Source organism: Thermobia domestica, chromosome 16, assembly GCF_964235325.1.
Source record: "Thermobia domestica chromosome 16, izTheDome1.hap1.1, whole genome shotgun sequence".
Taxonomy (NCBI): Eukaryota; Metazoa; Arthropoda; class Insecta; order Zygentoma; family Lepismatidae; genus Thermobia; species Thermobia domestica.
In genome coordinates, this window is record NC_137469.1 from 11,574,433 (window position 1) to 12,727,865 (window position 1,153,433).

The window sequence follows — 1,153,433 nt, forward strand, 5'->3', positions numbered from 1 at the left end:
ATTACGTTATAGTTACCTGTTTCGTCCCTTTTGACATGAGCATTGTGATTTAAAAAAAAAAGTATTTAAGTCACCTTTTCCTCCGAAAAAAAAAAAGAAAACCTTAGTAATCGTAGGCAATATTTTACACACAAACATTTTAAGGGGTCAAGTCCGTAACTAAATTGTAAAGTTCAGAGGAGAATCTTAGTGTTTTGGATCATTATTTGACATAATTTACAGTGTGTTCGGGCTAAATTTGATATTTGCTAGTGAAAGTAGACAATAGGGAATATTTGAGTCAAAACTCTAAAGCCACATTGCCACGTTAGGAGAACTTGTAGCTGTCATAAAAAAAAAAAAAATCTTGAAACCCTACCATATTTCACCATGTACACATAGTCTTGAAAGGGTCATAAAACATTTTTTTCCATCTTGCAAGGAGTTGAACGATGCACAACTTTCTGGGATGTCTTGCTTGCTACCTGCTATCGCCCTCCCGCTGACATAAAAGAAAAAAACAGTTTCGCCCCTTCCGAAACAACGGATTCTTTTGGACAGGGAGGGGAAGTGCGCCAAACTACACGTTTTTAATGAGGAGGTTCACTGTTTGTCCACTAGAGTGCAGTGTTGCATAGGTGGAAATACCTTTCTTGCTTTCAAGAAGTTGTAACATGTAAAGAGTAAATGGAAAGATCAGATTGCAAGTTTTTTTTTTTTTATGACAACTGCAAGATTCATTTAACGTGGCAATGTGGCTTAAGAAACATGGAAAAATGACATGAAGGTGACAACAATGAAAAAAGAAATCGCTCAAAAAGCCCACTCTCAGTATCCACAACTGTCTTGAGGTGGCTCCGGAATCTTGTATATGTAGCACCTATGGAGTACCAAGGAAGAAACAGCCTCAAATGCCACCCAAATCCTGTCGACCAGCTGGGCCTACTTGTTACTGGCAATACGGTTATTTATTTGCTCAACCACGCCCTATACATAATAGTTCATAATATAGCAATTTGTGAGTCTTCTTAGTGGTACGACAAGGAGATTAATCTTGCTGTTAAAAGCAGTGTCTTTCAACAGCTCGCCGCTACACTTAAGGCTTGAACGCGGTTTCGGGAACTCCACAAAGCCATCCGAATTCTGATTTTAGTAAAGAGATAAGCATGAGACGATGAATTGATAAATAAAAAAATAAAAAATCTTCTCGCTATCTACATATGACCATTTTTACTAATAAAACTCCAACTGACCAAAGCAGTATATATATTTTAAGATTATATATTTGGGTTTCACAGTGTTCGAAGTGGAAAATAAGCAGAGGTGGTATGTTTTATTGTGATTTTGACTCAACATACCGGCTATTTAAATATTGTCTTGATCACTGAAAAACCAGAGACGGTATGTTCTCACTACTGAAAAACCAAAGGTGGTATGGCATACCACCGCATACCGTTTCACTTCGACCACTTGTGTTACAGTTTCGGCTATGTAACCTAACCTTCCTCAGAAACATTATCCATTTTTGTGCGAAGATGACCAATGTTGAAACCGGAAATGGTTGATTTTTTACCACTTCTAGTTTGAATAGAACCAGATATGGCGTGGGTCAATAAAAATATGACCCACTGACCCACGACTCACCATGACCAACTATCCGCCGTCACCCACTGACCCACGACCAACCAACCACCGTGGCCCACTCTGACTCACTGTGATCCACTTAGACCCACCCACCAAAATCCATTGTCATCTACTCTGACCCACGCTCTCCTCTCAACTGAATAGTTTACATTTCTAGTAAAACAAGACTGTGAAACGATCACTAATCCGAGTTTGAATTTCTATGGTCAATCAGTCAAGCACCGCTCTGTTAGATTACCGGTGGATGTGACCTTTACGATATAAAATGGTAAAAGCGTTTGTTATGGGCCATATTACGATGAATTTCAATTTAATTATCATATATAATTATTTCCTTGTTTTGAATTACAGATACTTTTCAGTGGAAAATAGGACGAAATTTGAAAGTCTCAAATCAAGACAAAGTAGGCCATGGTTAAGGAAATAAAAGTGTAAAACTCGACTCTATATTTTCAAAGACAAAGACAAAGTCGAAGACAAAGTCCTATTGTTATTATTACAATTACTAATCCTGTACCAATATCCAAGAGCCTGAAGTTTTTTTTTTTTTTTTTAAGCTTAGATATACGGTAAGTAAATAGAAACAAACCGTGTAACGTGGGTTCCTGTCACCACGGCATGGCGCGTCCTCAGGTTGCGGATCGAGGAGAAGGCCTCTAGATATAGAGGTTAGCTGCGAATATACTGAATAAGCAGTCGCGGACAGACGACTAGGAGTGGTCCTCCAGTTTGGGGGTTTGGGTAAGGCTAACACCCTCATCCTGTATAAAAAGGTACTTGTTCAGAAACATTCACAAAAGCCTCGGACAAGGACTGATAACTTGGCACGACCTCAGCAAAAGAAAATGGACATGAGATTTGGAACATGGAATATTAGAAGTCTTTATAGGGCAGGCGCGTTAAAATCTGTAACGAGTGAGTTAGAGAAATACAGGATGGACTTAGTAGGAGTTCAGGAAGTTAGGTGGGAAGGAAATGGATCTGAGAATTCCGGAAACTTTACGTTCTTTTACGCGGAAGGAAATGAAAATCACCAGTTAGGAACAGGGTTTTTCGTTCACAAACGAATATTACCAGCAATTAAACGGGTTGAATTTGTTACTGACAGACTTTCTTTTATTACTCTTAAGGGACGGTGGTGTGATATTATTGTTTTAAATATACATGCTCCAACTGAAGATAAGGGTGACGATATAAAAGACAGTTTTTACGAAGAAGTGGAACGGATATTTGACCAACTCCCGCGATACCATATGAAGATTCTATTAGGGGATTTCAATCCGAAGGTAGGACGAGAGGATATTTTCAAACTGATTATAGGGAACGAAAGTTTGCATAAGGAAAGTAATGACAACGGTGTTAGACTCGTGAACTTTGCAACATCCAAAAACCTAATCGTGAAGAGTACAAAATTACCACATCGCGACGTTCATAAATACAGTTGGACATCACCAGACGGAAAAACACATAATCAAATTGATCACGTTTTAGTTGATAGAAGAAGACAATCTAGCATAATTGACGTCCGGTCGTTTAGAGGGGCTGATTGTGACACTGATCACTACCTGGTAGCAGCGATAATACGGGAGAGATTATCGTTGAATAAAGGTAATAAAACTCAATGTCCGAAAACGGAGAGATTTAATTTAAAGAAATTAGAAGAGAGCCAGGTAAGAGAGGAATACCAGATTGAAGTTTCGAATAGATTCTCGGTTTTAGAAGACTCGGAGTGCACTAGTGTTGAGGATACTTGGATTGAAATTAGAGATAGCATTAAAAGTTCAGCAATAGAAAAATTGGGACACGCGGAATACGTAGGAACAAACCATGGTTCGATCAAGAATGCATTAAACTAGCAGAGAAGAGAAAACAGGCAAAATTACGGTGGCTACAAAATCCGAATGAAATAACTACACAAAGGCTTACGACTCGGTTAGGAGAGAAACATTATACAACGTTCTTACAGAACTTGGAATACCGAGAAAGCTAATTAGATTAATTAAGATATGTTTAAGTGAATCCCAAAGTAAAGTCCGGGTAGGAACATTTTTGTCCACGAGCTTCCACGTCGAAAATGGCCTGAAACAAGGAGATGCGTTGTCGCCATTATTATTTAACTTTGTGCTGGAATACGCCATAAGGAAAATCAAAGATAGCAACCAGGGCCTAGAGTTGAACGGCATTCACCAGGTTATGGCATATGCTGATGATGTAAATTTAATAGGGGATGATAGGAGAACAGTAGACATAAATGCAGAGATCTTATTAAACGCTTGCAGGGACATGGGTTTAGAAGTAAATGCAGAGAAGACTAAATACATGGAAGTGCGTCGGGACCGTAATACGGCAAATTGTGGAGGCGTTAAAATATTAAATAATACTTTTGATAAAGTTGATACTTTCAAATATTTAGGATCAATATTAACAGACGAAAATCATATTCACGAAGAAATTAAATGTCGACTAAAAGCAGGGAATTCGTGTTACTATTCGGTTCAAAATCTCTTGTCGTCGCGAATTCTGTCGAGGAATTTGAAGCTTAAAATATATAAAACGATAATCATGCCTGTTGTTCTGTATGGTTGCGAAACATGGTCGCTTACTCTGAGGGAAGAACATAGACTGAAAGTATTTGAGAACAGGATCCTGAGAAGAATATTCGGACCCAAGAGGAACGAGAATGGGGAATGGCGGAAGCTTCATAACGAGGAACTATATAGTTTATACGGTTTACCCAACATTGTTAGGGTCGTCAAGTCTAGGAGGCTTAGGTGGGCAGGTCATGTAGCTAGAATGGAAGAAAGTAGAAACGCTTTCAAAATCTTGACTGGTAGACCCATAGGAAAACGACCATTAGGAAGACCTAGGCGCAGATGAGAGGATAATATTAAGATGGATCTCGCAGAGATAGGAATACAAAGTAGAAACTGGATGCAATTAGCTAAGGATAGAAGTCAGTGGAGAGCTTTTGTGAACGCGGCACTGAACCTCCGGGTTCCATAGGCCATAGAGTTAGTTAGTTAGTTAGTTAAATAGAAACAAATGAAAAAGCAAGAAAAATGGAGGCCTTGAAAGTAAATCGTCGACAAATTCACCGGTGTTCAAAAGATACTGTTTACCTAGGTGCAATGCACTGAACAGAGTGGGTCGGCGGGTCACAATGGGTCATGTCCTGTTGACCCATGACCCAATAACTCGCTTCATCTCTGAATAGTAGGGATGACCAGAAAATTCCGGAACCGGTTCCAGACCTGGATCCGAAAACCCGGTTCCAGAACCGGATCTTAGGAACCGGTTCCAGACCTGGATCAAAAAGCAACCAAAGACCCATAAAGGAGGCATAAAGTTCACCTTCAAAACACTGCAAAGAGGGCCACGAGCTTGTACCCTCCCCGTCCAGACTTGCCTGTGTCCTCCAGAAAAAAAAATTGGGCCATCACTGGGTGTTTAGCCAAATAAGTTTGCCAGATACCCAGTTTGTTTAGCCAAATGAGCCCAATGGCCACCGCCTGGGGGCCTACCTGTCGCTTCCCCCATTTCATCTAGCACACTGGTCACAGCCTGCCAGCAGCTCAGGTTTAGCGTAGGGATGGCCACAAAGTTCTGGTTCCGGTTCTTGTAGATCCGGTTTACAGAACCGGTTCCAGACCTGGATCTGAAAATCTGGTTCCGGAACTGGTTCCAGGCCTGGATCCGAAAAACCGGTTCCAGACCTGGATCCTGAAAAAAACTGTTCCAGAACCAGATTTTCTAGAACCGGATCTATTCAGAGCAGAAAAATGGTTCAACCGGGAACCGGTTCTGGCCATCCCTACTGAATAGAGGGTTAATGAAGATGGAACCACTTCCTGGATGCTGAATCGATTAAAAAACAAAAGCTTTTCGCTATCACTTTCCAATTTTATTCAGTCTGTCTCCAGCTGTTCCAGCTCCAGCTGAGGAACATAGCTGTTCTATAAGACTTCCGATGCTTATACATAGGATACCGTAGTTTGGAAGTTCGTAGAGGAAAAGATGAACATGAGATTACTTATTTTTTCTGTGTGGAAAACGTAACTTTGCGCCCGATAACTTTGATTATCGTATGTAGAACGAAAACTGAGCTTGAATTGATTTAATGATACAGGATTAGTAGAGTAACCATTGTTTCTGTTTTCATTCTATTTCTTTTATCTTATCTTTAAAGAGGATTATCTAAAAAATCTTATCTTTAAACGACTGACAGCATGCGTTCCGCGTGAATTTGCTGTGCACTACATATTCCACGTTACTGAACTCAATTTGGCGATTTTCTTATCACGGATAGGCCGTTATTCATTCAAGAAGCCTTATCACATAATGCTATTACTGATGTAAATGTTGATTCGAAAGACATAGTTGTCCATAACAAAGGAACGTTTATTTTCCCTTCTCGATTCGGGTTTAAGCATTTATTTTTAAAATGCCAGGGATGGTTCAGCACAGTTTCCGTTGTGAGCAAAAAATAAAGTAGATCGTTATTATTGAATCTATAAGGTAATAAGAAGAATCACGCGATTCCGTATCCTTTTCGTATAGGCAGCCAACATTTCTTTGGTACTGTGCAGGTTGCATAGAAGCTAGGAAACACTATAGATTTTAAACGGAAAATGGATAGCCACCGTTACCCGTGAAAGATGTTAACGGATTGAATCCATTAACGAACTTGCTCGAGATAATTGCAATAAGAAAAGCTCCTTATCCTTGTATTATAGGCAACCAAGATTTCTTTGCTACTGTGCAGGTTGCATAGAAGCTAGGGAAAGTGGATTTTAAATGGCATTAGGATATTCAGCGTTGCCCCTGAAGGTATTAACGGATTGACTACATTAACTAACTCGGCCGAAATAATCGTTCTAGCTATCTATTGCAAAATACAGAATTCAAAATACTCGCTTTCGTTCAAGTGTTATTGTGTGGAGTAACGAACGGACATACCAACAGTACAATCTTACAAGCCCCACTGCGAGGCAATGTCTTCTGATTACTAAGATTTTTAGGGGAGGAATTTTGCACAGATGTAAGAAAGGTATTTCGTTTTTCATTAGTTACTTTATTATTGGTTATATATATAAAACTTAGGGATGTTATTGCCTCCTGTATCCCTAAATGACACTCGTGGAATGTTAGTCATTTCTATAATACAAACTTTTAAGGTGGCTGGATGTTGTTCCAAAACCTTTTTTTTTCTTTGTTGTGTAGCTTGAGACGCGCTGTGCTTCTGTCATTCCGAGAATAGTTACGCTAAGACTACCACGACCCTCGTCTTGGCTACGTAACAATAAAAGCACTGTATGAACTCAAATTGGTAAATGGAACACCTGTGTAACCTGTTTCAGATTTTTTGCTAAGCAAGTGGAGTCTACAGACACACATTGTCGAGTTCGTTGAACACTAAATACAACAGTGGCGGCTCTTGAGAGAAATCACATCGATAGAAAATTAAAAAAAAAAAAATCACTATAAGAAAGCAAAGAAAGCTTCATACAGCTTCAGAAAAATAAGTATACAAGAATTAGTACATTAAGTAAATCTTCTTTTGTTCGCACTAATGATAACATTTAATTTTTTGTTGATCTGACTTGTTAGGTAAACCTAGGCACAATATAGATGTACAGCGTACGATAGGTTATAAAGTGAACCAATATACAGGGTGTTACAAAGATGCGTCACAATATTTGGGAACACATCAAAAGAAGAAAAAAGTTCTTTTCCGCTTTACATACATGATAGGACCACGTGAGTCATACCGTCTGAAAGGCAGTTCCATTCTGAAGAGAACGACGGTCGAATTATTATTCTAGGGTAATTAGGGATGTCTCAGGGAATTTTTAAAAAATATACTTCTATATAGGGAAAAATGGGGCATTGTCGGTATATATATTTTTTGGCGGGCTTATTTTTGAACGTAGAAGATTGAAATTTTGCACAAACATTCAGCCACCGGGTAGTATTTACCAGAAATTTTGTTCCGATGTCAGTGCTAAAACAGGGGGGGGGGGGCAGAGGGGCAAAGGGGTAAAAAAAGGAATTTTTTACCCCCAAAATCCCGTTTTTCGTAATTTTCCCGCCTTACATACATGATAGGACCACGTGAGTCATACCGTCTGAAAGGCAGTTCCATTCTGAAGAGAACGACGGTCGAATCATTATTCTAGGGTAATTAGGACCGTCTCAGTGAATTTTTATCCAAATATACTTCTGTATAGGGTAAAAGTGGGGCATGGTAGGGAAATTTTTTCTGGCGGGCCTATTTTTTCACGTAGAAGATTGAAATTTTGCACAAACATTCAGTCCACCGGGTAGTATTTACCAGAAGTTTTTTTCCGATTTCTGCGCAAAAACAGGGGGGTCCAGAGGAGCAAAAGTTGAAAAAAGGGAAATTTTGCCCCAAAAAATCCCTTTTTCAGGAATTTCCCGCCTTAGATACATGATGGAGACATGTGAATGGTACCGCCTGAAAGACAGTTCTATTCTGAAGAGAATGATTGGCGAATTATAGTCCTAGGTAATTAGGGATGTCTCAGGAATTTTTTTTTCCCTGAGATCATAGTGTTTTATGGTAATTTGGGGCATTGTGGGAATTTTTGGTACAAATTCTCTCGCCCTTACTATTCAAGATAGAAACTTGAAATTTGGCACACACATTCAGTATACCAAGTACTATTTATCAGATTATTTTTAGATGGCTACGATCACACAGGGGGGGCCAAAGTTCGAGAAAAAAAATTTCCCTCCGAAATTTTCACTTTGACATTTTTTCCCGCTTCTGGTATATGGTATGGGCATGCAAGTGATACCATTTGAAAGCCAGCTCTATTCTGAAGAGAACGAGGTATGGACCATGATCCTAGGATAAATAGTGACGATGCAGTAGCTGTTTGACTGAAAGTCTAAAAAATAGCCCAAAAAGCCGGGATACCAAAAGGGTTCAGAATGCTCCAATACTTGCACACCAATTTTTAGAGAGGTAGGTGGAGAGTAATCAAGTACTTTCAAACAGCTTCTAAAAATAATTATGCAAGTACCGGAGGTTCTGAAAGATGGATATTTGGATAGTTCACATACTAGTTTCTCAGGGATGTCTTGATCTGACTACGATAGGTCCCATAATAGTGGAACCAAGGACCTTTAAATTTCTTTTTTTTTTTTAACGTTTTCGGCATTCTATAACTAGGAAACTATGCGCTTCCGACCACAACTCCGTATGAACTTTTTTTTTCTTACTTTGATGTGACAAAGAGAAGACTAAACTAAATAGAACAGGAGTTTGCTACTGTTCGATAATTGAACATTGAACATTGTTTAAGTTTAGCGTCCCGTTCAGTAGCGAGGCTATATGAGACGTGGGCCTACACTTTAACGTGGGATCCGAACCACATGAGCTCCCGCCGGGAATCGTACCCGGGTCTCCCACGCCAAAGGCGCGTACACTAGCCGCTAAGCCACCTTGTATTTGAGAACAATCAAGCAGTTCATGTTGGAATTTCTTTGACCATTTGATTTATTAGCACTGTCCATGTGACCTTAAACCATTGCGACCTAAATATGATTTACGAATGTTGTTGAGTTGGATTGGTTTTAAGGTCCCTTTCAGCAGCGAGGCTATTTGAGACGAAAACCTATCCGAACCACATGAGTTTATGAATGTAGTATTCAAATAGAAGGTCAGCTTGATAAATTTAACTACCATCATCATCAAGTCTGTTTCCAACAAGAAATATTTATTTTAAATAATATCGTTATGGTAGATTTTACCGCCCCTCAAAACTTCCCATCCTGTGCAAATGCATGTGTTGCACGTATGGTAGAGCCGGTTCTGGCTCTAATTGTATGAATTTCTAGTCCGAAGAAATTATCTATGGATCTTGATTAAATTTAGTTCATTCTTAATTAACTAAACTAAAAAAAAAAATGTTGTTGACAGAAATATAAATAGAAAGAAATGCATAACTGTATGTGTCGTTACGAAAATACTTCCGGTATTCGGACAAACAACTTTGTAGTTTTTGATGTAGGTGGAAGTTGGGACAGGAAATTGTGTCAACCCAGTATTCTGGAAAGCTGAATGGAGTTACGTCGCAGCATAGAGGACCCTTTTGAAGTAAGAAGGTCAATTATAGTAACAAATATATATATATATATATAACGACGTAAGTACGCGCGCCGAGCGTTCGCAGGTATTGTTGTGTGATTGCATGTATAGGATTCACTTCGAGGAGAAGAGGTGCAGGGTAAGCATGTACACTCATGTCCAAAATTATTGTCGCATGTCTATAAATAAGTTGTTGAAGGAATATAATTTGATAACGAATTCGCCCGGTATTTCTTATAATGTTAGTATGTGTATAATCGGCAAAGACATGTATTGGCAAATTTCATGTCAAAAGAGCAGTAAATAAGAACAATAAAACGAAAATAAAATTTTCTTGTCCATTTAGCAACATTTTGTTTTACTCACTCTAATTTTCGTATTTGTAATTTTTTTCCTATGAAATTTACCACAAATATGCGTTTCCCAATTATAAACATAGTATCAGTACTAAAAGTACCTGCAAAATCATTATCAAATTCTATTCTTACAAGAAGACAGATATAGATATGCGACAATCATTTTGGACATGAGTGTACCTGTCTTAACTTAGTAGGGCAGTACACTAAGAGAACTTACCGGAATTCGAGATTCTCCCCTTCGGCCAGCCATAGACTTAGGAGCCGCTGAGATTCTTTCGCCCCATCTGGGTAACCGACTCTAGCGAGGCGTCTACATGAACGAAAGCAGTATACGACGCGACGGTGATAACATTGGCTGGCGAACATTTTCTTGGTCCAGTCGGAGTTACAAACGTACTTCAGTTTAGCTTAAACCTAATGAATTTACGGATAATTTAGTCCAAAGGAACACTACTATCAATCCGCCACTGTTTAAATTGAAATTTGAATTGTTTTTAAGTTTTCCACATTTAGTGGATTTCGTATTTCGTTGTGAATTGCCATTTCACATAGTATAGTGAGTAGTAACTTTGAGTTATCCAAAATGTTGATAATATTTTATGATTTTAGGCGAAGTGTTTCTTTATGTTGGGGTTTCTTTATTGAATGTTTAATCAACTATTGTATGAACAGTCTAAGTCCACGAGTTAAAATTTTCCGATTTATTTTATATAACCAGGCGGAAACAACATAATGCTAGAACAAGAGACATAAAATTAAATGTCTAAGAATCAATCGGCGTTATATAACTAAAAGTAAAAATATCAAAGAACGTAATAAAATTGTTCAAACTCTAAATCCCGTAGTCGCATTCTCTTATGAACACATATATACACCTTTCCCGGTTTCCGCATGTAATTGCATCTAGGTTTGTCTCGACTTCCGAGATGTCCTAGGTTACCGAGAGTGGAAGCTCTAGAATCTTCATCTAGTGAAAAGGACGCAATCTGTGACACAATCTTGTACCGATTCCCGGTCACAATATTCTCAGTGTTCTGAGAATTGGCCAATGACTCGATTTTAAAAACGATAGGCTGTGAAATCTAATGAACCAGGCTTGGTTCGTAATTAGTTCCGAACAATCTCAGAACGTAATACGAGGAAGCATTGTACTCACGACGTCTTTCAAAGAGAGAGAGGCAACAGCCTTTTGTAGGACCATGTTTCTCTCATAATCAGCAACTAGTGGGGGACACTCCTAGCCCCTACAAATCTCTCTCTATCAATGGTGGAGGAAGCCTTAGTAGTTCTTCCCCACCATATATTTAAACTTCTCTGTATGAGACTTGCCTCAAGGACCGCCACTGGCACTAAAAGATTAAAATTTTAATGAAAATACTATACGTTCTCATAATACGTGTAAACAAAGCAACGCCGTAACTTGGATATTTTCCTAGGTGGGCATGCATTAATATTTACTCCTCTAAAATCATGAAGTGCCCCCCCCCCCTTTATTAAAATATGAAATATAAGATTTTTGCCGTCTGGAATTTAAAACATTAATAATCCTGTTTATTATCTTTTACTGAAGTAAGGCCAGATTACATTCACGCTTCTCAGGTTACCTATAGGGTAATTTTCTTCAAGTGATGAAGCAATAGCAGGATTTAAAATTATTTCCAGTTCTTTTTGAAAATGGTATCAGGAAATTTGGAAAAAAATAAATTACTTTAAAATTATTTAAGGGAATTAGATGGCAACACTGATTCCTAAATTTCCCTCAATAACTTGCCTTTCAAAGAAATCACTGCCACTTGGTGCATACCGTACCATTGAAAAGGTCATCTCATCACCACTTAAATGTGCTATATCTCACCTCTAAAAATTACTTATAGCGTGAGCAATGAGCAATATAGGGTCAAAAATAGAATACAACGTGTACAGCTCTCAAACCATTAACAATAAGAACACACATGGTCATATGAACTTTTTTTTAAAAAATACATAGAAGCATTTTACCAAAGCACCAAGGGCACCGATCCTGGGGGGCCCGAGCCCACCCAAAGCTCATGTGGGCCCCCTATTGCATTAATGAATATACAATATTTGGCATAATTCGAATGCAATTTGTCTTAAAATCCTCATATATATATATATATATACCTTCTGCATCTGAATGCCCCGCCCCCCAAATTTACGGAAAAATCGGCGCCCTTGCAAAGCACTGCCACTTTCTCCAGGGATACCCTGTATAAAGTAGATATAATACAGTAGACTACCTGCTATCTAACCACCTGGGACCGGGCCCAGGTGGTATAACAAAAAAGTCGCTATTGAAGTCACCATTTAACAGCTCTTAAATTGTATAACATCTCTGTAACGGTTAAAAAAAAAATAGTATTTTAGCTTCACAAAAGCAAACGTTTCGACCACAAGCTGTTCCAGTGATTCTCAGTTGAACGAAATACTTTATATTGAATAAGACACACTTATCCACAGTGTTTGAGTGTGTGTGTGTGTTTGTGTGTGTGTGTAGAGGGAAAGAAAACATTAAAAAAAAAAGGCTTAAGATTACAATACTGAAAGAAGTAGAGCATTATTTTTATTTTTATGGAGCATTTAGCATGGCTGATAACGAAAATAGCTTATTTCTTGGAAACAGTGAACTGAACTGAAATATTTCAGTTTTACGTCCCACGATTATGCCGACTAGGCTAAAGGAGACTGTGATTATGAGAATTGAATGCAATGGTGGAATGAAGAAAGTGGGACGAAACGTGAGAACCCCGAGAAAACGCATGCACACGGTGTTTGTCCACCACAAAGTCCACTTGGCACGAGCTGGGATCAAACCAGAGACCCCATGCACCAGAGGTGAATGCTTTACCACTGAACCACCGCGGCTTCTTATTTTTTGGAGGATAGGAGGTTAAACAAAGGGCAGTTAAGAGATAGTCCATCGTATATATTTTCAGCACCTCGTATAACAAATTATATAGTATGTCATTTGTTACAGTATGGTATGCTTTAATATAGGTATTGTAATGTGATGCTAAATATATAGACATACTAATAGCTGAACTTAGAAAAGACGTCCCCTACATCCGCCACTGGTATAACATAGTTTGAAGGTCTAAAAATAATTTAGCATAAATACACTATTGTTTCCCTTTTTGTTATATAAGAGAATAGTTAATGACGGAAATTCCAAGTACATTTATATCTGTTATGATTCAACAACGATTCTAATAAGAAACAAAAACCCAAACAATGAGAGATAAATAGAATAGCAAATGAATGATGTAGCTTTACCATCAATTCTTCCACCTGCCGCCGCCCGCCCCGTCCCGCGTTCGTAGAACGGAAATCAGCAAGCACTTGTGGCACCCAGGTAAGTTGCATTGTAATAGTGATAAAAAACGGAATCAACAATCGGTTGCAATCTTACAAAGTGATTATCACATACACACGTCAGCTGAATCAACACATGACACTTGAAGAGAAAAGAAAAAAAGAAGTATTTGTGTATGTTCGCGATGCTGATGAGATAACATTTCTTTGACCGTAGTCAGCCTGAATTGTAGTTTGTTTGAATCGTGCAATAAGGTGGATGAGCCGGGTAGCTCTTGCATCAGATTCTAGTTTGCTGTCTGAACAGTATTAAAAGAAAACAGGTGGAAAAAAGGTGTTAGTGGTTGTAGTGCGAATCTGCTGATAGTTCGTGCACTGAAGCTGTCTCTGCCTGGCGGGAGGAAACGTGTCTGATCGCTGCCAAAGGATTATTTGCCGGTAAAACTATGACATTTCTTTTCTTAAGGCTTCCTTTTACTTTGTAACATGCATGGTTGTATATTTTTAGATAGCCACGCTCAAAGTGTGTAGTAAAATCTCGTAACTTCTGAAAGTGTTAACACTTACGCATAGGGATAACTAAAGAGGAAACAGGGAGGGCTTCTTCTCCTCCAAAATGAGATTGGACCCCGAAATTTTCTATTGGATTATAAACTGTGATAAGTTTATCGCAATTTACGCAAAGTAATTTTGTGTTGCGTTTTCACATTTTATGTTTAATGCCGGTTCTACTTCCTCCTTGTTGGCTTTTGTTTGGTTATATTTCCTGCATGCGGCATTGAAATATGGATGCCATTGCCAATTATAGTTTCTGATTCGCCCCGGGAGATTTTCAATCAGTGTTTCTTCCAGAGATGTTTTTGGAGGGGCACTACCCCCCTGAGCTCTGAGAGTGCCCCCGGAGGAAATCAAAATAATATATCTATAATATAATAATAAATAGAATAGTACCGTGTGGCCTCCGGAACATTTTTTTCGGAAAGAAACAGTGGCTGTTACAATATAGAATGTTTGCTTGCTGAAGTTTAGCTTTGCTTTTCACCATCAAGGCCAATTGAAATGTAGACCTACAGTTTAAGAGTCTTCATCCCGGCGAAAATAAAATACCGCTAATTTTACAGTAATTATGTGATATCTTCAAATAGATTAACGATAATTGAAATATGGAACAACAGCACCCTAGACAATATTATTTTGCGTGAGGTACCGTTATCACAAGTTACTTAGTGGCTTTCGTTTTCTGCTGTTTAGAAACGCGAAAATAAATGCCGATTTTCAAAATGGCTCGAAATCGAAAGCAGATAAGTCAGTCGTGATAACGGTTTCTCATGTAAAATAATATTGTCTAGGGCGGTCTTGTTCCACATTTCGATTATCTTTTATCTATTCGAAGATATCACATAATTACTGTAAAATTAGCGGTATTTTAATTTCGCCGGGATGAAGACTCTTAAGGTGGTGGAATCCGAATGCGTTCAAATGCTATCAAACCTGAGATCCGCACGCTAGCCACTAGACCAGCAAGGAAGTTGTGCTGCTACACTGCCTTATTGGATGTAAACTTCCAAATTGCACTTTTCAAATCTGGAGATGAAATCTAAAATAGGCGAAGAAGCAACAGTTATTAAGTTGTCAAGCATAGTGCAAAACCGGGAAGGGGGGTTCAGAAATTGTGGTGCTAAGGGACGAGACCTCTTAGAAACAGTTACATACACCTTTCAAGGAGACAGTATTCTTACGACTTTTTTCGCGACGAGGGAACCTTAAATCTCGTGACGTGGGCAATGTTATCCGCAGAATGTATCTAAAAACAAGAATAAACATTATTAACAAGATCTGAGACGTACACCTAGTAAAATCTTCTAGTCACAAATTATTTAGTAGCCGCGCTAATAATGTTGCCAGGTGGCAAACTTCGATAGAAATTTAAATAAATATTGGTGAGTACGGCGGCTGAAGTGCGATTCATCGTCTTTCAAACGCCACGAAGAAATTTTTCGGCTGAAAAAGAACAGTTCGGGTGGATTAAAAAAAAATGCTATGAAAAAAAAAACTAAGAATGTTTTAAACAAAGGTATTGCACCTCTTTTATACAACATTCATATACTAGCAGGGACGGATCCAGGAGGACAATCTCCCCCCCCCCCCAGAAGAGGAAACTTTCTTATTTTATATATAAATAAAACCCATCCCAGAGTTTGGAGCTCTTAAAAGTAGCTCTAAGTAGCAGTATTATAATCCACCGCCCCCAAGAAGTCCGTCCTGGATCCGCCTCTGTATACTTGTTTCAATGTATATTTCGAAATGGCCGGTAGCATTATAAGGGCCATACAGAAACGGCTAATTTGCAATATGGGCTCTCGCAGGCTCAGGCCCACTATCTGAATGGGCTTCCACCAAGCTTAGACTTGCACTTAATGGAGCTCGGGCTGCAGTGGAAATCTCAATATAGGATAAAACGGGAAAAAAATCTCAAAATTAGGAGTCTGTTGGTCAGTCCTGTCCGCAAGATTTTTCCCCAACGTAAGGGTGGGGGAAACACCGAAACACAAGCACACTTACAACTACATGCATATTTGTTTTTTTTTTCTTTCTTTTTTGCACGCGTGCACATAATACTTCATGTTAAACAAAAAATATTACATAATCGTATTAACTACAGCAAATATATTATAGTCTTAACCATAATATTTAATTTAATTAAATACTATAGTGTGTCAGTAACAGGCCCGAAATCAGCCACAGAGGTTTGGGAGGGCCATGAATATGTTAGGAGGGGCCAAGTCATTAAAAATTCTCTACAAGAATTCTGTTTTTTGTATTAATAATAGCATTTCGTATTGCGGTTTGGATGAGCCACGAAAAGTTTAGGGGGGACCCTCCTAGACCCCTCCGGTTATGGGCCTGGTCAGTAGACAAATTAATGTTTTAATATGTATTTCGAGTATATGAACCCCTTCGAAAATCGAAAGATAAGCAATTGGCTCCCCTTGCCCCATCCTTGGTACTAGCAGTAGCGTAACGGAAAAAATGTCGGCCCCCTCAGGATTAAATTTGGGGCCCCTTCCCATGCCCATTAACTTCCCACTGTATTATGTCCCTGTAGAACACAATGGTTAATAAATCCATGGAATATAATAAAATTACCATCAAAATTAATACTCACCGAAAAAAGCAAAAAATATTTTCCCTTACTCTTCGAGTGTTAAGATGATTTTTTAAACTGATGTTGCTAGAATGGATTAATTTTCACCCAGAACATATTTTTCTTTCTAAAGTAAATAATGTTGTTCAGGGAAATGGATATTCCGTATTCAGCTCACTTTTTGTAGCCTATAGTTCTTGGAATTTGCTTAAGCAGTGGGTCCCGAAACCCTGTGGGCCTCCCAGCACTGCAGGCCCTGTGGGCCCCTCAGTTACGCACTGGGTATTAGCCTGTAGCCTGTTTTATTGAAATCTGATTGAATCTACTTATCCTTTAGATATTCAGTTCTCTTGCTTATTTACCTACACCTGTCTGATTTCTCTTCATTTTTTAAAACAATTGATAATGCCATGTAACTTTCTTTACCAATAAAGATTCTAAATGATTTTATTTATGATTCGGTGTTCAATTTTATAGTCACATACAAAGTATGACTTTTTTTATTCATTTATATTTTTAACTTCTTAAGAGGATAACGCCTTACTTCTTGCAACTGTCGCTATGCGATGCTAATTTGTTTCGGTGAATATCGCTCAAGGGTATTGTAGTCTGTAGCAATGCTGCCAACCTAAGAATAATAGCACTAAGCCTAACAGGTAAACTAGAATACTTATAAAAAAAAGTTGGGCCAATTTTAGGATCTGGGCTGAGGTGGGCTCCATTCCATAAATTTTGCGTCATTGTCTAGTTATGGGCGCAGATGTCCTCGGTGTTATCTTAGAATCGTAAGTGATAGCCTGGTCCGAAATGTTGATCACACATCACATCATTGAGATTTAGAACTAACAGTCACTATAGCAATATTAGTTTTACGATTTGTATGAACATTTATCTTTATAGACAATCAAAAACGTAGATGGTTTCGTGATACAAAGTGGTATGTTGAAATAAGAATCACTACGGAGTAGTACTGAAAAAAGCCTGAGAGAGATGGTTGTGGAAAAGAGAAGAGGACACCGAGGGCCTTATGCGGAGTTGTTTTGACGTATGATTAGCGTCATACTAAAGGACTGACTACTGCAGGAAACATTATATGTTAGTCGATCTCTTTAGTATTGCACTAATCACGCTTCAGAACAGGGGCGGATCCAGGGGGAGGCGATCGTTCCCCCATGGAGGGGAAACTTTATTGTTTTTTATATATAAATAAAAAACATCTCAGAGTTTGGAGCCCTTAAAAGTAGCATTATGACAACCCACCTCCCCCCCAGAAGTCGGTCCTGGATCCGCCCCTGCTTCAGAACGACTCTGCGCAAGGCCCTCGAAGAGACCTTTATCCGCCAAAGGGTTGACAATTGTTACATTGACAACATTCAGCTTGTTTTGGTTAGGAATGGACATCAGGGAAAATTTTTCAGAATATTCTTTTCTTTAGGGGAAGAGGACTGATGGTTCAGTGCTCACCTCTAATTGATTTGATTTGTTTTTGATTTGATCTAACTAACGTGAGCTTTTCGTAGATAAAGGAATATCTTGAGTTTTTTCAAGTTTCTCCGTTTATTATTGCCATAACATTTGAATTACAAAATCATCTACATTCATAATCCGTCGTTGTTGGCGCATAATCGTAGGTTAAACTAAATATTTTATTTCAATATTTTATTCATTGAGCATCGGCATCTTGATTCCAGACTGTTGACTGCTCACAAATAACTATTTGAATAGCAGCTTCAAAATTTTTGTCTTAAAAATCAAGTGTGTGTGTGTGTGAAATTGTGACTAGTTCAGTTACTACTATTGTATTTGTTTTTCAAATTAGTAAATATTAAGAAAAGTTATAGTAATTAAAATTCAGAACCTCCAATAGTAAAAAAAACTGCTCATGCTTAGTTGGCAACAGTGAGCAGCAATTTGCGCAGCGCAGCGCATTCCAGTTCAGTCCGCGGTAGAAGCAAGTGTTTTGATGGGTGGTGTGTTGTGTACATCGGATCGTGTAATTAGGTAGTGATGGAGACCTAAGTGAGAAATTTTAATTTACTTCCTACACAGACGTGTCACCTGTGTCTACATACCAAAGATATTTATAAAATGCCATGGAGAAAAACACTGTCAAATCGAAGGGTTCTTCTAACATGTAAGTATGGATGAACTTGCCTGTCAAAATGTGTGAAGTATTGTACACACAATGTTTGTATTTTAATATGAAACATTATTTTAAAACCATACTAGTAAGCTAGTTGCTGTTTCCTAGCAGTTCCTAGTGACAGACTGTAGGACATAGGTTAGTACAGTTACTAATAGAATATTCAATTTGGATGATGTCACATTTCTTGATATTGCATTCTCGATCGAAATGGTTGTGAATATGAATGAAAACTATGTTTTTTCGAAACTAATTTGATACGGATTTTATAGTTTTATTGATGCATATTTACTTCTGTAAGGCAATGGACAAGACTGCAATTCTATATTTTTCCACAAAGACTGCATATAAATATATCGTTAGCTTAATAAACAATTTACACAAGGCATGAACAAGATCCTTCAGTTGAGTCTAGGTTCTTAATATAGTTGTATTTCTTGTTGTGAAAGAAGCAGAGTTTATAATGTGTATCATAAATTACTCAAGTATACATATTCTCCTTAAAGCTACTATTATTTACAACGACTTTGGGAAGAGCATTAAGTCATATCCGACCCAACGTACCGTCTATGACCTCACGGTGAAAGAAATGTTGACATGTGAGACGATTTCGGGTTAAGCCTAAGAAGGGTGTTGTACGAAAATCCTTTCAACTCGTTGTCTCAAGGTTGAGTCCCGATGGGGATTTTTGGATAGAAACACGAGTATTAGTTTAAATCCTATTTTGATGAGTTCGTTCCATCTCATGCAACCTCGGTGGGGGGCCATTTTTTTTCTAGAAAAAAATATACTTTTTTGTTAAATAAAGCATGGTTTTGTTTAGGTTAGGTGTTTCACGGAAGTTGAACTTTATACTTGCCTTCACGGTTTGTATACATTGGCAATTACTTCTTTTTTTTTTTTCTTTCTATTTTTAGCCCTTCCCCGGAATATTTCGTGTTCCTCAATTACACATACTGTATTTCTGTTCTATTCACTTTACATATTACTCGCACATTAATTACCCTTCCGTAACAACAACTCGTTTCTCCTGTAAACATTCTGTTTTTGCATCTAGTTTTAGCCCAACGAATGCAGAAAACCCTTGGGGAAAACCATTTCCTCACCCAGTATGAAAATTCTGTTAAAATATTAATTGGTTATAGTCTCAGTAAAACGCGTACGTAGTGTAAATTGTATGTTGGAAACACGGTAACCCAGTGGTAGAGCGCTGAGCTATGGTGCTAAGGGGCTGCTAGATTCTAGAACACAGGTCTCCCTCCAAGTCCACCGCCCCGAGACCAGGTTAGGTGAATTACAACGAAGTAAACTATTTCAAACTATTAACTAAGCAAATACCACTTACAGAAATTTTATTTCACTTCATAGATAAATGTAGTACCCTTAACATTCATACGCATACGTACTTGGTTTATACCATTAGAAGTATTTTCCAGGCTACAGCAAATTGCCGTCAAAACGCTGTATGGACTAGATATTAAGCGTTGCGTGTAATAAGGGCCAACTCTACGTAAGTTTTTTTTTTTTTTTTAAATAATAATAATTTTCCCTGAAGGAATAATAATAACTAATTGATCCAGTAAACGTTTTGTTGATTTCGCTCTTTACTACCCGGAACGCCTCGAAGGGGGGGGGGGAGGTTGTAATGGACAGAGGTTGAAAAATCAATGTGTAAGAGTGCTTGACATCGGAAAATGTGGGATCTAGATTAAACTATTTGAAGACATAAAGTATTATAAGGTTTATTTGAGAATTCTGCAGTGTCAGCTCATAAATTTTATATGCATGATTTAAGTAATTGCGGAAATTCGTCTGATATAAAATCTTAATTTTCAAATTTCGTTAGTTTACCTAGCTTCAGCTGTTTTCGAGCTATGATTTTTTTTTTTGTTCCACTCTCAGCCCCACACATTTCAGGACCTTGTAGCTCTGAAAGGACGCGTTTTCTTCACGAGTTTTTTTCCTTTTTTTAGTTGGATATGGATCCTGACTCGTGTATGTGTATTTTCTTTGTGTGTGTCTGGTTTGAATACATGCCATCAGAGGGCAAAGTACATTTGATTTGTTGCTGGAACTAACCATTCAATGGTTATTTTCGTCGGGTAATTACGTCATTAAGCTTTTTACTAGACTGCTTTTCCTACATGCATGTGTGATCTATGTACTTCTGTGTGTAATATATTACTCATTTCTTATTGTCTGCTCGAATTAATAGGTTCTTTGTGTGTGTGTGTGTGTTTGTTTGTTTACGAAGTTCATATGTAAATTTTGAGCTCAAAATGAGAATTGCGCCGGAAAACTGTGCTGGCCAAAAAAGGAAAGTAAACAACAAGGTTCTATGATTAGGCCCTTTAGGTTAATAGAGATACTTGGTTAATGAAGATGAATTAATTTTAGGATTTAGATTTCTGGGCTTTCGGCATCTATGACCATTTACAGGGTATCTATCGGTCACGAAATCAGAAAACGGTAATGAAAGTCAAGAAAAAGTCATAAAATTTAGCTTTTAGGTCACGATTTTTTTTATTTTTATTTTTTTTAAATCTGTACAAATGTAAGTACAGATTGGAAAATTTTGTTCTATAAAACGTCAAAATTCACCACCAGAAATGTGTATGGTCGACTTTAGACGCTATGAAATCGTAAGCAAAACACGTTTCTGTCGCATGGATGAAAATTCGGCCTAATTCGCACCCAAATTATGAAATTTTGTGATTTGAAATTTGGTAAAAAAAAAAAAAAAAGTTACGAAATTCAATTTTGGAATTTTAGTAGACACCCTGATTTAGCCCGTCACATACGAGGGATGATTGTCCCTCGGCGAGAACGCTATCTGGGGAAAGGGAAGGAAGGAAGCGGCCTGGATCTCTATGTTGGATACCATCCTTGCCTTGTGTGAATGAGGAAAACCTGATCCAGGATGGCTAACCTGAAAAAGCTTTTTACACTTTTTTGGGCGAGTGCCCCCACCGGGATTTGAACTCGGGACCGCTCGCACCAAAGCCGAGAGCGTTAGCGAGTACGCTACGCGGGGCCACGAAGATGAATTAATACGAGAATGTAGGTGTAAACGACAGAAACTAGAGAAAACCGACGAACACGGTGTTGTCCACCACAAAATCGCTTGGCTGGGGGATTGAACTAGGTACCCCTATCACCAGACGTGAGGACACTCGACACTAAGCCAGCCCTTCCCTCTGGTGTGGTCCAGGGGCTAGCGCCTATGCCTATGGTAGACGATGCCGGGTTCGATTCCCAGTGGGGAGAGCACAGAAATAAATAATTTCACAATCATTCACTTACATTAGCCATCCATCTGCTTTAGCCTAAAGGGCGTAAGTGTGGGACGTTAAACTAAAAAAAAAAGTAATGCACTCAAATCTTGCGCTGCTTAAAGCTTAGGCAGCATTTTGTAGTCACTACCTTCGTTTTTTAGATTCATAGTCTTGTCTTTCCGACTCCCTGTCGGAGATCAGCCTCTGTTAATTTTAATTTGATTAACTATACCAGCGTGTAATCAGAAGTTGTAAGATTTTCTTGTGGTAAAAATTTTTCTTTAAGAAAATACCTTATATTGTTTAGATAAGATATCCCAAAATAGACTGTTTTTTTTTTTTTTTAAATTCCCATTCTAAACCATTTATTGTCAAAAGCCTTTTCTTCTGTAATGTAATGAGTACATGAAGATTAGTATCCAAGTGTGGTTTTGCTTAGTTGTTCGCGTTCTTTTTTCTTTCTTCATACGTTTAAATGAAATGAAATCTTTAAGTTTTACGTCCCACGGTTATGCCGGTTAGGCTAAAGGAGACGGTGATCGGTGATGATGAGAGATGAGTGAAATGGTGGAATGAAGAAAGTGGGAGGAAACGGGAGAATCCCGAGAAAACCCACTAGCAGGATGTGTGTCCACCACAAAGTCCACACGGCGCGAGCTGGGATCGAACCAGGGACCCCAAGCACCGGAGGTGAACGCTTTCATACATTTAAGTATGTATAATGTTTAAAAGTCGACTTTTAGTTTTAATTGTTCTTATGTAATGCCTAGATTTTGAATGGCGGATGTTGCTATTAATATGGGCTGGTGAGCTTGAATTCGGTGTACAACCATCATGCAAAATCAACCTTCAAAGTATATGCCGTTCCTCACTAAATTATTTCACCTCCAAGAGAGATGGATAACATACCACGTCACTGGCTCTGTAACCTAGAAACTTGCTACTACGAATGAAAAATGAAAATTAAATTTTAAAATTTTACGTGCCGGGCGGACTAAAGGAGACTGTGATGATGAAAAATGAATGAAGAAAGTGGGAGGAAACGGAAGAACCCAAAGAGAACCCGCACACGGTGTTTATTCACCACAAAACCCACTTGTCGCGAGCTGGGATCGAACCAGGAACCCTACGCACCTGAGGTGAATGGTCTACCACTGACTACAAATGAACATTATTTATTTTTTAGAAAGCTATAATTAACATTTAATGCATGGAGTCGAATGGTAATCGAATACTGCAACTAGCTTATGTAATTTTTCCTTTGTAGCTTGCCACAGTGTTAGCTACTTCTTTGTCACATCCACTTTACTTATTTATTTATTTTTTTCAATACATTTTTGCTGAACCAGTTTTTTGGATGATTTATCTCAATAAAACGCTCTTAGAATACATCATCACGTAAGACTAGTTCTTGTGCAGTTTGTTGAGTGTATGTCGCTGGAAGGTTATGTTATATTATTTTCTCAAAACGAGAAGCGATAAACAACATTGTATTTCGTGTTTTTTTATGCTATACGGAACAGTTGAAGTAGAAAGTGTTGTGGTAGAATTTGAAAAAAAGTGATTAATGTTGCCTCTGCATTATACCTGCAAGGTTATTTGCAAGCGCAGGAGTCGTATTTATATAAATGATTGCAACATATGTTTCGTAGTCAGTACTTAACATTTAATCTTGTTCGCAGCTATTTTAACTTTACGTGTACTGTTACGAAAGGCGATGTGTGATATTAATCGAATGAATATTTACTTCAATCCAACGTAGATTTGTATTGAAACAGAAGTAGTGGTTAAAGCAGTTTGGTAATTGGAAGTTCAAATTACTGTTGCTTAAACTTCAGTCTGAATCATTACTTGCGCTTATATCGGAAGTAGATACACACTTGGCCTCTTAGCCACGAACCAGGCTTCTTCGGTGTGAAGCGGAGTATTTGAAGTCACTTGTTAGCTAGAATTACTAGTATTATAATGTATTATTATTATTATTATTTTATTGTATCTCGGTTTAAACCGGTTTCAGCTTAGTAATTTGATGGCCGTCTGGCAAGTGTAGATTATTTGAAGAGTTCTTCTCCAAAGAACTTTCTGAACATGTGACAGGTGTCTAGTATGATTGAGTTTTGTAGATTTGTTAGGAGTTGTTTTGCATGTAGTATCCGTTCAAACTGTGTGACAGTACTTTTAGGGACAATTGCTGTAGTTGAGATAATGATTGGTCTTACTGTAACTTTCTGATATTTCCATAACTTTTTGATTTCGTCATCCAGGTCTTCATATTTGCTTATTTTCGTACTGTTATTATTATTATTATTATTATTATTATTGATGTGTTACATTTTAAAGAAAATGTTTGCAACTTCCTAAATGTACTTATGCTCTTGGAACACTGTTGGTACCTATCACTTTATGCTTGAAAAGTCATCCATGTAATTTTTTCCCGTATAAAGTTAAGATTTTGCGCAATTAAACCGTTATTAATCCACTCTTTGACCTTGTAGCTTGTTGTATTAAAATTTTTAAAACAGTATACAGTATTACACACGGCTCGACAAATCCTGAGCGTTAGATTTCCGTGGCAACTGGAAATACCAATCGGGCACTTGGTATCACTTTTCCCAGTTTTTATCTGTTACTGATTTGATTTTTGTGTGCTTGGATGGATTAAAAACAAATTAGACTTTTGAGCCTCAAATATATTTAATAAATAGCGTTGAATTTCGAGTATTGCCTACTATTTCACTATTCTTTGGTGTGTGTATCTGTGTTTTTGCTTCTGAGTTATTTTGCTTGTATATTAATCATGAAACATGCGGCCTCACAATATTCAAACACGGAATTTTTGAAGGAATCTCGATTGACGAATTCTTTTAGCGTGCTGGAGGGAAAGAAAGACTCGGGTTCAACTGTTGAAATCATGTGAAATTACAGAATCGCATAACGTTACTGTTCTTAAAACAAAAATGTTCCCGTTCCGATCATGGTTTTTAGACCAGTGACTATAATTTAAAGCTAAAACATGTAGGACTTAAAGTATCAGATTGGATTTGTATTGGGGCTTTTTTAATATAAATATATATATATATATATATATATATATATATATATGTTCCTGGATTACAACAAAATTTTTGGAGTCCCTGCGTTACATTTCGATATTATCTTAATGAAACACAACTGTGTCTGATGAAGGTACGTCTTCAGTATCGAAATGTTACGCTGTATAATGTTACGCACTTTTGGTGCAGGTTGTCGCAGGTTCAATTCCCGGAAGGAGGATTGTGTTTGGGATTCCACGTTAACTGTAGGTCCTCGTCTTGTGTAGCCTCCATACAATTAACGTTACACTGTACACCAGGGATGGGCAGTCTTTTAAGGATTGATAGCTACTTGTCACTTTAGAGATTACTGGCAGTCTTCTTATGATCTCTTCCAGCAGGCTAGACAGCACACAAAACAGCAAACAATATAGACAATATTACACAGATCACCGCGTACTACCTCGCACCCCCCTCCGGACCCCCAGCCCGAAATTTCGACTTCTGTGTAAATGTAGCCTAATTTTAGGGGCAATTTTAGGAATTTTAATATAAAATACCGTCATATTGAGTTTGGACCCTCCCGAAATAAATTCCTGCGTACGCTACTGCTACCTCGACTTCCCAGTCAACAAGTAGACAGCGGTACTCACGTTGGCCACATCTGTGATACACTATGTACTGTGTTTCGTGAAGGTACTTCTGTAATATCGAAACGTTATATTATACACTTCGTTGAGTGTAGGCCTATGTTATTTATGTTCAGTAAAAAGTTGGGATAGCTTTTTTTAATGATCTTTGTATAAGGATTCTGTTGAATCAAGTAGCAATTTGTATATAGCCTGTTCAAAAGTACGTATGTCAATCTAACTGAAAGTTATTTTTATGGATACGTTAAAAATGAAAAATATAGGCACGTAAAATTCCTTTAATTGCTGATAAAGTTCCGCGGTTTTAAATGTTTACTACTGCTCATAATCGTTGTCATAATTGCCAAATTATTATAGTTCGTAGAAACACTTCGAAATCATTTCAAACGTCGTACACAGCACTCGACTTAGTAATGTATTGTAGTTGATAGTGTCGTAAAATCGTGTGAAAAAGGAATTAAAAGTGTGACGGAAAATGGCGGTGAAATATTTTTCAAGGTAGCAAGAATCATCGGAATAGTGTTACGCTTTGGATCTAGTCAGAAGTCACAGTGAATCTAGTTTTTTATACGCCAGAGTATTCTGGTAAAAGAAAGTGGATATTAGTAATTTTATTACGTAATTTTAACTGGATACTATAGTTTCAAATTGAACAGATGATTCAAGAAATATTTTGTCGGTAATAATTGTTTAGTCAATTAAAATTTCGTTTTTTGCTTTATTTCAGGGTCGTCAGTATTACGAAGAGTGGTTGAAAAATCTTATTTTTATTTTTGGAGGTAGCCCCTCGTTACAGAAGATACACAGCAGTATTACCTCTCAGCATTTTAGTAGCCATGACGTTACAAGCTGTCTCTTTTATAGGAAACTTTATTTTAGGTAAGTCTTGTAATTGTGGTGCACGTATTTAGTTTACTTACATTATGCCATGATTAAAAGAGTCTGTAGCAGCATCAGGGTGGATTGATTTAAATCAAATTCTGAAATAAATTAATTTAAAGTGAAAATAAGTAAAATCCCGTTTCTGTTCTGTTATTTCGATTATGGAAGATAATAATCATAATACAATAAGACTCAAATGTATGTACAGCACAGTATGAAAACGAGTATCATGCAGAGGATGATTAGGGAAAATCCTGTTTGAACGGGTAACGGGAAAATCCTGCTTTCTTCTCTTCGTAACATAGGGTTTTTAAATCGTTAATTATTCCAACGGAGAAATCACCATCGACATTTAAGACAAAAATTTTTTTATGTCCACTCTGTTTGTTTGTTTCCAGATAATAGGGGCGTATTTAGAGGGGCCCGATCCCCTTTCCAAATAATAATAATAATAATAATAAAACTTTAGGCGAAATTTATGTACTAAATACATAGCATAGAAGTTCCTCGGGATCGTAATAGGGCAAATTTTGGATGCGTTAAAATATCCAATAATACTTTTGATAAAGTGGATTCTTTCAAATATCTAGGATCAATATCAACAGACGAAAACGATATTTACGAAGAAATTAAATGTCGACTAAAAGCAGGAAATTCGTGTTATTATTCAGTTCAAAATCTCTTGTCACGAATTCTGTCCAGGAATTTGAAGATTAAAATATATATGCCTGTTGTTCTCAGGGTGTCTAGCAAGCAAGCATAATCAAATTCCCTGACTTTCCCTGACAAAATTATAATTTTCCCTGACTCTGTCATTCTTTTTTCTTAGTAACTCAAGAAAAGTAACTTATATTGAAATCATGAAAATGAAATCTTTCAGTTTTACGTCCCACGGTTATGCCGGTTAGGCTAAAGGAGACGGTGATGGGTGAGTGATGAATGAAATGAAGAAAGTGGGAGGAAATGGGAGAACCCCGAGAAAACCCATGATCACGGTGTTTGTACACCACAAAGTCACACGGCGCGAGCTGGAATTGAACCAGGGTACCCAAGCACCGGAAGTGAACGCTCTACCAGTGAGCCACCGCGCCCCCAACGTATATTTAAAGTGAACTGTAAGTTTTCACTATTGTTTATGTGCTTATACAATATTCTACGAACGTACAAACGAACCCATTCATTTACCTGTAATTTATGACTATTTTAGTGGCATCCCTTCACCCGTCACAGCCTGGAAAAGATTTTTCCCTGACACACAATGAAATTCCCTGACCCTGCAAATTCCCTGACTTTCCCTGATTGGTAAACACCCTGCTTCTATATGGTTGCGAAACATGGTCGCTTACTATGAGGGAAGAACGTAGACTGAAAGTATTTGAGAACAAGATCCTGAGACGAATATTCAGACCCAAGAGGAGCGGGAATGGGGGAAACTTCATAACGAGGAACTACATAATTTATACGGTTTACCAAACATTGCTAGGGTCATCAAGTCTCAGGTGGGCAGGTCATGTAGTCAGGATGGAAGAAAATAGGAACACTTTCATATTCTTAACTGGAAGACCAATCGGAAAACGACCATTAGGAAGATCTAGGCGCAGATGGGATGACAATATTAAGATGAATCTCGCAGAAATAGGAATACAAAATAGAAACTGGATCCAGTTGGCTAAGGATAGAAGTCAGTGGAGAGTTTCCGTGAACGCGGCATTGAACCTCCGGGTTCCATAGGCCATAGAGTTAATTAGTTAATTTTGGTCGAAATTTATGTACTTTACATGTACTTCGTGCCGCTGGCTAGTTTCGATTTTTTAAAAATATACTCCTGCCAAATATCAGGAACTTTCGTGAAAAGAAAAGTGTCATGTTGATAAACGTTGCTGTACGTTTTTTCCTTAATGCTTAAGAAATATTGTTTCGGATTGAAATAGCTTAACGATTGAGGATTAATTCGAAATTAAACCAAAATACTTTCACTTAAATGGCATAATTGTCATTTAATATTAATTCCTAATGTTTTTTCTCCAGTTCGCGACTTGTATTATACGAGGAGAAAGATTTGATTTAAATCAAAAAAATCGATTTAAATCAAAAAAATCAACAAAAATGATTTTTATTAAAAAAATCATGATTTTTTTCCACCCTGAGCAGCATTTGTCAAACTTATTCGTTCACAGAAACCCGTTTGTAATATCAAGTCAGAAACAAAACCCTGGAAGTAAGTTAAGTTGGTTGTATTAACAGTCATTAGCCCTAATCAGTTACTGATACGACGGGATGCACATCTATTAACCCTCGCACTACTAACGGGGAAAGGGGGTACTTTGTGCCCACCACAGTTTTTTTTTTTTTTTTTTAATTCTAATCTTTTTTTTGAAATTGTAAAAAAATAATATGTTATATGCTCAACATGTTTAGCCAGAGCATATACCTTACGATGGTGCAAATTGAACGTTAGTGTGTGTCATAAATTTACTATTTTAAGTTGATCGGCACAAAGTACCCCCGTTTGTGGTAGATATGACTTGACATTTAGAAATGTCACTCCTAGACGGGGTATAATAAATATTTAATTTTAACAGGAGGGTACAAGATGATTCACCCCTGGTAGTACGCGTTACAAAAAATACTTAGGTAGTGCGAGAGTTAAACGATGTTAATAAAAAGTAGAATTCTGCTGGACAGTAACAACTTGGTTCGTAAAGAATAGAATTACTTATCTTGTAGTGCTTCTTCTAATTTTTCTTCTTGATATTTCGAATTAATTACTTGTCCATACTTCTTCGGGGACACACACAAGCTTAAGTCTATCTTACAACGAGTTTTTACTTTGTATTCTTGTGTTTGACCGGTGGTCATAAATTTTTAAAACTTATAGAAACCTTTCTTTCCCAATGGTGTAGCTATTTCTTATTTTTGACATACAATATTTTACGTAAGTACCCTAAAGTTAGTGCAGTAACAGAATTTTACTAGAGCTTCTTCGTGGTTTAGCAGTTAGCATCCGCGCCTTTGGCGGGGGAGTCCAGGGTTCTACTCCCGGCGGGAGCTCATCTGGTTCGGAGTCCACGTTAATCAGTAGCTCCACGTTTCACATAGCCTCGTTGTTGAAAGGGACGTTAAATTCACAGCCACAGAATTTTACTAATACAGTCTTACTTTTGTTTATTTTTCAGGTGTTCTTTCATGTTATTTGTTCTCGTAAAAGCAGGGTTAGCTAGTTTAAACCAAACAAAAAAAGAACGAAAAATGCTTTAGATCGTGTGAACTTCATGATGAGTCTCCACATATGAAACTATCTGCATTACGTTTATGTACTTTTCACCTTTTAATCAAGGGGTTCCATGTTCAATTTTCGGTCGAACCACAACCCATCTTTCAAGTGTAAACCAAGTAGCGATTCGAGGTGTCCCTTTAAGCGAAAGTCTTCTCCGTGATAACCTTGGTATTTCATAACGATGTTAAGCCTAAACATACGAAACGGAACCAAATTATATATTTCTACTTGCCGGAATGCCTGTTGTTTTATAAAGAAGCCAAGGTTGCTTAAATATATTGATAGAAATTGGCAAAATTTAGCAACTGCCTACGCAGCTTCCAACATCAGCTTGGACTTGACTTTGTTTTAATTTTATTGAATGATATCTACATACCAAAATTGTAATTTAATACCTCAGTTTTAGCGTAGTGATTATGATACGTTGACCTTAAAATTTTATATACAAATACGTTTAAGATAATAACAGGATTTTCCCAATCACTAAGGCGGGAGTTTCCCAATTTATATATAATTGTATAATGTTTTTACTTGTGTAACTGTTTATCTTTTTGTCCTACTAAAATGACTCTTGACAATTATATTAACAACTAGGCCTATGTAAAGATCAGTACAACGTATTTTTATCAGGAGTCCTTAGTGAGTGAGTCGGCAGTCGCATTTGTGACCAATTAGTCCCGGTTTCATTTCGGAATGGACAATTTTTATTGGATGAAGCCGAGAAGCGATTTAGGTTCCGCTTAAAATGTGACCCCTTCCAGCATAACCTTGTTGTTGCATAATAACACTAAGGCGAAACAAACTAATTTCTGTCCATATCGAATATAAATACATAGAGTAAATAAACTTGTTTTTTGTTTTTTTCAATAAAAACCATGATTTTTGCCAACCCTGCTTAAAAGTATATCTCCATAATCGCGACACAGTCACTTATTTAAGTCACTGTACACATTGTAGCCAGATCAAACTATTTTTCCAGTTGGTACCCAAAACTAAACCTCAAATTGTTGTTCGTATAAATCGGAGCGTTTTTTAATTAAAAACTGAGGTTTACTATTGTGCTTCGAAGTTAAGAAATAGCTCTACAAGTAGGAAAGGTAGGCAACTATAAGTTTCAAAAATGTGTGACCACTATTGAGAGACAGGAATACAATGTAAGAACTCGTTGCAAGGAGGACTTTTAGTTTCAGTGTGTCCCTGAAGAAGAAGGACCAAAGGACTTATCCGAAATATTGGAAAGAAGAAACACTAGTAGGCGATGTATTTAATGTGGTGTGTTCCATATGCTCGACAAATATGTTGGTTCAATAGCTTTTGTTCACAAATCTAATTATGCAATATGCGCTTCTAGATTGTGTGTAGTTAGCATAGTGGCTTACCTCTGGTGCGTAGGGTCCCTGGTTCGATCTCCGGCTAAGTTATTTGTGGTGGACACCACATGCCAGTGAGTTTTGTCGGAGTACTCCCGTTTCCTTGAACATTTTCATTTTACCAGTTCTTCCGTCGTCATTCAGTTGCGTTAATCATCCATCTCCCTTATTGTAAGGCACACAATCGTTGGACGTTAAACTGAACGATTTCTTTTTTTTTCTTTTCTTTTCTTTTTTTTTTTTTTATTATGTATAAATAAAAAATTCTGTCGGCTCTCTTTACATCACTATCAGTCTACAGAGTGGTTTGCAGATTAAGGCTGTTTAGTAAATGCTAGGTTTCAGTTTTGAATGATGATTGTTTGTGAATTTGCGTAGAAGTACATACCAAGATTTTTTTTTTTTTTTACTGTCAATCTGCAAACTTACCCAATCACTAGTTAAATGACAAGCACTCACCTTTTATCTAACAATGATTGTTTCTTATATAATTTCAACCCTTCTTGGATCCTTCGTTAGCAGCTTTATTTGCTTCTCGTTCCTTATTTCTCGAGGAGATTTTTCCTAAAATATTTAAAGAGTATAGTGTGATCTGAAGAACGTTTAAATTTTCTTTATAGCATCACTTGTAGAGCCTCACACAGAGGTAGTTCCTTAAATCAAAGAAAGTAAAACAATTCTAATAAGCATGGGTCAGAAAATGCCATCTCTCTGAGTTACAAACGCCACAAATACGACAGATCATGTTTTAAAACGCTCCTGAAAACTATGGGACTTCTCGGAAGCGGTTCAAAGAATTACACTGGGACTATTATGCACTATCATGTTTCACAATCCTCTGGTACTCAGGACATAGGTACTCTCATTTAGTACTTAAAATGTGTATCCTCTTGCCTCAACTTACATCATACAATTCGATACGCCGGTACCAGAGGATTGTGAAACATGGATATTTAGATAGAGCGCATACTAATTCTTGTGTAATTCCTTCAAACGCTTGCGAGAAGTCCCATAATTTGTAAGCCAAGAGGACGTGTAGAAGCTAGGGAATGTCATGGATTTTAATCGATACAGTCCATTAAAGTAACCCTTACCTATGCAAATAATAACAGATTGACTCCATTAAGAAGCTTGGCCGAGATAATCATTCATGTTATCGTGTGGAGTAACGGACGAACGGATGTATAGTAGAATCACAATCTAAACCAACTTTTATCGTCAACAGTAAGTCTGTTGGACTCAGAAGGGCATTAAGGTCACACGTGGACTGCTAATGAGTCAGATGTTGCCATCATTACAAAGAGTGTGCCATTGTTACTAGGAGGCACAAGAATATTGACATGTTCTTTCCTCCCATCATTCTATCCATAGATTTTGACCTTCGAGGAAAAAGGTTGGTTTTGTTTGTGCATACACTATTAAGTCCCTCTACGTGATCGTAATAACATACTGTCTGTTTACACATTATAGCTGTATACAATGTTGTGTAAACTTAAACTTTTGATATCGTAGTGTGATCTAGTTCGACGAGTTGTGAAATAAATTTAATATCATCTTTCCGTATGCATCTGTTGTGAGGTGCATTTTCTGAAGCAATGAGATAAAAAAAGCGTAAGTAATCTACATCCAAAAATGCATGGACTTTCATCAGTTGGGCGTTAGGGAAATCTAATATACTCGGATTGCAAGAGCTGTCTTTAATCGAACATGTGCTTTGAATTAACTTATATCTAATCTGAGACAATTCAATATAATTAATTAACAAATAGTGTTGCACAAAGTGTGCTGATAGACTCGTGGTTTAATTTCCGTTTGCGCTCATAGCTTGTTGCATGGATTTGGCTTACATAAAATCAATTTAACGACGATGACCAAGCATTTTCTGACTATAAAAACGTTGCCGAGGTTATCAGGTGACCTACAGAATCAGCTGGTAGATGTTTTTTTTTTTTTCTTTCTTTCTTTCAGTAAAATAAAATTAGGCTGCAGAATTGGCCAGTACTTTGATTCATGTAATTGTCTGGATGACATAAGCATTTGATAGTCTGCATCTGTATACCTCCCTCCTTGGAAGATGCGGTCATTGAGAATAAAGAAATGTGTTGAACTTAGGTGACCCAAAGATGAGTATTAGATTTTCCACAAATAAATGCTATTTCATAGTTGCCAATAAGAATGATCCGTCAGACTCTTTGGTATTCAAAGTGTAGTGGTAAAGCGGGCACGTGGATTTAGTTGACGGATTTCTTTCTTTCTGAGTGTGTGTGTATGTAAGGTGCTGTAAATTTTGCCTTGTGACAAATTCAGCAGAATAATGTATTTACCAGTGTAAGTAGTTGTTGATTGCATAGCTGTTGTACTTCTGTTTTAAGTTCAAGTAAGTTATAATTTTCAGAAATACATTGACATGTTGATTTTTTTTTTCAATTGTCGTGACTTAATTGCGAAGATAGTATTACCACTGCCTTAATACATATAAACCGAGTAGTTCAGCACGTGTACTTTCTATGGTAATGATACTACGCTCAATTGTCATCAGGTATTGTTCCTTCGTGGCCAAATGGCTAACTTACATGCTTTCTGTGAGCGTAGTGTTTCGGTCCTGCGTCTCAGCAAGGATAGTCGCCTTGGGTATATTACCAAATAATGGTTTGGATCCTATACCTTTGGTTCTGAATAAGGACCCAACCAGTCGAATGATGATTTAAATTGTATTTTTTCACCTAACATGTATCTTATTATGCTTTTTTCCCTCAGTCTGTGGCGTGGGAGACCCGGGTTCAATTCCGGTGGGAACGCATGTGGTTTGAAACTGTTAAGCTGTAAGTCCACGTCTCACATAGCCTCGTGGCTGAAAGAGACGATATAATTGAAAATCAAATCAAAGCTTTCTCTCCTTCAGTAGCATTGTGACACTTGAGTGAATATTAATGGGAAAATAGTAGTTTTAATAATATTTCAGGGTTTCTTTATATTATTTATACTATACTAGATAGGCTGATGCATAGATTGTCTGTCGGCAAGCTTAAAAGTGGGATTTGTACATTGGCATCTCGATTCACAGATGTTAATATACATCTTTTGGAACAGTTAGATGCAAGTAAATACCATTAATGACGCTGAAACGGTATGACCACTCATTTCAATACGGTATGTTCACTCATGTTAATTTTTGCTTAATAATATCCCAGTCTTTTGGGATGATACATATTTCCCAAATTTTAAGACAGTTATATATGCCGTGGTTCCCGAGATGGGGAAAAGGGGAATGGGGATATTGTTAACGGGTACTAAAAAAAATTTGTCCAGGCTAAAGATAGTAATGGTGAAATTGAATCCAGAATTTGATGCAACATAATGTGATCGATTTTGTTTTATCAGTCTGCTATTTAGGTGGCCTGCCGTTTACGGAAAACATTGAACGAGTGCAGTTGTCAACATACATTTGATTAATTTAACGTCCCCTTTGTCGCACCGAGGATGTATGAGACGGGACCGCTAGTGCCTAGCGTGAGATTCGAAACATTCTTCAAGATTGTATTGGAAGCAAATACGACTACTAGGAACCGAATCCGAAGCATTCACTTGGCTGCAAAGAGGCACCATGTCGCATATAAAAGATTTTTGTCCATTACATTCTCTCACCTACCGAAGAGCTGGATTACTCGACCAGGCGTAGGTTCCTGCGAAGAATTATAGTTTCCAAGGGTTAGAAGTTGGGCTAAAAGAAAGAAAGAAAAAAAAGAAACTATAATAAAAAGCCAAGTAACAATTCATCATTACTGTTATTGGCAGTCCATTTGCCGCAACTGAGAAGCTTCCTTCCTGCTCCACGGTCTTTCGCAAACCTCTAATCCAGTACCGTGCCATGAAGTGGGCGAGCGGGACAACGGTCCCGGGCGCCGAATTAAAGGGGGTGCAAAATTCGGGGAGGGGGGGAAGAAGGAAAGGAGAGGGAAAGTTATGTATGGGGGCGCCACCGTATACTATCACCCCACCCCGGGCGCTGATTTTCCACGGAATTGCTCTCATCTTCACGTACGATTTTTCTGTTTTGATATAGTTCATTAATTGAAGTCTTCTTCGCCCCCTTCCTCTTTCGTGCCACCATACCCTATAGCATGTCCCTCATAATACAGTTCTTTCTTAGTCAATGTCCCAACCAGTTTCTTTTCCCCTTTTTAATAATATCTAAAATGATTCTTCCCCCCCCCCCCGCCATTTCTGAGACGCTTTCATTTGTTTTCCGCTCGACCCAGCTAAGTCTCCCTATTCTTCTCCACACCCACCTTTCGAAAGCTTCGAGTCGTCTTACATCATTTTTGTGTAATGTCATATTTCTGGTCCATACAGTACAGTGCTCCATAATGAACGTTAAAATGTGTCAAGAAAACTGACAATAAAGAAACCATTTTCGGTATATTCTTAAGAATCTGGGCAACTTAGTTCATTTTGATCCGGTTGTAAATTGTGGTGTTTATTCAGGGTATAGAAGCAAACCCTGCTGAATTCATTTTTCAATTTTGTCAGGAAACGGACAAAAGTGACGACCTTATGTTTCAGAATTGTTTAACTTTTTTTTTTTTAAGTGGTCACTACTTAATGCAGATGAGTGAAATCTACCACTAAACAATTCTGAAACATAAGGGCGTCACTTTTCCTTCGTTCCCTGCCAAAATTTAAAAATAGATTTAGCAAGTTTTGCTTCTATATCCCTGATGTATATATTCTTTTTGATTGGTCAAGTTCAGACAAGAAGTATACAACATGTCAGTGTATTTTTGTATTAAGGATTGACAATTAAATTCCAGGATTATAAGCCTATAAGTTTTCAGATTTCGAAACACAAAAATCCTTCTTTTAAAGAGAAGGCGGGAGAGGGGGAGTGAGGAACAGCAAATATAAGATGAAGAAAAAATCAGATTGTGTGGTGTCTCGTTTCACTGAAATCGGCCCTATTTAAATATTTGATGGCAGATGATACAATTAAATAAACCCTTATTCACGTATTTTTGTTTTGGATGTTTTTGTAGCTCATAACGTGTCGGAATACACTGGTTACAAGATAGTGGGACAAATATAGAGTTATTGTATACATACTTCGTTTGTTAGGAATAATACAGAAGAAAATTATTGTAGTCGCTGGCTTGACAGGGATTCAGACTTTGATCTCTCACTTGATTGGTTAATAAGATTGGGGTTTACCTGGCCACAGATTGACAGGATTCAGGGTGTCTATCGGTCACGAAATCAGAAAATGGTCATGAAAGTCAAGAAAAAGTCACGAAATTTGGCTTTTGGGTCACGAATCTGAACAAATGTAAGAACAAATTGGAAACTTTTGTTATATAAAACGTCAAAATTCACCACCAAAAATGTCTATGGTCGACTTTAGGCGCTATCAAATCGCAAGCAAACCACACACCTCTATCGCATGGATGAATATTTGGCCTAATTCGCACCCAAATTCGCTCTTGAGTGTGTTACGAAATTTTATGATTTGGTAAAGAAAAGGTCACGAAAAGCCACGAGATTTCATTTTGGAATTTTAGTAGACACCCTGAGATTGGACAGGCGAGTCGAGGTACAACACTGCAGGCAATACAACAAAGCCTCGTACCACGTATTTTTACTTGAACACGTGCTATACAAAGGGCATCTCAAACATTATCATCGAGGCACGGTCAATGCACTCAGGTTTCCCCGCATTCTCTCTCGCTTCACTCTGTCTCAGCTTGGCTGTCTGGTCTGTGGTCAGTGTGCGGTCGGTCTTAAGGTCCATTTTAACACCAAGGCTATATGAGACATGGGCCTCTGCTTAGCTTAGAATCAAATCACATGGTCTTTCGGGCATCAAACCTGAATCTCTCGCATCGAAGAAATTTCACGTTAGAGCTTCTTTAAAATATCTACTGTAATGGTCGGTTGTTGTAGTGAGAGAAGTTAACTATGAAAATCCACAAATCTGGTTGTGTTACTGATAGATTATCTAGTTCAGCATATGCCCTGCAAGTGGGAGTCCAGAATTCAAGTTCACTATAGTCTCAAGATCTTTTTTTTTTTTTTTTCCTCGCCGCTCCAGCAGAAATGGCATGTCGTTTTACTTGGCGTGATTGAAACGTTTTCATTCAGTAACTTACAAAGAGTGAAAAAGTGATTTGACTAGAGCGGGACTCGAACCCGGGATCTCCGGCATATCGTGCTGATCCGTTAATCACTACACCACCCATTCCGCTTCCCAGAACAGCCAAACACTCTCTCACTCCTGCGGTCAGTGTTCTCTACTCAGACCACATGGCTTGTACCACAGCCTAGCTACTGTGATCGGACAATCCAGTGTCCATATATTGAGAACACCTTTTGACGGTTGTGATTTCATATATTAACGAAAGGATTAAAAAAAACGATTTAAACTTGATTTTACACGCCACAATCCATTGTAGGTGCGAATTCAATAACTTGGAAAGAGTGGAAAAGTGATTTGACTGTATTGGGACTCAATCCCGGGTTCGACCCGGTCAAGTCAAATCACTTTTTCACTCTTTCTAAGTTATTGAATTCGCAGCTACAAAGGATTGTGACGTGTAAAAATAAATTTAAATCGGTTGTTTCCGCTTTCATTAATATATGTACTCATTCACTGTTTACATTTTGCTACGTAAAGCAAGACTTACTTTTTCATTCAGATATAGCGAATAGCGCAAGTGAGTGAAATGCATACCCTTATTATCTGTTGGATAATTATGCGTGGGAGTTGTAACAGGGTAAATCAAATAATAATTTTGTAACATGTTCTGTAGGACATGTTTTCCGTAGTTTTCTCAGACGATGCATTTGATTACTCAGAGGACGGCGTTTGGAAACTTAGGAATAAGTATCGTGTGAGTAATATCACTTATAACTTAGACCTCGATCAGGGTGTCTATCGGTCATGAATGTCACGAAATCAGAAAACGGTTATGAAAGTCACGAAATTTAGCTTTTTTTTTTTTTTTTTTTTTTTTTAACTGCAAAAGTAAGTACAGATTAGAAAATGTTCTATAAAACGTCAAAATTCACCACCAAAAATGTCTATGGTCGGCTTTAGACGCTACCAAATCGCAAGCAAAGTACGTTTCTATCGCATGAATGGAAATTCGGCCAAATTCGCTCTTGAAAATGTTAGGAAATTTTGTCATTTGGTAAAAAAAAAAAAAAAAAAAAAAAAATTACGAAATTTCATTGTGGAATTTTAGTGGACCCCCTGTCGATGCTCTTTTATCAAAGTGGTCTTTCCTCTTGAGTATACGCAAATCCATCACAGATATTCTATCTACAAAGTGACAGACTAGATGTACAATGAATTTGACATTTTGTGTCGTTTAGGCCAGGGTTTCTCAACCGAGGCTCGCGACAGAGTTTTCAGGAGGTCGCGAGCCCCGGAAGATAAGCAGGAGAGATCAATATAATTAGAATCTAATACCGGAAAACATTTTTAAACATTATTTTAAATTTTGTACGGATTGGATTCGATATTTGTAATATGAATGAACTGACTAAATTTGGTTTTTAATCCATTCGCGTTTAGAATCCTTTCTTTCTTCCCTTTCCCCGGATAATGTGCTCGCCGAGGGACGTCATCCCTCAAACGTGACGGGCTAAATGTCCTTAGATGCCGAAAATCCAGAACTCTAAATCCTAAATCCATTTGCATTTAGGAGAGTTACTGTATCCACTATATACAACACATGGATTTTACTATTATAGAAATAGATGGATATCGTGAGATCTCCGCAATTAGTATATTAAAAATTCCGCACAACTTATTAAAAACCAGAAATTATATGGGAGTCGCTGGCAAGAGGATGTGATAAAATGGGAGTCGTGATAGGATTTAGGTTGCAAACCATTTTATAACAAGTAATATACTGGTTATATTTCTGGAATGTAATTGTCAATGGTATGTATAATCTGGTATTTATGGTTTGACGGGAACTATGTTTTTCTTCTTCGTATAGCTACATTGATTTTAATGACTCCAAGCATAGCTGCGTATAAATTACGGGGTTCATACGAAGATCTAGCACTACTAGTTGGCGAGTCAGCTATTTGGAGAGTGACGTAAGTATATTTAATAGATGCCATTGGGTACTTTATACAAAGAAGGTAACGTAGAATATGGTTTTAGTAAATTTCATGTTAACCTCTATTTTAACTAGAGCAAGATAGAATCTTATAGAAGATTTTACCTGAGTAGTGACTAACTAACAATGGCTTAAGAACTTTGAAAGTTCATCGCAGCAGAAACAAAAGGATCTCCCGCAAATCGTGATAATTTGTTCTCACATTACTAGCCAACCAAAAGTCAGAGCTCCCTCGTGGCTAAGCTGTTAGCATACACGTGGGAGACTCGGATTCGATTCCCGGCGGGACCTCATGTGGTTTGGACTCCACGTTAATCAATAGGTCCACGTCTTATACAGCCTCGCTTCTGAAAAGGACGCTAAACTGAAAATCAAATCAACCAACCCAATGGTCGTTTCATGAAGCTGTTCAACCAGAGCTCTGTACCTATTTCTAGCGCTTCTCGTTCTTTTCATTGCCTATATGATATCTCCCTACCTGGAGTCTAAGTTTCTGACACCGTGGTTGGAATCTCGTATAGTGGGTTTGTAGAGAAACCTGAAAGCCGAACTTAGGGTTTTTACGGTAATCGTTTTCGGTTTTGTTCGATTTTTCGGCGAAACCATTTTCTCCAAAAGAGTTTTTGGCTTTTGTTGATACCAGTATGACTTTCGTCGAAGCCGGCAAATTCTGTCTGTTCTTGTTTTTGTGGAACTAATTCTCATAGCAAAAATTTTTGATAGAAAACCGAAAGAAACCGGTTTTCTGAAAGTTCTGAAAAGCCGGTTTTTGTGTCTACCGGTACCTCAAGTTGGTCTCTGCCGAGTAGTGATCATGCCAAGGGATTCCATGCCTAGTGGCATCTGAGAAATACGAGCTTGCTTTAACGTGCTGGCGCCGACGCCAGAAATGTCGGTAGATTCATACTCGTGGGTTCCTCCACCAGTAGGTATAACTGAGAGGTAGACTTTGATTCGTCGCTCATTGGACTACCCCGTTACCCTTTGCTAATGATCTGGGTGTTAGCGACTGTCCTAGAAGTGGAACATCTGCTACAGAGGTTTTGGGAGAGAGGTGACTGTGAATCAGTACAACCATATACCATACGAATACAAGGCTATATTTAACATTTTTGCCATCCAAGCCATTAAATAAGTACCGCCTTCTCAATATCAATAAAAACAATAAAATAATATATAGCATTCAGCTTCACTTAATAGAATTACAATTGATTTAATTTGATTAAAGAAAAAACTAGTCTGAGAAAATTTGCTGCCCCAGGCCATGCGTAAATACGACCGTGCCGACCTGTCTTCCGCGTATTCTTATTTACTCTGCCAGTAGAATTGGCCAGAGCATTGAAAATCAATGTGAAGAAATTCAAATATGCTTAGGTAATGACGGCGCGTAGGTTGCGGTGCTTCAAGCTCTTTCAAAGTAACTACCGCAGTAAATCCTGAGATCAACCCAAGGGAGGTGCGGTTGAGTTCGCTTATTACTTCAAACTCATATCTATATATGTCCGTGTGACGTAGGAGAAGAAGAAAGGTTCATCGCATTCCAAAATGGCCGGCTTGCACGAGTTACTGGTACCTCACCCGTGATTTAAGGTATGCAGGGCTGGTATTTGATCCCCATTCTGGGTTCCAGGAAGCTTCCAGATTTGGATTGGAGTGCAGGGTTGGGGTCATACTGTGGGATTCCGTACTTCGCTATGCCAGGACGCTTTCTGACACCAAAGAGAGGATCGACATTTGCCTTAATACACATGCCTGCTGAAGCATACCAGGTAAAATCTTTTCATAAAATTGCAGAAGAGTTCTTTAAGTTTGTGAATTAGGGTTGTGTGTACTTTTTTTCTTATAATTTGATCAAGATTCAATTAGCATGCAAGCAAATATTTATTAAAGATGGCTATCAATTGGGATTATTAGCTATATTAAGTTCGCATTTGATGTTTTTACAAAGGAATACTAGTTGTTTTCACCCATATCCAAAAATCTTCCAATTGATTTTGTGGTTTAGAAGTGCAGTATGTACCGAACGTTGAATTTTAAAATTAAGCTACTTCTGTACTACCAATAGACATGTATGAACTGTCTGTTAGCATAAAATAATTTGGCAGAAACTCATTATTTGCTAGTTGCATAGAAAAAGATAAAATACGTACAAGTTCGGTAATTTATATATTTATGAGAAATACAACAAAAGATTTTTCGTAACACAAAATTTTTACTAAAGACAAAATGACTTTAATTTCAAAGAGAGAAAATATGCGATCGAGCCTAGGGTCACACTCGAATCTTAAGCTAACCGTTCCGATAGTTCCACCATTAAACTGCCTTACTCTTCTCAGCTTAGCTACATACTTTCACTCGTCAGGACTGAACCTCTCGTAAGAGAAAAAACAATAGTTTAGCGGTTAACGCGTCGGCTATGTTGGCGGGAAATTCAAATTTGATCTTCGGATTGATCACACATTTTCCGTCTTTGAAGTTATTTATTTGAGATATCGTTTGGTTTAAAATTAGTTTCATAAAGCAGCTAAAGTCGACATATAGAGCTTGTAATTTTTTTGTGTGTGATCTGTGCCGTTCTCTAAAATTTTATCTTTTAAAAAGCACTTTTTAAACGTATAATTTTCTTTTTAGAAATCCAACGGGTAAATCATATTACGCCAAGTTTGGGCCTGAGTATGAACACCGAGATCTCGTCTCAGTAGATCCTGGAAATTATAGTTTCAGTGCAGGAGTAGGAGAGGTATTGAATGTAACCATACACGGATTGAAAGCTGGGCGTGCAACAGTTGGTTCAAATGTTTCTTCGATAAATGATGCCAGGTGAGAAGTTCTTTTTAGGTTTCATAGCATATAATAAATATATATAAAATTTGTATTTTCTTCGCCTTCACTGTGTTTTAATTTTCTTTACTGCACCTCATTTCAACTTTCTCCTTTTGGTCCCTATTGTTTAATCTGCTTTACTTTTATGATAAATTTTGTGTTGTTTTTACTGTTTTTATTTTAACTATCCTTCCAATTGTTTCTACAAATTCCGTTATAGTGTAATTATTTTCTGGGACCTATTCTCCACTCTTTTCTCTACCATCCGAATGTTTTGTGATTGCCTCAAAAGCACATTTGCTTTTCTTTTCTTCTTCGTACTTTATTCGTAGCTGGAAAGCGATATGTTTCGATGTTACAGAAAGAGTGGAAGAATGCGTGACTGGATCGAGGATCGAATCCGGGTCTCCTGTTTTCCGTGCCAGTGGGTTAACTATTACGCTATCTATTCCCATTCAAGAGTGGTAGAATGTATAGCTGTTCAGGGAGCTGAAGGGTAGTGTAATGGTTAACTCATTGGCATGATGGACCGAAGACCTCGATTCGATTCCCAGTCCACTTGTGCATTTTTGTCGTTATTTGTGTACCACTGAGTTCGCATTTGTAGAAGAATAGATGTGATATAAAATCGGTTATTTCTTGCACTTATCATATATAGGTATTTTATTTATTGTCTTAAATACACGATATTCAGTTTAAAGAGAAACGGTGACTTGCTTCGTGTGGTAGTGTTTGCTTTCGTAGATTTACTATGGATATTCATAAGTGAGAATGGAGGATTAGGGAAAGTGGGGAACTAATTGTCGTCTTTAGGGCGTTTAATGTAAAAGATCGTCATTACTATATATATATATAAGCAGCGAGCGAAGTCTTTATATGCCTAAGAGGTATGTTCGTCCTTAGTAATAAAAACTTCGGGATACGAGTTTTCCAACGTTCTTAAGTACTAACAAGGAACGAACATCCGGTCATCCGAATCAAATCTAGTCCATTCGATAAACATAACAAATATATGTTCAAGGACAACGGAGTAAGTCCCTGGGGCTCATTAACCCTGTTAATATAAAGAAAATCGTAGGGACTCGCAGTGAAATAGCTATTGCATCAACACTGTTCATTGGAAAGTCATGGTTTATAGTTCATTCTCTTCAATATAAAACAAGCTTTCCAGAGGTGCTGTGTATTGGAGCTTATAACGTACTTAAACAAGGAAAATTGGGAGATTGTCGGGAAAATACCCTCCAGAAATATCTCCCATCAACTTTGGATCCCTCATATCTATTCCGTCTATCAATACAAAACTTGGTACAGTCATTTCTATTATTTTTCGAATTATATTTGGATTGTATGCTTTTACACGGGGCCACTCCAGAGGGGTCCAAAGTTGATGGGAGAGGCTTCTGGAGGGAATTTTCCCGACATTCTCCCAATTTTCCCTGTTCAAGTACGTTATGAGTCCCAATGTATAGCATCTCTGGAAAGCTTGTTTCATACTGAAGAGAATGAACTATAAACCATGACTTTCCAATGAACAGTGTTAATGCAATAGCTATTTCACTGCGAGTCTACGATTTTCTTTATGCTAACGGGTTTAATGGGCCCCAGGAATTTACTCCGTTGTCCATGGCACCTAATTGTTTGTGCATGAACATATCTTTGTTACGTTTATCGAATGGACGAGGTTTGATTCGGATGTCCGGCGTACATGTTCATGTCCGTTCCTTGTAAGTTTCCAGTAAAATTATTCCTAAGTTTCCAAATATATCATGTGATTGTATTAAATACTTTTATTTTCTTCCAGTGTATTCACCGAAGATGTATTTGTGAGAGTAACTGTGGAACATTCAAGAGAACTGTATTATATCAGTTTAGTAGTAGGATGGGTATACTTCGTAGCCTGGTCAATTTCCTTCTACCCACAAATCTACGAGAATTGGCGACGGAGAAGGTAAGCATCGGTTCTCTCTGTAATAAATCATGTATTTGGAAACGAAATGGATCATATTAATGGTATAGATTGATTGATTTTTTTTTTAACATCCCTTTCAGCAGCGAGGCTATATGACACGAGACCTGCTGATTAACGTGGAATCCGAACCACATGAGCTCCCGCTGGGAATTAAACCCGAGTCTCCCACGTCAAAGGCGCGTACGCTAACCACTTAGCCACGAAGGAGCTCTGTAATGATATACAGGGTGTTCAGAAAGTAACTATGCAGTTCATAATTTGCCGTATTTTATTTTCCATAAACTACTTTAAACAATTTGGTGATGAGGTTCCGTACAGCATTGCAGTTAGGCATCTTCACTCCTGGGAACTTTGCTGCAAATGCAGCTTCTACTGCTGAGGTAAACTTGTCTCCATTGCGGAATACATGCTCCACAAGAAACACTCTCTGTTCAAGCGTCAGCATGATGACCTGGATCACAATGATGTCACACAAGACGTTCGCCTTCAATCAAACCGGACCTGTGAACAAATACAAATACCTGGTCAAATAGGGTTCAAATATGTTAAACAATGAAAAATGTTACTAATTGATAATCATATCAGTCATCACTTAGCACACCACAACATGGCACTGCATAGTTACTTTCTGAACACCCGGTAGAAGCTAAAAATATAATAATTGCAGCAAGTTTTGAGAGATGATTACTTTCACGAAACAATGCAGACTTTAGAGGATTCACTTTTGATAACTGATCCTTTATGGGGCGTTTACACTTGGTCGATTTAGTCGCACGACTAAATCGACTCGCTGCATTTGCCACTAAATCGAAGCAACTAGGCCGAATCAGATCGATGGATGTGTTCAATTATTTCAACCACAGAAAATAGAACGTCTTTCAATTCAGTTGCCAGCGATTAGTCGCCTTCGATCAACAAGCGATTAAGTTGAAGTCCCGTTTACACGGTCGATTAAGTTGAAAGTGACGTCAATTCAACTGAATCGAACGCAAATCGACTAATGGGGCGTTTACACTTGGTCGATTTAGTCGCACGACTAAATCGACTCGCTGCATTTGCCACTAAATCGAAGCAACTAGGCCGAATCAGATTGATGGACGTGTTCAATTATTTCAACCACAGAAAATAGAACGTCTTTTAATTCAGTTGCCAGTCGATTAGTCGCCTTCGATCAACAAGCGATTAAATTGAAGTCCCGTTTACACGGTCGATTAAGTTGAAAGTGACGTCAATTCAACTGAAGCGAACGCAAATCGACTAAGTGTAAACGCCCCATAAGTGTAAACGCCCCATTAGAGTGCAGCGTTCCTTTCAGCAGCAAGTCTATATGAGACGAAGACCTTTTAACTTCACTTGGGATTCGAACTACATGAACTTCCGCCGGAAATCGAATTCGGGTTTCCCACGCCAGGAATGATAACTATCTCAGATTTGATTCCCGAAAAAAATTTATATTTCGGCGTTGACCCAATATCGTGAGGCAATTCGGGAGGTCCTTGAATTAAGGAGTAGCAGCTGCGGGTCAAAAAATGCCCGAAAAAAGGCATTGATGCATTAATCACGTATCATTCGGTTGAATCTAGGTTAGTGGTTCTCAACCTTTTCTGACGGACGACACACTTTACGAAACGTCCTAGGACATCGCGTCTCACATGTTTGGTATTTTTATAATAATAATAATAATAATAATAATATTGAAACCAATTAGTTTTATAATTACTGTAAATAGCACTAAGCATTATTGCTACTGCTGGAAGTGTTGATTGGTACAGTCTTTCTGGATTTTAACTAATTATTATTAAATTCTTCATGATTTTTAAATTCTACAATTTCGCGACACACCTTAGGGACTGCGTGACACACCAATGTGTCGCGACACATCGGTTGAGAACCACCTATCTAGAACCACTGGTCTAGACACCTGTTGGCCAGAGTCTTTCACGGGCAGAGAGCACTAAAAGTACATTCAGTAGACTCACGAGTATCCGGGCTAATGTGGCAGAAGGGCAGACCGGATAACAGAAAAAGCCGGATAGGCTGAAATTCTCTAAACTCATTTCTTTGCCCCACCAATACCAGAAGACAAAGTTTTTATACCAAAAGTCACTGTTATAATACGGTAGGTGTTTTCTCACTGTGCTGGTAGTTTATAAATGTTATGTATTGCACTGCGCGTTTGAAGAATTTATTAGAGAAAAAGTAAGTTAAAGAATACCTACAGTATATGTAAACACATTTCACATTTTAACATAAATTCTGTAATGCCCAACTTAAATGCAGGAAACATAAACAAAACATTAACGTAAATTGTAGGCCTAATTCTTAAGGAAATTGACTCAAACTGATTTTACAGTACACAGATATGAAAAGGTAGCTCTAAGATAAGAGTCAAAACTTGACGAAACAATGAACAAGGAGCAGAGAACGCTGCTCTTTTTCTGTCACAACTTGTATTTTGTACACGACACGTAGGAGGATCGTGGTAGAAACCTGCTTCCAATGCCTTGGTAATGTTGCCAATGCAACGCCTTGCCTTCCTCATTTAATCACTCACTCACTCACTCACTCTCTCTCTCTCTCTTTCTCTCTCTCTCTCTCTCTCTCTCTCTCTCACACACACACACAAAGGCCAAATACTCGGGAGTCTAGTGTATTTGTATACGGCTAGGTATATTTAAGAGGGCGTACCGGTACTCAAATAATACTAAAAATGTATATAATATTCAAGTAAAATTGAGAGACAAATTAATAAAAATATTTCACCTGGTAAGTGAGAAAGTACTGTGTTGTAGAAGAATTACAAGAGTAGGTACCGAATGAAACAGATATCTGATTTATTTGCGTTGAATGAGGTAAAAATGAAATGAAATCTGTGAATATTACGTCCCACTCTTACGCCATATGGACTAATGGACACGGTGATGATGAGAAATTAATGAAATGGTGGAATGAACAAAGTGGGAGGAAACGGGAGAACCCCGATTTCATTCAATAATATTGCCAATGTTTGTTCATATATATATCAGTGGACTAAAAGAAAGAAATATGGCAGAGATATAGAATGATCTCAAAATTATATGCTGTAATTAAATTGTGATATAAATTAAATTTACGTTCTCGTGCGTTCTAATTGATTTTCTTTTCTTTTTTTCAGCGTTGTTGGACTCAATTTTGATTTTGTGGCTTTGAACATTGTTGGATTCGTTCTCTATTCCGTTTTCAACTGTGGCCTTTATTGGATACCGGAAGTCCAGGTAAAGAAATATTTATTCGTTTTTTTTTTCCATTCAGTCCTGTGATGCTTTCTTTAAATAATAATAAAACTCCATTGACTTCGTAATGCAATAGATCGAAACAAAGTTTTTAAGCATTCTAATAAATTAACACTTCAGATGTAGTAGTAGTCCAGTAAAACTAGTGAAAAATAGAGCTTAACCTAGCACTAATTGCAAAAGAAACGAAACCAACGCCAGTTGTTTTATTTTATGTTCTTATTGAACATACAAAAAGTACAGAAGAATCTAAGTAGGGGAATACCCCTAAAATGGCTACTTTCAATATGGCGGCCAGTACACCTTCAAATAAATTATATATATTACTTTTTCGGTTTATTTTGCAAACTTATTGACTTTATAGTGAACGTTCTCTCCTTATTTTTGTTTTGTCTTTCTCTAACCTTTATTTTGATACCTAGTTCATTAAAATCGGGCTTATACTTCCAAAGTTACAGAAAATTATCTGTTGGTAAATGTTCTTTTATATTGGCTATTAACAATAACTGAACAGTACTTGCTTATAAAATATAAAGTTACGGATAATAAATATTTTCACTTAGCCACTATACAGGCACAACCACATATGATTATTATTCTGAATACAGCTTATAAAACATAAAATAACGGGAAATAATTATTTTCACATATCCACTATACAAACATAATCACATATGATTATTATTCTCAATTTACGGCAACTGAATGTTCATTTTAGCTTCACCTCAGCGCAAAGAAATAAAAAGTGTGACTTCAAAATAAGTCTGAATAGTCATCCTGAAAACACTCATTTCTTTCATTTCTTTTGCAATTAGTCCTAGGTTAAATCGTATTTTTTACCGGCCTATAGTCATATTGAAGCAGTTATAGATAAACTAAATTCGAGGTTATATGCTCTAAGAGTTCTAAAAGACACATTAACTTACAAATCTACTATGGATCCATATACCCTGTCATAAAGTATGGCATTCTATTCTGGGGTAATGCAACTGAAAGCAAATCTATATTTATTAAACAAAAACAGGGTATCCATACCATTGCAAACTTACATTACACAACAAGCTGCAATTCGTATTTGAAAAAAATCAATAATATTAACAGTTTCATCTATTTACATATATGAAGCGTCCGTTTTCAGTCTAACCCAAAATGAAGGTGAGGTGGAAAATCGTCATTATAACACTAGAGATCAAAACAAAAGGTCGTACTTTACTAGATTATCACTAGTACAACAGGGCCCCAGACATATGGCAAATAAAATATTCAGTTCTTTGTCCAATTACATAAAAGTGGAACAAAACTTAAATGAATTTAAACAGAACTTAAAAATGTATCTAATAGAGAAATAATTTTATGGTGTAAAAGAATATCTAGAAATATATGTGTAACAATTTAAAGTATTTTACCCATGTATACTTCTGTAAATGATATTATGTTTTTCTTTTTTTTTTTTTCTTTTTTTTTTTATAATCTTACACAAATACTATGCACATGTCAACTGAACCCACCAAATGCCATGTGCTGGTTAGATGGAGTAAATAAGTGAAATCCTGTGCAGTTCCTAATTATGAAACCGTAATGGTAATTATTTATACTTCGTATCTATGTGTATTTCGAAAAATCTTTTAAATAAATATTTGTTGAATTTAATAGCATTTTGTAAATACAAAAAATAGGGCTAGTAAGTTTCCTCTTGGGGATAAGCGAATCCCTGATTGGACGAGAAGTGAAGGCCCTTGATCTGTAACAAGAGTAAAAATGTCTTCGAATCAATCGACCCTTTACTTACATTTAATTTAGCATAGGAGTATGATTTCTTTAACTGTTTTAACGATTTTGATATTTTATCTTTTCTTTTTAGGCGGAATATTTTAGGTTGCACCCCAGAGGCTTAAACCCTGTACAGAAGAATGACATAGTATTTTCTCTACATGCTTCGTTTGCTACATTAATTACAATCATACAATGCTCTTTATACGAGGTAAGTTATTGCGTTTCATAATTTGCTTCCTGTTATCATAGTTTGTACAGAGGCTGATCCATTTACATCCGAACAACTAGCAAACACGACAACCTGTCAGAGCGGATTTTACAGAGCAGCAGAACTGCGCACACACGTGTATCAGTCTCTCAGCTGTTGTGTAGCAGAGTGAAAGTGCTGAAGCGGCCAAAATGCTGCCGAAAAAGATTGCTTTTGAGAAGAGAACGTCATAGCTCGCTGTTATGTAGCAGAGTGAAAGTGCTGAAGCGGCCAAAATGCTGCCGAAAAAGATTGCTTTTGAGAAGAGAACGTCATAGCTCGCTGTTATGTAGCAGAGTGAAAGTGCTGAAGCGGCCAAAATGCTGCCGAAAAAGATTGCTTTTGAGAAGAGAACGTCATAGCTCGCTGTTATGTAGCAGAGTGAAAGTGCTGAAGCGGCCAAAATGCTGCCGAAAAAGATTGCTTTTGAGAAGAGAACGTCATAGCTCGCTGTTATGTAGCAGAGTGAAAGTGCTGAAGCGGCCAAAATGCTGCCGAAAAAGATTGCTTTTGAGAAGAGAACGTCATAGCTCGCTGTTATGTAGCAGAGTGAAAGTGCTGAAGCGGCCAAAATGCTGCCGAAAAAGATTGCTTTTGAGAAGAGAACGTCATAGCTCGCTGTTATGTAGCAGAGTGAAAGTGCTGAAGCGGCCAAAATGCTGCCGAAAAAGATTGCTTTTGAGAAGAGAACGTCATAGCTCGCTGTTATGTAGCAGAGTGAAAGTGCTGAAGCGGCCAAAATGCTGCCGAAAAAGATTGCTTTTGAGTAAAGAACGTCATAGCCATACAAACTTTAGCATTTCCCTCATAGACGAACTGTGTTGGAATAATGACCTTGTTGTAGAGCGGGCCACTGTTAGTATTATAGTGAAACGTTTTGCACAGCAACCTCCTTCGCAACCCCCATCCCCAACGAAATCGTGTCCAAAGAAGGCGTCAATGAAACTCAATTTTAAGACCCGTTCTGAAGAAGATAACGTTATACGGCAGCTAGTGAGAATCCATTACCACAGCATGTGATGGCGCGAGACAATTACATGTAGCTCAATCAACAATAAATCGCACAATTTACACAAACGAAAAACCAGCATTGTAATGCGACGACAGCTATCATGTGAAACTTCACCAGGACATAGCTTCAAGTCACATGGATAGAACGTTTTGGCTGTTCTTTTCCGTTCGACGATATTCCCGTGAAGAATCCAGATGGTAGCTATGCTTTTAGACTTCTCAACGCCTTTCATCGCATTTGCATACTAAATGACATCTGGAAAACGTAGAAGCAGGAGTGGGACATTACACCCCTAGTATAACTGCAACGAAGTCTCCTGAAGTGGAAAGTGCGGTGTTGTGCAGTGGTCATATTATCAAGCATAATCAATGATGGTGGGGTGGTATATTATAGATAAGCACCAACTTCTGTTTGTTCGGATGAAAACGAATCAGCCTTTGTATTTGAGACTGAGTTTTTGCTTGTTTCAACCACACAGATGTATATACGAGGAAAAGCCAAATAGTAAAGGTACTTTTGAGGAAAGGTACGCTCATGTCCAAAATGATTGTCGCATATCTATAACTGTCTTCTTGTAAGAATATAATTTGATAATGATTTTGCAGGGTACTTTTAATACTATTACTATGTGTATAATAGGGAAATGTATATTTGCGGTAAATTTCATAGGAAAAGAATTGTAAGTACGAAAATTAGAATAAGTAAAACAAAATGTTGCTAAATTGACAAGAAAGTTTTATTTTCGTTTTATTGTTCTTATTTACTGCCCTTTTGAGATGAAATTCGCCACATACATGTCTTTGCCAATTGGGGCCGCGGTGGCTCAGTGGTAGAGCGTTCACCTCTGGTGCTAGGGGTCTCGGGTTCAAACCCTGCTCCCGCCAAGTGAACTTTGTGGTGGACAAACACCGTGTGCGTGGGTTTTCTCGGGGTTCTCCCGTTTCCTCCCACTTTCTTCATTCCACCATTTCATTCATTACTCATTATCACCGTCTCCTTTAGCCTAGCCGGCATAACCGTGGGACGTAAAACTCAAAATTTCATTTTTTTTTCTTTGCCAATTATACACATACCAACATTATAAGAAATATCGGGCGAATTCGTTATCAAATTATATTCCTACAATAACATATTTATAGACATGCGACAATAATTTTGGACATGAGTGTACATTGATAATAGAAAACTCTAACTCCAGCGACTAACGCGGGAATAAAAGTGACATGTTGCATAGACGTGTTGCGGACGACACTAATTCAGCGCTGGATACTAGCAGTGTTACCAAATCCTAGTGCGAGAAATTACAAAAGGCCCTTTATCTTTTGACTTTTCGTCATATATAAAACAAATAGTAGCAAACGTGTAAATTATACGTTGGAATATTAAGACATTAGCGTGCGACTAAAGATTCATGTAACTAAATCCAAATGAAAACCTTTCATTTCGAACTAGTACTAGTTCTTTATGAAAGCAATAAAAGTAATAAATTGATAAAAAAAATAAATAAATAAAATAACAATTATAAGGTGTTCGTGACGAAGAATCACATAGCTTTAATGAAGTTGTCACTGTTGTCAAAAACCTTCCTGTTCATCATTTTAAATTATCATTTATTTTTATTATATTGCACATGTGTTGTTTCTTGAGTCATCAAATATACAGGATGTTTCAAAACAATACCGACAACGTTTGGGGGGTGATTCCTGACAGCAAGATAAGGCAAAAAATATAGACCAACCTGGGTGCATAAATGCTTCCTTTCGCAGTTATAGGCTGCCGAAAACATGAAAAAAAAAATTGAACTTTAAAGGTCCATCACTCCAATACTATGGGATCTACCGTAGTCGGGATTCTGAAACATGCATATTTGGATTCTTGGATATTTGGATTTGAAACATGCATATTTAGATTTTTTTTTTTTGATAGCCTATAACTGCGAAAGGAAGCATTTGTGCACCAAAGTTGGTCCATACTTTTTATCTTGCCTTGGAGTCAGGAATCGCCTCCCAAACATTGGTGGTGTTTTGGAACACCCTATAGAATTATTATTGTACTTACTGCTCGTATATATATCTGCAAATAACAACGTTTCGTGTGTACACGGAATGGTCTTCAAATGTTCGAAGAAACAGGGGAAGGAAAAAAAGAATTAAAATTAATTCCTCTAATGAATATTTGGAAACACAAGGATATCTTTCCTCAACATCTTGTGTTAATTCTTAAGGATTCTCTTCCCTTTTTTCAGTGAATAGATTTCTGCAGCGCTGCTGAACCTACGACATGATGGATTATTTATTTATTTATTTATTTATTTTTAACTCCCGAACTCTGCTGACTTGAATATAAATGATGTCACAGTGTACACACCAAGAAAATTGAAGTTTGAATTTCTTTTAACTGCTTAACTATGGAGGTTCCTTTGTCTGTGAACAGTTCTTGGTATTCTATGGGTAGGCATCACCTCGCACCCATAGGATCAGTTCTTCCATTTATCAAATATAATATGGTTTAGAAACTATTACACTTACATCTAAAAGATTCTTAAATGTGTTCCGGATAGTAGTTTCGGCTCTTCGAATTTTGGTATAATACAGCCGATAGTTCTTGTCTCAAATTTGATTCTCGATTGAAACACAGTTTTTGTTGTTGATTCAAGATTGTAATGTAGTTCGAAAATTATTTGTATCAAAAAGTAGTGAACTCTATCTGTGAAGCCAGAGATAATGGTGTAGTAGCCCATGTGCTGACTGTACATCTCCTAGCTTTGTAAAAGCCTCTTGGCGACCAGAATATTTCATGAGTTATAGCACAGGGTGTTGTGAGCGTTTAGTTGAGAAATTACGACATAATCTCCTTGACAAAGAGGTAACAACGGTATGTGTTCTGTACGTGTCAAGTATATGTATTAATTAATATATGTTTTAAAATTACTAACTTTTTTTTTTTTTAATTTTTCCCCAGCGTGCAGACCAAAGAGTTTCACTTACGGCCAAACTGATTCTAGGAGTTTTCGCCTTATTTTTGGGGATAAGTGTGATCTTATCCATAACTCTTGTGATTACGTGGCTGGATTTCTTATATTTCTGCTCATATGTCAAGCTCTGTATCACATTGATTAAATATATACCTCAGGTGAGTTGAAAACTACAATTATTTAAATTATTTCATATTAAGTATCTGTAGGAACAGAATAATGATGGATTAACCCAGTAAAGTCTGTACCTTGGAGCACTGTTGGACTTAAAGAATACAAATATCTTCTTCCCTAACAGAAAGACAGGTATTTATTTGGACAAAGTACAGACAGCCCTGGAGTTACATAAATTCGACGTTTGTTAGTTCACACTTATGTAAGACATGTCCAACATACGTATTATTTACGAACGATATTTAATTTTGAAGTGAGTTAATTTTTGAGAGTCATCTAGTAAGTGAGATATGAAGCAGTTAGGTAGTAACTATTGTCAAACTCTTATTATTATTTTTTCGTAAAAATATTTAACTTGTAAGAATATTAGGTTCTTTAACCCGTTTATAAATTATATTATGTAATTGAATTTTTGCATTGTAGTAGTAGTACACTTTTTTTTTTTTTTTTTTTTTAAATTCGAATTTTTTCGTTTGCGACAAGTCTTGCATTATGGTAAAAGTTGGACGTACACAAAGAACCTTGGGTCGGTCTATTTACGAAAGTCAAGGACTATGTAACTGACACACTTTAAACTATTTAAAATTTTTAGTATGGATCTATTTGTTTATTTCGTTTGCAGCAGCATTCGTGAACGGTTTCAGTCACCTATATTATGACTTTTCCCAGCAGGTGAAGTCAAGTTTCCAGAATTCAGCTTGAACTGACAACAAAGCAGTACCTCGCTGCTGAACGGGACGTTAAATTCAAAATCAACTCAGCGGGCCGCGGTGGCTCAGTGGTAGAGCGTTCACCTCTGGTGCTAGGGGTCCTGGTTTCGATCCCAGCCCCCGCCAAGTGAACTTTGGTGGACAAACACCGTGTGCGTGGGTTTTCTCTTTGTTCTCCCGTTTCCTCCTACTTTCTTCATTCCACCATTTCATTCATTACTCATCATCACCGTCTCCTTTAGTCTAGCCGGTATAACCGTGGGACGTAAAACTCAAAGATTTCATTTCATTTTTTTTTTTCAAAATCAACTCAATCAACAAAACAGTATAATAAAGATTATGTCATAGAAGTTCAAATAATATACGCATAATCGTTAATATTAAAAGAAAATTGGCATGTATTTTAATGTATAAAAGTACAAAATGTCCTGTAATACTGTCAATTACGGAGAATTATTAATTTCTTCCCTAATTTGTGTTACATATAAAATTATTTTCAAGAAAAGAAGTGAGATTCACACGTAGTTTCTTTCACTAAAAGATTTTTTCACCAAGGGACCCCTGTGACAAGATTATTTTATTTATTTATTTATTTATTTATTTATTTTTTACAAAAAACAAGTTTATCAGGTCAGTTATTCAATTTTCAGTTTTTTTTTCGAGAGGGGGGTGCACAGTGGCTCAGTGGTAGGGCGCTTACCTCTGCTATGTGGGGTCCCTGGTTCGATCCCTGGCCAAGTAAATTTCTGGGAGTTTCTCCGGTTCTCCTACATTTTCATTCCACCAATTTTTCCATCATTATTCACTTACCATAATCAACCGTCTCCGTTAGCCTCAAGGGACGTTTAAACTCAGATTTCATTTCATTTCATTTTCGATCTTCGTTTGCTACTGTTTTATGATTCCTTTTAGCGAGCTAGTGAACAAATAAGTAGACTTGTCAGTCAGGTTTTTGTTTATAAGTTTGGGATGCACATAGGATAATTGTGCTGAAGCTAAATGTTCGCAGAACATATAAGGTCATGCTCCAAGTAAAAGGAATTTTGAATAATATGTGTTTATTTATTGATGATATTTATGCGTGATATGTCTTTTTATTTGTCTCATATGTTTTATTTTTATTTACAGGCGTATATGAACTATAGAAGAAAAAGTACAGTCGGCTGGAGCATAGGAAATATTTTTCTTGATTTCACCGGTGGAATTCTCAGTATGCTTCAAATGATACTCAACGCTTATAACTACAGTGAGTCGTTTTTCTTTTCTTTTTTTTTTTCTTTTTTATTTCATATATATCGTGAAGTACAATTTCATGATTTATTAGTTGACGCTGTTTCTGTAGTTCCACGTTTTTGAATGAGTACTTTTGGTTTCCATGATCTCGGGTTTGATTCTTGGTGAGGCCCAGCATTGTCTGTATTGTGAAGCAGTTGTGGAGTTGCTTGTATTTAGAGATAACAAACTCCAGTGCAGAAAACCAGTTGGGAATTACTTCAATGTACAGCGAGTGAACTTCACTGTTAAAATCTATAAAGACGTGGAGAAAGGATGTAATGATTACATATATTCTTTTTCTAAGCGTTTTTCCCAGTTAGCTGGAATCCTTTTTTCGGATCACTATCATTCACTTGTTTCTATCTTGTGTCATATCCGCTGTGATACCCTTTGTTCTTAATGTAATCGTTATTAACACCCATCATATCATTCTTAACACGCTGCACCATATCATTCTTAACACGCTGCACCATATCATTCTTAACACGCTACACCATATCGTTCTTAACACGCTGCACCATATCGTTCTTAACACGCTGCACCATATCGTTCCTAACACACTCTTTGGCCGGTCTCGGTCTCGTCTCGTTCTGTAAAGCATTTACTCGGTGAGGTCGGGATTCCATAAAGGTCTTCTTATATGCCTAAACCATCTCAGTCTAAATTCATGCAGTTTTTCTACTACTGGGTTCATCTTTACTGTTTTCCGGATCACTTCGTTCATAAGTTTGCCCTTCTGCGTCACTTCAAAAATACACCGCGGCATCTTCATGTCTACAATATGCAACTTCAGTTCCTCTTCTCTTCTTCGTTGTCCAGCATTCTGCTTCATATAATAAGGCAAGCCGCAGTACTGTTTTGTAAACTTTTCCTTTAAAGCGTGTTGTTACCTACGATCAAACAGCACTCCTTCTGCTTCCCTTCATTTCGTCCAACGGCTGCTAATTCTGCTGTTTACATCATCTATTTCTACATTTTCCTGCAGAACTGCTCCCAAGTACTTGAATTTCTTCGTCATTACCGTCTCTTTTTCGTCCAGTCATATTGTTGTATTGTCGATTATATTTTTCCTAAAAGGGCAGTGTACATATTCTGTGTTAGTTCCAGTAATTCTAAGCGCCCTTTGCTCTCCAATGCTCCTCTCCAGGCATCTTAATTTCCCTTGCAGAGCTGCCTTGCTCTCACTCACCAGTATTATGTTTCAGTAACATAGGTGATGATGGACACCAAACGTTGTGGTTCAAGCGTTCACTAACTGTTCGGAAGACGAACTATGATTGAATGAACGTTGAATGATGATAATCGCTCAAAATTGCCAGTTTTTATACTAATTTATTTTGAAGTACGCCAAAGGATTTTTTTTTAAAGTTAAAATAGACACTTAGAAAGTGTTTATGTAATGTTTTGGTTGTTTTCGGAAATTTCACTTGCGTACTTGATTTTGTTTACAAGGTCATAGGACTTGTTTTTCGTTTTAATTTTGTGCTTGGATCACTTTTGATGCTACTTTCGTGGAGTGAACATAGAATTCACGTGAGTATAGCAATTATTAATTTTGTTTTTCATCACGTATGTTACTGGAACATAATACCAGCACGACGTCATTCGCAAATAGCATATTCCATTGTGCTAATTCTTGGATATCCTTTGTAAGTTTGTCTATCACAATTAGCAAAAGGTATTGACTAAGACTAGATCCCTGATTAAGTCCTACATTTAACTGCGAACTCTTTTGTTATTCCGCATGCGCTCTTCACTGCTGTTTTACATCCATTATCTTGAATTATACAGGTGTATGTGTTCGGAACGCACTTCTTCAGTGCCCACTAAATATGATCCTGTGGCACTCTTATCATACGCTTTCTCTAGGTCAATGAAAACCATGTATTACATATCTGGTCAATGAAAACCATATATTACATACTTATTTTTCAGAGATAAGGAAATTCATTTTTAACGGTAAAAATACAGGGCAATGGTATAAGAAAGTTTTATGAAAGTAATAGACGAAAGGAGACGAAGAATAGAAAGCATGTAGGAAAGATTGAAAGTGAGAAACGAAGAATAGAAAGCATGAAGGAAAGATTGAAAGTGAGAGACTGAGAATAGAAAGCATGAAGGAAGGATTGAAAGTGAGAGACGAAGAATAGAGAGCATGAAGGAAAGATTGAAAGTGAGAGACGAAGAATAGAGAGCATGAAGGAAAGATTGAAAGTGAGAGACGGAAGAATAGAAAGCATGAAAGAAAGATTGAAAGTGAGAGACTGAGAATAGAAAGCATGAAGGAAGGATTGAAAGTGAGAGACGAAGAATAGAGAGCATGAAGGAAAGATTGAAAGTGAGAGACGAAGAATAGAGAGCATGAAGGAAAGATTGAAAGTGAGAGACGGAAGAATAGAAAGCATGAAGGAAAGATTGAAAGTGAGAGACGAAGAATAGAAAGCATGAAGGAAAGATTGAAAGTGAGAGACGAAGAATAGAAAGCATGAAGGAAAGATTGAAAGTGAGAGACGAAGAATAGAAAGCATGAAGGAAAGATTGAAAGTGAGAGACGAAGAATAGAGAGCATGAAGAAAAGATTGAAAGTGAGAAGGATGCTCAGTTCTGTAACAACATTAGTGACCGCCATATATCCGATTATGTTCTCAAGAAAGTAGTTGGGCGAGGGAGTTTTCACCTCTGGGGCGAGGAATGCTTAATCCGATCCCAATCCAGAGAATATATGGTGGACAGTATCAAGTTAGTGAACTTTTTCCTTGTTCTTCCGTCCCTCAAACATTTCTGTTCCACCATTTCTTTCATAATTGGATATTTCCATTATAATCATCCGTCTTTCCTTTAGCGTACAGCGCATAATTATGGTACGTTTATCTAAAGATTTTAATTCATTTCAAGTTTAAAAAAAATACATGAGAATATTAGGATTTGTTAAAACACGAAAATCATTCGCGCATATATATATATTGTAAAAGTATTTTCACAAAATACTATACAAATTGATCTCTCTAGAATCAAGGTGAGTTATAGGTGGTCTTTGACCGTAAGGTCGCAGACAGGATCTCCAACAGAGCCCCGTAGCAGGCTAAGAGGAGTGGATTTAAGGAACCAATGCTCCGTAGCAAGCAGAGGCGGGTTAAGTGGCCAACAGAGCCCCGTAGCTGGCTAAGCCAGGAGATAGGATAGGCGTAGTCCCGTAGCAGACTAGAGGCCTGAGGTTAGGTTACTCCAAGAGTCCCGTAGCAGACTAAAGGAGGGTCACCAGAAAACTGGTCTCGAGTTACCTTCGTCCATCCAATTTATAGGGTCCTTTGGGTGGCGGTGGCGCTGCTGCTCCGATGTCGTCTTCTGCTCCGTGGGAGGGGCCAGAAGCCGTCGTCTGCATGTGATTATAGGTCCCTCTGGTGGGAGATCCTCTTGCCGAACCATGTGGTGGTGTTTGTAAACATTGATGCGTGGAATTGCTTGTTTACGACATCACATAGGATATTACAATATATATATGGACGCCTCTCACCAGGTTAGTCTTGTTTTCTGTTAGCTGTGAAAATGGTGCTTGCAATAGTAGCAGTACTTTTTTTGTGATACAATGTTCTGTATTTTCGGATTCTTTATAATGTCTGTGTAATACTTGTATTTCTTTTTCATCGTTTTACAGATGACTGGGAGTCAATATTTGGAGATCCAACAAAATTTGGTCTAGGTTTGTTCTCAGTAGTATTCGACATTTTCTTCATGGTTCAACATTACGTGCTTTATCGGTATGTATCTTTTATACCTTCTATTTCAAGTAAACATTTTGCGTATGGTGTTAAATTTAAAATAGTGTGTTGTATTTGGATTTGCTAATAGCAACTAGTTTAAACTAGAATTGTTAACATTTTTCGAATAATTATTCTCATCCGAACTTTAACAGCATTAGTCTGAACTAATTGACATCCGGAAAATTATTATTAAATACAGCTAAAAAATTGTTATTAGAGAAAGAGGAAAAAAAATGTCCCATTGTGCTCGTTTTTCTTCTGGGAAACTAATCTCTGATACGAAGGTCTCGTACCTTTGATACTAGACCACGTAAGCTTGCGTGAAGCACAGATCTCCCATTTTGTCATTCCACTGATTCGTTTGGATTTTCCAACATTCGTTTGAGTTTCTGTGTGTTTTTGGATCAAAAGATCCAGATATATGGAGAACTAAATACAGTGTAGCCAAACTCAAACTATCACGTAACTCTGTATGATGTGCTTATTCCGTAGAAAATACGTAAACTCGATATAGGAGCCGTTTAAAAATTTTGTGGCAATGTTTATTTTTTGAACTTGATAGAATTATTTTGAATATTGTTACTTCCTACAAAATACAATGGGAAGATTAAGGAGCACGTGCTGCCATTTGTTGGTGAAAGTCGAGCCTTTATGATTGCCTTAAGCACTACATGATTTCTTTCCTCTTGTTGTCTCCAGTTACTCGTTTGAGTTCCAGATCTGTCCCTCTGGCTTCTTTAATTAATTTTAAGGTTTTGTAATTTCATCACATCCATATTTCGTGTGCATATCATATTTGATAGATAAAATATATTTACTTTAACGAGAGCACAGGCAGATACGCGATATCTTACCAGAAGATAGATTATATAGTTAATTACTTAACGTAGCAGATCGAAGCCAGTGTTAAGCAAAAGTAGGATATAGCTCGTTTCTTTTCCTGAGTTCAAAAGAGTACAGTAAACCTTCGAATCAACGGACCTCATATTTGATGGACAGAGTTTCAAAAGACTACGACCATATTTGTAGAAGATGCGGCGGCAGTTCAGATTTTTAGTTATTAAGATAACAGCTTTTAACGTCAAGGTAATTGAAGCTTACATATTAACGAAAGGAGGAAATAATTGATTTTTTTTTTCACACCAGATCATCTGTAGGTGCGAATTCAATAACACACACAGGGTGAAAAAGTGAATGACTGAACCGTGACTCGAATCCGGGATCTCTGGCATACGGTGCCGATGCGTTAACCAATATGCCACCCAGTCCACTCCCCCAGAACAGCCACTCACTCTCCACTCTCCTACTTCTGAAGTCGATGCTCTCCACTCAGACCACATGACTTGTACCACAGCCTAGCTGCTGTGCGTGGATAATCCAGTGTCCATATGTTGAGAATACCTTTTGACAGTTGTAATTTCATATACAGTGTGTTTCAAAAACGACAGCGACAACGTTTAGGAGCTGATTCGTGACACCAAGATAAGACGAAAAGTATAGACCGACCTGGGTGCACAAATGTTTCATTTCGTAGTTGTAAGCTGACGAAACCATGAAAAAATTAACTTCAAAGGTCTATAGCTCCAAAACTATGAGACTTACCGCAATCGGGCCAAGACTTCACTTAGAAACTAGTATGTGCCCTGTTTAAATATTCATGTTTCAGAATCCTGTGGTACTTCCGCAACAATTTTTGTAGAGGTAGTTGGTGAGTACTTCAAATTATATCCTCATATCCGAACTCCCTCTATAAAATTGTTTGCGTGAGTACCTTCGTTAGTACCAGACACGAAATCACTGAGTCCGTGTTTGCAAACTGCAGCACATAAAACGTCTTCTGTTGAGCGAACGCCATCTTACTTCTGACTGACAGCAAACTGAGAAGACGCATTGGCTGACATCTAACGGCGATTTTCTGAAATTCTAGACAACACCCATTCAAACAACACTCATTTCCGTGTTGGCACGTCCCATGTTCCGTAATTATTACCGTCCAAAGCCAGGTCATTCTTTTTTTGAAACACGGTGTAGTATTGATCCATCCTAAAACCGTTTATTATGATCCGAATGGAAGGTAGTCTCGGTCATATGAGAACAAAGTTGCTATTTAAGACGGGAATGGTGTGTAGAAGATTTTCAACATTCTGATTCATTTAAGAAATTGTGTCTGTACTCTCGTTATTGTAGATACTTTTTGTTTTCCTTGTTGTACCTCAAAATAATTTATTTAGATACATTGAATTAAATTTATTCAAACCAGGCATGGTGCCTCTAAATTTAACTCAGATTTAAAACTACATTTTAAAGTTTATTTTTCTTATAACTATACAAGGAATTGTTTTAATTTTAAATTACTAGTTTAAATATTTTTCAGTATTAAATTTTTTTTTGGTAATTAATTGATAAGATGTGTGTAGTTTATGTTTGTATTGTGATGATAACCGCATGAAATAGTTAGAAATTTTGATGTATGCTTTCAGTAATAGTGCCAGAAATGCTGTGTAAGTATATTAATAATACTAATGCTTTTGTTCAAACTAATATTGGTAATATCTGAATAATTTACAACACCATGGATTATTAATTACGTCATAGTTTGTGTGTTTTTAACTATCTTTATTTTTATTTTAAAAATAAACCTCTTATAGTCACAGCAGAATAATATGAAGTTCTTTTAATACTAATTGGAAAGAAGAGATAGTATTGTAGTCAATTTTCTTCAAAGTTAAATATTTTTTGAGCGTAGTTCACCGAAAGATTTCGAAAACTGAGCCCAAACTTGATCTTTCATTCTGAAAATATGACAAAAGAACATCACGGGATAGGTGTATTCTGCTAGTCATTTTGTGTGTGTGTAGAGGAAGGGGGGGGGGGAAGCGGGCACACAATGGTAGAGCGTTCACCTCTGGTGCATGAGGTCCCTGGCTCGATCCCAGCTCGCGCCAAGTGAATTTTGTGATGGACAAACACCGTATGCATGGGTTTTCTTGGACTTTTCCTGTTTCCTCTCACTTTCTTCATTCCACCATTCTGTTCATTTCTCATCATCACCGTCTCCTTTAGCTTAGCCGGCATAACTGTGGGACGTAAAACTGAAAGTTTTTTTTTTTTTTGAAAGAAGGCGGGGAGGAATAAACTTAAGAATTCACTTTAAAAATTGTACTAGTATGCAGTAAATACTGGAAAATTCGTGTAATAATATTCGTAACTTATACAGCGTACAGGTCTGACCCCCCCCCCCCCCAAAAAAAAAAAAAGGCATCAATCGAGTAAGAATTTTTCCATCTAAATAGTCAATTTTGGAAGTTGACTCCATACTATGAAATAAACAGTTCAATTACTCAGAAATTAACCTTTGTTGTTCGCACGGAATTCATGTTCGTAAATGAAACAAACAAAATACCACTATTCAACTAGCTTTTAAAAATTTGAAGGATTTGAATTGTTACATTGTTATCCCGTTTTAAGATATAACATGCGATTAGTTACAATTAAATATTATGAAAAGCAGAATACTTGCTATCGCTTTCGACAGCAGTAATTTTGTACTCCATTTATGTATTATTTGAGAGAGATTATAACCTGAAAAGTGATAAAGTAATTTTCATTACAGAAACTTTTACAAATGGAAGAAATGTCAATTTATATTTAAGAACTTCAGAGGTAATTTATAATCCTCAGTATCCGTCTCCGTAAGTACCGCCTTGGGTAGTTCACAGTATGTTGGAAAAAGTAACGGAACTTCTTTTACTCATTAGCTCCACCTTATGAAGCAAAATATAATCGGGAAACTGGATATCTACTCAACAAAACTAGACCCCAATCATGAGAACCGATTAACGGAGTGTCAAGTCAGAGCAAGAAAAGTGAATGTATCTGGTATCACCTCGTCACAAAAACACGCTGGAGCAAAGAGTCAATATTAAATTTTGTTTCAAGCTAGGTAAAATATTTACACAAACATTGGAAATGATGAAACAGATGTATGGTGATGAGTGCTTATCTCGTACACGTGTGTTCGAGTGGTATACGCGATTTCGGAACGGTCGTGAATTCTTCGAAGACGACCGTAAGCCAGGCAGACCGAAAAACAAAAATCAGGATGAGTTGGTAGAACAAGTGCGTGAAATGATGGCCACGATGCAAATTCGACTGTGAGATGGATGGCAGAGGAATTGAATACGACGAAAGACATGATTCACGAAATTTTGACAAAGGAAACGGAAAATCTGTGCCCGCACATCTTAACTGACGAGAGCAAACTTGTTCGCGTTGAACATTGCAAGGACCTGATTAAAATAGCCAGACGGAACAGAACATTCTTGGAATCGATTGTAACTAGTAATGAGATTTGATGCTTCAAGTACGACCTGCAAAGGCTATACTAGGAACATTTTATGACAATGTTATACACGTCCAGTTTGCCGTGACGAGGGTCATTGAGGCGGTTCCGAAAAAAGGACATTAAAAACTTTATACTAATATTGCTTGAACGTGCCCAGCGGTGTATTGACGCAGAAAGTATGTATTTTGAGTAAAAATAACTACAGTTGGTAAAATGCCTAATTCGTTTTGTTTAATTTAAAAAGTTCCGTTATTTTTCCGACATACTGTGTATTACCAAAGTAATGACCAAAAAGATATGTTCGGTTGAATTATATATTCATGACAGTAGCATTGAAAAGGGCTGTTCTGTGTTTCTGGATAAATTATAAGCATTGTCTTGTTTGCGAGCGACCAGAGTTCCTCAGGTGAGAGTACCTGTGTTTCGGTGATGATGTGCTAAGGGGACCGTATGTCTCCGATATGATTAAGCTATTTTAACAGTGTCTCTTAAAGCCTCGAATATCTCTTCTCGGTCAAGTGGCTTGCGCGCGTTCCGTCTAGTTTAGCCTCGGTGTCGAAAAGGGGCGGTAAACTCAAATCAAATCAACGAGTAGAATTTCTTAAACTTTAGTAACCGGTTCAATAAATTGTTACTAAATCATTTCAACATACGCTGATGTCTTCTTCAGTAATTCATAACCTAGTTACATACCAGATTCATTACAAAGGTCTTTTATATGTTAGCCTGTCCTAGAGAAGTTAATGAGACATAAGTTATCGGATACAAATTTACACAAAGATACCAGATAAACTGATGACCCCTTTCTTTTAAGACACTTTTTTAAAATAATATTTACACTTGAGCGTTAGTGATTTAAATCGTTTAAAATAATTGGTTAAACCGGATAATAAAGAGAAGAAATTCTACTCATTTATTTAGTAGAGTAGAAACCAGTAGTATGAAATACCTGTTTTTCGCACGGAGAGAATAATGCTTATGCAACAGCAGAAAAGAAATTTTGGGAAGGTAAGGGTTATCTTTCCTTACCTAAGTCTTGTTAATGGTGAGTTCGGACGTTCAAACTAAGTAAGCTTTTGAGTTTTTTTGATAAGACTCCATTTCAAGCGGTTTACATTTTAGTGGAGCTTCAGTTATATTTTTAAAATATTTATTTGTTTCTCTGAAAAATAAATTAATTTTTCTCTGTGTATAAATATGGGATAACAGGAAAGAAAGGGCTTAAGAAAAATAGTTTGTCACATGATCCATTATTCTGCTTGACACTGCATGATAGTTTGCTAGAGCTTCCTTGTGGCTAAGCATTTAGCATACGCGCCTTTGGCGTGGAAGACCCGGGTTCGATTCCCGGTGGGAGCTCACGTGGTTCGGATCGTACGTTAAACAGTAGGCCGACGTGGGGGCCGCGGTGGCTCAGTGGTAGAGTGTTCACCTCTGGCATGGGATCCTTGGTTCGGTCACAGCTCGCGCCAAGTGAACTTTGTGGTGGACAAACACCGTGTGCGTGGGTTTCCTCGGAGTTCTCCTGTTTTCTCCCACTTTCTTCATTCATTTCTCATCATCACGGTCTCCTTTAGCCTAGCCGGCATAACCGTGGGACGTAAAACTTAAAGATTTCATTTCATTTTTTGTAGGTCCACGTCTCATGTAGCCTCGCTGCTGAACGGGACGCTAAACTTAAAATCAAATCAAATGATATGTTGCTGACAATAAACATCTTATGTTGCTCTCTATTTTGCCCTCTTATCTGAAAGTAATGTGTGGTCAGTCCATAAACTTGTTCTTATTTTGATCGATTTCAAGAAAATATGAATTACCTAAAGTATGGCCGAAACTGATCCGTGTTGTTGTGAGTTATTCTTGGTATATTTTAATAAGAGCATGGTATAGTGGGTTGTAATAAATGGTTAGTATGTTATCAGCTTTCTTAACAGCAGACGTTTTATTTTTATTTTTTTTATTTCAGTGGTCCCTCAAGCATGTATCTACTTAACAAATGATAATAGTAACCCCGCTACTAACTCTTTGTATCAATGGTTTTACGGCAAACTAGTGATAGGTTCCGCTGGCTTTCGCCTGTTCTAAGAGTCTTCATTCTGCTTTCTTCTTACCCGTCTTATTTTACAACATTTATTTTGAAAAACATTTCTTCTACCTCTCTATGCAGCAGTAGTAGGTTCATGATTATTTGTAAGTAGAAACTGTTGTGTAGTGTGGAAGATAATGGAATTACCAACTAAATATTAGCAGAGAGTGTGTGTATTGATGTATGTGTACTACCAGAGAATAGGAGTGGCGGCTTGTTTCTGTAGATTAACCGTGTGTAATTCTTTTTAAAAAAAATATCCCTTATAGAAAGAAAATTAAATTAGGTTTGTTAAATTTACTTTCCTCACAAAATAGGGATACCGGCTGTGAACCTGCTCCAAGGCATGTTATATTTCGAGTGTTTAAGACGTTGTTGTACGGTCGAGTGAGTTACGATTTCAACTAGCAACTTAAGTTACAGGTTCAGCGAAAAAGAATTGTGCAGTATCAAGTGTTTATAAGTATATTTACATTAAACTGTAAGATACAAGTTTATTCAAGAATTTGCAATGGTAATAGGCTTATTCAGAGTATGAGTTATACACTAAATCGTTTCTTAAGTATTTTTTTTAATCACATGTGATAGTATTATGTGAAGGAATTATTTTCAAAAATTATAATTGGAGAAGTGATTTTTTAATCATTTTATAATCTTTATAGCTGATTAATTTTTCAGTATTTTTTTGTTGTAATTGTAAAGAAATGGTTGAGTCGTTTTCTCTAAAGCAGGTTACATTACCTTGGAGTTTAGTCTTCAAAACAGGTGGTCTTGAGATAATTGTTATGTAATTAGTCTGTAAAAGTGAGTAAGATCTCAAAACTGTTCCGGATTTGAAAAAGACACGTCATCCTAGATTCAATACAATATTCAGGAAAACTTAGTCATGGGACCAAGGAAATAGTGGTAATTTAAGTACACATCAAAATACTGAATTCTTAACACATTTGACGAGTGAACACTTATTTCGTAAGTTTTTGCAATGTAGTTTTGCTGATTAAGAAAGGTGTAAGTTTCACATATGTGGTAACAACCAAAGATCTGGAAATTAGTGTCAATGTCTTGCTGTACGCAGCTAGTCGAAAGTTAGTTGTATGATACGTTTCAACGCGATATAATAGGCCTGATCATTGTTGTTTCAAATGGAAGTTAAGTTCTCATGTGATATTGAACTGTTATAGTACAGAAGACTGAATAGGCATTAACAGGGTGGAGAATTGTAAGGATTGTTGTGTTTCGTAAAAATGGTCTCCTTATGAATAGTTCCTAGTGTACAACTGTACAACTATAGTACTATTTATGTCTTAAGTTAAGAAAAGAAAAAAAGTAGGACAACTAAGTATCGTCGATTCGGAGCTTATCAAAAAATTGTAATTGGAATCTAAAATAATGTTATTTTTATTCAAGTAATCATGTGGTCTATGATTCAAGTATCGAAAACTAATATAAACGGTTGAAATCTTGCAATAAACAGACCTCGAAAATGGTGGATTTCGTCTGGAGAATTTACACATCATGAGTGTGCTCTGGTTAAGATTTTGAAAACGTAAGTTACTTTGTATAGCTCTTCATGCGAGTCTTTCTTTTACAACGTAATTATTTATTTTATATACATATGTAGAAATATAGGCTTTAGATTGGCACTTGGTATGTTCCATATCTGAGATTGAATATCTTACAATGATAGTGTCAGCGTTTGGCCATAACGTTTTCTTAGACACGGAAAGACAGTTGGCATATTTTTGTTCTCGTTGCGTCGTTATTATAGCTTTCTCAATAAAACACCGCTTGTAAAATTTTTTTAAAAAGGTTTTCCACAAAGAGATACTTACTTTCCTCGATATAAATCGTGGAAACTCTATTTAAAATCGTTGGACGAGATCCTCGGTAGCATAGGAGTAATCCGCTGATGTGACCTTGTCGACAGTAATTTACTGTAACATTCTTGTAAATCAAGAAAACGATCATTTTAATTCGTGTGTTTTTTAAGCAGAATTGCGTAATATGGTAATCATAAATCCACTAATATGTAAGCGCAGGATATTAAGGCAATTGCACTTAGCAGAGTTTCGGAATATGATTATCATAAATGCAGTAATATGTAGGCGCAGGATATTAAAACAGTTTTAAACCTAATATTGGTTTGAATTTCATTTTTGGTTGAGTACTGTCCCTACTTTTAAAATATAATTAATGAGTTCTTATGGTGCAGAAGGTTCAAAGTTCGTCAGAAATTACAGAGTTGTTTCCATTTCACTTGAACTATTTATGTGAACCTTCAGGGGTATATATTTGTTTTAATACTTCATTTTCTATAAATGAATTTCAAGAAAAATAGTTATTAAAAATAGCGTGTATAGATAAGTTCAGTTACAATTCTTTTGATAAGAACTCTGAAACTGAAAGAGAACGCATGGAGTATAAATGTATTTCCTTTAAGTTGTCCAATACTTAGTTGCGTCGATTCACATTGTATCTAACGTGAAACCTAATAGTAAAGTATTGTAAATCATACACATGAGAAAGCTGTTAACTAATTTTGGATCTCAAAAATGTGGAGGAAATTCATAGGTAACTTACAAATAATGAGGAGAGTTGATATTAGTATTTGTTTGCCAGAGCTGATAATATTTATTATATATTTATACATTTATTTATTTATTTTGTTTGCGTGATAATATGCCATGTAAAACTGGGAGAAGTAGCTTTCTTTAGATGTCCAGAGTATATCGATTCATTTTACGTAAAAATACTCGCGATGTTCATACGTAAAAGCACACAACTTTCAGGCAACCGGAGAACACTTCTTTTGGAAACCATTAATTCCCGAAATTCTCACCAGTAGCTTTCGTATGTCTTTAGCTTGAAAGTTTTTCACGTGTGTTTCTTAGGATGTTACTTGTAGTCCATTTAGTGTAAAGAATTCCGAAGCTTATTACTTTCATTGTAATATATATATATATTTTCTATAGTTCTCGAAGTGTTTCATTATAAAATAACGTCTACGTTTTTAGGAATACCATTGTAAGTACTTTCTTCAGCACTATGTTTTTTATATATAGTCAATAATGGCATTTATTTATTTATTTTTCTTCACACCTACATTTATCCGCCCATTCTGTTTAATTCGGTATAGAGTATACGAAGCTCAGTATGCCTTTTAAGAAAGTATACGCAGTTATATTTTTTATGAGTAGTATTATCGTATTAAAAATTTTCAAGTCAGCTCTGGTAAGTAATCCTCATAATGATGTCTTTGTATACTTGGAATTAAAAGTTAGTTTCCTATCAAATTACGTTGCAAGTTCAATCTGTATGTTACATGTTTCAGCTGTATTCGATAGTTATTGACAATAGTTTCAGTATAAACACTCGTTATTTTTATTTATTTATTTTTTTTAAAGCCTGACATACCAAAAATAATACAAAATTTACCGTTTTTCTTTTGCGTGTTTTTCATAAGTAAAAGGAGATAATGAAATGCAACTTACCATAATCATAGATAATGTTATTCTACAACAGAAAATATAAACCTGAAGAATTTTCAGTGTTGCCATCCTTAGAAATTACAGTGTTGCCAGAATAACATTTCCCTCAAAGGCAGCGACTATAGGAACGAACTCAATTGCATTTGATTACGCATCATGTTGTTTTGGTAACCTGTCAACTGCTTTTTAAATAACATTATTATTTAATTTTTTAGTAACTATATGTTAAAACTATTTTGTTTATTACAAATTAAATACAACTGTTATTTAAAAAGTAGTTCACAGGGTTCCAAGACAACATGATACGTAATCAAATGCAGTTGAGTTCGTTCCTCTGGTCACTGCCTTAACTTAGATTTGTCTGGCAACACTGTAATTTCTATGGATGGCAACACTGAAAGTTCGTCAGGTTCATATTTTCTATTGTAGAATAACATTGTTTATGCTTGTGGTAAGTTTAATTTCATTATCTCCTTTCACTTATGAATAAACAAGCAAAAGAAAAATGGTAAATTTTGTATTATTTTTAGTAAGTCAGGCTCAACGAAGGTCCATTGTAATTATTATTTATTTTTAAATGAAGCAGTGAATAATTTTAATGATTGGGAACTTATAGCTGTCATTGTTGATGATGAGCTGTTCTTACTATTTTTTTAGAGCTACAATTGTTTTGCTTATTTAGAAAACGTGTAGTTCATTAAATGCTTTCTACAGTTTCTCAGTTTTGTGATTTCCCTATTTGTTAAGTATGGCAAATATAATATAATATTCGAAATGTAGAAAGTATTAGAATATACGACAAATACCCAGAACTTGAAAGATGATCGAGCTAAGCCAAAGCTAAAACTTCAAAAGATTTTGTATTTTTTTACAAGAAAACAGTTTTACCATTTTGTAGTTTCTTAATCAAAATTAGTTCTGGTGTCTTATTTTATTAAGTAATCCTACGTAGTCTCACTTCCTGAAACACAAAGTGGCCATTTTTATTATTGTTGTTTTTTCGGAAAATACATACGTGTATTAAATTATAATGCTTGTCCCACATTTTTGTATTTTATTTTTAGTCAAATACTGGAGTTCCTTAAAAATATTTATACACCAATAGAACGGAATTTTTAATACTAGCTATACAAACTTTTAATGCTTTTTTTTTTTTTTTTTTTTTGTAAAAATGGATTTCATTGTTGTCGTGATAGATTTTATGGTAAAAAAAAAAAAAAAAAAAACGACATGTAAAGATTTGTTGATATTTGGATTGTGGAAACTAACTAAACTATGCATTTAAGACGTAATATAGTTGTGTGTTGGTTATTATTAAGTTAACAGAAACGTATTTCCTGTATTTCGTTTTGTTATTGTTAATTTTTGATTATTTAAAACCTAAAATTCATTTCTTTTTACAAGTATTAGTTGGTGATTTCGTTAGCTAATAAGACTGCCAAGAAATAATTATAGTTATTTTAAGACGACGTGATGTTCCTTTTTTTATTAAGAGCTTAAAAAAAAGAAAAGAAAAATGTTGTGAATGGTTGTGGCGTAGACTTGCTAGAAATCAGAAAGTTGAGAAACAACAGTATTAGTTGTATTACTACAGAACGTTTGAAATAAATAAATTAACTTTAGAGAAAGCAGTTTGTATTAGTTCTTTGAAAAAAAAAAATGATTTTCACACATCTTTTTAAATGTGAAATCTTGTGATCAAGAGTTAAGTATACTTTGGAGAAATTTGGAAAAGAGAAACGCCATTTTTCATCATGGAATCTAGCTATTTTTTTAGAGTTTATTTTTAACAGCAAAAGGTGAACGATATCCAAAATAAATTAGACATGCAAATTTAATATACGGAGTGATAAAAAAAATATCGTAGTATTAACTTCAAGGGCTTGTAGGAGGTATGGAGTAAAGTACATCTTAAATAGTAACGCATGTCTTGAAACACCGTATTCATGATACACGACAACAGCGAAGCAAGTGTGAAAAAACACAGTGTCTACTGAAAGAAAAACCTACGTACTGCCTGGGGCCGCGGTGGCTCATCTCTCGTGCGTTTGGTCCCGGTTCGATCCCAGCTCGCGCCAAGTGAACTTTGTGATAGACAAACACCGTGTGCGTGCATTTTCTTGGGGTTCTTCCGTTTCTTGTCACTTCCTTCGTTCTACCATTTCATTCATTTCTCATCATCAGCGCCTCCTTTAGTCTAGCCGGCATAATTGAAAGAGTTCATTTTATTTTCATTTTGCGACTACCAATTATATCTGCGTCGCATGCTCCGTGATACACTCTCGAACATCCATGGTCTTTATTAAATATTATCCTGCATTTATGATACATAAAAAGAGATCTTCCTCTGATTGGATGCAAGTTTCGAAAATTTGCCACTTCTTATGGAACCTGCAGGAAAAAGAAAAATAGAGTTAAATTCGGGTGAGCGAGCAGGGTACAAAATCAGATAACCTCAGCCTATCTATCTGCTCCGAAATGTTGATTGAGATTGCCTCGGACGGTACGTTCAAAGTATTGTTCAGCACCGAACGGATATTCAATTTTGACACACACACACACACACATACAGACAAAAAAAAAAAAAAAAGCGCAGCGGAACCCAGGATTGATAGAAGACATGTAACAGAAATGCATACGATCCTCCGATACACATACACAACATGTATTTTTCAGGCTTGCTTTGCTTTTGTTTGTAGCAGTCAAAAGTTATATTTTCCTGACATGGTTTCCTGTTCAAAATGTACTCTGATCCGTACCCACTACAAGCCCTCGCAGTCTCTAATAAATTTTGTGTCATTCTGAATATCTAATAGAGGCATAATTAACTCATTATTTTACATTTTTCTCAACAAAGTTTGCAAGAAGAAATGAAATAAACGTTTTGTAGACAATATTCTATGCTTTATTGTAATAATAAAGCTCAGATCCATGGTGAAAATTCTGCTATAATTGTCTCCGAAGTCGTCTTGACTCTTAAAAGAAGTATTTTTGAAGAAACAGGGAAGAGGGATGAGGGGTTTGGGCTCAAAATTGAAGTTTTGAGGCAGCAGACGACACGTTCTGTGGAAGCTTAGCAGCTAAAATATGTGGAAAAGCTTGGAACTGAGGAGTGAGTAGGAGCCAATGGCGATGCAAGGAAAGGATTTTTCGGGTTGCAACAAAATTACAAGACAGAAAAATCTAGGTCGATGTTACAAATAATAACATGTAACATAAAGATATTAATACATCTAGGAGCCACACGTCATCTTTTCACGTCGTACACTAACCCCACAATGACCTATAATCTCTTCCTAAATACTATTGTGTATACCATATTACAATCATGTATAACGTAGTTCTTGGTTATTGTAAACCCCAGCGCCTCTGTATCTTAGGCGAAATTCCAACGTGAGTATATGAAAATGAAAGTGAAAAAGTACTTAAAAAATTGTATACAAGGTAACACTCATGACACTGAATAGAAACAGCATTCAAGCCATGAACACGTAATCGTCGAAGAAAAAGAAGAAAAAAAAACCTAGAGAGCTTTCATTTATGTGTTACAGTCAAAAATAATTATAATTAAAGTCTAAGTTCCTGCATGGCTGAAGTCTAAGTTCCTGCATCCGTAACATACATGGGTTGCATACGTACCTTCAGTTTGAGAGGCCAGGTTCGATTCGTGACGGGAGCTCATGTGCTTCAGATCACATGTTAAACTACGTCCGTCTACATTTTGTATAGTCTCCACACTTAAAACGTTAAACTCCGTAGCTGAAATGAATACTGTGACGCACGATCGGACTCTCTAGTATGTTTTTCTTTTTTTGTATACTTTGACGACGAACTGTTTGGCTTGAAAGCTAATTGTTTCAGTGTGTACAGTTAACAATTATATCTTCCCTAAAAATGCCGGTACCCTTGGCATTTCCATCCTACTAAAGAAGTTTAAGTGCTCATATTTTACATTATACTTTTAAGTGCATTTATTTTAGATATCACAGAATCAAAACTGTTTTTGTTTTTATTTATTCATTTTTTAAATGCGATTAAAATTGGTAGTTTTAAAATGATTAGTTTTGTTTGTGATGTATAAATACTCGTTATGGTAAAAATGCATTTTGAAGAGTAGGTACTCGAAATTTCTTGCTATGAACAATAGATGATAAAGCTATTGAAGTGAGGAGTTAATCACCTTAATTAGATGATATTTATAATATTTCATTTTGTGTCTTTCCCGTGCGAGTGCGACGTTCCAATATTTAAGTGTAGTGTGCGCATATCCACTTGTTGATGCGTGCGCATTTTGTTGAGAATCTGTATGCTGCATAGTTTTTTAAACAAGTTACACAAACGTGTGGTAGTGTTAGTGTAGTGAGAGTACCTTTCAAATTTTTAAAGTAGAAATGACATTGTATTGTACTGTGATGTGTATAGTAGTTTCTGAGTAGTAATACCGGTTTATTTATGATAGTTTGATGTGTAGTACGTAATTTTATTTGTGATAGTTCGATGTGATACGTCCAGGTGCTGCTTGTGCATAGAGCGTTGCAGAGCGACAGGCTTTTAAATGTTTCGTAATAAAGATTATTTTCGCAGCGCCTGTGCACAAGTCGTACTTAAGTACATTGCCGTGCCGTGCCGTGCCGTGGAGGGGAAGGGGAAGGGGCGACGGACCCGGGCGCCGAAGTAAGGGGCAAAAAATTCGGGAGGAAAAACTAAAAGATATATATAAAATGGAAGGAAAAAGTAATTAAAAAAAAGCTTAAAATCAAGGAAAAGCAGGGTTTATTTTTGAAAATTTTCTTATGCTTCGTGCCAACCATGATGGCGCTTCGGGGCTAGTCTGTTGACCTCTCATATGTACGGGGGCGCCGTCGTATACTCTCGCCCCGGGCGCTGATTTTCCACAGCACGGCACGGCTTAAATAATCCCTAACTCACAGTTGAGTTGACAAAATCAGAATGTTGTGAACACATGTTTTTATTGCTTTTAACTGCATGTAAGTAGCATTTTGCGTAAAAGCATGATTGTGTTGGGATTACGTTAGTAATTTTGTTATTTATAATATGTTTGTATTTGAGAGTTTGTTTTTAGTTATGGATGTGTATTAATTAATTAATAACGGCAATGAATTAATTTTAATTCATTAGATTATTGTTGAACTATTTTTAACTAACCAAACCTTGTACGAATTTGTGTGTGGATATGAACTCGTGTACTTTTAAATGAACATAATAGATCTTCCACTATGTTAATAAAGTAGTTATTTTTTTTAAATATATTGTGTAGCTTCTTCATTGGAAATCTAACATAACCTGCTTACTTTTCCTGTTTTTGCATTCGCTTCGTACTACTAACTTGTCTGTTAGAATAGAAGCAGTGCATGCTATTGTTAAGGTACAATACAAATGGAATGAACAAGAAACTACTGAGTATTGCATAGAATTGTGCACTGTAGAGTAGTAACAATACTCTAATGCAAAAATTGATCACAGGATAGATAAGAAATAAAATTTCAAGTTTAAGACGTGTTAATAAGAATACTTACCAAAATACCCACATTACTAATTCGACGTATACGTTTCAGCGACTAATTGTCATCATCCTCAGTGCACGTCTCTTAGGAAATCACACTGCTTGAACTATATATCCTGATTGGTCTCCTCCAGTGTTAATGGGTCCTGAATTAGTGACTTAAGTATGGAGGCTCGGTGGCTCAGTGGTAGAGTGTTCACGACTGATGCATGGGGTCCTTAGTTCGATCCAAGCTCGCGCTTTGTGGTGTATGAACACCGTGTGCTTGGGTTTTGTCGGGGTTTTCCCGTTTCCTCTCACTTTCTTCATTCCACTATTTCATTCATTTATCATCATCACCGTCCCCTTTAGCCTAGCCGGCACAACCGTAGGACGTAAAACTTAAAGGTTTCATTTTATTTCATAATTAGTTCGACGTATACGTTTCAGCGACCAATTGTCATCGTCCTCAGTGCGCGTCTCTTAGGAAACCACACTGCTTGTAGAACTACATATCGTGGTTGGTCTCTTCCAGTGTTAATGGATCGTGAATTCTTGCCTTTAAGTATCCTTGTCAAGTTAACCCTTTGCAGTCGTCCTGTTTACTTTTTCCGAGTTTGAATTAATTTGCTACAAATTAGAGCATATGGTATTTCAGTTTCGTGCAAGTTTCAAGCTCCAAATTGTAGATTCTTACCATGTTGTAAAAAGCATGTCGAGTGTGGCTCAATATCGGACTGGAATGACTGAAACTAAAATGTCGAGTTTCACTCGACAAAGGACCGTAAAGGATTACAGATACCTGTTTTATATATATATCTGTGTAATTTCACCTTGTTAATATAATTTCATTTGATATGGAGAACCATGACGGGTATCTCAGAATCGTTGGTACCTGTGTTGCTTTCCCACCTTTCCTTTGATCAACATTTCATGTCAGTTTAATGAAAATTCGTAACACATATTTTGTGACCAACACATTTCTATATAAAAGAAGATATCCTCAGTGACCGATCAACGCCTAGGGCAAACCGCTTAAGCTAGAAACTTCAAATCTTGATAGTGCATAGGATTTCTGACGTAAAATACCACTAAGGAAGGATTTTCGGAAATTCAACGGGGAAGAGATGAGTGGCAATTATTATACTAAAATGTTACTATAATAGCATTTCCTTATCTCTAAACGTTAAAGACATGACATTTGCTCTATGGACTTATAATTAGATACGTGTTTTTAAATAATAATAATAATAATAATAATAATAATAATAATAATAATAATAATAATAAAAGTAACAATGAACAAACCAAATTGTATTATATACATTTAAAAATTCACTCTTAAGTTATTTTTTCACATAACCGCCGTGCAAATTAAAGCATTTATCATACCATGGCACAAGTTTTTCAATACCGTCGCGGTAGAAATCTGTTGCTTGCGATTCCAACCATTGGCTTACACCAGCATATAGTTCGGCGTTAGTATCAAAGCGTTGCGTAGCGAGCCATGTTTTCATCGCTGGGAAGAGGTGGCAGTCGCTCGGTGCCAAATCCGGGCTGTATAGTGGGTGATCGAACACCTCCCATCCAAAACCATCCAGGAGTTCCCAGGTACGCATGGTCGTGTCTGGATGTGCAGTCTCGTGAAAAAACAACCCCTTCGCGCTAAGTTTTCGAAAGATTTCAATTGGCTTGTAGTTTTTTTTGCCAACAAAAACCTAATCACAGAACATACCTCACAAGAAGTGGGATTTTTTGTTGCAGCACATTGTAACACGTCATAGAAAACACACTAAGAACGTGAGTCCTCACGCTACAACAGCTGGATGCGTACTGAGTGGCAACGTTCTGACACCAAGATGGCTACGCTAGCCAGTGCCGCGACAGGCCCAAATGGTCTTGTACTTTCTGGATAGCCCTCGTATTATAACAGGATGACCATTTCTCGAAATTCTATAAGATTAGAAACATGAAATTCAGTATTTAGACTTTCCATTTAAAATAATTCTAGACTACGCGGGAGAAATAGTATAAGTTAACCTCTTTATTGCACAAGTTAATTTTGGAGTCGTGTTGAAATTATTTTTCTTCTTTCTTTATGCATTACGTAGATAAATGTAAATAATATCCAATAATATGATTTTTTATGTTTTTACTTCTGGCGTATCAAGTTACAGGATAGATGTCACGGTTGTATTACACTAGTGAAAACAGAGTTTAGAGTCAATATCAGCACAAACCTTGGGGTATGGCAGATTGTGAAAAAATGATTTTTTCTTTTAATGTTAAGAGAACAAAAAACGGTTTTGTGAAAAAGTTTACAAGTAAGAAACGTGCACGTTTTGTGGTTTCTATATGCTTTCGGACGCTCTCTGACACTATCTGTTCGACCTATGCCACTAGATGAAAATTGTGTGGTAGGAAGCTTAACTCCATTGGTGCCACATCGGCGTGCGCTATTCGCTAATGTACACATTTTAAGAATATCATTGTTATTGTTATTGATTCACTATGATGCAAATTGACATCAAAATGCATTTTAAGGTTAAAAAACACAGGTTTTCAGGCAATTTTTTATGTTACCAACCATAAGTATGGATCACTTATACTAACAGAATCCAAGACGCGATTATTCAATTCACGTTCACAATTGACTTATATCAAAATCTTTTGAGTTTTACGTCCCACGGTTATGCCGGTTAGGCTAAAGGAGACGGTGATGATGAGTAATGAATGAAATGGTGGAATGAAGAAAGTGGGAGGAAACGGGAGAACCCCGATGAAAAGACCCACGCACACGGTGTTTGTCCACCACAAAGTTCACTTGGCGGGGGCTGGGATCGAACCCGGGACCCCAAGCACCAGAGGTGAACGCTCTACCACTGAGCCACCGCGGCCCTTGACTTATATCAAGTTAACCGGAGGTGGAGTATGACATATAGATCTCCAATTTTGACTTATCTTATTTTGGCCAATCTCTGACTTACACTGTTTCTCTCGCGCAGTCTAGAATTAAAGACGTATTTCTGCGTCTTTTGATATTTCTCTTACAAGGAAAGAAAAAAGAAAAAAAAAAAGGAGAGAAGGTTGCAGGTCTTAAAATAAGTTGACCCTATCTCGAAATCCCTTAAGGTTTAGACATATAAAATTTGGTATTTAAACCTTTTTTATTTAAAATAATTAAGAAGCGTTTCAACGTTTTTAATTTTTTTTTTCAGAAGGGAAGAAAAAGAATGGGGTTGCAATTGATATAAGATAGTCATATTTCGAGGTTATCAATTTCATCATCAGGGCGAAACGAATGAACCATTTGAAACACTTAAGCCAACATGAATTTTTATCATTTCACTGTGAAATGCGCATTCTAAGGGGGGAAAGGGTTTAAATTTTTGCCAAGAATAATGCATAAACGTACTCTTGCTGTGCGAAGAATGGAAGCAAATGTTGTAATAGGTGCGAGGCCGTACGCCAGCAAATGCGGGAGTATAGGAGCAAAGTCCCAGCTAGCCGAAGTTTAGTCAGTAAATATTACTTCACTTGATTATGAAGGAACCGGTACGAATACCTTACTGAATCACTTTGACGAAGCTTTGTGAACCTGTATGTTTTCAACGTACCGGTACTGAACTAAAATTGAGGCAGTATCGACAGGAACTAGCATTAAAGACGGTGACAATTTGTCGTTGAAATGTATGCATCGAATTGTTATATGTGTGCTTTAGTGATTTTTTTTCCTGATTGACACGCATCCTACCACATCATTAAGTAATCTTGCTACATTATTTTTCCAAGACAAAACTTGGTCACCCGTACGACACGAAAACATGAAGAAAATAGCATCACAGTATAAAGGTGGGACATTCCATGTGAAATCAACCAACGGAATGGCAAAATCTGACCTGACGAGCTTAGATTTTTGTAAAAATTGGTGCACAGCTTGATTACAGCGGGAGATGAAAAAATCCCAAATATTACCTCTCTCCTGAAAGTGTCTCCATACAGGGTGTTCAAAAATGCTGAAAAACGGCATTTTTTCAGTTACAGTGATTATTAAGAATTGTCATAAAATGGTTAATATGTGCACTAGAGACGTGAAACAAACACCATTGGAAAGCTTAAAGATTGCTCTAGAAGTTGTACTATATTGAAAAAATCCTGTAAAATAAAAAAAATAACACTTCAGAAATTCAAATTAAGATTTGAATTTTGAATTTCGCATAGAAATGTCCCTCTGAATTTGTTCAAAATTGTTCAGATTGTAGTCTCATATGTGTACTAAAACACCACAAAGTTGCATTTTGGGCACTCAATGGGATCCGATTCAAAATTCAACATAAACCAAGCATTGCACGATATTGACCATGTGAATATCTGGGTTCAGATCGATAACCATTTGCCTGGAGCTATTTACCTGCAGCATCAAAGGAATTTATATTCAATTTCATTTATATCTTGATGTATTCATTTGAATTTAGACAATTATCCACCTTTTGAGTTACTTAGAGAGGTATTACGTTTCCAAACATCACTTAATACAGGTCATTATTCTTGTTAGTCAGTATGGATGTTTGTAAATTTATGTTTTCTACATTGATACATGTTATTTTCATTTCTTTGTTTCAGGATTGCTATTACAGAACATATTATGAAAGGGAGGGATATATTTTCCTCCTTTTCACAATAATTGTATGAAATGTGTTATGAAACACAGTGACACTGCTCAGTCACTTCACACACTTTCAGCACAAACAATTAGTCAATAAATTCTTTTTCCTATTTCAATTATCCACTTTCACATATCTGTGACAGCAATCCTGAAACAAAGGAATGAAAATAACATGTATCAATGTAGCCAATATAAATTTAGAAACATTCATACTGACTAACAAGAATAATTACTTGTATTAAGTACTGTTCGGAAACGTAATACCTCTCTAAATAACTCGAAAGGTGGATAATTGTGTAAATTCAAATGAATACAATAAATGAAACAAATGAAATTGAATATAAATTCCTTTGATGCTGCAGGTAAATAAGTCCAGGCAAATGGTTATCGATCGTCAATATTGTGCAATGCTTGGTTTATGTTGAATTTTGAATCGGATCCCATTGAGTGTCCAAAATGCAACTTTGTGGTGTTTTGGTACACATATGAAACTACAATCTGAACAATTTCAGAGGGACATTTCTATGCGAAATTCAAAATTCAAATCTTAATTTGAATTTTTGAAGTGCTATTTTTTTTATTTTACAGGTTTTTTTCAATATAGTACAACTTGTAGTGCAATCTTCAACCCTTAAGAGATCCGGGGTTTTTGGGGTATTTTTTAGACTTCCAGTCAAGCAGCTACTGCGTCATCACTATTTATCCTAGGATCATGGTTCATACCTCATTCTCTTCAGAATGAAACTGGCTTTCAAATGGTACCACTTGCATGCTCATACCATATACCAGGAGAGGGAAAAATGATGTCAAAGGGAAAATTTCGGGGGGGGGGGGGTTTCACACTTTGGGCCCCTCTGGAGCGGCCCTGTGTGAACGTAGAGATCTAAAAAAAATCTGATAAAAATAGTACAAATTTCAAGTTTCTATCTTGAATACTAAGGGCGGGAGAAATTTTATCAAGAATTCCTACAATGCCCCAAATTACCGCAAAAGACATGATCTCAGGTAAAAAAAAAAATCCTGAGACATCTCTATTTACCCTAGGACTCTAATCCGCCAATCATTCTCTTCAGAATAGAACTGCCTTTCAGGCGGTGCCATTCACATGTCTCCATCATGTATCTAAGGCGGGAAAATCCCGAAAAAAGGAATTTTTGGGGTAAAAATATTCCTTTGCCCCTCTGGACCCCCCTCCCCCCTGTTTTAACGCAGAAATCTGAAACAAAAAATTCTGGTAAATACTACTCGGTGGACTGAATGTTTATGCAAAATTTCAATCTTCTACGTGCAAAAATAAGCCCGCCAAAAAATAATGAACATAGGCTTAATAAAAAAAAATATACATTTTAGAATTATGACGTCATCACCTCTTATGTCTCGACGCAGGAAGGTGTGAAACCATACGTAAGGTCTTCTACAATGCCTCTGGACTTGGGGGGAAAAAAAGGGGACGAAAAAGCTCAAATAGGAGAGTTATAACGCAATGTACCATGAAACACCCGTATGGTACAAATTGTACCATAGGATCCCCAAAGGATTAAGCTTTCCAATGGTGTTTTGTTTCACGTCTCTAGTGCACATATTAACCATTTTATGGCAATTCTTAATAATCACTGTAACTGAAAAAATTCATTTTTTTTTTTTTTTTTTACATTTTTGAACACCCTGTATGGGGACACTTTCAGGAAGGGAGAGGTAATATTTGGAATTTTTCATCTCTCACTGTAATAAACCTGTACACCAATTTTTACAAAAATCTGAGATGGTCAAGTCTGATGACTTGTTGATTTGACATGGAATGTCCCAGGTATAAACAAGAATTATCTAAACTTTGTGGGAGGACACAGTGGCTTAGTGATATAGTGCTGCCAAAATGTCTTGAACCGTGGCAAAAATGCGAACTAAACTCACATCCTCGACACACTCACGCATTGAGCCAATAAGGGTTCAGCTGTTGGTAAGCGAGGGAGCCTTGCAGCCGTGGGAGTGGAATTCCTTCAGCCGATAGCAGCGCTCAGAACGGAATACTAGGTGTCAATATCTATAGAATATCAGATGCTAATGATCTCTGTACTATGCAGGTATTAGGAGCTTGTGTTGGATACCATCGTTTGCGTTCTTTCGTTTCCGTATGTTTTCATTTCACCAGTTCTTTGAGTTGTTTTGCTTTGATCATCGATCTCACGTACCCTAAAAAAAATTAACTACAGGATGTTGTAAATAATTTCATTTCGAAACTTCATACAATCATTGTCAAAAGCTTCTGGGAAAAGAACATGAAACTTTCGTATGTAACCGCCAATAACTTTTGACCATGACTATGAATCATGACAACTTGCCATAATTCCTTGTGGGTCAATATACATACAAAATTTGGAAGTTCCGTCGTGTCATGTGTATCCGATATCTTCAAGGTTCTAATATCTGGTTGATCTACTAATATATATACATATTTGGGAAATTTTGAGAGTGACTTCATAGAAGATGTGGCTGTAGTATGCAGAGAATGCTTGAGTATCGGACTCCTAGGTGTAATAAAAATTTCTATTAACTTAAGGTTGATTGTAAGGAAACAACTGAGATACCAATCTACTTCTAAGCTGTATAGAATTAATACTTGCTGTGGGCAGCTCCGAACAATTATGCGAATTTAAAATTATATATATATATATCGGGTATTCTAAAAATGGCGCCCACGGACCACAAAGCATTATTCTACAACTCAAAATATAACAAAACTATATATCTGTACACCTTTTGAGTCCTCGTCTGGAGATAAAAATTGCATTATGTGGCAACGTCGCAAATAGTGAACCCTAGATTAGATCTACCAATCTATCAAATAGTTATATCGATTCTTTGCAGATGGCAGCTAAAGTCGATATTGACACTAGCATCACTTATTAATGTAGTAATCGATTCAACTGCTTGTTGTATTCGTAGAGTAATGGTAATGGCTCCAAGTTAATCTGCGACGTTGCCACATTGTGAAATTTTGATTCCTCGTAGCGGCTGAAGGAGACCCCGGAGGGCATACCATCATATATCATTTTCGCTTTGTTTTGGCCTGTAGAATACTGCTCTGTGGTTCGTGGGCGCCATTTTTAGAACACCTGATATATATATATATACATTAATTCGCGTAACTGTTCGAGGCTGCCTCCAGCAAGTGAGTCCTGTAATGAGATTCTCCTGTGGCCGATAAATGTCTACAGCGTATGCCATTCATTACTTTCTGAGCTCGTATTGCGAGTTGCATAAATATTACACTTATTGCAGTATGTTTTAACTCACATTATATATACTGTTTTAAAATACAGTTATGATGATGATACAATGGCTTTATATTGGTAACATTATGATGCGTTTCTTTACTGTTACACAATATCATGAAAAATAATATTTTTAACTCCAAATTGCAATATTTCAACCATAAAGAAAAATTTATTTAAGACTATAAAAATATTCTATTTCTGAAATTCTTGTGGCTCAATATATATAAAGATTGAGTCATAGAACTTCCAGGGAATAGAATAGTTTTATGATCTTATTTTTTTTTTTTTCATTATAGTTGAAATGTCCACACACAAATCTATGAGTAACTTATTAGAAGAAGGATTTACAATAAGTCTTTAACAAGTGTTAAATCTCAATTGCTTGCAGGAGAGAGGAGCAATTCGAAACCGATGAAAGTACCTCATTAATTGAGAGAGAATTTTCAAGCAGTTACGTGTTACGAAAATTTTTATTTATTTTTATCGTATTCCTCATTGTATGCATATATGTAATAATAAACCTGATTTGATAGGTCTTTTCGATCATTCATGATTTGTAGACGTTTTAGTAGATCATTGTAGTTTATGATATAGAAGCAAGATTTATCAATTTAGTCATCGATTTTCAGTAACACAGCCACAAAAAAAAAAAAAAAAAAAAAAAAAAAAAAAAAAAAAAAAAAAAAAAAGTTCTGAGCACCGGACCTCAGGATATGGATTCGATGTATTTTGTTATACAGAATCCAAATTTCGAAACCCCAGGAAGATGGATCGTGTCAATTTCCTGTTATGGGCGAAAAACTGGAGCGATTTTGGATAAGAAAGATACACGTAATACAGCTATGCAGAAAACGGAAGTTCTGTTCAGCGTACCCCAGGGTATAGATTCGATGTATTTTGTTATACAGAATCCAAATTTCGAAACCCTAGGATGATTGACCCCAGGATATGGATTCGATGTATTTTGTTACACAGAATCCAAATTTCGAAACCCCAGGATATGGATTCGATGTATTTTGTTACACAGAATCCAAATTTCGAAACCCCAGGACGATTGACCCCAGGATATGGATTCGATGTATTTTGTTACACAGAATCCAAATTTCGAAACTCCAGGAAGATGGATCGTGTCAATTTCCTGTTATGGGCGAAAAAACTGGAGCGATTTTGGATAAGAAAGTTACACGTAATACAGCTATGCAGAAAACGGAGTTCTGTTCAGCGTACCCCAGGGTATAGATTCGATGTATTTTGTTATACAGAATCCAAATTTCGAAACCCTGAGACGATTGATCTTGTCAATTTTCTGTTGTGGACGAGAAACAAGGGCTTTTGGATAGGAAGGACACATGTTTTTCGTCCATAAAACAAAATCGACACGGTCAATCGTCCTAGGGTTTCGAAATTTGGATTCTGTATAACAAAATATATCGAATCCATACCCGGGGTCCGGTGCACAGAACTTTGTGTGTGTGAGGGGGGGGGAGGCTGTGTAATCGTTACTTTAAATAAGGTGTAATTAATTTTCCGATTTCGTTCTTAACGCTATTCTGAAATCGTAACAATAGGATTTACTTATCTTCTCTCTCTCGTTATTCTCGGCAAGCTAGAACGCTTGATTTAAACAAAGTAATCCAGCACATACGCTCGAAAAACAAATATTATTTAAGTTCCGCATTACACATGTATAAAATACATTGTATATGTCGGATGTACAAGAAATACATCGACAAACTTCTAAGAGAGACTTACACCGAATGGAGACAAAAAGTAATATCGGTGTCGGAAAGCGTGTTCATACACGTAAAAGAAATCATGAAGTATATATCTACCCCAGACATTTTTGATCTGGGATCTTTTTTTTTATCAAAAGATCCAATATATTTCAATCAAAAATGTTCTTGTAGGCCTTATATCTGGAGAACTACATACAGTGTAATCCAAACTATCACTTAACTCAGTATGATGTGCTTATCCCGTAGAAAATACGAAAACTCGATTTAGGGGCCGTTCAAAAATTTTGTGGCCCCTGATTCAAAAACTAATTATTGGCCAAGATCGCAATCTTTTTATATTTATTTCCCCTAAAATTCTTGTTTAGAGAGTTGGGTGGTGACTTTTTTTTTTTTTTTTTTTTTTTTTACAATAATGTTTTTTCTTCTTTTTAAACCTCCAAATGGGTTTTAAGTTTCGGAATAGACATTAATTATTCTTTATTGTAGTTGTTACAAGTGCATGATAGTATCAAAATTGATCGATAATATATCGAAAGCTCTGAATGCTAATGTAATTTCTTCAATATTTTCCTTTGTCATATTGCGGATTGTTGCAATTTTATATCTTCATTAAATTAATGACTTCGTTATAATGCAAGAGGCTTCAATTAGGCAATTAATATTTTTCATATTAAGATTTTAACATCACTGTTAAAAGAATTGAAACCTTCATAGTAGATTGCTACTGGAAATATTCTTCAGTTTGAAATCTTTGTTGTAAGTGCAGGATGATATAAATTTGAATTATACTATATCATCAACCATTTTATTTGAACATTCACATTTTCATTTCTAATGTATATTGCTTCTTCAAATCATGACAGTTATAATTTTTTTTTTTTTTTTTTTTTTTATTATGAGCTATTGTTGAAATAAGTCAGTCATCATTGTTGAGGATTTGTTTTAATAATTTTCTAATTTTTGTTAGGCTTTCTGCGTTGACTGAAACCTATATTTCCGTTCCCAAGTAGTCAGTAACCATAACTACTCTTGCAGTGTCCGTATTTGTCATCCTCTGTTTCTGTAAGTGTGCCATTCCCAGTAGCGTACGCAGGAATTTATTTCGGGAGGGGTCCAAACTCAATATGAGGGGATTTTATATTAAAATTCCTAAAATTGCCCCTAAAATTAGGCTAAATTTACACAAAAGTAGAAATTTCGGGGAGGGGTCCAGATCCCCAGGACCCACCCCCGGCGTACGTCCCTGGCCATTCCCATATTTTCACTAGTCATAATCAAAGTCATTCAACATGAAACGAAATACGAGGGGATATCGTAAAGTTTTAATTATCACCAGGAAATCATTAAAATATAATTATGAAATTTTGTCAGTTATGCTTGGTTCTTATGTGCATGATGTTAAGTAAATTAGCTCTTAATGATTGTTTATTATTTACAGGGTGTACCAGAAGTGACCAAAGTGCAAGATGGATAAGATTAAGTCCCGCAGTGTGATCAAATTCCTGAATTTGAAAGGTAATAATGCCAAACAGTTTCATAACGAGATGAAGGCGATGATTGTCCATCTTATGACACCATTGTAAAGTGGAAAGAGAAATTCCAAACTGGTCATAATGTCCGTCACAGACGACCCTTGGCTGACGATGCGACCACTGTGAAGAAAATGGAGTGTTTAATCCTCGAAGACAGACACGTAAGCATCCAAACGATTATGAATGAGAGAGGTCTCAGTTACGGTAGTGTGTGTAGAAAATTATCCATGACGAACTTCACATGTCTAAGATATCTACACACTGGGTTTCTCGTTTCCTGACACCTTTTCAGAAGCAAGCACGGCGTGATCGTTCCCAACAGATGTTGACGCCGTGAGAAGAGGATGAAGATGATTTTTTTTTTGGGGGGGGGGGCGTCTGTTAATCGTGGATGAAACGTGGATATATCGTTATAGGCTAAAGTGAATTTGTCTGGCATGCAGGAATTTGATCACACTACGAGTCTCAATCTTATCCATCTTGCATTTTGGTCACTTTTGGCACACCCTGTAAAAATATAAACAATCATGAGAAGCTAATTTCCTTAACGTCATGCATATAAGCATCAAACACAACACTGACAAAATTTCATCACCATATCTTAATAACTTCCTAGTGATAATTAAAACTTTACGATACCCCCTCGTATTTTAAAGAGAAAATACATTCTTTACATTTTCCACAACTGTTCAACTCTATTAGAGACAAACGGTTTGCCGCTATCGCTAAATATTCTGAGTACACATATCCTGAAATGTCCTGAAATCAAAGAAGAATTATTTACAGAATTTTAAATCAAACTTAAATAAAAAAAAAAAAAAAAAAAAAAAAAAAAAAAAAAAAAAATTAGTTAATTACAAAACTTGATATTAGAAACCGATGTTATATTCCAGGATCAAAATTCGTTCTCAAAAATCTGCACGTAACTTGGATATTTCAAGAAGTCGAAGGTGTAAGTATAAAAAGTTATATAAAAAAAATTCTTTATGTATTCGTGGGGGAAAACAAAAAGTAATTGCACCAACGACGCAAGCAGTGATTTTAATTAGTCACTTGCGTTCGTATTTTTTTTTTCCTTAAGCACAGTATAGCACCGTGTGCTGTGTTTTGTGTTCTTTCAAACATCACTGGAATGTGAAATCACTTTGTCCTTTTCTTTTGTGTGTGTGAATTATCGTTCTTCTGATGCGTAGCACGTAATAGGAATATAGCTAATTCAAGATCTGTATACGCAGTATGTTCGAAAATGGCACATCTGACAAGGAGATTTACGGAAGTGTAACTCACCGATTTGAATGAAACTTGGTTCTTTATTTCATGAAAATTGATCAAATATTAAAAAAGTTATAAACAATTTTTAATAGGGAGTTAACTTCCGCCCTCCCTATATATATATATATATATATATATATATATATATATATAAAATATTTTGTCGACATTTTGCTTCAGTAGGAAATGAGTGTCTTTACATCAGAGAAATGCAAGTTGACGTGTGCATTAATGTGTTTTTGTATCCAGTGGTGGCCCTTGAAGGAAGTCATGTAAAAATTTAAATTCTATTGCTCCAGGCTAAAAGAACAAAGCCTGCCTAATGTATTAATTCTTGATGAAGCTCTCTGAAGTAGCATGAAGCTTTCTTCCCAGAGCTTGTGGCTATAGAAAACTTCATTCAACTTCAGAGATCTATATGCAGATTTAATACGTTCAATAAATTTCTTCTCTTACTTGCAAAATTTCTATTGATGTGATTTCCCTCAGAACCGCTACTGGTGGTATTCTTAAACATCTCCAGCGTTGCAATTCCCAGATCTTCATTACCTTTTTTTTTTTTTTTTTTTTTTAAACTGCAAGAGAAAGGAATTTACCACCATACGCCTGCTGTGTAGGCTTGATGACCCCTTGTCTATCTTAAGGTGGGCGCCTATTGCCTAGGGCTGTATATAATATAGCGTATTTATTTATTTATATTTTCGAATGGTTGAAACTAGGACACTTAGAAAATGAAAATTTAACCTTTTTCAACCTGGCGAAGATTTCATATAAGGAGAATCCTGAAATCTTAAAAATCTCGAAACGTATGAAGTAAAATCGATGCGTTGATCTGATGTAGAATGACATAAGGTACAGAAATACAAATGACAAAACTTATGCATGTTATTTAATGCAAGAAAATCTTAATTGCGGACCATTGTCCCAACTGTAACAATAGCATACGTATGAATAATAGTTTGTCAGTAAGATAACCCAAACATATGAAGAAAATGCCTGGAATGTTACAAGATTTCTATAGTACAATATGGCGAAGAGGCTGTAATTTGATCGACTGTAATGTCTGGTAGAGAGCATGCGCACTGGAGGAGGTACGGGCTGCTTGAAGTCTGCAGCGCCTTAGTTCTTCACATGGAGTGAAGATAGTGTGATGTTCGGGTGAACGCTCCTGATTTTTTTTCCTGTCTCTCTTAAAAAAAGTGTTGTACCGGGACTGGTAAGTGCAAAATACATATTATAAAGTTACTATTGAAATAAAACAACTTTTAAGTTCTCTGTCATGTATAAAAATACGTATATATTTATAAAAAAAGTCACCTCATAACTTTGACATGCGGACCCATCAGCTTCATTAGACATCTGTTGTAAATCATTTGTCCTGATTTATGGACAACGTGTGAGCTTGTTAATTTCCCAACAATATCATTGTTAAAGTTACAAATTCTCAATTTAACAATGAAATAACTATTGTTGAAAAATTAAAATTGAACTTAACGTTATGATTTAAATCAACAATAACAGTTCGTTACACAATGTTGATAAAGGTGGCTGGCGAGTCAACGAAACAATCATTTGTTTTTGTATTATTATTCATGACATAGAATATAGAGGGCCTTATGCAGTGGTTCTGACGCGTGATTAGTGCCATACTAAAGAGTTCGACTAACATGTTTCCTGAAGTAGTCAGGCCTTTAGTATGGCGCTAATCATATGTGAAAATGACTCTGCATAAGGCCCAGAATGTTTTGTTTCAATACTCAACCTTTGTAAAAGCTTAAATAAACGCGAAAATAAGATATTCGTACAAATGAGTGTACGACATCAAGTTTATATGTGGATGAATTGTGTGCATGATGATCGACGATAAATTGACGAGTTGTCGACGATAAATAAATATTCTACGAAAAATATAATTGTAAGTAGGGAACGTAGCAGCGATGCTAGGAACTCTTTTCTCGGGGAAAGCTTTGGACGAAATCTTCCTTTTGTAATCACTCTCCTCTCACCAAACTCTCGCAATTGCTACTAGACGAAGAATCAACCATTTTCATATATTTAAAATATTTAAAATGTAATTGGCCCTAGGACCGTTCCTTGTAGCATTCACTTCGAAAGTTTCCAATTTTGGACAGTATATTTTATGTGTTGATATGAACAAAATGTTTGTAGTTTATTTCAGTTTTGTAAATTTCAACTCAGTTGTGATGTATAAATTAAATAAAAATTGTAAGTAGCATTATTAAGCATATCGTGAGTAGTCCCAGAAGTACGCTAACTGACTTGGCAGTTGTTGTTTGAAAAACATTACTATGGTCGAAAGTACCAACCTTTCAAAGCTTAAGTTTGAAGTTCGAAGACGCTACATTCTTTAGTCTATGCTTGATAGCCATCAATAGTGAATGCTCTCATGTCAATGGATTTGTAAACATGAAGAAAAAAAAAAAAAAAAAAAAAAGAAAGAAAAAAAAAAAAAGGTCATCATTATGTGATACAATAGTTTCATTTGAAAGGTCTCAGTCCAACCAATATCAAAGCCGAGCTAGATTCTACTCTGGGAGAGTCTGCTTCTTCTTCATTTACAACAGTAAAATATTGGTTGCTAGTGTAAATGAGACCGTAAGAGCTGCAAAGACGAACATCACAGTGGTCAACCAAATGAGATGACGACGCTAAATATGATGAAGAAAATCCACAAAATGGTATTGGATGACCGTCGACTGAAAGTGCACAAGCTAGCAAACATGGTAGGGATTTCAAAAAGTACTGCACATCGCATATTTGACTGAAAATTTGGACATGAGAAAGGCGCGCGCGGAGATGCGTGCCTCGTTTGCTCACTATGGAACAAAAACTCTTCTGCAGAGAAACGTAATTCGACATAAGCGACCTGGTTTCCTGTCAACTGGTGATGAAGCAGTGAAGCGAAATGGGAGAAGGGTGCTAAATAGCCAGAGCCCTAAGTTTTTGGAAAGGGTTTGGACAAATTGGTGCACCGGTGAAACATGCCTGAATCTCAATGGGAATTATCTGGAGGGGTGAAGAAGGCCCCACCTACACATGCATGTGTAATTTACAAATGTATCATAAAAAAATAAATATTTTACGGCTTAGGAAAACTTATATATTGAACGACCCACATACCTAAAGAAATCGTTTTTTTCTCGAAAACTACACATGAGGATTTACAATGACCTATATCATTTTGTATAGCTCAATGAAATTATTGACTGGTATATGTCTTATTTTTGGACATTCTTTTCATTGTGCACTAATAGATAGTACTAAAGAATTTACATAGACAAGTTTTTTTTTTTTTTTTTTTTTTAAATAATTATCGGATGATTCTTCGTGCAAGTCAATTTAACTGTCTCTTGCTTAAATAACAATACATTTGAATTATGTGTAGATTTAATATTCTGTAAATTGAATTTTAATTTATCAATAAGATATTACAATCACATATAATGCATTTGTCGAATGGCTCACAAAGGAAGGAATACTGTTAAGTAGATTTCAAAAAAAGACTGGTGAAACAGGGCTCACACTGACCTTGAAAGTCAGGGAAATTAAGAAGACTCAGGGAAGTGCTTCAAAATATATTCAAAATCAGGGAAATTGCTACATTTCTCAGAAGAATCAGGGATTTTTTTTCAGCAGAAAATAAGAAGGCGGCCAAAGAATCAAGATAGATTCAAAAAGAAAATGGTAGAAAGCTGAAAAAAATCTTTATAGGTAAAGAAGTTTAAGGACAGCTGAAAGGTGTTAAAACTTCAAGCTTTGAAAGAAAAAGAATGAGTTAAATAAGAAATTTAAAGACTACAGAAGGAAAAAAATTCTTGGTTGTAGATAATCAGAGATAGACCTATATATATATATATATATATATATATATATACAGGGTGTTTCAAAACAACAATGAGAACGTTTGAGAGGAGATTCCTGACAAAGATTAGACAAAAAGTATAGACCAACTGGGTACAAATGCTTCCTTTCGGAGTAACAGGCTGCCGAAAACATGAGAAAATGAACTTTAAAGTTCCGTAACTCCAGAACTATGGGATCTACCGTAGTCTGGTCAAGACTTCACTTAGGTACTAATATGAGCGCTATCCAAAAATATATGTTTCAGAATCCTAAGGTACTCACGCAACATTTTTTATAGAGACGAGTTTGGCTACGGGCATATCATTTGAAGTACTCACCAACTACCTTTTTAAAAATTGTTGCGGAAGTAGCGCAGGGTTCTGAAACATGAGTATTTGGATACGACACATACCAGTTCCTAAATGAAGTCTTGGCCCGACTACGATATGGGTCTTTAAAGTTGTGGAGCTATGGATCTTTCAAGTTCATTTTTTCATGTTTTCTGCAGCCTATAACTCCGAAAGGAAACATTAGTGCACCTAGGTTGGTCTGTGGTGTCAGGAATCACCTCTCAAACTTTGTCGGTGTTGTTTTGAAACAGACTATATATATAATTTATGTCTGATTGTATTCAGAATGCCGAGATATGATGTTAGTGTATAGTTATTGCTTCTGTTGTATTCTAAATACAGGAAGTTTGAGTTAATAAATATTTACAGTAAGAAAGTGATCTTATACTGTTTAAAAAACTAACAAGGAGAGCGTTGGACGTCTATAAGGATGGTGGAGACCAATTAAAAAAAAAAAAAAATCAACCTAACCATATAAATATGATAGTGTACTTGGCTTAGGAAAAATTCACTTACTAAATACTGGAAATAAGGGAAAGCCAGGGAAGTCAGCATCAAAATTTTAGTGTGAACCCTGTAAAATCAATAAGTGAAAATTCCCGCTCATTTCAAGAAACAAAATAATATTTCCACACATAAAAATGAATAGCTGAAGGGCTAGGTGGTGTATTATTGAACAATTATAATGTATTGATTTAATAAGTGGTAGCTCTTAAGGAAAATTCACCCGTTTTTTTTTTTTTTTTTTTTTTTTTTTTTTTTTTTTTTTTAACGCTACAACCTACGGGAAGAAAGGTTACCTAATGTAGCTTCCTGAAGCATTCTTCCATTAACTTGTTGTGATATTTTTTTTTTTTTTTTTTTTTTTTGAGGACTCCCCTGAAGAGCCGTAACTGGCTTTAACCATTAGAATGATATAACGTATAATATATACGAACAAGCAAATAGAAGTAGCACAACAGTATCCTTCATTTTCTGGGATTAGCATTTTTCTCGCTGAAAACGTGTTTTTCTAAGGCAACCGTTTGTGTGATGGAAAGTTCTGGTTACAGGAACGGAAGCGAACAGTGTTGTCGCGTTGACCGTTGTACTATATTCGAAGTAGACAGCGTAAGAAGGAATGCAAAATGACTCATCTACCGATAAAATAGGCAACAAGGTTTTGCCCACGTGAAGTTGATGAAGAGTTCGACAAACATTGAAATCTTACTGGCTAAAAAATGAAAGAAGATTCTACCGGATGAGTGTTATGTTTTTTGATACGTGATGGTTTGCAAAGGTCACTTCCAGCTAATGTACTGAGCTTCGTTGCTGACAGCTAGACAGCTCATGATCTTGTGAACTGTACGTGTTTACTGTGTTGTTAACCTGCGATTTTTTCTGTGATTTCCAACTACTACTAGTAAAAATGTTTTTTAAACACCCATGGCTTTGGTTTCTAATTAGAAGTAGTATGTGTGTCACTCAGTGGCGTACCAAGAATTTCGTCAAGGGGTGCGATTTCAAAGAGCTTCCAAGAAGTTCATATCATTTCAGATGTTTGTGGACATAGTATCTTAATATGTAAATGCAGGGTGTATCAAAAAAGACTTTACAAATTTGAAAATCATATTGGTTTATTTATTTAGCTTACAAATATGGTTTTGGTGTCATTTTGTAGCAAAATCTGTCTTTTTTTTTTTTTTTTTTTTTTTAACATTATACCTAAAAGGGTTCAATGTGACTTCAATTTGTGATATGGTACACATCGCATCTTAAGTCGACTTCTTGAAACATCCGCTGTAGCATGTCAAGTGTGACTTGTTTAATTGCGAGGTCTCACCGAACATCCAGTTTCAATAAAAATACTTATGCCACTGATAAATAGTAGGCCTACTGGAGGATCTTTACCACACTTTGTACGAAAATTACGTTGCACAGTTGTCTCAGACTTGGATTCTTCAAACCAAAACACACAGCTAGCCCGCTCGGAACCAGTAAAAGCAACCATATTTACTCCAACTGCCGCTAGCGCTTGCAGTGGCTCGTTACTGAACTAGTGTACTATGTGAGTCAAAACGTGATGTATTTTGCTACAAAATGACACTAAAACCACGTCTGTAAGATAAGTGAATAAATCAATATGAGTTTTCAAAGTTGTAAAGACCTTTTTGGTACACCCTGTAGTTATTTTTGCATATCATCCTGCTTAAGGAGTTTAAAACCACTGTCCCTTGCGTACGCCACTGTCGTTACTGTTACGTTTATGTGCGTCACTAACAGAAGTGTGTGTATCACTTTAAGTGTTTATGCTCACTGTGGGGGAGTATTGTGTTCTGCTAGAAGAAGTCAAACAATAGATGTAAACTACTACTTAAGAGATTGTTTATTTTTTTTTACTGTATATAAACTTCTTAACAAAATTATATTTTTCATATAGAGTCAATAAACTAATAAAGTATTCTAGCAGAATAATAACTATTGACTGCATTAGATTAGCTACAAACAACTTACATTTTAACGCCGTAAACTTACTTTCTTTTCTTTTTTTTTTTTGCTTTTCAAAAACTACGCATGAGAATATACCCTCAAACACTATTTTGTTCAGCTCGATCTCCTCTATTGATATATATATATATATATATATATATATATATATATATACACAGGGTGAATCTGAACGATATGCACAAACTCCGGGAGGTGATTCGGACATCAAAAGAAGAAGAACGTCCTCGTGCATGTTGTCGAATTCCGTGTCGTGTACGAGTGACAGGAGTGCCAACTTGAAATCGAAACTCTAATTCTGACAATTGGAACGAAATAGAAAGATTACACAACGTACGAATTCAACAACATGTAAGAGGAGTTTTTGTCTTCTTTTGATGTCACGAATCACTCCCGGAGTTTCTGCATACCTTTCAGGTTCATTATATATATATATATATATATATATATATATATATATATATATATATATATATATATATATATAAAATGTGGCCCAAAAGTAGGTATACACCCCTGCACTGATGAAGCATAACATTCTACTTTATGGGTTTATTTGCTTCGGCTCTTCCAAGCTTAAGATGTAAGTAGAAACACATTAAAAACAAATAATAAAGAAACTAAGGCTACCTAATGGATAATAATGAGAAATGATTTAAAATGCAATGAGCTCATCAGTACGGTACTGTATACCTACTTTTGGGTCACTCTGTATATATATATATATATATATATATACAGAATTTTATGTCTAAAAATAGAGTTGCCGGTACGCTGGACCTCATTCATAATGGTTAAAAAGTTGCGTACGTTTCAGAGTAGCATTATTGTTATTATTATTATTATTAACAATAATAATAATAATGTCCAGTAGCATATCACTGCAGTCTTGTAACTACAAACTTACGTAATCAAGAAACTTTAAAATGTTTGATTCGTATATCTTTTTTTTATATAACAATGAACGTAATGATAATTAATATTTTTAGTTATTTTGTTTCTTGCTTTTGTCTCTTTTTATAAACGGGCAAAAATAAGCTACTATTGTTTGTTTTCAAAAGGCATTAAGAGTTCCACAAATTCCGAATTTCAATAACAACACACACACAGTACATTGTTCATATAATGTACTGTTCTACAAACCTCTACTAAATTAATATATAAACTTTGCAAAAAACAATCAAGGAGATGCTTTCACTTGAGTCGTCTAATTTCAAAACGTCTTTTGTCTACTTTTCTGGAATGTATTTCTTTTTCGTGTTTTTTGCTTTATTAATACTTAATTTCAGCTGATTTATTCCATTTAATGGGTCTGTATTTATTTTAGAGTGTACAAAACTTATTTTACTCGTTCTCAGATGTACTAATTAAGATGATAACCCGGGGAAAGAGAGAGAGAGAAAAAAAAGATTCCCCGAAAGATGTGTAAAATGGACAAGAGACGTTATGGAAACGGCCAACACACTTAATCCTTTTCCTAATAATGAATGAAAACAATTAATTGGATACATTAAAATAAGAACTGAACAAAGGCTCCTCTGTGCGGAAAGTACAGAAGTGGAGTCCAAACAGAACTTTTGTGCTGGTTTTCAGTTTAGCCTAACTTCAACGACAGACAAATTTGTTGGAATTATTTCGTTGTGGGAGGTCAGTCTTTTCAGAAAAAAAAAAGAAAGATGTTGGTTCAGAGCCTTTTTGTTTATATTAATATGAGAAAAAGGAATGTAAAAAAAAAAAAGGGAGGTGCGAGGACGTACCAGCGAGCGAGAAACAGAAGTGTCTAAATGTTCCTAGTCCCTAAATAGATTCACAGCTCTTTCTCTACAGAGAGAAATAAAAGGAAAAGAATAAAAAGTGGTTTTCAATAAAACTATGTATTTACTATTTAATATTTCTGAAGATTCTTGTGAACCCCATTCTCATTAAAAAGCTGCCGGTATGACGTACCGTTGCGTACCGTCAGAAATAAAACATATACCGGTGCGAATCCAAGGGGGGGCTATAGGAACTGAAGCCCTCCCTCTTGACGCTCAGGTATACACTAAATAAAATGGACTTCAATCCTGTTTTACACTGGATAAAGCGGCAAACTATGGTTAACCCCTCCCTTGATCATATCCTGGATCCGCCAATATATATAAAATTATAATTTAAGAGTTAATCATACCTCATCAACTATACTGCATAATTCGTGTATATCTCAGAGTCAGTTTCGTACATGGTCTTAAGATCCGAAATCAATACTCTTAGTGTCGTCAATGTCAGGACCTGTCTGTCCTAAAGAAAATAATGCCTTTGCAGTAAGAGTTGAACTCGGTAGATATCTCCTGAATAGCATAGGGAACCGCGTGAAGTTCTGCCTTTGTTTTGTTTCTGTGAACTCCAAATAAATGTACAGTCCGCAGCAAAAAACTTGCAACATGAGCATGTATTTTTATTGAGAAACGATGAAGTCTTTTGCTCCAAAATAAGTGTGCAGGGGAGAACGCCGAGGTTTCTCCTAGCGTGATTTGTGCCACTTAGACGTTATGTTGATTCCCTGGGCTGTTAGCCGTAGTTTCACAATAAACTTACATGCTCATGTTGCAGTTTTTTTTTCTTTTTTTTCTGCGGACTGTACAACAAAGAAATTAGAATTGTATATTGTATGGTTCAAGTACCGGAACGTATCTACATGTAAAACGTAAAACATAACTAGAATATAACATTTTATTGTCATTGGGCATTAAAGACAACTGACAACGTTTAATTAAGATCCATAATTAAAGAATTAATGTAAATAAATATAATACAATGTATCCGATTCAAGTAGAGATATATTACTGGAAACTGTAACACAGATTATAATAATACGTGTTTGTTTTGCTAAGAATTTATTTTTCTTTAGTTATACGTAATTCCAAAGCTAGAATAAAGAGCATTAACGGAATAATCTATGCCGTTATCTAAAAGAGTAAAACTGACACAGTCATCAACGCCAAGCCATACTACTGTAGCTAGAAACGTAGTATTTGGTTTAAAAAAAAAAAAATGCCTTTGTCACAATCAAGGAATAAGAAAAGACTTTTTCAAATACGTATCCTAAGGAGAGTTTCTTCTTCTTGTCCTTCTTCGAGAGTAAGGCAGTGTTTGTAGGTTTCCTTAAGAAAATTTCCTTTAACAAACACAAAATTTTCCTTTTTCTTATCAAACTTTTCCTAGTTCGTTGAATGTCCAATTCCTACGGCGGAAGTTCTTATAAAATTAATTTAGCTATATTAAATTAAGTGCTAGCCACATTCGTTTCATTCATTCATTTTTTTTTTTTCCTTTGTAAACATTTTTAAACTTTACTTTTTCTTAACAGAAAATACTTACAAATACACTTAGCCAACAATGGGTGCAAATCATGTTTCTTTGAACACACACGCACAAATTAGTGCCATTGACTGAAGAGCAAAGAAAAATTTAGGCGAGTATTTCTCTGGGTTTTCACGTTTTATAGAAACATTCCCTTTTTCCCACTTTCTTAAATTTACCTATGAAATTTCCCGAGATCAGGGGGATTTCCCTCAAACTACGAACACTTGAGTAGGGCATCTCAGGAATCCCTTAAATTAGAGAGCTGAAAGTTAACATATAAACTCGTCATTAAAAATAACGGTAAATGTTTACTAGTGGGGAGCCAACACTAATGAAGACACAAAACAACGTGCCCTGCGGAGCTCTAACCCGCCTTCACTCGCTATCGCTCGTTCGCCAATACTGTCTGAATTAAATGTTATTAACCTAACCTAACCGAATGTGAATAGAATATCGCAAAGAAGTAGGTTAAAACCCTGCCCCCCTAAAGCAATAGTCAAAATAACATATATCAACATTTTTCGAAAATTTCGCTCCTAAATGGGGTAAGGGTGTAGTTTCAATAATATTTTTAAAAAAATCTTGTCTTTATTCAGGAAATCCCAAATATGAGGATTCTCCGAAGTTAGCAGTGTAAAATTCGGTATTTAAACCCTTAATTAAGAATAAAGAAGTCCAGTTTCAGCGTTTTCGAACATTTCAGTCCTAAATTGGGAGGATAACGGACAATTTTTGCAGTATATAAGTTTCCAGTTTTATATTTTTGAAGCCCCTATTTTTTCGTGAGACTTTTGCTAGTCAATAGTAGAGTAATAATAATCAACCATAATGTACAAACTCAAGTGGTGTTTATAATACAGTGATTAAGATAGTGATGGAGGCACTCGGTTGAAAAGTGTAAAAAACTTTTTCAGGCCAGCTACCTTGAATGAGGTTTTCCTCATTCCCACCAGGCAAATGCCGGGGTGGTACCTAACTTATAGGTTCCAGGCCGCTTCCTTCCTTCCCCAATCATTTCTTCCTTCCCTTTCCCCGAATTGTGTGCTCGCCGAGAGACGTCATCCCTCGTATGTGATGGGCTACCGTGGCCATAGATGCCGAAAGCCCAGAAATCTAAATCCTAAATCCTAAGGTATAGTGAACACTATAATAATTATTTAAATGAAAGTAGCATACTATAGGTTACGACACAGTTCGTTATATTCAGTGAACTCTTTTATCGAATAAAATGGAATCGTAATTATTTAGTTATACAACTTCTTTTTTATAAACCTTTAACGCTAGCTGCTATATGGAGGCTGATAGTTTTATTAAACAGCTACCTCCGTTTTCTTACGCTATCTGTAGGTAATATTATATGTATGTACCTCTTCTCTCTGAGTCATATTTGTAAGATTTTGCAAAGTGTAAACATATACAGAATTACGCGTGCTTTTGCTGACAAAAGTTGTTAGGATCTGTGAAGACCTCTTGATACCGGAAATGACGTCATGACTTTGACTTCCTTTGCAATATTCCTTTGTGCCTTCAGTTGCTGTAGGCCAAGGACTCACAGATGATCGGTCACTTATGTCAGTGATTCTTAGTTTTGTTTTTTGTTCGCTTGTTTATGGCATAATATATTTTATATTGAGTCATTGCAGCATAATAACGTAGGGTAAGTTATGCTCAACTATCTCCTGCAGTAAATCCTCTGTAAAGTAAATCTGTTTGTCTTTGAAATGTTTATTCTTTTACTTTCTTTAAAGTTAATACTGAATGACACCTTTAACAAGAATATCACAAAGTCTTGGAAGTTTCGCAACATACTTACCCGCTTAATTTTTAACTCCTAATATACTGAATATATAGAAAACACAGGAAATCTAAAGCACAAACATAGAGAAACAAAATCCAATATACGAGGAGGTACCCAAAAGAAACCAGACTTTTGCTTTAAAAAAAATAAGTTTTTACGGAATTCTTTCAGTCCCCTGCAAAGTACTCTCCATTAGGTGAGATGCTCTTCTTCAATCTTCTTTCCCACAGTTTGAAGCGCCTCTGGAACTCTCAACTTTGATATCATCCAGTGCCCCTTTGCGAAGCTCTTTTTACAGCCTGTACATCATCAAAACGCTTCCCTTTTAGATTTTTTCATTCTCGGGAACAGAAAAGAGTCGCACGGGGCTAGATCTGGCGAATACATAGGATAGTCCACCCCTGAGAGCTCAAATAGCTGTTCATCTGGTGCTTGGGGTCCTGGGTTCGATCCCAACCCCCGCAAAGTGAACTTTGTGGTGGACGAACACCGTGTGCGTAAATTTCCTCTGGGTTCTCCCGTTTCCTCCCACTTTCTTCATTCCACCATTTCATTCATTACTCATCATCACCGTCTCCTTTAGCCTAACCGGCATAACCGTGGGACGTAAAACTCAAAGATTTCATTCCTTTTTTTTCAAATAGCGGTTCACAGACAAATAGGTGTTAAGATGGTGAAAAAAGCAGTCACCTGATCGCCAAAGTTCCAAGCGTTTCCTTCGCATATCCTCCTTCCGAGCGTTTTGTCTTGTTCTCTTCCTTCCATTTGCAACCTTATAAGAGTCGAGTGGTTAAAAAAAATAAATAAATAAAATAAAATAAAAATAATAGTCGCGTCCCGTAGAACCGGTAAAAAATTTCCAAAATCTTATTTATTGCTAATATCTTTTGAGTGCCTAAGAACACTAAATTAAGTTCTATAGAGCAATATATAGTTTATAGAAATAGAATGTGAAAATATTAAATCAGTAAGGTGCCTCCTAACAGTGTCTTGAAATGTCTGACGTCAACACTTACAATGTTGGGTCGACCATAACCATTTGACCTTGTTGTTATTTAACTTGGTAGAACTTTCCCTTAGGTTCATTTATAAATGATCTTATACGCATAGAAAAAGATACAGTTTTCTCACTGAAAATAATCTTTCAAAATGGATAGTTTTTTTGCTATAAATCCTGTTTAAGTTTGGTATCGGGCTCTTCATTGCACCACTGTTATCACGCGTGCTTTTGCTGCTCGTAATTCTGACAAAGGAAGAGAGGGAAATTATATATTGAAGTGGAAGATGGTTTATACACCAATCTAAAGCACTAATAATGCCTATTACGAAACTGTAATAAAAATTTTCCGAATGCATATACTGTGCGAGTTATATGAATATACAGGGTGTTCAAAAAATCCGTTCCACCCCTAGAAATCGCAAACGGTGAGACAAATGTCAAAACAGGAAAACACGTGTTTGATTATTTTAAAAGTACAACGTATCAAAGCAATAAATGTTGTCTCAGGGCCACCCGCAGAGTCCCAGGCGGGGTCCAACTCAAAAATTGCAAATGGTAAGGGTGTCAATAGCATATCGTTGGAAACCTGTTGGGAAATGAAAGAACATGAAACAAGTCTTGACTCTCAAAAATTACCCTGTGTAAAATGGCTTTCATGTTCTTTCATTTCCCAACAGGTTTCCAAAGATATGCGATTGACACCCTTACCATTTGCAGTTTTTGAGTTGGACCCGCCTGGAACCCTGCGGGTGGCCCTGGAACAACATTTATTACTTTGATACGTTGTACATTTAAAATTATAAAACACTTGTTTTCCTGTTCTGGCATCTGTCTCACCGTTTGTGATTTCTAGGAGTGGAAACGGATTTTCTGAACACCCTGTATATTCCTATAACTCGCATGGTATATGCATTCGGGAAATATTTATTACAGTTTCGTAATAGGCGTCATTAGTAGTGCTTTCGATGGGTGTATAAACCATCTTCCACTTCGATATATAATCTCCCTCTCTTCCCTTGTGAGTTCATTTCTTTGTGGGAACAGATTTTCCGATGTTGATGAGCCCGCATTGTAAGGTAGTTGAGATACTCAGACTAAGTAATAGCTCACTTCGGTTTAGAAATTAAGAAATAATGGCGCAGTGGATCATTTCGCTCATCATGCATCATCCAATCGAATGGTGCGACATCTGGCTGACCAGAGCCCTTAAAAATACACCAGTTATCTCGTTTCAATCTTGGCCTACCCATCCTTCTACATAAGGAAGAAATAATATTAGTAAAAGTTACTGAAGCTCTTACACGATGAATTTGTGTGTTCAGTATTTGAAACTAACTGAATTTGATTTATGTTGTCTCTAGAGGGATAAGCGGGGCGGACCTCAATTTTTAATTGACATATATCATTTAAGTGATATATTGTTTGAAAACGAAAACATTTTGGTACAGGTAAGATGTTTCTGTTTCAAGTAAGATATTTCTGTGGGGCTTCTATTCAAAATGGCGAATTCGTGGGTCAATTTCTGAAATTTGCTTTTCCGTCATTTTGAATACAAAGCCACACAGAGACATCGTACCAAAATGTTTATTCAGACAATCTGACTTAATCCTGTTTTGCCATGGCTTTTCAAACGGTATAGTAGTTGAGTTTCTCTACAACATAAATCTTTTGAATTATCCTCTGGTGATGCCAGGGATCGAATTTTATTAACCGAAATTAATAAAATATGGATTTCAACCTTCTTTACTAATAGTTTCTGAGGTAAAAGAGTGGACCTAGGTTTATGGAAGACGGTATAGTGTACACTAAAACAACTGTTAACCCTATTTTGAATACAATATAGAATTTATTACATGAATGAAATAAATAAATACTATAAGATTCTATTATACTATGTGGCTAGTATAGATTACTATATGTAACCTTTCATTTTGGCAAATAGATTAATAAGTACGATAAACTATCACATATATCAAAACAACATTTCCTTGATTCAAGCTTGAACTTTGATAAAAATGAGTTCCACTTTCTGAAACATTTGAGAAGGGTGTTCTGACCATTTTAAGGCTGGGAATACTAATTCCAGAGTCGATAAAAGTAGTAAATAAATAACAAATACACAGTAAGTACAATCTTGAAGATTATGACTTAAATAATTTCTTCGGCATCTTGGACAAATCTTTAAAGCTTACATATTTCAGAATATGGTTAATCTATGTTGATTGTTTTCGCTTTGATTCGTTTCAGGCGTAGGATACCCTACGAGAAGATTGAAGGAATTAACGATTCTTCTTACACTGTTGAGCATGGGGTTCCTGCTCCCATTTATTCGTAACAATCACGCATCTGTGTACAAAACACAATAATATACTCCATGGTATTTATTTTATGCTAATTTTACGGTACGTAATGCATCATAGTGATGCGTAATCTTATCAAATTTAAAAAGAGTGTGGATATTCCTTTTTTTTTTCTCTAAAGGAGAAAAGTGGTATTGTTTTTTTATGCGAGATGACAGTGTAATGGATATTAAACCATAGTCTTACGACATAAAACTATGATACATGTTTATAATCTGATATTATAAACATATTTATCAAGTAATTTATATGATTTTTTTTCTTCAAGATTCTGCCGGAAGCTTGTATGCAAGCTCTAGGCTAGAGTTTTTGATGATAAGCACAGAAAGTGTATTTATTTTTAAATATTCCATATTTTGCACTACTATATATAATTATATAGATTATATATGTAACAAAAATACATGGTTTTCTTGCAAAGTACACGTAAATGCAAGTAAAGTTAAAATGTATATAGCTATATGATTACATATGCATCATAATTTATCGTGTTAGAAGACATGATTCCTGTTAATGAAAACTCACGATGCTATTCTTATGGTAAGCCGCTGGGTTTCTCAGTGAGCATTTAAACTCGCTTATCACCAGGATTACAACAAGTAGAATCACTCTAAAATGCCCTTCCGAAAAGGTTAAGTGTGAGAAGACTTTGAAGCATCGTTGTAACTTCAAACTCAATCGAGTCATGGACTTACACTTAATTCAGTGTGGTTCTGTCTCATGTTAAAACTCTAGTTTCATGTCCCATGTAGTCTTGGTAATGAAATAACGTTAGAGAGAGAGAAGAAGGCGTGACTGTAGTAAGATATTTTTCCAACAGTTCATTACACCCTGAAATGAACATAAACATGAAAGGCAATGTGGAATGCCTTTTGGAAAAGAAAATCAGTCGAAAGGAAAAAAAAAAAGTGACGCTACCAAGATTGTTATTGCATAATGAGATACTGATAACATTTTTTTAATTATACGTAACTGTCATTTAACTAATAAAATATTAGAATTTCGAAGACTATTTATGTTGAACGACCATAGCTTTACAGCAATGATTTAAGAGGCCTTATCACGGCGAAATTAAAATACCGCTATTTTTTCATTAATTATGTGATATCTTCAAATAAATAAAAGATAATCGAAAAGTGGAACAAGAGCTCGCTAGACAATATTATTTTATATGAGTTAGCGGTATCATGACTCACTTATCTGCTTTCGATTTCCAGCCATTTAGAAAATAGGCATTTATTTTCGTGTTTATAAATTGCTGCAAACAGAAAGCTACTAGGTGACTCGTGATAACGGTACCTCATGAAAAATAATATTGTCTAGCGCACTGTTGTTCCACATTTCGCTGTTCTTTTAGCTATTTGAAGATATCACATAATTACTGTAAAATTAGCGGTATTTTAACTTTGCAGTAATTAGGCCTCTTAATGTCCTAGAACAAATGCTCTGTTGACATCTATTTATGATAATTGATCAAGAACGAATCATGTCTAGCTATTGGTCGCCTTATTTGGGCATCTAATGTTTTCTTATGGTAGATTTACCAATAATTCTACTTGACCCAGAGATCAAGCCACTCTGATCCTGCTGTAACTTTAGTTGTTAAAACAGTTATTCATATTTAAGATGCTAATATGTAACTATTTGTTAAATTTAACGATTTGTTTGTAAAGTTTGTGTTGGTATAAAGCTGTATCTGGTTCCAGAATACTAGCAAATTATCAGAAAAGTACCTAAGTGTAGGTACACTGAAAGTATTTTTATTACAGTACTTTTCTAGGTATTGTCAGGTACGGCCATGACTAATTTTTTTTATTATTGAAAAGAATAATTGTCAGTATTCTTTAAAATATTTCCGAAAGAATTTAATTTTATTTATTTTATGTAGGTATACACCTTAAGAAAAGAAAAAAAAAAGTTTGCAAATATTTTTTTATGAATAATAAAGGTGTGGACAGTATGATTTTAGTTGAAAGATCTTTTTCATCTCAATAATTCTAGTAATTTCAGACAAGCTGACTGTAATCTTCTTATTATTGTGTGCACAAAGTCATTCCAGTGCTACGAATCACTTATACATTGAAACAAACAGAGTATTATAATGTGTTTCTTAACACAAAGCTATTCTTTACCAGCTGTCAGTCACTGCAATAGTACCAACTTAACAAAATGCTTGTCTACTGCACCAGCGAAAGAATACTAGATAGAAGAAGTTTCGCTTTCAATGTAACATACACGGAAGCAGTTCTTCCTGTCTCTAAGTTAGCGGTCCTTCCGTGAAATCTTCAATTTTTAGAAGAAAAAAGCTATTATGCTTTTAAACAGAGAAAAAAAAAAGAATACATGACGTAGCGTTTAAAAAAAAAAAAAACTAGAAATGTGTGTAGGTAGGTACACACAAATCACCAACACACACCATATATATACTACATATATGAGAGAGAGTGTGTGTGTGTGTGTGTGATTCAAAACAACACCGACAACGTTTGGGAGGTAATTCCTGACACCAAGATAAGACAAAAAGTATAGACCAACCTGAGTGCACAAATGCTTCCTTTCGGAATTATAGGCTGCTGAAATCATATATATATATATATATATATATATATATATATATATATATATATATATATATATATATATATATATGTGTGTGTGTGTGTGTGTGTGTGTGTGTGTGTGTGTGTGTGTGTGTGTGTGTGTGTGTGTGTGTGTGTGTGTGTGTGTGTGTGTGTGTGTGTGTGTGTGTGTGTGTGTGTGTGTGTGTGTGTGTGTGTGTGTGTGATTTGTGTGAACCTATTTACATACACTTCTAAAGTTTTTTTTTTTCTTTTTTATACGATGGCATGGCTGTACAATGTACCTAAATGTACACAAACAGTAATCTAAAATGCTCTCTGAATACACATATTCATATTGCTACTATAAAATCTAACAGTCCAAATGTGCCAATGTATTTCATTTAATATAATTATTTATATCAATTGTTTGATAAGTGTGACATTTTTCTACACAACACCGATAATCTTTTGTATAGTATAAAGCTAATCAAACACATTGCAAGATTAAAATAATATTCTTTCGTATCATGTTTTTGTCTTTACTTTTTGTCAGAAAATGTCTGTTGTTTCATATTGTATGCATTTGGTTTATAATATGAAACAATACAGGGTTAGCATAAATGATTCATGCGTTTTGAAACGGCTATATTTTCAAAAGTATTACACGCACACACACTTGAAAGATATATGAAAAGAACCATAAACTCACTAAGTTTGTACTGTGTGGCAGCACGAGTCCAATATCTTTCCGATTGGGTGTGGCAATGTGCAGTGTGGCAGTATGAGATTAGTACCTGTGGAAAATGGAGGGAAAGCAAGAAAAAAAGTTTTTGTGTGCTTGAACATGTCAGATGTTCGTCTGTTACAGCTGTGCAACGCGCTTTCAGAAGAGAGTATGGAAAAGAACCGCCAGGAAAACATAGCATTTTGCGGTGGTATCGGCAATTCAAGGACACTGGTTGCTTGTGTAAAGGAAATAGCACCTGGCCTCCCAGATCTCCTGATTTAACACCCTGCGACTTCTTCCTGTAGGGGGTAAGGATTTTGTTTACGTACTCCCACTACCGTAATCCTTAGTAAATGAGCTCGAGTATTGTCTGGACGTGTGTCGTGTTACCAAAGGGACACATATTGAACAGTTGTAGAGGGTGTATAAACTTAATGAGTTTGTGGTTCTTTTTCATATATATTTCATGTATAATACTTTTGAAAATATTGGATTCCCGGCGGGAGCTCATGTGGTTCGGATTCCACGTTAATCAGTAGGTCCCATCTCATATAGCCTCGCTGCTGAAAAGGACGTTAAACTCAAGATCAATTCAACTTTTGAAAATACAGTCTTTTCAAAATGAATGATTAATTTATGCTAATCCTGTGATTGATTCCGTCCTGATTGTTTATTATAAAGTAGGTATCTTGTTCTATTCAAACTTTTTGTAAAAAATCAACTTATGTAGCAAGAAATCAGTAGCGAAGTGAAGAGATGGATTAACGGGTCCTGTTACCCCGTTAGCAAAAGCCAAACAATGAAAAATATAATTTTATTTATGTCCTTGTGCAAGAACAATGTTTACGTGGGTTCTGAACTATCTATAACTTGAATCTGGTGTGGTTGGCCAGTCTAGGTCGTCTAGTAAAGAACAAGCCCTTATACACAACAATTTATCTCGTCTCTAGAATTACAGAACCTCATCACAGGTTCGCTACGTAAACAAGTACTGTAGTTCAGTCCAAATGTGTATTGTGTAATAATAAATATTTCTTGCTTAAAATATTTCGTAAATCGGAGATTGTTTCTAATACTAAAACATTTTCTGACAAATTTATGTAAATTGACAGAATTTAATTGTAAATTATCGATTGCTCTTCATTCTCCCGAAAAAAAAAAAATAGTTTACCACTGTTCTTTACTCCATTTTCCGATTTAAAAAAAAACTTGTCCAATTAAAAGTACTAGTAAATTTACATGTTCTTGAAAAATTAATTAATTTTACGTTGTCACGTACTTTGTGTGCTCTACCACTCATAGGCGAATATTTGTCGACGTCTAGATTTAGTCATATAAGCGGGTAAAATTATCAAGGCATTGAAAAGTCTTACACATGAGACTAAATGGATAACTTCAGGCAGTCTTTGTTTTCGTAATTCTATCGTACTGTAGCAGAATGCCCGTCCTACGCATGGAGAGAATACACTTCAATTTGGATATAAAGGACTGAATTTTGATTTAAACGGCATCGGAAGTGTCACTGTTCGTCCAAGTGACCCTCAAAAGCATGGATTCGACATTAATATCGCTCAGTTTGGATCATTTTAAAATATCTTCCCCCTCCCCTAAGTTGCATCGTCAAAGCGAACTGATAAAATCCATTCCAGACTTAAATCTCATTTATGTTGAAAATTTGATCGAGAACGATCGTGTGGTTCAAGAATTATTAAGTCACAAACGTAGTTAGTTACATTTTTATGTATTTTTATGTATCTCCTCCCTCCCCCTCCCCGAAATTGTATCATCAAAGTGAAATAATAAAAACTATTCCAGACCTGAATCTCATTTATGTTGAAAATTTGATCGAGATCAGTCGTCTGGTTTAAGAGGTACAAAGTCTCACACATAGTGACTTTCATGTTTATCTATATTGATTACATGTTCTATCGTCTTGTGATAACGCCATCGGATACAGAATGATAACACGACATTAATGTAAATTTGTCTATGAGTGGTATATATAAAGTTAATTAATTTTACTCTAGTCACATTCCAATGTAATAGTTTTAGTGTGTGTTTTAATATACTGATTACATTTTTATGTATATTCTGTTGTGTATGAAATTGTGGTATTGTTCTTTTAATGATTATTACATCATGATTATCAAAATTGTTCAGAAAGTTGTTAAAACCAGAAGTGTTAGTATGCAATGGCTAATATTAACAGACAGTAAAATAATAATAATAATAAAAAAACGTTAATATATATATGATTATTTTGACAGTATTGCCACATTTTGTGTGGTTCAGTACGTATAGAAATATTCATAATGAAGTTTGTACTATACTTTTTTTTAATGTTTGTGTTTATCTTTCTTTGCATGAAAAATATCAATGAAAAGAAAGAAACTATTGTATATAATTTTATGTATATATAATTTGTATTTATTTCCCCAAACATTTTTATACTAAATAAATAATAAATTTCTACCAGTCAATGGCAAAATTGCATCATTATTTCATATGATTCATAGAATCATCTCTCCGTTCAAAAATAGTTAAGTACTGCTTTCAAAAGACAACATTTCCAAGTGTAGAAATTTTGCAGAAGATACGTATGAATTTACGAGGGGCAGTCAAAATATTCCCGGAATTGAGTATTCAGCACATTCTTGTTGAATGTTCTGAATACTCAGATCTCAGAGAGTGAGCTTCTACGTGGCTAAGCGGTTAGCGTACGCGCCTTGCGCGTGGAAGACCCGGGTTTGATTCCCGGCGGGAGCTCATGTGGTTCGGATTCCACGTTAATCAGTAGGTCCACGTCTGATATAGCCTCGGTGCTGAACGGGACGTTAAACTCAAAATCAACTCAACTCAACTCAAATCTCAGAGAGCGTTACGGTCTGCCTTCTCAACTTACCCGTGTATTGGGGGATACTAGTGTTATTGTTGACCGGGTACTTCAGTTGATTCGTGCACTGGGGTTGCTCACGTTCTCTGAACTTTTTTTTAGTTTGTTGTTACTGTTTTATGATTGCTAAAGTTTATATATATATTCTGTGCTTTTATTGTTTTTTTTCTATATATTGTTATTGTTATTATATATGTTTATCTTATTTATTCTTTTATCCTCTTCTTTGCATTTTTTTCTTTTCATTTAGCAGCTCTTTTGTTTCTTCGGATTCTATTCGTTTTAGCCTGTTCCTTTTTTTAATCTTGTCGTCCTGAGCAACCGTGTTTATCGTGATGGGGACATATAACCTTGATGCTGACGTCCGCATTAAACCCCCCCACCCATTCCATTCCATTGTTCCCGGAATTTTGTTGTATTTCTCTATTCTCACAATACAAGTACACATTTGCTTTATCACCTTGAAAGGAGGTACCTTCGGAACACACACACACACACACATACACACATACACACACACACACACTTACTTACTTGCTCAACTGTTCCTGCAAATTGCTGGAAACACTGACGAAACGCCTTATTTGATATCGTCCGAAGTTCATCCGTTGCGTTGGTTTTGATCTCTTCTACGTTGGCGAAACGGAAAAGGTCCATTTTTAGCTTTGGGAAGTCAAACATCCGATGGTGTTAGACAGATTTTAAGGCTATCAAACTCTTTGAATCAGATTTTCTCCAATTTACACATGAATTCAATGTTTGCGCGTTGCTCGATCTCTGAAATTACGCCAACTGATCACTACACACTTTTTTGTGTAGCTACACTACTCGTACACTGCCTGCTAAGACTAGGGATGGCCAGAACCGGTTCCTGTTGGAGCCGGTTTTCGGGTCTGAACGGTTCCGGTTCTAGAAGATCCGGTTCCGGAACCGGTTTTTCGCATCCAGGTCTGGAACCGGGTATTCGGATCCAGATCTGGAACCGGTTCCTAGGATCCGGTTCTGGAACCGGGTTTTCGGATTCAGGTCCGGAACCGGAACTTTGTGGCCATCATTAGTTAAGACGTGTTTACACTTGTCAAATTCATAATTAGGCAACCCAAGGACTGTATTGCACAAGATTCATTGTGGTTGCATCACAAATGCCAAAACTACAAGATTCCGGGAACATTTCGACCGCTCCTCGTACAGTATCATTAGTGCGTGACGAGAAGAAGAAAATGTCCAAAGGCAACTGATAGATCTCGTTGAGCTGAATAAAGTGTTATGGGTTAATGTAAGTATATCCTCATGCGTAGATTTCGAAAAAATAGAAACTTTGTTTTTGTAAACTTAAGGATTGATGCTGTACAAGAAGCACCTTTTGAAGTAAAACTTGTACTGAGGTATACCCCCTCAGTAAGCTCTTCATTATGACGCAAGTAAGACTACAGTACATAGTAAAGGTAATGAGATATAGCCATCAAAATTAAAGTTAACTCTGTTAAAACTTTAATTTTTGTTTAACTAAAGTAGTCTCTAATGTTAAGACATATACAGGGTGTAACAAAAAGGTACGGCAAAATTTCAAGGGTGGATTCCTTATGATGTGAAATAGTAACATTCTGGTCGCTCCTTAATGTGACTCAATTTAAACCTAAATAACTCAGACCCTAATTAAGCTAGGAAGAAATTTTAGTAGCAATGTGTCCTGAAGGATGAAGCTTTCCGCCGATATGCATTTTATGAATGTACCCCCAAGGGGGAAGGAATGCCATCTCCAAAATCCTGTTAAAAAAAAAAAAAAAAACGTAATTATTCTCCCCTGTCCGCCGTGGTACCCCCCACATACATAAAATGCATATCGGCGGAAAGCGTCGTCCTTCAGAAAGACATAGATACCAAAATTATCTTTCTAGCTAAATTAGGGTCTGAGTTATTGAGGTTTAAATTGAATTACATTAAGGAGCGACCAGAATGTAATTATTTCCCACCATTAGGCGGCTTAATGGCCGTAACTCTGTAACGATGCATTTCCCGACATATGGTCATATGAACTTTTTTGTTTGTCTACCCATAAGGAATCCACCCCTGAAATTTTGCCGTACCTTTTTGTTACACAATGTATACATCAGGTGATAGATCACATGGAACTGAACTAAACGACGTGCTTGAAGGTAAACTCTCATGTGCAGTTTTTGAGAAAAACTAATTTTCATGGCGTTAAAAAGTACGTCGTTCGTTGTCAATGTGATGCAGTTGATTTTTTTTTTTTTTAATTTTGAGAGAAAGATTATTTATTTATTTATGGACTGTCTATGTTAGAAGAAAACAAACAACAATAGATATCATCTGGTAGTTAGCAGCGTATTTTTCTAACAGTGATACATGTACTCTCTAACAGTGATACACATACCGTTAACAGTGATACAGGGCCGGATTTTGGGGATCTAAAATGCGAAACTAGCAGTGAAAATAGCCACACTTTCCTGAACTTTTGTAGTCGTTTTTCCGTTTGGGGTTTAAAAGAAAGCAGAGTTTTGCAAAAGCAATAGTTTAAGTCGATTTTCTGAAGGTTGAAGGAAAAGGATTCACAACGTAAACAGTATTCCTCATTCACATCACAAGTCCCTAAAGGCATTAAAGCAATTCAAATGTACCGGTAGTTCTTGGTGCATCCCCTATCAGAAAATCCTGGATCCGACCCTGCAGTGACATATATATTCAACAGTGACACGTATACTCCAAACGTTTTAATTAAGGTAAAACGATATTGAGAGATGAAGTACACAGATGATTGTACAGCAGGCGACACTTCTAAATGGTACAGCCATATGGAGATTTACGGCTAAGGTGTACCATTTAGAAGTGTCCCCCGCTGTACAAAAATAAGGACAAAATATGTCTAGACGAGCGTGTTTAGGATTTGTGTAGGAGCTATGGCCATCAAATAGTTGATTTTATCCATTGTTTTAAAAAATGTATTTAAAAAATCTAAAAGTAAGATTTTAAAAAAATGTACAAATGTTGATACAATAAGAAAAGCAGGAAACCTTACATACAGAACCAAACCTTTGTGGATCTTTGTAAGGGAATTAAATAGTAGCAATTTAACTGCTGAATGTAGTATAGAATTCTAGGGTAGAAAGTTATCTTACTCAAAAATCATCACGTTATGGAAGTTTTTAAATGAATTCGCTTGATTCCATACGTGCCGAAGAAATCTCATGTACACTCATGTCCAAAATGATTCTCGTATATCTATAATTGTCTTCTTGTAAAAATATAATTTAATAATGAGTTCGTAGGGTACTTTTAATACTGATACTATGTGTATAATCAGGAAATGAAAGTTTGTGGTAAATTTCATTGAAAAAGAATTATAAATACGAAAATTAGAATGAGTAAAACAAAATGTTGGTAAATGGACAAGAAAGTTTTATTTTCGTTTTATTGTTCTTATTTACTGCTCTTTTGACATGAAATTTGCCACATACATGGCCTTACCGATATACACATGCTAACATTATAGGAAATACCGGACGAATTCATTATCAAATTATATTCCTACAACAACATATTTATAGACGTGCGACAATAATTTTGGACATGAGTGTATCTATCAAGATGCTTAAATATCTTGACAAAATTGAACATACCGGACCTTTCGAAACACCTAAGAGAGACAAAAACATAACTTTGATAAAGTAAAATTGATAAAGTCGTCATCATTCATAGAAAAACAAGTATACTAGTTTTCTTGCATTCGCGAGAGGAGATCAAAATTAAATGGAGATGTGGGATTCCTGGACAAAAGTTGGAATATCATCAACAACTTTACCTTCGTCACAAAATTACTGAAGAAAACCGATAACAATGTATTCTGCTGAGTAGCGAGCTTCTTTTACTTGTGAATGTTTATTATATGTTAAATTCAATACATCCTCCTCAGTAAATATGTTTCCTAACTTAAATCTTGACAGTGCCACGTGAATTGGGAATTGTTGTTGGAAGTTCTAAAGAAGGTTGGGTTAGAACGGAAAGATCGAAGACTCATAACGAACTTATATATGAACCAACAAGTAAGTGTTAGAATAGGAGAGGAAATGACGAAGGGGAGTGCAATTGGACGGGGAGTTCGAGAAGGATGCTGTTTCTCGCCAACAATATTTAATATCTATCTAGAACAGATAGTGAAAAAGAGCCTACATAAGAAGATGGCATTTTGATAGGAGATATACGGTTTGCAGATGATATGGCGCTTGTTGCAGAATCTAAAGAAAATCAATAAGACGTTAGAAAACTTGAAGAAGAGCTGTGAGAAATATAGGATGAAAATAAATGTTAGAAAGACAAAAGCCATGGTGATTGGAACGAAGAGGTCTGTATCAAATATAAAAGTAGGAGGGGAGAAAATAGAATAGGTGACTAGTTTTCGATACCTGAGTAGTATTATTAGTAATGATATGAAGTGTGAACGTGAAATAAAAGCAAGGATAGGAATGGCGAAAGAAGCCTTTAGGAGGAAGAAAGTAATATTTTGTGGGACTTTGAATAAAGAGTTGAAAAAGGTTCATAAAATGTTTCGTGTGGACTATTGTACTCTATGAAACAGAAACTTGGATATTACGCAAAAATGACGAAAAACGACTAGAAGCATTCGAAATGTGTGTGTGGAGAAGAATGAAGAGAATTAGCTGGATCAAGCGGAAACGAATGAGAAGAAAAGAACAATTTTAGATATTATTAAGAAGAGGAAGAGAAACTGGTAGGGACATTGGCTAAGAAGAAACTGTATCATGAGGGGCGTGCTAGAGGGTATGGTGGCAGGAAAGAGAGGAAGGGGCGAAGGAGATTGCAATTTATCAAAATAGGAAAATCGTATGTGAAGACGAAGAAGTTATGGGAAGACTGTGAAGCATGGAAGCTCTAAGTTGCGGCAAATGACCTGCCAATTATGACAGAGAATATCTATGATGATGAATAGTTTGGAGCAGCAAAGTGAGTTCGTTTGGAGCTTATTAACACTCAGGAATGGTTTCTGATTCTGTTAATTTTATGGTTATTTTTGTTTATCGTTGAACCGAATATTTTCAGAGCGATGCATTGTTTGAACAAGATGTGAACAATTTTTGAGAGGTTATAGTTCTTGAACATCTCTCTGAAGTAGCGCTCCTCAACCATTTTTCCTTTGAGGCACACTAAAGTACGTTTCAAACTTTCGCGACATCTTTGCATGTTATTCTCTCCTAGACACAAAAAAGCAAACATAAAAATACCTATATATATATAACATGTTTTTAATTGTGAAACGACTACGAGATACAAATCTCACAAGCAAATCATGTAAGACTCTGATAGAAACATATTAACATTAAAGAAACTTATGACCAAGGGCGCCATGTTGTGGTTTCCAAGTGGGGGCCAGTATAAGCGACGTTTCAAATATAGTTTCAAATTTTGCTGTAACTAATGTAAAAATTCTATTGGGTTTTCAATATTCCTAAGTATAATTTCCTCTTGGGGGAGGGGGGGCGAGCGCCCCACCTTGCCCCCCTGATGGGCGCCCTTGCTTATGACTCTTAAGCAGAAATATGAGAAAGAAATATTACCATCAGAAATATAGGAAGACATCAAACTTAAAGCGTGAGATATTTGTTTCTGGCGATTTTTGCAAAGCATATTTATGCGTGGACGAACTCTTGACACACACACACACACACACACACACACACACACACACACACACACACACACATATATATATATATATATATCCAATGTTTCTTTCCAAAGAAAAATGAACACTGTTAAAAGCACGCTTTCCAGCTTTAAACTTGGATGACAAATGTGAAATCAAGTCGATTGGCGATATATTTTAATTTTCTTCTAAAGATAATTTCTTTGCGGAAGATCTTAGAAGACATTAAAATTCTCGAGACACACCTGACATGTATTCGCGACACAACGGTTGAGGAACGTTTTTCTAAAGACCCGTATTAATTGAGATTTCTTCCTTACTTTTGTACGTACTGTACTATCGAATAATGTATCCAGTGTCTGTCATTTGATATCTATCCTGAATATTTTGATATCGTCTGATTTGTAAATAGCCCTGGAAACAGGATAATACAGAAACAGACAGAACAATGGAAGAATTATAGGAAAGAAAATATGAGAACATAGGAAAGTATGAGGAAATCTATGGCAGTGGCGGATCCAGGGAGGGGGCAATTGCCCCCCTCCAGAAGAGAAAACTTTCGCATTTTAGTATATAAAAATAAAACCCATAACAGAGTTTGGAGTTCTTAAAAGTAACTCTAAGTAGCAGTATTACAACCCCCCCCAGAAGTCCGTCCTGGATCCGCCCCTGATCTATGGAGAGATGAAATTATGAGAAAAGGAAGGAGGGGGGGGCATTATTGCTGACAGTAGAAAATAAGAATGGGAATATAATTAGCGAGCAGAACAAAGTTTTACGATATATTAAAAACTTGTATAAGAGTAAGGATATACCACCTAGTCTAGATTTCTTAAAAGAAGACGCAGTATACGAAGATGACCAGTGATTTACTATACTTCGGGACAAATTTCCTAAAGAGATATCCTAGATGAGAAATTGTTTATTAACGGGGAAAATAATATGCCAGTTGAATTCATTAACAATTTGATGAGAAGAGAGAAAAATATGTACACCTCTGCAATTAAATATATGAAACTTTAGGTTACGAGGGGCAAGGGTATAAGAGATGCTATCAACTTATTAAAAGTAATGAGTGGATTTGTAATAAAAAATACCCTAGTAAACGTAAAAGTTGAGACAAGGTTGGGTTGGAACGAAAAGACCGAAAATTTATATATGAACCAACAAATAAGAAACAGAATAACAAATAAAACACAGTTCTGACCAGAGCAGAATGAAATATATTAAAAACTATACTTACAATGTTACAGTTTCAAGGACCTAACGTCCTCTTCATCAGACACAAACACTCTGATGTGTTTGTGTCTGATGAAGAGGACGTTAGGTCCTTGAAACTGTAACATTGTAAGTATAGTTTTTAATATATTTCATTCTGCTCTGGTCAGAACTGTGTTTTATTTGTTACTCTACTTATCCAGAGCCATGGAGTTTGTTCATTAAGAAACAGAATAAGGAGGAATAAAAATTGATAGAAGAGAATGCAATTGGAAGATGTTGCCCTTTCTCAACATTATTTAATACTTATCTAGAAGAGACAGTGAAGAAGGTTCTAGCTATATATTTCGGTAAGAGGCAGAAGGATTACATGCATACTGTTTCCGGATGGTATGGGTCTTGTTGCAGAATCTTGAAAGAAAATTAATCAGGTACACTACCTTGATAAGCAAGCATTCAATAGGAAAAGAGGACTGCTAACATCAAGACATGTGTCGTAGGACTTTCGAAAACGATTTATTAAGACTCTGGTATGGAGCGTGGCACTATATGGATCAGAGGTATGGACATTGAGAAAAGCTGAACTATCCAGGCTGGAAACATTTGAAATATGGTGTTGGCGCAGAATGATGCGATCCATATCATGGATCGAAAGGACAAGGAATGAAGACGCACTAAAAGAAGCTAACGAAGGACGACAGATCATGAAGGTAATAGGAAAAAGAAGAAACAGCATGCTTGGCCATCTTATTCAGCACTCCAACTGGATCATCATGTTCATAGAGGGAAAGGCAGAAGGAAAACCAGGAAGAGGAAGACCAAGGATAGAATATCTAGATGTAGTCGCGAAGACGAAACCTTATCAGAGTATAAAACATTTCTCCCAATGCAGAGAAAAGTTTTAAAATTTCTATGTTGCCCACCAACCTATGGTTGAGGTGAGAAAGAAGACGACCTTGATAGAAATAGAAACCCGAAAAATAAAAGGATAGGTATTGCTCTGCACCAGTGCATAGAAGGAACTAGTTCTGATGCTGAAGTGCCCTTTGGGGGCATGTAAGGCTTCAGTTGTACGTGGTATGGTATGCAGTAAGTCGTCAATGTCATGTGACAATTGGTATCATAGGCTACCTTAAATAACTGTTGTATATTTGTGGATCTGTATCGGCCGTTTTGCAATTTTAGTTGTAGAAGTTGCCAAACATTTTCTATAGGACTAATATCTGGCGGTTATCTGAGCCATAATAAAATTTGCTCTTCCCAGCGGATAGTCAGTCTTTTTTTCCTTTACCTCAGTGAAGAGTAGAAATCCACCAATCTTGAAATAACTTGTTGCATTTTGCAGCGTTGATGTGCCTCTATCAAGAAATGAGAATACTACGACCCGCTGTCCAAATTACACCCCACACTATGTCACTTACACCGCCACATAAGATGGTGGAATTGTGGTTTGTCAGTCGATTCCATACCCACTTTCAACAGCTGCCTAGAATTAGCGAAATCGCCTTTCATCGGACAATGCTGCATGACACTTCTTTTCGCCGCTTTCGACAAAAATATCTTATGACAATAAAAGCTTTCGAAATGTGAAGAATAATGGAGAAAATTAACTGGGTCGAATAGAAGATCCACGGAGAATGGCTGGGAATATTGAGGAAGGAAATAACAATTTTTGATATGTTTTTATTTATTATTTATTTAAGAAAGAGAAACGGGAACATCCTAAGGAAAATGGTTAAAGGAATGGTAGAACGAAAAAGATGAAGAGGTCAAAAGAGGCTACGATTGATGAACGATATTTAAACATATAATTGCTGCGTCGAAACGAGGTGGTTAGCTGAGGAGAAACTTCTCATTGCAGAATATCTCTGACTATGCGGTACTAGGTTTACAGTATTAGTTACTATTATTACTATTCATATACAAGGTACCCGAGATCACCTTCTGGGCCTTCTAAAATAAAAGAAAATGAGTTCTAACAAAAGTAAAAATATTTCTGATGATGGGTATGATATAATAAGAAGATTCGTTTAGTTCCAACATGGTTCTTATCTATTTACAGAAAATGAAAATAAATAAATAAAAAAAAACTTGGAAAAAATGTAGGATCTGCAAGTTTTGTGGAACTGGGAATATTTCAGTGTGTTCGTGTAAAAAAAAAAAAAAAAAAAAAAAAAAAAAAAACTGGAACACACTCAAATATTTCCAGTTCTACAAAACGCATCGTTCCTAGAGTTTTTCTCGGCTGTCTGGAATTTTCTATAAATGGACAAGAGCCGTTTTGGAACTGGACGACTCGATATGATGAAAAATTGGTAACTTAAGTTTTTATTCAAACACTTGCGATAAAAAAAAAATACCCACCTGATAGCTGGTATAAAAACTAAGCTTATCAATTATGTGCAAATTCTCATTGCTTATCATTAATTAACCTAAAACATACCTGTTGCAGTTATTTTACGACAACAGTGTTGCCAGGTGCTGCGTTTCTGCCAAAAATCACTCATTTTACGGACTTGGATTAAATAGTCTTTTTGCATAGCAACACTGCATCAACTTTGTCACATTTTCGCACCAATGGATAAATGTTGATGCATACTGCACATATACAAAGGGATTCACCCACAGGAAATAAGTTTTCTGCAACTTAATGTTGATTTTCTTCATTTTGTACTTTTTTTTTTTTTTTTTTTTTTATTTTACACTTTCGGTACTTTCTTTCGTCACTACACATAAACGTTACAAATTCCAACATTGGTCATGATCTCGAAAATATCTTCATAGAACACACACACATTTGTTTCAAGTCTCAGGTCTTTCTCGTTCTTGGTTCCAAAGATATACTCTATCAAACTTTGGGTTGCGCAACTTTATGGACACGCTGTAGTAAAAAGCAAATGATACCGAAGAAAGAATTTAGATTAAAAAGTTGAACCAAATGATGATAAAAGAACAATGATAGGACAATTGTAGATGATTTAAAGACTAAAGCAGAAAATAGAGAAGTCTATTGGCGAAATGTAGAATATTACAGTAGTGAAGATAAAGAGGAAGAAGAAGAAATTGAAGAATAGATTGAAGGTTAAAAAGCAGATGAAGATAATGAACGAAATGCAGAATAATGTAGTGAAAACTCAGAAGAAAATGATGAAGAAGAGTACAGAATCAATGCCTGAAAACAGAGGATATGAGCAATAAAGAAATGATCGTGGTGTTATAAATATTAAGGTATTGGCCACCAATAGCTTGAATACATTCGAATATACTCCAGAATTAAATAACCGGAAACTTTATTCATACCAGAAACGAATTTTCAAAGTAAACTAAGAAAAGAAAACAAAATTATATATATTTCAATTACATATATATAATCCTTAAAATTATACTGGAAGATGTTCTATGTAGTCCTGTGAAATCATATATTTTTTCTTCATACTTTTAATAGCTTTCAGCAGAATTGTTTGTAACAATATGCTCTTTTCTTTTTTTTCTATTTTTTTTTAAATATAACCCAGCATTTTAATATTACACTGTAAAAATTATCAGCTCCCAATTCAAAAAAATAATTTCATTTAGAGTTGAATATTACACCATTCAATAAAATATCCCTGATTTCGTTCTCAAAGTTATCCGATATTTTGACTCAGCTCCAGTTTCTTAAATTTTGGAAGAAGCGATCGAGTGCTATTCTATATATAAAACTTTATTTTATTATTATTTTTATTATTACACTTTTAATAAAAATATGAAAAAATGTTTGAAACAAAAGTTTTTTTATTATTATTATTTATTAATTTGCTTATGCGAGTAGTCAGATTCTAAATAAATAAATTTTAAAAAAAATCACGTTTAAAAACATACTTTCAGTGTGATTTGGAAGTTATAATTATTGTTCAAATAAACAATTAATTTATTTTGGTATAATTAACAGAAAACTCAAGACGACTAGTTATTTATCGAACAGGTCCGGTAAATTCCTCTTTCGAGACGAATTATTTAGTCCGAATAGTAAAATATAGAAAGGTGAGACAGATCATTCTCCTGTAATAATAATAATAATAATAATAATAATAATAATAATAATAATAATAATAATAATAATAATAATAATAATAATAATAATAATAATAATAGTAATAAAAGCTTGCCTGTGGTCTTATTTGATTGCTTTGTTTCCTCCCTTCTATCTTTATGTTTTGTTTGACTATATGACTAAAGATACACAATTTGGATTAACAACTTATCGCTACAAAGAATCTGGAATAATTAGGTGAGAAAGTATGGTATTCATTGATCAATTTAAATGAAGTTGTTCGTTGTTCGTATAAATAACAACTTTAATGGTGGTAGTACGAATCTATTTGGTCTAGGAATTAATTCGTGCGGGTGGACAAGAGATGGCGCAACGAACGGAGCGTCCCACAGTTCCGTGTATCCACACATGTGTTGCAAACCCCTGTCATCGCGTATCGTTCGTAGTATAGGGCAGTGGATTAAAGCGTCAACAACACCAGTTTGTAGTTAAGTGAACATGGCGCAATTTGTGCCTGATAAAGTGTTTTTGCGGGGTGTCCTGCTGCATTACTTTAACATGCAGAAAAGTGCGACTGAAAGTCATCGTATTTTGGTGGAAGTGTATGGTGACCATGCTCTAGCTGAGCGAACGTGTCAGAAGTGGTTTGCACGGTTTAGAAGTGGTGATTTCGGCTTGGCAGACCAAGAGCGAGCTGGACAGCCAAAAAAATTTCAAGACGAAGAATTGACAGCATTGCTCGAGCAGGATTCGTGTCAAACGCAGGAACAACTTGCAGCAGCATTAGGCGTTGATCAAACAACAGTCTCCAAACGCTTGAAAGCCATGGGAATGATTCAAAAGATGTCACATTGGGTTCCACATGAATTGAAAGACAGAGACGTTGAAAGACGAAAAACCATTTGCGAATTGCTGCTTCAACGACAGAGCAGAAAGGGGTTTCTGCATCGAATTATTACGGGTGATGAGAAGTGGATCCATTACGAGAACCCTAAACGAAAAAACGCCTGGGTGAAACCAGGTGAACCAGGTCCATCACAACCAAAACGAGATATTCACTGTGCAAAGGTTATGCTGTGCATATGGTGGGATATGAAAGGTGTGGTGTACTATGAGCTGCTGCAACCGGGTGAAACTATGAATGGAGAACGTTATCGACGACAATTAATGCGTTTGAAGCAAGCTCTGGCCAGAACACGACCAGAATGGGAGAACAGACATGATAAACTTATTGTTCAACATGATAACGCTCGCCCACATGTCGCAAAACCGGTCAAAACCTATTTAGAAAATGTCGGATGGGAAGTTTTACCCACCCGCCGTATTCACCAGACGTTGCTCCTTCGGACTACTACTTGTTCGATTGCATGAACAACGATTTGATTGGACAGCGGTTTACTTCTTCAGATGAAACATGGGTCTCTGACTGGATCGCTTCCAAGGATGAGGACTTCTTTCGCCACGGAATCCGTACATTGCCTGACAGATGGGCGAAAGTGGTGGCTAGCGATGGACAATATTTTTCTTAAGGTATTTATGTATTTTGTGTTTGTACTACAGCTTCAATGTGTGCGTACCAACCGCACCAATTAATTCCTAGACCAAATACATAACAAAATAATTAGAAAATCGGCGTTGCTTCTTATCTAATTCTCTATTTTACAATTGAGGGAGTGAGCGCAACAGTGGTCTAACCCGCATTTTTTAAAAATGGAGAAAGATCAAGTTAAACTTAAACATGTGTGATTTTTGTACAATATATATACGTACAATGTATGACACATTCAACCACTTGTGGTTGCTTTAGGTATATTGTACAAAAAGCACGTGTTTAACTTTAACTTGATTTTTTCCATTTTAAAAAAAAATGTGGGTTAGAGCACTGTTGTGCTCACCCCCTCAATTGGAGTTATTTCATGTTCTAAAACGAAGACAATAATACTAAAACGACGACAATAATAATAATAATAATAATAATAATAATAATAATAATAATAATAATAATAATAATAATAATAATAATAATAATAATTAAATTAGTGAATGAGTGGGTGGGTGGTGGTGAAGAAGAAGATTATTATTATTGATTTTGATGATTTCAATTCACACTTGTGTTATTTGTATTTCACAACTTTTTACGTAAGAAAAGGCGGACTGTGGATGTAGTTTAAAGTGTTATAACTACAGTTATGATTTTGATAACAATCATTTAATGAGCCAAGCAGTATAAACAGTAAATAAATGAACAAAATATTGGTTACTTATCAGTAAATCCTCCCGTGGGAGAACTAAATAATCTTCTAGTGTATCGAAACAATAAGCTAATTCCGTCTTCAGTAGTAAGGTAAGAAGAAACTAAAAGAATATTTTAATAAATATAGGAGTATTCTTAAAGGTGTAATAAAAGAAGCAAAGAAAATGCACACATCAAATAGGATATCTAAATCTGATAACAAGAACAAAACACTATGGCAAGTAGTAAATGAACAATCAACCGCATCAAAAACGCAAAAAATAGAAATTAAAAAAATAATTCAGCATGGCCGGGAAATAACAAATAAACAACATATTGCAAACCTACTTAATGATTTTTTTGCCAACGTTGCGAAAAAATACTCAAATTCTGAGTCTGAAAAGACTAACAACATAAAATTATCTAGTAATTCTGTATCTATATACTTAATACCTACCACAGAGTTAGAAATAAGATCGATTATTAAAAAAATGAAGACGAAAAAATCTTCTGGGCCCGACGATATTCCTTATTACTTGCTTAAAATGTGTGCCGAATATTTTCTTATACCGTTGACTGATATATGCAATTCCTCTCTTGAAATGGGAACATTTCCAGAAGATCTTAAACTTGCAAAAATAAGACCTATACACAAAAAAGGATCAACTACTGACCCAGGAAATTATCGTCCTATCTCTATTCTATCTGTTTTCTCCAAAATTTTAGAAAAAGTTATGTATAACAGATTGGTGCCCTTTTTGGAAAAGAATAATATCTTCACGAAGAGCCAATTCGGGTTTAGAAAGTGCAAATCAATTAACAATGCTGTAGTTGCTTTTCTAAGTGATATATATAAAGCGAGAGAGAGAAGAAATAAAATATATGGAATTTTTCTGGATCTCACAAAAGCCTTTGACCTTGTTAATCACAAAATTTTATTGAATAAATTGCGTAATTATGGTATTAGAGGTCATGCTAATTTATGGTTCCACTCCTATTTGACTAACCGCATGCAATATGTAGAAATAGGTCCAACCAAGTCAGAGGTAAGACACATTAGGCACGGAGTTCCACAAGGATCAATATTAGGTCCTATACTTTTCCTTATCTACATTAACGATCTTCCTGATTATATAGTTCCAAACAAAAGCGTACTTTTTGCGGATGATACAAATATTTTAGTTGAAATTCCAAATAACATTTGCTCCGAGGAAATCATATTTAAGAACACGACAGATAAAATTACAGAATGGATAAAAGCAAACCAACTTAACTTAAATGCAGCGAAAACAACTATAATGAGTTTCAATGAAGGAAAACTGAACTCTCTAAATATACATCAAATACGTATAGACGGGGAACTCATACAGGTATCTGACTCTTGTAAATTTTTAGGGATAAAATTGGACTCTAAGTTAACATGGGACGATCACGTGAATGATTTGTTGAGGAAACTAAGCGCGAAAATATATCTTATACGTAAAGTTAGTAAGATTCTAACTACAGAAACATTGAAAACAATTTATTTCGGATTGATTCAGTCAATTCTATCGTATGGAATCATTTTTTGGGGTAATACCTGTTATGCAAAGAAAGTGTTTACTATGCAGAAGAAAATGTTACGAATAATGTTATCAGTCCCGTTTCATACACCAAGTAGACCACTGTTTCAGAAACTTAAAATATTACCATTGCCGTGTATATACATTCTAGAAACAACATCATTTATACATATGAATAAAAGAAACTTTCAACTCAACTCGGACCTACACGAATACAACACAAGAACAACCAATCATATTCATATCCAAAATTTCCGTCTAACAAGAACTCAAAATTCGTTACACCACATAGGAATAAAACTTTATAATAAATTACCAGATCGTGTCAAACGAATGCCAAACTTGCAGTTTAAAAGACACCTCAAGTTACTGTTACTCAAACATCTTTTCTATGGTTTAGATGAATATCTTCACTGTGATCTTTCTTTATAATGTAAATATCAAAATTTATTTGAATTTTAAAATATATAAAACAAGGTAAATTTATATTTTCTCTAAAAGTACACTTAGTTTGTTTTATTGTTACGTATATATTTTATATTATTACTTTATATATTGTATTATTATATATTATTTTTTAATAATTGTAATACTAATTGTAGCGTATCTCTTGCAATTATTATTATTATAACTTGTAATAGTAACTGTATCTCTTGACGAAGCCATGAACGCTAAGTTCTTACGGCGGAAAATGAAATAAATAAATAAATAAATAAAAGAATAAAACGGATTAGAGAAGTACGGTATGGGAAAAGGAATACATAGCACCAAATAAATATAACACGAGAGATGGATACTAAAATCACAAGTAGAGCACAATGAGCGGAAGAAAGAACTAAGTTGAAGGAAACGCAGTGTCTAGGTTACCTCACTATTGCCAGATCCAAAATATACATCAAAGATAGGTAACCACATTTTATCAATGTTGCCAAAATCCAGATTTAAAGCTGGTTTATATTTATGAATAAAGAATAATTCTTTTATCTTCTTTGCTGAACCTATCACATTAACTTGCTTTATGTTGTGTGTTGTGTTGTTTTAGGTCAAGTAACAATCCTGAGAAACCTTTTCTTGTAATTTTTTTTTTTTTTTTTTTTTTTTTGTCTAATCAAACACGCAGATCGGTCCAAGCTCCTGAAACAGTTATTCCCAAAGAAGTAAAAACTTGGATAGGAATTCCTTACTTTCCGAAATTATCGACAAAAATTCATCGCATTCTTGCAAAGCATAACATATCTGCTTTCAGTATACCATCAAAAAGTTTAGAAAAACATCTTACCGGCTTTAAAAGTTATTTTGTTGATCCACTAAATAGGTCAGGTATTTATCGTGCTCAGTGTAAATGTGACTCCTTATATATAGGTCAAACCAAACGCAATATTAACACCCGAATTAAAAGACACATTAAACAATTAAAAAAAGGTATGTCGGGGTTATCACTTCACCTAAAACAACATACACACAATATAAAGCAGGTTAAAGTGATAGGTTTAAAAAAAATTAAAAATCATTCTTTATTTGTAAATAACTTACAAGCCAGCTTTAAATCTGGATTTTGGCAACATGGATAAAATGTGGTTATCTATCTTTGATGTATATTTTGGATCTGGCAATAGTGAGGTAACATAGACACCACGTGTCCTTCAACTTAGTTCTTTCTTCCGCTCATTGTGCTCTACTTGTGATTTTAGTATCCATCTCTCGTGTTATATTTATTTGGTGCTATGTATTCCCTTTTCCATGCCATATTTCTCATCCGTTTTTATCTTTATTACCTTACTACTGAAGATGGAACTTGGAACTTTATTGGAAGATGGAACTTTATTACCTTACTACTACTTGTTGTTCCGATACACTTGGAGAATATTTAATTGTTCCACTCGAAGATTTATTGGTAAGTAACCAAGTTTTTGTTAATTTGAATCATCCTCTCATGCACCTATATAATTTTTTATAAATCAGTTAATTGTTTTTGAACGTTTGTCATAAGAGCAAGAACAACTCTGAACCTTATGATGTATAGGATCTATCTAACAATTAAAGTACAACTTAGCACTAGTAAAATTAAACAATATTTTCTAATCAAGAAGACATTCGAATTAGATAGAAATAGATTCTTGTACAATTCATTCTTAAACACAAATTTTCCGAAATCGTTGTTTCACGAATTAAAAAAAAAATAAATATAGGTTAAACAACTGGATAATCGAAATGAAATTTAAAAGGATATAGAAACACATTCAGTCATGAAGAAAGAGTTGAATTTTTTCGTGGCGACATCATTTTAGTAAGTTTTCTCGGGCTATCATCCAGTTGAAGGTATTGACATCTGACGTTTCGAATGCAGACATCGCATTCATCTTCAGGGATTGTAATATAGAGACCAGAGACGTGAGCATATATATACAGGGTGTTAATGAACTATACCGACAAAATTTAACAGGTGATTCCCCACATCAAAATAAGAGAAAAAGTTCATATGTACACTCATGTCCAAAATTATTATCGCATATCTATAACTGTCTTGTTGTAAGAATATAATTTGATAATTACTTTGCATGGTACTTTTAATACTGATACGATGTGTATAATTAGGAAATGTATATTTGTGGTAAATTTCATAGCAAAAGAATTATAAATACGAAAATTAGAATGAGTAAAATAAAATATTGCTAAATGAACAAAAAAAAAAAAAAAAAAATCGTTTTATTGTTCTTATTTACTGCTCTTTTGACATGAAATTTGCCACATATATGTTTTTGCCTATTATCCAGATACTAACATTATAAGAAATACCGGGGGAATTCGTTACCAAATTATATTTCTACAACAACATATTTATAGACGTGCGATAATAATTTTGGACATGAGTGTACCTATGTCGAAAAGTGCATACTTTTAGAGCTAGGGCTGTCCAAAATCTCGAAAAAGCCAAATTTCAAGAGGCACTATTACGAATTCGAGAGACTGTGGATGGTGGTCCTTATTAGCGTAAAGGGAGTCACGCATACGCAATCCAAAAATGCATATTTCATTAATGTTCAATGGGTGTACAGATTATTCGCTGCAAGGTGAAATTCCCAGATGTGCCATCAACCGAATTTTGAGATATGCTCTGACTTTATGATTGGTACAAAGTAGGCAAACGATACACCTTGTTAGCAGTAAACACGGAATCCTGTGGGGCGACGTTAGAAGTGTTAAGGATCGTCAGCAGCACTATCTCTCGTACTCGAGAAAACGCATGGTGCGATGTTTTCTTTCATGCTTATAAGTGAAAAAAACGTGAAGTATACCGTGACGTTATTCCGAACACAAAGAAACATGCAGCTGCCGGTTCCTAACACTTCTGCCTTCCCTCCGAAGCATTAGATGTCCACAGTTGTGAAGGCTTACCTCCTGCCTACTTTGGACCCTTCTTGAAATCAGGGTATATCTGAAAACTCTATTGAAAACATATCTGAGAATTACACCCTATAGGGAATACCCTCTACACCTATTGACAATTGATGAAATGTGCACTTTTGGATTGTGCATGCATGGTTTCCTTTACGCTGGTAAGAACTACTATCTACAGTTTCTGGAATTCGAAATAGGGCCTATTGAAGTTTAGCTTTTTCGCGACTTTGGACAGCTCTAGCTCTAATACTATGCACTTTTCGCCATAGGTCCATATGAACTTTTTCTCTTATTTTGATGTGAGGAATCACCTCTTAAAGTTTGTCGGTATAGTTCATTAACACCCTGTATAATTATTTAGAGGCAGAACTATGAATAGGGGCTTGTGATTGAATGAGGGAAATGCTGGCTACTGATTGGCTGAGGGATGCTGACTCCTGATTGACTGTTGTGGCTACGAGAAGTGGCTTTGTTGGATGTCTGTTTTTTGATTCTCAAAAAGGGTTGACGAGATAGAGCTGAGTTGAAACCCACTGTTTCTATTGAGACTGTACCTCTCCCGTGAGATAGCTCTGGCTTCCTTTATTGTTCTGTCCCAACAATTGCTGCACTTGGCTACTGCGGTGGTATTTGTAAAATCAATTTTGTGTCCAAGCTCTAGGCTATGCTCTGCTAGTCCTGATTTTTCGGGTTGTTGAAGTCTTATGTAACAGTTGTGTTCTTTGCATCGTTATTCTATCGTACGTCCAGTCAGCCCTATGTATGCTCTGCCACATTCAGTCATGGAAACAATCCAGCATGTTACATGCGGTTCAGCTACCCTCTGCATCCTTTTAAATTATTATCTCTTTTTTTTTTTTTTTCTTACTCTTCCCTTTGTATTAATCCCGTTATTTTACCATTTTAACATGTGTAGCGTGCATGTAATCCTGGAAGGAGATAGAAAATTTGTGTGTATAGAAAATTACGAGAGGTGAACATGGTGAAGAACGTGAAGGTGTCTTGTAGCACAATTACCCTTTATGTAGTACTTGGAAATCATAAGTAGATTAAGGTTTAGTAGATCAACTCCGAATCAACTCTTCTGTATCAAGCAGATGTTAGAGGAAAAGTAAAAATATGATGATATGGTTGACCCAATGTTCATGAACTTTAAGAAAACCTATGATTCTGTGAATAGAGATAGACTGTGTAATATCTTGGAAGAATTCGGAGTTTCTAAGAAGAAACATAAGGCTATTGAAAACGTATCTTACTAGGGATGACTCTAAAGTTGAACTTTGAATCTGGGGATAACCTATATAGTTTCTAAAAGGGTTTTGTCGAGCAAGTTCCAAAACAAGTTTTAATTCCTTGCGCGGAAGTGAACACCCTTCGGGGTTGGAAATATATAGAACAACTTGACCTACAGTATATACCCTATATATCAAAGTACTCCGCATGACTAGTAGATTAACAAATATGCACTACCCAATTATATCCTATGTCAGGGCTATAAACCCAAAAAATGATTATTTCAATATAAATTATCCTACATTAGTGAATCTCATTGAGGTTAAATTTGGACAATGTGGGGAAAAAATGAAATAACTTTTATGTATTTAGAAAAGATCACAGTGAGAATGGGAGGCACATTTCAATATTTGTAATGCTTAGATTAAGACTGAGCAATTATGCTTCAGAATAGATGTTCCCTTCTTCTTCTTTCCGTGTGTAGTGAAGCAGGGTTCACTGTTTAGGTAATGAAATGCAAATTACCGTAGTCTTGACTAATGAAAGTGTTTAGCATTCTGAAAGAGGAATATACAATATATATACATTTTGTAAGCAGGGGCGTCATTTCAGACTTCGCTTGAGGGGGACATGAACATCACCGACATAAAGCATTCACGTTTTGTACTAGTATATTAGTATAGACAATCGATTAAAGTATATGTATTCTTCAAACTTGGGGGGAGGGGGGCAATTGCCCCCTCCTGCTCCCCCTAAATGACGCCCCTGTTTGTAAGTAAATATACACCTTCATTTGTAAACCCTTCTCTTTATTGAACTGTACCTACTTGGCAGAGGAACCAAATGATAACCAAACGTTACAGATTATCTTGATGATCAACCTTCCGTTTGAAGCAGTCTTAACCCGTTTGGGATGTGGCTTTAATCTATTCCTTGACTTTCCAATCTTTACACAAACATTGAAATTCTCCATGGAAAGTGGATTTTGGGGCATAATCTAGAATAACCCAGATATGCTCAATTGAGTTCACATCTGGAGATTGACAAACTCATGGCAGTTTTTGGATGCCAATTTGTGTCTGCCAGGTTTGGGTGTTTCTGATAGTATGGCAAGTGAAGTTATCTTCCATAAACAAAGTTATTATTTTTGGAAGCAAACCAGTGGAAAATATCGATAAAAATGTCAATTTATTTAGCGCTATTGAGAGTGCCAACATATTCCAGCAATTCGGAACGTCCAGAGCTTCAGATGGTTCCCCACACCATCAGTGAAAACCCTGTATGTTTGACCGCTGGTTGTAAGCCGTCCTAGTGGAATTCTTGAAGAAGTTGTCCCCAGACCTTATGCGTCCACTGGATGAAAATTGGAAAATATAGACTCATCAGAGAAAATTATCTGGCGCCACAAGTTAACATCGCGCTTAATGTTTGCCGCCTAGCAATGTTGGCCGTGGAAAGTAAGGACAGTTCTTCCATGATAGCTTAGTGGATGCACTGGCCGGCTGCAATCCAGTTGGCTCATATTCAGATATTCTGTCAGGTCTGCACTCTTGCACATAGAATAGAGTTCGACACACCTTTTGGTAGCCCTTAAAGAACGAAAATGTGATATTGTAAGTCTTAGTTTTACATGTAAATTTGAAATTTGTAATAACCTATATATATATATATCGGGTGTTCTAAAAATGGCGCCCACTGACCACAGAGCATTACCCTACAAGTCAACATAAAGATATATATTTAGATCTACAAATCTACCCAATAGTTATATCAGGGGGCCGCGGTGGCTCAGTGGTGGAGCGTTCACCTCTGGTGCTTGGGGTCCCGGGTTCGATCCCAGCCCCCGCCAAGTGAACTTTGTGGTGGACAAACACCGTGTTTTCTCGGGGTTCTCCCGTTTCCTCCCACTTTCTTCATTCCACCATTTCATTCATTTCCCATTATCACCGTCTCCTTTAGCCTAACCGGCATAACCGTGGGACGTAAAACTCAAAGATTTCATTTCATTTTTCCAATAGTTATATCGATTCTTTGCAGATGGCAGCTGAAGTCGATATTGCTTAACATTAGCATCACTTATAAGTGTAGCGATAGATTCAACTGCTTGTTGTATTCGTAGAGTAATGCTAATGGCTCCAAGTTAATATGCGACGTTGCCACATTGTGAAATTTTGATTCCTTATAGCGGCTGAAGGAGGCCCCGGAGGGCATACCATGGTATAACATTTTCTCTTTATTTTGGCCTGTTGAATAGTGCTCTGTGGTCCGTGGGGGCCATTTTTAGAACACCTGACATATATATATACTTTATACTTTGTTATAAAATGAGTTGGTAACACTGTTAATCTAGTGGTAGTGAAACAATATATCCCTGCTAATTTTTGAAAAGAGATGAGTTGTTTTTAATAAGGAATGATATTAATAGTATATGTACAATCAGTGACAAAAATTATTTCTATTTGATGAAATTTGTTCCGAAAATAACTTCAGAATGGAAGGATAATTTGAGTATACTTTTTAGTAAGTTAAAAAGAATATAATTTTCTGTACGTTCCTGCCATACCACCGTTATTCTCAAAATAAATTTTACTAAACAGAAAGAACTTTTGTCGCTGACTGTACAACCATTAAATATTATTTTATCTGTCATTTATTTATTTATTTATTTGAATACCAAGCTTAAGACTTCTCTGTTCTAATCGTATATATTATTTTTATTTCCTTAGAATGGTGAAGAAATCCTTGCTCCTGTGGAAAAACTTCAGATGGTGTACTAACAAATTGTTCACCTGAACTTTTATTTTCGAATCTGAAGAATTCAACGATCCCCCTTTCTTTTCAGTTGTAAGTATTATTTTATTTGTGAATTTGCTATTCAGGTGCAGTTCACAGTAAAGTCTTATGTTTGTTCTAATTTAAAATATCAAATACTAGTTTTACAATACCGAACAAATTAATTCAAAAGAAGAAATCACACAGTAAGATTTAATGTTTTCTACAAGCTAAGTATCGGATCGAAATTTAGTCCTTAATTACTAATTACACGATACAAAATAATTTCCTTCTGGTATTCTAAATAGTACCTATGCGCTTCGGCCTGGTCTTCACAGTATAAATACATAATTTTTCGTCGTTCATGTTGAAAGCATTTCCAAATTGGTTATGTGGAAACATCTTTTGTATTGTATATATATTATTTTTATAAATTTATTTTATTTTATTTTATTTATTTTTATTATTATTATTTTTTTTTTTTTTTTTGGATCGAAAGATCCAGTATATTTCAGTCAAAAATTTTCTTGTACGACTTATATCTGGAGAACTACATACAGTGTAGCCAAACACAATCACTTGACTCGGTATGATGTGCTTATTCCGTAGAAAATACGAAAACTGGACTTAGGGACCGTTCAAAAAAATTGTGATCCCTGTTCCAAAAACTAATTATTTGTCAAGATTGCAATCTTTTGATGCATTTTTGTGGATTATTCCTAAAATTCTTGGCCAAGATCGTAATGTTTTGATTCATTTTTTTTGGGGGGGGGGGGGAGAATCATTCCTAAAATTCTTGTTTTTGTAAAATTATTTTTTAATGTCGTTCTTTCTAATGAGAATTACATCAGGAAATTTTTTGGTTATTTTAGTGCTTAGATATTACGATGTGCTTATTTTTTAATTTTATTTATTTATTTTTTAATTTTCGAAATCATTATTTCCATCAGTATTTTTATATTCTATTTCATTATAATATTCCATATCCTCATTAGACATAAATATAAACAGCCCTTGGCTTTGTATTTAGAACCAAACTTACCAAATAATTTGCGAATTAAGGTATAAATAAAGGTTTTGCCATATCTCAACAGACATTGTGCCACATTGCTATTATTTTAGCATACCGATCAGTTTGTACGGGCCTCCATCTGTGAGAGGAAGGTGTTCCGAAAGTAGGTTAACACCAGAATTAATTTGTTCGGTACTCTAATCTTCAATACTAGTGATTTAGATATTTCGAGGTCAACAATGCAAAGTTTAAACAGTATGTTATTTTTTATTTATTATTTTTATTTAAACAAAGAACAACAAAAATCAACCGTATCTGTGACAATAGTGCACTGAGTAGTCAAAGATAACTCCTCAGACTCTAATTAAACCAGATTGTTTGATTAACATAAAATAATGTAAGTGAATATGGATTTTATTTGGTTAACATACAAAGTCTTACTAAATTCATAAGTAAAAATTATCTATCATCTGTTACAAACAATATAACTATAATAGGTGTGAAAATATAACTAATGATGGTAAATAGTGGTGTCTAGGATTTTTTTGTTGTTGTTTTAAATAGCAATATCCTTCTCAGAGTTTCTACCATATTAGTCTTGGTTTTAAACATAACTTATGATTTGAGACGAAACTTTTTTGCAACAATTTTGATATTTTGTAGCATCAATTATCATAATTTTCGCATTTATGTCACATTTATTTTTATTTATTTATTTATTTATTTATTTATTTATTGATTTATTATTATTATTATTATTATTATTATTATTATTATTATTATTATTATTATTATTATTATTATTATTATTATTATTATTATTATTATTATTATTATTTTAGTTATGGAACTTGTAAACGGTATATTTTTGGTAGTAAGGTGTATATCCAATACAAAAATGAGGATATACTTTCATTAGATGCACATTCTAACTAATGTATTCACTGAAATATAGAAATTAATGCAAAAAATTTAAACACTTCCTCTAGCTTCATCCTTAGTTAAAGAATAACATGCAGCAAAACATTACCAATTCTTCTTTTAAGTTTGTTCTCCTGTCAATAACAATCATATTATACTTGGAAAAGAATCTCTCGGCATCAACACTCGAGACTGGCAACCATATTGAACGTAACGAGCTGACAGCAAAAGACCCGTCGTTAACTTTTAAACTATTTAACAATGATACAATGTCAACTTCCTTATACTCACTGATGAGAACTCAATAACCTTCCTTTAACCTCTTCACGGATATGGCATCAAATGATGCCACATATTTATCGGGAAAATAATCCGAATTTTTTTCACGAAGAAGAGTGCGAACTGAAGGTAAGTAAAAACAAGTGCTTCAGAATATTATTTTTACTTATCTTCAGTTCGCACTCTTCTTCGTGAAAAAAATTCGGATTATATTTTCCGATAAATGTGTGGCATCATTTGATGCCATATCCGTGAAGAGAAATTCACGGTAAGCAACCAACAAATCATGAACGTTTTCACCACAAAACACAGTCAAGGATATAAATAACAGTTCAGTTTTGTTGATATTTACATCTTTATGAAGTGAAACAGTTTCTGGATCAAATAATTCCCAGAGTTTTTTCTAATGCAACGTTTTTTAAGTTAAATAATATTGGAAATGTGCTTTTTAGTTATTATTATCAATAATTAACAAGAATTCCACTTTTTCGTTTTCATGTGCATTTATCGCAAGTAATTCGCCATAATATAAACGTGATTTCTGGCTCTGAAACGAACGTTTGAGGTTTCCTGAAACATATACGATTTTTTTTTTTTTTATTTCGCACATATCGCATTAACGAAAAAGTTTCATCTCCACTTATGATCAGTGTCTTACGGGGCGGAATAAAATACTTTTAAGAACCAAAACCATATTTTCGCTTATATATGTTCAGTTCATGTAGCACCAAATGTGTTGTTTTCTTTTCTGTGGTATATGGTGATTCAAAGAAACGAGAAATTTTGAAAATTGTGTTGACAACAGCGGGCGTTTGGTAACACTGAATAACGTACAAACACCCTGCCATTTAGTTATCATTTAGTTTAGTTTGCAGTAGTGTGCAATGTGCTTTTGCAATCATAGTGTTTTACAAGAACAATGACAGTGTGTGTATGTGGGGAGGGGAGTGGGGGCACGTACAGAATTCCGCTGTCATTTTAATTTAGAACGCCACGATCGTGTTTCATTAACACATGCAGTTGTAACATTGATACGCAATTCCGAGCAAACTGGTCCGGCATTGAAAAAGAAACCTCAAGGCCGTGTGCGAACCGTTCGTACACCAGACAATATCCGAGCTGTTCGATTATGCTGTCATAAGAAGTCCCACGTCAGTCAATACCCGTCGTCACTCAGCATCCTTACCGTTGCATAGTTCAAGTGTTCGAAGAATATTAGTACAGGACTTGCAATGCCATCCATAAAAGTTACAGATCGTCCAGGAACTAAAACCCAACGATCATGTTATGCGACGACAATTTTGTGAATTAATACTTCAAAAGATTATCTTAATCTAAAAAAAAATAAAAAAATAAAAAAAATATATATACTGATCAGTCTGAAATATCAATGTAAGAAGTTCAAAAAAGCTGTCGTTCATTGCTTCATGGTATTCATTCTATTAAGAAAGGAGAAAAAAGTCTTGCGTAAGGATGAAATCATTAGTTGCGTAATTGGTCAATTCACAAAATATTAAACAAATAAAATGCAGTCAGTCAGACTTTCAGAACTTTGCCATACATGAAATAAATTGGAAGTGTGCCATAAAAGATAAATATGTAGTCAAACGTATTTGTATTTCTTTTTTTCTTCTCCTTTAGCCTAATCGGCATAACCGTGGGACGTAAAACTTAAAGATTTCATTTTCATTTCATTTTCTTTTTTTCTTCTGTTTCTTTTTCTTTTTTTTAATAATTGCGAGAATGTTATTATATCATACGCTTTACAACAAAACGGATTCAGAAGAGGCAAGGGCACAAGAGATGCAATTGGATTATTAAGGGCGATCGATGAAAGATTTATAGAAAAAGGGAAAGAGGTGTATGTTATATTTATTGATCTTGAAAAGGCTTTTGACCGCGTGAATTGGGAATTGTTGTTGGGAGTTCTAAGGAAGATAGGTTTGGAATGGAAAGATAGAAGACTTATAAGAAACTTATACATGAACCAACAAGTAAGTGTTAGGATAGGGGAAGAACTGACGGAAGAGAGTGCAATTGGAAGGGGAGTTCGACAAGGATGCTGCCTCTCGCCAACACTATTTAATGTCTATCTAGAAGAGATAGTGAAAAACAGTTTACATGATGATGATGGTATTTCGGTAGGAGGTAGAATGATTAGATGCATAAGATTTGCAGATGATATGGCGCTTGTTGCAGAATCTGAAAAGAAAATCAATAAAATGTTAGAAAAAATGAGAAAGGGCTTTGAAGAATATGGGATGAAAATAAATGTTAAAAAGACAAAAGCTATGGTGATTGGAACGAAGGGTTCTGTGTCAAATATAAAAGTAGGAGGGGAGAAAATAGAACAATAGTTTTCGATATCAGGGTAGTATTCTTAGTAATAACATGAAGTGCGAACGTGAAATAAAAGCAAGGATAGGAATGGCGAAAGAAGCCTTTAGGAGGAAGAAAAGTCTGTTTTGTGGGACCTTGAAGAAAGAATTGAGAAAAAGACTCATAAAATGCTTCGTGTGGAGTGTTGTACTGTATGGGGCGGAAACGTGGACATTACGTAAAGGTGATGAAAATCAACTGGAAGCCTTCGAAATGTGGGTGTGGAGAAGAATGGAAAGAATTAGTTGGGTCGAGCGCAAAACGAATGAGAGAGTGTTAGAAATGGTGGGTGAGAAAAGAACACTTTTAGATATTATTAGGAAGAGGAAGAGAAACTGGTTGGGACATTGCCTAAGAAGAGATTGTATCATAAGGGACGTCCTAGAGCGTATGGTGTCGGGAAAGAGGGAGGGGGCGAAGGAGACTACAATTAATGGATGATATAAAAACAGAAAGATCATACGCGAAGACGAAGAAGTTAGCGGAGGACCGAGGAGCATGGAAGCTTCTCAGCTGCGGCAAGTGACCTGCCAATAAAGGCAGAATACCTATGATAATGATGATACAACAAAAAATTACAGTGATGATTTTTGTTGTTTTTTTTATTTTATTTTACGTTTTGGTGAATTGGTCGAAGTTCTTGGCCCTTTTATTTTTTATTTGCCCTTTTCTTAAAAAAAAGTGAAAATCTTCTAAATGTTTTCTTATAATACAGTTAAGCCATGATTATCCGGGGAATTGAATAATAAGGGCACTGCGGATAGCGAAAATCGCAGATAACTCGAAAAAAGACTAAATATCGGGTGTAATTTACTACCACGCAAATCAATCTTCCTAATTCCCGTCTCCATACTTTACAACAATCGGCTTCTGCTTATCAGACTATTGTTGGAAATTTATTGATTTTTTTACAATTATTTATTTACAATTCATTTTTATATTTTAGAACATAGAACACTTATTTGTGTGAAGAGTGTCAGTCTGCAGCTACTACTTATGAAAAGTAATTCAACGCGATTGCAGCAGGGTTACATTTTTTTTTCGCGGTATTTGCAGATAGTCCACACCTCAGGTCATCCGTTCGCAGATAATTGTGGCTTTACTGTACAAAAAATTCAGACTCGTCTTAATCCGTAAGTAAGTAAGTAAGTTTAAAAAAAAAAAAAAAAAATATGGCGCTGATAGATTTTTCACAAGTTATGAGCATTTTTCAAGCAGAAATGGTCTGAAATTTTGTTTAAATGTCTGAATGTTAACCCTTTGTTAGACAGAGATGCAAAAGAAAGCCAACCCTTTGTTAGACAGAGATGCATAAAAGCCAGTATATTTCTTGGGGATGGAGGGAGCAAAGTTCTTTAATTTTTTTTTTTTCATTTTTAAGAAGTTCTTCAGATTTTTTTTTCTTTACCTTTCTTGTCTTTTTATCGTGTTCGTATGCAAGTTTTGCCTTCCCGTAGTGGATTCTACAATTGAAAAAGTGTCCCTACAACATACAATACTTATTAGTCTTACATTCAGTTCAGGACTGGCTTGTCTTGATTGGTTTTCAAACTGACATTACATTGGTAGCAAGTGAATTGTGTAACCCAACATATCATAATTGCCATTTTAGCTGACAAATTACTTTACCAAGTGCCTGAAAGTTACACTTCTTGTCAATAGGTTGCTTAGATTTCAAACTACCTGAAATTAGGAAACAAATTCGAAATTATTCTGTTGTAATATAAAATTTCGCTTACACCTCCTGCCCCCAAGAAAAAGAAGTTTTATTTTTTCAACTCTTGCATCTCCAATATTAGATAATTATTTTTGGAATATATGACAAAGGTTTACAATGGTATTGAAAATCTAAGGAAAGATTTTTGTGTTTAAGCGGGTAATTGTTAGGCTTTCAAACTATGCTATACATAAATGTTGGAACTCTTACAGAATTAGGAATTAGCTTTCTGGGATTTTGGCAGCTTGACCATCTTAGCCCGTCATAACAATGAGGGATGACGTTCTTCGCCGATCACACTGCCCGAGGAATTGAAGAAGAGAGAAATAAGGAAGAAAGGAAGCGGCTTGGGGCTGTTATGTTAGGTACCATCCCGGCATTTGCCTGGTATGAATGAGGAAAATCCACGAAAACTTCACTCAGGATTGCTAACCTGAAAAAAAATACTGTTACACTGTTTCGATCGGGTGTTCCCACGGGGAATCGAATGTGGTGCCGCTCGGGAAGTCTCATAGTACGGCTGAGTCCGTCTGTCTCTCTGTCGACGGGTATCTGAGCAAAAACGGTAAGAGATATCGTGAAGCGATTTTTCATAATTGATTAAGCGTCCCAAGAATAGGTTGCATATCTCCGCTAACACTACATTCAAACCGAAAGTGTTAGAAATCAACCGTTCCGGTTTCAGCTTTATCGCAATGGAACAAAAGTGATAATAGGTAGCGACGAGCGGCATTCTGGAACCATAAACACTACTGAAACCGGAAGTGGTGTAAATTTACTAGTACTTGCGGTTTCAGTATTGATTTCCACACAACAAGAACGGTAAGAGATATCAAAAAAGTTGTTCTTGAAATCGATTCAGGTTTCTCAGAGTAGTTTCTGTCTCCTTAGTTAACTCTCTATTCGAACCGGAAGTGGTAAGAATAGTCTATTTCCGGTTTAAATCTTTATCTCCATAGAATGAGAACAACAACAGATAACGACAAACGCTTTCTTTTATTCAATCGATTCCGCATCTTTAAAAAAACCCTACTGTACCGGTATCTCTTTATTAAGACCGGAAATGGTTGAAATTTACTACTTAACAAGTTTCATTTCTTACTATCTCTCCATTGCAGTCGGGACTTATAGATCTGTTTGAATTGAATTTACGTAGTTTGAAAGTCTACTGTAGTTCTACAGCTGTGAAGCGAAACTCACTTGGTAATATTAGTTTTTTCTTGTTTTTTTTTTTTTAATTTATTTATATAGTGAAAATAAGGAGGGACATTTGAGGTTCTTAATAATTATATTGTTCCTTACACTAATATGTAGTCATAATTCTTTCAGGGTTGCCTATCAAAGGTTGAAGAATTGTAAACAATCTCGTGGCAAAAGTCGTCCTGCTGATACTAGGCGAACAAGACCTGAACCAGGAGCGCCACGAAGGGTTGGTTCGTACAACAATAGTGAGAACGAGCCTTCAGAAGAATTAAACGCTGCTGATAATTCGCAGTATAGTAAAGGGAAGCTACCCATCTATGATTGGAATAATTATGGTAACGAAAGAACCAAAGTGACACCTGGGAAAGACGAGAAACTGACTCGTACTTTCAGTTGTTTGAATCTTAGTAACACCACCAACAACAAGAAAACTCACCATAGGCCGTCTCGTTCTTATGGTGGTTCCTGCCGACCTCACGATGACGATCAAACACTTCACGTAGATATGACGAAAACCATAAACCAACAGACCAAACGCAGGAAACAATACAAACAGGCTGAGCCAAAAAAGGAGTATTTCTGGCCATCGTGTGACTCTAACCAACCGTCCAAAATGGAAGGTAATAACTTTGATCCAGATCAGCCGGGCTGTTCGTCGTGGGGAACACCGACAGTAGAGTCCAAGACGCAGAATACGGAAGAAACTCCCATGGATGACGAAGATAGCAGTGATTTTTCTGATAGTGAAAACAAGGATGCAAAACAAAAATCGGCAAGTATTTTACCAATGGTTTATTCGGCATTACCTTCTCCGGCATTACCTCTATTCGACATTCCAATGGTTTATTCGGGATTACCAATGGTTTATTCGATATTACATGTCCAGTACATTTCTATTCAGAAATGTTCTGCGTTATTCTTTGTTTCCTTTCGGCAGATAAGATTAGCTCGTAAGAGTATCTTATAGTATACAGCACCTGATCTACCGTATGACCTTCAGCACTGCTCTCTCATCGTCCAACCCGGTTGCGGCCACGTTATCAGTGCAATAAAGTGGTAAACTATTTCGGCCCAAAACTAAGATAGAAATGTGACGTTTCTGATCCAAAACAGTAAGTAACCAAGAGTTGTATAATATATTTTTTCTGAGGATATTGGTGAAACAATCATGTTGCTAGCTCAAATGTTTTCGTGTTTTACGTCTAGTTTATTTTCCTGTGATTCCTTATTGTAGTTTTGCTTCATTATCAAAGTTCATTCATTATAAAATCTAATCTAATCTAATTTGATTTTATCAATGAGAATTAGCGTAAAAAGATTAAATTTTATCAATCCCTTCTAATTTTAAATTTCTGTTGTGCAGAGCACTAGAGCAGTTCTCAATGGAATTTACAACTGTACCTGTGTAGTGTGCCCCTCTAATACTCCTGTGCAGAATGTTCGAGGACACTTTAGCTAAAATCACATTATTACTGTTAATACGTATAGCTTATAATAGCTGTTCCTAAACTTTGTTTCGCGAAGTCCTGGATCACCGCAAATTATTCAATAATGTAATAAGATTAATAATTTTCAGGTACGTTGTAATTTTAAATATTATTTCAGTTGTATATTTTTTAAAGTCAAATCTACCTAACCATATTAGCTAAGGTGTCTAGCATAGACAACACTTCTTGGTGGCTCATGAAACGCAGATAGTCACTTGGAGCCACTGTTACTTAGGTTAATTAATTTTTAAATGAGTGTCAATAGCCTAGCTGCACTGGAGTACCGTTTCTAATGACATCAGTGAAACCAAGCAGTGCTGGATCTGGTCAGAGAAAAGATAGGTGACCATTCATGTTTGGTAGATGGTATTGGCAGTATGGCATCCATCTAGTCCAGCGTTTCCCAACCGGTGTGCCGCGGCACACTGGTGTGCCGCGAATGGATCGCTGGTGTGCCGCGAGGAAATCGAAACAAAATTATTAATTCTATAGCAGTCAAATTGCAAGACATTAAAAAAATGTATATTTTTGTATTTTACATTACTATGAATTTCTACCATGGAAAAAATTACTGTGATTGTAATATATTATTCTACCTCTATTACTGTGTAGCAGACAGTATTTCGGCTCGTACACGTTTCCACGGTTAGCTGCTACGTTACGTTTCAATTGAGAGCCATACTAACATCTGAAATGGAAGCACTTGTACGGTACGCGTCAAGTGAACGTTCGTAGAACACTCATTCGCACGTGAATGACAAAACAACTCTTTGTTCAACAGTTGTGTTTTGACTTCGACGCATCGCAAGCTGTATGATTGCAATAATATGCACCGGTTTTGGTTAAAACAGCAAAGTTAAAAGTACAAGACATTTGTTTGTTCGTTTGTTATTTAGTGATCTTCGTTCTTAGTGAAAGGTTGGATACAGTTTTCGAAAAAGAAAGCGCATTTTTAACAATCTGAGTCCTATATTTCATTGCAATTGTTCTCTATTTTAAAATTAGAATAAAAAAATAAGCATAATGAATTAGTATAGGGGAAAACCAGTGATCAAGCTTTCATCTCTGTGAGGAGATCAGTAATCAGAGAAAGAAAATTACCATGGTATTTTATATTTGCAAATAATAATAATAACAGTAATATCTATGAGTGTGCCGCGAGAATTCAAGTTACACCCGTAGTGTGCCGCAAGTTGAAAAAGGTTGGGAAACGCTGATCTAGTCCGTTGTGAGGACAATTAGGGAAGCAAAAGACTTAAAATAACTACCTTATTTGAAAGTTAATTAATGTACTTAATAAAATACAGTAATTTTTGAAACGAATCATTTTATACTCATCCAGCCGTCTTTCAGAAAGCTTTTTTTTTTTTTTTTTTTTGTATATTTGTTTGTGCGTATACACCATGAATTGACTCCAAGCCCTTTAAGAGCTCGACATATTTTTTTTCGTAGCAACAAAAATTTCGCTTTTTTTAAAATCAATACTTGAAAGTACCGGTAAAAGTGAGCAAAACAGAGAATCTTATTTCAATTAGTGTAATATACGAGATATGTTCAAAAAGTATCGAACCTTATTTTTTTTTCCCGCGTAAATCAATGACGCGCGGGAGACTTTCTTCAGTGTAGATGTAGAGGGGGACACTTATGTGCAGTCGTGAATTTTTTCCCGCTCACAGAAAACGTCAGTCGCTTGTAGTCGGCCAACGAGTGAAGACGTGTAGTAAGCGGTCGTCGGATTTCAATAATTTTGTAAAATGACAGAAAAACTTGAGCAGCAATATTGCATCAAATCTTGCCAAAAAGTTTGTCGATACCAAGCGGAAACCATTTATTCGGATCGGTACATTCAATTTTGAATAAGAATTTGGTCGTGAGGAGAATATCCGTGAAATTTGATTCAGGCTTTCATCGCCAAACATAACATTCCTGTGTGTCGTCACGCTCTCTACTCATCCGACATGGCTCCGTGTGACTTTTGCTTATTTCCGAAGCTGAAAATGTCACTAAAAGGGACCCGATTTGAGTCAAGAGAAGACATCATATGGAATGCGATGGCACGGTTGCCCATTCCAAAAACTGCGTTTCAGAAGTGTTTGCAACAATGGTGGGAGCACTGGGAGAAGTATGTGCTTACCAAGGAGACTATTTTGAAGGGGGTTAATGTTTCGAATTTTCAAGTCAATAAATGTATTTTTGCCAAACAAAGGTTCGATACTTTTTGAACACACCTCGTATGTAATAAAATATAGTGTTTGGTGTTCTCTTTTAACTCCTTTTCCATCCAATACATTGATTTCGCATCCCACCAACAAGAAATACCCTTAGTGGAGCCATGACCCATAGGTTGAGAATCACTAGTATACAGGGTGGTAGGTAACTCCACCAACAAACTTTGGGAGGTGATTCCTTATATGAAATGAAAGAAAGAAGTTTTAATAAACATGGGACGAAAAACGTCTCCTTTCAGAGTTATGAGCCGCCGAAAATTCACGTTTCGAAACGCTCTGCCTTAGAAACTACAGGACCGATCCCAAGCGGTTTAAGGAATTACAAAGGAACTAGTATGTGCTCTATCTAAATATCCATGTTCTACCGTGGTCCGTTATCGGCGAAACGAACTGTAAAAAGGAAGTTGAAGTATAGGGACACTCCTTTAAGCACTAATGGCGCGTTCGTTTCGCCGATAACGGAGGATGTTAAAACATGGATATTTAGATAGATCGCATACTAGTTCCTGTGTAATTCCTTAAACCGCTTGGGATAGGTCCTATATTTTCTAAGGCAGGGCGTTTCGAAACATGATTTTTCGAATTTTCGGCGGTTCATAACTCTGAAAGGAGACGTTTTTCGACCTATGTTTATCAGAACTTTTTTCTTTCGTTTCATATAAGGAATCACCTCCCAAAGTTTGTCGGTGGAGTTACCTACCACCCTGTATACAACCTGCTAGTATTCATCACCTGGACGCTGTGACTCGGCCATCTTAATCATTTTTACTAACACTATTCCAGTTATTCGAGTACTCGTTTTATTGAAGGAACTGGGTACACTAACCATTACATTACACAGTCCACTTTCCGATCAGCCATACGCTCCACTGTTCCGAGCACGCTTTCTCACTCTTGATTTCGATGCTCAGTTACTCAGATCACAAGGATCGCTGTTACGGACGGGCAACCCAGTGTCTATATTACAGAACACCTCTGACGGTTAAAACAGCCTTTAAAAATAGCTTGTTTCAATCGTTAGAGATGTGCTATAATATTGTAAAAGTTTGCTTGGGCAGGTGTTGGTAGAGCATAGATAGAGCAAATTATAATTAGGGATTGTTTTTCTACTATCGGGTTTTATTATAAAATTTTACTATGATACAAAATAGGTATAATTTTTTTTTAATGTTTTGGTTTAAGTAAGTGTTTCTTCAACGTGACGATTTTGGGAAAGAATCCTCACGGAGCAAGCTACGTGAGAAGGTGTAGGACATTTGCTGCTCCACTGCAAGCAGAGAGGAGTTAGGGCTCCGTCAAAGCTCCATTGCAAGCTAGGTGGGGTTGTAATTAAGAATCTTCCGCTGCTCCACTGCAAGTAAAAAAAAAAAAGTTTCCCACAAGGCTCCACTGCAATTTAGATAAAAAGAATCAATAGCTCCACTGCAAGCCAAAGGCTTTCGATTTAGGTGAGGTACTTCTTAGGCTCCATTGGAAGCCAAGAAAGGGGATTTAACCAGCCAAGACTGATAGCTGTTGTTAAAATCCTATCGGTTATATAGGTGGTCCAAGTGAAGCGGTAGCGCTGCTCCGTCGTCATGTGACCAGTTGTGTTGCTGTTGTGTCTGTCGTGTGCAGCTATAATGCATGTGGTAAAAGCATATGTTAGATATTTGTAAACAAAAGCACATGTTGAATGTTTGTAAACACAACCATGCGGGACATTACAATATAGACACTGGGTTGTCTGATCATAACAAGGGTTGCGATACAATTCCTGTGGTCGAAGTAGCTGAGCAACGAACTCAAGAGTGTGGCAACAAATAAAGCTGATCGGGAAGCGTCTAGTAATATAGTGTTAGTTGTTATGTCATCGGCACGACAAGCCGGAAACCCAGATTGGATTTTCAGTCCAGTAATATTTCTTTACCCTTTAAATATCACGGAATTCACATCTTAAAGGAGTTTGTGTGAAAGGAAAAATAGGTTATTTCCTTCTGTGGCGTACGCAGAAGTTCGTCATGGGCTGTTTCAAGTTCCCAAGTTCATATAATTTCATCTTAATATGGTAAATGTTGATTTTGTATATCATTTTATTAAGGAAGAAGGGGGAGGATAAAACTCCGAAACCCTGCGCCACTGATTTCCTTCATTTATCATATGATTTTCTCTTATTATACAATATAAACAAATAATATACAATTTCTGAATTTAATAATGTGTTCTGCTTTGTAAATGCTACCATCATTTTAACGCATTACAATTTGCTAGGTGTACAACTTTGCTTCCGCCGTTTCTTTCGACGTTTGAGGCTTTATTGTACAGAAAGCTGGTCATACATTTACGATTCAGAATATTGTCTATCCCTGGTTACAACTTTCTCCCATCTTTCGGGCAGCGTACGAATCTCGCGTTGAAAAATAACTGTTCATCCTTTGAGGATACCCACGTATCTATTCAATGTTTGACATCTTCATAAGTACGTAAATGCTGGTCAGCCAGGCCGTGTGCCATTGATCGAAAAACGTGATAGCCAGAGGGAGCAATGTCTGGGGAATACGGTGGGTGGGGCAGGACTTACCATTTCAACGTTTCCAAGTATGTTTTGGCCAACTTTGCGACATGGGTCGAGCATTGTCATTCTGCACAATCACTTTATCATGTCTCTCGTTGTATTGCGGTCTTTCTTTTTTTTCAATACTCGGCTTAAACACATTAATTGCTTTTGATACACATCGCCTGTAATAAAGTCGGTTTTAGCAGCTCATAATTCATTACGCCAAGCTGGTACCAAATACAGAGCATGACCTTGGAGCATGGGCGGAGTTATGTGGAACATTTTGACAAAAAATAAAAATGCCACCTATAAGATGGCCACCTACCAAGACCTCCAAGACCGAGCGAAAAGTCTGCCTCCCACTGCTCCCCTAGCAGACAATTTCTAGCTCCGCCTATGCCTTGGAGCTGTGAATATTCGGTTTGACCGTCACATGGAAGCATGGCCGGAAAGTCTCCATGATTTTCTGCGCTTGGGGTTATCGTAATGAACACATTTTTCGTCCCTAGTCACAATGCGATGCAGAAATCCTTTCTGTCTTTACCTTTCAGACAGCTGTTCACAAACAAACAAATGCCGTTCAACATCTCTCGGCTTCAACTCGTATGGCATCCAATTTCCTTGTTTAGAAGTTGCTTGTTGAGTCACTCCTAATGATCCAGCCAATTCCTCTTGCGTTTGACACGAGTCTTCAAGAAGTAATGCCACCAATTCTACATCTCTGAAAACGTTCTCTCTTCCACCGCCATGCCGGTCTTCGATGTCAAAACCATCGTTCTTGAAGCGTTAAAACCACTCACGACACGTTCTTTCACTAATAGGGGTCTCGTCATGAGTATTCGAGAGCATTCAATGAGCCTTTGCCGCAAATTTCTTCATATTGAAGCAGAAAATTAAAACCTCCCGGAAATGACTAGAATTTGTGTCGTAAACTGACATTTTTACGAATAATACGATGCGGACACAAATCGACTAATATTTCGATGGAGTTATATTCACAAATGCCCAAGCTTCTTGGATGACGTCTATATTTCTTTATTTCCACCACCATTTACCGCTAGAGCCATCTATTGGAAAACGGAGAAGCGAAGTTGTACACCAGATATTTACACACATACATAAAAGTTTGATTAGATAGCCTCATATAGGCGTATTAAGGGCCAATAGACACAGAACTACAATTTAACAAAATGGATAAATGCATAGATTTTATTTCAGTATCCTTAAAAAGTAGTATGATAAACTAATAATGATTATTATATTTGTAGCAACCTGCACCTGTAGAATTGCCACCACCGGACCGTTCATGGCTAAAATACCAGATAGAGATCCTGAGTCGTGAAGAAGTCATTTTGTTCTACGTTTTTATGTGTGTAAGTAGAGCACCCTTTCTGGTAACATTTCTATAAAGGTAACCAAGAAAGTTCTGTCGTTTTTTGTGGAGATCTGTGTTCAATTGGCCCTCACACCCTGGTTTGAATGCGAATGGAGATAAGGCAAAGGTCAGTTGTTGGTTTGGGTATATCCAACATACTATCTAGTTGTGGCAGTTCGGTTACACCGTGAACTTGCGTAAGAACATAGTGAACATGGGACCTCCACAGAGCATCATAGTGAACATGGGACGTGTAAGCTGCACGAGTTCAAACTGGTGTCAAACGCCGCTGCAGCGAGGCGGAAGATATGCCAATCCTTTGGTGAGGGTGTCTTGACTACACGGACAGTGCAGCGGTGGTTTAACAAGCTTAAGGACGGTGACGAAACACTCGAAGACGCAGCACGCGCCGGAAGACCAACACATGCACAAGATGAAGATCTGTAGGCAACAATTAAGGCAAACAGTGGCCAGACATGTGAGGAACTGGAACTACAATTCAGTGTGAGTGGAAAAACCATTCGGCAGCACCTCAATCAACTTGGGAAGCAACACATGTTGGGTCGATGGGTCCCACATGATTTGACTCCGGGTCAGAAGGTAACGCAAGCAGACACCTGTGTTTCTTTGCTGTCTCTTCTGAGAAAGGAACCAGTTCTGGACAGGGTGTTGACATGTGATGAGAAGTGGTTTCTATATGAAGCTCCATAGCACCGTCATCATTGGTTAGCATCCCATGAAACCGTTCCACAACAGCCGAAACCAGCACTGCACCAGAAGAAGGTCTACCTGTGTGTTTGGTGGACTGCTTGTGTATCGGGCACCGTGCATCATGTATTTGGCATCATGTATCGTGCATCGGGAACTGCTACCAGCTGGTCAGAGGATCGATGCAACTGTGTACTGTCAGCAGTTGAGCCGTATTCAAGAAAAACTCAAAACTTTGGAGCCAGCACTTCTGAATCGCAAATGGGTCCTCCTCTTACAGGTCAACGCTAAGCCGCACGTAGCTAAGATTACCCGGGACACCATTCTACGCCTTAGATGAGAAACACTTGCATCCGCCATACTCTCCGGACATTGCACCGTCCGATTATCACCTGTTCCATTCCTTGGACAATCATCTTAGAGGACGCCAGTTCAAATCCCTAGTAGAGGTGCAAAATGCTCTTGATACCTTCTTCGCTTCACGGCTCATCAAGTTGTACCGCGATTAAATCCATGGCCTTCCAGAACGTTCGCAGACGGTCATCGATGCTGATGGGGACTATTTTTGATCTTCCCGATACGTCTTAGGTGACATATCGATGTTTGAAGGTGGTGGGTGAAAAAGCAACAGAACTTTCTTGGTTACCTTTATAGTTTAATTCTTGGTTACCTTTATAGTTTAATACTATATTACTGAGTGTTCACCTCTGACGCAAGAGCTGCCTGGTTCGGTCTCAGGACATGTGAGTTTGTGCTGATGTAATAACGATGTCTATCTTACCGTTGTTTTATCACGTTTGGGTTGTCTATTTGTTGAATTAAGCTTTGGTTCGTGTGGTGTGTGTTTTCTGTTTCTCCTCAAACCAATCCCCTCTTGCCGTTTTGTGTGTTTGAGTTTTACTTCTAGACTGCTGTGAAAAAAGAGGAGAGCAAAAGTAAGGATGAGCTGAGAACAATGTTCCTAGTAGTAGTAGTAGTTAATTCTTGCTAAACATTCTGACTTTTTAATTTTTTCTCGGTGTACGAGCGTAACGAAAGTCGCGAGTGTGTTGGGTGTGTCGCGAGGGACAATGTTCAAAGTAATGATAACCAACGAAACTCACAGGAAAAGAAAAAAAAAAGAAAAAAAAAAAACATATCGGCAAAGAGGAACAGTAGTCGGAGATCCTTAGGCCTCTCGGTGTTCATATGAGTGCAGTAACTGGTAGTCGTTTCATCTCTATGAACGATAATGCCAGACCTCACTAAGCACGTGTGGCAGATATGATGCAGCAGGCAAAGAGTATCAAGTGGATTGTATAGGCACCGTCCTCCTCAGACCTAAATCCCATTAGACACTTGTGAGACCCACTTGGAAGACATATTACTGCTAGGCCAGCAGTACCTGCAACTCTTCCTACTGGAGGCGTGGGGAAATGTCCCACAGGCTAACAATAACAACCTAATCAAATGTGATGACAAGTCGTTCATAACCTGAAAGCTCATTTTTATTTAGTTCTTTCAACGTTGTGTTCTAAGTAATCAAGTTAAGGGTCCATATTGTGTTTCTCATATGCTTATTGTTTTCTTTCGTATGTAAATTTATTACAAGTTATGGTATTTGGCGATCTAAATCAAAATTCTTCTCAGATCCAAGTACTCATTATCTATGTTCTTCTATGTTCTCGAATTTCCTTTTGTAAAACTCTTCCCTTGCTCTGTCTGTTTCACTTTGTAACTCGTTGCTTAACTTCTTGTACATCTTTCTACCCTCGTCTGTATCAAGCTGTTTCCATGTCTTCTTTTCCTTCATTTTCTGCAACATCTGTTCTGAGCATTTTAGTTGTTTTCTGTTCGGGGTAACCTGCTACTTCTTCTACAGCCTGCTGTATACAAAGTTTTATATGTTCATACCGACTGTTACTACCTGCAGCTATTCTTTCCTTAATGTGAGTATTTTTCATCGAATTCTTCAACGTAAAGATTTCTTACTTTCTTCGTTTTTCAACTTTTCAGTATTCAAAACTTTGTTACCTACTTTTCTTCTGCTTACATCTTTCAGTTGAATGTCCACTTCGGCAAGCACGAGGTTATAATCAGAGAAAATGTCAGCCCCGGGAAGGGTTTTCGCGTTTTTGAAGTTATTCCGATACCTATCCTGAAAATTTTTACCTAATATTGCATCTTTCTTTGTTTTCTATATACTCTTTATATAAAAAAATGGTTTGGAATAGAAAGCCCAGGCAAAGAAACAGAGAAGATAAAGAGAATGCTTCGGAAAGCATGAATTAGGACGTACAGGAAAAGAGGAAGCAGAATAATTGAACTAGTAAGAAGAACCAAGAGAAAAGCAGTAGCGGACAAAGATCAAAGGGAAGTAATATATAGAGTAGGATGCGCGGAGTGTAACAAAATTTACATAGGAGAAACAAAAAAGAAAATGCAAGAAAGGATTAAACAGCACCAGGATGATGTAAGATTGAAAAGGGACAACAATGCGATATACAAGCATCACAGAGACAAACCACAGGATAGGGTGGGAAGGAGCAGAGGTCATAGAAGTAGAGAACAGAACTTTGGTGAGAAAATGGAAGGTAGCTAGGGAGATTATGAGGGCAGGAGACAAGGTGATGAATTGGAATGCAGGATTCTCGAAAATAAAGAGTGGGAGAAGATTCTGCTTAAAGAAGAAGAAATGAAAAGGAAGAAGAAAGAAAGAGGAAAAATTAATATGGAAAATAAGGATAATTAGAGGACAGAATATATCCAACGAAAAAAGTAAACTTTTAATTGGACACGTGTGCAGCTAAAAAGTGAAAGTGAAAGCCACACAAGTGTTACTTTTTAATGAAGGGGCGGAGCCTAATTAAAAGTTGATCTCCGGAGATTATATAAGTGATGACCAACTCCCAAGCAGCCAGAAGGAGTGGAAGTCTGATGAAGACACAGTTATTGTGTTGAAACTGTTACGTGATTGTTTTTTACATATTATCACATAGCCTTGCTCAGTGTGTTATTGTGTATTAGTACAAAATGGAAACAAGGCCTGATAGAATAGTAATAAAAAACTTCTTCAAAGATAAATTCAATAAAAATTTAGCTTTATGCAGTTTTGAAAAAGGAATAATTATATACAATATGCAACTTTAGCTTTATGCTGCTGATTCTAGTTGAAGTACGGAATCATACTGTAAACATTTCTTCAATCACTTCGATCCTTTGAAATATGCTTTTAAAAAAAAGGCTGACATACTTTTCTTCTTAGTAGTTAGAAAATATTTGACGTACTATGTCTTGAATGGTTGTATAAATGCAAAAACACTTTGTGTAAGTTTTTTATCTTGCTGGTAATTGAAACTTAACCACATTTTAGTTACTTCAACTGTCTTAATTCCATGAATATTTCTTCGCATGACATAAAATATCATGTGACAAAAATCGCAATTATTATAAGTTTTATAAATTAGTATAAATTGTTGGTAAAATTTCTGGTAGCAATTACATAAATTATTTATATGTTCCATAATTCTTATATATTTTAACGATTATTGTTCAGTAATACAATGTTATGATAAATGATATTCCCAACTAAAAACGCGAACAAATCTCGCCCGTTTAACAACGCTCAGAAACCTAAAAGGGATATTAATGGAAGTGGAAAGTCAAAATTAGTTTTGCATTTGGTTCATAACATCACATCTCGTATGCTTAAACTAAACTAAACTAAACTAAACTTAAGTGAGCTCCTTTTGTCACGACATATACATCTAACCTGTAATCCATTTCTTATTGTATAGTACACGTTGTAACGTTGGACAGTCAGTTAATGCAATGGAATCTGCGGTGCGAATACGAAGTTTCTGGATGGTAGTTGGTAAAAGTAGCCACTACACGTGTTGTCCACCAAGTGAACTTTGTGGTGGACAAACACCGTGTGCGTGGGTTTCCTCGGGGTTCTCCCGTTTTCTCCCACTTTCTTCATTCCACTATTTCATTCATTTCTCATCATCACCGTCTAGTTTAGCCTATCTGGCATAACCGTGGGACGTAAAACTCAAAGATTTCATTTGATTTTACACGTGTTGTTTGACAAAAACCCGAGAGAAAAATGTCATAAGGTGTAAGATGGGGGAACGTGGAGTTCAATACAGCGTTCAATATTGTTTCTACCAGCACACCCAATCCATCTTGTGGTGGAAATCGCCAGTTGAGTTTTGCTTTCAGACAACAGTCATATGCTTTAAATCCAAAATACCATTTACGGATACTATGCCGACTGGGTACATATTTTTAAAATTACTTGCAAAAAAAATGACAAGCTATCAGACGTGAAAATCCAACACACAAAATACCTTCCTATCTTGACTGACAGCCATTTTCTCTCCTATTGTTCTAGCGGCGAAAGCGATAACTGCGCGACAGCTTTACCAGCTGTTGTAAATTTTTGAAATGAAATGAAATGAAATCTCTGAGTTTTACGTCCCACGTTAATGCCGGCTAGGTTAAAGAGAAAGATGATGTTGGGAAATGAATGCAATGGTGGAATGAAGAAAGTGGGAGAAAACGGGAGAACCCCGAGAAAACCCACTCACACGGTGTTTGTCCACCACAAAGCTCACTTGGTGCGAGCTAGGATTGAACCAAGGACCACGTGCACCAAAGATGAATGCTCTACCACTGAGCCACCGCGGTCCGCTGTCAATTTTTTAGTTCCCATTTCCATTGGTACTACATTTCACGTGTCTGATTGTTGTCAGGCGAGATTTGTTCTTGTTTGTAATCGGGAAGATTATTTGTGATAACACTGTATTTGTATAATGATTTGAAGGTTAATACCACACGTGCCTCCTAGTTGTTATACACTAGCGTCAATTACCCGATTCTCTGGTAAAATAAATAAATAAATAAATAAATAAATAAATAAATAAATAGATAGAAACAAATGCAATATAATGACAAATTACAAAATAAGTAATCTATATAAATAAAAATTAATTATTACTATTGTGGGCTGAATTTGGATTTAAACGGCATCGGAAGTGTCATTGTTCATCTAAGCGACACCGATAACTATGGATTCGACACTAATATCGGACATTTCTCGATCATTTATATATATATATAATCCGCTTCCCCAAGTTGCATGGCTGAATTTGGATTTAAATGGCATCGGAAGTGTCATTGTTCATCTCAGCAACCCCGAAACCTATGGATTCGATACTAACATCGGTCATTTTCGATCATTTATATATATCACCCCTAAGTTGTCAAAGAGAAATGCTAAAAACCATCCCAGACCCGAACCTCATCTATATTGAAAATTTGATCGAGATCGGTCGCGTGGTTCAAGAGTTATTAAGTCACAAACATAGCCACTTTCATTTTTATATGTATAGATCTCTTTAAGGTATTGGTTTATATTGATCTTCCACCCTCTTGGTTTTCCCAAAGATATCTTTGACAGATATTTGCTCACTAAAACTGTATCTCACAATGTTTCTTATGTAAGCGATGTGATGTGACCAGCTTGGAGGTTTGAATTTACTATAAACAATAAATTTTGCTTAACGAGTATATATGGTGAATTTTTGCGCTATATAATCCATTTTTATCCATGTTTGTGCTTCCTTTTTTCAGTTAGTCACTATATCTCTGATTGCAGCTGAGATTAGATTTGCCGACATTCCGGACATCCAGCGCGCCGCGAGAAACTGTGCATAACGTTACTTGAAGAAAGTATGGAACACTTTATTTATATTTTAACTCTCACACCTTTGTGTTCTCTGTGGACAGATATTTGTGAATAATCATCTTCTATTTATTTCAAACACTAAATTGCCATCTTTTCCTAGGATTGTGCATTTTAGATGTTCCTATTTCTTCTAACATTTTAGATTCTTTGACAATCCTTAGAAGCATGGAACTTCTTTCAAACTTAATGAAAATAAGACTTATAAACTTAGATTTCTTTAAGTTTGTAAGTTTTTTTTCGTAAGAAATAACAGTAGAATACAAGACTTCATAATAAAATTAGTGTGTACGCATTTCTAAAATTCCTTTGCATACTTATTTGTTTAAAACCCGTATAATTGAGGTGTAATTCATGTTTTTCGTGTATGCTTCTTGGAAATTTTCTGATATTCAACACCTGAACCAGTCTAAATCTGTTGCACAGTTTTGGAATTTTTGAGTTCTTTTCTATATTTACTCATGATAATTCCATAAGGTCATACCCATGAAGCACGTTTACAATGATCACAGTAGTGATATATATCATACTACATTAATAAACTTCTGCCGTTATACAGAGACACCATTTGTCTCCCGTACTATTACAATGAATTTCTTCATGTTATATATATTAATGAAAAGAGGAAACAGCCGGATTTTTAACACACCGAATCCTGTTTGGTGTCATTGAATTCTTCTATGTTATACTTCATCATTTACTACATTCCTAATTTTAGCGCAAGGCTTTGTAAAGTTGATCATCAACAAATCGCTGCTTTCGTGAAGAATTCTTCCGAAATCCTTGTGTGTACTATCCCCAAAACTAATTATTGACCTTGCACGTTAAAATGATCTTTCGAGGTGTTTGTTTTGTCCCAAAAAATAATTGTCAACTAGATTACTATTTCTAGAATGTGCTGTATTTTTGGTATTAATTCCAATATTATATGTAAAAAGTGGAATATACCCTCTAAAACACCGTGCATAATAGGTGTAGTGTACGCACGCAGAATTTCCTCACCGAGGGAGGGATCAAGCTTCCAAGTTCATACCATTTCAGATATTTGTATGGATCAAGCTTCCAAGTTTATATCGTTTCAGATATTTGTATAGATCAAGCTTCCAAGTTCATATCATTTCATATATTTGTATGGATCAAGCTTCCAAGTTCATATCGTTTCAGATATTTGTATAGATCAAGCTTCCAAGTTCATATCATTTCACATATTTTTATGGATCAAGCTTCCAAGTTCATATCGTTTCAGATATTTGTATAGACCAAGCTTCCAAGTTCATATCGTTTTAGATACTTGTATGGATCAAGCTTCCAAGTTCATATCATTTCACATATTTTTATGGATCAAGCTTCCAAGCTCGTATCGTTTCAGATATTTGTATAGATCAAGCTTCCAAGTTCGTATCGTTTCAGATATTTGTATAGATCAAGCTTCCAAGTTCGTATCGTTTCAGATATTTGTATAGATCAAGCTTCCAAGTTCATATCATTTCAGATGTTTGTATACATATCTTAATGTGGTAAATTTTTATTTTTCCTTATATTGCTCAAAGGGAAGAGGATTAAAACCCGGAATCCTTCCTTCTCTTCCTTACGTTACTGTGTGTATATATACAGATGTACAGAACTATTTTTGGAACTGTTGATCATTAAGGCTTCGGGAAGGTAACGGGGAAAAATACTTATACCAGATCAAAGTTAAATACATACTTTTTTTTTTTTTTTCAGTTAAGTCACCCAAATTGTGTTCCTCAAATGAATGAGATTCTTAGTCCGGACGATCCAAGGCAGGCTCTTTTGTGTGCGGTGACCTTGGGAGAATGGCGGTCCTTGGAAGTACTGGAGCTAGCTCTGCAAAATATGAATGTCATAACGGCAAGTATCTTTTGTCTTTACAATTTATTTTTCAGATTTATTTTACAACGCCTATCAATGAAAGAAATTGCTTTTTTTTTTTTTTAATTTATATTACGTAAATTTACATTAACATATGTATCATTGATGATTATATTTAATCCATACTATACAAGGTGTATCAAAAAGAACTTTACAACTTCTTGAAAAAAATGAAATGAAATTTTTGAGTTTTACGTCCCACGCTTATGCCGGTTAGGCTAACGGAGACGGTGATGATGAGACATGAATGAAATTTTGGAATGAAGAAAGTGGGAGGAAACGGGAGAACCCCGAGAAAACCCACGCTCACGGTGTTTGTCCACCACAAAGTTCACTTGGTGGGAGCAGGGTTTGAACCCAGAACCCCAAGCACCAGAGGTGTACAACTTCTTGAAAACTCATATTGATTTCTTTATTTAGCTTACAGACATGGTTTTGGTGTCATTTTGTACCAAAATAGATCAAGTTTTTTTTTTCTTTCTTCTGTATACCTAAGGAGGTTCAATGTGGCTCCCATTGTTATGCAGCACACATCTCATCTGAAGTCTCACTTGCTTTACAACGTTTTCAGGCTTAGGGGACGACCTGAAGATGTGTTGTGTCTTACTAAACATCCAGTTTCAATAAAACACTTTCGCCACTGATAAATAGTAGGGCTACTGGGAGGATCTTTACCATACTTTGTACGAAAATTACGTTGCACAGTTGTCACAGACTTGGATTCTTCAAACGAAAACACGCAGCTAGCACGCTCGGGACTAGTAAAGAAAGCCATCTTTGCTTCAACTGTCGCTAGCGCTTGCAGTGACTCATTTCTGAACTAGTGTACTACATGAGTCAAAACTTGATATATTTTGCTATCAAAATATCACCAAAACCTGTCTGTAAGATAATTGAATAAAATAATATGAGTTTTCAAAGTTATAAAGTCCTTTTCGATACATCCCGCAGGGCGTAAAATTTCAGGGCGCCAGGTCGCCATTGGCGACTGGAAATTTAGAGCTGGTGGTCAGTGTTCAGTCTGCCTAAACTCTCAGGGCTGCGCAGTTTCTGTTCCGCACGAAAATAATTGTCACTGATTGAGATAAAAACACGGGATGTGAAGTCTTCACAACGAACATGGAAACTGGTCTTCACAGCGTTGTAATTCGCCCCTCCTTTTCCACCCTCCTGAATCTAATTGTTTTGATTTTGAAATTTTGTGCCTTGATGTAATCTCTTTCTTTGTCAAGTCAAAGGCCGTTTGGGGGGGAAGGGGGGACCTCTCATAATTTGTACGTGTGAGATACTAGCGACCATCATTTTTGGATTGGCGAGTGTGTCTGACTTTGAAATTTTGCGCCCTGCATCCCGTATTTATATTTGGTATAATATAAAATGAATGGAGGAAAAAATACAAAATGCTTCCTATTTTAACTCAGAAATTTCTTCTTGAAATTCTATAATACTACATATACACTTGTCTGTTTGGCTTGTTTTTTAAAGTATATATATATATATATATATATATATATATATATATATATATATATATATATATATATATATATATTTCTCTCATTGTGGGTAGCAATGGGTTTCATATATTTTCATTTCAATATACTTGTAATTATTTTGCGTTTCGCTCAGTCTGCTATAAGGAATATCTATTATCTCATTTTTCCTCTTGTGTTGTGTGAAGAAACAATACTACGAGAAACATAAATTACGAATTTTTTGTTTAACAAATAAGGCAATGGCCATTGTCTAAAACTTTTTTATTAAAATGTCATCAGAACTCTATGGAATTCCTAGTACAGTGAAACCTCCATTAACGGACACCTCTATAGAACGAACTGATTTTTTTGTCCCGGCAAAAATATATGTTCCCTTACGGAATATAACCCTCCCTTTTACGGACACTCTCAGATACGGATGCGGACAATCTTTTTTTTCCCCCAACTTTCAATAATCTCTTCATAACTGACAGGAATTATTCTCAGTTCTGCGATATATTACAGTAGACAGAAAAGACTTTCCCCATGTGTATCTATCATGAGTCTAGACCTGGTGAACCATCAAATAGAACAGCTTCAAGCTGAAATTGAAATTCTTCTCTTTTTCTGCCCGCAATAAATTGGTGGAAATCCTAGAAAACCGTCAATAAGCGATAACACTCATGCAGGGTCAGTCGTATGGCCAAGAATTCTATGCGAAAAATCTTCCCTTCCTTAACAAATTTAGTCCTTTTACCTCTGGGCCTTGCATCTCTCCCGACAATTTCATAGATAACAAAACAAAAATTGTTTGTTTTACAATAACATTTTCAACTAGCAATGTTTCTTCTCTTACTTTTTTTTTTTTTTTTTTTTTGTTTTGTTTGGAAAAGCAACATTTTTGTTTTACTTATGACACTGGAACAAGTCTGGGTTGGAGTTTTCCCGGCTTCCTTTTTCACTTTCTCAAAGAGGATATTTTTTGTGATTGGGGCTGGGTCAATAAACATATACACTCCTAATAACTTGCTTTTTCATCCATTCCACCAACGAAGATACCGCGCTAGTACATAAACACACACACTCACACAGACACACATGTTTCTTCCGCAACTGTATTGAGGATTTTCAGAGGACACTTGCTAATGAGTTTTATTACCCCTGTAGAGGAAAAACCATGCCTTTTCCATTAAACAAAAGAGTTTAGCCGGTTAGTGGTTCCTAACGCATCTTTTGAGAATGTTCTGAGAATTTGAAACAAATGAAAAACCCTTTCCCTCCCGCTCAGCAATAATATTACATCATTTAATAAAAATGAATTTCTCTTTCATCTCTCCCAGTAATTCAAGTACGTACTAAATAGAGTATTTTCATATTGAATTTTACGTACTTAAGTTCATACACAATGTATTTACTGTATATTACAGCACACAGTTACCGTTGTGAGAAATTAAATTTCTGTAACCTCTCTGTAACGGACACCTCTCAGTAACGGACAAAAATTCATGTCCCATTGGTGTCCGTTATTCAGAGGTTTCACTGTATTATTCTTATTGCTTTTTGTTTCATTCAAATACTGTATGTGCTCTGAAATAGTGACTCCATAACATGATAACATATGACAAATGAGAGAAGAAGCATGCATGATATGTAATGATTAAAAGATTTTTATGTACAGACATAGAATATTACACAGTTGATTATTATACACATTTCAGTTTAATTTCGAATCTAAATCAACCGAGAAACATTCTTCCCTGCCAATTATGAAACTGACTAACTAACTCTGTGTCCTATGGAACAAGGAGTTTCAATGCCGCGTTCACAAAAGCTCTCCATTGACTTCTGTCCTTAGCAAGTTGGATCCAGTTTTTATTTGTATTCCTATTTCTGCGAGATCTATCTTAATATTGTCCTCCCATCTATGCCTAAGTCTTCCTCATGGTCTTGTGATTGGATTATCCAGGTAAAACCTTGGAAACGTTACTACTTTCTTCCATTCTAGCTACATGACTTGCCCACTTAAACCTCCTAGATTTGATGAGTCTAACAATGCTTGGTAAACAGTAAAAACGGTAAACTTACATCGCTATCAAGTCAATAACGTAAATCATTTATTGTAACTAAAAAGGGAACCCAGTTTCGTATTATTCAAATTTAATATTTATTCTTTCGAATACAAGTATTAGAAAGAAATATATATAGAATGTATTTCTTTCTAATACTTCTTTCACATTTAAATTGAACTTCCTAGTATTTTAATACATTCTTATACAAAAGTCATCCATTCAAGAATTGTCATGCGAAATGATGGATGGACGGACAACAGAATTTTATGTTTTACTGCGTGTTCCTTAGAAATATTCGGCAGCTATAAAGCCATAAATATTCGGCAGTTATAATGTCATAAATTTTCGGCAGCTATAAAGCCACAAATATCCGGCAACTATAAATTCATAAATATTCGGCAGCTATAAAGCCATAAATATTCGGCAGTTATAATGCCATAAATGTGCTTCAGCTATAAAGCCATAAACATTCGGCAACTATAAAGCCATAAATATTCGGCAACTATAAAGCCATGAGTATTCGGCAACTATAATGCTAAGACCGCTATAAATGTAGCATTGATTGTAAGTTGTATTGTTTTTAATTAAATTGAAATAAGATAGCACACACGTAAGTTTGCTTTACCAGTTTTAATATAATAATTGTAATTAAGTAATTAGTCTTTATGTGAAAAACAATTGAGTTCGTAGTGTATGGGAAGTTCCAGAATGTTTGCGATATATAGTCGTGATATATATTATACAGTCATCTCCGATGTAGTTATGGGTTGTTATAAGTGGTTTGTTTTAATTGAATGTTTGTCACAAAGCCGTAAATGTAATATTTTAGTTTTGATATACAGGATGGTAAAGTTCCTTTGGGGAATCCCTCGCACACATCTTGCGGAGGTTTGAAACATACATTTTTCAATCGAGCAGGTATGACTTCGAGTGTCATGTTCTAAACCGCACTCTCTACGTTGCATTGTTTTTGAATTACAGCCCTCTGAAGTTCATTTTCTCACGCTTTCGGCACCTTATGTCGCCGAAACTATCCTTCACTGACCAAAGTTCCACAGGACTTTTTTGCTGGTTTCGGTGTCGGGAATCAGCTTCCGAACTTTGTTCGAATAGTTTCTTACCATTCTGTATATATGATTGATTGTTTTAAATCAGGATATGTCATTAACACTTTAGATTGGTTGTCAATTGTTTTCCAATTCATATTTGCTGGTGTGGAAATATATTTTTTGAAATTCACTGTCTTAGTTACTTTCCTACTTTATATTAATTTAGATATAGTGTTATTCTAAATAGATAATTAAATAATCAGGAAACATATGTAAATATCAAAAACATTCACTATTCAAAATCACTCTATGTCACATCGACGCAGCTTCGACACACACTCATTAAAACCTAGGTTTTTCTATTTTCTTCTTTTCATTTACCTTAATTCTTTCTTCCTGACCTCTTTCGCCAGATATTTCATCAGACGCAGACACTGGAGTCTTTTGTCGTATATAGCTTGGAAAATAATGTTTTCCAATCATTTGATTCATTGTTTCCCTTTTTCCTGAAGAAAGGTTATATTTTTAACCGACTTTTAAAGAAAGGAGTTTCTCAGTTTGACCTGTATGTGTGTATGTTTATATGCATTGTATGATATTTATGGTTGTACGTGATTATTTCGAGAACTATTGGCCATATTTTGATGCGGTTGTCACTAATTGAACAAGGTATTTCCAAATAAGGTTTATACGTATATTTTTTTTTTAAAAAAAAAAGTAGTAAATAATTTATTAATTTGAAAAAAAAAAATCAAATAATTTCTGCAACCTCTGAGAAAACATATCTTAAACATACTGCAACCAGAAATTCAATAAAGTAAGGCGGGTTGCGTACAGTCAAGGGGCAAGAATCTTTTCAGTCAGCTTTATCCGAATGATCGAACACTATAGTGATGGATCTTCATGTCATTGGCTATGTCAGGACTGTTTACATGCCAGTCTTCCACAACTTTTACTAGAATATAATGCACTTTTTTCTGTGGTTGGCCGCCCACTGCGAGAAGCATCTTGGAAATCGAAATTCCCAAAACGACAGCGACGCTTGTACTGACTTTTGTGTCTATGTTTCCTGTTTGAAGTGCCTAAATATCCGCAGCCTACTAAAAACAAATCTCTAGGGAGTCACGATGGCCATTAGTAGAGGCTTACATCTGGTACCAAAAGTCGGAGATTTGATCCCAGGCCATGGAAGTTCGTGGCGAACAACATTGAGGCACAGAGAGAAGGGAGAGAGATTCAAATGTGGGGCCAGAGACGGATACATTGACATATGCAGGGTTAGAACTGGAGGAACAAATTATCGGACAACATTCACATTTTGAGGAAAATTTTCTTGTGACATAATCATAATTTATACTTCCCATGATTATTCCGTATATGCCAATATTTAATAAGAATGAATAATTGTGAAATTAAAATTTTGTACCCTTCCACCGGACATCGAATCCGGGACTACGTGCACCAAAGACACACGGTAGCCAGTAGACCAGCAATGAAATCTTGTAGAGGGTCGAGAATAACGTGCAAATAAGATTTTCCATAGATTACAATGTTAACCTCTCTCTCTCGCAACAATTTTTATAGAGATGGTTGGAGAGTACTTCAAATTATATACTCGCAGCCTCATTCCGTGTATAAAAATTGCTTCCTGATTTCCTTAGGATTCTGAAACATGTATTCTTAGATAGGGCACATATTAGTTCCTATGTGAAGTCTTGATCCGACTACGGTAAATCCCATAGTTTTGAAGCTATGAAACTTTTAAATTCATTTTTTCATGTTTTCGGCAGCCTATAACTTCAAAAGAAAGCATTTGTGCACCCACGATGGTTTATACTTTTTGCCTTATCTTGGTGTCAGGAGTCAGTGTAGTTTTGAAACACCCTGTATAAATACCACGTCTAGATCCCGATTGTTGGGTGAGAACGTCTTTCTTGAGAGACCTTTTAGTACTTCAGTCGCTGAACTTTCTCGCCTACCATGTACCTTAAACTTTTTTGGTGGCTCAGTGGTAGAGCGTTCACCTCCGGTGCTTGGGGTCCCTGGTTCGATCCCAGCTCGCGCCGTGTGGACTTTGTGGTGGACAAACACCGTGCTCGTGGGTTTTCTCGGGGTTTTCCTCTTTCCTCCCACATTCTTCATTCCACCATTTCATTCATATCTCATAATCACCGTCTCCTTTAGCCTAACCGGCATAACCGTGTGACGTAAAACTCAAAGATTTCATTTCATTTTTTTTTTTTTTTTTAATATTTGCAAGGCCTGTTTGAGCAATTATAACGAATAACTATTTGTAATGGAAATAAGGGTGTATTTGCAATTTTCATGCCTCAAATGTGTTGAAATTTTCGAGATATGCAAGAAGAACATGGCTTATCTAGTAGCCTTCTCTGTGAGTGAGTAATTAACGTCATGGCTTCATAGATGATAAATCCTTGGTTCGAAACCAGTCTTTCAAAGCTGTCAATGTTTTAATTCTTCATTCCTCATATGTTAAGATCTTTCTCACACTGCGCTATGATGGTTTCAAAAAAATAGTTCTCGGCCTTAATTCGACAACTGCGAGTCTTATCCTCACAGGTTTTACTGAGAACCCATCATTCTTATTATGCTTCTGAAAATTACAATTTTCCTCAGAATTTGGATACTGTCCTATCATTTGTTTCTCCAGTTCTAAACTTGAATACGTGAACGAATTCCTCTCTGTCCTCATATTTGAATCTCTCTCCCTCCTCTTTCTATCAATGTCATTCGTCACGAACTCACATGGCCCCAAATCAAATGTCAGACTCTTGATACCAGATGTAAGTCTTTACCAATGGTCTCAGATCAAATATCAGACTCTTGATACCAGATGTAAGCCTTTACCAATGGCGTCAGATCAAATGTCCGACTCTTGATACCAGATGTAAGTCTTTACCAATGGTCTCAGATCAAATATCAGACTCTTGATACCAGATGTAAGCCTTTACCAATGGCGTCAGATCAAATGTCCGACTCTTGATACGAGATGTAAGTCTTTACCAATGGTCTCAGATCAAATATCAGACTCTTGATACCAGATGTAATCCTTTACCAATGGCATCAGATCAAATGTCAGACTCTTGATACCAGATGTAAGCCTTTGCCAATGGCGTCAGATCAGATGTCCGACTCTTGATACCAGATGTAAGCCTTTGCCAATGACGTCAGATCAAATATCAGACTCTTGATACCAGATGTAAGCCTTTACCAATGGCGTCAGATCAAATGTCCGACTCTTGATACCAGATGTAAGTCTTTACCAATGGTCTCAGATCAAATATCAGACTCTTGATACCAGATGTAAGCCTTTACCAATGGCGTCAGATCAAATGTCAGACTCTTGATACCAGATGTAAGTCTTTACCAATGGTCTCAGATCAAATATCAGACTCTTGATACCAGATGTAAGCCTTTACCAATGGCGTCAGATCAAATGTCCGACTCTTGATACGAGATGTAAGTCTTTACCAATGGTCTCAGATCAAATATCAGACTCTTGATACCAGATGTAAGCCTTTACCAATGGCGTCAGATCAAATGTCAGACTCTTGATACCAGATGTAAGTCTTTACCAATGGTCTCAGATCAAATATCAGACTCTTGATACCAGATGTAAGCCTTTACCAATGGCGTCAGATCAAATGTCCGACTCTTGATACGAGATGTAAGTCTTTACCAATGGTCTCAGATCAAATATCAGACTCTTGATGCCAGATGTAAGCCTTTACCAATGGCATCAGATCAAATGTCAGACTCTTGATACCAGATGTAAGCCTTTGCCAATGGCGTCAGATCAGATGTCCGACTCTTGATACCAGATGTAAGCCTTTGCCAATGACGTCAGATCAAATATCAGACTCTTGATACCAGATGTAAGCCTTTACCAATGGCGTCAGATCAAATGTCCGACTCTTGATACCAGATGTAAGTCTTTACCAATGGTCTCAGATCAAATATCAGACTCTTGATACCAGATGTAAGCCTTTACCAATGGCGTCAGATCAAATGTCAGACTCTTGATACCAGATGTAAGTCTTTACCAATGGTCTCAGATCAAATATCAGACTCTTGATACCAGATGTAAGCCTTTACCAATGGCGTCAGATCAAATGTCAGACTCTTGATACCAGATGTAAGCCTTTACCAATGGCGTCAGATCAAATGTCAGACTCTTGATACCAGATGTAAGCCTTTACCAATGGCGTCAGATCAAATGTCCGACTCTTGATACAAGATGTAAGTCTTTACCAATGGTCTCAGATCAAATATAAGACTCTTGATACCAGATATAAGCCTTTACCAATGGCGTCAGATCAAATGTCCGACTCTTAATACCAGATGTAAGCCTTTACCAATTGCGTCAGATCAGATGTCCGACTCTTGATACCAAATGTAAGCCTTTACCAATGGCGTCAGATCAAATGTCCGACTCTTGATACCAGATGGAAGCCTCTACCAATGGCCATCGTGACTCCCTATAGGTTTGTTTTTAGTAGACTTCGAATATTTAGTCGCATTAATGATTCATAAAATTGCTATCGAAATAATTTCATATTAGGCAATAAAATTTTTCGGCTTGGTGCAATTTAATAAATTCTTTATAGCTAATAGTAATAAACTATTTACTGCTTCCAACCGCTTTATTTTTATTGTTATGGTCTCCTTGTTAGCGTTTTTATTATTTTTGCCTTTTTCGAAGTCGGTTCATACTTTAAAAAGTTTTCTTTTATTTAAGATAGTACTTCTTTCTATTGTCCATAGAATTTAATTCTTCCTTCTAATGTGACCTTTTCTTTTATTCATGGTTTTAGTTGGAGGTTGATTTCTCGGTTCTCTAGACTTCCGAACTATGCTATGCATAATTCTCGGAAGTCTTATAGTTGTCCGGTTGGCCATCTGGCGACAGGTATCAGAGCAAGAACGGTCAGATATATCGAGATGCGGTTTCTTGCAATCGATTCAGCGTCCCACGAATAGGTTCCATCTCCGTTAACTCTCTACCCAAACCGGAAGTGGCTCAAATTAGTCGTTTACGATTTCAACGTGTATCGCCATAGAACAAAAATGGTAATAGATAGCGTCAAGAGGTTTTCTGCAGTCGATTTAGCGTCTCTAGAGAGCACATCGTTGCAATCCGCAATACTGTACCAAACTCAGAAGTGGTTGAAATTTACTACAACTTCCGGTTTCAAGACTAATTTCCATAGAGCAAAAACTAAGATACGTCGAGATTAGGTTTCTATGAATTTAGTGTGCTTCGTAAGAATAGGTTCCGCTTTCTCCATTAGCCCTTTATTTAAACCGGAAGTGGTTTAAATTAACGATTTCCGGTTCCAACATGTATTGCCATAGAACGAAAGTGGTCATATATAGCTACAAGCGGTTTTCTGTAATCGATTCAGGGTGTCAAGGGAATATACCATCACAACCCACAACACTACCGAAACCGGAACTGTTTGAAATTCACTACTTCCGGATTCGGTATTCATTTCCATAGAGAGTAAAAGAAAAAAACGTTAAGAGACATTGAGCTACAGTTTTTTTGAATTGATTCAGTTTCCCAAGAGAGTTGATTCAGTAGGTTCTGAAGAACATTATGCCATTTTAGTATTTGGATAAGAACGACAGTAGTATGTTGATAGTATAGATTGATTATCTAATATAGGTACTAGAAATCTAATTGTGTATTTTACTGATGCTAGTTTAGTACAGAGAACTTTTATATGTTCATGCCATTTGATTTTGTTGTCAATAGTTGTACCTAAAAATTTTGCTGTTGATTGCACATATTCACAACTTGCATTATATATTGTGCTGCAAAGAGAGTGATGTATACGTATAACCTGACTACCAGAACTAAAAACAGACATTTAGTTTTATCAGAGTTCAGCATTAATTTATTTTCATAGAGACAGTTTTGTAATTGCGCATTTTCTTTGAAGGTCTTCTTTTCATGTCTCTGACACTATATTCTTAGTATTATCTTCATAAAGTTTAATGTCCCTTTTGTAATGCCAGAGGGAAGATAATTTATATACAGAAGAAACAGTAGGGCCTAGCACTGATCGTTGAGGGACACGCTTTTCGTTAGATTGTGACCTAGACATAATTTTTTGGATATGTGATGAGAGGGGGAGTTGAGTATTTTATTTTAACAACCTGTTGTCTTCGTGACAAATGGATAACAATAAGACAGACTAGACCAGATAGCATTTTCAACACCAAAGTAGACCAGACTCTACTACGGCACGTGAGAAAACAGGTAAATGAATATGGCAAACTATATTACATGTACCACCTTTCGTATTATTCATTGCCTAACTAATCTACGTTGCCAGGACAAACTTTAGCATATTGCACGTACTTTGGCATAGGTAACTCAATGTCGGTAAAAATGGTACGTGTTCTAGTCTGCCATGTTGCTATCCAAATATCATTTGAACTACAAGTTGGCTACGCCTCTTATGCCATGCTTGTTCAACTTTTCTAGAAGTATATTATTGTACACACAATCAAATGCCTTGCTTAGGTCGTGTAGTATGCTTACAGGCGATATCCTGTAATGAGAAGAATGAGTTCCTTGAAAATATATTAAGATATTTCATCAAGATCTTACGACTTTTTATATGTAACTAGGGTCAGTTACTCGCTTCGCTGGCTTAAAATAAGAAAAATCGATAAATGCTTCGTTAGTCAGTTACTTTTTACTATTAGTGAAGCGCTCTCTGATATGGGTCATTTTTCGATCATTTATATATATCGGGTGTTCTAAAAATGGCGCCCACGGACCAAAGAGCACTATGCTACAAGTCACAATAAAGCAATATATATACTTTTCGGGTCCATGTCTGGAGACACGAATTGCACTATGTGACAACGTCGCAAATAAAGAACCATAGAGTAGATCTACTAATCTATCAAATAGTTGCATCGATTCTTTCTAGATGGCAGCTAAAGTCGATGTAGATTGATACTAGCATCACTTATTAGTATAGCAATCGATTTAACTTCCTGATGTATTTGTAGAGTGATGTTAATGGTCCCAAGTTAATCTGCGACGTTGCCACATTGTGAAATTTTGAGGCCCCGGAGGGCAAATCATCATCATAAAATTTTCGCTTTATTTTGGCCTGTAGAATAGTGCTCTGTGGTCCGTGGGAGCCATTTTTAGAACACCTGATATATCTATCTATCTCGATCAAGTTTTCAACATAGATGAGGTTCGGGCCCGGGATTGTTTTTATCATTTCACTTTTAAGGTGCAACTTAGAGGAGGAGTATATATATACCCCTCCCCAAAGTTGCGGGGCTGAATTTGGATTTAAACGGCATCGGAAGTGTCACTGTTCATTTTAGTGACCCCGAAAAGTGCGTATTCGGCACTAATATAACCCCTCCTCCAAGTTGCACCTTAAAAGTGAAATGATAAAAAACATCCCAGGCCCGAACCTCATCTATGTTGAAAGTTTGATCGAAATAGATCATGTGGTTCAAGAGTTAAGTCACAAACTTATATTAGACTTTCATTTATATATCTATCTGTATTACATCAGGGCCGTGCCGTGGAAAATCAGCGCCCGGGGCGAGACTATACGACGGTGCCCCCATACATATATTCCAAGCAATTTTTCCTATTTTTTTCCTTTTTTCTCCCGAATTTTTTGTCTCCCTGACTTCGGCGCCCGGAGGCGTCGCCCCGCTCGCCCTCCCCTACGGCACGGCCCTGTATTACATAACTATCTATATTATATAGATAGATTTGTTCTACCAAGGATATAATTTTCTGACAATTAGTTGGAGGCATAAAAAATGTATCCAGTATATTAGTAAGAGGATCTACAGGAATACATGTATTATTATTATTATTATTATTATTATTATTATTATTATTATTATTATTATTATTATTATTAATAATAATAATAATAATAATAATAATAATAATAATAATAATAATAATAATAATAATAATAATAATAATAATAATAATAATAGTAATTTACTAAATTTCTTTAAAACAGCGAAATTCGATGTCGGTGAATAATAAGCTCAAACACTAAGCATTTCCAGATTTATGTCTACATAACGTACTTTTATTTACTAAATTTTGTAAAATATTTTTTTTAAATATAATTTTAGGAAATGGCAATATCGCTCGACAGACTTGGATACACCTACCACAGGATTGGAGAATACGTAATGTGTGCAATAAAACGATTTTATCAAAGATGGTGAAGAAAGAAAGAAAAAAAAGTGAAACGTAAAATTGATATCTTGTAATAATGTACAAGCTTTCATACCAAAGAAAATTTTAAGTCATTTTGATATGTGTGATTTTTTTTGTACAAGAAACGATTTATTTTGGAACAAATGTTACACGCTTTTGATAAAATAAATAAAGAATTAATTTGTTCCTTAGTTCTGTAATTTTTATTTCACAATTAATAAGATTTGTTTATTAATTTGAAACTTATGGTATATAGAAGACTTTCATTTCATTTTATGAGAGTTCAACATAGCAAAATTAATGATCAAAATGAGTAAAAAACCGCAACGTCTTCAGATTTCAATGATCAGTACACAGTGGCGTATTTAGGATTTAGTTTCGGGGGGGGTATGCATAACACGTGAGTAAGCACTTGTATTTTTCCTTTTGGGTACCGACAAATTTTAATGAAGTTGTGCATATAACAACTTTATTTCCGGGGCGGGGGGGGGGGCTTGAGCCTGATAGCCACACCTCTAAATACGCCACTCTTAGTACATAATACTATAAGCAGTATATTTCGAACAAAACTCAGTGAGTGCTCATCTTCAGCACAATAAAGTTGAGGGTGAGAGTAAAATCAATATAATTATATTACAAGTTGTAGACAAGGATAGAACGAAATAATAAAACTTATACGAAGGAGCTGGATTTTAAGTTTTGGGGGGCGCGGTGGCTCAGTGGTAGAGCGTTCACCTCTGGTGCTTGGGGTCCCGGGTTCGATCCCAGCCCCCGCCAAGTGAACTTTGTGGTGGACAAACACCGTGCTCGTGGGTTTTCTCGGGGTTCTCCCGTTTCCTCCCACTTTCTTCATTCCACCATTTCACTCATCTCTCATAATCACCGTCTCCTTTAGCCTAACCGGCATAACCGTGGGACGTAAAACTTAAAGATTTCATTTTTGGATTTTAAGTTTGTATAAGTTTTAGTAAGTATTCTTTTCTATTCTTGCGTACAACTGATAAGATAGTTATATGTGTTCTTTGATACGAGGATAAGTCAAAAATTATCCGCAATTTTGACATAATTCTAATTACATTGTTAATATTGACCTCCGTCCTCTTTTCTTTTATTGTTATGCTACAAAAATTTGATCATCGCATAACCACATCAGGAACCATGACTTAATTTCAAGAACGATGTGCCACTTCATCAGTAGTCACTCGTTTGTCTAATAGAACCATGTCACGTGTACGCTCAATGTTAATCAGCATGAAATATGATGTCTCTAGTATTATCGATGTTGAAAAGGTTAGGAAAGCTCTGTGAATCTTCCGTAGAACTGGAGAGCTTGTTGTGCTATTAACTTAGATTGTTTAGCTTCTTGTGTTTCTTTTAACCTTGAGTCTACCAGCAGCGCCATAATATGATTCAGTAATATGTCTTATATACTTTAATACTGTTTTCTAGAGACATATAGACTATAAATAAAATTTGGTACACATAGACATTAGGAAACAAGATAAATCTTAAAACGTTTCAACATATAATTGAAGGCTTTTGTGTGCGTCCACTGAAACAATATTTGTGAAGGAACCACTTCATCTTTGTGTTATAACTATTCAAAATACTCGATCTGTGAGTATTAACTCTAATTTCAGGTTATATAGGTAATGTTTCAGTTAGCATTTTATCAAACCCCATTTGAAATAGTGTTACTACAATAAGCAGAATAAAAAAAAAAATAATAAGATGATGAAACTTAGTATACTTTGTGAGGCTTTTCATGCTACATGGGAAGGGAAGATGGGGACCTCCAAGTGAGGCTTCTACCGGGGCCCTATAACCCCCCAGTCTGAGTCTGTCTGTCTGTTCACAGAAGTAATTTTCTTCGTCCGCTAGCGGTCATAACATCAATCATCTTCTCAACATTACGTGACAGGTAGGAATGGATTGGTAGGAGTGCAAGTCTTGTAAGTCGCTCCCTATACATTCTGTTTTTGACGTAGAATTTTATTCTTTTCATTGAAGTAAACGATATCTCCACCGACATAGTTGAAACAGGGGAGCAAGCTAAAGTATTGAGTAGCTTGCCAATTGTTGGAAAGAAGGCTCGATTACAGATATCGAGCACATCCATCATTTCGACAGGTTTATTTGGTTCGTGATGCCATATTTTATATACTATACCCAGCCTTGAGAACGGATTCTGAAACAAAATAAGTCCCATAGCAGGGTGTCTATCGGTCACGGAAGTCATGAAAAAGTCACGAAATCAGAACACGGTCATGAAAGTCAAGAAATTTAACTTTTGGGTCACATTTTTTTTTCTTTTTTTAATCTGAGCAAATATAAGTATAAACTGGAAAATTTTGTTTTATAAAACGACAAAATTCACCACCAAAAATGTCTCTGGTTGGCTTTAGATACTACCAAATAGCAAACAAACCACACTTCTATCGCATGCATGAAACTTTGGCCCAATTCGCTCTTGAGAATATTACTAAATCTTATGATTTGGGAAGGAAAAGGTCACGAAATTTCATTTTGCAATTTTAGTAGACACCCTGAATAGTCAGGGGCGGATTAAAGTTTCTGGTGCCCATAGGCACTCTGACGTAAGGCATCCCTACCTCTTTAAAGAACAAAGTGTAAGTGCAATATTAGATTAGGGCTTCTTTCTAAAATTAAGCCCAGCAACTTGTTTTTGAAAATAAAGAGCGATGTTCTCGATAACTAATTTTCTATTAAATATATTTTTTTAGGGGCGCTCCTAGGCACGTGCCTACTTCGCCTGTGCGTTAATCCGCCACTGCCAATAGTTCTGCATTTTTTGCGTGGTCTTTTAGTTTTCCTTCTTCAACATGTCTTGACAAAAAATATTTGTAGAGAACATAACACTTCCTTGTCATAAAACGTTGGTTTAAGACCGCAAATTAAATAATTTAAGCACGGCACAAAGACTGCTCTTTTCAGATATTCTTCCAGGGAATTGCTTGGTGGATTTGATCTTTTCGTTTGTTTATTCATCACTCAAGGGGCATGAATTTCACTCTAAAGAACTTTATTTTGTTGATTTAGAGTAAATTTTGAAAATGTCACCAAAAATGATTCAGATAGAGGAAAGCTAGTACTTGAAAACTAGGCCCTCCTATCGTTTGAACTATCGAAGCTAATAACGTACAAAATTCGTTTCTGAATACATTTATAAATAATAAGGTATTTGCCACTCCAGTGTTTAATCCTTTATTTGGCACTGTTGCTCTCTAGCAACATCGCATTCTATTGCGTTATCAGCACGAATTATAACTTCAGTGATCACTTAGTTGGCATTATTACTTTCATGCAATATTCATATTCATGATTTGCGCTTCTTTAAATACTTCTAATCTTCGTCAACAGGGAACAGTCAAATTTAGTATTGTAGAAGCTTTATCTCTAGAAAGTTCTTTATTTTATTTTATTTATTTATTTATTTATTTATTGTGGTTTCTTGCTCTGTAGAAAAATATTTCAACGAAACTGTTGCTAATTTCTGAGAGTATTCTTATGATATTTGACCATAATAGGGCAATGCTGCTCAGTAGCTACACGTAAGACCTATATTATGGCAATGCTGCTTTGAAATAAACATCCTGTATTTTGTAACCAAAGTACAAAAATACTTTAAAAATTACGAAATTATAATCGGGAAGACATGGTTCAACCATAAAAGCAAACTAAATATTTTAATGGTAATGCTATCAAGGCTTGCCACGTAAAGGGTTAAAACTCAAATATGCACACATATCGTTTAAAGCATTCAACATTAAGTACATCTTCATCTTGTGGTTTTTAAAAATTTAGTTAGTGTGTTTTTAATGTGAAGTATTTTTCTAAGCACTCCTTCTCCATAAGTATTATGATATCTAATATTTGGAAGTGAATAACTTATTATCTAATATAAATCAAAGATCATATACTCACATAACGTAACTCTAAACTTTACTTTAAACAGGGTTGATAAAGAAAACAAATGTGTTTGATTTTGGCAATTACTTTTTATTTCCGTATAATTCACTACAAATTTTATTCTTACCTGTTCCGAAGTTCGATTTTTTTTTTTTTTTCTATATTGTTACCAATTGTCAGAGACCCTGGCAAAATTGAAAGTAATCGATTGTCGATTTCAGTTTGCCCATTCATGGATATCGAATTCATGTGCATTGGTTTCTCCAATTTTAAAGATAACTTTCACGAACGGTATGGTTACATTCCAATCTTCGAATAGTTATTTTCTACATTATAATAAGCTTGCTAATAAACCTCCAACTGACCAAAGCAGTATATATAGATTTCAAGATTATATATTTGTATCTAAATAATGTAACGTTTTAGATTATATTTTTAACTTACCGTTAAAATTCTTTTACCTTTCTGTTACGATTATTGCCCACAGTTCGATTAAGTCAACACGATCCACTACCTTAACTTTTACTCATGATTACAAGAGAAATTAGGCACATCAAATGCATATCACAATTAACTTTTATTCTCAAAATTCCATGAATATTTTTTCTGTTGTTATAGCAACGCGAAACAAATAACTATATCTTGTTACAGCAACTCTCATTACATGATTATTTTATCTATATCAACCTATATTCTCAAGGATATTATAAATAGAGGATCTGCCCATTTGTATCTTCATCCTATTAAATCGATGAAGCCAAAAAACAACTGAGCATCGGCACATCTGATTGGCTACTCTCGTTTCCGCCATCGTCTGATTGGCTACTTTCGTTTCCGCCATGATTGTTGGCTCAAAACATTGCGATCCTATTGGGCGGAGTGGGCAGAGTAGGGGTGGTGAAATTGTGACGTATGGCTTCAAAATTTTGTTGTAAGGGCAGATCCTCTATTTTATAAGATCCTTGTATATTCTACATTTTTCTTCTTCTTCACAACAAATTGTGCACTTTTAGACACAGTTGCCCAAAATAGCTACAATTAGAAATGGAAGTAATTCACAGGTGTCAGATATACAATATCGTTATAGACACGCTGTGTATATATATATTGATAATGTGTCTGAGGAAGGCTATGTTACATAGCCGAAACTGTAACACAAATATATAATCTTAAAATATATATACTGCTTTGGTCAGCTGGAGGTTTATTAGTAATCTTGAATTTTACAAAGTTGAAATGAATAATTTATAATAAGCTGTTTATCAAGAAGAGATTTCATAAAGTAATCATGTGTCGAAATATATAACTTATCTATTCTCTTCCATAAAAACAGATCCAGTATTATTCAGGGATTCATCATCTTGAGCCCTCTTTTAAAAAACATTATGCATGTGCATATGATGTGGCGTAAGCTTTTAATTACTTTCATTTTTTTTTTTTTTAATAGCTCATCACACTGATGGATAGTTATTTTCCTTCAAAGTTATGGTTATGGTTACCATTTTTCATACCTGAACGTTAAAGTGTAATTCTGGGAGACGTAATATCTTGATTCCTTGTTAAGGACACACTATTTGTGAATACTGTATATGAAGTCATTAACCTTCACATAATGAAAATATCTAAAACCGTTTCTTTTCTAAAAATAAAGGTGCCGGTAGCTGGACTTCAGGTTCATAGTGATTAAGAAGTTGCATACCTTTTAGGGTAATATAATAATAATAATAATAATAATAATAATAATAATAATAATAATAATAATAATAATAATAATAATAATAATAGAAGCTTTAAAAATGTCTGATTCTTACATCTTAATTTTGTAATATAATAAACGCAATGATAATCAATATTTCTTAGTGATTTGTTTTTTTCTGTAAACAGGTGAAAGTAAGGTGCTATTGTTTGTTTTCAAAAGGCATCAAGAGTTCCACAAATACTGAATTTCAATAACAACAAGCAAACACTACATTGTTCACATAATGTTCTTCAGAGTACTTAGTCATGCTACCAAAATGTTCTACAAACATCTACTAAATTAATGGATAAACTTTGCGAAGAAAAATCTAGGGAACATTTTCACTTCATCCTCTTCCTAATAATGAATAAAAACAATTAATTGGACATATTTAAAGAGGAAGTGAGCAAAGGCTCTTCTGCGGAGAAAATACAGAGTTGGAGTCCCAACAGAATTTTTGTACGGGCTTTCAGTTTAGTCGATTAGAAGTTGTAGAACCAGTGTTCGTAATTTCATGTTAATATCAAGCTTAAATTGTCAACAGAACTTTGTGATGGACAAACATCGTGTGTGTGGGTTTTCTCGGGGTTCTCCCATTTCCTCCCTTTTTCTTCATTCCACCGTCTCCTTTGGCCTAGCCGACATAAACGTGGGACGTAAAACTTAAGGATTTCATTTCATTTCATTAAATTATCAACAAAAATAAGTGCAATCGGGAGAGTTTGATTCAAGATGAAATGAATTTTCAATGCTTCTAGTCCCTGAATACAATTAACTGACTTCAAAAAGGAACGAAGATTCGCAATTCTTTCTCTAGGAAGAAAAAAAGGAAATGAAAAACAATAAAAACTATGATTTTCAATAAAACTATATATTTCCTATTTGGTATTTTCCAAGTTTCTCGTCAACTCCTTTTTAAGACAGAAGAGGAAATATTCCGTTCTTATCAAAAAGGTTCCAATACGTCATACCGTCGCATACCGCCAGAAATATATATATAATGCTTCTTCTATGATTATTTCTCATATTAAACAAGGCATCAATTATTTTACGCTCCTGAATGTTACTGGTGAAAATTTTTCAGGAAAAGTTACGGTTAACATCACAAAGTGTGAAGCAATTAGGAGTTGAAGTTTCTGTATACTTGCTAATGGTGATACAGGAAACTACCGAAACCGTAAAGTAATTGAATATTACGAAATAGTCTAAGAAAATACCAATATTATATTAACTCATTGTGTCAGAAACGCTAAACTCTTTCGCTCTGTGTTGCTTTCTTGACTAGGAGTATCCAAAAGTCGGAATTGGCATAAATGTTCCCACTCAAAACTTCGCAATTTTCAGTGGTCTATTTCTATACACTTGTATAGCAAATTTATAAGTGTATCTCGTGAAGGCCTGTGTGACACCAAGCAACAATGGCCTTTGATGATTGTGCTTTCAGCATTATTACTAGGGGCTATAAAAATGATCCCATAATCTTGAACCCACATTCTGTCGGTAATACTTCAACACGAAGAGACAAGGGGCCGCGGTAGCGTAATGGTAGAGCGTTCACCTCTGATGCATGGGGTCCTTGGTTCGATTCCAGCTCGCTCCAACTGAGCTTTGTGGTGGATAAATACCGTGTGCGTGGCTTTTCTTTGGGTTCTCCCGTTTCGTCCTACCTTCTTCATTCCACGGTTTCATTCATTTCTCATCATCGCTTCCTTTAATCTAGCCGGCATAACCATGGGACTTAAAACAAAGATTTCATTTCTTGAAAAGACAAATTGTTTAAATACAGAAGTTTTAAAGAAAATTTAACCGAAGTTGTATTAATAGGCGTGTATGAGTATTGACTAAAAGCAGCTGTTATTATAATTTATATGAAAAAGATTATTAGAACTATATATATATATATATATATATATATATATATATATATATATATATATATATATATATATATATATATATAAAATTGGGAAGTGAAAAAGTAAAGGGACTTTTGAGAAAAGGTACATTTATTCTAATGATAGTAAACTGAAACCTGCGTTAGTTTTCTACAAAATATCCCTGCACTTCAACGCACTTTTCCCAACGTTTCACAAGTTTTTTGATTCCGTAGAAGAAAAAAAAAAAGTTTTCCAGTTGCATCTGTAACCAATTTTGCACCTCATCAATGACTAGCTGATTTTGGTTGACATTTAAATTTCTTAACTTCTGGTGATTATGGGGCGTTTTTAAACCATACTCGCAGCCTTACTTTCCGATTCGTAATGATTAGAGACACGATTTTGTGGTAAATAAAAATTCGCAATTTCGTTATAAAAAAAATACGTGTAAAGCGGGATAAAATTGTGAATAAAAATTCAATGTAAGAACACTATTTTTCTTGGCAATTACAATTAGTTACCTCTTATTTCACCTTAATTTCCACTCATCAATCAACATGATATGAGCTTATGCATGACTATATCAAACAATATTTGATTTTTTTAAAAAATAACACTAAGCATCCTCACTAAATAAAAGTATCATTTAAAGGAAAAACACACACAGAGAGAACATTAATAAAAAAAAAAAAAAAAAAAACTTTAGTGTTCACAGTTTACTTATACAAATAACACTTAAGCATTGTTTCAATGATTTCTGGTCATAAATTTGTTCTTTTGTCGGTAAGTATGTCATTGTAAGAAGAGAGAGCCCTCTCCACATCAACATTCAAAACTGATATGTACCCTCATGTCCAAAATGATTGTCGCATATCTATAACTGTCTTTTCGTAAGACATAATTTGATAATGCTTTTGTAGGATACTTTTAATACTGATACTGTGTGTATAATCGGGTAATGAATATTTGTCGTAAATTTCATTGTGGGAAAGAATTATAAATACGAAAATTAGTATGAGTGAAACAAAATGTTGCTAAGTGAACAAGAAAGTTTTATTTTCGTTTTATTGTTCTTATTTACTACTCTTTTGACATGAAATGTGTCACATACATGTTTTGCCGATTATACACATACTAAAAATGTAAGAAATACGGGGCAAATTCGTTATCAAATTATATTCCTACAACAACATATTTATAGACATGCGACAATAAGTTTGGACAGGAGTGTACATTAGTTGGAAACACTTTCCAGCCATTTCTGAAAGCTCATTTAATATACGGCGCAATATTCTTTCCACACTATCCACTTCACCCGTAGATACCGTTTGGAGCTCGCATGTATAATTTAAAAAAATTCATGGTGGTCTGTTTTCTCAAAAATGAGAATTTTCAGCACATTCCGTTGAAAAATTGTCACTTTTGAGTAAATTTCGTGGAATATCGGAACTTGTTGCAAATTTCGCTAATTCGACAGAATTTCGCGTTTAATCGCAAGCGTTATATGGCCTAACAAATGGGGATAAAGTATATATTTTAGGTACACAACGTTTTCGCACAAAACTGATACATTTCGCGATTTCGCGTGTCACCAAAAAATCGTGTCTCTAGTGATGATGTACCCAAGTTTCATCTACAGTAACGAGTTGTTGTAAAAATCCACCTCCCTCGCGACGATAAAGGGCCAAATGTTTACGAGAGATGTCCAGTCTTGCTTCGCGATAAACAGCTGTCACCATACTGCGCTTGCATTCGACGAATAATTTCCCCAGGTTTAACACCTTCCGCAAACAAAAAGCGGACCATTGCCCTCATTTCCTTCTTGGTGCAGATTGACAATGGAGCTGCCATGCATAATATTATGCTACACTCCAACGACTAACGCGGAAATAAGAGTGACTCGCTGCATAGAAGTGTTGTAGACGACACTAATTCAGCGCTGGATACTAGCAGTGTTACCAAACCCTAGTGCGAGAAATTGCAAGTCCCTTTACTTTCTGACTTCTCCTCGTATTTTGAGCCATTATGCTTCATGTTGGAAAAAGAGAAATTATTTTCGGGCATTACTGTATGTTATGCTTGATCCTGGTTAAAAAAAAAAAAAAAAAAAAAAAAAAAAAAAAAAAAAAAAAAAAAAAAAATCAGAAAGGATAATTTCTTTGTTGATTTCTACGCATTATTTGGAGGTAGGGAAGCGTATTTGAAATAATGTAAGACCAACTGATTTACATTTATTATATTACTTAAAAATTACAGACTATGAAAGCAACAAAACAGAACAAAAAAAGAAAATGTTTGTAAACTTCAAGAAACATCACCTGAATATATTTTTTTTTCTAGAAATAGAATTTTCTTTGTCTATTAGTGAAAACACACAATTCAAAATGAAGACTATTTTTTCTTTTTACATGTTAGGACTGTTAACTGTTAACTGACAAAATAAAAGTATTTACATCTCAAAAAATACCATGCTCCAATATGGGGCATGAACTTTACGGCCTTGGTTCAGCCGTTGCACGCTTTATTTATTTATTTATTTAAATACACACGCACACACAATTAAAGCAATTATGTGTATATATTCTTATTATTTTTTTTCTTTTAAAAGATTTAATTGGAATAAAGATCCTTGATTTTATTTTTATACAAAAACTGAAACAAATGTGCTACGAAAGTATATGTGTATTTTTTTTTATCTGTTTCACAGTGGCAAAATAGTGGTTTATTCTTGTCCCATTGTTCGTTTGTATTTATTTATTTTTTTTATATATTTATAAAGACACAATTAGCAGACTAAAGTATATAATATGTCGCTTTAAGATCCCATTCACTGTGAAAGTTGTTGTACAGTGTCGTGGAGAAAAAAAAGATACTTCACTAAGTCCATTAAATTTTTTTTGAAGTATCAAGTTTTTTTTTTTCCACATCACTGTACAATGGAGGTCACAAGTCTTGCACTGGTTATCAATATATATGGTCATATATATATATTTTTCGTTATATCACGGGAACAAGACTTTTGACCATATCTGTACATTAAAGTAATACCACTATATTCATATATTATATATAAGTGACACAAAAATATGGCAAAAATTACACTGAGAGCAAAAAATTAATATTTTTTTCTTAAATTTTAGTATTTTGAACAACTTACAAATACTGGCTGAGCAAGAAAATTAAAATTAAATTATTATTTTTCTGATTATTTTAAATATAAGACCATAATACTCCTTTTTCTGTTTTGTTTTGTTTTGTTTTCTCAAACCAGTTTCCGAAATAATCTTTTGATCACCTTCTTCAATAATGAATGCTATCACACTGAGACTTTACGTTGTTTTTTTTTTTTTTTTTTTTTTTAATCTAAATTTCTTTTCCCGTCCTGTCCCTTGAAAAAACGTTATGTACTGTGAACAAACAATTGGATATACATTATTATTATCATAAAATATTTTGTTTACAAGAAAGATTAAAAAACAACACTTCACTGCATAACGATACCGGTCCTTCTTTTCTTTTGGATCTTTTGTTTTCTGTGTGTGTAAACTTCAACATTCCATTAATATTATTGGTTTTATGTATACATATATATACTACAAAAATTTTCATCAGAACAGGAATTGCAAAATAGCTTTCTTTCATATCTGCACACATCTTTTTTACTTTTACATAAAAAAACTAGTATTAAACATAATTAATCAGAAAGTTTAGTAACAAAAACTGTCAGATTATGTGCATGAAACTTATACATAAGCAGATTCAACACCGGAGAACAAAAATTTATTAAAATAAGTTTTTTAAGTGTGCATTTTTAAGTTCAATCAGTCTTAATAATTTACACTCTATACATCTTAATTCTTTTCTATCATATCCTCCATTAGAAAAAACAAGTTTAATAAAACATTCCTCATTTATTTCACTGTAGGAAGAAACAAAATAAAACAAAACAAACAAACAAACAAAAAGTACTCTTCCAAATTTTTGTTCCAATTCTCATTACGTTTTTTTTTCCTCTTAAGCAAAAAAATATACACGTTACGTTTTAAACAGAACAATTGTTTCTTACTTTCTTTATATTTTGTTTGTAAAAGTATTGTTTCTTTTCTATATCTGATTTTCTGCTTTTAATTTACCCAATTTACATAATATTTTTTTTTTTCAATTATTAGCATTTAAGTTCTGAAATGTCATATGTATATATTGAATACCATCACACTGGCGAGAACAAATAAAAAATGTTTATCCGCCTCCACAGTTTTTCATTTTAGAAATCTAACATTATAAGTTTTTTTTTTTTTTCAAATTAAATTTTCTTGAAAATATCTTCATTATGTTCAGCACTATCGAGATAATAGCAACAACATCTTCAATATTGGTTTATGTTCCCATAATTCTCTGTCAGTGACGCAAACCAACAAACACCTCTGAGCCAGCTCTTTTTCTCTCATGTTCCTCTTTGCGTCCTATTTATTTATATATATATATATACAGTACATACACACTCACATTTGTTTCTCACTCTTGTAACAACAACTCTGTGGTTCATCACCTGATAGTGGACAAGGCCAAAGAAATAGCCGTTACCAGGCTGTAGGCCAATACTGACGGCGGCGCTGAGGCTACTTGCGAGGCCATGTTATCAGCTGTAGCACACTGACCTACAAGAAACAGGTACGAAAAATTAAAAAAAAGAGGAATAAAAATTATACGTACTTAGCACAAGCAATACATGCATAAATAGTATGTACGAAGTGTGATCAAAAAATACGGTGAATAATTTTATTAAAACCTTATGTTGAATTTGATTTAATCTCCTTCAAAGTACTGTCCTTGGCTGGTAATGCACTTGTCCCAACGTTGATACAATGACTGGAAGCATTTCTGGAAGGCTTCTTTTGGAAGGGCGTTCAGCTGCTCTGTCCTGACCCTCTTAATGTCAGGAATGGTGTCAAAACATTTTCCTTTAAGCACGGTTTTAATTTTTGGAAAGAGAGAGAAGTTGTATGAGACTATATTTGCAGAGCACAGCGAAAATGGAAAGATATGGATATTTTTTTCGGCTAAAAACTCGCGGATCAAAGGAAGATGTGGCACGGTGCGTTTTCGTGTTGAAGAAGGAAGCTATTTGTCTATTTAATCGCTTTTCACAAACCCACACGAGATGTTTAGTTCTTCGGAAAGCTCTCTTTAATTGTCATTCGCCTGTTTCAGCAAATTGTCTGTGCCAATTTTTGCACGTTTTCATCTGTTTTTGACGATCGAAGGACGTTCTGATCGTTGCTCGTTTTCAACCGGTTCCTTGCTGAATTTGAATTGCTCATACCACTTGTAAACTGTCTTCAATGCTACCGCTTCATCGCCATACACTGACTTTGACATTTCGTGAACTTCTTTGGTACTTTGTTTTGCAGCTTAGAACAAAACTTAATATTGGCACACGATAGACACTCACTCTTCTCCCTCTAGAGGCCAATTAACATGTAACAATGGGTTCAAACTCGACACTGACTGTACCACATCAAAGGCTTAGGCTACGGACTTACTAGTTGAAATAGATACAACTTCGATGGATAGTACTGTCCGACTCCATTCATTTTACTTTTTGATCACACTTTGTATGTCACAGTTAGGAAAACAGATATAACAATCTGCTAGTTTAAAACGTATTGTGCTACATAAACAGGACATAAATCAAGGATGTTATAAATAGAGGATCTGCCCATATGTATCTTCATCCTATTAAATCGATGAAGCCAGAAAACAACCGAACATCGGCAAATCTGATTGGCTACTCTCGTATCTGCCATCGTCCGATTGGCTACTTTCGTTTCTGCCATGATTGTTGGCTCAAAACATTACGATCTTATTGGGCGGAGTGGGCAGAGTAGGGGTGGTGAAACTGTGACGTATAGCTTCAAGATTTTGTTGTAAGGGCAAATCCTCTATTTTATAAGATCCTTGACATAAATAAATAATTTCTTTCGCGAAAATAAAAACTGTCAGGTATTATTATTGACAACAACCAACACACTTTTCAGCTCCACAAAAGTTCTTTTTTTCAATTTTCTCAAAAACTACACATGAGAATTCATTCTCAAGCACGTTATTTTGATTTAGCTCAATGTGCTATATCAACTTATATATGTCTTATCTCTCGACACTGTTTTTTAATTAAGCAAAAATTAAAATTTAAGTGTTTCTGATAAGTTTGGTCTATTTCTCATTAACCATACTATGTACTATTAACATATTCACGGGTAACTTTCACAGTGGCTATCCATATCCCATTTAAAATCTATAGTAAGACTATTCATTGCTTTGGATTGATTATTTTAACAAAAGAGACATTAACCAAAGCTTAAAACCCACTTTATTTTAAATTATAATTTGTAACTGTAAATTAAATAAATATTTAAATTATAATAATGACTATATATATGACGGTTAAATAATCTAAACTTTGTCATAACAATATTTATATATATATGTCTGTATTTTCATTTATTTACGATAGTGTCTGAAGAAGGATATGTTAGATATCCGAAACAGTTACAAATTATAATTTAAAATAAAGTGGGTTTTAAGCTTTGGTCAGTGTCTCTTTTGATAAAATCTATAATATATTCTAGCTGCTATGCAACCTGCACAGTAGCAAAGGAATATTGGTTGCCTATCACAAAAGGATATGTAACTTTTCTTACTGTTAATATTCCATATCCTACCCATCATGGAAATACGTGCTGAGGTTAGAATTTGTCTAGGTTAAACGATAAAATTATTTTCTGACATTAAAAGTTTTTGAGGTTAACAATTTTTTCCCCCGTTAAACCTCAAAAACCTTGAATAAACAGTTGAGAAAAACTTATAAAGTGCTTTGTGTAAAGTATCGTACTGTATAGGGTAAAAAAACAGGGACATTACTCAAAAATGATATTAAAAAACGACTGGAAGCTTTCAAAATGCGGGTGTGGAGAAGAATGGAGAAAATTAGCTGGGTCGGGCGGAAAATGAATGAGAGTGTCTTAGAAATGGTGGGGGGGAGAAAAGAACAAGTTTAGATATTATTAAGAAGAGGAAGAGAAAATGATCAGGACATTGGCTAAGAAGGAAATGTATCATGAGGGACCTGCTAAAAAGTATGGTAGCAGGAAAGAGAGGGAGAGGGCGAAGAAGAGTACACTTGGTGGACGGTATCAAAACAGAAAATTCGTAAGTGATTATGAAGAGGTTAGCGGAAGACCGTGGAGCATAGAAGCTTCTTAATTGCGGCAAGTGACCTGCCCATGATGGCAGAATACCTATATTGATAATGATGAAACCTCAAAAAAATAGTAGTGACATTAAAACTTCAGATACTTTACAGAATGAGAAAGAATATAAATCCTAGAATATTCTGGTTGTTTAGACTGATACCAAGCAAATGGGCTTCCCAGAGGTTAAAAGATTTTTGGGGGGTTAAAAACCAGAAAATATTGGTAAGGGTAAAACCTCATGTACTTAGGATAAGAAAGGTTATATGATACTGACTGCTTCAACTACCAGAATAGATTCATTCATAGATAAAAGTTTCAGAGTTTAATTCTAGTTAATTTCTCACCAAGAAAGGCTTCTCGGAAAGAACAGAGCAGGAAAGCCATGTCTTACCTTAAATTGGAAGGTGCCAAATATTTCCAAGTTAATGCTGATCACCTGAGAGAATTACAGACAACTTTTTATTTTGGTTTGGGGAACCACTTTTGAAAATAATAATAATAATAATAATAATAATAATAATAATAATAATAATAATAATAATAATAATAATAATAATAATAATAATAATAATAATAATAATAATTTTACTGAACAAATAATGGGCTTTTCCCCAAAGATCATCTCTGATATATAGGACAAATAAATTTAATGACTTTGAAATTTGCAAATAAATTAAAGCGTCTAGCAATATGTTCTACTGGATGTGTTAAGAAACATGCACATATATCCCTTTTAAGTTCTAGTACCTATATATTATGCACTAAAGTGCCTTCATTATTCGATTTAAAAAAGTACCAATAAAAATCTTTACTTCATTTTTTTTTTCAAGTTTAGAGGCATTGTAAAATACGTTAGGTATGGTTTCACGCCTTTTTGCGTCGAGACATAGGGGTGATGATGTCATAACTTTAAAAAGCATATTTTTGTTTATGCCCACTTTATTATTTTTGGCGGGCTTACTTTTGCACCTAGAAGATTGAAATTTTGGACACACATTCAGTGCACCCCTTAGAATCTTTCAGATCTCTCCGTTAAATCAAGGGGTCCAGAGGGGCAAAAAGGTATAAAAGGGATATTTTTAACAAAAAATCTTTTTCGCCATTTTTTCTCCTCAGATACATGATGGAGACATGTGAATGGTACTGTTAGAAAGTCTGTTCTATTCTGAAGAGAATGATGTATGAACCATGACCCTAGGATAGTTAGGGATGTCTCAGGAAATTTTTATATTCCATCCGGGTCTTTTGGAATAATCTTGCGCATTGTGGGGCTCATTGGTAAATATTTTTCCCGTCCTTACTATTCAAGATAGAAGCCTGAAATATTGAACACACATTTAGTACACCCCTTACTATTTTTCAGTTGATTTTGAGGTCTGTGCGTTAACACGGGGCGTCCAGAGGGGCTCAATTTAAAAAAAAAAAAATCAGAAAAAAAGCCCGATTTCTTTCAAACTTTCCCGCCTGAGGGACACAATAGGGAAATGTGAATGGTACCGTTTAAAAGGCTGTTCTATTCTGAAGAAAATGAGGTACGAACCATGATCCTAGGATATATAGAGATGATGCTGTAGCTACTTGATTAAAAGTCTATAATTTACCTAAAAAAAAAAAAAAAAACTTAAAAGGGATATTAATCTCATCCCCTTAAATGGAAAATAAATACTCGACAAAAAAGAGAAAAATATATACTGCATATTACAAAACATGCTGAGATAGTGGAAAAATAAGGACGTCGAAAACTAAAACTACTACTTACCGTTATTAGTAACGTTAAATGCCCATGTTCCAGTGATCCCCGGATTGACATTTCGTAGACATGATCCTGTGATACTCAAGAACTGCATCATCTTGTCATTCTCTGTCGAGATAAAACAATATCTGTGGGCACCTTTCGAACTGCGACTCACTGGAGAGGCGATCAGGTAATTGGTGCCGTTGTCTTCCCAGCTGCCGTGACAGGAATACGCTGTAAAATATTACCAAAAGAAAAAAATGTTTGTTAAATTTCTTACATTATGACAATACCGTGAAATAATTATACAGTTTTGTCAATTTAAATAAAAGCACACATTTATTTGTACAACACAGTCTCTATAAAAGTATACATAATGTAAATTTAAGGTGTTTTTATATCTACATATTAAAATATAAAAGAATAATTAATGATCTCGATGCTATATCTCTTCTTATGTGGTTAATACAGGGCTAACATAAATGATTCATTCACTTTGAAAAAGGCTATATATTCAAAAGTATTAACGTACACACATGAAAGAGATATGAAAAGAACCATAAACTCACCAAGTTTATACACCCTCTACAAATGTTCACCAATATGTGCATTTTTGGTGACACGACACATGTCTAGACAACGTCTTTTTTTCTTGCTTTCACTCCATTTTCGACAGGTGTTAACCTCCTACTGCCACACCCGATCGGAAAGATAATGGACTCGTGCTGTTACACAGTACAAATTTGGTGAGTTTATGGTTCTTTTCATATATCTTTATGTGTACGTGTAATATTTTTGAAAATAAAGACTTTTCAAAGTAAATGAATTATTTATGCTTACCCCGTATTTTCTCTTCTAAATATTATCAAGAAAATAATACCTTAACAATTCTAATAAAAACAGTACACAATTCTACCCTTTAAATGTTGATATCTTGTAGCTTTATTTATTAATTATCGTAAATAACTACATTTTTAACACTTGGAGGTTACAATTGGTGATTTAACATCAATTTCATAAAGATTTTCATTATTACACTCAGTGACGGCGATTGGACGTTAAAAGTGTGTGTGTGTGTGGAAGGGGGGGGGGGGGCGTCAAGACAGGATCTGAATATTTGTATATCAATGTTAGTTTTCCTGGTTGTTTATAACACTTTGTTTGACGAAAGGATCGTATTCCATATTTTATTAAGTAAATTGACGAGAGCACTGGAAGTTGGTACTAGCCCTTTGTACTCTTAAATAATGAAGGTGTAAGAACAGACTTGATTCCTAGCTCATGAACATCTAAAAATTCTGTCTGAAAAACTGTGACTGATCAGATTATTAAATAACAAATTTGCAAAAGAAGTAAATATAAAGGATAATATTAATCAGAATAATGAATAATGAGGCTTGTTATGTAAAAAAAAAAAAAAAAAAAAAAAAAAAAAACTAGTGATTAATGAACAAGTTATATTTTTAATTGCACACATGCCATTAGATGTATGTTGTTACTCTTAGAAAAAGAAAGACAGTAAATACTACAAGCATATGGTATGACATTTAAAGAAATACGCAATTACAATATTAATTGCTTTGAATTGTAATTAAAACGCAATTCCTTTAGCTTTCTTAACTCCACGGGAAGACAAATAACCAATACGTACTCATACAACGACAAATATTATATGGCACCATTTTTTTTTCTATGAACCAGTAATATATAAACAAACTTTACATTTCCAAATGAAACTATATACATTAAGGGGTCATTCCAAAAAGTCGGGGGGGGGGGGGCAACTGTCCTTGCTGCCCCTGATTACATCATACTTAATTTTATTAACATTTATTTTCTTCTAAATACTACCAATAATAATAATGGAATAAAATTATATAATAATAATGTGGTGGATACATTAATAATTGGCAGATCAGACAGTATAAAAGTATACGGAAATTAACTTAAGAATCTCTTGCATTGTTTAAAGCCAAACTTCCGTGTAAAGAAATCTGTATATGCATTACTCCATAGACTTCACAATTAAGGAAATATGTAAAAACATTTGTAAAAATCTAGAGTCAGGTATAAGGAAGTCTTACTACAAGGAAGACAACTGAGTCATCTGCGAAGTAATTGTAACGGTAGGAATTTAAAGTATTGCAAGAAATACGGAAGGTAGTTTTCAACCTGCATGTAGAACTCAAGGAGAGCAGTCTCATTTAAATCTTCGTTTTGGAAAGATCTCGTAACTCGGCAGCCAAGTTTTTATATCTTAGTGATTATATCCTCAACACTTCAATACCAGGACTGGAATATATCAGCACCCACCAGGTCAGTGGTTTCTCTTGAGATGTTTAATTTAAGTTAAGCAATTATTAACAAAACCAAACGATCATTAGCTTCAACTAAAACCAACTAAACTAACTTGCGTTCAAACTGCAAAATTTAAGACTTTATGAAAGAAATAGGAAAGCAGCTAGTAGCCACACTGCCCATGCATGGCCCTAAGTCATTATTAATTTAATTGTTATGAGAATTAAGAATAAACTATTTAATAACATATGTCAAGTGTAGTTATTTAGTTGGTTGTCTGGTTTGCTATCATCGAACCCAGATTGACCAGATTATGATGATATTAGCGGCCATTGATTAACCTTGATTATAAATTATCAACACCTAACTAGACACCACAATAATATTGGGAGAATATTATGCAAGTCCATACGATTAAATGATTCATGAAAGAAGATGGTTTAAAAAAGGAAAAAAAAATATGTGTGATTAGAAAGTGTTTCCGTAAATTTTTAGTACAAAGAGGAGGAACACTGAAGCTGTACCGTCAAATATAATTCCCTCGAACTGTCATCTGGTCACGAACTTTATAAATTAGTTATTGAAAATCATTTTACATCAAATAAAGGTATCACAGCAACTGCAGAGAGAGAGAGAGAGAGAGATTAACCTTACCTACCTTCCGAAAAGTCACTACAAGGAAATAATAATGGCATTGGAACGATATTGACTCTCAAGAGAGACTATTACGAAAATTTAAATTGATTAATCTAAAAAAAGCCTACATTTTCGTTGTCTCGTCGAAACTTATTGGGATACCCTTGCAATGCTGATATGACAATATTAATAAAATGAACCTAATATTGATTCTACTATTATTAGAACTACTACAATTATATATATATGTGTAGTTTCACATTTAGAATTCCTACTGAGTGCACGGAATTCGTGTTGTTATTCAGTCCACACTCCTTTGACTTCGTGAATTCTATATAAGAATTTGAAGTTAAAACACATGTATATGTTCGTTCGCCTGTCTCTCCGTGCCCAGATGTTATAGTGATCTTTATTATGAAATAACTTGGAGGATATTCATTTTATTTTATGCATTGGACTTAAAGAAGTGCATTTCGCTTCATTTCTGCATTTTCTTTTAGTTTGTTATAATGCATTCTTTGTTCACGTTTGAACCTCATTCGTGGGAACTATTGTGATAACGTTCTCTCACAGATTCTGTTAATACGTCATGAAAATGCTCCAGCCAATAAGAGTACATGTGCAGACGAAATGAATAAAAATTCGTATGTTATGAGGGGTCCGAGAATTCATTTTGCGTTTGAGTTCTAGACTCATGGATGGGGCTTCGTCAGGGAAGCAGGAAGAAAGAGAAACCATTCGCAAAGATGGCGGAGTAATGATTAGACCTGCGTGTGATAGCTGTCCAATTTTCTGTTAGTTAATTCTTATTTTTCATTCATTTTTTAAAACCTTTGTGTAAGTATGTAGAAGCTAAGAGTATGAAAAATACAAGTATAATAAGTTAGACCATGTGTGTATTTGATTCAGGATTTTTCTTCTATGCTTGTTATGTGCACGGTTCATCGTAGTATGTTTTATTTATCTATCACTGATTAATTTATAACTTTAAATATAGTGGTTTATTGCCATTGTTTGTGGTGAGGTTGGAACACGACTTTGAATCGCATCACAGCTTGAAGGAAAACAGCATTTGTGTCCAGATAGCCTTGTATGCATTCAGGCTGACATTAGCGATGCGGCCAATGCACGGGTACTGAACGTATTCCAAGTTCGATTCCCATGTTTGGTTATCACGTTGGTTTCTTTTGTCAGCCGCAGTAATCATTATAATGTCAGAGCAAAAGTGATCAAAGGTAGAAAGAGGTTGGACCCTCTCTGAAAACCTTTGGTTTCCCCGAAACAAATTCCTGCGTTCCTCCCTGCCAAAATGTACAAGGAGATGAAATTTATGGAACTTTGTAGAAAATAAGGGGTTATTACGATAGCAGTAGACAATAAGAATGGAAAGGTAGCGAATGTGAGGAAGATGCAAAATGGAAAGCATATGTTGAGGACTTGTATGAGAGTAGGGATAGACCGCGTGACCTAGATGTTAAAGTATGAAATGAAGTACGTGAGGATGATAAAAGGATTAATTCTTTTTTTTTGGGGGGGGGGGGGCTAAACGTTTTGCATCATACGTTGGAGGAGAGACAGTAGAACAGATGAGTAATTTTCCATTATACTTAGATAATATTATTAGTGATGACACGAAGTACGAACGTAGAATAAAAGCATAAAGAGGAATGGTAAGAGGCATTTAGAAGGAAGAAAAGTTTATTTTGTGGAGCTTTGAATAAAGAACTTAGGAAAAAAGCACTCATAAAATGCTTCGTGTGAAGTATCGTACTGTATTATATAGGAAAGAAGCATGGGCATTACGTAAACGCGATCAAAAAACACTGGAAGCTTTCGAAATGGGAGAATGGAGAGTTAACTCGGTTGAACAGACAATGAATGAGGTGTTAGAAATTGTGTGGGAGAGAAGAACAATTTTAGATATACTTGAAAAGAGGAAGCGACTGTGTTGGGACATGAGCTGAGAAGAAACTGTATCACCAGGGTGTCTATCGGTCACGAAAGTCACGGAAATCATGAAAAAGTTACGACATCAGCAATCGGTCACGAAAATCACGAAAGTCATGAAAAAGTCACGAAATCAGAAATCAGTCATGAAAGTCCATAAAAAGTCACGAAATTTAACTTTTGGGTCACGATTTTTTTTAAATCTGTACAAATATACGTACAGACTGGAAAATTTTGTTCTACAAAACATCAAAATTCACCACCGAAGATGCCTATGGTCGGCTTTACACGCTACAAAATCGCTACCAAATCGCATGCATGAAAATCTGGTCTAATTCGCATCCAACTTCGCTCTTGAGAATGTTCCGAGATTTTATGGTTTGACAAAGAAAAAGTCACGAAATTTCATTTTGGAATTTTAGTAGACACCCTGATCACGAGAAACGTGGCAAAGGGTATGGTTGCAGGAAAAAGAGGGAGGGGAAAAAGAAGCGACATTTGATGGGAGTATTAAAACAAAACAATATATATATATATATAGATATAGATATATATACGTGAAGCTGAAGAGATTAGCCGAAGACCGTGAAGCATGGAAGCGTCTCAGTTGCGCCAAATAACGTGCCAATAATGGCAGAATACCTATGATAATGATTGATGTCTTCCCGTTCTATTGAAACCACGAGTGGCAAAAATCTAACACAATTCAGGTTTCATTATTGATTCCCGCAAAACAAAAACCGTAAGAGATTGCAACAAACGGTTTCTGATATGGATTCAGTACCGTGGACTCTTATAACGAATCCCTTTATTAAAACCGGAACTAACTGATTTAGCACATCTGGTTTCAATAGTCTCCATAGTTGGGAAGTCTGCCAAAATTCTTAGCCATGATTATCTTCTGCTGTATTTCTCTCTGAAGAATTTGTGATTTAAGAAAAATATGACGAGTCAGTTTTGAATGTAAATAATATTGGTCAACATCCTGCTAAGCACGTCACTACTTTTCATTCAAAATTCTGTTATGGTTCCTACAATTACTTCAAATTTAAAACTTTCGTAATCCACAGTTCACGTACAGTTATGAGTAAATGGGTGCTTCATAATACATGGATTGTCACCAGTGGCGTTTTTAGAATTTTGTTTCTAGGGGACTATGAACACGAGGAAGCAGGGGGCAATTGCCCACCTGAGTTTGAGAATTTATGGAATATTTTAATTTATGCATAAATTGAGGTTTTAATGACAAGACTTGTAGACTGGTGAATCTGATGTGATATGACACACACACACATACAAATAGCAATGAATACAACCTTTTATTCTATTCATAGTAGAAAAAGGAAGCATCTTCTTGTCCTACCCAACTTCCCGAGCTACTTATCCCCACCCTCTTCTTGATTTTGTTTAATTCAAACATTTGTCTTTCTTTATAACTAAACGATGTAAATATTCCTTTGCTATAATAACTCAAATGAAATGAAATGAAATCTTTGTTTTACGTCCCACGGTTATGCCGGTTAGGCTAAAGAAGACGGTGATGATGAGAGATGAGTGAAATGGTGGAATGAAGAAAAAGGGAGGAAACGGGAGAACCCCGAGAAAACCCACGAGCACGGTGCTTGTCCACCACAAAGTCCACACGGCGCGAGCTGGGATCCAATCAGGAACCCCAAGCACCGGAGGTGAACGCTATAATAACTCAAGTTCCGTTATTTTGATATGCGTAGAAGTTGGTGTAGAACACCAGTTTCGCTTATTAGCTTCGCTTAATTTTGGTGTTACTGCCAACCGCCGACTTGAATCAAAATTAATCACGGTCGAAAGTATGATAGGAGAAGCGAAAGAAAGTAACAACCAAGAAAAAGAAACAGAAGAGTAGAATGGACAAAAGAAAGAAAGTTCTTACATGGAATGAAATTCAACAAATACACTATTATTTCTGAACAAAGAGCATAAGAAAATGGAAAGTCAATGAAATTCTTAGAAATGGTAAGAAGGATTATTGTTGTACGTGGAATGCGAAAACTAACAAATTTATTTCGGGCGGGGGAAGGGCGAGCCTGGTAGCCCATGTTAAATACGCCACTGATTACCACTATTTAATTTTTGATCGTGATTACAAAGCAGTTCGTTAACAAAAAAAAAAAAAAAAAAAAGTCACCTTGTGCCACTACGTAAAGGCATATTGTAAAGTTATGAAAATTATATTTTACGGAATATTTGTTCATTCGTGATTATGTAAAGATATTTCTAAAAATTTTCAGATTTTTTTTTTTTTTTTTTTTCGTTCTTATATTCTCCTTCCGCTATATTTACAGACATTAATTTCGTTTCCCAGCTCTCGGAACAAGTTCTATTTGGCACACTACTAAAAATTCTAGTCAAAACTATACAAACTAAAGACCCATACACACACAATACTTCTTGCCCAGTTACTCGAATACTATACAATCATCAAACACAGGATAGGAGGAGTGTATTTAATATTTCATAAAGCATTACGCTTAGTATAATTTTAAGCGGACTGAAAAAAAAAAAAAAAAAAAAAAGCTGCTTTATTTCAACATTATAGGTTTATTCTAGAAAAGTACAGCTCCAACATCAAGTTAACCTGTGTTATATATATAAAATTAAATGCCTTGGAGCCTCTTTTTTTCTTCAATGCATTTATCTTGCTTTCAGCTGTATTTTCAGTTTTTTGTTTTCTTTCTACAGGCCACTCGAGTAAATGCTGATTCCTAGATTTTTTTTTTAAATCTAATTGTTCATTCCCTTCTGCTATACTTCAGACTCTAATCATGTATTTTTACACGAGTCTAAAAGTGGATGCGTAACTTTTGAAACTAACAAGGAACTATGATGCATTTAATTTTTTTTTTCCTACTTACTACTGTCTAACAGAGATTTTAAAATACAACGTGCCCATAAAACTCATAAAAATTAACACAAGAGGAAACTTCCCATTTCAAATTAGTTCACACACTTTTATTCCCTTACTTTTATAAAATAAAACTACGGTGTATACAGATATATATATCGTTTTAATATATATATTCTCTCTCTGATAACACAATGATGTATGAGTAGGTCAAAAATACGAGAAAATACTTTCTGCATTCACAATTGCCTTCTTCCGTCTGATATATATATATACTAGCTGAACCTGCACAGTTTTAATATGAGCGTGAATCTCCTTCCCACTTCTCATTATATGTGTGCAAGTCCCTTTACGGACACAAGTAAAGGACAGAAAGACTCTCAAAGGGAGTGAATTAGTATAGACAAACATATAAATGTAGTATTTTAATATATAGAATGTTGGCGGGAGTGACACCAAATGCATTTTTTTTTCTTTCTTATAATACCATATCCGAGTACGCCTCACTGTGAGTCCACAAGCCTTCGAAGTTGCCAGCTTGCAATAGGTTTTGTCACTCAGAATACGTTTTGAATGAGAGCTGGCAAATCTACACAAAATTTGGAATCGATCAGCGAAAACGGCACTTGTGGTTTTCGAGATCTCATTGTCGAAAGGATTGGCTATAAACATATAAACTTTTCTAGCATTTTCATATATATTTAAAGGATTATACCTAATGATCTGAACAGAACTGATAGGTTTTGGAGGAGAAGTAAGAGGCAGTGCTCCCCTTTTAAAAAATTCCATTGAGATATTAAAGTGTATCCAGTTACATATCCTAAATAATCCTTGGAGCCGCTAGCTTAGGTACTCATCTCTGATGCATGGGGTCCTGGGTTGAATCCCAGCTTGCGTCAATTGGACTTTCTGGTAGACAAATACTGCGTGCATGGGTTTACTTTGGGTACTTCCATTCCCTCTCACTTTTTTCATTCCACTATCTTACGAATTCTGGCCATCACCATTTCCTCTAGCCTTGGTGTATAATCGTGCGACATTACACTAGAAACTTCATTTCTAGCAAATTATTCGTTAAGAAACCAGACTTCCTCACCTTTACACTGGACTGAAGCGAGACTCGTGAGTGTTGACAGTTTTCGACGAATTGAAATTAACAAAAGGTAAGAGGATTTTTACGTATTTTCGTTAGAATTAATAGTAGAGACCGGATGTTAGGTAAAATGCCTATTCTTTAATATTAAAGATATGATCAAAAATAACGTTCTAAAGTTTATATGGAGAGTAATAGTTTCAATTTAAGCCAATTTTACTTTGCCTATTTCGCCCATCCTGCCTAAATAACTGCTTTAGTGCCTAATGTTGCCTATTCTATGCATTTTCTTCAAAATAAAAGCTTATTGGCGGAAATATATAATTTAGTATTTCAAGAAAGGATTCTGCTTCTCGAGAAATGTAAGTGTTGTTTGTAGTGATAAGATCTCGTAAAACTTTGGACTGCAATGTGTGCTGATAAAGTGCTATAAAAATTTGGACTATTGTGTGCATTGATAAAGTGCTATGAAACTTTGGACTGTTGTGTGTACTGATAAGGTGCTATAAAACTTTGGACTGTTGTGTGTACTGATAAAGTGCTATAAAACTTTGGACTGTTGTATGTACTGATAAAGTGTATAAAATTTGGACTGTTATGTGTAGTAATAAAGTGCTTAGAGAATGCATTTACCAAATATACATGGAACACATGTCAAGCTTCGTTTTTATATATACAATAAAAGAAGATAACGAACATGTAGCTATGTTTGTATATTCTTTGAACATTATCTACGACTTAAATTCGTTTTTAATTGTATTGAGTATTTATCTTCATTATTCCAAATTACATTGTACTGCCTATTTTTTAAATTTTAAGTGCCTATTTGCCATCCAGTTTCTTAATGCCCGAACATCCGGTCACTAATTGTTAGAAATATTTAAAAAAAAAAATTAACAGCTATTAAATACGATGAAATAATGAAAGAAATACAGAAGCCAAGGGCCAGAAAAGTACTAACTAAAATAAAAGAAAACCTTATCTTAATAAATGTTCAACAACGGCATATAAAACTACAAGTTAATATATATATTTAGAGCAACTCTCATCTTCAGGAAAAGAAAATAGATAAAAACATAAAAGGATGAATTACGAGAACTTGGTAAATTCACGATTTATATACATACAGGGTTCCTACTGATTTGCAGAAATCTATTGCCCTGACTTCTCTCTGACTTTCCCTGACCTTTGGCAGGAAGTTCCCTGACTTTTATGACAGATGTCTGATAACGTTGAAATATAAAGAACGGTGGATATTTATATAATATGAGAACATTTATTCTATAGAGACAAATAGCTGATACGTACATTCCACTTACCTCCCATAAAAATCTCAGCAACGTTCCATACTGTGATCATTAATATCTACCCACAAACGTCTGACAAACAATCACTCTGAAGATACGATACTTCTTATACATTCATTTAATAATGACAAGGCTCTTTTTTTTTTTTTTTTTTTTTTTAAATCCATATCCAGTTTCAATAAAGATATGCTACTTATTCAATACAGTAATTATTAGATTACCTATGAACATCTGACACTAAAACAAACACTACATATGAGACATCTTACACATTCATTAATAAAGTGACAAGGCTAGAATAAAATATCCACATTTTGTTTCAATTAAGATTGTGATTTGTGCAGTATTGCTTATTTTGTTTTTTAAAGTCATCAATTTGAGTTGTAACCTGCCTTTGCTTTGCGTCTGTCTCTACTATAATGGTTGGCTAAGCTGAAATTGGTGTACAATTCATGCTAGGAAAAATATATTTTATAAAATTTCCCTGACTTTCCCTGATTTCTGGTCTTTTTTCCCTGACCTGCACCGTTTTCCCTGACTTCCTTGACCAGTAGGAACCCTGATATAATAAACTTATACCTGCAAAGCAAATGACTTGAGAAGTCGCCATGGTGAAGGGAAAACAATTTAATCAGAACATGAAAATTTCTCATCTTCCTATTTCGAAGAAAGAAAACAAAGGAAATTATTTCCTCTTGGATTTAAAATGAATGATCTAAGGTTTGCTAATAAACAAAGCCAAATTATGCTCTGACACATTGGATATTTTATTAATAAATGCAAAAATTGTTTTAGAAGGTTACAACGCCTTGTGTACGTCACATTTCTTTTCTGTTGTAAAACAGAGATATGTTATTGGGGGTAATAGAGGGTTTTGAGAGTTTAATAATAGCTTGAGTGTGAAAGAGAACCTTACCTGTTGGACTTTCTGAACTGCAACTTGAGTGAAATTCCATCGTTTCCGTAGAGCTACAACCAACAACCAGAACTCCCAAATCATCACATGCATCCCTGGCCACACGATCCGGCCGGCTTTCTCCAGTGACCAAATATCGGCCAACATAAGGACATCGTCTATTCTTCAACGTAGCAGCTGGAAAATAAAGAAGCATTTCTTACTTTGTGTGATTGTACCAATACTAACTAATGTATACTTTTCTCCATAACGTATATCAATGTATATAAAATAACAGGTAGCTCCAGTTCTTGTTTAGTGTTCTGATTGGTTCCCTGTCCGTGACGTCATGTGGAGGGACTTTTTCCCATCTTGAAACAGTATTTACCAACTACCGTAATTGCGTATGCAGTATATCACTTGTTCTCTTGAACGATACCTCGTGATACCCATGGATGTTATAAAATACAGGATCTGACCACACATATCTTCATCCTATTAACTGAATGAAGCCAAAAAAACACCCTAGCATTGGCATGTTTGATTAGCTACTTTCGTTTTCGCCATATATGTTGGCTCAAAACATTGCGATTTCCACATGTAGACATGTAGTGTATCTGTCGTTTATTTTTATTTAAGTTGTTGCTTCAGATTTACATTATACAATGGTTACATGCTGCAAGTATGGGTGTACAAATAGGGGTGAGAACAAATTAACCTTTCACAGGTAAGAAAATTACCAATCATAGGATACGTATGGCTTCAAGATTATGTGGTGAATTCAAGATTCTCTATTTTATAACATCCTTGGCGATACCTCCACGTGACGTCATCGACCGCAAAGTATCCTGGGAAAAATGAGAGCAGAAAGGCTGAATCGACAGCCACTTGTAACGATATCATCCTTATCCTAAAAATGTATGAAAATACCGTATACAGGAAAATGGGACAAAATTATAGTTTGTAACAACCACTATTCAATGTTCCGATTCACTGCTCTGATTACAAGTGATTTGGGTACGTGAAGAATCACGTAAACAAGTCACAGTATTCAATCAGTGAATCGGAACAACTTGATCCAATAGACAATGAAGCATTAGCTAGTGAAAGTACAGTAAACCTAATCTAACCGTAAGAATGAAATTAAAAGACCATATCTAAGAAATCAGTAGATTCTCTACAGAGTATGCCTTATTATAATCTACATTTTAGTAACCATTACTTTAAAACAAATAAACTCAGTCCAGCAAATACAATAACAATATTTCCTGAGTAAATACACAACTTAAAAAAGATATCTTAACGGAAAAAAAAATGAAAAATCATCATTCCATACATATCTAATATTTTCACAAATTTTTATACAATATTTTCTTCTTTATTTTTGCATTTTTTTTTTTTTGATGTAATATGTTAAAGTAATTATTACAATTAAAATTTTTCTTAAGAGTACCAATATCGAAACAGAACCCGCACTACACAAATCTCTATTTGTTGACAGTATTGCACAAAATACTGCATGAGTAGACTAAGATCTCCAATTTCACTAATAAATTTATTCTTGCTGCGAAAGTATTTAGTACTTAATAAAGAGCGCCAAATGGATACATTTAAAACCGCTCTGACCTTAGACAATATATAGAATGGCATTGTTAGTACTTGTTCTCTAGTTTGCTTTTCATTATCATAGTTCTTTGTAATTCATACAAAATATTTATTTTTATTATTATTTTATATTTATTTTTATTTACATAAAATGAGTCCACATGAATAACATACACACTAATATACGCTGGAAATGCTACACAAAACTTAAATATTGCTTTGCACATGTAAATGTGATCAATAGTTTGGTACATAACAATTGGAAATCTTTAAAAGGAAAACGCTGATAGGTACGTAGAATGGTTTCAGAGATGCGAGTTTTCAAAATTCAGAAAGAAGAAATACAAAGAACTTTTTTTTCTTTCTTTGAGGCGGCAGCACCTAAACTCACAAGGACCTTTTTTTTTATTATTATTTTCGTACGCGCTAGTTTGTTATGAGGAAGAGAAGAGTTTGTTATGAGGAAGAGAAGAAAGAGGAAAATGAATGTGAAATTTATGAATAAGATCGAAATGAGAGATAATACAGAACAAAAAGAATTTACGAAAAATGATACCAAAAATAAAAAAAGACAGAAATTAGAAAAGATTTCTTTATTATTTTTTATTTCGTTTTCTTTTAGTTTTACTATCATCTGTAAACCTGCATTTTGTTGTACTATCTCCCATTATTTATCTTTTATTTAAAAAAAAAAAAAAAATCAAGTGTCGGCGAGTAGATCCAAAAATATGAAACCTAATCTATCCTAAACATTTTGGACCTACTCTGCAGCAGAAACATCACATTTTTATCATAAACATTTGTTTCTTATTAATTTTATTAATTTATTTATGACTTCTTTTACATGGCGAAGTTAAGCTCTGAAATCTTCTCCGAGCGCTTAACCACGTGCACACATTTTTTTAAAAAGCATAAATACACATAAATATAAATAATTACAAAAGGAAAGAATATTAACCTTATAAAAATGAATACGATACTTAAAAAAAGAAAATAGTTAAAACATAAAATGAAATAAAATAGAAGAAGCAAAAACAAAACAAAAAAGTCTACATTTGAAGAATACAATCCATAATAAAAATAACATAGAGATGAATTAAATATTGTATATAGCAGTACTAGTAGTACATACATATGTATATACGCTGTAGAAATTAACCAAGGTTACTAATTAAGTGGATGTGTGTACATTTATAGGTAAATAATCTGGTAATACAGAGATGCCTCATGGGCCACTAATATCTTTATCCTTACTTAAGAGAAAGGAATTCACAGATTTTTAAAATTTGGCAACTGTTGAATCATTATGTTTAAAATTGAGGTAAAGTGTTGTAGAGGCGTATAGTATTTACTGTGAAGGATTTGGAGTATGAACCGGAATTATGACTGGGTATGGAAAGCAAGAAATTCTTTCGTGATCTAGTGATCCTATTGCGAAAATCTGATAAATATAAGAATATAGTGCTACAACGGTTCTGGCGTAGTAAGTACTTTGTACAAGAGGGTAAGGTTATGTAAATTTAAATTGAAAATAAATCTAATGCAAGCATTTTGTACTCTTTGCAAGCGCTTTGTTTGTTACCTTGAAGATTAGAATAGGCAGAGTCGTAGTAGTCAAGATATGGAAGCACGAGTACTTTGATAAGTTTGATCTTCAGAGATATTGATTGGTAAGAAATTTCTTAGTCGATTTAATGAATGCAAGGCACTAAATGCTTTCGTTTCTTTTCTAATTCTTCAACAGACTTATTATACATATATAAATTCCCTTTTACATTTATCAGTCTTTCTTTTCAATACTCTTATCGACCAACCAACTTATTAAAATCTACTTACTTACAAGGTTTATACCAAAATCTACTTACTTATAAGGGTTGTATATCAAAATCTACTTACTTATGAAGGTTGTATATCAAAACCTAGTTACTTATGAGGGTTGTATATCAAAATCTACTTACTTATGAGGGTTGTATATCAAAATCTACTTATAAGGCTTGTATATCAAAATCAACTTACTTATAAGGGTTGTATAACAAAACCTACTTACTTATAAGGGTTGTATATCAAAATCTACTTACTTATAAGGCTTGTATATCAAAATCTACTTACTTATAAGGGTTGTATATCAAAATCCACTTACTTATAAGGATTGCATATCAAAATCTACTTACTTATAAGGGTTGTATATCAAAATCTACTTACTTATAAGGATTGTATATCAAAATCTACTTACTTACGAGGGTTGTATATCAAAAGCTACTTATAAGGCTTGTATATCAAAATCCACTTACTTATAAGGCTTGTATATCAAAATCTACTTACTTATAAGGGTTGTATATCAAAATCTCCTTACTTATAAGGGTTGTATAACAAAACCTACTTACTTATAAGGGTTGTATATCAAAATCTACTTACTTATGAGGGTTGTATATCAAAATCTACTTACTTATGAAGGTTGTATATCAAAATCTACTTACTTATGAGGGTTGTATATCAAAATCTACTTACTTATGAGGGTTGTATATCAAAATCTACTTACTTATCAGGGTTGTATAAGGTAATGATGAATTGAAGTACATAGAATGGCAAGCATCTTCTGGGTTCGGAGACAGGGAACCTGGAAGAAAAAGAAAATGAAATTTTACTGGATGTGAATAACTTACAAAATTACTTTAAATAACACCCGTACTGTGAAATATTGATATATAATAAATATATCTAAAACTATATTAAATCAGACCTAATAATCAGCATAATTATACGTGCTTTTCTTTTCTAAATGATGTAAATAATCTTAACTTTTATACTGGGCAGGGATTTGAAGGAAAATCGTAGATTCTCACGTTAGGGGCTTTGGCAACCCTCTTAATTATCAGAGGGGAATGATTCATACTTCATTGAAAAGTTTATGAAACACTAATTCCAAACACACGCACACTTGAGAAATTCCGCCCTATTCGTAGAAGAAGAAGAAGAAACAAAAATCCTAAAAAATATGAAAAAATAGAATTTGGAGACCCTGGCAACGCTTACAGTTACTCTACGCTGACAAAATGAAGCTAATAAACTTGTCACAATAATATTTCAAAATGGTAGATATTCCTGCAATACAAAGTGAGACAAAAGTTCAGAAAGAAATTTCTATTAAAACTTTATCATTTTCGAAGGGCTGTTGCAGACCTTCACGCTGGCGGACCTGGTGACCTTAATTATCACAGCGTCATGATTGATAAATTATGGAAAACTTATAGAATACAGATTTCAACGACATAACAGGCTTCTAGACCAATCAGTGAAAATATATCATCTGTTACATGGAACCGTCCTAAAATTAATGTAATTTACGTTAAAAAAAAAGACAAAAAATTTGGCCAACTTGCCCCCTCCTTCCCCATATAAGCAACAAGTACACATACAGGGTAGTACCATGTAGTGGACTACTTCATTGCTTCGCATACCAGTTTTTATGACTGTACTCCCCAAGGGGAAATGCCCCCCCCCAAAAAAAACCTGATGAATAAAACAAAAACAAAAAAAAACACGAATTGTACCCTCCCCCACTCCACCGTGGAACCCCCGACATACTTAAGATGCATATTGGCGGCAAGCTTCATCCTTCACGAACACACTGATTTCAAAGTTATATTCCTACCTTAATTAGAGACTGAGATATTAAGGTTTAAAACCCTGGCGGTGCAGTTACGTTCTTCGGAGTTTAAAGATTAAAGCAGGGCCGTTTTTCCGCTTAGGCATGCTAAGCACGTCTAAAAATCCTAGGGCGCTAAAGATTTGGGGGCGCAAAAATTCGAGGGCGAAAAACAGAAACACTGGTGCTGAAAATGTAATTTCCGTTCCCGTTGAGCTACGTGGTTACAAACGAACTAGATCTCGGCGGCTAATGTAAATGTGATACGTATAATTTTACTTTTGTTAATTGAAAATAGAGATTTATATTATTTGATAAATAAGAATGCTTAAGGACAGTTGTCTGAGGATAACTGGGGGTGACAACAAACTATTAATTGTACTAACATTAGGAAAAATACGTGTTTTCTGCTATTAGAAGACAAAAGCCAAAACTGTGGAAATGATTCCTTTTGCACTTTTTAATTGTAATAATTTACGAGGAACCTACTACTGCAAGCCCCGTCCATTTAAAACTACTAGCTTGTCACTCAATATGATAAACTGAACATCAGCATGATAATAATAATAATAATAAAAACAATTATAACAAAAACAAAGAAAGAGAATAGAGTAAGAGAGTTAAGGGAACATCCCTCCCGAACCAAAACTGGCAAGGTAATAACTGAAGGAGGGAGTACTCTGAAAATAGTGAGGGGCGTAACAATTTGATGTGCCTAGGGCGCCGGGGAGGATTAAAACGGCCCTGGATTAAAGTAACGATCTATTTATTCTGGCGATATGATTTCGAGGTCCTACTCTCATGTTTGATCTCACAATGTATGAGGAACAATGAAATTACAGACTTATTCGTCTATAACATTTACAGTGCAAAAGTTTCGATCTGAAGATAGACCATATATTTAATATCTGCAGTCGTGTCTTATATACTGGTATGCTGTAATGTATTATTTGAACAATATATCAATATGGATTTTCCACGTTTATGTACGTTGCTACGGTAAACGATACTTTATGTCATGGTTTATTTGCCATTATCAAGTAGTTATCTTCATACAAATGACCTGCAAACTGTTCACAATAATAAACTTCTAGTACAAAAACCAATCCTTTGCCAACTATTCTTTCCATCCGAAAGAACAAATAGAAATTCGCCATGTTGTTACTATAAACATTCCACTGAATCTGGAATCTTTTTATTTCTCTGTAATTCTTATCGAATAGCAAAGGCAACTTATTTTACAGTAAGAGAATATTGAAATATCTAGCAAAATTCATGGATACGGTGTTTGTCTACCACTGTTGTCGGTGTACATACTTGTAGTTACAATTTTCATTGGACTTTCCTTTAACACTAACCAAACTTTTGGCGCAATAGCCAGTAGGGGATCAGGTCTTTACCAGCCGGCTTTTGGCCATTCACTCCGTCAGCACATCGGCTTACTTCACTGTTGATGTTGGCATTCTAGACTGAAGTTTGCTACGTCCCTTTCTAGTAGCTCCTCAATTGTCATCACGATGCTGGATGAACGCCGTAATGTTAATGGCTCTGTTGAGTATGAACGGTCACTTATCTTTCTTCGGAGCAGACACGGTACCGCTTGACTTAGCTACCTCACGAGAAGCGATATTTCAGTGTGACTAGACTATTGGCACCGCGTTTCCCTTAGATACACGAAAACTAAGTAATTATCATGCTGAAACAACTTTCATATCATAGAAACAGATAATTAACCCTTTAGAGACATAAAAAATGGGCATCCTAATAGCTATTAAAGCCTATAACTAGGTACTGAATGACTTATATGGCAAATTTAACGCAAACGAAGCTTATAACAACATTCAACCTCTATCCAGATGTTTATATACCACAGCCATTCTCAAAGAAACGATCATGTGTTTATATGCCACGCCCATCTTAGTGTTTCTACACCAACACCGTTTTGAAAGAAATAATCGTGTTTATATGCCACACCTGTCTTTAGTGTTTATATACCACAGCCGTTTTACAAAGAAACGATCATGTGTTTATATGCCATGCTCGTCTTTAGTGTTTATATACCTCAGCCGTTCTCAACGAAACGATCATGTGTTTATGTATCACATCCGCCTCTAAAGGGTTAAAATAACAGTGAACAATTTATTCTCCAATGAGCTATTTATACAATAAAATCAAGAAAGAGAATGTTATTTCACTCCAAGAATACTTAAAGTCCTGAAATTTTCCTGCTGAAGCTTCTAGAAATCGCGTCATGAGGAAAGATGCCTAAAATGATACGGAAATGAAGGTCATTATGATTATAGAAGTACTTGCTACCAACTTGGCCTGTGAGAAAGGAAATAACAACTACAGACGAGAGAGAAAGATTGTCGTCTGAATCCCTTTTTAACCAAAATAACAAGATTCTCCTTTCCGTTCTCTCTCTCATCTTGGGGAGTTAGATAAGAAACAAGCTCTCTCGTTTCGACGGATGCCCGCATCATCTTCTCCCAACGAGCGATCAGCTTAATCTTCTGGTTTCTCTCTCTCTTTGTTAAAGAGTCTACAAGGGCAAGTTTTTTTAAAGAGACTACACGAGAAAACTTGTTTGAATTTCCCACATAAGGAACTCTTGATTACGTCATTGTGACGTCAAACATTTCAGCTTTCAAGTTCTAGTTACAGCGTTATAGTCTCGGGACTACTCCGTAACGTCAATGAAATATACGTTTTAATGATACTTCTGACTGACCTGCTAAGAGTGAAAAGACGTAAGTAAACAAAAAAGAATGATTCATGCTACTCATGTTTCAGACATACAGTACTTACACAGGTTAGTATTTTATTTGTTTATTTATTTATTTATTTATTTATTTGTAAAAGAAATCCACATAAATTTTTATTTTGATATCAAAGTAAGATTATTTATTCAGACCGTAACCTAAGAATACTTTCACCGTTTCAATTGCATATACTGTATCTTTGGTGAACGAGAGAACGAGATCCTTAGTTGTATTCCCGATGGGGTATTATCAAACTCATTACAGAGGTTCAGATTCTAATTTAGCAGCAGATATATATGCTGAAAATGTACATAAATACGAGGGTAAGTCAATAACTATCTGCAATCAATTTTTATTATTTATTATCACAAGAGTACAATGTTTCTATTCATATCATTTTTTAACGTAATCACCCTGCTTTTCATTGCACCTGGTCCACCGGTCTACAAGCTTTCCAATACCCTCTGCAAAAAAGATTTTTGTTTACGCAGCAAGTCACGAATACATCGCTTCTTTTACCTGTTGATCGGAGCTGAATTGACAACATCTGAGAGCATATTTAAGGGGACGAAACAAATGGTAATCCGACGGGGCGAGATCGGGACTGATATGCAGGATGCTCCAACACCGCTAAACGTAGCGTCTGAAAAGATTGAGCGGTGTGGGTGGCGGTTTCGGTTTTGCTCTCCAGCGAGTTTTTTTTCGGAACCCATCTCGCACAGATTTTGTGAAAGCTGAGCCTGTTATGCATGATGCCATATGCAGAGGCATGCCTAATCTGCACACGGGTTACTACTTCATCAACAGCCACTTGTCTGCTGTTCAGAATCAAGGCACGGGCTCATTCAATAAAACGAGCATCATCAGTTGTTGCTGTAGCTGAACGCCCTGCTCCTTCCTCATACTTGACGCCCGTTCGACCACTTTTGAGCTGTTCGATCCACTGGTAAACACTTCGTTGTGGCAACACATTGTCCTCGTAGTGTGCTGAAAAGTCTTCTATGAATTTTCCCTCCGGGTACGCCTTCACACCACAAAAAAAAAAAAAAAAAAAAAAAAAAAAAACGCTGTTCTTCTTTGGTGCACACAAAGAGTAGCGCAGCCGTTTTTACTTTGCAACAGCGCAATGCGGATTGATGTGATAACGCTGCAACTTACCACAGGCGAAGCCAACTCGGAAAGAAACCGAAAAATATTGCAGATACTTATTGACTTGCCCTCGTACAAATTCGTCTATTAATTTCTAAGAAGTTTTGTTTACCCTTTCTGTCCATTTGTTCGGGACACAAAAAATTCCAAGAGCTACTTGACGGATCATCATAAATTTTGACCGGGATCTAGAGAAATTGAGTTCGTTAATAAAAGTGATTTAGCTACCAGGAGTAAACCATTTCCAGTTTTAACAATGATCACTGTAGAGTCAAACGGTAATAGATAGCGAAAGTGATTTTCCTGCAATCAATTAACCGTTCAAAGAATATCTTTCTTCTTCATTCTCAGCTCCACTAAAAACCGGAAGAGGTAAAATCCACTACACCTTCCGGTTTCAATATTGATCTTTTCTTCTTCCACTCCCCTCCCAATAAATCCAATATCTCTAACATTTTTTTCTACATAAATGGTGTCTTAGGCACTGCAACTTAGAGTACCAGATGATCCCATTCTTATACATAGTTTCCTCATTATGTACACAGAGCCGAAACTTGTGGGGAGAGGAGCAAGGAGAGCAACTGCTTCATCCAGGGAAGCACCCCGCCGTTTGAAGGGAGCCCACTTTAAGACAAAATATACTTTCTTACTCCATATCCGATACGAACATGAAATTATAAATGAAGTATCAAACAGGTTCACTACAATACATGAACAACCAGCACACAAGAGGCAAATAAAACAAAAATTAGTCGTGGGCCCATTTCAGTAAAAAAAAATGTCTACTATTAGGGGCCCTAGAAATAATATTTATTCGTATAGATTTGTGATTTGTCAATATTGTTCCCTTAATTAATTTTTCATGCAGGGCTCAGGAGCTAACGGGCTCAGGGGCGCATGGGAAAGCTCACAGGCTCCGGGAGGCCCACAAAGAATAAGAGAAAGATGGAAAGAAGGGGCATATTTTCGAATTTTGCGGGAGGACCCAAAACAACTTTTTCCAGAGGGCCAAAATATTAATGCTTCCTCCCCCAGAAAAAAAATAAGTTACGGCGCTGTATGTGTAACATACATATACCGGTAACATCTTACAAAGGTAAGGAAGAACAAAACTTTAATTCTGCAGTAGCTACAACATAAGAAGAGAAGGTAGAGGTAGTTGTGGCCTGCGAACAAGCGGTTGAGAACACTGCGTACCACTTTACGAGGTAGGAGATACAACGAAGCTACACAGAAAGCAAGCGAGGCGAGTGGGGGTAGAGAAGGAGAAAAAGGACGCCATCTTGTAAGAGCGGGAAGGAAGCCTCACTTCACTTGGCTTTTATGAATATTTATGATGCGGTTTGAAGCCGACGAGCAACCGCGAACTGACAGCGAAATGGTAGTGGCGGAGAACATGACTTGACATGGGCCGCGGAAAGTTCCCTCCATGCACTGCGCTGAAGGCGGCATAGAAAGAAAAGAAGACAAGGTTTTGCCGAGGAAAATGAAAAATATGATGAAATGGAAGGAAACAGATGCTAAGAAATGGTACAAGATATTCGTTTCAGTGCAAAATACAGTATGTACCGAACGCAGGTTTCGCTGAAACTTCTCTTATTGGAAAGGTAATGAATACATCCTTTTGACACTTTACACCTTCTTACATGGGTGTACCTGCAATGAAAGTATTACGATCAGTGGCAGAGATTAGATGCTAAAACTGGAAGAGTAATGATTCATCATTTCCAGTGGCGTATTTACGATTTTGTTTCGGGGGGGGGGGGCTTTGCTAATTTTCGGGGGGGATTTTCCTGAAAATGTGAAAATTCTGCAAGATATTTCATATATTTTATTATAGTAAGTAAGATTTCGGGGGGGCTTAAGCCCGGAAGCCCCCTAAATACGCCACTGATCATTTCTAAGTAAGAGACTTGTGGTCAAATACCTGAAAGTCTCATATCTTCTGCTCTAGCGAGATAGCAATGAAAGTTTATAACGTCTTGTATTTTTAGACCTTACGTAACCGCATATAAATTGTTACGAAACAAATTCAAAAGAATTTAAGTAATAACATATTACTTTTAATTTTCTGCAAGTACTGAATAGCCCAGTATACATATTACGACTACAAAATGTTGTTTTATTGACAAAATAATTCTCTTAATAACTTAAATAGACTAAAGCGGATTACCATTTTACTAGGTATACTTGTAAGAGATTCACCTCTCAATCTACCAGGGAGTGCAGGGGCCTGAGAAGGAGAAGGCAGACAAGCACAATAGATGGTTAGAGCACCGAAGATGGAGGAGCGGGCGCTATTTGAAGTCGATAAACTTCAAAATACCATGGATTTCATTTTGGTTTTATTTTACTTTGTAAGTACGATACTTTCCAAACTAAGGCTGCTGTAGTAATAAAGCAAACATCTGTTGCATTCAATTATGATGGCAAGTTAACGTTTGACAAAGTAAACTATTCTATATCAACCTATTTCTGAAGGTCTTCGCTTCGATTCCATCTTGGATCGTTTTGAACATTAAATAGAACAGTCCCTCAGATCCAGTTATGGTCAGCACATGCTATTTCGGTTATATGCCTGGCGGCACATGCCTTGCCAAGTTTTCGTATATTGTTCACAGGAAAGTGTAGACTTCTTACTAAACAGCTGCAGAGCAATAGGAAAATAAATACATCCTTCGTCCTTCATTCAGTCTTTGATTGCAAAACTCAAGTACAGCAGGGGTTAAAGTGGATCTTGAAAGGTAGAGGGATGCATGACGTCACGCCATCCCCTTGCATACCTTTGCCCATTGTGATTTTATCAGAACGTGGGGGGACGCTAAATATATTTTCTGGAAATGGGAGGACGGCGTCCCCCGCACTTTTACCTGTGAAATACGGTGTTTCTCAAAACACTGTTACGAACCAGAGATGGAGTGGGTCAGTGGGTCAAGTTTCTGAGTGGGTCAGTGGGTCGTGGGTCAACAACATGTGACCCACCGTGACCCACTGCAACCCACCACCCACCATGACCCACTGCGACCCACCGACTCTGTATGATCTATCGACCCACTCTGCTCACTGCATTGTAGACAGTATCTTCTGAGGACTGGTAAATTTGTCTTCGTTTTACTTTCAAGACCTTCATTTCCCTTCCTTTTCCATTTGTTTCTGTCTGCTTACCTGAGGTGAGTAAGTAACTAACCAAGTGAAAAAAAAAATTCAGGCACTTTTGGATATTGATATTTTTAATTGTAATAATAGCAATAGGACTTATATTACTACTTGGCTTTCGAGACCTGTGAGTTTTTAGAGGAGCTAACTACTGAAAAAAATACATTTTTGAATCACTGTAATATATAAATTATTATATAAAAAATTGAATGTAGATAACTATGTGTACCTGATCATCACAGTCAAATTGCAAAGTCAAATGAAATTACTTTTGGTATATAGTTAGGCATCAATCCAAATTGGGATGTTATATTGCTTTCATTATAATGCATAATATCCTAAGGAGGTAGTGAGGATCCGAATTTTTGCGAAAAAAAATAGTATCTCGCACACCGCTAAACATACGGAGCTGAAATTCAGTGTATTAACTCTTTATTGAAAATAAACAGAATGTGTCCTAGCATTTTAAAAAATTTTCTTTTATGGGGGGGGGGGGGTGCACTTTCTATATATGGAAAATTTTTAGTGAATTGGTTTGTAAAAATGATCGAAAACGATCGATGTTATTTCGAAAAAAATTCTATGGAGCGCTTACAGCACAGGGCAATCAACCCATAAAGTTGTGAGAAAAATAGGCATAAAATTTGTACTGTAAGCTTAATTACACGGAAATTTTAAGTTTGGATTGTACGCATAATTATATGGAAAATGTTACACCTTTTCCCCTTTATGTTGGTCTACTTACCTTTATTTGGAACTTTCAAATTTCATCCTTTTTTCCACTGAAAAGTATCGCTAATTCAACAAGGAAGTAATTATGCTATGATAATTTAATTGAAATTCATCGTAATTTGGGACATGGCAAACATCAGTGTTTTAATTGAAGGGGAAGAAGGAGGGAAATTCCCATTCCCCTCTGAACACTTTCCAGGAACCTCGTTCCCTTTCGTTTTCTAGACGGGGGAGGGAACTTGGTAATGGCACCAAACCTTCATGTGAAATTACACAGATTAAATTTATAAACAAATAAGAAATCATCAGTTTATCAGGCTTTAATTGATAATTTATTCACGAGATTCCCTATCGAAGGCGTAGTAGATGAAGTTTCTGTTCTCCATGAATCGACATTGTTAACTGACATGGTCGATATGGAAAAGATATTGTATGGTGATAGAGAGATGATACTTCTTGCTAAGTATTTCAAAACTGACCAAGAAAAATCGTTATCAGACTTAAGTCTAACAAGCAGATTGTCGATGAGGAGTTGCAGAAATCGGATAGAAGTATTATAAATTTCCACGACAGAGTGCGACCGGGGATTTCCCCTTATGAATTTACAGATGACTGATATTAGAAATAGACTAAGTGCTCGAACATTGTCTAACTTGTTGTTCATCAATGTTAATGGCCCACCGCTAGACAAGCTCAAAGTAGACGAGCTAGTTATTTCTTGGCTGAAGGATGGACATCATTCCGCTGCGGATGATTTACCACGAAAAAGTTCTGGAGGCCAACAGGAAATAAACCCGATTTCAGCTTTGTTTTAAGGTGGAAAATTACGAGTTATGGAAAATGTATACTTGTATTAATAATTGCTTATTTGCGCTATTCAAATTCGTACCTAATTTTTAGTAAGTCTCTTCTTTGTTTTAGGTAAACTACTTTGAATAAATATTCATAATAATTGCAATTATGCATATTTGTAACTTAAATTTAACTGGGTGTTTTTAGTGATTACACAAATTACAATTATGAGCATAATTTATGGAAATGCTTTCACAAAGGGTACCCGAGTACCTTTATATACTATGAAAAACTTATTTTTCAAGTCTTTTGGAGAAAAATACTGTGAACTGAGAAACCATAACTTTTTCCATATTGTACAGGGATATTTTCCTGCAAATAGAAGTTTCTTTTGGAATGCGTTCAGAAATTAACACTTGCAAGAATACTCTCTTAGTACAAGTATATTTTAGGCACACACTAATTTCCCCCCACCTCGAACTATTTCAATTTCCTCACTAACAAACACTTTATCATTTTATATCGTAAAGGTCAGATTCACCGTTATTGTAACAGAGTGGTGCTTGAGCGATTGACTAGAAATTCAAACTCCAATTAGTGACAATTTCACAGTCTTGTTTTATTACAATTGTAAACTCTTTAGTCAGTAAAGAAAAGGCCGTGGATCGTGTTCAGAGTTGATGACGATGGATTTTGGTGAGTCAGAGTAGGTCTCAGTGGATGACAGTGGTTCATGGTGGGTGGTGGGTCAGTGGGTCGTGGGTCAAGTTTTCATTGACCCACGCCAATTCTGTTACGAGCTACTGCTTTATTTACTTACGACGTGACGTGGACTTATAACCGTTTAATGCAGTAAACAGTTACTTCTTTTACTTATGACATCAACTTATACTCTCGTATAACGTTATCAAACAACTGCGTTCTTTACTAACGTTAACTTTCACTCTTTGACGCAGTAAACAGCTGCTTTATTTCCGTCATCAAGTTATACCTGCTTCACGTAGCAAATAGCTGTTTTCTTTACTTATGACGTCAAGTCATATCTATTTAAACAGTAAGAGCTACTTTTATTCTTACTTGCATGACGATGTACCCAATTGACGGTAAATAGTTATTTTCTTTACTTATGACGTCAACTTACATCTGTTTGACATAAGTGAAAGTTGCTTCTTTCAGTTACGATATAAAGCTACAGTTTGACGTAATATAGAGATGCTTTCTTCAAGTAACACCCGTTTCACAATAAACAGCTGATCTCTTTACTTACGACATCAAGTTACATCCGTTTGACAATAATCAACCGTTCTCTTTACTTGAAACATTCAAGTTATACCCGTTTGACGTAGCAAACAGCTGTTCTCTTTACTTGTGATGTCAAGTTACAACGGTTTAACGTAATAAACAGCTGTTTTCTTTACTTACAACAAGTTACAACTGTTTGACGTAACGGAGAACTGTTTCTTTCAGTTACATTATAAAAATACAGTATGACATAATACACAGATGCTTTCTTCAAGTTACACCTGTTTGATAGTAAACAGCTCTTGTCTGTACGTACGAAATTAAATTACATCTGTTGGAGTCGTGAGCAGCTGTTTTCTTTATTTATGACGTCAAATTATATTCATTTGAGTAGTAAACATCTGACTTAATCGCTTACGACATCAAGCTACACCCATGTGACGTAATAAATAGCTGTTTTATTCATTTATGAAGCCTTCTCTCGTTATTTTATGTATGTACTGTACGTGATGAATAACCAAAATAAAGTATTTCTCTACCTTTGTTCATAATTTGCTATAAAACAGAAAGAAAACCCGGAAAATATACAACTAAATTTCTGAAACAACATTTTTTAAAAGTATTTTGTGACTGTAGTGGTAGTAGTTCCATAAATATTCTTTTTCCAGTTTTTCTGATCTTTTCCCTCCCCTGTACAGTTCTGTTGTTAATTACCGCACTGGTCCCTTCAGCCAAGCTTAGAAAATGAAACTTAATGGAATTGGTCGTTAAGCTTCATACTAAATGGGACGCGGACTGTCTAGGAGTAATAGTCAAGCGTTCAGCAGACACAAGGAAAAAAACGACAGATCGGCGAGCCAGCGATGAGAAGTAGTGGGAAAGAAACTATGAGAAGAAAGAAGAAAAAAACTAAGACATTAACATTTGCATATAAGTTATTACACCCTCCAACGATAAGAAAAAGAAACTATAAATATTTTTAAAAAATAGTGAAAGGGAAATAAAGACAGACGGAAAATAATTTTAAAAATTAAGTTAATGAAGAGAAAATTAAAATTGATTCGAATTGTGGAATTTATTAAAAAAAAAAAAACAAATAACTACATAGTTTATCTATGCACACTCATGTCCAAAATTATTGTCGCGTATCTATAACTGTTTTCTTGTAAGAATATAATTTGATAACGATTTTGCAGAGTACTTTTAATACTGATACTATGTGTATAATCGGGAAATGTATATTTGTGGTAAATTTCATAGGAAAAGAATTATAAGTACAAAAATTATAATGAGTAAAATAAAATGTTGCTAAATGGACAAGAAAGTTTTATTTTCATTTTATTGTTCTTATTTACTGCTCTTTTGACATGAAATTTGCCACATACATGTCTTTGCCGATGATACACTTACTAACATTATAAGAAATACCGGGCAAATTTGTTATCAAATTATATTCCTACAACAACATATTTATACACATGCGACAATAATTTTGGACATGAGTATACATAAAAATGAAACTGACTACGTTTGCGACTTAATAACTCTTGAACCACCCGACCGATCTCCATCAAATTTGTCCCATAGATGAGTTCGGGCCTGGGGTGGTTTTTATCATTTCACTTTGACAGTGAAATTTAAGAGAGGGGGAGATATATAAAAATAAATAAAAATGAAAGCGACTACATTTTTGACTTGATAACTCTCGAACCACCCGACCGATTTCGATTAAATTTTCAACATAGATGAGGTTCAGGCCTGGGATGATTTTTATCATTTCAGTTTGACGGTTCAACTTGGAGGGGGATATTTAAAAATAATCAAAAATGACCGACATTAGTGTCGAATCCATAGTTTCGGGGTCGTTCAGATGAACAGACACTTACGATGCTGTTTAAATCCAAATTCAACCTGTAAAAGGGAAAGTCGTCGTTGCCATAGAAACCACCGTTTCTTAATTTTGAACATACTAGATTCGATTGAAACGACAAAACTTTTTATCGGACTTCTAAAGAGAATGAAATAAAATAACTAAATACATGACCGTGTTTATTACATCTAGGATTCCCAGTCACGACCCCCTTTTCAGTTTTATTAAAAAATAGAAGAAGAAGATGAAGAAAGGAAAAGGAAAATAGAAGAGGAAAGAGGTAAAGTAAGAAGGTAATAAAGAGGAAACTGTTACTGAATATTTTGAAAAAATATGGTAAAGAAAGTGAATAATTATCGAATTCCAATAGCTATTGGGTTAATATTTGGTATTAAGGTGATCAAGGGTAGACACATGTTAACCCATACATCCCCGATCTAGATCCATTTAACCCCAACTACCGAATTATCCCAATCTAGATCTGAGATAGACGAGAAAGTTTAAGTTTACAGTTTATTCAATATTTCCAGAAGTTCTAGACTAATATCCAATATTTGAAAAATAAAAGACGAAGTTGATGGCATGTTAGAATCGACCACAAAGGAAAAAAAAAAAAATCAGAGTATTACATATTCGTAGAAAATTTTGACTCTCACAGTTCTCCCATGCTGATCATTCGTTCAGGCTACTTCAGTCCTTTTTACTTCCTTCATAGAGCCAACTTAAGTTAGTATTAACATTCAATGAGTTTAATTGATAACTACCATTAATTATAATAAGTCACACATATATGTCAAAATAATGGATGCACTTAATAATGAACCTACATTTCACTCACACACACATTCATACAGGACAATGTATACTTCGGGTTGTATTTAGTTAAATTAAACTAACCTAACTACATTACTATATACATTTATTACATTTCAATAAAAGAAAAATTAGTTGGACATAACAGGGAAAAAATTTAATACATGGAAAGAATGTTTCATTAACATGCATAGAAATTCGCTAATTTTATCAAGACCAAATAACACATTTATCTTCCTATATATATATTAAAAGTTGCATTACATAAAAGAGAATTTGACAAAGGAAAAGGAAAAAAATGAAAGACAAAAAATAAAAAAAAATTCAAAGATCAATACATTTAGGATTCAGTGTAATGAATCTATATATATATCGTTGCGGAAAAGAAAGAAAAAAAAATATAATTGGTTAATCATCCTTAAAAAAAAAAAACACTTTAGTAACATTTTATTAGGTCTCTGTCCCAAGAGGAGACATTTCGACGATTTTATGAGTCTTTGTTCTCACATCGATAATAGCTCCTTTTTCCAACTCTCTTTTCGCACTGTGGCTGTGGTTTGTGTCCATGAGAGTGTTTAATTGTTTTTGTTTTAGCTATAGACAAATAGTCGCTTCATATCACATATATATTTATATTTCTCATTTCGTCACTCGACGCACTCAATATAAAATTTCAAAGTTTATCAAGGTTAAAAAAAATTTTGAATCCAGTCACAGATATTGAGAACATATTTCCATATTCCGGTATTCACATTAAGTTATCAACTAAATTTCTCTTCATTAAATTTAAGACCAGTAATTTTCTTTATAGTATAGATCTTGTAGTCAGAAGATTCTAGTCACTGAATAGTTAAATTTCCGATCGTAGGGGAAGGATTTGTTTCAGAGTTTACTGATAGAAGATTCGTTGGTGGGGCACACTGTTTCGTAGGTTATTAATTTCACTTTGATCTTGCAAATAAATTTGGATGAGGATTAGGGTTATTTTACTTATCTTACGACCTGCTACTCGTTTTACTTACATGCGGTATTTAACATTATATTCAACTTTAATAGTTACAGACATCAGTAACCACTCAACAAAATGTAATTTATTACAATATACGCGGTAACACTATATGTCACAAATAGTTGGTAAAGGTCGGGTGTCAAAAACCTTTGGCAACCTAAATAAAACCAGGGTAAATACCGAGCCCATTACATACATACTCGTATATATATATATTCATATTACTCAATACAATAAATTTTACTTTAATATCCATCGTAGTATTTTGTCGACGTTTAAATTTTACATAACCGTTCATATTCGACAAGTATTCATATTTTATAAATATTTATATTTTATTGGCTCAAAGACAAAACAAAAACCCTGACTATCAAAATTCACTTTTTTCTCTCATAAGGTTGCAACATTGTACTTTCTATGTATAAACCCGATAATCAATAATCATTTTCAATTTACTAAAGATCCGCATATATATATATAAAAAATAGTTGGTGTTATTTAGTGACATAAGAGGTGGAAATGTAACAAATTGAGCAGGCACGTAACTTTTAAAACTATGTAAGCACATATATAGATGTATATAAAAAAAAAATCAATGTTATTGGAAACTAGTGGGCCCAGACTACTAATACATACACACTATATGACCAATCAATAGAAATAAAAACCAGAAATCAGTAATCAATTGATATAAGTTGTATGATCAATGAATAACGAAGGTTTCTAGGAATCCGAAAGCATAGTGTACCTTCCCATCAATTTCTCCAGTGGTGGATTGAATATCGCGAAAATGGTCCCGAGATGTGCTGCAATACCTCCACGAATTGCATCCCTCGATGTCTCAGTTAGTACATACGATCGAAATAAGTGATATGGAATATTGTACATTTTCATGAGTTTCAGAAATCAGGGGGGGGGGGAAGGTTGAAAAAGTAAAAAAAAAAAATCTCGAAGTAATGAAGACAGAGAGAGATAGAGAAGAAGGAAGACGAAGAATAGTGGCGCCAAAGACTTAAGTGAGAAGTAACTAACGCTACAAAGACGAAAGTCGAATTTCTATCTCAACAAATCCATAGCCAAAATATTCTTAACATGCCAAAAGGGTGGTCTACTCAAATACGTAGACTCAAGGAACGCCCTGCTGCCAAGGATGCAAGTTCTGTGTCCATCAGATCCCAATCCCACAAGAATTCGGTTGTAAGATTGAAATCCGATCCCCGTATCCGGCCCAAACCAGCAGGTTCCCGGAAATCGTCCGGAAGGTTAGAGAAGGCGCTAATTTAGAATTTCAAGAAAAAAAAAATCATCCGACCTCTTGGAAACTAGAAGATTCCAGAATAGGGATGAAATTAGAGTAATAGCTAAGGTATCCCTAATTAGTAATTCGCCAAAATTAAAAAAAAAATTAAATAAATAAACTGAATTTTGGATCGGTGATTTCAATTACCGAAACATCACCGATGGCTACCCAGCGCAGACATGCCACCGTCTGGGACGTCGTTAATTTCCCTCATCTAATTAAACTAAGAAAAGACATGAAAAATACTCAAGGGGACTAGGGGTCGACGTCCGGGTACGCTACATTTAGTAGCAGTTAATTTAATCGGATAGTCCGAACTGAGTTATATGAACACTGCACAATAAATAAATAAGGTAAGCAACAAAAACAAAAAAAATCTCTGAGAGGCAATGAATGTTAAAGGTATAAATGACCGAAACCTGTACTTTTCGATGATCACAGAATATAGCAGTTGGTTTTCTTAATTATCATTTCTGTCATCCTTTAGAAGTAATTCCCACATGATACTACTCTATCTATTGAAAGGCTTAAGATCTGGGGCTGTTATTATGAGGTACATAAATGCAAAGTAACACACAATTCCCAACTATAATTTACATTCAAGTAGCAAACTCGGTTGGATGAATGCACTGGTGTGGAAGTCAAAACGCGAGAGATTTTTTTTTTTTTCGTAAACATATTCATATTTTCACTATAAAACATACACTAGGCCTATCCATTTAAATATAGGGGTCGTCATCTCGTTCATATTATATATCATATTATTAACATATCATTACGTTCATTCATTATCTACTAATTTTCGCACGAAGTAATATTTTATAAACACCCTATTTCGTACATTTTACACGCAGGCCATACACATATCTACATTACGCAGTAATAAATATATATATATATATATAACTATCACAATCTATCACGCTCAAACCACCACACGATCACATTCATCGAACCACGTACTCTTTATTTCGAAGCACCCAAATTGTATTTACCTTGCAGGTTTAAAAAAAAAAAAAATCATACATGTATTTACGGAAAGTTAAATTGTCAATGATTAATCTATTTCTGATTTGTTGATAAAACTGAAGCAACAATGGAATTTTCGACAGCCACGGGAAAAAAGAATTTAATACTACATTTTTAAACAAACAGTAACAGCATATGGGCTTTACTTCTATTAAGAAAATAGGTGTTCTTTATTTCAGCGGATTATTCATTAACTACTGGACCTAGCAAGCTGAAATTTTCAGTACAGTAAGATCTCATGCTATTTTATACGAAGGTATACTCATCTGAACCGAAAACCATGTCCAATGAAAGTAATTTTTGAATAAATGACTAAAATCCAACAACCTAGATCACTAAGTTATGCGATGTCGTATTGTCAACAAACAATTGAGTACCGAAACCGGACGCTGTGGCGCTGTAGTGGAGGCATAATTTACCGTGTACTGAAATCTATACTTGTACTCATTAATCAGAAATTTAATATTTACTCTGGTTTATTTCTGTTAGGAAAATGGTACTAAATTAACACATATTTATACACTGTCCAAATCGAAAATTCACACACTCACACAAAACTACTAACTACATACACCACTGCTAATACTATACATAAAACAACTAACTAAACCAAACATGCACCATTTAGTTACATGCATGTTGACAAAATAAATACTCCCTTCTGATATATACCGTCGGCTCTATTTAATTTAGAGGGGGCAAAATGAGAAAGGTAAACACTAGGTCCAATTGACCTGACCAATTGTTTACATAATGACTACCAAAAGTTGATGCCCGGGGGGCACCTTAACGAAGTTTATGGAGGGTCCCTTCCCCTAAAAGGGGAAAAGGCCCTAAAACGAACAATAACTAACCCATTCCCCCGCTAGAACCGGTTCAATTTAGAAAAGGGGATAGGAGCCCTTTTGAGCTAACTTAAGCTGCCATTATGATTATTTACAGTACTATCAAACCTACTACATACATGCAATTACGAAATAAATAATAATAAATCACATTTACTTAATACACGACCAACATGCACTAATCAGGTCGTAATTTCCCTAATCCCTAATTGAATTTGGAATAACAAGAAAAAAAAGTAAAGTCACTCTTTCACTTTTGCTGTTATAGCTGGGCAGCAAACATGGCTTCCTGCAAACCGAAATCCTGAATCAGATATTTTCCCCTGGTTTTGCAGTTCTTTCAACAAAAATATGGGTTTCCTGGCTCCCGATTAATCACACGACGTTTACGATGACATTTAGTCTAAATTTTACCTGTTTTACACTCGAAATCCACGTCTTTACCAGCCAGTATCGCGTAGTTGATTTCCACGGCTGTGCTCGTAGAGTCGTTCTTGATTATTCTCATAACATTGCGCCGAAAAAGCCAGAGGTAGGAGAATTCCTCCAATCAGAACGAAAACTTTAGCCGCGGAAATTACAAAGCGAATGGAAATTTGGTAAATCCAGATATAACCGGATCTGAAAGTGACTATGGACTACTGAGAGGGGGTGAGGGAAAAGGTTAGGTACCTGACTAAATTCTACATTGGTCTGAAATTAAGAAAATTTATATCCAATGACAAAACTATGTTTCGGTATGACGTCAGAATGGTAAACCTTGAAACTTTTCAACTTATATATCAGAAAATGGGATTTACACTTAATCAAAATGTAAATAAATATATTATACAGTGGGAATATGGTTATTAATGAAACCTTTCGATTCATTGTATTTAATTCGAAGTAAAGGGAGTAAATAAATTGTGTAGCTAAACCGAAATTGAATAAAAAAAAAATTACTAGGTACAGGGTGCGTAAAAAAAAATTGCCATTACTTTCAACTGTAATGGTACATTACAAACCCTTTATGTCCATAATGAAACGTATTCTCCCCATGAGAAGAACAGGTATTCTGCTAGTTCGTTATAAAGAAAGCAAATTACACATACTTGGAAGAATCGAAATTCATATGTTCCGAAGTGAAGGAGGTCAAATATATTTTCGTAGCACTTTATTTTGGTTAATTACAATTAGTGTGTGCGTGTGTTACTGTTACAAGAAATTAAACAACAAAAGATACACAATTTCATACGTTTAACAGCTGTATGAATTGTATATGCAACACAATAAAGATGGATAACCAGGATATGGAACAGTAATCGGATATTAAAGTTAGAAGTCTGACGAATTTTGCTTTGAAATCTCTTCACTTCATTACCCTTGTACAGATATTTGTTTGAGGATGGTAGGGTAAAAAAGTCGATATGCTGCAGACGACTCCCTTCCTAGTGAATTTTTCTGTTATTTTCGTCGCTCATTGTTCACTTTAGTGTCCTACTGACAGAGAAACGTGGTTCCTGAAATCAGTTTCTTTCCATTAACTTATTATTATTATTATTATTATTATTATTATTATTATTATTATTATTATTATTATTATTATTATTATTATTATTATTATTATTATTATTATTATTAAAGTGTTCTGATTTCGGCAGGTCCTGGTAATAATGAGTTTTTTTTCAACTTTACATTTAGGCCTGGAACTGTTTCTTTCAAGTTTTTCCATCTTCAGCTTCCTCTTTTAACTCCCAATATTCTTCTATTATTCAAATCATCGATCTGTTCTGTTCTTCTTTCTATTTATCACTTCCCTTCCATCTTTCCTTCTATGGCGGTATGAAAAAGACAATTTCTTTGCAAGATGTGTCTAATCCAATTGGCCTTCCTATGAAGGATGGTGGCTAGAAGTGTCCTCTTCTCTCCTATCCGTTTTAAAACATTTTCGCTTGTTAGACTCTCCACCCATTTTATTTTCTCCATCTTCCTCCACCACCACATTTCGAAGCTCTTTAAATATTTCTTCTCTAACTTCCGTAATGTCCAAGTCTCTGAACTATACAGTCCGATTCTCCATATATAGCACTTGATCAATTTCTTCTTAAGTCCAATATTGAGCCTGCTAGTGAAGAGTGATCTTTTTTGTTGAATCAGTTAGAAATAAAATGTTGAGGTTTCTTTAAATTTTGATTACTTCACCTGCAAAATGAATTTTCTGTCAATTTTATATGATTAATGATCTATATATTAAAATGCTAAGTTTATATGTTTGTCTCCAATGTTTTTGACAATGAGATCTTGAAAACCCACAAGTGCTAGAAACGTGCCGTTTTCGTTAGTCGATTCCAAATTTTGTGTAGATTGTCCAGTTCTAATTGAATATTTGAAAAAAAAGTCACCGTTAGTTTTTATTACATTTTTAGGGGTACACTGGAAGTGTTGAAATTTTAAAAAGTAAAGCATCATATCCTATGAGTTATACATTCCAACACAACACTGTTGTATACATGAGTTGTGTACCTGTCAGGCGTTTGTTTCACGGCCAAATGATAATGAAAAACCAAGGATTACCATTTCTCTAGTCTAAGACGAATCTTTATTGTTTGGGGTGTTTTGCTCAATGAAGACCATGTATCACTGACATTATAATTAATTGTGTATGTAATGTATTTGTTTATTACATACAGCATACAAAAACAAAGAAAACAATGATCATACATGAATTAGAAACTCCAACCGGAAGTAGGCTCAAAATCATGCAAACGGTGCGAGATATTGAAAAAAAAAAACGAAAAATCTCCTCTTTATGATACCCCTTGTGGATTTTTATCAAGACGTCTTTCACTTGTGTCTGTAAAGGGACATGTACAAATGTTGTGAGAAATGACAAAGAGATTCATGCTCATATGTGAATGATGCGCTGTGTAGAGAGCGCAAGTTTAGCTAGTTGGTTTTTTTTAAATCTTTGTTTAAGTTTTCGCAATCTCCTACCTCCTTGACAGGCGCATACGAATTAAATCAAAGAGTCTCTTTATCTGCTCCAATGACAAATAACACACTAGCAACAACAGTTTGTGGGTAAAATGTAAACTCTATAGGGAAGCAGACTCACGATCATGTAAGAATACAAAGTTTTTTTCTCTCTTTTCCTCAAAGCTTTTACACGAATTATAAAAATAAAAAAAAGAGTTAAAATTCTAAAGTTCATGTTTCTCTCTCTTTTCTTTCTTTCTTTCTTTTCTCTTTCTAAGAAAGACATTTTCTTTGAAGTTTTGTGTGTTCAGTATGTTGGCGCTGGGAGAAAATTCTGGCTGTTAAGAACATCTCTAAGAAAGGAGGTGCAACGACTAGAAGTTGTACGCGGTGCAGCGGACGTATTCATGGTTCTCCGGAGACCAATTCATAGGAGCCCGCATCCACTCCAAGACAACCCTCCCGAGGCAGACCCAAATGAATAACGAGCACATTAAGTGTATGCTCTTATACTTTCTACTGTCCGGAATCTCTTAACTTCTCTCGATCTGCGTGTTATACACACTAACATCTTGAGAAATACAATATTGAAAAAAAAAAAAAAAAAAGCACGCGAAATAATATTAACAAGTTGACAAAGAGTATGGGTTTCAGTCCTGCTTTGTTTGTCCCTTTTTTACTCTGCCCATCACCACGAAATTAAAATACCGCTAATTTTACAGTTATTATGTGATATCTTCAAATAGATAAAATATAATCGAAAAGTGGAACAAGAGCTCGCTAGAGACAATATTATTTTACATGAGATACCGTTATCACGATTCACTTATCTGCTTTCAATTTCAAGCCAATTTAGAAAATCGGCATTTATTTTCGCGTTTTTAAAATGGCTACAAACCGAAAGCTACTACGTGACTCGTGATAACGGTACCTCATGCAAAATAATATTGCCTAGCGCGCTATTGTTCCACATTTCGATTATCTGTGTATCTATTTGAAGATATCACATGATTACGAGAAATTAGGTTCTTGTTTCATCTCAATTTTCGAAGTCTCGTCTCGAAAAATATTTTCTCATCTGATCTTGAAATTTTTCACGTCTAAGTTTTGAAAATGTATGTACGAAATTTGTGCTCTGATTTCTTTCTTAATTACATCTAGAAGTTATCAAAATCCTTTCGCGTTTCGAGAAGTTTACGAAGGATATGATACATATAACAATGTTTGAATCATATTTTGTGTAATAACTTACATATGTTTAAATGTTCTTCATAATAATCACTTTATAAATTCATAGGTTTTATACTATGAAACATGTAAACTGGAACAATACCTGGGATCTAAGATTTGGCTGAACTAGTGTTGCCTACTAGACTCGTCTAATTTATCGTATTGTTTCGAAAAAGAGACGAGAATTATCTCTTCGTCTCAAATTTAAAAGCGTACTTCGAAGTCTTATAGGCTACACTCAGTGGCGTATTTAGGGGGGAGGGGCTTTCGGGCTTAAGCCCCCCTCCCGAAATCTTACTTACTATAGTAAAGTATATAAAATACCTTGCTGAATTTTCACATTTTCAGTCAAAGCCCCCTGAAACAAAATCGTAAATACGCCACTGGCTACACTAATTAAAGAAAGAGGCGACTTTTTTGTTTTTTTACAATAATTTCCAATATGTTCTATTGCCCTATCTATACACGAAGCCGTAAGGAAAACCATAAAAACAGTAGAACAGGGATATCTTTTTTCTGTTGGACAAATATCTTACTAATCCTTAAACCGTGTCCTGAAGTATACAATAATTATAGCTTATTCAAACATCTGTTTATTTAATTAAATAGGCATTCACAAATATATGCATTTACTTAAACAATTTTTCGAACAACCTTCGTTTATTCAAATAGTTGTTAGAACAATTATTAGTTAATTTTAATAGTTGCACAAAAATTACTGTACATAAAAGTAATTATTTTGACAATTATGGTTTTGAAATTATTATTTAAACCATTATTATTTCATTCAATTAGTTAGTCAAGTATTTGTTTACTCAAATAGTCATTGTAAAATTATTTTTTAAACTTAAATATTTATTCGAACTACTATTAGTGTATTCAAATTGTTATTAAAACAATTACTAATTAAATCAAATAATTAATTAAACAATTGTCTATTCAAATAACTATTAGTTCATTAGTTCATTAAAGTAGTCAGTGAACTTTTAGTTATTCAAATAGTTATTCGGAGAACATTTGTTTATTTAAATATTTATTTGTAAGATTATCACTTTATTCAATTAGCTGATAAATTTATCTAAAATCAAATAGTTTATTCAAATACTTACTTGAACAATTATCAATTTATTCAAAACAGTTATTACAGCAATTATCTTTTATTCATGTATTTATTCGTACAATTATAAGCTTCTTCAAATAGTTAAAAAAATATTTGTTTATTCAAATAGTCATTTAAAAATATTTTTTATTCAAATAGTTATTAAAACTTTAAGTAATTTGTTCAAATAGTTACTGAAGCGGTTATCGTTTATTTACAGAATTATTCGACCCATTACAATTTAATTCCATAATTATTAGTTAAAGTGGTTAATGAAGTATTTGCTATTCAAATAATTATTCACAAAATATTAGTTTATTTAAACAGTTAATTAATTTTTATTTATTTATTTAAATAATTATTAGAAAAGTATCGTTTATTCAAATAATTATTATCCAATTCAAATAGTTATTAAATAATTACCATACATTGTTTTATTTGTCAATTATTTGTTGTTTATTCAAATTCTTATTCGTACAATAATTAGTTTATTGAAATAAGTAATCAATAATTTCTTTACTCAAATAGTTAGACGAGCAATTATTGTTTCATTCAAATATTAACACAGTTATATCGCAGTATTGACAAAGTTTATATTCTGCCTTCTTACGCATTGACAAGTTAACCCTAGAAAGTATGCGAAGGTCCAAAGAAACAACATAGTATACGTCAGGTCTGGGAGATTTTTACTTATTGCAATGCTTTCCAGTTGTTCTGAACTGAAATTACTTCGTTTTCTTCACATTTTTTATATTTATAACATTTATTTTTAACATTACTGAACGTTTTTTTTTTTTTACATCAAGCAACACACATTGTTCTCTGATAATTGTCTGTACAAATATGATTATTTGACTCCAAATATTATCCTGTGGTTAAACAGAGGTTTAAATTAACACGTCCGCCACTCGCAATAAATCAAAATGGAAAGAAAAAGTCAAGAGTGCATAATGTCTTACCTCCACGGAAGGCATGCGCTGTCTGTGTAAATCTTTGCTGGAGTCTTTTATAGGTTCCACGTATCTTGTTTAGGGTTAAGTGATACACAGGAAAATGAGGGCAGCAAGAATGAATTTAGCAAAAGAATTAAAAGTAGAGTGATGACTTGAAATGCGTGTTATTAGTCGATAAAAAAAAAATTAATAAATCAAACTCAAACTGTCGCTAGTAGTACCGAAGAAGCTAAAATTCAAAAATCTGTAAACGTATTGTCCGTAGTAGTACACAATATGGATACCAAAGTTGGTCATTAACACAAGGGAATGAACGTAAGCTAATAATTTAGCAAAACAAAGCGTTAAAAAAAAGACTGGAGTCTAGTGAATCGAACAAATGGGTAAATGGGTAAAATACAAAACATGGAGGTTAACTATAAGTATATGTATGTCTATGTCTCCAGATATTATACAAGTTGTTAGATAATTGAGTAAGACTTCTTGGTAGGCAAAGAATATTTAAACCATATATATTTATTCCAACAGTTATTTGTTTATTCAAATAGTTATTCGAATAATCGAACATTTATTCAAATAATTATTAGCTTATTCAAATGGTTAGTCAATTATTTATTTATTGAAATAGAAATTAGTATAATTATGGTTTGTTCAAATAGTTATTCAAAAAATTATTAATTTATTTAAATAGTTAATTAGACAATTAGGAACACAGTAGTTTAGTGGTTAGAGCATTGGACTCACGTCCACGTGGTCCTGGGTAAGATTCCCGGCCCGGCCAAAGCTTCCCAATTTTTGGCTTCCGCCAGTGCCAGTGACGTGAGGCAAACTGGGGAGTCACGTGGAAACAAGACGTGACGGCCACTTGGTCTAGAAAGCTCCTGATGCGCCTGTTAGTGATATTGCGTCGTAGCGCACTGACACTAGGCTCGCCGCTAGACTAGATATAATTCAGGCGGTCGATAGCAGATGGCGCTGGAGTGGTCTTAAGGCTCACAGATGAGCCGTTACGCAAGTGGTTTGATTTTTTGATTTGGTTTAGTTATTAAACAATTATAGTTAATTAAAAATATTTGTTCGTACAATTATTGGTTTATTCGAATAATTAATATATTTGTTTATTCAACTGTAGATAAATGTAAAAAAAAAAAAAAAGACCTAGTTAGTTTGACACGGAATAGGATGCACTTTTTCCTAAGACAATGAACCTAAGTTCCTTAAATTAAGAGTTAGTTTATTGGGAAATTAGGATTTTTGTTAATTACTAACCAAAACTACAATAATACTTAACAAAGAATGTATGAATTACTTACCAGTCTGAATCTCAATTACATGCCCATCCCTTCGGTAGAACATCATACATACATAGCCCGATTGACTGAAAAGAAAAATAAAACCATGTCAGAAAATATCTTCCTTACATTAGAAATTTCAAGTTCATGAAAGAAAAGAAAAAAATATATTACTGTTCAGGCGAGGGGACAATAATTGTCCCTCAAAGTTTCAATGTTTTATAATTATTTATTAAACTATATAATAATAGAAGAGAACATTGCCTAAGAATGTTTGTTTCACTCAGCCTCTTCCAATAGTGGTCTTGCTACCGACCTGAAAAACCTGGAAAAGTCAGGAAATTCAGTTTACTCGTAAAACGTCCTGAAAAAGTCAGGAAATTCAGTTTACTCGCAAAAGTCCTGGAAAAGTCAGGGAATTCAGTTTACTCGTAACAAGTCCTGGAAGAGTCAAAGAATTCAGTGTACCTATAAAAAGTCCTGGAAAAGTCAGGAAATTCAGTTTACTCGTAAGAAGTCCTGGAAAAGTCAGAAAATTCAGTTTACTCGTAAAAAGTCCTGTAAAAGTCAGGGAATTTCTTTTACTCGTAAAAAGTCGTGGAAAGTCAGGAAATTTATTTTACTCGTAAAAAGTCCTGGAAAAATCAGGAAATTCAGTTTACTCGTAAAATGCCCTGGAAAAGTCAGGAAATTCAGTTTACTCGTAAAAGTCCTGGAAAAGTCAAGGAATTCAGTTTACTCGTAACGAGTCCTGGAAGAGTCAAAGAATCAGTTTACCTATAAAAAGTCCTGGTAAAGTCAGGAAATTCAGTTTACTCGTAAAAACTCCTGGTAAATTTAGAGAATTTCACGAAAAGGTGAAAAAACCTGAAAGAATAAGGGAATTGAAGCACGAATTTTTACTTCTCAGAACTGACTTCTCTTTTGTCTTACCCGGCTACTTGGTAAGGGATATTTTATAAAATAGAGTAGTTTGTTTTCTAAAAATTCTCTACCTACCTACCTACCTACACACACACACTATATATATAATGTACAGTCAGAGACAAAAGTTCTTTCCGTTTGATGAAATTAATTTCGTAAATAACTTGTGAATGGAAGTATAATTTGTGTACAGTTTTCAATAAATTAAAAAGAATGTAATTTTCTGTACATTACCACTACTGTCATTCACAAAATATCAGCCATACCACCGTTATTCCCAAAATAAATTTTACCAAGCGGAAATAACTTTTGTCGTTGACTGTACAGACATAGTGAATGACGAATCTCTTGAGAGAAGAAATATAGTTGTGTTTTACATTATATATAGACCTAGAAATTTAGAAATCGTTGGCTTGAAAAGTCAGGGAATTCGTGCTCAACAAATAAGTAGAAACCCTGATATATATCTAGGTATAGGTTGGGCAAATTACAGTTGTGGAAAGAATCCTATCTCAAAGCAACACATAGAAAAAACTTATTGTTACCAATTTTGATATTTAAAAGAAATATATCTAACATTGAACGAATTGAACAATGAAATTAACATTTCACACACAAATTCAATTGCTTGAAATACATGATCACGGATATACAAATGAGGGTAATTTCAGATTTTTGCTTGTAGAAGGGGAGGTGTAAGTTTTGCACCGATATATGTAGGGAGTCACTTGTTGGATATTTTACATAAAATGCTCACACGTGTCAGTACTTATAAATTGTAAGCGATGAAACAAAACGTGTGATAGAAAATTGTCAGATGGTACATCGAACGGAGTGCTGTGCTTGCCTCACAGTGCATCTATCATTGAGCCAGGGGACACTTCCAAAAGTTTTAAATGGCAAGGTAATTATTTGATAGATCATTAGAAAGTTGGAAAAACATACAATTTTTGCAGTAAAAAAAATGTTTGGGGCATCGTGTACGAAATGGCTACCATCTAACCATTTCACTATGCAAGAATTCACAAACAGGGGCAGGTAGAACATCGTGATCTCAAATTATCATGAAATGTACCGTTTTTAGCAACTTCTACCTGGCTACTTACGATGGCGTTGAGTTTATATTAATACTTTAACATACAATGGACATACTGTATTCATAGGCATATTTGTTGTAGCTCCCGTTAATTTTATCTGTGCCTAATACAAAGAATATCATATAGCTGTATGGCAAATCTTTAGTAAATGGGGTGGACAGATAATTAGGGACAGAATTTGTTTTTGTACAATGATATTTACGCGCTTTTAAACTTAGCCTACATTATTCACTTTCATTTGTAACAAGTTTACTACAGGTATGAGCAAATAGAAGTAAAATCGCTATTTTATTCGTTCTGCTACACGTTTTGACAGGTGAAACAATATTCACTGTGTAATTTTTTGATATCTATGAAATATTAGCTACCTTCTGGCCTACAATTAGGTAAAAATTTAACTTGTCTGACTTGAGCAACATATAATGTATCCTTGATGATTTATTTTATTGCATGACAAGTAACTTCGTCAATTAGAAAAAGAAAAGTATCTCTTAACAACAGCTTTTAGTATGTCAGAAAGGGGAACAATTGTCAAACAAATATGGCGAGCTAAGAACTGACAAACACTTGACTACTGTATTATTATAAGTCTTTTATCTTCTTTTGAATACGACAGTCTGTTGTTATCTTTTAATGACAGCATGTTACGAACAAAAAAAAAAAAAAAAAAGTTGCCAAGCTTGTGAGTCATTCAAGGCAAAAAAAAAAAAGAAAATATAAAACAAATACTACTGGTCATTTCAAAACATTGCATCATGCGAGTCGACTGATTATTATTGCTATCACTCCACACACGCACACACATTTCTTTTGAGATGAAATAAATGACTGACCAAAGCATTACCTATTTTTTTTTTATTGAATGAATATCATTCAGTTCTAAAGCATGTTGTTTAAAATTTCAACAGCAAGCTTTCCTTAAATCGAATCAACCATTAATAATTTAGCGACAAATGAAGAAATTCAAATTATGAATGATTAAAAAGTGACATAGCAATACTCTACAATTTGTTTCTTCATGAATTCAACAATAACATAACGAGAATCCTGAATGACAGACTTCGCATGGTACACATACGTATAACGGGTTGCATAAGCTTCAAACTGAAGAGGAAAATACTGTTATTTTAGAAAGAACCATGAATTATTTTCTGCTATCTAGAAGTTTAAACATCCATCATTAATAACCAATACGTATTCAAACAAACTTAATACATAACAGGAATGACCAACCTTTTGAAGTTTGAGGGCTACTTTTCCTCTTAGAATTCAGATAATATAAAAGATAAGCAGTCAATATTAGTCTGCATGCTTTCCTAACGCCCTCTCCGAAGTAAGTACTTGTGGCACGGATTATTTACACGCCACTTTCCGCCAGCATTTATAGCCACAGCGAGCGAGTCCGGACTTTTTTTACGATCAAGAACTTTCGAGATGCGGCAATGTTGATATCTGAAAGCCATTCTAAAGCATTTCAATTTGTGAGTTTGCAAAATGAAGGATAACTGCCAATTGCATATATTTTAATCAAGCTCAAACCTAGCCATAGGAGCTAAAAACACGGTTCTGATTGGTTGAAGTTATTCGTTTCTCGCACGTAGCATACGTATAGCACAAGTCAAACGCCAACTGCTGTCGGTCCTCGTGGCTGAGCATGATAGCCCACGGGCTAGTAATGAAAATCGCTTTCGGCGTGGGTTCAAACCCAATCCAAGGAAAGTTTTTTTTTTAATTTTTGAATTTTAATAACATTTTTATCATTAAAATAAGATAAAAATAATACTAATTTGCCCTTGTACGTAATATATAATGCATAAAAAGTGATTTACTTACGGTATGAAACAGCTGAGCGAGAGTCAGCGAGCGAAGGGGGTTAGAAACCCTGCATGGCTTGTTTTGTTCCACCTTGACCCCCAGAATAATATGACGTGACATTACGTCACACTCGGGTGGTGCAACTTCGATGTACATCTACCCTCATCCGCTTCTTTGTGACCAACTTAAAACAATTGGCTACGGTTGCGCGTGAAAAAATATGTCTGCCAATTAGTCCGCTACAGGCAAGGATGTTATAAAATAGAGGATCTGCCCTTACAACAAAATCTTGAAGCCATACGTCACAGTTTCGCCACCCCCTACTCTACCCACTCCGCCCAATAAGATTGCAATATTTTGAGCCAACAATCATGGCGGAAACGAAAGTAGCCAATCAGACGTGCCGATGCTCAGTTGTTTCTTGGCTTCATTGATTTAATAGGATGAAGATACATATGGACAGATCCTCTATTTTATAACATACTTGGTTACAGGTCACTTGTTTGTTTATTAACCCGCTAGAGGGAATCATAGGATAGTCACAGAATAAGTGGAAGTTGTGCGAGTAATATCAACCAATTCTCCTATCGAGAATGGAATGGACAGCGAAGCACGCTTAAAGAGCCGATTAGCCACTTACGATGTCCGAAACAATCTCCAGAGATTTCCAATATGGTTGCTATGCCGCATAACTTCCATTTACTCTGATAACAATGATCGATACAGAGTACCACGGGTTATCTTTCATAATTTGTCGGTCGATCTAGTAGACCGCGGTCTTCTGACTTACAGTTCAGCTGTTTTTACACTGGAAACATTAATTGATTGATAGAATGTTAGCTTCCTTTCAACATTGTAATTATATAAGATGGTATCTATTACCTAAAATGGGACCGGAGCAATTACTTGGGATTTCATCAAAAGGCTAGTACCAACATCGGGCATCGAACCAGGAACCAAGTGCATGGAAAGCCTACACATTAACCACTTAGCTACAAAGTACAACAAGACTAAGAATGAGAAAGAGAATAGAGAAAGAAATTTATGGGGTCATTCACCTGGTAGGACTGAAGAAAAACTTGCAGAAATGTTGCAGGCTACTTATCAATATTTACGACTTAGGAACTAGTATGTGCCCTATCCAAATATCCATCTTTCAGATTCCCACTGTACTTCCGTAACAATTTTTATAGAGGCAGTTGGAGAGTACTTTAAATTATATGACCGTAACCAAACTCCCTCTGAAAAAAATTGCTTCGTGAGTGCCTTAGGATTCTGAAACACGTATTTTTGGATAGCTCACATATTAGTTCCTAAGTGAAGTCTTGACCCGACTATGGTAGGTCCCATAGTTTTGGAGCTACGGACCTTTAAAGTTCAATTTTTCATATTCTCGGCAGCCTATAACTCCGAAAGGAAGCATTTGTGCACCCATTATGGTCTATACTTTTTGTCTTATCTTGGTATCAGAAATCACCTTCCAAACGTTGTCGGTGTTGTTTTGAAACATCCTATATATATCGCCTGTTATTCCAAGAATAATATAACTCAAAATTCCTAACTTTTCAGCAGAAGTGTTTGGAAGTTTCGGAACGCAACGAAGACAAATGGGCACAAGAACGACACAAAGTGCTCTACCAATCAATCTCTAGCGCCCAGTTTTGAAAGCACATCTGCGAAATGTTTTTTAACCAGAGACAGACATCAAGATTAGCTTTCATTTTCTGCCCATAAGTCGATAATGGTGATTTTTGAGTTATGTCACTCTTGAAACAAATAGGCGATATATATCCTTGGACTTGGAACCGAAAATACGTGAGATGTCTGAGAGGCAACGTTCAGGCAGTGAACACAGTTCCGTGTTGTTAGCAGTAGTGTGTTAGGGCAAATTCCATCCTACGTGAGGAGCAGTAGGGCCACAGTATGCAGTGGACTGAGCAGACGGTGATAGTATAAAATGAGCGACCTTTCTGATTTCACAGGAGATATATGTTTGCCTAAGTTAGTTTTGTGGGCTGTAAGCCACACTTTACAAAGTTTACGCCACTGCTTCGCCACGCCTACTCTGCCCACTCTGCGCCAGTAAGATCGCAATGTTTCGAGCCAACAATCATGGCGGAAACGAGAGTAGCAGGCCCGTATCCACGGGGGAGGGGAGGGGAGAGGAGGCTCTCCCTAAATTTTGGCTGGCCCCAATAAAATTTCACGGTAGGCTTGCAAATGAACTATAATATGGTGATGAAGTATAATATGATTGGGTCGGGCCCAACTAACTTCTACCGGGCCCCCCTAAATTTTTGGGCTGGTTACGGGCCTGGAGAGTAGCCAATCAGACCTGCCGGCTCAGACGATGCTCGATTGTTTTTTGGCTTCATTGAGTTCATGTGATGAAGATACGTATGGCCACATTCTCTATTTTATAACATCCTTGGATATAATTAAATTTGCAATGTTTACGTTTACACAACACCGTTCAACTACCAGGCTAGCCATTAATTGAAATAGCAACACGTTTAGTAATGCTGCAACAGCGCAAACTAAACAGAATCTCTATTGTTGTAAGATATGAAGATTAAAAGACACTAAAACAAGAATTAAACTAGTAACGAACATTTTAATTTTAGTAAAACTATTATTCTTTGCGAATAGAGTTATTCGACAAATAAAATATTTATTGTGTTATAGAAAACAAATAATATTTTGTGAATTTACGTACAGTATGTATGAAAATAAAGTAGCACATTCTTAAGAGTTGTAGCCCACAGATAATTAAAGGCAGCCCCAAAAGTAGCGCGTCGTCCAATTTGAAACTTTTGTAGCGAGGTCACTTAAAGAATCGAGGAATCCGCTATTTGTAGCCCAATCTGGCACCACTGGTCTGTAAAAGTAAAGACTGAATCCGTGAGAATTGAATCCGTGTAAGCGTTTAGCCTCGAGAGAGCTCGATCAACTCATTCGGATGTTTTAACAAAGGGAATATGTAGCATTTTTACTAGTTAATGGCTACACCCATAAGACATTGTATTTCCTATTCCAAATTGTAACATAATAAATTGAATATCGTATTGCATTTTGTAGTAACTTTAATAGAACACACAATTTGCGTTACACGAGAACGAACAATTGAAATATTTAGCACAGTAAGAAGTTTTCAGCTTATTGGATACAAAAGCTAGTGCGAAATGTAATAATTTCTTCTTTCATAAAAATGCAGTGAATCTTCGAATTGTTTGCCCATAAAGATTTCAAAATGGCAGTTATTAATAGCCAACTGCAGGAACCATTACTTTCTTTTTTTTTTCCTCCTTCAGTTCTCATTTGTCTTTTGTTTGATCTTTGAACTCTTGGGCCGTGTATATAAGACATCGTTTTATCCTCAAGAAGTTGATTGTTTTCTGACCCAGGGCACGTCTCCCCTTTACGAGGGAGTTGAGGACATCGGTATATATATATATTTTCCCCCCTTTGCCGTCAAGAATCTAGGAAGGCTAAAAGAACAGAATAGCTTCCAGAAATCATGCCGTAGGAAATAAATATAGTCCACATGACAGAGTTACGAAAACGAACGAAAAACTCTTTCTTTTCGGGTTTTCCATTTTTCATTTTCAGAAAGTTTGTCACATATATACATATATAATGTCGTTAAGAAAATTTAAAATACTTTAAAAAAAATACTGTTTTGTTTGGAGGAAAAAAAAACACTATGAAGACAAGTTTATTTTTTTAAAAACGCTGCTGCTCTTTACACTAACTCTTTAGGAACTGGTTTATTGATCGTTTCATTGTAGCACACATGAAATCAACTAACTGCTTTCAGTTATAAACCGCCGAAAATGCGAAATATCACGTTTTAACGCATCCAAGCTTGAAAAATATTGGATCTTTCGCAAGCGGTACAACGCACGTGTAACCAGGGTGTGCGAAATCATGGAACGAGGAGGAAGAGAATCGGGCCAAGAAATTCCCTCATTATTTTTGAATTAAAATCTCCAAACAATTTACTAGGAGTTGAATAAATTAAAGCTACAGGGTGTACCAGAAGTGACTCACCTTTTGAGTGATCAATACATTTTTTATTATAAACAAGCATGGTATGAAACAAAATAATAGGTACAAAGGAATGGTGTAAAAATCACGTGCTTTATCAAATTCCTATTCTCCGTTTGGAGGTCTCCCCAGTCACCGAACCATCAAAGAAAGACGGCCTCAGCACACCGTCAAGCGTTACTCTACCCCAAACCATCACATCAGGACTCTGGTAATGATGTTCAATCACCATATTTGGATTTTCAGGACACCAGTACACACAGTTGTGATGGTTCACTGACCCTGACACATGAAAATGCCTCGTCCGTCCAGGCTATGTGGTTTTCGAAGTCGTCCGCAAAAAACAGCAAAGTCGGTACGGCGGTCAAGATCATCCTCATTGAGTGCGTGCAACAGGCGAGGATGATACGGGCGCAGTTTCATATCTTTGAGTACCCTGGCAACCGATGACTTCCGGATATTCAGAGTGCGGCACAACCTAACACACCGCACCTAATAACAAGTGAGTCAGTCTTCTGGGACACCCTGTATTGTCAGAAGTTCGCAAATTAATGACAATAATTTAATGCAATTAGCATGTACAAGTATTTCATATGTAGTTAATGGATGAACTTAGTGATCAGAATCAGGACCGGATTAACACATTCTGAAGCCCTAGGCCATACTTCTAAACCGCCTCCTGGCACGGAAGTAATGTAATTTCAAATATATTTATAGGTATCAAATTTGAAGGTGCTGTTGTTAATCTTGTTTTAGGACATGAAGAAAATATTATACACAAAAACTCTTTTTTAGAACACGCGTTTATACAACAGAATAAATCAAACGGGGAAAAATGTAATACGTAACGAAGAAACCATCATATGGGTAATTTCTAGTACCATAAACAGTGGTGGATCTAACCCGAAGCCGGGGAGGCTAGGACCCCAGTTCTTTGAATGACAAAAATAATTTAAGCTATTATTTATATATTTTTGAAAGTTTATAGTAGTGTCATGATATACCTATCATAATCTGGGTTCTGGCTGCCCCCCCCAGTTTTTACCTTCTAGATTCGCCACTGACAATAAATTAATTTATTTGCTTATACTGAATGTCTGCGAAGTCCCAATGCCCCTAGATATGGTGTTATAGTAAGCAAATCGTATTTTAAAGTGGTTCCGTATTGTTGAATGCATTCAATTCAACTGGTCTTTTCTGAAGCGTTTTGGTTCGGAGACATGACAAATGGTCGAACGAGGACAACACACGTTTCCTCGCGCGAGTCTTACTATGTTCATTATGAGCTCTGTCTTTGACACATCCTGAAGAAAATGCAAGTTTCTCCCAATCAAGCAGAGTTACTCCATCCATTATGACTCTGGAACTTGTATTACATAAATAACTACCCTTTGTAACAAGAGCTATTATTATTATTATTATTATTATTATTATTATTATTATTATTATTATTATTATTATTATTATTATTATTATTATTATTATTATTATTAAGTATTATAGGTCCTGAGACTAATGAGGTTTTTTTTTCTTCTTCTTAATTTTCAGTTTGGGCCTGAAAATGTTTCTTCCACGTTTCTCGATTTTCAGCTTCCTGTTTTAACTCCCAATATTTTGTTCTATTTTTCAAATCATCGATGACTTTGTTTTTCTTCTTCCTATTCCTCGCTTCCCTTCTATGGCGGTGGGAAGAAAACAATTTCTTTGCAAGAAGTGTCCAATCCAATTGGTCTTCCTACGAAGGGTGGTGGATAGAAGTGTCCTCTTCTCTCCTATCCGTTTTAAAAAAATCTTCGTTTGTTAATCTTTCTGTCCATTTTATCTTTTCCATCTTTCTCCAATACCACATTTCGAAGCTCTATAAATATTTCCTCTCTAACTTTCGTAATGTCCAAGTCTCTGAACCATACAGTCGACTACTCCATTGATCAACTTCTTCCTAAGTTCAATAATAAGCTTGCTAATTAAGAGTGATCTTTTCTTGTTGAATGTTTCTTTGGCTATGGTAATTCTTGACCTCATCTCGTTGGTGCAGTAAGCGTCTTTTGTTAAAAAAAAAAAAAATCCAGATATTTGAAATGATCGACCTCCTCTTAAGTGTGTGAGAGCTTAATACACTTCTTTATTAAAAGTATAATAAAATGTTACAGTTTCAACGACTTAACGTTTTCTTCATCATTCCTTCCTTACAGTCAATTCTAATCATTTTCAACCGCTATTGTACAATAAGTACTGGTCCATAATAGCCTTAACGGTTTTATTATTTTCTCTTCCTTCCAATCTCTTATTTTCCTCTCTTTCATTTCTTCTATGATCTTCGCTAAATAGTTCCTCTTAATACTGGGAAACATCACTTTTACATCAACTCTAAACACAATTATCTTCTCTCTCCTATCCTATTTGTTATATCATTCTTTTCGTTTCTTCTGTATGCTCATTCTGTGACTCTTCTGGGCGAGCTGTATCTGTTCTGCTATTTTCCTTAATCTTTCTTCTAACGGTTCCAGACAGTTTCTCCTATAGTCCAATACTTGCCTTAACTTTATCTGCTCTTTATCAATCTTCGGAAAGCCCTTCATCTTCCTGGGTATCCTGCCTTCTTCCTTCACCCACTTCTTATATCCTTGTCTTCTTTCATTTTCAACCACTTCCTTGAGTACTTCACATTTCATTTTATCTTCTATGACCTCAATGTGTCCCGTCAAATACATCATCATCCATTTTTTTTTCATACTACCCTTTTCCATTACAACCACTGCACTTTTCTTATCTGCTTGTTCAATCATCACGTCTTTTCTCTTCCTCAGCCTCTTTCATCTCTCTTTTTCTTCTTTTTAAGGTTCCCCTTCTTACAACAAGACAACGCTAAGTTGTTGAAACTGTCACATACTATTTAGTTTTAACTAGCAGAATACCCATTCTTCGCAAGAGGAGAATATGTTTCAGTTTGGACATAAAAGGGTTGAATTTGGATTTAAATGGCATTGGAAGTGTCACTGTTCGTTTCGGCGACCCCGAAAACTATGGATTTGGCACTAATATAGGCCATTTTCTATCATTTTTATATACTTCCCTAAGCTGCACCGACAAAGCGAAATGAAAAAAAAAAAAAAAAAAAAAAAACATTCCAGGCGCGAACGTCATCTATGTTGAAAATTTGATCGAGATCGGTCGTGTGGTTCAAGAGTTATTAAATCACAAACATAGTCACTTTCATTTTCACACATACGTAGATAAATACATGTATTAAACTCTGGTCAGAAAGGGTAGTTATGTATATCTGCTAAGGATTGTTTTACGAAGCGATCTCTAAACACAGTCATTACCTGTGTCACTGTTTGCCCTGTGTATAGTAAATCGTGTGCCCACACAAAGGAACACCTACAGTATTTTTTTTTCTAGGGAGGTAAAGCAAAAGATCGATTCAAAGGGAGCAAAGGGCCAACACACAAACACGGTTGCGAATACACATAAGATACAGTTTTTGATACACATGTGCATCTAATACATAATATAAACAATTATTTACGCACGTATTCTTATTAAATAAACTATGGTATCTGATATGAATATATTAAATACTACAGTATGTGAGAGCAAATCAATACGTTTTGATACGTATTTCGATGTACTGAACACTCTTCGAAAATCCAGGGGACAACTACCCCCTTGTCTCTGCAGCGGGCAGCCATGCCCAGACACTTGACATTAACCATTCCTTAACTGTGTAACTGCAACCATTCACATCAGCCATGGTTTTATAACTGAAAGAAATGCTTCATGCGACATGCAGGGATACCAGATAATGCTGTCTGTGAACACGAAAACAATGTTGCCAATATTACAAATAAAATTACACTGACATTGTTGTGTGAGATACTCAAACCTAAAAGTGCAGGAATATTTTCTGAAACCTAGATGCAAGAATATTCCGAGATATTGAAACCGACAGGTGCAGGAATATTCTGAGATACTCAAACCTACGGATGCAGGAATATTCTCTGACATACCCAAATATATGGATTCATGAATATTTTCGAACATACTCAAACCTATGAGTGCAGGAATATTCTCTGAGATACTCAAATCTACGGGTGCAGGAATATTCTTTGAGATACTGAAACCTACGGCTGCAGGAATATTCTCTAAAATACTTAAACCTATAAGTACAAAAATATTTTCTGAGATACTCAAACCAAAGGTGCAGGAATATTCTCTGATATACTTAAACTTGCGGGCGCAGAAATATTCTCTGAGATATTCAAACCTACTGGTGCAGGAGTATTCTCTGAGATATTCAAACCTACGGGTGCAGGAATACTCTGAGATACTGAAACCTACGGGTGCAGGAATATTCTATGAGATACTGAAACCTACGGGTGCAGGAATATTCTATGAGATACTGAAACCTACGGGTGCAGGAATATTCTATGAGATACTGAAACCTACGGGTGAAGAAATATTCTCTGAGATACTCAAACTTATAGGTGCAGGAATATTTTCTGAGATACTCAAACCTACGAGTGCAGGAACTTCTCGGACACTCTGTATAAGGAAGAGAGGGATCTAAATGTACCGTTCCAGATTCTAGTATGCTTAGTCTACACACTAATCCGAGCACGTATTAGTGGTGGGAAGTTTAATAATTATGGATGTTGTAATATGTGAACTCTCTATGTTAAAGCATTCTAGTATGAAGTTCTTTTCTTCTGTGTCTGATTTGGAGTTTTCGACTGTGATAATTTCGCACCCTGAGTGTAAATCGAAGTTAAAATATCTCATAGACTAATACGATTAAGATATTTTTCTTTTTCTAAAAGAAAGGAAAAAGAAAGACATATTTACGAATTAAACCTTGTACAAATATTTAAGACTGCTCGAAGATATTGAAGGTCAAATGAAACTACATACCAATAAAAAAAAAAAATACTTTACAAGAGACAGACGCTTTTAAAGCTTTTAACAGAAACGTAAGCTGGTAATAACTTCCAGACTGAAGTTTCAAGTTACAGAAAAAAGCCTCTAAGAAGCAGAAAGTTTGTTTTTTCTCCTTTCTCTCTGTATCTCTGTGTATGTGATGTTCCTTCGATATAGGCAACACGCACAACCAACCTACAAGAGCAGATCAAAACCCCGAAAATGGTCCGACCGAAAGAGCCTTGATTGCAAGAGCGGCCCACAGATGGCAGTAATTTCCGGCTACCAACCAATCGCTGGACACTGTCACCGGATGCTCTCCTTAACCCCACTTACAGGGTTGTGAGGGGGTGGGGGTGGATTTAGTCTACCCTAACAGCGAATGAAGGGCAGCGGCAGAGAAAGGAAAATACATTTGAAGATGTGATCCCACCCAACAACAGCCGAAAACACGCGGCGAAACTCGAGTTTGATGACGAAGCACTTAAGAGCAGGTTCTAATTACGAGCCAATAGTGGCAAAAGAACGTGAAGAGTGAGTAGTTTCTTCTTCTGTCGCAAGAGGTCTCTACACCAACAGCCGGAACTCAATCTTCACACAAGTGATTTTCTCTCCCTTGACATGGCCACCCCCTGTGATAAAAAAAAAAATCTATTGAAGAGACCCTTAAAGGTAGCTATCAAGCCCCCACTTCTAATTCAACTGAATTTTAGAAAAGCGCTAATCAAGCATGGCTAAAGTTTCGAAAGCGAAGTTAATTCGCACAGAAACAAGCTCAATTTTGTTTTAACCACATGAAGTCAACAAGTTATGCAGGTTGAGTTTTCGTTAATTCTTCTATTCATATATATTTTTAAAAATGTATAAAATAAAACAGTAACATTTTTTAAAAACTTAAGTATCATTCAACTGTCTTTAATTTCGTATGACCATAGCAGAAGAGGGTTTCTCGACGAAAGAAAAATTAAATTCAGGATTTCATAATTGTCGATTTTACACATTGCATACAGCATATTTTTTAATCACTCTCGACCATAGGAGCTAAATACAAATGATTCTGATTGGTTGAAGTTATACGTTTCTCGCCACGTAGCGTACGTATAGCAGAAGTCAAACATCTACGACCCGCTCGGGAGAGTAATATGCCCGGAAGTGCTTTTCTCATGCGATACCCTAGCCAGCTGTTTAAGTTGGTCACAAAATTTATATCATGGGGATCAAGGTGAAACAAAATGAGCCCTGTGGGGCTTCTAACCCGTTCCTGCTACTATCCCTGCTCCTACTGCTCCTCCTCCTACTACTACTAATATGGATAACCACGGCAAGAGTGAACGCTGGGGCAAAAGTGAAAATTCTATTGACAAAGAAGTGGCAACGTCGGTAAACAAACGAATGTTGAAAATTAGTTCGGCATGACACATGTAGGAACGGAAAAGGAGGGGAGCGGTATGCGTGCAGTGTGAAGAGCAACAGAGTAGAAAGTTTGTTACAAAAGGAAAGAAGTAAAAGATTCGTAGGTAAGTGTCACAGTTTATAACGTAGTTTCAGCTGAAGGTGCAGGATTGGAAATATTTCCTGGAAAAGCTGTATAAGTTCGTATTTCTTATCAGTGGTACGCAAAAGAAAAAAAATTCTCTGGCGGGAGATGGCAGGCAATTATTGGAAGAAACCTGAAGCGGGGCAAGAGTGTACAGGGCAAGTGTGAACATTCACGCTTGCCACTTGTTTTAAAGTTGGGTAAAGAAAATGTAGACGAGCGAACATGTAACATTGATTTAAAAAAAAAAAAAATGCAGAGGTAAGACAGAAGTTGGCGGCTGTAGACTACTAACAAAATGTTTGCATTATCGTTTAGAATTTCGCAGCCCGAGTAGTTGACCATATGTCATGTCACACGGGAACACAAAAGAAGCTAGAAATTCGCATCAAAGTCATCCACACTCATCGGTACGCCCACCCAATTCACTGGGAAATTGTTTTCGGATACACCAAACGGTGAAATGAGGATTTATTGTATCATATGCGAGTGGTTTCACGAATAATGTTCCAATCTTAATCAAAGGAAGTCTGTGTACGTGTGTGACCACTGTGTGCACCAAGTAACATTTTTGTGCTTCCTGATGAATGTTGAACCGATTTCTCCTATTTTCATATTTTGAAATTATAACATGTATGATATACAGTACTGTAACATTTGTTGGCAGTTCCATTTGACACTAATCTGTTTGGTATTTTATAACTTCCTTAGTTCCATGTATATATACGTATATCTATGATTCAATGTATTCTTTTGTGTTTATGCCTACGTTTCTATGTTTTGATTCGACTGTACATCGTTGCCCCAAACATTGTTCACTCTTACCCCACCATATGGGGCAAGAGTACAAAATTTTTCATTCGTCAAAACTATGTTATTCCTCGGTATCCTCTGCTTGATTTGCCGCAATTTAACTGTGTATGTTATTAGAGATAACAGGCTTTCACATAGAGAACATATTGCCTTTTTTAAATCACCAGTCCACCGCAATTCTTTGATTTACAAAAAGTGTTCACTCTTGTCCTGGTTGCCCATTCTACTACTACTACTACTACTACTACTACTACTACTACTACTACTACTACTACTACTACTACTACTACTACTACTACTACTTATCTGTACTAAAGTAAGTAAATAACTTTTTTGGGTATCTTTTCATCTTATTTTAATGAAAAAAGTATTATGAAAATTAAAAAAAAAAACTTTCCTTGAGCTGGGCTCGAACCTACGCCAAAAGCGATAGCCGTTACTATCCCGTAGCGCTAGCACGCTTGGCCACGAGAACCAACAGCAGCAAGCGATTTTTTTTATTTTCATAAAACTTTTATCATTAAAGTAAGCTAAAAAAAATCATCATTTTCCCTTGTACGTAATATATAATGCATAAAAAGTGATTTCCTTACGTTACGAAACAGCTGAGCGAGCGGCAGCAAGTGAAGGGGGTTAGAACCCCGCAGGGCACGTTTTGTTCCCACGATAATACCACGTGACATTACGTCACACTCGGGTGGTCCAACTTCGAACCTCACTAGCTTCTTCGTGACCAAAATGCATATTTTTTTAAAGGGTAGCGTTTGCCTCATGTTCTTACGAAATGTAATCCAAACATAATTATATTTTTATTTTTGACAACACACAAAGTGACAGTTTTTTTTCTATTACTGTAATACACAATATATGCACTAGAAAGTTTGGACAATCGCAAATTGCAACCAATCAGAAACGTGTATTTAGTTCCTATTGCTAGGGTCGAGCGTGAAAATATGCTTTCTTACCTCCCTCTCTTCCCGCTCCCAATGATATATTTATTTAACGATCACCACATACAGCTCAGAGGCCATTTTATACTAGATAACTAACAGCAACAACAACAACAATGAAAGGATTTTGGGAAGGTATCGGCCAGGGCCTGTTTAGTAGGTATCATCCCGACATTTGCCTGGTAGGACTGAGGAAAACCCCAGTCAGGATGGTCGGCAGCGGTAATCGAACCCACGACCTCCCGAATGCGGAGCCAACGCTCTACCACTTGAACTACTTCGCTCAGTGAATAATATAAGAACTACTAACCCACCACGCTACCCACCTAACCACAGAAACTATGAAACTAACTTTTCGGTGAATGCATTTGTTTGATGAAATTTAGTGTCACTTTTCAGCTCCGAGACTATATGAGACGTGAATCTAAAGTTTTACGTGGAATTTGAACCACTGTAATGCGTTTTAATTTCAATAATATCCCACCGGAAGTCGAACATGAGACCCTGTGCACCAAAGACGCACGCAAACTAGTACACCAGTAGGGAGGGCCGTGCAAGTTAATTTCTGGCGCACTACTCGAAATAATTGTTGAAAAAATATCATCTTTCATTAATTTCCTGCCTATTTTCCCTAAAAGATTTGCACTGGGCGACTTGCAAATATCTTATTTGGTATAAATAAAATTCAAGGGGACCACAAGAAGTATTGGTTGAAAAATTACAATTCTTTAACAATGTGCGTATAAATTCGGGTACCGAATGTGTGACATAAAAACGGCAGTGCAAAAACAAACCAACTTGTGCTAGGAGACCACTAAAAAAGCGCGAATGCTAACTGAATCAGCGCAGGGCGAACCTGTGAGGCCCGAACGGCAGCGAAGGGGTACGTCCGAAGGGAGCATGTGCTTCAGCGAGGGTGTATATACGCATAAGCGTAGGCAGTGAAAACAAGCGAGTTTTGGCAATGATACAAATTTCAATAGCACTTGTCGTGGTTTTTATATTAGTAGCACTCCACTTGTAAATATAAAACATAGCTTCTGTATACTGTGCAGAAATAAATTACTGGTGGAAAATAATATCTAATACAGTCATCTTTCAAATGCATTGTAATTTGATTCACGTAAAGCACTTGTAATAATTTTACATTAGTAATCCTACATCTGTAAACCTGTATAGGCGTATTACCGTACTCTGTATTTAATTGTCACCTGAAGAAAATTGTTCCTTACAAATACAGGGGTTGGACAAAAAAAAAAAAAAAAAAAATCTAAAACGTTTGCAAAAGTGTGAAAATTATACCCAGTATGGTGTGGGACCTCTTTTGCGTCCAAAACAGCTTGGATCCGACGTGGAATGGACGTATACAACTCCTGAATCGTGGTGTGTGGAATTTTGCACCATTGTTCTTCCAAAACATGCTCCAGTTCCTTAAGGGATGCTGGTGGAAGGTAATGAGACCGAACACGCCTTTCTAACTCAGACCACAATGGCTCAATGATGTTTAGATCTGGTGATTGTGGGACCCAGAGAAGGTGTGATAGCTCCTGGTCATGCTGCTCAAACCACGATTTCACCGTGACAGGGTGCCAAGTCATCTTGGTAGATGCCATCACCATCAGGGAACAATATTTGGGCCATGGGTAGAATCTGGTCCCCCAAAATGGCCTCATACGCCTTAGCATTCATCATTCCATGCAGGACTATGATGGGACCTGCAGAAAACCACGAAATCACTGCCCATACTGTAACAGAACCACCCCTATGGTTTACAGTTATGAGCAGACAGTCTGTATCATAGGCCTGCGACGGTGTTCTTCATACGTAAACACGATCGGTTGTCTGAAACAAGGTGAAGATCGATTCATCGAAATACATTACGTGTTTCCATTGCGCATGAGTCCACGCATTGTGGTCCTTGATCCACTGGATACGCCTCGTCGCATTTACTGCTGTGACCAGGGGTTTTGCGATAGCGGCCCTGACATCAATGTTCATTTTATGAAGTTCCTGTCGCACTATTTTCGATGAAACTGGGTTCTGTAGGCCGGAATTGAGTTTAGACGTAATTTTCATTGCAGTGGTCTTCTTTTTAACTGCTACAATCCGTTTTAATGCCCTCCGGTACCTATCTGACAGGATTGTCTTTCGACCACTATTGTGCTTTGCAGACGTCGTTTCCCCATCAATTGTATATGCCCTCGTGACACTGGAAACAGTGCCTTTCGATACCCCCACAATGTTTGCCACTGTTGCCACTGAAGCTTCAACCAGACGGGCACGAACGATCATGCGTCTTTGGAAGTCTGTCAGGTCGCCCATTTTACCGCACCACTTTCAAACCACGACACACATAGGTGAACTCGTTACTGCTGACGAAGGAGGAAGGTCCACATGACACATTGAAAACAAAAAAAGGTCGGCAACCGCAACACGTGTTGTACAGTGGAGGGCCAAACATACGTGTCCTGTATGAAGTGTTTTTAGATTTTTTCTTGTCCTCCCCTGTATGTCTTTTCATGCAAAGTATTCAATTTTACCCGTAATTCTTCGAAAATGTAGTGCGCCAAACTACACCAGCACCGTCTCGCTGATGAAAGGAGCGCTAAATTCTAATTAACTAAAAACCACGACCTTTTCAAATACCTCTTTTTTTTTATTTTTTCAAAAGTGCTACTTTCAGGATGATAGGTTTTCGAAAAGAAAATGCTTTTAATCATGTATACTAAACAAGAAAATCTCTATTACTTGACTAATAAACAAACCCTTTAGAACAATGCCTGCCATTATCAAATGTAGTTGCCACTTTATTTATCAATACATTTCCCACACACATACACACACACCTACCTCAATCCCTTCATGTTGTTTTCGTTTCATAACATAGTTTTTATTGGTAACACTGGAAGCAGAAGAAGAGAAGAAGAAGAAGAAACACTCATTTGAGTGTTTTCAAAGATATTTTCCTTGTTGTTTGGTTCACAGAACAATGACGAGTGAATGGTGGTGGCGTTCTGTTTGCCAGACAACGTCCCTTTCATTCTTCTTCAGTGAAGAAGGAGGTTTTTATTCTACATTACCTGAGCACACTGTTTTCCTTATATGCCAAAGAAAAGAAGAGAACGATGCATTTTCTCTTCCAGTCTAGGATGAAATATCACCTCCATTTTTGCTACTAAGGTAAAATATCTTCCACGAAATAAGACGTCTTCCCAACAAAATAACTTCTTTGCAAGAAGGTAGACAAACGGGGAGAGACGCGGTCGGTTCTTGTATGTACGTACAGGTAAACATAGAGATATTTTTCTTGAAAAAAGAAGTTATTTTTTATGTTGGTTTCCAGAGGTAGTATATACATTGCTTAGGCGCATAAGAGGAAATATGTATGTCTAGATTCGATGCTTTTTTTTTTTTTTGTTTTTTAGTTCTGGGAAACAGACTACAATATTAAAATTTTACTCCTCCTTATAATATGGGAAGCTGGAAAACATGAAATCTTTGTCTTACGTCCCAGGGTCATGCCAGCTAGGCTGAGGAAAACGGTGATGATGAGAAATTAAGAAAGTGGGAGGAAACGGGAGAACCTCAAGCAAACCCACGCAAACGGTGTTTGTCCACCACAAAGCTCACTTGGCGTGGGCTGGGATAGGACCAAGGACCCCATGTACCAGAGGTGAACGCTCTACCACTGAGCCATTGAGGAAGGCAGGCCCGTATCCGGGAGGGGGCTAGGGTGGGCCGCCCCCCTAAATTTTCACGGTAGGCTTGCAAATGAACTATAATATGGTGACGAACTATAATATGGTTGGGTCGCCCCCCATAACTTCTACCGCCCCCCCCCTACATTTTTGGGCTGGCTACGGCCCTGGAAGCTGCAGTAAACAGATATACTATAGAAGTCTTTCCCGATATATATGGTGTTTTGCAGTCCCGTTGAGTGTATCAGGAAATTTTAGAATTAAAAAAAATCATGGAGCATTTAACCCTCGCACTATCTAGGTATTTATTGTAATGCGGACTGTCAAGGAGGTATTTTGTACTCACCTGTTAAAATTAAACATATCTCGCAAAAGAAACAAATTAGAAATTTTCACAAAAATCTACAATGACTGAAGTCAGGGGCGGGTCCAGGACGGACTTCTAAGGGGGGAGGGTTAATACTACTACCGAGAGCTATTTTTAAGAGTTCCAAACTCTGGGATGGGTGTTTTATTTATATATAAAATAAGAAAGTGTCCTCTTCTGGGGGGCGACCATCGCCCCGATCGCCCCCTCCTGGATCCGCCCCTGACATTCCCATATTTTGAAAGTGTGCAGTCTTTTTTCATTGCGTAATGTTCATGTTTCTCGGCCACAAAATACAACATTCCATACGAAACATTTTTTTTTTTTTTTTACATCTCGTGACGAAAGCAGATTTACAATCGTTGATGTTTATACACTGAGAAAAAAAGGACTAGGATTTCCGTGTGGATACATCGTATTTACGCGGGTGCGCTCCTTAAGTAATGTAATTTCATGTATAAAAGTACAGCAAGTGGGAACACCATGCCAAGTCTGGAGTTCGGCGTCGAACTAAACTCGCTGTGATTGGATAATTTTATTCACATGATTGGTTTCGCGTTAAAAGCTATTACTCTCGTAAGGTAGGGAGTCACAGATTTAGAAAGAAGCAGGAGGGAACAATCGTAGGAAGGTGGTAACAACATTATATACGTAAGTTACCACCGTCGGAATGGGTATGGCGTTAATTCTAGATTTGAAATGGTGGTCCTACAATACAAAATTTTCGCTGGACGGTGGTGTAGACAGTACTACGGATGAAACAACATTACTTAATGTGGTGACGCGCGTAACCTGGTAAAAACAGCATTTACATGCCGACTGGAGTATGCATTTCTCTCAGTGTACATAAATTCAAGTTATCCCCCTCCCCTTCAGCAGCTAAAGACGTCCAGTTCAGATGTTTTCCTGGCGTTTTTCGCACTGTTCAATCGATAGACGGCCCATCATTCGTCTTTAGTGAATACAATACCAGAGCTGATAAACTATGTAGGAAAATTTGTGTCCCTTCGTGAGTTCTGTCAATTCTCCGATAAATCAATTGAAAACTACTTTGTGGATATTTCATTTTGTCATGGTTTTGAACCCAGCTGTATTTGTTCCTTATGCAAATTATATACAATAAGAAAGAACATGAACGCAATAGGGTCTGAAAATAATTTATGAACAGCCCAAGCGTTCTCAATATTGAAAGAAAAATGAAACATATATGTATATTTAAGTATCCTGCCACTTATACCGCAAAATTACACCATTTCAGTTTGTTAAGGAGATTAGTCTTGTGCAGTTTGACATCCACTGCTACAAATGGTATGGCATTCCATTTTCTTTCGTTTGTCACATAGACACGGGAGATTTTTCTTTTTTTCCTCTTTTCGTCCATTCCTTTTAACTGCACACGCGCCAAAGGCTCTTACGAGTAACAATTTTCCTTTCAAGTTATACTCCGGCAGTAGTCCGCGTAATTAATCATTCAGGGAGAAAGACAATGGAAATCAATAACAAAGTCCTCGAGTGGAGGAAGCAGAGCTGTTATGGGGGGAAGGGGTGTCTGTCTCTTTCCCGTAAAGTCTTATTGGTAAATCTACTTTCTCTCGACCTTTATTTCTTTTTTTTTATCCATTTGAATTTCTCTTCTTTCATTGGCTCTATACTTTCCCGCTTCTTCTGGAAAAATGTTCCCGCTTATTCATGCTAGAAACATAGCCGTTCTTCTGATGTTTCTTTAAAACAAAAGGGGTTTTTAACTTTTGTTTATGGGGTTGATACGGAGTAACTATAAATGTTTACACTTGCGGAGATGTAGTAGGTAAATCGTCTATTTACTAAGTGGGCGGTCTGAGTAGGATCCTCGGTGGGGAGTCCATCGGGTTCGGACTTTCTCCCCAAAAAAAAACTTCCTAACCCAACATACATTTGTACGCTTCTAATATAAATAAAATAAAGAGTTTGTCTGTCTGTTTGTGTGCGGCTTGGGGCCCAGACGAGTGGACCGAGAGTTACCAAATTTGGGTCACGGGTACCTTGGTCTAGCCTCCAAACCAAGACGAAGCGTTTTCTTCAAATTTCGAACCAGGGAGATTTCAGGGGGGGGGGCGTTTACCGGGACATGTAAAACTAGTAGCAAATGACCGACATTACTGTCAAATCCATAGTTTTCGCGGTCCCTGAGATGAATGGTGATACCCCACAGGCGTTGACTTCACATTTAAAGAATGGGTATTTCAGCTAGTTCTTAATAAAACTATACTTGTCTACCAGGGAAATGATTCATGTAGCATGAACATTTGATCTTACACATCACCTGCTTCTCTAATTAGCCAGTCCTTCATGGGCTAAATCATCACACTACATATTTATTCATTTTACTACGAAAATTGGACAGTCCTGTTTTACACCAAATCCATTCAGATGAAGAGATACCACTGCATTCGTTGTTAGGGGGAATGGGCAAGGCTGTAATCGAGGGTACACGGTGGTACACGCTGTATACCTCTGCTTACTCCTAGTCATTAGAGTGTACCTTCTGCTTCAAAGCGTATAGTACTTTCTACTTTTGCTTTATTTATATTTATTTATGTATTTAATCGGGCCATGACTTCAGTGATAAAGTGACTATATCACTTTTTTCTTCTTATATTGTTAGCAGGTGTTTAAATATTCCTGTATGATAGTTCAGGGGTTTCCATGAGAAAAAAATCCATTTTTTTCTAAGTAAACTGTCTTTTTAATGTTTTTTTCTAAACTAAAATAGAGTTAAATTGGGGAGCAATTTTCTTATTTCTGGCAACATAGGGCGCGAGTTTTTCTGTTTCTTCTCGAAGTGAGTTGTTCCTTCTTCATTCCTACACCCATATGTTATTAATGGTATGATTTAAGTAAAGAGTGTCATCAAGAAAATAGCATAAAATGCTTTTAGAATTGTGGTAGTCCCCTCCCACAGAACCATGCAGGTGACGTCACCCAAAGGGTTAGCAACACTGCTGTCCAGTCGGCGAGCCTACGAAGCGGACATACTCGGAAGGCAGCGAGAGAGGCTCGTCCACTTGGAACTCGACGGTTGCTGGAGCAGGCAGGAGCAAGTAGTGAGCTCCTAATCAAGAAGGAAGAACAGGACGTGCTACATGGCAGAATAAACTTCATAAGTATCTTAGTATATCTGAACAGTGGACAAATATTTAGTTAAATACTTCGAAATATAAACTATTTTAAATTTTGTACTTAAATATTGAGGCCCTCAGCCTAATAAAAAATTGTTGTTTATATTCAATTATTTTCGTTCATCCACCTGCTTGAATCGCATGCCTTTAGCTGTAGCTTTTCTTACATGTGTTTTACCTGCGTTTTAAGTAAGTAATTAGGAAGCGTATTCCTGCTGTTAGCTGCCTTGGCCGACAACGGTGAAATTTTCACTTGTTGTGAGGGTTTGTGGGTCCCCGGATCATTTAATGTGAATATCTCTTCAAAATTATTTTAATTAAACGAGCCGGCGACCACAGAATATAAAACAGTAGTGTATCTTTTATATTTTAATTGAATTAATTAATACATGCGTTTTACATTGTTCATTAAAAATGTCTTCTATGTCTTTTATGACAATCATAGATGATCACAAAACAGGGTATACCCTCTGAAAATTTTAGGACTACAGCACTGGGAATGGGTTGCATATTCTTTTTTTCCTTTGGTGAGTTTGTCTGCAGGAGATGAACGTCTTACTTTGGGGCTTGAAGGGGGAAAAAAATATAGGGAGCTAAAAGCTAATTCATCAGACCGAATTTCTCCTTAGTACATATCCCTTTTTTATTTCATTTCTTTTAACTCACCCCTTTCTTCTACGAAAATGGGGAGATTGTTCTATTCTTTTTCCACCCTTCTTAGTAAGCCGTAATTCCGGTCTTTAAGATTACTTAGCTCTCCTCCAGGGAGGAAAAAAAAGTGCCAGCACCATTTTCTACTATCCTAATACTTTTTTTTTTTTTTTGCAATGAAGGGTGCTCTTTGGTAAGCGGGGAAGAACTAAGAATAAAAAGGTTGTGATATTGCTAAAAGAAGCATCTTAAGCGAAGCTTGGGATTATTACAACTTCCTTGCGATTTTTCTTTTCTTTTCGGTACCGTCTACAAGAGAAACAAAGAAAGAAAAAAAAAACTACGGTCCTCTTGTATTATTTTGCACTCTCAAATTAATAGTATTTAAGATTTTTCTCAATATTTTCCAGATTAAACTGCTAACCTTTTCGCATATTCTGACACACACACACCAGGATTTTGGAATACGGGGGTCCGAGACATGAAATACTGTGGTTATCCACACCAGAGTTCGATTATTCTAAACTATTTTACTGGTAACATATATTGGTTCGTTTAGTCAGGATTTCGTAATTGTGGGGGGGGGGGGGTAGTGTGATATGAAATATTGTGGTTATCACACAAGGGGCTTGATCACTATTTTACTAGCAACACGTATTGGTTTGTTAGGACCTTGGCTACGTGTCTGTGCACACACATACACAAACATACAATTCACACGTAATGTTGTCTTGCTTGTATTCTTGGCTGTATACACGCTAAAACAGTGGTTCCCAATTTTGATTATCTGGCGCTCCCCTTTGTGAACCTTTGCATACTCACGCCCTCAGCTTCGCTATTCGTTACTCTGTCCTCTTCTTCCTTATGAGTCTGGGCTAATGTGAGCTTTATTAGGACTAGTAAAGGAGAGCCCGATTGAGGATAGAGCCTTAGCCCGTTATCCTCAACTTCAACAAGGTCATTTGTGACTTGAAGGAAATTGCAGAACTTTAACTTCGCCACGTAAAGGAAGTCATAAATATCCAGAAAGGAAATCCACAAGTCTCATAGAGGATAGCGAGTCCAAAGTCCAAGATCAACCTTATGAGTCTGGGCTAATGTGAGTTTTATTAGGATTAGTAAGCGCGAGTCGATTGTTGATAGAGCCTTAGCTCAAGTTAGTCCCAACTCCAAAATGGTCACTTGTAACTTGGAGAAGGTTGTAGAGCCTTAATTTCGCCATATAACGGACATCATAAATACATGAGAAGAATACGAGCCTGGGCTAATGTGAGCTTTATTAGGATTAGTAAAGGAGAGCCCGATTGACGATAGAGCCTCAGCCCAAGTTATCCTCAACTTCAACAAGGTCATTTGTGACTTGAAGGAGGTTGCAGAACCTTAACTTCGCCACGTAAAGGAAGTCATAAATACCCAGAAAAGAAATCCACAAGTCTCATAGAGGATAGCGAGTCCAAAGTCCAAGATCAACCTTATGAGTCTGGGCTAATGTGAGCTTTATTAGGATTAGTAAGCGCGAGGCGATTGTGGATAGAGCCTCAGCTCAAGTTAGTCCCAACTCCAAAATGGTCACTTGTAACTTGGAGAAGGTTGTAGAGCCTTAATTTCGCCAAATAACGGACATCATAAATACATCAGAAGAATACGAGCCTGGACTAATGTGAGCTTTATTAGGATTAGTAAAGGAGAGCCCGATTGACGATAGAGCCTCAGCCCAAGTTATCCTCAACTTCAACAAGGTCATTTGTGACTTGAAGGAGGTTGCAGAACCTTAACTTCACCACGTAAAGGAAGTCATAAATACCCAGAAAGGAAATCCACAAGTCTCATAGAGGATAGCGAGTCCATAAGATCAACCTTATGAGTCTGGGCTAATGTGAGCTTTATTAGGATTAGTAAGCGCGAGGCGATTGTGGATAGAGCCTCAGCTCAAGTTAGTCCCAACTCCAAAATGGTCACTTGTAACTTGGAGAAGGTTGTAGAGCCTTAATTTCGCCAAATAACGGACATCATAAATACATCAGAAGAATACGAGCCTGGACTAATGTGAGCTTTATTAGGATTAGTAAAGGAGAGCCCGATTGACGATAGAGCCTCAGCCCAAGTTATCCTCAACTTCAACAAGGTCATTTGTGACTTGAAGGAGGTTGCAGAACCTTAACTTCACCACGTAAAGGAAGTCATAAATACCCAGAAAAGAAATCCACAAGTCTCATAGAGGATAGCGAGTCCAAAGTCCAAGATCAACCTTATGAGTCTGGGCTAATGTGAGCTTTATTAGGATTAGTAAGCGCGAGGGGATTGTGGATAGAGCCTCAGCCAAAATGGTCACTTGTAACTTGGAGAAGGTTGTAGAGCCTTAATTTCGCCAAATAAAGGAAATCATAAATACATGAGAAGAATACGAGTCTGGGCTAATGTGAGCTTTATTAGGATTAGTAAAGGAGAGCCCGATTGACGATAGAGCCTCAGTCCAAGTTAGCCCCAACTTTAATATGGAAATTTGTGACTTGAAGAAGATTACAGAGCCTTATGAAGAAGATTACATAGCCTTAACTTTGTCACTAAAACAAAATTATCAATCATCAAAATCCCGTCTTTTTAGCATTGGTGGTGAAAAAGCACATCAATCAATCAATCAATCAATCAACTCTTAATTCGGGTACTCACCATCCTTTCGTCACGTGCGTAATAAACTTGATCTGTTTGTCGCTGCGCTCTTCCGATGAATGGCAGACAACTTTCTTGAAGCTGTGGTCCAAATTGTTCGTGATTTTGAAGGTCGCATTCTTATGGAACGTATACGCCATCGTCAAGTCCAAAGTGTGCCAATTGTGGTGTTCTGTCACCCAGTGTGGATATCGACATCTGGAAGTATGGTTTTCCACTGAAAATACAAGAAGGAAAATAAATAATGAATACTACAATAGAATAAACATATTTTAAAAACATTTTTTCCTAAATACTAATTTTGCTCCGACATCTTTACACGATCCAATAAAACCTCAACAAAAACTTTGAGAATGTAAAAAAAAAAGTACTCAATCCAATAAAACTTGAGCAAGAGCTTCAAGGATGTGAAAAAAGTATACGATCCAATAAAACTTGAGCAAGAATTTTAAGGATGTGAAAAAGAGTTCACGATCCAATAAAACTGGAACAAGAGCTTCAAGGATGTGGAAAAGAGTTCACGATCCAATAAAACTTGAACAAGAGCTTCAAGGATGTGGAAAAGAGTTCACGATCCAATAAAACTTGAGCAAGAGTTTTAAGGATGTGAAAAAGAGTTCACGATCCAATAAAACTTGAACAAGAGCTTCAAGGATGTGGAAAAGAGTTCACGATCCAATAAAACTTGAGCAAGAGTTTAAGGATGTGAAAAAGAGTTCACGATCCAATAAAACTTGAACAAGAGCTTCAAGGATGTGGAAAAGAGTTCACGATCCAATAAAAATTGAGCAAGAGTTTTAAGGATGTGAAAAAGAGTAAACGATTCAATAAAACTAGAACAAAAGCTTAAAGGACGTAAAAAGTACACGGTTCAATAAAATTTGAGCAAGACCTTCAAGTACGTAAACAGTACATGATCCACTATACCTTGAAGAACTTCTAGAACGTGAAAAAGTACACGATCCAATAAAACTTGAACAAGAGCTGTATGAACGTAAAAGAGTACACGATCCAACAAAACTTGAACAGAAGCTTCAAAGATGAAATTATACTTAAGAATAAAAATGAAAGGAACCATTGATAAAGGAGGACTTATTTCTTTTTTTAATCAGGATTGTGCTAAGTTTTAATGTCTATCTAGTTAGATTATGGTAGGATTTAATTTTTATTAAGTAGACCTGTGATAGGTTTTAATCTTTATTTAGTGGGATTATGAAAAGCTTTAATTTTTATCTAGTGGAATTATAGTAGGATTTAATCTTTACCTAGTGGGATTATGAAAGGCATTAATCTTTATCTAGTGGAATTATGAAAGGCTTTGGTTTTTATCTAGTGGAATTATGAAAGGCTTTGGTTCTTATCTAGTGGAATTATGGTACGATTTAATCTTTATCTGGCAGGATTATGGTAGGATTTAATCTTTATCTAGTAGGATAATGGTAGGATTTAATCTTTATCGAGTAGGATTATGGTAGGTTTTATTGTGTATCTAGTGGGATTATAGTAGATTTTACTCTTTATCTAGTGAGATGATTAATTTTTACCTTTATCTAGCGGGATTTCAGTGTGTTTTGAGTGTGACTTGATGGGAAATAATCATGAACCACTGGCAACTCTCATTCTTATCATTGTTAACCATACTTTTTCTTCTCAGTTTGATCAAACGACCACATTTGTCTCTCTCTCTGTTCTCTGAAATCATGCTTAGTGTACAACATATTACTGCTTTCTGGTGCTTGCATGGAAAATTATTTGCAACGTAGCTTTCACAAGGGTGAAAGCCCTTATTGATGCATCGCTAGCGTCCGGTAAATGTTTCTTCCTAGCGTGTTCATTAGTGCATGCCTGTGCAACTTTGAATGCAGTTGGCTATTTGAGAAATGGAGCAGATACTACTACCAACTTCTGATGTTACAGGTCACAGATCATACAGAGACAACACACGCTGCAAATATGAGCGGGAATGAGAGAATCTGTATTGTTCCACGCATATGCATCTAGGCCGTCGCATTTACGTAACTTTGGTGACTTTGTTGTTTGTCTGAGAATCTGAGGTTTCTTTTCAGCACTGGGACAGTATAAAACGTGGACTTAGGGACGGAGAAACCGACTCCCGGGCCCAAGCAGAAATAATAATAATAATAATAATAATAATAATAATAATAATAATAATAATAATAATAATAATAATGATAATAATCTAGAAAGAAAAATAAGCTGGCTGTCTGAGGTGTCGTCATCGCTGCTAATACGTAAACTTATAGATTCATAAGTAGTCCGAAACAATGAACTTCCATGAGGAATTGAACACGAATCTCTTACGCCTTTTTGCTGACCTAGTATACGGGAAAATAGCCAGATGGTCTTGGGCTTTAGATTTCGGATTAAGAGGCGTAATAAATCGTGGATTCAAATCCCACCGAAGGGCATGAGACAATCTAACTGTCCTCGAAGTTTCTGTGCTCTGTTCCTATCGTATTGGACTAAAGTAGAATACTGAATGAGATTCATTACGTGACCGTGGAGAAGACAAGTGTCCCAGTTGGGACGATTTATTAGTTAAGTGGTTACTGTGTGAGCTTTTCGTGTATGAGGTAACGCGTTTGATTCTCGGTAAGAGGGCATGGAACATACTACAATTGTCCAAAAAAATGTAAATATAGTTCTATATATCCTCGCTGCTGACAAAGCATGTGAATACAACCAATCAAAATGTATCTTTCTCTTTCAGTTTAACGTCCCTCGATTATGCCTTTTAGGCTAAAGGGAAACGGATCATTAAGGCAAGCAAATGATGATGGAATGAAAAACTGGTGGAATGAAAAAGTGGGAGAAAACGGGAGTACCTCGAGGAAACCCACGGAAACGATGTTGTCCACCTCAAACTTACTTGGATGGGGATCGAACCAGGAAACACACGCATCATAGATAAGCGCTCTACCACTGAGTCACCGTGCGCCTACTAGTGCTCTCAAACGGGTCGGGTCGGGTCAGGTCAACTCAGGTCGGGTTGTCGGGTCGGGTCAGTCGAATCAGTTCGGGTCGGGTTGTCGGGTCGGGTCAGTCGAATCAGCTCGGGTCGGGTTGTCGGGTCAGACTACTCGGGTCGGATCAGTCGGGTCAGGTCGGGTCGGGTTGTCGGGTCGGGTCAATCGGGTCAGCTCGGGTCGTATGTGGGGTCGGGTGAGTCGGGTCAGCTCGAGTCGGGTTGTCGGGCCGGGTCAACCGGGTCAGCTCGGGTCGGGTCAGGTCAATCAGGTCGGATCACGGTTCGGGTCAGTCGGGTCAGGTCACGGGTCGGGTCGGGTCGGGTCGGTCTTGAACCCGACCCGATGAGAGCACTACTTCCTACAACCATCAGGAGATGATGAATGAATACATATACTGACTATATATGTGAATTGAAATAAGATGGAATGAAATACAGAGATTGTTAGGTTTGTCTTTTCTTCTCGGAAACTACGCATGAGGATTTAGTCACCACATCATTTTATTCAGCCCAATTAGATCTATCCATTGGTAGATCTCTCATTTTCGGATTTTTTTCTTTAAACGCTACGAATACAGTAATTTTTTTGAAGTTCTCAATACCAAAACAAATCAAACTGTTTTAATGACCACCTACTGTTTTTGCAGCTTTTACATATATCTCTTTAACCACTACGCATTTGATATCCCTATCTTCCCCCACGCCAGAAGACATATACAAATATTACTAAGACAAGCTGACAGATGCCCAGCGAGGACCCCCCGCGTGGGGACTCTTAAACGGATTCTCAGATAGCCCCAGGTTGTCCCTTTTCGCTAACAGTCATGTTTTATTAATGAATTTTGGTTCGTCAAGAGACGCCCGCTGTGAGCGCCAAACAGGAGGTAATGACAATGGGAATAAAAACACATACATACAAAGTCACATACGCCACACACGGATATACGTACGCACCCCCGCAACACACACAGAGACAAAGAAATAAGATTTGCTGGTTGTTACGTCAAGCTGCACATGTGGCGGTGTTGTACGGCTGACAAATTGTTTAATTAGAACTCTCCTGAGAATACTGCTGAGAACTGAATTTCTATCTGTGATTTCTTGGTGACAACTGCCCCTTTTCCGGGACAAAAACTATTATCCACGTAGGGTAAGGCTTTAGAAGATATTAAACTCCTGCTGTTCTTCGTACAATATTGTTACAAACACACAGCGAAAAGATAAATACTTTTGTGAACAGTACACTGTATACAAAATAAGTGCGGGGCGTCTACGCGTGAAACTAATAGCGTAATTTTGCACGCAAACAACGCATATTAAAAAATGTGGATCATGTACTCTCACGTCCAAAATTATTGTCGCATGTCTATAAATATGTTGTTGTACGAAATATAATTTGATAAGAAATTTGCCAGTATTTCTTACAATGTTAGCATGTGTATAATTGACAAAGACATGTATGTGGCAAAATTTCATGTCAAAAGAGCAGTTAATAACAACAATATGAACGAAAACAAAACTTTCTTTTCCATTTAGCAACATTTTGTTTTACTCATTCTAATTTTCGTATTTATAATTCTTTTCCTATGAAATTTACCAGAAATATACATTTCCCGATTATACACATAGTATCAGTATTAAAAGTACCCTGAAAAAATCATTTTCAAATTATATTCTTACAAGAAAACAGTTATAGATATGTGACAATTATTTTGGACATTGAGTGCACCTTTAAGTAATTGTAACGTACAGTATTTACGCCTCTAGAATATTTTAACAATGAAACCTAAGGCCAACACGAGCCTTAGAGGGGTATATCGTGACAGCAAAGAAAATAGTATCAAATAGTATATATATAATTTTTTTTTTAAACATAAGAATAAGTTTAAACAAATATCCTTTCTACTTACAAGTTAATAGCGAAATAGAACAGAGTCCTTTTGTCAGTAATAAATTTAAATACTGTATTTACATCTTTGATTTCCTTTAGACTATAGATACCAAATATTAGTAAAATTTAAGAATTTTTCTACATTTACATTGGAGCACTCTTATTTAGAAAGCATGTTGGGTCTAATGGTAAATTATTTTTGCAAGATTAAGATTTTTCATTTCAAACACCAGTGGCGTATTTAGGGGGGCTTCCGGGCTTAAGCCCCCCCCGAAATCTTACTTGCTATAGGAAAGTATATGAAATATCTTGCAGAATTTTCACATTTTCAGGCAAAGCCCCCCCCCCCCGAAAGTTAACAAAGCCCTCCCCGAAACAAAATCGTAAATACGCCACTGTCAAACACCAATTATTTTATTTAATAAAATGGCCCTTTTTATGCTGAGATGGTACCATAGATCTTCCTTCCCAATTTTACAATTTATTAAGGCCCTTATGAAAGGAAATTAATACAGGGTGGCCCAAAAATAGGTATACAGTACCGTACTGATCAGCTCATTGCATTTTATATAATTTCTTATTGTTATCCTTCAGACAGACTTAGTTTCTTTATTATATGTTCTTAATGTGTTTTTACTTACATCTTGACTCGGAAGAGCCGAAGCAAATAAACCCATAAACTAGAATGTTATAGTAGATCAGGGGTGTACATTACAGATCCTTATAGGGTGTTTTCTGTTAACCTACTTCTTACCTTACAAATTTTAAAGTGATTCATATTCGGAACTGTTCGGTCAATATTGGGCCTAGTTCCTTCTATAGCCACTAAGGAGCAGCACCATCCAGACCAGGTAATCACATTATACCTCTCTCTTGTCGCATGTGTATATAATCGTGCTCGTACAAATACACTACTTTGAAATATGACCTTCTTCCATTTATTGGTGCTATTCGTTATATAATGGTAGCAATAGTATAATATAATAGTATAGCACTATAATAGTAGCCCCCACGTGTTATTACTACGGTTAATATCTAGCGTTCCTCCTTTTGATCCTTTCAAATAGAATTCGTCTCAATTCAAAATCTCGCACGAAATTCGAACACCTCGTACGGGGATCTTAGTGGACTGCCCACCCTTTTTACTTCCATTCTAAGTCGAGTATTAAAAAAAGGCGAAAAACAAGTATTTAATTATTTTAAATGAAAAAATCTAAATTTCGAATTTCATGTTTCTAAACTTAAAGAATTCCGAGAAATGGACATCTTATATATTATAATAAATGTAATCCCATCCCCCTTTTTTTAGTTATCCCACCCCTTTTCTTCTCTAACTCTATGGGGGAAGGGGGCACGATGGCCCAGTGGTAGAAAGCTTACCTCTGATGGGTAGCATCTCTGGTTCATTTCCTCCCAAGTAAGTTTGTGCTGGGTAACATCGTGATGATCGGTTTCCTCGGGGCGCTTCCGTTTCCTCCTAAATTCTCATTCCAACAAATCTTCCGTTTATCATTCACAAAAATTGCCTTAATCAACGTCTTCTTTAGCCTAAAGAGCATAATCATTGAAAGTTAAACTGAAAGGTTCAATAAGTAACTCCATGGTCAACAGAACCCCCAGGTTCAATGCTGCGTTCATAAAAGCTCTTCATTGACTTCTGTCCTTAGCCAACTGGATCCTAGTTTCTATTTTCTATTCCTAATTCTGCGAGATCCATCTTAATATTGTCCTCCCATCTGCTACTAGGTCTTCCTAATGGTCGTTTTCCAATTGGATTTCCAGTAAAAACTTTGAAGGCGTTCCTACTTTTTTTTTCATTTCCAATTGGATTTCCAGTAAAAACTTTGAAGGCGTTCCTACTTTCTTCAATTTCCAATTGGATTTCCAGTAAAAACTTTGAAGGTGTTCCTACTTTCTTCCATTTCCAATTGGATTTCCAGTAAAAACTTTGAAGGTGTTCCTACTTTCTTCCATTTCCAATTGGATTTCCAGTAAAAACTTTGAAGGTGTTCCTACTTTCTTCCATTTCCAATTGGATTTCCAGAAAAAACTTTGAAGGCGTTCTACTTTCTTCCATTTCCAATTGAATTTCCAGAAAAAACTTTGAAGGCGTTCTACTTTCTTCCATTTCCAATTGGATTTCCAGTAAAAACTTTGAAGGCGTTCCTACTTTCTTCCATTTCCAATTGGATTTCCAGTAAAAACTTTGAAGGCGTTCCTACTTTCTTCCATTTCCAATTGGATTTCCAGTAAAAACTTTGAAGGCGTTCCTACTTTCTTCCATTTCCAATTGGATTTCCAGTAGAAACTTTGAAGGCGTTCCTACCTTCTTCCATTTCCAATTGGATTTCCAGTAAACACTTTGAAGGCGTTCCTACTTTCTTCCATTTCCAATTGGATTTCCAGTAGAAACTTTGAAGGCGTTCCTACTTTCTTCCATTTCCAATTGGATTTCCAGTAAACACTTTGAAGGCGTTCCTACTTTCTTCCATTTCCAATTGGATTTCCAGTAAACACTTTGAAGGCGTTCCTACTTTCTTCCATTTCCAATTGGATTTCCAGTAGAAACTTTGAAGGCGTTCCTACTTTCTTCCATTTCCAATTGGATTTCCAGTAAAAACTTTGAAGGCGTTCCTACTTTCTTCCATTTCCAATTGGATTTCCAGTAAAAACTTTGAAGGCGTTCCTACTTTCTTCCATTTCCAATTGGATTTCCAGTAAAAACTTTGAAGGCGTTCCTACTTTCTTCCATTTCCAATTGGATTTCCAGTAGAAACTTTGAAGGCGTTCCTACCTTCTTCCATTTCCAATTGGATTTCCAGTAAACACTTTGAAGGCGTTCCTACTTTCTTCCATTTCCAATTGAATTTCCAGTAGAAACTTTGAAGGCGTTCCTACTTTCTTCCATTTCCAATTGGATTTCCAGTAAACACTTTGAAGGCGTTCCTACTTTCTTCCATTTCCAATTGGATTTCCAGTAAACACTTTGAAGGCGTTCCTACTTTCTTCCATTTCCAATTGGATTTCCAGTAGAAACTTTGAAGGCGTTCCTACTTTCTTCCATTTCCAATTGGATTTCCAGTAAACACTTTGAAGGTGTTCCTACTTTCTTCCATTTCCAATTGAATTTCCAGCTAAAATGTGTCCACTGGATACATAAATCTATACCTTTTAATATCCTAAAAAAATGTAATGTGGATTTATTTGTCATTTTCCAGTGTAAGATTGAGAATATTAAATATTAGCATGAAATAAACTCTCATATGGTTGTTTTTCTGTTGATACTTGTAGAAAGTATATTGTCAGCATGTGTATTCTTACAGCATAACCAACGAACAATAAATTAATGATTACCTTCATTAAAAAAAAAAAACCTCGTTTCGTAGTTATTTTGAGAAGTACAGTATATACGTACACTCAGCCCCCAAAGGAAGCTCCACCGTTCGAGGGGGGCCCATGGTAAGACAAAAGTTTCTTACTCCATATACGATACGAACATAAAATTATAAATGAAACATCAAACAGATTCACTATATTACATAAACAAAACAGCACACAAAAGGTAAATAAAACAAAAATGAGTTGTCGGCCCATTTCAGTAAAAAAAAAAAAAAAAAAAAAAAAACCTACTATTAGGGTCCCCAGAAATAATATTTATTCGTATGGGTTTGAGATTTGTCAATATTGTCCCCTTAATTAATTTGTCATGTATGGAACGGGCCCAGGGACGTAACTAACGGCTCCACAGACCTTGGCGTGCGGGAGGGCCCACAGACTATGGGGGGCCATAAAGAATAATGGAAAGACGGAAAGAGCGGGCCGAAGAATTAGAAAAACAACTTTTTCTAGGGGCCCAAATACGTGTATTAATGCTTGCCCCCCAGAACAAAATCTATGTTACGGCGCTGTATACACTGCATAAAATGGGAGAATTATTATTAAACCAAGTCGAGTTTTCAAGTTGCTGGACTTACAAGCAGAAGCTCAATACTAAAACAAATCAGTTTCGAAATTCGATTTATTACTCAGACTTGGTCTTACTTTGTACCTTAATCAAACACGATAATTACTGTTCCTTCTAAACTCTTCAGCTGGCTGCGGATTCTTGAAGAAAGTAATACGAAGACCAGAAAGATAAATCAAGTTTTTACTTTCCATATTTCTTGTCCAATAATAGCTTTGATTGCAGATGTCTTTATTCGAGTTTCCTTCTTTTGTTTTATTTTTTTTTTTAAAGAATTTTATTTGTATCATAATATACTTTATGCTCTGATATAGTCGTAGAACTTTTATACATCTGCAACTCAATGATAAAAGATAGGCGTCCCCCAAGGTTCTGTGCTGGGGCCTTTGTTACTCGAAATTTACGGTAATGGTAAAGTAGCATCAATTCTTAAGCATATTACTCGAATACATCTCGGCAAACAAGAAGAGACGGGGGAAAGATGCAAAAATTCAAAAGAATAAAGAAGAGAATATGATTCTTATTCTTTATGTGCTGGAAGAGGGAGACGATATGCAACATTTCTCTGGAAATTCTCCAAAGATTCACAACACGAAGGAAAGCATTTTCTTCCATTGTCTTCTTTTTCTTCTTTTCTTTTATCCAGGCTCTGGAGAAGGGTCCTTTTCTCCTTTTTTTCTAAGTGAGTCCTGTGTGTTCTCATATCCTTGAGGGTCACGCAACCAGAAACGCTCAAAGAGATGGATAGGAAACACGACACATGATGAAATGAGAGCAGGCACAGAGAAGAAAGCGAACTCCTTCTTCTTTTTCTTAGGAGTTGTGAAAGCAGAAGAGACAGGATCACGAACTCTAAGAAACGAAAGATAAAAAGAGAGAGAGAGAGAGGAGGGAAAAGCTCATTCAAATTTAGAGAGTCTGTCTTAGTATATTTGGGAGCAGATCCTGTTTGTATGTTCTTCGCTCTCTGGGACATAGAGGGCTTCCTTCGTTTCGTTTGTTTTCATGTCATCGTCGTTGTTACGTTTCATTTTTTCTCCTCTTCCTGTACGTTTGTTGAAACCCCGGGTGGTGCATTATCCATTTCGCTTAGTGTCTTATTGCCTAAGCAAAAGTGAAGTGAAACAGGAGTACAAATATATATTTCACTTCATATTCTAATATTACAAAGTGAAAATCACTATCCACCTATGCAGAATGTATCAAGAACGTGAACCAAGTTCTGAGCGTAACATACGAGAGCAATTGATGGCGATTTTCTTCGAAACGAAAGTGTAACGAAGACAAATAGATTGCTTATTTTAAAACCTTTCACTTTAATGAATGGACATGTGGGGACTCTATAGTCTACTGGTGAGAATGACCTCGTGTTCCCGGGTTCGATTCTAGGCCGGGGTACCCCAATTTTCAGCGTCGTGAGATAAACTGGGCAGTCACACGAATAAGAGACGTGACGGTTACTACATCCAGAAAACTCCAGGTACACCTGTTAGAGATAACTAAGTTGGACATGGTTCCACAAGTCGCTAACAGATGACGTTGGAGCAGGCTAAAGTTCGCGAAGGACTGTTATGCCGGTGGTTAGTTACTTTTTAGAATGGACAACATATTGACAGATCACGTTCGGCAATACAACAAACAGTAAGCTTTTAAGATTCAATATGCAAGACGAAAATATGCTTTGTATTTTCGCCTGCTGACAACTACTTCCAATTTTGATTAAACATGCCGTGAAGTTCCTTTGAAGCTAACAAATTAGTCTTATTATTTGGAGTTGAAATCGGTCAAGGATAACACGAACTCGCTCCATTAAAAAAGTACTTTTTTCGTATTTATAATACTATATTTCGGTGTGATTTTAGGAAATGCTAAACGATACATTTCCATTAATAAAGGTCCCAAATCCATAGGGAACACCACTTTTATTATAACAGGTGTTCCCGAAGATATAATACTGGGTCATTTTTCATTTACATTATTAAAACAACATGAGTTCCCCAAGGTAGAATACAAGCGTTCTTGTTAACGAAAGTTTATACGGTGTTTGTATTTCATAAGAAAGTCGAGAACATCAGGTAATTTATTAAACCTCAACAATTAAGGACGAAATACTGTTAATATTCCCTGTTGTATGATACCAACAAATAAACGTTCACTTGTCTAATAACAGGACATACACAACAATTATCTGTCTTTTAGAACAAGAAAACGTTGTTAGATGTTGAAAGATTGGGCTTGAAAGAAAGAAAAAAAAACGCCTATATAACTGTTACGATATCCTGGAACAACTTTTTTTTTTTTTTTTTTTTTTTAGGCATTATTTATAGAGTGACATTATGACCAAGTCACAACGAAATAGTAGTTTCTGTAGCAATCTCAGAAATTAAGGGCCGTTGTCGATGGCATCCCTTTCTCCACGAATATCCGCAGCTCTTATAAGCTTTTCTTTTTTTCCTTCCATCTAATACGTATTGCAACAGATGTTAGGTTCATTTTCCTCAATTGCACAAATGCGAAGATTTATTTGTGTGGACCCCCGCAGGCATCAATCAGCACAGAATGCCCCCAGAATGAAAGGGCGAGAAAGAGAGAGAGATATAACGTCTGTGCCACCTGGTGCCAATGTCAACTTTTAACTAAGTGACAATCATCGTAGGAGACATCTTCAGACATCAGAACTTCTTCCAGGCTGATTTATAAAACAAGATCAAGGTAATAAAACTAAGCTTTATGTTTGAGACTTCCAAACAGAAGAAAAAAATAACAATAAGAATAAATGATAATAGTAAAAGTGGATCTGAAAAGGTAGGGGGACGTATGACGTCACGCCATCCCCCGTACCTATCTTTGCTCATTGTAATTTTGTTAGAAAGTGGGGGGGACGCCAAGGATATTTCTTGGAAGCGGGGGGACGGCGTCTCCCCGCATTCCCCTGCACTTTTACCCCTGATAGTAAATCAAAAATAAAAGTACCATTTCTGCTCTGATAAAATTAATTGAACTCCCAATTTTAAGAACTCTATTCTTTGGTCCCAGATTTCCAGCTGGCCTACTGGTGCGGGAGCACTGCCCGTAGTTTGAGGGAAATTTCCCTCATGAACTCCCTAAATATCCATGTTTAAGAATACTCCAGTACTTCCACACCATTTTTAAAAAGAGGTAAATGGATGGTGATCAAGTACTTCCAAACAGCCTCTTTAAAAATGATTATGCAAGTACTGAAAGATGAATATTTGGATAGTTCTCATACCAGTTCCTCAATGATATCTTGACCCAACTATGATCGGTCCATAGTAGTCGAGCTAGTAACTTATAAAGTTCAATAGTTTCAAGTTTTCGGCACCCTATAACTCCGAAACTACCCACTTTTGAGCACAAGTTCATTTAAACTTTTCTTCTTGTTTTGATCTGAGAAATCTGTTCCCAAAATATCGTGACATATTTTTGTAATATATTGTGGCAATATTCGTTTTTCAAGTCAATAATTATGTATAATTTTAATTTTATTTTTAATCAATGTTTATGTTGCAAGGATCGCGTTTTATAAAATATTAAGGTTAAGGTGATTAAGTGTTACGAATTAACTATAATGCAAGCTGCGGAATATTATTATTCAATAGTCAGCGAAATGATGTAAATAGAATGTAAATAAAATGTTTCGTTGAGAGTCTGGCAATGCAGGAAGGTAATGCAGACAATGCGCCAATTCTTGCATAGCCCAAATACTGTACATTATGAAAAGAGAGATTGTAAGCTTTTGTGAACATTTCAAACATTCACGGATATGAGGAAATTGCTTAGAATCGAGAAATCAGAGTGTGTCGAGAGTTGCAGTTTTTGGGTCTTGACACATGGAAAGAATTTGTTTTTCCAAGTGAAAGGGGGTCGCACGTGCCATCCAGCAGACGACAGGAGTAGGACCAGGTTGAACAAAACTGGGAGACGAGAGGTCTTCCGGACAGTCAGTCTGGGACAGTTGTTGAGAGAGTCAGTTTGGGACAGCAGTGGACAGTCAGTTCGACACAGTCTTCGAGAGTCTTGAAACAGCTTTTAGAATAAGCGAGAATTAGTCCTTAGTAGTCTACATGATCAAGTCTTTGAGAGTTTAGTCAAAGACAGCGGGACAGTCAAATGACAGTCAACGGACAGTCATCATAGAATACATTATTCTATCCACGGAGAACATCGAGTCATCGTTAGCATTTGGGAGGATTCCATAACTCAATGCTCGTCTACATCAACCACTAATTGGGAGTATCAACTTGGAGGAACTACATCCATCACCTAGGTCATCATTGGAGCAGCATCAGAACCATCAGGTATGTGTTACTCCTATTCAGGGCTCAAAGGCTCAATACTCGATCAAAGCGATACTCGTCTGGCAAATATTCCGATTATCCGTAATTAACACATCACAACACTTACAGTCATAAATTTTATCTATGAGAAATATAATTGTTGTTAATCGAATGAAGTTAATGTTTTCTTATTTGTATTAATCCCCAGTTGGTATATGAAAGATTAAATAAACCTCTCGCACGTGAAAATAAGATCATTCCCACTCATTCTAGATGGTGAGTGGAAGGCGCTCAGTATCACTCAAATTGCATCCCCAATTAGGCACAGAGTGACTGGGTTGTCAATATATAAAGAAGTTTTTCTATGAGTCGTAATATTTATGGGATCCAATTGTTTCTGATGAATTTCGCCCTCAACCAGATTTGAAAGAAAGGTCGGCATCAGGAGAAAAAAATACCCTCGACCAAATATCCAGAGGAAGAAATATTACCAAGGGAAAAAAAAGTGAATTACTTAACATTTGAGAATATATGAGAGTAAAGGTCGACATATTTTGACCTTTACACTTTCACTTGTCTTCCACTGTTATCATTGTTACACGTCCATTATTTCTCTCGGCTTTCCTTCATTCTTCTGATTCATTGTTTTTCTTGCATTCATTCCTCCACCGTTACTTCATCCCATTGTTCCCTAAAAGTTCTTTTTCTATTTATTCACGCGCATCTATAGCTGTTATGCATCTCACAAATAACAATTTTGTTTTTGTTTTTTGTGTGCTAGTGAATTTTAATGTAAGAAGAGAATACTATCCGTATCCAAAAAGGCTAAAGTCAAATTAGAGAATAAAACTGATCTTCCACACGGACTGCACCATACATACATACACACACACACACACACACACACACACACACATATATATATATATATATATATATATATATATATATATATATATATATATATATATATATATATATATATATATACATATATATATATACAACAAAAATAGCAGATTGTATCTATCTTGATAGGTCTGGAGAATCATGTTTCGCGATATGAGTACTAAAGATTAAAGTAATTTACCTAATTTATCTACATTATTATATCACTATTATATATCTATTTACTTATATAGCCACATACAAACACACGCACCCAAACACACACACAAATAAAATAGTTCTGTGTACCGTACCCCAAGGTATGGATTCGATTTATTTTGTTACACAAAATCCAAATTTAGAAACCCCAGATCATCGACCGTGTCAATTTATTTCTCTTAAGAGGCCTCATCCCGGCGAAATTAAAATACCGCCAATTTTACAGTAATTATGTGATATCTTCAAATAGATAAAAGATAACTGAAATGCGAAACAAGATCGCCCTAGACAATATTATTTTGCGTGATGTACCGTTATCACAAGTCACCTAGTCGCTTTCCGTTTTCAGCCGTTTAGAAACCCGAAAACAAATGCCGATTTTCAAAATGGCTCAAAATTGAAAGCAGATAAGTGTGTCGTGATAACTTTATCTCATGTAACATGATATTGTCTATGGCGCTGTTGTTCCACATTTCGATTATCTTTTATCTATTTGAAGATATCACATAATTACTGTAAAATTAGCGGTATTTTAATTTCACCGGGATGAGGTCTCTTAAGGGCGAAAACCTTGAGCGATTTTGGATAGGGAGAGCATACATTTTCGCCCATAAAACATAATTGCCACGGTCAATAGTCCCGGGGTTTCGAAATTTGGATTCTGTGTAACAAAATACAGCGAATCTGTACCCTTGGGTACACTACGCAAAACTTTTATTTTTATGTGTGGTTGTGTTATTATTATTATTCATCTAATTAATTTTTGTTTTCATTAGTTTAACGTAAGCCTAAGGATACACTGATGGTACTAAATAAAATGGTGGAATGAATAAAGTAGGAGGAAACCGGAGAAGCCCGAGAAAAATCACTTACAGGGTGTTTATCCACCAACTGACCTGGCGTGAGCTAGCATCGAACCAGAGACTCCGCGCACCAGGGATGAACGCTCCGACACTGAGCCACCGTGGCCCCCTCCATTATTATTATTATTATTATTATTATTATTATTATTATTATTATTATTATTAATATTATCTTAATGTAGCGGATAAGACCTCGTAATAAATAAAATTCAATTTACATAAAGAGAAAAGAAGGCACAATGTTAAAGTACCCTGTATTCCTGTCCAACGTGTTTCATTATACAAAAAGATAAAATTCATACACAAAAGAACTACGGGTAATTTGGTCTACAATTAAAAACATCCCGCGCAACAGCGTTTTTTTTTCTTAAAAAAAAAACGTACAGCATAACGAATTAGTGATGATGGTCTACGATTCAAACGAGCTTGAATTATGCATCAAGAGAATAATTTTGGTTACATTTCAAGCTGAAAACGAATACACAAGAGTGAAGAAAATGAAACAACTACAAATATAAATAATGTATTCCAAGGATTTTTTTTTTTTAAATTTCAAAAAGAAGGTAGCACCACCACCACCCACCATCATACAATATGTAAGTTCCTTCATCTTTTCTCATCTAAGGGTGGAAGAACCCTTTTATACACAGTAGAATATCTTTTTTTGTGTGTGTTAACAAGATGAAAATAAAATGAAATTTATTCAGGAAGGTGTTGTTTTACGATGGTGTGATTACGTCGGAAAGCGAGAGTTAAAGTTTTTTAATGTAGCCAACAAGAGAAAATGATTTGCAGACCAGAAAACAGATCTTCTGAGATCAGCACCCTCGGAACTAATATTTAACAAAGAGTTAGATATTGCTATTTTTAGATACTGCTCTTTTGCTATTTTTATGCCAATTGTTCTGTGTACTTTATTATTATACTCATTAAACAATTCTTGTAATACATCTATCCATTTATGTTTTCCTTGAGTACTAAATTTTTTCCATGTGTTTTGTTTAAGAATTCTGTTAAAACGTTCTACGATTTGTTGTTTTACGAAGAGACATGCTCAAAATTGAAAAATTCGCAAAATATCATCTCTCTATGACTTACGGTTCCCGAGATATGGCTCCTTAAAACTCCCAAAATCGGAACTTTTTCTTTTTGGCCAATATCTCGGGAACGGTAAGAGTGACGCGAAAAATTTCATCACTTGTTCCAGACAGTTTTTGATGCTCTATGGAATGTAGGCAGTGCCGTAATTTTTTCTGAAGGGGGGGGAAGCATTAATATTTGGGCCCCTTAGAAAAAAGTTGTTTTTCTAACTCTAATATCGCGAAAGCCACACGAATTAGTTTTTTTTTTTTTTTTTTTTACTGAAGTGGGCCCACGACTCATTTTTGTTTCATTTACCTTTTGTGTGTTGTTTTGTTTATGTAGTGTAGTGAACCTGTGTGATGCTTCATTTATAATTTCATGTTCCGTGCCCTGTATGGAGTAAGAAAATTTTGTCTTAAAGTGGGCCCCCCTCGAACGGCCGAGAGCTTTCCTGGGCGGGGGGGCAGTTGCCCCTCCTGCCTCCCACAAGTTACGGCCCTGAATGTAGGGTTCAAAATTGAAAAATTCGCAAACAAAACACACATACACACAAAGATATAGAGAATTTAATAACGAACTTTTAAAGTTCATTGAAAAGTCTGAAGAGACACTTGATGGATCACCATTAATGTAGCTCCGGATGTAGGGGGTCAAAATTTAGGAATAGTGGTTATTTATGAAGGTGATCCATCCACCAAAAGTAGTGGCGGATTTAGCCCGGTCAAAAATAATTGAAACTATTATTTATTGATTTCTGAAAGTTTATAGTAAGCATTCCCGTTTATTCTTTATTGGAAAATTTTTAAAACATTAGATATAGTTTCAGTTGTAGTTTTTCTGTTATGCAATGTGTAAAAAAATACTTGAGGTCCACAATGTCAATGTCCAATCTAGCCATAATATCCAATCTAACCATAATATCCAATCTAGCCATAATATCCAATCTAGCCGTAATGTCAATGTCCAATCTAGCCATAATGTCCATTTCCAATCTAGCCATAATGTCAATGTCCAATCTAGCCATAATGTCCATGTCCAATCTAGCCACAATGTCCATGTCCAATCTAGCCGTAATGTCAATGTCCAATCTAGCCATAATGTCCATTTCCAATCTAGCCATAATATCCAATCTAGCCATAATGTCCATGTCCAATCTAGCCATAATGTCAATGTCCAATCTAGCCATAATATCTACTGGGAGAGAGTTGGAAACTTCAGCAGGACCCATGAAAAAGGGTAAACTCATAACATATCTATCATAGTCTGAGTTCTCGCTCCCCCCAGCTTTTAGTTTCTAGATCCACCTCTTTCCAGCTGGCTTTAACGTTGATTACTAAAGAGCGAAAACGGTAATAGATAGCGAGAAGCGGTTTCATGCAATGGACTTAAGTGTCCCAAGAATACATTACATTTCCATCCTTGACTGTGTACTAAAAAAACGGAAGTGCTAGAGATCCACTACAATTTCCGGTTTCAATATTGATCTACATAGAGCAAAAATGATGAGAGATGTCGAGAAGATTTTTTTGAGGGGGTGAGAATATCGATTTAGCGTTTTAAGAATAGATATCATACTGTCTCTTAACCCTTTATTCAAACCGGAAGTAGGAGAAATCAACCAATGCCGAATTTAACATTGATCGCTATAGAGTAAAAAACGGAACTATAGCAAGAATGGTTTTCTGCGATCTGTGTATTAAACGTCCTAAGAATATGTTTCATCTTGACTCTAATCTCTCCACTAAAACAGGAAATGGTGGAGGTCTACTGCTATTTCCGGTTTCAATATTAACTGAGAAAATCTCACGCCATTAGTAAATCTTAATTATAATAAAGATTAGTTGTCGTGGCAACACGAAAGTTTTTGAGTGAACAATGAAGGTGGATGGACATGCATTGTTGAGAGGTAACTGGAGGCAGAACATTAAAGTTTTCGAGTGGGGAGTGGAGGTCGAAGGGAAATGCATTGTTGAAAGAGGTAACTGAAGATGGAACACTAAAATTTTTGAGTGGGGAATGGAGGTTGAAGGGAAATGCATTGTTGAGAGAGGTAACTGAAGGTGGAATACTAAAGTTTTTAGGTGGGGAATGGAGGTTGAGCGGAAATGCATTGTTGAGAGAGGTAACTGAAGGTGTAACACTAAAGTTTTTGAGTGGGGAATGGAGGTTGAGGGAAATGCATTGTTGAGAGAGGTAACTGAAGGAAGAACACTAAAGTTTTTGGGTGGGGAATGGAGGTTGAGGGAAATGCATTGTTGAGAGAGGTAACTGAAGGAAGAACACTAAAGTTTTTGGGTGGGGAATGGAGGTTGAGCGGAAATGCATTGTTGAGAGAGATAACTAAAGGTGAAACACTAAAATTTTTGAGTGGGGAATGGAGGTTGAGCGGAAATGCATTGTTGAGAAGTAACTGGAGGTTGAACATTAAAGTTTTTGAGTGGGAAACGGAGGGTAAAAAGAAATAAACTAACAGGAAATTAGAGACGACGTGGATTCTTTCTTAAGTACATCACAGTTCTAGCGTGGGGAGTAATGGAGAAGGAAAAATTCGAATTGTTGACGTGTAAATAGCGGCAAGGCATTCTCCAGTGTTGTGCCATTAAAAAAAAGGACTTGAATTTGACGTTATGTACACTGTCATCATCATCATTACAAATATTCTGCCATTATTGGCAAGTGACTTGCCGCAACTTCCATGCTCCACTGTCTTCGATAATCTTTGCGTCTTCACGTACGATTTTCCTTTTTTCATGTCATCCATTAATTAGTCTTCTCTCCCTGTCTTTCCAGCCTCGATACACTCTAACATGTTCCTCATACTGTGACAAACCAAACTAACTTCTTTACGTTATGTAGGTCTACTCTCTGTCACAGATATTTTAAAGTATATTGAAAACCACTATCATTGTTCTTAAAATCAATGCTACACAATATTGACACAGAAAAGTGCTGTGATTCAACTGTATTTACTAATACTTAATTACATTCTAAATACGAGCTGTATAATCCTTCTTGCATTTAAGATTGGGGATGTCTTATTTTTACAAACACACACCCTCTCTCGCGCGCCCTTGATCTCAAAAGCCATATTTACTCTGTCTTCGGTTCATAAAACCTTTAATATCGTCATACCTACTAAGCGCACGTCAACGAGGTTGGCAAACATGCGGGTTAAGACAGGGGCGTACGCAGGGGTTGCGGTCTGGATGTTCGAAACCCCCGTCCCGAAATCCTGATTTTTCTCTAAATTTAGTCTAACTTTAGGGGCAATTTTACAAATTTTAATATAATTTATCCTCATATTGGATTTAGAGGCCCCCCTAAAAAAAACTTTTACGAGAAATTTCTTAGATTTTTTTAAAACATAATTTTTTTGCAGGATTTCGCGGTCGTGAGACGTGTGTGTGTGGTATCATTCAAAGGCCTGTTTCAATCTAAAGACGATGAAATACAAACATTGAATCAAGGGGGGAGGGGACGGTAAATATAGCAACTGTCTAAGTACAGTCTAAAATTTCATTTAAAAGTCCATAATTTTACAAGGGTTAAAACATTTTTTTTTCTCTCTCTCTCAAAATGAGAAGATAATTCTGTGAAAACCGAGCTCGGTTCGAAGAGGAGAAAAAAGTATTTGGAGCTGATCGTATAAATTATGAACGACAAGTGTTAATAGTGAAATGTGTCACACATGCCCATCCAGACTTATTTGTTTTTAAAAAGTGTAATTACACATACGGTATTAAAGAACGGAAGTAAATGTCTGTATATATATGTATCATATTATTTATGACAGAACCATGTACTGTGCTCTGCAAATGTTACAAAAAAAGGTAATTTTTAAACAAAGAGATGACACATACTTAATAAGTGGCTTGTTTTTTCTTGTTTATTGTTTTTTATCAATACATGTGTCTCCCTCCGTTTGCGCTTATTATGAGTTATCTCCACAAGAAGCATAATTTAATACTGTTGACATATTATCACATCCCATTTGTTCGACATACACATTACGAAGATTCATTTATCGGTCTAACATGGGTAATACCACCACAAACCATGTGTGCTGCTCATAAAGATAGATCCGGATTATCAGTCCCTAGTCCCCCCCCACTCTTCTCTCTATCTCACACTCATACTCCTGAACACACATACACACAAACACATAGACTCCGCATTGGTAAACATCCATATTTCGACATTAAGTTGCGTGGTGGCGAAAAAGCAGACCCCTGTGGTACTCTTCTATCTATGCAGACCAGCTTTCACACCACACACAGTGTAGTGTCGAGTCTGGAATCTATTGCATTGTGCTTTTGCTTTACTGTACGTTCTACTAGCTATTTATAGACAGGGATTGAAGCTACTGTAACACCCTTTCTCTACCCCCTTTTAATGCTTTAATTCTTTTGTTCTCCCCTTCAAAACAACCCTTTTGCTCCGATTCTCTCTCTCTCCTGAAAATCCCCGACAAAAGCACCACTTTTTTTTTTTCGGGTTGGGCACTACATTTTCTGGTTTCCACCCTTTTCAACGCTTCCCAATTCACAGTTGCCATATTTAAAACAGAAAAAGACAACTTTAATGACTTACCGACAGCTAATGTGTTTTCAGTAAATTGTTCTCAAATTAGATGAAGATTTCAAAGCAATGCTCGTATGTTAAATCGAGGTGATAACTGTTTCCACATCTTTCAACATGTTTTAAATTACTAGTAAGATTTTGACGAGTAAAAGATGAGATTCATAGCGTACTAATCTCGTATTAGAAAACAATGTAGAAATGCAGTCTCTTACTGATGAACTGATGAATACATACATACATACACTACACACACACATACATACATACATACACACACACACACACACACACACACACACATATATATATATATATATATATATATATATATATATATATATATATATATATATATATATATATATATATATATATATATACAGTGGCGGATCCAGGATATGATCAAGGAAGGGGCTAAACCATAGTTTGCCGCTTTATCCAGTGTAAAACTGGATTGAAGTCCGTTCTATCCAGTGTATACCTGAGGGTCAAGGGGGGCTATAGCCTCTATAGCCCCCTGGATCCGCCCTTGTATATATATATATATATATATATATATATATATATATATATATATATATATATATATATATATATATATATATATATATATATAATGTCCCAAAAGTAATGGCAAAAAATGAAACCTCTGATTTCTGGCACCAAAACAAGGAAAAAAGTTTATATGACATGTAGCCCGAAAGTGGACAGGGGCGGACATAGCTCCGAATGTGGGGGTAAAAAGAACTTCACACTTAGGGAAAGGAACTTGCCGAATTATAAAACCCCATTGAAGATACGTGTGAACAGGTACGGAGCAAACTGGAAGTGATGGAATGCATTCGAAACTCACAATCAGAACGTTGCATAGATGTGGGAGGACAGCACTTTGAACATCTTTTGTAGGTACGTTTATTTATAGCATCTATGACATAGTAGTTTGTAGTGCTACTTTGTGTAAGATGTTACGTTTCAAATATAGTACGTCGTTGTGCATTCTGGCTGTTATTTCACTACATGACACTTGTTCTTATTTATACCCTCTATCTGCAAGTTTCTACCTGGCATCCTACTTTCCACTGTCCCTGAGATTATGCAGCCATGCTAAATGATCATTGCTTTGACTCCCATTGTACATATGCGTGCAATCGTGCCATGGATAACACTTTTTCTGTATCGTTTCCATCCTTACTGCATCGTTTCATTACACCTCCCGTACAGACATTCGGCGAATCCGTAAATGACGTATGGAGAATCTCTGATGCAGTTCTGTAACATGCATGTAACATGTGAAGTCGATATGATTTTTATGTATTTTTGAACCCCTTTCTTATCTCCTATCATTATTCCGGCAAGCAGGTGTGAAGTTCCTCTCCCCCACGTTCGAAGCTGTCTATCTCCGCCCCTGTCCACTTCGAGACTATATATCATATACGAGTAAACTTTCTTTCTTGTTTTGGTGCCATTTTCTGCCCGTTGGTGCCATTTCTGTGGTTTCATTTTCCGCCATTACTTTTGAGACAACCTGTAAAAGGGCAATGAATCAAAAGATTGAAATATATATTTTTTTTTTAAATTTTATTTAAGTTTAGTTTCGCGTCCCTTCAGTAGCGAGGCAATATGAGACATGAACTTGCAGTATAACGTGCGATCCGATCCACATAAGCTTCCGCCAACCATCGAACCCGTGTTTCCCACGCCAAAGGCGCGTTCGTTAACCGCATAGCCACGAAGGAGCTCCATTGATATGTTAGACAAGAGTTTATCAGTAATGGTGACTTTTCTTAAAAAATAATTTTCCCTGGTAACTTTAATTTTATTTTTCATTTTTACTAATGAAATTGTCATTTCACACACACATACACTAATACAATTTACTACAAGGTGGCATGGAGCCGACTGACACGTTTCAAAGCTGAACATTGCGCAGGTGCGATAGCTTGGAGTGGGTTACGGGCAGGGGCAGATCCAGGACCGACTTCTGGGGGGGGGGGGCGGTGGGTTGTCATACTGCTACTTTTAAGGGCTCCAAACTTTGGGATGGGTTTCATTTATATATATAAAATAAGAAAGTTTCCTCTTCTGGAGGAAGGGGGGGCGATTGCCCCGATCGACTCCCTGGATCCGCCCCTGGTTACGGGTTAGGAGGTTGGAAGAGAATAAGATGTCATTTTATAGGAATACCATGACAAGTTATCATGGACATCGTTGGAGCGTTGAACAATGTGTTTTCTGTGTTCGTATTTATTACGAAATGAAGTCAGTCATTAAAGTGCAACGATTGTACACACATTTCATTGTTATCTGACATTATCTTGTACTAGGGGGGTCTATTTTAACTGTTATAGTATACTTATGAAATGGTATCCTATCCACTTTCTATACTCCGGCCGCAACCTACTCCAAGCTATCGACCACGTGTAATATTCAACTTTGAAATGTGTCGATGGGCCCCGCGCCATACGTTCGATCCGCGGCGAAGTAAGTGTGTGGTGGACATCTTCTCCGAAGGGGTTTCTCGTGGTACTCCCGTTTCCTCCTACTTTCTCATTCCACCAATTCGTCCATCGTCATTCACTTGTCTTCATCATCGTCTCCCGTAGCTTAAATGAACATAACCGTGGGGCGTTAAATTAAAAAAAAAATCATTTTTCATTTTTTTTTAAAATTGACAAGCACCGTACATTACAACTGGAAAGTGGTTATCACTTGGCAACCCTTTCTTTCACAAAGCCAATCCTGAAAACAAACTGCGGAGGGTATGAAACGGGGATGATCCCCGTTGGTAGCAGTTGGACGTTTCATTAACGTTAATGGTTGTCTGAGAGGAGAAACTGAAGGAAAGGGTTACAGAGAGATACTTTTTTTTTTTTTTTAATTTTCAGTTGTCTCAAAAAGAACTAAAATAATAATAATAACAAAAAAAAAGAGACTTGTGAGAGCCACTTTACGTCATTCTGTCATTCTACCACCAACACCTCTACTTTCTCGATATTACTACCCCTCCCTATCAGACTTTAAGCTGTAATCCTCGTTTTCAGAAGGTTCCACGTTTGCTCGCGAGACTTCTGTAATGAATTTAGCCGCAGTCGGTAAACTACTTCACACAAATTGTTTGAAACAACTCAAGCGGGTAAAAAAACAAACAAAACAACAAACAAAAAAAAACAACAACAAAAACTTTTTTATTTCATTTATTATTTCATGTAAGTTAGTACGGTTTTTTTTTGGAAATGTTATCTGTGCGACACCACAAGGCGTATAAACAGTACGTGCCACATGAAGCGTCTATATATAGTATACAAAAAAAAAAAAAAAACTATTACAACATGTGTTACCTCCCACATATTTTATTACTTTTTATGGAGGCAACGGTTGACGTTATGAAATAAAAAAAATATATATTGAAATGAACGTGACAATGTTTGTGCTTTCGAGTTAAGACCCATTACACGTTAGAAGAATGATTTTTTTGCCCCCCCCAAAAAAAAGTCACTTTACTCTTCAATTAGTTTCAATGAAAATGACCTATATATGACCTAACAAGTAAACGAATTATTTTTGACCTTTATATACATGGTGTGTGTGTGCTTGTCTGTTTCTAATGTAGATATATGGATACTAAACAGTGATATAAAAATGAAAAAAAAACTGAAATCTTTAAGTGTTACGTCCTACACTTATGCCGGCTAGGCTAAAGGAGACTGTGATGATGATGAGAAATAAATAAAATGATGGAATGAAGAAAGTAGGAGGAAACGGGAGAACCCTGAGGAAACCACACATACGGGTTTGTCCATCACAAAGCTCACTTAGCGCGAGCTGGATCGAACTAAGAGCCCCATGCACCAGAGGTGAACGCTCTACCACTGAGCCACTGTTGCCCCAGCGATATATATTTAAAAAAAAAAAAACACTTTATTCTTAAAAGCTGAAATGATATCAAATATTTCAATTTAACGTCTCATGATTATGCTAAAGGAGACAATGATTATCGTATATTCACCTATTATCGCACTGGGATAAAACCCTAATAGTAACCCATATTTCACTTTCAGCAATACTTTGTCTCACATAGCTTCAGTACTGCCTACACAATTAAACTCTATTAAATTAACGCCAGTACTATACAGTAGTATATTTCCTTCCTTTGAATCAGATTAGTTCAATACCTCCTAACGAATAACGCAACACATAGCAGCACGAATGTATTTAATCGTACCGAAATTGAAATTTTACAATTTCTCATTTATTATCCAATACATTCTGCTTTGACTGTCATTTTAAAAACAAAATATAACGTTCATTATCGTAACAAATAGGGTAAATTATCATTACAATATATTTTGTTTCAAGTTGTTCAAATACTTCATTACCGTTTCACATCTCCGTGTTTAATTGACACCTTATAACACGAACTTCTTGAGCATTGTGGTGGGAGGTATTACACTCATCTTTCCTCTGTGTGGTCTCGGGTTGAATCACCAAACAAGTTAGATTCAAAGTCCAATGTTTCGCATAGTTCGCGTCTCATTTTAAGTACATTCTGTTTCTTATACAAGTTCATAAGGCCGTAATGCATTACACAGGCATATATCCAGTGCCGTAACATAGATTAAGCTTATTTCTGAACTCTCAGCGGTGAATGTTATCTTTATTCGTTGAAAACTAATCGCGCGTTCATTACATTGAAATTTTATATTGATTAAAAATTAATTTCGAAATATGGACATACATATTTCACTAGTACTATTCAGCCAGTTCGCACTGGTTCGCTAGAACTGGTTGTTAAAATATTTCGAGATCGCAGAACCGTTTGTTATACCCAGACATAACAGTAAATTTTAGCCAGTTATACCCAAGAACAGGTAAATTTTAGTTTAACTCTCTTTGTTTTAGACATTCTTACAGCTACAGGGTTAAACATAAGATTTCTCAGAACAAGATATAAGCATTTATTTCTTAATCTCAAATGCTCAGATATCAAGAACGAAAACTGGGTTCACATGATTGTAGTGGAGAGGGTTATTTATATTTGAAACGCATAGAAACCATTATGAAGAACTGTCGATCCACTGCTGGATGAAGGTCTTTCCAATATTTTTTGACCTTTTTTTTTTTTTTTTGGGACAATTCGTTTCCAAGATATTGACAGTGCTACATAATTTCGTCACACCATCTTATATAAGGATGTTTAGTTCTTTACTTTTGCTTGTGGTATCCCGTAAAAATTTGCTTTTGTCTACCTTGTGTGGTTTGTTTCCTAAAAGAGATTTGTTCCTATCTATCTACCTATCCATATATTATCTCTCTCTGTTCTTTCTCACTCTCTTTATATATATATATATATATATATATATATATATATATATATATATATATATATATATATATATATATATATATATATATATATAGAAAGAGAGATAGAGAGAGAGAACCGGTTGTTAAAACATTAGAATAACACCACTGTAGAAAAGCATATAGGTACTTCGAACTATCTGTACCTATTTTCTCTCTCGCGCGCCAAAACGAATTATTCTTACTCGCAAAAACAATACGTGCAGACCTCTAGTTTGATGCCCGTAACATTTCATGTAAAACAGTTATTATTGATGCAAATGGCTTAACTTTATTAACTACAGTACAGAAGTAAAAGTGGATCTGAAAAGATAAGGGGACGCATGACGTCATGCCGTCCCCATGCCTATCTTTGGCCGTTGCAATTTCTTATGAAGTGGAGGGATGCCATAGATATTTTTAGGAAGCAGGGGAACGGCGTCTACCCGCTATCCCCCTTACTTTTACCTCTGCTACAGTAAATGTATTAAATACTGACATGTATGTCAGAGAACTGAACCCCTTTCGAAAATTCAAGGGAGCAACTGCCTCCTCTTGCCCCTCTCTGCGGGTGACCGTGGTATTCGTTTTATCCTCAAGGTTGCACTGTTATCTACCCACCTACGATATGTTTAGAGGACAGCTCTTATAACGAGCATAACCCTACTGTACACTCCCAGCCAATGATGCCGATTTCTGTATACTTTTATGGGGGTGGGGGCAGGAGTAAAAGTGGATCTGAAAAGGTGGGATGACGGTGTCCAACGCGTTCCCCTGCACTTTTACCCCCTGGGTGGGGAGCAATCTGATACGTATGTTTCATGGCCATATATCCAAGAAAACATCCAAGTAAAGATACCTAGATTCTAGAGAACCCAAACAAACTTTGCAACTCCCCCAGGATTGGCGCCAGTGCTTCCAGCAAGTTTATACTTGCAGATGCGCGGGGAATTCAAGAGCAGAGCATTATTAGCAAAATAAAATGGTGTGCAAAAGTGACGTAACGCGTAATAGGTGGGGAGGTATTTGTTATGAGAAAAATATTTCTAAAAACTGAGAACACAGGCTAATTGCTTAGCAAATATTCGATTCAGTCTGTATTGAAGTGTCCGTATGTTGGTTTGAGTTTGTTGTTAGTTTACAAGGCTAAATAAAAGACAGAAAGAAACATCATTCACTTCTGTTACTTCTGGACTCATTTTGTGTTCCTTTCGCCTTTCATGTGCTTTTGTACAAATGCTTTTCTCTTTGTGTTGGCAGTGGTTTTTCTTTTCCGAATCCGATACACAAAGTGTGTCCTCTCTCTCTCTCTCCCCAATTTCGAATTCCAATCAAGACTCTCTTTTGTGAGTTGTGTGCCCGGTGAAAAGGTGGCACTTTGTCCGCACAGAGCTCAATACAATGCGATTGTTGAAGATGAAAGCGTGACCATGATCACAATGGTACGCTCCCCCCCCCCGAAAAAAGACAATTTTGTATTTGTATTCGCTTGATGCACACGAGGAAAATCAGTAGGTGTCCTTCCCTTTGTACGAGGTGCTGTTGCAGTTAGATCTTTTTATTACGTGTATGTTTACCTCAATAACTTAGAGGTTTCGTTTTTTTGTTTTTGTTTTAAATCTCGTACTTCGTATGTTTTGTGCAGTGTCGGCTAGAGGTCTGCACGGGCCGGAATTTTTAGTTCGGGCCCGGCCCATTTCGTGAATTTGTAATGTGAAGCCCCGACCCAAGTTCGAAATATGTTTTAGCATTTAGGCCCGAGCCCGGCAGGAGCTCGTGTGATAATCAAATGATCCCGAGAAATAAGCCCGAATTACAGAAACTTAATAAATAACGCAAAATTGCATTTTTATTTACAGCAATAAGAGTTTTAATTTTGCAGTTGCGCTTTAAAAGTTCTCCAGAAAGAACTGTGTAATATATATCGTTGGACAGTATATTTACAAAGTTAGGCCCGAGAAATATGGTTGTATATTTAAATATTTACGGCCCGAGCCCGGCGTGGCCCTAAGTGATGTATGTTTTGTAGGCCCAAGTCCGGCCCAGGGGCTCGGCCCGAGCCAGTGCCGATCTCTAGCGTAGACACAGTGGCTTAGTAATAGCCTGCTTACCTCTGGTGCGTGAAGGCCCTGGTTTGATTCCCGGCTAAGCAAGTTTTGCTGGCAAACACCGTGTCCATGAGTTTTCTCGGAGCACTCTCGTTTCCTCCCACAGTCTCATTCTACCAATTCTTCTATTCACATTCATTTGCGTTCAGGGGCGGATCCAGGGGGGAGGCGATCGGGGCGATCGCCCCCCTAAAAGAGAAAGCTTTCTTATTTTATATATATATATAATCCATCCCAAAGTTTGGAGCCCTTAAAAGTAGCAGTATGACAACCCACCGCCCCCCCAGAAGTCGGTCCTGGATCCGCCCCTGCTTGCGTTAATCATAGTCTTCTTTAGCCTAAAGGTTATAATCGTTGGACAAACAACTGAAATATTTCATTTCATTTGGACTTAGTGAGCAGTATTATTAACGGGACGAAAATATCTTAAGGCAAGACATGTAATCAACCACTTGCTTTTAAGCTAATAAAAAAAATGATATAGGGAAATCCTTGTGCTTAGTTTTCGAGATCAAGAAAAAACTGATTTTTTTTTTAAAAAAAAAGAAAACTATAAACTGACGCTGTACGTTAACCACGCCGCCAATTAAAATGAAACTAAGAGTGGTGTACACACTAATTAATCTTTTAATTGCTACACTACTATCCACGTTATGGTTAATGAGATACAGCTCATAAATCATGAATAACTCTTACACTTCAGTTTTTACTTGTTATCTTGTTCGAAGACAGGACACATGTCAATTGATAGACCAAATCAAGCTGAACAAAATGAGATATTTACGGGCAGTGGCGTATTTACGATTTTGTTTCGGGAGGGGCTTTGCTCATTTTCGGGGGGGGGGCTTTGCCTGAAGATGTGAAAATTCTGCAAGATATTTCATATAATTTACTATAGTAAGTAAGATTTCTGGGGGGAAGCTTAAGCTCGGAAGCCCCTTCCCCCCTAAATACGCCACTGTTTACGGGTAATGTTTGCCCATTCGGCTGAGACCTCTAGTTCGCAGTGTGCCAAGGAGAGTCTATCTTAATGAAAGGAAAGAAGTGTAAAAAGACAGAAGAGGAAAGAAGGTGTTGGTTATTCGCGTCCGCGGTAAAAAACATCGTTACCAACACGGCACAGTAAATCTATACCTGATAAGATTTTATAAATAATAATATGAGAATGAAATCAAGGTGGGCCTACATCACTGAAAGCACGATAATTAGTGATTATTGTCCGTATGGCATGACTGGGAATCTACGGTACTAGATGAAAAAACAAACAAACAAACAAACAAACAAACCAAAAAACAAGGAACTCAAAATTTGGAGGAGAGGATAAGCACAATATTTTGTTTAAGATTTTACTATCACTGGTTGACGGTATTGGGTCTATCATAATAAAATGTACACAAAACGATGCACGTACACATACACACACACGCGCGCTCACGCAAGCATAAACACGAAACAGGTAAGAGAAAGAACTAGAAAAATACAGTAAAATGCACAAGGACAAACGTATGTGTACTGTAGAGAGAGACAATAACTTAAGTCCTCCCGCGAGTTGCTGGCGCAATCAACCGAATATCGAAACCTCTAAAACACAATGCTAGATTCTATTTAAAGTGCGCGGGCTCTGTTCACTGCGTGACATCATCGCCTGTGCTGCTGGCCTGGAACCAATTTACGTAGGCTGGCAACTATGTTTAAACTTCCAACCTGCTTTATCTCGCTCCCAGACCAGAAAACAAACACTTGTTGTCCATACCCATTTTTTTTTTTTTTTTTTTGTAATGGACTCTTCTACTTCTGTCATGCGCAGAAGTGTCGAGGGATCTAATGTCCGAGGGTAAACAGTAAATTCTGATGTGCAGTTTTCGAGAAAATAAGGGCAAATGATTCTTTTATGCCGTTGACTGACATTCTTATTTTGCTGGTTTTATTTATTTATTTATTTACTGCCTGTGAAAACTGTGCATTGTTAAGCAGAAATTTCTATTTATTATTCAGTAATTGCTCCTAACTGTGACACGCACCTAATAGCGATGCACATATTCACCTGTAAGTAATATGTGCGCTTGAATGAAGTTTAAAATATGCGTGGAAAGAAATCAAGAGTTCACCGTTTCTTTTTTTCCTGAACAATCTAAACTTCACCCTATTTACACAAATTGTTTGTGTTCTACAAAGAACATTATCGGATATTCACTTTATTTATTACACCCACATATTACTGATTATTACCGGCATGTATGGTCTTAAAGTCCATCATGTATGAGGGATGACGTCCTTTGGCGAGCACACTGTCCAGGGAGAACAGGGCAAAGGGAAGGAAAGAAGTGGCCTGGGATCTGTATGTTACGTACCATACCGGCATTTACTTAGTGTAATTGAGGAAAATCCAGAAAAACCTCACTCAGGATCGCTAGTCTGAAAAAAACTGTTAGATTTTCCGAACGAATGTCTTCACTGTAAATTAAACTCCAGACGGATCGTACTAAGGCGACAGCGTCAGCGACTATATGTCTCAAAAGTCTCCTGACATAGGGTAACTCCGTTATGATCAGAGTTACAGTAAAATGTAAGAGGGGAAACCGTCTCCAAATATGATGTTTAAAATCTAAAGTTAAGATTTTTTTTTTTTAATCGGACGAGTCGTTTGGACTGTACTCTCTTTACGCGCCCGATCTTAAATGAAAACGCAACGTTGCTATTTACCGGAGGCTGAGGGAGGGAAGGACGGGACGAGAGATGGATAAATTTTGTAAGAGTATGGTGACATGCCCTCATTCACAATAGGGGCTGGCCATCGACACGTTAGCATAACAGACAGTTACTTCATTCATTTATGTTGTGGACCCAGGTCTTGGAGACGGTTTCCCTCTCACATTTTGTTGTAGCTCTGATAGTAACAGAGTTACCCTATGTCAGGGAACTTTTCAGACACTCTGTATATACGAGATGTTTCAAATGTATCGAATCTTTGGTTGGCAAAACCATATTTATTGATTTGGAAATCCGGCGGGTGCTCATGTGGTTCGGATTCCACGTTAATCAGTAGGTCTCTGTCTCATATAGCCTCTCTGCTGAAAAGGATACTAAACTCAAAATCCAATCCAATCCGAAACACTAATTCCCTTCAAAGTGGTCTCCTTGGTAATGCACACACTGGTTTGGATACAAAACCTCGCGGACCAAAATCTCGTCTGGCCAAAACCTCGCCTCCCAAAACCTCGTGGCCCAAAATCTCGCCGGGCCGAAACCTCGCCTGGCCAAAACCTCGCCGCCCAAAACCTCGCGGGACAAAATCTCGCCTGGGCAAAATCTCGTCTTCCAAAACCTCGCGCCCCAAAATATCGCCATACCCAAAATCTCTCCTGACCATAATGTAAATGTTCCAACAGATGATAAGGATGACGGTATAAAAGACGCTGTTTCAGAAGAAGTATCACGGGTATTTGACCAAGTCCCGCGATACCATATGAAAATTCTATTTCTGTATTAGAGGATTTCAATGTGAAGGTAGGGCGACAGGATGTTTTTAAACTGGTTATAGGGAAAGAAAGTCTGCATAAGGAAAGTAATGACAACTAACGGGGTTAGTTTCGTGAACTTTGGAACATCCACAAACTTAAAATTTTAACAAAAATCTAATAATATTTATGAAAGTATGATATAATATATGAGTTTTTTACGACGTCCCTGGATTATGTCCTGTAGGTTAAAGGAGACGTAGATGACCAGAATGAAGGTAATGATCGAATAAAGAAAGGGGAATAACCCGAGAAAGCCCACGCACACGATGTTTTGTATCTTATTATTATTATTATTATTATTATTATTATTATTATTATTATTATTATTATTATTATTATTATTATTATTATTATTATTTGTAATGTGGAATTGCATATTAAGAAACTCATTGGGTAATTTTAAAGAAAAGTTTCATTCGCGGCGAGGTTTTGGCCACGCGATGTTTTGGGTGGCGAGATTTTGGGTTGCGAGGTTTTGGCCCGGCGAGATTTTGGCCCGCGAGGTTTTAGGCGGCGAGATTTTGGCCACGCGAGGTTTTGGCCCAGCGAGATTTTGTCCCGCGAGGTTTTGGCCACGCGAGGTTTTGGCCCGGCGAGATTTTGTCCCGCGAGGTTCTGGCCAGCGAGATTTTGGGCGGCGATGTTTCAGCCGCGAGATTTTGTCCGTATCCAGCACACACTTCTTCCAGCGCTCCCGCTATTGTTGGGAACACTTCTGGAACGCAGTTTTTTTTGGGGGGGGGGGGCGAGCAACCGTACCGTCGTATTCCGAATGGTGACTTGTCTAGACTCAAATCGGGTCCCTTTTAGTAGCATTTTCGTCTTGAGAAATAACCAAAAGCCACACGGAGCTATGTCAGGTGAGTAGGCAGCCTGACGACACACAAGAATGTTGTGATTGGCGATGAAAGCCTAAATCAAATTTCGCGGACACTCTTCTCATGCTCAAATTCTCGTTCAAATTTCAATGTACTGATCCGATTAAATGGTTTCCGCTTGAGAAGTTTTGGCAAAATTTGATGGAATATCGCTGCTCAAGTGTTTCTGTCATAAAAAAAAAACTGAAATCCGACGACGGCTAACTACACGTCTTCTCATTGGTCGACTGCCCGCGACTGACGCTCTTTGCGAGCGGGAAAAAAATCGCGACTGCGCATGAGTGTGCCCTCTACATTTACACTGAATAAAGTTTCCCGCGTTTCATTGGTTTATATGAGTGGCTCGGGAGAACGCAATGGTAAGCGCCACTTCTAGCGAAATTCAGTAGAACGTGTTGGATGTAATCACAAAACAGTATGTAGGTAGTTTAGGTTCGGAATTCTACCTGCATACGGCTGGGGAAGTTTGTTTAGTATGTACCATTGCAATGCATTACATGAGAGTATGTTGATATTTCCTAAAGTCTTTCCAGCCTTAGAACAAAGTAGACGTAAACAAAGCGAAATGAATTACTACGCGGCTCACATGTGCTTCGGCAGCGAGAGACGTGAACAGCAAGATCGTCTGCTTACTTACTGTCGTTGCATAATTTCCAGACTATAAGGCTACAGTTTGTTGGTAAATAATTAATGCACTGAGACTGACTACTGCTATGTTGGAGATATATATTTTCTTAAATCCTTATATAAAGGAGATTGTCTCTATTCCTGTTGTCCTCTTTTGTGTTTTATAACACGAGACAAACATGGATTATTGTCACACATTCTCGCCATAAAATTCTGCATTCTACAATGATTTTAAATGAGTGGGGAAGGCGCGTGAACGCATACGCATGCGCAGTAAATACTATATGTCCAGATACGGGTGAGGTTGAAATAAAGCTACATCTGTTGTTAAATATTTCATATATTGCGCTTATTATCACAAAATGTAGGATAAATTCAGTTATTTTTATTTGAAATTATTATTTTAGTAGGGATTATATTGCGGTAGGATACTTATGCACTGAGACCAACAACCAATCACTGGTCATCAGCAAACTGGTAGTCAGGTGGGTTTGTTTACATCTACTTTTTTCTAAGGCTGGAAAGAGAATAGTTCTGAAAAGGGACAAGCTACTATAAAAGTTGCTGGGGATTGAACCAGGCGCTTTTTGGAGAAGAGGTGAGGCCTTTGTCACTGAGGTATTTTGTTCCTTAGAACTGGTAACTTTTATCGATTCTTTGGGAAGAATCCGGCAGAATCATTATAAAATCAATCAAAAGAAAGAAGTGATAAAAAAAAGAAAACTTTTTGTAAGAATTTTACTTCATTACTATTTCTTACATCAAGTTCCTTTCGAAGCAGATTGATACAAGAGGGAGAGTAAGAAAAGGTGATAATAAAGCCTCCTCGTTTCACTCACGACACACCAAGAAGCTTTGAAATAGGAAAAAAAAAAAAAAAACGAAAGAACAAACTTCTAGCTATATTATGTTCGTTCTAATTTTTTTTTCCTTTTCTGTCGGAAATAAAAGAGAGAAAAGAAGCAAAGAATCCTAATTCTGTGGCGCTGATGGGTTAGGACCCGATTTCATTACCTAGTGTCTGCGGTCGCTGAATGAAAATGACGATTCACCAAAGGAAACCCTGACATAATGAGATTACTAACCTTTTCGTTCCATCATTCGATGCAGAGGTTGGATGGATAGGCTGAGCTGCAAGGTTGGTTACAAAGAAACCGTTAGTTGCTTCTCTCCCCTCCTCTTCTAGCACGTGTTTAGTCATTGTGTATTCCGCACAAGAGTTCAAATTCAACAAAACCAAAAAAAAAAAAGACCGTATTTTTTTTATTTGTTCTCTGTTAAAGCTTTGATTCAAACACCTCTCATGCATTCTTCTCTCCAGACCTTATCTTTAGATCTACTTATCTCATATTTATATATAGAGTTCACAATGGCTTCTTTATACATTTAAATATCTACCCTTCTTGTACGACCAACTTTAGAACAATAAAAATGGTTTAACCCTTTGTGTTCCACTATTTTACGCCATGAAACCACCTTTGCACATGTTCCGTCCCTATTTTCCGCTGATAACACGGTGAAAACATGTTGCAGCATGATTACTGCTGCCATCTGATGTACGGACTTGTCAACAAAGTCCTACCTAGATCACTTCTCATTGATACATCAACCAATCAATCAGCAATGCTATTTTTGAAACACCTCAGGATTTCATATAATTAATGAGTTGAGTGGATTTTGAGTTTAACGTCCCTTTCAGCAGCTAGGCTATATGAGAGGGGACCTACTGATTAACGTGGGGTCCGAAACACATGGGCTCCCGCCGGGAATCGAACCTGGGTCTCCCACGCCAAAAGCGCGTACAGTAACCGCTTAGCCACCAAGGAGCTCTAAAGTATAATTAAGTCAACCGTGTGAGTTTTGTTGCAAGTACAGTATGGCCCAAAAGTATTCCAAACAAAATATGAATAGTACAGTAAATGTGATATTAAAGCCTGAGAGTATAACATATGAAAGGAGAGAAGGTACACAAGGATATCGGAGGCCACTTCGGAAACCGCTATGTTGGATATGAGTGAAAATTCGTAAATGGGAACAATTGGGTGCAATGCAATACTATTTTCCGTTTGGTTTCTTCGTTCACTTCATATATCCTGCCATGTTTATCTCTTCTCCGATGTAACAGATACAGGCTTTGATTTCAAAATTCTACGCCGTTGCACACTTTTGAACCAACCTTTATATTCTCTTTCCCTCTCTGCAATATTTGGTTTTAAGTTCCAGATAGGTGCTACTTTCCGACTTAGTCCCTTATTTAAATATTACCAATACACTATCAGTTGTGCTCAAGAAATATTTAACGCTAATTATACATGTTTGGAGGTGTATATATAACACCACCATATAACAAACTATATCCAAAAGCATCTGAGAAAACAATTCTTAAGGAGTTTAAGTTATCAAAATTTCTTTATATATAGTTATCATGTGATCGTCTGTTCCCTTCCCACGTCCATGAGACAAAAATCTTAAGCACTACTTGATGATGGATCACCATCAGTTTTGGCCAGGATGTAATGGATCAAAGGTCAGGAATCGTGTTCGTAGATGGAGGTGAACGGTCCATCGCAAATGGTAGAAATCGACCATTTTTTGTTTTATACCGTTGACCATTATAGACCAAAAATTGTAATAAATGGCGAAAAGCGGTCTCCTGCAATCGATTACACGACCCAAGAATACACTTCGTCTCTAACTCTCAACTTAAAATGGTACTGGATTCACTATTAATTGAGAAAATATCCCAAACCACTCTAACTCTCAACTTAAAATGGTACTGGATTCACTATTAATTGAGAAAATATCCCAAACCACTCTAACTCTCAACTTAAAATGGTACTGGATTCACTATTAATTGAGAAAATATCCCAAACCACTCTAACTCTCAACTTAAAATGGTACTGGATTCACTGTTAATTGAGAAAATATCCCAAACCACTCTAACTCTCAACTTAAAATGGTACTGGATTCACTATTAATTGAGAAAATATCCCAAACCACTCTAACTCTCAACTTAAAATGGTACTGGATTCACTATTAATTGAGAAAATATCCCAAACCACTCTAACTCTCAACTTAAAATGGTACTGGATTCACTATTAATTGAGAAAATATCCCAAACCACTCTAACTCTCAACTTAAAATGGTACTGGATTCACTGTTAATTGAGAAAATATCCCAAACCACTCTAACTCTTAACTTAAAATGGTACTGGATTCACTATTAATTGAGAAAATATCCCAAACCACTCTAACTCTCAACTTAAAATGGTACTGGATTCACTATTAATTTAGAAAATATCCCAAACCACTCTAACTCTCAACTTAAAATGGTACTGGATTCACTATTAATTGAGAAAATATCCCAAACTACTATAACTCTCAACTTAAAATGGTACTGGATTCACTATTAATTGAGAAAATATCCCAAACCACTCTAACTCTCAACTTAAAATGGTACTGGATTCACTATTAATTTAGAAAATATCCCAAACCACTCTAACTCTCAACTTAAAATGGTACTGGATTCACTATTAATTGAGAAAATATCCCAAACTACTATAACTCTCAACTTAAAATGGTACTGGATTCACTATTAATTGAGAAAATATCCCAAACCACTCTAACTCTCAACTTAAAATGGTACTGGATTCACTATTAATTGAGAAAATATCCCAAACCACTCTAACTCTCAACTTAAAATGGTACTGGATTCACTATTAATTGAGAAAATATCCCAAACCACTCTAACTCTCAACTTAAATGGTACTGGATTCACTATTAATTGAGAAAATATCCCAAACCACTCTAACTCTCAACTTAAAATGGTACTGGATTCACTATTAATTGAGAAAATATCCCAAACCACTCTAACTCTCAACTTAAAATGGTACTGGATTCACTATTAATTGAGAAAATATCCCAAACCACTTTAACTCTCAACTTAAAATGGTACTGGATTCACTATTAATTGAGAAAATATCCCAAACCACTCTAACTCTCAACTTAAAATGGTACTGGATTCACTATTAATTGAGAAAATATCCCAAACCACTCTAACTCTCAACTTAAAATGGTACTGGATTCACTATTAATTGAGAAAATATCCCAAACCACTCTAACTCTCAACTTAAAATGGTACTGGATTCACTATTAATTGAGAAAATACCCCAAACCACTCTAACTCTCAACTTAAAATGGTACTGGATTCACTATTAATTGAGAAAATATCCCAAACCACTCTAACTCTCAACTTAAAATGGTACTGGATTCACTATTAATTGAGAAAATACCCCAAACCACTCTAACTCTCAACTTAAAATGGTACTGGATTCACTATTAATTGAGAAAATATCCCAAACCACTCTAACTCTCAACTTAAAATGGTACTGGATTCACTATTAATTGAGAAAATATCCCAAACCACTCTAACTCTCAACTTAAAATGGTACTGGATTCACTATTAATTGAGAAAATATCCCAAACCAAACGAAACCACTTGGCGTAACGATCCGATTCGTGGTCCTGAGCCCATCCACGCCATCTGTTAGCGATTGGTTGGAACTATGTTCAACCTAGCAATGAAGAGCGTGGTGAGCACACCAAGTCACCCGGCGTATAAGGGAGCTTTCTAGTCCTAGTACCTGTCACGTCTTTTATTCACGTGACTCCCCAGTTTGCCACACGACGATGGGTGGATGTGGACGCCGAAAATTAGGGAAACACCGACCGGAAATCGAACCAGGGACCACGCGGACATTAATCCAACGCTCTCATCACTAGACTACAGTGTCGCCATTAAGTGAAAATATCATGCAATATAAACCAAACTTCTTCCCCTGGTATACACGCTGCTACTTGTTTTCGCTCCAATGCATATTTTAAGCTACTTATATTCAAATCCAGTTCTTGATGTGAATATTACCAATACTTTACCAGTCTTGTTCAAAACTGGGGGCGCGAGGGCTCAGTGGTAGAGCGTTCACCTCCAGTGATTGGGGTCCTTGGTTCGATCCCAACTAGTGTCGTGTGGACTTTGTGGTGGACAAACACCGTGCTCGTGGGTTTTCTAGGGGTTTTTCCCGTTTCCTCCCACTTTCTTCATTCCACCATTTTCATTCATTTCTCATAATCACCCGTCTCTTTTAGCCTAACCGGCATAACTGTGGGACGTAAAACTGAAAAATTTCATTTCATTTTTTGTTCAAAAGCGCGTAACATAAATACTAATTGTAAGTTTATTTAGACAAAAACCACCACATAACAAACTTTACTCGAAAGTACCTTAGAAAACAAATTTTATCCATTATCTTCTTTAGAAGAAAATGATGCGTTACCTAAGATGATACTTCGGAAGAGTGGCATCCAGCAGAGAATGAAAAGAGACATTTTTGCGTATTAGACAATATACTGCTTGCTAACATTTTCCTTGTTTTGTTATCGGAGTGACAATCAGGGAGAAACAAGATATGCTATCTACACGGAAGGGATATTATGTGATTCCATTAAGAAATGTCCTTCATATTTGCTTTACGAAAAGAAAAGCCTCATTGTTACAGGTAACGTCACAATTGACACGTTACACGTGGAGAAAACATCTTTGAAAAAAGAAACGGAAGTGGAGAATGAAACTCAGCAACAGCAGTGACATCTCGCGGTATCAGAAAACACTAAATGGAAAACGACAAGAAGTGACAATGAATAAAGGTAGTAGGTAGGTGGGTATAAGGAACCGAGAAAGAGAAACAAGTTTCTGTTTTTCTATTATTATTTTCCGTTGAAAAAGACGGAAAAGAAGCTTAGCTTGTATGTAAAAGATAACGAGAGATGGCGCCACGTGATATTTGATACCTGGAAAACAGAAGAAAAGCTCTTCTCGAAAGTTGTAAAAGAAAAATAAAATAATAACAAAAAAAAAAAACTTTTTGAGAGAAGATATAGAAACAAAAACTGACTTGCACAGGACAAAAAAGCACTTTTCTTTCTTTTTATTTAAAGATATAAAGTTAGAAGGTAAAGATGGTGACAAATAAAGAAGTTTCCGAAATATATATTTTTCTAGTGTTTTCTTCCTTTTCTGACTTCAAATGCCAAGAAATAGACTCCCCTCCCCTCCACAATGAAAGGGCGTTACCTTTTAAACGATAAAAAGTCCTAAACCGATATATTTAACTTCAATTTCTCCGTGTCGACACCGAGAAAGGAAGTAGGGCTAAAGGTATTTTCTACCATTTCATTAGAAGGATTTTGGAACCGAAATAAGGAGAAACTGCTGCACAGACAAGAGTATGGAGACGAGATGAATAGAAACTCTGTAATAATCTGTACAGAAAGAGAGAGAGAGAGAGAGAGAGAGAGAGAGAGAAAAGAGTTTTGATTTCGAAGTTACAAAAGGAAGATTTTCTTCTCGTTTGTTTGTGCTTTTCGACAAAAGGAGCACATGAGAGAAAATCTTTATAACCACACAGCAGCACACACAAAAACGTCTTCAAAATGGTAACAGTCCTGCACATAAAAAGAGCTTCGTTAACCTCTTTATACTCTCTCGTTTAAAATCTTATTCCCGCCCCCCGCCCCTTTCTTTCGTCGAGATACGTCTCTCCGAACAACAAAATTCTCACTAATTACACACGAAAACGAAGACTCAAGAATCGGAGAAAATATATCTATATCATTTTCTTTGGTATCTGTTTTCTATGGATTCTGAACACGAGACGAAATTTTAACAAGGGTTCTTAACCTCATTTAATCAACTACAAAAAGGGACTTTTAAGAAAAGCTTAATATTATTAAGTACAAAAGCGTATTTATTTGTTTAATGAAATGAAATGAAATCTTGCAGTTTTACGTCCCACGATCTTGTCGCCTACGCTAAAGGAGACGGTTATGATGAGAAATCAATCAAATGATGGAATTAATAAAGTGCGAAAGAACGGGAAAACCCCTAGAAAAACCCACGCACACGGCGTTTGTCCACTTGCCGCAAGCTGGGATCGAACCAGGGACCCTATGCACCAGAGGTGAACGCTCTACCATTGAGCCAGCTCGGCTCCACTACCTATTTATTTCCTTGGACAACAAGAAACAATGTATTTTTTTTTAAATAATGAGGAAACAAAAAAAATATTAAGTCTAAATTTCAAATTGAAATCCACACTATCGGTTTGTTTATTCAAGAAATTTTCAGTTAACAACTTGAGAGGGCAATTTATTCTAGAATTATTAACTATTTGCAACAATAACCACAATTCGAAGATGGGACCTGTATTTAAGGAAACCATCCTACAAACCATCCTACACTGAGAAAAATCCGTTATCCGGACAGCGGTATATTGTACAAATCTACGGGATCCTTATGTTTACTACGGAAATCTGTACGGAACATACGTTATGCATATCCTACATACATACTGCCTTTTTTGCCGCTTGGATGTTACATCATGCAGATGCAGGATGTTTGACATCTAACAGTCTCCCGTATATTACATACGTATACGTATGTTACATAGGTATGTAAGCTGTATGTTATATACGTCGATCTGTGTGTGAGATCTGTACCGCCTACATACAGTTCTTTCTTTCATACGGAAAGTACGTTTATTCGGGACACTTATACGGAAAGTACGTTTATTCGGGACACTTATACGGAAAGTACGTTTATTCGGGACACTTATACGGAAAGTACGTTTATTCGGGACACTTATACGGAAAGTACGTTTATTCGGGACACTTATACGGAAAGTACGCTTATTCGGGACACTTATACGGAAAGTACGTATAAAACATACGTTTTCAGTTCTACGTTTGCTACAGGATATTACATTGGATTGTACGTTAAATCCAAAAACTACAGGATTTGCGCATTGTAATGAGTTACTTTAATTTAGGATTCCAAAAAAAAAAAAAAAAGGAAACTTGTCAGCTGTTAAGCACTAGTGGCGCCATTAGCGGCGACCGGTAGAATTATTTTGCACTTATAGCGTTTTACATGCGATAGCGTCATAATCATTCTGAAAGCCAAACTGGGAAAAAGTTTACTGAAAACTATAGGAATAGTTCATGTAATACGTCAATTTTCCAAGTTATTATCGAATGTACGTCGTTATAATTCCGATTGTTACGAATGGTTTAGTCTGGAATATATGAACAATTGAATATTATATTGAAATATTAACAAAAGTTGGAAAAGATAAGTGTATTTTTCAAATAGTTTTGTTTTTTTAAAAAAGTGAAGTGGTTTAAATTTTCGGAGATAAATAGTTAAAGTAGTCTGAAAGGTCTAATTGATAGTGGCATATATAGGGAAAAGTGAGTTGTTAATGTGCTATCAGTATATTGGTGAGATATATTATATATTGTCGTATCCAGCTATATTTGATGTCTAGGATTCGGAATCTTCAAACTGATTAGTTGGAATTAATTATTTATTTTGGTTATTGGACCATTTGCTTATGATTAATCAATGTAGTCTAAACCCCTTAAGGCAGTATGTAAGGTCCAATACAGATATTCAGTTGGTTAATTGTTTCTTGTTCATAATTTTGATGCAGTTAAGATTTTCATAAATCCTTATTTCATTATAATCATGGAGTTTCACTTCTGTATCCTAGAATATACCTATATTTTACGGATAGATGAATGCGAAGATAAGAGCCATCCTAATTGCTTATTGTAGAAAATTGTGTTCGATTCCACTACTAAAGTAATATAGGGATTTTTATGCGCTACCTTCCCAATAAAACCTGCCATTTATTATAGTAAATAAAATGGAGGGAGAATTTTATACCCCCTCTCCCAGTAACAATAGCGAAGACTAAGTAGTGAGGTAGTAGGTACGTTACAGCATGTTTCTAGAAAACGAAGTTTTATCATTTCCATGTACTTCACGTTTATCCACATTGTTTTTACTAGTCTGTTATACTACTATATTTATCCTGTACGTACCGAGACTAATGTCTTAAGGGTCTTCACTACAGCGAAATTAAACTACCGCTAATTTTACAGTTTTTCTTTAATATCTTGAAAACAAATAATATTCGAAAAGCAGAAACGTAGTGAATTAGACAATACGATTTTTGCATGTGATACTGTTATCACAACTCATCTATCTACTATCAATTTGCAACTGTAGATAGATTTAGCCGTTTTGGCGGGTTCTGTACATAGCGGTATACCAAATGCAGTAGGTGAATTGTGGTAGAGGTATCACATACAAAATCGTATTGTCTAGTTCACTACGTTTCCGATTTTTGAATATTTTTATTTGTTTTGAAGATATTACAGAAAAACTCTAAAATTAGCGGTAGTTTAATTTTGGTGTAGTGAAGTTGGAAGACGGTTATTAGAAAAAATATACAGACTCTTATTAATGAAGACAGCAGAGTACCAAACAACTACATTAAAGTCAATTCAATATTACTTCAACGCAACAATGACAATTTTAATTTGTTCTCTTGATATTCGCACGCTTACGTAAGCATGCTAAGTAATTTACGTAAATTCGATGCTCTTCACAATATGAAATCTTAACGCCATTGCTTTCTCTTATCAATACTACTTGCTCTTTCTTAGTACGATGGGGCATCCAAAAGTCTGTGCAATCTCCTAGAAAATGGATAAACTATGAACCCTTTCAGACATGCATTTTAGATTTAGATCCTTGTATGTTAACCATGCTAACGATCCCCATACTCACCGTACCTAGCACCGAGTGATTTCTTTCTTGCTCTTTCTAGAAATGAAGCGTCTACTGAGAGGACACCATTTTGACACTAGGCATGAATTCATTTCTGAAGTTGAACTGTGGTTTCAAAGCCAAACTGCAGACATTTACACAACAGGTTTACGGAAGACCCGCAGCAAAAATGTGTCGCCAGGGATGGTGACTACGTAGAGAAGGACAATGCCATCACAGTGTTAGAGTTCTCCAGATGTATGTTTATGTAAATTTCTTCTAAGTGATTGCACGAAGTTTTTGATACCCCCTCGTATATTTCAGATAACGAAATCCAGACGATTTTTAAGGTGCCAATCATACTGCACTTGTAACATTTAGAAATAAACTAGTATACATCTCAATATGGTATACAAAACGTTTTTAAAAATTTCCACCAACTTGAAATATAATTGAAATATCTCTTAAAGTACACGATGTTGCATTTAAATTATTTATTAAATTATTATTTAGTAAGTTATTTATTAAATTAAATTATTATTTATTACTACTGGCTGAAATACCCCTTTTCCCACAGGAAGAATATATTATTAATGTTTATATAAAATCTTTGAAAGTAAAGACATGCGTGAAACATAGAACGACAAGCAAGACCGATCGGGTCAACTGACATGTCTCTTAATGTACGAGAAGTCCAAAGTCTGAAAGGTATGTAACCTGGAACATTGAAAAAAAAAAAAAAACAGTTAGATTCCTTACCTCATAGGTACTATTATTAGGGATGCGCACGAGACGAGTCGAGACAGGATTTTCCTGAGAAAATTCGAGTCGAGACACGGCTGTTCCAATAGAGAAATATACATTTTTCGAGTCGAGGCATCACTTTTACAGCACATTTTCGAGACGAGACAGCGACAAATCTTGTCTCGTGCGTATCCATAACTATTATTTATTATGTATTTATTTATAATCATTTTTGTATAAATTTTGAACGGCGCAATTCTTCCTTGAGTCGAGAATTAAAAAAAACTGCTTCGTACGCGATTAGATTTGATGACGATCTGTCTGTGTACAAAAATTGGTGACTCCTTTCTATGGAAAATCTGATAACAGACAGAAAGACATACACACACACACACACCACACACACACACACACACACACACACATATATATATATATATATATATATATATATATATATATATATATATATATATATATGTGTGTGTGTGTGTGTGTGTGTTCCTTTATATATTAGTGAGAAAGCATATAAAACACATGTTTCAATAAAAAGAAATAAATTATTGACCTACCTTTACTTAGCACCATAGTTCTGGAGCCTTCTCTTGCCGAAAGCAGTCCGTTGCACGTCGCATCTCCAGATTGAGCCACTTCGAAGATTGTTACATTGTTTTCATGCCTTTTGTCAAAAACAAAACAACGGTACTGTTCTTCACTTGTGGTCGCCATTTTGTGTTTTAATTTTCCTACTAAATAGCGGGTGGAACCTTCTTTCCAGGCTGCAAGGCATACTAACGTCTCCACTGGAATGATAAAAAAAAGAGATACAAATTATAAATGAAGAATTAAAACAAAATCACGAACTGTCATGAAAAGACCTGATACAATACGAACTGTCATGAAAAGACCTAAAACAAAATCACGAACTGTCATGAAAAGACCTGATACAATAAACAGCATGGCATGTCTAGATATTAGAGCAGTAATTTCCAACTGGTCGATCTGTGACGTAGGAGGTATCTTTTCAATCTGAGAAAAGCAGAGGAAAACACAAAGAGGAAAGAAGGGGAGAGATAACGTAGAACACCAAGTGTTGCAAGTGTACGCAAAGTTATGGACCTACGAGGAATATGTCTGCGAAACCAACAATTACGCTACCGCTGTTCTTATTTGCTTGCCACCACTGTCTCTTTTCAACCTCAGCATACCTGCCAGCTCCTTCTCATCTCGATGAGAAGGCAAAAAGTAAACTGTGACGTCACAGATCACTCAATTGAAAATGACTGTGATAACACACTGAATAACGAGTAATACTTGAGTAAAAGCTTCAAAGAACATGGGATGAAAATAATCATTAGAAATACAAAAGCAATGCTGATTGGAACGAAGCGGTCGGTATCAAATAAGAAAGGAGGAAGGAAGAAAATAGAACCAGGTGACTACTTTTCGAAACAGGGGTAGTATTATTAGTGATGAAATGAAACGCAAAAGTGAAATAAAAGCACGGATATGAATGTCGAGAGAAGCATTTAGAAGTAAGAAACGTCTAGTGTGTGTCTTTGAATAACGAGTTAAGGAAAGAAGACTCAAAAAGTGCTTTGTAAAATGAAATGAAAGCTTTGTAAGTCTTACGTCCCATGCTTATGCCGGCTAGGATGAAGGAGACGTAGATGATAAGAAATGAATAACATGGTGGAATGAAGAAAATGGGAGGAAACAGGAGAACTCCGAGAAAACCCACCCTCACAGTGTTTGTCTATCTCAAAGCTCACTTGGCGCGAGCTCAATTGAACCAAGAACTCCAAGCATCAGAGGTTAACGCTCTACCACCGAGCCACCGCGGCCCAAAATGTTTCGTGTGAGAAAAAATATGAATATCACGGAAAAACTACGAAAACAAGACTGGAGGCCTTTGAAATGTGGGTACGGAGAAGACAGGATAAAATTAGCTGGGCCGGACAAAAAATATACGAGGAAGAATTAGGATATTCGGTACGTTTGAAGCGATCAAATTTTAACTTTTATTGATGTATTTTCCCTCAAGAGCCGTCACTATTTGGAAGGAATGATATCGTGGAATATTCTCCTTTAGTTTAAAGTCCCAGGATTGGGGCCTCGGTGGCTCAGTGGCAGACTGTACACCTCAGGTGCATAGGGTCCTTGGTTCGATTCCAGATCGCGCGAAGTGAGCTTTGTGGTGGGCAAATATGTGTGTGGTTTTTTTCGGGGTTCTTCCGTTTCCTTCTACTTTCTTCATTACACCATTTTATTCATTTCTCATCACATCATCACCGTTTCCTTGAGCCTATCCGGCATAAAAGTGGGACGTAAAATTGAAAGATTTCATTTCATTTCATTTACATTCCACGATTATGCCTGATGGCAGTCAATGATAGTGAAATTAATGTCTTGCGCTCTCTCACTCGGAATCGAACTCCTGAGCATATGCACTAAAGACTCACGCGCTAGCCATTAGACCAACATCAAGAGATCCTGGATTATCTTTAGTATACGATAACAGTAGAGCAAAATTGTGGACTTGATTTTCATTCTACTTTTATGACAACTTATTTCATTCTGTTCATTAGCCTATTGAGCATACGTACTGTGTGGATCACCCTACTAATCAGAAGAACCCAGGACTACCCGTAAAAAAGACCAACCACTCACAAGAAGCTCATTGGAAACTAATAAAAACTCATTAACTAACTTTGTCCTGATTTATAATTCCAGCAAAAAACTAAAATTCGCAGAAAACTAATTAAAATTAGCTTTGTAAAAGGCGAAGGATGCGTAGGTGCATATGAAAAAGAAAGAGAGATCTAACATTATTATGATACAGTTTAAAATTAGATGCCCGTTCCAGTTTTTTTCTGATGAAAAATTTTCGCCTTCTTATAATATATTATACGACAAAGTACGAGAGAGAAAAGAAGAAGAGAAGCGATGCCAATCGCAGAAAGAGAATAAAGCAAAAAGATGGAAGTATAAAGAGAAAGAGAGAGGATAAGAAGGTAAAAGAAAAAAAGAATCGGGATGGAAAAAAATAGAAAAGAAAAAGTGGAAGACGAGACAGAAAAAAAATTGACTTTAATATAAGCATGAGAACAGATCACTTATAACTTTCTTCATAAAACCGAAAAGAGCTCCTTGATTGAGATTAGGGGAAGTGGATACTGGAGTAAAGATGGAACAGAAGAGAAAAAGAGAAGAAAGGAGATACCAAAAACGATAGAGAGATGGAAGGAAAAGGAAGAATATTGAAAGTACGAAAGGAATATCTGATCTGTAAGAATTAAAAAAAAAAAATGAAACTCAAGAAAGTCTGTAGCTGACTGGCTGATATATTCTTTGCTAAACTTCTATTTTCGTACAGTATTCTCTGATTTATTCAAAACATACCAGTAAGAAAATCCATGTAATTAGGTGAGGCGAGTATAATAAAATGTATGTAAGACAAGTAAACAAGTGTAGTAACGTAAGACATGTAAAAGAGTGTTGCATGTAACGTAAGACATGTAAACAAGTAGAACATGTACGTAAAACATAAAAAAGGGTAATATGTACGTAAGACATGTAAACAAGTGTAATATGAAAAAAAATTAAATGAAATGAAATCTTTAAGTTTTACGTCCCACAGTTATGCCGGTTGGGCTAAATAAGACAGTGATAATGAGGAATGAATGAAGTGAAGAAAGTGGGAGGAAACGGGAGAACCCCAAGAAAACCCACGATCACGGTGTTTGTCCACCCCAAAGTCCACACGGTGCAAGCTGGGATCGAACCAGGGACCCCAAGCACCAGAGGTTAACGCTCTATCAGTGAGCCACCGCGCCCTCAAGTGTAATAAGTACGTAAGACATGTAAACAAATGTAATATGTACGTAAGACATGTAAACAATTGTTATATGTACGTAAGATATGTAAACAAGTGTAATAGGTAACACATGTAAGACACGTAAACAAGTGTAATATGAACATGAGATGCACAAACTATCTCTGTCTGTGCAACTGCCTAATGTACCATTTTGCTGATGTTTATAGCCACATTTAACTAGTTTTGATGTCACAAATTTCTTCCCGCAGTTTGTGCATATCTTTCTGTTCCGTTTCAGTTGTCAGGATTCGATTGTCAATTCAAAATTGTCACCTCTGTCGCTCGTACACGACGCGGAATTCGACAACATGCAAGAGGACTATTTGTCTTCTTTTAATGTCACCAATCACCTCCCGGAGTTTGTACACATCTTTCAGGGTCATCCCGTATATTACAAACAGTATATGTAAAACTGTTAGAACTATGTGTGTCCCTGTTAGGACAATGTGCATCACTGTTACGACTATGTATACACTGAAAAAAATGTATATGGCGTACGTAAAATCGTGTGTTACATTTGTAAATCCAGTAGTTTTTGGACTTAACGTACAGCAAACGTAGAACTGAAAACGCAAGTTTTATAACACTTTAAGCATAAGTGTTCCATCTATACGTATTTTCCGTACGAAACAATATAGGCGGTCAGGATCACACATACAAATGGACGTATATAACATATAGCTCACGAAGGTAACATACATATATGTATGTAATATAAGGAAGACCGTTAGATATCAGACATCCTGCAACGGCATGATGTAACATATAAGGGAAGTGCCTATGTAACGAATAAAGTATGTTCCGTACTGATTTCTGTAGTAAGCAAGAGGATTCGGTATACTTGTACACTATACCGCTGTCCGGAGAACAGATTTTTCTCAGTGTATCAGGTAGAGGTATGCGTGTCACTGTTAGAGCAATGAGTATCACTGTTATGGGCACATGTGTCACTGTCAGGGGTATATATATATATATATATATATATATATATATATATATATATATATATATATATATATATATATATATATATATATATATATGTGTGTGTGTGTGTGTGTGTGTGTATGTATGTATAATATTGAGCAACACTGAAGCTAAAAGAACTGAAAGTTTTGCGAGTTAATCATATAAATCACGCTAGAAAAATCAGTTCTCCGGACAGCGATATATTGTACAAATATATCCTCTTTCTTACTACAAAAATCAGTACAGAGCATACGTTATCCGTATGCTACTTACGCACTTCCCTTATATGTTACATCATGCCGTTGCAGGATGTCTGACATCTAACAGTCTTCCTTATATTACATACATATATGTATGTTACCTTCATAAGCTATATGTTATATGCGCCCGTTTTGAATGTGAGATCCTGACTGCCTATATTGTTTCATACGGAAAGTACGTATAGATGGAACACTTATACAGAAAATATTATAAAACATACGTTTTCAGTTCTACGTTTGCTGTACGTTAAGTCCAAAAACTACAGGATTTACAAATGTAACATACGATTTCAAGGGTCTTCACTACCGCTAATTTTAGAGTTTTTTTTAGTAATATCTTCAAAACAAATAAAAATATTGGAAAAACAGAAACGTAGTGAACTAGACAATACAATTTTGTATGTGATACCTTTACAAGAATTCACCTATCTGCTTTTGATATGCCGCTAATTACAGAACCCGCAAAAAACTCCGCTAAATCTTTCTACAGTTGCAAATCGAAAGCAGATAGATGAGTTGTAATAACGGTATCACATGCAAAATCGCATTGTCTAGTTCACTACGTTTCTGCTTTTCGAATATTTTTATTTGATTTGAAGATATTACAGAAAAAGTCTAAAATTAGCGATAGTTTAATTTCGCCGTAGTGAAGACCCTTAAGTAAGCCACATGCAAATTTTTTTCTCAGTGCATACTATATATTCTGTTGTCTCGCTACAGCGTCATATGATGAAAAAAAAATGATTGGTGTACAATTCAGAATTAGTTCCACCTTAAAGGATGGTGGTGTTAGCGTACATCAATTATTTGGTTAATCAGAAAAATGAATTTACTCGAAAACTACGCGTAAGATTGTACACTCACCTTTTGTTCAGCCCAAACAGATCTATCTATTGATATGTTTCTCCAGTAGCGTACGCAAGAATTTAGTTCGGGGGGTCCAAACTCAATATGAGAGTATTTTATACTAAAATTCCTAAAATTGCCCCTAAATTAGGCTAAATTTACACAAAAGTCGAAATTTCGGAGGAGGTCCGGACCCCCAGAACCCACCCCCTGCGTACGTCTCTGTGTCTCTCAATTTTTTTCAAAAATTCTCTGAAATTTTAATAATATTGTAGACCTTTGCAAGTGTAATGTAGCAGGTACTTTTAAGAAAATGCTTACATTACTTCCTTATTACAGTCAATTTTAAGCTTTATATGTAGAGCGGTTACATAACAGGAAACAATATCCGAACCAACGATAATAAGGTTACTGGCTTGAAAAATGCGCAATAAAATAGCACAAAAATGAGTCTTATTCACACCTACTAAAGCTTGGACAACGACACCAAGATTATGGAGTCTCCCCGGAGGACACACCTTAGGGCGTGTTCCATTGTCAAGCCTCCCTTGTTCCATCCTACAGGTCCCGAGAGTAATGAAAACCGATGACGTCAGCAGGAACTACTTGGCTCAACCTTCCTCCAGGGTCATCAACGTAACAACCTCTACAACTAAAGGTTACTGTCATGGGTCACCAATTAATAATATCAATTCGAACCCTCCTCCGTTGTAGCAGCGGAAATTCTCCTACTGAGAGAAGGGACGAGTGTCTCTTGTAAGTGTGAGGTTCAGGTTTGATTCTGGCGAACTTAAGAGTCGCGAAAACGTAAAATGAAATTACGTTAATTTTACATGTTTTAAATAAAAGGATGGGGGCACGGTGGATCAGTGGTACAGCGTTCACCTCTGGTGTCAGGTATCTTTATTCGATCCTTGACCATGTGAATTTGAGGTGGATAACATATGTCTGTGGGTTTTCTCTGAGTTCTCGCGTTTCCTACCAATATTCTTATTTAATGATTTTTTTTTTTATTAAGACCAGTCTCGTTTAGCCTAAAACGTTCAACTCTCGAACTTTAAGACTAAAAAAAAAAAATGATTTTCTTTTACCAAACATATAATAGTTCTAGAAATAAGAAAGTTGACAGTTTATTTTTCCTCTTCCCAGTGGTTTAGTGGTTAGTGCGTCTTTGTTGCAAAGGATCCCGGGTCCATGGCGGACCACTTCCCTGTTTATGAGCGAGCTTCCTGGACACTGGCTTGAACGTTGTCACGTCAGAAAGACCAAGACAAAAGAGCAAGAACAGAAAGGCGTGTGTGTGTGTGTGCCTTTGTGAATCTTTTCAATTTTTAAAAAAAAGGAAATAAAAAATAAGAAAAAAGAAAGAAAAAGATAAAGAATAGGGCATAATTTAAATTTTGTTTTAGGTATCATGCCAATAAAACGTAAGCCTCACCTCACCATAACTGAGGCCAATCATAAAAAAAAAGGAGATAAATCATACGAAAAAATAAATTTAAAAAGTAGTAGAGAGAGAATTAGGGGTAAGAGGCAGTAGCGTCTGCCATTTAATAAGACCATATGAAATGGCAAAGGCAGGGGAAAGTAGAGGCTTGAAAAAAAAGAAAGATCAGAGTCAAAAGGGCTCCGCAACGAAAGAGCCTCACATCAAGAAACCTAAGATGTACTCCGAAGAGCCGACTAGATGAAAAATATTCTGTGGACAGTACCTGATTTATTTGTGTTGAAACAACATACATGTGGATCTGTATTAAAGGTTAGTCAAAAGTATTATGACAGACAAAAGTATTATTACCCAGACTTTTTTGACCAGGGTCCCCTTTCAACCGAGCATTTTCAACGCGGGGCCCTTTTTGACCAGTGTCCTTTTGTCAGGGCCCTTCTAACATGGTATTGGCTTGGATGACATGTACCCCACGAATGGTCAGCAAGCAATCCAAATCTCACTCCGTGTGATTTGTTTTTCGTGTAGTGTTACACTAAGGAGGAGATGTATAAGTCCAAATCTCACATACTGAAGGAATGGGAGGCGCATATTCAAGAGCTTATTGCCAACATTTTAACTGACTTCTTTCAGAAAAATGTAGATTGTATTCCTGGCTGTTTGAGGAAGATGATTAACAACACAAGCGCCAATGTCGAGATTTAATAGCTGTATTCTTTTGTTTTATTTATGTAACGAAGGATATGTACACTCATGTCTAAAATTATTGTCGCATGTCTATAAATATGTTGTTGTAGGAATATAATTTGATAACGAATTCGCCCGGTATTTCTTATAATGTTAGTATGTGTATAATCCGCAAAGGCATGTATGTGGAAAATTTCATGTCAAAAGAGCAGTAAATAAGAACAATAAAACGAAAATAAAACCTTCTTGTCCATTTAGCAATATTTTGTTTTACTCATTCTAATTTTCGTATTTATAATTCCTTTTCTATGAAATTTACCAGAAATATACCCGATTATACACATAGTATCAGTATTAAAAGTACCCTGCAAAATCATTGTCAAATTATATCCTTACAAGAAGACAGTTATAGATATGCGACAATCATTTTGGACATGAGTGTACATGTTTTCTAATAAATAAAAATTAATATCACAAAATTTTTATCAGTTTTTAGTGCCTAATTGTTTCTCAACCATTCTGTAGATTGCACTAGTACATAGTGAACACAGAGTACAGACGGCTGCAGATATTCCCACATTTTACTGATGTCAATTTTAAACTACTTAGTACACGATAATAGTCCCGATTAGTCAATATAGTCAGGCATAAATCTTCAAGAACACTACACGTATGGCGAACTCAATGTTTAACAATGTAACACGGAAGGAAAAAACTGGCATTTATGATTCGAAAAATGGCAGAGAGTTTAGATCTGAAAGTGGAGTGGAGACAAACAAGAAATGAAGAATTATCAACAAGGGAACGTAACGTAGAAAAAAAAAAAACAAAGCAATATCGCAATCCGCTACACACGCTACACATGACATGATGAAGAACGAAATGACAGCATGCAAGCTGCAATTTTCACTTTTTTTTTCATGTATTATCATTTAGATCGCATTGTTTTCTAACCCCTTTTTGTGCTCAAAAGAAACGAGGTACAATATAATATGTGAATGAGAAAGAGGGTTGATACATACAACAATTCACCCCGTATTTTAGTTTTTATCTACAAAAAGCATCATTCCACTTCTTTCCGGCTCTCATTGACAGGGGAAAACAAGTCAAATACACGAAGAAAAAAGGGGGATAGGGTTTACAAAATAGACACTAGGAGAGGGAGGAGATGATAAACATTAGTTTTCTTCATGACACCCAAACATGATTTTGTTGTGTTCCCATTTGGTTTTACACACACACACACACACACACACACACACACACATATATATATATATATATATATATATATATATATATATATATATATATATATATATATATATATATATATATATAGGGTTTACATAAGGATACTCTACACGCTAGGGAAGGGTGAGGGAAAAATGTAATGGACAAAAAGTGACGTCAATATCATGGTGGATCCATAAGGATCATAAATCGTCTGCCGTCCATGAAAAATGGGAAAAAAGGTGTGCGAACCTTTGCGGGAGGGGACTTGTAGTACGAAACATGCAAACCATCACTTATGGCTTCTTCTGACCTGCCCTGGTTGAGTCATTTTATAATATCAGCTATCTTCCCTGTAGGAAACATTATTGTAGGTTTTGTGCCAGATATGGGGAAGTGAGGGAGCGAGTACTGCATTCTAGGAAGTATAATAATCAGGATATGTTTGCTTCAGAATACACTACAGATCCCGTGTTATTAGAGCCCTCTTATGGGTACATGGGTTAGCGTACGCATCTTTGGGCTCGGCTTCGATTCCCGGTAGTAGCTTATGTGATTCGGTTTCCACTTTAAGTTGATCGATGTTTAAATGTTCGTGAATCTGTCCACACCCACACCGGCATTAATTTTAAAACTTATGCCAAAGATTAGTGTCCAATTAGTGCTGACGACCTGTAACGTTAAAATAATTTGTATTGTTTCACAAACGTAAAAAAAATCTGGGTAGGGCTAGGTTCACGCTAGTCCAATCTACTTAACCGATTGAGATGAAACCTATACACGAAGTTAGTGTTAAATTAGTGTTGTCCATGTCGCATAAAAAATTAGTGATGCTATCAGAAAGCCAAAACGTATTCCAAAATTTTTAATGGCGGCATTATCAAACAAAACAATCGATCAATCATTTTTTTATCATAAGATAAATAGCACTAATTTTCTTTCTATGCAGTATCGTCAACACTAACTTTGTAGTATAGATTTCATCTTAAGTGGGTGGGGTTAGCATGAACCTAGCCCCACCCAGTTTTTTTTCTGTTTTTTGACGTCTATGTAACGCACAAAAATTTTCAACATTAGAGGTCATCAGCACTAACTGGACACTAACTTTTGGCATAGGTTTTAAAATTAGTGCCGACGTGGGTGGGGGCCAGATTCACGGAAGTGACGTCTAAAATAACCTCGCTTATGAAAGGGACGATAAGCTTGAATCCAACTAATTTACGTACATTCGTTCAGATATTTATGGGCACATTTATGCGATTTTTTGACTTTATGCTGCAGAGCAGGGGCGTACCTACGAAGGGGGCCCCCAAAACTTCCTAACTCAACATACATTTTCATACTTCCTCAATAAAACTATAGTTGTTTAACAGGAAAATGATTGATGTAGCACGAAAATTTGATCTTACTGCTCATCTGTACTCTTTCTCTTATAAAAACAATCTAGTTTTACCATTTTTATTCTGAAAATATAGGTGGAAGTATTTTTACAATTACTTATCGTTCTTTCGGGTGCAAAATAATTTCCGTTCAATACTACAATGACGTAGTGGCTTGTAGGATTAGATATCCCCCAAATCCTTGGACCCCTCCCAACAAACGTTTTTGGATGCGCTCCTGGTTAAGAGTCTTCATAACGGCGAAATTAAAATACCGCTAATTTTACAGGTAATTATGTGATATCTTCAAATAGATAAAAGATAATCGAAATGTGGAACAAGAGCGCCCTAGACAATATTATTTTACATGAGAAACCGTTATCACGACTCACTTATCTGCTTTCGATTTCGAGCCATTTAAAAAAAAATCAGCATTTATTTTCGCGTTTCTAAACAGCTGAAAACGAAAAGCCACTAGGTGACTTGTGATAACGGTACCTCACGCAAAATAATATTGTCTAGGGCGCTCTTGTTCCATATTTCAATTATCTTTTATCTATTTGAAGATATCACATAATTACTGTAAAATTAGCGGTATTTTAATTTGGCCGGAATGAAGACTCTTAAGAGAAAAAAAAATGCTACTTTTCCTTACAACGCTAAATCGATTTAAAATAAATGCTTCTCACTATCTCGTATCGATCGAGCTTTAAATAGATGAATATTGAAACCGGAAGTCATAGTGGATTTGTATCAGTTCTGTTTTAGCAGAGAGAGGCGAAATTTATTTTTGGGACGCTTAATCGATTGCAGGAACCCAATTCTAGTTATCAATTACTGTTTTAGCTCTATATTAAAACCGGAAATGGTTTTATTTGCACCATTTCCGGTTGGAATATCACGTTTACTAATCAACTCTATTTCTAACTTTTTGACACTCTACACCCTAATAAAAACTAATAGTGATACAATGTAGTATTTTTTTTTAAAAAAAAGATTTTTGTCTCACGGCCAGACAGACAGAGTAGATATATAAAGTTGTTATGGACTCCTTTGTTATAGTCTCTGATAACTCTTTGTTATCTTCATTATATTCCACCTCAACTCTAACTTTTCTACTAAAACCGAAAAGAGTAGAAATATACTTACATTTCCGGTTTTTAATATTGAGAAAATATAACGGCATACATCACCGGTATTCAGCCATTATTGGCAAGTCACTTGCTCACAGTGAGAAGCTTCCATGCTCCACAGTCTTCCGCTAACCTCTTCTTCTTCACGTACGATTTCTCTGTTTTGATATAGTTCATTAATTGTAGTCTTCCTCTCCCCCTCCCTCTTTTTCCTGTCACCGTACCCTCTAGCACATCCCTCATGATACAGTTCCTTTTTAGCCAATATCCCAACTAGTTTCTCTTCCTCTTCTTAATAATATTTAAAATTGTTTTTCCTCCCCCACAATTTGTAACTTTCTCTCATTCATTTTATGCTCGAACTAGCTAATTCTTTCCATTCTTCTCCATACCCACATTTCAAAAGCTTTCAGTAAATGTTTCAGCATTTTTGTGTAATGTCCATGTTTCTGACCTATACAGTACAATGCTACACACGAAGCATTTTATGTGTTGTTTACTCAACTCTTTATTATTCAAGATCTCACAAAATAATGCCTTTCTTCCTCCTAAAGGCTTCTTTTGCAATTCCTATCCTTGGTTTTTATTTCACGTTCTATTTGTTCTACCAGTAACGGCGTACAATTCAAATTTATTCGCGTGGTGTACACAAGATACCGTCAACTTGTTATAAAAATTGAATTTCTATTGCCAATATTAAACTCCAAGTCTCTACAATAAAATGACGTCAGTGGTAGAGCGTTCACCTCTGGTGCTAGGGGTCTCGGGTTCAAACCCTGCTCCCGCCAAGTGAACTATGTGGTGGACAAACACCGTGTGCGTTGGTTTTCTCGGGGTTCTCCCGTTTCCTCCCACTTTCTTCATTCCACCATTTCATTCACCTCTCATCATCACCGTCTCCTTTAGCCTAACCGGCATAACCGTGGGACGTAAAACTCAAAAATTTCATTTTCATTTCAATAAAATGACGGTTGTCACAATCATATAAAGTGCAATAATGACCAGACTATTTGACACATAACACATTTGAAAATACATGGATGACCAGGAACAAAAGCAACTGAATTAGAAAAATGAAAAGTTAAAAAAAAAGAAGAAGCAAAGGATGGACTCTAAAATAAAGAAGGATGCCTAAGGTTATCTACTCAGCTCCGTGTGGAGATATTTAATGAAGGAAAACAGTAATATTGATGAAACCATTGTATTAAATGTGAAAAGAAAGAGGGTTTTATAAAAAAAAAACAGAAAGAATAGTCACGCTAACTTGTAGTTTCCGGAATGGAAAAGAAAGAGAGAGGGAAAAAACCAGAAAGGAGAAGATGGTTTTGAAGCGAACACAGGAGAAAGAGAGAGAAACGAAAAGTGGAAAAGATGAAGAAAAAAATAGAAAAAAGAATTAATAGCGACATGAATATTCTCTGGAGCTTAAACGTAGGTAATTTACCATTTCCTCATTTTTTTTCGTTTCTCCAGGCTCTCCTGTTTTTTTCTTTATTATCATTTTTTTCTCTTGAATATAGTGAAAAGAAGTAGAGAGACCTCTGATGTATTGACCTTTTCTTTCTTTCTTTCTCTTTTATTATTCTTCCAACACGAAGAAAGAACTATATATATAAAAGGGTGAACAAAAATAGTTCAGTGACCCAGAATGAGGAAAGAAATTACTAAAAACCCAAAGAAGCCTTTTTAAACTTAAAAAAAAGAAGAAGAACAAATCTAAGGACGGAAAGAACATAACAACAACAAAAACAAGGCAATAAACAGTTTATAATAGAGAGTAAATAATAATAAGTGTAAGAAAAAAATATTACAAATACAAAAAAATGAAACCCTAAAAGTCAGTGTATATCCTTAGAACTTGCAAAAAAAAAAAAAAAAAAAAAATGTTGTAGATGTTACATCTTTGGTCATACAACGCTGTAATGATATTAATTTCAAACGTTTGCCACTTTTAAAGTATCTGTGCCTTAAATATTTTTTGATCGAAGTTCAAGAGAACAAAGGCCGCGGTGGCTCAGTAGTAGAGCGTTCACCCTGGTGCATGGGGGGTCCTTGGTTCGATGCCAGCTCGCGCCAAGTGAACTTTGTGTCGGACAAACACCGTGTGCGTGGGTTTTCTCGGGGTTTCCTCCCACTTTCTTCATTCCACCGTTTCCTTAATTTCTCATAATCATCGACTCCATTAGCGGAGCCAGCGTAATCGTAGGACGTAAAACTTATCATTTAATTTCGAAGAGAACATTTATACTTTCTTATATTTTGTCTTGCATTAAAACACTCATTCACATTCTGCTCTCCCCGTTGGTCTAGTGACTTAACGGCTGCGTGTCTTTGGTGCAGTTCCCGTGGAAGAGCGTACAAAAAAAAAAAAAAAAAAAAAACTATAATTTCACACTCATTTGCTTTCATTTTACATCATCCATCACATTTAGCCTACAGAGTAGGCATCCCATCATTGCTTTAATGTTAATTGGGTTGTCTACACAGCAAGGCGCACAAAAATAATCATGTATAGCAGTGTTTTTTGAAATGGAGTATTTCATATTAGGGAAAATCTATTTCAGTACATATTCACATTGCAATAAATGTGTCACTGTTAGGAGGTAAATAATAGACACAATCTGCTACTACAGAGTACACAGTAGATAAATAAATAAATACATTTATAAATAAGTAGATATATAAATAAATTTATAAATAGCCTGTTTCAGCAGAATAAAAATTACCACTTGCAAGAAATATGTGTCTAATTGTTAGAAGTATTTGTGTCATTATTAGCAGTATGGATGTCACCATTAGGGCAACAACAACAACCGATATACAAAATCTGGTTTCTTTCTTTTTTTTCTTTTCTTTTTTTTTTTTACATATACCACACAGAAATAAATAACCAATAATTTCTAACAGGATATTTCAGTTTAACAGGTCCTCCCGTTTCTTCCCACTTTCCCATTCCACCGATTCTTCTATCATCATTCACTTGCTTTAATCATCGTCTCCTTTCGCCGTGAGACGTTAAACTGAAATACTTCATTTTATTTCCTATGGCCAGTTCAGAATGGACGGAGGGGAACTTTACTTTCACCCTCTTATCGTGATGTCCATATCATAATAGCAAATACCCCGGAATGGTAGACAACCCACATTACATTATGGTAAGGTGGGTTGCCTATATTAACATAAGCATAGAATAATCTTGATTTTATTTATTCATTTATAGATATTGCTGAGCATTATTGGCATCTATGACATTAAGCCGGTTACGTATGATGTCAGATTAGAACTCTCGGTGAACATTATCGAGGACATTGGGGAAGGAAGGAAGCGGTCTGGGACCTGTTTGAAAAGTACCACCCCGGCCGGCATTTGCCTGGTATGAATGAGGAAAAAACTCACAATGGCTGGCCTGAGAAAGCTTACACCTTTTCGACCGAATATCCCCACCGGGGGTCGGATCCGGAACCGCTCACACCGAAGGCGACAGCGTTAGCGACTATGCTACGCTGAGCCACATAGATTAATCTCGAGCTTCGTTTGATTTGATTAGCGTCCCTTTCAACAGCGAGACTATAGAAGACGCGGACCTATGGCCTAACGTGGGATCCAATCTTCACCAAACTTCGCAAGGAAATAGACTTTCATTTGCTTTGTAGTCATGCGAAATATTTTCCTATTCAGACTTTTGGTTCCCGGGTTATAACCATCAAAGTTTTAGTTTAAATTTAGTCAAATTTTCGCAGAAGAAATTCAATTATTGCTATTTAGAACAACAATTCGAGGAAAAAACATGAAACAACATAAACAAACGTTGGTTTGAGACATAACGAAGTATATGATGCACAAGTTGATTAACTACGTTGCAAACGCAGCACGTACTCGTATTGACAACGAATATTTGTTAAAATTAATAAAGGACAAAGTTTTCCGTAAAATACTGCTTTTTTGTTTAGTTCAACATCCCACGTTTATATTTCGAGGGTAATGATGACATGGATAATAATGGTAGAATGACAAGTGGGAGGAAACAGAAAAGGCCAAGCATACGGTGTTTGTTCACCACAAGGCCAACTTTGTAGGAATTGAGATAAAACCAGGGATCCCTCGGATCAGGAGGTGATCGCTCTACCACTGAGCCACGGCCGCGCAAAACTTACTAAGTAAAGTACTCAATGTTGAAATGATCTTCTTGCTCACTTTGCTATCCAAGCGTATGGCGTCAGAATTATAATCATATATTATATAGCATCGCATTCTGGTAGCCAACTACTTGAATTTCAATGATTTTGTGTAGCAAACTGTGACACCACGCTACTTAAAGAATATATATACATATGGTGTTACAAAAATGTCACAATATTTTGAAAACAGACTCCTCACATCAAAAAAAAAAAAAAAAAAAAAAAAGTTCATATAGACCTGTGCTCAAAAGTGGATAGTTTCTGAGTTATAGGGTGCCGAAAACGCGAAACAAGTAAACTTTCAAAGTTCACAGCTCCACTACTATGAGACCTATCGTAGTTGGATCACAAAATCACTGAGGAACTGGTATGTGAACTATCCAAATATCTATATTTAAAAATGCACCAGTACTTGCACACCAATTTTTAGAGAGGTAGGTGGAGAGTGATCAAGTACTCCCAAATAGCGTCTCAAAGGTGGTTTTGCAAGTACCGGAGGTTCTGAAAGATGAATACGATCGGTCCTATTAGTAGTGGAAGTATGGACCTTTAAAGTTCATTTTTTCACGTTTTTGCATCCTATAACAACGAAACTATATTCTTCTGACTACAGGTCCATATTGTAATATCCCATGTGAAGTTGTTTACAAACAAATCCACGCATCAAGTGTTTATAAACACCACCTCGTGCTTCGTCAAGAGGAACTTCCACCAGGGGGACCTGCAATCACCTGCAGACGACGTTTAGCCCCTCCCACGGAGCAGAAGACGAAAATTGAAGCAGCAGCGCCACCGCCACCCAAGGGACGCTATAAATTGGACAGAAGAATCCAGCTCAGTACCAGATTTCTGGTGACCCTCCTCTAGTCTGCTTCGGGACTTTAGGAGTAACCTACCCCAGGGCCTCTAGTCTGCTTCGGGACTACGCCTTTCCTTTCTCCTGGCTTTGCCTGCTTCGGGGCTCTGACTGGGAATCCTAATCACAGCCACTTAGCCTGCTTCGGGGCTCTGTTGGTCAACTAACCAGCCCGCTGCTTGCACGGAGCTTTGGGTCCCTTACTCCACTCCTCTTAGTCTGCTTCGGGACTTTGCGGGGATCCTGTCTGCGACCACTCGGTCAAAGACTACCTTTTACTTACCTTTTGAATTAGAGATCAGGTTGTATAGTATTTTTGTACAAATACTTTATAGTGGATTTTATTATAACAAAACTGGTAGTGGGAGTTCGATTCCGGACGCTCTTTTTATTAACAGCTCTACCTCTTCCTTATATGAGACAAAACTACACAAAAGATTATAATATTCTTCTGACTACAGGTCCAGATGAACTTTTTTTCTTGTTTTAATGTGAGAAATCTATTCTCAAAATATTGTGACAAATTTTTCTAACACCCTGTATATATATATTTTTGTGTGTGTGTGTGTGTGTGTGTGTGTGTGTGTGTATTTAACTTACAGATATAGAAGAATATAGAGACGATAGATACAGAGATACAATTACAGTGAAAATAAAAAAAGAGAAAGTATTCTGAGAAAATTCAACTGGAGAACATCGTCAGAGATATCCTTCCTTCCGCAAAAGCGCCACAGAACCACCAAACGAAATGGGATAGCAAATCCAATAACTATTTTTTTTAAAAAAAGTTGTCTTCGTTCTTCTCAAGTTGAAAACGTTTTCAGCCGCTACCATTGAAGAGGACAGTTTTTTTATATATATATAAGAGAAAGAAAGAAAGGATAAAAAAAATAAGTTGATGTTGAGAAAGAGTTGATGGTGGTGGCAGATGAGTATAATGACAGGAAAACGAAAGAAACGGGGTCTGCAATTGAGACCAGAAAACACGAAAAAGGACAAAAGAAAGGTGGAAGGAATTGTCATCTTGTTCGACTTTCGATATCCACTCAAATTTTTTCCTCGCAACACCTACTTCTAAAAAGGTGCTTTATATATACGTATTGTCTGAGTGTTTCTCCGAGGGTCAACTAAGTCGGTAGAACAGAATTAGGGTGGCCAGCTTCTTTGCTATATATAGTCTAGAGCAGAGTTTCTCAACTTATGGTACGCGAGCCGTTGCTGGTGGTACGTACGACTTACGGTGGTAATGCTTTGGTGGTACGCCAGTGTAAAAGATTGCGAACCCTTGGTCTAGACGAAACGCACTGGAAATTATGGAATTATAGTGTACAGTTCTCAATCACAGTCGCAACATTAAGTATATAGCGCAGGGACCGGGCATCATCAGATGCAAAGGGATAATATATAGTTCAACCGATATAGGTATCCATTGATATAGACAATGGTTTGCTTAAGCACAGTAGAAGTTGTGCTACAACTCATGTAATTAGAATGGGTGAATACTGACCTCAAGAGTAGATAATCTGATCTAACTATATCTTTTCGTTACGGGAACAAATAGCCTGGTTGCTGACGCTATCAATTAAATTTTAATCAATCAATCAATCAATATCTGATACATGCATCATGCACCATATATCAAATATATAGTATTTCATATGGAATGAAATAATTTATCGAAATTTTAGGAATCAATATTTCAAAAAAAGGCTTAACCGATCTTCCACACGTAACGCATTGGTTTAAAATGGTACAAACAACAGAGACAGTATAATGTATTATGAAAGTATTCCGAAACTTTACAGTACAACCCCTGTGCTGTTATACAACCATAATCACATTTACGAACGTATGGTTGCCTATAAGTATGTTACTTTGTCGTTATTAACCCAGCATCTGCTCAGGTATTTGATAGTCTAGCTCCAAAGATGTGGAACAAGAGCGCCCTAGATAATATTATTTTGCATGATGTACCGATATCACGAGCCATTTAGTAGCTTTCCGTTTGCAGCCATTTAGAAACGCGAAAATAAATGCCGATCTTCTAAATGGCTGGAAATCGAAAGCAGGTAATTGAGTCGTGATAACAGTATCTCATATAATATAAATAAAATATTGTCTAGGACGCTCTTGTTCAACATTTCGATTTGATATTCCATCAAATACTAAAGATATTTATATGGGAAGGTATACAGTTCCTAACAAAAGGAGAACAGAATATTCAAAATAGGTACGACTATGTCGAAGTTATGTGTGAATATACTCGGATCATATATTGCATATATACAGGTTGAACTTGGAACCTCCTCTTGTTCTTGAAGTTGGTTAAAAACGAATAAAGGAGGCTAAAAGTACTTTCAAAATGCTTAAATTTTGCATTAATTTTTTTTTGAGTAGACAGCAACATATTTGAACAAACGCAAGTACCTAGAGATCAAACAATATTGTCCATTGTTTTGTAATACTCCGTATTCAACTTCAGAAAATTTATCACCTAACCTAACACGCCACATGAGCAAATGCTACAACATATTGTAAGGATCCATACATCATCACATACTATAAGCCAACATATTCTCACTATAAATATGTGCTTTTATGACTATAAACGAACAGTGGTAGACTACAGGAGGGAACTGCATCTTTCAAGAAGAAACAAAGAGGACACGGAAAGACACGAAGAAATCCGACTATCCCTCCACACGTCCTCCCCTCAAAAGGACAGCTATAAAAGCGGACGATACGACCAAGAAGTTGTCAGTGTCAGTGCTGATCGCTCACCTACAAATACCTATTCCCGAGGCCGCCATGGGCTACAAAGATTTATCGTATACCTTCTCTCCAGGCTGCTATGGGCTACGGAGGTTTATCCTAATAACAAATCCCGAAATCACTATGGCCTACGGAGTGTAAACATGTAATATTTACTCCCGAGACCGCCATGGATTACGGAGTGTAAACCTATCCTGTCTGAGGTTGCTATGGGCTAAGACAATATCCTAACCAAGACAGCAGTGTGTACTCAGAGGAATTATCTTACACTAAGAAAATTTACTTAGTGCATTTAAAGACTTACAGACAACTAAATAGAAACTTTGTACAAAACATTATCTATTTCTTATAATAAAACAGTGAAGGTTCACAAACTCCCGTGCACACCAGAGCTCCTTTGTGGTTAAGCGGTTACCGTACACGCCTTTGGCGTAGGAGAGCACGGTTCGATTCCCGGAGAAAGCTCATGTAGATCGGATTCCACGTTAATCAGTAGGTCCACGTCTCATATAGCCTCGCTGCTGAAAGGGACCTTAAATTCAAAATCAACCCAACTCAACTCCCGTGTAAATCATTGACTCCGATACACATCCCGTATAGAACATTGCAATATTTAATAAGATAATTACAGCATTTACGATAAAGGATTTTATGTCAATTAAGAAACTGTTACTAACAAAACTTACAATTTATCACCGTAAGAGGTCCCATAAAGGCGAAATTAAAATACCGTTAATTTTACAGTAATTAAGTGATATCTTCAAATAGATAGAAGATAATCGAAATGACGAACAAGACTGCGCTAGAAAACATTATATCACATGAGATACCGTTATCACGACTCAATTATCTGCTTTCGATTTCCAGCCATTTAGATAATCGGCATTTATTTTCGCGTTTATAAATGGCTGCAAACGGAAAGCAAATAAGTGGCCCGTGATAACAGTACATCATGCAAAATAATATTGTCTAGGGCGCTCTTGTTCCAAATTTCGACTATCTTTTATCTATTTGAAGATACCACATCATTACTGTAAAAATTAGTGGTATTTTAATTGCGCAGTGATTAGTCCTCTTAAAGTGTATTTACTGAATTCTACATATGAGACTCAATGGTGCTATGTTCTTGTACCAACTTCCTGTTTTACCTACCTTATAGATTTATCTTAAAAAATAAATAAATATTTTGTTTATAAATAAATAAAAGATACACATGTATTTTTTTGGGAATATATTGTCTGCTATTCACGTGACTTTTATCTTCCTTGTTAATTATGGTTCCATCCAGTTCAATATTTGCGACTGTTCTTCTTTTCATCTGACGTTCGTACTGCCCCTCTTTCTAAACACACACACTCATACACACACGCACACACACACACACACACAGAGTGTGTGAGAGAGAGAGAGAGAGATCATTCATCCACACACACCCACAAGCGGAGAGAAGGACCAAAGAGAGTCATATATAGAGATATAATGAGTTGATTTCTGCTCCGATACTAGAAGGACATAATTAACATGGAGGCTCTTTTGCTGTATTGGTCCCGCACTCTCTTTGCATGTCATCTCATATAGCGCCTCTCCCTCTCCTCCACAACCGTCTGTTGTTGCTGTTTTTTTCAATCCGTCTGTATGCCTCGTTCTGGTAATTATGATGTGGCTTGATAGCAAGCTAAAAAAACGGTGCTCCATGTTACAATACAAAGATACCGAGCGAATTCACTGGGTACAGTTTTACAATGACACTGTCTGTAGAACAATTAAAGCTCAAGCTTCGTTATTTGACAAAGTCTTTGTCTAAAGATAATTTATTTCGCTTACTTCATTTCTACTTGACATAAAGAAAAAAGTGATGACCATTGCATAAGACGAAGTAAAAATGTTTACAAGTATGTACAAATGACGTTTCGGCAGCCTAAGCTATTATCAGCTATTGCCCGAAGATGTAACATACATTAGCAGAAATATGAACAAGTAACAGTGTCACGTGTACACCACGTGAAAGAGTTTGGTTTTCATAATGTAATATTTTATCAATATTGAAACCGGAAGTAATATGTTTCTAGCACTTCCGGTTTTAGTAGAAGACGCTAAAGTGATTATAGGAACCGTATACTCGCTATTACCGTTGTTTTCTCTATAGCGATCAATGCAAAACCAGAACTAGTTGATTTCTGCAACTTCCGGTTTGAACTGAGAGTTAGGATAAAAGATGGAACCGCTCCCTCTACCCTTGATTTGACTGAAACCGGAAATGATAGAAAGCAACTACAACTTCCGGTTTCAATATTGATCTACATAGAGTAAGATCAACAAGAGCTAGTAAGAAACTTGCTTTTGGAATTGATTTAATGTTCTAAAAAATAGAAATCATCTTCCATCTTAACCCTCTTCAAACCGGAAGTGGCATAAGTCAACCACTTTCAGTTTTAACCTTGACCGTAAAAACGTTAATAGATAACAAGGAGCTGTTTCTGCAACCAATTAAGCGTTTAAGAACATATTTCATCTCCACTCTAATCTCTCTACTAAAACCGGAAGTGGTAGACTTAGTACTTCCGGTATGAATATTACTTGAGAAAATATCACGTGAAATAAACAAAACTCATCCACGTGCTGTACACATGACATTGGTACTTGTTAATCTTTATGTGAACAGCCATAGATACAAAAACCTTATGAGAAGGAGAGACCGTCAACGTTGTCAAGAGAAAAAAAAAGATGCTTACGAAAAACACAATATATCTAAAGAGTATGGTATGTTAAAGTTGGCCCATTCGAAACACGCCGACGTAAGATTACAGAAGTTGTGTTCAGTAGCATGCACCGGTCGCCTTCATGCCCAGTTTCGTTTCAAACAGACTTGACAGAGGCTCGGTAAGCCGCATTTGGAGGAGGGTAGAACGAAAAAAAAAATCCTACCTTCAGCAGAGGTAATACGCTTGTAGAGAGAAATCATGTCTGAAAGCTTTACTAGATTGTCCTCTGAAAGAAGAAAGTAAAACAAAACCAAGAACAAGTTGAAGCCTTTAGTTTAACGTCACACGCATAAACCATTTCTAAAGTAAACGAACAATAACTAAAATCGAATGATGATAGAAGAGTGGTAAAAAGAAAACAGTGGTAAGAAATAGGTAAACCTCAAGAAGATCCGTGAAGAAGGTCATTTTTACTACTGGCCTGGGAACGAACCAGGTCTTTTACATCAAATATAAATGTTTTACCACTGAGTCAAACTTGGCTTTAAAAAAAAAGTTGGAGCCTTTCCGTTGTGTTTGACCTTATGTTTTTTTTAATCTACTTATTCAATACCGAAGTTATGAAGGACGAGGCGAACGTGTACTCCGAACCATAATCGGGGCAGATCACTTGGGAAATAGACAAACCATCAGGCTACGTCAACTATTAGAGTACAGTCCATTCCTCATCACACAATATCTCTAGCCAGTTTCTCACCACACAATCTCGACTTAAAAAAGTTGGATTGGGAGATCAAGATTATAGAACCAATAGAGTCTTAATTGTTTGCTATTAGCTTTGTCCTTGAGACGAGAAGTACATTTTCAAAATTGAGACGAGACAAGCTTCTCGAGTTTCGTAAGCAATACTAGTTCAACCAAGTCTTAGATTTCAAACACGTGTTTTAGTGTCACATGAATCATAGAATAAAATCCATAAATTTATTACATAAACACAATGAAGAGCATTTATCAACATTTATAAGATTAGGGATCAGGATTAGATTTCTGGGCTTTCGGTATATATGACCATGTTAGCCCGTCACATATCGGGATATTTCCTACATGGCTAAGCAGTTAGCGTATGCGCCTTTGGCGTGGGAGACTCAGGTTCGACTCCCGGTAGGAGCTCATGTGGTTCGGATTCTATGTTAATCAGTAAGTCATAGAGCCTCGCTGCTGAAAGAGACGTTAAACTCAAAATCAACTCAACGTATGAGGGATGACGTCCATCCACGATCACACTACCCGAAAAAAAGGGAAGGAAGAAAGGATTGGGGAAGTAAGGAAGCGGCCTAGAACCTATTTGATAGATACCATCCCGGCAATTAGCTGGTGCGAATGAGGAAAACGCAGGAAAACCTCACAAAGAATGGCTGGTCTGAAAGATTTTACACTTTTCGAACCGTGTGTCCCCATCGGGAATCGAACCCAGGACCGCTTGCACCAAAGACGAGAGCATTAGCGAATCAACGTTTATATATATATATGCAAGTCATTACATAATATACTCCACTAAAAAAATAGTTTAGATGCAGATGTATAAGATTTACAGATGATAGGGCGCCTGTTGCAGAATCTGAAGAAAAAAATCAATAAGATGTTAGAAAACTTGAAGGAGGGCTGTGAAGAATGTGGGATGAAAATAAATGTTGAGAAAGACAAAAGGCATGATGATTGGAACAAAGCGGTCGGTGTCAAATATAAAAATATGAGGGAGAAAATAGAACAGGTGAGTAGATTCTGATACGTTAGTGGTATTTTTTACGGTTTGGGTACAAAACCTCGCGGCGACAACCTCGCGGACCAAAACCTCGCCTGGCCAAAATCTCGCCTCCCAAAATCTCGCGGCCCAAAATCTCGCCGGGCCGAAACCTCGCCTGGCCAAAACCTTGCCGCCCAAAACCTCGCCGGGCCAAAACCCCGCCTGGCCAAAACCCCGCCGCCCAAAACCTCGCGGGCCAAAATCTCGCCGGGCCAAAACCTCGCCTTGCCAAAACCTCGCGCCCCAAAATATCGCCATACCCAAAATCTCGCCTGACCAAAATGTAAATGTTCCAACAGATGATAAGGATGACGGTATAAAAGATTCTGTTTCAGAAAAAGTATCACGGGTATTTGACCAAGTCTCGCGATACCATATGAAAATTCTATTTCTGTATTAGAGGATTTCAATGTGAAGATAGGGAGACAGGATGTTTTTAAACTGGTTATAGGGAAAGAAAGTCTGCATAAGGAAAGCAATGACAACTAACGGGGTTAGTTTCGTGAACTTTGGAGCATCCAAAAACTTAAAATTTCAACAAAAATCTAATAATATTTATGAAAGTATGAAATAATATATGATTTTTTACGAAGTCCCTTGATTATGTCCTGTAGGTTAAAGGAGACGTAGATGACCAGGATGAAGGAAATGATCGAATAAAGAAAGTGGGAGGAAATGAGAATAACCCGAGAAAGCCCATGCACACGATGTTTTTGTATCTTCTTCTTCTTCTTCTTCTTCTTCTTCTTCTTCTTATTATTATTATTATTATTATTATTATTATTATTATTATTATTATTATTTGTAATGTGGAATTGCATATTAAGAAACTCATTGGATAAATTTTAAAGAAAAGTTTCATTCGCGGCGAGGTTTTGGCCACGCGAGGTTTTGGGTGGCGAGGTTTTGGCCCGGCGAAATTTTGGGCGGCGAGGTTTTGGCAACGCGAGGTTTTGGCCCGGCGAGATTTTGTCCCGCGAGGTTTTGGGCGGCGAGGTTTTGGGCGGCGAGGTTTTGGCCACGCGAGGTTTTGGCCACGCGAGGTTTTGGCCCTGCGAGATTTTGTCCCGCGAGGTTTTGGGCGGCGAGGTTTTGGCCACGCGAGGTTTTGGCCCGGCGAGATTTTGTCCCGCGAGGTTTTGGCCGGCGAGATTTTGGGCGGCGATGTTTCGGCCGCGAGATTTTGTCCGTATCCCATTTTTTACTAATGACAGGAAATGTGAACGTGAAATAAAAGCAAGGATAGGAATGGCGAAAGAGCCTTTAGAAAGAAGAAAAGTATGTTTTATGGGACCTTGAATAAAGAGTTGAGAAGAATACTTATAAAATGCGTTGTGTGGATTGTTATACTGTATGGGGCCGAAACGTGGACATTGCACAAAAGTGATGAAAAACGACTGGAAGCTTTCCAAATGTGAGTGTGGAGAAGAATAGAAAGAATTCGTTGGGTCGAGCAGAAAACGAATGAGAGGGTGTTAGAAATGGTGAAGGAGAAAAGAACATTTTTCGATATTATTGAGAAGAGGAAGAGAAACTGGTTGGAATATTCCCTAAAAAAAGAAATTGTATCATGAGGGACGTGCTAGGCGCTGTGGTGGCAGGAAAGAAAGGGAAAGGGCGAAGAAGGCTAGAATGAATGGACTATATATAAGCTGAAAGATCATACGTGGAGAACTGTGGACTTCTCAGCTGCGGCAAGTGACCTGCCAATAAGGGCAGAATATCTATGAAGATGGTGACGTCGTTACATCACACACTCTTCATGTACCTCTTGTGAAACAGAAGGATTAAAGTAATTTCTAAATGATATTAAGAAAAAGTCAAAGCAAAAATTTTGTACAAAAATTTACAAGCCATAAAAAGCGTTTGCAAGAATCGAGACGAGCTGAAAAAGAATTATTCTAGGATCGAGACGAGACGAAAAAGATTTTTTTCTAGGATCGAGGCGAGACGAAAAAGAATTTTTCTAGGATCGAGACGAGACGAAAAAGATTTTTTCTAGGATCGAGACGAGACGAAAAATAATTTTTCTAGGATCGAGGCGAGACGAAAAAAGAATTTTTCTAGGATAGAGACGAGACGAAAAAGAATTTTTTCTAGGATCGAGATGAGACGAAAAAAGAATTTTTCTAGGATCGAGGCGAGACGACAGTTCTAGAAATACTTACGAGATGAAAATACCTTTTTGCTTGTCTCGTCACCTGTGCAACATTATCAGTTACCATTTATTCTTATGACTGAAAGTATATGAGAACAAGATCCTGAGACAAATATTCGGCCCCAAGAAAAAGGAGAATGAAGAATGGAGAAACGAAGAACTACATAATTTACACGTTTACAAACATTATTAGGGTCTTCAAGTCTAGGAGGCTCAGGTGGGTGGTCATGTAGCTAGAATGGAAGAAAGTAGTAACGCTTTCAAAGGTTTAACGGGAAGTCCAATAGGAAAACGACCATTAGGAAGACCTAGGCGCAGATGGGAGGACAACATTAAGATGGATCTCGCAGAAATAGGAATACAAAGTAGAAACTGGATCAAGTTGCCTAAAGACAGAAAGAAGTCAATGAAAAGCTTTTGTAAACGCGCCATTGATCCTTCGGGTTCCATAGGTTGTAGAGTTAGTAAGTTGTTTTGATGCTTGAATATAGTCTGTTGGATTTTGCAACTGAAGTAAAACTGGTCCTAAGTTTACGTATTTCTGTACACAGCAACAACAATTACAAGAACCCAGGTACATTTACATTAACTGACAAACAACAATCCACACTGCTAGATTCTGTGAAAGTATTTTAATCACTTTTGTACTACAAGACTCTCTAATACACTCTTCGCAACAATAACGACGTCGCCACTTCGGAATTTCTTCTGTTCGACCAGCGGAAGAACACACATTCCAACAATCGCACTTAGAGAAAGACAGAGAGAAAGAGATGGACAGACAGACAGACACAAGCGTGAAAAAGAAGAAGAAGAATGAAAGGACGAAGAAAAAGAAGCAAAAGCCACTGAACTATAAAGTTAAGAGGATCCCAAAATGGCAGATCTTAGTGTAAGAGATAGAGAGAGAGAAAGAGGATGTCCAACTTCGTGAAACAATTACGGCTCGCGGTTACTAAGACAACGGACCAAGTTCTTCTAACACTGCAAAGAGCAAATGGTTCTTCTTCCAACCCCAAGTGAAGTAGCCCTAATTGAAGATAAAAGGGTTTCAGAACAGATGCTTGTAATTTCATTATACACGGCTTCGAGATGGAGACCTTCCATTAAAAAAAAAAGAAAAGAAAAAATATAAGAGGCTCATGCGGAGGCACGAAAGAATGAAAAAGAAATAAAAAAGGACATTCCAAAAGAAAGGAAGCAAGGAAGAGAGAAATATAATGTAACTGAAGAAATATAAAAGAAATGCTGAAGATATACTAACCTCTAGTGGTGCTCAGACAACTTGATCTACAAACATTTTTGACAATGTAATGGCATGAGAAGTCCAGGACCTCACAATAGCGTAAAGAGGCCTAATCACTGTGAAATTAAAATACCGCTAATTTTACAGTAATTATGTGATATCTTCAAATAGATAAAAGATAATCGAAATGTGGAACAAGTGCGCCCTAGACAATATTATTTTGCATGAGGTATCATTAGTACGAGTCAGCTATTAGTTTTCCGTTTGCAGTCATTTAGAAACGCGAAAATAAATGCCGATTTTCTAAATGGCTGGAAATCGAAAGCAGATAAGTGAGTCGTGATAACGGTATCTTATTTAAAATAATATTGTCCAGGGCGCTGTTGTTCCACATTTGGATTATCTTTTATCTATTTGAAGATATCACATAATTACTGTAAAATTAGCGGTATTTTAATTTCGCCGTGATGTGGACTCTTAAGAGCAGCGTCGTCTTCTAACTAATACCAGTGTCTCTTTTACATACGTGAAGGAGTTGGATTACTATGACGTGATATTTTCTCATTAGTAAAAGAGAAATAGGCAGTAAACTTCAACCACTTGTGGTTCTAGTTGAGAGATAAGAATGGAGATGGGAATAATTTTCTGAGTCCCTTAATGGTTTGCTGAAAACTAATTCCCGCTTTCTATAACCGTTTTAACTCGATCAAAGCCGGAAGAGGTTGGTTTCTGTCAGTTCCGATCTGAACAGAGGGTTAAGAAAAAAGTTATTTATTCTTAGAACGCTAATAGACTCCAAAAACACCGTTTCTCGTATCTATTACTGTTTTTGCTCTATAGCGACCAATACTGAGACCGCAAAGGTTTACTTTTACCACTCCCAGTTTGAACATTACTTCCGTAAACAAATGCAATTCTTCACTTCTTACCTTTTACATAATACTGCTGAAATCTGATGGTGATCCAATAAAGTTATTTTGTTAACAGACGAAGGCTAAAATCCTAAAACAACGATCGATTAAAACTGCGATATGATCAAGATGGTGTTGGCAGACGAAGGCTAAGATGCTAAAACCACGATCGGGTAAAACTTCGATATGATTGAGATGGTGTTGACAGACGAAGGCTAAGATGCTAACACAACGACCGATTAAAACTTCGATATGATCGAGACGGTATCGACATACGAAGGCTAAGATCTTAAAATCACGATCGATTAAAACTGCGATATGATCGAGATGGTGCTGGCAGACGAAGGCTAAGATGCTAAAACCACGATCGGGTAAAATCTCGATATGATTGAGATGGTGTTGACAGACGAAGGCTAAGATGCTAACACAACGACCGATTAAAACTTCGATATGATCGAGACGGTATCGACATACGAAGGCTAAGATCTTAAAATCACGATCGATTAAAACTGCGATATGATCGAGATGGTGCTGTCAGATGAAGGATAAGATGCTAAAACCACGATCGAGTAAAACTGCGATATGATCGAGATGGTGCTGACAGACGAAGGCTAAGATGCTAACACAACGACCGATTAAAACTGCAATATGATCGAGACGGTATTGACATACGAAGGCTAAGATCTTAAAACCACGATCGATCAAACCTGCGATATGATCGAGATGGTGCTGACAGATGAAGGCTAAGATGCTAAAACCACGATCGAGTAAAACTGCAATATGATCGAGATGGTGCTGACAGACGAAGGCTAAGATGCTAACACAACGACCGATTAAAACTTCGATATGATCGAGACGGTATTGACATACGAAGGCCAAGATCTTGAAACTACGATCGATCAAACCTGCGATATGATCGAGATGGCGCTAACAGACGAAGGCTGAGATGCTAAAACCACGATCGAGTAAAACTTCGATATGATTGAGACGGTGTTGACAGACGAAGGCTAAGATGCTAGAACAACGAACGATTAAGCTTCGATATGAGCGAGAGGACGTTGAGAGACGAAGGCTAATGTGCCACGATCGATCAAAACTGCGATATGATCGAGACGGCGTTAACAGACAAAGGCTAAGAGGTTAAAACCAAATTAGTCCTATATATAAGGATCGGGTATCGGCTAAAACGGAGATAAAAATATAACCTATTACATTCTCTCACTGAATACCAAATTACATCGTTTGATTGTATGAACAATGAGTGAGAAATAAGTCCCTCTAATTAACTTGCTTTTCGCACTGGCTTTTAAAAGTATCGAGGGTTACCTTATTTATTTATTTACAGGTATTTATAGAAAACCAAAGAAATCATTTCACTATTAAAATGAAAACGTATAACGTTTCAGAAAAAAATTAAACTTGTGATAAAGCGTAAGAAACGACAACTCGATTCGGACTTAACCTTAAACTGTAGAGCTACATCTTAAATATCCTCGGTGCTGAAAAGAAACGGTAAACTTCAACAAGGAATAAACAACAAAAAAAAAAATTACAAAATCAAGGCTCACCTGTGCTCTCTGTTCCACTAACATCCGGACAAGCTTGGTACCGCAACAGGAGATGAGACTGCTCTGTGCAGGGGTCTATTCGTGACACAGGGTACCTACATTCTCCCGAGCCTCTGCTGTAGGTAAAGGTGAACGATCCTTTAAATGGACATCCCACTGGATCTGCATCGGCACGAAACATGGAAAACAAGATGGCGTCGCCCGTGATCTGGGCGCAGGCTTTGTCCAAAGTGTCCTCCGAATCGCAGAACGCTGGAAAGAGAAGAAAATTATATCATTAGTCAGTTGCAGGGAAAAGAATGAGAAACTACAAACACAACAAATTCGTTAAGTGGTTACCAAACCACACATATAAATCAACTAAAGTGTCTGCTATTGATGCAAAGAGACAGGAATTATTATAAATCAATATTTTAAAAATATCATCACAGTAGTAAATTAGTTCACAGTACTAAAATACTGACGATGTAGTGAAAGTCAGTACTACACAATTTTGCTCAGAACCTTCCGATTTAGCGATAAATACTATTAGTTTTATTTTCAACATATTTCATTGCCCAAAAATGTATCCTGAAGCTTCATTACATCAAATATTGATTCACAAATTTGAAGGTAACTTCGGCAATGTCAATTCATACTGGAATCATTAATCCTATTTAACTCATGTCGGATGCTGCCCGACCCATCCATTTTCCTGTTCCGTTATGTCGGAAAACGCCCGACACGTTTTGTTTTTACGTTTGTTCGCTTGTTACGAATGTCGAAGCCAGTTCGAAACGCATTTCCTCATGTAGTACATATTCTAGCCAACAGATAACGCAGATTACGCTATATCTAAGAAGGTCACGTATTATTTTGATGTGAACCAGGAATCGTGTATTGCACTCTTGTGGTTGTGTTTGTACAAAAATTGCATGGTGAGGAAAGGGTATAAGCGACAAGGATATTGAAACGTGTACAAGTACTTTGAGCCCGATAGTATTTAAACGCGATGCTACCACTGTGTAGACAGATTTGAATGTTATTTGTTTTTTAAAAAACGCAAATTTGCTGTTTTACAAATTATAAACATAAAAATTTCATTAAGCTCCAAAACACTACACACGTGAATATAGATAAATTTTGAGCAAGTACATCATTTTGAAAACCCATAAATATATCTGGAAAAATATCCTGAATTTTGTGACATTGTGGGAAAGCATACAAGTATGTAATGCAAATGAAAAATGTTTCACTTAATATTCCACTTTCGTTTTTATACACTTCTGTATTTAATTACTATACACTATTCTACATATTTAGTCCAATTTACACAAAAAAATTTACTATTTTTTTTTTAAAGTTTCGGCCTTATGATGATTGCAGCATGAAGTGAATTTAGTTATAGTGACTAGTACTAGTGGTTTCTTTGAGATATCACTATGTCACAGTGCATTGAAGAAGAATCATCTGTCTTATACATAAGAAACGTGAAACTAGGAGCCATCGAATGACGGAAAATTCATACGATAGAGCAGATGGTTGCTTCATATATATATATATATATATATATATATATATATATATATATATATATATATATATTGTTTCGCTCCGGATATCATGGTACCATTAGCATTGCCGGCATAAGGACAGTTTAAATACAAGTATACCAGTACTACGCTCACGTTTAGGATGTTGAAGGACAGTGTAATATGCCAACTGCAATTTAAATATTTTATGTAGCCTAAAATACACAACAGAATCATCAGGTAAGTTAATGTTTATACTTTGCTCAACATACTATGATTATAAACAATCCTCCAGCAACCTTTTTCCCGCCAGGAATAAGAACAGCTAGGGATTATAAGAGTCACAGAAATATTGAATTGAAATGGGTTAACCAATTAATAACAATAACAGGAATACGACAGAAGATGCAAAGAAGTCGCCTTAGGAAAAAGACGCTTTGTTGATTGGATTTCAGTTTAGCATCTTTTTCAGCTGCGCGGTTATATGAGATATTGACTTATAGCTTAATGTGGGATCCGAACCACTTAAGATCCCACCATAAATCCAACCCTGTTATCACGCGCCAAAGGCTTCTACACCAATCATATAGCCCGAGAAGGCTCTTAGAAAAATACTGCAAAATACTTTACTCGAAATGGGATTAGAATCCAGATCCTTCTGACAGTAACGCAAGAATGCTAATTTCTTTTCAAAATTAAACTACTGAACATATTTTCATTTCTTATTTGACACTCTTGCTTTCTGAATTACTGCTAGATTCAATAGGGACAGGAATGCAGAAACATTAATTAAGACGTCCATGTTCTTCGATGGAAGTTGAACCCAAGACTGCGCTATTGCCTCATGATCACCAGTCTAATACCTGAGACCATTCGACTATAGCACATCAGCTTACCACCGGAGATTACACACTTAAAAAAATTCTAGGTATAGATAATATCGGTAATAATACACAAGTACACAGCTTACCACTGAGATTATGTACTTAATAAAATTCTAGGTATATATAATATCCAGTAAGAATACACAAGCACACAGCTTACCACTGAGATTATGTACTTAATAAAATTCTAGGTATATATAATATCCAGTAAGAATACACAAGCACACAGCTTACCACTGAGATTATGTACTTAATAAAATTCTAGGTATATATAATATCCAGTAAGAATACACAAGCACACAGCTTACCACTGAGATTATGTACTTAATAAAATTCTAGGTATATATAATACCCAGTAATAATACACAAGCACACAGCTTACCACTGAGATTATGTACTTAATAAAATTCTAGGTATATATAATATCCAGTAATAATACACAAGCACACAGCTTACCACTGAGATTATGTACTTAATAAAATTCTAGGTATATATAATATCCAGTAATAATACACAAGCACACAGCTTACCACTGAGATTTTGTACTTAATAAAATTCTAGGTATAGATAATGTCCGGTAATAATACACAATGAATGAAACAATAAAACGGAAACAAAGTTTGCAAGTTTGGTCAGGATTTTTAAATTTAACGTTCTTTTCGGTACTTGGGCTATACGATGGTGTCGACATGAAGTTCGCAACACACATGTCCTCATCACGGATCGAATTCAGAACCGTTCACGTTCCAAGCTGCCCCAAATCATTGTTAACACTATACGTCTTATATAAGTCTATCAGTAAGGGAGAAAAATTATGTTCTAGTGTTCTACTATAAAATCAGTTCTTTACCAGCTTCTCTCACCGCCACATTTTCTTCTCTCCCCCTTTTCCTGTTATTCGTTTTTCCTTTTTCTTTCTCTTTCACGTGTATGACTTCTCTACGTTCAAAAAAAAAAAAAAAATCCGTTTCAATCTGGTTTCTTCCTAGCGCCTTTGTCTATTGTACGTTTTTCACGGAACTATCTGACACCGTTTTCCATTATGCTCAATAACTCGCGAATAGGAAAGAAGAAGAATGAAGAAAAGGGACTGACTTTTAAGGAGACATGGAGAGAAGAAAAAGAAACGAGGCTAAGAACGAAGAAGAAGAAGAAGAAAAAGAAATGCGAAGAATAAGGATTTAAGAGTGTGTAAGAACAGGCATAAAAGATGGGTAGTAACGGACGGTTATATAGAGAAGGATTTATAGAAACTAGGAAGAACTTTTACGAGAAAGAAACATACAAATACTACTAGTAGTAATATATTATTGGTAGTAGTAAAAGTAGTAGTAGTAGTAGTAGTAATAGTTGTAGATAAAGCGGCAACGAAAAGAATAGAGCGAACTCATTGTAGACTGCCAATAAAAGAAGTAGAGACAGATATCAAGAAGGTAATTCGATCACTTCCCGTTTCAGAGCTCTTACGAAGAAGGTCTCCCTTACTCTCCCCTCACCCCCACCCAATACGTCAAAGAGAGAGAGAGAGAGAGAGTATGGGGTTGTATGAAGAAAACATCGCACTAGTTTCCTTTTCCAGGTAGCAATGTAATAGATATCTCTCCGTATAAACCACCAGACACGTTATTGGATCGAAAACGGCGAAACACAATGCTTTTCTGTGACAGATACAAATATAAAAAAAGAAATAAGTTCTGTTAAGAAATTGGAACATTCCACACATTCACTTTCACTGTTCTTCTTTTAATATCTTATTCTATAACAAGGTAAAGAAAACAAGAATAGGTAGAGGGAGTGGAAGAAAGTCAATATACCGTTCACAAGTATCACGTGAGGAGTTAGAAAAACGCTGAGTCATGAATCTACTTGCTAGAAAATAAATACAACCTTTTTTCATGCTATTTTGGTACAACGTTGTACAGTAGATTCAGAAAGGTCTTAAACGTTTGTAATGAATGGTCATACAGAAATATATAGTGAGTCTGCTTTAAAAAGTGACTTCTAACATAACAGACAACCCGTTAACAATGCGATGCTAGTGATAATATTCGAACAAATGTTCAGGGAACAGGTAGGTACTAATCAGCGCCCGGGAAAAGACAGGCGACTAATTAGTGTCCAGTTAAGAGATAAGTGACAATCAGTATCCAGAGAAAAGATTGACCAGTAGGAGATAACTGGAAGTTTGTGTCTGGGAAAAGATAGGCGACTAATTTGAGTCCAGGTAAGAGATAAATGACAATCAGTGTCCAAACTGAAAGATAGGTAACTAGTGTCCAGCTAACAGATAAATGACAATCAATGTCAGAGAAAAAATAGGCAACTAATTAGTGTCCAGGTAACAGATAAATGACAATCAGTGTCTAGGGAAAAGATAGGCAACTGACTAGTGCCCAGGTAAGAGATGAATGATTCAGGGTACAGAGAAAAGATAAGAGACTAATTAGTGTCTAAATATGAGATAAATGACAATCAATGTCCAGGGAAAAGATAGATAACTAATTAGAATCCAAGTAAGAGGCAAATGACAACTAGTGACCAGAGAAAATATAGACGATTAATTAGTGTCCAGATAAGAGATAAATAACAGTGTCCAGAGAAAAGATAAGTGACCAATCAGTACACAGCCACGAGATTGATTGAATTGCTCTGATTTTAACATCCCTTGTCAATAAAGAGGCTATTTTAAACTGGAGTAGTGGCTCAATGGTAGAGCGCTCACTTCTGACGAGCGGGATTCCAGGTTAGATCCCTGGTCCTGCTAAGTGGTCTTTGGGTGGACAAACACCATGCACGTGGTTTTCTCGAAGTTCTTAAGTTTTCTCCCGCTTTCGTGATTCTATCATTACCTCCTATCTTGTCACCCGATTTCCCTAGCCTCGGTGCATATTGAAGGACGTTAAATTAAAAAAAAAAAGAACAGAAAATGAGACGGGACGTACAGTTGAAAGTGGAACTCGAGTAACTTTTGGATCTGTATTCCAGGCACGTACTCCTATAAACAATCAAATCCAAAACCATGCGCATAGCAACCAGCGAGCTGACCACGTGGTAGCATCACAAAGAAGATAAGTTTAGAAAAAAATATCAGACGAATATAAGAATGAAAAGAAGTATAGAACAGTTGAGGAAACCTGCAGAAGATAGAGTTTTGTGCCCATTGTTATGTAACCCGCAAGAAAGCAGGTTGCATAAATACTCAGGCATATATTCAACTTCCCATATCTATGCTTATTATTTCATTAAAAATGTTAACCCTTTAGTAATGATTACTTTAAATCTGGCTTTCTTCAGAGGCACAAAATGAATAAATAAAATAATAATAAACAATTTTCGAAGTGAATATTTGTTATATTGCAATACATTGAACGACTTGTTTGGCAATTAAAACGCAAGTGCGGCTCATAAACCACACTTGTTTTCTCCGACTATATGTTGTGTTTATATACCACACCCATTTTTCAACGGAACGATCGGCTGTGTACTTATATGCTATGTCCGTTTGTAAAGGGTTAACATCCACAGTACAACAACTCTCTAATTCTGTCCCAGATTTGTAACCAGGTTATTGGACAGCGTCAGTTTTTGTGTTTGGTCTCGATTTTCTCGAAAACTGCACACGAGCATTTACGCTCACGTATATCATTTTGTTAAGTTTGATCAGATGTCTCGATTGGTAGGTATATGTCTCGTCTTTAGACAATTTTCCTTCCATTAAACGCTAATAACAGTAACTCTGTCTAATTTTCCCCCGTTAACGCTACTAACATTAACTCTGTCTAATTTTTCTCCCCGACAAACGCTATTAATATTAACTGTGTCTAATTTCCCCCGTTAAACGCTACTAACATTAACTCTGTCTAACTTTCCCCCGTTAAATGCTAATAACATTATCTCTATTCCCCCGTTAAACACTACTAACATTAACTCTGTCTAATTTCTCCCCGTCAACCGCTATTAACATTAACTGTGTCTAATTTCCCTCGTTAAACGCTACTAACATTAACTCTGTCTAACTTTCCCCCGTTAAATGCTAATAACATTATCTCTATTCCCCCGTTAAACACTACTAACATTACTCTGTCTAATTTCTCCCCGTCAACCGCTATTAACATTAACTGTGTCTAATTTCCCCCGTTAAACGCTACTAACATTAACTCTGTCGAATTCCCCCCTGTTAAACGCTAATAACATTAACTTTCGATATAAGTATTCGACGAACATATCCATGAAATCTGAACTTAATGGAACTTTACCGTGTGGAGCAACTGGACCATTTCTTCATACTCTTCAATTTACCGTCGAATTTGAATATGTTCAGCTATAATGAGGAAAGAGATCAAAAGATCTCTCTGTGGTATTAATTTTATTATAGAAGAAAGCATGAAATAACACAAATATCGCAAGTGGATGTTGATTCTAGACATTATCACACATGGTACTTCCTTTAATTCTCATATCTGTATTTATACTAATCAAACGAAACAGGGGGAAGAATAAAATGTAGGAGACAGAAGACTCATGATTTTCGTCGCTGAATAAAGTTTTCTGATAAAGGAAGAACGACAGGCTAACCCTAAAACAGAAAACTGAAAGGATAGGCAATACCCTCAGGATAAATCGAAGCTACGCAATCCAATACATACGGTGTACACACCCTCCAACTCCTTCCTTCGAAGAGAAAAGACGATTCGTACTTCCCTTTCTGGCTACGAAAACGTATTGGCGTAGTGGTAGAGCAACCACTTCCAAAAGAGAATCTGTAGGTGGTAGGAGGAGGGGTGCTAGAGTCAATATACACCCTAAAGGTACATACGTCACCAAAGACGACGACGACGGTGAAGATACCAGTAAGTAATCAACGCTTCCCTCCCTTATACACCCTCTTCATCCGCAAAGAACCTACCCCCTTAACCATCTTTAGAAGTACAGCAACCGCCTGCAGGCAATACAATATATTGATGAGCCCCTTTATATATATATATATATATATATATATATATATATATATATATATATATATATATATATATATATATATATACACTCCATGTGGCTGATGTTATTAGCAATTTCACTCTGAGAGAGAACACACACACACAGTATGGATGACTTAACTTTCTCTTCTTACTTCCCTTCCTCTTTCATGCAACATCAGCATCCTTATCATAGATCTCTATCTTCTTTCACTCTTCAACACCTAATTCTATCTTAGATTCTCTCCTCCATCCGCATTATTTAATACTCAGGATATAAAATAAACTGAACCATGATTTAGCCTCACCCTCGATTTATTTAAGTAATTGATGAATAAATTGATTGACTTATTTTAGGGTGATTTTTTTTTCTTGCTTCATGTAATGGAGCATAATCATAGGTGTAGGATGGATAAAACTAGCTGCTAAGCTTTTTCACACACTCACTGTCAATGAAGTAAAAAAAAAAAAAAATAACTATTACTGTCAATCCACAGAGAATAATAAACTTTTGCAGTAAATTTTAGCATAAAACTTTTTCCTGCCTATTATAACCGTATGTCTATCATTAAACCGATAGGTTAAACCAGCGTTTCCCAACCTTTTTCAACTTGCGGCACACTACGGGTGTTACTTGGATTCTCGCGGCACACTTATTGATATTATTATTTGTAAATATGAAACACAGTAGTATTTTTTCTGTGATTATTGATCTCCTTCTCACAGAGAAGAAAGCTATATCACTGGTTTTTCCCCGTGGTAAATCATTATGCTTATTTTTTATTCTAATTTAAAAATAGAAAACAATTGCAATGAAATATTGGATTCAGGTTTTTAAAAATACCCTTTCTTTTTTAAAAATGTATCCTACCTTTTACTAAGAAGAAAGATCATTAAATAACGAACGAAGAAACAAATTTCTTTTACTTTTAAAACACAACTATAGGTAATTTGTCGAAAGGATTGAATGATATTTTAAATTTTAAAGTTACGAAATAGTCTGCAACAATAAAGAAGCAATAATGGTCATAACAATGATAGCAAATACTTTTTTCAACATTAGAAATGTACAGAACAGTACCACGGTATGAAACTTAAAATTGTAGAATGTAGATTCATAGTAATGTGTAACACAAATATACAATTTTCAATACGTTTTGCAATTTCATCGCTATAAAATTAATAATTTTGTTTCGATCCTCGCGGCACACCAGTGTCCCATTCACGGCACACCAGTGTGCCGCGGCACACCGGTTGGGAAACGCTGGGTTAAACCATTAGGAGATCTGAAAACTCAAAGGGTACTCTGAGAATGAAACGAAGCTATGCAACCCACGTTACAAACTAACAGAAGGACGAAATAAAAGTTATTCCAATAAATTTTATAATAAATTTGACAGGATAAGTTTACGAGGAACGCTTTCAAAGTTTTAATTGGAAATCCAATAGAAAAACGTCCATTAGGAAGACTTAGACGTAGATGGGAGGACAATATTAAGACGGATCTAACAGAAATAAGAATACAGATTAGAAAAATGAAATAGAATTTTTAAGTTTTACGTCCAACGGTTATACCGGCTAGGCTAAAGGATGAATAAAGTGGAAGGAAACGGGAGAAACCCGAGATAACACACCTACACTGTGTTTGTCCACCACAAAGCTCACTTGGTGCAAGCTACGATCGAACCAAGGGCCCCATGCACCAAAGATGAACGCTTAACCTCTGAGTCACCGTGACCCCGAATACAAACTAGAATGTGGATCCAGTTGGCTAATGACAGAAGCACAGGCGTCGTTAGCGAGGGATCGCGTCCCCCCAGATTTTAGTCAAATATATTTAAAGAAACTATAACTATACTACTTTGGGGTATATAACTTTTGTCTGAAAGAGGATTTTGAGTTTGATTCATCCGCCCCCCCCCCCCCCGATTTAAAAAGCTAACACCGCCAGTGACAGACGCCGTTGGAGAGTTTTCGTGAATGCGGCGTTGAACTTCCGCGTTATATAGGCCATATTGTTACTTTTGTCCCTTTCCAACTACTCGAGTTTGTATCCGATCAAATGCCTCTACCGGGATTTGAACCCGGTTGGTTGATTGATATTTACATAATATGTCAGCAGTGACGCTATACAGGAAAAGACTACAACTTTAAAGAAGTGTCTGCTTCACTTCTTATAATGTTTCGGGATAAGGTTCGTTACCCTTAAAGGTTAGTATCTTATATTTTAACCTGATCTGTGCTTACAAGGTTTGCAGTGACATGTTCGTTTGATTATGCCCATGAGACAAAAATAATTCTTCCAAAGAAGGGAATTGGGATATGGCCAACAGTGCTGTACAGCAAAGCCCATTTCCCATTTATATGTACTGGTGGAGGAAGTTTTCCTTGCAAGTAGGAATATACCGACATTTCCAATGTAGGTACCGGAGCGTTAAGGCAAGCTTCCTTCCCCATTTTAATGTCAGAAGATGTCTCAATACTGCAAGGTACCGAATCAAACGGTATCACCACAGCCAAGCAGAGTCCAATCCATTTTCGGAAACCCCTGGAAAGAAGGGGGAGGGACTACAATCCCAGTCCTCCGTAACTTAAATTACCGCTAAGGCAGCACGTGCAGTACTGAACCCAATGGCTCGTACTGGCCGCCTGTTTAGGAGTGGGACGAAGCTATTCTTTCCCGGCACAATGTATTTCCTTACTTCGACACGTTCCTTACTTACAGAAAAGAACAAGGTATCATATAAGGAAGTTCTGTTCTATAGGCAGTTTCCATCAAAAATGGCGAGGACCCATAGGGGTGTGAAAGGATAACATCTACAGTCAGCGTCTCATGCATACGAGACATGGGCGTTAGCCACCCGGTCACGACGCGGCACTTTAACGTCTCACTCTGACACAGAGGACCTTTTGCAGAGTCGTTTTGACGTATGATTAGCGTCATACTAAAGGCCTGACTACTGCAGGAAATACTCGTATATGTTAGTCGAACTCTGTAGTATGACACTAATCACGCGTCATAACGACTCTGCATAAGGCCCAGAGTTTCCAGTGCTTTCTTTTAACATCAAAGAAAATTGTACTAAAAGAGACCGACTCGTTCTGAAGTTATCGACAAAAAGAAAACGTTAGATATTTCTAGACTTTTCTTGCCGATAACTGTTCAACAACGTTTGCTACAGTTATCAGCAATCATTCTTTGTTAGTAAGAGCGACAGACTTCTGTTTTAATAACACTCCACGATTCTCACTCTTTACATAAAGAAGCAACTCTTGCTAAAAGTATGTGTGTTTGAGAAAGCTTGAACTTTACAACATCAAAGACAACCAAATTGGGAATCCAGGAATGCTGCGTATTCTAACATCTCAGTTGCCTTTAACCAAATGATTTACGTTTTCCCTCGCACATACTCTCTCTCTATTTTTCTCTCTCTCTCTCTCTCTGTGTGTGTGTCTGTGTATGTGAAATACTACAAATAATTCTTTCCTTTTTTTTATGATTCATAAGTTAATTTATTGTATTGAAAAGAAAGCAAAAAAAAAAAAAAAGAAATCGTAAATCTATCTGTTTTGGCAATCTTTCAACATCCGGAAGTCGGAAGAGAAAAGCTGTTTTAAGGAAATAGAATCTTTCTTTGTTTCCGAATGATAAAAGAATAATATTAACATATCAGCTCCAATGATTATACAGATTACATATGCTTTTTTTTTTTTTTTGTATTTCCATACCAAACCTATGGATCAATTTTGTTGCAGCGCAGTTCAGAAAGATTAGTTCATACGAACTAAAGATCTAAGTATTTACTAGAACATAACTTAAAGAAGAAGTAGAGTCAAGAAGACAATTTTTGACGAACTTCTTCTTGGCTATATTGTTAGCTTACGCACCTTTGATCCATGTGCAATTCCCAGTGCGAGCTCATGTGATTCGGATTTCATATTAACCTGTAGGCCCACGACTCATATAGCTTAGGTGCTGAAAACGACGCTACGCTGGAATCCAATAAACCAAGCAAGATAATACTGACATTCATGTAGAGTACATCATTTCTTAAATATTTTCACAGTATATTCTAAACGTTTTCGAAACACAGAATTGATTATTCCTAATACATTCAAAAACTATGAACATTTTAACATAAAATACTGGACATTTTTGATGGCACTAAACGGCATTTTATATATATATATAGCGTGTTCTACAAATGGCGCTCACGGACTACAAAGCACTATCCTAGAAGTCAAGATAAAGCGAAAAATATATAATTGTATACCTTTGGTGTCCTCGTCTGGAGATGCGAATTTCAATATGTGGCAACATGGCAGATAAAGAACCAGAGAGAATATGTATTTGAAATTATATTTGAAATATTCAAAAACATGGTATTTAGATTAAGAAATGTCACACTGAGAATGAAACAAATGAATATTTAAGCTCGAATAGTGGATACCATTAATTAACTATAAAATTCTCCAGTAAGACTGGAGAGCTGATATTTCGGCCGCTTTCAGGTAGATAGATCACAAGGTTTGTTCGTGCCAGACCAGATCTGAGTTGAGTTGAGTTGATTTTGAGTTTAACGACCCGTTCAGCAGCGAGGTTATATGAGACGTGGACCTAGTGATCAACGTGGAATCCGAACCACATGAGCTCCCGCCGGGAATCGAACCCGGACCTCCCACGCCAAAGGACAGACCAGATCTGAAATGCGACGATCAGACCTGGATGATCCCAGCAAATAGTCATGACCCAATTGATTTGCTGACCCTTTCTATCACTGCAAGTGAAAGTGATCTCAGCACAATGCTTACTTTTGGTATGTGAGGTCGCTGGTTCGATCCTTAGCCTAAGTTAGTTTGAGGTGGACAACATCGTGTCCGTGGGGTTTACATGGGTTACTCCCGCTTCCTCCCACATTTTTATTCCATTGATTTTGCCGTCATCATTCACTTGACTTAATTATCCGTCTGCTTTTTTTTAAACGTAAAAACAAAAAAATATATTTCATTACACACTTCTACACCTAGCACTCCATTTTCGACAACGACAAACACATTCAGTGTTACCAGAACACAGAACAGGAACTGGAAAGGCAAGTCTTTTCAGAATTGAAATAAGAATATAATGCCAGCGAAGAAATATAAAGGGAAATAGAACGGATTTACTAAATAAACTTAGAAAAACAAATCGCTATCCATCACCATGTTTATACTACTTATTTTAAGTAAAAAATTTCATCCAGCTCTTGTGCTGATGGGAAGGATTTTAAAATGCTGACTGCATTTCCTCTCTGTATTGCTAGGCTTATTCGTTGTATTAAATAGTGTTTGCTTTAGTTTAAAAAGTATAACTGCATGACGTTAAACTGAAATATTTCATTTCCCAACCACGCCATGACACTCTTCATTGATGCAAACTTTGGAGAGATAGATTCTGCAACTTTCTATACAAATGTATTTACTCTCCCCGTCACGGGTGCTTCAATATTATTGTTCGAAATTCCGGAGAGAATTACTTATTATCCTGCATCAGTTTCATGTTAATAGTAGGCGGCATGGTTATAATACAACGTCAACTTTTAGATTTCCAAAAAAACATTTTTTTCTCTATTTTTTCCGAAATTTACGCATGAGAATTTTCGTGGGTCGTTCAATATATAAGTTACCCTAATCTGTACAAAAATATTTTAAAGATATATATTTGTAAACTAAACATACATATGTAGGTGTGTTCTTTCTCACTTCTCCACATAATCCCCATTGAGATCCACGCATTTGTTTCACCGTTGTAGCAATATGTTGCAACGCTTTGCAAAAACTCAAGACTCTGGTTATTCAGCACCCTCCTTACATTCCGCCTCGCTTTTTCATCACCAGTTGACAGGAGATCAGATCGTTTATGTCGAACCTGAACTCTTCTTCAGAGAAACGCAATTCAACCATAAGCGACCTGATTTCTTCTTTTTTAATGATAACGCGCACCCTCACTCAGCACTCAAACAACACACAAAATTGAAGAATCTGGGTGCGAACGGCTGCCTCACTCCCCATACAGCCTTAATTTAGCGCCAAGTTACTTCCATCTTTTGCTGGTGTTAAAGTTTGCATTGCGAGGTGAACGTTTCGAAACAGATGAGGAAGTGAAGCGGAATAGTGCTTAATAGCCACAGCCAAGGGCGCCGATCCTGGGGGGCGGGGGACCAGCTCCCCAAAAGCTCATGTGGGCCCCCCTATTGTATTTATGAATGTAAAATATTTGGCATAATTTGCATGCATTTTGTCTTAAAATCCCCATATATATATATTATATATATATGAATTCTTGATGTAATATTTTAGTACTCTTACTTAACAATTTTTTTCTGATATACTAGCTAACTACAGTATCTTTGTTGCATGGTAGAAAGCATGAATGTAGATAGAATTGTTTACCATGGCTTAGTTTCGGGGGTCTTGCATCTGCAGCCACCTTGATGAATTTCACTCGAATTGACTGCTGTTTCCCAAAGAGTGCGCGTTAGTGAGTTACCAAAGAGCACGCGCGTACTCCTTGAGATAATTTCATTAAGAGTGTGTGTAGGTAACGGCATTCGTCATACAGACTATAAGGTTATTCTCTGTAGTTAGTTAGTTTAAGAAAGCGGAGTGTAACAGAATATTTGAATGGATTGTAGAATTATTTGCAATTGTTTGTCTTCGATTCAAGCAACAACTGTAAATCTTCTATAAGAAGTATTTTCAATTTACAGAATTTCTTAAATTACAATGATAATGATGATGATCTTCTGTTCTGCCCGAAGATCCCCAGGCATGGTGAATCCATGGTAGTTTGGTATTGCCTTTCATGGTATGGCAATACCATAGAAAAAGGGAAACGTCATACACTTACAAAAGCCGTAACTTCAAACACGTCTGTTCATCCGACACACATAATTTCAATTCCGAAATAAAAGAAATACCAAACTTCGATCTGAAATTTTTACTAGTGCTCCATTTCACAAGGTCCTTCAGAGCAAACGAATTAAAGGAAATGTTAAGTCAAAAAGAAAACTTTTTCATCATCTCAATGAACCATCCACTTCAACAGAGAAAACTGCAGCTGAGATCAACCAAATTTCAAGCCCAATGTGTCACGAATTGTATGAAGAACCAATTAACGAGGACTGGATTCAGTGCATTAATTGTGAACGATGGTGACGTGTTCAGTGTTCGTCTTACGAAGGGGATTTGGATTTCAAGTATGATAGGTGTTGAGTGCGCCCTCTTAGGGATCACGAAACGCACTCTTTGGGACAGTGGTCCTTAAGAGTACGCATTTGGATTTTTTAACTTTTTAACGTATATCTCCATATCTACATTTAGTAGTAAAGTTTTCCATTTCTTACAATGTAGCTTAACCTTCAATTAAAATTATATTCAATTTATATAATTTTTACTTAATTATTTTTGGAGCTTTTCCAAAATGAATATTAAGTGCGTGCTCTTTGGTAACCTTTCTCTCTCTCTCTCTCTCTCTCTCTCTCTCTCTCTATATATATATATATATATATATATATATATATATATATATATATATATATATATATAGAGAGAGAGAGAGAGAGAGAGAGAGAGGAAGGTTACCAAACAGCACGCACTTAATACCTTCTGCATCTGAGTGGGCCCCCCCAAATTTACAGAGAAATCGGCGCCCTTGGCCAGAGCCCTCATTTTTTTTGCAAAGGGTTTGGACAAATTGATGCAACGGTGAGGCTGATGTCTGAATCTCAATCGAGATTATGTGGAGAGATGACGAAGGATCCACCTACAAATGTAAATATGGTTTACATATATATCTTAAAAAATAAAATATTTTACAGCTTAGAGAAACTTATATTTTGAACGACCCATGTACATTCACTGATATAATTTTGTTCAGCTGAACGAGATCACTCCATTGGTACATGACTCCCTTTTGGGCGTTATTTTTTGTTCGTAAAGAGCTAATAAATTGTAGAATTTATTTCTTTATTTTATGGCTGACGTATGTAATGTAGCCTTTTCGGGCAGAAATTCTTCCCACACCCGCGCTCTTGTAACGTAATTTAAAGAAAATCTGAATAAAACAGTAACCCTTGTTCTTCCATACACATTAAGCAGTGATAATGCTTACTGTTCATTTAACTAAGAGAATTTGCAGGCTTTCGACTCATTCCTAAAATTCCTCGCCCATTACTACATTTTGTACTTTGTCTCTCATCTTGTGCTACTTCTCTTCCCCCTTCTATGATATTACACAGGTTCTTCCAACTAGTAGTCCTTGGGGAACCTATTAGATTGCATCCCGGGTCCTCCGTTACAGGAAGCCTTCGCTATTTAAGACCTCTCCCAGATTCCCGAAGGTCGAATCAAAACCACGGATGACAAATAAAGACATTACGCTAGCCGCGTCGTCAGCACTTCTCTGCTCAAACACATACTGTTTTCCCCTCCCCCCCATTCTCCTTCTAAAACCCGTCTTTTTGGACCCCCTCTGGGGTGACCCCAACACCTTCCAACACGATAGCAACCCTTCTCCAGAGCTCGCCCATTTAGCTCCACCCTACAGAAAACCCTCATCTCGCAAATAAAGCACCTCGACGGTGCTGCCACCGCGGCGATTGTTAGAACTTTTGTTTGAACCATCCATCTTTCTACTCCATTTACTTGGAACCCCTCTTCTCGCGGTGTAAGGTTACGTGAAATTCAGTTTTTCTTCTTTTCTTTTCTTTTTTTTAGCGGGTGACGAAGGGGGGAGAAACTGGACACCACCGAAGTCTTGATAGGGTAGATATTAATGGGGCTGAATTAAATTCGTGATTTGCGAACAAAATTTAACAAAAGCGTCATCTTTATCATCGTGACACTGTAGATTAGCGGAAGTTCATCTACCTGGAAATTTCTCCAAGAGAATCCAGCTCCAACTAACAAAAGCGTTGGGTGCCATCCTGATTTTGGAACTTTGTTAATTTTATTCGTAACAGCAATCTAACGTATGAGCGTACAGATAATCAAGAAGAAAAATTTCATTCAACATTTTAGGAACAACTTTTTGTAAATTTAGAAAAGTATAGGAAGCCTTGTACAGCGTCTCTGCCCGTTTGTCTGTCTGTTAATAAGTATCAAAGCATAAACAATAGAATAATGACAGAAAACATTCTTTAACTTACATGACCAAGAATAAGTTCTACTTTTATTTTTATCGCTGTAATGAAACCGGAAGCAGTAGGAGCAGAAATGATATAAGATATCCGGAAATGTTATTTGATACGCGTTCAAAGTTTCAACTAGTGTTGAAAAATTTCATGAAAAGTTTAAACATGAAAAGTTCGCGCGAAAGTTCGCCGAAAGTTCGGCTATTTTTTTTAAATTGTCCATTAAAAAATCCCTGTAAAATTACAAACATTTTGGTATATAACATGGCTATATTAAAAATTTATTAAATTTATTTTAGTTTCTTTTTTCTCTTTCTAATAGTACATAATCTTCACATTTTTTCAAAAGACGTTACGGAGCGTTACAAGCATGTATTTCAAATTCCAAGCCTGTATCATAAAACAGTATGTTTTCAGCAGAAATCTTCAATTTTACATGATGCTGACAATCGAAAACTTAAATTTGACTTGCACAAACAAGTTTATATCATAAGCTCACGCATTACCAACACAAAATTAATAATTTTATTTAATATTTTTTCTTTGTGGAAAGCACTGATTCGGTTACAATAATGTGTTTTACGTGTTTATCCATATCATGTATAATGTCAATGTGTGTCAGTCCATCTTGTATCATTATGGTGCAAATAACTATACTGTATAACACATAAGTAGCTCACAGTCATCACACAATGTTCAGAATAAGTTATTATAAAAATGAGTGTCGCTAATTAGTAAATAAAGGAAAGCGAAAGTTCGGGAAAAGTTGCTTATGAAAAGTTCGGAAACGAACTTTCGAAAATGAAAGTTCGCCTGAAAAGTTCGCTCATTTACATCTCTAGTTTCAACAATAAGTCCCATTTTCTATTTTAATTCATGTATAAACTGGAATCGGTAAGAGCAATAAGACCAATGAATAAGCCCAATTTCTATTTTTTATCCCTGTATAAACTGACGGTAAGATAGCGAGAAGTAGTTTCTGATTTGGATTCAGAGACCCAAGAATGAATCCTATTTTATTTTTTATCCTTGTATAAATCGACAGTACAAGATAGTGAGAAATATTTTTTATATGGATTTAAAATCCAAGAATAAGCCATATTTTATTTTCTTATATAAATCAATAAGAATATATATATATATATATATATATATATATATATATATATATATATATATATATATATATATATATATATATATATATATATATATATATATATATATATATATATATATATATATATATATATATATTTGGATATGGACAGAAACCCAAGACTGAGACCTATTTATTATTATTTTTTAAAATTGTAAACCAACGGTAAAATAGCGACGTACGGCAAGATAGCCCCCCGACTTTAGAAAATTGAAACAATGACTAGGTCATTCGTTTGTATTACGTTTGTACCGTTTGTACCATTTTCCTTATAGGGTTACTTGAGAGGTCAATTGGGGGGGGGGTATCTTGGCGCTAAGATAGCCCCCCGTATCGCAGCACAAAGAAAATTGAAATACACCATTCGAAAGGAAATTGTTTGTACCGTTTGTACCGAAAAGACTTTTGTTTGTACCCTGATAGTTTTCGAGAAAGAGGAAATGACATTTGGGGGGCTATCTTGTACGCAAGATAGGCCCCCAAATGTCATCCCCCTCTTTCTCGAAAACTATCAGGGTACAAACAAAACTTTTTTTTCGGTACAAACGGTACAAACAATTTCCTTTCGAATGGTGTATTTCAATTTTTTGTGCTGTGATACGGGGGGGGGGCTATCTTGGCGCCAAGATAGACCCCCCCTAATTGGCCTCTCAAGTAACCCTATAAGGAAAATGGTACAAACGAAAAAATTTTCGGTACAAAGGGTACAAACGTTGTACAAACGAGTGATCTGGTTTTTGTTTCAATTTTCTAAAGTCGGGGGGCTATCTTGCCATACGTAAAATATCAAGAAGTGTTTTATATATGTATATACATGGATTCCGAGACCCAAGAACATATTTCATTTCAGCTCTAATCTTCTTATCAAAGCTAAAAGTGATGGAAATTGAACTAATAAAGCATATTGCTGAGGTAATAAAACCAAAGTGTTTTCAACAACAAACGAAACAAAACACGTTACTGATGATCCTCTGATTAATGATTCAATTGGCCTATAGATAAAGTTTCAATATCTCATTGACTTATTGTTATAGATAGGCAACATGTGGCGCCATCTTTTGAGAATTGATTTGTTTTAAACTAATCTTAAGAACTAAAACTTCGATGTAGCAACAAGTAAGTTAGCTATTGACTCAGAGCATGTTCTTCGGCCAATCTGACAGGACGAAAATCTCATGTTAAAAACAGCACAACAACAGAAAGATAAATATTAAGTTATTATTAAGATTGAAGTAAATTCAACGCATTAAAATAACAAATTATATTATTGGTTTCAAATTGGCTTCGAGAACATTCAACATAAGGAAGAGCAGCTAAATAAACACATTTAACAATGTTTGAACAACGTTTTTCATTCCATTATAAGTGCTCCATTTACACACTAAAAAAAAAAAAAAAAAAAAAAAAAAAAAAAAAAAAAAAAAAAAAAGAAAAAGAAAAAAAACACATGCAAAAGACGAGTAAGGTCTAAAGTGATAGAAAGTCAATGAGCGATGAGGGTATGAAAGAGAGAGAGATGATAAAAGAGGAAGAAGAGGAGAGGAAGAAGAACTTCAAGTAAGACACAACGTGATTGGCACCTAGCTGGCTGGTTCACTGGAAAACATATCCGAAAGAAAGAGCGGAAGAAAAGAAACGCTGCCAAATTGATTAAATTTCCAAATCCTTCCTTTTAGAGGAGATCCCACTGCAGTCAATACGGAGATGAAGACTTAGGTGAACCCTTAAAGAGGCAGTGTTGCTATCTACTGCTTTATAATAACCACCGAAACACCACGGAGGTATGTGAAGAAATTGTAGTTACGTATTAAGTATTTATAAAACACACTGAAGAGATAGTCTGTACACAAAGATTGAAGACAGAGTAATGGCGGAAAAGATCGTGAAATTACTCTGTACAACTGATTTAAGAGATCTAACCACTGCGAAATTAAAATACAACTAATTTTACAGTAATTATGTGATATCTTCAAATAGATAAAAGATAATCGAAATGTGGAACAAGTGCGCCCTAGACAATATTATTTTGCATGACGTACCGTTATTATCACGAGTCACCTAGTAGCTTTCCGTTTGCAGCCATTTATAAACGTGAAAATAAATGCCGATTATCTAAATGGCTGGTAAAAATCGAAAGCAGATAAGTGAGTGGTGATACCGGTACCTCATGTAAAATAATATTGTCTAGCGAGCTCTTGTTCCACTTTTCGATTATCTTTTATCTATTTGTAGATATCACATAATTACTGTAAAATTAGCGGTATTTTAATTTCGCTGTAATGAGTCTCCTTAAAAGAAGAGTATAATATTGGCTGTTGTACTATGTTGAAATGGAAACTCTAATCGCTGGCCTGGTGGCTAGGGTGCGTGGTCTAGGGTTGCTCAAGCGACAGCCCAAGACGAAACTTAATTTTCAGCACGAGATATGGAACGAGACAAGGCTCTTCCAATAGCAATAGATAATTTGTTTTCTGCCACTTCTGGTTTGAATGAAAGAAGAAGTAGAACCTATTCCTGCTACACTGAATTCAATCAAAACAATGCTTCTCCTTATATGTTACCATTATGTCCTGTGATTAGTTGGAATACAAAACGGTTGATTTCTACCGACATTACCATTCTGTCCTGTGATTATTTGGAACACAAAATGGTTGATTTCTACCGACGTTGCCATTATGTCCTGTGATTAGTTGGAATACAAAATGGTTGATTTCTACCGACGTTACCATTATGTACTGTGATTAGTTGGAATATAAAATAGTTGATTTCTACCGACCACTTCCAGCTTGAATAGAGGGTAACGAAGAAGAGATCAGTCCTGTTCTTCGAACACTGAATCCATACCAATTAATCACTTCTTACTAGGCTTTTAGCATTTTTGCTCTACGGAGACCAATAGTGAAATCTCCAGTTGGAGTGGATTTGTAACACTTTTGTTTTCAGAAGAAAAAATGAAAGGAAACCTTTTAAGTTTTACGTCCCACGATTATGCCGGCTAGGCTAAAGGAGATGGTGATGATGAGAAATGAATCAAATGGTGGAATGAAGAAAGTAAGAGGAAATGGAAGAACTTCGAGAAAACCCACGCACACGATGTTTGTCCACCACAAAGCTCACTTGGCGCGAGCTGGGATCGAAAAAATGACCCCATGTAACAGAGGTGAAAGCTCTACTACTGAGCCACCGGGGCCCTGGTTTCAGAAGAGACATATATATATATATATATATATATATATATATATATATATATATATAAGGGAGGAATGGAGGAACACTGAATCTATTTTGAAAAATTCATCGTTTTTGACCGGAAGTGATTGATTTATACTACTTCCGGTTTGAATAAAGAGTTAAGGGAGAAGAAAGGGGCTGTTTCTGAGATACTGAAACAAAACTGATTCTCGCCACAATTCTGAGTCATCGCTGACAAGGGCGGATCTAAGGGGCTATAACCCCTCCCTTGACGCTCATGTTTACACTGGATAAAATGGGCTTCAATTCAGTTTTACACTGGATAAAACGGCAAATTATGGTTTAGCCCCTCCCTTGATCATATCCTGGATCCGCCACTGTTCGCTGATATCTGTTGACAGATGGACGCCCGTAGCTTGTCTATGAGACATCCTATTCTGATACATAGCATACGTTAGAAGTTTAAAAAGTAGCCGTCCATTATAGGGTTAAAAATGTATTACAAAGATACGAGACACTAGTGCCATCTATTGACCATTAGTACTGTTTCACATTCACCTTAATATTAGTTGTGCAATTTCAATACCAGCGTCTTTTCCCTGCACATATTCATTCTAACGAAACAACTGACCTGACAACCCCATTTGACAAACCTGCCATACTACGTCTCTGACTAATATAACGGCACACAAACTCCGAATACAGATAAAAAATGATATACTGTATATATATATATATATATATATATATATATATATATATATATATATATATATATATATATATATATATATATATATAACGACGAGCTAGGTTTCGTATTCTTCCCAGGCAACCGTCGTTAGCAGTAATTGGCGCTTCCAGTTAAAGTAGGAAATACAACAATCTTTTTAACAGACAGAACACATGCGCCCTCTACACGCTACAAAATATATAAACAGTTGAATGTCGCTTGGCAGGAAGCATAAAACACTCCCGTTCTCGCATTTTCCTTCCCTTCTTTCCATTTCTTTTTATAAAATATTCCTTTCCCAGTTCTTTCACTAAGAAAAGTGGAACTTAACACCTTTGCATAATTGGCGCCATTTTTCTTCTTTCCACTTACATCTCTCGTCGTATTTTTTTGTTTTCTTTTTCGTTCAAAGGGATTGGTTGACAGCTTTTGGGTTGCTTGTTGATTAAAGATGGGAGCTAGTGACATCTGTCGTAAAGAGCATCAGTTAACTCTTCACGAACGAGAAACGCAATAACCGATCCTATTGCCTTGTCTTCTCTTCTACAGTGACGAAGTAAGAATACAACATAGAATACTACACACACAAACACACATAAACAATATACTGTATATAGGTATAAATATATTTCAATATGATAGACGTTCCGTGACTGGAGCAATCACTGGTATCTTAGGAAATGGTGACAATTTCACTAAACATACTGTTTATTACGGTAGAATAGAAGGATAGCTATGCAGGGTGGACGAGAAGTCCTGCACTGTAAGAAAACTAATAAAAATAATTATTTCCTTGTTCTTTTGTTGTTGCAAGGAACGATGCTGTCGCAGGAGAATTTGTAGAAATAAAACTTCTGTAGAGGCAGGCCGGTAGCCAGCCCAAAAATATAGGAGGGCCCGGTAGAAGTTTTGGGGGGCCCGACCCAACCATATTATAGTTTATCACCATATAGTTCATTTGCAAGCCTACCGTAAAAATTTTAGGGGGGCAGTGAAAATTTATGGGGGGCATGGCCCACCCTAGCCTCCCGTAGATATGGGCCTGTGTAGAGGCACAAAAGTTCTGACATTGAGTTTAATCGACTCCGTTATGAATGATAAACAGTATTCACGTCCACTTAGACAGCCTCTCCCGCCCACATCTTCCGAATTTAACCGAAATTGCCTCAACCGTTTGTGCACGTAAAACTGGCACTTGTGCACAAAGCCATTTTAAGGTATTTAAAAAATAATTTGGAGGAGAAGGCTGTCTAAATGGCAGCTCCCCTCCTCCGCTGATTGGCGCCAAAATGGTCTCAATAGGTTGTGCACGCAAAATTTTCGTTTGTGCACAACAGAAAGTGTGAAAAAATTGGCGTTCCTAGTTTAGACAAAGCCCCAATCTTCCCTAATGTCGATTGGCGCCTAAATGGCTTCAATCGTTAGTGCATCGTTTGCGCACAAAAGCTCGTTTGTGTACGAAATGAAATATGCGATTTGTGCTTATATCTATTTGGGCACAAGCTTCCCCAAACCTACCGACTGGCGCCAAAATGACTTATCGGTAAGGGTTTTTGCTCTTGGTGTAGTCTAGAAGAACTGACACTATTGAAACCAAAGTTGCAGTATCCATAGCTCTCTGGCATACGATTAAAAACTAAAGAAAATAAAGTTTTTTATATATACAAAATGAGGACAGGGGATTTATTCCATAAAATTTGTCATAATGAAACAAACCTTGAAGAAACTTAAAAAATAACATATTTCAATTTTTCTTTTTCTATTTGGCAGAACAGAAAGGGCATACTTCCCCATGTAATGCTATGATTCAGCTCTTGGGTCTAGCACAGAATCAGTGGGATGACTGGATCCAACTTACAGCATCCATAGTTTTACGTTCTACGATTGCATAATAATAATAATAATAATAATAATAATAATAATAATAATAATAATAATAATAATAATAATAATAATAATAATAATAATAATAATAATAAAGCTATCTATAGGGGAGCGTAATGCTTGAAATTTATCCCATTGGAACAATGATAGTATTACATTGTGGAATATACTCCCCTGTTCCCGCCAAATAGGAAAAGAAAAGAATATCTATTTAGAAGAAGAAGAAAAATACATGACTATTACAAATTATCTACATTGGATCTCCAATATATGTAACTGATTTTAAATATTATTAAAAGTTAATTCCACTAAATGGGAAAGTATACGTGGATATAGAAATATACAAGTATTGTAATCTCCATTTCCAGGGGTGAAGAAGCTCTTCGGAACTCCAGAAAATATTCCAGCCCGGTAATTTTAGACGCAGTACCCCCAATATAATTAAACAAGGCGCATGTCAAAAAAAAAAAAGATATATATATTTCCAAAAAATAAGGAAATGATAGGATTATGAATGATATGCAAGCATATACCTTGGCTATTTCTTGACGTAAATCACTAGGCAGACATTTCGGGTAGCGTGGCACAACCTTTCATACTCTATGTGTAAAAATCTGTTACCTGAAGGTACAGCAAGTCCGGTGAGGAAAGATGCTCAAGATTTTCCCATTATGTCTACAAACATATGTGAAAAACAACAGAGAGAACATTGAGCAAATATTATGATTTTACTTATTGTGCGGGAGTCTTCGGGCACCACAGGCTAAAGAAAGTGAATAACAATGGCAGAACTGGAAGAATGAAGTGAATGCAAGGAAACAACATAACATTCACACATATAAAATGGACAACATGTGTGGGATCTTCACGAAAGCAATGGTTGGCACCCAATCGATGGAATTGTTCCACTTTCAAAGAACTCTGTTCCATGTATTGAAATACAAGAAATTGTGTAACTTATTCTCTATCTCCTCGGGACTAATGATCCTACTGCAAAAAAATCTTCTCATACATGAACTATGAGGAACAAGTGAGTGTACGGACAAGTGAGGAAACACAGATTAGTTTTCAAACCTTGAAAGCAATGGTGATCACGAAATACATATAACTGAGAATTCCAGGACAAAGAACCTGGATTAAAATCTATAACCAATCCTACTAGTTCACATAAAAATAATTTACACTAATATACAGGGTGTTTCAAAACAACACCGACAACGTTTGGGAGATGATTCCTGACACCAAGATAAGACAAAAAGTATAGACCAACCTGGGTACACAGATGCTTCCTTTCGGAGGTATAGGCTGCCGCATACATCAAAAAATGAAATTTAAAAGTCCATAGCTCCAAAACTATGGGACCTACCGTAGTGGTCAAGACTTCACTTAGGAACTAACATGTGCCCTATCCAAAAAATACATGTTTCAGAATCCTAAGGTACTCACGCAACAATTTTTAATAAGGGAGTTTGACTAAGGGCATATAATTTGAAGTGCTCACCAAATACCTCTGTAAAAGCTGTTGCAGACGTCCCGCAGGATTCTGAAATATAGATATTTGGATAGGGCACATACTAGATCTTAACTGAAGTCTTGATCCGACTAGGATAGGTCCCATAGTATTGGAGATATGGACCTTTAAAGTTCATTTTTTCATGTTTTCGGCATAACTCCGAAAGGAGGCATTTCTGCACCCAGGTTTGTCTTATTTTGGTGTCAGAAATCACCTCCCAAACGTTGTCGGTGTTCTTTTGAAACACCCTGTATATAATCATGTAGATTTTAATACGCAAAGGTACTGTACATAGACTAAAACATCTATGTCAGTGAGGCAAATTTAATTGCGCGAAACAGGCGATTACGAAAACCGCCTTGCTTTGGCTCGCGAAAAATATGGCCACCTTAATAATAATAATAATAATAATAATAATAATAATATCAGAACAAAGAATGTCACAATGAGTCATGGAATCACCGACAGAAATGAGAAGGAATAGTGTCTCTTAGCGACAGTAGTGACATCTGGCAGCCATGATCTGAAGATATTGCAGCATCAGCCTTTGAACTCGTAAAAAAAGGAAGCGTGAATTTTCTTGGTCCAACTTCATTCCCTTAAAAAGAAAGGACAAAAGGAAACATACGGAACAGAGAAACATCCATGGGTCCTTATTTGTTTCTGGAACATTCCATTTTCACATCTGCTCCTCGCGTATTAGTGTTTTCTAAAGTTTTTTTTTTTTTTTTTTTGTGAAGAATGTGATCTCGAGTTCGTCTGTTTCTTCACCGAAATGTCCATAAAAGTTACGAACTTAACCTCATTTCTGTTCAGTTGAAAAAAAAAGCAATAGCTGTTATACCCACCGTCTGTCTACGAGGCGAAGAATTGATGTCTGAAAATTTTTGGACCATTTTGTTTTTAAACAGTAAAAACGATCACTTACAGAGACCAAACACATTCTTTTATCCTTTGCTTGTTAGATTAAAATTGTAAAGTAATAATACGAGAATGAACTAAAAGTGTCTAAAGGAATACTTTCTAATAACCTTTTCCTTAAGAGGCCCCATCACAGCGAAATTAAAATACCGCTAATTTTACAGTAATTTTGTGATATCTTCAAATAGATAAAAGATAATCGAAAAGTGAAACAAGAGCTCGCTAGACAATATTATTTTACATGAGATACTCTTATCACGAGTCACTTATCTGCTTTCGATTTTCAGCCATTTAGAAAATCGGCTTTTATTATCGCATTTATAAACGGCTGCAAACGGAAAACTACTAGGTGACTCGTGATAACGGTACCTCATGCAAAATAATATTGTCTAACGCGCTTTTATTTCACATTTCGATTATGTTTTATCCATTTGAAGATCTCACAAATTACTGTAAAATTAGCTGTATTTTAATTTCACGGTGATTAGACCTCTTAAGTAGACATCAAATTAGTCTACACAGTTTTACACGACGCTCATTCATTGATATTAATTATAATCCATAAATTCTAGTGTCCAAAGGTGATTTATTTTAAGTGTTAATTTTTATACGAGATTTCTCATGTATAATACAGTAAACGCCTTTTTCACACATACAAAATTTAATACTTTTACACATTCAGAATAAGGTTAAAATATTATCTTCACATGACAGTCCATATTCAGTGTTGCCCACAGACAGCTTAAAAAATAGCTAAATGACGCACAGAATGTAGCCAAAAATGGCTGAACTCATATAAAACTGTAGCTAAATTCATAGTTAACATAATTTAACAATTAGCCAAGGAAACTATGTCAAATTTTTACTCTGTAGCTATTGAAATATATTCGTGGTAATCTCAAGTCAAATATAATGGTATTCATATTAGGAATTAGGAATTAGATTTGTAGGCTTCGACGTCTATGGCCATGTTAGACCGTCACGTTTGTGGGATAAAGTCCCTCAGCGATCAAATGGCCCCAGGAATTGGGGAGGCGGAAGTGACATGGGACCATCATGTGATGAGCCATCACGACATCCTAATGTGAGTGAGGAAAACCCAAGGAAAACCTCATTCAGGATGGCTGTTGTGAAAAACCTGCTACATCTTTCCGAACAAGTGTCTCCACCGTGAATCGAACCCGGGAAATCTCGCTCTAAAGGTGAGAGTGATAGCGACTACGCTACGTGGGACCACGACACTGTTATTCGTAACCCATACTTAAGAATAAAAGTATGCACTGCACGATTTGCTTGCTTCGTTGGCAAGATGCTAGTACTTATATATATACTTGAATTCTTTTCTTAGTCTAAGCAATTCTGGACCAATTATATGTAACAACTAGATGTATCGTTTACAAATTTAAAATAACTTGAAACAACTATGAGAAGATAGATGGGCAGAACTACTACTAAAGTCCCGTGTTTCTGTTAGTGATCTTGTTTACGAAAATCTGATAAAGGCGCTTTATCTCCAAATGTAATACAACATCGAAATACACAAGTTATCTTTATCATTATTCCTATGACAAGTCTCCAGTAATATGGTGTGTAGTTCATAATGAATTAGCTTCCATTATTAAGAACCTAAAATACAGAAAAAGGGGAAGCGTTGAGTTTTTGAGCGATGGAGGGAGATATTTATCATTGGATGTTTACTAGTAGAATATATGTGACACCGAAAGAAAATCACTGAACACTTAGTACCCAAGACACGAACGTTGACCATTTAAGTACAAAAACTAAACAGTGGCTATGGCTCGGCGTTGATGAATGAGGTCACGAGTTTCACTCCCAGTGAGGTTGAGCCTTGACAAATTTGAACGCATTACAGTGGTTCAATTTCCAAATGTAACTGTAGGTCGTCTCATAATAGCCTCGGCACTGAAAAGGGACGCCAAAGTCCGTCAATCCCACCAACCATCCATTTAACTAATAATGGATCTAGAAAAAAAACTGGGGGCCTAGGCCCTCCCGGCACCCGTTTTGGATCCGCCACTACACTTAACTACAAAGTGAGTCTATGCAGAAATTTTGGAATGACTCCTATATAAACATCCTACTTTTAATCTTTCCGGAGTGAATAATTATGCGGTAGAAGGGACAAATTTTGGTAATTTGTTTCATAACGCACAGCTGACCTCTCTTCTCGCACAGATACGCTTTTGTGAATAATGAAAACAGGAATCAGTTGTGGTTACCTCCATTTAATAGCCACTGAAATGTCCGGACTTTATACTAAACTCACGCAAAAAAGTTAAAAAAAAAAACACACATCTAGCTTGCTATCATATTAGTATATTATTAATATATCTCAACTACACACACGCACATATCTGTAATAACCTCTCTCTCTCAGCTGCAAAACGCACACACACACACTCGCACACACATATATAGCTATTTAACCCTCCCCTCTCCCCCAACACACGCCTCTCCCGAAACAAAACCCAGAAATTATACACATACAATTTCTCTTTCAGAGGAACTCGAAAGCATTCCAGACAGAATTCAAAATATAAAAAACATCCCCATGCAGATACAAATACTGAACTCTGTATTTATACAAACAAATACTCATACAACTATATATATATATATATATATATATATATATATATATATATATATATATATATATATATATATATATATATATATATATATATATATATATATATATATAAAGAAACTTTAACAGTAGCCAGAAATATAACACTTTCATAGAATAGCATCACAATAAATGAATAAATAAAAACAGGATGAAATGAGATTGAAATAATAAAAAAAAAAGAATCCCAACACAAAAACTGTAGCAATAAAAGGATAAAAAAATAATCAGGGCACGTTTAATGAAATAGTTTTCAAACGAGAGGTATTCATTTAATTAACAATTGTTTTTTGGTATACATATACAAAATGAAACACATGATGTCCCCTAACCTCAGCGGATACATAGCACGATTATATTGTTATTCAAAAGTTCATTTGGTACGTTATTTAAAAAAAAAAATAAATGCGCGTTATCCAAAACACGTAGTTACAAATGTCTTTTTCCCTTGAATGTATATTGTATAGGATGTCATTAAACAAATACGTATTTATATACTAGTGTATATATACAGGGCGAACCTGAAAGATGTGCATAAACTCCGGGAGGTGATTCGTGACATCAAAAGAAGACTAAAATCGTCTTGCATGTTGTCGAATTTCGCGTCGTCTACGAGGGGCAGGGGTGCCAACTTGGAATCGCAACTCGAATTCTGAGAATAAAGTGTGCACATAATTCGACAACATGCAAGTGGACATTTGTCTTCTTTTGATGTGACGAATCACCTCCCGAAGTATGTGCACATTGTTCTGTTCCGTTCCAATTGCCAGAATTTGGGTTTCGATTCCAAGTTGGCATCCCTGTCACTCGTAGACGATGGAATTCGACATAATAGAAGAGGATTTTTTGTCTTCTTTTGATGTCACGAATCACCTCCTTGAGTTTGCGCACATTTTTTTAGGTTCGCCCTGTATATACATACAGAGTACTCATATAAAGAATGATGAAGTAAGTGAATGAAGCAATTGTTTACTACCACAAATGGATGATATCTGAGCTGTTCAAGTTCCTTTACGCTCACAGCAACACCAAGTACTGTGGTTTTTACAAAAGATGACTTATTTGTCCGTTTGTAAAGTGACGAGCCAGCAGGACACGAAATCCCCGTCCCTAAAATGGTGCAGCAGCCATAAAACAAGTCGCAGTGTCTAAAATAACTACCCAACAAGACAAGTTATTTGTGTGTTGCCAAATGAGTTGAGTTGATTTTGAGTTTAAAGTCCCGTTCAGCAGCGAGACTATATGAGGCGTGAACCTACTGATTAACGTGAAATCCAAAATCACATGAGCTCACCCGGGTCACCCGCTAAAGCAACGAATGTTAACCGCTTAGTCACTAGGAAGTTCGTGTTGCCAAATGACAAAGGGAGTAAGAAAAGACATTAGTTTCTAAAATGGCCATCCAGTGGGGCATCGGGGAATTACTAAAACAACGAGCAAAAACAAAGCACGAGGCCGTTTCTAAAATAGTAAGCATAAACATAAAGCATTTGGCCATTTCTAACATCAGAAGCCTGCACGAGAATACATTTAGTCGTTTCTGATCTATCATAGGAAGGCATTTGACCGTTTCTGAACGGCGACCCATCAGGAACAAACATTTAAGCGTTTCTAAAATGGTGAACTAACGTTTTAAAAAGTTATTTGGCTGATTCTAAACGGTGAGCCAACAGAAGAAAACATTTGCCGTTTCTAAAATGACGATAAGTCCAAAAACTACAGGATTTACGCATGTAACCTACGATCTTATGTACACCATATACGTTTTTCTTTGTATATTCTTCAAATATACGGAATCCACAAGTTTACTACGGAAATATGTACGGTGCATACGTTATCCATATGCTACATACGCAATGCCCTTTTCCCGCTTACATATTACATCATACCGCTGCAGGATGTCTGACATTTAACAGTCTTCCGTATATTACATATGTATACGTATGTTACATACGTCAGCTATATGTTATATACGTCCATCTGTATGTAAGATCCTGATTGCCTATATATTGCCTTTCTTTCCTACGGAAATCATGTCTATTCGAAAAATTATACGAAAAGTATTATAAAACACACGTTTTCAGTTATATGTTTGTTACAGAATGTTATATAGAGTTGTACATTTAAATCCAAAAACTACAGGATTTACACATGTAACCTACGTTTGTACGTACGGCACGTACCGTTTTTTCCTCAGTGATGGATTAAAATTTTGTTAAAGCGCGCAACAGAAAGCAACGGATAGGGATGTACTAAACAGTCTTCAGAAAGTGACTAGTTAAGAAAGTGAATAGTTATATGTAAATATATACAGTACAAACGATAGCAGCATAAGCAAATGCAACGTAAATTTGTGATGCAAATTTTTCTATTACAAGAAGAAATGGAACTTGTAAAGTAGACTAGCTCTAGAAGTATGATAAGGCATCTAAACAAAACAAAACAAATAAGAAGAAATGTGTGGTTTTCCAGCCACAGAGAAAAAGTTATATCTCTCAGAGAAGAGGAGAGAGAGAGAGAGAGAAAAAAAGGCATGAAAATATGCAGAGTGTAGAAACACAGTATAATGGAACAGAGCACGTTCTCTTGGTTTAATGTTACCTAAAAATAATTTCAATGTCTGCCCTTTCTTAAATAGACAAATGTCTTAAAGAAAAAAAAAAGAAGCGAAAATTCTCTACATCACCATTGTCCCAAGAGATAGCCTTTTTTCTTCTTACTTTTTTTCCGATGCGTTATGCAGTGTTGCCAACTTAACAATTTTATGGCTAAATCTAACCATTTTTACACGGTGTTTTTTTATCCAGTGCATGAAACGGCTTGTATGGTTTTACGTCTCACGATTATGTCCTTTAGGCTAAAGGAGACAAATGAATAATGGGTAATGAGAATGTGAGAGGAAATTCATGGACAAAATGTTGTCCACCACAAATTCACTTCGTCCGAGATCGAACCAGGCGCTGCCAACCCTGAGTTTGAAACGTACATACATTTCAATGAAGAATGCAGTTAACATATTTTAAGAAAAACTATATTTGTGTCAGTGCTTCCGACGAAAACTTGAAACGACGCTACTGGATCGAATAAGGGTTGAGTCGATTTTGAGTTTAACGTCCCGTTCAGCAGCGAGGCTATATGAGACGTGGACCTACTGATTAACGTGGAATCCGAACCACATGAGCTCCCGCCGGGAATCGAACCCGGGTCTTCCACGCCAAAGGCGCGTATGCTAACCGCTTAGCCACGGAGGAGCTCTGGATCGAATAAGGGATCCCTAGCAACAGAAATAGGTGCTTTACCACCAAGCTACCATGCTCCTTTGTTTAGTGGTCAAACTATATTTTAGCTACAATGTTATTCTATTCTGCATTCAAAGTTGCCGATTGCTAACAATTTATAATTAGATATAGTTGAATACATTTTCCATTCTTTTCTAAAATTGTGAATAAAGTAATCCTAGCGATGCTTAACCGTACAGTGGGAGGAACACAAAATATTTACATGTTGACTAAGTGCATTTAGTAACTTAAGCTATAATTTTAGCGAAGTTTAACCGTGCAGAAGAAGAAACGCAAAATATTTATATGATACCAAGTGCATTTACTAGATTAAGTATAATTTTAGCGAATATTAACCGTGCAGAAGGAGCAACACGAAATATTTATATGATACCAAGTGCATTTACTAGATTAGGTATGATTTTAGCGAATCTTAACCGTGTAGAAGGTGGAGCATAAAGTATTTACATGTTTACCAAGTACATTTGCTAGATGAGTTATAATTTTAGCGAATATTAACCATGCAGAAGGAGGAGCGCGAAATATTTACATGTTTAGAAAATACATTTACTAGTTTACTAATAATTTTAGTGAAGTTTAACCGTACAGAATGGGGAACGCGAAATACTTACATGTTTAGTAAGTGCATTTGATACACTAGCAACAATTTTAGCGAAGCTTAAACGTGCAGAAGGAGGAACGCGAGATATTTACATGTTTAGCAAGTCCATTTACTAATTTATCTGTATTTTAAGCGAAGCTTAAACGTGCAGAAGGAGGAACGCGAAATCTTTACATGTTTAGCAAGTGTATTTGCTAGTTTAGCTACAATATTAGCAAAGCTTAAACCACTTTCAGTCACATTCTGTGCATCATTTAGCTGTTCTCTGAAGACACATGTTAGCAACACTGATTTCGTGTTTCTTACAGTAATGGGACACGAGCAAGACACAGTCTCAAAACAGAAAAAAGAGAAAAGACATTCAAAGAGAAAAGAAACGAAAGAAATGGAGATGGTAAACGGGTGGTGACTGTCTATTGTTTTCTCGAAAGAGAGAGAGAGAAAGGGAGAGAAAGAAGACAACAAGGCATGGTAAGTAGATGCAAAACATAAGCTCTAGCGTCAGGTGGTACATCATAACACACGTGGCGGTGTTTGGTGCTTTTTGACGCATACTCAATCTTATTCGCTTGTGCGCCTTTGCAGACTGTTTTCGCGTAGGCATCTCCATTCTTTCTTCTATTCTTCTTGGACAAACGAAACCCTACATATTCATAAAAACACACAAACAAACAAATTATCAGAAGCCATTATTGGTGCCATTTCTTAAGATATTCCTACAACAAACAGTGTCATTTTAAGTTTTCATTGTTATCTTTTTGTCTGTTTTTTTAGAACAAGTAGCAGTGTCACGTGTACACCACGTGAAGGAGTTTGGTTCGTCTGGCATAATATTTTCTCAATATTGAAACCGGAAGTGTTAGCAGATTTCTACCACTTCCGGTTTAAGAAGAGATATGACAGTGGAGATGAAATTCTTGGGGCAATAAATTGAATGCAGAAAACTGCTTCTTGTTGCCTATTGTCATATTACTTTATAGAGATTAACGTTAAAGCTAAAGCCTGAAGTGGTTGATTTCTGATTTTAAAATCTTGCAATCTTTCAGTTTAACGTCCCACGCTTATGTCCTTTAGGCTAAGGGAGACGGATGATTAAGGCAAATTAATGATGGAATAGTTGTGTTGATTTTGCGTTTAACGTCCCGTTAAGCAACAAGGCTATATGAGATGTGGACCTACTGATGAGCGTGGAATCCGAACCGCATGAGCTCCCGCCGAGAATCGAACCTGGGTCTCCCACGCCAAAGACGCGTACCCTAATCGGTTAACCACAAACGAGCTCGTGAATGAATTATGGAATAATTGATAGAATGAAAATGTGGGAGGAAACCGGAGTACCCCGAGAAAACCCACGGACACGATGTTGTCCACCACAAACTTACTAGCTCGGGAATCGAACCAGGGACCCTATGCATCAGAGGTAAGCGCTCTACCACGGAACACTGTGCCTGTTGACTTCTGGTTCGAAATGAAAATGAAATTTTTGAGTTTTACGTCCCACGATTATACCGGCTAGGCTAAAGGACACTGTAATGATGAGGACTGAATGAAATGGTGGAATGAAGAAAAAGGGAGGAAACGGGAGAACCCCGAAGAAACTCACGCACACGTTGTCTGCCCACCACAAAGTTCACGTGGTGGGAGCAGGGTTTGAATCCGGGAACCCTTACTCCAGAGTTGAAAGCTCTACCACTACGCCACCACGGCCCCCTATTTCTGGTTTGGGTAGACGGTTAAGATTGAAGATGGTATATTTTTAGAATGCTAAATCGATTTAAAAACGCTTCTCGCTATATTATCATTTTTGCTCTACGTAAATCAATATTTAAACTAGACGTTATAATGGATTTCCATGACTTCCGGTTTTAGTACAGACTTCCGGTTTTAGTACAGACTTAACGATGGGAAAGAAATTTATTCTGAAATGTATTCTAGGGACGCCTAATCGATTGCAGCAAACCTGTTCTCGCTAGCTTTTACAATTTTTGCACTAGATTGATCAAAAGTGAAAAACCGGAAATGGTGAATTTCTACTACTTCCGGTTCAAATCCATCAAAGAACTTGATTCGGAACTTTTCACCACTACATCCTGGCAAATTGATGGTGATTCATCAAGTAGTTATTTGGGAGATTTTTACATCTCCCGGACGAATGAACAGAGGGTGTTCTAAAAATGGCGCCCATGGAAAACAGAGTGCTATTCTTCAGGTTAGAATGCTATATAATGGTATAGTCTCTGCAGCCTTCTTCAGCTGCTACAGAGAATCAAAAGTTTCACTATGTGGCAACATCGTAGATTTATTTGAAACCATTAGGATTGCTCTACAAATCCGTAAAGCATTCATATCGATTGTTACGTGGTGCTAGTGTCAACGTCTATCGACTTTAATTGTCATCTGGAAAGAATCGTTGTACCTATTTGATTGATTGGTAGTTGTATCTTGTGTATCTTTGAATGCGGGATCAGCGAACAATCCGCTGATCCCCTTATATATATAACGTGTGTATGTATGTATTTAATCTTTTGTTTTGACTTACAGAATAATGTTCTGTAGGCCGTGGGCACCATTTTTAGAATACTAAATATAAAACAATTCCTTAAAAGTCATAATGATATTAAAAATTGTACGTGATGTACAAAACTCGTCCCATCCTGACCACACTTTTAGATGTATGCACTAGTATATATCTAAAATATTTTCCTCTATAGTCCTTGGATTCCTAAGTTATTAGTCAGTAAAGTTGGGTTTATACCGAATATATTCTGGACAAGTGTGGACTCAGCCCTTCGTGAAACCAACGTCAAGTAACACTGTCAACGAACACAGCCTTCCATTTTCTTTGTATTTTTTTAGAGCAAACTTTGTAGAGGGGAGCGTGGTAGCTCAATGGTAGAGCACTTAACTTTGGTGCGCGGTGTCCCTAGTTCGATCCCCGGACAAGTGAGTTTGTGGTGGACAACGTCATTCCGTTATATTTCTTGGGGTACTACCACAGTTTCATTCCACCTATTCTTCCATCATCATTCGCTTGCCTTGATCAGCCGTGTCCCTTAGCCTAAAAGGCATAATCATCCGTTTCCCTTAGTCTAAAAGCCATAATCATCCGTCTCCCCTAGCCTAAAAGGCATAGTCAACCGTCTCCTTTAGCCTAAAAGGCATAATCATCCGTCTCCTTTAGCCTAAAAGGCATAATCATCCGTCTCCCTTAGTCTCAAAGGCATAATCATCCGTCTCCCTTAGCCTAAAAGGCATAATCATCCGTTTCCCTTAGTCTAAAAGCCATAATCATCCGTCTCCCTAGCCTAAAAGGCATAGTCAACCGTCTCCTTTAGCCTAAAAGGCATAATCATCCGTCTTCTTTAGCCTAAAAGGCATAATCATCCATCTCCCTTAGCCTAAAAGGCATAATCATCCGTCTCCCTTAGCCTAAAAGGCATAATCATCCGTCTCCCTTAGTCTAAAAGCCATAATCATCCGTCTCCTTTAGCCTAAAAGGCATAATCATCCGGCTCCCTTAGCCTAAAAGGCATAATCATCCGGCTCCCTTAGCCTAAAAGGCATAATCATGAAACGTTAAACTGAAAGCTTTTCCCGTTATATTAAAAATTGAAAGAGAAATGGTCAAAATTTCACTTTCAGTTTCTCTTCAGAGCTTAAAAAGAATACCAGAAACAACTAACCCGTCTGTCCTGCAACAATATTTGAGGACGAAAGAAAAGAAACAGAAATGAAAATGAATGTACATTCTCTAATAGAAGTGACAAAGCTACCCTTGTTTATTGAATAGCTCAAAATAAAAAAAAATCATACAATTCATAAAGGTATTGGCATATTCAAGAATATGATGAATTTCTCTATATAGACGATATCACAAGTGCAGATTTGAATAGCAGCAACAACAGAATGCCAGTTTCTGACGTTTCGACGAAAGTAGTCATCGAACACTAGAATTTTCGACAGAGAGAGCAAACATATATATAATTCCATCTCACTACTCCTACTACTACAACAACCAAAGTCGAAAGGAAAGGAAAGGTTTTTTATCATTATTATTATTAGTATTATTATTTGAAACTGAGAATCTGCCAAGTTGTGAGATCCGGCAACGGGGAGTCCCCTTCATGAACAACCAATAAGAGCAGCATGAAAAGAAGAGATTGCGTTTTATTGTCGCAGTTACTGTCATCTGCAGACGCCCCAGTCTTCCAACGAAACAAGCAGCACAAGAGAGAAACTGAGAAATACTATAAAAGAGAGGGAAAGAAAGAAAGAAGATATTATTACCGAAAAAGAGAAATGAGTAGGAAGGCACAACAGGATAGAACAGGGTGTAGCTAAAAGGGTTGAAAATACGAGAAGAATAAAACTTTATATATATAAAAAACTACACTACTTCTTTAAAGCTGGGAGTGTATTGGGTGATGGGATATCTTCATGAGAATCGATAGCAACCAACTGATGAGACAGGAGACAAATGGAGAAAGCAAAGCCAGATAAAAGACGATGAAATTGTGGTCAATATTGGTTGAGTTGTGCTGGAATTGACGTTAATAGCTTTGACTTCGTAACAACAGAATAGGAGACAGAACTTCTTTTTAATTGAAAGGTATAATTACAATCTACAGTTCACTTAAATCCAGTGGAGAAATTAGGATTTTGTTTCGGGGGGCTATGCACAACAGATGATTAAGCACTTATATTTTTCCTTTTGGGTGCCGTCAAATTTTAATGAAGTTATCCATATAACAAATTTATTTCGGAGGGTTTAAGCTCTACCCCTAAATACGCCACTGTTTAAATTTATAGACTTCCTAACTTGAAACTAACTTTTTTACTATCCCAATATTTCGTCCAGATCTGTAGGCTACATTAACTTGCATACCGTAGAAATGTTGCAATCGGTTTAGATCTGGGACTTCACCAATTGAACCCAGACTTCAATCTGCATATTTCGCCCGGAATTAAAGGTTGTATTAACTATATATTAAAAATAAAAAGTGTTGCCGCACCGACTTGAAAGGTGGGCGAAATAATTCACTAATGTTGGTATTAAATGTCTGTGAGGCGATTAACGTTGGTTTCTCGTTGTTTGCGACTAAGGTCAAATAAAGCATTATTTAAGCATTCTGCGTTTTGATAGGTTCTGGGACTAGTGATTTTTTTTTTAATTCTAATTTTAGGTTTGGACCTGGAAATGTCTCTTCCACGTTTCTCGATCTTCAGATTCCTCTTTTAGCTCCCGATATTTTCTATTTTTCAAATTTTCAATCACCTGTGTTCTTCTTATTATTATTCCTCGCTTTCCTTCCATGTCGGTATGAAGAAGACCCTTTCTTCGCAAGATGTGTCTAATCTAATTGCCCTTTCTACGAAGGATGATGGTTAACAGTGTACTCTTCTCTCCTATCCGTTTCTAAACAGCCTCATTTGTTACTTTCTCTGTGAATTTTATCTTCTCCATCTTTTTCCAATACCATATTTCGAAGCTCTCTGAATATTTCTTCTCTAGCTTCCGTAATGTCCACGTCCCTCAACCATAAAGGCCAATACTCCATCTAGTATAGCACCTGACAACTTCTTCCTTAATCCAATATTAAGCCTGCTAGTTAAGAGTGATCTTTTCTTGTTGAACACTTCTTTGGCTATGGTAATTCTTGACCTGTTAATTACTATAAAGTATTATAGCCGAATATTTTCTTCTGTCATTCAAGGTTTCCAATGTAGTTATGTGATTAGCCTCACTCCGTCAACTGAATTGAATAACATCTCAAGTTCTTTGACTTGCGCATGTTATTCTACAGAAGTCAGCTGGTTATGTTCTGTTAAAAAGAAGATTTTGAAAGTGAAATGAAGGGAAATCTTTCTGTTTAACGTCCCACGATTATGCCCTTTAGGCTAAGGGAGACGGATGATTATGGCTTTTAGACTAAGGGAAACGGATGATTATGCCTTTTAGGCTAAGGGAGCCGGATGATTATGCCCTTTAGGCTAAGGGAGACGGATGATTATGGCTTTTAGACTAAGGGAAACGGATGATTATGCCTTTTAGGCTAAGGGAGACGGATGATTATGCCTTTTAGGCTAAGGGAGACGGATGATTATGCCTTTTAGGCTAGGGGAGACGAATGATTATGGCTTTTAGACTAAGGGAAACGGATGATTATGCCTTTTAGGCTAAGGGAGCCGGATGATTATGCCCTTTAGGCTAAGGAAGACGGATGATTAAGGTAAGTGAATGATGATAGAAAAATTGGTGGAATGGGAATGTGAAAGGAAACGGGAGTACCCTGAGAAAACCCACGGGCACGCTGTTGTCCACCACAAACTTACATGGCTGAGGATCAAACCAGGAACCCCTACGCACTAGAGGCAAGGGCTTTACCACTGAGCAATCGTGCCCCCCCCCCTAAGAAGATTTTGAGTTGGATATAGGTTGTGATATATAGGGATACAAGTGGTTAGTGAATAGCCCTTGGAACATAAATGCCGACGAATAAAAGAAAGAAAAAGGAACTTGGAATGTTTTTTTCAATTGAAGTCCTAATTTCATTAAAGGGAAGTTACAGTCCTATTAGATCTATAGGCTTCATCAGATGCCGTCGTAGTATTTCACCCAGATCTATTACCTTAAGGTTGCTGTAAAGGGACAAGTATTGCCGCTAGATGTCACTACAGTCTTCGTATCTCCCACATGTATTTTTTACCTTTCACGAAAATTTACAATTTCTCTTACAAATTTCAACCTAGAGACTTCAAATTTTTAGAGAAGGAACTCCATAATCTATGCAAGGGAACAATCCGTTCCGATTTTTTATTTAGAATTTTCTTCATTGTTGAAACAGTTACATTGTTAAAGGTTTGGATATCCATTTCAACAATAAAGAAAATGCTAAATAAAAAATCGGCACGGATTCTTCCCTTGGATAAATTATGAAGTTCCTTCTCTAAAAAATTTGAAGTCTCTAGGTTGAAATTTATAAAAGAAATCGTGAATTTTCGTGAGAGTAAAAAATACATGAGAGAGATACGAAGACTGTAGTGACATCTAGCGGCGAAACTTGTCTCTTTAAACTAGCCTTAATCCGATTTTATTATAGAAAAGTTACAGTCCACCTAACTTTTGTTATAGGCACCATCAGTTGAACAAACCTCACTGTAACAAAACAGTATTTCGCCCATGTTTGAAAGCTTTTACAAATACATCATATAGAAGTAGCAATCCACTTACATCTCAGACTTCACTATAGCAGCATTTCACCCAGATCTAAAGACTCCATCAACTGTATCTTAGGAATATTACAGTCCATTTAAGCTTCATCAATAGATCTCAGATTTCATTGTGACAATATTTTGCCCAGATCTATGGGCATCACCTGTACCTTACAGGAAAATTATAGCCCACTTAAGTGTATAGGCTATATCAGTTGAACCCATACTTCATTGTGGAAATATTTAGGCCAGATGTACAGCTTTCATCAATTGTATCATAGGAATATTACAATCCACTTAATATGCGTCACCAGCTGTAACAGCCAAAACCTACAATCAAATTTCTAGGCTTGATCAGTTGAACCCACATTTCACTGTGGCAATATTTAGGCCACATCTACAGGTTTAATCAATTGTATCATAGGAATATTACAATCAACTTAATAGGCGTCACCAGCTGTAACAGCAAAAAGATACAGTCCAATCAAATTTCTAGGCTTGATCAGTTGAACCCAGATTTCACAGTGGCAATATTTCGCCAAAACCTATAGGTCACAAACACCGTGACGGGACCATCGATGATTGCAAAGAGGGTACCATCGATTGACGAGCCTCTATTCCAACTGCATAATACTGATGGTGATCTATGAATATGGTGCCATGGATCCAGCATCTGCATAAAGCCATGGATCCAGCGTGCCACGCTAGACCTGTACAACGTCTTCTTCTGGCGTCTTCTTGATGATGCACGGCGTGTTTTTGTTTGGCAATGTTTAGTATTTACGGTGCATGTATCAGACAATCTAACTGCATTGAAGTCATACATGTCCGATCGATCATTTACATCCCTTCATGTCTTTTGCCATCTGCAGGACAACTTTTCCTGTCACAAATCCCGGTTAAATTCATCTGGTTGGAGAAGCATTCCACTTACTCCTCCCTGATGAAATGGCCATCTAGAAGCACAGATCTAAGTCTCATTAAACCTCTTTGGAATACTCTGGAGAAAAGTATGCAAGCATATTGTCTATCACCGGCATTCTTAACTAATTTATGGGAAATTTTGGAAGATGTTAGCAGATATACGTACATCCGGACCACTTCCATAGACTTGAATTTCTGTCTCGTTGCGTGGTAGTTGTTATCACGGCAAAAAGAACAGCAACTCTTTACTACTCACGCATTCCTAATTTAGATACACTTCAGTTTATAATGTGTTCAGCACAATAAAACTACCAATTGTTAAATAACTCGTCTTCCTCTCACCCCGTTAAACTAAACTACTAGTAGGGGCCGCGGTGGCTCAGTGGTAGAGCGTTCACCTCTGGTGTTTGGGGTCCCGGGTCCGATCCCAGCCCCCGCCAAGTGAACTTTGTGGTGGACAAACACCGTGTGCGTGGGTTTTCTCGGGGTTCTCCCGTTTCCTCCCACTTTCTTCATTCTACCATTTCATTCATTACTCATCATCACCGTCTCCTTTAGCCTAACCGGCATAACCGTGGGACGTAAAACAAAGATTTCATTTCATTTCACTCAACTACGAGTAATATTGAAGAATTTATTCGTTTTATCACGGATGTGTTTCGAACCAAGCTGTGGATAACGTAACTTCCAATGTAAAGGTAGTAAGACATATATCCTTAATAACGGGTAATGTGTAAGGAGTAGGAGTTACGACGGCTTATCTCCATCCCCTGCCGAGCTCTATATCTTGAAAAAAAATTTTGGTGTTTTAGTCTTCTTTTTAAGCCTTCCGTTCCTTAAAATGAGCCTTTTGTAGGGGACTGGTCTCAAATCCTGTGTACTCGTATAATCAAATTACACCGTCTTTTTCTGAATATTACTTGCATGACCCCATTAAATCACAGCAGATACTATATTTGTCGTTCCAAAGGTGGCAATATTGCAAGCCTTATGCTGCTTCTCGGATAATAATCCAAATGTGCTCAACAAAACGTGTTTATCAAAAGCAACTTGAAAGAGAAGGAGAGAGAGAGAGAGAGAGAGAAAGAAGCTCCAAGATGAGATGCATTTACTTTCACCAAGTGCTAAGAGCACTCACCAGGAGGCGCTGTTGTTCCCATGTGACGTATGGCTTCAATTTCCTCAGAGTCTTCGAGTAGCATAATCAATCTGAAGCACTGTAAGGTGGGGAAGTATAAGTACCAGGATGAGACGTGAAGTATAACAATATGCGTCCGGGCCAAAGAGAATAACACAGACGAAGTGAGGTGGGAGGTATAAGGAGGTACATTTTAATCGTAGGCTTTCGCCTGAGTTATTTATGCAAGGCAGCAAAACGGCAAAGACAAACCACATCAGAGCATGAAAGTGTAGCTGTAGGAACTTCCCTTGTTCTATAAGTAGAAAGGTCCTGTATCTCTTACCTTACAGTTATTATACTAACCAGCGAGTATTAAGGCAGAAAGAGATAGTTTACTACGTGGAACAATATACCTCGAGAATCAATATTACCGTAAAGGAAACACTGAATGATAATACCGCATAGATTTATGCTCCTCATTTTTTAAAGTTAAAAATCTAAGTAGATAAATTAACGATATAATCATGAGGGAAAAAAAACATACCTTCTCTCCATGGGGTATATTTAAATAACACCGTGATTTCCTATAAAGTATACAGTACATTTACAGGCCGATACTCATCATCGTAAGCATTCTCTCATTATTGGCAGGTCATTTGCTGTAACTGAGAAGTCTTCCATGTATCACAGTCTTCAGTAGGGCTGGATTAACCCATCTGGAAGCCCGAGAAAAAAAAATGGCCTTTGCTGACTTCGCCTAATACACTTCTGTGAAAATACAGAAGGAAAGTTAAGGGAATATGTTTCGTATTTTTAGTCAGATTTTATTTTATGATGATGATTGTATCTTCTTGATTCTTTATAGATAGCCACTTGAGATTTTGATCAGAGTGGAGGCAACTGTCCACCTAAAGGACCAAGGCTATAGTCCCGCTAAGCCCACCTTAATTTGGCCCTGGTCTTCAGCTAACTTCTTCATCTTCATATATAATTTTTCTGTTTTATTATTGTTCACCAACTGTAGCCTCTTTCGTTTCCTTCCTGTTTTTACTTCCTCCAGATCTTCTAGCACGTCCCTCATGACAAAAAAGTTCCTTCTAATCCAATGTCCCAAACAGTTTTTCTTCCTCTTTTGAATTATATCTAAAATTGTTCTTTTATCCACCCACTAAAACCTTATTCGTTTTCCGTTCGACGCAACTTTCTCCATTGTTCTCCATATCCACATTTCCGAGGCTTCCAGTTTTTTTCCCCTCTCTTCCACAATGCACATCTTTCTGCCTCATACAGTACAATATTCCACACAAAGTATTTTGAAAGTCTTTTTTTTTTTTAAACTCTTAATTCAAGAACTCACAAAATAAACTTTTCTTCCTCCTAAATGTTTTTTTCAGGGATTCCTATCTTTGCTTTTATTTCACGTTTGCACTTCATGTCCTGATTAATAATAGTACTCAGGCACCGAAAACTAGTCATCTGTTCTATTTCCCCCCTTTCTACTTCTATATTTGAGACTATTCTCTTCATTCCAAACACTATGGCTTTTGACTTCCTAACGCATACCTATATATATATATATATATATATATATATATATATATATATATATATATATATATATATATATATATATATATATATATATATATATATATATATATATTTAGAAAATCCTATAGATATTCGAAAGTTTTCCTTGTTGTTCAAAGAAATTATTCCTAGTGTATTCTCGAGAGAATAATGGCTCAGTGGTAGAGCGTCCATTTCTGATGCGAGAGCCCCTGGTTCGAATCTCTACCATGTAGCTTTGTGGTAAACAACACCATGCCCCTGAGTCGCCCCGTTTCCTCCCACATTCGCATTCCACCATTAATTTCATTAAAGAAAAACACTTTCATTTCTCATTCTTCTTCTTTACACAAACGGTAATGTTAGCCATTGAGCCGAGACGAGACGAGACGAGAAATAAAATTTTATCGTCTTATTTCGTCTCGCTTTGTAAATATATATATACAAAATTTATGGTCTATTTCTTTCTCAAGTTCATCTAAAAATTATTAGAATCCTTCGGCGTCATGAGAGGTCTACGAACGCTGTACTTTACCAGTATTTAAACCATATCTCTTGTTGGACTATATTGTGTAATGACTTGCATTATCTTTAAAGGTTGATGAATCCTCTTCATTGCGTCTGCACAATCGCTTTATCAGTTTATAGTTGTTATACTATGATCCACTTAACATTAAAACAGTGCTTTAGATCTAAGACTTGATTGCCAACGACACTCGTGAAATTACTTTTCTCGTCTTGTTTCTCAGAAGAGAAAATTCTTGTTTTTACCTAACTCCACTAAAAAGCTAGAAACTAACTCCATAGCGCATGGAACCCGGAAGTTCAATGTCGCATTCACAAAAGCTCTTCGTTGACTTTCGTCCTTAGCCAGTTGGATTCAGTTTCTACTTTGTATTCCTATCTCTGCGAGATCCATCTTAATATTGTCCTCCCATCTGCGCCTAGATCTTCCTAATGGTCGTTTTCCGATTGGTCTTCCAGTCAAGACTTTGAAAGCGTTTCTACTTTCTTCCATTCTAGCTACATGACCCGCCCATCTAAGCCTCCTAGACTTCACGACCCTAACAATGTTGGGTAAACCATATAAATTATGTAGTTCCCTGTTATGAAGTTTCCGCCATTCCCCATTCCGTTACTCTTGGGTCCAAATATTCGTCTCAGGATCTTGTTCTCAAATACCTTCACTCTATATTCTTCCCTCAGACTAAGCGATCATATTTCGCAACCATACAGAACAACAGATATGATTATCTTTTTATATATATTTCAAGCTTCAAATTTCTCGACAGAATTCGCGACAACAAGAGATTTTGAACTGAATAGTAAGACGAATTCCCTGTTATTAGTCGACATTTAATTTCTTCGTGAATATAGTTTTGGTCTTAATATTGATCTTAGATATTTTAAAATAACACTTTATCAAAAGTGTTACTTTAACACATCCATTATTTGCCGTATTACGATCATGACGAAATTCCATGTATTTAGTTTTCTCTACATTTACTTCTAAACCCATGTCCCTCCAAGCATATAATAAGACCTCTGCATTTCTTTTTATTGTTCTCCTATTATCCCCTATTAAATCTATATCATTAGCATACACCATAACCTGGTGAATACCATTCAACTCTAAGCCCTGGTTGCTATGTTTGATTTTTCTTTTAGCGTATTCCAGGACAAAGTTGAATGATAATGGTGACAACGCATCTTCTTGTTTTAGACCGTTCTCGACGTGAAAGCTCGTGGACAAGAATTTTCCTACTCAGACTTTTACTTTGGGATTCATTTAAACATACTTTAATTAACCTAATTAGCTTTCTCGGTGTTCCGAATTCTGTAAGCAAGTTGTACAATATTTCTCTCCTAACCGAGTTGTAAGCCTTTCTAAAATCAATAAATAACCTGATAAAAAAAAATGCTTAACTTCGTCCTGAATTAAACAAAATCAGCAATTAACGATTCAGAAATAAAATAATTAACTAAAAATAAACAATTGCTCTCCTCGAGGCTTTATAATGGAGAATTTACTTTTTACTTTTAAAGTTCCGGAAACCAGTCCCTTAACGTAGGTTCCAACTAAAAGCTTCCTATCAGAAGACTGTCCATAGTTTTTTCCCTCTCTATAACAATAAAAACCAAACAAACAAACAAACAAAAAAAACAAAGCTGTCAAAATATTTCTTCTGGTTTCCTTCATGTAATATTTCTTGAAAGCAGTTAGGGAAATAAAAACAGAGGAAAAGGAGAAAAGAAAGAAGATAAAAAAAGGTTAAAAACATTAGCAACAAAATGTTCCAAAAATAAGATTCAATTTCCAAATCACTTCCGCCACGGAATGTACGAGGTGAATTCCTCTCTTTGGCGAGGAGCGAGTTTTCTCTGTTGTTTGGTACACCAGGAATCATTTTTCATTCGTTTCGGAAGCCATCGACAGGGTTGCCGCGTTTTAAAGATTATTGTAAAAAGAAAAACAAATAACATACCATTAACACGACCAACCCACAAGAGAAAAAGAAGGAAAAAAGAAAGACACTAAACGAAAAGAAATATGTTCCTGTTTACGAAGTTATTTGTTCAATTTTTTTCATTATACCACAAAATCAGTTCAATTTACATGTTACCAAAAAAAAAAAAAAAAAAAAAAAGTGAGAATCCTCCAAGAGCATCACCAGAACGAACTTAAGAGGTCGCATCACGGCGAAATTAAAATACCGCTAATTTTACAGAAATTATGTGATATCTTCAAATAGGTAAAAGATAATCGAAATGTAGAACAAGAGTGCCCTAGACAATATTATTTTATATGAGATACCGTTATCACGACTCACCTGCTTTCGATTTTCAGCCGTTTTGAAAATCGTAATTTATTTTCGCGTTTCTCAATGGCTGCAAACGGGAATCTACTAGGTGACTCGTAATAACGGTACCACATGCAAAATAATATTGTCTAGGGCATTCTTGTTTCACATTTCGCTTATCTTTTATCTATTTGAAAATATCAAATAATTACTGTAAAATTAGCGGTATTTTAATTTCACAGTGATAAGGCCTCTTAAAATGAATAGAGAGATAGAGCGGGAAGGATAACTGAGATTGTTCTTACATGTAAAAGTAAATTCTTTTATCCGCACCTCTTGTTTCTCGCAAAATCTCAAAAAATATAATCTGTCTATGACTTACGGTTCCCGAAATATGGCTCCTTATACTCCCGAAATTCGAATTTCTTTGGCCAATATCTAGGAAATGGAGGGCAGTTGGCCAGTGGCTACTGGTTACTATTTGCTACCAAAATGTTCATCATCCTCTTAGGTATTGATCAACACCAATATGATTTCTCCCTGACTTACGGTTCCCGAGATATATGGCTTATTAAATCTCCCGAAATCGGAAAGGTTTTGGCCAATATCTCGAGAATGGTACGTCATAGAGAGATTATCTTAATCTATACCTAACAGGATGGTAAATGGTGGCTACTGGCCAAACCAGTGGCCACCGGTTACTAATAAGTACCAAAATATTCACCATCCTCTAAGGAGTTGATCAACACCAATATCATCTCTATATACCTTATGGTTCCCGAAATATGGCTCCTTAAATCTCCAAAAAATTGGCCACTTTTTGGTCAATATCTCGGGAACGGTAAGAATGACGCGAAAAATTACTTCACTTTTTCAGGTAATTTTTGATGCTCTATCGAATGAAGGACTCAAAATTGAAAATAAATAGCAAATAACAGACAGACGGACACGGACACACACACAGAGAGAGACATAGAGAATTCAGTAACGAACTTTTGAAGTTCGTTGCAAATCTGGATACATTTACAGTCATACTACTCGCAACAGATGGAATTCCTATGCTACTTCCGGTTTGGCATTTTACTGGTTGCTGATATCTTACTGATATCTTCCACAGAGCTACTTAAAATATCCCTTACTTTGTGAAGAATTAACTTTGTTATACACAGTTTTATTAAGGAATTTTGGTTCATCAAAAATTCTTTATATATTTATTCTATTGTCCGTCTGTGCGGGAGACAAAACAAATCTCATGAACTATTTGAATAAATGATCCAGCAAAACTTGATCAGAAAGTAGAGGGCGTAAGTTAGGAATCGAGGCCGTAGATGGAGGTGGTATCAAAACCGGAAGTGAGATACATAAACCATTTCCGGTTTTTACCTTAATTACTATAGAGCGGAGAGGTCATAGATAGCGAAAAGCAGTTTTCTGCAATTGATTAAGCATCTCAGAAATAACTTTCATCTCTATCGTTACCTCTCTGCTGAAACCGGAAGTAGAAGAAATCGACAACTTCCGGTTTCACTGTTGATCGTTATAGAGTAAAAACGATAACAGATAGCGAGAAGTGGTCTTTTGCAATCAATTAAGCGTCCCCAGAGTACATTCCATATTCATTCTAACCTGCCGAAAATAGAAGAAACCTACCACCACTTCCGGTTTCAATATTAATTAAAAAACATAACGACACTCGGACCAAACTCCTTCACGTGGTGTACCCGTGACACTGCTACTTATCTCTTCCAGATATAACCTTCCTCTTAAGTAAGGAAAAGTGATAGTCTGCCTCTTGAGAACTAACGCTAAAATAAAATCCCTTAAAGTTTTGGTACATATTTCGTACGTCATTATATACAGGGTGTCTCAAAAGTTCCCTGACATAGGGTAATTCTGTTATTATTAGGGTTACAACTAAATGTAAGAGGAAAAAATCATCTCCAAATATGACGATTTCAATCTAAAGTGAAAGTTTTTTTTTCAATCGGACGAGCCGTTTGGGCTGTATACTCTTGATGTGCCGAGGGCGCAGTGGCTCAGTGGCAGAGCGTTCACCTCCGTTGTTTGGGGTCCCTTGTTCGATCCCAGCTCACGCCATGTGGACTTTGTGGTGGACAAACACCGATCTCGTGGGTTTCCTCGGGGTTGTCCCGTTTCCTCCCACTCTGTTCATTCCACCATTTCTTTCAGTTCTCATCATTACAGTTTCCTTGAGCCTAACCGGTATAATCGAGGGACGTAAAACTGAAAGATTTCATTTTCTTTATGTGCCCAATGTTAAATCGAAATCCAACGTTGCTATTTACCTGGACCACAACATAAGTGAATGAATTTACTGTTTGAAATGGGGGCTCGCCATCGACATGTTAGCGTGAAAGGAAGTAACTTTATTCACTAATGTTGTGGGTTCAGGTAAATGGCAACGTTTCATTTTTTTTTTTTTTTTAACATTGGGCGCATATAAAGTGTATAGCCCAAACGGCTTGTCTGATTTAAAATATTCCTTCAATTTAGATTGAAAACATCTTATTTGGAGACGGATTCCCCTCTTACATTTTGTTGTAACTGTGATAATAACAGAGTTACCCTATGTCATGAACTTTTGAGACATCCTCTCTCTCTCTCTCTCTCTCTCTCTCTATATATATATATATATATATATATATATATATATATATATATATATACGAGGGGCATAAAAGAAGTTATGTAACTAAAAGAGGGAAGGGAGGGGCGGGGCATAATGACGCCAGACATACTCGCCAAGGCCACTGTAAAAGTTTGGTCCAAGTGCATCCAGGCTGTAGGGAACCCCGCTGCGGAATTTGAAGTCAGTCGCAGAAACACAGCTACCGTAAGCAGAGTGTTTTTATTACGCTGCGTAGCGAATATTTGTGTGACGCCGCAAACAATGGGTTTGCAGAAGTTGGAGCGCTGCTCAGTCATTAAGAGGCTTCATCCCGGCGAAATTTAAACACAGCTAATTTTACAGTAATTATGTGATATCTTCAAATAGATAAAAGATAATCGAAATGTGGAACAAGAGCGCCCTTGACAATATCATTTTACATGAGATATCCTTATCACAACCCAGTTATCTGCTTTCGATTTCTGGCCATTTTGAAAATCGGCATTTATTTTCACGTTTCTAAACGGCTGGAAACGGAAAGCCACTAGGTGACTTGTGATAACGGTACCTCACGCAAAATAATATTGTCTAGGGCGCTCTTGTTCCGCATTTCAATTATCTTTTATCTATTTGAAGATATCACATAATTACTGTAAAATTAGCGGTATTTTAATTTCGCCGGGATGAGGCCTCTTAAGTTTCTCACTAAAGGAGGAAAGGGACCAAAGAAGATCCATGAGCGACTGGTGAAAGCGACCTGATGAAACATCTGCAGGCAGAACTTTTTTTGTCATTCAACAAGGTCCAACAGGTTGTTTCCCAGTGGTTTACACGCCATGATAAAAAATATTTTTTTCTCTCTGGGATTTCTTTACTGCCCACAGGTAGCGACGGTGCATAGACCTCCATGAGGACTATATAAAAATTAGTGATGACCAGGTAAGCCTATCTGCATTCCTTCTTGTCTAGGTAGATAACTTATTGGCCGCCCCTCGTATATATATATATATATATATATATATATATATATATATATATATATATATATATATATATATATATATATATACATATATATATATATATACTACGAAGCATCCTTTCCTTCTCCTCGTTCACTTGTCTCAAAGCACAGGAGCACTGGTGTTTGTTTGTTCGAGAATATCGTGAGAGGTCTCGTGGGGGCGCCTCTGATGTAATGGTAAATAATTAATTAATTAATGAAATAATTGCATAGATGTAATTGATCAGGTAATTAACTTGATTACCAGTCTCAACCTAATTAAGTCATTGTCTTATAAAGTTAATATGGCAAATTAATATTCTGCAGTACAACAACTTTTAACTAAAAACAAGAGAAATCCGAAGTACGCGTTTCGGTAATTATATGTCAAGAACTTTCCTTAACTTAGTGCAATTTTCTTAATAAAGCTATCTGCTCTTACAAGAACGGAGTCTTGAGTAAGTGGTGGGAGAACAAAAGTTTATCAACGGATCTTTCTATTTTTTGTTCCCTTTAACTTCTAAACAGCAATAAACAAAACTTTATCAACGCATCTTTCTACACTCCGTCCCCTTTTACTTCTAAACAGCAATAGACAAATTTTTATCAACGCATCTTTCTACATTCTGTCCCCTTTTACTTCTAAACAGCAATAAACAAAACTTTATTAACGTATCTTTCTACACTCCATTCCCTTTTACTTCTAAACAGCAATAAACAAATCTTTATCAACGCATCTTTCTACACTCTGTCCCCTTTTACTTCTAAACAGCAATAAACAAAACTTTATCAACGCATCTTTCTACACTCCGTCCCCTTTTACTTCTAAACAGCAATAAACAAAAGATTTCAATCCTTTCGCTATTCAAGAACCTGACTGGCTAGTAATGCTTACAGGAAGACGGAGCAACTTTTTGTTTTCTCTTCTAAAGGGCAATAAACTAAACTATCTGTAACTTTCTGCAATCCAAAAATCTCATTGGTTAGATGGTTACGGGAAGACGTAGCTACTTTTTGTTCTTCATACATCTAAAGCGCATAAAACTATTTGTATCCTTCCGCCATTTGAAAACCTGATTGGCTAGTACTGCTTAAAGAAGACGCAGTTTTAAGAGATAGCGAGGAACTACTTTTATTTTTATGGATTTAGCGTTTTAAGAGATAGTGACGAACTATTTTTACATTTATGAATTCAGCGTTTCGAGAACAAAACTATCATCATTATTGCTATTCTGAGACCAGAACTGCTAAGTGTAGCAATTCGCTACATCTTCTGGTTTCAAATATTGATCTCCAGAAAAGAGAAATCGCAATACACAACGAGGAACTGTTTTCTTCGATACACGACTAAATTTTATCTCAATTCTAAGCCTGGTAATCAATCCGGAAGTTTCTTAAGTGTGTCGTTTCCGGTTTTATTATTGGATTTTCAAAGAAGTATTTCTGATAATAGATTCTGCGTCCCAAGACAAAGCTTCATCCACCCTTCTTACCCATCTATTCAACTGTTAATGATAGATCATTTCTCATAAGGAGTCCAGTTTTGACTCCAGTTGCGACTACTATAACTAAGGAACTAACTCTATGGCCTATGGAAACCGGAGGTTCAATGCTACGTTCATAAAAGCTGTCTATTGACTTCTATCCTTAGCCAACTGGATTCAGTATCTACTTTGTATTCCTATTTCAGCGAGATCCATCTTAATAGCGTCCTCTCAACTGGAGCCGTCTTGTTAATGGTCATTTTTCAATTGGATTTTCAGTTAAAACTTTCAAAGTGTTCCTACTTTCTTCCATTCTGGCTACATGATCTGCCCACCTGAACCTCCTAGATTTGATGAATCTAACAATGTTTGGTAAACAGTATAAATTATGTAATACCTAATTATGAAGTTCCCGCCGTTCCCCATTCCCGTTCCTCTTGGGCCCAAACATTCGTCTTAGGATCTTGTTTTCAAATACTTTCAATCTTCGTTTTCTCCTCAGAGTAAGCGTCCACGTTTCACAACCATACAGAACAACAGGCATGATTATCGTTTTATATATTTTAAACTTCAAATTCGTAAATTAGTATATTCTAACTATAGCCTTCCACATTTGGTTATATGATGGCTTGTTATGGCATATTTAGCTGTAATTCTAATTTACCCGTCGATCAGATCATTCTTGTTGAGATATACAAAGATATGAGTTCTTATATTAATTACATAGAACGCATGTACGAGTTGCTGTAACTGATTTTTGAATTAAAATATATTGTATTAAAACTAAGCGTCGTGATTCGATACTTTCAAGCGGTATCTTGGAGAACTCGTGTCATTTATAGCTGAACCCACTTTTCCTCACATTGGCGATACAGCTACAGCACTGACAACGTTCTTTCGAAGGCCACATGGCAACACTGTTAACAACACTTACAAAATTCTTTCCAGTTTATCTCTTTCGTAACCCCTCAGCCCACCCCTACACCAAGTTCTATAGCCTCAAATCAATCTGAGTAGATCATGACGTAAAAGCTCCTGGACCAATCCTCCGAACGTGACATTTTGAATGGCGATCTGTCGTCCCAGAGGAGATGCCAGGCAAGGATAGAAAAGAAACAGGGGGGAGAGAAAATATGCTGATTCAAATTCCAATGGCTTCTAACACTCCACCTAAGATTGTAAATAAGACCAATTTTAGAGCCACTAGATCAAGACGGGGAGGAGGAGTGAAGGGAAGGGGAGACACTTCTCAATAGTAGCAGCTGCATAATGTTCTGTTCACGACACAATTATCTTTCCTCTTTCCTTCCTAATTGACTGTCTTTATTTGTTTGGTTTACTTCATTGCTTTTTTTTTTTGTTATTTAAATCAATTATTTATGGACAAAAGAGTAATGTTTTGCGCATGCGGGTATTCAAACCTTCCTTTCCGTATAAGAATACAGAAATCCCACACGCTCGTGCGCTTTCGGTAAGTTAGCGTATATTCAGATACATTTCAAATTTTATTATTTTCATATTCAACACCTTTTTCTGTTTTTTTAAATGTAAGAGTACAAATGGCATGTGCGTCACCTTTAGGATATAATCTTTTATGTGTATAGTAGATAAATAAATAATCAAAGAATATATAATCTTTTATGCGTAAAGTAGATAAATATATAATCAAAGATTATATAATCTTTTATGAGTATAGTACATAAATAAATAAAGAATATATTATCTTTTATGTGTATAGTAGATAAATAAATAATCAAAGAATATATAAACTTTTAAATGTATTGTAGATAAATAAATAATCAAAGAATATATTATCTTTTATGCGTAAAGTAGATAAATATATAATCAAAGATTATATAATCTCTTATGAGTATAGTAGATAAATAAATAATCAAAGAATATATAAACTTTTAAGTGTATAGTAGATAAATAAATAATCAAAGAATATATAATCTTTTATGCGTAAAGTAGATAAATAAATAATCAAAGAATATGTAATCTTCTATGTGTACAGAGATAAATAAATAATCAATCAGTTTGAACAGAATATAGAGCACGGTGGCTCAGTGGTAGCGCGCTTACCTCTGGTGCGTGGGGTCCTTGGTTCGATCCCGGTCAAATAAATTTGTGGTGGACAACATCGTGTCCGTGGGTATTCTCGTGGTACTCCCGTTTCCTTCCACTTTCTCATTCCACCAATTCTTCCATCATCATTCACTGGACGTTAAATTGTTTTCTAGATTGTTTCGTTATCTTTGGATATTCTTGCTCAACACCTTTAAGTAATTGAAAGTAGCTGCTGTTGTATAACTGAAAATACTATCAAACATATTCATACTGGTTTTCACCAGACTTGGTTCGCCTTTGTTAGATATTCTCTCAAACGTGTATTAGGAAGATTTTGTCCTTGTGTAATTTATAACGCTAGGAAGCATGTTTCATATTGCTTGCAATTAGTTTTTACTTCATGTATTTTTACAGTTTTATTTCGCCTTTGTTGGAACGTCTCTCGATACTTGTAAACAACTGAAAATTACACCGAATTTCAAACAATAATCTGTTATGAAAAAATTTACAATTATCGTATTATTATTATTATGACCTATGCTTTTCCGTAATCGAGATTTGAGCTACTTGGGCCGCCAGTTTACTGGAAGATTCGAACCAGACAAGCTTTCACGGAGAAACAAATCACGGTCTTCAGCAAAAGATGCCATGCAAGAACACTAATAATTGATAACCCACTAGGGCAGTGATTCTCAATCGATGTGTCGCGACACACTGGTGTGTCAAGGAAGATGTGTCCCAAAATTTTAGAATTTAAATATCATGAAGAGTTTAATAATAATTAGTTAAAATCGACACAAACTGTACCAGTCAACACCTACAGCAACAGCAATAATGCTCAGTGCTATATAGAGTTATTATAAAAAACTAATTGGTTTCACTATTATAACAGATATTATTATTATTATTATTATTATTATTATTATTATTATTATTATTATTATTATTATTATTATTATTATTATTATTTAGGATTTAGATTTCTGGGCTTTGCAACATCTATGGCCATGTTAGCCCATAACGTATGAGGGATGACGTCCTTCGGCGAGCAGACTATCCGAGGAAAGGGAAGGAAGGAAGGATTGGGGGAGGAAGGAAGCGGCCTGAGACATATAAATTAGGTACCACCCCGCCATTTGCCTGGTGTGAATGAGAAAAACCCAGGAAAACCTCATTTAGGATGGCTGCTCTGAAATAGCTTTTCACACTTTTTCGACCGAGTGGCCCCAGCGTGAATCGAACCAGTAATAATAATAATAATAATAATAATAATAATAATAATAATAATAATAATAATAATAATAATAATAATAATAATAATAATAATAATAATATATCAAACAAATGTGTCGCGATATCGCGGAGAACAGAGAAGAATATCGTCATTCAAAAAAGGTTGAGAATCACTGCACTAGATAGTCGTTTATGAAAAAAAGGTCACAATTATTTATTAAATGATTGACGTTACACTTTCACTGAAGATTATTGATATTTAAAGACATTCATCTAATAAATAACTCTAAAACACATTAATGTGAAAAATAAAACGTTATAATGCCTTAAAAGGAGTTTGTAGTTAGTCAGATAACACTTAAAATGTTATTTATTACGTGATTGACATAAGGCATTCACTTAATAAAATTACGAAGTTTAACACAATAAAACCAAGAACTTCGTCGTATTTTGAAGTTATTGACATAATCAATACGCATTTTGGGAAGCTCATTCACCCAATAAATAACGTAAGCAGATTAATGCTTTTGCCCTAGCATATACGGGTTGTTGATAACGCTATCAAACGTGTTTCAAATTGCTGACAATGAGCACTTAATTTACGCAGTTTTTCAATTCTTGTTTGGAAATCTTCGTTGGAAATTCTCTTTTTAGCAAAGAACCTTCTTTGTTGTTCGTCGTTTTCGTCTCTTTCGGAGGCAATTCTTGCCGACATCTCCGTCTTTAATGATTACTTCTAAAGGTAATAAACTTGCTACGGAGGAACCCGGGGGGCGGGGATAATGTTCCCACGGCTTTCCTTAAACCATTTCACATCGCCGATTATAATCTGACACTTTCCATTCAAACTATGCGTATATAACACTTGCTGATGTTCTCACAAGTGTGTCGGGGGCAGAGGAGGGTAAGTGAAGAGTGGGAAGGCATATCATGGGTTACGATATTGGTTTTTGAGGAATACATACTCTCTTCAGTTCCTTCTCCCTTAGACACAGGAAGACGGGGGAGGGATAAGGGAACAAATAATGACAAAAGGAACAGGTGGCGAGAATGAACACGATGAGAAGGAAGGAAGAACGGACGAAATGTGATAGGAAAGACAATTTGATTAAAAGCAATCATTGAAGGAAGAAAATGGTATTTGGAGAGAAACCAAACACGCGCTTAGAGTGGCGTTTAGGAAATTATACTTGGGCCTTTACAAGTCCTCCCCCCTCTCTTGACAAGGGTAGATGCGTCTTGGGGTTCTTTAATCAGCCTTATGTCACAAAATTAATCTTAACGTCTGTCACAAGTTTTTTTTTCTCATATGCTTCACATGCTTATCTACGTTTATGTAGTTGTTTATTATTATTTTTTATTATTACGCTCGGTTCCCCGCTTGAGATATGCATTTAATCAAAGTGACAAGGTAAAAAAAGTTATTTCAAATTGTTTAGCTATTTTCTCGTGATTTTACCATTCACAAGATCGCTTTCTCTTTTATATATTAGATTAGCAGATTAGCCATTCTTCGCACCGGGAAAGTACGTTTTATGTTGGACATAAAGGACTAAATTTGGATTTAATTTGCATCGGAAGTATCACTGTTCATCTCAGCGACCCCGAAAACGATGGATTCGACACTAATATCGGCCATTTTCGATAATTTCCATCTGGCGTAGCAGAGACAATTTGCAAACTGCTTGCTGTAAGCTTGCATTGTATGTCAGAAGGCTTGAATCCGGCTTGATCGTAAAGCATGTAATCATGTCGCAAGCTGGATTGCAGTAACGAAGTTACATGGGAGCAACCTTGCATTCAGTGTTCCATTCAAACTTGACGCAAGCGTTTTACGATGGCTGCAAGTCAATAGCCAATGAACGGTCAGTGTTGCTATGATGGTATGCGAAAAATCTTCGGGTAAGCGTACAAAGCCGAAAGCATAGCACGCGCCAACTGGCCGGATGCTTTCTTGCTACTTGGGAGATATCTCCCTCTTCCCCTCTCCCAAGTTGCGGGGCTGAATTTGGGTTTAAACGGCGTCGGAATTGTCACTGTTCATGTCATCGACCCCGAAAAACTATGAATTCGACACTAATATCGGTCATTTTCGATTACTTTAAAAATATTTCCCTCTCCCTAAGTTACAATGTCAAAATGAGCCATCCTAGGACCGAGCCTCATGTATATTGAAAATTTGATTGAGATCGGCCGGGTGGTCCATGAGTTATTTAGTCACAAATATAACCACTTACATTTCTAGTTATATAAGAATAGAACACATGCAAGGGCGCCCATCAGCGGGGGGCAAGGTGGGGCGCTCGCCCCCTAGAGGAAATTGTACTTTAGAATATCGAAAATACAATAGAATTTTTACATTAGTTACAGCAAAATTTGAAACTATATTTGAAACGTCACTTATACTTGCCCCCCCCCCTTGGAAACCACAACATGGTCGCCCTTGATGTTAGTAGAAACTCTATATACGCTATATAGGTATATATCAAGTACTGGGAGTCAAAAATATGACACACTTAATCTAACATTATTAATATTCATAAGGGAGTATTAGTTTGTTTAAAAACTATTGAGCCTTTTGCGTAGGAGATGGTGTTAGTGTCCCAAATCTTAGGGTGTATTAGTGGCAGCCGATCAAACTTAACGGTATTGGACATTTGACAGTCGGAGCTAGTAACTGTCCCAAAAAAAAAAAAAAAGTTTGATTTTTTATAATCAGACGTAAGATATTACGCGTTGAAGATGAATGAACATTCCGCAAAATTGCGCTAGGGTTAAGTTCTGATAAGTTCCACCGGACCAAACCTATGTACTAAGTAAGTGAAAGAAACCTAATTTAACCTAACTTAAGAGTCTTCATCCCGGCGAAATTAAAATACCGCTAATTTTACATTAATTATGTGATATCTTCAAATAGATAAAAGAAAATCGAAATGTGGAACAAGAGCGCCCTAGACAATATCAATTTAAATAAGAAACCATTATTACGACTCACTTATCTGCTTTTGATTTCGAGCCATTTTGAAAATCGGCATTTATTTTCGCGTTTCTAAACAGCTGAAAACGGAAAGCCACTAGGTGACTTGTGATAACGGTACCTCACGCAAAATAATATTATCTAGGGCGCTCTTGTTCCATATTTCAATTATCTTTTATCTATTTGAAGATATCACATAATTACTGTAAAATTAGCGGTATTTTAATTTAGCCGGGATGAAGACTCTTAACCAATTCATAAGTAATTATTGTCATGTTGAAAAGTTGGTGGAGCTTGACGGAATAAATGCCCTCCGCTACATTATGAAAGATAATTTTGGTAAAGACGCAAATACTGGTTATTGGATCATTCATATTTTGAAACGTATTGAGAAAACGAAAAAAAGAAGCCAATTGAGAATGCTCCAAGAGCATTGCCAGAACGAACTTAACAGGAATTTATAGATGGAGCGGGAACTATAACTGTGATTGTTCCTACATGTAAATCTTTTTTTTCCTACATCTTTTGTTTCTTGCAAAATATCGTCTCTCTATGACTTACGTTTTCCAAAGTATGACTCCTTAAATCTCCCGAAATTCGAACTTTTCTTTGGCCAATATCTGGGGAACGGTGGCCAGTTGGCCAGTGACCACCAGTTACTATTTGGTATCAACGGTTTCCGAGATATGGCTCCTTAAATTTCCCGAAATCTGAACTATTTTTTGGCCAATATCTTTTGAACGATAAGTCATAGAGAGAGACGATATTGGTGTTAATCAGATGGTAAGCATTGGTGGCCACTGGTTAAACCAGTGGCAAGTTGTACAGTAGCCACCTGCTACTATTTGGTACCAAAATATTTACTGTTCTCTTAGGTATTGATTAAACCCATATTACCCCTCTATATCTTATGGTTCCCAAGGTATGGCTCCTTAAATCTCCCGAAATCGGCCATTTTTTGGCCAATATATTGGGAATGGCAAGAGTGACGCGAAAAATTCCATTAATTTCTCAGATAGGTTTCGATGCTCTATCTACTGGAAGGCTCAAAATTTAAAAAAATCGCAAATAACAAACAGACGTACAGACAGACAGACAGACCACACACACACACACAGAGAGAAACTTCAGTAACGAACTCTTTAAGTTCATTGAACAGTGATACCATATGGAGCCATTGTACTTTAATAATGTTGAAGAATCAATAAAACTTTGTTGAATGATTCTGTACAACAACAGGAAATGAATTTTGTACCAAACACGTGGTATGGAAACTCCTGTCTTACTCACACAATAATGTTGATAGAACCCAGGAAAGTTAGACCCCTTGAAATGCGAGAAAGGCAACAACAACCATTATAACCGAAAACACACACACACACACCTCTTTCACTTTCTGTGTTTTCTCCAGACGCCCACTAAACACGAGAATGTACTCGAGAGGTACCAATACATAAATCTTCGCTAGCTTTTGCAGACTTGCACCAGAGGCCAGCAGCGTAGAAGGAAGGAAGGAAGAAAGACATGAAAGATGATAAATGGGCGAGAAAGGAGAAGAAGACGAAGAAGAAGATTTTCCTCTGACCATTTCTTCCTTGTTCCTCCCCTTTTCGCTATATCTCTTCCGTTGCTACATTCTCAAAAACATTCTTGCTAAGATGCAAAGTTTCCTTTGTGTCGTGTGGAAATGGTATCCTGTTGCTTGCTATACATGCTGAATAGAATTTGTGTTGTTGTCTTTTTTTCTCGGCGAAGACAAGCGGCCACGATTTATTAGATTCTTCAGTAGCTATCGGTTTACCTATAAACACGGTAAAACGTTCTGTATGATTGAAACTGCTGCTGAGGGACTATATGTCTTTTCAATAGGATTTCTCCTTTTAAAAAATGACAGTTTTGCACGTCGTAAGAAGAGATGTAACAATTTTGTAGAGAATTCTTTGGATATTTATTATCATTACGGCCCTCTGCACACTATACGTTAAAATCATGTTTAACTAAAACGTCCCATCTACAAACATTGCTAAACAAATATTAATGCCGAAATCTATAAATAATTACGGCACTTGTTCCAATGTATTTTGGAATAATTAAATTGAATCTATTGTAGGTAAGTTGGAAGTATATCGTCACAATAGTTTTGCATGCACGCTAGTAACATCTTTTGGCGTCAGACAACGACATTTGTAAGCGTGACCGTTTACTATTAGAAATTAGAGGGATGCACTATTAAAAACATTTCCTTTTTATTAAAAGGAAGTCTCATTGAAACCCATGACTTTCTACAACCAACATTACATATCTCTTAAAAGGATTGTATAACATTCTAGGATATTAGCGTGACGGACTATTAAAATATTCGCCTTTTATTAGAAGTCTCTCATTGTACGCCTTGACTTTCTACAACCAACATTACACATATCTTGAAAGGGCTGTATAACATTCTAGGATATTAACATTACTATTAGGAATTAAACTGATGACTTTTATTAAAAGGAAGTTTCATTGTATATCTTGTCTTTCTGCAACCAGCAGTACAAATATCTTAACCAAGGTTGAATAACATTAAATGATATACTTACATGTTTTCCTTTTACAATTAAGACATGAAGAGAGAAAAAATTTTCTGCGTATGAAAGATCAGATTTATTCCTTAATAATTTTAAAAATTGTATGGATACTATGGAAGAAAGAAATTTGTGGAAGTTTCGTAATTTTGCGCCAAAGTTCACCTACCAGGAATACTGACGTTATGATGACAATGATTATGTCAACCCCTTTTTAAGGTTAAAGACAATATCAAATAAAGATACATATTCCTTTTAGTACACAAACTTCCTCGTGAAAAAATGGTTAGAGGTATGATGGCCTGCAATGTGGAGAGCTGGGCTCTATTTCAGGTGGGTGTGGCTTGGATTTCACATGAAACTTAAGCCCATTTTTGACCACATCATCGAAAACTGAGAACTAAAGATTTTTTAAAAGTGAGTTTGATTCACAATATGAGCCTACGGTATAAAGCATGACCACAATTCGTTTGATATTAGCAGTTATTCACTTTTTAATTGACTAGAATAGCAGTAGCTGGTTGACGTAAGTAACACGCCATGGTGTGGTGCGTTATTAATACGTTGTAAAAAGTGATTTTATAAAAAAGAATCCTTCTTATATTTGTAATTAAATAAGTGAACAATAAGTTGAGCGTGTGTTCATATTTGTAAACAGTTATCAAAGGATGAACGTGTGTACATGCTTTTAAAAAGTTATCAAAGAATGAATGTGTGTTCGTATTTCTAAAAAGTTATCAAAGGATGAACGTGCTTTCGTTTTAAAAATTATCAAAAGATGTACGTGTATTCGTACTTCTAAAAGTTGTCACAGGCTGAACGTGTGTTCGTACTCCTAAAAATTATCAAAGGATGAACGTGTGTTTGTACTTCAAGAAAGTTATCAAAGGATTAACGTGTGTTAGTACTACTAAAAGTTATCAATAAATGAACGTGTGTGTTCGTATTTCTAAAGAGTTATCAAAGGATTAACGTATATTCGTACTTCTAAAAAAGTTATCAAAGGATAAAAATGTAAATTCGTACTTCTAAAATGAACGAGTGTTCGCACTTTTAAATATTATCAAAAAATGAACGCGTGTTGATATTTCTAAAGAGTTACCGAAGAATGAACATGTGTTTGCCTTTTAAGGAGGTGGTTACATGACTATAATTATCAAGATTGACTGAATTATTTATACAGCGTTTTCCGTGAGAAATGAAAAATTTGATATTTTGAATTATTAATATGTTCTTTTTTCCTTTAAAAAATGTAATTTTGTGCATTCAAAGTGATTGAGAATATTTTGATCATTTGATCTACGTAACCTAACTTAATGTTAACCTAACTTAATGTTATGGGAGAAGTTCACAGTTTCGTAGTTGATAAATAATTAATTTGAAATGCATTATTGTGAAGTGACTTATGTTCTAACCTGTAGAGAGATCCAATACTCAAACCGGAAACGGGATTTAAAAAAATACGTTCTAAAAAATTATCTTACCTTTATAGCTATTTACGGTATATTTTGGGCTGCATTGAGAGCTTAATTTTCAATTTAAACTAGAACTTCAACTAAATGAGGTGGTGATATGCTGAAGAAACAAGCGGAACCACGATATGAAACCAGATATAATACATTTCTTCCACTTGGTTATTTCCAACAAACTCTTGATCAAAGTTTTGGTATATTTAACCAAATATTTTGGTTTATTTTAACCAAACACGTATTTCCATTTAACTTTATCTTTTTCTCATTATCTGTGAGTATATTGCCTTTCATGTTCAAGAACCTAAAACACGACAGCCTGAATAACTCAAAGTTTGACAGCAAAGCAGGATGTTATGTGCACTTCTTCACAGCTGTAAATCGATTATATACGAGAATATACGTAAAACCGAATATTAATAAAAATCTAATAAGAATACTACTTTTATTATTAATTCTTTGAAATGCAGGTCCCGGGTTCAATTCCCGGTGAGGAAAGTTGGTCGGAAACATGTAAAAGCTTCTTCAGGCCAGCCTTTCTCATTGAGATTTTCATGCGCTTTCCTCATTTACAGCAGGTAAATGCCGCGATCGTACCTACTATAAAGGTCCCAGACTGCTTCCTTAATTCCCTTTCCTCAGGTAGTGTGATCGCTGAGGGACGTGATCCCTCATACGTGACGGGCTAAATGGCCATAGAAGCTGAAAGCCCAGAAATCTAATTCCTAATCCTAATCCTACTGACGGGCTAACATTGTCATAGATAATGAAAGCCCAGAAATCTAATTCCTAATCCTAATCCTAGTGACGGGCTAACATGGCCATAGATGCCGAAAGCCAAGAAATCTAATTCCTAATCCTAATCCTAGTGACGGGCTAACATGGCCATAGATGCCGAAAGCCAAGAAATCTAATTTCTAATCCTAATCCTAGTGACGGGTTAACATGGCCATAGATACCGAAAGCCAAGAAATCTAATTTCTAATCCTAATCCTAGTGACGGGTTAACATGGCCATAGATACCGAAAGCCCAGAAATCTAATTCCTAATTCTAATCCTAATCTTTGAAATGGAATGTGAAATGGTACGTGATATCTAGTTACGTAGCGCACTATTTTCGTAACTTTTCATACGTAAGTGAACGTAAGTCATACCAAAGTAAATTGCTGACATACACCTGCAAAGAATCCGATAGAATAAAGCAAATTTCTAACCAAAGAGATAGGCCAAATTTATGGTAATAAATACTAATGAAGCCAGAGATAGCATATTGAAAGAAGAAAAATATAGATGGCAATTTCATATACTGTAGATATATTCTGCAAAACTTTACTTTCTTGTGAAAAAAAAAAAAAACTCATCTAAGACGTTTAATGTGAACTTGAACGGTCTGACACCTGACGACAAGTCGAACTACTTCTCAGATCCCTAGACACCACAAAAATCCTTCTTGCAGCCCACCCTCCGTTATCCTTAACGACTCTGAAAATGAGGTGGAAAAGAGGATCTGATGGCCAGGTTTCTTTTTGTCTTCTTCCTGCATATTTCCTACCTCCTACGGAAGAAGCTATAACAGAGATGTCATCAGTACCGTAAAAATATCAGCGTTGCCAACTGCACATTAATTTTTTTTAAAAAAAAATCTACAAGCAAAAATAATATCAGATTTTTATTATTACATATACATTCAATTTGATGTATGTATATGATGTGGATGCAATAACGTGCAGACTAGTCATTGTTGCGTCGTTCCGGGTTTGAATTCCGAAGAAGGTTCTGGATTTTTGTTGTTTCCTTCACATTCTCATTCCACCAAATATTTCGTAATCATTCAGTTCCCATAATCACCAGTCTATGTGTATAACTTCTACCTATGTGTATAATTAAAAATAAAAGTGAGCATATTTTAAAAAATGGAAGTCATAAACTCTGGAGTTGGAATCAGTCACAAATAAGGGAGGGGGTAAACTTTTTCACGAAACTTTTTTTTTAAAAAACATTTCGCTCGCTTCTATTTTGCATGTCCTTTACTATTAGTTAGTTTCAAATACGATTTTACAGTTAGCAACACTTCACATTAATATCACGTGGAAGGGGATATAAGGAAAGCTATTTTGATGTTGGAAAAATACCATACGACATGTTACAGTGTTACTTTTTAACCTGGTCTGTGTGGAGTCACTTTACAAAAAATTCAAATAGAAAAGCGAGAGAGAGAGAGAGAGAGAGAGAGAGAGAGAGAGAGAGAGAGAGAGAGTAAAAGAGAGAAAGTCAGAGCGATAAAGGAAAAGAGATTCGGAAAGAGAGATAGAGAGAACACGAAAGAAAGAGATTGAGAGAGAGAGAGAACACGAAAGAAAGAGCGAAAGAGAGAAAGAAAGAGATTGGGAAAGAGAGAGAGCGAAAGAGATTGAGAAAGAGAAAGAGAGCGAAAGAGAGAGAGAAAGAGAGAGAGAAAGAGAGCGAACGAAAGAGAGAGCAAAAGAAAAAGAGAGGCAGCGAGGAAAGAGAGAGAAAGAAACAGTGAGAAAGAGAGCGAATGAGAGACTCAGAAAGAGAGACAGAGAGAGAGCGCGCGTGAAATAGAGAGAAAGAGAGGGAAAGAGAGAGAGAGAGCGCGAAATAGAGAGAAAGAGAGAATACGAAATAGAGAGAAAGAGAGAGCGAAAGAAAATGAGAAAGAAACAGAAAAAGACAGCGAAAGAGAGAGAATATGTTATTCCGGAAAGAAGGATACAAAATTTAAGATATCTCTCAGGTATTTCCCTCTCTATATATTCAAAATCTATTTTTTTTCCTTTTCCGTCATCAGAATATGTTACCATTTTTTCCAAACCTTCATTTCGGTTCCGTTTTACTACCACAATAGTTCAATGAAGTAACGATAACAGTAAATTTGAGGTGAGGATAAAATTTCCTTATTTTTTTTTTTACCCCGAAACATTATCCCGCTCGGTTGATCTATTTTCAAATATTTATTTCCTTTTTTCTCTTTTTTTTCATTTATTAAATATTCACACTTAAAAAAAACAAGATGTGAACTAAAAAAAACAACTTTCTTGCTTTTATTTCAACCTTTAAACTTCATTAAAAGAAATATTCAGGTAATATCCTGTCTACGCGGTAATAACATACCTTTTAATGACCAAATAGAATCTAGGTTATGACCTTTGACCTAACTTTCATTGGACTATATTTTCACTTTTTTATATTTACGTGCAACAAACTGGAGAAAACTTCAAGGATGTTGTTTTCCTACATCCAAAGATTACGTGAGAATGTTCTAGAGATATACAGTAGATGTAACAGGATAGTAGAGTAATACAAGTTCTAAAGACGGATTTGTGCATTTTGATTAAACCTTGGTACGACTAATGTTAATACAGGGTGTATCAAGAGTCCAGGCTCATATGCCAACTCTGTTATGAGTCAAGATACGAGGGGAAAAAATGGAAACAAAGAAAAGTTGTTGGAGACAGATGGTTGTCAATCTAAAATGGAGGACACTTTCCAATCGTGTCAGTTCGTTTTAACTTCATAGTAATAAGACGTCTTATATTAATAAAGAAATCACGTTTCTAATTTCAGTAGGCTGTAAGATCGTAATGGCATGCAAAAGTGTCCCGGGGAACATGTACATTGTTATGGGAGAAAACCTTGAAAGCCTATACTATTCGAGCTTAAAGACACGCAAAAATGACCCGAAGAACATGAAGGGAACGCAAAAGTGAACGGGGAAACACGCACGTTAGTATGTAGGGAAACCTTCAACACCTAGGCTATTCGAGCACAAGAGCATGCAAAAATGACCTTAGGAACATGCACATTGTTACGTGCGGAAACTTTGAATACCTAGGCTATTCGAACTTAAGGTCACGCTAAAATGATCTAAGAAACCTGCACATTGTTATGCGGGGAAATATTGAACACCTAAGATATTCAAGTGTAAGAGCACGCAAAAATGACCCGGGGAATATGCACACTATTATGTGCGAAAAACTTGAATACCTAAGCTATTCAAGCGTAAGGTCATGCAAAAATGACCCGAAGAACATACACCTTGTTACGAGGGGAAATTTTGAACACCTAGGCCATTCGAGTGTAAAGACACTCAAAAATGACTCGGGGGGAAATGCACATTATTATTTGGGTAAACATTGAACACCCTTCGTATCCCAGAGATGAAATTTCTTCGACAATGTTTATGACAATTCAACGACGTGTATGTGTACTTTACTATATGTGTGTCATCTCTTGAACCAAGACACGAAGTTTTATAAGGAAATGCTTATGAGAACATGACGTATATACATATGTTCCTTGCAATATGTAGGAAAGAATTTGTTCACGTACTGTACGTCATCTCTTGACCTAGAGATGAAATTCCTTTAGTAAACGTTTTTCCCGATACAGCGTACGTGCAACTCTACCCATCACGACTCTGGAACTCACTAAAGAAATAATAAACACTTCTGACCAGAGTATATATACACCTGTTTATTAAAAACTATATTACAGATCTTTTTCGGTTAGTCTCTCTTTCAGTCGAAACCGTTACACCGTAATTTAGTTTTTAATAAACAAGTGTGTGTATATACTCTGGTCAGAAGTGTTTATTATTTCTACAACGTACGTATATACACGTACCTATGTGCTTGCACCAGGCCCGCAACCAGAAATTTTGGTTCGGAGGGGTTCCAATACAACAAGCCACTATGTTTATGTAGTACTGAACGGGAATATTGCATCTGATTACACGATAAGTAATTGTAAAATACTTCCACCTACACAGAGAAAAAACCGTTCTTCGGACAGCGGTATACTGTAGGGTCTACAAATATACGGTATCCTCTTGCTTACTATAGAAATCAGTCCGGAGCATACGTTATCCGTATACTACATAGGCACTGCCCTTAGATGTTACATCATGCCGTTGCAGGATGTCTGGCATCTAACAGTTTTCCGTATAACACATGCATATACTTAAGTTACCTTCGTCAGCTATATGTTATTATACGTCCATTTGTATGTGAGATCCTGACCGCCTACATTGTTTCATACAGAAAGTACGTATAGATGGAACACTTATACAGAAAGTATTATAAAACATGCGTTTTCAGTTATACGTCTGCTGTACGTTAAGTCCAAAAACTACAGGAATTACGCATGTAACCTATCTTTTAACTACGCCACCTACAATTTTTTTCTCAGTGTATATATATATATATATATATATATATAATTAGATTGTTTTCGTAAGAAAACGAGTGCAGATGAAGTGTAAAATCAAATTTTCATGCAACATTAATTATTTTTATGTTAAACAAGGATAGTTTTATTGAGAAATTGTACAAATGTAGTTGGGTTAGGAAGTTTTTCCGGGGGTCAGGCAAGGGCGCCGATTTCTCTGTAAATTTAGGGGGATATTCAGAAGCAGAAGGTATATATATTAAGATTTTAAGACAAATTACACTCAAATTATGCCAAATATTGTACACTTATAAATACAATAGGGGACCCACATGAGCTTTAGGGGGGCGGTCCCCCTGCATCGGCGCCCTTGAGGTCAGGACTCGTTAGACTTCTCTCGTGGGTGCGTTCTTAGCTTGTAGTTTGTACGAAAGAATCTGTTCACATTTGCCATCCCTTGACTCTTGATTCTTCAGCAATACTTATAACACGATACTACGTATATACGTGTTGCTTGGCGTGTGAGAAAGAAACTGTAAATCCTATCATATTCTCAAAATTTTACGAAAATAATTTTTCAGGAACATAGTCTATATTATCTCATCAATATTTCATAAATATTTTCATTATAGGGAAACTCCAGGGGGAAAAAAGTTAGGTGATATACGGTCATAATCTCGGCTACTATCTGGAATTTAAGGTTGGAAATCACAACCTCTTAAGTCACGCAGCTACCTCAAAATACTTGATCAGCGTAGAAAATTTCACGCTTCCACAGGAAATCGAAATCAGGACAATATACATCCAAGCACCCACACTAACTATTCGACAATATATAGAATTAACTTATTGTCATTAGTACTATTACTATGTCATTACTACTGTTACTATTAAATAATAAAAAAAAAACGAAAATTTTACTATTAACTTCGAAAACTTACTGACATATGTTCTGGAATTACGGTTCATTTCCCAAACCTCTGAAATGAATCTGACACCAAATATTATGGAATCGCAGAGGATTCTGGGAGGAAAACAAAATACGCGAACGGTTTACATGAAAAGCAACAGTTCGTCCCCCTTCCCTTCCTTCGTCCTGTCTCACACCCCTAACAATGGTGGGCTTGTCATTTGTGTGGGAGCGTAACACACTGCCTGCTGTTGTCATGGAAACGTGTGATCACTGTTTGTAAATGTTTCCAAAACTTTCTCCCCTGTACGAGAGGTTCTACTGTACCTCCCCCCACATGCCTTACACTTATATATATATATATAGAGAGAGAGGTGTGTTTATCCTGGGCTTTGGACAACATTAGCTAAAATTATGGGAATACACAGACGTGACATATCAGGCCAATCAAATATGAAGGATGTTTGGGTTCTTGGGTTTGATTACGATCTACAGAACAACTTGATACAACACAATATAGTCACAAGCACGTTTGTAACATCGTCTGGAGCTTGATCGCCAGCATAAAGCGACGACAAGCTATACTGACGCATAACTTCTTGTATACTCACGCTCGAAACTGGATTTCCTCTTCTATGTCTTTTATAAGTAACTAGCATCAATTACTAGCTTCACTGGGTTAAAATTTAAAAAAAAATAGTCACATCCGTTAGTAAGTCATTTTTTACTGTAACTGAAGCGCTCTCAGATAGACGATGTCTTTTATCTTAAAACTTAAACATTACTATTATGCGCTGAATTTAGATTAAACGGCATCGGAAGTGTCACTATTCATCTCAGTGACCCCGAAAACTACTGATTGGACACCAATATCGGTCATTTTCGATAACATATATAATATATATATATGCTACAACGATACGTGTATTTTTACTTGTATTTATATACTTGTATTTTAATATCTTTGGGGCAGAATGTACTTCAAATTGATGCACAAGCTATTTAAGAAAAGGAAGAAGAAATATATATATAAAAAGGAGCGGTTTGGCTGCGTACAATATAGTTGGAATAAAAGGGAAATATTAGAATGCAATAAGAAGTGTTTAATGGAGGTTTTAGTAGCCTTAGTTGTTATATAGATTTATATGAATCTATAAATCTACATGAACTTTGAGTTTCATCGTTATATAAATTTGGTGGTCCTCGCCGCAGGATTGTCGTTATAATGCATCCTCCTCCCCTAAGTTGCACGGTCAAAGTGAAATGACAAAAAAACATTCCAGACCCGAACCTCATCTATGTTGAAATTTTGATCGAGTTGGGTCGGAAGATTCAAGAGTAATGAAATCACAAACATAGTCCCTTTCACTTTTATTTATATACATTTGAAATAAGATTAAATTACATATTTCGTAAACATGCCACCCATGTTGTGCAGGTAGCCTAAGAGATACAAGTGAATAAGGTAAGAAAATTTTTAAGGTAATTTTAATTGAGCTCAACATCCCTTTTTTGTACCGAGATTACATGACATGAAACAAACTGTTCAACTCTTCCCCTAGCGTAGCCATGTTAACAGTCCAAGATTATATTGCGAGTTCATTCACTTTGGCCTCTTTTTGACACATACTTCTAATCCTATACAAGCTGGAAGCGTGTGCAAAATCCATAAAACACGGTCAAAACACAGAAATCGTGGAACAGTGTACACGGATTAACCCCTTACGTTCCAGGTGTTTTTTCCCAATGTGCATGCTGTAATACCGGTCTTATTTACTGTTAAATGACTGTCTACACCGTTATATAGGGCATAGTTGCTGTGCGCGTGTGAGGGGAGCATTCACATTACTGATAGAAAACAATTATTTGTATTGTGGAAATATTTGGACTGTAAAAGGGAAATTCTGATGTTCTGAAGGGATTTTATGCTGCTTGAAGTTGGCAACACTGACCGGAGATTAAAGACAAAGTTTTTCCTTTTCCGATTTCGAAGTCGCTAATTGTTTATTGGCAAAACGTTTATGTGTTTTGTAATTGAATGCACCCTTAGGCCTGCCATTTACTGAGACAAAACTTTGTTTTCTTTCTTTTCTGTCAGGAAGGTGCTGCCACCTAAGAAGAAATAGTAGAACTAAGTCTTGCTTTGCATCCACTAACAAATTTCAGCACCTCCAGGATTTTTACGCACTTTAATAAGGGATATATTTTCATGACATCCGCATGGATGTCATTGGTACGCAATGGCTTAAGATGCTCATGCCAGGAGAAAAAGTAGAATCCAAACAACTATTTACATTTGTACCCAAGACTTAAGTAACCCCACTGCAAATCAAACCCAGCGTCACACGCATTATCAGAAATTAGTGGAATTCCCATAGTGATGCCAGCCTAAAGTATAAAGAACGTTGTATAATTGATAGTCTGGGTGTTGCATATGTTAGTAACGTAAGAATTACAAGTAAGGCGAGAAGGTACATGAAAATTAAGAACAGAAGCCAATAATTGGAAGTCCAATTTTTCCATTGATAACTTTATGGAGAAGCAACAAGTTTGTCACTATGCGTCGAGTATGTGGAGTCTGTATGTTAAATTTGTTTAGGAACTGTATTTTATTAAGACTACGCACTGAAGGAACTCTTTGTTTAACAATGGCAAGAAAAAAATTAAGAATAGCCCCAGGAAAACCTAGAGACACGAGCTGTCCGCTATATATTCATCTAGCATAGAACTGGCCCATTTATCCTTATAACAGGATGTGGATTCTCTACCACACAACCATTGTACTCTCAACTACTAATAATTTATGAACGAACTGCTCAGTAAACTGTTTCAGTTTTGAGCTCCTTCATGGCTAAGCGGTTAGCGTATGCGCCTTTGGCGCCGGGAGACCCGGGTTCGATTCCCGTCGGGAACTCATGTAGTTCTGATCCCACGTTAATCAGTAGGTCGCGTTTCATATAGCCTCGCTGCTGAAAGGGACGTTAAACTCAAGATCAACGTAACTGCTTCAATTCTTAAGTATTCCCATTAAGCACAGATACTGTATTAATAACAGTTCTGTTGAAAGAGTTGCGACATATAAAGGCCTTGGAGTAGTATTCGATGAGAAACTTACATTCGCTGATCACATTGCTGTTACTCTGAAGAGTGCTATAAGAACACCGGATACATTTTACAGATTTACTGAAATTCGTGATCACAAATCATTCAATATTTTCTTCAAAAGATTTTGTATTTCCTAAAATTGAATATTGCTCACAGATATGGAATATGCCCTGTACTTCACACTTTCCCGTTTTGATTCTGTCCTTAACTTTTTCCTTGCCATTGTGAACCAAAGAGTTCATTCAGTGTGTAGTCTTAATAAAACAGAGCTTCTAAAGAAACTTAATACACAGACTTCATATTCTCGATGCATGGTGGCAGACTTGCTGCTTCTCCATAAAATTATCAATGGAAGAATTGACTCCCAATTATTGGTTTTTATTCTTAATTTTCGTGTACCTTCTCGCCTTACTCGCAACCATACGTTACTAACATATGTAACACCCAGACTATCAGTTATACAACGTTCTTTATACTTCAGGCTGACATCATTGCATAATGCTTTACCGTCAGATGTTAATATTTTTGTCACATACGATGGTTGGATTTGAAGGAAGAGCTCTCTATTGCTAGGCGAAAATATAATAATTAATTTTACGTCAGTTTTATTTTTTTTTTTTTTACAATACACCTTTATGATTTGGAGTACCCTGCCGTGGAAAATCAGCGCCCGGGGCGAAAGTATACGACGGCGCACCCGTACACATGAATATATCTTTTTTCTTTCCTTCTTTCTTTTCTTTTCTTTTTTCTCTCCTGAATTTTGCGCCCCCTTACTTCGGCGCCCGGAGCCGTCGCCCCGGTCGCCTATCCCCCACCGCACGGCACTAATGATTTGATTCCATGCGCAGAATAACAAGACAATGTCTTAAAATTTAGCACGCCATAAACAAACAAGGGTAGACATCACATAAAGATTATCTTATGGTAATATCTTAACAAGTACTCAACACAGCGGGAAAGGAAGCTTCCCATTCGAACACAATCATTGTTAACAAGTTAGCGCTGAACTTTACATCAGAACTGAGCTCTAAGAAAGAGAGAGAGAGGTTATAAGGAATCCTGGAGAAGGGGTAGGAGAAAAGAACGCCTTTTGACACACCCCTTATTCCTTCAGTTTTCTCTCTTCTCCCCTTCCACCCCTTTACATATATATCAATCTTTCCATCCTACGTATGGTATCCTGATTATTATGCATACCGCTTCGCGCAAACTTGGAATATTGTCAAACATAACGGCATCTCGGAGCATATCTTGTTCTGAACAGCAGACAGGAGAGCATACTAAGAGGGAGGGACAGGAGGGGGTCATGGTGGTTTAGGACTACCAAAAGAGCTGATGAATTCTTGTAGATGCAGAGCAGCCATACAAGACAAGATGAGAATGTGATGATGATGCAACTGCCACTGGGGACATAGATGCGAGGAGTAAGATGGATAAGGTGGGGCAAAAACAGAAAACAACACCCCCCCCTATCTCCATCTTTCGGAAAGAAAATAACACGAAATGAAAAAGGAAACTAAAAAGCATGACAAGCAAGTAATATGTATTCCTATTTCGTTGCAGGAAAATATTAGACTTTGAGAACGTAGTAAATTAAATTTAGAATACATGATAAGCAATCTAATTCCAAATGTTTATCTAATCTATTTTTTTTTTTTTAGTTTTTATTCTAGATATTTTCATTCTAATAAGTATGTCGTTATAAGACTTTCGGAAATAGTAACTATCTTAAAAGATGATAATATTGATTATATACAGTCAAAAATTGGGGATACAGTACTATAGGTCCCTGGTTCGATCCCCGGGCATGCGACTTTGTGGTGGACAGCATCGTGTCTGTAGATCTTGAGTTCCCTCGTATCCTCCCACATTCCCATTCTATTACTACTTTAATTAATCATTTATATCCTTTTAGCCTAAATAATGCAAAAAATTTAGTACGCCTATATCATGAGACATTAAAGTTAAGGTGAAAATCTCTCACTATATTGTTTCCATTTATCTCGAAAAACTTCCATAAATTGAATTTTATTTCATTAAAATCCTTCCTTCGCCCGAAAATATGATCATCATTATCATTTTCATAGAAATTCTGCCATTATTGGCAGGTCATTTGCCACAGCTGGGAAGTTGCTATGCTCCAATGTCTTTTGCTAATCTCTTAGGTCTTCACGTACGATTTTTCTGTTTTGATATCGTCCATTAACTGTAGTCTTCTTCGCCCTCTCCCTCTTTTTCCTGCCACCGTACCATGTAGCAATCCCTCATGATTCAGTTCATTCTTAGCCAATATACCAACAAGTTTCTCTTTCTCTTTTAGTGTCCAAAATTGTTCATTTCTCCCCCAACATTTCTAACACCTTCTCATTCGTTTTCCACTCGACTCAGCTAATTCTCTCCATTCTTCTCCACATCCACATTTTGAGAGCTTCCAACCGTTTTTTAAATCATTTTTACGTAGTGTCCATGTTTCCTATCCATACAGTATAATACTCCAGTGCACATAATTTATGCCATCAAAAATTAAGTGACCCAAACTAAATCATATTTTGAAAATTGAGAATTTATTTTTTGTTTTTTTAAAAAAATGCATTTCTAATCTTAATTTATTTTCGTGTTTCCTCCTTGGCTTCATTCTTTGTTTGTAGTATATACAGAAAAATACCCTTAAGATGCCTAATCATTGCGAAATTAAAATACCGCTAATTTTACAGTAATTTTGATATCTTCAAACAGTTAACAGATAATCGAAATGTGGAACAAAAACGCGCGCTAGACAATATCATTTTGAATGAGATACTGTTATCAGAAGTCACCTAGTAGCTTTCCGTTTGCAGCCATTTATAAACGCGAAAATAAATGCCGATTTTCTACATAGATGGAAATCGAAAGCAGATAAGTGAGCCGTGTTAACGGTATCTCATGTATAAAATAATATTGTCTAGCTATCTCTTGTTCCACTTTTAGATTATCTTTTATCTATTTGAAGATATCAGATAATTATTATAAAATTAGCAGTATTTTAATTTCGCCGTAATGGAGTCTCTTAATGAGAAAATCAAAAGAGTGCATCCTTTCTTCCGATGAAATTTGTGATTGCTGCTTTAGGGAGTTTGGATCGACTACAGATGAATACATAGAACCCGGCACTACATATGGTTTCTATGTATGTAAGTAATATAAACTGTTGCTATTTCCCTCTTGCATGCAGTTGATCTGCCGTTAACAAGACTGTGATGTCCCCTGTTAACTTGGTCCATGATACATTAATATAACACAACTGAATCGGCAGACAACACGGCCATTATGTATGATGAACGCGTGTTCATCAAACTTGATACAGTAATCAAGGCAACCCAGTAACTAACGTTACAATTCGCGAACAACAACAACAACAACAACAACAAACACTGGCAAATCCTGATAGTTTCTGAGTTGGTTCGCCACTGCTGTTGTGTTGTATTGTAACTAGCACATACACACACATACACATACAATATTCTTCCCATCTGAGAATACAACAGCCACCTTCATTCAATGTGCACGGTTTGTGTTATAATATTCATGTAATAGGACAACTATATGGCACGCTTACGGGTCAATTATTATTGTGGTTTGTGTGAATATGCGTCCTATATATATATATATATATATATATATATATATATATATATATATATATATATATATATATATATATATATATATATATATATCTGCACATACACACACATGGAAAACCCTTATTTAATGTTAGGCCAATTCAATAGCATTTTGACGTCATCTTTCCTTTGTAAAATGCAATTGAATTCTACCAGTTGCTCTTGTTATATATGTTGATTGAATATTCCCAAATGCATTGCGTTTTTTTCTGTAATATATGGTCTACGTATGTACATAATAGAGTCCATATGTGAAACTGACATTCTGACTGTTTAATATACATACGGACACGCATAGGATCAAGCAAAATGAATAATGTTACAGTTCGGAAACAGAAAATATAACAAATTACATTACTAGATTTTTCTTTTGTTTAAAACAAAAAAAACATCAATGTTAGGCTTGTTTACATTAAATCAAGGAGAAAACAATGCACGGCTTAACCTATGCTTTTGAAGGCTTTATCAATTCTGAAAATTAAAAAAAAAAAAAAAAAAAATCACATACACACTAATCTCGAATTATTTACACCTGTAACCAATCTTTTCCTTATGGGGACACCGCATTATACACACAATTTGACGCTACACCCATTCACATTTTTTTCCTCTCCACACACACACACACACATATCAAACACTCCTAACATAGGATATCCTTCTTCGTTGCACATGTGAAACCCACTTTTAAATATTCCTCACTACATGGTTTCACTTTCGTGTTCTTACAACATTAACAACAAAGATATCCAGCGTGATCATTGAATGTTATTCGCAGAAAATTACCGATATACCTAGAAATAAACATCTCGATCGCATACTTAATACCCTAAAAAAAAAAAAAAAAGCATGATTTTATCATAAGTTCCTCATTTCTTTAGGAGTCTGAATTTATAACAAACTATTTCGCGATACAGTTTATCCTGACACCCAAGTTGAAAAGCTCTGATATATACACGTATCAATTGCTAACGGTACAAACTCGGTACGGGAGACCTGAGTTCGATTTCCAGTTAGCCCTTCCCACTCATCTAGTAGCAACTTCGCACGCCTTTGGGTCGTGGTGGCTCAGAGGTAGAGCTTTCACCTCTTGTGCATGGGGTATTTTGTTCGATCCCAGCTCGAGCCAAAATTGAACTTTGCCATGGACAAACGCCGTGCGCGTGGTTTTTCTCGGGGTTCTCCCGTTTCCTTCCACTTTCCTCATTTCACCATTTCCTTTATTTCTCATCATTACTGTTTCCTTTAGCTTCGTCAGCATAACTGTGGTACGTAATACTTAAAATATTTAGTTTCATTTCGCAAGCCTCTGGGTTACGTAGTCCGGGTTCGATTCCCGGCTTGACATTTCAATGTATTACAATAGTTCGAATTCCACCTTAAGTTGTATATCCATGTCTCATATGGCCTCGGTGCTGAGAAAGGACTTTGAACTGTAATCCAGTCATGGTATTCGGAATACGGGGTCACTTCCTGATACCGCACCCTGTTGTGATATATAGGGAGAACTCACATAGCAAAAGTCAGCTTGTAGAAATACATGTAGCGAAGTAACTTATTTCAAAACATTATTTTGCTCTGAATCCCCCCAAAATGGATTCGACACTGATATCGGTGGTGTTCAGCTATTTTTACACGTCACCCCATCCACCTCTAGGGTCACTAAGAGAGACTTGCCCTCACAGTACAGCGTCGAGAGTTTCATCATTCATCTCAATGACCCCAAAGAACTTCGTATTCGACACTAATGGTGGTCGTTTTTGTTTATTTTTACATGCTATTCCTTCACAAATCCATACCACAACGTATACCGTCTTACCACATTGTATTTGATTCTACGTTGTAAGCTATATGTATCAAGTTTGGGAAATTTCTCCAGACGTTACATAAGTGAAGACTACAGGGGGAAAAGGGCGTGGTAAGTCAAGAAATAGTCGAAAATGAATTAACAGCAAAATGTAGCCTGAAAGGTGTAGTTTGCATGAAGTAAATGCCACACTTAAGAAGGAGGTTAGTCACTAAGAAATGTAATGCTAAAGAGTTTGCCTACAGAGGAAGAAGGGTAGGTAAGTCAGTGGAAAACAGGACAATTATGTAAAATTATTTAAAAAAAAACTGCCTTGCCTCGTTTTTCCTCTGTAGTCTTCAATTATGCTGGAACTTCCACTCACATATACGTGCATACGGGAAGACAGAGTGGCTCAACGGTAGAGCGCTTACCTCTGGTGCGTTAGGGTCCTGATTCGATCCCCGGCCAAGTAAGTTTGTGGTGGACAATATCGTGTCCGTGGGTTTTCTTGGGTACTCCAATTTCCTTCCACATTCTCATTCTATCAATTCGTCCATCAGCATTCAGTTCCCGTAATCATCATCTCTCTAGCGGGCATAATCATTGGACGTTTAACTAAAAGATCTGAAGATTTCATGCAGGCATATATATGTATATATTGCGACTTATTAGCCACCCCATTAACCTATACAGGGTGGCCCAAAAGTAGGTATACAGTCCCGTACTGATCGGCTCATGATATTTTTTTATTATTTACTTATTATTATTCATACAGGTATTGACTTATTTTCTTCATTATTTGTTCTTAATTTGTTTTCATTTATGCCTTAAACTCAGAACGGGCCGAAGCAAACAAATTCGTTATCTTACTAAATTAAAATGTCATATTTGATCGAAACTGGTCTGTAAACCTACTTTTGGGCCACCCCGTATTCAGTAGCGTCCTTTCAGACCTGACACTTTTAGTCTCCACCTGTGTAATAAATTTCAACTCGATGCACTGAGTACTTTTTGCTTCAGCGAAGTGTAATTGATAACTTCGTCATTCAATGCGAAGATTCTCCTTGTAGTCGAATCAAGCACATAAAAATGCTATATACGAAAATAATAACAGACTTCTTTTGTCAACCTCTGCGCAAACTAAGCATACCTAAAACAACCGACTACCTTTCACCAATCAGCTTCATCTCAATACAGCCTTACAATTTAAATGCAGTACGGTGGTTCGGGTTCCATTTTAAATCCGATTCCCACGTCTCATATAGTCTTTGTGCTGATCGAGACGCTAAATTCAGATTCAACCAACCAATTGACAGTGGCGCATGTAGAAGGTAAAAACTGGGGGGAGGGCAGCCAGAACCCAGATTATGATAGGTTTATATCATGAGTTTACTATAAATTTTCAAATATATATATAAAAAAAAAACTGGGAGGCTAGGACCCTCGTCCCCGGGGCTGGAACTCCAATGCCAATCACCTTAAAGAAGTTAATGTGATTCTGAGCCAATATTTATTTACTTAAGGGTCAATTAAAAGGCAGGAGATTATTGTGACAATGGTAAAATTATTATGATAAAGGTAAAATTTAATTAATATTTGTACAACTTACCTTCTGAAATTAGTGATGTTATTGTTAAAAGTGTCTCTATAACGGGAAATTAGTAAGAAGATATTTTTTTTATCCTAAAATATATGAGGTTTTCAATTGATGCAATACATTTAGGGACTAGATAAAATTTCGTAAGCCTATCAGCGAAAATATAACTATTGGTTGAATGATACAACTTAAGAGGCTCCACCATGACGAAAATTAAAATACCGCTAATTTTACAATAAGTATGTGATATCTTCAGATAGATAAAATATATTCGAAATGTGGAACAAGAGCGCGCTAAACAATATTATTTTGCATGACGTACCGTTATCATGAGTCACCTAGAAGCTTTCCGTTAGCAACCATTTGGAAACGCGAAAATAAATGCCGATTTTATAAATGGGTGGAAATCGAAAGCAGATAAGTGAGCCGTGATAACGGTATCTCATGTAAAATAATATTGTCTAGCGAGCTCTTGTTCCACTTTTCGATTATATTTTATCTATTTGAAGATATCACATAATTATTGTAAAATTAGCATTATTTTAATTTTGCATTAATTAGATCTCTTAATATATCGGGTATTCGCGAGTCTGTAATATCCCTATGTAGTTACACGTAATGAGCATAGTTTCGGGGAGAGTAAGGGAAGGAAAAACGGATGAGGTACAGATAGAGAACGGGGGAGGGGAGGATGGTCGGGTAAGCTAATTATAGAAATAAAACTCCACGCTGTAATATTATAAATGTCGCAAATTCCAGATTTCTCCCATCTGGAATGTAATAATACATTCCAGTGGACATTACGTCACAGAGGTTCAAGTGATGACATGGCACAAAAAGAGAATAGCGGTGGGGTAAAACGCGGCGGGGTGCATGGGAGGGAGTCGTGGAACAAGAGAGACTGACAAAGTTCTTCCCGCAACAATGGATCAATGAAATTGTTCGGTCTTCCGCATCAGAACTAGACAGTTGTTTAACTGAAAAATACATTTAAAAAAAAAAGTTTTTGTGGGAAACATAGCGATCGCTCTCTACACGCTCACTCGGTTATGCTTTATAATTCGCTTTTGTAGTCGAAAAACAGGATGCAGTAGTACGTATTTATAAAATAGATATGACGGCTATAAACAAAGGCATTGTCACAATGATGTGAGTGCAGAAAATGGTTCAACGCGAAAGCACTATTTTCTGGTGCGGCATATTCTTGGTTCGATTACAAGGCAACGAAGTTAGTTACTGTGTCTGTGATTATCTCGAGTACCTCCATATTTAGCCTATTCTTGTTTCATCTACAGCCCTGCTATCAAGTTATATCATTATCTCTGTCTTATCTTAGGTGTAGGTGAAAACAGGAATTTCTGATTAGCCTATTTTTGTTTCGGCTACAGTTCTCCTACCAAGTTATATCATTATCTCTGTCTTATCTTAGATGTAGCCGAAAACAGGAATTTCTGTTTAGTCTATTTTTGTTTCTGCTACAACCCTCCTTGCAAATTATATCATTATCCCTGTCTCATCTTAGGTGTAGGTGAAACAAGAATTTCTGATTAGCCTATTTTTGTTTCGGCTACAGCTCTGCTAGCAAGTCAAGAATTTCTGATTAGCCTATTTTTGTTTCGGCTACAAATCTCCTAGCAAGTTATATCATTATCTTGTCTCATCTTAGATGTGGGAGAGAACAGAATTCCTGTTTGCTTTATTCTTATTTCACCAACAGTTCTACTACCAAGTTATATAATTATTTCTGTCTCATCTGAGACGAAAGCAGAAGAGAAATTTCTTTTTAGTGTATTCTTGTTTCGCCTACAGTCATGCTAGCAAGTCACATCATTATCTCTATTGAATATTAGATGTAGGCGAAACATGTACTCCTGTTTGGCTTATTCTTGTTTCACCTGCAGTTCTAGTTTGGATCTAAGGAAAATATATTCAGCGTTTTAAAGGCACTTCACTTGCGTTTCGCAGATTTGGGAATGTGAAGAAGGTCTATTTCTCCGGCATGAACGATCAACTTATTTGAAAGTTTTCCCTAAGTTTCACAGGAGAAATGCAGGGATGTTTCGCAAGTCAGCCCTATCCAAGTTTTTCCCACTTCCTTTGATACTGTTGTTGACGTTGATTGTTAATCATTTTAGTATAATTTGCTTCACACTCTGTACTTGAATTTTAATAAGCAAACAAGTAAATAAATAAAACGTTAAGATGTTTCTCTGAAATGATTGATTTGGAGTTCTGTAACGTCTGGTTCAGGATAGAGGCTATACGAGAAATGGAGCTACAGTTAACGGGGTTTGCAAATTTGACATGAGCTCCAAGAGGGAATCGAACTTGGATTTCCTGCCCTGAAGGTGTGCATACTAACGATAGAGCCACAAAGGAGCCTTGAGTTTTTGTGTTTTGTCTGCTTATCCAACACCAAGGTTACAGGACTCACCATTAACATAGACTCCGAACTACAAGCGGGGGCCACGGTGGTTCTGTGGTTGAGCGCTTGCCTCTGGTGTGTGAAATCCCTGCTTTGATCTACGGCCAAGTAAGTTTGTGGTGGACAACATCATGTCTGCGGGCTCACGTCTCAGGGTCATCATTTATTTGCTTTAATCATCGTCTTCCTTAGTCTAAAGGCGTAAGCATGGGACGTTATACTAAAAGATTTCATTTCATGTTCTCCGATCTACGAGCGAGATTTGTATCCGGTGCAGCTTTCGTGTGCATAGGCTAACACACATGAAGAACCGTTACAGGATAGGCCGTTTCCCTCCACACAATGACGCCTACAAGGAAGATGGATTACAGACTCACGTCACCGGTTCCGGAACACTATATGTCGTGTCCTCCTAATACTACTCACTTTTGACATACCTATTGTTGAATTTGAGCCCTATCAGATCCAACTTCACTTCTGGGAATACTTTCCCATAGGAATTTAGGCGCCGAAAATAGATCTATTTATTATAGTAAAGGACAGCGATAATTACTTCGGAATGTTCTTCGATTGATCTGACCATATATACATAAATCTTCTTTTATATCCTGGCTTGAAAACCGAGGACAATAATGATAATAAAAGCAATAATAGTAAGAGTGTAATTCTAGTTCGCCCGCGTGAACAACAGCTCCCACCGTTTGAATAGTACTTATGTGTGGAGGAAGCATTATACGCATGCCAGTGGTAAGAATAAATGGCGAACGCCATGGAACAGTCGCCTCTTCTTGTAGAACCCGAGAAGACAAATGGCTCCTCCTTTGGCAACACACCAATGAAATTCATTACCCGAGGCGGCAATATGCCGCCGCGACGACTACAAACACAAATATCATGACAGCCTACTTTTGTATATACAAACGCCAGAAGGTTCAGAGCACAATTGGAAGTCGTTGGGAAAAACAACATATGAGAACAAGGCGTGAAGTGTCCACTGCGCAGGTAAACAAAGAATGGTATATACTAACAGAAAAAAAATATTTTAAATAAACAATTTGCACTGTTTATGTATGTAGGAAAAGAAAACAAGAAGGAAATATTAAAATTTTGAGAAATAAAAAAGCTCTGAATGTCCATGTTTCTCCCCGTAGAGCATAGGAATTGTTCTAGAAAACAGGTTATCAGGTTCCCATTGTAGTAAATTCCAAGGAGGCGCTCTGACTTCTTGGTATCATCTCAAACCTTCACTCAAACATTCGACTAGAGTAATAATTCGCATTACTGAGAAGTCTCAAAAATGAACTATCACATATGAAACTTCACATTAGAATATAAATTAACCACATTGTTTACTTACTGTAGTTCATTCATTGTACTCAACACTGCATTTTTAATTGTTTTCCCCCAGCAAAAGGTCAGCTCCCTTATGAGAAAAAATGGAACGAAATATCTCAGTTTTACGTCCCACAATTAGACCCGCTAGGCTAAAGGGAGACGGTGATGATGAGAAATGAGTGAAATGGTGGAAGGAAGTAAGTGGGAGGAGATGAGAGAACTTCGAGAAAACCCACGCACACGGTGTTTGTCAACCACAAAGTTTACTTGGAGTGAGCGGGAATCGAACCAGGGGTCCCACGCACCAGAGGTGAACGTTCCACCACTGATCCACTGCGGCCCCCTCCTTTATGAGAGTCTGACCTTCTATCTGAGATGCGGTTCTAGGCAGAAGCGGAGCGGGGGGTAGACCTCAGCTTTTTGAATGTCAAAAATAATTTAAGCTATTATTCATATATTCTTGAAAGTTTGAAGTAAACTCATGATATACCTATCATAGTCTGGATTCTGGCTGCTCCCCCCGTTTTTACCTTCTAGATCCGCCACTGGTTCTAGGCCATGCTTCGTTTTTAGGTATTGTAGTTGGGGCTTAAGTTAATTACATACATCAGGGATAGATATAGGTAGGGTTACTACTTCTCAACATCACCTCTTTTCTTTTACTAAGATTAAGCAGAAGTGGATACAGCCATAATGCGTTAGCAGCTTCGGTTTAGCACAGGCCACAAAAACTTTTCATTAAATTATATAATGTACCTCCGGTCTATTATTATTATTATTATTATTATTATTATTATTATTATTATTATTATTATTATTATTATTATTATTATTATTATTATTATTATTTGAAAAAAGGGACATTTCAATATTGCAAGGATTCATACATCCTCACATACTGTAAGCCACATTTTTTTTTTACTATGAACACGTGTTTTTTACTATTTATAAACAAACGTGGAAGATGACAAGGAAACTGCACACTTCAGGAAGAAACGAAGAGAACACGAAAAGCCACGGAAAAATCCGACTACCCCTCCACAGGTCTTCCCTCCAAAGAGACAGCTATAAAAGCGAACGACAGGACCAAGAAATTGTCAGTGTCAGTGCTGATCGCTCACCTGCAATACCTTTTTCCCGAGCCCGCTATGGCCTACGGAGATCTATCGAACTCTTCATCACTTGCAAAACGTTTACCACCCAGAAACTCTTTCAGCTCAAGAAAAAGGTTAAAAGAGCAGTGAACGGCGCGTCCGCGAGCGGTCTTTTGTTTGCATGCAGTAACCATTTGGCTTAATAAACTCACGGCAGAACAGCAAAACATGAGAATTCTGAAGCTTGTGAACAGATGCGACAAATGTTTAAATGAAGATGGTGATTAAATAGAGAAGTGAAGGAAGCATCAGGTAGATAAGTAATCGGTCTTTATTTGCTGGATGACCCTCGTAGTTCTGGAGATTATTTTTGTCTCCCAGACGGCCGGACACACGGACAAAAAAGAGATATACAGTTTTAACATGCCCATGAAGGTTTCATTGGTATAGCTGCATTTTAAAGCATCTGTTGGTTACATTGAACTACCGAATCAAAGTGTGTTTGTGTTTGTGTGCTTTTTAAGTTTATAGGCTAGAAGAATAGCGATATCATGAAAAGACTTGTTATTTATGTTAAATCAAAACAATGCATACAAGCTGTATTCACTCATACTAATCCCTCTTAAGGCCACAAAATAACATTTATTTTCCATCTACTCATAAAATTACACAAGACAGTTTAGTGTATTTGTTTATTATTCTGATAAAATAGTTCAAACTGCCAGCAAACGTATTACCTATTGAGGAAAAAAAAACGATATCGTTATGAATACAAGAAAATTTAACAGCTGGAATAAAAAGGTTTTGAAAAGAGAGTCATCTCGCGGGAATTAAAATAAAACACGTAGGAAAAAGGATGATAGATGTATATCATCAGAGGTGACACTTTCATTCCATTTTCTATTTAAATTGATTAAATCTATCTGCATGGTCTTGTGTCCCACTTATCGGTTTAACGATCCAGACACGTAATATCTCATGTGTCATTTTCTGGACGAAATCCTTGTCTCTGAAATGGGGTCAATTTCTCCGCTACTTTTCTCAGCAAGGAAATGTCTACTTCAGTTTTTTTTTTAATTTTAGAAAAAAAAGATCTTGTTAAATTTGGATTTGGCTTACTTCCTTGAATCACAAGAAAGGTTTTTGTTCTAAAGACAGATAATTAAGACAAAAATGATCGTTAGTGTATAATTTACGTTGTCTTGTCTTACTTATAAAGACTCTTTAACTCGTGAAAAGGAATTTGAGACGAGCTGTTACTGTCTAGAAAGAAATATGCTGGCCACATACCACATTTAGCAATGATGTGTAGTCAGCACATGGTTACCAACAAAATTATTTCGGTTTTTTTTTTTTTGAAAATACACACTGTTAAAAATACTTTCTTAAATCTAAGAAACTGTTTCTTATCTGTGCACCGAGAATATCTTTTCTTAGAAACAAGAGTTTGAAATTCTCATTAATGAGAAATGAAAAAAAGTAGATGAGGTTGTGTAAGGCGGAACGAGAAAATAAACTATTACTTTCCTTATGAATGAAAATAGCCAAATCTGATTTCTAAGAAAATATTATCTCGGTGCACAGATAAGAAACGGTTTCTCAAATTTAAGAAATTATTTTTTAACAGTGCATTTCGCTATTTCTTAATTCAAATATCTTGCAATGGGGACACGGTGGTTCAGTGGTAGAACGCTTATCTCTGATGCGTTAGGTCCCTAGTTCGATCCCCGGCAAGTAAGTTTATGGTAGACAACACCGTGTATGTGAGTTTTCTCGGGGTATTCCCGTCCCCTCCAACATTATTATTCCACAATTTTTTCCATAATCATGTACCTGCCTTAATCATCGTCTCCATTAGCCTAAAGGGCATAACGCGGGACGTTGAACTGAAAGAAAGAAATATTTTCAAGTTACTTTAGAGTACTGAGTTATCATCCCAAGGTCGATAATTATTTACTCCCATCCGAACTCGAATCCGGAACCATGATTATTAATCATTAGGACATAGGAAGTTGAATATCTTTCTTCAGTAACGTACACGTCTTGGCTTGGTAGACCATAACGCAATCAACAGTACGGGCTTACGTGGCTTACATCCTACGCTAAAGGTCTATGTCTGATATAGACTCAGTGTAAAAGGAATGCTACACTCCAATCCAACCTACGTTTCTTCAGTAAACTTATAAAAATCACTTTCTCGTAAATAATTTTAGGTCCGAGTGTAATGTGGGAAGGTGGAGAATAAATAACTTACATGTAATGAGCGACGGTTCATAACGAGAAACAGCAAACAATATTGTGATGTAGGGTAGTGAAGCGGTACATGTGTTTATCCCTCACCTTTCATTATAAAAGTCTTTACATAGTTTATACACGAAATTACAAATAAGTAATGTCTCTAGTAATCCTTTATCTATAAGTTGGACATCTTGCCCAGAGTAGCGCGGTCTAGTGGTTGTTGGTTACAAATCAGTTGCTCTGTAGGAGCGCAGAGGTGGGTTAATATCTCCTGCCCAGTGTAGCGTGGAGATTGGTAAGGAACCTCTTGCCCGTAGCAACCCAGAAATAAGATTAGCGAGTCTCTCTCACCCAGAGCTGTTTGGAAAGAAAGGTAGGACGTGATCAGTTGGAGAGTGATGTCTTCTGTCCTTATGCGTCGTCTTTTATAGAGAGTTTTGGAGGCGGAGTCTATGAAGGGGTTAAAGGGGTCTTCTTCGTGACTCTTCGTGTCCTTGTCGTATTTCTTCGGAGATTGCATCCGTCGGCTGCTTGGTGGACCTTGTGCTTTACCCCTTGGGATTTACAATATCCCAGTTTGTAAATATGAGGGGATATTGTAATATGATGAAATGTCAAAAAGGCGTTTTCTTTTAAGGGCCCAAAGTTAAGACGCGCATTACCTTTTCAGAGTTAAATTTTGGATTAAAAAAAAAGAGCGCTTATTTTCGGGCTGGTACTGTATTGTCGACATTTTCGCTTATTGAAACACAATGCTCATCTTTGACTTAAAAATAAAAATGTTCTACTTAAGAGTTTCTACTTATAAGGTATTACCTTTTCAAATTATGATATACTTAGAAACTATGAAATTGAATATTGAAAACGGAAATAGCGCATATTTCACTTCCAGTTAAATTAGAAGAACAAGGTACGAGTGAAATTTGTTCTAGGAACACTGATTCATACCAGAAAAACATTTTCCGCTTCTTTTTTTTTCTTACCATTTTTGCTGTGTAAAAGTCAATTCTGGAACATGGAATTGTAATAAATTTCTACCGTTTCCAGTTTCAGTAAAGAGTTCAGAGCGTAGACACTTTGAGACATTGAATCCAAATCAAAGGACCACTTCTCGCTATTTATTAACCGCTTAGTTCCACTTTCATTCATACTAAAACCGGAAATAATACATTTCTACCACTTCCGTTTTCAATCAAGAAATAACGGTTGAGATGAAGCCTATCTTTGGGACGCTGAATCAACCTGAAAAGTGGTTTCGCGTGGCGTAGTCGCTAACGCTCTTGCATTTGTAGTGAGCGATCCCGGGTTCGATTCCTTGTGGGGACACTCGGTCGAAAAGATGTAATAGCTTTTCAAGCCAGTCATTCTGAGTAAGGTTTTTTCCTAGGTTTTCCTTATTCACACCAGGTAAACGCCGGGATGGTATCTGACATAACAGTCCCAGGACGCTTCCTTCCTTCCCCATTTCTTTCTTCTTCTCCAATTAGCCTGGAAACTTAATCGCAGAGGGACGTCATCCCTGTCACGTGACGGGCTAACATGGCCAAAAATGCCGAAAACACAGAAATCTAATTCCTAATCCTAGTGACGGACTAACATGGCCATAGATGCCGAAAGCCCAGAAATCTAATTCCTAATCCTAATCCTAGTGACGGGCTAACATGGCCATAGATGCCGAAAGCCCAGAAATCTAATTCCTAATCCTAATTCTAGTGATGGGCTAACATGGCTATAGATGCCGAAAGCCCAGAAATCTAATTACTAATCCTAATCCTAGTGACGGGCTAACATGGCAATAGATGTCGAAAAGCCTAGAAATCTTATACCTAATTCTATTTCTAATCAACATGAAAAAACTATTTCCAGTCATTTCTTAACGTTGTTGTTGTAAGGAAACAAATATTGAATTAGCAGTTGTAATAGATTTCTACTACTTCCGGTTTTAGTAAGGAAATAAGAAGGCAGAATCTATTCTGGACCTCTCTCGTTGCAAAGTGTTCAGCGTACGCGCCTTTGGCGTCGGAGACCCGGGTTCAATTCCCGACGGGAGCTCATATGGTTGGGATTCCACGTGAAGCTGTAGGTCCACGTCTCATATAGCCTTGCTGCTGAAAGGAATGCTAAACTAAAAATCAAAATCAATCTATTCCGTACAATGCTAAATCTACATAAAAAGATTGTTAATGTCTACCTATTACCATTTTTAAGGCATATTTTGATCAAATATTAAAAGTAGAAAGTACATATTTTACTACTTCCAGTTTGGATGGTCGGTTATGAGAACAGATGGAATCTAATCTTGGTCAATTAAATCTATATATAAAGAAATCGCTTCTCATTATCTCTTACCGTGTAGAGACTGATATCTGTCGGGAGACGGACATGGCAGTTCTATAAGTCTTCCGATACTTTCGCCAATATATATATAGCAGTTTGGGAGTCTAAAAAGTGAAACTTTTATCATGAGAAAGGTGAAGAAAAAAACGACCAACTCTGTAAAAAAATGTAAAAAGTGCTAAAGAAGAAATGTTAGCGGCTCGTGTCTTACATCCTTGACTATTAGAAAACCTATCAGTCTTCATTGTGTTGCGGGATGTCTACACACAAGGGGATGTGAGAAACTCCACAAGACTTTTTGGAAGGAAGGGTGACGTTCATTTTTCTTCCCTCACGAGACGATGATGCTACAAGAGAATGGGTAGGATGGGGAAACAAAGAGACAAAGAAGGAGAGAAAATGGAGACAAGGCATAATAAAAAAAGCGATGGATGTACTTCGCGACAATATTGTTAATGAAAGATTTCTGTCGCACCTCTATTGTTGACTTTGGTAAAAAAAAAAAAAAAAAAAAAAAAAATCTACGAAACTCTCCATCAGCACGTCAAAATAGCTTCTTCATTTTTTTTTTAAAGTTTTATCACCGTTGCTCATTAAATGGCAGAGCAAATTATTTAGAAAGCCACTATGGCGAACTCCATTCTAGAACAACTAATTAGTGTAGTGGTAGGTTATTAAAAGCAAATTGTTTAAACGAGTGATGCCCAAGAAAGTTAAAATAAAAGCAAAACGAATATTATACAAGGAATGTGTTATTATGCTATTTTGTGCTTTGTGTCATCCTATAATCCCAACTAGCATTCCACGACATGCACAAGGGATGTCTTTTAAATATACCACGAGTTATATATCTGATCCGAGACATTCACGTTCACAGTACGAACTAAAAAGATAATGGAAATATTCACAGAATTTCACGTGGATTTCAATGGGATGTGCCTGTTACAGCAGAAACTTTAAGGATAATGGAAATATCTACACTATTTCCATTAGATTTCAATGGGATGTGCCTCTTTCAGCAGAAACTTTAAGGGTAATGGAAATATCCACACTATTTCCATTAGATTTCAATGGAACGTGTCTGTTACAGCAGAAACTTTAAGGATAATGGAAATATCCACACTATTTCCATTAGATTTCAATTGAATGTACCTATCAAAGTAGAAACTTTACGGAGAATAGAAATATTCACGAGATTTCCCTTAGATTTCAAAGGGATGTGCTTGTCACAGTAGAAACTTTTATGGGGTTTCCCTTATTTGCGCCTGTCACAGTAGAAACTTTACGAATACTAATATAAATATACACGGATTTCCTTTAGGTTTCAATGTGATGTGTATGTCACAGAAGAAACTTTAAGGACAATAGAAATATCTACGGCATTTCCCTTGGATTTCAATGTGATGTGCCTATCATTGGTCAATATTTGGATGTGGTAAAGCTGTCTTGTGATTATCCCGCAAAGAGCCCACAAATGTCCCACACGAATCACACAGGAAATCTGTTGAGGCCAAATGATATCTTATTAATTTTTTTGTTAATTTTTTTGTATAGTCAGTGTTTAAAACCACTGCATGATTTTTGAGTATGGAAAACATGAAACTATATTTAAAATAGCCTTGATGAGTGACATTTCTTGATTAAGAAATGTTACGAAGGGAATTACATACTACGTGAATATTCACCTTGAGGAATGCTCATTGTCAATCCACTATACAATTCTGTAATAGTGTTGCTATCGGGTCTGTTCGGGTACTTGAATCGAGTCTCAGATCGGAGTCACCAAGACAAAACGTGTAGCCTAAGTGACCCAGGTTACCGGGTGACTCGTGATATCAACAATATGTAGAATGATGAAGAATCGAAGTGAGGTCTCCTACTTGATTGACCAGGTTTGAATTAGGCTATTAGTACCCAGAATGAATATCCGCAGTTAGCCCAGGAAATTCGTATTCCTGATTTTTTAAAATATAATTTTCTATAAAGAAAATAGAATTTAGTTATTAACATATTTCATAGAAGACCTAACAAGGTTCCAGATTTTAGGAGCACTATCCTTACATTCATAATCTGCATTTAATGCTAGTCATGAAGAGTAAATGCGGATGATTTTCCGATTTTGGAGTTACAAAACAGATCCGCTCATCCACACCACCTTTGGTACACTTCCTTTTAATTAATATGACTTTACCTTCACATTCTGAATGTTATACTATTTACAGAAAAGAATTTATTGTTGGTTTTGAGACACTGCAATGTTTGTGAAACAGAGTGGTGCAAGGATACTACCCTAGGGAACACTAACCCCTACACGCTTTGGAAGCACAAGAAAGGTCTGGCCGACTGCAACGGCTGGAAAACACGTGAGAGGAATATACATTACTCTTCCCTCTCTTCACTCCCTCTAAAAACGACACACGAAGACTAATTAAACGCCTCCTTCAGCGTGAATGTGTCTATGGGAGAAGCAGGGGTAATATTTCATCACAGTTTCCAAACACTACATTACTACTACAACACACACAGCGTACACGAAGTCGCCCCGTCACCACCTCGTAGGAAAAAAAAGTTCCTGAATTTTGTTCTAACCGTACAGAGAGGAGGTAAAGAAAGAGATACCGATAATTTCGAAGCGAAAGAAAAAGATGAAAAGTGCGTGCCTAGAAAGATCATCACAAGGGCGTAATGGAGAATAATAGATGATGATGACGATATTGATAAACTAACACGGTGACAGTTGTGGCACAAGGTTGTTCAAACTAATAATAACTTTTCTCTCTCATAGAACAAAAGAACTCTTTCTCAAAGGAACTTTGTGACACATTATTTTTAACAGTTACTCCGTAGACAATTAATTTTCTCAAAGTTTTTCGGAACCAAAGTTCCTTACACTATTATTATGTTATGTCTCCTGAGTTATGAACATTGAACACGTTACGTATGTCGCTTGAATATGGAATCTCCTCTGTCTAGGATCTAGTCTCTTGATACTCAAGGATGGAAAATCTTTTCTGTCTAGGATCTAGTCTCTTGATACTCAAGGTGAGGAATCTCCTCTGTCTAGGATCTAATCTCTTGATACTCAAGGTGGGGAATCTCCTCTGTCTAGGATCTAGTCTCTTGATACTCAAGGGTGGAAAATCTTCTTTGTCTAGGATCTAGTCTCTTGATACTCAAGGTGAGGAATCTCCTCTGTCTAGGATCTAATCTCTTGATACTCAAGGATGGAAAATCTTTTCTGTCTAGGATCTAGTCTCTTGATACTCAAGGTGAGGAATCTCCTCTGTCTAGGATCTAATCTCTTGATACTCAAGGTGGGGAATCTCCTCTGTCTAGGATCTAGTCTCTTGATACTCAAGGGTGGAAAATCTTCTTTGTCTAGGATCTAGTCTCTTGATACTCAAGGTGAGGAATCTCCTCTGTCTAGGATCTAATCTCTTAATACTCAAGGATGGAAAATCTTTTCTGTCTAGGATCTAGTCTCTTAATACTCAAGGTGAGGAATCTCCTCTGTCTAGGATCTAGTCTCTTGATACTCAGGGTGGGAAATCTCCTCTGTCTAGGATCTAATCTCTTGATACCCAGAGTGGGGAATCTCCTCTGTTTAGAGTCTAGTCTCTTGATTTTCAGGGTGGGTCTTGGATATTCTCAACATTTCCACTGCATCGACTGATGCTTACTTTCAGAATAATGGGTAAAAATCCATGTTTCATCACACATTACAACGGATTACAACAAATTTGGCTAGTTTCTAATGCGCTCTTGCATGCTGATACATAAATCTTTACGGCACCGTTTTTGGTTATCGGACAGAACTTTTGCCACACCCTTCGCACAAATCTTCTTCATGTGTAATTTCTCATTTAAAATGCATCGAACAGCTTCCCTATTCAAGTTAGCCAACTTTGCCACTGCAAGAACACTTAATCTTCCGTCACCTTGGATCATCTCACGACCGTTGGCAAAGTTTTCGTCCGTAATCGCTGATTTTGGGCGCCTAGGACGTTCATCATCTTCCACACTGTCCCTTTCTCAGAAAATCGTTTTTGCCATTCAAACACACGAGCCCGAGACAAAGCTTCGTCTCCATAAGCCTCGGTTAACATTTGAAATATTTCTGTAGTTGATTTCTTATTTTGTAAGAAACTTGATGTTGATTCGCCGTTCAGTTTTTTTACGTGTACATGAGACATTTTCCTGGCAAAATGCAAGTTGCACGTGTTAACTCATCGATGCAGTATTCCCAATTGTTATGACTAGTAAAGTCGAAACTGGCAGCAAGGATAGAGGAACGGTATAGGATTACGTCACCAAAACAGTTGTTGCCAACTCCAATCTTTTTTCAAGTTATGCATTTAGGCCTCTTTTTCGTTCTCACCTCGTATATGCAGTATATATATATGACCCTTAATTATGTATATATGATGTTTCAAAGACTGTGGTAAAGAAAATTGCAACACATCTTCAACATAAAATTGAACACACTACTCTTATACCTTTTCTCACAAGAATTTTAATTTCTGTTCTCCATGGCATGCTCCACAAATCACAAATGCACCATCCAAATCGATATATGCCTGCAGACGAAGAGTAACCATCCAAATCGATACATGCCTGGAGACGAAGAGTAACCATCCAAATCGATACATGCCTGGAGACGAAGAGTAACCATCCAAATCGATACATGCCTGGAGACGAAGAGTAACCATCCAAATCGATACATGCCTGGAGACGAAGAGTAACTATTCAAATCGATACATGCCTGGAGACGAAGAGTAACCATCCAAATCGATACATGCCTGGAGACGAAGAGTAACTATTCAAATCGATACATGCCTGGAGACGAAGAGTAACCATCCAAATCGATACATGCCTGGAGACGAAGAGCAACCATCCAAATCGATACATGCCTGGAGACGAAGAGTATCCATCCAAATCGATACATGCCTGGAGACGAAGAGCAACCATCCAAATCGATACATGCCTGGAGACGAAGAGTAACTATTCAAATCGATACATGCCTGGAGACGAAGAGTAACCATCCAAATCGATACATGCCTGGAGACGAAGAGTAACCAACCAAATCGATATATGCCTGGAGACGAAGAGTAACCATCCAAATCGATATATGCCTGCAGACGACGAGAAACGTTGTTACAAATAGCTTGACAGACCCGTACTGCTATCCTGTGGAACTCTTCTGTGATACCTTACTGTAGTTCTGTCAAATTGTGAATGTGATGTTGATACACTTTGTCCTTTAAAACATATCATAAGAAAAAAAAATCTGGTGGTTCAAATCGGGAAATCGAGGTGGCCACTCCACAGACCCACGTCAAGCGATCCAGTGGTTCGGGAATGTTTCGTTTAGCTCCACCGTCGTGTCTGGCATACACTAAATATTCTAAGTCTAGTGACCGTTATTCTCACTCCCGGGCTACACAGTGTTGCCACATCAAAACTTTTTGTCCAGAATTACAAATACTACAGTTAGTTAAATATCATATTCATAATTATTTGCGACATATATTTACTGTGATATGCTAAAGAGTTTTAGTTTTTGTGTTACACGACACCGAGTTTATATATATACATATATATTTACGTATGTATATAATCAAAATCTCAAGGTCGTAACATTGCCATAAATCATGTTTTATAATGTCATTATTTCAATCGCTTTACATCAAAACACGCCAATGTCATAAAAACTTTACGTCAATGTTTTTAGTGTAAAATCGACTTAAGTTCATATTCAGAATGTTCTCGTTGGTATAATTGCTAGCCTGCGCGCCTTTGGCAGAGAGGGCTCTGGGTTCGATTCCCGATGGGAGATACTTGAAATTTGAATGTATTATGGTTATTCAGATTCCATTCTAACTTGTAGATCCATGTCTCACATAGCCTCAGTACTGAAGGAAACGCAAAACTCCAATCAAAAAAAGAAAAGAAAAATGTACTAAGAATTCATAATCGAATTGAACATTTAACATGTCTGCGTGGACAGTAACTGTTACCATGTTTGCTGTGATCATGATGAAATAACACCTTCTGAACATAATCACCAAGAAAACCAAGAAAGAGAAGACAACAGAATCGATTCACCTTACGCAGAAAGTGATTCTAGATCCGGAATCATTAAGAATTCACACAGTATCAGCTCCAACTAAAAAAAAAAAAAAAAAGAATCATTCCAAATTTTTTTAAAAGATCTTATATCCATATTACATACATTACATCTCTCACGTATATTATGTGAAAGTGAGAGAAAATGAAGACACATATCCGTGATCCTCGTGGCGTCACTAATATTTAACGCTAAGCCAAAGGACAAAAGCCAGAGAAGGAACTAGCTTAAGAACATGAATTGTTAATTTGTTTTTCAAGGGATTTCTCTTGGACTGCACAGTCACCGTCAGAGAAGAGTAATTAGCTGCGAAAGGCAAGAAGTTACAATTAATTATTACCAAAACTTCATCCTTTAATATTTCACATCTAATCCTTGTAGCTCGCATTCTCTTCTCTCTATATACATATATATACGCCTACGATATTCTATTCTGTTCTCCATGGCTCGAGTTGGTCTTTATTTTTTTTTTAACCCTCTTCTCAGAGTCGCGGATACCTGTACACGTGCGCAAAATGCATGGCCTATAGGATTTTCCTCGTTGTTAAACTATTCAGTAACTACACGTATATGCTTTCGGTATAAAAATAAGTTCATAGTTGGCGCTAGTAAGTGGCAATCTTCTATTCTCTGTTCGTTAAATCAATTATATACAAAATAGGAAATTTAGCTGTAGTAAGTTTTCATAAACCAATGAACTCTGACCTGACCTAGTATAATACTTTAAATTCATAATAAACAAACACACGATAACACACACACACACACACACAATTTTTAAAGTTTCGAATTGATTATTGATATAGGCATAGCGACTTTCTGTATAGTATACAGAAAAAGTTCAGAAAGGGCACCGAGACATTTCCTTGTGGTACTCCGATTATAACATTCACAAAATAATACAAGTTTTTAATCGATTTCCCGTATATACATAGCGAATTCGTCAATAAGAATTCTTGTATATAGAAAACGATAGAAGAAAGGTCCCAAAGTATTTCCTTGTGGTACTCTAGTCATGTCAACCTGTTCAAATGCTACTTTTTTTTTTTTTTGAAGTAATAAGTTAAAATTCTAATCTCAGGTCTTTTTAACAGTGAAATTTAAGGGTATCACGAAATCACACAACATAAGTTTAAATGTATATCTATTACGAGATATTCTTATACAAGACATTCCTAATACCAATGTGAAAGAACTTCTGTTATACACTACTTTTCTCTGAATATGATAAACTCCCGTCTGGATAGGCTTTATGACAATCTCTTCAGCCGAAATGAAGCCTTCGACATGATAAGATATTTGGCTTTTTGTACTCATTTTCAACAAACAACTGATACAAACAGTGGCGTATTTACGATTTTGTTTCGGGGAGGGCTTTGTTAACTTTCGGGGGGGCTTTGCCTGAAAATGTGAAAATTCTGCAAGATATTTCATATACTTTACTATAGCAAGTAAGATTTCAGGGGGGGGATCTTAAGCCCGGAAACCTCCCTAAATACGCCACTGGATACAAATATTGTTAATTTAACCAAAGACGAGTGAGTATCGTTTCACAATTTGAAACTACGATAGCCTTCCAAACTATGCTAATTCAATGTTGAAACCAAAAGTAGCAATAAATTTCTACTACTTTCTGTGGGCAGATCACCTCCATCCAGGTCCACAACTAACCACAGAAGTTTGGGGGGCATAAATATGCTAGGGGGCCAAAGCCGTAGCAAATCTAAATTTCTATATCAATAATTATTAATATCTCTTATCTGTAATTCTTATCATTCCCTTACGCTCTAGTTCCCTAATATCTCTCTAATTTCTCCAAGGCATATTCCGATCCATATATTTATCAGTCTCTGCAAATTTTGCGTACAGCAACGCAACGAAAAAAAGAGGCAAAAATCAATTATAATTGCTATGCTGATTACTGCAAACAAATACGCAAATTTCACGTTGCGTCAGTGCAAATGACTAGTCAAGTGGATGGGAATTATACTGTAAATGACTTTATTATAACGGATGACATAGAATATCTAAATTTTTAATTTTTGTATTAAAGGAACGCATATTGATGAATTGTGGTTGGGGGGGTCAAAAAACTTTTATAGGCGGGACCAACCCCCTAGCCTTCTCTATTTGCGGGCCTGCCTCTATCAATGTATTTATTTCCTAAAGTTTGTCCCTCAGAATGAAAGAAACGATGAAATGTTGGAGAAAACGGTAAAAATCCGAGAAAACCCACGCATAGCGCATTATTGCGCTTGTCCACAACAATAAAGTTTCCTTCGCAACAGCTGGGAACAAACCAGGGATCCTCTTCCCTAGAGGTGAACGCTCTACCACTGAGCCACAGCGGTGGCAGGATGGGAAGAAGACTACAATTGATATTAAAACAGAACTCCCCTAACATCAAGACGACAAGTTACCCGAGGACCGTAGAATATGGAAGCTCAATTCTTGGCAAGTCTCCTGCCAGAAATGACAAACCGTCTAAAATGATGATGAAGATGTGGCTAACACCACGTTCTGGCATGCCTTTATTCCTCAAGTTGTCCAAAGATATTCATTTAACACACACTTGAGTCAAAATATAGATGAGAAGGAAACGAGTAAAAAATCCCGCATTCCTTACCAACAATATCTAAAGAGAGAACCACGTAGATATACCAGAAGTGAGAAAGCGCCTTGTTTTCCTCGTACGTAATACAAAACAGACGAAAATAACACACATTTGAATGCATTATAGACAAGTAGATCTCTATCTTATTGCTTTACAGGAATCTTTAGTTCCAGGCCGAAAAGAGGAGTTTATGCTCACGCATATCCGAAAATAGGATTACAAACATTCATATATGAGGTAATAACATACTTAAAAAATCCACTACACTCTGGCTCTCAAAGGAATTTCTATGATCATATTACGAAGCGTGGATGAAAGGGGCAAACGAATGATAGTAGTATTCATAGAAAGGTATAAATAAGGTGAGAAAAATGTTAATATAAATAAGTGCGTTTCGCTTAACAGTGTGAAGGTACGGTCGACTTCAAAACTTAGCCACAATTGAGAGCCGTCCGTACAATACGAATGAATTATAGTTAACTTCTTTTGGTTCCAGAATTAAAGCCGTCCTTACAATACGAATTAATTGTACGTAAGTTCTTTTGGTTCCAGAGTTAAACCGTCAATAAAATACGAATGAATTGAAGGTAAGTTCTTTTGGTTCCAGAATGAATGCCGTCCGAACAATACGAATGAATTATAGTTAACTTCTTTTGGTTCCAGAATTAAAGCCGTCCTTACAATACGAATTAGTTGTACGTAAATTCTTTTGGTTCCAGAGTTCAACCGTTCATAAAATACGAATGAATTATACGTAAGTTCTTTTGGTTCCAGAATGAAAGCCGTCCGTACAATACGAATGAACTATAGGTAAATTCTTTTGATTCCAGAATTAAAGCTTTCTGTACAATATGAATGAATTGTACGTAAGTTCTTTTGGTTCCAGAGTTAAACCGTTCATAAAATACGAATGCATTATAGGTAAGTTCTTTTGGTTCCAGAATTATTGCAGTTTGTATAATACATGTGAAATATACTGTAGGTGTCTCATTGGTCTAAAATCGTCAGTGATCGGTACAATATGAATGAAATATAGGTAAGTCATACTGGACATAGAATATATGGAGACAGATAACAAACTTAAGTAAGGGGGAGAAAAAAGGGTAATCCTGACAAAATCCACAGATATGGTGCTACGCACAACACGTTCTCATGACTCGAGATCGAACCCGAAATCCTTTGCATGAGATATGAGTACTCTTTTATTAAGCCTTTACATAGTAGTTACATTATTCATATAACGTGGAACTTTAAAATAAACAACACTATTTAGCAGTGGAGACAGTTCATCTGCGGGTTACGTATTTTAACTACTAAGAATTCACCCTTTCTAACAATTTTTTCAGCATAAGACAAGAGCTGCTGCTTTTCGGAGACCCTTCCTGTGGAAACTGGTAATTAAAAGTGTTGAAAGTACATTAGATTAGAAGTTTGCAACACTTGGGCGTCGCAATTCTTTTCATTTTGAATTCTGGTAGCAGACATAGTTTCTCCTCTCCTCCCTTTACCCTACAGTTTCTAGGACATCACCTCTCTCTTTCCTCAGTTTCCCTTCTCAATCCCTCTTTTATCATCATTCCAGACATTCCACCTTTCTCCAGAACCCTACGATGGCCCTTCCCTTGTCCTTTGAGTCTGTGTGTGTGTGTGTGTGTGTGTGTGAGTATGTGCTTTACCACAAAAACTCATGTGAAACTCCCCTGTGCAACAATGCATGGCCAGGAACCTTTATAACCCTCCCATAAACCACGTCTGATGCATAACAACGGCCGCATTACTTACTATATACATATATATGGCTGCACACGGATATGTATTTGTAGTAACTACACACCTGCACAGTCATGGCATGTATTTGTAGGAGAACTAGACTGATTTGTGGTTATATGGTCGAATTACATCTGTAAGACTGAACAGTGGGAAGGGTTATCTTCACAGCTTGGTGGCTACAGGCTTCCGTGTTTCTTAGGTTGAAATCGCGATAAGCAATTTCACGAAGCTTAACACCAAACTTATCCATCACCAAGTTCTCTCGGGGTTAAATGGTTAGCTTACAAGCCTTCCGCGCGGGAGAGCCGAGTTACATTCCTGATGGGAGCTCATATGGCTCAGATATCCCGTTAAGCAATAGATCCACGTCTCATACAGAGTAGGTGTTGAAAGCGACGCTAATCTGGAGACAAACCAAAATACACATCATCACTGTCAAATAACTGAGGTTGAATGAGGACAATTGAGGACTCATTGTGAGTTTAAGCAAAATTAAAATGAATTTAGTAACAACTAGTTACGAACTAATTTGAGAATCGTCATACATTGTCTAACTTACAGGATGAAAAGTAAATATTTATGAGAAAAGTTCTTGCACTAAGATACTGCCTAACTTACAGGATAAGCCTCATCTCTGAATACTTTTTAACATTAATAACACTGTAAAGTTATTAAATTGAAGAATAGTTTCCAATCAATGGTTAACACTCGAACGCTCGGATGAACGGAATTTACATTGCCTTCTCAAAAAATCAGAAAATATACGAAATGTATTTAATTCCAATGTGTGGGTTAGATTTGCAGGACTGTCAGATTTCTCTGGATAACTACTAACACAACAGATAGCGTTGGTCCCATCATTTTTATCATATTAAGTTGCAATCTATCTTATATATATATATATATATATATATATATATATATATATATATATATATATATATATATATATATATATATATATATATATATATACCGGTGTATATATACAAATGAAAGTGACTGTGTTTGTGACTTAAGAACTCTTGAACCACCCGTCCGATCTCAATTAAATTTTCAACATAGACGAGGTTCGGACGTAGAGTAGTTTTTATCATTTCACTTTGACGGTGCAACTTCGGGGAGGATATATATATATATATATATGATCGAAAGGACCGATATTAGTGTCGAATTCACAGTGTTTTAGTGTTCCTAAGTTGATCGGTGACAGTTTTGGTGCCCTTTATGTCCAAAATAAAACGTATTTTCCCCATAAGAAGGACGAGTATTCTGTTAGTAATTACTACAAACAGAAGGACGGTGAAAATGTCGCCACGACAGCGATGCTGTAACGACACTATACAAGCGCCCGAAGGTTAAATGGATATTATAATATGGGAATATGGATGTTAACAGTTTATATTTCCTCAAGATAAAATTGTAATTTTCACAACAGCTCAATATTTCATTAAATAAATTTGCAATTTTCACAATAGCACAATATTTCATTAAATAAATTTTTAAAGTGTTAAAAAAATACTGCGAAATAGAACGCATAAGGAAAACCACACACAGAATAATGGAATGATTATTGTTTGTTGTTCTTTGTGAAAAATAAAACTCCTATCCACCGTATTGTAATTTCCTGCTATTTATTTAATTGAAAAAGATTTTTTTATCGTGTTTTACGTGTTTTAATATACACGTGTTTTTTTTTTATCTCACTTGTGACAAGAGGACATCCTGTCTTCTCTCTCTGCAACCCTTGTGTAAAACACTTGTCACCAGTTTCTCCTGGTATTGTTGCTACGGAAACAATGAAACTGAAACCGTTTGTGATAAAACTCTCCAAACATTGCCACACCATGTCGAGTTTGTGCTGTGTCAAGTATCTGGTTTAACTTACAAACCAATATATACCAACGGGTCAATTTACAACCATCCCCAAACCAGTAACATAACGCCATAGGTATTCATTTTAAGCATATATTACACACACACACACATACACAGACACACATACACATTCATAGTACATCCCTCCCTTGTTAATGGTAAAATTACCATACGTTCCGTTTCAACAGGGACAGTTGTGATTTGGAAGGTACCACGGTTTATATTTTGTCCCGATTTTTAATTGTGACACTCTTTTCACCCGTTTCTTGTGGTCTCTTATCCTCATTCCAGTATTCTAAATATTATTTTTTGATATTGCATTCTTTTATATTAAAATATATACAGTTGACCGTCGAGTTACGAACGTTTCGGTTTGGTAAAAAGTCATTTTACGAACAAGTAGTAGTATGTCTGTAAATTATTTCCGGCCGAACTGTTAAACCATTTCAGAAAGCTATGAAGAATACTGTAACTGGCCAATAAAAACCTGTTATATTCTTAATCAATCAATAAATAAAGTTTGCCTCCTCCCCACACACATGTACTCACAATTGCAAGAGCTCAAGCACTGCTTTTGCGCGTTTGCCGTCAACATTGTGTCAGATGCTGTGATTAAAAACTACTTTTTGTTATCAGCCCTCACACTGTTTTGAATTGGTTTATTGTTACTTATTTGTCCTTGGAAAGCATACTATAGGGTGTTTCAAAAAGAATATCAGGATTTCAAGGCTTTACAGCTTTTATTACAAATAACTTACAATTATAAACAATATATCAAATGAAAGAGTAACTCAAACCAGTTTTGTACACACGCATGTCCATCCACTATTTTCTCTGTCTGCCGTTAGAAAGCGCTAGTAGAAAGGATAGGGACTAGTGAGCCGAAAGCTTTTTGTGTTTTACATTTTGCGAAGACTGGATCTGTAGTTACAGTGTAACCGTTTGTGTGAAGCATTTTAAGGAGACGCTTACAACTACGTCCTTATCGTTTGCAGTTGCTACAAACTCTAAAGCCTACAGATTACATGCCAACTCTTTGCAAATGAAATGTTGCTGCATGACGATGAAGATTTCCTGGATCGTGTCGTCTTCACTGATGAATCGACATTTCATTCAAGCAAGGGCGCCCATGTTGTGGTTTCCAAGGGAAGAGGGGCAAGTATAAGCGACGTTTCAAAAATAGTTTCAAATTTTGCTGTAACTAATGTAAAAAGTCTATTGGATTTTCGATATTCTGAAGTACCGTAAAACAGGGCTACGTTGACAGGTTTTGGACTAGTTTAGATGTGTACACGGGACACTTTCTGCAACCAATGAATGATACTATTCTCATCATAACAATAGGTATCTGGGCTATCACATCCACTACTAAACCTAAGTCTCTACAAGTAAGTTTTGGCGGGAAGAAATTAAGAAATACCGGTCAAAGTAGCCCCGGGGGTGGGGTTACTTTGACATCTTATGTATTTGCAGCATAAGGTCAAAGTTATTCAACGTATGGAGTTATTTTGACATGGAATTTATGTAAAGTGTATAAAACACTGTTTTGGTCCTGTGTAAGGTACAGTATACTGTATACTTGATAAGCACGAAATCTTTATTTTGTAGTGGTACATCATTATACACCACTATACAAGTTTTTCTAAAGCTTTATTTTTAACATCTTTTACTTGAACATACACGGTGCTTTACCTTACATTGTTACTTTATTTTTTACTCTACTTTATTTTTTTTACTTTACTTTACTGTTAACATAATTACATATGTACCGGTATGTTATCTTTACATATAACAATGGAAAGAAAAACTTTAGTCGTAAACATCACAGTCGTAATAAGCATATTGAGGATTTTTTGATCCACCATTACAAAACCCATACATCCATTTTTTGCACAGGACACATTGAATCCACTCTCTATATCGTCAGAGTGCGAATTAGATTATTCATTTTTGGGGGGAATAAACAGTGGCGGATCTAGAAGTCCTTATATTATATATTGGGGGACAGGAAGGATATTGAGAGGGGGTAGAAATACAATGGGAGAAATCCCTCAACCCCTCCAGCAATTCGCACCGTGGACACCATATCAGCCTTTATCTATGAAAGTATATGCAACAATTCTCACAGGAAGCACGAATTGCTCATCTGTCAAAGTAGCCCCGCTCTATGTCAAAGTAACCCTAAATGTCAAAGTAGCCCCGTTTTATGGTACAATTTCCTTTAGGGGGGCGAGCGCCCCACCTTGTCCCCCCCTGATGGGCGCCATTGCATCCAAGTAGTGATGTGAACACTCATAATGTTCGCATCTGGGGGACGAGCAAATCCCCACGAGATGAGTTACAGTTGCAACGAGACTCCCCTAAATTGAATGTGTTTTGTGCCAAATCCCGGCGGAAGTTTATGGGCCTTTCTCGCCTATCGACTCGATGTGTGCCGTATGACGAATAGTGCTTCACAGGGAACACTTGCAGCAAAAACCGTTTGAGTTGCTCTTTCATCTGATGTCTTATTTATAACTGTACATTAAATGTAATAAATACTACAAAACCTTAAATCTCCGAATTTCATTTTTAAAAAAACTGTATTATTTTCATTCTATAATATGTATCACAGAAAACAATTAAAACTTTAAAAAGTACATACAGCATCATGCTTCTATGGCTAGAACGAAATAACTATTTTTTTTTAAACATTAACTTCATTGGGACGGATTAAGTTTGTAATCCCTGGCCCACTGCATACGTAGTTTTAATTTATAGCATACTTGAATATCTGTACAGCGCTGAATACCAAGGCGTACATTTCTGTGCTAGTTTCCTGGTCATCATTACTGATACATTTAACAGAAACAGAGCTACCAACCTCAGAGAACAAAATTATCGATTTTCGTCCTTAAAATTATCGTATATTAAAAAAAAAGATATCGTATATTCGTTATACACGTAATAATTGTAGAAATAATAATACTACTAATAATAGTATTAATACATAATAAGCTTATATAGTAATGTTCAATTTGAAACTCCAAATCGGCATCACTGTCCTCATCATTTTTTTTTTACATCCTTATTAACACTATTCTGAACAACAACAATATTTTCATCTCCTCGTAAAAGTAATTGAATTTAAAGAATGAATACAGGGTTGCCATTTGTCAATTCTCAAATTGTTATTGATTTAATTTAGCGGGAATTACTGTTAAAAGTCCATGTATGTGTTCTATAATTATCTGATGCACATCTACAATTTATTTGCACACTCAAAAACTGCCAAAAAAATGTGCATTCTAAAATTATCATATCATCGCAAGGGCATTACCGTATATAGCATTAAACGTTTAAATTATCGTATGGTTGGCAAGCCAGAACAGGAATGCAATAAAAATGGCTCTTGTTTTGGTTCGGTATCATCTAGCGATGAAAGGAATGAAAAAAGTCCCGCCGAAATGTCCTCATTTGCAAAATATATCTTCCATCAGGGATACAGGAGGGAGGTGAATCTGAGGAGACCGGACTCTTCCGGAATCCCGTCATAAGTTTCGGGGTAATTTTGCTAATTTTGTGAGGGATAATAAAAATGTTACAAAACACAAAACTTTTATATTATTAACTGTAAGTTAACGAAAATTTATTTATAAATTAATAACATTTCTGCAGGTTTGAAGACTTCAGGTTCTGATCACGTATACCCAGGGGCGGATCCAGAGGGGGGCGATCGGGGCGATCGCCCCCCCCAGAAGAGGAAACTTTCTTATTTTTTATATATAAATAAAATCCATCCCAAAGTTTGGAGCCCTTAAAAGTAGCAGTATGACAACCACCGCCCCCCCCCCAGAAGTCGGTCCTGGATCCGCCCCTGCGTATACCCGAGAAGCAGACATTTCTGGAAAATTGGTCAACAGTAAAAGTGAGGTCAACGATGCAGTTCCTGCGAGCCAAAGAAACTGTACCTGCTGGCATTCATAGGCAGATCGTAGAGGTGTTTGGGGAGGGCTATGGGAAGTGAGTCCCTTCCAGCAGCGAGTCTATATATGAGACGGGACCTACTGATTAATATGGAATCCGAACCACATGAGCTCCCGCAGGGAATGGAACCCGGGTCTCCCACGTCACAAGCGCGTACGCTAACCGCTTAGTCACGAAGAAGCTCTGGTCCATTGTTGTTAATGACAACCCTGAACACAGGGGTGGGTCTAGTACTTCAACCACTAACGTTACACCTTGAACAACTAGAACACCCCTTCTACAGACCTGACCTAGCCCCGGTTAGTTTAAACTTTTTCCTGTTCTAAAGCAAAAAAGTGGCTGGCTACCATTAACTGGCGTGTGATTGTGTCAAAACCGCCTGCCTCATGGTGGCTACAACACCTTGACGCGTCTTTTTAAAATGCAAATAGTATAGAAAACTTTATCTGCTGTTGTGATAAGCGGTGGAACAAGAACTTTGATTACATCAAAGACTATTGTTGAGTGTCTTCTATCATCTGGTGTGTTGATCTTCCAGCTATGTCTCACACATAACCTATGTCTAGGCTTTGCTATGTCAGCTATGTCTAGGCTTTGTAACCTTCTTCTTCTTCTTCTTTTTGAATTATCCTTCATAATATAATTTATCTTCAAATTTAAATTTGGACTCCTCGAAAAGCTTTGTGTCTTCCCTGAAATAAATTGCTGCATACGTGCCTGTGTCTCATCGAAGTGTCCTGGTTTGAAATAGCAGAAGGATGGTAATTCTACTTTATGACCATCTCTATAACACGAATCCTCTTTTTCATCTTGGCAGAAACACACGTATTATGTCTTACAAGGCAGAATTCTTTCCTTCAAATGCGCATTGTCAATTTACATATTCTAGAGAAAATTAAACAAGTATTTCAGGAATGATCCAAACAAATGGATCAAAAGATTTCGATGTTCTCCAATAATTAGTTTTTGGATCAGAGGCCACACAATTTTTGAACGGGCCCTAAATCGAGTTTTCGTATTTTCTACGGAATAAATACATCATACTGAGTTAAGAGCTTGCATTACTAAAAATAATACAAAATTTACCATTTTTCTTTTGCTTGTTCATTCATCAGTGAAAGAAGATAATGAGATGTAAGTTACCACAATCATAGATAATGCTATTCTACAACAGAAAATATGAACCTGAAGAATGTTCAGTGTTGCAATCCATAGAAATTACAGTGTTGCCAGAAAAACAATTTCTCTAAAATCTAAGTTAAGATAGCTAGTAGAGGAATGAACTCAACTGCATTTAATTACGTATCATGTTGTTTTGGTTTCTTGTGAACCACTTTCTAATTAACATTATTATTTAGCTTTAATAACTGTATGTTAAAACTATTTTGCTTATTACAAACTAAATATAACTATTATCTAAAAAGTACTTCACAGGAAACCAAAACAACATGATACGTAATCAAATGCAGTTGAGTTCATTCCTCTACTCGCTGTCTTAACTTAGATTTTAGGGAAATTGTTTTTCTGGCAACACTGTAATTTCTATGGATTGCAACACTGAACATTCTTTAGGTTCATATTTTCTGTTGTAGGATAGCATTATCTATGATTGTGGTAACTTGCATTTTATTATCTCCTTTCACTGATGAATAATCAGGCAAAAGAAAATGGTAAATTTCCTATTACTTTTAGTAAGGCAGGCTCTTAAGTGATAGTTTGGGTTTGGCTACACTATACGTAGTTCTCTAGATATAAGGTGTACAAGAAAATTTTGATTGAAATATGTTGGAAAAAAGAAAAAATAATGAAAGAATTATACAACTACTCTTCAAAAACAATATCGTTCTATTTACACACTGTTTTAAATTATTGCTTTATTTAAAAGTTTTCACACGTGGACGTTTTGTCTCAACGAATATATGAATTGGAAAAGAGAAAAATACAATTATTACATTAATACCAAACTCAGGATAATTAAAAATGATAAATCAATACAGAACGGAAACATACGATAAATCTATATTTAATCAGTTCACCATTAAAAATTAGATTTTAAATTAAAAAATAATATTTGCTCACACGTATTGTTACGAATATTGCTCTACTGTATAAACAATTCTTTTGTAAACGAATTTCTTATGAAACCTGCTTTTAATTAACTAAAATAAAACCTATTCTGTTACTTTATTTTGTGTGTTCAACAAACACTATTTTTTTTCTTCCCATCTCCTCCATATTGAATCACTCTGGAGTAAAACATAAGCTCAACTTTAGTTTCCCAACTTTGCGTTAAATATTAATGGATAAAATTCCCCGACCGACAGAGGTCTCGAGTGTCGGAGGAAGTCCAAAAGGTCAAGGTGGAATAATATTAACATCCTCTGCTAGAAAACTTTTTTTTCTCTCTCCTTCCGTGGATGAGTTAAACGTGTTCAGAAAACTCTCTCCTGACAGTTTTGTCTGAGAACCAGAGCTAAATAAAATTGCAGGATTATTTTTCAGAAAAGGCTCACGACAGTTGAATCGAGTTTAGGAATTATATATATTCAGAACCTAAAATATTTAAAAGTTGTAATAATCCGGTAATAATCCTTTTATCTCGAATAGCTAGATAAGCTGAATCCCCTCCCACAAAAACTTTAGGTAATAAAATTCTGTTAACCCTTTATTTGGCACTGTTGTTCTCAAGCAATACCGCATTCTATTGCGTTATCCGCACGAATTAAAACTTCAGTGATCATTTAGTTGACATTATTGCTTTCATACAATATTCATATACACGATTTGGGGGTCGCTTGTTTAGATACTTCTTATCTTCGTCAACAGGGTACAGTCAGATTTAGTATTGTAGAAGCTTTATCTCCTATATTCCGCGAAAGTTCTTTTGTTTTATTCTCAAAATTCGGTTGATTGCATGTCTGGGAATTTCACCCTGCAGAGAATAATCCGTACACCCATTGAACATTAATGAAATATGCATTTTTGGATTGCGTATTTGCGATTTCCTTTATGCTGATAAGGACCACAATCCACAGTCTCCCGAATTCGAAATAGGTAATCTTGAAATTTGGGTTTTTCGTGATTTTGAATAACCCTAGCTCTGAAACTATGCACTTTTCGCCATATGTCCATATGAACTTTTTCTCTTATTTTGATGTGAGGAATCATCCCTTAAAGTTTGTCGGTATAGTTCATTAACACCCTACATATATGATGATTCATGTGGTTTAAAAAGACTGTATTAAAATATGTAACACATACAATAACGAATGGTACATGAAAATATACAGAATTTGTCCAAGTTTCATACATACTGGTACAAATGTTCGAGTGGCTCCTTTCGTCACACCAAACATATCTATGTGGTAGTCCAAGTCGCCCCACTCGCACTCAAGTATATTCCTACTAATCGTAGTAACTGCTCCTGTATATAACCCTGGAGCTCAACTAAATTTGTTGTTGGTAATGGAGGTTCATACACTGTGTCTTTAACATACCCTCAACGAAAATTCAGATCGGGTGACCTAGGAGGAAATGGTAGAAGCGCTATGTAATTTTCAGAAACTAAGGGACATCCTGCGCTTTTATTTTTACACAGCAGCCGGTATCCTTAAACTGTCCTTAACATTTCAGAATGTTTTGGTGACCTGATGATGCAGTTGCAAACTGTCTACAGAAACCGCGTTGTACGGTAACAATGGAATAAATGTTTTCATATTCCAGAGATAACACTTAACTGAACGAGATGACATTGGGTGGACGAATTCTCATAGCATTAAAAAGTATATCGATTGTTGCCAACAAGAAATTTATAGTTTTTATTCCGTTAGAATAATTTATATATTTATATACTGTGTGTGTAAACAAAATCTCTTGTTGTCACGAATTCTGTTGAGGAACTTGAAACTTAAAATATATAAAACGATAATCATGCCTGTTTTTCTGTATAGTTGCAAAACATGGTCGCTTACTCTGAGGGAAGAACATAGACTGAAAGTATTCGAGAACAAGATCCTGAGACGAATATTCGGACCCAAGAGGAACGGGAATGGGGAATGGCAGAAACTTCATACGAGAAACTACATAATTTATACGGTTTACCGAACATTGTTAAGGTCATCAAATCTAGGAGGCTCAGGTGAGCAGGTCATGTAGCTAGAATGGAAGAAAGTAGAAACGCTTTCAAAGTCTTAACTGAGAGACCAATCGGAAAACGAAAATTAGGAAGACCTACGCGTAGATGGGAGGACAATATTAAGATGGATCTCGCTGAAATAGGAATACAAAGTAGAAATTGTATCTTGTTTGCTAAAGACAGAAGTCAACGGAGAGCTTTTGTGAACGCGGCATTGAACCTCCGTGTTCCATAGGCCATAGAGTTAGTTAGTTATGTATAAACAAAACGTTGTTACGTAGTAGATTATATTTACTGTTTTTCATCTTCTCTTAACAGTGATATAAAATACTTCTAACAGTGACACAATGCCCCAAAAAGTGATGCTTACGCTGCCTGTAATTTAAGATCTCAAATATAATACGTTTACGTCATATCATCCGAACGGCCTTCATTCTTCGACCAATCAACCATCCACCACCAATCAAAGAATCGTATGCCATTTGAATGTTTCGACCAATATCAGTTTCACCATAATTTATTAACAATGCTAAGTTTCACCAATATAGACGTAAGAAAACTATATATGAATTACAAGACCATACGGTTAGATCTTAAATCTCATTCACGTCATCTTTATGATCTCAAAAGTGAATAGAATTTATGCACTTTATTTTATGAATTCCACTCGTATTTTGTCCCCGATTAATCGACTAAGTGGATATAAATAAGTAAAGTATTCTTAGTGAGTTTTAATATGTTTCTTCGTCGTTGTAAACTTGCTCCACCCAATTATGAGCTACGGTAGCTAAAATTAAAATGTCCAACTTATATACACATGAAATTGGAATGCTAATACGATATCAAAATTCTTATCCATTGGCTTCAAACACCTACATGTTATGCAACCCATTTCATAAAGATGCCAATTGGGTTGCAGAACATTCCAGGCGTGAAGGGAGCTAAAAGTGTGGTTTTATTTTCGTCAAGTTTGAATGTTCCGCTTGTAGGTAGTTACTAGTAGTTTACAATCAATTTTAAAACTTTAAATGCTTAACTCTGTAGGTACTTTTTAATCAAGTATTTCACAGCCTTTTGAAGTTTGAATTGCTGAACTCATATGAAAACCATCGATTATGCCACTAGTAAAAAAGTACGCATGGTTGAATAAATTTCTAATTGCTATATTTATAGTAATTTACGGACACTGAATCCAATAAAATTACTGGATTGGATATCTTAAAACATATCTGTCCATTACGTTACGAGATAAATTACCTCAAAGTTTAGATCTTTGAAGTACTGTTTATTGTAATAGTAAAAATGCCTTTCTTAATATAAATACCATTTTTCATTGACAGGAGAGAAATATAAAATAAACAAATACATAAATTTTAGCAATGTATTAATTTGTAACGGTGGAAACTATTTAAGGCTGTAACGGAACATGAACAAAACGGTCCGTTACACAACAACATACGCAAACTTCGTTGCCAGCCCTCGTATCTACGAAAACAAAACGAAACTAAAGGTATATCTGTATTGGTTTCCGAAAACAAGATTCTTTCTGTATATATATATATATATAGAAAACGAGACACAACAAAAGTATTTAGCACTTTCATTTTGTTTCTTGTTTCGCTACCTTCAATAAAGAGAAAAATAAACAAAAAACAGGAAGAGAGAGAGAGAGAGAGAGAGAAGACGTAAGGAAACAAAATATAAACGGGCAAACATGGCAGACAGTGTTCTTAAGACAGCCTGTAATTACCAGAAGTGATCTCAAGGGAATCCCGAAGCCATTGTAGCTTACCTGAAGAGAAAATGGAAGCGCACAAAAGGCAATAAGGTAAACTTGTCCCCAGACATTAAGTTTCACAGGAGAGAGAGAGAGAGAGAGAGAGAGAGAGAGAGAGAGAGAGAGAGAGAGAGCAGAATAAAATTATCCGTTCTCAACTAAAAGAAACAAAAGAAAAGGTACATAGCCTTTAATTGGTAATACTACTACCAATAATAACCTTCCATTTTTTTTACCCAGAATTCTTTCTCGTTTTTTCATCTTAGCTTCTTCTCATCAAGAAAATGAAGGTAACGGGGAAAAGTATCTGAAGGACACAGGTGACGTACAGTTATTACATGTAATCAACCCGTAAAGTTTCACTACTATTCAGCCATCAAGGTCATTCGAAAGAGAAAACTCAATTTGATCATTTTTATTAAGGATAAGAGGGGGGGGGGAAGGTTGTTGTAAGTTCCGTAACTACGAGCCCACACTGAATTTTATCTCCGATCAAATACTATAGACATTATTATTGGATTTTACGTGAGTGTGGAAGACACGTTTTGCCCCTTACTCACGAGTTTAGATTCAAACACGCGAGATTAGATTTTGTACTGACATATGTCTCTCAGAAATATATATACACATGTGTATATATACGACGAAAGTGACAATGTTTGTGACTTACTAGCTCTTGGACCACCCGACCGATTTCGATCAAATTTTCAACATAGATGAGGTTCGAGTCTGTAATGTTTTTTATCATTTCACTTTCACAGCGTAGCTTAGGGAAGGAGTAGGAAGAAATATTTAAAACTGATCAAAAATGACCGGTATTAGTGTCGAATCCATAGTTTTCGAGGTCGCTGAGATGAACAGTTACATTTCCGATGTCGTTTAAATGCAAATTCAGCCATGCAGGTTGGGGAAAAGGAAGGGAGAAGATATATAAAAACGATCCAAAATGACTAATATTACTGTTAAGTCCATAGGTTTCAGCGTCCCTGAAATGAACAGCGACACTTCTGATGCTGTTTAAATCCAAATTGAGCCCCGCAACTTTGGGAAGGGGGGAGAACCCGTTCCTTCTCACATGGAGAACTTTATGTGGCAATGTCTCGAGTTGGGAATCCCGAAAATTAACATGTTCTGGTTGAAGAATGAAAGGCAGAGTACCTCGTCTACCACAGAACGCTTCAGTAATAGTAAAAAGTGACTAACGGAATATTTTATTATTTTTTCTTATTTTAACACAGCGAAATAGATAAATTGAGGCTAGTTCATTCTAAAATTTGTTTCACATGGGACTTTTTAAGTCAAAAAGTTATAGCCTTTTACATTACAACACCCAACATTATTATTACCGCTTGGTTCCTACCCCACGAAAGTACCAGACACAATAAATTCCTTGCTAGCACATCTGGATTTAAAAGAAATAAGCCAGAAAATAACGAAGTTTTAAGAGTCCCTATCACTGCGAAATTAAAATACCGCTAATTTTACAGTAATTATGTGATATCTTCAAATAGATAAAAGATAATCGAAAAGTGGATCAAGACCTCCCTAGATGATGTTATTTTGCAATACGTACCGTTATCACGAGTCACCTAGTAGCTTTCCGTTTGCAGTTATTTAGAAACGCGAAAATAAATGCCGATTTTCTAAATGTCTGCAAGTCGAAAGCAGATAAATGAGTCATGATAACGGTATCTCAACTAGATTAATATTGTCTAGGGAGGTCTTTTTCCACTTTTCGATTATCTTTTATCTATTTGAAGATATCACATAATTACTGTAAAATTAGCGGTATTTTAATTTCGCAGTGATGAGGCCTCTTAATGCGTTTTTCTTTATATGGTTCGTTTCTTTAATCGAAATGCAGTTCGTATATAAAGAATGCCGCCTTATAGATGTGGCTCGTACCATAAATAAGTCATAGTCCAAGGGATCTTGCGGAAAGCACTCCCGATAACTAAATAGCCATCAGTACCCTCATTTCAAACAATTGACAGTCGTTTGTCAACTCCACGTGGAGTCTTAGTTGCCAAAGTTCCAAATGCTGCCCTTTAAAAAGTTAGTGCTCGATTCCCTGGTCCGAAGACCAGTTTCCTTGTTCTTACATTGCCTGACATCTGTTTTATATTAGCCATAGACACAGTGGGGTGTTAAGACGTTGCAACCCCGCGAATGTGGTCAAAAGAGGGATGGAGAGAGGAAGGTATGCTGTCATAAAAATAAGCATTGGATTGGAACTTGAAAGAAATTAGCCGAACTGCACTCCTATTGAGTGAACGGACTTTATATATATATATAAATAGTGTATGTACTATGTGCATTCCTGGTTTTGCGTTCTTGCCTCGTGATCTCGAATACCACACCATGATTCTTGCTGAAGTAGCCACAGCATCAGCAAGCAAATATCAGTACGGATCTTGTTAGAGTATTAGAAGAAAAAAAGATGAACTGCATGTGATGTAAACGATTTCGGTTAACCCCTTTACCCTTATCCACGCCAAATATGATGTGTTAATGAAATGGTTCTACAGACCAGCCAGATCACTTTTGATATTTTCTTGTATTTTGTTTTATCCGTGAAAAATACGGTCTTGTTTGAGTCTGGGAGAAAGGAAATACTATCTGGGATAGCATTGAACATATTCTGTAAGAATCAACCGTTGCGTGAAGTGATAAGGCCACCTATGACCACATTTGGAAACAAGAAACATTTGTTGCTGGGCGTTGAAGAACGTTGTGTTACTTTTGGCCCTGAAAATGGAATCCTTTAGTGATTCTGAATATATTCCAAACAATTCTGAACGCTGTACATCAAATGACAAATTTCAGACGGTGAATAAAGCAGTATATCATTTTCAATTGACCGAGTGGAAAGTTATAAGAGAGCCTTGTGAAGATATGCGTCAGTGTAACATGAAGATATTTCAAAGTGAAAAGCATCAATTTTCACCTGCTATTAATAAGAATGCTTTTCAATCTCCTTTGCAGTCCTTTGATGCGCTTGTAGACAACAAAGTCATATCAAGTTTACGCGAGTGGGCAAATGAGCGTGGGATGAAGCTGGCTATACAGTTTTTCTCTACTGTGAAGGAGTTTAATAGCAATGTAGGAAACCAGAAGCCAAGATACACTGTTGTTTACAAGATATTAGACATTGTAGTTGAGAGAATAATATATGGCGGCCAGAAGCTTCTTGTTTTAGACATAATTGCAAATAGTGTATATACTGAAGTTCTATCACAAGAAGTATGAAATGTTCAGTTGTGATCAAAGTTTAAAATAAGAATGCATTTACAATAGAGTTTTTTTTTTACCTTTTGCCATTCTTGAGTAACTTTCCACGAATGGTATGGAGAATTAAAACAACGAAATGAAACTTTTTAGAAGTAATCAAAATAATCCCATACCGGGTGTCCGAGAAGTAGTGCTTACTTGTTAGGTGCGGTAGGTTAGGCTGTATGGTTGATGTTGTTTTTTGTTTCTGTTGTGGTGTAATGGTTCTGTTTTCCGTTTTTCTTCAGTTGGCAACACTACAAGATGGCAGTTCGCCTCCTAACGCCTGAGAAACGTGTCGAATGCGTTCGCCTATTTTCTGAGACACACACACAACGTTACGGAAGTTCAGAGACAAATGAAGGAACTGTCCGGTGATCCAGCACCACAGCGGAAGACAATAACAAGGGTAAACAACCCATAAACAGATTTGGGGAATTGACAACGCGAATCGCCGAGGAATTCAACAATATTCCCGTTCAATTGTGCCAAGATGTGTGCAGAAATATGTGTCTCCGGATGCAGGCATGCATCGATGTTAACGGCCGCCAGGTGGACCTTCAAATGGGGAATAGGGATTAGACACTGTAAAACACTTGATTTTTACATCATCCCTCTGTACCTACAATTTTGTTTCATTCCATTTTTGTTTATAAAAAAAACGGACTGATCACTCAAAAGGTAAGTCATTACTTCTGGAGCTCTTTAATGGTTTACTCAAAACTCTTTTCAAGTTCACAATGATTACATTACTGTAATTAATGAACAAGTGGTAACTTCCATAACTGACTAAATTTATCAGCAGTATGTCAAAGGCGCAAACAGTAACTTATTTTCGATATTCGTCAACAACATTAAGTGTAGTGTAACATATCAATTTATTTCGAACTTCTTATGGTTTGGTTTGAATACTAAAGAATACTGCATTCTTCGCGACATATTATCCAGTGGTTTCCGTTGCTAAAACTGACTTAGTTTGGAAGATATATGAACTATATCAAGCTAGAACAGAACAGAGGTTTCTAACCAGTGCGACGCCAGGTTCTTTTTCTTGGGGGGGGGGGTGAAAAGGGCAGGCAGAGATATTCTTGGGAAGCTATTTGTGTGTGGGTGGGTGGGTGTGCTCCGAAAAGAATAGTTTATATTACTTGAACTTCATGTCTGTGATACGAGCGATCCCGGATTCGATTCCCAGTGGGGACACGGTCGGAAAAGTGTAAAAGCTTTTCAGGCAAGTCATTCTGAATGAGGTTTTCCTCATTCATACCAGGCAAATGCTGGGATAATACCTAATATGCAGGTTCCAGGCTGTTTCCTTCCTTCCCCAATCCTTTCTTTCTTCCCTTTCATCGGATAGTGTGATCGCCAAGGGACGTCAATGGCCATAGATGCCGAAAGCCCAGAAATCTAATTACTAATCCTAAAACATGTCTGGCGGGAATCTGGAGGAGAAAAGGGTTAGCCTCCGAAGAGTGCCTACCCCTTGCTCCTTCTGGCGTCGTCACTGTTTCTAACTTCGTTCAGCTGGCACCCCCATTAGTAAACCCTGTATACTTCAGACACGCCCTGCCTTCCAATCCTTGGTCAAATGCTTTTTGTCTCACTTCTTCTGCTATTGTAGATGCAGCATTGAATTCCCAAATCTTGAGTAATAATAATAATAATAATAATAATAATATGCTCATACTTGGTAAGATTTTTGGAAGTGTATATATATACCATATGTGATATGTGTGGATTGTTTTAAAACGCTCATATAACTCTATTACTGAAGGATGTTTTTTATTGTGTAGTCTTACATGCATTGCGAAACAGGTTACATGTGTTTTGAGAAGGAGCTCGTCAAGTTGGGAGAGGGGTTACAGCGTTATCTACTTGGCCTTCAAGAATACAACGCAAAAGACTTATTTTGTTCTCTCGAAAATGCTGTCTAAAAATTTTATTGGATCCAAGAAAATATATATACATATATCGTCGACATGATAAATTGCGTACACCACTTAGTACTTTTCAAAAGATTTTGAGATATTTACGTTAACACAAGGCCGGTTTAGAGGAGCCTATACTTATGAAAAAGGCATTTTTTCAGGAAAAAATCCATTTTCCTCGAATTCCCCTTTTCAAAGATGCGAGTGGTACCTTTTGGAAGGTTGTTTTGTTCTGAAGAGATTGAGGTACGAAGCATGATCCTAGGATAAACAGTGATGATGCAGTAGCTACTTGACTGAAAGTCTAAAATTTACCTTTAAAATCAAAAAAGGGTTAAACACTGAGATATCATTTTATATTCGTTTTTGATAATTTTGTAAAAAAAAAAGAAAATAATTCGCATAATTATTTAGTTTTAAATAACCTAGAAAGTTTGAATAAGAATAGGAAAGGTTGGCAAAATGTCAGATATATAACGTCTTGAAGTTTGATAGAGCTAAATTCTGAATGGTTCTTTTAAGTGACGCTATATTCTTAATGACATAGTTTTCTTTTCTACCAGTAGCTTGCGCCCCCTTTGCTAGCTCTTCATATCCCCAGGTTGAGAATCATTAAATTACAAGATCAATTGAGTAATGTGGAATCCGAGTCACAGGAGCTCTGCCGGGAATCGAACCCGCGTCTTACACCCCAAAGGCGCGTACGCTAACCGCTTAGCCACGAAGCTGGTCAATATAACTTAGAAGATCAATATAACTTTGGAACGAAATCGGCCGGGGTAAAATGAGAAGTATTTTTGAATAGGCCATAAAGAGTTCTATCGGATGGCAATTAGAATGTTTCATTTCGTTATCCAAAGTCCCCTTACCATTCCTGATTAGCCCTCTGTTCCTTTCCAGACAATGTCCTAAATAGTTTCTTCTTTTTTTAATCACGTTAAGTTCATAGTTTTTTTTCATCACATTTGTATCTGGGTTTATAGTTCCGAAGCTCGGGAAAAGAATTTTGAACTTGACATCAGTTCTGCACGCATATATTTTTTTCGCGCTCGAACCTAGCCATAGGACAAAAAGAAACACGTTTCTGATTAGTTGGAGTTATCTGTTATCCCGCCCACATAGTATATATAGTATATTTATCGAAGTTGCTCCACCCGAATGTGACGTAATGTCACGTGGTATTATCGTGGGGGGCAAAAGTGGAATAAAACGAGTCCTGCGGGCCTTCTAACCTCTTCGCGTGCTGACGCTCGCTCAGCTGTGTTTCGTAACGTAAGTAAATAAGTTTTTCTTTATCAATAAAGTTGTGTGTGCAAAGTGGACTAATTACCACATGACATTACATAACGACTGGATAGTGCAACTTCAATGTAACTTTGACTACTCTCTTGTTGGTCTATAATATAACGTCATTGTTTATAAGGTCTATCAAGAATCTGAAGGTAAATGATGGTAAAAGCACAATTTATGCATTATATATTACGTACAAGGGAGTATTACTTTCATCTTATTTAATGATGAAAGTATTAAGAAAATTAAAAAAAAACTTTCCTTGGGTCGGGTTTGAACCCACACCAAAAGCAATTTTTATTACTAGTCCGCTCGCAAGCATGCTCAGCTACAAGGACCGACAGCATCTGGCCTTTGATTTGTGGTATATGTATGCTACGTGGTGAGAAACGGAAACTCGAACCAATCAGAACCGCGTATTTAGCTCCTATGGCTAAAGTCGAGCGTGATTAAAATATATGTGTTCTGCATATGAAGATTATCTTACTTTACGTGCACGTGTGCGTTCGTTGCTGAAGCAAAGAAAAGTTTTTAAATGAAAACTCTCCTTTTTTTTCTAAGACCTATCACTACCAATATTTAACATCTATATACGTATATATAAATACAAAAATGCAAGAAAGAGGTTGGAAAGTTAAGGATGTAGGAGAGAAGAAGGAACGGTCCTGGGGTGAAACAGCACCAACAGAGAAAATAGAAACTAGCCGTAAGCCTCATCAATGTCTACAAAAGAAAAAGTTGTGAAGTGGTGCCCGCAGGCGTTCAGGAAGTAATTTTCTCTTGCGAAATAACTCTTCCCACACTAACAAAGGGATTAAGAGCAGCACAAGATGGAAGCCAGTCACAGAGATGCCACCATCTTCTTGCTTACTTCATTTTCCTCCTCATTTTTTCAACTTTCTCGTTTACCTCTTCATTCTGTTTCATAAATTGTTTGTTATTACATTTTCTTCATTTTATGACGCTTTATTCTTCTTTTGATATGTGTGCACACATCAAGTATTTTGGATCTGACATATCTCATTGCCGCAAATTTCGATATTTTAATAGCTTACGTTACGTTTTCAAACAAGATTTGAAAGATCTGGTGGTAGGTGAGAATGTGTCATATTTTACAACTTGGTAACACAAAAACAGTCGTAGTTTTCAAGAAAAGTAACAATGCATGATTTTTCAAATAACATTCCCTTATGGTCTAGTGGTAAGCGCGCGCGCCTTTGATCCGCGCGGTCCTGGGTTCGATTCCTGGAGGAAGAGCCCTCAAATTTATTTTTTTAAATGTAGCTTAGACTGTGAGTTAAAGTCTCAAATAGCCAGGCCTCAAACCAATGCACTCTGGATTGTGATCAATATTTGACTTATAGATTCTCCTATTAAGGCCTTTTCCTCTAGGGTCTCCGTTTAGATATGCCCATATGATCTGAACATTTTAGACATCTCGACTTCATTATCCGTACAATATATAGTGACGTTTATAATCCGTGTAATATTTGACGAGGTGTTATTATCCGTATGATATTCGGTAATCTGGCACTATCCGTATAACGTTCAGGGATCTTTCTATTCTTATGATATTCAGTGGTCTGTTATTATCCGTATGATATTCGGTAGCCTGTTATTATCCGCATAATACTCAATGATCAGTTAATACCCATATCATACTCGGTGATCTGATATTAGCTATATGATATTCAGTAACCTTAATTATCCATATGATATTCAGTGATCTGTTATTATCCGATTGATATTCGGTAATATGATACTATCTGTATGATATCCGTGACTTTATTTATTATCCGTATGATATTCCGCAACCCGTTATTATCCGTATGATAATTGGTGATCTGCTAATACCCGTATGATGTACAATAACTTTTATTATCCGTATAATATTCAGTTACCTGTTATTATCCGTATAGTATTCGGTATTCGGTAAGCTGTTAAGGATAGAAGTCAGTGGAGAGCTTTTGTGAACGCGGGACTGAACCTCCGGGTTCCATAGGCCATAGAGTTAGTTAGTTAGTTAGTTAGTTAGTTAAGCTGTAGCCATTTTGTAAAATTACACAGTAGCTACAGAAGCGTTGTGTAGATATAATAATTTCGTAATAATAATTATAAGAATGTACTTACTCTCTTTATACTGGAGGACATTTTCATGTTTCTGATGAATCACAACACAGCGATAACATTTGTCGTAACTGCAAAGAAAAAAATACAGATAACCATTAGAAATATGTTATATTTTATTAATACTACATCATATGTAATAATAATCATAATAATTAAGAAAAACTAAAGTAAAGAAAATAATTTAACAAGAACTATACTCCTCCTCCTCCTCCTCCTCCTCCTACTACTACTACTACTACTACTATGTTGAATGAGAAAAATGAAATGAAATCTTTGAGTTTTACATCCCACGCTTATGCCGGTTAGGCTAAGGGAGACGGTGATGATGAGTAATGAATGAAATGGTGGAATGAAGAAAGTGGGAGGAAACGGGAGAACCCCGAGAAAACCCACGCACACGGTGTTTGTCCACCACAAAGGTCACTTGGCGGGAGCTGAGACCCCAAGCACCAGAGGTGAACGCTCTACCACTGAGCCACCGCGGCCCCCATGTTGAATGAGGGTCGCGTTTACTAATCTCAATGAATCTTATGCTTTCATAGGCTCGTTACCCTCAATCAGTTTCAAGCTCGTTCCACCTCGCTCTCGCAAAGGGCTCGGACGAACTTATTTATGCACAATGGGGATGGCTCTGGCTTGGACTTAAAACTCTGGAATGGCTTGGTACTCTCAGAGGCCTATAAGACTCGCAACTATGAGCATCGTAATACAGAGTAGCGACAACAAAGTTTTTTTTCTGGGCCCCCGAAGAACTCAACTGGGGTATAACTTCTCATTTTACGAGGTATGATCAAAAAGTACGATGAATAATTTTATTAGAAACAAAGTAATAAGCCTACATGAAATTTTATTAGCAACAAAGCAATAAGCTTACATGGAATCTTATTAGAAACAAAGTAATAAGCTTACATGGAATTTTATTAGCAACAAAGTAATAAGCTTACATGGAATTTTACTAGAAACAAAGCAATAAGCTTACATGGAATTTTATTAGAAACAAAGCAATAAGCTTACATGAAATTTTATTAGCAACAAAGCAATAAGCTTACATGAAATTTTATTAGAAACAAAGTAATAAGCTTACATGAAATTTTATTAGAAACAAAGCAATAAGCTTACATGGAATTTTATTAGCAACAAAGCAATAAGCTTACATGGAATTTTATTAGCAACAAAGCAATAAGCTTACATGAAATTTTATTAGCAACAAAGCAATAAGCTTACATGAAATTTTATTAGAAACAAAGTAATAAGCTTACATGGAATTTTATTAGCAACAAAGCAATAAGCTTACATGAAATTTTATTAGCAACAAAGCAATAAGCTTACATGAAATTTTATTAGCAACAAAGCAATAAGCTTACATGAAATTTTATTAGAAACAAAGCAATAAGCTTACATGGAATTTTATTAGAAACAAAGCAATAAGCTTACATGGAATTTTATTAGAAACAAAGCAATAAGCTTACATGGAATTTTATTAGCAACAAAGCAATAAGCTTACATGGAATTTTATTAGCAACAAAGCAATAAGCTTACATGAAATTTTATTAGAAACAAAGCAATAAGCTTACATGGAATTTTATTAGAAACAAAGCAATAAGCTTACATGGAATTTTATTAGAAACAAAGTAATAAGCTTACATGAAATTTTATTAGAAACAAAGTAATAAGCTTACATGAAATTTTATTAGCAACAAAGCAATAAGCTTGCATGGAATTTTATTAGCAACAAAGCAATAAGCTTACATGGAATTTTATTAGAAACAAAGCAATAAGCTTACATGAAATTTTATTAGAAACAAAGTAATAAGCTTACATGAAATTTTATTAGCAACAAAGCAATAAGCTTACATGAAATTTTATTAGAAACAAAGCAATAAGCTTACATGAAATTTTATTAGCAACAAAGCAATAAGCTTACATGGAATTTTATTAGCAACAAATCAATAAGCTTACATGGAATCTTATTAGAAACAAAGTAATAAGCTTACATGGAATTTTATTAGAAACAAAGTAATAAGCTTACATGAAATTTTATTAGCAACAAAGCAATAAGCTTGCATGGAATTTGATTTAATCTCCTTCAAAGTACTGTCCTTGGCTACGTATACACTTATCCCAACGTTGAATCCATGACTGGAAGCATTTCTGGAAGGCTTCTTTTGGAAGGACATTCACTTGCTCTATCGTGGCTCTCTCAATGTCAGGAATGGTGTCAAAACTTTTTCGTTTAAGCGCAATTTTAATTTTTGGAAAGAACCAGAAGTCGAATGGTGCTATATCTGGAGAGCACAGTGAGTATGGACAGACAGGAATATTTTTTTTCAGCCAAAATCTCGCAGACCAAAAGCAAGGTGTGGTACGGCACGTTTTCTTAGTGAAAAAAAGAAGCAATTTGCCCATCTAATCGGTGGTTAAAATGCTTTTCACGGTCCCATACAAGATGTTTAGCTCTTCAGAAAGCTCTCGAATATTCATTCGCCTGTCTGAACAAATCATTTGTGCCACTTTTCGCATGTTTTCATCTGTTTTTGACGTGGAAGGACGCCTCGATCGTTGCTCGTTTTCAACCGACTCGTTGCCGTTTTTGGGTCACTCGTACCACTTGTCTACAGTCTTCAATACCACCGCTTTATCGCCATGCACTGATTCTGACATTTCGTGAGCTTCTTTGGTGCTTTATTGCAGTTTAGAACAAAACAATGTTGGCGCGCGACAGACACTCTTAACATGTCCTCACTCTTCTGCCTCTGGAAACCAACTAACGTGTTACAAATCGTTCAAACTCGACACTGGCTGTACCAAGACTTTAGGTTACCGATGGATGAAACATCGATAGATGGCACTGAGCAACTACATTTAGCGTACTTTTTATCACACATTGTATGTGATACTAACGAAAATGCCCTTTTCTCGCATAGAGTGAATAGTATGTACCCTGCAATACAACAGAGTAGTTTGGGTTGTCTAATTTCAGGGATGCTATAATACTCGACTTTAGGAACACCCAGAACGTATCAACCTACGAATTCCCACCCTGGTCGAAAATTAAAAAAAAAAAATGATTTCGTGTGCAATTAGATCTGCCGAACATATATCTATGATGTGATCTATCTTGGGAGCTCTAGATCACCCCCTCCTATACGAAAATGTGATGACAGACGGACAGACACATTATTTTATCTACATATATAAAAATGAAATGATCACATTTGTGACTTAATAACTCTTAAATCACCCAATCGATCTCGATCAAAGTTTCCACATAGGTGCGGTTCGGGCCGGGGATGCTTTTTATCATTTCACTTTGACGGTACAATTAGGGGAGGGGAAGGGAGGGATATATATATATATATATATAAATGATCGAAAATGACCGATACTAGTATCGAATCCATAGTTTTCGTGCTCGCTGAGATGAAGAGTGACACTTCCGATGCAGTTTAAATCCAAATTCAGCTCCCATTAGTAGTTCTAAGGGGAGATGGTGACATGTAAAAATAATTCAAAATGACCGATATTAGTATCGAATTCATAGCTGTAAGAGTCCCTAAGTTGATTGTTTTTGGACATAAAGGGCACCAAATTTTTGTATAGAATTTATACCTTATTTTTTTCTTAATTACATCTAGAAGTTACCAGGATCTTCTCCGTCATGAGGGGTCCACGAAACATATGACGTAACAACATTTAAAGCATATTAATTATTGGAATATGTTGTGTAATGTTTCGAGTATCTTAAACAGTTAAAAAATTGTTTTCATTGTGTTTGTACGATCACTTTATCAATTAATAGCTTTATACAATGATACTACGAATCATTTAACACTAAAACAGTTTGAGATATAAGTTTTGAGTTAACTAGTGTTGCTCAGGAGACTTTTAAAGTGTTTCGTCTCAATTCTTGTCTCAAAAACGAGACAGGAATTATAATATTTTTGTCTCGTCTCAAATTTGAAAGTACACTTTTTATCTCTTTTTTTTGAGACGAGATATTTTTCGTCTCGTGGGGGAATGCTAGTTGAGATAGAATTAAATTGTTCACTTGCAACGTTGTTGTTGATTTTAGTTTAGCGTCCCTTTCAGCAGCGAGGCTATATGAGACGTGGACCTACTGATTAACGTGCAATCCGAACCACATGAGTTCCCGCCGGGAATCGAACCCGGGTCTCCCACACCAAAGGCGCGTACGCTAACCGCTTAGCCACGAGGGAGCTCTCACTTGCAACCTGTTTGTTCGTTAGAGGGTAAAGTGTTGTAAATCTGAAGAGGTATAGTCCTGTCGGGATGGGAGCACTCGGTCAAAAAGTGTAAAAAGCTTTTTTCAGGCTAGCCATCCTGAATGAGGTTTCCCTTATCACACCAGCCAAACGCTGGAGTGATAGCTCACTTATAGGTCTCAGGCCGCTTCTTTCCTTTTCCAATCCTTTCTTCCTTCCCTTTCCCCGGATAGTGTGCTCGCCGAGGGATTTCATAGCTCATACGTAATGGGCTATAGATGCCGAAAGTCCAGAAGTCTAAAATCCTAAAATCCTGAATCCATCCTGTCAGGAGAGGAGAAGATTGTTTCGTTCTCAAATGGGCGGATTTCACGAGTTACTGATTGTGGAAGTCCACATAGTGTTTTGGTCGTAATCTGAGATCCAGAACTTGAGTCCATCCAGCTTTGGAGGGTGATCCCGATTCTTAAGTTACCCCAATTTCTTTTATACAATTACACAGAGAAAAAAAACTTCTATGGTGTACGTAAAGACGTAGGTTATATGCGCAAATCCTATAGTTTTTGAACTTAAAGTGCGACTGCTGCAAACGTATAACTGAAAACGTATGTTTTATAATACTGTCCGTATAAGTGTTTCATCGATACGTGCTTCCTATATGACCACATATAGGGAATAAGGATCTCATATACAGATGGACGTATGTAACCTATACCTGGCGTATGAACGTATGTATACGTATGTAATATAGGAAGACATTAGATGTCAGAGATCCTGCAGCTGAATGATGTAACATCTAAGCGGGGGGAAAAAACAGTACGTATATAGCATATGAATAATGTACGCTGCGTAGAGATTTTCGTAGTAAACATGTGGATACCGTATATTTGTACCACATACCTTTGTTCGGATAACGGATTTTTTCTCACTGATATCGAAGAATTTTAAAAATATGAATATTTATGTAAAGGGCATACTATTCTGCGTTATTTCCAAGCCACGAAGGGCGTTTTTATTAAATTGTGATATTTGAAATTTTCGGTGGTATATAACTCTAAAATGAAGTGTTTCTCAATCTACGTTTATTAGAACTTTTTGTCTTTCACTGGGTATAAAATCACCTTCCGGAGTTTAGCCACAGAGTTTCTAAGCGAGAGTCCTAAATGTAGTTGTCATGCTGTGTTTTCCATTATGTCTCAAATGCACTGCAAAATATGTCATAACGTTGTTTTCAAAATGTTTGACAAGAAGAAATGTTTGAAATATGTCCTACTGGAACTGTCTTTTGAAAAATAACGCTTTTCAGATAGGAGCAGAACAATTTCTTAACAGTTTTCGGCCCACTTTCACCACATATCTGTCATAAAAATGTTTAAGCACTGCTTTATTTTTTACAATGTACGTAGGTTAATGGAATTAATTAAATGTCGTTATGGTTCCGCGAATATTATGCCTCCAAAACCATCACTACGCTATTCGTGTTCTTGCCAACATTGTCTTTTATCAATGTCTGGTTACTTAGTGGCTCCTTCACCTGACTGTATAGTTTACAGAAAAGGGGAGTAGAAGACTGTGATGTGACAGATCATGTAGTTGGAAATTACTGGCCTGTGTGCTGAAAGGGGAAAAAATAAAACCCAAATCAATTAAATTAATCCTTACGTAGTAGAATTGAAAAGCATGCTAGGTTTACGCTGAGGTGCCTCAACTAGGATTCTATCTCTTCGTACCAGCAAATACCCATTCCGGAAGTATAAAGTAATCTGTTAGCTTAATGGAGAGAAAATCTCACCGCACATTTGTTGATTCTTTCGCGCCTCTTTCCTGCGAGATGGATGCGTCTTGAACGGATCACTGGCTACTCAGCATCTCTCTTTCTTTCTCCCTCTTCTTAAGCTATGGATGCTGACGACTCCAGAAGAGGAGGAAAAGATAGAAAAATTTCGTAAAGAGCGAACAAGTCCAAGAGATCCGAGATTTACTGCTGTCCTCCGCACGGCGAGCATCATTCTCCAGAATTTACTGCCAGGGTGGATGCAGATAAGAACACTCCCGATTGATATACCGCTGCCGGGGCGCCGCCAACGGCACCTTTCGAGACTACCGCTGAAAGATGCAGCCAGTCCGTCGGTGGGATGGTGTATTCGGGCCGATGGCGGGTCACTTTTCTCAAACGAAGAGGCCAAAGCTATGCAGAGCTTTCTTCTTAGCGGTGTTCGCCGCTATAAATCGACTTTAGTCATTCCAGTTTTTTTCTTTTTCTTTTTCTTTTCTAGTAGTTTTTCACGTCTTCGTCCCTCCTCGCGTCTATTAAGCTTCTTCTCTATTTTCCTTTCGTTTTTTTCTATATGCCTATTTTTCGCGCCAACCAACCTATTTTTCTACTTCTATTTGAAGAAATTGCTTTCTCTCGAGATTTTTTTTCCTGTTCATTATTCATCTCTATGTCGAACAATAATTTGTTTTCAATAGCCTGATCAGCTCGTACTAAAAGTTTCTTTTTTAAAACTTATTTTAAAAATGTTTGATGTCAGGGTTGAGCTATATATACAGTCAGGGGTGGCAGTAAAGGTCCAGAAGTGTCCGCGATGTGAGAGGCTCTAAAAACCCATAAGCAATAGTGATTTCAGATTTTCTCCAGAGATACTTTCTTCGCACGGGCAAAATAGGTTTCATTTTGGACATAAAGGGCAACAAAAAGTTTAAGGAACGAGACGAGACGAGAAAACCTTATTTCTGGTATCATATCGTGGACAACACTAATATCAACTTATTTATGAGAAGCTCAAAGAGATCTTGTCTTAGCGATTTAAAACGTCAGCGTTACTTTAAAGTGGAATTTAAGTCTCTGTAATGTGTTCATGCTCTCCCACCGAGAATCGAACCCGGGACCTCTTGTACCAAAGGCACACTCAATAGCCGTTTAACTAGGGACGGAGGATAGGTAATTAGATTCTAGAATCTCATTTTGCGTTGTCATCAGACAGAAGCATGCCCAAAATACCTGAAACCAGTGGCGCCTATTTCTGAATAACTTTGGGGGGCGGGGGGGGGGACATTTAGGTACGTTCGTGTTTATGAAATGGAAATCGTATTTTTAAGCTATACGTCCCGCGTTTATGCCGGCTGGGCGAAAGAAGATGGTGATGATGAGAAACGAATGAAATAATGGAATGAAGAAAGTGGGAGGAAACGGGAGAACCCAGAGGAAACCCACGCACACGGTGTTTGCCCAGCACAAAGTTCACTTGGCACGAGCTGGGATCGAAGCAAGGACCCTATCCACCAGAGGTGAACGCTCTACCATTGAACGTAAATGTGTAATTGTCATGGTACATAAAACCAATCACAATTCGAAAACAAATACAGAAACCCAAGCGAACTTTGGGGAGAGGACATCGCCTCCTCGGATTGGTGCCTTTGAATTAAAATCGGGTCAGTAGTGATGGATGAAAACAATCTTGCAAAATTAGACCCAAATAAACAGAAACCAAACTGAAGGGGGGAAAAAAGCAAATAAAAACGGAGAGAAATGCAATAATACGCGACTGCGGAAACTAAAACCCATTAATTAAGTTGCATTTTCCCGCCGAAACAAATGTGTTACATGAAGCGATATTAGAATTAGTGATTATCAGGTTCAAGGTTAAAAGAAACGAGCTGGTAACACAATTATATTTAGGAGTTTCTAGATTAAAACATCCTGATTTGAAAAGGACATTCCTACATAAAGAGTAACATGTGACGAAAGAAAGAAAAAAAAAAGAAAAAAATAGACCTTTGAGTCTGTGTGGTAAAAGCGGGCACATAACTACTTTTTTCATACTAGTACCACTAGTAACAGAGTAGTATTAGTATTGATATTAGTAGAAAACAGACTGTAGAGCTTTACCGATGTTGATTCACGAATATGGGATCTCCAGTTTAACCAGCCGTGAAACATCCAGTTATTCGACCACATTCAGACTACATGTTGTAACGCCCCATTCCCCAGGAGTCAGAGGTTGAAAACAAAAAAAAAAAATCCTAAACCAACCCCGGACTCCACCGAAGAAGGGACTACGGCAGGTGGATTCGCGCGGCTCAAGCTCACCTGATTAACTTGTGGCTAAACTGTGATTATCCAGTATTCACTCTAGTATAAGGTTAAACAACAATAATAACAAAAAATAACCAACCAAAATTCAGTTTTCAAATAACAAATTTTATTTCAATAAGTATAGGTGAATATTTGCTCAAGCGTTTGAAGAACAGATATTCACCAACATGATTAAAAATATCCAAAAAAATTTAAACAATGTAATTAAACTCCGGAGCAATTAACCTATTTTTCTTTATACTAAAATCTAGAACCTTCAAATTGAACTCTGAATTTATAGATTTCTCTCAATATTTTTTAGCTAAGAGCAATTCGTATTACTAGCAAAGACTCTAGAAAAAAGAATATTCAATATTTCGCACCTGTTCAGAGAAAATATTTTTCTTGAGCAAAATATCTTAATTGATCAATATTACTAATTAAAGAAATTCAAACCATTCAAATGTTTTCAAATGCATGAAAATGCAAGAAAATATATTCAAAAAAATATTTGTTCTTTACTGATTTTTTTTTCGGCAGTATTCAGAACTCTACCTCTTAATTTTTTCCGCGAGGCAATTTTTTTTATACAATTTCTTATTGTGCAAAACGATGTCCTTATCACAGATTATACTAATATAACCACAAATTAAAGAAATCAATTCCAGCTTAGTACGATTTAGGACCCAAAATTTCAATCCAATTCAATCAATCTGTCCCATTCAATTTCTTGAATTCAAATATACGAATTTACAATTTCAACCCTCTTAATAGCCTCTTCAATTCTGTCTATTCAAACTTTGCAAACAGCATTTCTGAAAACCAGTTTCATTATACCCAAAACAACTGTGACTCCGAGTCTAATAATGACGTGAGAATAATGACGTGAGAGAGAGTTTGCATTAAACGCTAAGCTCTGATCAAACAAATTAACATTAGAAAAGGTAATTCAATGAATACTGGACAATCATACCAAGAATTTCCACTCAAAACAGCATTTAAGCATTACTAGTGAGGTGAGTCTAAAAATTTGGGGGGGGGGGGGAATTTTCAATTTTTCGCAAAAAATCTGAAAAAATCACTCTTATTCTCTGGAAAATACCCGAATACATGTCAGCGATTGAATGCAAGTTATATTAACCCATTTCCAGCTCATTAATGATACTACGTAACCAACTAAACCCATATGTAAACTACTAGTTAACTGCGAACTTACCAGGATTAAACGAAACGCAATTTAGCTCCAGCAATATTTTACCTTTGTAGATAATTTTACTTCCCTCTGGTTGGAACAGCTTATGTCCTATGGTCTAGTACTGACTTTCTGTTAACTTGGGCCCGAGACGAAGTGAGTATAATTGATTTTTTCTTTTTGAGAAAAAGGCGGAAAAATAGCTTTAAGAAATTACAACACATTGAAATCCAAACAATATAATCAAAAATTGGAGCAGATTGGAGTCACTTTAATGGGCACTTTTGTCTGACCACCAAGGCTCACTCATGCACCGTCTCCTCGATGCCGGTTTAACTCCATTAAATTTCAAGAAAAATACTTTCCACAAGGGAACAAAATTCTCCAAGATCGCAATTACTAACAAAACACTCAGCTATGATCACTGAAAGCATTTCAATAAACTCACTTCACCTTTGGCCACTTTTATTCTTTTCACTTTTAACTCTGCATTCAACTACAACACGCGCCATGCAAGCTATGAAACAACACACGGTGAACAAGCATACGCGAGCCCAACTCCACCAGCGGAGGACAAAACAGCAAATCCTCCTCAGGAGGCAGCTGCTTCGAAAGCAAGACGCCATGCAGGATTGGAAAGTCTCTCTCACGTTATTATCGCTCGTTACATCTTTTTTCTCTCTTTCATTTTTTTTAAAAAAAGAAACATTTTCTTTCAAAACGTCTGATACCACATAAACGTTAAATAAACGTTACTGTAGGCCCATATATAACGCAGATACTTCATAATTGAATATAATTATCTTAAATATCAATAATATTTGACTAGATATTATTAATACAATTTTTGCATTTAATCAGGATTCCTTTTTTTTTAAATTTCAGTCAATACAAATCTCTATTTCCATGTAGCTGGAATGCTACATCCTCCACCGTCCAACAAAAAAAAATCCAGAGCAAGGATTTTTTTGCCTAAAAACACAAAGAATCACAATTAGTTAAACAATACAATTTTAGAACAATAATATAGATAAACCAAACATAGTAAATAAGATCTGTAATCTAAAGTATTCAATTTTAACTTTATAAATATTTTTACAATAATATTTCCATTTAATTACCCAAGTTTAACAATTAAAAGAGAATTTGGATTACCATGGCCATAGCAATCGTTAAAATGAATGAATCTTAATAAATATAGAATTTTCAATAATCTAATTCAATTTTTAGAACCAACACAAATTTAATTAGAAATATTAATTTATAAATTCTCTAATATAGTACTTATTTTTAATTTTGATGTTTCGATTGGATTATCAATTTTTACAGAGAGAAATTTTTAATTTCTACGCTCCCGGAACAACTTAACCTCAGAAACGTGAGACTTACGATAAGAATCTTGAGTATCCTCTTCGTTAGAAACCAGCAACGTATTTGGGGTTAAAAATCTTCTAATTACGAAAGGACCATTCCACTTCAGACTCAGGGATTTGGTGATTTTATCTCTCAGAGATGACTTAATATGGGTCTTTATCAATACCTTGTCACCAACCTTCAAAGTAACTTCTCGTCTTCGTTGCATCATTAGCTTCCGTCTTCTCTCCCAGCTTTTCTCCATGTTGCTTATGGCTGCAGTCCACAAGTCAACCGAAGATTTACCACCATAATCTGTTTCTGCGATGTTCCATCGTATTTCAAGAGGTGTATAATTAGGACGTCCATAAAAAGCTCGATGGGACACATCTTCAAACCAGCATGTTCACTGATGTTAAGAGTATATTGCAGATCCGGGACCAAGGATGACCAAAGATGTTGTTTACTCGAAAAATAACAACGAAGCGACGATTTTAGGGTTTTTATGAATCTCTCAGCCGGATTCCCTTCTGGGTGATATGGACTTAATCGGATGTGCTTAATCCCGAGCCCAAACAAAACTTACTAAAGTACTCCGATACGAATACTGATCCGTTATCGGTAGAAATTGCTTCTGGGAAACCAAATCTGGTGAAAACATCTTGCAACTTATTGGCTATGATCCTGGAACTAATTGTCCTCAATTTCTCAAGAATGACGAAACGACTAGCGTTATCGACTCCAATTAATATAAATTTATATCCTCTTGAAGTTGGCAAGGCCCCAATGATATCGAACATCCAATGTGAATTAACACGCTTGCTGAATTCTGACATTAGATGACCCATTTTCTTCCTGTTATCCTCCTTCGATAATTGACAATTCTGACACGATCTCACGTATTCATTCACATCTCTTACCATATTATTCCAAGTAAATCTTTTCATCAACTTCTTCAATGTTTTGTAAGATCCCGAATGTCCACCGACCAACTGATCGTCATGATGATATTCAATCAGGAGTCTTCTCAAATCTCTAGGAATAACAATCTTAAAAGGATTTATGGCTGAATTTGTCCGCTTCATTAAGATCTTCTTATTTAAAACATATCCTGGGCAAGCTTCACCTTTCTCCAACTTGTCAATTATTTCATTTAACTCTGGATCTTCTCTCTGAAGAGCTTCTATAGGTTCTTTCACCAAAGGTAACCGCCACAGGTTGGCAAGCTTTATATTGTTGGAAAATGTAGCCAAACCAACTGGACTATCCATGATGTTAAATTCGTAAGGATCATAGACCCGTGTAAGTATGTCTGCAACAAAATTTTCCCCTGATCTAATGTGCTTGATCTTAAAATCAAATTGACATAATGTTTCAACAAACGGTCCATATTTCATGAGACGCTTTGAATTATTTAAGATCCATGTCAAGGCTTTATTGTCAGTAAGAATATCAAATTCCTTGACTAAATAATGCCTAAACCTGGATATAGTTTTTACCAAGCTTATAAACTCGATCTCATAAATAGATCTGTGTTTATCGGCTTCTGAGAGTTTCTTACTATAAAACGCGATCGGTTGGATTTCCCCGTTGCTGTTTTCTTGTGAAATGCATCCCGCGATGCTCTTCCCAGACCCATCGATGTTAACAATAAAACGCTTATTCAAGTCTGGTATTTTCAAAACTACATTTTCAATAAGTGTATTTTTCAATTTCTCCAAAATACACTGATGTTCGGTTGTCCAAACAAATTTGTTATTTACAGATTTAAGAGAACTCAAGGGTCCCATAATCTCTTGCATCTCAGGAGCGAACTTCGAATAATAACTAAAAAGTCCTAGGATTTTCATCAGCCCTCTTCTATTTCTCGGAGGTGGAATATTACGAATAGCAGAAACCCTTGCAGGATCTATCTCCATTTGATCACCACTTATAACATATCCAAGGTAATTAATTTTGTTATAAAACAATAAGCATTTATCAGGAGATATCGTTATATTATATTTTCTAAATCTTTCAAAGACCTTTTCCAAGACCCTCCTATGTTCTTCAAGTGACCTTGAAGAAATTAGGACGTCATCAAAAAAAACTCTTACTCCTTCTGACTCTAGATCTCCCAATACTTTATTCATTGCCCTAGCCAGAATGTTACTACCAGTCTTTATTCCGACTGGAACTCGAGTATACTGGTAACACCCTTTGGGGGTAACGATGGTTGTTATTTCACGTGATTTTTCATCCAAATATATTTGGTTATAAGCTTTACGGAGGTCCAGTTTGCTGTGAATTGCTTTATCGGCAAGGCCTGCTAAACAAGATTCTAAATGTGGAGACGGATAACCATCATTCACAATTAACTCGTTGGCCCTTACATAATTCCCCACAATTCTAAACGTATTATTCTTGTTTTTTACTAAAAAACAACTACTAGCATAATTGCTGTGGTCAACTTCCACCAATATGCCTTGTTGGATCAAAGTTTGAATTTGCTGATCAAATTCTTTTTCTTTATTTCGTGGGATGGGAAATGGTGTTTGCTTAAATGGCTTATTTTCACTTAAATATAGCCTACCTACAAAATCCTTAATACAGCCAATTCGATCCGATATTACATCGGAGTATTTCTCCTTTAACGAATCAATAAAAGCTAAGGTCTCCGAATCCCGACATCTCCAGGACTCATTAGGAATCACCGGTTTTTCCACCTGTGTGTTATCAAGGTTTTTCACCTGTATTGCCGATTTCAATTTTTTATTAAAACATGAGCTATCCGGAGGCAAATATTTCCTATTCTGGCTTATTAATTTTTTAAAGTTCTCTGACTGTTCCATATCCACATCTGATGCTTCTGAATCGGTAATCTGAAGTTTTCTATCCATTTCCCCTTTTGATGACAATACATGCATTTCAGCATCTGAAGAGTTTCCAACAGTCTTCATGGATCCATCTTTAACAGGAATTTCAACAGCTGGCTTGCAATTATCTTCATGTGTCATAGTTTCTACTCTGGAATCACTCTGTTTCTTCTTTCGCTTTCTTCTTCGTTGTCCTTTGGGAACACCAGGAAAACCAGAATCCGCTCGACACTCTTCCACCGATATTTCATTCTGCAAATTAGCCGTTGCCACCAAAGAACTACTATTTCCTCCAACAGGACATTCCACATGACTTTCAGGAACTGCCATTTCATCCGAATTTAAAACAAAATTTTTAGTGTCAATTTTGTCTGTGATAAATGCCAAATCAACAGGAATCTTTCCAGAACCACTTTGTTCCCTATTTCTGTTTAAATTTTCTATCAAAGTCCAAGGTAGTTCTTGATGCGACGAAATATCTCCGAAACCAATATCCTTAAACCCAGTATCCACTGACCGAGGTAACAAATCAGGACCCTGAACACCTCTTCTACCAAGTTCACACTCAACCACTGTCCTCAAATTCAACAACTGAGAGGCTGAAGGATGTTCAATTTTTAATAACTCAGTTTCTAGTTGTTCACATTCCAATTCACACTGTATTCCCTTGCTAGCAATTCCCAAATAATTTACATCCTCCTTAATAAATATCGAAGCCATACCGGAGTTTTGCCCAGAAAACCAGACTAAGTTCGAAGCACTATCGTTTCGAGTTTCGAACTGGTCACCTTGATCAACTGATCGCAACCACTTTCTTTTATCGTTTAACATACGCCGATAGTTCAAGCGAATTACCTTCTTTCCATTATTCAACATTATTCGATTGTTCACATAATCGATAACTGATTTGGTTTCACGCAGGAAAGGAGTGCCCAACAAACAGTCACATGGGAGTTGTTTCACTACATGAAAATTAACTCGCTCGAAATGACCGGACAGGTTGATATTAAGTAACACTTCCCTATTAGTTGAAAAAGTCAACCCAGACGGAGCATTCACCGTTCTTTCATCCACTTCCTTCACAAAATGTTCAGCCCCACAACGACGCACAAGATCTTCAGTCACCAAATTGAAACTTGATCCGCCGTCTACGCAAATATCAGTCAATTGACTATTAACTTTCCCAACAACAAAGGATGCTATAGTGCCATTTAGTTCTGATGGAATATTTCCCCTGGGACTGGGTTTCTCTCCTGTGAAATAATTCGGCTTATTCGAATGAGTCTCTGAAGATATCGAATTTCGAGACCCGAACCCCTTTTGATTCGATTTCGAATTATTTTTATTAGGATGTTCCTTAAAATTATCTTTCCCATTACCATACAATCGATTAGTTCTAGCATTACTACTAGAAAGAACAACATTTGATTTATTTTTGATATAACCCGATTGTTTATTATAATCAATTTGATTTTTATTAATCAGGACGAACTGGTCAGCTATTTCCAAAAGTTCTCTTCTATCAACAGGAATATACGCATTTAACATTCTATGTCTCTGATTCGGATTCATTCCGCTCAGGATTATATTAACTAATTCAATCTCAGGTGCCCTCATTCCTAACACATTCATAGCAACCATGACTGATCGAACATAATTATTAATTAATTCATTCAATTTCTGCCTCCTATAAACACGTTCAGATATTAGCGTATGAATACATACTGGTGTCACAAACTTTGTCAACAAAGAATATCGTAACTCTTCCCAACCAATGTTATCATGTAAGGCAGACAAAATTATTTTCAAAACTGTACCTTCACATCGCGAAATCAAAGCTGTCAGTATCATTCCCAAAGAATAACTAGTATCTAATAAGATTTCTTCGATGCTAACCATAACCTCAAACATCTGAATACTATCATTTCCATCTAATTTCTTAAAATTTCTAAATTTATTCACTAAATATTCAGAGGTTTTACTAAAAGTATGTTTAATCATGAGCTTATTCTCTACCTGAGAAACAAAATTTGCTGATGCATTTCCTGAATCACGATTATAACATTCGGGGTAATTCAAATTAGCATAGTTCACATAAGGTTGTTGCTCATTCCTAGTATTAACTACCCTAGGAGTTGAATTCCTGATCCTTGAAACTCTTTGATAGTATTGACCCAAATTCAAATACCTATTACTAGGTTCAGGATTCTGAGCCTCGATATTACTTTCTGGACACCCTATATGATTTCCTAAAGGTGGTCCATTCAAACTTTCCGAAAAGGTTACCTGCCGACAATCCCGTCCATCATTACTTAAACTGGGATTCACTTGCCTACTAAATCCAAAAGTCGAATCATTTGTACTAGGCATTCCCTCATTATTCTGAACTAGTGAAGGCCTATGACGAATATAAAAGCTTCCTTGAGTCGGAGGTGTAAAAGACATATTAGCATAACCAAGACTCGAATGCTGATCTAAATCTACCTGGCCAGTCCTATCCATGGTTACAAATCCTGAGATATCAATAGGCATATCAATACTAACGTATTCTCTTTCATAATTTCGATTATCCATCCTTGAGATACAATGCTGATAAGATAATATCAATACCAAAATAAACAAAATGATTTCGCTTATAATTAACATACAACCAAATTACCACTAAAATCTACAAGCTACCAGTGACCAAATGGAAACAACCCATACAAGAACTACTAATCCAATCGAAATTTCAAAATTTAATTCAAGAAACTTTTTTTTTAATATAAATAATGATTAATACTGTTCAAATTTCAAATAATATTACTACAAAACACAACCATCAATTATTTAACCGGAGGTGGAGGTCACAAATATTTATAAAAACACAGTATATATATAATTAACAAGTGAAAATTTTCTAAATTTTAACGTAATCAGGAAAATAACAAATTAAAAATTATTTGGGATTTGCTGTTTTGTCATTGTAACGCCCCATTCCCCAGGAGTCAGAGGTTGAAAACAAAAAAAAAAAAAAATCCTAAACCAACCCCGGACTCCACCGAAGAAGGGACTACGGCAGGTGGATTCGCGCGGCTCAAGCTCACCTGATTAACTTGTGGCTAAACTGTGATTATCCAGTATTCACTCTAGTATAAGGTTAAACAACAATAATAACAAAAAATAACCAACCAAAATTCAGTTTTCAAATAACAAATTTTATTTCAATAAGTATAGGTGAATATTTGCTCAAGCGTTTGAAGAACAGATATTCACCAACATGATTAAAAATATCCAAAAAAATTTAAACAATGTAATTAAACTCCGGAGCAATTAACCTATTTTTCTTTATACTAAAATCTAGAACCTTCAAATTGAACTCTGAATTTATAGATTTCTCTCAATATTTTTTAGCTAAGAGCAATTCGTATTACTAGCAAAGACTCTAGAAAAAAGAATATTCAATATTTCGCACCTGTTCAGAGAAAATATTTTTCTTGAGCAAAATATCTTAATTGATCAATATTACTAATTAAAGAAATTCAAACCATTCAAATGTTTTCAAATGCATGAAAATGCAAGAAAATATATTCAAAAAAATATTTGTTCTTTACTGATTTTTTTTTCGGCAGTATTCAGAACTCTACCTCTTAATTTTTTCCGCGAGGCAATTTTTTTTTATACAATTTCTTATTGTGCAAAACGATGTCCTTATCACAGATTATACTAATATAACCACAAATTAAAGAAATCAATTCCAGCTTAGTACGATTTAGGACCCAAAATTTCAATCCAATTCAATCAATCTGTCCCATTCAATTTCTTGAATTCAAATATACGAATTTACAATTTCAACCCTCTTAATAGCCTCTTCAATTCTGTCTATTCAAACTTTGCAAACAGCATTTCTGAAAACCAGTTTCATTATACCCAAAACAACTGTGACTCCGAGTCTAATAATGACGTGAGAATAATGACGTGAGAGAGAGTTTGCATTAAACGCTAAGCTCTGATCAAACAAATTAACATTAGAAAAGGTAATTCAATGAATACTGGACAATCATACCAAGAATTTCCACTCAAAACAGCATTTAAGCATTACTAGTGAGGTGAGTCTAAAAATTTGGGGGGGGGGAATTTTCAATTTTTCGCAAAAAATCTGAAAATATCACTCTTATTCTCTGGAAAATACCCGAATACATGTCAGCGATTGAATGCAAGTTATATTAACCCATTTCCAGCTCATTAATGATACTACGTAACCAACTAAACCCATATGTAAACTACTAGTTAACTGCGAACTTACCAGGATTAAACGAAACGCAATTTAGCTCCAGCAATATTTTACCTTTGTAGATAATTTTACTTCCCTCTGGTTGGAACAGCTTATGTCCTATGGTCTAGTACTGACTTTCTGTTAACTTGGGCCCGAGACGAAGTGAGTATAATTGATTTTTTCTTTTTGAGAAAAAGGCGGAAAAATAGCTTTAAGAAATTACAACACATTGAAATCCAAACAATATAATCAAAAATTGGAGCAGATTGGAGTCACTTTAATGGGCACTTTTGTCTGACCACCAAGGCTCACTCATGCACCGTCTCCTCGATGCCGGTTTAACTCCATTAAATTTCAAGAAAAATACTTTCCACAAGGGAACAAAATTCTCCAAGATCGCAATTACTAACAAAACACTCAGCTATGATCACTGAAAGCATTTCAATAAACTCACTTCACCTTTGGCCACTTTTATTCTTTTCACTTTTAACTCTGCATTCAACTACAACACGCGCCATGCAAGCTATGAAACAACACACGGTGAACAAGCATACGCGAGCCCAACTCCACCAGCGGAGGACAAAACAGCAAATCCTCCTCAGGAGGCAGCTGCTTCGAAAGCAAGACGCCATGCAGGATTGGAAAGTCTCTCTCACGTTATTATCGCTCGTTACATCTTTTTTCTCTCTTTCATTTTTTTTAAAAAAAAGAAACATTTTCTTTCAAAACGTCTGATACCACATAAACGTTAAATAAACGTTACTGTAGGCCCATATATAACGCAGATACTTCATAATTGAATATAATTATCTTAAATATCAATAATATTTGACTAGATATTATTAATACAATTTTTGCATTTAATCAGGATTCCTTTTTTTTTAATTTCAGTCAATACAAATCTCTATTTCCATGTAGCTGGAATGCTACAATGTGACTCAGAGAATCATGTGGTGTAATTTCCAGTCCGCAATATAGCCACTTCATGGTTTTGATATTTGGATTAATTAATCACCCTTTTTAATTAATGATTTTGAAACAAAAAATACGTAGAAAGGACTATTAATGTTTTTTAACAAAAGGAAAAAAACAAAAGTCATGAACATAAAGTCATTGAAAAATGTAATCATCACTAAGATCATCATCTCATCATAGATATTCTGCCATTATTGGCAAGTCACGTGCCGCAACTGAGAAGCTTCCACATTCCACGGTCTTCCGCTAACCTCTTCGTTTTCACGTACGATTTTTCTGTTTCCATATCGTACATTAACTGTAGTCTACTTCGCCCTCTCCCTCTCTTTCCTTCCACCATACCCTCTAGCACGTCGATCACGATACCGTTCTTTTTAATCAATGTCTCAACCAGTTATCTAAATTTTTCTTCCCCGCCATTTCTAACACTCACCGTTTGATCCAGCTAGTTCTCTCCATTCTTCTCCACACCCATATTTCGAAAGCTTCCAGTCGTTTTTCATCATTTTTGCGTAACGTCCATGTTTCTGACCCATACAGTATAATACTCCACACGAAGCATTTTATAAGTCTTTTTCTCAACTCTTTGTTCAAGGTCTCATAAAATAATACTTTCTTCCTCCTAAAGGCTTCTTCCGCCATTCCTATCCTTGCTTTTATTTCACGTTCACACTTTATATAATCACTAATAATACTACCCAGGTACCGAAAACTAGTCACCTGTTCTATATTTTACTTCTATCATATCATATACATTTAAATTTATCACATTTGGTTTCGGTGTCTAACATTGTATTTTATTGTGCTATTGTTATTGTATGTTATAGTGTAAATTTGTTCAGTATTTAGTACCATTTCATCCGTTATTATATTTTGCTCTTAGTTTCTCATGTATAATTTAAGTACCAATGAGAGGCACCTGCTCATCAGGCAGACTTAGTTTCTTTATTATTTGTCTTAATGTGTTTTTACTTACATCTTAAGCTCGGAAGAGCCGAAGCAAATAAACCCATAAACTAGAATGTTATACTCGATCAATGTAGCTAGGTGTATACCTATTTTTGGGCCACCCTGTATATTACACATATATTTTGTTAAATATGGGCAATTGTAGTTAAATAGTATTTTTAATTTTCTCGACAAGCATTCAAATATCTTTGAAAGCAAACTCTATGAGAGTAAACACAAGGTATCAGTCTACATTGCTGTAATATTTATTGTCAAATTATATTTTAATATATATGAGAAATTTTAACATTTTCCTTTTTTTTTTTTTGCCCATATTACCCAAAATTACCCTTCCTGAGTTAAGCAAGGGCACTCCGAATTCTTTCCATTTTATCCTTTACAATCGTTTTCTTGTTTTGTGATTAAATGTACTACCAAAATTCTTGTAAAAGTGTGCATGAAGAAGATTGAAGAAAATTAAGTGCATGAAAACGAAAACAAATATAAAGCCTTTGATAAAACTTTAAAAAGTTGGAGGAAACTAAACTGTAGAAACACATTTCGAGAAAAAAAAAACTGAAACACACAATTTTGATGGCATGAAAAATACAGGAAAAGGAAAGGAGACCATAATTGAGGAACAATATTAAAGAATTTAACTATCGCATCAAAAGTAGAACTTAGGGAAATAACGCAGTGCCTATAAGATTCTGAGCTCGCAACAAGTAATCTGCCAATGATAGTATACCTAATATACAATAATGTATTGCAACGCCTTTATTAGGCAACAAAACATAGGTGTAAATGGTATTTTTAAGAAATAGCATATAGTATATGACAATAAAACATTTTCATCCTGTTTCAATACCTCACACACAACATGAACGTATTTCGGGTGCATACATAGCAGGATATATTTAATGTAAATTATTGTGCTTTCTAATGGTAACTTAAAAATATTTATGCGTGAAATAATAATACTTAAGTAATCAAGTTTAGCTTTGTATAAAGAAAGAAAATAACGGTAAATAAAATCGGAGACAATTTAGTGTGTGGAACTGTTTGCAATTTGGAATTGAACAAGCAATCATGGACCACGAACATCGCTGTGTTGAGGGGCTTTCGTGTCAACCTTTATCAGCGTTGAAACGAGGCTATAAAAGCCAACTTAACTCGTCAATAAGCGATGATCCGCTCTGCTTATCCCTGTCAACTAGATTAAAGCCAGATCGCATCACGTATAAACCGCTGGAGAGTTAGTGACAACTCTCTAAGCTCGTGAACTGAAACAAAGCTGTCTATCTACCTGAATGGTGGATATACAGTATACAGTCATATATATATATATATATATTAGTATGTTCATGACCACCTAACAAAATGAACTTGCATTTTCAGTGAGATCAGGATATGTTAGGTAGGAGAAAGAAAATAAATAGGTATATATATCTCATTTTCTAACATTGAGACAATAATTACAAACTTCGTTAATCTAATGGAGTAACTAATAGTCATGAGCGCCCGAAGGGGAGTGCAGGGTGGCGCCGGGCCCTCCTTCGCTCACGAAAATGTATACGTAATATAGCAAACCACGTATATTAAATAGCAGAAATACCAGACGTAACATAACAACCATGGTGATGCTCCCCTAGAAAATTTTCTTTGGGCGCCCCTGCTAACAGTAGTTATTAGCAGTTGGTTCTATGTGTAGTACTTGTTGGGTATACACTCTATAAAATCTGGAAGCCGTATAATGACTGGTAAACAACATATTTACCTTACTACAAAACGAGCTCTACGTCTTTCAATCTCATTCTCAGCGTCTCATCTATATATATATATATATATATATATATATATATATATATATATATATATATATATATATATATATATATATATATATATATAAAACTGCTCATTGCAAAACGATCGTGTTTTATGAGTATTTTGTAGCAATTTTCAACATGGCTATGAACTTAGTCACTGTTCGCTACAAGAATTAATTAACTACTGTGGCATAAAGATCTCGAAAATCTATCGCCGCTGAAACGAAGCTTTTACATTTGATTCTTCTCTGGTTAGAGACGACCATTTGGCAAGCAAAGCTCAGTCGGGTCCGGGATCACTATATTTTCTAAATCGGGAAATTTAAACAAAATAAGATGCCACATGTGGCACACTTCTTTCGAGACTCACAGTTTGGGGGCACAGTGGCTCAGTGGCAGATCGCTTATCTCCGAGGCGTGGGGTTCGAGGTTCGATCCCTGTCCAAGTAATTGTGGTGGACAATATCGTGTCCGTGAATTTTCTCAAGGTGCTCCCGTTTCCTTGCACACATCCATCCCATTCACTTTCCTTGATCTTCCGTTTTCCTCAGCCTAAAGAACATAATCGAGGGATGTTAAACGGAGGATTGCATTTCACGTTTTCGAATCCACAGTAAACAAACAAGTATCCCATCCATGCTTTTATTTATTTATTTTTTATTATTATTTTTTTTTACATCGGACATTACAAAACTTTTGCATGTTGGATGTGCAATTTTAAGAACGGTTGACTCATTCTTTTAAGTGGTAGTTGAATGAAGCTTTAATTTCCATAGTTTTGTTACTGATATATCATGAAATTGACTATCTTTTAAAAAAAGTAATAATAATAATAATAATCTTGTTTTGTAAATCAGCTGGAATCTTGTAATTTAAATATACTAACCTGACAAAGGTCTTAATCTGCTTTAATATTCATTCTATATTTTAAATTTTCTGGTCTGTTTAAAATTATACTACGGCTTTGACATACAAAGTAGTGCTGTATTTTAGCCTATGAGCTATTCATAGCGCTTAAAGATATTATTATTATTATTATTATTATTATTATTATTATTATTATTATTATTATTATTATTATTATTATTATTATTACTTGTTAGCAACAAAGTGGCCGGCGTGGTGTAGTCGCTAGCGCTCTCGCCTTCGGTGCGAGCGGTTCCAGGTTTGATTCCCGGTGGGGGCACTCGGTCGAAAAAGTGTCTTTCTTCAGGTCAAACATCTTGAGTGAGGTTTTTCCTGGGTTTCCCTCCTTCACACCGGACAAATGCCGGGATGATACCTAACATATAGGTTCCAGGTCGCTACCTTCCTTCCTCAATCCTTTCTTTCTTCCCTTTCATCGGATAGTGTGCTCGCCGAGGGACGTCTTCCCACATATACGTGACGGGCTAAATGGCCTTAGATGCTGAGAGCCCAGAAATCTAATCCCTTGTTAGCAACAATATAAGCTACAAGCATTTCAGGACTAGTTACAGTTTTGAACCTACAGTACATTTATCCAAAGATACAACTTAAAAGTTTCAAGGAGGACTGACAAGGTACATTCGCGAAGTGTCCCCTCGGGATTCATGTAAAACTGATTTAAATGCAAAGTTCTCAAGGCTCAATGTGTATTGTACTAATTTTAGTAGCCCATATGGGTAATTTGCATATTTATGAGCCTTCATATACCCGGAATTCAATCATACACTACTATAACGCTCAGTCACAAAATTGCTTTTAGTTTCTTTAGATGTAACTGAACATAAATGTGGCATATGGAAAACAAACTGGATCAAGTACTGCTTCTCTGACACATGTTATCAACACTGGCCGCCATCTTGAATCCGCCATATTGAATTCAACTTTCGTTTTTTTTAAATGGGAATAGATGCATATTAAATTCATATAAAATTTTCTCCGAAATTCATTGGTGTAGTGAGTTTTACTGTAGCTTGTACCATTTACGAGATATTACATGTTAAATCCCTCTAGCCACTTCGCGAATAAACATTGCAGAGTAATATCAGTTACGCTTACATTTTTGATGTTGACAAATCAAAACAATTTCTAACTGGAAAAATACTGTAGGTATAAACAAACTCTGTACAATATCGATGTCATAATCTTACAACATTTCTGTGAGTGATTGTTATTATTATATCCATGTTATACTATAAGAAGGAAGTATTGTATTACGAACAAAATGCCTAATGCAAATCTAGATACGGCCAGATTTTGGTGAAGATCTACCATATCCTATTTACCTCTGTGTGTATGTACGTTCAGAAAACATTTCGTCAACAATAAATCACGTAAAAGATCGCATATACATACGGGGCCCTGCACAACTTTTTAATGGTTGAATTTGTGAAGTGCCTCTCATTTAAGACGCGATATCTTGCAAATGGTACAAGATACCGTAAAACTCACTACACCAATGGATTTCCGAGAAACTTTTGTATGAATTTGATGTATCACATGTACCTATTCCCTTTGAAAAACCGAAAGTTAAATCCAATATGGCGAATTCAAGATGGCGGCTGGTGTGGATAATATGTGTCAGAGAAGCAGTACTTGGTTAAATTTGTTTTGCATATGCCCACATTAATATTCAGTTACATCTAAAGAAACTAAAAGCAATTTTGTGACCAAGCGTTATAGTAGTGTATGAATTCCGGATATACGAAGACCCATAAATATGCAAATTACCCGTATGGGCCATTAAAATTAGTACAATACACTTTGGGCCGCGGAGAACTTTGCATTTAAATAAATTTTAGACGAATCCCGAGGGGACACTTCGCGAATGCGCCTTCTGAGACAACTGTCCTCTTCCTAGCTTTGGCTCTGCCACGAATTAAACATTTTTGTATATCTAAAGCGTTCCGTTGTTAGTCTCAAACATAGTTCCTTACTACGCTGCTAATGTCTCTCTACTATGGAATGTTATGTTCCCAATTATAGCCAGGATTATATAGACTCGTCTAAATATTAAAAAAATAATAATAATAAATTTATAAAACTTAAAAAAGGTACGGAGCAACAGGTGTGGTTACATTTATAAAACCTTTCCCCTTCCTCCACGAACAAATTTATTTGTACATTTAACTTTGCTAATTGGTGTGTATAATTAGACTTTTAATTAACGATTTTTTCAATTTTTTTTTCATAAAACGTTATTTTCTCTCTTCTAATTGGCTAAGTTCAAAATGACGAAAACGTTCATTAGAAATCATGATCACCCATTAGTGAAACTTCATAGCTTTTCCTCCTCCCTCGCCTCCCCCTCCCACACATTAATATACGGTTCATATGTATATGCACACACATACACATTAATAAGCACAAGCACATGTCGGTAGAGATCAAACAATATGTAGGTAATTTGTGATACATGAAGATTTTATAATTACTACTACTTGCCGTGTTGCCTGGATTTTATATGCTTGTCAAATGAACAGAGGTCCTATACATATAAAAATCGTAAAAGTCATTTCGGCATTTTAATAACACGGTGTACAGTAGTGATAAAAAAATAGTCACCCGAGCACTATTCAGAGATAATTTTTTAATCAAACGTTAGTCACGTGACTAGTTAATATCGTATTAGCTCGGCACTAAGGAGAGTACTTTTTGGTATTCAGAGCCTGCTTGGAGTTTGGCTAATAAGTTGATTTGGATATGATTAACTAATATAACCCCAATATATCGGGTGAGAAAAATAAATGTGGCAAGTACGGAAATTTAGATGTAGTCTGTAAAAATGAAAATATACGTATGAAATACGAAATTTGATTATTATTATTATTATTATTATTATTATTATTATTATTATTATTATTATTATTATTATTATTATTATTATTTGGATTTCACATTGCAACAACTTAAAAACAGTCACGAAGTTGAATTATAATTAACGTATTGATTTCTGAGGGATGTATTTATGGCATGAATAAGTAGACGTCAATCAACATTAGCGACAATAGAGGGATTGTGTTGTTGTATGAAGGAAAGATAATTTGTCGAGCAGCTGTATGTATCGTTCTGAAAACTGGAAATTTTCTACTCATCTCTCACTGTTTACTTTAAGAAACACTTCTGCTATTGTAGAGGACTTAGCTTAATGGTCTTCACTACAGCGAAATTAAACTACTGCTAATTTTAGAGTTTTTCTGTAATATCTTCAAAACAAATTAAAATATTCGAAAAGCAGAAACGTAGTGAACGAGATAATACAATTTTGCATGTGATACCTTTACCACAATTCACCTATCTGCTTTTGGTATCCCGCTATTTACAGAACCCGCAAAAAATGCTAAATCTTTCTACAGTTGCAAATCGAAAGCAGATAGATGAGTTGTGCTAACGATATCACATTCAAAATCGTGTTATCTAGTTCACTACGTTTCTACTTTTCGAGTATTTTTTATTTGTTTTGAAGATATTACAGAAAAACTCTAAAATTAGCGGTAGTTTAATTTCGCTATAGTGAAGACCCTTAATAGCTACTTCATAGTTAACTCACCCGATGAGGTGAAAAGAAAGAAAGAAAGACACAGTTGTTCTCATAATGTAAATTTACTGTAGCTAAACCAGGTATCCTCTGCTCTAAATTAATTAGTCACATGTGATTAACTTAGTCAACTACTACGCGCTGAGCAGAGATTCAGAATACACTTCTGATAACCATGCGTTAGACAAACCCTTAGTATGGTGTTAATCATACGTCAAAACGACTGTGCATAAGGCCCGCATTGTTTTTTGAATCAGAATCTTCGGAAAACAATCCGTTTTACTGTTGGAAAAATGTTACTTTTTTTTCATAGACTGAAGATACTTTTAGTGTTTGATTTTACTTCAGTGTGGAGTAGAGATGCCCAAGCTTTCGGGAACAGTTGACCTCAAGCTCATTTGAGAGCAAGCACAAGCGACTGTAAGACCTACTAAGAATAGTATGTTAAACCTTAAATGAGTATGAGCTCAATGAGGTAAATGGGCGAGAGATTGAGATACCGCGAACCTCACTGAGGATAGCGAGCCTTAACTCGAACGTATGCGAGCCTGAGCCTAATTTAGGTTAGTGAGCGTGGGTCTCTTTGAGGATGATGATCCTGAGTTTGCGCAGCATAATTGAGCTGCGATTATTCAATTGCGGCCATCTCTGGCTATCGAGTGCATTTTGTATGATAACGAAATTTAACGATTCGTTAAACTCTCAGACAAATATTTACAGAGGCTTCTGTGGATTAGGTTTTTGTGGTGAGGAAATTAAATGATTGTTAAACTTCCAGACAAATGTTTACAGAGGCTCATGTAGAGTGGATTTTTATGGAGAATAAATTCAACAATTGGCGGAACTTTCAAATAGGTTTACACAGGTTTCTGTGGAGTGGATTTTTATGACGAGAAAATTCGTGGTCCCAGATTCCTGTGGGATCGATTTATATGATAATGAAATTTGACGATTGGCTATACTTTCAAACAAGTGTTTACAGAGGTTTCTGTGGAGTGGATTTTTATAGTAAGGAAATTCAACGATTGGTTGAACTTTAAAATAAATTTAAAGACAAGTTTTTTTTTTTTTTACAAAGACTGGGACAATATGTCGAAAAGTAGTCTGGCGTACCTGTATCATATTGTTTTGTAGTGTGTTCCTCAACAAAATGGTTTTGGCCTGTAGTAATTAAGAGAAAATTACTTTTTCAATTACCCTCGTATTTATCCCAAACTCACTCAACTTTGACCTCCTGGACTTTAAGCAGTCTCTTAATCTCAAATCATCTATTAAACTGTAAAAATCATATGATCATTTGGAATCCTTATTCTTTTGTAATGGGAGATTTAATTCTATTGAAATTATTATACATTAAATATATACATTAACTGTTTAAATAAACAAATAAAACATTTCAAAACGTGAAATTTACCTTATAAAAAGTCACTTCAGTTACATTTTACTGTAGTGGTGAACTAATTACCGAAACGCTTTATAATTTGTTAAGTGTAGCCTTTTATATGCAAACAAACAACCATCAATTTTCTGTTTTCTTCTCATGATCGAAGCCATTAGTTGGATTTGCACTTAAGGGTCTTCCAATCCTTTCAAATTAGAAGTAACATTCTAGAGGTCAGAGTACACCATAGATTCTCGGGATCGCCAGACTTTCTTAAGACGTAGAAAGATTTTGCTTTAATACTAGATCAACCCCGTCGCCAGAACAGGGAGAAAACATGAAATTGGGACTGGAAATGGTTAATGTTCTAAGGGTTATATGTCATAATTCAAAACGGTTTGGATCAAGCATGTCTACATTGAAAAAAAAAAAAAAAAAAGTGTTTTTGCAATATTAAAATAACGGAAACAAATAGATAGAGGTAGAATGAACTTTGAGGCCGCTTCGGCAAGAACATCCCTATATTAGCAATGATTATACCTAATCAGTCGTTCTTTCAGAAAAATTGTTCCGGGGGAACACACTTAGTTCCGGGGGGGGGCACTGCTGGCATTATTCTATTTATTATAATATTATAAACATATTCTTTTGGTATCCTCCGAGGGAGCATTTTCAGAGCTCCGGGAGGGGGCAGTGCCCCCCCCAAAAAAAAACAGGTCTGGAAGAAACACTGTACCCAATATTCCAATAAAACCTCCAAGGAATCGATGAAGGGTGCTACCATCTATTGACAGCTAGGACATTTTTACCTTCGCGTGAATGGAATAAAGTTATGCTTTTTCTTTTTTTTATTTGTAGCAAAAGGCCAGTACCCTTCCAGAGAATCCCGTTTTCTATCAAGAGTGAGATTTCAGGCACACTTATGAACGAAAGTTCCAATTAACTGTTTCCAGCTCAGTGCGTGCTCAGTGCCGTGCCGTAGAGGGAATTGCGAGAGCAAGTAGGGCTACGGCTCCACGCGCTGATGAAAGGAGGGCGCAAAATTTGGAAGGAATAAAGAAAAGAAAAGAAGGAAAGAAAAAGAGAGATGAAAAATTATTTGGAATATTTTAGATCAACAACAGTATTTTTCAATCAATCTCGTCAGTAAAAACTATCCTCTTCCTGCTTTAGGAAATGGTCCTATAATGTTACTAATGTTAGGATTATGCATGCACTGAGAAAAAAATGTAGGTGGCGTACTTAAAAAGGTAGGTTACATGCGTTAGTTCCTGTAGTTTTTGGACTTAACGTACCTCAGACATATAACTAAAAATGCATGTTTTATAATACTTTATGTATAAGTGTTCCATCTATACTATTTTCCGTATGAAACAATATAAGAGGTCAGGATCTCACATACAAATGGACGTATAGACCTATAAACCTATAACATATAGCTGAGGAATGTAACAGAAGTATATGCATGTGATATACGGAAAAATGTTAGATGTCAGACATCCTGCAACGGCATGATGTAACATCTAAGGGCAGTGCGTATGTAGCATATGGACTGATTTCTGTAGTAAGCATGAGGATTCCGTATATTTATATAATATACTGCTGTCCGGAGAACGGATGTTTCTTAGTGTGTGCACATATATAAAATGGAAGGAAAAAAGTAATAAAAAGTGCTCAAAACCAGGGAAAAGCACGGTTTATTTTTGAGAATTTTCTTACGCTTCGCACCAACCGTGGTGGCGCTTTGCGGCTTGTCTGTCGACCTCACGCATACATGCGGGATGCAGCTATATACTCTGGCCCTGGGTGCCGATTTTCTACGGCACGGCACTGTTCCAGTTCCTCTGGGATACATTCAGGTCACTTTTGTTCAGTAAAGTGATTTGTTACTTCATTTTAGACATAACTGTATTTCATACATGAGGTGACGTCACAGTGAGCAAATATATACTTAGAATATGCATGTGTACACGAGAATTAAACGCTTACATGCTGAACTGTGCTATCTAGGTAACTCCGTATTAATTCGGGTTCAAGCAGCAAAACTCCCATTTGTCATACACATTACGTGCTCAACTGAAAACCTGGCAGCAGTGCCTCAATCATAGAGCCCGCTTCTGGTTCAAGAGTTCCTGCTTCGATCCCAGACCGTGTGGGTTCACGGTGGATCCATGATCGTGTTCGCAGGTTTATCCATTTCCTACTCACACATTCTGATTCTAACAAATTTTTCACGATTGTTCTAACTAAATGAATGGCTTATGGAAGCTAAAGGTTCAATGCTATTCAGAAAAAAAATCAATTGATTTCTTTCCTTAGCCAATTTGATCTATTTTCCGGTTAATATTACTATTTCTGCGAGATCCATCTAAATATTGTCTTCCCATCTACGCCCCGACCTTCCTAATGGACTTTCTCTGATTGTGTTTCCAATCAAAATTTTGAAAGCATTTTTACTTTCTTCCAATTTGGTTATACGACCATAGCATTAATGACCGTAACTTGGAACTTTTTTTTTTGAAGGACAAGCATTAATATTTGGGTCCCCGTAGAAACATATGAAAAGTTTACTGCGGAGATCACAAAGCAAACATGTCCACATTTCGTAATGTTTGCAGGAGAGGCAAGAAACTGAAGAAAACTATCTTTACGATATTTCCACCATAACATGAAAATTGGAGGTGTCGCGAGATCCGTTGTTATTGAGCGGACAAGTGTCATTTCGGTCCTAAACGATCCATTGACCCAGTGGCGTATTTACGATTTTGTTTCGGGGAGGGCTTTTCTAACTTTCGGGGGGTTGCCTGAAAATGTGAAAATTCTGCAAGATATTTCATATACTTTAATATAGTAAGTAAGATTTCGGGGGGGCTTAAGCCCGGAAGGCCCCCCTAAATACGCCACTGCATTGACCTATTACAAACCATTATTGTCACAAAAAGGAAATGTGTAAGTGTTGGACATGTTTGCTTTCTGCAGTAAGTGGTTCATGTGAAGTTGGTTTCCTTAAAAAAAAAAAAAAAAAAAAGGTAAAATTAGGGCCGGCTCACATGTGGTAGAGCCGGCCCTGACTTCCCATCCTCATACATAGCATAGTTTGGAAGTGAAAAAGGGAAAAGGATAATGTCATATCATTTACATATTCACTCTTTTAATTCTGACAGGAAACAACCTGCTCACAAGGATATGAATGATTAGGACTATGTGTACAAAATCAACGAAGACATTCATCAAAGTAAATCACACACACACACACACACACAAAAGAAAAGAAAGAACAAAACTAAATTTGTATAATTTTTCCATTCCATCATGTTATTTGTTATCTTCCTTGAGTATTCTCTTTAATTTCACATTCCTTCAACATTTCATCTCCTTATTATTCTTCTCCACCCATTAATCGTTTCTCTTTTGAACCACTTATTTTTAGCCTCGTTACAGAAAATAAAAGGTAAAAGAAAACTTCTTTCTTAAAAAGTCTAAATCATCGATAACTTTGTGTCAGATTGTGGGTAAACTTTTCCCTTCCTTTGTGTTCTTTCCAGCAAAAAGAAAATAAGAAAAAAAAGGAAGAAGAAGACGAATAATTTGCATTTATTTGCCTAATCAGCAAATTAGGTACATGTCGTTGACTGAAGCTAGTGGCGAAGTCGTCTGTCTTGTGAAAATTGTGCTCGACAGATGGCAGTGCTGTTGTGACATTTTTCTTTTCTCGCTGACGGGGAGGAAGAAAAGTCAACCGAAGAACCGACACAGAAATAAAAGAAGGTTGCAATTAGTCGCGCCACCAGTGGCACAAGTCTGAACTAAATGGTCTTTCTTTTGTGCTTTCAACTTGAAAGATGTTGATATTTATTATTTCTCGCTGACTTTTGTTTATTTGGTTTATTTACTTTATCATTGACTTTTGGGCTCAGATTAAGAATATGGGACTACTTACTTCAAAATTTACAGGGAAAGAGAAATATTTGAAGAACTTATTTATGTAGGTACCAAACCAGTGAGTCATGTATCAACAGAGAAATAATATTAAGAACTGCTTTGATTTGTTTATTGTGTGTAAGAAAAAAAAACGAACGGTGAAAATTATGCCTGTGTGTGTACTGTGCAAATTTATACCCACGGAGCCCCCTTCAAATCTCATGTGGGCCCCTATTGCATTCATGAATATACAATATTTGGCATAATTTGAATGCAATTTGTCTTAAAATCCTCATATATATACATATACCTTCTGCATCTGAATGGGGCCCCCCAAATTTACAGAGAAATCGGCGCCCTTGATAGTATGTCGTGTTATTTCTCATTCTTATAATGAAATGCTTTAGTTCAGGACATTTGATACCTTAGACAGATACCAGATTATACTCTTAAAATATAACCTGCCATCAAGCAATTCCCGTTTTAATTCTTTGAAAGGGTTAAGTTGAAGACCTGAATTGCAGAACATCCCAAGTCCCCCGGAGTACTTTTGTGACTTTAGAAGAAAGAAAAGAAGGTTATACTTGGCACGCTATTCTGTTTAGCTGAGCAAGTAAATAGCCCTTAAAACATAGATGTTAACATAAAAAAAACGCAAAATACGAAAAAACAGAGTTGACTTGGGATATTATACAATTCAGGTCTTCACTTATTTACAGTTCTTTTGTAGATGATATGATGAGCTCATTTCACATTAAGTTAAATTAAGGGGACAATATTTGACACAAACTAACGCCTTAACAAATACATACTCTATCTGGGGACCCTAATATGATAGTTAAGTTTTTGCTTAAATGGGGCCAGGTCACATTTGCGCTTCATTTAAGATTTTTTTATGTCATAAACCTAATTCGTATTTCATTTATACATTATCTTATCACGTGGAGAGAGAAAGAAATATCTTGAAGTTGGTCCCCCTCGGATGACAGGGAGATTAAATGGAGGGGGCAGTTGTCCCCATCTGCGTCACATAAGTTACGACTCTGCTTCTGGGTCACTCGTATAAGCATACCTTAGTGCAGTTAAAGAGTATATATGACAATTGTTTTTATACGATTTTGCAGGCATATTATTAATCTGTATACAGTTAGTTGGTGGGCAGGCATTTAAAAAAAAAACTAAGAAAATATAAGGTATTAGAATACTTTAAGGAGAATTGTGATGTTAAAGAGTTGTATCGATATGCCCTATGCTCTTAATCTGGGCTGACCTTTCTCCACCCATATATAACGGGTGTAATAAAAATGACGCCCACAGACAATAGAACGACTTTCTTCAGGTCAAAATAAAAAAAATGACCTCCGGGGCCTCCTTCAGCCGCTTTGGGGAATCAAAAAATTCATTATGTGGCAACGTCGTAGAATGATTTGGAATCATTAGAGTTGCTCTACGAATTCATCAAGCAGTTACATCAATTGTCACGATAGTATGTGATGCTAGCGTTAGCGTCTATCGGCTTTAACTGCCATCTGGAAAGAATCGATGTAACTATTTGATGGATTTGTAGTTCTACTTATATTTTATTTACCTGCAATGTTGCCACATAGTGCAATTCGCATCTCCAGACGAGGTCCACGACCGAAACTAACCACAGAGGTTCGAGGGGACCATGAACAAGTTAAGGGGGAGCCAAGTCATTAGAAATTCTCTTACAAATACCTACATTGTGTTTCTTTTTCTATTAATAGTAACATTTTATATTGAGATCTACAGGGTCCACGAAAAGTTTAGGAGACCAGGAGCCCCCTCTAGTTGCGGGCCTGACGACGTCTAGAAAGGTCTCTTACAATAGTGCTCTTAACTCATGGGCAAGCCAGTATCCTTACAGCCCCTTGCAATATGTTATGACAATTTATTACCCCTCACATAACGGTCATCCTGATCATTACATGTATCAAACTCATCAACCGTATATATTATTAATCCTTTAACTTATACATGGGTTTAGAAGTAAATGCAGAGAAAACTAAATACATGGAAGTACGCCGGGAATTATAGATGCGTTAAAATATTAAATAATACTTTTGATAAAGTGGATAGTTTCAAATATCTAGGATCAATATTAACAGAGGAAAATCATATCCACGAAGAAATTAAATGTCGACTAAAAGCAGGGAATTCGTGTTACTATTCGGTTCAAAATCTCTTGTCGAGGATTCTGTCGAGGAATTTGAAGCTTAAAATATATAAATCGATAATCATGTCTGTTCTTCTATATGGGTGGGAAACATGGTCGCTTATACTGAGGGAAGAACATAAACTGAAAGTGTTTGAAAACAAAATGCTGAGACGAATATTCGGACCCAAGAGAAACAGGAATGGATAATTGCGGAAAACTTCATAACGAGAAAGTACATAATTTATACGGTTTACCCAACATTGCTAGGGTCGTCAAGTCTAGGAGGCTTAGGTGGGCGGGTCATGTAGCTAGAATGGAAGAAAGTAGAAACGCTTTCAAAGTCTTGACTGGAAGACCAATCGGAAAACGACCATCAGGAAGACCTAGGCGCAGATGGGAGGACAATATTAAGATGGATCTCGCAGAGGTTGGAATACAAAGTAGAAACTGGATGCAGTTAGCTAAGGATAGAAGTCAGTGGAGAGCTTTTGTGAACGCGGTATTGAACCTCCGGGTTCCATAGGCCATACAGTTAGTTAGTTAGTTAGTTAGTTAGTTAACTTATACATGTTTTCTATCGTGATCATGGCTTACAGGGACGTTGCGAAGTTTAACGTAAGTATGAAAGCTCGATTATGCCAATAGATGGCGACACAAGATGTCCCTATCTTTTTAATGTATTTAGGAGCCAGTGATAATATTCAAAATAAATTAATTAATTGAAAAGGTCATTACTTCATCTTTGTCGAAAAAAAAAGTTGAATAAGTAATCACGGTACAAATCCGTGCAGTTCTTTGATATTTTGTTTCTTTCATTGTTCATTATTGCAATGAAATGAAATTGTTCAGTTTAACGTCCCACGATTATGATATTTTAGGCTAAGGGAGACGGATGATTAAAACAAGTGAATTATGATGGAATTGGTGGAATGAGAGTGTGGGAGGAAAAGGGAGTACCGTGAGAAAACACACGGACACGATGTTGTCCATCACAAACTTACTTGGCCGGGGGACGAACCAGGGACCACACGCACCAGAGGTACTTGCTCTATCACTGAGCCACCGTACCCCGTTGCTGATTTCAACAATCTAAACGAAAATTTCTGAAATGATCAAACAAATATTACTGCCTGCAGGCGCGCACTCAGAAATTTTTGTTCGGAGGAGGTCTAAGCTTTGGGGAGGAGGCTCTAATACTACAAGCCACTATGTCTATGTAGTATTGAACGGGTATTATTCTGCACCCGAAAAGACGATAAGTAATTGTAAAATACTTCCACCTATATTTTTGTTAGGAGAGGTCTAAGCTTTGGGGAGGAGGGTCTAATACTACAAGCCACTATGTCTATGTAGTATTGAACGGGTATTATTCTGCACCCGAAAACACGATAAGTAATTGTAAAATACTTCCACCTATATTTTTGTTAGGAGAGGTCTAAGCTTTGGGGAGGAGGGTCTAATACTACAAGCCACTATGTCTATGTAGTATTGAACGGGTATTATTCTGCACCCGAAAACACGATAAGTAATTGTAAAATACTTCCACCTATTTTTTTGTTAGGAGAGGTCAAGGCTTTGGGGAGGAGGCTCTAATACTACAAGCCACTACGTCTATGTAGTATTGAACGGGTATTATTCTGCACCCGAAAACACGATAAGTAATTGTAAAATACTTCCACCTATATTTTTGTTAGGAGAGGTCTAAGCTTTGGGGAGGAGGGTCTAATACTACAAGCCACTATGTCTATGTAGTATTGAACGGGTATTATTCTGCACCCGAAAACACGATAAGTAATTGTAAAATACTTCCACCTATATTTTTGTTAGGAGAGGTCTAAGCTTTGGGGAGGAGGGTCTAATACTACAAGCCACTATGTCTATGTAGTATTGAACGGGTATTATTCTGCACCCGAAAACACGATAAGTAATTGTAAAATACTTCCACCTATATTTTTGTTAGGAGAGGTCTAAGCTTTGGGGAGGAGGCTCTAATACTACAAGCCACTATGTCTATGTAGTATTGAACGGATATTATTCTCCACCCGAAAACACGATAAGTAATTGTAAAATACTTCCACCTATATTTTTGTTAGGAGAGGTCTAAGCTTTGGGGAGGAGGGTCTAATACTACAAGCCACTATGTCTATGTAGTATTGAACGGGTATTATTCTGCACCCGAAAACACGATAAGTAATTGTAAAATACTTCCACCTATATTTTTGTTAGGAGAGGTCTAAGCTTTGGGGAGGAGGCTCTAATACTACAAGCCACTATGTCTATGTAGTATTGAACGGGCATTATTCTCCACCCGAAAACACGATAAGTAATTGTAAAATACTTCCACCTATATTTTTGTTAGGAGAGGTCTAAGCTTTGGGGAGGAGGGTCTAATACTACAAGCCACTATGTCTATGTAGTATTGAACGGGTATTATTCTGCACCCGAAAACACGATAAGTAATTGTAAAATACTTCCACCTATATTTTTGTTAGGAGAGGTCTAAGCTTTGGGGAGGAGGGTCTAATACTACAAGCCACTATGTCTATGTAGTATTGAACGGATATTATTCTCCACCCGAAAACACGATAAGTAATTGTAAAATACTTCCACCTATATTTTTGTTAGGAGAGGTCTAAGCTTTGGGGAGGAGGCTCTAATACTACAAGCCACTATGTCTATGTAGTATTGAACGGATATTATTCTCCACCCGAAAACACGATAAGTAATTGTAAAATACTTCCACCTATATTTTTGTTAGGAGAGGTCTAAGCTTTGGGGAGGAGGCTCTAATACTACAAGCCACTATGTCTATGTAGTATTGAACGGATATTATTCTCCACCCGAAAACACGATAAGTAATTGTAAAATACTTCCACCTATATTTTCAGAGGAAAAATGATAGAACTAGATTGTTTTTATAAGAGAAAGAGTACAGGTGAAGTGTCAGATAAAATTTTTTCCTACATCAATCATTTCCCTATTAAACAAATATAGTTTTATTGAGAAAGTGTACAGTCCGCAGCAAAAAAAAAAAAAAAAAAAAAAAAAAAAAAAAAGCAACAGGAGCATGTAAATTTATTGTGAAACGACGAAGTCTTTTGCTCCAAAATAAGTGTGCAGGGCAGAACGCCGAGATTTCTCCTGGCGTCATTCGTACCACTTGGACCTTATGTTGATTCTCTGCCCTGTTAGGCGTAGTTTCACAATAAACTTACATGTTCATGTTGCAGGTTTTTTTTGCTGCGGACTGTACAAATGTATGTTAAGAAGTTTTGGGTCAGGTTCGACTCGATGAACCCCCCCGTGGGTAAGCTTCTGTCTGCATGTAATTTTTTTAATAGTGCGATAGATTTGATACTTTTCAATGAATGGTTCAAACACCTTCCTACCAATCATAAATTTTGTCGGAGCACAAGATATCTTTTTTTAAAAAAAATCGCTAGAACGAAGAAAAAGAAGCTCTTGGAATCTTGGTTCCAAAAGATGGTTGTAATTTCTGCAGCTGTTTGCGGAGATGGCAGTCGCCTTATTCCTGCTGATTGATGGTTATGAATCACTTGTGTGACGTCTAGCTCTTTTATCCGCCGGGAAGACTTTTCTAATTGCTCGGCCAAAACACGCGATTCTCTTACTAATTCCCTGTCTTGTTGAGGAAAAAAGAAAGCTTAACACTTGTATTCTGCTGTACGGACATAAAAAAAATCGAGGACGAGATGCTTGGAAACTTACTACAGAGGATCATAGGATTATTATCTAAAGATAGTTATAAAATTCTCTGGTTACTATAAAATTCATACAGAGAAAACAGCCAAACAATCTACACATAATCTTTTACTGATAATTTAACCCTTTGCACTCCGTTTTTTAGCCGTAGAAGTAGCTTTTAACTATTTTTTTTAATTCGACTTTAGAAAGTCAGAAATGGTCTTCAACTATTTTTTTTAAATTTCGACTTTAAAAAAATGAAATATTATTGTTTACTCCCACGGTTATGCCGGATAGGCTAAAGGAGACGGTGATGATGAGAAATGAAGGAATGAAGAAAGTGAGGGAAAACGGGAGAATCTCGAGGAAACCTACGCACACGGTGTTGTCCACCACAAAATTCACTTGGCGCGAGCTGGGATCGAAACCAAGGACCGTATGCACCAGAGATGAACGCGTTATCAGTGAGCGACCATGGTACAGCTTTAAAAAGTTACAAGTGAACAATGTATTGATAAGAAGGGAACTATAAAACCAAAACTTATATTTCAGCTCATTTTAGTATATTATTTACACCTATTTAAAATCCTGGCTTTGAAACACTAAAGAGAAATTTGGAAATTTCACGATCTAATGTCTAAAATCGGTAATCTAACGGCTAAGAATCACTTCAAATCACTGATTTCTGACTGTATATCACCACCACTACCATTTCTTATTTCCTCTTTTTGGTTCACTTTCTTCATCTGTATTCTTCTTGCATGCACGTTTTACTTTCCAAATCATTTCCAGTAATTTGCTGATCATTGTTCCCACTGAAATAATTTTCAGAATTACTTAGAGCTAAAAGATCTGCTAACTCATCCCCTTACACCACTTTTGTCTGATTGGAACATATAAAAGAAGAAGAAGAAAAATTCAACTATTGAGGTAGTTGCTTCGGTTTCCTTGTGTTTTGGTTTATTTTTCATTAGTCCTCAATATCGGCAAGTAGTTATTTTTTAAAACAATTGTTAACGAATGGAGTGGGCGTGTTGTGGCGTGTCTCTTGTAAGGAAACATAAAAGCAAACAGCAAATATGTGATTCTATTCACAATATAGTTCTATTTTTTATTCTAGGGATTGTCTTTGACTAGAGTACGTTTGTTTTATCTTAGCATGCTTCCTGCCTAAAGAATGGATTTGTCTGCAACGTGTTCTTGTCACACCGCAGTTAAGTTGTGAGTTACAATACGCTAGGAAACAGCAAAACGCCATACTACTCAAAATCATTATAACACAGTTCTTCGCATGTGGCAACTAAGAATTTCAAATACCCGCCAAATAGCAATGACTTCATTTGATGGGTTGGCTGACAACTAACGTCACCTACACGACAAAGCCAATAAGACGTCTATTGGATTAAAACGTCCACGTGAGTGCTAGCAGAAAGTACTTTAAAAGCCAACGAAGTGAACTGGCGGGAAGCGTACCAAGATAAAACAAACGTACTCTAGACCAGAGACAGGGAAGAATGGGGCGAGTATGTTGCTTGGCTGCCTTCGGACAAACACATTCAAAACAAACAATTATGTTTTAAAGGTTAAAAAATTTAGCTTCCATCTCAATCTTTTACCTGCTCATTATTTTTTGATAATGACAATTTGTTTCTATTTGACTAAAAATCTTGTGGGTGCATCTTATCAACAAGATTAATTGTGTGGGTATTGGAGCCTCAGAGCACCCACGTAGTCGGCGCATATGAATTCAACAAAACAAGGACACGAACACAGAAACTTTGAGGATTGTTAGAAGATTCCCATAGTCTTCAGAGACTGTCGAACTTCCAACGGGTTTCGCCTCACGATCGCTAGAATACAATTCATAAGCGTCACTGAGTCCCCCTTTTCCAATATAGAGAATACGTGATAAAGCAGACCTAAAATTTAACATGAAATCTGAACACTAGGCTATGCACTCCGAATGTAATTCAAACCCAAATTTTACACACCAAAGTCAAGAACCCTACTCATTTTTTCAGTTTTTATTATGATTGGTTACTTTGAATATTATCGCCTCTCTTTAGCATAGACGCTGGACGCTCATGTAGGATTCGAACCACACGAGATCCCACTACAAATTAGACTCGGTACTCGAGCGGTGACACGCCCATATTATCCACATACACTAGTGCAGGGGTTCTCAACCTTTTTTTAACTGAAGAGACACTTCGCTGTACGCGTACGACATCGCGACACACTTCTTTGATTTTTTAAAATAAAAGTATATAAATTATACGTCAATGGAATACGCAGAGTTTCATCAAGCGGATCCAAGCTTTCAATTTCATTTTTTCAGGACACACACACACACACACACACACACACACACACATATATATATATATATATATATATATATATATATATATATATATATATACATACATATATATATATATATATATATAAATTATATATATGGTAAATACTATTTTCCCATAATATCTTGCTCAAGGGGGTTAAAATCCCGAAACCCTCCTTGTGGTGTACGCCACTGATAATAGTGTAAAACAAAAGTTTCAAAAAGGTAGTGACTTTATCTATTCCCTGTTCGGCGTAAGCTCTAAACTCCCATAAACAAAATATTTGTATCCTTTCAATCGTTACATATACGATTGGCTAGTGATGTATCACTCCCACTCCCCACGGGAAGGAGCAAATTATACATGTGCATTTTGACAATACTGTCTCGTGTTGTCCAGATACTTATAGCAGCAGCAGAAAAGAAAGAAAAAACTCTAAAAATAAAAGAAAAAAATGAATTTTGCTGGTAAACAACTGTTGTTAGTGAGTAAAGGTTTATCTTGTTGGTGTTTCACTACAACACTCGCGGAACGGGGATCCACGCCAGGCGTATTTCAGGCTTGAAAGCAGAACACGCCTTCACAGTTGAATTGGCGCCATAATTACTGCGCATGCTTAGTGTTTATTTCTATTGTTTCATTAACTACATTCGATTGCAGTTTTATTAGATAATCCGTATTATATTTTTGTCATTTATAATAATGTAGCAGTTTTATATGGAGCTTCATAGTAAAAGTAATAATCCAATCATATGAACTATTTTGCGGAGGAGTACAAGCGTCGATAGGCCAACAGCAAATCAGCGAGATTTAGTTTCACGTGGCTTTGTTTATCGCAGTTTAGAGCTTAGGCCGAACAGGGTTTAGTACTGAGCACTGTTCCTGCCGTAGGAGACGTTGACTGTTACAGTTTGCCTCTAAATTAATTCTGACTAATTGGCTCATTACATTCCAAATAAATTTCACTACACACTTTATGGGATTGCGCGACACAACGGTTGAGAACCAATGCACTAGTGTTTATCTGACAAATCTGATAGCAACACTTGCACACGACGTGCAAATTATAACGGGCCTGAGGTACACTCATGATGTCTGCAGTTACGAGATTACACCGTTACTAAAACTCTCCGATTCATTTCAAAAAGCAAATTTGGACCAGTATAAGAAATAAACAAAACAAAAAATATAAAAAAATATGGAGAATATTCCTCTGAAACTGGCTACACTGAAAAGGCGGACAATTTTAGTGCATACACAACGATAGTTACGACTTTCATCCGTTACGAGGCGCTGTAGTAGCATTGGAAACTAGCGTGGCGAGATTGTGTGTGTGTCTGTGTATGTAAGCGCGGGAAAGGGCCCAAAAGAGGGAATTTCCAAGGAATTCGAGCGTTGGCCATCAGTCTTGAAACGGAAACCAATAAGCACACCCTCCGTCTCCCTCTCAGCACTTGGAGCTCCGCTATAATTCGTGTCTCTAAAGGCCACGGACGAAGAGGGGAAAAGGACATCGAAAGCTGGCGAAGACCGTTGAAAGAAACGCAACTTTCTCCAAGAAATATTGGCGATTGCTTCCAGTCACAACTATGCTTCCAGTCGTTCTTTTTCACTCTGTTACGGAACACTTTTGTAAAATTTTATTTTTATATAAACACATACACGGAGAGAATGAATCCCCATGTTACTTCCTGAAAAAATTGACGTTTATTGGTTCAAGACGATCGCGAAGTTGTATGTTAGAAGATATTCTTTTTATTTACTTATTTTCCTTTCTTTTTCGTCTTAATAAGATGTTCAAAAATATTTTGGGAACTGAACCAAAAATTAACATATTTTTCAAAACTTTTATAGGATGGCGCTGAGCCGACTGACACATTTCTAAGTTAAATATTGCGATAGCTTGGAGTGGGTTGCGGCTTGGGGAAGGAAAGTGGATAAGATGTCTATTATCATACTATGTCATGTCATAAGAACACTGCAACAGTTACAGTGGACCTTTAGAGTAATGTCGGGTAATAATGAAATATCTGAACAATCTGTGCACTTTAATAACTAACTTCGTTTCGTAATAAGTACGAACACAGAAAAAACAGTTCAACGCTCCAACGATGTCCATGGTAACCGTTATGGTATACCTATAAAAAGGCATCCTGTTCTCTTCCAATCTGGATGAGGTTAGATTTACATAGAAGTTGCACTACCCGAGCGTGACGTAATGTCACCTGGTATTATCACGGGACAAAATGGGAATAAAACGAGCCCTGTAGGGCTTCTTACCCCTTCGCTCGCTGACGTTCGTTCAGGTATGTTTCATAACGTAAGTAAATCACTTTTTTTTAATCTATAAAGTTGTATGTGCAAAGTGGACTAATTACCACGTAACATTACGTTAGGACCGGACGGTGCAAGTTCAATGTAAATTTAACGACACCCTTCCAAATCTTTCAACCGTAACCCACTCTACGCTATAGCGCCTGCGCAATACTTAACTTTTAAATGTATCAGTCGGCTCCGCACTGCCCTGTACGAACTGAGGTAACACGATGGATGGTCTGTGCTCCAACGCTTTGTTGCGACTGTCCATATAACGAGGTGTTTTTTTCCTCTTTCGGTTCCCAACCCGTCAACTAATAAAAGTTATTGCACCTGCAAAATATTCAAGTTTGAAATGTGTCAGACGGCTCGGTGCCATCCTATATATACAGGGACGGCTAGTGCATGTGGGCCAAAATAATTCCACTGCGTTCTAGTAACGAATCTATTTTTATAGTTTGTTCACAATTACAATCTACTTTTTGGGGCCGCGGTGGCTCAGTGGTAGAGCGTTCACCTCTGGTGTTTGGGGTCCCGGGTTCGATCCCAGCCCCCGCCAAGTGAGCTTTGTGGTGGACAAACACCGTGTGCGTGGGTTTCCTCGGGGTTCTCCCATTTACTCCTACTTTATTCATTCCACCATTTCATTCATTACTCACCATCACCGTCTCCTTTAGCCTAACCGGCATAAGCGTGGGACGCAAAACTCAAAGATTTCATTTCATTTTACAATCAACTTTTTTTTTCCTCGAAGGTGAAGGTGAAGAACTAGTGTTGTTAAAATTCGACGGATTTAGATTTAAAACAACATTTACGAATAAGATAATTAGTTTCATTAGCAAATGATAACACTATCCATACAGACTTCTTAAAAACACTAGAAATGATAGTTGTTAAATTTTAATGACTGGCGTTGTTTTAACAAAATATCGATGCAAGTATAGTGCTCGACTATCGGCAACAAATGACAGCAAGTATTCCCTATCGTACCAATGTATTTTGTAGGAGGGAAAACAGGGGTGTATCCACGGGGGTCCACCGAGCTCAAAACTCCCCAAGATACATCCTAAATCAACATACATTTGTATACCTTCTCAATAAAACTATAGTTATTTAACAGGGAAGTGATTGATGTAACATGAAAACTTGATCTTACGCTTCATCTGTACTCTTTCTTTTATAAAAACAATCTAATTCTATCATTTTTTCTGAAAATACAGGTAGAATTAGTTTACAATTACTTATAGCCTTTTTCGGGTGCAGAATAATGTCCTCCAATACTACATAGACAAGCGCGCCCATGTTATGGTTTCCAAGGGGGGGGGGCAAGTATAAGCGACATTTCAAATATAGTTTCTAATTTTGCTGTAACTAATGCAAAAATTCTATTGTGTTTTCGATATTCCCAAGTATAATTTCCTCTTAGGGGGGCAAGCGCCCCACCTTGCCCTCCCCTTGATGGGTGCCCTTGTACATAGACGTAGTGGTTTCCAATATTGAGCTCTCCCTCAAAGCTTGGACCCTCAAAACAAAAATATTTCTGCGCCTGATATATTCGCAAGACTTTGGTACATACAGGAATAATAGACGTTAAGAGCACCATCTCTGCCCGTCTTTAGCCCAGTGGTTCCCATTCTACATAGAATGAGTGCTTTATATATATATATATATATATATATATATATATATATATATATATATATATATATATATATATATATATATATATATATACATTTTGGAAGGACATTGTAACTCCGTGGTAGAATGTCTACTTTTGGTGCATAGGGTCCTTGGTTCCATCCACTGCCAAGTAAGTTTGTGGTGGACAACATCGTGTCCGTGGGTTTTCTCGTGGTACTCCCGCTTCCCCCCACTTTCTCATTCCACCAATTCTTCCATCATCATTCACTTGCTTTAATCATCGTCTTCCTTAGCCTAAAGGGTATAACTGAAATATTTAATTTCATTATCATAAAAAAATGACGTCTCAGGATTATGGCCCGAGGCTAACGGAGACGGTGATGATGGTACTGAACAAATAAGATGGGATGAAGAAAGTGGGAGAAAACGGGAGAATCCCGAGAAAATCCACGCACTTCATGTTTGTTCACTACAGAGCCTAATTAACACGAGCTAGTAAAGAACCAGGGACCTCAAGCACCAGAGAAGCGCGCTGTATCACTTTTTTTCTTAATAATCCGCTTAGATCCAAAATACTACATTAATACATATAGATACAGGAAGATAAGTATAATGCAGAGACTAGCACAAGGTATCGCCACCCCGATGGATGAATATCTGGGTCCCATTGGAAGTAAGGTAGGACGAGAGAATAATTTCCACCATCATCGGGGATAGAATCCGGGCTAATGAGTTGAAATGAAATGAAATGAAATCTTTAAGTTTTACGTCCCACGGTTATGCCGGTTAGGCTAAAGGAGACGGTGATGATGAGATGAGTAAAACGGTGGAATGAAGAAAGTGGGAGGAAACGGGAGAACCCCGAGAAAACCCACGACCACGGTGTTTGTCCACCACAAAGTCCATACGGCGCGAGCTGGGATCGAACCAGGGACCCCAAGCATCGGAGGTGAACACTCTACCACTGAGCCCCCGCGCTCCCCGCAGTCAAGGATTGAATGCTGCCCAAAGTATTCGGAATTCCAACGTCTCGTAAATCCACTTCTCTACCAAAAAACGTGTCCTTAAGACAGAATCTAACCATAACCGACTATATAAACCATTCTCTGCTTTAAAACAAAACATTATAATAAACTGTTTTGTTGGCAAAAACCGTGAGAAAAGCGGCAACTCAGAAATGGCTTTCCTATCATCATTTTTAGATATATATACGTATATATGATACGTGTTATATCGCCTTTTTCGCTCCCCCCTTTTCAAGAAAGAGACATATTACCACTTTCTGCTTCCCATGTGTACAAAAGCGCTTCGTATAAGGGGATGGAGGGAGAGCGAAGGGTAGAAGAGACGGAAGTAAACTCTTGTAAAAGAATAGGAGCTAAAAGAAGCCGCGATAAATGTGAAAGGAAAGCGAGGGCGAAGAATGAGCCCCACATGACAAGAGGAGCTAAAAAAAAAAAAAAACAGGGTAAGAAAAAGAAAAGTTCGCCGTTAAGACTTGGGACGGGAACAGAATAACAGGCTCGATGTTGTTTCCCCGCGGGGTTCGAAATCTCATCAGTCGATTTCCAACCCCTTATTTCTTTCCCTTCTCGGCTCTTCAGAGAGCGCCTCACTTAAAGAAAGGGGAAGAAAAAGATAAAGACACAGAGAGAGAGAGAGAGAGAGACATGAAATACTGATATGAAAATAACACGTAAAAGGCATCAAGGTTGCGACTCGGTATTAACAATCGCTAGAAATATCTTCGCAAATAACAAAACGAAATCGAAAACTTGATTCCGTAACTAAAACCAATCATATTGTTGTATGTATATGGGCTGCTAACTCGTCACGGATGAAGGAATTACCGGGGAGATGCCATGTTCTATTTTAATTTAAATTAAACATCGAAGTCAACTACGATAAATTTGAAATAGAGGATGATATAGGATTTTGTGTGTGTTTTGTTAACTTTCCCCATATACGTTTTTGCTGTCTCTTAGCTACGGTTGACGTAAATTGTTTTGAAACGGAATCAGTCGAAAACAAGTTATTTTTATAATTTACGCAGTTAGGAAAGCCTGAAGATACCGTAGTTAATTTTCATTCAATACTGTATTATATGACAACAACCTAGTATTGTTTACATTTGTCTTAACCCCTCAAGGACAGTGACTATGTTATTAACCTCTTTAGTTTCTTAGGGGAGGGGAAAAGCGGAGGAGCAAAGAATTTTTATTTAGTTGAGGGCAGCTATTTTATTTGTATATTGAAAACACTTGATCAATATTACAATTCTATACGTCTGGGCACTGGCAAAGTCACCTTGAAGCGTGCCCGGTCTCCTTGTACTTCTCCTAGTGTCGCCACTGGTTCAGAACCATAAGAATTGTAGGCAAGGAGAAAAAATACTTCTGATATACTTAGGCCAAGTTAACATGTAGAATCCAAAGATTATCGCTGCAAAAGATCATTTAAAGATTACTTAATTATGATCTGGTACAAATATGTCCCTATAGTCAATAAGACATTTTAAAAAGCATAACCAGTTCTACCTACGATATAAGTTTTTTTAAAAACTTTTCTATTCTTCTGCACCGTGTTAGCAATTATTTTTGTTTATGTTTATGTTTAGTATTTTTGTTTATGCCTATGTACATATAAATCAAAATGCAGAAGCCGCGGGGGCTCAGAGGTAGAGAGTTCACCTCTGATGCATAGGAACCTGCGTTCGATCCCAGCTCCTCTCTTCACACTGGAAGTAGTTTAAAATTGTTGTTTCCAGTTTTAATATTACACAGAGCAAAAACCGTAATGATCTTTATCATAGGTGTTCAGCCACTATTGGTAGGTCACGTGCCGCAACTGAGAAGCCTCCATGTTCTATAGTCTTTCATTAATCTCTTCGTCTACATGTACGAATATTCTCTTTTGATACTCTCCATCAATTGTAGCGTCCTTAGTCCCCTCCCTGTCTTTCCTACCACCATATCCTCTAGTACATCTTTTACGATACAGTTCCTTCTTAGCCAATGTTCTAAACAGTTTCCCTTGCTCTTTTCAATAATACCTAAAATCTTTCTTTTCTTCCTCACCATTTCTAACACATTCTAATTCGTTTCCCACTACACCAAACTAATCCTCTCTATTTTTCTCCACACCGACATTCCGAAAGTTTCCAGTCTTTTTAAGTCACGTTTGCGTAATGTTCATGTTTCTGTCTCATACATGCATATACTCCACATGAAGCATTTTATGAGTATTCTACTCAATTCTTTATTCAACGTCCCACAAAATAGGTTTTTCTTCCTTCTGAAGGCGCCATTCCTATCATTATTTTTATTCCACGTTCATATTTCATATCATCATTAATAATACTACCCAAGTATCGAAAGCTAGTCATCTGTTCTATTTTCTCCTATCTGTTTTTATATTTTGCACAGATCCTTTCGTTCCAATCAGCGTGCCTTTTGTTTTTCTAATATTTATTTTCATCCCATATTCTTTACAGTCCTTCCTGAAGTTTTCTTACATTTTATTGATTTTCTCTTCAGATTCTGTAACAACCACTATGACATCTGCAAATCGTATACACCTAATCATTCTACCTCCTACGCAAATGTCGTCTTCATTATGCAGGCTCTTATTCACTATTTCTTCTAGATATATAATAAATAAAGTTAGTGAGAGACAACAACTGCACTCTCCTCGGTTATTTCCTTCCCTGTTCTAACACTTATGTTGGTTCCTATGTAAGTTTCTTATATGAGTTTTCGTTCTTTGCATTCCAACCCAACCTTCATTATAACATAATATGTCTGGGGGGCAGTCGAAGGAGGGGGCGTAGAGACGATATTAATGAAGAAAATTTTAGTATTTAGATTTCTGGGTTTTCGGTGTCTATGGCCATTTAGCCCGTGGCGTATGAGAGATGACGTCCCTCGGCGAGCGCAGTACCCGGGGAAAGGGAACGAAAGAAGCGGCCAGATACCTATAAGTTAGGTACTACCCCGGCATTTGCCATGTATGAATGAGGAAAACCCAGGAAAACCTCATTCAGGGTGGCTGGCCTGAAAAAGCGTTTTATACTTTTTCGACCAAGTGTTCTCCCATTGGGAATCGAACCCGGGACCGCTCGCATCGAAGGCGATAGCGTTAGCGACTACACTACGCGGAGACCATCGAGGGAGACGGCCGCCCCTTTGTCCCCTCTAGCGTCATCACTGATTTGAAAACTCACCGTAGGTTCACAATGTTAAACATAACTCACTTGTTGGTCCATACTAATTGTGGTGTGTTCTAATACGACACTTGTAGGTCATTTACACTTGTATTCCATGAAGCAAGAAATGCAACAGAATTAGACAGTATCGAGAGAAAAGATTGTCGTACAATGAACATCAAATCAAGTGATTGTATACGGCTTTTTATTTTTATTTTTTTAGCACGCAAGTTGTCCAACTACTGTAGCAAACTGATAAAAGAATTAGCTAGAGCTAGAGAATAAACATTGCTTTATTACAAACTTTATACATTGCAAACTTAACTAGCTGCTTAAGTTAGAGCAGTGGTTATCAACCTTTCCTGATTGACGACACACCTGGTTGAACACCCACAACATAACAATACACTTGTTAGATTTATTATTATTATTATTATTATTATTATTATTATTATTATTATTATTATTATTATTATTATTATTAATTATCATCATTATTATTATTATTAATTATTATTATTATTATTATTATTCGTGTAAGACTACATGTTTTCAAAAAAAGTGACTAAGAAGCAATGGCGGATCTAGAAGCTAAAAACTGGGGGGGGGAGGACAGTCAGAACCCAGACTATGATAGGTATACATTACTATCAACTTTCAAGAATATATAAATAACTTCAAATATTTTTGTCACTCAAAAAACTGGAGAGCTTAGCCCTCCGACCCTGTACTGAGGAAAACCCGTTATTCGGACAGTGATATATTGTACAAATATACGGGATCCATACGTTTACTATGGAAATCTGTAGGGAGCATACGCTATCCACATGCTACATACGTACTGCTCTTTTTCCCGCTTAGATATTACATCATGTTGCTGCATGATGTCTGACATCTGTCTTCCGTATATTACATACGTATACGTGTTACATACGTCAACTACATGTTATATACGTCAATCTTTATGTAAGATCCTGACCGACGTTTTCAGTTATGCTTTTGCTGTAGAGTGTTACTGTATAGTCGAACGTAAGTCCAAAAACTACACGATTTACGCATGTAACGTACGTTTTTACTTACGTCACATATGATTTTTTTTTCTCTGCGTGTACTAGATTTCCCACTGCTATGTAGTACTGAACATTCTTGCTGCCGTTAGAGGCGTCGATTGGTACAGTCTAGTCTCAAAATTGATCTTAATTAATCATTAAATAATTCATAATATTTAACTTCTGAAATTTAACGACACGCTCTATAGGACGGCGCGACACACCGATTGAGAATCACAGAGTTAGCGAATCAATAATCCGCAACAAATAAAAAGAAAGTACGAAGGTCTGTCAGGGCTATATGGATAACATAAGTGCCTGAGCGCAGGAGACCCGGGTTCGGTTCAAGGTGGGAAATAATCTTCAAATCTCAGGTGAATCTGTACATCCACGTCTCTTAGAGCCTCGATGCTGAAATTGACGCTTAAACTGCAAACAATCCAATACGAATAACGGAAACGAAAACAGGGATGCAGTAGACACTTTGATCTGATTTGGGTTGGAAACATTTTAAGGAGAGTTTTATTTAACCCCTCTAAGCTCGCCACTGCTCTTCTTACGCATTTCTTCTATTTTCTCTTTCTTACATTCTCCTATTTTACCCACGTATATTCCTCGACAGTTACCAGCGAAAGTAAGCCAAAAGGAATTTATTAAAAATGAAGAAGCAACACATATAAAGAGGACGATAAAGAAAAAAAATGTTTTTTTAAAAAAAAGTTTGAAGAAGAAATAAGGGGTGAAAACATGGAAGGGAAAGAAAGCACAAGAAGAAAAGGATATATAGAAGAAAAAAGAACTAGAAAAGAGGAGGGTAAGTTTGATAAAAATGGATGAAAAGAGATTTACAAGGGAAGAAAATTATGACAGAAAGATAGAAGTGAGTTGAGGAGGGAAAGAGGGGAAATATGAGATGCAAAAGGATGGATGATGAAAGAAAAAAGAGAAAGAATAAAAAAGAAAAATATGAAATATTTAATGCAGTGATTTTCCTTCTTCTCCCCCCTCTCTATCTGTAGGGGAAATTGAACTGGGGTGCTTAACGAGATAAACTACAAATCATCACCATGCGTATATTTAAAGAACAAACACTGGCTTACAATATGAAAATTGGCAGAATTAAAATATTTTATACCTGTAAAGGATATCTCAGAAAGCGAAGTTCAGACACTATAGCACAGTAGTATAAGGTAACCAAGAAAGTTCTGTCGCTTTTTCACCCACCACCTTCGAACAGCAACATGACACCTAACATGTACCTGGAAAATCAAAAATAGTCCCCATCAGCATCGACGATCTTCTTTCTGCCAACGTTCTGGAAAGCCATGTATTCCATCTCGGTAGAACTTGGTGGGCCGTGAAGCGAAGATATCAAGTGCATTTTCCACCTCTAATAGGGATCTAAACTGACGTCCTCTAAGATGATTGTCCAAGGAATGGAACAGGTGATAATCGGAAGGAGGAATGACAGGGAAGTATGACGGATGCAATAGTGTTTCCCATCCAAGGAGTAAAATGATGTCCCGGGCTAAGCCTAGCCACGTGAGGCTTAGCGTTGACCTGTAACAGGAAGACTCCTTTGCGATTCAGAAGTGCTTGCTCCAGAGTTCTCAGTTTTTCTTGAACACGCCTCAACTGCTGACAGTACATAGTTGCATTGATGCTCTGACCAGATGTTAGCAGTTCCCGATGCATGATGCCGCGAGCAGTCTACTGTTCTTCCTCTGTCCACTGTTCGCCTTAATTCCTGCCTGAAGATCTACATTTTGTACATGTGTTGGTCTTCCGGCACGTGGTGTGTCTTCGAGTGTTTCGTCACCGTCCTTAAACTTGTATGTGCACTGTCCGCGTAGTTACGACACCCTCACCAAAGGTTTGGCATATCTTCCGCCCCGTTGCAGCGGCGTTTGACCCCAGTTTGAATTTGTACAGCATCCACGCCCTTATGACGCTCTGTGGAGGTTCCATGTTCACTCTGTCCTTACGCAAGTTTACGGTGTAGCTGAACTGCCATAACCAGGCAGTAGGTTGAATATGCCCACACCAACAACTGGCCTTTACCTTATCTCCATTCGCATTCAAGTCACGGTGTGAGGGCCAATGGAACATAGACCTCTACAAAAAAAAAAAAAAAAAAATTTCTTAGTTACCTTTATAAAACAAGATCTGTATGCATCGGAGTATCTGACACTAAATAAAATACGGGAACGAAGGGACGATCTACTGAAGAAGAAATCGTTGAAATTAAACCAATCATCTACAATAAAAGTAATACTTTTCACATAATACTTCACACTTAGTTACTAGAATGTTCTTTCTTTTTTCTTTTTAAGAATCTCCAACATAGGTACTTTGGAGATAGTTACAATAGAATTTACTTCTTTAAATACATGTTTAGTTACTGTAACCAATCACTTAGAATGATGATATCAACGGAATTCTGTTATTACTTTGCTACATACACGAGAGCTCGTTTAGTTCACTGTATGTCCTAATGTGTAAGCAGTTCATGAGAGAATTTATATTCTATCGCGACTATTGTAGTAATTGTATTGCTAGACTAGTGAAGTACACACGAGCGGATGATATTGATGCTCGTCGTATGAACTTCAATTATATGGTTATGTTCTTAATGCTAGCTATTGAATGGACGAACCATATTCTCTTACTTTGAACCCTGCCAGCAGTGAGATCATTTGTTGTAACATGATAATCCAGTCTGTAACTTATAAGCTGTCTTGGTCTTACAAATAAATATTGACGAACCAAAGCTATTTTGCTTCCTTGTCTTAATTTGATAAGCCGGTAACTTATACAGACATTTCTGCTGACAGCCACAGTCTAACTGAACTTGGAAGTTCCGATGTTAACTGTAAACGTCCTGGATAAAATAAAGGTTTCGTCATTTTCCTGACCGTGTTACAATGCTCAATAAAAAATATAAATTTGTCAGCTCGACTGTTGATAGTTGATTGATCTCTATTGAGTCGAAACCGAACGAAGAGAACGTCGACCCAGCTAGGTTGTTGGTTGATGATATCCTAGCTGCTAGTTGGCATTCTGGTTGTGATTTAGTCCAGGTCCATAGAATGTATTTTATTACCTGTATCACATATCCTATATAACGGAGAATTTTTAGCTAAATTCGTTTTGTTATCACGCATATAAATCATTTGTCTGGATCTCAGATTTTGTCGAGGGCAATACAATCGCAATCTATCTAAGAAAAACATGTTATCCTCTTTGTTATCAATAAGTTTTTTTCAAGTACAACACACAATGAATGAACCTTTTATCTTTCAATGACAAGAGCTGAAATCTCCTGAGAAGTATATTGTAAGATACATAACAATTTAGTATATTATCAATTTTATAACTAATGTATTTTAACATTTCTTTTGTACCTTTTTTATTAGTTGTTTTGCTGTTTGGTAGAGTGGTTCCCAAATTATAGAAGCATTCTCTAATTTTGTTCTAAGAAAAGAGTTACATAATGGTAATACTTTTTTTTATCTTTTTAAACGGCAACACCATCTTTTTAAACGGCAATACTTTTTTAATAAATCCAAGCATTTTAAACGACTCATTTTTTTTAACGTTCCGTTCAGCAGCGAGGCTATATGAGACGTGGACCTACTGATTAACGTGGAATCCGAACCACATGAGCTCCCGTCGGGTCCCGGGTTCGATTTCGGCGGGAGCTCATGTGGTTCGGATTCCACGTTAATCAGTGGGTCCATGTCTCATATAGCCTTCATATGATATGTAAACTTCAAGTAAACGTTGCTCGAAATCGCGTCAAGAGTCTTCATCCCGGCAAAATTAAAATACCGCTAATTTTACAGTAATTATGTGATATCTTCAAATAGATAAAAGATAATTGAAATATGGAACAAGAGCGCCCTAGACAATATTATTTTGCGTGAGGTACCGTTATCACAAGTCACCTAATGGCTTTCCGTTTTCAGCTGTTTAGAAACGCGAAAATAAATGTCGATTTTCAAAATGGCTCGAAATCGAAAGCAGATAAGTGAGTCGTGATAACGGTATCTCATGTAAAATGATATTGTCTAGGGCGCTCTTGTTCCACATTTCGATTATCTTTTATCTATTTGAAGATATCACATAATTACTGTAAAATTAGCGGTATTTTAATTTCGCCGGGATGAAGACTCTTAAGTAAAGCTATTGTCGTGTGTATGACTGTAATATAACACTTTTAACATAATTTTCATTGTTTTCTTGTCATAAGAAAATATTAGTTGATCAGTTTACCCTTTCTTTCCAAGACTTTGCTCGCTATTAAGAAAATTCCTTGATTAAAATCAATCAATCTAGTGCAATAAGCCTAGTTTAGAATTGTTAACAACACAAGATGAGGCAGATTTTTCATGAGGAAGAAAAAGGAGACGAGACAGTCTCATCAACTGTCTCACAGGCGCACCTAGACTTATTTTCAATAAGGTTTCCTATAATTATTCTTTTTAATTATCATAAGAACTAATGCATCTTCTACACCACTAAAATATGTTTGAAATCCCATATGATCAATCAAATCGCCATTTTTAATGATCACTGGAAACTGCGTTAAGAGAATTCTAGATTAGTCCGTGGACAGCAGTATCGCAAACCCTTAAACCCCACAACTATTAGGACACAAGAAAATCTTTACGAAAATACCAACTGAAGAAAAACGGAGACCTTCAAGTGTCTTAAGAGATGACAGTGAGGGTAGATGGGAAGAAAATGGGATCGATTATTTGAAGTTGCAAAGCCCTCTCGAAGAAAACGAAAGAAGAAGATAAAACGTTATTTTCGCATGTGAATCAAGTTGGTTTTCCTTAAAAGACACTTTCGCTAACGCTTCATTCGGACATTCTAAACTGCTTAAAGACACGAAAAAAAGAAGAGAACGGAAGATTCTTAGGGAACATACATTGTAATCGGAACTAGAAGAAAACCGTATAACTGCCACCATTACAGGTCGCCAACGGCTCATAAAGATCCATCAAGCATTACCCGCTCGGGATTTTTTTTTTTGCCTTAGTATTCCCTCTAGTTCTGTCCCTGCTCCTATCTGCAACCCCTCACGACAGTGCTACTTTCATACGGGATGAAGCACAAATGGCTCTACCCGATTTCACAGGATATAATATGGAGAAGGCTGAGGGATGTTTATATTCTTGGTTCGTCACTATCCTCACATTTCCAGCACACGAAATCCTTCTCTCAATTTTAGCTTACAAAACGAGCTAGCGAAAATGATTTTCTTTTTGGGAATCCTCCTACTTCAAATACGGGTTGTGATGTCAAATTCCTAATACTTCTATGTATGCATGTCCCATGATGTTCTTTTTTTTTATCCATTTGAAGTAGAGGGCAAAGTATAGATAAAAAACAGTGGCGTTGCGTTCATGACCGCTGGATAAGCTTCAAAGATGATTCGTCATTTCTTTTTTTTCTTTTTTTTATTCTACTGAGGATGCATAACAAAATGAATACCGTAGCCTAGTGGTTAAAGCTTTGGATTCATATCCGCGTGGTCCGGGATTCGATTCCCGTCCGATGCTTCCCCACTTTTCGGCGTCCACCCAGCGTCATGAGGCAAACTGGGAACTCCCGTGAATGAAAGACGTGATGGCTACTAGGTCTAGAAATCTCCCGATACGTCGGTTAGCGATAAGACGCCGCGGTGCGATTACCACACTTTCGTCGCTAGCCTGGACGTAGTTCTACCAATCGCTAACAGATGGCGGCGTGGAGCGGCTCAGGCCCACAAATCGGGCCGTTACGCCCAGTTCTTTGGTACTAATGCAGTCGTACAGTGTAGAAGAAAGTTTTTTTTTTTTTAATTACATTTGACAGACTTCACCACCAACCTGTAGAGTCAATTCTTAAGTGTCCACGGAAATGTACGCGACGTTTTATGAAAATCACTGGAGCTATCTAACTCATCCGTCCCTAAATAACTTGTCACAACTTCAAGACCGAGTCCAATCGTTTTCTCACACTCAAACCGTCAAATTCACCCAATTCATGCAAATCGTTAGGCAAAATTTTTATGACTAAAAGATGAGATGAAATCTTTCAATTTAACGTCCCACGATAATATCCGTTAGGCTAAAGGAGACGGTGATTAAGGGAAATGAACGAGTGCGGAAGAATTAGTGGAATGAGAAGATGGGAGGAAACGGGAGTACCCCTCAAAAAAACCCACGGACACGATGTTGTCCACCACAAACTTACTTGGTAGGAGATCACACGAGAGACTCCTCAGAACTCGTCAGAGGTTGACTACAAAATCGGAAGTTAGAATGTTAAAGAAATCAGCCCCTTTTTCTCGCTTTGCAAGTGGAATTTCCGAAAATGCTGAAACATGTGCTCATTTAATTTTAATGAGAAATTTGCAGGCCGAAGGTCATCTCTTTAACTACAGAGGCTTGTCAGATACACTATTCTTGGAAACAACAATTTAAAAAAAAAACTGTTCTTGCCTTAGGGCATGTATTTCGAAGTTAGGGAGCATGCTGGTTCAGTGGTAGAGCGTTTATCTCTGGTGGCGTAGGGTCCCTGGTTCGATTCACGGCTAAGTATATTTGCGGGTGGATAACATCGTGTTTATGAATTTTCTCAGAGTACTCCTACTTTCTCATTCCACCAAAGCTTCCACTATCATTCCCTTGCCTTAATCATTGTCTTAGCCTAGCGAGCATTTATAGTCGTGGGACGTTAAACTTAAATACTTTCCCATCAAAGTTAAATGATAAAGTTGACTCAAGTGAAAACTTTATTTTAAATGGTTCATTCTTTTTGTCATGAGTAGACGATACAAAAAGTCAATTTCATTTATATATGTAAATATTAATTTTCTTAAACAAAATATTTTATAATAAATGCATGTTATTAACGAAAATAAACTACAAACCAGCATTAAATTTTATTGCAGGATACGTACTAATTACAGTATTAGAGACGCAGATTCTAGTACAGGAATATAAGCAATCATATTTCACATTTAATTTAATAACATAAACAAGCTTAATTTTTTTTCTAAAAGTAACAGAATACCGTTTTCCTAGCAATTAGCAATATTGATGTTTATTACTAGTGGAAGGAAGACATATGTATGCAGGTACTGTTGCTAGAATATAATGAAGCTTGATGTTTAGTGTTGCTTCAGGAATCTCACCCTTCACAACATCACGTACAACTCATTAGTGAGATGGACTCTGTCTATACACATGTCACAGCGGAAATTGGTCCGATAGGTCAAATCGAGATTGAAGAGCACACGTAATAGACAGTGAATATACGTATGCAGACAAGAGAACAAAACTACTTTTGATAACAAATGTGCTCTCTGCAAAACGTGGGTACACGAAATGTGTAAACATTTATTTTCCCTCTGTGTTAGATATAATTTATTATCATGAGCCAGTATTACAAATTTCACAACGCTCTGAATTAAAAAAAAATGAACAGTATAAATTCTCCTAAAAATAAAATACGAAAATATTTGTGATTTCAAATACTGTTTATGATTTGTGCTGTTTTGTCAATCTACTGTTGGATTAAGGTTCCTCCAGCTCCATTTGTTTTAAAGATATAGAGGAAACTTACTGCCATACAGTGGCGGCGTAAGTGGGGTTTCAGTTGTGCCTCAGTCCCAGACTCCGTTGACATCTGATGCAAATTACCAATTGCTCGTTAATACATGGAACATTTCAATGGTGGTTGGTGTTTCAATAATCTCGTTTTGTTTCAGAACTAACTTGTGCGCTTGGCTGTACTTTGTGAAAGAAAGAAAAAAAAAACTCCACAAACTCAATAGCTATGATCATGCATAGACAGCAGCGACAGAGCGAAAAGTTGTCCAGTTTGTATAAGGAGTCACTAGTGGCAGCCCCGAACAATCTCCAACCCGTAAAGTTCTAGAATCCCAGAAAATTTTGACGATACCTAGGTATGGGTTGGATTTGGGTTTAGCGTCCCATTCAACAGCGAGGCTATATAAGGCGTAGATTTAAGAGCTTCACATGGGATCCGAACCACATGTGCCCTAGCCTGAAATCGAATTCGGGTTTCCCATACCAACCTACTTAGCACAGATTGAAGATATAAATGATGAATATGATCTCCTCCCTAGAGTTTTAGACTTCCCTTCGAAATCGAGAAGACTGTCTTGTCATATTCTTTCCCTACAACAATCATTAATTGACTTTTGTTGGCGTTCATTCTAGTTATCATTTTCTTTGGAAGAATGCAACAATTGTTTGTGTTCTTGTCTATATCCACTCATTGGTGGAGTGTTCTTCAAAAGTACGTCAGGATTGATCTGAAATGTAAACGTGATACTTGATGGAGTTCAAAAGCAGAAACTGTGAAGGTACTTTCTAGTCAACTGGTTCAGGTTTAGAAAGAACTGCAAATGAAACGAATGAAATAAAATCATTGAGTTTTACATCCCTCGTTTATGCCGATTAGGATAAAGAAGACGGTGATTATGAGAAGTGAATTAAATGGTGGAATGAAGAAAGTGGGACAAAAACCCGGGAGAACCCCGAGAACGGTGTTTGTCCACCACAAAGTTCACTTAGCACGAGTTGGGGTAGAACCAGGGAACCCATGCTTCAGATGTGAACGCTGTACCACTGAGCCCACCACGGCCCTTTGAAATAACTGCGTGACACCTCGAATAAAACACCGGAGACCCTAGATCTAGAAGATGCAGGTGTTCTTCTTGTTTCAAACATTCAGTCTTTAGCTTCATTGCATTGCTTACTTCTGGTTTGAAGTTCTCCAATATATTAATCGGGTTGCAAAATATCTTCAAGTTAAAAAAAATAGTTATTCATCACATTCTTTTGCAATTGGCGAGCACAATGAGGAGACTTAAACTGCTGCAGCACATCATATGCAAGTGAAGAAAAGTGCATAGAATGGAAAGTGACAATCGGGGCAAGGTGTAGAAGAAGAAGATTCAAACTTGGAGAAGAATCAAGCGAAGAAATTAGCACTACTTTCTTTATTTTATAAGAGTCATTTATAATATCTGAACATGATTTTTTTTAAGCTTTAACAGGAGCTTCAGATATAAATATTAATAAAATATATGCAAAATGACAAGTAGGCTTGGTTTCCTTGTGCACTGAAAATCGTCATATGTCTCGCCTCTGAAGTTCTTTTCAGTTAAACGCTATTAACACTGTGTACCTTACACTTACCTTTACACTTATAAACTGTTTTGTGGAGGCACCCAGTAAAATAAGTATTAAATATATTCTAATTTATAAATGATGAAAAACAACAACTGGAAGCTTTCGAAATGTGGGTGTGAAGAAGAATGGAGATAATTAGCTAGATCGAGCAAAAAACGAATGAGAGGGTGTTAGAAATGGTGGGAGAGAAAAAACTTTTTTTTTTTAGATATTGGAAGAGAAACTGGTTGGGACATTGGCTAAGAAGGAAGTATATCATGAGGGCGTGCTAGAGGGTAAGGTGGCAGGAAAGAGAGGAAGGGGGCGAAGAAGGCTACAATTAATGGATGATATCAAAACAGAAATTATCATATGTGGAAACGAATATGTCACTGGATGTCCGTGGAGTATCAAAGCCTTTCAGTTGCATCAAATGACCTGCCAATAACGGCAGAATATCTATGAAGATGAAATTGGTTTAACAATGTTACAAAATGCAATTATAAAATGCAACTTAGTTCCATTTCGACTTAAACCATAAGAAGTTCTGTAATTCGAGAACATATTTTCCAGCTTTCATTTTTTCTAAACAATGAACCATTGTTTATATATAATATTTGGTAAACTTCTGTACAGTTAACTTAAAAAAAAAAAAAAAAAAACTTTTGTACGGAAAACTAAATACTCTATATATTTTGTTCAAAGTTAGCAAATTTCCTTAATTTGGAAGGTGTTTCTGTTTCTTCTGTGAATGTCATCTTAAATAATTATTCTACAACTCCAGAAAACCCTTTCACGATATTACTAATGTATATACGTATAAGACTAAAGTAAATGCTACAATTAAAACTATGAGTTGAAAATTTGTATTTAAGCTATTTTGGAATGGATGTGTAAACATTATTTTGTGCTAGAGAACGAGAGAGAGAGACCATGCTAGAGCGGAAAATGTGAAACTTTATGAAGTTAACGAAGTAAATTTGTCTAAAGTTTTTGGTGTTAAAACATCTCAAGTTTAAACATGAAATGTATAAACGAAGAGACGAAACTCTGAAATGCATTAAGCTGTTGAACTAGGAACTGGAATTATTTGTTGTCACAGTTCCGAAATATACACTATAGAGTCTGTTCGTGATCATTCTTTACCATACTAAAGAAATGTTACCGCACGGTGCTGTTTACTTGTTACTATATCAGCTGTAGATTTTATAGCCCAATGCATTATTTTTCAGAACATTTTAAAAGGGATATTTTCTTTTTGATCTACATAAAAATATATGCATAAAATACAGGGTGTTTCAAAACACCGACAACGTTTGGGAGGCCATTCCTGACACCAAGATAAGACAAAAAGTATAGACCAACCTGGGTGCACAAATGCTTCCTTTCGGAGTTATAGGATGCCCCATTCAAAACTCTATGTTTCAGAATCCTAAGATACTCACGCAACAATTTTTGTAGAGGGACTTCGGAAAATTAAATGAAATCTTACGTCCCACGGTTATGCTGGTTAGGCTAAAGGAGACGGTGATGATGAAAGATGAGTGAAAATGGTGGAATGAAGAAAGTAGGAGGAAACGGAAGAACCCCGAGAAAACCCACGAGCACGGTGTTTGTACACCACAAAGTTCACTTGGCGGGGCTGGGATCAAACCCGGGACCCCAAGCACCAGTGGTGAACGCTCTACGACTGAGCCACCGCGCACACCGTACGTATTACTACAGTAACAGACGACATGGACACCAGTGACACCGTTACACTGAAGAAGCAATAAAACCAGGAAGATCTCTGTAACCATTATCAGTCCTCCGCTGGTCACCTCCTCTCCTTTAACTTGCTTGGAGCTCTGGAAGCTTCCTAACCCAAAGGCTTTAGTTTGCACGGAGTTTTAGGCCTCCTAATCTGCCCACTTAGCCTAATCGGAGCTCTGTAGGGCTCTTAACCTCAGTCACTCAGCTTGCATGAAGTTTTGTGGCTTTCAACCCCCCTTCCAACCCGCTGCTTGCATCTAATATTGAGGATCTTAAATTCACCCCATCTAGCTTGCTCGGAGCTCTGTGGGGATCTTAACCTCAGTCACTCAGCTTGCATGGAGTTCTGTGGCTTTGAAACCCCGCAGCCCTCTGACATTGAGGATCTTAAATGCATCCCATCTAGCTTGCTCGGAGGTATGTGGGGATTCTAACCTCAGTCACTCAGCTTGCATGGAGTTCTGTGGCTTTCAAACCCCGCAGCCCTCTGCTTGCATCTAACATTGAGGATCTTAAATGCACCCCATCTAGCTTGCTCGGAGCTCTGTGGAGATCCTTCCCTAGGCTACTCGGGCTTTGGGATATCTCTCTTTACCCAATATTAGTAAATTATTTGTAGTAGAGTGATTTAGTATTATACCATTTATAATAAAATTTGGTAGTGAGAGAAAAGTTCCTGTATATAATTTATCTCCACTTATACCACCATACGCAGAACTTTACAACATAAAACTCCATATGTATGATTCTGCCCTATACGTGTGATCCACAACGTATAACAGTTTGAACTGAATTTTAGAACATAGTGAATACCTTGAAGTGTTTTTTTTTTTTTATCATGTCACTTTCATTAAAAAGCGTCTTCCAAGGGGGACGGATGTTCAAAATTCATGTCAAAACTACAGTATTTCTAGTGTCCCACAAATCAGGAACACGAAAGTCGGTATGTAAACTCCACATTAGAAATAATTACAAACGTCCCAGGAATTTCGAAATTCTACTTCCAATCGAGGGGGAACAGATACTATTTTTTGTATTCTAATTTCTGATTTTATATTTATAAAATACCAAGTGTATGAGGAAATGGCTGATTCGTTTGAAATTGGTTTTTGAAAATGAAAATGAAATATTTCTGTTTAACGTCCCACGTATACGCCCTTTAGGCTAAGGGAAACGATGATTAAAGCAAGTGAGTAATGATAGAAGGATTAATGGAATGAGAAAGTGGGAGGAAACGGAAGAAACCCGAGAAAACCCACAGACATGATGTTCTCCATCACACACTTAGTTAGCAGGGGATCGAACCAAGGACCACACGCACCAGAGGTGGACACTCTACCACTGAGCCTCCGTGCCCTATTCCAATCTGCTTGAAGTGCGCATTTAGAGAAAACGCTGATAATGGAAAGTTTTTTTTTTTTTTTTTAACCAAGAATAGTGCACCTTACGAGCCTCTCAAAAGTTAGGGAGATGAAATTCCCGTATATAAATTCCCCATTTAAAAATATCCTTTTCCAAAAGTTCACTTTTAAGGGGTGAGAGAGAAGAAGCAATTACAAGAATATTCAAAATTTCCGGTTTTATAATTTTTAAAACCTTAATCTTTCCGCACAAAGTCCCAAGACCAGACAATTCAGCTGCTATTTAGTAAATTTAGAGATAAGCTGTTGAAAACTATCACCTAAGAGCTCATTAGAGAGAGATCTAACTAACGGTAAGGTTTTACGTAAGCCTTACAGTTGCTTCATACTAAAAAAAAAAAAAAAAAAAAAAAAAAAAAAAGTTTCACACACACACACAAAATTGTACCATACAACTCAAGTTACTGCCTCAATATTTCATTTAATGTAGTTCGTTGCTGGAAGAGGACAAGACAGAAATAGTTAGAGAAGTTGGTTCGTCCCTTCTGAAAACGCTTCCACTTCCATCATTATAAGCAAAACGTTTTCCAGACCATACTGAAACACTCCCTAAGACTAAGACCTTTTCCACGTGCACACTACAAAGACCAGACGACGAAAGCGGCTGCTACTTAAGTGTGTGGAAACGTTAATTAGAGAACTCACAAGTCCTTAAGTACGCAAGGGTGGTGGTTACAGACACCAAAACAGGGTTGGGAGCTTTTTTTAAAGAATAATAATAATAAAAAAAAAACATTCCCGGAGAGAGCTAGAAATACTGAGAAAAGGGTGCGGAGTCTGATAAGGAATAAGCATTAGTGATGGTGTAAAATGGTTCTCCAAAGAGGAAATCCTCCTTTTGATTACAGCAAGAGATTCCACGAGACTTACAAGTGTGTAGGGAATCGGCCACGAAGAATACGAAGGTGAATTTGAGGATTAAAACAGAAGAGAAGTAAGAGCCAATTACAACATGGATACCTTTTTCGTTTATGAATGTTTTCTTAATCCACAATTGGTAGAAAGGAAACATAGATTGTTACACAAACTTCACCGGTTAACTTTTAGCTTAAAAAAAAAACAAAAAAAACGAATAATACTCTCGTCTCAATTGTATAGAAACTTTTCCCTGATACGAAACGAGAAATAAAATCAATGTTTTTATAAAATACAATAGAAAGAAAAAATAATTCTTTTCGTGGGATAAAATAAAGAATTAAAATTAATCTTAAAAGCATTGCGGACGATTTAATGTTTTATCCAAAAATAATAATAATAATAATAATAATAATAATAATAATAATAATAATAATAATAATAATAATAATAATAATAATAATAATAATAATAATAATAATAATAATAATTCTCAACCTTTAAAAGCAATGATACTATAAAATTCACTGAAAAAAATCATTCTTTTAATGGGATCAAATGATGAAATGGGACTAAGACTAAAAGCATTGGGTACGCCTTACTAACAAAAGCTTTAATTCTCAACCTTTAAAAACAATGCTTTTACAAAATACCACAAAAAGCAGAAAATATTTCTTTTCATGAGTTAAAATGAAGAATTGGGACTAAGACTAAAAGCATTGGGTATGCCTTAATGTTTTACCCATAAAAACTTGAAATCTTAACCTTTAAAAATAATGCTTTTATGAAATGCAATAGAAAGGAGAAAATCTGTTTTTTTTTCTTTTTTTGTGAAGTGAAATAAAACTAACAATAAGACTAAAAGCATTGGAAGTGATTGAATGTTTTATCCATAAAAATCAACTTAATTCTCAACCTTTAAAGGCAATGATCGTCTAAAATTCACTGGAACAAAGAAAATAATTCTTTTGGTGGAGTCAAATGATCAAATGGAGCTAAGATTTAAAGCACTGGAGACCGTTTTAATATTTTACTGTTTTACCCATGAAACCTTAAATTTTTAACTTTTAAAAACAATGCTTTCAGGCACAGAATTCCAAAGTAGATAATAAATAAAATCGTTTACGTAGGTTCTTCTAAAAATACTTCACACCTTAATTACGAGAGTTTTAACACTGTAGGTTCTTCTAAAAATACTTCACACTTTAGCTACGAGAGTTTTAACACTGTAGGTTCTTCTAAAAATACTTCACACTTTAACTATGAGAGTTTTAACACTGTAGGTTCTTCTAAAAATACTTCACACTTTAGCTACGAGAGTTTTAACACTGTAGGTTCTTCTAAAATACTTCACACTTTAACTACGAGAGAAATGAAATGAAATCTTTGAGTTTTACGTCCCACGGTTATGCCGGGTAGGCTAAAGGAGACGGCTTAACTACGAGAGTTTTAACACTGTAGGTTCTTCTAAAAATACTTCACACTTTAACTACGAGAGTTTTAACACTGTAGGTTCTTCTAAAATACTTCACACTTTAACTACGAGAGTTTTAACACTGTAGATTCTTCTAAAAATACTTCACATTTTAACTACGAGAGTTTTAACACTATCTCAAGAGGTCAGTAAAAGAAAGCAAATATTTCCGTTTATTATGCCCTTACCCCACGACTGCGCCCTCTAGGCTAAGGGAGACGGATGATTAAGGAAAGTGAATGATGGAAGAATTGGTGGAATGAGAAAGTGGGAGGAAACGGGAATACCCCGAGAAAATCCCACGGACATGATGTTGTCCACCACAAATTTGGACGGGGATCAAACCAGGGACCCTACACACCAGAGGTACTAAGAGTTCTACCACTGAGCCAAGAAAAAAATAAAGAAAGTAATATATATATATATATATATATATATATATATATATATATATAATAAAAATCTGTACAAAGAAATTGTTTGGCAAAATGAACAACTAGTACTTTTGTGTGCTATATCGTACAAAGAAAATAACATTTTATATGCATGTGACAAAACAGAACATATCTAATTGTAGAAGAGGAAAAGAGGGGGGAAAAAGCACTGCGTACAAGTCGTCAAAACATGTTACGAGAAAGTAAAACATACTTTGGATCCAGTTAACAACGTAAATGCACAACACGTATTTCTTGTAAACATGATAACACACACACACACACAAAAAGAAGTAACTTATGCTTAAAGACTGCTTCCTTTTTTTTTTTTTTTTTTTTTTAGCTTTTAGGAATCGTAACTAGCCTGTTTCTGACAGTTTATGCAATCCGCAAAACACACTTTTATACGCTGTTCATATTTTTCTTCTCTTAGTTTTTTCAACATGATGATAGGTTGATCTTGTTAAGGAAATACTAGTGATCATTTAGTTAGTCCTGACAGAAAGATAAAATCGCTCTTCGGCACTCCTCTCTCTTTACATTTATAAATATGAATGTGTTTATGTGTGTAGATGTGTGTGAGTAACAGGGTTGCCAATTCTGAAAGCCTAAGTATCAGTTTTAGATATGAAAAATCTCCTACATTTAGGGAATAAACTACAGTAAGTTTTAAACGCCGAAGTCACCTGCTGCGTCATGGCTTTAAACCTTAATAGCTCATTTCCTAATTAAGCTAGAAAGATAATTTTGGTATAAATATGTTCCTGAAGGGTGAAGCTTGCCGCCGATATGCATTTTATGTATGTGGAGGGTGCCACGGCAGAGAGGGGGAGGGTAAATTTTTGATTTTTGTTTTTATATCAGGTTTTTTGGGGGGTCATTTTCCCCATGGGGGTACAAACATAAAAATTGGTATGTGAACCAATGAGGTAATCCGCTATATGGTAATACTCTGTATGGGTACTTGTTGCTTATATGGAGGAGAAGGAGAGGGCAAAGGTGGCCAATTTTTTAAAAAAGAAAACGAAATGAAATTTTTGAGTTTTACGTCCCACGGTTATGCCGGTTAGGCTAAAGGAGACGGTGATGATGAGTAATGCATGAAATGGTGGAATGAAGAAAGTGGGAGGAAACGGGAGAACCCCGAGAAAACCCACGCACACGGTGTTTGTCCACCACAAAGTTCACGTGGACCAATTTTTTGAGTCTCAGTTTTTTTGACGTAAATTACATTTATTTTCAGCACGTTCCGTATAACACTTCTTTTACGAATAACGCAAGAATTGCATACATATTACGTAGTTGGAACCTGTGTTCTATAATTTTTCCAACGATGTATCAATCATTACCCTGTGATAATTAGGTTCGTCACCAGGGTCGCCAACGCGAAGGTCTGCAGCAGCCCTTCGAAAATGATAAATAGGATGTTTTTATAGGAATTTCGTTCTGTGTTTTTATTTCACTTTGTATTGCAGCAATGGCCACCATTTCTTTTATATTATTATCCCAGTGTATTGCCTACACATTAGCTTCATTTTGTCAGCCAAGAGTGACTGTAAGGGTTGCCAGGGCCCTCCAAATTCTTTTTTTTTCATATTTTGCAGGACTTTTTGTTACTTCTTTTTCTTCTTCTTCTTCTACGAATAGAGATGGAATTTCGCAAGTGTTACCTCATTGTAATCAGTGTTCCATAATCTTCCTAACGAGGTACAAATCATTACCCTGTGGTAATTAGAGGGGTCACCAGGGCCCCCAACGTGAGAGTCTACGATTTCCTTCAAATCCGTTAATAAATGTAGTAAAGTTAACAAAAGAAGAAGAAAAAGTCAAAAAACATAAAACGAAATAAAATGAAATTGTAGCTTTATATTCTCATGGTGATTTCGACGGTGACATATTTTCACTAAATCCTGATAGTACCATTACAAATATTGTATACATGAGAAGTTTCCACTACAAGAACCGCGTAGTTATGGCTTCAATCAACAGACATTCATTGCCACACGTTAAGTTAATACTTCTCCGATATAAGGCTACAGTGTTAAGAGGACAGACCCTTGAACAGACTTAAGATATATAAATAAGTATTTTATATCTCCTAAATTCTTTCTATTTGTAACGAAAGTCCTGAGGAAGCTTTCTGGATTCAACAGAGACAAACAGACACGTGAATAAGAAAAAAGTTAAGTGTTCATCAGAAGACGAGAGGAGACGAGATTAGAAATTAAGATCTCGTCTCGTAAAGTTTGTAGAAGTCTCGTCTCGATTTTCGAATATTTTTTCCCTTCTCGTCTCAAAACTCGAACAGCTTGTCTCGTCTCTTCTGTAAATTTATGTACGAGTATTATGTGTCCTGATTTTATTTCTTAATTTCATCAAGAAGTTATTAGAATCCTTCTGCGTCAGAGAGGAGATCCAAGTAGAGTGTGATATAATAACATTTAAACTGTATTTATTTTTGTAGTATATTGTGAAAATAACTTGTGTATCTTTAATCGTTGATGAATGCATTTCATTGTGTTTGTACAGTCACTTTATCAATTCCTAGTTTTTATTTTATAAACCATGCAATACTAAAATAGTGTTTGAGATCTAACTTTGGTGAACTAGTGTTGTTCACACTTATGAAGCGTCTCGTCTTATTTCGAATTTAAAAATATACTTCGTATCTTGAAGGCAACACTAAAAATAATATAGAACTCCATGATATTTACACGCCACTGTATACTACAGAGTTGCTAGACCAAAAAGGAGTCATGTGGACGAAATACGTCACTCGTATGAAAAACTCAAGCGGGGCGTATAGAGTTCTAGTTGAACTTTGTAAGAAAACTTTAGCAAGGTGTGGAACAAGATAGGAACAAAATGTAAAAGAATATTTTTGCGCAGTAGGGTACTGTTAGTCTTTGAGTAAGAGACCTTTGGGAAGGCCTAAACGAAGATAGAACGATAATGGAACACAGGATCTTTGGGAAGTAGTTATAGGTGATCAAAGTTGTAGTTGCCCTTTGTGTAAGATATCTCTGGGAAGGCCTAAACGAAGATAGTGTAAAATAAAGTCTGTGGGGGGGAAAGACCTCTGTATAGGCTTACAAAATTACGGTAACATTATGTAAAGCAAAACATCTGGAAAGAGCAGGGTGTAGCAAAATCCCAACCTGATTGGTTTTGCACGGTCACATGGAATATGCGTGGGACGTAAAACTGAAAGATTTCATAGAAAGTCAGTATTAACTGTGAGGGAAGCTGATGTGCTTATCACACATTACTCCAAGGGCAGGAGCCACAAACTTGCCGAAAGTCGGAAAGCTGTTGCGACTTTTTTTTTGTTTCATACTGAAAGCTACCAGTACTTGGCAATCTTGACATGTATGTGCGTGTATATATATATATATATATATATATATATATATATATATATATATATATATATATATATATATATATATATATATATATATATATATATGTGTGTGTGTGTGTGTGTGTGTGTCTAAAGGGTGGAACGGAGGCCGAGGCTCCTTCTATGTATACGATTCAAATAGCACCGTGCGAATGCGTTGCCTAAAGGGATTTTACTTGTTAGATGGGATCTCGGCATCACTGCCAGATGATAAAGTGTACATATATAGACGGTTTATGGAAAGAGAGTGTTACAAAATAAAACGACTGAGAGAGGGAAAAACCACGCAATAAAATTTAGTTTCTAAACCTGAACACATAAAAAAATGTTACTATATGAATCTTTCTATACACACATTCGTATATATATATATATATATATATATATATATATATATATATGGTCTACATATAGTATATATTGTGTGTGTTTGCGAAACAAGACAGGAAGACAGTTTTTTTCTTCTCCAATTCCCAGTGTTTCGCACTTTTTTTTAATGTTCGATATTTTTGTTCCAAAGAAATACGATCATTGCCTAATCTCATCAAACATGCACTTACTTATCCAAATACGTTCAGAGATAAATTGTTCGTGATGGGCGATTCTCACGACACAAAAGTACTGCAAACATGGTGATTTAATTTATTATAGATCTTATAAGCAGAGGCCCATCCACGGGGGATCCATCGGGGCCGGACCCCCCCTGAACTTCCAACCTCAACATATACTTGTACATTTTCTCAATAAAACTACACTAGTTTAACACGGAAATGAATTAATGTAGCAATGAATGTTTGATCTTACACTTCATCTGTACTCTTTCTCTTATAAAAACAATCTAGTTCTATCATTTTTCTTCTGAAAATATAGATGGAAGTATTTTAAAATTACTTATTGTATTTTCGGGTACAGAATAATACCGGTTCAGTACTACATAGACGTAGTGGTTTTTAGTGTTTAACCCCCCTCCTCAAAAGCACCGACACTCCCAACAAAAATTTGTAAGTGCGCACCTGCTAATAAGATACAATATTTAAAGGACCATGTGCAAATAAAAGTCAAAAAACGTTGCCATATCGTCACAACGATAATTTTGCCAACGGAGGAGAATGATACGTGGGTAAGCTTCCAAACACTTGCCCTAAGCTGACCGTGGGTACATTATAACTTACGATCTCAACGCCATCTATATGAAGAAAGAAGAGATAACCAGGACATGCCTGACTCGAGGAAGATCAAGATTTGTTTACACGACACTCACTGTTTGGACCGCGTTGATGGGACTAACAAATATTGTCCTCATATAATTCTCCCACCTGTTCCAGGGTGGTCGCTAACACCCGTCCGAAGAAGGCCCATTGTGCGATTGGCCGAAGCTTATCTCAAGGTACGTGTATTGGTGGAGGGAACTCCTCTAGTAAATAGAGATGGTCATTTTACAATGGTGGACTTACTCGCGCTCGCGCGGGCTCACGCATGCTAATTTCAATGACTGACGCTATCTCTTACTCTTAGTAAAAGAGTAAATCTTAGAGAAGAGTTGTGTGTACTTAATAAAGTTAAACTGAAACAACACACTCACACACACCGCTTCCTGGAGAAATAAACATTGTTTTCCGTCGGCTGGACCCCCTATTGTGCGTCAAGCTTCGCGCTGGCCATATAGGTTGTACAGCCTTTGGCGACAGTCGGCTGACGGGAACGCAATATTATCTCTCTGGGATAGCATAGAGAGGCACTAAACACAAAATTAGAATAACATATCCTGTTGACCCAAGCTAGTGCGGCCCTTATCAGAGCCATGCCTCGCCCGCCCAAGAAGACGCCCGTGAGAAGAACGCCGTCAGAGGGAGATCCAGTTCTCTGGAGCGCCAGGGAAGGAGCAGACAAAACAAGAAGACACCCAAACACCAAAGAAGAGGACCACAACGATAGAGCGCAGAAGCTGCTAGACCGTCACAAGGGAAAGAACTTCGAGGCGTTCCTGCACACCTCACCAGTATTTATGAAGGGTGTATCCCACCGATACACAGATGAAGATATCACTGCTATCATCGAAGAGAAGATAGATGAAAATTCTTTTTTGGTAGTGGACGATGGAACCCAAATGAAAGTATTCTTCACGAACAAGACAGCGCGGGAAATATTTCTGAAGTCCTTCCAACCAGAAGATTTTGGTCGACATGTAGAGTTAGATACATCGTTTAAATGGCCAAATATGATCCAAGACGAAGAAGAGCCCGAGGGAGCCAAACAAGGGGAGACAACCAGAGATGACCATAAACCCGTGACTGCAGAAGAAACAAAAACAGAAGAAGCCCTAACTCGCAAAGAAGAAGGGAGGAAATTCCAAAATAACCAAGACGACGATTTTCATGTAGTCCAGAGAAGAAGCAGGAGGAAGAGAGCAACAGAAACGAGAGAACCGAATCAAGTAGCATCCTTGAAACCATCACAAGAAGTGACTAAACTCACACAGGAAGAGACCACACACACACTGGTGGAACCTAACACACAGGTGAAAACCACACACATTCAGAAGAAAGCCCCAAACTCCGGCCCTTCTCAGGACCACAAGGAACAAGGAACCAACAGAGAGGAAGACGGCAACACCCAATCAGAGAACAAGAAGCAATCACCAATTAACCAATCAGAAGCCAGAAAACAATCAACAAGGAACCTAGCAAAGAAAGGACCAGAAAACAAGAGTACAGCTGCCACTACAACAGCTACAAATTCTAACCAATCAGTAGCAAGCACCAGAGCAAATGCCAGCCAATCAAGCACTTCCAGGGGGAAACAGAAGACGAAGACGAAGAAGGAGACTCCCATATTTACATGCGTAATTAAAGGCTATCCCATAAACAATGAAATAAAGGATCTTGATGCTGAACTACACAATCAGAACATCACTTTCAGTAACCTCATCAGAATCCGGTCAGAGACTGGACCCACAAAATTAGTGAGGCTTTTCTCAACTAGTCCAGACGATGTGAATAAACTAATCACATATGGCTTAAAAACCGGAGGAAGAACATACAAAGTGGAGCAATCAAGAAGCCAGCCGCGTCCCACACCCTGCTGGAATTGCTACGAATACGGTCTCATGAAATACCAATGCCCCAACAAGAGAAGATGCCATAGATGTGGAAACACACATGAAACCAGCTGCAACCTCCCAATAAACAACAACTTTTGTGCCACTTGCAGAATACAAGGACATCGAACCGGAAGTAGCAACTGTCCCGAAAGGCCAAAAACTTCTCAAACTACAAGAATGAAGCTCATGTTTGAAGACAGACCCACAAAGACCGGCTCTTTTCAGGGACAGAACAAAATTCAAGAAGAATCAGACAACGCAATAGAACAAGAAAAAAACGAAAAAACGCTAACCAAAAATGAAGAAGAAGCTATAGTCCAGGCCACACACAAAATAATAACATGGGTCACATCCATCCTGACAATAACAACACCTCCAGAACAGAGGCCCAAACTAACAGAAACAATAACCATAGCCACCAAGAAGATATTCAACCTGTCAATAAACGCACTATCCACGACCACAGGACAGCTGTACGTCACGAATCCAAAAACAGTTGCAAAGAAGATACATAGCAGGGGGACCGGCAGAAGAGCAAACGAAAAACCAGAGGAGAGATAGCCAGCCGTCACCCGCAGACCGATGATGACTCACAGCACCGACAATGGACAACGACATTGGCAAATTGCATGTTGAAAAAATAACAGTTGTCCCCACTAACAATACACTTCCCCTTACAGACAACACAGATTTGTATTAACACTTAACAGATTTTAAGATAGGTTGTAATTAAACAGATAAATTATTAATTTATTACTACAGACAAGTTTACATGGAGTTTTGCCACCCCTTCAAGTGTGGTTTTGCCATGTAAATAAACTATTGCATGCAGCATGACCGACTGGGTTTTTTTTCCTGGTTTCCAGGTTTTTTATCCCTCTATCAAATCTCAGAATGTGAAAAAACTTCTCGCGCTTTCCTATCTTCTTTTTCTTACCCTTCTTTCTTCCTATTTATACAACTCAGACTCGCGTGTAAATGTCTCGTAAAGATAGAAACCGCGGAACACACCTACCGACACATGCTTTAGGTTTACTAACGCATGCAGGAGAAGCACGTAGATATAGGTTGGTGCTTCACTCACGGGGCGAGCTTTCTTGCTAAGGCGCCCTATGTATTCTAGCTTTTCTGTTTCTGTTTCACGTCCCTGTTTGATCGAGTTCGGGATCATAATCTTCAATAAAAGTTCGCGCTTACTGTATCTCGAGCGTACTACTCTGATTAGGATAGCGCTCGTTAAAGATACGGAGTCAATGGGTGATTTAAGGGTGAGATTTAGCTCATTACTCTATCACAAACTGAATGATCGGTTAACAAAATTTCATTGGTCTGAGATTCGTTTATCCCTCAAAGGGACTCGTAGTCGTTCGTGCTCATTCCGATTACAGCTATGACTCGCTATCTACCTACAGATTGGGGTCTTACGGTTAACTCATTTACCCCAGTGACATCAGCAGGCGTCACAACTAGTATTACCAGTGGCGTACCGTATTTAGGGGACTTCTGGGCTTAAGCATCTCCCCCGAAATATTAATTAGTATAGTAAAGTATATTAAATATCTTGCAGAATTTTCACATTTTCAGGCAAAGCCCCCCGCCCCGAAATAAAATCGTAAATACGCCACTGAGTATTACCAACGAGGAGAGAAGTAAGTTTTTTTTTTTTTTAATTTGTGAGGAGAAATTTCACGACTATCCTGAACAAAAATAATTGACATAAACCTCATATTTCAGACAGCGGCGCAAATCTGTCTTCAACATTGGAGGGGACGGGCAAGACCGTTCGCATAATCTTTTTTTTTTTTTTTTTTTTAAAGAGATGTTCAAAATATTCATGAAATTGAAAAACAATGCTGTGGAGGACAATAGGAGCAGAGTTGTCTTCAACATTTGGAGGAGGGCAGATTTGAGGCTTATTCTGGGGGGGGGGGGCATCAATTTCATCTTACTTTCCTTTTTGGCAATCGGACACAAATTATCACATTTCTCGCTAAAAGAGCCATTTCAAATTGGAGTATTCGGGAGAGGGGGGGCAGTTAATCTTAGTTCCAATATTGGAGGGGACATGTCCCCTTCATCCCCCCGGGATTCGCACCAGTGGTTTCACACACTGTGTTACTGATACATGATTCAACGTTTAAGGACTATAAATAGAGAAAATGATCATAGGAACACAATTAAAAGCATTTATCAATATTTAAAGATAAGCAAGTTTAAATTTCAAATTGCTAAAAGAAAAAAAAATGAAATTGTGTCGAGACCCCGCCACGAAATCTCGACTTTTCTATAAATTTAGTCTAATTGTAAGCGTGATTTTACAAATTTTAATCTAACTTACCCTCATATTGAATTTAGATACCCCCCCCCCCCGAAATAAGAAACCATTTAAAGTTACAAATGCACACAAAATTGGTATGAAATTCGATAGTCATCGTTGACTAACTGCAAAATAAAATGAAATGAAATCTTTAAGTTTAACGTCCCACGGTTATGCCGGTTAGGCTAAAGGAGACGGTGATAATGAGAAATGAGTGAAATGGTGGAATGAAGAAAGTGGGAGAACCCCGAGGAAACCCACGAGCACGGTGTTTGTCCACCACAAAAGTCCACACGGCGCGAGCTGGGATCGAACCAGGGACCCCAAGCACCGGAGGTGAACGCTCTACCACTGAGCCCCCGCGCCCCCTGACTAACTGCAAGTATATCAGAAAGATATACTTGTAAATGCATGTAATTTTCAATACTGTTCATTGTAAGTAAAGCAATATAGTATTCACGTATATTGGGTACATATTAGACACTAGTAACATAGTGATGAGAAGATTGAGGACATGAGGTCGAACCTCATTTGTAGCGACGCAACTACGCTAGTTGTCGCCCGGGGCAAGAGCTCGCCTTAGTCCTCCCCCCCCCTCACCAACCAAACCAAAACCCTCTCCGACTACACCTCATATTAGCGTCACATAGTAATTCTCCTATTTCATTTTTTCTTGAAGTGGTAAAGCTTCGTTTCAAAATTGCAGGACATAATTTAATTTTTAGTAGAAGACAAAACACCAAACTAATTAGTAATCTGAGAGTAGTATGCTTGACATATTCTTATAGTCTTATCATAATAAGTGCAAAACACAATGTTTCTGGAATTATATCGGGATGTACGTATGTGTAGAATGAGTCAATACTCTATTGCTTTGGAATAGAATATTTAATTATGACAAACAGTCAAGCTGTTGTCTCGAGTATTATATTCAGACATTTTACAAATCTCTTAAATCGATGTAAGTTAAATGAAAACACAAGAAGCTGGAACTAAAATTTTACTTTGCGGGCTCTTTTCGCTGCAAAGGTTTCTACAATGTCCTCGAAAGATAGCTTTGAAGCTAACTTGTGCTCTATGGATATGATCCTAAGGTTGGTGACTTATTGTTGTCCTGTTAAGTTTTTGAGGTAATTTTTTATTATCTTTAGTTTGCTAAAACTTTTTACCTTGCCTTATAGTGAAAATAAATATTTATCCAGTTTTGCGCCCACCCAATCCAGCGCCCAGGGCACAAGCTCCGTTTGCTCCTCCCACCCCGATAGTTACGTCACTGCTCATTTGTCAGAATCCTTATATCCGATATATTTCTATGGTTTTAAAAAGAAACATCCCCTTTATCGACTTGCCTTGTATATTCGTAGGTTCTGTATATTCACTCTTCTAAAGTGTATACTCTCCATACTAAACTACACTTCTTTTATCATCCGAGGGCATATTCATGGAGATTCCGTTTTGTGTGCAAGCTATGTCTATTTATGAGTAATTATATGAACTTTTCGGTTAAGGTCTAGGGCCATTTTGTTCCCATTTCGCAGTCTTCCTTTCCCGCTATGCCTTCTGGGTTCTCCAGAGACATCTAGCGGTGAGCGTACTAAATGAAGTGCCAAGTCTGCGTGGCTGTGCTGTGTAATAAACCGATAAGGGCTCGTGATAGTACGAGAAGTAGACTCTTTTGCGATTACAACACCGCAAAGTAAAAAAATGTTGATGGAATGGGGAGGGGGTTGAAAGGGGGAGGGAATTGGAGACATTACGCACTCCTCACCCACAAATTGTGTCCTTAAAAAAAAAAGAACAATTCTACAAGATACACTACCGCCACCTAGATTCGGAAGAGGAAAATTAAAGTTATAAGCAGTTAAATGAGATTATGGACTCTTTCTCGGAGGGGGGGAGGGGTTGTTGCCCCCTTTCTTCCGCCCGAAGACCTTTCCGCAGTTATAAAATCTCCCTGCTTAATTCTGCTCTCTTCACCATCACCTCTATTAACGGTTTAAGGCAAAATTCAAACGTGTTTCTTCCAAGCAAGTCCGACCTGGAATGGAAAATAAGAGGCAAGATGTGTGTTGTGGTGTTCTCAAGAACGCCGTAGTTTGGCATGTCAACGCAAGGTGGCACAATTATCGCTAAGAGATAATGAACATCTTTAACCACTTGCAGAGGGGAGAAAATTACGGTTTAAAAAAAATGATACTACAAAGCAACCTGGAGGGAAAGTACCAGGCCTTTGTCACGTGTTTCACGACAGCAATTTTGTTTTTTTCTTTAAAAAAACAGAAAAGAAAAAAAACTTGAAACTGTTCTTCAGTGCAGAGAGCACCATCTAGTGAACCCTTAGAGAACCTAAAAGCCATCAACGAGAAATGGTTTACGCTAGCTGAAGCCTTACGTAATTATCACATCGCAATCAGAATACACACGGAGAAGGGTCGCGCGGGGGGATAGGGGTGGGGGTGGCGAACAGCATGTCGTTCAATCAGCTGAATTAAAGTCTCTAAAACACAGAACATACAACTCCTTGTTTCACAGAGAAGCTGAAAAGTTCTGATCTGGTGCGTCATAAAAAGAAAACGAAACAAGAGAGAACGGAACGACCACTAGGTTTGATTATGATAATAACTATGCAAATTCTGGTGTCTGTTTCTTACTTGCCCCGGCCACAGTTTCTGCTCTTTCGTTTAACGGTAACAGCGTCGTATTTCGAGCTTCATTATTGAGTATAGAATATGGAGAAGGACTTTTACCTAAATGATAACGGCGAGGCTTTATTATCTTGCAGGTTATTAGGATGTCCATCTTTTCATATTACTGCGAACATAAACTGAAATACTAAAACTCCTTAAGACTACAACTCATGGAAGACTATAACCAACTAGAGGGTGAATATTTAACGAAGTGATGTGTGGTCAGCGTATTAGTTCTCAACGTTTTTGTCTTTCTACATATCGACTACATGATTTATTGACCCATGATGTACTGTAATACTATATTTTTTGGCGAGTACCGGTATACGCAAGACCATTTTCAACAATATAACGTATACACCAGTAATGTTATTTCGGATTTTTCCGGAGGGGAGGGGACAAGTTGTCCACTGACATAAGAGTCTCACGTTTTTTATTAGTGTATTAGTATAAACTAGCTGGATACCCGTTTTTCGCACGGAGAAAATATTTTTCACTTTGTACATAAAGCAGGAGCGTCATTTCATATTTTGCTTGGGGGGGGGGGGGGGCAAGACCCCTTGATATAAGTAAAATTTCACGTTTTTCACTGATTTACTAATATTCTATTTTAAAATCTATATACATCTCAAACTCAGGGGGGGCAAATGCCCCTCCCTGCCCCCTCTAAATGACGCCCCTGACATAAAGGGCCGGATCTGGATTTAAACGACATCGGAAGTGTCACTGTTTATCTTAGCGACTCAGAAAACTATATATATATATATATATATATATATATTTTTATCGGGGGCGCGGTGGCTCAGTGGCAGAGCGTTCACCTTCCGGTGCTTGGGGTCCCTGATTCAATCCCAGCTTGCGCCGTGTGGACTTTGTGGTGGGTGGATAAACACCGTGCTTGTGGGTTTTCTCGGAGTTCTCCCGTTTCCTCCCACTTTCTTCATTCCACCATTTCATTCACCTCTCATCATCACCGTCTCCTTTAGCCTAAACGGCATAACCATGGGACGTAAAACTTAAAGATTTCATTTCATTATATACAGGGGTGGGACAAAAAAATAAAAGGACACGGACACGTAAGTTTGGCCCTCCACTGTACAACACATGATGCGGTTGCCGATCGTTTTTTGTTTTCAATGTGTCATGTGGACCTTCCTCTTCCGTCAGCTGTAATCAGTTCACCTGTGAGTGTCGTGGTGTGAAAGTGGTGCGGTAAAATGGGCGACCTGACAGACTTCCAAAGAGGCATGATCGTTGGTGCCCGTCTGGTTGGAGCTTCAGTGGCAACAGTGACGAACACTGTGGAGGTATCGAAAGGCACTGTATCCAATGTCACGAGGGAATACACAATTCACGAGCAAACGACGTCTGCAAAACACAACAGTGGTCGAAAGACAATCCTGTCAGATAGGGACTGGAGGGCATTAAAACGGATTGTAGCAGCTAAAAAGAAGACCACTGCAATGAAAATTACGTCTGAGCTCAATTCCGACCTACAGAACCCGGTTGCATTGAAAACAGTGCAACGGGAACTTCATAAAATGAAAATTCATGGCAGGGCCGCTATCGCAAAACCCCTGGTCACAGCAGTAAATGCAAAGAGGCGTATCCAGTGGTGCAAGGACCACAAGGCGAGGATTCATGAGCAGTGGAAGCACGTAAAGTGTTCCGATACATCGACCTTCACCTTGTTTCCAACAACCGGTCGTGTTTACATATGGAGAAGACCTCGCAGGCCTATGATACAGACTGTCTGCTCCCAACTGTAAAGCATGGGGGTGGTTCTGTTACAGTATTGGCAGTGATATCGTGGTTTTCTGCAAGTTCCATCATAGCCCTGCATGGAATGATGAATGCTAAGGCGTATGAGGCCATTTTGGGGGACCAGGTTCTACCCATGGCCCAAATATTGTTCCCTGATGGTGATTACATTTATCAAGATATTTTGGCACCCTGTCACACTGCAAAAACGGTGAAATCATGGTTTGAGGAGCATGACCAGGAGCTATCACACCTCCACTGGGTCCCACAATCACCAGATCTGAACATCATTGAGCCACTGTGGTATGAGTTAGAAAGGCGTGTTCGGTCTCATTACCCTCCACCAGCATCCCTCAAGGAACTGGAGCATGTTTTGGAGGAACAATGGTACAAAATTCCACACACCACGATTTAGGAGCTGTATACGTCCATTCCACGTCTGATTCTAACTGTTTTGGACGCAAAAGCAGGCCCCACACCATGCTAGGTATGATTTTCACACTTTTGCAAACGTTTTAGTTTTTTTGTCCAAACCCTATATATATATATATATATATATATATATATATATATATATATATATATATATATATATATATATATATATATATAGGGGTAAAAGTGCGAGGGAATGCGGGGGGACGCCGTCCCCTCACTTCCCCAAAATATTTGTGGCGCCCCCCACTTTCTAAAAAAAGTACATTGGGCAAATATATGCACGTAGGACAGCGTGACGTCAAGCGTCTCCTTAAACCTTTTCAAAACCACTTAAGCGTACCTTAAGCGTACTTTAAGCGTACCTTTTCAAAACCACTTTTACCGCTGTATATATATATATATATATATATATATATATATATATATATATATATATATCACTGTGAAATTGTTACCTTACTTTCCGATCATTCATCGTATCTTTAGGTCATATTTTGGCTCACAGCGATATAAAGGCATATTTTTTTGACGTGTTTTAGACGACTTTTGCTTATTTCTCATTTGCCAATATGATCAATGAAGGTATTTGGAACATCTTTCTTAGAAATATTTGGTCTTGTGTACAGGATTTGAAGGAATGCTCTACAGTATGAGAGAGTTAAAGTGGGTTAACTGGCGATAGCATCAGTCCCTTTGGAAAGAGAAGATTCTTTCTGTTTCACTCTCTTCCTCCTCTCCTACAAAAATACCCGAAGATCAGTTTTTTAATTGCATATTTTGGTAGAAAATACTTTGTCCACATCCGGTGAGACTTTAAACACACACGCGAAATAAAAGTACTGCGAAAATTCTGATACGACTGGAGGTATGGCACTGGAAGAATTCCTCCTGTATTACCTAATATCCGATTCTGTTTCTTTCTTTTTCTATTTCATTAAGTGCACGGATGTTTCTCGAATATGAGGGATATTTGACAAACGTTGGTGGGATTTTTTTGGTCAAAGAACCTGACGTCACTGAGTATAGTTTTACTGCCTAAGTCATTTCAGAATTTTGGAGGCACAGTGGCTCAGTGGTAGAGGGCTTACTTCAGGTGTGTGGTGTCCCTGGTTCGATCCCCGAGTAAGTAAGTTTGTGGTGGACAACATCGTGTCCGTGGGTTTTCTTGGGATACTCCAGTTTCCTCCCACTTTCTCATTCCGCCGATTCTTCCATCATCATTCACTTGCCTAAATCATTGTCACCCTTAACCTCAAGGACACAATCGTGCCTTGCTAGGGAAGAAGGGGAGGAAAAGACCCTTCGATATCAGTAGATTTTCACCTTTTTCACCATCATTATATTATTGATTAAGATATATATGCCCCCCACTTCTGCACACCCTAAAAAGCGTTTGTTTCTTAGGATAAATTTTTAGGCCCTAAATATGCATGTATATCTTTCAAAGTTGTTAGTTCATAAAAATCCGAGCCTTATTAATAAGAAATTAAAGTACGTACTTACGTTGCTCTATGGTAATATTTTAAAGCTAAAATCCAATTACCAACTTTGAACAAGCATAACTTACCTGAAAATAAAGATAAAAACAATGAATTAATAAATGAGAGAAAGAAACAACTTTATTACTAATTAATAGTATAAATTTTAAGTTAGTTGAATAAGCGAAGATACTAAGGAAATAATAATTTAAATTTCATACTATTATTAGCTTTTTTTTAAAGGGGAAAAATTGTCAAAAGATGACAGATATAATTATCAATCGATTTATCTTATTGAAAGATACACGTAAGTGTGAAACCTCATGCGGCGTTTTTGAGAAAAACGGAGAAAAATGAATTTTATTTGCAAGCCCAAAAAACTCATGCGGTATGAGAAGCATGCCACTTACTGAGATCAAACTGATTCTGAAATCTTTCAATTTAACGTCCCAGGCTAAGGAAGACGGATGATTAACGCAAGTATTATGAATGATGATTGTAAAAGTATTGCTGGAATGAGAAAGTAGGAGGAAATAGGAATACCCCGAGCAAACCTACGGAAACTATGTTGTATACTACAAAATTATTTGGCCGGGGATTGAACCAAGGGATCCCAAGCAGCAGAGGTAAGCGCTTTACCACTAAGCCATCGTGTCTCCAAAACTGATTATGAAATATAACCTCATCAAACTCTTCACTATCTCTCATTAGCGAGATATATATAGTGTGTGTTAAAAAAATACACCCTAAAAATTATCACTAACTCTTTAAATTTTAATTTCTGCTGTGACTACAATATTACCCAAATAGGATACATGTTTCAGTCGATATATTACACTACACTGAATAAAATAACATTTTTAAAGGGAAAATTCTCGTGCATAGTTTTTGAGAAAATAAAAAATAATTAATTAACTCTATGCTCTATAGAACCCTAAGGTTTAATGTTGTATACACAAGACCTCTCCGTTAACGTATGTCCTTAGCCAACTAGCTACTGTTTCTATTCCGTATTCTGCTTGTACGAGATTCATCTTTTCCTAATGGTCGTTTTCCCATTGATCTTCCAGTTAACACTTTGAAAGCGTTCCTATATTGTTCCATTCTAGCTATATGACCTGCCCACCTGAGCCTCTTAGACTTGATGATACTAACAATGTTTGGTAAACGGTATAAATTATTCAGTCCCTCGTTATGAAGTTTACGCCATTGACCGATTCCCGTTCCTCTTGGGTCCGAATATTCGCCTCAGAATCTTGTCCTCAAACATTTGCGTTCTTCCCTCAGAGTAGTAAGCGACCATGTTTCTCAACCATACAGCAGAACAGGCATGATTGTAATAAATAAATAAATCGTACTTTGCTAGCGCTGAAAAGTATATAGTTTGTCGCCGATTAGAATTGATTCAGATTTTATTTTCGTCAAACAAAAAAGTTCATGCATGTCCAAAAAAATAATAAAATAAAAATAAAAAAATAAAAATAAAAATAATAAAAACATGCGCTGTTAAATACTAGATTGTATCTAATGTTCCGTGTACTTCTGTAACGATGACACACACTTTTTACAATATACTTTTTACTTTATATATATTACCTTGTGATATTGCCATAGATATAATACAAGACGCATTGAAGGGTTAAGTCTGTCTACAAAGGATATTTTTCTCAAAGGTTAAATTAAGTATACTAAACGCAATGTTAACTTGAGAGCCGGATCACAAGCGCATTAACCCTTTTAAGATATGTTTTTTTAGGTGTTTTTGTTGATTTTCAATCAAGATGATACAGCATCATCCCTAATTATCGTAGGATTATGGTTCATACGTCGTTTTGTTCAGAATAGAGTAGGCTTTTAGACAGTATCACTCACATGTCCCTATCATGTACCCGAGGGGATTTGTTAGAAGGAAAATTTGGATTTTTTGACCAGAAAAACCTTCTTCAAAGTTTGGGGCCCCCTGATCCCCCCGGGTCTGCGCACAAACCTGAAAAAAATCTTGAAAAATACTACGTAGTGTACTAATTACTTGTGAGAAATTAGAATTTCCTGTTTTTAATAGTAAGGGCGGGAAAATTTTTACCCATGGTGGGAGAGAATCAAAAAACGCCCAAAATTTCCCTAAAATGCACCCTACAAAATTTAAAAATTTCCTGACACGTCCCTAACTAGCGTAGGATTACAAATCCTACGCCGTTCTCTTCAGAATAGAGTAGGCTTTCAGATAGTACCCCTCACATGTTCCTCAGACGTCCCTAAGGAGGAAAAATTGAGGAAAATAGGGATCAAGAAATATTCCTTTTTTACCCTTTAGCCCCTCTGACGAAGAGATCCGAAAAAATTCAGATAAAAACTAAAGGGTCTACTGATTGTTTGTGTAAAACTTTAGAATTCTCGGGTTAAAGAGAAGCTTCCCAAAATTGTTGAAGTTAGACCTCACAAAAAAGAGAATTTGTAAAGTGATGACGTCCTACCCGCCTATGTCCCGACGCTCGGAAGCGTATAGACATTTTCAAGGCTTTCTTCAATGCCTCCTCTCTTGTAAAATATATATATAAAAAAACGAAACTAAATAGCTTTCTTAGTTCTCTTTTAATCGAATCTTGAAGACACTATTATTTCGTAGTAAAAACTACGATATATCTACATGTTGGCGCGTGATAGAAGTAGATAGAAAAGTACTTCTGCTCTCTTTCTAATAACCATATTACATCTTGGTTATACGGGATTACATAACAGCAGAGGATAGATATACGGGCAAGTAGATATATAGATACCAACTAGATACATATTTTCTCTAACAACTCTGACATATATGCAATCCACATTACATATTGGTTATTCGGGCTTACATAATATCAGGAGATAGATACCCTGGCAAGTAGATAGATAGATACGTTTTCTCTCTTTCTAATAACTCTAACATGTATGCAACCCATATTACATCTTGGTTATGCAGGCTAACATAACAGCAGAGGGCAGATACCCGGGCAAATAGATAGATATATAATAACTAGATAAATATTTTATATCTTTCTAATAACTGACATGTATGCAACCCAAATTGCATCTTGGTATTGCGAGTTAACATAACAGCAGAGGATAAATATACGGGCAAGTAGATATGTACCAACTAGATGTATATTTATTCTCTTTTTCTATCCAGGATTTGAATTAGAACCTGAAAACGTTGGGTACTTCCTTTTCTATCCATGTTTTGAGTTAAGACTAGGCAACGACGAATGCTAACTGCCACTTGAACTATTTGGATGAATCCAATAACAGAACGTTACGATGAGAGTCATCTCTCGCCAAGAAACACATTTTGTTTAGAAATAGTTAAATGTGACTCTCGGCCGTAGACTACGATGTGCTGTCACCAATGTTGGCTTGGTTCCAATCCCGAAATGATATGTTAAATTTGCTCATTAGTAATGCCTTAACCCCCCACCCAACCACTTTCCCCGCCCCTACACCTCTGTCAATCTTCACTCCTCACGCCGTTTGTAGTTCCGCACATAGTCTTGGTGGAAATGTCAGTCGAAAATGTCACAAGGAGGAAAATACAAAAGGAACGATAGGGTTGGATGGTAGTTTGTGGACTTTGTATCTATCTAAATTCCCTTTTTTTTTATTCTCCCGCCGTATCCCTTGATCCTTTAACTGGAAGGAGCTGGAAGGGATGTTTGATACAAAAGGCGTGGGAAGGCTCTTTCTCCTTCTCGTATCCTCTTGGGAGAGACAAGGGTTGGTTAGAGAAGATCTCAGAGGATCAGATACGCGCCAATGAACATAGATAATGTCACATCAAACCCCGACGGCCTCCGAAGACGACGACGAAAAGCGATGTATCGGGTCATTGCAGCTCATTACATACGCTTCCGCCATGAGTAATACCACCATTCACTACTCGATGATAGAGTGGGAAACCCGTGTTATTCATTTGTCTCCTATTCACTAGCACATAATAATATATCGTGTTATAATAAGACTCAATTGATATAAATAACATATAAAAGCGCACAGTTAAAACATAAACTTCCGTTCATATTGATTTGTATCAAAGATTACACCTTGAGTCCTTAATCAAGTACTATTTCTTTTAGAAAAGTTGGTTTTATGAAAGACTATATCTTTAGTATTTAATCAAGTACTATTTCTTTCAGAAAAGTTGATTTTATTAAAGACTATCCGCCTTATGCAGAGTCGTTTTGACGTATGATTAGGATCATATTAAAGGTCTGACTACTGCAGGAAACAAATATTAGTCGAACTCTTTAGTATGGTACTAATCACGCGCCAGAAAGACTCTGCATAAGGCCCTATATCTTTAATATTTAATCAAGTACTATTTCTTTTAGTTAAGATCATTTTTACAAAAGATTATACTTTGGGTACTCAATCAAGTACTATTTCTTTTAGAAAAATTGATTTGATTAAAGATTAATCAAGTACTATTTCTTTTAGAAGAATTGACTTTATCAAAGACTATTCCTTTAGTACTTAGTCAAGAACTTTTTTTTTTTTTTTTTTTTTAGAAAAGTTGATTTTTATCAAAGATTATACTTTGAGCCCTCAATCATGTATGCCTATTTATTTTAGAAAATTATTGATTCTTATCAAAGACTAAGAGTACTAAATCAAGTTCTATTTGATTTAGAAAAAAATGATTTTTAAATCAAAAATCACACTTTGAGTATTGAATCAAGTACTATTTGAGCTTGAGACTCAATCAAGTACTAGTTTTTTTTTTTAAAAAAAAGAAAGAAAATGGTTGATTAATATCAAAGTTTACATTTTGAGTACTCAATCAAGTACTATTTCTCTTACAAAATGATTTGTGTCAGTATACTTTGAGTACTCAATCAAATACTATAACTTTTAGAAAATGATTGATTTTTATAAAAATATTATACCTTGAATACTCAATGAAGTATTAATTCTTATAGAAAATGGTTGATTTGTGTCAAAGATTATACTTTTAGTACTCAATCAAATACTATTTCTTTTAGAAAATGTTTGACTTTCATAAAAGATTATACCATGAATACTGAATAAAGTACTGTTTCTTTTTGTATAGATTTGAGGTATATAGATACCTTTAGTGAAGTCAGATTTGTGAAGACATTAACATATCAACTTGATAAAACAAAAGGCATGAAACAATGTAAAAGTGGTGAATTCGACGTGATCGTAATAGTGCATGTTGGTTCCAGTACTATTATTGAGGAGTGTCAACTTTTTAAAAATGAGCTATTGTCACAATTTAAACTGCATTAAAGAAAGTATGGGATTGAAGACTGAAGAAGACGGCTAATTAATAATAGTGAATAATTATGGGTGGGATGATAGTGTTGGAGAAAACGGGAGAACCCCGAGAAAACCAACAGAAACGATATTGTCAATCACAAACTCACACGATCAGGGATTCAACGCACCAAAGGCAAGCACTCTACAGCGTAATAGCTAGAGCGGAGCCGGGTTTGAATCCCAGTAGGGACACTACGTCAAAAAAAAGTGTGACAGCTTTTTCAGGGCAGCCATTTCCGAATGAGGTTTTCCTAAGTTTCCCTCATTCACACCAGGCAAATGCCGGGGTGGTACCTAACATATAGGTCCCAATCCGCTTCCTTCCGTCACTTACCCTGGATAGTGTGCTCGGCCGAGGGATGCTATCCCTCAAAACGTGACGGGCTAAATGGCCAGATGCCGACAGCCCAGAAATCTAATTTCTAATCCTAATCCTAGTGACGGGCTAACATGGACATAGATGCCAAAAGTCCAGAAATCAAATTCCTAATCCTAATCCTAGTGACGGGCTAACATGGCCATAGATGCCGAAAGCCCAGAAATCTAATTCCTAATTCTAATCCTAGTGACGGGCTAACATGGCCATAGATGCCGAAAGCCCAGAAATCTAATTCCTAAATCCTAATCCTAGTGACGGGCTAGCATGGCCATAGATGCCGAAAGCCCAGAAATATAATTCCTAAATCTTAATCCTAGTGACGGGCTAGCATGGCCATAGATGCCGAAAGCCCAGAAATATAATTTCTAATCCTAATCCTAGTGACGGGCTAACATGGCCATAGATGCCGAAAGCCCAGAAATCTAATTCCTAATTCTAATCCTAGTGACGGGCTAACATGGCCATAGATGCCGAAAGCCCAGAAATCAAATTCCTAATCCTAATCCTAGTGACGGACTAACATGGCCATAGATGCCGAAAGCCCAGAAATCTAATTCCTAATCCTAATCCTAGTGACGGACTAACATGGCCATAGATGACGAAAGCCCACAGCCATAGATGCCAAAAGCCCAGAAATCTAATTCCTAATCCTAATCCTAGTGACGGGCTTATATGGCCATCGATGCCGAAAGCCCAGAAATCTAATTCATAATCCTAATCCTAGTGACGGGCTAACATGGCCATAGATACCAAAAGCCCAGAAATCTAATTCCTAATCCTAATCCTAGTGACGGGCTAATATGGTCATCAATGCCAAAAGCCCAGAAATCTAAATCCTAATCCTAATCCCTAAAATCAGCACGTTTAGTTTATATGGAACTGTCTTTTTTTCTTTTTGTCTTTGTAATTTAATGAAAGGTCACCGTAATTTAAAATACATTGAAAGAATTTTAAAATTTAGTGGAAGTGTCGACAGTTGTAGGGAATTCACAGTGTAGATGGCTCAGTCGCTCAAGTTGGGATTTCTGATTGTGAACCACGAACTTTAACCGTTCATCTATATCCACTTGGTAATGTGCAATTGTAATACCTAGGCATTTAAAAAAAAAAAACAAATGAGTATCGTTTCATAGTGTGAAACTTATATTTCCAAACTACGCGAATTCAATCCTCAAACATGAAGTAATGCATATATGCACAGGTTCTATAAGATCAAAGATAGAACCTGTTCCTCAGAAGCTGAATCTATATCAAAAAGCCTCTCACTGTTTTTGTTCTATGACGATAAAAGTTGAAAAAAACGTTTATTTAAACCAACTCTAGTTTGAATATTGAGCTATATAGGAGATTAAATCCTACTCTTTGAACGCTGAATCGTTTGCAAAAACCTGGTACTTGTTATCCGTTACCGATTTCGTTATGGAAACCGGAAACAGCTAATTTTGACCTTAACCGATTTGAATAGATGGTTAACGGAGCAGATATAATCCATTCTTGGAACGCTGAATCGATTGCTCGTTTTTACTCTGATAAACAATGTCGGCAGACGGACAGACGGACAAAGTATTTTTTGCAAGACTTTCCACACTTATACAAAGCATGCTTTGGAAGTCTAATAAATAGTGAGAACGATGCACTAGTAAGTAGAGAAACATTATCCTGCAAGTTAGAGCACACTAGCAACAAAGAAGTGCGTGGAAACATAATTTTTAGGATAGACGGAAAGTTTATTTCTTTTTTTACTTCTTTGTTTTCCTTTAAAAAAAAAGACCAGAAAGAGGGAGCAGAATAAGATTTTCCTCCGCTGTGCTTGTCTTCCCTCTGGTCTATTGCTCTTTCCAAACATAGAAAATTGATTGTGCCTACTGCGCGTACGTTTCTTTCTTTCCTTTTCTCAATGCCGTAAGAAATTCCCTCTGGTTCAACGCACAAGAATGGGTAGAGTCAGAGCATTTGTTGAGGTTACTTTTCGGTGGAGAAAATCAGCAAAATAAGGAGAAGAAAATTCTTCCTCTTTCTCCGTAGGTGGTATTTAGTGATTTAAGGCAGCAATCGATACCAGTCTGGGTAACAAAAATATCCATACTTTCGTTCCTTGCACAGTGCAGAGCAGAGTTTCTTAAACTTCTTTCAACTAGGGACCACTTTCATTAGTCATAATTCTCTACAGACCATACTTCTATCCTTCGAATCAAATCTATTTACTTATCCTTATTACAAAAGGAAAATTTATTACTCTGTGAGTAACGTTAGTTTATAACACTTCACACTTGCCGCTCCACTATGTGCGGTACCTGCCTGCCGATGTAGCGGAGCAGCAAGTGTTAACAATTAGGAATTAGCGACAATTTCATTGCAAATTAAAAAACTGTATTGCTTCAATTTAATTATCTTGAAAACAGGACAAGGTCGTAACCATATTTAGATTTGACCACTAATATCTGTGTCATTGTATAGTAAGATGTAATTGCAGATAATGTGAAAATTTAATTGCAAATATACGAAAACTTCAAATTTATTATCTAGTGTTGCAAACTAACAACACAACATCATCATAAACATCAGTAAAAATTATGCAAGTGAAATGGACGGCGCATACATATCCAAAGTACTTTAGCGTCAAATGCTAGGGTCATTTTAAGACGTATTTCACATAAATATAAAAAAAATAGAAGAGATTGAAAAATTTATCTTGTTTCAAAAGATTTTATTTTAAGAAATTGCTTAGATATTGTAATGTAATCTAATCTTTGAGTGTAACGTCTCACAATTATGCCCTTTCAGGCAAAGGGATACGAATGACTAAGGCAAATGAATGATGATGAAATAATTAGTGGAATGATAATGTGAGAGGAAACAGAAGACCCCAAGGAAGGCCACGGACACGACGTTGTCCACCACAAACTTATTTGGCCGAGTATCGAACCAAGGACCCCATGCACCAGAGGCAAGCATCTACCACCGAACCACCGTGCCCCCAACTGCTTAGAATAGATGTTAGATCCACTTACATAAAACATTTCGAATAGTCGTAAAGATCATAATAATACCGTTTACCGCGTATTTAATACTTAAATCGTTCAGGAGATATGAAAAACATGGATGCTTAAAATGATGCATTTGTGCGATTTTTTTTAATGACGGTTCCTTTTCTTTTCTTCAAAAACATTACAGTTATATAGGTTTTGGTACAGAAAGGTCTCGATATTTCACAATTTTACATTCAATTTATATATATTTACACTAGAGTAATACCTATCACCAGAATTCCGAAACTATTGGGTCGATGCATAAGTTCGTGCTGTTCTTATATTTTATATTTTATTTTTATTCTGTTGTTCTGTTAATTCCAATATAAATACAACATAGACATAATATTAACACTCACTCACATTAAGTCACAATCACTCAGTGATGTATTCACCTTCACTATCTATGACCTTCTGCCAACGTTCAGGTAGCAGTTCAATGCCTCGCCTGTAAAACTGTTTTGGTTTTGACTGGAAGAAATCTGTTAGCTATTAGTCAACAGAAGCTTTTCTGTGCTGTTCTTTAAGCAATTGCTTCATTCCCGTACACGGCACAAATTGTTCTCACAATTTTTGCTGCATTGGATCCTCCGTTAAACTCGAAGAATAAAATGTGACAGAAATGATCAGTTTTCTCGACTTGACATTCTATATTAGTTTGTCTGAAATATATATATATATATATACAATAATACGTTCTCAATCAAGAAAACCTGTGTTTCACAACATACAAACTCCAAACTATGGTAAAAACAACGGAATAACGACAAACAATCGCTTCGCGCCGCATTGTTGCCAACCCAAAAGAAAACCGCACGAACTTATGCATCGACCCAATATTAGGCATAGAAACTTGAAATTTTGTAGGAATATTGTTCTTGTACCCTAAGCTGTAGATAAGGCGTTATTTTATAATACGCCATCCCTAAGGGATAAAAGGGAGATTATTTTTGAACAGCATATATCTAAAACTGTTAGGAGAACACCTTCAAACTTTGTATGAACTTGTACTTTACACTGTAGATAAGATGGAATTTTGCGAAATTCCACCTTATGGGGAAAAAGCAAAGCGTAATTTCCCCCTCCTGATTTACAGATATCTGAAAGCATTAATCGTAGAACTTTGAAAGTGTAGTGATAGTATCCTTGTACCCTAAGCTGCAACTAAGATGTGACACCTAAATGAGATAAAAATGAGATCTTGAAAAGTTTTTTTTTTTTTCGTTCATCCAAATCTTTGAAATTAGGTGTAGAACTATGAAATTTTCTATAAATATTCCCCAAATACCCTAGGTTGTCGATAGGATGGACTTTTACGAAATGGGATCCCGAAAAAAAAATAATCGTTGCACAAGACCAGAGATACTGTAAGGTTCCATATCCCCCCCCCCCCACACACACACACAGCAACCACTTGTTTTATATTTATAACACAAGCAATAGCAGACGACGGAAAGAGGACACGAAGAGGATTCGAAAAAACACGAAGAAGGCCGACAACCCCTCATGGTTCCTGCCTCCAAGAAGATGCCTATAAAACAAGACCTCAAGAACAGGAAACTATCAGTTTATCGCTGATCATTCAGTTATCAGCACCTTCTCCTAGTGCCGCCATGGGCTGTGGAGAATTCCTTTAAGAGGCCCCATCACAACGAAATTAAAATACCGCTAATTCTACAGTACTTACGTGATATCTTCAAAAAGATAAAAGATAATCGAAAAGTGGAAAAAGAGCTCCCTACAGAATATTATTTTATATGAGATAACGTTATCACGACTCACTTATCTGATTTTGATTTCCAACAATTTAGAAAATTGGCACTTATTTGCACGTTTCTAAATGAATACAAACAGAAAGCTACTAGGTGACTCGTGATAACAATACCTCATACAAAATAATATTGTCTAGGGCGCTCTTGTTTCACATTTCGATTATCTTTTTTTTATCTATTTGAAGATATTACATAATTACAGTAAAATTAGCGGTATTTTAATTTCGCAGTGAATAGGCCTCTTAAGAACCATCTCCTAAGGCTGCTATGAGCAAAGAAGTTATTCTCAATACTTGTCTACGAGTTAAAAACAATTGAACCTTTATTCCGAGACCACTTTCGTGTGTTATTGATCTCTGAAAACATTTAGAGATTTACAAGAACTCTGTATGTGCGAATTGCAAGTGTGTGTTCATCTTTAGTTGGTAATTGAATGATAAGCTACGAACTCCACCATTTGTTTTGCTACATATTAAGCTCTAGGTATAACTCTTTGTTAGCTGTAGCGTGAATGAAATTCCTTTATTTCATCTCATAAAAAACAAACAAACAAAAAAACTAAAATCAATTAGAAACAAACTCCGTACTTTTTTTAATTGTTGTTGTTGCTAATTGAGGTACCTGAGACAAGGAAACATAAAAAGGCACAAGCATACATAACCGTAACGACCAGAGGGTCATGGATAATCAAAGGCAACGAGGAAAAGGTACAAAATACTGGAAATACCTACACATAGTATTTTAGCTACAGACCACTGATATATTTAAAAAAAAGTTTCCCCGAAAGCAAAAATAAATATTTCCCCCTTTTACAAGAAGGTTTTATATATATATAAAAAAAAAGTCCACCTTGCTTGTTAGTAACAGAAAACCTAGACATAGGGGGGAGAGGATACATTTAATACAGTAACATGAGATGTTATTATCTATTGCCTTTGGGGAGGGAGGGAGAGAGATTCTTTTTTCTGTTTATTTGTTCCTTCTTTTATCTTATTTCTCCTTTGTTCTCTCATTCTACGCCAAAATGGCAAATAAGAAAAATAAATACCAAAACAAAAAAAAGTACAGCTTCTGTAATACTTGGAATTCCTTCAGGAAAAAATCAGTCTTTGACAGAAAAGTACGGGAAAATATCATCAAAGGGAGGGGTTGTTAAATAAATAATAAAAAAAAACTAGAAATAAAAAATGAAGTTTCTTGTTAGCACCAAGAGAAAACAATCGACATTGTTTACTTTGCAATCTATTTTCTATTAAAACAAATTAATATTTCCTTGCCTCATTTTTATATTTTTGAAATATATTTTTTTCTCTTGTACGGTAGATAAAACATAATTGATTATTAGTTTTAAGTATATAGATAGTATTGAGAAGCGTACTCATGGTGGGGAGGAGTCCACTGTGTCTGGACCCCCCTCCAAAAAAAATTTCGTCACTCGACTAACATTTGTAGACCTTATTAACAGAACTACATTTGTTTAACAGAGAAAAGATTGATGTAGACTAGTGGTTCTCAACCTAATTTCTATCACGACCCCCATTTTATCACATCCTCTTGCCAGCGACCCCCTTATAATTTCTAGTTTGTAGTAAGCTTGTGTGACATGTTTAATATATCTATTGCGGAGATCTCACAACAGGGCTGCCCATCCTCCCCCAAAGCTGATGGCGCACTCCCCCCCAAAACTAATAATCTCTTCCCTCCTCAAAACTCAAGTCCTCTAAAAACAATTGCCCAGTGTAGCAGTAGTTTTTATAGTACTAGTAATTGCTATTTTTGTTGTTGTTTTTATTTCCTGTAGTAGTATTATAGAATGATTGTAGTAGTAGTAGGGGCAGTAGTAATTATAAAAATGACATTACTTTTATTAGTAGTCTTGGTAGTGTACAATACTAAAAATGTTCTATAAGGATATTGAAGGGTGTAAAAACTTCTACACACTGTGTATGGCACAGGTATTCTTTTTTTAAAATTAGTAGTATTATTTTTTTCTTTACAAAATATTGATATAATTCCCTTGTACATGAAAAGTAAGACGCAAGTTACAAGTTATTGAGTTTGATACCAAAAGAAAATGTTATCCTCGAAATTAGCCTACAAAAAGAAGTGATATCCAACAAAAAACATCCCTGTAAAAGAGCCAAGTACGAGTGGCCTTAAAAAGAATTGAAATCACAAAAATAGGCGCCAAGTTCTGGTGGACAACAGTTACAAACACTCACTGGCTCACTTCAATTTTAAATTTGAAACTTGGCTGTTGTCTGTATAGTTACCACAAGCTCAAAATTATGTCAAACTACTTTATAATTTTCAACAGACAACATAGGCAAGTTTCAAATCTAAATTTGAAAGTGATTCCTTGAGTGTTTGTAACTGTTGTTCACCAGAACTTGGCGCCATCCTTTCATATAGCAACTTGTGCGGTACTTCATTCATGGGAGTTTCTAAGCAGGGGGTAGGGGGATTCATTCTCGAGATTAAAAAAAAAAAATCGCATCGTGTCCAATGTTATTCTGACGACAGTAAAATTACTTATTCGACATTAGAGTAAAATTCTTCCCCATTTTTTTTTATTCCCCCCAATTTTTTCTCGATGGCACAACTTGCGCCATTCATCCCTCCTGTGGGCGGCCCTTCTGTCTTAAAACGAACCAACCTTTCCTTTCATACGGCTACTTGCGCGGTACTTCATTCATCGAGTATCGAAGCAGGGGGTACGGGGGTTCACCCCGGAAAATTTTTGAAAATTAGCTTCTCAAAATCGTGTTTTAATGCTATTCCGACAATAAAATTGCTAGTTCGAAAGTAGAGTAAAATCCCCCCCAAAATTTTTCTCAATGGCGCAGCTTGCGCCATAGATTTTCCCTGTGGGCGGCCCTGTCTCACAATATCTATCTATTTCTATAATAGTACAATCCATTTTTTGTATGTAGTGGATACAGTAACTTCCCTAAAAGCGAATGGAGTAGAAGAAAATTTGGTCAGTTCATTCATATTACAAATATCGAATCCAATCCGTCATACTGCTTCAAAATGGAGGCCATTTAAAAATTTTAAAACTTCATAACTTCCTTGATTTGGGTCATATGATAAAAAAAATAAAATAAAATGATTTCTAATTTTGGTTTTAAAATTGGACAGCCGTTAAAATGTTATTGAGTATTTTAAATGACTTGATGATGTGCGTCACGAGAATGGAACCAGATATTGCTGCACTAGTGAAATCACACACCATGCACAAGTATCTCATCATTAGCTTTCAGTTTTAACTGTAATTCAATATGCAGGTTTCGTTGCATCTGTATTTTTCTAGTATTTCACAATGCAGTTCTCATTAGTTTCACATCGTACCTCTTTCATTTAAATTGATTTTTAAACAACTCTGTACGTGTTGAAAATGCATAGTAGATCTATTTTTCTGTTTTTCTTAACAGTATAAATAAAAATAAAAATATCTCTATCAGAACAAAATTCAAAATAATATTTAAAAATATTTTCCAGTATTGGATTCTAATTATATTTATCTCTTCTGTTTATCTAGTTCTGTCGTTTTTGTCTAAAATATATAGGTGGCAGTAGTTGACAATTACTTATTGTCTTTTCGAGTGCAGAATAATACCCGTTCAATATTACATAGACAAATTGGACCTCTCACCCCAAAATACTTTGTACCTCTCCCAGGAAACATTTCTAGGTTCACACCTGGTAGTACAGTGAAATCTCTGAATAACAGACACCAATGGGACATGAATTTTTGTAAGTTACTGAGAGGTGTCTGTTACAGAGAGGTTAGAGAAAATTAATTTCTCACAAAGGTAAATGTATGCAGTAATATACAGTAAATACGTTATATATGAGCATAAATACGTAAGCTTCAATATCAAAATACTCTATTTAGTACGTATTTCAATTACTGGGAGGGATGAAGGAATTAATTTCTGTTAAATAATATTATTGCTGGAGGATGTAAGGGTGTTTCATTTATTTCAAATTCTCAGAACCTTCTCAAAATATGCGTTAGGAACCAACTTACCGGCTAAACTCTTGTTTAGCGAAAAAGGCATGCTTTTTCCTCTACAAAGATAATAAAACCCATTAGTAAGTGTCCTCTGAAAATTCTCAGTGCGATTGCGGAAGAAACATTTTGTGTACTTGTGCGGTATCTTCATTGGCGGAATGGATGAAAAGTCAGGTTAAGTTATTGGAAGTGCATATGTTTATTGACCCAGCCCCAATCACAAAGAACATCCTCTTAGAGAAAGTGAAAAGGGAGCCCGGAAAAAAAAAACTTTTCCCAGACTTGTTTCACTATCATAAGTAAAAGAAAAACGTTGCTTTTCCAAAAGAGTAAGAGACGAAATATTGCTCGTTGAAAATGATATTGTAAAACAAACAATATATGTTTTGTTATCTATGAAATTGCCGGGAAAGATGAAGGTCCAAAGGGACAAGTATTACATTTGTTAGGGAAGGAAAGACGTTCCGCGTAAAATTCTTGGCCATACGACTGACCCTGCACATGCAAGAGCGCTATTGCGTATTGAAGGTTTTCTAGGATTTCCACCAGAAAGCAGTTTATTGCGGGCAGAAAAAAATAATTTCAAGTTTAGCTTAAAGCTGTTCTGTTTCATGGTTCACCAGGTCTATTCTATAGACTCATGATAGATACACTTGTGGGGAAAAGACTTTTCAGTCTACTGTTATATATTGCAGAACCGAGAATAATTCCTGTCCGTTATGAAGAAGTTGTTGAAAACTTTGGGGGGAGAAAGAACTATCCCTATCTGGCAGTGTCCGTAAAAGGGAGGGTTTCGATCCGTAAGAGAACATATATTTTGCCGGAACAAAAAGAACTGTCCGTATTATAGAGGTGTCGGTTGTTGAGAGGTGTTCGTTAACGGGGGTTTCACTGTATTAGTAGTGAATACCTAAAAACAAGGATGGTAATAACGAAAGAAATATTAAGGGAGAAAAGGAGAGCAATAATCAATAGACGTCAGAATCACTAAATGTAACCGTCACGTTCTATAAATCTTATTTTGATCTTTATTTACTAGCATCAATTACCTGCTTCGCTCGGTTAAATCAAGAAAAAATAATAATATGTTTCGTTAATCAGTCACTTTTTCCTATTAATAAAGCTCTCTCTGATATCAGTCATTTTCAATCATTTTTATATATATCTCCTTCCTCTAACTATGGATTCGACACGAATATCGGTCATTTTCGATCATATTTAAATATCTCCCCCCTCCTCTAAATAATTGCATCGTGAAAGTAAAATGAAAAAACCGAACCTCATCTATGTGGCAGATTTAATAGAGATCGGTATTGCGATTCAAGAGTTAAGTTTTATTCTCGTGGTTCAATACTTTAGTATTATATCTATATCTATATCTATCTATCTATCTATCTATCTATCTATCTATCTATCTATCTATCTATCTATCTATCTATCTATCTATCTATATATATATATATATATATATATATATATATATATATATATATATATATCTATATCTATATATATCTATATCTATATATATATATATATATATCTATATATATATATATATATATATATATATATATATATATATCCCACCACCTAAGTTGTACCGTCAAAATTAAGTGATAAACTACCCCAGGACCGAACTATCTGTTTCTATTGGAAGAGCTATCTCGTCATGAAAACTATATCTGTTTCTATTGGGAGAACTGTTTCGCCATGAAAACTATATCTGTTTCTATTGGAAGAGCTGTCTCATCATGAGAACTATATCTGTTTCTATTGGGAGAGCTGTTTCGTCATGAAAACTATATCTGTTTCTATTGGGAGAGCTGTTACGTCATGAAAACTATATCTGTTTCTATTGGGAGAGCTGTTACGTCATGAAAACTATATCTGTTTCTATTGGAAGAGCTGTTTCGTCATGAAATCTATATCTGTTTCTATTGGAAGAGCTGTCTCGTCATGAAAACTATATGTGTTTCCATTGGGAGAGCTGTTTCGTCAGGAAATCTTCCATTGGAAGAGCTGTCTCGTCATGAAAACTATATCTGTTTTTATTGGGATAGTTGTTTCGTCATGAAAACTATATCTGTTTTTATTGGAAGAGCTGTTTCGTCATGAAATCTATATCTGTTTCTATTGAAAGAGCTGTTACGTCATGAAAACTATATCTGTTTCTATTGGAAGAGCTGTCTCATCATGAAAACTATATCTGTTTCTATTGGGAGAGCTGTTACGTCATGAAAACTATATCTGTTTCTATTGGAAGAGCTGTTACGTCATGAAAACTATATCTGTTTCTATTGGAAGAGCTGTCTCATCATGAAAACTATATCTGTTTCTATTGGGAGAGCTGTTTCGTCATGAAAACTATATCTGTTTCTATTGGAAGAGCTGTTACGTCATGAAAACTATATCTGTTTCTATTGGGAGAGCTGTTACGTCATGAAAACTATATCTGTTTCTATTGGGAGAGCTGTTACGTCATGAAAACTATATCTGTTTCTATTGGAAGAGCTGTTACGTCATGAAAACTATATCTGTTTCTATTGGAAGAGCTGTCTCATCATGAAAACTATATCTGTTTCTATTGGAAGAGCTGTTACGTCATGAAAACTATATCTGTTTCTATTGGAAGAGCTGTTACGTCATGAAACCTATATCTGTTTCTATTGGAAGAGCTGTCTCATCATGAGAACTATATCTGTTTCTATTGGAAGAGCTGTTTCGTCATGAAAACTATATCTGTTTCTATTGGAAGAGCTGTTACGTCATGAAAACTATATCTGTTTCTATTGGAAGAGCTGTCTCGTCATGAAAACTATATCTGTTTCTATTGGAAGAGCTGTTATGTCATGAAAACTATATCTGTTTCTATTGGGAGAGCTGTTACGTCATGAAAACTATATCTGTTTCTATTGGAAGAGCTGTCTCATCATGAAAACTATATCTGTTTCTATTGGAAGAGCTGTTACGTCATGAAAACTATATCTGTTTCTATTGGAAGAGCTGTTACGTCATGAAAACTATATATGTTTCTATTGGAAGAGCTGTCTCATCATGAGAACTATATCTGTTTCTATTGGAAGAGCTGTTACGTCATGAAAACTATATCTGTTTCTATTGGAAGAGCTGTTACGTCATGAAAACTATATCTGTTTCTATTGGGAGAGCTGTTACGTCATGAAAACTATATCTGTTTCTATTGGAAGAGCTGTCTCGTCATGAAAACTATATCTGTTTCTATTGGAAGAGCTGTCTCATCATGAAAACTATATCTGTTTCTATTGGGAGAGCTGTTTCGTCATGAAAACTATATCTGTTTCTATTGGAAGAGCTGTTACGTCATGAAAACTATATCTGTTTCTATTGGGAGAGCTGTTACGTCATGAAAACTATATCTGTTTCTATTGGGAGAGCTGTTACGTCATGAAAACTATATCTGTTTCTATTGGAAGAGCTGTTACGTCATGAAAACTATATCTGTTTCTATTGGAAGAGCTGTCTCATCATGAAAACTATATCTGTTTCTATTGGAAGAGCTGTTACGTCATGAAAACTATATCTGTTTCTATTGGAAGAGCTGTTACGTCATGAAAACTATATCTGTTTCTATTGGAAGAGCTGTCTCATCATGAGAACTATATCTGTTTCTATTGGAAGAGCTGTTTCGTCATGAAAACTATATCTGTTTCTATTGGAAGAGCTGTTACGTCATGAAAACTATATCTGTTTCTATTGGGAGAGCTGTTACGTCATGAAAACTATATCTGTTTCTATTGGAAGAGCTGTCTCGTCATGAAAACTATATCTGTTTCTATTGGAAGAGCTGTTATGTCATGAAAACTATATCTGTTTCTATTGGGAGAGCTGTTACGTCATGAAAACTATATCTGTTTCTATTGGAAGAGCTGTCTCATCATGAAAACTATATCTGTTTCTATTGGAAGAGCTGTTACGTCATGAAAACTATATCTGTTTCTATTGGAAGAGCTGTTACGTCATGAAAACTACATCTGTTTCTATTGGAAGAGCTGTCTCATCATGAGAACTATATCTGTTTCTATTGGAAGAGCTGTTTCGTCATGAAAACTATATCTGTTTCTATTGGAAGAGCTGTTACGTCATGAAAACTATATCTGTTTCTATTGGGAGAGCTGTTACGTCATGAAAACTATATCTGTTTCTATTGGAAGAGCTGTCTCGTCATGAAAACTATATCTGTTTCTATTGGAAGAGCTGTTACGTCATGAAAACTATATCTGTTTTTATTGGGAGAGCTGTTTCGTCATGAAAACTATATCTGTTTCTATTGGAAGAGCTGTCTCGTCAGGAAAACTATATCTGTTTCTATTGGAAGAGCTGTCTCATCATGAAAACTATATCTGTTTCTATTGGAAGAGCTGTTACGTCATGAAAACTATATCTGTTTTTATTGGAAGAGCTGTTACGTCATGAAAACTATATCTGTTTCTATTGGAAGAGCTGTCTCATCATGAAAAATATATCTGTTTCTATTGGAAGAGCTGCCTCGTCATGAAAACTATATCTGTTTCTATTGGAAGAGCTGTTACGTCATGAAAACTATATCTGTTTCTATTGGAAGAGCTGTCTCGTCATGAAATCTATATCTGTTTCTATTGGAAGAGCTGTCTCATCATGAAAACTATATCTGTTTCTATTGGAAGAGCTGTTACGTCATGAAAACTATATCTGTTTCTATTGGAAGAGCTGTCTCGTCATGAAAACTATATCTGTTTCTATTGGAAGAACTGTCTCATCATGAAAACTATATCTGTTTCTATTGGAAGAGCTGTTACGTCATGAAAACTATATCTGTTTCTATTGGAAGAGCTGTTACGTCATGAAAACTATATCTGTTTTTATTGGGATAGTTGTTTCGTCATAAAATCTATATCTGTTTTTATTGGGAGAGCTGTTTCGTCATGAAATCTATATCTGTTTCTATTGGAAGAGCTGTTACGTCATGAAAACTATATCTGTTTCTATTGGAAGAGCTGTTACGTCATGAAAACTATATCTGTTTCTATTGGGATAGTTGTTTCGTCATAAAATCTATATCTGTTTTTATTGGGAGAGCTGTTACGTCATGAAAACTATATCTGTTTCTATTGGAAGAGCTGTTACGTCATGAAAACTATATCTGTTTCTATTGGAAGAGCTGTTACGTCATAAAATCTATATCTGTTTCTATTGGAAGAGCTGTTACGTCGTGAAAACTATATCTGTTTCTATTGGAAGAGCTGTTACGTCATGAAAACTATATCTGTTTCTATTGGAAGAGCTGTTACGTCATGAAAACTATATCTGTTTCTATTGGAAGAGCTGTCTCATCATGAAAACTATATCTGTTTCTATTGGAAGAGCTGTCTCATCATGAAAACTATATCTGTTTCTATTGGAAGAGCTGTTACGTCATGAAAACTATATCTGTTTTTATTGGAAGAGCTGTTACGTCATAAAATCTATATCTGTTTCTATTGGAAGAGCTGTTTCGTCATGAAAACTATATCTGTTTCTATTGGAAGAGCTGTCTCATCATGAAAACTATATCTGTTTCTATTGGAAGAGCTGTTACGTCATGAAAACTATATCTGTTTCTATTGGAAGAGCTGTCTCATCATGAAAACTATATCTGTTTCTATTGGGAGAGCTGTTACGTCATGAAAACTATATCTGTTTCTATTGGAAGAGCTGTCTCATCATGAAAACTATATCTGTTTCTATTGGAAGAGCTGTCTCATCATGAAAACTATATCTGTTTCTATTGGAAGAGCTGTCTCATCATGAAAACTATATCTGTTTCTATTGGAAGAGCTGTTACGTCATGAAAACTATATCTGTTTCTATTGGAAGAGCTGTCTCGTCATGAAAACTATATCTGTTTCTATTGGAAGAGCTGTCTCATCATGAAAACTATATCTGTTTCTATTGGAAGAGCTGTCTCGTCATGAAAACTATATCTGTTTCTATTGGAAGAGCTGTCTCATCATGAAAACTATATCTGTTTCTATTGGAAGAGCTGTCTCATCAAGAAAACTATATCTGTTTCTATTGGAAGAGCTGTTACGTCATGAAAACTATATCTGTTTCTATTGGAAGAGCTGTTACGTCATGAAACCTATATCTGTTTCTATTGGAAGAGCTGTCTCATCATGAGAACTATATCTGTTTCTATTGGAAGAGCTGTTTCGTCATGAAAACTATATCTGTTTCTATTGGAAGAGCTGTTACGTCATGAAAACTATATCTGTTTCTATTGGAAGAGCTGTCTCATCATGAGAACTATATCTGTTTCTATTGGGAGAGCTGTCTCATCATGAAAACTATATCTGTTTCTATTGGAAGAGCTGTCTCATCATGAAAACTATATCTGTTTCTATTGGAAGAGCTGTCTCATCATGAAAACTATATCTGTTTCTATTGGAAGAGCTGTTACGTCATGAAAACTATATCTGTTTCTATTGGAAGAGCTGTTACGTCATGAAAACTATATCTGTTTCTATTGGAAGAGCTGTTACGTCATGAAAACTATATCTGTTTCTATTGGAAGAGCTGTCTCGTCATGAAAACTATATCTGTTTCTATTGGAAGAGCTGTCTCATCATGAAAACTATATCTGTTTCTATTGGGAGAGCTGTTACGTCATGAAAACTATATCTGTTTCTATTGGAAGAGCTGTCTCATCATGAAAACTATATCTGTTTCTATTGGGAGAGCTGTTTCGTCATGAAAACTATATCTGTTTCTATTGGAAGAGCTGTTACGTCATGAAAACTATATCTGTTTCTATTGGGAGAGCTGTTACGTCATGAAAACTATATCTGTTTCTATTGGAAGAGCTGTCTCGTCATGAAAACTATATCTGTTTCTATTGGAAGAGCTGTCTCATCATGAAAACTATATCTGTTTCTATTGGAAGAGCTGTTACGTCATGAAAACTATATCTGTTTCTACTGGAAGAGCTGTTACGTCATGAAAACTATATCTGTTTCTATTGGAAGAGCTGTCTCGTCATGAAAACTATATCTGTTTCTATTGGAAGAGCTGTCTCATCATGAAAACTATATCTGTTTCTATTGGAAGAGCTGTCTCGTCATGAAAACTATATCTGTTTCTATTGGAAGAGCTGTCTCATCATGAAAACTATATCTGTTTCTATTGGAAGAGCTGTCTCGTCATGAAAACTATATCTGTTTCTATTGGAAGAGCTGTCTCATCATGAAAACTATATCTGTTTCTATTGGAAGAGCTGTTACGTCATGAAAACTATATCTGTTTCTATTGGAAGAGCTGTTACGTCATGAAAACTATATCTGTTTCTATTGGGAGAGCTGTGTCATCATGAGAGCTATATCTGTTTCTATTGGAAGAGCTGTTTCGTCATGAAAACTATATCTGTTTCTATTGGAAGAGCTGTTACGTCATGAAAACTATATCTGTTTCTATTGGGAGAGCTGTTACGTCATGAAAACTATATCTGTTTCTATTGGAAGAGCTGTTACGTCATGAAAACTATATCTGTTTCTATTGGGAGAGCTGTTACGTCATGAAAACTATATCTGTTTCTATTGGGAGAGGTGTTACGTCTCACTTCGCGGAGCGCGATAAGATGTGGGTGTGGGAAAAAATAAGAGCGGAGAAAATTTGCTAATATTACGCAGCAGGAGAATTGATTATTAGCGCAAACTAATGAACCCGGAACGCACTATTGATAAAATTCCTGATGGAAAATTAATGGAATGTATTATTAACAAATCTTCAGCTCAGAAATGAACTTCTAGCGGGCAAATAATTGCAATATGTGGATGAAGTTATTATCACATGGGACCACAGTGTTGGCAACTAATCAGACTCCGACGTCACAATGACTTTGTCAATGTTGCTTTAAGCGGGTTGTTTGACGTGAGAGCAGCGCTCAAGGTCACAATGTCAATTAGGCTGCCGCGCACGATAGTTCTAATTACAATCTAGCTTTCCTCTTGTTGGGCCTAAGTTGAGGATGTCCTAGCACTATAAAATGTTCTGTTTCTTGGCCTATATCCCCAAAACTAGCATGAGAGTTTCTAACAATTATTAGGAGACTTCTGATCTTGTCATATTCGTAAGATCGATGTTAAAAAGTTAATAGGGTTTCTTCGAAGAAATATGTGACAATAGTTTTTCAATTTATCTTTCTCTTAAATATAGTACTTTATAAAAAAAATTGAAAACTCACCGACGGGTTCTGAGATCAATATCTCTTTTGTTGTAGAAACGGTTTGTTGTTAACAAAAAAGGAACGAAAAAAACACACTTCCTATTCCCCTTCGCTTTTGATTTTGTACTTCCGCCTGTTCCGTCTTGTGTGCTTTAACTTCAACGAATTCTCTCTGTCTGTCGGGCAAAGTAAGTGGGGGTAAAAAGGGTGGGGAGTGTTGATCTCTCTTTGACTTTTTAAAGACGTACGAGTCGTGTCGCCTCCTTTGTTCTCAATGTAACCCTCCTCCCATACTTATTTTCTCTTTTTTTTTTTGTATTATTTTGCTTTTAACATTTCTCTCTTTTTTCCACTTTCTTCTTTTTTCGTAGCTTAAAAGTACATAGATTTTTAATATATATTCTTCTTTCGAATGTCCCCGCACCTTTAAGTAAGAATCAATAATGCTTCTGACGATTCTCAATAGATTCCTAAAATATAGAGGGATTATTCTATTCTAGTAGAGTTGAAAAATCTTTTCTAACAGAAGACGAGACTTGATTCTTTAAAACTCTATAAATATATCATTAAAACAAGTAGCTAAGGGCCACGCTGAGTCAGTGGTAGAACGCTTACCTCTGGTACGTGGGTCTCTGGTTCGATTCCCAGCAAGGTAAGTTTGTAGTGGACAGCATCGTTTCTCGAAGTACTACTATTTCCTCTCAGTTCCTTATTACACCAGTTCATTCACTATTATTCACTTGCCTTAATCACCCTTTCCCTTAGCCCAGTGGTTCTCAACCTTTTTTGCCAGTGGCCACATATATAACAAAACGAGGGGGAACTAACTTCGCCGATTGCATACTACCTCATAGGATTACATGATTAACTTATATATCTTGGGATCAACTAGATGGATCATCTCGATACGAACAGAAGGACGTTGATCCCTTTTGACTGGTTCATAGGCAACTACATTAACAGCTAAGATGTGGGTGTTGCATAACAAACGGATGATATAACTTATCCGATTGTATACTACCTCATAGAATTGCATGTTAAACAGACATATCTTGGGATCAACTAAACGGACAATCTCCATACGGACAGGGCAAATACATAAAAGAGACTTTGGGAACAGCAAACCCCTTAAAAATGTTTACCAAAATCAAGAAAGGACATTTATTTCTGCAAATTTTTATGAGTAAATTACGTAATGACTTTAATATGGCTTTGTGTTATTATCGTGTTAGCTATTAAGCTCACATCTCTTGAGGAAATGGTACCTACATGTTGTCCCTCGTGGCGCCACCTATCATTGGACATCAGCACATTTCCATTTGGAAATTGCCAACAAACGCTCGTTGAGGTCACTATCACCTACGACGCCTCTAGTTTCTTCAGTCATCCCACCCCTCACTTTTTACACGAAACCGCACGGTTTCTGGAAAATACTCCGGAAGGACCTACAATTTTTTGCTCAAAAGAATGAAAGCAAGAGGGCGAATTCCTTACTCTAAGGGACTCCAGGAGCAGAAGTAGGAAGCACGTAACGCGAGGAGATGTTCATTTGTCACCGGCTCCCAGAAGGACCACCCTTCTTCCTTCAGAGCGGAGAAACGGCGATGAGAAACCGTGAGGGGGATGCGTGCGCTCCCAAACTACTTCGTAGGGAATTGTGGTCCACACAAAAGACTCCTTCTTTTCCTTTTCGTTTGCCCTGTCATAGTTTAGCAGATAGAACGGTGCAATACTGGAAAGGTAGACCTCGCGACTCTACGTTTTCTGACTTTATTTTCGTATATTACAATGCACTGTAGGTTTAAGGTGGCGTTTCTCAATCTGTGGTCCACGGACCATAAGTAATTCTCCATTGAATAGTTCTAGCGTACGGGTACGTCAGACGTGAACCTACAGTTTAAAACGGAATCCAAATTAATACATTCAAATTTTAAGGTTGAGGACGTCGTGCATCAAAGGCACGTGTTGTAGCCACTCGACCACCAGGGAGAGTTGCGTGATCTTCTTAAGAATCCCCATCACGGCGAAAATAAAATACCGCTAATTTTACACTAATTATTTGATATCTTGAAATAGATAAAAGATAATCGAAAAGTGAAACAAGAGCTCGCTAGACAATATTATTTTACATGAAATATCGTTATCACGACTCACTTATCTGCTTCCGATTTCCAGTCATGTAGAAAAATCGTCATTCATTTTTACCTTTCTAAATGAGTGCAAACGGAAAGAACTAGGTGACTCGTGAAAAGGATACTTCATGCAATTCAAGGTTCATAGTGGTCTGGTCTCTTGTAAATAGTTGAAAAGTGACCAAAAGCATACGAAAAAGTGATCAAAATCTCATCATGTCCCGTTTTTCCTTTGTCAATTTCTCCATCACCTCTCTCTTTGTTTGTTGTTTTGTTTCATCTTTTCTTCTTTACTTCTTTTTGAGGTTCCTCCTTTCTTAGGTTTTCTAAGTATGCTTTGTAGTTACGGTAAGCAGAATTAGCAGATGCAAGAAGCTTCTGAGTAAATGGAACCAGTTCTGGACTATTTCCGAATTTCTTCATCCCAGACATTATATTTAACTTAGCATTGAGAGTTCTCAAAGCCATGAAATATTCAAATTCATCACCAACTCTTAAGAAGAACACACAAGGAGCATGACACAAGACGAACATGATGAATTCCCCCCCCCCCCGACACACACACACAACGTTGAGCGGAGCGTTAACTATTACGAGAGAAAACTAAAAGACTATTATGATAGAAGAAAGAATAGACACAGAATATTTCTCAACCCCACCTTGAGAGCTTAAGCATTCACCAACCATCCACTGTGCTTTAGAAGAATAAAAGCTGAATTGAGAATAAAGCTGACTGTTTCACATGTGGCAGCAAGTACTGAAGCTTTCAGAAGAGTAACGAGTAACAAGTTTCTGCCTTCTTCCATTTACTTTTATTATTTTCTTAGAAAACTGCCAATGCAAAACATAAATCACACGAAAAAGTCACTTTACCTCCCAAAAAAGTAACTTTTAGTGACTTTTTTTTTTTAAAAAAAAGTAACTTTTAGTGAACAACTTGAAAAAAAAGTAACTTTTAGTGAACAACTTGAAAAAAAAGTAACTTTTAGTTAAAATAGTGACTCGCTATGAGCCCTGGCGATACAATATTGTCTAGAGCGCTCTTGTTCCACATTTCGATTATCTTTTATCTATTTAAAGATACCACATAATTACTGAAAAATTAGCTGTATTTTAATTTCTCAGTGAATAGGCTTCTTAACTTAAAAATTAATGCAATAATGACAGGCAAAAATAAAATTCAAATGAATTGCGTATCACATACTATAACCCTTTTGGCACTTCTAATGGCTAACGGGCACACCTTTGGTCCATGGAGATCCGAATTCGATTCTCGGTAGGAATGCATTGAACGCATTATGGTGGTTCGGATCCAACCTTAATTGTAGGTCTACGTCTTATATAGCCTCGATGCTAAAGCAATTACACAGTTTAATTCATTGAGGTATAAGTTATACAAATAATATATTACACATGGCAACAACTTACATATGCGTTATTATCATAAAATATTTTTGATTATCTTCAGTTTTCTTAATAAAAAACACTAATATATATTTTCCTTTATTAATATGAATATAAAATTAATAGAATATCAATTAATACTACAAGTATACGTAATGTCTTGCAATATTTCTGCAACTCAAACAATAGGCGTGAGTATACGTCGCGATTGAATTGGCCCAAGATATAGTGTGGCAAGCGGACTATTTAATATGTAGGCAGCCACTTCGTCAGGCATCTTCAGTCATTCAGTTTTCAGTTTTTAGTATAGGGGAAAGCGTGTATTTGTATACCAGGTTTTCCCTCATATCTATTCCGTCTATCAACAAAAAACTTGGTACACATATTTCTAATCCCCTATTTTTTTTTTTTTTTTTACATACATTTGGATTGTGTACTTTTACCCGGGGTTACTCCAGAGGGGTTCAAAGTTGATGGGATGCATTTCTGGAAGGAATTTTCCGGACATTCTCTCAATTTTCCCTGTACAAGTACGTTATGAGTTCCAATACATAGCACCTCTGAAAAGCTTGTTTCATGCTGAACCATGACTTTGCAATGAACAGTGTTGATGCAATAGCTATTTCACTGCGAGTCAACGATTTTCTTCATACTAATAGAGTTAATGGGCCCCAGGGACTTACTCCGTTGTCCATGGCACCTAATTTTTTGTCCATGATCATATCTTTGTTATGTTTATCGAATGGACTAGGTTTGATTAGAAAGTCCCATTGACAGGTTTATGTTCTTTCCTTGTGAGTAAATTAAGTCATACTTTAGTATTCTATTTCTCACTTTTGATACAAAAACAGATGTAATCCATTCTGGCTCTCAAATATTTATTTATTTATTTATTTATTTGTTTATTTATTGAGTTTAGAGTCTCATGACTACGCTCCAAGGCTAGGAGTGATGAGATAGATGATGATAGGGGAATGAAAAATAGGAGGAAACGAGAGAACCTCGAGAAACACGATAGAAACCCACGCATTTGGTCTTTGTTCACCACAAAGTCCACTGGCTCGAGCTGGAACTGAAACAGGAATTCCACTCACTATACAGGTAAGCGCTCTGCCACTGAGCCACTGCACTCAACCTTTCACGTCTATATGCGGTTGGAATCACTGAATGAAAAAAAAAATCCACATCCAATATTCCCGTGGGGAAAAGGTTGCAGAATTGTACGTGATTTCAAAAATGTCATAGTTCTTTCCTCTTGGCATCCACCGTTCCTCCCTCTTCTGATCGGGTTAACAGAAACACAACTCGATTCCTTCAACTACCCTATCCACAACGAAGGGTGTGTTTCCTTTCCACTTTCCTTTACCCTTCTTTTTTTATTTTACCAAAGGGGAGGGGAGAAAAGATTCAGTTCCACCCTCACCTCACATCTATTTTCCTTCCTATTTCGCTTCTTTTTCCATGCGTTTGACGCTCCTTGCCTTTTCCCTCCCGTGCACCACTGTATTTTTTTTACATCTTAAAAGACCAGTCGGCCGGCCTTTTGGATATTTTTTCAGAACCTCCTGTTTTTCGTTTGCCGCCTTTCTTATGTCAACAAAAATTTCCTGTCAGCGCCCTGCTTTCAAAGAAATATATGTAGATCCTGCTAACGACAGTGGATTTTTCCCCTTATTCAAGAATGCCACCGAAAACCTCTGGGACACTATTCTGTCCAAAGAGGTTGCTATTGAATTTCGGACTTGAGAGAGGTTGACTGTTTTCATTTTTGTCAATTATTTACAGTTGAGATTGCTCTCAAGTGAAGGATGCCTTACGTAATAACAATTTGCTTAATTTGTGCGCCTACCTGCTATATATATTGTATACATAAAAAACATTATATTGTCTGTTATACTGTATGGATGATAAAGTTGGTCGTTCAATTGCAAAAACAAAGTTAAAAAGAAAATATTTTATGCAGAAAATATTTGATAGACAAAGACACAGACTAAGTTCCCAGAAAACAAAGTTTTAGGAAAAATATTTAGTGAAAAAGGAGACAAAATAGATATAGAATGCATGTTTACAAAAAACAAAGTTCAAAGTTCAAGAAAACATTTAGACGAAAAAGAAACGAAAGCACAGGAAGATTTACAGAAAACAAATCTTTTAAAGAAATGTTTAGAAAAAAAACGAGAGAAGAACAATTTGAAGGTTTTCAGAAACAAAGTTTGAAGAAAAATATTTGATACAGGAAGATGTTATAGAGAAATACACTGGAGGTTTCCAAAAAAAACAAAGCTTTAGAGAAAAAATATTTAGTGAGAAAAGAGAAAAATAGACATAGAATGCATATTTCCAGAAAATAAAAATTAAGAAAAACATTTACATGAAAAAGAAACGAAAGCACAGGAAGGTTTACAGAAAACAAATTTTTAAAGAAATATTTTTAAAAAACGAGACAAGTACAACCTGAAGCTTTTCAGAAACATAGTTTTAAGGAAAATATTTGATGCAGACAGATGTGATAGAGAAAGACACAGTGCATTATTTCAGAAAACAAAGTTTTAAAGAAATATTTAGGATAAAAGACGAGACACGAACAATTTCAACGTTTTCAGAAACAAAGTTTTAAGACAAATATTTGATACAGGAAGAGGTGATAGAGAAAGACAGTGAAGGTTTCCAAAAAACAAAGTTTTAGAGAAAAATATTTAGTGAGAAAAGAGACAAAATAGATATAGAATGCATGTTTCCAGAAAACAACGTTTAAGGGAAACATTTAGAGGAAACAGAAACGGAAGTAGAGAAAGATTTACAGCAAACAAAGTTTTAAAGAAATATGTACTGAGAGAAGGGACAACTACTAGGTGACTCGTGATAACGATACCTCATGCAAAATAATATTGTCTAGCGCGCTCTTTTTCCACATTTCAATTATCTTTTATCTATTTGAAGATATCACATAATTTCTGTAAATTTAGCAGTATTTTAATTTCGCAGTGATTAGGCCTCTTAAAAACACTGGTAGTGTAAAGAAGATTGTCCATGTCCTTAAATAGGTAGGTTATATCCCGTAATGATCCATATATTTTTGCCGGGACATGAAAATGTGTCCGTATTAAGGAAGTGTCCGTTAAGGAAAGAAATGAGAGAGAGAGACACAGCAACACACAGAGAGAATAAACTGAAGGAAAAAAACGGAGATCTTTTTTCGATCCTTGGGTAATGTGAGTCAGCCTCGATTTCCTTACATATTCATTACTGGGAGGAACACTCATGTATGCCACATCCTATTTTATACGTAGCCATTTTTTTTTTCAAATAGGACAGGAAAAGACACCCTTAAAAAGAAAGCTATTATCGTAAATTATTTCGAGAGGACAAATAAAATACAAAAGAACGAAATCGAGGAGAGAGAGAGAGAGTGCGACAGTCAGATTGTGCAAGACTAGTATTACCTTTGGCAGTTAAACAAAATGGCTTCATTTGAATAATTTGACACTTATCAGCTTTTCCACTCACGTAGACAACGTCTGAAAAGAAAGAGAATGGGAAGTACGACCGCAAAGAGCAAATCACGTTAGATTAATGTTTAGACAGTAGGCTGAGTTCTTTTAACGTTATGTCTCCACCCTTTTTCAATAGATTCAATCCAAATACTATTTAATTTGGAAAGTCAACAAATAAAATGAGACGAAGAATGCTTAACATACAGCAAGGTCCCGATTTCCCTAATACAGTAACAAATCTAAAAGAAAACAGGATAAGATGAGTTGAGTTGGGGTTGAGTTTAGTGTCCCGTTCAGCAGCGAGGACTATATGAGACGTGGACCTACTGATGAACGTGGAATCCGAACCACATAAGCTCCCACCGGGAATCGAACACGAGTCTCCCACGCCAAAGGTGCGTACGCTAAACGCTTAGCCACGAAGGAGCTCAGTATAAGATGAAAACAAGCGCTGTTAATATTTGAGAAATACACTTTTACTAGCTGAAATATCCTATCCTATCCTCGCACGAGAAGAATAGGTTTCTGGAAAACACATTATTTAAAAAGTACATTTAAATAATGTACTCCCTCCTAGGATACGTATTTCATCGAAATGAAGTTATAAAACTCCAGCTCCAGAAGCAAGAAGTACACAGAGAAAAAACTATGTGGTGTATGTAAAAACGTAGGTTATATGCGTAAATCCTGTAGTTTTTGGACTTAACGTACAACTATATATAACATAACAGCAACTACATAACTGAAATCATATGCTTTATAATACTTCCGCATAAGTGTTCCATCTATACGTACTTTCCGTATGAAAGAAAGAACTGTATATAGTAAGGCGTATATAGGCTCTCAGAATCTCACATACAGATGGGCGTATATAACATATAAAAATCCCATTGTTTAATAAGAAAGCTTTTCAATAAATATTCGAATAACGAAATACTTAATAATATAGTCAACGAAAAAGTTGTTCCAATATTTAATAACAATAAACTGTTCCAAGAAACAGCCGAGGAAAGTTCAATATATAATAAAGAAAACTTGTTCCAATAAAACTTGTTCCACTTGTTTCAAAATTTAATAACAACAAAAAAAAACAGCTTTCAGTAACTGCCTGGGTATTAAAATAAAGAAATACTGTTTTAATATTTAATAATGCGTTAATTAACATTTTCAAAGGTAGTGAAAGAAACAGGAAGACCCTCCTCACGGGAACTGCCTTGCTCCGACTGACCTCAAATTGCGGGATTATGGTCCACCCCCTTCCTTCCTGTCTAGGTAGATAACTTATTGTGCGTCCATCGCAACTGTTTAAATCACCCATATTTTCATCCAAGCAACATGTCCCATGCACATAATATGTCTTGCTCCTATTATCAGTATGATATTTGGTGACGACTTCATGTTATGAAGCACTATTACCTTCATCGTCTCCAACAAAAAGTAGAATGGATGCAAATCCTGTTTAAAAACTGGGTGTGGATCCCTCGTCCAAAAAAAAAAAAAAATCATATTTAGAGTTTCCCAGTTTTTATGGGAAAAAGCAGAAATGAATATAACTGAGTGAATGAGGACTCAAAAAGAGTGAGACAGAGAATTGGGGTGAGCAAAGTAGAAGAAGAAGAAGAGCTTTCGATGCGCATGGGGTTGAAATGGGAATGAGGGTAAATTCCTGTTCAGAAAGAGAGAGAGAGAGAGAGAGAGAATGAGGAAGTAGGAAAGTGCGGAAGACTAATTAATATAATTAAGGAAAAGCTTTAGGCATAGATATCTTATGTGATATCACCAAAGATGGAAAGGGTGAAGAAAATGCCCGAATAAAGGGGAATAAAAGGGAGATACGAGGAAAAGAAAATTAGAAATAGAGAAAGAAGAGACGAACAAAAAGGTTCTTTTGTGTACATTTGCCCAAAATTCACATTTTCTTTTTATTCACTCGCATTCTTGAAACTTTCAGTATCTCAGCTCTATCAGTTCTTCCTTTTTAAAAATACACTGAGAAAAATCCGTTATCCGTATATTGTGCAAATATACGGGATTCATATGTTTACTAAGGAAATCCATACAAAACATATATCTATTTGCTACATACAAGCTCATGTAGAGACGTTTTCTTAGTTAGATGTTGTATCATGCAGCAGCAGGATGTATGACTTTCAACAATCTTCCATATGTTACATACTTATACTATATTACATACGCCAGCTATATGTCATATACGTCCATCAGTATATGAGATCATTACCGCCTATATACAGTTTTTTGTTTCAATACGGAAAATGCGTATAGGTAGAGCACTTATACGGACAATATTATAAAACATACGTTTCAGTTATATGTTTGATGCAAGTTGTTATATATAGCCGTACTTGAAGTCCAAAAACTACAGGATTTACGCATGTAACCTACGCTTTGACGTACGCCACAAACGTTTTTTCCCTCTGTGTACAGTTTACAGCTATATTATAATACTCACGTATTACATGTCGCTATAATATACATATAAATAATCTAACAATAATAAACATGAAGAATGTTACTTCATTACTGGCAGAATGCCCGGGCTTCATACGGGAAAAATAATATGATTTCAAACTCTGACACATATACAGGGTGTTTCTCAGTCGCGCACCCAGAAAATTTTGTTGAGAGGAGTCCAAGCTTTTGGTGGAGGGGCGATCCAATCCTACAAGCCATTACATCTACATAGTATTGAACGGGTTAAAATTCTGCACCCGTATAAGTAATTGTAAAATACTTCCACTTATATTTTCAGGAAAAAAAATGATAGAATTAGATTGTTTTTTATAAGAGAAAGAGTTCAGAGGAAGTGTAAGATCAAATTTTCATGGTACATCAATCATTTCGGGGTATGTTTAGTACAAGGGGTCCAAAAGCACGTAAAAACACAACATTTACAGGAGAAATGAGTGATACAAGTACTTAGATGTAACATAACGTAACCAAATCTAACCTAACCTAACATAAACTAACGTAAGCTAACCTGAACTAACCTAAACTAACGTAATATTAGTAGAAATAAGCGAAATTCTATCATTTTCTGGAAAATTATGCGGGACTCCTCCTACACTAATATAACATAAACTAAACTAACCTAACGTAACCTAAACTAGACTAACCTAACTTAAACTAACCAACCCTAGCCTAAACTAACCGAATGTGAACAGAAATTGCCAAAATTGTAACATTTTTTAGAGAAAAGAGCTGGACCCCTTCTGCTAAACATAGGCCATCATTTTCCTGTTAAGCAAGTATAGTTTTATTGAGAATGTGTATACATGCACATTGAGTTAGGAAGTCTTAGGGGAGTCTGTACCTGGTGGACCTCCCGTGGGTACACCACTGGTGTTTTTTTTTTTTTTTTTAGCTTGAGGTCATACGAATAATATAATTTATTGATTGATTTATGAAATTTTCTGTTACAGCCTAAATTACGTGCAAATTATACTATTTATTTCGCATATCACAGTTACATCCTAAAAAGATAAAATACATGAGAATCATATTATTTATTTACTTAACAAATTTTTAGTTACAGTTTGCAAGGCTAAATAACACGGTGTTTTGGTTAAATTAAAATTAATGTGGAGATATTTGGAGATGTTTTGATGTATATTTAATTTATCTAATAGTTGTATTTAAACATAAACTGTTACTGAAGGTAGCATAGTGAAATATTAGAATTCTCATAAGTGTTTACGGATTCTTAATAAAGAAAACAAAAGGATAAAATATAACTTACACAAATAGATTTAATGACATCTTACAATTGCAAAAGTAATACATAAATAATAACAAACATGAGCTAGTTGAATTCTGAAATTAAACTAAGCAAATTGTACTGTTTGCGGAAGACCTCTGCATTTCTAGTTTTAAATTTGAACATTACAGCATTAAGCAAACTTACAACTTACAGAGCTAAGGTTGTCACTTCCTAGTTACTGAATACCATCCTGCTCGTTCCAAGCCAGAAGGCCCTACTGACTATTGCCAGAAGAGGAAAGACCGAATGACTGAAGAAGAAGCCCCCTTTCCTCATGTCAGCAACAGCTTATATACACACCTCGGTTTTTGGTTTCCACTGGTTTATTTTTCTTATTTTCATACATTATTTTGAGGCTTTCACTTTTGTTTATAGTTTCTGTTTTTCTGGCTTTCAAGGAAACGAGTTTGGCAACTTTCTTTCGGAATACAAAAAAAAAAAAAAAAAATGCATTTACAGCAGAAAAATATAAAATTTAATATACACAAGGTTAATTTATATCACGACGGGGATCATTAAAAATCATGAAGAAAATTACAACAATGAGAAAAAAGTGAAAGGAAGTCAACCAAGGTCGAAAATTAAAAGTTTCATCCCGCCATTCACCTGATGGAACGAAGAAAACTTTTAGGATATCTAGTGACCGGATTCGAACTCAGAACCTCCCAAATACGATAAAAGACCACTAATCACTATCCTAAGCCCACGAATATTCAAGCATTCATTGTGCAATGTATTCCTTAATTTTCAAAGATATCGAATTCATCAGTTTCCCTAACAGTTTGGAATCACATAAACTAGTTAACGCTAAATCCACAAGAATTTAAACCATGTCGCATATTGCATCTAAGAGTAACAAAACGCTAATTTTTGGCTTCGAATAAGACAAAAGAAAAAAAAGAATGTTCTCATAACGAGGGAGTATTTCCCTTCCATTAAGAGAGTTGCAGTGAAGCGAATACAAGGGTCCGTCGCCAATATATGCAAGAGAGATGTAACACAGACTCTGCCCGGAAGCACGAAACACACGGAGACTTCATTACATTAATTAAAATTTGTGCGAGTTGTCTGCGTGGACCATTCACAAGGAGGACAATTATAGAACATCCCCTTTCTTGCCTTCCCCCTGCAGCCACAATTATCGAAGAAGCCGCCACTTGGGAAACAACTGATCACGGTTCACTCACAAGACAGTGTTACAAGCTACACATATTTCGTACTAAACATGGTGTCATTTTTTGCGAAACTATGGTATTACTTGTAGCAAATATGGATCTGCATTAACCGAGAGGTTTCTGTCTGTACTTCTGGGTTCGACAAATATTCGGAATACAATAGTTTGATTACATGTGAATATGTATGTCCATTTCTCATTTTCCTTTACGTCTTTATACATGTAGTCAAAATATGAATGTATATAGAATGTCCTTAGTCAAAATATGAATGTATATAGAATGTCAGAACCTTTTGTAGCTGAAGATTTATATCACCCAGATCTGTTAATTCAAGAATCGATAATTGTTAGACCATCTCATGCTAGATGTAACTCGATTACAGTTTATAACTATTCTAAAGCAGATTTTTTGAGTTTGTATCATGATTTACGGGAAGTTAGTTGGGATGGAATATATAATTCGAAAGACCCGAATGAAGCATTGGATCACTTTTATAGGGTCTTTAACAGCATTATGGAGAAAAATACCCCTAAAAGAAAATTATATAAGAAAAGATCATTTCCCAATTGGTTTTCCTCAGACATAATTAAGACTTTGAAACAAAAGGAATATTATAGAAAGAGAAAACAACATTCTGAGTTTAATGAAACTATGTTTATTGAATTGCGTAAGAAGTTGAAGAAAATGATAAAAATGGAATATAATCTGTATTTACACAATCTTGAAAATAATCTTGATAACAACCCTAGTTATTTTTGGAATTACATTAAAAGTAAAAAACTTAACAATCGAAACATCAACGCTATGACATATCATGGTACGCTTTTACTGTCTACACGGGAAATAGCAGATAGTTTTGCACAATACTTTAAAACTGTGTATGCTGCAGAACCTCCATCATACGAAATTCCAAGCACACATCAGTTGACAGTACCTAATTGCTTAAATATTGATATCATACATGAAGATGAATGCAAGGAATCAATAAAGAAATTAAAATCAAGTAAATCTAGTGGACCTGACCAAATACCTCAGTATATATATAAAGGATGTCGCGATCTAATAGTGAAGCCTCTGTGTTATATATATAATATCATTCTGAAAACTCAAATATTTCCTGATAAGTGGAAACTTAGTAAAGTTTGTCCCATTCACAAATCGGGTAATCCTGATGTAATTGAGAACTATAGGCCAATATCATTAATTTCAACACCCTCTAAAATATTTGAACAGATTTTGTACAAAAGAATATATAATCATGTAAAATCATATATTTCTGAATTCCAGCATGGCTTTTGTCCTAAAAGATCTACAGTGACAAATTTAGTAACGTTTACTCAATTTATATCTAATGCAATTAACAATGGTAACTCAGTTGATGTAATTTATACAGATTTTGCTAAAGCGTTTGACAAACTAGATCACTCTATCTTGATCAAAAAATTGGCTATGTATGGTTTCTCCAATAGTTTGTTGAAATTGATCATATCCTATGTATCAAGTCGAAAACAGTACGTTTCCTATTATCAAACTAATTCAGTACAGTATGAAGTTCTATCAGGTGTCCCACAAGGTTCCAACTTAGGACCATTATTTTTTATGTTATTTATAAATGATCTACCGCAAACAATTAAGTCATCTCATTGTTTGCTGTTTGCAGATGACCTTAAAATATATAAAGTAGTTAATAAAATAAATGACGCTTTAGATTTGCAGGCTGACTTAAATAAATGTTACAAGTGGAGCATAGAAAACAGATTGTTTTTTAATGTAAGAAAATGTCTAGTTATATCATTTTCTAGAAAGTTAGTAACATATAAATATGAGTATAAGATGAATGACGAAATACTACGAAGAGAGGATAAAGTGAAAGATTTAGGTGTGACAATTAGTTGCCGTCTTACATATGAAAACCATATTGAATCTGTTATTAATGATGCATACAGAACATTGGGTTTTATAAACAGAAATACTGTTGATTTCAGAAATATAAATGCAATTTGCAGACTATACAATAGCTTTGTAAGAACTAAATTAGAATATGGATGTATAATTTGGGCTCCCTGCTATCAATATTATATAAAAAGGATTGAACGGGTACAAAATAAATTTTTAAGATGTCTCTTTTATAAAAAACATAGAAGGTCATCGTATCAAGAGAGAATATCGTATAAAACCCTTTTAACAGAATTTCATTATGATAGCTTGTGTGATAGGAGGGAATTAATTGATCAAATGTTCTTGTACAAAATAGTTAATGGTTTGGTCGATAGTCAGGAACTATTACATTCATTAAATTTTAATATTAGGAAGCACAGTCTACGATTTCGATTACCTTTTCACTGTTGTAAGTCTAATACACTCGTACATCAAAACTCGCCAATAGCAAGGATAACTAGAAAGCATAATCTATTAGTGAAAAAATGTTGTGATGTCGACTTTGCAATGAATATTGAATATTATATTAGCATAATAAAAGAATACATTAATAAGTAAAACAGTACTTTTGTAGCTAATGAGGACCTACTGATTTGCAATGCGATTTGGACCATGTATATTTAGAAACTACAAAACAAATATCAAATACATATGAAATTATATATAGGAATATCTACGGTTTGCACTTTGTTCATGTATTCATTTATTACACATTTATAACAAAAAATGTATTTACTCTTTTACTATGTAATGTATTGAATGTATATACTATTTTCTTTCATTATTCTGTATACGTTTGTTACTTTTCTTTTCACTTTGTTTATTCTTTTCTTTTCTCTTTTTTCCTTTTTGTAATGTCCGTCTTTATCAGCTTTACTGTATAATTTTATAAGAAAAATACCTGTAATACCTATTGTAAAGGGAGCAATAGCTCTGTAATAGGTAATAACGATAAATAACTAAATAAATAAATATAATGTAATGAAATCTTTCAGTTTAACGTCGTACGATTGTGCTCTTTAAGCTAAAGGAGACGATGATAACTCCCCCCCACGTCCTTATACAGAACTTGTTAAGGTTATAAAGGGGTGGAACTTTAAAAATAGGATACAAATCGGGTATTTGTACTATCAGAAGAGTTTGAGCATCTGACCGTGGGCAGAGATGGTAAACACCTAGATCGATGTTTTCCAACTGAATGCTCTGAGACGTCACAGTTGGATGTTCTCCTCAATATACCATACAAAGAGCAAGGAGAAGGCAGGAAACTTGGCGTTGAAACGTGGTCACGGTGGCTCAGTGGTAAGCATTTACCTCTGGTATCTGCGATCTCTAGTTCGATCCCAGCTTGCGCCAAGTGAGCTTTGTGGTGGGCAAACAACGTGTGTGTGGGTTTTCTCGGAGTTTCTTACTTCATGACATCATTTCATTCATTTCTCATCATCACCGTCTTTTTTTACCCGCGATGCATAATCCTGGGACGTTAAACTAAATTTCATTTCATTTTTCCAAACCAATCAATTAATCAAGCCTTTAGGTTATAGGACCAAGAACTCTTACCTCAATTGTGGGTTGCATAAACCAAGGATAAACAATAATGAATGTTTTAAAAAAACTTTTGGAGGCACTTAGCAACAAACAGATATTTTTTTTAAAGGCATAAAGGTTAACTTTCCTCGATTTCTCGAAAACCACGCACAAGGGTTAACACTCATCCATACGCAGACCTCTTAATTGGTACACCACACATACACACACACACACACACACACACACACATATATTTATATATATATATGGTGTTTCAAAACAACACTGACAACGTTTAGGAGGTTATTCCTGACACCAAAATAAGACAAAAAGTATAGACCAACCTGGATGCACAAATGCTTCCTTTCGTAGTTATAGGCTGCCGAAAACACAAAAAAATGAACTTTAAAGGTCGTAGCTCCAAATTTATGTTGTTTTCGAACACCCTATATATATATCAGATTTTTATTTAAGCGATATCGCATCACAGTTTGCTACACAAAATCCTAGGAATGCGATGCAAACGAAAAATTGTATCGCAAAATGCGATGCGTCTATGGTCATAATTTATTCCGAAAGTTGGCGATTTTTGCAACAGAAAACAGTTTAGTATTATCTTTCCTTTATGGCTGAATGGTTCTATTTCGATCTTACATATAGTTAAAGCTTAGTGACTAGTCTTCTTGCAAACCCCACGTTTACCTTTAATCTTTAAATGTCTGTTGGCTCTCAAGAATACAATCTACTTCTGATTACAAACCAAAATAAATAAATAAATAAAAATAGAAACAGACCACAGAACTGATGACGGAGACCATATCCTCTTCGACACTTCACTCCATATGTGAAGAAAGTGCCTCAATTGACTCTCCAAATCCAAGACTCGAGCTTACTTTTCAAAAACTAGATTATTAGCTAAAATACGGGACCTTAGCGGTACTCTTATCTGCCCTCCTATTTTTTATGTATATTTGTTTCATAGTGTTGGCCTAGAGATATGTATCTATTTTCCTATGCTCCCTTATTTTACATTGAGGTTACGAAAAAAATACTGTTCGCTTTAAAATGTATACAATACGGAAAACTAATTAGATAAGAGTAATTTGTCTCTTTCAGTTCGTATCTCGTATCTGTAGTGTAATAGTTGGCTACAATTAGAAAAAAGAAATCTTTGAGTTTTACGTCCCACGGTTATGCCGGTTAGGCTAAAGGAGACGGTGATTATGAGTAATGAATGAAATGGTGGAATGAAGAAAGTGGGAGAACCCCGAGAAAACCCGCGCACTCGGTGTTTGTCCACCACAAAGTTCACTTGGAGGGGGCTGGGATCGAACCCGGAACCCCAAGCACCAGAGGTGAACGCTCTACTACTGAGCCACCGCGGCCCCAGGCTACAATTAGAAACTGGACTTTTTATGAAATAAGTAATTTTGTTTTATCGTAAAAAATTAAGTTGATTTTGTGGGGCGTAATTTCAATTGTCCGTTTGTTTCAAGTCATTACGGATTCAAAACTTAATTTTAAAAAAAAACTTTATATGGACACATTCGAAAACAGCTATCAACTTAAATTATCTGTAGAATGTCAAAGTTAAAAATTTTTAAAAATATAATTGGTGTTACTTTTTCCTTACTTTGCTTTTCATTATCATAGTTCTTTGTCATACATAGAAAATATTTACTATTTCGCTGTATGAAGTAATAATACTTTACTAAATTACTCATACAAAACCCAGAGAAGGAAGCCCTTACGCCGTCTTTATTAAAAACAAACAAATAGATTTTAAAAAAACGCTAAGCATAAAAGTTGTGACGTCACTATACTCACAAACACATATTTCAGTTACCCTTTCTCACCGTTGCATTCCGTCCGGGTCGTGTGGACGGAATATCCAGCGTTTTCCACACTCCCCTTTTCCTTCTGCAGTCCACGCTTTCTACCATAAACGTTCTCTATTGATTTATTGAGAAATTCGAAGTATGTAAGTTGCAGACAACGATGCTGTGCTGGGAACAGTGGTGGATGTAGTTACTGGAGTTTCAGGGCTGGAGGGGGGTGGTGCGGAGGGAGATAACGGAAGGTTTTTAGTCGAGAGCATCAGACAAAGTTGGTATTCAACTTTGTTGCTCACCTCTTCCAATAAAGCCATAACAAAACCAAATGTTTGGTAGCAAAACAACACTTGACCACCAGGGGGCAAACACAATTTTACAAGGCTCAGGGGTAGGCAACATTTTTGCGTTTTACCCGTCCTCTACATCACTCAACCCTAAATAATTATACATCACCCTTCCCCTGAGCTTTAATAATTTAAAACAGAAATTTGCTATGAGAAGTATTCAGGTGCAACGCGGTGGTTTGATCTCAATTAAATCAGCTCTGCGATGCGGTGCCGGTTTTTTTTCTTTTTAAGTCAATATCACAGGTTAGTTATCCAAACTCAGTAAAATCGGAGAATGTTGAATGGTTTGATGTATAGGTTAGATATTTGCCACCCTGCTCAGGTGGTTTCAGTTCGTTTCTATAGCTTTATCCTGCAAATATCAGGATAGTATTGTGATGAAATTAATATATACTCATCGATAGTGAGTTTCCTACCTTTTTAACAAAATAGTCTGAAACATGATAACAATAGTTTTAGGAACAAAATAAAATATATCAAAGGATTGCGATTTTGGCTAATAATTATTTTTACACCATCTCTATAACGACTGCTTCCAGGAAACTATATGTGACCTATGGACATGTCAGAGAGTTAACTAATAGTTTTGGTTTGGCTACACTATATGTAGTTCTCCAGATATAAGGCCTACAAGAAAATTTTTGATTGAAACATATTGGAGTTTTTGGATCAGGGGTCACAAAATGTTTGAATGGCCCCTAAATCGAGTTTTTGTAATATCTACGAAATAAGTACATTATACTGAGTTAACTTGGGTTTGGTTATACTATATGTAGTTCTCCAGATATAAAGCCTACAAGAAAAATTTTAATTGAAATATATTGAATCTTATAATCCAAAATAAAACACGAAAATATTGCTAGAAAAGAGAAAAATCTTAACAAAAATAGTCACAAGGAAGAATATGTAATTTTCAATAGAATATATAGTCAAATACAGCGTTTTGTTTCTCTGCCATCTCAATTTCCTACAACCATGATGCATACCTGAGTTGAAGCAACCCACAACACCGTAAAGAGTTCGTGGTCCTATAACCTAAAGGCGTATATAAACTAATGAGCAGTTTAATAAGAGTCCGGCTCAAACCCTCTGATGTTTAAGGTGTGACTTCTTTCTCACAATACCCAATGAAAGTTACGCGACGTTGTCTAGTACAACTTATTTCAACGAAAAACAGAAAAATGATTCCTAATAGAAATCAGTAGGCTAAAAAAAAAAAAAAAGTAAGGATGTGTTGGTACTCAGTTCCGTTAACGGTCAGAATGGATTTTCTGGCATGTTTGATTATTTGAGTTTAGCGATACTTTTGAGCATCAAGCTTATATATATAAAAAAATGAAACGTTTCAATTTTACGTCCCACGATTATGGCGGCTAGGCTAAAGGAGACGTGAAGATGATAAATGAAATGGAATGGTGAAATGAAGAAGTAGGAAAAAACGGGAAAACCCCGAGAAAACCCACGAACACGGTGTTTGTCCATCACGAAATTCACTTAGCGTGAGCGCGAGCTGGGATCGAACAAGGGACCCCATGCGCCAGAGATGCGCTCTACCAATGATCCACCGCGGCTCTGGTTATATAAAACGTGGACGTACAGTTTAAGATGGAATATTAAAGACATCGTGACGCAATCCATGGTCTCCAACCGGGAATCGAACCCAGGACCTTGTATACCAGACGAGCGCGAGAAGGTCACTAGACCAGCGGGTAGGACAATCTCCATTCCAAATCGAAAAAAAAAAATTCAATACTTTCTGTTATGGAGTTCTGACATAACTATCACATACGTGATGCTTTAAAAAAATGTGCACAAATTTAGGAATCGCTGTATACATTGAAATATGCATGTTTTTACCTCATATTACCTAATTTTCTCATACGATAAACATACTTGATTTCTCTTTCTGTGATTTATTTGGTGTGGTTTGACATCAACTGTGCACTTAAATTCATTTTGTTTATTTGATTACGTCACGTCAAATGGGCCTTGCGAAAGAGATCAACATATTTTCTTCTCGCTGCTATGTAACGTATAACTAATTTAAGTCGTTTCGCCTCTTTTTATTCTTTCTAAACTTTTTTTTTAACGCAAGAACTAACATGTTTCTCAAATAGTAAAAGATATTTTACGTTTCCCTTGCTTATTTACTTAATTCTTTTCCTGTAAATTTACAGCTATCTTGGCAGCAGTAATTCTCAACCTAAACTGTTAAAAAGACGAAAATATATTTTTTTAAAAAAAGATAAAAGAAGGTAGTGTTGGTTAAAAGCCACTATTGCAGTATTCCTTTTCTAAATAAACAAATAGTGCATAGTTCGGCTGACGGACAAATTGGAAAGATTATTCTTACAACGCTTAATTTGGGATTTGCGACTTTTCACTCTTATCCTTAATAGATTTGACGAGATAATGAGTTTTCTACTAGTTTTTCCCTCGTTCTAGCGATTTAGAACGCAGGATTCAAAACATTCCTTACACACACTCACACACACACACACACACACACACACACACATATATATATATATATATATATAACGAACACACGTGTAAACATACTTACTGGTACGAGGAGCTTGGAGCCTGGAAATCGATAGGTTCGTTTCACGGGTGATTGGAAAGTTGCCTACTCATTTAGCTCAAAATCTCAGAGATTCCTTGCTGTGTCTCGGTTCTACGTTTAGAATCTATCTTATCTATTAGCCCGAGACCCAAATTTCTCTATTTTTAAAGTATAGCAGAGTATTCCACACTATGTTAATTCTTTAAACAACTCAAAAATATATTTATAAGAATGCCAAAAACATAATATTTCGAAAAAAATAACAAAGTTTGTATTAATTCGGCTTTACTGTCCCGTGAACATGTCCTTTTCTTTTTTTTTAACCTTCTCTCCACTTATCTTCTGGATTGTTTTGAGATTCACTTTTCGTCAATCACGTCCTTTTCTTTAAAAAAATCTTCACTTACCTTCTTAAGGATTGATTTGAGATTACCTTTACATTGATTATGTTCCTTTTAAACATCTGTGCACTTATCTTCTACTAGATAGAATTGAGTTTAACGTCTCGTCAATCATGTTCTTTTTAAAGCTTCTCTCAACTTATCTTTTTCTGGACTGATTCAAGTTTAATGTCTCGTCAATTATATTCTTTTTAAAGCTTCTCTTGTCTTAACTTTTTTCTGGATTGATTTAACGTCTAGTCAATCATGTTCTTTTCTAAGCTTTCAACTTATCTTTTTCTGGACTGATTCAAATTTAATGTCTCGTCAATCATGTTCTTTTTAAAGCTTCTCTCATCTTATCTTTTTCTGAATTGACTTGAGTTTAATGTCTCGTCAATCATGTTCTCTTTTAAGCTTCTCTCGACTTATCTGCTTCTGGATTGATTTAAGTTTAATGTGTTGTCAATCATGTTCTTGTTTAATTTTCTTCCGTCAAATCATGTCCTTCCTTAACCTTCTCTTGACTTAGCTTATGGATTGATTCAAGTTTAAAGTTCCGTTATATCTGTGCTTCCTTAACCTTCCCTCGACTTATCTTCTTCTGAATTAAAAGTCCGGTAATTTACGTTTTCCCTTAACTTTCTAACAAAATATCTTTATTATCTAGATTGGCTTAAAATTTGAGTTAATCGTCCCTTTTCAACACCAAAGCTACATAAGAGGGGATCTACAGTTTAAAGTAAAATCAGAACCACTACATGATTTAGTATTATCCGAGCCAAATACTCCCATCGAGAATCAAACCAGGGATCATATGTACAGGAAGCACATATGTTTGCCACTCGGCCATGAATGGGGACATAAAGTTTGGGAAGTTGAATTCCTTAGAAATTAAAGAGGTACCATTCCTCAATTGTAGACCGATTACCTGTGTTGTAAGGGGTTCCTAGTTTGATCCAAGTCGAGATAAGTTTGTAGTGGATAATACAGGGTGTTGGTGTCATTTTGTAGTGAAGTACATCGAGTTCAGAAACAAACCACCGCAAGCGCTACCGGCAGTTGCAGCAAAGATGGCAGCCTTTACTGGTCCCGAGCAATCCAAGTCTGCAACAACTGTGCAACGTAATTTTCGTACAAAGTACGGTATAGGTACTCCCACTAGGCCTGCTATTCATCAGTGACTGAAAACTGTATGTTCGGTAAGACATAAAAAATCTTCAGGTCGTCCCCGTATGTCTGAAGACGTTGTTGAGCAAGTGAGACAAAGCTTTGTGGACAGTGCTACAAAATCAACCCGACGTGCTTCTCGACAGCCGGGCGTCCAACTCATGATACTGGTGTGTGTTGAGAAAACGGTTGCATCTCAAAACCATCTATCTCGCAATTGAACCACAGCTAGGATCTACCTCGCAATTGAACGAGTCACACCTGACAACGCTGCAGCAAGAAATCGACTTCAAATGAGATGTGTGTGATGCATCACCAATTGAAGCTACATTGAACCAGTTTAGGTATAAGGTAAAAAAAAATCTTGATGTATTTTGCTACAAAATGACAACAAAACCATGTCTGTAAGTTAAATTAAAAAAATTAATATGAGTTTCAAAGTTGTAAAGTACTTTTCGATACATCCTGTATATTTTCCATGGATTTTCCCGGAGTTCTCCCGTCTTCCCCTCGAGTATTTTTCAGCTAATCCTTCCATAATCATTGGTTTTCATTAAGAGGCCTCATCACTGCGAAATTAAAATACCGCTAAGTTTACAATAATTATGTGATATCTTCAAATAGATGAAAGATAATCGAAAAGTGGAACAAGACCTCCATAGACAGTAAATATTATTTTGCGTGAGATACCGTTATCATGACTCATTTATCTACTTTCGATTTCCAGCCATTTAGAAAATCGGCATTTATTTTCGCGTTTCTAAATAACTGCAAGCGAAAAGCTACTAGGTGACCCGTGATAACGGTATGTCATGCAAAATAACATCGTCTAGGGAGGTCTTGATCCACTTTTCGATTATCTTTTGTCTACTTGAAGATAACTCATAATTACTGTAAAATTAGCAGTATTTTAATTTCGCAATGATAAGGACTCTTTAACTTTCCATTGCCTTTAGCCTAAAGTGGATAGTGTTGAGACGCGAAGCTTATATATATATATATATATATATATATACTTCTTAATTTATTACACAAATCTCTTGACCCAAAAGCATTTATACCCAACCAGAACAAAATGACGAAAACAGAAGAAAGATAAAAAATATTAAGCTTCAATAGTTCAGAATTCTTTTTTTTCTTTTTTTTTTTTTACAAAAAATCATTGTTTTTTTATTCAAATGTAGAATTTTTTAACGCATGCGCAAGTACCTTTCTCACCGAAAAAAATTTCAATCTCTTTTTCTTTTCATTGTTTTCTCTACGAAGGAAAAAAAAGAAGTTTGCTGACAGTAGGAATAGAGGGAGCACTCGTTTAGTATAGACAATTTCCTGATTAGAATTGAAGATGAGACTAAAAAGAGGTTCTCATCGGAAACCAAGAGAAACGTTCTCCGCCCTCAAGAAGGAAAGTGGGAAAACGAAACGATCTTACAAAAAAGACACGCCCCCCAATCATCAGTATTATCATCATCGTTGTCGTCTTCTTCTTTTCAACATTTGCTGAAACAGTTCCTTTAGGAGTGTCGGTTAGAAATAGAGGAGGATAAAGAAAGAATCTTCTACTGTCTTACACATACAAACGGATTTTACTGTCGTTGAATGCATGATAAGGTTTGATTATCTTACAAAATTCCATCGGGTATTTTTCTGGTTAATTTCTTTCTTTAAAAACCGGGCACAACATTCAAGCTATCGTGAACTCTTCTTATGCTAAGATGCCTTCACTAAAAAACCGGGCATACAGTCAAGGTATCGTCAACTCTTCTTATGCTAAGGTGCCTTCCCTAGAAAAAAACCGGGCATACAGTCAAGGTATCGTCAACTCTTCTTATGCTAAGGTGCCTTCCCTAGAAAAAAACCGGGCATACAGTCAAGCTATCGTTAACTATTCTTATGCTAAGGTGCCTTCCATAAAAAATAAAATGGGCATACAGTCAAGCTATCGTGGACTCTTCTTATGCTAAGGTGCCTTCCCTAAACACCGAGCATACAGTCAAGCTACCATGAACTCTTCTTATGGTAAAGTGCCTTCCATACAAAAATAGGCATACAGTCAAGCTATCGTGGATTCTTCTTATGCTAAGGTGCCTTCCCTACAAAAACAGTCAAGCTATCGTGGACTCTTCTGATGCTAAGGTGCCTTCCATAAAAAATAAAATGGGCATACAATCAAGCTATCGTGGACTCTTCTTTTGGTAGTGTCTTCCCTACAAAAGCAGGCATACAGTCACGCTATCGTGGACTCTTCTTATGCTAAGGTGCCTTCCATAAAAATAAATAAATAAATAAATAAATTGGCACACAGTCAAGCTATCATGGACTCTTCTTATGCTAAGGTACATTCCTTAAAAACTGGGCATACAATCAAGCTATCGTGGACTCTTCTTATGCTAAGGTGCCTTCCCTAAACACCGAGCATACAGTCAAGCTACCATGGACTCTTCTTATGGCAAAGTGCCTTCCCTACAAAAAATTGGCATACAGTCAAGCTATCGTGGACTCTTCTTAGGCTAAGGTGCCTTCCCTACAAAAACAGTCAAGCTATCGTGGACACTTCTTATGCTAAGGTGCCTTCCATAAAAAATAAAATGGGCATACAGTCAAGCTATCGTGGACTCTTCTGATGCTAAGGTGCCTTCCATAAAAAATAAAATGGGCATACAGTCAAGCTATCGTGGACTCTTCTTTTGGTAAAGTGTCTTCCCTACAAAAGCAGCATACAGTAAAGCTATCGTGGACTCTTCTTATGCTAAGGTGCCTTCCATAAAAAATAGGCATACAGTCAAGCTATCATGGACTCTTCTTATGCTAAGGTGCCTTCCATAAAAACTGGGCATACAATCAAGCTATCGTGGACTCTTCTTATGCTAACAACGAACGGACATGAACCTGTTAGCCGGACATCCGCATCAAACCTAGTCCATTCGATAAACATAACAAAAATATGTTCATGTACAAATATTAGGAACCATGGACAATGGACTAAGTCCCTGGGACCCATTAACCCTATTAGTACAAAGAAAATCGTAAACTCTCAGTGAAATAGCTATTGCTATTGCATCAACACTGTTCATTGGGAAGTCATGATTTAGATCATTCTCTTCAGCATAAAATAAACTTTCCAGAGGTGCTATGTATTGGGGCCCATAACGTACTTCAACAGGGAAAATTAGAAGAATGTCGGAAAAATTCCCTCCAGAAATCCCTCCCCATCAACTTTGGATCCCTTAGAAGTGTCCCCGGGTAAAAGCACACAATCCAAATGTATCTCAAAAAATACTACAGGGAATAAGAAATATGTGTACCAAGTTTTGTATTGATACACGGAATAGATATGAGGGAAAAGCTTGTATACCAATAAATGCATTCCCCTCATACGTATTCTGTCTATCAATGGCAAGAACATAAATTTGATTCTATGCATGTTAAGAAGTTACTGCATCAAATCAAAACGAAATACTGATAGGTTAGACGATAAAATTCTCATTAATGTGATTATCACTTCCTTAAATATATATATATATATATATATATATATATATATATATATATATATATATATATATATATATATATATATATATATATATATATATGTATAAACAGTATCTCGCTATCTCTGATTGTTCTTGCCTATGGAAATCAATATTGCGACCGGAAGTTGTAGTAGATTTATTCCGGTTTTAATAAAAGAAAAAGAGCTGAAATGTAATCTATTCTAGGGATCCTGACTTCATATTAAAAGCCATTCTTCGTTACCTATCACTGTCTTTACTTTTTAACGATCAATACTCAAATTAAAAGTTGCAATATATTTCTACCACTTCCAATTTTACCGGAGTGATAACAGTCGTGATGGAACTTATCCAGTTTTACCAAAGTGATAGCGGTGGTGATGGAACTTACCCTATTTTACCAGAGTGATAACGGTAGTGACGTTACTTACCAGGTTTTATCAAAGTGATAACGGCGGTGATGGAACTTACCCGGTTTTACTAGAGTGATAAAAGGGGTCATGGAATTTACCCAGTTTTACCAGAGTGATAACGGTGGTGATGGAACTTACCTGGTTCTATCAGAGAGATCACGCTGGTGATGAAACTTCCTCGGTTTTACCAGAGTAATAACAGTGGTGATGGCACTTACCCGGTTTTACTACTGATAAAAGTGGTCGTGGAATTTACCCAGTTTTACCAGAATGATAACGCTAGTGATGGAACTTACTCTAAAAACGCTGAATCCACATCGGAAAACCGGTTGTCGCGTTTTTGACTTACGCGATCAATGCTGTAAACCGGAAATGGTAGATTTATAACACTTCCGGTTTGAATAAAGAGTTAAGAGAGTAGATGAAACAAATTGTTAAAGCGCTGAATACATATAAAAATGATTTCTAGCTATGTTTTAATATTTATGTCTTGATATTTTTTGATAGATGAAAACTGCCACTCTACTGTATACACCTCTCTATAGTTATGTATAGCATATATATAAGTCTAACACAAGACAGCAGTAATTTTACAGCTAAAGAAAAAAATATATAGCAAGAAAAAAAAGTAGGGAACGCCGGGCGTTGGAGGTTGGATACAGAGAAAGGTGGTCCATTTTTCCTTGCATGAAAAGAACCTGTCGTTGTTGGTAACAGATTTAACGCATGCAGGTCGACCACCGCCTCTTGTTGCCTTTTGCATCCATTAGAGAAATTGGAGCGGACCCGAGGGGCTGAACAACAACAGAAACACGGGTACAGCACCCAAGAGAGAGAGAAAAAGAGAGAAATAGAGAGAGAGAGAGAGAGAGACAGAAGGAAAAAAAAACAGATGAGAATAGCATCCCGTAAGGAAACGAAAGGCCACAATGGGTGGGGAATCCTAGGAAAAGCCGGGAATCAGACACACATAAAAAACCATCTGGAGGATGGGATAAGTATATATACATAGACGATATATATGTATAAGTAACGCATCACCGAGGTGGTGGGAAAAGACACAATATCAGAATAACAATAAAAAAATGAAACTTAAGAGAACGGAGAGGGAGGAGGAAGTATTAGAAAGGTGGTGTTAGAAGTTTAGGTTCGCGTGTGTGTATAAGCCAAGAAGGAATAATGAAGAACTGTGGGAGGAGCAGAGGTCTACTGGAGAAGATACGAAGTTTACAACCTCAGAGACTCACAGTGGATATACAGGCTCATATTCACTTCAATATACAGTCGAAAGCAAGCACGATGTGTCGATATTTTTCTGTGTGTGTGAGAGAGCAGAGTTGCCAAATCAAAGCTTAAAAAAATATGTTGTTAAATCAGCGAAAAATCTGCGAATTTAGATTTTGTTGATTGGATTGGTGTTTTGTGTCCCTTTCACCTTTCAGTGCAAAGGCTATAAGACATGTGGATCTACAACGTAATATGAGATTCGAACCATATAACCCCTTTGTCAGAAATTAAATCTTGGTTTCCTACATTGTAAGCACGTATACTATCTGGATTTCCCTCATCGTAGACACATATGCTATCTGGGTTTTCCACATCATAGGCACGTACACTACATAGGTTCCCCCCATCGTAGGCACGTATGCCATCTGGATTTCCCTAATCGTAGGCACGTATGCTATCTGGGATTCCTTCATCGTAGGCACATATGCTATCTGGACTTTCCTAATCGTAGGCACGTATGCTATCTGGGTTTCCCTCATCGTAGTCACGTATGCTATCTGGATTTCCCTAATAGTAAGCAAGTATGCTATTTGGTTTTCCCACATCGTAGACACGTATGCTATCCGGGTCTCCCTCATCGTAGTCACTATTCCGTCTGGGTTTCCATAATCGTAGACACGTATGCTATCCGAGTTTTCCACATCGTAGGCAAGTATGCTATCTGGGTTCCGTACCTTGTAAGCACGTATGTTATCTGTGTTTCCCTCATCGTAGGCATGTATGCTATCTGGGTTTCCCTCAGCATAGGCACGTATGCTATCTAGATTTCCCTCATCGTAGACACGTACGCCACCTGGGTTTCCCATATCGTAGGCACATACCTATCTATATAACCGTGAGAGACCCATAATCTGTGAATTTAGGGAACAAATTGATTAGCATCTTTTCAGATTTGAAAATTATTGTAGGTAGTTTAACTGAACTAAACTCGTCGCGCTACAGATCCCAATGGGCTATGGAGGACCAGATGGCGTACGTTTGAATGGTGGCCAAGCTTAAACCTAACATTGGCCTGTAAACCTAACATTGGCTCACCAAGACATTTCGAATTTGGTCACAAGCACAAGCACAAGCACTAACATTTTTAATTTGGCCAAGTCTGTTTTGAGTTTGACGACTTGTGAATCTCTAAGAGAGAAAGTAAAGAACTAAAAATGTTTTCAGCTCCTAGGTGATTTTAATATTATTTACTGTCTATTGATATCTTCAATGCATATATTTTCTCTGGTTCGAAATATAAAACTGTGAGTTTGTTGAATTAAAAGCAAAAGTTTAAATATTAAGAAAAAAATCACCGCTATTACTGTTGAAATAATCTTACGTTTACGATTATAGAAAGCTGTCGACGTAAAAGTTTTCTATGATGGTTCTTCTTGCAACATCAAACAATAATTTGGCCTCAGCTAAAAACCGCTTCTGAACTAAATGATGCACTGTTAGCGAAGGGGTATTCTAATGAATTTTTTTGGGGACTCTTTAGATCGAAATTCGTTTAGCTTCAAAATTATCTAAAGATAGCTTTAATACCGAAATTCTGTAGATCTATTGAAAAGTAAATATCCTGGACAAGTGCACAAAAGGCTCAAGTGCTAAACATTCGGTTAATTAGTGGGAATTTATATTCGATTGCATTGAAATATATTTTTGGTGGCTCCACTGAAAATTTGTCTACATACAGAGGTAAGTTTAAGCACGCACAATTTGAATATAAAAATAAAATAATAGTAATTGTTAGTGTATTTCTAGTAAATGTTACTGAATCATCATTATAGGTAGATCACTTGGAGCCATTATAGGTGGATCACTTGGAGCAACTGAGAAGCTTCCATACTCCACGGGCTTCCACTAACTTCTTCGTCTTCAAGTATAACTTTTCTGTTTTGATATCGTTCATTAATTGTAGTCTCCTTCGCCCTCTCCCTCTCTTTCCTGAAACCATATCCTCTAGCGCGTCCCTCATAATAAAGTTCCTTCTTAGCTAATGTCCCAACCAGTTTCTCTTCCTCTTCTTAATAATATCTAAGATTGTCATGTTCTTCCCCACCATTTCTAAGACTCCTCTCATTCGTTTCCCGCTCGACACAGCTAATTATCTCCATTCTTCTTCACACCCACATTTCGAAAGTTTCCAGTCGTTCTCCATCATTTATGTGTAATGACCATGTTTCTGATCCATACAATACAATACTGGATAATTAAATAAAAATATACAAAGAATACATAATAGTTAATGTAGTGATCATTACAATGTATAAGTTCTGAAGCAGGCAACAAGGAGGGACTTTTAAGGCTTACACAGGGAGTAAAAAAGAAAATTCAGAGTTTCTGTATTTCTAGACTAAAAAAAAACAGGATATTCTATGCAAAATTACAGTATATTTATTGTTATGCACTTGCTGACATGTCAAATTGATTAAATAAAAGGTCAACACTCACCCACAGTCAGTCATAGGTAGTAGATTACTCTACCAGTAGAATATCATTGGCTAATAACAGCGGGTTTATTCCATTCGCATAAATGATATTAGCTTGGAGGAAGATGAAGACATTTAGAGTTCCAAACAATTCCTGGGAGAACATATTATGTAAACGCCTGGGGACCACAGTTACGGGGCAGGCTACAGGCAAAGGATTTTAGGGTTGTACAAAGGGAAAGACACAGAACTTACAGGGTAGATACCCGTACAGCTATTTTCTGTATTGTTACAGTTGTAAGGCAGACAAGTTATAAGGCAGGTGCCAGGAACAATATTTTACGGTTGACTGAAAAGTTATGGTACAAACATCAAGAAAGGAATTTGTCTTGTAACCCGCACAAGACAGAAAAGTTACTGGATAGGCTCCACGAAAGATGTCTTAGGATTTCAACATAGGGATAAATTTGAAAAGTTCTAAATAAAAATCTTGATTTAATTAGCACAAATGCACGCTCGAATTCAGAAGGAAAAACCTTGTCAAAACAGAATTCTACGAGGAAGGTAAATCTATTGTGTCACTCCCCATTAGTCTTCAATATTGTCGGGGAAGGGCTCGGTGGCTTAGTGGTACAGTGCTTACCTCTGTTGCGTGGGTTCTTACGTTCGATCCCCGACCAAGTAAGTTTGTGGTGGACAACATTGTGTCAAGGGTTTTCTCGGGGTACTCCCATTTCCTCCCAGATTTTCATTCCACCAATTCTTCCATCATCATTCTCTTGACTTAATCATCCGTCTCTCTTAGCCTAAAGAGCATAACGTGGGACGTTAAATTGAAAGATTTCATTTCAAAAGATTTTCTAATAATGTCCTCAATCCAATGGCGAGTAATACCTACACGTTTTATTACAATCTACAATTTAACCCTGAATTCAAACTACAATTGAACTCAATCCTTTCGTATCAAAGGCCAGAAGAAGACTAATTGCGACAGAGATTAACAATCATAGTTTTTCTCCGATGTAATAATCGTATCGCAATTTAGATAATAAAAAATATATATCCTAAATGAACGCAACCAACATAGCACCGCAATATGCATGAAGTATGAAAATAAGATAATGTAACACACAATGCAACGAAAAACACTATAATTGCTGACTGTGATACATCTTAGAATCATTGTTATATCCTAAATGAACGCAACCAACACAGTACCATGTTATGAGTGAAGTATGAAAACAGGATAATGTAATACAATACAACGACAAAGGCTACAATTGCTGACTGTGATACATCTTAGAATCATTGTTATATCCTAAATGAACGCAACCAACACAGCACCATGTTATGAGTGAAGTATGAAAACAGGATAATGTAATACAATACAACGACAAAGGCTACAATTGCTGACTGTGATACATCTTAGAATCATTGTTATATCCTAAATGAACGCAACCAACACAGCACCATGTTATGAGTGAAGTCTGAAAACAGGATAATGTAATACAACAGAACGGCAAAGGTTGTGATACGTCTTAGAATCATCAAACTACATTGAATATTACATATATGTAACGGGAAAAAGCCGATGATGGCAACATTGTGTTTTTCCCTGTTAATGTGTGTGTATGTGTAAAAGCTACTGAGCAAACGAGAGAGAGAGAGAGAAATACTAAAAGAAAAGCTGAGGTGCTGTTATGGGCTTCATGGAGCACGTAAGGATGAATTGCTACACTTTGGGGAATAGAATCAGCACTACCACCACAGTTTTACTATTACTACTACTACCTAACTGCTTTTAGTGGCTATTACAGAAATGAACAGCTACGTTTTATTCTCGTTCTCCATGTTATACGAATATACACGTACATACACACACACATACAATTAATAATAGCTCATTAGTACTCCAAATTAATTGGCTATTTTATTTTTATTGTGATTATTATTATTATTATTATTATTATTATTATTATTATTATTATTATTATTATTATTATTATTATTATTATTATTATTAAGTCTAAATGTAATATAATGACGCGAAACATGAGGAAAAGCAAAGATTTTACTTCTGTTTACAACATAGAAACGCAAATCTCTTTAATAGTAGCACAGGAACGTAAATGTAATGTATCGTAATACAAAGGGGGAAACAGCAGAAGCAGTCACAGTTTTAAGTTTTTTTTTTGTGTGTGTGTGTGTGTACATTCTCATGCACCTCCAAGGTTATGAAGGACAAGACCCTACTAGGAGAGGCGCGGGCAATGGGGATGAATTAAGAAAAAAAATGATTGTCTTTCACTGGTACATGCAAAGTTTATAGAACTAAAAAATGGTAACATAGTCATCGATCTATTTGTTTTAAGGTTAGTGTAAAGGGACAAGTTTTGCTGATAGATGTCACTACAATCTTCGTATCTCTCCCATGTATTTTTTTTTACCTTTCACGAAAATTTACAATTTATCTTACAAATTTCAAACTAGAGACTTCAAATTTTTAGAGAAGGAACTTCATAACCTATCAAAGGGAACAATCCGTATCGATTTTTTATTTAGAATTTTCTTTATTGTTGAAACAATACAACGATAAAGATTTAGATAACCATTTCAACAATCAAGCCATTTCAACAGTGAAGAAAATTCTAAATAAAAAATCGGCACGGATTATTGCCTTCGATTGATTATAAAGTTCCTTTCCTAAAAATTTGGAAATTCTAGGTTGAAATTTGTAAGAGAAATCGTGAATTTTCGTGAAAAGTGAAAAATACATGGGAGAGATACGAAGACTGTAGTGCCATCTATCGGCAAAACTTGTCCCTTTAAACCAACCTTAAGAACGCAAACGGCAGCAAAGATACAGTCTTTTAGATATTATATGGAAACCAAACATACTGCTTTGATCGGCATTCCCAAGAGGTATTCTCTTGGTAATGGCGATCACGATAAATTTGCTTGTTATTACATTATATTCAACAAACTTAAAAAAAGTTCGTTACTGAATTCTCTATATCTATGTATGTGTGTGTTTATCTGTTATTTGCGAATTTTCCAATTTTGAGCCCTCCATTCGATAGAGTATCAAAAACTATCTGAGAAAGTGATGGATTTTTTCACGTCACTCTTACCGTTCCGAGATATTGGCCAAAAAAAATGGCTCATTGAGCTGAGCGAAGCGAAGCTCTTATACTCGGGTTAGCCGTTTGGTTGTCCGCGAACTCCTCCTAGACCGTTTGGCCGATCTCAACCAAACTTAGCACGCTGATAGAGTATGTCGTGCTGAGTGACAACATAGGTCGAAATCAAAAATCCGATGTACCATCGAGGAATAATCACCGAAAAACGCTTCCTCCTAGACCGTTTGGCCGATCTCAACCAAACTTAGCACGCTGATAGAGTATGTCGTGCTGAGTGAGAACATAAGTCGAAATAAAAAATCCGATGTACCATCGAGGAATAATCACCGAAAAACGCTTACTCCTAGACCGTTTGGCCGATCTCAACCAAACTTAGCACACTGATAGAGTATGTCGTGCTGAGTGACAACATAGGTCGAAATCAAAAATCGATGTACCATCGAGGAATAATCACCGAAAAACGCTTCCTGATTACGTAGCTTAAGCTCGCTCAGCTCATTTCATTGCAATCGGGTATATCCATTGCATTCCTAGTTTTTAAGGATCCATATCTCGGGAACCGTAAGTCATAGAGAGATGATATCTTGCGAAAAACAGAAGAAGGCGCGGATAAAAAGATTTACTTTTACATGTAGAAACAATCACATTTATCCTTCATGCTCCATCTTTCCATTCTTTTTACGGTCGTTCTGGCAATACTCTTGGAGCATTCTCAACTTGTTTGATATTGTCCTAATATATTGATATTTTCATAACATTTTGATACTTTCACTTTCTAAAGCAGTTTGTCTTTAATGTTAATAGAACTACTTAAGATTTCGAAAATAAAACTCAGATGTGTATCCACTTGAAGAATCATAACTAATACACTCAGCGTGAACCCACATTGCACATATGGTACAATGGTACTACAAGTCATTATCTCGTCCATAATTATCACACAAGAGATACTTTTCATTTTGGCATCTTACTTTTGAGAATTGAAGTATTTTTCTATGGCCTCAAGCTATCACTTTCTTCACAATTGTTTTCCATGGGTTACGTTGATCGCCATTCTCTCTACAAGAAGCAATTTTGAAAACAATTGAAGTTAGGTCCTCAAACGCAATTAGTTTGAAATACAATCATAGCCAATATATAAGACATAAATCACACTTCGTATGTGACTATGTACATACGAGATAGTAATACAGAATATATGCATACCTTACTTCGAAATCATCCGTTTCTTATAAGGATTTTTTTTTAAATCGTTGTTGTCGACTTAGCTTGCACTTCTAAACTCTGCTAATAAGAATGAAAAAACTTTCCTTAGTTGCTATCGCGTCTACAAGGATAGGAAAAGGGGGGTGATCGGTATTTTAAACTGATAAGCAATACCTACGCCTTTTCTAATAATGTGGGCTCCGAACCATGACTGAGTTTGAATCCCACGAAGTTTGTGGGTGCACAGACCATAATCCAAGATCAACCCTCACGGTACAGGTTACTTTTCACCTTTCTTCTAAGAGAGTTGTAAATGGGAGTAGTGGTGCTAAACATGGACGCTCTCGTTTGCAAAGGACGCACTCGAACAAAAAGGGGCAATTAGGGGAGGTGATACACTGTTACCTGGGCGTTTGTGATTTCATGACCTATTAGACTTTGTTTCTTAAAATTACTGGACTGTAATATGCATTTTACAAATTATCCAAAGTTCAGACTTTTTTTGTACAAATAATAACGTAGCTTCTTCAAGCCTGATTTTTTAAAAAAATAAATGAATTCTTGGAGTTTAACGTCCCACAATTATGCCCTTTAGGCTAAGAGAGACGGATGATTACGGCAAGTGAATGATGATGATGATAATGATGGAAGAATTTATGGAATGAGAATGTTGGAGGAAACGGGAGTACTTCCAAGAAAAACACATTGACACGGTGTTGTAGATCACAAACTTACTTAGCCGGGGATCGAACCAGTGGCCCCAACCACCAGACGCAAGCGCTCTACCACTGAGCTACCGTTCTCCCCATTCTCATTCCACCAATTCTTCCATCATCATTCACTTAACTTAATCATCGTCTCCCTTCTCCCTTCGCTTAAAGGGCATAACGTGAGACGTGATTTCATTTCATTTTCACTATGTATCTGTTCTGCAACACCCTGTATATATATACTGTATATACAATAGAACTATGCGTAAGAGAAAAAAGTGTTTTTTTTTTTGTAATATCCTCAGTGGCGCCTTCAGTGGTCCTAAAGAAAATAAGGGTAACAGCTGTTGTCATTTTCAATATTGGAAAGTGTTTTCCTTTTAAAATTTCTGATACAAAGATGCTCTCGCAGAGAAAGAAAGAAGTCTCGAGAAGTATTAACTATATATATATATATACTTCTGTTTTTAGCAATATTGACGAATAGTCGCGTTCCATTAAATATGAAATTGCGTCGTTATGAAAAGAGCCAATAGAGGACGCTCGTGCCTCTCTCTTCTGCAGAATTGGGTCCCCGAAAAAAAAAGACTGTCGCCTTATATCGTTTATTGCCCATCATTTTGCTTGAAAGAATAAAACTTTTTTTTTCTTTCTTTACGTTGTTGTTAGCTAAAATGGCCATATGCGACATGGATATGTAGGCCAAGTCTAGAGGACACGATGTAAGAAATATTTACTAAAGATCCGCTGAAAGAGAACGGGTGGTAAAAGTAAAGCAAATGATATAATGGTCGATAAAGTAAAGAAGGTAATGTGTCCTAATATGAAAGATATCGATAGATATACACAGGGTGTTCCAAAATACTTGTCCCATATTGCCAAAGCATATCGAGGGAATGTGTTTGTAGAACTTTCTAACAGCAACACAACATTTGAGTTGGGCAGGGAATCACGTAAAGGAGAAACAACCTCGTCCTTGAATAGACAATTATATAGATACAGGATGTTCATAAACAACTTAGACAAACTTTGGAAAATGACTCCTCATAGGAGTACAGTCACTTCTACAAAACATAAACTAAGTTTCCATTATTTTATTTTTCTTTTCTACAAAGGATGCGTATGTGAGGGTTAAGTTGAATAATCTGTCAAATACGTTGTACTTTGTTTAATACTTTTTAAGCACAGGGGATATAATAAAAATTTCGGTGTCTTACCAGAATCGTGAGGCAAACTGGGGAGTCAAGTGAATAAAAGACGTAACGGCCACTAGATCTAGAAAGTTGCTGACACGCAGCGAGCTGATCATGTGTTCGTCATTAAGGTGGGCGTTGTTCAGCCTGTCGCTAACAGATGGCGTTGAAGCAGCTCAGGCCGACAAAAAGGGTGTTACGACAACTGGTTTGGGTATAGTATACTTTCAGTGCAGTCTATGAAAGACTTACCGGGTAAAGGCTACATGAAACCTTCAGTGCAGAGATTATATGAGATTACATAATATTATAAGAGATTATTTATTACAAGGTAGAGGGTAAATATAATAAATACTTTTAGAGCAAACATTAGTATACGTATGTTAGTTTAAATTTTGCATAATGAGGGGCGCTTACATACCAATTGACATTTAAGATTATTATGTGAGAGGATGGCCACCTAATTTCTAATAAACCATAGGAAAATATCCCTTAAAAGGCCTAATCACTGCGAAACTAAAGTACCGCTAATTTTGCAGTAATTATGTGATATCTTCAAATAGATAAAAGATAATAGAAATATGGAACAAGAGCGCGCTAGACAATATTATTTTACATGAGGCATCGTTTCATCACGAGTCACCTAGTAGCTTTCCGTTTGCAGCCATTTATAAACGCGAAAAATAAATGCCAGTTTTCTAAATGGCTAGAAATCGAAACCAGATAAGTGAGTCGTGATAACGGTATCTCATGTAAATTGTTCCACATTTCGATTATCTTTGATCTATTTGAAGATATCAGATAATTAGTGCAAAATTAACGGTATTTTAATTTCGCCGTGATGGGGTCTCTTAAACTGTCGACAGAGGTAACTCTTCACCTATTACGCTAAGATATATAAAGAAATGGCACTTCTGACTTTAATATAGTTTGACTAACTAACCTTGAACATATATTACTGTACAGATCCACCGATCTTGCTTACAAATGATAGTATTCTAACCAAGGATCTTATAAAATAGAGCATCTGCCCTTACAACAAAATCTTGAAGCCATACGTCACAGTTTTGCCACCCCTACTTTGCCCACTCCGCCCAATAGTATCGCAATGTTTTGAGCCAACAACCATGGCGGAAACGAAAGTAGCCAATCAGACGATGGCGGAAACGAGAGTAGCCAATCAGACGTGCCGATGCTCGGTTGTTTTTTTAGCTTCATTTATTTTATAGGATGAAGATACATGTGGGCAGATCCTCTATTTTATAAGATCCTTGGTTCTAACCTTTCAATCTATTTAAACAAGCATATTTTTTCTTTTTCTTTTTCAACACCTTTATTGGTGATAATAATTGTTGCACGGAACAAGTAATATTCCTATGTGCTACAAATGCAAAATGATTTCATACTTTATAATGGTTTTATGTATATAACTGTTATGGAGTATGATAGTATGACGGCAGTGCCGGATTAACTCATCTGGAGGACTGGGGCTAGAAAAAAATATGTGGAACCTGCTGACCTCGCCTAATACATTTCTGCGAAAGTACAATAGGAAAATTAAGGGAATACATGTAGTTCTATGACATCAACCATGCTATGTATTAGATGGTATACCAAATGGAACTTTCCAAATAGATAAAAAAACACACACAAAGTTACCCTATTGTATAAATGTAATAGACAAAAAATTATAATAATTGTATCTTGTATGATTGTTTTTAGACAGCCAGTTGAGGTTTTGATTAGATTGGAGGCCCCGGAGCTACAGCGCCAAACTCCCTTTAATCCGGCCCTGTATGACGGCACTATTGATATTTTTCTAAAATTGTCCACAATCTAAATTTGCTTTGATCTATAATATTTTTAATCTCAAAGCAGAGGTGTCATTTGCGTCTCTAGGGAGGGGCAATTGCCTTCCTCGAATTTGACATTTGTATTCATTTTAATCCATATATGAATGAAAGATCTGAAAATGTACTGACATCTAGAGTTTTGCCCCCTCCCCAAGCAAAATCTGAAATGACGATGATGTCGCATAGTCTTCTTTATGATATACAATCAGGACCGGATCCAGGATTTTCTGAGGGGGGGGGTGCACCAAAAACTATCAGTACATTTGAATCAAATTTAATTTTTTTTAAATGCCTTTAGGCATCTGTGATGTGTATGAGGGACTGACTTAAACTAATGTGTTTAGTAAAACCGCTTTCTTTTAAGCCCGAAACGGAAACATGACATGAATTTTTAGGAAAGTATTGCTATTTCCACTGCCAGTTTCTCAATTTAGATAGTGTATATTCAGAACGGAGGGGGGGGGGTATGCACGTGCTCTGCTGCACCCCCCTAAATCCGGCCCTGTATACAATACAGCCCACTGCGATTTGCATTAAACATTCTGAGTTAAGTTTCAGCAAAAGTAAAGTTACATATAGTTTCAGTAAATTGTATTATAATTTGGTACAAACAAAATGCCGAATTGTCTTGTATTATTATCTAATGTGTTAATGATAATAATTAACAGTTTTAATTATGCACTATACGTGGGTTAACTAACAGATTGTTATTTGTTTTTCTTAACGGCTACTGAATTGCTGTTATCAACAAACTCTCATGTATGTCTTTTTAGGTTGCTCTTCGTGCCAGGCGATGCCCTTTGGACGATCGAACGTAACAGAGAAAGGCGAACGAGTAACAGAAGATGAGAAGTTCCACACAAGGCGAGCGAGTATAGCCTACCAAAGACAGGGCGTTGTCCGGGCGACTGAAATGGAATTACACGGGTTCACGGACTCCAGGAAACTTCGCTTGTTTGAACTCGACGCGCTGGAAACGGCGCTTCCTTCCTTAGAATCTACAAGTTCCAGCAACGCGGCCAATGGCAAGCTGCTTACGTATACATACATATATATACACTTACTTGAAGCCTTACACTGTGGTGATATTTTCAAATGCCTGCCAGGAGGAAACATTTCAAAACAAAGAATAAAAAGGTACGGATCCTCTTCACTAACTTTGTCTCTTGGCTGAGTTTAGTTGGATTCTGGAGCAGAAAAGAGAAAGTTGTTACCATTATAAGTAAACTATCATTTCTAAAACTTCTCAAAGAAAAATAATTGTCATAATATACGATGAAATGTTTATTTGTAAAATATGAACAAAATACGAGACATGCACAGAGAAAAACAATGTATTCAGCGTACGTAAAACGTAGGTTACATGCATAAATCCTGTAGTTTTTGGACTGCAGCAAACGTATAACTGAAAGAAGTGAGCTTCTAAAAATATTGAGTTGCGCTATGCTCCTAAACAACATACGCAGCTTGTGAAGCTCAGACAAATGACTCTCTGCCAGTTATGCCGTCCAGGTCCCATCTGCCACGCGAAGAAAAATCTTTGGTTTTTTTTTTCATATGAAAAGAAAAGAAAAAGCAAATGGGCCTACATAAAAATTAACAGAACATGCTATATAACTCATTGTCCCACAGCCAGTGGCGTAGTGTAACCCCTCAAAATGGAAGACCCATAATCTAAAATAGGTCATAAGTTCAAAATACGTTTGACTATTTTGCGAGAGAAGTTGAGAAGGAACATATCTCCTTATGCCTCCGACGCGAGTTTTTCAAGCAAAGCACTCTACGTTTACTCCCTCAACAAGACGCCACTGGTAACACTTTTGTCACACACTTGGCCTCAAATACTATCTCGTTCCTCAACCTCAAGCCCTAGAAATGAGTGCAGCGAGGTTGAAGGCAAAATGGCCTCACAATATTGCCCCTGTAATGCAATAATAGAGAGTTTATCCTCAGAAGCCAACCGTCGAACAACTGCTAAACCCACTGTGACCGCGTTGGCAGAGTCTTAAGAGTCACCAATCTGTTTACATAATTCACATCTTCCTGTTTCCGCAGTCACTAAACTCCCCAATCCTGTTTTATCCATCTTCCAATGATGAAATTGTATTTTCCGCGTCGCCCGTTTCCATCCTTCGCCAAGAGAGCGTCATCCTCAGGCTCTAATTATTTCTCAGGCAACCGAAAGAGAGAAAGAGCAAGTAAAGAGCGGGATAAGTGAGAACAGTCTCTCCTAGCGGTGAAAAACAAGACTAAGAACCGGTAGAGGAGCCTTTGAGATTTTTTTTTTTAAAAAAAGTATTGGAATCATTAAAGAAGAAATACAACAAAAAGTCTGAACGCTTTTACCAGCTAGATATAAAGTGGCAAAATTATGAGACTTTGTTTTATTTATTTATTTATTTATTGTGCAAGTAGTATGTGTATCACCATGAGGAGTACAGCGTTATTGTTAGGAATATATGTGTCTTCATTTCACCTTTAAACGCCCAACGACGTAACTGCTGCGTCAAGGCTTTAAACCTCAATAGCTCAGCCTCTAATTAAGTTAGGAAGGTAATTTTGGTACCAATGTATTTCAAACGGAAGAAGCTTTCCGCCAATATGTATTTTATGTATATGAGGGGTGACACAATGGAGAAAGGGAAAGGTAAAATTCGTGCCTTTTTTTGGTTTTTTGCTTAAATTTTTTGGAGGCCACATTTACAAAAATTGGTATGTGAAGCAATGAAGTAGTTAACTACACAAAAATGAAATGAAATGAAATCTCTGAGTTTTACGTCCCACGGTTATGCCGGTTACGCTAAAGGAGACGGTGATGATGAGAGATGAGTGAAATGGTGGAATGAAGAAAGTGGGAGGAAACGGGAGAACCCCGAGAAAAACCACGAGCACGGTGTTTGTCCACCACAAAGTTCACTTGGCGGGGGCTGGGATCGAACCCAGGATCCCAAGCACCAGAGGTGAACGCTCTACCACTGAGCCACCGCGCCCCCCTAGTTAACTACACAGTAATACCCTGTATGCGTACTTGTTGCTTATATGAGGGGAAGAGGGGAGCAAAGTTGGTCAATTTTTTGAAGTCTCAGTTTTTTTGACGTAAATTACATTTACTTTCAGGGCGGTTCCACATAAGACACGACATCTTTTCACTGAATTGTTCTAGACGAATAATTCTTATTGCTGCACATGTGTACAGCAAAAATGATGAGTGTATAATGTGGTAATATGGAGGGGGCGGGCGAGGTGAGGCGCATGTCAAATTCAATGATTTTTGCTTCTACGTACAACGTTTTTTCAGAATACTTCCCGCGTGAAACGAATTCATTACGCTTTTTCTTTTTAGTAAAACAAAAATTGAATTTTCTCTGACACAAACACACTCACAATAATTTCTTGTAGGAATAATAGAGAAACTAACATCATTTTCACACCTACATTCTTGCCTACAAGCTAAGCTAAAAATAATAACTTTTTGACTCTTCTCTTTCTTCTCTTACGAATAGGGCGGGAATTGCACAAATGTTACATCGTTGGAATCTGTGTTTCATAAGCTTTCCAACGATGTATCAATCATTACTCTGTGATAATTAGGGGGGCCACCAGGACCCTCAACGTGATAATCTACGATTTCGTTCAAATCCGTGGCGGGCGTTAAACAAGACGAAATCAAATGAAATTGCTAGTTTCTATGTTTTACGGTTACGCCCTGCAGGTTAAAGAAGACAGGTACTTAACAAAATGCATAACTATGAAGGATTTGATAGAATGAGAATGTGGGAGCAAAGGAGAGAACGTCTGAGAAAACCTATGGCCACGATGTATATCACAAACTCATATGACGTGGGATCGAATCACTAGCCTCCCGCACCCATAGAGGTGACCGCTCTACCACTGAGCACCGAGATCCCTAGAAGCAAATACATACACCGTTAAGTTCTAAATTTCTAGTTTAGTGAAGGTTATGTGTTGATTCAAAATAAAGTGCGTGCACTGAGAAAAATCAGTTATCCGGACAGCGAAATACTGTACAAATATACGGAATCGTCTTGCTTACTACAGAAATCAGTACGGAGCATGCGTTATCCGTATTTTACATAGGTACTGCTCTTAGATGTTACATTATGCCGTTGCAGGATGTCTAATATCTATCAGTCTTCCATATATTACATACATATACGTATGTTACCTTCGTCAGCTATATGTTATATACGTCCATTTGTATGTGAGATCCTGGCCGCCTATATTGCTTCAACGGAAAGTACGTACACATGGAACACTTATACAGAAAGTATTATAAAACATGCGTTTTCAGTTATACATACGTTTGCTGTATGTTCAGTCCAAAAACTACAGGATTTACAAATGTAACATACGATTTTACATATGCCATATACGATTTTTTTTCAGTGTGAAAATAAAAAAAAATAATAACAATAGGATCAACCACGTAGGCTTTTAAGAGTAATATTGATATAATAAAACATAAAATAACTTGAAATACTTTTTGTTTTTTGTTTTTTCCCATTTCATGTTAGAGAAATCGCTCATGATTAATCGGTAGTGTACGCGTGTTTGGTGCAGAGGAACCCCGTTCGATTCCTAGCTAGAGTTCACTTGATTCGGATCCCATATTAAGCTGTAGGTCCTCGTCTCATACAGCCCCACTGCTGAAAGGGACGCTAAACTCAAAATCAAATCAAACACTTCAAGTTTGGTTGTCTAATACGTTTGTCAAGTTTGGTTTACGTTAATAAAATAAGAAATGTTTTATTCTTCTCTTTATATATAAAATACGAGGCTCGTTCGAAAAGTATTCGACTTATATTCATGTAATAAAAAATGTGTATTTAGATGTTACAATCTTGCATTGATCTTCTATTCTTCAAAATAGTCCCCTTCGGATTTGGCACACTTCTTTAATCGGTTCTTTCACAATTGGAAGCAGCGCTGTTACGCCTCTTTTGAGACTGTTCGCAACTACTCCGTAGTTTTTACACCATATCTACTCTGGGCTAAAATCTGCTTCCTTTCAGAAACCAACCACTTCCGGTTTTAACATTGATCGCCATAGAATAAAAACTGTAATAGACAGCAAGAAGCGGTTTTCTGTAATCAATTCAGCGTTTCAAAAATACATTCCAACTCCACTTTAATCTCTCTGCTATAACTGCAAGTGGCAGAAATGAACTATTTCCGGCTTTTAACATTGATCGCCATAGAACCAAAACTGTAACAGACAGCAAGAAGCGGTTTTCTGTAATCAATTCAGCGTTTCAAAAACATATTCCAGCTCCACTTTAATCTCTGTGCTAAAACTGCAAGTGGCACAAATCAATTACTTTCGGTTTAAATGTTAATCGTTATGTAGCGTAGAAAGAGTAACAGATACCGAGAAGGCAACGTTACAGGGCCGAAACTTACACAAGTGCTATTAATATACATTTAGAGCTTTGGTGAGTTTTAATTCGTATCCTTTTGTTTTTCTCCTACGCTTTTAATTATACAGAACATAGTAATATACGAGGAGAAGTCAAAAAGTAAAGGAACTTGAGAAAACATACATTTATTCTAATGATAGTAAACTAAAACATACATTGTTTCTCTACATAATCTCCCTGCACTTCAACGCACTTTCCTCAACGTTTCACAAGCTTTTTGATTCCGTCGGAAAAAGTCTTTCGGTTGCACCTGTAACCAATTTTGCAATGCATCAATGACTAGCTGATGCTTGACATTTAAATATCTTAACTTCTGGTGATGATGGGGTGTTTCCAAACCATGTTCGCAGCCTTACTTTCCCGTTCGTGATAATGTACCTAAGTTTCATCTACAGTAACGATTTGTTGTAAAAATCCACCTCCCTCGCGACGATAACGGGCCAAATGTTTACGAGAGATATCCAATCTTGCTTCGCGATAAACAACTGTCACCATACTGCGCTTGCATTCGACGAATAATTTCCCCAGGTTTAACACCTTCCGCAAACAAAAAGTGAATCACTGGCCTCGCTTCCTCCTTGGTGCAGATTGACAATAGAGCTGCCATGTTTAACGGCCTGCTACACTCCAACGACCAACGCGGGAATACGAGTGACACGCTGCATAGAAGTGTTGCAGACGACATTAATTCAACGCTAGATGCTAGCAGCGTTACCAAACCCTAGTGCGAGAAATCTGAAAGTCCCTTTAGTTTTTTACTCCCCCTCGTATAACACATCTGTACGATACAGGTGTTCTTGTTTTTCCCAGTAAGAACTTGTTTTTCTGATGATGACAAATGACATAAGGCAATAAGGGAAGCTGTTTCAATTAAGAAAAGCGGATGTCACAAACAATGTCATTACGAATTTGATGTTCTGACCACACATTACTTAAACATAAGCCATTTGCCGAATCATTCGGAGTTTCCTAGCAAATAAATAATTTCCTGACTGAGCACCCCCTTACATGTATTACAAATTATTTATGCTTAATTATGTTTACGTAGTGTGTGTGTTATAACCTGAAATGTAGGATAATTTTCCTGTTATTCTTTTAAACACTGCATGGGTAGAGAAAAACAGAAAGCTGATCAGACAGTGATCCTAAATGATCGTTCTGTAAACGAAAAAAAAAAGAAAGAAAGTCCTTGAATATTTTATCAGTATCATTACACACTATATAACATGTTTACAACAAGACTGTCTTCTCGCTAAGTAGCATATTGCTATATACAATTTGCAGTTTACTGTGATCCATCTTTTACCTTCTATCATACTATTAAACCTCCTTAACATTAAATTTTTTATATCTTAATTGGTTGTTCTTTTTTCTTTCTTTTAGGATACAGCACGAAGTCAACATTTCATAATACACAAAGGCTTAAAGAAAACTAGAAAGAGACAAAAAAATGTTCATGATATAACAAAGAAAAGAAAAGGAGTCCAGGAGACAGAGCGGTCTCTTGAGGGGTGATCAGAAAAGTCGATCGTGACGACTCAAATGAATGATTGAACCGAAACCGCCAGCCCTCAGTGCACGGTAATTGTTTTAAAGTGTACTATTAAAGTTCGTAGGCAAAAAGTAATGTGTGTGTGTGTGGGAGGGGAATTCTCCTCTCCGTTAGAAGACGGTGAAGGAAATACCAGGGATGGGTGCACATCTGGAGAGGCAAGGAGAGAGGAGGGGGATAAAGTAGTGCATGTGAGATTGCGAATGGGGAAACAGGGATTATAAGAACGGAAATTAAGGAGTGGAAGAGGAAGAGAGAGAGAGAAACGTTGGTTATTCTTTGGAACGAAGCTCGCTCTGCCCCATTACCTTTGAGAGTACCTAGGGATCAGATAAATTATGCATCTTCATCGGGAGAAACGCTATTTGAAATGCGTGCGCATATTTTTCTCTTCTCTTCCTCTGCTTGTGTGTATTTATAATAACAGTAATTACTTCTGTTTGCCAGAATTAGTTATATCTTTTAATTCCACAGAAACAACTGGAACATATATGTGTGTGTGTTTACAGTACATATAAGCTAACTCTAAAATGATGTTTCTATTTTATATTATTATTATTATTATTATTATTATTATTATTATTATTATTATTACTATTATTATTATTATTATTATTATTTTGTGAGAAGAAATTTCCTTCGAAATATAATCTCTTAAAGTTTATTTCCCCAATATCAGTTTTGTGTTAGTTACGTTGGTTTCTGTCACGGGATAGCTTAAACGAAGTAAGTAAAATGGCAATAATGGACAGCAGAAAGCATTGTGTGTTGATACTTTTCCAATCAAAAACACTGTACTGCATTTCGCACAAAATTTGAAGTGTGTCTTCACCATTCCACCACATCCACCATTTTAGATTGAAAAATATAATCTACTTCCACTATCTTAGATCGAAAACCAACTATTTCTACCATTTTAGATTAGAAACCAACTATTTCCACCATTTTAGATTGAAAACCACCTATTTCCAACATTTTAGACGAAAACAACTATTTAATCATTTTAGATTGAAAACCAACTATTTCCACCATTTTAGATGAAAACACCTATTTAACCATTTTAGATTGAAAACCAACTATTTCCACCATTTTAATTTAGAAACAACCTATAATCACTATTTTAGACTGAAAACTCCTATTTCCCATTTTAGGTTGAAAACTACTTATTTCCACCATTTTAGATTGAAAACTACCTATTTCCACCATTTTAGATAAAAACACCTATTTCCACCATTTTACATTGAAAACCAACTATTTCCACCATTTTAGATTGAAAACCAACTATTTCCACCATTTTAAATCGAAAACCACCTATTTCCATTATTTTACATTGAATATTACTTATTTTCAACATATTACATTGAAAACCACCCATTTCCATCATTTTAGGTTGAAAACTACTTGTTCCCAACATTTTAGATTGAGAACCACATATCTACACCAGTTTAGATTGAAAACCACTTATAACCACCATTTTAGATTGAAAACTACCTATTTCCACCATCTTAGATTGAACACCACCTATTTCCACTATTTTAGATTAAAAACCATTTTAGATTAGATTAAAATGATATCTCGGAAACCACAAGTTCTACAAAGATGCCGTTTTCACTGATCGATTGCAAATTTTGTGTAGATTGTTCAGTTCTAATTGAATATTTAAAAAAACATGGCCGTTATTTCTTTATTACATTTTTAGGGGTACATTGAAAGTGTTGAAATTTTAAAAAATTAAAACATCATATGCTACGAGTTATACATTCTAAGACCACATAATTGTATACAGGGGTTGCATGTCTCTCAGTCGTTTGTTTTGTTGTCAAATGATAATGAAAAACGAAGGATAACCATTTCTTCAGTCTAGGACGAATCTTTATTGTTTGAAGTGTTTTGTCCAATAAACACCATATATAACTCACATTATAATTAATTGTCTATGTAATGTATTTATTAATTACATACTGCATGCACGAAGAAAGAAAACACTGATCATACATGAATTAGAAACTCCAACCGGAAGTAGGCTCAAATCTTGCAAACGGTGCGAGATATTTAAAAAAATCTCCGCTTTATGATACCCCTTGCAGATTTCTTTTAAAAATCAAGATGTCTTTCCCTTATGTCTGTAAAGGGACATGAAGAGATGTTATGAGGAATGACAAGGAGATTCATGCTCATATATGAATGATGCGCTGTGTAGAGAGCACAGGTTCAGCTAGTTCGTTATCAAACGATGACCTCAAGTTATTTTAAAATGTACTTTAGTTAATTATTTTTGGTTATATGGGTAGAAAAAAAATCTCTTCGTAGAAACAATGAAACGCTTCGAACGAGAACGAAAAAAAAAAACAACTGAATGCTACTAATTACATCATTTTGAACTTGAATACAAATGATGTTGGAGGTATTAAATGCTTAACCGTGCATGACTCAAATACGAAAATTGGGGGGTCGCTCACGTATTATATATACGCAATGATTGTAGCTGCAAAGTCGACCCGAAAGCAAAACGAAGTCGGGCCGAGCAGCTACATGATTTGTCCATTTGAACTAGGAAAACTGGAAAAGTTAGAGAGAAAAAACTCTGCTTCCCCCATGACTAACACACACACACACACACACAGAGAGAGAGAGAGAGAGAGAGATGTGCAGAGATACAGTGGAAGGGTCTATTAGGAAGAATCTGTGCTGCTTGTTAGACGCTGACCGCCGGGCAAACGCTACTCATCAGAGTGGTTGGCGCATCCTAACCATCCTAAAAACCACCACCAATCTCTCTCTCTCTCTCTACCATTACCCTCAGGCTCAATTGATGAGAGAGAGAGAGAGAGAGGGAGAACCGATCTCTCATATGTTGTCATAATCCAGCTCTTCTGCCTCCTACTATCTCAACACACGCTCACATGCATGTTATTTAGGTGCCTATTCGCCTTCACGTGTCTCATCTATTCGTATGTTCTTTTCTTTAAAAGAACATACCCCGCTAAGTACAAACTTTATTGTATTTTACGGGGGCCGTGGTGACTCAGTGGTAGAGCGTTCACCTTTGGTGCTTGGGGTCCCTCGTTCGATATCAGCTCGTGCCAAGTGAACTTTGTGGTGGACAAAACACCGTGTGCGCGGGTTTTCTCGGGATTCTCCCGTTTTTTCCCATTTCCTTCATTTCACCATTTCATTGATTATTTCATCATCACCGTCTCCTTTAGCCCAGCCGGCATAAACGTGGGGAGTAAAACTCAAAGATATTTTTTATTTTTCAAACTATACTATGCATGAGTAACGAAAGTATTGATTAGAACGGGAATGTTATTCCGTACTTGTTTGTCTGTCAAAAAGTAACAGACGAAAACCGATAAGAGATATCGAGAAGCCGGTTTTTGGAATTTAAGACACGAAGCGAGAAACAATTCTTCGAGAATCGAGACAAGAAAACCTTATTTCTCATCTCGTGGGCAACACTGAAAGTGATGAAAGATTATTTTTTGAACACGATTATACTTAAATTCATTGATGTTGTATTGCCAAAGATTGTTCCGTTCTCTTTTACTGTTCCCAACACTTTTCCATTGGTTCTGTATTCTACGAAGTCAGTTTTCTTTATTCTTCTCTACGCCATATTTAGCAGGCGTTCATTCATGTTTCGCCTCTTGTATTCTGATATCCACATTTTCACTTTGTATAGAGCACTGAGCTCTGATGTCCGGGGTCTCTTGTTTGATCCCAGACCATGTGAGTTTATGGTAGACAAAATACATGTAGTGTCCGTGGGTTTTCCTGGTCTTCGTTCTTACATAATTATCCATTATTATAAACCATCCGCCTCTTTTAGCCTAAAGAACATAACCGTGCAACCCGAAATATTTCATTTTGTTTCGTTTCTGTCTTCCACAATATATCCCACAAAAACCCAAACATTGTTCAATTAAGAATTTTTGAACAAAACTTTCATGGTTCACTAAATGAGGGTCTTAGATAACAGAAATGTCCAAAAAAGTGTTTTTGAACGAATTGGAAACCCAATGCGACACCTGTGACTCAGTGAGGAACAGACGTAGATTTACAACTTTAATTTAGTACATGAACAACTACTATTTTAAAAGAGTATTAATTATTGACCCTTTTAGATACAGGAAAAATAAATTTTTAGGAAGTTAAATACTCACTTATCATAGGAATAAATAAAATATATCCGGAAACTGAAAGGCGCTCAAGAACTCCACGAGCCACACACAGCTACTGACAAGAAAAGTTTTATAAAATTGCTAAAACCTGAAGAAAAGGAACGAAACAAAGCTTGCTACAAAGGTTTATGTGTGGCTTATAAAGTACACTGGGTATTTGTGTAAAACCTTTAAAACTAACTTTATAAGGTCAACAGGAAATCAATGTGACACCTGCGATACACCGGGGATTAGTGGGATATTACTTCATATAACGTATTTGCTAAGTTTTTTTTTTTTTTTTTTTTTGTATCTTTTCATTCAATTGAGGGGCTTAGTGGAAAAGGGGCGTATCCCACATTTTAATGTTTTCGAGAAACAGAAAGTTTTGCGTTGCAACTGACAAAAGTTTTACTATGAAAGAAAGGTACATAATTACAACCACATTTATTAGAGGAAGGTCTGATATGTTGCAGAAAAAATCATCATGCATTTTTAAGAAGAAATAAACATAAGATATGCACATGATCATGGTTGCCAAACCAATACAACCTTTCTATGTTAACGGATCAAAATGAAAGTTCCAATACGCACATATGTATGTAACGTACAGAATAACACAACAGAGTAGACCATGTTCGTCTCTGCAAATAACGTTTACGTACTCTACTCAGTGAGAAAGAAATCCACACATTAATCCAATGTTCTCGGGATTGCTGCCAGAGTAGGTGTTGCTGTGCTGAGCTTTCGTTACCATACAGCGGTAACATCTTCAGAGCTCTGAAGATGTTGCCGCTGTGTGGTAACGAAAGCTCAGCACAGCAACACCTACTCTGGCAGCAATCCCGAGAACATTGGATTAATAGTAGACGCCAGCAAAGCTTCAAGATCATAACTCACACACATGTTCGTTTAGCCACGCAAATAACATGTTTTAGAGAACAAAAATATTTCCTTTGTACGGCAGCACCCTAATATGCTACAACTGTACACACTATAAACACAATACTGCAGACGAGTATCATACACATTATACTGCACAATAAATCATTACCCAGGGCACAGTACTCACGTTCCTGAAGAGACACTTCACACTAACACTTGAGATCGCTACTGTCAATATCCTCTACCCATACGTAGTTTCTGTCGCCATTATTGCATTTTAGAGATATGTAACATTCGTGGTGGATTGGTAGAATGTAGTTTAACATGCTCATTAGATTATCATACTTAGGCTTCTGAATAGGTCTTCCTTCAGGAAAACTATATCTTGCAGAGAGCGCGGTTGTCCTCTTCCTAGCTGCAAACGTAGAGTACTCAAAGGCTCACATGTGGAGTATGTATATTTTACCTGGAATAGTTGGCTGCCTTTCATAAATTTCATGCCAGCCGCTGCCCTCATATTGAAGACTTTCCCATCTTCTGTTTTCTTGCTAAAATCAGAACATACCGCAACGCTGATACAACCTTCATGACTCCTGTTGTCATTTGGATGACTTGAAATGGATTCTTTTTAAGCGCTGTCTTTATCAGAGTGACTTGTACGGGGGTGTACATAGATTGTTTTCCTCTTCGCTCTCTCAATGATACCGAAATCAGCATCGCAGGGGAGGAATATATGATCAAGAACCAAAACTATGTTCTATTGTCTGGAGGTCGGTGACATTTAACAAATACAGTCAGAGACCTATAATGAGCAAATATTCATTTTGTCCAACGCACGAATCACTGTACACTAGTACGTCTGTTGCGAATATCTCTGGTAGGTGCCTCATCACTCGAAGAATAGAGCTTGCTATTTCTTCACTATCACGAGAAGCAACAGATTCTGACCAGACACACATAACAGCAGAATCATCATGACAGAAATGGAACCCGAAACGATATGTCCACAACTGCCGCAAATAGAAAACAGTTCGCGTGCTTATCATCGCGTTGGAAGTGCTTGATTCAGATCCATAGCAGCAACTATGGTGCTACTGTTGCATTCCTATTTTGCATTTTTCAAAGACTGGTAGGCTGCTTCGGCTTTATGAATATGTATATGATATTCAGGTGGTCTAGATTCTATGTGTAGCATGGAATCACAGGTTTTACAAGTGTCGGTGCTTGACATTTTAAATGTGATGTTAAATCCGTTATTGAACACATATCGATATGTATGTAATTTCGCTGGATCGACTTCCCTTTGTTGACATTGTTCTACATATAAATCGTACATTTGTTGTAAAGAATGCACCGAAACTATAGCATGTATATATGAGCGTTCAGGGTTTGCAGCTCTGCTGTAATGAGAACAGTATCTTGGAAACGACCTAAAGTTATTCCTGACAATATCTAGTTTTTCTTCAGAAATAGCATGGCGGCGGTGTTGATGTTTACCTGGATGGTCCTCTTTGGGAGAAAGCAACGGTTTCGCAGGTATATCTTTCGTATGTGATCTCTAATCACCACGGGCGGTACGCAATCTACGTTCAGTGATACCATGGGTATTGCAAAATGCTTGCTTGGCATACATTAACTTTCATTAAAGATGACAGACAAAGAACATAATAAAAAGTATTGGCGCACCCAAAGACATTCACATTTTTCCTGTCTTTAATGTACACATGTTCACATTCTGACCTCTTCATTAGCCCAAATAGATAGGCATTTTGCGTGTTGAAATCTTGCATGTTGTAAAACGAAATTAAAACATTATCTTTGGTTTCAGAATCGATATCCTTCAAATAGCCTAACTACACCACTCAGTTTTACAATACCTAACATCACTTCGTATTTTATCCGGTACTTCCTTACCTATGGGGCCAATGTAAATCTTCCCTGTGTTGCTATTAAGCTTACATTCATTATCCTTCCATTTGTCTTCGTTTCGTGGTTTAACAGGCGAATTTCCCAGACTGGAATTACTTTCAACATCCTGCTTAGCGGCCATTATTACTTTCAACAGCAATGTGTATCAGCGGTCACGCTTGGCCGATTTCTAGACTGATAACCAATGATATATACTGTTATTTCACCACAAACTCACAATATTATAGATGGAAGCGGGATACGTCATTTTTCTACTCACGAGTTGCAGCTGAAAGGGGATACGTCATTTTTCCACTAACATTTTTGATACAAAATTTTCTTAATTTTCTTCCTACGCTTATGGGATCCATAGTATACGAAGTTGAATTCTAACATTTCTGCTCAATATACCGGATAGTTCCCTGTATCCAAATTTGTAGATATCTCGATTTTCCAAATTTTGTGGGATACGCCCCTTTTCCACTAAGCCCCTCAATTACAAAATAAGTTTTTTTTTCTTTCTAAACCCATTTTCCGCTTTTCTATCTTTGCTTCTACTTTTCGTTCACATTTTTTTTTAATATTCTCTTAAACAATTCTGTTTTGGTACCGAAAACTACAGCAATATTCACAACTTCGTACCAAAGTTTCCTTATCAATTTTATTAGCGAGCTTTCCATGATACATGTAACAGTATATTGGTGTTGCAAGTAAAAGAATGTGAGATATGGAACATAGCGATAAATAAATAAATAAATAATAAAAACATTTAGATATGAATTAACCATGTCGGTTCCTGCGTTCCCCACAGGGGACATAAAATATGACGACATTATTATTTCTTTACAACTTTAAAATCAGAATGGCAACATTCAAAACTGTTTACAGGGGATGATCATACATGGATCATCCCTTGTAAACAGTTTTCGATGTTGCCAGTCTAATTCTAAAGTTGTAAAGAAATAATAATGTCATCATATTTAATGTATCCTGTGGGGGACGCCGGGACCGACATGGTTAAGAAAAGGTCTTGCTCCCCGTCAAGATTCTCTGTTATATCGTTCTCAATTATCATGTAAAATATATAAGCACTAATATTACTACTTGGGGATACTGTAGTATAGTGGTTAAAACGTTGGATTCATGTCCGCGTGGCCCTGGGTTCGATTCCAGGCAAATGCGTCCCAATTTTGGGCGTCATGAGGCAAACTGAGTACCATGAAAACAAGACAGGGTATCTACTAAAATTCCAAAATGAAATTTCGTGACTTTTTCTGTACCGAATCATAAAATTTCCTAATATTTTCAAGAGCTAATTTGCGTGCGAATTAGGCCGAATTTTCATCCATGCGATAGAAACGATACTTTGCTTGCGGTTTCGTAGCGTCTAAAGCCAACCATAGACATTTTTTGGTGGTGAATTTTGACGTTTTATAGAAAAAAAATTTCCAATCTGTACTTACATTTGTACAGCTTAAAAAAAATCGTGACCCAAAAGTTAAATTTCGTGACTTTTTCGTGACTTTCATGGCCGTTTTCTGATTTCGTGACTTTTTCGTGACTTCCATGAACGTTTTCTGATTTCGTGACTTTTTCGTGACTTCCATGAACGTTTTCTGATTTCGTGACTTTTTCGTGACTTCCATGAACGTTTTCTGATTTCGTGACTTTTTCGTGACTTCCATGAACGTTTTCTGATTTCGTGACTTTTTCGTGACTTCCATGAACATTTTCTGATTTCGTGACTTTTTCGTGACTTCCATGAACTTTTCTGATTTCGTGACTTTTTCGTGACTTCCATGACCGTTTTCTGATTTCGTGACTTTTTCGTGACATTCGTGACTTCCATGACCGTTTTCTGATTTCGTGACTTCCATGACCATTTACTGATTTCGTGACTTTTCGTGACTTCCATGACCGTTTTCTGATTTTGTGACTTCCATGACCATTTACTGATTTCGTGACTTTTCGTGACTTCCATGACCGTTTTCTGATTTCGTTACTTTTTCGTGACTTCCATGACCGTTTTCTGATTTCGTGACTCTCGTGACCGATAGACACCCTGCAAGACCTGACGGCCATTAGGTTTAGAAAGCTCCTAATGCGCCTGTTAGGAACAGATCGTCGGAGCGCGAGCTCTGACCATGAGCTCGCCGCTAGGCTCAACGTACTTCAGCCAGTTGCTAGCAGATGGCGCTGGAGCTGGCTTAGGTTCATAAATAGACCGTTAAGCCAAGTGGTTTTGGTTCGTTTGTTACTACGTATATGTAACTTTTAACCCCATTCATTAGTTTGCAACTCTAGCATCCAATATGCTTTTAATATTCCCGAAATCATATTTTATTTTCAGTTGAACTAACCACAATTTTCACTTTAAAGCGCAAATAGGAGAACCAGTCAACACTTTCTCAATATATTCATCTCCACATACGCACACATGTATGGCTCTCGTCGACCATAAGCCAAAGGGAAACTTAAGCCAAAAAGACAAAAGCAGCTTCGTTACTACATCACATGCATATTTACAATTTTTTGAAGTTAGTTAACGAACTATATATATGTATAAGCCATGTAGATTTTCCTTTGTTCAGATTAAATGGACAATTAGCTACAGACTTTCCAGCAGTCTGGAAACACCAACTATAGCATTTACCATAACAACGAAAAATCCTTCCTTATTTCCAGACTAAAACCTTTGACCACATCAACGAAGCTCTCCCATTTTCCATTACTCTTCTACTTTCGCAGTAATTAAGTAAAATAAATATCCGAGCGGTGTTATAAATAGTACAGAGAACATAAATGGCTTGTAAGCCTGTTGATCATAAGGGGAAAGAGAAAACCCTCCTTTCATCTGGCGTTTGTCTTAACTACCATTCCTGCACGTTTTTGTTCTCTGTATCTGCCTCTTAGTCCTCAACCTCTCAAAACCGCAAATGTGAACCTCAATGGAATCCGAAAAAGGTTTTATAACTTAATGCGCTTTTTATATATACTACATTAATAGATCACTGATCTAAAAGAATTATTTTTAACTAACCGATAATAACATTTTCACTCACAATTTTAATGTATTTTCATATGGTTCCTACATCTAAAACATGACTTGACTTGATTTTAACGTCCCGTTCAGCAGCGAGGCTATATGAGAAGTGGAGATACTGATTAACGTGGAATCCGAGCCATTTCAACTCCCGCCGGGAATCGAACCCAGGTTTCCCGCGCCAAAGGCGCGTACGCTAATCGCTTAGCCACGAAGGAGCTAATCTAAAACAGGAAACATGCAACAAACGTAATAGCGCGCACACAGAGATGAAAACTTGATCCATGACCCACTGACAGGAGCCACCGTGACCCACTACGACCCACTCTAATCCACCACGATCTAGTGCCCATCACGTTACACCGAAACCGATCGTCATCAACTCTGACCCATGATTCACATCCTCATCTCAACTGGATAAAGAGTTTACTCTTATAATAAAACAAGGCTGTGAAATTATTATCACTTATCGGAGTTTGAATTTCTACGGTCAATCGCTCAAACACCGTTCCGTTGAACTACCGGTGGATCTGACCTTCTCGATATAAAATGGTGAAGTGTTTGTCATGGGTCATATATTACGATGAATTTCAATTTAATTACCATATATAATTGTTTATTTGTTGAATTACAGATGATTTTCAGTGGAAAATAGGATGAAATTTGAAAGTCTCAAAAAAGGTAAAGTAGACCAACGTAAAAGGGAAAAAAATACTGTAAAATTCGACTCTGTCTCGAAAGTCAAATGGTAAGTCCTATTGCTATTTTTGCAATTACAAATATCAATATAAAAAAATGCCTGGAGTTCTTTTTTCACTTAAACATACTTATCTCAGGTAAGTAAAGAAACTAATGAAAAACGAAGAAAAATGGAGACCTTAAAAGTAAATTGTAGACAAAATTCACCAGCGTTCAGAAGAAGCTGTCTACAAAGCACTGAGCAAGGCGGGTCGATGGATAAGAGTGGATCACGTCATATTAAGCCACGATCCACTGCCCTACTCACAAATCTTGACCTACTTGAACCATGACTAATTGGCCCACATCAACTCTATTGCACACATGGTGTCTCAGTGGTAGAGCGCTCACCTCTGGTGCTTGGAGTCCTGGGTTCGATTCCAGTCCCCGCCAAGTGAACTTTTTTGTGGACAAACACCGTGTGCGTGGGTTTCCTCGGGGCTCTCCCGTTTCCTCTCACTTTCTTCATTCCACCATTTCATTCATTGCTCATCATCACCGTCTCCTTTAGCATAGCCGGCATAACCGTGGGACGTAAAACTCAAAAATTTCATTTCATTTCACTTTTTCGCTTCCCGTAAATAATAAATACTCAGAAGTAAATGAGGGGGCACGGTGGCTCAGTGGTAGAGCGTTCACCTCCGGTGCTTGGGGTTCCTGGTTCGATCCCAGCTCGCTCCGTGTGGACTTTGTGGTGGACAAACACCGTGCTCGTGGGTTTTCTCGGGGTTCTCCCGTTTCCTCCCACTTTCTTCATTCCACCATTTCACTCATCTTTCATTATCACCGTCTCCTTTAGCCTAACCGGCATAATCGTGGGACGTAAAACTTAAAGATTTCATTTCATTTTCAGAAGTAAATGAATGAATTAATTAATTAACCCTTAGAGTTTATCGTGCAAATGTGCGATAGACTGAGTTTAGAACTGCCTTTAAAGAAACCTTTACTAACTCTTTAAGAAAAAACGCTTTTATTTTCTTTATTTTTTTTTAAAAAAAAGAAAAGAATGCTTCCAGGCGTTCAACAGCGGAAATGCACGCCCTCTTGCGCCTCGGACACCCTCTGACCTACCTTTAAATGGAAGCAGAAGGAAACAATAGATTTGTGCATATGCATCTGACATCTCTATTTTATCCAAAATGCCTTAAAACATACATTTTAAAAAAAGTATAACAACAACAAAAAAGAATGAATATTCTCAAAAGCAACTATACAACAAAACAACTTATTTTTCAACACAAAAGACACAAAACTAACAACAAATAGGAAAACAAACTTGCAAAATTTGTTGGATTTTCGTACCTATAAGCGGTGTCATTTGGAGAGGGCCAGGGACAAATGCCTCCTCCTTCCAAAATTTGAGGAACACGTACTTTGTAATAAATTGTATACTAATATACTAATAAAAAAGAAATGTTTATGCTGGTAGACAATCTTGTGCCCAACTGCCAAAATCTAAAATGATGTAACTGGTACCAAAACATTTTCATTTATAACTAGCAGAATGTCCGTTCTTCGCACGGGGAATATACGTTTCATTTTGGACATAAAGGTCACCAAAAATGTCACCAACCAACTTAGGGACCCCCAAAAACTATGAATTCGACACTGATATTGGTCATTTTCAATTAATTTCACATGTCACTATCCTCCTAAGAGTACGAATGGGGGCTAAATTTGGATTTAAAGGGCATTGGAAATGTCACTGTTCGTGTCAGCGACCCCGAAAATTATGGATTCGATATTAATATCGGTAATTTTCGATCATTTTATGTTATCTTCCCCCTCTCCCTCCTACAAGCGGCACCTTCAAACTGAAATAATGAAAAAAACATCCCAAACCCGAACCTCATCTATATTGAAAATTTGATCAAAATCGGTCACGTGGTTTAAGAGTTATTAATTCACAGACATAGTCACTTTCGTTTTTATATATATAGATAGATAGACTAGATCGATATATGGGGGGGGGGGGGGGATCATTTTAAATATTGAAAGTGATAACACGCCTTTTACAGGAGTTAGGCACCATTCCTTTGTAATACAGGGTCATCATGTGTTTCTGTTTATCTTTCATTCTGGTAGAAAATCAATTTCCCCATAATTATAGTTTCTAATTACACACACACACACACACACACACACACACACACACACACACACACACACACACACACACACACACACACACACACACACACACAAACACACAGAAGTGAGTATGCAACATACTATGATTCAGGCTTCGTTCTTTACTATGTACTGACAGTTCAAATAAAACGTCCAGTGATTAAAAATCACAAACAGCTCGAATACTGCGAGAAAACCAAAAGTGAGATATTAAAATGTAAAGAGGTGGTGTAAGAAACATTCTGTTTGCCCCATAGAACCCTTCTATCATGGGTTTCTTGGAGGGTTCACCCGAAAATTTTAAATGCTAACGTATACCATCTGATAAACATCACTGCTAATACTATGGGATACTATTGAAGAGAAAAAGTTCTCGTGTGAGACACCATTTTATGAAAATATCTCCACTTAAGACTCTGCCTTACTAAGAATACTACAAAATTTACCATTTTTCTTTTGCTTGTTTTTCATAAGTGAAAGGAGATAATCAAATGTAACTTACCACAGTCATAGATAATGCTATTTTACAACAGAAAATATGAACATCAGAAATTTTCAGTGTTACCATCCACAAAAATTACAATGTTACCTGAATAACATTTCTCCCAAAATCTAAGTTCAAGCAGCAACTAGAGGAACGAACTCAACTGCATTTGATTACGTATCATGTTGTGTTGGAATCCCGTGAAATAACTATTTAAATAATTGTTGAATTTAATTTGTAATAAACAGAATAGTTTTACCATACAGTTATTAAAATTAAATTATAATGTTATTTTAAAAAGTAGTTCACAGGATACCGAAACAACATGATACGTAATCTTGAATGAAGCAGTCAGAGTAGATCATAGTGAGACGTGAGTCACAGTAGGTGGTGAGTAATGGGTCAAGTTTTCATTGACTCACGTCATTTTGAATGAATCAGTCGGAGTGGATCATAGTGAGTCGGGAGTCACGGTAGGTGATAAAGTTTTCATTGACTCACGTCATTTTGAATGAAACAGGTTTGAAAAATTGTTTATTACCTTGTTTATTTTTCCTGCGAGTTTTTATATATTTTCTTATCTTTATTTTTCCGCTTTAAATATTAACAATTTTATTTCTATTTTCTTCTGTTAGTCTCCCTACACAACAGATTCAAGAATCAAATAACCGTTTCGTAGATATATGTACTAGCAAGAGAGAGCGCGAAGCATATGGTACTGGTAGGTAATATTATAAACACTCAGTAATGTGACACTAACAGATGTCAGAACGGTCGAGTTAAGGCATAAACTACTTTTTCTTTCTACATCATACGTAGAAACAAACAGATATGCAGCCATAGATGATATTTTTCGAACATATACCACGCAATAGCAATTTCTAACAAGCCGATATCAAAATACAGGGTGTTTCAAAATGAAATTCGGGGTTTTAAGTCTTTGCAGTATTTATTATATTTAACGTACAATTATAAATAGCACATTAAATGAAAGAGCAACTCAAACAGTTTTTGCTACAAGTGTTCAATGTGAAGCACTATTCGTCACACGGCACACATCGAGTCGATAGGCAAGAAAGACCCATAAACTTCCGCCGGGATATGGCACAATTCACATTCAATTTAGGGAAGTCACGTTCAACTGTGCCATCTCGTGGGGAAAGATGCGAACATTATAGGTGTTCACATCTCCACTTAGGTGAAATGTCGATTCATCATCCATCGTCCTGCAGCAACATTTCATTTGCAAAGTTAGCACGTAAACCTAGTCCAGGGGCGGATCCAGGGGGGGGGGGGTAATCGAGGCGATCCCCCCAGAAAAGGAAACTTTCTTATTTTACATATAAATAAAACCCATCCCAGAGTTTGGAAAGCTTAAAAGTAGTTCTAAGTAGCAGTATTACAACCCACCGCCCCCCCTAAAAGCCCGTCCTGGATCCGCCCCTGCCGTAGTCTGTAGAGGTTGTAGCAACTGCAAACGATTAGGACGTAGTTAAGCGTTTCCCTCAAATTCTCCACTCAGACGGTTGCACTGTAACTACACATTCAGTTTTTTTCAAAAACTAAAACAAAAACAATTTCTGCTCATTAGTCGCCATCTTTGTTATTAGCGCTTTATAAAGGTAGATAGAGTAAACAGTGCATGCGCATGCATGAGTACAAAACTGTTTGAGTTGCTCTTTCATTTGATGCTATTTGATCCTAAATTAAGTTTTACTCATCATATTGAAACAATTGTTAATAATTCATACAGAAATCTTGGCTTTGTTATGAGAATAGGTAAGGAGTTTCAAAACGATGCTACGTTAATGAAACTCTACTTTTGTTTTGTGAGATCGCAATTAGAATATGCGACTCTGTCTCGGTCACCAAAAGGAGAAAAACACATAGATATGATTGAAAGAATACAATCAAAATTCTTGAGATTACTTGCTTATAGAAAAACTGGCATGTATCCAAAATACGAGTCGTATTCAGAAATAGTACAAAACTTCAATATGAACAAGTTGAAACAAAGGAGAGAACATACGGATCTTTTATTTTTACACAAATTACTACATGGTAAAATTGAGTGTCCCAATCTTACTTCGAAGGTTCAATTGTATGTCCCATCAGATAAAACCCGCGTAGGAAATAGCAGTACATTTTACTGCAGAAAGGCAAGAACAAATATCCTCGTTAAGTCTCCTATATGGAGAATGAGTGCTTCCTACAATGCAATTGAAAGAATATATGTTTTAGATGTTTTTGGAATGTCGGAGATAGTATACAAGAATAGGATTAAAAATATATGTAATAATGAAAATATATAAATGTATAACCTTGCTAATATATGTAACTAAATGTAAATGTATTTGCAAGGAACAACACTGTAACTGGGCCTAGAGCCTGTTGTGTTGAATAAATAAATAAATAAAATAAATAAATGTATTATTTATAATTGTAAGTTATTTGTAATAAATACTACAAAGATTCAAAATTCCGATATTTATTTTGAAACACCACGCATTACCGGCAGACATGATTTTATAACCACAATTACTGTGAGTTTAATTTATGTAAATTACTTCACACGACGGGCATCTGCTAATATCTTCATTTTCACTTAAGAATTACATTTGTCCATCAATTCCAATCATCTTTTCTTCCCTGGTTTTCTTTCCACCATATATTCTATCGTATCGCTTATAAACCAATTGCTTCCCATATTATTTTCTAATCAGCTTGCTTTTCTTAAAACAAAAAAAAAAAAAAAGAAAAAAAAACTACAATACGGAATTTGATTCAATTATATTGAGCCAAATTTAATGTGTAGCTACACTGCGCATGCGCAACTCATCGCCGTGAGATTGCTACAAGACAAGCAATGACGTAGCAGCAGGGGCGGATCCAGGGGGGGGCGATCGGGGCAATCGCCCCTCCCAGAAGAGGAAACTTTCTTATTTTATATATATAAATAAAACCCATCCCAAAGTTTGGAGCCCTTAAAAGTAGCAGAATGACAACCCACCGCCGCCCCCCCCAGAAGTCGGTCCTGATTCCGCCCCTGCGTAGCAGAGCACAGGGGCGGATCCAGGACCGACTTCTGGGGGGGGCGGTGGGTTGTCATACTGCTACTTTTAAGGGCTCCAAACTTTGGGATGGGTTTTATTTATATATATAAAATAAGAAAGTTTCCTCTTCGGGGCGATCGCCCCCCCCCCCGGATCCGCCTCTGGTAGAGCAGTGTAGTCGAGCGTACTCTGATGCCGCCAAAACAGAACAGATTCTGAGACGGGTTCATTGCGCCCGTAAGTACGTAATTTTCACTTAGGTCATGCCACTGTGAATCGTATTACAAGGGAAATATGCGACATTGAGTCCTGAGCCTACCACACCGACGCGAGCAGCTAAAATAGTTTCCCAAAAGAGATTGTGACTGGTTTCTAATACAGGAGCAAAGTACGTCTCCAAAAGGTGTAGTGGAACGTCAAAATCAATGCTGTGTACTAACAGGCTCATGTCCTGACTGAAATGTATAGTCCGCAGAAAAAAAAAAAAAAAAAAAAAAACTGCAATATGACCATGTAAGTTTATTGTGAAACGACCAAGTCTTTTGCTCCAAAATAAGTGTGCAGGGGAGGACGCCGAGGTTTCTCCTGGCGTGATTCGTGCCACTTACACGTTATGTTGATTCCCTGGGCTGTTAGGCGTAGTTTCACAATTTTTTGCTGCGAACTGTACCAACATGAAATTCCAGCATTGTACGGAGAAGACTTAACCCAGGTTGAACTGGACGAAGTCAAGATATCCAACCATAAGGCGAAAACATCGCTGGAATTCTGTCGCCGTATGGAACAGGAAACTGAAATTGTGGTAATTTCCTTCTCACACACCGTTGTCAATAGTCACCCCTATGCTCATGTTTTATCAAATATTTTCATTGTAAATTCATAAAAGAGCTGGATTTTCATAATTACCCTAAAAGAAAGTTGTACTGTAATCAAATTTTACAACTTCTTCAACCTCATTTTCCACCCAAAAGGTTCACATTTCTCGAAAAAAAAAAATGAAATGATTGTTTTAAAGTTTAGTGTCCCATAATTAGACTTTTAGCGCTAAAAGAGACATAATTTATGAAAGTGAAGGGTTGTAAATTATTTTTTATGCTTTTTCATCGGGAATCGAACCCCGGACCCAAATGCACCAAAGAAGCACGCACTGGCCATTAGACTAACAGAAAGGATTTTTACAATCCTCACATAAAAACGTATCTAAATTCTTTCCTGGCTGAAACTCGGGGAAAATAATTTATGTGTCAACCAATAAACATACAATTAAAACACAAACGCAAGTATCACGAAGTTTGTTGAGCCTTAACTTTTAACTTGATTTAAACTTTCATTTACAAGATAGCATGCAGTTCTCTAAATTGTCAATCTCACGTCCTATTAATCACTGATATTGTCATTCGTACCTTTTCCAGGCTGCTCTTACTATAGAATGAAATCGAATAAAAAGTAACTAATTTTTATACAATCTACTTAATGCATGGTAGTAGTTCACTAGATTGTCGATTATGCTATATTTGTTCTTGCATTGGAAATTTCCATGCACATATTGTTATCGACAATACAGCAGGAAATGTGAGTCATTTCCACACAGGGGTGGATCTAGGGGGGCGGTCGGGGCGATTAACCCCCCCAGAAGATGAAACTTTCTTATTTTATATATATAAATAAAACCCATCCCAAAGTTTGGAGCCCTTAAAACTAGCAGTATGACAACCCACCGCCCCCCCCCTCCAGAAGTCGGTCCTGGATCCGCCCCTGTTTCCACATTCAATAACTAGGTCTATATAATTGATAGCATTCATATTAACCGCAAACACATTAAGCTACGGAAAACATCTAAACTCCTACATTCAATAACAACTATACTGTGTATATAATGGCGTTCCTTATTAAACGTAGATTAGACTCCTCATAACATTTAAACTGCAACTTCGAAAAATCGTTGGATATACTGCAGCAGTGACATTCTCCGCTTCCCTATTCCGCTGCTCTCGTCCAGTAACTTGAGATAAGAACAAAACAAGCTCCCCCAGCTGAAACCAACACTGCTATCGTGCTCAGGTAATACCCATGTGCAACTTATCTACACGGTCAATTTAAGCAGTAAAATTGTACATGACCATATCTCAGTTTATTGAAGTTTAGTGTCCCTCTTCAGTGCAGAGACTATGCGAGACATGGATCTAGTTTAAGGTGTAATCCGAACCACGTTATGTTTTCAACGATCTCCAGTCGATGATCGAAACCTGAACTCCACGCACCAAAAAACGCGCCATTAGACCATTGGATAGGGAATGAATCCATCTTCATTGTTCCATGGACAGGTTTCGAAATCAACGAAATCAACAAGTTAAAAAGAGAGAGAGAGAGAAAGAGAAAGAGAGAGAAAGATAGACAGAGAAAGAGAGAGAGAAAGAAGAGAGAGAGAAAAAAAGAGAGAGAAAGAAAGAGAGTGAGAAAGAGAAAGAGAGAGAGGAGAGTGAGAAAGAGAGAGAGAGAAAGATAAAGAGAGAGAAAGAGAGTGAGAAAGAAAAAGAGAGATAAAGAGAAAGAGAGAGAGAAAGAGAAAGAGAGAGAGAAGGAGAGTGAGAAAGAGAGAAAGAGAAAGAGAGAGAGAGAAAGAGAGTGAGAAAGAAAGAGAGAGAGATAAAGAGAAAGAGAGAAAGAAAGAGAGAGAGAGAAAGAGATTCAGCCATCCAAACAAGTTTAATTGTAATATATTTATCATATTATTAGTAACACTTCGAGGTCTGACTTAATCAATTTTGTTCTTGCATTATTTCTTATGGAATGTGTCCCCCTCTATGGATGAATTGACAAAATAAAAGGAATAAGGGGTCACGACCTCTATACTGAAAGAATATATATATATATATATATATAAAGAAAAAGAAAAAGGAAATCTCAGAGTGCTTTTACCTTTCGCTTCCAGTTTCGACAAAAACAAAAACAACTGAAATATGAATGGTGAAAAAGCATGAAATTTTTAGTTGCTGCCCTGCCATGGTCTTCGTTTACTTTGCGCTGTTCGGTTTTCGGCACACAGAAATGAAGAAAGGAGGGAGAGAGAGAAAGATAGAAAGAAAGAAAGAAAAAAGAGACAGCAGAATCTCTGTAACCTTTGCAATAAATATTAGAACGATTCCTGGAAGAAAGAAATGCTACGAAAGCTAACATCAAAAGTGATGACGAAAAGTAGCAACTACAGAGATAGAATAGAATATTCGGGTGGGGAGGAGAGAGAGAGAGAGAGAGAGAGAGAGAGGAAGGAGGGTTGTCCTCAAGGAAACGCACGCAGATGATTATTCATAATTTTTAAACAAAAAATCGAATAAAATTACGTAAAGATACATGAAAGTTTACTTACAAGTGTGTTACAAGATACATAAACGTTTACTTACAGGTGTGCACCAGCAGTAGAATCAGATCTTACTGTTTAAAGTATGTAGTTGGTGTCATTACTATGTTTGTCAATTAAAGTACATAAATAAACTCTACTAAAGACTGTACATAGGATGACGCGAAAAGTGAATTTTATTAACCTTTCGTAAGTGCGGTGAATTTCTGTAACATCTTTAGTGTGGCTGGTCTAAGAAACTGATTTATTCTTTCGTTCTCCTATGACTTGTTTTTCGTTACTAAAGCTAAATCTAGTTGTACAGGATATCCGGAATGGGACTGACGGTTTTTAAAAGTGTATAGTTTTAATATGGTCAGAGATACAGAAGAAACAAAAAAATATTCATATAGAAGAAAAACTCAAAAAAGTTTTGTCCAGCAAATTTTCATACTTGAACAACTACCGGTGACGGCGCTAGTATCGCTGATAAACAAAAAAAGGCATCGGCAGTGGAAAAGGCGAAAAATGAAATGAAATGAAATCTTTAAGTTTTACGTCCCACGGTTATGCCGGTTAGGCTAAAGGAGACGGTGATGATGAGAGATGAGTGAAAATGGTGAAATGAAGAAAGTGGGAGGAAACGGGAGAACCCCGAGAAAACCCACGAGGACGGTGTTTGTCCACCACAAAGTCCACACGGAGCGAGCTGGGATCGAACCAGGGACCCCAAGCACCGGAGGTGAACGCTCTACCACTGAACCACCGCGCCCCCCTCGAAAAGACGAATTAGGTGGCCTCCACGCTCTCCAGATAATACCCCCTGGCCTTCTTCCTGTGGAGGTATATAAAAGACCTTGTGTATTCTGGTGAAAAGGTGCGTAAGCTTGATGAACTGAAAAGCCGCATTAGGAATGCGATTGCTTCAGTAACACCTCAGATGTTACAGAATACGTTAAGAAAGATTGAGTTCAGACTAGATATTATAAGAGTTACAAATGGAGCTCACGTGGAGTTACACTGAGTTAGAATGACTTGTAAGTAAGACCAAATAAACTTTTTGAGTTCTCCTTTAAAATGCATGTTTCTTTTTCTTCTGTATCTCTGACCATATTAAAACTATACAGTTTTAAAAACCATCAGCCCCATTCCGGACACCTTGTATTATAGTATTATCATCACCTTTATCAATATACAACTGTGATCATTTTCATTAATGGAAATAAAAACACTTTTTGACCCGTAAATGTAATATACACCAAAAAACTTCAAATTTTGAATAATGCTAGGAGACAGAAAATAATTACAATGAAACTAATATTTTTTAAAATTATTTTCTCACATTCCTCTTATGAACTACATTCTTATGAACATTATATAAAAGTATTTTTAATTTTTGTTCCACAGACCCTGTGAATATTTCAACTAGAAATATAACCAAATAGACTGAATATGAGCAAATAGAGACCGTATACTGACTTCCAGAATTAACGATAATGAGGAACTAACTGGCAAACACATGCCATTGAAGAATATTGCGGGAAGAAACTGAGATTTTCAACTCTTACCACCTGTTACGAAAAAACAAATAAACAACAAATGAACATCAACCGTCATCTGAGACCGTGCCTCACTAACGAAGTGTTAAACTTAATCTAATGTTATTTTTTTTTTACAGTTTTGTCCAATTATTATGCCGGTTAGGCTAAAGGAGACGGTGATGATGAGAAATGAATGAAATGGTGGAATGAAGAAAGTGGGAGGAAACGGGAGAATACCGAGAAAACCCACGAGCACGGTGTTTGTTCACCACAAAGTACACACGGCGCGAGGTGGAATCGAACCAAGGGACCCCAAGCACCGGAGGTGAATGCTCTACTACTGAGGACAAATGAATGGAATAGTAGAATAAAGGAAGTGGGAGGAAATGGAAGAACCCCGAAAAAACCCACGCACACCGTGTTTATTCACTACAAAGCTCACTTGGCGCGAGCTATGATCGGATCAGGGACCTCGTGCAACAGAGCTGAACACTCTACCACTGAACCACCGCGGCCTTTTAAGTTTATGTCAGTTTCATGTTAAGAAGTAAAATGTGGATTTGTTTGAAGTGGGAAGATGTTCAAGAAATGTGTTTTATCTGGCTTTGACAATCAGAGACGTAGAGACGAGAAAAAATAGACATCACCGTGTATAAAGTATACCGCAAAGATTTGAGTTATCTACGCTAGGAACTACCAGCGAAAATAGAAAAGGAATTTCATACATTAAAGATATGACGGTAATTATGAATACTACAATGAAAATAAACTATGGCTAAATACAATAAAGGAGATCACGCGAATGCGATATAGATATCCACCGTTTAATTCACCGTTACTCTCAAGTTGTTAACGGATTGACTTCGTTAATACAAACTTGGCTGAGATAATCGCTCTAGCTGTCAACTGCAGAAAACAGAATTCAAAAATTCGCTTTCGTTCATAAGTTATCGCATGGAGTAACGGACGTACAGGGGTATAAGGTGCACTAGTATGATCCTAATACAGACACTGAAGTGGCTGTGATCAAGATAGATTGCAAGAATATCTGATAATGAACAAAAGCAATCCTTGAATGCATACCAGGATACAAGAAGAAAGCAGGAAACGTCCTTATACAAGACGATGTCACAAAAACAAGAAATACTACGGAGCAACATAAAAAAAGAATTGGTGAAGACAGATTGCTGTAAAGCCAAATAGGGTCCAGCAGTGATATTGAACCCCAACAGACAAGAAGTGATCTAAGGAACATCCTCATGTAAGTTGGTGTGACAAAATCATCAAGCAGCACAGTAGAGTAACGGGAAAACAATTTTCCAAGAAAAATGATTGTGAAGAAGTGTTGGAGAAATCTTCATCCAGCAGTGTATTGACAATGACTGCTGATAATTGTAATTCGAATTTTCGCCGACAATAAATTAGACTATTTATTCTTCCTAAACGAAACGCTGACCGACTCATGAATATTAAAATTTTAATTTTACTTCATTTAGCAAAGAAATTACTGACACAAAATTATTATCTTTTCACTTTTGCCAATCTCGCATATAATCCATTATATTAATCAAGCTGGTGTGCCACAAGGCACAATGTTCTCTCCGCTGTTTCAAAAGCAGTTAAACAATATACATACACACTTTTGTATTCATATACAAACAAATAAAACAGTGCAGTTACATGTGTTAAATTCAATTACGAGAAACCAGGTGCACTTAATTAAATAGGTAAATGATAGGTGAGGTTAATCAACATTATGATATTTACTCTCCAAAAACATAACAGATGTTGTGGTATTGAAAATTAGAATGTAATATCGGATACGGAAACATAATCCTAGGCAAATAGACTGCAAATGTATAGTCAACATTTGACACGTACATACATTTATGGATATACAGGGCGTTAAATCAGGTTTAATTTCTCTGCAAACAATTGACGTGTTAATGATCAAATAACTTTTCTGAAAATCTTATATGCGAATTGCAATTGCAAAATTCTTTATAGAATCTGGTAGATTCTACTGGGTTTCAATCTTTCTGTTTAATCTTCAAAAAATAAATTAAAAAAAAAATAGATGGGAGAGAACAAATCAATGCATTCAGAGTAAGATTTCTCAGTTACACGAGGCGAATACTGAGATGTTATCTTCACATATAAGCGCTGGTTTCTTTCTTTCAAAATTTCTTTCCAAACTTCGTGTTTTACAATGGTAGAATGGCTTTACCTAACAGCAGAACACAACATATCGAGGATACGTCCTTTGTGTGTCCTACACGTTTCATACCTGTCTCGGGACATTCGAGCTTGGAATAGAAACTTTAGGGATAATTAATATATCTATCCCTTCGGATAATTTACAGATAATGCAAACATCTGCGAGGTTTCTCTTGAATTGCAATGGGCTGTCTCTATCACAGTAAAAAAAAATTAAGCATATTGAAAATACTCAGGAGATTTCCCTTAAATTTCAATGAAATATGTCTGTCACAGTAAAAACTTTAAGGATAATATAAATATTCACGGAATTTTCCTTGGATTTCAATGGGATATACCTGTCACAGTAGAATCTTTAAGGATAATGGAAAAATTCACGAGATTTCCATTGGATTTCAATGGAATATATCTGTCATAGTAAAAACTTCAAGGATAATGAAGCTTCCACGGGATTTCTCTTGGATTCCGATGGGATGTACAATATCACAGTAGAAAATTATGAATAAAGAAAACATTCATGGGATTCTCCTTGGATTTCAATGGGATGTACATGTCAAAGTAGAAAGTTTAAGGATAATGGAAACATCAACGGGATTTCTCTTGCATTTCAATGGGATATACCTGTCACAATAGAAATTTTAAGAACAATGGAAATATACACCGGTTTTCCCTTGGATTTAAGTTGGATGTACCTGTCACAGTAGAAACTAAGGATAATGAAAACATTTACGGGATTTCCCTTGGATTTCAATTAAATATATCTGTCACAGCAGAAACTTTAAGGATAGAAATATTCACGGGATTTTCCTTGGATTTCATTGGGATGTACCTGTCACAGTAGAATCTTTAAGGATAATGTAAACATTTACGGGATTTCCCTTGTATTTCAATTAAATATATCTGTCACAGCAGAAACTTTAAGGATAGAAATATTCACGGGATTTTCCTTGGATTTCATTGGGATGTACCTGTCACAGTAGAATCTTTAAGGATAATGTAAACATTTACGGGATTTCCCTTGTATTTCAATTAAATATATCTGTCACAACAGAAACTTTAAGGATAGAAATATTCACGGGATTTTCCTTGGATTTCAATGGGATATACCTGTCACAGTAGAATCTTTAAGGATAATGGAAAAATTCACGAGATTTCCATTGGATTTCAATGGAATATATCTGTCATAGTAAAAACTTCAAGGATAATGAAGCTTCCACGGGATTTCTCTTGGATTCCGATGGGATGTACAATATCACAGTAGAAAATTATGAATAAAGAAAACATTCATGGGATTCTCCTTGGATTTCAATGGGATGTACATGTCAAAGTAGAAAGTTTAAGGATAATGGAAACATCAACGGGATTTCTCTTGCATTTCAATGGGATATACCTGTCACAATAGAAATTTTAAGAACAATGGAAATATACACCGGTTTTCCCTTGGATTTAAGTTGGATGTACCTGTCACAGTAGAAACTAAGGATAATGAAAACATTTACGGGATTTCCCTTGGATTTCAATTAAATATATCTGTCACAGCAGAAACTTTAAGGATAGAAATATTCACGGGATTTTCCTTGGATTTCATTGGGATGTACCTGTCACAGTAGAATCTTTAAGGATAATGTAAACATTTACGGGATTTCCCTTGTATTTCAATTAAATATATCTGTCACAGCAGAAACTTTAAGGATAGAAATATTCACGGGATTTTCCTTGGATTTCATTGGGATGTACCTGTCACAGTAGAATCTTTAAGGATAATGTAAACATTTACGGGATTTCCCTTGTATTTCAATTAAATATATCTGTCACAGCAGAAACTTTAAGGATAGAAATATTCACGGGATTTTCCTTGGATTTCATTGGGATGTACCTGTCACAGTAGAATCTTTAAGGATAATGTAAACATTTACGGGATTTCCCTTGTATTTCAATTAAATATATCTGTCACAGCAGAAACTTTAAGGATAGAAATATTCACGGGATTTTCCTTGGATTTCATTGGGATGTACCTGTCACAGTAGAATCTTTAAGGATAATGTAAACATTTACGGGATTTCCCTTGTATTTCAATTAAATATATCTGTCACAGCAGAAACTTTAAGGATAGAAATATTCACGGGATTTTCCTTGGATTTCATTGGGATGTACCTGTCACAGTAGAATCTTTAAGGATAATGAAAACATCCACTGGTTTTCCATTGGATTTGAATTGGATGTACCGTTTATGGTAGAGGCTTCAAGGATAATGGAAACATTCATAGGATTCCCTTTGATTTCAATGAAATATATCTTTCACGGTAGAAACTTTAAGAATATTGAAAACATCCAAGGACTTTCCCTTGGATTTTAAGGAAATGTGCCTGTCATGAAACAATAATCAGATATCTAAAATTCGTCCTATGATTAGCCTGCTAAGGCCTTAGAAATGTCTTAGCAGATAAAATGTCTTAGCAGGAAGAGGATATACCATTGGTATGACATAAGCGGATATATGGATTTTCAGAGAATATCTACGCAACTTCCATTAAAAACAACGAGATTCCAGCGGGGATCGCTTGAGATTTAAGAAGTGTTCATACGCAGTACGTCCGTACACGTGAAAAATCTGTTTCTGAGCTTCGCCGCAAATGGGTAGCAACGACATATGCTGAAACTGGACCGTGGATTATGTTAAAAAAAAAAAAAAAAAAAAAAAAAAAAAAAAAAAAAAAAAAAAAAAAAAACAGAAAATAGGACATAACAATATTATAGCCGGGTTCGTTTACCGCTATGATCTCACGTAGTTCGTATCCCATGTTAAACTGTAGGTCGATGCCTCGTATACAATCGCTACTAAAAGGGACGCTAAAATCTAAATCAAGAGCAATAGTAGTGTAACCACGGTGGGCAATTAAATATTCGGACCTCTCAAGAACGATTTCCTGGCTTCCCAAATGAAGTTTTCTCTTATATGTTTATTAAAGGTACTTAACATTTACAGCAAAATGTAAATATATGTTTTTGTTTCCATTAATAATAATAACTAGGTATACAAATTTGGAGCGAAGCAATCGATCTTTATTGATTGTTGATATATATTTTTTTAGTACATCGATTTTCTTGAAGGAACACCACATGGAAATAGTTGAATTTGGCAATCAGGAAAAAGCATATTGGCTTCGAAAAATTGTGTTCGCAGAACAAAACGAAAAGAGCTTCGCACTATTTCTAAAGCATAAAATTTTAATTTCTATTGTTTACAATGAGAATTCGCACGACAAAGGTTTTTCCAAGGTTAAGTCTATGGGTATCATGTTTTACGGTGATTATTCCCCAATGATACATCCGAACGGAACATTCGACCCCTTACGACAATTAGCGCGCGCTCTCGTATCACCATGTCAAATGTAGTTAAGAACGGTGTTCAGGCATCTCCAAAGAGTATTCGAACAAACGCAAGCCTAATTCGAGCAAAGAAGAGTTTCGCTCCAATAATACTAATTCTACAATAGTTTATAATTTTTTTTAAAAAAATGTATAAAGATAATCCATCGACAGATATAATTGGACTAAACAAAATAATACATTTGAGAGTAAATCTTCACACAAAGTTTCCAAGAAAATCGACAAAAAACGAGTTGCTATGGCGTTTTCGTGGCCAACAAAAATGGACTCAAAAATGAAATATTCACTATAACACTATCAAGCGGCAATACACACTAAGGTTAACTAGATGTAATAACCTAAAATTATCATTAACTTTCTTTCTAAGTTTTAATTTGAAACACATTTTAATCAATGTCTGTGGAGAACCTTGTCCTCATCCTGTCCCGAAGCAAAATCTGAAATGACACTACTCATTTAGAATTGGAGCATTTCTTGTAATAATATGTATGTATGTATGAATACTTTCATATTCCGAAACAAAGAGTTCTAATTTCCATATGGTAAGTAAAACCCCGCTCCTCTAAAAAAAAAAAATAAAAAAAAAATCATAATCTCTCCTAGCCGTGGGAGACATGATGACTCAGTGGTAGAGCGTTTACTTCTGGTGCAGGGGTATTTGGTTCGATTACGGGCCAGGTAAGTTTGTGGTGAACAACATCATATCCGTGAGTTTTCTCGGGATACTCCCACATTGTAATTCCACCAGTTCATCCAACATCATTTATTTCCTTTAATCACCTGTCTCCCTTAGCCTAACGGAACGTTAAACTGAAAGATTAAATTAAAAAAAAAAAAACTTTCTACCTATACAGTTGGGACACTCAGAATGTTTATCACTAACAAAATAAGTATACCACGCTGAATATGAGGTCCCGATTTACAGGGACATACGCAGGAATTTATTTCGGGAGGGTCTAAAGCGTTTCGGGGGGGGGTCAAAATACAATTTGAGGCTAAATTATATGAAAATTTCTAAAATTGCCCCTAAAAGTAGACTACATTTACAAAAAAGTCGTGATTTCGGGGGGGTCCGGACCCCCAGGACCGCACCCCTTGCGTACGCCTCTGCCAGGTTAGACTCCAAAATGAATCCTGTGATCGTTAGCCTACAGGCAAAGATGTCAGATAACATATGAATGTTCCATTTCATTTGAGCTTCACCACTACACAATTCTCCACAAGAGCTTATTAATAAGTAATTAGCACTACTAAGAAATGAATTAATGAAACGCTATATCAAGACAAGATAAGAGAAGGAGGTAGGGTTTCGTTAAAAATCTTTCCCTAACATCTAACCGACCTCCTAGGAACGTTAGTACTTATTCAAACTATATACCATTCTATCCTTAGTAACCAACGCTCTCAGTTCCTCACACCAAAGTACACCCCCTCGTAGTACATATATATACTGTGTCCCCCTCCCAAGTGTAACGTGAAGACAACGAAGAAAGCTTGTACTAATATGTTTAATATTCACGTTGTTAGCAAAACGACGTTTTTGGTTCTGAAGAACAACGCACGAGGTACGTTAACAGTTAAGTTCATTTCATGCCCCCCTCTTCCAACCACTATATAGTTTTTTCCCCTCTAACCCACAGTTATTTTTTTCTTTTACCCTTACCAAATTCTCCTTCACAGCTTTAGGGTATAACATCGGTTAATAGACTGTTAGGTAAACAGGGATCTCTCCCTTACATTTTACACTGAATCATATATATATATATATATATATATATATATATATATATATATATATATATATATATATATATATATATATATATATATATATATATATATATATATATATATATACGAAGATGGGGATAGTAAACGAAGACTATACCCTCCATCTCTCACTCTCCCCTTCACTCTGAGATGCGTGATGAAAATGTCAACATAAGCGGGGAAAAATTAAAAGTGATATGTAAACAATTTTGTGGACACCCCTCGGAGCCAGTATTTTATACAATTCTGTCGGAAGAAAGAAACCAAAAGAAAGGAAAAAAGAGAAATATACAGAGAGAGAGAGAGATATAGAGAGAGACAAATACGCTGAAAAAAATCTAATTCTTTTATGCAACGAAATTGCATGTGGTGGGGCAATATCCTGCAGGTATGTATGCGACAGCGCAACGTTCACTTAAAAATAAAATAAAAATTAAAAATCGAAATACAAATGGAAATAGAACACAAACTTTATATTTGGTTTAATCTTTAATGTGTTTTCTGTAATAGTGTAGAGATGTAGTAGCCAAAAAGGTTTCTAAACTTCAGTTAGGTACAGGGTGGCCCACGAAATGTCATATCATTTGTTTTCTTCGTTATGCATGTAATATTACAGATGGAATGTTGAAAACTCGTATTCACATACTTTGGTTTATGGAAAATCCGGTAGATGTCACGAGAAGTTAGTATACAATATTTATTTGGCGCCAAACAGCAGTTTCAAGATGGCGCATAGGAGCAGATTGAGTGTTGAACAGAAGGTGAAAGTTGTACTTTTTTTTTTTTCAGAAACGAGGAGTTTTGTAAGGACACAAAAACATTTTTGTGCACACTTTCGTACAAAACGGGCTCCATATAAACAGACTATTCAAAGATTGTTGTATCGTCAATTTGAAACAACTGGCTCTGTGGTGGAGAAGAATCGATGGCGCGAACCAAGTGTCCACATCCCTGAAAACATTGAAGCACTTCGCATTACTTTGACACGAAGTCCTAGCAAATCAACACGGAGGACGGCTGCTGAGTTAGGAATATCTCGTCGGTACACATAAAGGATTCTGCATTCTGATCTTCACATGTTCCCTTGCAGTTGTCCATAAATTAACAGCAGAGGACAAGCAACGAAGACATCAGTTCGCATCATGGTTAGTGAAAGAGGATCACGTTCTGCACAACATGGTTTACTAACTAGGCGTATTGACTGACGAGGCTGCTTGAAAGATAATGTCTTCGCAAGGAAGCCTGCAAGTGCAGCTCAACTCAGGGCTCTCATCATGCAATTGTACTGTCTAATTCTGGAAGATTTGTGCAGGAAGGTTGGGCCAAATGTAAAGGTTCGCTTGCAAGAGGTTGTGAAACAAAATGGTGATCACGTTGAACATATACTACACTGAACTACATTTCCATGCTGATACAATTAATTCTGCACTAATTTTGTAATATTTTGATGATAAATACATGTCTAATGAACAAAAAAAAAAATCGTATGACATTTCGTGCGCCTATCTATGCATAAAAACTTAATCTGTATACGTAATATTTTTGCCATCCAAATGGACCAAAGCGTATATTGTTGAACTGAAAAGAATTTTGAGATCGAAGTTTTCAATATCCCCCATCGATGTAACCCGGGTCTCTATACTTTGAAGTACTCTATACACACAATTAGATACTGATTTATTGTATTGATTTCAATGCTGTCAACAGGATAGACAAACCAAAATTATGGTAAGGGACACCGTTTATGGCGATCGAAAGGCGAGGCTACAAGCTCCCTTTAAAAAGCAAATGACAAGGCTGCGGTGTTGCCACGTCTTTGTCTACCTCGTTACGGCAAAGAACGAGATATATCTGTTATCGGCTCACTTGCTAACGTTGTAATGTGTCTTCTGAGCCACACATTTTTAAGACGCTACAACGTCGCGTCACAGTCCTAGTTTCATACGTCTAATCCGCATTCCATCGACTGTGCCCCCTACTTTAGTATGTTACATTGTTATTTTCTAAGATTAGTGATCTCTAGTGATACATTACCACTTTTCAGGCTCTCTTCTTAAAAGAAATATGAAAGTACTCACCTGGAAAAGATAGAAAAAGTAACATTAGAAAAACTCTCAAATAATATGATCAATAAATCAATAAATTTGCAAAAATCATTAAAGAAAGAAACGTGATACTAATTATTTGAGAAAAGTTTAGGGCGTTAGTAAAGGGTCTTCAAAAATATGTAGAAATCAGTTTAGGAAGAAACAACAAAATATGTTTTGGGAAAATTTCCAACAAATACCACAGAAGAAATGCAGAAGACTCGAAGGTATTTTAATTTGGTGTTAACGATGCAATTATTCTAGTAAACGGACAAGAGACAAATTCTGTCCAGGCTGCTTTTTATAGATTTTTTGTTTTAATTCTTGGGATCATCGCAAAAGTACTAAAAATATACATAATTACTATCTCAAGTTGATAGTATGACCATGTGTTTTTGCCATGTGAGGCAGAGAGGGGAGGATATTGTAAAGGTTTTTCCTGAAAAGAAACCATATAGAAAAGAGGCTTGACTGTGATTATCGTACATATATATACCACAAAAGAGGGAACGAGGTCGTGTGCCAACCAGTCTACGAAAAGAAGGATTAAATCCTAAAGAATAGAATGGAGTTGAGCGGATATCTGTCGGCCTACGCAGAATTAATGTCCGGCGTGTTTCATTCAATCGAAGAACCAAAAACCAGAGCCAAGTGCTCCTTCCTTCTGGTTCCTTTTTTTTTCATTTCCTACTTTCCAAGCTTCCTTTTTATTTGTCTTCCTTTTCTTCCAACTCTTTTCATCCAACTGAAATCCTTTTCTTTCTCTGTCTTTCGTTCTTTCGTTTTTTATTCGAATTTCTCTCTTTTTTTTTCAGCTCAGAATCATCTTCTTCCATCACCCTTAGTGAAAAATTCCGTTCGCGAAATCTCCGTTCTCGCATGCTTCTTCCAGTAGTATATCTTCCTGCCGAATACAAGAGTAGAGAAACAGATTTTTTTTTTTTTTTTTTTTTGCGAAGAAAGGAAAAATAAAGGAATTGTTGAATTTAGATTTTGAATTTTAAAGAATTTCTTTTCATCGTAAGATTAAAGATATTCCAAAAGAACATAAATGAAGCAGGTTCCCCAAGCATCAAGCTCACTCACAGAATCTTGTTTCCTCAATCCAGACTTGCTCATCTCTCTCTTGGTTTTCACAACGACAGTTTCACAGTTCTTCTTCGTGATTGTCCACCACCCATAAAGCAACTTCAACTTTTCAACTTATTCAGTACTTGGGGTTCTGATCTATAAATCCCCTTTTCCTTAGGTGCTAGCAGTCCAGAGTTCGATTCCTTGTAGGGACGCTCGGTCGAAGAAGTGTAAAACCTTTTTCAATCCAGTGTAAGATTCCTAATTCTAATCCTAGTGACGGGCTAACATGGCTATAGATGCCGAAAACCCAGAAATCTAATTCCTAATTCTAATCCTAGTGAGGGGCTGACATGGCCATAGATGCCGAAAGCCCGGAAATCTTAATTCCTAATCCTAATTCTAGTGACAGGCTAACATGGCCATAGATGCCGAAAGCCCGGAAATCTTAATTCCTAATCCTAATCCTAGTGACGGGCTAACATGGCCATAGATGCCGAAAGCCCAGAAATCTAAACCCTAATCCTAGTGACGGGCTAACATGGTCATCGATGCCGAAAACCCAAAAATCTAATTCCTAATCCTAATCCTAGTGATGGGCTAACATGGTCATAGATGCCGAAAGCCCAGAAATCTAATTCCTAATCCTAATCCTAGTGACGGGCTAACATGGCCATAGATGCCGAAAGCCCAGAAATCTAATTCCTAATCCTAAACCTAGTAACGGGCTAACATGGCCATAGATGCCGAAAACCCAGAAATCTAATTCCTAATTCTAATCCTAGTGACGGGCTAAGATGGCCATAGATGCCGAAAGCCCTGAAATCTAATTCCTAATCCTAGTGACGGGCTAACATGGTCATAGATGCCGAAGGCCCAGAAATCTAATTCCTAATCCTAATCTCCCTTTTCCTTAGGTATAATCTTGATCAAAAGAGTTGTTGTGGTATTGATTTTCACTTTTTATACAGTTTTTATTTGATTTAAACGTTGCAAATACTACAGTTTCTTCTTCAGTCTCTCGAGAGTCCAAATTTGGAAGACAGCTTGCGTCATCATAATCGCCATTATCTGGGCACTCGTGTGTCAACCTCCATAGCAATCCTGGAACTGAGGGGATATCAAAGTGTGGGCTTTAAAGAGTACAGTCAGCGACAAAAGTTCTATTCGTTTGATGAAACTATTTATGTAAATAACTTCAGTATGAAAGGAAAATTTTAGTACAGTTTTCAGTAAATTAATCATCATAGGTATTCTGCCCGTACTGGCAGGTCACTTGCAGTAGCTGAGAAGCTTCCATGCTCCACAGTCCGCTAACTTCTTCGTCTTCACGTATGATCTTTCTGTTTTTATATCATTCATTAATTGTAGTCTCCTTCGTCCCCTCCCTCTCTTTCCCGCCACCATACCCTCTAGGACGTCCCTCATGATACAATTTCTTCTTAGGCAATGTCCCAACCAGTTTCTCTTCCTCTTCTTAACAATATCTAAAGGTGTTCATTTCTCCCCACAATTTCTAACACTCTCTCATTTGTTATCCACCCGACCCAACTAATTCTTTTCATTCTTTTCCACACCCACATTTCGAAGCCTTCCAGTCGTTTTTCATCACTTTTACGTAATGTCCACGTTTCCGCCCTGTACAGTACAACACTCCACACGAAGCATTTTATGAGTCTTTTTCTCAGCTCTCTATTCAAGGTCCCACAAAACAGACTTTTCTTGCTCCTAAAGGCTTCTTTCGCCATTCCTATACTTGCTTTTATTTCACGTTCACACTTCATGTTATTACTAAGAATACTACCCAGATGTCGAAAGCTATTCACTTGTTCTATTTGCTCCCCTCCCACTTTTATATTTCACACAGACCTCTTCGTTCCAATCACCATGGTTTTTGTCTTTCTAACATTTATTTTCATCCCATATTCTTCAAAGCCCATCCTCAGGTTTTCTAACATTTTATTGATTTCCTTTTCAGATTCTGCAACAAGCGCCATATCGTCTGCAAATCTTATGCATCTAATCATTCTATCTCCTACCGAAATGCCATCATCATCATGTAGGTTCTTTTTCACTATCTCTTCTAGATTGACATTAAATAGTGTTGGCGAGAGGCAGCATCCTTGTTGAACTCCCCTTCCAATTGCACTCTCTTCCGTCAGTAAATTAAAAGGAACGTAATTTTCTGTACGTTCCAGCTATATCACCATTATTCCCAAAATAAATTTTACCAAATGAAAAGAACTTTTGTCGCTGGCAAGTATTTTGATCTGCAGGGATTGAAATGACGTGATATTGAAGGTTGTTCGTAACGGAAACAAATACCCTTACTGCTGGCATTCTTATTAAACACTGAAGTCAATCATTCAATCAATTGTGTTTTAAACGTTGAATGGCTGTGGTTGGATTAATTTGATTAGTAGATATTTTGAATTTTGGAGTCAGTACTTAAGAATTGGGTCTTCTGTATTGCTAAAAAGAAAACTGTCCAAAGCATTAAATACATGTCAATCTAACATTTGTATAATAGTTTCGGAAATGTAACCACCTTCCTTAGATACGTTACAAAAGATCAATCTATGAATAATAACTAGTGATGGGCTCAAAAACCGTTTTTACGGTTTTCGGATTTTAGGAAAACCGAAACCGGGTTTTGAGAGTTTTCACCAAAACTGTTTTCGGTTTTTCACCGAATCCGGTTTCGGTTTTCTTCAAAAACGGTTCCGCTTTTTTCCAAAATTGGTTCTATTTCTGACCAGAATAGTGATTCGTTGTTCTCCGGAAACCGATTCCGTTTCCACAGAAATGTTTCTGTGTTTTCCAATGGGAGGGGGCGGGGGAACAAAACGATATTAGAGAGAATCCTTCAAAAACTGAGACAAGGCAAGTGTTCTTCTAAAGTTTACGAGACGAGACAGATTCCTTATTTCTCATTTTGCCTGATCTCGTGAGCAACACTATTCGATGGTTTTCCAGGCATACTGTTGTTAGACCCGTGGGTATACGTGCTCTACCAACACTCGTTTTAATCCGTTCTATTAATTCGTTCCCTCCCTTCTTTTGCTCCACCTATTTCTTCCTGCCATTTCTCTGATTGTAAAATCATGCTCTTACGGCATAAATCGACAGATGAAAACTACAAATTTAGCATATACTGTATGTGAACTTGAGTTTCATGACCAATTAAGGGGCTATACAGAAACACTGCAAGCTCTATACCTATTGTAATGTACCATGTGTTTGTGTTTAAAAACACCCAATATGTGTTTACATTTACAAACGTTCTACACGTGCGACTATTTATTAACAACAACCACGTGAACTTTACTATGGAGTACTACCATTGCAGACGACGCAGATAACAGCGACCCCACCAGTCACATGACGATAAGGGAACAGCAGCGCCATAACTCATCTGGAGCACCGATATATATATATATATATATATATATATATATATATATATATATATATATATATATATATATATATATATATATATATAAAGAGGACAGCTATGAGTCGCGGCTGGTCAACCCCTCCTTTAGCTTGCTTGCAGCTCTAGGAGAAACCCAACCTAAAAGTCTCTAGTTTGCTTCGGAAATCTAGGCTTTCCTTTTCTTCCGCTTAGCTTGTTTCGGAGCTCTGTCGGGATTCCCAACCTCAGTCACTTAACTTGGGGTTCGGAGTTCTGTGGGTTTCTAAGCTCTCTCTCTGCTTGCATCGGAGCATTGGGAATCCACCTAGTTTGCTGCGGAGATCTTGTGGAAATCCTGCTCTAGGCTGCTCGGGTCTTGGATCACCTTTCTCTACCTTATATTAGAGAAATTACAATATTGTGCTATTCTAGTAGAATACTGTTTATAGTGGTTTTTATAATAAAACCGATAATGGCAGACAATCCCGGACTATAATTTACACTATCAAACCTATATCTATTCCTCCATAACCAGAAATTTTACACTATACAATTACTTAAGCCGGTGTACATTTCTTTTCTCAAAGGTTAAAGTTGCGAAAAATAGATATAATATGAGACAAAAAAAGCTAAAATCATAGAAGATGAATATCATGTGGTTTCTTCTTTATATATATATATATATATATATATATATATATATATATATATATATATATATATGCAATTTTTCATCCACTTTGTACCTGTCTGTGCGTCGGCGTCAGATTCTGGAATCGAAGAATCGCGTGCTTCGAACTTATTTCAAGTAAAAAGTCACTATTCATCATAATATACAGATAGCTATATACCAGTCTTGACAGCACTAACTGCTATTGCTGTTTCAATATTTCTTTATATATATTTTGTTCCTTTTTTGCCTCTATTTGTAGGAAAAGAGAAATAAAACGCAATAATTTTCCTTTTTTAAAAATTAGTTAACGCCAGGTGCAAGGTACGATATCATTAAAAACTCTCGAAGAAAAATAATTTTGAATTAATTTTAGATGTAATTTAAAAGGTCAAACATTATCTCTTCAGTAAAGCTTATCTTTTAAAAAAACACACATACAAAAGAATAGAAAATGAGAAAGAACTTTCGAGTAGCGATAGGAGTACAGAGCAAGTGTTGTAATCATGAACAAATCAAATTAGTATGGCTTTTTACGATTTCATGACCCTTAATGTTTATTTTTTAAGAAGATTGTTCGGCTGTCTCTCTCTTCGCCAGTTTAATGGCTAATGGACGTATCTTTGATGCATATTGCAATGTTCTGTAGGTAGAGTCAAAATAATGTATTCGGGAATTTACCCCTTTAAATTTTAATTATAAAAGATGTCTTACTTAAACTACTGTACAAAGATTTTATGAATTTTCTCTAAATCTTTGATCCTTTAAAATGCTCTTAGTGCGGGTTATGAACATTCCTCATCGGCATACTATCTTGCCTTCGGGTAGAAAGGATATTTATCTTTGCCACAGCGGTTTCACACAGGATTAGTTATACTCCGTAGCTCACAGCAGCCTCGGGAGCTGGTATTAAAGAATATCTCCGTAGCCCATGACGGCCTCGGGGAGAAGGTATTGTAGGTGAATGATCGGCACTGACAATGATGACTTCTTGGTCCCGTAGTCCTCTTTTATAGCCGCCCTTTTGGAGGGAGGACCTGTGGAGGGGTTGTCGGATGTGTGCGTGCGTTTCCGTGTCCTCTTCGTTTCTTCTGTATAGTCTCTTTCTGTCGTCTGCCATTCATTTGTTTGTTTGTAATCGTAAAAACCCGTGTTTATAGCGAAAACATGTGGCTTACAATACGTGTTGGTATATAGATCTTTGCAATATGATCTCGGATTCGGTTTCCAATTAGAACAGCTTCGAACTCAATATGATGGGTCGGATTCCACTTGAAACTGCAGGTCCACGACTCACTGAAACTTAGTGATCAGAAGGGACACTGAAGTTCCACGAACACAAAAAGGCACCGTTTAACGTTAAGACGAAATTTTAAACAAGTAACAATCAAAACTGTTTTCTTTTCTTTCTTTGATCCCCGGTTAGGATGGGTGGGTGGGTGATCGGAAATGTCAAACGTTATGTACGTTTATTCATTGGTTATTTCAAAGAAACGTCATTCCTTTATGGAACCCACATTACGTATGTGTTATGTTGGTTCACATAGCAACGGACAAGTACCCGGGCAGTGAAATAGTTGCAGAGAATTTTTAAAGGAAATTCTGCTCTTTTTATCCAGGTTCTGAATTAAGATCGGGCAAAAGTGTGTGTTTACAGCTAATATTAGGTTTTAGGATTTAGATTTCTGGGCTTCCGGAATCTATAGCCATTTAGTCCGTCACGTTTGATAGATGACGTCCCTCGGCGAGCACACTATCCGATGAAAGGGAAGAATGGAAGCGACCTGGGACCACGTTGGGTACCACCCCGGCATTTGCCTGGTGTGAATGAGAAAAAACCAGGAAAACTTCATTAAGGATGGCTGGCCTGAGAAGGCTTTTTACACAATCTCGATCAAGTGCCCCCACTGGGAATAGAACCCGGAACTGCTCGCACCTAAGGCGGGAGAGTTAGCGACTACGCTATCGGATCCAATAATTCCGGTTGGAGTTTCTAATTCATGTATGACTAGTGTTTTCTTTCTTCTTGCATGCAGTATGTAATAAGCAAATACATTACATATACAATTAATTATGTCAGTTATATATGGTGTTCACTGGGCAAAACACTCAAAAAATAAAGATTTATCTTAGACTCGAGAAATGGTTATCCTTCCTTTTTCATTATTATTTGGCCATGAAACAAACACCTGAGACACACACAACCCCAATATACAAAAATGTGATGTTGAAATGTATAACGCATATGATATGATACTTTAGTTTTTTTTTTTTATTTATTTATTTCGACGCTTCCAGTGTACCCTAAAAATGTAATAGAGAAATAATGGCACTGTTTATAAAATATTCAATTAGAACTGGACAATCTACGCAAAATTTCCAATCGATCAGTGAAAACGTCATCTTTCTAGATCCTGTAGTTTCCAAGATCTCATTGTCGAAAGGATTGACCACAAACATATATACGTCCTCAACATATAGTTTAAAAGAACTCGAAAGATGGAAGCACAATTCACATGCATTGATTTTAGAGAAGGCTTATTAAAATATAAAGGCTTTGAACAATAATTTTATATCATAAACTTTATGAAAAAGATATAGTTAACTAATTTAGACTATTTAAAGTACAAATACTCAAAATGTTTGTCTCTGTTTAACGTGAAATCACACATAACCGTAAATGAAAGATTTGAAAGCTAAAGTTATAGGTTGGAGCTCAGGCGCTTTTAGTTGCTTTTGTAGCATTTTAATAGATAGATTCTTCTCTTTCTATCCAGCTTCTGAATCAATATGCGGCAACGATGTGTGCTTACAGCTAATATATAATAAATTTATTATAAAATACCGTTTTTGATTTATGGGAGTGATGTAGTAAGTACCGCGAACTTCCCGTTTTACTTTTCCAGGTATCCTTTTAAATAGGCCCAGAGCCGTTATGCAACGAGGAAAAATCCTGCCTCTACCGAGGACTCAACCTGAGCCTTACCGGCTACGCTACCAAGGTTATTGAAAGTCTGAAATAGGTAGGGAAATGTTAATGTAATGCATGCTTTATATGTTTAATACTAATACGGTATTTGTTTCTTGTAGCAGCATATAGCTATACAATGCCAGCTAAAAGTAATTTGTTTTTATAAAGATCCGACCGTTATTACTAAGATACCAATTCCGAACCATTACCTTACTTTAAAAACAACAGAAGCGTAAAAGCTTTTCTATGTAGTACATATTTATCCTACATGTTAGGCAACACACATATCAGCCATGGTATGCAGAACCAAACACTGCAGGATAAAGATTCACTGAATGCGACAGAAAAGACGAAAACGCGAGAAAGGTCCATTCCTTAAACGTGTAAGGACTAGATAGGGGAGTAAAGGGACTAGATAGGGGAGTAAAGGAACAAAAGAAAGGCGAAGTGTTAACTTACTATCTTTTAGCTTAAGTAACCGTACAAACTATCAAAAACTCTCGTTCCATGTACAGATAATATCTGCCATTTGTTCGCGTTCTCGTAGACACAAAAGAGAGCCTTTTAAAAACAACTGAAGGAGAAGAAGAAGACTGCGAGAAGATAAAAAGAGGAAAGACTGTAAAGCGGGATAGTCTAGGTAGAAGGATACGAGAGCGAGCAAGTACAAGTGGTTTTCCCTATTCTTTCATCCTGGTGAAACACAGTCCAGATAGCTTGCTTTTCTTTCTCTTTTTCCTGAGAAGTGAAATCAACTGGAAAAAACGGGGCAACAGTATTATACGGGAAGAAACAGACACACACACACACACACAGATGCTGGAACTAGGCTACGACCAACTACCTCCCTTTATCTCACAATGGAAAACTAGGCAGTCCCGTGAGTATCATTTTCTTTTATGATGGCTGCAGAAGCTGTAACACCAAATGGGGGTACACTGGGGAGGGTAAAGGGAAGGGTAAGAAGCGACATAGGTAGAGGCATTCGTTTTTTTTTTTTTTTTTTCAGTAGAACAGATAACGCCTTCAGGAAATCCGCTTGAGTCTACAGTATGCATATATAAACATATAACCTATATGTATATTTCCTCAACTCCGAAGTTACTGTTATTGGTGCATAGACATTCTGAAAAATTCATTCTTTTTCTCTAAGGGATATCAGATACTGACTTACTTACCTGTTTCAGATACAGTGTTTATAACTTTTTAATTTTATGCAGATCTCATAAAGATATGGCAATGCAAGCAAAAGAACAACAACAACAAAAATAGTCATAACAAATAAAAGCTTCAGTTCATCGTACCACGGTTATCTCAAGTAAACTAAGAGAAACGCCATAAAGCGAGTAGGGGGATGTACTTTTTCTCAGTGCTAGAGGGATTCCTGGTTTGATTCAAAGCCATGTGAGTTTGTTTCGGAAAACACCGTGTACTTGGGTTTTGTCCGTTTCCTCCTACACTGTCATTCCACAAATTCTTTATAACCATTAACTTTCAGTAATTATTTGTCTTCTTTATCTTACAGGGCATAATAGTGGGACGCAATCAGTGGCGTATTTACGATTTTGTTTCGGGAGGGGCTTTGCTAACTTTGGGGGGGGGGCTTTGCCTGGAAATGTGAAAATTCTGCAAGATATTTCATTAACTTTACTATACTAAGTAAGATTTCGGGGGGGCTTAAGCCCGGAAGCCACCCCCCTAAATACGCCACTGGACGCAATACTACAAATTCCATTTCACAGAGTAAGTAAGTAACATTGAAATAACAGACAGAAATATGATACGAGGTATAATCGAAAAATACGATTAATAATTTTATTAGACACAAAGTAATAAGCTTACACGAAATTTGATTTAATCTCCTTCAAAGTAATGTCCTTGGCTAAGGGCCTAAGATTGCAAATTCTTTGCGGTATTTGATAGATTCATCTAATTGTTTTAAAGGTGCGGAGTAATCCCACTCTAGAAATAACCCAGAGAAAGGTTATTGGTTAATTTGATGTTTAACACTTTCAGCACCGAGGCTTAATATGGAATCCACACCAAGTGGACACCCACTGAAAATCGAATCGGGTTTCGGATTCCAAACACGCGTATACTAACAGTATAGCCACAAGGAACCCAGAAAATGGACCTTGTATACTACGTACAACTATGCACTGCACAGAAGATAGCAAATATGAATTTCAACTCTTTTTTTTTTTTTTTTTTTGTATTGTTCACAGGAATGATCGATGTGAGCTAAAAACCTGGGAGCTATCACGGCAGGATTGTCACTTACTGATATACGGACTTAATTGAAACGTTTACACCACTCAAATGACCTTTGCAGCAGAGAGCAACAGAGTACTGGAGCACGTGTTGCTTGAAGTCTTCTGCAGATCTTCACGGGTTCTACGCCTTCGTTCATGAGAAGCTTCGTCATCACACGCTGTTCTATTCAAAGATTAACACTGCTGCCTACTATCTTGATTATCTTGGACTAACCTGTGACGTGTGATCGCCTATCAGAAATGAAACACATCTGTGACTCACTACTTCGTTAGATTGCCACAATGACACTAACAGGTATATATGTAAAATTAGAAGTCCCAATTTTATTTGAACACCCCTCGATCAACTGTTATCATTATATTTTTATCATTTTCTAGCCTATTATAAAGAGCTCCACAAAATAAGTATTTCAGCAAGTAGAGGGCCCGTGTTCCTGGGAAATTTGAAAACTACAAATTTGAACTACAGGGTGGCCCAAAAGTCACTTTCACTTGGAACAGAACAAAATAATGATATTTGTAGCAAGGAAATATGTATTTGTTGCTGTAGAAAGATAAAAGAAAGGGGGAGTACGGTGGCTCAGTGGTAGAGGGCTTACCTCTGGTGTTTGGGGTGCCTGGTTAGATCTACGGTTAAGTAAGTTTGTGGTGGACAACATCGTGTTCGTGGGTTTTCTCGGGCTACTCCTGTTTCCTCCCACTTTCTCATTCCACCAATTCTTCCATCATCATTCACTTGCTTTAATCACCGTCTCCCTTAGCCTAAAGAGCATAATCGTGAGACGTAAAACTGAAAGATTTCATTTCAGGAAGATTTAATTTAATTTAATTTCTCAAATATAAGAGGAACACAATCTGCCGTACATGCTCGATATTTTTTACATTTGCAATATTTTCTAGGTAGCAGCGGTGATATATAGATTCACATATCTTTCATAACCAACTTTTAAGTTCGTCACAATTATTTTCAATATTTTGTCGCAAATCATTCAAACTATGTGGCTTCGCAACGTACAAAACATTCTTAATTATACCTCACAACACAAAGTACAATCACAAGATGCACGATTGCACAAGCAAGGACGTCTGTCCCGCGTGGTTTAACCCATTTCAGAGAAGTTTTCATTCAAAACCAATGAGAAAATGAACCACGTAGTGCGCTGAGACACACTCTAGATTTTCAGGTAATAGGAAGAAAGTTGTGGTACACAGGGTTGTCATCAAACTCTGGCATCACGTCATCCTATAGCATTTCTCCTGTTACAGTTTCTGAGAACTACGTAGGCAGTTTCTCTGAGGGGAAACTGATTTCTGGAACACCCTGTATTTTCCACAAAAGGTGAATAAACTCTTGAAAGTTTTTATTCGTTGTTTTCTTTTAAAGAGAAAACTCGAGAGTACACGAGAGTATGTAAAACACGAAATGGGAAACGCATAACAGCAACAGGAGAAATAAAATCTTCCCACCAGATAGTAAAAATAAAATGCTATTATCTCTAGTTTACCATGATTACAACATGTGCATTTAAAAAAGACGAAATGTAACAGAAATCACAATTTTAAGACCTTTCGAGCCCTTTAAAATTTAACGGTTTGGCAAAACATTGACGAGAATGCTTTTTTTTTTTCGATCCAGCGAATGACGTAAAGAATTGCCTTTTTGACAAGAAAATACGGAGGGAGGCGAGACGAAAATGCCAGGTAAACACGTAATTTATTCCATATTTTCTCCTCCGCCCTTCCCATGGAGGCGTCTTTCCCTCAGAAAGCACATAAATTGCATTGGTAATGCAAACACGGACGACGAAATATTGCCATATTAGAGTCTGCGAGCACCATCACTACGCGACGACAAACAACTACCATTTGGATCTCAAACTGAATGAGAAAGTTCAATGTTGCTATATTGGAGAAATTGTTTAATAAATTGCCATGTTTCAACCGGAGAAAATTTCACAATGAATGTTCATAATAAAAAAAGCTAATGAGACGGAGATATCAGTGTTGCAAACCTTAATAAAAAATAAAAACTTTTTTTACTAAATGATATGAAATGAAATATTTCAGTTTAACGTCACACGATTATGCCTTTTAGGTTAAACTAAACGGATGTTGATGGAAGAATTGGTGGAATGAGAAAGTGAAAATAAACGGAAGTAGCCCGAGAAGACCCACTGTCACGATGTTGACTACCACGTTTACTTGGACGGAGATCGAACAAGGAACCTCGCGAGGTAAGCGCTCCACCACTGAGCCACCGCGCACCGAATCCAAAACATCCTTTGATTGAAATTCAAATGATTAACTTCTTAAGAGTCTTCATCCCGGCGAAATTAAAATACCGCTAAGTTTACAGTAATTATGTGATATCTTCAAATAGATAAAAGATAATCGAAATGTGGAACAAGAGCGCACTAGACAATATTATTTTACATAAGAAACCGTTATCACGACTCACTTATCTGCTTTCGATTTCGAGCCATTTTGAAAATCGGCATTTATTTTCGCGTTTCTAAACAGCTGAAAACGGAAAATCACTAGGTGACTTGTGATAACAGTATCTCACGCAAAATAATATTGTCTAGGGCGCTCTTGTTCCATATTTCAATTATCTTTTATCTAGTTGAATATATCACATTTACTGTAAAATTAGCGGTATTTAATTTCGCCGGGATGAAGACTCTTAAGGTTTCAAACGCTCGATTATTACGAGGGCAGATTACTAAATATTTTTCAAAAGCTAACAATTTTTCTTTTGCCCGTTTTCCGTAAGTGAAAAGAGATAATGAAGTGTAACTTACGACAATCTTATTCTATACCAGAAAATACAAATCGAAAGAATTTTCAGTGTTGGCATTCATAGAAATTACGGTGTGACCAGAATTTGAATTACCCAAAGATCTATGTTAAGGCAGCGACTAGAGAAATGAACTCAATAGTAATTGACGACTTACGTTGTCTTTGCACCTTGTTAACTACATTTTAAATAACATTTGGATTTTAATTTGTAATAACTTATTTACTTAAAAAGTATTTAACAAGGAACCAAAATAACATAGTAAGTCATCATTTGCCGCTGAGTTCATTTTTCTAGTTTCTGCCTTAACCTAGATTTTTGGGTAATTCAAATTCTGGTCACACTGTAATTTCTATGGATGGCAACACTGAAAATTCTTCCGACTCGTATTTTCTGGTGTAGAATAACATTATCTATTAATGTGGTAAGTTGCATTTCCTTATCTCTTTTCACTTAACGAAAAACAGGCAAAAGAAAAATTGTTAGCTTTTGAAAAATATTTAGTAGCCTATCCTCTTAACATTTCATAAATTAAAAGTTTACAGTATATAGTAAACATTTAGCTAATTAAATTTACCGCAAAATACGTAGCTAATTAAACAATCTACAAAACGTTTACTAGAAACAGCTAGAAAATATTTAACTAACTAAACATTTCACGAAACATTTCTCAAAGTGATTAGCTGATGAAATGTATTTTTTTTTTTTCAAAACGTTTACTTAAACATATAGAGAACCTTTAGCAAATTAAACGTTTCGCAAAAAATTGGCTGAAACATTTAGAGAAAAATATTTTCCTAATTAAACGTTTCACACAACGTTTCTCAAAATATTTAGTTAATTAATTGTATCATCAAACGTTTAATCAAAATTAAAAGAGATAATTAAACGGTTCACAAACTAATTAAACTTTTAATAAAACGTTCGGTTAAACATTTAGAAGAATGATAAGCTAATTACATCCAGTGTATCCCAGACTTCTTTAGTTAATTAAATATTCCGCAAAATGTTATCTAATTTTCGCAAAACGTTTAGCTAATTAAGTTCTCCGCAAAATGTTTAAGTTCTGTAATCAAGCGTTCCAGAAAAGTAATTAAGTTCTTGCCAAACGTTTAGATAATAAATATTTCACGAAATGTATAACTAATCAAGCGTTCCTGCAGAAAAAAAAATGTTATCGAATTTCTGCCAAACGTTTAACCAATTTAATAGCTCGCAAACTGTTTAATAAATTATACATTCTGAAAAGTTATCGGGATTTCTTTTGCCAAACGTTCAGCGAACCAAGCGCTCCGAGGAAAGTTTTTGATTTTTTTGTGAAAAGTTGGCTAATTAAGCATTTCAAAAATATTTTCCGTTAAAATAGATAATTTTTCAACAATTAAATTTATGACACTGACCACTAATTAGAACAGAAAGAACGTATTAGACCCCTTACTTAAGAAAGCCATATGGGATCACTAAACTAGTTGTTTAAGGGTAGGGTGCTCAGCTCCTTTTCCTTGTGGATGGAAATAGGTTATGGCAAATTAGTAATTACGAGCTGATGTAGAGAAATAGATTAAGAGACCCCATCGCGGCGAAATTAAAATACCGCTAATTTTACAGTAACTATGTGATATCTTGAAATAGATAGCCGAAAAGTGGATAAAGAGCCGATAAAAGACAGCCGAAAAGTGGATAAAGAACTCGCTAGACAATATTATTTTACATGAGATACCATTATCACGAATCACTTATATGTTTTCGATTTCCAGCCATTTGGAAAATCGGCATTTATTTTCGCGTTTATAAATGGCTGCAAACGGAAAGCTACTAGGTGACTCGTGATAACGGTACCTTTAAGCAAAATAATATCGTCTAGGGCGCTCTTGTTCCACATTTCAATTATCTTTTATCTATTTGAAGATATCACATAACTACTGTAAAATCAGCGGTATTTTTATTTCGCAGTGATTAGGCCTTTTCATTAGGACTAGGAATATTACGTACGTGTGCAATTATGGATTCATTACATATATATAATCGCTTGTGTACGTTAGACTAAGTCAAAATCTTCACTGAGATTATTTCCTTATTTGGAGTAGTTAAAAAAAAAAATCCTCTTAAATGCAAATCTGTAGACATTTACATTAACATATTCTTCTTGTATTTTATAACCACGACAGAGAATGTACAACATTTTATGGACATTTACATTAACATATTCTTCTTGCATTTTATAACCACGACAGAGAATGTACAACAATTTATGGCACTTTTCATCCCGTACAAACACACTTCATCTCATCTAGTTTCCCCATCTTGCCATGAGTATTGTGGTATCTCGTTGACTCATGCACAAGGCATTGGTCCTTGATTTGAGGAGCCACACCTGGTTAATTTAAGCAGTGACTCTTACCCTAATTAGCAAGTGATTCACAGTTCGAGAAACGATATTTCTTTCTTTAAAGCACTCTGAGATTAAGCTTCTAATATTGACTTCTTGGCACAGACACAGGCAGACATTTTCTTTATAGTAAAATACCTCTCTCTCTCAAGGCATCTGTGATTAGTAGTTAACAGACAGGGCCAAAGGGGAATAAAAGAAATAATAAAACACATTGTAAGGACAGAAGGTAATTTGTTCTAAACCAATTAAACTTCTTTTTGTTTTAGGTTTCAAAATAACATTATTTTTTCTCCCTTCATGAATGGGCAAATACATGTACACACAGAGCATTTGTCTTTTGTGTTTTTTTAAGACTCTGAAATTATCGGACTTGGCTACAACTTGGACACTTGGCATTACTAAAGAATGTTATAGCAAAGAAACAGTGGTAGCGCGATTGCCCGATATAATCCATAGATGAAGGTCTGTGCGGATATAGAAAATAGGATTCACATCCGTATTTCAACTGCATGCAGATCTGTAATACCTTTATTTACATCCGAGCATGCACAGAGGAGAAAAAAACGTATCTGGCTTACGTAAACACGTAGGTTACATACGTAAATCCCATAAGTTTTGGACTTAACGTACGACTAAATACAGTATAATATCATATAGAAAACGTATAACTGAAAACGCATGTTTTATAATACTGTAGAGATGATCCATCTATATGTTCTTTCCGTATGACTACATACAGAGAGGAGATAAGGATCCCATGTAAAGCTGGACGTATATAACATAGCTGACGTATGTAACATACGTATACGTATGTAATATATGGAAGACTGTTAGATGTCAGACATCCTGCAGCGTTATGATGTAACATGTAAGCGGGAGAAGGGCAGTACCGTACGTATGTAGCATATGGATAACGTATGCTCCGTACAGATTTCCATAGTAAACATGTGGATTCTGTATATTTGTGCAATATATCGCTGTCCGGATAACGGATTTTTCTCAGTGTGCACCTAAAAGATAATGAGATAAGAAAATACACTACCGAACAAAAGTTTTTGAACACCCGGGGTTTTTGTGACTAACCTATTATTTTGGCACGAGAAATTTAGCCGCCGTGTGTCACGAGGTATTCTTGCCTGAAGTATAAAATTTTACGATAACTGAATCAAGATCTGACAGATAATAACAATAATTCTTGAAATGTAAAACGAAGAAAGACAATTTGATATAGGTATTATATACAACACACAGAAATTGTTTGGAAGATGTTGCAATATATTAATCTTGTTAGAAAGATATAGGGGACTAGTGCTGTAATGTAAGTTTGGAAATATTAAAATCTTTGAGTTTAACGTCCCACGATTATGCCCTTTAGGCTCAAAAGACTGATGATTAAGGCAAATGAATGATGATGGAAGAATTGGTGGAATGAAAAAGTGGGAGGAAACGGGAGTACCCCGAAATAGCCCCAGACATGATGTTGTCCACCACAAACTTACTTAGTCGAAGATCGAACCAGGTACCTCATGGAAGTTTGAAAGTAAAGCAAGTTTTACATATTGTGTAATTCATAAACACCTTGTTGATATTGTAAATTACTTAAAAGGCCAAAAGTACCATATTTTGAAAAGTGTTTACGACGGCTATAAGCTGTATTCTGTGCTCATTTGTGTCTAACTTTATTGATTTAACAATTTTTTGTTTATTATTGTCGTCAGATAATTATATTTGTGTGTGTGTCTGGTGCAGATGGCGTCACTGCCTTATTTTTTTTTTATTTATTTACTGCACCATCCGATCTGTGTGTCCTGTTGGGTCTCATTTTATCCCGTCTTTCTCAATGTCAAAAGCCTAATTCGGACACGGAGTTCTAGTATCCGGTGTACTTGGAGGATGTGATCATGAACATGCAACATCAACTTTCACGCTATACGTCATTTCCAACCTCACTTTAAGAAGAAGAAGAAGAAGATGATGAAGAAGAAAAGAAAGAAATCAACCGACGAATCAAGAGATGATAAATACACTGTCGTTTATGAAAATTGCAACACCCAGAACGAATGGCTCGAATGAATTCAAACCTTGCAAATATCTGTAAGGATGTTGTAGGAGGAAGCGATTAAAATTTCAAACAGATGGCGTCCACGTAAGGCCGGCATCGCCCATTGGTTATAATACGCGATCATAACTCATCCACATCTAGGGCAATCTGAACGAAATGAAATTGTTCAGTTTTACGTCCCACGATTATGCCGGTTAGGCTAAATGAGACGGTGATGATGAAAGATGAATGAAATGGTGGGATGAAGAAAGTGGGAGGAAACGGGAAAAACCTGAGAAAACCCACGCACACGGTGTTTGTCCACCACAAATTTCACTTGGCGGGAGCAGGGTTTGAACCCGGGACCCCAAACACCAGAGATGAACGCTCTACCACTGAGCCACCGCGGCCCCAATCTGAACGACAACCGGTATATTAGTGAGGTTTCAGAGCCCGGGTTGATGCCCTACTTACAGGCAACTCCAGACGCCATATTTCAGCATAACAATGCCAAGCCACATGTAGCGAGGAATGTGCAAGCTTTCTTCTTTGCACAACGCCAGATATCACTACTTCCCTGGCCCGCCCGGTTGCTTGATATATCGCCCACCGAGCATGTCTGGGATATGGTTGGGCGCAAACTTCTTAGTCACGATCCGCCACTGGTAAATGTGGATGCCTTGTGCACTCGCGTAAAACCGCGTGGCAGAATATCCCCCAGAAACACATTCAGCACCTTCCTGATTCCATGCCAGGATATAAAGAGGCGCAGATCTCAGCACGTGGTGGATTCACACGATACTGATTATTCAAGGTCACAGTGATGTACAGTTCTGTAATTTTAATCATTTGAGTCCTGGCATGTGCTTAATCTCTGGAATAAATTTCATTGGCTTAGCACATGTCTTTCTCCGTGCTGCAATTTTCATAAACAGAAGGATAACATGTAAGCATAAACATTATTATTCATACCTGAAAATTTTGCGTATAATAAGAAAGAATGCAACGTGAATCCAAAATAATAATATAAATATGTAAATTCAAATAGTTTTGGACTGACAATTTTATTCTACATATTTCGGCAAAAACAGTGAACATAATCATCAGGAAGTTTCTTATAGCATCGGTGCTCATCGGGACGATGAATCTCCAAACCACGCAAACAAATTCGCGAGACGTTCGTAAAAATTCGAATCAATGTGCCTTGCTGTTGGATTCCAGTCCGAAGAGCCCCTATTATACATTAATAATATTTACCTATATCCTGAAATTACTTCTTTTGACAATATGTTTTGCACTCCGGCTTTACCATACATTTCATTAGTCAGTAGTGTATCATTTCATATTTTGTTTTGGAGGGAGGAGTGTAAGACTCTCAGACAGGGACGCACTCACGGGGGTGGGGTCCATGAAGTCTGAACCTCCCCCCAAAACTTAGTAACTTAACATACATTTGCATACTTTCTCAATAAAACTGTACTTGTTTAACAGGGAAATTTTACACTTAATCTACATTCTTTCTGTTATAAAAGCAACCTAATTCTATCATATTTTTCTGAAAATATAGGTGGAAGTATTTTACAATTACTTATTGTCTTTTCGGGTGCAGAATAATACCCGTTCAATACTACATAGACATAGTGGCTTGTAGTATTAGAGCCCCCTCCCCAAAGCTTAGAACTCTCCCAACAAAAATATAGGTGGAAGTATTTTACAATTACTTATCGTCTTTTCGGGTGCAGAATAATACCCGTTCAATACTACATAGAAATAGTAGCTTGTAGTATTAGAGCCTCCTCCCCAAAGCTTAGATCTCTCCTAACAAAAATATAGGTGGAAGTATTTTACAATTACTTATCGTCTTTTCAGGTGCAGAATAATATCCGTTCAATACTACATAGACATAGTGGCTTGTAGTATTAGAGCCTCCTCCCCAAAGCTTAGATCTCTCCTAACAAAAATATAGGTGGAAGTATTTTACAATTACTTATTGTCTTTTCGGGTGCAGAATAATATCCGTTCAATACTACATAGACATAGTGGCTTGTAGTATTAGAGCCCCCTCCCCAAAGCTTAGAACTCTCCTAACAAAAATATAGGTGGAAGTATTTTACAATTACTTATTGTCTTTTCGGGTGCAGAATAATATCCGTTCAATACTACATAGACATAGTGGCTTGTAGTATTAGAGCCCCCTCCCCAAAGCTTAGAACTCTCCTAACAAAAATATAGGTGGAAGTATTTTACAATTACTTATCGTCTTTTCAGGTGCAGAATAATATCCGTTCAATACTACATAGACATAGTGGCTTGTAGTATTAGAGCCTCCTCCCCAAAGCTTAGAACTCTCCTAACAAAAATATAGGTGGAAGTATTTTACAATTACTTATTGTCTTTTCGGGTGCAGAATAATATCCGTTCAATACTACATAGACATAGTGGCTTGTAGTATTAGAGCCCCCTCCCCAAAGCTTAGAACTCTCCTAACAAAAATATAGGTGGAAGTATTTTACAATTACTTATTGTCTTTTCGGGTGCAGAATAATATCCGTTCAATACTACATAGACATAGTGGCTTGTAGTATTAGAGCCCCCTCCCCAAAGCTTAGAACTCTCCTAACAAAAATATAGGTGGAAGTATTTTACAATTACTTATCGTCTTTTCGGGTGCAGAATAATACCCGTTCAATACTACATAGACATAGTGGCTTGTAGTATTAGAGCCCCCTCCCCAAAGCTTAGAACTCTCCTAACAAAAATATAGGTGGAAGTATTTTACAATTACTTATCGTCTTTTCAGGTGCAGAATAATATCCGTTCAATACTACATAGACATAGTGGCTTGTAGTATTAGAGCCTCCTCCCCAAAGCTTAGATCTCTCCTAACAAAAATATAGGTGGAAGTATTTTACAATTACTTATTGTCTTTTCGGGTGCAGAATAATATCCGTTCAATACTACATAGACATAGTGGCTTGTAGTATTAGAGCCCCCTCCCCAAAGCTTAGAACTCTCCTAACAAAAATATAGGTGGAAGTATTTTACAATTACTTATCGTCTTTTCAGGTGCAGAATAATATCCGTTCAATACTACATAGACATAGTGGCTTGTAGTATTAGAGCCTCCTCCCCAAAGCTTAGATCTCTCCTAACAAAAATATAGGTGGAAGTATTTTACAATTACTTATTGTCTTTTCGGGTGCAGAATAATACCCGTTCAATACTACATAGACATAGTGGCTTGTAGTATTAGAGCCTCCTCCCCAAAGCTTAGACTTCTCCTAACAAAAATATAGGTGGAAGTATTTTACAATTACTTATTGTCTTTTCGGGTGCAGAATAATACCCGTTCAATACTACATAGACATAGTGGCTTGTAGTATTAGAGCCTCCTCCCCAAAGCTTAGACTTCTCCTAACAAAAATATAGGTGGAAGTATTTTACAATTACTTATTGTCTTTTCGGGTGCAGAATAATACCCGTTCAATACTACATAGACATAGTGGCTTGTAGTATTAGAGCCTCCTCCCCAAAGCTTAGATCTCTCCTAACAAAAATATAGGTGGAAGTATTTTACAATTACTTATTGTCTTTTCGGGTGCAGAATAATACCCGTTCAATACTACATAGACATAGTGGCTTGTAGTATTAGAGCCTCCTCCCCAAAGCTTAGATCTCTCCTAACAAAAATATAGGTGGAAGTATTTTACAATTACTTATTGTCTTTTCGGGTGCAGAATAACACCCGTTCAATACTACATAGACATAGTGGCTCGTAGTATTGGACCCCCCAGGGACGTACGCAGGGGGAGGGTCCTGGGGGTCCGGACCCCTCCCCCGAAATTTCGACTTTTGTGTAAATTTAGTCTAATTTTAGGGGCAATTTTAGGAATTTTAATATAAAATACCCTCTTATTGAGTTTGGACCCCCTCCGAAATAAATTTCTGCGTACGCTACTGCCCCCCCTCCAAAGTTTGGATCAATCCCAACAAAAATTTCTGGGTGCGTGCATGCTTTCCGATAGCACTAGTTTCACGTTTTCATTAGTATAACTCAGAGAGGCAATTGCCTGCCCCCAAAGTCCCAATGGACGCCCCTGTAACAAATCTTTCCAGGTTTTAGCTAGATGAGTTAAAAATAACAGTATCGGCACATACTAAGGGGGAAAAAGTAATGTTTCTTTAAATAAACAGAATCGAAGGGAATAAGGTATTACAAAATGCAACGGAAATCTCTTTACATTATAATAGCCAACCAACCCTCTTTGTTTTTGTATTTTTTTTTTTTTTTTTTTTTTACTTTTATGCCTATGAGCAAAGAGGAAAAAAATCCTTAAAAGGGGTTCCCAGTTTTATTATTTACGAAAACATCCGGTAGATGTCAGCATTCATAAAATGTGAATTGAGGTCAAAAGAGGACGAAACAACAAGCGGAGATCGTTCTGTAGTAAAGAATTCATGCAGAAGGCAATTAGCCTGCACGCAAAAAGCTCCTCTCTGCGATCTATCGGAGAGGCTAAACGAGGAATACAATGGACAAAAGGCTATTATTTCTTTTAACTATTTATATATGAACCGTTCAAGAAATGGCTACCCTTGTCACGAGCACAGTAGTTTCATAAGCAGCAATCTATATATACGTTATACATAATAACAAGCAATTGATGTCTGTCTTGCTCTGTAGAAAATATATATAAAATGGGCCTCAAAAATTACATGGAGTGTGACTTACTGTTAGAAGTACAGTAGAGTTTCGTTTAACCGAATCTCGATTGACCGAATGACTTCTATTATTAAAAGCACCAACAATATTTGTATTAGTCTAACAATTATTTACCAAAGGGTAAATTCTTTGATCAATACCAAGTGACGCCGGAACTATACCCTGGATGGGGCCGGTATCTAGGGAGTCTAGGGGGCGGACCCCTAAATATTCGCTGCCCCCCACCAAAATTTTCACGGTAGGCTTGCAAATGAACTATAATATGGTGATGAACTATAATATAGTTAGATCGGCCCCCCCTAACTTCGGCCAGCCCCCTACATTTATGGGCTGGCTACCGGCCTGGTCCAAGATCACTTCCTTCCTTCTCCACTCTTTCTTCCGATCCAATTCCTTCTCATCCTCTCAGAGCAACAGAATGATAAGTGATTTTTCAATTCACCACGTACAACCATCACAGATAGTTAGTTTTCCTCTTTTTTTTTTTTTAATGTTGTGAATTGGAAATCGGGGATTAATTTCTCGCAATTAGTACAGCGCGCCACTTACACAATTGGAGTGGTATTTGATACACTTCACAATTTAATGAATGATACTTGGTTGTTTACGCAGCGTTCTCTCTGAGGAAAACTTATTCGTAATTCAAGCAAGAATTGTTGAGTTGAGTAAGGGTTTTCTTTTTTTCCATTTTTGGGGGGATACAGAAATACACTAAACGTGCAGTTTTATTTTACCTGGAATTTTCAAGTTTAATTTAAAATAGACCATACTTGGGTGTCATAAGCCAAAACGGACTAACTACATTTTTTTATGAAATTAAAATAGAGTGGCATTTTTGTTGAGAACTGAAAAATTCGTCACTTGCCATAGAATCTACTCATCACAACAACTTGCTCCATCTCTTGACAAACTAAAGAAGCTACAAAATTTGATTCATTCTTTCATGATAAAACTCTTCAATTTCATCAAAAGTGTAGTTAGTCTGTTTCAGCATGGGAGCACCCAATTTATCTTTTATTTTTCAGTATTTACTTCATATACTATCAGGGAAAGGCCATTAGAAAGACGTTAAGTACAGATGGCAGGACAATAGTAAGATGGATCTCACAGAAATAGGAATTCAACGTAGAAAATGGATCCAGTTGGCTAAAGACAAGCCAATTGAGAGCTTGAATAAGACACTGAACCTCCGGGTTCCATATGCCATAAACTTAGTTCGGTCGCCGAGATGAATGGTGATACTCCAGCAGACGTCGACTTCGCAATACAGACCTCATACGAAAAATGGGTATTTCAGCTAGTTTATAAACGAAATTAAATGAAGATGATAAGAATAAATAATCAAATGGGTTAAGTGCCGTATCGCCGGACCAATTTTAGGAAATTTACCGGGTCAATTGGAGAATTTCTCTAAGTTTGTGAGAACGAATGAGTACAAGGGAGGTAAGGGGAATAGTAAAAGTTAAGAAAGTGGTTGTATTTGTTAATTGTTTTTGATGTTGTTAGCGGTACTTTGTGTGGAGGCGGATGGACTATTTCGCGGAGAGACACACTTGTTTTACTATACGGGTCCAGAAATTGTAAAATGTACAGAAAAAAAAATGGCAAGTCTTTAATTTGCCCATTTCATGTTGAGAACAGAACCCAACCAAACCCTCCTGGGCTTCTAACCCGTTCCTACTACTACTATTACTTCTTTTACTCCTGCTTCTACTACTACTAATACTTATACTATGGATCCGTATTAAAGTAATACTGCATGTCTAATGTAACGTAATCTAGCGTAACTTAATGTAATCCAACAAAATATAACCAAATGCAATACACTTTGATGCTTTTTTTTTTTTCAGTTTTCAAAGTGGTCCGGTGATACGGCACAAATGCCGATTAAATATTATCAGTTTAAAAGACCATATCATCACCATCATCAAAAGCATTTTCATTCCCATCCGAAGATGGGCGGGCCACAGAAGGTGACGCCTTCTCTTTGGCCAGAGTAAGTATTAAACTAGAGAATCCAGAAAAGATAGATGGGCAAATGGATATAATGAAAGTTATTGAAAAAGACTATATTATTTAAAGATAAATATAGCAGAAAACCGGTAAGCCTTCTTGTATTGTTTCACTGAAAGTAACGAGTGTTCACAAATAAATACGTCAGCGAAACGTCTACGTAATTAGCACAGAAAGAAAAACAAAACTTCTTTAACCGACGACGCTAATGAAAAGAAAATTCAAGATTTCCGTATTACATTTCGAAATCTCTTCTTCCCTATCTTCATCTGCCATCTGTTCATAGATAAGTTTACAATTTGCTTTGCACACGCAAATAAGAACGTTAAAACAAGATAAAAGAAAAGAAAAAAAGAACACACCGGCAGTGCCATCTTGTGGCTGCGAAGAAAGACACAACTCTTGAAAAGTACGGCAAAGCGAAGGAAAAAACCTGAAAGTCAACATCGACCAATCTCAGTGAATTTTAAGGCGCTGTTCATTAAGTCAACGATTCTCACAGAGTGGGAAAAGAGAGAGAGAGAGAAAGAGGGGGGGAAGGATATCTCTAAGTAAAACTCGTTAACTATTTAATTGTCAATCTTGTTAATTAGTTGATTTCTCTCCTTTTTTCTTTCTTTCGTTTCCGCTAAGCATCGTTGTAAGTTTTAAGTACGAAAAAGGCATCTCAAGATTTTTCCTTAAAAAGTCACGAGATTCAAACAGCACCAAAAATGTGAAGGAAATAACTAGTACAAATATTAACCTTGGAGGCAAGATAAACTGGTGGGGAATGACCAATAATGTGAGTATTTGTTGGTTTGTTTGTTGAACATTTTAGAGATAGCACTGAGTAGACTCGCAGCCAGAAATTTTTGATGGGAGGAATCCAAGCTCTGACGGGAAGTCGAACACTATAAGCTACATGTCTATGTAGTTTTGAACGGATGTTATTCTGCACTAAAAATAAATAAATAAATAAATAAAATAAAAATAAAAAATAAATAAATAATTGTAAAATACTTCCACCAATCTTATCAGAAAAAATCATAAAATAAGATCGTTTTTATAAAAGAAAGAAAAAAATGAAATTTTCAAGTTTTACGTCCTATGGTTATGCCTGTTAGACTAAAGGCCTTGCCGTGCCGTGCCGTGCAAAATCAATACCGGGGCGAGACCACACGACGGCGCCCCCATACCTATGAGTGAGGTCGTCAGACCAACCATCATGGCTGACGCAAAGCGTAAGAAAATTTTCAAAAATAAACTCTGCTTTTCCTTGATTTTGTGTACCTTTTACTATTTTTTTCCTTCCATTTTCTATATGGTCACATGCATTTTCCTTCCGGATTTTGTGTCCCCTTTACTTTTGCGCCCGGGACCGTTGCCCCGTTGGCCCCCCTTCAAGGCACGGCACTGGCTAAACGAGACAATGATGATGAGTAGAGAGCAAATGTTAGGCAAAATGCCTATTCTTTAATATTAAAGATATGATCAAAAATAACATTTTAAAGTTTATATGGGGGTTTATAGTTTCGATTTAAGCTAATTTTATTTTGCCTATTTTGCCTATTTCGTCCCTTACTGCCTAAATAATTGCTTTAGTGCCTAATGTTGCCTATTCTATGCATTTTCTTCAAAATAAGCCTTCATTGGGAAAATATATAATTTATGTAATATAAATAACAGAGACATTTATTAGGTGTTTGTAAACACAAGCACGTGGTACATTACTACACACACACACACACGATAGACATATACAGTGGCCGGATTTAGGGGGTGCACCGAAGCATATGCACTATCGCTTCGTTGTAAATATGCACTATCTAAAATGAGAAGCTAGCAATGAAAATAGTAACACTTTCTGTAACGTTCTGCCGTCATGTTTCCGTTCGGGGCTTAAAACAAAACAAAGTTTTGCAAAACCAATAGTTTATCGATTTTCTGAATTTCAAGGAAAATGATTTACCAAGCAAGATAATATTCCTCATTCACACGACAGATGCCTAAAAGCATTCCAAATTTCAAATTCAAATGTAGCGGCATTTATTGGTGCACTCCGCGTCAAAAATCCTCAATCCAGCCCCTGTACATATATATAATGAATATCAAGCTTTGTTTTTAAGTATAAAGTAAAAACAGATATTAACAGACAGGTATATTTCTATATTCTTTGAATATTGATTTGAATATTTGTTTTAAAAAATGTATCGAGTATTTATCTTCATTACTTCAGTTACATTTTAGTGCCTATTTTACTGCCTATTTTTTAAATTTTAAGTGCCTATTTGCCTGTCTATTTTCCAGGTTTTTAATGCCTAAACATCCGGTCTCTAATGATGAGAAATAAAGGAAATGGTAGAATGACGAAAGTGAGAGGGAATGGGAGAATCCCGAGAAAACCCACGCACACGTGTCTGTCTATTACAAAGTTCACTTGGCGCAAACTGGGATCGAACCAATGACCTCATGCACCAGAGGCGAACTCTCTACCACTGAGCCACCACGGCCCCTTTATAAGAGAAAGAGTACAGATGAAGTGTAAGATCTATTTTTCATGCTACATCAATCATTTCCCAGTGAAACAAGTAGAGTTGTATTGAGAAAGTGTACATATATATGTTGCGTTATGAAGTTCTTTGTGGGGTGGGGTCCGGACCAGATGGACCCCCCGTGGGTACACCTTTGGCACTGAGCCTATATGAGGTGTAAACCTACAAATTAAGGTAGATCCGAATAACAATATTAAGTTCAATGTTCTCCCATCAGGAATTGAACTTGGTACCCAATGGATAGGGGCGCTTCCGCTAGCTCTTAGACCAGTAGGGAAAACCACTGGGGAGGTTGATTTTCCACCCTCTCACTTCACTGAAGCCAAGCCTCGTTTGAGCTTTGGAGACCATGTTAAGCCTAGCCGCACATTGAGCGCAGAATAGTAGAATCGAACAGAGCAGGAGTAAAGCCAAACATAGCCTCATGCCACTTGTATGACAAAGGTGTCATACTGACAAAGGTGTCATACTACATATATATAGTTTATTCAATAAATAACCGGAAAAGTTGTATAAAAATACAAAACTTCGATTAAGTTGTGCTTCTTTGTTAGCTTTGGTAGTGTCTTTAGAACTATCACACGCATATCAGATGGCCCTGGTACGCCTACCTCGCGAATGGAATGCTGGGAATCAGTGGAACAAGATGGCAGCACCCTTGCAAATTTGCGCCAACGTTAAGCAGCTTGGTGTCGTTGGATTTATGTCAGCTGAAGGGTTGAAACTAATCGAAACTCTCATTATCTTTTATTGTATTTTCGATGACAATTAATGACACATAGACGGACAGACGTAACTGTTCTGTAAGACATACGCACAGCATAGTATGGAAGTCTTAACACAGAGACATCTACCGAAAATATTTTCTACATTCATAGTACGTTCTACATTTTCTACATCCTGAATTGCAAATATGCCTACACTTTGGTGAATATTAATAAACGGTTTCCTTTGACTGATTTTTTATCTATAGCAAATTGGTCCTTTTGCTTTCAGACAAGTATACAAATAAACGTGAGCCGAGCTAGTATCTAGGTAACACGTAACATTATGTGCGGGAAGTACGGAAGCGCGAAAATAACACATAACGCTGATACCAAAGACACACAAAACTAATCCACGTTAAAGGACACAGACATAGCGACTAATGGACGCGTTAATGCCAAAGCATACAAGCTTTTCTCTCTCTCTTTGTACCTAATTCTCAAATCTCTTCCATCCCATATTTCGCTTTACGCACAGAGGTAAAAAACATATATATAGTATATATATAAAAGCATAACCATTAACATTAGGAACGACGCATACCCATAGTATGCGCAGAAGATGCGGTTGTTATAGAACTTACTACAGAGATACGAATGTGATCACATTAGAACACAGACTGAACGCTTTTGTTATGTTTACGGTTGTGCTATTTGCAGCAGTATCTGGTGGTACTTTCTACACTCTGAATTCTTTTAAACCGAACACAGAGTTGCCAACTACAATGGGCTAAATTATTCCTTCCCCATTAGAAAAAATCCAATTATCTGCTTTTGTATTGTGAATAAAAATTAATGGTGACTATGTTTGTGATTTAATAACTCTTGAACTACCAAACCGATCTCGATCAATTTTTTAACGTAGATGAGGCTCAAACCTGGGAAGGTTTTTATCGTTTCACTTTGACAGTACAACGTAGGGGGTGGGGGAAGGGGAGGGAAGGGACATATAATAATTACTTATATTACTGTCAAATCCATAGTTTTCGGGGTCTCTGAGATGAACAATGACGCTTCCAATGCCGTTTAAATCCAAATTCAATCCACAATGGTAATATTTAATTTTTATTTAACAGATTATTTATTATTTTCTGATTTTTTCATTATATTTTCTTTGTTTCTATTGACTTGAGAGCGCTTCAGTCACAGTCAAAATGTGACTAACTGAACATATTACTATTTTTTCTTATTTTAACCCAGTGAAGCGGGTAATTAACGCTAATATTTTTATTTATTTATTTATTTATTTTAAATTAATTGTTCCATTAAGGCGCAGATTTACCTCAGGTCTGCCCAAAATTTGTAATTTTAAAGTAAAACTTATTACTCTGAAACGAAAAGAGGACTATAGGGCGCCGATCCGTGTCCGTGAGCAAGGGCGCCGATCCTGGGGGACCGAGGGGGCCCAGGCCCCCCCAAAGCTCATGTGGGTCCCCGTATTGTATTTATGAATATACAATATTTTGCATAATTTGAATGCAATTTGTCTTAAAATTCTCATATATATGCCTTGTGCATCTAAATGCCCCCCCAAATTTACAGAGAAATCGGCGCCCTTGTCCGTGAGGTTTTTTTGGGGGGGTACTCCCGTTTCCTTCAACAATCTCATTCCACCAACTCTTCCATCAACATTCACTTGCTTTCATCATCCGTCTCTCTTAGCCTAAAAGGCATAATCGTAGGACGTTAAATTGAAAGATATCATTTCATTTTCATGTCTTTTGAGAAAAAAAATTTAAAAAAAGAAGATAGCTTAAGTTACAAAGAAAAATCACGGCTAATCTAAGTGAAGGTAAGCTAAGCTACATTTGCCAAACTTAATTAGGCCACTTGGTACTTAGATTAGTTGTGATTAAACTACCCTTACTGAACTTAAACTAAGCAAAGCTACACTTATCAAACTTAACTAACGAAAGATAAACTAAAGGAAACTCACATACGCTACAATTACCAAGTTTAATTAAGCAGAACTACTCTAAGTGAAGATGATCTAAGCTACACTTATCACAACTAATTAAACAATGTTATCCGAAGTGAAACTGACATAAGCTACATTCGTCAAACTTAATTGCCAAACTAACCTATCTGAAGGTGACCCCAAGTTACATTTAACTTAATTAACCGAATCTTATCCAAGATTAAACCAAACTAATCTAAGATGGTTTTACAAAATTTAATTAAGCAAAACTCATATAAGCAACAAAGTAAAGGTGATCTACGCTACAATTACCAAACTACTTAACCAAAGCTAACCTAAATGAAGATGACCTGAGCTTTACTTACTAATCTAAGTAAAGTTGGTCCAAACTATATGTACGAAACTTAATTACCAAGACTAATCTAGGCTACATTTTCCAAACTTAACTGGCCAAAGATAAACTAAGTGGAACTCACATAAGCTATACTTACTAAATTTAATCAAGTAAGGCTATAGTAAATAAAAGTAATCCAAGTTACAATTATCGAACTAACTAACCACAGTTAAGACAAGTAAAGCCTATCTAAGCTTCACTTAACAAACTTAATTAACCGAAGCTTATCCAATATTAACCCGAAACTAATCTAAGTTACATTTACAAAATTTAATTAAGTGAAACTCACACAAGCGACAGTTACTAAACTTAATTAAATAAAACTAACCTAAGTGAAGGTGACCTACGCTACAATTACCAAACTAATTAACCAAAGCTAACCTAAATGAAGCTGACCTGAACTTCACTTACTAATCTAAGTGAAGTTGGTCCAAACTATACGTACGAAATTTAATTACCAAGATTAATCTAGGCTACATTTTCCAAACTTAACTGGTCAAAGATAAACTAAGTGGAACTCACATAAGCTATACTTACCAAATTTAATCAAGTAAGGCAATGATAAGTAAAAGTGATCCAAGTTACAATTATCAAACTAACTAACCACAGTTAAGACAAGTGAAGCTGATCTAAGCTTCACTTAACAAACTTACTTCGGTTAAGCTTCACTTAACCGAAGCTTATCCAACATTAACCGAAACTAATCTAAGTTACATTTACAAAATTTAATTAAGTGAAACTCACACAAGCGACAGTTACTAAACTTATTTAAATAAAGCTAACCTAAGTGAAGGTGGCCTACGCTACAATTGCCAAAATAGTTAACCAAAGAAAAACTAAGTGAAGCTGACTTAAGCTACATTTACGAATTTAATCTAAGTGAAGTTGCTTCAAGCCATACTTACGAAACTTAATTAATCAAAGCTAATTTAAGTTATATTTACCAATGTTCATTAACTCCATTTAACCTAAGTCACTTACTGAACTAACTAAACCCAACCTAACTTAAGGGAAAGTGACATAACCAATATAAATCATATCGAACTTAGTTAACCAAAACTAATATAAGCTACATTTACAAAATTTAATTAAACGAAACTCATGCAAGCTACAATTAAGAAACGTAATTATCAAACTAACCTAAATGAAGGTGAGCCAAGCTACAATTGCAAACTAATTAATCACAGCTAACTTAAGCAAATCTGATTTAAGCTACACTTATCAAACTTAACAAACCTAAGCTAATATAATAAGCTCTCCTTATTAAACTTAATTAACTAAAGCTAACCTAAGTGCAAGTTGCCTAAGCTACTCTTATCGAATTTAATTAACCGAAGTTAAACTAAGTAAAGCTGACTTGCTACACCTATCAAACTTAATTAACAACACCTAACTTAAGGTACATTTATTAAACTTAAGATTAACCGACGCTATCCTAAGCTAGTTACCAAACTTAACCACACCTAACCTTACTGGTCTTCCTCGTCATAGTGGTCCTTCAAATTCGGTGCAGTCTTAAACTGTTCTGTGTTGGTCAAAAGCGTAAAGCTATTTTGGAACTCAGCGTGCATTCACTTTTTGGAACAGCAAATGGTCATGAATTATTGTGTTTATAATTCCTAACGAAAGACTACACACCGTTGCAATTTCACAAGTTATGCGACGATTGGAAATGACAAACTGTTCAACGTACTGATCCCAGGAGTAACTTCTCTGGACTGGGGTCCACTACTACCGGGATCATCTGTGCCAGCCTTACCGTGATCTTTCAAACTCCTGGGCCTTTCAAAGTCTAAGTGAGGGTCAGTGTCATTTAAACACATAATGACTAAAGTAGAGGTCTGTACGGGCTCGGACCTACAAAGCAAATATTACTTCGGGCCCGGGCCGAGCTCGGGCAGTAAATTTTTAAATATACAATCATATTTCTCGGGCATTTTCGGGCCTAACTTTGTAAACATACTATACAACGACATTTATTGAAGGTTTGGACCGTTCTTTCTGGAGAACTTTTAAAGCACAGCTGCAAAAATAAACTTTTAATTGGTGTGAATAAAAACACAATTTTGCGAAAATTATAGTTTCTGTAATTCGGGCTTATTTCGGGTTCATTTGATTATTACATGAGCTCGGGCGGGGCTTGGACCTAAATACTAAAACATATTTCGGACTCGGGTCGGGCCTCACATCATAAATTCATGGGCCGGGCTTGGCCCGGGCCAAAAATTCCAGCCCGTGCAGACCTCTAGACTAAAGTCTTCCGTAAATTTTAGCTGTCCTCTATAACTCTTGAAAGAAATTGGGAATTTCGTTTGAGTAAGCCCTTTAAGAGACCTTGAACTAAACTCTATGAGTTTACGAAACGATCTAACACACCCCTGACAAGGACGCAAGCTTCTTTGTGAAGTACATAAATTACTAGTTCCTCTTTAAAAAAAAAAAAATAAATAAATAAATAAAATAAAATAAAATAAAATAAAATAAAACTTTATAAATTTCTAAAATGATAAGGACGCATATACTGAAAAATTCAACTGGCTAAGGGGAATCCCTACACCGATTATTATGTCCTAACATTTGGTCTCCTCTGGGTAGTTCAGATATATTTTTTTTACTCTTGGTTACTAAGTTATAAACCTTTCAGCAGTTGGAATTAAGATCAATGACCGTGTTTTAACAAAAATGTAGGGTGAATTTCTATGAAAATATTACCTATATATATTTATTTCTGATTAAAAAGTAGGACTTATGACATTTTCTACCAAAAAAAAAAAAAAAACCGAAAAGTAGGACAACTTGAACCTGTAAGAATACCACAGATTACTTTTCTCAAATAATAATGTTAGTGATATTCTATATAGTTGGCAACCCTGTTTAGAGCTATACTGAGAGGGGGTTGTGTTAATCCCCAACTGCTCACACAGAAGTAAAGCTCTCGTGCAAATGACTGTGGTGGCGAAGTGTCACTTCGAAATATTAGTACGATTCTGGCAAACGTCCAGACAGTCAACTATTTGCCACCCCCAACTCACGCCCCAAATCTAGCACCACCCCTCAAACACAATCCCTCCATCTCGTCTGCTACATCTGTGGAATGCAAAATTCCTCTGGTTCGAAAGCCCGGAAAAAAACACATTCAGGGCAGATTTTCCCTTTTAGTCGCTATTCCTTCATCCACTGTGCGCTCACAGTATATATATATATATATATATAGTTTGAGCTGAAGATCAAACAGAAAAAGGGGAAGCGCTTTATTTAAAATAATTTTAATCTGCTGCTTTCGTGCTTCTAGTGGTGCTCGCTAGATGGTGCTATTCTACCTCTTTCTATATAACCTCATTTTTCCCATCTAGTGGAAACAGAATAAAACGAATTCCTTAAGCGTTATTGAATTTTAAAGTAAACATAAGCGAACTTGCTGTGAAAAATATAACATTTCAGTATATGAAAAGGCAAAACGGTTGGAAATCTCGTTTTTCCCCCTTTATTTATAAATCGTATTTAAATATATAAATGGAACTTTATTACGAACTTTATCAAGAAAAATAAAATATATATCCAAACGTAATATTTAATTGCAGTGTTGCTAACCAACAGCAACAAAAAATTAAACTTTTTCTTTTTTAGTTCAACGTCCTACAATCATCGATAAAAGCTAATGTAATCAGTGGTGATGAGATGGATGATAATGATGAAAAGATGAATATGGGAGAATCCCGCGAAAACCCACGCACACAGTGTTTGTTCACCACAGAGCTCTCTTGGCGTAACCTCGGATTGTGCGCCAGAGGTAAGGCTATGCCACTGATCAGTGGCGTATTTAGGGGGGCTTCCGGGCTTAAGCCCCCCGAAATGTTACTTAGTATAGTAAAGTAAATGAAATATCTTGCAGAATTTTCAGATTTCCAGGCAAAGCCTCTCCCGAAACAAAATCGTAAATACGCCACTGCCACTGATCTACCGCAGCCTTTTTAATAAAAAGTTGTAAGCGAAGTTAAACAATGGCGGATCTGGAAGGTAAAACTGTGAGGGTCAGATAGAACCCAGACTATGATAGATATACCATGAGTTAACTTTAAATTATATTTGTCACCTAAAAACCTGGGGTCTAGGCCCCCCGGCCTAGATCCGCCACTGAAGTTAAAGAAGATAAGAACGACCGAGGTGAGGGGTTAGAGTTCTCCTTTTGTTCTACATTCAAATCACCTTTCCAAGGGGACAGGGAAGCTGAAGGGAGCACTTTGACTCACTCATCATACGACTTCCATATTGAATATATCAATCAAATGATGAAATAATACATGGCGCTGGGCGCCGTGGAGCTTCGTACAGGACCTTTCTCATCACATGTCAACACCCTGTCCAGAAATGGCTCCTTTCTCAGACGAGACAGCAAAGAAACACATATGTCTGCTCGTGTTGCCTTGTGGCCCGGAGTCAAATCATGTGTGACCCATCGACCCAACTTGTAGTGCTTCCCACGTTGATGGAGCTGCTGGCGAGTGGTTTCTCCACTCACACTGAATTGTAGTCCCACTGTTCCTCACATGTCTGGCCACTGTTCGCCTCAGTTGTTGCATGAAGATCTTCATTTTGTACATGTGTTGGTCTTCCGGCACGTAGTGCGTCTTCGAGTGTTTTGTCACCGTCCTTAAACTTGTTGAACCAGCGCTGCACTGTCCGCGTGGTCACGAGTAAGCGTCTCTCGTCATTTATGGACATATCAGGTCATACTTCTGTCAGGAAGTAGTTAACTTGTCTTCTTAGCAACTGAGCAACAGGTGTCCATTTTGAAAACGTATCTTCATCTCTGAGCACCACCACGCTTTTTGTTTGAGCACTAAGCTTCAATACTGAGCTTTCCTGAGTACCAGGTTCCACTTTCAACCACATATTTCCATCTCTGAGCACAAAGACATTTCTCTGAGCACCATATTTCTTCTTAAGACATTAAGATTCAAATCTTAGCACCAAGCTTTTCTTTTAAGTTGAAACTCTTCTTTTGAATGCCAAGCATCTCTTCTGAGGACCACACTACTCCTCTGAGTACCAGCACGGATCTCTATCTATGGGGACCAAGCTTCTTGTTAAAGCTCTGAAATTCAACAATATGCACCATGGTCTTCTTTTGAGGACATATCTCCATTTCTCTGAGGACTATGGTTCTTTCCTTAACAACAACCTACCTTATTGTTCTAGCACTAAGCTTCAATAATGCGCACTAAACTTCTTTTGGGCACGAAATACGTCTACTGAGTACCAAACTTCACTTCTGAGCACTAGACCCCGCTTTTAATAATGGATCTCTATCTCTGAACACTAAACTCCTTTTCTGAGCAACGAGATTCTTGTTCTAGCACTAAGCTTTAACATGAAATACCTAACTACTATTGTGAGCATCAATCTCTTTCCCTAAGCACTAGGCTCCAACATGAACACAGGATTTCTAGGAATTCGGAATTAGATTTCTGAGCTGTCGGCATCTAAGGCCAGTTAGCCCGTCATGTATTTGAGGGATGATGTCCCTCGGCGAGCACACTATCCGATAAAAGGAAAGTAAAAAAAAGGAGTGGGGAAGGAAGGAAGCGGCCTGGGACCATTGTTAGCTACCATCTCGGCATTTGCCTGGTGTGAATGAGAGAAACCCACGAAAAACCTCACTTAAGATGGCGGACCTGGAAAAGCTGTTACACTTTTTCGACCGAGTGTGCCCAGCGGAAATCGAACCCGGTACCGCTCGACAGGATTTCTCTGTGAACACTAGTTTATACTTACAAACTTGACAATTCGGACTTCCACTGGTTGCATAGATTGTTTTAAACGCTGCACAATTTATTAGAACGTAAAGTGCTAAAGGATCCTTAGATTAACTACACAATCAGTCAAATGGAATATTATATTGTATTGTACTGCGCGAATTCTCTATCGTAACATTACATTTTAAAAATGATCTCCATTCTATCGCTATAAATAAAAATTAATTGAATACCATATTAAAAGAGCCCATTTCGAAGGTAATTCTTCCCGAATATTGCTGGTTCTAACGACAGTTTTCATTGTATCACGATAGCATTAAATAATGTCTTCCACACATACATGAATACAAGCAAATAGCGACCATAAAATGCATATATGGTAATATACAGAGTAAATGCGTAATGTAAAATCAACCCCCAAAAAAAGAGTAATATATGTATTTATTATCCGTTTTAGATAAATATTTCCAAATAGCTTTCGATGAGGAAATCAACAGCAATATACGAAGCCTATATATTGCAGATGAAGACCCCCCCCCCCCCGCCAACAGGCTGATTTCTGTTGTGGAAAGCGCGCTCCGATCAATATAATTAAACTGACACTAGCTGGGTATCAGGTAATGCACGAACACACAATCAATATCTCGTTTCGACTTGTTTTCCTTGGTTGTTACCCATACATTTAAACATATATTGCTCACACACTTACAAAGTCTCCTCCCACCGTAACATATATATATGTTTCCATAAACACGCCCACGATATACAATACAGGCTGTTTGAAAAACTTCAACCTGCATACATTTATAACAACTTTTCGCCTTTTGTTTGTTTCGAGTCAAGTTTCCAAGTAAGAATTTGTTTGTATGTGCCGTTAAAGGGGGGGGGGTAACACGGTTCAGTGGTAGAGCGATTACCTCTGGTGTGGAGGGTTCTTGGTTCGATCTCCGGCCAAGTAAATTTGTGGTGGACAACATCGTGTCTGTGGGTTTTCTCCCGTTTCCTCCCACTTTCTCGTTCCACCACTTCTTCCATTATCATTCACTTGCTTTAATCAGTTTCCTTCCATTAGCTTAAAGGGCATAAACGTGGGACGTTAAACTGAAATATTTCGTTTCAAAGTGCTGTTAAAATTCGAATAATTCGTTATTCGAGTAATTGGTCGAATTTTGAAAATGAATAACCAAATATTCAAATAATTTTAACAGTACTAATTTGTACGATATTGTGGCAGTGGCCTATTTAAGGGGGAGGGGGATCCGGGATTAAGCCACCTTCGAAACTGTATTTACTATTTTAAAGTAAATTATATATCTTGCAGAATTTTCACATTTCCAGGAATAAAGTTAGCAATTCCCGCCCCGAAATAAAATCGTAAATACGCCACTGGATTGTAAGTTCAACATACAGAATTTTCGCTGTAAACCCAAGTATCCTGAAACAAATTGGCGAACAACGTGAACTAAGATGTAGTGAATTTGTGTATAAAGTCAGAGGTTTGATAACGAGGTTATTGCCCAATTAAGTATTTCATCTGATTTGTCATCCAATGAAAGATGTTTCTGCGGTGACGGACCTTTGAGTTTCTTAATCCATAGTTGTGATATCCCTTTTCAATATGATAATATGAAACATCTACCTACAGTTTAAGGGGAATTTACATCGCATGCAACTTCATCTGGAATCAAATCCGAGTCTATCACATGTACTGTACCATCTGAGATTGAATCTGGATCTATCACATATACCCTCGTCTGGCACCGAATCAGTATGTATCTCATGAATGATCACTTCGGATCCAATACGGTGTATGACGTGTAACTTCACCCGGGATTAAATCAGGTTCAATCACATGTAAACTCACCTGGAATCAAATCCGAGTCTATCACATGTATCGTAATCTGGTACCGAATCCGGGTCTATCACATGTACCCTTACCTGAATCGAATACGCATGTATCATATGTATCATCACTTGGGATCGAATCCGGATCTATCACACGTAAAATAACCTGGAATCGAATTCAGTGTATGACGCGTAACTTCATTTGGGATCAAATCAGAATCTATTACATGTAACCCCAACTGTTATTAAATCTGAGTCTATTACATGTACCATCATCTGAAATCGAAGCCGGATCTATCACTTGTACCCTCACCTGGAATCTAATCTGTATGTATTACAGTATCATCACTTGGGACGAATCCAGTTCTATCACACGTAAGGTCACCTAGGATAGAATTCAGTGTATGTCACGTATCTTCACCCGAGATGAAATCAGGATCTATCACATGTAACCTCAACTGGAATCAAATCTGAGTATATCGCATGTACCATCATCTGGAATCGACTCTGAATCTATCACATGTACCCTCACCTGGGATCAAATCCGGATCTATCACAAGTAAAGTAACCTGGGATTGAATTAAATATATGACACGTACTTTCATCTGGGATCAAATCAGGATGTATCACATGTAATCTCACCTGGAATCAAATCCGAGTCTATCACATGCACCATTATCTGGGATCGAATCGCGATCTATCACATGTACTCTCATTTGGAATCTAATCTGTATGTATCACATGTATCATTACTTTTGATCGAATCCGGATCTATCGCACGTGAGGTCACCTAGGATAGAATTCAGTGTATGTCACGTACCTTCACCGGAGATTAAATCAGGATCTATCACATGTAATCTCAACTGGAATCAAATCTGAGTATATCGCATGCACCATAATCTGGAATCGACTCTCAATCTATCACATGTACCCTCACCTGGAATCGAATCCGGATCTATCACAAGTAAAGTAACCTGGGATTGAATTCAATATATGACACGTAACTTCATCTGGGATCAAATCAGGATGTATCACATGTAAATCTCACCTTGGATTGAATTAAAATCTACCACATAGATTCTCAATGGAATCGAACCAGGGTCTTAGACGACAAGGACAAGAAGCTTAACTACAGTTACGAGGAATATATTGTCTATCACTCAAACAATGGATGGATAGCTAAGCTGAATATATCTAAATGAAATATATCGATCATTTCAACTTTCTTTTTTGGCACTTACGCCTTTCCGTCATCTCAGCAAAAATATCGTTGGTGTCCTAATAGACAGTAAACTTAACAGTCAATACCACACTAATAGATATAGAAGCCTGAGCTATTGCTTGCATTCCTGACTCTAATAGACGTCGATGCCTGAGCTATTGCTTGCATTCCTGACTCTAATAGACGTCGATGCCTGAGCTATTACTTGCATTCCTGACTCTAATAGACGTCGATGCCTGAGCTATTGCTTGCATTCCTGACTCTAATAGACGTCGATGCCTGAGCTATTACTTGCATTCCTGACTCTAATAGACGTCGATGCCTGAGCTATTGCTTGCATTCCTGACTCTAATAGACGTCGATGCCTGAGCTATTGCTTGCATTCCTGACTCTAATAGACGTCGATGCCTGAGCTATTGCTTGCATTCCTGACTCTAATAGACGTCGATGCCTGAGCTATTGAATGCATTCCTGACTCTAATAGACGTCGATGCCTGAGCTATTGCTTGCATTCCTGACGCTAACAGATGTTGATATCCTGACCTATTGCTTACACTCCTAGCGCTAATAGGTGTTGATGTCTGAACTATTGCTTCCATTTGTGACACTAATAGGTATCGATGCCTGGGCTATTGCTTGTATTTCTGACGTTAATTGATGTCGATGCCTGAGCTATTATTTGCATTTCTGACGCTAATAGATATCGATGCCTGAGCTATTGCTTGCATTCTTGACGCTAATAGATGTCCAATTTGTCGATTTAAAATTGCCATATTTAGTTATATACCAAGACAACTGAATGAAATAAGATTTTGAGATTTATCGCCTTCAAAATGGTACTTCGTATTCCAAAACTACTCAACGAGAAAATTTATCAATTATATTCAATTAAGAAATGAACTAGGAAGAGTAACTATTTTAAGGAAATATAAAGAAAATATAAGTGTCGAATACAAAAGAAAAACTGAAAATAGCATATAAGATATCCCACTATCGTCATTCTGAGATGACGAAAACGTAATTGCTACTCCCACGGAAAAATCCATATTAAATGTGGAGGACTCGTGTGTACAGAAACCGATATCAATATTTAGGTACGATCATTAACTTGTGAGGAATGAAGAAGGAAGGGAACTCCTTATGTTTACTTTCATATGAGAAACTTCAACACAAGTGACGGGGACTCAGAACACAAAAATAAATAGAAATGTCAAACGAGACAGGAAGAAAGAAAAAAATGTTTTCTCGTTTTATCCACATCCAGTCTCTAAGATACCCAACACACGGTGCATAAAATAAGCAATGAAAACTCACATGGACTGTTTTCCTTAAACTTTCCACGCATATACTTTGGTTTCACAAGTAGTATATGCGTCACCAGTGGCGTATTTAGGGGGCACTCAATACCCCCAAAATAAATTTGCTAGTTTTTCGCATTCCACGTACAACAATAATCCTTCTTACCATTTCTAAGAATTTCATTCACTTTCCATTTTCTAATGCTCTTTGTTCAGAAATAATACTGTATTTGTCCAATTTCCTTCTATGTAAGAAGTGCGCTCTTTTTTCTTTCTTTCGTCCATTCTACTCTTCTGTTTCTTTTTCTTAGTTGTTACATTCTTTCGTTTCTCCTATCATAGTTTCGACCGTTGTTACTTGTGATCCAAGTCGACCGTTGTCAGTAACACCAAAACTAACAATAGGAGGAGCTGATAAGCGAAACTGGTGTTCCACATCAACTTGTACGGATATCAACGGAACAGGACTTTAGTTATTATAGTAAAGGAATATTTACATCGTGTAGTTATATATATAAAAAAGTAAATGTTTGAATTAAAGAAAATCAAGAGAGGGGAATAGGTAGCCCGGGAAATTACGTAGGCCAAGAATATGCTAACTTTTTCTTCTAGGGGGAGCCGCGGTGGCTCAGTGGTAGAGCGTTCACCTCTGGTGCATGGGGTCCCGAGTTCAAACTCTGCTCCCGCCAAGTGAACTTTGTGGTGGACAAAAACACCGTGTGCGTGGCTTTTCTCGGGATTCTACCGTTTCCTCCCACTTTCTTCATTTCACCATTTCATTCACTTCTCATAATCACCGTCTCCTTTAGCCTAACCGGCATAATCGTGGGACGTAAAACTCAGATTTCATTTCATTTTTTTTTCTTGTACGATAGAATAAAAGCTTAGATTCACTGCTAAATGTTTGTGTGTATCATATCACTCACTAGTCTGCAATTCTTGCCATTAAAACTGCAATTAGTATATTTCAGTTTCAACTTGTCTCAACATTTTCTTTCAGGTAAAAACGTACACAGATAAAACTGAACATTTCCATTTTATTTTTTCTAAAATGAAGTCCGTTAAGTTAAATGAGATAACAAATATTCAACGTGTGTTTGCAGGGGCATCATTTCAGATTTGCCTGGGGGAGGGGAGGGGGAAGATCCTCCACCGACATACGAGTTTCACGTTTTTCCCTAGTATATTAGTAGACAATCGATTAAAATACATTTAATTCTCAAACTCCTGCTTCCCCGTGTTGTACATAGTCCCCCCGAAACAAAATCCTAAATACGCCACTGTGCGTTGCTATTAGAACGAACTGTATCACTCTTAGAATATATGTGTCACCGTTAATACTATGTGTGTCACTCTGAAGAAGTACAGTCATTGTCAAAAGTCTGTATCTCATATAGTGTGACCAAGTCCACCCACATCTTACATCTCTAACAGTGCTTTAATGTTGCATGATTCAATAAAATTTATAAATTGATACAGTGATTGTGCGAACACAATGAGAAGGATTTGTGAAACTTTTAATGATACGTAAGTCATTACACAACATGCTCCAATGCAAATATGATTTAAATGGTGTTGTGTCACACCCTTCGTAAATCGAAACTATTCTGATAAGTTCTACATGAAATAAAGAAATCAGAGCATAAATTTTGAACATAAATTTACAAATCGAGACGAGACAAGGAAACCTTATTTCTCGTCTCGTCTCGGAGATAACACTATTAAGGAAAGATAGGGAAAATCAGTTCTTCGGGGAGTAAACCATACACAGCATATCCCGCAATCTCTCACCATTTTTTGCTCTAATAAATGTAAAGAGACAGACAGACGGATCCGTGGAAATAGCCGTCCTATGGGATTTTCCATACTTATAGCATAGTTTGAAAGTCTACAAAAAGAAAATGGTGCGCAGATCAGTGAAGAACCTTACTCTTTCACCGAATAATGTTGTTTTTTTTTCCTGTTTTTGCGCCTATCTTTTCAATCTCTTGTTTTCTCCAATGAGCCGTACGCTGGAAAGAGTGTGTCTCCTAGCAACACATCCTGTCTAATATAGAAACTTGCAACTCTGCCAGTCGTCTTTGGAGCGACAATTGAAAAGAGCTGCGTTCCGCTTCTTTTCAGCACCCTTAGCACTCAAACCTAGTGATCATGGCCGATCATACATAATAAAAATAATAATAAAAGAGAGAGAAGAAAGAAAAGAAAAAAAGAAAGAAGAGGGCAGCAGAAGAAACTAGAAAGAAGGAATTAAAGACTAGTAAATATAGCTGCAGCGGAAAAAAAAAGTCCTTCAATGATTTTTAGTAAATCTTGATTATGAATACACACTGCACTTACTGACCGTAACCGCTTTGTTAAGTTCAAGCCCGAAATTAAGTGGCCAATAACTCGGGAATTAAACGCCTTTACTTGACCAACTTTCAAATGTTGGTAGGTCTTAACAAGCTTAATATGCATGTGAAACATAATAGTATGCACAAACATTTCGTTCTTCAGTTATTGGCTATCGAACTTGGGGTTTGGGGTCAAATAAGTCCAAACCCCAACTTTGATGGCAAATAATTTGAGCTCAAAGAATCTGCGGAACATATTATTTAGTAAGCAGGGCATTCTTCCATCTCTTTTAGCCTACAGGGAATTCTTTCACCTCTTTTAGCCTACAGAGCATTCATCCATGTCTTTTAGCCTACACGGCATTTATCCATCTCTTTCAACCTACAGGACATTCATCCATCTCTTTTAGCCTACAGGGCACTTATACATCTCTATTAGCCTACAAGGTATTCATTCATCCATCTCTTTTAGTCTACAGGGCGTTCAATCATCTCCTTTAGCCTAGAGGTCACTCATCCATTTCTTTTAGCCTACAGGGCATTTATCCATCTCTTTTAGCGTACAAGGTATTCATTCATCTTTTTTAGCCTACAGGACATTTATCTATCTCTTTTAGCCTGCAAGGTATTCATTCATCTCTTTTAACCTATAGGGATTTCATCCATCTCTTTTAGCCTAAGGGCACTCATTCATATCTTTTAGTTTATAGGGTATTCATCCACCTCTTTTAGCCTACAGGTCATTCATTCATCTCTTTTAACCTATAGGGATTTCATCCATCTCTTTTAGCCTAAGGGCATTCATCCGTCTCTTTTAGTCTACAGGGTATTCATCCATCTGTTTTAGTCTACAGGGTATTCATTCATCTCTTTTAACCTATAGGGATTTCATCCATCTCTTTTAGCCTAAAGGCGTTCATCCATTTCTTTTAGTATACAGGGTATTCATCCATCTGTTTTAGTCTATAGGGTATTCATCCATCTCTTTTAGTCTACAGGGTATTCATTCATCTTTTAACCTATAGGGCATTCATTCATCTCTTTTAGTTTATAGGGTATTCATCCACCTCTTTTAGCCTACAGGTCATTCATTCATCTCTTTTAACCTATAGGGATTTCATCCATCTCTTTTAGCCTAAGGGCATTCATCCGTCTCTTTTAGTCTACAGGGTATTCATCCATCTGTTTTAGTCTACAGGGTATTCATTCATCTCTTTTAACCTATAGGGATTTCATCCATCTCTTTTAGCCTAAGGGCACTCATTCATATCTTTTAGTTTATAGGGTATTCATCCACCTCTTTTAGCCTACAGGTCATTCATTCATCTCTTTTAACCTATAGGGATTTCATCCATCTCTTTTAGCCTAAGGGCACTCATTCATATCATTTAGTTTATAGGGTATTCATCCACCTCTTTTAGCCTACAGGTCATTCATTCATCTCTTTTAACCTATAGGGATTTCATCCATCTCTTTTAGCCTAAGGGCATTCATCCATCTCTTTTAGTCTACAGGGTATTCATCCGTTTTAGTCTATAGGGTATTTATCCATCTCTTTTAGTCTACAGGGTATTCATTCATCTTTTAACCTATAGGGCATTCATTCATCTCTTTTAACCTATAGGGCTTTCATCTCTGTCTTTTAGCCTATAGGGCATTCATCCATCTCTTTTAGACTACAAGGCATTCATCCAACTCTTTTAGCCTACAGGGCATCAGCGTGGGGCGTAAAACTAAAAGACTTCATTTTATTTTTTCAGTATCAGTAGATATTACCTGTAAATTTTACTGTTTTTTGCCATTGACATATCCAGGGGCGTCATTTGCATACGATAGAAAGGCACTTACCTCCATCAGCTTGAGAACTACATATTTTTAATCAATTTTATACTCATAAACTCATTTTTAAAAAACCCAGGTTCGATTCCCGGCGGAGCTCGTATAGTTCGGATTCCACGTTAATCAGTAGGTCCACGTCTCATATAGCCTCGCTGCTGAACGGGACGTTAAACTCAAAATTAACTTAAGTCTTATGTCGGTGGGGAAGCTTCCCCCTTCCCATCCCCAAGCAAAGCAAAGTCTAAAATGACGCTGATAGAATTAATTAATACGAGCGTATGCAAGCTATGTTGTCTCCAATAAGAAAAAATGATAGTCTTATGTAACAACTAACTACGAGGAAAATCCCTGTTGCGGAAATCGAATATAAAATCTTCCCAAACAGGGGCAAGCGTGCAACTTAAAAATTCAATTTCCTTGTATCTCCTTGATAAATAGTGTAAACAGTAGTGGAAGACTAGCATTAATAAAAACCAATTAAAATTCAGTTAAGTATTTACTTTTCGAACCTTCGAATATTGTCTGAAAAATATATCTACAATCTTGCTTTGCTCATTTCTTCCTCGTGTTGTTCTATGATTTAAATTTTCATGTTGTTACTCTTTTTCTTGCAAGTTGAGTTTTTCTTTTATTTTTCTTCTTGTGTGAGAGAGCGTATGTTTGTAATCCTTGTACGTGATTTCGCGTGAGTTTTGAGCATTAGGTTATCACAAGGGAACATTGAGTCTTTTAATTAAATCGAACCTACTCCAACATAAGTTCTTTTCTTTTTTTTTGTAGTCTCCGCTACGCTGCGCTCACAACAAAGAACTAGTATTCCCTCCTTTTTTTTCGCGCTCCGCTCTAAGTGCAACACGCCCTCTCTTGGTTCTGAACAAAAAAACGCGGCAACGAAACAAAAGAGTAGCGATAATAAAAGAAATGAGGAATGGTTCTAATGAAAGAGGTTTTTTATGTATGATTTAGATTTTTTTTTCAGGACTAAATGTTAGTTGCAATAACGATCGTTAGCTATAACATTTAGTTAAATCTAATTTAACGCTTTGTTAAAAATAATTATTTCACTAAGTTTGATATCTCTAGGTCGTTAGACTAGCTTTTGGCAAGCTGGGAGCTTCGCCCAGGGGCGGATCCAGTGGGGGGCGATCGTCCCCCTCCCAGAAAATGAAATTTATTTTATACATAAATAAAACCCATCCTAGAGTTTGGAGCTCTTAAAAGTAGCTCTAAGTAGCAGCATTACAACCCATCGCCCCCCCCGCAATCCGTCCTTGATCCGCTGCTGGCTTCGCCCCCAGACCCCCGCGTTTGCTCGTCCTACGGTCTTGCACCTTTTAAGAACACAAATCTAACTAATTTCAAGCTTCTTTTCGTATTTCAACTACCTAAAAGATAAGATTTTGTAGACCCCTAAAAACTAAAAATATTCAGTTTTGGCAATTTTTCTGTGGGTCACTTCCGGAAGGACACAATCATGTTAAATTTCATCGTTGTAGCCTTACAGGAAGTGTCCAAATACTTCGGAGTGAAGAAGATATCTCATATAAATAATATGGGAAAAAATTTCAGTTTCCCATAAAACAACTTTAAAGTTGGAAATTTTTATTTTTAGTGATTTACTTAGGTACGATAATGTAAAACGTACAAGCATATAGAATTTCAAGTTTATATTCCAATTGCAGGTACCCAAAATATGAGACTATAGGTAAGAAAAACCCATATTTATAGAACATAGGGATTTTCTTCATCCCCCCTTAGACTACCTAAAAATTAAAAATATTCACTTTTGGCAATTTTCCTGTGGGTTAGTCCCGAAAAGCTACAACTATGCCAAATTTCAATTTTCCACGTCAACCGGAAGTACCCGTTATTTTATGTCAGTTCATGTAATTTTATATATATGTAGGAAAGGGGATCGCCGGTTCAGTAATGGAACACTCATTTCTGGAACGAGGGGACTCTGGTTCGATCGCACGTCTTGTGAGCTTGTGAGGGACAATAAAGTATCCAGGAACTTTTTCAGGTTTTCCTGTTTGCTTTCACATTTCCATTCTACCAATTGTTTCATTATCATTTAATTACAGTAGCCGTCTATCTGTTTTATCATGCGCTTTATTATTATTATTATTATTATTATTATTATTATTATTATTATTATTATTATTATTAGTGTTCAGTTTGATTTTGTTCTCATTGTTACCAAGCAAGAAAGTATAAGGTAACTTCACTTTCAGCTGAAAATTTTATGGAATATTATCAAATTCTTTCTGTTTATTATTATTATTATTATTATTATTATTATTTTAGTTTAACGTTCCACTGAAAAAATATCCCTTTAGGCTAGTGGTTCTCAACTTAATTCCTACCACGATCCCCATTCTATCACATCCTTTTGCTAGCGACCCCCTTATAATTTCTGGTGTGTAATAAGGCTTGTGAGGGACTTTTAATATACCCATTGCGGAGATCTCACGATATCCATCTATTTCTATAACAGTAGAATCCATTTCCTGTATATAGTGGATACAGTAACAGTAATATATTCCATACGATGAAACTGCTGGTTCAAGATAGATATTAAAACACTTAATTGAAGAAGTCATCGAAGTAGTTGATCTAAGTCCACACACTGAGAAAAAAAATTGTAGGTGGCGTACTTAAAAAGATAGGTTACATGCGTAATTCCTGTAGTTTTTGGACTTAACGTACAGCAGCCGTATAACTGAAAACGCATGTTTTATAATACTTTCTGTATAAGTGTTCCATCTATACGTACTTTCTGTATGAAACAATATAGGCGGTCAGAATCTCACATACAAATGGACGTATATAACATATAGCCGACGAAGGTAACATAAGTATATGCATGTGATATACGGAAAACTGTTAGATGTCAGACATCCTGCAACGGTATGATGTAACATCTAAGGGCAGTGCCTATGTAGCATACTGATAACGTATGCTCCGGACTGATTTATATAGATACCGTATATTTGTACAATATACCGCAGTCCGAAGAACGGATTTTTCTCTGTGCAATTTCTTTGCCAACTAATAGAATTATCATGCTACAAGTCCTTGCTACTGGTTTTCTGTAACGAAGACTTGGATAAGTTCAGGCTGAAGAGGAGAGAAGAATATCCTGATCTGGTATCTTCTGCTTTAAAAGTAATAATTCCATTTGCTACATCGTATCTGTGCGAAAGTGTTTTCCTTCCATGGTAACCATTAAAACAAAGAAAACAAATTGCTTATCAGTTGAAAATGACTTGATAATGTGCGTCACGAAGATTGAACCGGGGGTATTGCCGCACTAGTGAAATCACGCCAAGCTCAGGTATCTCATTACCTTTCAATTTTCATTGTATTTCAATATGCAGGTTTTGTTGCATTTGTATTTTTCTGGTGTTTCAATATGCAGTTCTCATTAGTTTCATATCGTACCTCTTTCATTTAAATTGATTTTTAAGCAACTATGAACCTGTTGAAAATGCTTAGTAGACCTATTTTTTGTTGTTTTTAACAGTGTGTATAAAAATAAAAATATGCCTATCAGAACAAAATTCAAAGTAATATTTAAAAATATCTTCCTGTATTAGATTCTAATTATATTTATCTTCTCCGCTTATCTTCGCGACCCCCATGAAACCCTCTCACGACCCCCAGATTGAGAAACCCTGCTTTAGGCTAAACGGGTTTTTATTATTCCAGTCTCAATATGGAGTGTTCACGTTAAATGAACTAGCTTTATGGGCACTGACATGAAAATAATGAACAAGGGAGGATCAAAAACTAAGCTTACAAAGCCGATATTTCTGGAGTTTCGTCTGTTATAGAGGAATGGAGTGTGCGGTAATTTTTCTACTTGGAGATGGCAAATTTTGCAGTTTCAGCCACTTGCAACATACAGCGCTAGTTGTAAGTAAACACAAATGGCGATTCGTTTGGAAAACTAGTCTCGCGAAGAAGTCCGCCCAGTTATACGATTTCTGTGCGCGAAATATGTAATCGCAACTAAGATTCACCGGCAGTTAATAGGGCAGGACTTCTTACCGAGGGTCAGCTTGCTTCACGACGAGGCGCGCCCGCATACAGCCCAGAAGAACACCACGCTGTTGAAGTAGTTTCGCTGGGATATCTTCGACCATCCTCCATACAGCCTAGACCTCGATCCAAGACACTTTCACCTGTTTCCGCACTTGAAGGAGCACCTAGAAGGCCGTTGTTTCGCTTCAGACGAGGAGGTGAAACACTTTATGACAGCACGGCTGAACATACAACGACAGGATTTTCTACCAGAAGGAAATCTTCAAATTCATCCCGCGATGCAATAAGTGCGTCAACCGATATGGAGACTATGTCGAAACATAAACTAATGTATATACTATTTGTTGGCTGTATTGGTTGTATGAAATAATATACACAGGTTTCTCTGCAGGCTTTGTAACCTTACTCTCCGATCACCCCTCGTATTACAAGACTACAAAACAATATAAAGGATGAAACCTAAAAAATGCATTTTAACATCGTAGCATCATAAAATTAATTTTCGAAACTTAAATACCCCCCACATTGTTTACGCCACTAATTGTATCTATTGTTGGATTCCCTCCAACGGTGACGCACATACTATTAATAACAATTTTAAGTACGAAAAGAAAAAAAAAAGTAATTTTTGTCTTGGGATAAATATTTTTTCCGAATATAGGAGCATTCACATGCATGAGAATTGATAGCCTCAAAAGTTTGTAGAAATCATCCCATTACATTAATTCGTTTTATAACATGATACCTGTTACATGACACCAAGCACGAATTGAACTCATGACCAGGAAGAAAAAAACTATACATATAAGTTTTTTAAAAAAACAGAAACATTGCAAATAAAAATGCTTAAAAAGAAACACAGCAACACACTACTAAAACAAAACGCTAAAGAAGAAAAAGAAAAAAAATATTACTGCAAACTTGCAGAGTATCTGCGTGTATAGGTTCTGTTGACTGTATACAATAACCGTGATAATGGAAATCAATGATCCTGTGTTAGAATTTCAAATTCCAACACACACACACACTGATCCAGGGAAGGGAGGAAACTTCCTAGCAAAGCTAGACTGAGTTTATTCCTGCATACATTGATCGATCTCTTCCCACTCCCACCCCCCACACCTACATACAAAGGTATATCATCACAACCACTGTCAATCCACTGTTGGACAAAGATTTCTCCAACTCACAACCACGTATGTTCGTCAATACTTTTCTCTTCATGTTAGTAAACACTGCTTCTTGATTCTACTTTACTGTCAGTGGCGGATCTAAAGATAGAAACTAGGGAGGGGGGAGCAGTCAGAACCCAGACTATGATAGGTATATCATGAGTTTACAATTTTTCAAGGGTCCTGCAGAAGTTTCTAACTTAACTCTCTCCCGATAAACATTGAAATTGTGGACCTCAAATATTATGTTATACATTACACAAACAGAAATATTGCAACTCAAACTACAGTAGACTCCCGAGTGTCCAACCTACTGTGACAGGCCGGATAACAAAAAAGCCGGAAAGGCCAAAAGTTCAATGAACTCATTTCTTTATGAACATTAAGCATACCCCAAGAACAATGTACAAATACAGTACTGTACGTGCTGTACAGTTATAATCAGGAAGAGCAGCAAGCGTACTGTATTGAGGTCCGTTACACACTGACCGAAACAATGAACAAGGAGCAGAACGCTGCTCTTTTCGTGTCAAAACTTGTATTTTGCACACGATACGTAGGAGGATCGTAGCAGACGCCCACTTTCAATGCCTTGTCTTCCTTATTTAATTACGATAAAAACAAAACTAGGCCGGATAGTCGAGAGCTGGATACTCGGGAGTCTACTGTATACCTAATTTTTAAAAATGTTCCAATAATGAATAAAAAGACAACGGTTACTATAAACTTTCAAAACCATATAGATAATAGCTTCAAATTTTTTGTCGCTCAAAAAACTGTGGGGGGGGGGGGGGATAGGACCCCCGGCCTCAGGCTAGTCCGCCACTGCATAATGCCTTATGTAAAGACATTTTTTTAATTCTCATGTCGTAATATTTACTAGACTTCCAAACTATGCTACGCATAAGTAGAACAAAATGCCATGATATATCTTTCTGTTGACATGCATCAGTGACTAAAGGTAGTAGATAGTGAAAAATAATCTTCTGATATTGTTTGAGCACCACAAGAAGAGATACAACATTTTTCCTTGAGCTCTGTATTTCAACCGGAAGTAGTAAAAATATACCGTTTTCGGTTCAATATTCATCGTCATAGAGCAAAAACGCTAATAACAAGAAACTGTTCTTTTATTAGTTTTTTTTTTTAATATAGGATCCCATAAATAGTCTATGTTTCTGCCGTTATCCTTGTATTGGAACCGGAAGTGACAGAAATCTACTTCAACTTCCGGTTTCAATATTGAAATTCTATTCTAAAATCTATTTTATATATATATATATATATATATATATATATATATAAATGAAATTGACTATCTTTGTGACTTGATAACTCTTGAACCACTCTTGACCGATGACCCTCAAATTTTCGTCATAGATGAGGTTGGGACCTGAGATGGTTTATATCATTTCACTTTGACGGTGCCGCTTAGAGGAGGGGAGGGGGAGATATTTAAAAATTATCGAAAATGACCGATATTAGTGTGGAATACACAGTTTACAGGATCGCTGAGATGAACACTTTCGATGCCGTTTCAATCAAATTCAGCCTCACAACTTTGGTGAGGAAGAGGGGGCATAAAAATGATCGAAAAGTACCGATATCAGACAGCGCGTTAGTAATAGTAAAATAAAAAGTAATGACTAACGGAACGTATTACTAACTTTTCTTACTTTAACCCAGTGAAGCAGATAATTGACGCTAACTTTAAAATAAATAAAAGATTTGATCAGCAGTATCGTACTCAGAAGTTCGATAAAGGGGCTTCAAGCTGCCAACTTCGTATAATTTCAGTTGTTTGTATGCATATCTTATTACGATGAATATTTATTTTTCAAAGTACCTTGCCACGAAACCCAACCACATGTACCAGGTGTGTTAGTTGAAGTTTGCCGGTTTTACCATTAGATCTCTCTAGCAATATGTATACATTTTTATGATGCGGCATGTACGTCATTTGTTTCTGTAAACATTAACCTTCAAAAATACACAAGTCACATTCGGCCAACAGAATAGCGTCAGAGTTGTTTACCTCAGTGAATATGGCGAGTTTCGTTCCAGGTAAATCGCATTTGCGGCATGCATTGCTGTTCCTATTTCATCAAAAGAAAAAAACAGCTGAGCTCATCGGTTGCTGGTAGAAACCTACGATGAACATGCTCCAGTGATTAGAACATGCGAGACATGGTTTCATCAATTTAAAAGTGGAGATTTCGATTTGACAGACAAGGAACATCCCGGTGCAGCGAAAAAGTTCAAAGACGAGGAATTGCAGGCGTTATTAGATGAAGACCCAACCCAATCGCAAGCAACATTAGCACAAACACTAAATGTGACTCGAGGAGCAATTTCCCAACGTTTAAAAGCCATGGGAAAGATCCAGAAGTATGGAAAATGGGTGCCACACCAACTGACGGATAGACAAATGGCAAAGCGAAAAACCTTGTGAAATCCTGCTTCAACGGTTCGAAAGGAAATCATTTTTGCATCGAATTGTCACGGGGGACGAAAAATGGATTTATTTTGAGAACCCGAAGCGAAAAAAAATCATGGCTTGCACCTGGTGAAGCCGGCCCATCGACGGCAAGGCTAAATCGCTTTGGCCGTAAGACAATGCTCTGTGTTTAATGGGACCAGTGTGGTGTGGTGTACTACGAGTTATTAAGACCTGGTGAGACACTGAATACGGATCGCTACAGACAACAAATTATTAATTTGAATCATGCGTTGATCGAAAAACGGCCGGAATGGGCCCGAAGACATGGCAAGGTTATCATGCAACATGACAACGCACCGTCTCATACCGCTAAACTGGTGCAGGACACATTAAAAACACTTAATTGGAAAATATTACCGCACCCGCCGTACTCTCCAGACCTCGCCCCGTCGGACTATCACCTTTTCGCCTCGATGGGACACTCACTTGCAGAGCAGCGCTTCGCTAATTTTGAAGACGTCGAAAAATGGCTCGTCGAATGGTTTGGCTCGAAAGAGAAAAAGTTTTTTTTGGAATGGTATCCATGATTTGCCTAAAAGATGGGCAAAGTGTGTAGAATCCAATCGACATTATTTTGAATAAAGAAATTGTGAGATTCCCTGAATATTAAGTGTTTTCTTTCTCGAAAAAACCGGCAAATTTCAACTAACACACCTGGTATACTACCATAGTGTCATAGTTGTACTTTATTTACTGTGTACTTAGTGTCCTTACCTAATTTTCGTTGTATATTCACCTTCATTCCAAATTACAGGGAATAAAATGAATTTTTTTCGTTTAACGTCCCACGATTATGTACCGAGGCTTAAAGAGACAGCGATGATGGCCCGAGCTGGAATTGAACCAGGTACCCCACGTACCAAAAGTGACCGCTCTACCACTGAGCCAAAACGCGGTCTCTCTCAAAACTTCTTAAGTATCGAGAAAAAAGTAACTGGTCAGTCTATCCTTGGGTGTAGGCTGTGCTAGGCGAATGGCTACAATGTGCCTTCATACAATCATATACATATAATAATAAAGAGAATCGAATACTCTTGTGTTAAAATTTCAGATTCCAACACACAGTGATTCTGATTAATATTCTAGCAAAGCTTCACTGAGGGAATACCACGGATCGATTTATACACTATATATATATATATATATATATATATATATATATATATATATATATATATATATATATATATATATATATATATATATATATATATATATATATATATATATATATATATATATGTACGTATTTCCACGTGTAAGGATGTTTGTGGTAGGATTGGGGTGAGTTTAAACATAGAAAAGCAACGAGAGCTTTTTTGTTAGGGAACTATCAGGGAGAACGAAAGTATAGTATCTCTCAGAGATAGACCGGAATGGGATAGTTAAGGGGTTGGGAGATCGACTCTCCACTGCATCAATGGCAATCATGCGTATCTTCCTCTCACTGTGCGTGTGTATGTGTATCTGTACGCTCGCTCTTCCAGACTTCACACACGCATTCTGTTGCCCCGCTGCATATGAGAAACAAAAAAAGGAAGCAGTGGTGATAGGGCGAAATAGAAGGAGAGAGAAACAGAGAGAAGAGGTGGGGGCGGTATGTGTGATGCATACAACAGACGAGAATTTAATATACAAAAGCAGGCAGTGAGGCTAAAGAGAGGAGTTGTGTGGCCACTGTATTTCGTCAGTAGCCCGTAACTATGCGTGACGGACTTCACACTCTATTTGAGTGGAAAACAATACCAGATTTTAAAAAGAGAGGGAGAGAGAGAAAAAGGAAAAGTAGGAGAAAAAAGTAGCACATAAAATTTTAACAAGAGAAGGTTATGAACGAAAGTGAACTACAAGGTTTTTGCACAAAGTTCGCATTTATTAATGTTATTTCTCGAAACAAAATTTGATATAAATTACAAAGTTTTCCTGGGGGGGGAGGGAGCGACGGAGACTCAGTGGTAGAGCGCTTACCTCTTGTGCGTCGAGTCTCTTGTTTGATCCCCGGCCCAGTAAGTTTGTGGTGGACAACATCGTGCTCGTGGGTTTTCTCGAGTACTCCTGTTACCGTGCGTATTCCATCAATTCTTCCATCAATATTTAGTTGCTTTAATCATCGTTTTCCTTAGCCTAAAGTGGGCCATAGACGCACACACTTACATGACCAACATGCATGAAAGATTTGTTTCATCATGTATGCTGGAAGAATGTTTGTTCCACACACATACCAAGTTGCTGTCCAGCTTAGTAAAAGAATGAATTGGAGGAGACCACGTGATTTCTTCTGCTGTCGTGACTGGCAGACCTAAATATAAAACAACCAACATGCATGAACGTGTACATACACGTTAAAAACATGCATGAAGAATGGTAAAACCATCATGCATGTTTACAGAAGATTTTGAAAACCTTCAACATGCATGAACGAGGCCATACACAATAAACTTGCCTTTTTGTTTGTTTGTTTGTTTGTTAATCATTTTTCATGTATGTTGGAAGGTTTCTTCATGCATTTGTCTGCGTGTATGGGCTCCTTAACAGGCATAACGTGGGATGTTAAACTCAAAGATTTTATTTTTACAGTAGTTTCCCAACTAGTGAGGGTTGCCAACCGTCCCGATTCTGTCGGGACTGTACCGATTTCTGACTTATTTGTCCCACGTCCCGGCCGCATAGTTGTCGGGACGCATATTGTCCCGATTTATCGTTTATCAAAGTTAATTATTATTTTACTGGGTCATTCTTTACAAAGGAATAACTCATTCTTTTACACGCACAGTTTTACACTGAGAAAAAATGTAGGTAGCGTACTTAAAAAGATAGGTTACATGCGTAATTCCTGTAGTTTTTGGACTTAACGTACAGCAGACCAACACCTGCATAAGCAGAACTTTATAATATTGACCCTGAGTTCAATGACTCTGTCTGAGCTTAGAGCAACGTAACAGTAATAAAAGGTAGTCTTTGGTGTACTTGGTCTGGGCCCAATTGCCAGTGCATTAAAAAAATATATGAACGCATTACAGGGTTTAGGTTCCATATTAAACTGTAGGTCCACATCTCATACAGTCTCGATGCTGAGATGGGAAGTTAAAACTTCAACCAAAACTACGAAAAGATATTTCGGAATTTTGTGTCCAAGACTGAAGAAAAACTAAAACAAACATATACGGAGTCGAATCTCTGTTTAGATAGCCAATAAAAATTTGAGCGTTCAATACAAGATGTCCCAAAAGTAAATGTACAGATACGACTTTCCGGACCCCCTTAGAGGCGCCCAAAGACAATTTTCTACGTGGGGGGGGGGGCATCACCATGCTTGCTATATTACGTCTGGTATCTCAGGTATTTAATATAAGTAATTTGCTATATTACGTATACATTTTCGTGAGCTAGGGGGTCCCGGGTCCCCTCTGCCCCCACCTTTAGGAGCCCATGGACACCCTTCATTACCAGAATAAGAATTAAGAATTATAATACAGCCAGTTTACTAGAGATGCACAAGAGGAATTAGTAATGCTAATCTTACGGGAAATTCAAGCTCAAGGGAAAGTTGGAAATTACCAGGTTTTTATAATGCTGTGAGTGTTCGCAAAAATTCTGAGAAACGTTAATGGTTTAATATTTATCACGGAGATTTTTTTTTTCAAAAGGTTAGTCTCGCATTTTTCTATGACGTCATGCAAATATATAACATGTAAATAGAAGCGTTTTGCAGCGTTGAACAGGTAATCTGTCAAGACGATTAAACATACGTTTTTTTTTTTTCAACCCTAACCTCTGCCATAGTTCGGGAAACTGCTTTCATAACGTTAGAGCCGTGACGTGTTTAGTCGAGTTGAAAGCACCAAATCCGCTTAGCTAATTTGCCAACGCATTGCCTGATCTGCTTAGGGTACGGGGGGGAGGGGGGAGGACCAAGAGAGGAAATACCTCTCAGTCAACCTCTGCACTCTACAATTTCTCCCCCCCTCGCCCGTCTCTACTCCCTCCCCCCCAATGTACTTTGATATCTCTCTCGCTCATTCTCTTGTCCTGTTTTGCAGCAGCAGCAGCTCAGTTTAAGCGCTGTTATGTTGAGAAAATAATACGCTGTATGGAATCAAGAGATCTTAATGTTGAAAGCAATTTATTGAAATAAACGTTATCTATCGCTTTTGTGTACTGATCCACTCAGGGAAGGAAGATTATTCAACCTTTTTTTCAGAGTAATATTAAAATTACCCCCGAAAAAGTTCTAAAAAAAAAAGCGGAAAATCGAAATTAATGTAAAATACCTATATGACGAGATAATCTAATAAAAGCAACTGCTAAATGTTGAGCGTTTACATTATTTTTAACAGATTTTTCTTTTTACAATGAAATAAAGTGGGTAAATTAAAAATACTATTTAAATTAACTGAAATGCCATGGAAAGTAGTGATGATTACAAGATTCAATTAAGTTAGTTTAAATATTTCTTTTTCAGTTTTCTGTTTCCCGCCTTTTTCTTTTGTCTTGTTTTCTCTAAGTAGGAGTTATCATCATCATCATCATACGTACTCTGCTGTTATTGGCAGGTCACTTGCTGGAACTGGCAAGCCTTTCATGCTCGACAGTCTTCCGCTAACCTCTTCGTCTTCACGTACGATTTTTCTGTTTTAATATCCTCCATTAATTGTAGTCTTCCTCGACCTCTCCCTCTCTTTCCTGCCACCGTACCCTCTAGCACGTCCCTCGTGATATACTTTCCTTCTTAGCCAATGTCTCAACCAGTTTCTCTTCCTCTTCTTAATAATATCAAAAATTGTTCTTTTGTCCCCCACCATTTCTAACACCCTCTCATTCATTTTCCGTTCAACCAAGCTAATTCTCTTCATTCTTCTCTACATCCACATTTCGAAATCTTCTAGCCGTTTTCCATCATTTTTGCGTAATGTCCATGTTTCTGATTCATACAGCACAATATTCCACGCGAAGCATTTTATTGAGCTTTCTTCTCAACTCTTTCTTCAAGGTTCCACAAAATAGAATTTTATTCCTCCTAAAGGCGTCTTTCGACGTTCCTATCCTTGCTTTTATTTCACGTTCGCACTTGACACAAAATAATACTTCCCAGGTATCGAAATAGGAGTAAGCAGGAATAGAAGTTTAATAGTTTCATTTTAGATTTCTAGCAACCAAATGCCGTAATTGCACCTTTACACATATGGTGGTGCAAAGGAGGTTGACCTGTTTTGTGTACCTTTCATTATTATTATTATTATTATTGTGGTGGATACATTAATAATTGGATCCGATTTATTTTCTAAAGGGCAGGCAGTGTGGTGGATACATTAATAATTGGCAGGTTAGACAGTATAAGTGTATAAGGATATTAACTTAAGAATCTCTTGCATTGTTTAAAGCCAGATTTCCGAGTAAAGAATTCTGTATATGCACATTACTTCATAGACTTCACAACCAGGTGAGTAGTTTCTCTTGAGATGTCTAAGTTAAGCAAGTGTTAACAAAACCAAACGATCTTTAGCTTCAACTAAAGTCAATTAAAGCAACTTGAGTTGGAACTGTAAATTAATTACTTTATGAATGAAATAGAAAGATAGCTAGTAGCCACACTGCCCATGCAAAACCCTAAGCCATTTATTAATTTAATTGTTATGAGAATTAAGAATAAATTATTTAATGACATATGATAAGTTGGTTGTCAGGTTCGCTATCATCGAACCCAGATTGACAGTATTACGGTAATGTTAGCATCAAATGATTAACCATGATTATAAATCATTAACACCGAACCAGACACCACATTATTATTATTATTATTATTATTATTATTATTATTATTATTATTATTATTATTATTATTATTATTGACTTGAGTTTAAGCTCGGGCGATTAAACTGACAGACTAAAGAAGATGGGTGTGCAGTGTTCTTTACGAGACAAGAAAATTTTCGTCTCTTTGTCGAAAATGATGTCAAGAGAGTAAATCAAGAAAAAAAATTCCAAATTTTGGAATGAGATGAGAAATATGACACATACTCCTCTCATTTTGGAGATGAGAATTGAGAAGAGAGTCCAGAAATTTATCGAGTTTCGTGGACAACACTAGTTCACCCAAGTCTTAGACGATTCATAGTATAAAAACTATAAACTGATAAACTGATTATACGAACACAATCAAGAACATTAGCGTTAGAGATACGCAAGTCATCACACAATATATTATAATAATAAGTATGCTTTAAATGTTGATATATATCCCTAGTAGCAAGAAAGCTTTCGGCCAGTTGGCGCATGGTTGGCTTTTGCCTTTCTACGATTGCATTTCGAACGCATGCTTTTACACAATCTGCCTTTTGTTGTACTTGCAAGCGATGTTTTAGACTCTTCGCAGAGCGTCATAGCATCACTGGCCGTTCATTGGCTATTGACTTGACCTAACTTATAAAACGCTTGCGTCAAGCTTGAATGGAACACTGAAATGCAAGGTTGCCCCCATGTAACTTCGTTACTGGAATCCAGCTTGCGGCATGCTTGCATGTTTTTCAATCAAGCGGGATGCAAGCTTGCCGACTTACAATTCAAGCTTACAGCAAAGCAGTTAACAAGGTATCTCTGCTACTAGGGATATATATATCACACCTTTTATATATCTTTCATGATACGGAAGAATTTTGATCACTTCTGGGTGAAATTAAGACAAAAGAATATCGGGGCATAAATTTTGTATATAAATTTACAAAACGAGTCGAGAAAAAAATTTGAGACGAGATCAGGAAAGCTTCAGAAAAATCAAGATGAGACGAGAAAAAATCTTCGAGAATTAAAACGAGTCTAGACCAAAAAAACCTTATTTCTTGTCTCGTCTTGTCTCAACTCATGGGAACACTAGACAGATATGATTTTTAAATTGCTAATGCGTAATAATTGACAATCTGACAGAATGAAAGCATATAATTGAGTAGGGACATCATTTATAGAAGAAAAGGAAGAGGCTTTTGAATACCTTGATTGATTAGTATTTATGACTGAGGCTCTTGAATACTTTGATTGATTCGTATTTATGAATAAGGCTCTTGAATACCTTGATTGATTAGTGTTTATGACTGAGACTCATGAATACCTTGATTGATTAGTGTTTCTGAATGAGGCTTTCGAATACCTTGATTCGTTAGTGTTTATGACTGAGACTCATGAATACCTTGATTAATTAGTGTTCATGAATGAGGCTTTTGAATACCTTGATTCATTAATGTTTATAAATGAGACTCTTAAATACCTTGATTGATTCCTATTTATGAATGAGACTCTTAAATACCTTGATTGATTCCTATTTATGAATGAGACTCTTAAATACCTTGATTGATTCCTATTTATGAATGAGGCTCTTGAATACCTTGATTGATTAGTGCTTATGAATGAGGCTTTTTTATGCTTTGCATGCATATAAATCAACATTATGGTCGATGGCGACCCTTGAAGGAAGTGACATCAGTAAAAATTTAAAATTTATTTATACGAACAAAAGACTGGAAGTTTACCTAATGTGCTGTTCTTCTATAAAAGAATTAGTATATGAGATAATCTTTCTACCACAGCTTATATTCGTAGCAATAAGATTTTTTTTTTACCGATGCGACTTACCTAAAGAACGCTAGTGATTATAGTAATACACTAATGTAAAAAGGATAAAACATTGCTTATACCAGTGGAGAATTTTGTTCCCTTCTCGTTTGCCAAACAAAATCGGTAACGAAGCTCAAAGAATTACTGAAAATTTGAAAACATAGTAATGCTGCTGCAACAATGGTAAAAACCTTTAAAAGTAAGCAAATGCCAAAACCAAACCATTTCGCATGACAGTAGGCCGGAGCCACTCCAATTCTATGTGTTAGCGACGGACTAAACTACGTTCAACCTAGCGACTAACATGTGGTCACTGGTCAGCGCACTGCGTCACTCTAAGAGGCGTATTATGAGCTTTCTAGCCTGGTGGCCATCATGTCTTTTAGTCACGTGACTCCTCAATTTGCCTCACGGCGTTGGTTGGAAGCCGACAATTGGGAAGCACCGGCCGAGAATCGAACCTGAGACCACGCGGACGTGAGTCCAACGCTATACACAATTGACTACTGTGTTCCCTTCCGAAATAAGCACCCGTTCCAATATACGGCAGTCCACTTACCGTATGCATAGTAATTCAATGAAATATGTTAAATGAACAACGCTCCGAAATCCAGCAGTCCACGAACTATATTGCCATTATGGGAAATAAGATGCGAGTAGCGTTGATTTTTGTGAAGAGACCACTAAAGTTCACCAGACGGGCATCGACTGAACTAAGCTTTGTTATGAGAAAATTGAACTTCAAAATATACCATCCCAATCTTCTTCAACGGCTAATATAGGAAGCCTAGATTGTAGTCTCCAGCTTGCAGAGATGTTAAACATGATTCAAGTAAACGAACAATTCCTCGACCAGATTATTAGGTCATATGATGATTCTTTCCAAATTGTCAGTTCACGTCAACAGATCTAGGTGCAACTGCAGAATCTATGCAACCAGCATTATTTAGGTGTGAGATGGGTTGCATAATGATGTATGATGCAACCTGAATGAGATACCTTGATTGATTTGTGTTTATGAATGAAGCTTTTGAATGTCTTTATTGATTAGCGTTTGATGTTCGAAGACTGAGTACTTTGTTTAGAGCAGGGGTAAAAGTGGATTTGAAAAGGTAGGGGGACGCATGACGTGACGTCGTCCCCCGTCCCTATCTTTGTCCATGGTAATTTTTAGGAACGCCATAGATATTTTTGGGAAGTGTGGTAACGGGTTCCCCCTCACTTTTACCCCTGAATTAGAGTACCATCCGAGATCTTTGTGTATCTAGTTTAGTTAAAGAATAAGATTCGAGATCTTTGATTCTGCTGACTGATTAGAATATATCGTTCGAGTATTTTGATTGATTAGATTGTAACGTTCCAGTATCTTAAATGATTAGAATATAACGTTCGTGTTTCTTGATTATACGAACACAATCAGTATAAGTGATCGAGTATAAGTTCAAGTATCTTGATTCAATACAGTATAACGTTCCAATATCTCAATTGATTAGAATACAACGTTCCAGTATCTTGATTGAATTGAGTATAACGTTCGAGTGTTTTGATTTATTAATGTATAACGTTCGTGTTTCTTGATTGTATCGAGTATAAGTTCAAGTATTTTAATTAATTCGATTAGAGCAATTGAGTCCCTTAAAGTATCTTTATTGATTGTGTTTTAACTTTCGTTTTCAGTAAAGGATTATGAAATGGTACCGACTACTTGAATTAAGTTTATTTTGAGTCTAACACCCCTTTCAGCAGCGAGGCTATATGAGACAGGACCTACTGATTAACGTGGAATCCAAGCTCCCGCCGGGAATCGAACCCAGGTCTCCCACGTCAAAGGCGCATATTGCTTGAATTGAGTTGAGTTGATTTGATTTTAGTTTAGCGTCCATTTTAGCAGCGAGGCTATATGAGAGGTGGACCTACTGATTAACGTAGAATCCGAACCATAGGAGCTCCCGCCGGGAATCAAACCTGGGTCTCCCACGCCAAAGGCGGGTACGCTAACTGCTTAGTTGCTTGAATTGAGATAAAACTGTAAATATTTCTTTATCTGGGAGAAAAGAACTAGGGACCAACTCGATAGAATTCACAAACATTACCTATTACGCCTTAGAGTAGTGTAACAAAAATTACTCATGTAATCTAGGTTTGTGTCATACCTAGAACTAAGTTCATGATCTCCAGAAATTTTGAACGTTATTTTTAGCTTCGTTCTCTTTCAGCACTAAGACTCTATAGCGGCCAGGACACAAACTTGCGTTGAATCTGAACTACATGAATTCCCATCGGGAATTGAATTTGGGTCACAGACAAGAAAGACAAGAATGCTAACAATTTAACTGGGAATAATAAACTCAAGTAATAAAGTTAAACGTATTAAGTGTCCCTCAAGGTTCGACTCTAGGACCACTACAAAATTTTACAAATTTATTTATTATTTATCAAAATACGTTTGAAAAAAGAGTGATATTTTGTCTGTGATATGAAATACTCTTAAATTATTAAAATATTAAGAAACAATAATTAACCGGTAATGGGGAAAAATAGCGAAGAGATGCTAGAATATGCTGTAAAAGTAGACTCTTAAGAAATGTCGGAAGAAGAAAACGATCCCGTTTTCTCGCAATCTCTCCCACGCAGAAGATGCTGTTCTCCATGGTTTCTCACTATCTCAAACTACCCTGTGCCTCCCCCCGGCCCCGCAACGCCACTCCATTTCTTTTGGCTATTTCCTTTCCCCCTCCACTTCTTTCCACTCCTCTTAATTCCGGGGGTCTCATTCATCCATCAGACCCCTGTCAGAAAGGCACGGTGCTCGTAAAATGTACGTCGTCCTGCCTTTCCTTCTCTTCCGCCCCCCTTCCACCCCCTTTTCTACTCAACTACCAACCACTTCGTGTTCCGGCAGTTATGCAAACTACTTTCGCTAAATTATTACCCGTAAAGGGTTTAGTTTGTTTGGAACCCGTTGAACATTCATCCGTCTTTTTCTTCTCTCCGACCCCTCCTCTTCTTTATACTTTTCTCCTCTCTTTTTTCATCTCTTACCACGCATTTCTATTACCAATGAAGTACTCTTTTACTTCCTTCCGTTCAGTTAATTTACACAAACACACACACACATAGACGTTATCACTCACTCTCAGTTTTTTTATTACCGTTTCGTAGACTATATACCTATGCTATTTAAATTATGTCCAATCTTCTCGCAAAACGTTGGTATTGCATACTAAACTAACCTAAGGGCAGGGACGCTATTAATAGGTAGACGGTATAACGTATATTTCATTGGTAACAAAATAAGTACATTTTTATCCCATTAGCAACAAAAGGAGTATATTGTTACCTTATCAGTAACAAAAGAAGTATATTGTCAGCCCATTAATAATAAGAAGTATATTTTACCCTATCAGTGACAAATGAAGTACATTTTACCCCATTAGAAACAAAAGAAATATGTTTTACCACATTAGTAACAAATGAAATGCATTTTACTCTATTACTAACAAAAGAAGTACAATTTTACCCCATTAGCAACAAAAGAACTACATTTTTACTCCTTTGGTAACAAAAGAAGTAAATTTCACCCCATTAGTAGCAAAAGAAATATATTTTACCCTATTAGCAACAAAAGAAGTACAATTTTACCCTATTAGCAACAAAAGAACTACATTTTTACTCCTTTGGTAACAGAATAAGTATATTTCATCCCATTAGTAGCAAAAGAAATATATTTTACCCTATTAGTAACAAAAGAAGTACAATTTTACCCCATTAGCAACAAAAGAACTACATTTTTACTCCTTTGGTAACAAAAGAAGTATATTTTACCCTATTAGTAGCTAAAGAAATATATTTTACCCTATTAGTAACAAATAAAGTACATTTTTACTCTATAAGTAACAAGTACAATTTTACCTCATTAGTAACAAAAAAGTGTATTTTTATCCCATTAGTAACAAAAGAAGTACATTTTCATCTCAAACTATCTATGGTCGTGCTTCATCGTGAGAATACTTTCAACTATGCAAGGTGAAATGAAATGAAGCAGATGGTTTTGGTTTTCAAATGAAATGAAATCTTTCCGTTTAACGTCCCATGATTATGCCCTTTAGGCTAAGGAAGACAATGATTAAGGCAAGTTTATGATGATGGGAGAATTGGCGGAATGAGAAAGTGGGAAGAAAAATGGGACTACCCCGAGAAAATGGGAGAATTGGTGGAATGAGAAAGTGGAAAGAAAAACGGGACTACTCCGAGAAAATGGGAGAATTGGTGGAATGAGAAAGTGGGAAGAAAAACGGGACTACCCCGAGAAAATGGGAGAATTGGTGGAATGAGAAAGTGGGAAGAAAACGGGACTACTCCGAGAAAATGGGAGAATTGGTGGAATGAGAAAGTGGAAAGAAAAACGGGACTACCACAAGAAAATGGGAGAATTGGTGGAATGAGAAAGTGGGAAGAAAATCGGGACTACCCCGAGAAAATGGGAGAATTGGTGGAATGAGAAAGTGGGAAGAAAAACGGGACTACCCCGAGAAAATGGGAGTATTGGTGGAATGAGAAAGTGGGAAGAAAAACGGGACTACCCCGAGAAAATAAGAGAATTGGTGGAATGAGAAAGTGGGAAGAAAAACGGGACTACCCCGAGAAAATGGGAGAATTGGTGGAATGAGAAAGTGGGAAGAAAAACGGGACTACCCCGAGAAAATGGGAGAATTGGTGGAATGAGAAAGTGGGAAGAAAAACGGGACTACCCCGAGAAAATGGGAGAATTGGTGGAATGAGAAAGTGGGAAGAAAAACGGGACTACCCCGAGAAAATGGGAGAATTGGTGGAATGAGAAAGTGGGAAGAAAAACGGGACTACCCTGAGAAAATGGGAGAATTGGTGGAATGAGAAAGTGGGAAGTAAAACGGGACTACCCCGAGAAAATGGGAGAATTGGTGGAATAAGAAAGTGGGAAGAAAAACGGGACTACCCCGAGAAAATGGGAGAATAGGTGTAATGAGAAAGTGGAAAGAAAAACGGGACTACCCCGAAAAATGGGAGAATTGGTGAAATGATAAAGTGGGAAGAAAAACGGGACTACCCCGAAAAAATGGGAGAATTGGTGAAATGAGAAAGTGGGAAGAAAAACGGGACTACCCAGAGAAAATGGGGGAATTGGTGGAATGAGAAAGTGGAAAGAAAAACGGGACTACCCCGAGAAAATGGGACAATTGGTGAAATGAGAAAGTGGGAAGAAAAACGGGACTACCCCGAGAAAATCCAAGTACACGATATTGTCTACCACAAATTTACTTGGCCGGGATCGTATCAGGAACCCCACGCACCTGATGTAAGGGCGCTACCACTGAGTCACCGTGACCCCCCGGCTCGTTGAAGGATTGGGGAGATCATACTTTATGCAAAGTACGTACTGTATATGCACATGAACGATAGTGCCTGTAAAGTAGCAACCCACACAAGCTTCTGTCGTGTGGGTTACATACCTCACAGGCGCTTAACCTTACTCTTGACATGCGAAGAACTGGTATATCAGCAGGCTCGTGAATAACCAGGAAAATGCCAGAGGCCAGGGACGTACGCAGGGGGTGGGTCTTGGGGGTCCCGACGCCCCCGAAATTTCGACTTTTATGTAAATTTAGCCTAATTTTAGGAGCAACTTTAGGAGTTTTAATATAAAATACCCTCATATTGAGTTTGGACCCCGCCCAAAATAAATTCCTGCGTACGCTACTGCCAGAGGCATTGCTCTAGTTATATACATCATAGATTTCATAAGTTTTAAAAATTTTGCATAAACATTATTCTTTCTGTGCGATGAAAGGGTATCTCAGCCAGTATTCAATATAACAATTAAGGTTTGATATAGGGGCGCACACATGCAGAGGATCAGTGATCCGGACCCCCCCCCCCCCCCCCGTAGAACTTCGCAATGCGACATGCATTTGTCCACTTTCTTAATAAAACTATACTTGTTTAGCAGAGAAATGTTTGATGTAGCCTTACAGATTGTTTGATGTAGCCTTACAGATTTGTTTGATGTAGCCTTACAGATTTGTTTGATGTAGCCTTACAGATTTGATCTAACACTTCATCTGTACTTTTCTTTCTTTCTTTCTTTCTTTTTTACAAAAGCAATTTATATTTCGCGTCACTCGAATTGGCGTATGGCGTCAGCTTACTAAACCTTCCGGGAGGAATCTAATCATTCATAATTGATTTTGTTCGTATTTGTGAACACTTATGAATGCTTAGATTCGTCATTGAAGGTTCGGTAATAGCGCACTGCGAGCTTATTGGCTAACGCCATACGCCAATTCAAGTGACGCGGAGTATAGTTCTATCATTTTTTTTTCTGAGAACATAGATTATCGTCTTTCCAAATGTGGAATAACACAAATTTAATACTACATAAATTAGAAGTAGTGTCTTGCAGTATTGGATTCCACACCCCAACAACCTTCGATTCTTACCAGCAAAAACTTCTAGATGGCTGCTTTGTGATATGTTGTATCCTACGTTATTAGACAACCCATCTTACTTTCAAATTATACAGGTGGCATACACTTCAGGTTCTTTTTTCTTTATTAAAATATCGTAAAAAGAAAGAAACCTTGATAAAGTTCATTTCATTTACTGCAAAACACTACCGTTGTTGAGTTTACTTTCTGCTGCATACAAGTATCTCTAACAAAGAAAGTACAACTGCAAATAGACAAAACATTCTAGACAAGTCTGTGGTGTTGCTTCTATTCAACAATATTAAAACAAAAACAAAATGTCTAGTTGGAGAATCTCTACGGAGGCCAAATCTTTTGTTACAATAACGTCGATCTACTTAGCAAGACAAAAGGCGTTATCTGCTTAACTTTTAACAAGAGGTCGAAACATACAAGCCACAAGACAAAAGAGTGAAAAAAGAGATATAGTGATGAAAGGAAACTGTCGCTTCCAAACTTCTCTTTGCTAATATTATTATTATTCTAATTTCTATAAAGAAAAAAAGAAGACCAGAAAAAGCAAATAAACAGAAACAACGGATGCGGCGCTCGAATATTTAGGTTCCATTTCGTCCTTTATATGGATTTTTACTCCTGAAAAAATCAAGGATACTTTATATTATACAAGCTCAACCAAAACTCATAGGATCTAGATTAAACTTGGCATGGTAATGAACTTTAACCTGCTACACAAGCGTGTCTAGGGATGCGTTCGAATCGAGTCGAGACAGAATTTTCCTGACAAAATTCGAGTTGAGACATCACTTTTACAGCATATTTTCGAGTCGAGACAGTCTCAAATCTTGTCTCGTGCGCATCCCTAAGCGTGTCAAATATTACGGTGTGTATAATTTTGGATCTCGGGTTCCGGGCCGTCAAGTTTGGAATTTACATTCGGTGTCAATTTCTCAAAACAATTTTAATAAAAATTTCATATACTCTTGACCAATTTCAACCTCGCCCAAAACGTGTAATTTTAAAGTGAACTTACCCGTTACCTTTGATTAATTTAAGCAACACTGAGTAAGTGTAATTCAAAGTGAATTCACTGTTTTCCCTTGACCAATTTCAACCTCTCCCCATAGGTAGAGGCTGGAGCAGAGGAAACGCATGTTTTTTTAAGCCGCTAGTACTCGGAAACGAGTAAGAGTATTAATTTTGAGCGACCGTTGGCAAACAGCTCAGACAAATGCAGTTTCAGTCGCTATGAAACGTTGAAGTGCAGATCATCGTGTATTCGTGGTCGAGCAGTTCTTTAGAAATAATGATTCTGTGGTCACAGTTCAACGTCTTTTCCGTCCACACTTTAATGTCGAACGTCAAGATACAGTCTCAGATCGAAACACTATAATCTGATTGGTTGTAGCGTTCAGAATTACTGGTTCTGTGATGAAAAAGAAACCACCTGGTCTTCCCCGTTCCGTTCAGTTCGAACTCCAGAAAACGTAGACAGAGTAAAAAGAGCCGTTCTTGCTAGTCCGAAACGAACAGCTAGGCGACAGGCTGTATCGCTGGGCATGTCATGCCGTTCGCTTCATCGCATCTTACATGATGATCTTAAATTTCACCCGTACAAACTAATGATTGTCCAGCACGGATTTTGTGCAGCGCGGAGAATTTTGGGGCATAATGGACGCTATTCTTACGGAAGATGCAGAGTCTCAGTATTTATCAGTGAAGAAGGTTATTTTCATTTGGATGGTTATGTTAATGTAGAAAATTGCTCTACGCCCCAATGCTCCATAGCGACTGAAACTACTTTGTCCGAGCTGTCCACCAACGGTCGCTCAAAATCAATACCCCAACTCGTCGCCGAGTATTAGCGGTTTAAAAAAACATGCGTTTCGTCTGGTCCACCCTGTATAATTCTTAAGTAATCCTTCCCAATAAGTGTCATTCTTAAAGTAAATTTACCCGTTATCTTTGTTCAAATCACACTCAATAAATGTAATTTTTCAGTAAATGCACTCTATCCTTGACCAATTTCAACCCTACTCAATACGTAGAACAGCGTTCAGTGTTGCAAAATTTCCATTTCTTTACCTTATACACGCCAGGAAGAGCATTTACAGAAGAGAAACGCCGGATAACGTGAAAAGGGGCTCAGGAACTTTCTCGAAGCAATTCTCACCATAAACAGCCCTAAAGTGCCCTCATTCCCCCAACTAAACGTCCGTCCATTATCTTCGTCATAGCCGTTTAGAGAAGAATATGTTTGTAGATGCCAAGAGTTGTCTATAGGCGTTCAGTACGTGAATATTCGTAGTAGGAGAAAGGACAGGGTTGGGGGAGAATAGCACGTACTAAGAAGGGACGAATCATCATATTCATATGCTTGTCAGCAAATATCTTTCTGTCAAACTGATGTTTTCCCTTCATATTCTTCACCCTCTGGTTAACAGGCGGGGAATGATAATCTCAAGTTTTCTACTCACCCTATTTTCTTTCCGTTTTGTATCCTGCGTTTTGTGAAAAGAATGAGTGGAAGATAAAAATAAAGAAAGAAAAATACGAAACTAAAACAGTTCTGACTAAACGAGACAAAAAAAAATCATTTAAAGAGTGCCAAGAATCACAGGCAAAGATATAATAACTTTTCTTCCCTTCCCTAAGACAAAAGAAGTAATGAATTTTATTTTCGAGATTCTTATCTAGGACTTACAAGAAGGGTAGATCAAAAGAAAGATATGAGAAGAGTTTCACTGAGATGAAGCTCATTTTAGCTGAAATAAACAGAAATATTTAATTTTTCATTTACAAATGAAGTCCCCCCCCCCTTTTTTTTACAACGTTCATATGTTTAACAAAAATTTCGGTTCATAACAAAGAGTAGTGTTACAGTGTACTGCCCGTGAAGAAGTTTGGTTTCTTACAGTGTATACAACGTGAAAACTGAAGTTAAATTTTTAACCCTCCACTTGCCACTCAAAAACTTTAGTAAGATGAATGAAGATTTGAAAATAGAAAATATTTAAAACTCCCTAGATTTGTCGAGTTATAATTTTCGCGTTGAATTCGACGAACAGTTTTTTCATGTGCAATATACTATTCCGCTAATCTCAACACCAATGCGGATAGTGTGCCAAGTAAAGATGATATTCATAACTACTCCCGAAAAATATATGAAGAATCCATCTGTGATTGTCCATATTTTGGGGTCAACTGAATGGTGATCCATCAAGTGTTCTTTACACTTTTTGTTTCCCGAATGGACGAACACACGGACAGATGGAGCTTTTGGTAGCCCAAAGTTTTTTAAAAATGAAAAAAGAATATTTTTCTTATTGAAGTAGTTTTATTACCCTATATTTTTGTGACGAAGCATACTGAGAACATTTTTTGAAAACATTTACTTCGTAATGTAAAGTATCTCTGTACTTAATTTCCAGCTTTTTTTATTCTGCTGAAGCTTTGGGGGAAAGAAACAGGCCACTATAGCTTTATTCTAGTGCAGTGTTAGTCCAACTAATGGTTCTCGGATCCCTAGGGGTCCGTGGCATTATTTACATCGTATAATTTATGAAATATATAAATAATGTCATGGATTCCCTCTATGTATGTGCTCCATATTGTATGTTATAACACAAATAAATTTAATTGTTTGTAATTTAATTGTTTTTAATACTGCTGGTTACATTTGTGCTACTACTAACCGCGCAGATACTAAAATTTAAAAGTGTAGGGTCCGTACCTTTCATTAAAAATTAAAAAAAAAAAAAAAAAAAGGCTGTCAGCAGCTCTGAACTAAATGGAACCACTGTTCTAGTAATTTAGTAGTCCCTAAGCTACGCTAGGTAAATGGAGTTGAACCTGACTTCAAGCAGAAAATTCAGACAATACAATATTCACATTAAATAACATTATCATTTCAACTAAGAAAAAAAAATAATCCATACTTTTGTGTTAGTAAAATCAAGCCACATTTTCGATGTGACGGAGATATTTTCTTTCATCTTTATCCAAGTTGGACACTTTGTGGGAATAAAACGTTTTTTTTTTTAACTCTTGTTTATTTTTCGGCGCGTTTTACCGTGGATTTTCCTTCTTTTTTCCCTTGCTTTATTTTAATCTTTCTCAGCCTGAAAGTACCCCCCCTTTTACTAAAGCTTTATGCCACGTGAAAGTGATGGTAAGCAGGCCATACTAAAGAAATCGGATTATAGTCATCAAAGGTCTATAAAATACAAGAGAAAAAGGCGAAAAAATAAACTTTTGCCCTGGCTAAAGTTCCCTTCTCCGTGTTCGTCCGCTGAAGTTCGGTTTGAGTTATATAGAATAATCTTTTTTTTTCTTTTTTTTTTAGGTCTGCATGCTTACGACTGCCCTCTACCGACAAAAATAAGTGAAGCAAAACGTAAGAAGATGAGAGAAAATCAGGGAGTTCCAGCCAAACCAAAAGCAGAAGACACTCGCGGTGACAGATTTTGGGATTTTCAGGGGGAGGGTGACGAAAAAAAAAAACCTCTCGTCTGCCTTTATACGCTAAGAACAGATTTTCCTATTTTCGTCTTTGTCGACGACGACGGCGACGTCGGTGGATCAAGCAAGAAGAGGAACGGGGTGGGTAAAAGCTCACAGAGTATCGGAAGGGGGAAGAAGAGAGGAGAGAGAAATAAAAAGAAAATCTACCTGAAAGAAATGAAAACTAAAAGAAGTAGTAATAATCCGTCTGGTCAGTAAAAGTTTTTTTTTTTTTAAGTGGTCAACACATACAAGCCGTATTCTTAAAAAGAGTTTGCTTCCCAATTCTTAAGAACGCCATTCCACTCCTAATGGAACTACACTGGGAATTCCCGTAAAAAATAAACTAATAACCTAGTGTAAAAAAACAATATTTATTACTTATTAATTTATGTTAATTTCCCACATATTCATTTATTATCAGCCTGAAAAACATAATTTTCATTAAAATTTGGCATCAGTGTTATGAAGCTATTCTTTTTGTTCTCTAATTACATAAAACTATTTTGTATACATCAAAAACGCTAAACATTCAAAAAAAAAAAAAACTTAGCTAATAAAATTCATTTACGTCTGAAAATTCGGTTAATGTTTTCTTCCGTAATTCTGTGTCTTCTTTGCTGAATCGTGAAAGTGTTTGTTTACGTTTATGTAAATGCATTATGCCAATATGTATTTTATGTAATAAAGCTAAAGAAGTTTCTTTCCCGTAACTAACCATTCTAACGTCAAAAGTACCTGTTGAAACGAAATCATCTCATCGACACGTGTCTAAAGTCAGCAAAATCACCAGCAAATTTGGGTTCTTAAATACTCCGTTCAACTCAAAAACAGGGAGTTAGTCTCTGGAGTTAGTCGAGAGTTAGTCTCTGGAGTTAGTCGAGAGTTAGTGTCTGGAGTTAGTCGAGAGTTAGTCTCTGGAGTTAGTCGAGAGTTAGTCTCTGGAGTTAGTTGGGAGGCTGTGCGGAGTCAGTCCGGGGAGTTCACGGGAGTCAGTCGGCAACAATCTTTAAAGTGCGTTGGAGTCAGTCTTTAGAGTTGGCTAAAAAAAAAAACCATCAAAGTCGGTTACTTAAAAAACTAGCCCGTTCTATCTTTAATCCGGTCAACGGAAAAATCTAGCTCAGTGGCTAGAGAGTCAGTTCACGTTATAACCAGAACGGCAAATCACCGGTCAATCAACGAAAGAACGTCAAAAAGCCTAGCAAAGACAATAAAACAACAGGTACTGTAATATCAAAATTAATCCCTTCCTTCCCTCATACCTCACCTAACACACTCTCTCTCTTCAAAGATCTTGAAACACACTATTATTTCTCTTATATTAAAACAAATGTCATCCGGTCCCAAAACTCAATTTACCTGTAAAAAAAAAACATCCCAAAAAATTCTCATTAACGACACAGCTTTCTTCGAAAATTCTTTTCAAATTAAGCACCCGTAAAATGGCGGGGATGTTGATTTCTGTCTTTTTCTACCCCAGTAAAATGCTAAAAATATTATTCCAGCTAGGCTAAAAGAGACTGTAATATGGAAAAATGAATGAAATGGTGGAATGCAGAAAGTGGGAGGAAACGGGAGAACCCCGAGAAAACCCACGCAAACAATGTTTGTCCACCAAAAAGTTCACTTGGCTCGAACTGGGACCCCATGCAGCAGAAGTGAACGTTCTACCACTGAGTCACCGCGACGCCAGTAGTTGTACTAGTAATAGTAGTAGCAGTAATAATAATAATAATAATAATAATAATAATAATAATAATAATAATAATAATAATAATAATAATAGTAAAAGTAGTAGTAGTAGTAGTAGTAGTCCCCAAAGCCATTGGCTCGTCTCCGAATTGTCTGCATGCTAGCGAAATATCATGGCGTCGAATATGAGCCGGTGCAGCAAGCGACAACTGTTGGCCAAATTGTGAACTACACTAGGAATTAGCGTGACTGACAGATTGAAACATCTTGGTTTCATGACACGGATTAAGAATATCTTAAATACTTTCGCCCAGACGTTTATGCAACCCGTAAAATTTTCATATTAGGATTTTAAACGAAATACTCTTCTGTCTTCGCTTCCTGCCATCTTGATTTTACTGTGATCCTAGCGGCGGAATGCGTAACTAAACATCAGATTTTCCAGTCACTGCAACATTTTTTATTTTTTTCTGTCATTGCATGTCAATAAAAATAAACAAACAAACATGATTTAATAGACATTGAAATAGAGATCATTTACAAAAGTACTGTTTTATTGAATGAAATAGAAAACCTTGAGGGATATGCAACATACTATACATTTTGGACATTTGGGTTGTCTAACATTCCAGGATAATGATTGTTCATTTCCTATAATGTAAATTACGTGTAGCAAAGATAATTTTTCTTCTTATTTTCTAAGCAGCAGACACTATTAGAATTGCATTGACACGCTCCGTAAGGCGCCTATATCTCTTAACTGGGCGTCCTGAGTTTGACTCCTGGTGATAGCCTGAAAAGTTTCTCGTTCTACCTTCGTTTCAATTTGCCTCAGAGGCTCTATAAAATGAGTGCCTGAGTGATACTAACTACATCACCTTGTCTACTGCTGAAGTCGCCAAAGTGGAGAGTCTTTACTTCCACTCCAGCTCCACCAACCAAAAATAGGAAAAGAATCGCATGGGTGAAAAGGGGGACAGGAATATGACGGATATTAACATGAAAATAAACTAATTGAAGTAGCAGTGTGCTGGACAAGAAATAATGATTGATGGACATAAGCAATTCTTGACTGGATACCAAGAGAAACGAAATAGTCTAGATAGAGGTCTGTACGGGCTGGAATTTTTAGCCTGGGCCCGGTCCCGTGAATTTAAAATGTGAGGCCCGACCCGAGTCCGAAATATGTTTTAGCACTTATCCTCGAGTCCAGACCGAGCTCTTGTAATAATCAAACAAGCCCGAAATTAGCCCAAATTACAGAAACTTAATAATTAACGCAAAATTGTGTTTTTATTTACAGCAATTAGAATTTTAATTTTGTAGTTGTACCTTAAACGTTCTCCAGAAAGAATGGTCCAAGGCCCGAGAAATATGGTTGTACCGAAGTGATATATCCTTTGTAGGCCCGAGTCCGGCCCGCACTCCGGTTCGGGCTTGAGCTCGGGGGTTTAACCCGAGCCCGTACAGACCTCTAAGTCTAGGGGACGTCCCCATTCAATGCAATATGACGAAATCAAGAAGTGCTTAGGAGTAACATGGAAAAGACTTGTCAAAGATCGAGCTGTGGAGGAGAGTTTGAAAGACCTTCATCTAGCAATGGATTGACAATGACTGAGATATTATATATATACTGTATATATTATCCATGATCTCCCAGACATAAAGCTTTCTCTACGAGTTAAAAGAATTCAACAAAAGATTTTTCCTTGTCTTTTTTCCCTTTTTAAGGATATTATAAAAATAAAAAATGGGTGGGCATGTTTATAAAGATGAACAAAAGATGTATAGATATTGAATGAATCACAGGAGGGGAGGACCAGCTATATTTTTCTTTATGGATTGGAAAAGAAACTTGTCTCTCAAGCAGACAGAATATATACCAAAATAGGAGCTCGGGATGAAAAAAAAAAAAGAAACATTCGTACTTACAATATATGAAGTACGCACATGGTAATCCTCTTTTGTTATTGGTTCTTATTGCTCCTCCCCCCTAATCGGCCCTTAGTTTCTTTCATACATTATTTTGACAAGACTATTCAATCGTGTAACATACGGTGCTTCTTTATCTTCCCTAATACAAGACAAGCACTGATAATATAAGACATAGCGTGGGGATTGAACGGAAAGCAGAAGAAGAAGAAGAAGAAAAATAAGCCACCATCTTTAATCCCAAGTACGGATTTGTCCGAAGAATACTTTTCCTTTCTCCTTCGTCAAAGAAGAGAAACCAAAGGAGACGACGGATACAAGGGAGATGAAATCACAGAAGGATAAACACTTAACAGACTGAAGCATTGCCTATGTAAGTAGAATGAGAGATTAATGTGTGTATTTAACAGTGTTTCCAACTGACTTGTCACCATCTGAAATGTAATGAGATCTTTGAGTTTTACGTCCCACGTTTATGCCGGTTAGGCTAAAGGAGAAGGTGATGATAAGAAATGAATGAAATGGTGGAAGAAAGGGGAGGAAATGGGAGAACCCCGAGGAAACCCACGCACACGGTGTTTGTCCACCACAAAGTTCATTTTGCGCGAGCTGGGATTGACCCAAGGACCCTATCTACCAAAGGTGGACGCTCTACCACTGAACCACCGTGGTATTTGTCACCATATTGTAGCATATAGGAGGTCTGTACGGATATATATAATATCGCATCCGCATTCGCACCCGCATATGGAGATAATGAGTATAACAAATACGCATATACAATTTGTTTGTTCTATGACAATTAAGATTTCAAAAATAGTATCTAACATAATAACTTTAAACCACTTCTTTGTAATTTTGTCAATCCTATGATATAATGTGAATAAACTTCAAGCTAAACATTATATATAGTTTGCATACTAACAAAACCAACCTTTTCATCGAAGGTCAAGATTTAAGGGTAACATTATTCTAGAGACAATGTTTCAGTCTGGTGGTAATGGTGACTAGTTCTGTAATGGTTGTACCACTCGAACTCATTGACAGCTCGGACGTGACCGCTAATTCCCTTTCCATATTTTTACTTCTGACAAGGAAAGTTGGTTTAGTTTGTAATTCTACTATACTATCTCTCCTTATCGTGAATTAACATCTCTAAATAAAATTGAATAAAAACCACACAGATAAATAAAATGGAACGGAAAGTTTCCATAAATACATATTTTTGACCAAAAAAAATGAAATAAAGGGGCTTGGTAACACCATGTCTGTCAAATAGTTACTAACCAAATCACTATTTTTTTCTAAATCTCATTACTCATAAGCATCTTCATTCAGAGTACAAAAGTCAAATAACATTAACAAATAATGTTAATTTCATTGCGATGAATAAAGTTCGTTTTCTAATCAATTGATAGTTCTGGGTGATCAATACAATCAATAAATGATAAGCACTTATATCCCTACACTTTTATAGAGTATTCTTCGAAGTACAATAATCCAGTTCAAAATGAAATCAGGAAAAAATATCCAATACATTTAAGAGGTTTGCAGTTCAAATTACACCTAGAGATAGAGATATTACAATACAATTTCATTGCAAAATAATATTTCTAGCGACAGTGACAAATCTTGTAATGGTTTGTAGAAATATTGAATCCGCTACAATGTTCTCAATGAAAGAAAAATGTCACACAGTTGCTAATTTTAGAGCTCGAGTAGATAAATGGTTTCAGATACACAGTACGAGATTCGATTTTGAACCTGCCTAATCAAAGAGTAGATGCTATAGAAACATTCATGAGATGCTACGAACGATTACATTTCCCAGTATCATCTGACGAGGTTCTCTCGGATTTATCAGTTTATTCACACCTAAGAGCCCAAGATGTGCTGGGCATGTGCCATTTAGGTGTCCCAGCTACTTTTTAGGTACCTATCAATTGGCACATATGATATTCATGTGCTAAGTATGTACTTTAGCTACCTACAGTTTTAGGTACTTGTTACACCTAATTGATATTTGCAACTATGTACCACAAATATAGCATTTATATACATGGCTCGGTTTCGCACTCAAACAGTCATTTGTTTTTATGTCGCCACTTGGAACATATATCTGTCATGTTCTAGATACGTTCTTTAGGTACATACTGTTTCAGATTCCCTAACAGCACAAGAGGTGCTAGGCATGCTACATTTAGGTGTTCTAAATTCACCTCCCACATTTGATGCATTTGTTGCTTCTTTTTCTAAGCGACTCTGTACTAGAAGCAACAAACGCATCAACTTTATTAGATGACAACTGTCGCCGATCATTTGAAAGTGAATATGGAAGAACCATGAAATAAAGTACATAGACACTCGTCATTTTATTATAAAATTACATAGCGAACAGATTTTATCTGATCCCAAACGGTTATCGTCGAATATACGCGATTAAAGGAGCATTCTGATTAGCCAAATTCAGGGCGAGAAACTTGGTGAGATTCCACTAAAGGAATTAAAAGCACCCACAAGGAATTAAAAAGCATCCTTTCGATGGTTTGTAAAGCATGTGGCTTTTTTTTATTATTCATTTAATACCATGATTTCTATCGAATTAGCCAGCATGTTTGGAAATGCGAAATTAATTATTCCTCAAAGCATTAGTATAAAATATTAAGTTATTTTACTATCACAATAATTTCACTATTTCGTAATGTAATAAATAGATATGAATTTTCAGCAGGTACTTACGTACTGCAGACATTTATATATTAAAAGTTCAAGAATGAATCCTAGACGCAGAAAAGTACTTACCTGAAAAAAGGAGAAAAATGATTACAAGATTAAACAAGAACAAGCAACGGATCTTACATATAACTTACAACTTAAGGTATTTATTCCTATAAGTGTATGATAATCAATGCAATAATATACAAGGGCACGATCATAAAGATATATGCATGAAGATACGAAAATATGAAAAGACTAAATATTGAATATAAGTGTGCATCCAATTTTGATCTGCTGAATATAATGATTGCACACATGGTAATAAACTTAGACATCTAAGCAAGAATCAAGACTACTCAAAGAAAGTCGTAGTTATGCGTCGGTAAATAAATAAGTAAATAAATAAATAAATAAGAGAGAGTATTGGGGGGGGGGGGGCAGAGAAAGCAATTCTAAAAATTGTATGGTATTTCCAAATTGTCGCACAAGTATTTAAAATATAATTTTTTATTATAGTCTAGCGCAAAGCACCGACTCAGGATATATCGTTGGTTGATTTTAATAATATTGTAATAACCAGTACATGGCTCTATTTGCAAACATTAACATATCCTTTTATTTGTGTCCAATACCACGTGTATTTGCTACAAGCAGTGGCGTATTTACGATTTTGTTTCGGGGGGGCTTTGTTAACTTTCGGGAGGGCTTTGCCTGAAAATGTGAAAATTCTGCAAGATACTTCATATACTTTACTATAGTAAGCAAGATTTCGGGTGGCTGAAGCCCGGAAGCCCCTCTAAATACGCCACTGGCTGCAAGCCACTGTGAGAAGCAGACAAAAGGAACCAGCGCCACGTGATAGAAGAATTACAGCACCACCGCTCTACAGGAGCAATCATATAAATAAGAGGATGACGACAACTGGTATCAGTGTTTGGCTGATTAAGAGGCCTCATCATTGCGAATTTAAAATACCGCTAATTTTACAGTAATTATGTGATATCTTCAAATAGATAAAATATAATCGAGAAGTGGAACAAGACCTCCCGAGACAATATTATTCTGCGTGAGATACCGTTATCACGACTCACTTATCTGCTTTCGGTTTCCAGACATTTAGAAAATCGTCATTTATTTTCGCGTTTCTAAATAACTGCAAACGGAAAGCTACTAGGTGACTCGTGATAACGGTACCCCATGCAAAATAACATCGTCTAGGGAGGTCTTGATCCACTTTTCGGTTATCTTTTATCTATTTGAAGATATCACATAATTACTGTAAAATTAGCGGTATTTTAATTTCGAAGTAATAGGGACCCTTAAGTTCCCTCTCTTAGCTTGCAGTGGAGCTTCGAGCAAACCTTAACCTAACCCAAGGTCCCTAGCTTGCAGCAGAGCTTTGAGGATCCTTCCTACTTAGCTTTCAGCGGAGCTCTATTGGAAATTTGGAAACGCAGTACTATACTCTGCGTTTACCAGAATTCGATTTAAATTACAGCAGAAAGAGCTTCATATTTCTATGCGTGAAATAGTATTCATTTCAAATTTAACACCGCTGATGATATTCGACATAGTTGTTATAAGACAAGTAAAGGATTACAAATAATTATTACGTAGTCTCTGAAATAATAATCAGCCACCAATCAAGTCTATATTAGGATTGGAGGTGAACGACAACAGAAGCACGGAATTGGAATATTCATCAGCAGCAGCATCTATCAGGTATGCGTCAGAGAAATATGTTTGTACTCGCTTTTCTCAGTGTATAAGACAATTCACTAACAGACGCTTAAATTCACACTGTAAACTAAATTCTATTAAAACTATTTTAAGTTTGAATTATGAGATTTAAGTATTATACCTGTTACAAAATATCTCAAACCTAGAACCTAGAATTAGTAGAAATCTCATAATGTAAACAATATATACGAATTGGCAAAGAATTTAGCAATTCAATTTTTGTAAATGTCACAATAAAGGCGATAGATAGCACTATGCACATAGAAGAAATCCTTATTATACAAGTCCAGTCGAATTTTCGATTACGGTATGACGATATTTACTACTATTGAAGGACTATGGCTCGCTGGGTCAGTGCTGACATTTCAGTGGTTTCGTGGTCAGCGGTTTCGTCAACTACGAGACGAAAAACCGCATCACCTCCACTGGCCTCCCCAAACCCCAGACATCAATATCATTGAACACTTATAGTCAGCTCCGAAGCTCCGACTCCTTAGCAAGATTATCCTAGATCATCGCTGACGGAGCTGAGTGCCGCAGTGTGCGAAGGAAGGTACGATACTCCACCGGATACTTTCTATGACTTTCAAGTTTGATCATAAAGTATGTAGACTTATTTTTAATTTATTTATTTCACGTAAACAAACGTAATTAGGGAGATGTGGTTTGACGCACTACACAAATGATCCTAGTACGCATTCTTGTTTTCTTTTCAGTCTGTAGAAGCAGTCAGTGCCAGCAGACTGCCGATAAATGAGGAGTTGTAAGTGAACGGGGTCAGAATTTCGTTTTTGACAAAATGACTCAAAAACTTGAACAAAACAACGCCACTGCGTTAAAAATGTTGTGTGAAGCTTGGAGAATCTCAACGATTCACAAGATTCGATAGGCCTTCGGAGACACCGCACAGATAAAGGAGCGGTATAAGAAAAAAACTTTCCTTGCCAAACAGTTAGAACAGTTTCCCTACTCTCCCGAAATGGCTCATGCAATTTCTGGCTTTTTCCTAAGCTGAAAGTGATTCTACAAGGAACCAGAATTCAGTCCAGAGAAGATATCATGCTGAATGCAACATGCTAATTGCTTGCAATCCAGAAAAGCTGTTCTAGTGCTGCTTCTAATAGTAGGGACCCGTTGGAAGAAGCTTGTCCAAGGGGGACTACTTTGAAGCAGATTTCTTTAAGACTGTGGTATATGAACACACATTTTTGAAGCAGATTTCTGTAAGACTATGGTATATGAACACACATTTTATGAAGCAGATTTATTAAGACTGTGGTATATGAACACACATTTTATAAAGCAGATTTCTGTAAAACTGTTGTATATGAACACATTTTTATGAAGCAGATTTCTGTAAGAATGTGGTATATGAACACACATTTTATGAAGCAGATTTCTTAAGACTGTGGTATATGAACACACATTTTTATGAAGAATATATCTGTAAGACTGTGGTAAATGAACACTCATTTTTTATGAACCCAAATCAAATACTTTTTGAACAAACCCCGTATGTGCGTCCACTAAATGATAAATGAGAGCTAAGGTAGTCCAACGCAGCATTAAGCAGACAAGTTCCATTTTCTTCATTGGTTTCCAGTATTTTGATAACGATCTGTATATTTGCAAAGGTAGTGTGCGGATGTGGATAGGACGATGTGTGCAGTAAGGTGGGAGGAGTGTTAGAGCGAAACAAAAATATGATTTCTTGACATGAATAATCAAAAGTAACTTTATGTGACTTTCGGTGACTGCATAGTTAGTAAAAAGACGAAGGTTGAACAAACATCATACAAAATTTTCATGCATTTAATTTTTTTAAATCTTTTTTCCTTTCATAGAAGATTTTTATCAGTCACTACACTGTGACTTGTAGATCGTAAAACTTCTTTCATAAAAGAAACAAAAAGGAAAACGTAAAAAGATTTTTTAACGAAAAGAAAACCTTATTCTACCAGGCGTTCATATAAACCACGATTTTACTTTTTAAATTCTTTTTTTCTTAAACTTTCTTCTGATTCGTAAGTGCAGAGTATCACAAGAGACTCGTAAATGGTTATTTAGTGTGATTTATCATGCGATACTACTTTTTTAAAAAAATATTTTTGCATTCTTTTGGAAAACTATGATTCATTCGTTTTCTCTTCTTTTGTTTGTTTCTATTTCCTTGTTGATTTTTTGTTTGCTTTGCTGGTCCCTAGTTCGAGTCTTTTATCTGTCCTAGTTTCAACGCAGTACTGGAAACTTCGAAAAATCATGCTTTTCCTTTTATAAATATTATAACTAACTTGTAAGTTCCAAAATTCTGATAACAATTTGGCTTCTTAGAATACAAGAAGTCAAAATATTCTCATATCGGAAGAATACTAATTGGCAGGAATATCAGTTAAGTGAAGTCATGATTAATGAAATTTGTTCTTTTGGAAGCAGTGGCGTAACTACGGGAGGCAAACGGGGCTTCCGCCCCGGGCGCTGGATTGGGAGGCCGCTAAATTTAGCAAATATTTGGAGGAAGCGTTTTGGTTTGGTTGGTGAGGAAGCGCTAAGGCGAGACCTTGTCCCGGGCGACTACTAGTGTAGTTGCCTCGCTGTTTGGAAGTCTTTACGAGGTTAAAAAAAGGAATTTTGTTGCTCATTTAATAATGAACAAACCAAAAAAGAAAAAGAAACGCTAGGTGTAACGGTCCATTAGTGAGCCTAAGTCTGCTCCAGCGCCATCTTCGAGCGACCGGCTGAACTATTTCCAACCTAACAGCGATCACGTGGTTAGCGCGCTTCGACGTCGTATCTCAAACAGCGCATCAGAAGCTTTCTAGACCAAGTGGCCGTCACGTCTTGCTTTCACGTCTCCCCAATTTGCCTCACAACGCTCGTGGGTGCCAAAAATTGGAAAGCACCGACTGGGAATCGAACCCAGGACCACGCAAACATGAATCCAATACTCTAACGTCTAACTTACGGTGTCCCTCGTTTAATAATAAGTCGTGTGAAATATGTACTAAAAGACCTAACGCTTATGCCACTAGAAAATAGTTCCTACCGTTGGATAAATTTTAATTGTGCTTTTCAAATTAATTTGAGGTACTATTTTACAAACATATTCGTCCATGAAATCACGAGAAAAAATCACCTCAAAATTAGGATCTTTGAGATACCGCTTATGCCGATAGTAAAGTTGTCCACATTTCGACACGTTTTTAATCGCGAAGAACTTTAAACTTTTTTTTTTAAAAAAAAAAAAAGAAACGATAATTATGTATGTTGTACTGTACGGTTGCGAAACGTGATCGCTTACTTTGAGAGAGAATGCAGACTGAGAAAATTTGAAGATGAAACCTAAGGCGAATATTCGTATCGAAGGGGGACAGAAATGGTGAATGGCGGAAACTTCATAATGAGAAACTGAATAATTTATATCGTTTACCTAACAATGTTAGAGTCATCTACTCTAGTCAGGTGGGCAGGTTATGTAGCCAGAATGAAAGAAAGTAGAAACGCTTTGAAAGTTTTCAACTGGAAATCCAATCGGAAAACGAATATTAGAAAGATTTAGGCTAGGATGGGAGGGTAATATTAAGATAGATCTCGCAGAAATAAGAATACAAAGTGGAAACTGGATGCAGTTGGCTAAGGGCAGAAGTCAATTGAGAGCTTTTGCTAATGCGGCATTCTTCGGGTTCCTTAGACCATTGACAGTAAAATTTTCATACTAATTTGAAGAATCTGAATCCAATGGAACGAGGAAAGTGTCCTCAAACTTTGAATATGTATATTTATTTATTTAAATTCCGAATTTGAGTTGATTTTCCCAGGCTGGGCACTCCATGGATATGTATGTTTGAACGTGAACAACCTTCCTATTGGTACAATTGTTACCTCAAAGATTCAAATTTTGAAGTCTTTGTTTTCGTAGCTATATATATACGGATATAATTAAATATAGTTCCAATGGAACAAGAATTTTAAAATTAATATAAAAAAAAACGTAATTAGAAATTTAGCATGGACACTTTTTACTAGTGGTATGATTATTAGTTCCATTTTGATATGAGGTTTATTTTTTATGGAGGGTGGAAATTTGATAATTACGAAGGAAGCAGTAAAAGTACCTGGAAGTGAAAATATGAGTATGGAGAATAATGAAAAAATTAAATGAAACCTTTAACTTAATGTTCCACCGTTATGCATTGTACCCTAATAGGACACGAACAATAATTAATGTAAGTGAATGATGATGAAAGAATTGCGAAGTGAAAGGTGGGAGGAAACGGAAGAATCACGAAAATACTCATGCACACGATATTGTCCATCACAAATTCACTTGGGCTGGGAATGAAAAAGGAACCCGTTGCGCCAGAGTGCTGAGTTCCACAGAGAATTCTTAGGTGCTGCAAAAGAGCAAACTCCTCGCTTTGGAAAGGTCATAGCTTCGGGTGCGGAGTATGTTGTCGAACAACGGTGTACGTGCCATTGTCATTATACCAGGGCCGGATTAAGGGGAGGCTGTAGACCCGGGCCTCCACTCTGATCAAAATCTCAACTGCCTCTTTAAAAAGAATCATAAAAGTTACAATCATCATCATAAAATGCAACAAGAACAGATTTCCTTATTATCAATTAAACATGAGGTGACCAGTTCTCTTGACTTTCAGGCTATGATAGAGAACTTCGCTAGGACGAACGCTAGGAAGCGAAATTTTTGATATACTCATTTTTTTATTTATTACATTTATATAATAGAATAACTTTGTGTATCTATGGGTTTTCTTATGCATTTGGAAAGCTCTATTAGGTATAATATCTAATACATGGCAACTACGTGTGTTTCCTTAACTTCGGCAGAATAAAACCTGAGGAGTTTTAAAAACGGCAGGTTGCGGCTCCAATGCAGCGTGCATTTCGTTTCAGCTTCACGTTCTGTATCAATAATGGAGGCCACTATTTGAGTGGTGTTTTGTTTAAATGGGAAAAGAAATAAAACGAAAATTTTCAGTTCAACATTCCACGATTATGCTCTATAGACTAAGGGAGACGGATGATTTGGGCAAGTGAATAATGATGGAAGATTCGGTGGAATGAACATGTGGCAGGAAACGGAATCACCCAGAGAAAACAGACGCACAAGATGTTCTTCAACACAATCTTACTTGGGCCGGGATCGACTCAGAGACTGCACTGCACTAGGGATGCGCACGAGTCGAGACAAGTCTCGAATCTCGACTCGACTCGACTCGAATTCGAGTCGAGATTCGAGTCGAGACACACTTTGTAAAATTCGAGACGAGTCGAGACAAACGTATTTCTCGACTCGAATTTTCGAGTCGAGACACGAGTCGAGTCGAGACTGCTCGTAAAAATCTCGACTCGACTCGAATGTCTCGAAAGTCTTTTTATAATTTTTAATATTATTTTGAAGAAAGTATTTACTCACAAACAGCCTTGAAACTAATTCAAGTGAGCATCCATGCATAGATGTAACTTAGGGGGACAGGGGGGCAACAACTACCGCCCACATTTCTTAGATTTATTTGGATAGTCATCCAGTGTTATCTATGAACTGAGCTGTAGCGTATACAACACCATTTTGCTTAATTTTATGTTTTTGTTTCACAACATTAAGGTTATTAGGCGACTAACGAGACCAAGAGAAAGGAGGGGAAGGAAGTGAAAAGACAGCGACCCTGGCCTGACAAAAGGTACCAGGTAAAACCTCAGTCACTCAGTCAGGATGGCCGATCGGAACAGAGTTCGTGGCCATGCTCCACATTTAAAATGCTGCTTGTTAGGTATACAAACTGCCCAGGGCTTCAAGTGGCTTCAGTGAATAGCCACCTCGCCAGAATGCTTATCCACAGCGATTTGCGAGAACACAGTCAACAACGAAAGTAAATAATCCCTGATCCATGTTCCTGATCTGGTTTGATAAAACATATTAATAGTCGTTTCATGGACGGAACCAAATTTTTAATTAAAAATTAATACACAATGTTTGTGAAGTGACAAGTGTTTCACACGAACTAAATTCCCTAACACTGCCTCTCCACTACTAGCTGGGAAATTGTCACTCACTTCTGATGCATGTGATCTGAATTGGTTCACACCTCACATTATTGCTTTTTTCGTTTTTAGACATTTCATGTTCCTCTACGGCGGTAATAATAATTTATAAACTGTATTGTCAAATTCAGGATTTCTTTATTTTTCTGTTACATCAGAAATGCTTGTAATTTGAATAGATAGGACTTATTCTGAGCATGTTTTTTTTTGGGGGGGGAGGGGCAGAGATCACAGAGGCAGTGTAAAATTGTGATTGAACTATATCTTTAAAAAAAATGCTCATGTTCAGAGATGTTCATATACCTTCTCCCTTACTGATTCTGGCTGTTTCTTGGACAATGGACAGTTATTAAAAATTTTGCCTTATTTATGCTGATATTATTACAAAATGTTCAATTGTAAACTGTCTTTAAGTCTGTAGAAAGTTCTAGAATAACAACGGGAACGGAACTCTGATTTTAACCATATCTGGTAATGTCTTGCAATAAATGTTTTGCTACATCCATCTTAATAAAGGTCAGTGAACTTTGGGCGTGCTGGAGAAAAGGATAAGCAGAGACATACAGAACTCGGCTCTTTGTCGGAAATCTTGTGATCCTAAATACAAAAGATATTTTATTGCTTTCCCTGCAAGTCACAAAAATAGCAACATCTGGTTTTGTAAAGTGGAAAGGGAGAATTGTAAGGTTCAAACAACGAGTCATTTTTACTAATAGCCTCCCTGGCACCCAAACCAAAAATAATACACTTGATTTATTCTGAAGTTTTTGTTTGCAGTGAGCAAGGGCGCCAATCCTGGAGGGCCGTGGGGGCTGAGCCCCGAAAGTTCATATGGGCCCCATGTATTTTTCTGAATATGTATTTTGTATTGTTCTATGTATTGTTTTATGAATATACAAACCCACATCTGAATGCACCCCCCCCCAAAGTTACAGAGAAATCGGTGCCCTTGGCAGTGAGCAGTACGTTTGAAGTTCTTTTATATATATATATATATATATATATATATATATATATATATATATATATATATATATAGCCTTCACGTGTATCGGTGTACAGTGGTTTCATTTTTTATATTTTATCTGTGGTACTTGAATATTTCTCAGGTTTCACAGGAAGTTGTTGTGACTAACATGCAGTGCTCAAAATAAAATAAAATAAAATAAAATAAATAAAAATAAAATAAAATAAAAGAAAAGAAAGAAAGAAAACTTTGTTGGAATATTTTAGTAAGAAGCCGAAACTTTACAATATTGACAGTGCCAGCGGAGATAATGAAATAGTGACTAAACAATTTACTTCTTGCGTTTCAGAAGATAAGAATTCAAGTACTAGTGTGAAAACAGTGTCAAAATATGAAGTCTGAAAATATAAGAATTCAAATGCCGGTACTACTGTGGAAACAGTCTCACAAGATGAAGTTTCAGAAGATCGTGATCCAGTCAAAGGTTGTGAAACAGGGGCGGATCCAGGGGGCGATCGGAGCGATCGCCCCCCCTCCCCCAGAAGAGGAAAATTTATTTTATATATAGAAAATATATAAATAAAACCCATCCCAAAGTTTGGAGCCCTTAAAAGTAGCAGTATGACAACCCACCGCCCCCCCAGAAGTCGGTCCTGGATCCGCCCCTGGTGAAAAGGCAAAGACATTTCTGGCAGTAGGTCAAGGACCCTTTCAACCACAATTGAAAACATGCCCCAATAAAATGGCCGCCGGTTCCGATCTGAGTGGTATAGGCAATTTAGTTGGTTAGAATATAGCATTTCTCGAGATAGTGCTTTTTGCTTTTATTGTTGCGCATTCTCCGAAAATATTCCGAAATCTGAAGACACCTTTACTAAGGAGGGTATCCGTAACTGGAAGAGGGTCGTAGATAAATTCGGTACTCATGAAGCAAGTAACGCTCATAAGACTTGTATTTCTAAGACTGCGGAAGTCCGAAACGCGCTATTGCACGGATCAGTTGCGCGTAAATTAGATTTGCAGACGAACCAAATATGTAGTTAATGGCAATAGAATATATTTAGAAGCACTTCTAAATAGTATTTTGTATTGTGCTCACCAATGTGTTCCCCTTAGAGGCCATAGGAAAAATAACGAAAGTGAAAATAAAGGTAATTTACTAGAACTCTTATTGCCAAGATTCAAAGATAATGACATCATTTTTCGGTATTATATTAACAAAGAGAAAACATTTAGATACGTTAGTCCCGAATACCAAAATCAATTTCTAGATTTAATGTGTGAGTATGTGCTGGGAAAAATAATTGATCGTGTGAAGACTAGGTATATATAGTGTCACCATGGATGAAACTCAAGATTTGAAGCGACATGAACAGATATCAATTGTTTTACGATACTGTGATGAAACATTAAACGTTCACGAAAGTGTTATCGGGTTTTACAACACAGAAAAAACACGGCGAAAGTTTGTCCAAACTGTTAACAAATGTGTTAATATCACCGGGTCTGAGCATAGATAACATCCGAGGACAATGTTACGATGGTGCAGCCGCTATGCGTGACAGTACTCTGGCGTTGCAAAGAGGACCAGGGACGTGAACGATTTAGCCATTTATATTCATTGTTACGCTCACATTTTGAACTTATGCATTGTTGATGTGTGCCGAGAAGTGTCTGCAATTCGAAACATGTTTGGTGTTTTGAGTAGTTTCCATTCCTTCATAGAAGCGTAGTCAAAAAAGCACGCTATTTTTGAAAATATTCAACGTCAAGGAGAAAACTTAAAACATTTGGTAACATTAAAATCTTTGAGCGACATTAGATGGAACTGTAAATTGGAAGCTATCTGCAGTTTTAGAACATTTTGGATCTGTAGTTTAAACTTTAGAGGAAATAGCAGATCACTATCAAATTTACGGCCCAGATGCGCATTCCCTGTTAAGAAATGTTCATGACTTTTTATTTTTGTTTCGTCTTAAACTGATGAGACGTGTTCTTGAATACACGAATCAACTGTCCATACACATACAGAATACACCTGCCAATTTTTCTACTGTGTAAAATTTGTCGCAAGCCAATATCTGCAGCCTTCAGTCCTTACGGAGTGAGAAAAGTTTCAATACGCTGTGGACAGAAACAGAAGAAATTGCAGAAACCATGGGGTGCAGTACACCGAATGTTCCACGAAGAAGACGAATCCCACGAGCATTGGATGGTGGTGATACTTATTCGAGTGTGAGACAGCAGCTGAATATTACAGACGCGAAGTGTATTATTCCGTTATTGACATTCTTGTGGCAGATATTAGCAATAAAAGATCAAAGAAAATGATATGCAGGTTCTTCATTCCTTCCACGACGTGATGAATCAACACAAGCCATCAGCAGAAAGTATCACAATTGTCAGCAATACCTACAAAATCCCCAAAGTTAAGCTGACATCAGAGTTAACAGTTTTCTCCAATTTGTGTGCAGAGAGACAGACTGAAAATGATTTTTCATCGCTTCTAAATTTGTTTTAAGAATTGAATCTTTGCGAATGTCTCCCAAACTTGAACCAACTTATTTTTCTAACCGTGCCTGTCAGTTCCGCAACCAGTGAACGTTCCTTTTCGTGCCTGAGACGGCTAAAAACATACGTTCGCAGCACTATGGGTTAAGAAAAATTTCGTAGTTTAGCTGTGTTGTGCATAGAAAGGTCTTACGACATGAACGTTTCTCAGATTATCGTCAAATTTGATTCAGAAGCAACACTTCGAGGAAGGCGGCTCCAGCCCCATTAACAGTTCAAGTCCAGTTTCCATATCATTACACGGAGAAAAATTCGTTCTCCGGAAAGCGGTATATTGTACAAATATACGGTATCCTCTTGCTTACTATAGAAATCAGTACGGAGCATACGTTATCCGTATGCTACATAGGCACTGCCCTTAGATATTACATCATGCCGTTGCAGGATATCTGACATCTAACAGTTTTCCGTATATCACATGCATATACTTATGTTACCTTCGTCAGCTATATGTTATATACGTCCATTTGTATGTGAGATCCTGACCGCCTACGTTGTTTCATACAGAAAGTATATATAGATGGAAAACTTATACAGAAAGTATTATAAAACATGCGTTTTCAGTTATACGCCTGCTGTACGTTAAGTCCAAAAACTACAGGAATTACGCATGTAACCTATCTTTTTAAGTACACCACCTACATTTTTTTCTCAGTGTACATTTACCGGTAAGTGAAATATTAACTTATTAAATCAAAATTATAAATGCGATATTTACTGGCTACTGTTTGGATTTCATAATATTGTGATTTCCTTGTGTTATTGATAAGCAGTATTTCTTTCAGAGGGTGAGCCGGGGCTTTTCCCTCCATACACACACAGTCAAGTGCAAAATACCCTTCAGGCAAATTTTCAGAGAAAATCAGGATATCAAGAAACATATGTTTAACTATAATTCCCCTTGTTACTTTTAAAATACCCTCTTTGGGGATTTTTTTCTGAAAGAAACACTATTAATGAGCTGGGGTAAACGAATATGTGGATATTGTGCTGATAGGTTGTTCCAGGTAATTCCTTAACAACATTTAAGGCTCAGGTCAATATGAGGGATTGGGCAAAGATCAGGGAAAGATTGGCTAAGCGGGGCTTGAAATGGGCCGGAACGCACCAGTTCTGCGTTCTAGTAAGTCAGTGTGGTGTCCGAATTCGGTTACTGTGCTGTACTTGTCTCGCTTCAAATTTGTATCTTTTCAGTTTATTATTGTCATATTTTAAGCAGATTAATATCCTATTAAAGCACGATAAAGAACTAATCTAGAACTTTTCGTTCTGCATCATTGTGTTCCGCGAAATTATTCTAGGGAAAGGCATTCCGGCTATTGACTAAAACAATTTTTAGGACAGAGACAAAGGTTTAATTTTAGGTTTCATCCGCAAAAACTGACGTAAAGTTAGGCTGGAGTAGTATTTATATCATTCCCACACTCCAACTACACAATGATGATCCAAAATCAGAGAGGGTTTCTCGAAACTACGATGCTAAATATTTGGTTAAAACATTAGAAGCAAATGTATGGTTGGTTTCAAAAAGTGACAATTTAAGGCCGAAGACTACCTGCCCAAGTGGAAATTTGTGAATATATTTTTGTCGAAACAAGTTTACACGTGCACAAGTGAGCAATGTATATTATATACTTCTAATTGCAGTTTGTGAATCTTACAGTCAAAAAATAAAACTTGCTGTCTTTTAATAATGAAAGAAAAGAAGAATCGCAGTTCACGCTCATGCCATGTAGCTTGCCACCGCAAATTCAAAATTTATAATCGATTTTTTATACCAAAGGCAATAATTTGAAATATGTTGCTGCTTCCAATCTAAAGTAGGAAATAAAATCTACGCCTGCAGGAATCCACAACTTTTTGTGATTAGTTGTTCATGTATAAATGCTCTTTCTTAAACTTCCATAGGGAGAGACCGTATACAACTCAAATAAGCATGGAGAGATGTATGCTTGGAATAACCCGGAGAGATAGAAAAAGAAATACATGGATCAGGAATATGACAGGAGCGACCGATATCATCTCGAAAATAAAAGGACTCAAGTGTCAGGGAGCTGGTCATATTGCAAGAAGAACTGACGATAGGTGGATAAAAGCAATCTTTGACTGGAAGGGAACAAAAACGATCCAGAAAACGTTGTAATACGTTATGGTGTGACGAAATTAGGAAGCAGTGTGGAGTAACGTGGAAACGGACTGCCGAAAATAGATAGTGTGAAAAAGAATTGGAGAGAACTTCATTCATTAGTGGGTCGACGACTTACTAATGAATGAAGTTCTCTCCAATTATTTTTATGCATCCATGCATCCATGTGTCTAGTGGAGCTCGAGTAAAGCACCATGACGACTAAGCACACTGCTTGCAGACTACGTACACTCCTTCATGACGACCATGTTTCCCAACATTAGTGGCATTTTTCGACAAGATAATGCACCATGTCACAAGAACAGGAGTGTGATAGAGTGGTTTGAGGAACACAGGGGCGAGTTCCAAGTGATGTGTTGGCCCCCAACTCGCCGGATCTGAACCCAATCGAACACATCTGGGATGTGATTGAACGTGACGTCAGAGCGCATCGCCCCCTCCCCGGAATGTGTACACATGTGGTGGCAACTCTCTCCAACGACCTAGCAAGGATCATTGCGTCCATGCCAAGACGCGTCACCGTTGTTATCCGTGCCAAAGGTGGACATAGTGACAATTAGGTAGGTAGTCATAATGTTCTGGCTGATGTGTGCGTATATTTTAACTCGTATATTTTGTCTCGACTCGAATTCGAGTCGAGTCGAGACAGAAACTGTCGAGTCGAGACACGAGTCGAGACAGAAACATATTTTCGAGTCGAGACACGAGTCGAGACAACATTTTCTCGAGTCGAGTCGAGACAGGCTTAAATCTCGACTCGACTCGACTCGTGCGCATCCCTACACTGCACCACCGAGTCACCGTGGTCCTGTATTTTGTTTAAAACACACTGGTTTAGAAGGACATTCTGTGTATTTTTTTTATAATTAAATACATTTTTCAAAAAAACAATTGCCGTATCTTCTTTGGTTTTGAATTTTTCAGTTTCCATAGTAAAGGAGATCTTTCTGACGCCCCCTTTATACAACTGCAATATAAAACATTCATGTAATACACAAATATAATACCTACATGTAATTCTACGTAATAACATTTAATTTTGAGGAAGTTAGGAACATTTAAATAGTTTTTTAAAACAAAAATGCAGTACAATTAGATCAATAAAAACAATAAATGTTTCCCATATAAATCTATGAGAATAAAGATGTCGCAGGTGTTCCACATTGCTAAGGTGCTTCCATTACTTAGATACTATCTATATATAGGTGATAATCTTTATTTGTAGTAAGAAATACAAATATGAAACTTTGTAACTCAAGTAATCAAATGTTTCGTGGTATTTAAAAAAAAATAGGTGGAACCGATTTGGGAGAAAGAGACAGTAGTTCCTTGACTTGCAATTTGTCTACGTAGGCGAATACGAATGTAGGCGGTGTTTCTCTCACTAATCAGTAGAATGAGAGGGAAAAAAAGAAACAATGATGATGATGATGATGATGCTAACACCGCCTGATTCGCCGATTGTTACTCTCTTAACGATTGTTTCGCGTGCGCGACGCCTTATTTTCTCTCTCTCTCTCTGATCAAATGGAACGACACGGGACGCCTATCAGCACTCAGTATCACTGTCACAACACACACTATACCTACATTGTTACAAGGTTATACAGGACCTAGGCTTTGAATCATTTCAAGCTTTTTATTTCTTTCTTTTAGGCCGTGTTTGTTGATAAGCCCATGTCAAATGTAGAAAAGAGAGACGCATAAATATTAGTGCTCTATAACATTATCTCGCCTTTTGTTTGTTTCCTACTCACTTCATCGCTACAATCTTTATATTTCAGATACAAAAACACACTCTCTGTTATGTTCATATTTAATAATTGAAGAATAAATTAAGTGTTCCATTACTTTATCTAAGAGCTAGTACTTTCTTTGACAAAGCCGAAATATGATTATCTTATACATTAATAGTACATTCTACTATCATTTCTCTACATATGTTAATGAATACACAGTTTTTCCTCATCACCAAACACATGCAGTATCAATTCTAGTCACTATTTACATACAATAACAACAGATTATCCTAGGCATCAATTCTTTAGCGCTCGCAAATGTGCGTGCGTTTATTTTTGAACACTTACACTTATCTTTGATTCTCAGTAAGTGCAAAGTACGATGGAATTGAATCATCATTGTGAGGCAAAAAAAATGCTAGAAACTTCAACAAGCAAAACAATACATTTTGCCACGTGAAGTTCTTCTAACTGCCATGTTTATCTTTGCTTGTATTTCCCATTCACAATCCAGAGCTTTGCTAATACAACCTAAAAAACGAGTTCTACTTCCTCCCCTTCAGCTATTGCCGTTCTATCTAATACTGTTTTTTGTCTTTTAAGTATTTTTATCCAAGAATCCGTTTCTCAAGTTCTCTAGAATGATATTAATTTTTACGATTCCGCAGTATAAGTTCATTTCAAAACAGCACCAGAAGACATTCATAGAACTCACGTGTCGGCATTTCCTTAATATTGAATCAAGTACGAAAAGTAGAAAGGAGACCCTTAATTGATGCAGATTTACATACATCTTACTGCTATATTCCCAACAGGAATATAGATTCCTTCAGAAGAAGGTATATAAAGAAAACATTATAAACTCTGTGAGTTTAACATCCCGCATTGATGCCTTTTCGACTAACGGACACGATGATTAAGGCAAGTGAATGATGACGGAAGTATTGGTGGAATGAAAATGTGGGAGGAAACAGAACCCTGACAAAACCCACCGACACGATGTTGTCCACTACAAACTTACTTGTCCGGGGATCGAATTAGAGACCCTACGCACTAGAGGTAAGTGCTCTACTATCGAGCCACCTTGTCCCCCACGAGGACTTAATGTTTTGATATGGACTAGAACTGTCATAGAGCTCCCTCGTGGCTAAGCGGTTAGCGTACACGCCTTTGGCGTGGGAGACCCGGGTTCGATTCCCGGTGGGAGCTCATGTGGTTCGGATTCCACGTTAATCAGTAGGTTCACGTCTCATATAGCCTCGCTGCTGAAAGGGACGCTAAACTAAAATCAACTCAACTCAACTAGAACTGTCATATGTCCTGTAAAGCAAATATACTTACAAATACTCTTCTTCTTCTTACTGAAATATTTCTGTCCATAGTTCACAGGTTCCTAACTTTTTTTTTTTTTACATAGTACAATATTCATCAATCCCGCACCCTCCTTCCCGTTCGGGGCTGATTATACATAGGTTTTGTCCAATTCCTGCAATCTCAGATGCACCAATGCATTCTCAATGTAAAAATCTGTCGAGTTTCCTTAAAAGCTAAAGTTAAACAGTCATTACAACTGGTTCTTTCTTGGCAATTTCACTCTTTATTTTTGTCAGTAGCTTGTGGCCCCTTGCTTGCTCTTCACGCTTCCCAGGTTGGCAATCACAGCTGTAGTCGAATCCGTGGAAGTTTCAACTTTCCTTTAGATCGTACGACCCCTACTTCTTAGACAACCAACACAACAAATGAGACATGTGGGTTGCATGACACAAAGGCGTTCCAAGTTGACAGTGACAAAATGTCATATACCTAACTAAACCAAGTTCTCTGGCATTAGCCATGACATCGTCAATGACCTAAACATGACCTGATTCAAAATAATAAATAAAACATTTACTCGATTGACTTTCTATCTGCGTATCTCTACTGAAACATTACAAGCTCGAGCCATTTCTGATGCAGTTGATCATGAGAGATGAAGAGTGGATAATCTACGACAGCCATGTGTGAAAAAAATCGTGGTAGAAGCGAGGGAAAGTTCCACAGTCTGTGCCAATACCGATACTGACGTCTAAGAAGGTTATGCTGTGCGTTTGGTGGAATTGGAAGGTCGTCATGCATCACAAGTTGCTGTCGCCAGGCAGAACGATAGACCTCAACCTGTACTGTCAATAATTAGCGCCAGTGTACCTAGGAAAGAAGCTGCTAAAATTAGTCAACAGAAAGGGGTGTCGTATACAACACTGACAACACCAAACTGTATACACTTTTTTCGACTCCTCAAAAATTGAAAGAATTTGGCTGGGAGGTTTTAAAGCATCCACCGTATAGTATGGACATGACATAGTCAGGTTATCATTTGTTTTGCTCTGTGCAGAACTTCCTGAACGGTATTAACTTAGTTTCAAAAGAGTCATGAGAAAACAACGTGATCTCAAAAAGTATTGAGCCTTTGGATCTCAATTTTGATCTCAAAAAGTTTGGATCTCAATTTTGATCTTAAAAGGTATTGAACTTTGGATCTCAATTTTGATCTCAAAAGGTATTGAGCCTCAATTTTGATCTAACATATCATTGAGCTTTGTATCTCAATTTTGATCTCAAAAAGTTTGGATCTCAATTTTGATCTCAAAAGGTATTGAGCTTTGGATCTCAATTTTGATCTCAAAAATACTGACCGTTTGGATCTCAATTTTGGTCTCAAAAGGTATTGAGCCATTGAACCTCAATTTTGATCTAACATATCATTGAGCTTTGGATCTCAATTTTGATCTCAAAAGGTATTGAGCTCTGGATCTCAATTTTGATCTCAAAAAGTATTGAGCCTTTGGATCTCAATTTTGATCTCAAAAGGTATTGAGCCTTTGAACCTCAATTTTGATCTAACATATCATTGAGCTTTGGATCTCAATTTTGATCTCAAAAAGTTTGGATCTCAATTTTGATCTCAAAAAGTTTGGATCTCAAAAATACTGACCGTTTGGATCTCAATTTTGGTCTCAAAAGGTATTGAGCCATTGAACCTCAATTTTGATCTAACATATCATTGAGCTTTGGATCTCAATTTTGATCTCAAAAAATATTGAGCCTTTGGATCTCAATTTTGATCTCAAAAGGTATTGAGCCTTTGAACCTCAATTTTGATCTAACATATCATTGTGCTTTGGATCTCAATTTTGATCTCAAAAAGTTTGGATCTCAATTTTGATCTCAAAAAGTTTGGATCTCAATTTTGATCTCAAAAGGTATTGAGCCTTTGAACCTCAATTTTGATCTAACATATCATTGAGCTTTGGATCTCAATTTTGATCTCAAATAGATTGGAACTCAATTTTGATCTCAAAAGGTATTGAGCTTTGGATCTCAATTTTGATCTCAAAAGGTATTGAGCTCTGGATCTCAATTTTGATCTCAAAAGGTATTGAGCCTTTGAACCTCAATTTTGATCTAACATATCATTGAGCTTTGGATATCAATTTTAATCTCAAAAAGTATTGAGCATTAGGATCTTAATTTTGATCTCAAAAGGTATTGACCCTTTAGAGCTCAATTTTGATCTTAAAATGTATTGAGCCTTTGTATCTCAATTTAAATCTCATAAAGCATTGAGGCTTTGGATCTCAATTTTGATCTCCAAAGGTTCACTTTTAAGACAATTTGCTAGGAAATGTGTGGTCATAGTACAGCACAAATGTTAGTTACAGAAACGTTAGTTTTCTCGAAAACTGCGCATGACGATTTGCACTCACCAATGTAATTTTGTTCAGTTCAGTAATACTTATCTATTGGTAAATGACTTATTTTTGGTCATTTTTGATGGGATTAAACACTGATAAACTCTAACTCATTTTTTTAATATGGTGATACGAGTTACACACGAATACTGTAAGTAGCAAACTGACACGAAAGTAAGACGAAAAGACCGCAGAACCATCTACAGACATTGAATCTCCTTTTTTTTTTAATTAACCTTATAGACGGTAGTAAAAACGAGGTAGAGACGACATGTAAATGCCCGAAAATAAAAACTAGAATTCAAATAGAACAGGAAGTAATGATGACGCTATTTACTTTCTCCACCATTTCTTTTTTTAAAAAAGTTATCTGCATTAAAATGCGAGAAGATAGTGAGCAAGCGAGACTTAGAAGACTAGAAGCGGGGGAGTAAGTAAGAAAAATCCTGGAAAATGGTTCTCTATATATATCAAGAGGCAAGCTGGGGGATAAAAATGGCCATTAAAAGTATCGAACCATCGATCAGCGATTTTGAAGGAACGGACGAAAAGGGTTTATCGCGAAGACGGATAGGTAACAGGAACGAGTCTTTTTTTTAATTTTTTAAAGAGTGGCTGTTGAAGGCGAAAGGGAGGTCGGGTGAAAGTAAAAGTGGACGAACTGAAGGGCTTTGAAGAGGTAAATACAGGGGTGTTAACTGTATAGCAAAGACGCGTAAACTGAAACACACAAAATAAGAGACGACGAAATGTGCAAGGATTTTTTAAAAATATATCACTAATATTGTAAATCGTCGCATATCCATCAAAATAACGCTGATCTAAATATTGGAAAGTATTTATTATACAAGTAACGCTAAAAAAAAAAAAAAAAAATCAGTGGTTTTTAGAATAAATCGATTCAGAACAGAAAAGGTACAAGTGCTTAAACTTCTCCTCCTCCTCTTCATCATCATTATCATCATAACCATTATAAGGGGTGCACTGAAATTGCGCGAACTTTCACTCCCTCATCTGTTGACACTGATAAAAACTTAGTGAGCAGGCAACAGAACTGGAAATTGCGCAAGAAATGTTGTGCAATGTTGCCGTCATTACCAAAAGCACTTCAACTAATAAAAACAATCATCAAAACGCAAGTCGTTTTAGGGGAAAATACAAGGTAATGGATGACAATAGCATTTTCAGTTATCGCTATTATATGTGTGTGCATGAGCGTCGTTAGAGAGAAGGGCGGGGGAACATGTCCCAGTCAATAATTTTCTGTATCATATTTAACTGTATCATATTTAACTGTAAGATTGCATGTAAGATTGAAACTGTAAGAAAACAGTCATTGGAAGCAAATAGTTATTGGGAAACTTTTAAAAAACTTAATAAAATAAACAAAAAATATACGTAGATGTTCCCTTTAAACATCGTGGACAGGCGTTCGACCAATCAGAGATAAGAATTTGTTTATATTTTACTGTTTTGGCCAATCACAAACAAGCATTTCATTATATATTTCATGTGTGTCTACTAAGTATCTTAATAACGGTCATTTCGCCTTTCTATAAAAGATCCTTATATTTGCATTTGCATCTTAGTTACTGTTCTTAGGTACTGTGAGAAAGATTTGTTATATATTGTTATCGTGTGTAAGATTTCACACAATTTCCTAAATTCTGTTGTTGGCAACGTCGCAGTGGAAATTTGCGCAATTTCAGCACTTTCTGCATTTCGTTAATAAGTCATAGATTATAGAGATTATCAATTATCTAATCCTTAGGAAAAAATGCGGAATGTCGTTGCACCGATTATAAGTACTATGTCTGCCCTGCCCATCAGTGCCAGGTTACCTGAACTACAGGGTGTCCAAAATATCCAACACCATAGACAAAATCGCAGTATTTGTTTAATGTGCTCTACGTTGAGTTCCACACATATTTGTAGGCGGGATCAGAAGCTTTTAACACCACATGGCACAAAGTTCTACGTCAATTTCTTCGTATTCCTTCATTGTTTGAATTTCACCATGAATGGTTCAACGACGACAAGGGATACTGGTACTCATTCGGGATGGTATCAATTGAATTCTCTGATAAGATCTTAGTGTAAATAAACTTCACAATCTCATAGTCAGGGACGGCGATTGGACGTTAAAAGTGGGGGAGCAAGACATGAATATTTGTATACCAATGTTGGTTTTCCTGGTTGTTTTCTAACGATTTGTTTGACGAAGGGTTGTATAACTAACCTTTTTCAGTTAAAATACCGTATATCGTATTTTATATTTTATTAAGTAAGTTGACAAGAGCAACGCAAGTATGTACTAGTGCTTTGTACTCTTAAGCAACTAAAGTGTAAGAAGAGATTTGATTCCTTGCTCATGAGCATCTTAAAATTCTGCTTGGATAATTGTGTGATTAGATTATTTAATAACAAATTTGCAAAACAAATAAATAGAAAAGGTAATATTAATCAAAGTAATGAATAATGAGGCTTGTTTTGTAGAAGTTATATTGAAACTGGGGATTAATAAACATCTTATATTTTTAATTCCACACATGCCATTAAATGTATGTTATTACTCTTAGAAAGTGAAAGACATTAAATACTATAAGCATATGCTACAACATTTAAAGAAATACGCAATTGCAATATTAATTGCTTGGAATTGCAGTTAAAACCCAATTCCTGTTTCTGTCTTACCTCCAAGGAAAGGTAAATAACCAATACATACTCACGCAAAGGCAAAAATTATACGGCACCATTTTTTCTATGAACCAGTAATACATACAAATATTTTACATTTCCAAATGAAACTATATACATGAAGGGGTCACTTCAAAAAAGTGGGGGCAACTGCCTTTCTTGTTCCACCTAATCGCCGCCCCTGCTCATAAGTCACGTTTCTACTGAGTACAATAGAATACTATGAACGAAATATCTTAGATTTTTTTAAACTCCAAAGTCCCAGATTACGCTTTTGTTCCATTCCTATTCTTGTGTTTATAAGCTCTTCACACTTCGGATCTTTATCTAACGTATTAAAAACTGGAGATGAGGTGATATTGGAAGTCAGAAAATACTTCACCGGCAAGATTTCTATTATTACTTGAAAGTTCCAAAGATAGTAACAAGATTTAACAAATGTTAGGATACAAAGCGGGAAAGAAGTTGTGTACAAGTATTTTTTTAGAATATTTGAGGTTATTGTAAGAATTTAATCTTAACAAAGTGCTTTCAGCTTGCAATGTTATATTACATGAAATAACGCAAATGCGGAAACAAACAGAAAAAAATATAATCATAATGAATGAATTAATATAATAAATCAATAAATAAACATATTAGCAAGTACAGCAAGTACGGAAAAGCCAATCTATAAAAACAAAAGCCCTTTTTTAATTGGTTAGGTATTAAATGTCGAAAAAAGATTTAGGATTTAGGACTTAGATTTCTGAGCTTTAAGCATCTATGGCCATGTTAGCCCGTCACTAGGATTAGGATTTAGATTTCTGGGCTTTCGACATTGATAGCTATGTTAGCCCGTCACTAGGATTAGGATTAGGAATTAGATTTCTGGGCTTTGCGGCATCTATGGCCATGTTAGCCCGTCACTAGGATTAGGATTAGGAATTAGATTTCTGGACTTTCAGCAACTATGGCCATGTTAGCCCGTCACTAGGATTAGGATTAGGAATTAGATTTCTGGACTTTCAGCAACTATGGCCATGTTAGCCCGTCACTAGGATTAGGATTAGGAATTAAATTTCTGGGCTTTCGACATTGATAGCTATGTTAGCCCGTCACTAGGATTAGGATTAGGAATTAGATTTCTGGGCTTTCGGCATCTATGGCCATGTTAGCCCGTCACTAGGATTAGGATTAGGAATTAGATTTCTGGGCTTTCAGCATCTATGGCCATGTTAGCCCGTCACTAGGATTAGGATTAGGAATTAGATTTCTGGGCTTTCAGCATCTATGGCCATGTTAGCCCGTCACTAGGATTAGGATTAGGAATTAGATTTCTGGGCTTTCAGCATCTATGGCTATGTTAGCCCGTCACTAGGATTATGATTAGGAATTAGATTTCTGGGCTTTCGGCATCTATGGCCATGTTAGCCCGTCACTAGGATTAGGATTAGGAATTAGATTTCTGGGCTTTGCGGCATCTATGGCCATGTTAGCCCGTCACTAGGATTAGGATTAGGAATTAGATTTCTGGGCTTTCAGCATCTATGGCCATGTTAGCCCGTCACTAGGATTAGGATTAGGAATTAGATTTCTGGGCTTTCGACATTGATAGCTATGTTAGCCCGTCACTAGGATTAGGATTAGGAATTAGATTTCTGGGCTTTGCGGCATCTATGGACATGTTAGCCCGTCACGTATGAGGGATGACGTTCCTCGGGGATTACACTATCCGAAGAAGAGAATGACCTGTATGTTAGGTACTATCCCGGCATTTGCTTGGTGTGAATGAGGAAAACCCAGGAGAAACCTCACTTAGGGTGGCTAACCTGAAAAAGCATTTACACTTATTTTTCGACCGAGTGTCCTCACTGGGAATCAAACTCGGGACCACTCGCACCAAAAAGCAGCAGCATTTTCGACTATACTACGCGGATCACATGCCGAAAAAAGAAAAAAGAAAAGAAAGAAGAGATTATTAATAGAGACCGAGATAAAAGCAACTGTTGGAAGAGCGCAAATGTGTTTCAACGACAGGGGACAGTAAGGATACGTGACGTTACGTTATTGTCAGGCATAACTCTGTGAATTAAGCGCAGTACTATATATACATTTACGGTCTTTGTAAACTTACTTTCCGAGCACGCCTCGAGTACCTTATTATAATAACACGACATCTCAGTCTGTCAGTCACGCTTCTAATAGTTCACAGTTCAGAATAACAGTTGTCACTAGCTGCACTGTCTCCTATCTGACACCAAGAGATGTCGTTAGCATGCAGGAAATTCGCAGACAAAGTGAAGAAAAAACAATGGATACCTCGATAATAATAGTAAGTCTTTTATTAGAGACAAGTGAACTTGATATGAGAGAGTATTTTACTGAATTGTCATTGTATTATTTTTGTCTCCCTTTGCCTTAGAATTAAATTCTACCTTTTAAAACCTATTGTAAAGCAAAGTTCTCAAAGCTACAAATTTTAAACATTTGAGGTGCATAAAAAAGAATAGGGAGATCTGAAACTTTTAATAAGAAAAAAATCTAGACACAGTTCATTTTCGAAACTTATCCATTTCTCAAACAAGAAATTTCTTATTGAAATAATGTATAGTATTAATAGTAAAAATGTGAAGGTAAGGGTAGATTTTTATTGTACAAAGTTTTCACCCGGCAAACAGCTTTAAGCGTATCTCGCTGAAAACTATTGTTCCAAAACCCTCTGTTTCTTATATTTTTAACTAGGTATTTTTCTGAATGTAATCACTTGATTTTTTGTGTCTTTCCTTTCCTCCCCTCACGCCTTCTTATATTTATTTGTTCTTATCTCTTCTTTTTTCAAGAAAACTACAAAAAAATCAGAAAATAAGGAAGAAGAAGAAGACATTCAGAGATTCATCAAACTTAATTTCCTCTCTTGTGGAAAAAACATGAAATTTCAATCAAAAACTGTCAGTTCTGTCTCTTTTTTTCTTTTACTTTTCTTTTCTACAGTTTCTTTTTTCGTTCTCTTATACCAATCCTTCATCAGAACTCTATTCTTCTCTCCTTTCATTCTACTTTATCTTTGTGTCTTTTTTCTTAAGCCTTCTCTTCCACTCTTTTCCATTCTTTCATTTTTGCTTTCTGCTGTTGCACTACCTCCATCTACCGACCCTTTTTACTTTATTCTCTTTCTATCTCTCTCTCCTTCTTTCTCTCTCTCTTTCTGATTCATTCAGTCATTTAAATTTCAACCCTGACATCAAAAAATTTAACTCTTTTCTTTTCTTTTTTCCACTTTTTTTAGGTGTTTCATTTTTTTAAAAAAAAAATCTCTGTCCTCTTCCGCCTTTTTAGTTCAACTTTTGAAGTAATGATAGCCGATACAATAGTTATCTTTTTCCTTTCTGTTAATCTTAAAATGAGTATGAAGAGGATCCAATTGCAAATGCACAGCAGCCACGCATTTCTCTTACTTTTCAAAAACGTATTTCTTAGAAAGTCAAATTATTAACAATATTTCAGCTCTTGTTTAGTGAGCAGTGCGCGCGTCTATTTGTTAACTGTTAGTTTGCAGCAAACTATTAGGACAAACGAAGACAATGCAGTTTTGTTACCTAATTTAGTCTTTTCAGCTACATCCAAGATCTGACTGTTTCCTGGAAGGAATTATTAAAAATATATATTAAAACTGATGTAAAAATAAATAAAAGCAATATGACCATTCCGATATGGATACTGAACGAGAAAAATGAGTTGTAGTTGATTTTAAGTTTAATATTCCTTTCAGCAGCGAGGCTATATGAGACGGGACCTAGTGATTAACGTGGAATCCGAATCACATGAGATCCCGCCAGGAAACGAAAACGGGTCTCCCACGCTAAAGTTGTGTACGTTAACAGCTTAATCACTAAGGAGCTCCGAAGGAGAAATATGATCATTTGTACAGCACCCAGAGCGAATGTCCCCTCTTTCCATTGAAATCCGTCTTTGAAATCTATCAATATCATCCTGAATTCACATCAAGCAACTGTTCCTTGAAATCTATCACAGTGTTTGCTAAACAGCGATAAAGTCCAAACCGGAACAAATACTTTCTTAGTTACTTATCAGACAAGATTTGAAGCTGTCTCGTCTCGAAAAGGTGTCTTGAAAATGATGTATCGTCTCGATAAGGTGTCTTGATAATGTCTCGTCTCGAAAAGGTGTCTTGGTAATGTATCCTCTCGAAAAGGTGTATTGAAAATGATATCTCATCTCGGAACGTGTGTTTGTTTTTATGTCTCGTCTGACATTTTGTTATGAAAATTTTGTCTTGTGGCAACAATAGTTTTTTAAAGTCTAACGTCCCACGATTATGTACCGAGGTATCAAAGATGTATTTATAGGTTCAGATGTAAATATATCTTCTTGTAACTCGATTTGAAAAAAAAAATCCTTTAAATTTGAGTCTGCCATTTACTTACCGCCCTCTCAGGGAAAGAAAAATACACGCAAATACATAGATCCAACAAAACATAATTTATTACAAAGCCCCTCTCCCTCGTCTCCCCACCTGTACCACAGATAATTTAAAGTTTCATAAATTTTTAGCCTATCGGTTGACTGCATAGTGGGGGCAAGGGGGAGAGAAAATGGAGCGTTAAAGTAAAAAAAAAAAAAAAAAAACAAGATATATTTTTATTGCGAAGATTCGTAAGAGTGGGGGACAGTTTGAGCAGAGAGGGATGTAAGAAATTCCCCTAAATTCCCTTTTGGCCGACAATTTCCCTATAAAGCAAACTTAAAAACTACAGTCAAAGTTTCTTTAAAAAAAAAAAAAAAACTCGTACAGTTTACCCTCATTGAGGCAAGCTTGTTAAACCAGATAATAAATGTTCTCTGCCTATTATATTTATATATATGTATAAAACCTTAATGATTTTTTTCGCACGCAAGATCGTCCCTTTTTTTTTTCCTGTTCCGTGTGCGTGCAAACTTAAGAATATAACCATATTTATTATATCTTACGGTTTGCCAACAAAGAAGAAATATACCAAAGAAAAATAAATAAAAAAAAAGAAACAGTTATCTTCGACTACAACCCCCTCTTCTCTCGTTTTTCTACTTTCCCGTTCTCGTTTTCCAACTTTTCTTCTCATTAAATTTCTTTTTTCTCTTCTCAAAAAAAAAAGAAAAGAAAATAGAAGCTTCTTTTGCGTATGGAAAAGTGCAAGATTAAATATAAATCTGACAAAAAATTATGGCTGAGCTTAACAGTGTTTGTAGAGAGATATATGAGTCTTGAAAAGAGTTTTTTTTTTTTGTATGTGGAGGCATGTATGTTATACGTTTTCATTCTGTGTTAGAAAAAAAGAAAACATAGTACGAAAAAAAGAAACACTTTCATTCTAAGTTATTATACAAGAACTAAGAATTAAAAAAGAGGGATTTCTTGGAGGAAAATAAAAATGTAATATTGTCACAGAAAGCTATTTTTCTTTTTCCCAGCAGCAAGCATTGCAGCACAGGAAACTAATAGGAAAACCGCAATTATTAGAATTCCAAATTATACTATGCACAAGCATAGAAGACCCTACAGAAGGGCTACGTCCACATTGAGAAAAATCCGTTATCCGGACATAGAGGTCTGCACGGGCCGGAATTCTTAACCAGGGCCCGGATCGGCACGTGAATTTATAATATGTGGACCGACCCGAGTACGAAATATGTCCTAGCATTTAAGCTCGAGTCCGGCCCGAGTTTGTGTGATACAAATGAGCTTGAAATAGGATCGAATTACAGAAACGTTATAATTATCGCAAAATTGTATTTTTATTTACAGCAATTAGAGGTTTAATTTTGCAGTTGTGCTTTAAAAGTTCTCCAGAAAGAACGATCCAATATCATTGTACAGTATATTTATAAAGTTAGGTCCGAAAAGGCCCGAGAAATATGGTTGTATATTTAAAAATTTAAGGCCCGAGCCCGAAGTGATATATGCTTTGTAGGCCCGAGTCCGGTACGTGGGCTCGGCCCAAGCCCGCACAGACCTCTATCCGGACAGCGGTATATTGTACAAATATACGTAATCCATATGTTTACTGCGTAAATCTGTACGGAGGATCCTTATCCCGCTTCGATGTTACATCATGCCGCTGCTGGATATCTGACATCTAATAGACTTCCGTATATTACATACGTATACGTGTGTTTCACACGTCAGCTATATGTTATATACGTTCATCTGTATATGAGATCCTTACCTTCTTTATATTGTCATACGGAAAGAACGTATAGATAGAATACTATACGGACAATATTATAAAATATACGTTTTCAGTTATATGTTTGCTGCAGCATGTTATATATAATAGTACTTTAAATCCAAAAACTACACGATTTACGCATATAAACTACGTTTTTACGTACGCCGCATAGTTCTTTATCTCTGTACGCCGCATAGTTCTCTCTGCATCATTTCGTGCATTCTGTGTTGTTAGCTATCAGAGCAAAAACTAAAAGAAAAAAACAGCGCGAAGCATTTTTTTTTTTTCTGGAATCGATTCAGCGTCCCAAAAATGTGTTCCACCTTTTCCACTAACCCGCTATTCAAACTGGAAGTAGTAAAAAAAAAAAAATAGAATTTCCAGTTTCAATACTGATCGCCATAATATAACGAAACGGTAACGAATAGCGCCAGTCAGTTTTCAGATATTGACTCAGTACCGCGGGAATAGGTTCCATGTTGCATTTTATTATTTTACTACAACCGCAAATGCTATCAATCTACTATCATTTCTGCTCCTAATATAAAATTAATTTCTACAGGGAGACAAAGAAAACCTATGTAGTGTACGTAAAAACGTAGGTTACATGCGTAAATCCTGTAGTTTTTGGACGGAACGTACAATCCTATGTAACACCCTGCAAAAAATGTATAACTGAAAACGTATGTTTTATACGGACTTTCCGATAACTGTTCCGAATAAACGTACTTTCCGTACGAAAGAAAGAACTGTATGTATGCGGTCAAAATCTCACATACAGGTTGACGTATATAGCTAACGTATGTAACATATGTATACATATATGTAATGTACGGAAGACTGTTAGATACAAGACACTCTGCAGCGGCATGATATAATATATAAGCAGGAAAAGGCCAATACATACGTAGTGCATGAATAAAGTATCCTTCGTACAGATTTCCGTAGTAAACATAATGGATTCCGTATATTTATACAATATACGGCTCTCCGGATAACAGAATTTTCTGATTTCTGACTCCAAAAGCGTACAGGTGACTAGAAGTCTGCAGGGGCCGGAATTTTTAGCCCGGGCCCGGCTCGGCCCGTGAATTTATAATGTTAGGCCCGACCCGAGTCCGAAATATGTTTTAGCATTTAGGCCAGAGCTCGGGTGATAATCAAATAAGCCCGAATTACAGAAACTTAATTATTAATGCAAAATTGTATTTTTGTTTACAGTACTTAGCGGTTTAACTTTGCAGTTGTGCTCTAAAAGTTCTCCAGAAAGAACGGTGACGTATCGCTGCACAGTATATTTACAAAGTTAGGCCCGAAAATTTGCTTGTATATTTAAAAATTTACGGCCCGAGCCCGGCCCGGGCCCGAAGTGATATATGCTTTGTAGGCCCTAGCCCGTACAGACCTCTACAGGTGACACTTTCAAGTTATAGGGTTTTTATGCTTTCAGACTATATTCAGTCCTTTCAAATCGATCGACAAATGCTATTAAAAAAGATGTTCAACAGGAAAAAAAAAAACATGTTTACGTTATTACATATCAATAAAGATAGGCAGAAAGATTCAAAATTATTCAGTGCCTGAAAACAGTTCGTAGAATTATTCTTTTAGTATCTGAGTGCTAGAACCAGATATGAATTCAGAGGGAGTCCATCGCGAATTTGTGTCCTCATAAATAAAAGTTGTGAATTTATTATATGCTGAGGCAATGATACGCTTACACTACTAATGTGCTCATATTTTATCGAATATTTTTAATCTAATTCTACGAAAGGGCTGGATTCCGATAATGATCCTAAAAGAAAGATGCACTCAGATGACAAATTTTACAAGTCAATCCGAAAGGCATGTTTACAAATCTCATAATATTTTAACATGTGCAGGGTGTCTTTTTACCTCCCTCCCCTCCCAAAAGGGTTCACATTCTTGCAGAAAAATTAAATATTTATGTTTCACGTCTCCTGTAGGCTAAAGGAGACCGATGATAATTTTGTTCCGTGTAATAAGACCTATCAAATTTGTATATATAAATCTCTGAACTATTTTGTATTTATTAAACTCTGGACATTACTTTATTCCTTGTAGAACTTGATATTTTCGACGAAAACATGAAATCCGTTTTCTAATCGCCAATTCACTTTGAGCCTAGATAAGATTCACAAATTGAAAACACACACACACACATACACATAAATATTATTACCATATTCAAATGATAGTGAATACATCAAGTCAACACTATAACTAAGATCAATCACTATAGTGAGTGCTTTCCAGTACTCTGCCACTCAATAGCATTACACGCTTTCCAAAAACTGTTGTTCAGTTTGATCAGAACATGATGATCAATGGTACAATTCGTCATCGTACGGCGACACGTCCATTAGTTCTCCAACTCCATTAATTTTCTGGTATCGCTTTATCTTACTCATACCAACACGTCAATTCTTTTTTTTAAAGTTTCTTTTCCAACGAAGGACAAAGTGTCTTTTTTTTAAAAAAAAAAATTGACTCACCCTATGGTGTATAAATCCCAAAGTTTCAATGTCACTTTAAAACAAAAAAAAAAAATGTTCTTCATTGACTTCTGTCCGTGGCTAACTGAATCCAATTTCTATTTTGTATTCCTATTTCTGCGAGGTCAATCTTAATATCATCTTCCCATCTGCGCCTAGGACTCTCTAATAGTCCTTCTCCAATTAGATTTCCAGTTTAAATTTTAAAACCGTTCCTACTTTCTCCCAATCTGGTGATGTGACCTGTTCACCTGAACTTCTTAAACTCAATTGCCCTAATAATGTTAGGTAAACGGTGACAAATTAACATTTGATCTTAACAAAGTTTCACCCATTTCCCATTCCAATTCGTCTTGGGTCCGAATATTCGCCTTAGGATTTTATTTTCAAATACTTTCAGTCTGCGTTCTTTCCTTAAAGTAAGTGATCATGTTTTGCAACCATACAGAACAAGAGGCATAATTATCGTTTTATACATTTTATGCTTCAAATTCTTCGACAGAATTCAGGTTGAACTGAACAAAAACACGAATTTTGTGTTATCAGTCGACATTTAATTTCTTAGTAAATATAGTTTATGTCAGTTGATCTGGACTCTTGATATTTGAAAGTGTCCACTTTATTTAAAAAAACAAAAACAAACATCACTTCATATTTTAGCGTATCCATGATTTGAAGTAATACGATCACGACCATTTACATAATGTATATATATATATAGTAGCGGATCCAGGATACGATCAAGGGAGGGGCTAAACCATAGTTTGCCGTTTTATCCAGTGTAAAGCAGAATTGAAACCCATTTTATCCAGTGTATACCTGAGCGTCAAGGGAGGCTATAGCCCCCCTTGGATCCGCCCCTATGTATATATATATATATATATATATATATATATATATATATATATATATATATATAGATAGATAGATAGATAGATAGATAGATAGATAGATAGATAGGTACATATATATATGTGTGTGTGTATTGTGTGGCTAGAGCACCTGCCTTCAGCGCAAGGGGTTTCGGATTCGATTCCTGTGGGATAGATGGAACATACTACAGTAGTTCGATTTCCACTTTAAACCGTACGGTATCGTTCTATAACTTTTCTGCTGACAATAGTCAGAAATCATTCAACTAGACAAACTAGTTAAAGTAACTGACTAAAGTAGCTAAACTAAGTAACTAAATAAACTAGCTAAAGTAAGTAACTAAATAAAGTAAAATCATAGAACTAAGTAATTAAACTAAGTAAATAAAGTAACTAAATCAAATAAGCTGACTTAACTAAGTAACTAAATATAAGACTAATTGAAATAACTAAACTAAGTAACTAAATAAATTAAGTAACTAAATCAAATAAGCTAACTGAACAAAATAATTAAACTAAATAAGTAACTAAAGTAAACTAAATAAACCGACCAGCTGAACTAAGTAACCAATTAGCTAACTAAACTGCCCAAACTCCCTAAGTAAACTAACTAATTAAAATGTTTTATTAGTGCCGAAGTGGATAGGCTTGCATTTTGGAAGAGAGCAAAATTCAGAATACACATGACTCAACCTTTTCCTCTATCCCTTATGAATTAGAAAGTCAGGCCCACAGGTCACGGTGTTTTAAAAAAAATCACCTTTCATCCCTCTTCTATTTTTGATCATTGAATTGACATAGAATGACTCCATTAAGAATTACTCTCGATTTCGTCATCAGAGACAGAATTTAACTTTCGCTTTTCTACTGCATGAAGACAAAATTGAACGTAAGTGATTCAATTTCAGAGGGCGGGGGGTGGGGGCTTGTACTATATAACGTGATGTGTTCATCAAACATAATGTCACAATGAATAGAAAAATATGTCACATACTAAGCATTACATCCTAAAACACCAGACTACAGTAGCCAATTGGACAAGAGCTTTTTTTTTTTGTTCTTCCACCCCTTTCATAAACTCCTAATCGTACGCCTTTACTTTTTATTATTAGTTTTTTTCCCCTTTGGTCCCACCCTTTCTAATCAAACAGCTTTAACCCTTCATCAATCTGTTAAGTATCTTGGACACAACTGCTGTGGTTGATCAAGTGTGATGGATGTTGAAGGACTCTAAACCCCTCAACCCCTCCGGTTCAAAACTCTTCTCAGCGCTTGAAAAAAAAAATAAAAGAAGGGGTAGCTTCATTTACAAACCATCACTTGTCCATGTCACTCTAAAAAAAAAAAAAGGAGAGGAAGGAAGGAAAAACTGAACGGAATACATGCATTGATTCAGACTGTCTTCCCCTCTGTCCATTTCTACTTTATGAGATGTGTTTTAACCACATACACATACGCATACATAAGAGGTACATCGAAAGCAGAGTTAACAAAATGACCGATGATAATGACAATGAGTCTCGTGGAAATTGTGAAATATTTTAAAGCACCTTTGCCGCACAATCTATTATGAAGTAAACTTAGGCGTACTATACTACCACTTAAAATCACAATACAAACCGTAAGACGAAATCAAAAGTATTTTCTTTTACAAATGGGTGGATGTTATTTCTTTTAGGTTAAGTTCCCATTCAGCATTGGGAAGATGGTTCTTGTGAGATACGAACTCCAAGATCCTCCTCGCTGACAGAACAGTCACCTTTGACGGAATATATCAAATGTAAATGAGAGAGTATTCCTTAGCAGAGGCACACCCACAGCGGAGCACCGTGTTCGGACTCCCCCTCCCCTCCAAACAAAACTTCCTAACTCAACATACATTTATACATTTTCACAAACTTCATCTGTACTCTTTCTCTTATAATTACAATCTAGTTTTTTTCTGAAAATATACCTGGACATTTTTACAATTACTTATCGTCTTTTCGGGTGCGGAATAGTGTTCGTTTAGTATTACATAGCCGTATTGGACCCATTCCCCCCCCCCCAAAAAAAGACGGATCATTCCCAAAAAAAATTTCTGGATGTGCGACCGTTTCTGAGAAATAATTTACAGTTACAAGATGGCTGAAAGTGGCCTTTTTCCTTCTGGAGACACAATTTTACTGTTTGCTCTTAAGCCGAAATTAAAATGACCTATCGACACCATTGGTAAATAAAAATTAGTTTGTAGATTTTCAATTAATGTCCCTTGTAGTACGAAAGCTACATGGAGACGTGGACGTCAAGGTGGGATTAGAAGAAGAGCTCCGACTGGGAATCGAATCCGAGTCTCCCACACCCATGCCAAGTATTAGACCACGAAGAAACTCTAAAATGTAGAACGAAGTACTGATATTACCCCGAATTACCCCGGTGAAGTTGACTGTACCCTCAAATTTGAAGGAGCGGAACAAAACAACCTCACTGCTGAAAGGGATTCTAAACTAACATCAGCTCAACTCAACTCAACGAATATAAGCCGAAGGAAGAAAATAAATTATCATTAATCTTTTGCCACAGATTCAGGGAAATATAAATAGATAGATGTATTAAATATATTATTTTTTATCCCAGTCAAGTCGAGGGAAGAAAAGAAATCACCAATAATCATTTGCCGCCAGATTCAGGGAAATATAAGTAGGAACATGTACGTTATATTTTATCCCAGTCAAGCCGAGGGAAGAAAAGAAATCACCAGCAATCATTCCGCCAGATTCAGGGAAATATAAATAAGTAGGGTATAATAACGTTATATTTTATCCCAGCCAGGCCGAGGGAAGAAAAGAAATCACCAATAATCATTTGCCGCCAGATTCAGGGAAATATAAATAAGTAGATGTATATTATATTTTATCCCAGCCAAGCCGAGAGAAGAAAAGAAATCACCAGTAATCATTTGCCGGCAGATTCATGGAAATATAAGTAGGTAAATGCATATTTTATTGTATTTTAATCTTGATCATGCTTTCTTCTCTGCATGATCATTCGCACGGAATACCTTGCAAAACAATATACACAATCTTTATGGTAAAATCAAAAAAATATTTTTACGCAACAAAGAACGCTGACACTTTTGACAATGCTATTTTTGGATAACATTAAGAGATCTACAATGCGGCTAGTTTCTATAATGTTATTGTCCCACTACCGGTATCGTTATTTCAAGATGAAAAATCAGTACATTTTAAACATCATTCGATATGACGAAATATAATTTTTGTATGATCCCTAATATGAAAAGAATCCTAAGTTTTCGTAATTGAAATTTGGACAGAATGTGCGGCTTATATTCGGGCCAATACGGTACTTACATAATGTTTTCATCTCTAATATAGGGAAGTAGAACAGGGGAAGGGGAAGGTAAAGTGTCGTATCTCACACGTGATAGTCCACAACCGCTCCTCATCTCTTTAGCTTCCGTGCTTTGTGTTTTGAGAGAAAAGAGACTGGGCGTTGCTTCAGTCCAGTCGTGAGCGCACCGTACGGTTGACAAGGTCTTTTGGTTGATTAGCACTGGCCTGTGAAAACACCCTTGACGAAAGTATAGAGTTCGAAAGTATACGATACAAGAGGGCTGGGGGCGACAGGAACTGTGAAGTGAGGACAGGGAGTTGGGGTCAAAATTAAAGAAAGAAAAAAAAAGAGAACAGACAACATATCCCGTTAGTTACAAGAGCTGATACGCGTCGATTGTAGAGAGAGAAAGGGGGCGTGTGTGATAAAGGGTTGAGACACAGAGCTGAAGGATACAAGAGAGAAATGAGGCCAGCGGCAATGATGAGGATGCTGATGAGTTTGGGAAGAAACAAGAGGGAACTGAGGAAGTGCCTGGTGGACAGAAAGGCGACAAGGGTTAGAAAGGAGGGATGCCATTCTCACCCCATTTCTTTTCTTTTCTTTATTTTGTAGGGCGGGGTCGACGACAAAACGAGATGAACTGTAAACTGACAGCTAAAAAAGGGTTGCCAACTCTGTACGCTAAGGGTGCTTTTATATTGTAAAATTGTGTTCCTCACGGTTTATAGGTAGAGATAGATTGAAATAATTGAGCGTCCGGAATCGATTCCCAGTACCCGTTTATTTACAAATTCTCAAAATAGGTTACAACAATATTCACAAATGCTAATATACAATTCTCTAATATAAGGTTCTGGGTAAATACAGGTGTCCCTTTAACTGGTGGTCTCAGGAAGAAGTCCTCAGTAGTGAGCTACGTAATGGGTTCTAGAACACACTCTACTCCACTGCAAGTAGAGGGGGTTAAAGTTTCCCGTCAGGGCTCCGCTGCAAGTCACAGGCCGAGTTGTGGTTACGATTCTCCCGCTACACCACTGCAAGCAGCAAAGAGAGGTGAAGTCACGGAACTATTAGCTCCACTGCAAGCTAAGGCTTTGGGATAGGGTAGATGCCTCTTAGACTCAACTGCAAGTCTGTAGAGAGGAGACCAGAACACTGGTGAAGATCTGCCGGCTGCGTTCCATTATATAGGCGTTCTGGCGGGGGATGGCGCTGCTGCTGTCCTGTCGTCATGTGTTTCGTAGGACGAGCCAGCAGTCCGTCGTCTCCTTCTTATAGTAAATCCACGCAGTGTGCAATACTCTGTCATAAATCCATGTGATGGTGTTTACAAACAACAGCGCAAAGTATTGTTTGTATACAGTAGCACGTGGGATATTACAACTATCCCAAAACGGTGCTTTGTACAGTCCCCAGGGTACAGATTTCGCTAAAGGGATTTTGTATAATTGGAGAGCTCCAACACGAAAATACTCAGGCTTCTAATTAAAGAAGTAAACATAGATATGGCTAATTGAATGCATAATTACATACGGCAGACACTTTATGCAACTTGCAATTCATAATTGAATTTTGGTTGCATAACCTCTTGAATATCGACATATAAAATAGCATATATAATATTACATATGGAATATATATAAATGAATATACGCCTGAGATTTTATACAACCCGTTATTCACAATTATATTTCAGGTTGCATAACTTCTTGATAACAAAGAAAATAGAGAATATTAATTTCATATGAGCCTGGAATTTTATACGAGCCACACTATTCGTAATATTCTTTTGGGTAACGTTACTTCTTGATCGCAGACAAACAAAATAGAAAATTATATATAGAATATGGATAATTTAATACAAGTGTCAGGCTTTATACAAATTGATGTTCATAGTTTTCTTTCGGGTTGCATAACCTCCTGAACACAAATAAAACAGAAACGTTTCGAGTCTCGAACCTACTTTCAGAATGTTTAAGCCGTAGGTTTCGAGACTAGAACCCACTTTAGGAATATTAAATCCAAACGAGATGGTATTCAAATGTTTCGAGACCTAGAACCCACTTTCAGGACGCTAAATCTATACGAGGTGGTATTAAAATATTTCGAGATTAGTATCTACTTTCATGATGTTAAATTCATTCGCGGTAGTATCAAAAACGTTTCAAGACTAGGATCTACTTTCAGGATGTTAAATTCATACGAGGTGGTGTCAAAATGTTTCGAGATTAGAACCAACTTTCAGGATGTTACATCAATACAAGACGGTATCAAAACGTTACAAGCCTAGAGCCTACAGGATGTTAAATCCATACGAAGTAGTGTCGAAATGTTTTGAGACTTGCTTTGTAACTCTGTAACACATCGCAGCATAGGCTGCACGCTCAGTCACAGAGAGCAAGGAACATCATACATCTGTGTGCTAAGAGCCATCGTCCTATACACATCACAAGTTCTGTAACTAGTGGTATTCTGAACACGTACATTATCATTTCTCCCCCACTTTTGAATACTGATTAATTTATAACCTGGAGTTTATTCACCTTTTCTCAGCACCGCGACAATACGAGACATGGTTCACTGCTTAAATTGAGATCCGAGTTACTATCCTTTCTTCTACTTAAATCAATTATGTCACTGGGATCGAACCCGAAACCACCCTCCCGGGAACTTTCACGCCCAGATTTTAGCATCTTGAAAACATCTTCGATTTCAAACATCAGCACACGGCAAACGGTTGAAGTTACGATCGTAGTGGCCAACTCACAAATACTTTTATCCAATCCAGCGTCTGGAAAAATTCCTTCAAAGAATGGACAAACACAAATATCTTAGGAGATTCAACATCCTTTCTCAGCACAAAGAGTACAAATGCAGCGTCTTGCAGGCACTAGGGGCGCAACTAAGGGGTGTCCACTGGGTTCGGACCTCCCCAAAACTTGTTTCACGCGGTAATGATTGATACATCATGAAAATCTGATCTTACATTTCATCTGTACTCTTTCGCGTATAAAAACAACGTACTTCTATCATTTTTTTTCTTCTGAAACATCGTCGCATGAGAACTAGAGGAACGTAACTCTTAAAATGTGGTTTTCGTTTTCTTCATGTTTGGACATAATTTTGAAAGCCCCACTTGGTGTAAATGGAACGCAACGCCATCTGTTCTCCTTGTCGATCATCCGTTATAATGTAGCTCAATTACTATCTCATTAAACACGCATCTTCCTACGAAAATAATGGTTTTGTCCTCTCGCCTGTAAACCTGCAAAAATGGAGTTACGTCCCTCTGGTTCTCATGCGACGATATATAGGTGGAAGTATTTTACAATTACTTATCGTCTTTTCGGATGCAGAATAATACCCATTCAATAGTACATAGAAGTAGTGACTTTTAGTATTGGAGCCCTCCCAACAAATATTTTTGGGTGCGCGACTGGCAGGCATCCTGTAATTCCTGAAAATGTGTCACTACATAAAGAAAAAAGACTACTATGTATGATGAAATAGAAAAATAAATTTATAGAACGTAATGGATTTTTTTTTAAAAAAAAGAAAAGCAGTTAGATACATATAATCGTTGAAAGGTCCCCCATATACACACAGCCTAGCGAAAAACCAACTAACATATACAACATGCTAGCATACCACTTTATAAAGATCAATATTCGATTTTCAAGCGAGGAGGGGTGTGGGTGGAGAATTTATGCGGAAGGGGGAGGTACAGAGAGAAGTCATGAGTGAAATAAGCGTATTAATCAGGTTGGGGTGACGGGGGAAGGGGGACATCATACAATTCATATAAGGACCTCAAATGAAGTAATAACAGTTCGAATTTGAATTGGGATAAAGCTGGATTGGACAAATACACAATTATATATATATATATATATATATATATATATATATATATATATATATATATATATATATATATATATATATATATATATATATATATGTGTGTGTGTGTGTGTGTGTGTGTGTGTGTGTTTGTGTGTGATGTCGAAATAGCACTATTGCTTTAACTAGTTAGTTCACACTTTGCATTTAGCGTCTCATTATCATATGTACAGCAATGATTCTGTGTCCTATTCAAGTTAATATTGAGAGCTTACGATGTAATGACTACGCACATACATGCATTCTATACAAACACACATATATGACCGCATACATAGTCAGACGTGCATAACTGGACATTATAATTATAAACGATACAAGCTGGAAACGGATGAGTCACTGTCACAAACACAAAGGGCCCATACATGCTTCGTATAATTAGTAGATAAATGTATTTGGAACAGGCCTAAAGGTATCATCTACTGAGCTATCTATGAATGTACAATACGTCGTAGTTGAATGCACTGGATAAGTGGTTTGTTGGAAAATTGGCAGATTTAAGAGCAAACTTGTTGAATGCTGACAATACAGATACGAATTCATGTCAGCTGTTAAGAAATTATCTTTGTTTAAAAAAAAAAATCCGTGTAGCTCTAACGTTTTCATTGTAACTCAAGAGTGGGTTTACAATAATTGCAGTATTTGTGCGTAAAGCAGCAACTGAATCGGGGTATACCACTTTTTTTTTTTTTTTTAATGAAATCAGTTTCCAATGAAATTAAACCAAGATAGACCGTTGTTATTACTAATAGCCGTCAAATCCTAACAAAAAACACACAGAGGTGAGTTATCTCCGGAATCCGAACGGCCCAGAACTCCAACAATTAGAAATCCGAAAGAAAACAAGATTTTATTCTGGGATCTGAATGGCCCGCAACTCGAACAATTAGGAATCCGAAAGAAAACAAGATTTTATTTTGGGATCTGAATGGCCCGGAACTCGAACAATTAGGAATCCGAAAAAAATAAAATTTTACTTCGTTATCTGAACGGTCCAGATCTCGAACAGTTAGAAATTAGAAAGAAAAATTCTGGCCCGAAATCTGAACAACGCTGTTTTGGAATCCAAACGCTTTACACATTGTTTGTGCATATTTTTGTGTACGTTTCCTTAACTCTTGGGCCGTTCATATTTTTCGTCGTTCAGTTCTCTGACGGAAGCTGCAGTGAAAGTATCTCGTGTGATTTTCGCTAATATTTTTTTTTCCACATTTTAAATTTTAAGTTATACTATTATTGAAATATTATTACATTATTTGTTAATACGACGGCCGTTTGGCAATATCGAAATAAAGCGCGAGTGTTCGAAATTTTGCACATGTGCGCTGTGCCCCGATGTCTTTTGAGACCCCATTTGAATACCGTCAGTAGGATGTGAGTTTTTTGGTGTACGATGGGAAAGTGCAAGAAGATCAATCGGCCTGTGAAATAAGATCTGTAATTCGATTCCTGACTGCAAGAACTGTAACACCGGCAAATCTGTGAGGTGTATAGTCCAAACGCCATGAGTGATAGCAAAGTTGGCAAGTGAGTGAGACTGTTTAAGAAAGGGTGGGAGAATGTTCATGGTGAACCACGTTTACACAGCTCCGTATAACTACTAGACTTAGGTACTATTTTCTTATTTTCATCACAAATTGTTAGTTTTATATACAATTCACAACGAACAACAGTTTTAGCAAAACTAACATGTTCGATAATAGTTTAATTTTGTTTTAGTACTTTTTAATCTCTAGATCTGGCTACACTGGCTACAGTTGAGTTTGCGCTGTTGCAGTATCATTGACTGTGCTACTGTCTCAGTTAAGGGTCTTCACTGCAGCGAAATTAAACTACCGCTAATTTTAGTTTTTTTTCTGTAATATCTTCAAAACAAATAAAAAATATTCGAAAAGCAGAAACGTAGTGAACTAGACAATACGATTTTGCATGTGATACTGTTATCACAACTCATCTATCTGCTTTCGATTTGCAACTGTAGATAGATTTAGCATTTTTTTGCGGGTTCTGTAAATAGCAGCATACCAAAAGCAGATAGGTGAATTGTGGTAAAGGTATTACATGCAAAATCGTATTGTCTAGTTCACTACGTTTCTGCTTTTCGAATATTTGTATTTGTTTTGAAGATATTACAGAAAAACTCTAAAATTAGCAGTAGTTTAATTTCGCTGTAGTGAAGACCCTTAACTGAGACAGTAGCACAGTCAATGATACTGCAACAGCGCAAACTCAACTGTAGCCAGTGTAGCCAGATCTAGAGATTAAAAAGTACTAAAACAAAATTAAACTATTATCGAACATGTTAGTTTTGCTAAAACTGTTGTTCGTTGTGAATTGTATATAAAACTAACAATTTGTGATGAAAATAAGAAAATAGTGCATTCTTAAGAGTTACAGCCTGCAGATAATTAAAAGTAGCCCAAAAGTAGCGTGTCACCCAATTTGAAATTTTGGTAGCGAGGACACTAAAAACCGTCCAATTCGTTACTTATAGCCCAATCTGGCAAAACTGGTGGACAGACGTATGGACGTAGACTTTCTATGTATAAGATTTTTTTTTACACGTATGCACAACATAGTTTAGCTTCTCTCTAACCACCGAAGTACAAGTATTAGGAGATTCAGTGGCGTACACAATATTTCGTGAAGAAGGGAATCAAACATTGAAGTTCATATTCTTTCAGAACACATCCGATTTCAGTATACGAATCTTACTTACGTTAGGTAAATATCATTTTTTCATAATATCTTGTTAAAGAGAAGGGAAATTAAAATCCGGAAACCTCCGTTTGCGTACGTAACTGACGAGATTCTGTAGGATTATGAGACGTCTCGATCAACAGTAGAGTTCGAATACATTAATTATATTTATCTTAGCTTAACCTCTTCAGGTTCTGTATGTCGTATGAGACACATAAATATAACATATTTCACTAAGCTGAAATGTATGACTGAAGTGTATGCTTGCAGAGGCAATGTGTCACATACGACACACGCAATTCTTGAGTTCCCAATTTTCAAAATTTCAACTTTAGTGAATTTTTAGTAATGATAATAATTAACTATATATAGAAGATTCGTCATAAGAAACACACAAGCTTCTGGGAGTGGACGTGAATAGGTTAAGTAGCGAGTAGAGTAGGGGTTACATAACTAGCTGTATTATTTTTGAAAGTATCTCTATATAATTTCAACACTTTAATATACTGTAAAATTGCGTTTAAGATTGAAACGTTTCAAGGACGTCTTTTCTCTCTAAAAGTCACTAAACTGCACAGTACTCAAGTTGCCATTTATTTTCTATTATCACAAACAGTTTTATGTATACACCACTGAAAGATCTTAATGCAAGTGCTGATTTTGGGTTGAAGATGCGCCGAAAATTGGTCTCGTGGTTGTGTTTATATATATACATATATATAAAGATACAGAGAAGAAGAAAGCAGGATGTGTGGAACAGGAGGAGAGAGGGTATTGCATGTGGAACCACCACCGAAGCTTGGGGGATACTTGCCACGCCCTCAGTTCACAAAGAGCGAGAGAGACACAGAAGGAGATCACAGACTCCCGTTGCCAAGGAAACGGGGGTGCCGCGCTGTTGCCAGACCTCAGTCCAAAATTTTCACTTTCTATCTCTCTTGCCCTCTCGCTTGCTCTCTACCAAACGTAGATTAAAAAATAAAAAGTGTTCTTATTATTCTTTAAATTACGCGTTTGAAAACAAGAAACAAATGGGATAGAATGCGTTCTCATATGTTCAGAATGGTTCTATTTGACCTAGTTTGTGAGATACTGTTCTAAACTTTAAAATCAATTTTCCAGAAAACGCGCCAATAAAAAGTTTAGTTTTGTGAGTATGATAGTCAGTATGATGAGGGCAATCTAACGAACTAATTGGCTCTACGGTCTCTTGTGAGGTTGCACGTCAACGCAAAAAAAAAAAAAAAGTTCCCTCAACCGGGAATCAAACCCAAGACCACTACCTAAATTCAGCTACACGGAAATCAATATTGACCTGACCTGCTTAATCCTTTTAAATTATATATAGTACTTAAAGTTTTTTGGGGGGTAATGCCTTCATTATTCGATTAAAAAAAGACCAACAAACCTTTTTACTTCCGTTTTTTGGTTTTTTCAAGTATTGAGGCATTGTAGAACACGTTACGTTTGCTTTCACGCCTTTCTACGTCGAGACATACACAGTGAGGACGTCATAACTTTCAGAAAATAATATTTTGTTAGGTCTATTTTTACAGTTTTTTGGTGGACTTACTTTAGTGCCAGAAGATTGAAATTTTGTACACACATTCTGCACCCCGTAGTATTTTTTTTTTTTTTTTTACATTTGTTTCAGATCTCTGCGTTAACACAGGGGGTCCAGAAGGGGAAAAGGTTAAAAAATGGGATATTTTTTAACAAAAAATCTTTTTTTTTTAATTTTCCCGCCTCAGATACAAGATGGAGACATGTGTGTGGTACCGTTTTGAAAGTCTGTTCTATTATAAAGAAAATGATGTAGGAACTATAATCCTAAGATAAACAGGGATGTCTAAGGAAATTTTTACCTGAGATCCTGTTTTATACCAGAATCTGAGGTATTGTGGGGATATTATTTTTTTTGGCGGGTTTGTTATTTTACTTATAAGATTGAAATTTTGCATACACATTCAATGCACCTCGTAGTGTTTTCCAATTTTTTTTTTTTAGATTTCTGCCTTAATATGGGAGGTCCAGAGGGGCAAAAATCTAAAAGATGTATTTTTTTAAACAAAAATCCCTATTTTCGCGATTTTCCCGCCTGAGATACACGATGGAGACATGTGAATGGTACCGTTTGAAAGCCTGTTTTATTCTTAAGAGGATGAGGTACGAACCATGAAGCTAGGATAAACAGGGATTATGCTGTAGCTGCTTGAATGAAAGTCTGTAATTTTCCCTAAAAAGACCAAAATTTAAAAGGGTTATGCCGATAGTGCATGTAAACCGAAAAATCGGATCCCGTGTTTATTACTTTTAAATTCATTATAACCACACACACACACACATCCTCAAGTTTTGCCGACAATATTGTTTTGCAATTCTATATAACAGTATTGTTCTTGAAAAGCTAGCAACTTTGGGGTATTGTTTCAAAGCCCCAAATAGCCTATTGTTTCAAAGAACACCGCTGCTATTAGAAGATCAAAAGTGTTTCAAATACAAAACTGGTAAAGAAATATCAATTAGTAGTCAGCAAATAAAACTGTTAAGCAAAGAAACTAAGCGTTAATTTTGTATAAAGAATAAATTATTTTTATTACAAAAATATTGGTAAAATATAGTACTTCAAAGTTTTTTTCTGTGCATGTGACTTTTCGGATGGCGTCTCCAATCCATTACAATCCAACTTCCAGGTAGAATCCATTACAAATGCTTAAAAAGTTTTAAACATAGCAGTATAAAACAAAGAAAGAAAGAAACGAAAAAAAACTATACACAAATATTACCTCTTGAAAACTTCATGCACTAATGGGTTAATGCTACTTCTCATGGTAAAACTTATAACTTCACAGTTTGAAAGTATATGATTGTGGATAAACAATCACGTGCTATGGACAGTTAAATAATTTGTCAATACTAGTGTGAAATTCAGAAATTCCAGTTCCAAATAACAGGGCTACATCCTGAAGAATCCACAGGTTCCTACAGATTTTACATTTATTTATGCAGGTGTGTCGTTCATCTGCTTATTGTCCTTCGAAAAACTAAAACAAATTAATTTCGTTTCACATTTTGAAACTACGACAGACATCCCAAACTAAGCGGATATAATATTGAAACCGGAAGCTTGGATTTAGCACTTCCGGTTTCAACAAAGAAGATGAGGACACAGTCGGATCTTACTCTCCGGATGTTAATCCATACAAGGTATGTGCCAAAAAGTTTCGACACTAGTTCCGTAACTTGGCAGCATATCGCATCACAAGATTTGCGCGATTTTGGAAGATCTTCAATAGAAGTACTTTGGTTGTGCATTGCCCCGTTCGTTTCTGTTGCTTTATTACAGTTTATACAGTAGAGAGGCTTCCAAAACTGGAATATTTGTGATACTGTAAAGATCTCAGTTTTAGCTCAGGATATATAATAGATAGGGTATTCTAAGTTCTCGTTGAAATATATAATAATCTTTCGTAGTGCCATTTGAAAAAGGAAATACAATTGTATGTTAGGAAAATGAAATGAAATCTTACGAGCTTAACGTGCAAACATCCAATAACGTTCCATGATTATGCCCGTTAGGCTAAATGATGGTGATTAAAGCAGGTGAATGATGGTGAAAGAATTGGTGGAATGAGAAAGAGGGAGGAAACGGGAGTACCCCGAGAAAACCCGCGAGCACGATGTTGTCCACCACAAACTTACTTAGCCCGGGCTCGAACCAGGAACCCCACGCACCTGTAGTAAGCACTCTACTACTGAGCCACCGGTCTCCCAAGGATGGCAACATTGTTAATCTGGCGGTATTGCAGGGTATCGTCAAACAATTTTACAATGTCATGTATCATACAAAATTTCATTTCTTTTTACTTATTAGTTTTAAAACTTTCACAAGGGCGTTTCAAAATAACTGGTCCACCCTGTATATGTTGTTACTTCACATTACATTGCATATCAAATCTTCCACACATATACCACTCTTTACATATATGTTTTGTATAAGTACACAAATGTTAAAATACATCATGGTATTGCACAGTCAGCGACAAAAGTTATTTCTGTTCGGTGAAATTTATTTTCGGAATAACCGTGGTATGGATGAAACATACAACTGCGATATAGTTGAATCGTACAGAAAATTCTATTCTTTTTAATTTACTGAAAACTGTACTCAAAGTGTCCTTCCATTCTGAAGTTATTTACAAAATTAATTTTGTCAAACTGAAAGAACTTTTTCCGTTGACTGTACATATTTTAATAAATAAAACAATAATAATAATAGTAACACGAAAAACAAATTAGTTTTGGTATTTTTTGGTACAACAAGTATTTTATAATTCTCCAGTATTCTTCTCACTCTCTCTTTCTGTATCTTATTTTTATTATTATTTCGCTTTTTTCGCTCTGTTTTATTTGTTAGTTTAGCAATAACAAAGTTTTTTCTCTCCCCGTTATAGAGCACATCTTTAACCACAAAAGTAAAAAAAAAGTAACAAAACCAAAAACAAAACTGTACTAATACAAAAGCATATTACACACACACGAATTACACAATCGCTACAAAAAGTATTTCTTTTTTATTTCACTCAAAAAAAACGCATACACAAAACAAGCAAACAAAAAAACAAAAAAGGTGTTTTAAATAATTGTTTACTACATAGTTTTACGACCCAAAAAAGCAACTTTTATTTGCGGCATTACATTTATTTGCTGTACTGTGTAGCCAAACTTTTTAAAAGTTCATTTGTCCTATTTATATACATTCTTAAAAATAAAAACATTCAAATATTTTTTTCTTTCATTACGAAAATTTCAGAGCATTTTTTTTTCTTATTTTAATCTTAAATTACAATAGTAAGTCTGACACTGTTAGGAATATGTGTGTGTCATCGTTAAGAACAGAACATGTGTGAGCGATAGAAAAACAAAAACAAGAATATATATAACCTGTTTTCTAACAATGTGTTTTGTTTACATATACGAGGGTGATTCAGTAAGTAATGCTTCTAAGCTCACTATTTGGCCAATAACACTGCAAACATTCTGAACTGTTTATCATTAATGCACTTATGTTTAAGCTTTAGAATGCCACTTGTTTCATGTTCCTATCTCTTCTCGTTCCAGAGTAATGAAGCAATCCATAATATCCAGTGGTGACGTCCGGTCCAAACAGTGGGCTGTCATTGAATTTCTGACTGCGGAAGGTTGTATGCCCAGGAACATTCATTGTTGGCGACGAGTCGTGGATACACCATTGCGACCCAGAAACGAAGCGTCAGTCGATGGAGTACCGCTACACGTTCTCTCCTCCACCAAAAAAAAAAGAAAAATCAAAGTTGTCCCATCTGCTGGCAAAGTGTTGTTGACATTCTACCTCACCCTGCCTATGGTGCGGATCTTGCGCCCTGTGAATTTTGGCTCTTCTCCAAATTAAAGGATCATCTTAAGGGCCAACGCTACAGTTCTGACGTGGAGGTGGAAGCAGCAGTTCGGCAGTGGTTGTTTCCAGCAGAAATCACAATTCTTCGCAGACGGCATGAAAAACCTTGTTTCACGTTGGAGCAAGAGTGTTGTCCGTAATGGGGACTATGTTGAAAAATGATGCTACCATTTCTAGCTGGCATTGCAAGCTTTCCACTGATACCTGTATCGGTGCTATCTTCAAACATAAATAAATAACAAACATAACAAACCTAACAAACATAACATCACCTTGGAGTCATCACTTTCTGAATCATCCTCGTAGAATACACACAATCTAGAATATTATTAACGTTCAACGAATATTTTTAACCAAAAATGAGATATATATATGGAGTGTTCAGAGCCCAAGGGGTTCAAGCTCTGCTGCCAAAGTTGTGCGAAAAAGAGACAATATTTTTGCACTCCGTTTAAATACAGTGAAAAATGAAGACTTTCTTTTTTCTTTTCTTTAATCAAGAGAGCTATTTTACAATATATGGTCATGAATCTTGCAACCACGGAAAGGAGCTACAAATAGAAAATTTTTTCAGTTTAACGTCACACGATTATGCCCGTTAGGCCAAGGGAGACGATGATGAAAGAAAATGAATGATGATGGAAGAAGTGGTGGAATGAGAAAGTGGAAGGAAACACAAGTATCTCGAGAAAACCACGAATGTGATGTTGTCCACCAACAGCGAAGCACAAATTCCTAATCGGGACACACACAAGCCTTACAGTGACCACATGCTACTTGCAGAATAATTTTAAAAAACTGGAAACAAATTATATGCAGTGTAGACAGAATGTCCCTTTATACCCGAACTATATGCGTGTACAATGTAAGATGTTAAGAAATTTAAGATTTGAACCTATGGCGACAGTGCTTCTCACGTGAATTGTCACGTGATTGCAGCGTAACTGCCACGTGACCAGGGCCGGATTAACCCACCTAGAGGCCCGGGGCTAGAAAAAATATATGGTCCCTGCTGACTTCACTTAATACATTTCTGTGAAAGTACAGAAGGAAAGTTAAGGGAATATGTTTCATATTTTTGTTCATATTTTATGATGTTGATTGTATCTCCATGATTCTTTTTAGATAGCCAGTTGAGATTTTGATCAAAGTGGAGGCCCTTGTGCACCTGGAGACTTTGGGCTATAGTCCCCCTAAGCCCCTTCTTTAATCCGGCCCTGTTGTGACTACCTGCAGAGGGAGGAGAATAAAGTTTGTGCATTCACCAGTTCTCTTGTCTAAATGCCTGAATGCACTTTTCCCTGGCCGGTGGACGGGATGTAAGTCTCCAAACTCACCAGCCCCTTAACATTGGCCACCGCGAACTCCTGACTTTATGACACCAGATTTTGCTCTGTGAAGTATCATTAAATCATACGCCAGGAAGAAACAGTACGTGGACAGCGACGCTCTGTGGTCAAGTATGCTAAAAAAGCCATCCAGCTTGTGACGCCGAAGCTGCTAAACGAGATGAGTAAGAAGACATGAAGTATTCTAACATCACTGTCATCATCCTAGATCAAACGTGTACTTTAAATTTAAGATGCACTTAACGAAATGAGCTAGATCTTCGCTTAAAAGTAAACTTATTTTCTCTTTTTTTTTTCTCCAAACAACATAAAAGCAAAGTACATTAATTAACACACAAATATATATTCTATTTTGTCGCACTAAGACTCATTTGCTCTAATTCAATCATCTTATGTACGTAGAACAAACAAGAAACTTAATGGTTAAAAAAATAATAGAAAATAAAATAAAAAAGAAGAGGCATTTAACTTTTGCAAACAGAAAAGCCATAACGTGTAAACATAAATGTTCCTCGTGGCACAAGAGAAGAAAAGAAATATAGTAGACGGATTGGGATAGGGGGTAGGGTACTGTGTTGGAGATGGAAGGATATAGTATAGTGGACGTAGGGAGGGGGCAAGCGGGGGAGGAGGGAAGAGAACAGAAAATAAGAGGAAATATGAAACTTTTGAGACAGTATTAGGAATTAGGGGGAAAAAATAAGGGAAAAGAAAAAAACTCTTTTGGAGAACTTTCTCCTCGGCGTCTCTATGAGAGTTTTCTGGACGCTCCAGTTACACTCTCTTACTCCTCCCCCGCCCCTACCAAAAAAAAAACTTCCTCTCTACTTAATCCGTAGACTAGACGAGAAAGGTTGTGCAAGAGATTTCAACCAAATCCTAGCAGTTTGCCCGACAAGCATGGTTGCCACCCATAAATGTTACTTCCTGGAACTAGTTTTGGGTGTGCTCTTTGAACACGTAGTCCTAACAACACAAAACGGCACACACAACTCTCCACGCTGGTCTAGTGGCCAATGCGCGCATCTTTGTTGCACGGGATCCCGGGATCGATTCTCGGTGAGAGAGTCCGTGAAATTTGAACGAATTATCGTGGTTCGAAAATGAAATGAAATCTTTAAGTTTTACGTCCCGCGGTTAGGCTAAAGGAGACGGTGATGATGAGAAATGGATGAAATGGTGGAATGAAGAAAGTGGGAGGAAACGGGAGAACCCCAAGAAAACCCATGCACACGGTGTTTGTCCACCACAAAGTTTACTTGGCGGGGCCTGGAATCGAACCCGGGACCCCACGCACCAGAGGTGAACGCTCTACCACTGAGCCACTGCGGCCACCTATCGTGGTTCGGATTCCACCTTACATTGTAGATCCACGTAGCACATAGTCTCGGTGCTAAAAGGGAGGATAAGTTCTAATCCAACTAACGAAGTAACAACATGACAATTTTATTGCAAAAACTCGTATGTTCAAAAGTGCGTACTGCGTTACATCGTTAACGTCGCCGCCGTCGGCGGGACACTTGTGTTCGACTCCCGGTAGGAGTCCAGTGATTTGACTGTGACATAAAGGCTAGGTTCAAGTCTCACATAGCTTTGGTGGTGAAAAAAGACACTAAAACAACAACTATCTTCCCTCCAGGCAGAAACTGTATCGCGTTTATCATGTGCATCACCATTCAGGGCAATCAAAAACAAGTGTGAAAGCACACAAATAAAATGGAAAGAAAATGTGAAATCAAACGCTATGAGTGATAAAGGAGAAGAGGCAAATGCGACAGGACTCATAATGATCACGGCGGCCATCTTGGAAGCCGCCATATTTGATCTGCGTCAAAATTCGAACTGTTTTCCTGGAGAATCTTACAAAACAGCTAAGTTTAAAAATATTGTCCAGTTACGTTGAACGGTATGGCCTCGAAGCGAGTTTAAAAATACTGGGATAAACAAAATGACACCTAGAATTAAACTTTAGGAATGTTGGGACCACGAAACGTGTAAACAGGGTAAAATCTCAAATTCGATTTTTTCCACGATCACCGTCTCGTATTGTCGCCCGGAAGCATCATCATCATAGGTATTCTGCCACTATTGGCAGGTCATTTGCCGCAAGTGAGAAGTTCCTATGCTCCGTGGTCTTCCGTTAACCTCTTCGTCTTCACGTACAATTTTTCTGTTTAGATATCGCCCATTAATTGTAGTCTTCTTCGACCCCTCCCTCTCTTTCCTGCCATCATATCCTCTACCACATCTCTCATGAGAAGTTCCTTCCTAGCCAATGTTCCAATTAGTTTCTCTTCCTGATCTTAATAAGACCTAGAATTGTTCTTTTCCCCCATACCATTTCTAAGACCCTCTCATTCGTTTTCCACCCGACCCAGCTGATTTTCTCCGTTCTTCTCCACATCCACATTTATAATAAAGAAAAAGGGAAAGAAAGTAATAGGAAGCATTAAAAAATCTAAATGTTACTACAAGAAATAAACTCTTGATCAAAGATACTAGGTTAAACAGTTAATATTCAAAATGCATGAATCATTCGGAAGTCACTTTTAGGAATCTAAGATGGGAGTACATCTTAAATATTCAGTAGCAGTAGCGACATCTATGGTTCTCCTAGAAAAACTGCTAATAATAGCATACCCTGTATTATTCATAATCTCAGTTACGACCTTATCATTGTAAAAAAAAATAGAGAGAACAAATACTCGTCGTAGGTTTCATGTTTAAAGCAATCAACAAAGAATTCTCTGTTCTCTTTTCTTAGAATCCACCAAAAGGACTTTGAGAAATAAAATTAAAAAAGAAAAAAACTCCTACCACTCTATGTACTTCAGGATTGAATAAGTCTTAAGGAGAATTAAGGAACAATTGTGTCTAGAAGAGAGGGATTTCCCCCTTCCACTCTTCTATCTAAAAAGAATAGTTTTTTATATCACCACCAGAGGCGCTATCGTCCTTGAGTTTAAAATGAGTTCATGGATGTGTGTTTGTGTATATGTGTACATGTGTGTGTGTGTGTGTATATATCGTGTTAAGAAGTCCTGAGACGGGTCCTTTTAAGAAATAAAATCCTGAATAATCCTTAAGACGATCCTAGACATGATGTTTACTTCGAAAATAAACCGTTAGATGTCGCAATCTTTCATTTTATTGCAACCCCAAAAAGAGAAAAGACTGTCGCTTCACTTCTTTCTGCTACATACGTATACGCGGATACTTTTTCACAAAAGAACAGGTTAAAAAGCTATCCGATCAGGAAAGAGGATAATCGGATTCAAGTCAGTAGAATAAGAAGGCCATTTTATATCTTTTGATTCCTTTCTGATCACGGCTATAAACAGAGAAGAATAAAAACAACGTAAAAGAAAGCGAGTGATTGTTGTATCAGCTAGAAGTTAAGATAAAGAGTAGCGAATGCAAAATAAAAAGAAAAACAAGGACACGGAAACTTTGGTGCTTATCGAAACCTTGTTTACCATTTTTGTTTTATTTAAAAAAAAAAAGAAATGCAGAAACGATCTTCTCACAAGAATGAAATGTCAGAGTAATAAAATTCAACTGTGATTGATGTTCTAATGGTTGGATAAGAATTCTAGACTTTTACGAACACTTTTTTTCTTTTCCTTTTAAAGGAATATATTAAAATATACATATTTCATATTGTTTCTTTTTTCAAAAAATATTCAGTCCAAGCCAACAGATAAAAATTTACGATGTTATACACATTCTTCTTCTGTTACTACATTAAAGCTATCACACGCAAATCAAATGCGAAACTTTGTCCAAACGGTTACATGGGTAGAGGTTCGACTCCTGCTCGGATTACCCATGTTATGCTGTTAAGTCCATATGTCATATAATTTTGTTGCGGAGAGTCGGTAAGCCCAGTGGCAGAGTGCTAATCACTGGTGGTTGGGGCACTTGGTTCGATCGCAGCTAGCAGGAAGTAGGCTTTGTGAAAGTCGAACACAAGAGCTTTCCCAGAGTTACGATGTTTCCTCGCATTTTCTTCATTTTACCATTGTCACCTCTATTATCATTAACGTTTCCCTTGGCGTCGGAGCATAAATGTGAGACATTAACTTAAAAAAAAAAAAAACGGATCTGAAAAAGGATTCTGGATAACAAATAAACAAATGTAATCTTGTACTGTAAGTTTTTTTTAATATGTTGTGCGCGGATCCTTCCAAAATGCGCAATACGCACCAAAAATTGCCAGCAACAGTGCTTGAATTCTTCTTGTCATTAAATACTTTGTTTGAGCTTCACAATTATTAGCATTCTCTCTTCTGTTGCGTGATTATGAGTCGAACAGTTGCTTGTAATTGATTAATGAATCGAACAGTTGCTCGTTTTTTAAATAATGAATCGAACAATAATTACTTACTTGAATAATGACTCAAACAATAACACCTTATTTCAATAATAACGCGAACAATAACTCGTTATTTTAATTCTCGTTATTTGAATAATGAATCGAATAATTACGTATTATTTGAATAACGAATCGAACAGTTATCGTTATTTTAATAATGAATCGAACAATAACTCCTTACTTGAATAATGGCTCGAACAATAACTCGTTATTTGAATAATTTTCGTTATTTGAATAATGAATCGAACAGTTATCATTATTTAAATAATGAATCAAACAATAACTTCTTACTTGAATAACGATTAGAACAATAACTCGTTACTTTAATAATATTCGTTATTTGAATAATGAATCGAACAATTATGCGTAATTTAAATAATAAATCGAACAAATAGGTGTTACTTGAATATCCAATCGAACAATTACGCGTAATTTGAATATTGAATCGAACACTTACGCGTAATATGAATAATAAATCGAACAATTATGCGTTATTTGAATAACGAATCGAACAATGATGTTTTATTTACATAATGAATTTAACAATCAGATCTTATTTAAACCGTTATTTGAAAAAAACATATTTTTAGAAGATTGCGTTAAGTTAAATACACATGAATTGAAACGAGGTACTTACATGTCTTCAATCAGGAATTTGTCTCCTTCGTTTTCCACGCATCTTCCTTTCGAAGAAATATTTGACGATGTAATGTTAATCAGGTTGCTCACCCCGGATTGGAACCACTTTCCCTGCCAGGGTTTTGGAAACTCACACGTCCTTGGAACATAGGCTAGAGAAAAGAAAAAGAAAATAATTGATATATTAATTTGTATGAAGTAATTGTACATTAATGTAAAAATTAAAATACCTATGACTGTTAATATATATATATATATATATATATATATATATATAAAGTGTTTAAGTTTACTAGAGAAGCATATTCTCCACAACAATAATCAATTATGTACTTCTACAAAGAAAAATTCTACTCATATCCTCTATTTTCTCGAAATTAGTCCTATTTTTAAGGAGTTTTCTTTATCAAAACTCCTTTATATGCAGTGTGGGCCAAAAGTCACGAAGGGGTTATAACTTTGAACAACTTTTCCATTTATCATTAGATGCCATTGATATTTTACAGACTTAAAGGCCAAGAATGGGAGACTGTTTACACTTACGTGTGGAATATAATTTGTGGTAGATTTTCACCATTATGAACCTGATGGATATGGGCTGTGTGTAGCACATCATTCACAACAAGAGCTAACACTTCTGGTCCGACTGTCTGTATTTCTGCACAACGAGCAATCGCTACCACTTTAACGTCAAGACCAGACCATCGGAATCCATGATTCAACGCTTTAGCAACAGAGTTCAGTGAGCGACTTACCACGATGTGGGAGACCAAGGCCTGCCCGTTCAGACGGCAGCAACCAACGAGTGCAAGGCAATGTTGATGATGCAGGAACTTCAACACTCGTAAGTGTAAACAATATCCCATCCTTGATCTTTAAGTCTGTGAAATGTCAATGGAAACTAATGATAAATAATTTTAAAAAGGGTTATTAACAGTTATAACTTTTTTTGTGACTTTTGGCCAACCCTGTGCTGTCTATATGTTCGTCCGTTCAGGAGACAAAAAACTCAACATCTATTGATCGAACAGCAATAATGCTGACCAGGATGTAGACGGCCAAAAATCAAGGGTAAAGTTCGTTGATAGAGGTGATATAGGCGAAAGTGATTGTGAAAGAAAATCGATCCCTGGTGATATGCAACCCAAATGTACGCTGGTGTAATGTTGGTTGCATACCACACAGTTACTTTTACAACTTGACTGTGACAAGCAACTTCACATGGTAGAAATGTAACATTTCTAGTTCAACTTACTCAATGAGTCCGACCTCCTACTATTCCATGACTGGCAGGGTGGCGCACGAGACGAGACGATGCAATTTTCACGATGAGATTTGAAACAATATAGAGTTCTCCTAACAGAAAATGATTCTTTTTTTTTTTTTTTTCGAGATAAGACCACTTTTACAAAACATTTTTGAGACAAGAAAGTCTGAACGCTTGTCTCATGCGAATAACTACTCACTAGTAGGGAGCTGATTGTAATTTGCTTTCCTTGTATAAATTATTTACGTTTTGTAAGTTGTTTTTTTTTTTTAAAAAAAAAAAAAAAAAGCTTGTAACTCAGTTTGACATTTGCATTCGGGCTGTCTACGAGACGAAGTATTGAGGCTGTCTCACCTCGAAAATCTTTCGTTAAGATAATTTCTCGTCAGGGACAATGTACACTCATGTCCAAAATTATTGTCGCATGTCTATAAATATGTTGTTGTAGGAATATAATTTGATAACGAATTCGCCCGGTATTTCTTATAATGTTAGCACCTGAATAATCAGCAAAGAAATGTATATGGAAAATTTCATGTCAAAAGAGGAATAAATAAGAACAATGAAAACGGAAATAAAACTTTTTTGTCCATTAAGCAAAATTTTGCTTCACTCATTCTAATTTTCGTGTTTATAATTCTTTTCCTGTGAAATTTACCATAAATATACATTTCCCGATTATACACATAGTATCAGTATTAAAAGTACCCTGCAAAATCATTATCAAATTACATTCTTACAAGAAGACAGTTATGGATATGTGACAATCATTTTGGACATGAGTGTACCTACAGTATTTCTATTGAAAGATTCAGTCTCATCTCTCTAGCGCTGGGCACAATGGTAGAGAACTCATCTCTGGTGCAAGGAGTCCCTGGTTCGATACCAGAACACATGAGTCCATAGTAAACAACACAATATCCATGGAATTTCTCGGAGTTCTCCTGTTTTCTCCCACATTCTCATCCAACCTATCCTTTTACAATCATTCACTTTCACTACTCATTCATTTCCTTTATCTTAACCCTTTAAAAACTACGTTAAATTTGAAATTTCAATTCATTTTTATTAGCCTGACACAAACATGGAAGGCTAGCCGATAACACGCGGTTAAGTCTCCCAGATACAGGACCAATCATTATTTAATGAATAGCATGACGATCGATCGGTGTCCAAGGAACAGAGAGTCTATCAACATCCAGGCAACAGATTGGCAACCAATCAATGTCCAAGAATCAGGTGGGCGAAAAGTCAGTATCTAGGAAACAACTAACTAACTCTATGGTCTATGGAACCCGGAGGTTCAATGCCGCGTTCACAAAAGCTCTCCACTGACTTCTACCCTTAGCTAATTGGATCCAGTTTCTACTTTGTATTCCAATCTCTGCGAGATCCATCTTAATATTGTCCTCCCATCTGCGCCTAGGTCTTCCTAATGGTCGTTTTCCGATGGGTCTTCCAGTCAAGACTTTGAAAGCGTTTCTACTTTCTTCCACTCTAGCTACATGACCCGCCCACCTAAGCCTCCTAGACTTGACGACCCTAACAATGTTGGGTAAACCATATAAATTATGTAGTTCCTCGTTATGAAGTTTCCGACATTCCCCATTCCCGTTCCTCTTGGGTCCGAATATTCTTCTCAGGATCTTGTTCTCAAATACTTTCAGTCTATGTTCTTCCCTCAGAGTAAGCGACCATGTTTCGCAACCATAGAGAACAACAGGCATGATTATCGTTTTGTATATTTTAAGCTTCACATTCCTTGACAGAAATCGCGACGACAAGAGATTTTGAACCGAATAGTAACACGAATTCCCTGCTTTTAGTCGACATTTAATTTCTTCATGAATATGATTTTCGTCTGTTAATATCGATCCTAAATATTTGAAAGTATCCACTTTATCAAAAGTATTATTTAATATTTTAACGCATCCACAGTTTGCCGTAAGCGAAAATTCAGTATCCAGGGAACAGAGTGTCTATCAGCACCCAGGGAACAGATAGGTGACGAATCAATGACCAAGAATCAGGTAGACGAACAGTTAGTGTCTAGGAAACAAACAGCTAGGCAATCAATCAGTATTCAGGGAACAGAGAGTCTATCAGCATGCAGGGAACAAACAGGCGAGGCGACAAATCAATGTCCACGAATCAGGTAGGCGACCAGTCAGTGTCCAGGGAGGAAACAGGTAGGCGGCCAACAAGTGTCCGGGGAGCAAACAGCCAAGCGACCAATAAGTGTGCAAGGAACAGGTGAATGACACACCATGTACGAGGGACAGGTAAGCGAACTCTCGGTGTCCAAGAACAAGAGATGCAGAACCCATCAGTCCGGGTATAGGTACGTGACTAATCAGTGTCCAAGGCGATAAATCAAACTGCTTATGTTGCTACGCTTTGGCATAGGTAGTATGAAGTCAAGTTCCATGATCACTGTGCGGTGAATGCTGACGCAAAGAGACGAGGCAATGACATTATCTACTATTTCTATTACAACACGAGCTTGTGGGTAATGCTAAAAACGGACTGACTATACAATTACGCCCCTCTACCAGTTTGCGCATTACATCTAAAGACTAAAATTCCATTCCCAATGTCAATCAGAGCTATTTTGTACTAACGACAGACAATAAGTATCCCTTTCTTTTGTCTTCACAACACTACTATTCCTCCAACAATGTTCTACTAGCACCACTATCACTACCAGTTCTAGTGGAACTCTGTTTGTGTCCTATTGCACCGGAAGTAGCACAGACAACTCTCAATTTTCCAGTAAAAGGAAGGTTCGATCAAGTTACTCCTCTTTCTCTAGAGACTGCCACCGGAAGAGGATCGGGGGGGAGTGAGGAGGAGAGAGGAAGAGGTTTCAGGTCTTTGAAATACCTTGAAAGAGCGAACGAGGAAGACAAGAAAGAAAGCGATAAGAGAATAAGTTTGTGATCAAAGATAAACTCACACATTTGTGGTGCGGTTGCCACACAGAAAAAAAAAAAAAAAAGAATAAAGGAAAGACGAGGGGAAAAAATCTAGCAATGCGGAGGCTGCATTTTGGGACAAAACTACATCAGCATACATTGAAAATAGGGCAAATACACAAGAAAAATGAAAATACGTATTTCTTTTATTACATGAAAAAGGATCCGTGGGAGAGTTACAATTGGCTAGAAGAGCAATTTGTAAAGAATTTACGGTTGTATTTTATTCTAGTAAAAATAATTCTCAATATTCAACTAAGAAATTTCATAATTCATAAAAAGAAATTTCATAAATTCATAAATTGGTATTGCGAAGCGCAGTATGAGTCTTACAAGTGTCAAGTCGTTCTTTGTAGCCCTATATATATATATATATATATATATATATATATATATATATATATATATATATATATATTTATATCTATATATCTATATCTATCTATCTATCTATCTATCTATCTATCTATCTATATATATATATATATATATATATATATATATATATATATATATATATATATCTATATATATATATATATATATATATATATATATATATATATACAGTGAAACCTCTACTAACGGACACCTCTATAAAGCGGAGGACACCTCCCATAACGGACATATTTTGTAATCCCCAAACACTGTAATAGGAAAATGCACATTGGCAAACCTCTCTAAAGCGGACACTCTCTAGTACGGACACGGACAGTCTTTCCTGTCTTTTATAGGTATTATTTATCCGTATTACGGACACTTTCTCTAGAAACAAGTTGAAAAGAACAGTAAAAAATAATCCTTTTTTTTGTGATTCATACGTGTGTCAGCAAGGAGGCACATGAGGGTGTGACAACATTTTGCCCCCTCAACTGTCTGTTCAAGAGGAAAGGTGTCCGTTTAACAACATCCTCATGCTCTTTGCTTGCATTCTACTCTCACCCAACCTGTTTTAGATACAAAAGTAATTGACAGTTGCCCGCCTTTGGGATGATAAGTCATTTTACTGTCCGCTGGAATTTCTAACTAAGCAAAAGATTAGTTTGGTATTTTTTTTGCCCACGGGTACGCATATTGTATCAAAAGTCATTACTGGACTGGACTGGAATTAACTCACAAATTAAAGCAATACACCGAAAACGTAGTAAGTAGCGATAAATGTAAAGTGCAGAGAACTATAACATCTTATTTTCATGTTGTGCCTCGAACATAGAGTATTAAATGGCGCAATATAATGCAGGTACAGTAACATTTTGGTAATATTCATAAATACATGATTCATGCAAAAATATTTTTCTAATTGCACAATACCTTCTACTAATTTACGTAAGAAGATATTGAAACCTCTCTAAGGCGGACACCTCTCTATAGCGGACAATTTTTGATTTCCCACGGCTGTCCGCTTTAGAGAGGTTTCACTGTATATATATATATATATATATATATTACCGATGCCAGATAATTGGCTTGAAACATTTACTAATGATAGAACATAATAATGATAGAGAATCATCTTTGATGTGAGAGATCCTTGGTTCGACTCCAGACTATGTCCGTTTCTGGTGAATAACATTGTGTCCGTGGGCTTTCTCGGAATTCTACCACTTCCTTCAACATTCTTTCGGGTCGAGGTGGCTCAGTGGAAGAGAGTTCACCTCTGGTGCATGGGATCCCAGCTTGCGCCAAGTGGATTTTGTGGTGGACAAACACCGTGTGTGAAGGGGGGGGTTGCTCTGCGTTCTCCCATTTCCTCATACTTCATTCATTCCATTATTTTATTCCTTTCTCATCATTATCGTTTCCTTTGGCATAGCCGGCTTAAGCGTGGGACGCTAAACTCAAAGATTTAGTTTCACTTTCAACATTCTCTCATAATCATTTGCTTTCTGGTTTCATTCGCTGTTGGATATAGTTTTCTTCTTCTCCATATACATGCTTCGAATCTTATATGATAAATACTTGTATTCCATATCTTTAATTTTAGAATTATACAGAACTGTCAGTATAATTCACAGACAAAAAAAAAATACAACGAACATTGACAATAAATTCACATTTATTCTATTGTTTTCCACTGCCCAAGCTTTGCTTTTTATAGACTTAAATTTGATTTAAATAACTCGCTGAGCAAAACAATGAGTTTATTGAAAAAAAAAAAACGATACACGTTAATAATTTTTACATGAAACGTATTGTTCCGCTCAACGAGAAATCAAACTTAACTCACATTTAAACGTATATATTAGTCACTGCTTGGAGAGAAGAAAAACCAACAGCTTCACCTGTGAAATACAAGTTTAATAAGGGAAACTGTTCAATCCAGTGCATTATTTGTATTGGAATCAATGGTCTCCTTATTCCAGCTCTCTCGAAGGCGAAATAGTGTGGTGGGGAAATGACTAAGAGAGTTGATCAATGCATCTACTAGCTCAGCCAGGTGCAAAAGCCACGTTAATAGCAAGTCCAGTCCTTCATAGTATTGGTACTACATAATATTGTATGGTGTGAGATGAGAACCATAGTGGTTATGTGTTCGATTCCCGATATCATCGTCATGGATTTTGTCCCCTTTATTTTTAACGAAAACTTTTTTTTTTTAAAAAAAACAGATATCGATGTTGCCTTGAGCTTCGTTTGAAAAAAGCAACCATAATTTGAAACTGTTGATCATTGTAATGTGTTTTAAAATGAAATTATTTCTTACGTTTTTGACTTCGTACCCTTCGTTGATTATATTAATAAGCGACGACGTTTTTATAATAAAAGATAAATATTAATGAAATAGAAGACTTGTTATAAATGTATTTATATGAAGGAACTTTAATGAAGTTATATACGAGGGGCGATCAAAATGTAAAGGACACAATTAATAGAATACCATTATTGTAAACGGACCAGTGGTTCTTAAATATAAAAGTCAAGCTACCTTGTAACTTTTATATTCAGTCCCATCATCGGGCGACATTTTATACAACGAGATACTTTGTATCGATCGATAATTACCTGTATCTTGGGCAGAAAGTGCTTCTACACAAGCACTAGACCTGATATAATGTTACTTAAAAATAACAAAAGAAGGATGTTTTTAAGATATAAGAAATATACATTATTATTGTATATTTGGTTGCTATGTAGTTGTTTATGGATATAATTAACATGTATGATTGCAAGACAGTCTGCGTGAATATACGTTAATTATATCCATAAACAACTACATAGCAACCAAATATACAATAATAATGTATATTTCTTATATCTTAAAAACATCCTTCTTTTGTTATTTTTAAGTAACATTATATCAGGTCTAGTGCTTGTGTAGAAGCACTTTCTGCCCAAGATACAGGTAATTATCGATCGATACAAAGTACCTCGTTGTAAATTTGAACTCACCCTTGTCTATAACATCTAACCCCTACATTCATAAAATACCACATTTTTCGTTCCCTACACATTGAATTCCACCGACACACGCTGATCGTATGCACAAAAAAGAAAAAAACAAATGAGGATCAAGAAATAATGCAAAAGCAGTGGCGGATTTAGCCAGGATCCAGGAAGCCTAGCCCTTCAGTTTTTTGAGTAATAAAAATAAATGAAGCTCTTACTTATACATTTTTGAACGTTTATAATTAATTATATATCTATCATAGTTTAAGTTCTGGCTGCCTTTCACCCCCAGTTTTTACCCTCTAAATGCGCGGAGGATCAGGTGTGTCACTCTCATTTTATTATAACGTTATATTTAATGGGCGCCAAAGTACTTTTAACACAAGGGTGAAGAATCATCTATAAATTCGTTGATCATTAAACTCAGTGCAATAACAGAGTTCCTTCCTCCACAATAATTGTCGAGTCCGAAATCCTTATTTTCCCAATTCCCGCTGTTTCACTTAACGCTACGCGTGTCTCTTTGTATTTTCCTTATGTACCAGCCATTTCAATCGGCTATCATTGAGTCATTCATTATCTTATTGACAATGCCAATCCCAGCTTGTGATTTCACCAGGGAGAAGTTCTGTTCTGATGCCGTCTACCTAAACATTTCCTCACGCCAACTTCGATTCTGCTGAAATGAGAACTCCACGTCTTATGATTCCATCTCAAGTGAGGTCGTTTTCTGGCCAACAATTTTGAGGTCTACGTTCCTACGTATCGTAGATGACATATGCCTTGTAGAACATTCGATTGACGTCACGACAATGTGGTTGTAGGTGTAGGATGGAAATGAGACAGAGGAAAGATGGGTCTCTTTGAACCCGCTCTAAACAAAACTACCATCCCCGAGATCGAAGAGGACCTAAAATTGAGACTTAAGCAGACGTAAAGTGGGGAGAACGCAGGGATGTCGTACCCCCACTTACAGAAAATACCTGTGGTGTTCCCCCGCTCTCTAAAAAATACAATGGGCAAAGATAGGCACGGGAGACGGCTTGACGTCGTGCATTCCCCTACGTTTTCAGATCCACTTTTACCCCTGGACTTAAGTAAGAGATAGTTCGTGCTAGATCGAGATAGTCCTGAACCCTCAATTTAACACCGAGGTATTGTGCTACAGACTGACATATTATTAGGAAAACTTTCGAGTCAAAATATTTATTAGTTAAAAACCATATTCAATCCGTACCTTTTGTTTTTAATTTGCTGCATCATCCTAGAGCTACATGCGTTGTTTAAATTCTCATGTATATGTTTGCAGCTATATATGTTTATCGTTCATATTGCCACTATACAATTACTGGTGGAGGAGAAACATCCACTACGTTCTTGAGCAACTGATTATCTATATTTTTAGGTTGCCTAATGCGAACGTGAAATAAAACCAAGGATAACAATGGCGGAAGAAACCTTTACAAGGAAAAAAGTCGGTTTTGTGGGACCTGGTATAGAGTTGAGAAAAAGACTCATAAAATGCTTCGTGTAGAATATTGTACTGTATGGGTCAGAAACATGGACATTACGCAAAAAAGCTTAAAAACGAATGGAAGCTTTTGAAATATGGGTATGGAGAAGAATGGAGAGAATCAGCTGGGTCGAGCGGAAAACGAATGAAGGGTGTTAGAAATTGTAGGGGAGGAAAGACCAATTTTAGATATTATTAGGAAGAGGAAGAGAAACTGACTGGGACTTTGGCTAGGAAGGAACTGCATCATAAGGGATGTGCTAGAAGGTATGGTGGCAGGAAAGTGAAGAAGGGGGCCAAGGAGACTGCAACTGATGGACGATACGAAACCAGGGATTGATCCAGGGGGGCGCGATCGCCCCCCCCCCCTCCAGAAGAGGAAACTTTTTATTTTATATATAAATAAAATATATAGTTTATTTTTGACGCTCTTAAAAGTAGCTCTAACAAGTAGCAGTATTACAACCCACCGCCCCTCCCCCAGAAATCCGTCCTGGATCCGCCCCTGTATGAAACCAGAGCATGGAAGCTTCTCAGTTGCGCCAAGTGACCTGCCAATAATGGCAGAATACCTATGATGATGATAACATGGTATTAATCAACATTACTAAAAAATAACGCCGTTAGAATAAGGATGTAAAATACAAAATCTCCAAGTTATTCGCACAAAATGGTGGAAATTCAGAAGAAAATTAACCACTAACTATTTTCTCGAAGAATTCATACTCTTAAGAGGTCTAATCACTGCGAAATTAAAATACTGCTAATTTTACAGTAATTATGTGATATCTTCAAATAGATAAAAGATAACTGAAATGTGGAACAAGAGCGCGCTAGACCGTTATATGAGTCACCTAGTAGCTTTCCATTCACAGCCATTTAGAAACGCGAAAATAAATGCCAATTTTCTAAATGGCTGGGAATAGAAAGCAGATAACTGAGTCATGATAACGGTATCTCATGTAAAATAATATTCTAGGGCGAGATCTTGTTCAACTTTCCGATAACCTTTTATCTGTTTCAAGATATCACCTAATTACTGTAAAATTAGCGGTATTTTAATTTCGCCGTGATAAGACCTCTTCAGGTCGTACGTTAAAAGGGAGACCTAACATTCAGCTCCTCCCTTACCAGAACAATAACTTTAAAATTATGACAAATAACAGCATAGATATCATAACACAAAGAATAATGTCTCAACATCAAAGGAGCCCTTAACGAAACCATCTTAAAAATTCCTGTGTGAGGTGCTCTTCACTTTTCAAATAAAAACTGTTTAAATCTTTTAGAAGAAGAAAAGCAACATTTTCAGAGCAACCCCCGAAACCCTAGCTCATCAAATAAAGCAAACAGGTCGTATAGATTATTAGAGGCTACTCTTAAAAAATCATGAGCTGAAATTCAAAATAGGATGTGAAAACCAACGTATATTTAGTAGGAAAAAAACTACCCTCATTTGAACTCACCCTTGTCTATAACATCTAACCCCCATATTCATAAAATACCACATTTTTTAGCTCCCTACATGTTCAGTTCCACCGATATATGCTGATCGTATTACCCTATATGTATATATATAACAAAAATGACGATCAAGGAATAACGCGGAGGATCAGGTGTGTCACTCTCATTTTATTGTGACGTTATGATATTTGATGGGCGACGAAGTACCTTCAACACAAGGGTAGTTTTTATTTTCGGAAGAATGATAGATCATAAGGGAGTCACGAGACAGGTGTACCTGAAGGGGAATGTCGTTTTACTGACATTTACTAATGTAAAATGCACGATGTTTGAACATATACATATTCCGCCCTCTCCCAGCGCTGTCTGGTTCTTTTTTTCATCATTATTATTATATATATGTTGTTTCATCTTTGCATGCCTTGACATGACTTCACCCCTCTTGTCTACATATGAATATGTGATATAATATAAGGAAACCAGACACAAGCAGACAACTTTCATCTAAAGTTCCCTGTTTTCAAGTCTTACAGTATCTAGATGTATGGTTAGAGTCATCAGCTTTAGTACGTGTAAGTCTGAACGGTAGCTCAGGGGTAGAGCCCTTACCTCTGGCTGCGTAGGGTCCCTGGTTCGATCCTCCCTGGATTTCTTAGTGTACTCTCGTTTCCTCACACGTTTTTATTGCACCGATCTTCCATTATCATTCACTTGCCTTAATCTTTAGCCTCCCTTAGCCTAAAAGACATAATCGTGAGACGTTAAACTAAAATATTTTGTACGTGAATCCGGATCGCTTCTGGGCTTGGGTCACGACAGTTTTTCCAGATGAGACAGTTTGAACTCTCATTTCGTAAGTAACCCATTTGGTGTTCCTAATAATGATAGTGACCCTAGCAGAAGAAGCAACTTGTAAATCGCTTGTAAACCTTGCATTGGAAGTCGGCAAGCTTGCATCCGGCTTGATTGGAAAGCGTGCAAGCATGCCGCAAGTTGGGATTCCAGTAACAAAGTTACATGGAGGCAATCTTGCATTCAGTGTTCCATTCAAGCTTGACGCAAGTGTTTTAAGCTGGCGGCAAATCTATAGCGAATAAACAGCCAGTGATGTTATGACACTTTGCGAAGGATCTAAAGTATCGCTTGCAAGTACAACAAAAGGCAAACTGTACGAAAGCACACGTTGATAGGGCAAGCGCAGAAAGCCAAAAGCAAGCACGCGCCAACTAGGAGAAAGCTTTTTTACTACTTAGGGAGTTTTCTTTTTCCAATTCAACATATCTGCTAAAATTAAAGCCAGTTTTATTGTGCATCTGATACTAACTCCTTAACCACGATTGCTATAATGTATTATAGAAAATACCACCACATATAAATAAGCGATACTATAAGATTTTTTAAGACGCACCACAACGAATAACTAACAAACATTCTGCCATCCCAGTGTTATTAAACTAATAACAAAATAATAATATTAATAATAATAACGAAGTTGTTTAATGAAGGAAAGTATGCAACTGCAACAGTCGCTCCACGTAAAGTGCATTTCGGTTTTGCATCTTCTTCTTCTGAGCAGACTAAATTTTGAAGGACTATCAGAACCATCGATAGCTAGATTAAAGAAAGAAAAAAATTATCTTGAAATGCATGTGCCATAGAGAAATAATTACCTAAAAACTACTTCTCCTATAGGACATTGAGCATAACAACACCTAAAGATATGCAACCGTTTATGCATGCGGATATGTCTGTGTAGCATAACTTCTAGGAATAGCGCAAATAATTCGCTTTTAGCCACTTCGCTCGAATTTCGGCTTTTTCATAGTTTAGCAAGTTTCACCCGTCTCCTGTTACAGCACTGTTCTTTAACAACGTTTCAATGACAGAACATTTCTCAGTCATCTATTGCAATTTTAGTCAAACATTTTAAGAAAAAAGTTTCCAAGTAGAGTTGTCATCAATTTAACTGAAAATACTATATCTTGATTTGAATAAGGTGTTTTTCGTTCATTTTTTTTTTTTTCAAAAGGAGGTGTTAGAATACGGGAGGAACTGACAGAGGAGAGTGTAATTGGAAGGGGAATTTGACAGGGATTATTTAATATCTATCTAGAAGAGATAGTAAAAAAGAGTCTACAAAATGAAGACGGCACAACGAGAATGATTAGATGTACAAGATTTGCAGCTGATATGGCGCTTGTTGCAAAATCCGTAGAAAAAATCAATAAGATGTGAGGACATTTGAGGAAGGGCTGTGAAGAATATGGGATGAAAATTAATGTTAGAAAGACAAAAGCCATCGTGATTGGAACAAATCGGTCGGTGTTAAATATAGAAGTAGGAAGGGGGAAACATAACAGGTGATTAGTTTTCCATACCTGGGTAGTATACGTATTATATGAAATAAAATGTGATGATATGAAATGTGAAGGTTAAATAAAACAAGGATAGGAGTGGCGAAAGAACCCTTTAGGAGAAAGAAAACACTCTTTTGTGGGACCTTGAATAAAGAGTTGAGAAAAAACTCATTAAAAGCTTCGTGTGAAATATTGTACTGTATGGGGTAGAAACATGGACATTACGGAAAAAGGGTGAAGAACGACTGGAAGCTTTCGAAATATGAGTGTGGAGAAGAATGGAAAGAATTAGCTAGGTCGAGTGGAAAACGAAAGAGAGGGTCTTAGAAATGGTACGGAGGAAAGAACAATTTTAAATATTATTTAGAAGAAGAAGAGAAGTTGTTTGGGACATTGGGTGAAAAGAAACTGTACCGTGAGGGATGTACTAGAGGATATGGTGGCAGGAAAGAGATGGAAAGGGCGAAGAAGACCAATTACTGGATGATATCAAAAGAGAGGAATCGTACGTGAAGAAGAAGAGGTTAGCGGAAGACTATGTAGCATGGAAGCTTCTCAGTAGCAGCAAGTAACCTGCCAATAATGGCAAAATACCTATGACGATGATGAAGATGATGATTTCCAGAAGACACATTCATACTTCACTTCTTTTTTGAGAGTGAGAGAAAAACTGCAGTTTTATTTTTCTTTCTAATTTATTTCTACCACAAGTTAAATGAAAACATGTATCCCTGTCCAGTATCCAACAGCCACCTTGTTTGCTCCTCTTTCATTTCTCTGATGTGGATTCTATTACTCACGTCCCCCCCCCTTTCCCCATTTTCAGTTCCAACATATCCACTCCTTTGCTACGTACACGTCTTTCGTGAACTCATTCGAGCCCTCTCGGTCGAAAGACAACCCGTCTCTAGTGAACGGGTAATGAATTGTGGGAACTTCGTGGATCCGATCGAAGGAACTGCTCAGTGTTGCCAATGTTTTGTGTCTTGATTGTCTCCAAAAAAGAAGAAACAATTAAATGAAATCTTTGGGTTAACAAATTACGATTTCTGTGTTAAAGTCTAACGGACGGATGAAAAATCCACGGACGTCAATTATGAAATAATTAGCAGTGCGAATAAATTTATTAATTTATTAATTTATCAAAAACCCGACTGCATAAAGCACAGAGCACACTTTAAAAAAAAAAAGTATAGTTGGAACAACCAGAAATACGACTGAATACATTAGATTGTTAATACGACGCTAGCAATACTTACAGCTGGGTCACCAAAATGTATTGTTGTCCCAGTCATTTTTATTATGATAACAACAATGTCAATTACGGCACTTGTAACTATAAACCTGCCACATGGTTGGAAATACCATATGAAATAATTCTCCACACCATCACAAGATTTATTGTGGCTCTTCCAACGATACAAGATATGTTATTGTAACTACATTGTGGTTTTAGTTTTACATATAATTGTAATTCTAAATAGAATACGGTCTCTTCACCACAGTTACCTAAAAGTAGGCCACGCCAACGTTGTAGCTTCAAATTTACATATAACTCTAATTCTAAGTAGTCTACGGTCTCTTCTCTACAGTTACTTAAAAGTATGCCAAGACAACAGTTTGGCTTCAGCTTTACATATAATTTGGACAGAATATTTTATGTTACAGAAATAGCTACATTCCTCATCAAATAATAAGTATATTTGATTGTTAAATTTTAAATGTAAAATAACTAGGCAAAAATCGCTTTATTTGTGATTAACGATTTATAATATATGGAGCATGTGCAATTAAAATTGAAAACTAAGTAAAAAAAATGTATCAAAAAATATAGAAAAATCAGATATCAAATAAAAATAATTTTAGTGCTAACTAGCCTATGTTCTTTTCTCTGCAGTTACCTAAAAGTATGCATGGACAACAGTGTGGCTTCAGCTTTACATACATAATTCTAATTCCAAGCACTCTACGGTCTCTTCCGTTCAGTTACCTAAATGTAGGCCATGCCAACGGTGTGGATTCAACTTTACATATAATTCTAATTCTAACGACAGTCTATTTCTTATTTTGAAAAAAATTAAGTAGTCTACATTCACTTTCTTACAGTTACCTGGAAGTATACAAAACCAACAATGTGGTTTCAGCTTTGCATATAATTTTAATTCTAAATAGCCTACGGTCCGGCCCCTTCCCTACAGTTACCAGAAGTGTAGCACGGCAACCGTATGGTTTCAGCTTTACGTATAACTCTAATTCTAAATAGCCTACATCCTCTTTCCTATAGTTACCTAGAAGTATGATGTGCCAACAGTGTGTCTTCAGCTTTACACATAATTCTAGTTCTAAATAGTCTATGGTCTCTTCCCTCCTGTTGCCTAGTTACCTACAAGTATGCCAACACAACGGTGTGGCTTTCAACTTAACATATAGTTGTAGTTCTGATTCTAAGTAGCCTACAGTGACGCTAAAAGTACTAAATAGTCTACAGTCTCTCCTCTGCAGTTACCTACAATTGTAATGCTAATTCTAAATACCCTACAGTGATACTAAAATTTCTAAATGATCTACGGTTTCTTCCTTACTGATACGTAAAAGTAGTTTTAAACAAGATGAGAAATTTTTAGTGTTGTTCGAAAACGAGAAAAATAATGTGAATTCTCATCTCGTTTTCGAGCTGAAAAATCTCTCGAGTTTTGTGTGCAACACTTGCCCACATTAGCCTAAGACCTTAAACACTTTTTTTTTTTGTGTTACATGATTCATAACATAAAAACTATAAATTGATAAAGTGATTGTATGAACACAGTGAGGAACATTATCAACGTTTAAAGATTATCAATATACTCCAATAAAAGAAAAAAAAACAAGGTTTATCTTTCAGTTCAACATCCCACGATTATACTCTGTAGGCCAAGGAAGACGGATGATCAAGGTAAGTGGATGTTGACAGCATTCATGAAATGAGAATGAGGAAGGAAACGGGAGTACCCCGAGAAAACCCACGGACAAGATGTTGTCCACCATGAACTTAGGTGGTCAGAGATCGAATAAACACGGTTTAAATGATGTTATATCACCTTCGTCGACCTTTCGTGACGCGGACGCATTCTGATAACTTCTGGATGAAATTAAGAAACAAATCAGGGGCCATAAATTTTGCAAATGAATTTACAAAAAGAAACAAGACGAGAAAATCATTTGGAGAATCAAGACGAGACAGACAATCTCGTCTCGTGTAGCACTATCTGATGCTACGTCAATGATGTAGATTTGTCTAATGCAGACATACATTCAACAATATACATATATAAAACACCGTATGCAGAGTCAATGCATGAACACCATACATATTCAGTAGATTCAGAAGTAAAGTTAGCAAATACCAAAGCAACAACGATTTTATGGTTTTTATAAAAGCTTTAAACATATCCAGTTTTCTAGGAAACCATTGAGAATTTATCTAATTGCTAAAGCATGCTAAAGCATTTAAAGCAATTATCCACGTTTCCTTATCGTACATAAAATGTCAGCTGTTACCTGTAATTTGCATTATGCTGCTTGTAACTCATTGATATGTGGGATCAGTGCCTATACGAAAAGACTACCATTGATAGAAATTTCTTGTTAAATCCAGAAATTGAATAAAACCACGTTTGTTTACTAATGACAACAGAGAGAGAGAGAGAGAGGGATCGAACAGTGATGGAATATTGCATTTAGTTCACTTGCAGAGTGCTTCGAGAATGTATGCAAAAAGTTATGAATACCTTCTCTTCTGTAAAAAGGGGGAAAATATACCCATATTTTTTCTGCTCCATACGGGTACCAAGTGTCTATAACAGTGACACAACTTGCCCTATGAAGTTCGTGACCCTTCATGGCTCTAGGCAGTCAAACCCATGATCCACCAAACCCGCCGAATCGCATAGACCCATGGCCCGAAGTGATTTGCATAGAACCATGACTCGGGGTGACCTGAACAGACCTATGACCCGGTCTGACTCGAACAGAACTATGATTACGATGACCTGGAGAGACCTATGGTCCAGCCGGAACCATGATCCGGTCTGACCTAGACAGAACCATGATTCCGGAGTTACTTGGACAGACCTATGGCTCGGACCCAACCATGATTCGGGATGACCCAGGCAAACTTATGGCCCGGTCTGACCCGGACAGAACCATGGTGCGGTCTAACCCGGAGACGAAACATCATCGTACAAATGGGAATATGCTAAAGAGTGCTCACATAATTCCAACATACATTATCTCCTCTGTATCTGTCAAAGTATTGCACTGGAAGATAACTGTACAGTCTATCTAAGCATAAGCGTGTAAAAATTGCAAAAAAGAAAACTATATATTTTTCTTACAAAAAAACACAAATTTTAATCGAGTGAACCTGTAAACCTGTTTAGAATATAAAAGATACCGCTGAGCCCAAAAACTTACTTGTTAAATATTTTAGTGTAGTCTATGTTGAAAACCCACTCTATCATTTTTCATTATGAGAAGATAAATAAATATGAAATTGCATTAGAAATATTCAAGACATGATACCTTGATTAATAAATTAGGATTAGAACTAGGAATTAGATTTCTGAGCGTTCTGTAACTATGGCCATGGTAGTTCGTCATGGATGAGGGATGGCATATCATATGTTATGATAAACCTTGTAGTTATATTTCAGTGTAGTGCTTTGTCACACACACAAATATAACTAGAGAGAAAGCAAATGATAGCTTTAGTGAGAGAGGAGAGGGGAGACAATCATGTTTGTTATAATTACATTAGCAGCCTCAATACGTACTTTCCATATGTAAAACAATATTTCATTGCCCTCGTGTCGCAACGAGTCAAAGGTTTTTCCAACTCAACGGGTATGGCGGTTGTGACCCGTTTCATGACTAAATGTAGCCGACAGTAGACGGGGGATTAAAGGAAGTGAATAATAATGAAAGAACCGATGCAGTTACAAGAGTGAGAAGAAACTCACGATATGTTTTTCCATCTCCTGCTCACATGACTAAGAATCGAACTAAGGAATACCATAGATAGACGCTGTTTCGGTGACTGCCATGAATTATCTTCGAGAGAGAAAAAGTGTCCTTATTTTTTATTTGGTGTATATACTTTGTATTACCTCTTTCCTGTGTTTTCAACAAGCGTAAACACGTATTTGAGTTCATAACAACAAACACAAGACCTTAATCACGGCGAAATTAAAATACCGCTAATTTTACAGTAATTATGTTATATCTTCAAATAATGAAATCTTTGAGTTTTAAGTTCCACGTTTATGACGGTCGAAAAATGGGAAAAGGGTTCGCTAGACAATATTATTTTACATGAGATACCGTTATCACGACTCGCTTATCTGCTTTCGATTTCTAGCCATTTAGAAAATCGGCATTTATTTTTGCGTTTATAAATGGCTGCAAAAGGAAAGCTACTAAGGTGACTCATGATAACGGTGCCTCATGCAAAATAATATTGTCTAGCGCGCTCCTGTTCCACATTACGATTATCTTTTTTCTATTCGAAGATATCACATAATTACTGTAAAATTAACGGTATTTTAATTTTTCAGTGATTAGGTCTGTTAAAGTGTTAATATGGTATTTAGTAGTCAAGCTAATTTCTCTTACTCAGTCAAAGTATTTGCATTAACATTGAAATAAAGTCTCTCGAAAATTGTCCATAGGTTAAATACACAAAAGCACTTTCTTTCCTTTCCTGTAAGTTCCTCTCCTCGTTCCTTTCCATTCAATTCGGCTATAGCCGCCTACAGTCCTATTTATGCCAACATCATTCACAATTATTTACCAAACATTCAATACGTCTACATAGTACAGTATAACACAAATCCACAATCGGAACGGTTGAAAAGAACCAGCCTACGGGGGCTATTGAATCGCATTCATCGGATCACAAACTGCTTATGAGAATGGTTACAAAAGAAAATGGAACCGTAATGAGGTGGCAGATGGGCAAGAAGAAAATAAAACGGAAATTGAGAACCTTATTTAAAAAAAAAAAAAGGAGGGGAGAATACAATAGTATGAAAAATGGTATATTTTTGTCATTTTAAAACTTGAAGAAACCTGTAGTGTACCTGTAGTTTCTTTATGTAAAATCACACACACATACGAAACGCAGCTTTTTTATTCTATCTATCTTTTGTTTCTGAAAGGAAAGGATGCCATTTTCTCTTCCTTTTGATGTTGGTTATACTGCGAAAAAAAGAAGAAAAAAGAGAAAGAAGGAAAGAAAAAAAAGAAAGCAACGAAAGACGGAAGGTGAGACAAATACCTGAGGTAAACCGCGCTACCTACCCGAAAACCACAATCACTTATCTCTTTGTTCCTCTCCCTCTTTTTTTCCTCATGTTTCTGTAAAGTTTATTCAAGAACAAGAAAAGAAATCCACAACAGTGAACATATGGTCTACATCTTCTTCCTTCTATTTGAACAAAGTAGGCTTTACGAGAAAATAAAGTAATATGTTTAACGTATATATATATATATATATATATATATATATATATATATATATATATATATATATATATATATATATATATTGGATAGCTGGCGGATCAACGGGGAGGGAGATAGGGGCAACAGCCCGACGCAAAGGCTATCTTTTTATAGGTCTATTATGCAGGGTGTTTTAAAACAACACTGACAGTGTTTGGAAGGTGATTCCTGACACCAAGATAAGGCAAAAAGTATAGACCAACCTGTGTGCACAAATGCTTCCTTTCGGAATTATAGGCTGCCAAAAACGTGGAAAAATGAAGTTTAAAGACCCATAGCTCCGAAACTATGGTACCTACGATAGTCAGGTCAAGACCTCACGTAGGTCACGTGCCTATCCAAATATCCATGTTTCAGAATCCTAAGGTACTTATGAAATTTTTATAGAGGAAATTTGGCTACGGGCATGTAATTGCAAGTACTCACCAACTCCCTCTATAAAAATTGTTGCGGAAGTGCCCCAAGATTCTGAAACATAAATATTTGGATAGGGCAAATAATAGTTCTTAGGTGAAGTCTTCACCCGACTTCAGTAGATTCCATAGTTGCGGAGCTATGGGTCTTTAAACTTCATTTTTTCATGTTTTTGGCAGCCTATAACTCCAAAAGGAAGCATTTGTGCACCCAGGTTGGTCAATACTTTTTGTCGTATCTTCGTGTCGGGGATCCCCTTCCAAATGTTGTCGGTGTTGTTTTGAAAAACCCTGTATAGTGTACCCAAACCAAATATCAGTTAACTCAGTATGATGTACTTATTCCGTAGAAAATACGAAAACTCGATTTAGGGACCGTTCAAAAATTTTGTAGCCCCTGATACAAAAATGCATCGAAAGATCCATATATTTCAATCATTTTTTTTTTTGTACACCTTATATCTGGAGACCTACATACAATGTAGCCAAACCCAAACTATCACTTAACTCAGTATAGTGTGCTTACTTCGTAGAAAATACGAAAACTCGATTTAGGGGCCGTTCAAAAACTTTGTGATCCCTGATCCCATTGGCCCAAAAGATCCAATATATTTCAAACAAAAATTTTCTTGTAGGCCTTATATCTTGAGAACTACATACAGTGTAGCCGAAACCAAACTATCAGTTAACTCAGTATGATATGCTTATTCAAAACAAAATACGAAAACTCGATTTAGGGGCCATTCAAAAACTTTGTGGCCCCTGATTCAAAAATGCATCAAAAGATCCATAATATTTCAATCAAAAATTTTCTTGTAGATCTTATATCTGGAGAACTTCATAGTGTAGCTAAACCAAAACTATGAGTGAACTTAGTATGTTGTGCTTGTTCCATAGAAAACTAGAAAATTCGATTTAGGGGCCGTTCAAAAATTTTGTGTTTCCTAATCTAAAAACTAATTATTGGTCAAGATTGCAATCATTTGATCCATTTTTTCTAAAATTCTTGTTTTTCATTTTTGTTTAACTATAAAATACTTCATGTGGAGTATTGTGCTGTATGGGTCAGAAACTTGGACATTACGCAAAAATGACGAAGAACGACTGGAAGCCTTCGAAATGTGGGTGTGAAGAACAATGAAAAGAATTAGCTGAGTCGAGTGGAAAACGAGTGAGAGAGTGTTAGAAAAAATGGGGAGAAAAGAAGAATTTTAGATATTATTAAGAAGAGGAAGAGAAACTGGTCGGGACATTGGCTAAGAAGGAACTGTATCATGAGGACTGTGATAGAGGGTATGGTAGCAGGAAAAAGGGGGAGAGGGCGAAGGAGACTAGAATTAATGAACGATATCGAAACAGACAATTCGTACATAAAAACGAAGATGTTAGTGGAAGACGGTGGAACATTGAAGCTTCTTAGTAGCAGCAAGTGACCCGCGATTAATGACAGAATACCTATGACGATGATGATGATATGCTCCAAAGAGAAGAAATATTAATCAATAGACGTCTTTAGACTGAGAAAAATGCTTGAGGATACATTCTCATGGAGAATTTTTGAAAACTGATGAAGACCAGATTTGTTATGGCGTTAAAATATATCTAATTCGTTGCCAACCTGATGCAGTTGCTAGTTTTTAGAATAAATTATATTAAAATATATATAATTATCCTTAAAGCTACACTAAATTTACAGAAAAGTCAGGGTTTCAGGGAGGAGGTCCGGGCCCCCAGAATCCACCTCGTGTGCACGTCCCTGATGATGACCATACAAGTTGAAAGAAATATTCAATTTTAGAAACTGAGTGTTCTCTTGTCCGATCTGTATAGATATTAAACACATACATCTACTTTGAATGGAGAAAAAAAAAACTAACAGACACAGATCGTACATAACAAACACAACAACACACTACAGTAGATCAAATCAATTCGTATCGCGACTTCAAAACAGTTGTCATTCAAGTGACATTAAATCGCGAAAACAATCACTAGGGGACATCGTTAACCACCTCCAATGATCAACAAGTGGTCAGCGCTTTTTAATACGTCCATTAAATTTATGTTAATCGTGGACGTCTACGGGATTTGATGGCTAAAACATTAACCAACCGTACGTGCTTGAATATTCAGCGGCAAAATAGGTAGCACCCTGGGGTACTTGGTATGAGACAAACTCTGAATATACATATACATATATATATATATATATATATATATATATATATATATATATATATATATATATATATATATATATATATACATGTTCCTCCCTTGTCAGGAGATGATGTGCACCATACAATACCTACACTGACGCGACCCCCTTACGATATGTGACAGGCGGTGTGTATTTTATGTGGTAATAAAAAAAGGTAGGGGTGAGCTTCAAGCAATTTAGACAGGGCACACGCTTTAACAACTAACGTATATCGCAGCACTTTTCAATTTGATCCTACTTTTAAAATCATTGTCACTATAGGACCAAAAAGAGAAAAAGAAAAAGAAAAAAGAGGCAGTACACACATAACAACAGAGAATGGGTTAAAATCGTAAATGTTGTTTCAAAAAAAATATCATAGATAAAAGTCGTGTCTCAAATATTTTTTTATATGTTTATTTGACAGAATTTTAATTGTGTTTGCATTTCATACTTTTATTTTTTTCTTTCTTTTTTAAAAATAAAAATCAATATTTAAAATTGAATTTAGGTTTCCGTAGTACGATAACTTCGTTTTTATTATTTTTTTTTTAATTTTTAAAAAAACACACTCGTTAATCATCTTCCAATTTTCCTGTCCTCAATTATTTTGAAACAATGACTTCAATTACGGCACTAAAAAATATGTAATTACCACATCAATCAATTCGATTACTGACACAGTTTTGTTCCAATCGTTTTGTTCGATTGTTCTAAGACAAAAGGCGTGTATCTCTCTGTTGCAGAGAGTGGTGGATCTGGAGGGAAGTCACATGGATTAACAATGAAAATTTTAATCATTACAAGCTACGCGAAGACATGTCAACGAATGTATTAAATCTGGCGTACACTTAGTGTTGTCTTCGAGACGAGAGGAAAAGTTACAAGAATCCCGTGGGCAACACCAATTCACCCAAGTCTTAGAACTGAAACGCTGGCTGGTATGGTTTACAATATAAGTACTATAAGTTGATAAAATTATTGTTAACACAATGAAGGATTGTGTGAACACAATGTCAAGTATTTACAAACGTTTAAACATATGCAAGCCATCAATGGCGCATCTAGTCCAGGGCCGGAGACATCTAGCTTCCTCCAGTTTTTTCAGTGACATATATAATTAAAACTATTATTTATATTTTTAAAAGAAGTTTATAGTAAACGTTGCTTTCTATTCTTTATTGGAAAATATTTGAAACATTAGATATAGTTTCAGTTGCAGTTTTTTCTGTTATGCAATGTGTTAAACAATACTTGAAGTCCGCAATGTCAACACGTCCAACTTACCCATAATACAGGGTGGCCCAAAAGTAGGTATACACCCCTGCATTAATCAAGAATAACATTCTAGTTTATGGGTTTATTTGCTTCGGCTCTTCTGAGCTTAAGATGTAAGTAAAAACACATTAAGAACAAATAATAAACTAAGTCTATCTGATGGATAGCAATTAGAAATGATATAAAATGCAGTACGGTACTATATACCTATTTTTGGGCTACCCTGTATATATCAGGAGAGACTTAAGTAGGAAACTTCTGCAGGATCCATGAAAAATTGTAGTAAACTCACGATATACCTATCATAGTCTGGGTTCTGGCTACCCCCCGGTTTTTACCTTCTAGATTCGCCACTGCAAGTCATTACACAATACTCCACCCGCGTAGCGTAGTTGCTAACCCTCTCGACTTTAATGCAAATAGTCCCGGGTTCGATTGTCGGTGGTTACACTCGGTCGAAAAAGTGTAAAAAGATTTTTGAGGACAGTCATCCTCAGTAAAGTTTTCCCGCGTTTTCCTTATTCACATCCAGACAAATGCCGGAATGGAACCTACCCTCAGGCCGCTTCCTTCCTTTCTTTTGCTTGGATAGTGTGACCGCCGAGGGACGTCATCTCTCATAAGTGATGGGCTAACGTGGATATAAATGCTGGAAATGCAAAATCTTAATACTCCAACAACAAATTTAGTTTAAATGTTGCTATATCATACCGTTCATAGACCTCTTGTGACGCGCAAGTATTCTGATATTTTCTAGATGAAATTAGGAAAAAAAACATCTGGCCATACATTTTGTTCATAAATTTACAAAAGGAGAAAGAATTGTTCCAGAATCGAGACCAGAAGAGATAACCTTAGTTAGATAGACTATATTAATTCCCTCCATTTTTTCTTATATTTTTCAAGAACCAAAACAAAGGCATATTAAGAACCTTTAGTTATTGAGACGAATTACATTAATTACTCATCTGTACACTTTCTCTTACAAAAACAATCTACTTCTATCATTATTTTTCTGAAAATATGAGTGGAAGTATTTTACAATTGAATTTTTCTCTCTTTTTTGTAAAAGGACACACGTCAAAAAAAAAAAAAAAAAAAAACAAGTTTTGAGAAAAATTAGAAAAACTATACTAAACACCAAAAACGTCTATTTATTTATAATGTACCAAGTGTACAGGTTTAGATATCTCACCAAATGTGTATCTATGCGTAGCAAACACAATATTATCGTTAACTTCGTGTCTGACAAAACTTGTCATGTGTCGTTTTACCATATTATATATTATATATATATATATATATATATATATATATATATATATATATATATATATATATATATATATATATATATATATATATATATCCGGTTGCAGAATGATACCCGTTCAATACTACACAGATATAGTTGCTTGTAGCATTGGATCCCCCCCTTAAAGGTTGGACTCCTCCCAACAAACATTTCAGGGTATGTATCTGTTCTAAGCATTTGTATCTTTTCAACGAAATAAAGATTTTTTAAAGCAGCACCACCACCCCCAACAAAAAATTCTCTGTGCGCGTCTGTTCTAAGCATTTGTATCTTTTCCACAAAATGAAGAACTTTTAAAAGCAATGTTTTATTAAATTATTTTTTTTTTTCTTGTTATCCAAACAGTTCTCCACAGGATGGACGTATATACAAACCTGCACTTGGTTCTCTAAATTTTTCAACACATCATCATCATCAACATTCGTAGTTTTGATTCAGAGCAAATATCTTCGTTGAGTGTTTTCCTATATCCTCTGTCTCTGTTTGCCTCATCCTAATGTTCATCCGTGAGTTTGGTCAAGGGATCAACTGGACGTAATACCGAGAAGCCACTGCGTAGATTTCCTTTGGGAGATGGCGCTTGAGCCCTCCAGCTTCCCGACCTGGATTTCCTCCTTAAAACTCTTCCGTCTACAAGAGGCAATTTTGGAACAAACACTAACACAGACGAAGAGAGAGAGAGAGAGAAAGGGACATTATAAAACACGAGCCCAGGAGATTCCAGTATGTAAAAGCCAACAGTGTCTGGTGTTTCCGTAAAGACAGCGTCTAGGAAAGTCCGTTCTTGTCTTGGACCGTAACCGACAATAAAGATGAAATTTTCTATTGAAACAATTTTCGTTACTTCTTCCTACATTTTTCCTAGGCTTATTTTTTAAACCTTCGAGCTAGAGTAGTAGTAAAAAGTCTCATAATTGTTTTAAAAAAATGACTTTCAGTGTAATTTGAATTTCATGACTCCTACACGTCAGGAAAAATGGTCTGTCCGTCTGTTCATTTTTTTTTCTTGTATATGCAGAGGTCTTAGTGAACTAACATGTAGGAAATAGAAAGACATTGAGAGAAGATGACAAATGGCCAATATTTAAAATGAAGATTTTGAATATTAAAGTAGTTTAATATTGCCCTATAATATGCTTCTGTGATTATTTTATAGTGAGGAGGAGATGGAACCTTTTTGTGGAATCCATATCATGAAACCATTTCGGGATATTTCTTACCATTTTTGCTCTATGAATACAATCTAAAGTGTTAGTAGGTAATTACCACTATACATATAAATATACACACTTCGACAAAGTGGATAATTTCAAATATCTTGGACCAATATTAACATATCAAAATCATATCCACAGAAGAAATTAAATGTCGACTGAAGGCAGGGAATTCGTATTATTATTCAGTTCAAAATCTTTTGTTGTCGCGAATTCTTTCAAGGAATGTGAGGCAGCTTAAAAAATATAAAACGATAACAAGAGAACAGGCATCTTCCTCACATATGAAAATAGTACTTCTCTTAATGAAAATTTTAACACAATGTTTCTCAATCACAGAAGAGTGTTAAAGGATATGATATTCTTGTACAAAATATTAAATAACAAATTAAATATCAAGGATTTGGTCTCTGTCTTTCATCTCAGGGTACCCAATGGAAACATACGTGTGGGCAATGGAAACTTCTTTTATTGTAAGAAATCTCGAACAAATGCAACAAAACAGTCACCAACGTGGAGGATGGGTGCAGTCTACAGTAAACTGAGTAAATGTAAAAAAGTTCTGGATATACACGGTATGAGCCAGAATAGATTTCGCAAATATATTATAGATATTCTATGTAACTCTGATATGAACACTGTAATTGGGTAGAATAACCTGTTGTGTTCTTCTTTCAATAAATAAATAATCATGCCTATTGTGCTGTATGGATGTAAAACATGGTCGCTTACTCTGAGGGAAGAACGTAGACTGAAAGCATCTGAGAATAAAATCCTTAGACAAATATTCGGACCCAAGAGGAACGGGAATGACGGAAACTTCATAACGAAGAACTACATAATTTATACCGTTTACGAAACATTATTATGGTCATCAAGTCTAGGAGGCTCAGGTGGGCAGGTTACCCTATCAGGAAATTGAGGTCGGAAAGAGGGATTGCCGCCGTCGACGGCAGCCGATATCCATCCCCAGCGGCACGTCGATCTACTTGTTCAAAGTTGCCGACCTTTTGTCGAGGCGGTAAGCGGTCGAAAATCGTAAAATAAAATGCCCTTTGCCGACTGTTGCCGACCTTCAGAGTCGGCAAAACAGTCGGAAAGGCCTCTTTCCGACCCTCTGTCGGACTCCTTATTCCAGCCTCTTTTCGACGGCGTCGCCGGAATGCTCATTTCTGGCTGTTTGTCGACTGCTCGGCAAGGCAACTATTCGTCGCAGTCGAAAATCGGGCGGAAAGGCGCCAGCAATCCGACCGCGGCATCTGGTCGGCATGGACAAATGCCCGACTGTAGGCGGCAGGATCCCGATGGGGCATGTAGCCAGAATGAAAGGAAGTAGGAACGCTTTCAAAGTTTTGATTGGAAATCCAATCGTAAAACATCCTTTAGGAAGATTTAGGCACAGATAGGAGGACAATATTAAGATGGATCTGGCAGAAATAAGAACACAAAGTAGAAACCGGGTATAGGTGGCTAAGGACAGAAGTCAATGGAGAGCTTTTATGACCCCGGCATTGAAACTCCCGGTTCCATAGGCCATAGAGTTACTTAGTTATAGGTAGATAGATAGAAACACTTCTCAGTTTGTGTTCACTGTGTTTTCTCTGATATATATCAAAAGACGGACATAGAAGTTCAATAAGGCTTCTGATATTCATGCATAGTATTGATTGCAAGTCTCATCCGCGCTTAAATTAAGTTAGTTGTTTCTCCCTCCAAGTCTTACACTAGCGATATCTCTTGGCGTGAAATACGAAGCAGTGTAGCTACAGGCAACTATCAGCCTGAATATGAACTGCGTGACTGACTGACAGAGGTTGTTATCTCATGTAAAACTGTAGTAACTGTAGTATCGTAACAATGTGGAATTGAAAAATTATTTCACTTATTTGAAAAGGGCTGGTGCGCTCAAAGTTATCCTGAACCGTACCATAATACAAATACCTCAACCAGTGGCGTATTTACTATTTTGTTTCGGGGGGCTTTGCTAACTTTATTCTTCGAAATGTGAAAATTATGCAAGATATTTCATTTATTTTATATAGTAAATAAACTTTCGGGTGGGCTTAAGCTCGGAAGCCTCCGTTAAATACGCCAATGACCTCAACATATTTATAATAATCTATTTCTCTAACTCCAAACTAAATACAAACTAATAACAAACACGGAACTAAGAACTAAATCTATTTTATAAATCCAAATGAACGCAACAACATTGTATTCACAAGTTTAACCAATCTACTGCCAATCAATTCTTGCAACATTCTTTGCCATAAACATATATCTACAGAGATGTCTTTGCGTTTAATAAGAATTAAGAGCATATATATAGGTAAATATTCTCGCCTGGATATTTATGCAACCCATATTAACATTACTCACTGACTGACATGTCTTTGCATTATAAAAACAGAATTCTGAGAAGAAAACAAAAAAATCAACTTTAGAGCTGTAAGTCCGTAAGAATATACTTTGCGCAGTGGAAAAATACTGAATTGCTGCTACGAGCACAAATTCATATGCATACAGAAACCAACAAAATTGTCAAAAAAAAAAAAAATCCTGAATACGCATAATGCAAATAACACTATATTATCCGCGTGCAAGGCCACGCTATCAACATATTACAGAGCGAGATAATTTTGTCTTTCCATATCTCTCCATATACAGGACATACACTTTCTTTTTTTATATATATACGCGCCTGCGCAACTTTACTTTTGTTTAATTAAAAACATACATTCTTTTTACACTTCTCATTGTGTAGCGTTTACTGCTGGAGAAATGACTGCATGAAAGAATGGGAGGCCGCAAAATGAAAATGCTTTAAAAGTAAAGCGAAAAATAAACGGGACAACGCACTTAAAAAGGATAAAAAAAAAAATATGAAGAACGAAAAAAAAAGGAACGCATTCTCTGACATCTCATCTCCGGCATTGTCTAGATGTCAGCACTGTTTTCGCACAAGTCTCGTCGCGTCGGCCATGACAGACGAAAAGTTCATTATTCAGAAAGACTGATGATGTTTTATATTACTTTTCCCTTGCTCGTTGCTTGGTGGAACGGCACTAGCAGACGCATGTTAAAATCCTCGTTGATGTGACTTTACTGTAAATACGACTGACTTTTGAAACATTTTTCTTATTTTTTGTATTTCTAATTTTTTTCTAAGTTTATCTCTGTTCTCTGTTCTATATTGGATTTTATGATAATACTATGCATTTAACATTAAGAAAGGCGCGTGCAAGAAGAAACAGTAAAGTTTTCAGTATATGAGACTTAATCATCTCTCCAATTTAAGAAGTCAATATACGCCGAAGAATCAGTTCGTTGCGCGGTGTACAATGAAGCGGGACTGGGACTGGGCACACGTAAAAAGTATTTGTTCGTCCTGCTCTTACTCATGGACATATCGCCTGTTTATCAGCTCCTCCGAAGTTCTATGACAGATAACAGCCCTTCAACGGCATGTCTTGCGCCTTGTCTACTCACTGCCTGCACGAACTCCATCACAAGAAGTCTATCGCCGTACAATTATGCCTATTCACTACTTGAACGAACTCCAACACAAGAAGTATATTGCCGTACAATTATGCCAACTCACTACCTGCACGAACTCCAACACAAGAAGTCTATCGCCGTACAATTATGCCTACTCACTACCTGCACGAACTCCAACACAAGAAGTCTATCGCCGTACAATTATGCCTACTCACTACCTGCACGAACTCCAACACAAGAAGTCTATCGCCGTACAATTATGCCTACTCACTACCCGCACGAACTCCAACACAAGAAGTCTATCGCAGTACAACTATCTGTAATCTTTTACAGCATCTCTATCGTCCTCACTGTCACTATGTTCAACACCGTATCAACGCTGCTCACCAGATCCTTCATGAGCTGTTAGACCATACTCCACCTGTGCCACCCTACGCATATTCATCAGTCCAGGCGGATCCAAGATATGATCAAGGGAGGGGCTAAACCATAGTTTGCCGCTTTATCCAGTGTAAAACAGGATTGAAGTCCATTTTAACCAGTGTATACCTGAGCGTCAAGGGGTGGGCTATAGCCCTCTTGGATCCGCGCCTATATATACTCTCCGCTTTCTCTCTTTTTCCTCTACATTATTTTGTTATGGTGTGCGGTTTTGTTTCACCTGAAGATGAAGGAAAAGCACTTTCAAAACCTTTTTCGAGTTCGTTCATCTTTTTCCACTTTGTTTTGTTCGCGATCTATATATTTATGTGTGTGTGTCATTAATCATATTGCGTACTGTCATGGGGACTACTTCACAACAAGAAGCTTGATGAAGCTCTTCTTTAGTATCAGTTTGATCTTTATAAGTTGCGTCGTTAAAGTACACTAATCAATTTTTAGATTTATAAAACAATTAGTTTTTTTTATTAACTTTGTTGAAAACTACGTATGAGGATCTTGACTCGTCCATTAGCATCTTGTTCGATTCGATAAGTAATATCATTTGGTATGTGTCTCATATTTTAACATTTGTTTTCGTTAAACGTAAAAAAAAAAAATTGCAAAATTCTAATCAATTACTAAAAAAGAACGGGGAGGTGGAAACCATATACACAGTATAATTCATAATTAATTTCATACGTAACGTAACTTCACATTAAGTCCATATTCTGCATTTCATTCATTCAATATTTTTTCTTCTTTTTCTTTTTTTACTATTATTTCCATGGAGAGGGGCAGTCAGAGAAAGAGAGAGCAATTAAAACCACGGGCCTGTCGCTTCCCACGGGTTGTCCACCCACAAAGCCACGCCCATTTCTTCGTAATTGTCGAATCGCGTGAGCTCATTAAGCTTCAGTGCACACTTCTCCTTTCCTTTCCCTCTCCCTACAAACCGCAATATTGCCAAGTCCCCTTCTCTTCTATCTTAACTCATTTCGACAACTTAACCAACCCACTTTTTCCTGTACACCTCACCTGCTCATTGCTTTCTTTTTCTTCCCCATTACACTATTTGCCCACAAACTAACTAATGTAAGTCCTAGAAAAGAAAAGAACATTCGCATATATACTATCTACAGTAGGTATATCACGCAAGGGCATAAGAGTCCACGATTCATCTAATAAAGGTATAAACTTTCTCTTTCAGTTCTTCAGAGTGTTTCTCATGATTCAATTTTTAAAATATTTTCTTTTCCTAAAACTAGAAAATTAAATATGGGGCTTGAATTTTTTTTTTTTAAGAAAAGGACAATATGATTTTGACCCATCTTTACACTATCCTTTTAAAAAAAATCTGTGCCTTTCTAATAATTTTCTGAAATACGAGTATTATCAGAACTAGCTCTCTATACTATCAAAACTAGATTCTCTGTACTATCCAAGTGTTATAACAACTTGATTATCTATACTGTAATAGTGCTATCAGAATCAGATTTTATATAAATTATTATCAAACCATTACCTAAATTATATTCTCTATATTATCAACGCGTTATCAGAACTAGATTTTCTATATTATCAAAGTAATATCAAAACTAAATTCTCTATACTATCAAAGCGTTATCAGAACTAGCTTCTCCATATTATCAAAACTAGGTTCTCTATGCTATCAAAATGTAGTAAGAACTATATTATTTATACTATAAACGTGCTATTAGAACCAGATTTTCTATATTATCAAAGTATTATCAAAACTACGTTCTCTATATTATCAAACCGGTATCAGAACTAGATTCTCTATACTAGCAAAATGTTATCAGAACTAGATTAGCAAAGCGGTTAGCGTACGAGACTTTCACGTGGGAGACCCGAGTTCGATTACTGCGGAGAGCTCATGTGGTTCAGATGCCACTTAAAGCTGTAGGCCCACGTGTCATATAATCTTGCTGTTGAAAGGAATGAGAATCAAATGAAGTTAGAAGTAGATTACTATAGTATCAAAGCATTATCAAAACTATATTCTCTATACGATAAAAGCGTTATCAAAACTAGGTTTCTATACTATCAAAATATTATCAAACTAGATTTTTCTATATTACATAGTATTATCAAAACTCAATTCTATATGTGGGGTCCCGGGTTCGATCCCAGCCCCCGCCAAGTGAACTTTGTGGTGGACAAACACCGTGCTCGTGGGTTTTCTCGGGGTTCTTCCGTTTCCTCCCACTTTCTTCATTCCACCATTTCACTCATCTCCCATCAGCACCGTCTCCTTTAGCCTAACCGGCAAAACCATGGGACGTAAAACTTAAAGATTTCATTTTTTTAAAAAATTCTATATGCTGCCAAAATGTTATCAGAACTCGAGGATAAATGGATTTTCTACATCAGTCATTTCAAACTGGTGGTTGTGTAACGTCACAGTTTGTTGCTCCCATTCTCAGCAACTTACAGAAAGAGAGAACAAGAAGCAGACAATTGGTATGGTGGCAAGCAAACAAAAAATTCGATAGTTTTGTAGATTCACTACTCGTAGATTCATGTTTACAATTCCATTTCTTGTCTTATTCAGTTCCCCTACATCGAATTCTCTCCTCTTTTGCTTCCTCTGATCACGAAACCCAGCTTCTACGTCATACATCGACCAGTTAGCTCTATACTATTGAAATATAATCAAAACTAGGGTCTTTTTACTATCAAAAGGAATTATCAGAACGAGATTCTCTACACTGTCAAAGCATTATATCGGAACTAGATTCTCTGTTCTATCAAGACATTATCAGAACAAGTTTCTCTATGCTATCAAAGTATTATCAGAACTAGATACTCTGTTCTATCAAGACATTATCAGAACAAGTTTCTCTATGCAATCTGAGTATTATCAGCACTTGGCTATCTATACTTTCATAATTAGATTTTGTATATCAACAAGGTATTAACTCTATATTATGAAGTATTATCAGAAATAGGTCCCCTTATTTTCCTTATTTTCCGATACAATCGAAGGCTTAAGGTCGTTCTTCCGGATTCTTATATTTCCTTTAATGGGGAATGAGAAATAACTGGCAAAGCCGCAACTAGAAGGTTGCCAGATTTTTACTCCAAAATGGATATTACCTGCTAATATGACTTTTTTCTGGTAGCCTACCTATTGGCCTAATTTGCATGCAAAACTTTGTAAATAATTTGGCAGATAATAATGAAGAATATTATATGCTGATCCAGAGTTAAAGGAAGGGCAGGTGGGGATTTCCTTTCAACTACGTCACTTAAACCATTTTATGTCCTAGTAGGCACAGAACAATGACGCAACAAACGGGAAAAAAACGATAGCTGTTATGCCACACTACAGTACGCCTGTGCAATGCAGAGTTGCCTATAAGTAAGGAAAAAACGAAATCTTTGAGTTTTACGTCCCATAGTTATGCCGGTTAGGCTAAAGGAGATGGTGATTATGAGAAGTGAATGAAATGGTGGAATGAAGAAAGTGGGAGGAAACGAGAGAACCCCAAGAAAATCCACGCACACGGTGTTTGTCCACCACAAAGTTCACTTGGCGGGAGCTGGGATCGAACCCGGGACCCCAAGCACCAGATATAAGTAAGGAATACAAAGTAATCAATAAAAATCAAACCAAGAAGTTTTGTGATTACTATTTCTCAAAGACTCGACATCAGTCATAAACCTTTTCTTCAATGTTCACAAACACTGTGCAAAATTTGAATGTATAAATTTTAGACTTGCAAACTCGTGAGTCATATGGAATGGCCCTGTCGCAAGTATCAGGGCAAAAACGATAAGAGGTTGTAAAACGTAGCCACAAATGACTTTTAGAAATAGATTTCAAGTTCCAAAAATGCGTTTCATCTATTCCCATATCTAAAATAACAAAACTCCTACCGCAACAGCACTTAAGGAACCCAAGGCCTATCAGCCAACTTATGGTACTATTGATGTGTAGTCAGCATATCAGGTCCCCCTCTCACTGTTAATTATGGCTTTGAGTTGAGTTGATTTTGAGTTTAACGTCCCGTTTAGCAGAGAGGCTATATGAGACGTGGATCTACTGATTAACGTGGAATCCGAACCACATGAGCCCCCGCCGGGAATCGAACCCGGGTCTCCCACGTCAAAGGCGCGTACGCTAACCGCTTAGAATTCTGGCTTTCTAGACCGCTTCATCTTTCTTTCAAGTATCTCCTACCAATTGTCCTCACGACACTAACTGGATGCTGCAATGACAACCCAACTGTTCAGTACAAACATTGAACCATCTCTTCTCTGACCAGACCTTTACTTCTCTGATTTTATAATATAACGAAATACTTTAGTTTGTATAATATTTACCTGTACCTTTCGTACCTTGGGCAGAAAGTGTTTATACATATGCAATATACTTAGTGCAATGTTCATTTTAAATTAACAAAAAAAGAAGAATGTCTTTATGATATGTAAGAGATTATTATGGGATAGTTGTGGCCATGTACTTGTTCTATTGTATGCCTAGCAAGTGATTTTATGTACCTAATGGTATAAAGGAAAAGATATTTAAGTTATATCCAGTAATAAAGGTGAGATTAATGATATTTAAATGTGTGAGTTAATTTTTACACGAAGAAAAGGTATTATCGCTTCGTAACTTATATTTTAACTAGTGAACCAGGTTTATGACTCCTTTCAATAGAGTCGTTGTAAAACTTTTTGGTGCCTATCACGCCGGGAATTTTGTAAATTCAGTTCTCGAAGAAAGGAAAGTAGGGGTGAATTTACTTGGATACTGTACTTTATGAATACGAACTTAACCGTATTACGAAGCGGTAGGGTAATCATCAGAAAAATGGATAGCGTAATAGTGCAGCAGGAATCAGATACTAGTAATCAAGGTGAAAGTAGTGCAACACCAAGTGTATCATCAGAGGATCGACTTCTGTTAGCTCTTCAGCGACAAATAGTGCAGATGACTACTGAGATAAAACAAACCATGGAACAGAAGCTTAGTGAATCTAACACAACCATGGAACAGAAATTTAATGAAGCTAATCAGACTATGGAACGGAAGATAGAACTGAAATTTAATGAAGCTAACCAGACCATGGAACAGAAGCTTAGTGAATCTAACACAACCATGGAACAGAAATTTAATGAAGCTAATCAGACTATGGAACGGAAGATAGAACTGAAATTTAATGAAGCTAACCAGACCATGGAACAGAAGATAGAGCTAAAATTTAACGAAGCTAACAAGTTATATGAAGAATTAAGTAGACGAATAGAACTAAAATCAGACGATACGAAACAAACAATCGTCCAGGTGATGAACGACATATCCGCACAGTTTGAAGAAAAGTTACAAAGGATATCTGATGAGTGTCATGAAAAGCACAACCAACAAGATCAAGAAATCTGTACCGTAAAGAAAGATTTAGCAGTAATAGAATCTTCCATTAAGCAGCAAAAGATCCAGGTCAGCAACAACACCAATAACATACGTGTCAATACACAGTTGTTAGCTACTCTCCAAGAAGAAATTAAAACGTTACAGGCTGGAGACAACGTTCACCATAATAACCTAGGTAGTGAACACTTTGAGTTTCCCTACGCACCGGAGAGGAATTCGCCTTCGTCGAGATCTGAGGAGGACATCATACTAGAAGAAAATTGTCCGAAGAACACTGAGGAAAGAAATATAGATAGTATCATGACACAGCACATCACGGACCGGAATTACCATACAACAAGATCAAGGCATGAGAAAAGGAAGGTAAAATTAGGTGTTAAAATGAGTGAAATTAAAGCCATGAGTAAATTTAGTGGCAAGTGTAATGAAAATGCTACTTCTTTCTTAGAAAAATTCCAAGACGAATGCAATATAATGTCCATTGACCGATCACAGTATATGAAATTAATACCCCATGTATTACTCCCACCTTGCTCCTTATGGTTTAAGGCAATACGTGATCACATTAGTACATATGAGGAATTTAAAGCGGCATTGATTGCAAATTATGAAAACGACTTTTTGCTGGCAAATAGAGATGCCACCCTTAGAAATCAACACTTCAATCCTCGATTGCACAAATCTATTGTAGAGTTTGTTGTAAATGTCTATAACGAATTAAAAGTTGTTAATCCTTTGCAATCGGAGTCAAGAATAATAGCATCGATTCGCAATTTGCTTCCATTCAAATTACAACAGATCTTATTTTCCACACAGTGTATGAGTTTCAGTCATTTATTAATGCTCGTTCAATGTTACGAAACCCAATACCATGCTATGAATCTAACACAATCAGGAATGGGTAAAAATAAGAATAATTCTGATCATTTGGTCCCTGTTCGGAATTTAAATATCCGAAATATGAATAATAACGAACCGAATCTAAGACGAGTATACTCTAGTAATCGAAATGAGCAAAATAGACAGAATTATGCAGGGAATCCGCCCAACCTAACTAATGGCAGTAATTCTTATGTTAGACCATATAGTCAAAACAGGTTTAAAAATAGACGAAATGTATGGAGAAATTCCAGAAACACAACGAACTACGGGGATAGAAATAATGGAAGGGCAAGAGATGGCAATTCTCATCAAGATCCAGGTATTGAAGTAATTTCTGTACAGAACAATAATACAGGACATAATCATGACTGTGCTGTACAGTGTACGTTATTAGAACCATACACGAGTATGAATTTAAACTAATCGCGGCTGATGTGGTAGGGGTTAAACCCATGTCAGCTGTAGATTCTCATGAACATTTATCTAAAAATTTTAGTGATAATTCTTATGAACATTTATCTTCTAATTTATATGTTCATGTTAATAATGAAAATGATCTTTCACATGATGTCACGGAAAATAATTATTCTGAAATAGCAATTAATAGGTGTCAGTACCAATTTATACCGGTTGTAAATCGTTGTTGGCTTGAAGATGATACTGTCAGTGATGGTTTTAATATTGAAGAAAATTTTGTATTTTTAAAATCCTATAGTACCGCTAAAATACCTATTAAAGTCAATGGATTGAGTACCGAAGCTTTGCTCGATACGGGAGCAAATGCCTCTCTATTATCATATTCTTTGTGGAAAACAATCACTAATAATTATTCGAATCCCAAGCTACAAAAGGTTGAGAACCTTATTATAGTTGATTTTACCGGTAAACATAAAAAGAGAGTAGCAGGAATTACCCGTGTGTCAATATCTATTCAAGATTTCGAAATATCAATCCCAATTTTAGTGATAAAGGATCTCAACGAGAAATTAATCATGGGCTTAGATTTACTATCCCAATTACGAGTCATGCTTGATTTTAAAAACCAAACGTTAACGATACCGGGTATACCTCAGAAGATTGTCCAGAAATTGCTTCCAAAATTAGACAATATTGCTTGTCAATGTAACAATCTGTTTCCTATAGTGAATAATGTTTCTATTGGTGCTAAAGGTGATAAATTAAATGATCAACTATTGGAAAATACACAAAATTTGATGAATGTAAAGGATGATATATTATTTTCTGATCATGTTAAATCTCTTAAAAGCAGCCTTGATTTTGCTGATAATACCGTAATAGCAGACTTTAAGAACATTTTGTATAAACATAGAAAGGTCTTTTCGGAACGTCCTGGATGCTGCAAAGATTTTGTTTATTCTTTTAAAGTTAAGACTGATAAACCTATAGTAACCAAGCCCTATATAATTCCATATAGATACAGAGAGAATGTACGTCAACAAATCGCAGATATGTTAAGAGATGGAATCATTAGGCCTTCGAGGAGCGTTCACCTTAATCCATTACACGTTGTTCCAAAGAAAAATGGTTCTCTACGTGTGGTATTAGATTTGAGACGCACTAATAGTCACATTGATCTGGAACAAGTGAGGTATCCTCCAGTAGAAGAAATACTAGCTTCTTTACAAGGGAACACTGTATTCGGAAATTTAGATTTAGTAATGGCGTATAATCAGGTCGAGTTACATGAAGATTCAAAACCATATACAGCATTTAGTTTTGAAGGTCACTTGTATGAATACAATCGTGTAGTCTTTGGGCTTATCAATGGTAGTGCAGCATTAGCATCCTGCTTGAACAAAGTTCTAGGTCAAGACTTGCGTAGCAACGTGATAACGTACGCTGATGATATCTTAATCATGGGGAAAAATCCACATGAATACCTGAAGTACTTAGATATAGTTTTAGACAGATTGGAAAGTTCAGGCCTTACTATCAATTTACAGAAATCCAAATTTTTGCAGAATTCTATAGAATTTCTTGGATATCAAATTGATGCCTCTGGTTTACAATTCAGTCAATCTAAAGTTCAAGCCATAGAAGATCTGCCGGCTCCAGTAAATGTGAAACAGACACGACAAATATTAGGACTCTTCAATTGGTTTCGCAAAGCCATCCCGCGATTCGCTGAGATAGCCCAGCCTTTATTTATGATCATAAAGAAAGGTATACCATGGCAATGGGGTCCAATTCAAGAACACAGTTTTAATAAGTTGAAGGAGTGCGTAAAACGAAACATCCATTTGAACCATCCCAAATACGACGTTCCTTTCTATGTACAATGTGACGGTTCTCAACTTGGAATCTCTGCAGTACTCTGGCAGCCTAACCCGACTATTCAGGAACCAGCTGTTATTCATTGCGCTAGCCGTACTTTAAAGAAAACTGAAAAGGGATACACCACGACAGAAATTGAACTTTTAGCTGTACGTTTTGCTATACAAAAATTCGCTCCTTATCTTAGCGGATGTCATTTCATAGTACTTACTGACCATAATTCATTGCGATATCTTAATAGCGTACAAGGGTATAATAACAGATTACTTCGCTGGTCGTTAGATCTGCAAGCTTATGATTTCGAAGTTCAACACATTAAAGGAGTCGATAATGGACCCGTAGATACCTTATCACGTTTGTTTCCTGGGGAAGAACAACATATTTTGTCTATTAATGAATTTAAGATTTTACAGGATGAAATAGCTACCATTTCAATAGAAGATTTAAGAGAACATCAATTGAAGTATCATGAATATAAACCAATCATAGAACATTTAGCTTCATGTAGCGAAGGATGTAGTTGTCCCAAACACTGGAATTCCAGATTTAAATTAAATAACGGAATTTTACTCATTAAGGATTTTAAGTTCAAGTCCAGGAACAAAATTTGTATTCCACCTACGTTAACAGCACGCATATTAAAGGCCTACCATGACGATTTCGGACATTTTGGGTATGTAAAGGTATGTGCCTTGATTAATAAATCTTTTTACTGGAAAGGAATGCGAGCTCAGATCAAAAATTATATAAATGACTGTATTGAGTGTATGCAAATTAAGCATAATTATCAAGCTATACAGAAACCAATGCTCTCAATAACACCGGAGAGACCACATTCATTTATATCGATTGATTTATATGGACCGTTACCCAGAGCAGCTACCGGAGAAGTTTATTTGTTAACGATTATGGATATCTTTTCAAGATATGTGGTAGCCTACCCCTTGCGCAAAGCAACCTCCGCTGCTATAGTGAATAAAATTCTGAATGTCTATATTCCACATTGTGGCCCTATCGAGCATATATTATGCGATAACGGCTCGCAATTCAAAAGTGATGTGTTTCTCAAAGCCATGAATAAGGCCAATATTAAAGTTCATTTTGTGACTCCGTACCACCCAAGTAGCTCCGTGGTAGAAAACGTACATCGTAATTTCGGTATGTTGTTCCGGCACTTTTGTAAGGATAAACATGCTGAATGGATTAAGCATGTTAACCAAATTACGTACCTTTTGAACCATTCTATATCAGACACTTTAGGTGTGTCTCCTGCTAAGGTGCATAATGGCTCCGATTTAATTTTTCCTGTGGAACAACATTTTGATGTCAAATTAGAAGATCCGACGATTATGGATTCATCTAATTTAGTGAACATGGTAAAGATCCGAAGACATAACAAGTTTTTGAAACGTAATTCTCAAGTAGAGACTTCGCAAGAAGGAAAATATCGGATCAAGGTCAACGATTTAGTTTTTGTTAAACAACATCCACAGAGTAATATGTTGTTAAAGAAAATTTATAAATTTTGTGACATTTTCGCAGGTCCTTATTTATGTTTTAAGGAAATAAGTCCTAAAGTTTTCGAGTTATTAAACGCTAAAACGGGGATGTCCATTGGACTCCGCAATATAGATGAGTTAAAAGTTTGGAAACCTACACCGTATACAAAGGAAAAATGGATGCATCTAGTTAAAGAGTTAGTAGCACCCAACATTCTTGATCAAATAAATAAGAATGAAACAGAATATTAATAATGAAAAATGTGTTTATATGATAACAAAAGGGTGTCTTTTGTTTCTGTAAAATAGATTTATTTACTTACATTTGATTATTCAAACGTAAGGTTACGTTTAATTTTTGATCTTTGTTCAATTATGTTTTCTTGGATTTTTATTCATCAATGATAAGTTTTCAATGATTTGAATTTCTTCCCATTTGTCTTCTTATTAATGTGATGGATTATAATATAATTCATGATTAATCTTGCACAAAAGTTGTTTTCATTATATTAATTTGTGTTAAAATTTTATTGTTGAAGATAAATATTTGATGAAATGAAAGATTTGTTATAAATTTATATATATACGAAGGTTAAACAAAATGTAATGAAGATATATACGAGATATGATCCAAATATCAAGAACATATGTAATGTTACGAACATTAATGTAACCGGACCAGTGGTTCTTGAATATAAAAGCCAAGTCTACTCATGACTTTTATATTCAGTCCCTTTGTCGAGCGACATTTTCTATAACGAAATACTTTAGTTTGTATAATATTTACCTGTACCTTTCGTACCTTGGGCAGAAAGTGTTTATACATATGCAATATACTTAGTGCAATGTTCATTTTAAATTAACAAAAAAAGAAGAATGTCTTTATGATATGTAAGAGATTATTATGGGATAGTTGTGGCCATGTACTTGTTCTATTGTATGCCTAGCAAGTGATTTTATGTACCTAATGGTATAAAGGAAAAGATATTTAAGTTATATCCAGTAATAAAGGTGAGATTAATGATATTTAAATGTGTGAGTTAATTTTTACACGAAGAAAAGGTATTATCGCTTCGTAACTTATATTTTAACTAGTGAACCAGGTTTATGACTCCTTTCAATAGAGTCGTTGTAATAAGAAGCGGTATTTCAATGTGGTTGCCTAAATTCCTATCAATTTATTGAAATCGGAAGTGCTACGCTTATTACTTTACAGTGCTAGATCGATTTTACTATAAGGTCCTTATAGTTTGGACGTGCACTGTAGTTTTACAATGCAAACAAAATTTGCTTCTTTTAATTCTCGAGTATGAGCGCCACATGAAATATAAACTGAAAACTGAACATATAAAAGCGAAGCGAAGCGAAACTCAACGAGTTTTTATTTCCGGACTTTTGTTCCCATACTGCCGTTTCCTTGCTACCCTTTTTTAAAAAAATCGTTCCGCCACTGCCTTGGTAGCGCGTGAGGATTTTTTTGTTTTGTTAAGATTTTTCTCTTACACAATATTTTCTATTTCTTTTATAATATTTTCTTTCCCAAGCTGCAGATCCACACCATAATCACCAATGATCTTTTTCTTTTCACCACCAACGAATCAGCACCATGGTAACACACAAAATATAACGATTGATATATATATATACCAACGGGAGAAAGAGAAAATAGTAAACAAAAAAAAATCTTTATCCGTCGAATCCCAATTAAAACTTTGGCCACTGTTGGCAAAAGTTAGCAACGAAGATAATAAAGTATCAATTCTGAAACAGAATCGGAAAGTTTCATATGAAATAAAGATTATTTTTAACTCTTGGGATATGGTTTTTATTACAACAAAGGGGGGGAGGAATACTAGTTAAGTAAACTTAAAGGATTTCTTAGAAACAAATAACATTCATTTGTTCGTATTAGGTAGCATATGAGAAAAACAGAAACTATGTAGTTTCAAAAAAGAAAGAAAGAAAAGAAAAGAAAGCAACAGGATACGTTCTAGAAATTCACTAGAGATGACCTTGAAACTGCAATGATAGCTTTACATTTTCCAGAGTAGGTATCATCAGGAGGATTATAACTTGTAGGAGATACGGTAAAAAATACTCCCCCATTTAAACTGCAAACCATTTGAGAGGGCCAACTTCAAAATTAAAGTTTCTTACTCTATAATACGGTACGAATATGAATATTTAAGTGAAGTATGCAATGAGTTCACCATATCCAAAGAGAAAAAAAAATCTCTTAAATGAAATGAAAGAGTGATTTGGGCTCATTTCACTAAAGCAGGGCTTCTCAATCTGCGGGTCACGAGAGAATTTCATGGGAGGGCGCGAAGATAAGCGCAAGAGATAAATATAATTAGAATCTAATACCAGAAAATATTTTGAATTTTGTTCTGATAGGCATATTTTTTTATTTTTATATATAATGTTAAGAACAACAAAAAATAGGTCTACTAAACATTTTCAACAGATGCAGAGTAGTTTAAAAATCAATTTAAATGAAAGAGGTACACTATGAAACTAATGAGAATTGCGTATTGAAATACCAGAAAAATACAAATGCAACAAAACCTGCATATGCAACGCAATTAAAATTGAAAGCTAAGAGATACTTAAGCACGATGTGATTTCACTAGTGCGACAATATCCGGTTCAAGCTTCGTGATGCAAATTATCAAGTCATTTTCAACTGACAAGCGATTTCTTGTCTTTGTTCTAATACTTACCGTGGAAGAAAAACCAATTTTCACACAGGTACGATATAGCAAATGGAATTATTACTTTTGAAGCAGCAGATCCAGACCAGAATATTCTCTCCTCTTCAGCCAGAACTTGTCCAAGTCTCCGTTACAGAAAACCAGTTAGAAGGACTTGATAGTATTAAATCCATTCGCTTTTAGAGTGAAGTTACTGTATCCACTATATATACAAGAAATGGATTCTACTATTATAGAAATAGATGGATATCGTGAGATCTCCGCAACAGCTATATTCAAAATCCTACATAAGCTTCTTACAAACCAGAAATTATAGGGGGTCGCTGGCAAGAGGATGTGATAAAATGGGGCTCTGATAGAAATTAGGTTGAGAACCTCTGCACTAAAATGTCTATTAATAGGGCGCCGGAAAATGGAAACAAAGGAAAGCTTTGGAAATACGTGGTTGTCAATCTAAAATGAAGGAACTTTTCGAATCGCACAAGTCGTTTGGGCTTCACACTCGGCACCCTATTCTAAATAAATAAATAAATAAATAAAGTTTCCACTTCTGCAAACTGTTCGAACGTAGTGTTAGATGCTTGCAGAAACAACACGGGGAACGTGGACATTGTTAATTGAGGGAATGATATACAGTATTATTGGAATGATGATAGTCCAAGGAAACATAGGGCGCCTTGCCAGTGTGAACCCCAAATAAGCTGGTGTGATTTGAAAACTTTTGTGTCATTTTATTTCCATATTTCGTACCTTTATTCATAACAAAGTTGGCTTATGATCCCGGACTTTTGAAATACCCTATATATAATGCATAATCTGAAGACAAACGAGTCAAAATGTGCGCTCATGATTAACCTGCGACCAGACAAGTGAGCATAACTTCAGAGTGTCACTGAGAACTATCAAAGAAATTTATTTCCCTAAGCACGTCCATCATTTTTAAGAAACTTTATAATGCACACATAGATAATATCAATAATAGAAAAAAACTTTCGGAGAGAAAAAGTACGAAAACATTTCCAAGAACTTAGCAGAAAAGATACGAGATGACAAAAAAAAAAAAAAAAAACTAGTAAAGTAAGTTCAAAAATTACGACTTAAATCTAGTGAGAGATAGAATTGTGTAAAGAATGGGAGGCGTTGAATAGCAGAGAGACAGATTAAAAAAAAAAAAAAAAAAAAGGGAAGAGGTAGTGATGAGAAGATACAACACATTTCGTCGGCTGCTGGAGTAACACCAGTCAAGCAAATACATTAATTACATCGAAGACGCATTTTGTCATTTTAAAAAGTGAATAACGACGTATCTCTTTACAAGTACATAAATATATATACTTAAGTAGCTAGCGAGCCGAGCCAAGAAGCAGGAAACGTATAGACTTCGCACTGAACACACCCTTCCCATTAGCTTGCCCCATTATATATTCAGTCAGAAATTAAAAAAGTATAAATATTTTTCCTTTTCTATTGTAGAATCTAATAATGTACGGATCCCTAAGCTTTCTTAGTAAATTGATGATTTTTTCTTCATAAAAAGTTGAAATATATGTTGTATGCACAGAAAGGAGACAAACTTTTCTTTCTTACACTAAAAGTTGAAAAATTATTTTTTCAATAACACACCGTACATTTTACTTCTCACGTCAGAGAAAGAATTTCCGTATCTATTCAACAGAGAAATTTATACGACATAAGTTGGACAGGTCTTCCTTACACTCAAACTTTAAATGCGTCTAACTTCTGTCCTCTTTACTCACCCGTCATATCAATTAAAATTAATTTCTTTAGCAAAAGTTTAGCAAAAGTTAATTTCTTTTCTATCCTTAGTGCTCATGCTATTTTTGGTCAGGAAGATTTAGTCCTACATTTGAAGATAGTAGCGAACTTATTTGAATATATATTAGGGGTGCGGTGGCTTAGTGGTAGAGCGTTCATCTCCGGTGCTTGTGGTCCCTAGTTCGATCCCAGTTCGGAGGGTTTTCTCGGGGTTCTCCCGTTTCCTCCCACTTTCTTCATTCCACCATTTCATTCATTTCTCATCATCACCGTCTCCTTTAGCCTAACCGGAATAACCGTGGGACGTAAAACTCAAAGATTTCATTTCATTTTTATTTGAATATATCGCAAATTCTCACTATGATCCATAGAGAAGTACGCGTTGTTTATTCTACGTTGGTCGTTCAATATATAGGTTTCCTTAAGCTGTAAAATAATTGTTTTTTTAACATACATTTGTAAACTATATATGCATGTGTAGGTGGGTCCTTCCCCACCCCTCCACATAATCTCTATTGAGACTCAGGCATTTGTCTCACCGTTCCACCAATTTGTTCAAACCCTTTGCAAAAAATCAGGATTCTTTTCGCATTCCGCTTCACTTCATCATCAGTTGACAAGAGACCAGGTTGCTTATGTCGAATCTGAACTCTTCTTCATGAAAGCTCAGTTCGACATAAGCAACCTTGTCTCTTCTATTTGGCAATAACGCCCACCCCAACTCACCACTCAAACAAGACTCAAAATTGAAGAATTAGGGTGGAAACAGCTATCTCACTCTTCGTACAATAGAGATACCGAGCCCTTATTGAGTGCGAGTCAATGAGATTAATGAGCACAAATCTAACTGACAAGGAAGGGTCACGCAGTGGCTCCGCTGAGATCGGAACGAGACCATTGTGTTTGCATTTTATATGTTATAACTAGATGGATCCCAAAGTTATAAGTGCCACCGGGCGGAATATCGTGAGTTACAACATATTTTGTAATGTAAGAACTACAAAAAATTACTATGCAGAATAGTTTGAACCGTCATTTGTTCGGAAATGGTTGAGTAAGTGAAAAACTCTGCCAACACATATCGCACCATTTTCAACGAGAAACTTTTTGTGGTAAGAAAAAATGCCCCAGTTTCCCCCGCGGGGTCCCAGATGGGGTCCAACTCAAAATTTTCAAATGGCAAGGGGGGTTAAGTGGCACATCATTTGAAATCTGTTGTAAAATGAAAGAAAATGCAGTAAGTCTCGACTCTCTACAACAACCTTGTGCAAAAGGGCGACGGGTCAAAGTGTAAACAAAAACTTAATTGGAAAGTCCATGACGACCCCTATAAATCGGAAGCGGTAAGACAAATGTGGAAACAGGAAAGAAAGCGTGGCATTATTTTCAAAGCACAACGTGAAAATGTCTTGTTCCAGAGTCCCCACATGGTCCCAGGTGGAGTCCAACTAAAAAGTTTCAAATGGCAAGAGAGTAGGACATCGTTTGAAAGCTCTTGTTAAGTGAAAGAAGAAGGAGCACGTCTCGACTTTCTACGACAACCCTGTCCAAAATTGCGTCGGGTCAAAATGTAAGCAAAAGCTTAATTGAAAATCTATGGCCACCTTAAATCCAAGAGACAGCTTAAAACCTATATAAAAAAGATACGCATACCAAACTGCTGAAGCTAGGAAAACCAAATTTGGCATGAATGTTGATCAGTGGTTAACGAAAAGATGCGAAATGTTCAAAAACGAAACGTCTTGAGTTCAAAATGCCGTAGTATGTATCGAATGCATGTCCAGCTCAAACCACTGGTGTTGGAGGTAATCCAATATGGCTGCCAGCGTGAAAAATAAGTTTGTATATAAATATGTTATTTCTTGGAATACTGTAATTAAACCAACAAAGTTTCGCGCAACTCGAAGTACTGAAATGACTTACACATGGTTTGGTACTACTCGCCAATCTTGCAAATGATTTTTTTTGTATATTTGGTATTGCTTGGAGTATTGCGATCAAACCAACGAATGGCATACAAATGTAACCGCCACGAATACGCAGTTACGAATTACAATAGAGCCACCCACCTACTTGTGCAGCAAGTTCTTTATGCATGAACTACGTATGACAAAATTAGAGGAAGTCAGAGTTGTGTGTTCATCGCATATTAAAGTAAATGATGGCGAGGGAACCAAACCAAACATATATGTGTTGTTACCGAATGAAATTATAGTTGAGGTGAATCGAAATTCAATTGTTCTTTAATCTTCCTATTGTTTCTAAATATATAATAGAGAAAAATAGAGATTTAAATTTGTACTGTTATGAACGACATAAGTTTTAACTGGCCATCTTGGATTCGAGGTGGCCATAGTTCATCAAATAAGCTTTTGATTACTTTTTGACCCGCCGCAATTTTGGACAGAGTTGTCGTAGAGAGTAGAGACTTGATCCATCTACTTTCATTTAGCAAGATCTTGCAAACGATGAGCTACTTAACCCCTCTTGCCATTTGAAACTTTTTAGTTGGACCCCACCTGGGACCATGTGGGGACCATGGGACAAGACGTTTACCTTAAATTGTTGTACTTTGAAAATAATGCCACACTTCCTTTCCTATTTTCACATTTCTCACCGTTTCCGATTTATAGGGGTGACCATTGACTTATCAATTAAGTTTTTGTTTACATTTTGACCCTCCGCCATTTTGCACAGGGTTGTCGTAGAGAGTCGAGACTTGCTGCATCTTCTTTCATTTTGCAACAGTTTTCAAACGATGTGCTACTTAATCCCTCTTGTCATTTGAAAATTTTGAGTTGGACCGCATGTGGGACCCTGGGAGGATCCTGAGCAAACTTTTTTATCCTAAAAAGTGTGTTCTTGAAAATGACGGGATACATATTATCCGAGTTTTCCATTTACCCAACCGTTTCCGAACAAATGATTCGGTCAAAATATTCTGCCAGCTTTGTAGTTCTTACATTACAAAATATGTTGTAACTCACGATATTCCGCTCGGTGGCACGTAAAACTTTGGGATCCATCTACTTATAACATATCAAATGAAAACACATTTGTCTCGTTCGGATCTCAGCGGAGCCTCTGCGTGACCCTTCCTTGTGAGAATAGAGAGCCCGAGCCATTAGTGAGCGCGAGCTCAATGAGATTAATGAGCACAAGTTTCATTGATAATAGAGAGCCAGAGTCCTTAGTGGGTGTGAGTCCAATGAGGTTAATCAGCGCAAGTTTCATTAAGAACAGAGAGCCCGTGCTTTAGTGAGAGTCAGCGCAATGAGATTAATGAACACAAGTCTCATTGATCAAATATCTCGAGCCCATAATAAGCGCGAGCTCAATGTGAGAATAGAGAGCCTGAGCCCTTAGTGAGCGTTAACCCAATGAGGTTAGTGAGCAAGAGTCCGATTGAGAGCAAAGAGTACGTGCCTTTAGTGAGTGCGAGCCCAATGAGGGAATAAGAACCCGAGCTCTTAGTGAATACGAGCCCAATGAGGGACTAGAGAGCCCGAGCTCTTAGTGACCGCGAGTCTCAATGAGGATAGCTAGCACAAGCTCGAATGAGTGCGAAGCTGAGCTGGTATGAGCCTCACTTATATTAGCGAGTACACGCTCCATTGAGGATAGTGAGGCTGCCTGAGCTCGTACCGTATGAGCACAACTGAACTTCAATTGTAAGATGGTCCAAGATCAAACCCAGAATCCTTCACATATTATTGAGTGCTTTACCTCTCACAAAACATGCCCCTCCCATTCTCCCATAACAATTTGAATGAGATCTGGACAAAATAGGAGGAAATTTGAGCAAATAAAACATCAGCTAGAAGCTCTTCTTTTTAAAGAAGTAATTTAGAAGATGAAAACTTCTCCCTGTGTGCCGTCCTTAAAGTGAATAACGTTCCCAAGCTGATTCGGAAGCCATGTACGTGTAAATTGGGCTGATTCTGTAGGCACGGGGTAAGTTACTGACAGTTTAAGCCAAAACTTGGAGGGACTAGATGAAGAATCAGACACAAGACGTAGGCGAAAAAACGAAAGGAAGGGTAGATAAAGAATGAAAAGCAAAGGAGGAAGAGAGAAGTACAAAGTCAAGAATGTCAGAGAACCAGAAAAGGAGAGCGTAGCTTCAGTACAAGATGAGGGTGGAACCTAATCTGCATACCATCTGACTACCAAATCGGGTGAAAGACTTGATTTTCCCTCCCTCTTTTGCAAAGGGAGGGCAGAGACACAAGTAACTACGAAATGTGTGCGGGCGAGCATCGTTCTGCTGTAACGACAAGTATACGGCCCTTTTGCAGTTCGGCAGATGTCACTAGCAACCTCTCAATGGGTGGGATTCTTCCTTCTTAATGCTAATGAAAGGAAACTCACAAGATGACTCGACACAGAGAACAACATCTCAAATGGGAACGCATCACTTTCAACTGCAGCTTGTCCACAACTTAACATGCAGAAGAACAGCATAACAATATTCTCTCGTAGACGCTAGGGTTGAAATTACACCTCTTTGGGCCTTGGTTTGGGTTATTAAGAACGGGCAGAAATCTCTTGCAGTTCCTCTGCTGAAAACATTAATATAAAGAAAAACATGTTCTGGTATATATCTGCTGGTGTGTCCACTCTTCCCACAGAGTGATAAAGGAACCCTGACAAAAATTGACTACAGAAACGTATAGAAACAAGTATTACAAGTAGTATGTGTGATACCGTTAGAACTCTGGGAGACAGTAAAAAGGATCATGCACTAGAAGTTTAATTTCTCCCAATAGATGTCAAGCGGGTGAGGAAATTTGCTGACATCTAACGGCGAGATGTGTAACTTCGAGTACCTTTGCGCAAAAAAAAGCTAAAAATTCACTTTTGTTCAAACGTTATCTTGTGCACTAACGGGAAAACATAAGTCGTCGTTACCAGTTAAGATGTTAGTTGATTGATTTCGTTGGCCACTACAAACTTACTTGCCCGGAAATTGAACCAGGAACCAGGCCCGTAGCCAGCCCCAAAATGTAGGGGGGGGTAGAAGTTAGGGGGGTGGTCCAACCATATAATAGATCATCACCATATTACAGTTCATTTGCAAGCCTAAAATGAAAATTTTAGGGGCTTGTAAAAATTAAGTGGGGCTGGGCCCCTAGCCCCCATGGATACGGGTCTACCATGGTCCTCACGCAACAGAGGTAAGCGCTCTATCACTGAACGACGGTGCCATTCTGATGCACACCAGAGGTAAGAGTTCTACTGAGTCACGTTACCCTCTTATACGCACGTGACGGAAGTGCTCTACTACTGAGCCACTGTGCGCCCTGATGCGCATCAGAAGTAAGGATTATACCAATGAGCTATAGTGATTGACGAGCAGGACTTATATAAGACTGTTCGTTACTCCACACGATAACTCTTGAACGAAAGTTTTTTTTTTTTCAAATTCTGGTTTATACAACAGATAAATAGAAGAGTGACTTCGTTTGACGTAGTTAATGGAGTCAATCAGCTAACATGTTCACAGGTAACTGTACCTATCCATTTTCCGTTTAAATCCATATTCCCTAGCTTTTATACAACCTGCACAATAGCAAAGAAATGTTGGTTGCCTATAATACAAGGATAAGTAGGTTTTCTTATTGAAATTATCTAGGCAGAGCTCGTTAATGGAGTCAATCCGTTAACATCTTTACGGGTAACGGTAGCTATCCATTTTCCATTTAAAATCCATATTTCTTAGCTTCTATACGACCTGCACAGTAGCAAAGAAATGTTGGTTGCCTATAATGCAAGGCTGCATTATATACTTTAGGCATGTCGTTCACTTATAACATTAGGCTTACTAGTTAGGCCTAACGACATATAAATTTTGCTATATATATAACCTATATAAATTTTGCTCTATACTATATAACCTCTTACCAAAAATAATTAGTCCCAAAATGTAAACACGAATATATACTTTAATATAATTTATAGTTTCAACTAAAAGACGATATAAACAAAAACATATTTATAAAATATATAACCATTAAAAAAGCACTCAATACATCATAGCAAAAACTATATAATCTGAATCTAAACAATCCACATAATACAGTCTCTTTTTTACCTTCTATTAAACATTTTCACATTGACATGTGTGTACTTATTGCAACACTTATTTCCCAACATCAGTAAACGATACGGCTAAAGTGTATAATGCAGCCTCCATCACAAACAAATTTTAAGGTTGTAACACATACGCCACTCATTTTTTTTTTTTTTTTTTTTTTTTTTTTTTGTCTGTGTATAAGGCTGAATTCAAACAATTACTAGTATTTGTATCCGATACAAGTAGCCCCCACTCGGAATCGAGCACGGAATAACGTGCACAGGTTGCTTATGGATGAACCAAAGCGATTAATCTCTATCCATGTAGTTCCCCTTATCCACATTAAAGTATTTACAGGAATTTTCCATACAGGAAATTCTACATATACAACAAGGAAATAACTTTAACCCAAAATACAAAGAGTATTCAAATATATGTTGTGTGCTGAAAGTAAATTTATTTTTTTCCTTGTTTCTGAACGAAAAATAAACATAAAATATTACATAAAAGACACTACCAGTTTTATTATGAACAATATATATATATATTTGGTCTAGGAATTAATTCGTGCGGGTGTACGAGAGATGGCGCAACGAACGGAGCGTCCCACAGTTCCGTGTATCCACACATGTGTTGCAAACCCCTGTCATCGCGTATCGTTCGTAGTATAGGGCAGTGGATTAAAGCGTCAACAACACCAGTTTGTAGTTAAGTGAACATGGCGCAATTTGTGCCTGATAAAGTGTTTTTGCGGGGTGTCCTGCTGCATTACTTTAACATGCAGAAAAGTGCGACTGAAAGTCATCGTATTTTGGTGGAAGTGTATGGTGACCATGCTCTAGCTGAGCGAACGTGTCAGAAGTGGTTTGCACGGTTTAGAAGTGGTGATTTCGGCTTGGCAGACCAAGAGCGAGCTGGACAGCCAAAAAAATTTCAAGACGAAGAATTGACAGCATTGCTCGAGCAGGATTCGTGTCAAACGCAGGAACAACTTGCAGCAGCATTAGGCGTTGATCAAACAACAGTCTCCAAACGCTTGAAAGCCATGGGAATGATTCAAAAGATGTCACATTGGGTTCCACATGAATTGAAAGACAGAGACGTTGAAAGACGAAAAACCATTTGCGAATTGCTGCTTCAACGACAGAGCAGAAAGGGGTTTCTGCATCGAATTGTTACGGGTGATGAGAAGTGGATCCATTACGAGAACCCTAAACGAAAAAAGGCCTGGGTGAAACCAGCTGAACCAGGTCCATCACAACCAAAACGAGATATTCACTGTGCAAAGGTTATGCTGTGCATATGGTGGGATATGAAAGGTGTGGTGTACTATGAGCTGCTGCAACCGGGTGAAACTATGAATGGAGAACGTTATCGACGACAATTAATGCTTTTGAAGCAAGCTCTGGCCAGAACACGACCAGAATGGGAGAACAGACATGATAAACTTATTGTTCAACATGATAACGCTCGCCCACATGTCGCAAAACCGGTCAAAACCTATTTAGAAAATGTCGGATGGGAAGTTTTACCCCACCCGCCGTATTCACCAGACGTTGCTCCTTCGGACTACTACTTGTTCGATTGCATGAACAACGATTTGATTGGACAGCGGTTTACTTCTTCAGAAGATACCGAAACATGGGTCTCTGACTGGATCGCTTCTAAGGATGAGGACTTCTTTCGCCACGGAATCCGTACATTGTCTGACAGATGGGCGAAAGTGGTGGCTAGCGATGGACAATATTTTTCTTAAGGCATTTATGTATTTTGTGTTTGTACTACAGCTTCAATGTGTGCGTACCAACCGCACGAATTAATTCCTAGACCAAATATATATATATATATATATATATATATATATATATATATATATATATATATATATATATAATTTTCTTGTCACCATTATATGCGCTTCGTTTCTCAAATATAAACATTACATATGCATAAAAAACATATATAACCACTTACATAAAGATAAAGGAATATACATATTTGTTCCTTTTTTCGTTTTTCCTTAAAAAAATTAAACAGTATAGCTTTAAATAGAGAGAGAGAGAGAGAGAATATCACAGCGTATAAATGCTTGAAAAATCCTTGTCTCGAGAGCTATTCTCTGTATTTTTAGTCGTACACGTGTCTGAACAGCATTCTTTCTTCAGAACGACCAAAAAAAAAAGGAATATATTTTCACGCTGAATATGAAATCCTACAGCCATTTTCATAGTTGCATATATAATTGAAGTAGCATCTCTCTCTCTCTCTCTATTCTTCTTGGAGCTTACGAAAGCACAAAACTGTTTTCTTTTAGCAGATAATAAATCACCCGTTATGGAGTAATTATCGTGAATTTTCGCGCCTACCCATTTTCTGCTGACCCTATTGCATAAGCAATAGGATAGAGATACTGGAGTGGGCGGTACGCGGCGTAGCAAAAGGATAAATGGGATAGAAATCTTGTTGAGAGGCAGTTTCAGTTTCCTTTTTTCCTATTATTATCATTTGCTTTAACTACTATTTTCTGCCTCCTGCTGATACACAATAACGCCGCCAACTTCTAATAAAAGGTGTCTACGTTTGTACGATTTAAAAAAAAAAATAAAACTTACAACTAACCACCGACATTTGTCATGTCAAAATATCATTGTTCGAACGAAGCTCCATTCATCCCCGAGAATAGCATCTCTTCGTTTTCTTTTAAACGGGTTCAATAATCTTTAAACCATTTTTTATGACCAATAGGACCATCGGTGATTATGTTTAATGAAAAAAAATATCAAGCAACACGTGTCATGGAAGAATAATTACCGAAAATTACTTTTCCATGGGCAAAAACTACGCCTACATATATGCAACCATTCGTACACATAAGTACGTTAGTGTTGTATAACTCAGTAGAAGCTTTCACAAGATTGGCTAATTTTCTTGAAGTACTTAACAATAGGGCACCGAAAAATATGTAGTCGCCTTTCAGGAGTTCGACCGTGACCAAAGAATCTTTAAGTAATAAAGTTTCGGCATTCAAAAAATTAGAGTAACTGCAAAAAAATTTTTGCAACTATGTTGCGTCAAGTGTAGGCAATTTAACAAATGAAAGGAGCTTAAATATTTTTTTCTTAAAAATCTGACCTACTAAAAATAATACAAAATTACCATTTTTCTTTTGCTTGTTATTCATAAGTGAAAGGAGATAATGAAATGCAATTTACCACAATTATAGATAATGTTATTCTACAACAAAAAATATGAACCTTAAGAATTTTCAGTGTTGCCATCCATAAAAATCAGTGTTGCCAGAATAACAATTTCCCAAAAAATTAAGTTAAGCCAGCGAGGAACTAAACCATAGTTGTATTTAGTTTGTAATAAACAAAATAGTTTCAACATACAGTTATTAAAATTAAATAATAATGTTATTTAAAAAGTAGTTCATAGGATACCAAAACAACATGATACGTAATGAAATGCAGTTGAGTACGTTCGTCTAGTCGGTGCCTTAACTTAGATTTTGGTAGTGTTGTTATTCTGACAACACTGTAATTTCTATGCATGACAACACTGAAAATTATTCACGTTCATATTTTCTGTTGTTAAATAACATTATCTATGATTGTAGTAAATTGCATTTCATTATCTCCTTTCACTTATAAATAAACAAGCGAAAGAAAAATGGTAATTTTGTATTATTTTTAGTATGGCAGACTTTTAAGTAACAACATTGGATCAGATTTACACAATTTAATAAGTGAGATTAAAGAAGTGTAAAATGATTTTAGTAACTACATACATTGCAGAAATTTTAGAAAATTGAATGAATAACAAAGTAATTTTAGTTAAGTACGTTGCATCATGTTTATTGTAGGACTTTAATAAATGAGAGAGACAAAAATAAATTTTTAGCAAATTTCAAGTCTTAACTATTTAAACGCATAAACGAGTGCAGCTAAAAGTAACCCTCAGCAAGTTTTTTCTCCAGAGTTAGATACTTTAATAAATTAGAGTAACTGAAAAAGCTTTAAGTAACTACGTTTGATCAAGGACAGATAGTTTAAAAATTTAATTAGACAAGCTTAAAGTAATTTTTAGTAACTACGTTGGATCAGGTTTTGCTATTTTAATACATTACAAGAGAGCAACTGAAAGTAATATTCAGCAAATGTCTGATTAGATTTGGGAACTTAAACAAATGGGACTTTTTTTACCAAATACGTTTGAGCATGGTCAAGTATTTTAACAAATAAATTATATAAGTTTGAAGTAACTTTTAGTAAGTACGTTGCATCAAGTTTAGATTTTTTGATCAGCTAGGGTAACTGAAAGTTATATTAATAACTATCTGAGTCAAGTTTAGTTATTTAAGAAAAAACTAGTGTTACTGAAAGTAATTTTAGTAACTGCTTTCATTCAAGTTTAGATATTTTTATAGAATTAGTGTCACTGAAAGAAATTTTAATAATTATGTTGAATCAAATTTAGATTTTTTAAACGAAGGAGAGTAACTGAAAGTAATTTTAGTAACTATCTAAGTCAAGTTTAATTATTTAAAAAAAAAACTTTTTTTTATTGAAAGTAATTTTAGTAACTACGTTCAATCAAGTTTAGATTTTTAATCACCAAGAGTAACTGAAAGTAATTTTAATAACTATTTGAGTCAAATTTAGTTATTTAAAAGAAAACTAATGTCACTGAAAGTAATTTTAGTAACTATTGAAATAAGTTTAGATATTTTAACAAATAACAGTAACTGAAAGTAATTTTAATAACTACGTTGAATCAAGTTTAGATATTTAAATAATAACGATAACTGGAAGAACCTTTTGATAACTACGTGGGCACCATGGTTGGGTATTTCAATAAATAAATGCAAGTAGCTCAAAAGCATTTTTAATAACCACATTGGATCAAGTTTAAGTACCTCGATAAATAAAAGTAAACTAAACTAACATTTATAGCTACGTTGAGTCAAGTTTCCGTATATTAATAAATGAGAGTAACTGAAAATATTTTATATAACTAGCATGGATGAAGTGGGTACTTTAATAAATAAAAGTAACTGAAAATAATGTTTACTAACTACACTGAACCTAAGTTTAGGTACTGTAATAAATGGTACTAACTGAAGTTAGTTTTTCGTAACTACGTTGGATCAAAGTTTAGATATTTTACTAAATGGTAGTAACTGAAATTAGTTTTTAGTAACTACGTTGAATCAAAGTTTAGGTATTTTAAAAAATGGTAGTAACTGAAATTAATTTTTAGTAATTACGTTGGATCAGTTTAAGAAACTCAATAAATGTGAGGAACTTCAAGTAAGTTTTAGAATTAACATTAAATCAAGTGTGATACTGAAAAAGTTATGCATTACTGTGTAAAACCTAGTTCTCATAGAATATAAATCCATATTTTGTGAACAAAAAAATAAATAAATAAATAAATAAATAAAAAGTTTATTTATTGACTTACGATCCTTAAGCAGTTCCAGAATTACCTCGATCTGTTGAATCATTTTTAAGCCTTGTTTTCGAAAACTGACATAAATACAGAGTGATGTTTCATAATGGCAAAATACACGTCGTTCATTTGCAGAACATTAACAAAAAAAGTAAGTGAAGAGCAATTTTTTTCTGGATGTTCTAGTAAAAATTTCCACCACGCTATTAATATTATTACCATCTCTTTATGTGAGCACATGAAGAGGCAAAATCAAGAACAGCTCATTCAAAAACAAACAAACAAACAAAAAAAAAAAACTAATCGTAATGTGTATGCATCAAGCCATGTTTTCACTATGAGGGAATACGTCGTCATCATAAGGAAAACAAGAAGAGAAAATGCCATAAATTTTCCCTCCTTTTTGAGGAAAGATGATTTTTTTTGTTTATTAATTATCCTCTCTCTCTCTCTCTCTCTTTTATGTTTCTATCTTCTTCTTCTCTCTTTCATTTCACCTATTTATCTCCTCTTAATTTTGTTTTCTTTTCCTCTTTTTTTTTTTTTTTTTTTTTTTTTTTTTTTTTTTTTTTTTTTGCTTATCATGATTTGAATAGGTTGGTTGCCAAATATCTAATAAGATGAAGGAGAGAAAAAGATAAAAATTTAAAAAATACAAATTGTAGATATTTGGTTCTGCTAATTGGATGCTTAATGAATTCTAATGCGGTAACAATATAAAGAGGGAAATCAATAGTACTAAAAAAGCTTATAAAAATCTCTTTATATCAGGGATTATTTTACTTTTGTCTTTCTCTCTCTGTTTTCCTGTTTATTCTGAAAGGGTATATAAAATAAATGTAAAAATCTAACCATCATGCTACTAATAAAAAATAGCCCACACTTGAATACAATTCTAATTGTTCTTTTTATACTTAAGAGGTTCCATCACGGCGAAATTAAAATACTGCTAATTTTACAGTAATTATGTGATATCTTCAAATAGATAAAATATAGTCGAAAAGTGGAACAAGAGCTCGCTAGATACAATATTGTTTTACATGAGATACCGTTATCACAACTCACTTACCTGCTTCCGATTTCCAGCCATTTAGTAAATCGGCATTTATTTTAGCGTTTATAAATGGGTGCCAACAGAAAGCTACTAAGTAACTCGTTTTAACAGTATCTCATGCAAAATAATATTGTCTAGTGCGCTCTTGTTCCACATTTCGATTTTTTTTTTTTTTTTTTTTTTTTACCTATTTGAAGATATCACATAATTACTGTAAAATTAGCGGTATTTTATTTTCCCAGTGATTAAGCCTGTTAATTGAGGAATTCTGAATCCAACGAAACTTATTTTTTAACACCTTGACTGACACCCTATCTGTTGAACATTGTTATCCTGTGCGCCATTAACAATACTTCATCACTAATACTTTGTTTATGTCTTTGTTCTAGACGCATATATATGTTCTAGACGCATATATATAAGGCGTATCCGAAAAGTAAACAACGTTTAAAAAAAGCAAATACTAAAATAGTTTTGTTCAAGCCAAATATATTTTTTTTTACATGAAAGAGTACACCTTAAACTATTTTTCGAGATAGTTTCCATCGATATTCAAACACTTGTCAGAGCAGATGACCAACTTATCCAAATCTTCCTCAACGAAACTTCCCGTTAGTACCCACGGGTAAAATCATCAATGTGAAACGATACTGTTAGAAAACTTCGACGTGCAATCCAAAACGAAAAAGAGAAGAATGCTCAGTAAAGGAGTTGTGCTGCTTCATGACAATGATCGTCCCCATACTGCTGGTGCCACAAAAAGGTTAATCCAACATTTCGGGGGGACGATCATTGTCATGAAGCAGCACAACTCCCTTTACTGAGCATTCTTCTCTTTTTCGTTTTGGATTGCACGTCGAAGTTTCTAACAGTATCGTTTCACATTGATGATTTTACCCGTGGGTACTAACGGGAAGTTTCGTTGAGGAAGATTTGGAAAAGTTGATCATCTGCTCTGATAAGTGTTGAATATCGATGGAAACTATCTCGAAAAATAGTTTAAGGTGTACTCTTTCATGTAAAAAAAATATATTTGGCTTGAACAAAACTATTTTAGTATTTTTTTTTTTCAAAACGGGATTTACTTTCCGGACAGGAGTCGTATATTTTTCTCTGTGTATGGTTTCACATATACGTGGCGTAAACATTAAATTTGGACTTCTACGCCATATTTATGTAATTGCATACACCCCTATAAATCAAACGCTACAAAAGTGCAATTGTGTATTGTTTGTGTATAGAAAAATCATACACGCGGCGCTACACGGGAGAGTTGTGTGTATGAAATTCCATACAGATGGCAGTCTATGTGACACCTTGACTGCCACCATATATATATGTTGAACTTGATCAACTGTGCACCACCACCAACAGTTCGTCAGTAATATAATTCCATCATTCACAAACGGGATTACATTAAAAAAAAGTTCTGCGCAAACAACGTATATGATAATACACGTAATACATGAAAAATAAAAGAACCAAAAATGTCCAGGCAACTCTCATTGGATCACTTCATATGGTTTGACTCATACCGTTTTCATTGTCTCTAAGATATTGCAAAACTCAAAAAACACCATCCCCACTATTTTCAAGGTATTGCGGAAATCAAAGAGTATCAGTTCCATTTCTTTTTTCATGATATTGCAGAAATCAAAGAATATTAAAGATATTGCTGAAACTAAAGAATTCCATCTCTACTATTTTCAAAATATTCCAGTAAACAAAAATGACCATTTCCACTGTTTTCAAGATATTGTAGAAATCAAAGAATATCATTCCGACAGTTTTCAAGATATTGCAGAAACCAAAGAACACCATTTCCATTGTTTTTACGATATTACAGAAAACAAAGAATATGAAAGATATTGTAGAAATCAAAGATATTGCTAAAACCAAAGAATGGCATCCCTACTGTTCTTAAGATATTCCAGTAAATAAAGATGACCATTTCCGCTGTTTTCAAGATGTTGTAGAAATCAAAGAATATCATTCCGACGGTTTTCAAGATATTGCAAAAACTAAAGAACACCATTCCCATTGTTTTCACTCTATTGCAGGAAACAAAGAATACCATATCCATTGTTTTCAAGATACTTCAGTGAACAAAGATTACCATTTCCACAGTTTTCAAAATATTGCAAAAACCAAAGAACACCATCTCCATTGTTTTCTCGATATTGCACAAAACAAAGAATACCATTTCCAGTTTTAATTAAGAGATTGGTCATTATATATTGCTCTCATGAGCAATAATGTTCTAGAAAGACTTTTAGGAAGACCAAACCGATGACGAAATAACATTGAAAATATATTGACTCAGCATAGGATATACATGAAGTTCCTTTGCAGCAATGAACTAAAAAGACAGAGTGCGTGATGGTGTGTTTTTGATTTCATTTGCCTCTGAAAGACAACCACAACAATGCACACAACGAATCATTAAATTTAAGTGTGAGGATGGAGACAAAATGAGAAATAGTGCAAGAAGATGGGACCAAAAGAGGGCATACAGGATAGAATCTGGTTGGGCTAACAGGATAAATAAGAGCAAAAGAAACACAACATCAACGTATTCACAGATCGACGGGGAGAAGAGAAAAGGGGGCTTTGGGATAAAAGAAAGTCAACAAGGGGTCATAGCATGTCAAACTCTTCTCATCTGCCACCCGCTGATTCGGGAATTAATGATCCATCCAAAATAGCACTATTTCCTGGAAAGCGTCACGTCGCGTCGCGTCGCATACAGAGTTGGAAAGGCAAAATAAATGTGAAGAAAAAAGGAAAGATATGATTCCTCTTTCTTCTGTTCACAAAATGTTGAATATACAGGAAGAGTTGATTACAAGCACACCCTCTTCTTTCCAATACATACTCTCTCTCCCCTTTCCTGTTCCTTAAAAGAGCTTAAAGAATACCGATTATCACACTCAAGTAGAGTCGATTATTCATTACCTACTTGCCTGTCTTCTACCCATTCCCTCTCTCTCTTTCTTACCCCCCCCCCCCACAAATACACACTGAAATGTAAACTTATTTCTATGACACTGCAGATCACGAAAGGTTCTGACCTGAAAGATGATTTTTAGTTAGGTCATATGAAGTCAGCAAATCGGCTCCGATCTCCCGTTTTCTCTGGCTTTGTAACCTAAAATCGCAACCTCTTAATTTAGGTATCAATACGAGGGAGGACCCAAAGCGCACAGCTGTTCCTAGGTGTAGTAGAGAGTTCTTCCACTAGGTGAGTCTAGTAGAGATCAAGACCTTCTCAAATCGGTTGCCCAAGTAGCGACTGCGTAGGAGGTTGATGTTTGATTGTACTGTAGTGTTGTTTTTCGTAATTGTTCTCGTTTGTCGTCTGCGAAATCGTTATGAGAGATTTAAAGGAACAAAAACTATGTTAGAAAATTTGCTTCTTTCTTGCAACGGAAGCTAACCAAATGCTTTAAGAGTCCCTATCACTGCGAAATTAAAATAGCGCTAATTTTACATTAATTGTGTGAAATCTTCAAATAGATAAACGATGATCGAAAAGTGGATCAAGACCTCCCTAGACGATGTTATTTTGCATGAGGTACCGTTATCACGAGTCACCTAGTAGCTTTCCGTTTGCAGTTATTTAGAAACGCGAAAATAAATGCCGATTTTCAATATGGCTGGAAATCAAAAGCAGATAAATGAGTCATGATAACGGTATCTCACGCAAAATAATATTGTCTACGGAAGTCTTGTTCCACTTTTCGATTATATTTTATCTATTTGAAGATATCACATAATTACTGTAAAATATGCAGTATTTTAATTTCGCAGTGATGAGGCCTCTTAACAGGCTTTCAAGAAAGGTGCTATGAACGCACACAAGTTTTCGAGTAGTTTGAATAGTTTAAACATGATGTGATCAATGTTGAAGTTCATGTTCGTTCTGGGCGCTCTTCATCATCTCAAGACGACGAAAACTGAAAAAAATCCGCCAAAAAATCAACAAGGATCGTTGTTTCACAATCGACGAAATTTCAGAACACACAGAAGTGAGTTGGAGCTTGTGTCAGCGGACTTTCAATTGAGCTCGTGCCAACGGATTTGCAAAAGAGACGAATTGTCGCTAAGTCTGTCCCTCGTCTGCTCACATATGGCCTGGATATTTGGGCTCTTACGAGTAGCCTATCGTTCCCTACCCTACATATTTACCAAGCTTTTTCCCATGAGACTTTTTTTTTTCTATTCCCGAGAATGAAAAAAAAAAATCTGAAAGGGAAGCGTTTTGATGTTGTGGAGGGTGTTAAAAGAGCCTAGCAAAGGGCACTGGACGATATCAAAGTTGAAGAGTTCCGGAAATACTTCACACAGTGAGAAAGAAGACTGGAGAATTGCATCTCATCTAATGGAGATTACTTGAAGGCAGGGGTGCCCACAAGGGGGGGCTATGACGCAAACTGCGTCATTGAAATATTTGGGGGGGTTAAAAATCTATATAAATATGTTTGAGAGGGTTGATCGAAAAGATTTTTTTTTTCATGTAAGAACACCTACAGATAGGCAATTGAGGGGGGGTGCGTCATGAACATGAGGGGGGCTGGGCACCACTGCTTGAAGGAGACCGAAAGTATTTTGTAAAATAATAATAATAATAATAATAATAATAATAATAATAATAATAATAATAATAATAATAATAATAATAATAATAATAATAATAATAATAATAATAATAATAAATTATCTTTTTTTAGAACAAAAGTCCGGATTCTTTTGGAACCTTCCTTGTATATGTAATAAATCTAGGAATGAACTTTTCTGTAGCTACATGGTTGCATACGTACTTTCATCGTTGAAGACCCGGGCTCAATTCCTGGTGAAAACTCATTTGGTTCGGATTCAACGTTAAGCTATAGGTTCACGTCTCATATAGTCTCGGTACTGAAAAGGACCCTAGACTTCGACCACCCAATAAATCTGGTTATAAATGTAAATCTTTAAAGAACCCTGATTTGTTAGTTGCATGCAGTTTAATGTTCCATCTTATCTGCTGCCCAAAGTGAAATATTATATTACAAACCATTACTAGGGTTTGTTTCCGTGGCGAACATCACTCCGGGAATTGAACCCGGTACGATACATATAGAAAGTACCAATATTAACTACTCAGCTACGAAAGGAAACTTAGTCCTACCAACTAAGGATGTGGATAACCACTGAAAATGAATGATTATGGAAGGACTGTGGAATAAGAATGTGGAAGGAAAAGGAAGAAGTTACCATACTAACACCAGAATAATTGTTTCCTTTTTCTTGCAAAATAGAAAGCACTTTTCATCAAACGCAATTAAGTTATCCTTGTACAACTCTTAAGCAATGGCGCATTGTAAGGAACCTATTGCAATCGATAAACGTTATAATTTTACCGCTGACATTAAAAGCTAACAGAAGAAAACTCCCCTGAGGCCCTAATTCTTGCATTAGAATATTATCACTACAAATTAAGGGAAGAAAACTTGCCTGATGTTCTAATTCTTGTATTAGAATGTTATCACTACAAGCTAAGGGAAGAAAACTTGAATGATGTCCTAATGCTTGTATTAGAAGTATCACTACATATTAAAGGAAGAAAAGTTGCCCGAGTATTAATTTTTGTATTAGAATGTTAACACTACAAGCTACGGGAAGAAAATTTACCTGATGTTCTAATTATTGTGTTAGAATGTTATCATTACAAGTAAAGGGAAGAAAACTTTCTTGATGTCCTAATTCTTGTATTAGAATGTTATCACTAGAAGCTAAGGGAAGAAAACTTACCTAATGTACTAATTCTTCAATTACAATTTTATCAGTACAAGCTAAGGGAAGAAAACTTGCTAATGTCCTAATTCTTGTATTACAATGTTATCGCCACAAGCTAAAGGAAGAAAACTTCCTAATGTGCTAATTCTTGTATTAGAATGTTATTAATACAAGCTAAGAGAAGAAAACTAGCCTAATGTTTTAATTGTTGTATTAGAAAGTTATCAGTACAAGCTAAAGGAAGAAAACTTATGTAATGTCCTAATTAATGTATTGCAATTTGTTATCGACACAAGTTAAGGGAAAAACTTGCCTAATGTTCTAATTCTTGCATTAGAATTTTATCACTACAAGCTAAGGGAAGAAAACTTGCCTGATGTCTTAATTATTGTATAAGAATGTTATCAATACAAACCAAAGGAAGAAAACTAGCTTGATGTTCTAATTCTTGTATTAGAATGTTATCACTACAAGCTCAGGGAATAAAACTTGCCTGATATCCGAATTCTTGTATTAGAATATTACCGCCACAAGCTAATGGAAGAAAACTAGCCTTATGTTCTAATTCTTGTATTAGAATGTTACCGCTACAAGCTAAGGGAAGAAAACTTACCTGATATCCTAATTCTTGTAATAGAATATTATTGCCACAAGCTAATGAAAGAAAACTAGCCTCATGTTCTAATTCTTGTATTAGAATGTTATCACTACAAGCTAAGGGAAGAAAAACTTGCCTGATGTCCTAATTCTTGTATTAGAATGTTATGAATACAAGCTAAGGGAAGAAAACTATCCTTATGTTCTAAGTCTTGTATTAGAATGTTATCACTACAAGCTAAGGAAAGAAATCTTGCCTGATATCCGAATTCTTGTATTAGAATGTTATCGTCACAAACTAAGGGAAGAAAACTTACTTAATACCCTAATTCTTGTATTAGAATGTTATCACTACAAGCTAAGGGAAGAAAACTTGACTGATGTTTTAATTCTTGTAATAGAATGTTATCGCCACAAGCTAATGGAAGAAAACTAGCCTCATGTTCTAATTCTTGTATTAGAATGTTATCGCTACAAGCTAAGGGAAGAAAACTTGCCTGATGTCCTAATTCTTGTACTAGAATGTTATGAATACAAGCTAAAGGAAGAAAACTATCCTGATGTTCTAATTCTTGTATTAGAATGTTATCACTACAAGCTAAGCAAAGAAATCTTGCCTGATATCCGAATTCTTGTATTAGAATGTTATCGTCACAAACTAAGGGAAGAAAACTTACTTAATACCCTAATTCTTGTATTAGAATGTTATCACTACAAGCTAAGGGAAGAAAACTTACCTGATATCCTAATTCTTGTAATAGAATATTACCGCCACAAGCTAATGGAAGAAAACTAGCCTCATGTTCTAATTCTTGTATTAGAATGTTATCGCTACAAGCTAAGGGAAGAAAACTTGCCTGATGTTCTAATTCTTGTATTAGAATGTTATGAATACAAGCTAAGGGAAGAAAACTATCCTGATGTTCTAAGTCTTGTATTAGAATGTTATCAATACAAGCTAAGGGAAGAAAACTTGACTGATGTTTTAATTCTTGTATTAGAATGTTATTGTCACAAACTAAGGGAAGAAAACTTACTTAATGGCCTAATTGTTGTATTAGAATGTTATTACTACGAGCTAAGGGGAAAAACTTATCCAAGATATTAATTCTTAGCTACACGAATTAGGAGATCAGTTTAAGATTTTCCTTAACTTGCAGAGATAAAATTATAATTTTTATCGTTTTGACTTCCCTCACGAGTCGCCACTGACTATGAAAATGTCTTCAGATATTTCTGAAGTTGGCTACCCTTTCTGCTTTTTTAGAAGTAAAAGTAATGACAACAACACAGGCGGCATCTCAGTAGGAAGCAAAGTAACATTTTATCATCTGCTGTTTCTTTTCCCCTCTTTCTTTCTGTCTGTCTGTTCTCTCTCTCTCTAGCGAGCACACCATCTTCAGTTTTTTTTACGAACCTTTTCCTCGTGATGTAGCCTGCACAGCATGCAATGGTTATAGGTAATATCTCATCCACCAGATAGCACAATATATCGTCCAAGCTGTCGTTAAGCCTGAAAAGATTTAATGTGTTGGTTGCCAATTTATGGATCATCGTCAAGTCCAAGAGCGACAGCCAATGGGGAAGCTGCAGGGAGTCTTTCTTTGTGTCCTTTCACACTGAGGATTCCCCTTCAACAACAAAAAGCATAGCGTGAATCCTGTGATTCCTCACTGCTCGTCACCGTGACAGGAGAGATGGAGTGACATAAGGTATACTCTTGAACTAAAAAAAAAAATATATTTATCCTAGGAATATAGTAGTCATGGGAAGAGATCAATTAAAGGTCGGACTTTCCTCAAATGAACTCATTAGTTGGTCTCACAAATATGTAGACTTAAATCCCATGTGTCGCCAAGTGAACTTTGTGGTGGACAAACACCGTGTGCGTGGATTTTCTCGGGGTTCTCCCGTTTCCTCCCACTTTCTTCATTCCACAGTTTCATTCATTACTCATCATCACCGTCTTCTTTAGCCTAACCGGCATAACCGTGGGACGTAAAACTCAAAGATTTCATTTCATTTTCATTTTCAAATCCCATGTGCGTGGTTTCGGGTTCGACCCACGCTAAGCAGTAGGTCTCGTCTATATGAGTGATGTCAAAACTCACGAAACTGTTTCTCGGGTCATATGGGCCTTTAAACTCAATAAATGAGCGCAAGCCCGTAAAAGTACGAGTCCTATAATTAATACAAGCCAGAGCCTTTAGTGAGCGCGAGTCTAAAGAGGTTAATGAGCGAGAATCTTTTTGAATGTAGTAAGTCACCCCCAGCGCGATTCCAATAATGAGTGAGGATCTCTGTGAATATAGTGAATCACCTTTACTGAACGCGATGTCGAGTTCTTAATGAGCGCGCGTAATGCGGTTAATAAGCGTGAGATCAAGATAGCGCAAGTCTCATTGAGAACAGCGAGTCCAAACCTTTAGTGAGCGCGGGTTCAATTAGGTCACTGAGCGCGAAACTCATAGAAGATAGTGGGCCCAAGCCTTCAGTGAGCGCCAGTCCAAAAAGATTAATGAGCGAGAATCTCATTTAATATAGTGAGCCCGAGCCTTTACTGAACGAGATGCGAAATCCTTAATGAACACAAATCTAAGTGGTTAATGAGTGGGAGTTCAAGCTAGCGCCAATCCCATTGAGCACAGCAAGTCTGAGCCTTTAGTAAGCGCGAGTTCGACAAAATTAATAACCGAGAATCTCGTTAAATATAGTGAGCCTGACGAGTGTGATGCCGAGCCCTTAATGAGCACGAGTGTAATGTGGTTAATGAGTGGGAGTTCAAGCTGGTGCGATTGAGTCTTATTGAGAACAGATAGTCCGAAGCTTTAGTGAGCGCAAGTTCAAAGAGGTTAATGAGTGAGAATCTCTGTGAATATAGTGAACCTAAGCCTTTAGTGAGAGCGAGCCCAAAGACGTTAATGAGTGCGATATTCATTGAAGATAGCGAATCTAAACCATTAGTGAGCACGAGTCCAATAAGATTATTGAGCGCGAAACTCAAAGAAGATAGCGAAATCAGTCTTTAGTGAGCGTGAGTCCAAAGAGGTTAATGAGTGAGAATCTCTGTGAATGTAGTGAGTTTAAGCCTTTACTCAACGCGTTGCCAAGCCCTTAATGAGTGCGAGCCTAACAGCAAACCAAAACAACATGATACGTAATCAAATGCAGTTGAGTTTGTTCTTCCTAATGGCTGCCTTAACTTAGATTTTTAGGGGAATTGTTATTCTGGCAACACTGTAATTTCTATAGATGGCAACACTGAACATTCTGAAGATTCATATTTTCTGTTGTAGAATAACATTATCTTTGATTGTAGTAAGTTGCATTTTATGATCTTCTTCCACTTATGAATAAACAAGGAAAAGAAAAATGGTAAATTTCTATTATTTTTAGTAAGGCAGGCTCTTAATGCTTGTTAGACCCTCGTATTTGCTCTGTTTGTCCGGGAGACACAGAATCTCAAGATCTATTTGATGGATCAGCATCAATTTTAGCCAGTATGTAGAAGGTCAAACGTTAGGAATAGAGTTCGTTGATGGAGGTGATGCTCAAACCGGAAGTGGTAGAAATCGACTACTTCCGGTCTTATTGTCGACCACTAGATGCAAAAAGAATGATAGACATCGAGAAGCGCATGAAGATGAACATTAAGTTGTTTGATTGTTGGTATGACATTTGTTGATCAAGATTGTTAAATATTTCAAATACGGCATAATTTCATTTATTTGTCTTTCCATACGTGGTTTCTTAACATAGCCAATACAAAAAGAATTAACAAAACACTGTTTGGACTCAGAGGTATCTTCTATATATCTCGTATATTCAAACGACAAGTTTTACAAGTCGACTAAACTTTGACGATCCCTCGTAAGTGAAATATGTAGCTCACCTTTTCTATCATAATGACCCGTTTGAAATCTCATAAATATTGTACTTATCTTTCAGTGCAGTACTTGACACACAGAGAAGCAACCAATAAACGAGAAAGAAAATTATTTTTAATCAAATGGCAATGAGAGACGAGGGAATCATGTTTATTAAAATTGCATTAGTAGCCTTGCACATACTTTTCATCCGTATAACGACGTTTTGTCCCCGGGTTCACTCTGGGTCATGGATCTGTCCGAGTCAGACTGGGTCAATTCAGATCATCAGTCTATCCGGGTCACTCCAGGTAATAAATCTTTCCGGATCACATCGGGTGTGTCCAGGTTACGGGGTCATTTCGGGTTATGGGTCTGTCCGAACCAGATCAGGCCATTTCGGGTTATGAGCCTGTCCGAACCATACCGAATCATGAGTTTGCCCGGTCACTTCGACCGACTTATCAATCTGTCCGCGTCACCGGGTCTGGTGGTAGGTCATGGGTCTGACTGACTGGATCTTCCGGGTCACTAGTCACGAACTTCGTAACTGATTCCATCACTGATAAGCACTATATCGAGGAACCTGTGTGGAGTTAGATCCTCTTGTGTTTGTCTGTTTCATAATATTGATCTAATATACAGTCTAAGTTGACTTTTTTTTTTTTAATTAACTAATTGTACCGCGAATCCCACCGCACCCTACTCACATCCTTTCATTGCATTTTGAAAAACGATAGCGTTTTTCAATACATTGCTCCCTTTTCCGGCTAACTTAACAGCGTTTGTGCAATTCAAAATTTAAATGGAGTAACCTCAGTTCAAAATTAAACCTTTATACACAGAATAACACTGTATATCTTAAGTTATCTTTACCCCAAAATATTTACTTAACAATCACAGTGACTTTCGCCTTTTAAAAATCAGAGAATGAATAGTAAAAATAGTAATAACAGTAACAACGGAACTTGTGATTTCACTTTCGGAATCAGTTTAAGAATCGATTCTAAGTCTTGATTCCAAACGCACCAAAAAAAAAAATAAATAAATAAGAAACAGCGATACATAAAGTCACACAAGCATATATACGCAACAACTAAACGGCAACAGCAAAGAGCCCATAAAGATTGTTATGCACTAAAGGGAGACCCTTTTGATGTTTATCCCTTGGCCCTGTTCGCCCTTTTGTTTGTTAGCAATATTGACGTTTCGGGAAAGAATATTGTTTTTCGGGAAGTGACAACACTGTTTCTTATTTTTATGTGCAGTGATCCTAGAAGTGACAAAAGGGAGAGACAACTTGTGAGTGAGTTTGTTACGAGAGGGTAGTGACCATTCGAGAACCAAAGGGCGCAGAGCTAAAATGAAGGGGGGGGGGAGAGAAAGAAAACTACCCTGCAGAGACTTGAAAGCGACATTCAGAAGTCGCCCCTTGAAAGTGGTATGGTTTTGTAGCAAAATAAGGGTGAAATCAGTGCCGGTACGAGTAATTTGTCAACGGGGAGGACGTGATTCTTCCAGGTTTTTCAAATGAACGTAAAACAGAACTTGTTTCCTTCAATTACAAATTACCTTCTCACAAAAGCTTGATACTTCTATAAATACTACTTATAAATGATATTGAAATGTATAATGAACTTATGTTACGTAGTTTGTATCTTTATATATATACACTGAAAAAATGAAATCAACACTTAAGAGTCTTCATCCCGGCGAAATTAAAATACCGCTAATTTTACATCAATTACGTGATATCTTCAAATAGATAAAAGATAATCGAAATCTGGAACAAGAGCGCCCTAGACAATATCATTTTACATGAGAAACCGTTATCACGACTCACTTATCTGCTTTCGATTTCGAGCCATTTTGAAAATCGGCATTTATTTTCGCGTTTCTAAACAGCTGAAAACATAAAGCTATTAGATGACTTGTGATAACGGTACCTCACGCAAAATAATATTGTCTAGGGCGCTCTTGTTCCATATTTCAATTATATTTTATCTATTGGAAGATATCACATAATTACTGTAAAATTGGCGGTATTTTAATTTCGCTGGGATGAAGACTCTTAAGGATAAAACGCGGATAATATGCTTTCTGTTGGAAACACCATGACAAGACGATGGTGTCAATCGTAATACTGGATGAAACATCCTTATTTCGTGGGGCGACGTACGTCAGTAAGTGAGAGCACCAATTATTCCTGTGAAAACAGCAAGAATCGCTCTCACTTGCTGACGTACATCGCCACAGGAAATAAGGATGTTTCATCCAGTACTACGACTGACACCATCGCCTTGTCATGGTGTTTCCAACAGAAAGTATATTATTCTCGTTTTATCCTTAAATGTGGACTTTTTTTTTTAAAAAAAAAAAAAAAAAAAGTTATACAAGGTATATATACATTACAGGGTATAACAAAAAGGTGCGGCAAAATTTCAGGGGCAGATTCCTTATAGATAGACAAGCAAAAAAGTTCCTATGACCATATGTCGGGAAATTCGTCGTTACAGAGTTACGGCCATTGAGCCGCCTGACGGTGTAAAATACTCACATTCTGGTCGCTCCTTAATGTGACTCAATTTAAACTTCAATAACTCACCCTTTAATTAAGCTAGAAACATAATTTTGGTTATCTATATATTCCTGAAGGACAACGCTTTCCGCCGGTATGTATTTTATACATGTGGGGAATACCACGGCGGACAAGGGAGGGTAATTACGTTTTTTTTTTTTTTTTTTTTTTTTTTTTTTTTTTTTTTTTTTTTGCATCAGCATTTTAAGGATGACATTCTTTCCTCCTTTGGGGTACACTCATAAAATGTATATCGGCGGAAAGCGTCATCCTTCAGGAACACAGTGCTACCTAAATTATTTTATTAGATTAATTAGGGGCAGAATTATTGAGGTTTGAATTGAGTCACATTAATGAGCGACCAGAATGTAACTGTTTCACACCATCAGGCGGCTTTGTAACGATGCATTTCCCTACATATGGTCATATGAACTTCTTTGCTTGTCTACCCATAAGGAATACGCCCCTGAAATTTTGTCGTATCTTTTGTTACACCCTGTATATATAGTTGGACATCAATAAGTCGAGTTCCTTGATAACTCGAACTTTTTCACACTTCCTTGAATACTAAATAACACTCAATGTTAAAATAACCTGTGTAAGTAGAAGATTTCAAAATGGCAACCTCGAAAAGTCGAATTTTAAGGGTTTCATAATCATGTTTAAAAATGTTGGTAACTCGATCTTTCGCATCTGCGATTCTCTACAAGTAGTTTACTTTTATACGTTTTATTCTTAAAAATCCCTTTTTCCTTTTTTTTCTACATTTACCTTCGGAATTTCATTAGATTAGGGGAAATTTCCCTCAAAATATGGACACTGCTGGCGGATTTGTGACGTAGGAGCAGCTTTTACGATCAGGGAATCGACAGAGAAAAATATGAAGAGCAACAGAGAGGAGTGGACAAGGCAGAAGAACGAATAAACAAGTGTTGCCAGTAAGCAAGTGGTCTTCAATTCACAAGCAGCACGCCTGCAAAAACCATCGAAAATGCTATCAAATTTTCTTGTGTGCCTGTCACCACTCTCTTTATCACCTTCTGGCAGCTGCTTGTTCTCTCTGCGTTGTTCACTAAGAATAGGAGATGGACATTGTGACGTCACAGAGCACTCAGCTGAAAATGAGATAAGTTGATTTTGAGTTTTATGTGCGTTTCAGCAGCGAGGTTACATGAAACGGGACCTATTGATTAACCTGTAATCCAAACCAGATGAACTACCGCCGGGAATCGAACCCGGGTCTCCCACGCTAAAGGCGCGTACGCTGACAGCTTAGCTACGAAGGAGCACCAGCTGAAAATGAGTGGCAAAGACACGAGAAGGGGGTAACAAAATCAAATCAAACTTAGCATTACACCCAGATAGCAAAAGTATTTATTCCTTTGAGATTATTAAAAAAAAAATACTCTGACTCAGACATGAGACATGGATATTGTCAACGCTTGCTTCATGATAGATAGAAATGTCAATTTCCTGATTGAAGTCTGTACTCACTCCAGAACATGAGAAGGGGATACATACATATATATAATCATGCAGATTGGATAGAGACTGGAGCAAACAAAAAAAATAATAAAACAAGAAAGAAACAGAAATGAAAAAAAAAGACAGAAAAAGAATGAGAAGAGACAAAAATTGGATGGACAGTTTGATCCAGACCGACTGCAAAAGCCAAGCATTAGAAAGAGCTGTCATGAAAATATGACGTGCATTACCTCAGCATCCCTCAACACCAATATCCCCTACAACACATACTTACAAATATCCATACGCTACCATATACCATATATATAATTATATGTATGGATATTGTACATCAACAAATGTGAAAGCACACAGAATAATAAAGATTAGTTCTCTGCTCCCTTCCCTTAAAAAAAAAAAAAAAAAAAAAAATCCAAGCCTATATTTTTCTCTCACTGGAATCGCTTTCACCCCTCAATGCATCAAAAACTCAGTTGCAGTAGATGAGCAGAGATTCCGTGAGTATAAGGTTAGTCACACGGCAGCCATCATCATTACAGCATCAGTATTAATGCTACTAATACCAATAGCAAAAAGGAGGGAATGGAGATACGAGACAACTTGCTGAAGTGATAATTAACTCTAGATTACTGAGGCGGAGTGATTCGTCGATAACAACCATCAATTCATATCTTCTTTATATATATATATATATATATATATATATATATATATATATATATATATATATATATATATATATATATATATGTATGTATGTATATTCCCATAGCCAATGACGAGAAGAGATAGATCACATCACTGACAGTTGAAATCAGCCTTATGACAGATGAACATAGGAAAATTTCGTCTTTACTTCGCAACATACACAATTTTGTTTAGCTACGATGGAAGTAATCTAAAACGCAGAACATCAAAAACTTCAGGCTTAATACGAGAGCTTGTTTATATCTTGTCTGAAGAGTTTCTGGTTCGAACTCAGATCATAAAAGTTTATCGTGGTTTTCCTTCGAGTTTTCAATCTTAATTTTTTTTTTACACTACATCACGGAATTGGGTTTTCTTGGGAATTCAAATATTAAATTTCCTTACACTACATCTGTATAGGTCAGAAACATGGACATTATGCAAAAATGATGGAAAACGACTGAATACTTTCGAAATGTGGGTATGGAGAAGAATGGAGAGAACTAACAGGGTCGAGCGTGAAAGGAATGAGAGGGTGTTAGAAATGGTAGGGAAGAAAAAAAAGAATTTTAGATATTATTAAGAAGAGGGAGAGAAACTGGTTGGGACATTGGCTAAGAAGGAACTGTATCATGAGGGACATGCTAGAGGGTACGGTGGCAGGAAAGAGAGGGAGGGGACGAAGAAGACTACAATTAATGGATGATATCAAAACAGAAAAATCGTACCTGAAGACAAAGAGGTTAGCGGAAGTCCGTGGAACATGGAAGCTTCTCAGTTGCAGCAAGTGACCTGCCAATAATGGCAGAATACCTATGATGATGATAATACTGCATCGCGGCAATTTTTTTTTCTGGGTTTACAATAGTAATTTTTGTATAAAATATTGCGATAAAGTGACTTTTGTTGGGTTGACTAGTTGGTTGAAATGTAGTTTAGCGTTCCTTTTCAGCTATAAGCTATATAATACGCAGACCCAGGCCCGCAACCAGCCACAGAAGTTTGGGGGGCATGAATATGTTAGGGGGGGCAAGTTGCCAAAAATTATCTTACAAATATCTAAATTGTGCTCTTTGAATTAATAATAAAAAATTGTATTGAGGACTGTGGGAGCCACTGAAAGTTTAGGGGGGCCAGGCCCCCCTAGCCACCCTCTAGTTGCGGGCCTGCGTAGATGAGAGGTAAAACTTAACGTGAGATCAACATGAAATTCCACTGGAAATTATGCCCGGGTTCGCCAGACTTTTGGGGGTGTACAATTGTAATCTCCTTACAATATAACATGGAAATGGCTTTCCCAGAGTACCAGAGTACAAGTAATACCAAAGTGCAATTACCTTTCTTGGCATTTGTTTTCTGAGATTCAAAAGTCACTGCCTGAATTACTTTAACATGAAGAAGAATTCTCTAGTAACGAAATTTAACAATTAGCATTACTTTCAAATTTTTGAAGACTCATTTGTCGACTCCTCGCCCAGAGAAAGTTTTGGTTGCATCAATGTAATAGATAATGTAAAAATATCCCATAAATCCCTGCCAATTTTTATGAAAATTGCCTTTATTTATTTATTTATTTATTTATTTATTTATTTATTTATTTAACAATCACCAGATACAGCTCAGAGACCATTTTATACTGTATATCTAACAACAACAATGGAAAGGATTTGGGAAGGTATCGGACAGGGTCTGTTTTAGTAGCTACCATCCCGGCATTTGCCTGGTAGGATTGAGGGAAACCCTGGAAAACCCCAATCAGGATGGTCGGCAGCGGGAATCGAACCCGTGACCTCCCGAATACGAAGCCAGCGCTCTACCCACTTGAGCTACTTATCCCATTTCGTAAGTGACAATTGAATCAAATTTAAGTTTTACCTTTCACGGTTATGCTGCGTAGGATAAAGGAGACAGTGGTGATGAGAAATGAATAAAATGGTGTAATGAAGAAAGTGGAAGGCAGAACCAACAGAAAATCCACACACACGCTGTATGTCCACCACAAAGCTTATTTGGCGCGAGCTGAGATCGAATCAAGGATCCCATGCACCACAGGTGAACGCTCTACTACTGAGCCACCACGGGCCACATTATCCCATTTCGAGAAATCAATGTCAAAAACTCCCACAACATGGATTTTTTTCTCATGGGTTGGCATCACTGAAAATACAGCATAAATACATAAAGTATCAAATGCGACAACCTGTATCAGTTAAGATACGAAGTGCAAACATAGCGAGAAAGCAATATCACGAATGGCAAACTTTTAACACTTATTTGCTTTCATATACAAGTAAGGGCGCCCATGTTGTAGTTTCCAAGGGGGGGGGGCAAGTATAAGAGACGTTTCAAATATAGTTTCAAATTTTGTTGTAACTAATGTAAAAATTTTATTGGGTTTTCGATATTCTGAAGTACAATTTCTTCTAGAGACGGGCGAGCGCCCCCCCCCCTTGATGGGCGCCCTTCTATACAAGTTTCTTATGAGTCTTTGATCCATCCCTTCTAACAATACTTTCTTAAGAAGTTCCATCAACAATTTTCAGGCTCGAAAGCCTTCCACTAATATTACTAATAATACGTGTGCGTTTTCCCATATCTCGCAGCTAGATACTCATATAAGTATGTGTAAAAGCACGTGGAACACAACTTATTGCAATGTAAAGTTCAATAGATACACTTGACAATGGAATATTCACAGTTGAAGTAACATAAACAAATATTTAGCAGTTCTATGTTCTCTTTTATTGTAATATAGACAAACCACTGGTTTAGGAGATGATGAAAAAAAGAATTTATAAACAGAGAACAAAAAATGTTTTAGAGAGAAGATAACAAATACGGTGTTCATTATTAACGCTTTCAAAATAGTTGATAATTTTTTGAAGTTCTGTCTACATTAAAGCATGCTTTTATTCAATCAATTGAAGATAATCTGATAGATACCAACGCGTCTGTAAAATCCACAAAGGAATAAATTGAGACTATTTTATTGAATCCTATCCACCTTTTTTTTTTTTTTTTATTCAACCCATGAAATAATTCCACTGGCAAAATGACACATTTAACTGAGAAATGAATGGTCAGGACGCTTTCTTGGTCCAGCCTCTGGTGTGTAGACTCCCTGGTTCGATTCCCGGCCACGTAAGTTTGTGATGAACAACATCGTTCTCACGGGTTTTCTCCGGGTACTCCCGTTTCCTCCCACTTTCTCATTCTATCAATTATTCTATCATCATTCACTTACCTAAATCATGCGATCCTTTAACCAAACAGACATAATCGTGGGACGTTAGACTCAAAGATTTTTCTTGGTCCACACCTTCCGCTTCTCAAACCAAGCACCATCTGAATTGCCTTAAGAGTCTTCATCCCGGCGAAATTAAAATACCGCTAATTTTACAGTAGTTATGTGATATCTTCAAATAGATAAAAGATAATCGAAATGTGGAACAAGAGCGCCCTAGACAATATTATTTTACATGAGAAACCGTTATCACGACTTACTTATCTGCTTTCGATTTCCAGCCATTTTGAAAATCGGCATTTATTTTCGCGTTTCTAAACAGCTGAAAACGGAAAGCCGCTATGTGACTTGTGATAACGGTACCACACGCAAAATAATATTGTCTAGGGTGCTCTTGTTCCACATTTCAATTATATTTTATCTATTTGAAGATATCACATAATTACTGTAAAATTAGAGTATTTTAATTTCGCCGGGATGAAGACTCTTAAGGTACAGTAAATAAAATTTACCAATAAGGTTCCAGGACTGATAGTGATACTCTGTAATTGCTAATGACAGAAAATTGTTTATTATGTGAGATTAATAGTGCTTTAATATATTTTCTTTTGCAGGACATGTAAAGATTTGTAAAAGAAGAGCGTTCGTACCCTTTTAAGCATCGGTAAAACCACGCGCCCTAACCGCAAGGCTACAAATGAGTATTATAATAATGATTTAAAAAAAAAATAATAACACCATGAATTATCTTAGACGTTCATGGAGGTCGAACCGAACCTGCCCACCATCAGGAACCGCGGTGGTTCAATGGTAGAGCGTTCACCTCTGGTGCTTGCGGTCTCTGCTTCAATCCCAGCTTGAGCCAAGTGAACCTTGTGGTAGACAAACACCGTGTGCGGGTTTTGCTCGGAAGTTCTCCCGTTTCTTCCCACTTTGTTCGTTCCACCATTTCATTCATTTCTCATCATAACTGTCTTCTTTAGCCTAACTGGCATAAGCGTGGAACGTGAAACTTAAAGATTTCATTTCATTTCCAACCTCCCCACCACATGGTTCTACCACCGTTCTTTCAAACTGACCGATGAATGCGTTTCTATAGGTTTGGAACAGCTGATAAGAGAAACAGACAGAGCAAAGAACACTACGTTCGTAACGGTTTGCCTCAACACTATGCAAAATTTATAATAAGCTGCATAGCAGTTATAATGATATTTTTGCGCTGCCTTACATTGAATGGCTGTACATAGAATTTTGCAAAGACAGGTATACTAAGTGGCTAGAAAACAGAGAACACATATGTGACCAACTAGGGCCACTGCTATTCTCATTATGGAAGGACCCAGTATTGATCCTAAAACCGAACAGACTATAAATATTTGGCATTAAAGGCCAAATTGGTTCAACACGAAGAGGATGCAATGAACAAGCTTTGTTTCTCCATCGATGAAATTTAGGATTGCTTCCATAACCAATACTATAAATTAATTATTTATTTAAGACAATATAATTATTCAACCTTGAATGGAGCAAATTAATAAAACTGACTTTATTTAAGAGGTCTAATCACTGCGAAATTAAAATACCGCTAACTTTTACAGTAATTATGTGATATCTTCAAATAGATAAAAGATAATCGAAAAGTGGAACAAGAGCGCCCTAGACAATATTATTTTGCATGAGGTACCTTTATCACGAGTCACCCAGTAGTTTTCCGTTTACAGCCATTTTAAAACGCGAAAATAAATGCCGATTTTCTAAATGGCTGGAAATTGAAAGCAGATAAGCAAGTCACGATAACGGTATCTTATGTAAAATAATATTGTCTAATCTGATTTTCACGAAGCTTTGCACCCCTTGTAAACAATGCAGACTACAGTGCAGAAATGTTGCCAACTAATTAAACAAAAAATGTTATATGCAAATTTGTGCTAAGAAATGAATAAACAAACTGAAGGGGGAAAACAATGAGATTAAAAATAAAATGGCATGGGCTTGTGATAAGAGAATCAGGAACCATTTTCTCTCGTTTGCAATGGCGTACGCACTGCTCTCCTGAATCTTTGAACTACTATGTAAACGCATACAAGCATCCGGAGGAAGAAGGGCAGAACGTTGAATTTCTTCTACCAGTGTCAATTACAACTAAAACTTATTATCCCCACTCCTAAAGTTTCCTCTAGCTGAGAATATGCCTAAAATGTTAGAATTCAAAGCCACTATTACATGATGACTTAGTGTTCCTACTAACAGATCTATGGTTGGATGGATGGATTAAAGTTTATAGTCCCCTTCAACAACAAGGCTCTATAAGATTTGGACCTACAGCCGAACGAGTGATCCGAACTATATGAACTTCCTCCGGAAATCAAACGTGGGTCTCCCGCCCGACGACGAGTACGCGGATCATATATCCACAAAGGAGTTAATTATCAGGTCTAGAAACATGTGCAGTTGTACTCACGACTTCTATTCAAAATTGAGCTCTTGGGAGGCCGCGGTGGCACAATGGGAGAGCTTTCACCTCTGGCACATGGGGTTCCTGGTTCGATCCCAGTTCGCCCCAAGTGAACCTTGTGGTAGACAAACACCGTGTGCGTGGGTTTCCTCTGGGTCCTTCAGTTTCCTCCCACTTTCTTCATTCCAACATTTCATTCATGTTTTCATCATCACCGCCTCCTTTAGCCTAACCTGCATAACGTGGGACGTAAAACTCGAAAAATGTTATTTCATTTCATTTCAAAATTGAGCTCCTTGTACGTTTCCACTATAGTCGAGCGAGTGATTGGAACAAGCAATTGTTCATTCTGCAAGAACTTCAAAACTACTGAGTTTACTTATTTATTGAATAGAGAATTTATTATTTTATTTCCTTTGTTATATATAATAAAATACCTATAAAATATATTTTGAATCCTCGTGACTTATCCTTTCATTTACCTCAGTTACGCCATAAACTAATATCAGTCATGAGAGTATGAAGACTCTATAGACATCTTATTCAACAAATTCCAAGAAACTTTTTAGATTCTACATAGGAATAAAGACACATTATTTAACATGTACATAGTACCTCCTTTTAATTTCACTGCAGCCAGAAAAAAATAAGACTCAAAAGTTATGAACATTCCGATCCAATATTATAAAAATTCTTAAATGTTGAAGATTCCTTTGTACATTATTTCATTTCTGGCACCGAATATTCGGTCTTTTAAATGGTCATTTATTCTTATCGTATTTTAAAAGCGCGATATACAAATTATAACTGATAAAATTAGCCTCATATTACTTCGTAATGAATCACTAAAACAGGTTTTATCCTCTTTAACTTCTCTCTATCCCCCCCCCCCACCTCTCTCTCTTTTTTTTTAAATGACTATTTCCTCCTCTCTAATGAAAGGTCAAGCAAAGATCTGAAATAATATAAGGAACTTATTATCTTCAATAAGAACAGCGAGTTCACTTGATTTCTCTTTTTCATTTTCTTAGCCTATTTTCATGAAATGACAGAACTGTTTGACAACCATTCTTTGTGAAAAACTGAAAAATAACTATGAGTTAGCACCATTTAAAATGAGACTAATAACAGTTTATTCTTCCATGAGCAAATAGTACACAACAAATGCAATGTATTATGGTAATTAATGTATTGTTAAGGCACAGTAAGAACATTTAGGTTTCGACTCAAAGTATGTATCATATGGGATCGAAATCTTGATCCAAAATCGAATTTGTAAGAGAAAACTGTTACAACAAATGACAAAACACACGAAGTGCGCGCCACAATTTAAAGATGTCGCCCAAGGAAGCCAGCAGGTTACCTGCTGCTCCGAGTTATTCTATTAAACATAAACAAGGCAAACCTGTAAGTGCAGAAGAAAAGCAAATACTTTATCAAACGATATCAACGTTGTTCAATTCACTTGAAGAAAATTAAGACCCATAATAGCTAATTTTCATGTTCTCATAGAATATTTATTTACTTACTTTGTAGTACTGAAGTTAGTATTTGTACATTCGCATGTTATACAATGTAAGAAAGCACATCAATAAATTGAACTTAAGGGGGAAAAGTACCATCTGTTTTTCATGGATATGCTTAATGATTTAGGTAATAGATGAAAAAGAAATAATCTCCCATTATGATAAATATGCTTGCTGTTACATACCAGCGCCATTTCTTTATCGTTCAGTTGATAATTTGACATAAATCATTGTAATTTCATTTATAATTACAGTTTGGAGAAAAATAACAATGTTCAGTTGCTCTTAAAGGAGGGGGATTATATAGTATTGGGTATTTTGCCTTATATCACGGCAATGGTGTGAGAGTGAGACGAGTAATGCACACCACAGTAGCAGAAATTCATGCACGTGCTGCAGCAGAAATATTGCGGGAAACAGACGAAACAATTTCCTCTTCACCAATCAGCAAATAGTCGTGCGCGCAGTGATACAACATCAAGTAACGCGGTTTGTTTTTGAAAAGTGCAAAGGACTGTGAAAAACGCTTTAGCGACCTCTTGTTCCATTTTTTCGATTATCCTTTATTTATTTGAAGATATCACACAATTACTGTAAAATTAGCGATATTTAAATTTCGCCGTGATTGGGCTTCTTAAAAGCTGTTTTTGGAGGGTAAAATAATGAAATAAAAAACAGTAACACGGAAGATATTGAATCCCTTGTTGTTTCCCCTGCATAGTCTGTAAAGTGTCTCTTCTTCTTAAGATCTTTAAAATTAAGACAATTAAAAATTTCCGATCATTTTTGCTCTGAGCCTTTATTAGAAGGAAACCTGAGCCCTATGCGCATTTGCTCAGTATGTTTGTCTGTATGAGAGAGAGAGAGAGAGAAGTATAATAGTGTATAACTGGCATGTCGCCGACCTTCCTTGCCCTTTTCTGTGTCTTCTCGTCTTCGACGTAATCTCATATTCAGGTCATGTGTTTAGCAGTCAACTATATGGACCGCCGACACCCGAGCAAAGTTGCACTGATATGCATCTGCAGACATGGTTTAATGACTCATGTGACACGCTTTCATGTGAGGTCGAAAAGCTCCGAAAATTGCTATTTAGGCCCATAGTCTTCTCTCCTTCAAGCTTTTATATAAAAATATTATGAGCTCTTCCTTTCTTTTTCTTTTCTTTCATCGTTATATCTTCTCACTTTTTCTTCACCCTATGGTACGTGATTCTGGTGTTTTGTTATGCAAAGATACGAACATAATTGTATTACTTGAAACCAACAAAAAAAAAAAGTAAAGTAAAAAAGAAACGCCATATTCTTGGCGGTTTGTTGAGGATAAGCAGAGCTACTTCTGTTACAGTAGCAGCGCTCAAAATATTTCCAGTTCCTTTCAAAGGAATTTAGTCTTGGTCCCCTCACAACGTTTCCAGTTAATTTCAAAGGAATTTAGTATTGGTTCCCTCATTATGTTTCCAATTCCTGTCAAGGAAGCACGGTGGCTCAGTGGTAGAGCGTTCACCTCTTGTGCTTGGGGTCCCTGGTTCGATCCCAGCCCGTGCCGTGTGGACCTTGTGGTGGACACGCACCGTGGGTTTTCTCGGGGTTCATCCGTTTCCTCCCACCTTCTTAATTCCACCTTTTCACTCCTTATCACCGTCTCCTTTAGCCTAACCGACATAACCGTGGGACGTTAAACTTAAAGATTTCACTTTTTTTTCAATTCCTTTTAAAGGAATTTAGTCTTGGCCCCCTCATAATATTTTCAGTTTCTTTCAAAGGAATTTAGCCTTGGTCCCCTCATAACGTTTCCAGTTCCTTTCAAAGGAATTTAGCCTTGACCCCTCATAACGTTTCCAATTGGATATCTTCGACTCCAGCTAAAGAAACAGTATTGAGGGTTGCCGTAACTATTGCGTACGACACCAAGAGTAACAGTTCAGCTTCAAAGGTGACAAGCATTGAAAGGAAATTGTCCAACTTTGGCCTTCAGAAAGAACAGTTCAGGTTTAATTTGAAATAATCTAGTGAATAGGGCATTCCTTTGAAACAAACTGCAAACGTTTTGAAGGAGACTACTATGCCAGTGTTACATTCCTTTGAAAGAAACCTGAAATATCTTGACCAAAGATACTGACCAAGACTGTATTCCTTTACGAAATCAAAGTGGAAACATTTTTAACGAAGCAACGTACTACATCACAGTTACACTGCTTTGAAAGGACATGGAAACATTTTGAGCGATGCTACTATATTAAGACTGCATTCTTTCGAAAGAAAAATGGAAACGTTTTGAACGAGGCTACTATACTAAGACTGCATCCTTTCGAAAGAAAAATGGAAACATTTTGAGCGAAGCTACGGTACTACATCACAGTTACACTGCTTTGAAAGGACAAGGAAACATTTTGAGCGAGGCTACTATACTAAGACTGCATTCTTTCGAAAGAAAAATGGAAACGTTTTGAACGAGGCTACTTTACTAAGACTGCACCCTTTCGAAAGAAAAATGGAAACATTTTGAGCGAAGCTACGGTACTACATCACAGTTACACTGCTTTGAAAGGACATGGAAACATTTTGAGCGAGGCTACTATACTAAGACTGCATTCTTTCGAAAGAAAAATGGAAACGTTTTGAACGAGGCTACTATACTAAGACTGCACCCTTTCGAAAGAAAAATGGAAACATTTTGAGCGAAGCTACGGTACTACATCACAGTTACACTGCTTTGAAAGGACATGGAAACATTTTGAGCGAGGCTACTATACTAAGACTGCATTCTTTCGAAAGAAAAATGGAAACGTTTTGAACGAGGCTACTATACTAAGACTGCATCCTTTTGAAAGAAAAATGGAAACGTTTTGAGCGAAGCTATCATACTGCTGTTGCATTGCTTTGAAAAAAAGTGAAAATCTATTGAGTCAGACTACTACATTAAGACTATGTCTTTGAAAAGAAGTGGAAATGTTTTGAGCGAAGCTTCTACACGAAAATTGTATTTCTTTGAAAGAAAGCGAAAATCTTTTGAGGGAGGCTGCAATAACTTTCCTTTTCAATACAGTGATTAGAATGTCCGGTGAAGAAATCCAGCAATAAAGGCGCTGGAAGCGGATGTACTTACCACACAACACTTACATAAAAAGTCATTTGGCCGGCCGTAGACCTTCATAGATAGTGACGCCAGAAAGTTGCTTCATTCATAGGATTTATGCTAACTACAAGCTTCTAAGGAACATAGTATTTTTTCTCTTTCTTTCAGAAACGAAAATACTATAAAGAAGAATTAAAAATAAAGCACGTGAGAGGTAAAAAAAAATGGCGGAAGAATTTAAGGATATTAAACGATGAAGGTAAAGTAAGACAAATGACTTCCTTTCGAAACGAAGATTCGACAAAAAAAACTGACAGGCTGAAAAATCCTTCAACCCGAAACTAGAAAAAGAGCGGAACAGGAAAAAAGGTTAAGCCCTCTCTGCGGGCGAGATGGAAACAGAAAAAAACGATCTAACATATTATTTATTGCTTTTGTTGGTTTCATTTTGAGCCGATAGTTATCATAAATCAAACAGTTACATTCCACAGAAAAATCCCTACGTTTTCTGAAAGAAAAAAATTCGCATTGCAATAAAACATTGTCATTTCTGTAGCTTCACATAGTTATAATTTATGCCCCTTATCAAGCACTCTTCGTATTACAGTTGACTCTCGACTACCCGGCTTGCGACTATCCGCCCTCCGCACTAAGTCAAATAAAAAAGGAAGGAAAAATAAAGAAAACTATGTATTGAAATGAGCAATAACTTTATTGAATGACCTATTAGACTTCTAACGCCTTCATTAAGGACGCGATTTTGTCAAGGAAAAGTAGTCATCTATCTACGATTTTTTTTCAAAAACTTTAAAAAATCTGACATTTGTTTGGCCTACCTTTTCAAATTTTTGTAGTCTAATATAAATAACATAAAAGAGTTGGTTTATATGTCTGTCTGTTTGTCTGTGTGTCTCTGTGCGGCCTGGAGACCAGAGGAATGGACCGAGAATTACCAAATTTTGGTCATGGGTACCTTGGTCCAGGCCCCAGGCTACCAAGACGAACCATTCTTTTTAAAATTCGAACCAGGGGGCTTCAAGGAGGGCATTTACCAGGATATGTAAAAGTATTAGAAAATGACCGATATTAGTGTGAAATTCATAGTTTTCGCCGTCGCTGAGATCAATGGTGAACCTCCGTTCGCATTAACTTACAAATTCACCCCATTCGGCTGCGGACCGGGGGTCACCAAGGAGGGAAATAACGAGATATGTGAAAATAATTCAAAATGACCGATATTAATATCAAATCCATAGTTTTCGCGATCGATGAGATCAGTGGTAATGGTCCCACAGGCGTTGACTTCCAATACAGCACCATTGGCTGGGGGCCAGAGGCGTTTTCTTTTTTATAAATTCGAATCAGGGGGTCTCAGGGGTCGTTTACCGGGATATGTAAAAGTAGCAGAAAATGACCGATATTTGTTTCCTTTCGTTGTTCAGTTTGTTTACATATATATTTTATCTGGCCCATGCCAAGAATGGGTATTTTAGTTACTTATAAATAAACAGTAAAACATTTTTAAATCATTTAAGAAAGTTTAGAACTTTACGTTAATTTTTGTTTAAAATTGTATGTAAGTGTAGCCCTGTATAATTTTGTTTTCTGCAGTTAAGTTGATACAGGGTGTTTATAAATAATTGACCCGATTTCATAAATTCACTCTAGCTTTCTTATTGGACGTAATGTCACAAAACTTTGGACATGTATTGAAAAACTTTTTTTAAAAAAATTAGTGACATTCACAAAAAAGTATTTCTTCACTACTGAAGAATATTTCTTAACCACCAAAAAAATATTTCTTTTCACAAAGCAGAAGCTGTTGCAACTGCATAGGCACCGACTTGAAGAAAATATTGGGGGGGGGGTTACAATGAATAAATATCATAATCATATTCAGTTGTTTATCAACTGCTTGTTGAAGCCCCTCCTCCCGGAAACTTTTTTTTTTTTTTTTTTTTTTTGTTCATTGATCTTGACTTGTCATATCAGTGCTGCCCGAGTGTTGATTGACGCTTTAGTGCTCTTCTAAACACCGTTTTGATAAATGGCGTTTTGTATTGAATAAGAAGGCTGTTCGTAATGTTAAATTAAAGGCACGTCGAAGTTTACGACAGAAATTCTTGCTCCTCTTTGTTCCTCGACTGGATTATATTGGGGGGACGAGGACCTCACCTTTAAATATTGGGAGAGGCGGCAAAAGTGTCCTGCCTCCCCAAAGTCGGTGCCTATGTGCAACTGTACTGAAAATTCAAAGCGTCTGACTTTGTCGTCAAGAGTCAGGGCTTGTAGCAATTGCAAGTGGTAAGGCTTCAGTCGTTTCCGTAAGCTATTCCAAACGGTAGGTTGTGTGGAATGTTTAATTCTGCTTGCTCTGTTCGTCGACTTCTGTTGGCTTCGTGCAAAACTCGCTCGCACGCGTTTAACTGTTTCTCACTTTAGGCCGACCAATTGATTTCTCCTTAAAAAGGCATCTTGAAGTTGTAAACTGTGCATACCAATGCCGAATGAACTTGGCAGTTGATAGATCTTTGTTGAACTTCTTTCGGAAGTATCGTTGCGCTGTTAGGACAGACTGGTGTGAATGAAACTCGAGCACATCATAAACTTTATCTGCGCCTGTCGCCATCTTGAATAAATGCTCACTGCCGCACTCTCGTGGCAGAAATCAGAAGTGAACCTGCAACACACATACAAAACTTCTTGAGTTTTTTCAATACGTCTGCAAAGTTTTGTGACAATGTCTAATAATAAAGCTACAGTGAATTTATGAAATCGGGTCAAACATTTCTAATAATCCGGTATTATAATTTTTTTTCTAAAATGCCCACAATATTTTCAGTCTTGGACTTCTTTTCTGTGATATTTTTTTTTTAAAAATGTACAATATAGTGCAGTACATGACACGTATGAAGTACTGGCCTGTACTAAAACATCAGAAAATATGAATAATAGCGGGTTTTGGTACATACTCTATGTTCTTATTGATATGAATGAGATAAGAAACGAATAATTATAGAACTTGAGCTGCTTCTTTTTTTTTTTTTATCCGGACTCCTCTTCCGCCACACTAGCCCGGATAATTTATAATTTGTAGTCTACTGTATAAGGAAAACATATCATCATCATAAGTATTTTGTTAGTATTGGCAGGTGGGTGGTTAAGGTGTTAGCATAGCCTTTGGCGTGGGAGACTCGGTTTCGATTCCGGGTGGGAGCTCAAGTTGGTCGGATCCCACGTTAAAATTTCCAAAAGTTCGCTTCTCGGTACCTTTTACTATGTTGGCTCTGACACTTTGCGCCTGACAGACAGACGAACATAGCAGTTTAATAAGACTTCCGTTACTTATGTGGTCTAAAATACAATTTTCACATTTTTGGTAGTTTACAATTCTGGAAGAATGGATTTTAAGACTCATATTTCGTAATCTTCAATTTACTACTATTACTATTATTACCATTATTTTTTTATTATATTATTATTATTATTTTGGTGTGAGCAGCCGCAGGTTTGATTCCCGGTAAGGGCACTCGGTCGAAAAAGTATAAAAGCTTTTTTCAGGCCAGCTTTTCTCAGTGAGGTTTTCCTCATTTACACCAGGCAAATGCTGGCATGGTACCTATTTTATGAGCCCCAAGCCGTTTCCTTTCTTCTCCAATCCTTCCTTCCTTCTCTTTCCTCGGACAGTGTGATCGCCAAGGGGCTAACGGACTATACAACGACTCACCAAGGGTAGTCGTCAACCTGGTTCGATCGATGATATCCAGATCTTGAGTGGTAGTAATTGCTTTCATGTAAAAATATCTTTAATAATTATACATAATATTATTCTCACCTTATCTATCAGAATTATAAAGTCGATGAACGGTTTTGCATGGGTTATTAGTTGATATACTTTTAATGTATTTTTCTTTCAAACTGTCATGCACACATACATGAAGATTAGGTATCCATCAAACATTACATAGCAACGAACTATCCCATAATATATTTTTCTTACATATATCAAAAACATTCTTCTTTTGTTATTATTAAATTAACATTCTATAAGGTATAGTGCTTATGTATTAGCACTTTCTACCCAAGGTACAGGTAATTATTAACTTATCCAATATTTCGTTATATAAAAATGTCGCCCGACAATGGGACTGAATATAAAAGTCATAAACGAGCTTGGCTTTTATCTTCAAGAATCACTGGTCCGTTTACAATAGTGATTTTACATTACATATGTCCATCACATTTTGATTGCACCTTAAATATCTCTTCATTATATTTCACATATACATTAAACAAATCTTTCATTTTATCAATATTTATCTTTAATTACATTAATTATATTTTATTTTATTATTATCCACTATATTATATTATATTTCCTTATTAAAAATATCGTCGCTTATTTAATTAATCGTCGACGGGTGCGATTTCGAAAAAAATGTAAAGGACAAACGTGTGTTACAAATAATATTAATCTTTACGGGCGCATAAAATAACAAATAAGTCGGATGTTGCATTTAAAGGTATACATAGTAGCACTAAGATGTTATAATAAAGAAGAATTTCTTTCAAGGTAGTCGTTGGATAATTGATTTTATAGAATGGATCTTATTTATAACATAATCTTTGATAATTAAATACAAATCAATCTAATATGAAATAATTTTTGTCTTTAACTAATTATAAATTGAATTATGATTCTTCATATTAATAAGAAAGAATAAAAATTAAACATAACCTACGTTTAAATAATCAAATGGAAGTAAATAAATTTATTTTACAAGAAACAAAAGACACCCTTTTGTTATTAAATGAACACATTTTTCATTATTATTGTTATTTTTCATTCTTATTTATTTGATCAAGAATGTTGGGTGATACTAACTCTTTAACTAGATGCATTTCAAATATTTATAACCATCGTTTTCATTATTAATATTAACACAAACTTTAAAACGAAAATTCACAAGAATTTATAATCAACATGGATATAACCTAATTTCTTTAACGGTAATCAAGTTACATTCGCACTGGCATATGAATCTAATAAAGTGCATTGTACCGCACAATCGTGGTTAGGTTCTACATTAGGTTGTACAGGTCTTTCATCGTGATTTGAATTTGGATACGAAGTACCATCTCGTGAACAATGATTATATCTATACATAGGATTGGTAGCATCTCTAGGATTTCGATATGTATTTCTATTAATTTTGTGTCTACTTCGGTTGCTTAGGTTAGGCGGATTCCCTACATAACCTTGTCTATTTTGTTCATTTTGATTGCTAGAGTATATTCGTCTTAGGTTCGGTTCATTATTATTCACACTTCGGATATTCAAATTCCGAACAGGGACCAAATGATCTGAATTATTCTTATTTTTACCCATTCCTGGTTGTGTTAAATTCATAGCATGATATTGAGTTTCGTAGCATTGTACAAGCATTAATAAATGACTGAAACTCATACACTGTGTGGAAAATAAGATCTGCTGTAATTTAAATGGAAGCAAATTGCGAATCGATGCAATTATTCTTGATTCCGATTGCAATGGATTTACGACTTTTAATTCGTTGTAGGTATTTACAACAAACTCGACAACAGATTTGTGTAAACGAGGATTGAAATGTTGATTTCTAATCGTGGCATCTCTATTTGCAAGCAAAAAGTCATTTTCATAATTTGCAATCAGTGCTGCTTTAAACTCCTCATACGTACTAACGTGATCTCGTACTGCCTTAAACCATAAAGAACATGGTGGGAGTAATAAATGTGGGATTAATTTCATATATTGTGATCTATCTATACACATTATATTGCATTCATCTTGGAACTTCTCTAGGAAAGAACTAGCATTTTCATTGCACTTACCACTAAATTTACTCATGGCTTTGATTTCGCTCATCTTAACGCTTAACTTTACCTTCCTTTTACTACTCCGTGTACTTATTGGGTGACAATTCCTATCCATGATGTGATGCGTCGTTACACCATCTCTTTTCCGCCCATCAGTACTCTTCGGATGAATTTCTTCCAAAATAATGTCCTCATCAGATGTGGGTGGAGGCGAGGTCATCTCCTGTGAATGGGGAAACTCCAAATGATCACTAACCGTATTATTGTGGTATATGTTGTCCTTAACCTGTAGCTTCCTCATTTCTTCCTGTAGAGTAGCTATCAGTTGCGTATTTGTACGTATGTTGTTAGTATTATTGTTGACCTGACCCTTTTGCTGACGAACAGAAGATTCCATTACTTCTAAATCCTTTTTTACACCACTGATTTCTTGGATAAGGCGGTCATGATTATCCTGACAATCCTCAGATATTCTTTTTAACTTTTCCTCGAACTGCGAGGTGATGTCATTCATAGCCTGGATAATTGATTGTTTCGTTTCATCTGACTTCTGTTCCATTCGTCTACTTAATTCCTCATATTGCTTGTTAGATTCTTCGGACTTATGCTCTATCGTCTGCTTTAACTCCTCGTATTGCCTGTGGGATTCTTCGGACTTCTGTTCTATCTTCTGTTCTATCGTCTGTTTCAATTCAATCAAATTTTGTTTCATGGCTTCAGAATCGTTCTTTCGACCTTGTTCTTGCTGCTGTAAGGCTAGCAAGATTCGTTCTTCTAATGTCATTCCGGTTGTTACTCTACGTTCAACGTTATCACAGTCATTGGATTGTTTCTCCATTGAGTCACCGTTCATTTTTCTTATGATTATTTTACCACTTCTCAGTCTGGTGAAATTTGTATTCATTAACTTTATTACAAAAGTAAATTCACCCTTACTTTGCTTCGGGTAGCGAATTTACAAGATGTCCCGGGTGAGGTAAACCAAAATTTTTACAACGACTCACCAAGGGTAGTCGTCAACCTGGTTCGATCGATGATATCCAGATCTTGAGTGGTAGTAATTGCTTTCATGTAAAAATATCTTTAATAATTATACATAATATTATTCTCACCTTATCTATCAGAATTATAAAGTCGATGAACGGTTTTGCATGGGTTATTAGTTGATATACTTTTAATGTATTTTTCTTTCAAACTGTCATGCACACATACATGAAGATTAGGTATCCATCAAACATTACATAGCAACGAACTATCCCATAATATATTTTTCTTACATATATCAAAAACATTCTTCTTTTGTTATTATTAAATTAACATTCTATAAGGTATAGTGCTTATGTATTAGCACTTTCTACCCAAGGTACAGGTAATTATTAACTTATCCAATATTTCGTTATAACTAGCATGGCCTTAGATGCCGAAAGCCCAGAAATCTAATTCCTAAACTTTATTATTATTATTAATATTATTATTATTATTATTATTATTATTATTATTATTATTATTATTATTATTATTATTATTATTTTGATGATAAGATCATCATTATTATTATTACTACCAAGAAATAGGTCTACTCTGTACATGGACTAATTCATGTGGTAGGGGAGCACTTTGACTCTGTGGTAGAGTGCTTGTATATATATACGGGGCCGCGGTGGCTCAGTGGTAGAGCGTTCACCTCTGGTGCATGGGGTCTTGGGTTCAAACCCTGCTCCCGCAAAGTGAACTTTGTGGTGGACAAACACCGTGTGCGTGGGTTTTCTCGGGGTTCTCCCGTTTCCTCCCACTTTCTTTATTCCACCATTTCATTCATTTCTCACAATCACCGTCTCCTTTAGCCTAACCGGCATAACCGTGGGAGGTAAAACTCAAAGATTCCATTCCATGCTTGTATATATATTATGCTAGAGATTCTTGGTTCGATCCTAGGCTGCATGAGTTTCTCGAGGACGACATCATGTCCGTGGGGTTTTACTGGGTTTCTCCCGTTTCCTCCCCCCAATTCTTTCATAATTATCCACTTTCATTAATCATCTGTATCCTTCAGCCAAAAGGGCACAATCGTTGAATGTTAAATTAAATATGTCGTTTCATTTTATTAATTCATGTAGTGAATGCTATTATTATGAGTACAGTAGTATGCTGTAACTGATACTACCAAGGCAATCATCTAAAATGTATATACAACCCCCCCCCCCCCACCTTATCTCAGCTTGTATCAAAGCATATAATACATTGACTCGAGTCATAGTAAACATGTAAGAAAGGAAAAATAATCTGATTACACATAGTGTTCCGTTGGTAGTATCGTAACAAGAAAGGGTGTGGAGTAGAAACCCAAGACAGATACAAAGCACTGTGGCGTGATCTTGTGCGTGCGTTGCTAAGAACGTTCTCCGGAGCCTCATGCTAAATGGACATTAATTTAGACAGAAAAGCCCGCCAGATATGGAAGCGAAAGGTGCGATTGTATCAATCCTTCTGCCTGCTTTTTGTTACTCTCGTTTGGCTGTTTATCGAAGTCGGATTCTCGTGTCCTAAGAGAGACGAAAATGGGAACGCGTTTGTTAGCTAATATGTCAAGTGTAGCGTACTACTACTCCTTCTGAAAACGCCTTGATGATTTTCGCCGGAGCTCCAGTCTAGTTGAATTATTAGACCAAGTGGTATTAGTAAGAATGCGCACGAGATGAGTCGAGACAGGATTTTTCTGACAGAATTCGAGTCGAGACACGGCTCTTTCAATAGTAAAAATATACATTTTTTGAGTCGAGACATCACTTTTACAGCACATTTTCGAGACGAGACAGCCACAAATTTTGTCTCGTGCGCATACCTAGGTATTAGATTCGATTCCAGGTGATGGCACTGAATTTTGTGTTCACTCCACGTGAGGTAATAGTGAAAAATTAATAAATCTTTCAGTTTTACGTCCCACAGTTACACCGCGTAGGCTAAAGGATGAGATGGGACATGAATGAAATGGTGGAATGAAGAAAGTGAGAGGAAACAGGGGAATCCCGAGAAAACCCACGCACACGGTGTTTGTTCACCACAAAGTTCACTTGACTTGAGCGGGATTCGAACCCACGCACCAGAGGTGAACGCTCTATCACTGACCCATCGGCACAGGTAATACTTAACAGGGTTGGCAAAAACCATGGTTTTTATTTTTTTAAAAAAACAAAAAACCTGTTTCTTTGGTTTAAACCAGTTTTCTTTTTGTTTAAATAATTTGCGGTGTCTTCCCACTTGCGACAGTCCTATTAGCGACAGGAACTGTTAACTGTCCTATGAGCGACCGATTCGATCTGTTAACTGCCCTATGAGTCACCAATTCGTTCATACTAAGATAATGGAAGAAGATGAGGTTCTCTCTTCTTTAACTTGTTTTACGCTAATGTGATTTACAACCTAACAAAATGTATTATGAAAAATTTCGCTCTACCTGAATGTAATACGTGAGAATGCTCTCATTACATTAACAATCTTTTATACGTTTTTCCTAATATTATATTTTTGAATTAATTTCTGTGAATAGATTGACTCTATCAAGGGGAAAACTAACAAAATTTTAGAGTAGTTCCGCCTTTGTCTATGATTCTAATATGATTAAAAATTTCATGTTAAAATGATACGGTTCATAAGTTTAGATTGAATATGTTTATGGCATAAGATAGAAATCAGAAAGAGGTAGGGGCGCCCGAAGAAAATTTTCTAGGAAAGACCATCTACATGGTTGCTGTATCACGTCTTGTATATATGATATTTAGTATATGTGTTTGCTATATTACGTATACATTTTTGTGAGCCAAGGGAGCAATCCCTGCCTTCCTATCGGGCGCCATAGAAAGAGGGTGTTCACCACTTGAGGATATCAAAGAAATCTAAAAACACGGTGTATTCGAAGAAATTATTACACAAGTTACAAATCTCTCGCAGGACTTAAAAGCTCGTCTAGTTATAAGGTACTATTTCAGATTGCTACACGACAAGCTTTTATGTATAAGTCAAAACAAGGGAGGAAGGCAAATTAAGCATTTAGTTTACATTTTAGTAGCTTACAATAGGGAAGAAGGTAGTTTAAAGAGTTTGTTTACCTTTTGGATTGTTTAGAGTGAACTGCATTGTAATTGGTGGGATTGGCTGAGAATAGCCAATCAGATGTAAGGGATCTCAAAAGCTGTCTTTTGTCATTGACATTTTTTATTATATTTTATTCACGGCGAAACTGTTACACGTTTAAGTTTTTCAAAATAAAATATATTACTGGGCTTAGTGAGTAATTAGATTTGAATCAAATTAAGTACAGAAAACAGAGCTTTTGAAGAAAGGAGATATTACAACTGTTTTTTTTTTTTCAATAATTACATAGGAATATACTTTTCATGGAAATACCCCTGTTGTCTCGTTAAGTTGTTTGATATGTTTTATGTCAAATCTAACTCAAAATTAAAATAAGTTTTATTTGCACTCACAGTAGAGGAAAAATAGATTTGACGAACAGTATCACTGGCACGTACATATTTCATACCAAGGTTGTTCGGGCGCTAATAACGCCAGAGGCAAAAATATTTTACGAGATGGAATCATATCATCTTCCATCATCTCAATGTAAATGAACCGGTCGCTCATAGGACAGATAACAGTTCCTGTCGCTAATAGGACTGTCTCTTCTGAGACTAATTCATAATTTGCTCTATGTATTCATATCATATATGGACAGAAATTAGTTTGTTTCGCCTTGGTGTTATTATGCAACAACCGGGCTATGCTGGAAGGGGTCACACAAGCTTAAAGCGGAATCCAAACCGCTTCTCGACTTACAACCGAGAGAAATTGTCCTCCATTTGAACTCGGAACCAGGACTAATTGGCCACAAATGCGATACGTCTGCCGACTCAGTCACGAAGGAATCCTGATTAAAATATATATATATATATATATATATATATATATATATATATATATATATATATATATGTTGTACTGATCTTTGCATACTTGTTAATATACAGAGTACTTTCAGAAGGACAAAAAGATAAACAGTTGCACAAGTGAAACCATTATACAGAATTACATATGGACAATTTCAAAGTACTACAGAGTACAGAAGAACTAATTTAGTCCAAGTCAGTTCACTACGACTTTTATTAGTCCAAGTTAAAGAAATACAAGGACTTAATTTGCATATCAGTAAGAAAAGTGAAGAAAGATACGAATTATTTGAGTCCACTTTGGCTCAGACTCATTTATACATAAATAGATACCAAAGATACTTCTCATTTCACTAAATGCCTCTCGTGGGATTTGTATGACCCCCCTCCCCTCACATACACACAAAAGTACGGCATTTTGACGTATTTTATCAATAGTAAACATTATTGAAACGAAACAATATTTAGAATTTTTTCTTTGATTGCAATTACATAACAATAATAACAAACTATTTTAAAAATCACAAAACAAACATTCATAACCTTATAAAAAACCAAAAGTTGTTTTGTAGTATAATTTTTTTGAGTAATAAATTGGGAATTTAGGTCTGAATGTGTTACGAATAATATGCGGGAGTGAAACGTGATAACCCACAAATGTGTGTTCATCAAGATTTTACAAACACTTACACTTTTACGAACGTTTTTCGTTTTTTCGTTTAAACCAGTTGTTTTTTTTTTTTTTTTTTTTAAAAAACAGCTGGTTGTTTTGAAAAAAACAGCTGGTTTAAACCAAGGTTTAAACCAGCCAACCCTGATACTGAAACTATAGTATTACCCGGCTCAATAATGCCCTTTCCCGAGAACAAGGGTGCAGCTTCAATCCCCTCCAATTTACCTTTGCCTTTTCCCCAAATGTATAATCCCCCCAGAATTTACCAGCCACTAGTTTTTTTTTTTATTGTACCATTTTGAATGAAAAATTATGTCCCTCCCATATACTCTTATAGGCCCAACCTGCGTCCTAAACCCCATCTGTGGGCACCTCTGACCCTGCGTTTATATTTATCAAGAGGACCAAAGAAAAATTGTATAAATCTGAATAAAGTGTAAACGTCCGAGAAATGAGTTTTTCTTTTTTGTTGCCGTTGTTGTTGAAATTCAAGTCTCCCTTTTTCTATTTAGTACGAAGCTATAATTTAGTGTAAACTCCAAATCACAGTAACACATTCAATATGCTCTCCGACCAGGAATGAAAGCCGGGACTCCGTGCACCAAAGACTCCCTCACTAGCCACTAGGGAAATCAGTAAGAGTTCTAAAATGTTGTACAGTAATATCTGGAGGATACCAAGAACGGATGATGATACAAGAACTCTGGTAAAAAGAGTATCTAGAGGAGTAAAAAAGAGTATCTAGAGGACACCAGAAGTGGACAATGATATAGGAACATAAAAAACAGAGTATCTGAAGAACACTACAAAGACGATATTAGCGTGTCAGAAACTATCAATAGACAGAAAATTGAGTCTTTCCGCATTACTGCCGAATCATGGGTTGAAAAAAGGGCAACGCATTGAAACGCTTGACGAAGAGTTCGAGAATTGTCCCAGACATGTGGAGCAAGTTTTGCATTACGTTCTCACTAATTCCATACGACATAGCTCCACTGTAATACATAAATGGGAGTTGAAGTCAGAATACCACGGATAGGGAATAAGGAAATAATTTGCTAACTACTCTGATATTGAAAAAGCTTTTCATCTTTCGCGAAATTCATTTAGCAGAGAGAGGGCTGAACATGAATCAAAGTCATAAACTCTTACACATTATCATCGGCATTTAACGAAAGACTAATATTAAAAACTTTAATTAAACAATATATGGTATTTTTATTGCCTTTCATACCAGGCGGATGCTATTAAAAATATGAAAAACTTACGTGCTTTGAAGTTCTTTATGCTCCAACGAAAGTAAAGAGCAGGTGATTATCATAAATGAAGGAAAAACTCCATCTTCCGCTTTGAGAAAGATTCTTCCGGTTATATTTTCAAATTCGTTATTACGTTACTCTTGCTGTAAAGTTGTCTGATGTCTTGATTTACAATGTACATCGTCATATAGTAGTGCAAAAATTCCTGCGGTCGTTGCAAGGAGTTTTCGAGAGAGGGTTGGTGTGCCTATCTCTTGGTGCGTCCATTTTCACCCAATGCCATGCTCAGGGAACATTAATTTACTTGTATAATGAGCCGGGAACAGCATCGTATTCAGCTGTTAATCACGTCCGTCATCTGCCTCAATTCCTACTCCCCACCCCAACCCCTCCCACACACAGTTACAATTTACCCATACCTCCTCCTCACGGTCGCTCAGAGAAACTCCTGGTCTTACAATCTCCAAGGCTACCAATAACTTTAATATGCTTTATTACGCCGTCTAATATACACTGCAATCTCCTGCAAGTAAATTCAACGGGGTTCATAATTTTTAACCTGAATCTGAAATCTTGAATTGCCTCCCATGAATTATTACACGAGAATATTATTTCTTCATCCATCTTCTAATTTTTTTCTTTTTTTTTCTTTCAAAAAGAAAATAGCTCTTGTTGGCAGGACTACTAACACAAAGAATAAAGTTTTTTTTTAATTATTACCATATTTTTTCTTGTTCTCAGTTATTAGATACTTTCTCACACACAATACATACAAAAATAGCTCAAAGATTAATATGTTGCAACGAAATCAACAACAAGAGACGGCGATAATTACTTATGCATCCTTCTGTTGGTATCAAGTATCACATATTTAACTAAAATTTCCACGTGATCGTTAGTATTTTTTCAACAATATTAGTATTCCAAAACAATATTAGTATATTACAACAATATTAGTATTGCACAACAATATTAGTATTCCAAAACAATATTAGTATTCCACAACAATATTAGTGTTCCACAACAATATTAGTATTCCACAAGAATATTAGTGTTTCCCAACAATATTAGTATTCCACAACAATATTAGTATTCCACAACAATATTAGTATTCCACAACAATATTAGTATTCCACAACAATATTAGTATTCCAAAACAATATTAGTATTCCACAACAATATTAGTGTTCCACAAAATATTAGTATTCCACAACAATATTAGTATTCCACAACAATATTAGTATTCCACAACAATATTAGTATTCCAGAGGCCCGGGGTGTCTCAATGATAGAGCACTCACTTCTGGTGCACGATCAGTGAATTTTGTGGTGTGGACAAACAACGTATGCATGGATTTTCTTGCGGTTTTCTCCATTTCCTCAAACTTTGATCAGCCCACCATTTCACTCATTATCATCATCATCACCGTCTTTCATAACTTCAATGCATAATGGTGGGACGTTAAACTAAAATAAGAATTCTGCTAACCCTAGCATTATATTGAAACACTTACATACAGTATTAATTTTTTCGTTTTGGCTTTCGTTCGTTAGTTGCAAACTTTTTGCAAACCCTTTTCTATATTTTGTATAAATTCTCAGTAATACAATTTCTTCTCAAATATAAAGGTAACCAAGAAACTTCTGTCGCTTTTCAATTGGCCCTGACACCGTGAATTGAATGCGAATAGAGATAATTGGAAGGTCAGTTGTTGGTGTGGGTATACCCAACATACTAACTGGTTGTGGCAGTTCAATTACACCGTGACCTTGCCTAAGGACAGACTAACATGAGACCTCCACAGAGCGTCATAGGGCGTGTATGCTGTACGAGTTCAAACTGGGATCAAACGCCGGTGCAGCGGTGGGAAGATAGGAAGGCCTTTGCTGAGGATGTCGTGAGTACGCGAAGAGTGCAGGGGGTGGTTTAAGAGGTTTAAGGACGGTGACGAAACACTCGAAGACGCACCACGTGCCGGAAGGCCAACATATGTACAAAATGAAGATCTTCCGGTAGCAATTGAGGCGAACAGTGTCCAGACATGTGAGGAACTGGGACTACAATTCGGTGTGAGTCGAGAAACAAGTTGTTCCGATGGATCCCACATGATTTGACTTCGGACCAGAAGGTAACGCGAGCAGACACCTATGTTTCTTTGCTGCCTCGTCTGAAGAAGGAGCCATTTCTGGACAGGGTGTTGACATGTGATAAGAAGTGGGTCCTATATGAAGCTCCATGGTGCTGTCACCATTGGTTAGCATCCCGTGAATCGGTTCCAAAACAGCCAAAACCAGCTCTGCACCAGAAGGTCGTCCTGTGTGTTTGTTGGACTGCTCGCGGCATCGTGCATCGGGAACTGCTACCAACTGGTCACAGCATCAACGAAACTGTGTGCAGTCAGTAGTTGGGTCGTGTTCAAGAAAAACTCAAAACTCTGGAGCCAGCACTTCTGAATCGCAAAGGGGTCCTCCTGTTACAGGACAACGTTAAGCCCCACGTGGCTAGGATGATTCGGGACACCATTCTACGCCTTGGACGGGAAACACTATTGTATCTAACATACATCCCGGACATTGCACCTGTTAATCACCTGTTCCATTCCTTGGACAATCACCTTAGAGGACGCCAGTTAAAATCCCTAGTAGAGGTGCAAAATGCACTTGATACCTCCTTCGCTTCACGGCCTATCAAATTCTACAGCGATGGAATCCATGGCCTTCCAGAACGTTGGTAGAAGGTCGTCGATGCTGCTCGGGAGTATTTTTCATCTTCCATGTAACTCTTAGATGACATATCGATGTTCGAAGGTGGTGGGTGAAAAAGCGAAAGAACATTCTTGGTTACCTTTATAGTTTCTTTTCTTCTTTTTAACTATATCCAGAAGGCTACAGCCAGTTTGAAAGAGGAAATTGAATTTAAAAAAAAACTCCAGATTTTGTTTAATCTTGATCAGAAGGAAGAGAGTGTGTTTGCAGTACACAAGTAACCTCTTTCCTCCGTGGCCATAAGTCCAGTTTGGTCCCGCACAGAAGATATTCCAAGGTCTCTTTGGTTTTGATTAATCTCGATTTACATACGGCATCCTATTTGACAACCGTAGCTTTACCACCTCCCGTCATGCTCTATTTCTATTTTTTGTAATTGGTTGCTTTTTATTTCGGTTTCTTTTTAACACTAAAATTACTCTGGGATTTGATATGCTCTCTGTAAGATTGAATTAGGGTACAATAACGGCATTCGTTTCGACTTTGGTTATTTCTATTTCAGACATTAAAACCCAAAGTTCCACTTTCTTATTAATCTTCAACAGTCATTTAAAGCAGTTAATTAAGAGTCTTCATCCCGGCGAAATTAAAATACCGCTAATTTTACAGTAATTATGTGATATCTTCAAATAGATAAAAGATAATCGAAATGTGGAACAAGAGCGCCCTAGACAATATTATTTTACATCAGAAACCGTTATCACGACTCACTTATCTGCTTTCGATTTCGAGCCATTTTGAAAATCGGCATTTATTTTCGCGTTTCTAAACAGCTGAAAATGGAAAGCCACTAGGTGACTTGTGATAACGGTACATCACGCAAAATAATATTGTCTAGGGCGCTCTTGTTCCATATTTCAATTATATTTTATCTATTTGAAGATATCACATAATTACCGTAAAATTAGCGGTATTTTAATTTCGACGGGATGAAGGCTCTTAAGACAGCCATTCTGTTCAATGTTCGCCAAATACGTAAAACATCAACATGCACGGAAGTGCATGGCAGCCAAGTTCCACGAAGCAAATGAAAACTGGCCTGCACTGCCGTAAGCATATTATACACGAACAAGAGTTTTGGGTAAAATCGCCGATTTCGAGACTTCGTAAAAACGATTCTATTAAGAGTAGAAACATGAAATTTAGAATGTTAGGAGATATCTCACAGATGTACCCATATGCCAAATCTCACATTCCTACCTTCAACCATATTCGAGTATTGGACCCCCAAAATATGCAGTTTTCAGGCTCACTGACTCACTGACTCACTCATCAAATTGATTAGGTACTTCCCAATTAGATAGAAACGTGAAACTTTGTATAAAGGTACCCTATAACAATTCGAGTATGGAAAAAGTCCAAAATCTGAGGAATATCCAATGGGAAATTTTTTATGGTCAAAAAACTGTCCTTAGCCAGGAAAAAAAATCGTTTCACTCACTCACTCATCAAATTGATTAGGTACTTCCCTATGAGATAGAAACTTGAAACTTTGCATAAAGGTACCCTATAACGACCTAAGTATGGAAAAAGTCCGAAATCTGAGGAATGTCTTATAGGAAATCTTTTATGGGCAAAAAACTGTACTTAACCAGGAAAAAAATGTTTCACTCACTTACTCATCATATTGATTAGGTACTTCCCAATTAGATAGAAACTTGACACTTTGTATAAAGGTACCCTATAACAATTTGAGTATGGAAAAAGTCCAAAATCTGAGGAATATCTAATGGGAAATTTTTTATGGTCAAAAAACTGTCCTTAGCCAGGAAAAAAATAGTTTCACTCACTCACTCTTCAAATTGATTAGGTACTTCCCAATGAGATAGAAACTTGAAACTTTGCATAAAGGTACCCTATAACGACCTAAGTATGGAAAAAGTCCAAAATCTGAGGAATGTCCTATGGGAAATTTTTTATGGTCAAAAAACTGTCCTTAGCCAGGAAAAAAATCGTTTCACTCACTCACTCATCAAATTGATTAGGTACTTCCTATGAGATAGAAACTTGAAACTTTGCATAAAGGTACCCTATAACGACCTAAGTATGGAAAAAGTCCGAAATCTGAGGAATGTCTTATGGGAAATCTTTTATGGGCAAAAAACTGTCCTTAACCAGGAAAAAAATCGTTTCACTCACTTACTCATCAAATTGATTAGGTACTTCCCAATTAGATAGAAACTTTGCATAAAGGTACCCTATAACAATTTGAGTATGGAAAAAGTCTAAAATCTGAGGAATGTCCTATGGGAAATTTTTTATGGTCAAAAAACTGTCCTTAGCCAGGAAAAAAATCGTTTCACTCACTCACTCATCAAATTGATTAGGTACTTCCCAATGAGATAGAAACTTGAAACTTTGCGTAAAGGTACCCTATTACGACCTAAGTATGGAAAAAGTCCGTAATTTGAGGAATGTGCTATGGGAAATCTTTTATAGGCAAAAACTGTCCTTAGCCAGGAAAAAAATCGTTTCACTCACTCACTCATCAAATTGATTAGGTACTTTCCAATGAGATAGAAACTTGAAACTTTGCATAAAGGTACCCTACAATAACTTGAGTATGGAAAAAGTCCGAAATCTGAGGAATGTCCTATGGGAAATTTTTTATGGGCAAAAAACTGTCCTTAGCCAGGAAAAAAAAACGTTTCACTCACTCACTCATCAAATTGATTAGGTACTTCCTAATTAGATAGAAATGTGAAACTTTGCATAAAGGTACCCTATAACAATTTGAGTATGGAAAAAGTCCCAAATCTGAGGAATGTCCTATGGGAAATTTTTTATGGTCAAAAAACTGTCCTTAGCCAGGAAAAAAATCGTTTCACTCACTCACTCATCAAATTGATTAGGTACTTCCCTATGAGATAGAAACGTGAAACTTTGTATAAAGGTACCCTATAACAATTTGAGTATGGAAAAAGTCCAAAATCTGAGGAATATCCAATGGGAAATTTTTTATGGTCAAAAAACTGTCCTTAGCCAGGAAAAAAATCGTTTCACTCACTCACTCATCAAATTGATTAGGTACTTTCCAATGAGATAGAAACTTGAAACTTTGCATAAAGGTACCCTATAACGACCTAAGTATGGAAAAAGTCCGAAATCTGAGGAATGTCTTATAGGAAATCTTTTATGGGCAAAAAACTGTCCTTAACCAGGAAAAAAATCGTTTCACTCACTTACTCATCATATTGATTAGGTACTTCCCAATTAGATAGAAACTTGACACTTTGTATAAAGGTACCCTATAACAATTTGAATATGGAAAAAGTCCAAAATCTGAGGAATATCTAATGGGAAATTTTTTATGGTCAAAAAACTGTCCTTAGCCAGGAAAAAAATAGTTTCACTCACTCACTCTTCAAATTGATTAGGTACTTCCCAATGAGATAGAAACTTGAAACTTTGCATAAAGGTACCCTATAACGACCTAAGTATGGAAAAAGTCCAAAATCTGAGGAATGTCCTATGGGAAATTTTTTATGGTCAAAAAACTGTCCTTAGCCAGGAAAAAAATCGTTTCACTCACTCACTCATCAAATTGATTAGGTACTTCCTATGAGATAGAAACTTGAAACTTTGCATAAAGGTACCCTATAACGACCTAAGTATGGAAAAAGTCCGAAATCTGAGGAATGTCTTATGGGAAATCTTTTATGAGCAAAAAACTGTCCTTAACCAGGAAAAAAATCGTTTCACTCACTTACTCATCAAATTGATTAGGTACTTCCCAATTAGATAGAAACTTTGCATAAAGGTACCCTATAACAATTTGAGTATGGAAAAAGTCTAAAATCTGAGGAATGTCCTATAGGAAATTTTTTATGGTCAAAAAACTGTCCTTAGCCAGGAAAAAAATCGTTTCACTCACTCACTCATCAAATTGATTAGGTACTTCCCAATGAGATAGAAACTTGAAACTTTGCGTAAAGGTACCCTATTACGACCTAAGTATGGAAAAAGTCCGTAATTTGAGGAATGTGCTATGGGAAATCTTTTATAGGCAAAAACTGTCCTTAGCCAGGAAAAAAATCGTTTCACTCACTCACTCATCAGATTGATTAGGTACTTTCCAATGAGATAGAAACTTGAAACTTTGCATAAAGGTACCCTACAATAACTTGAGTATGGAAAAAGTCCGAAATCTGAGGAATGTGCTATGGGAAATTTTTATGGGCAAAAAACTGTCCTAATGAAGTTTTCGAAGAAATGAGAAATCCAATTGTTCGAATTTATGTGAGACTAGCAACAAAATGTAACCGATTTAGTAAATATATTGGTATCTGAGTTATATTATAGTTACCACAGTCGTTATGTAAAAATGTTCTTGATAGTTCGTGTCTCTATCTGTGAACAGTGAAAATCTCTTACGTATCATCCTTTTCATCAACAGTGAATTTCGTGCCTTTTGCTCTTCATATTTTCTGAATTTGCTCTTCGGGGGTTCGCCCCCACACCCTCGCCTTTGCTCGTCCTACTTCCTCACACCTTTTAAGCTTACAATTCCCGGTTTTTGAAGTTTCTTTTCCTATTTCAACTATCTAAAAGATTAGATTTTGTATTCCAGGTAAACGCCTATTTAAATAACATGATGATTTCTTCATCTTCCTTTAGACTCCTCAAAAATTAAAAATATTCAATTTTAGCAATTTTCCTGTTGGTTAGTCCCGGGAGGATACAATTGTGCCAAATTTCATCATCTAACCCTGCCGGAAGTGCCTAAACATTTTGGGGTGTAGAAGACGTCCAATATAAATAACATGGAAAAGGTTTTTCTGTTCCCCATAAAACCACTCTAAATTTGGATATTTTCATTTTTACTGACTTACGTAGGTAATACTAACGAAAACGTTGAAGCATACCGAATTTCACGTTTGTATTCCAATTTCAAGTACCTAAAATATGAGATTGTTTGTCCAAAAAAAAGGTCTATTTAAATAGCATGGGGAATTTCTTCATCTCCCCTTTAGACTCCCTAAAAATTAAAAATATTCACTTTTGGCAATTTTTCTGTCGGTTAGTTCCGAAAATCTACAATCACGTCAAATTTAATCATTGTTGCTCTACAGGAAGTGCTGTATAATTTTGGGGTGTAAAAGGTGCCGCATATAAATACGTACCATGGGAAAGATTTTTCAGTTCCCCAGAAAACCACTCTAAAGTTGGAATTGTCTATTTTTACTGATTTACTTAGGTAATACTAATGAAAATGTACAAGCATACCGAATTTCAATTTTTTATTCCAATTCCAAGTTCCTAAAACATGAGATTATATTAAAAAAAAAGACCCATTTAAATAACGTGGGAAAATTCTTCATCTCCCTTCATCATTTCAACTTTCCACGTCAACCGGAAGCACCCCTTTAATTTATGCCAGTTCATGTAGCTTTACATACAGTTAGGATATGTTGGTGGCAAATATTATTAAGTTTACAAGCTTTTTGAAAGGTGTATATCATTGGAAGGAAAACCCGAGGCAGTATGAAACTGCGCAACATGCGCGTCATGTAATGAACTCCGTAATTTCGCTATGTGAAAAAGTAGAGAACAACTAGGTATATTGAAACACCAGCTATGCCTAGTGATGTAGCAGCGAGGATTCAGCATCAAGGGTTTTGGGCCCTGTTGATACTCTTTGTATTTAGGCAATGAAAAATGAGATGTTAGCGATCGTGATTTTGTAGTTCGGGTAAATGAATTGGAATCTCGTTTGGACATAACGCTCTGACAGGTATTTGATAGAATAAATCCTCCCCGCTGTTCTAGTGGCAGCATGTGCGCCTTTCTTGTACAGGTCTTGGGTTCGATTCCCAGTGGGAGAGCCCTTGGGAACTAATGTTGTATGTGACACATTATGACTCCTTTAAAAATGTACAATTTTAAATTTAAATCCAGCAATATGCCACAATTGAGAATTCCAATATACGATATTGACATGGTGAACTATAAAAAGAAGTGAAATATGAACAAAAACCCCAGAGGTGCAAAAAGTGCAGCCAAGTTCGTCAGCCTCAAAAAGTGTTGAGATGAGGATGGATGAGCCAAGTTCCTTGGCCACTGCATCTGAAAGGAACACTGGAACTTGGCGCGAGGTGTCAAGGAAAATTATGTTAAGGAACCTTAGGGATAGTGGTGGTGGGCGTGGTGGGTTTGGGACCACCATCAACCTTAGGAATATCAACTTTGCTAATGAGTTAAGGCACATATACAGAATACTGCAGTAAGATTGGTGGTTCGAAACCCAGACAAGGAAAACTTATATTCCTCCACGAAGTGTCAAAGTAAATGATGTTAACGAACCTTAGGGGTGATGTTTGTGAGCGTGGTGGATTTGGGGGTCACCACTAGCCTTAGGGCTGAAATGTCCCGGCCGTGAAACTAGGAACAGACATCTTAATGTATTCGAATGTTAGACACCTCGCGCCAAGTTCCAGTGTTCCTTTCAGATGCAGTGGCCAAGGAACTTGGCTCATCCATCCTCATCTCAACACTTTTTGAGGCTGACGAACTTGGCTGCACTTTTTGCACCTCTGGTGTTTTTGTTCATATAAATAATTTTACGTTTTTCACTTGGTAAAGTAACCACAAAGTGTGTATAAGCTGCTTATTGTCTTAATTAGGAAATAGAGATAAAAATATATAAAACTCACCGTCTGGCAGATATCTTACTAGTTTAATAGATACGAGGACCTGGACTCACCTGAAAAAAAGGAAAATAGTAAAACGCAATTAGAATAATAAATTGTTTGAAACGTTACATGATTACAAGTTATCTACATAAATTGGATATTGAATAAAACTATTTTACTCATTAGAATAACGAGAGATGATCAAAAACTAAGGTTACAAAGCCTGTATTTCTGGAGTTATAGAGAAATGAGAAGTGTGTGGTAATTTTAATACATGGAGTCGGCAACTGTGCAGAGTTTTCAGCCACCTATGAAGGTAAACATAAATGGGGACTCGTTTGGAAATATGATTTCGCGAAGAAATCCGCTCAAGTTATTCGAGTTCTGTGGGCGAAATATGTAACCGCGGCTGAAATTCACAGGCAGCTGGTAGAGGTTTATGGAGAGACTGCAATGTCTCGTCAGGACGTTGCAGAATGGTGTTGAAAACTTTGCGGCTGAAAGAGAAAACGTCACCACACTGTTGGAGCAGTTTCGCTAGGAGATCATCGACTACCTCCGTACAGCGTGGACCTCATTCCAAGTGTAATGAAACCATGAACTAAGAATTTAAAGAAATCATCATTTTTATTCATAAAAATTATAATGACAATTTGGTGGGTGAAAATGCAACTTTTTTTTTTTTTTTTTTTTTTTTGTAATATCTTAACTGTTGAATACGTGCATAACATTATTTTTAAAAATCACAAGGACAGTATTTGTAATCAAGAAATCGTTGAAAGCAGAAGCAAAATAGTCAAGAATTGCCTCTGACCAGTGCTACTGCAGCTTGACTTCGCTGATCTTACTAGAAGCGGTCTTCCAGTGCCACTAAAGAAGGCATTGCCATTTTGTATATAATTAACTAAATTCATTACCTCCTATCTATGACGTTATTTTAATGTTATAATCATAATCAAATAATTATAATTTTCTTGGGAGAAAAGTCTTCTACAGACAGTAATGGACTAATATTGCAAACATCTGGATTACAACAGATTATAGGGGAGGCTGAGATAGTATCTAGATCTACCCCAGGTCGCAGGTTACAGATTGCGTTAGTACAAAGCAGAATTCACCGGTAAGTTTGTTTCTGCCACAATGAGCTTCACAATAAAAAAGGAACAACAAATAAATAAATTTTACCCAACAGAAATACTAGTAGAATAAAGATATTCGTGACTTAAGGCACAGATTTTAATAATTTTGAACTTGTATTCGTAATTTTCTCTCGTGTTATTTTTAAATACAAATACGAAATACACGCACGCGTTATGTACTGGCGAAAATATAAACATAGCAGTTCAAAGAACTCGATAAGTTACCTATATATACGTACCTTAACACATAATTATGAGCTAGATATAGTTTATGTTGAAGCCATTTTAACAGGGGAAAAAATTACCAATTGTGGACATAAGATATACAATTCTCCGTACCCTGCACCGTCGTAATTTTTTTTAGCTCTCGCTGTTTTGCAATGAAAAATATGGCCATATAATATGTATGCGTATCCACATTATACGTCATGATACACAGTCATTGAGGTGCGAAGTTTTGATAACATTTGGCGCTGGTCTTTTTTTTTTTTTTCATTTTTCAAACATTTACTTATGAATACATTCATGAGTCATATATATATATATATATATATATATATATATATATATATATATGTGTGTGTGTGTGTGTGTGTGTGTGTGTGTGTGAATATGTAAGTAAAAGCTATAAGCTCGCAGGTTTTATTAGTAGGCGTGAACGATCAAGGTGCTAATTTGTAGCGAGACATGTAAAGTAACCCTTGATAACACCAGAAAATTCTCTTTACTGTATGCTAGACAGGACAAACAAACAAAAAAAAAAAGCTTTAATTCCATATTCATTATCATATTATCAGAAACATGAACAGTAACACCAAAACATTCAAACGATGTAAGTTATATATAATACACGAAGAAGAGTTGCTAGTATCACATAATTTATCGAATTTCCGTAGGTGATAACACAGCATTACTCGAAAATCACTAGGCATGTGTACGTATAGTCTTGTCCAAAAGCAATGATCACCCATCTCTCTTTGAAACGCTCTGTATTCAAAAAAAAAGAAAAAAAAAGAAAGAAAGAAAGAAATTGAATCTTTGTTTTACGTTCCACGGTTATGCCGGTTAGACTAAAAGAGATAGTGATGATGAGAAATGAATTAAATGGTGGAATGAAGAAAGAGGGAGGGAACGGGAGAACCCCAAGAAAACCCACGGGCACGATGTTTGTCCACACGGCGCGAGCTGGGATCGAACCAGTGACCCCAAGCACCGAAGGTGAACGCTCTACCACTGAGTCCCCGCTCGCTCTGTATTCATATGTATAGATGGAATTAGAAACGAGGAAATGTGTTTCTTCTTCTTGGTCAATTCTTAGTCAAATCTATATATGTATATAAAAATGAAAGCGACTCTGTGACTTGACAACTCTTGAACCACCCGACCGATTTCGATCAAATTTTCTCAATATAGATACGTACCCTCGTAAAGTTTGGTCTTGGGATGTTTTTTATCATTTCACTTTGATGGTGCAATTTCGGAAAGGGGGAGGGGATATAACTAACTAACTAACTAACTAACTCTATGGCCTATGGAACCCGCAGATTCAATGCCGCGTTCACAAAAGCTCTCCACTGACTTCTATCCTTAGCTGACTGCATCCAGTTTCTACTTTGTATTCCAATCTCTGCGAGATCGATCCTAATATTGTCCCCCCATCTGCGCCTAGGTCTTCCTAATGGTCATTTTCCGATTGGTCTTCCAGACAAGACTTTGAAAGCGTTTCTACATTCTTCCATTATAGCTACATGACCCGCCCACCTAAGCCTCCAAGACTTGACGACCCTAACAATGTTGGGTAAACCATATAAATTATGTAGTTCCTCGTTATGAAGTTTCCGCCATTCCCCATTCACGTTCCTCTTGGGTCCGAATATTCGTCTCAGGATCTTGTTCTCAAATACTTTCAGTTTATGTTCTTCCCTCACAGTAAGTGACCATGTTTCGCAGCCATACAGAACAACAGGCATGGTTATCGTTTTGTATATTTTAAGCTTCAAATTCCTCGACAGAATTCGCGACAAGAGATTTTGAACCGAATAGTAACACGAATTCCCTGCTTTTAGTCGACATTTAATTTCTCCGTGAATATGATTTTCCTCTGTTAATATTGATCCTAGATATTTGAAAGTATCCACTTTATCAAAAGTATTATTTAATATTTTAACATATTTATAATTTGCTGTATTCCGGTCCCGATGCACTTCCATGTATTTAGTTTTCTCTGCATTTACTTCTAAACCCATGTCCCTGCAAGCGTTTAATAAGATCTCTGCATTTCTTCCTATTGTTCTCCTATCATCACCTATTAAATTTACCTCATCAGCATACGCCATAACCTGGTGAATAATGATCGAAAATGATCGATACCAGAGAGTGCTTGAGTAACGGTAAAAAGTGAATGACCTAACGGAACATACTACTAATTTTTATTATTTCAATCCAGCGAAGCGGGTAATTGACGATCATGTATTATAATTTTCTACGTACAACTGTGAGATTATGGCCTTTAAAAGAATAGTGCACATTTTAAAAAAATAGCACTGTATGTAGGTAGCCCTACATGTCTCCAATTATGGCATGAGTTCACTTGTACGAGTTTCAGAAATTCCATCCGAAGAAGGTCGAGAATCCATTACTACATGCTTGTAGCATTCGTAGCTTCTAGCCGCTTCTCATTTACTTACACGAATTCTGGCAAAAAAAAAAAAAAAAAAAAAAAAAAAAAAAAATTGAAATCGTTCAATTTTACATCCGACGCTTATGGTGTCTTAGGCTAAAGGAAACTGTGATAATGGGAAATGAATGCAATGATGAAATGAATAAAGTGGGAATGAACGCGATAACTCCGAAAAATCTCAAACAGGTGGTATTTGTCCACCACAAAGTTCACTTGGCGCGAGCGAGGATTGAACCAGGGACTCCATGCACTAGAGATGAAGGCTCTACTACTGACCCACGGCGGCCCCGAAAGTATGGGAGAACAACGAAAGGATTTTCTCTTATTGCATACTTGTTTGTTTTGAACTGTTGAATTTAAATAACCTGCACGATTTTTTTCGGGAATTCCACTTCGAAAATGTGGAAGAAGTGTAAAGTATCGTAGTACTCCAAAACTAAATTAGCACTTTCGTGGCTAAACGGTTAGCGTACGTGACTTTGGCATGAAAGAAACGGGTTCGATTACCGGCGGGACCTCATGTAGTTCGGATTCCAGGTAGGAAAGGTTGTACAGACCAGGAAAGACTGTGGCAGATCAAACAGCCATTAGCTGTGTGCGTATCGTTTATCACACCCGCTTACAGCATTATTCTTGGTTCCTAAACGAAGAAAAACTTATTTATTTATTTAAAGAAAGAAGTAAATTTAATATATTGAGTGTATTAAAGCATATTAAAGCATATACATAAAAATACATAATCATACAAAATTATATAATAACATTCTTCAAAATATTAATATAATAAAATAAAAGAATAAGGAAAAATTAAGTGCTACAGTTAACAAGTCAAATTACAGTACAATTACAGTATAATTAACAAGTCAAATTTCCTACTTGTAAGTGCTATTACTTCTCCAAAGGAAATCAGACTTCCTAGATTCCCTTTATTAATAGAGTTTAACGTGCCCGGTATTCAGAGATGACAGGACTTCTGATGTCGGGCAGATCAATTCAATGCACTTATTTCTATATTTGTGAAAATTTTTGTATTTCTGGTTTAGCGAACTAGGAGCTACCAGCCGGCTTGTAGCACTAATCCTTTTGGGTTGATGTGTGGTCAGTCCATTGGCTCCCCTTGTCGTTAATGCTTTCTTTACCGGGTTGATGTGCGGTCAGTATATCGGTTGCTGGCTTCCTTTACCGGAATCTGCTACTTATGTCTTTCAAATAGCTTCCTTATTATCCTCATGACGCTGGGTGGACGCCGCAATGTCTACACCAGTGCTATTCAATCTTTTTTTCTCTCGCGTACCCCTAGACACAGTTTGCCATCCAATTATGTACCCCTGAAGCTGTTTAAAAGAAATTAAATCGAAATTAACTTATTAAACTTAATACACATGTTCTGTTGATTAAAATGGGGGGGGGGGAATAGAGACCCAACAAAAGGATAGTGTGTCAGTCAAAAGACTATTTATAAGTGGATAAAGTGCACATCCGGAAAAATTAACATGGAAAATTTCAAAACATATGGGAGACACAGGGGCGTACGCAGGGGGTGGGTCCTGGAGGTCCGGACCCCCCGAAATCCCGACTTTTTTGTAAATGTAGTCTACTTTTAGGAGCAATTTTAGAAATTTTCATATAATTTAGCCTCAAAATGTATTTGAACCCCCCAAAACGCTTTAGACCCCTCCCGAAATAAATTCCTGCGTACGTTCCTGAGGAGACATTTAGTTCTACTGAGGGGAATTTCTCCTTATCCTACGTGATAATTCGCACACTGAGGACAATATTCAAATTCAAAAACTAAAAGTAACTTTAGAACTTGCTACATGTACGAGGGTCGGCTGATAAGTTCTCTTCACGACCCCCTTCCGAATGTACTACCTTGATGTAATTGATGTCATCTGAAATGATGATCTTTTATATGTTTAAGTACTAAATTTCACGATTCTACCATGAACGGTTTTTATTTTACAGGTAATTGAATGAACCATGGCGCTATTAAAGAAAAGGGCCGGGGAAAGTTGACACGAGGTGTCTTGTTCTTGCAGGTCAATGCTCTCGTTCACAAGGCTGGCAGAACAATGGATTTTCTGAGGGACCTAGGGTTTCAGTACATTGACCACCCACTTTATTCGCCAGATCTTGCCCCTTCTGATTATTATCTGTTTCCAAAATTCAAAACAGCACTGAAAGGACGGGAATTTCACAGTCAATTTTTTGCAGACCTTTAGATTTTTTTTTTTTTTTTTTTTTTTTTGAGGGGTTGGAGAAGTTGCAGCATCGAAGTGCCAAGTGTATTGACCTTCGAGGGGACTATGTTGAATAGCCTCACATTTTCATGCCTGCAGCTCAAGTCCTTTTGGGTCGGGCCGAGAACTTATCAGCCCACCCTCGTATTTTCTCCAACTATGATGATCTTTCAATAAGTATTGGAAACATGCCTATTTTAGGATCACGTATCCCCAGCAAACATCTTCGCGTCTCCAGGGATACGCGTACAGGCGGTTGAATAGCACTGGTCTACACTGTGTGGTGAGTACGAACGGTCCACCCATCTTTCCATTAGACCCGGTATTGCTTGACTTAGCTGATGCTACAAGCGGTATTGCATTGCGACGACTAGAGTGTAGGCAACTCATACGTAATAATGAAAAAAAAAAGTTAGAACTAAACAAACAGAAGCACCATACGACGTAATGTCAACACATAATTCTTATTACATACTTTTCCTCATATACAGTGTTAACTTCTCGAATTAACCAAAAAAAAGAACCAAGTTTCTGCTTTAATGATTAAGAAATACTGGACATGTTGTGTGAGTAAAATAGTGTTTAAATACTAGATTTCCTTCAGCAAACATTAACTATGCTACATAAATTCTTTCGCTTCTACAGTGCTCGTAATATAAATCCAAACACGACACCTTCTCTCGGAAATTTAAAAAAAAATGGTCAAAAAAATAGTCTTGTGTAGATATAGTTCTATATAATCAGTGTATATATACAAGGACAGGCAAACAATACAATTTAATCCACCCCCTTGTTCTTTCCCTTGGAATGGAAAATCAACACTATCCGAGGCTCGAAACACCTGTCACATGCAAAAGAATCTTTGTGTTGAGCACACAAGAACCACGAATTATGGAAGGATTAACAGATTATGTATGAACCTCTTGCGACCAGACATTTTGTAATGGTGAAAAAGAAAGGGGTAAAAAAAAAAAAAAAAAAAAAACCGGAATATACACATAGAGCACACGAAATGGAAAGACTTAGGTATATATATCCGAGAATTACCACTCCCACAGTTCTCTCTCTCTCTCTCTCTCTCTCTCTCTCTCTCTCTCTCTCTCTCTCTCTATATATATATATATATATATATATATATATATATATATATATATATATATATATATATGTGACAAATTATGCTATGCATAAGTATCGGGAATATTATACAGGCTGTTTCAAAACAACACAGACAACGTCATTCCTGACACCAAGATAAGACAAAAAGTATAGACCAACTGGGTGCACAAATGTTTCTTTTCGCAGTTATAGGCTGCCGAGGTCATGGAAAATTTAACTTTAAAGGTCCATAACTCCAAAACTAAGGTATCTACCGAAGTCGGGTCCAGACTTCCCTTAGGAAGTAATATGTGCGCTATCCAAAAATCCACATTTCAAAATCCTGCGGTACTTCCGCAAAAGCTTTTATAGAGGGGGTTTGGCTGCGGGCACATAATTTGAAGTACTCACCAACTACCTCTATTAAAAAATTGCGGAAGTACCAAAAACTTCTAACAGTGGCACAAATACTCCTAACAGTGACAAAACTTCTAACAGTCACACAAAAACTTGCAACAGTAACACAAAACTTCTTAACAGTGACACAATTACTCTTAATAGTTACGCACATACTCCCAACAGTGACAAATACTCTAAACAGTGACATAATACTCCTAAGAGTGACACGAAAGCTCCTAACAGTGTTATATATACTTTTAACAGTGACACAAATACCTCTAACAATGACACATACACTCCTAACAGTGACACATATAATCCTAACAGTGACACAAATACTGCTAACAGTGATACAAAACTTCTAACAGTGTCACAAACACTCCTAACAGTGACACAAATACTCATAACAGTGATTGCTAGCAGTGACTCATGTACTACTAAAAGTGACACATATACTTCTAACAGTGATACATATAATTCTAACAGTGACACATCTACTCCTAACAGTGAAACATGTTCTCCTAACAGTGATGCATATAACCCTAAAGTAAAACATATACTCCTAATAGTGACTCATAATGCCCTAACAATGACACAAATACTTCCAACAGTGACACAAATACTCCTAACAGTGAGTCACATTACTCCCAACAATGAAGCACATAATACTTGTAAAGTATACTAAAATATTCGACAATATAACCGCTTATATAAAAGAAGTGCGATCTACAAAAGAGTGAAAAATACCACGTGATGTGGAAGCGAAAAAAATTCATTTATTTATTTTTTTTTTTTAACGGGAGCGAAACGGCGACAAGAAGGAAACATATTTTTAAGGGGTGAATGTCCGGGAGATTATCGCAGGGAGTACACACACACACACACACAGCCGGTGCAATAGCTTTAGTAGCGCCGTCTGGATTTTCAGATTGTTAAATATTTGACTACGAAATTGGACACTGAATTAGATTTGAATTCTAACATCCCAGCGGTGGGTTGGTTGCGTTAGTAGATTGAGATGAGAGGGGAACAGAGACGGGAAGAGTTAAGAGCTAAAAGGGAGGGGGAAGATGGGGATATAAAAGTACAAAAAAGGAGCTTGAAATTACGTTGAGACGCTAAGGATGATCGTTTCAAATTTACAGTGGATTTTAACATTTAAAAAAAATGAAAGATAACGTTATACGTTTATAATGTAACATGTCAGTAATTTACTTTTATAAAATTAAACGAAAGCTGTAGCCTGACTTCTCACAATTATTCTCTTTAGTAATGTTTTATCCAAACCATTCGATTTTTTTCGGCCTTTGGCGTGGGAGACCCGAGTTCGATTCCCGGCGGGAGCTCATGTGGTTCGGATTCCACGTTAATCAGTAGGTCCACGTCTCATATAGCCTCGCTGCTGAAAGGGACGCTAAACTAAAAGCAACTCAACAACTCAACTCGATTTTTTCGGGGGAAAGGGAGGATTTAAAGGTCTAGGAGCAGACTATACACATACCAACATAATACATCTGCCGCAGTGGCTCAGTGGTAGAGCGTAGACCTGGGTTCGATCCCAGCCCCCGTCAAGTGAAATTTGTGGTGGACAAACACCGTGTGCGTGGGTTTTCTCGGGGTTCTCCCGTTTCCTCCCATCATTCCATTCATTCCATCATTCCATTCATTACTCATCATCATTCCATTCATTACTCATCATCACCGCTTCCTTTAGCCAAACCGGCATAAGCGTGGGACGTAAAACTCAAAAAATTCATTTCATTTCATAATACACCTGTATCTTCAAAAAGTACGAGGAGATTCTTAAATTTGAGGTGGATTCCCCCCCTAACATGTCTGGGTAAAACGTTGTCCTTATTGTACAGTACATGCTTGATTGATGGATGAATTACTATAAAAGAATTCGAGGAATGAGAATGCGGGAAAAAATGGAAGAAATCCTTAAAAAACTGACAAACACGATGTTATCCACAGGAAGTAAGATTGCCGGCAAAATCTCTTATTACAATATTAACATTATTTGCCAAAACGTCTTACAAACATGTTTCTGGCGTACATTCTATTATATCCTAAAATGTAGGCAATTCAAAAACGACGAGAGCAAAGCGGGTTGCGTTCTACCAAGGCTATCTCACATATGTTAGCAATTATGAAAATTTCTTATACGTTCTAAAGTTTTTGGACTACATTACAGTATTCTAATTTTATTATTTTAAAATTCTTATTCTTTTTTTGGCTCTTTACTTTTTTTTTACAGCTCTTCGTTCCTTTTTTTCTTTTTTAATTCTTTTATTTTTATTTTTTATTTTATTTTATTTTTTTTTTTGCCAGTTATAGCTACTTTTCCCTTTAGAAGACGTGCTTCAGCGATTTAACTCCCCATCCCCCTAGGTTTTTACTACCTTATACACTTATTGCATTTTATCCTCTGTTAATTCGAAGAGTTGGCACAGTTTCGCATCCCTTAAACTTCTTTATATCTCCTCACACAAACCTTTAAAAACAGGACATTTTCTCTTTCTCTTTTCTTCTTCTTCTTCTTCTTCTTCTTTTTCCTTTAGTCTTTTCCCATCCCTTTCTCTCCTTCTTTGTCCTTATATTCGTCTCCTACAATTTGGGGACGTTATACTTAGCGAAGTTACTAAAGGTTGCCAGTAATAGATAAATTTTAGCGACCAGGAAAAAAAAAATAATATTTACTGATAGATCAATGCCCCCATTTATTACCGTAATGGTTTGTGCTAGAGTCTGGATCTATAGATGGTAGCAAATTAGAAGTCCTTACAAAGGCCTAAGGTTCGGATCCTGGTTGCCACCACACAGTGAGAAGAACATGTTACGATCTTCTCGTATTTGGTATGGCATCATATTTAATGGGCAAGAATTCGTGTGTTTGATCTTACAGGAATATTCAGTATCAGATGAAGTTGGTATTCATTTATGTTTGGTGGTCAAGGGATCGAATCCAGACGGAATCTATCGTCTTGTAGTACAGTGTTGTAAACACGGGAACGAACCGAGGATATTATAAAGTTCTGCTTGTGCAAGTGTTGGTAGAGCATAGGTAGAGGAAATTAGTCTGGAATCCTTTTTCACCCAATTTATTACAAAATTCTAGTAGAATACAAAATAGACATACATTCTCTAATGTTTGGGTTTAAAGTAGGTATCTTTTCGACCTGACGTTCTCGGAAAGAATATTCACTAAGCGATCTACGTGAAGAGAGGTAGGACACTCAATGCTCTTTGGACTCAATGGACTTTGTGGTGGAACAACACCGTGCTCGGGGGTTTTGTCGGGGTTCTCCTGTTTCCTCCCACTTTATTCATTCCATCATTTCATTCATTTCTCATCATCACCGCCTTTCTTTAGCCTAACCGACATAATCGTGGGACGTAAAACTTAAATATTTAATTTCATTTTTTTCTTCTTTAGCCGGCCTCGCGCTCTTTTCTCACTTAGTTCTATGCAATCTACTCGGTGAGCTACCTATTGCAAAGGACTTCTTCTTACATACCCACACCATCTCAGTTTTTTTTTTTTTTTTTTTCGTTTTTCTACTACTGGTCTCACCTTTACCGTTCTCCGGATCATTCCATTCTTAATTTTGTCGTTCCCCCATCAGGAAGTCGCGGCCGGAAAGAGGGATTGCGCCGTCGACGGTGGCTTGCCGCCGGAGGCAGCCGACACCCATCCGCGGCGGCACGACGATCTACTTGTTCAAAGTTGCCGACCTTTTGCCGAGGCGGCAAGCGGTCGAAAATCGTAAAATAAAATGCCCTTTGCTGACTCTTTGCCGTCTGTTGCCAACCGTGAGAGTCGTTAAAATAGTTCGAAAGGCCCCTTTCCGACCGTGTGCCGACACCTTATGCCGGTCTCTTTCCGACGGCGGCGCAGACGCATTTAAGGCTCATTTGCGACTGTTTGCCGACTGCTCGGCAAGGCAACTATTCGTCACGGTCGAAAATCGCGCGGAAAGACGCCGGTGTCCGGCGCCGGCAATCCGACCGCGGCATCTGGTCGCCACGGACAAATTGTCCGACTGTAGGCGGCAGGATCCTGATGGGGTCCGCGTCACTCCACACATTCTGTACAGCATTTTCATCTCTGTAACGTGCATCTTCTGTTCCTCTCTGTCTTCTTCGTCGTCCAACATTCCGCTCCATATAATATGGAAGGTCTCTCTATTGTTTTTGTAATTTCTTCGTTTAAGGCGTATTGGTATCCTGCAGTCATACAATACTCTTGCTCAGTCGTTCTTTCAGAAAAAATGTTCCGAGGGGGCACACTTAGTATTCCCGGGGGGCACTGCTGATACTATTCTATTTATTATTATATTATAGACGTATTATTTTGTCTCCTCCGTGGGGCATTCTCAGAGCTCCGGGGAGGCAGTGCCCCCCCTACCAAAAAAAAAAAAACATGTCTGGAAGAAACACTGCTCCTGTCGTTTCTCTCCATTTTGTCCAACCGCTGCTAATTCAGCTGTTTGGGTCTTCTATTCCTACAGTACTAATCCCAAGTGCTTGAATTTCCTTGTAATTACCACCTTTGCTTCGTTTACCCAATGTAATCTTGTGATTGATACATGTCTTATCTTTGGACAATATTTTTTTTTAATTACACAGAAATTTAAACTTACTAGTAAATGGAAAATTTTAGATTGTATTTTAAACCATACTGTGTACTAGTGCTATCCTTCCTCAGTCCAATCTAAAACCCTCAACGTTAGTTTTATCTTAACCTTTATACACCAGGCAAGAGACTCTCACGTTGGGGGCCCTAATACCTTCTCCTAATTATCACAGTGTAATGGTTAACACCATATTAGAAAGCTTATTTAACACTAATTTCAATGAGACATCGTTTGCGGAATTCCCGTCCTATTCGTAGAAGAAACAGAAGAAACAAACAAATCCTAAGAAAAATATGAGGAAAATTTAATTTGTGGAGCACTGGCAACTCTTACAGTCACCCTGCGCTCACAAAATAAACCTAGTGTTTAGAAAATACACGTGTGACAGTAATATATATTTAAAAAAATGGTAGCCATTGCTAGAATACAAAGGAAGATAAAAATTCAGAACGAAATTCCTATAAAAACGCCCTGTATATCATTTTCAAAGGGCTGTTGCAGACTTGTCGGCCCTGGTAACCTCCTTAATTATTACAGAGTCATGATTGATATATCGTTGGAAAGCTTATGGAACACAGATTCCAACGAGTTTGCAGCAAGAATTATGGTTGTAGATCAATTCACTGAAAAGATATTTTGCCTTATACGGAACCGTCCTGAAAATAAATGTAATTTACGTCAAAAAACAGAATAAAAAAATGGTCAAATTTGCCCGTCTCCTACTCACAACGATATAAGGAACAAGTACTTTTGCATGATTTTAGCGTGTAGTGGACTACTTCAATGCTTCACATACTAATTTTCATGATTGTCCCCCCCCCCCCAAGGAGGGGGAATGGCCTCCAAAAACAACGTGATGCAAAAAAAAGTACGAAACTTACCCTTCCCCCTCTCCGCCGTGGTACCCCCACATACATAAAATACATATCAGTGGCAAGCTTTATCTTTCAGGAATACATTATATCAAAATTACCTTTCTAGCTTAATTAGGAGCTGAGCTATTAAGATTTAAAGCCTTGACGCAGCAGTTGCGTCAATGGGCGTTTAAAGATTACCGTCCAGAATCAATTTTTAGTTTCACAAAAAAGTTTTCTCGATTTTTCTCGAAAATTACGCGTGAAGATTTACACTTACCCGTATCCTATTGTTCAATTTAATGACATCCATCGATTTATAGTAGTAGTATAATCTTTAGGTTATTTTGTTAAATGCCTATAATATCGTTAAAAAAATATTTATAAATGGCATATTGGAACAGGCAGTAATCCATTTGTTGTATATACATTTTAGTTTGTGCAACACTCAATAGGAGTTTTAGCTCCCTTATCATAGAGGTCTGCACGGGCCGGAATTTTGAGCCCGAGAACGGCCCGGCCCATGAATTTATAGTGTGAAGCCCGACTCTATGTTTTAGCATTTAGGCCCGAACCCGGCCCGAGCTCGTGTTATAATCAAATGAGCCCGAATTACAGAAACTTAATAATTTACGCAAAATTGTATTTTTACTTACAGCAAATAGAGATTTAATTTTGCATTTGTGTTTTAAAAGTTCTCCAGAAAGAACGGTGCAATAAATTTCGTTGTAGAGTATATTTACATAGGTCCGAAAAGGCTCGAGAAATATGCTTGTATATTTAAAATTTTACGGCCCGAGCCAGGCCCAGGCCCGAAGCAATATACGCTTTGTATGCCCGAGTCCCGCCCGCGGGCTTGGCCCGAATCCGTGTAGACCTCTACCTTATGACTGTGTATGGTTAACATACTATATATGGGCACTCAGGTTTGACTCCTGGCGGGAATTCGTGTGGTTTCCGGATCCTACGTTAAAAGCTGTAGGGCACGTCTCGCTGCTGAATGAGACGCTAAACTCAAAATGCAATCAACCATCTCATTGCGAGTTGAGAATTCATTCCGTCTTCTCTGATGAATTTCAGCTTCAAACAATAGAGATGATTGCTAAGCTTCAAAGAGAATAAATGCCATATTTAATGAAAATCGGATAAAAAACAATAAAAAATACTAATATTGTTATTAGTAAGAGGTATCGTGGAATAAACAGATTCACACACACAACCATTTTCGCATTTATTACTATATATAAACTGAATTATAGACTCGGATCATTCGGTAAATACAAGTAAAATATAGTTACTTGACTTCGTTGCCTCATTATGCAACCACCTTGACATCGTAGTCAGTTGGGTTGCATACACCCCAACGAATCGCAACAAGATGTTTCAATCAGGGTTGAATGATTTTAAATCAGCTTGATTTAACCCTTTCGGGATTTTGGGATTTTAAAGGTAAATAAATTTTAGACTTTCAGTCAAGCAGCTACTGCATCGTCACTATTTATCCTAGGATCATGGTCTGTACCTCATTCTCTTAAGAATAAAGCAAGCTTCCAAACGATACCATTCACTTGTCCGCAACATACACTTGAAAAGGGGAATTCGAGGAAAATGGAATTTTTTCTTAAAAAAAAAAAAAAAAAAAAAAACTTTTCAACAGTTTAGGTTCCTCTGAACCGGGTTAACAACATATCTCAAAATCCCTTGAAAAATACTAAGGGGTGTAGAATACGCAATGCGTATGCAAAATATTGGTATCTTGAAAGCTAAAGAGGAGGAAAATAATTAGCAATGTGCAATGAATACAACAAAAATAACCCTCAAGTCTCCAAAAAAGGACGTAATGCAAATAATAATAATAATAATAATAATAATAATAATAATAATAATAATAATAATAATAATAATAATAATAATTCGTACTGAAAATTAATCACCTTTCTTCGCATCTAACTTGTATACTAATTGAACTATGAAATATAAACATTACCTCCCTTAAATCCATTAACTTCCGGGACAGAATAATTACATGCACACTGCAAATTTAAAATGTTTTTACAATGAATGTTTCTTAGGTTCGTATAAAACAAAACTATTTTCGCAGTCATATTAGGCAGAGTTGATCACTATATTTCGTTTGAAGAATGAATGAAAACATATTTATTGTTCCTTTGATGGACATTTTTTGTTAATTTTCTATGCTACTATTCATTCAAAGTATAACAGTGTAAATTACAGTTTATAGGCAATTTTCACGAATAATAATAATAATAATAATAATAATAATAATAATAATAATAATAATAATAATAATAATAATAATAATAATAATTCGTACTGAAAATTAATCACCTTTCTTCGCATCTAACTTGTATACTAATTGAACTATGAAATATAAACATTACCTCCCTTAAATCCATTAACTTCCGGGACAGAATAATTACATGCACACTGCAAATTTAAAATGTTTTTACAATGAATGTTTCTTAGGTTCGTATAAAACAAAACTATTTTCGCAGTCATATTAGGCAGAGTTGATCACTATATTTCGTTTGAAGAATGAATGAAAACATATTTATTGTTCCTTTGATGGACATTTTTTGTTAATTTTCTATGCTACTATTCATTCAAAGTATAACAGTGTAAATTACAGTTTATAGGCAATTTTCACGAATAATAATAATAATAATAATAATAATAATAATAATAATAATAATAATAATAATAATAATAATAATAATAATAATAATAATAATAATAATAATAATATCTTAACATTTAGATACAAATAATAGAATGTGTAGGTTTATGTAGCAACTACACAACTACTAATTATATTTACGATACACAAACAGAAGAAAACTCTCAAAACGCATCAAGAACGTAGTAACTCAAGAAAATTAACAATTCTCCAAAGTATTGAGTGTATTGAGTAAACAAGCTAATTCATATGGGAGAGCTGAAACCCATAAATATTATGGAAGTTTCTCTGTGGAATTTAGCTGTAGAGTAATAAAATAAATGTTCCAGAATTTGTAATAAACCCTTTTTAAATGTAAATAGTCACACTGTTCCCAACTTGGTAGTTTTGCTACGAAATTTAGGACTAAAAACTGTCTGAGAACGAAGTTTGGAGAAAACTAAATTATTTGGCGGATTTTCTGCAACGAAATTTCTATTTTTTTTTAATGTTAAATTCCTTTTACTTTACCCATCTCCTTGAGATTATGGGTTCACTATACTTAAAAGTCGAGTTTATATATATATATATATAGTTTGTCCGCAAAGTAATGAGACTTCCGAGCGGAGGGATTTATGGTTGGGGGGTTTAACTAATCCCAACGCATCTGGCGGCAATCGTGTCCGAAGTCTGACGCAGGGAGAATCACGCTTGTCGCAACAGCTTTTTTTTTTTTTTTTTTTTTTTTTTTTTTTTTTTTTTTTTTTGGTCACGGCAGAGAACGTGAGAAGCGGAGTGTCCGCTGGAGCAGTGCTACGCGATTACAGCAGTCGGAGTCCAGGAGATTTTTCACTTTGGCCAAATTTTTGTCCAAATCACTCGTTGGAGGGCGCCGAGATCGCTCCATGTCTTCAACGTTTTCCCGTTCGTTCTTGAACTCACTGAATCACTGGAAAACCTGGGCCCTTAACAGGGCATTGTCTTTGTAAGCCTCCTTCCTCAAGACAAGCATCTCGGAAGCGATTTTGCCCAGGTGAAAGCAAAATTTAATCGCATTGTACGACTGCTCCAGTGAACGCTCCCCTTCTCAAGTTCTCTAACGTGACAAAAACTTAAAAACAGCTTTTGCGTCACGCGTGATCCTTACTACGTCAGAGTTTGGATGCAACTGCCACTCGGTGCGATGCTTAGCTTATACCCCACCACCACAAATCCTCCGCCGGGGAGCGCGCTGCTGGAGGCTGGAGCTCCGCGCAGCGACCAGTGTCATTAGACAGTAAAACATGAGGTGTTGAAACAACACAAAATGACAAACCACTTTAGAGTGTTACTTTTGTGTCAATTCAACACCAAGCACATCGCCTTCAGAGCATATCAGAAATACGTCGTTAGTGGCTGTGAGTATTTGCATTGGTTTTTATTGTTTGGTATGAGCAAAGCTTTGCGCAATATATTTTGCACTTACGGCAAGAAACTAATAACATTCTATGTTTTCTGTAATAGGTCACAATAATATTGTTGTAAACCTGTGAATCGTCTAACAATCATTACACGGATAGCAGTCCTTCCCTCTTTTCTTTATCTGTTATTATTGTGTCTTATCACGTAAGAACAGAAGATGGCAGAACTGTTACCCATATAATTGTTGTCAAACGATTCACAGGTTTACAACAATATTATTGTGACTAAATTACAGAAAACATTATATTATTCGTTACTTGGCATAAATGCCAAATATATTTCGCAAAGCTTTGCTCATACGAAATAATAAATACCAATGCAAATTCTCTCAGATAGTAACGAGTTATTTCTGATATCCTCGGAAGGTGATGTGCTTGGTGCTGAATTACCACACAAGTAACACGCTAAAGAGGTTGTCATTTTGTGTTGTTTCAACACTTCTTTTGATGCGTTCTTTATGGACTAACCCTGTATATATTTTTAAAAAATCGTCTCATGATTAAGTATTTTATGCTAAAGGACACGGTACTAAAGGAATTAATGGAATGATAATACGGGAGGAAATTCGAGAAAAACCCATAGACACGATGTTGTCTACCACAAACTCAAATGATCTGGGATTGAACTAGATACTCCTTGAACGAGAGGTAAGTATTCTACCAGCCACAGTGTCCTCTGAGAGTGGATTTTGAGATTTTATGTTTTGCACTTTTACAGGTACAATATCAAAGTTATGTAGGATAGGATTTACTATTAACATTGGCTCGAAACAACGACCGCGCCTTGAATACAATGCACAGACTATCATGAATAATGCTCCCATAATTCTAGACTTAAAAAAAAAAAAAGTGGGATACCCTATGAAAATTTACAGAATATTCATGTTTAAGCGGTGAAATATTAGAAATTAATTAAATAATGGGGCAACGCTAATCACAAGTGAATTAAATAGAGTAGATTATTTCTATAATATTGGTTGAGTATTGTGACTAATAAAGCTGTAGATTATTACTATAATATTAGTTCAGTATCGTGACTAATAAGCTGGATTTTTTTTTTTTAATACTGCAGGAATAATGTTAACTTATATTTTGGAGAAAATCCGGAAGATTTGGAGTTCCGAACAATTCTTACGGGGTCACACAATGTAAATCCAGAATTGTCCTGGCTAAGTCTGGAAGCACTTGTACACAAGCAACGCTCACAATATAGCCACGTTTCTCACCATACCACTTTGTTACTCCTTACTATTGGACCACGTCACAGTGCTTCGGCACCCACGAATCCAATTTTTATTTGTCTTTTCCTTGTTTTCCTGTCACTTATATTCACATTCTTCTAATTCTCAGTTTTGTAACTCATTTGCCTTTTCCTTGTTTCTCTGTTACTTATATTTACTTTCTTATAATTTTTAGTTATGTAATTGATTTACATTTTCCTTGTTTTCCTGTCACTTATATTCATATTAACTTTCTTATAATTCTCTGTTATGTAACTGATTTGACTTTTCCTTATTTCCGTTACTCATATTTACTTTCTTATAATTCTTAGTTATGTAATTGATTTACCTTTTTCTTGTTTTCCTGTCACTTATATTCACATTAACTTTCTTATAATTCTCTGTTATGTAATTGATTTGTCTTTTCTTTGTTTCCCTGTTACTCATATTTACTTTCTTACAATTCTTAGTTATGTAATTGATTTGCCTTTTTCTTATTTTCCTGTCACTTATACTCATATTTACTTTCTTACCAATATGAAATATATTAGACATAAGGAGTCTAAATTTGATTAGGAACGAATATATCTTTCGCAACTACAGGCACTGAGAAAAATAAAATTTCATCATCTGGCAACATTGCAAATAAGAATAATTCCTTTTTACCCATTCTTCTTTCTCTGCGTAATTAGAGGCGAAGCGAAGAAATGAGTAGCTCCTTGATGACAGTGATGTTGTGGAGTGGGCCGAGAGGAATTATGGGTAAAAGATGAGGAAGATTCAACTGTACACCCTCCCCTTTGCCCCTTTCTTCCTTACTTTGCCCTTCCCAACTAGAGTCTTTTCAGTTTAAATCAAGGGGCTGTAAAACGGAACCCTTTCCTCTCCAACATCATCAAATGCCTGCAATTTTTTTTCTTTTTCATCAAAGACTTGAGAAAGAGAAAAAAAAATCAATTTGAAAGACGACAACGTGAGCGCGCGCGTGCGACACAACCACAAGAATGCTTTTTTACGCTTGCTTGAGTTTTAATATGGTTCTTTACCAATTTCGCAATTTCTACTACCTTCTTCAACATTCCATATATATATATATATATATATATATCGTTTAGCAGTTTATTTCTTTGTTTGTAAAACATCCCTTCTATCTGCATTTAACTTCAACTTCTTTCATTCATTCCTTTTGTTTCTCTCCATATTCAAAGCAAAAAGTGCATTCTCGTCTCCTCACTAGCAAAATTTCTTTTTTAACATTTCTTTTGTCGAAAAGAATATATAAAAAAGAAAAAAACTTGAAATGCAAGTAATTGCCCTCACAAGTGCAAGTCAAGAATTATCACTACCCTCTTCAATGATATTCAACCTTTTATGTTTTTGGTTTCTCTTTACTTCACTAGGTCCTTTTTTTCTATCATTGTTAAGTTTATCTTCTTTTTTTTCTTTTCTCTTTAAAAAAGAGCGTTTAAGTGGTTACTTGTGTGCATTCCTTAAATTTAAACAGAGTTACTTACTTTTAAAAACAAAGACAAAGGTTTGTCTTCATCAGAACTGATTCTAGCACTATAACTGTATTCACTTTATAATCGTTCCAAATCAGAAATGTAAGTTAAAAAAAAAAAAAAAAAACGTGTAGAAGTAGATTTTCTTTGGTAGATTGTAGAATTTTGTGATCCATTTGTGCACAATTTTTAAATTCAAACTATGCTAGACCCGTTCCATTAATGGTTAACTTTCTACTGCTTTCAAAAAATAAGTCTTAAATTATCTTCTTGCACTGGCTTTCTTATTTCTATTTCTTTTGGACGTATTTTGTCTTTCCTATCATGCGAGCGAAACGGTAGTTCAGTGGTAGAGAGTTCACCCTTGGTGCGTAGGGTACCTGGTTCGATCCCATCTCATGCCAAGTGGATTTTGTGGTGGACAAACACCATGTTCGTGGGTTTTCTCACGGTTCTCCCGTTTCCTTAACCTTCATTCATTCCTCCATTGCCTTCATTTCTCATTATCCCCGTCTGCTTTAGCCTGGCCGACATAACCGTGGGACGTAAAACTGAAAGATTGTATTTCAATTTTTCTTTCCTATCACGCATTTTAGAAATTTCATATCTGCACATTGTATCTTGTTCTCTTCTTTCGCCTTCGTTACATACACTTAGGCATACAGTAGGTGCTGGATAGAACAGTGAAGAATCTAGTGCAAAGGGTTCCCAGTTCGGTTCCGTCCTACATTAGTATTCCATACGTTACTGCTAAATATCCCTGTGCATAATTGCAAGGCACGCTTCTTGGGAACCTATGCACCGCTTTCAGTGCTTAGTTCACCCTTAAAATCAACTTTACTACCCATTTTCTGGATTAGCCTTCAGCAGCCATTCCCAACTGGCAGATGTGTGACGTATGTGCACACTTTTACGATCGGGGAAATGACAGAGAGAAAAATTCGGAAGGGTAAAGTAGGGAGGGGATGAGGTAAGACATTGATTCATGTAAAGAAATGTTGCCAGTGTACAAGGAGAGACGGATTCATGAGTAGGGCAATTACCTGTCATCATAGCCTTTATCAGAGATAAGATTTCTTGTCTGCTCCTTGTTCTCTCATGAGCAGCTCTCATGAGCCATCACAGAGCATTCAGTTCTAAATTTCTGAGCTTGAGAGTTACCGTCGTATTACTCCTGGTTATCTGTAATGTAATCAAATGTATTACATTCAATATTGCAATGCATTTTAAAGAAACGGTACACATGTTTTCCTTCACACTTTCATTACAAAAGTTTCTATCCAGTTTAAACACTGGATTACAAGTAAGTAATGTCTCTAATAATCTTTTCCTCTATGAGTTGGACCTCTTGCCCAAAACAGCGCGAAGGTTTTAGGGTTGTAAGTTAGGTACGACCCTGCCCGATGCAACTAGGTCTGAAAGAACATCTTGCCCGAAGCAACGCAGAGGTGAGATAGTATCTCATGCCCAGTGCCGGACGGAGATGAGTAAGAAACATCATGCCCGAAGCAACGCAGAAGTGAGGTTAGGGGAATCTCTCTCGCCCAGAGCAGCTTGGAGAGAACGGTAGGATGTGATCAGTTGGTGATTGATGCCTTCTACCTCTATGCGTCCTCTTTTATAGCAAGCCTTTGGAGAAAGAGTCCGTAGATGAAGTTCTCTTCGTGTCCTTCTCGTATTCCTTCGTGCCCTCTTGGTACTTAATCGGAGACAGCATTCGTCGGCTGCTTGGTGGTGCTTGTGCTGAAACAGGTGTTGTTGTTTGTTAATATGAGGAGATATTGCAATATTTCCTTATCTTCAAGAAGACACGTCATCGAAATATATCACATGAATACAGAACTTTCTTGTCCGATATTTGTTCATGACTCTGATTCAGACTCCAATATTCTCGTGATAATACAGTAGACTCCCGAGTATCCGGCCTAATGTGACGAAAGGGTAGACCGAATAACGAAAACACCGAATAGGCCGAAGTTCTATGAACTCATTTCTTTATGAACATTAAGTCAACCCAAGAACTATTTACTAATACAGTATTGTACGTACTGTACAGTTATAATCAGGAACAGCAGTCAGCGTTCTATATTGAGGTCACTTACACACTGACGAAACAATGAACAAGAAGCAGAACGCTGCTCTTTTCCTGTCACAACTACTTTTTAACACACGACACGTAGAAGGATCGTAGCAGGCGCCGGCTTCCAATGCCTTGACAATGTTGCCAATGCAACGCCCTGCTTACATGATTTAATTACAATAAGAGAAAACTAGGCCGGATAGTCGCGAGCCGGATACCCGAGAGTCTACTGTACACCAAACACGTGCGCGCACACACACACACACAAAAGACTCCACACACACACAGTAACACAGCTGCGAAAAGTTGATATCCCAACTGTATTGAATCATACCAACGTTTCTGTACAGAGTTACTACAAGAAACACACAGTGACGAATTCCCTGACTTTACTGTGGGCCCTCGTATAAGGATTTTTTTTTTTTTTTTTTTGTGGGGCACCCAAAGCACTGTTTCAGATTTTAGGGCAAAAAAGAAACTAATGTTTCAAGTGACAAGTGTGAGAAAACATAATGGTTAGAACACAGAAGATCTAGTGCACTTCGTCCAGAACGTACTGTATATTTGTAAAATGTACATACAAAGGGAATTAGAACTTTGTATGACCTTTCCTTTGTTCGTCCAACACACTGGGTTTCAAATTCTAGTAGTTTAGACAAAAAAGGTACATATTCACGGTAGTTTAACGTTTCGAGTGGCAAGTGTGAAAAAGGAGAGGTTTTTGGAAAGGAGGAGAGAATCCAGTGTTGTGCAAATACAAAGAGCGAACGAAAAGTTTTTTCGAGAGAAGAGCAGGTGACAATAGTGCGGGTGAGATTCTCTTGAGGTTCACCAATGCATTTGACAAGGTTTTACACACGACAGACACGAATTCTTCTCTAAAATTAGTGCAACTGTTGTAGCAGAGAAGCTCTTGTCTGTCCGTTTTCCTGGAGAGTTTTTTTTTTATGTTTTCGTTAGTGAGACACGAGAACAGGGAACACGGATTTTTTTTTATTTCTTTTTTAAGTTTTGTGAAGAGTTCATGCATAAACAGAAAATAATATTACCCCCAAACGCTATTTTTAACAACAAAAGCTCTTTGTACTGTGATTTCACTTTTAAAAATATTAAAATACTAGATTTTGTAATTCTACAATTTTATAAGCGTTTTACGGAGACAAACGTCTGAGGACAAAATATACACCAAAGAATAGATCTTACCAGGTTGAACAAAATAATATGCCTGCTTTTTAAACCTGATGCGTAATTTTTGACAAACTAGAAAAAGTAGTTCAAGTCAAGGATCGACCAAATAACACCCGAGATGCGTTTTGGAACCGGATGGTCAACTTGGCGGCGTCAAGTGAGGGCGGAGGGGCGTGATATTTTTTTTTCTTTCTTAGGGTAAATTTCAAAAAATTTTCAAGCTTCTAGTTTTCAAGATACCAGATTGAAACTTTGCATAGGGATTGTGTTTCTCCCAGGGCTGAAGCAAGGGGTGCAAGTGTTCCGAGGAGGTGAATTTAAAAAAATTAGGGTTTTCCCGATTTTTCCGGTTCAAGTGTACGATACGGACATGTGCGTGGTACCGTGGAAAGAAATCGTTATACTAAAGAAAATGGCGTTTGAACCATGACTCTAGGTCAAGTAGTGACGCAGTACAGTATATATATATATATATATATATATATATATATATATATATATATATATATATATATATATATATATATAGAGAGAGAGAGAGAGAGAGAGAGAGAGAGAGAGAGAGAGAGAGAGAGAGAGAGAGATGAAAAATGGACCTTCAGACTTTCAGAAATTTATCCCGACCTTAGTTTTCAAGATGCAAGATTGAGCTTCTGCGCACGCATTATGTACATAACATTGTTTTTTCTTTTCTTTTTTTATATAAAAAACAGATCTCTACGTGAAACCGGGCCCAGGTTAGAAGGGCGCAAAAATTTCGATTTTTTTTTTTCGAAAAATCTCTCGGTTTTTTTCAATTTTCCCCTTTGTGATATATAATACGGACAAGCAAGTAGTACCATTGGAAAGTACGCTCTATTCTGAAAGAAACGAGGTATGCATCATGATCCTACGATAAATAGTAAGGAAGCAGTAGCTATTTGAGTGAAAGTCTAAAATTTACCACAAAAAGTGCAAATCCTAAAAGGGTTAAGGTGAACAGAGCTCCTTCGTGGCTAAGCGTTTAGCGTACTCGTCTTTGGCGTGGGAGACCCGGGTTCGATTTCCGACGGGAGCTCATGTGGTTCGGATTCCTAATCAGTAGGTCCATTCTCATATAGCCTCACTGCTGTAAAGGACGTGAAACTCAACTCAGCTCAACAATTATTAAAGTATATTATCATATCCCCATTAAGCTCATTTTTTTCACTAGACAGGACGACAATACATAAATTTATTTAGGTCTAAAGAACCTAACTGCAAAAAATTTTTTGTAGATAAATATACTTTTTTGTTGAATTATGGTGGGGGCCCGGCAAGGGTGCCGATTTCTCTTTAAATTTGGGGAGGGTGCTCATTCAGATGCAGAAGGCATATGTACACCATATGACAAATTGCATTCAAATTATACCAAATATTGTATATTCATAAATACAACGTGGGGGTTTGGGACCCGGTGTCTCAGTGGTTGAGAACTTATCTCTGATGAGTGGAGCCCGTGGGTTTGATCCCCGCCCAAGTAAGTGTGTAGAGGACAACATCGTGTCAGTAAGTTTTTGTTGTCGGTGTACTCCCGTTTCCTCCTACATTCTCATTCCACTAATTCTTCCATTATCATTAACTTGCCTTAAGAGTCTTCATCTCGGTAAAATTAAAATACCGCTAGTTTTACAGTAATTATGTGATCTCTTCAAATAGATAAAAGATAATCGAAATGTGGAACAAGAGCGCCCTAGACAATATTATTTTACATGAGAAACCATTATCACGACTCACTTATCTGCTTTCGATTTCAAGCCATTTTGAAAATCGGCATTTATTTTCGCGTTTCTAAACAGCTGAAAACGGATAGCCGCTAGGTGACTTGTGATAACAGTACCTCACGCAAAATTAATATTGTCTAGGGCGCTCTTGTTCCATATTTCAATTATCTTTTATCTATTTGAAGATATCACATAATTACTGTAAAATTAGCGGTATTTTAATTTCGCCAGGATGAAGACTCTTAATTATCCGTCTCCTTTGGCCTAAAGAGCACTGGACGTTAGACTGACAGATTTCATTTCATTTCGTTCTTGTTGGATTATGGGTGTATATACCAACGGGATCCGTACCTAAAGAATGTAAGTACCAGCCAATTTGTTTCCTTGTAGTTCATAGCAACGCTCAAAAAAATGGCGTTTGTTGTATAATAATCTGTAGAATATAAGTAGCTGCTTTATTAACATCTGACATTTTGACATTTGGCACTTAGCTCCTTTTGAACTAAATACATTCACATAATATGATTAAGAGTCTTCATCCCGGCGAAATTAGAATACCGCTAATTTTACAGAAATTATATGATATCTTCAAATAGATAAAAGATAATCGAAATGTGGAACAAGAGCGCTCTAGACAATATTATTTTACATGAGAAACCGTTATCACGACTCACTTATCTGCTTTCGATTTCGAGCCATTTTGAATATCGGCATTTATTTTCGCGTTTCTAAACAGCTGAAAATGGAAAGCCACTAGGTGACTTGTGATAACGGTACCTCACGCAAAATAATATTGTCTAGGGCGCTCTTGTTCCATATTTCAATTATCTTTTATCTATTTGAAAATATCACATAATTACTGTAAAATTAGCGGTATTTTAATTTCGCCGGATGAAGACTCTTAATGAGATATGGCCTGAAAGTGATAACTAAATTTTAATCTGTTTCACTAAAATATTGTCCAAAGATAAGACATACAAGTATATCAGTTGATAGAGCATTGGGCTAAACTTTGGCGTGGGAGATCCGAATTCGATTCCTGCAGGGAGACCATATTGTTCGCAACACAAGGTAAGTCAAGGATGTTATAAAATAGAGGATCTGCCCTTACAACAAAATCTTGAAGCCATACGTCACAGTTTCGCCACCCGTATTCTGCCCACTCCACCCAATAAGATCGCAATGTTTTGATCCAACATTCATGGCGGAAACGAAAGTGGCCAATCAGACGATGGCGGGAACGAAAGTATCCAATAAGACGTGCCGATGTTCGGTTTTTTTTCGGCTTCATTGATTTTATAGGATGAAGATACATATGGGAAGATCCTCTATTTTATAGTATCCTTGAATTAAGCTCTAGATCCATGTCCCATACAGCCTCACAACTGAAAGGTACGATAAACTAAAATCAAACCACATCCAGTTGAACAAAATAGCAAGCATCTCGGTAAACTGTCATTTGTAGTTTCTAAGAAGATCGAAAAAGAAAAAATACGAATCTGGGTGCTGAATGGGACGCTAAACTCGAATAACCACAAGAACGACAAGAACTCGCTCTAAATCGCCCACCATTGGTGCGAGGGGAGCATGATGTGACCCTGCAACCGCGATTCTCCACAATTCTTGTACGTATTGACCAGAATGGGTATGATTAAACCATACCGTAAAAGACAGGTGCAAATTATCAAATCGAGGAATCGGATGTGCACCGGTGGACACTTCTTCCAAACTACACTCAACCTTAACCTCAAGTCAGAAACTTGCCCTCACCCTCACCACCCCTGAACTCCCTCACACTAATCCTCACGGACCTCAGTTTCCTTTAACATCATGCCATCTCAAATCCCTCATACTTGATCATCATCCCCACCCTCACGCCACCTCAAACTCCTTAACCTCACAGCAACTCACTACCTCTCAATCTTAATCGTCCTCAGTCTCATGGATCCTCCCTATCACTCAGCCTCAGACACTGACTTCGAAAGTAAGTGATGTTGAAGATGCCCACCTACGCTGATGTGTGTAATATTTGAGTTGGAAAGCTTGTGTGGGGAAAGATTTTTCGGATAATATTTGCCTCTCTCTTTCCCCATCTATAGTGAGCAAGTTAATAAGAGAAACAGGATATTAGGACAGTAGGAAAGTGCATCCTGGTTGGATTGCCTGGGCACTGGCGGGCTTTTAATTCTGCGGCTACAAAGTTTCGCGTTTTTCTCAAACCACAAAGCGAATCAACGAAATTATACTGATTCCGTGAAGTGTAAAAGTGTAATCCTTTAAGACACAACTTTTGCACCGCACAAAATCGTTACAGAAAAATATCTGACACACTTTACGTAGGATTTTTTAAAAAAATGTATGTATTTTCAACTTGTTGACACGTTTTCTGGAGTCTAGATATACTACAGAACTGAGTGAAGAAGATATATTTTTTCACCTCTTATTTTTAACCAACTTCTTGACAACCGAACCCTCCTATTGTAAGGCGTCAACTGTTTTGCTTATCGATTTATTGAAATTCGATGTCAAATACGTAACTTGAAGCACATAGCGTTCATGTTTAAGCCTTTTTTATAAATTATTTATTCATTTTATGTACACAGGAGTAGTATACAATAATAATGTCCATCTTAAAAAAATATTTATTTCGCATTTTCTATACTTCATTGTATACTAGTCCTTAACGGTGCTAAATAAAAACTCCATCTTTGATTTTAAGGCCATTGATATTTATATGTGGGAACTATTTTACTATCTTTTTTTTTAATAGACTAGAATTGTAATGGTTTGCTTTTACAAACTTCTACAAATCTATTTAAATCTCGTTTGCTTTTCTAAAATGAGTTTATGATACAGTAAAGCTCCGATTACCAGTGATTCAGTAACCAGTTTGAAACCAAGTCTCACAGTTTCTTTCAATTCATTAATCGATGGAGCACCTCCTTATTTCGCCACGTCGTCGGTTCAAGAATCCCTGAATGAGGTGTTTCCAGGATGCTGGATTCGCCGTGGATCGCCTTAATTTCCCACTCTACTTGACTGGCCACCTCAAAGCCCGGACTTAACGACCTGTGACAATTCGCTCTTGGGATTCATCTTGAATATTGTTGCAGCACAACGTTATGCTACGGTCGATAAATTGAAAAAGAAGTTGTGTGACTTGCTTTCACACGGGTTACATCAGAAATACTGAGAATGTCCCACAGAACTTGAAGACGTATTATTTTGTGAGCTTCTTCGTGGCTAAGCGGTTAACGTACGCGCCTGTAGCGTGGGAGACCCAGGTTCGTTTTCCACCTGGAACTCATGTGGTTCTGATTCCACGTTAATCAGTAGGTTCCGTCTCATATAGCCTCGCTGCTGAAAGGGACGTTAAACTCACAATCAACTCAACTTAGTATTATTTTGTGTCCGTAGTACGATGAAGCCCATACTGAAGCGTTAGACATTTACACACTAAACCAAGAGGTGTCTATTATACACAAAATTCAATCAAAACTAAAACAAAATGAAATGAAATTTTTAAGTTTTATGTCCCACGATTATGTCGGCTAGGCTAAAGAAGACCGTGAAGATGAGAAATTAATGAAATGATAGAATGAAGAAAGTGGGAGGAAACGGCAGAACACCGAGACAACCCACGCACGCGGTGTTTGTCTACCACAAAACTCACTTGATGCGAGCTGGGATCGAACCAAGGATCCCATGCACCAGAAGTGAATGCTCCACCATTGAGCCACCGCGGCCCCTCAATCAATAGTGTGTACATCTATAGCTATAATTAAACTTTGCATAGTTTTAATATTTAGTACTTCAAAGTAGGGATGACGAGAATCTGTACACACCCTGTACATAGAAAACTGACGTGATAATGAAATTTTCTGGTAATTAGTTAAGTATTTTACTTAGAAGTAGTATAAGAACTTATTGAACACACTGTGTATGTTTCAGTAAAAATGTTTTATAAGTTAACGAATACTAAGAATGATTTGAATTTAAGAAAAGGATTACATTTTTGCTTGAATGGGAATAGAAATAGTGGAAGGGAGCTAATCCTTATAGTTTGTATTCGACCTATCTCGATATGGATTACGAGAAATAAGGGAAACTGACACCTATCCGAGATATATCGACTACAAAAAAAAAAAAAAAAAAAAAAAAAACTCTCTACCTACGCCATTGATATCGTAGTTGACGTTCTTTGTTAACGTTTAGGGCACCTTTCTACCACCTAGAGCGTAGACCAATAGTTTAAAATGGAATCCAAATCACAGTAATATCTTCACATTGCTATGTTCTACAAACGGGAATTGAACCTGGAACGCCTTGGTCCAAAGACACGCGCTCATTACCCACCAGAAAGCGGGCGCGGGAGAAAAGCTCCATGCCACTGATCTGCGCAAATGTAATATAGAAATGTTAAAGAAATACTAAACTAATATTAATATTTAAAAGAAATTTAACATTTTATTAAAAAAAACAAAGGATACAGAACAGTGCCCTGTGGAACACCAGAATGTATAAGAACCTACGTATTAAAACATTTTTCTCAGAAATTTTGATAAAGATACCCGAAATATCCTTGCTATTTCTTGAACGTTGTGGATACAGTACGAGGTCTTTCGTTTAGTTTATTTAAACATAAACTTGATACTATTTCGGTCAACCACTCTTTTTTTTTTTAAAAAAAAAAGGAAAACATGGTAGAGTGGGCCTTGTGATGCAAAGCGGGGAAAGGGGAGGGGGATACAACGATGGCTCTTTGGCAGATTTCACCCTCGGAAAACTCTGTTCGGGCTTCCAATCCCTGATGTCGTACAATCCCTATCGTCCCCACACACGTTAAGGTTTAATAATGCACATAAAGGGAACGCGTTTGTGGTCCTAGCAGGCGCGTGCTTGGAAAGAAGATGTGATATACAGTGCAGGCAGGATATGGGAGAACGCAAAGCGACAAAAAAAAAAAAAAAAAAAAAAAAAAAAATAGTAGTGCACAAGAAGATCAGACTTGCTGAAACCGGAGGGAAAACATTAGTTTGTGTAATGGTAGTGGTGGTGGGTTTGTTCTCGTGAACACAACCATGTTTCGAAGTTAGTCCATGAGCTAAACTTCTCTATATGCAAGTTAGATACGTTTGCAATACATTTATACACAAACACATACACAAAACTTGAAAACACTAGCAGAGGCTCTTACTTGTTAATACTCTGCTGAACTACTGAAAAGCCTCTCCAAATCCAACCTCGAAGCATGGAATAAGGTTACACATGTCATTGAGTTTCCTTACACGTACGCTATTTTAAAGCAAGATACGAAGCCCGTACCAAAGCCAGCTGCAAATATTGCTATTCTATTCAGAAAAGAACTAAGTATTTTTTAAAAAGACAGGGAGCAAGATGAAACAAAGCGAACAAAATTCCACATATCTGGCTATTATCTAAACTTTATATCTCGCTTCAAAGCAGTGTGAGTTGAATTTCAAACTAACAATATAAGCTGAGAGGAAAAAAGTAATGCTGTGTTAAGTACAAGACAGATTAATATGTTCACTTTTTTTTTCTTTAAACAGGGAAGTAATTACTGATGTGTTTAATGACTATACTCGATTTACCAGATTAATTCGTTCCAAAAAGATATTTGTATCATAGAAATATTATATGCATACATGGATACTTTTCCAAATCTCACTCAACCTTAACCTCACGGCCCCTCAGCAGCCAGTAGCGGCGCTAGGCTCGTAATAGTAGGGGGCAAAAGGGTGGTGAGAAAAAATTTGGAGAGGCGAGGCAACCACACTGTTTTACTTTAAATATTATTATTATCGGTTGTACATATTTTGATTATTATTATTATTTCCCATTTGTACGTAGAAAAGTGGGGGAAAAGAAGGGGCGAGAAAAAATATTGGGGTGGCGATCGCCCCTCCTCGCCCCCTGTAGCGCCGGCACTGTCAGCAGCTCTCAAATTCACAGCCCCTCAGTACCCCTTAAATTCAATCGCTCTCAACCCAACGATCCCTTAACCTCACTCGCCTTCAGCTTCAGAACCACTCATCACCTCTCAACCTCACGGCCACTCACCACCCCAAAACCTCACTCGTTCTTAACCTCACGCCACTTGAAACCCCTCAACCTCATTAGGGTACCCACCTATGCTTATATATTAGCTGGAAGTATCCGACATTGCTTGGCACATTATAAATTATAATAAGTTTTAACTCTTTCACACAGTTTTTATACTTACTAGTAGTTTGATTCGTTTGTGTCGTTCCAGAAATAATTGTAGACTTAAAATAAAATCAGTGTTAAGTGCCAAAAATGAAAAAGTTCAGTTAAGGTTGGTCTAAAGGAACAAGTTTTGCCGATAGATATCACTACAGTCTTCGTATCTCCCTCATGTATTTTTTTACCTTTCACGAAAATTCACGATTTCTCTTGCAAATTTCAAACTACACATTTCAAATTTTTAGAGAAGGAACTTCATAACCTATCAAAGGCAACTATCCGTGCCGATTTTTTACTTAGAATTTTTCATTGTTGAAACGGCTTAATTGTTGAAACTGGATACCCAAATCTTTAACAATATACTGTTTCAACAATTAGGAAAATTTTAAATAAAAAATTCGCACGGATTGTTGCCTTCGATAGGTTATGAAGTTCCTTCTCTAAAACTTTGAAGTCTGTAGTTTGAAATTTGTAAGAGAAATCGTGAATTTTCGTGAAAGGTAAAATATAAATGAGAGAGATACGAGGATTGCAGTGACATCGATCGGCAAAACTTGTCCCTTTAAACTAACCTTAAATGTCAAGATGTGGGCTATATGCCAAACACTGCTCCTCAGTTAAAATCGAACTATCTAGTATTCACTATGGGAATACTTCAAATAATCGTCAGAAGAATGCGTGTGGGCCTATATGTCACCAGTTCTGAAGTAAAATCTGGGTTTTTTACTCAAGATTTTTATTTTGCCAAATATAACCGATTTTATAGTCAGTCTACAATTGCTAAAACTAAACACCGGAAATAGTAATTGTCCTTTCTGGTCTAATCACTAGGTGCGCGCATTTGGTACATGGGTCCCCGATGGAAAAACGTTGACATTTGAAAGAATAGTGGTAGTTCGGACTCCACCTTCAACTGTAGGCCCGCTTCGGTGCTAACAAAAGACTTCAAATACGGTGACAACCGGATTGTCAAATTGTTTTTTATAAGGAGTTTATGTATCGAGGGACTGCTGAGATACTCTACGAGGGAGGACCCAAAAGAAATCGGAATTTCGTTCTGAAAAAAATAATTTATTATATATTTTACAAAATTCTTTCAGTCTCCTCCAAAGTACTCTCCATTAAATGCGATTCATTTCTCCCATCTTCTTTCCCACTGTTTGAAGCACCTCTGGAACTCTAGAACTTTTATATCATCCAATGCGCTCTGCGAAGTTCTTTTTACAGCATCTACACCATCAAAACATTTTCCTTTTAGATTTTGTTTAATTCTTGGAAAATGTCATCATGTTGGTCAAAAAGTTTGGACCGCTTTCAAACTGATTTTTTAAGTCCTGGCTCAAATTCAGACGAATGATATGATCCTGTGTGAGCAGGCGAGAACTAAACTTAGTGGCAACATGTCTCATTTGCAAAACCTTATGCTGGCACAAGCTCCAACTCACTCCTGCCTGTTTTGAAATATCATCGATCATGAAACGACGATGTTCGCTAATTTTGGGGCAGATTTGTTCGGTGTTTTCGTCGTTTCGAAATGATGAAGAGCACCCAGAACGAGCATCATCTTCAACACTTATCTTACCACACTTAAAGCGCCCAAACCACTCAAAAAATTGTATGCGGTTCATAGTATCCTTCTTGAAAGCCTGTTGAAGCATTTGGTAAGTTTTCGTTTCCGATTTTCCAAATAGGAAGCAAACACACTCCTTGTTCCTTTGAATCTGCTATAACGATTTCGCAGGCGGCAAACGAGAACAGTTGAGAAAAACAATAATACGATTAAACGTTAACCTCCTACACAGACGCTGCTTGGCCAACTGATCTGGGAAAGTCTCTACTAGACCCACCTAGCAGTAAAACTCTCTACTACGCCTAGGAACGGCAGCGCTCTTTCAATCCGGTTTCTTTTGGGTCCCCCCTCGTATTTCCGTATAAATATTGAATTCCCGTTCCCCCTTAGGACACGCATTTTTTTTATTAATGCAAGTGATATGACAAAAACCTAGTTGGAAGTAGGTACCAACTATGATCAAAGATTCACTTCAAAGGCTAGATGTGTATAATGAACAAACAAATATTCAGCTTTATACATGTGAATGCTATTTATAATACAAAATACATAGGCCAGCGTGTAACGTTAATTTCTAATAGTACACAGTCGAGCTGATAGGTGTCACTACCTATGCTATGTGTCTGCTGGATATGACAGTCAGTATGATGAGGAGTATCTAAGGAGCTAACCGGCTCTCCGGTACTTCATTGGCATCTAGTAAAATGGTCGTGTTAGTTCCGACATACTTCTATCCACAATAAAATTGTTTTTTTTTTCAAGTGAATACCAATGTTTGGTTCAATCTGAACAACATTTCATAAGTCTTTTTTTTTTTTTTGGTGATTTCAAAAAGAAAATCAAAAACAGTATAAGAGAGAAAAAATTTAGACGCACTATATATATATATATATATATATATATATATATATATATATATATATATATATATATATATATATATATATATATATAACTACAGACCACGTAGAGACAGATCCGTTACCAGTAAGTTTTTTTTAAAAAAAAAACAATCGTTGTATCTTCCTCATATGAACGAACACAAAGGTCAAAGTTAGCAATTAATCATGGAACTGTGTAAATATTTAAAAAAAAAAAAATGGAGGGAAACTGAAATGTTTATTCATCATTTTTTTTTTTTTTTTTTTTTTTTTTTTTTTTTTTTGCTAAAATTATCTTTCTGACGTCTCGATTGATCTTCTTTCTCCAATTCCCAGTTTACACAAACCAAACCAAAACTTTTAAAAAAAAAAAAATCGCATTGGAATTTTAAATTACGTCGAAAAGGAACAAAGATAACAAGCGATGGAGCAATGCGTTGTACGGTCTTCGGCAAGTTGCTTTTCATTTTTTTTTCAGGACACACACACAAAAAAATACATTTACGAAGATACTTGAAGTGTGGCTTTCTCGTGAATTCCCCTCTCTTTATGAGAAACGTGTATTGTATACGTTTTTCGAGAACTGTCATGAAACATTATAGATATTTTTAAACATCAAAGGAACGGATTTTTTTTTTTTTTTTTTTTTTTTTTTTTTTGTGGCTATGCGAACTGTTGAAAAGGAAATACAAATAAGATTCTTTTTAATGAACAATTTACTTTTCGCAATAACTTGTCGAAGTTAAGTACATAAGCGGATGAGGGAAACTAGCATAAGAAAGAAAAAAAAACAAATAATTCAACATTGAAATACGCATAGATATGTATTGTATAAAAAAAAACACATTTTTGTGTTATATATATATATATACACACATGAGAAACACACATGAGAAAAATACACATGCAACGACTATACTCAAGTAAGTTAGATGTAAAGGACGTTTACCAATCAGAACGTCAGTAGTTTAAAATAAAAACTACAAAGCATAATAAACATTATTATTATTATTATTATTATTATTATTATTATTATTATTATTATTATTATTTAATGTATACATTGAAATCCTATTATCTTTCCTAAGCTCCTTCGTGTCTAAGCGGTTAGCGTACGCGTCTTTGGCGTGGGAGACCCGGGTTCGATTCCCGACAGGAGCTCATGTGGTTCGGATTACACGTTAATCAGTAGATCCGCGTTTCACATAGCCTTGTTGCTGAACGGGACGTCAAACTCAACTCAACCTATGATCTTTCCATTTTATTTATTGCTTGGTTAGCACTATATTTGTCTCAAAGAAAGTTTGCTGTTAAGTATAAAAATAGTTTTTTTTTTCCTGATGTATACAACATTTAGTCCGGTGTTCCACAAGGATCAAACCCGGGACCACTTCTATTCCTTAGGTTTATTAATGATATAACTGAAAAACTAGGCTGTAAATGTTTAATGGATGCAGATGACATGAACATTTATAAAACCATTATTACATTGGTCTAAAAATAATACATTACTTTCAAATTTTAAGAAAACTTATTCAATGAGTTTCACGAACAAAACAAATCCATCTCTCCTTTATCTATATATAAGAACAATAATGTTAAAGAGGCGTATATGAAATAACAATTTAAAAAAAAAAAAGAAAGAAAGTGAACCTGAAATTCAAAATTACGGTTTTTATATATGTATCTTTAATATTTTTTTCTAAAATACTAAATTTATAAAGTAATATTGCTATGTATTATATTTTTAAATGTCTAAGGCAATTAGGCTAGCTGTCACCCGGAGCAAGAACTCGCCTTAGCGTCCCCCACCCTGACCAACGAAAACAAATCGCTTTCCGACTACACCTGATATTGGCATCCCACATTAATGCTCCTATTCCATTTTTTTTTCTTCAAGTGGTAAAGCTTGATTTCAAAATTGCAGTATATATTTTAATTTTCAGTACAAGATAAAATACCAAACTAATTAGTATCTGATTGCCAAATAATCTGAGAGTAGCATGCTTCACATATTCTTATAGTCTTATCATAATAACTGAAAATCACAACGTTTTTTGGAATTATATCGGGATGTGCATATGTGTACAATGAATCAACAGTCTGATCCTTTAGAAGAATATATAATTATGACAAACAGACAAGCTGTTGTCTCGAGTATTATACTCGGATATTTTGCAAATCTCTTAAATCGATGTAAATTAAATGAAAACACAAAAAGCTGGAACTAAAATTTAACTTTGCGGGCTCTTTTGGCTGCAAAGATTTTTAGAATGTCCCCAAAAGATAGCTTTGAAGCTAAGTTATGCTCTATGGATATTATCCTAAAGTTGGTGAGTCCTTGTTGTCCTGTTAAGTTTCTGAGGTAATTTTTTTTAGGATCTTTAGTTTGCCAAAGCTCCTTTCGTTGCCTTATAGTGAAAATAAATATTTGCTCAATTTTGCGCCCTCCCAATCTGGGGCCCGGAGCACAAGCCCCGTTTGCCGTTTTTTAGTTACGTCATTGTATGACTGCCTACTTCTGATGAAAACGTTTCGTATCCAACAAGAAAATCATGCATATTACATTTTGTCGCAGTTATTGGAAAAGGAGTAAACGCTTAGAAGATCCAGATAGTTTGTCGCTAAATTGCAATTACATTAACTAATGATCAATTTTGTTAAATGGAAGGAAGCAAACAGACATAAGCCAATATAAGCCTAATTGAAATTACATTAGGACGAGGTTAATGTGTTAGCAATCAAGAACATTATTGATAATTAGCATAAGGCTTTGAAATGTCTTATTGAGTAAAATGTAATAAAATAACTATATAGACATTTCGCACACGATATATATATATATTGGACATAACATCTATATATTGGACCTAAGTTCGTTACAATTTCTGAAACTAATTAAAACGTAGTTTACTCATTAAATGTTAAGGTAGATCATTAGGTGTCCTCGGTGCTATGCTAAACGATGCTTGGATAGTGCCGCGTTGTCAAATAGTGTCGAGTGTTACTGACGCCAGATAATAAAAAAAAAAAAAAAAAAGTAATGATAGAATTTTGCTTGGATAATTACTAGAGAAATTAGTTTTCGACCTTTCCCGCACTTCACAGCTAAGTTCCGCTTCTCAAACTGCAACGCTAGAATCCAGGAATTTTCCTATTATAACTACCACAGTAAACGTTCAAATTTGACAACAACGCATTATGGCGTTCAGCGCAAGTTTCTTATCAAAATGTGTTTCCTTAAATGTAAATTAATATTTAAATAAAATGTGAAACATAACACGCAAAACGGTCAAACAATATATCTATTTCGTAATAAGATCGTTACTTTAAAATACTTTATACATAGACAGTGGTGCCCACCCCCCCTTATGTCCATGACGCACCCCCCCCAATTGTCTATCCGTAGGTGTTCTTCCATGAAAAAATCTTCTTTTCGATTAATTTTACCCCCCCCCCCCATCAAACATATTTATATAGATTTTTAACCCCCCCCTAATATTTCAATGACGCAGTTTGCGTCATAGCCCCCCCTTGTGGGCACCCCTGCATAGAAATAAACATTTCATAAAACTGAGCACTTCTACTAAGATCTAACAGCGAGTGCCATCTTGTGTGCTCATTGAAAAACTAATCAAATATATTATTTTATTTGTTATCTTTTTCGATATCAGAAGACACAACCAAATGAATCAGTATCTTGTGTTGTAACTGAAACATAACTCTATCTTACAATACAATATTTATAATATGTAACGTTTCATTGCGCAGTATTTAAGTGAATGAGCTAAAAATACGTATTGACTTCCGGGTGGTGATCCACCTTAAATAAAATATATTTAAACTGATGTATTTTCCGAAGATTTTCTTTATTTACCTTTTTATTTTTCACAAAATTTCTTCTTTATATTTGAGAATACGTCCACTATTAATGGCTTCTTTTTGTATTATATTAGAACTGTCTAGAAAAAACATGTTTATACATGTCTGGCCCTAAAACTTAAGTTAAATGTTCAGATATAGCCATAGAAGAAATTGGTATCATACGATACAGAATGTTGTCCACACATCAACATATACATATTTATAAATCTCAAGAGATCTCAACGTTATGGTTATGTGGATTGTTAAAATTGGAGAGGATAAATCAACTATCTGACAGGGTCTAAATGGGTTGAAACATGCCAAGAACGGGTAGCAGAAATGGAGTGGATCAGTGGCTCGTGGGTCAAGTGGATCAAGATTTGTGAGCGGGTCGTGGGTCAACAGGACCGTGATCACTGCAACCTTCCACCCAACATGATCCACTCTGACCCATCGGCCTACTATAACTCACCGATTCATTCTGCTCAGTGCATTATAGACAGCATCTTCTGAACACTGGTGAATTTGTCTCCGTTTTACTTTCAAGGCCTCCGTTTTCATTTCCTTTATCATTTGTTTAGATTTACTTACCTGAGATAAGTGTATCTGAATGAAAAAAGAACTTCAGACACTTTTGGATACTGATATTTGTAATTTTAATAGTAGTTGTAGGACTTACTACTTGGCTTTCAAGACATAGTCGAATTTTACCCTGGTTTTTTTTTCTTTCTTTCTTTAGGTTGGCCTACTTTACTTTAATGTCATCCTATTTTCCACTGAAAAGTATCTGTAATTTACCAACGAAATAATTATATATGATAATTATAAATTGAAATTCATTGTAATATGACGCATGACAAACACTTTACCATTTTATATCGTAAAGGTCAGATCCACCGGTACTGTAACAGAGCAGTGTTTGAGCGATTATAACCATAGAAATTCAAACTCTGATTACTGATAATTTCACAGTCTTGTTTTATTACAAGTTGAAACTCTTTGTTTAGTTGAGAAGAGTGCGTCGATCATGGATCAGAGTTGATAACGATCGATTTCGTTGAGTACTGGGTCAGAGAGTCATGGGGTCATGGGGGGTCGTGGGTCAGAGATCGTCACTGTGGGTGGTGAATCAGTGGGTCCTGGGTCAAGTTTTCATTGACCCGCGCCATCTCTGGCTAATGTAACTTTTGTCAGACATTTCATACGCTCACAAAACTTTTTATAGACAATATAACATACAGTTTTCTTTACTTGGTATAAATGTCAAATATGCTGTGAAGTTTTATTTAAAGTTTCGATTTCCGACGGAAGAGCATTGAATGAATTGCGTTGGTTCGGATTCCTACCTGAAACTGTAGGTGTATCTCATGTAGTCCTATAACTGAAAATGGATGCTAATCTTCAAATAAACAAAATACTAATTGTAGAAAATGTTCTTTGTCATAAAACCCTTTATAAGCTCTGCTACTACTGTTGAAAGTGTCCTTCAATTTCTTTCGATCTATAAGCAGAATGAACTTTTAAGTTTTTTTTTTTTTTTTTATCTTTTAGTGTGCTATTGGTAAAACTAGCATCAATTAAACTAAACAGCATGACAAACATCTTGACATTTGAAGGCGGCGCTCCAAGTTCCCTTTAAATACTGCTAGCAAATTGTCACGTTTAGTTTATACATATCCACGTCCATCCCCTGCCATCTGATCCCAGTGTAGTTCGTCTGCTTAGCCGTAGCCACACCCCCTTTAACACTCGGCAACGTCGCGTCACAGCTTGCGTTTTATTCGTTTAGCTGAAATGCCAAGATGTTTGTCACAGGCCTTAGTATCATAAGAAAAATCAGTAATATGTTCCGTTACACAGTCACTTCTTAACTATTACTAAAGCACCCTCTAATATTAGTCATTTTCGATCATTTTATATATATATTTCCCCTCCCTCTCTCCTAAGTTACACCGTCAAAGTGAAATGATAAAAATCATCCTAAAGCCCAAACCTCATCTATGTTGAAAATTTGATCGAGATTGGTCAGGTGGTTCAAGGGTTCTTAAGTCAAAAACATAGTCACTTTCATATATATATATATATATATATATATATATATATATATATATATATATATATATATATATATATATATATATATATATATATATATATATATATATATAGATAGATAGATAGATAGATAGATAGATAGATAGACAGATAGATATAGATTCCAAACCTTTTCTGTTTCACTGAAAAAATATTTTTTAAAATATGATAAAATCTGATCTTTTTCCCAATACAATTAACCCGTACACATTATTGGTATATCCTTCTTCCTAATCGTTCATCTGTACAAAAGATGTATCTTTCTATGGGTACAATGTGTATGATTCTAACTTAAAAAAAACAGCAAGATTTTTAGTTTCCTTTTTGGGAAAGCGGAAAAATGAATCGCTGCAATCCATAGTTAAGTATGGATGAGTACGAGGAAGGCCAGATTGCTCATGTGTGGAAGCAAACGATAGCTGCTACGAAGGAAAAGAAAGAATCATAATAATAATAGTAATAAAAAATAACGATAATAACAATAAAGAAAGACTGTGACGTCAATGGAACGCAGTCCCAGTAATAAGTAGTCTTGAATTTTAATCTTGGAACATATCCAGGACTCTTGAGTTTCTTTTTTTACTACTATTATTATTCGAGTAAAGGATTCTTAACGTAACAAGTATTCTCCTGGAAACGAGATGCAGTCCATTTTCCTGGATCCATAATAATTTTCTATGTACTATATACTGTTCTTCTTTTTAATATGTTTTATGCAAAGATGAATAAAGAAGAGACGATATGTATAAACTCTTTTAAGTATACGAGGAAGTTTAAAAAAATATGTTCAGATTATACTGTTTCTTATTAAGAAGATGAAAAGTCTTGCTGTTCTCTTTAATGCTGGTTATATATATCAGTTATATAAAAGATGTATGACCAAGCTAAATACGTATGTATCTAGACTAACATACATCATATTACGTGTATATATATATATATATATATATATATATATATATATATATATATATATATATATATATATATATATATATATGTGTGTGTGTGTGTGTGTGTGTGTGTGTGTATGTTAGTAGAATTCCGCCACAGAAAAAAGTATTTACTGAAAAGATTTTTAAAAAACTAAAAATTACGGAAGTACGACTTAAATTTAACACAAAAAATGTGTCCTGCATCTACTTTCTTTTAAGAATAAATTCAAATGGTATAGCACAATTTAAATTAAATTCCACTCGTATGCGACAACGTCGTGGTATAATAATTCATATATGAAAAAGACGATGTAACATGTGACTTGTTTTTTTTCTCTTCTTACTTCTTCTCGTGTATATCTTCCAAGAAAATAATTGTTATTTTTAATGGTGTATGTGGGTTTCCCATCTTTTGCGTGTATATTAAGATTTAAATTAAACATCTTTGCACAAAGAATTAAATTAAATATCTTTGCAGAAAGAACATGTTGCACGAAACAAAGATACCATCATAAATTAAGAAGTTACAATTATTAATTCAAAATAACAGCGACGTACCGAGAAAAGTACACCATAAAGAAAGTAAGTACAACATAAGTTTTTGTCTTTTCTCCTTAAGGACTACGGAATATAGTGAATAGCTCGTTTATTATTATTATTATTATTATTATTACTCACGAGACAAAACCTTTGTGGTCTCGTCTCGATTTTCATCTCGAAAACGAGACGCAAAATACATTTTTAAATTCTAGACGAGACAAGAATTCTTGTCTCGCTTTCGAGATCAGACCAGAAACTTCGTGACTAACACTAGTTCACCGAAATCTTAGACTTCAAACATTGTTTTAGTGTAATATGATTCATTGTAGAGGAGAGTTTCTCCACATCGCACTAGTTCTTAAATCTATTGAACGTAGGTGATATTTCCTGTTAATTTTTGGCGTCTATAAATTTGATACCGGTTGTTTATAGTAAAGTCTAATGGAATCTACTTATCTGTTTGAACAAAACAAAGTTCGACGGACTACGTGTCTGTTTGAAGGAAACAAGAATGTCTATTGTTATTCTTTTTTCTTTCTTTTTTTGCCGTGTTTAACAAGGTTATTTACAAAAAATGAAATCTTTAAGTTTTACGTCCCATGGTTATGTCATATGTGCTAAAGGAGACGGTGATGATGAGTAATGAATGAAATGGTGAAATGAAGAAAGTGGGAGGAAACGGGAGAACCCCGAGGAAACCCACGCACACAGTGTTTGTCCACAACAAAGTTCACTTGGCGGGGGCTGGAATCGAACCCGGAGCCCCAAACATCAGAGGTGAACGCTCTACCACTGAGCCACCGCGGCCAAGGCTATTTACATATGAATTGCCTATTGTACTTGTGTGTAACTAAACATAACAATGAATTGCAATTGTACAGTGTCGCACACTGTTGGAGCTACTTGTGATGAAAATGTACAATGGAGAAGTCTGATATGTAGAAACAGAAGGTAATAAAGGAATCTGTGTCTCATATTATGAATTTAATTCAAATGCATAATAACACAGATAGTATAAGATAGCAAAATGTCAACAGTGTCACAATATATTGATGCATTTGAAAAACGAAATTGAGTGATTCCTTTATTACCTTCTATTGCCGCATAACAGACCTCTCCATTGTACACTTTCCGCATACGTAGCTCCAACGGTGTGCAACACTGTACCACCGTTATGTTTAGTAATGATAGTGCATTTTAAATCTGTGCATATTTCTATAAGGTGGTATTTCAAACAAAATACTATTGTGCTGAGTTGGCAAGACTGCCACATCTATGGCAACACTGTTTGTATTTTTCGATACAGCATTTTGTTCTCATTATATTGGGCACATTTTGTTTTGATTGCTTTAACGGTTTTCAAGATATTTACTTAAAACGCATATATTTCCATGATTTAATTTTTTGGGATATTCAAATTTTGAAGCTTCGTAGGTCCTATCCTTTGGGTCCATAACACCTTAAATTTTGCTCATTTTCATTTCTCATGATGCTCTTTCAGATGTGCTATCTGGCAATTAGATTTGAGTGACAACTTGTGGGACCTTCCCTTGTAAGTGAAATATATTCATTACTAGTCTTTGTTTGTTTGTTTGTTTGTTCGTTCGTGAAATGCTAATAATGTTGAAGAATTTACAGTTCACTATGTTTAAATCAATAAACAAAAAAAAAATGCTAAATCAAAATTTCCTTTCCTTTACTAAGCTGAATAAGGAACGTATTAAATTAATCAGTCTCGAATATCTCATTATAAATCTGTCATCAGCACGTTTTTCTTTGTTGCTGTTATTTATTAAAATTGTCGCCATCTGTAGTCGTGTTTCTGTTTGAAAGTAAATTACGCTTTACCCTCTTTTTTACCACAAAGATTTCTTTTTTAAGCTGTGGAAACGACACTTTCTGAAAATTTTCGTCTCATTTATTTCTTATGGAATATACGTTCTACTAATTTCCGTACAACAATTCTCTTCTGTACGGAGAAACGAGAACACCACAAAGATATGATAGACTTTGTCAAGGAAAAGATTAATTTTTGTAAAAAGAAAAAAGAAAACAGAAAGGAAAAGAAAGAAAAATAAACGTTGCAAATCTACGCTGTAAGATTTTCTCATTAACATTACAACAAACACAATAACTAAATTATGATCACTTATCGTTATGGTGCAACAAGCATAAAAGTAGTAGAAATTGACAATATTGAAATCAAAATATAATCTTACCATCATTGTGATATTTTAATCAAGTGTAACGCTACGAAAATTGGTTGGTATTCAAATAAACATGGAAAATGTATTACCATGACATGACTCTTATATTACAATCAAACACAAGAATCATTGATTTATATTCAAACAAACACGGAAAATATATTACTATGATATCATTCTTACATTACAATCAAACATAACACATGAGTTATTGGTTGATACTCAAATAAACATGGAAAATGTATTACCACGATATCAGTCTATATTACAATCAAACATAATGCGAGGATTATTGGTTGATATTCAAATAAACATGAATAAGTATTACCATGATATGATTCCTATTTTACAATGAAACCTAATACTAGGATTATTAGTTGATACTGAAATAAACATGGAAAATGTATTACCATGATATCAATCTTATATTACAATCAAACATAACACGAGGATTATTGGTTGATATTCAAATAAATAAGAGAAACGCATTACCATGATATCATTCTTATATTACAATCAAACACAGCACGAGGATTATTGGTTAATATTCAAAGAAACATGGAAAATGTATTACCATAATATCAATTTTATATTACAATCAAACATAACACGAGAATTGTTGGTTGATACTCAAATAAACATGGGAAATGTATTACCATGATATGATTTCTATTTTACAATCAAACCTAATACGAGGATTATTAGTTGATACTGAAATAAACATGGGAAATGTATTACCATGATATCAATCTTATATTACAATCAAACATAACACGAGGATTATTGGTTGATATTCAAATAAATAAGAGAAACGCATTACCATGATATCATTCTTATATTACAATCAAACACAGCACGAGGATTATTGGTTAATATTCAAAGAAACATGGAAAATGTATTACCATGATATCAATCTATATTACAATCAAACATAACACGAGGATTATTGGTTGATATTCAAATAAACATGAAGATGTATTACCATCATATGATTCTTATATTACAATCAAACATAATACGAAGATCATTGCTTGATACTGAAATAAACATAAAAATGCATTATCATCATTCGTATATTAGAATCAAGTATAACACGAAGAATATCAATTGACATCTGAATGAAGACAGAAATTGTATTACCATGACATCGTTGTTGTATTACAATCGGGCATAATGCGAAAAATGATGATTGACACTGAATACATGTCAAAAGTGGATTACTTTCATAATGTTGTAATATTTCTACCAAGTGTAACATGAGTATTATTGGCTGATATTTAAATAAACATCAAAAATGTATTTATTACCCTGATAATTATTATATTACAACTAAATATAACATTAGTATAATTGTTTGACATTGGGATAAATATGGAAAATATATTACCATGATCACATTGTTATATTACACTCAAGTGTATACATTTCACTAAGTTTTTGGCATCAACTGCCAGGTTTTTTATACTTGCTGATGTTTATTTTTAAATAAATGTTGTGAGCAAGTGACGACGTAACATCTACGAGAGTTACTTTCATACTTAATTTATTGGTCAGTAATGTCAGATCTGTTGATTATGATTTATTGCATAACCACTATAGTTTGCATTTATTGTTTTCAAATACTGGATTTCGACTATATTTGAACTCTTCGAAGTCAGATTGAACGATGTTTTTGTCCTGTGAGACATTTACCTTTATAGAAACAGTGACTACCTAACACAAATTGCTGTCATTGGGAGATGGATATCACGTGACTGTTGAGTCAATTTCTCCAATTATTTTGGTATGGTATAAGGTTCAGTGTGAAGTACGCGAGACGCAATTAATTTTATCCTTAAAACTCAGAAATCGGCGAAAATGTAGATAGTGCACTCTGGTTTCAGACACCTTAAATATTAATAGTATCATTAATTGTAATTACATATAAGCATTATTTGTTTTCTTGTTGTACGTATGTGGATGTAAATTCCAAAAGTCAACCATTTTTATATGTAATATATTTTTTTAGCAGCACTCTACTGTCACTGCCACCACTTTCATAAGGGCTAATTTCTCTCAACATGAAAATGTAGTTAGTTCTGTCTGGCTTCAGACAACTCATTTGTTCCATGACATAGTATCAGTGATTAGATCCGTTCCATGTGCTGGGCTCTCGGCATTTATGGCCATGTTAGCCCGTCACATATGAGGGATGACATAACTCGGCGATCACACTATCCGGGGAAAGGGAAAGAAGAAAGGATCGGGGAAGAAAGGAAGTTGCCTGGAACCTATATGTTAGGTACTATCCCGGCATTCGCCTGGTGTGAATTAGGAAAACCCACGGAAAACTTATTCAGGATGACTGGCCTGGAAAAGCTTTTTCCACTTTTTCGACCAAGTGCTCTCAGCCATCATAAGCCATGAGCCTGTGATATGTTCAATTGTTTCTGGTGTGTCTCCATATTTGCAGTACTTTTAATCGCGTATTTCTTGCCTTAATATGAATTTTCGGTGTCCTTATTTTATTAATAATTATTATAAATTTAAGTTAAGTACGTCACTCGATTTTTTTAAACAAAAACTGTACTAAATAACATCTGTTTTGTAATAATAATATTTTTAGCCTTGTAAATAAATCAGTTTCAACCACTCATGTTACATTAAAATATAAACGCAACAAACACATGGTTGTATGTATATTTACATGTAAATGTATTCTATGTTACATGCATATACAAACGGTACAATTACATACATTAAAATATAACATGTTTCGTGAATGAATACCATTTATTACGCTCTGTATGCTAATGCTGGGTGTATACGACAGCAATACAGTTACGTGTTGCCTATCTCACAGGATAAAGGTTGAACAATCCATTTTTAAATTACAAAATGTATGTGATACTCAGCATTGTTGTAATCAGTTTGTCTTACTAATTCACTCAAGTTATACATAGAGACGTATGTATATATACCATATATATAAACATCGTATAAGTATATAAAGTTTTCGTGTGTGTTATTTGTCAAATAATTTGATGTAGACGGATATCGTTAGCGGATAATGTTATAAAGAATTTGGGACAATAAAAATAATATAAAACAAATTGTACGAAAATCTGCATGCGATCAAAACTACATAATGGTTATATTTTTAACCTAAAGAGAGTTTTTTTTTTCATTGCCCAAGACAGTGTGTTTAGGTATATCTTTTGCCTCTCAACTAAGTTGAAACTGTTTCCCTTTTCTCATGGATTTCAACACAAAGGAGTTAAAGGTAGAGTTCAAATTTACTGTCTAGCTTTTGCAAACTTAGTATATAAACATGGTTACCAAATTGCATGTAACCAAAAAGAACACCTTATTATTTAAAGTATTGGTAGCTGAATCGAAACCCCGTACGAAAGAATTTGTACAAGATATCCCATTCGTAAGATGTCCCGGGAAAAAGTGTTACAAAACCTTAACCAAAGAAGACATGATATCAAATTTGAACATGACATACCTTTATAGTTGAGAAATGAAAGTACGTTACAAGAGGTGCCGGAAATGATCCCTCCAGTTCAACATGGCGCTGCATGTTCGTGAATGTTGTTGCGAGAATATTGAGGGTAACTGTCTGGATTTCATAGTCGATGTTTTTACGCAACTCGTCGATGGTGCATGGTTTTGATCTTGTACACATTACCTTTAAAGTGACCCTACAGAAAAAGGTCCAAGGTCAAGTCAGGTGATCTTGGGGCCATAATTTTTTTGGAAACCACTTTGTCAGAAAAAAATATATTCCACTGCAACCATAGTCGCTTTAGATGTGTGGTATGTTTCTCCATCTTGCTGCCACCAGCCAAGTGTCAGTTTTTCGTCATGCAACTGGTTTACAAATTCATGAAACATTATCTGGTACACTTCACTGGTGAAAGTAGTATCAAAAGAAAATAGTCCGATGATTCATCGCTGTGATAATGCACAGAACCCACTCATCTTCTGTAAATGAAGGGGGTTCCTCAACGACTGCATGCTGGTTGTCACTACTCCATACACGTGTGTTTTGTGAGTTCACGTACCCTGACAAGACGAATAACGCTTCATCACTGTACCACGTATACTGCAATATTTCTGGAAATCGCTGAACGCAATAGCAGTATGTTAGGCGTTTATCATGGACAGTTTCTACCAGTTCATGAACGACTGTAAACTTGTAGGGATACAAGCATGATTTTTTTTAGCAGCTCTGTGACACGTGCTACACGATAGTCCAGATTCCTTCGATAAAAGGCGAAGAGAGTTTGTGGCGACGCCAATAATCGTGTCTTTACCTCATCCACACTTTCTTCCGATAACTGCCGGTAATAAATTACCACACTGTGGAATCATTTTTACCTGACAGAGTGATTTCCAAAGAATTATGGGCCCAAGGTCACTTGACTTCACTCCTGATTCTTTTTCTGTGAAGTCACCTTAAAGGTAATGTGTACAAAAAAACAATTCATGCACCACCAATGAGATATGTGAGAACATCCGACGTGAAATTCAGGCAGTACCCCCAACACAGGCAGCAACATTCACCAACATGCTGCACTGTATTGAACTGTGTATACAGGTGAGGGAAGCTCACTTCCAGTACGTCTTGTAAAGTACCTTCTTTTCTTAACCCTAAAGATATGTCATATACAAATTTGGTTTCATATTCTTTTTAGTAAGATTTTTAAATACTTATCCCGGGCCCATTACGAGTGGGATGTGCTACATAACACGAAAATAATGAAAAATTAGGGGAATCAATGTTTTTTTAATTGTTACTTTGCTTATGTAGTGAATATACTATTAAAAGTGAATTATAATGGACTGAGTCGTGTAATAGTGACTTAGGTTCTAAATAGGGTCAAAATCCATAACTATAAAATCTTTTAATGTATAATAAAGTAAGAAAAGTATATCGGTTTATTTATATTAATACGGTGTGCGTTTTTTTTTTTTTTTTCATAGATTCTTGTTCAAGTAGTGTTTAATCCCGGAAAACGCTTCTTGTGTACGCCACTGATCAGAACAAAATTAGACTACGCATCAACGATATGGAATTCGCACTCACAAACATTGTCAACAACTTGAACGAATTTGTTACGCATCACTTGTAAGCGTGTCACAACAAGTGTGAATAATATTACAAGTTGTCTGTTTTCATTTTATATTTAATTACATTTTACTATTTTGTTTTTCGTTATACATTTTTTTTTATTTTCTTTGTTTACCATTTTGCCTTCATTTATATATGTTCTAATTTTGCCATTGTTAATGGTACCATTGTGTCTTCGTTCACATATAGTGGACTTTATTATCATTAATCAATTTTATAGAAAAAGCACATACAATTGGAAAAATTGTTCCACATCTCAATACCAATTTTAATTTAAAACTAGTTGAATATACCCTTGCTTCGCGCGGGGGCTGTATTTGGAAGTCAACGCCTGTGGCAGTATCACCATTGATCTTAGCGACCGCGAAAACTATGGACTTGATACAAATATCGGTCATTTTGGGCTATTTCTTACATGTCTCGGATCCCCCCCCTCCCCCGCTGACTACCGGCTCGCATACAATTGTAACTAAGTTTGCAAGTCATCGCTAATGGAAGTGTCCCCATTGATTCCAGCGACCGCGAAAACTATGAATTCGACACTAATATCGGTCATTTTCTAGTACTTTTACATGTCCCAGTAAACGCGCCCCTGAGACCCCCCTGGTTCGAATTTTGACAAAAACGTTTAACTCTGGTCTGGAGCCTGGACCAACGTATTCGTGACTAAAATTTGGTAACTCTTGGTCAATTTGTCTGGTTTCCAAGCCGGTACCGGTAAACGCCCCCCTGAGACCCCCTGGTTCTTGAAACTTAAAAAAAGGGCTTCGTCTTCATCTGGGGCGTGAGCCAAGGTACCCCTGACCAAAATTTGGTAACTCTCGGTCCACTCGTCTGGTCCCCAGCCCACACAGACAGACAAACACACAAACTCTTTATTTTATTTATATTAGATAGATTATACACATAAAAATATATTGTTCAAAACATGAAAATCTGAAATAAACACGAAGTTGAATCGGAAATCAATATAAATGTTATAAAGTTTTATTTTTGAAAGTTTCAGTGGATATTTACTAAAAAAGCCAAAACGTAGAACGAATCTATTTTCACTGTTTTAGGGAATTCCAAGATTTCAATACTTCACAAAACTTCAGCCATCGTACTACCAAAGAACCTGCATGGCTACTAATTGGAAAATTATGTTTTTCTACTGCTCGTTACTTTCTCGGTGGGCTGCGAACCAACCACTCTTTTTTTCATCCTATTTCTGGTATACGACAACTACATCCATAATTTCAAACTGGTACTCGATGTAAATCGACTTCTTACGGCTGACCATAAAATTTGAGTTCTTTAATCTCCTAACGCCCAGCAAAATAGGTGAAACGGAATAAAGCAGATTGTTTCGATGATAAACATTAATATTCAATCGCTTCTAATATAGTGCCTTACATCATTATGGTCCAACATTTTTACGAAGTCCAAAATCTTTTTGTAATATAAACCATTTTCAAGATCCCCACATCGTGTAAACGGAATAATTTTCAAGCTACTAACTTGAAGAATAATGAGCATTAATTTTCAGTCCATAAATGCTTCAAATGCGGGAATAAACATAATTTTTGGCTTTAACGTGGGGTACGGTTTTTTCCGACTATTTTACAGGCACCGAACTAGTACCAATGCTTCATTTAAGTGCATTGTGGGAGTTCAAAAGTGAACCAATGCGATTCAATTTTGATGTACAAGATACTATACCAATTAAAACGTAATATCTAAATAAATTCCTGTACGAAATGATCATGATTGGCTGACACGATTTATTCAAAAAAATTTTATTGAACATCTTTCCCACTAATGTTTCCGAAATGGTAATTTTGATTATATTGTAAAAGACGAAATACAACCATTTTCTAACCTTTCCTCCTGAGAGACTATACTCTTTCGAAGACTCTAAACTAACAATATATAAAATTGTTTTATATAAAGAACACTTCAAACAAAAATATTTTACCATATAATAAAATAATTAAACTACTAATTTACCGAAACCTAAATTTCACTACTTTTCCTATCTATACTACATACACTAACATAAACAACTACAAAATAATATTGAAAAAAAAAAACTCACAAATTATTCTCGTTACATCTATTTCTTACATCTAAGATAAGTCTTTCTATGTACACTCATGTCCAAAATTATTGTCGCATATCTATAACTGTCTTCTTGTAACAATATAATTGGATAATGATTTTGCAGGATACTTTTAATACTGATACTATGTGTATAATCGGGAAATGTATATTTGTGGTAAATATCATAAGAAAAGAATTATAAATACGAAAATTAGAATGAGTAAAACAAAATGTTGCTAAATGGACAAGAAAGTTTTATTTTCGTTTTATTGTTTTCATTTACTGCTCTTTTGACATGAAATTTTCCACATACATGTCTTTGCCGATTATACACATACTAACATTATAATAAATACCGGGCGAATTCCTTATCAAATTATATTCCTACAACAACATATACTGTATATAGACATGAGACAATAATTTTGGACATGAGTGTACATTCCTTCCCAATGTTCCTCGTGTAGAAAATATTTTAAAGAAACTACTTCCAATACCGTGAACCTCAATTTGGTACGTCCAAAGTGGGATGTAAGAATAATAAGTTCTTATTTATTTATTTTTTCCGTAAGATATCCCAGAAGTTTTCACTTGCAAGGCTCAGATTAATAAAACCCAGAACATCTCCTCAAGCATATTGAACGAATATTACACGACATGTATTTTTCAATAGAAAATAATATTTTTATTATAATAGAATCATTATTATAATAGAAATATTTATTATATTAGATAATATAATTATAATTATGATATAATTATAATTATATTAGAAATAATTATTATAATAGAAAACTAATTACATTATTTGTTAAAATATTCTTCTGATATATGTACACTCATGTCCAAAATTATTGTCGCATGTCTATAAATATGTTTTTGTAGGAATATAATTTGATAACGAATTCGCCCGGTATTTCTTATAATGTTAGTATCTGTATAATCGGCAAAGACATGCATGTGGAAAACTTCATGTCAAAAGAGCAGCAAATAAGAACAATAAAACGAAAATAAAACTTTCTTGTCCATTTAGCAACATTTTGTTTCACTCATTCTAATTTTCTTATTTATAATTCTTTTCCTATGAAATTTACCAGAAATATACGTTTCCCGATTATACACATAGTATCAGTGTTAAAAGTACCCTGCAAAATCATTATCAAATTATATTCTTACAAGAAGACAATTCTAGATATGCGACAATCATATTGGACATGAGTGTACATATGATTTCTATTGATTGTAATTAATATTTTAAGTAAGTATAAATAAAATACAATTATGAACAATAAAAAATTATTATAATAGAATATTTTTTATTTCTAGAAAAAAAAAACATGTCCTTATAGGCCTGTTGTCAATGCATGCCCTAGAGACCCAGTGCTCCAAGGCAATTGACATAATAGTTGGAGCCCCATTTTATGGTTATTTAGCAAAAAAATAATAAGTTCTTATTTATTAAACATACTTTGATTTTAGAAGATAAGAACCATGTTTACAAATGCAATAGACAAGTACTAATTATACTTTTTTTTGCACACTTTATAATTTTATAACACACATTTATAAAATACACACATTTTAATATATACACACATTTATAATTACAAGATTACATTACCACGCAACGAACTTTCTTCTCTGCAAAGGAATAGACAATCTCACTGAAGTTCACAAACTACATTAATTTCTGCATCTTACGCCTTCAATGTGTACCTTAGCTCGGGCCCCCTCTGAGATTGGGGGGCCCTAAGAAGCTTTCTATTTTGCCTATGCAGAAAATGAAAACTTTCAGTTTAACGTCCCACGATTATGTCTTTTGGGTTAAGGAAGACGATGATTAAAGCAAGTGAATTATGACGGAAGAATTGGTGGAATGAGCATGTGAGAGAGCCCCGAGAAAAACCACAGACACGATGTTGTACACTACAAATTTACTTGGGCGGGGATCGAACCAGGAACCCCATGTACGAGAGGTATGCGCTCTACCACTGACCCACAGTGAACTCCGACTTTGTACAGAAGTTCACACCTGTCCGGATCAGAGATGGAGTGGGTCAAGTTTTCTGAGTGGGTCAGCGGATCGTGGATCAACAGCATGTGACCCATTGCGTCCCACCACCCACCGTGACCCACTGCGACCCACCACCCACCATGACTCACTGTGACCCACCGACTCACTCTGACCTACCGACCCACTCTGCTCACTGCATTGTGGACAGTATCTTCTGAAGACTGGTGAATTTATCTGCGTTTTACTTTCAAGACCTCAACTGCCTTTCCTTTTCCATTTGTTTCTGTTTACTTTCCAGAAGTGAGTAAATCTAAGTGAAAAACAACTTCAAGCACTTTTAGATATTGATATTTGTAATTGTAATAATAGCAATAGGGCTTATACTACTACTTGGCTTTCGACCCCTGTGAATTTTTAGAGGAGCTAACTACTGGAAAAAATACATTTTGAATCACTGTACTGTATATAAATTATTATATAAAAATTGAATGTAACTATGTGTGCCTGATCATCACGGTCAAATTGCAAAGTTAAATGAAATTACTTTTGGTATATAGTTAGGCCTTAATCCAAATTGGGATGTTATATCGCTTTCATTATAGTGCATACCCTAAGGTGGTAGTGGGTATTCGAATTTTTGCGGGAAAAAAATGAGTGTCTCGCAAGCCGTTAAACTTAAGGAGCTGAAATTCAGTGTATTAACTCTTTATTGACAATGAACAGAACGTCTCATAGCATTTTTAAAAATTATTTATGGGGGGAGGGGGGAGCGACACCTTCTATATATGCAAAATTGGTAGTGGGTTGGTTTGTAAAAATAATCGAAAACGATCGAGAAACAAAAAATACAGTGCTTCGCGTCATATATCCATTGCTTGCTACTGTAATAAATGCTGAAGTTTATATGTTTATTATGAGGAATGCTTAGAGCACAAGGCAATCAAGCCATAAAGTTGTGAGAAAAATAAACATAAAATTTGTACTGTAACCTTAATTACGCGGAAATTTAAATTTTGGACTGTACGCATAATTATATGGAAAAATTTTACACTTCGTTTTTTCTTTACGTTGGCCTACTTACCTTGATTTGGGACTTCCAAATTTCATTCTTTTTTCCACTCAAAAGTATCGATAATTCAACAAGGAAATAATTATACTATGATAATTTAATTGAAATTCATCGTAATTTGGCCCATGAGAAACAGTAGTGCAGTGACTGAAGGGTAAGAAGGGGGAAATGCCAGGCACCTCTGAACACTTCCCCGGAACCTCATTCCCTTTTGCTTTCTAGGGGGGGGGAGGGAACTTGATAATGACATCAATTACAAAAATTAAATTTATAAACAAATAAGAAATCATCAGTTTATCAGACTTTAATTGATAATTTATTCACAAGATCGAAGGTGTGGTAGATGAAGTTTCTCTTCTCCATGAGTCGACATTGTCAACTGACATGGTCGATATAAAAAATATGTTGGTGATAGAAAGGTGGTACTTCTTGCTGAATATTTCAAAACTGACCGAGAAAAATCGTTAACAGACTCAAGTCTAACAAGCAGGTTGTCGATGAGGAATTGCAGAAATTTCTACGTCGGGTAGAAGTATTACCAATTTTCACGACAGAGTGCGAATGGGGATTTCCCCTTATGAATTTACAGATGACTGATATTAGAAATAGACTAACGCTAAGTGCTCAAACATTGTCTAACTTTTGTTCATCAATGTATTTGCCCACCGCTAGACAAGCACAAAGTAGATGAGCTAGTTATTTCTTGGCTGAAGGATGGACTTCATTCCGCTGCAGATGATTTACCACGAAAAAGTTCTGAAGGCCAACAGGAAAAAAAACCGATTTCAGATTTGATTTAAGGTGGCAAATGGCGAGTTACAGAAAATGTATACTTGTATTACTAATGGCTTATTTGTGTTATTCAACTTTGTACCTAATTTTTAATAAGTCTCTTCTTTGCTTTTTATAAACTAGAGGTAAACTACTTTGAATAAATATTCATAATAACTGCAATTATGCTTATTTGTAACTTAAATTTAACGCTGTGTTTTAGTGATTACACAAATTACAATTACGAGCATACTTTGTGGAGATGCTCTCACAGAGGATACCCGAGCACATTTATAGGCTATGAAAAATTGATTTTTCAAGTCTTTTGTGAGAAAAATACTGTGAACTGAGAAATCATAACCTTTTCCATATTGTACAGGGGTATTTTCCTACGAATAGAAGTTTCTTTTGGAATGCGTTGAGAAATTAATACTTGCAAGAATACTCTCTTAGTACAAGTATATTTTAGGCACACACTAATCCCCCCCCCCACCTCGAAGTGCTTCAATTTCCACACTGACAAACACTTTACCATTTTATATTGTAAAGATCAGATCCACCGTTATTGCAACAGAGTGGTGCTTGATCGATTGCAAGTAGAAATTCAAACACCGATTACTAACAATTTCACAGCCTTGCTTTATTACAAGTCTAAACTCTTTAGTCAGTAGAGGAGAGGCCGTGGATCATATGTTACAGTTGATGACGATGGATTTTGGTGAGTCAAAGTAAGTCACAGTGAATGAGAGTCGTTCATGGTGGGTGGTGGTTCATGGTGGGTCGTGGGTTAGGATGGGTGGTGGTTCAGTGGGTCGTGAGTCAAGTTTTCATTCACCCACGCCAACTCTGATCCGAATATGTATCTTCATGGTCTCACATAGATCCATATTGTTTCTAGTATTACACATAGGGATATCTTCAAAAATAAAACTGGCTAGCTAGTTGCATCAAATTCTACCCAAGACCAAATATTAATTTACTCTTTTGTTGTTGCCATTACATAGCAGCATTGCTGAAGTACCCATTAAATACTAAAAGTAACAAAAAAGAACAAAAACACATAGTTTTACAAGTTACTTTGTCTATATACAGTTTACTCGCTGTAACGCATTTTAATTGAAAGCATTTTCCGGTCTGTTTTCGTGCGTAGGCTAAGGGACCCTGTGATGGACTGCAGGACTCTGCATTAACAAAAAACAAAGTCAATTATCAGGAAAGTTTAATGATTTGGGAGGGGAATACAAGAAATAAAAAAAACACCAAGATAAACTTTTGGGTTTTATCACACATTACTTTTAGTGCAACTCGTAGGTAAGTTCATTAAAAAAAAAAGAAAAAAGAAAACACAAAACAGGAGAAAATAGAAAAATAAAAGACACGAAATGAGAGTTCAACAAAAATGTACCGGACGTAAAGAAGATTAAAAAAACAGAAGTTTCACGAATGAAAAAAATACACTACCCAATTCCATTGATGAAATGTGATGAATGATAAATTAAGTTTGCCTAACAAACTTGATTGAGCCATCAAACACACACGCCTAAACACACAAGACCACTCAAAAAGAGAGAGACAAAAAAAAAAAAAAATCCTTTGAATATTTTAACAATCGTCCCATACCGTGTTCTCCTGTTGAAAGTTTCAAATTATTCCTTCCTATAATGCAGGAAGTGTATCACATTTCCGCGTTTCAAAACTAAACGAGTGAGTTTTGTTTCACATTGGAAAAGTACGGTAGATTTCAGGCGGATTCAGAAGCGGGAGGGGGGAGAAGAATCATTCTCCTCCTCCTCCTAGCGGTACAGCCACCACTGCTGCAAAAGCCCGGTTAAAGAGAAAACCGATTTCAACGTTCTTCCGAAACGCCCCTTCCAGAAATTCGCCCTGCATATATATTAAACATGCTCGACCCTAGCCATAGGAACTAAATGCACGGTTCTGATTGGTTGGAGCTATCCGTTTCTCATTATGCAGCATACATATAGTAGAATGCAAACACCAGCTGTTGACAGTCCTCGTAGCCGAGGAGGTTAGTAATGAAAATCGCTTTTGGTGTGGGTTCAAACCCAGCTCAAGGAAAGTATTTTTTTTAAAATTTTCATTAAAAATATAACTTTCATAATTATTTTCATAATTCACTTTTTCATTAAAATAAGATGAAAATAGTACTCATTTTCGCTTGTACGTATTCTATAATGCGTAAATTTTGCACACACAACTTTATTGATAAAAAAAAAGTGATTTGCTTACGAAACAGCTGAGCGAGCGTCAGCGAACGAAGCAGGTTAGAAGCCTCGCAGGACTCGTTTTGTTCCACCTTGACCCCCATGATAATACGTCACACTTGGATTGTCCAACATCGATGTAAATCTAACCTCACCTGCTTCCTTGTGACCAACTTGAAACAGGTAGCTAGACTCGAGCGCGAAAGAAAAAAGTAATGCCTCGATGCTCCCCTATTTCAAACTACGAATTCGCCACTGAAACCGGATGCAGAAGATCTATTACTTCCGTTTGAAATAGGGGATAAAATTCGAAATTAAATTTGTATTCCTGGGACGCTGAAATCATATCGAAGAACAGCTTCTCGCTATCGCTTACAGTCTATGGTCTACGAAAATTGGAGAGTACAGTGGCACAGTGGTAGAACACTTAACTCCGATGCATGAAGTATCTGGTTCGATCCCCGGCGAAATAACTTTGTGATTTGTTGTAACTGAATAACGCCAAATCAAACTCTGCACGAAAGACGCAACCACCTTAACATTTACACCAGTCAATTCGTGGTATGGTACATTTTGATACCATATAGGTCCTAACTGATTTTTCACTCTAAATGTTCTAGGAACAGTTAAAGTTGTTCGTGTAAAATGGCCAAGCAGAACTTAACATCGATATTTAAAACAACTGAGTTTCATTGCACTTCATTGGTTCCTTGATTGATTTGCAATATAGAGTCTTGTTCAGTACAGAGCCTATATGAGAAGTGAACCTACAGCTTAACATGCAATCCAAACCACATGTGCTCTCACCGAAAATCGAACCAGGACCCCCCACGCCGAAGAAGCGTATACTTACCATATGGGTACGAGGGTTTCCCACATAACCATCACTGTGCTTTGTGAAGGAACTGTAAACTTCTGAATTTGAGTAGTCCAACATTAAAACCGGGAGTGATGAATCTAATTTCAATACAGGGATCAGGTCAGAGGTGGATCCTATTCTGGTGAGGTTGTGGAACATATGCCAGAAAACGTATCTTAATATCAGTTAATGTTTCTGCTGTATAGCAGGGGTGCCCACAAGGGGGGGGCTATGACGCAAACTGCGTCATTGAAATATTTGGGGGGGGGGGTAAAAATCTATATAAATATGTTTGAGAAGGTGTAAAAAATAATCGAAAAGATTTTTTTTTTTTTATGGAAGAACACCTACGGATAGCCAATTGAGGGGGGTATGCGTCATCGACATGAGGGGGGTGGGCACCACTGTGTATAGAAAAATTACACTTCCGGTTTCAATATGGAGATAAGTGAAAAGATGGAACATGGAATATGCATTTGAAGTTCCCATATCTCTTACTATTTTTATTCAATGTTAATCCAATAACCAAACAGGAAATTGTATATTTAAGACTTCCGAATTCAACAAAGGTGTACTGAAATACAGTGAAGATATTCTTTTGACTTTGAATAGCTCAAATAATAGCTGAATAACCTTAAAAACCACCTCTTACTGTCTCTTCTGACTTTTGTTATAAGGAAGTAAATTATCGAAACCGGAATTAGTTTAACTTACTAATCGCCGTTACAATGGAGAACAAGAACAAAGACGAAATCTATTATTGGAATACTGAACTTAAAAAAAAACTGCAAGGACAAAGCTGAAGCATAAAACTTCCCACACTTTTGCATATAATAGTTTGGGAGCTAAAAAGACGAAACTAGTCGTGACGTAATATTACGTCAACGGACACCAAAGGGTTAAATATCTCAAAACTCTTACTATATAGAAACAACAATTAATGCCACATAATGCACAAGGATATTAGTACATCTGATGCAATGAGTAGTGATAGTTGAATGCATCTGATTGGGAAGCAGTAATTATTTCACTACCTTGAAAACTCAAAGCTGGGTGACTTTGATGAATCAATTAGAGGCAACTTCTAACAGAAGTAACGTATTCTGCTAATTGTACTTCATTAGATGCAGTGTGCCATGCACTGGCTCTCACTCTCTCTCTCTCTCTGTGTGTATCTCTGAACCCTTTTAGGACTATAATGGAATTAGATTGGCTTCCGTTATTAATAAGCACTTAGGGCTTTTACGCTAATTGAGAAATTCAACCACTGGGAAACGAACCGGATAATAGTAATACACTAGGCGTGAAACAACTTATTATCTATGTCAACAGTTCGATGATAATATTATTGATGTGATGATTTGATGCATTATTTACAGAACATTATTTTGTTTATCATACAGCAAGCTTTTTCACCAACATAATTTATCGGCAAATGTGCATTCGTTTATAAATATACAATATGTTCACGTGTGACGGACGTGATTGGTAATGGAGTATTTGCGGACAGATTAACATCGTCACAATCAAGCTGGGAGGGTGAAAAGGACTTGAAAACAAGGAACTACATTTCAAATTTTGAGAATGAAAGTATCCACAGAGCAGGTTTGCAACCAGACACAGAAGTTTGAGGGGGGAGGCATGAATTACATAGGTAGGGCAAGTCATTAAAAATTCTCTTACAGATATCTAAATTGTGATTTTTGTATTAATAACAGCATTTTGTATTGAGGTCTGGAGGGGCCATGAAAAGTTTAGGGGGTGCCAGGCCCCCTGGCCCCCCTTTAGTTGCGGGCCTGCCACAGAGGCGATCCAAGGGGAGCTTGAGGCTTTATTCTCCCTCTTTCAGTGCGTTCCAAATTTGCACTATGATAAAAAAAAAAAAAAAATGCTTCTACAATTACTCATACTCTACAATGGACAAATTCAAACACAGACATTTCAGGATTATTTGAACAAATTATGGATCTGCGGCTGGTACTGGCAGTGTGTATATGTCTTGTCTTGGCGTTCCTATAGTCGAAACAGGTAAGATCACGTCATCATCATCATCATCATAGGTATTCAGTCATTATTGGCAGGTCACCTGACGCAACTGAGGAGCTTCAATGTTCCACCGTCTTCCGCTAACCTCTTCATTTTCAGTACGATTTTTCTGTTTTGATATCGTCCCTTATAAGTAGTCTCCTTCACCCCTCCTTCTCTTTCTTGCCACCACGCAATCTAGTACGTCCCACATGACACAGTTCCTTCTTACCCAATGTCCCAACCATTTCTCTTCCTCTTCTTAATAATATCTAAAATTGTCCTTTTCTCCTCCACCATTTCTAACACCCTTCTCATTCGTTTTCCGCTCGACCTGGCTAATTCTCTCCGTTCTTCTCCACATCCACATTTCTAATGCTACAGAACACGTTAAGTGCTCTGAAAATACTTTGAGGATAGGAAGAAGTACAGAAGTGGTCTTAAACCAAAATAAATCCTAAGGTATGGCTTTACTCCTCTGCCTCCAAATTTTGTCGAACATAATTATAATAATAATTATTATTATTTTGAGCTTAATGTTCCACGATTATGCTCCGAGAGATGCCGATAATGACAATGATAACCAGCGAACTGGTGGAATAAAGAAAGTGGTAAAAAAAAAAGGGAAAACCAGAGAAAATGGCTTTTGTCCACCAGAAAGCCTATTTGGCAAGAATGGAATCGAATGAGGGACTCCCATGCACCAGAGATGAGCGCCTTACCCCGGACTCCCGCCTAGCAAATTAAGTTTGACGAATGATCCCGAAATGAAATTCCTTTTCCTGTTGTACAGTTAAATCATAAGCAAAGGAGGAAGGGCCCATTTGGGAAAGAACAGCGCCTTCTATCAAGTTATTCAATTTGTTCTGTCGAGCGTGTAGCTGAAACGTAATCGTTCTCACTTCGTTACAAAGAAACCATTATTTTGAATCCCGGCGTCGCCCTTCCTGGCTGTTTCGTCAAAGTTTCCTTCAGTCACCCTAGGCAAACGAAACGCCGTTTCTCTAAATACAATAGTCTACCATCCTTCAAAAAACAATAATTTTAGGAATGATGCAAAAAATGAATCAATAAATTGCGACCTTGGCCAATAATTAGTTTTTGGATCAGGGGCCACAAAATTTTTGAACGGGCCCTAAATTGAGTTTTCTGCCGAATAAGCACATGATACTGAGTTAAGTGATAGTTTGGGTTTGGCTACATTATATGTAGTTCTTCAGATATAAGGCCTAGAAGAAAATTTTTGATTGAAAGATCTTTTGATCCAAAACAAAAATGTTTTGCTGTGTTAAATATGAGTTATATCTGTAAGATCTAAGTGAATGAGTTATATCTCTGAGATCTAAGTGAATGAGTGACATCTGTGAGATCTAAGTGAATATGTTATATCTGTGAGATCTAAGGGAATGAGTTGTATATGTGAGATCTAAGTGAATGAGTTTTATCTGTGAGATCTAAGTGAATGAGTTATATCTGTGAGATCGAAGTGAATGAGTTTTATCTGTGAGATCTAAGTGAATGAGTTTTATCTGTGAGATCTAAGTGAATGAGTTATATCTGTGAGATCCAAGTGAATGAGTTTTATCTGTGAGATCTAAGTGAATGAGTTATATCTGTGAGATCTAAGTGAATGAGTTATATCTGTGAGATCTAAGTGAATGAGTTATATCTGTGAGATCTAAGTGAATGAGTTATATCTGTGAGATCTAAGTGAATGAGTTATATCTGTGAGATCTAAGTGAATGAGTTTTATCTGTGAGATCCAAGTGAATGAGTTTTATCTGTGAGATCTAAGTGAATGAGTTTTATCTGTGAGATCTAAGTGAATGAGTTATATCTGTGAGATCCAAGTGAATGAGTTTTATCTGTGAGATCTAAGTGAATGAGTTATATCTGTGAGATCTAAGTGAATGAGTTATATCTGTGAGATCTAAGGTTCTCTTAAGAGTTATATCTGTAAAATTCCTTAATAAAGAATTGCTGGGTTTATTTATTTATTTTTTTTCATGTCCTTCTTCATGTGGTGTAGTTATGCTCTTTGTTGAATACACGTTTATAAAGAATACAGTCCATAACATACCTCTCTAATAATTTTATTTCACTACTTACCAAATCTTTCTTTTATAAAGAATTCATCAAGATTTGTTGCTTGTTTTCATCTCCAAAGGAAAAGTTTATTTTTTTCTTACCTATAAGAGAAAAGAGAAAATACGTGTTAGAAAACAACTCTTTTATTTTTTTTATTTACTACAACATAATGAAAAAAAAATGTGTAATTTCATTAAAATTTATACACAAACAACACATAAGACACTATAGAATTAAATTGTTCCTTTGTCTGTTTGTATGTTGACCTTTAGTGTCCCTTCTCAACGTCCAGGCTGTATAAGACGTGGAAACCTACAACTTAAGGTGGAATCCATACCAACATAATGTGTTCAATGTTCTTTCACCGGGGATCGAATTCGAGACCACGCGCACGCTAGATACTAGACCAGCGGAGAGGACAGAATTATTTCCTTGCTGCATTTCAATGTATCATATGGAAGGTTCAGTTCAATTCCTGGTAGTAATCTTATGAAATCTTTCAGTTTAACGTCCCACGATTATACCCTTAAGGCTAAGGGAGACGATGAGTAAGGCAAGTGAATGATGATGGAAGAATTCGTGGAATGAGAATGCGGGAAGAAACGGGAGTACCCCAAGAAAACCCACGAACACGGTGCTGTCCACCACAAACTTAGTTCAGTCCAGTTGGTAACAGATGGCGTTGGAGCCATAACAGAGCCAAAACGGCATGTTCTCCATGCATGCAATTAAGCGTGGATTAGTAGACCACTAGCATCAACGTGTACAAGGCTCAATCAACAAACATTTATCCTGGAATGGGTTAAACATAGTTGGGAACCATATAAAAGAGAAGCAGTACACTTTGACGTCCGAGAGCATTTAGCTGGAAATGTTTGATCTCAGGCTATAGCTTACAAATTCCAGTTAAAAGTTGTGGAAGGTGTCGAGAAACTCCTGATTGAAGTCGATCAACTAAAGGAAAAATAAATAAACACAGTTGTTAGAGCTTTGCGTGAATGCGGATATCCACGCTTATCTGCATCAATATAGCTTTGTTTATGAATAAATTTTTATTCTCTTTATAGGATATCAAATGGATGTGAATTCCATGCATCCTATATTAACCATAGTGTAATTAAGTTTTTGGGACAAATAACCGTCAATATTAAATGTGTTGCATTGGATTTTTCTTAATTGCTTTTTTTTTTAAATCTTAACAACTAGTGTGATTTTATGAGATGCAATACTGATTCTCGTGAGATCAGCGAAGTTAAGCAGTAATGAATTTGGTCAGAGGAAAGATTGGTGATTTTTTGTACTCACCAGATGATACTGATATTGTGATATCTACCCAGGGTCGTGAAGACAATCGGGAAGCTATTTGAACAAGTCTCGAGCTCCGATCTAGAGAGCCATCATTAATAAGCCACATGAACCGATCACCTACAAGCCGGCTGGTAGGATCTGGATTACAGAAGTTGGGTCTCGTTTCGTTTCGTTAGACTTCTAACAATAGGTAACGAAATATATCATTTGAAAATACTGCTTCGTATCTCCTCTGCTTTAATACCGACAATTTATCACCCAAATGCAGTACAAGTGCAAATAATTAGTCTAAGCAAATTCATTCCCTTCCCTGCCGTCATTTAAATAAATAAATGAATTCTGCTTCACCATTCTCTGCCTAAATCGATATACGGACTTTACTTCTAACTCAAAACAAACAAACAAACAGACAAACAACAGTTGCACAGTTGCGAAATGTAGTGCGCAAAATCTCTGCAAACTGAGAAATCTCTCTTCTCAAAATTCCTTTCACGCTCAGGTGAATCGAATCCGTTTCGCAACTTGGTCCGAGTTGGAAGCTCGGAAGAACAGCTCAGAGCAGCAACAGGCAGTTGGGAAACTCAGCCTTCGATCAACTAAACCGACGTTTCAAACATCAATATAAGTCAAACAATTCACTTCACTGCCACAGCGACTAAGAAAAACTCTAACTGCCGCCGAGTGAAATGAATACTTTGTTGTTAGGCAGAGCAGAATCCCTGAGGATGGCTTAAAAATTTTCTTTTGCAGTAATTGGAGTGTGAATAGGTTTTACATACAGCAAATGCCATCGCGAGTGAGATTTGAAGAAGAAGAAGAAGAAAAAAAGAGATGATAGTAAGAGAACTGATCGAAAGGTCAAACGAATACGAATTAAACTTTTCTGTTGTGCTGCTGTGTGCATTGATATTTTTTTTTTTTTTTTTTTTTTTTTTTTAAGTATTCAATTCGATGAAGACTTCGGCGAATATTAACGTTCTTAAATCAATCAAGTGGCGTCAACGAAGCCTTATACAACAGTTATCAGTAACATCCAATTGTTTTGTAGTTGTACAGTCAGTGACAAAAGTACTTTCCGTTTAATGAAATTAGTTTCGTAAGTAAGTTCAGAATGGAAGGACAATTTGAGTACAGTTTTCAGTAAATTAAAAAGAATGTAATTTTCTGTACATTTTTGCCATACCACCGTTACTTCCAAAATAAATTTTACCAAACGGAAATAACTTTTGTCGCTGACTTACAAATACTGCAAAAGTAGACAGGGAAGCACAGATCTTAATATGATACAGTGATACTATTTCACCTCTTTTTAGAAATGTATAAGAATTTGTGTTTTGTTCGTTCGTTTATTTAAGTTTAGCGAATCTATTCAGCACCGAGGCTATGAGAGACGTGGAACTATGGTTTTAACGTAGCATCCGAATTACTTTAATATGCGTTTGATGCTTCACCATCAAACCCACAACCGCATACAGGCTAGCCATTGGATGAACGGGAAGGGCTAAAGTGTGTGTTGGTTTCATAATAAAGGAAAATGAAATCTTTCAGTTTAACGTAATACAAGTATTCCCTTTAGGCTAATGGAGACGGATATTAAGGTGAGTACCGGTATATGATGATGGATGAATTGGTGGTATGAGAATGTGGAAGGAAACAAGAGTGAGAAACGTGGAGGAACTAGGAGCCCCACGCACCAGAGATAAGCGCTCCACCATTGAGTCACTGCGCCACCCTTCATAATAAAGAGATAAAAGAGATGTATCTACACGGGAAATATCTGACACATCTTTATTTCACTGATGGATTGTCTTCTTCCCAAACTACATCACTTAATAGCGATATACGATAGAAGGGCTTAATTTGAAAAGCAAGGAAGTCGGATTGGAAATTACTATGAAGAAGCTATGTTCTCAACAACCTCTCACGAAGTCAAGGATATAAGTCACTAATACGGAATTGGAATAAATTAATATCTACACCTACCTGAAATAGAAGTTATCCAAGAATGCCAACCAGGAATCAAGTTGTAATGTCATGACTCAATGGATAGCGAGGACTCGTTACTTTGACATGAGATGGTAGCTCAAATCATGTAGTCGGATCTTAATATGATACGTTCAGTGCACAAGGGAATCAAGTCCATTATTTAGGTCATTTCAGACATATTCCATCTTTAAGATCTCTATATGACGTTCCTTTCAGAGCTTATCTCTATCTGAAACTCCTTTCAAAGCTTATCTCTATCTAAAGCTCCTTTTAGACCTTATCTCTATCTGAAACTCCTTTTACAGCTTATCTCTATCTGAAGGTCCTTTCATGGCTTATCTCTATTTGAAATTCCTTCCAGAGCTTATCTCTATCTGCAAATTCTTTCAGAGCTAATCTCTATATGAAATTCGTTTCAGAGCTTATCTCTACCCGAAACTCCTTTCAGAGTTTATTTTGAAGCCACTTTTAGAGCTTAACAGATTAATATCAGGACATTGTAAATAACTCTTATAAGGTAAAAATAGTGTTTAACTTTTCATTTACTTAGAACGTGCCGTATAAAAAATGAAGCTCATTTCCCATTGGCTATGTCTCCAGCAGACAATCTAATGAAATTCATATACTGTATGTTAAAATACTACGTGAGTTAATACGAAAAGCCATATTAGTCTGGGCAAAGGGCAAACAGAGGCGTGAAAATTGGAATAAATATTATCGTCTATGAGAAAAGAACAAAAATAGACATAATGTTTTTCTTTTCTAAACCACAATGTTTGGGTTTTTATTATATATTTCAATAGTACTTAGTTAGACCTTTAAAATTATTCTACACTTGCCTTGAGAAAATGTATCATTGGTGAGATATGGAAAATCAAAATATAATGTTTGGACTTTTAAACTCTTTTCAATATGGCATTCCCTTCTCCTCGCCTTTGATTATAATAAATAGACCTAATTGCTGTATCAAGACGAACAGATATTCTAAGTAGTGAGGCTTTCAGGAGGGACGTGGGGGCGAGGCGGAGAAATTCACAAAGAGCTAAGGAAAAATTACCCTCCTCCTCGCCCATATCTACGTTCATGCTCAACATGTTATCACTATTTTTGTCGCCCTCTAAGTTGGCCTAGGGGCTAATTCTCACGCCTTGTGTGCTTGATTGCCCCCTACCCTCTACATCACTCTGTTTACGTCACTGAGCGGTATTAAAACAGGTAATTGATACATCTAGATAAAGAGCTTTGCCCGGATTGCTAACTATAGATAATTAATCGTGATATATGATAATTTAAGCCTTAATACTATATACGATAATGCCTTTCCGATAATAGGTGAATATACGATAATTTTAGGACGCATGTTTTTTCTTGGGGGGGGGAGAAGGGATTTTGAATGTGTAAATAAATTGTGGAAATGCATTAAATAATTATAAAACAAACATACACTGAAGTTTTTAACAGTAATTTCCGCTAAAATAAATCAATAACGATTTGAGAATTCACAAACGGTTCCCCCTATATCCATTCTTTAAATTCAATTACGTTTAAGAGAGGGTGGAAATATTTGTTGTTCAGAGGATTTAATAAGGATTTAAAAAATGACGAGAACAGTCCCTAACAGCACAATCATATACCAGGCATATGCTTATCATGTTCCCTCAGGTACATGGGAATGTGTCCAGCATGTGCCTTATGCAACTCTGAGAGAGAAATCACATGGTTGGCAAGTGATAGTCACAGTCTATGTCCGCCCCTAGGCACATACCTGATATGTACCTGGGGAATGTGCCTAGTATGCTGTAGGTATGTTCCCCATACCGTAAGCGTCAATGAAACACAAAATTACTCCCCCAAAATATGTTAAATCGCCTATATGTGTAATGTGTTTACATTAAGGTGAGTCTAAACAACACTTTAAACAAGTAAAAAAAAATGTAGGGCTACCCTAGGGTGGGCGCGAACCACCAACCTTTGGATTACTAGCCGCGTGCTCTTCCAAATTGCCCAGAGGCGATGAAGAGAAGATCGCTTGTAGAGGGATAAACTCTTGAGGTCTTTTGCATTCGGCTAATCAGAGTGCTCCTTTAACCGCATATATTCGACTATAACCGTTTGGGATCAGATAAAATCTGCTCTCCATGTAATTTTATAAGAAATTGATGAGTGTCTATTTATTTCCTGGTTCTTCCATATTCACTTTCAAATGATCGGCGACAGTTGCCATCTAATAAAGTTGATGCGTTTATTGCTACTAGTACACAATCGCTTAGAAAAAGAAGCAACAAATGCATCAAATGCGGGAGATGGATTTAGAACACCTAAATGGCGCATCCCTAGCACATCTTGTGCTGTTAGAATATCTGAAACAGTATGTACCTAAAGGACATACCTAGAACATGACAGATATATGTTCCAAGTGATGACATAAAAACAAATGACTGTTAGAGTGCGAAACTGAGCCAGGTATATAAATGCTATATTTGTGCTACATAGTTGCAAATATCAATTAGGTGTAACAAGTACCTAAAAGTGTAGATAGCTGAAGTACACACTTAGCACATGCCTATCATATGTGCCAAGTGTCGGGTACCTAAAAAGTAGCTGGGACACCTAAATGGCACATGTCTAGCACATCTCGTGCTGTTAGGGTTGACGTCGAAACTGATAATTACTAGACAAGATTATTATATATTATTGCTACTATTAATAGTATTATACTCGTTTCTACAATTATCACGTGCATAAAGAATATACGATAATTTTTTTGTAATACACGATAATTTTAAAGATGACATCTGATAATTTTGTTCTCTGAAGTTGGCAAGTTGGAAATTTACTGAGGGGTGATGCTTCCAGAAGTTAGACTGAGGCACGGGCCCCAATTCTTGTGAGCTAGATTCTCAAAGTTTTCTGAGAGGGCGTATTTGTATTTAAATTCTCAGTAATTTCTTGTGGATGACATTTCACAATGAAACACACATACTTCCTGGCCGGTATCCAGCCCAAAAATACAGGGAGGGCGGTAGAAGTTAGGGAGGGCCGATCCAACCATATTATAGTTCATTTGCAAGCCTACCGTGAAAATTTTAGAGGGGGGTCAGCAAAAATTTATGGGGCGTCCACCCCCTAGACCTCCGTGGATACGGTCTGCATACTTCAACATTTGAAAATCAGTGTCAGTATGGTGATAACTAATCGTTCATGCTCAATGTCCGTTCTCAGTATTTTTGCAGTACTGCTTTCCACTTTGTGTATTTAAAATCGCCCTCCCCCCTGAAAGAGAAAGCTGAAATCATCAGTTCTTAAAACTCATTAAGCACTGCAGAAAATTTACAATCACACCGCAACATCGCAAAAAGTAACAACCCAACACCAAGACGAAAAGTAAATGAAAGATGGCTGCCTTCTTTATATACGCTTTTAAAAAAATTAGAAAGAGAGAATCAAGAACACAAACAGGTAGCGCCAATTCATGCGAGGAGGGAAACAAGTTGTCCGACTGGATTATTACATAATAACTTGTCCTATCAGCCCAGCCGTTCACCCGAGCGCTCCACCCACCTGAAGAAAAACAAGTGAAACACGTCTTCAGGTGGTTTGTCTCGTCCAGCACCCATATCAAGCAATCAAAAGCCTGTCTCATGGTAAATTTGTAACAATAAAAAAGTGCATTGCAAGATGTAACAAGGAGATAGCTTTAATTAGAGTTCTTACGTATCTAGATACAAAGGCAAAAAGTGAATTATGAAGTTTTCTTTACGCAGTTACTAGTACTGTCTAACCATTGTTTCATAATTTTGACTATATAAGGTGTTCGGAAACAACACCAAAAAAACTTGGAGAAATGAATCGTGACACGAAAACATTATACTCGGTTGTCTAAAAAGTATTGATCCTTTAAAGATCCAAATGAGAACAAATGAATCCGAAACAAATGATACTCGGACGGTGCCACGTTCGTGCTATACGATGTATACATTGAAAACTCCCAGCCAAGTTCTCTGAATTTCTGACAGGTCGTTAAAGATGTATGCGATCTGGTGTTGTCAGCATGGCATACGACACTTTCTCTATTGAACCAGTTCCCTCTGTTTCTTTTCAGTTCGAAAATCACGAAACACGTGCCCAATCCTTTAAAAAGATCTATTCGGCTAATATAAAACGACGTTTCCTCGTCCTCCGTAAGGAGAGGAGGAGAGGCAACTTAAAAATTACAAAAGAAACAATCCTATTTTTATTGTAAATTCGAATTCTGCGACCGAAAATACGCAACTTTTACTTGAAGTATTCTCCGTTATCCTTCTAGATGACGCTGTAATCGCAAGAAACTGAATACCATCATATGTCACCTGAGGTTCATAATAAACTAAATATCTCGAGAAATACACTTGCAATTTAAAAACACACACACACAAACACGAAACACGTGTAAAAATGTTTTAAAAGATTTTCGAGTTTTAAAAGAAATTATGAGACAAAATGAAAAAAACTTATTTCTCGTCTCGTCTCGTAGGGAATATCAGTCAGCACCTTTCTCGTCTCGTCTCGTAGGGAACATCAGTCAGCACATTTATCGTCTCGTCTCGTAGAGAACATCAGTCAGCACCTTTCTCGTCTCGTCTCGTCTCGTAGGGAACATCAGTCAGTACATTTCTCGTCTCGTCTCGTAGGGAACATCAGTCAGCACATTTCTCGTCTCGTCTCGTAGAGAACATCAGTCAGCACCTTTCTCGTCTCGTCTCGCAGGGAACATCAGTCAGCACCATTTGCTAGCCGACTCCGCTTCTCCCCTCACCCCAGGTAGCTTTCGATACCCAGTTTAGAGAGGTTGACTGATCCCTTCAGCACTAAGGCTATACAAGACATAGACCTACAGTTTATCCTAGAATCCGAACCAGATAAGCTCCCACCGACCGACAATAAAACTAGCTCTCTCACGCCCAAGGCTTCTACCAAGGATCGAATTCGGGTCGCCCTGTTGGAAAATAAAACACCTTACTTTCACTTGTAAGGATAATGATAATTTTGATATTCAACAGACGGGAAATTACTCGTTATTCTAATTAATTACTCATAAAGCTACTTAAGAGCCTCTATCACTGCGAAATTAAAATACCGCTAATTTTACAGTAATTATGTGATATCTTCAAATAGATAAAAGATAATCGAAAAGTGGATCAAGACCTCCCTAGACGATGTTATTTTGCATGAGGTACCGTTATCACGAGTCACCTAATAGCTTTCCGTTTGCAGTTATTTAGAAACGCGAAAATAAATGCCAATTCTCTAAATGACTGGAAATCGAAAGCAGATAAATGAGTCATGATAACGGTATCTCACGCAGAATAATATTCTCTAGGGAGGTCTTATTCCACTTTTCGATTATCTTTTATCTATTTGAAGATATCACATAATTACTGTAAAATTAGCGGTATTTTAATTTCGCAGTGATGAGGCCTCTTAAATATAATCATTGAGTAATTTGTGACAAGAAAATTTAGCATGACATTTAATAGTTTCAAAACTATTTTTCTTTATTAATGTGTAAAACGCTTTTTTTTAAAAAAAAAAAAAAAAAAAAGACTTAGAAAAGTGAATAAAAGTGCGGTCGTCGGTCGTGATGAAAAGGAGACAACTTGTCTCTCTCCTTCGCCCTTCCAAAGTCTGTTAGCAAGCCGAAAAGCACCGCTGTTTGACTGATAACCCGCGTGCTAGTTTGTAACTACACAAAACGTTCTGTCGGCATTGCTGATAGAGGAGTTAAAGGGGTTTTCCTCAAGAGGATTTAGGAAGGGGGCTGGTTCTCCCAAGACTCCCTCCCGCCCTGTTCTCCCACGGGATTGAATGCAGGAACAGCTCTAGTATTGATTGCTATGCGCTGTTTGAACTGATATCAATCTGGGAAGGACTCCTTCAGAAGCACAAGAAAGTTCCTCTGCCAGGCTTTGATTGCTAGTCCAGTGCGGATGAGTGATCAAAGGAGAACCAGAAAGACAGACATTAAGGTTCTCTCTCTCTCTCTTTGGCTCTACATCTTTCTTCTCGTCTCTTCTCTTTCTCTGCTTTTCCATGTTTGTCGTCGAAGACCACTGAATTCTTTCTTTCAACAGTTTTTTTTTCCGCCTTTCATAAAGAAATTGCTTATTGTGGTGGGATCAGACGATAATAGATAATAGACGTCTAAACGCCAGTTTTGTTGCTGATGTCACGAATTAAATTATTTTGTGTAGCGCTGATTCCCATTTAAAAAAAAAAAAGTTGATATCAATGGCGGCTCTTGAGTAAAGTCATATAGGTATTAAAATTTAAATTACAACGTCATGCTAGATAAAGAAAGCTTTATACAGCTTCTGCATAGAATAATTTGTAACTTTACTTTGTAGTGACGATATTCTTTTACCTACATTCACTAGTTAACGTACAGTTACTTACATAAGCTCCTTTGTGGTTAACGTTCCATATGGTTAACCCACGCACCTCCAGTGTCCAAGATCCGGGTTCGATTCCGGTGGGAGGTTATGTATTTCGGATCCCACGTTTAGCTGTAGGTCTGGTGCTAAAAGTGCGATGAACTTGAAACGCAGTTAAAAAATCATTTATAAAACGTTTAAAGTTATGCAAGTTATTACACAATAACTCCAATAATATACGTGTTTTAAATAGTGTTATATCACACCATTCATGGACACAGAAAGATTTTGGTAACTTCGATAAATTATAATGCCTCGAATACTTGAATTAAAATAATAGTTTCTTGAAACTTTTTTTTTTTTTTTTTTTTTTTACAAAATACTCAGTATTACTCCTTCGAACGACTTTTCAGAACTATTAAATATATTTACATCTATATAATCCTTACTGATTTTATTGTATGTAGCACAAATTCTCCATGTAGGTGACATATGTAGTACATTTGTAACTGCTTTCTTGCAGTAGAACAGGCCACTATTTCCTTTGAGTGTTTTGGGAGATGGAACCTGTATCATTATCTTTGTAATTATGCCTGTACAATCTATTTTGTTGTGCAAAAGTCTGGGTAGAAAATGAGTTTGTTCAATGTCCGTCTTTGTTCAAGTGTCTGAAGTGTAGTTACCAAGTAAAATATCATATGGTTCATACTTTCATAAAATTCTGTTCTTTTGTATGTGAGAAAACGTATTAATTTGCTCTGTATGTGCTCAATTTTTTTGACTACGTGTTTTCACGAAAGTGTTCCAAATAAGTGAGGCATATTCAAGTTTGGACCTTACGTAAGAAAAGTAAAGCGTTTACAAAGAGTTAACATTCGCAAATCCTTCCACGAGTTCTATTATATGCATCCTTGGTAATATTTGCCACATGATGAGAAAAGGTTATTTTATTTTATTATTTTTTTTAAATCAAATATCACACCTAGATCTTTAATTGTATCTAATTTTTCTAAACTTACTCCATTGATCGACTAACTAAAGTCGTACGTTTTTTTAAGTCTACTGTATGTCATAGTTTTACACTTACTTAAATCAAGGGCGTAAATTTTGAACATAAAAGTGCAAATCGCGATTAGACGACATTTATACAAAAGTTATGATTTGTAACGAAAAAAGACTTATTTTCAATTTCGTCTCATCTTATAAGGAACAAAAGTATATAACAGCCGAAGAAATCAATCAATTCTCTCCATTATAGTACTTTAAAAAAAAAAAAAAATCTTCTGTTCACTAATAGATTTGTAATGAAACAGCAACTGAACTTAACGTAAATTCCCAGTCATTCATTTCACCATTTGCCTTTTCGCATAGACTATGCATGTGTCTACATATACACTGTACTAGGTTTGTTGATACATTCACAGTGCAATAGATTCCAGGCCCCGCAAATCGGATTGTGGGCTGTTCGGAGATTGGATTTTGGTGGAGTTCAACTGCGTTGTCGGAGACAGAAGAGAAAGAGCAAAAATGAGATTGACCTAGAGATGGTCACACAGCGTACCCACAATAGTAGTCGCCTGCTTCATAAATACACACACACACACATACATACACATATATACACACACACAAACACACAGCGTACCTTTCGTCTTTCCTTCTCTCACATCACCTGCGTTCTTCCACGTTTTGTGATCTCTGAAATTTATCTGATAATTTGTTTAATTTGTTTTTCTACATCCTTATTTCCTATAGATAGATCTGTACAGCGATATATATATATAAACACAGATATCCATATACTACCTATAAAGGTCTTGCTATCTTTGCCTGCATTGAAGAGATTATGCAACCCGAAAGAGAACTATCAATTACAGGTTGCATAAACTCTCAGGCGCATTTTCAATTGTCCATGTCTATATGCGTTTGATACAATTCTCTATTTTATTTATGGTCAATAGTTTATGCAACCCGAAGGAAACCTATGAATTATAGGTTGTATAAAGTCTCAGGCGCATTTTCAATTGTCCATTAAATGTGCTTGTGCTTGTGCGATTCCTTACTTTCTCTGTGGTCAAGAGGTTATGCAATCCGAACGAAAAATATGAATAACTGGTTGCATAAAGCCTTGTGTACATATTCAATTCTCCTTATACATATGATTTATATAATTCTCTACTTTGTCTGTGGTTATAAGATTATGTAAGCTGAAAGTAAATTATAAATTACATCAATAGCATATTGTGATTAATATAATTTTCTATTTTGATTATCTGCGGTCAAGAACCGAAACAAAATTATAAACAACTGGTTGTACAGGCTCAAGTACATATTGAATTCTTCTTATACATATGCTTGATATGTTTTGCTTGTCTTTCTGTCGTCACGGGAGTATGCAACCCTAAAGAACATTATGAATAACTGGTTGCATAAAATGCCAGGTGTATATTCAATTACTAATATCCATTATTTATTTTTATTTTTTAATAAAAAGTTGAATGCACAATTTATTTAACAAGAAATCGATAATTCCATGTGTGAACTATCAGACGAAGGAAATGTCTTTTCCCAGACTTGTAATCTGGAGACAGGACAAACGTATTATTTACCAAACACTCAACGAAATTTATGATGCTTTGATTTGTCTTATATGCTTGTAGTGCTTGAAGTATACCTCACAGGATATTAGCTTATTATCTTAAAAATCTACCACCGTTGGTTATCACCATACACACACACAGAGAGAGAGAGAGAGAGAGAGAGAGAGAGAAGGAAAGAGATGGTGAGAAACATTTATTAATATTAATAGGTTTTATATCCACCCTTTATCCTTTATTCAAACCGGAAATGGCAGAAATCTGCCATTCCAATTTTCACGTTGATTCTTATAGAGTGAAAATGATAATAGATAACATGAAGCGGTTTTCTGCAATAATCAATTAAGCGCCCTCTACAAATAAATTTCATTTATACTCTAATCTCTCTGCTAAAACCAGAGATCTAGTACGACTTCCAGTTTCGGTATTTCTCTCCATAGAGCAAAAATTAAAAGAGAGATAGCAAGAAATGTTTTTGATATGGGTTTATTGTTCCTAGAATTAGGTTCCACGTTGGACATCATCCCATTATTGCAACCCAAACAGATAAATCCACCATTTTCGGTTTGAATATTGAATTCCATATTTTCCAAGTTCACAATCTTATACGAAACGCTCTCTTTTAATATTGCAAGGATCCGTTCACCCACACGTACTATAAGCCACTTGTCACTATAAACACGTGGTTTTACGATTTAAAAACAAACACTGGCAGACAACGAAAGGAAAATGCACTTTTCAGGAAGAAACGAATAGGACACGGAAAGACACGAAGAAATCCGACTATCCCTCCACAGGTCCTCCCCTCAAAAGAGCAGCTATAAAAGAGGATGACAGGACCAAGAAATCATCAATGTCAATGCTGATTGTTCATCTACAATACCTTCTGCCGAGCCTGCCATGTGCTACGGAGTGTACACCTTTAAGAGGCCCCATAACGACGAAATTAAGATACCGCTAATTTTACAGCAATTATGTGATATCTTCAAATAGATAAAAGATAATCGAAAAGTGGAACAATAACTCGCTAGACAATAATATTTTACATGAGATACCGCTATCATAACTCACTTATCTCTTTCCAATTTCCAGCCATTTAGAAAATCGGGATTTATTTTCGCGTTTCTAAATGGCTGCAAACGGAAAATTACTACTAGGTGACTCGTCATAAAACGGTACCTCATGCAAAATATTATTGCCTAGCGCGCTCTTGTTCCACATTTCGATTATCTTTTATCTACTTGAAGATATCACATAATTATTATAAAATTAGCGGCATTTTAATTTGGCAGTGATTAGGCCTCTTATAAAGACTTTGAGAGACACTTATAGAAATTTTGTACTGAAGATTATATGACATTTTTGTACTAAAAGGGTAAAGGGTTTTTACAAAAAAGTTCCCGTGTACGTCATTTGACTCTATCTTCAGAATATTACAATATTAAATCTTCACTCGTAACCAGTGGCGTATTTACGATTTTGTTTCGGGAGGTGCTTTGCTAACTTTCGGGGGGGCTTTGCCTGGAAATGTGAAAATTCTGCAAGATATTTCATTTACTTTACTATACTAAGTAAAATTTCGGGGGGGGGGGCTTAAGCCCGGAAGCCACCCCCTAAATACGCCACTGCTCGTAACTAAGAATTGTAAATGATATTTAAAAAATACATTTCCCTGTAGAATATTTAAAAATAGACAAAAATTTTCCCTTTCATGTGACAGGAAAAACTTTTCTTATCCATTGCTTTCTTTTCAGAACACTTACACTGTGAAGGGGATATTTTCCAACCATATTCTTAAGAAAAGTTTTTCATTTCTTCCCAGAATAATGGGTCAAAATTTGTACTTTAAAGAAAGAACTATACCTCCTTCTCCTCCTTCCCCATTTTCTCTATGATAGTAGTGTTTCTCTACCACTCTCGTATCGTGACAAACCCTCATATAATCTTCTGGCAAGGACCACCCAGTTTCCCAACATATTTCGTCCCAAGGAACGGACTCTCTCCGATGCCCGAAGATGGAGCTTGGAAAATCTAACATCTGCTGTTCTCTTCTCTAGTAATGAATTTGTTTGGTGCATGCTTTTCGTTTTTCCCTTTTTTCTTCTTCCTCTGCTTTTGATTCATTTCTTCGTCTTTTTCTTCTCATTCCTTATTTTTTTATTTTACTTCCTTCCATAGATAATCTTCTATTTCTTCTTTGTTTTTTTCCGCCTGGTCTCCTCTTGAAATTCTCGAATTCACTATCTTTTTTTTCTTATTATTAATAAGGGAAGTTTATAAGAAAACTTCTTATGAGTTAATTTTGCTTGTTAGCTGGGATCGTATAATCGATTATTTAGCGTGAGTAGTTTCGGGTTCTAGTCCCTTTAGTGGATGAACCTTTTCGAAGTTAAATTAGCATCCAAATAATTACTGACCTACCAGAATCAAGAGATGGAGACTTATGGTTTGCAAAGCCAGAAACAACGGTGATGAGCTGACTCACCTACTCAGCCTACTACAGCCTACTACTGAGACTGCGAAGAACAGACTCAACTATTAACGTAGCTCAGGATCATAACAGGATACGCCTACCTTTGGATATGATTAAGGGTACAGGATCTTATTAAGGGTATAAGAATCTGATTACAGGTACTGGATCTGATTAAGGATACACCTGGCTTTGGATGTGATTAAGGGTACAGGATATGATTAATGCTGTAAGGTTCTGATTACAGGCACTGGATCTGATTAAGGATACACCTGGCTTTGGATGTGATTAAGGGTACAGGATATGATTAATGCTGTAAGGTTCTGATTACAGGTACTGGATCTGATTAAGGATACACCTGGCTTTGGATGTGATTAAGGGTACAGGGTATGATTAATGGTGTAAGGTTCTGATTACAGGTACTGGATCTGATTAAGGATACACCTAGCATTGGATCTGATTATATGTACTGGATCTGAATAATGGTAGACCTGGTTTTGAATCTGATTAAGGGTAGAAGATCTGGTTAAGGTTATAAGGATCTTATTAAGGGTATAAGGATCTGATTATGGGTACACCTGGCTTTGGACATAACACTCAGATATAGATAGAGTATTTATTCAGTAGCGGTGATTGGGTGTGAGCAGTGGGGGTGCAGGTGGCAAAAATGAGAAAAATTTTCATTAGTAAGGGAGCACACAAAATCATCAGAAAAATATGCGGACTGATACAAGAAAACATCGTATGAAGGATACGAAATAACACGGAAATAAACAACTTATGACAAGGGCAAGACATAGAGAAATATATAAAAGCGGAAAGAGTAGAAAGAATGGAACGAGATAGGATGCCAAAGAGAATACAATATGAGAGAATGTACGGAAGGATAAGAACAGGAAGACCGAGAAGAATATGGATAGATGATATAACAACGGATATGGCAGCAATGAGACTGAAAGAATGGAAATGGAAAATTAATGATAGTAAGGAGTGAAAGCGCACTGTTGAGGAAGCCAAGTCCCATCTAATGCTATAGAGCTGCATGGTAAGGTAAGATATGGGGCAGATGATTAGATAATGGTGTAGAGGCAAAAAGCGGGGCAATTGTCCGAATGTTTCTCTAATCGCCGCCATTGCGTTTATCTGTTTTAAGGGAACATCTAGCTTTGGACAGAACATTCCGATTTAGGGATAGTGTTTATCTGTTTTAAGGGAACATCTAGCTTTGGACAGAACATTCCGATTTAGAGATAGTCTTTATCTGTTTTAAGGGTACACCTGGCTTTGGACAGAACATTCCGATTTAGGGATAGTGTTTATCTGTTTTAAGGGAACATCTAGCTTTGGACAGAACATTCCGATTTAGGGATAGTGTTTATCTGTTTTAAAGGAACATCTAGCTTTTGCACAAAACACTCAGATATAGACTAGTATTTATCTGTTTTAAGGGAACATCTGACTTTGAACAGAGCACTCAGATATAGTGTTTCTCTGTGTTAAGAGAACACATGGCTTTGGACAGAACATTCCAATTTTATCTGTTTTAAGGGAACACCTAGCTTTGAACAAAACATTCAGGTACACACACAAAGTTTATCTATTTTAAGGGGATACCTGGGTTTGGACAGAGCGATCTTACGTATATAAACGTAAAGCGTTTTTCACAGTCCTTTGCATCCTTCAAAAACAAACCGTGTAACTTGATGTTGTATCACTGCGCGCACGACTATTTGCTGATTCGTGAAGAGGAAATTGTTTCGTCTGTTTCCTGCAATATATCTGCTGCAGCACGTGCATGTATTTCTGCTACTGCGATGTGCATTACTCGTCTTACTCTCACGCCATTGCCGTGATATAGGGCAAATTATCCAATACTATATAATCCCCCCAGCTTTAAGAGCAACTGAACATTGTTATTTTTTCTCCAAACTGTAATTATAGATGAAATTACAATGAGTTATGTCAAATTATCAACTGAACGATAAAGAGATGGCGCTAGTATGTAACAGCAAGCATATTTATCATTATGGGAGATTATTTCTTTTTCATCTATTACCTAAATCATTATGCATATCCATGAAAAACAGATGGTACTTTTCCCACTTAAGTTCAATTTATTGATGTGCTTTCTTACATTGTATAGCATGCGAATGTACAAATACTAACTTCAGTACTACAAAGTAAGTAAATAAATATTCTATGAGAACATGAAAATTAGCTATTATACGCAGGCACGTAGCCAAGGGGTGGGTCCGGACCCCCCATTCGAGACCAAAAATAAAAAAATAAGGAAGGACTAAACAAAAAGAACAAGAAATAGGAAGAATCAGCGTTAAAAATAAAGATAAAATATAAAGATAAAAATAAAGCTAAAAATAAAAATAATTTTTTATCATAGCTTCCCTGTAGTATCAAACACGTTATTTCAGAAACGGTTTTCTACTGCTCCTTTAACTTGTCATTTGGAACAGACAGTAGTTGACGGAATAATAAAACAAAAAAGTTATGTGGAAACCAAGTCCTGTTAACATTTGATTCAAAAGAGAAAGGAACTCAGATATAAAATATTTTACAAGACATTGTTGGATACGTACTTTTTTAAATAATTGAGGTCATAATGAAAGGAAAATTATTATATTTAGATGAACAGAAGAAGGAATGTAGATATTGTAAATTTGAAAAAAATACTTTTATAAATATTCTTTTATTCGAGATTTCTTCATAGTTTGTCACTAAAATACTTACTAACATGCATGGGCGCCGATCCTGGGGGGCCGAGGGAGCCCGGCCCCCAAAGGTCATGTGGGCCTCTTTGTTGTATTTGTGAATATACAACATATTGGCATAATTTGAATGCAATTTGTCTTAAAATCCTCATATATGCCTTCTGCATCTGAATGGACCCCCCCAAATTTACTGAGAAATCGACGCCCTTGCTAACATGACCTAATTTTAAAGTCTTAACAAACCAATATATGTTGCTAGTAAAATAGTTTAAATTGAGCAAGCCCCTGGTGTGATAAACACAATATTTCATATCAAACTCTCCCCTCCCCCCCATCACGAAATCCTGACTAAACGAACCAATATATGTTACCAGTAAAATAGTTTAGAATAATCGAACTCTGGCGTGATAACCACAGTATTTCATGTCTCGGACCCCCCCCCCATTACGAAATCCTGGCTACGTGCCTGATTATACGTCTTAATTTTCTTCAAGTGAATTGAACAACGTTGATATCGTTTGATAAAGTATTTGCTTTTTTTTCTGCACTTACGGGTTTTCCTTCTTTATGTTTAACAGAATAACTCGGAGCAGCAGGTAACCTGCTGGCTTTCTTGGGCGACATCTTTAAATTGTGGCGCGCACTTCGTGTGTTCTGTCATTTGTTGTAACAGTTTTCTCTTACAAATTCGATTTTGGTTCAAGATTTCGATCCCATATAGATACATACTTTGAGTCGGATCCTAAATGTTCTTACTGTGCCTTAACAATACATTAATTATCATAATACATTGCATTTGTTGTACTATTTGCTCATGAAAGTTATTAGTCTCATTTTCAATGTTGCTTACTCTCAGCTATTTTTCAGTTTTTCACAAAGAATGGTTGTCAAACAGTTGTGTCATTTCATGAAAATGGGCTAAGAAAATGAAAAAGAGAAATCAAGTGAACTCGCTGTTCTTATTGAAGATAATAAGTTCCTTATATTATTTCAGATCTTTGTTTGACCTTTCATTAGAGATGAGGAAATAGTCAATTTAAAAAAAAGAAAGAGAGTAAGGGGGATAGAGAGAAGTTAAAGAGGATAAAACCTGTTTTAGTGATTCATTGTGAAGTAATATGAGGCCATTTTTTCAGTTATAATTTTTATATCGCCTTTTTAAAATGCGATCAGAATAAATGACCATTTAAAAGATGCAAAAACCGAATATTCGATGCCAGAAATGAAATAATATACAAAGGAATCTTCAACATTTAAGAATTTTTATAATAATGGTTAGGAATGTTCATAACATTTGAGTCTTATTTTTTTTCTGGCTGCAGTGAAATTAAGAGGAGGTACTATGTGCACGTTAAATAATGGGTTTTTATTCAATGTAGAATCTAAAAAGTTTCTTCGAATTTGTTGAATAAGATGTCGATAGTCTTCATACTCTCATGACTGATAGTTTATGGCGTAACTTTTCTGTTGGATATCAAATGAAAGGATAAGTCACGAGGATTCAAAATATATTTTATAGGTATAAGGAAATAAAATAATAAATTCTCTATTCAATAAATAAGTAAACTCAGTAGTTTTCAAGTTCTTGCAGAATGAACAATTGCTTGTTCCAAACACTTGCTCGCCTGTAATCGAAACATACAAGGAGCTCAATTTTGAAATGAAATGAAATAAAATCTTTTGAGTTTTATGTCCCACGATTATGCGGGCTAGGCTAAAGGAGACGGTGATTATGAAAACATAAATGAAATGGTGAAATGAAGAAAGTGAGAAGAAACTGAAGGACCCAGAGGAAACCCACGCACACGGCGTTTGTCCACCACAAGGTTCACTTGGCGCGAGCTGGGGTCGAACCAGGAACCCCATAAGCCAGAGGTGAACGCTGTACCACTGAGCCACCGCGGCTCCCCAAGACCTCAATTTTGAATAGAAGTCGTGAGTACAACTGCACATGTTTCTAGATCTGATAATTTACTCCTTTGTGGCTATATGATCTGCGTACTCGTCATCGGGCGGGAGACCCGCGTTCGATTTCCAGAGGAAATTTATGTAATTCGGATCGCTCGTTCGGCTGTAGGTCCAAATCTCATAGAAGCTTCTTGTTGAATGGGACGATAAATTTTAATCCATCCATCCAACCATAGATCTGCTAGTAGAGCCACTAAGTCATCATGTAATACTGGCTCTGAATCCTAACATTTTAGGTAGATTCTCAGCTAGAGAAAACGTTAGGATTGGGGATAGTAAGTTTTAGTTGTAATTTACACTGGTAGAAGAAATTCAACGTTCTGCCCTTCTTCCTCCTGGTGCGTGTCTGCGTTTAGTTCAAAGATTCAGGAGAACAGTGCGTACGCCACTGCAAACGAGAGAAAATGGTTCTGATTCTCCTATCACAAGCCCATGCTATTTTATTTTTAATCTCATTGTTTTTCCCCCTTCAGTTTGTTTATTCATTTCTTAGCACAAAATTACATATAACATTTTTTGTTTAATTAGTTGGCAACATTTCTGCACTGTAGTCTGCATTGTTTACAAGGGGCGCAAAGCTTCGTGAAAATCAGATTAGTGATATTCTGTTTCAAGGGAACACATGACTTTGGACAGAACATTCAAATATAGACATAGTGTATGTTGTTTTAGAGGAACATCTAGAACATCTAGCTTCGGAAAGAACACTCAAATATAGACATAGTACTTGTCTGTTGTAAGGAAACACCTGCTTTGAACAGAGATACAGTATTTGCCGATTTAATGGAACGCCTGGCTTCGGACAAAGATATAATGTTTATTTGTTTTAACGGAACAACTGGAATAAAAACACAATATTGTAAATTAATCTGCGAGGGAATTTCCAAAAGATTTTGGCCACTGAAATATCGCTTCACTAGTAATAAGCTATTTATAGCATATAGTGCCATCTATGGAAGAAATAATGTATTAATTTCAATTATTTAATTGCGCCAATTCGTTGGAGTTAATCATTTGAATCTGTCGCTGTGCACTGAACTTGCATATTGCATGACAATGCTTCAGTCCACATGGCTGTTGTTGCCAAGATTGCAGTGAGTGGCTATAGCTTCGTACCTATCATACAAGCCCAGATTTAGCACTATAATCTTGGTAACAACAGCTGTGTGGACTAAAGCATTGTCATGCAGTATACCAGTTCAATGAACAGCGATTCATTCAAATGACTATCACCAATGAACTGACATAGTAGACAGTTGAAACCAGGCCCGTATCCACAGGGGGGCTAGGGGGCCGGGCCCCCCCTAAACTTTCGCTGGCCCCCTAAAAGTTTCACGGTAGGCTTGCAAATGAACTATAATATGGTGATTAAGTATAATGTGATTGGGTCGGGCCCCCCTAACTTCTACCGGGCCCCCCTACATTTTTGGGCTGGCTACGGGCCTGGTTGAAACTGATACTTCCATCTTAATGCCATCAACGGTTCTTTACCAGTGGCACGGCCGGAATCTTTTTGAAATACCCTCGTATAACACTATTGGAGTAAAGAGCTGTCAAAAGTGGAATGGTTGATATATGATTAGCAAGCACGTTGTTCCCCATCACTCTTAGTTCTGACTTTTTTGGAACAAGCTTCGCTATCTCTTAATTAGAGCAGCTAATCTACTCACATAAGAACAGATCAATATAGAAAATTCTACGACTTACGCTAGGAATCGAATTTAGGACTACGAAGTGCCACAAAGGCGTATAGGGGTAAAATGATGAAACATAGTAACTAATACGCATATGTACACAGATCAAACTAATATATTTAACGTGCAAAAAATATATATAAAGCCTTCTTTTGTATGTTAAAAGCAGATAAACCAGTCTCTTTCATTGTCCAGTTGGTTATTAGAACCACTTCGTGAACACGAATTGGGAAAGCGGGGATTTATATTTTGTGATTATTTCGACAAAAAGAGTGACATAAAACGAAAAAAAAAAAAAACGAGAGAACATATATATATACATACAATCCATGCCTAATATACAGTGAGATAATGAAAGCCAACTCTGCTCTGTTCATGCCATCCACATTAATCGAAATTTTCGATATCATTTAGTTTTGATAAAACGCTGCAGAGAAACCAATCGGTTTTTGTAGAGGGGGGAGGAAATCATATGAGTATTTACTCCCTCCCTCATTTCCAACATGGATAACGCATATATTTTACTCTATTTCGTCCTTTCTCTTTCTCAAATAAACTCATTTACACACACACACACACACACACAGATCCATCACACGTAAGTTATATATATACATAATAAGAGTACACAAGGGTTGGTCAAAATCATGTAAATATTGTCGTAGGAACCTATACAAGGGCAAAATTTTCCTAAATTTATTTATTATACACCGGTTTTGCTTGGAAATATAATAGGTGTGTTCAAAAAGTATCGAACTTTTGGTTGGCAAAAAATACATTTGTTGATTTGGAAATCCAAAACACTAATCCTCTTCAAAGTAGTCTCCTTGGTAATGCACACACTTCTCTCAGCGTTCCCGCCATTGTTGGAAACACTTCTGAAACGCGGTTTCTGGAATGGTAAGCAACCGTGTCGTCGCATTCCGTATGATGTCTTCTCTTGACTCAAATCGGTTCCCCTTTAGCAGCATTTTCAGCTCGATAAATAACTGAAAATGACACGGAGCCATGTCGGGTGAGTAGAGAGCCTAACTATACACAGGAATGTTGAGTTTGGCGCTGAAAGCCTGAATCAAATTTCACGGACACTCTCCTCATGCCTAAATTCTCGTTCAAAATTGAATGTACCGATCCGATTGAATAGTTTCCGCTGGGGTATCGCCAAGCTTTTGGCAAAATTTGATGCAATATTCCTGCTCAAGTTCTTTCTGTCATGTTACAATAACTGAAATTCGACGACCACTCACTACATGTCTTCACTCGTTGGTCGACTGCCAACGGCTGACACTTCTTGCGGTCTGAAAAAAGAAAACACGACTGCGCATGAGTATCCCCTCCCCCTCTACACTAAAGTCACCCGTGCATCATTGGTTTACGCGGGGGGATGCTTTCATACTTTTCGAACACACCTCGTATATAATATTCTGTTTTTAAAAAGGTACGCTTGGTTTTTTTAGGGAATCTATTTTATGTTCTTGTACGGATACAAGCTTTCTTTTCAGACTCTCAAAGATACAGGTGTAGATAAAGGCAGTGTAACTAGGTTCAAATTAATAATGAAACAAGTAAGTCTTAAGAATAGTAGAGATTACCTACATTAGAGAATAGGATGAAAAATGGTTAAGGAAGATCAGAAGGAGTTTAACACTTGCTGTAATTGATTCATACTGTCCATAATTATTGTGTTCCTTGCAAGATCAAACACATGCAAGGTTTAAAGAATCGTTATATTAGATTAGAAAAGGAGGAAGACGTTAGACTTCAGTCTAATACAAAAACTACACTCTGACAAAATGCATTGTATTTCAAAGAGAAGAAGCTGATTTCAAGAATTTATTTCATACAAACTGTACAAGACAACAACACAATCTGCACATCACTGCCTAAAGGAAACTTGGAAGTTTGGTCTATGATCCGTTAGGTTGCATTTACTCAACATAAACAACCTTTGTACCGCGGCAAACATCAAAACGGTAGCTCATTTCTTGCTACATATTGACTTCTGAAGTGCGCTGACAACCAGCGCTTTTACGCATGCATATAAATCCTACTTCAAGGATTTTTTTTTAATGTCATTCGTAAATTAGCTAATGATGAGGTGACTGTTCGTTGAATTGTCGGCAGAAACCTCGTTTCAACAATGACTACGTCGGCGGAAACCTCGTTTCAACAATGACTAGGTCGGCGGAAACCTCGTTTCAACAATGACTACACTTAGCTACACGACACAATGACTTCCGTTATGGTGCTGTTGTTATTTGATTACAAACAACAGCACTCGATGGCGGTGGCAGAGATATTAAACTTAAGACTTTTCTGCAGTGTTGCCAATTTGGGGGAAAAGTCGCTAAATCTAGGGGATTCGCCTTTCAGGATAGCGACAAAAATTCATTTTTCCGATTAGCGACTTTTTTGGTGATTTTGGAATAACGATTTGGCGACTTACTTACAAATCTAGCGACTTTTGTGCTGCGAACAACTTGTCCTAAAATAAGTACTATTAACTCGAATCAGTTCAGATATATGTTTATTTTCCTTTTGCTTATTTGAATCAGTGTAGGTGTTGACGAGCTGGGAAAGTGCATAACATCCTCCCACTTTCATTGCTGTTATCTGTAACCTCCTCATGGGGACCAATCCCAGCTTTTAATGCCCTTTAGTTTACTGAGCTTCCTTTAGAGGCACAAATAATACATTAACGATAGCAAACAGATAATCTGTAGAAGCGTGACTAGAAGTGAAGTGTGTAAGATTTTTTCTAGACTTTTAATTTTGTTCGTTTTTCTAAACTCATTTTTGATTTCGTTGAAGTAAAATTGACCATAAAGTTAAAAATGTATAAAAGTGAAGTAATTATTAGTTATTTATGAAGTTTTCATATGTGTTTCTGTAGCTTAGATAGTACTATGGCTTGAAATGATCACGTATCTTATACACCTTAGAACCGTATATTCCAGAACCCAACCGAATAGAAGAAGAAACCGCTATAAAGAAATTAAAGAAACACAAATCTCCGGGTGTAGATGAAATTCCGGCTGAGTTAATTTTAGCTAGAGGCGAAAAATTGTGGAACAAGATACACAAACTCATTCTCATTATCTGGAACAAGGAAGAATTGCCACAAGAGTGGAAAGAATCAATCATTGTTCCAATTGGCAAGAAAGGCGACAAAACTGACTAATAATTATCGAGGCATTTCTCTTCTGTCAACATCCTATAAAATCCTTTCAAATATTCTATTAGCAAGATTGACTCCATACGCAGATGAAATTATTAGAGATCATCAGTGCGGATTTAGGCGAAATCGACCAAATATTTACCATTCGCCAAATACTCGAAAAGAAGTGGGAATACAATACCCCGGTACATCAACTATTTATTGATTTTAGAAAGGCGTACGATTCGGTTAGGAGAGAAACATTATACAACGTTCTTACAGAACTTGGAATACCGAGAAAGCTAATTAGATTAATTAAGATATGTTTAGATGAATCCCAAAGTAAAGTCCGGGTAGGAAAATTTTTGTCCACGAGCCTTCACCTTCGAAAATAGCCTGAAACAAGGAGATGCGTTGTCGCCATTATTATTTAACTTTGTGCTGGAATACGCCATAAGGAAAATCAAAGACAGCAACCAGGGCCTATAGTTGAACGGTATTCACCAGGTTATGGCATATGCTGATGATGTAAATTTAATAGGGGATGATAGGAGAACAATAGAAAAAAAATGCAGAGATCTTATTAAACGCTTGCAGGGACATGGGTTTAGAAGTAAATGCAGAGAAAACGAAATACATGGAAGTGCGTCGGGACCGTAATACGGCAAATTGTGGAGGCGGTAAAATATTAAATAATACTTTTGATAAAGTGGATACTTTCAAATATTTAGGATCGATATTAACAGGCGAAAATCATATTCACGAAGAAATTAAATGTCGACTAAAAGCAGGGAATTCGTGTTACTATTCGGTTCAAAATCTCTTGTCGTCGCGAATTCTGTCGAGGAATTTGAAGCTTAAAATATACAAAACTACAATCATGCCTGTTGTTATGTATGGTTACGAAACATGGTCGCTTACTCTGAGGGAAGAACATAGACTGAAAGTATTTGAGAATCAGATTTTGAGATGAATATTCGGACCCAAGATGAAAGGGAATGGGGAATGGCGGAAACTTCATAAGCGGAGGCTTAGGTGGGCAGGTCATGTAGCTAGAATGAAAGAAAGTAGAAACGCTTTCAAGGTCTTGACTGGAAGACCAATCGGAAAATAACCATTAGGAAGACCTAGGCGCAGATGGGAGGACAATATTAAGATGGATCTCGCAGAGATTGGAATACAAAGTAGAAACTGGATGCAGTTAGCTAAGGATAGAAGTCAGTGGAGAGCTTTTGTGAACGGGCATTGAACCTCCGGGTTCCATAAGCCATAGAGTTAGTTAGTTATATATGAGTCTTTTATATATGTTTCTGTAGCTTAGATAGTACTATGGCTTGAATTGATCACGTATCTTATACACACACACACACATTATATATATATATATATATATATATATATATATATATATATATATATATATATATATATATATATACTAGCAGCGTTCACCCCGCTTCGCTGCGGTCACCCCGGAACGCAATAAACTTTGTTACTTAGATAATTTTTACTTTTTCGCTTTCAAGTGATATGATAAAAACCATAGAAGATTGCAGTAAATCTTAACATTATATCGCCTGTTATTTATGTTAACCCGCCCCGCTTCGCTGCGGTCATCCCGGTGCTGGCATATTGTAAAAGTGTCTGTAAAAATAAGCAAATCAATTAAAAAATTTTAAACAGAAGATTCAAGCTATTTTCCGCTGTATATCGCCTGTCATTTATGTTAACCCGCCGAGTGACACGGTCATGCGGGTTGCATATAAATACGTTTATTTTTACCTATGATGAACTAATAACAAAGGATTTGTACGTTATGGACACTTGAATGGTCAATTATCTCAAGACACTGGTAATTAAAAATTAAAGTGATATGATAAAAACCATCTAGGGTCCAAATCCTAATAACCCCCCAAAAATGAAAGAAATTGGTTCAGCCGTATTAGCGTGATGAGCGGACAAAGGATTTTGTACATTCTCTTTTATATATATATATATATATATATATATATATATATATATATATATATATATATATATATATATATATATATATATAAAGAGGCAAAATTCAACGAAAATTTTTTTAGCGACTTTTCATCCAAAATTGGAGTCATTTCATCTCCTATTTAGCGACTTTTTGTATTAACTTGTTGGCAACACTGCTTTTCTGTATCCAGTGATATGCGGAATGTGTCTCTGCCTCATACAGTTTGTATCAAATACATTGTTGAAATCTGCTCCTTCTTTTTTCAACAGCCGGTAATGTTCCAATCCTTGTCTATTTCGTAATCAAACCAATGTCTCGAAGTAAGAAAAAAAAAGTAATCATATTCCGAATTCAAGAATTTTCCCGTTAATCGCGGGAATTTCGAATTATTTTCATAGACGTAGATCTTTTAAAAGTCTCGCTACTGAATCTCTCCTCCGGACTAGATCTTAAATGATTAGTGGCATTGTGACTGATGATGTATGAAGGAGTGATATGTTTATGTACTTTATTTACAAATCACACATATCACATCCAAAGCTAATGAACTGTATGATTAAACCCATTTTACTGATTCACCCAGATATCATGAAAGAACGAGAAATAAGACTTGACGAATATTTTAGATGTTACTTGCTTCAATTCTTATTTAAAGGTACATGTGTTAATATGATAAATATAACATGCTTTGTTCATATGTTAATATACTGATATAATACTTAAATATTAGTACAATGAATTACTTATCTTAACATCTTTCTGCAGTAATCGTTGCTTGCTGCTAGCTAAACCACATGTTGCTTGCTAACCATCATACTTTGTCTTCGATCACACATAAACTGAGTAGCACTCTAAAACACTGTTAAGAACATGTGAATCTTGTATATTAATGAACATGAGTGTTTCTCTAAAACCTATGAATAAATATGCTTTTCTGAAACTATTAATGAATATGCTTGCCTAGTTGCACTTCGCAGCACATTGTCAAATGCACAGACACAACTTGAATAGAACACTGAAGGCACTGTTGCCAGCCAATGCCAACACGACTCACTAAAACTCACCAGAAAAATCACTAAAAGAATCACAAAGAATTCACTAAACCACTAAACTATATACAAAAAATGAAACTAATATGAATAAAAATAATGCACATATGCAAGCTTATCCATCCTCCCCCTCCTTGATTGGACACAATCAATTAATGCTCTAGGGGCAAAGGAATTAATTTAGCAACACTGCGCCGAAAAATGCCACTTTTACACTTCACAGTTGCCACTCGCACTAAATTATCACTACCCGGATGAACTTCTTTAATCACACCTAACTTCCATACTTGAGAAGGAACATTGTCTTCTTTTAACAATACGACCATGCCCGGTTGTAGATTAGGCTGAGCTGACTTCCATTTTCTTCTTTGTTGTAACTGGTTGAGGTAATCCCTTGACCAACGTTTCCAAATATGCTGCTTCATTTGTTGAATCCGTTGCCACCTGCCTAGTCTGTTGATAGGTGCGTCCAGTAGATCTGGTTCCGGAAGGCTGAGAAGTGTATCTCCCATCAAAAAATGTCCTGGACTGAGATACATTGGATCTGTAGGATCGTTGGAAATTGCTGTCAATGGTCTTGAATTTAGAATGGCTTCAATTTGAATAAGTAACGTATTCAACTCTTCGTATGTCAGACTTGCTGTTCCTGCTGCACGCCGCAGGTGGTACTTCATGGATTTTATTGAACTTTCCCATGACCCCATGTGAGGAGATCTGGCAGGAATGAATTTCCATTCTAAACCTTCTTGAGCTGAGTATTCCAGGATGTCCTTTCGGTTAGTCTTGGATTCAAAAAATTGTTGCAATTCTCGATTGGCGCCAACAAAGTTTGAACCATTGTCGCTACAGATAGATAAGTATTTTCCTCGCCTAGCAATAAATCTTTTCAATGCTACGATGAAGGCTTGAGAACTTAAGTCTGAAACTGTTTCTATGTGAACTGCTCTAGTGGCTAAACAGATGAACAACGCTGCATAGACTTTCATTTGAATTTTGCTGCGAATCGTGGGCTTGACATAAAAGAATCCTGCATAGTCAACTCCCACGTGTACAAATGGTCTTGCTTCATTTACTCCCTCCTTGGGTAAGTGTCCCATTAACTGTGATGAACTTGTTGATCTCCACTTGAAACAAACCAAACAATTGTATACTATTGCTTTGACCATCTTCTTAGCTCTTGGAATCCATTATCTGGTACGCAAAGATGCAATAAGAAGCTGTGGTCCTGCATGAAGCAACCTTTTATGTTCTTCTTTGACTATCAGATGGGTGAAATGATGTTCTGCAGGTAGGATGAATTGATGCTTGTTGTCGTACTCCAAGTTTGAATGTTCCAATCTTCCTCCTACTCTTAGCATTCCTTCCGTGTCCAGAAATGGAAAAAGATCCTTGATTGGGCTCTTTGTTGAAACTTCCATTTGTTGCTGCAAGTTCAATATTTCTTGATGATAGGTAGTATGTTGTACTATCTTGATACATCTGTGTAACGCTAAACGAAGTTCCGAAGCGTCAAGACTATCGGTTTTTCTTTCTAATTTCTTGGAAAGACAATTATGTTTGAATCGCAAACAATATGCTACTACTCTCAACATTTTGTTTAACGATGAATACCTTTTCATAAAGCTTGTTTCATGAACTGCCACCAAACTTATCATGGCTTTCTTCTCTTCTGGAATATTAGCCGGCTCATTTTGTTCTTGACATGGCCATTCTGCTGTGTGAAGAAACTTACACTCGAGACTGACGAATACTCGAGACTAAATAAGAGTATTGGGATCCGCTCCTCGACTTACTATGTCTGCCGCATTTTCTTTACTAGGCACGTGGTGCCATTGATTGATTGATGTGATTCTCTGAATTTGAGCCACCCTGTTGGATACAAATGTCTTCCAACGATTGGGAGGTGATTTGATCCATGACAAAACTATCGTCGAGTCTGTCCACAGGTGTATACCACTGACCTCTATATTCAATATGGATAGCGTTTTGTCTATTAGCTTCGAAAGTAACAGTGCTCCACATAATTCCAATCTAGGCAAAGTTTGCTTCTTCAGTGGTGCAACCTTCGACTTTGAACAAAGTAAATTGACTTCAATGTTTCCTTGTTCGTCTGTAGCCCTGATGTACACTACTGCTCCAAAATTTTCTTCACTTGCATCGCAAAAACCATGTAATTGAATTTCCTTAACGTTCTCCGAAGACATTACGTTTCTTGTAATTTGTATCTTCGCCATCGCAGGTAACCAAGACATTAATTGATTCCACTCAACTTGTAGGACTGTGTCTAATGGGTCATTCCAATCCATTCCTGTCTTCCACAACTTCTGTAAGAAATTCTTGTATTTGATGACAATTGGAGCGATCAGACCTAATGGATCGAAGATAGATGACACTATGCTGACGACTTGTCTTTTTGTCATTGTAACATTACGTTCTACTGCAGTTCCGTGTTTACAAATTTTGTTCGAAATTACAAGTTTGTCTGTTAATGGAATCCATGCTATTCCTAAAGTCTTAACACCGTCTTGCTGACCAAGTATGATTGGCTGTTGTTTTTCCCTGAAGTCTTCAGGAACTCCTTGAAGTACTTCTTCTTTGTTAGAACTCCATTTACAAAGCTTGAAACCTGCTCTGCTTAAAATATTAATAAGATCCTTCTGTAGTTCTAAGGCCTTTGACACGTTTGGTACTGATTTTAACACATCATCAATGTAGAAATTGTGCTTTATTACTTCTGCTGCTTCTGGAAATTCCTTGGAATTTTCCTCCGCTATTTGCTTCAGACATCTTGCTGCCAAGAAGGATGCTGACGAAGTCCCGTACGTCACTGTTTGTAGTTCGTACGTCTGGATCGGTTCTTCTACTGAGTTTCTCCAAAGGATGCGTTGTAAACACTTGTCCTCATCATGAATTATTATTTGGCGGTACATTTTCTCTAAGTCTGCTGTAAATGCAACTGGATACAACCGAAACCTTAAAATAATGGAGTACAAGTCATCTTGAACAATTGGCCCAACTTGAAGAATGTCATTCAATGATTTGCCATTAGACGTTTTTGCACTTGCATCAAAAACCACTCTTAATTTAGTTGTTGTACTGTCCATCTTGAATACAGGATGATGTGGAAGATAACAACTGCTGCTGCCGTTCACGTCTTCTTCTGTAACTTTTCGCATGTGATCCAGACTTAAATACTCATCCATGAAGGCGGCATATTGTTTATGAAACTCAGAATTTTGTAGCAATCTTCTTTCAAGCTGCTTAAATCTTTGTAGTGCCATGTTGTAAGACTCTCCTAAAACAGCATTCTCTTCCTTCTTTGGTAATTTGACAATAAATTTTCCGTCTCCATTTCTGGTTGTATTTTGTAAAAAATGCTTTTCACAATTTTCTTCTTCCGGCGTATAAATCTTCTGAAGATCTTCGAGTTCCCAGAATTTTCTCAATTGTGTATCCAAGTCTGTCTCCATCTGAGCAAAACATGAGATTACCGACTGGTTAGCTTCTTCGGGTATTGAAGGCATATTACCGACGACAACGTATCCTAGCTTCGTTTCCTGCAAAACTGGATAATGTCCTTTTCTAGTCTTCTGGCCTGGCTCGAGGAGACTGTAGAATAACCCCGCACCTATAAGCATGTCCACTGACGACGAGCGATTAAAATTTGGATCGGCTAAACAGATATCTTTTGGAAAGTTCCAATTACTGTAATCAATATCCTTAGAAGGTATGCAACCTGTAATGTTTGGCAATACTAAACAATTGACCACTGCATCAAAATCACATGTTCTTGAATAAATATGAACTTCAACACTGTACTGAGCTTCGGAGGTTACAGAATTGATACCTCTAATAGGAACACGATTTTTCGTTTTCTTGAGGCCTAATCTATGAACTAAAGCTTCGCTTACAAAATTCGATTGAGACGCTGCATCTAATAACACTCTGCATTGTTGAAAACGACCTTTAGTGTCTGTTACGTTAACTAACGCTGTTGCTAATAAGATTTTCTGACCATAATTAATCTTAAATGAGCAATAAGAGTCCTGTGATTGAATTTTAATCTGATTCTGTTCCTTAACTTTAGGTACGTTAGTATTATTGTTATTTGTTTTGCTTGAACTGTCTTTGTTAGTAGCCTCCTGAGCAGTATCTTCATGCAACAGTGTATTATGCTTAAAATTACATTTCTTACAAGTACTTGATTTGCATGCCTTTACTTGATGTTTATTACCTAAGCAATTAAAACATAGTTTATTTTGCTTCACGAGCTCCTTTCTTTGATTAATGTTAGCACTCAGAAATTCTGGGCAGCGAAAAACAGCATGCGTTTCTTTGCTACGGCAAATATTACATGCATTTGGAAGCACAGTAACAAACGCATTTACTTGACTGTTATTCTTTCTTTTTGCTTTGGAATCTACCCTTTTGTTGTCATAAGTACTTTCAGATTGAGTAGGACGAATGTTTTCTAACATTTGACAACGACCTTCTAAAAATGAAAATAATTCCGATAACGATGGAAGGGAGTCACTACTTTGCTCAGCTTCCCATTCCCTTTTGCTTGCCGAATCAAGTTTTTCTACTAAATGTTGTGTTAGGAGTACGTCATGCAAAGGTTTGCCCAAATTCAATGCTTCAAGGGCTTGAAAATTACTACGTGCAGTATTTACAAATTGTTTAATGTCTTTACCGTTTTCTTTCATTACTGGCTTGATATTGAGCAACCCTCGTACATACGTCGAAGCTATCAACCGTTTGTTTTCGTAGCGTTCAACAAGAAGCTTCCATGCAATTTTGTAATTTACTTCTATCGTTGGCAGATTTGCTATTAATGTAAACGCTTCTCCCTTGAGCGATGTGCGCAAATATTGAAATTTGCAAATTGTACTTAATGATTCATTATTGTGAATAAGGAAAATGAAAATGTCCTTAAAGGGCGACCACTCCTCGTATTTCCCGCAAAATATGGGCAAAGAAATTTTAGGCAACTGTACTGAATTGCTAGAATTTGTAGCTTTGTTATTTGCTGTCCCTGAATCCGTTTTCTGTTCAAAACTATCAATAAATTCCTGTAACTTAACCTTTGAATCATAATACAGTGCCTCGAATGTAATTCTGTGCGTTTCTTGTTCACCCGTCTCATCCAAGAGCTCTATTTCTGAGTGTATCTCATCAAACTTAATAAAAACCCCTTCAAGTGCAACTAGCCTCGTTCTTGCTTCTTGTATGCTAGGTTTATTTTCATTCTGTAGTTTTTGAAGAAATGTCTGTATTCTTGTTGCCTAACCTTTGACCGAAGCACGTTTCTTAATTAATTGACCCAACTGCACTTCTGCCATTGTTTTAGTCCTTCTTTTTTAACTACTCAAACAGCTGACAATATATTTTACTTTTCACCTCTGAGTGACCTACAAACGTGTAACCTTGAATTCAGCTGGGTTGAATGCACACACACCACTGTACTGATATGAACAGTTCTGTCCTGCCTATGACAGCCAGCACCCACACAAACACACACGAGAACAAAAAATTCAAAGTCACGTTTCTCGTTCTGATATCCGGCCCGGAGGACCAAAAAAAATGATGATGTATGAAGGGGTGATATGTTTATGTACTTTATTTACAAATCACACATATCACATCCAAAGCTAATGAACTGTATGATTAAACCCATTTTACTGATTCACCCAGATATCATGAAAGAACGAGAAATAAGACTTGACGAATATTTTAGATGTTACTTGCTTCAATTCTTATTTAAAGGTACATGTGTTAATATGATAAATATAACATGCTTTGTTCATATGTTAATATACTGATATAATACTTAAATCAGCCCTGGCCACGGCGAGCAGATAGTGGAAACTCTCCTCGTGAACGCTCACGAGCATTCTACGAGCAAATACCGTTGTTCGTGCTTCGTGAATCTTCGGGTTTTGTCCTTAGAGGAGCGGAAGTGTTGTCAACCTTGGCGGTAATCACTAGCTTACCAAATAAAAAAAAGTATGTATGGTAACTGATTGCCATTTAGTGTATAGTGTTTTTTACAATGTGGTAACCGTTAACTATAGACAACACAAGCTGGTAACAGCAATCAAATGATAAACTATGTACGTTCCTTTTCTTCTTTTTTCTTTCCTTTTGTTAAAGAAGGATGTGGTGGAACCAAACCATCGCTTACATTTATAAAAATTTGCCAGTTTGCCCAATGGAAAACCAGTTTTCAATATATATATATATATATATATATATATATATATATATATATATATATATATATATATATATATATATATTATCAAGTTCTTAATCCGAGTGTGGGTATGTTGTTTCGCTTTTTAGGAAAAGAGATAATCTGTTGATACGAAAAAAAATACTGTAGCACTTGTTTGTAATTATCTAAGTATTATCTCCAGAAAATTAGCTTATGCATGTATGTGTGTACGAATAGGCTTAGCAAGGGGTTGGTTGTGGAGATTAGAAGCCACTATTACACTATCAATAGGAAGAATAGTATTTCTTACTCCACTTTTAAAGTGGGGCCGCGGTGGCTCAGTGGTAGAACGTTCACATCTGGTGCTTGGGGTCCCGGGTTCGATCCCAGCCCCCGCCAAGTGAACTTTGCGGTGGACAAACACCGTGTGCGTGGGTTTTCTCGGGGTTCTCCCATTTCCTCCCACTTTCTTCATTCTATCATTTCATTCATCACTCATCATCACCGTCTCCTTTAGCCTAACCGGTATAACCGTGGGACGTAAAACCCAAAGATTTCATTTCATTTTTTCCACTTTTAATGTTACTTTGATTGCAAAGAATCAAACAAAATATTAAGAGAGCCAAAGAGATTTTCCATTTTTAAGAGTGATCATTAGTGGGTACCATTAGTTTTTTTTTTTTTTTTTTTAAACAAGGAGTGTCTTTTTAATAAGGAAAAATATATTGTCCCTGGCTGGTTGCTTGCCGGTAGCTTGTTAAAAGTGAAAAAGAAAGTTAAATCATATCAACGACTGAAGCTACACGCTTGTCTTTCTTCGATAGTTACTGACTGGTTTTGAAAGTCACGATGTTGTAGGCCTACTGTAACAGCGTAAACTTGGAAGGGAACGTTCCAACTGAATGATACGAACAATTATTCCCAATGTCTTGAACATGAAACGTGGATTGCACGGATAACGCTTAAAGTGGGCTGGACTGCACTGAAATTTCCTTCCGGCAAATTAGTGTTTGGTCGGAACTCAGTTCTGTGTAATTGTCTCTTAACAACATTTGAACATTTCTTTTAGATAATAATATCTAACTAACTCTGGCGTCAATGCGGCGTTTACAACATATTTCCACTAACTTCTGTCCTTAGCCAACTGGATCCAGTTTCTACTCTGTACTCTTATTTCTGCAACATACATCTTAATATTGTCTTCCCATCTACGTCTAGGTCTTCCTAGTGGTCTTCTTCCAATTGGGTTTTCAGTTAAAATTATGAAAGCGTTTCTAATTTCTTCCATTCTGGCTACACGGAATGGCCACCTGAGCCTTCTACACTTAATGACCCTAACAATGTTAAGTGAGCGGTATAAACTATGCAATTCCTCGTTATGAATTTCCTCCAATCCCCATTTTCATCCGTATTTGGTCCGAATACTACTACTACTACTACTACTACTACTACTACTACTACTACTACTACTACTACTACTAATAATAATAATAATAATAATAATAATAATAATAAAAATAATACGCATTATTATTATTATTATTATTATTATTATTATTATTATTATTATTATTATTATTATTATTATTATTATTATTATTATTATTATTATTTTCAACCTCTCGTCATTCTGCTATCAATCTAGCAACGAAAGGCGTTCACAACTTAGCAAACGTGAAGCGAGTGACAAGTTACAGACCGAGTGCTAATGTAATACAATGTCACGAATTGTGTAAGCAAGCTAAAAAAGGCCTGAAACAATTCGTTTCCGATTTTTGCAGTCGTTTTTACGTCTGTAAGCTGACATGTTTAATATTAGTTTCTTTCTTTCTTTTTCATTTGTTAGTTACTTCAACGCTAACTGTAACCTCTATCATGCGTCTTCCTCGATCAAAAAACGTACCAATTTTATTTCCTGCAGTGTTTTCGCGTCACTGCTTTCGAAATGGGGAGGGGGAGAGCACATCTGCACATTTCACGCTTGCGTCTGCTCAATGCTTCAACATCGTGCGAATTTGTGACCAGGCTTGGCCGTAGGTTTTTTACCATCATGTGTGGTTGGCAACACTTATCGGATGCAGTGGAAGGGGCGGAGCTACCAACACCTGTGCTCACCTGTTCTTATCTCCGCTCGTTGTCACTCACGCTTCGGCTCCGGGAGCCAATTCATGGGCAGGCCTGACTTAAATATTAGTACAATGAATTACTTATCTTAACATCTTTCTGCAGTAATCGTTGCTTGCTGCTAGCTAAACCACATGTTGCTTGCTAACCATCATACTTTGTCTTCGATCACACATAAACTGAGTAGCACTCTAAAACACTGTTAAGAACATGTGAATCTTGTATATTAATGAACATGAGTGTTTCTCTAAAACCTATGAATAAATATGCTTTTCTGAAACTATTAATGAATATGCTTGCCTAGTTGCACTTCGCAGCACATTGTCAAATGCACAGACACAACTTGAATAGAACACTGAAGGCACTGTTGCCAGCCAATGCCAACACGACTCACTAAAACTCACCAGAAAAATCACTAAAAGAATCACAAAGAATTCACTAAACCACTAAACTATATACAAAAAATGAAACTAATATGAATAAAAATAATGCACATATGCAAGCTTATCCAGTGACTAGCAAAAGATACTTACGTAATAGAGTATACAATAGGAACATCTGTCGCAGCCAATAAATGGCCTCTGTCATTCTGGTAATTGACACACATAAACACTGGATGATTATTTTGATCACTACAGGGACCGTACAAGTAAAGAACGCGTGTGAACAATATTCTACTACTTGTGGACAAGGGCGTCCATCAAGGGGGGCAAGGCGAGGTGCTTGCCCCCCTCCCTAGAAGAAATTCTACTTCAGAATATCGAAAACCCAATAGAATTTTTACATTAGTTACAGCAAAATTTGAAACTATATTTGAAACGTCGCTTATACTTGCCCCCCTTGGAAACTACAACATGGGCGCCCTTGCTTGTGGGGTTGCTATATTGAAATTAAAAAGAAAAAGTCAAAGCTATTGAAGAGGCTTAATCACTGCGAAACTAAAATACTGCTAATTTTACAGTACTTATGTGATAATTTCAAATAGATAAAAGAATAATCCAAATATGGAACAAGAGAGCGCTAGACAATATTATTTTGTATAAGATACCGTTATCACAAAGTCACCTAGTAGCTTTCTGTTTGCAGTCATTTATAAACGCGAAAACATGTGGATTTTCTAAGTGGCTGGAAATCAAAAGCAGATAAGTGAATCCTGATAACGGTATCTCATGTAAAATAATAATGTCTAGCGAGCTCTTGTTCCACTTTTCGATTATCTTTTATCTACTTGAAGATATTAAATAATTACTGCAAAATTAACGGTATTTTAATTTCGCCGTGATAGAGCCTCTGAAATACTTTTTAAGTAAAAACAGACATCTCTTTCAGTTTGAAACGTTTATTAGAATGAGTGTACGGTATTCGTGCGCTGGATGGCTAAGTAGAACATAAGTCAAAACCATATTTCCGACTTCTCCCCATACGGTATTTCATAATTTATTTATTACATGCAGTTGTTCACCCACACATTATGGCATTTTCATGTTTTCAAACAGCAAAAGAATGGGACAGAAAATTGGGAAAATGCGGAATAGAATTGGGGAAAGCAGTCAGTGAGGAACGGGAACGGCACAGACCATACATACACATTGGTAGCGGCTGAAACTAATGGCCGGAATTTGGTTTCGCCTGCGTAGTGACGCATGCATACGCACTTTCGAACCACTGAAACTACTTCCCTCCATCTCCTCAAACACACACACACACACAGAAACGCATATGAGTTTTAAATTTTAGAGAGAGAAGAGAGGGAGAGGTGAAGTTGCGAAAGTACCAGCGTGACTTATATAACCAACATTTAACAGTACATGCTTATGCTTTATCCCGCACAAATGTATTCGCTTCTTGTCTGTGTTTTTTTTTTTCTTGAACGCAGCCATTTTTTTTCGCGAAAGGATTCCCGCGAAAAGTGCGAAAATGGGAGGGAAAAGGGAGGAAGCAAAATCAGGAGGAAACCCAATGAAAGAAGAACGCAGAATAGAGAAAGGAAGAGAGACAGAGGGGGAAAAAAGTCATGTCACATATATCTCCATAAGAGTGAGAGCATTATCATATCTTGTATATAAATCATTCGGAGTTCTGCCGGGGTAGTTTTAATTCAGGTCCCTGTAGCTGGAATCCCGCTGCTTCGGAGATAAACCCAAAAGCAGGGCGACACACACCAAGGCTGCCAACACGCGGTGGCTGTATAATGTTTCCATTAGACCTAATTCTTCAGGGTTTTTCATTTCTCGCTGTTCTCTAGGTTCTTTTTTTTTTTCCTTTTCTTTCTTACTTTCTACGAATTTCGCTTCGAGTCAGCAGCAACGTTGGAAATGGCCAGACTTTCCATCTCGTATATACACCACAAAATTTTAGCCCTCAAGTCTACCAAGAAAAGTATTGCCATTCTTTAAAGTTCAAGTTGGCACTGAAAAGAAACATTTTATCGGAGATAACAGTAAACAGGGTGTATTTAGCGAGTACGGTGGGCGGCAGAAATGTTCAGTTTTCACGAACTTCGATCGATCTCACGGTTCGCTGACTTCACTGAAACGGCGCTTCAAGAATTACCTTTAGCAAACATCGGAAATACAGTTCGTCCAGTAAGGGGTAGGTCCAATTTAGTGAGTTAAAACATAGACTTGAATGAACTAATGTTGGCCCACAAGACTCGTGTAATTGCGTGAATTGTCAAGCTTCTTGTATCGTCCCAAATTTGAACAATATGTGGTTCTCGTCTCGCTTTCGAGATGAGATTCGAGACGAGACGAGAAGCATTTGTAATCTGCACACATGAGTTTGTGACACCAATCGAGGTCGAGAAAGTCCTTCTGTAACCCAACATGCCATGTAGATCATGTAGTTAGAATGGAAGAAAGTAGAAACGCTTTCTAAGTTTTAACTGGAAACTTAATGGGAAAAAGACCATTAGGAAGACCTAGACGCAGATGTGAGGACTATATTAAGAAGAATTCCGTTCCGTAAAACTAGAAATACCAAGTAGAAACTGCATCTAGTTAGTAAGGATAGAAGTCAGTGAAATCTCCGAGTTCCATAGACAATAGAGTTAGTTAGACAACACTTTAAATAATACTAAGTCTTACTTAGTTTAGACTTATTACAAACCCTAACTTCAGTACACTCAAAGCTCTAAAAGTGTTCCAGTGGGTTAATGAAGTCCATTACTCAAAACTCTAGAAATGCTCTAGTGCGTTAATGAAGTCCATTACTCAAAGTTCAAGAAATGTTGTAGTTGGTTAATGAAGTCCATTACTCGAAGTTCAAGAAATCTTCTAGTGATTATAAAATTCCATTACTTAAAGCTCTAGAAATGTTCTAGTGAGTTAATGAAGTACATTATTAAAGCTCTAAAATGTTCTAGTGGGTAATGAAGCCCAATACCCAAAGTTCAAGAAATTTTCTAATGGGTTAATGAAGTCCATTACTCAAAGCTCAAGAAATGTTCTAGTTGGTTAACGAAGTCTATTACCCACAGATTCAGAAATGTCCTAAATAAAATTTTATAAAGTTTTCTTGTTTCGTTTTGTAAATTTTGTAGAAGTCTCGTCTTGTTTTGAAAATTGTACAAAATCTACAAAATTTATGCTCTGATCGTTTTCTTAACTTCGTCTTGAAATTATCAGAATCCTCTCACGTGACGAGAGCTTCTCGAGCGACTTGCATAACAACATTTAAATCACATTTATTATTGTACTATATTGTGTAATGCATAGTGTATCCATAAACGTTAATAAATGCTCTTCATTTTGTTCGTGTAATCACTTTCTCAATTCAGTTTTTTTTTTTTTTTACATATGCTAGCTAAATCTGCGTTTTCTAAACAGCGCATCGTCCACATATGAGTATGAATATCCTTGTCACTTTTCACAACACCTGTACACGTCCCTGTACAGACACAAGTAAAAGACATGTTGATAAAAGTCGATAAGAGGAACCATAAAGAAGAGATTTTTTTTCGATTATTTTTTCAACATCTCGCACCGTTTGCATGATTTGAGCCTACTTCCGGTTGAAGTTTCTAATTCATGTATGATCAGTATTTTCTTTCTTCTTGCATGCAATATGTAATAAGGAAATATATTACACACACAATTAATTATTTCAGTGATATATGTATGGTGTTCATTGGGCAAAAGACTCCAAACAATAAAGATTCATCTTAGACTGGAGAAATGGTTATCCTTCGTTTCTCATTATCATTTGCCATGAAACAAATGCCTGAGAGATATATAATCCATGTATACAACTATGTGGTGTTGGAATGTATAACTCGTAGGATATGATGTTTATTTTTTTAATTTCAAAAATTCCAGTGTACCCCTAAAAATGTAATAAAGGAATAACGGCCGTGTTTTCTAAATATTCGATGAGAACTGGAATACTCCGTATCTACTTAAAATTTGGAATCGACCAGCGAAAAATGGCACGTTTCTAACACTTGTGGTTTTCGAGATCTCATTGTCAAAATGATTGGAGACAAACATATAAACTTTTCTTGAGCACAAACCTAGCATCTTAATATATAGATTTATGGCTTCCATATGATAACTAATTTTCGTTATTTGATAGCCGGAAAGTTGCAGTTCCTTTGGTATCTTCATGATCAAAAGTACTGATTAGCTTGGCATTAGGTATGTAAAAAAAAGTCATATATATATATATATATATATATATATATATATATATATATATATATATATATATATATCCCATAGGATTTTAGAGGACACAGTTAGTGTGTCAATAACAGAAAAAGGTTAAAAGGTGTTAAGTTTGGGTAATACAAGTAATTCTCCAAAGTACAAAAAAAAAAAATGTAACTTAAAAACTCGTCTTAAGGGTCTTCACTAGAGCGAACTTAAACTACCGCTAATTTTAGAGTTTTTCTTTAATATCTTCAAAACAAATAAAAATATTTGAAAAACAGAAACGTAGTGAACTAGACAATACGATTTTGCATGTGATACCGTTATCACAACTTATCTATCTGCTTTCGATTTGCAACTGTAGATAGATTTAACATTTTTTGCGGGTTCTGTAAATAGCGGCATACCAAAAGCAGATAGGTGAACTGTGGTAAAGGTATCACATGCAAAATCATATTGTCTAGTTCACTACGTTTCTGCTTTTCGAATATTTTTATTTGTTTTGAAGATATTACAGAAAAACTCTAAAATTAGCGGTAGTTTAAGTTCGCGGTAGTGAAGACCCTTAATGCAGTGTTTTAAACACGTCTCTACAATCAAACGGCGGCTTCTTTGTTCTGTGTCTCATCCGGTCCACACACTCAAATACACACACTGACACTCACACGATCTATTGTGTTTGCAGCTAGTGCTGTGCTGTAAAAGCCATGACATCACTTCCTGGCAGATAAATCTCGCATGCTTCTTCTTTTATGTGCTAATGACTGCTCTGGCCAAGGTTCCTAGAAAAAGCTCTGTTCTGCTCAGGCGATAAGGCTTTTTACACCTCATTACACGGCGTCGTATCCTCATATTCATGGCTTTTCTACTTGCATTACGGGCAGTTATTGACACAAAAGAAGCATGCACAGAAAATACTACTTACTCTTTTATACGCTTTAAGATGGAAGCTTAACAGGAGGAAGGGGGAGGGAGAACACGATGTTGTAGGCCTTCTGAGTAAATAACATAGTCTTCAAAAATAAATGGATCTTTTCAAGAAAAACTTTGTATCAATGAACCGTAGAATCTAGCTTCACAATAGGACGATTCTGGAATTGAAAAAATGAAATGATATCTTTAAATTTTACGTCCAACGGTTATGCCGCGTAGGCCAAAGGAGACAGTGATGATTTATTTATTAATTTTACTTATTTAACAATCACCAGATACAGCTCAGAGGCCATTTTACACTGGATATCTAACAACATCAATAACAATGGAGAGGATTTTGTCAGGTATCGGCCAGGGCCTGTTTAGTAGGTACCATTCCGGTATTTGCCTGGTAGGACTGAGGAAAACCCCAGTCAGGATAATCGGTAGCCGGAATCGAACCCACGACCTCCCAATGCGAAGCCAACGCTCTACCATTTGAGCTACTTCGCTCGGTGATGAGAAATGAATGAAATGTCGATGTTCGCAGGTGGTGGGTGAAAAAGCGACAAAACTTGTTTGGTTACCTTTATAAAATGAAAGTTGCGAAATGCATGCTGTGATGTATACTTAGATATATTTTTCTCGGGTTATTGTTAAGTTTTGAGGTTTGAACGATCCAGAATACGCCACTGAATACAATCTCTTCCGTTGCATATACAAGAGCAAGATTCCTCTTTTCTTGTTTTCTTTCTTTCCTTAATCAATGTACGGCGAAGAAACGGGGATAATTTAAAAAATAGTGATGAGGGAAGCGAAAGAATAATAAAAAAAATCCCTTAGCATATTAAAACATTTTGCTAACCAGGAACGGCATTCTTGGTAAGTAGCAAGGAAGAAAAACCGTCCGCTTCCTCTTCTTCTCGTGGGGATGAGGATGAGGTGAAGTTGAGGGTTTGGGTGATAGGGGATTTGCTCAACAAATCACTCTTTCCTGACAACCAATTAACGTAGACGGTTGAGAGGAGAGGAGGAGAAAGGCAGGAATATGTCTCCACATTTCTTTCCCTATTTTTCTTGCATATTTCTTCCCAAAAATCTTATATGTTTTTCCTCTTCCGGTGCTACTGAAACTTTCTCTACTATTTTATAAGGGAGGTGAGTTTGATGAATTCGGTGGTCTCAAGAGGTGGTCTTATCAACCAAGCATCACTGAAACTTATCATAATTCGGTTTGACCATCTTTGTTTGTTGGGCCAGCCTATTGGAGTTGACTACCTTTGTCTCTTTGGGTCAGTCTATTTGAGTTGTTCCTCTTCATCTCTTTAGGTGTCTATTTAGGTTGACCAGCTTTGTCTCCTTGAATTAGTCTTTTTGGGTTGATCATCTTTGTCTCTTTGGGTCAGTCTATTTGAGTTGACAATCTTTGTCTCTTTGGATCAGTCTATTTGGGTTAATCTTCTTTGTTTCTTTGGGTCATTCTATTTGGGTTGACCATCTTTGTCTCTTTGCGTAATTTTATTTGGGTTGATCATCTTTGTCTCTTTGGGTCATTCTATTTGAGTTGACGATCTTTGTCTCTTTGGATCAGTCTATTTGGGTTAACCTTCTTTGTCTCTTTGGGTTGATAATATTTGTCTCTTTGGATCAGTCTATTTCGGTTGACTATCTTTGTCTCTTTAGGTCAGTCTATTTGAGTTGACAATCTTTGTCTCCTTGGCTCAGTCTATTTGAATAGACCATCTTGGTCTGTTTGGGCTAGTCTATTTGGGTTGACCATCTTTGTCCCTTTGGATCAGTATATTTGAGTTGAGCATCTTTGTCTACTTGGGTCAGCCTATTTAGGTTGGCCATCTTTGTTTCTTTGGGTCAGTCTATTTGGGTTGTTTATCTTAGTCTACTTGAGTTGACCATCTTTGTCTCTTTATTTGACTCAGTCTTTTTGCGTTAGCCAATTTTGTCCCTTTGGGTCAATCTTTTTGCGTTAACCATTTTTGTCTCTTTAGGTTAATCTTTTTGCGTTAACTAATTTTGTCTCTTTGAATTGGCAATCGTTTGTCTCTTTGGGTCAGTTTTTTTTTTGCATTAAACAATTTTATCTCTTTGGATTAATAATCTTGGTCTCTTTGGATTGACAATTTTTGTTTCATTGAGCAAATCTTTTTGTGTTAACCAATTTTGTCTTTTAGATTTACAATCTTTCTCTCTTTAGGTCAACCTTTTTGGTTTAACCAATTTCGTCTCTTTGAATTCACAATCTTTGTATCTTTGAGTTAATCCTTTTGCACTAACCAATTTTGTCTCTTTCGATTTACAATATTTGTCTCTTTGAGTCAATCCTTTTGCATTAACCAATTTTGTCTCTTTGGATTCACAATCTTTTGTCTGTTTGGGTCAATCTTTTTACGTTAACCAACTTTGTCTCTTTGGATCACAATCTTTGTCTCTTCGCGTCAGTCCTTTTTCCATTAACTAATTTTTTCTCTTTGGTTCAGTCTTTCTGCATTAACCAATTTTGTCCCTTTAAATTAACAAACTTTGTCTGTTTGGGTCAATCTTTTTACGTTAACCAACTTTGTCTCTTTGCATTCACAATCTTTGCCTCTCTGGGTCAATCCTTTTGCATTAACCAATTGTGTCTCTTTGGGTCAGCCCTTTTGCATTAACCAATTTTGTCTCTTTGGAAATACAATCTTTTGTCCCTTTGGAACAATCTTTTTGCGTTAACTAATTTTGTCTCTTTAGATTCACAGTTTTTGTTTCTTTGGGTTGATCTTTTTGAGTTAACCAACTTTATATCTTTGGATTGACACCTTTATTTTTCTCTTTGGATGTCTTTTTGCATTAGCCATTTTTTTCTCGTTGGACTGACAATCTTAGTCTCTTTGGATCAGTCTATTTGGATTAACACTATTCGTATTTTGGGGTGAGTCTATTTGCATTAACCATCTTTGTCCCTTTGGGTCAGTGTGTTTGGATTGACTATCTTTGTCTCTTCCGGTTGATCTTTCTCCCGTTTTCCCACTTATATGAAGTCAACATTTCTGCTGAGTCTTCTCCATAAAATCCTGTCCCAGACTTTTTTCCTTGTAAGACCTTTCTTCCTGAAGTATTTCTTAACCCCGTCCATCCATTTCCTGCTTTATCATCCTCTATTTCTCTTCCCATTATTCGTAAAATTCTATCTACTATTTTACAAGAGAGGTGATTTGATGAGTTCAGTGATCTCAAGAGATGATCATTTCTACAAAATATCTCCTATTCTCATCCTCGTCCAATGTCAATTTTTCAATAAGTGAAATTTCCCTGATCTTACATCTCTTAATGCTTACTTCTGCGGATGTTGAAGGAAGGCGTCTTCAACTCTGAAGATGGACTGAGTCAATTTTATCCACTGAGTTGATTTTCCAACGCCTTAGCTGTGCTGGAATAACGATTCTCGTAAGGTCAACAAAGTTAAGCACTGTCGGTCCAGTCTAAGAAAAGATGAGTGAGACGTGCTTCGATTCCTGGTTGAAAGAGTTCATGTGGTAAGAACTTCACGTTAAGCTATAGGTCCATATCTCATGAAGTATCCGTGCTAAACGGGGAGAAATAAACAACCAATCAACCTAGAAATCCATACATTCCATAAACGTTCCGTGCTAGTATCCTATTATGACCACTCCAACTAGTGTGATTTCTTCTATTACTTCATACTTTTAATTAACCTAAGACAAACTTCCTTTTGTCGGAGACGGACTTTTCCAGAGGCCTAATCACTGTGAAGTTAAAATACAGCTAATTTTAAAATAATTATATGATATCTTCAAATAGATAAACAAAAAGCTAATCGAAATATGGAACAATACCGCGCTAGACAATATTATTTTACATGAGGTACCATTCTTACAAGTCATCTAGTAGCTTTCCGTTTGCAGCCATTTAGAATTGCGAAAATAAATGCCGATTTTATAAATGGCTGGAAACCGATAGCACATAAGTGAATCGTGATAACGGTATCTCATGTAAAATAACGTCTAATGTCTAGCAAGCTCTTGTTCCACTTTTCAATTATATGTTATCTATTTGAAGATATCATATAATTACTGTAAAATTAGAGGTATTTTAATTTCACCGTGATGAGGCCTCTTAAGGATCCGTCAGTGTTACAGATCAAACGCAGGTCTTCCACATAAGAAAGTGAGACTAGTAAGCACTTTGCTACAAAGGTTTTCCACTACCGAGAGGTCCATAGCTCGGTTGGCCAGGAGGGTTCAGCCCTCAACCTCGACCACCTTCATCCCCCCTGAACTTTTAGTAGTTTGTTGATATGTATGTATGTATGAATATGAGGTGAACTCAAGTTAGCACCCCCTGTCTCAAGAGTTCTGGTTAACGGCCTGCCCTTTAAACAAAGGAAAATGAAGCGAGGAAAAAAAAATACAAAGTGGGTTTCTCAGAATACGGAAGATGATGCACGCAAGAAACTAAATTGCAAACATGGACGGCACCCTTCTTTTTTTAAAAAAAAAAAAAAAAAAGTTAAAGAAATAGAGAAAACGTCATGTAAAAAGAAAAATAGAAACCAAGAAGAAAGAAAAGAAACTAAAGAAAACATTTTCTCCATATGTTGCTTTCCAAGTGAACTTCAATTTTCCGTCTTTTTTTCTTTGTTTTTTCCACAAAGCCTAGGTTGGAAGAAACGTTTTAGAGAGGGGAAAAAAGAGACAGAGAGAAAGAACCATGCATGGCACAGATGAAACTAACGAGAAACCACATCAAGAGCCGGAAGAAACAATTATTTTAGCAGGAAATAGAGATGGTGTTACGTCCTAAATACGTACTGTATAAACCTTTCAGGTGTCTTCTCTATATACCTATGATAACTGCAAACCCTTGTTTTCCTTATGATTCCTCACAAACAAATGCTTTGCTAAATATTTTATTTTACGCTTTCGATGGGTAATCGTCATCAATTTAGTGCTAATTGTATTAATTGTAACAAAAGCACTTCAGATATACAGGTTGGACGAAAAGTAGATACACAATGACATTTTAGTATGACAAGTATGACATTTTAGTTTATTAAGATAGTTAGTTTATTTGCTTCTGATTGTTCCAACGTTAAGGTATGAATGAAAAGAGATTAAAAAGAAACAATAAACGAACTGTAAGTCACTGTTTGTATGGATAACGTGGTGGACAAACCGTGCTTGGGTTTTCTCGGGTCTCCCGTTTCCTCCCACTTTCTTCATTGCACTATTTCACTCATTTCTCATTATCTCCGTCTCCTTTAGCCTAACCGGCATAACCGTGGGACGTTAAACTTAAAGATTTCATTTCATTTTTTGTATGGATAACAATAAGTAAATTATTTAAATTGCCATGAGCTTGTCAGTACGGAACTGTTTAACTACTTTTGGGCCACCCTGTATACTTTAGATCGCGTAATGTTTCCTACTCTTTTGAAATGGCCTCTTTCAAACTAGCGATTTGAAGGTTGATTAGTACTTCTTATACCCTTTGTCAGTAACAAGACTTATAGGTCGTAAGTTTACAAGAGTGGTTCCCTACCTTTTCAGACTGACGACACAGTTTAGTGAACACTCACACTTGTTTTATATAATATTATTTATACTATAAATGAAAATGAAAATAAAATCTTTCAGTTTAACGTCCCACGATTATGTTCTTCAGGCTAAGGGAGACAATGATTAAGGCAAGTGAATGATAAAAGAATTGGTGGAATGAGAAAGTGGGAGGAAACGGGAGTACCCCGGAGAAAACCCACGAACACGATGTTGTCAACCACAAACTTACTTGGTCGGAGATCGAACGTGGGACCCAACGCACCAGAGGTAAGCACCCTACCACTGAGACACCGTGCCCTTGTAAACAAGTAGCATCACATCTCATAGTCACTCTGCTCAAACTAGTCCTTAGACAGAATACTAAGACAGGCAGTGATACCATTTTGGGGGATAACTTCAGTTTCATATATATATACAAGGGCGGATCCAAGGGGGGGCTATAGCACCCCCTTGACCCTCAGGTATACACTGGATAAAATGGACTTCAATCCTGTTTTACACTGGTTAAAACGGCAAACTATGGTTTAGCCCCTCCCTTGATGATATTCTGGATCCGCCACTGTATATATATATATATAGTAACAAAGATCTCAAAGCTTCAGGTGGGTTGAAGGTAGTCGCTTGGGGAACTACACCTCCGTGGTCACCTTCTACCTTCACGATTGTGCTCAAAGGAAACATTACAGTCAGATGCGCATTCAGAAATTTTTCATTGGAAGGGTTTGAGTTGTTTTAGTTTAGCGTCCCTTTCAGCAGCGAGGCTATATGAGACGTGGACTACTGATTAACGTGGAATCCGAACCACATGAGCTCCCGCCGGGAATCGAACCCGGGTCTCCCACGCCAAAGGCGCGTACACATTCATTGCAAGGGGTCAAGAGTTTTTAAGGGGGGTCCAATACCACAAGCCACTACGTCTATGTAGTATTGAATGGATATTATTCTGCACTCGAAAAGATAAGTAATTGTGAAGTACTACCGTACCACGCTACCCATATTTTCATAAAAATATGATAGAACTAGATTGTTTTTATAAGAGAAAGAGTAGAGATGAAATCCAAGATCAAATTTTCATGTTACATCAATCATTTTCCTGTTGAACAAATATAGTTTTATTGAGAAAGTGTGTAACTATACACAGTGGCGTATTTACGATTTTTTGAGGGGGGGATTTGCTAACTTTATTCTTGCAAATGTGAATATTCTGCAAGATATTTCATTTACTTTGAAATAGTAAATAAAAATTTCGGGTGGACTTAAGCCCAGAAGCCTCCCTTAAATACGCCACCGACTGTACATTGTGTTAGGAAGCTTTGAGGATTCCGGACCCGGTGGACCTCCCCGTAACTGCGCCCCTGATTAAGTCCAACTACGTAATGATACCCGAGCAAACCTCAAGCAGAGTGAGAAAAACAACTCAACCCCATCTGTTTCAAATATAAACAACTGTATATAATGTAACAAGTCAACACAGCATAAATCTTGAAAGAATAAACCAAAGCGGCTAATAAAAGAAAAAGCATGTATAAAATTAATATGAGAAACATATGTGGTACTGTCATAAGTTTTATTTCTCTCTCTCTTTCTCTCTCTCTCTCTCTCTCTTTCTCTGAGTTGACACAAAACAACAACAATAAAAATCAGAGGTATCCAAAAGAGGTATTCTGTAGTTCCTGTACAAGAATTTCACACATCGTTGCCGGAAACATCTTGCGGACAGACAGACTCACGAAAAAGGGGCTGATAAGATTGATGATTGCGTCTAATGACAAGGGGCGGAAAGACGCACTAAATGTGTTTGTTGTATGTGTGTTTTAAGTGTGTGCGAGAGAAGGCTATGTGCATCGGTGTTAGTTAAACCAGAAGAAGAGAACACACAAAGGAACAAGAAACAGAAAAGAAAGAAAGAAAAAATAAAACAAAAGCATAAAAGATGTAGATGTCGTTAGTTACGGGGTAAACCGTAACACGACGTGGATACTTTAGCAGATGCTTCTGCAATGCAACGCTCCGCCTCATTTACAGGATTCGTTTCGTATTTCTTTTTCTTTCCGGTAGTTTTTCCCTGCCTTTTCTTTTGAGACTATCCGCAGAGTTAAAAGAAAGGAAGAATGAATGAACGTATGCGCGTCGACGAAGAAACTATTTCACGGGTGTTACCTACGTAAATTGAAAAAAACTTTTCAACTCAGTTCTACCGCGTTTAATTGGACAATTTACGCATAGACAACACAGTATCTAAGAACCATTTCCCTGCCTCTTCCATGATAGATTTATGTTTTGTAGTTTTATATTTTGCAGTACCTACTTCTACAAGAATCGAAACCCAATTCTCCTCTGTTAACAACTAAAACGTCAACCATTTTAGCCATTAATGAGTTATTTCTTCTTTGTTTAATTTTTGTGAAGAAGGCTCTTGCAGAGTGCCGAAAGATGAACAATATAAGGAAATAAAAAAAATATTGTTTACAGTTGAGTTAAGTTGATTTTAGTTTAGCGTCCCTTTCAACAGCGAGGCTATATGAGACGTGGACCTACTGATTAACGTAGAATCCGAACCACATGAGCTCCCGCCGGGAATCGAACCCGGGTCTCCCACGCCAAAGGCGGGTACGCTAACCGCTTAGCCACGGAGGAGCTCATATTGTTTACAGCAGCGTTTTCTGCTCACACTAAGGTGCGCGGAGCACAAATACTCCTCGAGGTCTATCTTTGTAGTCCTCTTAAGATTGAATTAGTTAAACAAAAAAAAAAAAATGAAATTAATTGCATGTTTAGATACTTTATTTGAGTATCTCAAACAGATTATGATAACACAACTAATAAATTATATAGTGCGTTCAAAAAGTCACTCCTCAGTGGATGTAGATACTTGTTACTGGGAGACACAGATTGAAACATTAACTTTTCTCCTTACATATGCGTATGTTATGTTACAAAAATGTCCGATACAGACAGGAACAAAGGTAGACTATCTTGCAGCTCAATGGAGACGTATACTTCAAAGAAAAGACGGTTCGCCTTACATTGCAACCAGTTGTTTTACACGATGTTTCGGTCAGAGTTCTATTGAGTATCAGTAATGAAGGTGTGTCTCCTACAATATTAGCCATGGAGCAACAAGTGTCTTTTGGTTGCATACGTTATTTCGTGCAAGTAATACGTATACAGAACATCTGAAACACTATTTATTGAAAAGTGTTTCAACAGTATTCCTTGAACAGTATCAGGATGGAGCTAAAACTATTATAGTAACGAGGAACGTTATCACATATAAGGTCCAAACGACTTAACTATTCCAGTGTCCTCAAAAGATGTGCAGAAGGATTGATCTGTGCCTTCAAGCTAAGATAAACTAATTTCTCTATTTATTGTAGTAGAATACTTCTGTGTGTCTCTTTACTATAATCATCTGTGGAGCAACATTTTGAACGCACTGTAAAATTTAAAAAGTACTGTACAGTGCAGTAAAAATTATACTAATTCTAATAGCTTAACCCTTTAATCCGCAAACTAAAATAAACAGTATTTATCCTAGCAGCAGAGACAACTTGCAAACCCTTGCTGTAAGCTTGAATTGCAAGTCGGCCAAGCTTGCATCCAGCGTGATTGGAAAATGCCGCAAGCTGGGTTCCAGTAACGAAGTTACATGGGGGCAGACTTACATTCAGTGTTCCATTCAAGCTTGACGCAAGCGTTTTACAAGTCAGGTCAAGTCAATAGCCAATGAACGGCCAGTGATGATATAATGCTCTGTGAAAGGTCTAAAGCATTGCTTGCAAGTACAACAAAAGGCAGATTGTATGAAAGCATGCGTTTCAAGTGCAAGCGTAGAAAGCCAAAGGCCAAGCACGCGCCAACTGACCGAAACCTTTCTTCCTACTAAACTGTGTTATTACGAAACCTTCTAATTTTCAAATGAAATATAATAAAATGAACGGTAAGCAATAATTTAACAACTATTACTTTTTACTGCTTTTAAGAAATCTGTATGGACAGGATTACCTTTTGCTGATAAAACGAAGTGTTTTTCGTTTGTAAATATCTTCTTTCTGTGTTGTATCAACTATAACTACAAATAGTCGTGTCCATGCAGACTCCAGAGAGTAGAAAAAATGATTTTTTTTTTTAAATATTGACTGATGTTGTTTTAATAAATAACGATTCATTTATTGTCGATAGCGTTCACGTCTAGTAAGTGGGGTCTCTAGTTTGATCACAGCACGCGTCAGGCGAGTTTTGTGGCAGAGAAACACCGTGAGCGTGAGTTTTTCGAGTTTCTCCCATTTTCTATTTCCACCGTTTTATTCACTCTCATTATCACCTTTAACCTACACAACATTTCCAATATTTCAACAAACTTCAAGTCCATAACTATGAATATACCGTGTGACGTTTTTTTTTCTTAGTCCAGAGATATGAGAGTCCTAACTAATAACAAGTAGAAGAATCACGATTACACCAAGTGATGGAGTTTGGTTAGAAGACTGAAAGCTGTGTTGCATACTACCAAGGGGCAATCCGTCTTTAAGAATCGCCTACGGGTATACTTGAGGGAACAGACTTGATTCTTAACTTTTCACACTCTATGTCCTGACAGAAATTGATGGTGATCCATTTGAACAGTTCTTGGAATTCTTGTTTTCCGAACGGACAGACACACGGGTAAACATGTAAAGGAGCTTTGCTTAGCAAACCAAACTCTTGAAAAAAGTAAGGTAATTTTAATTTTAAAAAATATGTTGGACATATACAAATATTTGGTGTAAGGTTTCTATTATATACATTTACTTTCGAAGGTGACAAAATTAGGGTGATCTGTATGACATTCTGGCTAATAAAAATGGTTTCCATGCGGAAAAAGTTTGAGAAACACTATGATTAAATTACCAAATATTATTATTGAGCTACTAAAAGGTGGCCTCATACAGATAGGTGCACATGTTGTAAACAAAACGAGAGGGAGTATTGTTCGCCAATCACAGTAGTGTTCTTTCACGCTCTTGCTAAGCAACGAAGGTAACCCACCGCGCTGTTGCCGGTAGTTGGGACGACTTGTTAAATGTCTTAAGTTTATCGTCAGAGCTGCTGTTTCTCCTGCGGAGCCTCTGGCAATAGCGCCTCCAGTATTCCATGTGCTCTACTCAACTGTCAGAAGCCACCTTTCCTTGCGCACACAGTAGTAGGGAACATCAAATCTCTGGAATCCCTTTTTTTTTTTTTTCAGCGCACTCCAATTCCCAACTACTCACCAAGTCGTATGAACATTTTAAATACACCCTGTGACGTATTTCATTTCCGATGCAAACCTGGAATTCCTATGTTAACATTTTAACGTTATGTGGATCTAAACATACTGAAGTGTAGACATGCATACAATATATCGGCACTAGGCACAGAACAAAAGGGGTGTGTGTGACATGGCGTCGCTATTCTCACTGTGTTCTTTTTTTCTCTCTCGCCATACTGAAATCGCTCTCCTTGTTTTGGGGTTTTCAATGTAGAAATTTTGACAATGGAGCTCCATCATATTATGAGCCGAGAGGTGACCGTGAGAGCAAGTGAATGTGGTCAGAGCGTTGCCACGCTAAAACCTGTCATTGAAATGAAGCGGATACTAGTTGAATAACATCCCAAGCGTTGTGACCAAAATAAGAGGAGGTGCCCCCGGAGGGGGACGCGGGGGAAGAGGGTCAGTAACACGAACTGAAAGGATTCTATAACGCGAGGGGAGGAAAAGGGGGTGGATAAAGAGCAACAAGATTATTATGAGGTCAGTTGAGGGGGGAGTGGAGATTTGAACCATATGAGTTTTCACGTTCCTTTTAAAATGTTCACCAAAACTCTTTCTTTTTTCTTTTTTAGCGCCCTGTTCGATCTAGAAAATGGAAAACGGGACCTATGGTGGTGGTGGTGGTAGCGCGGGGAACTGGTTGAATAAAATAGTATTGGCAGGATTTACCGGAACTATTTGAATAGCTTCAACATAGCCAATGTTGTGAACTGATCCCAATACAAAAGCCTTCAACACCCATCAATCACCCGACGCGATGTCACTCAGCTGACAATTTAGCGCCCTGAATGTCATGTAATAACAGTGTTGCCAACCGCGAAACTACAGTGTGTGATATCCTCTAACACCAATCAACTTCTACTCACATTTTTTTTTTTAAAAAAAGGCAAATTTAATTTAGTTTCCTCTGCCTTTCCTCCATTGCGTCAGGAGTTAATTTCCTCTCAAATGTAAGTGATTTTAATAGCACTCGTTTTTCTAACTACGCAAACAAACAAAAAAAAAGCAAAAATTCATTTATTTTTATAGTACCAGATAGAACACGACGTCCATTTTACACTGAACCATATAAAAACGCCAATATCATCAGGATTGTTTTAGGCATTCTGTGATTATTGCCAGGTTACTTACTGCAACTGAGAATCTTCTATCTACCATGGTCTTCAGCTAACATTTCCCTCTTCACCTACACTGAGAAAAATCCGTTATCCGAACAGCGGCACATTGTGCAAATATACGGAATCCTTATGTTTACTATGGAAATCTGTACGGAGCGTATGTAATCCATATGCTACATACGTCCTGCTCTTTACCAGCTTACATGTTACATCATGCCGCTGCAGAGTGTCTGACATCTGACAGTGTGACGTATACATGTGTTACATATGTCTGCTATATGTTACATACGTCCATCCGTATGTGAGATCCTGACAACCTATATACAGTTCCTTCTTTCGTACGGAAAGTACGTTTATTCGGAACACTTAGACTTAGGCTATTTGAGAAAGCGTTACCCCTGTAGCGAACGCGGCCAAGGTGGCCATTCAGTAATTTTACTTTCACCAGAGTTGTAAATCATACTGTGAGTCAGTCAGGGTTTCCGGGTCTTTTTGCCAGGTCCAGGTGTGTAATAGCAGTGTTTCAATACTCTGCACAAACCATCTTCCAAGCAGCTATTTCTTGCTACAATCCCTTTGCATGGCAACACGTCTTTCCTTTATGCAGACTCTTCCTTTTGAAATCTTTTAAACAGCAGGCGGTCTATTGTTCCGAAATGCACCAAATACGCCCAAGCTGACGTTTTCTCCGCGTTTTTATTGCTTTCGCGTTTGTGATTAGCCATCTACATTCAAATACATGGTCAGTGTATTCCAAGCGTTTCATGAGCAATAAATACGCTTTGCGATCGCATCAAATAGCCGGGTACTTATACGGTAAGTACTAGAAAACATACGTTTTCAGTTATACGTTACATCATTTAGTCGTATGTTAAGTTCAAAAACTACAGGATTTACGCATGTAACCTACGTTTTTACGTACACCAGATTTTGTGTGTGTGTGTGTGCGTAGGACTTTTGTGTTTTAATATAATGCATAGAACGTAGCATCTTCCGTGCCTGCCTCATTTTTCCTCCACCATACCTCCTACCAAGTCCTTCATGATGCAGTTCATTCTTAGTCAATGTTCCAACGAGTTCCTTTTCCTTTCCTTATTTACATATAAAGTTGTTGTTTTTCTGCCCTACTATTCCTAGTAGTTCCTTATCCTATTCGTTCTTCCTTCTATGGACGTATGAAGAAGACAATTTCTTTGCAAGATTTGTCCAATTCAATTGCTCTTCCCACGAAGAATGCTGGCTAAAAGTGTCCTCTTCTCTCTTATCCGTTTTAAAACATCTTCGTTTGCTGCTCTTTGTCCATTTTATCTCCTCCATCTTCCTTCAACACCACACTTCGAAGCTTTCTAAATATTTCTTCTTCTAACTTCCGTAACGTCCAAGTCTCTGAACCATACAGTCCAATATTCCATATATAGCACTTGACCAACTTCTTCTTAAGTCCAATATTGAGCCTGCTAGTTACAAGTTAATATTTTCTTGTTGAACGCTTCTTTTGGCTAAGACAATTCTTGACCCGATCTCTTTGGTACAGCAAGCATCTCTCGTCAAAATACTTCCCGATCTCTTCAAGTTCTCTTTATTCTAGTTCTGACCCGTAAGAGCGTGTTATCACGGGATATTCTCATGACTTTCGATTTTTCGATGTTGATTTCCGTTTCATAAACTCTCTGAATATAAACTATTTTGTTAATAATCTCCTGTAGTCCTTCTCAATCATTTCCGATATTTTAGAAAAGGGGAAAAAATTGTCATCCTGCTTCTGTCCTATTAAATGTTACATGTCCCATCTAGGTGTGATAAGTAAATGGGTAGAGCTTGTCTATCTCAGGTGTGGCCTCGGAAACTATGCGAACTATACTTTGGCCCCACCCCCGCCGCCCCTGACGGATGAAACTCTCCCTTTGCTTACGGAAAAGAAGTGAATGACCTCAGCTGTGTTGCCAATTTGTCATTCAGTCGTTCGGTCTTGACGAGTGAAGATCGTAGGCTACTTAGAATGGCTAACAAGACAGAGCACAGCGAAGCCTATGAAATAATTCATTGTGGCAACGCTTCCGCATCTAACAATTGAAAGATCTCGGCTGCAACCACTTCTCCCTTCTCTTTTGAGGGAAGTACGGGAAAGCACACATCGACTGCAGCGCCAGAAGGGGCACAGATCAAATAGAAAGGCTCTAGGAACTACTAACTTTCATGTAGAACACTGAATACACATAACGCATTTCTTTGCCGTAATAATACAAAAAAAAAAAAAAATAGAAGTAGAAACCGCTATAAAGAAATAAAAGAAACACAAATCACCGGGTGTAGATGAAATTCCGGCTGACTTAATTTTAGCTGGAGGCGAAAAATTGTGAAACAAGATACACAAACTCATTCTCCTTATCTGGAACAAAGAAGAATTGCCACAAGAATGGAAAGAATCAATCATTGTTCCAATTCACAAGAAAGGCGACAAAACTGACTGTAATAATTATTGAGGCATTTCTCTTCTGTCAACATCCTATAAAATCCTTTCAAATATTCTGTTAGCAAGACTGACCCCATACGCAGATGAAATTATTGGAGATTATCAGTGCGGATTTAAACGAAATCGATCAACTATCGACCAAATATTTACCATTCGCCAAATACTCGAGAAAAAAAGTGGGAATACAATAACCCGGTACATCAACTATTTATTGATTTTAGAAAGGCGTACAACTCGGTTAGGAGGGAAACATTGTACAACGTTCTTACAGAATTTGGAATACCGAAAAAGCTAATTAGATTCATTAAGGCATGTTTAAATCAATCCCAAAGTAAAGTCCGGGTAGGAAAATTTTTGTCCACGAGCTTTCACGTCAAGAATGGCCTGAAACAACGAGATGCGTTGTCGCCATTATTATTCAACTTTGTCCTGAAATACGCTGTAGAGAAAATCAAAGATAGCAACCAGGGCCTAGAGTTGAACGGTGTTCACCAGGTTATGCGTACGCTGATGATGTAAATTTAATAGGGGATGATAGGAGAACAATAGAAAGAAATGCAGAGATCTTATTAAACGCTTGTAGGGACGTGGGTTTAGAAGTAAATGCAGAGAAAACTAAATACATGGAAGTGCGTCGGGACCGGAATACAGCAAATTATGGATGCATTAAAATATTAAATAATACTTTTGGTAAAGTGGATAGTTTAAAATATCTAGGACCAATATTAACAGAGGAAAATCATATTCACGGAGAAATTAAATGTCGACTAAAAGCAGGGAACTCGTGTTACTATTCGGTTCAAAATCTCTTGTCGTTGCGAATTCTGTCGAGGAATCTGAAGCTTAAAATATGGAAAACTATAATCATGCCTGTTGTTCTGTATGGCTGCGAAACATGGTCACTTACTCTGAGGGAAGAATATAGACTGAAAATATTTGAGAACAAGATCCTGAGACGAATATTCGGACCTAAGAGGAACCGGAATGGGGAACGGCGCAAACTTCATAACAAGGAACTACATAATTTATATGGTTTACCCATCATTGTTAGGGTCGTCAAGTCTAGGAGGCTTAGGTGGGCGGGTCATGTAGCTAGAATGGAAGAAAGTAGAAACGCTTTCAAAGTCTTAACTGGAAGACCAATCGGAAAACGACCATTAGGAAGACCTAGGCGCAGATGGGATGACAATATTAAGATGGATCTAGCAGAGATTGGAATACAAAGTAGAAACTGGATGCAATCAGCTAAGGATAGAAGTCAGTGGAGAGCTTTTGTGAACGCGGCATTGAACCTCCGAGTTCCATAGGCCATAGAGTTAGTTAGTTAGTTAGTAATAATACAAAAAAAGCATGCAATTGCCATAGCATGGAAAGAGTAATACGCAACAGATAATACAGAACAATGGACCGAAAAGGACGGTAAAGGGGAAAAAATATACACAATAGAGGTTTGTATACGTATATAGGAATTGTTCAATAGTAACACACATGTAATCGAAAAATAGCATAGCAGATTTAACATCAGATAATGATCATAAAATTAAACAGACGAAAGAAAAAAAGGATTGCATTTTACAAAAACTAAAAACTCATATATGAGTTAAAAATTTTGTTCCAATTTCACAGATACACCGAAATGAAACACAGGATAAGAGAAACCGGCAAAAAAGAGAGGTTTATTGTATTGAAAAAAAAAAATTAATTGAAGTATGAAGTAATTATCAACACTGCATGGTGTCACTTGCAGTAATAAAACCCATCATTATCCGACGATGATTCGTTTTAATTCAGCCGCTTTTTCCTCTGTTACAATTTTGCGCACCGAACCAACCCTCCTCCCCCACTTTACCCTATTCAAACCCTACACTAGCCAATATATATAAGTTCAGAGTGGTAGGTAGGGGTAGGGATGGAGTATGGAAAGGGAGGGGGAGACAAAATCATAATATTAGTTTCTATCTTTTCGTCTCTGTTTCTCGCCCACAATTTACCCCTCCCCAATTTCCTTTGATCACAATTTTTGGACATACCAATGTTGCCAGAACAAAAATAAACAGGAAGATAAATAAAAGAATACTGACAATTTATAGCTGACAGGCTCTCACATTGCTACAATAGTGGTTGAAATTCGACCAGAAATACAGATAAATCCGGTGACGGTTTGTCATTCATTCCAAATCATATTTTGTTGATTCAGACTCTGTATGTAAGATACAAAATACAGGGAAAATTCCTTTAACCAACACCTCTATGATACGGACACATCATTCTGTCCCGACAAAAATATTATTACAGAAAAGAAGTTTTCCTTTTACGAACGCTCTCAAGACATTTGTAAATAGCGAACACTTTGATAACGCGGACACAACATTGTGTGATGGCAAATATATATATATATATATTAATACGGGACAGAACACCCCTCTCTTTTACGGACACGGGGGTCGCGATGGCTCAGTCGTAAAGCGTTCATTTCTGGTGCATGGGGTCCCTGATTCAATCCCAGCTCGCGCCAAGTGCACTTTGTGGTGGACAAACATCGTGTGCGTGGGTTTCCCAACGGTTCTCCCGTTTCCTCCCATTTTCTTCATTTTACCATTTCATTCATTTCTCATTATCACCGTCTTCTTTAGCCTAACCGGCATAATCATGGGACGTAAAACTTAAAGATTTCATTTCATTTCATTTTTTAACGGAGAATTTCAAGACACTTCTCAATAACGAACACGTCCATAGCACGGACACTTCATTTTGTACCAACAAAAATGTTATTACAGGACAGAATCTTTACTCTTACGGACAATATCAAGACACCTCTCACACGGACACATCATTCTGTCCCCACAAAAATATATCTATTAATATAGGTCAGAACCCCTCTTTTACGGACAATCTCAAGATACCTCTCAATAACGAAAACTTCGATAACGCGGACACATCACTGTGTCACGGCAAAAAATATAATTACAGGATATAATCTTCCCTTTTACGGACAATCTCAAGATATCTCTCAATAATGAATACCTCTGTTCAAGTCCATTCTTCAATTGCTATTTAAACAATATTTAATATTTTTTCTATTCAAGTCTGATCTTTATGCTATCTAAACTATATTTATTATTTTTTCTGTTGAAGTACAATCTTTAGTTGCTATTTAAACAGTACTTATTATTATTATTATTTGGTTTAAGTTCAATCTTTAATTGCTATTGAAACAGTACTTATTTTTCTATCCAAATCCGACCTTTAATTGCTATTTAAACAGTACTTACATTTTTTATAAGGGATAACAAGCTGATTTAGAACTTAGATTCTGCTAACTTACGCACTACAAGCCATAATATTTTGCATGCTTATACAGAACGTCTAGGTCAACCACCACGTTAAATCTGATACAATCCGGTGAGTTCAGTGCTCTTTATTTCGTTTATTTGCAAATTTGATACGATCCGATGAGTTCAGTGCTCTTTATTTCGTTTATTTGCAAATTTGATACGATCCGATGAGTTCAGTGCTCTTTATTTCGTTTATTTGCAAATTTGATACGATCCGATGAGTTCAGTGCTCTTTATTTCGTTTATTTGCAAATTTGATACGATCCGATGAGTTCAGTGCTCTTTATTTCGTTTATTTGCAAATTTGATACGATCCGATGAGTTCAGTGCTTTTTATTTCGTTTATTTGCAAATTTGATACGATCCGATGAGTTCAGTGCTCTTTATTTCGTTTATTTGCAAATTTGATACGATCCGATGAGTTCAGTGCTCTTTATTTCGTTTATTTGCAAATTTGATACGATCCGATGAGTTCAGTGCTCTTTATTTCGTTTATTTGCAAATTTGATACGATCCGATGAGTTCAGTGCTCTTTATTTCGTTTATTTGCAAATTTGATACGATCCGATGAGTTCAGTGCTCTTTATTTCGTTTATTTGCAAATTTGATACGATCCAATGAGTTCAGTGCTCTTTATTTCGTTTATTTGCAAATTTGATACGATCCAATGAGTTCAGTGCTCTTTATTTCGTTTATTTGCAAATTTGATACGATCCGATGAGTTCAGTGCTCTTTATTTCGTTTATTTGCAAATTTGATACGATCCGATGAGTTCAGTGCTCTTTATTTCGTTTATTTGCAAATTTGATACGATCCGATGAGTTCAGTGCTCTTTATTTCGTTTATTTGCAAATTTGATACGATCCGATGAGTTCAGTGCTCTTTATTTCGTTTATTTGCAAATTTGATACGATCCGATGAGTTCAGTGCTCTTTATTTCGTTTATTTGCAAATTTGATACGATCCGATGAGTTCAGTGCTCTTTATTTCGTTTATTTGCAAATTTGATACGATCCGATGAGTTCAGTGCTCTTTATTTCGTTTATTTGCAAATTTGATACGATCCGATGAGTTCAGTGCTCTTTATTTCGTTTATTTGCAAATTTGATACGATCCGATGAGTTCAGTGCTCTTTATTTCGTTTATTTGCAAATTTGATACGATCCGATGAGTTCGGTGCTCTTTATTTCGTTTATTTGCAAATTTGATACGATCCGATGAGTTCAGTGCTCTTTATTTCGTTTATTTGCAAATTTGATACGATCCGATGAGTTCAGTGCTCTTTATTTCGTTTATTTGCATATTTGATACGATCCGATGAGTTCAGTGCTCTTTATTTCGTTTATTTGCAAATTTGATACGATCCGATGAGTTCAGTGCTCTTTATTTCGTTTATTTGCAAATTTGATACGATCCGATGAGTTCAGTGCTCTTTATTTCGTTTATTTGCAAATTTGATACGATCCGATGAGTTCAGTGCTCTTTATTTCGTTTATTTGCAAATTTGATACGATCCGATGAGTTCAGTGCTCTTTATTTCGTTTCTTTGCAAATTTGACCGAACATAACGCCGGAACCAAAAGCCTACACAACATAATATTACACATAAGTTTAGAACCATGCTAAGTTTCATAGCAATGGGGTGAGTTCGATGCATGATTGTTTTCTTGTATCTCTATGTGTGTATGTATCTTTTCAAAGATCTGATTCAACATTTGAATAAACATAACTCAGGAAGTAAAAGCCTGTACAACACAATGTAACACAAGCTTATATAGCAAGTCAACATCTGAAATGATCCCAATCGGATGAGTTTGGTTGAATTCGTAAGAGATATACATACTCTGTAGTGATCTTGATTTTTCAGAGAAGGACGGTGAGAATGATTGTAATTATTATTGATCATTATTTTTAATATTAACTAGCTGAACCTGCGCTTTCTTCACAGCGCATCATTCACATATGAGCATGAATCTCCTAGTCATTCCTCACAGCATTTATACATGTTACTTTACAGACATAAATGACAGGCATCTTGATAAAAGTCGGCAAGAGGTGCCATCAAGGGAAGATTTTTCTATTATTTTTTTTTCAAAATCTCTCACCGTTTGCAAGATTTGGGCCTACTTTCGGTTGGAGTTTCTAATCCATGTATGATCAGTGTTTTCTTTCTTCTTGTATGCAGTATGTAATAAGCAAATACATTACACACACAATTAATTATAATGTCAGTGATATATGGTGTTCATTGGACAAAACACTCCAAATAATAAAGATTCATCTTAGCCTGGAGAAATGGTTATCCTTCGTTTTTCATTATCATTTGGCCAGGAAATAAACGCCTGACAGTGAGAGATATACAACCCTTGCATACAATTATGTGATGTTGGAATGTATAACTCGTAAGATATGATGTTTTCATTTAATTTTAAAAATTCCAGTGTACACCTACAAATATAATAAAGAAATAACGGTCATGTTTTCTAAATATTCAATTTGAACTGGACAGTATACACAAAATTTGTAATGGACCGACCAGTGAAAATGGCACGTTTCTAGCACTTGTGGTTTTTCGAGATCTCATTGTCGAAAAGATTGGAGCCAAATATATAAACTTTTCTTTGGAGGCAAAATATGAACTTAGCATTTTAATATATAGATTATTTATAGAGGAATTTTTCCGATGTTCTACGATTTTTATTTAATTTTCTGACCATCGTACACATAGGTAAAAACTTATGTGGCATACGTAAAAACGTACGTTACATGCGTAGATCCTGTAGTTTTCGGACTTAAAAGTATAACTATATGTAATATCCTGTAGCAAACATATAACTGAAACGTATGTTTTATAATACTTTCTGTATACGTGTATCCAGTGGCGTACTTAGGGGGGACTTCCGGGCTTAACCCCCCCCCCCGAAATCTTATTTACTATAGTAAAGTATATTAAATATCTTGCAGAATTTTCCACATTTTCAGGCAATGTGAAAATTCCGAAAGTTAGCAAAGCCCTCCCCGAAACAAAATCGTAAATACGCCACTGGGTGTATCATCTATACGTACTTTGCGTATGAAAGAAAGAAATATATATATATATATATATATAGGCGATAAGGATCTCAAATACAGATGGACGTATGTAACATGTAGGTGACATATGTAATATACGGAAGATTATTAGATGTCATACATCCTGCAGAGGCATGATGTAACATCTAACCGAGAAAAGGGCAGTACATGTGTAGTATATGGATAACGTATGCTGCCTACAAATTTCCATTGTAAACATAAAGATTCCGTATATTTGTACTGAACAATATACCGCTGTATGGATAACGGATTTTCCTCAATATACTTTTTCACTCCAACTCCCGTTTAACTGTATGAACTTCTCCCAGCGCGAAACCAAACTTGTATTGTCCATTTGCATAGAGCTTCTTCGGGAAGCTCTTCATCCATTGATCTGCAACATATGTTTTAAGTTCCGAAATTATACACCGATCCGAGGTTCCATCAGTCCTGAGGAAATAATAAGCACTGGGAGCTAGATCAGGACAATAAGATGGGAATAATTCAATCATTGTAGATTGTTACGACAAGTATGGTTATTGTAATATGCATTCGTTGTTATTTTAAATATCAACCGTATTTCTTGTATTTAGACACTAATTATCCGATACACTTAACAGTAGTTTGAATATCTCCTCGCATGTAGCGTATTGCTTATAAGTAAACTGCACAATCCACTATACACAGAAAATTAAGAGAAAATTGGAAAGAAACAAAATGCTTTTACCTTCCGGGACATTTAAAGATTAATCTTGGCACCTAATGCTGTTTTCATACAAGAACGAAGCCTATAACCAAATCATCACTCCTTAGCGTGCCAAGAATGAATAGATTAAAGAAATACCTTAGAACAGGTTTTCATAAGCAATGTGTCACACAGTCCCACGAAATGTGTTTCCCAATTCTAATGCTAATCTGACCCAAGTACGTAGTTGATTTTATTGTTTGAGTTTAGCGTCCCTTTCAGCAGTGAGGCTATTATGACCTACAGATTAACATGTGATACAAATCACATGAACTCCCTCCGGGAATCGAACTCGAGACTCCCACGTCAAAGGTGTGTGCACTAACCGCTTAGCCACGAGAGAGCTCTTCCAAGTCCGTCGCGTTCGTTCAGCCAAGTATGTCGTCAAACAAAAAAGGTTGGAAACCACTGCCTTAGAGTGTGCCTTTCCACACACTTATACTGTTCCGCTATCTTCTTAACATTGATCAAGCTCTTAATACACACACAACACGCATATATATATATATATATATATATATATATATATATATATATATATATATATATATATATATATATATATATATATATATATATATATATATATATGTGTGTGTGTGTGTGTGTGTGTGTGTGTGTGTTATTTAAACGCCTTGAATCCACTGACATAATGGTATGCAGTTAAATTTAATAGCATCTGAAATGGCAAAATATCTGCCTCCCAGTGTTCAATGCAAATCGCCAATACGAACAATTTATGCTTCCTATTTTTTTTTCTTTTTTTTTCAACATACACTTTCCAGGAACAAAAAAAAGTAATGTTCTACAAAACGAGTATCTTGACGTCATGTATATATGATGCACATACATCTCGTTCATATTCAAGTATTTATATCGTGTTGATAGCTAGCCGTTATCACAGTTTTTCTTTTCATACTTCTACGAGAATTTCCTGGGCGAGGAAGCGGTTAATAGGTATTACCAGGCAATAAAAGGGGTCTCAGCTTCAATCCCCGATGGAAAACACATTTGACTAGATAACGATCTATGCATAAAATGGAACGTGAGTTACAAATATAGCAACACTTTATTCAAATTATTTCTCACTCACCCTTACTTTTCACACAAAACCATTCAGTTGCTTTAATACTCCCCTTTCACACATACTTAAATATTTACTCTTTGTAACAATCCTACTATAGACGATTCACTGATAATTTGAATAGCTGCGGCAACCCTGCAATTGTGACTCCCTGCCAAAATGAGATTCTCGCCGGGAAGTGTCCCTGGAGGTGTCCGTATGATGATCAACAATGACAACCGGAATTGGCGTCAGCACAGAATATGACGGATGACTCAGTGGCCAATGGCAGGTCACGGCAATAGACACACACATACACAACATATAACAAAAACAGGGGGAGTGCAATAATATTCAAACTGTCCTCCTCCTTCCCCTGCTGTCAATTTTCTCTTGGTAAGATTAGCTTTTTTTTTCTAAAAACCGAAACGAACACGCGGAAAAAACAGAAGCATAAATATGGTCACATATCAATACACCAAAAATGTACTATAAAGTTTGATTTGAACCCCGAATTTACGGTGCATAAGCATTTACTGATTGTGGTGGTGTAAGAGTAAGTTTCATTTTTAGACTTCCACACGCTATGTAGACATCTAGCACCACTTCCGGTCTCAAATTAATCTCCACAGAACAAAAATGACAGGACATAGTGAGAAATGGCATTTTCATATGGATTCACTCTGTTAAGACATAGTGAGAAATGATATTTTGATATGGATACATAATCTAAGACATAGTGAGAAATGGCATTTTGATATGGATTCAGTGTGTTAAGGCATAGTGAGAAATGGCATTTTGATATAGATTCAGCGTGTAAGATATAGTGAGAAATGTCTTTTTTATATGGATTCATCATCTAAGACATAGTGAGAAATGGGATTTTGATATGGATCCAGTGTGTTAAGGCATAGTGAGAAATGGCATTTTGATATGGATTCAGCGTGTAAGATATAGTGAGAAATGACATTTTGATATGGATTCAGCGCATAAGATATAATGAGAAATGGCATTTTGATATGGATTCAGTGTTAAGACATACTGAGAAATGACATTTTGATATGGATTCAGTGTTAAGACATACTGAGAAATGACATTTTGATATGGATTCAGCGTGTAAGATATAGTGAGAAATGTATTTTGATATGGATTCATCATCTAAGACATAGTGAGAAATGGCATTTTGATATGGATTCATCATCTAAGACATAGTGAGAAATGGCATTTTGATATAAATTCAGCGTGTAAGATATAATGAGAAATGTATTTTGATATGGATTCATCATCTAAGACATAGTGAGAAATGGCATTTTTATATGGATTCAGTGTGTTAAGGCATAGTGAGAAATTCATTTTGATATGGATTCAGCGTGTAAGATATAGTGAGAAATGGCATTTTGATATGGATTCATCATCTAAGATATAGTGAGAAATGGCATTTTGATATGGATTCAGCCTTAAGACATACTGAGGAACGACATTTTGATATGGATTCAGCGTGTAAGATATAGTGAGAAACATAGATGTTCATTTTACTTCGACCTCACTCACCCTCGCCCTCGCAGTAGCAGTTGGCCCTCGCCCTCGTTCACCCTCGCCCTCGCGAATGGAATTGTCCATCGCCCTCTTCGTCGAAGCTTTTCCTCGCCCTCGCGCACCCTCACCCTCGCCATCGAAGCTTGTCCTCGCCCTCGCGCACCCTCGCCCTCGCTACCGAAACTTATCCTCGCCCTCGCGCACCCTCGCCCTCGCCATCGAAGCTTGTCCTCGCCCTCGCGCACCCTCGCCCTCGCGATAGGAGCTGTCCATTATCCTCACTCGCCCTCGCCTTCGTGCTCAAAACTTTTCCTCGCCCTCGCGCACCCTCGCCCTCAATGGGTAATTGAGGGTGAGGAGGCCTCGAGAGGGCCTCCTTCGTGTGGATCAGAGCATCAATTATTCAACCTATTTGTTGAATTATTTCCTTATCGTCAGTGGCGGATCCAGGGGGGCGATCGCTCCCCCCCAGAAGAGGAAACTTCTTTATTTTATATATACAAATAAAACGCATCCAAGAGTTTGGAGCTCTTAAAAGTAGCTCTAAGTAGCAGTATTACAACCCACCACTCCCACCAGAAGTCCGTCCTGGATCCGCCCTTGCTTAACATACGTCCTAAAGAAAGGAAACTAAACATATCATCGTATAACTTACTGTGGAACACCTAAAATGGAACAACTGTTACAATGGAGAACTCGGTCGATAGTGACGTTTACATCATTTATCAACAGTATCCAATGCATTTACTTCAAAATGTTCCTTGAACTACGATGCAAGCATAAGTATTCAGTCACACAAGGGCGGCTCTCATGAGGGTGAGGGTGAAATCAAGGTTTGATGAGTGGCGGTAGAGTGACTGCCGCGGACTATCTGTCAGAATTTGACAGTCAACACGTTGGCCATCCCTGATGTATGTAGCGTAACTGAGGAATTTGAACAAATTCAAAGGGAAAGATCTAAAGAGCTTAATTTTGAAATTCCGTCAGCAAACAAATAAAATACTTCAGAACACTGTTGTTGAATTATCACTCGGAAATATATACCCACTCTAACCTATAACATGAATGACTTCATTGATTTGAATGTGAATCTAAGTTAATTGGTACAGTGGCGTAGGGAAGGGGGGCCCGAGGGGCCGCCCCCCCCCCCAAAGAGGTCCGAGAATGTACTTTGGTACTTTGATGTTTGTAATTTTTATATATGTTTATGTTTATATATTTTTTGTTTGTAATTTTTCTATATGTACCTATAACAGCACTTGCCCCCCCCCAAACACAATCCTGGCTACGCTACTGAATTGGTATTTTAAAATATAAACTGAAATGTGTCAATGTGCTTGTAAGGTTAATTTCGATGCTCAAATATTGTTAATATTCACCACTAATAGAGATACATTTTTTCTTCCTTAACAATGTTAAAATTTTTATTTATTTTTTTTTAATAATTGCCATAAATATGAAACTTTGTCTTAAGAAACTACCCTAGGGGCCAATTTGTGCACTTTATCACTTTGGTCTTGGTTCATTTTTGGCAGCTATCATTGTTGGAAAGTTTATTTTCAGTAATTCCCACAATTATGAAATGATATCTTTCAAACGTTGTCTCAAGGATTCCTTACACTACAAATACGTAAAGGCAAATGAAAAATGAAATCTTTAGTTTAAGATCCCACGATTATGCAAGCTAAATGCTAAAGGAGACAGAAGTGAATGATGAAAGAAATAGTTGAATGAGAATGTGGTAGGAAACTGGAGAATCCCCAGAAAACCCACAAACACGATGTCCTCCACCACGAACTTACTTGGACGGGAATCGAACATGCGACCCTTCGAACAAAGGTAGTTTCTCTATCGCTGAGCCACCGTTCCTTCCTAAATGGCACGCTCAGGGTTTAGCGCCTCCAGGGGCCTTGGAAAGATTATCGAGCCTAAAACGATTTAGCACTGACTTTTATAAATCCACCAATTCAACAATTAATAATTTTGTGCAAACTTTAATACGTGCAAACTTTAAGATTGTAGTAATGAAAGAAAAGATGAAATCTTTAGTTTAGCGCCCCAGAGTTATGTAACTGCTAAAGGAGATGGATGAAATTGCAAGTGAATGATGATGAAAGAAATGGTGGAACGGGAAAGTAAAAGAACAAACCTTTATTTTCTTTAGCACAAATAATTAAATGTGTAGATTAATTGATTTCCAGAAATTTTATTATAATTAGCAATTAAAAACTGAAAGGGCGATCACAAACTTTCTTGCCCAGGACCTCGTAACAATTTGTTACACGCTGCCATACATCATTAAAACAGGAGTAGAGTGACTGAATTATTTTGCTCTGTGGTTGAAAAGTAATAATGCAAAACAGACAATTATTGACTTGAAGAGATAGGATAGTTTAAAAATTCTGACTGGGGAATAAAATCTTCATTTTTACGTCCTACAATTATCGCAGTCTTGTAGCCAACCTGGAACGAAAGAGATTCAGCCCACTGAAGATTCTTTGCGAATATCATTTCAATGTGAATTTCGAACAAAGATCTAAGCTTATCTTCATGCTTACGTTACGTCAAACAACTAACATATAAGGTGGAAATTATTCAACTTTTTTCATAAGATGTAATCCAGCTGACTAATTAAAATTTTATAAGCTTTATATGTTATATGTTGATTGATTAAATGTTGCACCTGATAATATGTAGTCGTTACTGCTTGTTGCATAGTATTAGCGTGTGTAATGGTTGTATGGGGGAGAGGAGTATTTAAACGCTAATATTCTAAAGTGAAATATTTACATAAAAATTAGGATAATTAAACATTTTCAATAACTCCCTCTTAGACTTCGACTCTGGTTATAGGTCGATTACCGGTGATTACTGAAAGTTAATGATATTGAAATATACAAAGGAAGTTAGTATAGTGTCTAGCAAGCATGTCTGCTTTGCAGCAAGTCTCAGGTTCGATTCCCTTGAGTGAAGTTTGAACGCATTATGGTGGTTCGGATCCTACCATAAACTATAGATTCACGTACCATTTAGCATCGGCATCGGTGATGAATTATAAAGGGACATTAACTCTAATACGTCAGAATACAGACAGATCGACTGATTCCCAGATATTCATAAGTAAAACTTATATTTTCCAAAACAGCAAATTACGTTAGTAGAGTGCTATTTTTTTTTTTTCTAAATATAGATCATGAACGGTTTGAAATTATGTTTATTCTGTTGTGTGAGAACGTTTCTCTATAGTTAGAATTGAGGACATCCTCGAAAGTTCCTCTTCGGGAGGATGAACACTAAGAATCATGAAATTATAGGTGTAAAACTGAATGCAGTTTTACCCACTTACCTCAATAGTAATCTATGTAAATGTAAGGTCACTTGACAGGTCCAAATGTAAGGTCACTTGACCAAAGGCTTAGATAATGTTCCCACAACCTCCACGATGCGGGGCCACCAACTCCAGGGATGTAAAATATATAGAAAATGTTTAGAAAGTAGAGGCAAATAACTAGGGGCTGCAGCGGGCAGGGGCTGTGTTGCAATAATAGACTATCAAAAACTTCCTGCTCAAGTCCTAAAATTTCACACGGCGTACACCATAGTCTTAAAGTTTTCACAGAGTATACGCTAGTCTTAAAAATTTCACAGGTTATATGTGCCAGTTTTGAATATAGTACTACAAGTCTTGAAGCAGAAAGTATGCGCAAATGACTAAGATTGAGCAATACATCTTCGTATACTCTCGACTACACCCCTGAATATATGCTTTTATTTTCTTAGTTTGCTTACATACGTGTGGCGAAAATCTATGAGGAACGCGACCACCCAAGCCCCTCGTTACGACGCCCATGATTAGATGAACCATAGCCGAATACTTCAGGTAGTTTTGCTTCTTTATTTCTAAGTTTTCCTATGTTTTGCTGACTAAATATCAATTGCCAGGGAACTTTAAAACTTGCGATATAGAACCAAATCATTCTACTTTAATATCCTATTTAGCGAAAAAAAAATAATAAAAACGTCGATAATGAAGGGTAACAGATCACAGAAAGAAGCCTACTGGACGCCCAAAATAGTCTCCCTTTTCAAGACTGTGCGCTGCATATTCTTACACTATATTAAAAACGCTTTCAAAGATACCAATCTTAAAATAAAATAAAATAAAATAAAATAAAATAAAATAAAATAAAATAAAATAAAATAAAATAAAATAAAATAAAATAAAATAAATCTTTAGTTTAACATCCAACGGTTATGCCATCGATGGCTAAAGGAGACTGATGGAATTGCAAGTGAATGATGATGAAAGAATAGGTGGAATGAGAAAACGGGAGGAAACGGGAAAATCCCGAGTCCTTCACTCCCGCAGTAACACTTGGCCCTCACCCTCGTTCACCCTCGCCCTCTTCGTCGAAGCTTTTCCTCGCCCTCGCGCACCCTCACCCCCGCCATCGAAGCTTGTCCTCGCCCTCGCGCATCCTCATCCTCGCTGCCGAAACTTGTCCTCGCCCTCGCGCACCCTCGCCCTCTTCGTCGAAGCTTTTCCTCGCCCTCGCGCACCCTCACCCTCGCCATCGAAGCTTGTCCTCGCCCTCGCGCACCCTCGCCCTCGCTGCCGAAACTTGTCCTCGCCCTCGCGCACCCTCACCCTCTTCGTCGAAGCTTTTCCTCGCCCTCGCGTACCCTCACCCTCGCGGCCAAAACTTGTCCTCGCCCTCGCGCACCCTCGCCCTCGCCATCGAAGCTTGTCCTCGCCCTCGCGCACCCTCGCCCTCACGGCCAAAACTTGTCATCGCCCTCGCGCTCCCTCGCCCTCTCGTCACTGTGGGCGAGGGAACTTGAGGGTGAGGATGCCCTCGAGAGGGCCACCCTCGCGAGGGTGAACATCTCTGGTGAGAAATGACATTTTGATATGGATTCACTGTGTTATGACATAGTGAGAAATGATATTTTGATATGGCTTTGGCGTGTAAGATACAGTGAGAAATGACATTTGGATACGAATTTAGTGTGTAAGACAGTTATAAATGACATTTTGATATGGTTTCAGCGTGCAAGACGAAATGAGAGATGACATTTGATATGGATTCAGCGTGTAACACATAGTAAGAAATAGTATTTTGATATGGATTCAGTGTGTAAGACATAGTGAGAAAGGCACTTTGATATGAATTCAGTGTCCCAAGAAAAGGTTTCATCTTGATGTGTAGACCCCCTATCCCCCTTTTCCAGCTGGAAGTGGTGGATATCTAAGGGTCGTCTCACACGTTCCAGAAATCCGGACAGAAATAAGTGTACAGTTGCTCCTCTTCGGATTTCCTCAACGTGTGCGGGCGAAAATTACGTACTTCTTCCTATTCCAATTTGTTCAGGCTGATTTGATCGAGGTGAAATTTGGTTCTGAATAAATTGTGCAGTTTTAACTGTACAGACCTTCTCGGAGCGTTGTAAGGATTTCCTCTCGGGCAGCAGCTTGTCACACATACGTCCCGGAAATCCGAAGAGAAATAAGCTGTACATTGGTGGTTAGCGTACGTGTATTTGGCGTGGGAGACCCGGGTTCCATTTCCGATGGGAGCTCATGTGGTTCGGATCCTACGTTAACCTGTAGGTCCACGTCTCATATAGCCTCGCTGGTGAAAGGGACGCTAAACTGATAAAATCAACTAATCCACTTTCCAATAACCTATTTCGAACACATGACACATCCAATTACACAGTTCACAATAATTTTCAAATATACATTACTACACATAATGCAGATGTTTAACTCATTTCAAATGATATAAAACGAACTCATTACAGACTATTTTTTCTAATGAGAATGCATATATACGAATCTAAACCCATTTTTACCTATTCCAACAGATGATCAGTCAATTATGACACTTAGGTTAAGGAAGACGACGACTAAAGCACACACAGACAGAAAAAAAAGAACGTATGTGGTGTGGTAAAAGCGTACGTAGTTTTTAAACTTAACGTGTACACTAAACGTAATAACTGAAAAAGTATATTTTATACATATTTTCCGTATAAGTGTTCCCAATAAAGGTACTTTCAGTACGAACGAAAGAACTATATGTAGGAGGTCAGGATCTCACATACAGATGGACGTACGTAATATATGGCTGACGTATGTAACATACGTATGTGTATGTAATATACGGATGACTGTTAGATGTCATACATCCTGCAACAGCATGACGTGTAACATCTAAGGGCACTGCGTATGTAGCATATGGATAACGTATGCTCAGTACCGATTTCTGTAGCAAACATAAATATTCCGTATATTTATACAATATACCGCTGTCCGGATAAAGAATTTTTCCCAGTGAAGTGAATGAAGATGGAAGAATTAGTGGGATGAGAAAGTGGGAGGAAACAGAAATACTCCGAGAAACCCACAGACACGATGTTGTCCACCACAAAGTTACGTGGCCGGGGATCGAACGAGGGACCACATGCACCAGACACCACAGGTAAGCGCTCTACCACTGAGCAACGTGCCCCCTCCCGCGGTGCTCGTGCTCGGTCTTGAGTGTGAAATTTCTTCGGACGAATTTTTAAAACGAAAAGTGTGTTAAATATCGTTCATATTTCATCAATAATTATGATATATCAGTAATGACTGGAAACACGTGATTTAAATTAAGAGGCCTCATCCTAGCGAAATTAAAATTTTACAGTAATTATATGATATCTTCAAATAGATAAAAGATAATCGAAATGTGGAACAAGAGCGCCCTAGACAATATTATTTTCAATACAAGATCCTTGATTATTTTACATGAGAAACCGTTATCACGACTCACTTATCTGCTTTCGATTTCGAGCCATTTTGAAAATCGGCACTTATTTTCGCGTTTCTAAACAGCTGAAAACGGAAAGCCACTAGGTGACTTGTGATAACGGTACCTCACGCAAAATAATATTGTTTAGGGCGTTCTTGTTCCACATTTCAACTATATTTTATCTATTTGAAGATATCACATAATTACTGTAAAATTAGCGGTATTTTAATTTCGTCGGGATGATGCCTCTTTAAGATATAGGAACGAAAAAGTTAATCAGTACAATGGTTCGTACCTCAATACGTAATAATAATTGTCTTTAACTAGCTTATTTATTCTGCCCTATTCGCTACTATTATGTAACTGACAAAAAGGGGAAAATAATAATGATTATGAGAAGGTATGGTATATTGAGATACATATATATAATGAAACTACTTTGGCATTTAAATTTGTTGTTAATGACCAAACATGGCTGCCAAATGAACAGAATAAAAATGAAGTACCAATAGCTCTACACACATATATATATACATCTGAAATAGTGTATTGTATTGCATAATTGAAGACCATTCTACAAATACATAACCTGATCGTATCCAATTAAGTTGCAAGTTGCATTTCATCTATTAGTTCCAATTAGATCTATGATTTTGTACTATAATGGTTCCTGGATTTGACCAATTACAGTAATAACGGATAGCTCAATGAATTAACATGATAGCTATTCGAAAATACCTCTTTTTTTTTCCACACAAAGAAGATAATTCTGCAAGCAGAATTGAAACCAATAAATAGAGTTAGGATTTTTAGGTGCACATCTTTTTCTTTTAGGGCAGAAAACGGTTCTCATAAATTACACATTATACCAAATGTTTACTCTGAATGGGAATAGAAACAATTTTCCAGGGCTTTTTTTTTCGTAATATTTGGATCCTTTATTCCTTTTCCCCCTTTTCGGACCATTTTCCCCATAATGTGCCACTTTTCATGTTTCCTCTGCTCTTCTTCACTGACACATCCTAAAATCTTCAGGAAAAAGAATCCTGCAACCTATATTATGAGTTAATTTTGAATTTAACGTCTCGTTCAACACTAAGACTATATGAGACATGGACCTACTGATTAACGTGGAAACCGAGCCACATGACTTCCCGCTGGGAATCGAATCGGAGTCTTCAACGCCAAAGGTGCGTATGCCACGTACGAGCCACTTAGTCACGTACGAGCTTAACCTATATTATGACTTGTTTTTAAGCAACCAGTTTTGATTTTCATGACAAACTTTACCAGAATTTAATATTGATTTTTGTGTCCACTCAATAAGGCAAATCATCCAACCTTCAGATAATTTCTCGAAAAATTCATAAATGCCAGTGCCAATAAGAGCATTACAACAGGAAGCTGTAGCGAGCCAGGAAACGGTACAAGGAATTAGACGCAAAGTGTCGAACTCCGATGTAAGAGTTATACTATTATAGGTGAAACCACAAACACAACTCGATAGAAATGTTTTAAGCATTTTGCTGTTACGCTCGGAAATGACTAAATGAAGTCCCTGCTGTGTAAGATGTATGAATTGGAGAATGCAAAGCTAAGTTTGTAAAACTGTCTTAATGGATACAGATCAGGCATGGTTTCTGTAGTTAAGCCACAGGAACATATGTTTCTATAGCTACAGCATTTAACACGTTTGGCACATTTGCATCATAGGGTTTGAGAGTCCATTAGTAACGAATATGGTATTGCAAATCAGTTCATCTGTACCATGTAGAAAATTCTTTTGAATGCCCTGAGTAACATTGTTGTCCACAAAGAAACCACAGCCCTAATCCTTCCAAATTTTCCGTTCATTGCTCTCTGGGGTTCGTAAGTTGTGTGTGTCGTGTTCCAGTTTCAGAATTTCGACAAGATCATGCAGCTTGTGCTTTCTCTTAAACTTTTTTTCTGGGAGATAAAAGTTTTTGAGATAATTCTTCAGAAAAATTCGGATGTTCTCGACCTTGCCAGATTTATAAAGTTTTTTTTTTTTTCTCGGATTTAACATGGAATCTGCTCCATTGTTCTCTGTAGATGTGCAGTACCTACGTATATGAGGAAGTTTTAGCACCTACGATTCATCTAAAAAAAAAAAAAAGAAAAAAAGAAAAAGAAAAGAAAAGAAAAAAGAAACATGCCTATGCTTAACAACTAAAGTGCTCAACTTTGTTAAGTATAAAACCTTTATTTCTTCTTCCTTTCTGTTGTGACAGCTAACACAGGCGTATATACTTTCTCTCTCTCTCTCTCTCTCTCTCTATCTATCTATCTATCTATCTATCTATCTATCTCTCGAAAGATTATAGAAATGCACGCAGTTTCAATTAACTTATTTTCAAATAGAAAATAATAATAATTGAAGAAATAGCATGTTCTATGGTCTTTTGAACCTTATTTTTAGAACCCTTTCTCTCCCTTTTAAGTTCGTTACTGAATTCTCTATGTCTGTGTGTCTGGCGGTCTGTTATTTGCGAATATTTTTAAATTTTCAGCCCTCCATTGCATAGAACATCAAAAACTATCTGAGGGGGCGCGGTGGCTCAGTGGTAGAGCGTTAACCTCCGGTGCTTGGGGTCCCTGGTTCGATCCCAGGTTCCCGCCAAGTGAACTTTGTGGTGGACAAACACCGTGCTCGTGGGTTTTCTCGGGGTTCTCCCATTTCCTCCCACTTTCTTCATTCCATCATTTCACTCATTTCTCATAATCACCATCTCCTTTAGCCTAACCGGCATAACCGTGGGACGTAAAACTCAAAGATTTCATTTCATTTCATTTTCAAAAACTATCTGAGAAAGTGATGAGTTTTTCGCGTCACTCTTACCGTTCCCGAGATATTGGAACCTCCAAAAAAGTTCCTATTTCGGGAGATTTTAGGAGCCATATCTCCGGAACCCTAAGTCATAGAAGGATCATATTGGTGTTGATCAATACCTAAGAGGATGGTGAACATTTTGGTACCAAACAGTAACTGGTACCCGCCCACCGTTCCCCAAATATTGGCCAAAAAAGTTCCGATTTCGGTAGATTTAAGGAGCCATATCTCGGGAACCATTAAATTATAAACAGATGATATTTTACGGATTTTTTAATTTTAAGCCCTCCATTTTGAGCATGTGTCCTCGTAAAACAACATACCGTAAAACGTTTTAACAGAATTATTAAACAAAACATGTGGAAAAATGTAGCACCCAAGGAAATTATAAATGGATAGATATATTACAAGAATTGTTTAATGAGTATAATAATAAAAAATGAAATGAAATCTTTAAGTTTTACCTCACACGATTATGCCGATTAGGCTAAAGGAGACGGTGATGATGAGAAATGAATGGAATGGTAGAATGAAGAAAGTGTGAGGAAACGGGAGAACCTCGAGAAAAATCACGAGCACGGTGTTTGTCCACCACAAGGTCCACACGGCACGAGCTGGGATCGAACCAGGGACCTCAAACACCGGAGGCGAACGCTCTACCACTAAGCCACCGCGCCCCCCTTATAATAATAAAGTACATACTGTAGAACAATTGATATAAAGCTTATAGAAGTTATTTTAAGTCCGTTCTGGCAATGCTCTTGGAGCATTCTCATCTGGTTTACTATGAAAATTCTGCCAAAAATTCCTAATCTTGTTAATATATATATATATATATATATATATATATATATATATATATATATATATATATATATATATATATATATATATATAATAGTTGAATTTACCTGAGGACATTTCATGATCATTGAGCGAACCCAGAAATAACTTGTCCGTACCTGCAATGAAAGAAAGTTTAATATTAATTAAAAATTAGCTTATTTCAAATTTAACTATTCACAAGCAATTATATAAAATACTCGAATAACGCCATATTCGCAATTAAATTCTTCGAATACTTGAATTAAAGCAATGGTTAAATAACCAATAACCAAGGACTGATTTATTTATTTTACACAACTTACCATATTTCGAGACTTTCGATACGAGACCGATACGTGACCCTTGAGACGGAAGCTAAGGTAGAGACAGGCATCTGGTAATCGAGACGAGACCCAGACTATGTGCAGTCTTGCCTTGTCTCGGCTCGATACCATCTCTATAAATAGGCTAATACCGTTAGCTAATACTGTCTAATAAAAATAGGGTTACAGTGGCTCATCTCTGGAAGGATTACTGGTTTGACGCTTACCCAGGCGAGTTTGTGCTGAACATAATCGTGTTTTTTTTCGGATTCTTTCGTTTCCTCCCACATTCTGATTCTACCATAAGCATTGACTTTCATCACAATGGCAGATCTAGAAGATAAAAACTGGAGGTGTCAGCCAGAACCCAGATTATAATAGGTATATCATGAGTTTACTATGAATTAAAAAAAAAAAGTATATGCAATCCTTAAATTATTTTGTTACTCAGAAACTTCCCCGGGGTAGATCCGCCACTGTTTCATTAAGCATTGATCTCTTTTAGCTCACAAAGCTCACAGTGGAACGTAAAAGTTTAATAATAATAGGCTAATAATAATAATAATAATAATAATAATAATAATAATAATAATAATAATAATAATAATAATAATAATAATAATAATAATAATAATACATAATGTTCAGTAGTGTTTTCAATCTAGGATTTCGAATTGTATTTGTAACTGTTGAATAACGTTGGGGAAACAACTTCCCTGCCTTTTCCAGCATTATTATTACGTTGGAAAGGCATTGTATATTTTTGTTCATATCTCGCAAATCTGTAAATTACTTTTTTTAATTATTTTTTTAATTGCATTGTATGAAGAAGTATAAATGGTTACAGTAACAGAAACTCGACACTAACCGTTTGATTCTGGGTTTTAAGCTACACAATGATGAAAAGGTGAGGGATCTGGAATGCTAATGTAACGTGAGACAAGAATACTTCATATGTTTGTCTATTACAGGAAGGATCAGCTGTGGTGGTCGTAGTGGTGTTGGAAGGGGGGGGAGTACTAGTTCTCATGTCTCTCGTTCAACTACACTCGCACATTCTCCCCCCTCCTCCCCCGCACGAAAGCCTCATTTCAACTCCGAGTGGAATCCCAAAACCTTTTGTGGCGCTGACACCTTAGAAAACAAATCGGCTCACCTGGTACCTAGCATATAAATGTATTTGGAGGTAAATAACACGGAAGGTCCGGGTGGGTAGCTCAAGAAGGAACAACGAAGAGGAGTGTACGAGGAGAGAGACCTAGTGTACAATTCTCTTGAGGGAGCACGGTTATAAGAGAAGAGAAACATTCTCAGTCACCCTTTTGCACTTGCCTACTTCATTCCGCGCTATTGTTTCAAACTGAAAGCCAGCTAAAAGAGAGAGAGTAGTGAAACGAACCATGAATACAAATGCTACCCGTTACGAAGATTACAAATAGCACACGAAGTACGAGTGAGTGATGGGAAAACTTTATTTGCCTTTCTCATTGAGGGTATGAGATATTTTGTAATGAGACTAAAACACCTCTTGATTAGGCCCTATCTGAAACACAAACACAGCGACGATCAAGTATTCTCAAAGCATTACAACACCATACATATACTACAGCTCCCCACCTTACCCTCCAAAAATCAGAACAAGAGCTCTTCATATAATATTACGAAAATTAACACCAGTCCTTTGTTCTTAATCAACTTATTTAGAGTAATCAATTTATTAGAAGGGAAATATTTCGAGGTAACGCAAACAACCAAATAGAAGCATGAAGATAAAGTGTGCAACGTGGAGGTAAATAATCGTATATAGATGTGCGTAACTGAATAACGAACATATATCGATAAAAATATACTACTTTGAGATAAAAGATGTTTTTTTTTAAAAAAAAAAATAGTATCTACTCACTTCAACAAAAACGTTAAAAGCAGGAAATAATAAGTGTTAAAAAGCAGAAAATAATAATAATAATAATAATAATAATAATAATAATAATAATAATAATAATAATAATAATAATAATAATAATAATAATAATAATAATAATAATAATAATAATAATAATAATAATAATAAAGCTCTTAAAAGCCGAAAATAATAAAAGTGCTGAAAACCAGAAAATAACAATAAAAAAGCTCTTAAAAACAGAAAATAATTTACTATTATCTCCGAATAACGAACATACATCGATAAATATTTTACTTTGAGACAAAAGTTGCTAATCTTTAGTAAATAATATCTACTGATTTCAACAAGTGCTAAAAGCAGAAAATCATAGTAATAAAACTCTTAAAGTAGACAATAATGAAAGTGATAAAAAGCCCAAAATAATAATAATAAAACTCTTAAAAGTAGAAAATAATAGAAGTGCTGAAACCATAAAATAATAATAATAAGACTCTTAAAAGTAAAAAGTAATTTACTATTATCTCTGAATAACCAACATACATTGATATATATTACTTTGAGACAAGTATTGCTAACCGTTTCTAACAGTATCTACCTGATTTCGACAAAAGTGCTAAAAGTAGAAAATAATAAAAGTACTAAAACCAGAAAATAATAATAATAAAGCTCTTAAATGCAGAAAATAATAGCGCTAAAAGCAGAAAAAATAATAATAAAGCTCTTAAAAGCAGAAAATTTACTATTATCTGCTTTTTTTTTAAGTCCGTGCCAAGCTAACAAATTAATCCCTCATAAAATTACCATTCAAACTGATATTATATTAGGTATTAATACATCTAGCTTAAGGCAAACACTTCAAAGTTTTTACAGATAATAACAGTGAATTATTTTCTGTTTTTAGTGTTGTTGTTGAAGTCCGTTTATATATGGAAAAAGAGAGTTAATATTAGGGGGGGTTGTATCAACAAATGGAAACATGGCAAGTAAAGAAAGAGTGGAGGTGGGAATTGTTGTAAGGTGCTGAAAACAAATGCATTTAAAATTGTTTAATTTGTTGCTAATTTTCAGTAATAGTGGAATTTAATTTTTTATTTATTTTTTCTCTTAAGTTTTGTTATGCTATTAATTATCACGCCTGAGGCCAAAGGTTGCAAAATTAGGAAAACAGTTTGTGTAAATTATTCTAGATTTTAAGATACTGTATTTTTATGAAAACAAAGGTTTATGGACTCTTTCTCATAAAGTTCCCTAAATTGATTTTTATATCGTTTACTTACTTATCAAACTTACAAAACTTAGAGGATTTCTAATACTTGATAAAAACCTGTTATTTAGCTTTAGTCTTGTAAGTTCTTGTACACATTCATGAGATACTTTTATGAATGCTATGGACTTCAATTACTAGGACCTACATAAAAAATGAGTGTTTATATTGCCGTGTTTAAAACACGATCAACATATGAAATGTGTTTGTTGGTATTTCACGTTATTAGAACAAATTGTTACATACTCGGATGACTTTTGATGTTATTGATATAACAAAACAATTGCCAATATAGCAGTAATAATGTCATCATCAGTAGTACTCAATAAATGCTGTTTTGATATTGTTTTTGTTTATACATATCGGTACATAAATAATAATAATAAAAACACCGTGTGACTTATACTATATGTATATTTTTAAGTACTAAATATACATATATATTATGTATTTGAGTATTATTTTTTCTTTTTTGAAAAATGGGGTTCAAATATTACAATTACTGTAATAATATGGTACTTGTACCGATTATGGCCCGGGTCTCTAATATGGCCCACCCACCATATCTCTACATATTAACGATGGTGCTACTAGATGACAATATAAACTATGTCCTCTGAGCCGCGCAAATATGTTTATGCTTGTCACGAGGACATAGTTTATATTGTCATCTAGTAGTACCAACGTAGATCTGCAGAGATATTGTCTGTGGGCCATATTAGGGACCCGAGCCATAATCGGTACAAGTACCATACGTAAAATGTAGATTAGGATTAGGGGGCTCCAAAATGTTACTTTGTGCGGGTGAAAATTTTGCCTTGGTCCGCCCCTACCCAAACGCAGTGTGGGTAAATTTTCTTCGGGTTCTCCAGTTTTCTCCCACTTTCTTCATTCCACCATTACATATATTAACATATTCACCGTCTTCCTCAGTCTCGGTGCATAAACTTGGAATTTGGAACTTCAAAAACAACAACTATAATAATAATAATAATAATAATAATAATAATAATAATAATAATAATAATAATAATAATAATAATAATAATAATAAATAAAGTTTGTTACCTTTTAGTGCAAGTAACCCTTTAAGTGCATCACAACGCTGAATGTTCTGTGTGACCGCCGGGAATCAAACCCAGGCCCAAGAACACTTTTTATACAAATGCAAGAACAAAATTCCCAAGTAAGGTAATGTATAATTCGATTTGAGAAGTTGCTCAATTTCGGAAATAATTTCTCAAACATTGCAAGATGTTGGCCGACGCGAGAGGCACGTGCCATTCTTTCGAAAAAGAAACGGGTAATCCTCATCTGGAGTGGGTGGAGCGGGGCAGAGCGAAGCCCTTTCAGTCTGCCACAGGCTATGAACGTCAGATATGTTTACACATGATCGATTACCTATGCCAGGCAAAAGAGAGAGAGAGAGAGAGAGAGTCTACTGGAAACACACGAGAACAAGCAGGCTGGGTGCAGAGAAGAAACAGGGTGGGGAGTGGTTCTTTTGTGTTCCAACACATCTCCCCCTTCCCCCAAAACCTTACAAACCCACTCCACTTTTCTTGCGATCCAGCATTCTCTCTAGTTTCCACAAAACCCACCTACTTTTTTTTTTTTAAACCACGAAAATCTCCTGTAGTTCTCTAACATATCTTCCGAATATACTGCCAGAACTACTCCCACTACTGCTACTAGCAATACAACCAATACCACCAATACTAGTACTAAGACGTTCGATATTTCCATGTACGAGATGTGAAGGTCTGTCTTCCTTTAGTTCAAATGGGGCGGGATAAGAGTACGGGGAGTAAGATGGGTTGAAAAAAGAAACTGTTATCCTCTTTTGCTTTTTGTCCTTCAGCATTAAAAAAAAAGAAAAGTGTTCGCTGTTAGAGCATGTCTTTAAGTCGTTGTTACCCCACCCCTCCTCCTGTACTCAAGAAGAAGAAGAAAAGAAAAAAGTGTTAGAAAAGTCTTTTGGAGATATTTAATGATCGATTTTTATGGTCTGAATGTGAAATTACATCTCTTCCACCAACTTACTCTTCATTTTTTTTTTTAAAAAAAAAGAAAAAGGGATTATATACTAAATGACGTTCTATTATTCAGACAAACTGGGTATTAGCTACGTTTTTCTTCACTTTTTTCTACTTATAAAATAAAATCAAAAGAAACCACCTGTAAATTTTAACTTTGATTTATTACCATCGTAACACTAACGCTATAACATTACATATCTGTCTCATAATTAGGTTATGAGATCCAGAGGTTGATTCATTACCAGTTCAATCGCTTTATTTATTTATTTATTTATTTATTTATTTATTTATTTATTTATTTATTTATTTATTTATTTATTTATTTATTTATTTATTTATTCGAGAAGGCAGTGCCATCTCAGATCCCTTTAGCCGATTTTTTCACACTCGCGATTCCGATGGTTAAGCGCGATCACGTATGAGCACGAGAGCTGTAAACAAATACCAAAGCATATACCGATACCGAGAAAAGTGAGCCCGAACCTGTTGCGGTACATGAGAGATGTGCTTAACACACTTGCCCTTATAGCTGATAGTTCTGACTTTTCATACTGGTAAAATAAATAAATAAACAAATAAATAAATAAAATATTTCAGTTTAACGTTCCACGAACATGCCCTTCAGACTAAGGGAAACGATGAGATTAAAGTAAGCGAATGACGATGAGAGAACTGGTGGAATGAGAAAGTGGAAGGAAAATCCACAAACACGATGTTGTCCACCACAAATTTACTTGGCCGGGCCCATCGAACTAGGGACCCCACGCACCAGAGACAAGCACTGTACCACTGGGCCACCGTGCCCCCTTCTCAGACTGGCGTTCGATGTCTTCTATGCATGCCATTACTCGTATCTAAAGTTGAGGTCAATACAAGAAAATACTGTCCCTTAAAAAATTGTAGAGTTCGTGCTTTTATATCAATTTGTATGTGGCACTATTTTTCTTACCTGTGCGAGCGGTTCCAGGTTCGATTTCTGTTGAAGCCACTCGATCGAAAAATGTAAAAGCTTCTTCAGGCCTAGCACCCTAAGTGAGGTTTCCCTCATTCACACCAGTCAAATGCTGGAATAGTACCTAACATATAGGTTCCAGGCTGTTTCCTGCCTTCCCTTTCCTCGGATAGTGTGATCAAAGAGGAACGTCATCTCTCATACATAGTCATAGGTGCCGAAAGCCCAGAAATCTAATTCTCTAATCCTTAAGAGGCCTCAACCCGGCGAAATTAAAATACCGCTAATTTTACAGTAATTATGTGATATCTTCAATAATCGAAATGTGGAACAAGTGCGCCCTAGACAATATCATTTTACATGAGATATCGTTATCACGACCCACTTATCTGCTTTCGATTTCGAGCCATTTTGAAAATCGGCATTTATTTTCGCGTTTCTAAACAGCTGAAAACATAAAGCCACTAGGTGACTTGTGATAACGGTATCTCACGCAAAATAATATTGTCTAGGGCGCTCTTGTTCCATATTTCAATTATCTTTTATTTATTTGAAGATATCACCTAATTACTGTAAAATTAGTGGTATTTTAATTTCGCCGGGATGAGGCCTCTTAACTCTTTGGTCTTTCTTTTCCTAGAAGTTTAAAAAAAAAACTAAGGAACTGAAGACATCAAAATAGAAAAGATGCAAAATAGCCTAGCAACACAAAATGAAAAGTTATGCAACCCAACTATAAACAGAGTAAGTTGGGTTGCATAATGAGCGCAAGCTAACAACGTAATACCACTTTAACAAAATGGAATATTTAATTTCACGTTCCATCTTTTTGCCTTATAGACAGAAGAAGACGACTGATTAATGAAAGTTATAAAAGAATGGTGGAATGAGAATGCAACATAAAATGGGAAAACCTCCGAGAAAACCCATGAAACACGGTGTTGTCCATCACAAACTCACAAGACCTGGTTAGTTGATTGATTTGGAGCTTAGCGTTCAGTTCAACACGGAGGCTACATGAAAAGTGGACATAATCTCAACCTGGGATCCGAATCATATTAGCTGATACCGGCAGGGTCTCCATGCCGAATGCATATACGCTAACCATACCGTCACGGCAGAATTGTCACATGACCTCGTACCGAACGAGAGAACATCAAAAATAAAGTAAACACAGTACCGTTACGCCGCTGTGCACCCACAATGCCACTTTGAAAGTTAATCATACCAGCATACCTCCCTGTGATCGAACCTAGTACTGTGTATTGTAAAGTCGCATTCCTCAGTTACAGAATTTAAAAGAGGAAAGTAAAATTCGTAGGACATGATGAGCTCTCATTTCTGATGCCCCAGGTCCCTGAGTCCGTCTCAGACTATATGTTTGTGGTAGACAACATTGTATTCGTAGGTTTTCCAGGAGTTTTCCCAGTTATCATTCCACCATCAATACTCCGCCAATTATTTCATAATCCACAATTTTCATTAATAATCCATCTCCTTTACCCTAAAGGACATAATCATAAAATAATTCCATTTCGTACTTAAGTTTAAATAAATCATAGAAAAACATAAAAGTCAAAATTTTAGTTTCTTAAGCAACGCAACTTTTAATGAATATAAATCAATTCTACAAAGTCGGCATTTTTGTACGTCTAGTTGCATCTAACAGAAAATGCAAAATATATTTACTTCAACCTTCAATTATAGAATAACAGAACAAACAAATCCACGAATGCATAACATACAACAGAAGATACTGTCACACAGGACGAACATATGAGGAAAAACTATTTATATTATATAGATAGTATTCTGTCCTGGTGGTATTTTTATTATATAGGCACCATATATACCCAAGGACCCATTATAAAGGTCTAAATGAATACCTAAAGATTACCAATTCGCTACATAAAACTCTTATCGAAGATAAGCATCGCAAAATACGGGCAGGCTATCACACAAGAAAAGAAAAAAATGAAATCCCTAGAGGATTTTGGTCTCACCTATATCTACCATGAGTCAAAAGATAATGAAGACTTTTTTGCGGCTAATATAGAGTAGCGAATGGCAAAAGAATGGCCCTATAAAAGCGGTAAAGAACTTCTTCATAGCGAAACGACAGAACACGAGACAAGTCTCCTTATGAAAAGGGCAAAAACCAGAAAAATGACGTCAATGAACGGGGGGACCGTTAAAGAAGCCTTTTGTATCAAACCCTGGAACGAGGTAAAGACCTCATTTCAGATATATATATATATATATATATATATATATATATATATATATATATATATATATATATATATATATATATATATATATATATATATATATATATATATATTTATATATATAATATTTTAAGGTTAGTTTGGATCTGGGTCAAAAGCTATGTAAGATGTAGTAATCGGCGCATCGAAACCAAAGTTTATGATTACTTTTGAATGTCACGGGAACTGATGTAAAATGTTAAGGCGAAGACACTGAAAGACGGCGAAGAAAACTCGACGAAAGGATAAAGATTACGGGGAATGAGGGACCAGAATGTCATAACGTCTGCAAGAGAGAGAGAGAGAGAGAGAAAAGAAGGAAAATAAACTGACGATAAGCTCACATCTCAGGTGTCATATAACCAGGTAGAAAGATTAGAAGAAGAAGAAGAAGAAATGACCCACGAGCACACCTTTCTCTTAAAATAATACAAACTGTCGCACTTCGGACACCTTTAAATAAGAAAATGCACTTTGAATATTCTTTAAGTATTTTCGTACAAGCAGTAACTATATTATGAACTAAAAATACCGAAATAATACGTCATTTATAACTAACTAGTACTACTATTGCCTCTAACTTTTCATAGTGTGATCCCAGGTTCGATTCCGGTGGGAATACTCGATTGAAAAAGTGTAAAAAGCTTTTTCTGGCCAACCATTAGACCTGAATAAGACTTTCCTGCGTTTTCCTCATTCACACCAGACAAATATTGGGGTGGTACCTAACATATAGGTCTCAGGCCGTTTCTTTCCTTTCCTAATCCTTTCTTCCTTCTCTTTCCCCGAATCGTGTGATGGCCGAGGGACGTCATCCTTCAAACTTAACGGGCTAATATGGCCATAGATGCCGAAAAGCCCAGAAATCTAATTCCTAATCCTAATCTTAGTGATGGGCTAACATGGCCATAGATGACGAAAGCCCAAAAATCTAATTCCTAATCCTAATACTAGTGACGGGCTAACATGGCCATAGATGCTGAAAGCCCAGAAATCTAATTCTTAATCCTAATCCTAGTGACGAGCTAACATGGCCATAGATGACGAAAGCCCAGAAATCTAATTCCTAATTCTAATCCTAGTGACGGGCTAACATGGCCATAGATGCTGAAAGCCCAGAAATCTAATTCTTAATCCTAATCCTAGTGACGGGCTAACATGGCCATAGATGACGAAAGCCCAGAAATCTAATTCCTAATCCTAATCCTAGTGACGGGCTAACATGGCCATAGATGCCGAAAAGCCCAGAAATCTAATTCCTAATCCTAATCCTAGTGACGGGCTAACATGGCCATAGATGCCGAAAGCCCAGAAATCTAATTCCTAATCCTAATCCTAGTGACGGGCTAACATGGCCATAGATGCCGAAAGCCCAGAAATCTAATTCCTAATCCTAATCCTAGTGACGGGCTAACATGGCCATAGATGTCGAAAGCCCAGAAATCTAATTCCTAATCCTAATCCTAGTGACGGGCTAACATGGCCATAGATGCTGAAAGCCCAGAAATCTAATTCCTAATCCTAATCCTAGTGACGGGCTAATATGGCCATAGATGCCGAAAAGCCCAGAAATCTAATTCCTAATCCTAATCCTAGTGACGAGCTAACATGGCCATAGATGACGAAAGCCCAGAAATCTAATTCCTAATCCTAATCCTAGTGACGGGCTAACATGGCCATAGATGACGAAAGCCCAGAAATCTAATTCCTAATCCTAATCCTAGTGACGGGCTAACATGGCCATAGATGCTGAAAGCCCAGAAATCTAATTCTTAATCCTAATCCTAGTGACGGGCTAACATGGCCATAGATGACGAAAGCCCAGAAATCTAATTCCTAATCCTAATCCTAGTGACGGGCTAATATGGCCATAGATGCTGAAAGCCCAGAAATCTAATTCTTAATCCTAATCCTAGTGACGGGCTAACATGGCCATAGATGACGAAAGCCCAGAAATCTAATTCCTAATCCTAATACTAGTGACGGGCTAACATGGCCATAGATGCTGAAAGCCCAGAAATCTAATTCTTAATCCTAATCCTAGTGACGAGCTAACATGGCCATAGATGACGAAAGCCCAGAAATCTAATTCCTAATTCTAATCCTAGTGACGGGCTAACATGGCCATAGATGCTGAAAGCCCAGAAATCTAATTCTTAATCCTAATCCTAGTGACGGGCTAACATGGCCATAGATGACGAAAGCCCAGAAATCTAATTCCTAATCCTAATCCTAGTGACGGGCTAACATGGCCATAGATGCCGAAAAGCCCAGAAATCTAATTCCTAATCCTAATCCTAGTGACGGGCTAACATGGCCATAGATGCCGAAAGCCCAGAAATCTAATTCCTAATCCTAATCCTAGTGACGGGCTAACATGGCCATAGATGCCGAAAGCCCAGAAATCTAATTCCTAATCCTAATCCTAGTGACGGGCTAACATGGCCATAGATGTCGAAAGCCCAGAAATCTAATTCCTAATCCTAATCCTAGTGACGGGCTAACATGGCCATAGATGCTGAAAGCCCAGAAATCTAATTCCTAATCCTAATCCTAGTGACGGGCTAATATGGCCATAGATGCCGAAAAGCCCAGAAATCTAATTCCTAATCCTAATCCTAGTGACGGGCTAACATGGCCATAAATGCTGAAAGCCCAGAAATCTAATTCTTAATCCTAATCCCAGTGACGGGCTAACATGGTCATAGATGCCGAAAGCCCAGAAATCTAAATCCTAAATCCTTTTCATAACGTATTGGGCAGAAAATAGATAACATTTCTAAGATTGAGGGGAAACAATAGACAATAGCCAAATACTGTACAATCTTACCCCTCAAAACTTGAAGGAAAAAAGAGCTCAACTAGATTCAGGAAAGAGATATGATTTTAGTTTACAATGTATCATTAATATATTAAGTATTCGGAGAATAATGTAAGCTCCACAAGACCCAGGGGAGGACTAGTCAAGCATGCTATCCTGCAAATGCAAGGTGTTCCAGCCCAACTTTAGGTAAAGGTGGGACCCATTAAACGTTAGAGAGTAGACCAGCATGATTTTTTTCTAGGTAACTTATATTTTATTGAATTCTATCTGCATAAAATAAATAAAGTTAATTTTCAGAAACACAATATATAGGGGATTGCATAATGTTAAACAGAGCTGGGGCGACACACTGGTAGAGCGGTTACGTCTGGTGTGTGAGGTCTCTGGTTCGATCTCGCGGTAAATAAGTTTGTGGGTTTTCTCGGGGTTCTGTCGTTTCCTCCCACTTTCTCGTCCCACGAATTCTTCCATCTCTGGCGGATCTAGGCCAGGGCCGGGGGTCTTAGGTCCCCACTTTTTTCAGTGACAAAATAATTTGCTATATTGCTATTTTCAGCTATTATTTATATATTTTTGGAAGTTTATTCTATATATGCGTATCATAGTCTGAGTACTGGCTGCCCCCCCTTCAATTTTTAACTTCTAGATCCGCCACTGTCTTCCATCATTATTCACTTGAATTAATCATCGTCTCCCTTAGCCTAAAGGACATAAACGTGGGACGTTACACTGGAATATTTCATTTCCATTTCAAGCCGTGCGAAGAAAAAGGCACTTCTGGTGGTAGTGAAGAGTAAGTCTGGCAAGTAGAGGAACATTGGTGATGGTAGACCAATTTTCACAAGACTGAAAAGAATTCTGGGATTTGAACCTCACATACAAAAACTGAGGTTGAGGTCTGACCTCAGTACATGAATCATATTTACAGAGAACTTTAAGCGGAAGATATTCCCGTCACCACATTTCACACTCACACATTAACGCCTTATATGTATATATCTCCATGAACACCCACAACGCGGTATTTCTGTTGGAAGATCAAATCCATACGAAACGAAACGTTAACGACAAATTGGCTTGGTTGGACCGTCGCCCGTCAGGGAGGTGCCTAGCCCTGTCACAACTTGTTACAGTCGAAGGATTACAAGTAACGTACACGGGGAGACATTAGACAGGGCTACGGAAACCTACAAGATAGTAAATGGCTTCCGTCGAACACATAAAAAATAAAAAAAAAGACTACCATTCCCAATCTGTTAATCCCAAAATCGTGTGAGCATCTGTCGGCTCCTGCCAGAACATAGCAGACTAACTAAACATCACACTCACACAAGTCATATATTCTTTTTCTTTACATATATATAAACTTCTGTCATGGGAGTCCAAGGAGAGGCGAAACACATTATATATACGCTTTCCTTAAGAGATCCGACAAACAAATATTTCAATAAAAACCTCACTACCAACCATCCCTCTTCACTAGAAGAGCGAGTAAAAAAAAAAAAAAAAAGTTTGTGTTGTGTGCATGTGAAATGTACACGTGTGTGGCCGAAAACATGTTTCACTCATCACTTCATATATCCACTACTCGTAGAAATGGGGCGCGAGAAAGATTTTCTTCGTTACTAAATAGAAGTAAAACTATTTTTCATGTTAGTAGTAATACTATAATTGGCTGAATATTTCAAAACTATACAATCATAAATTTTTATAACATTATATAAGAAAAAAATGTATTTTTCCTCTTATTTTTGGTTGTCGTATGGAAAGTGTTGTTGAAATAAATAAATACGTTCTACAATCTTAATGTTTAACGGAGAAAATATCCAAGAATAAGACATATATATATATCAATCGAATAGATCTTATCTGACTGAGCTAGAGATTTGAACGGGCTTGGGCCAAGCCTGCGGGCTGGGCTAGGACCTACAAAGCATATATAACTTCGGGCCCGGGCCGGGCTCGGGCTGTAAAATTTTAAATATACAACCATATTTCTCGGGGCTTTTCGGGCTTAACTTTATAAATATATTGTACAGCGATATACATATTGCACCGTTCTTTCTGGAGAACTTTTAAAGCACAGCTACAAAATTAAACCTCTAATTGCTGCCAATAAAAATACAATTTTGCGTTAATTATTAAATTTCTGTAATTCGGGCTTATTTCTCGGGCTCATTTGATTATCACGTGAGCTCAGGCCTAAATGCTAAAACATAATTCGGAATCGGAACGGGCCTCACATTATAAATTCACGGGCCGGGTCGGGCTTGGGCTAAACATTCCGGCCCGTGCAGACCTCTAGGCTGAGCAAACTGATACGGACGAATTTTAAAAATCTCGTATGAGAAATTAAAAAAAAAAAAAAACTAAATTTTGTAACATTATAAAGTACGTCGTTTATTGACAATAATACAGGAATTGACAGGGTTTTTTTTCTTATTTTCGTGGAAGAAAATATTGTACTTTGTAGCGAAATACAATTTTAAGTAGCAAAATAGAACGTTAACTAGGGAAGTACAATGTTAACTAGCAAAATACAATCTTAACTACCAAAGTACAACGTTAAGTAGCAAAATACAATGTTAAATGGCAAAATACTATAGTAATACTATTCATGGCTTTGGATTAATTGTTTTAACAAAAGAGACTTAAAATACTATGTTAAGTAGTAGATTGCTGTTTGCTTTTTGTTAAATGAGACACACTCTTTATGCATATACTACTGCTAACTAACACTAAAACATATCTCCACTGAATGACTATACATTTCAGTCAATGCTTCCTGTCTTACTAAAATTAATACAAAATTTACCATTTTTCTTTTGTTTACTTATTCATCAGTGAAAGGAGATAATGAAATGTAAGTTACCACAATCAGAGATAATGCTATTCTACAACAGAAAATATGAACCTGAAGAATGTTCAGTGTTGCCATCCATAGAAATTCAGTGTTACCAGAAAAACAATTTCCCTAAAATCTAAGTTAAGACAGCGAGTAGAGGAATGAACTCAACTGCATTTGATTACGTATCATGTTATTTTGGTTTCTTGTGAACTACTTTTTATATAACATTATTATTTAGTTTTAATAACTGTATGTTAAAACTATTCTGCTTATTACAAACTAAATACAGCTATTATTTAAAATGTAGTTCACAGGAAACCAAAACAATATGACACGTAATTAAATGCAGTTGAGTTTGTTCCTCTACTCGATGCCTTAACTTAGATTTTAGGGAAATTGTTTTTCTGGCAACAATGTAATTTCTATGGATTGCAACACTGAACATTCTTCAGGTTCATATTTTCTGTTGTAGAATAGCATTATCTATGATTGTGGCAAGTCGCATTTCATTATCTCCTTTCAGTGATGAATAATCAAGCAAAAGAAAAATGTTAAATTTTGTATTAATTTTAGTAAGGGCAGGCTCTTAAGTCTAACGCACATTTTCACTGTTTTTATACTTTTCTTTAAGCATATAGAGATACCACCACCACTAAACACAAGTCCTAAAACGTAGTAACATTGTCCTATTGACACTATACAGATTAAAGAAAAATTTTAATTGACATGAATATTGCAAATGGATCCTAATAATTCATTTTCCTTATATATGTTATATCTAACCGTATTTTCAAATCAAGAAAATAATATTGAAGATAGTTTTTAAATAATAATAATATTACAAAAATTACAAAATAATCTAATATCCAAAATAGTGTTCTAAACAAGAATAATATTAGAAACAATGTTCTAAATAAGAAAATAATGCTGAACTGTGTGGAAAATTGGAAAATAAAATAACATTAATAATACTACTCGTTTTATTACAAGCATCATAGTAACAGAACACAGTAGTGTTTTCTGTGTTCTTCTTTGAAAAGCCGTGAAGTTACTCATGTTTTGTAGTTTATACGCTTTTTTTGTGATTGATTTTTTATTGCTCATGTATTCAAATTTCTAATTTAATACAGAGACACCAAAAACTTCGTTTATCACGGAAGCAATGAATTATGCTGTGTCAAATGGCTCTACCTGCCTTGATAACATAAGAAGAAGCAATGAAATAGGAAAAAACGAACAAGCAATGCACACACACACACACACACACATATATATATATATATATATATATATATATATATATATATATATATATATATATATATATATAGAGAGAGAGAGAGAGAGAGAGAGAGAGAGAATCTGTATGTGACATACATCAATTTAATACCAGGCAAATACAGGAAATTCTCCACGTCCTTTGCAAGATATTTTCTCTTAAATTTCTCTAATTCTTGTTTTCGTTGGCAGTTTTATTCTTTTCGTTCCAATTACTTAGAGCAATTTGTCTCCGGCCTGTTTCGCTCTTGCCGCAAAGCAAGGATGTAATTGCTTAAGAAGTACAAAAGGATACTTCAGACATATCCACGCAACCAAATTCTTTCTTTCTTCACTTTTTTTTTCTTTTTAAAAGTATTTTTTGTTGTTTGATGACAAAAAAAGTCGGTCTAGATCCTTTACATAAGACACATATGGTTGACAGACGGCTCCTCAAGTATTCATTCATTTTTTTTTCTTTTTAAATTTTCTTTCTTCTTTCCCCCCACTTTTTGTTTCACTTGTTGTAGTTCGGTTTTCCTTTGTTACGAAGAGAATAGTGGGACGAAAATCTGAAATAAGACTTTTTCTCGTTTCGTTATTTCGTCATTGAGGTTGTACATTTCACGAGACATTCCAAAAAAAAAACCTCCGCTTAGGAAAAGAAAAAATGGATTTTTCTGTACATGAACTTATACGCAAAACCGTTCCGACCAAGAGCATACAAGAACAAGACAGTTGTGCAGGCAACAAGTTGTCCTAGGAGGGTCATGACTTTTTTTAAAGAGGTCGAGGCTTTTTACATAAAAAGTAGACTAGAAATCTTTTATTCAGAATATGAAGGCATTGATAACTCAACGAACGTACATACTTACATATCATTTTATTTCCAATATTTTACAACTTGGAAAAATGAGTCTTGACAGTGCGTGGTTAGAATCACAGGTTGTAGGAAATGTACAAATAAGCAATGGCAGATCTAGCTCTTAGCCGGGGAAGCATAGGATTCTCAGTTTTTTGAGTAACAAAAATAATTTAAGCAATTATTTATATATTTTTGAAACTTTATAGTAAACTCATGGTGTTCAGGCTGACCCCACCTAGTTTTTACCTTCTAGATACGCCACTGCAAATAAACTGTTTATAAGGAGACAAAAACTATTTATGGTAATCCGTACGTTTCACCGCATTTATGATATACACTGAACAGCCAGAACATTTCGACCACCCGCTACATTTTGAACAAAGTCGGCACAGTAGAACCGCTCGCCGGATAGCGACCGGGGTCTCATTCGATTAATCAGTGTGCAGCTTATGTGTAGAATGGCGAAGGGCTGCTATATACTATCAAAGTTTGACAGGGATCAAATTGTGATGGCCAGACAGCTGGGAGCAAGCATCTCGGAAACAGCGTGACTTGTTGGTGTTCGCGAGCTGCCCGGTTTGATTTCTGTTATACAGGACTCGTGTATTAATTAATCATAATGAGGCAATTGGGAATTTGCTTGAATGAACAGCTTTATTTTAGAAACTACAATCTAGAAACTGGAAACGATTCAAGGCGAACTCAAATCTTGTACGGCAATTGACCATCCAGCACGTAGCTCAAGTGCGCTGCCTGGATGGTCATGGCACCTCGTTAACTCTAGCGCCTTCAGGTTCAGTGTCAACGGTAATCTTTCTAGATGTTGTTGCAGAGGTAAAAGGACTTGCAGTTGTATGAAATATATGGAAAAAATTAAAGAGAAAACAGGAAAATCTCTTCAAGTTCAGACAAGCTCAATGAAAAAACACCATTATTTAAAAAAGAAAGAAAGAAAGAAAGAAAGGAAAACAACAATGTGGCTGTATTTCGCACGACAACACGTCATTTCAGCAAAAGAGTAAGACAATATTTCGCGCGATCTTCAATTCTTTATCAGTTGACTTTGAGAAGGTCTTTGACAGAATAAGTCATAACATATTTTTAAACAAACTAAATCATCATTTTTCTTCAACCCTCACCAAAAATTCTTTTCATCATGTCTAAGTGAGCGTAAGCATACATTTGACAACAAAGAATTTAAATCAGACTCATATATATACCTAGTTTGTACGAATATACGATTGTACAGTTATCCTGTATCACATAGTGTCTGATGAAGCCAAAGAGTTAGTTGGCAAAACTGTAACACGTGTTGCATTTTAATGAAAATATATAGTTTTGCTCAGCAAATAATTAGTTTATATTTAATTATAACAAAGCAAAGCTTCTACTTACGGGAAATATCACAGTTGGTAATTAGTAATAATGGCGATTTAAAAACGATAAGAAAGGAAGTCAGTCAACTCACAGTACACGTACTATTTCTACATGCGCAGATGGAATGAAGAAAAGCTTTGTCAGAATGGTCGAATGCTGGGTTGAATCCCGGACTTCCCGATAGAAGCGAAAAAGCTAACCACTCAGTCATGTTTGTTGTGCAGTTGAATTTAGCTTAACTCAAATATATTCCGTAGTCCTATTTCTGGAGGGAGGGAGCCGTAATGATACGTTGAATCCCTTTTGTTAAAAATTCAGAAAACTTGAGGATTGGGTAAATCGTGGCGGTGGTTATATAAAACTTAACTCTAGAATTTCTGTATTCTTAACTGTAGAATTTCAAGAATACACAGAACCAAAAGCTGTAGATGTGCAGCCTTTAAGTGTATCATATAAATCTAAGTATTTCCCTTGTTTTATTTTAATTTTATTTGGTTTCAAATAGAGGGATGGAATATTTTGAAATAAAAATACTACATACAATTTTGTTAGTTATTTGTGTATTTTTTTAAAAAAAGAAGTGTTTACTTTTAGGGTTGGCTGGTTTACACCAGCTCTTTTTTTTTTTTAATAACTGCTTTAAACCAAAAAAATAAAAAGAACGAAAAATGCGAATCGTGTGAATTCCATGGTGACGTTTCCACATATCAAACCATCTGCATTAGTTTTATTTCCTTTTCAGCTTTTAATCAAGGTGTCCCATGTTCAATTCTCCGTCGAACCACAACCCTTCTTTCATGCGTAACCCAAGTAGCGGTTCGGATTCACTTTAAGCGAAAGTCTTCTTCTTGCTAAGCTCGGTATTACGTAAGGATGTTAAGCTTAAACATACGAAACGAAACCAAATTGTATATTTCTGCATGCGTGAATGCCTGTTGTTTTATAAAGAAGCCAAGGTTGCTTAAATATATTATATAAAGGTTGGAAAAATATATCGATTACCTACGTAGCTTCCAACATTAGCTTGGATTGGACTTTCAATGATATCTACATACTAAATTTGTAATTTAATACCTCAGTTTTAGCGTACTGATTATGATACGTTGACCTTTAAATTTTACATTCAAAGCAATAACAGGATTTTCCCGTTATTGTTTTACATTTAAAGTAATGACGGGATTTTCCCGATGACTAGGGCGGGAGTTTCTCAATGTAAGAAATATACTGACCGGACTTCTTTAAGCTTTTGGGACCTCTTCCAACATAACCCCGTTGTTGCATAATAACACTAAGGCGAAACAAACTTATTTCTGTGAATATGTAATATAAATGCATAAAGCAAAATATCTAAATCAAAAAACCTGGTTTAAACAAAAAAAAAAAACCTGGTTTAAACTTCCCCCAAAAAACGGGTTTTTGGTCGTTTTTTTAAAAAACAAAAAATGCTTACTTTGCCAACCCTGCTTACTTTTGTATATAGGAGGTTAAAAAATTCTTATTATATACAATAGTTAATCCATTGGAATTCATAATGTAAATATGTTGAAGAAAAATTGTTTGAAATATCTTTTCGAAATTCATGGTTTATTTTCGAGATTTTATATTATTATCAGCATCAACCAGTAATTAAATGTTTTTTTTGTGTGTGTGTGTGTGTGTGTTATAGAGAAGCGAAACAAAGTCGGTTTTATCAATTTAAAGCAGAATTTTGACAAAAGCCCAAAATTTCCCAAGCAAAAAAGCGAAGCAGAAAAAACCGATTTTTTTTTCAAAAAAGCCGTTTTTTTTTCAGCCCTTGCATCTCTAATTATTAGTGATGATATGAAGTGTGAACGTGAAATAAAAGCAAAGATTGGAATAGAAATTGCGAAAGACGCCTTCAGGAGGAAGAAAATATTATTTTGTGGGATCTTAAATAAAGAGTTGAGAAAAAAGTTCATAAAATGTTTCGTGTTTAGTATTCTACTGTAGGGGTGAGAAACGTGAACGTTACGCAAAAATGATGAAAACAACTGGAAGCCTTCGAAATGTGGGTGTGGAAAAGAATGGAGAGGATTAGTTTGGTCTAGTGGAAAACGAATGAGTGGGTGTTCGAAATGGTGGGGGAGAAAAGAACAATTTTAGATATTATTATTAAGAAGAAGAGAAACTGGTAGGGACATTGATTAAGAAGGAAACGTATCATGAGAGATGTGCTGGCAGAAGGTATGGTGGCAGGAAAGAAAGGGAGGGGTTGAGTTGAGTTTAACGTTTCGTTCAGCAGCGAGGCTATATGAGACGTGGACCTACTGATTAACGTGGAATCCGAACCACATGAGCTCAGGCCGGGAATCGAACCTGGGCCTCCCACGCCAAAGGCGCGTACGCTAACCACTTAGCCACGGAGGAGCTCGAAAGGAAGGGGCGAAAAAGGCTACAATTAATGGACGATATCAAAACAGAAAAATTGTACGTGAAGGCGAAACGGTTAGCGGAAGACCATGGAATATAGAATTTTCTCAGTTGCGGCAAGTAAAGTAACCTGACAATAATGGCAGAATACTTATGATGATGATGATGCATTATAGTATGTGCCTGAAAACAGCACAGGTTTAAGAATAAATGTTCTATTTAAACTAATAATGAAAGCTGAAGAAGAGAATCTGCTAAATTTATAAAGCCAGTAGTTCGCAGATAATAATTGCTTTAGGATTGGTAATTCGATTGATTTGATAACAAATGAAGGGAAAGAAACAAAAATGGAGATTTACGTATCTTTTTGTACATGGAAACAGCTCAATACATCATTTATGCTACAAGAGCGATGAAAAACACCAGTCCAGTATTATAGTACATAAAGAAAGATTTAAGTTGATTAAAAAATCAATGATGCAAACTGGATTCTCTATATAACCTAATATAAAGAACTATCCATTACAGACCAGAGCGAGATGGTCTAGCTAGCAGTATGTAACAAAATCAAGACGAAAAGAAGAAAGAAAAAACATCATCTACCAATAGAAATCAAGCAATGTTACTGTGTAACTAACTCTTTTTCTCGTAACGGTCTGTGTTTCGATCAACCTGTCAATTATAATGCTTTTAAAATAGGAGGCCGCACAACTCCATTAAGTCTCCTACCTACAATTTTTTTGTACATTAAAAAAAAAAAACACGTTCCTATAGCCGGTCGGTCCTTTCCTATGAGCATAATTGCTTGCGATGACTCTTTTAAAAGCTGTGACCTCTTATTAGGGCCATTACAGGGAACACCCATTATTAAACTCATCAGGCGTGTGTTGCTCGTCTTCAGATGAAATTGAATCGCTTCCGATTTCTATGAAAAATTCAGAAAACACATACACAAATACGCCATACAGTACGTTATACGGCTAACCAACACCAACTAATGGCTTCTCGTAAGACATTAATATATATAATGCATTATATAAATAATGCATTGTGGATAAAGTTCTGAAAAAAGTTGTGTATTTTTTTTTTCAAAGCTATTAGACAGAAGCAGTTATTTTTTGCACTTTTTTTTCAAGTGCTGAAATATTTAATGTAAGTGTAGTTTTATGTAGTCAGACAGTTAATTAGAACTAAATGAATTTACTTTCAGGAAAAGTAACTTTTTTTTACTTCCAGATAATACGACGATAATATGTATATGTTACTACGGACGATGGTCCGTAGTGTATGATATCGATTTCTTTTATGGCCAGATCTGCATATTCAGGGGTGCCCACAAGGGGGGCTATGACGCAAACTGCGTCATTGAAATATTTGGGGGGGTTAAAATCTATATAAATATGTTTGATGAAGGGGGTAAAATTAATCGAAAAGAAGATTTTTTTCATGGAAGAACACCTACGGATAGACAATTGGGGGGTGCGTCATAGACATAAGGGGGGGTGGGCACCACTGGCATATTTATATTATTTAGTTTGGGCCAGACATAAACATCTATGTTTTATACAGTTAGTTCAGAACATAGGGCACAAGCCATTGTGAAAGAGTGTGTATTCACTTAGAAAGAAGATTTTTTTTTTTAAAATTAAGAAGGTAAATGAAGACCTACAAGGGAAAAAGGAGGTAAGTCAGTTGTTTTTCTATATATATTTGGTCTAGGAATTAATTCGTGCGGATGGACAACAGATGGCGCAACGAACGGAGCGTCCCACAGTTCCGTGTATCCACACATGTGTTGCAAACCCCTGTCATCGCGTATCGTTCGTAGTATAGGGCAGTGGATTAAAGCGTCAACAACACCAGTTTGTAGTTAAGTGAACATGGCGCAATTTGTGCCTGATAAAGTGTTTTTGCGGGGAGTCCTGCTGCATTACTTTAACATGCAGAAAAGTGCGACTGAAAGTCATCGTATTTTGGTGGAAGTGTATGGTGACCATGCTCTAGCTGAGCGAACGTGTCAGAAGTGGTTTGCACGGTTTAGAAGTGGTGATTTCGGCTTGGCAGACCAAGAGCGAGCTGGACAGGCAAAAAAAATTTCAAGACGAAGAATTGACAGCATTGCTCGAGCAGGATTCGTGTCAAACGCAGGAACAACTTGCAGCAGCATTAGGCGTTGATCAAACAACAGTCTCCAAACGCTTGAAAGCCATGGGAATGATTCAAAAGATGTCACATTGGGTTCCACATGAATTGAAAGACAGAGACGTTGAAAGACGAAAAACCATTTGCGAATTGCTGCTTCAACGACAGAGCAGAAAGGGGTTTCTGCATCGAATTATTACGGGTGATGAGAAGTGGATCCATTACGAGAACCCTAAACGAAAAAAAGCCTGGGTGAAACCAGGTGAACCAGGTCCATCACAACCAAAACGAGATATTCACTGTGCAAAGGTTATGCTGTGCATATGGTGGGATATGAAAGGTGTGGTGTACTATGAGCTGCTGCAACCGGGTGAAACTATGAATGGAGAACGTTATTGACGACAATTAATGCGTTTGAAGCAAGCTCTGGCCAGAACACGACCAGAATGGGAGAACAGACATGATAAACTTATTGTTCAACATGATAACGCTCGCCCACATGTCGCAAAACCGGTCAAAACCTATTTAGAAAATGTCGGATGGGAAGTTTTACCCCACCCGCCGTATTCACCAGACGTTGCTCCTTCGGATTACTACTTGTTCGATTGCATAAACAATGATTTGATTGGACAGCGGTTTACTTCTTCAGAAGATATCGAAACATGGGTCTCTGACTGCATCGCTTCCAAGGATGAGGACTTCTTTCGCCACGGAATCCGTACATTGCCTGACAGATGGGCGAAAGTGGTGGCTAGCGATGGACAATATTTTTCTTACGGTATTTATGTATTTTGTGTTTGTACTACAGCTTCAATGTGTGCGTACCAACCGCACGAATTAATTCCTAGACCAAATATATAACTTTACACAATTGCCCTGTATTCCACTGACTTACCTACTTCTTCCCCTGTAGGCAAACTTTTTAGCATTACATTTCTTAGTGACTAACCTTCTTCTTACTGTGGGATTTAGTATATGCAAACTACACCTTTCAGGTTACGTTATTCTGCTCTTAACTCTTTTTCGATCATTTCTTGACTTACCTCCTTTTCCCCCTGTGGTCTTCAAATGATAAAATATTTACGGAAAATATAAATATTCGTGTATATCGTATTCTGTGTTGTCATTTTGAACAGTTAACTGGTAATTTGCATTAAAATGATTCTTTAGTACATCAAAATCTAACTTTTAGGGCATATATATGAAAATGTTATAATAACAATGAATATATACAAAGAGTAATCTAATATAAATAAAATAAAGAGTTTGTGTGTGTATGTGTGTGTCGGTGTGCGGCCTGGGGACCAGACGAATGGACCGAGAGTTACCAAATTTGGATCACGGGTACCTTAGTCCAGACCCCAGACCAAGACTAAGCGTTTTTTTTTTTTAATTTCGAATCGGGGGGTCTCAAAAGGGCGTTTATCTGGACCAGCCTGGGGACTACAGACAATTTGCGCGAGAGTTACCAAATTTTGGTCACGGATACCTTGGTCCAGGCCCCAGATCAAGGAGAAGCATTTTTTTAAATTCGAACCAGGGAAGGGGGGCGTTTACTTGGAAATGTGATGTAAAGGTAGTAGAAAATGACCGTTATTAGTGTCGAATTCATAGTTTGCGCGGTCGCTGAGATCAACGGCGAAACTGTGATCGCATTAACTTCCAAATTCACCCTATTGAACTGTAGGCCGGGTATCACCGGTGGAAGGGGGATACCAAGATATGTAAAAGTAATCCAAAATGACCGATATTAGTGTGAAATCCATAGTTTTCCCGATCGCTTAGATCAATGGTAACATTTCCATTAGCGCAAATTCAGCTACGAGTGTATGCGAGCTGGGGTCAGCGAGGGGAGGGGATACCGAGACATGTAAAAATAGCCAAAAATGACCGATATTGGTGTCAAATCCATGGTTTTCGCGGTCGCTGAAATGAATAATGATACTCCCACAGGCGTTGACTTCAAAATACAGCCCCCATGTGAAGAATGGGTATATTCAGCTAGTGTGAAATAAAATGAAACTTCCAGTTTAACGTCCTACCATTACACAAGAAAGCTAAGGAAGATGGTGATGATGATAATGAATGAAGAAAGTGGAAGGAAACGGAAGAATTCAGAGAAAACTCAAGCACATAGTGTTTCTCCACCACAAATCCTACTTGGATGGGCTGTGATAGAACCAAGGACCTCACACATAAAAAATGAGCGTTCTCTCAATGAGTTATTGTGACCCCACAAAGAGTGACACATGTTAATATGTACATGAACATTGTAAATTGCTGTTCCAAATGGTACACACTTAAGTACGTATCAGACAAGAATCAGACAGGTTTATGAATATAGTAGAACATTAGACTAAGTTGTACGTATGGATTACTTGCCTAAACGACACTTGTCCTTTAATATAATGGTAACCTAATGGTACGCTTACATGTACATACAGGCTGACGAGCGTTTTCAAATTTACCTCGTTGGCGCGTCACTGTTTTCTGAAAACATCGTTTATGTTTTGATGGCGCTGTAGTCGATAATCAACTGGATCTTGACTGCACCTGCTACCTTTCTTTCCTGCTCATTTTTTTTTTTTTTTTTTTTTTTTGTCAATTATTTGTTACTGTATAACCTCATTAGTTGAACTAAAATTCTGTAGAGCTGTTTTATCGTATTTAGTTGGTGACTTTCATTATGGAACTATAAAAAAATATATATATATATATATATATATATATATATATATATATATATATATATATTTTTTACTAAATATATACAACAGCCAAAAGCTGGAACTCATCAGGTCCAAAGGATGCTAAATTTTTGAACGTCAACCTATAGTAGATATTGTTCTAAATAATTCTCACTTATAAACACATGTATAATAGACTATAGTAGCCTAAATGGTAAGCTCAGTAAATATAAAGAGTTGCCTTTTTTAAATATACTCGTCTCTGGATGTAGAAGTGGTGTAGGTGGTACGCGTTTATATACGTAATAGACTGGACGGTACGGGTTTATGGATATATTTGTGAAGTATGGTATTTTCTAGTCTGCACAAGCCAACTGATGCGAAGGCAGGCAGGCATGGAATTCTCGATTTCTGTCCCTCCATCTTTTGATGTGTTTTGTCGTATTCTCTTTCCCCAACCTCTTTCCTTCTGGTGTCTTCCTAGTCGATTTAGAGAAGCAGGCAAGATCAATATCGCACCTACAAATTCCTAAGGGACTTCACACTTTAGGGAGTGATGGGAGAGCGATGGATTGTTGTGTGATGATAGACGAGATCTGAAAAACAACCATTTCTTTTTATTTCGACGATGGTGGATGTTTTCCTCCTTTGCCTCTGTCTTTCCACTTTTATTTTCTTTCTTCTTTGGTCTCGTTCTGCCCTTCTCCCTATATATGTATTTTTTCTTTCCCCTCGTTTGTGTTGTCTCCATATCTGAAACTATGATAGTAGGGGAAGACGAGACGATAGTTGTACGCTTTTCTCAATTGACACATGTCACCAGTGTCGAAGACTTCCTTGATTTCTTCTCCCCCTTTTCTCATCCTCCGTGGCGTACTAGTTCTCAAGTTGTCTTGCTAGGTTTGTTAGATTGAAGGAAATTTCTCACAATGCAAGGGAAATTTTCAACACGTAAACAAGGACGGAAGGGATTTCTTTTGAAAATCCCCCCAAAATACTTTTTTCGTTGATTATCACTGCACTCATTGATTATAGCCAGTGACGTAACTAGGGCGGGAGCGAACGGCGCTTGTGCCCCGGGCGCCGGATTGGGGGGGCGCAAAACTGGGCAAATATTTTCACTATAAGGCAAGGAAAGGAGTTTTAGCAAACGAAAGATCATTAAAAAAAAACGTCAGAAACTTAACAGGACAACAACGACTCACCAACTTTAGAATCAAGTCAATAGAACATAAGTTAGCTCTAAGCTACAGTGTCTTTTGAGGACATTGTAAAAACCTTTGCAGCCAAAAAGCCCGCAAAGTTAAATTTTAGTTCCAGCATTTCGTATTTTCATTTAACTTACATCGATTTAAGAGATTTGCAAAATGTCTGAGTATAATACTCGAGACAACAGCTTGACTGTTTGTCATAATTAAATATTCTATTCTAAAGCAACAGAGTGTTGATTCATTCTACACATATGCACATCCCGATATAACTCCAAAAACGTTGTGATTTACAGTTATTATGATAAGACTATAAGAAGATGCCCAAATATGCCACTCTCAGATTGTTTAGCATTGAAATACTAATTTGTTTGATGTTTTATCTTATACCAAAAATTAAATTATGTACTGTAATATTGAAATCAAGCTTTACCACTTGAAGAAAAAATGGAATACGAGAATCACTGTGAGATGTCAATATCAAATGTAGTTGGGGAGGGTTTCGGTTTAGCTAGTGGGGGGAGCGCTAAGAGGGATCTTGCCCCAGGCGATAGAACTTGTTTATTTCAGGTATGCCCTCGGAAAATATGCGAAACATACTTCTGCCCCACCCCCTCCAGACTCGGACGGAGGAAACCCTTCCTTAGGGAAAAGAAGTGAATGACCTTAGCTGTGTTGCCAATTTGTCTTTCAGTCGTTTGGTCTTGGCGAGTGAAGATTGTAGGCTACTTAGAATGGCTAACAAGACAGACCACAGCGAAGTCCGCGAAATAATTCATTGTGGCAACGCTTCCGGATCCAACAATTGAAAGCTCTCGGTTGCAGCAACTTCTCCCCTCTTATTTTGAGGAAGGTACGGGAAAACACACGACAGCAGCGCTAGAAGGGGCACAGTTCAAATCCAAAGGCTCTAGTTGCGTCGCTGATTATAGTAATGAATTTAGTGCACATGAACAACAAAATGTTCAAAGCAGATGTGTTGATGGAGTGATAAAGTCACTGAACGGTGTGATAAAGGGTATTTCAATAGGATTCTGCTGTAGTTGTAGAAAATAGATGAGATAAAACACTGATTTATTTCTTGTAGTGCAGGGTTGTTTTAGGATTTATGATACGACAAGAAACAGGATTTTCTATGCTAAAACTGCATCAAATGCCATTAAAAAAAAAAACTCGTGAGACTTTCAGTGATAATGAAAATGTGCAAAAATTGGCACAGATGATTATTTCGAACAGGCGAATGACTATTCGAGCTATCTCGTACGATCCACGCAAAATATTTTAACCTCCGATTTGCAAACGAAAAGAGTGAGTGCAAAATTCGTTCTCCGACTTTTGGTGAGTCATTGACTGAAAAAAGTATTCCTGTCTGTCCACATCCATCGTACTTTCCGGATATAGTACCATGAACTTCTGCCTCTTCCCAACGATTAAAACCATGCTAAAAGGAAGACATTTTGATACCATTCCCCGACATTCAGAGAGTGTCAACGGCACAGTTGAAGCCCTTGAAGAAAGACTTGCAGAAGTGCTTCCAATCGTGGAATAAATGTTCAAATAAGTGCATTACAAGCTAAGGCGGATACTGTGAAGGAGATTGAATCATATATGATGTAATCTTATTACTTTGTTCGTAATAAATGATTAACCGTGCTTTTTTGATAGGCCTACTTTTAGATGGATGACATCAAGCTAACGAAAATGAGATGCTTGAGGGTAAATTATCATGTGTAGTTTTCAAGCAAAACTCACTTTTATGGCGTTTAAAAGTAAGTCGTTCATTGTCAATAGCAATTCAGCGTAAGAAATTAAGTCGTTCGTTGTCAATGGCAATTCAGTGTTTAAAACTACGTAGTTCGTTGTCAATAGCAATTCAGCGTTTAAAAGTACGTCGTTCGTTGTCAATAGCAATTCAGCGTTTAAAAGTACGTTGTTCGTTGTCAATAGCAATTCAGCGTTAAAAAGTACGTCGTTCGTTGTCAATAGCAATTCAAAGTTTTTCATTATGTTTGAACACATTGCTCATTTAGACCTATATATTTATCTAATGGTGACACACCTACTCTTCTAACAGTGACACAAACTCCTAACAAGCTGTAAATTTGAACAATTCAGTGTTAATATTGGACATCTGCGAAGGTGTTTTGTATTTAAATCGGAAAATTATAATTAAAAATGTGATTTCTGCATTGTCCAAGGAATATTTTCTTTGGATCAAAAGGTCCAGGCAAAAATTTTCTTGTAGGCCTTATATCTGGAGAACTACATATAGTGTAGCTAAATCCAAACTATCACTTAACTCAGTATGATGTGCTTATTCCATAAAAAAATAAGAAAGCTCAATTTCGGGGACGTTCAAACATTTTGTGGCCCCTGATCCAAAAACTAATTATTGGGCAAGATCGCAATCTTTTGATGCATTTTTTGATCATTTCTAAAATTCTTGAACGAGATTGCAATTTTTTGATCATTTCTAAAATTCTTGACCGAGATTGCAGTTTTTTGATCCATTTTTTTTTTATCATTCCTAAAATTCTTGTTAGTTGAATACATCAATAGCATCAACAATCATGATTTTATTCTGAACAGTTCCTTCCATCATATATATATATATATATATATATATATATATATATATATATATATATATATATATATATATATATATATATATATATATATATATATATACTCTGTCCTCAGCTGAAACCCAACCCTGAATACGCAGACATTCTACACCCACACGCACTGTGACAATGGCGTATCTCTCTCTCATTTCCCGTTTTCCGAGAAGACTGACTTCACTGAAATGACAAGTCGAAGGGACAAAAGATGAACAAGGCGATCTGACTTCATCAACCGGAACCGCTTTTGTTTTTGACGCTCTTCTCTACACACGGTGGTCCTCCTGAGTACGTAATCCATTTTCCCTCTTCTCTCGCAGGTCTTGCAACCGAACCCTCCTGAAGTACCGCACTCTGTAAGAAAAATGTTGATAGCATACAATATTGAAGATGATACAACCAACGCTAAATGTGTACTTCGGATGAGACTTTGGCAGATAATGACTGTTAAATATCTCAACTATATAGTTAACTGTTTGAAAATTGAACGAAGATAGTGATGAAGCTATTTGTTTCCGTCACAACTTGGTCAGTGGCCACAACAATGCTTATGTATTGTAAGAAGTACCAATTTTAAAACTAAGTACGAATATCAAAAGCAGTAATGTCGAAAATATGAAAAGATATTTTCAAAAAATCAGTACAAGATGATGTGATTATGTACAACTTTGTAGCTAAGTAATCAGCACATTTATCTTACGTGCTAGATAGCAAAATAGAAGGAAAAACAATATAGTCGACGAAACAATAAGCCAAACAAGAGAATAGATAAGGAAACTGGAAGACAACAAACCAAGCAGAACATACGAAAACAGAAATACAACCAACCAAACAAAACAATAAAAATGAAAATAGAAAAACAAATTCAACAAATCGATAGATGCAAAAAAAAAAAAAAGGAAAACCCATAAACTAAACAAATATATAGGGATAAAAACAGGAAAACAGTATACCGAACAAAACAGTAGTTATAAAAACAGGTAAATAACAAACCAAACAAAACAATAGATATGGAAACAAGAAGACAACAATAAAATAAAACAATGTATATAAAACAGAAAGAAATAATCCAAACTATACAACAGCTATGAAAACACGAAGATAGCAAACGAAACAACGCAATAAATGTTAAAAAGAAAGACAACCAAACCTAACAACAAAAAAGATATGAAAGCAATGAGACGACCAAACAAAACAATAGATATGGAAACAAGAAGACAACAATAAAATAAAACAATGTATATAAAACAGAAAGAAATAATCCAAACTATACAACACCTACGAAAACACGAAGATAGCAAACAAAACAAAGCAATAAATGTTAAAAAAAGAAAGACAACTAAACCTAACAACACAAAAGATATGAAAACAATGAGACGAAACAAACAAAACAACAGAATGAATACAGGAAGATAAAACTATGAAAACGATAGATATGAAAACAGGAAAACAACAAACCAAATGAAACAATACATATGAAAACAGAGGTACGTTAACAGAAAGACAAGAAACCAAACAAAAAAATAATAGAAATGTAAACAGGAAGACAAACCAAACTAATCAATAGATGCGAAAATAGGAAATCCCATAAACCAAACAAATATATGTGCATGGAAACAAAGTAAAACAACAGATATGAAAACAGAAAGTCAACAAACAAAACAATAGTTATAAAAACAGATGAACAACAAATCAAACAAAACTATAAATATAGAAATAAGGAGAGAACAAATCAAACAATATAAATAAAACAGAAAGAAGTAATGCAAACAAAACAATAGATATGAAAACAATGAGACAAACCAAACCAACAATAGAATGAATACAGGAAGATAAGCCTATGAAAACAGGGAAACAACAAACCCACTGAAATAATACATATATGTAAACAGAAAGATAAACCAAATGAAACAATAGATATAGAAATAGGAAGACAACAAACCAAATAAAACAATACAGACGAAAAGAAAAGAAAAAACAATAGATATGAAAACATGTAGAGAACAAAGCAAACAAAACAACAGAAAAGCAAAACAGCAAATAAAATTAAATAGAGAAGGAACACAACAGAACAGTTTGAGCAATGGATTTCGTGGAGTCATGCTTAATCAACGATTACTACTGTAGCAAAAATGAATATATTTTTTTTCTTCGAGGCAAGGAAGAATTTTGTGCTCATACACATCTGGTTGATTTCTGAAGTTTGCTGAAGGCTATATTTTTCTTCGTTTTCTTTTATCCATTTCGTCCTATTTTTGGAGTACATTGAGAGGAAAGGAGAAATATGTCTAGAATTTATGTGCATACTCTGATGTGGGTGCATGGCGTCGAAAATGAGAGCATTTCGTAGGTGATTCCACATGACATGTGAAGAAAAAAGATTGAAGAGAGATCAGAAAAAAAATAAATCTCGTTTTTTCCCTCCTCAGCTTTGGTGTTTTGGGCTGAGAACTAGGAAAAGAGGGGTTACTTTCTTCAGACTGAACTTCCTTGTCCAGAGACACATTTTCAAGATACTTATTTTTTTTCTTTATTTATTTCGATTTTCTCTCTCTTTTTCTCTTTCTCTCCCGCTCCATGATATTCCCTCAGGATTTTGGGTTTGGGAAATTCCAAACCGGGGAGTTTCCATATTACACGGGCCAGTGGTCTTGAATGACCGGTCCCTTCTTCATTATCCATGTCAAAGCAACACTACTCCACTACCACACACATCCACTATTCTTGGTCTTCAACTCAACAACATATACTTCGTCTTCTTCTTCTATCATCCACATTCTCTCCCCTTCTTCTCGTCAATTCTTGTAAAAAGGAAAAGAAAAGGAACAGATTCGAGAAAACGACAGGAAAAGGAGAAAGAAGTGGCAGTGTTGTCAAATGAAGGGAAATTTGCTTCAAGAAATATGTTTGAAATAAGAAAACTCGGAAGAAATCGTCAAAATCGTGCAGATGTCTTAAATCATCTTGAACACCCAAGTCTCTTTCAGAATTGCTAAGCTTATTGTAAGAATTAATATTACATAAATTTCGTGCTTACAAAGTTTTGCTTGCAAGTCTGTGTGCACTGAAAACATATTGTCTATCAACACCTATTTTGAAAAACCCATTTTTGTAAAAAAAAAATCTTTAAGATGACAATTAAAAACAAAAACTATTGACTGAATATTGCAATGAAATGGACAACTTACCAAAAACGTTTTCTTTCATATGTATTTATTGAAAATCCTTTCATAGTCTCTTTGATACAGAAACACATTAGCATAAGGGCAAAAATGAACTACAATACCTCAGAAAACAAATGGAATGGAACAAACAGTATCAAAATAGTTACACGAAGGTAAATGAAACAATCTAGTAGCAAAATAACCAATCAAAGCATTACGATATTGGAGATTCGATAAATTTACAATACCGTAATAAAAGGAAAAATAAAATAACAAACATTGTAGCAACAAAATAGCAAAAAAAAAGAAAAGAAAAGAAAAAGAAAAGGAAGGGCAAATTAAACACTATAGTAGCAAAATATCTAAACAAAGAAAAATGAAACACTATAGAAGCGAAATAGGTAAAAATGCAAGTGAAACAATGTAGCATCAAAATAGCTAAACAAAGGCAAACAAACCGCTATAATAGCAAAATATCTAAACAAAGGAAAATTAAACACTATAGTAGTAAAATAGGTAAAAATGCAAGTGAAACAATGTAGCATCAGAATAGCTAAACAAAGGCAAACAAACCGCTATAATAGCAAAATATCTAAACGAAGAAAAATGAAACACTATAGTAGTAAAATAGGTAAAAATGCAAGTGAAACAATGTAGCATCAGAATAGCTAAACAAAGGCAAACAAACCGCTATAATAGCAAAATATATAAACAAAGAAAAATGAAACACTATAGTAACAAAATAGGTAAAAATGTAAGTGAAACAGTGTAGCATCAAAATAGTTAAACAAAGGCAAACAAAACACTATAGTAGCAAAATATCTAAACAAAAGGAAAAATTGAAACACCACAGTAGTAAAGTAAATAAAAATGCAAGTGAAGGGTAAGGGAAAAAAACAAGGAATGTCCATGTGTGTGCTTTATCGGGTGCTTTGTCCTATTTGTTGGTGACTCTTGGTACTCTGACAGTATATGCCATGCATGCGTAGGTGTCGCAATGTCCCTGTAAAAAGGGGCAAAAGATTTGAGTACCCTATTCTTTTTTACGCGGTTTAAAATATAAAAACGTCGTTTTTTCGAAAATGCAATTTTGTGACATTCCTCCTTTTTTCCCCTTGCCCTTCAAGTGTAGTAGCAAATAGCTAGACGAAAGAAAATAAAACAAAATTTTTAACTGCTCAAGTTTATGTCCTTGATACTAAAGAAGAAAGATGGATAATAAAAGCAAATGTTTATGAAATAATTATTGGCATGAGAATGTGGGAGGAAATGAAGAAATTCAAGAATCAGGGACACGATGCTGCCTACCACAAATTCACGTCCTGGGATCGAACCAAGGACTCCTTGAATTACAGGTGAGCGCTCTACCGCTGTGCCACTGTGGCTCACAAAGACAAATGAAACACAATAGCAGCAAAAATAGCCAGGCAAAGGCAAGTGAAACAATACACTAGCAAAATAGCTAAACAAAAACAAAAAACAAACAAACAAATAAAACAAGTTAATAGCAAAACTACTAAATAAATACAAAAATGCACTATAACAACAAAATAGCTAACCCTTTTCTTGACAATGTATCCTTTGGGATACATAATGCTTTTGAATATTTTTGGGGTTACTTTGTGACTACCTATTCTTGGCAATGTATCCTATGAGACACACTACGTCACAGCCTTCTCTAAATAGAACATAAAACTAAAATGTGCAATTATGTCTTATTTTACAACTATTTGACACGGAAATCGCATGCAGTATTTTTTTCTGAGCAACGCAATCTTCTTGCCAAGAAAAGGGTTAAACAAAGACAAACAAAACAATGTACCAAAATAATTGATCAAAGGCAAATCAAACAGCAGAATACAGCTGCAAAATAGAAAAAAAAATAATGTAATAGCAAAATAAACAAAGAAAATTAAAATAAATGATATACATTAAATCTGCAAATCCTACAAATCATTTATTATTATTATTATTATTATTATTATTATTATTATTATTATTATTATTATTATTATTATTATTATTATTATTATTATTATTAATAATAATAGTAATAATAATAATAATAATAATAATAATAATAATAATAATAATAATAATAATAATAATAATAATAATAATAATAATAATCCGAATTGAACCACAATAAATGAAGAACAGCGAACCTTTGTCTTTCTTTAGGGTATATAAACCAGCTGATCAATAAGTTTATATATGGTATCGTTTATTATTGAGTTTTATTATTGAGCTCTACATTAAGTCCAAAAACTACAGCATTTACACATGTAACCTACGTTTCTACGTACGCTGTTTGTTGAAGTTCAGCGCCCCTTTTCTGTATGAAACTTGAACCTACAATTAAAAATGATATCCAAACCATCGTGAATTGAGGTTTCGGATCAATATTTTCCATCGGGAATTGAGCCCGAAACCTCGTGCACTGCGCCAAAGAAGGAGCGCTAAAAGAGGGGGAAATGTCAAATGCTTGTTAACGGTAGTCTTTAGAAGACCACAATAATTTGTCTATCATATAGAGCACATGATCAGTCTAAAGGCAGGATCATTTCAGATTTTGCTAGAGGTGGGTTGTCCAACGACGTAATAGATGCACGTTTTCTATTAGTATACTATTATATAACACTAGTTAACAAAGGTTTTGTTTCATAAAATGAAATACCTGTTCTTAAAGGAACTTTTTGCGCTGAATTCGAATATGCACTCGGTTTTTCTCCATCACGTACGATTTTCCCGTAACAGAGGGATTTTCGGGAAAATCCCTCAAAAATTTCCCTTTTCGTTTATTTTACACCCCAAGATCTTGTCCCCTTGCATATACTAACATAGAAATTATACCTAAGTATACTTTGGTTCATATTTAACAAACCCTCCAAGTTTCGTAATAATCGCTTTATTCTTTCTAGAGAAATAATTATGTTTGTATGTATACTGTGTGTACTGTTTATTGCACCTTATAGTAATGCTTTCAGATCTCTTTAATTGAGGTAAAACGTTTTGCTTTATTACCACAAACACATATATAAAATATAATACAATATAATTTACAAGTGTGACAATTTACAATAAACAATAATACAAATGTACCAAAAGGTCATGAAAAGACAATCAAAACTATCACAATATATGAAACTTCCATTGGGTTACAAAAACGTACACTACTTCCTTCTTTTGTAAGAAATGTTGCATTCTCTAACAAGATCCCAACAATAGTCCCCCATCATTGAAGGATCCCATCGTCCCTGGTACCTTTTCTCCATTGCCATTATATCTTGGTGGAATCTTTCCCCCTGTTCGTCGCTGAGAGCACCTAGGTTAGCAGGAAAGAAGCTGAGGTGGAAGTGCAAAAAGTGGATTTTTAAAGACATCCTACAACCCAACTCTTTGTATTTCTGTATCATGTCCTGTACGATTTCTGTGTAACTCTCAGCTTTGTTATTACCCAGAAAGTTGCGCACAACACACTTAAATGCTGTCCAGGCAGCTAGCTCAGCACTGTTTAACTTGCTGTCAAAGCTATCATCAAGCATTAATTTCCTAATTTGGGACCAATAAACACTCCCGCTGAAATCTTAGCATCACTCAGGTTAGGGAACTTATCTCGCAAATACTTGAAACCTTCACCAGATGTGTCCATGGCTTTGACAAAGTTTTTCATAAGTCCTAACTTGATATGAAGTGGCGGTAGTAATATCTTATTAGGATCTACCAAAGGAGCGTATTTGACGTTGCATTCTCCAGGTACGTAATTCACTTTAGGTTCCCATTCCTTCACTTCATAATGTTTGTCATCAGCTCGGCTATCCCATAAACATAAAAAACATTGGTACTTCGTGTAACCGCACTGCAGTCCTAATAAAATACCAACTACCTTGAGATCACAACATATTTGCCAACAATGGTCCTTGTAATTTATAAGATTTAGCAAAGTTGACATGGTGTCATAGGATTCCTTAATCTTCACTGAGTGCGCAAGTGGTAGAGAAGGTTTTTTATTTCCATTATGTAAAAGGACAGCTTTAAGGCTGACCTTTGACGCGTCGATAAATAACCTCCATTCTTCTGGAATTCCTAGCTCCGCCATCAACCCATTTATATCCGTACATACGCACACATTATCTTGCATTTAGAAATAGCTTGAAAATTGAACATGCCTTTTCCTGTACACTGATATGTTCGTTTCTGCATCCAATAAGTTCCACTGCTGGAGCCTTGATCCCGGAAGTTCCGCCTCTTGTTTTGTCAGGTGCAAATCACGGACTAGGTCATTAAGTTCACATTGCCGGATGAAATGTAGCTCGCGAACACAGTCAGGGATGAACGTTGGATCCTTGGATGTACATGTTGATGTCGATGGTTCATCAAGGTCATGATCATCATCAGAGTCTTTTGGCCATATCTCTTCCCAGTTGGTAGGGGGCTCGGGAAGTGGAAGTTCATCCCCGTGCGGAATAGGTCTAATTGCGGATTTAACGTTGGGATAACTTATTGTGTATTTGCTTTTTTTAGAATGTCCCTTAACTACTGTGAGACAAAAATAACAATCATCCAGATGGTTGGTGGGTCCTCTCCACACCATTGGTACAGCCAATTTCATGAACCTCCGTTTCCCTTTGGCCCATGCAAGTAAAGTGACGTAGCACGACGCACAAATTATGTCTGTGTTTGTAGTAATAAAGCAAATCGTTTTTACCCCAACTCAGGAGATCTGAAAGCATTACTATCAGGTGCAATAAACAATGCACACAGTATACATACAAATATATTTATTTCTCTAGAAAGAACAAAGCGATTTTTACGAAACTTTTAGGGTTTATTAAATATAAATCAAGGTATACTTAGGTATAATTTCTATGTTACTATACGTAAGGGGACAGGAGCTAGGGGAATAAAATATCTGAAAAAGGGAAATTTTTGAGGGAATTCCCCGAAAATCCCTCTGTTACGGGAAAACTGTACGTGATGGAGAGAAACCGAGTGCATATTCGAATTCAGCGCAAAAAGTTCCTTTAAGATCAGGTGATTTTTCTCATGTAACAAACAAAAAGTTTAAATTTGTTAACTAGTGTAATTTATTAAAAAAACATGAGTTTCTCAACCTCAAGGAGGACAATTCCCCCCAGCTCTCCCGAAATGACGCCTCTGTCTAAAAGGTTAATACTCTTAGTTACGACAATTTCGGGTAACACGAACAGGAATTGGTCCCACGGATTAGTTGAGTTTCAATGTTATAGGAAAATAACTACTCAGAGAAAAAAAAACATATGCGGCGAAGGTAAAAACGTAGATTATATACGTAAATCCTGTAGGTTTTGGGACTTAACGTACGACTGTACGTAACATCCTGCAACAAAATATAATTAAAAACATATGTTTTGCACGTACCTTCCGATTAAATGTTTCGAATAAACAACTTTCCGTACGAAGGAAAGAACTGTATATAGGCGGTTAGAATCTCACATATAGATGGATGTATGTGACATACAGCTGACGTATAACATACGTATATGGAAGACTGTTAGATGTCCGATACCCTGCAGTGGTATGATATAACATCTAAGCGGAAAAAAACAATATGTATGTATAATGTACACTTCGTACAGATTTCCGTAGTAAACATATGGATTCCGTATATTTACCGAGCGAAGTAGCTGAAGTGGTAGAGCATTGGCTTCGCATTCGGGAGGTCGTGGGTTCGAATCCCGCTGCCGACCATCTTGACTGAGGTTTTCCAGGGTTTCCCTAAGTCCTACCAGGCAAATGCCGGGATGGTACCTACTAAACAGGCCCTGGCCGATACCTTCCCACAACCTTTCCATTGTTATTGTTGTTGTTGTTGGACATCCAGTGTAAAATGGCCTCTGAGCTGTATCTGGTGATTATAAATTAAATAAATAAATAAAAATAAATATACTGTTGTCCGGATAATGAATTTTTTCTCACTGAATGCAACAAGCAATAGTATAGTCACAAAAAACGGTAGGGTAAAATAACAGTGTTGAGTAGGAAAATAAATAAAAAAGTCAAAATCAATCTAAAAGCACAAGTTAACATACGTACACCGTATGTAAAAGAAATAAAAACTAAAAAATTGATGTTGGCAAGAAGATACATGAAGGATTTTTTTTTTCAGTATAAAATTATTGGAATTACGCCCATGTCGACATCATTATATACTCTACATTACTGTGTATTATACTCACATTCCAATTTTATGAATCTTTCAATGATAGCAGTTTGATTAGTTCTGTCTGTTTGGTGACCTTTCAATAGTAACCGTTAAGAAATGAAATGTTTCGGTTTAACGTCCCACGATTATGGCCTTTTAGGCTAAGGGATATATAGCGATTAAGGCAAGTAAATGATGATGGAAGAATTGGTGGAATGAGAAAGTGCGAGGAAACGGGAGTACCTCAAGAAAACCTACGGGCATGATGTTGTCCACCACAAACTTATTTGGCCGGGGATAGAACCAAGGATCCCATAACACAAGAGTTAAGTGTTCTACCATGGAATCACCGTGCCGTCACCGATAAAGAACAAACGATATAAAGTTAATATTATCCAACAAAACAAAAATGAAGGAACCACAATTTAATTAAAACCTATTACTATTATTATTATTATTATTATTATTATTATTATTATTATTATTATTATTATTATTATTATTATTACATCTGGATATTGGAGAACTGTGTATACTCTGAAGCAACGTGGAAATTTTCGCATGATTTGAACTGCATTGTAACACTGTAAGAGTCATGCAGTGGATACAGTATCTCGCTGGTATAGAGCACGCATCTCAAGTGCGAAGGGTCCCCGCTTTGATCCTAGGGCAAAAGAATTTATCGTGTACAACAACATGATGTCTGTGGATTTTCTATGACTTCTCCTATTTCCTCTCACATTATCATTCTCCCAATTTTATAACAGTCCACCTTCATTACTCAATCATCTCCGTAGCCTTAAAGGGCATAGGCCTACAGATAAGAAGAAAATCTAGAAATTCCATTTAATTTGTGATATTCGTAATCAGATGCTTCCTTGTTCGAATCCAGTGGTTGCCCATTTGGTCTGAAGGTTTTTCCTCAGTTTGACCAGATGATTTTTTTGGATCATACCTTTAAATAAGTTAATAATGGACTTCCTTTTTTTCATTGTTGTTGTAACTGATTCATTGAAAATATAATTCTACTAGGCCTATAAATAAGGGTCTCAAGCTGTAATTAGAAATTTTGTTGGACAAATTCGCATCTGACATGGCCTCGGTGATGAAACGAGGCGTTAAAATTTTAACGAAAGTAAACACACTACCTCGTATATACATATTTTCTTCTTTGAAGTTTCGAAATTCGAATCAAACTAAATACACTACCTCGTATATACATATTTTCTTCTTTGAAGTTTCGGAACTCAAACCAAACTAAACACACTACCTCGTATATACATATTTTCTTCTTTGAAGTTTCGAAACTCGAACCAAACTAAATACACTACCTCGTACATATATATTTTCTTCTTCGAAGTTTCGAAGTTCGAACCAAACTAAATATACTACCTTGTACATATACATATTTTCCTCTTTGAAGTTAACGAAATTTTAACCTATCTCGAAGGGAAAGTTGTTGCGTCAGAAATTGGCAACCCTGACAGATGAGTAAAGAAGGACAGGAAAGAAGGCAAAAGAATTTTCCAGGGAAAGAAGAATCGACAAAAATCATGCTGAAGGCAGAGGATGAAATGAAGCGAGTAGACAATGCTGAGACGCAAAGTAGTAAGCGGAAGTAGGACGAATGAGAAGAGAGAGAGAGAGAAAAGGAATCTACCCAACAAGGAGAGAGTGATAGCAGTAGACTTGAGTATTTGCTCGGTTGGAAGTTCCTTAACAGAGTCAATCTTGTTGGCAAAGGGAAAAGATCTACGGACGAAAGAGGATAGGAAAGAATCAACTACACATGAAATTGAAGTTTCTTCCATCTCTCTTCTTTTTTATATATTTTTACCTATTTGTTTTCTTATTTATTTACTCTGTATCCTTCTGTTCAAAATATTACAGGAGATGGGACTGGACGCACTATTATTCCTCTCATCTTTGAACAATTCCTCAAGAGACATATGTCTTTCAGTAGAATTCGTTTTCAAAGAAATATTGCCTTATTTACAAGGAAACTATGATTATTTTCCCTTTGTACGCGTCCATATGACCGGAGTTTTGGTTAAACATAGGCACGTATTTCCAATTTCGTTCCTTCCATACTCTCAGTGTTTCTTTTAGATATGCTTTTTTAGGGGCACTGCCCCCGGAGAAGACCAAAATAGTACGTCTATAACATAATCGCCATAGAAGGAAAGATGGAAATAAAGCGAGGAGTAGGAAGAAAAATAATACAATTGATCAATGACTTAAAAATTAGAAGAAAATATAAAAAAAGTAAGTTGGAAATCAAGAAATATGGAACAAACATTTCCAGGCCCAAACTGAAAATTAAGAAGAAGAAAATCTTATTAGTCCAAGTACCTGCCAATAGGCAGAATACTTAATAATAATATTATAATAATAAATAGAATAGTGCCTGAGAAAGTACTATGTGCCCCTCCGAATACTAACTGTGCCTCCTAGAACATTTTTTCTGAAAGGAACACTGATCCGGACAGTGGTATGTTGTACAAATATACGGGATCCTTATGTTTACTATGGAAATCTGTACGGAGCATACGTTATTCATACGCTATATGTTTTTTCCCGCTTAAATGTTACATCATGCCACTGCAAGATGTCTGATATCTAACAGTCTGTCGTATATTACGTACATAAACATATGTTATATACGTCAGCTATATGTTATATACGTTCACCTGTATCCAAGATCCTAACCGCCGATATAAATTTCCTTTGTTTCGTACGAAAGTACATGGGACACTTATACAGAAAGTATTATAAAACAAAAGTTATATGTTTGTTGCAACATGTTACATACAGTCATATGTTAAGTCCAAAAACTACAGGATTTATGCATATAACCTACATTTTACGTACGCCCCATAAGTTTTTTTTCCTCTGTGCAGTGGTATTGATCATGAACGAAATGGTGGAATGAAGACAGCAGGAGAAAATGGGAGAACATCTACAAAACCCATATACATGGTGTTTGTTCCCACAAAACACACTTGGAGGGACCTGAGATCAAACCAGAGACCCCATGCTCCAGAGATAAGCATTCTACCACTGATTCACTGGGGCTCCACCAATTTATAATGCAGTGGGGGAAGGGGAGGTCAGGACAAAATAAGAACTGTATTAGGACTAATTTTCCATTTTCATTCTCACTTTCTGAGGTCATGGTACGGTTAATGTGCCTAACTCATACATTATCTGAATATTTGCTCAATTCTGCATATCCTATTCAAACTTCCACGTCTTTAAGACAATTAGAACCTAAATTACGCACATCTGAAAGTAAGTCTATGAAATTGCATCTTTCACCATTAAAAGTTAACTGTCGGAAATTATCAATGTGGATTTATTAGAAATCGATCAACTATCGACCATATATTTACCATTCAACAAATATTTGAAAATAAATGGAAATACAATATTCCAATACATCATTTTAAAAGTTTTTAATTTTTATTTATTTATTTTAAAGAAAAGCTTACGATTCGGTTAGGAGGGAAACATACAACATTCTTATAGAACGTGGAATATCAAAATAAGGCTAGTTAAATTAATTAAGATGTGTTTATATTAATCCTAAAGTAAAGTACGAGTAGGAAAATTCTTGTCCATGAGCTTTCACGTCGGGAATGGCCTGAAAAAAGGAGATACGTTGTCGCCATTATTATTCAACTTTGTCCTAGAGTAAGCTATAAGGAAAATCAAAGATAGCAACCAAGGTCCTAGAGCTGAATGGTATTCACCACGTTATGACACATGCTGATAATGTAAATCTGATAGGAGATAATTGTAGAACAATAGAAAGAAATGCAGAGGTCTTATTAAAAGCCTGCAGGGACATTGGCTTAGAAGTAAATGCTGAGAAAAATAAATACATGGAAGTTCGCTGGGATCGTAAAACTTCAACGTAATGAAATGAAAGGAAATCATAATACTGTAATGAAATGAAAGGAAATCATAATACTGTAATGAAATGAAAGGAAATCATAATACTGTAATGAAAGAAAAGGAAATCATAATACTGTAATGAAAGAAAAGGAAATCATAATACTGTAATGAAATGAAAGGAAATCATAATACTGTAATGAAATGAAAGGAAATCATAATACTGTAATGAAATGAAAGGAAATCATAATACTGTAATGAAATGAAAGGAAATCATAATACTGTAATGAAATGAAAGGAAATCATAATACTGTAATGAAAGAAAAGGACATCATAATACTGTAATGAAATGAAAGGAAATCATAATACTGTAATGAAATGAAAGGAAATCATAATACTGTAATGAAATTAAGTGAAATAAAATCTTTTGGTTTAACGTCTCATGATTAAACATTTTAGACTAAGTGAAATGGATGATTAAGGCAAGTAAGTGACGATTGAAGAGTTGGTGAAATGGGAGTGTGGAAGGAAATGGTCCGAGAAAACCATGGACATGATGTTGTCCACCACAAACTTACTTGATCGGGAATCGAATCAGGAACTCCGTGCACCATAGGTAAAATCTCTACCATTGAACCACTATACCCCCCGTTTGTAATACTGCAAATTATAGATGCGTCAAAATATCAAATAATGTTTTCGACACGATGGATACTTTTGAATTTATATAGGATCATTATTAACAGACCAAAACCATATTCACGAAGAAATTAAATGTCGACTGAAAGCACAGAACTCGTGTTATTATTCAGTTCAAAATCTTTTGTCTTTGCGAATTCTGTCGAGGAATTTGAAGCTTAAAATATATAAAACGATAATTGTGCCTGTTGTCCTGTATGGATGCAAAATATGGTCGCTTACTCTGAGTGAAGAACGTAGACTCAAAGTATTTGAGAACAGGATCCTGAGGGGAATATTCGGACCCAAGGGGAATGGGAAAGGGGACTGGCAGAAACTTCATAACGAGGAACTACGTAATTTATACGGTTTACCCAACATTGTCAGGGTCGTCAAGTCTAGGAGACTTAGGTGGGCAGGTCATGTAGCTAGAATGGAAGAAAGTAGAAACGCTTTCAAAGTCTTGACTGGAAGACCGACCATTAGGAAGACCTACGCGTAAATTGGAGGACAATATTAAGACGGATCTTGCAGAAATAGGAATACAAAGTAGAAACTAGATCCAGTTGGCTAAGGACAGAAGTCAATGGAGAGCTTTTGTGAACGTGGCATTCAACACAAAAAATGTGGTCTAATAAATTGGTCCTTGCCTATAGGGTATTGTAAGCGCATAAGGAACTTAAAGAATTACTCACGAAAAACCATCTGTTTTCAATTCATTTAATACACCTCATGACCAAAGTACAATGAAATAAAGCACAAATATTACGGCTTCATAGCATATTTATAGTTTTAATTAGCCTTATCATTTAATTGAATTAAAAATGAAGCTATGGTCGTTCGTTTGCTAATTTGTTTTTATTTAATTTTCTTTTCCCATTTCCATAATTCCCAATCTGTTTTTTCCCCTGCTTTCCGCATTTTTTCCCGTTACTTTTTTTTTTTCGTCCTATGGCTATCGAGTTGCTGAGACCATGTTTCCTCCTGTGTCAGCACATATGAAATCATCTCCCGAAAAGCGTGTGTCTGACTCCTTTTTCTTTAAAGTTGCTTTTCTTCTCTTCCCCAACCCATACTCCCGTGTTTGCATCCTCGTTCTTAGATGCTCATTTGTCTTCTGCAAACAAGCACCTATCTTTCTTCACCTCCTCCACTTTATGCCCCGTACTTCTCACCGATTTTGGTATACTATGTTCGGTGTTGTGACGGGCTTTTCCTCCTCATTTTGTTGTGCTATTCTACTAACATAATTTTCTTCTCTTGTTCTTTCTTTTCTTAGTGGCTTCATCTCTGCCAGAAGAACAAATGACTTCTACGTGCTGCGACCAGATTTTTGCTTCTTTTATGGATAAAATACTCCGCCCCTTCCTGTCAACAGCTAAGGATATATTTCGTCACACCATGCGCGTTATCTTCATCTTTCAAGCAGCCCGAGAAGAAGTCATTCGAAGGGTGTTGAAAGGATAAAAAAAAACTTTTTTTTTTTACATTATCTTTTTTTTTTTAATCCCCTTAGTGAAATCATACTAGACCATCATTTTGGTATAGTACGGTTGGTTGTGAATGTCATATTATTGGCAGGCCATTCAATGCAATATAGTGCACTATCCTGCGAAGCTCAGGAAATATGTCACAATCTAATATTTGAAGTGTGCGTTAGTGAGTTAAAAATCTTGTTTAGAAATAAATATGGATTTAGAATCAATGATATAATAACAAAGAAAACTTGTTGTTTTAAAAAGTACCATGACAAATGGGTGCAGTATGAAAGAAAGCTACACAGGGCACCATATGATGGGTTCCAATGAGGGGGCAACTGGCAAGCGCTTTCTTTGTGGCTAAGCGGTTAGCGTACACACCTTTGACGTGGGAGAGCCCGGGTTCGATTCCCGGCGGGAATTTATGTGGTTTGGATTCCACATTAAATCAGTAGGTTCCGTCTCATATAACCTCGCTGTTAAAAGGGACGTTAAATTCAATGTCAACTCAACTCTTCTTTAAAATTTTACACTGGCAGAAGTTACTTTAGAGACCTTTGTTCAAGTACATATAAACAAAAGTTGAACATCACAAAAGTTGCTAATGAAATAACTACAATAAAAACCAATAACACAAACATACAATTGAGAAAATCAACAGATAACGTAACTGCGTTTCGGTTTTTCACTTGTTAAAAATAATTTTCACATTTCTTTGAACAGATGCCTAGGATTTCTCTTTTTCTGTCTACATTTATACAATTACTTTCTTGTACTGATCCATTGACTTTGGGGTCTCGAGTTCAAACCCTGCTCCCGTCAAGTGAACTTTCTGGTGAACAAACAGCGTGTACGTGGGTTTCCTCGGGGTTCTTCCGTTTCCTCCCACTTTCTTCATTCCATCATTTCATTCATTATTCATCATCACCGTCTCCTTTAGCTTAGCCGGCATAACCGTGGGACGTAAAAATCAACAATTTCATTTCATTTTTCTTTTCCCTAATCCCTATGGAGTTACCATACACAGTCAATGCCCTACGTAATCATTTTTCACACATATTCGATCAAAAACCATGCCCTCATCTTAACCTCCGTACTGAAGGGCCTTTCCACTGTGCACGTTGCAGGAATAATAGACAAAAAAAAAAAAAAAAAAAAAAAACTGTGGCTGTACGGACTGTAGTAAACGTGAGAAACATAGCACATCAAGGTCATATGTTTTGTCCATCCAGTATGTAACCACAATTTGCTTTCTGCTTTCAAATTTCCAATATTATACCAACATTGGGTAGCCTCCATTTTGTGACAATATTCTTCAGTTTGTATTTGTTTTAAAAATTGCTGGATGCAACTGGCTCGCAGTATGTTATACAACACACGGTCGTTTTGATATAATTACTTTTGCGAACAATAAATAAATAAATATTAATTTAAAGAGTTTCGTTTTCGTTTTACTTTAGCTCCTGCGTAGCCAAACGGCCAAAGCATTGGTCTTCAGTACGTGTGATTCTGATAGCACAACAGTGTTACTGTGCCAAACCGATTGACAAGTTACCTGTCTATATGAAAATGAAATATTTATTTTGATTGTGTTGTTCTCATTTCCCTATATGAAAAAAAAGTTGTGAGTGCCAAGGAAGGGCGATCGCCCCCTTTATGACACACCCTTGTCTGGTAATAGAGGTATAGAGGAATTACGAGGTAGTAGTAACCGCCAATATCTGGATAGGAGTTGGGATGTGTTAGTAACTCAGTAATTAGGAACAGAAACTTGGCGCTCCAAGAGAGAGCTTTGTGCTCAGCTGAGGATCTTGGTGACCCAGACAGGAAATTTGATATCCGACTGAGTAACTAAGTGGCTCAGTGACGAAGTTTTGACTTGACTGAGGAGCTTTGACTAAACTAAGGACCTTAGTGGCGTAGAGAGAAAGATTTATGCTCGGCTAAGAAGATTGGTGGCTTAGAAAGTGAGCTTCATGTCCAGCTAAGGAGCTTGGTGGCTTAGAAAGAGAGCTTTATGCTCGGCTAAGGAAATCGGTGGCTCAAAGAAAAACACTTGTTCCACTGACTAGAAGAGGGGATTACTTTGAGAGATTAACTTAAATTCACCTTTCATTGATACATAAATATTAACAAATAACTGGAAGTTTCAAATGGGTTGAGTCAGCCCTTATGTATTCTAGAAAAGAGTCTAGCCTAGCAAGCTTGTAAAGATTGAGTTCTCGTAGGAAGGTAAGTAGATTCTATATAACTAGGAGCAAGCCTGAGGTCTCTCGGTGCCTAAGCATCGAGTTTTTGCCGAATTCGGCGACCCAATCAGTAACTATGGGCAGGTCCCTGGCGCTTCTTGGTGCCTAAATTCCGAACTTTTGCCGCTTTAGGCGACTCTCATCAGTAACTATGGGCAGACCTCTGACGTTTTAGTTACCCAAGTCCTGAGCTTTTGCTGTCTTAGACGACTCCCATCAGTAATTGTGGGTAGATCCCTGAAGTCTTTTGTCGCTTACGTTCTGAGCTTTTGCTGTCTTAGGTGACTCTCATTAGTAACTATGGGCAGGCCCCTGCCGTCTCTGTATGCCTAAACTCCGAGTTTTTGCTGCCTTAGGCGACTCCCATCAGTAAATATTGGCAGGGCCCTGGCGTCTTTTGCTGTCTACGTCCCGAGATTTTCTCGTCTTAAGCGACTAGCATCAGTGAATATGGACGCCAATCTTCCGCCACTTTGGGCAACTCACATTCAATTATTTTATACATGCATACGAATGCAAACGCAAGATGACGACTTATTTCATGCGTGTTTCCCACTAGGAACTACGTCATAATTCCTCACCCTAATTTTAAGCTCTATGTTCTAAAGGCTCACTAAAACGAGTCGTCCCATATAGAGCACTGAGTAAAGTTAGGGAGTTAAGGGATTAATTTCAGGCACTTTTCTTGTGAAGGGGGACTGAAATATAAGTTCCGCCACAATCACAGAGTGGAAGGAAAATTGAACGAAAGGAAGTATAAGAAAAAAAAAAAAAACAGCACATTTAAACCTTCGAAGAAATGTCACTAATTTGGAAGTCGAAAAGGGAATTTTGAGAGGTAATCGGAAAATTTTATTCGCAAATAAAGTATTCTATCTAAGCTATGAATGGCAATTCGTTCTTTCTTTAATAGGTAGTACGGTCCTCTCAATCAGTGTAGAAAACTAACCCCAATCGTAAGTCAAATGAAAACCTGAAACATTCCCCCTGAGTTACGCCCATCGCACGTTTTCATAAGATTTTTTTTTTTTTTTTTACTTACTCGACTTACGACCACCAACTTCCTTTTCTTTCTTTCTTCTTTGCGAAAGAGGAGAAGAGATTGAGAGTGGAAGAAAAAATGAGAAAGACATGGTTGCAAATAACGTCACGCTCGAAAAGTGTTCCCGTACGTAGATCAGGCGGAGTTCAGCTCCTCCCATTTGTCAAGCGATTAATCACGTGATCAACCAGACAGAGATGGAATACTTCGTTTATACAGAGAGGAGGAGAATAAAGGAGGTACTCCAATTCAATTTTGATTGATTTGGCCTTTGAACGTAAAGAAAAGGAACACTCCTTTTATCAGCCCAGTAGATGAATGAACAGGCAGAGAGCACTCTAACACATTTGATGTGCGGGGCTCAAGTGTCCGAACTCGTTGGTCAACACTCACAAATTCGTAACTCACGTTCATTTGATCTCAACCCCACGAAGTGAGCAAGGTACGCAGTAGCTCAGTGGTAGAACATTCATATCTCATGTACGGGGACTCTGGTTCGATCCCAGCTCGAGCCAAGTGGGCTTTATAGTAGGCAACTACAGTGCGTGTGATTTTCTCGGGGATCTTCTGTTTCCTTCCATTTTCTTCACTGCACCATTTCATTCATTCTTATCATCACCCTTTCCTTCAGCCTACACGACATAACAGTGGAACATAAAACTGAAATTTTTATCATTACGAAGTAAGCATAAGATTATGTGAACGCGAGTTTCACATCATGATGTGAGTGGGACGTCATGATATTGTTAGAATGATATCAGACTGGTGATGTGAACGTTAGGTCGATGTGAGTGAGATGTCAGACTGGTTATGCGAGCGTTAGATCGATGTGAATTATATGTCAGACTGGTTAAGTGAGCGTTAGGTCGATGTGTTATGCCAGACTAGTTATGTGAGCGTTAGGTCCTGCGAGTGAGAAGTCAGACTGGTGATGGGAGTATTAGGTCGATGTGAGCGAGATGTCAGACTGGTTATATGAGCGTTAGGTAAGTGAGATGTCAGACTGGTTAGTGAGAGTTAGGTCGAGTGAGTATGACGCTGAGTTGATGTTTGGGCGTAAGAATGTGAGCGTGATGTTGAAATGATGTTGTAAATATGCGAAATAATTGCTCTTCCATCAGAAGATACATTTTCCGAGATCAGACAGCTTCAACTCTAGTCTTATAGGCAAACTTAATTGTGAGGTCGAGGAAGCGTGATATCTAAATGATGGTGTACGTATGGAATAAAATGAAGTTAGGTCAAAGTGGGCATTTCTAGACCAGGGTACATTTTTAAGGGTACCCACTTGTGATGTTAAAATTAAAATAATTCATTATTCCAGTGTTCGGAATGGGCAATTCTAGAGTAGGGTACATTTTTAAAGGTACTCAGTAGTGCTGTTAAAATTGAAATAATTCATTATTCCAATGTTGGAATTGGGCATTTCTAGAGCATGGTACATTGTTAGGGGTACCCAGTAGTGCTGTTAAAACTCGAATAATTCATTACTTCAATATTTGAATTGGGCATTTCTAGAGTAGGGTACATTTTAACGGTACCAAGTAGTGCTGTTAAAATTCCAATAATTCATTATTCCAATGTTCGATTTGGGCATTTCTAGAACATGGTACACTTTTAAGGGTACCCAGTAGTCAGGGACGTACGGAAGGGGGGGACACGGGGTCCGGACCCCCCCCCCCGAAATTTCGACTTTTTAAAAATTTAGCCTAATTTTAGGGGCAATTTTAGCAATTTTAATATAAAATAGCTTCATATTTAGTTTGAACCCCCCCGAAATAAATTCCTGGGTACGCTACTGCCAGTAGTGCTGTTAAAATTCAAATAATTCATTATTCCAATGTTCGAATAATGGATTATTGAAATATTCGAACAATCTTTCGAACACTGAAAATGAGTATTCTGATATTCGAATATCAGAAAAATTATTGGAATAATAACATCACTCTACTCACTATCGGTAGATAACAAAAAGAAATAAGAATACAATAGTACCAGTTACTGTTGCCAAGTAAAATTAGAGAATTCATTAGGAAAATCGGGAAAAAATCTATCTTTTGAATAGATTTATATTCTTGCTTATTGCACTTTCGCTGCTGAAAAAGTACAACTGTAGAGAGTTTGTAAATTCACTACTATTTCGAAATATATATATATATATATATATATATATATATATATATATATATATATATATATATATATATATATATATATATATATATATATATATATATATATCCACGTGCGACATCTGGTTTTCGTTTTTTGAATTTTAATCAATAGGCGCTCAACACAGCGTGAATATAAAATCAGAAGATAAAAAAAAAACTTTCTTCTATGATGAGAAAAGAAAGGAGAAACGAAGACCAGAAGTAAGAAGGAAAGGAGATAATAAAAACGAAAAAGGCTTCTTATTCGCTATATTCTTAAGGAAGAGAATCAGAAGTTATGGAATGACGTAGAAAGCCAAACCATCCGTGACAAAAAGCTCCACTAACCTGGTGAGGTTCCCTTCTATTGATTTCATTCCAAGAACTGGTAATTCTTTACTCCTAAGTAATAGAAATGAAAGGGGGGGGGGGATAATACTTCTACTATTTAAGAGTTATCGCTTGTTCACCTGTGTCGACAATCAAATTAGGCCCATAGAGAATATTAAACAATTTGCTAATAACATAGGAACTACCAGCCTAAAGGGGCGGATCTATAAGGTAAAAACTGGGGGGTTGCAGCCAGAACCAAGACTATGATAAGTATATAATGAGTTTACTATAAACTTTCAAAAAAGTATACTTGATAGCTTAAATTATTTTTGCCACTCAAAAATCTAGGGGGCCTAGGCATCCCGGCTACGGGCTAGATACGCCACTGCCAGCCTGTGCTAGTAAACTTCTTCATGTTCATTACGATAGAGTTATCCTGGCTTAATAGCGATAAACCTAATATTATGTTGTAAGTGAAATGTGTCAAATGTCAAGGCCCTTGCCCTGCTAATTATTCCGGATGTCCGCGAATTAGAGGACTCGGGCCTATGAAGCATATATAACTTCAGATACAGGCTGGACTCGGGTACAACCATGTTTCTCGGGCCTTTTCGGGCTTCACTTTGTAAATATACTGTACAACGATGTATATTACACCGTTCTTTCTGTTAAAACACAACTGCAAAGTTAAACCTCTAGTCGCTGTCAATAAAGATACAATTTTGCGTTTAATTACTAAGTTTCTGTAATTCGGGCTTCTTTCGGGCTCATTTGATTATTACGCGAGCTCGGATCGGGCTGCACATTATAAATTCACGGGTTAGGTCGGGCTCGGGTTAAAAATTCCGTCCCGTGCAGACCTCTACCGCGAATACAACAAATTCTGCAAGCGAAAGGAAAACAACGCCAGCAAGCACAATCTCACGTTCAGAACCTCTTCACGACATCGCTGCTACATCCACTTCAAGACCTAAGCCTACAATATCACCGCACTATCGCAGCTTCAACACCGAAGACGTTCCCTGATGATAATTCACGTTCTGAAGACATCATCCCAACTATTAAAGAACTTTAACTTGTGAACAATTTAAACCTGACCAACATAGTACACGTGCTACGCTTCTACATGCAAAAGCTTAAAAAAAAAAAAAATAAAATAAAAGTCGCCCCATATCTGCTAAGCAAATTCACCATGCTGATGGATGCCTTCTCTGAACTATTAAAGTCCAGAAAGTAAAACGTCGTTGAGTTCCCGCGCTTGGACCTGCTTGTCACTGGGGGTGTGGTAAGAGGATAGCCAATTGCCACCCGCCATTCACCGCGCTCAGCGAACCACGAGTAACCAAGCTGGAAACTCCCCAGACCCGTATCCAGGGGAGGTTTAGGGGGGCCCGCCCCCCCCCCCCTAAATTTTTGCTGGCCCCCTAAAAGTTTTACAGTAGGCTTGCAAAAGAACTATAATATGGTTATGAACTATCATATGGTTGGATCGGCCCCCCCTAACTTTAGCCGCCCCCCCCCCTAAATTTTGGGGCTGGCTACGGGCCTGCAACTCCCCATAAACGTCACTACACCTTTTCGCGGGAAGGCAACGACGTTATATCTTCCGTACTATACCATGAAATCAAGAAACCTTTTCAGCACTTCATTGCTTGTTACAAAACGCTTGTTCTGTATTTTTGTATTTTGTAATTTAAAATTGTACCCAGCCAAACACATCAATAAATAAATAAATAAATTCTGTAACCGTTTCCAAATGAAACTACAAATAAATAAATGAATACTCATGATTCAAGAAGAAAGTGTTACCTTCTGCCGCCCGCTCATCTTCAGATGGGAATGAAATTGCAATTAAAAAAAAAATGTGATATAGCTAATAAATAGAGTACGATAAACAGAAACAGTATTTCGTGCGAGAAACGCAGGTTCAATCCTCGGTGAGAGCTCACTGATCTGTATTCTAGGTTCAACTGAGGTCTGTATCATTTACAGTTAGATGTGTGAAGCACATTTTCATCATAACCAAGCTCCAAAGTGCAGTGAGTGAGTTTTCGTTAAAGTTGCGCACGAGAGAAATCTGAATACATAGAAAATGAAATGAAATCTTTGAGTTTCTTTCCATGATTATGCCTGTTAGGCTAAAGGAGAGGATGATTAAAGCATGTGAATGATGATGGAAGAATTGGTGGAATGAGAAAGTGGAAAGAAACGAAAATATCTCGAGAAAAATCCACGAGCACGATGTTGTCCACCGCAAACTTAATTAGCCGGGGATCGAACCAGAAACCCCACGCACCAGAGGTAAGCGCGCTACCACTAAGCCATCATGCCCGTTGATTTTGTAACAAGAACTTCCAAGCTTTTGGGGGGAGGTCTAATACAACAAGCCACTATTCTTCTGTAGTATTAAACGGGTATCATTCTGCACCCGAAAAGACGATAAGTAATTGTAAAATACTTCCACCTATATTTTCAAGAAGAAAAAATGATAGAACTAGATTGTTTTTATAAGGGAAAGAGTATAGATGAAGTGTAAGATCAAATTTTCATGTTACCTCAATAATTTCCCTGTTAAAAAAGTATAGTTTTATTATAGTATTATAGTATAGGTTATACTTCCATCTATATTTTTAGGAAATAATGATAGAACTAGATTGTTTTTATAAGAGAAAGAGTACAGATGAAGTGTAAGATCAAATTTTCATGTTACCTCAATAATTTCCCTGTTAAAAAAGTATAGTTTTATTATAGTATTATAGTATAGGTTATACTTCCATCTATATTTTTAGGAAATAATGATAGAACTAGATTGTTTTTATAAGAGAAAGAGTACAGATGAAGTGTAAGATCAAATTTTCATGTTACATCAATCATTTCCCTGTTAAACAAGTATAGTTTTATTATAGTATTATAGTATAGGTTACACTTCCATCTATATTTTTAGGAAATAATGATAGAACTAGATTGTTTTTATAAGAGAAAGAGTACAGATGAAGTGTAAGATCAAATTTTCATGCTACATCAATCATTTCCCTGTTAAACAAGTAGAGTTTTATTATAGTATTATAGTATAGGTTATACTTCCATCTATATTTTTAGGAAATAATGATAGAACTAGATTGTTTTTATAAGAGAAAGAGTACAGATGAAGTGTAAGATCAAATTTTCATGTTACATCAATCATTTCCCTGTTAAACAAGTAGAGTTTTATTATAGTATTATAGTATAGGTTATACTTCCATCTATATTTTTAGGAAATAATGATAGAACTAGATTGTTTTTATAAGAGAAAGAGTACAGATGAAGTGTAAGATCAAATTTTCATGCTACATCAATCATTTCCCTGTTAAACAAGTAGAGTTTTATTATAGTATTATAGTATAGGTTATACTTCCATCTATATTTTTAGGAAATAATGATAGAACTAGATTGTTTTTATAAGAGAAAGAGTACAGATGAAGTGTAAGATCAAATTTTCATGTTACCTCAATAATTTCCCTGTTAAACAAGTATAGTTTTATTATAGTATTATAGTATAGGTTATACTTCCATCTATATTTTTAGGAAATAATGATAGAACTAGATTGTTTTTATAAGAGAAAGAGTACAGATGAAGTGTAAGATCAAATTTTCATGTTACCTCAATAATTTCCCTGTTAAACAAGTATAGTTTTATTATAGTATTATAGTATAGGTTATACTTCCATCTATATTTTTAGGAAATAATGATAGAACTAGATTGTTTTTATAAGAGAAAGAGTACAGATGAAGTGTAAGATCAAATTTTCATGCTACATCAATCATTTCCCTGTTAAACAAGTATAGTTTTATTATAGTATTATAGTATAGGTTATACTTCCATCTATATTTTTAGGAAATAATGATAGAACTAGATTGTTTTTATAAGAGAAAGAGTACAGATGAAGTGTAAGATCAAATTTTCATGCTACATCAATCATTTCCCTGTTAAACAAGTAGAGTTTTATTATAGTATTATAGTATAGGTTATACTTCCATCTATATTTTTAGGAAATAATGATAGAACTAGATTGTTTTTATAAGCGAAAGAGTACAGATGAAGTGTAAGATCAAATTTTCATGTTACCTCAATAATTTCCCTGTTAAACAAGTATAGTTTTATTATAGTATTATAGTATAGGTTATACTTCCATCTATATTTTTAGGAAATAATGATAGAACTAGATTGTTTTTATAAGAGAAAGAGTACAGATGAAGTGTAAGATCAAATTTTCATGCTACATCAATCATTTCCCTGTTAAACAAGTAGAGTTTTATTATAGTATTATAGTATAGGTTATACTTCCATCTATATTTTTAGGAAATAATGATAGAACTAGATTGTTTTTATAAGAGAAAGAGTACAGATGAAGTGTAAGATCAAATTTTCATGTTACCTCAATAATTTCCCTGTTAAACAAGTATAGTTTTATTATAGTATTATAGTATAGGTTATACTTCCATCTATATTTTTAGGAAATAATGATAGAACTAGATTGTTTTTATAAGAGAAAGAGTACAGATGAAGTGTAAGATCAAATTTTCATGTTACCTCAATAATTTCCCTGTTAAAAAAGTATAGTTTTATTATAGTATTATAGTATAGGTTATACTTCCATCTATATTTTTAGGAAATAATGATAGAACTAGATTGTTTTTATAAGAGAAAGAGTACAGATGAAGTGTAAGATCAAATTTTCATGTTACATCAATCATTTCCCTGTTAAACACGTAGAGTTTTACTGAAAAAGTGTACAAATGTATGTTGAGTAAGGAGGTTTTCTTGTGGGGGTGTTCCGGATCAGTGTTTCTTTCAGAAACAATGTTCCGGAGGAGCACACTTAGTATTCCTGGAGGGCACTGCTGATACAATTCTATTTATTATTATAGACGTATTATTTTGGTTTGCTCCGGGGAGGGCACTCTCAGAGCTCCGGGGGGGGGCGACAGTGCCCCCCAAAAGCAGGTCTGGAAGAAACACTGGTCCGGATTCGATACCCCCGTGCGTGTGCTCCTGTTTTTTGCCCGAGTAGCAAAAGCCATCATTGTCGATGAGTGTTGGAGAGTAGCAGCTGATAAAGCCAAATATAATTGAGTCCAAACCACTAAAAATGAAGGCCTACATTCCCAAAACTGCGCTGGCTCTGTGATAGAACGTTCACATCTGGTGCTTGGGGTCTCTGGTTCGATCCAAGAGCGCGCCAAGTGGACTTTTCGGTGGACAAACACCGTGTGAGTGGGTTTTTCAGGGTTCTCCCGTTTCCTCCCACTTTATTCATTCCACCATTGCATTCATTTCTCATCATCACCGTCTCCCTTTGCCTACCCACATAATCGTGGGACGTAAAACTGAAAGATTACGTGGGTATCAGACATATGGTTGTATAATTTTATGGATATCTCTAGGTTTTTACAGAAACATTTGGCGGACTCCCTACAAATGTTTCACGAATCCGATTATCGTAATATTAGTCCCTATTATAATTACTAAATTTATGTGTAATATTTGCCCACTTTATTAGATTTTGAAGCAAAAGTTTCTCGCCTTCATCTTCCTGTTGTAACTAATTTAATTGTTCAAACGAAACAGAACTCTTCAATTCAATCGCATTTATTTACAGTATGACATCAAATATTTTATTTTCTTTTGAACAGCCTCAAGGCTACCATCTATTCATCAAATATTTAACGTATTAAGCTTTACACAATGTTCTGAAACGACTACCCTTTACACAACGGGTGTTTCACTCCATTAAAATTTATTACAATTTCTCTGCTGGTCGGTGATGCCCCTCCTTCCAACGTTAACAAACCCCATGCGAGAAGCGTCCTAGCATTCTTCACACCACGAAGTCAAAACCTGTCAACCGCATGATGTATGATGCCAGAGGTTTTGATCACTTTCGCTAGCCATGAAACATCCGGTTTTGCAGACTCGCTTCTAAATGCTCAAGGAAAACATGTTTTAACGTTCTACAGATGGCCTCTGCAGGGAGACAAAAGGTAATTAATTTACGACCTACCTTTTCAGTTTACACATGCAAAAATTCTATCAATAAATTTGAAATAATAAACTAGTCGCTGTCCTTAACGCACAAGTCAAATGACCCTATGTGCATTGTAATATACTTATTTTCTTTTAGTTATGAACCCCAAGGAAAATATATTGGAAAACATTTATATTTTCGTAATTCCAATGTAAGTAATAGTATTGTGTATTGGTGCAACTCTAAACACCTTATGGGGTTTACCCTACAGTTACCTAAAAGTACGCCACGTCAATGATGTGGCTTCAGCTTTACATATAATTCTAATTCTAAATAGCCTATGGTCTCTTCCGTACAGTGACGAAAAAATCAAATAGTCCACGTTTTTTTCCCTATAGCTGTCTAAAAGAGTGTCAACTGTGGTTCAAAGTGGTCTACGGTCTCTTTCGAACAGTTACTTAGAAGTATGGCAAGCTAACGGTGTGGCTACAGCTTAGCCTATGGTCTTTCTGCGACACCTACCTAGAAGTATGACAAGTCAACAGTTTGGCTTCAGCTTAGTTTACGGTCTCCTTCCGACAGTTACCTAGAAGTATGACAAACCAACGATGTGGCTTCAACTCTGTCTACGCTCTCTTTCTGATAGTTACCTAAAAATATGACAAGCGAATGGTGTAGCTTCAGTTTAGCTTACGAGCTCTTTCCGGCAGTTACTTAAAAGTATGACATTCCACCTTCAGTTTAATCTACGTATCTACCGTCTATTTCCGACAGTTACCTAAACGTATGACAAGCCAACGATGTGGTTTCAGCTTAGTCTACGGTCTATTTCCGACAGTTACCTAGAAGTATGACAAGTATGAAGTATGACGGACGATCATAGCCATTCCATAAGATTTCCATTACAAACGGACGAACGATCATAGCCATTCCATAAGACTTTCATTACAAACGGATGGACGATCATAGCCATTCTATAAGACTTCTATTACAAACGGATGGACGATTATAGCCATTCCATAAGACTTCTATTACAAACGGATGGACGATCATAGTCATTCTATAAGACTTCTATTATAAACGGATGGACGATCATAGTCATTCTATAAGACTTCCAGTAGAAACGGATGGACGATCATAGTCATTCTATAAGACTTCTATTACAAACGGACAGACAATCGTAGCCATTCTATAAGACTTCTATCACAAACGAACGGATGATCATACCCATTGTATGAAACTTCTATTACTTCTGTACAGAACGGTTTATAAGTCTAATAATTCAACTCTATTTTAAAAGCTCTTTTCTGCAACACTTCTCTTCCTGGCTCATGAGAGGAACTGATGAAAAATAGAAGATTTCATTACATGTTCACAACATTAGTTTTGACAGTAAAAATGGTCAACACACACACAGTGAGAGAGACAGAGAGAGAGCAGAAAAACGGAAAATAAGAAAAAATAAATCTTGGAAGAGAAGTGGGAAGATGAAAATGAAGAAGTAAAAGATAGCACGGCGTCGTTGTTACTGTCAACAGAATACCCATCTTTCCACCAGATGTTGCCTTCGTGAAGAAAATATATCTGAATGATTTGCTCTTCCATCGAATGAATTTCTCTTGCTTCATAACAGATGGCGGTCGTCATGCTGTCTGCATCTCTCGTCACTGCTTCTTCATTTTGGCAGGTTATCCGGCAGCAGATGAGCCAACGTTTTCATCGCTACTTAAACATCTTTATTTTCGGTTTTCTCTCTACATCTATTTACGTGTTGACATTATACATCTTTCTACACAGCCAAAACTTCAATACGACAAAGACCTTATCAAATCAAAGAGTTGAACAGAGATTATTCGGTATTGTAGGCCTACTAAATGAATTTTAACCCCTTAGAAACGAGCGTACCATAGAACCACCCTACAGACAATCAATGGCGGATCTAACCCGGTGCCAGGGGATTAGGCCTCCCAGTTTACGATATTATTTATATAGTTTTGAAAGTTTGTTTGTTTGAAACTTATGATAGTCTATACCTATAATAGACTGAGTTCTGGCTGCCCCTACAAGGTTTTACCTTCTAGATCCGACATTGTCAGCAGATCGTTCCGATGAGCACACGTTTGGTTTATAAACCTCTTTGGCGTTTTCAAATAAGTCGTTCTATGTATTGCAACATAATAAAAAATCAGTTTGTTTGTTTGTTTTTTTTACAAGTACAGGCCGGGCACAAAGTCACATTACCCCTTAGTACAAGAACGTACGTATACAGAAGGGGGGCACTGTAACTCGGTGGTAGAGCTTTTACCTCTGATGTGTGGGGTTCCTGGTTCTATTCTCGGTCAAGTAAGTTTGTGGAGGACAACATCGTGTCCGTGAGTTTTCCCGGGGTACTCCCGTTTCCTCCCGCAATCTCATTCCACCTATTCTTCTCTTATCATACACTTGCTTTAATCATCCGCCTCCCTTAGCCTAAATCGGGCCGCAGTGGCTCAGTGGTAGAGCGTTCACCTCTAGTGCTTGGGGTCCCGGGTTCGATCCCAGCCTCTGCCATGTGAACCGTGTGCGTGGGTTTCCTCGGGGTTCTCCCGTTTCCTCCCACTTTATTCATTCCACTATTTCACTATTTCATTCTTTACTCATCATCATCGTCTCCTTTAGCCTAACTGGCATAACCGCGGGACGTAAAGCTCAAAGATTTAATTTCATTTTTTCCTTAGCTTAAAGGTGTAAGCTAATGATAGGACATTCAACTGGAAGATCTCATTTCATACGTACGCATGAATTTATTTAGGGAGGAGTTCAAAACTTTTTGGGAGAGACGAGGATAGATTATACTTAAAAATTTTCAAATCATTCCTAAAATTAGATAAAATTTACTTTAAAAAATCTAGATTTCGCGATGGTTCCGGATCCTCGGAACTCACACTCTGCATACAACCCTATCTAAGTACTTGATAATTTGAACAACGCGCTATTGTGGATTGTTGGGTGCATGAGGGAAATCAAGCAGCCAAGACTATGACAGAAGCGCATAGCGACTTTGGTGACGCGAATTCATCGGAATTCTTTTCCGAGACAAACTTTCTTGAAATTGGAACATAGGCGAAATCAGGGATAAGATGAGAAGCGACAGACATTCCACCAGAGAAAAATGCAATATCTTCCGAAAGTTCGTGGAGCAGTCGCCAACAAAGTTGATAAATAAACCATCTGTAGAATTCGGTATACTCCGGTCGACAATACAGAAGCATATGAAGCAAGACTAATAAACGGACTTATATCGACCTACACCTATTCAAGAATTTTCCAAGAATTACATGGGTCGAAGGAAGGAGGCATGTGCGTCTCTTCTTAAGGTCTTCGTCACAATACCAAAACATGGTAGAGTGATTTAGTTTTCGATCATATAACGTCAAAGTAACCCTCCTCCACATGTGATGATATGGACAGCTATGGAGAGCTCGAGAGCATATGCTTGTTTGGGCCGTTGATCTTTGACAGTATTGTGAATTAACGGGGTACCTGACGGAACTGGTTTATTCCCTTCTTGGAAGAGCATAGAATCACAGAAACTATTGGTTTTAGCAAGATAGGACATCAGTTCATTATGCCATTATAGTACGAAAATGAGATGTTTTCTGGGTGTTGAATTCGTCGTGGGCCAGCTGTGCCGCCATCACCACTTTTCTGACTACCAAGACGCCCGAACCTCAGCACGTGTGATAACGCACTGTGTGGATTTATAAAGAATGTGGTAGTAAAAAGAAAAGAAAAAGAAAGAAAAAAAGCATAGTTGTCACGTTACATGAATCTTGTAGCTGCCATAAAGAAAAAAAAACCTTGCAACCCAATCTTTCTATTTACTGTTTACTTGTTACAACTTCATGAAAGCAAAAAAGGTATCTCCACACATGCAGCACTGCACTCTAGTGGACAAACAGTGAACCTCCTCATTAAAGACGTGTATTTTGGCGCACTTCCCCTCCTTGTTCAAAAAAATCCGTTGTTTCAGAAGCTGCGAAACTGTTTTTTTTTTCTTTCTTTGTCAGCGGAAGGGTGATAGCAGATAGCAAGCAAGACGACCCAGAAAGTTGCACACGGTTCAACTCCTTGCAAGATGAAAAATAAAATGTTGTATGTCCCTTTCAAGACTATGCTTACATGGAGAAATATAGTAGGGTTGCAAGGTTTTTTCTTATTTTTTATGACAGCTACAAGATTCATGTAACGTGACAACCATGCTTTAGGATGCCACTAATGAACTAAAACATGCTGTGAAACAAGCTTTAACTGATGTTACGCCAACATTGCTTCGAAATATGTCGCACAGAAACTGCCAGCGTATTATATTTTGTCTCGAGAATAACGGTGCACAAACTCATTAATTGGATCACATAAGAATATCACAAATTCACTGTGCGTTAACAACAACTACTACTCCGAGAGCATTGGTCCATTTATTTTGTCTAAGATAGTGGTAATGGGACTCCGTGTTGTGGGTATTCTGTATTATGTGCGTAAAGGAATGCGTGTTTATTGTATGGAAAATATATAGACCCTATATATACACAATCTCTTAGTTACCAGTGGATTTTGTAAAATACACAGTACATAAATAGCAATTCTTATAGCAAAATAAAAACTGTAATTTATTATTACTAGAGTATCTGTTGTATTGTACGACTGGTAGACAGATCTACATTTTTATTAAAAATTGATCCGGCACTAACTGCTTCTTTACAGTTAAAACCCAAGTCTCGGTTCAGACATTGTCCGCCTTATGCAGAGTCGTTTTGACCTATGATTAGCGTCATACTAAAGGTCTGACTACTGCTGGAAACATATGTTAGTCGAACTCTCTAGTATGGCACTAATCACGCGTCAGAATGGCTCTGCATAAGGCCCATTGTGATCTTCGGATGCTCTCTACTTGTTATGCGTGGTGTTAAAAGAGAGTTAATTCGGAGTTTTAACGCCCCTTTCAGCATCAAAGCTATATAAGACATGGTCCTTCACATTAACGTGAAATCTGAATAGGAGTTCCCATTGGGAAACAAACTCCTGTCTTCCGCTCCGAAGGCATGTAAGCTAACGATATAGTCACGGGGAAGCTCTGTTTAAAAGAGAAACAAATCATACATTTTCATTATTATTCACACTGAGAAAAAAAATGCTCTACCACTGAGCCACCACAGCCCCAAGAATTTATAAAGAAACGCGTTTCTCCCGCTTCAGTTCTAGAGAAACGATTCTGTTATTTTCTCACTAAAAACGCAGAGCATTAAGGGCGTTCTAAAGAGGGTTTAATATGCGAAAACACATTTACACTGATGCTCTGCGGAAGTGACAACATAGCTAAAACACAAACATAATAACTATAAAAGAAAAATTATTGTTTTTTTTTTCAGAAATTATTCTTCCTAAATTTATGGCGAGATTTGTACTTTTCTCCTCACTAACATAAACATTTTGGTTTCTCTTTAAACCAATCTTTCTTCCTTGTCATCTGTGGATCACAAAAATAAAACATCCCTCAAAACACTTTCTGTCCATTATTTTCTTCAACTAATACCTTGGTTTTGTTCCCCCTTTCGTTTCTTTACGACATTCGACCAGGGAATAGGGTGTCAAATTGTTTAGTAGTTTTTTTTTTCTTTTTGGTTCGAAAGAATGTCACTTCGGTAGCCATATTCTTATTGTAACGCTATTGCCCCTTTAGCTTCATTTTTTTTCGTTAGTTTAATGTCGTTAGGAGCTTACGACATCTGAGGCTTCGAAAAAGAGATGTAAACAGGGCACTATAAGCATGTGGAAATATAAAGAGTACGCAGTGTTTCCAACTCTTTTAACGGAATACTAAAATTGGTCGTTTGCCTCACATGGCCGGAACATTTTTAAAATTAACTATAGACTCCGCTAGAATCCTTTTTTCTATTTAGAACAGGGATGCAAATAAGCTACAAAATTTTACCTGCCCAAGAAAACAGCTACTAGCCTAAATCCCACAACAGAAATCATTTACTTAGCTTCGGTATGATATTAAATACTCGCCCGCACCGATGAACCACTCGCCCCGGGCGAGTGGTTATTTGCATCCCTGATTTAGAGCCTTTCTATTCCAACTGTACCCCTACTGGCGCTGCTGTCAATATGTGCTTTCTAGAAATACCGCACGAGACAAGGTTTGTGACTGTCTCGTCTCGAAAATGTGCTGTAAAAGTGATGTCTCGACTCGAAAAATGTATATTTCTCTATTGGAAGAGCCGTGTCTCGACTCGAATTTTGTCAGAAAAATTCTGTCTCGACTCCTATCTCGACGCGCATCCATAGTGCTTTCCCGCATCTCCTTCTAAAAAAAAAAGGATAAGTTGCTGTGGTCGAGATCCTTCAATAGTTGGATGCGGACAGGGTTCTTTCCCCAAAAATGAGAAAAGATTTCCTCCGTAAGAGAGCGGCAGGGGTGAGGCCGAAATATGTTTCAGATATTTTCCGAGGGTACACTTGAAACAGAAAGACTCTAGGTCTCGGTGCAGATTAAGAAATGAAATATTTCAGTTTAACGTCCCACGATTATGTCCTTTAGGCTAAGGGAGACGGATGATGAAGGTATATGAACAATGATGGAAGAATTGGTGGAATGAGAAAGTGGGAGGAAACGGAAAGGCCCCGAGAAATGCCACGAATACGATGTTATCCATCACCAACTTACGTGGCCGGGGATCGAACCAGGCACCAGAGGTAGGCGCTCTACCACTGAGCCACCGTGCCTGCAGATTAAGAATATTCCAATAAGAAAATGGAAATTTTAGGGATGATGGCAGAGGCGTATTTACGATTTTGTTTCGGGGGGGGGGGGCTTTGCCTGGAAATGTGAAAATTCTGCCAGATATTTCATACACTTAACTATAGTAAGTAAGATTTTGAGGGCTTAAGCCCGGAAGCGCCCCCCCCCTTAATGCGCCACTGGATGATGGCTATTACTTCACAAAGAAAAATTACTACAATGGTCCCAAACTAAGAATATTATAATGGGCAGCCTACGCAAAGGGAAGATTCCGTGTTTTAATACCCTTCAACACAGCATTATTTAAAAAATAAAAAATAAGACAAAATACACCATACTACGATACACCGTGTGTCCTGCATCCATATGATTAGCAATTTGAATTCCTCTCCTTGATGAAATTCTAAAATGGAATGAATTATTTTTTTAGTTTAACGTCTTACGATTATATCCTTTGGAGCTAATGAAGGTGGATGATTAATGAAAGCGAATGATTGTAAAATTAATATTTTGTACTCTACTACTGGGAATCGACCCCATGACCACGTGCACCTTTGTTATACACAGTCCCAGTTGCTACACAAACGGGAAAGGCTTTGATGAAATTCCGTGTACGCCACTAGTCTAAGGAATTTACTTATGTAGCTAAATTAGAACAGTATACTTAGTGTGTCACTGTCATGTAATCCTCCTTAAGTAAACCACTGTGTTACACTATACGCATTTTAACATTTTGCATGTATTTCCCTAATCGGCGCATTAAGCCTCTTTGCTACTCGCCCGCCATAGCTCGCTCAAGAGCCCTACACTTCCCAGTGAGTAATCAAACAAGCATACCTTAGTGCAAGCATAACCTAATTAAAATGGAAGTCCACTCATATAAAATACTTTCTAAGCCATTAGAAGCTCAGTTTTGTAAGTAAGAAGAAAGATGAAACGATATATCTGTAATAATATTCTCAATTTGGGCACAGATTGCAGCCATTGACGTAGTATTTAAAGTTTAAGGTTCAATTTTAGCTCGAGGTTATAATTATGATAAGGAGCTAAGTTTAACGTGAAATCCCAACAACTCGGGCTGATATCCAAGATACGCACTTGTGAACACTAGATGCACATTAGCTACTTAGCCACGACAGCGGCATATTCTCACCCTACAAATCAAATCGTACATATCTTATCATCTGCACCCAGAATGTTTCCTCGTTCACTACATATTAACTCGAGGGCCAAAGAACTTCAAAATATCTAAACTTTTCACAGAGATAGTGGACATTTATTACAAAGCTAATCAATAAAGATATTTTTGATTAATGATATGTATCCTTGAGGAACACTGGTCCAAAATCATCTCCATGTGATTGACCTTGGACTATAAAAGGTACGTACAGGCAACCACGCAATACACAAGAGCACTGTTGGATTGCATAATATAGTTGGTCGAAATAAAATAATGCTTCTTATGTTCACTTTCTTAGTTTATCGACCCATAATTATGCTACGAGACTGTGGTAATAATGATAATAATGAACGAAATGGAAAACTGAAGAAAGGGGGAGAAAAGAAAAAAAACAAGAAAACCCATGTACACGAAGTTTGCGCACCACAAAAGTCACTTGATAACTAAGATATCTGTACCTCTCTAATAATAACTAGGACATACGTGTGAGTGCCCAAAGCGTTGACTTTGAAATGTAAGCGGAAAGGTGAAAGGTAGCTTCCGGTGGTCTGTCATATTATCTGTAGGCCTATTACCACTGCTACACTTTATGATACCATGTAGCGGGATAATCAACAGAAAAGTAGGCAGCCAGCGATTTCTGAAATGAAAAGTAACCCTCGAGCACAAAATATTTAATCATTTCTAACCTAAAGCTTAACGTGGGGTTCGAACCACATACACTCCCATCGGAAATTGAACCCGGGTCTTCCATATTGCCACAATGGGGCTCAAATCTATTTCTTAATCGAATAGGATAAGAGCCGAACAAAAAACTATAATTTATACTAATATAATAAAATAATGTATATGTTCTGTCTGTACGTCATCAGTTTTTCATATTTTGAAACGAGTGGCCTAAAACCACCAAATTTTGTACACAGCCCAATATTCACCAGATCTATTCCTGTACGAAGCTCTTTTTTCTATTTTCGGTTCGGAGGGGAAACGGGTTCAAAATACCGGTATATGCGAAAACGTATGCACGTTTCTAGTTGTTTCTGATAACGCCGTTTGTGTTTGCAACCCCCATTACCTCGTGGTTGTGCGGGTTTATATAACATCATAGGATAAACACCGTGAATGGAATTCTTTTTCTTGTGTACTTACAGCTAGTAATAAGTTAAGTTCTACTTATGTAAAGGAGAATAAAAATCAAATACGTGTAATTTGGAATATTTAAACTTTATGCCATCTAGGAAGCAGAAAATTACAGGCCGTTTTAATACATGAGAGAGAGAGAGAGAGAGCAGGACTATACTGTTTAGTATAATTTAAACTTCATAGATGGCAGCTCTGTTGAAATAAGACGAAAGGAACAAGAAAAAAGTATAGAAAAGAGACGAAAAGTGTGGTAGAAAGAGGGAAAAAGCCATAAAACTTTTCATTATTATAAAAGGGTAGAGTTTCTCTTTTAATAGTGCAATCACTTAAAAGGGAAGCAAATGAAAAACCTCCAGTGACAGCGCGCCAAACTATGGGCTACGAAAAAACGGACGATAGAGGTAATATTGTTCAAGTGCTTGACATAAGTAGGAAAAACCGAACCTTTTTCGAATTCATGTTCTCCGTATAACAATCAAACTGATCTCTTACCACAAGTTCATCTATTAGGGGCATGCGTACGAATTAATTGCCCATTTCTTTAACAAATAAAATGGGTTATTTTTCATTGTAATTGAGTTTCATGAAATGCACTAGTTGTAACTGTTAAAAAGCTGATGCTGCCAGTAAAGCTCGTACAGTTTACAAGTCGAATGTGAAGAAAAATGTAATTCTTATTCACTTTTATATATTACGTAATGAAATCCTTGAAATGTTAAAACTACTTTCGTAATGATGAAAACTATTACGAAAATAAAAGTTATTAAAATTTTCAAATACTTGAATTATATTCTTAATTTTTAATAATATTTACATCACTTTTAGGGCAGTGAAGGAAATTGTAGGAAGTTACCGTATCCAGACGGCAATTTTGTTGACTCTACGGTGTACGCTCAAAACATGGAGACCGTATAGGAAACTATGACAAATTTGATATATAAATTATAGTTTAAATCTAGAATAATTATTTTAAATAAAAGAAAGATGGAAATATGTCAATATTATAACTAGAAACACACACTCTGACGATTAACAACCCGTTTAATGTGTTTTGTTGATCGTTCAGCTACGCCACGGCGCCACATATTTTTTGTTCCGGTGAAAATATGTGTATCATTACGGAACAGAACCCCATCTTTTACGGATGCTCGCAGACACAGACGCGGACAATTATATTATTCTCTAACGATTTAGTAACCTCTTGATAACGATCAGAAATTATTCTCTGTTCATACATAGGCCTACCTATATTTAGCAGAGGCCTAGACGAACTTACGTAGGCCTACCTGTAAGTTTGTAATTATTTACCATGACAATGAAGCCTCCCATTTTATCCGTCAGTTAAAGGCAAATTTTGAACAGCAACTAATATCTACAAGGTGTAGGCTACATAGGAGGCAATTATTACGAACATTTCTCTAAAAAATTCATAAACTGTTATGATTGGTGAATACTCTCTACGTTTTCAGTATGTAATAATGATGTTCTCGTTGCATTATTTTTAGTACGGTCAGTACGCACATTAAAGGATTCTTAGAAGATAATAATTACTTCGAGGATAAAGTTGATACATATACACAGGCCGGTATTCAGGGGGTCTGGGTCTGCCCCCTAAATTTTTACCGGGCCCCTAAAATTTTCAGAATAGGCTTGAAAATGAACTATAATATGGTGATGAACTATAGTATGGTTGGATCGGGCCCACCCTAACTTTTACCAGCATCGCCTCACCCCCCCCCTACATTTTTGGGCTGGCTACCGGCCTGCATATACAATATGTTTTGTAGCACATGCTCATATAATCCCACAACATACTTTGGCTTCTTTACAGACAAGGACTTTTCCCTCATCCTCCCAGTAATTCCGACATTGTGTATAGTATTTGGACATTAGTCCATACAACACTTGCATTTATGTATAGCTTACACATAACTAACTAATTCTATGGCCTGTGGAACTCGGAGATTCAATGCTGCGTTCACTAAAGTTCTCCACTGACTTCTATCCTTAGCCAACTGGATCCAGTTTCTACTTTGGATTCCTATTTTTGCGAGATCCATCTTAATATTGTCCTCCGATCTGCGCCCAGGTCTTCCTAATGGTTCTTTCCGATTGTTCTTCCAGTCAAGACTTTGAAAGCGTTTCTACTTTCTTCCATCCTAGCTACATGACCTGCCTACCTACGCCTCTTAGACTTGATGACCCTAACAATGTTTGGTAAACTGTATATATAATGTAGTTCCTCGTTATGAAGTTTCCGCCATTCCCCATTCCCGTTCCTCTTGGGTCCGAATATTCGTCTCAGGATCTTGTTCTCAAATGCTTTCATATATACTCTATAATGCATACAATTACTATATGAGTTGTGAATAATTAAATTGTGTAACTTCTCTGAAAGGGACATCTCTTAATTTATCATATCCTGTTGATGTCCATTGCTCAGAGCTTTCACTGCATAAAGAAAAAGACAAAAAGGTCGGAGAGGTTTAGATATTACGGAGCACGTGGCCTAAACATTTCCCTAGTTTCTCCCACAGACCGTTTTAAAAGCATAAAAGTTCATTGGCAATAAATGTGTTCTACAATAAAATCCAAGATATACAAGCCATTTTAACATAAAGGGTAATGGGTGACTTGTCCATAATGTTTATATTTGATAATTGATCTCTCTCATTTTTAAGTACATGACAGCTAAGAGTATGATTTATATGTAAAACTCACCTAATGTAACATGTCTGACTCACAGGGGTAAGAAAAATGACGACCTAAATATAACCTAAAACTGACCGCTCTAAATCATATGAAACCCTATAATTTAAAAGATTTATATATGTGTTTAAAAAACACACACACACACCTGCACACTCCCCTCAGCTCATAAAAGAAAGTTCATTAGTGTTACCAATCAGAAACGGAAATAAAGAAGGCAGACAGAGGGTAGAAGAACAAGCCCCTCCCCCTCGAAAAAAAAAGTAATAAAAACACAGGGCTAATGGATGAAAGGGCAGATGTTTGATTTGGTCAACAAGAACAATAAAAAAAAAATAAAAAAAAGTCCTATACATGTATACAAGCATTTTCCTTTAATTGGTTTTGTAACGCTTACATTCATTGCTTCGAGACAAAAACCGCCCCATCCAATAAATAGCTTTCCCGTACCTTTTGTCCTAATACCAGTATTACTAATGTTATTATTAGAATTATTACTATTATTGTACACGATACGAAAATAGAAAAAAAAAAGGGAGGACATTGGAATAACAATTAAACTGTAATGGAATCGTATAACACATTTCACAGAATAGGTCGAGCAGTACAATTGTGGTTTGAACTAATTTACCCGTATAATTGGAATGGGTCGTGTTCTGGGGTCGAGAAATTACTTTAAATATTTCGCAGCTTTAGAAAGAATTAACACAAAAAAGCGGGGGATACTGCATCATTCTGTGTGTATAAAAAACAAAATTAAAAGAACTGTGGGTACCAAAAAGTGTGCCAGTAAGGTAAAAGTCGCCATGGAGTCCTTATAATGTATATTTGAAAAAAAAAAAAAAGAGCTAAAAAGTAACAAAACACTAACACACGGGACACACGGAGGTGTTGCTACAAAAACTACCGTTCGAAGTAATCTCAAGCGCCACTTAAGTGTGGTGCTGATGAGAACAGAAAGTTTTCGACTACATTTACCCACCCCTACCCCTTTTTATATCTCCCCTTTCCCCCTATGCGAGCACTAAAACTACTTAACCCGTCCTTTGCCACCCTCAAAAGTTAGTTTCCATTTGTAATAACGACAATGGTTTCCCTTAAGAGAATGAAGAGTTTTGCCTTAATTCTCGCTTGGTGATTAAAGTGAATCTGCGCGTCAGGTGGGATAATAATGTTTCCGCTTCACGAGTATATATATCCATAAAAGTGTTTAACAGTTGTAGGTATAGAATTATAAACACACTATAGTGCAATGGTATTTTATTTTAGTTCCTACGCTAGTTTCGTTAGAAGTTTTCGATATGTATCAAGTGGAAGTGAGGATGCTAATAAGGTTACTCTCTTGAGGGTCAACATCAACCTCATTAACTACAATGTCAATGCGTGAGGTTAAGAAGCCACCAAGTGACAAGTACCCAACGTGACTCGTTTTTTTTTTTTTTTTTTTTTGGTCTCAGTGGTAGACTGTTCGCCTCTGGTGCTTGGGGTCCCGGGTTCGATCCCCGCCCCCGCCAAGTGCACTTTGTGGTGGACAAACACCGTGTGCGTGGGTTTCCTCGAGGTTCTCCCATTTCCTCCCACTTTCTTCATTCCACCATTTCATTCATTTCTCATCATTATCGTCTCCTTTAGCTTAACCGCCCTAACCATGGGACGTAAAACTCTAAGATTTCATTTCGTTTCGTTTCGTTTCGTTTCTTTTTTCAGAGACCTATTTTAAATTGTCTGGCCAAATCAACTATTAATATCTACTGTATATGTGTTTTGTATATATATATGGAGGAGCAGAGTGGCTCAATGGCAGAGTATTAATTTATGATACTAGAGTGCCTTGGTTCGATCTCAGGTCATGTGCGTTTGTGGTAGACAATATCGTGTCCAGAAGTTTTCTCGTGGTTATTCCAACCTTCTCTGATCCGACTTCATACATCATACGACTCTTTTAGTTTTGTTCGTTTCTTGAAGTTTAAGATGAAATCCGAACCACGCACTGCATTCAAATTTAAAAGAGCTCTCACCGAGAATCGAACCCAGGCACTTGCACTAAACGCGTGCACTAGCCATTAGACCAGCAAAAAGGGTGAATATTACGATGCCACAATTCGTTATATCGGGGAAATATTAAAATGTCAGAGTTCCTTTATTGCAAGGAATATTGAAAAATGCCAGAGTGCCTTATGTTGGAGGAACATTGAGATATTAAGAGCCCCTTACATCGGAGAAACTATGCAACCCGAAGGTTCAATGTCACGTCCACAAAATCTCTCCATTGATTTCTGTCCTTAGCCAATTGGATCCAGTTTTTACTTTGTATTCCTATTTCTGAGAGAACATGTACTCCATTACCCGCATATTCTGTAGCTTGAAGCTTTGTGATACAGCATGACGAAGTCCCAGACACCAGCATCATGGCAACTTAACTTTTAACGAATTATTTTCCTGATCTCAACGAGAGATAAAAACAATGTATTTGCAAGCATTCAAAAGATTCAAGAAGAAAGGTCGAGAAACCATTAAAGAATAGGGATTACGAAAGAAAAAAAACTAGCAGAAAGAAGGTATGGGTCATAGCCAATCATACGAAAACACTAATATCAAGTAACTAAGACCCGCATGCAACACTGAAAATCCGATTCACTAGACGTTCAGAGCCAAAAAAGGGAAGGGTGTTCATATGTAAATTCCACGCGTTGATTGATGCCCAGATGTAAGAATTAGGAATAGAAGAGATATGATGAGTCAAGTTGGGGACATTTGAGACAACACTTAAATCAATGGGTTAAGTTACATAACAAAAACATTAAATCTCGAATCACTTTTAATCTAATATAAAGCAGCAGAGTGTAACTAAGCAGTAGAGTGTCATAGTATACTGTATACCACGTGAAGAAGTTTGGTATGTGTTTTTTTTCTTTTTAGTAAACCAAACTCTTTGAGAAGCTAAATTTTATAAAATGTAGGCTTAAATCAGTGGCGTATTTACGATTTTGTTTCGGGGGAAGGTTTTACTAACTTTCGGGGGGAGATTTTACTAACTTTGAGAGAGGGGCTTTGCCTAGAATTTTTTAAAAATTTTGCAAGATATTTCATTTACTTTACTGTAGTAAATAAGATTTAGGAGGGTGCTTAAGCCCGGAAGCCCCCCCTTAAATACGCCACTGGCTTAAATACAGCATTTCACCTCAAACTAAATTAGGTATACTTTAACACTATTAAATACGTGAAAAATTAAAATATATTTAAGTCTTTATATTTGCCGGAGTAGAAAGTACTTTATTTAATTTCATTTTAGCGTTATCTATGTTTCACGAACAATTAGTAAATTTTGCATCCTGAACAGTATACAAATGCGCTAATGTAAACAGCATTACTGGTGGTCTATCACTCAACATCGTGTTCGTTGGTTTTTTCGGGGAACTCCCAGTTTCTCATTCCACCAATTCGTCCATCGTTATTCATTCACTAGCCTTAATCAGAGCTCCTTCGTGGCTAAGTGGTTAGCGTACGCGCCTTTGGCGTGGAAGACCCGGATTCGATTCCCGGCGGGAGCTCATGTGGTTCGAATTCCACGTTAATCAGTAGGTCCACGTCTCATATAGCCTCGCTGCTGAAAGGGACGTTAGCCCTAACCATCCATCTCCCTTAGCCTAAAGGGGTATAATCGTGGGACGTTAAACTGAAAGGTAATATTCGATAGCTCTCATTCAGCTGAACAAAATAATGTATGGGTAATTCTAAATCCTCATGCGTAGTTTTCGAGATAATCGACAAAAAATATAATTTTCATTGCGTTAAAAATCTGTCGTTCATTGTTAATAAATAGTCTTTCTCCTACCGGAACATGTAATTTATTTATGTACTCCATTTGTAAAGAATACACTGTTAACTTTTAGATTGTATCTAGGCCTACTGTTCCTTCTCTTCACCCAACGGTGACACATATATACCTAACATCATGGGCGTACAAGGAGTCTACCCCCTAAAGTTTGCTCAGGCCCTCACGATCTCGATACATTTGCTTGGATCTTTGACAATGGAATACCCATACCTAAACGCGCCTCCCCCCCCCCTAAAGTAATACAGAAATCGGTGCCACTGTAAAATGGAAATGCTATTTATTACTTGTAAAGTAAAATAAATAAATATTAAAGTTGAATTTTACCTTCAGAGATGTTGATATTTCAGTGTAGCTAGAAACATGTCCTTACCTGCAATGAAAGAAAAATTAATAATTAAAAGTTAGTCTATTTCAATTCAAAGTATTAATCATACATAATAATTTATTTTTATACTGTACTGTTTCCACTATAACCGCCAACTTTCATCATTATTACCTCCCGGCGTAAGCATAGAAAAATTAAAATTTCACTGAAGGTGTGTTCGTATATATATATATATATATATATATATATATATATATATATATATATATATATATATATATATATATATATATATATATATATATATATATATATATATATAGTTGGTATATGTGTATGCTACCTTATTTCTCGGTAACTACTGGCCGGAACTAAACAACTTTGATGGGCAAATAGTTCGTGTCCAAATGAATAAAAAATGCTATATTTCATGGATAGGCTCCACTCGCCCTGTGGTTCAAACCCTGCTCCCGCCAAATGAACTTTGTGGTGGACAAACACCGCGTGCGTGGGTTTTCTCGGGGTTCTCCCGTTTCCTCCCACTTTCTTCATTCCACTATTTCATTCATTACTGATTATCACCGTCTCCTTTAGCCTAACCGGCATAACCGTGGGACGTAAAACTCAAAATTTCATTTCATTTCATTTTCCACTCGCCCTGTGTATGTGGTAGCTTATTTCTGCGTAACTACTGGCCGGATCTGAACGAAATTCAGTAGGCAAGTAAGCCAGCGTCTAAGAAATAAAAATCGCTATATTTGATAGCCAGGCCCCGAAACAGACAGACTCGGTTCCCGTTGTATATTGTACTTTATTTCTTGACAACTACTGGCCGGATCTGGACCAAAATTCGATGGGAAAATAGCCAATGGTCTAGGGAAAAATGTTATATTTTGTGGCCGGGTTCGGCTCAACAACAGAAACTGTGTTCCATAGCTTTGCACGTCTAAGCAGTTGCAAGATTTATTACAGGTTTCTAGTAGTATTCTAGCTGTGCAAAACTGGGCGCAATTACCTGTACATGTTGGTAAATACGCCACTTTGTAACACTTTTTTTCTTTTACCTTGGGTACACAATAGAAGTGAGTAGCATCATTGCCACGTTTTTTTTTTTTTTTTTTTTTTTTTTTGTCTACACGCGAGAAACGCTTTTCTGCAATGCACATGTCTTGTTCTTTGTGTTTCACACGAATTAAGGCCATAAAAATCCAACACCCTTAACATGGAGTATTTACCTGCACCTACCTTATTATTATTATTATTATTACTATTATTATTATTATTATTATTATTATTATTATTATTATTATTATTATTATTGGGTGCTCACGCTTCAGTACTTATAAGACAAATCACATCTCGTAGAAATAAAATTCGAGCCTGTTCCTAGTCAAGCCTGCCCATGAAATCTAGCATTTTTTTATTCATTTGGCCATGGACTATTTGCCCACCAAATTTGTTTAGATTCGGCCCAGTATTACCAAGAAATAAAGTACTACATAAGATCCAACAGACCACTGGTTCCTAAATTGACGTGCAACTGATGTGAGATCACTCGGTCTCCGGCTAACTCTTTTTAATCAGGCTCGCACTTGCTAGGATTCGGGATCTGGGTCGCTGTCCACTTATAGGATTACTTGGGAACTTATGTATCCTAGGATATATACAGGGTGTTTCTGTTTCAAAACAACACCGACAACGTTTGAGAGGTGACTCCTGACACCAAGATAAGACAAAAAGTATATACTAATCAGGGTGCACAAACGCTTCCTTTCAAAGTTATAGATTGCCGAAAACATAAAAAGATGAACTTTAATGGTTCATAGTTCCAATACTACCCTAGTAGCAGAGACAACTTGCAAACCGCTTGCTGTAAGCTTGAATTGCAAGTCGGCTAAGCTTGCATCTAGCTTGATTGGAAACGTGCAAGCATGCCGCAAGCTGGATTCCAGTAACGAAGTTACATGGAGGCCACCTTGCATTTAGTGTTCCATTCAAGCCTGACGCAAGAATTTTGTAAGTCAAGGCAAGTCAATAGCCAATAAACGACCAGTGATGCTATGATGCTCTGCGAAGAGTCTAAAGCATCAATTGCAAGTACAACAAAAGACAGATTGTATGAAAGCATGCGTTTCAAGTACAAATGTAGAAAGCTAAAAGCCAAGCATGCGCCAACTAGCCGTTAAGTTTTATTGCTACTGTAGTCGGGTCAAGACTTCACTTAGGAACTAATATATGCGCTATCCAAAAATACATGTTTCAGAATCCTGCGGTTTTCACAAAACACTTTTTTAAAGAGGGAGTTTGGCTACGGCCATATAATTGGATGTAGGCCTACTTACCAACTACCTCTATAAAAATTGTTGCGGAAGTACCGCAGGATTGTGAAACTTGGATATTTGTATAGGGAACATGCTAGTTTCTAAGTGAAGTTTTGACCCGACTACGGTAGGTCCCTTAGTATTGGAAGCTATGGTCCTTTAAAGTTCATTTTTTCATGTTTTTTGCAGCCTACAACTCCGAAAGGAAGCATTTGTGCACCCAGGTTGGTCTATACTTTTTGTCTTATCTTGGTGTCAGGAATCACCTCCCAAACGTTGTCGGTGTTGTTTTGAAACACCCTATATATATACTCCTAGGATCTTATAGGATATATACACTTATAAGATCACTTAGGCTCGCGCTCATCTACAGGGTGGTCCAAAAGTAGGTATACACCCCTGCATTGATCAAGTATAACATTCTAGTTTACGGATTTATTTGCTTCGATTGTTCCAGGCTTAAGTTACAAGTAAAAAGACATTAAGAACAAATAACAAAGAAACTAGGTTTACCTGTTTCAATGATATACAGTGAGGTGATCAGTACAGAACTGTATACCTACTTTTGGGCCACCGTGTATTGACCTCAAAGCCAACTGAGCCTAAAATCAGGGCACGCTTTCCCTTTGCAATCTTTGCTACAGACCTTACAATTAAGTTGTTACTAGAGCTACTATCATCTGTGTACAGCTTTAGAAAAAGAAAATACTAATTGGGGTAGCTATTACGTATTAGTCTTTCAATCACCATGTTCAGTGAATATGGTATTAATTCATCTTTTGTTAAAGGATTCTACTGCCTGTATCTTTCTTTCAGAACTTGCAAACAACATTATTATTCAGGGCCACCCAGTGGAACAGACATTACCCTCTCAATATGCGATACATGCACTACACCACACGCAGGTGTGAAAAAAAAGAATCCTGTTGCATTTCCTTTGTTGCAGTCGCTACTCTTTCACATGTCACGGGAGGACGAAGTGGTTGATCTTGGTCATTATAATGTTGCGTGCGTGTTGGTACTTACTGTCACAATTGTGCAAGAAATACAATGTAACTAGGAGCATTCGCAGGTGTTCGCTACGAGAATGCCAAATATATTCATATCTTACTGCCGGCTGGGCAGGCGCGCGCCCAGAATTTTTGCTGGGAGGGGTCCAGGCTTAAACGGGTATTATTCTGCACCCGAAAAGACGATAAGTAATAGTAACGTAGGTCCACCTATATTTTCAGAAATAAAATGATAGAACTAGATTGTTTTTATAAGAGAAGGAGTACAGATGAATTGTAAGATTAAGAGCCTGCCTTACTAAAAATAATACAAAATTTACCATTTTTATTTTGCTTGATTATTCATCAGTGAAAGGAGATAATGAAATGTAAGTTACCACAATCATAGATAATGCTATTCTACAACAGAAAATATGAACCTGAAGAATGTTCAATGTTGCCATACATAGAAATTACAGTGTTGCCAGAAAAAACAATTTCCCTAAAATCTAAGTTAAGACAGCGAGTAGAGGAATGAACTCAACTGCATTTGATTACGTATCATGTTGTTTTTGTTTCTTGTGAACTACTTCTTAATTAACATTATTATTTAGTTTTAATAACTGTATGTTAAAACTATTTTGTTTATTACGAACTAAATACAACTATTATTTAAAAAGTAGTTGACAGGAAACCAAAACAATATGATACGTAACCAAATGCAGTTGAGTTTGTTCCTCTACTCGCTGCCTTAACTTAGATTTTAGGGAAATTGTTTTTCTGGTAACACTGTAATTTCTATGTATGGCAACACTGAACATTCTTCAGGTTCATATTTTCTGTTGTAGAATAGCATTATCTATGATTGTGGTGACTTGCATTTCATTATCTCCTTTCACTTATGAAAAACAAGCAAAAGAAAAATGGTAAATTTTGTATTATTTTTAGTAAGGCAGGCTCTTAAATTTTCACGCTGCATCAATCATTTCCCTGTTAAACAAGTAGGCCCTATAGTTTTATTGAAAAAATGTACATATGTTGAGTAAGGAAGTTTCGAGAGGAAGGTCCGGACCTGGTGGGTTTCCCACGTGGGTGCCTCCCTGTGACTGATATAGTAGAGTGGTGAGCTAGATGGTAGGCCGTTCATTCTTGTCGCAAAAAAAAATCCTATCACAGGACGGGTCACACCTTTTGGTCAGATTACTTAGGTCTGGGTATCACTTCTCAGTATATTAACTCGATGACTCAAACAGTATATCTGGGTAATACTGAGGCACGTATCCGTCTCAGACACCGACTCTGTTGATCACACGTCTAACTGCTTCCAAGTGCCGAAGTTCATGACCAGCTGCATCACCATAAAGAACGTAGATGCGACTCATTGTCCGTGACATGAAAAATGGCGTGTTCATTGAATTTTCGGGGTTCTTCGTTTTCTTCGAATATTTTCTTCCGTTCGTACTTTTATCTGTCTCCTTGGGTCACACGAGCGTAGCCCAAATAACATTTTGGCAAATGTATTCACTACTAGAAATGAAGGCAGGAGCAATGTAGGCCTATTTATTGGACCAGCTTGTCCTTTAAAGTATCCAACCCAAGTAACATGTCTGACAAGTGTATTCACTCCACAAATGAAGGCAGAAGCAAAGTATTTATTGGATCACATTATCCGTTAAAGTATGCATCCCAAATACTATGTATGGCAAATGAATACACCAATTCCAATTAATAGGTTAAGTGCAGCTTGGTCTCACATAAAATATTTCCTTACGGCCACGTGGTGCCAGATTGGTCTCACACAACCTCTTGTTAGCTTATGGCCTGTGGTGACTCATTGATCTCACTTTTTACATTAAAACTTATTGCAGTATATAATAGTCGGTCTGGTATACTACGGAAGGTAAAACGTCGTTGGCTTCCCGTGAAAAGTTGTAGTGACGTTTATGGGGAGTGACAGCTTGGTTACTCGCTGAGCGCAGTAAACGGTTGGTGGTGATTGGCTACCCTCTTACCACACCCCTAGTGACGAGCAGGTCCAAGCGCAGGGGGCTAACGACGTTATACCTTCTGAACTATAGTACGAAAAACAGCCTTGGCCTGTGGAATTGTGAGTGCAATGTGGTCTCACACGGTTCTAGCCAAAATAGCAAAAATAGATCGTGCTTTGTGCATTACCCAAATGTCTAATGTATATTCAAGTCACTCAAAACTGAGACAAGGCAATAATCACGTGGAGTAAAAGTATAAGAAAGCGTGCAGAAGTTGTCACTATACAAAAACTTGTTACTAACTTACTGCGTTCGCATTTTCCCGGGAAAATCCGGACACAATCGGTTAAAATTTGCGTGACGACTTGTTGGTCTCACGCAGCCACTAAGCCTATTCCAGCGTTCACCTCTGGTGCTTGGGGTCCCGGGTTCGATCCCAGCTCCCGCCAAGTGAACTTTGTGGTGGACAAACACCGTGTGCATGGGTTTTCTCGGGGTTCTCCCGTTTCCTCCCACTTTCTTCATTCCACCATTTCATTCATTTCTCATAATCACCGTCTCCTTTAGCCTAACCGGCATAACCGTAGGACGTAAAACTCAAAAATTTCATTTCATTTTTTTTAAGCCTATTCCGGACGTCGGTCTACATGGACCGCGTGAAACTAACGTATCACCTGAAGAAAGTATCAATATTGCATACTACCTAAAATGTACCTAAAATGAGTAAATTACTACTTAGGACACACAGAAACCAGAAATAAAGAAAATACATTTTGGTTATGTTGGATGTTTTTCTTGCGATATGTGAGATACTTAACCTGTGTAAGCAGAAACATAAACATTATATTTACTGGATCAGATTGTCATTTAAAGTAAGCAACTCAAATAACATGTCTGACAAATATATTCACCCTACAAATGAAGGCAGAAGCAATGTATTTATTGGATCAGATTGCCATTTAAAGTATGCAACCCAAATAACATGTCTGACAAATGTATTCACCTGTACAAATGAAGGCAGAAACAATGTATTTATTGGATCAGATTGTCATTTAAAGTACGCAACCCAAATAACATGTCTGACAAATGTATTCACCTCTACAAATCAAGGCAGAAACAATGTATTTATTGGATCAGATTGTCATTTAAAGTATGCAACCCAAATAACATATCTGACAAATGTATTCACCTGTACAAATGAAGGCAGAAACAATGTATTTATTGGATCAGATTGTCATTTAAAGTATGCAACCCAAATAACATGTCTGACAAATGTATTCACCTGTACAAATCAAGGCAGAATGGATACGCCGAATGCTGAAGCAATGTATTTACTGTATTTATTGGTTCAGCTTGCCCCTTTTACGTATGCAACTCAAATAACACGACTGCCATATTAGCATATGACATTGTGAACGAAAAACAAGCAAAAATAGATTTATTCTTGACCTGTGCAACTGAAACATGACTAGTTCTTTTCTTTTTTCAGTTGTTTTCGAGCAAATATCTTTATTTTCAGCCACAAAAGTTACAGGATAAAAATCAGAGAGGTAAATGTGCCTTCTAAATAATAACAAGTATAGTGTGAAGTAACCTGTCATTATATCTGATTATAAAAGTGTAAAACACAAAAAGACAAGAACTACTAAAGAAATATAAGTCTCCGTTCCATTTCATTAAATAATAAAAAAAAAACAGAATTTTCTTCTCTCTTATATTTTCCGGAGACGCAAACGAAAAGGAAAGGAAAATTATGCAGAATACTGATCGCATATTGAGGAGCTGGAGAGCAGGGGACGGGAAAAGTTTATATACTTTTGTACGGAAGAATAACGAAATGGCGCCATTGCATGCTACAAGTAATTTTTTAAAAAAATCAAATTCATTCTCTTTTTTTTCGAAAAGTAGGAAAGAAAGAAAGAATATTCACATACAAGGATGGAAGAACTTTTTAGATTCTTTTTTCATTTCATTCTTTTCATTTTTGAAATCAGGATACTAATTGTAACACACACAGTAAATTAGAGTTCTCTACAGGTCTAGTGGCTAGCGAGTGTGTCGCTTTCGTCCACATGGTCCCGGGTTCGATTCTCGGTAGAAGAGTACAAAGTAATTTCAAAATGTTTTGTGTTCCTTCGTTAATCATCCGTCTGATTTAGCCTAAAGGGATAAATGAGAAACATTTACATAAGTAAACTAGCATCAATTACCCGTTTGGCTACGTTAAAAATCTATCTATCATATATATATATATATATATACCCCTCCCCAAAGTTGCGGGGCTGAATTTGGATTTAAAGAGCATCAAAGTTTCATTGTTCATCTCAACAACTCCGAACATTATGGATTCGGCAATAATATCGGTCATTTTCTATCATTTATATATATATATTTGCCCTTCCCCCTCCTTTAAGTTGCATTATCAATGTAAAATGAAAAAAATCATCCTAGGCTTCAATCTCATTTAGGACTGAGGCCTGAAAATTTGATTGACATCGATCGGATGGTTCAAGAGTTATTAAGTCACAAACATAGTGATATTCATATATATATATATATATATATATATATAGTGGCGAATCCAGGATATGATCAAGGGAGGGGCTAAACCATAGTTTGCCGCTTTATCCAGTGTAAAACAGGATTGAAGTCCATTTAATCCAGTGTATATCCGACGGTCAAGGGGAAGGGGCTATAGCCCCCCAAAACCCCCCTTTGATCCGCCCTTATATATATATATATATATATATATATATATATATATATATATATATATATATATATATATATATATATATATCGTTATTCGCTTTTGTTTAAGATTAAACTCCCCCATTTTATAAAAGAAACAAAGACACGTGTCAGTTTAACGTCCAACACATTGCTAAAGGAGATGAATCGGGGGGCGTCGGAGGGGAAATTGCCCATGAGTTTGATATCTATATTATAATGAACAGTACAGTAAACGTTGGTACTAATGAAAAACATAAAACTACATATATCGGCGAGATTTCCGGCACCCTTAAGCAAAATCTGAAATGACCCAGTGGCGAATCTAGCCCGGGGCTGGGGAGGCCTACGCCCCCCTCAGTTTTTTGAGTGGCAAAAATAGTTTACGCTATTATTTATATATTTTTGAAAGTTTATAGTAAACTCATAATATATTTATCATAGTCTGGGTTCTGGCTGCCGTTCTCCAGTTTTTAGCTTCTAGATCCGCCACTGGAATGAAGCTACAGAGATGGATGGCTAATGATGGTAATGAAAGTGATTGTGAAATAAATTGGCAGAATGCGAACGTGGAAAGAAAAAAATAAACGCACGGGCACAATTTTGTCATAAACCAACCCATATGAACATAAAAAAACGTGTGTAACGTAGTAAAACGTAGGTTACCTGCGTAAATCCTTTAAGTTTTGAACTTAACGCACGACTATAGGTAACGTCCTGTAGCAAACGTATAACTAAACACGTATGCATTATAATACTTTCCGTATAAGTGTTTTATTTATACGTACTTTTCGTATGAAAGAAAGAACTGTATATAGGCGGTAGTGCTCTCAAACGGGGTCGGGTCAGCTCGGGTTGTCCGATCGGGTCAGTCGGGCCAGCTCGGGTCGGGTTGTCGGGTCGGGTCAGTCGGTTCAGCTCGAGTTGGGTTGTCGGGTTGGGTCAATCGGGTCAGCTCGGGTCGGGTCAATCGGGTCAGCTCGGGTCGGGTTGTAGAGTCAGGTCAATCGGATCGGATCATCGGGTCGGGTCAGTCAATTCGGGTCACGGGTCGGTCTTCAACCCGACCCGTTGAAAGCACTAATAGGCGGTCAGGATCTCACATACGGATGAACGTATGCAAGATACAGCTGACGTATGTATCATACGTATATGTATGCAATATACGGAAGACTGTTAGATGTCAGACATCTTGCAGGGATATGGTGTAACATTGAAGCGGGGAAAAAGCCAATACGTATGTGGCATATGGATAATATAATGTTCTGCACATATTTCCGTAGTAAACATATCAATTCCGTTATACCGATGTCCGGATAATATACCGATGTCCGGATAATGGATTTTCCTCAGTGTACAGGCATGCATCCAACAGTAGTTTTTAAACCAACTGAAATGTACAGAAACAAGCATCACAAGCACTGACAGTGCACTATACACGTGCATTTTCTAATTATCGCGAGGAGCTCATATAATACATTTTTATGGGTTAGATTGTTTTATTTTTTCCTCTACTTCTTTCTTGGTATAAACTTCCTTTCTCGCATATAAAAACGCACACACTCTTCTTTTCATTTAACCAGAGAAAAAAAATTAGGAACTACGCAGTTAGAGCAAAGGGTTGAAATTTTTCTCCCTGAAGATGAGGGTCAAGCAGTAGGTCAAGAGCCCAAGAGAGAGAGAGGGGGGAGAGAGGGGGAGAGGGGAATCTGAGGTCTGTGACTAAACGAAGAGACTTTCCCAGAGACCCAACAAAATGATGAGTTGTTGTTTGCTTGGTAAAGAGATCTCTAGACAGCTCTTCCGAGAATTTTGTTCTGTCCTACAGCGTTGTTTTTTTTTTTTTCCTACTTTGAATCAGCAGTAAATTTAAAAATGGTCATTTCAAATAGTCATATTCAATACCACTACACAGAGACACAATGAATACATTTTCATATACTAAGACATCGAACTCAAATGTATGCAAGATCATCAAAGAGCAAGCCTATAATATTTTATAATAAGCTACCTCAACACACATATGCGAGTATTGTATAGTTCGTTTCTTCAACCGAAGAGTAGCTCGTATATAAAGAATGTCGCCTTCTACTTGTAGTGGCTTGTGCCATAATAATCATCGTCCGAAGGATCTTGGGGGGAAAATGATAACAAAATGGCCAGCCAGAACCTTCATTTTAAACAACTAATCAACTCTAATCAACTCTAGGTGGACTCTTAATTGCCACAGTTCCAAATGCTGTCCTGTAAGTTTATGCTCGATTTTCTGTTCTCAAGACAGCTTCCTTGTTCTTCTTACATTGTCTGACATCTCTTTCATATTAGCCCTAGTATTGGGAAGAAAGAAGAGATACAGTGGGTGTTAACACGTTGCAGCCCCGCAAATGCCATCAAAAAATTGTAAGGAGGAAGGGATGCTGTTGTAAAAATTAGTATGGAACTTGAATTTTTTTTTTTTTTTTTGCCAAACTGCACTTCTATTCAGTAAACGCACTATAGCGAAAATAGTTTCTCTGAAAAATTATGGTCTCCGCACTGGTCTAGTGTCTCGTATGTACGCGTTTGGTAGTTTTGTGTTCGTTTTCCATCATATAGGATGCTAAACTCCAACAAACTTGAAGAATTTCTCCTGACTGATTTTGAAATTATAAAACAAGCGTCACTTGTTAATATATCGCAATCATTTTTTTACTATATATATAGCGGGTGTTTTAAAAATTGCATTCACAGACAACAGAGCGATATTCTTTAGGCCAAAACAAAGCGAAAATGCTATATAATGGTATTCCCTCCGGGTCCTCCTTCAACCACTATGGGAAATCAAAATTTCGCTATGTGGCAACGTTGTAGATTAACTTGGAATCATTAGCATTAGTCTATGAACTCATCAAGCGGTTACATCGATTGTTACGTTAATAGATGGTGCTAGCGTCAACGTCTATCGACTTTACTGCCATCTGGAAAGAATCGATGTAACTATTTGATGGATTGGTATATATCTTCTCTGTGGTTCTTTATCTGTGATGTTACGTTCCCACATAGTCCGATTCGCGTCTCTAGGGGAGGATCCGAAAGGTATAAAATTTTATATATATATATATATATATATATATATATATATATATATATATATATATATATATATATATATATATATATATATATATATATATATATATATATATATATATATATATATATATATATATATACGCTTTATTTTGATTTCCAAAGTAGCAATGTGTTGTCATGGGCGCCATTTTTAGAACATCCTATATATATATATGTGTGTGTGTGTTCGAAAAATGGCGCCCACGGCCAACAGAGTGCTACTTTGCAGGTCCAAATAAAACGAAAAATATATATAATTTATACCTTATATAATAAAGCGAAAAATATATACGGTAAATATTGAATCCTGATTATTACAATTGTAAATGTAGTTTGTATTTACGTAATTCTCTGTGTTAGTATACTTAATAACTGCAATTGAACAACTACATTCTTCGAATATTAGGATGTCGACCATTCAAACAATATAATTGGTTCGAATATTAGAATCATTCAAAGAATATATTTATCGAATATTAAATAATGATTATTAAAATATATAATGTTTGAACTTAAGAATAACGAAGACTAAAACAACCCATGCACTTCGACTTAGAATGTTACTTAAAAAAAGCCTTCAAGAAATTATTTCACTTGAATTTTAAAAAGCATTAATTGATTCTATAGTTAAGAGTTAAATAAACATTGTACGAGGGAGAATCAGAAACTATTACAAGGCCAATATTTCTGGAGTTACGTCTGTTACAGAGTAATGAGGAGTTGGGGTAATTTTAATACACGGAGTTGATAACTGTACAGTTTCAGCGATCCACCACATACGGCGCTAGTTGTAGGTAAACACAATTGGCGACTCGTTCGGAAAACTGGTCTCACGGAAAAGGCAGCTCAGTTATTCGATTTCTGTGGGGGAAACATGTAACCACGGCTGAAATTCCCCTGCAGCTGGTCGAGATTTACGGAGAGACTGTAGTGTCTTGTTAGCCATGGCTCAGAATGGTGTCGAAAGTTTGCGGCTGGTACAGAAAACGTCACTGACGAGGAGGCCGACCCAACGCGGCGTCAACAGATTTGAACACATCTCGCGTGGAGGAGCTGATTCAGGACAAAAACTCGGACATCGCTCCAAGCAACTTTCACCTGTTCCCGCAGTTGAAGGAGCATCTCGGAGGCCGTCGCTTCACTTCAGACGAGGAGGAAAAACGCTTCGTGACAACGTCGCTGCGCATGCAAGGACTGAAATTTTATCAAGATGGAATCTTCAGTCATCCCATGATACAATCCTCAAACGATATGGAGACTATGTCGAAAAATAACCTAATGTATAGGCTTATACGTACTATCTTTTGGCTGTATTGGTTGTGTGAAATAATATATACACCGTTTCACTGCAAGCTTAGTAACCTTACTTTTCGATCACTCCTCGTATGGCAGGCAAACGTTTTATTGTTCCTATACAGTGTTTGCTTTCAGTTTAATTTCGGGTTACACTTTAAATCTTCCCTTCAGATTTAAAAGATGAAAACGGAAATCATGAAGAAGGAACCATAATATGTTTCTTCTATTAACGCCTAGATCTATATTGAACGGGAAATTGCCACCACGAAATACAATGCATAGGAACAGCTTCCAATTAAAAATCAACAAGGTCATCACTATATATATATATATATATACCAATTCAGTCTTCTTCTGTCCCCAGCACTTTCTCCTCTCCGACACCAAACAAAGGAGAAAAAAAAACATTCTCTAATATACAAAATGGATAGAATTTTAAGCCCACACTGATAAGTGAGGGAGCGAAAAGTAAATGAAATGGCAGGAGAAAAAAAATGAAGGGGGAGAAGTATATAAACTCAAGGGGGGAAGTGAAGGGTGGAGTACACACACACACACACACACACACACACACACACACACATATATATATATATATATATATATATATATATATATATATATATATATATATATATATATATATATATATATATATATATATATATTAACGATAACGAAACACAAAATAAAGAAAGGTACTCCCTCACACAGAAAAAAAAGATACACAAGAAAACTAATAAGATTGATTAAATAAGTGTGGGAGAGGTACGAAATGAAAATTAATGAGAATTAAACAGGAAAGGAAAAAAGTGTAAATATATGCACATACTCAGAGATAAAGAAAAAACCGTAAGAAAAGTTAGGTAAAGAATAATTACAGAGAAAGTAAATTAAAAATTACCAAGATTTTTTTATTTTTACAAAGAAGTAGTTTTCTAGAAGGGGAAAATTGAAATTAAGATAAAATTCCCAGGCTCAATGATAAATGATCCAACTTTATTTTTTTTTAAACGTTATGCCTTTTTCATTACATTAAAGAAAAAAAGAATTATTTTATATAGCAAGCTAACTAATCTTGTAAACCAGTGAGTTAACTTTTTCTCTTCAACCAAAGAATAGCGGGCAAACATAAAAGGATTAAAATTCTCTATCTGCTTGATCTGTTTCGTCCTGATACTAACCACATATATATATACACTTCGTTTCTCTTCTTATAATGCGGTCATCTATTTGAAACATGTTACAAGAGTGTCTTATTGTAAAAATAAACGAGTCTAGTCTCTCTGTTGTTAAAAGTCTTCATCCCGGCGAAATTAAAATACTGCTAATTTTACAGTAATTATGTGATATCTTCACATAGATAAAAGATAATTGAAATATGAAACAAGAGCACCCTAGCCAATATTATTTTGCGTGAGGTACCGTTATCACAAGTCACCTAGTGGCTTTCCGTATTCAGCTATTAACAAACGCGAAAATAAATGCCAATTTTCAAAATGGCTCGAAATCGAAAGCAGATAAGTGAGTCGTGATAACGGTTTCTCCTGTAAAGTAATATTGTCTAGGGCGCTCTTGTTCCACATTTCGATTGTATTTTATCTATTTGAAGATATCACATAATTACTGTAAAATGAGCGGTATTTTAATTTCGCCGGGATGAAGACTCTTAACCAAAAATACGTGGTGACGTAAAAGACTCAAATTGTTTATCTGTCTATAGCGCTATTGTTTTTCATTGTTGGTTATTATTGGAGCTTAATCATCATTTCCAGAGGTCTTACTGCATCAAAATCATAGTGGAATCTACATAATTTTCAAATAAATAAGATTACTATAATTAGTGCAATCTACATAATCATCTACAAGAAAATCCGATTCAAGAAACAAGATTTTCAAGATTTCAACAAGTTTCTCGACATAATTACCGAATTCTCCCTTATCCTATATTAGATAGAATAATATGATTCTGGTCACGAGATTTTCAAGATATGAATTACTTCCCACTTGGCGTAACAACCCATTTTTCTGCCTAAGCCGCTCTAACGACATCTGTTAGCAACTGTCTGAACTACGTGAAGCGTAGGGATACACATGTGATCACCGCACGCTGCGTCGCTTTGTCTCTAACCATTGTACCAGGAGCTTTCTAAATCTGGTGGCCGTCACGTATTTTATTCATGTGACTTCCCAGTTTGCCTCACGATGCTGGGTGGACGCCGAAGATTGGGAAGCAAACGGATGAGAATCGAACCCGGGACCACGTGGACGTGAGTCCAACGCTCTAACCATTAGAATACAGTGCTTCAACCATGAGTTACTTACTGGAACGAATTAATGTGATCTCCGTTCGCACAAATCTTAGATGAGAAAAAATTGGATTCACTAGATGAGATTTTCAAGATTTAACTTTCTAGAACGAATTAATAAGATCTGCATTAGCCTATCTTATAAGGGGAAAATTCAATTCGAAATAGCAGATTTCCAAGATATGAGTAACTTCCTGGAATGAATTAATTTTTATAGGTCAAGGTATTATTACTCCATATCGATTCGGGATACGAGATTTTCAACATTTGAGTACCTTTCTTGAAATAATTAGCGTAATTTCCAATAGCCTATTATAGATGGATAAATTCGATTCGCGAAATGAGATTTTCAAGAGATGAGTAACTTTCTTGAAATATTTTGTGTGATTTCACTTAACCTATCTTAGATGAGAAAATTCAATTCGGGATTTTCAAGATTTTCAAGATACGAATAACTTTCCCGAAATAATTTAGAGTGATCTCCCTTAGCCTATCTTATATGGAAAAATGTGATTCTGGAGACAAGGTTTTCAAGATATGAGTTACTTAGCGGAACGAATTAATGTGACCTCCGCTCGCCTATTTTAAATAAGAAAATTCGATTCACGAGACAATATCCTCAAGATGTAACTTTCTAGCACGAATTAACGAGACCTCCATTAGCCTATTTTATAAGAAGGGAAATTCAGTTCGGGATACGACATTTTCAAGATATAATGTTCTAGAATGAATTAATGAGATCTTGATTAGTCTATCTTAAAAGAGGAAAATTCAATTCGGGAAATGATATTCTCAAGATGTAACTTTCTAGAACGAATTAATGAAATCCCCATTAGCCTATCTTATAAGAAAGAAATTCAATTCGGGATACACGATTTTCAAGATGTAACTTTCTAGAACGAATTAATGAAATCCGCATTAGCCTATCTTATAAGAAAGAAATTCAATTCGGGATACACGATTTTCAAGATGTAACTTTCTAGAACGAATTAATAAGATCCCTATTAGCATATCTTATAAGGGGAAAATTTAATTCGGGATACGAAATTTTCAAGATGTAACTTTCTAGAACGAATTAATGAGATCTCTATTAGCATATCTTATAAGGGGAAAATTTAATTCGGGATACGAAATTTTCAAGATGTAACTTTCTAGAACGAATTAATGAGATCTCTATTAGCATATCTTATAAGGGGAAAATTTAATTCGGGATATGAGATTTTCAAGATATAACTTTCTAGAACGAATTAATGATATCCCTATTAGCATATCTTATAAGGGGAAAATTTAATTCGGGATGCGAAATTTTCAAGATATAACTTTCTAGAACGAATTAATGAGATCCCTATTAGATTATCTTGTAAAGGGAAAATTCAATTCGAAATATATTCTCAAGATTTAAGTAACTTTCTGAAATGAATTAATTTTGTACGTCAAAATACTACTCCATATCGTCTCAGTTGTTACCTACACGTCATGTACATGCATTTTTTTCTAGTGACATATGTGTAAATCATATGTATTCTCGTTATTTTCCATTACACAGAGAAACGTCGTACTAATCGCATACACGCTCAATATAACCGTACAAATATTTTCACACTGCCGATTGATTTAGCTGTTCTACAGACTCCGGCGATCTCGTTCTGTTTAGGTGTAAAATTCATCAGTTGGACGACTTGTTTAACAAATACAATCAACAAAAGCCCTTGTACATAAAAAATAATGTTTCGGGCAATTTATCTCGCCCATTACCTATATGCTTCTCGTTGAATAGTTGAATTTTCATAAGTATCATGCTACAAGCATCCATAGCGTATTGTGTACACAAGACTCTCACATACAAATATAGAAAGGCAAATATACGTTCTTTTGTTAGAATTTGATATGTACAAGGGTGCAATGTACAAATGCTCATGGCAATCTTGTTAATCACAATATTCTTTTTTTTCCTTTTCTTTTAGTTTTGTAGTCTTTAAATAAAAACATCATTTTTTTTCTGAATATACAAACACGGACATTTGCCTGTCCTGGGTTTGGGAGGAGGAAAAGGTACCAAAAACAATTGCGGTACTTGCAAAACGAGTACACTGAGAATTCAGTAGTATGAACACGGTACTATAAATGAAGCTGTTCGTTTGTTATGTTTGTCTAGCAAATGAAAATACCCCCCACCCTTATCCGCCTTTGTCCCTGCTTACACACACACACACACACAGTGAGAGAGAGAGAGAGAGGCAAAAAAAATGCATACGGACTAAAAGTAAATGATCACCTCTCTCTCTCTGTATAACAAACAAAAACAAACCAGAATAGCATGTATTGTCTGTATTCAGTACCGAAACAAACGAAAAACAATATTTTATGTGTTTGGTGATGGCTTACTGGCGGGCGATGCGGTCGAGTTCTCGAAAAAAAAAAAGGCCATTCATTTATTATTGTTATGGAAAAGCAAATGAATTATGGAATTACACGTCATCACTCATCTTTATATAATAAATACCGTGTGTGTGTGTGTGTGTGTGTGTGTGTGTGTGTGTGTGTGTGTGTACAAGTTCAAATCGTCAGAAGTGTTATGAAATACGATAATTTACGAATTGAGTTTGAAATGATATCTCCAGCTTTTTATTTATTTGTAATTAGCCGGATATCTGTGTGTGTGTGTGTGTGTCAGGTTCTTCTTTTTTTTTCGCTTTTTTGTTAAATATTTTTCACAAACGTTTTACTAATATTTTAGCTTTTCGAAAACGTATTTACTTTCGGTCTTTTGTGTGTTTATAGTACGTACAAACAGTATCTACTTCATTCAGCGATGGGAAAGCAAAATATTATTCACAAAAAAAAAAAAAAAAAAAATCATAATGCAATCCGAATTGTAATTGGCTTTTTAAAATTGTTTGATTTAAATGCAAATGAGTTTTTTTCTTTTTCTTTTTCTTTTTTTTTTTTACAAAAAAAATCATATTTCACTTCTAACGGTAATTCGAAACACGAATTTGTCAATATTACATATAATTTACTCCTTGTGTAAAACTTTTTTTTAAAAAATATTCTTTTTTTAAAAATCTTTTTGCTTTGCCCTTTACAACTGAAATTTATTTACATTTTTTATTTTAAAAAATATATTCCATAATTTTAGCTATTTGACTAATTTTAATTATGAGAAGTATACATGTATGATGATGGAATAATTAGGTAATTACCACGGGCATAATAGAAGTAAGGATTTACCTTTGCTATATTCTCGGTTCGAACACTTATCCCTATACTATGAAATTAAAAAGCCCCATTACGGCGAAATTAAAATACCGCTAATTTTACAATAATTATGTGATATCTTCAAATAAGATAAAAGATAATCGAAAAGTGGAACAAAAGGTCGCTGGACAATATTACTTTACATGAGATACCGTTATCATGACTCACTTAACCTGCTTTAGATTTCCAGCCAAGAGTCAAGAGCTTTCAGTATTGCAGCCATTTAGAAACGCGAAAATAAATGCCAATTTCCTAAATGGCTGGAAATCGAAAGCAGATAAGTGAGTCGTGATAACAGTATCTCATGTAAAATAATAGTGTCTAGCGCGCTCTTGTTTCACATTTCGATTATCTTTTATTTACTTGAAGATATCACATAATTACTATAAAATTAGCGGTATTTTAATTTCGCAGTGAAACGATTTTTGTACTACACATTCGTCTATTACAGGGGACACGGTGGCTCAGTAGTAGAGCGTTCACCTCTGGTGTGTTGGGTCTCTAGTTCGATCCCAGCTCGCGTCAAGTGGGCTTTATGGTGAACAAACACCGTCTTCGTAGGTTTTCTCGGGGTTCTCCCATTTCCTCCCACTTTATTCATTCCACTATTTCAGTAATTTCTCATCATCACCGTCTCCTTTAGCGTAGCCGGCATAACTGTGAGATGTAAAACCGAAAGATTTCATTTGTTGCCTATTGCAGTTGTTCCCAATCGCTGTGTCACCATCACATTGTTCTGTCACTAAATCAGATAGTGTGTGTCGCGAAATTTTAAAATTTAAAAATTACGAAGCGTTTAATAATGAGCTAAAATCAAATTTGAGACAGACTGCACAAGGTAGCGCCTCCAGCAGCAGCAACAATGCTGAGTACAACATAGAAACATTACTTCTTAAAAAGTAATTGTCAAACATTACTATAACTTATTATTATTATTATTATTATTATTATTATTATTATTATTATTATTATTATTATTATTATTATTATTATTATTATTATTATTATAAACTAACAAAGTGCCCGTTCTTCGTACGAGGAGGGTACGTTTCATTTTGGACATAAAATATACCAAAACTGTCAATCAAATTAGAGACCCCAAAAACTATGAATTTCACACTAATATCGGTCATTTTCAATTATTTTTACATGTCGTCATCCCTCCTAAGGACTACTAATGAGTGATGAATTTGGATTTAAACGGCATCAAAAGTGTCATTGTTCATCTCAGTGACCCTGAAAACTTTGGAGTCGACACTAATATAGGTCATTTTCGATCATTATATATATATATAGGGTAACTGTCCCAATAATTGACAGTGTACCAGTAATTCACTCTGTCGTCTTTTTTCCGACGCAACAAGACTGCGGGACTAGGTACAAGCAAATGCTGCCACCTTTTCTTCCTTTGCAGTGTTGTTAATCCTACACCACTGTTAATATTTGCCTCTAAGTGGTAGTTCTCCAAAGAAAACAGAAAATCGATGGACAGTGCAAAATAGTACTATAATAGCTATATTAGCGAAAGAAATAAACATGTTTATCCAGGTGGAAACTTATAAATCAGCTTGATAAGTTGGTAGAAAATTATATGGTTCATTAGAATAAGATATTAGGAGATGTCAATTACTGGGTCACAAGGTGTCAATTATTGGTACAATGATCAACTTTTCGTATACATATTGTAAAAAATAATAATTATTAGTCTATTATTTTTATGATGGTCTATATAGATGAAGGAAGGATGCCTTCGTACCTCCTACGAGAGATCAGTAAGCCAGGATCATTTAAAGGGTGAAGAAACTTGCAATTTGTCAAACACTGTTCTTATACTGTCAATTATTGGGACAGTTACCCTACAGTGGCGGATTCAAGGGGGGTTATAGGGGTTATAGCCCCCCCCTTGACGCTCAGATATACACTGGAAAAAATGGCCTTCAATCCTAATTTACACTGGGTAAAACGGCAAAATATGGTTTAGCCCTCCCTTGATCATATCCTGGATCCACCCCTATATATATATATATATATATATATATATATATATATATATATATATATATATATATATCCCTCCTCCCCTAAGTTGAACCGTCAGAGTGAAATGGTCAAAACCATCCCAGGCCCGAACCTCATCTATGTTGAAAATTTGATCGACTTCGGTCTGATAGTTCAGTCACAAACAGAGTGACTTCCATTTTATATACGTATATAGACAAAAATCAAGTACGTTCGTCGCGATGTCACAAGCGTTGAGTGAAACGTGTCGTCATTCAGAAAGGTTGGTAACAATTGGTCTATTGTACTCTGTGCTTTTGTTCAGAAAAGCGTTAAAATGTTTTCCTATCTCTGGAGTTTCCTTTGTCAGTAACTCTGGAATGAATTAGGCAATTTGAACACGACTTTTCGTACGATACAAGAGTAATTAATATACAATTTCTACAGAATGTTTCACTCGCTATAGGCCCCGCTTTTCTAGACATCCGAAAAATCCGAACTATAAGTATGGAATCATTTATAGAGCAGCTATATCCATTGTTTCCGTTTGTCTGTCGACAGGTGTGAAACAAGAAACTATAACAGACAGCGGAAAATGATTTCCTGATAAGGATTGGCCGTCCCAAGAACGTGTTCCACCTTTTTTAAACCTTATTTCCGAACCTCTAACCCAGGGACGTAAATAAGTGCGCCGCATACCCCGCGTTGCAGGGGGTCCCCAAATCGTGAAGTGGGACGTACAGAAGAGGTCCCACTCCACGCTGTCTGCGGGAGGGCCCTCAAACCTTTAGTTACGCCAGTGCTTTAACCTTATTTAAAATATTTATTTTTGAAACCCCTCTGCCATTCTTTGTGTCAGAGACTAACTTTCACATGCAAACAATAGTAGGTAATATTACAAATTTCAGGTTAAGTTCGCCTATTAACAGAGATTAAGTACATTTTATTATCCAATGTTTTTGAAATCCAATAAGTAATTGCACTGTGGGTGTTGAGAATGGTTTACCTTAAATTTGTAACACAACTGAGTAAGGTAAAGCAGAAGTTACCATTAAAGTATCAATAGAAATTTTGGATAAATGATAATTATTCCTGATGAGCTGCATGGCTGCCAAACATGGACAGTAACAGTGACGCACATACTACTAACAGTGATACATGTACTGCTAATAGTGACACAATAACTCGTAACAGTGACCTAAATACTACTAACAGAGTGACATATATTGCTAACAGTGACACATATACTGCTAACAATGACACATACTACTAACAGTGACACATGTACTGCTAACAGCGACACGCATACTATTAACAGTGACATATAGTGCTAACAGTGACAAGTATACTGCTAACAGTGACACATATACTGCTTAACAGTTACATGTATTGCTAACAGCGACACACATAGTACTAACAGTGACACACATACTGCTAACAGTGACACATGTACTGCCAACAGCAACACATTACTAACAGTGACACATATACTTCTAACAGTGGCATACATACTATTAACAGTGACACAAAGTTCTAACAATGATACACATGGTTCTAATACTGATACATATTACTACTAAATTTAGTAACAATTGTGAATTTTACTTTGGATATTTTATAATATGAGGGCAGGATGATGGTTAAATACATACAACAAACAAAGAAACATTAGTGTAGCAGCAGCACATTCTTTCGACATCTTTAAGAACAAGTTCTCAATACTTTGTTCTTGAATTCGCTACAGGAAAAAAAAAAAGGTGTAAATGTTCTGCTTTTGTTTTGATGTTTTCTTTCAACAAAGACGTACCGATGGCAGGAATCTTTATTACTGCCGTTACGAAAAGTCTAGGAGCAAGTAAAAGATTTGTTCTCAACAAACACCGTATACAAAGCCATCACAAGTCGTTACCGGTGTCGCAATCATTCTTTGAGCATTTACCATCCCACGCTTATAAGGCAATAATACAAACTTAACAAGGAGTTAAAAGACGCGTTCTTCAAGCTCGAAAGCTCACGATTTTTAATGTTCAACTCTTTAAACATTCCTAATACTTCTTGAAGAAAACGACAATCGTTGAAACGTCACAGCAAATGAAAAATGCCGTATTTTTTTCTTTTTATCCCCTTTTTTCTATCGAAACTAAAAGCACACACATACAGTAGCTTTAAAAAAAAAGAAACAGAGAGCATTTAGATGTCACAACCTACACAATAAGTAAACAAAATTCCCCTGTTCATCTGCAACATACCAAATCCATTTTATTACGAGATTTCATGGCGCCATTGTAAAACTTATTCCCGAAACAAAACTTCGTAACACACAACAACTGAAAAACAAAACAAAAAAAAAGTAATGGAATGGATTACCAAACTCAAAACAACATAAAATAAAAAAAGAAGACGACATCTTTTGAGGGATATTTTGTTCTCTCTGAGTCAAACTAACTCAGAAACACAGAGAGGGTTAAAAAAGAGAAAATAGGTAAGCTATAAGCACCATTTAGATGACACTACTTTATTTGCCTGGTTTTTTGTGCGTGTTACTGCTCTGTTCCAGTTTCCAAATCACCGTAGCACATCCAGATGACGTCTATGAGCACGATATTAGCAGTATTTTACCCTCATGAAAAGAAATGAAGGTACTACACGTCGTTACAAATCCAGTCATCCCTCCTCCTCCCCTGGAAACCCACTCCCGCTGCTTCATAGCTACGGAAATAAGCAGGGATTTTTATATGCTCGTCGAAAAGTTCTTCACATTCTCGCTTCCGCCACTTTTTCCTTATATATGTGTTTGTGTGTGTGTGTGTGTCTGAAAGTGCGTGTATATTTCTCAATGCGCTCCGTTTTTCTTGACTTCTTTTATTTTCCTGAAGAAGGCGAGCTCTCTCACCTGAAACTTGTGATGTGTGTGTATGTGTTTATATATATATATATATATATATATATATATATATATATATATGTGTGTGTGTGTGTGTGTGTGTTGCTGAAAAGACGCCTATGGTCGTAAACCCTGTTCCGTCGCAACGTCTCCCAACGGCCGTAAGAGGCGCCGGCAATGTGCAATCAGCTGGACTCTAAAGAACACTGAAAATGCCATCCCTAATGCTCCATTTCGTGCCGCTGCCGACGCCTTGTCTAAGGTACCAAAAAATGAAACTTTAAAAAAATCGAAACGAAGAAAGTATAGCTTTCAAGTGCTGACTGAAGAAACAGAAAACTATGCATTTCAGAAACAGACTGCATTGAAAGAGGAATATACAGCACAGTTAGAAAAGGTATTGTGTCTAAAGTTGTAAGTATATTTCACAGTTTGACACATTGTTGCTTATAAATGTATTTCATCATATTGCATTCAGTGTATATTCAGTACCTCTGGTATCAGAGACTTAGATCTATCTTCTTTCTTTTTCTAAGTGCTGTATCGGCAAAACTACAGAACTGACTCTCTCTTGCAATAAATACTAAAAGTTCCTTTCTTAGCCCTCCCTTCAACAATGTCCTCTTTGCTAGTCTAGTGGTTCAGTGGTAGAGCGCTTCCCTCTGGTGTATAGGATCCCTGGTTCGATCCTCAACCACGTATGAGACAACAATCGTATCCGTGGGTTTTCTCGGTGTTTTCCCGTTTCCTCCTACTTTTTCACTTCACCAATTCTTGCATCATCATTCACTTGCCTTAATTGCCGTCTTCCTTAGCCTCAAAGGGGTCACGGTTGCTCAGTGATACAACGTTCACCTCTGGTGCATGAGGTACCTGGTTTGATCTCAGCTAGCGCCAAGTGGGCTTTATGGTGGACAAATACCGTTTTCGTGGGTTTTCTCGGAGTTCTTCCGTTTCTTCCCACTTTATTCATTTCACCATTGCATTCATTTCTCATCATCATTGTCTCCTTTAGTCTAGCCGGTATAATAGTGGGGCATAAAACTGAAAGATTTCATTTTCTCATTTTCCTGAGCCTAAAAGGGCTTAATCATGAGACGTTAAACTGAAATACAAAAACATACGATACATAATTACTCTAATACACCGACACCGTGAGACTTATTTCCTTAGGGCTTCATGAAATATCTCATCTATGCTAAGAACCCATCACCAGGTGACTTCCTTCTTTGGAGTTTTATAAAATTTCGTTTATGGCAACAAGTCAACTTCTTTCCTTGAAGTTTTGTGATGTCTCTCGCTTACGCCATCAAACCAACACCATGCCACTTCTTTCCTTGGAGTTTTGTAAAGTCTATCGTCTGGTCCAACAGACCAACACCATGGGATTTGTTTCCTTGAAGTTTTGTGAAGTCTGTTGTCTACTTTAACTAACCAACACCATGTGACTTCTTTTCTTGGGATTTATAAAGTCTTTTGCTTACGTCACCAAACCAACACCATACGATTTCTTTCCTTGCAGTTTTGTGAAGTCTCTCAACGTCAACTAGCCAACAATTCTTCCGCTGAAGAAAGAATCCGTGCGGTTAGTGAAACAACTATACGAAAGTGTAATCTATTATTATTCGTTAAAATACTAAGAGTATTTCACCAAAGTCATGACGGTATTTGCAAAACATTATATTCCACAATAACTTACAAAGAGTGCAAAAGTTATCTGACTGTACAGCAACTCGAACCTGGGATCTCCGGCATACCGTGCCGATGCATTAACCTCTATGCAACCCAGTCCGCTTCTTAGAAAAGTCAAACACTCTCTCATTCCTGCAGTCAGTGCTCTCTACTCAGACCACATGCCTCGGCATCGTCCTCAACGCTTCGGGTAAACCGGAGATTCCGTGTACGCGTCCCGGTCCTGTCGTTCATTTTTTCACTCTATGTATATTATTGAATTCGCATCTACAGAGGATTGTGATGTGTAAAAATAAGTTTAAATCGGTTTTGTTTCCTCCTTTCATAAATATATTATATTTCACAATTAATAACAAAATATATGTATTTGTTATAGTAACATTAAAATATTAGAACTGACTCTTAGTAAAAAATAGACAAATTTAGTTCTTATTCGTATACAATTTTGCTGGCGAGTGAACAAAGGTATGAATGAAGGAAGCACATAAGATACTGTGTAGACTATCTTCCTCCCACTTATGCAGAATGTACTTTATGAAAAGGGAAATTTGAAACAGATGTACAATAGTCAAATCAATTTACACACAAGATTTCCTCGCGCTCATCTGCCATCAAACTTAGCAGCGAAACTTTATCACTTTTATGAAACCCTAACCGAGAAGATGTTATAAACCGCAATGAGATAGATACTGCTTTCTTTTACACCATGATTAATAAGCCAACCTCGTTTCTTTTTGTCTCAAAGTCCTCCATCGTCCTTCAGTTCTTACATCGCATAAGAAGCAATTATCTGAGAGAAAAAGGGTTAAAAAAAAACGCGACGTGCTTCTCACAGTTTCGTGGTAATTAAAAGGTTTTTAAACTGCCACTGTAAAAGATGTCCTCATCTTTACCCATGACTAGTTAAACTGCCGGTTAATTTTTCTTTTAATCCTAAAGAGAATAGATATACCAAGCGTATAAATTTGGCGTATTTCTCTTGATGAGAACTTTTCAAAAGAAAAAAAAAATACTAATAACAGCTGTCATATAGTTTTTGCTTAGATGTATAATAAAAGGTTCTTTCGGTTGCTGTACAAGGGAGAAAACGAAACGGTAGATTAGAACTGTCTTCTGTCATGCAGAGGTAGTAATTATAATTTCACTCTTGTTGGGAGGGGGGATGAGAATATAATAAAAACACAGTTTTCTTTTCTCTCTCTCAGAGACAACCCGCCTGCCCAGATGAAGAAGGTCTGGTTGCTACTAAAAGGAAAGAATACGAAGAAAATTAACAGCATCTCTTTAGTCAATGACAAAATTGCGAAATTTCACTGAAGTTATTTTACTCTGAAATTAATTGGATCAAGTCAAAGAATTAATTAATTCTCTTTTATCTTTATTTTCCTCTCAGGTATTTTAATACGAACGCCTTACTCTTTTTTTCTACTTACCTATTAGCTTATCAACACGCACTGAGCATAAGTGCCTAATGTTTGCCCCACATACACACACACTCTCTCTCTCTCTCTCACACGCACACACACACACACACACACACACACATATATATATATATATATATATATATATATATATATATATATATGTATGACGCACATGAAAAAATCAAATCTTTAAGGTTTCCGTCCCACGCTTATGCCGGCTAGGCTAAAGGAGACGGTGATGATGAGCAATGAATGAAATGGTGCAATGAAGGAAGTGGGGAGGAAACGGGAGAACCCCGAGAAAAGCCACGCACATGGGTTTGTCCACTACAAAACTCACTTGGTGCGAGCTGGAAACGAACCAAGGACCTCATGCACCAGAGGTGAACGCTCTACCATTGAGCCACCGCTGTGCCATGATAAAGGATTTTCGCTTTATTTCGCTCTATTTAGGAGTTTTGCTTTACTTTCACTTATATAAATTTAATGGAAACACCAATAAGGCGGTCTGAAGAAAGCACTCATACTAAAATTTAAAAAGTAGAACATTGGCAGCTTGTAACAGAAGTCTTGTCGGTATTACATACAAGATTTATTATGATAGGTAAATTTTGTAGTATAGCAATAAAATTGTTAATTTTTACCTATGTGACATCCCTCACTAGCCGCCACTGGAAAGGACTCGACCTTGCTCAAAGTTTTCCCGCTATTCCTTATAAACAATGCCCCCTCCAATAAAAAAAGGTATATCCATTAAGTTAACATCATGTTCCGTGTCTTTATCTCTCCTAAGAAATGTTTATCTCAGATTTTCTTCTTAATTCACTTGCAAGTAAGGAATTATCTTGCATAAAGCATGTTTTCGTATATCGTGCACATGTAGTTTTGTTCCATGTGCTATCTTTCTTTTTTCTATAATAATATACTAGCGCTTAAAGAAAATCCGTTTCTCAAAGATCCCTCCATCCAGCCCCCTGACTTACAATTGCTTTAAAGACGAAAAGCTTTTATGAAATTAGTTTTTAATACCATGTGGTTGCATGAATAAGAACCAAAAATAACTTCGCTTTATGTACTTTATTTTATGTTCGCTTTTTTGTTTCAAATATGTTCTTTGTGATATAGCGTGAGATTAGGGAAGCAGTTCTACTAAACAAGTCGCTAACAAGAAGCTTTACTCTCCACTTAAAAAAATACTTCTCTAGTAGAATTCCTAAATATGTACAAGGGTTACCAATACAAAGACGATTTACTGTACTTGCTTTACACCGTTATCCCATTGTCTGGCGCAAAGATACAGTACATATCTAGCACAACTGTATATATTTGTTTCACGCGCAACCCTAGTCAACTGTTTTAAGTTGATCACAAGGAAGCGGGTGAGGTTGATTTTCATCGATGTTGCACCACCCGAGTGTGACGTAATGTCACGTGGTATTATCATGGGGGGAAAAGGTGAAATAAAACGAGCCCTGTGGAACTTCTAACCCCCTTCGCTCGCTGACGCTCGTTCAGTTATGTTTCGTGACGTAAGTGAATCACTTTTTTCTTCATTATATACGTGTATTACGTATAAGGGCAAATGGGTATTATTTTTATTTTATTTTAATGATAAAAGTGTTATGAAATTTTTTTAAAAAAAACTTTCCTTGGACCGGGTTTGAACCCACAACAACAAAAGCGATTATCACTACTAGTCTGTGAGCATGCTCGGCCACGGAGATCGACAGCACCTATCGTTTTGATTTGTGGTATATGTATGCTATGTGGAGAAAAACGGATAACTTCAACCAATCAGAACCGTGTATTTAGCTCCTATAGCTAGAGTCGAGCGTGATTAAAATATATGCATTCAGTGAATACCTAACACCACAAATGTTCAAATGAATACACTCTAGTATCACAAGTAGTGTTATTCATGAGACGAGAGATAGTTTTCTCGTCTTGTCTCGATTCTTGGAAAGCTTTTCTGTCTCGTCTCCTTTTGTAAATTTAAGTACAAAATTTATGCCCCGATAATCATCTTATTTTCATGTAGAGGTTATCAGAATCCTCCCGCGTCACAAGAAGTCCACGAAGGGCGTGATATAACAACACTTAAACCATATTTATTATTAAAGTATATTGTGTAATGGCTTTTCTACAGCTCAAATTTTCTGATCGAAACATACAGTGTACTAGAGTATATTTTCGAATTTGCTATAAATTTACAGTTTGTTATGGTAAAAGTTATCTGCACCGTCTTACAAGGTAATGTCATAGGTTCTTGTTAATGTTAATATTTTTGTTATCACTTTTGTTAAACTTTGTATATCACACTCATTAGAGTGTATAGTGATAATTATTATGTTCAGAGATTCAATCAGTTTCACACTATACTACACCATGTAGACAGTGTCCTCATTGAGAAACGAGAATCTGAATAAAATATCTAAAACAGGCTTTCAGTATGTATATTTTTTGCGCTTGATCCTAGCCATATGAACTAAATTATTCATCTTTCGGATTGGTTGGAGTAATCTTTCGGCCCGTTAAAACATATTAATCGAAGTCACACCACCTGAATGTGACGTAATGTCACGTGGTATTATCATGGGGGCAAAGGTGAAATAAAACGACTCCTGCGAGGCTTCTGACTCCCTTCGCTCGCTCACCTATGTTTACAAACATAATTAAATCACTTTTTATGAAGCAAGTTGTGTGTGCAAAGTGGACGAACTACCAGGTGACATTATGTCACGACCGGATAGCACAACTTCAATGTATATTTAATTACATCCCAAGGAACACAAGGAAGCGTATGTCTATGATGTCTCCGACACATCCCCTTCTCTAACTCCACATTATCCCTACAATCCCTCACTTCCCGAGGGCCAAACTTCTTACTCTCCTGTTAGTTTATAGCGTCATTGTTTATAAGGGCAGGGGCCGCGGTGGCTCAGTGGTAGAGCGTTCACCTCTGGTGCTAGGGGTCTCGGGTTCAAACCCTGCTCCCGCCAAGTGAACTTTGTGGTGGACAAACACCGTGTGCGTGGGTTTTCTCGGGGCTCTCCCGTTTCCTCCCACTTTCTTCATTCCACCATTTCATTCATTACTCATTATCACCGTCTCCTTTAGCCTAACCGGCATAACCGTGGGACGTGAAACTCAAAATTTCATTTTTTTTATAAGGGCTATCAGAAATCTCCAGGTAAATGATGGAAGAAGCACAATTTGTGCATTATAAGTTACGTACAAGGGCAAATATGAGTATTATTTTCATCCTGTTTTAATGATAAAAACGTTATGAAAATTTTAAAAACAATAATAATAAAAACTTTTATTTTGCCGGGTTTGAACTCACACTAAAAGTGATTTTCATTACCAGTCCAGTCGTTTGCATGCTCAAGGAGAAACGACAGCAGTTGGCGTGTGATTTGTGCTATATGTATGCTACGTCGCGAGCAACGGATAACTCCAACCAATCAGAACCGTGTATTTAACTCCTATGGCTAGGGTCGAGCGTGACCTTCAGTCAGGACTAGCTCAGGACAGTAATGCTCCCGGAAGTAGGAACGAAAAACACAGTTCTGATTGGTTGGCGTTATCCATTTCCTGCCACATTGCATTCAAATAGCAGAAATCAAACGATTGTTGCTGTCGATCTTCGTGGCCGAGTGTGCTAGCGCTATATGCTTGTATGAAAAATCTCTTTTGGTGTGAGTTCAAACCCGGCCCGAGTCAAGTTTTTGTTTACATTTTTATAACACTTTTTAAATTAAAATAATATGAAAATAATACTAAAAAAGTGATTTACTTACTTTTATGCAGATAAGTAGTAGTAGTAGTAGGAACGGGTTAGAAGCCCCGCAGGGCTCGTTTTGTTCCCCTTGTACTCCATAATATAGGGTTCGTTTTGTTGCCCTTGTACTCCATGATATAAATTTTGTAACCAACTTAAAACAACTGGCTAGGATAGCGCGTAAAACAGCTGGCTAGAGTAGCGCGCGAAAAAACGTACTTGCGGGAGCATTACTCTCCCGAGCGGGTCGTCTTCAGTCTGACATGTGTAACCATGTTAACAGCAAAGATAAACAACATACACACGTATCGTCTAATTTGTAACACTAAAATAACTTTGAACAAATTATGAAATCAAACAAATGTTACTATTACTGGCCTAAAAGCTTATAAAAAAAAATCCGACGCTTATTAATTAAGTTAGCATTTAATTATAGTTTTTGTTTTAATTACATTGACATGTTTAACATTCCAACATTTAATACTCTTTGTACAAACGTAACAAACGCAAGGTTTAATTAGAAAATTAATTAAATCGTATGCATTTATTTAATATATACTCTAATTAGATTGAAATTATTATTTTCCTACCTACAGTAATTAGCTAAATAAATATTTAAAATACATGTACGTTTCTCAGTGAGAAAATTAACCAGTTCGTCTTCTCTTGGAAAAGAATAAGTGAAATTTGAATTCGTTAAGATTTTATTTTAGTCATTTTATTTGTTACAATGACTTTTTTCTTTCTTTTTTCTTTTTTCTTTTCTTTTTTTTGAAAAAAAAAAGAGATTTTCACATATTTACGGAGATTAATAAACAATTGGTGAATATGATTAGATTAGGTTACGTTTTATTTGGTTACAAGATTAAAAATCATCCAAGGTATATAACATAACGGGTAGTCCCAGTTCGCGTTTAACGTTCTGATTGGCTCCCTGTCCGTGTGGAGGGACTTCTGCCAGGATTCAACTTGGGGAATTAATGCTCCCGGAAGTAGGAAATAAATACACGGTTCTGATTGGTTGGCGTTATCCGCTTCTTGGCACGTAGCTTACATATAGCAGAAATCAAACGATTGCTTCTGTCGGCCCTGGTGATCGCTCTCCCCGCTGGTGTAGTGGCTAGCACGTGCGCTTTTGGTGTACAGGGTTCCGGGTTCGATTCCCGGGGGGAGAGTCTTTGGAATTTTAACTGTCCTGAATACGTATGTGTTTATTTTATTCAGTAGGATATTAGATCTTTACAGGATTACATGTTTAATAAGGCGTTCTACTACGAGAGCATTGGCAGCAAAAGTATATCCAATGGTTTGTGCTTCAAATGTCTTATCAATGCTTCTAGAGTCCCGTGTTTTATTAACAATCTGACTATTGTACATTCAGCGACAAAAGTTATTTCCGTTTGGTAAAATTTATTTTGGGAATAGCAATGGTATGGCTGGAACTACAGAAAATTACATTCTTTGAAAACTGTACTCAAATTGTGCTTACATTCTGAAGTTGTTTACGAAACTAATTTCATCAAACGGAAAGAAACTTTTCTCGATGACTGTATATTTACGAAAGCTTTAACTACCGAAGAGGGTCTCCAAAATCAAAACTGGAAATGCTAATCAATCGGCATTTATAATGAAAGTGTATCTATTGATTTACGTTGTGACTGTCAATATAAAAATCAACAAAAAGTACGCTCAAGCATTGGCGGGGTACATCTTAACTTACACAATGGAAATGTGACGAGAGTAGCTCTGGACCCGTCATCGGATCAGTAGCGTTATACGGGTAATTTCGTTGGTAAGCCTTCGCCGGGAACCGCCAGGCGGTCTCTCATTTTGTGGCTCCATATCCGCCAGCATCTTGCTGAAATTTCCCTGTCCGAAAACCACTTTTCGTGCCGGTTTTCTTATGTATGCTTAAATTTAATCTGCAACTAAACTAAAATCAGAGATCTAACGTAGCAACATAGATATACTTTTAAGACACTAGCAAAGAGACCTTTTTTTTAAAAATCAAGAAATGTTTTTATGACATACTGTATATCATAGTAATTATCTATGTGATATGAAATAAGGCTATGTGGTTAAAAGAAAAACGATAGACAAGGTCTTTCATCCAAATTCTTAGATGTGGCCACGCGTAACGTAGTCGCTAACGCTCTCGCCTTCGGTGCTAGCGGTCCCGAGTCCGATTCCCGGCGGAGACACTCGGTCGAAAAAGTGTAAAAAGCTTTTTCTGGCCAGCCATCCTGAATAAGGTTTTCCTGGGTTTTCCTCATTCACACCAGGCAAATGTCGCGGTGGTACCTAACTCATAGGTCACAGGACGCTTTTTCCTTCCCTTTCTTCGCATAGTGTGCTCGCCGAGGGACGTCATTTCTCAAACGTAACGGGCTAAATTGCCTTAGATGCCGACAGCCCAGAAATCCCTATTCCTAAATCCAATTCTTACATTTTCGTTTAATTTATTTTAACCTACATTCAAATATTGTTCATATTCATATTCAGATAGCTGAGACAAGGAAAGAGTTGTGCTGGAGTGCATACTCCTCAGGATATGTAAAATTTAATCGTGATTCTACACTTAGATTTTAAATTTCTTTAGAAACTGATGTTGCAACACCAAATCGTGATGAAATGAAAAGAAGAAGAAAAAGGTGATTGGTTCAAAGCTCGCGAAAGGTCATGTGGGTCAGAATATGTGTTTATTTCACATCACGTCCCTCTCATTGATCGAGTCTTTTACTCACTTCAACACGAACCCACGAATGGAGTGACAAGACAAGCAAACACAACAAGAGCATATGTTATGAAAAACGTACGTAACTGTACGTGACTACATATGTCGCAATACATGTCAGACTCAAACAATACCAGTTGAAAAGAGAGAGAGAGAGAGAGAGAGAAAACGGAATTCTCTTGAAATGCGTTCCGTCACTAGCTCAAATAAATACACATTTATTTGCTGAAGAACGTGCTTTCACGCAACAAACAAGCAGTTTCAGTCAGCAGTTGCAACTAACGTAATTTTAAACTTTAATTGATTTTGTTCAACATCCACACCCACATGAACATAAGATTATCTTATATCTTTTGAGATGTGGGTGTATTCACACACATGCGTACATACCTACATACATAGAGACAGACGCTACTTAGACAGGATTATATGTTAAGAAGGTTGACAAGAAAACTTCCCTTGTTGTTGTACTGTATCAAAACTAGGGATTGCCACAAAGTTCCGGTTCGGAGATCCGGTTTTTAGAACCGGTTCTGGAACCGGTTCCAGAACCGGATCTTAATAACCGGTTCCAGATGTGGATCTGAAAACTCGGTTCCAGAACCGGATCTCAGGAACCGGTTCCAGATCTGGATCTGAAAACCCGGTTCCAGAACCGGATTTTAGGAACCGGTTCCAGACCTGGATCTGAAAGCTCTCAAAGACCCGTAAAGGAAGCACAAAGTTCACCTTCAAAAATAATGCAAAGAGGATCATGCACTTGTGCCTTCCCCGCCCAGACCCGCTTGTGCCCCCAGAAAAAAATTTTGGTATACCAGTGGGTGTTTAGCCAAATGACTTGGCCAGTTTGCCTGTTTAGCCAATGAGTTTGCCAGTTACACACTTTATTTAGCCAAATGAAACAAGCTGGTCACCGCCTGGGCGCTTCCACCATTTCATCTAGCATACTGTTCACAGCTTGCCAGCAGCTCGCGTTTAGCGTAGGGATGGTAACAAAGTTTCGGTTCCAGACCTAGATCCGAAGAACCGGTTCCAGACCTGGATCCGAAGAACCGGTTCTAGACCTGGATCCGAAGAACCGGTTCCAGGCCTGGATACGAAAAACCTGTTCCGGAACCGGATCTTCAAGAACCGGATCCGTTTAGACCCGAAAACCGGTTCCGCCAGGAACCGGTTCTGGCCATCTCTAATCAAAACTTAGTTCAACGTTCTTGTATTGCCTCTTCAGCTTAAAGAACGGATAGAAATGGAGAGAGAAAACAAGAATTTTAGGAATGATTTTTAAAAAAATGCATAAAAAGATTGCGATCTTGGCCAATAATTAATTTTTGGATCAGGAGCCCCAAAAATTTTGAACGGCCCCTAAATCAAGTTTTCGTATTTTCTACGAACAAGCATATCATACTGAGTTAAATGATAGTTGGGGTTTGTCTACACTATACGGGTAGTTAGTTCTTCAGATATAAGGCATACAAGAAAATTTTTGATTGAAATATATTGGATCTTTGATCAGGAGCCCCAAAAATTTTGAACGGCCCCTAAATCGAGTTTTCGTATTTTCTACTACGGAATAAGCATATCATACTGAGTTAAGTGATAGTTTGGGTTTGCCTACACTATACGGGTAGTTCTTCAGATGTAAGGCATACAAGAAAATTTTTGATTGAAATATATTGGATTTTTGATCAGGAGCCATAAAAATTTTGAACGGCCCCTAAATCGAGTTTTCGTATTTTCTACTACGGAATAAGCATATCATACTGAGTTAAGTGATAGTTTGGGTTTGCCTACACTATACGGGTAGTTCTTCAGATGTAAGGCATACAAGAAAATTTTTGATTGAAATATATTGGATTTTTGATCAGGAGCCATAAAAATTTTGAACGGCCCCTAAATCGAGTTTTCGTATTTTCTACTACGGAATAAGCATATCATACTGAGTTAAGTGATAGTTTGGGTTTGCCTACACTATACGGGTAGTTCTTCAGATGTAAGGCATACAAGAAAATTTTTGATTGAAATATATTGGATTTTTGATCAGGAGCCATAAAAATTTTGAACGGCCCCTAAATCGAGTTTTCGTATTTTCTACTACGGAATAAGCATATCATACTGAGTTAAGTGATAGTTTGGGTTTGCCTACACTATACGGGTAGTTCTTCAGATGTAAGGCATACAAGAAAATTTTTGATTGAAATATATTGGATTTTTGATCAGGAGCCATAAAAATTTTGAACGGCCCCTAAATCGAGTTTTCGTATTTTCTACTACGGAATAAGCATATCATACTGAGTTAAGTGATAGTTTGGGTTTGCCTACACTATACGGGTAGTTCTTCAGATGTAAGGCATACAAGAAAATTTTTGATTGAAATATATTGGATTTTTGATCAGGAGCCATAAAAATTTTGAACGGCCCCTAAATCGAGTTTTCGTATTTTCTACTACGGAATAAGCATATCATACTGAGTTAAGTGATAGTTTGGGTTTGCCTACACTATACGGGTAGTTCTTCAGATGTAAGGCATACAAGAAAATTTTTGATTGAAATATATTGGATTTTTGATCAGGAGCCATAAAAATTTTGAACGGCCCCTAAATCGAGTTTTCGTATTTTCTACTACGGAATAAGCATATCATACTGAGTTAAGTGATAGTTTGGGTTTGCCTACACTATACGGGTAGTTCTTCAGATGTAAGGCATACAAGAAAATTTTTGATTGAAATATATTGGATCTTTGATCAGGAGATATAAAAATTTTGAACGGCCCCTAAATCGAGTTTTCGTATTTTCTACTACGGAATGAGCATATCATACTGAGTTAAGTGTTAATTTGGGTTTGGCTAATTCTCGAGATATAAAGTGTACACCCAATAAAATTTTTTCAATGAGATATATTGGATCTTTTGATCCATAAATTGCACGAAAAGTAATGCATTGTGTTTTGAATCTTCAAGTTTTATGTCGCACGAATAACCTTTTCGGGTAAAGGACAGGGTAGAGGAGCTTCCTCAAACGACAGGGAATATAATAGGTTTTTTTTTTCTCTCTCTCTCTGAAGGAAGCTTATTGGGACGTTGGCAATAACTTCTTGAATATGTACCTGTAATTCCTCCATTGTGCTTGGTTTGAGCATGTACATTTTCTCCTTAGTGTAGCTCTACAAGAAAGAAGAAGAAAAAAGGATCACACGGAGTGAGATCTGGATTTCTTGCTGGCCATTCGTAAGGTCCACGTCACACAAGTGAACGTCTAGGTAGCTCACTCATAAACAGATAAGCAGTTCGGCATCGTTGTTTACGTTGCGCGTGCTGCTTCCAGCGGCCAACGGTTGAGCTAAGAAAAGAAAGTAGCGTGAAATGTTGATAAACACTTTTTATTATAGCCTTGTTTGAACGTGAAATCAGAAACATTATATTTTTTTATATATATACAATTAAAAATCCTAGTTATTTTTCACCCATCCGGTATGGATTGATACTGTCCGCGGCGAAAAAAAAAAACTGCAACATGAGCATGTAAGTTTATTGTGAAACCACACCTAACAGCGCAGGGAATCAACATAACGTCTAAGTGGCACGAACCACGCCAGAGAAACCTCGGCGTATTCCCCTGCACACTTATTTTGGAGCAAAAGACTTGGTCGTTTCTCAATAAACTTACATGCTCATGTTGCAGGTTTTTTGCTGCGGACTGTACATGTCCCATCTTTGGACTTTTCTCCCGTTAAATCCTATTAATAGTGTACAATTATTATATATTACTCTTTAAAAATTACTACTGCATTATCGACAACATTTTGTTCGTGGGTTTTCTCGGGGTTCTCCCGTTTCCTCCCACATTTTCATTCGGCCAACTTTTTTATCATAATTCACTTGCCTTAGCTAAAAGGATATACTCGTAGGACGTTAAACTACAAGATTTCATTTTTTTAAAACCATTTTTCTATTACTGTATTATCTATTTTAATGCATTATTCTCTTTATTCAGGGAAAAGGTGCTTCCGTAGGTTTCACACCCCTGGAATACACACAAGTGAAAGTCATTCTCGTATTAAATTAGAGATGATCGTTTTTCGAAAATTCTGTTGTTCGATTTTCGAAAAATTTCTTTTTTTCTTTTTTTTATAATTTTCTTTTTTCTTTTTCTTTTTTTTGATTTTTCGAAAATAAATATTTTGTTTTTAACCATTTGTTTTCGCAAAATACATTTTTCGATAAGGTATTTTTCAAAAAGAAATGTGGTCATTCCTTGTAATAATAACTGTCCTCATACCAAAGTTGGTGTCTTTACGTGTATTAACTTACAAGAAACTTTTAATAATAGTGGAAAAGCAATCCCCTTTATCATCCTTAAAGGTTGAATTTCGCCAAAAAAAAAAAAAAAAAAAAGATAAAAGAAAAAGAAAAAAAGAAAAACTCATCCAGAACTCAATGCTTTGTATAAAATTCCAGGTTCTAAGCAGAACGGTTTATAGAGATCTCGCAATTTGCGATTCAGTGGGTAACAAAACTAGGATTTTAATTCACCAAAGTCTACTGGTATTATTACAAACAGAAAGATTATGACATTCACTGAAGATGCATGATTTCCAGAAACATGCGGTGCTAGGAAGAATACATTTAAATATTTTGATCATTATAATTTGAGGGAGCTATTTGTTTAATAGGAGAAATATAGTAAAACTTACCAAAATCCGAAATAATAGTAATAATTCTTGAATACACATACCTGTAATTAAGAAGAAAGACCAAGATTAGTTAAAACTTACAAATAGCACTAGTACAAATTAGTATACAAGAAAATTACAATCGCGTCACAAACAGATATGCCTATATGCGAAACAGGACAGTTTACAGCACTGTTATTCTGGCTTTCTAAAACTTCGCTATATTTTAATTTTAAGTGGCCTCATCTCGGCGAAATTAAAATACCGCTAATTTTACAGTAATTTTGTGATATCTTCAAATAGATAAAATATAAACGAAATGTGGAACAAAAGCGCCCTAGACAATATTTTACATGAGATACCGTTATCAAGACTCACTTTTCTGCTTTCGATTTCGAGCCACTTTAAAAATCGGCATTTATTTTCGCGTTTCTATACAGCTGAAAACGGAAAGCCACTAGGTGACTTGTGATAATGGTACCTCACGCAAGATAATATTGTCTAGGGCGCTCTTGTTCCACATATCTATTTGAAGATATCACATAATTACTGTAAAATTAATGGTATTTTAATTTCGCCGGGATGAGGCCTCTTAAGTATTTCAGTAATATCTGGAGGGGGGCACGATAGCTGAGTGGTAGAACGCTCCTCTGATGCGTGGGATCCCTGGTTTGATCCTCGATCAAGTAAACAACGTGTCTGTGGATTTTCTCGGGGTACTCCAACTTTGTCATTCCACTAATTTTCCGTAATTATTCATTTCCTTAATCATTGTCTCTCTTAGCCTAAAGGGCATAATCGTGGGACGTTAAACTGAAAGATTTCATTTCATTTTTTTTCCAGCAATATCTCACGACATTTGTTCAACACTGTAAATGTTGTGCTCTCTTCAAGAATCGAACCCAGGATTATGCGTATACAAGACAGGCGCGCTACTCATTCGGCTGTCGTAACATAAAACTACGTTGTTTCTTTTGGACTTATAGACGAGCCGGAGTTTCCAGAAGGCTGAAGGGGGGGGGAGGGGGATTTGAAAGTAAAACTTCAGACTTTTGAGGCACACTTTGCAGATAACGTTGCCAGCATTACGCTCTAGTACGACCCAGATACCCATCAGGATTAGCCAAAATATCTGAATAAGCAATTGTCTGGTATATTTGTTTGAAGAAACGGATAATACTTCCGATGATGAATAATATACATACGACGGATATATCCAGATAATTGATGATAACTGATAATACCCAGATAACAGTCAGAATATTTTATAGACATCTCAGCTGACGATAACTGATAATACCCAGATAACAGTCAGAAAATTTTATAGACATCTCAGCTGACGATAACTGATAATACCCAGATAACAGTCAGAATATTTTATAGACATCTCAGCTGACGATAACTGATAATACCCAGATAACAGTCAGAAAATTTTATAGACATCTCAGCTGACGATAACTGATAATACCCAGATAACAGTCAGAAAATTTTATAGACATCTCAGCTGACGATAACTGATAATACCCAGATAACAGTCAGAAAATTTTATAGACATCTCAGCTGACGATAACTGATAATACCCAGATAACAGTCAGAATATTTTATAGACATCTCAGCTGACGATAACTGATAATACCCAGATAACAGTCAGAATATTTTATAGACATCTCAGCTGACGATAACTGATAATACCCAGATAACAGTCAGAATATTTTATAGACATCTCAGCTGACGATAACTGATAATACCCAGATAACAGTCAGAATATTTTATAGACATCTTAGCTAACTAAGTACAAGCATACATTGTACTTCATGAAATAATCTTATATCAAGTTGAAGTTTCAACAATATAATACATGTATTCAGGGCCGCATTTAGGGGCGGTGCACGTACACCTCCCCTACGTTGTAAATATACACTATCTAAAATGAGAAGCTAACAGTGAAAAAAAACTACACTTTCCGAAACTTTCTGCCATCGTGTTTCTTTTGGGGCTTGAAAGAAAGCAGAGATTTGCAAAAATAATAATTGAAGTTGATTTTCTGAAAGTTGAAGGAAAAGGATTCGCCACGGAAAACAATATAACGCTTGTCAAGTACAGAATAAAGCAGAAACCAGGAGGAGAGAATATTTTTCTCCTGCAAATTACTTGAGACCCTCTTTATACCCCGCTCTATGTACCAGGGTAAAGAAGATTGTCGTATATCACTTTTAAGAGTTTCAATGTGATTGGTAGTTATTGGTGCATCCCCCTCAGAAAATCCTGGATCGGACCCTGCATGTATTTTATTTCCACTTCAGTCACACACTTTGGCAATTTGCTCACATATCTGTTTATTAATACACCGAGTGACGTACGCAAGGGGGTTTCGGGGGCTTTAGCCCCAAATAAACATTCACCATATTAAGATATTTATTTTAAAAAACTGAAATTACATGAACTTGGGAGCCTGAACCCCACTCTTGACGAACTTTGCGTACGCCACTGAGCACACCCATTGAACAGAGGCTAGGTGAGTTGTCATCTACTCAAGTACTGGCCAGACACCACACTGCTTCACTTTAGAGAGATCTTCCATGAACTGGTTGGGAATCATGTTGCTTGGTTGATATCTTCTTTATAACAACTGTTTTGAATTTTGAGAGTAAATTTTCAATAAAAACTTCATCAGAATGGTCAAAATTGATTTTTTTTTTAATCCGGTTTCATCAATCATATACTAGCATATTTCATTTTCCCCTTCTCAGAAAATTCGATGAATATAACTCGAAACACATTTGATTGTACTTTTTTTAAAAAAAATAATAATATAAGTACAAGTGGCATCTGTATTCTTCAAATATCTGACAGAAACATCCTTTAGTTCAAAAAGAGAACCTTGTACGAGATGATTCCTTTGATATCTGGCCAGAAGATTTGGTAATGCATTCGGAATAGTTTTGTGAACAGGGCTGCGTTGGGGAAAAGAAAGAAAGAAAGAAAAAGAGATATAGAGAGAACAGGTTCTGTAGCCCTTTTACCAACCCTTTTGTTGAGAGCCGAGAAAAGCCCAACCACAGAAGGAACAGCTGTCGCACCTCTTCCACCGGAGGGCACAGCTCACAATCTCCTCGTGCGCTGTGCAAAACTCTTGTAGTAACACCTTGCTCGGCCCATGTTTTGCCAGTGCCCTTTTTACTTTCACATGGCTGAGCAGATACAAGTTTTTCAAAGAAGGGGGTTTTTTAGCTCTAGCAAGGCTGAAGGAGGGAGGAACGGGTGGTACTGGTAGCTTTGGTTCGAAATCATTCACTGCTACAGACAAATCAAAAATTCCCTTCCAACACAAAACGAGCTGCGTATTATTTGGCAGCCAGGAACACACACACACACACAATCAATACACGATTTCAAATGAATACAGACGGTTCCAGTACGGTACAGTTTGGGTTGGAATGGGACGAATAAAGCACTCACATAACTCAGGAAGAACTGGAGGGGAAAAATCCACTTTCTTTTTGCTTCTTTATCGGAGTTTTCTCTTCCTCTCGTTTTTCCGAGTGATACATTTGGAGTTCCTCCTCTTTCTCTTGTTTCTGGATTACTTTTGCTTTCGTTTTTTCATCATCGACTCCTTTATCATTCTGTTTCTTTTCTCTTCTCTCAACAGACTTTCACAGATTTCTTTTCTTGCTTCCCCTTTTTCCATCGAAGATGAATTGGCATTGGTCAAATCAGTTCTAGATCCGAATGTGATGGAAAACGTTACGTTCCAGAACATCTTTATAGTCAACAACCATTATTATAAGAACATTTTAGGAACATACTTAATATAACGTATAACATCCCAACTCGCTACTCACTTTTAGAGTGAGAAGACTGGATTTTTCGCAGCAGTGTTCATCTCTGGTGTGATGGGTTCGATCCCCAGTCAGGCGAGTTTACGGGAGACAATATCGTGTCTGTAGATCTTTTTGGGGCCATATTTACGTTTCACAAATAATTTCAAAACCATTCGTTTATTACCCCATCAGAAAGTCGCGGTCGGAAAGAGGGACTGCCGCCGTCGACGGTGGCGGGCCGCCGGCACCCGTCCGCGGCGGCACGACGATCTACTTGTTCAAAGTTGCCAATCTTTTGCCGAGGCGGCAAGCGGTCGAAAATCGTAAAACAAAATGCCCTTTGCCGACTGTTGCCGACCGTCAGAGTCGGCAAAATAGTCAGAAAAGCCTCTTTCTGACTCTCTGGCGACTCCTTATGCCGGCCTCTTTTCGACAGCGTTGCCGAGGCATTTAATGCTCATTTCCAGCTGTTTGCCGACTGCTCGGCAAGGCAACTATTCGTCGCGGTCGAAAATCGCTCTGAAAGACGACGGCGTCCAGCGCCGGCAATCCGACCGCGGCATCTGGTCGACATGGACAAATTGTCCGACTGTGGGCGCTAGAATCCGGATGGGGTAACACTTATAAAACCGGATTATTATTTGAAAAATTACCCATAAAACCCGGCCATTATTGATGTTTTTCATTAAAGAATTACACAATATTCCACTGCTCAGTATGTTTGTTTATTACGTCAAATTAAAGGTCATTGCCTGCTCTACACGCATAAACAAAAAATCCAACATACGTACACATTGGCCCATAGTTATATATTTGATGTTTGAAACAATGCGGTAAAGAAACTAGCAACATAACTTGAACATAAACATATTACTCTCATACCTTTTCTTACAAGAATTTTAATCTCTGTTCTCTATGCCACTGACTAACAATGCACTATCCAAATAGCTACATGCCTGGAGACGAAGACCAACGTTGTCACAAGCAGCTTGACAGACTTGTACTGGTATCCTGTGGATCTTTTGTGTGATAGCTACCTGTCACAAGCAGCTTGACAGACCTGTATTGATATCCTGTGGATCTTTTGTGTGATAGCTTCCTGTCACAAGCAGCTTGACAGACCTGTACTGGTATCCTGTGGATCTTTTGTGTGATAGCTTCCTGTCACAAGCAGCTTGGCAGACCTGTACTGGTATCCTGTGTATCTTTTGTGTGATAGCTTCCTGTCACAAGCAGCTTGGCAGACCTGTACTGGTATCCTGTGTATCTTTTGTGTGATAGCTTCCTGTCACAAGCAGCTTGGCAGACCTGTAGTGGTATCCTGTGGATCTTTTGTATGATAGCTTCCTGTCACAAGCAGCTTGGCAGACCTGTACTGGTATCCTGTGTATCTTTTGTATGATAGCTTCCTGTCACAAGCAGCTTGGCAGACCTGTACTGGTATCCTGTGTATCTTTTGTGTGATAGCTTCCTGTCACAAGCAGCTTGGCAGACCTGTACTGGTATCCTGTGTATCTTTTGTATGATAGCTTCCTGTCACAAGCAGCTTGGCAGACCTGTACTGGTATCCTGTGTATCTTTTGTGTGATAGCTTCCTGTCACAAGCAGCTTGACAGACCTGTACTGATATCCTGTGTATCTTTTGTGTGATAGCTTCCTGTCACAAGCAGCTTGACAGACCTGTACTGATATCCTGTGGATCTTTTGTGTGATAGCTTCCTGTCACAAGCAGCTTGACAGACCTGTACTGGTATCCTGTGGATCTTTTGTGTGATAGCTTCCTGTCACAAGCAGCTTGACAGACCTGTACTGGTATCCTGTGGATCTTTTGTGTGATAGCTTCCCGTAGTTTGACCAAATTGCGTATGTAATATTGATATACTTTGTCCTTTAAAACACTCCATAAGAAGAAGTCAGGTGATGGCAAATCGGGAGATCGACCTGGCCACTCCAAAGACCCACTTCGACCGACCCAGCTGTTCGGGAATGTTTCGGTTCAGTCCCACTACTTAGTCCGGTATACACTAACGGTTGTAAGTCCAGTGATCGTTATCTCCATTCTCAGACTACACAGTGTTGCCAAAACGAAAGTTTTTGTCCAGATTTACAAATACTACAGTCAGTCCAACATCATATACATAATTATGGGCTGCCCTGTACAACTCTGCAAACAGTACTATTTCTACGACTGTCCTGATTATTTGATTTACCAAAGGAAAAGAGAAAATACTTCTTTGACATATCTCATACAATATATGAAGTAAATTATTCATATAAAAAAAATAGAGGTACTCTCACAAAACTACCCCCCTCCTACGTTTATTTTATTAAAGAAGCAGAATTAGAATTGAATAGAGAAAAAAAAAAGGAATTCACACTTTGTTCCCTTTCTTTTCAATTTCCATTTGCCCCTCCCCTACGTTCATAGCGCTAGTCCTAAATTCTTCTTTAGGTCTAATCTGTGTTCCTGCTCCACTTTTATTTTCCCTTCCAAATCTCTCCCGACTTACCCTATATTGGCTCATTTGCCTAACATTATCACTGACAACGAGTTCTCCCTCCAACTGTCCGTCTGTCAATCTCAATTTAGTCCAAAGTGACGCATCCCTTCACTCAAGCCCCTATTGGTCCTCAACAAACAGACGCAAATCTCCCCAGAGAATGGACGTCCGGAGCAAATTTTAATTAGAGAAAACGTCGAATCAAGAGCACCAGGCATGGTTAGTTTTCGTGAGGGAAAAGAAACGAACGAATGAAATGTATTAAAAAGAAAAAAGAAAAGGTAGGAGCATTTACATTAACCACTGGCTTTTTCCTGGTTCTTTCTCAAACTGATCCACTTAAAGCTTTCTTAATCTTTGAGAAGATTCTCTAATTCTATGCAAACAAACTTTGTTTCTACAGATATTGCTTCAGAATGTCTCCTCTCATTACGTTAGGCTCGATTCTGTTTCTTCTTCTTCTTCTGTCTCTCTCTCTCTCTTAACAGGAAGTTTGTGCATTCAATTCTTGCAAGGAAATATTCGTGCACTCACAAGGGACGTCTAGAACGTGAGCAAAGCACAGTTTTCTTTATAAATTCTCTATAGTATTCAAGGGCGGATCAATGGCCGGGCAACTGTCTGGGGCGCCACAGTCAGCAGGGCGCCAAAACGAGCCTCGAAAAGTAAATTTTATAACGTTTTTTTTTTTTTTTTTTTGGTTTATATTAAAGTAGCGTCAATAACATCATGATTTTCCATTCCACCATGGAAGAAGGGAGTTTCATAGTACTAGCGGGGCTGTATCGACAAATGGAGACATGACATGTAGAAGAAAGAGTGGAGGCGGAGTTGGTATTGTATTGCAGCAATGGTTACCATTCTTATATTATTGACACAAGTGTGTTGCCTACACATTAGCATCATTTTGTGTTACCAGCCCCCCCTCCAATTCTATTTTTTTTTTCATATTTTTAGGACTTCTTTTGTTTCTTCTTTTTCTTCTATGAATAGGGCGGAAGTTGCAGAAATGTTAGCTTGGAATCTGTGTTCCATAAGCTTTCCAACGATTATAAACCATGACTTTATGATAATAAGGGGGGGGGGGGGTCATCAAGGCTCCCAACGTGAGAGTCTATGATTTCGTTCAAATCCCTGGCGGGCGTAGAAATACTAATCATATTGAGTTCGTGTTCATTAAAGACTCGTACTCAGTACCTTCAATGTGGCTCAAACTGTGGCTTGCGCTCCTTCGAACTTGGACTCTGGTTTGCTACTCACTTCTAGGATTTTTGCTCACACGCGTTAGCGCTGATTTACTTTGCTTAGGGCAGTTTGAATTCGAGAGTCAAGCTCGCGAGATGACGTACTGTTTGAAATGTGAGTTTCTCCAAAACAAAACCTTAAATCTGTTTCCTTTTTACTGTAAAGAAAGAAAAAAAAAAGATATGATAAGGAAACCAGAAAAGCAGTGAGAACAGTGACTACAGTAATTGCTAGGAGCCGAGAAGCTTGACTTAGATTTATCGCGAGTGTGTCCCGTTCGTCAACCCCCACCAAGGGCGCCCATCAGGATGCCAAGGTGGGGCGCTCGCCCTCTCCCCCTAAGGGAAAATCGTACTTGGGAATATTGAAAGCCCACTAGAATTTTTACATTAGTTATAGCAAAATTTGAAACTATATTTGTAACCTCGCTTGTATTTGCCCCCCCTGGAAACCACAACATGAGCGCCCTTGACCCCCACCAATGAAATGCTGCGAGTGTCGTCTCTCGCGCTATACGGAGGACATTTCCTGAGGTTAAGGCGTTGTCAGACTGTCACTAAGTTTCATTGTGCTGTTATTTTGTACTTTTGCTATTATTTTTTCTTACTGTTTAAATCGAGTAATTGTCAGAATTCGTGATATAGTTCTTTCTTTAATTGCTGTTCTTTTTTATTTTTTCTCGTTTGCCATGTCATCTTAAGTTTGGTAAAGTTGTTGGCAGGGGCGTCATTTCAGACTTTGCTTGAGGGGGGGGCAAGAGCACCACTGACATGACTTTCACGTTTTGTACTAGTATATCAGTAGACAATCGATTGAAGTATATGTATTCCTCAAACTCTTGGGGTGGGCAATTGCCCCCTCCTGCCCACCCTAAATGACGCCTCTGGTTGTTGGTGCACTTCTTCTGTTTCACTTTCTCTCAAGTGTGCCTTCGGAATTGTACCGAATTCTTCCGATGCTTCACACGTGAGGCAAACGCTTCTATGATTGGTGCAGAGTCCAGGCTTCACGAGTCGTCGCAGTCACTCACTATATGTCAGATGGTGCCAAAGGAGCCAGCGTCTCCTTTGTGGGGGCTATACCTTCCCCCAGACATGTTGTAATGTAATACATAAAAGTATACCGGTATACAAACAAAATAGCTGTCTGAAAATTTCTCTATCCACTGTCCTCCCCCCCTTCCCCAAAGAAATTAGATCTGGCGTCGTCACTAAGTGAGTATAGAAGAGATAGAAAAAGAAAAAAAAACTGTGTAATCGTGTTAGGCTGCTTATTAGAAAGAACACTGAACTCACGTAAGCATGGAGTCGAATCACATCAGTATCTACCAAACTATTTGTAAGCTGATGTTGTACGTACAAATGGCTGCACCGGAAACAAATGCAAAATAAAAGCGAAAAACAACAGAAAGAGAGAGAGAGAGAAACTGAAAGGTATTCCAATAGAGGAACAAAAGGGAGAGAGGACAGATATACGAAGAGGAATTTCCACCAAAAACAGAATTGAAAAGAGAAAAGGGGGAAAAAAAGGAGTAACTAACAAAATGAACGAGAAACAAGACGAACTGGGGAAACACACACAGGGCAGGTGCAGGGGAGGAGGAGGTCGCAAATAGACCAAGAGAAAATAAGTTTTTTTTTTTCAAACTCTCTTCGAAAGCGAGCGAGAGAGAGAGTGGCTTTGCACGAATTACTCCCTAATTGGAAACTAATTACTATTCTAGTAATCAACTCCACTTGGGTTGCCCCCCTCCCACAACTCCCTCTGTGTACCACCCTTCCTAGTAGCTTCTACACATCACCCCCCTCCTTCCTTCTCCTCTCTTCGGAACATCAAAATCGAATCAGACACAGAAAAAGAGAGAGACAGTGTGTGTGTGTGTGAAACCCCCTCCCTTTCCCCCCCAACCAAAATCGATGTAGAACTAAAACAAACATACCTCCATACATTACGTACTCTCGAACTCATTCAAATAACCAGATACATCCATGTGTACACATGTCTCCAAGTGAATGGTACAGCCAGACAAACTTATATATATATATATATATATATATATATATATATATATATATATATATATATATATATATATATATATATATATATATATATATATATATATAAGGTCTACATATAATACATTCAGAAACAACCAGAATGTGCCAATCAAGAATAACAGATATCTCTATATATATACATACATACAGTACATATAAAGAGGAAGGGATAAGAATATCGCCATGGTTTTTTAAAGTTCCAAACAATTATATACGTAGGTCTGAGAAGTCATATAACACGACTGTTTATCTATTTATTGACAGATACAAGAGGAGACACGATACGGACAGGACGAAATATACTTGTAAAATGACTTCAGCGTCCCATCCCAAGAACAAATTTCACGCCCGCTCCTGTCTCTCAATTAAGAGACCAACGACTTCCGGGTAGGTCCATAATTACCAACTTTTTATTTGTCACCCGACTACTTTAACTTACAAATTATAAACTCGAAACACCAAGATTTCGACTTATTTTCATAATATTGCTACATGCTGATAATTCAATATATCGATGTGCAGCGTTTCTTGGATATCTTTAATATGAAATTTAATATTCGATTACAAGAAACTATCGATATATCACAAATCCGTTCTATGGTTGAAATTAAACAAATACGCGGCAGTCGAATTGATGTTTTCGACCTTAAAAGCTACTTTCCACGTTAACCAATCCTCTTATTGCAATGTTGCAAACGGTGATGTGAAAGCTTGCTTAGGTAGATGTGTTATAATGCGCTTAGTAGCATGAAACTATGTCAGAATATTCCAATGTTTACTTGCTGAAACTTATTTATCAAAGGTTTGCCAACAGCATGTCGTGCTCTCATTGGTTTAAGCCAGACGTCAATTCGAATGTCATGTAGTATAGTGATGCCTGTAGTACTCCTTTACAATAAGAAGTGCATTAAAAAAAAACTTATTTTATTAATTGTTATGAATTAGAGAAACAAGAAATAACGTAAAATCTTGAACATTACAAAAACAACGTAGCCGATATTTTAAAACAATAGAAAAATCAACCTATGACTATAATTAATTTTAACACGTTAATATGTCATCTACAGAATCGTGTAGCACACAGGCGCACGGGATAGTATAACACCCAGGCGTGTAATGTTCTAACAAGAAACATATGTACGGTCCTCTGCAATAAATGATCATTCAATTAGGGAAGGGGGAGACAAACCTATCCCGTAGGCTGTCGCCTATTTATTCCTGTATTCACACTTCCCCTTCAAGGCTTAAACAAACCTAATTAGCAGAAGAGGTTAAAAGGAGGGGAAGAGATTGGTTTTGGAACAAGGTGGGAGCGGGTGATATATATACTCGTATGTGATAGGGGGAAAGGGTGTTGTCAACAATCTCTCTATTACACAACTACCCTTCAATTCCATAAAGTGCATTTCATAAATATATATAATAAAAGATTGATTAATGAATTACATTGCTCATTTGTCCTTGTTTCTGCATTTATATGTATATAAAATCAGAATAAAGCGTAGAAGCATACCTGGGACCTCATTCCGTACTTGTTTGTGCGAACGCAACGCAAAATTAGAGTTTTAGTTTCCTATAGTCGGCATACCAATTATAATTACTGTTGCATTATGATATGCGTTGCAATAACGCAAATTTTGCAGAGACAGTTACGGAATGAGGTTTAGTTTCCACATAGGTTTAATGGTTGGAAACTGGCTGGCAAATGCAAGAAATACAGTTGAAAAATACGTTGTGCCAACGAAGTTTAAGAAGGCCAACAATTTACCGCTACTTTATCCAATAGTTTCGGCGTTGGATTCCCAATGGCCATGTTACTTCTTTTTCGTAGGGACCACCGGTACTTTGGCAATTTACTTGGCTGGCAAAAAGGCTATTTGCAACGTATTACCCACGGTGGCATTTAACTGCACTACCGTTTCTCGCCATTGGGACTGTTGACTGTGCTGCTAGGGTAACATAATTTATAAATCTAGTTTATTTTTATAATTGGATTAAGATTTCTGTTTCGTAATATTGAATAACTTCAATAACAGCCTTTGAGAGAAGATACAACGACAAAAAATAATTATACTAACAAACTAAGGGGGGAAATATGTTTACCGATTTACTCAAGACCCGCCTAATTATTCAAACATTTCTTCAGATAACGAATAATTATTCAAACATTTCTTCAGATAATGAATAATAATTATTCGACCAATTCTTCAGGTAATGAATAATTACTCAAACATTTCTTCAGATAATAGATAATTATTCAAACATTTTTTCGGATAATGAATAGATATTCAAACATTTCTTCAAATAATGATTAAATTATTAAAACATTTCTTCGGTTAATGATAAATTATTCAAACATTTCTACAGATAATGAATAATTATTCAAACATTTCTTCAGATAATGAATCATTATTCAAACATTTGTTTTAGATAATGAATCATTATTCCAACATTTCTTCAGATAATGAATCATTATTCAAACATTTCTCCAGATAATGAATCATTATTCAAACTTTCTTCAGATAAGGAATAATTATTCAAGCATTTCTTCAGATAATAAATAGATACTCAAACATTTCTCCAGATAATGAATAGCTATTCAAACATTACTTCAGATAATGAATAGATATTCAAACCATTTTACAGATAATGAATAGATATATAAACAATTCTTCAGATAAAGAATAAATATTCAAACCACTCCCCGGATAATGAATAAATATTCAAACAATTCTTCAAATAATGAATATTCGACTAAATTTAAAAATACTGATTGAAAGTATCATTCACATTTCTACACTAACTACGAAATAACTCTTGAGTTTGCTCAGGACATTGAAAGACATGCATCCGTGTTTACAGCATGGTTTTATCAGTGTACATATTATAACTTGCTTTCATCCAAAAATTTTTGTTTTCGCTGAGACACCCTGTATTTCAGTTTTCTCTTGAGAAAGGACAAGCGCTCTTAGTTATTTCTGAACTCTACTTCAACCATCATAAACAGTCTTTTTCGGAGCACAAATCACCGCCCTCTTTTCTCGGCATCAGCACAAGAAATATGATTGGGGAAACTTCGTAAGAAAATATATCCTACAAACGCTGCTAACACATATCATGTGATGTGCCCCCACATAGTAACTCTTCACTCGCCATTATTAATCATCACCCACCTAACTATGTTGAGAAACCAAAAAGAAAGGAAGAAAATGATATTGAATATATTTGCTCTATACTCAAATCAGATTTGCGTGGTATGTCTTAACTTCCAACTAAGAACGAAAGACTCGTTCTGTGGTTTTCTTTTTAACAAACGACTTTTATGATAGATATATCGCGCTGTTACAGCCAGTGAATCTTTCTCAGATGTACAAGATAACGGTTTGAATTTACTTCAATGGTGCTATATTCATCTTCAAGATGGTTTATTCCCTTACACCAGACACCACTCACTTTCACCCACAGAATTATTAAGACGGTCGGTCTGTCTTTTTCTTTTCTTGAACCGCGTCAAACCATTGATAATAAATTGCATAATGTAAGAAAGAACTAACGAACAAGCCGCTAGTTAAAAAGTGCCTACGCTTGGATAAATTTTTAATTGTGCTTTTTGCACTAATTTGTGGATGACGAAACCAAAATGAATCTATTTTTCAAACATATCTATTTGAGGAGTTACCGAAAAACTGACCTCAAAGTTGGAATATTTTATCTCACATTTCAGTACACTTTTCTAAGAATCCCATGGATGCGTATGTTTAAAAATAAATCCACTGAATTCTGCGCCCTTAAATTAGTGTACAAAGTGCGGAATCTGAATTGAAAATCTGTAGGATGCTAGAAAACTTGAGAAAGAGCTGTGAAATGGGTGAAATTAATGTTAGACAAAAAAGCATGGTGATTGGAACGAAGCGGTCGGTGTAAAATATAGAAGTAGGAAAGGAGAAAATAGTACAAGTGAACAAGTGTCTAGTTTTCGATACCTAGGTGGTATGATATGGAGTGTGAACGTGAAATAAAAGCAAGGATAGGAACGGTGAACGAAGCCTTTAGGAAGAAATTATTATTTTGTGGGGCCTTGAATAAGGAGTTGAGAAAAAGACTCATAAAATGCTTAGTGTGGTGTATTGTACTGTATGGGTCAGAAATATGGATATTACGCAAAAATGATGAGAAACGACTGAAAGCTTTCGAAATGTGGGTGTGGAGAAGAGCGGGGAATTAGCTTGGCCGAGCGGGAAACGAATGAGAGGATGCTGGAAATGGTGGGCGAGTAAATAACAACTTTAGACATTATTAAGAAGAAAAAAAACTGGTAGGGACATTGGCTAAAAACGAACTTTATCATGAGGGACTGCTAGAGGGTATGGTGACAGGAAAGATAGGAAGAGGACGAAGAAGACTGCAATTATTGAACGATATCAACACAGAAAAATCGTACATGAAGACGAAGAGGTTAGTTCAACACCGTGGAGCATGGAAGCTTCTCACTTGTGACAAGTGACCAGTCAATAATGGCAGAATATCTATATGATGATGATGATGATGAATTTAAATTAATACAAAAATTGCAATTAGAAATATATCCAAGCGTGTGGGCACTTCTACTATTAGCATAAGTGGTACTTCAAAGATCCCAAATTTGAGGTATTTTTCTCGGAATCAGCGTCCACAAATTAGTAAACAAAGAGTAATTTGAAATTTATTTAAGCTTAGATACTTTTTTACTATTGGCATGATCGAAGGCCTATTTTTTTCTGTTTAATTAGGATATATGGTAAGTTTTCTTCCCTTAGTTTCTAGCGATAAAATTGTAATATGAGAGTTAAGAAATTAGGAGCTTTTCTTCCCTTAGTTTCTAGTGATAAAATTGTAATACAAGAGTTAAGACATTAGGAACTTTTCTTCCCTTAGTTTCTAGTGATAAAATTGTAATAGAAGAGTTAAGGCATTAGGAACTTTTCTTTCCTTAGTTTGTAGCGATAAAATTGTAATACAAGAGTTAAGAAATTAGGAGCTTTTCTTCCCTTAGTTTCTAGTGATAAAATTGTAATACAAGAGTTAAGACATTAGGAACTTTTCTTCCCTTAGTTCAGGGCATTTTTTAAGCTACCTTTTTGTATCCAAATGGATACCCAGACTCAGCACTTGGATACCTAGGCCCACCAGTTTGGATACCCAGTACACTTCATAAATCTTTAATTTACTGGAAGAGTACTTACACAATAAATTATTTGAATTACTGTAAATTTAAAATTAATTCAACAGGCTATGGCTTTGTGACTGTATATATATTATCTTGTATTCTGTGGATAAGTATAAAATTGGAGAGCTTCATTCTTGAAATTTCAGATATTCCTCTTTCCTTCGTTCCGCAAACTCGTTTTCTACCTACTCTACTCCAATACAGAGATAGTTAATAGACCGACTAAATAGATAGAAAGGTTGAAACCGAACTCTCACATGTAACGGTTCAAATGACATTTGGCTTATATACCTTTTGAATAATCTCTGCGAGAAAGTAACAGAGGAAAACAACTTGCTATTTGGATATTTAATTTTTATGAAATGGAATTTTTACTTATCTTTAACTTACAACTCTGTTTTGGTTCGTTACAATTAGGACTCATTATTTCTAATAAAATAGTGTGAATAGAACTTTTACACTTTTGAAGAACACTGCGTTGCGAAGATAGCCAGTTGTGTTTCTGACATGACAACCTAAGATCGAAAGTGGTGAGATGTAGAGCTAGAATGAGCTGCTGATTCAGAGTGTCGACGCTAGAGGAGGATCTAGAAGTAAAAACTGGGGAACAGCCAGAACCAAACTAGTAAGAATATAATGAGTTTACTATAAACTTTCAAAAATATATAAATAATAGCTTAAATTATTTTAGCTATTACTTCCAGTGGCGAATGTACGCAGACGGGGAAGGGACTGGCTTCTCCAAAATTTTAGGATTTATATAGAAAACGAATCAAATGTTACTCATAACTTTCAACCCTGTCATTTTGTATGTCATTATTTCAAAAGTGTACATTATACCAAAAAAAAACTCTGTGCATTTGAATTTTGCTGTGTGTGTCAAGGGCTTTTTGTGCCTGGATACCCAGTAGCGATTTCTTAATAAATGCATTGCCTTAGTTTTTAGTGATAAATTTGTAATACAAGAGTTAGACATTAGGAACTTTTCTTCCCTTAGTTTCTAGCGATAAAATTATAATACAAGAGTTAGGACATTAGGAACTTTTCTTCCTTTAGTTTCTAGTGATAAAATTGTAGTACAAGAGTTAATACATTAGGAACATTTCTTCCATTAGTTTGTACGAATAAAAGTGTAATACTAAAATAATATATAATGTAACTTTTCTTCCCTTAGCTTATAGCGATAAAATTTTAATATTTACTGATGTGACTTCCCTCAAGAGCCGCCACTGAATTCTACTAAAGCCAGTAGTGCTTTAAACAATCGACTTCAACGAATATATAACGTGCCACGATTGGCCGTCCTTTCGTTGCGACTGGAAGTCCTTTAAAGTACACAGGGTTGGTGCAAGATTTTCATCTAAAGAATATATACAGCAATGGTAAGTATCATACGTAATATCTTCATTTTTGGTATACTGAAACTAAAAAATTTGTGGTGAACCGAACTCATCGCCGTCACAGGCACATTTTGCTATCTGTTTACGCATGATGGTGTCAGGCCGCTCACCGCAACCACTTGAGCGAGAGAGGGAGAGAGAAAATGGAGAACATTCTGAACGTAAAGACTCTTCCGTGTACGCGACATGGACTTTCTGACGAAAGGAAAACGATGAAAGGAAACCTACCAACTTATTAAAGCAGTATTTTGATAAGCGATGCAAATAACCAAAACACAAACTTACAAAGTGACCATATGCAATCTAGGCTGAGAACATGCATCCTGATATTACTTCCTCTTTGCGTCTACAAGATGAGTTCTCTACCTGCTTCTGCTTTCGTCCGGACGTCGAGTTTAGTCATGTTCGAGACCATAAAATCACTGACTGACGCAGTAAAGTATCTTATTTCCTCCCTAAAGTTACAGAAGAGGCAAAGTAAATTTCTGAATGCATCACCGTCATCATCATAATTATTCTGCCAGTATTGGCAGATCAATTGCCGCAACTGAGAAACTTCCATGCTTTACGGTCTTCTGCTAACTTCTTCCTCTTCACGTACGATTTTTCTGTTTGGATATCGTCCATTAATTGTAGTTTTCTTCGCTCGCTCCCTCTCTTTCCTGCCACCATACCCTCTAGCACGTCCCTCATGATACCGTTCCTTCTCATCCAATGTCCCAACCAGTTTCTCTTCCTCTCCTTAATAATACCTAAAATTGTTCTTTTCTTCCACAACATTTCTAAAACTTTCTCATTCGTTTTCCGCTCGACCCGGCTAATTCTCTTAATTCTTTTCCATACCACATTTCGAAAGCTTCCAGTTGCTTTTCATAATTTTTGCGTAATGTCCATGTTTCTGACCCATAGCTCAATCACAACCAAATTTACACCCTTCCTTCCCCTAAAAAATAGTAGAGTAGATCAGAGTATGTTGCAAGAATGTTATTCATACTAAGTTCTCCTTCACAGTTACAGTTCTTAAAAGTACGAAGGGCGTGCAATAAGTTATCTACCTAGACGGAAGGGAGGGGCGGAGCACAAATGACGCCTGACACACACGCCAAGGCCACTGTGGGGAACCCCGCTGCGCAAATTGCGCAATAGATATACCGCATTGACCTGTACCTAGTCTTCCGTTCCAGGCGCTGCTGTCGGATGAAGATATTCTATTCCCTTTTGCTAAGGATCTCTCGTTTAGCAACAGCTGAACCCTTATTGGCTAAACGCGTGAGTGTGTCGAGGGTGTGAGCTTTAGTTCGCATTTTTGCCACGGCTCAAGATATTTTGGCAGCACTATAGTCGGAGCAACGTAGTGGCCACGAGCAGAGTGTTTGTGCGCCGCCGTAAAGAACGTTTGTGTTACTCCGTGTAAAGAACGTTTGTGTGACGCCGCGCCGCGAACAATAGATTGGCAGAAGTTGGAGCGCCGCTTGGTCATCAAGTTTCTCACAAGTGATTATTTTCTCCACCTGCGTAGAAAATGTTTTTCGTCAAACAAATAGGTCCAACAGGCTGTTTCCCAGTTGTTTGTAGGCCACAGTGGCGGATCCAGAGGGGGGGGGCGATCGGGGCAATTTCCCCCCCAGAAGAGAATTTTTTTCTTTTATATACAAATAAGAATCATTCCAGAGTTAGGAGCTCTTAAAAGTAGCTCTAAGTAGCAGTATTACAACCCACCGCCCCCCTAGAAGTTCGTCCTGGATCCGCCCCTGGTAGGCCATGACAAAGACTATTTTTTTCTTTGGGATTTCTTCGCTGCCCACAAAATGGCGACGGTGCATAGACTACCTCGAAAAACAATGATGACGAGGTGGGCCTACTAGAGCCTGTCTATCTCTGGTGTGCCCTCGGAAACTATGCGAACTATACTTCGACCCCACCCCCGCCGCCCTATGACGGATGAAACTCTCCCTTTGCTTATGGAAAAGAAGTGAATGACCTCAGAATGGCTACTTAGAATGGCTAACGAGACAGTGCACAGCGAAGCCTGTGAAATAATTCATTGTGGCAACGCTTCCGCATCTAACAAATGAAAGATCCCGGCCGCAGCAACTTGTCTCTCCTCTTTTGAGGAAAGTACAGGAACACACACATCGACAGCAGCGCCAGAGGGGGGACAGTTAAAATAGAAAGGCTCTAGCATTCCTTCCTGTCTAGGTAGATAACTTATTGGATGCCCCTCGCATTGTTATGGTATAGATAAACTTCGATTGTAGACTGCCATTTATTATGAAAAATTATATCAATCTCCAAACTCTCATGGGCGTAATTTGCGCCTTAAGAGTCTTCATCCCGGCGAAATTAAAATACCGCTAATTTTACAGTAATTATGTGATATCTTCAAATAGATAAAAGATAATCAAAATGTGGAACAAGAGCGCCCTAGACAATATTATTTTACATGAGAAACCGTTATCACGACTCACTTATCTGCTTTCGATTTCGAGCCATTTTGAAAATCGGAATTTATTTTCGCGTTTATAAACAGCTGAAAACGGAAAGCCACTAGGTCACTTGTGATAACGGTCCTTACGCAAAATAATATTGTCTAGGGCGCTCTTGTTCCATATTTCAATTATCTTTTATCTATTTGAAGATATCACATAATTACTGTAAAATTAGCGGTTTTTTTAATTTCGCTGGGATGAAGACTCTTAAAAACCACCTGTGAGTACCCATAACGTTAATACTGGAAGTAAGTTGACGATATATTGGATATAAGATAGGAAGGAATATTTTCGAATATGACCATGAAAACAGCAGACCAAACAGTCTTCTTTCACAAACATCTACGACCTCAAGATGATGTTGAACTTAACAAGACTTCAGAAGCCTTCATCTTAACAGGTGTCCTCAGGGAACTTAACATCACTGTACGGAGAAAGTATGGCTTTAAAAAGAAGACAACAAAGAAAGCGCAGAACCAACAAAGAAACAAAAAAAAAACTACGAAGTTTGATGTAATAAGAAAGGAGTCAAGGCGTCGTCATGACAACGCCTAACCTAGTTTTCAAAGAGTGTCAAAACTACAAGACAAAGTTCCCTTCTCTTTATAATTTTTCTCCCCCTTCTTCTGGAGTCCACACATAACAACAGAGGAAGAGTGAAATACAAACACTTAAAAGCAAGTACTTCACTACAACTCAAGAGGGCAGTGAGCTTAACAACACATACAAAAGCAAAACTGGTCACCACGTCTTGTCTGTCTTATCTGCTGAACGTCAAACATAACATTTCCAACACGATAGTAACAGAAATAAAGAACTATAGAAGATCCAAAATTTTGTTGCTCATTAAACTCAAAATAAAATTAAATGAAATTTTTAGGTTTAACGTCCCACGATTATCCCGGCTAGGCTAAAGGAGATGGTGATAAGGGGAAATGAAGAAAGTGGAAGGAAACGGGAGAGCCCCGAGGAAACCGACGCACACGGTGTTTTTGTCCACCACAAAGTCCACTTGGCGTGAGCTGGAATCGAACCAAGGACCCCCCATAGTGAACGTTCTACCATTGAACCACTCCTCAAAGAATTGGTGGACTGAAGAATGTAGGAGGAAACGGAAGAAACTCGAGAAAACCCACCGACACGATGTTGTCTACCACAAACTTACTTGGCTGGGTATCGAAGTAGCGACCCCATGGACCAAAGGTACCATTAGACTCAAGAAATTTTACTAAAGCCTCATGTTATGTCGATTCTCCATAATAATTCCAAGAAGGGGATTGAGACGAAACGAGAAATTTCTAGGGTCTTGTCAATAACGCTAGCTCACTCAAATCTTAGGTCCCAAACACTGTTAGGTCCCAAATAGTGTTACATAATTCATACTCTAAAAACTAAAAAATTCATAAAGTGACTATATCAAGAGAATTTATCAACATTTCAAATGAAATGAAATCTTTAAGTTTTACGTTCCACGGTTATGCCAGCTAGGCTAAAGGAGATGGTGATGACGAGAAATGAATGAAATGGTGGACTGAAGAATGTGAGAGAAAACGGGAGAACTCCGACAAAAAACCCACGGTGTTTGTCCACCATAAAGCTCACTTGGCACAAGCCTCAACGTTTAAAGACACGTAAATTATTATACAATATATTCAAATAACAAATATGGTTTAAGTGTTTGCTTTTATCAAAACTCTTCCATCCTGAGCACTATGCTAACCCGCTAATTTCAACAGCACTGCACGTAGTCTGTCAAGTAAGGATGACATCCATAATAATTTCTACAGAAATACGTTGGAAAAAAACGATTTTTTATTGTCCTTATCTTGATAATCGAAAGGATGGGTCACTTGCTTTAACGGATTCGATTCCTAATTTTTTTGACACTCTATATTCTAGCCAAAACCGATTGTGTTCCGTCGAGTAGTTTTTGAGATCTTAAGTCTTCTGGACAGATAAACAAACTTTTTAAAAATAATATTCCACACACTTGTTTTTTGAGGAATTAGCTATGACATACAGTTACGGAGGAGTCTTCCAAATCCAACAATGTTTGACAATGTATGTCTACATATATTTATCGCATTCGGCACAGGATCCTGGATTCGATTCACGCAAAACAGAACATTGAGTGTATTACAGTGGTTCAGATTCGATCTGAAACTGTGGGTCTACGTGTCGTATAGTTCCGGGAAAGACAACACTATATCACATTTTCTATCTTTTGAAGAAAGTTAAAAAAAAAAAAAAAAATAGAAAAGGAACTGTATGCAATGATATATGCCAAACAAGTTTTCCTGCCACCTGCAGGGAAATTTCCGAACATTAACTAGCTACATACTGTTCTGTGATATGATCCCAACCCATTTCACCTAAGGGGACGCGGTGGCTCAATGGTAGAGCGTTCACCTCTGGTGCATGGAGTTCCGGTTTCGATCCCGGCTCCAGCCATGTGAACTTTGTGGTGGACAAACACCGTGTGCGTGGATTTCCTCGGGGTTCTCCCGTATCCTCCCACTTTCTTCATTCCAGCATGTCACTCATCTCTTAGCATCGCCATCTTGTTTAACGTCCCACAATTATGTCTGTTAGGCTAAGTGAGACGGGTGAATAAGGTAAGTGAATAAGGAATTGGTGGAATGAGAAAGTGGGAATACCCCGAGAAAACCCACGGACACGATGTTGTTCACCATAAACTTACTTGGTCAAGGGTCGTACCTGGGACCCCACGCATTAGGGGTAAGCACTCTACCACTAAGCCAGCGTGCTCATCGGCGGAAGTAATGCTTATTATTGTCTTCCCTTTAGCCACTCGGATATATATATATATATATATATATATATATATATATATATATATATATATATATATATATATATATATATATATATATATATATATATATAAAAAGAAGGAGGGGAGAAAGGATTTTTTAAACTTTAATTATGTTCTTATTTTCACTTTAGGACTTCCTTACTACTAAAGGTTACAATACCTTATTCAGTTAGGGGCCAACTATACTTCATTCTGTGAACTGAATGTCCCCTCTTTTTACCCTCAACATCGATTTTGTGTCTAACCATTTTTTTTTTTTTTTTTTTTTTTTTTTTTTTTTTGTATCTTTAAACATGTGGAAAGACAGATGTCCGTGTATTAAATGCTTTGCTGGCTATGAAAGCACTTTACAATTTTTCATTCACTTCTCTTGCGGGTGAATGAAGCCAAAGTGACTCAACTTCCCGATCATTGAACACAAAGGGGTATAGCCTTTTTTTAAAAAAAAAAAAAAAAAAAAACTCAATAGGCTGTACTATCCCTACAAGTACAGTCGTCAACAAAAGTGTGCATTTTTACCCCCTTAGATATTCTTTGCACCATAAATCAAACTACATTCTGTTCGTGTAGCATCATCTCATACTGGCTGCAAATCTAGTCTTCCATACTCTGTTGTTTTCAGCTAACATTCTTGTCTTTATTGTGATTAACAACTGTAACAGTTTCTACCCTTCCTGTAGTCCCTCCACTATACCTTCCATCACCTTCGCTAGAATTCAATTTCTTCACAGACCTCCCTTGTCACAAAGCGGTTAGCGTACGCGCCGTGGCAAACTCCCCGCGGAAACCTCACATGTTTCGGATCCCACGTTAAGAGCCTGACATACTAAAAATAATACAAAATTTACCATTTTTCTTTTGCTTGTTTACCGTAAGTGAAAGGATATAATGAAATGCATAATGTGGTATTCTACAACAGAAAATATGAAGCTGAAGAATTTTCATTGTTGCCAGAATAACATTTCCCACAAAATCTAAATTAAGGCACCGACAGTGACTAGAGGAACGAACTCAACTGCATTTGATTACGTCATCATGTTGTCTTGAAATCTTGTGAACTACTTTGTTAAATAATCGTTGTTTTTAGTTTGTAATAAACAAAAAAAAAAAAAAAAGTTTTAACATACAGTTATCAAAACTAAATAATAATGTTATTTAAAAAAGTTGTTTACTGTACTTTTCATAAAATATGAAAGCAGCAGAAGGTAAATTTAACCGTTTCGTAAGCTAGAATCATCGTCTAGATATGAAAAAGTTCTTTTTTTTTTTTTTTTTTTTTGGTAACAACAAGAGTATATTATTTTCATGTAATTTAGTATAAAAATAACATAATCATATACATATATACATATTTGTATCTAACAACAAAACTATGATGAAATATTCTTTATTTCGTGCAACAAAGCGTAAAAATTTTGTATTTACAAAATATTCCATATTTTATAGAACATAAGAACTATTCAAATAGTAACAGAAGCCACATATATACAGTATACATATACATATTTTTCTACTCTCAAATACTACAACATACAATATAAATAAAATTCGTTTCACTGTTTGTCTATTCATTACATTACAACCGAAAATGTTTGTGAATCGTTGTATAACGATACAAAAATATTTTATTTCAACAAGAAAATCTGGGATCATTATATTTTATGCAATACGCTTTCAGCAATGAAAAAGCTGTTTTTTGTTTATTGACTGTCTCGATTTCAATTTTCTTCTTCTTCTTCTTCTTTTCTTGTGTACACAATCTGAAGATAATAGCAGAAACATTGATCGACTCAAAGTAGTTCCGATAAATAGCTATACATAAAGAGGTTTTAGTAATATGCAACATTCACGTGTTTTTATAGAATTCGCTCACAGGTGGCGCGATAGTGTAACAGCAAGTGAAGAATAATGACTCCTGAAGACAGCCATTTTGAAGATATGAACTGACAAATCTTGTTTTATTATTAAAAGCGTGATTGTTACAATCTTCATATTATGATTATTGTTATTGTTGTTGTAACAGCAATGGCGAATCTAATTCGGGGCCGCAGGTGACCTAGGCCCCTGGTTTTTTAGTAACAAAAGTAATTGAAGATATTGTTTATATTTATAGTAAATTCATGATATACTTATTACACTATGGGTTGAAGTTACTCCCCCCTCCCGCTTTTACCTTCTAAATCCGCCACTGCGTAACAGTTTCCTTTTTTAAAACATTTTCAAACGGTCTAATGCTTAATGAATGGCAAATTTTATAGAATGAAAATGTCTGTCAACAGATATCAAAGCAAAAATGTTAAGAAACATCGAGAAACGATTTTATCGATATGGATTTCAGTGCTCCAACAAAATAGGTTTCATTTCCTTCACCTTAAAAAGCTATTCAAACCGGAAGTGGTAGAAATCAACCATTTCCGGCTACAACGTTGATAATCATAGAACAAAGAATGTTATTATATATCGACAAGTTTTTTTTTTTTTAATTAATTAATTAAGTGTCTCAAGAATAGATTTCGTTGTCAATCTTATTTCTTACTTAAAACCGGAAGTTGTAAAACATATACTACCATCTTTGATTTCAATATTATTCTATAGAGTGAAAACGGTAACAGATGGGGAAAAAATATTATATACAGAGCAAGTCAAAATGATGGACCGATTTTAGAAATTAATTCTGTGAAATCTACTAAACACAACATGTTGTGTTACTGTGAGACATGTGCTACGAAAAAAAAGCTGTCAAAGGTTTCTTAAAACATATCACAAATTTTCCATGTAAGCACCTCTCGTAACACTGTACACACCCCTTACAAAGCATCTGCTGCATGTTGCAGTCAATACCAGCAATGAATGGGAGCAGTGATATGGGCACGAGGGTCATCCACTTAGTGATGTCAACCGGCTCGGTTGCGATGAACCATCGGCTCGGTTCGGCTCAGTTCAGGTGAGCCATCAGCTCGTGTCGGTTCGATTGTGATGAGCCACCGGCTCGGCTCAGGTGAGCCATCGGCTCGAGCCGTCTCGGTCCAACTGAGCCAAGGGCTCAAGCCGGCTCAGATGGGTGAACTATTGGCTCGGCTCGCTAGGCTTGGTGGTGAGTGAGCTGTGAGCCGAGCCGCTCGAGCCGTTGACAACACTACCACTGTTGTTGCAAGTAGTGGTATGTAAACATGGTCCTTTACAAAAAAAAAAAAAAAAAAAAAAAAGTCGTCATATGCACACTAATCACAGACTTTTTTACATGATAATCATAACCAAGTACATAGAAATATCTCTGGTGTCCAGTTAACGACATTTTTTGTTAGCACTCTTGGCTGCTGACTCCTAGCGGTAAGAAGTAGAAACATTGCATGGAAACTAAACTTCGAAAATTAACTTTCAGAAGCGCATGTCTCACAATAAATTATGTTGATTACATTTCGCAGAATACATTTCTGAAATTGGGTCTATCATTTTGACCAGACATGTATATATTATATGCATTCAGTATCCTAAGATTCAGTTGTTTTGTTGTTTTAACCTTCATTCATACCGGAAGAGAGTATATTTCCGGTTTTTCAACAGTGGTCATTATAATGAGAAAACGATAACAAATACTGAAAAGCATTTTTTAAAATATGGATTCAGCACCGTAAGGGCTCGCAGCAGTATAACGGTTAAAGCGTTGGAGTCACGACTCGCTTCTAGGGATGGCCAGAATCGGTTCCTGGTGGAACTGGTTTTCGGGTTTAAACGGATCCGGTTCTAGAAGATCCGGTTCCGGAACCAGTTTTTCGGATCCAGCTCTGGAACTGGTTCTTCGGATCCAGGTATGGAACTGGTTCTTCGGATCCAGGTATGGAACTGGTTCTTCGGATCCAGCTCTGCAACCGGTTTTTCGGATCCAGGTCTGGAACCGGTTCTTCGGACCCAGGTCTGGAACTGGTTCTTTGGATCCAGGTCTGGAACTGGTTCTTTGGATCCAGGTCTGGAACCGGGTTTTCGGATCCAGGTCTGGAACCGGTTCCTAAGACCCGATTCTGGAACCGGGTTTTCAGATACAGATCTGGAACCGGTTCCTTAGATCCATTTCTGGAACCGGGTTTTTGGATCCAGGTCTGGAACCGGGTTTTCGGATGCAGGTCTGGAACCGGTTCTTCGGACCCAGGTCTGGAACTGGTTCTTTGGATCCAGGTCTGGAACCGGGTTTTCGGATCCAGGTCTGGAACCGGTTCTTCGGACCCAGGTCTGGAACTGGTTCTTTGGATCCAGGTCTGGAACCGGGTTTTCAGATCCAGATCTGGAACCGGTTTCTTAGATCCGGTTTTGGAACCGGGTTTTCGGATCCAGGTCTGGAACCGGGTTTTCGGATGCAGGTCTGGAACCGGTTCCTAAGATCCGGTTCTGGAACCGGGTTTTCAAATCCAGATCTGGAACTGGAACTTTGTGGCCATTCTTACTTCCAAAGTTTCGGCGTTCACCCAGGTCGTGAGGCAAGCTGGGGAGTCACGTGAATAAAGGACGTGACGGACACTAGCTCTAGAAAACTCGTGATATGCCTATTAGAGATTGCACGCTCACCGCGTATTCGTCACGAGGCTGAATTCAGTTCAGCAGTCACTAATAGATGGCATTGGAGCGGCTCAGGCCCACAAAGAGGGCTGTTAAGCCAGGTGGCTTTTTGTTTGGTATTTAGCACCGTAATAAGGTTCCATCTCCGTCTTCATTTCTCTATTGGAATCGGAAGTGGTAGTACATTTATATAACTTCCGGTTTAATATTGATCTTAAAAAAAAAGAGCAAAAGTTGTTAACAGATAACGAAAAATGGATTATATTGTAGATGTGAATTCAATAATACCAGGAATAGATATGATCTCGGTTCTTATTCTTTTACGGAAACCGGAAGTACAAAAAGCTCTACAACTTCCGGTTTCAGCACTGATTGATTGGCATATAATAATTCTGAGATATATCGATAAACTATTTTTGATAAGGATTCATCGTCCGAAGAACAGATTCCATCCACAAGCTTATCTCTCTATTGCATATGGAAGTTATAGATCTAGTTCTTCCGGTTTTAATATTAAGTAGCATACGTAGTTTGAAGGTCTACTGGATTTTCTCAATATGAAACAAAACTCTCTTGTTTAGTATCTACCTCGGTAGACCTATATTACCGGATGAATGGTCGGAAAGTAAGGTTACAAATCCTGCAGTGGAACGTGTACGTATTATTTCCAAAAAAAAAACAATACAACCAACCGACAATACATACATTTGGTTATTTTTCGACACAGTTTTCATATCGATTGAGGTACTTGTCGCATCGTGTGATGAGTTTGAATATTCCCTCCTAGTAAGAATTATATCCTTGCGTGTTCAGTCCCGTTGTCACAAAGTGTTTCACCTCCTCGTCTGAAGCGACGCGACGGCTTCCTATAGGTGCTCCTTCAATCGTGAAAACAGGTGAAAGTCACTGGGAGCGGGTCCGGGCTGTAAGAGAGCTTGGCTGTTGATGTCTCAGTGAAACTGTTTCAACAGCGCGTGGTGGTCTTCTGGCCTGTATGCGGATGCGGGTTGTCGTGAAAGTAGATGACGTCCTCGGTGAGAAATCTTAGCCGAGACATTACATACAGACTCTCCGTAAGCCTCTACCAGCTGCCGCTGAATTTCAGCTGTGGTTACATGTTTCGACCACAGAAATCAAATAAGTGAGCAGATGTTCATCCTATTAAACCGATGAAGCCAAAAAAACAACCGAGCATCGGCACGTCTGATTTGCTACTCTCGTTTCTGCCATCGTCTGATTGGCTACTTTCGTTTCCGCCATGATTGTTGGCTCAAAACATTGCGATCCTATTGGGCGGAGTGGGCAGAGTAGGGGTGGCGAAACTGTGACGTATGGCTTCAAGATTTTGTTGTAAGGGCAGATCCTCTATTTTATATGATCCTTGGAATTTACCTACAAGTAGCACCGTAGGTGGCGAGTGGCTGGAACTCTGCACAGTTGCCAACTCAATGTATTAAAATTACCGCACACTCCTCATTCCCCTATAACAGACGAAATTCCAGAAATATCGGCCTTGTAACCTTAGTTTCTGATCCTCCCTCGTAGATTGCTTGAAAAAAAATTGCCTGTCAGCAGTGTTACCACACTTGGTACAATTGTACCAAATTCAGCCCTTTTTGTCATTTATTCATCGGCCCGTTGGTATAACCACGGTGGCATTTTCAGCCCCTTTTGTGAAAAAAGTTGGTACAATTCTACCCAATTCAGCACCATTTAACAAACATAGCCATAATACAATTTTGGTTTACTGGTCACTTTGAAATAGAGGTGCGTTTGGTTTCCGTACAATACATATCGAAGACGATAGCTGTTTTCCCTTTTAATTTGCGGCCCCTCTTATACTTCCTGCGTGCAAGAAAAGTTTCATTTACTTCCACGGTTGTTCGGGATCCTCCTATTTGGATGTTTTTAAAAGTATTAAAAAAAAAAAGAGCACATTCTTGATTTGGACTCATGGAAGAGGGGGGCGGGGATGTTCTAGAACTTTATTTCTTTTAGTTTCGTGTTATAGAGCCATGTATTACACTGGTATAAAATAATGAATTCAGCCCTTTTTTGTTCTAATTTGGTACTATTTTTCAGCCTACTCCAGAGCTAGGACTGTGGCAACACTGCCTGTGAGTGAAACGAAATAATCCATTTAGTTACAATATTTTTATGTAACAGCACGAATGATGTATTTATTCAATTTCTTTCTCTTTTTATATATCAAGACAGTAAATTTTATTATAAGTAATTGATGTATTACCATTTTAATAGACCTAGTTGCAAGAATACTTCATTTTTCTTTAAAACAACGATGAATCACCACGAAAAGAAAGGGAAAAAAGTGACAAGTTAAAACAGAATTCATGGACTGTCATTTCGAGTATACAAAACACTGTTTTGATGCGAGAACCTGTATATGGTGGGTGGGGAAGCCAATGGGAGTTAGGGAACGGAGGAAAAACAAAATTCCGTGCATGTGTCATGACCCATTATCTAATAATATGTCTCGATTGACAGGTTGAAACACCGGACTATTTTCCATTCTTCGATCCACAGAAGTCGGCATTTCACCTGTTGTTAATAGCGTTATCATTTATACGTGCAACTCATGCAGTGTTGCTAACTAAGTTTTTTTTAAAAAAAAGAAAAACAACAAGGACTAAATTGTTCAAGTACTGGCGGCTCTTGAAGAAAATCACATCAGTAAAAAATTAAGCATGTATCGTTTGCAACCAACTAGAGAACAAAACTTACCTAAAAGCTCCCTAGTGACTAAGCGATAAGCATATGAGCCTTTGTCGTGTGAAGCCCGAGTTCGATTCCAGAGGGGAGCTCATGTGGTTCAGATCCTACGTTAAGCTTTAAGTCCCGTCTAATATAGCCTCGCTGCTGGAAGGGACGCTGAACTCAAAATGAAATCAAATAGGATATACAAGCACTAAATAGGGGGTTGCCGTGGCTCAGTGGTAGAGCACACACCTCTGATGTGTGGGTCCCTGTTCGCTCGCAAAATGAAATCTTTCAGTTTAACGTCCCACGATTATGCCCTTAAGCTGGGGCGGATCCAGGACACACTTCTGGGGGGTGGGAGGTGGGTTGAAATACTGCTACCTTTAAGAGCTCCAAACTCTGGATTGGGTTTTATTTAGATATAAAAGAAGAAAGTTGTTTCCACTTCTGGGGCGGGAGCAATTGCCCTGATCGCCCCCTGGATCCGCCCCTGCCTTAAGGCTAACGAAAACGATGATTAAGCCAAATAAATGATGATAGAAGAAGTGGTGGAAAGAGAATCTGTCAGGAAACGAGAGTAACCCGAGAAAACTCACTGACATAATGTTGTCCACTACAAACTTACTTGGCTGGGGGTCGAACCAAAGTAAGCGCTGTACCAATGAGCCACTGTGGCACGTGACTAAAGATAGGCCTACCAAAAGGGAAAGTTTTTTTTTTTTTTTTTTTTTGAGAGGGTGGTAGTTGCAATTATTATAATAAGGTAAGTAATTACTATAATATAATCTCGGAAATCCTTAGGATTACAGACATGAAACTTCTTATATGGACCTTTCACTTAACTCGTGTTTCAGCGCTTTATTGACACTTCACCTAAGCAAGAAAGAAAGAAACAAGATTTGCGTTGTTCACTAATATGCCTTATCACCAAATTCACTAGGTTTACAAATATGAAATTCGGTATTTACACTTGTTATTCGAAAATAATGAAACACGTATTTCAGTGGGTTTTTTTTCTCAAATACTTAACCTAGTAAAAGGAGACGCGGTGACTCAGTGGTAGAGCGTTCACTTCTGGTGCATGGGGCCCTTGGTTCGATCCCAGCTCACGCCAGGTGAACTTTGTAGTGAACAAACACTTTGTGCGTGGGTTTCCTCGGGGTTCTCCCGTCTCCTCTCACTTTCTTCACTCCACTATTTCATTCATTTCTCATCACCACCATCTCCTTTTAGCCCACACGGCATAACCGCGAGACGTAAAACTTGAAGATTTCATTACATTTCATTTTTTGACCTAGAAGAGAAGAAAAAGAATTGGGGTTAAGAGGTCTAATCACTGAGAAATGAAAATACCGCTAATTTTACAGTAATTATATGATATCTTCAAATAGATAAAAGATAGTTGAAATATGGAACAAGAGCGCCCTAGACAATATTATTTTGCACGAGGTTCCGTTATCACGAGTCACCTAGTAACTTTCCGTTTGCATTCATTTATAAACGCCAAAAATAAATGCCGATTTTCTACATGACTGGAAATCGAAAGCAGAAGTGAGTAGTGATAACGATATCTCATGTAAAATAATATAGTCCAGGGCGCTCTTGTTCCACATTTCGATTATCTTTTATCTATTTGAAGATATCATATAATTACTATGAAATTAGCGGTATTTTAATTTCGCTCTCTTAAGAGTTCCACAGGAGGTATTCAAATTTCGTGTGAGACTTCCAGTTTGAACGATTTCTATATTTGGGGAAGGAGGAACCAAAAATAAGGTCCGCTGTAACACGTGGGAGCACATTCACTAGTGTTTAAATAAAGGAATGATTTCTGTGTTGTCATTGCTCCGTTAAAAAATCTTATTTTCTTTATATTCATACAGTCTTTCACACAGACGACCATCTGTCAACAGAAATACAAAACTGTGTAGAAAAGAATTGAGGCATTAAAAAATAAACTCCTACATCTCGTAGATAGAAATCTGTTTGTACAAGTAGTAAATCAGGATTTTCTATCCTAAAATAGTCATCATATGATCTTTACTGAAGACAACTGTATGCATTCTTTTTCTCTATTTTTTCTCCCTCTTTTCGTTCTCCGGTTTCTCACCTTTTCAACAAAGGCGCTCTGTTTGTGGTTCAGGGTTTGTATAATTTCCTCTCGCGTAAAAAAAAAAAAAAAAAAAAAAAAAAAAATATCATTGTGTGATCCTTTTACAATATTGTGGTTGTTTTTCATTTCGTTTGAAATTCTTTCTTTCTTCACCTTTAGCAAACGAACACAAGAGAACAGGAAGGAGAAATACACCTGCTCGAAACAATTATTCACACCACCACGCTTAGTGACAGCGTTTCCAACTTTATCATATCAACATTATTTACAAATTAAAAAAAAAAAGTCAAATTAAACTTCCCATCGCAGGAATTATATCCCTTGGACTAAAGGAGATGGATACTTATGGCAAAGGAGCGCGGTAGCTCAGTGGTAGAGAGTTCACCTCTGGTACACGGAGTCCCAGGTTCGATCCCAGCTCGCGCCAAGTGAACTGTTTTGCATCACCCTGTATATCTCGTAAAGTACGCAAAAGTGAATCGAATGACTATTTCCACGTTATTCACAGACCTCAAATTAGTATCTATACGAAATTTCGTCCAATTCAGACGTGTGAGATTGGGACCATTTCTTTGTGAGTGTGGGTGGGTTTCCTCGAGGTTCTCCCGTTTCTTCCCACTTTCTTCATTCCACCATTTCATTCATTTCTCATCATCGCCGTCTCCTTTAGCCTAACGGGCATAACCATGGGACGTAAAACTCAAACATTTCATTTCATTTTTTTACTTACGGAAAACTTGGTGGAATGAGAACGTGTGAGGAAATCCATCTGAGGAAACAAAATCTGACAGGTACCTATTTCTAATCCTGTTGTCAGTTATTAGGGATGCGCAACGAGACAAGAGTTGTGGCTGTCTCGTCTCGAAAATGTGCTGTAAAAGTGATGTCTCGACTCGGAAAATATATATTTCTCTATTGGAAGAGCCCTATCTCGACTCGAATTTTGTCAGGAAAATCCTGTCTCGACTCGTCGTGTGCGCATCCCTATAAGTCATTCAGAGATCTCTCCAGAGTAGCCATGTCCAACTGCCGGTCACTTCCCACTGAACCCTTTCATCTGGCCCGTCCGACTCGTTATTCAAAATATATTTCTTACTTCTTCAACTGAAATGATTTTTTTTTTTTTTTTTTTTTTTAATCCTCAACAATTCCTTGCAAAATTTATTCAGAATACTGGTTCACAACATGAAAGGTCAAGTTTTCCACTACAATGATAAGTAAAAATAATTTGTTTTTCTGTTCTTTGTAGCAGTGTTCGAAGTGAAAAAAAAAGCAGAGGCGGTATGTTTGATTGCGATTTTGACAACATACCGGCTATCTAAATGTTGAAATGCAGTGAGGGTATGTTGCCTAAAAAAATTGCACATTTCTATTTACATAATGATTGAAAACCATTGTTGTGCTTCTCTGTTGTTACGGGGAGGGGGGAGGGAAATGGAGAGACTTTGATCTCCCGCCAAGAGAACTTTGTGGAAAAATAAAAAGGTTATTCTCCCATGTTGCAATGTAGAGAATTATACACAAAAATGCTTAAAAACCGAGTTTTTGTCTTAACAATTTCTTGCGGGAAAATTCCCGGACCCTCACTCGACTAAGGGATATTCCAAACCCCCTTCCCACCCACACACACACCACACAACCCTTAAATCCACCAATGTTCAAAACACGACATCTATATGTATTAAGGCAAGCAGACACGCACGTACGTAAGGAAGAAACAATTCAATATGGCACATCAAAATATAAACTAGATGAACTTCTTTGAAAACACTTCATTTTAAAAACAAAAGATGTCGGTGTTGTCAGTTTAGAAATTACTTCTACAAAAGAAATGAAATCTTTTTACGTGCGAAGCTATTCGTCAATCACTATGCATAAAAATGGATTTATTAAAAGTATTTAGCATCTACTTTCAAGTGACGGTGTTTTAATCATTGAAAAACCATCACTGAAGAACCAGAGGCGGTATGACACACCACCGCATACCGTCTCACTTCAACCACTGCTTTGTAGTAAATATTTTGATAACAGTTATGACAATCCATGTGTTCTTGTGATAGTGTACGATGCAGGGGCGGATCTAGGAAGAGATCGGGGCGATCTCCCCCCGCCCTGGAAGAGGAAACTTTCTTATTTTATATATAAACAAAACCCATGCCAGAGTGTAGAGCTCTTAAAAGTAGCTCTACGTAGCAATATTACAACCCACCGACCACCCAGAAGTCCGTCCTGGATCCGCCCCTGGTACGATGACGGAGCTTCTTAATCGATTGCGGCTATTAAATTTTTGTCAATAAACACACGGCCTTAAAATGTGTCAATTAACACTGTATATAATTATGTATCAATAAAATGCTTAATTCTAAAGTGTATCAGTAAATACACAATCTTAAAAAGTCAATGAATACCTAATTATAAAATGTATTAATTAGTACATAATCATAAAATGTATCAACAAATACACTGTCATAAAATTTGTCAATAAATACATAAACATAAAAAGTGTCAACAAATACATAACTAAAGCTAATAGATGCATAGTCAAAACTGAGTCAGGAGTCAGAAAGGATAAATGATTGAATTGCTTCTTTCAGTAAACTTACAATAAGATCCAAAACATTATAATCAAAAAAAGAGATACATTGTATATATTTCTAAAATTAACTGAATTTGCATTTGAGGCTGATATTTAAAAAAAAAAAAAAAAAAGTGGAATTAGTCACAGAAAACCCCATATGGCAAAACTGTTATCTGGTCGCAAATTGCATCAAAAGAAGACGAAACTGACTGTATTCTTGAAAAGGTGGGAACATATGGATATATGGGGGAAGGGTCTTGGAGGAAAAAAAAATGGTAGTAGAAGACAAGGCCTAAAATTTATGTTTCCAATTATATGCTGCTTTTTTTTTTCCTTATCTCCATCTGCCTCCACTAGAAACATCTTTTTTTTTAAGTCTTCCTTCAACCCCCGACACCCCCTCCTGTTTCTGAAGGGTTCTACAACCACTGCCTATTCCAACAATTTTAACGAAGACGGGAGAAATCGTGATACTACATCCTTTCATTTTTTTCTTCTTCTTCCTCTTCCTTTGTCTAAAGTGCTGATGCTGTTACAAAGGGTGCCACGCAGAATGCGATTGTCTACCGTGTTAGGGCAAAGAAGAAGAAAGGGCGGTCTAAACGAGGGAAATAAGTGGCATTGGTGACTTTAGGGGGTTTTGAGAGGAAAAAAAATGGGGCAAAAAGGTATGAAAACTAGAGACAGAAAAAATCAGAAGATAGAAGATTGGAAAAGGGTGGGTTGATAAAAAAAAAGGGGGGCAAAGAGAAGGGGCAAACAAGGCTTGCAAACGACGGAATAAAATGATTTTCCTTTCTTTCTCGCTTTAACCTCTGACGACAAGTTTACTCAGCAGAGATCAATTTTGCTTGTCAACAGAAGAACAACTTTAATATTCGCTATTCTATATATTTTTTCACACAAACAAAAGCAAAAGCAGTTAACTTTATTTACATACGTTACGTTCGTAGAATCACTTGCAAAATAAATGACCTTCCGGTAATTCTTTATACCTTTATTCCCTTCAATAACGTCGTAACAAACACCCAATAATATTAATAAGTGTATAAATAAAATATTGCTGTATTTAAGTATTGCTGTATTTCATTTCCGTACCGTCAACCGGGGCAATGCTGAACTCACGGGGTAAAACTGAACAAAAAGGGAAAAATGAAATGAAATCTTTGAGTTTTACGTCCCACAGTTATGCCGGTTAGGCTAAACGACACGGTGATGATGAGTAATGAATGAAATGGTGGAATGAAGAAAGTGGGAGGAAACGAGAGAACCCCGAGAAAACCCACGCACACGGTGTTTTTCCACCAAAGTTCACTTGGCGGGGGCTGGGATCGAACCCGGGACCCCAAAAGGGAAAAATATTCCATTTTGTTCCCCTTAGTGTAAAATATGAAATAAATCTGCAAGTTAAAAATATACATCAGTTCTGCATATATATAACAAGGTAACACAAGTTTCACATTGTGTATTTTTAGCCCCGGGCCTACTTTCACCATTTTTCGTGGGTCAATTTAAGAGATCTGTGTTCTTTTGACAAATGACATTTAGAAATGCTGTATTTTCCAGGCAGATTATTGTAGGAAATGTATAAGTGTCGCTATCTGCAACTATTACTGTAGTGGTCACCCAATTGTATTGCCTAAAAATGACCTTATTCAAAGAAGGGCACAATGTTATCAAAATAGGGCAATACTGAAAAATAATAATGTATTCATAGATTGTTAATTTACTTGCCCAATTTTGTGCCTGATAATGACCCATAACAAAACAATGTACATAGACAATGGTATTCATTGATATTATTGTAAGATGAAAGTGAAAATCGCACTGCAATTAAAGTTGGACACTGTTTATTTGTTAAATACTTAGGAAAGAAATCAGTGAAGCGTTTTGCTGGCCAAGTAATTCAAGTAATTGATTGTTTTTACGATGTCAGATTTGTTCGCAGAAATATGAATGGTACTATGTTTACTGGCCAGAACAAGAGGACGTGGATACTGTATGCGCTGATGGTGTGGTCCTGCTGTTGCCTCAGCCTGTGATAGACAGAAGGACATTACTATGTCTTCGTCAGTTTCATTTGAGAGTTTGAATGTACACTCACATCCAAAATGATTGTTGCATATCTATAACTGACTTCTTGTAAGAATATAATTTGATAATGATTTTGCATTGTACTTTTAATGCTGATATTATGTGTATAATCGAGAAATGTATATTTGTGGTAAATTTCATAGGAAAAGAATTAGAAATACGAAAATTAGAATGAGTAAAACAAAATGTTGCTACATGGACAAGAAAGTTTTCGTTTTATTGTTCTTACGCATATTTACTGCTCTTTTGACATGAAATTTGCTACATACATGTCTTTGCCGATTATACACATACTAACATTAAAAGAAATACCAGGCGAATTCGTTATCAAATTATACTTCTACAACAACATATTTAGATACATGCGACAATAATTTTGGACATGAGTGTACAATAATTAGATGTTCATGCACTAAAGAAATTAGTTCATGCAGTAAATAGATGTTTATACAGTAAATAGATTATTTTTGATACGTAGCCCAATGTTTTTGTAGCAAATCCGTTTATTTTGTTTCATTTATGCTTCTGTTAAGAGTCCCTATCACTGCGAAATTAAAATACCGCTAATTTTACAGTAATTATGTGATATCTTCAAATAGATAAAAGATAATCGAAAAGTGGAACAAGACCTCCCTAGACAATATTATTCTGCGTGAGATACCGTTATCATAACTCATTTATCTGCTTTCGATTTCCAGCCATTTAGAAAATCGGCATTTATTTTCGCGTTTCTAAATAACTACAAACGGAAAGCTACTAGGTGACTCGTAATAACGGTACCTCATGCAAAATAACATCGTCTAGGGAGGTCTTGATCCACTTTTCGATTATCTTTTATCTATTTGAAGATATCATATAATTACTGTAAAATTAGCAGTATTTTAATTTCGCAGTGATAGGGACTCTTAAGCATTAGTAATATGCTGTTTTTTTCAGTTACTGTGAGAACTGCATATTTTTTGATATGGTACAGTTATTGTACACAACGGATCAGCAGTAAAAGTTCATTAATATGTGTACTGCATTCACAAAAAACAGAACAGCTTTATTTATTTATTTATTTATTTATTTTTGTCATGTTTCATTTTTTTGGAGAATTGTCATGCTCCTTGGTACATTAAGGTCTCATGCTGAAAGTACTTTGCTTCAGTTACACAATTTTTGTTACCCAAGTCGCCTAATAGAAGTTTTATCTTGCACAACTTACATTTTCCATGTGAGCTGTATGTAAACGGACAAAATTTGCCGGAAGTATGTTACGTTACATATCTACAGGATCAGCTAGAAGAGCACGTTTCTGCTGTATTAGTATTGTCCCACTGAAAAAAACATCTACGTCAAGATAAAATGGCAATTCAATTGACTGTATCAGCATTGGCCCAAGGTCGGGGCAATCCTGATACAGTACTAATTATTATTATTTCTGTAATATGTTAACACTAATTAATCCCATTTTTGTATTATTGTGAAGATCTGGGAAGGATATACATAAAATAACTCTTTTTTGCAATTCCAGCTGTAATCATTTTGAAATTACATACCTTTTTACCTCAAAAGTGTATCAGCATTGCCTCGTTTGACGGTATTAAGAGTCTTCATCCCGACGAAATTAAAATACCGCTAATTTTACAGTAATTATGTGCTATCTTCAAATAGATAAAAGATAATCGAAATGTGGAACAAGAGCGCCCTAGACAATATTATTTTACATGAGATACCGTTATCACGACTCACTTATCTGCTTTCGATTTCGAGCCATTTTGAAAATTGGCATTTATTTTCGCGTTTCTAAACAGCTGAAAACGGAAAGCCACTAGGTGACTTGTGATTAGGGATGCGTTCGAGTCGAGTCGAGACAGAATTTTCCTGACAAAATTCGAGTCGAGACACAGCTCTTCCAATAGAAAAATATATGTTTTTCGAGTCGAGACATCACTTTTACAGCATATTTTCGAGTCGAGACAGTCTCAAATCTTGTCTCTTGCGCATCCCTACTTGTGATAACGGTACCTGACGCAAAATAATATTGTCTAGGGCGCTCTTGTTTGATATTTCAATTATCTTTTTATCTATTTGAAGATATCACATAATTACTGTAAAATTAGCGGTATTTTAATTTCGCCGGGATGAAGACTCTTAAGATAACGTCTTATAATAAAAAAAAACCAGAACTAGACTGAATTTTCAATCTCTGCCATCATGAACCCACTCAAAATGTTAGGCTCTTCTTTTCAAAGTAATAAAAGCATGGTAATTTGTATTAGGGGGACACCGTTGGTTAGAGCTTTGGATTCATGTCCCGAGTTCGATTCTCAGCCGGTGCTTTCCAGCGTCATGAGGCGAATTGGGGAGTCACGTGACTGAAAGACGTGATGGTCACTCGACACAGCGCACTGACCACGTGCTCGTCGTGAGGCTAGACATAGTTCAACCGGTTGCTGACAGATGGCGTTGGAGTAGCTCAGGTCCTCAAATGGGCTATTATGCCTCGTCTTTTGGTTTTATGGTGATTTGTATTCTATTATAAGGTAAAAAGAAAAAGAAAAAATGAAATATTTCAGTTTAAGTCCAACAATTATGCCCTTTAGACTAGGGGAGACGATAATTAAGGCAACTGAATAATGACGAAAGAATTGGTGGAATGAGAAAGTGGGGAAAAAACGGGAATACCCCGAGAAAACCTACGGACACGATGTTGTTCACCACAAAGTTACTTGGCCCGGGATCGATCCAGAGACCTCCAAGCACTAGAGGTAAGCGCTCTATCAATGAGCCACCGCGCCCTTAAAAACAGAGTCCTTCTATACATACGGAAAATGAACATTTATATGAAATCCTTTTTTATTTATATTGTACTGTATAATATATGCCTCCATGTTCATCAACGATTTCAAAACACATTTCGTTGCGTGCCCTCGACTGCTGGAGAACACGTATAAGCAGAGACAGGTGAAATATGATCCAGATTAAACTATAGGTTCACGTCTCAAATAATCTTGGTGCTAAAGAAAAAGGACGCTAAACTCCAATAAACCGAGAAGCAGTGCGGAGTAACGTGTAAAATAACTGCTTAATTGTTTAACATGGATGGTTGTAGAGATCTTCATCCAGCAATGGATTTATAATGGTATATACATATATATATATATATATATATATATATATATATATATATATATATATATATATATGGGGAACGGACAGAATGGCAGGAGGACAAAATGGCAGGGGACATAATGGCAGGCGGACGAAATGGCAGGGGACAAAATGGCAGAGGACGAAATGGCAGGAGGACAGAATGGCAGGAAGTTGAATTGTCGGGTTTTAAACTATTTTGTTTCTTGCTTGATAAATGAAGATTTCAACACAAATTTTCGATTTATTCATTATGCTCCAAAATTCGAACTGCTAATAATATTTCAATTCTAATTGACAGTCATTTACAAACACCTTACTATTGCAAGCTTTCTATTCATACCAGCAGTGTCTTAATGAAAGAAATTAGTTTTAGTTGTTTTCTTTTTTATATATATTATTTAAGATCTTTTCCGGTATTACTAGAAGGAAGCAGCTTTTATCTTTATTTCGCACTGTGATCTGTATATGCTCAAGTGAAGACAAACAGTTTCAAAAGTTATTGAAGTTATTTGCAAAACATTTTAAGTAACAAGCAAAAAAAAAAAAAAAAAAAAAAAAGGAAAATACATACATCCTCCATATTAACTTGCGAATAAACTAACTTCGGTATTGTACAAAGGATCAGATACTTTCTGTGGCAAAGAAAACGAATTAAAATTGGTCGATTCGACTCGTTCCGAAGTTTTTGACGAGAGGATATGTAGGATGTGTACTCATTATTTTCTGGTGACTGTCTCTAGTACTTTTAAGTCTATAAAATATGCATAGGGGCAAATTCAAGGGAAGCTCGGGGCAAAAATCTTTGGAGGAAACAAATTGTGGAGTACTCACAAGAAACACTAGACCTTTCGGTAGACATAGGATCTCCCGTTTTCAAAATATAGGATATGATTAATTGTATATATGTCATATGATTAATTGTATATATGCCATATGATTAATTGTATATATGTCATATGATTAACTGTATATATGTCATATGCAATTTGATAAGGTAATAGTATGAACACAAGAAAGAGCATTTAGCAACGTTTAAATATACGCAAGTCATTCCACAATTTACTTCATTAATAAATATGATTTAAGTGTCATTATATCAATCTTTCTTGGACTCGTCGTAACCTTGAAGAATTCTGATAAATTCTACATGAATCTAAGACGGAAATCAGTACACATTTTGTACATAAATTTACAAAACGAGACAAGAAAATTTTGATTCCAGACAGGACTTTCACAAACATTTACGACACGAGACGAGAAAACCTGAATTCTCATCTCGTCTTGAGGGCAACGCTATAAGCAAGTAAGTTAGAAATCAAATATGCACGATCATGGTTCCTTTAAGCTGCACTAAGCTGTAAATATACCCAATATCGCATTGGGGGTGAAAGGGGGGCGATTAAAGTGGAATGCCTGATAATTTAAGGTTCCTCATAACTCCAGTGAAATTCAGGAAAAAATCTCTGAATTACGAAAAAAAGAAAACATACAAAATACATTTTCAGGGTAACTCTTACAGCCATTACGTTATTATAAGATTAATGCTACTTCTGAAACTGATTTGATTGAATATGTATTTGGATAACGAAACTACTTTCATAAGTTTTTCAAAGTTTCAAGTTTGAGAAGAACGAAGTTTGTCTTCCACTGTTGTTCTCATTGCTCATAGATACTAGTGATGAAATAATTGGTCGAAAATCACGCGGCCGCTTCTTACATCAATTCATGAAGAAAATTAGTTCCAATATTAGGCACCGAAGTTCAGTATTAACAAAAAAAAAAAAAAAAAAAAAAACACCCAGCCTCTGCAACCATGCGTAGCACATTTTAATACTTACACTTGAAATAAAAATATGACTGGATAAAGACGATTGCCTTTGTCTTTGAATTTCATATGTGAATAACAATATAGGGCTTTTCAGATAGAGGAGGGGGAGGGGGAGGTTTTATTAAACAAGATCGTACATCTGATATGTTTTAACTATAGGCAACTTGTACTTGCAGGCTAAACTCAGTATTCTGAAGTCAAACGACAAATACCATTAAGATGTTCAAAAGAATAACGTATCATTATTATTACGTACTACAGACACAAAGATACCACTAGGCTCCCAAGTTTCAAAATTATACTGTGTGTGAAAGCAGTTAGTAGATTTAATTCTTTGTCACATGATAGCTAGACCCTGAGATAAATTCAGAGGGAGTCCACGGGAAAATTCTTTCGTCATAAATAAAGGTTGTACTACTTAGAATTGTTATAAAACGAAGATATCAATTGGAAGATGGTTAAAAAGAAATAAATTTAAGAAAAAATTTAAGACATGGATAACTGATATTTACCCTCTTTTACGCTCTTGGTTCAATTTAGCTGTATTTATATGCTTTGGACATTTGAGGTAGAAATGACTAAATCGAGAACCGTTACCTACTAACAAACACAATAGGTAAAACCTAAAAATACGAGCCGTAGGTGTTATATTTTTTGCCAAATTAACTTCCTGCCATTCTGTCCTTCTGCCATTTCGTCCGCTGCCATTTCGTCCTCCTGTCATTTTGTCCGCTGCCATTTCGTCCGCTGCCATTTTGTCCTCCTGCCTTTATTTCCTGCCATTACGTCCCCTGCCATTCTGTCCTAAATTCTATATATATATATATATATATATATATATATATATATATATATATATATATATATATATATATATATATATATATATATATATATATATAGTGGCGGATGCAGGATATGATCAACGGAGGGGCTGAACCATAGTTTGTCGCTTTATGCAGTGTAAAACAGGATTGAAGTCCATTTTATCCAGTGTATACCTGAGGGTCAAGGTGGGATATAGCCCCTATAGCCCCCTCCTTTGGATCCGCCCTTATGTATATGAATGTTTGTGACTTAATAACTCTTGAACCACGAGACCGATCTCGATCAAATATTCAATATACATTAGGTCCGGGTCTGGGATGGTTTTTTTACCATTTCACTTTGACGCAGCAACTTGGGGAGGTAGAGGGTGGAGATATGAGGTCACTGCGATGAACAGTGACACTTCCGATTACGTTTAAATCCAAATCCAGCCCCACAACTTGGAGGAGGGGAAAGGAGAGATATATAAAAATGATAGAAAATGACCAACATTAGTGTCGAATCCATAGTTTTCGGGTTCGTTAAGATGAACAGTAACACTTGCGATGCTGCTTAAATCCAAATTCAGTCCCGCAACTTGGGGGAAGGGGAGGTATTTAAAAATGATGGATATCAGAGAGCGCTTTAGTAGCAGTACAAAGTGACTGAGTAACGGAACATGTTATTACTTTTCCCTAACTTAAGAGGCCTTATCCCGGCGATATTAAAATACCGCTAATTTTACAGTAATTATGTGATATCTTCAAATAGATAAAAGATAATTGAAATGTGGAACAATAGCGCCCTAGACAATATTATTTTGCGTGATGCACCATTATCATAAGTCACCTAGTAGCTTTCCGTTTTCAACCGTTTAGAAACGCGAAAATAAATGCCGATTTTTAAAGTGGCTCGAAATCGAAAGCAGATAAGTGAGTCGTGATAACGGTATCTCATGTAAAATATTGTCTAGGGCGCTTTTGCTCCACATTTCGTGTATATTTTATCTATTTGAAGATGTCAGAAAATTACTGTAAAATTAGCGGTATTTTAATTTCGCCGGGATGAGGCCTCTTAACGCAGCGAAGTTGGTAATTGACGCTAGTGCATGTATATATAATATTTTAAAAATCTTCAGAGACATACAACATATTTTGAATATTTCGAAACGATACATCAATAAGTGACTACATTAAAATTTACCTATATATATGTTCTTCTTCAGTACTGTACAGCTAGTTGGTATTCAATTATTACATCAGATGCTTTTGTCTTATGAAAAGGAAGAGACATTTCAGCTCCTTTTGAAATTGCAATTTCCTCTTCCATGTAAAAGATAGAGAACTGAGTTCCTTTTAGCTCGATATTCTCATTTTAGTTTTCTTCCTTTATTTGACAATGCAAAATGGCTGATTTATGAAAAGAAAATTGATTTCAATTTGTTCCTATTATAACTAACATCCTATTGCATTATTTCTTCATGCGTTCTTTTGGAAAAGAAAAAGAGAGTCTATTGGGCAAAGAAAATAAGATGGTGGAAAACAAAGTAGCAGCAATGAGCGATCCAGAAGGAAAAAAAAGGAAGGGAAGATAAGAAAAAAAAAACAAGTGACATATAGAAACAATTTTCGATTTTTTTTATCTCGCCCTTCTTTAGTTTTCTTTTTTTTTCCTTTCCTTTTTTTTTTTCCTGCGTCTGGGACTAGAAGAAACCTCCCTGTGATCAAAAGAGATGTCACCGAACAGAGATGAACTGTCGTTCGTATCCGCGGGAGTTCCGTCGCAAGTTAAAGCGATCAGTTGCAAAAGTCTGGACAAAGCAATCACCAAATGGAGTCATTTCTTGTAAACGCCAAGTGGTGCCAACTCAAACAAAGAAAAAAAAAGCGCACTAGCCAAGATTTATTTGTTTGGTCTTAATCTTCCCAATTCTAGTAATTAAATTTGCTGGTGCTAAAGATTATTAACTGAGTGATGAGTAGCCACAACATCAGGTTCCATTACTGTTAATTCTGGCTTTCTAGATCAGAATGTATTGCCTCTTAAGGGTATTCACTATGTTCACAACCTGGAACGCACTCAGAAATTTTTGTTAGAAGTGGTCCAAAGTTGGAGGATGGGGATCCAATACTCTACATGTCAATGTATTATTGAATTTAGTCGACACACGAAAAGAAACCCTTCATTTTAACGTCCCACGATTATGCCCCTCAGGCCAAGAGGGACGAATGATTAGGACAAATAAATGACGATGGGAGAATCAGCGGAATTAAAATGTGGGAGGAAACGGGAGTATTTTGAGAAAATCCACGGACATGATGCTGTTCACCACAGACTTACTTCGCCAGGGACCAGAAGTAAGCACTCTATCACTGTGCCACCGTGTCTCCCATCCCAAAAGACAACACGTAATTGTTAAGTACTGTCTCCTATATTCTCAGGAAAAATTACGAAACTAGATTGTTTTAAGTAAAGACGAAGTGTAAGATCAACTCTACCTACTACATCAATCAACATCTCTGCTAAACAAGTATAGTTCTATTAAGGCAGTATTCAAATCTATTTCGATCTACGGGATTTAGGAAGGAGATTCGAATTCGGTTTATACCCCGCGTCCGGGCGCCCCTGCTTCCTACTATCTTAAAAACTGATAAATAACATAAATACAACTCTATATTGTTATTGTAACTTGTAGCGAAACAGAAAGTACACAGATATATATAATTACTGTCAATAACTACTGATAGTTTTATTTATGCTAATACTGTTTATGCATTTATGAACTAGCAGCAGAAGTACCCATCAACTGAACAATATGCAACCCACAACACATCAAAGTAATGTGGGTTATCTAACTTGAAGTGTTTCTGAGATACTTTATTCTTTTTATGAATACTCCAGTTCCTCCAGAAAATCGAAGGAACGGCTTCGTACGCGATTATAACTTGTGAAGATGTATGTGTACAAAAGCTGATGGCTCTAGAGTGACTCCTTTCTATGTGAATACCTAATGAGAGACCCACATACACAGACACACCCGCTCTGTGTATATTAGTATAGATGTATGCACAGAAGTACATTATTAACCACGAGATTGCACTATACATATAGTTTATCTTCTTCTAATAGCTACACAATACACCTAATTGTGACGCAAAAACTGCTTTTTAACATGAATGCTCGATACGTAAACTTATGATTTTTCTCCTTACACAAAAATATTTGATTGTAACCTTTTCTTTTCTATGTTGTACGTACTAGTGAATGTGCAACAAGTTCTGTACATACTAGTGAATGTTCAACAATAAATTCAATCTGTTTTCTAAACAAATTTGGCATTTACCTTATGCAATTGCGAAGTTCATTACCGTATATTACTATTATTCCTATGTACCGTAAGTCGTCTCCAAGCCATCACGGAGTGTAGATCGAGTTTAAGGTGAACCCTTTTCGAGGTATCTTGTCATCCCCACAAGGAATCGCTTGTTAGAGCAGCGTCACGCAGTGAAGTTTTGAGTTAAACTGGGTGAAACTGCGAGTGAGACCCACGACATGATCAAGACTGCTTATGGGAGTGATGCCATCGGTCGATCAAGTGTTTTTGAGCGGCACAAATTGTTTCGGGAGGAAGGAGAGCAAGTTGAAGATGAGCAACGGTCACACACAGAGAGTTTGTACCGCCTGGTCAGGCTGTGAATGCTGCATTCTACGTGGAAGTACTTGAAAGAGACAGAAAACGAGTCGCCCGCGTCCGTCCAGCAATCGCTGGATCATGGAAGCTTCATCACGACAATATGCCTTTGCTGTCATGGACTTTCTGACCAAACATGAATGGCATCACACAGCTTCCACCCTACAGCCCAGATGTCGCTCCTACAGACTCCTTCCTCTTCACAACCGAAAAGGGTCATGAAAGGACGGCACCACGGCTCGGTCCAGCCCATTTAAGAGGCCATAACGAGGGACCTGAAGAGCATTCCAGTTTCTGCGTTCCAGGGAACCTTCAGTGATTGGCAAGACTCTGGAAACGATGGGTTGACGCAGAAGGGGCATATTTTGAAAACTATAAAGACGATGTGTCAAATTTGTGAATATATTTTTTAAACAGTCCTACTATTTTCAGGACAAACCCTATACATCGCTACTGATAGAATGATGGTTTCTCAACCTGGGGGTCGGAACCCTTACGAATATCGGGATAGGAATAGAGTGAGATAACGAAAGGGGATAGAAAAGATAAATGTAATTAGAAATTAGGCTCTAGTAGCACAAAAGTATTTTAAAAGACTATTTGGAATGTCTTATTTTAGTACACGTATTTTTTCTCCAGTTAAAATTCAGCTTCGTCGCATTTTACCATTAAAAAAATGCAATAGTTGGCAATACTATTTCTACTTTCTTCGCCGTCTCGCTTTTTCCTATAACTTTACTTCGGGAAATCAATTCAGAGATAAAGCTACCCTTTTTCTCTCTGTCTTCATCCCCTCTCCTTTTTTGCTGCTTTTTTTTTATTGTTCTTACTCTACCATCACCCAAACGCCCTGAAATACTACTACTACTGCTATTGCTAGTATAAACCCTATGCAGAGTTGGGAGAAGTGTTAAATCTGGGGAACAATTGGAAAGGCAGGTGAGACCAAAGCAGTGTTGAACCATTTCCGGTTCCTCCTCCAATTCAGAACAATACATATACAAACACACACAGAGACAGACAGACAGAGAGAGAGAGTGAGAGAAAGAAACCCCCCAAATAAATCGATAGGATGCGACACGAAATCACTTGACAAATGGAATTCAATTGGGCGTCCGATACACTGATACTGTAGCTATCTGTGACACAACTGTCAGATGAATCTTTTGTTTGTGTTTGTCTTTATCACAGGACGATTTTCTCTTACGCTCGTTGCAGCAGGCAACAAACTGACTTGGACAAACAAAGCCAGTCACATCACATTACAAAGAAGTCAAAATATTTTTATTTCTGTTTTTCTCTTTATAAAGTTTTTCTTTTTTTTTCACGTTGTCTTGAGTGAGGAGAAAAATCAGCTCTTTCCATTTGTCGCACACGTACAGTGGTACCACGTCGAACAACAACTGCAATTTTTCTTACCACGTTTGCCAATGGCGTAAAATAAAACTGATCTATTGAACTGCGAAAGCATATACGGCACAGTTTCGGTAATTCGAGATGAATATGGCCGAAGTTACCACATATTACATGAAAAAAGAGACATCAATTTGAAATTTTACATATTTTGCACACAGTACGTGTCGTGGTGGGGAGCGAGGGGAGAGACGGAACCGGGCGCCGAAGTAAGGGGCGTGCAAAATTCGGGAGAGGAAAAATTACTTGAAATATGTATATGGGGGCGTCACCGCATGCTCTCGCCCTGGGCACTGATTTTCCACGGCACGGCACTGTTTGTACAGCAGTATGATCTGCACACACAAAGAACTTTCGTCATGTAATTAGGCTCTTTTAGAGGCGAAATAGTTTGGTGGGGAACAGTCTACAATTTCGCTGATCTTGAATGGTGGCCTAATGACTCTCCAACTGCGTTGAATTCAAGACCCTGTCATGGTTTGGAGTCTACGTTAACAGTAATGCCTCGTCCATCATAACCTAGATATAGCATAAGACCAGAAACCACAAAAAACACGTTATTATTACAACAAAATCATAATTTTGTATTACACTACCACTTTTTGAAAAAAAAAAATTGTGAACTAAATCTTCCCGAAATCGCTTAGATCAGAACTGTTCTATTTTGTTCCTATTTGGGCACCAATCTCTCAGTCTACGGATTTCTTTTCTCTCTTTCCTAGTGGTGTCAGAAAAACATAAAACTTACGGGAAATGATGTAAAGTTTGGCAACCTTATTGTACGGTCACCGAATATCGTGCGGATTATTAGATTAAAACATGTAAGCCTAGTAGGACATGCCATCCCTATGGAAAAAACCAATTCCCAAGAATTAATGAACAACTATGTCATCTACGTAAACGATATATATATATACATACATGAGTTGTGTTCAAAAATGTATCGAACCTTATTTTTCCCTGCGTAAGCCAATGAAGCGCTGGAGATTTCCTTCCGTGTAGATGTAGAGGGGACACTCATGCGCAGTCGTGAATTTCTTCCCACCTGCATGAAGCGTCAACCGCTGTCAGTCGGCCAACGAGAGAAGACATGTAGTGAGTGGTCGTCGAATTTCAGTTATTGTAACATGACAGAAAGAACTTGAGCAGCGATATTGCATCAAATTTTGCCAAAAGCTTGGCGACACCCAAGCGGAAACCATTCAATCGGATCGGTACATTCAATTTTGAACGAGAATTTAGGCATGAGGAGAGTGTCCGCGAAATTTAATTCAGGCTTTCATCGCCAAACGCAACATTCCTGTGTATAGTTAGGCTCTCTACTCACTCGACATGGCTCCGTGTGACCTTTGATTATTTCCTAAGCTGAAGATGTCACTAAAAGGGACCCGATTTGAGTCAAGAGAAGACATCATTCGGAATACGACGGTACGGTTTCTCGCCCCTCCAAAAATTGCGTTCCAGAAGTGTTTCCAACAATGGCGGGAGCACTGGGAGAAGTGTTGCGTTACCAATGAGACTACTTTGAAGGGGATTAGCGTTTCGGATTTCCAAATCAATAAATGTATTTTTGCCAACCAAAGGTTACATACTTTTTGAACACACAGTATCATTTATATATATATATATATATATATATATATAGAGAGAGAGAGAGAGAGAGAGAGAGAGAGAGAGAGAGAGAGAAAATTATAATGTAAACTCTAGGTTTCCTAACAGATTCTGGAAGCGGCTATATGTTTGTTACTGAAATTGACTCAGTATCAAAAACTGTGAGAAATTAGGAACGGCAAAGTTAATGTTAGCTTTTGATGAAGTGATATGAAAAGGGAAAAAAAATCTATATTAACAAGATACGACATCCAATTTTCCTATGGGAGTTTTTTTTTTTTTTTAATTTGTTTATTTACTATATGACACACTATTTGATTGGCAAAAGATAGTACGCAAACATTTTTTTTTCTACTGGAAAAACAAAATTACTAATAATTCTCTATTGATATATTATTCGATAACATTTTATTTGTGTTTGTATTTGCTCTTCGTTATTTATGGTAAAGTTATTGACAAAGTCTTGTCAATTTTTATATTTTCCAGCCAGAAAGTCACGTATCTGTGTCTTTGAAAACAAATAACACAGGAGCTACTTGTACATGGGACAAGGATTCTATATATATATATATATATATATATATATATATATATATATATATATATATATATATATATATGATGGAGCGCTAAAATTTTTTACCAGATATTACGCCAAATCACAAGTAAAGATCATCATCATTATCATCAGGTATTCTGCCATTATTGGTGGGACACTTGCCGCAACTGACAATGAGAAGCTATAGATACACCGCATTAACTTGATACCTAGTCTTCCGTTTCAAGCGCTGCTATTGGCTGAAGGAATTCCACTCCCTTTTGCTAAGGCTCTCTCGCTTAGCGACAGCTGAACCTTTATTGGCTCAACGCGTGGATGTGTAGAGGTGTGAACTTCAGTTCGCATTTTTGCCACGGCTCAGGACATTTTGGCAGCACTATACCATGCTCCACAGCCTTTCGCTAACCTCTTCGTTTTCATATACGATTTTTTTCTGTTTTGATATCGTCCATTAATTGTAGTCTCCTCCGCTCTCTCTCTCTCTTTCCTGTCACTAAACTCTGTAGCTCTGTAGCACGTCCCTCATAATACAGTTCATTTTTAGCCAATGTCCCAACCACTTTCTCTTCCTCTTCTTGATAATGTCTAAAATTGTTCTTTTCTCCCCCCCAATTTCTAACACCCTCTCACTCATTTTCTGCTCGACCCAGCCAATTGTCTGCACTCTTCTTCACACCCACATTTCGAGAGCTTCCAGTTGTTTTTAATCATTTTTGCTAATGCCAATGGTTCTGATGCATATAGTACAATACTGCACACGAAGCATTTTATGAGTCTTTTTCTCAGCTCTTTATTCAACTCTCCCACAAAATAGTATTTTCTTCTTCCTAAAGACTTCTTTCGCTATTCTTATTCTTGCTTTTATTTCACGCTCACACTTCATATCATCACTAATAATACTTTCGAGTTACCAAACACTAGTCACCTGTTCTATTTCGTCCTCTTTCACATTCATATTAAAAAAGATCAACAAAGGTATTCAAATTGAATCATCATTTACACAGTTTTCTAGGGATGTAAAAATAAAATACACAACGTGTCTATTTACAAACTACAGCACCCGTCTCGGAAGTTTAATGAACTATACACACAAATTATGAACTGATTCCTCACATCAAAATAAATTTTTAAAATGTTCATGTTGGGGAATGGGATAAAGTGAATAATTTCCGAGCTAAGGCCGTCCAAAAGACTGAGAAAGTACATCGTAACGTGCATTATTCAGGACATGAAAAACCGTGGATCTCGCCATCTCTAACAGTTCAATGTCCACTGCTATCAAGGCTTACTTCTTGACAACTCGGGACATACCTTTTAAGTTTTGAGTATCTCTGGGAATTCTGCTGGGAACATGTCTGGGATTTATCACCTGTGGGGAATCCCTTGCGTATCTGACTCCCCGCCAATGCGTTCAATGTCCACTGCTGCCAAGATTTTTTTTTACCTACTTTTGACCCTCTTTTAAGCCTGAGAATATCTGGGAATTCTGCTGGGAATATGCCTGGGATTTATCACCTGTGAGGAATCCCTTGCGTATCTGACTCCCCGCCAACGCGTTCAATGTTCACTGCTATCAAGACTTTTTTTTACCTACTTTTGACCCTCTTTTAAGCCTGAGAATATCTGGGAATACGTCTGGGATTTATCACTTGTGAGGAATCCCTTGCGTATCCGACTCCCCGCCAATGCGTTCAATGTCCACTGCTGTCAAGGTTTTTTTTACCTACTTTTGACCCTCTTTTAAGCCTGAGAATATCTGGAAATTCTGCTGGGAACATGCCTGGGATTTATCACCTGTGGGGAATCCCTTGCGTATCCGACTCCCCGCCAACGCGTTCAATGTTCACTGCTATCAAGACTTTTTTTTACCTACTTTTGACCCTCTTTTAAGCCTGAGAATATCTGGGAATATGTCTGGGATTTATCACCTGTGTGGAATCCCTTGCGTATCCGACTCCCCGCCAATGCGTTCAATGTCCACTGCTGTCAAGGTTTTTTTTACCTACTTTTGACCCTCTTTTAAGCCTGAGAATATCTGGAAATTCTGCTGGGAACATGCCTGGGATTTATCACCTGTGGGGAATCCCTTGCGTATCCGACTCCCCGCCAACGCGTTCAATGTTCACTGCTATCAAGACTTTTTTTTACCTACTTTTGACCCTCTTTTAAGCCTGAGAATATCTGGGAATACGTCTGGGATTTATCACCTGTGTGGAATCCCTTGCGTATCTGACTCCCCGCCAACGCGTTCAATGTCCACTGCTGTCAAGGTTTTTTTTACCTACTTTTGACCCTCTTTTAAGCCTGAGAATATCTGGAAATTCTGCTGGGAACATGTCTGGGATTTATCACCTGTGAGGAATCCCTTGCGTATCCGACTCCCCACCAATGCGTTCAATGTCCACTGCTGTCAAGATTTATTTATTTATTTTACCTAGTTTTGACCCTCTTTTAAGCCTGAGAATGAGCCTTTGGGAACGGTTCGGTTCGGTTTGAAGTCCAAACTGATTGATTCGCTTTAAACTACAAACCGAACCGAAACCGGTTAACCGGTTCTTGGAACAACGCTACCTGAGACGTCTTACATGCCGTGATGCTGACGGTCAACTGGGCCACTTGTTTTTTGTTTACACCTATTCACATGGCCATTATCTTCGTTCCTATGTGCAGTACACATATGGGATCAACGGCATTGTGTTTCTCTGCGTGTGCTCTTTCATATTATGCATGTTACTGTATATCGTTCCATTTAAGAGTCTTCATCCCGGCGAAATTAAAATACCGCTAATTTTACAGTAAGTATGTGATATCTTCAAATAGATAAAAGATAATCGAAATCTGGAACAAGAGCGCCCTAGACAATATTATTTTACATGAGAAACCGTTATCACGACTCACTTATCTGCTTTCGATTTCGAGCCATTTTGAAAATCGGCATTTATTTTCGCGTTTCTAAACGGCTGAAAACGGAAAGCTACTACTGTAGGTGACTTGTGGTAACGGTACCTCATGCAAAATAATATTGTCTAGGGCGCTCTTGTTCCATAGTTCAATTATCTTTTATCTATTTGAAGGTATCACATAATTACTGTAAAATTAGCGGTATTTTAATTTCGCCGCGATGAAGACTCTTAACAAAATATAACTTTGCTCCAGATGCTCCATTTGTCGTTTCTCGAACCATCCCTTATCTCCATTTTACAAGCCCCTACTGCTATTATTGTTAACCGCAAACCTTACATCGCTAGTGTTTCTAGTTTCTTCGCTATTTCAGGTGGTACTTCTAGCTGCCTCACGCTGTACGCAATTTCCTTATAACAATATTTTGTTGCAAAATACCTTCCTAGCAAATTATTTCCTTAGCAACGTACAAAGATCAAGAATGCCACGAATCTACTGAGCGGCGAATAATTATAGATTTTAATATCACACTCTCCCGTCCTTAATCTTCTAACAGTTGACTGCTGGCGTAACATCACTCGCTTTTCTCACTTCTGTTCAAGACTTGGCAACAACCAAAATGCTGCCATCTTTCCTACGTCTTCCTCGAGGTTACAAGAAGCCTAAAACCAGTCAAACAGAACAGCAGCTGCCGGCGTTTGTGACGTCACAGAAACTGGTTGTAAATCATTTCTGGATGCTGGATTTCTTCGTAATTAAGAAGAGAATCAGACAGAGAGAGTTAAAGCAAGTCAAAGGACGACAAAAAGGAAAAAAAAAAAAAAGAATTAAAACGTTAAAGATACATAGTAGTATATATTCAGTAATGTGTTGCGAAAAATTTTGGTAGGTAATACGCATGAATGTGTCCAAATACAGCATTCCCATACTTATGCGAGGTGCAGTCACAAACTTTCCGACATTCTGTTGCAGCTCTTTTTTTTTTTTACCAAAATATGTCAGGGACGGATCCAGGACGGACTTCTGGGGGGGGGGCGGTGGGTTGT

At 36.6% G+C, this 1,153,433-nt stretch overlaps 3 protein-coding genes and 1 long non-coding RNA gene across 12 annotated transcripts in view; 2 read left to right on the forward strand and 2 right to left on the reverse strand.

Moving 5' to 3' along the window:
- The window catches only part of Ctns (lysosomal cystine transporter cystinosin), a 167,707-nt gene extending 36,941 nt beyond the window's left edge, over positions 1-130,766 (forward strand). Inside the window, exons 1-12 of one of the 9 annotated variants that reach the window (XR_014128700.1) lie at positions 18,485-18,704; positions 26,398-26,549; positions 39,197-39,299; positions 41,954-42,142; positions 43,947-44,093; positions 47,269-47,368; positions 49,248-49,367; positions 53,380-53,550; positions 55,405-55,522; positions 59,207-59,309; positions 102,304-102,458; positions 130,682-130,766. Coding sequence is in view for 8 of the 9 variants with exons in the window: in XM_081742124.1 (XP_081598250.1) it covers positions 26,507-26,549; positions 39,197-39,299; positions 41,954-42,142; positions 43,947-44,093; positions 47,269-47,368; positions 49,248-49,367; positions 53,380-53,550; positions 55,405-55,522; positions 59,207-59,309; positions 83,064-83,205 (1,236 nt within the window). In the remaining variant the exon portion in view is untranslated. Of the gene's footprint in view, positions 1-13,669; positions 13,864-18,484; positions 18,705-26,397; positions 26,550-33,077; positions 33,528-39,196; positions 39,300-41,953; positions 42,143-43,946; positions 44,094-47,268; positions 47,369-49,247; positions 49,368-53,379; positions 53,551-55,404; positions 55,523-59,206; positions 59,310-65,623; positions 74,500-83,063; positions 83,212-102,303; positions 104,795-130,681 lie in introns of those variants that run through there. The other 8 variants (XM_081742123.1, XM_081742126.1, XM_081742122.1 and 5 more) reach the window with 8 other exon arrangements.
- Positions 130,767-132,054: 1,288 nt separating this feature from the next.
- Positions 132,055-167,213, forward strand: LOC145672918 (uncharacterized). Its single transcript, XM_081742130.1, has 5 exons — positions 132,055-132,136; positions 138,365-139,010; positions 145,758-145,862; positions 154,026-154,172; positions 166,950-167,213. Coding segments are annotated over exons 1-5 (996 nt in total). The 5' UTR covers positions 132,055-132,134; the 3' UTR covers positions 167,046-167,213.
- A 10,703-nt stretch (positions 167,214-177,916) lies between these two features.
- On the reverse strand, positions 177,917-750,533 carry LOC145672417 (uncharacterized). Its single transcript, XM_081741570.1, has 11 exons — positions 750,242-750,533; positions 749,666-749,819; positions 442,564-442,631; positions 324,443-324,694; positions 294,989-295,219; positions 250,751-250,967; positions 224,128-224,192; positions 198,772-198,849; positions 194,649-194,825; positions 183,595-183,804; positions 177,917-179,240 (listed from the first exon to the last, which is right to left on the reverse strand). Exons 1-11 carry the CDS (start codon positions 750,531-750,533, stop codon positions 179,128-179,130), a joined length of 1,857 nt encoding a protein of 618 aa, XP_081597696.1. The 3' UTR covers positions 177,917-179,127.
- Positions 750,534-991,622: 241,089 nt separating this feature from the next.
- LOC145672919 (uncharacterized) overlaps positions 991,623-1,153,433 on the reverse strand; it is a 569,575-nt gene continuing 407,764 nt past the window's right edge. The window contains exon 3 of the long non-coding RNA XR_014128701.1: positions 991,623-991,641. This is a non-coding gene — a long non-coding RNA (uncharacterized LOC145672919). The remainder of the gene's footprint in view (positions 991,642-1,153,433) is intronic.

What these genes read in the sequence shown, in the direction of transcription:
- LOC145672918 (XM_081742130.1), top strand. An exon ending in TGTTCTACGTTTTTATGTGT is followed by an intron (nt 145,863 to 154,025) that starts GTAAGTAGAGCA and finishes TTTTTTTTTCAG; the next exon opens with TTAAGTCACCCAAATTGTGT. An exon ending in AAAATATGAATGTCATAACG is followed by an intron (nt 154,173 to 166,949) that starts GCAAGTATCTTT and finishes ATATAATTTTAG; the next exon opens with GAAATGGCAATATCGCTCGA.
- LOC145672417 (XM_081741570.1), bottom strand. Translation starts at nt 750,533, where the DNA reads ATGGGATATTGTTTACACTTACGAGTGTTGAAGTTCCTGCATCATCAA. An exon ending in TGTCCTCCAGTATAAAGAGA is followed by an intron (nt 324,695 to 442,563) that starts GTAAGTACATTC and finishes TTCTCTTTCCAG; the next exon opens with CGTTCTGCGATTCGGAGGAC. An exon ending in ATTTAACGTTACTAATAACG is followed by an intron (nt 179,241 to 183,594) that starts GTAAGTAGTAGT and finishes TGTTTCTTGTAG; the next exon opens with GTCAGTGTGCTACAGCTGAT.